This window comes from Thunnus maccoyii, chromosome 6, assembly GCF_910596095.1.
Source record: "Thunnus maccoyii chromosome 6, fThuMac1.1, whole genome shotgun sequence".
NCBI lineage: Eukaryota > Metazoa > Chordata > Actinopteri > Scombriformes > Scombridae > Thunnus > Thunnus maccoyii.
The window spans coordinates 9,175,450-10,279,295 of NC_056538.1; the positions used below are offsets into that span (position 1 = coordinate 9,175,450).

The 1,103,846-nt window shown below is 39.6% G+C and overlaps 44 protein-coding genes and 7 long non-coding RNA genes across 112 annotated transcripts; 23 read left to right on the forward strand and 28 right to left on the reverse strand.

Annotated features, from left to right (window-relative positions):
- Nucleotides 1-56,631: 56,631 nt before the first annotated feature.
- On the reverse strand, nucleotides 56,632-161,483 carry igsf11 (immunoglobulin superfamily member 11). 2 transcript variants are annotated; one of them, XM_042415211.1, is made up of 9 exons: nucleotides 161,314-161,483; nucleotides 159,851-160,440; nucleotides 132,511-132,540; nucleotides 76,570-76,733; nucleotides 67,179-67,386; nucleotides 66,493-66,648; nucleotides 64,490-64,612; nucleotides 63,349-63,496; nucleotides 56,632-60,201 (listed from the first exon to the last, which is right to left on the reverse strand). In XM_042415211.1, the coding sequence occupies exons 2-9, from the start codon at nucleotides 159,909-159,911 to the stop codon at nucleotides 59,643-59,645; spliced, it is 1,449 nt and encodes a 482-aa protein (XP_042271145.1). In that variant the 5' UTR covers nucleotides 159,912-160,440; nucleotides 161,314-161,483; the 3' UTR covers nucleotides 56,632-59,642. The 2 variants fall into 2 exon arrangements, with proteins under 2 accessions (XP_042271145.1, XP_042271143.1); XM_042415209.1 differs by lacking the exon at nucleotides 161,314-161,483 and having other exon boundaries at nucleotides 159,851-160,534.
- Nucleotides 161,484-164,859: 3,376 nt separating this feature from the next.
- On the reverse strand, nucleotides 164,860-166,434 carry LOC121899167. Its single transcript, XR_006096639.1, has 3 exons — nucleotides 166,323-166,434; nucleotides 165,867-166,082; nucleotides 164,860-165,060 (listed from the first exon to the last, which is right to left on the reverse strand). It is a non-coding gene; the product is annotated as an uncharacterized LOC121899167 (long non-coding RNA).
- Nucleotides 166,435-168,101: 1,667 nt separating this feature from the next.
- Nucleotides 168,102-170,140, reverse strand: LOC121899153 (microtubule-associated protein RP/EB family member 1-like). The gene is made up of 6 exons (XM_042414786.1): nucleotides 170,104-170,140; nucleotides 169,628-169,738; nucleotides 169,405-169,494; nucleotides 169,223-169,321; nucleotides 169,085-169,135; nucleotides 168,102-168,970 (listed from the first exon to the last, which is right to left on the reverse strand). The coding sequence occupies exon 6, from the start codon at nucleotides 168,932-168,934 to the stop codon at nucleotides 168,491-168,493; it is 444 nt and encodes a 147-aa protein (XP_042270720.1). The 5' UTR covers nucleotides 168,935-168,970; nucleotides 169,085-169,135; nucleotides 169,223-169,321; nucleotides 169,405-169,494; nucleotides 169,628-169,738; nucleotides 170,104-170,140; the 3' UTR covers nucleotides 168,102-168,490.
- Nucleotides 170,141-170,541: 401 nt separating this feature from the next.
- Nucleotides 170,542-177,897, reverse strand: LOC121898930 (protein FAM133-like). The gene is made up of 16 exons (XM_042414460.1): nucleotides 177,876-177,897; nucleotides 177,170-177,315; nucleotides 176,883-176,934; nucleotides 176,159-176,189; nucleotides 175,989-176,013; nucleotides 174,556-174,643; nucleotides 173,782-173,834; nucleotides 173,484-173,606; nucleotides 173,250-173,336; nucleotides 173,057-173,105; nucleotides 172,356-172,360; nucleotides 172,168-172,216; nucleotides 171,991-172,052; nucleotides 171,497-171,571; nucleotides 170,762-170,810; nucleotides 170,542-170,585 (listed from the first exon to the last, which is right to left on the reverse strand). Exons 1-16 carry the CDS (start codon nucleotides 177,895-177,897, stop codon nucleotides 170,542-170,544), a joined length of 960 nt encoding a protein of 319 aa, XP_042270394.1.
- Nucleotides 177,898-180,143: 2,246 nt separating this feature from the next.
- tp53i13 (tumor protein p53 inducible protein 13) lies at nucleotides 180,144-186,994 on the forward strand. Its single transcript, XM_042415183.1, has 9 exons — nucleotides 180,144-180,416; nucleotides 180,590-180,670; nucleotides 180,989-181,024; nucleotides 181,418-181,476; nucleotides 181,610-181,688; nucleotides 182,756-182,884; nucleotides 184,196-184,405; nucleotides 184,554-185,688; nucleotides 185,950-186,994. Exons 1-9 carry the CDS (start codon nucleotides 180,297-180,299, stop codon nucleotides 186,054-186,056), a joined length of 1,956 nt encoding a protein of 651 aa, XP_042271117.1. The 5' UTR covers nucleotides 180,144-180,296; the 3' UTR covers nucleotides 186,057-186,994.
- A 912-nt stretch (nucleotides 186,995-187,906) lies between these two features.
- git1 (G protein-coupled receptor kinase interacting ArfGAP 1) lies at nucleotides 187,907-211,043 on the reverse strand. Its single transcript, XM_042413546.1, has 21 exons — nucleotides 210,662-211,043; nucleotides 206,135-206,268; nucleotides 205,490-205,602; nucleotides 204,672-204,777; nucleotides 204,192-204,278; nucleotides 203,921-204,051; nucleotides 203,699-203,793; nucleotides 203,547-203,589; nucleotides 202,787-202,813; nucleotides 201,954-202,002; nucleotides 201,392-201,464; nucleotides 200,588-200,685; nucleotides 199,469-199,580; nucleotides 198,928-199,052; nucleotides 197,617-197,769; nucleotides 195,152-195,478; nucleotides 193,875-193,955; nucleotides 193,350-193,426; nucleotides 192,755-192,931; nucleotides 192,247-192,310; nucleotides 187,907-192,124 (listed from the first exon to the last, which is right to left on the reverse strand). Exons 1-21 carry the CDS (start codon nucleotides 210,711-210,713, stop codon nucleotides 191,909-191,911), a joined length of 2,340 nt encoding a protein of 779 aa, XP_042269480.1. The 5' UTR covers nucleotides 210,714-211,043; the 3' UTR covers nucleotides 187,907-191,908.
- ankrd13b (ankyrin repeat domain 13B) lies at nucleotides 206,904-251,965 on the forward strand. 3 transcript variants are annotated; one of them, XM_042413547.1, is made up of 16 exons: nucleotides 206,904-210,142; nucleotides 212,333-212,475; nucleotides 229,024-229,159; nucleotides 231,354-231,478; nucleotides 232,454-232,499; nucleotides 232,989-233,132; nucleotides 234,222-234,462; nucleotides 239,484-239,550; nucleotides 240,489-240,570; nucleotides 242,398-242,462; nucleotides 243,651-243,787; nucleotides 244,861-245,018; nucleotides 245,252-245,437; nucleotides 246,072-246,235; nucleotides 249,323-249,399; nucleotides 251,166-251,965. In XM_042413547.1, exons 1-16 carry the CDS (start codon nucleotides 210,097-210,099, stop codon nucleotides 251,365-251,367), a joined length of 2,019 nt encoding a protein of 672 aa, XP_042269481.1. In that variant the 5' UTR covers nucleotides 206,904-210,096; the 3' UTR covers nucleotides 251,368-251,965. The 3 variants fall into 3 exon arrangements, with proteins under 3 accessions (XP_042269481.1, XP_042269482.1, XP_042269483.1); XM_042413548.1 differs by lacking the exon at nucleotides 206,904-210,142 and adding an exon at nucleotides 210,856-210,943; XM_042413549.1 differs by lacking the exon at nucleotides 206,904-210,142 and adding an exon at nucleotides 211,065-211,149.
- A 2,799-nt stretch (nucleotides 251,966-254,764) lies between these two features.
- On the reverse strand, nucleotides 254,765-284,808 carry ssh2a (slingshot protein phosphatase 2a). Of its 2 annotated transcripts, XM_042414862.1 has the most exons (15): nucleotides 284,608-284,808; nucleotides 281,090-281,133; nucleotides 265,374-265,486; nucleotides 264,643-264,707; nucleotides 264,295-264,416; nucleotides 263,996-264,061; nucleotides 263,767-263,832; nucleotides 262,943-263,137; nucleotides 260,168-260,261; nucleotides 259,769-259,897; nucleotides 259,491-259,537; nucleotides 258,976-259,122; nucleotides 258,669-258,869; nucleotides 257,640-258,573; nucleotides 254,765-257,080 (listed from the first exon to the last, which is right to left on the reverse strand). In XM_042414862.1, exons 1-15 carry the CDS (start codon nucleotides 284,668-284,670, stop codon nucleotides 255,398-255,400), a joined length of 3,969 nt encoding a protein of 1,322 aa, XP_042270796.1. In that variant the 5' UTR covers nucleotides 284,671-284,808; the 3' UTR covers nucleotides 254,765-255,397. The 2 variants fall into 2 exon arrangements, with proteins under 2 accessions (XP_042270796.1, XP_042270795.1); XM_042414861.1 differs by lacking the exons at nucleotides 281,090-281,133; nucleotides 284,608-284,808 and adding an exon at nucleotides 272,138-272,689.
- Nucleotides 284,809-292,079: 7,271 nt separating this feature from the next.
- On the reverse strand, nucleotides 292,080-317,382 carry slc6a4a (solute carrier family 6 member 4a). 7 transcript variants are annotated; one of them, XM_042415191.1, is made up of 16 exons: nucleotides 316,806-317,382; nucleotides 314,228-314,310; nucleotides 310,073-310,187; nucleotides 303,770-304,683; nucleotides 302,343-302,477; nucleotides 301,589-301,811; nucleotides 299,640-299,778; nucleotides 298,615-298,749; nucleotides 298,324-298,427; nucleotides 298,105-298,232; nucleotides 297,857-297,969; nucleotides 296,918-297,049; nucleotides 296,337-296,436; nucleotides 295,891-295,991; nucleotides 295,225-295,392; nucleotides 292,080-293,898 (listed from the first exon to the last, which is right to left on the reverse strand). In XM_042415191.1, the coding sequence occupies exons 4-16, from the start codon at nucleotides 304,239-304,241 to the stop codon at nucleotides 293,824-293,826; spliced, it is 2,025 nt and encodes a 674-aa protein (XP_042271125.1). In that variant the 5' UTR covers nucleotides 304,242-304,683; nucleotides 310,073-310,187; nucleotides 314,228-314,310; nucleotides 316,806-317,382; the 3' UTR covers nucleotides 292,080-293,823. The 7 variants fall into 7 exon arrangements, with proteins under 7 accessions (XP_042271125.1, XP_042271122.1, XP_042271124.1 ...); XM_042415188.1 differs by having other exon boundaries at nucleotides 314,228-314,981; XM_042415190.1 differs by having other exon boundaries at nucleotides 314,228-314,970; nucleotides 316,806-316,839.
- A 2,216-nt stretch (nucleotides 317,383-319,598) lies between these two features.
- blmh (bleomycin hydrolase) lies at nucleotides 319,599-343,670 on the reverse strand. Its single transcript, XM_042415181.1, has 12 exons — nucleotides 343,544-343,670; nucleotides 341,333-341,530; nucleotides 338,223-338,332; nucleotides 337,183-337,324; nucleotides 336,873-336,961; nucleotides 336,663-336,755; nucleotides 328,425-328,580; nucleotides 328,161-328,319; nucleotides 328,010-328,077; nucleotides 325,694-325,811; nucleotides 325,350-325,416; nucleotides 319,599-319,905 (listed from the first exon to the last, which is right to left on the reverse strand). Exons 1-12 carry the CDS (start codon nucleotides 343,551-343,553, stop codon nucleotides 319,757-319,759), a joined length of 1,359 nt encoding a protein of 452 aa, XP_042271115.1. The 5' UTR covers nucleotides 343,554-343,670; the 3' UTR covers nucleotides 319,599-319,756.
- Nucleotides 343,671-345,108: 1,438 nt separating this feature from the next.
- Nucleotides 345,109-347,542, forward strand: si:dkey-52l18.4 (uncharacterized protein LOC560708 homolog). Its single transcript, XM_042413880.1, has 5 exons — nucleotides 345,109-345,474; nucleotides 346,023-346,364; nucleotides 346,966-347,193; nucleotides 347,273-347,301; nucleotides 347,419-347,542. The coding sequence occupies exons 1-5, from the start codon at nucleotides 345,423-345,425 to the stop codon at nucleotides 347,518-347,520; spliced, it is 753 nt and encodes a 250-aa protein (XP_042269814.1). The 5' UTR covers nucleotides 345,109-345,422; the 3' UTR covers nucleotides 347,521-347,542.
- A 638-nt stretch (nucleotides 347,543-348,180) lies between these two features.
- On the reverse strand, nucleotides 348,181-431,615 carry rap1gap2a (RAP1 GTPase activating protein 2a). Of its 11 annotated transcripts, none has more exons than XM_042413878.1 (23): nucleotides 431,524-431,615; nucleotides 414,199-414,234; nucleotides 370,079-370,163; nucleotides 364,224-364,259; nucleotides 360,484-360,516; nucleotides 360,057-360,278; nucleotides 359,826-359,929; nucleotides 358,993-359,071; nucleotides 358,395-358,448; nucleotides 357,629-357,712; nucleotides 357,395-357,495; nucleotides 356,735-356,864; nucleotides 356,223-356,378; nucleotides 355,708-355,779; nucleotides 354,181-354,267; nucleotides 353,911-354,051; nucleotides 352,538-352,687; nucleotides 352,192-352,301; nucleotides 351,967-352,065; nucleotides 351,654-351,774; nucleotides 350,807-350,909; nucleotides 350,622-350,695; nucleotides 348,181-350,374 (listed from the first exon to the last, which is right to left on the reverse strand). In XM_042413878.1, exons 1-23 carry the CDS (start codon nucleotides 431,562-431,564, stop codon nucleotides 350,366-350,368), a joined length of 2,127 nt encoding a protein of 708 aa, XP_042269812.1. In that variant the 5' UTR covers nucleotides 431,565-431,615; the 3' UTR covers nucleotides 348,181-350,365. The 11 variants fall into 11 exon arrangements, with proteins under 11 accessions (XP_042269812.1, XP_042269810.1, XP_042269805.1 ...); XM_042413876.1 differs by having other exon boundaries at nucleotides 351,967-352,068; XM_042413871.1 differs by lacking the exon at nucleotides 431,524-431,615 and adding an exon at nucleotides 418,247-418,426 and having other exon boundaries at nucleotides 351,967-352,068.
- A 9,632-nt stretch (nucleotides 431,616-441,247) lies between these two features.
- LOC121898501 (von Willebrand factor A domain-containing protein 5A-like) lies at nucleotides 441,248-455,841 on the forward strand. Of its 2 annotated transcripts, none has more exons than XM_042413643.1 (18): nucleotides 441,248-441,887; nucleotides 442,193-442,395; nucleotides 442,489-442,711; nucleotides 444,693-444,859; nucleotides 444,962-445,076; nucleotides 445,218-445,393; nucleotides 445,484-445,572; nucleotides 446,281-446,425; nucleotides 448,572-448,651; nucleotides 448,763-448,877; nucleotides 448,970-449,191; nucleotides 449,336-449,439; nucleotides 449,906-450,123; nucleotides 451,466-451,516; nucleotides 452,684-452,770; nucleotides 453,873-454,057; nucleotides 454,535-454,658; nucleotides 454,769-455,841. In XM_042413643.1, the coding sequence occupies exons 1-18, from the start codon at nucleotides 441,761-441,763 to the stop codon at nucleotides 454,846-454,848; spliced, it is 2,511 nt and encodes an 836-aa protein (XP_042269577.1). In that variant the 5' UTR covers nucleotides 441,248-441,760; the 3' UTR covers nucleotides 454,849-455,841. The 2 variants fall into 2 exon arrangements, with proteins under 2 accessions (XP_042269577.1, XP_042269578.1); XM_042413644.1 differs by having other exon boundaries at nucleotides 441,252-441,887; nucleotides 448,970-449,128; nucleotides 454,769-455,840.
- On the reverse strand, nucleotides 442,721-444,189 carry LOC121898505. 2 transcript variants are annotated; one of them, XR_006096484.1, is made up of 3 exons: nucleotides 443,922-444,189; nucleotides 443,718-443,806; nucleotides 442,721-442,922 (listed from the first exon to the last, which is right to left on the reverse strand). It is a non-coding gene; the product is annotated as an uncharacterized LOC121898505 (long non-coding RNA). The 2 variants fall into 2 exon arrangements; XR_006096483.1 differs by having other exon boundaries at nucleotides 443,910-444,189.
- Nucleotides 455,842-459,776: 3,935 nt separating the features above from the next.
- Nucleotides 459,777-495,979, forward strand: LOC121898500 (von Willebrand factor A domain-containing protein 5A-like). Of its 3 annotated transcripts, none has more exons than XM_042413640.1 (21): nucleotides 459,777-459,975; nucleotides 460,934-460,981; nucleotides 461,287-461,489; nucleotides 461,583-461,805; nucleotides 463,788-463,954; nucleotides 464,057-464,171; nucleotides 464,313-464,488; nucleotides 464,579-464,667; nucleotides 465,400-465,544; nucleotides 466,737-466,816; nucleotides 466,920-467,034; nucleotides 467,127-467,285; nucleotides 467,483-467,586; nucleotides 468,228-468,448; nucleotides 468,864-468,932; nucleotides 469,411-469,455; nucleotides 469,928-470,002; nucleotides 471,404-471,499; nucleotides 494,599-494,783; nucleotides 495,394-495,517; nucleotides 495,627-495,979. In XM_042413640.1, the coding sequence occupies exons 1-21, from the start codon at nucleotides 459,792-459,794 to the stop codon at nucleotides 495,704-495,706; spliced, it is 2,703 nt and encodes a 900-aa protein (XP_042269574.1). In that variant the 5' UTR covers nucleotides 459,777-459,791; the 3' UTR covers nucleotides 495,707-495,979. The 3 variants fall into 3 exon arrangements, with proteins under 3 accessions (XP_042269574.1, XP_042269575.1, XP_042269576.1); XM_042413641.1 differs by lacking the exons at nucleotides 494,599-494,783; nucleotides 495,394-495,517; nucleotides 495,627-495,979 and adding exons at nucleotides 472,660-472,829; nucleotides 473,295-473,418; nucleotides 473,529-473,881; XM_042413642.1 differs by lacking the exons at nucleotides 471,404-471,499; nucleotides 494,599-494,783; nucleotides 495,394-495,517; nucleotides 495,627-495,979 and adding exons at nucleotides 472,660-472,829; nucleotides 473,295-473,418; nucleotides 473,529-473,881.
- LOC121898507 lies at nucleotides 460,447-461,286 on the reverse strand. The gene is made up of 2 exons (XR_006096486.1): nucleotides 461,205-461,286; nucleotides 460,447-460,989 (listed from the first exon to the last, which is right to left on the reverse strand). It is a non-coding gene; the product is annotated as an uncharacterized LOC121898507 (long non-coding RNA).
- Nucleotides 461,814-463,483, reverse strand: LOC121898504. Of its 2 annotated transcripts, none has more exons than XR_006096482.1 (3): nucleotides 463,017-463,483; nucleotides 462,813-462,901; nucleotides 461,814-462,016 (listed from the first exon to the last, which is right to left on the reverse strand). It is a non-coding gene; the product is annotated as an uncharacterized LOC121898504 (long non-coding RNA). The 2 variants fall into 2 exon arrangements; XR_006096481.1 differs by having other exon boundaries at nucleotides 463,005-463,483.
- LOC121898498 (von Willebrand factor A domain-containing protein 5A-like) lies at nucleotides 474,960-510,840 on the reverse strand. 10 transcript variants are annotated; one of them, XM_042413632.1, is made up of 23 exons: nucleotides 509,886-510,440; nucleotides 508,386-508,471; nucleotides 507,437-507,639; nucleotides 507,089-507,311; nucleotides 505,775-505,941; nucleotides 505,558-505,672; nucleotides 505,241-505,416; nucleotides 505,062-505,150; nucleotides 504,240-504,384; nucleotides 503,339-503,418; nucleotides 503,113-503,227; nucleotides 502,842-503,000; nucleotides 502,581-502,684; nucleotides 501,881-502,098; nucleotides 501,668-501,721; nucleotides 501,500-501,553; nucleotides 500,009-500,038; nucleotides 499,225-499,284; nucleotides 498,848-499,017; nucleotides 498,543-498,666; nucleotides 498,364-498,434; nucleotides 475,456-475,507; nucleotides 474,960-475,055 (listed from the first exon to the last, which is right to left on the reverse strand). In XM_042413632.1, the coding sequence occupies exons 1-22, from the start codon at nucleotides 510,140-510,142 to the stop codon at nucleotides 475,502-475,504; spliced, it is 2,706 nt and encodes a 901-aa protein (XP_042269566.1). In that variant the 5' UTR covers nucleotides 510,143-510,440; the 3' UTR covers nucleotides 474,960-475,055; nucleotides 475,456-475,501. The 10 variants fall into 10 exon arrangements, 9 of the variants coding, with proteins under 9 accessions (XP_042269566.1, XP_042269565.1, XP_042269572.1 ...); XM_042413631.1 differs by lacking the exons at nucleotides 474,960-475,055; nucleotides 475,456-475,507 and adding an exon at nucleotides 496,758-497,520 and having other exon boundaries at nucleotides 509,886-510,439; XM_042413638.1 differs by lacking the exons at nucleotides 474,960-475,055; nucleotides 475,456-475,507; nucleotides 509,886-510,440 and adding an exon at nucleotides 510,717-510,840 and having other exon boundaries at nucleotides 496,758-498,434; nucleotides 508,386-508,433.
- Nucleotides 479,369-481,516, forward strand: LOC121898503 (von Willebrand factor A domain-containing protein 5A-like). The gene is made up of 4 exons (XM_042413648.1): nucleotides 479,369-479,648; nucleotides 480,597-480,644; nucleotides 480,948-481,150; nucleotides 481,244-481,516. The coding sequence occupies exons 2-4, from the start codon at nucleotides 480,605-480,607 to the stop codon at nucleotides 481,511-481,513; spliced, it is 513 nt and encodes a 170-aa protein (XP_042269582.1). The 5' UTR covers nucleotides 479,369-479,648; nucleotides 480,597-480,604; the 3' UTR covers nucleotides 481,514-481,516.
- A 957-nt stretch (nucleotides 510,841-511,797) lies between the features above and the next one.
- LOC121898502 (von Willebrand factor A domain-containing protein 5A-like) lies at nucleotides 511,798-525,749 on the reverse strand. 2 transcript variants are annotated; one of them, XM_042413647.1, is made up of 18 exons: nucleotides 525,453-525,749; nucleotides 524,947-525,149; nucleotides 524,636-524,858; nucleotides 522,154-522,320; nucleotides 521,937-522,051; nucleotides 521,620-521,795; nucleotides 521,441-521,529; nucleotides 519,887-520,031; nucleotides 517,669-517,748; nucleotides 517,443-517,557; nucleotides 517,192-517,350; nucleotides 516,881-516,984; nucleotides 516,187-516,404; nucleotides 514,794-514,844; nucleotides 514,270-514,338; nucleotides 512,839-513,008; nucleotides 512,229-512,352; nucleotides 511,798-512,115 (listed from the first exon to the last, which is right to left on the reverse strand). In XM_042413647.1, exons 1-18 carry the CDS (start codon nucleotides 525,577-525,579, stop codon nucleotides 512,036-512,038), a joined length of 2,415 nt encoding a protein of 804 aa, XP_042269581.1. In that variant the 5' UTR covers nucleotides 525,580-525,749; the 3' UTR covers nucleotides 511,798-512,035. The 2 variants fall into 2 exon arrangements, with proteins under 2 accessions (XP_042269581.1, XP_042269580.1); XM_042413646.1 differs by having other exon boundaries at nucleotides 514,252-514,338.
- A 3,347-nt stretch (nucleotides 525,750-529,096) lies between these two features.
- LOC121898497 (von Willebrand factor A domain-containing protein 5A-like) lies at nucleotides 529,097-541,836 on the reverse strand. 5 transcript variants are annotated; one of them, XM_042413626.1, is made up of 25 exons: nucleotides 541,820-541,836; nucleotides 540,482-540,564; nucleotides 539,443-539,645; nucleotides 539,127-539,349; nucleotides 538,156-538,340; nucleotides 537,939-538,053; nucleotides 537,622-537,797; nucleotides 537,443-537,531; nucleotides 537,188-537,332; nucleotides 536,800-536,879; nucleotides 536,588-536,702; nucleotides 536,336-536,494; nucleotides 535,942-536,045; nucleotides 535,594-535,814; nucleotides 535,111-535,179; nucleotides 534,561-534,638; nucleotides 533,966-534,040; nucleotides 533,396-533,440; nucleotides 532,907-532,912; nucleotides 532,660-532,812; nucleotides 531,548-531,577; nucleotides 531,047-531,091; nucleotides 530,779-530,924; nucleotides 529,498-529,621; nucleotides 529,097-529,394 (listed from the first exon to the last, which is right to left on the reverse strand). In XM_042413626.1, exons 2-25 carry the CDS (start codon nucleotides 540,525-540,527, stop codon nucleotides 529,315-529,317), a joined length of 2,712 nt encoding a protein of 903 aa, XP_042269560.1. In that variant the 5' UTR covers nucleotides 540,528-540,564; nucleotides 541,820-541,836; the 3' UTR covers nucleotides 529,097-529,314. The 5 variants fall into 5 exon arrangements, with proteins under 5 accessions (XP_042269560.1, XP_042269559.1, XP_042269562.1 ...); XM_042413625.1 differs by lacking the exon at nucleotides 541,820-541,836 and adding an exon at nucleotides 541,150-541,794; XM_042413628.1 differs by lacking the exon at nucleotides 541,820-541,836 and adding an exon at nucleotides 541,150-541,793 and having other exon boundaries at nucleotides 538,156-538,318; nucleotides 539,123-539,349.
- On the forward strand, nucleotides 530,833-533,389 carry LOC121898506. The gene is made up of 3 exons (XR_006096485.1): nucleotides 530,833-531,002; nucleotides 531,892-532,032; nucleotides 532,749-533,389. It is a non-coding gene; the product is annotated as an uncharacterized LOC121898506 (long non-coding RNA).
- Nucleotides 541,837-546,833: 4,997 nt separating the features above from the next.
- LOC121898625 (sodium- and chloride-dependent GABA transporter 2-like) lies at nucleotides 546,834-563,535 on the forward strand. Its single transcript, XM_042413881.1, has 22 exons — nucleotides 546,834-546,902; nucleotides 547,012-547,108; nucleotides 549,618-549,752; nucleotides 549,890-550,085; nucleotides 550,240-550,409; nucleotides 551,892-552,004; nucleotides 552,125-552,241; nucleotides 552,494-552,685; nucleotides 557,756-557,882; nucleotides 557,963-558,097; nucleotides 558,272-558,412; nucleotides 558,808-558,895; nucleotides 559,049-559,181; nucleotides 559,265-559,399; nucleotides 559,474-559,577; nucleotides 559,714-559,838; nucleotides 560,806-560,918; nucleotides 561,002-561,139; nucleotides 561,424-561,526; nucleotides 562,114-562,214; nucleotides 562,334-562,504; nucleotides 563,425-563,535. The coding sequence occupies exons 2-22, from the start codon at nucleotides 547,042-547,044 to the stop codon at nucleotides 563,533-563,535; spliced, it is 2,715 nt and encodes a 904-aa protein (XP_042269815.1). The 5' UTR covers nucleotides 546,834-546,902; nucleotides 547,012-547,041.
- Nucleotides 563,536-564,302: 767 nt separating this feature from the next.
- LOC121899446 (CLOCK-interacting pacemaker-like) lies at nucleotides 564,303-576,688 on the reverse strand. Of its 4 annotated transcripts, none has more exons than XM_042415287.1 (4): nucleotides 576,319-576,688; nucleotides 571,634-571,816; nucleotides 570,727-570,911; nucleotides 564,303-570,129 (listed from the first exon to the last, which is right to left on the reverse strand). In XM_042415287.1, the coding sequence occupies exons 2-4, from the start codon at nucleotides 571,806-571,808 to the stop codon at nucleotides 569,086-569,088; spliced, it is 1,404 nt and encodes a 467-aa protein (XP_042271221.1). In that variant the 5' UTR covers nucleotides 571,809-571,816; nucleotides 576,319-576,688; the 3' UTR covers nucleotides 564,303-569,085. The 4 variants fall into 4 exon arrangements, with proteins under 4 accessions (XP_042271221.1, XP_042271219.1, XP_042271220.1 ...); XM_042415285.1 differs by having other exon boundaries at nucleotides 570,715-570,911; XM_042415286.1 differs by lacking the exon at nucleotides 576,319-576,688 and adding an exon at nucleotides 575,890-576,300 and having other exon boundaries at nucleotides 570,715-570,911.
- A 531-nt stretch (nucleotides 576,689-577,219) lies between these two features.
- Nucleotides 577,220-581,563, reverse strand: LOC121899449 (cyclin P). 2 transcript variants are annotated; one of them, XM_042415291.1, is made up of 9 exons: nucleotides 581,396-581,563; nucleotides 580,559-580,684; nucleotides 580,259-580,355; nucleotides 579,926-580,095; nucleotides 579,574-579,672; nucleotides 578,736-578,891; nucleotides 578,336-578,494; nucleotides 578,057-578,235; nucleotides 577,220-577,796 (listed from the first exon to the last, which is right to left on the reverse strand). In XM_042415291.1, the coding sequence occupies exons 1-9, from the start codon at nucleotides 581,447-581,449 to the stop codon at nucleotides 577,628-577,630; spliced, it is 1,209 nt and encodes a 402-aa protein (XP_042271225.1). In that variant the 5' UTR covers nucleotides 581,450-581,563; the 3' UTR covers nucleotides 577,220-577,627. The 2 variants fall into 2 exon arrangements, with proteins under 2 accessions (XP_042271225.1, XP_042271224.1); XM_042415290.1 differs by having other exon boundaries at nucleotides 579,926-580,098.
- Nucleotides 581,564-582,485: 922 nt separating this feature from the next.
- On the reverse strand, nucleotides 582,486-596,301 carry akt2 (v-akt murine thymoma viral oncogene homolog 2). Of its 3 annotated transcripts, XM_042415283.1 has the most exons (15): nucleotides 595,801-596,301; nucleotides 593,947-594,117; nucleotides 593,545-593,676; nucleotides 593,339-593,450; nucleotides 591,850-592,003; nucleotides 591,471-591,602; nucleotides 591,279-591,344; nucleotides 591,104-591,172; nucleotides 590,552-590,674; nucleotides 590,191-590,319; nucleotides 589,655-589,869; nucleotides 586,166-586,253; nucleotides 585,970-586,072; nucleotides 585,760-585,863; nucleotides 582,486-583,176 (listed from the first exon to the last, which is right to left on the reverse strand). In XM_042415283.1, the coding sequence occupies exons 2-14, from the start codon at nucleotides 593,990-593,992 to the stop codon at nucleotides 585,784-585,786; spliced, it is 1,449 nt and encodes a 482-aa protein (XP_042271217.1). In that variant the 5' UTR covers nucleotides 593,993-594,117; nucleotides 595,801-596,301; the 3' UTR covers nucleotides 582,486-583,176; nucleotides 585,760-585,783. The 3 variants fall into 3 exon arrangements, with proteins under 3 accessions (XP_042271217.1, XP_042271216.1, XP_042271218.1); XM_042415282.1 differs by lacking the exon at nucleotides 582,486-583,176 and having other exon boundaries at nucleotides 585,692-585,863; XM_042415284.1 differs by lacking the exons at nucleotides 582,486-583,176; nucleotides 595,801-596,301 and adding an exon at nucleotides 595,551-595,781 and having other exon boundaries at nucleotides 585,692-585,863.
- On the forward strand, nucleotides 595,405-596,897 carry LOC121899450. 2 transcript variants are annotated; one of them, XR_006096701.1, is made up of 3 exons: nucleotides 595,405-595,568; nucleotides 596,475-596,605; nucleotides 596,724-596,897. It is a non-coding gene; the product is annotated as an uncharacterized LOC121899450 (long non-coding RNA). The 2 variants fall into 2 exon arrangements; XR_006096703.1 differs by lacking the exon at nucleotides 595,405-595,568 and adding an exon at nucleotides 596,302-596,381.
- On the reverse strand, nucleotides 596,598-602,556 carry dhx40 (DEAH (Asp-Glu-Ala-His) box polypeptide 40). The gene is made up of 17 exons (XM_042415281.1): nucleotides 602,187-602,556; nucleotides 601,793-601,938; nucleotides 600,805-600,924; nucleotides 600,420-600,656; nucleotides 600,273-600,339; nucleotides 600,056-600,187; nucleotides 599,858-599,957; nucleotides 599,679-599,765; nucleotides 599,353-599,535; nucleotides 599,183-599,263; nucleotides 598,903-599,060; nucleotides 598,152-598,266; nucleotides 597,921-598,029; nucleotides 597,565-597,659; nucleotides 597,364-597,433; nucleotides 596,983-597,211; nucleotides 596,598-596,803 (listed from the first exon to the last, which is right to left on the reverse strand). Exons 1-17 carry the CDS (start codon nucleotides 602,356-602,358, stop codon nucleotides 596,682-596,684), a joined length of 2,223 nt encoding a protein of 740 aa, XP_042271215.1. The 5' UTR covers nucleotides 602,359-602,556; the 3' UTR covers nucleotides 596,598-596,681.
- Nucleotides 602,557-604,960: 2,404 nt separating this feature from the next.
- On the reverse strand, nucleotides 604,961-607,722 carry LOC121899448 (zona pellucida sperm-binding protein 4-like). Its single transcript, XM_042415289.1, has 10 exons — nucleotides 607,235-607,722; nucleotides 607,013-607,134; nucleotides 606,809-606,911; nucleotides 606,494-606,711; nucleotides 606,316-606,404; nucleotides 606,103-606,236; nucleotides 605,712-605,901; nucleotides 605,476-605,614; nucleotides 605,304-605,367; nucleotides 604,961-605,172 (listed from the first exon to the last, which is right to left on the reverse strand). The coding sequence occupies exons 1-10, from the start codon at nucleotides 607,443-607,445 to the stop codon at nucleotides 605,081-605,083; spliced, it is 1,362 nt and encodes a 453-aa protein (XP_042271223.1). The 5' UTR covers nucleotides 607,446-607,722; the 3' UTR covers nucleotides 604,961-605,080.
- A 252-nt stretch (nucleotides 607,723-607,974) lies between these two features.
- Nucleotides 607,975-611,602, reverse strand: LOC121899035. 4 transcript variants are annotated; one of them, XM_042414590.1, is made up of 11 exons: nucleotides 611,514-611,602; nucleotides 610,849-611,175; nucleotides 610,573-610,674; nucleotides 610,408-610,458; nucleotides 609,810-609,851; nucleotides 609,620-609,646; nucleotides 609,291-609,473; nucleotides 609,153-609,200; nucleotides 608,985-609,077; nucleotides 608,801-608,827; nucleotides 607,975-608,709 (listed from the first exon to the last, which is right to left on the reverse strand). In XM_042414590.1, the coding sequence occupies exons 1-11, from the start codon at nucleotides 611,572-611,574 to the stop codon at nucleotides 608,651-608,653; spliced, it is 1,020 nt and encodes a 339-aa protein (XP_042270524.1). In that variant the 5' UTR covers nucleotides 611,575-611,602; the 3' UTR covers nucleotides 607,975-608,650. The 4 variants fall into 4 exon arrangements, with proteins under 4 accessions (XP_042270524.1, XP_042270522.1, XP_042270521.1 ...); XM_042414588.1 differs by having other exon boundaries at nucleotides 609,795-609,851; XM_042414587.1 differs by having other exon boundaries at nucleotides 609,795-609,851; nucleotides 610,399-610,458.
- A 2,822-nt stretch (nucleotides 611,603-614,424) lies between these two features.
- Nucleotides 614,425-635,627, forward strand: LOC121899415 (P2X purinoceptor 5-like). Of its 3 annotated transcripts, none has more exons than XM_042415219.1 (13): nucleotides 614,425-614,615; nucleotides 617,107-617,257; nucleotides 625,498-625,569; nucleotides 628,155-628,230; nucleotides 628,618-628,714; nucleotides 630,579-630,659; nucleotides 630,793-630,934; nucleotides 631,365-631,501; nucleotides 631,680-631,773; nucleotides 632,143-632,208; nucleotides 632,302-632,384; nucleotides 633,451-633,570; nucleotides 634,284-635,627. In XM_042415219.1, exons 1-12 carry the CDS (start codon nucleotides 614,476-614,478, stop codon nucleotides 633,527-633,529), a joined length of 1,218 nt encoding a protein of 405 aa, XP_042271153.1. In that variant the 5' UTR covers nucleotides 614,425-614,475; the 3' UTR covers nucleotides 633,530-633,570; nucleotides 634,284-635,627. The 3 variants fall into 3 exon arrangements, with proteins under 3 accessions (XP_042271153.1, XP_042271154.1, XP_042271152.1); XM_042415220.1 differs by having other exon boundaries at nucleotides 633,451-633,566; XM_042415218.1 differs by having other exon boundaries at nucleotides 633,451-633,523.
- Nucleotides 635,628-638,401: 2,774 nt separating this feature from the next.
- Nucleotides 638,402-640,762, forward strand: ly6d (lymphocyte antigen 6 family member D). Its single transcript, XM_042415208.1, has 4 exons — nucleotides 638,402-638,489; nucleotides 639,462-639,629; nucleotides 639,947-640,051; nucleotides 640,200-640,762. Exons 2-4 carry the CDS (start codon nucleotides 639,581-639,583, stop codon nucleotides 640,277-640,279), a joined length of 234 nt encoding a protein of 77 aa, XP_042271142.1. The 5' UTR covers nucleotides 638,402-638,489; nucleotides 639,462-639,580; the 3' UTR covers nucleotides 640,280-640,762.
- A 12,983-nt stretch (nucleotides 640,763-653,745) lies between these two features.
- On the forward strand, nucleotides 653,746-661,420 carry samsn1a (SAM domain, SH3 domain and nuclear localisation signals 1a). Of its 2 annotated transcripts, none has more exons than XM_042415425.1 (8): nucleotides 653,746-653,953; nucleotides 655,659-655,739; nucleotides 656,140-656,268; nucleotides 656,848-656,965; nucleotides 657,129-657,286; nucleotides 657,486-657,698; nucleotides 658,126-658,273; nucleotides 660,595-661,420. In XM_042415425.1, the coding sequence occupies exons 1-8, from the start codon at nucleotides 653,897-653,899 to the stop codon at nucleotides 660,747-660,749; spliced, it is 1,059 nt and encodes a 352-aa protein (XP_042271359.1). In that variant the 5' UTR covers nucleotides 653,746-653,896; the 3' UTR covers nucleotides 660,750-661,420. The 2 variants fall into 2 exon arrangements, with proteins under 2 accessions (XP_042271359.1, XP_042271360.1); XM_042415426.1 differs by having other exon boundaries at nucleotides 653,747-653,953; nucleotides 657,135-657,286; nucleotides 660,595-661,419.
- A 477-nt stretch (nucleotides 661,421-661,897) lies between these two features.
- On the forward strand, nucleotides 661,898-667,729 carry hspa13 (heat shock protein 70 family, member 13). Its single transcript, XM_042415292.1, has 5 exons — nucleotides 661,898-662,092; nucleotides 662,205-662,545; nucleotides 664,627-664,840; nucleotides 664,955-665,122; nucleotides 665,435-667,729. Exons 1-5 carry the CDS (start codon nucleotides 662,068-662,070, stop codon nucleotides 666,013-666,015), a joined length of 1,329 nt encoding a protein of 442 aa, XP_042271226.1. The 5' UTR covers nucleotides 661,898-662,067; the 3' UTR covers nucleotides 666,016-667,729.
- An 812-nt stretch (nucleotides 667,730-668,541) lies between these two features.
- gdpd5b (glycerophosphodiester phosphodiesterase domain containing 5b) lies at nucleotides 668,542-712,152 on the reverse strand. Of its 3 annotated transcripts, none has more exons than XM_042414667.1 (17): nucleotides 711,978-712,152; nucleotides 711,707-711,862; nucleotides 696,853-697,026; nucleotides 685,369-685,472; nucleotides 683,462-683,555; nucleotides 683,202-683,261; nucleotides 682,643-682,741; nucleotides 681,719-681,812; nucleotides 679,902-680,047; nucleotides 677,925-678,007; nucleotides 676,054-676,204; nucleotides 674,683-674,904; nucleotides 674,082-674,239; nucleotides 673,828-673,975; nucleotides 672,769-672,851; nucleotides 670,238-670,350; nucleotides 668,542-669,425 (listed from the first exon to the last, which is right to left on the reverse strand). In XM_042414667.1, the coding sequence occupies exons 3-17, from the start codon at nucleotides 696,967-696,969 to the stop codon at nucleotides 669,340-669,342; spliced, it is 1,758 nt and encodes a 585-aa protein (XP_042270601.1). In that variant the 5' UTR covers nucleotides 696,970-697,026; nucleotides 711,707-711,862; nucleotides 711,978-712,152; the 3' UTR covers nucleotides 668,542-669,339. The 3 variants fall into 3 exon arrangements, 2 of the variants coding, with proteins under 2 accessions (XP_042270601.1, XP_042270602.1); XR_006096621.1 differs by adding an exon at nucleotides 669,614-669,914 and having other exon boundaries at nucleotides 669,334-669,425; nucleotides 711,707-712,152; XM_042414668.1 differs by lacking the exon at nucleotides 683,202-683,261 and having other exon boundaries at nucleotides 711,707-712,152.
- A 6,841-nt stretch (nucleotides 712,153-718,993) lies between these two features.
- serpinh1b (serpin peptidase inhibitor, clade H (heat shock protein 47), member 1b) lies at nucleotides 718,994-722,983 on the forward strand. Of its 4 annotated transcripts, XM_042414058.1 has the most exons (8): nucleotides 718,994-719,093; nucleotides 719,789-719,820; nucleotides 720,524-720,670; nucleotides 720,819-721,011; nucleotides 721,148-721,418; nucleotides 721,511-721,609; nucleotides 721,728-721,960; nucleotides 722,059-722,983. In XM_042414058.1, exons 3-8 carry the CDS (start codon nucleotides 720,552-720,554, stop codon nucleotides 722,359-722,361), a joined length of 1,218 nt encoding a protein of 405 aa, XP_042269992.1. In that variant the 5' UTR covers nucleotides 718,994-719,093; nucleotides 719,789-719,820; nucleotides 720,524-720,551; the 3' UTR covers nucleotides 722,362-722,983. The 4 variants fall into 4 exon arrangements, with proteins under 4 accessions (XP_042269992.1, XP_042269994.1, XP_042269996.1 ...); XM_042414060.1 differs by having other exon boundaries at nucleotides 719,789-720,670; XM_042414062.1 differs by lacking the exon at nucleotides 719,789-719,820 and having other exon boundaries at nucleotides 718,996-719,093.
- A 2,519-nt stretch (nucleotides 722,984-725,502) lies between these two features.
- Nucleotides 725,503-736,003, reverse strand: gucy2f (guanylate cyclase 2F, retinal). Its single transcript, XM_042414285.1, has 19 exons — nucleotides 735,939-736,003; nucleotides 735,046-735,858; nucleotides 733,206-733,507; nucleotides 732,255-732,609; nucleotides 732,044-732,128; nucleotides 731,382-731,478; nucleotides 731,004-731,129; nucleotides 730,519-730,599; nucleotides 730,088-730,264; nucleotides 729,719-729,875; nucleotides 729,403-729,552; nucleotides 729,007-729,155; nucleotides 728,484-728,647; nucleotides 728,170-728,362; nucleotides 727,668-727,842; nucleotides 726,985-727,083; nucleotides 726,699-726,793; nucleotides 726,508-726,593; nucleotides 725,503-725,671 (listed from the first exon to the last, which is right to left on the reverse strand). The coding sequence occupies exons 2-19, from the start codon at nucleotides 735,785-735,787 to the stop codon at nucleotides 725,587-725,589; spliced, it is 3,318 nt and encodes a 1,105-aa protein (XP_042270219.1). The 5' UTR covers nucleotides 735,788-735,858; nucleotides 735,939-736,003; the 3' UTR covers nucleotides 725,503-725,586.
- A 5,811-nt stretch (nucleotides 736,004-741,814) lies between these two features.
- tsku (tsukushi small leucine rich proteoglycan homolog (Xenopus laevis)) lies at nucleotides 741,815-751,610 on the forward strand. The gene is made up of 3 exons (XM_042415223.1): nucleotides 741,815-742,199; nucleotides 747,650-747,961; nucleotides 748,978-751,610. The coding sequence occupies exons 1-3, from the start codon at nucleotides 742,185-742,187 to the stop codon at nucleotides 749,716-749,718; spliced, it is 1,068 nt and encodes a 355-aa protein (XP_042271157.1). The 5' UTR covers nucleotides 741,815-742,184; the 3' UTR covers nucleotides 749,719-751,610.
- An 8,869-nt stretch (nucleotides 751,611-760,479) lies between these two features.
- Nucleotides 760,480-763,553, reverse strand: mmp13b (matrix metallopeptidase 13b). The gene is made up of 11 exons (XM_042414591.1): nucleotides 763,458-763,553; nucleotides 763,154-763,264; nucleotides 762,599-762,726; nucleotides 762,313-762,461; nucleotides 761,972-762,097; nucleotides 761,704-761,859; nucleotides 761,457-761,577; nucleotides 761,153-761,286; nucleotides 760,899-761,058; nucleotides 760,693-760,796; nucleotides 760,480-760,580 (listed from the first exon to the last, which is right to left on the reverse strand). The coding sequence occupies exons 1-11, from the start codon at nucleotides 763,551-763,553 to the stop codon at nucleotides 760,480-760,482; spliced, it is 1,386 nt and encodes a 461-aa protein (XP_042270525.1).
- A 9,770-nt stretch (nucleotides 763,554-773,323) lies between these two features.
- Nucleotides 773,324-790,160, forward strand: LOC121898933. The gene is made up of 19 exons (XM_042414465.1): nucleotides 773,324-773,416; nucleotides 774,087-774,355; nucleotides 775,135-775,283; nucleotides 775,578-775,703; nucleotides 775,819-775,977; nucleotides 776,086-776,257; nucleotides 776,392-776,525; nucleotides 776,774-776,930; nucleotides 777,307-777,410; nucleotides 777,972-778,065; nucleotides 779,948-780,157; nucleotides 786,452-786,600; nucleotides 786,722-786,847; nucleotides 787,154-787,315; nucleotides 787,652-787,841; nucleotides 787,929-788,059; nucleotides 788,602-788,767; nucleotides 788,930-789,033; nucleotides 789,687-790,160. Exons 1-19 carry the CDS (start codon nucleotides 773,324-773,326, stop codon nucleotides 789,788-789,790), a joined length of 2,799 nt encoding a protein of 932 aa, XP_042270399.1. The 3' UTR covers nucleotides 789,791-790,160.
- Nucleotides 790,161-799,804: 9,644 nt separating this feature from the next.
- tbrg1 (transforming growth factor beta regulator 1) lies at nucleotides 799,805-806,985 on the forward strand. 2 transcript variants are annotated; one of them, XM_042414461.1, is made up of 15 exons: nucleotides 799,805-799,913; nucleotides 800,113-800,255; nucleotides 800,807-800,864; nucleotides 800,986-801,068; nucleotides 801,385-801,421; nucleotides 801,783-801,845; nucleotides 802,649-802,885; nucleotides 803,032-803,102; nucleotides 803,242-803,483; nucleotides 803,610-803,746; nucleotides 804,168-804,314; nucleotides 804,832-804,929; nucleotides 805,021-805,131; nucleotides 805,576-805,721; nucleotides 806,227-806,985. In XM_042414461.1, exons 2-15 carry the CDS (start codon nucleotides 800,137-800,139, stop codon nucleotides 806,313-806,315), a joined length of 1,638 nt encoding a protein of 545 aa, XP_042270395.1. In that variant the 5' UTR covers nucleotides 799,805-799,913; nucleotides 800,113-800,136; the 3' UTR covers nucleotides 806,316-806,985. The 2 variants fall into 2 exon arrangements, with proteins under 2 accessions (XP_042270395.1, XP_042270396.1); XM_042414462.1 differs by lacking the exon at nucleotides 799,805-799,913 and adding an exon at nucleotides 799,959-800,027.
- Nucleotides 806,880-812,140, reverse strand: siae (sialic acid acetylesterase). Its single transcript, XM_042414464.1, has 10 exons — nucleotides 811,966-812,140; nucleotides 810,779-810,937; nucleotides 810,179-810,333; nucleotides 809,604-809,742; nucleotides 809,216-809,384; nucleotides 808,888-809,048; nucleotides 808,667-808,800; nucleotides 808,327-808,481; nucleotides 807,526-807,712; nucleotides 806,880-807,374 (listed from the first exon to the last, which is right to left on the reverse strand). Exons 1-10 carry the CDS (start codon nucleotides 812,018-812,020, stop codon nucleotides 807,108-807,110), a joined length of 1,581 nt encoding a protein of 526 aa, XP_042270398.1. The 5' UTR covers nucleotides 812,021-812,140; the 3' UTR covers nucleotides 806,880-807,107.
- A 142,952-nt stretch (nucleotides 812,141-955,092) lies between these two features.
- Nucleotides 955,093-976,889, forward strand: b3gat1a (beta-1,3-glucuronyltransferase 1 (glucuronosyltransferase P) a). 2 transcript variants are annotated; one of them, XM_042413559.1, is made up of 7 exons: nucleotides 955,093-955,177; nucleotides 960,273-960,415; nucleotides 962,533-962,604; nucleotides 962,709-963,220; nucleotides 969,897-970,193; nucleotides 972,248-972,361; nucleotides 972,653-976,889. In XM_042413559.1, exons 2-6 carry the CDS (start codon nucleotides 960,304-960,306, stop codon nucleotides 972,332-972,334), a joined length of 1,080 nt encoding a protein of 359 aa, XP_042269493.1. In that variant the 5' UTR covers nucleotides 955,093-955,177; nucleotides 960,273-960,303; the 3' UTR covers nucleotides 972,335-972,361; nucleotides 972,653-976,889. The 2 variants fall into 2 exon arrangements, with proteins under 2 accessions (XP_042269493.1, XP_042269494.1); XM_042413560.1 differs by lacking the exon at nucleotides 962,533-962,604.
- On the reverse strand, nucleotides 963,985-969,863 carry LOC121898470. The gene is made up of 5 exons (XR_006096468.1): nucleotides 969,333-969,863; nucleotides 969,189-969,231; nucleotides 968,015-968,124; nucleotides 965,201-965,400; nucleotides 963,985-964,711 (listed from the first exon to the last, which is right to left on the reverse strand). It is a non-coding gene; the product is annotated as an uncharacterized LOC121898470 (long non-coding RNA).
- A 103-nt stretch (nucleotides 976,890-976,992) lies between the features above and the next one.
- Nucleotides 976,993-1,001,113, reverse strand: LOC121898468 (beta-galactosidase-1-like protein 2). Its single transcript, XM_042413557.1, has 19 exons — nucleotides 1,000,577-1,001,113; nucleotides 999,559-999,744; nucleotides 999,235-999,303; nucleotides 998,664-998,759; nucleotides 994,917-995,025; nucleotides 994,249-994,341; nucleotides 993,997-994,078; nucleotides 993,027-993,091; nucleotides 992,590-992,674; nucleotides 990,594-990,737; nucleotides 989,683-989,763; nucleotides 987,711-987,817; nucleotides 985,502-985,648; nucleotides 984,929-985,000; nucleotides 984,450-984,528; nucleotides 984,120-984,207; nucleotides 979,692-979,806; nucleotides 978,712-978,828; nucleotides 976,993-977,549 (listed from the first exon to the last, which is right to left on the reverse strand). Exons 1-19 carry the CDS (start codon nucleotides 1,000,678-1,000,680, stop codon nucleotides 977,463-977,465), a joined length of 1,926 nt encoding a protein of 641 aa, XP_042269491.1. The 5' UTR covers nucleotides 1,000,681-1,001,113; the 3' UTR covers nucleotides 976,993-977,462.
- Nucleotides 1,001,114-1,001,500: 387 nt separating this feature from the next.
- LOC121898467 (beta-galactosidase-1-like protein 2) lies at nucleotides 1,001,501-1,009,829 on the forward strand. Its single transcript, XM_042413556.1, has 20 exons — nucleotides 1,001,501-1,002,029; nucleotides 1,002,804-1,002,864; nucleotides 1,003,159-1,003,359; nucleotides 1,003,585-1,003,653; nucleotides 1,003,768-1,003,863; nucleotides 1,003,946-1,004,054; nucleotides 1,004,177-1,004,269; nucleotides 1,004,376-1,004,457; nucleotides 1,004,553-1,004,617; nucleotides 1,004,793-1,004,877; nucleotides 1,005,242-1,005,379; nucleotides 1,005,530-1,005,610; nucleotides 1,005,766-1,005,872; nucleotides 1,006,430-1,006,576; nucleotides 1,006,777-1,006,848; nucleotides 1,007,989-1,008,067; nucleotides 1,008,206-1,008,293; nucleotides 1,008,830-1,008,944; nucleotides 1,009,265-1,009,381; nucleotides 1,009,504-1,009,829. Exons 1-20 carry the CDS (start codon nucleotides 1,001,792-1,001,794, stop codon nucleotides 1,009,612-1,009,614), a joined length of 2,154 nt encoding a protein of 717 aa, XP_042269490.1. The 5' UTR covers nucleotides 1,001,501-1,001,791; the 3' UTR covers nucleotides 1,009,615-1,009,829.
- Nucleotides 1,009,830-1,010,280: 451 nt separating this feature from the next.
- Nucleotides 1,010,281-1,018,122, forward strand: ilvbl (ilvB (bacterial acetolactate synthase)-like). Its single transcript, XM_042414064.1, has 14 exons — nucleotides 1,010,281-1,010,698; nucleotides 1,011,225-1,011,426; nucleotides 1,011,744-1,011,871; nucleotides 1,012,311-1,012,561; nucleotides 1,012,967-1,013,066; nucleotides 1,013,174-1,013,271; nucleotides 1,013,615-1,013,751; nucleotides 1,014,548-1,014,682; nucleotides 1,014,893-1,015,007; nucleotides 1,015,264-1,015,433; nucleotides 1,015,609-1,015,679; nucleotides 1,015,782-1,015,853; nucleotides 1,016,622-1,016,727; nucleotides 1,016,851-1,018,122. The coding sequence occupies exons 1-14, from the start codon at nucleotides 1,010,594-1,010,596 to the stop codon at nucleotides 1,017,027-1,017,029; spliced, it is 1,869 nt and encodes a 622-aa protein (XP_042269998.1). The 5' UTR covers nucleotides 1,010,281-1,010,593; the 3' UTR covers nucleotides 1,017,030-1,018,122.
- Nucleotides 1,018,123-1,020,163: 2,041 nt separating this feature from the next.
- fam118b (family with sequence similarity 118 member B) lies at nucleotides 1,020,164-1,030,233 on the forward strand. The gene is made up of 8 exons (XM_042413676.1): nucleotides 1,020,164-1,020,708; nucleotides 1,021,363-1,021,452; nucleotides 1,021,695-1,021,947; nucleotides 1,026,491-1,026,718; nucleotides 1,027,529-1,027,657; nucleotides 1,027,802-1,028,099; nucleotides 1,029,014-1,029,079; nucleotides 1,029,375-1,030,233. The coding sequence occupies exons 2-8, from the start codon at nucleotides 1,021,370-1,021,372 to the stop codon at nucleotides 1,029,386-1,029,388; spliced, it is 1,071 nt and encodes a 356-aa protein (XP_042269610.1). The 5' UTR covers nucleotides 1,020,164-1,020,708; nucleotides 1,021,363-1,021,369; the 3' UTR covers nucleotides 1,029,389-1,030,233.
- A 113-nt stretch (nucleotides 1,030,234-1,030,346) lies between these two features.
- On the reverse strand, nucleotides 1,030,347-1,037,445 carry srpra (SRP receptor subunit alpha). The gene is made up of 15 exons (XM_042413675.1): nucleotides 1,037,358-1,037,445; nucleotides 1,037,099-1,037,236; nucleotides 1,036,677-1,036,760; nucleotides 1,036,397-1,036,560; nucleotides 1,035,922-1,036,082; nucleotides 1,035,630-1,035,792; nucleotides 1,034,836-1,034,986; nucleotides 1,034,585-1,034,706; nucleotides 1,034,336-1,034,457; nucleotides 1,034,161-1,034,247; nucleotides 1,033,445-1,033,617; nucleotides 1,032,645-1,032,858; nucleotides 1,032,283-1,032,446; nucleotides 1,031,873-1,031,971; nucleotides 1,030,347-1,031,679 (listed from the first exon to the last, which is right to left on the reverse strand). Exons 2-15 carry the CDS (start codon nucleotides 1,037,219-1,037,221, stop codon nucleotides 1,031,551-1,031,553), a joined length of 1,956 nt encoding a protein of 651 aa, XP_042269609.1. The 5' UTR covers nucleotides 1,037,222-1,037,236; nucleotides 1,037,358-1,037,445; the 3' UTR covers nucleotides 1,030,347-1,031,550.
- Nucleotides 1,037,446-1,037,479: 34 nt separating this feature from the next.
- LOC121898521 (toll-interleukin 1 receptor (TIR) domain containing adaptor protein) lies at nucleotides 1,037,480-1,040,832 on the forward strand. 2 transcript variants are annotated; one of them, XM_042413678.1, is made up of 3 exons: nucleotides 1,037,480-1,037,545; nucleotides 1,039,399-1,040,007; nucleotides 1,040,293-1,040,832. In XM_042413678.1, exons 1-3 carry the CDS (start codon nucleotides 1,037,542-1,037,544, stop codon nucleotides 1,040,376-1,040,378), a joined length of 699 nt encoding a protein of 232 aa, XP_042269612.1. In that variant the 5' UTR covers nucleotides 1,037,480-1,037,541; the 3' UTR covers nucleotides 1,040,379-1,040,832. The 2 variants fall into 2 exon arrangements, with proteins under 2 accessions (XP_042269612.1, XP_042269613.1); XM_042413679.1 differs by lacking the exon at nucleotides 1,037,480-1,037,545 and adding an exon at nucleotides 1,038,435-1,039,079.
- An 11,387-nt stretch (nucleotides 1,040,833-1,052,219) lies between these two features.
- On the forward strand, nucleotides 1,052,220-1,076,837 carry st3gal4 (ST3 beta-galactoside alpha-2,3-sialyltransferase 4). Of its 2 annotated transcripts, XM_042413743.1 has the most exons (12): nucleotides 1,052,220-1,052,493; nucleotides 1,058,553-1,058,622; nucleotides 1,061,891-1,061,962; nucleotides 1,064,456-1,064,537; nucleotides 1,064,888-1,064,977; nucleotides 1,066,341-1,066,438; nucleotides 1,066,862-1,066,925; nucleotides 1,067,131-1,067,226; nucleotides 1,068,850-1,069,039; nucleotides 1,069,513-1,069,650; nucleotides 1,075,519-1,075,671; nucleotides 1,075,787-1,076,837. In XM_042413743.1, the coding sequence occupies exons 3-12, from the start codon at nucleotides 1,061,941-1,061,943 to the stop codon at nucleotides 1,075,883-1,075,885; spliced, it is 1,032 nt and encodes a 343-aa protein (XP_042269677.1). In that variant the 5' UTR covers nucleotides 1,052,220-1,052,493; nucleotides 1,058,553-1,058,622; nucleotides 1,061,891-1,061,940; the 3' UTR covers nucleotides 1,075,886-1,076,837. The 2 variants fall into 2 exon arrangements, with proteins under 2 accessions (XP_042269677.1, XP_042269678.1); XM_042413744.1 differs by lacking the exon at nucleotides 1,058,553-1,058,622.
- The last annotated feature ends 27,009 nt before the right edge of the window (nucleotides 1,076,838-1,103,846 follow it).

The window sequence follows — 1,103,846 nt, forward strand, 5'->3', positions numbered from 1 at the left end:
GAGTTGGCAGACCATTAACAGCTTTCAGCTTTTGAAGTGGACACAAGTGCATAAAAGACTGGGTAATTACTGTTTAGTTTTTAAGTGGAATAACCTTGTAGAAGTAAACAATGCAGTGCAGATGCAAAAAAGTAAACAATGCTATGTGATGAGAAGCCGGAGGATCAAATAAAACATGACCTCTTTTCATATATGCCACAGCATGTGGCTGTTGCAAAGAGCTTGATTAGACTGTAGTCGGACAGCATAAAGAGGCTGTAATGATTTATCCAGCTTGTTCTTGACGAGTTGAGAATAAATTGGATGATGGTTCAGATGGTTCTTGATTGTACGTAGACACACTGAAGACAGTGGATATTTTACTGTGTCTTATGAGAAAACAGCCTCAGCCCACATGGACAAACCCTTATTCTTTACGGTGATGTTCTGCCCCCTATTTATAATATAATTATATAATAAGAAGAACATTTGCAGGTTCTCTCTGACACTTGTACTCTGATGCTAATGCCTCTGTCCTGAATAAAGAGCTCCTCTGTCTATTTCTAGTGACTTCACTCTAGTGGTTTCACCCCACCTCCTGCTGGAGCTCTCAGATAAACCTGTGAAAGCTTCTCTAAAGACTTTGATTTGTTTCAGTGTGATTGTCTCCTGCATTGCTACAGAGATCAGATATTTTAATGACCCTCCTCACTGGAAGGCTTCCTGTTAAGATAACGTAGTTGGATAGATGGATGGATGGATGGATGGAGAGAGAGCATCAAAACTATGTTAGAGCCTTTTGACACCTGAAAGTCTAACCAAGGTTCATGATTTTGTTTCATTGCATACATTTGATCTGGTTAGTTTTGGTTTTGCAATTATGTGAGCACACTAAAGATTATGACATACCTACATCCTTTTTCCGGTTCTCATGATAGCCTGCCAGAACTTCCAGGACCGAGACCACCTCTTTTGGTTGGACCAAGAAGGTTCAGCTGTGTGGTCTGGACGATGGTCCTGGGGAGGTTTCACACCTGGAATTTTCGTTTGGATCCAACTGAAAGGTCCAAAGGTCTGTATACTAATAAACTAGATTCAAAGAAATCAGATTCAATGACATGAGAACATGTCTCATACATGTAGTATCAACATTTTTGAGACTTGCCAGATACGTTAATTAACAATATGGTCTTATGATGTAATTTGAGCAGTATTATATTTCTTTAAAATCATATTTGCTCTTTCAATTTAGAGGTATGGAAATGGAATTACTAGGAGATGGGGTTGGAGAGAGTCATGACTCATCACAAATGGAACAAGAAGTTTCAGCTCACTGCTTTTTCATTACAGTAATGCTGTATACCATATAGCCATGATTTGCAGTGTCTACTCATAAATGAGGGAGAGGAGGGGCAGAGAAGAAGATCAATAGGTAGATAGAGCAGAATTGTCAGATTAAGTGGGACTCGGTGTTCTGCCGTCTGGAACAACAACAGATAAAGAAAAGCTGCAGGTTCATCAGTTTAAAGCTTCTGGGTGTTGTTACAGTAAAATAAATAGATACATGAATATCATCTTAAAAATACATTCACATAAGTGCTTTTTCCTGTATTCATAAGAACCCTAAGAACTACAGCAACATATAACAAGAACTTTTTCTGAAGATCAACTTTAACTCTGGGTTAACATACAGTAACTCACAGCTTTTCTTTATGGTACAACAAACAGCTCTGATCTCTACTGAACTTTACGACGTTAAATCTAAAGGAATGTGAGCACCACAGCATGCTGACGAAGATGAAGACATTTTTGCAGCACCTTTAGGTTTAATGAGCATGTAACTGGGGAGTCTGATGCTAACAAGAAATACATCTACCCAAGCAAGAATCTAGACAGAAAGATCTCCAAACAGCAGTGTTATTTAGAGGCCAATTATTTTGTTCTCAATCAGACAGTCGGGCTTCACCTGCTCATATCCTGTCCTGAATACAAAAAAGGAAAGTGCAATGAGAGAGACACACACAATGGAGGGAAGCAGCCAGTCTTACAGCTCAGGAGGTGGCTGCTTTACAAAGACACTCTGAAACTGATGACACATGACCTTTTCATTTGCTTTCAACAGGGGGACCGTGAACATTTTCTCAACTGTTGTATCACAACAAAATGCATGGAGTCAGAAATCTAAATCTTGACATATCTTGACAGAGTTTATACATCAAACCTTTAATTTGGCTGATAAACTCTAGTTGGCTTCTCTGTTTGTGATTACAAATGAAATATAATTTAGTTTTAGTTCACATCAGCTGACACTACCAGAGGCCAGTCAGCACTGTGCTGTTCTATCAAGTTTAATTCTGAATAAAGGTCAACTCTTAACCTTTCACACACATGCACACACTCTCAAAGACAACAACACCAATTCTGAAGTCATACCAACAACACAACTTCACTTTGCTACTTTTCTAATGAACCAGTTTCAGGTTTCAGGATATTAAATCAACATCCACTCTTGCTGAATAATCATAGTTCAATAAAATGATGTGTCTGCCCTGGCATTTGTTTTTTTTTTTTGTTTTTTTTTTTGTTTTTTTAAATGTATCACATGATAAAGCAACAGAAATAAGACAGCAACAGAAATAACACAGAATCAAAGAAAACAGACAGACTTGGTCTTCCACTAAGCTTCCTCTCATTCTCAGACTGCATGTTAAAACCCCGGATGTCTTTGAACTGCATAATACACAGTGACGCCTTGACAGTTTAATAAAGTTAAAAGGTTTCTGCTGTGGAACTTCAGATCTATATAGACTGTCATGGTCGGACATCTATCAGAGCTTCGCAAGACAGAGAGGAGGAGGAAGAGAAACATTTTTCAGAAAGTCACAGAGAGAAAGGAGGGAAAGTGAGTATTGGTCCAACAATAACGCAGTGCAGAATCATTTGTTAGATTTACCAGAAAAGGTCAATAACCCCAATTTCCTACAGAGTATCCACCTCCCCTAAACACTTTCACACAAAATTAAATGACAAAAGACACCGTGTGGAATAATGTTATTAAAAATAAACAATGTATTCACATGAAAGCGATAAAGAGATCAAATGAAAATCCCCAAAACTCTATTAACCGGAATTCTCTGCACCTCTGTCTAGTTCATGAATCAAACCCATCTTCTTTCCAGGAGGAAATAATCCATCAGCAATGATGACATTCCGATTGATTTTGACAAATGTTGTATATAGAAATATTAAAAGAAATCTCATGTTGGTGATAAAGTGGCATAAAGTGAATGACAGTCATGTTGATTAATGTTAATCTCTCTGACTGGTATTTATTGCTGCTGTGGTGTGAATATTCATTGAGATTACACACCGTCCTCATTGACATTCAAACTGCTTTCTTCCATGAATCGGAAGCATAATACATCAACACCATGACTATTTGACACTTTCATTATATTTCATAACCGTCACCCTGACCAGCAATTCAGCATCATGTCATTCAGTTAAAATAATATCATTGTTAATGATTGAAACATCTTCTACTTAATGGAAAAGTCTGTAGCAAGACTTTGATTACACCCAGAATAAAGTACTGCTGAATTAATTTGTATTTTGAACGGTGTCAAGGTGAAAATATTTCAAACTGAGAAATGATTGATATACACACAGCAAACTTCCAAGGACAAACCTTTGAGTATCACCTTGCAATATACAGTTTTGTCACAAACGCTAGGATAAAAAAAAAGTACATATTACAGATACAGAAAATAGGTCTGCAAAATTAATCAGGAAAATAAGGAGTTATTTTCTGATACATAAATTACATTAATTCAAGTCCTCTGCAAACACTGAATCAAAGACAACAGTTTACAGTAAAAGTTTATTTTTTATGAAAATCTCCCCAGTAGAGAATAATGCCTGGTCTACATAAAGAACTAGCAAACAATGTTTCTAACATGGAGTAATGTAAGAGTGATGTTCTGACTGCAACACATCTGTCTTATTGAATCAAGTTTGTGAATCAAGTGTTTATGTGACTAGGCATGGACATGTCAGACAGTCAACAGGACATATCTCCATGACTGTACTGTGTCTGTAAGTAAAAAGAACACTCATCACTAACAGCGAATGACTGAGTACAGTGTGTGTGTGTGTCACATTAATGTGATCCTTTTATGAGGCTGTTTTATTTGCCACAACAGCCCTAGGCTACGCAGCATGAAAGGCTTCTGGTTCTCTGGGGCAGTGAAAACAATGTGTAATGATAAGTAAATAACCCTAAGCCATAAATGCACTGCATTAAATTCAAACTGCCAATATCTTTTGAGAAGATTGTCGTTTGTTAGTTATTAAATGTATCTGTCAGTGAGTTCCACAGAGTCACTGACATGTCCTGTATGTTGTGAATGTGGATTGTTGAAGCCTCAACAGGAAAAGAAATGAGTTGAAAACTCTGACCTATAGATCTGTAACCTTTCTAACCTGCCCTATGTTGTCTTTGTAACATCTTTACAAACACAACACAGTTCAACTTCTTATATCTTTCACTACAGCTACACTGCAGGTCTTTCTTTCCTATTGTGCTGTCTGCTGTATCAAGCCAAAAAAAAATTAGAAAAATCTTAGCTGTCCTCCTGCTGATTCTTGTGTTGAGTCTCTGCAGACTTGTTCATTTCCTGCATCCTGCTAGTCAACCAAATTCCTGAAACAACCCGTATCCTCTACACTCTCTCTGGCCCCGTCGAAAACCTGTCTCGATTCATGCAGGGGCACCACAAGTGGTGTTATAGAGAGGTAGATGTAAATGCAGTTGATGAACTGTAGTAACCAAAACCACCACTTCCTGACAGTGTGTGGTATAGTAATCTTCTTATATCTGCCCTTCTATCTGTTCTTCAGTGTTCGGATAGAAGCAGAGTCACCCTGGCAGTGTATGATGCGTATACTTGTATATAGTGTATATATATGTATAATATCCCAGGGCACAGAGCAATATTACAGAGCACATTACAGTGCCGAAGATAAAATTATACTCCTTATTAAAACATCACAAGAGCAGATGATGAGGTGAGAAATAACAATAAATTGAGCATGAGGCTGAAAATGTGGAGGACAGTAAACACCAGATGAGCCAAACGATTGCAATGTTCCCTCCTAATGTATTGTGGAAAATCAAGCACACTGTGTTCAGCAGCGTCACACAGGCAGACAGTCTTGTTATTTCACAGTTTGTCTGATGCACTGTCTGTTGTCAAGTGGGAATTAGAGTAGAGGAAACCAAATCCATCTAACCAGAGTGTCTGTCTGCAATAAGATGAGTGCAAGTGACAGAATGACAGGTTGTGGGTGTGGTAGAGAGATGATAGAAATCACTTCAGAGTTGGCTTTCTGGTCCATGAGGGAATAAAAAATAAAAATAAAAAAATCACATCATTGTTCTGCTGTAAAACATCTTTTAGAGTATGTGTACAGCAGGTGAAGCATGAAGTGGAAACACCTCCAAAGAGCAAAAGTTAATCCAAAAAGTCAATCAGCACATCTCTCATAGTGTCTGTACATCTAAAACAACTGAACAAAACTGTCTACGGTAGCACTTTATGGTAACAAGACACTGATGGTGTTGTCAGCCATCATTAACTTTGAGTTGACTTTGTCTCCTTGATGCTTGACTGGCAACGCAGTATGATGTCCTTTATGACCCAAACATAATTTCCCATATGGGCACCACAATAAGAGAATAAATCATGATATACATGAGTAGGGTGCCTGAGAGAGCTCACAGCAACTATTCATGGTCTACTTGCATTTCTGCATGTAATGGTTGATGGTAAAGCACAACAGGAGACAAAAATAAAGAAAACATAAAGGGAGACAGTTAAAGAAGCAGTAAGCACTTGGAAACAAAGAATACATCCAGTGTAGAACAAAGGCAGCACAACAGTGGAGTAAAATTCAGCAGTAAAGAGAAGAAAACAAAACTGACTCTTATGGTTCTCATTAAAGAAATCATATTTATATGAGAATGTTCACTGGTTTTCTTCAGACCAGCCACTCTAGCTACTAGCATGAGAGAGACTTGCCTGCTTGAATTGAGGTGAACACTTTATACTTTGCAATAAATATAATGCAGAAATGAAATATGCAAACATAAAGTTGGATGACTGGATTTAAACATAATATAAAATGTCTTCTAGGGCAAATAAAAAAACATCCTTTTGCAAAACATAAAAGAATAGCCAGCCTTTTTTTCTAAATATTTTCTATGTTCTATCCTTGATTTGTTCCAGGAAGAAAGAAATATGACAGCAAAAAAAAAAGAGGGAGAGAGAGGCAAAATCTTTTTAATACCATAACGTGCTACGGACTGAACAATATAGGGGAAAAAAACTCTTAAGGAGGACCGAGAAAAAACCCATAGTGATTCAACATGAAGAGTGATCTTTGAAACATGTCAAGAGCAGATAGAGTAAGAGAAAGAATTCTCTTCTTTCCACTTTTCTTTCACACAATAGCAGATGAGTTTGTCTTTAGTGCAGTTGAGATGCTATTAAGGCTGCAGAGAAGCTTTCTTAAATTGAAAGATATGACTGTCAGTGAAAATGGAAAGTCTAATCTAACGATTACTGGCTGATGGATGAAGAATCAGTTCAGGGCTTGATATGTCGTTGTAGTATCAGATGAGAGAAAGATAGACATTTTAGTGAAAAAGAAATGAGCTTTGCCACAGTGTGTACTGAGGGACACCAGCTGAGTTCAAATGAGCCACAAAAGCTTGTGATCTTCAATCATTGTTCATGACAGTAATGAATAATGATCTTCAGTATTTTTATAGACTAGTATCTGGTTAAATTCATTAAACTCATTTTAAGTTTTTTATTGTATTTAGTAGACACTGCTTAGCAAACATCTGGTGCAAACGACAAAAAAGGTTCATTCTAACTGATCTCAGACCTGCTGTAGGAAAACGTGGTTTGTTCCTTTCTACACTGAAGCAGAATGGAGATAATGTTATCAAGAACATACAGGAGAATAAATATCAGCAAGAATGAATCAAACTCCATACAGTAAAATACATTTGACATATTTTACAATTTGTATGAAGACAAAGCTGTCTTGTTCACTTTCTCTTTGTGAACAATATGTGTCAGATGACGAACCTATCAGAAAGGGCTACAACTTCTTGCCTGCAAAGACTGCAAAGAGTAGTACGGTGGTGGTACAGTACAGTATGGGGATTTAAAATTAATTTAACATTATTTATGTATTTAATTATTTTGGCCTTGTGCCTGGTTTTATTTCCTGTCCTAATCTGAATGGGTCAGGTGATTATCTGGTCATCCGCTTGATAATCTAATTGCTAATCTAACTTTTTGCTGATTATCTGTGCTGGGCCGAGCTATAACCTGCTGCATAATCAGCTCACTACTACATTATTTCATGCAAAAAACAAGTCTTGGCAACTTAACAAGATGCATAGAATCAGTCAAAATGAGGAAAAAGGTTGTTTACATTATGAATGTCCCATCAAGAAAGGCTGAATAAATGTATTAAATCCATGGCACTTCTTAACATTTTCAGTAAAATATCACCAAACAGCTGTATTGGTGTGGAAGTTTTGATTGGACTTTAAATAGCTGTAACCCATGGAAGACAATCCACTAATGTGTGACTTGATCCACGAATAATTTACTATCCACAAACATGTATTTCATATATGTGTTAAGTCATATTCTCAAAAATAAACCCACAGGAAGTGATGCACAAATGTGCAAAACCCGTTTCACATGTACAAATACATATATATCACTTCACATGTATTTATTGTGGTGAAACTATTTACATTTGTAAAACCTATAACATTTTTATGTGAAATTTAAATACATGTCAATGGATAGTGAAATATTTGTGGATCAGGGTACACATTTGTGGATTGTCTTTTGTGGGTTACAACTGCTAAAGTCCAATCAAAACTTCCATATAATGGATTTTTATATTGAATTCCATATATAGATTTTGAAAGCTCTGTTAATCAGTGGAAGCCGACACCTGGGCAGTGACAATGATACGACTGAAGGAGATGAGATGTCTTCTCCTAGTTTGAAGGACAGAAGATGGAGGTTATTCTCTGTGCGTTTGCTCTATCTGTGGAGCCTGGTGGAGAAGAGACAGAGAGAGCTGAGGTCCAACCACCGACAGGACACGAGAGAGCAGCTCCAGCCCTCTGGCTCTGACAGAAGACAGGCTGGGAGGGAGGACAGCTGTCCAGCCTTGGTTTAGTTTTAGCACAACATGAAAGATATGAAAGGACATGACCAAGGACTGGACACTGAGGGGACACACATCATCCCTCTGGCTGACCAAGAGAACAAACACTGACTTCACAGCGTCACAAAGTTCACATCATGTGAAGATGTGGCCTTCATTTAAAGTGAGCACTGCAGGGTACTGGCCTACATAAGAAACATTTGCATAGAACTGCTTTGCTATATAAAATATTCCAAACTTCAAATATAGTACACCAGTGTTACCACAGAGTATCTAGGTCCTTTGATTAGAAAGAGTGTGAGTAAGACAATTAAAGAAAACTATCAATAGTCACGGTGTGGTTGATTTTTCAGATCTCTATAGTCTAAATAAGTGTATGTCCTTCATCATCATCTACATCTATCTGGAGGTTTTAGTGGATTTTAAGACTGAAGTTTATGAAAAGACACTTTTTGCACCATTATGGCTGCCAGCATGAAGGCTTCATCACCTCAGTTGACAGTGAACCATTTCAATCTGAGTTCAAATCCACTGTAAAGGTGAATTTGAATGGATTTATTTGCACAACAAAATAGATTGCAAAGTGCAAACAAAATCACTGTCATGTTTAGAAACATTAAGAGTTCTTATAAAAATGCAGGACCGGTGTGGGACATTTATTAGGATGTTTTGATATATTTTTGTCAGTGCTGTGAAAACCTGTCAGGATCTGAATTGACTAGCCATGAATAGACATTTTTACATTACATTTTGTCATTTGGCAGATGCTTTCATCCAAAACAACAATCAAGCGTTAGAAGACAGTGACTCAGAAAAGAGCCGTGGTACAAACTCTTAAGTAGCTGACCAGGCACAAGAAGTAAAAACAACAGGAAGTAGACAAGTGCATAAGAATAGACCCTTTTCACAGCAGACTTTTAGACTTGTCAAAGCAGGAAAAGCACAGGTGTAATTAATAACACTGACACTAGCTCCATTCAATTAACTGACCCAGTAAGCCATGTTAGTGAGTGAGCATGCACAATACCAAAGCACTGATACTGATCATCTAAATAAAATGCAACCATCATTAATATTGTTAATTCCACCTGTGCTTTTCTTGCTTTGACAAGTCAACATGGCGGCCGTGAAAGAGGTCTACTGAAGTGTAACACTGTTACATGTCAAGTGGGAAGCTACAGACTTTGAACAGCCAGCTTTTAAGCCAAAGGGGAGTGAGTAATAAAACCAAATTTTGGATGGACTATCCTAATTTTCTTCAAAATGTTAATCATGGTAACTACCTACTAAAGTGATGTAAGAAAATACCAAGGAAAAAATGACACTGACCACCATTTATTAAGACATGAGAAAATTAAGTATCAATATCAGATGGTGATAAGCATGCTGTCATGTTTCTGTAATACTGACAGGCCAATATTTTTAATATATTCTCAATATTAATATGCTGGACTGAAGGAATTTCATGAGTGAGTATTGGGAATTTATGTTAACGTTTAAGGATTTTCCTTTTACTGTGGTTTATGTTGCTGCACGTCGAGGTACTACATCTTATCATGCATAATTTATCTGGTTAGACTGTTTACATTATCCTCTTATACGTTCCTGTCAAACAAGTTGATAACATGATACAGTTATTAACTTAGAAAGCGTTGTAAGTAGATAATTAGGTCTCAAATAATATAATTTCTCATTTACACACACACACACACACACACACAGACACACACACACATCTCCTCTGGGCTGTCAGATGGTGGTGGGACTCCTGTGGAGCCAGAGAAGCTCTCAGGGGAGAATACAGACACATTGAAGACTACAACACACACACACACACACACACACACACACACACACACACACACACACACACACACACACACACACACACAGCTTGTATAGAAGAGCCGAGTCTTTATCACAACAGAAACTGAAACTGACTCAGCCGTACTGAAATAATCAGAAACAGCGGGATGCTGCTCTGTGTGTGTGTGTGTGTGTGTGTGTGTGTGTGTGTGTGTGTGTGTGTGTGTGTGTGCGCCTGTGCAGGGATGTGCAAAGGATGTTAGAGGGGCAGGGGTTCAAATTCATAAAAGGCAATTTTTGCAAAGAATTAAATAAATACATGCTTTTTGCGACACAGGATATTAAAATGTACATATTTAAAACAAACCCATGACTGAGGTTGGTTCAAACACTGCTACATGACAGTTAATTAATGATACATGCAAAGAAGGAAATTGGCATTGCGCTGCAGGCATGATTAAAATGAATCCTGTTTACTTTGTAATGTTTCACAACTCAGATAACCTTCAGCTTCTATCCCCATGTATCAGAATGCTGAATTGACTCACTACTATTATTAATTCATTGAATAATTTATTGTTATTATAATTATTATTTATTGTTTTATTACTAAGCCAGCATACACAATGGTAGCATCACTGCTTGGTTACACACACACACACACACACACACACACACAATAACTATAGAAAATGAGCTGATGGTGACAAGGACTTAGCTACACGGTTCATTTTTCATATGCCTTCCTGTCGCAGTAGAGGGAGGGGGGGCCTGTCTGTAGGCTGTCATTGATGAAGATCTATGAGCATACCCTACAACAATCCAGTAGAGTGAATGGTTATTAAGCCTGCAATCAAAATTATGCAGTTACTGTTTAAGTCAGTCAGCCTGTATGCCTACCAGAAGAACCCAGTCAACATGTGTGATCTTATTGTTCAGTTATGGTTTTAGAGAATTTAATTTATTTTCTTTAATAGGACAGAGAGAGAGCGAGAGAGAGAGAGGAAAAGAGAGAGAGAGAGAGAGAGAGAGAGAGAGAGAGAGAGAGAATGTTGGCTAGGTAACATATCACATTATCTAACAAGCTAAGACAATAAGGCAATGAGGCAACATTAAAGCTGCTGTGGTGCAATGGGACTGTTCTTTTAAGTTCAGTGGCTGGGACACAAGAACCATATCCCAGATTTCCACATTACTAGCAAAAGGTATCAACACTACTGATAGCTAGTTGGCACATTTCGAGCTGCTAAATAGTTGAAGCATAGATAGACCCTACTTTCCAAATAGTGTCAAGCATATCAATATCAATATAAAATGAAAATGAATAGTATATGTATACTTTTTTTGGCCACCTAATGTCTGACTCAAACTAACTGCCTATGCATGCGTATGTGTGCAATTTCGTATACATCCTCTTTTTCACCATAGAAATGCTTGTTGCCCATACAGTGCTCACCACTGCGGCAGGAAACCAGGAGGGAGGGAGAGCAGAGGGCATCACCAGGGAGCACCGATCTCCTGACCTGATATATTTTGATTCAATCAATACATCTTTTCAGCAGGGCAGGCTGTGCGCAAACAGGAATTTATATATATATTTATATACATATATATATATTTTTTAACACCCCAGAAAAAGGGCACATTCTCTCCAGCAGGCCAAATGCCAGGTGCTCAAGCTCCCTTTGAGGTCCATCTATGCACGTGCCTGTGCCTGTGTGTGTCTGTGTAAGAACAACCTACTACTCCTTCTGGCAGGTTCATTTCCTTAATCAGATCACTGAACTCACACACAGTTAACTTCTGTCTCATTTGACTGACAGCTGCTGCTGTGAGGAGACAAATCACATCACATCACAGCAAAGCAAACACAGCAACCGTATGCAGAATGTCATGTGGCTACAACATCATTTTAATTTATATCAGGAAACAATAACAGCCTCAAAACATGGTATTATGCCATTATACCACAAAGCATTTCCAGATCTCTTTTCAGATATGAATTAATGTTAATGCTGTTTAAAGGGTGGGAATCCTGCTGATTTTACTTTTAAGGATTATCTGATGAGCATGCAAATTGTTTCACATTTTCTAGAATTTAAAACATTAAAATCCTTAAAGGTTACTGTAGTTGAGTAATCCTCCAAGCCTATTACAGAAAAATGCTTTTGACAGACAAAATAGTGAGGGGGAGGATGTTGTAGGCAGGACAACCCTCTCTCTTTTGAAGAGAAAATGGTGGGTTGAACAGACCTTTTCAGAGACTCCTAGGATCTGCAAAGTTGGCCTTTCATCTGTCAACAGTAATGGTGTCAGAATTAACACTGGCCAGACCAAGCGGTGCGGAGTGGAGATCTAACATCCTGAGATTCTGATGCCTAAAGAGATAACAAAATTAACAACAGGACTGAAGATACTTAAAGAGGACCTATTATACTCATCTGTCATCTCATCAGTCCTAAATTTTTATTTTTGGACTCCACTAGAGTAGCTTTGCATGATTCACAGTTCAAAAACTCCTTATTTATCTTATACTTGCCCTCTATGCAGCCCCTCACAACATGGTTCCTCTTTACAGGTCGTAATAGCTCCTGTCTATGTTTTTCTCCCCTTCTCTTCCTCCCTCTCTGTCTCTCTCTAACACACACACACACAAACAAGGAGGAACGGTAGGTCACTGATGATGTTTTAATGATGTTTGAGACATTGTTGTTTAATCCACATTTTGTTTCCTTTTCGAGTGCTTGGGTAATACGTTGTAAAATGCAATCCATGTTTTAAAATCACTGTTGATGAGTGACCGTAGTGCATTGAAGTATGTGACTTTCTGCAACTAAAACATGAAATAAAATCACCAGAGACAGAGGAGACATGAGACGCCATTTTGGACCACAGAGGAGAAGCTGCCATCTTAGGTAGAAGTTCCAAACAAAGGAATTAATATTCATAAGAGGTTTCGGTGGGAAGTGCCTTATTCATGCCCAAAACACACCCAAAACTTTACAAACTGATAAAAGCGCCTGAAGTTGACTTCCCCTTCGGGCTGGCCCTCAAACCTGAACTCAGGAAACACAGTTTTATTTTATCTTAGTTTTCTAGACGTTTTTCTTTAATTTTCTTTTGTTCCTCGTCTAAAGTACGCACACAATTTAACCTTTTTCTAAACAAGCCTCAGAGTGCCTCAGCATCAACTGAAGACTTATTTCCTTTATTGTTGTTGTTGTTTTTGTTACATTAAGCCTTATAGTTTTTATAGTATTTCCTTTTTGAAGTTTTTGTCATCCAGCCAACTTGACTGCTACTACCCGACATCCGGCCTGGATCTCTGCCCATCGGCCCTGAAGCGAGACCGCCAGACTGACTAAGAGGCTGTGCTGTTGGGCCCGCTGCTTGGCGACCAAACTGCATCCACGGAGACGCCTGGGAGTGTAGTGGCCCCGAAGGCTCCTTCGGTGGTGCAGCCCTGCAGGCAAACGGGCCTGCACCCCACTGGTGACTCAACACTGCAGCAACTCTGGATTCAGCTTAAATGGTCTCATATCTGCCACGAGGCTTCAACAAGTAGGCAAATCCATGGCTTTTCTGTGATAAGAGTTGACGAATCAAAATTATTACACCTCGGAGAAGTTGATTTCCCCCTTGCGTTCCACTGTTCTTTTATAACATTAAAAGTTAAATCACATGCGTCACTGCATCGTCAACTCAGTGACCCATTAATCTCACCTTTTAAAGGTCTGTTATTCATTTGTTTGATTATTTTCTTCATGTATTCCTTGGACATTTAGCTATAAATAAATGTCCTCATTTATCTGCAAGAAGTTGTTTGTGTTCTTTGGAAGCAGAAGACAGAGGTCAATGTATCAAAAAGAACTCCAATTCTTTTTTTTATGAGACTGATTAAATAAACATAGTTTACCTTGAATGGAAGGTTGGTGCCCCCTATCTTAACCAGTGCAAGAATTTAATACAAAAATAGCGAAATACTCCTATTGGTGAAGTGCTCAAAATACATGTGATTCCACATTCCACTTGTAATATTGTGAGTAACAGCTTATCATCATTAATACATACAAATTTTAGTCTATAAACCTAGGAAAATACTTTTATGTAAATACTTGCAATATTGTGCTGTGGCCTCTAACTGACAATGACCTGTAATGATGTTTCCTCTCACCAACTCCTTTCATCTTAATTCTCTGTTGAATTTCTCTCTTCTTGCTTCTATGTGTCTGTCATTTTCTTTGATTTATCCATATGAATTAACGACATGCTATGATGATTTTCAACCGGCAGAACTGAAAAGCTCCTCTTCTACTTCTGCCTGATGTTTACTGTTCAAACTGACATAAGGTCAAATGCAATGAGCATAGAGAATTTAAATTTAAAGCAACATTATGCAACTATTTTACCTTAAAATAACAGCTTCAAAATCATTTTAATGCTACACTGACTTGTAATAGGAGGAAAAGTGCCTCTTTCATTCCCATTCCGCATCCCGAATGCCTGTTATTGCACTATGTACTTGGGTTGTGCGGTTACGATCACCCGTGAGAAATACTAGTTACCTGGATGTAACTCCATTTTCTGCTGCTGCTGCTTCATATTGAAAGCTTTCCACTGCCAAACTAACTGGCTGTTCTTCAAACGCACAAGCACATACATGTCGCTTCAGTTGGTGAAAGCTTGATTCAATGGCAGCAGAGGTTGCTGACCTTCTCCTGGACAGGTAAGCTGCTAACTTCATTTTCCTGTAAATATCTTAATATATTACCTCTAAACTTCCCGAAACTTTTCAGTGGGCTCATGCAGCGGAGGATGCAGTTACACTTGCGATGTGTTTATGGCAGCAGCAGGCTAAGCTTAAGCTACACAGCCGCTACGTCACTTTATTTTTATTTCTAATAATGAGAACCAATCAGTCACATCTATGCCAAGTAAACTCAGTCACAAGACCCCCAGTAGTATTAGAGCAGAATCGATTTGTGACCTGTGGTCGGTTTGTACGGTTTGTGTCGCTCCCTTCAATTTACACAATGATCTAGCCACAGTCAGGGGTAAGTTTTATTCCTTATTGGATGTGTTTTAAAACAAAGAGTGTTGGTTTTACAAAAGAAAACCCCACCTCCGGTAAAGACTGGTGCACAGCAGCAACTTCCTGAGCTTCGACCTGTGCTGCATGGCCACCTGCAGCTAAAAAACCTTTGTAAATATGACACATACAGTTAGGGCTGTGTGATATGATGATATATATCGTTAAATGATAGAGCATAATATGAAACGATAGACATTTTTCTATCGTTTATTTCGCTGTGTCCCAAATCACACTCTTTACAGCAATAATTTATATCATCTGGGCTCCATCTTTTGCATTGAACACATTAATGTATTACTCTTCTTGGCTTTTTATTTGCAAAGCTTTTAAGCTTGTAATGAATTTAGTTGTCATCAACTCTCCATCGCTGTCCATCGGGGATGCTCAGGAGAGTGATGAATCCCTCAGCGCAGGTTTGTTTTGACAGCTCGGGCTCATCTCTGGAGTTCCAGCCCTGACCACAGAGCAGCACCTGGAGCATCAAGTCAGCATGAAACTTGGAACATGTATACTGACCTACTTTACTGGAGCAACAAAACCAACAGGGCACCTAAGCCATACTCTGGAGGAGCTGCACTTTAATAACCAGATTCACTTTTACCAGACAGATCTGAACAGAAGATTACCTTCAAGTAGAGAATGACACATTTAGATGTAATTATCTCTATAATAAGTGTATTAAATATAAGGTTTGTAGCATATTGTCATGCTTTTGGATTTATAGTTACATAGTTACAAGTTTGAAGCAGTACAATTTGATGCAAACCAATTCAGTGCAAAGCAGTTTTTAAAGCTTCAGGACTCCAGCTCTGGCTGACCCTGTCAGAAAGCTCATGATTCAGCTCTGGGTTATTTGATTGCCGTAATGATGTTGTATCATTGATGTTGCACTGCAGTGGTACAATATGTGTTATTTTTAGCCAGAACAAGGACTATAAAACATTAGATAACCATTTTAAACAAATTAGGACATCACAAAGACAGGTGCAATCTTTTATTACAGTGTAGTGCGAGCCAAAGTGACGACAAATGAGTGAAAATTACAAGTTTGGAAGAAGTAAAAATAAATGTTCACAATGCTATTTCCATAATGAAACCGTGTGGTGTCTGTTGGTATGCCCCTATACCTCTGGCAGATACACCACTGGGGTTGTGCTGGGATAGTAATTGGATCAGGTGCTTGTTTGTCTCCATCCCTAATGGCAAGGACATCAGAAATGAGGCTGAGGTCCCGGGTCAGGCAGGTCTGCAGGACTTGGCGACAGCTGTCCAGGTTTTCAATGATGGTCTATTGGCAAAGTATGAAAATACTACTCTATAAAGGTGACTTTCTCCAGAAAAACAAACTAGTCTGCCGGATAGGTTCTTGTAAATGACAGCTGAATTACTTGAATAAACAACACAAATAGTAACTGCTATAAATTAGTTTAGTCGCCAGTGTATCATGTCCACCAGGCTAAAAGTAATGCAGTCTAATACAACAGCCCTGCAGTAAATCCTCACTTCATGAAGGTTATAATCAGTTTTTGGTGAAACTGTTTTCAGAGAGGCATTAAATCAACTGTATGGTAATTTTGGAGGCTGTACATTGTGGAACTACATTTCACTATACAGAGAGGTGTTTTCTGCTATTTCTGCATAACATAAAAAAAATTTACAGGGAGGAAAAAAAACAACTCCACCTTTCTACACTTCTAGTTTCACTCTTTTTTTAATCTTTCTGTCGTCTCTTTCTGTTTTTAAGAAGCTTGTTTAACCCTCTGAGCTTCAGTTTGCCGCAGTAACAAACTGTTATTCAGAGTTCTTAACCATCCAGCGGCTGTTTGTTAGTGCGTGTGACGCTGAAGTTTGAAAGCAGCTAGCTGAGGTTAGCATGCCCGCCAGTGTTTCTGTTTAACCAGTGACCGTGTTAACTGCTGACTTTCAGCTGAATGTGTCACGGTAGTCGTGGTGACAGTAGCTGCTGAAAACACAAACGGATAAGTGTCCACCTGAAAGTCTTGAATTATAATATGTTCAACACTGTATATATTTGGCACTTTTTGTATTATATTATGTAAATCTTAATTACAGTTGATTACAGTGCCATGCTGAATTAAAAATATACTAGCCATTTAGTGACATTACTGAGCAATGAGATGAAATGTAGCAACATATATTAGCTTACCTTACCAGCAATATTGATTGCATTGCCACACTATAACACTAAACCAACTAGTTTCTTTCAAAATGTAGGCTCCACCACAGTCTATCGTTTCATATTGTGGCAGTTGTTTGTAAAACGTATGCAGTTCTTACCTGTGAGGATGAAGTTGAGTATGAACGCTGTAAACAGAAGAGCTCCATTACTTCCAGTCCCTGAAGAGAAATCAATACAGTGTTCCAAGGACGCAGGTGAAGGGTGGGGTGGAGCTACGGAGCAGAAACAGGGAGGGGAGGGAGGAGCAGAGCTGCTTCCATAGGAGTCTCATGCTGTACAGCTACCTTGATCTCCAGATGTTGCCTCCCCAAGCTTTAAATTTGGCTTAACATATTTAAGCACCTGTTGTATGACTGACTGACTCAGTGTACATTATTTGTGTGCATGTTTTATGGAAACAATCTAATTAGAAGCGCAGATGGTAATAATGTCACAGTCTTGAGCAGCTGTCTGCTCAGCTACTGAACACCTTGTTTAACGTGATCACTGCTATCACTGTGCAGTGCAGTAATACTGTCCCATAAACCCTCCTGTACAAAAGCCTTGTAAAGAAAAGATGGATCCTGTGAAATTTACAGATGATGAACAGCACCAGAGAGGTCAATCATGCATGTCACATAGTGCATCACGTTACTATATTGCCTAGACAACACATTAATGGTAGAACACAGGGGGATAGAAATGTAGATAAAGCACTGAAAGCCTTCTTGTAAAAAAGTAATGTCAAATGAATAAATAAATACATTTTAAGTTCAGAATAAAAAAGCTGCATGTCACTGTGATGTAAACTGCATGATGAGCCTGGTAGAGACTACAGTGTAAATGAAAGCCTTTGTGTTGCAAGAAGGAAACCAAAGCCAAGTGTTATCAAGAGATAAATCTGTCTTTGTCTGTTAAGGTGATTACTTGCTATAAGAAATGCTATTTATTTGAGCTAAAGAAGAATTTAAAAAGTTTCTGTTCATCTGTTTGTTTTTTCACTCACCCCTAATTGGATTTCCAAGTCACAAACTCAGAAAGTAATAAGTAGTCTAAACATGGATACGTGCCTTTGTATTTGTAGTTTGCTTCTCATTTATGTATGTGTGCCTACAGCTACCTCTGAAGTAATATGAAAAATGATAAAGAAGTAAGGACTTCATAGCCATAAAACTGTCTAATATCTCATGTAGCACTGTATATTACAGATAGCTTACTCTCTTAACACCATCTTTTAGAAGATATTTGTTTTTTGGACTGCATCCAGTTGTGCCAGGCAAATAGAAGAGAGAGCCATATAACCAACACAACAACAGGATTCATGAGTGACTGGCTGAGCTGTCAATTAAGAGCCCACACAAGGGAGGCTACCTCTGTTTGTACTTCTCATGCTATCAATAATTATAGCTTATCACTGGAGAAGCAGACTTTCAGCCACTCTTTTCCACTCTCAAGGAATAAAGTATTAAATTAGGTGTATCTGTATATCTGTGTTATCAATATGATAATTTAATCTTCCTATTTACTTCTGGCTGTAGTTCTATTTGTCATTTTCCTGGGTCTGATCTCACAAAACACACAAGTTTGGCGTTTTGGTTTTTTTTGTTTTGTTTTGTTTTTTTATTCAACATATCAGTCTTTGGCAAACACACTGTGTGATGTGATCATTTGTGTTCTGCCATGCAGAACAGAAGAGAGGTCCAGCTTTCACAATGATCTCCACTGAAAACAAATGACTTAATTTATTACAGGAGAGCGATTCAGGATCTTTCTATTTCTCTTTTGTCCCTTTCGGGTTTTCTCTGAAGTTTTATGGAAATGAAACTAATTCCTTCACTTGTCACTGCATATTACTATTTTATCTCCATCCTCTTCATGTATCCTGCATGCTGGCAGCACTGTTAATCACCCTTGTAACCTCCCAGATCTCCCAGCAGAAAGCTGTTATGCAGCATACTGGGCCCTGATCACAGTCACCCCAGTAGATCTGCCCTGCTGGCAGCAACCGGAGCTAGAAGTTAGAAAATATTACTGTTTACAGGAGGAAAGATTCAACTGACGGAGAAAGATGGCATTTCTCCACACAGAGTACACTCACATATTCAGCAGCTCAGCATGACCACTGATAAAGGATAAACAGTGCTGCCGGACTTCATGGCACTGATGGGCACAGACAGGAAGAAAGATAGCAGAGTGGATAGTCCTTTCAGAGTCCAAAGGGATTCATTAAAACAACATACTGTAGTTCTATTTAATGACTTGCTTCTGACACATTTTTATAAATCAAATAGGCACACTGAACAGGAAGAGCACTCAGAGTGCTAAAAAACAAAAAAAATAATAATGTGGTTTTCTAGGGTAAAAAGAATGCCAGACACTGATCAGTGTTAGCCAACACATGGTACCACACACTGCTTGCAACATGCTTGTAAAAAAAGTCATTACATACAAAACACAAAGAATTGATCTCTATGTGTTATTGTCACAAATGACCACCCATCCAATACTGCAACCTTAGAACACAATAGGCCTCATGTATGAAGCACAGGTATGATCAGATTCATTTGATTTGAAGAAAACTTTTTCACATTCACCTCTTTTTTCAATACACGGAGTCTATAGAAAGTGAAGTAGACAGAGATGCATCTTCACATCACTTTGTCTGGTCATAATCGATATCGCACTCGGTTGACAAGTCCTTGAGTGCAAATGACAAACAGTCCTTTTAGCAACAGTCTCGAGTTGAAGTTGAAATCACTTGTTGGCATGTAACTTAAAGAATAAGGACAACAACATCCTGTGTTTTTATATGTATAATTGTGTGTACCTACATTTCTTTCCTCTTCTCTCTTTACATTAACTGATTCCTCAAGAGAAAACTTGCCATTAAGGAGAGGAGACTAATCTGTGAGAGATGATTGTGTCCTAAGACTATCATCTGCAGATACTAAGTAGGCTGGATGCAGCTTTCTTCTCTTAACATAGACAAACACTAATATGGTATGAATGATGCTGGTAGAGGATCTTTGTTCTTTCTCTTTTCTTTTTTTCTTTCTCTCTCCTGGAGGTCATTGGCAGAACAGAAAAAAGAGGAAACAAGAAATATTACACCCTTACATACTTTATCATCATTTTTTTCAGCAGTCTGTCTATAGTTCATGTACAAAATTTTTATTAGTTCCCAATTTATCAGTAGTTGTTTTATAGTCATAACAACTAAATTCATTCATAAATATTAAAGAGCAGTGAAATACTTTAAGAAAAGCTAAGAATATCATATAGCTCTATTGATTAGACCATGGGCCTCATGCAATAACATTTCTGTGAGGTTTGTTTGTACTAGCGTTCCAAGTCAAATTCAACAAACTCTCGTAACTGCCCAAACTTGTCGTAAATCACTTGCTTGCTAAGTGGAAAAACTGGTGATTCTGGTTCATCAGTATTGTATATAGTCATTTTAGATGCTTAGATAAGAGCATCTTTCAGTTACAGTAAACAACACAATTTCTAAGATGCCTGATAGTCTCATGATACCTGACAATCGGATATCTCCACCTACCGAAGTCTGGGGATTTCTAAACGCACGGCAGTTGCTTGAATTGTAGCGAGAATGGCCAGTAACAAACCTAAGCCCCTCATATTTTGTCAAGGACACACCTTGTTGGAAACAATGCTCTTGCCCCCTTCTCCTCTGTAGTGCACTGCATGTCACTGACCCAATATGAAGGGCCAGAACCCAATATGAAAGACTTTGGATTAGTTCTGCAATGCAGGTTTTTTTGTTGTTGTTTTTTTTACGCTCTTATTATATCCACCCAGTTTTAACGACAAAACCTGGGAGATTTTCCTCAGTCTCTATGAGCGTGTAGAGATTGACTTGCAAGTCTAATGCCTGAGGGCAGTTACACTGGTAGATTTACTTTATACTGGTCAGAATATATTTAAAATGTTTTTGTTTGTTTTTTTTTTTCCAACTGAGATTATTATATCCAGAAATTAAAAATATGAGTATAGGAAGGATTAACTTCAGTTTACAAGAACACATATAATCACTAAATCTCTAAAGTCTTGTTTGTGATGAATTAACTTGAACTTATCCTAGTTAGCACATTAAAGGTTACATGGTGGATGATATAGGTAGGTCATGCCATGTAGAGAGGTTAATGTACTGTAATTATTTAAGAATAATTTATACTAATAACTGGGAGTCCATAAAAGAAGTCTAGAGCAAAAATTACACCAATGTCTCATTAAACCATGAAAATAATTTGTACCGTTGTTCATTATGAACATAATGCACACTCACATAATAACAGCCCTCTTTGTCCTCCACTCTCTCTCTCTCTCTCTCCTTTAGTGGTTATCATCATGTGGCTCACAGCCCAGCTCATATCTGAGGGAGCTGCTGATTATGAAGCACCATCAAACCTGAAGAGATGGAGCCAAGCGCAGCAGAATTTCACACTGCAGCGGCTACGCGAGAGTGGCCGGGCCTGTTTGTTTGCTGTGTCATCTCCTGCAGAGCAACAAGCATAATGTGGCTGCCTTGACTGACAATTTTAAATGGAAATGTTACATCTGAAATGATTCCTGTAAATCAGGTTTTCAACTTAATAGTCCTCTTATTTCGTTGGCTGGTTAAACTTAACAGCTTTCCTCCTACAAGCAGTTTCATTCTGTCTATTGGTCAAACCATATTTTGTCTCTGAGGGAATTTCATTGAGTGGATGTAACGGTTGACTGCGTCTTAGTATTATCCAGTCACATTACTAATTCAAATTATTCAGTATCTGTGCTTCCCCCATGATAACATTATCTGCCAAAATGCTCTCTTTATTACAGAAATTATGCATACTGTATTTGTCTGCAAAATGTGCACAGCTTGCAGAACAGTAACAACTGGCAGCCGGAGACCTTCAAGGAATCTGCATGAGCATAAAACTAAAGTAATTCACAATGTCCAATAAACTGAAACCCTGAGCAAACACTTTCTCCAAACCTTTCCTCCTCAGCAATTTTTATTGGTTTCTGTCACTGCAAATTAATTAACCACAGGTGACAAGTTAAAGGCATCGGATATAATATTCTAATGAGTATAAATATGCCAGTTTCACAGTCAGTGTGTCTAAATATTGGATATGTGATTAAGTCCAGAGTCCTCGTCCTCCCTGGTGGGACTGAAGTGTAAGTGCTCATTGAGCAGCTCTAAACACATGTAATCCAGCAGAGCCCTGGGGTAGCAGCATTAGAGAGAGAGATGAAACAGACTCTGAATGGAGAGTATGTAGAGACAATGGCATATCCAGTGAAAAGCTATCAAAATTTATTCCATAACAATAAAGATCCAACATGGTGGTAAAAGCCTCCAAATGTTTCCCAGTGTGTGCTAGAAATATCTGACAGTCTGCAGAAGCTGCTTTAGTATTTGTTTAGAATCTCTTACATAATGAAAGCGAGTGGAGAAGAACACACTGGGCTGTTTTGTGTTGAGCTATTTTCCTTTAGAAAACATAAACTTGCAATTAATTAAAGGTTAAAGCTCACATTTCTATACAGTCGTAACCCACGCACACTACGTTTCATGCCGTTAAAATCTTCCTCTAAAAAAGATTTTTCACTGATGTTTTAACTCTGCTCACAGCCCGGTTAATATCAATAAAAAGACAGTTTGGAAAGCAAATACTGAACAAGAAATAAAAAAAAAGGCTAATTAGCCCTATGGTTCTGCTATTTGAAGTGATAAATAAATTGTTCTGAATAATTAAAACATTAAACTTTCTTCCTTCAAGTGCTGCTCTGTCTGTTTCCTCCTCATTGTTTGTCGCCTTCCTCCCACCCACTCTCTCCCTCGCTTTGTGTCTCTCATCATCTATTCAAAAGCCTTCTCCAGTTTATTTTTGTTGGCTTTTTTGTTTTGTTTTCCTTCCCCTGACTTGTTGTTTTCTGCTTTGGGCAATGTAGAAAGCAGATCAGCTCATTTCAGAAGTCGGTAAAGAGATAACTTGCCGAGCTGCTGCTCTAAACAGTTTACATTGTTTAGATCTTACTATAAGTATACAGTTGAACTGTTATATGTGCAAATGAAAAGACTTTAGAAAGCATCTCGAGCTCTAACTGATCAATCATGAACAAAATGGCAGCAAACATTTTACAAACAAAATGAAACACATGAAACAAGCAAAGCAGATGGCATAGCATTGCTTTACTAAAACACATAACAGGCATACCTAACCTGTTTTCTGTTTTCCTCCAACTATAGGCTGATGACAAGGAAAAACCTCCAAGACAAAGCCCAGACTGTATCTAACTCTCCACTATTCTGTTCTCCAAATGATATTTTGTCATAACAAAATCACATTATTTAAATGTCTTCATAAATATTTATCTATGATGTGTGAGTGAGGCCAGTGCAGTTCTACTCCTACGTTCCTGCTTGTGTAAATGATACCAAACAAAATTTGAATAACAATGCTTTGCTGAAAATAAAGGTGACAGTGAAACCTCCTGAGAAATTCAAATCCAAACCATCCTATCAATGCAGAGTTTGGGAAATGCATGACAGGAAGTGCAGTACGGGGCACACCTGTAGCTAGGAGACAGGACTCTCGCAGTGTTATTTATGACTTTACCCACTGAGCATGTGGCTGCTCGCGTCCTCACTACTGCCGGAGGCTGCACTTGGTTTTCCTTCACTTCACTACACCAGCATGGGGTTGGCAGCCCTGCTTGTCTTGCTTTCCAGCTGGACTGGGAGAACGAAATAGTGTCCTTGTGTTGTGGGTTTTTAACGCAATTTTTAAAACATCTCCCTTCAGTGAGATTCACACACATTAGCAACAAACTGTTCAATCTTTCAAAACCTCCCAGGACTAACTGGCTCTTAGAGACCAGGAGAAAAATAATGCCCAGATTTCATGCTAGAGGGTCCTACTGACTTGCCTCTGTGTCAAGTCCCATAAGATCTTTTAAGCATAGGAAAAAAAAAATGATAGTGGAAACACATTTCGGTCCTCAGAATGTGATCTTAGTTAAAATTTTTTCTTTTGCTTTGCATGCCTTTTAGTTTTAACAGATGATATAGCACGTCACACATCTACTTACATTATGATATCTGACATCTGGACATCCCAGACAATTAAGGGGATGCAAACAAGCACAAGGATAACAGAAAACACATCACTGCCGGCAATTATTTCACTATACCACTGACTGACGGTTGCTGTCAGTGCCAGCAAAAGGCAACACCTGGGTAACAAGAATGTCAAAAATGCAGGTTTCAAAAAATTCAAAATATAAAGAAGGTCACCTGTTCGGTTTCAAGGATACACATAATGCATGTTGGTGAGAAACAAGGGGTGTAAACATAACTCCACTGGATACATGTAAGTAACTTCAACTATGCTGCCATTTAAAACATTTCTCATGCTTGTAATCATGAAAGAATGAAATTTTGTTTCCTATCACAAGAGAACTTTCCATACATTGTTTAACCCTGTGGTAATGCTTTGCTTATTTGTTTCAAGAATAAAAAACATTCCATGTTCCTCAAAAAAAAAAAAAAAAAAAAACAGTCAGGTAACGAAAGTTGGAGTCTTAGCCAGAGATTAGAGATTTTGAAACATCAAATTAAAGACTTGAATCACAGGTGATGCCACTGAGAGGATCAGTATTTTTCTAAAAGCTGTCTGGTCTGTATCTGAGTATCTAAGCGGGATGTATATCAGAGAAATATAGACCAATACATGACAATGATCACAGCACAACAAAGGGTTGCCTGTGAGACCACTACAAAATGCTGAATACAACATACTGTGACACCTGTACATCTGCCCCCGTCCCCCTCTCTGTCTTGTCCAGCCAGTAGAGTCAGATCCACAGTGCCAGGTTGTCTTTTTAAATCCACATCACTACCTGTGCCAGTCTTGCATTTTACCTTTGGGACAGATTATGGCTCTTTGCTCTCCCACTGTTCCCATCATGCCCTCTCCTGCTGTGACTGGCTGCTCCTTGTCCTTGGCTATGGCTAGAGGCTGTTAATGCCAGTTGGATGCTTCAGTGGTAGGAATCTTTATGCCAGCCAGCTGAGTAACCTCTGGCAATGTGGCAGTGTGTGTATAGCTGTGTAGGTGTGTTACATTGGCAGCAGATTGCGTTGTGTTGCTCTCTCCTGGCCTCCTGCCGGCTGTGTGTCTCTTAACATCTCTGTGGGTCATATCCACTGCTGGAGCCTCTCCTGATACTGCAAGCATGACACATGACAGACCCTGAAGCCATACAACCTGTGGAGAGTGAACTTCGAGTCAGTGTGACTACAGACCTGTGACTGTGTCTAATGTTTGCCCTCAAATCACTGCAGTGATGCAGCTGCCAACAGACTCAGATGATACCATAGAGTCCCACTGCACTAAAACACAGCCAATTAAAAGAAACAGCCTTGATTTGTCCTCTTTTTTTTTTCTTTTTTTTTTTTTTTTTTTTTTTTTACACCAGGGCATATCATGATGTAGAGGAAATGTTGCAGAAAAGTTTCTTATAAAGAAGTTGTGAATGCAAAGTTAAAAAGAACATGAAAAGGAGTGATAATATCTGGGGTTCATGAATATTCAGCTGCCTGTGTAGTGACAGATATAAATATAAAGTCGTCTAAATATTTTATTGTAAAACATTTTAGTGTTTGTTGCTAGGACAACATATAGACTACTGAAGCCTGCAGGCTACAGGGAACTGTAACTGTACCAGGAGCAGCACAGTGCTTGGTGTTTACATTTCATATTTAGATGCTTAATCTCCTCCCACCTTCCATTCCTCTTTTGTAAATGTATATGTCTTCCACCCAGAAACCATCTCTCCACCTATTATAAAGCCAGCAGCTCTTATCAGATGATGGCACTCATTTCCACTGAGAATTGATGGCTACAGTTAATCAAATAGCTGGAACTGACTTTATGACTTTAGTGAGGGATAATGGGCGGGCAACAGTACACTGCTTTAAATCAGTATCAGACAGCCCAGATAAGTAAGCGTAGCCGCCCCTCAGAAATTATCTGCACTAGGATTCTCCAGTTGATGGGCATCCTAACAGAAATACTGTTCAATGTTCCAAGACTAGTGAAAAAAATATGTCATTGGTCCATGCCCTCCAGAATGACACATATTTTCTGATCTGACACCAAGATGACATCACAGTTTCAATATCTGGTGCATCTAGTGACTCTGCTACATACTCAATTGAAATAAAATACTTAAAAAGAGAGAAAATAATGAAAATGAAAAAAAGGGATGTTCAGCACCATGGACAGCACCCATTTCAACACAAAAGATAGAGAACTAAAAGCAACACATTCTAATACTGAAACTACAGAAAAGGTCTATTTCCAATTATTCAAAAAACCACATATGACTGTTGTGAGCACCCTCCATAGAATGGATGGGGACCAGATCACATACAGAACGACCCATAGGACCATAATATGCCATTTTCAAAAACTGTTACATTAAAAACACAAAAAATAATTATGTTTTATGGTGTGACAACACTGTGGTTAAGGTCTGGTTAGGTTTAGGCACAAAAACCACTTAGTTATGGTTAGGGAAAGATCATGGTTTGGGTTAAAATGATAACTTGAATCATGATTTCTACTTCCTCAAAGTTATGCAACCTTTGTCATCATGGCAACAGTAAACACCACATTTTGGTTTAAAGAAAAAGAAGTTCTGATTTGCGGTTGGAAAGCGGAAACTGTCAAGCGGTCTCCTGCAACAAGTCCACTGTTTGCCATTAATCTAGCCATCCACCCGCCTCCTCCTAATAAGACAAATAATCAATATAAAGTCACCTTTTATTGACATCACTTCCTCGGGTCATAATTACTACGGCTGCTAGATGGTGTAAACGTAACTATAGGTTATTTTTGCTGGCTGACGAGGAGAACAGACGAGGGCTCACAGCTGAAGCTACTGAAGATTTGACCAGCTTTCTCAGTGCTTAACTCATACAAGGCCATATACTTTATGTTGTACTGTGTATATACATGTTCACCTATTATTTAACCAGGAAGTCTGTTGAGATACAATATACTGGTATCTCTTTTACCTTCAACAGAATCAACACAGAAACTTAGTTGCATTTAGTGATATTGTAAAAGTGTATCTTCTGGCAACACTTGAAAAGGACAAATGTACAGAGATACTGATGGTCTCAGCTGTGCGTATGCACATAGAGTATCACCATTTTTGCAAGCTGAAGGACAGGGGATAGGATACATTTTGGCCAAACTACATACACCTAGCAAGAATACACACAAAGACATTACTAAGTTTATTGAAGGTTATATATATGTTCATCTCAGACATATGAATAGATTGACAGAAGGGAGAGAGCACAAAAGGTAACATCTGTCTCTCTGTCTTCTATAGATCCCAAAAGGACCTTGGAGCATCTGCCGTGCTCAACATTAGTAAAAGAACTATTGCTGAATGTATTACTAGCAAAAATGAGGAATATGGCTGCTTACAAAACTGAAAGCTGAAAGCCGGCACACAGGGAGTCAGCTTGGAAAAGCTTCTCAGTGAATGTTCCAATATCGTGACTGCTGAGGGCCTGGTACAAAGAGTTTGGACAAGATATCAGACTACTGTAATGCGAGCTGTGCCACAGTTAGCACGTCTGACACCAAGCCACCTGAAAGTTAGGTGTGAACTTTTCTTAAACATCATCGGCTGGTGACATTCTACCTGTCATGTAGTTTGGAGGGTGGCAATAAAATCTATCTCCATCTTCTCTCCATCTCATTAAACAGTCTCTCTTTCTTTATCTGTCTTCGAGATTGTTCTCTTCTCTCTCACATGTCCCTCTGCACTCTAAAGGCGACCAAACGGTCCATGAGGTACATTCAAGTGTGTCACCTCAGTAAATCATCAGCTGGATACAAAGAGAAGGGACAACCTTGATGAACCCAGGAGAGAGAGAGAAAGAGGACAAATAAAAGAAGGGTGGGACAGAGCAGGATGAGAAACAGCAATATCAGATGACAAAGAGGCCTTGCTGTCTCTAATAAACATTAATTTTCTCATCCAGTCAAGTCATAAATCCTTTCCTTTGACCTTCAAATCTGCACTTTCACAGCATTACTTTACTATACACCCTTCTTCATCTTTATTTTTAACAAACTACCAAAATCCCACCCTATTTCCATTTCTGATGTCTGTTGATGTTGTTCAGTCTTTTTCTAAACAGCAAATGATAGTGTATTGCCCTTAATTTTCCTTTCCGACTCATATTATCCAATATAACAAGGTTAATGACTAAAGCTGCTGCACTGATTAACAAATTGAGTGATGGTGGCAGGAAAATAATTCCCTTCAATAATTCACCATAAGAAATCCTAATTTCATTGTATTAACATTTTAAGGGGCTCTGGGGTTCAAATCCATGAGGTGTGTCCATCTGGTGAAGTTTGGTTTTAAGAATGTCAGTGCATCATCCCACATGAACCCACCACATTATTCCGATCTTTCTCCAAAGGAAATGTTACCCTTCAGTGTTGGCCCTGCTGCTGTCTCTCTCCCCTGCTCTGTGAGATATGACTAGACTCTCCAATCAGACTCATTCTTCTTTTGTTACAGGTTTACAGCTACGCAGCTGCTGCCAGAGTGTTTTATTGGTTCTTATCAGCCTAACCCCGCTTCAGCAGGAGTCACAGCACATCTCTCAGATCTGATGCCACTTGTCCACAGAGAGTCATGACATTTATATCATGTGCAGAAATTGACCTTCTTTGTGGGTGGATTGGTTGAGATTTACCAGGAATGTCAACTGTTTTTAATAAGAATATGAGCATGCTGTAATGTTTCAAACACTGACAGAATGACATACAGTATATTTTACAAATGGTGACATGTTGATTGCAGAGTTGTTAAATACAGTGAGTTGTGGTGTGTAAGTCATCTGAAATCGGGTAAATGTCAGAGAGTGAAAGATGCTTAACACAGATACACATCTTAATCACACATACTGATGAGAATTACGTGCTATTTATGTATATAATAGTGTTTTATAAGCATGAGGTACATATAAGTGACAAGGGAATCAAACTGAATATATTATGAGGACACTTCCCTCTTGAGATACAGCTGTTTTTAACAGGGACGATATACAGTAATGATCTGAGGGTGATGTGATGAGTTGGAGATGAAATATAAGTTGAGAGATGGAAGCTTTTAGTAAAATATTGTTTGTTTAGGTTGATAACGAACTGCATTGATTGTGTGCTTTTTTTGTGTGTGTTTACACAGACGTTGGTAAAATTCCAATCAAAGGTACATTTATAAACATAACACTGATGAATTACTCTGATTAATTTATCATTCTTTTAATTTACATAGGAGTCCACATTGTATTTTGCTGTAAATATTCTTATTATTTCATCCTTAGTTGGGACACACCTTGTAAAGTCAGTTTAGATATGAAAGCTACACACTAATCATTGATTACATATCTGAGATCTCAATGCTGATGATGGTTTACAGTCCATGTGATGAATTAATGATATGGACACTTTAAGAGCCATTAGCTCTGGTTGTACGTAATGACAGCTGTTCTGCTGTTGGAGAACCTCGCTGGTGCAACACAATCTGTGAAACTGCACTTCTTTCCTGTTTGTTTCATTGACAGGTGTACAGACTGGTGGAGCAGGCAGCTAACTGGTATGAAAACAGCTGGTTCAGGGCATCTTCATCCATTTATGGCTAATCGTGGGAGTGGAAATGAGGCTTGTGCATGTGCACCCAGTTCCTCAGTGACTGAGATTTATAAAACAGAACCATGCATTTGCACAGCTTTATAAATCTGACGAAAACAATGCGTATGCATGTATCTGGCTTTTTTTTTTTGTCAGGAATCTACACAGAGTTTTAGGCATCAGGCCCCAGGTGAGATCAGAGGAAGGTAAGAGGACATGTTGGTGTCACTGCCTATAATCTGGAGTTCAGTGCAGCTTTCTACAACCCAGTGGAGTGGATCATTGTGACAAGCAGCTTGGATCTCCCATCCAGCTCTGACACATCTTCCTCCAGCACTGACTCAAGATGATTTATAGGAAAACAGATTTCATATTCCTCTTAATCTTCTTTGCTCTGTGAACATTTTTGAAGCGTCTTGTATAGCATTTTGATCTATGAATTATGCTTCATAAATGGTGTCTGATTTGGTTGGCTTACATTTCAAAACAATGTGGATAAAATGGGATGAGAGAGAACAGAGGGGATAAAGAAGAAGAAGGATTCTCCATCATTCTGTAGACCACCTGAAACACATCAAGCCTCATCTCTACTACATAATGACTTAGGGGGTTTTTTGGTGGCCATTTGTTGTTTTTTTATCAGTAGTAATAATGTTTTAATTGTCTTTAGGTCATACTGTATCGTATGTTTGGCATTACAACAGAATTCACAAATATACTGAGGCAATCAATTTTGTTTTTTGTCAAAGCAGTGTTGCAGCAGTGTTGCAAGTGGAAGCAAGTCTCTTATAAGACTTCAAAATGGTGTACTGTCATTCAGCAGATATCACCTGAACGCAATAGGTGAAGAGAGGAATCACAAGGGGGAGGGACAGACAGTGAGGAGGAATCTGACTGCCATTTAAAGAAACTTGTTCATGTCATTTTCTTCTGTTGATCACTACAGGTTCATGGTTGTAGTACATGCAATACTTGCTAATAGACTCACTATAGCCTTCAGTAAAAACCTAGTTAATTTCCGCCATCCACTGACTGGACAGGCTATCAGTTAAACTGACAATAATACTCCAGCACAGCAGAACATCCAGTTTGAAGGTTACTGTCAGACACAAATACACTGAACAGCAGTTTATACTTCTTTGATGCAGCAGAAGACACAGCACAGATGATCTGTCAAACCGCAACAGGATACCAGTGAGCTACAAGGGAAAACCAATCTGTATTTTGGCCTACTTTTTTTATTGTGGTTACTCATGCCTCACATCTAACACCCACAAGCACAAAGAAATCTCAAGCTGATCTGGTGTAAGAGAATCTTATGGGCATTGCATACTGGTACTTCAAGTTGCCGTGGCTCTCTGAGCAGAAAAATGCTGATTTTGCTGTCAATATGAATTTCACTGAAGTGGTTTACCCATGTAGGTTTTCAAGACTGTCCTCCCAAGAAAAACAACACAAAATTTGAGTGACAGATGCCATCAAGCAGCCATAGTAATTATGACCCAGAGCAGTGGTGCAGTTCAGATAATGTCTATATAAGGTGACAGATTTCCTCATTAGGAGGTGGTGGGTTGGGTGGATGGCTTAACCCACCCTTGCAAACAGTGGAATTTGAAACAGGAGGCCACAGTTCATTTTCACATTTCTAACCATGAGTCAGGACAGTCCCAAAAACCCTAACCATGATCGTACCCTAACCTTAACCCTGTGGTAATTATTGGTGCCATGACGACAAAGGTCATTTTAACCCAAACCATGATCTTTTCCTAAACCTAACCAAGTAGTTTTTGTGCCTAAACCTAAGCAGACCTTAACTACAGTGTTGTCACATCATAAAACATCACATTGTAACAGTTTTGGAAAGCACAGACAAATGATGTTGTCCTGCCGATTACTGCCCTGCCAAGTGCATGGGTTATTGCCTATTGAATGACCAAATAGGTTGTTTAATTTGGAGGACTTGTTGCGGCTTTCTGTTCTGTTGCTATAGAAACATCTTTGATACAGAACTGCATGATATTAATTTAGCATTTAAAGGGAAACTAAGACAACAAGTGGCAAGATTACTGAGAACAATGGTATGCACTTAGGGATCACAAATTTAAAAAAAAAAAAAAAAGGATACATTTTCTTTGATGGATGGATATGTTTATATATCTCATCTCAAAATAGCTGATATTTTTCCATCATGACAATTTCCAGCAGTATAATTTTGAATATTTATGTTATGTTATATTTAGGTCTGGATTACTGGCCAAGTGTGTGCTCTCTATTAAGTCTGTCTGTAATCACATTAGTTCTCCGTCCACAAGACAGGTCTCATGTGGAAATCACTGCACAGTGGTCTTTAATTGATACACACACACACACACACACACACATCAGAACACAAGAAAACCTCATGTCCTGTGTCCTGAAATCATTGCCCATACCCACCCACATTAACACCAAGAGAGAATTAAAAAAAAAAAAAGAATTAAGCCTACTTTTTTTCTTTGAAAGGTCTCAGATCTCCATTAGTGACATCTTACTCCCTCTGGCAGCCACTGAGTTAGTAATTAAGCTGCAAGCTTTATTAGTCATTGGAATAAGAATGAGGTGATGAAAATGAATCATCTCCTCATTTCTTGTCTTTCTTTTGACAAACCTCAAAAGACACAAACTTTCATCCCCACCTACTGTCTGTCCCCACTGCCTCCACCCGTTCACAAGTGCCCTCTGTGTGTCCTCCTTAAAGATCTACCCACAAACCCATCAGGACAGTTCAAGTAATACTGTAGACATTTGGAAATAACTTATACACTACAAACACTAACACTTGAGTTTTAAAACACAACAAAACTTGTGCTTTACCAAGAATGATCAAAAGATATTTCACAGTAAAGTCATTGCAGTGTTCTGTTAGTATTTAAATACTGAACCCATTACTCTTTAAATTTCAGCACATTGGTCTATTAATCAACTTTTCTATTCCCATCAGATTAGTCCAAAAATAGTCTGAGTGGAATGGAAGCATGCAAGTTTCTTTTTTAATTCAAATTAAATGGTGCCAAATTTAGAACTTTTGGCACCATCATGAAAGAAAAAAATCACATATTGTTTCAAAGAAAGAACAAGATGGCATTCCAAGAAATACCACAGTAATACTGCTTCTGCATAATAACTAAACCATTAATTAAGAGAATGTTGAAATTTGATGAAAAATCAAATAAAATAAATGCATTTTGTCAGAAGAATGCTGCATGACGATGCTGCAGCAAACTCACAGGCAGCTTGAAGACATTTGAGTTAAATGATACAGTTCAAGTTCCGACGCACTCAAGTGAATACATCTCTCAATATGCAGAATAAATGTGTAAAATCTTGAGTCTGACAAATGTAAATGAGCTGAAGATGTAGAGATATTTGCTATATTCTCTCTGCACTCTCCTCACAAAGTGATGATAGACCTTACAAACAGGCTCTCGCTCTGATATGGATGTGGAACCAAAAACCTGTAAAATATATGCAAATTGAAAGGCAGAGCAAAACCTATGTGAGATTTTCACTTTATCACTGTATTATGATTTACTATGACAGCCATGATGTAAAGAAACTGGCGGATTATCTATCTGGAACCTGCCTCATCTAAAACGTGATGAAAAAAACAAACACAACCGCATAAAGCCACAGAGCTGGCTGAAGTGAATTTAAAAGGTTTGAAGCATGTGAACAAGATTAACCCCCAAGGTTTACTGCTGAAAAAAAGTAAAATTGTGTTAAAATATTTAAATGGGGCACTGACCACTTGCAGTCAGCAGACTGTACAGAGAGACTTCAGACGTGAGAGTATTAATAATTTAATAACTGTAGGTTGTAATGTATATACTGAACTTTTTGGACAAGCAGACTACTTCATTAATTCCAAAGGGAAATTGTGAAAAAAAATCATGCAATGTTTGCCATTGAGGCCTTGTGAGGATAAAACTACAAACTGTCGTACCTGACACTTATTTTTGCTCTTGAGGTCATGCACCTCTGTCAGATCAGACCATTATTGAGCCAAAATTGTGTAATACAACCCCCCTCTTGTTATCTTATCATCATATTAATTTACCTGAGGTGTCTCCAGTAAAAGGTCCATATGTACTATCAAAGCTAAGACAATTATAAAACAGCACCTTTATATTTAGCCATATACAGCACATCCATGTGGGATCATTCTACCAGGATTATTTTCAGCTCCTGGTCATGTTTTTCCGGGGGCTTGTTCTCTGCTTGCTTCTTCTCCCGGAAGGCCAGGAGGATGTGGATGGTACAACACTGCTCCTTAATTACAGAGCTTGGGGACTATTCATTAGCATTTGCTGTAGGTCATCTTTCAGAATCCTCCCAACCAAAGTGCTTGCTACAGATGTTTGTCACTGCAGTGCTGGTTAGAAAATATCCACTTTTTTGCCAAATATGTAACAACCTGACACACAACTATGATGTAGAGTTTGATTCCCCTCCTCTCTCTCGCTCTCTTTGCCACACATGGCAGGGACCCCGGTGCTTAAACACCTGCCGGCTTTCTCAAAAATTGTATCCAAGCCCTAAACATGAAGCAGCTGCATGCATAATGGTTTAGAGGAAGTTCTCCAGCTGTACAGCATTTAGAAGGCTTGTTCTCAGCTTGCTTTACTCTATGGGTCAAATGGCATTTGTGTCAACTGGGAGATTTGTTAATGGTGCAAAGCTCTTTCAAAATATGTAAAGTTCTTCCAATTTCAAATCTCTGTGAATCTCTCTGAAAAATGTTTCCTGTGTCAAATAACATGCAGTCACATTCACCAAGTGACACTAAATAGAAGCCAAATTCTCCAGTCAGTGAGTATCTTCAGACAAAAATCAGTTTCTTTGCAATGTTGCTTTGATCCCAGAGGAATCAAGCTAATTCTTCTTTCTGTTTCCCTATCCTCTCCTCTCCCTTACTTCCCATCCTTATTCCTGTGTTCCCCATAGTGACCATATTCTTCTCTCTCTTCACACTTTTTAATGAATTGAGGAACTGTGATTTACGCTTTAGATTAACTCGAACATAGACAAAAAATATATATATCCTTGCTGAAAATTGTGCTTTAAACCAAGTCATGTGTGGGTGTGTGCGTGGGTTAAGTCTGACATCCTTGACGCTGCTTGAGTCCCAACAGCCAGGAAGTCTTTTCCAGGATGATTTGACAAAGCCAATCTAAGTAATGTGAGATCAAAGTGTGGATATTCGGAGATCTTAATAAAAGTGTTGAATAGTGAATACATTCAAAGCACGTCCCCGATGTCATTATACAACCGATCTCTACTTGTGGGCTGCCGTCTTCCTACACAATAAATCCCTGTGTGATCAAATCAAAGCCAAGTACTAGTGCTGGATGAAGGTTTTACACCACAAGGGAAACCAGATATTTTTTTTACGCAGATACAGAAACAAACTCAGAATATACTGTGACAAACCCCATTCAGTTCTATTGCTAAAGTTGACCATGTACCTGTTTCCTTTTGTTCTCAGATTTACTGCTTTCCTCCTACTTTGGAGGAACCTGGGAGTAGCACTGGGCTTTGTGTGTATGTATGTATGTGTGTGTGTGTGTGTGTGCAGTAAGGATGTCATGAGACAGAAATTTAGTAGTCAATACCAATACCAGTGAAATGACACGATTCTCGATACCCATTTCGATACCACTGTAAAAAGCAAAACAATAAATCCCATGTACTTCAACATACACTCCTTTTATTAAAAACATTTGAACATTACAAAAAACAACAGTGGCAATGTAGCTCTCAAGTAATAAATAAAAAGAATAAATAAATAAATAAATAAACAGCAGAGGCTGCATACACAAATGTACTAACACACACAAACACACACACACACACACACACACCTCTATATACCCAGAGTGCAAGCAGTAGTTTAAATTTACTGACATGGTGACACATCATTAGTCCAGAAATATTTACTTAAAACACTAATATAATATATTTTGATGACAGATGACAGACTGAAAGGTAAGGACTACTACTACTACTACTACAAGCTACGGTTATGTTAACTTAAACATGGGAGCCTTTAGCGTTTAGGCATTGCAAACGTTGCATGTAAACATAGTTGGCTACACAGCAGTGCAGCTGTCTCAAACAAAAATAACGTTAACCTGCATTTCAGGACAAGGATAACAAGAATAACACTTTGAATACTCTGTTAATGTAACGTTGTCTTTTTTTGAGGTGCTTCACTAAGTTGGAAGTGTTTCCACCTTTCGTCTGAAACGTTTGATTTGCATACTGTTTTTTGAAAATTCATTACTGATCCCTGATGATCTGCCTCAAGCGCAAAGTACTTCCATATACAATTCTTACTGTTTTTTCTTTTCAGCGAGTCAAGAAGCTGCACTTGTTGCCATCTTCCACCTGTTGTTGTTCTTACATGCAGGTAGACCTTCTTCTTCTTCTTCTTACCGCACGTTTTCAGAATTTTGCCATCGACTTGGTACCGAGGTATCAGTTCTCGAGATATCCCTAGTGTGAACATGTGGGTGTTGACTCTGTGCTCCTAAGCCACTGTAATCCATGCTGCATGGAGGGAAAACTAATGAGGAGAAACAGATTCCCTCAGATGATTACACACCAATCATACATACAACACCAAACACGTACAGTATATAGAAAGACAAGCAGCTAATTTGAGGCAGGATTGGACTTTAATATTCACCAACATGGTTACGATTACAAAGTTAGGAGAACCAAAGCAGCAATTTAAGTCAATGACAGAAGACGCCATCAGCCTTCCATCAGTTTCTACAGCGAGAAGAAAATCAGTGAAATCAGTGGAGCCCTAATCAATTTTCAACAGGCTCTTTCTCACTGGACTGCATGTGAGGAATCCATGATTGTGGCTGGTGGAAAACCACATTCAGAGAGAAGAGAGCAACTAGACCAGAAGGGACATTTTCTGTAGTGTAGGGAAGAAGAAGAGAGTGTGACAGTGATGGAGAGATTCTCTAAACCTCAGAGCTCAATCTTTGTGTCTCCATGGTGTGTGATTGCTTCAGGAAAGGCAGCCAGTCTGTCAGTAATAGAAATGTGAAGCGTTTGGCTGAAGAGTTGAACTTGGAATGAGGCCGATCCTATCCCACTGGGATAATGGTTTGTGTATAACTACGAGGAAAAACTACGGCAAAAAGCTGTTTGTTTTTTTTACTTGCTGGCTTGCAGTGTGAAGATTTTCCCTGTTCGAAATGACCTGACACCAAAAACAAAAAAAGTTTACATCAGTGTAAGATCAACGATGGGATCAGTGTGATTCATCAACATTGTTTTGCCTTTGGTCCTACTCTGTTCTTTTTCTTCTTCCACATTGATCCTCTCGTGGTTGTTTGCTGTGTGGGGATGTAAATGCAAAGATACTTTATTTGTTTCTGTAACTGTCAATTTTCAATCCCTCCCTGTGGCTGCCACACATGAGGTTAACGTATAAGTGATGATACTTTCCGATGGTCTCATACAGCAGCTTAAATATCTCTAGAACAGATCATTTATCCTATTGTCTTTATCCCTCTCTGTTCATATATCTTTCTCACACACTGTGAATGTAATGTGCAAAGCACCTACTAATGGAAATTACATAGTGCAATTTGTCCTAATTAATTAAATGTAACCGGCAGGAGAGGGAGTCTCTGGTACCCTGATGAACAGGCACATATGAAGATCAAAGCTTTAAGGCAGCTCTTTGAAGAGCTAAAGTTAAGTAACATAAAAAGAGTTTAATCTTGGTTTCAGTTGCTGTGCAGATGCGTATTTTATGGAGAAAAGGAAAGTTACTGTCCTTTGTAAAGCTGAAAATGTGGGAAGATAGCTGAAAACGCTTGATGAGTAAGACATGGTGTGCAATATGTTTTAAGTGTGATGGACTGTGTGCTGTGTGGGCGTTCTAAAAGTTGGAAATAGTGGAATTCCTAAAACAAAAAGTGACATCACATGCTTCATCGTCTTTGCTGTATTCAATTTGACTTAGAAATTACACCTTTAATACAATATGTAGCAATTTAAAAATTGTAAAAAATTATACTCTGTACTTAATTGACTTAATTGGCTCAAACAAACCACAGTTTTATATACCTCTCTCTTATAAAAACAGACTGGAATTCGCAGACAATCCGGTTTCATAAAACTCAAACACCTCTTAGGATCTTGGGAAAATGTTAACAAAAAACGAAGAAAGAAAGAAGATGCGAGTGCCAGCCCAGATGATTCTGAGGAACAGAGGGCTGATGTTTACTGAACAAACAATAATTGGACATAAACCAGACTCTTTGTTTCTTTATTGGAGGTGGTTATGGATGAAAAATGACAGGTGTGATGTTGTATTTCTGAATCAATCTTTGAGTCTTAAACCCAACAAAAGAAAATTGGCCTGCCTTACTGACATCGTTCTCTAGCTCTCTGAGGCTGAATCCCTGACAGCTCAAAGATGTCAGACTCACTGAAGCACAACCTCCTACAGCACACCACCTGTTTAAAGCTGCAGCCGGAGAAAGGAAGACGAGGATACTTTTATCCTCCGCCTTGGGATGTAAAAACTAAAACCTGCCATTAGATATCACTTAGGTACACGCCTCAGAGGACCTCAGCGGAGAAAATCAAGCTGAATCGTTTCTCTAAAAAACACCGATACTGTTTTACTTTCGCTGTATGGAACCATTTCTGTGTGTGTGCAAACAGGGTCTAGCCTATGAAATATGCAACACACAGAAAAGAAAAGTCAAAGGTCTCCATCCAATTGGGTTATTCCTAGAAAACTGAACAGAATGGCTGTGCAGCTGCACTACAGAATGATTTTGACATCACTTGAGTGTATTATAAAAAAAAAATATAGGAGCTAAAAATGATAAAAGGATGCAACACGTAGCTCTAAAACAGAAGATACAGCACTCTCTCCATCAATAAACCCTTGAATCCTACATTCATTAAAAATAAAGAAACTGTGACCTTCATCATACTGTCAAATGTGCCCTGTAAGCTTATACTTCATATGAACTGTATATGAATATACATTTTTTAAGAACCATTTGAATGTTTGTAATGCTCAAAACCTTTTCCTCATCCTGTTACATGTCTGTAATGAATGAGTGAGGCACAACCTGCAGTTTAGCCACTAAGCTGGGGATCTGCACAGCTGTTTTGTTCCAGAGAGCTTGGCATGAAACCTGCAGGACTGAGAGCATGTTGGATATGCTGTGGATTTTCATTTCTCCACCTCAAAATATAAAACAAGTAAAAGGATATTAAAGCTGATATACATAAGCTGCTGCCTTGTTTAGCCTTGGTGGTATAAAGCAGGTAAGGGTATCTGTAACACTAAAGGGTACATCTGTTTTAGGGATTTGCCGAGATCAGGATGGTAGAGAGCTCTTTCTTAGTTTGCAGACCGTGGGCATGAATTTCCACTGTATTATGAAATTTAAGAACTTCCCATAAGTCTCTGCTCTGAGAAGAAAAATTTCAGCATCATCTTAAAATTCAAGACAGTCAACAAGCTCTATACAAGCTGGATAAAAAGAAGACGCCAGGGTGTGGAAAGAGGAGAGAATGGAATAAGGACGGTTACTAAATAGCAAGGGGGAGACAGACAATCTTTCATCATCTGCTCTGAGAAAACACATGTTCTCACAATTCATTTCACACAACTCCACTTTACTCCTGAGACAAATCCGGGATGATCTTGCTGTGAGATAATAGAGGTAGCCACCGAGCCACTATTCCATTAACAATGATACTGATAATTAAAACCTATACAAAACAACACCTTTGAGTAAATCTTATAATCCATTTTATCACCCATCTGCTGTTCAGGGGACTCGCTTTCTCCACTCTGATTTCTCCCTGCACTCTGCCTCCCCTTCTCCATCTTTCCATTATTTCCCCTTCATACACCCACACAGTCTCCTTCCCTCTCTCCTCCTCCCTCTCTGGCCCTTCACACCATCTAGGCTGCTTGCCAGCATCAGAACCGTGTTAAAGTGAAGCCAATATGCTTGGTCAGAGTGCAGGTAGTGTGTTCCTGTGGGAGACAAAGGAAGCTAATTGATTCAACTTTCAGCTCCCTGAGACGAGCCAAATCAGTTCTATTAGTACAGTCATGGCTGGAGTGAGAAGAGATCTGTGAGGTAAGACGATGTAAATGGATGGAGAAGAGATTGAACAATGACTTCAATCTCTAGTTTTCCAAAGATAAGTGGAATTGGATTTATTTATTTATTTTTAAATTCAAGCGAAGCTAGTATTGCAGGGTCCCTCTGGAGCATTTTAAACAGTAGACCCTACTGGGAGTTCCCTACAGAATGTGAAAGCCACTCTAGATGAGCAAAAGCTGGTTGCTGGTTGCTTTTGATGGTCTCATTAACATTCGGTGGTCTTTTGCTTCACTGGACATATATGGTATGATGCAAATACACTAGACAAGATGGGATGATGCATCTGGTCAACCAGCTTAACCAGAATTACAAGCGCAAAGTACCATTAACATAAAACATCAGCAGCAGTTGAAGCTGACAGAGACTGCATGACCTGGTGATGATTAACACAAATCAGCATCTTAAGTTTTTTTTTTTGTTTGTTTGTTTGTTTTTTCCAGGTATAAACTAGAGTTGACCAGCAGCTTTTCAACCAGCATGACCCACATGATGTCATCACAGGACCATCAAAGAGCAGCCTGGACTATTAAATGACAAGCAGCCTGTTGTCAGAAGAGCCATCAGCCTTCAGTGCTGCTCTCTGCTCTTCACAAGGACTACTGCTGACACAAAAATGCAACAGATTGTTGTCTATGTCACAGTTATGTCCTAAACTCCGAATCTCAGTACAAAACAAATCTGTTGCATGTGACACTCCTGCAGCCTTCACATATATTAAGTTCTATCTCCAGCTCTCTGAGCACTGCCACTTTGTTTCACGCAGGACATTTTGACATTTCAAGCACGCATGAAACGCAGATACAATTTCCGAGATGAGCAACAGTCAGATCTCAAAGACCCGGACATTAACATGAGCCTGGTGAACCCCCACAGATACTCACAGGCAATCAGCACTGCCCCAAACAATCCCAAAAGATTCTAAACTGCGCCACGCCACATTACTATACATCAATTGTAACCCTGCTGCTAATATATACAATGAAAGGAATAAAAGGGTCCTTGCCTTGAAATCCGAAGAGGAAAGCGACGCCGGGGATCCAAACGCTGTAAACCCAGAAGTAATGCATGACGTCCTTTAGTCAGGTCCAACAGCTCCAGACGAAACTTGGTATCCTGGCGAGGGTCGGTGTCCAACAGGTTATTTCTTGACCTCGAAGATAAAGAGCTATCCTCAGGAAATGATGTGTGTCAAAGTGAAGCAGCTCAGCAGCAGCAGCAGCAGCAGCAGACGATGCGAACCGCACAAGTGCTGGAGAACCAAAGAACTGGACTCTTATCTGCCTCTGACAAGCTGCGGGTTGGTGCGGCTGTATATCCTGTCCTGCTCTGCCATCTAGTGATTATTAGACGCAAAAGGAGAAATTTGCACAAAGAGAGAACTCACGCTGCCTTGCATTATTAGCTCAGCCCAATGAGCCACTGTTCACATTATAACAGTCTGTTGTCTCAGTAGGGTTTTGAAGAGCGTGTCTTAAATAAATCAAAGTTAATTGGCGTTGTCATGGAGATATCTTTCGAGGCACATACTCTTACTAATACTATTGTTGCATGAATGTGATAACAACACTTTCCTTGTCTCCTTATGAGTTCAAGCAGTTAAAAAAAAACTGATGTCAGTATGATTTTTATCATATTATTTAATTTGATCCGCAATAACCAGACCATATGATTAGTTAATTTGTTTAGAATTAGGTTAATAATATGCTGACCATTATTATATCATGATGACATAACACAACATATTGATGGCATAATACACACCATGAATTATTTATATTGTTATTTATTATTTATACTTGTTTCTAAACTGTTAGAAAATCAAAGCATTCGCCGTGGTTCATGTTTATCATCTTGGTAATATTTTGCATATCCCAGTCAAACATTTTGAAATAGCCTACATAATCAAATATTCATTCATGACTACAAAATGATTTGTAACCCATAAATAATGAAAGCAGGGTTGTGTTAAGCACTGTTTAGCATTATGTGAGAGAGCTCAGCGGTTTGTCAGCCACCAAAACAGCTTTCTCTGCTGCTTTTTGATGATCTCTTGGGCTCCACTGCAGCACAGAATGATGGCATCATGGTTACAGTCAGCAGCAACCTGGATATTGCCAATAGCAGCTTTGCAATTGTCAGCAGCATCCATGCAGGAAATGTTTCATCACCCCCAGGCTGACAGGTATAATTTGGTTCATATGATATGCTGCATCCAGGACAATGATTCTGGCACACACTTGACCTGGATCAAAAGGATTCCTGTCATGTCGGTAGGTGCTCATTAACCGAAAGCTTTGCAACCACATTGTCATATTGTATGCTATCAAACACTCACACTATCTATCTATGCAGTATCTATCAATTGATGGTGAGGTACCAGCTGCAGAAGTCTGTACACTGTGTATGCTTGTGCATGAAAAATTCCAATTAATGTTTGCCATCAGCAGGCAGGAAGTGTCCTTGCTTTTACCAAGTAGGAAGTTTTTAGAGTAATTAAAAGAATTTAACATTTAACACTTTAAACACTGTTGATATAGTTTGCACTTTATTATTTACTAGCTAAACCCAGTGAAGACCACCACTTTAACCATGTCATCTGTCACAAAGTGACATAAACTGGTGGTAGTATTGGGGTTATATGTCATATGTCAATGCTTGTGTATAACTTTATGTTTCTGTCTTTGTTTAAATGTGTGTGCATAGTTCAAAGTGACGAAGCAGTATAGCAGGAATGTTAATGAATCTCATCTTCTATCTTATGAGAACATGCTGTCTCTAGGCTCACCTTTGGAAAATCAGCCTGTATAATAATCTTCTGATATAAACCTCCTCTAATAACTTCACTGTTAGGGACAGTTTGTACTTGAATCAGTGACAGAAGCAGCATAAAAAAATAAATAAATAAAGCAAAGAAAACATCATCCGTATATCTCCAGATCTTTAGGCTTTGATCTGAAATTTTCTAAGGGCATCTGGATCAGCGTCTTCCTTCTGGGCAGAGTGATGAACACTTATCCTGTAGATGGATCATAGTGATAGACTCTGTGGAGGAGAATGACAGTGCACATTCATACAATCATACCAAGAAGTAAATGCCGCTGTCTCTATAGAGTCTATAATGCTTTGGACAGCTGCAAATATATCTTGGTTTGGTCCACTGTTGCAGTATGCAGGCAATATCAGGGTTAGGTTTAAAAAAACTGCAAAGCATTGTTTATTTTCAGGTTTTGGAGGCAGGACAAACAAGCAGTCCCATTCACAGAAGCACTTAAATATTGTATGACTTCCAGCTTCTGAGTTCTTCTGACCTCTGCCACTGTTGAGAGACTATGCCGGCCTCAAGGACCCACTTTGGCTGTATTTTCACTCTGTTTGAATGTGATGCAAGATTTTCTTGCAGGATAGCTGTTCTCACTTCTGATGATAGAATTAGAACCTGAGGATGGATTTGGTGCTTCACATACATCACAATTTGTTGGCACAAGCCATTTACATTTGAGCTCAAGTCTCCACAATATGTTAGAGAAGTACACAACATTTGCATAAAACAACCATTTTCATTTTGTCTAAGTCCTCCTCTATATAGTACATATAGTATGCATACTAGTACGTATATTGAGCTTTTTTTGAGGGGGTGTTTTTGCCTTAGGCTTGCCTGGGCCCTAAGGAGAGCACGTTGTTGTTTAGAACTGTCAGAGCACATGGGTGAAATATTGCATTTTCCAAGTGACAAACACTTAATAATTCAGGTAGTATGAGAGAATGGCACAACACTTCTCCAAGAACACAGTGTACAGTAGCGGTGAACATTATCCATCAGTCAGTTTGTAAATGTTGGAAAACTGCAGGGCCAGTCATGAATTATTCAGACAAATGAAGGTTGTGTCACTCTGCTGAGGGAAAGCACATGTAACCAACAGCACAGCAAGTCACACAGGGAGAGTCCAAGCAGTTGTTCTACTGTACAAATGATGCCTCGCTATAGCCAGTCTCAGTATTGTAACTGTGCTAAAGAGGCCATTTAGGATAGAGGCATTGCATCAAAATACTGCTTTACTCTCTCTGTACTTCAGGGTGGTCCAGTCCAGAAAGAACAGAGCAAATATGTTCAGAACAAAGAGTCCAAAACAGAGAAATTAAAGCAAGTAAAAACCAAGGAAAAAGGAAACAAAGCAAAGTCCAGATGGAATTAATTCAATAAATATTTAAAAATCCCAGAAGCCTGTCATGTTGGATTATTAATTCCCAGAAGTGCAGTCAAAACTGCAACACTCACAGATCTGTTTTAACTGTTTCAATACACAAACTGCATGTTTTCATACATTATTCATTATCCTGTGTGTGCATGTTATCTTTACAAATGTGCTTAAAAGCACAGTCATAAAGCAATAGGGTCAGTCTTGTCCCTGAGCTGATGTTGTGTAACAGTGTTACAGCCAGACTGGATCCTAACTTCCCCTTTTCACATTCCTCCTTTTTCCTACTGTTGACAATGAATATAAATGTGCTCTGCTCTGACTGCGTGGTAACCTCAACAAATTGTAGAATAGAATACAATCATTTTCAGGGTGGGAAATTGTTTTTACAATTAAGGAATGTGGTTATCATGCAATTTTACATGGTGAATTTACCGGTCCATTTAATTTCACACTCGCATACAAATCAAAGCATTCTGAGACATTCAGTTGGTGTAGGTGAAATTATCTCATTTCGTTCTGTCAACAGGGTAAAAAGTCTGATGTTTTGTGTCAGCCTAAATAAAGGAAGTCATCTTTTTTAGTATGTTCCACTGAGGTGAACTCCACTGAGATGGGTTTGTGCTGTTCATTCAGGGCAATGAGGCAAGTGTGTTAAGCCAATGCCAAGGAAAGCATTAAAATCTAGAGATGCTGAAGTGAAATGAGCTGTAATGGATTAATGTAGCTACTCATTCAACACCACAGTCCTTGGATAGTGACTAGAGACCAGCTACTATGTCTACTGTTGTTTGTACTTCATGCCTGTTACTGTGATATGTGTGTTGAAACACCACAGGGAGCGAATTGATCCAGCCTCTGGTTCAGCACCACGGACAGAGATAGTGCAGCAGCACACCACAGAGCCTGGCTCACAGCTGTGACGACATGACTTCTGCACTCACTGCTGTTGTATGCTGGAAATCAGTATTAGCTATTGGTCTATATACAGATTTGTTCACTCATGCTGATATACAATATGTTACTCCAGAATATAGCTTCTTATTTAAATGGAAATGTAATCTACAAGAGCAACAGTATCTCAGAAGACATACATTACAGCCCTTTGGTTATTCTCTCCTCATCTTCTTTTCTCCTTACACCACACTTGCTCATATTCTTCAAACAGTCCCCCTGATTTCCTTGTGGAATTAGATCACCTTACATGAGTAGTGTGACAAAAAAAGAAAAAAGGGGATCTAAGCTTCCAAGTTAAACCAAGCACACCATAGACAGACCTCTTCAACCCTGCAGAACTCTTCAGTGGGTCCACATTGCAAACTCATGATGCATGGCCAAGCATTTCTCACACCCACAGAGCTTTAAGTTAAGGTCTAGTCAAGATCCCGTGGTTGACAAAGGACAAAGTAAAATAGTGGACAAAGTAATGGACAAAGTATCACAGAATAAAGTTTTTTTAATGTAAAGGTACAGCCCTAAAATACATTGCATTGGTTTGACCAAGAAGATAGACATATTGTGTGTTGTAAAACCTGCTTAAGGGATAACGGCAAGGAAAATTTAAGTTCAGAATGTAAAGTCTGTAGTTAAAGAAGTTCTAGAAAATCCTAAAAGTCCTGGTAATTGTAAAAGTTGGTCTCTATTCCTTGCTTTTTCATTATGAACAATGAGATGGCAGGATCTTTTGGTTGCACTCCAGCAATATACAGGTGGAGCAAATGACCTGCATCATATCAAATTCTATCCCAATTCTGCTGGTTAATAACCGAAACCATTCTTGCCTGTTTATCGCCGACAGTCTTCCTACCACTTCCTAGGTTTTCCAAGGACAACAGCCAGTGTATTGTCCAGTCTGCTGAGCAGGTGATTGGCTGTCAACTCCCTTTCAAGCAACACCTCCAGTGTAAGAAAGAAGGACAGCCAAGGCAGAACTGCTACCGACCATGCTCACTTAGGAAACCGCTTCATGCACAAACCTCCCTCCTGGATATGAAACTACTGCATTAATGTCATGGTGATGCCTCCACCGTCTGCTTTCTCCCTTCTGCCTCTGGCTCTCTATTTTCCTTCCTCTCTGTGTTCAGGGTTTATTCACCAGGCTCACTGGTTCCAGAGAGTTTCTCGCCCCTGTTCATTACCTGATTGACTGTGTCACCTGCCACCTGCCAGCACAGCTGTTCTGCATTTGTTCATTAATGCTCTTAGTGCATGTAGAAGTGTTTGTGACACTGTGATTGTCTGAGATTCCTGAGTTGGCCATGTTGTCTGGCCTGCTGTTGCCTGTCCACTGTTTTTTGAGTGTGTGTGTGTATTGTTTTGCTTGTGCATATTTCTTAGCTACCTAGCACCATATTTATAAAGTATCTCATATTCACAACTAGTAATCATGCAGCACGTTTGAGTGGACTGACATTGACAATTATTATTCAACATCCAACATACACTAAAGGGTACAACTTCCGAAGGACAGTGTATGTCTGATTAATAAAAAATAATTTTTAGATTTTCCGACACCACTGAATGTTCTGAAAAAAAAGTAAAATGATTGTATATTGACAAATTTAACATGAAATGAATTAGGAATTGTAAAATTGGTGTTGTTTATTGCAGTTGTAAGTTCAGTTTTGGGAAATCATGTCCATGGACAAAAGCGAGGACATGATTCCATGGTTTGGAAGTGGATATTGAATCCAAACACGAACAGTCATAATAAGTGCAAGAAAAACAAAGAGAAGATTAAAGAGAGAAAGGAAAAAGAAGCAAACTCCCTTTTGGAAAGTCTCTGTATTCAGATGGAGAAGACAAAGCAGGTTTGAGCTTTCTGGGACAAGCAAAAGGACATGATTGGAGCCGCCTAGATGGAGGTGCATGAAAGAATAAAATCTGCCTCTCAGAACAGCTGGAAGGAAATCAAGGCAAATAGCCTGTGGAGCTTTAGAGTAGACAGAATAGCTACTGAGTGAAAAGAAATGCAAGAAAAGTGTCAGGAGCAGGTGAGGCAGCTGAACTGATCAGGAAAAAAACAAGGAAACGCCGATTTTTAACTTCAAATATAAACTGATCCCAAAGCTTTCACAGACTTTTTTTTTTCCAAGACAGTGGAAGACAATCGCAATGAATGAAACCAGGGCAAGAGAGAGAGAGAGAGTGGAACATGTGAAGAATGCAAAACAGCACAAATCTGAAAGAATTTTGCCTCAAGAAGGAGCTGCATACTGAGAAGGAGGAGAAAGAAGGCGGCAACATGATCCTCTTGATGATTCAAAATAGGCAGCTGCCTCTGCTGATCATTTTACTTTGGAATAAATGCTTATTGGATGCAACATCTTCATGTCACTCTCTTGTCAACAATCAAGTAAAGGCAAATTGCATGACAAATCTAAAATGGAAATATAAATCATGAATATGAATGTTGCTACAGATTTTCTCAAAACCTCTATAGCCTGTCACTCAGTCTGATATTTCTCATTCACTTCACCCATTATCCTCTGTACCAGACTGACAAAAAGTATATCCAACAGTGAGCAGCTGTCTCGCACATCCACTGACACTTGTGCAAACTGACATATTGTGTGATATCCACCACATCTCTTTCTTTGCCTATTCCTCTGGACAAATAAAATACGGCTGCCAGTAAATTGATAAGGTGACAAAGGGACAAACTCAGATAGAAAAAGATAGAAATAGCCAGAAAAAACATTGAGAGTGGGCACAGAGGAGGAACCATCCTTGCCAGCAGCTAGGAAACTGATTATGTGACAGGTGGCAAGGCCTTGATACTGGACCAAATTTGATTCCATCATGCCATTGCAATATCCTCTCCTCACTGCAATGCAATCATACTTTTCTCTTTCTTCTAACTGGAGGCTTTTCAACTGAGGTAACATGCATTGAGAGAGAAGATTGTGGCTCCACTACTTCAAGACGTAGAGATAAAGGGGACAAGATGGAGCCGGTAATGATCCAGCATTTCACTTAAATTGTCTCCAGAAAGGTATTTCATTAAGAGGGTGTTACTGTCCTGTGAGGGGATTTGCTTTGACTCACTTCACAGACATGGAAAAGGTGTCTAGTATTTTTCTTGGCTTCCCAAACACTGATGGCAGGTGGTCATAGAGATATTCTCTGTTACTAATTCATTTTAATGCTGAGATCTGAACTATAAAGAGCTAGATATTTTCCTCAGACTAAAAAGACTAAAAACCAAAGACTAAAAACCAAAGCCTCCATTGCAAATGGCCAAGAATATCACTTAATGCATGTTTAACATTTCTCTTTCTTCTTGCTTTTATGGATATTCCTTTAAGAAATTCTGAGATGTAGAGTACATGTTCAATTAAAAGCTTTATTAATTGGAAATGTGAAAATCTACCTTATTTCACTGTATGTAATCTTGGAGCATTTTATAAAAGAAACTCATATCTGATTTTGGCTGCTTTTCCACTGACTACAAAACAGAAAAGTTATATCAAGGCTTTGAGGAATCAGCCCCTTGGCACAGTATAAGGCAATCATTCCTTAGTGTTTGACTCTATACATATCATTTCATAGCTTTCATGTCACACTGCCTGACTATGGTGAAAGCTCTGCAGTTTTACTCAGTCCCACAAACCTGCATCTTACATCTCATCAGTGAGATCTGATCCCACATTTCTTTTCTTCCGAAAGAACAATCTGCTGATATACCATTTCTTGTCAGTCTCAGTCCATCTAATCCCTCTGCTCCAGAAATTCATGAACAGTTTGTTTCCTAAACTGGAAGTTATATACTGTATATTCTCCATCTCCACATTCGTGAACTTATAGACACAAAACTCAATAAATATAAGCTCCTCTCTCTACCAGAGTGGAGCTGGGATTTTGTTTCCAATGAGACTTAAGCTTTCACTTTCCTCCACACCTGGCAATGTTGTATGACGATCACACACACACACACACACACACACAGATGCCTTCCTGCTTACCTGCTGTGAATCTTTCATAAGTTGCCCGAAGCTAAATGAGGTAGAAGCAAAGCACAGCACATCCTGAGAATTAGTGTGTTTAAATTTGTGTGTGTGTGTGTGCGCCTACAGAGCTGCGTGTGTTTTTTTGTGTCTGTCACATCCCACTCAAAGCACGCACACTTGCCTCTTTTTTCCCACATACAGTATATTCTCCTGTTTCAGAGTGATGGCAGGTGAATTGTCTTCTCTGTGCTATTCGACCATACAGGCTGTTTTCCACCGTTGGTCTCCAGACAAACATGAGAGACTCTGCAGATCAGTTTGAGGAAAGTTTCTCTGCTCATCCCCTTATTTTCTTCTCTACTTCCAAAGCAAGACAAGGCAACATACTCCATTGCACACTTTCACAGAAAACAAGTAGCAAAGCAGAGCAATACTACAGCAAAATAACCATTCTGGAATACAGAGGGTTAAGTGTTATATGCAAGTGTAGTCACTTCACACACAACTGAGCAGTATTCAGTGGATGCGAGAGAGAATAAATTCTAACACCCACATACTGAGTTACAATAATAAACACATGGAACCAGCTGAAGAATAAAGGACATACAAATTAATTTTACAATTATTATCTACGGTGGTTAAAATGTGTTAACAGCATCTACATAAATGTAATGAGATGCACTTTTTCTATGTCAATATCATACCACACGGGCCTCAAAGTTTAAGATGAGCACCTTGGTAAGTGTCATCATCAAAAATGAGGATTTCAAGTAAAGAAAAGTAGTGGACGAGCTCACATGATGAACCTGGAGATGAACAAATTATAATAATGAAATAGACTAGCTTTAGATGAAATTCATCCATTCATCGTTCACTGAGGACAGTTTCAGAGTTGAGTTGCGTAGAGGGTTGGTTCGACTTCAGCCCCCTTACTTACACACTTAACACCTTAAGAGTGAGTGAGTGAGTGAGTGAGATCAATTTTTAAATAACATTAAATCATGGAAATGTTTGTGTTTTCCTGCATTCATCAGCAACTGCAACTTTGAAAAAATCTTCAGATCAAAGGTGAAAAGTAGAACTAGTAACTAATGATACTCCTGCTCTTAACATGTTAACCTTGCTTTGCAGTGAATGTGCAGTACATTTTAATGTAATTTACTATTTAGGAAATCCAATCAAGTGATTTTTACTTGCAAAGTAACACGGCAGTTGGGTATTCGACTGTACAGTTATTTTTTTTTATCCAGCCTCATTAAACCAACCACTAACTTCATCTTAACTCTTGCTCAAAGTTTAAATTGTTTTTCTGAGCCATCCTCCTCCTTTAAACTCTGAACCTGTCCATCGCAGTGCTGAATCTGTTTTTATCTCCTCATTTTCTCTCTTCTTTCTCTTTCTTATTCTTCATGGATTCTCTGCCAGATGGACTGCTTTGACCTCTGACTCACCGGGTTAACAACATCTATAGAACTTCTGCAACTCTATCAGACCAGAGAAAAACACTGCCATCAAAAAAAAACCTGCTATTTTTTCTATCCTCCTTTGTTCCTTTCAGTCATCATCTGCTTTAGTGTTTTATTGAGTGCTTTTGTAGTCAGAATGGAAAACTAAATTTGCTTTGATGGATTGTATTAAATTAAATTTTAAAAGAAAATCAAATAATAGCATGGCTTTTATGCTGTTGTGCAGTTCTTCAGAACTTGTTAACACTCTTCAGAGAATCACGCAAAGCATAAGTAGCCTATCTTTGACCAAAAGAAAATAAATATAATGTTTACCATGTTGGATTTATTCCAAGCATTTTTCCCAAATGTATGCAAGCTCAGCGGCTGTGTGGAAAACAGGAAATGCATTCAAACATCTGAAAACTATGGATAATATTGGAAAAGTAATGGCCTAAAATGCTAAGATGGCAGGATGGTTCTATAACCATATATTAACACACACAGAGTTATGATTAGAATCTGACTGACTGATATGTTGGCCAGTTTGGGCCTGTTGTAGATATACTGTATGGAATTTAAATGACAAGAAATATCAGTGCAGAAATGCCGAAGATTTTTGCGGTGTTGCCATTGCATAGTTTATCCAACTGTTTTATTAATTATTTATTTTAATTTGTAGTTTTGATCCAGAGCTCTTTGGAAAATGAGTTTGAGTAAACCTTATTAACAATGTTTGAATATGTTACGTCTACCTCCAGTATCGGTCAGGCTCTAGTTGTGATAATTAGATGTTGTTGGCAGTAAGCCCTGGCTGCTCAGCATTCCGCTAATCCTTGGCCAACTGGTCATCACAGTATAAATCCAGACTTAGTATGTATGTGAACACATGTTTTCTGAATTTAAACACATGTTGGTTGGTTGATTATCATTAATGTGGTATGTGTGCAATAGTAAGTAAATCTTGGTAAACACAGACAGTTTTCAAAAAGTGTACCTCTCATTTAATTACTGAGAATCTACCCTTTCTTTTTATTATTATTATTTGTTTATTTGTTTCAACTTTATTTTTTATGTGTATGTATTTATTTGTATACTTACTGTTGCTTGTTACTGTTGCTGTTGTTGTCATTACTTAGGAAAACTAGATGAAATATTTTTCAAAAAAAGATAAAAATTTCACTGGTATTAACCGTCTCACTGGTGTAGACATGTATTCTGACCATTACTTTTACCCACACTGTACAACAACAAGACTCATAGAGTGTGGTGGTAGCTGGCAGGACTTCCTGTAGCAATCCTTGAATAAGTTGAATAAGTGTCTTGCTGAAGGTGCTGCACTGTTTGACCAGTGGGTCATTGAGGGGATGTGAGACATTAAATAGATAGATAGACAGGCACATAGATAGATAAATTCACATTTCACATCTCGCAGACATGAATATAAAGAGAAAGACAGAGGCAGTCAGCCAGTTCCACAGTTCAGAGCTATTATGGGATGGCGGCTCTATAGACGACACTGGAGAGCAGAGAACATTTTGGATAGGGCCGTGTAATGGATGTCCAAAGCGATTTCTCAGAAACAGCATTGCGCATTCAGCCTGGAAACCACAGAGGCTTGATTGGCCGTATTCAGCTCCATAGTTGGCCACATGTCTGCCCTGCTGGGAAATGGGTTTCTGTCTTTTATCCCCTTTTTTCACTGTCTTCTTTCATTTGTTCTCTGTTTCATTGTACAGTGTGTTCACTTTAGCTGCAGTTAGTGAATCACAGATTAATGAACAAGTGGACACTCACATAGATAGACACAGAATCCATAAGTTGTTGCACTAATTCTGAAAGCCATAAACCTTTATTTTATATGAACCAGTTGTTTCCATTTCAGAGCATCCAATATGGGTAGTGGTTTCCACTGGTGGAGTGTTTCTTAGTGATTAATGAAGATTGTTGTAATTGTATCCAGTTTATTGGGGATTGTGATTCAGTATCATAGTTAGCTTCCTGTATTAAACATAAAGATGTTCATATTTGGGCAAAATCTGGACCTTCCTTATTATATATACCCCTTTGTCTGTGTGCTCAATGTTTTTGTAATATTTGCCATTGCATTCTACACATGTGTGTGCAGCTTGATGTATGATGGGTGCAATTTATGTGTTAATGTATCTAAATTAATGAGCAAGAGACAGAGAGAAAGAGAGAGAGTTGAACTCGGAAAAGAGTTTAGTCTCACACGGTCTCAAGCTTTTATATTGTAAAAGATATTAGCTCCTGGTTCACAGAAGTTCTGTGGCCACAATTAAGTATGGTAGCATTTTTGACAGTTTAATAAAGTTAAAAGCTTTCTACTGCGGCTCACCAGGGCAGGAGGTTAAAATACATTGTCTAGACTACAATGGTCATCATGGTCAACATCTATCAGAGCAATAGAAGGCCAAATGATAGTAGTAATAAAAAAAAAAATATGTTGCACCTTTCAAAACTAACATGGCCTTTGCATAGATTGTAAGAAAAACAAGAAAAGAAAAACTTTAGAGAAAACTGGAGTAATAAGTAATTTGCAAGGTTATAAAAATGTGTTGTACAGTACTTCTATAAAGCAGGAGACAATCATTTTGTGTTGGGGCTCTCATTGCAAACACTGAACTGTTTACTTCAGCTTTAATATGCAATAAAGCCAGTGCCTTCAGTTAGGGGGAGGACATTGGAGCAATGTTAACAGGACTTTTCAGTGTCCACTGGACACACATTCATCATTTCTTGTGCCCAACCCACCATGTCATCATATGTAAATTAAAGAGATTTTTTTTTTAATGACATTAGCTTATCTTATAGTTTTGTTGCCATATTGTGCCATATTATTATTAGTATTTCCAACAAGGCTTTGTGATTATCTTGTGAATGTTTTATTATCTTATTATCTTTTATTATTCATTATTAATCAATAGGTCTCCTGTGCACCAAGTGTATCTCAAACAATGTGTTTCATTTTGGACAGCAACCATGTAGCCACATACATGTGATGAGTGCTCAGGAGTGAGGTTGTGATAATGTTAAATAATGAATAAAACAGAGCTGTGATGTTAGTAAGAAGAAGAAGAAACTGAATATTGGAAGGAAGAGTGAGAATATTCTTTAGATTCATGATCATTCGAATCTCAGAAAGCAGATAATTAACCACAATGTTCTGCCTAGGAGTGTGAACACATACACACATAGCACACTGGATTCAACACAGACACTCTCTCTCTCTCTCACACACACACACACACACACACACACACACACACACACACACACACACACACACACACACACACACACACCAAGGAGGTGGTCTCCTGTGCAAATAATGAGCACAATCCTCTGGAGCAGTGCTCCATTGCTCTTTCTGTCTCTGCCTTTTCAAAGGTCACTCCTGTTGATCCTTAAAGCTGAAGAGGAAGAATAAAGAATTCAGATTAGAACTGAGGTCACAGAGATTAATGTAATTAAAATTCCCCGATTAAGACTAAATTAAGACAAGTGTTCTGTCAGCTGCAAGTTATTTCCCCTCTATTCAACTGAATTTAAATAAGTCCATTAACACTCAATCCATCACCAATGGATACTTTGCCATGTTATAATGAATGCCTCAGAATCTACTGTTCTCAACTCTTACGACAGGATGTGAGGATGAAATTTCTACCAGTGTGGTAGGGAACATCCTTCTGCAACTCTGAGGTGCATGAGTGTATAAACACTGCCCCCTAGTGGTTCATTTCTTATTTCTACACATTACAAGACGTGCTGAACTTGTTGAAATAAGCATGGCCTTGTATAAATCAGCTAAATATACCATGGACCCACCCACAGAGCAATATCATACATACACACACAGACACACAACACACACACACACACACACACACACACACACACACACACACACACACACACACACACACACACACACACACATACACACACACACACATCATTTGTTCTGAACTTGCAGTTTTGCTCAGTTACTTTGGCTCAATTCTCAAATGAAGTCATCAAAACAATATATCAAATTCACAACATTTTTGTTAATTGTGCACTACAGAAAGAGCAATTCTCAGTCTTTGTTAGCATTTGCAAATGTTTTTGCACATTTAGGCAAATGACTAGGTGCAGTTGTCTACAATTTGAACAATTATTGATTGTATATGTCTTTGTGATCAAAATAAATTATGTTTCTTCTCAGTTGAATGGTTTTATTCTCAAAAATATGTATTGATTCTTACATTGTGCACGTCATCACACGCAGAATAATCTAATTGTCAAAATCTGTCAAGCCCATGTTTCATGGAGGAGCCTGCTGAGGTTAACATTGGATGGGGGAAACGGATGTGAAAAGTGGAGGAGTAAAGTATACAGTCATCGACCACAAAATCAAATATATTTTTTTGCTGCAATAGATGCATCTTGTGATGACATAGCAGCAGAAGTGTGCAGAGGATGGTTGCGGTATACAATATGATTCGTCCCCCATTGCATTGCAAGAGAGAGCATTAGGTATGAGGTCGATGAGAATCTGTGGCCATGTTTTGTTTCAATATGCATTTTTTTCTGCTTACTATATTGTACTTTGTTGTGTGACAATTGCAGGAGAATAAAATGTTTTTTCCTCTCATTACATGCAAATCTAAATGCCCTTTTGCTTTACAAAGTGGAATGTGAAAATTTCAACTGTTGAATTCAGCATCTGAAGAGATCTTCATCTTCAGAAAGATAACAGTCTGGTAAGCAGGCAGTGTTAGTAAAAATGTAACAAAACTTCTTAACATTTCGACCAACTTGGCTTTCCACAATGTCAAGGGAACGTGTCATTTTGGTGGCAATGACTTATTCATTGACACAATTACTTAATTTTGAAACATCAATTAAAGGTTTTGAGTGAGTTACAGCCTTTTGCAGGTTAACTAGTGTTTTGCTGCATGTATGAGCTGTTTGAGAAATGTATCTTCAGTGCTGAGAACTTCAAATACCTTCGGGAAAGGTGCCAAAGCAATTGAGAAAAACTGTAATCAGCTGCACTGTGAGGGTCAGCAGCACCACACAGAGGAGGTATGTACAGAAAATAATCGCATATTTTAATGTGGATGTGTTCATGTATCTGGTATGGTCTGGAATCTGCAGCTTTACTTGGACAACATTTCATTTTTTTTGCAGCATTACACAATTTGTCTTGGGAATAGAAACCACAAGTGCACAAGGAAACTAGCACACACATTTTTTTTCATATTGTTATTCTGTACAGATCCCTTTTCTTTATGGTTGTCTTAACAGCCTGCAGCAACACCAAAGGCTCGATAAATGAGTTTCATAGAAAGCTTGCTGAGCAAAGCCTAAAATGTGGTATTCATATTACACATTATTCTGCCACAGTGAGACCCAGCAGCTCTTCCTCAACACAACATCTACATCGAGATATTTTATGCAGAATCGGAATATATTAAACATATTTAAAATGCAGTAATGTCTTAATTTCTTCATGATGATTTTCCACTTGAGGGTGTATTTTTCTATCTTTTATATTTATTTCTTCTTTAAAAGTGATGTTCATATTCACCTTAAATACATGAAGCAGTTAGTTATAAACACTGCACGCGCACACACACACACACACACACACACACACACACACACACACACACACACACACACACACACACACACACACACACACAAATGAGCAGGATGCTGACTAGAATGTATTAACAATATTTATTCACTACATGTTCCAGTGTTATTTTTCCTATTTCATCTCAACCCAACAGTAAGAACAATATGTATTTCTTTACATATTTACAGATTGTTTTTTACTATTGGCAATATATCACATGTCATTATTTATCTATATACACAACCCATGTACCACCTTGTGTACCATACGCCAACCTAATGGCCAGGATAGAAGATGAAATCTTTTTTTTTAATATGGGTTAAAACCTCAGTAGTTTTCTACTGATTGTGCTCACTTTCCCCTATTGCTCCTGCAAATGGAGGGCAGAGTTAAGAGTAAAATAATCTCAGTTTAGCTTTTTCCAGCTTGTCATTCTCTCTGGGATGTTGAATCTCACCAGAGATCTTAGAGGAGAAGTTCTTCTCTAACGTTGTCAGCCAGTGTTCAGGGCAGGGATGCTGGGAGAGATGGTGATCGGAATCTACATAGAAGACTTCATGTTGAAAACACTGACAAACGAATAAGGAGGGGAGGTGATCGGAAGCTTTGACATTTATGATGAACTGATCATTTGACCTCAGTGTTTGTGTATGTGTTGTAGGCAAGAGAGCAGCCTTGAGATTAAAATAAAAAGATAAACTGTTCTGCAACAACACAGCTACACAGTGGATGTGTAGCTGTGGTCAGACCTGGACCTGGGTCAGTGTAGATGGACATGATGTTTGTGATTGATCTGAACCAGTACATGCTGTAGTGACTGATAGAGTAGAGAATAAATTAACACATAAAGAATTGAAAATACAAGTCATCTCCATCATGACTTGTAGGCAAAATCAAAAGAAACAGGTTTGTGTGTATCATAGGCGTACATTATTTATATATCTAAATGACCAGCACTCATCAAGTCTTATTTTTGAGACTCCATCCATAAATGTTTGAATTAAGGGATAACATCAATAATACAAAAGTACATCACCATGGCTAGTATTTATTGCTTATATGCTTAATACTGTAAGTTAATACCACTCTAAATTCATTGTCTAACCTTCCATCTTTTTTGTTTTTAATTTTCTAACCCAATTAACTTTATTAACACTCTTTATTGAATGCATCTAACACTTACTTGGACATGGCATGAGAGACATAAATGTAATAACCTTCACATAAAGAAGTGCTGCTAAAGTCAGTGAAGTGGTGAGATAATAATAATTATGATGCAAAAATGTTTTTACCATAAGTCATGATATTGTATTTGTTATATTTTTGTATTGTTAGCACACAAATATGTCTCTGTAAGACTTTAAATGCCAAAACAGCACATTTAATTAAAACCCAAGTTAGATGTATAGAAAAATTGCTTTAAAGAAAGAAAAAAATAACACACATTCCAATACTGCATGTAACACACAAATAATTGTTGTATCAAATATTGTATCATAGCTACAGGAAATTATTAGTTTTGTGCATTCAGTTCATGCACAGAAAGAAACGAGGATTGCTAAATTTGGGAACACTGTAATACGTGTTTCTCCACTGGTGAAATTTGGTTAAAATATAGATACAGTAGGTCAGAAACACAGTGATACTTTGCACCATATACAGCATAAGTGTGTACTATTTATAGTAAAATATATGGCCATTAGTGTTAAACCATACTGTATTTACCTCAGAGCTTTTAATGAAATGGCAATACTCATTAGAAAAAGAAAATATAAAAAGAACATCCCTTCATTGAAACCAATCACACTGTCTATCAAACCGAGCTTGTTGTCTAACGTAAGAAAAAATTAAGACACATGAGTTGTAAAATATGTATCGGTCAGACACGTAATGTATTTTCTTTGATCCACAATCTAGCCTACTGTTGTAGCCACAATATGTACAGTAGAAAACAGTAGGTGTTTGCCTTTTTCAAGGGGAAAAAAAATCACCTTTAAATATATATTTGTCTCTTTATAAAGCATTTATGAAATAAGACATCATCTTATTCACATCTTCTTAAAGCAGCACTGATGTGACATGAACCAGATTAGGACAACAGCAAGGATGAACACAGCAAAGACTACAACGAGATCCATCTGCAGTTTAAAGTTTAAATGAGAATCCAGCACTTGTATTATTTTATAAACTGTCTTCAAATACAGTATCACCAGTATTGTGTCATATTCCCCTACTGTATGTGCAGAAATATTATGATTTATGTTGTACGGGTAAAGCATTTCATTAGTAAGACTGAGTTATTCTTTATAAGACAGCAGTTTTGATATAATTGCTCAGAAAAGTGCAAAAACGTAATTAAAATGTTTGCATTCAGTGAAGATTATTATGTGATGTATTGCACCCAGCAAAGCCCCTCGCTCTCTACCCTTCTAAGGCAATTTCAACCAACATCATTTTATTCTTATACTTTCATCCTTTAGGTCACCCCTAACAGACATTGAACATTCACTTCTTCAGTGCATAATAATCCTCATCATCACTATCATTACTGTCAATCAAAATAACAACTGTGAGAGAAGAAATTATTACAAAGAATATGGACTTAATTTGTTATCCTAAAACAAGGGACACATGCATTTATGTGGGAATCCGAGCTCACTTTTCTCTGACCATGCAGTATGGACACACTGAGATGAAAATGCCTTACGTTGCTTTCAGTTCAAAAAAACACAATCATCACAATGATCCAGCCCTGAAAAAGATCTGGGAATTGAGATTCTGCGGGAAATTTCACTCCAGCTTTGTGAAATCGTCTAAAAGTGGTTGAGAAATAGATCTCGCCACAGCCACCAGGAAAGTCCATCCAATAAGGGGATGACCTGATTCCATGTAGTACTCGTCTCCAAAATGGAGGGTCCTTTCCATCAAGGAATTGGCATCAAATGAACTCTGCACTGTAAAATCAGTTTGTTTTGAGATAAAAAGGTTGAGACATACAGAAAGACACAGTTGTAAAGGGCAGCGGGCTGCTTCAGCCCATATTCGGTCTGTTTTTCATCAGTAGATTTCAAACATCACAACCAAAAACTAATATAGTCTTGTTTTCAAAGCTAACAGTTTACCAAATCAGATTTCAGACCAGCGAGCCTGCTCTGCTCTGGGCGGGCACCATGACAGGCACCGCCCCCATCCGCTCCAGCGTGGCCTGGCTCACTGCGTAGGAGTGCGTGTGCTGCCCATGTGTGGATGTCACCACCGGTTTTAGGCTCACAGAGCCGTTGCTGCGCACCATGGTGGGGGGAGACGGAGCAGAGTTTGTGGTGACCACCAGAGTCTTGGGTGGCGGGAGCGTGTGACTGCCATTGGCAAACGATGCTGTTGTTGTTGCCGTTGTGGGCTGTGCATGGCGGGACAGTGGGGCTGAGCCTGGTGCTGTGACCACAGGACTGTGGCCGTGTCCTGCGTTCTGGGCCTGTCCGTGTCCATGTGCGCCATGGGCAGCAGCAGAGAAGGTCTGGCGTGTGTCTCCGTTGTAGCGTGTGTAGGAGTTGGTGTCATAGTTGGGTTTTGGGTTGTGCCAGTAGCGACTGTTGTAGGTGTTGGTAGACGTCAGCGTGTCGTTCTCTGAGGATGAGGCGTCTGCGTGGAAAGCCTTCACTGATGATGACCTTTTAGGAGGAAGGTCATCTTCTCTGTTGAGGAGATATTTTAAAAAGAGTCAGTTTGGTTAGATAAACATGTAACATCAAAATACATAGTTATTGGCTTGCTTAAAATGAATCTTATAACTGCACATAAATTTAACGATTAATGATTAATTAATGACTAATGTGAAAGGAGACGCTATTAGTGACAAACCCACAGAGAGTCAACCTACTCCACAATTCCCCAGTGTTTTAGTGACTTTGTACTCAGTGTTTTGGTATTATGGCTTCCAATTGTACTGAAACAAGTTTAAACTTTAAATTTAAAACCCAAGAAATTAGATAGACATAAAAACAGATAAAACACAATTAAAAGCCAGAGAATAAAAGTGGGTCTTAAGGTGCATCAACAGACTCAGCCTGTCTAATGGCCTCTGGCAGGCTATTCCAGAGATGAGGAGCTGCTACAGAAAAAGCCCTGTCCCCAGCCTTTTTTTTACATGAACGAAGCACAGCTAACATGCCATGGTAGGAGGATCTGAGGGGTCTGGTGGTGCTGTAAGGGGTGAGAAGTTCTGAGATATATGTAGGGGCGAGACCATGGAGAAATTTATAAAAAATTAGAAGAATTTTGAAGTTTATCCTGAAATGAACAGGGAACCAGTGTACAGATCTGAGGATAGGGGTGATATGGTCTCATTTCTTGGAACTTGTCAATAACCAGGCAGCAGGGTTCTGGATTAGTTGTAAACAGGAAATGGTAGCCTGAGACATGCCTAGGTACATGGAGTTACAGTAGTCCAGCCTGGATGATATTAGTGCATGCATGACTCTTTCTAGGTCAGAGGGTGAGAGGAAAATATTTTTGAGATGGAGGGCCTAATTTTGGTGATGGTTCTGAGTTGGAAAAGCTGGACCTGACAATGGAATTTACCCGCCTGTTGAAATTTAAATTGCTATCAAATATAACACCCATGCTCTTAGCATGTGGATTGATATAGGCAGAAAGATGATTGAGGTTCTGGGCAGTAGCAGCAGTATGATGTTGGGGCTCAAGTATGATCTCTGTCTTGTCCTCATTTAACTGAAGGAAGTTATGAGCTAACCAGTCTTTGATGTCTAGGAGACTGTTTTGTAATTTTGTTACATTGGCCTGATTTTGAGAACTGAGGCAGAGGTAGATCTGTGCATCATCTGCATAGCAGTGAAAAGAGATGCTATGAGTTTGGGTGATTCTTCCCTATGGGAGCATGTAAAGTCAGAAAAGAAATGGACCTAAAACTGAACCCTGCGGAACCCCACATGAAATATTTACAGGTGTGGAGGATGAGCTGCCAATGGAAAAAGTGACCTGTCTGTTTGAAATGTAATGTCTGACAGAGTATAAACACAAAAGATATTTAAAAATGCATTGTAAACAATGACCTTTAAGTCAATTGCCAATAAATAAAGGCATCTGTATATATTTACAAGTGAATTTCATGCTTCAGAGACGTGAGCAGCCCCCACAAACATAAACCCAGTGTGTAAGGAGCTGTGAGAGAGACCCTTTGGTTACAGAGCCAGTGGACAGACGCCAGAATGGCTGTGGATCATTTCCAGTAGCCATGATGGAGCCAGAATGCAACCTTAATGTTGGTCTGTGTCTGCTGTACGTGTGAAAGAGGCAACTATTTGCTAACAGTTTTGTCATATCAGTGTTATAAGGTGATAATATGTCATTGTTGTGTTTGTTTTTGACTAAAAAACTCAACTTTTGCTGCTTTTAAAATCACTGATAGGTGCTCAAAGAGAGCAGTTTAATATCACCACTACCCTGATATAGTAAAGTTTAATCTCAGAGTTTATTAGATTGGCGTATGCTATTTTGGTTTAAGGTATAGGCATCAAAGGTCTCTATACTTACACTAATGGTTATAAACATTAGTGTAAATTGTAGCGCAAAGTTCGAACAAAGGAAATAGACCTTTTTCATAAAATACATTTTGACATGTCACAGTAGGGAAAGCACAGTAACAGTGTAAAGTGTAAATGAAATTAATGATGAAGGTTATTGATGGCTGAATTCCATTGGTCACACTGTCATGGCTGAGTGAGACATTGTTAGTGTTATTAGTAACACCTGTGCTTTTCCTACTCTGTCAAGTCAAACTGTCTGCTGTGAAAAAAGCTTGTCCTCGTGAATCCTTGATGAATCCATTCACTGACTGGAATTAATGTTGTGAACATGTCACTAATATGAAAAATTATATCAGTTAGGTAGCCAGTTAGTTCATCTTCAAATATTTAGCACAAATCCTCAATGACACATTAAAAATTAAAAGAGCTTTACTATGCAGTCAAGTTGCAGCACACACTGAGAATCTAAATAGTTCTTTGTTCATTTCTGCTGTCAGATCATCCAGGACCCTGTTAGATAAACAGTGGGAGGTCATAATATCTGGACATAAAACTTGAACCTCAGATGGGATTTGTTACACGGCTTTTATATTGGATTACATTATGAGAAGTGTTTAGAATGTGTCCACCACCTGTAGTCAACAACCACTACAATTAGACAACATGTCATTAAAAAATGATAACACACTTTTGATTTGTAGTTTATTCAAATATCACTCATATAAATTATGTTTTATGAGTGATTTTAGGTAAACAAGCTGGCTCCTAATACATTTGTCTCTCTTGTAATTTGCAGGAAAAGCAGAGCTGTAGGGGTGGAAATTGTAAATGCGGAATTTCAGCCCAAAATGAGGCAGATGTTATCCCAATCAGCCAAAGCCTCAGATATCTGAACAATGATTTATCTTCTAAATGATTCATGGAGTGATTGAGAGCTGAAATTGCAGCCCATTTAAAAAACTGACAGAGCTTCACAGACTGTTTGAAAAGACAAATTAGGCTGTGATGATAGGAAAAAAATGCTTCCACGAGATAAGATTTAAGCTGAATATTCTAAGCTTTCACTGGCCTGAGTTTTCTGAGCTGAATCTTTGTTAGTATTCTACAATGAGAAACACAATGTTGCTGCTGCATTTTATAGCCATTTAAAATACAGTAGATTAGGTCACAAATGTAGTCTCCTCTTTGCCAGTATTGTGTTATCTGCTCTTTATGCACTAGAGACTACAGGAGCTTTTGATTGCACCCAACCAAAGCACCATTCTGCAAAGAGAAAATCAGCAATCAGTGGCCAACCTGATCTCATTTGGGATCTCCTCCTCATCATATTTGTTCTTATTCTTCCAGTAGAAGAGTGTGACCACCACTAACAGGGAGCAGATGATGAGAGCCAGGACTCCAGTAGCGATGGTCCCTGCTATCAGACCCACACTCTGAGGCTGGGCTGCAGGACAGAGAAAGGAGAGGATGGTTTCACAAATGTTTGACAAATAATTTACATGGAGTTCAGTCTAAGTCATCCAGAATAGCTGTCAGCTGAAGAGAGAGCTGGGTGGGTTGCACAAAACTAAATAATGTGAAAAAGTAAAATAATATGTTGATTAGCTTGTGCTCAACATTATTTCTTTTAAGCAATTTTGATTTTGACATAAAGCAGCAAGTTCAGGTGAAAGGTTTCAGGTAATATGACTCAAGTGTGTCCTGAAGAACAGCTGCTATCTAAAAATCACAATTGTGTACATTATAATGTAATGTTTTGTTTCTAAACCAAGATTGTGACATGGCTATGAAACATGTATTTCTAACACACAGAGTTTAGTGGACTATATAAACACTGGATATTTAATCAGATTTTTTTTCAATAATACTGAAAGAAAATAGAAACTGGGATGGAAAAGAATCATTTATTGTAAAACTTCACCTCTATAAGTATTTACATCTGCACCATGTTGGCATTGTCTGTAGTTAAATAATTGAGAGCCACTGCTGTCGCTGACACACAGACTCAGCACTCAGCTGTCCGTTTGCCTGCATTTCTGACACACACTGGGTGTCGACCTGTCATACATTGTCAGATTGTTTTTTAAAACTGTCTGACCCTGCATGACCCAAACCGACTGTCTTTCAACTTGTCTTTTTGTGTCATTGGTGTCAGATGTTCTGCTGTCTATAGTCCTGGTGTTGTCCTGTGTTTAGTTATATTGTTTTATTTCCTTGTTTCGTCTGTTTATCTGTCTGTTTGACAGTCACTGTCAAACAGACAAACTGAAGTGTCACTCAAGAAGAAGGCTTCTAACTTTATCCCCATCTGTCAGTCCATGAGTGAAATGAGGAGGTGGCTTTTCCATCTGTAAATGTACACACATCTGTACCATATGACAATAACAGTGCCACATTCATCCAGCAGAAAAATAGCAGTGTGTCTTTGTGTACTTACGTGCTACAACCTGAAGGTTGAGTAGGCAGGTGCTCTTGCCAATAGCATTGCTGGAGGTACACTGGTAGAGTCCTGAGGTGCTGGTGCTGATGTTTCTCAGTGTTACAGTGCCCTGCATCTGGTCTGGAAGACACACACACAGCCACATAGTAACTAAAGGTTATTAAAAAACACAAATACATGGACACACATGGCACATTTTCCAAGCACACAAACATGAAGCAAAGAAAGAAACATTTACATGAAGAGTGTCTATATGTCACATCTGAATTACTTTAAATTCAGTTAAAGCAAATAAGTCATTTAACATTTAAAATTGTTGACAATATATGGCAATATATTCAACTGAACTACTTCTAACATCTACCAATAGGGGGTACTGTATACCTTTAATACAGGGTGTGCAAGTGAAGTATGCTATTCAGTAAAATAGGAAAGGTGCAGATTCCTTTCTTCCACAAATGATGAATGAGTTGATTTGTGAGCTTAATTTAACAGGATTAATACACTACTGGCTTCATTAAAAAGGCTTCACCATGAGTTACAGGAAGTGAGACAGCTTTTCGCCTGCTCTCTTCACAGTGACATGACATATCACAGCTGTCTGTATCAAACTGAACACAACGCACTGAGAGATTAGAGTGACAGTGACAAATCCAGGATCCCATTTCAATTTGAATCAAATGCAAACAGCAGAAGACAAGCTCAAATTTTACAAAACATATACAGCATACAAAAGAACGAGGCCTTGTTTTTTCAGTGTATGAGATCAAATATCAAACCAGGTGAGACAGGCTCAAATACAGTAGTCATGAAGAACTGAGACGCATATATTTATTTAGTGAGTTGGTGTTTCTATTTCGTAAACACAGGGTGTGATCCCCTCTAATAGCTTCAATTGAAATGTCTCACAAGACAATTGAATTTACATATTTCAACTGTAGGATCTACAGGTGTAAGACAAAATAATTGAAATCAACGTAGTTACTAACATTAACTTTAATGTTAGTAACTATAAAGCTGGTTCATGCTATGTTACATTGCTTACATGGAATTACCAGTATCTATTAACCGTCTATATTAGTTAGTTTCAATTTGTGACAATTTTTGACCAATGCAATTGCAATTTAGATGAGACACGATTGACCTTCTTTGAAGCTTTAAGAGGTTATCATATCAAAGTGCTGACATGTCTGATGTGCCAATTAGCAGCTCACAAATGCAGATAACTGACATGTATTCAACATAATATGAACTACTTGTGTAGCTGAATTTGCGATTATGATTCGGTTTCTTCAGATTTCTTCAGTCCTCTCTCAGCAAGTAACTACATTATTTGTCTGTATTGCTGTCTATAGAAAAAAGAAAACATGTGTGGGAATCTGCTGTCTGCAATTGATTTTACCTCTTTGTATAGTAGCCTTTTATTGACCAGTAGTGTACACACAACACAAGTAATCAGCGATTAAGGTTATTTGACTCTGCAATGGGCAAAGCTGGAAAAGAAAGGAGAGTCCACTACACCAGTGCTCTCTAATGCTGAAAACCAACTGCAACTCCAACACACATGCTCCTGTGATCCTGACGGATCTGAGAGTAGCTGGACGGGTTTTAAGTCAATTATTGCATCAGCCCAGTTTAAACAAATGTTTGTTGATTAAATACAGTGGGAAAACTGTTGCAGAGTTGGTATTCAGCATGAGAGTAGGAGGAAGAACATAATCACACCACAAAAGCACAATCACTTTATTTGCTTTCACAAGGACATTGCTGACACGACACACACACTCATTCACAGATTCACATTTCAATCACTTCATCCATCCTTCCATCAATCATCACCCCTCAGCAGGAACAGAGGGCGGGCAGTAGTTCAGGCCTGGCACACGACGGGTGGCGATGATGGTGGGGTTGTTGCTGAGTCTGAGCTGCGCTATGCGTGTGAGATTTACCAGCAAAGGTGGGGCAAAAGGGAACTCCGACGGCCAGCTTGTTTCTAATACCTTGCATGGCGTTGTTCGGCAGCTTGGGCAGCGCGTCCAGCTTCTCCCAGGAATAGGACGGTGTGGGAATACCTTCCTCCGAGCTGCAAATCAGCATGATGTCGCTGCCTACATCCAGCGTGCCCTGGATTCGACATGCCGGCACCGAGGGGGGCACTGGCAGATGGAGAGAGTGGGCGGTGTCATGTTAACCTCTTTACAAAGCAAATCTAATGTTTTCCTAATTGCAGGAGAAACTGCATATTCAAAAACGCTGAAGAATCTCGTTTTGTCCAACTGTGCTTGCATGCTGCTTAAAAGGATTCCTCTTGTTACTTAAAAAGCTGAAAATGAAAGCTTCAATCTCCTGTATTTTTGTCATAATGATGAAGATTTAGTTTGTATCTTTACTTTAGGGCTCTACAGTCTCGGATGTAAGCAGGTACGAAGGCAACTATTCTTGCAATCTGGACATTAAATAGGATATATTATTCTCTTCCATTGACCTCAACTGACATCTAAGATTTATTTTGGGCAAACAGAGTAAATCTACATGGTCTAAGTTAATGGAGATGTGACAAAAGTGCATAAAAATCTTGTAGGGTGCAGCTTTTACCCTGCCTTATTCTTTGACTGCTCTTGTTTATCTTTTTTAACATTTAAACAATAATAAATAATAAATCTGTAGCACTGCTGCATTTAGTTACCCAACACGGTGAGCCCAATGACGCCGATGTTGCGCCCCCCTCTGTCTGGGAGGTTGTTGACCAGGCACTGGTAGGTCCCAGTGTCTGACAGCTGGGTGTTGTTGATGAAGATGGAGGCACTTGTACTTGGCATAGTGGCCACGAAGCCCACACGACCATTGAGGTGGTTGGCGAGGCTGAACACCTGGCCGCCCTGGTAAATTATCACCTGGATTGGGGCGTCACAGGGAGGGGGAGGGAAGGAAGAGAGACAGACAAGGTAGGGGATGTAAAGAAAGACGGTTAGTTTAAGAAAAAGTTTGGAAAAATAGGGAAGTGCATGGGAAAGGATGAGAGGTAGAGATAGACGTCGGTGACAGATAAAGTGTGGGGAGAAAGACAGGTGAAATAGAAAATTGAGAATCAGGAACTTATAGATTTTTGATCCCATCACAAAAAATGTAAACAAGTGTCATTCACGGACATTTTTCTTTAGTGGACTATTACAAACATCCCTCACTAGAGGGAGACCTAGTTCTATTAAGATGCTGAAAAAGAGCTTTTGTGGTCAGAGTAAGTCAAAGAGTAAACAGAACTTTTATTTCTTAAGACACATCAAACAAACAGACAGAGAAACCAAAAAACCTTTTATTTGTAAGTGGTTCTTTCTAGTTCAGTGAGTAAGGGACAATTTCAGGGTAAGGAGTACATACTAAAAGTATTCTTTAATGGCACTATAAGGCTCTTCAGATAAAAGCATCCACTAAATGGTATGCATAATTGAAAACATTTTGACTCAGAGACATATAAACAGCAATCTGATGAATTTGAGTGTAGCAATGCAGACAGTCCTCTGCACAAGGAACCAAATCCAGGGAGAAATTAAACCAAAACCTTGCCTTTTATCATTACATCTGTGACCTTTGAATATATTCGAAGCGAGAACACTCTTGTACAAATGAATTTACGCCTTCGGGTTGAGGTGAGGTTGCCTCGGGTCCAAATTTAAGAGCAATGAAAGATCAATTTGTTCAAAAGCTTCCCTCGGGCTTCAAACTTGGGCTGAACAGCTCATTTGTGAGACCGAGCCACATGCAAAACAGCTCTCACCCCTCAGCTGGGCCCACACAAAAGATGAAGAGGACACACACAAACGCATGGTATGTGCACACAAGTGTGACACTCACTCACACACACGCGCAACGACTCACACACGGGCACGCACACACACATGCACACAAAGCACAGAGGGGAATCAGAGGGGCTATTCACTTTGGTGAAAAGAGCCCTCATTGAACTGTTCAAAGACCCAGGCAGGGAAACAACCAGCTTCAGTGTGTGTGTGCGCATGTGTCTGTGTGTGTGTGTGCGTGAGAGTGATAGTTCTGATGAAAGTGCAGGAGTGTGTATGTGACTGTGTCCTCCACCGCTGCTTAACGGTTGTAAATTGCGCGGCTGCAATTTCCTGAGTGCAGTACGCTCGCTTTGTCCTCTTATGTGCAGATGAATAGGCAGCTCCTCAGCTGTGATGAGAGCCTGCAACTGCATCTCCTGTGTGTGTGTGCGTGTGCGTGTGTGTGTATGTCTGTGTGTTGCAGTGTGTCAGTGTGGATTCATTTACTCACAGAGAGTGTATCAGTTTTGACTTGTGAGTGCGAGTGTGTGTGATTGTTCGGTCACAGTAACTGTCTCAGTCTCTACAGGGCGCTAATAACTGTGTGGTCTCACTTAGATTTTGTCAGTCCCTTCTTTTTCAGTAATGTCTTTTTCTCATCGTCTGTCTGTCTCAGCTTACCTCCCTGTTTCTCTCTCTAGCAGGCGGCATCGGTATGACCTGGCTCTACACTCCTGATGACCTAACAAAATAATCTGCATGCTCGGTGAAAGTGATCCAATCAATCGGCCTCACCCGCAACACTGTCTGTGTGTGTGTGCATGAATGAGCAGAGGATTAACGCAGGCCCTAACCTGAGCTGCATCTTTCACCTGCCCCGTGCTTTTGCTTTTTTCTGCACTCCTGTTGGTTTTTTATCTATTTGACAATTTAAAAAAAAGAAGATAAATCAAGGCTAATAATCAAATAACAATTTAATGGTCAGATTTTCTAGCTGTGGCTCTAATGTGCCACAGTCCAACTATTGTCCACACGTGTCTATGTGATCTAAATTTATGCGCGTGTGTGTAAGTGTGCGTATACCACCTCATCCTCTCGCGTGACCTGGTTGGCTTTGTCACTGTGCGCAGGGAAAAAAGAGGTCATGGCTGGCACTCAGATGGCGGACGGCCCTAAGAACTCTGCTGGCCCAAGTGACTAGCAGGACGTTCCGCCGCTGGCCCAGCGGTAAACCTCTGCTACATCCTCTCCCTTCTAAAATCCTCTGCACTCCTACATGCACATACAGTACAAGCATCCACTTACACTATATCCTGCATACAGAAAGCCTCTGGATATTCCCTGTCACCGCACCAGTCTCATGACCATATAGCCTACTTCTGATTGACCCTAAGGACCTGTTGGCCCTGCACATGAGGGATACTGCCACCGCCTCAATAAAGCCTGAATAAACCTCTAAACCTCTACAGCCTCCCTTCAATTTACTGACTGTAAGCCGCCACTGTTATCTCTTTCTATCCTCTGAGACATGCTCTGAACAATATGTGCTCAGATCCATTTTACTCACTTTATGCTGGTTTTGCATGATTTAGCCCCTGAACTACATAATGCGTGTATACTTTACGGTATTGCCAACCATCAGCATATAGAGAGTTTTCAGGATAATTTCATACCAGCCAGTTTCTGCAAAATCTTTCTCTTTTCTTATTATTGCATGAGAATGGTGATAGTAAAAGCTGTCACAGATGGTCAGTACAAGTCAAGTTTATTTGTGTAGTCCAGTATTATGTCTCACTTTACATCGTAGGCCTACATCAGCAACAATTTGAATAAAAGTTTGTAGAAATGTGACTTTAATCCAACAATAGGGTTAAATAGATCTTATGATATTGTAGTTAATTATTACCAATTAGTAATGTACATGAATAAGTACAATTTCAGCTTTCCATGTTGTGTCTAATCCAAGAAAAACAATGAACAGATGTGGAAAGGATGTCTGATATGGTAAAAATCATGTGACCAACATGAACCAACAATTATTTTTTACATTGACATTATCATTCAGTGATACTGTTAATAAAAAATAAAGATGACAAATTGATCACTTTGAAATGGATAAACTTTCTCAAAGGCTGTGAAAGTTCATTTTCAGAGCATAGCTGCCTTCATACACTCTCTGATCAACTCACTCACTGTTTGCTTACAGTACATACATTTGGTCCAAATTGGATCTTGCATTTGTGTGCAATGTTACCAAGAGCTGATGTCCCATGGGTGATGGCAAGTAAATAAAAAAAAATTCCTTTGTACTGATCAATAAAACATATCACATTACTGTATATGAGATACTGTGAAGCTGAGCGTGTGAATTGGAGTGTAACCTCTTCTCAGCTTCTCCACAGGGAGGGGTTACAGCCTTGGACAAACAACATGCCATTTTCGAGTTTGTCTGAAACAGGTCTTTGTTCATTTTCTTTGATGTGTCGGCCAAAAAATCGATCAGTCGAGGTTGAAAGGGGGTTGCAAGACAAGAAAAGGGCTACATTTTGAGAGAATGTGAATGCAGCATCTATCTGATCCATCCTCTGGCAGATTGTTAGGTTCAGATAAGGATCAGAATCTGATCATCTAAAATACTATGACAGATGTTCTCAATTACAGATTAACATCATTTCTGCACCACATATTCTCTATGACCTCAATTTCACCAGAGCCTCATTTCACTGAACTGCACAATTTTACTATTTCGCTTAAAAAAAGCTCCCTATCTAGGAACTGATGAAAACATATCTAACTTATTTTCCAGACAGAAAATCATTTAGAAAAGATACAATTAAATTGCAAAGAGTTTTCATCAGACCTGGAGTGATGAAACTTTCTCAGCAACTTTCTTTCTATGACTAGAGCAATTGGATTTGAAAGGATTTCAGAAAACACTGACAATATTAAACTGCCAGGCTCACCACAGTGAAGGAATGTCTCCAACGTGTTACACATAAACTTTTGATATATCAACTCTTTTAATGATTGCAGCTATGAAATCAGTTTCAGAAATTAGTTTCACAGATGTTTCCTGAGAGAAGAGTGAAACTGGAGCCTTTATTAGAGCATAAATAGCACTGATATCCAGCAAACAGTTTAGAGAGGATAAACAACAGCTCAGAAACATAAAACCATTGTCTAGTTTTGTGTGTATATGTGTGTGTGTGTGTGTGTGTTGTTGGCGTGTGTTTATCTGGATTATCTCACACCTAGCGGCCCACAGGAAAGAGGTCAGGACGTTTGATCACAGCAACAGCATGATGGACAGATTATATACACAGGAAACAACACATGAACATACACACACACCAAAAAAACACATATTACACCTCTCTAAGCTACATGCCTACACGTTATAATCTTGAGCTCAGCATGTCAGGTAATCAGAGTAAACAAACAGGACTATGACCACTGAAGTTTAAACTGTGAGGTTGAGTGTTATTTATACAGTACAAAGTCAATGAATACATACATTTTTACATTAATCTCATTCATTGCAACTGCAAAGGCAGCAGCTTTATTCAAAAGTGAATGTAATTTATTATTTACACACAGCTGTTATATAAAATCTGTCCCTTCATTGCTGCATATTTTTTTTCCAATTGGTTTACTACAGTACAAGGAGCTGTAACATTGATTAATTACCAGTTTCCAACTTGTAAATACCATTCACATCAACATCCATCTTGTAATTACGACTGGGAAAGCTCCGATATATCCAACCCCCAAGAAAAAACAAACAAACATGGATGCTTCATGTCAGCCAAAGTGCCTCTCTCAAGGCAATAAATCCAAAATTCATGGATATAGTGTTTTATTGCTATTGCACAGTATGTTTAATCCTCACATGACAAATTCTGTTATCATACACCCCTCTCGAGTTGTCCAGTATATCAAACTATACACTATAATCTTCATTAAACCTGCTGTGGAAACAAGGTTTAAAAACAACATTGCTATATTATCACCTTTTAAGTTAACATGTCAAATTATTTACTCATCAAGCACATACGGAGCAACATTAGCATTCATTTTGAGTCCAATATTCACTCTCCTTTCAGTTCTATTATGCTTCCCGATGGAAATATCTGGCTCTCAAGCTGCAAAATGCTCCACTATATTCCCCAGCTAGTTACTGCTGTGTCTGTCTGCTGTTTGGTGCTGGGCAGGGTGGGTTTTTAGAACTTTTTTTTTTGGTGAAAAAAAGTTCCTGCTGCAGACAAAAACAATGCTATGAGATCATTCAGACTGAACCAAAAAAGTTAGTTGCAGCCGGAAAACCAAAACAAAGACGCTATCAAAGTTCGTAGAGCTGATGGGTTCTTCACTAAAGACATCTCCATCCACATTACACATAGTCATTTGATCCATTGTTATTATGAAAATTTTGATTAGAGCCACATTAAAAAGAGATCAATTTAATGGAATATTTTTTTTTTTTTCAGTTTGTGCTATGGTCCCTCCTTTGTATTAATTACTTCAGAGATCTAAACAGACTCCAGATGTACCAGGCTGGCACACTTCCTCGCCTCATAAACAAAATATATGAAGCTTATACTTGACTCATTAAGTTCTATAGCCTTAAATGTGGAGTCAACCGTGTAGGCTTAAGGCTGTAAAACACAAGGTTACGTCTTGGACAGCAAGTCAAAGCATGAAACAAAATACCCAACAGAATTAATCTGGGCAACAACAATCAGCCAAGTTTGCAACTTCAGAGAAGCTGATGTGTGTCGGGTACCCTCTCTGAATAAATTGCATTGTCTCTTTATATCGGAACATGGTATTCAAATTTGAGAAGAGAGAGATCTGAGTGTGCTCGGCAAAGTGCTAACGCAGGATGTGAGGGTGTGTGAGTGGGTGAGTTCTGTTCAGTAATTCTTAATGGCTTTTAGGATCAACTGTAATGATTTATGACATTCTCTTCCTCTAAAATGACCTTGTACTTGTACTGTCGCCCCACGCAGCACTTTATTTCATCGCTCACTTTTTAGACAGCTCACCAAATTCATGCACAGAGTAGAACTCCAGCTCACTGTTTCTTCTTGTGGGTCATTGCATGTGTGTGTGTGTGTGTAAATTCCCATGTGCTGTTTGTGATCATGAACACTTAAAACCTTATGTGTGCAGTATGCTTGAGCAGGTACACATGGACTTAACTATGTATGTGTCATATACTGTATGATGATGATGACCCATGATGATGACCCAAAATTAAAGGCTCATGGGTTGAACACACCAGCACTGATATGGCTGAGGTCTTGTTTCACAGGGACTAGATATTGGTAAATGGCCATCAGTCAGAAGTGTGTGCATGAAGAAGAGTGTGCTAGGCCCATTGTTGTTCCTAGTATATATAAATGACATCAAAGAAGCATGTAAATGTAACTTGTTCCTATACGCAGATGACTCAGCTCTGGCGGTTGCTGATAAAAACTTGGCTCAGCTCCAGGAAAGGCTTAGTGAACAGCTGACTAACATCGGTGTATGGTTCTCTGACAATAAACTCTCTTAACACCTTTGGAAAAGAATCAATTCTGCTTGGCTCCAAACTCAGATTAAACAAAGCTAAGAATTTTAAAATAATTTTAAGGGGAATGTCCCTTAAAGTCTCCCTTAAAACATCTGTCAATTACTTGGGCTGTACACATGACAGCAATGCAGGGGGTGCAGGTATGTCCCTGAAAGTGGTAGGAAACGTGAACGCCAGAACTAAGTTTTTGGCCATAAAGTCAGTGTTCCTTAGACAGGAAAGTCAGAAATATGTGGCATCCAGCTTAATCCAATGCCACTTTGATTATGCTAGCACATCCTGGTACTGTAGTCTTCTCAAGTTGTGGAAGACAAAACTTCAGGTCTCCCAAAATAAACTGATCAGAGTGGTCTTAGGTCTCAGTCCATTAGAGCACATAGGGAGGAATCAGTTTATGCAGCTAAACTGGCTCCTCGTTGAGTCCAGACTGATAGTTAAAACTCTGTCAGATTCAAAAAATTGTAAATGGTATAGCCTCAAATTACTTATTAAACTTCTTTCTGCAGGTCAGAGAGGCTCACATGAACAACACCAGGTACAGTGTAGCGAATCTGACTCTGGTAAGGATCAGTAGCCAGATGGGTAAAGGTTCTGTTAGATACTCGGGTGCCCAGGATTGGAATAAGGTTCCTAAAAGCATTAGAATAGCAACAGACAGTTTAAGGCAAAACTGAAACACTGGCTATTAGATAACATACCTCTGTAAAGACAGTTGTAGCTTGTTGTCAAAATAATGCCTGTTAATGCCCAGTGTGAATATTTTCTGTATAATGATGTTTTTTGTGTTTTTATATGCTGCTAATGTCATACTTCACTATCTCCACGGGCACATACATGCACACACCTCCATCTAACTACAACAAGGACCACAATGGAAATAAATCTTCTGGCTTTTTTTGTGTTATCTTTATTAAATTGTGCATGCACATGATGTTGAAACCATGAAATCTGTCCTTTTTAAAGTGAACTTTCATGCAATACAGTGTGAAGGTATAGCATGAGAAGATTAATGTTATGCACCCTTCCACATGTATCAGCACCCATCATCACTCGGCTGGCATCTAAAAGTCACATGCATTCATCCATGAGAGAGTGCCTATACGTGTTAGTGTATTTGCTCTTGTTTTTAGTTTCTTTGTGTATATGCGTGTGTGAAGACAAGAGTATAAGCCTTTATCCACAGGTGTGCACATGACAGCATCACTGTGTGATTTGCATTTGTGGTTGTGTGGATATATGCATGTCAGTTTTCACACTTTTATGGTGCACTCTGCATGCATGTATGTGTGAATCCAGTAAATATATACAAGCCTTGCATGTATGCATGCAGATCTGTACTGCATTTAGACCAGCAGTCTGTCTAATGCCAGTTTGTGTGTGTGTATTTGTGTGCGTGCCAGTGTGTGTGTGTGTGTGTGTGGTGAGAACAGCTGCGATATAGAGCCTGTCATGGGCGTGAGGTAATTAGTGCAGAAGATGATTGTATTATTTGGACGGCCGACCAGCGCCGGGGTTCAAAGTGAAGGGAGGCAGGTGAGCTTGTACGGCCTGCAGCTGCATGTTAAACAACTCAAATGGAATCACAGAAGTCCCACAAGGGGGGAGGAAGAGTTTGAGAGAGAGTGAGGGAGGAAAGGTGAGAAAAAACACAAAGAAAATAACAGTAGAGAAGAGAAGATGGTGAGAAGCTACTTTAGGGAGACTAAACTAACACCAATAAGACACAACTTAAGTCTAAATCATGCAGCATCTTTGTGTGAAAATACAACTGCTCAACAGTAAATGAGCTTCAGGATGTGTTGCCATACAGTTAATGCATTATTTTAAAGGTAGAACAGTACAACCTGACATTGCAGGTTACAGAAGAAGGTAGAAAGTGATAGTTATCTAGACTATGGACACACCCTCTACATCTATACAACTCTATGTAAATCTAATAAATCTTTAAGTTACATAACTAATATCCTAATGGTGCGTTCAGATGCACCGAAAAGAGAAAATTAGAGTTTCTGTGTCTGCTCAAGTTTGACTGTAGTACTATTGCAGTCTGTGTTTAGTTTTGCACAAAAGGCTAATGCATATTTGGCATAAAACACACAAATATAGCATGTTAGCATTGGGATGGATCATCATCATTACTATTTTCATGAGCAAATGTTGCACTTAAGATTCTTGTCACGCTCCGTGGATATAATTTTTCAATTCTCAAGTTAAAACATTTTCTTGAGCAACTATTTCGTCATCTCAATTTGGGACACTTAGCGGAATCTGTGTCTATCCGCCTCTATACATTTCTGCAACTTCTGAAATTCTCTTTACGCTGTATCTGAGCACACTTTACTACGGATCAAGATTGAAGTCTTATAGTACCTGTTTTGACTGTAAGGTTGGCGTTGGGAAGCAGTGGAGCCATCCGCATGATGCATATACAGTGATGTTGCATTAGAAAATAAATTAGATGAATCTCAGTATGTCTTTAAACACTGTACAGCAGCTCTGGCTGTTTACCTACTCCATCCAAACATCTGCATAATCACAACTGTCACAGCAATACTCTCTTTACAGTGAAGGGTATGAGAACCAAAGTGGTTTACAGGATTCTGTCTGATACATCCAAATAACAAGAATACTCCTTTAATTCAGCACTTATTCTCACTGCTTCTTCACTGTAAAAGTCACTCTGTCACTGTGACTGAGTAGGTGTAAGTTATTTGTATCTCTACCTGTTCTGGCTGGTTGGCATTGGACAGCGGTATCACCATCCAGATGATGTTGAGGTTGTTGAGTGCAGCGCTGGTGGTGAAGGAGCAAGGCAGGACGGCTGCTTGGCCGCGGGCCACCTGGATACTGCTCTGGGACACCGTCACATCCAGCGCCCGCACACTCACTGCAAGAGGAAGGAGACAGCGATCAGTGTATTTATAGACACAAGGAACAAGGTGTATACTGTGAATTACATATATAACGGAGGAAAATAAAATGAGAGAACAGACAGAGCAGAGTAGATGTCTAACTGTAGCAAACAGATGCATCTTATATGATCCCTCTCATATTGTAGGAGAAGCAAGATCTTTAATTTCAAAGTCTTTCTGCAGGCTATTTGACTTAAAGATCACCGATTTCAGCGAAATTGGAAAATTTGTCTTTGGAGAGTCAGAGATAGAGACAGACACCGAGGCAGACAGGGGCAGATACGAGTAATAATAAGCAAAACATCTGCCATGTGCTCGTAAATGTACAATATTTTAAGAAGCAAAAACTCATGTTTAATCTCTCAGTTCTTCATCTTCTGCTGTCCTTTTATCTTTACAGCAAAACAAACATGATTTCTGAACCAAGCTTCTCTTTTGAAATGTTCTCTGCAGCTAAACAAACATCTAGACCACACTGCGAAAGATGACATGAAATATGTAGCAGTTAAATGGGGAAACACGATAGGCTGTCTCTTGAGTTATTCATTTCCTAAAACAACTTGCTTCTTTCATGGGAACACAGTCTGTATCAATACATACTAAATGAACATGACAAGTGGGGTTAGTAATGGTTATTTCAGATACTATTTGCTGGTTGCTGTGCGCATGCAGCATATTAAACAACCAAGATAGCTTGTTGTCTTGTGCAACAAAGGTTTATCTTCTCAAAATAAAGAACTAAGGAGCTGCTTTCCTCATCAGCCGTCAGCCATAACAGACCCAGAGAGACAGATATGTACATGCAGCATCCTATTTCTAGACCAGCTAAATACATTACTGCCAAAATTAAGTTATATCTCCCCCGCAAGCATGAATCCATGTCCAAAAACCCCAATGGGAAGTAATTGTATCTAAACATGGTGAGGAGGATGATGGCAGTGATATGATAACAGATAATTGATCATGTCCTGTGAATCACCCTTGTTAGTGATAATGTAAGATGATGATCTTGCCAGAGGAAACCACCAGCATGTCTTTTTTACAGTATGTAGGAGTCAAGCCAGATGTCAAATGCAAGCAATGACCACATCGCACAATAAAATATATATCTTACCAAGTTATTTGTATCACTTCTAGGTCACAAAATATAAGGCAGTTGGTAACACTTTATTATACAGGTCCCTTAATGTCATACTAATTTTTCAGAACGATTAATTTGCAGTTATTTAACATTAATTTTTGAACATTTTACAGAAAGCGTGCAATTTGGTACAAAATATAAGAAAAACAGAAAAAAGTGATATGTTGGTTTAGTTGGTAAGTGCCCATTCATTATATGTGGGTTCATATGAAGTCGTCAATTTGCAATAATTCTTAATAAATTAATTTTTTTTTTAACTGACAGGAAAAAACATACACACAACGAGCACTTTTTAGTGTGTAGTTTTATGTGTCAAATGATATATTATCATATGAGGTTGTTTCTTAAAAAACACCATCATGAATGAGCATCAACAATGTCAGTAACACTTTATTTTACGGATCATACATTTTTTTTTCAGTAATTTTCTTAAAGTAGCAGCTGTGGAAAATGTAGTCATTGTAGAGTTTTTAAATACATAATCTAGTACGTTAATATGTAGTTTGACACACAAAACTACACACTGAAAACTAAGCATTTTCTGTCAGTTAAAGAATTGTTAAGAATCTAATTTGTTAAAATCTTTGCAAATGAACAATAATGAACCCAAATATAATAGATGGGTACTTCAAACTAAACACTTTTTTTCTGTTTTTATAATATAATATAATTTGTACCAAATCGCACCACCTTTTCTGTAAAATGTCCTAAAAATGAACCATTAAATACCTACTATTTACTCAGGAAATTAGTATGAAATCAAAGGACCTGTAAAATAAAGCGTACTGGCATCCGCTAAAAATTTCAGGCTTCATGTGTCATTTCTGCCAAATTTGCGTTTTGAATATCACTGTCATATTGTAGCTGACAGGCTGCCTGTTGCTCCCTCTCTGTCTGTCCGAAACCTGCTGGACTTCCTACGCTTTCCCTCTGCTGGCAGACACCACCTACACCCTGCAGGCTCACTGTTGGCACAGGGGAGATAGGCAGTGCTCAAATTACTCCACTCCATTATGGTTTATAAAAGACATATTCATGAAAAGACTTCTCATAAATTATGCAAGCAATTTCACTTAAAGGAATTATATTCCACAGGAATGTCAGTTTTGTTTGATTCCTCACTGTAACTGCATTGCTTACATAATGAGACAACACAACAATCTCCTCAGTGTGTACGTCACTATGCTGCTAATGAGCTTCCATTACTCCTTATGACATCTGCAATCTCAGGCGATCATTGTAAATAAAATAAATAACAAACTCTTAGGTCAACTCTCTAATCTGATCTTCTTCTATCCTCTGTGTACACAATGTTCACTTCCTGCAAAGAATCAATCTGTGTTCTCATTGGACAGTTCACGGCGAAAGGAGGGAGGAAGTTCATACAAAAGGTTGCGACCTTAACAGAATGTGTGATCATATTGGCAGCATGAGATTAGTGCAAGTGTTTATTCTCATGTCCACATAGATATTAAATGTGTTAGATTTAAAGAGGAGGAAAGACGCGAGAAGATTGAAAGAAAGAAAGAGAAAGAAAGAAAGAAAGAAAGAAAGAAAGAAAGAAAGAAAGAAAGAGGGAAAGAAAGAAAGAAAAAGAAAGAAAGAAAAGAAGAGGTCCTAAAGGAATGAAGATAGAAGGAGTATCTTATCGTTTCTAAGCCTCCTCCAAGGCAGTCTCTCAAGCCCACAACAGCTGGAGGGCTCATTTCAAAACACTGGATTAGGGAACCTCTGCGCACAGAGCCTGTAAGCTCCCACGACCAAAGAAGAGCACACACACACACACACGCACACGCACACACACACACACAAAATCACAAACAAGCACACATGCTAGCAAACATATGCGCATGTACAGTACATACGTGCACCCACATGCCCTTCCGACACACACACACGACATGCCACCCACTATCATAAACACAACCCACCACACACATGCCCGGTTATTCTAACTCATCAGCGTATGTCATCTGTGACATGTATGGTAGCCCTTTAGGGACATATCTAAGAGAGAGAGTCAGAAAGGCTTGACAGCTCACCAACTACACTACTGCGTTGCTTGGCATTGCCTCATTATTGCACACACTTCTTCTAAAGCTTTATGCCAACACTTTAGCTCTTCTGTTGGAGCATGTCCAGTCGACAACCACTCTTCCAGAATGCATACTGTAAAAGGTTTGATATGTGAGGGCTGAAGGGTGAGCGACTCATTGTCATATAAGGCCAACCCGCACAAAAAATTTATACAGAACAGCATGATATGTATCCTGTAACTGTGTGTATGACAGTGCTGTGTACATTTTCATAATCCCCAGCAGACTACAATCAAATGACACACAGTTTGTCAGAAGACAGGGAAGGTTTTGATATACTATTACACTTCTCCCTGTTTTGTTCTTTTCAAGCACATATCTTTACTATTCTTGCCCAAGGCTAAATGCAGCACGGAGGTCTTCAGCCTACTTAATGCAGTCTTCGTCATGTCTCCGGGCTGATGTGCATGGGTGTGATGAATGGTACCAGTCAAAAGTCTGGACACACCTTCCCATTCACTTGAATAAGAAAATGTCTCAAAATTTTTGAGTGGTACTGTAAATGAGCTGTCCATCTCACTGGGTTTACCATCCAAGTCTTTCCATTTTTCTTGTTTTTAAAAAACTTGTTCTTTCCTGCTCTCCTTTCCAGCCCTGAGCTGCCCTGAGGCACAGCTCAACAGGGCCCAGATCTGCCTGACTGACAGGAAATAGCAAAAATGAACCAAGCTAGTGATCCCTGATGCTGACCCTCCACTGCCCACAGTGATGTGTACCTGTAATAGACGAGTGCCACAAATATTCTCACCTTTGTAAGACCTCAATAAAACACTGAAACATTAATGTTACCTTCCGATCCAATCTCACAGATTCATGTACATTTTTATTCATGACACTCAGCACAACTTTCAAACTAATGTATTTCAATTGGAATATCTTCCGTGCCTGCAACATGTTCTTTTTTCTGTCAGTCAGGACTTGGGAGCACAGAGTTGTACCTTCAAATTTGTTACATTCTCTTTAGACAAAAAATGTTAGTGTACGCAGGATGACTGATTCGGTTTAGTCAACTGCCCTCTCACTAGATATATGGTTTCAGTCGACAAAAGTATTTAAGCAGCTCTTTATATATAGATTAGCGAAATTAACACTTCACTGTTGACTCAGCTTGCAAAATGTAGACATTTGGCAAGTTAGTTTTTCTGTGAGCTGCACACATTTACATACAGGAGCTTTCTAGTGTTTTGGGGAACACTTTCAAGATTAAATTGGCATTCCCTGTCTCTGATTGGATAATAAACAGTATAGAAAGCAAAAAAAAAAGCATGTCTTTGCTCATCTACACAGGTATATAGAGAATAATATAGAGACTTTGTGCTTAAAATAAGCGTACATATTTGTCACCACCTGAAACCTAGTAAAGTCACTGACTTTACACAGAGCATAACATAAAAAATCATCATAGTTTTTACTGTGATTCTGTTAGCTTATGATGCCATTTTCCTTAAAAGGACTTTGAACTGATGACAATCACAGACTATAGACAGGTGATGTGCTACTCAGCGTTTGGACGGTGATCCTAATGTTTTGTATGGAGTACAAGGGACAAACTAATGGAGAAAGAATGAGGCAAGAAGTAAGAAAGGGCAAAGAAGTGTGACAGGTGGGCAGAAAGTTTGAGCAGTAATAGAAAGAGGGGAGGAAGAGAAAAGCACAAGAGAAGGAAAGGGAGGACAGAAGTCACATAGGGAGGTACAGAAAGGAAGAATAAATCCAAAGAGAGTAAAGGGGAGGAGTAAAAAAGGGAGGATAGAGGGACGGAGGGAGGATGATGCTGTTTCCAGAGAGGCCTAATTGATAAAGTCACCCCAGGCAGCGCTAGCAGTGCTTGTGGAGTGAAGGAGAGAACCAACAGCAATGCTCCGTTAAAACAGCTCTCTCTCCTCATTCAGGAGCCAAGTGTCAAAACTGCTGTTGATTAATGCATGAGAAAACCATACACCTTAGAGAGAATGGGATGTGTGTGTGTGTGGTGCCTGTGTGTATGTGCTTACTAACTCAGTCAAGCTAAGGTGCAGCCATGATGGGATGGAGAACAAATGCAGGGTGAATACAACACTTCCACTTTCTCACTCACTCACTCGCTCACACACACACACACACACACCCTGCTTGGCAAGTCATTTGCATCCTGTGTTTTTATTCATGTGGTTCTTTTATTCATAGGCTTTACTTTTATTTCAGTTTCAAACAGATGCCCCTGATGCTGTGATGTGACGAGCCTCTGGCACAGCTTCACTGGGTGGGCTAACACACACACACACACATACCCACATACATACACCTGTTTAAATGAGATGATTGATGATGGTGCAAAGTCCTGACTAAAGAGAGGCAACAATTCACACATCTATGTGAAAGTGAAATGTCTTCTTTTTCTACCTCTTTGCAGGCAACAGTGAATGTCTGATTTCCTCTAGTTTGACCTCACATTTACACCCAATTACCACATCTCTGTTTTTAGGTTTAAACCTCGTCATTTATCTTTTGCAGCATACCAACAGTATTCACATTCCTAAGCCAAAAAGCAACATTCAAAACTCTGCAGTTGGCCAGCCTTATGCGTGATAGCCACCTTTTATCAGCTGCATTTTCTCCAAGCGTGAGACCTCTTAAGAAGTGAGAGGAGAAGAGTTGGAGGGAGTGATGAGAGATCGAGCATAAAATCATGTATCTTCTGCTCCAGGCGTGACAGTTGGCAGCTCTGATCACATTTCATATTTAATCTGCATCCTTTCAGAATTTCTACTCGGACTCAAACGCCAATCGGGATTGCTTTAGCGTCTTAACCTCTGCACTAGCAGTGAATCTACTGCGGGGACAAAAACAACAGCGAAACCATGAAATTAAACAGATGCACAAACACATCTACAAATGGATTCATGTGCATCGACACCTGTGCCCACACACACAAATGGAGCTCTGTGTCCCATTCTCTTACAGAAGACCCAGGGGCTTCATGGTGAGCTGTGTTCGTGTATGTAGCGGACCCTGTGATGTTGCCACTGCCCGTGAGGCACCAGGGTGAACCAACAGGCGAGCAAAGACATCCATACGAAACTCAGGTGGTACAGTTGAGTACCCAGCTGCTTGATGGCAACTCATCAAGCACCATGCTCAAAGCGCTGCTGAGGTAAAAATAAAGTCACAAATCAACTCTGTTTCCTTCCTGCAATGGTCTCTAATTACTGTATGCTGCTTTGATAACACTTTATTAGCTTTGATGCAATTCTATAAGGAATTCTTTATATTGTTCTAATGGGTCTTTACTTTCTTGGCAAGCTTATTTGAAAAAAGTTGAGGCAAGCTACCTGCAAAGTCACACGTATAGTCTCATATATAATCTTTTGAATATCCAGTCTCAAGCTACAGCTGATTGTAATCAAGCTAGTACTGACTCTCTCTAGATAAGGCTGCAAGAAGATGTTTCATATCGGGATAAACAAACTGAACCTTTAGGGCAGGCCTAGTTTCTAATCATAGTCCATAGGGGCCACATTATAAAAGGTCCTCATTCATATTTCACAAAGAAGCAAATGTTGGTCCCGTTTACTGTGTACACAAATCTCCACTTACAACAGAACTGCACGAAAAAAACTCTTCAGCTTCTGCCTGTCCTAAATGAAAGGTTTTGTATTATAACTAGAGGCCACAATAAATGCAAAACTACTGTGTGCATGCAGATAATTGATACATAAATCAATATACACAATATCTCCATTTGATAAAACTAAAGTGTTTGGGGGTTTTTTTGTATTTGTAAAAAAAATCATTCTCACTGGGTGAGGGATTTTGGTGAGTCAAAGGGAACTCAGGTGATGATGTCAGCTCAACGTCTGCCAGAGGTTTTGCTCACATGACTTTGCCCATTTAATCCCTCCTTTCCTTTCCTCCATTCTTCCCTCCTCAGCCTGTCCTGCACACAGTCACCCAATGAAAGAGCCTTAAAAATCTCTTGCTCATCCTCCCTCTCATCCCCTGCCCTGCCCATCCTAGTTGACCCATTAGCCACTACAGCCAACTCCCTAACAGGGCCCACTGACTAGCCTACATAGCCTAATACTCTCTTCTAAACTGTACTGAGTCTCAATAGCTCGGCTTACTGCGCTGATAATGCATTACTACTATAAACCCAAGACCTCATAGCCCACATATACAAGCTATAACATATACAGTTGCTTAAAGCCTTGCTTATACAGTCTCCCAATCAGGATGTTGACGATAAAAACAGTCACCACATTTGCATTTTAACAGAAAGACAGAAGATAATTATTACTGATAACCTGTTATGATGGCTCATCAGAGTTTTTCCACTCTATATTTACATTACATAAATACACAATTCTAAGACGTGTCTTATGTTGTACACAAACAGGCATGCATCACATGAGCAGCAGCACGTCCCCACTTGCTCCTCATGAGACTGAGACACCGCCTGTTTGAGATGCTGCATCTGACCACTTAAGCTTTATGTTTGTCTGTTTGGAATGATGATCAAGCCTGCAAGCCAATACTTGCAGAATTTACCGGAAACAATTACACAACAATTTTATGGGGTTTAGTGTACTAATATAATGCAATAACATACTTGGAAGTGGAAAAAAATGAATATGATTTTGAAATGAGTTGAAACAGTTGATAAGAAATATGTTCTTTTATGATAAGACTGATGCAAATTAACTGGGGAAAGTTATTGTGACCAAGCTAACGGGTGATCAGCTAAACTAATGTGCTCGGCTGTGTAAAGTGAGTGAGCAGAAGGTTAAAGTAGGCCACTGCCCTCGTGCACAGATAAGCCTGGGCACTGGAAGACTACTGCTAAAGCAGCAAACAGATGGCTCTGCACATGCAGCCCTGGACACAGCTACACACACACACACACACACACACATACACACACACAACCAATGTCCAAAAAACATCAAATACCAAGTTCAGTGGAGTACACTAATCACAAATACAAAGCCCTGTTCTAAAATATAATTCCTGTGCTTGGTCATACCGCAGACGGAAAAAAAATAAAAATAAATCAATAAATAAATAAAAATAAAATCCACACTGTTTTGAAAATTTCCAGCACATGTTACTCTGTATGTTGCTTCAAATGACAGCTGATGAACCAGACCTGGATTTCCCTAAAGAAACAGACTCTGTTCCTGTCAGCCACCAGCCACCTTGCAGCCTTCATATCGTGTCTGTGTGTAGTAACTCCATTCCCTGGCAGACTTGCATGTTTGGCAAACCTGTCACAGTGTCTGCACGTAAATCTAACATTCTGGCAAGCATACTGATCTGCCAGTAAGATGACATGATTGGCAAGGGGCTCTGTTTTGCTATTTGGCAGCTGCCATCCTGAGGTCCCTTTTAACTGGGTGACAATGTCTTGGTTCTGCCAGAGACATCCGAATGACTGTCTGCCTAGTTTACAGGTATAGAGCAAGTGTCTTACTGTGCTGTAAGTTGACACAGATGATGTCAATCATTTTACCAGTGCATAAATTGCATTATATCTTTTACCCTTAAATAGAAGAAACCACCATGTAGACTGGGTTGGATGGGTAAATTCCCACATGAAACTGTTTTGTGCAGGTGTTCGAAACATCCTCAGTGACACTGCTGGGCCCTGAAACTGTAGTGTTGTAGAAAACTAGCACTGTTTCTCTCTCTGTACTACGTGTCTGCAGGTAAGGCCAAACTTCTGGCACTCTCTCCACTGTCTGCACGGCACAGGTTAATGTAAATGCAGTCTAAGCTTCTCAGTCAGCCAGCCAGAGCCCCAGAGCGCCAGCCAGCAGATAATACTAGAAGACTATTCCTGGAACCAGCATTTAGCCTAAGGTAACCTTGTCTGATGCCCGTTAGTTCGTAATTGGCTTGTAGGCAGAGATGCTCTTACTCTGAATTGTTTTACTCTTCTTTGTTCTTTTCTTTGTGTCTTTTTCCCACTCATTCTCCCTGGTTTGATCTCTTTCTCTCTGTGTCATTTGCTCTTTCTTCATCTCCTCTAGCTCTCCAAATGAAGACAGTGATTTTAAGCCCACTAACACTGTCTGGGCCACCTGGGAGAGCAGCGCTTCTGCAGGTGATTTGGTCAGTACAGCGCTCCAGCAATAAGGCCCTGTAATGATTTATCATCTGTCTGAGTCCCTGAGTGGCTCACCTTCAGAATGAACCTTCGCTCAACTCAGTGCCGCTGAAGTGTATTATCAGAGGAAAGCAGAGAACAAGGCTTAGGCTGTGGTGTACCACATTTGATTTCACATAATTTAAAGTGGTTTAATTTACGAATGATTTGGGTGAGTGCTTCAAATACATGCAGGATAAGTCATATCTTAATTAATAACAAATTATTCAAGTATTAAAGATAAATATTGAGTATTGAAGCTATAACTTTATTGTTGTCTCTGTTTTTTTTATAACTTTGGTGGCTTTGCTGAGAGTGATGCTTACAGGAACTCCCTGTAGAGTTTCAATCCAGTCTCACGGCAGTTCGTGAAATAGTCGCGTGATTTAATCTTTAGATTCATGTACACTCAGCATGACTTTCAAACTAATGTATTTCAATTGGAAGTAAGTTTCATGCCTGTACCACGTTTTTTTTTTTTTTTTTCTGTCAGCGGGGACTTGGGAGCACAGAAGCTGTATTGTTTCATTTTTTTTAACTATGATGGCTACATTATTCAGCATTTAATCACAAGATTTTATCCTTGTTTTTATATCTTTATTTTAACTTTATCAGTACAGTCAATGGTCCGCGTCAGTCCAGTGGGCATACCGGAGGACCCTCTGACTTGTTGTGTGCAGAACTCCATTCAAAAATGTTGAGATTCAATATCGCTGTCCTTTTCTGAAAGCGGGCTGCTCACATAAAACAGACAGACTGACTGAATGTGACAGTTTAACAACCAAAGTCAGAGTTTTTATGAAGTTTTTATGTTGAGTGAATCATGCTAGCTCACATTAGCAGCTCTATTTCTAGCCTGTCCGCCATGATGCATCAGCTGTTTTTTTTCCATTTCTTAGAAAGAAATGGGCTTTCACACAGCTCTGTAGATACAGATTTTCAAACTGTTTTGGGTATTTTTCTCAGTAACATTGGCGGTAGCAGGTGCTAACAGGCTAAGCTAACAGTGTGTTAGTGGCATTGCATTAGCAGCAGTCTGGATGGTCCGGCGGAGCGGAGGAGCTGTATGGTTCCCATCCTGAACGTGATGTCAGAGGAAAATGGTCACTGTGTGGGTCTGTTGTATTGTGGTTGGCATGTTTGACTGCTGTTTTGGCTAAAATATCTGAAATAAACCAACATCTTTACTATTTCTTAACACTTATCATCTAGATGCAGTGTAAATACTAGTTCAGCTGCACGAGACATTTGATATATTCAGTAGATACATTTTTTTTTTACAACCCTATTTACAACCCTAACCAGAAGAACTACAGCTGTGTTGTAGATTTCTATCAAGCTGCATGGTGTGGCTCTAGGGAATTGTAGTTATGAAAAATGATCAGTGTTTTTCTTAGAATTTTAAGTTGTAAATACTGAATTGAGGAGTTTAAGGGGATGGTAAACACATCTGTGTAATCAAATTTTAAATATTTAATTGTTAAATGGGAGAAAATTAATTTTAACCATCTTATACCATATTTGACAGCGCCCCCAGTTGTTGACTATACTCACATGATAACTAAGGTCAAGAGATATCTATAACAGTTGGTCCCATGTCTGCAGCCCCTTTTGTTGCTGAATTATAAGCCTTCAAGCATGCACCAAGGTCAAGGTTCAAAGATCAGTATTTGAAAGCAGGAGCCATGTTGAGTCTTCATACTGACATATGTTACTCTCCAAGTTGGCTACTTGCCAATGATGTATTTGGTCTAGCTCTACAACAAAGTTTTCATTTTCTCATTTCACAGACACAAGCCATCCCAGGCCAAGTTTCAGAGAGCACTTTGAAGACCCAATGTATGAAATGAAGCTTTTTGTTTGTTTGTATGTTTTCTTTTTTGGTGGAAATAGTTACGAAAATGAGTCACCTTCAGAGATTACAGTACTGCTGACAATATAGGGCATTACTACAGGCTTGGAGGAAGGCCTGAAGTACTTGAGTTAGGGTTAGGGTTAGAGCTGAAAAGACAGAGAGATAGTGGTATTTGGATTTGGTTTGTGGAAAACATCCAGCAATTTGAAATGGAATGAAGCTCACCAAAGGCTGACAACCTGAACCCTATAACAAACCCAAATCCTAATTTGATCTATAAATTAAATTTCATGGCTATTTCATGAACTGCTGTGAGACTGGGTTGGGAGTTTTCTTGTGAACGAAGTTATGTTTACATGGAAGTTACTCACCAAAACACATTGTGTGTATCCTTGAGGTCTAACAAAAGTCCTGAAGGCATTTCCTTCCTCATAAAAAAATTGCAAAGATGAAATTCTAAGTATTTTAAATCCTGCACTGTTTACATCCATGTTTACTAACTTGAAGTCTTCTTCTCGTTGCCTTTGTTGGTGTATTGCTATGTTTCTTGTCACATTACTGCTACCTGTAGATCAGTGAAATAGTGTGACAGCTATAGGACTATGTATTGCATCATACACGTGTGTCCTCGTGTGCCACGCACAAGACAAACAAAACTAGCACTCACTCATCTAGAGTAACATGCACAACTAGAGGTCAGAAACTCCACAGAGTATCTTTAACTGCCTGTGCCAAATGTCAACACTATTACAGAGTAGTCATATAGATCAGGCCATTAGTGTAGTAGTTTAATAAATCTTATTTCTCTCATGAACATAACCAGGGGCTCCCTATGAAAAAGGCTCCATTTTGAATTTTTTTGTATTTTTTTTGTATTTCAGTCTGTTAGCATGTCATCTGTTAGCAGAAACAAGAAGATAATGTATCTAATGCTAGTGGAGGCATGATTCCTGACCAGTTCTGTTTTCTGAGGACAGCAAGATGTCAGTCAGACAGACAGGAATGGAGACAGTCAGTGGACTGTAGGGAACAGGGGAACCAGACCAAGTCCATTTCCCCACAGGAGCTGCCGCTACTTCTTACTTCAACATCTCTCATAGAGATACGCATAAACCTTTTTTTAACATTGTCAAAATGGTGTCTTTCTTGACCTGTCTCTTTCTGTCTTTCTTTCCATCTGTTTTTCTTCTTTCTTCCTGTTTCCTGTATGTCATCTGACTTCCCTTCACGACTAGTAAAAACAACAAACCTTAGACATTAAATATATTTTCACGCATATATACACACTGTATGTAACCTCAGTCTTGTCAAACTCTATTTGAATGGATTGAGAAGCAATTTACTGCACTTTACCAGCTGTCACACATGCTCTCTCTCTCACATACACTTGCCCTGAACTTTTTTGCCCCCAGTGTCACGAAACTTTGTGATCTCCCTGTGGACAGCTGCTCTGAGCTGACTCCACCATGACAAACAAGCAACCAAGTGATATATGTTGGTATTTAGAGAGGAAATAACAAACAATATTGATTCCCTGCAAAAGCCATCTTAACCTAATTTAAAAATCTTTTTTAGTTGTTGTTGCTTTCTCCTGTATCCAATTTAGTGACGCCATTTATAGACCATCTTTTAATTACAGTCATCTTTTGACAAATTTTTTTGTTGATCCAGGAACAGGGGAGGGGGTGGTCTGGCATGAATTCTTTGGAAATAGTTTTTTGTAAACAAGAGCTTATGATGAATAGTGCACTGAGAAATGATCAGCATTTTGCAGAGGCAAATACACACATAAGGATATCCTCATGAGAACTCACATCATATTATACAATTTCATTACATGGCTGGCAGTACATAAGCATCTCCAATACTATCAAAGATTATCCTCCTCCTGCTCAATCTATTGCATCACCAAGATGAGTTTACATGTGACTCTCATGTTACAGGATAAAAAAAAATATATTTAGGTATATTTCATATCAGAGCTGATATATCCAAATGGAAATACATCAAACAACCGTCAATGACAGTCAAGAAAAGACCACACATCATCAAAATTCTAATATAATTGTGCTGGTACAATCACTGCTTGATTCTTATTTGATTTCTGTCTCAGACCAGCTCTGATCTACTTCTACTAATCAGATGTAAATAATAAACTGAAGTACATTTGAAATGGTAATTTGGGAATAAATCAGAAAAGTGCTTCTGTGTGAGGAGTTTTGGTCTTTCTGCCTGATCTCTTTGATGTGCGGTGTTTGAGGTGTTGACCAGCATGGTGATGCTTTCTAACTTATTCTGCTTTTGGATGTTTGATGTAGGTCAAACGCTGGCTCAGCAAGCACTGGGAACCAGCTTATGTTCTCATTCTACATGCTGGTCAAATTTACATCCCATTTCATTCAGGGGAAACTTTACTGTACTGTAACACACACACACACACACACACTGCCGTCGTTATACTATTCAGCAAAAAAACTGCTCTAAAAAAATCAACACAAACACGCTGAGTCAGCACTCTTCGGGCAACGAGGGCTCTTTCCCAGACAGCAAAGAAACCAGGAAGTCAAAGCACCAAACTCTGATCACTAAAGAGAAGTTGGTTTTTCTTTTCAGTACACTCATATGTACAAAGTCTGAACAGAAAAGGACATGTATGACATTTAGTAATCATGCTACTTAATTTTTCTGACAAACTGCGATACTCTGTTGGCCTATAAGCATCGTAAAGGACTGTGTTTTTAATTACATCACATTGTGTGTGGGTTTCTGTTTGACTGGTCACACAGTGTTTGCATGTACAGTTTATACATCTCTAAGGTCCCCCGCTGTAGGTTTTGTCGCAGTGTGGCCGCACTTAGGGAGTTAAATAATACTGTTGTCAGTTAGTGACCTCTTCCTCGGTAACAGGCGCCGTGTAAGCCTCTGTGTGTGTTTTTGTGCATGTGTGTGTGTATGCATGTGCTTGATGGAGCAGAGCCCCAATGCCGAGCACATCTGCTCCGGACGCCTCTGGCACTGCCATATGGCTGGCAAACACGCCTCCTACTTCTCCTCCACAAAGAGAGAGTTTGCAATGAAAAGAGAAAATGAGTGAAAATGTGAGTGTGCGTGCATGAAGGAGGAAAAAGCGTGTGAGAGACAGCACAAGGGAAGGAAGGCAGAGGAGAGTAACAGCTGATGAGTGAGGAGCACGTGCTGCGCATTAGGCTCAGCGGACAGATCCACTCCACCTCCAAACACACTAATGTTTTAAACGCCCCAACACGACTACATTCTTCTATCCACGCCAGACCGAGGTCAGATACTAATTACACAACGGCTTACTTCTTAACTAGAGTAGTAAATGAGAGGGTGGCACATTAGGACAGGTAAAATGGGGTTACAGCTTTATTTTGAGGTGATGAGAGAGGTGAGTTTCGGGTTATAATCTGGTTAAGGATGCATGTAACAGGAGTGAAAAGAGTCAAAACATTTTTTGAAAAGGATTTCTTTTTTTTTCATTTTATGGGGACAGTCACCCAAAATATCATTTAATCTCATGAGTTACGACACTAAAACACCGGTAGACTTGAAAGGCTGACTGTAGAGGTTGTGGTTGGCTTTTTTGGTTGTGTTAGTATAATGGATTCCAATGGTTACAAGTTTTTATGGAGAAAAAGTATCTAAACATCCATCGAAACTTCTCAAATTGCTCCAAACATCTAAATATATTAATTCTATCCCAATACTCAAGCCTCGTATTGAGCTCATGAAGAGACGTTTGCATTGGTTTGTACACATTAGTGATAGGGAAAAAATGTAGGTACATTTTAGAAAAAAAAAAAAAAAAGTCTAATCCTGCCCAGTTCATATTCTGTGCTAAAGACGGTATTAATCATTTAGGCAGTGTCCATACTGTAAGCTTCATATTCCCCATCTTCTCATGAGACCATTTCACTCATGCATATCAGCATATCACATACAACTTCAACAAGCACAGTTCAAACTACTCGTTTTTGCTTTTTAACATTTCAAATGCCAGAGCGTGTACTGAAGTTTAGGCCTCTTTTATATCTGACATGTGAATCTTTTTAAGCATGATGTAAAGTATCAGAGGCACCAGGCACCGCTTTGCGCTCCTCTCTCCTGCCTTCCTCCTCCTCCTCCTTATCTCCTCTTATCTCCTCTATAGCTCCCTCCTTTTTGTATTTTTCTTCCCATCCTCCTCTTCTTCATTCCCTCTACCCCTCTCGCTTCTCCTCTGCTGCCTAGGGCTTTTCATGGAGGCTGCGTTAATATGAGGAAATCAATACCTTCACTACATCGGCTGTCGAGGGGCAGGTCAGAGACTTGGTGGTACGGATGGGGGGATGATGATGTGGTGGAGGTGCGTGCTTGTGTGTGGGAGGCGGGAATATGTTGCTCAATAAACGCAAGCCCATTGATCTTTCCTGCACGTCTTTGTCTTGTGTGTGAGGGTCCGCCGAGACTCCTCAGGGCCTGACTGACAGGCAGCGAGCTGGTTCTGGGCCTCAGAGGCGGACTGAGTGTGTGTGTGTGTTCATGTTTGTGTGTAAGTGGAGGTTTGTGATCCTTGTGTGGAAATTGTATATGGTTATCCTGATCCTTTACTTATGTAAAAATACAAATACCACAAAATAAGATACCCATTATAAATAAAAGTTCTTCCTTCAAAATGTTACTTAAGTAAAAGTACAGAGGTATTATGTAAAGCATCAAAAGTAAAAGTACTTATTATGCAGCAGATTGGCTCCTGTCTGTGTTATATTCTCATATTATTATATTTTAATCATCATTATTTGTGCATTCATGAGTAAGCAGCATTTTCAGGTTGTGGCTCGACCAAAGGCAAACTGATTTTAACTGTTCAACCAGGCAAATTGTGCAACCGCCCCAGACCCCACATGGGCTCCAAAGGTCCCAGGTTAGCTGTGTGTGAACTGCAATTTGTAATTTGATAAATTGCATATTTGTTTGGTAATATGCAACACAAAAGCACAATCTGACTAATCTTGACTAAAATAACAATAACCTTATAGGAGCTCCTGCAATATTGCTGTAACTGGTCCTGAGACCCTGTTATTGGGAAGCCCAGGGGAAAATGGGATGGGGGGGTCTTATTAGAGGCCTCCAAACATAGACTGTATGTAAAGATGGATGTAGCGAGGTGTGACGCAATCCATCGGTTTATATTAGAACCAGTTTGAAGCCCAGAGTTGCATTTTACACTTGGCGCCATCTTTGAGACCATAATGATATGGTCTCATATCATTGTATGTATTTCTAAAGAGAGGCTGGTGCTTTTTGAACAAGAGTCAGTTGGAGCCAGCATCTAGTGGCCATCTGTGGCATTGCACTTCCAGCACTTCCACACTGGCTTCAGCCTCAAGCTGTAGTAGTTGCTGCTTGCCTCCAACACATTAATTCGTCCCTCTCTGTTTGATGGTTTGATCTGTTGCAATGCATCATATTTTATAAGGTCATCATGTTTCTTGTATGTAAAATTTTAATCTGTAAAGTAATTGGTTACTACAGCTGTGAGATGAATGTAGTAGAGTAAAAGTACAACATTTACCTCTGTAATGTTGTGGAATAGAAGTGTAAAGTAGCATGAAATGGAATTACTCTACCTACTGTAAGTCTTGTACCTGAGTAAATGTACTGCACCACTATATATTACTTATGCAAAGTTACAAGAAATAAGAATCTTCCAGTTCCAATTGAAACACAACTACCCAGCATTCATTGTACATTCCCTCCTGGTAGACCTTCCAATTACAACACAGCCATGTTTGCCAAAGTCAAGCCCTTGGAGGCATGGCCTAATGTAGATCTATTCAACATATAGATATGGGAGCTATTGTACATTATCCTTATATGATCCATCTCACGCTCTCTCTGCAGCTCTGTCACTCTCACTATATCCCGTCCGTGAAGGAAAATCCATATGAGCTGGACAGCAAGACCACGGTATTATTAATGGAGCTTAACATCCATCTGAGGGGGTTTAAAATGTTGAAGGCTTGATGGGTTAGCCTTAACATTTCACTCAAAGCAGAGAGAAATGGTGTTGTCACAGAAATAGCAAACTAGCAGCTGGCTCAATATTTCTGAATGTGTGATTGAAAATGACACAGTGGGTGGGGTTTGACACTGAATGGCCCACCTTTTTAGCTAACAAGACTTGAGAGCACTGCCATACAGTTGTCATTTATATATATATAATATATATATATATATATATATATATTTGTAAGTGGGGAGCCATTATTATATGTTCATTGAGATATTTTCAGTTTTGGGTGCAAGTTCAGCAGAGTCAGGGTGAGTTAATAACACATATGCTGCCCTCTTTCTTTGAGATTCCTTGTTTCACTCTATGTATTCTCACGCCTTCCTCCAAAGTACACACACACATACACACACAAAGAACACACCCCTCAATAATCAGTTGAGCTATTCACTGCTCGGGGCTACGCACAGAATGAACACATTCATCACATAATTACTGTGGAGGCAGTCACACACTTCATCAGTCTATTCCTGTCTCAAAGAGCCCCGGAGAGAACAGTGAACGCATAAGATTTCCAAAAGATATTATGAGATTCTTATACCTCCATCTAAGGAAAGTCGAAAGAGAGGAGCAGGATTTACAAAGCATCAAAGTGACATTTTGACTGATTCTCACTTCTACGCCCAGGCCGGGTAGTTGAAAGAGAAAGGTTTGAGAAAGGCGGATGCTGGAACGATAGAAAAGGCTGATAAATCTTTAAAAACCTCTCCCATACTAAGAAATATCTTCAAAAATATAACTGTCTTTCTCACAGGGGAAGATAAGTGGCAATTCAGAGAGGCATCAGTTTGAAATCAGAGGGGCTGAGAGAGCCGTAAAAGCGGAGGTGTCTGTAAGGGATATGATGATATAAGGGGAGTGATATAAAAGGTGAAGCCTTAATGTCAGGTGATGTATGATGCTTGGGTCGAGCGGGCCAAAGGCTCACATCGGGCGGATACTGGAAATCAATGGTGGTGTAAAAGACGCGGAATAGTGAACGTCATGTTAGACCTCTGAACGTGAAGGAAGCTGGAGCTGCCTCATAAAACACAGTGATTAGTGGTAGAGGGGTCGAGTGCAGGTGTTGGCAAATATAAATTGTGGATCTATACGATCCTAAATGGGTCTAACATAGACTCAGAAGAGTATAAATGCATGGATCTATTTACTGTGACCTCTGTTTTCTCCTAAACTCTGACCATTGGAGCACCATTCATATTCTGTCCACATTGCATATTTGATTAACTTGTACTTTAACTGACATACTTTCAAATCATTTTTGTATTTTTCATTGTCATTTGGTTAATTGATGCCTTATGTTTTATAGACGTTGCCATCCTGTGAAAACTAGGTATCTCCTAAAATGTCATTTTTTTCATAGTGACAATGCATTTTTCTGATAACTCAATATGTTTTCAAATGCTTTATTTACCTTAAGAAGTGGGAGACTTTTTTCATCCCATAAATTTGTAGATAAACGCTTTTCAGTGGACTACTTGTTTTATTAGTAGTTATAACAAATATCATTAGGGTAGCAGAGCAGGATAGGAAGAGGTTGTTTGTGAAAAAGGGTTCTCAAGACGGGGAAAGAAAGAGTAAGAACAAAAAGGAAAACAGATGACACATGTACAGAGAGAGGATGTGTGGAAGAATCGAGATGGCACAAAGACATATTTGGAGAGGAGATATTTTGTCACAATGTGTCTTTTTTTTTCCAAAAAATGAGCCCTACATGGTTCTCCACTTATTGTACATTAACAAAAGCAGAGGAACTCCATAATGCAGGTCTAAAATCAAAATTAAAGGAGGGGCCATCCTTGAGGTACAGTTTGCTGAGTTGCACGCGATGTAACATAAACCTGTTTCAAATGCTTCCGCTGTCATTCTTGATTTTGAACGTATTTTGTTCTAATCATAACTTTTCTGATTCTAGCCAACTTTCTTTTTTTGTACATGCAGACACATGCAGATGATTTACTTTTGCATTTTTGAATGGAGGTCATACTTCGACATTGTAGGCAAGTCTACCTTTGACATCTTTTATTCCAAGACCTCTTCTGGACTGAGCACTTGTTTGCCTACATTTTGAGCAGATCCTCATTGTGTTTCTTTCTCTTGTGTTGTTTGCATACAGACCACGTGAGGATTTCTCTAGCAATTATGATTCCGATTTTCACTTTTCTTTTTCTTTTTTTTGGTCTCATTTTTAGTCTTTTTGCCTTCTCATCTCATTTGAATTTAATTGTTCCCTTTAGATCAACATTTTATGGTGTAAATTTCTACTTCAGTGGTACAACATGTGTTCTGGTGTTTGATCTTGTCCCCTCCCTTTAGAGCCATAAGTCATGACACAAATGGCCCCGTTGGCGTAAGTTTACAAATCAAGAATTAAGTTATTTATTGATTAAATCATTGACTAAATCCACTGGGTGAAAATGTAATTTCATTATGTGCCACGGCTGTTATGGCTTCAGAGAAAGTAATAGCTCCATATTGTTGCAGTGTTATGTTGTTTTTCTCTGCCTCTCTCTGTGGACCAGTTCAGACATCAGACAGGTAGCGCGGGCGCTATCGCTGTGTGAAATTTTGCACTGGAGCCAATGAAAGCTTTTCCATCACAGCATCATTTACATTCAAATTAATTCCATCAAAAGCAAAGCTGAATGTTCAATGAGCGGAGAGTTGGGCTAGCTGTCATCACCCTCTCTTCTCTGGAGGGAGGAGAGAGAGGAAGAAAGGGAACGAGAGAAGTGGGGGATACGATGAGAAAAAAAGTAAGGTAGTGTGAGAGTTACAGAGCGAGAGCAGCATTTGATTTTCAGCATTCAAACAAAATATTTGAAACAAAGAAGCACAACAACTGATGACGATTAATGCCTTTGGACAGACTTGGTGATAAAAAAAGGAACATTGTGAGTCATTTGCACACAGTTGAAAACAGCATATCATTTATCCATCACTCATTGATCACTGTTATTATGCTTCCACCAGAACAATCATCACTATTGATCCATTTAAATCAATATCAGAGCTTTAAACCCAACCAATGCCATCTCTCTCACAGCTACACACACACACACACACACACAGCTTTAGGGCAGGGCAAGAGAGCAGCCCAACAGCTTGCCGGTGGTGGCATAATTGCATAGCATGTCAAAAACACTAATAAATAAATCAGTGATTACTTTCCTTTTGTGAAGTGCTGCAGCCCAATTATTGAATATTCATGTAGGTAAATACATTCATGCAAGCTTCTCTCCTGGGTTTCACAGTTTGCTTGTCTTTCGTTTTTTTCTTTTTTTTTTTTTGTAGTTTTAAAGCGCTCTCACTGTGCGGGGAGGAACACAACAGAAACGCTTTGAAAAAAAGTGCTCTTTATGTGTTCGTGCATACATGCATATTTTAAAGGCTCTTACTGTATTATCATAGCTGTAATATGCTTTACTGTACATCCTCGGAACACACGAGAATCAGTTTTTTTGTTTGTTTTTTTTACCCTGTGTGATCAATTGTATAAAGAAATTCAAAACTGATTGCTATTGACAGAGTTCTATTGATCCTTGATCCCCTGAGGCCGATATCCATGTAGCGTGACATACACGGTGTCATTTCCCACTCCATTGTTTCTGTAATATCTCAGTGGCACGTTGATGAAATAAAACCACCTTTTTGACCTGCTCGTCTCCATTATCTCTTCCTACACCACTCTCTCCTCTTGCCGCTTCTCTCCCACTCTCTCCCTGTCTCCTCTAATATCTCCCTTGCATGAGAATGTTTGCTCCATCTCTTATTCACTCTCTTTCTCTTTCCTACATTTTCTGATGTCAGCGTTGAGGCACGAGCGCGCGCCGGTTTAATGTATGAGGTACTATGTACATGCACGGACACGCATCTTCATGCATGCAACACACACACACGCACGCGCACACACAAACACGCACATACACCATTGATGGCAACTTAGCCTGCGTGATTACTGTGGCTCTAAGCTGCTTAGGGGTTCTGTCCCATCTGGCTCTGGTGTTTGCGGCATCATTCAACTCCCCTCCCCTCCTTCCCCTACCCCACCCCACACACATCACCCCTTTCCCCCATCCTCCTCCTGTTTCATCCCCCGTCATCCACTCTCCCCGATGCACACACACATACCCACACACACATACACACATACACACACACACAGAACAGAGGCGGAGCAAAAGGGATGATAATCCTGCGTAATCTGGGTTTACCAACTATTAGGGCTCTGCAGTGTTTTCTTACGTAATCTAATCATCCGTAAAAACGTGCAGTCATCCACCGGAGTGTGCTTGTGTGTGTACGTGTGTGTTCAAAGTGGAAGCCGGAAGGGATGCCTCCTCGTGCCACCTGGACCATGTGGGAGGAAACACACACTCAAACACACATGCACAGGCCAAAGTTTCACACACTGATATAGATTATAGCGCAGGGTGACCAGACGTCCCGGTTCCAAGCTGGGTGTCCCGAGTCATGACAAAAAGCACCCAAAAATATCCCAAATTTTTACCAAAATTAAAATAATAATTATAACATTATACTTGTTTTCAGTGCTTACATAGATTTATCATGTTCTGTCCTACTCTTTATTACCTAACCCAATATAAAAACATAGACAATGCACCACGCGTCTGAATTCAACACTGATTTGCCTGTATGTGTGTCAATTAATCAATTTGTCATCGTTGAGGCTGTTGCTAGCCTATGACGCTTATGGCTCTTTCTGACAGAACCTGTCAGTATGCTAATACTTAACTATCATGCCGAAGAGAGAGTCAGCCTTTTCTGAAGAGCTCCAGGAGGCTTACTCCTTCCCTCATAAAGCACCCAGCGATGGAAATGCTGCATTCTGAACACAGTGCAAGAGTACACTTTCAGTCACGCATGGTGGAAATACAGATAAAAAAGATCATATTAAGATGGCCAAACATAAGCAATGGTTTCCCTGAGAGCTGAGAGCTCCATAAAAGAAACTCTAACCAAGAAGAAAGACTGCAAAGAGTATAGTACCCGGCGATCTCGCAATCAGCTCTTAGTATAGCGTTGTGAGGATGTAAGTTGAAGTTATTTTTATGTTATAACCTATAAAGTTATTTATGGGCCACAAAGAGATTTGTGCCTTGTTTTGTTTTGCAGAGAATGTGTCACAGACGGCTGTTTAGCCAGCAGCCTGCGCTTGTGCACACTGACAAATACCTTGGTGGATTCTGGGTGACAAAACATAATTTTTGGTCTGCTGAGGCGCTGTCCATGGTGTTGAAAGGTGCATATAGGTAGGTAGGTATAGGTATGCTAAGCACTGAGATGATTGACCCCCATCCTGATGAAAACACCTATGGTGCGCACATAAGCATATACATGTGCACGTCCATGAACCTGAGGTACTCTCAAGGGTCCCGGTTTGGGTGTTTGAAAATATGGTCACCCTATTATAGTGTTATAGCACACATATGCAGGTTAGTGCTCACATGTGCTTAATCCAAATGCATATTGTATAGACCCCCACCAAAACACACACACATGCACACGCAAACACATTACATGTGGCCAGGAAAGTTTAGTGCCACATCAGGCATTCAGCTGCTCTGATAAACCTCCTGCCTTTTGGTGATGGAGGAAGCATACACAAATAAACCCGACACACACAACTAACAAACAAATGTTTCACCCCTGAAAATAACAATATCTGCTTACTTTGTCACGTCAAAGTACACACACACACGCACACACACACACACACATACAAGTGCATGGATGTGAAAAAAGTTTCCTCTGCAGTGTAAGGTGTGTTTTTTTTTGGATCCCATTAATACCAATATATTTTCACAACCTGCTCTCTGTGAGCACTGAACTTTTTCTGACCTTTTTACCATCATACATCATACACATTAATAGATTTAAAGAGATGGTGAGAGATGCAAGGCAGAGTCTGATTTAACTTGGCGTGAGAAAGCTGGTTAATGTTTTTGTGTTTGATTATTAATGAGACATAAAATGATATGTTAAAGTTAACTCCACTAAAGTACTAAAGAGTGGAATGGCTTTAAATATCACGCAACTCTTGTATCCTTAAGTTAAATACCTGCGGAGAAAATGAGTTGTGCTATATGCTGTTATGCGAAGATAAGCTTTGAGACATACCGTAAATATTGCATGTGTAATCCCATTTATATCAGCATAAGTCAGTGTTATTTTGCACCGTGCTCTGCATTTGACACCCGAAGATATGAGGTAAAACAGATTGTGAGGACAATATATAGTTTCATGCCATAACCTTATAACATATGGATAAAGGGGATTAAGTCTATCCATATACTGAATCATGTAACACCGATCTGGCACAGCGCACATGGCCTCCCAGAAGATCTAGGAATGATACAGCAAGCAAGGAACAAATCCTCAGAATATTTTTGTCTGTTGAAAGCGCACTATCTCGTTGCATTTCACACAGATGATCCCGAGAGGATTTTTTTTCTACATCATGTCTTCTTAAGGGAATAAAAAGATATAAGGATCACCATTAGTTCCTCTCACTCACGAATGGAAAGTAAGAGTGACTTTGGCAGATATGGATGCAAGTAAAACTTTACGTGCATTTGCAGCAATATTTCTGTTCAGTCAGTGCTGCCCATGAAACTAGAACATAACAGTCCATCTTGAGTTAGAGCTTTCTGTGCTTTTACTCCAAAAACCTCCTGAGGATTTTTCCAACATGAATATTACAGATTCCATTTCAGTCAGAGATGTCATTGGGATTTCTTGTGTTTGCCGCTTTCTGCCTGCCTCACTGGCTATGCTGACTTCTATGAATCTCTCCTCACCACTCTCTGTCTGTCTCTCTCACACGCTGTACAGAAGACTCCCAGAGATAAATAAGAATCTACTTACATGAATCTTCATACATGATTAACTGGCACAACTTCTACTCTCCTTCTATTCTAATGACTGAAAGATGTGTTAGTGACACTACCGCAGGAGGTTTTGAGTTATTATTATTATTATTATTATTGTTATTATTATTTGAGAACATTTTTTAATGTTCTTTGTTGGCAGATGAATTGATTACATATGGTGAATAATTTGATTTGCCTATTTTCAAGTTCATAACATTCTTATTTCAGTTTTGTTGCAAATCAGATTTAGATGTTGACAATGCTATAGCTTCAGTACTGGCTATAATGGCATCACAACACAGTGTTGAAAATAGCATAGAATATAAGTGAGTAAGTGGGTTTCCTTAACAGGACACATAAATAATTTAAATATGACTTCTGTGCTTTACAGTTTATTCTTGACCTGTGGAAACATTATATGTAACAAAATAAGATTTCCACATGTCCTCATGTGAGCTCCATTCATCTCACTGCATCTCACAATGAAAATTGTGAGATGCAGTTGAAAGCTCCAAAAACTAGTAAGTGTACCTTTAAGATTTGATTATTATGTTACATAATAATTGTTATTTTTAATTGTATGTCTTTAACATATATTTATTTAGTTTCTAGTTTAACAGAGAATTCTGAATACACTTACTAAACATACATATATATATATATATATATATATATATATATATATAGCAGCCATCTTTTTATGAATGTTGAGAGAGACAAGGAGGAAGACATCATGCTGCTGTCATTTCATTGTTTGAATGTCCCTTAGTTTAGTAACATCATTTAATCAGGTAGTCTCAGTGAGATCAAGCTCTCATGTCTTGAGAACCATAAGCAATTACAGTCAGACAACCTGCACACAAGAAACAATACGCATGACAACCAACAATAAAGTGTCAAATTGAATAAAAAATATATATATAACTAGAACAAAAGTCATGATAACAAAACTTTATAGATTCCACAAGAAATGGCAAACTCCAGCTTGAGAGCTGTTTGCACTTCTTGTCCAGTTTTAATGAAAAGGCATCTACAAGTCACGTATGAATATTGTGAAAACTAAGCATATCTGCATCCATCATTTGCAAGAGGCAACTCCCTCCAAGGCTCGCACACAGGGATGTCCTATAAGGTATCACCTTAAAGCTATTAGGTTTTGTGATCTGACACTCCAGAAATAGAACAATGTGGGTTAAACAGTGAACTTAAAAGAGCAAGCAGAACTTTGACGAGGTCAGAACCCTGATCTAAATCAAGGTTTATCTTACCTGGTTTGACCCTCTTTCATACATTCAGCAGTGTAAAAAATGGTAAGAGCAGAGCTGTCTGACGGGGGGGAAGTGTAGTATGTCTGACTGTTGCAGAGGAACCATTTATTCAGCATTCACTTGCACCCATCCATCTGTGGTCCCTGCATAGATAATAGTCACTCTAGCTGCTGAATAGCTGATTGATTTCCGGTATTTTTTTTAGCAATGACTACATAGAGAGAGAGAAGAAAAGATGAAAATAAAACAAAAAAGAGGAAAAAAAATGAGACGGACTTCCACTAATGTGTGTGTGCATGCAGACTTGAGAAAAAAATTAGTGACAGAGAGAGAAAGAGAGATAGTGGGCGAGATGAGCACCCATCACGTTCAGAGAGGCTCACATTATGAATGATTAATGCATTCATCTTTAACGATATTTGAAGAACTTTCGATTTCTCAGATGGATCATTCTACTTCCCCAGAAGCGAGAATTTTTCGGGTTTATATTTCTTATGAGGGCAGGCAGCAATGTATATCCATCTTGGCACATCCATATTTTGATGTATGTTTAATCTAAATTCTTTTTTTTCTCCCTGGCACATATTGCACAGAGCCTGGGCAGCCCTGTAAGCTAATTTGATAGCCAACCTGGGAATGAATACAATGAAGAAAATATCATATGGGGCCCTTGAAGGAAATATTTGCATAGGCTCATCTGAATACGATCACATGGGATTATTAGGGACTGAAGAAGAATGATTGTGGGGGGTTTCTGTATGAGTTTTAATAGCAGTGATAATGTACGTCATTAAACAAAGAATGGGATTCATTGTTGGAGAAGACACAGGCTGGCAAAGGCGCAGTCTCTGCTGGCTATTGTACTGTATATTCACTAAAAGAGGGAACTGAGACAATGGGAATAAAATCAGGACAGAATGTGCTTTGAGGACCAACATTATCACCATTCACAATTCTCAACAGAGGAAGAATAAAGAAATCTTGGCTTAGATGCTCCACTCTGCAAGAGACTGTCCAATGGGAACCATCAGTACAATATGAGATCATGAAGATAGCTTGAATGCACTGTGCTATAGCAAGAGTTTTAAATGGTACCAAAGTGCAGCACCTGCCTCACTGTTCTCTCATTTCTATTCACATTAGTCCCATGTGGGGACTTTGCCTAATGAAGTCTTGATTACTTAGCTGTCTACATGCCAAACGATTAACAAATAATGAGAAAACCAATCAGTCTAGGTGCGTGGTATCCTTCACCTGTAAAATATAGACTTGTGAGAGGTGACAGTGACGCAGAGGAAATCTACTAGCAGGAGAGCGTGCTGTTGCTCCTGTTGCTGCCACCACGATCAATTTAATGGGCCTCCATATGGCGCTGCAGAATCAATGAAAGATCATTGCAGATTCCTCTCAGCACTTAGTGTTGGTGGGGAGCATGAGGTTCTAAATTTATACTGAAATTCCACTGAGATGTCTCAGGAGAAATGGTGACTATACGTACAATAACTTCACCCCCCTCCTCCTCCTCCTCCTAAAGCCCTTTAGCGGAGGGTCAGGGAGAAAAAAAGGGGGGAGTATGGCTACACTCTGAGCGCTTTGGCCCATATCTGTACCACAGAACTGTCACAGCCTGGAAAATGAATGGGTGACCTTGGTTGAAACTCGTACCCACATCTTGTCTTGGGGATAGTCCTAGAAAGACGGTGTAAGCTTTGAGCCCAGCCAAGGAGATGAAGGGAGGGATGGAGGTATTAAAGAAGAGGAAGGGAGGGAGGTAGAGAGCACAACGCCAGGAGACAGAGCAATTTCCTTCCTCCTCACAGCAGGTAATATGTTTATCCAGTGGCAATTTGAGGTTCTATGGCTGGCATTTTCTGGCAACAGGCAAAGCTAGCTCACACATTCAGGTAATCTGCATGCCTATTTAAAGCACATAAAGCCATTTTTACTGCAAGTGTCGAGTGAGAGAATTGGCTCAGGGAGCAGTCCACACTATGTGACAGATGTGTCTCTGTGTTGTTACACCACTCTGTCAGCAGTTATCACTTTATCTGTAATGTATTCCAGAAGACAAGGATCATGGGAAATTATGTTGGCATAATGAGAAGGAAAAGTCACTACAGACACTGCCCTTTTTACATAATGCTATCGTATATGGACCACAGTATAACACAGATACAGTATTCCAACAGCAGGGAGACATCATCAATGCCAAACGCATGACCTGTGAATATCGTCCTCTAGTATCTTGCCCCTGATAGAAAATTTAATAAAAGAGGGGGGAAAAAAGCAAAATGTTCTCTCCTCTGGAGCTTGTGCTCTAGGAACTCCTCACTCTTCATGGTGGTGGGCTTAAAAATTTGCTTAGATCGACAAGAAAGCGAGTTTTGTTGGTTATCCTGTATCGTTTAATAGAGACGGGGTTGCCTCAGGGGTGGACAGGCAAGTTTAGAATATCAATTAGTATCAACCAATTCTCTGAAATTCTGCTTGGGGTGATGCAGATTTTTTTTTCTTTGTACAAAGAACAAGCTGCACTGAAGATAAAAGGCAGCAATGGGGGCTGAGAAGCACGAGGAGATACAGTAACTCTGTGCTGCTTAACTTAGGATAATGTCTAAAGGCTGTCTGAGAACCATGAGGTCTTCATTTTTACAGAAAGATAATTGGCTAGATTGGCACATTTATTGGTTGCATTAAAGCCACTGTGTGTTGTTATTGTAAGAAAATGCCAAAAGTTGCAAACCTTTGAAATTATAAAGTGATCAGTACTTTTGTCAGTATCAGTACCAATGTTTTACTTGTACTCAGTACAAGTTAAATGTAAAGGGATACCTTGAAATATTGAATACGCATTTAACATATTTTGCTATGCATGAATTTAAATTGGTTACTTTTAAAATAAATACACAATAATCTTGTCCTATTGCTAACCCATATGTCTGGGGAAGCAGTTGGCTGTTGTGTAACAAAACAGAAATGTGCAAGAAGAGTAGTGAATTCTAAAGCCAACAATAAAACTCCTAATATGTGAGAGTGTTCTCATGAAACAATGTTACCCAGTGTGATTGATGTCTCCCTTGTAACCTGATAGTTACTGAAATGTTACTTTGTTACTTTAATCACCTGTGTGATGCTTTGCATTACAGCATCTATAGCCTCAGTGGGAACTAAACCGACCTGCTGAACTCTTACAAAGTTAGAGAGATCCAAAAACAGAACCCTTAACCCAATTAATAGCGAAGACAGATAGGCCTCACAAAGTGCTGGAGAGAGAGAGACATTTGTCCTGGGGACAGACGGGGGGATGATCAGCACATGATGCAGCCCTATTTGACAAGGTTACGCCTTGTAAACTCAGAGATACACACACACACACACACATACTCACAAGCACTGTGACACACAGATGGAGAAACGGCACACAAACATATAAAGACACACACATTTCTGGGTCGGCAGACCCAGCTGGGTGATATTTCATGTCTAGACAACAATTCTACAGCAAAGGAAAAATGTACAGCTTCCAGACGACTGGATTATTTAACACTCAGAGTTATAACAACACTGTTTTCTTCCACATATGCCACAATTAAATAGCAGAAAGAATATGACGAGTACATTTTCAATAAAAAGAAAAAGCACATTCTAATTCACACTACTTATTGTGACAATAAATGTTCTAGTATAAAAGAGCAAAACATGTCGTCTGGGACCATTCTACTTGCCATTTAGTGTATCTGGTGGGTGGGACATTATAACTGCAAAACAGAGTAACTAGACAGGGGAGAGTGTGAGACATGGACGGAAGATTGTTCACAAACTTGCCATCTAAAAATACAAACTGACAGTCAGTCCCACTTTACGGTTATCTCTCCATCACACACTCAGTGTCACACATGAATCCCAGAGAGGCTGCGATTCAACCATAAGCCTATATCATTTTCAACCCAGTGGAGGTTTAAATCATACACAGCTTCAAACACATCACACGATAGCTCCCAGGAAGAATCATAAACACCTAGCTACGGTAACACAGGGTCAGATTTGAGGCCAAGTATGTGAGGTCTGCCCAGAGACAAGCACTTAGACATTATATACTGTAAGGATGTACAGGCTGAGAGGGCTGTAGTCTCCAAGCTATTAATATGTATCGACGATAGGAACAGGAAGGAAAAAACAGACTGATGTCATTAATTGACAAATGACATAAACCAGGCTGACGTTTTCATTTTTCTTTCACCTGGATGTAAGTGTTCAAACACAGATTGCAGGTCTGGCTGTAAAATTACCAGAATGCAAGCACATTCATTAGGCGGGTAACCGAGGGAAGCTAGTTCAGATGAGAGGAGTTAGGAGCCTGGTTCAGCCTCTGAATATAGAGTTGGTGTAATTTCCATCCAATCCTTGAGATTTCACACTCGCTCCTGTGAAAAATCACACTTAAAGGGGCTCCAGTAAGCAGGGGCTTAATTGGCTGTGACGTGACATGCATAATATCAGCTAGCTCTCTATTTAAAACACACAATGCTAGAGCACACAAACACACACAATATATATATATGTATACTCACAAGCACACACACAGGCAACCATATAGTAATTAGACAAAATTACTGTATACAGACACACACACACACACATAGCAAAACCACATCTGAACTACACATCTATATGCAGTACGAAAAGCAACGGCAAATCATGCAAATAAGTTAACTCACACCTATCACAGAGAAAGAGAGAGAGAGAGAAAGAGAGCTTGCATTGCGTGTTTGTGTGAACTCAGATGGAACAGAGCAGTAATGAGCAGGTCAACTTCTGTCATAAATCACATTGAAGATGTAGCACAAGGAAAACATGTTTGGCCCACAATAAGAATAAATTATCAAGGCTATTATCCTCTTGCCATTTTCAGCGGCACTGAATCTTTATGTGGATAAATGCACAGACATTTAACCTGTGAGACATTCTCACAATGTACAGTGAAGCCCTCATCGCTTGTCAGGAATCCTGACTGCTCGCTAAACTGTCTGATGCTTGATTACCGCCGATTTATTGCTTTCCCCTTTGATTGATTGTATTCAAGTGTGCTCATGCTTTGGCATGGGCTCGACATGATTGCAATGGAAATAGATTCTGAATTACAGCGCGGTTAGTAATGACTAAAGACTCATATATTCCGTGTAATCCGGCTGGTAATTACATACTTGTAATGTTCTGTGGATTTAGGACTAGTATGAAAACTGTTTATGCATTCATGGTTAAGTCTAAGGTGATTAACGAGCGTGGTGATCGCTGGCGAAGACTAATTATTTTGGCTCGTTAGTTCCCTCAGCTCGTTAGGCATGCTCACGAGGAATGTGTCCTCTGGTATTGGTGTTTTGCATATTAAAGGACATTATTTAGCACGTTTAGTTTATTACTGGGAAAAAACAGGAGGGTCCTTAAATTGTATTTGATTTTATTTGATTATCTACAGTATGTCTTATGAAGACTGTTTTCACAGAAAATACGGCTTCTGAAACAAGCCTTAAGGATGCAATTACTAAATCATTTAGGGTGTCTCAAAGCAGTGGTGTGCCATTGCAAATATTGTTCAAGGGAGAGATAAGCTGAGAATGATAAGAGGCGCTTTCTTTGGCCCTGTGATGCAGTAAATCTTTAGAGATATCAGGTAATGGACATGGCCTATGCTATTAGAAGCTAATTACAGCTGGACCACCAGAGATGCTAGGTATAACATATAGCTCCAATGATCATAATACACACCAAAATTAGGAGCAGAGATCACTTTGACACATTATGGCTGACACAAGTGCAATTTCTTGGTAGGGGATATCTGTGTATCACTCAATCTCACAACACACACACACACACAAACTGTCCCTCCACACCTCTGTTGAGACTGAGTCCCAGAGTGAGACCGAGACGTCTCAACACATGAATCCAGCGGTATGTAGACGCGTCTGGAAGGCGCTTCTGAATTAGAACCGAGTCTTTGAAAGACAGACAGACAGACCAGGCCTGAGCTTGGTATTTCAACATGACAAAGATGAAACCGTACACCAATTCTTGGAATAGCCACCTCACTTAGCGGCACCGGCAACTTGATCTCCTCCTCACTTTCACTGGGGTCAAAGAAGCCTCTCACACCTTCTCTTTTTCTTTCTCACAAATCTCTCTCTCTCTCTCTCTCTCTTACACACACACACACACACACACACACACATACCTACAGATAAGTTGGTTTATATGGCCTGGCCTGGTGCGTAAAACTCTCAAAATAACCTCCTTCCTCCGCCATTCAAATGCCACAGCTGCTGTCGTGTTAAAAATAGTACCATCATCTTGAGGTGTCTCTCAAGAAATCATTAAGTCAGATGCGAGGTGCTGATAGGTGATAAGACACAGTGCTATTGGAAAATATATGGAGGATTACACACCGCTGAGTAGCAAAGACATGCAAAGTAAGGATAAAATCCTGATAAAGCTGGTGCGATGTGAAACCTTTTAGTTAAATGTGAAGTAGATCTTATTTATGACCTGTGTCCATTTTTCATATTCTTCAGCATGTGTGGTTACACATAGCAACACTTTTTTTTTTTTTGTCACATGCTTTCCTAGACCAGTCAAACTTTCAATATTCATGCCATGCAAGTGTTAGTGTGGCCATAAAGAGCTCCTCTCAGTGGCAAAGATACAACTAAACTAAACAAAGAAGCTACTGTTAAGGTCCCAGACATTGTCTGAATGACGACCCCTCGGTATTTACATGTGACTATGACTTTGTGTGTGTGAAAGTGCTGTTAAATCAGTTTTTTGTACTGTACTGTATCTGTACAACTGCACAACACATTGCTTAGAAAAGGAAAGTCACTTAATCCATAAGGAGTTTTAAACACTCGTAAATTGTACAATAGCAATGTAAGTAGTGTAAGTGCATAGTGAAAATCTCAAATCCAGCTGCAACACTAGATTAAATAGATGGAATAAACACTATTGTATTGAATTGCAATACTTTTTCGGTACTGACTGAAATGTTTCCAAAAACATTGAGTATTGAAAGTACTGTTATTGAATGTCTGTTGAAATTTGATATCTTGTTTACTTATTCTTTGATCAGATAATTAGAGATTTAAATCAAAATTAATTTTGATTTAGAACTCTGGCTCCTGTTTGTAAGTGATAAAAAATATAGAAAAACACGCTTAGTCAGATATCAGAGAAGAAAAACATGGTATAGTACCCAATATCAAGTATCAAGAATTCCAAGGTCCTACTGTTGATCAAATGGACAAGTATGCAGCAAAATGTACACAATACAGTAACATTTATAGAGCTCAATGTAATCACACCAAGTCCTGGTTTTATTTTACACACTCTACAGATAGCCAAGCCACTAATGGATACAGAAGGGAAATAGGAAGGGAGGGAGAATGAAGAGAGAGGTTATGTGCTCCACCATGTTGATATAGACTCTGGTATAGTGAGACAGGAGGTGGCTGCATAGAGGTGGTCAGGTGTGATGTGCAGATCGATGGGCCCAACGACCCACCGCAGGCTCGACATCACACTGTGCACGGCAGAAGGCAGAGCAAGAGGCTGCTCAGCCAGGTCTACACACACACACACACACACAGCATGCCAGAGCCAGGGAACAGCTGGGTTAGGTCACAACCTGTAAAGCCACACTGCCCGTAGAACATCCAATAGGACAGAATAAAATGCTGCGAAGCTGAGTACCACAGTACTACACTACAGGACAGCCTGACCGCAGGGTGGCCTAACCCTAACCAGGCCTCTGTCAGCTCCGCAGACATGGGATTGATTTGTTCTTCACATTATTATGAGAAATATTATTATATAATCTCTTGTCAGGTAGGGGCCCATCAAAAGGCAGGTAAACCCTGACCTCTAGTTGTTTCATCATGAGGAAAACAACCACTATGATTTGGAAAAAAAATCAGTCATATTTTCGGGAAAGCATCCTTTTATGGGCTCTGATCCTTAAAATATCATAATAATTGTGTGTCATTGAGTGTAAATTATAATCATTACTCAGCTTAAAATATGAGGTAAAATATTCCACATGAAACAGGTGCATTAACTGAGTTTAGTTAGGTGAAACCTTCCTGTTTAAAGTGTGTCTCTACAACACATAAACTGCACTAACAAATGTTTCTTTTTGTTTGTTTCTGACATACTATGTATTGATTATAGCTCAAAATTTAAATACACGATTGACAAAAAAATGATCAAATCCACCACTGCACAGCATTCAGTCCAACCTCTACATTCAACAGACAGATGTCAATATGCAGCAACAAACTCCCCCTTTTGCTCCCAATTTTATTGTCAGAGTATAATTATGCAAAACAGATCCAAAATATTCTGAAAACGACCTCTTTCACATTAAAAATTCTATTACGGACATGCCTGATTAGATAACCAATTACTCGAGACAAGCAGCTCAGAGTCGCCTCTGCGACCACCAACATATGAAATATATTGCCTGCTTCTTCCTCCAGGCTTCAGTCAAAAAAAAACCCAAATAACAACAGCAACATCCATGAAATAGATCCATGAGCACAAATAATTCAACCTATTTCACTTCATTGTTTATGTAACACATGAGGTTTACCCTTTGAAGTCTGTGCTTTATAATAATTTGCACTACACAGCTTTCTGTTAGTCTAATGCATGGTGTTACACCCCGCAAATACACTTTACACTGAAGACTAGTTGAAAGCAAAAGTCACACATCATCTCTGTTGTGTTGGGAGACCAGCGAGCGACTGGCTACAAATAGACTCCAACATCTGCCAGCTATGGGACTAAAACTAAGTACATACAAAGTGATGACAACTAGCAGCTTAAAGATCAAACTTGTAATTCTACCACCGGGTATTACACAGCATGCAAGACTATACTCAGGATATATGGATTCAATAAAAAACCCAAGAATATTCAGTATAACCTCAAGATGCAGACTGCTGCTGAGGAAATTATAAAGCTTTATCATCAGGCTCCTTTTAAATATTGTAAGAAGAATCATGATTATTAGTTTAGACTGGAATACACTCAAACCGTTGTGCAGTAGGTGTGATCAAGGGGAGGGATGGGTGTGACAGAAAAACAATGAATTCCCTTGGTGTGAGGCAGTTGTGAAATTTGACAAAAAGATACAGTAGACGTGTGAATAATCAGTCAGTGTGTGTGTATACCATACAGTACGTCTGCACGCTGTGTGTGTGTAAAAATCTTTAATCTTTTGTCTGTGGATGAATCAAAATCAAAAGGAAGCTCAGCCAAATTTAAGTGGTCTCACAGCTGAACAATAGATGATGACAGTCTTTGGAGGGACAGTTAAGTGTTGCGATCATAGTGTGAACTGGAGAGGCTACCCACAGCCATTTAGCCAACAAGAGGACAAGCACTGCAAGCCAAGCAGAAGAACTGCCTGGAGCAAGGGAGACGACTGTGTGTTTGTATGTCTGTGTGTATTTCGGTGCGCATGTAGGTGATGTGTGTGCCGGGTAGCCCACCGACACCGCAGCACAACACTCTTTCTTCAACAGCTCTGGCGAGTGAGCGGCAATGAAAAGGCCGCGATGTGACAGACATTACCCTCAGACAGCACAGTACCAGTATTGTATATTATTAACACAAGCGATTCAGTTACAGTCAGGGGCAGATGAGGACTTGGTTTTAATTTCTCTACCATCGTGAAGTGATGTGTGAGGGGAAACTGGTGCATGAGCTGATGCTGAGCCGGCACTAACAAAAACAAAAGGTTTGTAGCCTCCCTTTCCTCTCCAAATGCATCCATCTATCCATTTATCTTTTCCGTCCTCTGCTGTTGCCCTCTTGTTATCTTCAGATCCTTTCATCACAACACAGAGAGTCAACTGGAAAACCAGAACACATAATGACACACACACACACACACACACACACAGTTCTGCACACATGCGCAGTAATAACTAAACCTGAAAACACTTCAGTAGTAAGAACAAACACTCCAGTGGGGAAAGTTTCAAACCTGCACAACAGAGTTTAGTTTCATGGTAAACTTTAACAATCTGTGTCAGACTTTTCTTTTTTTTTTTTTTCCCAATAATGCCATTAATCTGGCATGGCACCGACCATCTGTAGCTGACATCAGGAAATCACTGCTCACATGCTGTCTGTGTGTCTGCATCGGTCTGTGTCACAGAAAGGCTGCGGGGTGGAAGGCAAGAGCAGCGGCTCTCCTTGTGCCTCCCTTGATAAAGAAATAAAAAAATACCAATCAGCACGGAGCCATTTGCATTTGAACCAGAAAAGCGTTATGGTCCAACTCTCTCAGAGGAGGTAGATTAATTCCCTCCTCAGGGAGCCAATCGTCACACAGGCTTCAGCCATGAATATGTTCAAATTCATAAACTGGCTGGCTTACGCTAAAGGAGGTACTGCGTAGTTAAATTTTAAAAAATGAATACTCTTTGATTGAGTTTTGTACTCACCAGAAGAAGGCCACATATCTGTTTGATATGTACTTAATGAAAAAATTAACAACATGTAATGTAATACATGGCGTTATATGGTTTATATTGGATTATTTTATGAAATAGGAATATTCCTGTTGCTAATATGAATCTTGTGGCTTTATTATTTCTATACCGCACAGTACATGAAACGTGTAACCGCATGTGACACCACAAATCCACATGCCATTACCTCTGTACATGAAGGAAGTGATGGCAGTGTAGGAATAGCTTGTATTGCCTGTCTTTTCTCCCTCCTGCTGCGCCTCCCTCATAACACTGCACAAGGGCAGCCTCGTTACCATTGAGGGCTGATAAATGGCTGGCTTCACCCTCTTCGGCTTCTCTTTCATAAACTAGGAAATAAAAACCATGGTGGTATTGAACCCTCCCCACTGAGCCCGCTGGATCAATCTCATACCATTACATCCAGCCTTCCCGCTTCATTTCAGTTGAGATGTGATAAATATGAGATTGCAAATGGCTTCATCTGTATTTGAATGAGACAATGTGACGCAAGCAATAATGTGCTGTTTTGAGTGTGCCGGTGATGGCGGTAACACTGGTTTCTCTATACTCCAATACACAAGGGTCATTAAACTTGGGCTGGTGATTAATTAAATGAAATTTGATTTTCTGTCTATACCATCTTGCATGAAATAAGACCCAATGCAGCCCAGGTTAAGTGAGCCAACTCCCTGTTAAGCTGCTATTATAACCTTCTGCTCCCACTTGGATGAGCTCATTACATTTGAGAGCTGATTAATGAAGGCAGTATAAATCATTGGTATTGTTACAGGCGAATTAAAAGCTGTGCCTCACAAGTGAACGTCTCGCAGATCGAGACGAGATGTTCCCCGGTGAAAGTCTAGATTCTAAACCAAACAGAGGTTTTATTTTTCTAATAGAAGACACTCTACATTCTAAAAGGACAGACCTGCTTTATAGCGCTGCACAGACACGAATACACACAAAGACACTTTTCACACTCTGGCTCACTATTAAACCCATAGGCCTCCTGTGTAACTAATGTGCTCTTCACACTGGACAAGCACAGATACAGTTGCTTTTTTCACACAGATACACCACCTACGCTTGTCCTTTTTTCTCCTTGTTCTCTCTACACTATGTTTAGAGGATTAAACAGTGGAGTTCCTGAGCCTTTTCAGTTGGTGACACAATCTCAGTTCCTGAGCTCGCATCATAGCAAACAGACAAAAGAGTGTGCTTTCTCAAGCTAGATAAATGAAGCTGCTTTGGTGTATTTGGAAAAGGAGATGTGACAGGCTTCTTAGCAAAAAGGAATGGTTTGATATTTTAGGAAATTTAGATGAGAGTAGAGAGTAGAGAAGATTGAGACCACTCTCATGTCTGTGTGGTAAATATAAAGCTATAGCCAGCAGCCAATTATCTTAGCTTAGCATAAAGTATGGAGGCAGGGGGAAACAGCTACCCCGGCTCTGTCCAAAGGTAACAGAAATTTGCATACCAGCACCTCCAGCACATAAAACTGCAACTTGTTGTTTTTACATTTCAGTTTTTGTATGGATTAAATTTTTTTTAAAAATGTGTAAATTAGTGAGTTTTAGAGGTGCCTTCAGGTGGGTAGCTGAACTACTGCTAAACAACTACAGATGTGAGGTTGGTATCAATCTTCTCATCTAAAGGCCTTTACACACCAAGGATGTGACGAATAAACGACACAAAAATGTGAAATACTCGCCTGTGAATATTTCACATGAAAACTATTCATACTGGCAATGATACAAATCTGCAACAGAAACACCAATTTGTGAAAGAATTTGCGACAGCTCATTCATCAGAAAAATTGATGGATTCAACGTCATCCAGTGATGATGATCTCAAACCTGCGCTCAGCGTCCCTGTCCACAGAAGCAGCAGCTCCTGGGGAGCTGAGAGGGCAGCGGCCGGTCAAACTGCCTTCACCAGGCTGACTGACAGCAGAACCAAAATAGTTTTCATGTCAGCTCCACGGGAAGAAATCGACAGTGTTTACTTTGTATTTATTGATTCATTCATTTTATTTCTCCGCCCACCCTAGCAAGTGAATCTGCCTGTACTGAAACAGGCAGACTGGGAGCCTTGATCAATCAATGTAGATACTGTGAATAAGTTCAAAACACATATAGAGCAGGATATTTGTGTGATTTAAACAGCTGTCTGTGCAAATAACACTTCACTAAACGCAACTGCTCGGAGCATAAAAAAAAACACAGTGGGTCTCCATGTCCTTTGTCATACAATACAGGGTGATGAGAAACACCAACAATGAACAGGACATCCGTTCCGCACAACGTGATTGGTTGATGCCTTTATTTGAGGTGCGAGAGCTGAGAAAAATCATTCTGTAAAAACGTACATTGCTTTTTGTCACATAATATTCACATTCTGTCTTCAAGTACTTCTGACAAAAACAACAGTTTGGAAAAAAATATTGACATGCGATTTAATCACAGGTGTGCAAAGGCCTTTCCTCTCAGCAAGGGAATTACTGTATTTCACCAAAAACTATTAAATTTAAAACGTCCATTTCAGTTTTAACTCACAGGAAGTATTTTACATAAACTACCTATCACAATCTAGTTTCTTTTTTAATTGCTACTTTATCAATTAGGCTACTCTATGAAAATCTACATAAAATTTGCAGTTATTTAAACTATTCATCATTCTCTGTTTCACAGTCTACATTAAGATGAGCTGCTAGTTAATGAGCTGAGCTAAAACGGGCTATTTTCTATTTAACATAAGGTCAAACTCTGCACACAGCCATGTAAAAAAGGAATTGCCTTTTTCTGACCTTGTGTAGGTAGGAAAAAAATTCCCACAAACCAAACTATTCCTTCAAGAACCAGACAGACCATATCATATCCCCTGCGGCTCATACCTCCATACGCAGCCTAGCAACTGCACATTTCTGAGATGTATGGTCTCTATGTGTCTGAATTTCTAGCCAGGATCACCTCTTTCTGAGGTGCTGTGAACCACCCTTTCACTCAAGTCTGAGCTGTGTCTCTACAAGCCAGATACTAATAGAGTTTACATCAAAGATTTCCCTCCCACTGTGACAGCCTGGTAGATAGATGTGCTCATGTCTCTCTCTCTCTCTCTCTCCCTTTTTCCCCCCATGTTCTCAACCTATTGCCCTTTCTTCCCTGTTTTGCTGCTTCCCTCCTTTCTCTCTCTGTCTCTCTCTCCACTTCCCACCTCCAGTGGTGTTGGTAGCAGGGTGGAGTGTCACCTTGCTCTGCGCCCAGTGGCCTGTGGCTAGATGATGATTTATAGCTGAGGAAAGCGGGCGTTTGGGAGATGAAGTTGGTGGATGGCTAGGTTTAAAATCACTTGTGGCGGTGTATGAAAGCGTAGCATGATGAATGAATGTAGTCTCTGCATGCCAATCAAAATGATCTTCCTCCAGTGTGTAGCAGGTTTTAGATACATCCAGAGGCTCTGTGCAGCTTTGTCTTCTTCTAATGACCCCAAACACACACACACACATTTGTTTTCTTACACTCTTGTGTATTAGAATGAAGATGCATGGAGGAAGGTAGGCAGCAAAAACTCCTCAAGACAGAGAAACGGAGGTGTTGATTTTAGTAAAGCTTCTCTGCAAAGCCTGTAGATGCCCTCAAGATGTATCGCTGATACAACTAAACAAATACGCAGGTAGTGTTTGTTTCTGTATGGTCTAAAAATGTGAAGTACATTCAAATACAAGTCAAATTCAAACTTTGGACAGAGCAGTCTACAGGCAAACTCAAAAGCATCTTTGTTTTAATGCGTTCCACTGCAGCCCAGTGTGTCAACAACTGCAGCCCAGTGTGTCAATATCATTACGGAAGAAAGCATCAGTGACAAAGAAGAAGTGAGGCATGTCGGATGTTGATGGTGAGAAATGGGTTGGTCTGAACAAAAAAAGCCCCATTCTTTATTGTTCTCCTTCAGACATTTGTCAGTTAACATCAGTGAACAAAGAGACAAGTGTATGTGTGTGTGTGAAATCTTGATTACTGATGGTACATCAGGGAATCAGAGCAATAATGACACAAGGTAGGTGGAAGGGCCCAGATGCAGACTCAGAGACACAGGAGAAGGTAAGTGGAAATTCTTTACTGAAGAATCCACAAACTAAGGACAAAATAAACTGATCACTCTCAATGCAAAACAAGTTGCAGAAGAATAAAACAACTGAGAAGCTGAAAATACTCAAACTAGGAACTGTTGGCCCTGTTTACACCTGGCATTAACATGCATTTCCACATGGGTCTTGAGTGACCACTTGTGATCTCACTTCCCTGCACTATATGCAAATAAACACGTACATCATTTCCGTTTGCAAAGACCGAATTCGTTGTTGTTTTTAAGTGGTGGGAGGACCGGGGGTCCATGTACCCTCTATCAAAAGCTGTGTTCAACTTGTCTGATACAGGATAAACAAATATACAATGCATTGTTTGACCCCTCACAAAAATCAAATGCCCGTCCTATTGATTTGCTCTAGCGCCATGTCGGAACATATATATATATAACAAATATAGAGTTATATGCAGCGATCTCCCTGTAGCTGCGTCTCCCCACTGAGATTTATGCATGAGGCACAGCAGCATAACTTCATTGATTATTTAAATCTCCAACACGCTGACAGGATGGGTCAGGATCTAATGTTAATTAATGTTCTGTGTTCTTCAACACATCCTAAAGGTCAGCTGTTATATACACACAGTCCAGGTTCATACAGTGAAACTGTTTGGAGTAAAGCAGCCATCCTCCTGATAAATACTGAGTTCCATTATGTCGAGCAGCGCAGCAAAACTAAAAACTGTAGTTATCAACTTGACAGGACAGAAGAAACTATCCAGCAACGTTTAGCGTCTGAAATATTTTTTTAGACAAGCAAAAGGCAAGTTATTTTCTGGTTTTGGTTTAATTTCTATTCTAATTGTTGATTTGATGAGGAAAACAGGTTAGGGGAACGGGAAAAACAGGAAAAAACAGGAGGTGGATTATGTTTTTTTTACTTCACATGAAAAATGTAAAAACAAAATAATGCATTTCTTTATCCTGTTATCAAACAAGTTGAACACATCTTTGGACCAGGAGGCAGTGATGCAATTCCTGTGCCTAGTCTGTGGAAAAATAGAGGATGTCAGTTGAGTAGGCGGTCCTTCAATGTGGTCCAGGACACATTCTGTTTACACTGCTAAATGAATGCGGCCACATGCGGCTCAGACCACCTCCAAACATGGTCTGAGTGATCGCATCTCAGTGCGTCCTCAGTGCATCTCGGGTGCGTTCACACCTGTACTTAGAGCTGACCTCTTGTGATCAGATCACCCAAGGTGCATGTTAATGCCAGGTGTAAATAAGGCCAAAGAATTGCACATGGCCTTGATGACATTGCACACAGGTGTGCTACTCCTCCCATGGAAAGCAGTCAACTAGAGAGAGAGAGAACTAAAACACACCAGGCACACAGCATTCATACTAAAAGGAGACTTGAAAAATAAATAGAACACACACTCACAGGGGCTCACAGGGGTGGGATCGTGACAAGTAATAACTTGCCTTTTACCTGCTCTGTATTACAAATTATAATATAATTACTCATTTAAATGCATGTTTTTGCTGATATCATAAGGAGAGCCAGGAGCAGATTCTTGTTTAGTATGCTAATATAATTCTATTCTATTCACTGTGTTTATATTATATGAATAAAATCATACATATCAGCGATAGGAACCCCTGTGATGTGTGGTTCTCTGTAAGGAGCCGCTCCCTACAGCTCAATGAATAACACACAGTATACAAAACAGCATGTGTCTCCTGGACATTTACAGTGGCGGTGGGAAGATCGTAAAATCTTTCCATTACACTGAACACAACATATAGTCTAACATTCATTCTGTGAGGTGAGATGATATATTTGTAGTTGTCTTTTTTCTAACCAAAACATTAATACTGGATGAGTTTAAATGATTCCAGATTATTTTTAGAGTGGACAAATAAATGCAGTTAAACTGTTTAAGACAACAAAGCCAGATGTAACATGAATCGTCCATCACTCCTCATGTGTTTGAACCACAACAGTATGAGTGAGCAACTTGCAGTGGCCAAAACCGTCCATCAGACCAGTAGTCTGTACTGTATGCATTCTCTATGAGTCATAAAACAGTGAGTCCCACAGACAGCTTGTGCTTTGCTTTCCATCTGAGTCCATTCATATGTCAGTGATATCACAGCCACATATTGTTGTTCTGCTCTGTCATCTCCCAGTGAACATATTGTCTGTGGTGGAAAACTGGAAATCTGCTGATTGAGGTTCCCAAAAGGATTTATTTATTGTTCTTCAGTCTGTGCAGAACTGATCCATGCAAAATATGTGACTCCTGAAATATTGAACCAGGATGAAGGATAAGTCTGGTGATATTCTATATTATTGTCAACAAATCACATGAAAAGACCAAAACCAACAATGAATTGATCCTACAACGTATTGTCTATGTCTTATTCCTCTGTGCCATAGAGCTCCATTGTTGTTTAAAAACTATTAAAAACACATTAATGAGCCACACTGTTGCACTGGGTGACATCTTCCTTCATTACCATGAATATAGCCACTGTAGTTCATTTTGACTCAAATCCACATACTGTAAATACTCACTAGACCACCAAATGTGTAGTAATGGACAGCTGAAAACAGTCCCCAGCTAATGCATGGTTTACTCCTGTTTGAGTAAAGTTTACTGAAAACCACAGCGCCCAGTTCTTTTTAGGGAAATACTAAATCATTTTTAATAGTGGAACCATATATTTTTGGGCTGTTTTTAAAGATTCACGTTTTTAGAGGAAACCAATGGGCTTGGGGCTGAGTGAAACAGACAGGGCAGACTCAAAAAGTATTGAGAGACAGGCTAATGTAATGTCGGTTTTGGTCTTTTCACAGGATTTGGGGAAAATACAGAAAAAACATCCTTATCTTTAAAGGTAAGATATATATCATACTGATCCGGTAAAGAACCCATGCAGACATCTTATGAAGTTTAACTTCAGAAATCACATTTGTTTCTCTATATTCAACTCAACTAACCCATAATTTACTTTACAGCATCGGTCCATACTTGTGGTACTTGAGTTCAACTTTTATTAACCCCACTGGGGTTGGTTCTGGTTGGACTCAATCTCTGCTAACAATTTGCTTTCACAATTTCCTCTCACAATTGGTTCACAAATACGGAGAGAAATTGTGGTGAAGGCAAGTTGCAGTTCAGGCTATAGCTAAGGAAAAAGCTAAACCAGTTGGGTTTGATTCATATTTTATCATACTCTGTTGACTGTACTGTCCTCCATCAGGGTATTTCAAAGCTGTACAACTGGCCCAGTTCCCTGCATGTGGCGACAATAGCGTCACCACGCAGTAATGAATCAAATTAAGTGGAATGTCAGCTAGGCTAACAGAGCTCTCCTTCTCCTCTCAGCATGAAAAGGAATAGTTTCATGGCTCCAATTTGTCTCTCCCTGCCCTCACTGGCACATATTTTTGCGTTTCATCTAAAAAATTATGCTACTGGCAAAGACATGAGGAGTAGAAGGGGAGAAAATCCAATTGAAATATAGAATCTTTATTCATGTCTAGAGTCAGAAGTAGAGTAGTTGACTGGTGTAGAGCAGGGCCTTACCATTGGGTTTGATGTAAATAAATGCGATAACATAAATAATATTCAAAGGGGGGGCCTGCACCTTTACTTCTCTCTTTCTACCCCTCTCGCATTCTTCTTCCCTCCCTCTCTCCTGTGAAGATTAAAGTACGTAAAGCTAATGTGAAGGAAGAGTGATACTTTACAGCGACAGAAGAAAGAGATCGACGCAGCAATATGCTGATGATATGGTGATGAGCAAGATGGAAGATGAAAGTGTAAGAGAAGAAGACGGAGAGCGAGAACGAGAGAGCAACATTTTGAATGAATAAATATGCACTGAGGCTTGTGTACAACTGCGTATGTTTTACAGCTAAAGTGACAGCTCCTATATGCCTTTGGCATTCAGAAACAAAACAATGGTTCCACATTTAAAGCAGTCTATTGAGGCCTCTGGATACAGGAAGTAAACAAACCCATTTATTTGTTTGTCTGTGTTTAACCTCTAGCCAACTTCTTTTTTTAAATCGAGTGTACCAAATAGTACTTAATGCTATTATACCGTCAGGTTGTAATGAATTAGGAGAATGACTACAGATTAAAAAGCTTAGCAGTTCCTCACACTGTTGTGATGATTGACAGAAAGTAAACCAAACAACAGAAAATAAATAAAATGCTTTTTCATATGTAAGCTAATCCTCGTCCTTGTGAGTGTGGGCAGTTGTGCCACACAGTGTGAGTCGCTTTAGAGCTCTTATGAGGCATAACAACCTATATTTACAGTGCATTTTGCATGTATACATATTCAGTAGGAAATTATGTTTTCTTTTGAGAGGGTTTGTGACATTGCAAGATTTAACTGAGAAGTTTATGTTATGAAATCACACGTGCTGCATTCAGTACACTTGGATATTAATGACACTGACACAAATGATGAAAACGCCATACAGTTCAATACCATGACATTGTTTGCCAAAGGTGATTATTTACTTTTTTCTTAATGTCTGTCAGACTGTGTTGATGAGGATTTACTTACTTACTGTTTCTCTTTTCCAACATATACAGCCTCAAAACTGTCAGTATCATGAGGTGTGTCTAGCTAACTTGCGACAATCTGTCTTGCTTCTTGTCTCTGCATTTTTGGAGCAAGAAATTCACAAAACAAAAAAAACTGTAAACACAATTAGGACCATCAAACAGTTTTTAGAAATGTTGGAATAGTCTGTGTTGAGCTTCACTATGAAGCACACTTCAGAATATGTGAGTATATTAGTGCAATGGCAGCAAAAGAATGAAGAGGCCGACTGTATTGGTTTTATAATACAAATGATCGATCTTCTCAGTAGGGGCTAAATCCTGGATAGAAAAATCTTATGATTTACAGCAAAAAAGGGAAGCAGGGTGAGGTGGCAGAGGCAGAGCACAAAAGAGTGTGAATGACAGAGGAAAGCAAGAGAGTGAGATTATCTGTGGCCTTTCAATGTAGTTCTAATCCATACTTTACAATATTGTCGCCCGGAGCCAGGAGAGCATAAATCTGCTGCATGACACAGTCTATAGGAACACTTAGCAGACAAATGGACAGGAGGGAACACAGGATATTACACTGTGGACCATGGTAATCTGTCTCTCTCTAGACAGATAAGTATGTTACTATAAGTCCATAGGGGCTAAGTGTACACAGCATGCATGTGGACATTTTTCACTATTATATTATACAGTAGGTGAAATGTGATTCTCCCTCAGGTTTGTGTCAAACTGTGACACTCTACACTCTTCTCAGCACAAGTCCCGCTACCATTTACAAAAACATGCGGCTCGAGCCACTGAATTTTTAGAGCGCTGTGATGAGGGAGATGGTCTATTTGCATCGCCTGTCGCAAACCAAAAGGTGTATCCAATGTCTTGGGGGCGCGGGGAGAAGATGAATAAGGGAAGCGGCGTAAGACTGGCTCTATATATAGCAGGTAATCTATCATCTCATTTTTGTCATCTCCCTTCCCCTCGTTTTTGCTTTGAGGAATGAGGGATTGATGTTCAGAAGATCAGAGGAAGTAAGGAGGGATTCTTGGAGGCTTGGAGAGAGGAGAATAAAGGGAGTGTGTGTATGTGTGTTGGGAGGAGGAAGGAGGGTGCCTGCGTGGAGCGACTGACGACTGCTGTTTTCTGGAGACCCAGTTGCAGCTGGCCGAAGTCCAAGTTGAATAGTTTTGGCTCACACATCTCCAAGAAAAAAGTAAGTGTCAAAAAAGGGGGAAACTATATATCTAACACTTTAGTTTCAAAAGATTTCCGCTGAATCCCATCCTACACTGCAAAAATTGCATTTCCTCTCAACCTGCAACACCATTGCTGCCTGGAGTCAGATATTTCTAAAGTGGATATTGTTTGAACGTCCTGTCAGCTCTGACAGGTTGGATTCCCTGGCACAGAGATCAGTTAGAGATAAATATGCCTTGTTCGCAGGCGCACACATACACAAGAAAACACTCCTGGTAAAAAGCTGAGGGGCCTTGTGAAGCTCCTTTTTGATAAGGTTCACCCTGTGGTCACTTCAAAGCAAGCAGAGATGAAGGAGTGGGTAAGGAAAAGGAAAGAGTGAGGAGGAGTGAGGAGTGAGACATGAGGCGGGATAAAAAAGATGGGAGCAAATGGCAGTTGAATGTGGGCGAAGCGTGGGTAAGGTGAAAGAAATGCAGGGAAGGATTACTGTGCAAAAACAAAACACAGAAAGAAGGAGACAGATTTGCATGGGAAAGACAGCAGGACACACAGGCACACAGGCAAGAATACAACTTGTACACACACTAGAACATGCCGCTGCACATGCTCACACACACATCACACCCCCGAACCTGGGGAGTTGAATCTGGAGTGTTATCAAGAGATTTTGGAGGCTGCATCTCGCCCCTCTGTGCAGGTCCCAGCAAAAGCAGCAATTTATTGCTGAGAGAGAATCCTCACAATCTCAATCTAGAAACTCTCTGATGAGTAGCTATGGTAAGGCCTGCAGGCATGCACTAATACATACGGGAGAGAGGGAGATCATTAGAATAACTCAACCATTCATAGACGGTAGACAGTTTGCTAGCTAGCTCCATCTAGAAACCCTTCCCCTGAATAATTCACAGAGGTGTAAATAAAATATATCCAATGGCCTTCACCTAAAAAAAAAAAAAAATTAGAAACAGGATAGCTACCATGCTGAGTAATGAGTTCTTCTCTTGCAGATGAGTTGATATGACATGCATGCGGATGCGTGACATAAAAAAGACCTTACCTCAAAATTCAGTTATTCACATTGATATTCAAGGACGGGGTTGTGTTGCTTGATTTAAAACAGAATATTTCATCTATATATCTGCCTTTGATAATGACACTAAAGCACTGCCATTTCTCCAAAACTGCAAGAAAATCATAACAGGCAGTGATTGCAATGATGTCCAGAAGTGCTATTATCAAAAAGCATTAACTGGGAAACATTGTTATCCAATCGGTTGGCGCTCGGCAGGCGCATTACCATCCTTTAATTTTCCCAGAATAACAGATGATAGCAGAGCGTTTAGTGCCTTTCTCCTGCAGCGAAGAGTGCAATATTGTCTGAATAATGTATGAGCACAACGATGTGGCCCAAATCATCCCCAAAACAAATAGCACCATAATCAATGGGGCGGCGAGCTGTGTATGTGTGTGTGTGTGTGTGTGTGTGTGTATGCATGTGACATATCAGTCCTCCTCAGATATATGACAGAGCATTAGGAGACAGACTGCCACTAAGGGAGATGAAAGGTGGCAAGGACAAGAAATCAAAGCAGTTCCCAGTCAGGAGAAGATGAATAGGCCACAGGTCTTTCCACACGTCCCACTGGTGCTACAGTGTTAACACGCTGCGGTGATGTGGTCGTCAAACTGTGTGCCAAAGCTACAAGAGAGACTGAGCAGAAATCAATACGCGCTCCAGCCGATTCCTCATCGTGGTTCCTTTGATTATGACAATCACTCCATGTGGTCGGGGTATGGATCATTTGTTGCTCTGCTGGCTCAAGGGCACAGCTTCTGGCACACAAAAACCGTTTTATTTCCTAAAGGTCAATCAATAAGAACACTAGCTCATTTCCCCCTGGTCACTCTTGTATTGCTGAAATTATGCAATAATTAGTTTTAAATAGGCCTCACGGGATTGTGAAACTCCCTTAGCACACAGCAGACTGTGTAATTTTGCAAGTTAAATGAAAAAAAAAAAAACCAAGGAAGAGAAGGTTACAGCTCTTTCAGAACATTAGATTAACATCTTATATCTTATATTTGGAAACCCTAATCCAGAAACAAGTCTTCAGCCCTTTCATGGAACTTAAATCTGCTATTCCAAGATACTTAGAGTATTTTTTGCCAGAATAAGACAGATACACTCCTTCTCTTTGTCCATACAATTTTCTTTCAGTTTCTGTTTTCATTTCTTTGCTCTCTTCTTGGTGTCCAAATGCCAAGGTTGAGACACTTAAAAGATGTCTCCTGGTTGAGCTCTCAGAGACAGACATCTAAAGACAGCTGCTCCTCCTCTTCCCTCCCTCCCCCCTCTCCTTCACTCCTTGCCTTCCTCTCTCTGTCAATCTCAGAAAAACTTTTAACTCCCCTCTTCCAGCCCCACCTCTCCCAGCTCACCACATTTCCCCCCATCTGTTCTCTCTCCTTTTAAACTATTCTTACTCATTTTGCCTTCCAAGAACATCTTTTCTTGCATTTGCTTACAATGAATAGTTATTCCACTGAGGGAAATGGGTCAAGTGTGTCATATCAGTAGTTAGTCAGTCAGATAGGCAGGCAGTCTGTGTGTGTTTTTGTGTGATGTCTCAGGAGTTTCTTCTCAGCTCCTATTACTCTGACACAACACTTTCTAAATTAGCCGCCTGACACAAACCACTGCCTCTGAGTCTCAGGGCTCGACCCTCAACCTTACCCACAATGTCTCCCTCGCTGTACACACACCTCAGGTTGGGACTCAAAAGATATCTCAGCGTGAAAATGGAACACCTTAAAAACATTCTCACACCAAAGTTATCTAAATCTCATTATATTGCTCTTTTGTGATGAAAATCTACTGCTGATAGTCTCTGTACTCTGAAAAGAAGAACTGTGAAAAGGTGACTGTAGCTTATATAGAAATGTGCAATTGGAACAATGTTGGCTAGCAGATGTAGTGTCTTTAACAGACAATATGATCATGAACTGCTCTATACATAATTAAACCGTGATAGCACCACAGTCACTGACCTTGTTAAAAGCAAACTCATGGCTGTCACTTTGTTGTGGCCTATATTATGGTTAGTCTATACCAAGTTGCTTCTACCCTTTAAACCCAACTCACAGTTTTGAGCCTGTTGGTCTCAGACACTTGAAGGTGTGATGATTAATGATATTGCTGGTGATGGGATTGAGCAGCGGGACTTAAGCTGTGCCCTTTTTCTTCCGTTCCTGTGGCTGGCATCTGCCCAACTCACACATGTAGAGAGAAAGTAGTCCTATCCCTGGCTAGAGGGCAGAGTGAGGGAGAGCCAACATATTATATTCCTGGCACATCACAAGAGAATAATATAGAATAGAATGGAATAGAATGGAATGGAATAGAATGGAATGGAATAGAATAGAATATTTTTTCAAACCCAAATGACAAATTTGAGATAACTATTTATACACTGATGCTGATCCAAATGTTTCATTAGCAGAAAGACTGGAAACAGGGGAAACAGCTAACCTGTCCAAAGGTAAAAAAATCTGCCTACCAGCACCTTTAAAGCTCACTAATTAACATATTATATATTTCTTGATTAATCTGTACAAAAAATAAATTGTAAAAAAAGACAAGTTGTGCTTTTACAGAGGGTTATGTGCCAAACTATTCCTTGATCAGTCACTTCTTGATCAGTCTTGAACAGTGACTTCTGTTAGCAGATTTTGCTACCTTTGGACAAAACCAGACTAGCTGTTTCCCCCTCTTTCCAGTCCTTGTGTTAAAGCTACTAGCTGTAGTCTTGTGTTGAACTGACACACATGGAGAGTGGAATTGATCCTCTCATGTAACTCTTGACAAGAAAGCAAATAAGTGTATTTTACAAAATGTCAAACATTTCCTTTAAGCACACTAGTTGTGGTTATATGTCGATTCATGCATAGATTTTAATTTCTCCTGTATGTAGAAAAATGTATCACATTTAAGAATACAAAAGAGATATAATATATCTATGAAGTGTGCAGAAAAAAACAGTTGTAGCAAGTTTAGTAATATAAAAGGGTTATAAGATATCTAGTATATTTTTAACGTGTGTAAACAGTGTTATTAGGAGCTCCTGTGTGGTGCTGAAACTATGAGGACAGTTGGCTAGGTAGGTTTATTTGAATTGGACATCTGATCGCACCGCGGCCATTCAATAACTAAGTGGCACGCACTGTTAATTCCAAGCGGTGTTTGTTTCAACTTTCAACTTTAATAGGATTATAATATACATTCTACAGAACTGCAGAACGAATGAGATACAAGCAGTGAGGGTTACTTATATACACTAAGGTAAGATTTCATGTCACATGTGGTAGCCTTCTTTTAGTACCGTAGGGAGCTGCTTGGAAAGGTGCTAGTGTGTTCTGTGTCATTCACCTCATACTGCACAGCCCTGACCTCTGTCTGTCTCATAAACAGAGGCTTAGAACTTTGCGTGTGTGTGTGTGTGTGTGTGGAAGGTGGAGGTTGTAGGGTCAGAAAGAGTATGAGTGAAAGTGAAAGTGAGAGAGAGATGAGTGACAGTCCGGAACGAGATGTCCTGTGGCATTTTATCCCTCCAGTGGAGCCATCCGTGCACCTTGATGCACTATGATGTTAACTCTACTCACTGTTGCACCAAAATCCCAGAACACATCATGTCAGATATAAGATGTATTATTCTACTCCACAGAGCAGCCTTTCTTTGGTACCTACTGCTGGAAACAACAGAGTCAACAATCAGAAACTTTTCTTTTACTGGAGCCTGCACTTGTAAGATTCTTTTGTCCTATTAGGCAGGGCAATATGAAAAGATGTCTCATGATAACAGTATACAGTACATATGGTGGAATCTTCTGCTGCATTTTCAAGCCTTTCAAAAATCATTCTAAGACAGCTCATAGTGTTACGTCAGGTAGAAAAATTGTGTAAAATCAGACACTATATTAAACACAATCACAGAATATAGCCGCAAGCGGCAGTTCGTGGGTTCAAATCTTTTTGCACTCAACGGAAGGAAGCAACTCAATCGCCAAAATGAAAGCCACAAGCAGCAACGAGCAGGTTTCAGGCTTCACAAAGGTGAGCAAAGTCACTTCAGCTGGTTTATTTCTGTTTAATTAAGTAGTGAGACCAATCACACACTTGTTTCATCTTCTCAAAGCCTGCAGCATTTCAATAATTGCACACTCAAAGTTCCGCCATTCGTCTCCCCTTCATCAGATGTGAACGAAACTTGGTGTGTATGTTCAGGAGACAGTGCAGGATGTCTCTAGTGAGTTTAATTGGGATTGCTCAAAGGCATCTTGAGTTATGAGCAAATATGTGATAGGCCACACCCACTCGCACCAATCAATATGGCACCTCAGATTTTGGTTAATACTTGCCCTCAGAGCGTGCACACCAATTTTGATGAAATTCTATCACTGAGTCCTGTTTTTGTCAACTGATTGTTATTTAAAACCAGATGAGTTTCACCCTTCTATGAATTGGACAAAGTAATTCATACTTTTATCTTTTCTAGGATCGATTATTGGTAGGTAATGCTGGTTCCAATGCTGTAAAAGTACCAAAAGCAGAAGGTATGTTATCCCAACAAAAACCTTTTAGGGAGGACATGAGACCATTGTTTTGTCTCCAGCATAATCTACATTTGTGATCATTTATGTTCTCACTTACTCTCTTACATCTCCCTCCTCACTTTTGTCATTAGGTATAAATGATGTAAGCTCAGTCATGTCATACATTTCCACTTACAAATCATTTTTACAAACTTGCATTTTTGCACAAGGTGTTTCTTTTTAAACATTCCTTTTGAACAATGGGAGCCATCTCTTCCTCCTCCAAGCCTGCCGCTCTCTCTCCCCTAACTTCCCCATCCCTCCATTGTCGTCAGATCATATTATGTGAACTCTCATTACAGGGGTGGTAATAGACTCTTCAGCACTAAGATCCTCTTTATTATCCGTCAACTGTGAACTACATCTCTAAGCTGATTAGCCAGAGCTGTCTTTTCAGCATTTCAATTAGGAGCATTTTGAAAAGTCAAGCAGATTGCATGCCTTATATTCATTACTGACATTCTTAGAGCGCTACACGATGTTCAAATACAGTAATCCAAGAAACACATTACGACAGCGAGGATGAAAGAGCTACAGAAGAATGACATCATAGCAGATTTTAAATATTGGACTCACAGGGAAATGGCAAAAGTAGCTATTAACAGCAATCCAATACAACAGAAAGACATACAGTTTTAGCATTAATAGCCCAAGTGGTAATCCAATGCCTGTCACACAAACACACAAAGACACACACAGTTAATGGTGTGCTGTAAAGAACTACACAAGACAAATAAAAATATTTCAAGAAGCATCTTCATTGCCATTAAGTACTGTTCCTTTTTACGTTAAAGGACGACTGTGGTCTAAAGCCTAAAGATGCAGACAATTTAATACAAGATTATGTCTGTGTTAGCTTTAGCTGTGGTTGAATTTATCTTTATCTGTTTTTATGCCACTGTCTGCTCTCAGAGGACTGTGAAATAGCAAGAACTGATAAATTTGTCATTCTGAGTAGTGTGAAGAGAGGCTCTCTCGTCGCTGTACCCCCATAAGCGCCCACAGGGCAGGCAGCACCTATGCTTAATCTCGCTGTTCGTCTGTCTCCGTTCGTGTCATTTCAGACAAGCTTGTAGAGTAAATGTCCCACATAGGGGACCTGATGTCTGGGAAAGAATGAGAGAAGGTGAGAAGGGGAAGCGGAAGAGGAGGAAATTGAGGGAGAGGAAAGGGAGGATGAGGTTGTGACTCCTAGTGCTAATGGATTTGGGTCAGATGACGAGGATATGATCTGCTCAGTACCGTGTGTGTATGTGTGTGTGTGTGTGTGCTCACATGCACATGTGGAGTGCACGGTTTTGTGATGTCATTAGCAGTCGAGCCAAAATATGATGATCTCGGGGTATTATCGGTATCTGTTTAAGGTATCCGGCTTTATCAAATACCCACTTGACACAGGAGTCACCATCGTGTTTTATTCATTCTGTCTCTGTCTGACTCTCTCTCATTCACACACACACACGCTCACACTCTCACTAATTCATGCAGTCATTGTTAATCCAGCTGTGTGCTGGTACAGGGATGTGCTGTACATGGCTGACGACCATGTCGCTGAGGTGGTGATGTCATACCTGTCTTTATTTTAGTTTTACTGCTGTTATTGCTGTTGTTGCAAACCACTCAGGAACACAGGCTGTACATCTGAATCTATCAAGGAGAATAAACTTTACACTCTGCCCTTCACATTATAGTGCAGTGAGTTTCTCTCCATGGAGATCATCAATGCTGTAAATGCATGTGTCTCTGCACTAAGTGAAGTGTTGTTGTCATGTTCTCAGTCGTATTAATTTGACAAAGAGCTCAGCCTCACTTAGAGCATCAGTCTGAGAGAGCAGAAGAGGGGAAAGAAGGGAAACAGTCGTACACACTGCAGAAATCATGTACCATTTGCCACAGAACAACTGCAGCAGAGCAGCTGAGAGTCAAGTGCCATTTCCCTGGGCACCTTAGTGGTACTTGTAGAGGAAGATGAGAGCCTGCCACATTTTAAATGAGATTTTCCTACCAAACAGATACTTTTTTTACAGCTGTGTTTTCAGCCACAAGCATCTTTCGCTAACTCTATCTAAAGCTGTTCTAGCAATTTGGTATGTTTTCCATTTTTTTTATCCATTCAGATTCAGATCTCAAAATACTCGCACAATGTTTGCATCACAGGATAAAATAATGCAATGTGCTTTTTTAATCCTTGTGAAAATCTTCTCTGCAAGTAGGTCAGAGCACGTGGTCAATAACTGAACAGTACGTCCAGTGCAGGTATGTAATTTTGCTCAAAGACACTTCAGCGAAGCAAATCTGGCTGAGGAACAGTGTCACTGACTACTAAATCCCCCCTGCCAACAGTTTAATTGTTCTTAAGTATTTACTAAGTGGAGATTTATGAATCACTAAATAACAGATTGCACCACACAAATGAGTTCTTACATACAGATTAGTTGTTACAGATCTGAATATTTACACCTACACCACCTAGCTAGCTAGTATGTGACAATATTGTGTGTGACCCTTTTGAGAGAGGTTGTTAGATGTAAAATGAAACATGGCCACTATATCTGATGTAACAAAGATTTTAAATTACATTTCACAAAAATAACACAATATATCTCACATTATGAAGTATATTGAAAATGTTATGCTGATAACATCAGGCTAAATGACCAAATGAGGTCACTTAGGTGGTGTGAAGTATTTCCAGGTCAGTTTAATATGCCTTTTGGCCTCCTGAAACTATTATTTTAGGAAGTTATGTTACAGCTCAGGATGCTACACTGACTTCCTGTTTACATAGTTGACTGCTTTTTATTGGACAGCGCTACAGGTGTTTCCTGCAACAGATTTATACATTACTAGCTACAGTAAGACATTCCTTAGCTTTGAATGTTGCAATCCAACTAGTTTGAAACTAACTGGTAGATCCTAGGACATTAGGAAGGACTTTACACACAAATTTAGTGATGGATTTATGAATAGCTGATGCGACACAATCCCGAGGAGTAGTTTTGCTGGCATAACGCACATCCTAAATACTATATACATTCCTAATAGAATGGATTTTTAGGACTTTCACATTGGAAAGCAGAGGGTATGGTCTGTGATCACGGAAACCCAGATTAGGATTTGACAGGCTATGAAGAATGTTTGGTGTGGTCGTGTATATGGGTGGGACAGAGAGGGAGATAAAGTGGTGTTTGGAGACATCCCGAGATTTAAGACAAGACAGAAGAAAAGCAAACATTTCAATGAAGCATGAAGTAGTCATGAAGAATGAGGACGCAAAGAGAGAGGAAGAAAATTAAGGCCAGGAGGATGAGGGAGCAGTCAGATTGGGATTGAGAAGTGTCAAACGGAGGAACATGGTGGAGATCGGAGTCTGAATGGGAGAGGAGGAGAGGGAACAAGACCGGAAACGCAGTAGGAAGGGAGCACAGAAAAATACAGAGAGAAACACAATGAGGAAATGCAATAGGAAATAAACTAGAGTGACAGATAGAGGGAGCGATACTGAGCGCTCAAACGTAGTAGAGGAGACAGCAGATGGTGGGGATTATTCTGGACTAAAATACTCTGGGATCTACAGAGGGAAGGCCGCAGACATAAACCGTTACAGACTCCATCTGCCAGAAATAGACCAAAAAGAGCTGTATGTCCACCATCGCCATAACGATAAAACGCTGCCTAGATGAACTCCAAATGGCTCCATTTTTTTTATGATGATTGTGTTTTTTATTAAAATTAGTTGGGAGAGTCATCCTGTCGAGTCATTAGATTGACATACTGTACATACATAGCTACATAAACAACATGGGACCTTTTCAAATAATCATATCAACTAAAAATGTAGGTAAGCAAACATTAATTTCTTATAGATGGTATTCGACATAATATGGGGCATGAACACATACTAGTTTTTTTGCAGTAGGTGCATGTGTGCTATGAGTATTTCAGTATGTGTTTGTGTGTGATTATGACTGATACCATAAGACACCCCTAATCCACATTTTATGTTCACTGTGATTAGGATAACAGGCTGCTGCACTAAATGTGTGTGTGTGTGAGTGAGTGTTCAGGGAAATCAACAACAAACCCGGTCTACAAATCTCCCCAATAAAGCCTCAATATCCATCCACACACACAAACCTGAGCACACACAACTGCAGATACAGTCTAATGCCAGCTAATCATCCTGTCTCCCCCTGCATGCAGAGAAAAAGAGAGTAGAGAAAGAAGTGATCTTGAGGTTTGTTTTTTTTTTTACCTTTCCCTGTGTGTAGATCAAACCTTGAACCTGCAAAAAGAGGAGAAAAAACATAATTACTGTTGTGTTCTTACTGAGCACAAGCAAAGCTGAACAGATCATACAGTGAGCTACCACACTGATGAAGCAATTTAAACAAGAACCAACAGCATTAGCTCCTCTCTGTAGGCAGACAGAACCCACACCATGCTCCGTTCCTGTCAGCAGCCTTTCTCAATACTCCTCTGTAATTGCCTATTGAGCCGTGTCACTCAAGCCTTGTACTTTATGTTCCTGCAACAGCAAGTAATTGTTAGTACGTTCTAGTCTCAGCGTTAGTGTTAGAATGCCAAATTTATTGACTTTTTCTGTGTGTTTAAAGAGAAAGAGAGTGTGTGTTTGTGTGTGCATGTGTGTTATTGACTAATTATGTGCCCTGTCAGGGGACAGTTAATTAAATCCTTCCCTGGCACTGAGCATAAAGTAATTATTGTGCATGGATGCATATCCACCGAAAAAAGTCAACATCCACGTGTGCTTAATACATATCACGTGTACATGCACATCTTTAATACACACACAAAACCCATTTTTCTTCACATGCCTGCACCCATTCTTACACCCACCAGTACTCAGATTGCAAACCAGTGCCAAACTTTTGCATCATCACCTTGTATTGTGAGTGTTTACGATTAAAATGATGGGACATATTTCTGTCATCATCAGCTGATTCACAGTAACATGTGCACCCAAACAAACTTTTTATTCTCTCTCTCTCTCTGCCAGGCAAATTAAAATCAGATGGCAGCTGGGTGTACCACCATTGACTTGCATCTGACAAGCCGCCAATATCATCTTTACTGCTGTCATCATTACAATTGGCAGCAATCAAGCTATTTGACTTCTCACAGTTGAATGCACCAGTATGGCAGCACAATGCCTCTTACATTTGACTGATACAGTATTAAAGAATACAGTGTGTTAGAGAGGTTACTGAAAGGGCAAATTAGATACATTGTTAGAGTGCAATGTATGATTCATTGTTTCAGCTCTGCACTAAGAGGTTTGCTAATGCTCACTAGCCACAGAGGACATAACAGAGAATACTTTGAAGATACGTTTGCATCTTCATTTTGATACGTAATAAATAATGGATTAACTGGGAATTTGAATGAATGTTTTATACGCCTCCCAGTGCCAAACTGTGCCCACCAACACTGCCAGGAGTAATTTCCCAAAACAACATTTTCTCCCTAATTCCCTGAACCACTCTGCCCTCAATTACTGGTCTCCAGTCTGAAGCCGGTGAACAAACCAGCTCATATCTGCTGGATGAAAGACTTGTCGTCTAGTTGGTTTGTACATCTGCTAACAGATGTCCGCTACATCTGCTGTCTGATAACAGGATCTGCTCAGTGGGATGGTCCAGCACTGGCTGCAGATTGATCAGTGACATTTTGCTGAGCTACAGTGTGTGTTTGAGAATTGTTGCCTTCACTGAAGACGCTTTGAATGTTATCATCAATGACAAAAGGCTTTTTTGCCTGCATGGAACCACATAACATGACTTTTGGCGGGAAAAAGACTTGTAAATGTGTATTTCTGTCTCTTATTTCCTTAAATTACAAACCTTTCTCACAACTCTGGACTTGAAATAGCTGATAGCTGAGAAGAGCTGTTAGAGAAAGACTAGTTTTTATTTTTTATTCTTATTCTTTTTTTTTAATTTTAAAGAATTAGTCACCTTTCTTTCTATGTAAAACACTACTTTATTGTCTGGCAAGTGGTAGTTCCATTCACAGTTCTGTGAAAAGAGGAGACACTGGCAGATAAGATGTGTGTCCTCAGCTGACAACCTTTGATTCTCTCAGGCTGAACAGAGACTGACCACCCAGGCTACAGGAGCCCTAGAAACAACAGGAGCTGCTGTGGCATACAAATAAGCTTCACAATCTGCTATTGACACACATGCACACACATTACAGTAACACACTTGCATATCTATGCTATTCATAGGCAAGTTCATGTCTGGGTTTATGCATCCACAAAAATGGGTACAAAGTACATTCATATCACCAAATCTCATTTAAGCACCCCTGTGTATTTGCTTTTATGGTACCTATTTGGCACGAGTAATCCCTCAGTGGTACCAATGCAAATAACATTTAGCTGCACTTGCTCAATTGAAAATCCTATTACACCCCCTTCATGTGTGACAAGATCAAATTCAACAGCGGCAGGCCAAACTCACAACAAAAATGCCTTCTGCTTGTAAACGCACATTTACAAATTCGATTCCACGTCAACTAAAGGGTCTCTTCGATGCACTCGGTGGTAAAACCAAGCACACAGTAATAATCTTCCATATTTTCTGCATGAGCTGGCGATGCGGGCAGAGGTGTGAGGCTGATGCTTCGCCTGGCTGATCCTTTTCAGCTGCTGACGTTCACAGGCCCATCAGCAGCAGGCCTTCACACTACCTGCCACATACGGCTAAAGTGTTCTGCACTTGGAGACGGAGAGGAGCAATCATTTCTTCAGTTGTTAAGCAGCAGTGCCTGACCGCTCTCATTCAGATGGGTCTGCCAGCTGGAGCAAAGGCTCCTGGGTAAGAAGGAGGGGGTGCCGAAATATGGCAGAGAAGAACAAGCGTTGCACATGCTGCTTTTTTTTAACAGTTAATATTTCTGACACAAAGAAAATGTCCCTGCCTCTGAAAAGAAATGATGCAGAGGAAAATGTACAACAGCCTAGATGGATCTGAATCAAAGTGAATACTGTAATGAAATCAAAGTGAATACTGTAATGATGGTTCAATAGGCCTCTCCTACTAGAAATATAAAATGTGATCAGTGAATATCGATGCAAGAATATCCAAGTTCCTTTTTAATGAATGAAAAGTGATATTTTATAGATTGACTGGCAGCCAGGAACAAAGGAGCTACTAAACATTTGATATGTGAGCAACAGGCTATGTACAGTATTTCTCTCACTGAATGCCATTAAGCACTTTCTTTCTGTCTCTCTAAAACGGTGTGATTAGACACTGCATGAGTCTACCCCAAGCAGGTTGAATTTAATCTCAACCTCTGAGGCACTTTACAAAGAATTTCGAACCATTACCCAAGCTCAACAATTGGCAGTGGCTGCCAAGCACCTTCGAGGGAATGTCAGTTTCCATGGAGACCAAGCCACCCCAGCTGTAGCTCCCCACTCTCACTGCAAGTAAAAAATGGTAAAAACCCATTGACAGGCACATATCACATACCTCTCTGTAATTCTCTCAAGCACTGTCTCTGCCTATCTCGCACTGTCTGACATCACTGTTGGTGTTAATCTATGCGTCTTTGTTCTCGGTTCAAACATCTGCCTCTGTGTTTACCAATGTTAGTAATTGCTCATTTGCAGTAGCTTGGCAGTTTCCCTTGGACTCTGAGAGGCATTTGTGGGAATAAAAGGAAAGACGTACAAATTTTAAAGGAAGCTGGAAAGTAAAAAAACTAAGTTAGGTGGGTAAAAGCTGAAAGCAGGTGGAACCTAATTCAAGTATTAACAAAAAGGCAGCTTTGGCAGACTGTTTAAAGCTACAGTCTAAACTACAGTCAATATTAATCTTAACTCACTTAATTAATCTTAACAATGGATCTAGTGTTTACATGTATCTGCAAGAGGTCACCTATAGTGACAAACCCAGTCCACCTACACCCAGTCCACCAATTACCGCCAATGGGGCTGATAGCTCGGAAAACACTCCTATGTGTCATGCTGGAGTGCGTGATCAAACAATGTATTTGGTTTAATTTGGAGGACTTGTTGGGACAAAAAAGAGACTAATAATGCTAATTTTGCTCTGTATATTCTGTGTAAGTAAGCAACTGTTTGCTAACAAGTTTGCCACATCAGCTTAAAAGGTGATAATATGCCAATGTTGTATTTGCATCGTGTTTCTGCTCCCCCCAAGTGGCCAGAAAATCAGTTAATGCAGGTTACCTTAGAATGAGCCCTTTATATCTACATAGGGAAGGGGTCCGCTTCCACTAAGCCTGCAATGTTTCTTCTGTAGCCCAGAACAAACAAACCAAACACTGGCTCTAGAGAGGGATTTTCGTGTTTTTCACGATTTTTGTGGCCATCGTAGGTTCTCCTACACGCTTGGAAGGGGAGGGTGAGGGGAGGTGTATTCAGTTTGTTGACATCTGCAACCTCGCTAAATCCTCCACACTGCACCTTTAAGTGTGGCTGACACTGTAACAAATGGATGCACCCATTTAAACAAATCACTCTAGGAATCCAGGAACCTATCTGCTGCCTTAAATGTTCCTGTTCAATAAACAATAGAAAATGCATAAATAACCACATATAGGAATGTCTTCTCATACGCTTTATATGTGACCAAGGTTGAGAAACTCCAGCTTAGCAAATAAGAGGGATGACATATGGGTTTGTTGGAGGTTGAGAACATATTTGACATTAATGTATGTATACACTATGTTGTGCCTGATCTTACCATTGTCCTTAAAACATATCATTCTGTTGATAATTTTTCCTCTTTATATTAATGATTCCTTGCAGCTCAACTGTTACTCTCCCTCTGTAGCGTAATGATGTGGATTCACCCAGCTCTTTATTCTTCTTCTAAGAGCACACTGACGCCAATAAAACAAATCACTCTGGGGCACCTTTAGTTTTGCCTGCATTCCTAAGAACACTATTTGAGCAGTGAAAACAAGAGTTTGAAGATGGTATTCCCAAACATATAAGTGCTGTTAAGGGTGAAATATCTGTAAAGGTACAGTAGATATAATCTCCTGGTAACCTAAAGCATATCCGATTATCATTGAAATTACTTTACACTCTTTTTACTTTTTTGCCTCACAGCTTTTCTCTTTCTATCTAGCGAAGAGAACAACTAAATAGGGAAACTCAATGGACACAGAAGAAAATGCAGCTTCAAGGAAAACAGTAATGTGCCTCCCAGAGGCAAAACCACACTCAGTGTGTTAAGCCAAAAGACGATCAGCAGGTAGAGTAGCTATGTTGGAGATAACATGCCCAAAGAAAGTCCCACAGGAGGTAGAGCATTTCTTAAAACCATACAAACAGCTTTAAAAACACATCCTTGGCATATGTTCACACATGATTTCATGACCCACAGTGTTCACACCTGATTCTCTCCCCCTCCTGAGTCTTAATCAAGTTGTTTGTTTCAGAAAGGCTTCATTAGTTTAGTTTCTTTGATTGTGTAGGTGTGAATGCCTCTGAGTGAGTGTGTGTACCCACTCATGTGTATGTGCGTTTAGCATGAAAAAACACACACACTGTCCTTGAGAATATGGAAAACAAATTTAAACACAGGTAACAAAAACCCCTCATGATTTCATCACATTGATAATTTTTCATCGTCTGCTCTCTGTTGTTGGGAATACAGGTCATTACAATGCAGGCTACAGAGGAGAGGGTGTTAAAAGATGTTTCCCTTTATGGAGAATGATTTGTTTGTTTTACGTTACAGCTCACTAGCCTCCTGGGCCCTAACCTACATTACAGCACAAAGACTATTAATCATTGATGATCAGACCTTTTAATATTGCTCATATAAAATTTATTTGCACGTGAACAAAACAAATGAAGAGTTCTGTTCCAAAACACTGAATATCCATTTCAGGGGGGGATATTATTACCTGGAGATTATTGAAAATGTGGTCTGTCCAAGTCCATTTTTGTCAATTAGATATACTCACTGCACTGTAATATGTTTAAATGCGGTGTGATTTGCTCATTTTAAATGTGGTGGGAAAAGAATTCTGGAAATATTCTTTGTAGCAATACCAACATTAAATTCAGAAAATAAATAATCACGTTTTAATCTCCACACTGCAAGAGCGAGTTAATCTAAATGTTATCAAATGTTTTACATTGGCAATATTTCTGAAGCAGCCATCAAAGAAACATTTAAGATATGAGAGATGGTGTGTTCAAATGTCTCATTTAAAAAAATAATGAGCCACCTCAGAACTCAAAGCCCTAACAAATCTCACATCTGAGGCAAACGCAGAATAATCATATAATCCAGACATTCATTATCACAGAAGAGAAAAATGTCCCTAGAGGTCAATTAACCCAGTGTGTGAACTGAGAACTCTTGGCACAGACGTCCAATAAGCCAGGATAATAAAGACACATGCACACACTCACACACACATGCACATACGATCGCACTGTTAAGCAAAGATAATGCACACATGCACACCAACAGGCCAAGATAATAAAGACATGATACAGAAACATTTGCCAACATTGCTCAACTCACACTCATAAACACACATACATTGTCTGTTTCTCTTTTTTTTCTGATAAACACGCATGCACTCGCACATACATATTACCAAGCAGACTGCTGGCCTTTAATCATGTCATGTTTTAATTGGAATAAGTGTGAAGGAAATAAGAGCCGTTAGAGTGGCTCAGTCTGGCACAGATACGTTCAAGCATGAGACTGCTGGAGCCAACTTAGTGGATTCACATATGCTTTTATCATAAGGTCATTTTACAGTCAATATGGAAGTGGAGGAAGCCAGATTATTTGTATGCTCTCCCTCAATCAGATCCAACACCTTATTTTGTTTTCTGACATGTGATGGAAGCCTCGTTCTACAAATTGTACAAACTGTAATCAAGCAAAATCTGTGCTGGATTAGTGCTCACTCTGAAATGTATTTTTCTATTTCTGTGTCTTTTGCATGTTGTGCTACATCATGTAAGGTATGAAATAAGCAGACCCAAACAAACAAAAAATATTTATAATTTATATAAGTTATAATTCACCTCCACCTGAGTTGAAACCGCAGACAGTAACTGGTGATATAACTTCATAATACATGAGGCTTTACCCCCCAGCGCAGCCATTTTCTGGGTAACTACGTCTGCCTACAATACACTTATTCACTCAGGCTTCATAGGTGTTATTCAACCACACATTTATACATAATAAGTGTGTGAGCTGCGTGCAATCGCTCACAGATGCAAGTCAAAGCACCTCAATATTGCTTACGCAAGTACTTTAGAGCCCGATTCACACTTACACATATAAACCACCCCTCCATCACACTCACACACGCACACGTACAGCACCTGCCCTGACACACAAACCAAAACCCAGCACATACAGCATTACAACACCTCAGGTTTGCACGAGCACAGGGGGTCATGCTGTTTGGACCCTTGGCTATTCAGGTCTTTAAATTGGTCCCAGTGAGATGTGAAAGCTCAGACCACAGGGCTAACATATAACTCCACGCCTGTGTATCAAAGAATTAGTCTCTGTCAGTCTGATCAATACCCCCAACAGCAACAAGAGAACTAGCTCCAATGTAGGGAGTCTGTTGTAGAGTATTAGAGGGCCGGTGATGGTAACAGCAAAAGCCATCTGCTAGGTGGTTCTACAGAGAGTACAGGTTTGATTGTAAGGAAAGTCCTCCTCCAATTGGCTATTTAATCATCTTGGGATTGGAGAACAAAAATCAACTGAAGTGGTTTATTAATCAGTGGCATGGTCAGCACTTGATAGGATGGACACATGCCCTTCTACAGACTCCTCATAATATGATTACAAATGATTGGCAGCAACCATTAAGCCTCTCTGTACCTTTGTAGGTTTCGCCAAAAACAGGAAAACTGTACTGGCAAAGTGGAGGAGTGGTCACAAGAAAACACACTTACAAGGTATTTAGCAATACTCATGCATTTACATTTATCGAGCACTTTATTAGGAACACCTGTGCAATCTAATGCAATCCAGTAAACAAAATAGTAGTAGTGGAATCCTTTCTAACAATGTCGACAAAGACTGAAAATGTATAAGCTTTGTAAAAGTATAATTTATGGCAGAGCTGTTGTATTGGATTGCACTAGATTACACAGGTGTTCATAATAAAGTGCTCAGTGAGTGTATATGCTATTAAATGCAGAGCTACTGTATTTATTACATTTGTAGGGTGTTTCTGTAATTTTTTTCCATCCTCTATGAAAGTTTGTCATTACAATATTGATGTATTTTGCACATCATAACATAATCTTTTTGTACATATAAGTCAGGACTATATCATCTGAAGTATTTAAATCTCACGTGTAACAAACCCTCCATCAGTCATTTAAATTAAAGTTTCTGAATAGAGTCTTCCCTGTTTCATTCCTTTCCCGGCTGTTGAGATGCCAGTACAGATGGACTGAATCACGATGAGGCCAACAGCAGTGTCTGTAGAGCTAAACTCCTGGTGAATTGTGCCAGCGCAGAACCGCACCACGTTGGGGCCTGGCCGCTGTGGTGCTCGAGCCCTGGCAGAGAGAACAGGGGCCCCCTTGTTTGGCAGAGGCATGTCGACAGGAAACATAATGCATTCACATGATAATGAGCCAGTGAATCCATGTCCCTTGCACCACCCTGCTTTCTCTCCCTTACATACAGGACACGTCTATACACAGATAGGGGGCAGAGACACACACAAATCTACTGTACGCTGACACAAACATACGCAGTCACGCAAACATGCATGCACAATCACAAATCCCTTAGTGTCTAGTGCAGAACGGCCTGATTGCCAGTCTCATCACCAAGGAGACCAGCACTAAGCGGGCGCCTGGCAGAGACAGACTGGCATTTAGCATTTAGGACCCCACAAAGCTTTCAGGCAGACTATGCAGGCCTTTTTCAATGAAGAGAGAGGGAGTGAGAGAGATTAGTCGTATGCAGAGAAATAGAGGGAAGAGAGGGAATGAAATACTGCTTGACAATTACATTAAAGAGCAGAATGATTTGGAGAGGAAGAGTGGTAGAGGGAGCAGAGAGCAGGTTAGCAATAGATAGGCGAGGTACAAACACAACCAGATAAAGAAAGACAGAAAAGGCATGAAAATAAATGCATCATTGTGGTTAAGAGGCAAAAAGGCAGGCAGGAGGAGAGAAAAATTAGATTTTTTTATCCTGTTTTATACTGACAAGTGCTTTACAGCACTGACTAAATAACCGCTGAGGGTGATGTGTCTAACATAAAACACCATCTGAGCGTTAAGAGGCACATGTGTGATTTCAGCTGACGTCACAAATGAGGGAAGCTATTAATACTCATGCCCACCTGAGTCTCCACCAGGCTATGGGAGAAAAAATGTAGTGCAAATGAACTGTAAAAATAAAGTTGTTGTTTTTTTTTTTTCTGTTTTTCATTTTCATTCACATCTCCCTGGGTCAGGAAAAGAAGGGAAGAGAGAGAAATTAAATGAAAATAGGGTAAATCAAGCATTGGGGCTGTCGAGAGTCCTCTGCCTTCTAAACAGAAAGCGGAGGAAGATCGAGGGATGGCACGGAGCAAACAAGTGTTAAATGGTTTAAGAGAGGGGAATTTAGGCTGCAAGCTCCAGATGTTTTTTTTGAGTTGAAAGGAGGAGGAGTGGAAGGATAATAAAAAAAAAGCGGCAGGAGGCAATTAATTAAACAGATAACTGAAGGTGTATGAGGTTGTCATATCAGCATCCTTTTAAGCTTCCTTAGACCTGTGGTTGCTCTTTTTTTCTTCCTCTCTGCAACCCCCCTTTTAGGTTTGTCACTTCTCTTTTGTACCGCATCCAGTTCGGTCCCAGCACTTTCTCTCTGGTCTCCGCCCACACACATTGCATCTTTCCCACTGTTCTCAGGCACAGCTTCAGCCTCTGACCGACTGCTCAACCAGGTGAGAAATGTGCTTCATTTGCTTTTCAATTTCACCTCTCCATCTACAGTCAACTGGTCTCCAGTTATTCTCCCACTCATGTCCTTTAAAAGTTAAGCTCTCAACCCACTACCCCCCCACCCCAATCCTCTCAGTGTCTATGATGCTTTGAAAATTCACTGTGAAACACTGTATCAAACACACCTCATCTCATCTGTGCAGCCAATTCTCTCTATTAATCTTTCATCCTAATTTAAACAAAGATTAATTGAAATTGGAGTCATTTTTTCTCTCCCCACTGTGCATGGTGGCGGTGTAATTCGTTACAGAGTAGCTGTCTCAGCTCTGCAACCTGTATTCATGAGTTTTTATCTAAGCAGTGTTTTATTATAACAATGGTGAGTAGCATCTCATGTGGCTGCACAGGCTGATGGCAGTCTCTATAGGCCTGATTCTAGCCTATCTTCATTTTAACAAAGGGCAATTTTTTTTCCCATTGTGCTCTAATACACAACACACATCTCCACATCTCTCATCATCCAGTGGTACAGTAATAAAGACAAGCTACATCTCTCTCTAGTTCTCTCTCCATCTCTCCAAGCATTACACAGCTCTATTCTGCTTGATTACAATGCACAAAAGAGGAAGAGCCACACATTCAGCTCTGGCCATCGAAGACCCAAATTCCAATGGGGAAATCATCCTCTAAATGCGGAGAAATCGTTTTGGAACAGGACAATGCCCCATGTTAATAAAGCACCCTCCTGCTGAGTACAATGGAGTCATTGATCATCTCGTGTCATCATTAAAACCCTGCGTTTCATCTCACAGCTTTAATAAAGGAAAAATGTCAACCGTTTACAGGCTGGAGAAGATGGATCACTTGATATTCTGCCATTGATTATGAGATATGTTTATGAAGAGTGGGACCGCGACTCACAGGTCCTTGCGAGGATACTCTCTGTCCCTCTCTCTCTCCCCTTTTCTCCACCCTGCGGCTTCTATGTATATCAATATTACATAGTGCAATTCCCAATCATCTCTACACCCCGTCTGCTGACACCACATCACAATGGAGCAATGACAGTGAATTGTAATTGCACATCATTGTTGCTTTGCCATAATTACAGTTGTGATAGTGCACAGGGAGAAAACGACTTAATAGTCTCTGGGTAATTACCCCAATTGACTAGATGGTAGCTAATTGGATTGTTTGACATTGTGTGGATGTGCACATTTTTGCATGTCTTTACTATGTCAATGTGTGTACACATGTGTGTATGTATATAGGAGCAATTGATAACAAAAAACAACAAGAGACTCTATTTGTAGGAACAGCAGGCCAAAAGCATCAACCTTTCCAACCTTTATCTGCAAATATCCACTGACATAGCACATACACTTAATTTTACTTTAGGAATCTATTTAAAATCCTACTTACTGATGTTCATTTTGTCCTTCATGTCTTAATGTCGTCAAACAACTGAAAATTGTCTCTTTTATTCTGAATTCCTTGACAGAAATGTAGCTGGTCGATTACTATTCTTTCAAGAGTTGACAATTCTAATCATTTTAACTAAGCCTCGAAATATTTCATCTCAATAGACTACACTCTCAAGGAAGAGTTCTTCTGACAAGTAAACTTGAGCGTGCTGCAAGGTTCATTACTAGGCCCACTGCTATTTATGACTTACATGTGCTGAAATGCTTTCCTGGACACCAAGAAGAAAAGCCCAGGGCCTCCTGCTAAATAAATATTAAATTACTAAATTTAGCTAATGTTGTTTCATCAACAGGCATGTACTTCCATGTCATGATATCCAGGCTACCAATTACCAGTATTAAAAATTCAAAAATGCTGCAAAATGCTGCTTGAAGAATATTACAGCAAATCAGAAGATTTGATCACACTGCATACTTTCTAGCACACAGTTTGAGCCAGATCTGATTTCAAATAGCTTCTACTAGCATATCAATAGTAAACAAGCTCACACAATCATATTTATCTGATCTCAGCATCCTGTATGTACCCTGTCACGCCTTCCGATCACAGGGTGCTGGTTGGCAGACTGTCACCAACAATCAAGAGGAAATTAGCGAGCAACAGAGCATTTCCTACCAAGCTACATATCTTTAGAACCACTATCCCCTCAGGAAGATAAACCTGAAGGAATCTTCAAATGCTATCCACTGTTTATCTTGGGGAATACACAGATTTAAAGAGCATTACAGCTCCCCACTACTCAGTCCAGAGCTGCCTTTTTTGTTCCTGTATCATCACACTCACTTCCTGTCTAGTAGGAGTTGTCTGCTTAAGGTGTGTGTTGTCTTGTCCAGACACTATTATATACCATGGTTTTACCAAGCAGGAAAGCAAAGTCCTTTGTGGTGATATATGTGAAGGGCTGTGTAAACAAACTTGACCTTCACCCAACTATCACTCACCACAGCTGGACCTTTCTCTGCTCTGAAGTGAACCTGTTATGGGCAACACTGCAAAAGACCTGTAGCGAAACATTGCATCATCTCCTCTTTGATACCCATTTCCAGTTGGGTTTTGATTTTGGAAATTTCTGGACAAAGTTTTGGTAAGCACTTACAACATGTAAAAAATAGAAAAGCAAAGAGAAATGTAAAATAAACTGATATGAAGGGTAGTTTCACATTTTGTGAATTACAATAAAACAATGCTTGCCTTTGTAATTCTACAATAGTCTCTAGACCTTAGTGTGTTCGCATGCATGGCCTTGCTTGTGTGTCACTGAACTGATCAAATAAAGCCAAAGCTATCTATAATCTATAAACCAGGGTCACAGACCAAATGACAGACATAATCTGTAGCAAAGCCTGTCTTAGCAGATGATTTGGGCCTTGGCTCAATAGTTTACACATTGTTCCATATTCACAAATCACCTCTTAGCAGGCAAGCTGGGTACAGATCAGCAGCCACGGCTCATCCGAGGAGGCAAGTAAGCATGTTACAGCCTCTTCGGTCATAAAAAAGCAACAAGGAAGGTTTTTATATTGTTGATAATCAAATTACAAAGGTGTGGAAAAAAGCCAAAAGTACCGAGTAACCTAGAGTCTGTTCTGCAGAAATAACCCAACAACACCGATCAGCTCACTTGACTGTCGCTTATACAGTATGTGAGGTCAGAAGGTTACCCATGTTGTCTATTCGCCTCCTGAGAGATGTTCCATCATGCTATGCTAAGTTGAATCATTCAAATATCTGTTTTATAACACAATAATATACTGTATTTTAATTTTATCTCATCTGAAAAGGTAAAACTGTATGTGATCTATACACTCTTTTTACACTATACAATAGAATATCACAATATCACACCACATCATGTGCGTAATTGCCACAGGGGACCAGGGGACACGTCCCCCCCCCCACAATGTACGAAAGAGGGAAATTGGTTGAAGCTCATGAAACTGCATTGTCAGTTACTTTTCTGTGTTAAATTACACTCAGTCGGGTGGAGGCAGCATTGATTGCACTAGTACCTAATGACATCCCACAAAAGAAACAAAAGACAGAGACAGAGGAAAAGAGGCAGACAGAAAGCAGACTGATGAGATGCTGGTTCCAGGTTGGCACCAAGACACTGTATTACTCAAACAACACTCGCACACCAAATATTGTTGGCAGCATGTCGCGGGTTGTGTTGAAGTTCATTATTTCAGAGTTTGTCAGGGGCGAGACAAAAAAGTTTGTAGAACTTGACTAGCAGCCAACCTCCATATCACTAGCTGTTGTCCTGAGGTCTCTGTCTCTTAACCCACTAATATTGTTTCTCCTGTCAGTGTTGCAGTGTTTACATGTATGTATGTATGTGTGTAGGTAAGTTTGTAAGTTAAAGAGCCAAACTGTTTATATCCCTAACAGGCAGGCATGATAATGTTTTATGTGTATAATTCTTGTTTGTCAGTACATAAATGATTTGATCCTCTATCACTGCTCGCCTTGCAGTCAGAACAACTCAGCAACTATGAGTGAGTCGCTAGGGAAAAAGACTGGGCCAGATATAAGGCATTTCTTTACGAAACAGCCTAAAAGACAAGTGAGTTCCACAGACTGTCAGCATTGTTTAGGATGATTTTATTATCACATAGCACTGGCAAAGAGGGAAAGAATGTCTTTGCAGTTAAAGGCAATTCTGCACTTAATATTAACTACATGCTAGTGATTACACTGATTCTTTTCATTCTCTGTTTGTCTTACTCATCCTAATCACAAAACTGAAACAGATGATGAATAAGTGTCGAATATAACATGTGCATATCTGTGATTTATTGAGCAATCATTAGAAGCACAAGTGAGGGAAAACAGATGTTAAATCTCATAAATCTTTCATTTAGTGTGCCTGTGCCTATGTGTGCATCTTAAGTTACACATTGCCTGTGGTAAAGATAATTGTGTTCATTTTAATCATGTGAGTCACATATCCATATCCAATGTGCACACATGTCTCTGTCTTAGGATGAACAGAATTGTACGGGAAAGTCTGCTTTCTTTATCTCGCCACTATGCATCTGTTGCTGTAATTCATTTAGGAGAACCAGCATGTAGTCAGCATGGAGGAAAGGGATGGCAGGGACAGTGTAGCAGAGACAGAGGTGAGTTACCAAGTTATTTTTCTTGACCCCACCTGTTTTTTACGTCTGTGTTTTATAAGTGTGTATCCCCCGTATTGCACATCAATAAAGGTGGTGGTAAAGGTAATGGTGAGGTTAAAGATTGTGAAAAAAAGGTTGTTTAGTGAACATATGTGTTCAGAGTCAGAGTCAACAACTGTGAGAGAAATCTGAGCCTCAAATTTCCTACATTATCTGTGACACTTAAATTATACATGCGCATATATTAAAGTTAGAAGCATGATTTTGGGCTTGCTTTAACAACTAAAAGTCTGTAACTTCACTGTCACACAGAGTGTGGGAACTTTGAGAGCTTCACAGTCTTCTGCTTTGAATCTCTACTCAGATGAACAAAAGCTGATATACCAGCCATAGATATCACCACAGGCTGTTAAATTATTCCCGAACATCATTTCACAGGATCTGTCAGGACAATTTTTGAAGTGCTGCTAAAACACAACTATGAAAGCAAATAAGTGCAATAATAATTTGAATTATATCAGCAATTATTATATCACCACATTTTGAAATTTTATCACTACTGAATACTTTAATGTTGTTAAATACCACTGAATTTATTGCACTGAAATGTTTGACTTTGAAAACCACCTTTCCGAAATTACGTGGTCTGAATTTCAATAGTCACTTTCAAGTTGCTCAACTTCAAAAGCTTAATTTCCAGTATATATCTTGGATTTCTCAAATTCAGATAGAAAATTCACCTCCCTAATATTCAAAAGCTATATTGAAGTTGTTGAATTAGCTCAAATCAGATCGGAAAGTTCTAATCAAGTCAAAAACTCTGAAACTGGTTGCTAAAATCCACTTGGTGAAATTCAGATGCTTAATATTCAGATCTGAACATAAAGGATAGATGGCACATGAATTCTCTCTCTGAGTTTGAGAACCCTAAAATAAATATATACTGGAAATGAAGTTTTTGGAATTGCAAAACTTGAAAGTGAGTATTCAGGATTTCACAAAGTGAAAATTCAGAAAGATGGTTTTGAAAGTCAGTGAAATAAATTCTGTGGTATTTAAATTTCAACATCAAGTATAGTAGTTATTAAATGTAAAAATTTGGTATTCAGTTGCTGATATGTTTCCAGTTATCATGGCACAACCAGATACATTATCCTCACTCACACACACTGTTATTCTCTAACTCACTCCCCACTCGGTCCCCCCCCCCAAAGTCTGAGTGAGGATTTCGCCCTTGCACCACATCATTCTTTGAAATAGTCAATTCATGTTGACATTGTTATTACTAATGTCCCATTACTCTCCCTTAACCCGTCCTAGAGCCGCCATCAGTTTAAACAACCATCTTCTTTTTTTGTCTTATATTTAACAGGAGGATTGTATCCAATTTAGCTTTCGCCCATTGTTGTTCATCTTTTTTTCTTAAGCTATTTGTAAAATGTCTGCCAGGGAGGCTGCAGTGGCGAGTGCAGTCATTTCTGCATACAGGGGAATGCAAAAGGCTACAACTCTCAGAGCGAGTTTGATTGGGGACACAACATTTCATGCATGCGTGCAAACAGAAGAGGGGTTAGAGTGAAGGAAGGACAACCCAGTATTGGAGAGTGATCCAAACTGATTGTTCAACAGCTATATTCAATACATTTCAACACAACTTTATTAATAGACAGAAAAACACTGTTAATCACAAAACTAAGAATGTGGTTATAAGCTTTAAAAAAAACTTGAAGTGGAACTTGTTATATTAAGAAGTAACTATAAAAATCTCAAAAATACACCAGAGAATGGGGCTGTACTAAAGCATAAAAGCATAAAGAAAAAGTATTAGGACTTGAAAAGGTGGACAGCAGAGGGCATAAAGTGCATGTGCTCAGGTAGGTTCAACACGCTCATTCATTTCTTTGTGATTTGTTGATCACAAAGAGAACTCAGATCACTCTGTTTCACTGCAACAGTCTTTAAACAGATCTTAACAACACTGCTCAGGCCGTTTCTGTCTTTCACTGTTAGACTGTGAAACCAGCAAATAAAATAAAAAGGTTAAAAGTCTCTCAATAAAAGGTTGATAAAAACAACAAAGAATAACTGAACTGACTGGAAAAAGAGTTGCATGTTTAGAGATGGTGCGCTCATCAACATCAATAGTCATTGTTGCTTGATATGTTTGCTCATTAGCTCTCTGAAAGGGTTTTAGAGGTGGTAAGTTCACACAAAACCGCTTCTTTATCTAGATGTCATAACAGACTCATCATGAGTGTTCTCCTCCAAGGCTGTCGGGTTTCCTGAATAGAGTGTTTCTGTGTTTCTACCCTCCACCCTCCCTTGCAGCCGGTGTCATGTGGAACAAAAGTGTATGGACAAACATTCCATTATTGTGTTACGCTTGTTAAAGCTCCTCCAATAGCTGGGATCTACTTTAAAGGCTTTTTTTGTAGGATAGTGGACAAATAGGACACACACGCACACACATATGCACAGTGTGTCAGTGGGGTTTGTACTATCTGGCATTATCAGTTAAGTCTGTTCAATATCCTCGTATATTAATGCGTGTTGGAGAGTGAGGAGATGGATCTTCATGTTTGTGTGTGGGTGGGTAGGTATGCCCGTGTGTGTTTGTGTGAGTGACGGTGAATCTGGCCTCTCATATTCTGGCAAAACTATCTGGGGCTGGAGTGGATTTGCATATTGAGCACAAATACAAAGCAGTGTGCAGCGCAGTGGACAGTGTTTCCCTGCCCCCCCCCATCACCAGGCTCCAGGCTGTCAGAGAGGGCAACCAGATAAGACAGTGGAGACATGGATTAAAGGTTGAAGGGGCACAGCAGCATATGGTGCCCCCTGATATCCATGCCCCTTATATTGTTGTTGGACTAACACCGCCTACGTAATCACCACAAGAAGAATGTCTCACAGGATGTAAGAAAACAGTGCTCGTCTTCTTTTCCTTTCGGTTTAGAATATGTTTAGAATATGCTCGCAACAGGTTTCAGCGGTCAAAGGGTCATCAAACTAAACCGATAAAAAATGAAAATGACAAGTCAAGCAGAGACGATCAGTTTGAGCCACAAAAAAACACTGTTTACAGGAAATGTGGTCCTCTTGTTATTTTAACATCTCAGAAAATGCTAGAATGTGAATAGAAAGTCAAGAGAAAAATGGGAAAAAAGTCAAAGCTGCTGTTCAGGCTTATGTCCCTCAATGAAAAAACAATGAACTGCAACACTACATAGTGTTCATACTGCTATTTTTGCATTATTAATTTTGTTCTTTAATTTAATGTTCAATCTTTTTTAATAATCAAAAAGATACACAGATATTTTTTTTTCCTTTTTGTTAAAAATGAAAGTAATGAGTCCTAAAACCAAAAGGTCAAAGGTTCAATGCACTTAACATCCACATAACATGTGAGTCCTTGCCAACAGACCTAGTTGCTCACTGTAGGTCTCTGTATACCAGCACTAGCTAAAATGCCTCGACTATAATGTGAAATTACAGTAGTGGTACGCATAGTTACCATTAATAACCCATCAAATAGCTCTTTGACACCAAACTCCCCTCACCAACAAACCACAAAACACTCCAAAAGAGGATGCAATACAAAGGTCGACCCAAGCAACCCAAATACAAATAATCAAATACATACACTCTTGAATATGCAAACTGTAGTAATGCTATGAAGTGTTACTATGAAGGTTTTTGTAGTCCTCATGTGTCTGCTGTGGCCTGTGTGTTTTTGTATATGTTTATGTAGGTGTGTGCACATATTGTAAATGTACAGTAAGTCTGTGAAACGTGTTTTCAAATGTATCTGTATGCGTGTGCTCCCCAGTTTGTCCCACCTGTGCCCCCTCCTGTTCTACTGGACACAACGGTGACAACGTTGAGGTGAAGTCTGCTGTAACAATGCACAGATGGGATCTCTCGCTCTTGCCTCTCTCTCTCTGTCTGTCTCTCTCTCTCTCTCTCTGCCTCACTTTCTCTCACTGTGTGCCTTAACGCACCATTCATCCTAGCTGTTCATATGCATCAGATTTGACATGCTCATTCGCTGTCTGCAAGGACAGAACAACCAGGGACCACTTTTCAGCCTCATCCCTGGAAAGTCATTTGTGTGTCGGCTGAGTGTGTGGGAGGGTAGAGTAAAAGAGACAGAAATTTGGAGTGCGTGATAGAGAGACACGGAGAGAAACAGCGAGTGAAAAAGAACGACAGTGAAAGTGAGTGCAATTGGAAAAAGAATGATGTAAAGGGAGGCAAACACAGGGGTGCGAGGAGGATGAAGAGAAAAGTAGAGGGATGTAGACATTATAGAGAGAGGAAAAAGGAAATTGTAGGAGTATTTTGAAAGAATGACAAGTGAGAGACAGAGAACGCAAGAACAACACTAGCGAGAGAGCAGGGCTCCGGGGCGCTGTACAAAAGAGGGACTAATAATGAAACTAAGGAGAGCTGCTGCGCAACCTTTCCAACGGGGAGAGATTCAGGCAGTAAACACACATTTACAGAGAAGCCAAAGTGTGTACACTGAAGAGCTCGTCTCCCACTCCTGCAGGGACATCTCATTTCAGTGTCCGCACTTTGTGGTTTCTTGGATTAGCTTCACACATACACCACTAACTACAGCTGGCCTTATTGCAGCAATGTTTTTGTTGAAGGACAATTTCAGTTTATTGCAACTTATATTAACTTAATTAAGTAATTTGATCTGTTCTCTTGGCTACAGTAACATTGCACTCACCAAAGAGTTTGATGAGATCTGTAAAGGCGAAGACATCATGTCAACAAAGACCAATAGGGTAAGAAACCTGGGCTTTCTCTGCAGTCTAGTGGTCTAAGACACATAATATATAATTGCAACATTCCTGGTTCGATTCTGGATGGGGATCTTTGTTGCATGTCATCCCCCTTACTGTTTCCCTATATATATATAGATATATCTAATGTCAACTGTCAAATAAAGGCAAAATGCCCTAAAAATGTTTTAAATGGACAGGGTTTGGTTATATTTTTACTGTTTGCATTCAATTTCTCTTCAAAATACCTGGGGGTTTATATGTACAGTAAGATGGTCTGACTGTGTCAGCGTTTTGTCTCTCATCTTACTTTTTTTTTTGCAATGTCCCCATGTTCCCACATCTCAGCAATTAACTTATGATGAAATGTTATTACCAGAAGTTCCCTTTAACTCTTCTCTGCCACCTTGCTGCCTTCAGCATTGTATTTCTTTATGATGTTGATCACAAAGTTAATAGATTCTGAGAGCACTCACACTGAATGAGAAAGAACGAGCACAAATAAAACAGCAGAGTTTTACCCCAGCAGTCAGTTTATGAATTACCTATGGCAGTGAAAAGCCCTGGGCATATTTAATGCAGGAGAATCTGTCCCCTTTTTCACTTTGTTCCCCTCTATTCTCTCTCCTCTTTGCAGTATTCTGCATTTTTCTCCACTAGCAGCATGACATTAGTTGGTGTCGAGACAGGCGGAGGGATTTCGAGTTAAGTTCCTCCGCTCACCCTGACCACACTTTTTCTGAAGAAGCAGGATTATTCAATCTTGAAAGGTAAAGGATCTGACTAAACTAGCTGCTGTCAGAGGGATAAAAACATGATTTTCACAAGACATTTTCACAAACACAGAGTAGGACAGTAGCAGCAAAAAGCTTGCAATGCTGTCTCCATTCGGTCTAAAACCACATCATGTTTTAGACCTCTGACCGTCAGAAGCTTTTAAAAACTCAAAGGAGAGAAGTAATTTCTATAGGTGCTCTCAGCGAAGCACCTAACAGTGTAGGTAGCCATTACAGAAGAGCACAGACAACCCATCGTGCGCAACGATGAGCAATTTACAAAATTACATTCCTCTGGAATATGAAATTATCTACAGTGTATTTTTAGAGCATGCGCAATTATCTGGTCAAGGCAACTCAATGGACCACCATGCACTCAAAGCAGGTCACAGGATCTGCATTATCTCGCAATGTGACACCAGCGAGTTCAGCCGCTGGGTTCATCAAGAGCTGTAGGGTCATTTAGTTGTTGTGTGGATCGATTAACAATCAATTTCAAATTAGTGATGCAAGGCCACAGTACCCCCGGGAGTACAGTTTAAAAGACCTGCATGCACAGTAGTCCTTGCTTCAGGACTCATGTCAGGAAAGTCTGACCTAAAACTACCCACAGCTGAGTCTGCATCATTCCTCCAGGGCTCCTGTAAATGCAGCGCCCACAACAACATTTTATGTAGCTGTCAGTCATAAAGTTATTAGTGGGAATGGACTGCTTGTTTTCCAGGAGGGAGATTTTTTTTTTATTGTGCTACACACTTCAGTGCTGTGAAATCTGTGCAATTTAGAAATGTTGAAGATGACTGATCACATCATCATCATCATAATATGTCCTCATCTCCCTTCTCCCCCAGTTTAGCTGAGTCTGGATTGTGTCAAGGGCTAAAATGTATGATTAATCATTCCCTCAAATTAGTAATTTGTGCTCTCAAATTTCAAGTCATTCCCTTCAAATTACACCAGTAATTTGTGCATGCAATGTGCAGTACTTATCACATTCCTTCAATTTAGCAATTTGTACCCTGGAATTACTTAATTTGCTCCATGGAACTATTTAATTTTCTCCCTAAAATTGCTGATTTGGGATCTTAAATTACTTAATCCATTTCTGTCTAATTAAATTAGTTTACTGCTGCTTCTGACACGAATATGTGTATTTACATATATACACACACACATATATATATATATATATATATATATATATATATATATATATATATTGACATCTTTGGTGTACTTCAGTTTCGGTTGTAACACAATGGGTTACTGCTGGCATCATTGCATGTTTTTAAGGACACTGTTGAGATTGTATCACTGTATTTACTATCACTTTCTGGAAATGTATTATAAATTCTATGAATTAAGGGCATAAATGACTGATTAAGGGTAATGCTTTATCAGAAACAACCATCAAATGAACTTTTTAAGCTGCGTATCATGTAGTTGCAGGCAGTAAGGGTGAGCTTGTTCTTGAAATGTGCCCATTCTTCAGTTTATTTCCAAAAACTGTGACCGACCAAGTCACAAGAGCTATTTACGAATTCACCCCCTGCAGAAAAATGAACAGCTGAACAGACTGAGTTTCCTTTCATCTTAGCATTAAGCTCACTGGAGAGCATGAATCTGCCTAATGAACCCAAAAGACAATCTGACTGTCTGGAACCTGGAGAACTGTGATTGGTGGATCAAACTGATGAGGTCATTACAATCCAGGGAAACCTTGATCCTTTGGGATCCAACGTAATTTATTTGCCAGGGGAATAAGAGGCACACACCCTGCCTGTTAGCACACACTTGTGGGAATAATGTGTGTGTGGGAGCATTTCCTTCGCCATTGATCTGAGCTCATAAAGGCTTACAATGATAAACACGGTAACTATTCTTGGTAATACCAGAGATCAACTTAATGACTCTCTGGCAGATACTGATTGAGAGCTGCAATATATCACAAACACACACACAGAGACATGAATGGTGTAGGAGGGCTTTTGTAAAATGTAAGTCAATTCACATTGATTATTACAAACCTGAAAGTTTCAGTAGGAGTCGTAAAGATACAGAGAACAGGAATATTTCTGTGAGGTTTGTGAGGATAAATAAAGTAAAGAAAGTCTTTTAATTCAAGCATAATGTGTAGCCTGTGATGCTGCAACATACATCTTGGTGGTTAAATGAAAACTGGGCAATTTTTTAACAATAATGTGATATTGAGAAGCATCCTGTACAAGAATTGGAATCAACTATTTATGTGCAAAGAAACAATAATTATTCTTGTTAGAGCAGAGTCAGTGTGTGACTAGTTTAGAGCGCTGACTCACACTCATGACTTTGCTCAGATTTTATCACTCCTTTTGGTCATGCTGAGCTCTTGTAATAATCACTGATAAGAAATGACTAAACTCATGAACATGACTATGACATTTCATGAATTTGAAAAGCTTGCTTACATGTTTTGTGTGAGAAAACAACAAACTATAACCGATCCATAGTTGGAAAGAGTTGAACATTTTTAAAAGCTTTTTTTTTTTTTTCTAATTTTTTTAACCACACTTTTCAAGACTCTTAACTTAGCCACCCATATTTCTATGCCTGTATCTGTATGTACCCAATATGTCCTGAGTTACTGCTGTGATGTGGGAGTCCTGTCAGCAAACGTCCTGTCAAACCTCAAGTGCCAGCAAAGCAAAGCTGCTCATTTCAAGGAGAGGATCTTCAAGGTGCCATGACATGAAGAAGACATCCGCTTTAAATATGTATAAGCCCAGAACTCTTCTCACACACACACGCACGCACGCACACACTCTAAATGAGAACCTAAAAGATAGCCTTTACCAAATGCCACATGTACTGCATGTTACGGATCAAAGATTCTTTTATATACACTTAAAGGTGCAGTGTGTTGAATGTAGTGACATCTAGCGGAACAGACTTTGCAGAAATGGAATATAATATTCATAAGTATGTTTTAATTAGTGTTTAATCCCATGAAAATAATAATCATGTTTTCATTAGCTTAGAATGAGCCCTTTATATCTACATAGGGAGCTGGTCCTCTTCCACGGAGGCCACCATGTTGCACTAACATGTTTCTACAATAGTAATTTCAGTGACTTTGATTCACTGATGAAATGTCTTCATCACTCAATTAAATTAAAATGCTTTAAAACAACAGCACAATACCTCTGCACAGAATGAAGAAGTGTTGACAGAGTTGCTTAACTGACTGCAATGAACTTCCACTGTAAAGTGTTTGGTACTTGAAATGTTAGAGAGGTACAAACCTGGATCTGAAACAAGTTTGACAAGTGTATTGAGTGCCTCCAGATGAGCTTCTGCTTTAATAAGTGACACCCCACCTCCCCAACGCCCTTTTTCATCATCTAACTCAATGCAGTTAAAAACACAATTTATCACATTTCAGCATGATCACCATCACCCTGCTCCCTACACGCGTATGATTCACTCATGATCCTCTCATTTGCCACTCTGATTAAAGGTACAACCAACCCGAAAAACCTCAAAGCCACAAACCTCTAAACCCCAAAACCTCTGTGAACTGACCACATCAGATGTTTGCCCCAGATGCTTGGCCAACTGCCGCGCAGCGAGAACAGCCTGTGGACTCTTTGGGGCCTAGTTTAATGTGTGCTTAAGAGACCGTGGGACTGGGCAAACGCTGTGCTCTCTCTCCTCCAAATATCTGCCCATCATTTATTCATTCACACTCCCAGGATGGCCGCTGCCGCCATCATCTGAGGACCCCGTCGTCTGAAGTCCTCTGCGCCTCTGTCGCTCACACATACACACGCGGACGCACACACGCACATGCACTTTGCAAGCGGTCCCAGGGGTCTTTTAATTTTTTGAGAGGTTATTTTTAGTGAGAAAAATAATCGAGGTGGAAAGTTCCATCTGTCCAACACTCTTGTTCCAGCTGCTCCTTTTTAGCAGCAGGCGGAAAGAGGAAGAAAAAAAAAACGCTACTTATCTGATAAATCTGACACAGACAGGATTTTTCATCATACGCACTCTCCATGAGCAGGATTTTTTAATTGAGAGGCTTCTTTTAAGTAAGATGCTAGGTGTGTGACATTTAAAAGAAAAAAAAACACTGCAAGATCGCCTAGGGTTACAAAAGTGGGAGTATGTTTAAATGGCTTACTGTGCTGTTCAAAGCTCTTGTTACTGTGTTACCTCTCATTTTTTATTATCTGTAACTACCTGCAAAAAAAATCTAAGAGAGTAAAACAAAGCAGCTCTGAAGAGGCAATAGAAGCATTGCAGCAGCAAGCATGATTCTGTTGATTTTCAGACCTGCCACACATTATTATATACAGTATAGTTCTTGAGATAGTATTGAAACAATGGTTTTATGAACCTAGACATAAAAAAATCACTTTTCAAACTAGTCTGTCTTTATGGCCAGCTAAGTGTCTTTTCTGTAGCTCACCAAAACCACTGCTACTGTGAACCCAGTGCAACTGAGTGGCATAAATCACATTTGAGTGATGGATTTATTGAGAAATGAAATCGGAAAACTGAGCAAAGGAGACGATGTAAACAACAAACAGACCAGACTCTCTATGTAATTTCATACCAGAACTTTCAGCAGAGCCTCAAAGGTTAACAAGCTCACAGAAGAAAGTGAAGAAGGGTAACTGGTCTCAGTTCAGCTTTGATGCCAACATGAATGCCCTGAATGTCAATGAGCAAGAGAAAGATTCCATGTTGTCTTTCTTTTTATGCTCCAGCACTCCTCCGTCCTCACTGGACTCTTTATTTCAAACATATGGACAGCAGGATGGAAGCCCGGAGCCTAATGTGAACATTTCAGTGTATGCAAATTTGAAATGTTCTATAAGATCTATTATGCAGACAACCAAAACAAACAGCAGCAGTAGTTGAAAAGTTCAGAGCCACCACCTCCTCTTGAATTTAATTTGCTGAATTGATTGGACCTCCGCATCGGTCCCTGCCACACCCTTGAGGGTTGATTTGGATGAATCGTTAAATCGGGGCATGGACAGAGCAGCTCTGTGTTGATATCGCCTGGAGGGTACATTGTGACAACAGCTGAACCGATCAGTTTATTAGCATAAAGCCTCTACTGTTTATTATTCTAACTTTTAGAAACTTTCTTCAAACACTTCAAGCAGTGCAGATCTAACTAACTTTTCTTCGGTGTATCGCTGCGAGATTCCCATTGCTAATTGAGAAGAGGGGATGCAATATTTATGTGTAACTCGGGAGCGTTGATGGTTGAAGACGGACATGACATATCCCCTAACTAATGCTGAAAGTACGAAGGGGGCCCTGCCATAAACTTGGCCGTGACTAACGCCTGTCAAAATCACTTATAAATTTTCCCTTCCTCCTGTCATAGTTGCTCACAGTTTCCTGGTCTTCCAAAACTTTCCTCTTTAGCTCTCTTAAATGTTTACTGTACGTCCACAGCCATAAAAACATACCGGGTGGCACGTCCATTAAGATCAAGACAAAAAAAAAACCCAAAACGATAAATATATGCGAGGTAAATGTGAAGTGACTCAGGCTTCATTGTGTAATAACCCAAAACGATCCAGTATCGGCTAATGTAATGAGCTAATCCAATCAATTCAGTGACAATGTATGACATGCAAAAAGTGGAGGTCAGTACACAAAGCCAAAACAAGCAAACCACAATCAATACTGAGTTTGCTGCATCAGAATTTATTTATAGAAACACTGGCAGCTCCCCACCAAGACGCAAGAGGAGAGAGGAAAAACTGTTAATAGAGCTGCTGAGAGTCATTTGTAGACTTGACCCTTCAGTTATTGCAGTGGCTGAGGTTCCTGTGGAATGGCCACAATGCACTGTTTTCATTTTGAACCATTTTGTCAGACAATGGACCAGACTGATCAAATCAAATAAACTTGTGTATATATGTGTGTGTGAGTGTGTATATATGTGTGTGTGTGTGTGTGTGAGTGTGTACGTGTAACCCTGAGTAAAGCTGACAAGACACCATATATCCACTCACTGCAGAGGTATACAGCTAAATAAGTGAGCAGTGGAGTGAAACACCTGGGCAATCAGGGCTAAATTCAATCTCTGTCCAAGTTCTGTCCAAATTGACATGTCAGGCCAGTGTGTGTGTGTGTGTGTGTGTGTGTGTGTGTGTGTGCGCGGTTCAGTGGAAATGCTATTGCTTCTCGACATGAGGCTCTGAGGGGACTTAGTCTGTATTCTAGCATTTTTCTGCCCTGTTCTGCTTTATTTTCTGAAAAAGAGAAAGACTTGTACACTATATGAAAAGAAAGATGAAGATTATTTCAAGGAATTTATTTCAGTGCCAGTTATTTAACAATCTTATAATGCATATTAACCATGTTCATCTGTTAACTTCCATCATGTTTGTGTGGATACAAAAGATATCAGTTTATTAAATGGTGCTATTAATCATTTCTTAAATGCTACTTCTATTTTTGGTTGTTTTCAATTTTATTCCTTCGAAGCTTTCTCTCAACTACAGGAAACATTCTAGCAGGCTTACTGAACAAATATCAACCTGGGTTACAATATTTAAGGGAAATTATATAACACATCATAATAAAGGCAACCTAAAGTATGACAAACTCGCTAAATTTACATGCTCTCTCTATAGGAATACTGATGAATTCAAGAAAACCACCGCACTAAGAAGTAAGATGAGATCGATAAACTTGTAGTTTAGAGTAACACATACACAGTAGAAGTCCCACAGGAGAATCATGGGAAATATAGTGATTTTCCTGTGGGGTTGCCTGCTCTCCTGTGCTGCCTGGTCACCATGCTTCTCGTTAATCGGGCGGATTAGCAGCGCAACCCTTCACCGTCTGCTCCGTTTCTATTTCAAAACACAGACTCTCCCACCACTGTGTCACGTTTTAAATGTGTATCCGTGGCGGTTGCGTGGTTTAACGGGGGAGAGAAAAAAAAGCAGTAATTTCAGTCCTTGTGTAAGACGCGCATATCAGGCAGTGCAGAGCGCATTATGGATAAGACGCGCACAATCAAAAGTGCTTTTGGGGGAGAGATGACATGGCGACTAGTGCTGGGGAAAAGTCATCCTAAATCAGCGCTTTGTTTTTTTGTGGAAATGCCGGGGATTTGTCAGCCTGATCCAAACATACAGTATTAAGGAGGGAGGGCGGATCAAATGGCTGTGGCACGCGCTCTTGGAGTGGAGAGGTTGAGCCCGTGGCACAATTTAATTCCAGATACATCTGTTTTTGCAATACTGATGCAGATGTATTGTAATAATGATTTGTCCACGTGATTCGAAATCTGTAAGCCTTTTGAAATAATTCTCTAACCTACTACTACTGTTACTACTATTATTAATATTATGATTACGCCTATTATTACTATTATTTTAAGTGTGTAAGGTGCATTGTAGTTGAGAATAGACAGCCTACACAAGTTTTCAAGTGTCAGACAACTTACCCTCCATGCAGAAAATGACCATCCAGGCTATCCATAGGTCCGAGTTATGAAACTTCACCATGGTTCGTAACTGTTCAGTGTGTCGTTTTCAGTTTTAGCCCAACGCCTCCTTCTTCAGACTGTATCTGCTCCGCTCACAGTTTCCTTGAAGAAAAGTAACTGTTCCTTGTAATGGCATGAGACATGCAAGCAGTCCGGGATTTTACGCAGCGCACACCAGCGACATTTTCCCCAAACAACGTGAAATGTTCAAATTCGTAGACAAAAATAACCTTGCGAGCATTTCTATCCAGCACCAGGCACTCGTCTCTCCTTCGGGCGCTCTTTACTCCGATCCTCTCCTCCCGTTCTTTGGTAGCTGCTAGTCACTCCAAGACTATTTTCTTCCCTAGTCCTCTATCCAGTCAATTTACGCACGCTTGGAAAAACTCAGTGTGCACCTGCTGGTGAACGGAAAACTGTTCACTGTCGCTGAAAGTGACTTACAAACAGATCAGAAACTGGCACTTTTCCTGACCGCTCGGTGAGTCTCTCCAACGCGTCTTGTTGCGCTCCATGGTTTCTGTCTGCTCTGCTGAAGCTGAGCGGACCTGGGAGCAAATCACACAGACTTGGAGACAACACCACTTCCGATCAATATTTTTCAAAATAAAAAATCCAGGGAGCAGCACGGAGTTATTCAAGTTATTCTATTTATTAATTTATCAGTTTTATCAATTATCAGAGCGTCACTGATTCGCTCCTCACTCGTTCTTTAGTAGCTACTCACAGTTTTGTGTACCTTTTGTTAAAGTGTTACCACAGCTTATAAAGAGCATTTAGGGAGGAAAAGGTTGCCAAAGGTCAGAAGGTCAATCTGTCAGTCAGGGTTGAACCACTTTACTCCTTTACATATGTGCTCCACATATTTTATTTTACTTAAGAAGTTAGTTAAGCTACAAGAGAATGTTTCTCGTTTTTGTTTTTTAAATTAAGAAGCCTTTCAAATTAAGAAAAGTCAATGTTGAACCTCTATAGCTACAGAAGAGGATTAGGGCCACGTGAAAAAATTATTTGAGTTCTGAGTTTAAAGTCAGATTTCTAAACTTAAAATTGAAATTTTCAACTGACTTTAAACTCAGTACTGAAATGATTTTTTCTCATGTGGCCCTATCTTCTTCTGTAACTAACAAGCAATAGCCTGCAACTTAAAACGTCTCCTCCATTCCAGGATGCCTACGCTGCACTTTGTGTATTGAAAGCAGCATTAATTCAATGGAATGAATTCATTTATTCATCCATGTATTTGTTGCACAAAATGCTCAAGTACAAAACGTGGATTAATCAACCAATCGGGGGTCTGCTACCTTGAAAAAGTCTTACTCGTTGCTTTGGCAGTTTGTCTAAATGCAGCAGAGTTAGAGACAGTCTTCAATAGTCAGACAGACTAACAGCTCCACTGTGAGCTAAGCTGAGAAACTCACCTGGACTCAAAATACATTTATTCTGTAGTTAAAATCCACCCGACTTCCTGTTTGGTCTGAGTGTGTCTGTGCGGCTTGACGGCGCTCAGCAGCGGGTGACCGGAGCCCGGCTGTTGCTGGGAGACCGCTGACGCCAGAGAGAGAGAGAGAGAAAGAGACGTTCGTGCCCTCCTGCGGTGCGTCCAGAGAATACCGACAGAACACAACAGAGTAGAATAGAACAGATCAGAATACCGAGAGAACACAACAGAATAGAATAGAATAGAATAGAATAAAATAGAACAGAATAGATGTTGTACTCTTTATAGTCACCATGTGCATACTTAGGCTAAGTATGGCACTTTTAAAGTATACATAATTATAATAAATATGATCAATAATATTCAAGATTCAAGATTTCTTTATTGTCATTTCTCAATACTCGCATACATTGAAATGAAATTACGTTTCACCCAGAACAAAAAGTACACAAAAGTATAAAAACCTAAAAAAAAAATAGCAGCAATATAATATAACAGAAATATATAATAATAACATAGCTAATGTAGGCCTAATTCTTCATATTCTGGCAAAACTATAGAATTCATCAGTCTCATTGTTGCTACATTAGACTCAACATTCTGATTCATTTTCATAATTTATAATGTAAATATCAATGCGGTGTCACTGTAACACAGAGATAGTCTACAATGGGAGCTTCACTCTAGATGAGTTCTTCATTCAGTCCAAGTCTGTTACATGTCAGAGGCACTAAGAGAAACACACACACAAAACAAACAGACTACAGATTGTGTTGTGCATGCACACAGAGCCTACAAGCAAACACACATCTGTCACTGTCTTTTCTTACACACACACACTCACACACACACACTCCATTTCCAAATCATGTGAAAGATAATAAAATGCTCAATTACATACAATTTCATTTGAGAGTTTTTAATCTCAGTGAGTCAAAGTTTGTGTGTGTAAGTTGTAATAAAACGGTAATGTGTGGTGCAGCGTGGCAGTGTAACAGACAAATCATTCATTTCGAAGATTTCCTCAGTGAAGAGCAGCATTAAGGGAAGAAAAACTTACTCAAGAGTGACTGCAGGCTAAGAGGACTACTCAGTGATTAAAATAAGCAGGCTGCATCAAACAACCTGTGTTCAGGCCTCTAATCACTCTAATCCACTGATCAAACCTCGCCCACCTCAGCACTAAATGACTGCTTACATCTTTCCTACTTCACAAGACTTCTGGTGTCGGCACCATGTCTTCACCAAAAAAAGCTTCCAAACATCAAAAGAGAAACGGTGTCGACTGATTTTTTTTTTTTTCCTTTAAATTTTCTCCCCTAATTAGATTTTTAGACTTTAAAAAAGGGAAAAATCAAACGGGAGGACATCTATCTTATCATCCTGTCTTCTGCACAAAGCTGTTGGCAGGATTTCACAGACGTTTAGCTGTCACTGCAGACATATAAGGTACAAGTTAGAGAATCTTAGGGATGCCCCGAAGCCTTCACATCTCCCTCTTTGTTCCTCTCTTTCTCTTCCTGCCTGAACTTTAAACTTGTCTCACATGCGTGCTCAGCTCCTTTTCTAAAAAAAGTTCATGTAAATTTTGTGATATTGCATTCATGCAAGTTGCATCAGAGGGAAAACAACATCCAGCACATCGGCTTGTATCTTAAAAGTTTGATGCTGTAAACAAGGTTTGGTGTCACACCTGGAGGAATCCCTTCTGAATCAAAGCCATTATGACAAACACAGTCTGTATTGTCACACACAGGAAATACTGAACCTGTGAGATGAGACAAACCATGATTTACAGCATGATTACTGGGATGCTACGTGTATGTATGACATTCTGTTTGTCAAAAATGCACTGATGCATACTTTTCTTAAAGTGATTTTGTAGCATATGATGCTATTTTTTAAAAATCTTTGTCATTATCTTGTCTTTGCATATACAGTAGCTATGTTTGATTCATCTTTTATGTATGAGGTTCAGTTAGGGCGGCAATTTTTATTATCAATTAATCTGCTGATTAGTGTCTCGATTAACTGGTTAATTGATGGGTTTGTAAAATGTCAGAAAATAATAAGCTCATCACAGTTTCCTAAAGCCAAAAGTGACATTGAATTGATCTTGAAATTGCATGTTTTATTTTGAGCGAACTGTCCAAATCCTTAAAAATAAGTTTACTATCACATAAAGCAAAAAGAAAAAGTTGTATATCCTCATATTTGAGAGGCTGGAACCGGAGAATCTTTGTCATTTTTGCTTTAAAAATGATTTAATGACTTTGCTTTTATGTTTTCACGTAAAGCACTTGGTGCATGTACTTTCTCTTGTTGTAAAGCACTTTGAGCTGCATTTCTTGTATGAAAGGTGCTATATAAATAAAGTTATTATAGCTGTATTAAACATTGAATCAGTGATCAAAATAGTTGCTGATTCATTTCCTGTGCAAATATTTTCTCCAAAATAGTGTTGCTGACTGTTGTATTCATTTCCCAGTAGCTACAGACAAATGCAAATGACACGTGTGATGTGCCAAGTCAAGTGACTGCTGCTGCACTAAATCAAACAGAAGCAATGTACAAAGTCAAAATGATGTCCAACAGTGAGAAAATATTTTAAAAAGGAATAACATCAATAATATATGCTGTTCTGAAAAAAAGATTACTTTTTTTTTGCACAAATTAAACCTCGTGCATGTACCTCGACCAGATCAATGCATCAAGAAAATGTTCTTTTACACCATCCACTCATGTTCCCCTTCAATACTCCCTTAGGTTAAATAAAACACAGGTTTGACCATGATGGATGGGTTACACTGGGTCTCTTCAGCAGCCCCCAGAAAGATGCATGCTTGATTTATTATTGATTCTTCTCTGAAACTGCTCCATTTTTCTTTTTCTGCACCCCCTATAAAAGATTCAAAAGACCTGAAGGAGATCCTCAATGTTAAATGTTGTAATTCTCTTCTCCTGACAGTCCTGGCTGGAGTTCACGATAACTTGAATATTGATGTCAGGTAAACGGATGATCCTTTTTTCTCTTTTTAGTGCTGCATCATGTGTTCTTTGAGTTGTTGGATCATTTTTAAGCGGCTTAATTTTTTCCCTAAGGATATTTTGTTGATTTTGAATAAGTCAAACTCAGATCCACTGATGTCTGCTGAGAAGAGTAATTTAAAGTGAAATCAAGCAGCCATTACACTCACTGAGGGTCAGTGCTCTGAGTTTTGAACAGTATCCATGCAATGAGGTCCTTTCATATATTCATCTTTCTCGACAGAAAATCCATTTTTATTTTGCAACAAAACTTATACTTGTGTCCAAAATACTTGCAAATGTCTCATTTACAATAAATTATTGTGTATATTTTTTGTATTCTTACCTATAAATCTTGAAAATAAAACTTTCATTGTCTACTTGAACTTCAAACTTTGATTGTCCTTAAAAACAGAAAACACTGCCATCTTGTGGTGAAGGAAACACTTTACTTGACAGAAGAACTTCATAGAAGAAGAAATAAGAAATCCGTCAGGCATTTTGCTTGTTTTCAGTAACATTTACTTCTAGGAAGTAGCAGATTTATTTAAACAAGACCAACATGTTACAGTGACGTAAGTGCAAGGACGAGAAAGAAGATTGGTACTACTGCACACTCAACAACACACACTCAATATGTCAATACACAAGATCATAAGAGACTAACAGAGCAGGCTGGTCCCCCAAGGAAGCATCAGTTCTGAAATGACAAAAAGGACAATGCTGTTACTGCAGAAAGAAAACATGATTTATTAAAGAACTTCTTGAGGGCCACAGCTCCTGTCATGAATGTATGAATCTTTCTGGCAGCAACATAAACACCAAGATGACATTCATTTTTGGAGCAGGAATATTACGGAGGCGAGTCAGGCTATGACAGGTCTGTGTTCACTTCTGGGGAGGCAATTAGACAGAACAGCTCTTATATGACTCTTATCTGACCTGTTTCTCTCCTCTCCCACCCTGGGCTGGGTTCTTTCCTCTTTTGCTTCAGTCATTTGCATGGAAAACCTATTATTCATACCAATGTGACTAACAAAACTGCACCAAAATGAAAGCAATGTAGCCTAAAAGTGATAAGAGCAAAAGTTGCTCAAGATAAAAATAAATCTGCAGATAAGGAAGATGGTCACCTGACAACAAAAGAGGAGTAGTGAACGTATGAATGAAGACAGCTTGTACACAGGTGGGTGTGTCGCAGCTGATTACAACTGGCACTGCTGGTAAGACCTGTTTTGGATCTTTCACACGCACCGGGTGACGAGCAACGAGCCCGTGATAAGTAACCTTTGAAACGGGGTGTGACTGGGGTGTTACCTGTTGAGCTGCATTTTATTGCATTTTGCTGTTAAATGTATTGTGAACTACAAACGGAGGAATGTTGGAACATTTTTACACACTGAGCAGTGAGCAGTGATAGAGGTCAGTCCTTGGGTGTACTTGTTCACTAGAGTAAAACTGTTTTATATCAAATAAAATATCTCTAATAGTGCAATAGTACAATACCTCATCACTGCTGGAGGATGAAGATGAGGATGAGCTGCTTGATTTATGTCCATCCTTCTTTTCCTTATTCTTCTTGTCCTTCTTCTTCTTATGCTCTTTGTGCTCATCTGACTTGTTCTTACTGCCAGACTTATGCTTACTGTCAGACTTGTCCTTCTTGTCAGACTTCTCGTGACTGTGAGACTTGTCCTTACTGCCGGACTTGTCCTTACCGTCCTAAAAAAAAAAAAAGGCAAAAAAGTTCAGATGCAGTAAATTTACCAGAGAAGCAACTTTTCAATATCCCCTTCCAGTAATGTGCCCTGGCGAGACCCACTAGTGTCACTGCCAAAAAGCAGCTAAAAGCATAGATTTATATATAAAAAAACACACTTTTCTAAATTCTATTTCTCAGTAGCTGGAAAAGCTCTTAGCATATTTGTTACAACGCACACAAACAGTGCAAAGCCTCCCTACCTTATCCTTGTCCTTGCTCCATGGCCAATTAAACTCATCCTTATGAGCTTCCTCCTTCTTCACTGCACCTTCATCTTTACCCAAAGCTGCAAGCAAGCAAAAGAGACAGATGGTGAGCAGGCTTAGAAGAAAAGTGATATAAAAATCTGAATTACTTTCACCAAGAAAAGAAACGTCTAAACACTGCAATATATCAAGTAAATACACCTTGCTGGGTCTGTTTACACTGATGCAATTTGTCACTGTTTTTCTTGTGTATATATTTGAATAATTAAGCTGTCAGGTGTAAAACTTCCCTCTAAAAAGCCTGTTGCTCGCTACTTGGAAACATGTTTACTACATAAATCAGCCGACCCACGTCGACTCACACTTACGGGATTAATGTTTAATACTCACTAATGAAACCAAAGCTTGTCTGTGCGCCTGTCCAAACAAGTGACCGCAGAGATTGACAGGCTGCTTTTTTCACAAACAGGAAGAAACATGAGATGGCAACACCTAAACCACGTGATCTAACCTGACCACACCTCCAACCACGGCTCCAGTTTATTAATACATTTATTATTCACGTTTATGTTCAGTATCAGAGTTAAGAATTGTATGAACGTTACAGACCAACACAAATAAGAAATTCAAATACTATTATTGATACTGCGTCAATAATTATTTGTGTAAAACGTGTGTAAGGGGCTGTAGCAAAGTGACAGGTGAGGGTTCATATTTTACTTTATAATAAAGCAGAACCGCCTCCACTTTTCTCAAAATAATATGTGTGGCAAACATGATAAAATGTAGTTGATTCTTCATTCAGATGCTTCAGCACAACACATAAACAACATAAACCCACTAAGCAGTTGTTTTTGACAGTGGATGATATGTTACAGCTTCCACACAGGAGTAGCTATATGAAGAGTTAGAAAAGTTATTGGCTTTAGGAACTTTAGGAGTTTTTAAAGGCAGTTGACACATTATTGACTTCTGAGTTATAAGCTTTTGTCAGTTATTGTTTGCTAAATGTTCTTATACTATTTTTTCAAGATTTTATATTCAGTGGTGGAAGTACACAGTTGAGATACTTGCACTTTACTTGAGTGTTTCCTTTATACTTTTTAACTTTTACAGATGAAGATTTTACACACAAAACATGAGTTTATTTTATAGAACATTTCCCACTGCTCAAAACTACCCAACAGTATATAAAATAGGCTAGTTAAAATTAGCTCCATTTACTTACAGCATCAGCAATAATAATCCAGTAATATATGATAGTGTAACAATCACAGGGTCCATTGTTCTGAATTATGAGTAGCTACTTCTACTTTAGATAGTTTAAGTACAGGACAGAGTATTTTTATATTTCAGTATTTCTACTTTCACTCACGAAAAGGATACGGATACTTCCTTCACCACCATATATACACCATATATATTATATATATATATATATTACATATATTATATTTAACTCAATAATGACATCAGGATTGTGACTTCTCATTCGTCTTTGCTGGTTCAGGGAGACCTTGTTCCATATTTTGTTTTGAGTACACACAAGCATTAATCCTCTGCCTTTCTAGGTGTGAAAAGATGTGTTGGACCTTTTCAGTAAAGCCCCAACTGTATTATGAAAGTAATAATAAACCTGCTGCCATCAATGTAAATTTACACAAAATTATAAAAAAGACTACTTCATACTACAACTAATACTACCTCTAATAATAATAATAATAATAATAATAATAATAATAATAATGATAATAACAGACACAGCAAACGAAATAAAATCGTATTGTTTTATTCTGTCAAGCAAGTATTGAATTATTTCATGTGAATTGACATTTCCTCCACAGATGTGCTTTTTCTTTCTTACCATTTAAAAAATTATAATATTATAATTTTTCAGGATACGATTATCCCTCTCAGTGTGCACATGTTCATCATGTCACAATGCATCTTTACCCAGTAACCTCTGTATTCCACAAGAAAACACAACAAAAACATCTCATTTTATTTTATATGAGTGGTCATATTTTCCTCATCAGAGCTCTAAGATTCATCATTAGAGCACATCTTTAGATTGCATGCATTTCAACTTCCTCCAATGTCATGTAAGCTATGTTTTTTTTTTTTTTTAATCAGTAACATCTATTTAGATCTATGACATCTCATCATTGATAAGGCTTGGGGCCTCTTAGTAGATCACTAGAGGTGAGGTTGGAAGTGGAACGGGTGCTTCCGTCTCCGTATCTCCTTGGGTTCCCAATCAAGGACTCCATGGGGCTGGGAGGTCTGCGAATCCTGTCTACCATACTCAGTGAGGAGCCAGAATAAGAGTGCCTGGAGACAGCCGAAGAACTCAGAGGATCCGGCTTCAGGACAGGCTTAGAGACAGCCGAAGAACTTAGAGGATCCGGCTTCAGGACAGGCTTAGAGACAGCTGAAGGACTCAGAGGATCCGGCTTCGTGACAGGCTTAGAGACAGCTGAAGAACTCTGAGAATCCAGGTTCAGGAGGGGCTTAGAGGGAAGTGGTGCAAAGGGAGCGCCACCAGGCTTGGAGCTGCTGCCACCGGATGCTGAAAGTTCGCTACCACCTGAGCCTGAAACCTGCATTTTTGGCTCACCGCTTTCCTCACCATCAGGGCTTCCCTGGAATGAAATCAACACCACCACCCCACATGAAGGATACAGCAAATATAGCCTGAGCCAAGAACGAATAACAGCTTATATGTCGTATATAATTTATATTTAAAGCAAACTCACAGTCTGCTTCTTCTTCTTCTTGTCAGTTTCACTTCCAGATGAGCCCGAACCCTGAGGAGCAGGGAACCAGTAAGATTCAGTCACTTACAGTATATGAAACATAATCTGATGATATTTCCATTTTTTTAAATTTACCTTCTTCTTCTTCTTCTTCTTCTTGTCTTTCTTATCCTTTTTGTTTTCCTTGTCGCTGTCACTGGAGCTATCAGATGAACTTGATGAACTGGAGCTTGAGTCCTGATCAAATACAAAGCATACAACAGTTGATCATCTCTCTTTTTGTAAAACAAAAGATGAGCATTATACACCCACTGAATTACCTTCTTTTTGTCCTTCTTCTTTTTCTTCTTCTTGTCTTTCTTCTTCTTTTTCTTCTTCTTGTCATCATCACTGCTAGAAGAATCTGAATCCTTAGATGTAAATAAATACATTTTGTTAGTGTATTGCTGTTTTTTTTCATGAAGAGACATCCCATCTGAATATACATAGGAAATGGCACTAACAAATATTAAGAAGCAGGAGGCTGCTTTACAATTGCTTTACCTTCTTCTTGTCTTTCTTTTTCTTCTTCTTCTTGTCCTTTTTCTTCTTCTTTTTCTTCTTCTTATCATCATCACAAGAAGAATCACTGGAGGAGTCAGAAGAAGAAGAATCCTGGACAGAAAAAAGATAACATGTCATATTTAACTTATACAGTAGTAATTACACCATAGTAACGTTAATGTTATAGATACTGTTGTGCTTGTTTGCTCATCACACCACCTCGTGCATGCTGACATTGTGATTCAGTTGTTTCGCTCTACATATTCAGACATTTACTGAAGATCAACAACAGTAAGTTTTTCCAAGAAATTTCACATAGAAAGAGTTGTCAGGCTGCTTTATTCTCATGTTCCACATGTTTCAGCATTTTGGAGTTTGTGTTTTGAAACCTTTCTGGAACATATTTGTTGATTTTCAGGAGGTAAAATCCTGACATGTAAAACATGAAGGGACCTCATATTTAAGCTTTGTCTCACCTTCTTTTTCTTCTTCTTCTTATCCTTCTTCTTCTTCTTTTTCTTATCTTTCTTTTTCTTCTTTTTCTAAATAAAAAAACACACAGACTCATGATAAAATTGTGCATTCACTGTATTTGTTGATTTTGTAAACATCTGAAGTAGTGAACATTATATTCATGTGTGTGTCATCTCACCTTGTCATCATCACTAGAAGAGGAGCTATCATCAGAGGAGCAGGGCTTCTAGAAAAGACATCAGTCAGTCAGTCACAGAAACCAACAGGAATCTTTATGACTTTCAGGGGCATTAATCCTCTAAAACAATACCATCATAGAACAGTGGAAAGTGAACCATGTTTACTCAACAGCATGTTAAAACAATGTTTTATTTTTCACCTTCTTCTTCTTCTTCTTCTGCTTCTTCTTCTTCTTCTTTTTCTTCTTGTCATCTTCACTATCAGATGAGGAGGAGGAGGAGGAAGAGGAGGAAGAGCTGGAATCCTGTAAAGAGATGAGAACAGTGTAATATTAACACAAAACACAAATGAACCAACCAAAAAAAGGACACATACAAAAATTAGGATTATATAGAGGAAGACAAACCTTATCCTTCTTCTTCGTCTTCTTCTTCTTCTTCTTCTTTTTCTTCTTCTTTTTCTTCTTCTTGTCATCTTCACTATCAGATGAGGAAGAGGAGGAGGAGGATGAGGAGGAAGAGCTGGAATCCTGTAAAGAGATGAGAACAGTGTAATATTAACACAAAACACAAATGAACCAACCAAAAAAAGGACACATACAAAAATTAGGATTATATAGAGGAAGACAAACCTTATCCTTCTTCTTCGTCTTCTTCTTCTTCTTCTTTTTCTTCTTCTTTTTCTTCTTCTTGTCATCTTCACTATCAGATGAGGAAGAGGAGGAGGAGGATGAGGAGGAGGAGGAGGAAGAGCTGGAATCCTGTAAAGACAGAAAGACGAGAACAACGTATTAACACAATACACAACCAAACATACAAAAAAGGAACATACAGAAGAAGACAAACCTTATCCTTCTTCTTCATCTTCTTCTTCTTCTTTTTCTTCTTCTTCTTTTTCTTCTTCTCATCTTCACTGTCTGAGGAGGAGCTATCAGAGGATGATGAAGAGGAGGAGCTGGAGGAGTCCTATAGATCAAATCAAACACAAATATCCACATTGATATCTACAAACATCCCACTTCAGTTAGAGATATTTACACCTATGAGTAATTCAGTTTTCAAATCACCCAAAACTGCACACAGAAGCACATTTTTTGTATCTGTTTTATACTAATATACTAAATTTAATGTGCAATATAAAAATGTCAACATACATATTGTATGTACAGCACTCTTTTCACTATCATCATGATGTACACATAGTCTGTCTGTATACCTTTTCCTTCTTCTTCTTTTTCTTCTTCTTGTCTTTTTTGTCATCATCACTATCTGAACATGAGCAAGAATCCTGCTGAGAAAAAAAAGGGAGTAAAAAAAAGTCACGGTGAATTTGGACTATTCTGTAACACAGACATTACCAACCACTATGCAGCAAATGTTGCATCAGTACACTGTGGTAATAATGAACTATAACAAAAGTGATGGTCATTAAAAAAAGCTACATTCTTCAACAACATTTTGTTTAGAGACATTCTCTTTTTATCACTGCGTACACATGGTGATCACCTTTTTCTTCTTCTTCAACTTCTTCTTCTTGTCCTTCTCCTCCCCTCCTTCTCCCTCATCATCACTTAAGTGGCCTTCCTCCAGACCGTCATGGAACGCCTCTGCTTTGCTCTGTTGTTACGACAAAAGAAAGCAATGATTCATCTGTGCATTTGTTGCATATATTTGTGCGATATGCAAAAAGTGTGTGTCTGAGTATTTCACCTTGTCGGCATCTTTAGCTTTCTTTTTATCTCCATCAGCACTTGATCCTGCAATCTCACCATCTGCAGAAAAGGAGAAATCCAAGAGATACTACATCAACCTCGTGAACAGGTTTGGTTTTGACGATGTCATTTGTAATTCAGTCTCTTTCAATCACCAAAAAGTGGAAACACTCACCAGCTGCTGAAAGAGCAGCACCACTGCTGATCTCCTCCTGCTCCTCATCCTGTGAAAAAGCACAAACACAATCAATCGTCTTTTATTTCCCCTACAAATCTCCATACAAACCTTTATACAATAAATGCACACACACACACACACACACACACATACAGGCATGTGGAAAGATCTTTCCATCCTCTTACAGGTCCTGACAGGCACAAGAGCTACACATTTTCTCAGGAGGTATGCACTATTCACAAATCTGGTTTGTTCTTTATTAAAAGCACAACAAAAACAAGCTTCTCCACAGTTGTGAATTAAGAAATGGAGAGTTTCTGCCTTATATTGTTCATATTTTTTGCATCATATTTTTTGCATAACATAGTACAAACTAAGCCACCTGCAGGCAGAGAACAAAGAAACTTGACTCAGCATTCCTACAATAAGTGGAATACCTTGAGAGGGTCACATGATGAAGAGCCTCGCCCCTGACCTGAAAACCTACTACATAATTTAGAGGCCGTAGGCTTTTTAAAAAAAACAAGGAGGGGAATTTTTTTACCTTTTTCTCATCCTTCTTCTTCTTCTTCTTCTTTTTCTTATCCTTCTTCTTCTTCTTTTTCTTTTTATCTTCGTCACTGTCAGAAGATGATGATGATGATGATGATGAAGATGAAGAGCTGGAATCCTGTGTCAATAAAAAATGTTTTTATCTTTAGTGAAAATGTACAAATTACATATTAGTGATCTGCTGAACCCTCCCAGTCTTAATGTACATAGTAAATAACAGGCTGCTTTGGACAAATGACAAAACATCTTCATTGTTTTACCTTTTTCTTGTTTTTCTTTTTCTTCTTCTTCTTGTCCTTCTTCTTCTTTTTCTTTTTCTTCTTGTCATCATCGCTGTCAGAAGAAGATGAAGAAGAGCTATCTGAGGAAGAGGAGCTGGAGTCCTGTGAAAGAAAAAGAAACAATACAATCAACACTTTTGGCCATTTACATTTAAACAGGGAACAGTCAAACCAAACAGATGACACCCAAGATATCCACAATATTGTAACTACATAGTATTAAATAAACTGATTTTTTAATCATACCTTCTTCTTTTTCTTCTTCTTCTTCTTCTTCTTTTCATCTTCACTGTCAGAGGATGAACTATCAGATGAGGAAGAACAGGAATCCTGGGAAGTAGAGGTAGATGTTCAGTAACAGATGAGTGTTTTATGTTTTATTGTTTTCATTACATGTATGGTTTAATGACATGTGCTGGTCCTTTAAGACAGTTAGTTATCGTTGTATAATCTGCTGCATTATAGGCAAATTTGAAATACCTTCTTCTTCTTCTTCTTCGTCTTCTTTTTCTTCTTCTTCTTCTTCTTCTTGTCCTTCTTCTTCTTCTTCTTTTTCTCTTTCTTCTTGTCATCCTCCTCATCTGATGAGTCGAGACCCTGAGGCTGGCAAAATGAAAAATGCAAGAAGAGGAGAGAAATTCTGTAATGTGATATGATATGATTCTTTATGGATTACAGACATTAGCAAATCCAAGGTATAACACATTGAAGTGAAATTTATTTCAAACATGGCCCCAGTTGTAAGTTCAACAGCCACAGCATTCGACTTCTCTCTCACCTGGCTCAAACTCTGTCCCTCTGCAGACGGCTCTTCCATTTGGCCTTCGGTACCTGAAAACATTAAATGCATTCAAATGTAAAACACAAGTATGAATTGCATGTATTGACAACAAATTCTGCAGATTATTGTTCATGGTAATTCTGCTGACTTTACCAATGAATACAGCCAAACACAGGGCTTTATAAATATTGGAAATATGTGCAGATTACAACTGCTGCAATTTGACTGGCAACCCATTTGACTGGCAACCCTTCTCTTCTCTGTGTCACCATATACTTCAATTGTCAGTCCATTATGATGAAGACATGAGTGAATCTGAAAGATCTGGATGAACTGGAGGTTTCAACTCAATTCTGCCAAAGTGCCCTTCAGCAAGATATCGACTTTAAATGTCAAAATTGGCCTCACTCTCAAATACAGACCGCAACTATTCAGACTGTACGTTAACTGGCTATTGAATTATACTTGCAGAGTTCTCTAAGGAGAAGATGGAGAATAATATTCTAAGTGAAACAAAAGCAGACAAGATGAAGTTCTTCAGTTTCTTGCAAACAACCTTAGAAACGCTTTTTCAAGTTTTTGCAATACAAGCATACTTGCAAACAAAGTCACTTTGGGCGGAACTGTGATATGCAACACACGCTTTTGTAAAAGAGAATACACAGAGCTGAGACACACATTCATCTCATGAGACTTGATATAAGCAGTCATCTGAATACATAAAACTATGTTGCAGAACGTTGCAAAGGGGAAATTCTGTATTTCACTTACCAGACTGATATATGATGACATTGTCCCAGACGTACTCCTTCTCCTCTTCCTTTTTCTTCTTCTTCTTCTTCTTCTTCTTCTTGTCATCCTGCAAGGGAATGTTGACTCTGTCATAACTATAGGTTGTGTTTTAGTGTTGTTTTTTTAATTGTTGTACTATAATGTGTGTGTGTGCTTGTTTGTGAAGCTTGTTGATGAATTGATTTATATTTGCTTAATAAAAAATCATGATACAGTCATAGTTGGGTGTCACCCACTAGTTATACATGAAGAATTGTCTATCTTCACCGCGTTTAGATAACAAACATCCACACCCACTGTGACCAAGAAGCCAAAACCAACACACAGCAAATGACATGCACAGACTGTGCATATTACACACCAACTGGCTGCATGGCCATACACTACTACTACTGCTGTGTAACGATGCATGTAAGCACGCACACACCCCCATACCTGCACACACATATTTCTGAGGCGTTCCCATTCTCCCCAAAACAGCTACAAAAATCACATCTGAGTGTAGTGTCATGACTTGCTGTGGTTGACACAACAGGCATGTCAAGCATATGACTGGGTGTGTTCCTCTCCTGTCAGATATCTCCTGCTATCAGATCTACATGTGCCTCCGCCTAGTACTCAGGCTGAATCGCACGGCAGTGTAATGGACTCCTACCTTCAAAGGCTCTGATCTTGTGATTTTTTTCACCTTAATACTTTACAACCAATCACTCCTATCAGAAGAGAACTAGTGGGTAAAAACTCAGCTCTGAGGTTTCTTTGAACTGATTTTTTTCTTTTCTTTTAGTCTTTTGTCTTAAAAGCTTGCAACAGCTGAGCCGCTTGCCTTTCCCGCACCTCCTGATTTTCAGCCCACGCCTTCAGAAAATGAGTAAGACATCAAGTCATCGTGTGATTGCAGCTACTTGAAGCGGAACCTTACTAAGCTAGGCAAAAAGGTGAAAGTAGTGCATGCCCCATTTGGTATTTGAGTGCTCTTGTTGATGTTGCAGACTTGGTGGAGAGTTGACGGGCTTATCCCCGACTTGCCAAAAGACTATAATGAATACTCAGTTTTTAGATTTCACTCAATTTGAAAGAAATCCCACCCTAAATATTCTCTTAACATACTGTATTGTCAGCTCTGACAAACTCTTATATCCTCACTTGAGGCAGCGACATAGTTGGAAAGGACTATCAGTCCCCTATGAGCTGATGTGAAACTGTTTGTGCTTGTGGCCAAGGACTTAATTTAGCACCGCCGCGGGAAAGATTTCTCAAGGATTAACATAAACAAAACTGTAACACCATCAGATTTACACTCTCTTTCACTCCTTTGAGATATTTTGGCTTCAGCTGAAAAAATATGACTTCTGAGCTCTTTGGTGTTGAAAGGTATGTAATTGCGTAACCTATGCCATAACTAGACTTACCTCACTGTCACTGCCTGAAGAGCTACTGGAGGAAGAAGAGGAGGAAGAGGAGGAGGAAGAGGAGGATGAAGAAGAGGATGATGAGGATGATGAGCTGGAATCCTGTTGAGAAAGAGGTTAGGGAAGTTATTGCTCAACATTGTGTACACTTTGGACAGATTTATTTATACCCTCCTTTGTTGGCGAAAGTGATAAATGAGTCTAAATGAATGAGTCACCATTAACACACTGGAATAGGGCTTTGTCACAGACGCTTAGAGAGAGGAGTGTGGCTGGCAGCAGAAGGGAGGGGCGTTCTAAGCCCTCGGCGACACACAAAGGGAATTATATGAGAAACCATTTTACCGAGAAGGCACACGGAGGCACACACACGCCCATCACAGCTATGCCGTGAGCCACTCGAACCTATTGAGAAAGTGATCATTTCATTCCTAGTCCTCTCCTGTTTGACTGGCTGTTGCTTGGTGCAGCACTTCCTTCCTCTGTCTGTGAGGACTGTGCAACTCTCTGAGTGTAGTTTCTAATCAGGGCAACACCCGCTAAAAACCACAGGATTGACTGACCATCTAATAAGGTGTAATATTTTACTAGACATGCTGCGGAGACTGTACTCAATAATGGTACAGTAAAAGCAGAATCAAGTGTCAATCAAGAAATTAGTTTAACTCCATAACAAACTTCAAGCCATTTAAGATTCTCTTGGTACAGCGGAGACATTATTTCCCTTTAAGCTGACAGTAACTGTTTTGTTAATATTTGTATTTAGGCACTTTGCTGTTCAGGTTAGTAGTGATTAGTAGTTGGTTAGTTTTGAAGATAAGATTAAAACACATACCTTCTTCTTCTTCTTCTTCTTCTTCAGCTTCTTCTTCTTCTTCTCTTTCTTGCCGATACCTTCATCCTCACTGTCCGAGGAGGACGGAGAGCTGTCAAGTGAGTACACCACCTTGTGAAAGACAAAAATAAAAAACCGACATTATTTCCGGTGTCCCTCAAAATCTTTAGAACATCTGGTGGGAATGAATACACACAAACAGAGCTGATATGCATTACAGTAACACTTAATGTTCTTTACTTTAATGCAGATGCATGAATATCTGGTTATAAAGTATTATGGGTCGCTGCTCTTCACCTTGTTGCAAAAGATTATTCTGTGTGCTTTAAACGTGTCCCTTACTCACCTGTATATGTCCTGCTCCTGCTGGGTGTCCAGGTTGACTCTTGTCTCCCTCCACCTTTCCCAGGTCGGCAGGCTCTGCCACCTCAGCAAGGGGCTGCAAACCACCCTGAGGGGCTGCTACTGGGTGCACCACACCTGCAGCTCCACCTGGAGCTACACAGTTCAGGTTGACAGGATTAGAGATGTTCTGAAGACAGGCACCAATACCTACCTCTCTTTACATTTAAAATCCTTAGAAAGACCTAGCTAATGAACCATCAGAATATGCAAATTTCACAGAGGGTTAGCAACCTGTTTCTATGATGCTGGTTGTACCATAACAGCAGAGGGAATGATGGCACTTCCTTATTCTTTCACTTCCTTAAATGGAGTGCCAGTTTCAAATAGAGGACTAAATATCAAACATAAGGGCCTAAATCAATAAAATGGTTCCTGCAAATTGAGGACTATCTACTGCCCTTTGCTATAAATCCAATGAATTGCTTAACTATTACAATAATTCAGCAAAGTGCCACACCTCTAACAGCAGAAGGGGTCTGCTTTGTGTAAATAGGCTATCTCAGTATATAAAACAGTAATAAACAGGTAATTTGTTTCCTTCCTGAAACAACTACTGTCTCTCTCTTAAAAGAGAAACAAGCCAAAATTTCATCAAACTATAAACAAAGCAAACTGCTGAATAAATCATAGCCAAAAAGAAAGCAAACCTTTGTGGAGTGTGGACTCCATTTAGGTCCAGACTTCTCCTCTGTCCAGGGACCTAGGTCTCCTCTGACAGACTCACCCGTACAGTTTTATGACAAGGTGTGCGTATGTGGGGAGAGTGATATGGGAGGGGGAAACAGGGATTGTGCCAAATTAAAAGAGACTTCTCCTCAAAAGTTTCAAAATAAAACCCACTATGAAATATTTTATTTAGCATTGCAAAAAAAATCAACCCAATATATATTTTATGTACCAAGTCCGATGATTTCATTCATATGTACCATCTGTGTGCACAACAACTGACAGATTGTAGGCCTGCATTTTTTATTTGGCAGACTATTTTTATAGAGTTTCTTTTATTTTGAAAGCAACACCAGGTGTTATCCTGGCTGTTGTAGACTGGCAGGTTTACCTGTGCTAACAGGTAAGGCCTGTTTCAATGCCTGTGGTGAGAGGATAGTAGCTATTCACACTATCTGCCCCAGGACAAAACCAGGAGGTAAGTTTTACTATAGAAACAGGTCTGTGGTACCCAGTGGTGGAAAGTAACTAAGTGCATCTACTCAAGTACTGTACTTAAGTAGAATTTTGAGGTATTTGTACTTTACTTGAGTATTTCCATTTGATGCTATTTTATACTTCCACTCCACTACATTTCAGAGAGAAGTATTGTACTTTCTACTCCACTACATTTATTTGACAGCTTTGTTTACTTTTCAGATGAAGATTTGACACAATGGATAATACAACAACTTTTTAAAATACAACACATTGTTAAAGATGAAACCAGTGGTTTCCAACCTTTTTGGCTTTTGATGTCTTACAAAAAGCAGTGTGTAGTTGGGTCACATTTCAGATGTCTGTGAGTTGTTAACAGCATCACCAAATAGTGATTTTTCCCTCTAAACTTCTCACATGGTTTCATTTCAATAAATGTTCAAATGATCCAATATTTCACCAAAAATCAAAGATTAGAGAAAAAGTCTAAAAACTGAAAACAGATTTGTGTTTCAAAACTTTGTTTTTTCTTCTCTCCCATTAATCATGTAACGATCCCTCAGATTTATCTGGTGACCCTTTGGAGGGGCCCAACCCCTAGGTTGGGAACCACTGGACTAAACTAGCTAACTGTATATAAAGTAGTTCAAACTAGCTCCACCTCCAGCAGCTACAACAGTAACATGCTGCTCTAACACTGATGCTTCAATATTAATAATCTAATGATGTCATATATAAAAATATATCAGTCAGAGGGACCAAACCACTACTTTTACTGCAATACTTTAACTAGCCTACATCAAGTTGATAATAGTTAAGTTACTTTTACTTAAGTAGGATTTTTCATGCAGGACTTTTACTTGTAATGGAGTATTTTTACACTACTGTATTAGTACTTTTACTTAAGCAAAGGATCTGAATACCTCTTCCACCACAGATGGTACCATTACAATTTTGTACGCACGAATTAATTATTATTAAGAGATTTATCCGTGATACCTACCGCACAAAACTTGTTTGTCCTTAGTTTGGAGCAGCGCATTACTGAGTTTGAACTAAGTCGCAGATAGGAAACTTTTTCCTTTTTCCATTAGTTTGTAGTAATCAAATAAACAAGAACACACGCATCATGAATCATGAACACTGATTTAAATAGACTAATGTTTTGTCGCCTCCCAGAGGATATTCAGGGTTAAAACCATGGACCACATAGGTCAAACGTCTATAGTTTGTTCCCTTCCAGCTTCCGTAGTTCTACAGCTTGTAAAGTTAACTGAGATCACAAGAGAGCCAGCGGAACTCCGGAAAAGCAATTTGCTTTCTAAATAAAAGTATGAACATCACTAGCTTAATTCAAAACAGAAAACAACACCGGAGTACACTGAACTATAGGGTGTAAAATACTTAGCTGACTCATTCTATATAGATACATAGAAGAAGATCTAGTTAGTTTATGAAGTTTCAACTTCATAATCTAGTTAATGAAGTTATGATACAATGGCCTTATTTTGAAGATCCTAGGGGAAACGGTATCTTTCAATAATGTCGGCTGCTTGTCCGCAGTTTATCAAACGTTGCATAGCGAAGTAATGTTGAGAGGACACTTTGTAATATATTTTCTGCGTGATAATTGGAAGATTTTCAATCTTTAGTTTAACGTTATAATGTAGAACAGTTAGCTAACGTTAGCTTAAGTTACCTCAAAGAAGAAACCGGACTGTCTGCGGGGTGTGACGGTTACCTTTTTAACCGACATTTGCATGTCTCGCCACTCCTGCTCTGTTATGGAAAGGAAAATAGTGTTTTGGCTTTGTGAAAGGTCAGTTCTTTGTCAGTGACTCTGTAGCTAGAGCACCCGAGGGAAGTCATGATAACTAGCTAAATGTTGGTCTTTTCACACCTTGAATGACTGACTGGTCGTCACCATGCCGAGCCAAACGACATCCCCCCCGCCGCTGACAGTGACTGTACTGGCCGCGCTGTGGGTCAGTTTGGGTCGGTGCGGTGTCTCAGAGTCTCCGGGGCCAGGCTGTGACAATGGAAAAGTAAGTCAAAATATCATGTCCGCTTGTGTGTGTGTGTGTGTGTGTGTGTGTGTGTGTGTGTGTGTGTGTGTGTGTGTGTGTGTGTGTGTGTGCGCGCGCGTGCGTGAGAGAGAGAGAGGGAGAGAGACTTTGTACTTTATGAATATAAGTTTATACGTGTGTGTGTGTTTCAGCTCTCACTGGACAGGGACCTGCTGCGTGCGGATGCTGTTTATTGGGACTGTCCAGTCTCTATGTGGCCAGAGTCTACTCAGGTAACCATGGATACAGCAGCAGACCTCATCATCATCATCTGTGTTACACATTATCCTCAGTGACTCACTCTCTCATATGGGTGGAGTGTGCTATAATACACTGGGTACCAGGAAGTTTAAACAATCATAGGAAAGTAAATGTTGTGGAAAACCTTGTACATCTGACTCTGCCCAGTAGTGTAACTCAACTTCTACAAACTACTTGGTTCGCTTGTGATCCCCTCACAGACTGACACACATTGGCAATGATCAAGTATTTTTTTTTAGGTTGCTCTCTCAGTTGTTTAACCAGTGTTCACTCTCTGCTTTTATCTACAGAGACTTCCCAGTATTGACACAGTGTATGATCCTGAGGTGAGTAAACACCTAACCATGCACTTTATGAGAGCAACTGCTATCTCTGTCCAATCTTCCCCAACCTTTGACCCTCCAACAGTAACATGACCTGGCTTTTTATTTAAATCAGAACACAGCAGGATTACATTCAGTGACAAATCCTAATTCAAAGTTCACAAATTTTAACCCAATGCAGGAAATAAACTGAACACCTTTATGATGCTGAAATAATGAAATGTATCAGTTGCAGGTTCAGTTTGAGTTAACTAAAATATCTTCCTTGTTATGTAACTGTTGCCAACAACAACTCAGTGAACACTGAACAGCTGCTGACTTGGTATTTGTCTTGGGTTTATAAAACCAATCCAAATATATGGTGATAAACTCTTATCTGAATTCTTGTCCCTGCAGCCAGCCAAGCCAATCTGCATGGATAAACCTATCTCCTACAGCCACACCATTCCCAACAGGTAAGGCTGTGTGGATAGACTTATTAAAAAACCCACAAAAATATCTAATTTTGGTCTCTGTGCTGCAATAAGTCATTGACAGATGTCTTCTTATTATGTTGTGTCTCTGTATTTGTATGTGTGTGTGTTGTAGTGGAGCGTACAGACCAATAAGGGCAGAGAGTGGAGAGTACTTGTACTGTCCTCCTCAACGGTGGCTCAATAACTTGCATGTAAGTCACAACATCAGACATCTCTTGCTGTGCTGCTTCTGCCTCCATCTCCTCACTCATCACAACATAATCACTATATCTGCTTACTACAGTCAACTAAGAGACATTAGTGTTCACAGCATCGGTGAAAAACAACAGGGTCACATTTTCGTGAACCTGTTGTTCCGGCGTTATGCAAGACTTACTGTAGACAGTACTCACATACAGTACCCGCATGTACATTCAGCATTCAGACAGCTTGACACATATAATATGGCTGTTGCTGTAAAAAAGGAACACACTTATACATCTAAGTCCCTCTATCATAATGTACAACAATTTCACCTTAAATGATTTATAGCTGATTGGTTTTAATTTGTGCCACATGAAAAGGCATCCAAGTATCTCCAACCAATTTGTTGGAGATACCAATTTGTCCAACCAACAGTTTTCTTAGAATAACCAATTATTCTGAGTCTGTACTTTCCCCATTTCCCCAATTTTGAACAGTTTGTCCTTCATTATTTCCCATGACAGGGAAATGTTTTACCCAGAAATGCATCAAACTGCAGAATTGAGGCACAACCAAAGTCTTTTCATTTAAATGAACAATACAGGGAATCTTCCAGAACTCACATTCTCCCTGTTTAGACCCTTGGCTTCAGGGCTGCCACTGGATATGGATTTTCAAGGATTTAACAAACAAACAAGGATTATCAAGGATTTAACAAACAGTAATGGCATATCAGGGATTCTTATTAATGGGCCATTGTACACCAGAATATACTGTATATCACAGTACACATTAGTTGGTGTTTCTCAGCTGTTTTTCTCCAGAAGTTTTCCTCTTTGGAATCTTTGTCAGCTGAAAAACATTTTTTAACAACAGCAGGAATATAATAGATATCATATTTACATCATGGAGACACTCAGTTGTAGCTACTGAATGTCATAAAGTTTCACAAAACTGGTGGAAACCCTGTGGCGATGTTTTTGTTTTGTTTAGGGTTTTTCTTTTCTTTTTTTTTTCGCAGAAAATGGGGATAATGACTGTCACATGTGTGCTTGTGTTTTTGTGTATTTTCCAGCATGGAGCTACTGTTTTGCTCTACCATCCCTGTGCTCCTCTCCATGAGCGCCTCCTCCTGTCTGCGCTGGCCCGCTCCTGTCTGCCAGAATACATCATTACCTCACATCCACAGCTCAATAAACACATGGTAGGACAAACACTTCCTCTCTGTTTTGTAACCCATCAATGGCAGTGAGGGACAGTGGAATCTCAGTACTGTCTTACTCTTTTAAAGCTGTGTTTTCAGTTCACTTGTTGAAATATTTTCTTTGCAAACTGTAATTACATGCTCTTTGTTGCTTTAATACTTGAGCAGGGCCAAACAATTCAAGATGTAACATAATCCCGCTGTTGCACAATTGGAGGTTTTTAGGTATTGACTAAGCAAAGCCAGGCCTATCAAGTATCTGCTAATCCACCTTTTAGGCTTTAACAGCCTTGATGAAGGTGTTCTAGATATTTAAATCAGTTATGTTGTCTTACAAGTAGAAAGACTTTGTTACTGCAACCATCAACCTCTCCATTCTTATCAATATTTCTGTTTTATTATATTACAGGTATTGTCAGTAGCGTGCTTTGATGCTACGAAAGCCAGTTCAACTGTTAATGATCATAACAACAGTTTTGTATAACAACACAAATTAGCCATTGGAAATACTCAAGAGTAATGTTAAGAAGAAATAACAGATTCCCAATTTTTGTAGCTTATTTTTTTTGTTTTTGGATCTACTTTTCTCCATTTGTTGCAGTGTTTGGCATCACCAGGCCAAAAAAAACTTTTCTTTAATGCCAAAAATAATGCCAAATATCCATTCATTCGGAAAATCAGTAATCATTTGCATTTGGGAGCCTCTGCGCAGCACTGTTCTGAAACATGAGTCGACCTCTGTGTTGTTGCCCGGGAAACTCTTGACGTGATGTGAGTGCCACTGCTGTCAGAGTGCCTTTAAATTACTGCAGAGTAAGAGCGTATGGGATGCAGGTTAGCTATTGGCACCACCTAAAGAGAAAAAGCTCTAACACAGGGGACAAATATAACCAAATATATTAAAGTTTTTCTCCAAAACTCTGGAGACAAGCAAAAATACATATGGGGAAGAAGGAAGAGTGACAGAAGTGGGAGAAGTGAGAGTGGGCAGATAGGGGGGAGGAAGCTCAAGCTTATTTTTATGCAATAAATGCAGCTTATTAAGTCATCTATTTTTTGGTGCCTACCACCAGGCCTGGAAAAAAATTCTAGGGGAAACACTGTATTGCATAAATGAAGTCAGTAGTTCCAGTATGCTTCCTCTCTATCTTTATGTTTTTGGAGGATCCTGCTCATCTTTGTTATTTTCTTGTTATAGACAGGACCTTTTAGGGCAATTATAGTGTGTTAGCATACTGTGATATTGAAGGTGGATTTCAGCCAGTGGAAGAAAGGGAGTGGCATTATATTCACTGTTTGCTCTGTGTTCAGCCAATAGCCTTGGTGTCTTGGGGTCGCACTTTGGAGCTGTCCACTGTTGCCTCTTCAGACGTCTGTGATTGGCTGGAGACCACAACAACCACAAGAAATCCGTTCAGCGGTGCGAGCCAGAGTAAGAAGTACGACCTGCTGCTGACGTGGTCAGCAGAGCAGCATCGACAGCAACGCGCACATCCAGAAGAGCACTCAACAAAAATTAAGGTTTGAGCTGTTCAATTGTGCTGATTTAGTTCACATGGTGCTGATTTCTCAGAAACGTTACTTGCACTATAATTAAAGCAGCAGAGAAGAGTTATTTCAGTAGTAGTCCTGTAGATGTTTCTAAGTAGCCGTTTCTCCTAATCCCCAGGAGTCTTTGAGGCAGTGCTGTGAGCGTACCGTCTCTTCTCTGCCCAACAGAGCGATGGAGGTAGAACTAGATTCCACCGTGAAGGACGAAAAAATGAATCAACTGAAAAAGCATGTCAAAAGGAGGCAAAGAAGAGCTGTCATCAGACAAAATCAAGTGAACGTTGCAAATGAGAACATGAAAGAAGACACCACAACACAGGTCTCCAGTTTTTTGACCAACCAGACCAACAAAACCATCACCAACGGGACGGGGAACTCCCAGAACTACAACAGCACGCACGCCTCATCAGCAGATTCTCCTCCAGGGAACACCACTCTCTCAGATCCACCAAATCCAAGCGAAGCTCCAGCTCAGTCTAAGATCCAAAATCAAAGTCAGAGCCTTACACCCTGGCCCACAACTCCTTTAGGATCTAATATATCAGAGGCTACACTTAAACCTGATTCTTTAGGAGTCGGGGCCTTTGAGTCTCAGAAACACAGGGTAACACTGCAGACGGCCCTGCAGCCCAGTCCTGCACACACTGACCTCAAATACCAAAACCCCTCAAAAGCTCAGCACAGTGAGCAAAACCATACTGCCAGGCCTGAAGCCCTGACCCTCAGCTCTAAAGACAAAGGTACAGACTCCACCAAACAGAGAGACAAAGATTCTACTAAACGCAGCATGAAAGAGAAAAACTCCGATAAAGACGTCGGAGCAAATAGAAAGATGAAGGATAATGAAGTAGTAGATGTAAAAGAGAGAGAGGTGGAACATAAGCACGCACACAGTGGTACACACTCTCACCATATAAACGACAAGACCGGCCAATCCGAGCCTCTGTCCCAACATCACCAAAACCCACAGCCAGCCAGTTACCTGCCTAACACCCACGACTGTGACAGCTGCAAAGCAGGCGAACACTGCGAATGCGCCAAGGGCTCAGGGGCCGAGGGCCGAGCCGCGGTAATGAGCAAAGGGTTGCCGAGGACACCCAGGACGGACGAGGCGGTGTGGGCGGCGGCGGCACTGGGCTTCCTGCTGGTTCTCCTGACGCTGTCGGTGCTTCACACGCGCCTGTACCGCCACTGGAGGACCACGCCCAGTCTGTACTGGCGTGACCCGCGGCAGGACTACGACAGCGTGGCAGGTAGGTGGAACACGCAGAGATCAATTAGACCAGAGAGCTAAAATACACACATAGGAGCCCACTCTGCTAAAGTTACAGACCCTGACCTCTAACCTTCCTTTACAGGGATCACCCTGACCTTCATCAGTGTTCAGATTCTCATACTGATCCATTTGTTAATTTAAGTTCCTGTTAATCAGTTATTCCTCGGCCTATGCCCGAACTATCCATCTAATTTCAGTAAAGTTTGATTAATGTCTTGTGTGCACACCTGTCGTTCAGATGTTATCCGCAGGAGGCTGCGAATCGCAAACAGGAGGCGGAAAAGGGGCAGAAGACAGGAGTGTGTTCTCCTGCCCAGCTCCTCCAGCTCAGATGAACATCCATAGAAAAATGAAGGAAACATCCCCAACAAGAATGTCGAGAAGGCGCCAGAGTCGTTTGTGTGTAGAGAAGATGAAGAGTGGACCAGAACAGAAGGAGGATGTATTGCATATATTAGACTTGTCTTTTATCTGTACCTGTCAGTATGCTGTTTATCTCACAGGGCAGGACTGGACCATCTTTATCAAAAGCACTGAGGTGTTGCTGGATATCCTAAAAGCTGAAGCTGAAATACCACAAAGCAGCTAAAGGGTCAGTTAGACCCTGTGTCCAAATCGATTGGACATATGACCTCTCTTATTGGTTGCATTTGGATTGACTCTATTAGAACTGAAAACGGTTTTTGGACCATCCAAAAGGAGTGCTGGAGTCTGTTATTACAACACAGGGGCAAATCATTTCTTACCAAATTGCATCGAAGTACAAATAATAGCCATCAAAATAATTAAAGAAGAAGTCAGTGTATATTATAAACAACTTTCATCAGTCTGATGGTCCTTTGATGTCCTCAGGACACTGGATAGAGAAGCCCACAGGTATAATTTAGTGCAGCACATTTTATGTATTTTTACTAAAGCTTATAATTCATTTGTCTTATCATAGTCTCCTACACAGCAGTCAGTGTGTATGGCCCCATATTGAGCACTCCATGTATTAGCATCAGTATCAATAGCCTGCAGTTCTTGCCACTTTTTCTACCAAACAGTTTTTAAAATTGTGTGGAATTCCTTCTGTGTTTTGTTTTTTTATGCGGTTTTATAGTAACATTGTCGTTTTTACCTGTGAAGGTTTAGTATGTGAATATGTCAGTTGCTGTTTTAAGCAACACTGTGTGTGGTACGAACACGAGTTTGTCTTTTTTGTTTGTTTTTTTATTTTGAAGATGACAGATTTAGAGAGAGAGATGGAATACAAAGACATTAAATTACTTGACAAGTGTTAAGTGTGTGGACTGTTGTTTGTTTTATTTGCATGTGTGTGTTTGAAGGGAATTTGATGCTAAAAAGACTAAATGTGGCAGATATCCACTTGATATGACTAACTCAGACTGCTGAAGCCTCATATAAGCTTCAGATAAACCTTTAAATGCATTTCTGCACACTATCACTGTGTGAACACACTGTGGATTTTGGTCTCCATCACTTACACTGAAAGCACATTTGAAGGGGATCTTTTAATAGCCAGTATGAACAGGAGGAATGATTGATAACAGTAAGTAAGACCTCTTTCAGTGGTCATCTGGGCATCCGACTGTTGTTTTAAGACAGGTTGAAAAATTGTGAACCTATCCTTTAACGTCATCGTCTTGGCTCGTATGACATTAAAGGATAGGTTCAAAGATGTTTGGGCTGCTGTTGCAACAGTAGATTTATGAGAAAATCATTATGATTTAATTGTTAATAATTAATATAGTAAAAGACCAAACAAGTTATCAAAGTAGGCTAATGAAAACAATTTAAACCTTTAATTCAGGCATAAAGGGTACATAAAAAAGTTTCCAGTGATTATTAAATCAATAGGGTGAACAACAGAAAATAGATTTTACTTGCTGCTGCTGATTTAATGCCTGGTTGGAGAACTAAAGGGGCAGAAAATAATGCACTTAAAGATGTTTGGCACTCTGTACTAATTTGTATTAAAGATTTAATTAACTTAACATGAGGCTTTTTGCTGAAAGCGTCCAATTGCATCAACCTGTAAAACTTTGGCCCTTAATGCTGAAATGTTTAGACATTCAGTGTTGAAGGAAACTGTCCTTACTCAACACAGAGAAACACATGCATATCCAGTCAGCTGTCCCTATTTGATTGACTATCCACACAGTAAGAAGAAAAGAAAATGCAGACAGACCCAGGACAATTAACTTGTTTTATTATTTTATTACAAATGTACAGCTTATGAGTTTCCATTACGATTGACCTTTTAAGTCATTGTTTTCTCTACTTTATACAGTTTTTAACGTCTTCTGTTAAAAGATAACTCTCCCGTCACCCATCTCCCAAAGTGTAGAGCTGTGAAGAGACACAGGGACAGCAACAGTACAGGCCACAGTGCACTGCCCGTGGCTGAGTATCAGAAGTGTGTTTGTATAATTCACTGGCTGAAAAAAATTTCATGTTTGTACTCGTGGAAGGCTTGGTCCAACTGGTGAGGGGTGTTAGTTTGATTTTTGGAAAGTGTGTGCTAAATTCTGGATATGATGAAGATGTAGAAAGTGTGTCGGGCATGAGACTGACGGAAGCGTTTTTAACATTCACACTAGAGGCACCCTACGTAGTGTCCGCTAAATCGGGGGGAAAGGAGCGGGCCATGTGCGTTTTTAGACCCTCCTCCCGCCGTTCTGAGATGACTGTAGTGCTAAGCTGAAGTGCGCTTCAGACCTTTCCTATTGCACCATCCCACGTAAAAAACCCCTGCGTCCTGCACCTAATGTACTCGAACTAAGACCTTTGGGAGAGTGCGGTACATAATGTAGATCCTACTTCACCCAGCTGGTGTTTGAAAATAGTGCAACTAATACCACGGTGTTTAGTAATCCGCTAGATCAAACTGTTGTTCTCGCTCTTTGCTTCCTGTGGATTCTAGTAGGATCGTTAATATGTACAATATGACATTACAGGAGGGGAAATACCACAGCGTAACCATACTCACAAGACTTAAAATACCTACAAGTACATCAGGTGTCAAGACTTAAGGGCCTCCTGTAGATTTGGTGAACAGATCCCGCAGCCTGAAGCCCACTTTGGCCGACAAATATACATAAATATCTCACAAACATAACCCTAACATATAGCTTAATATAAAATATAGCATGAAAATATATGTTCATATATATGGCTCTAGTCTAAAACTTGGGCGATCATGATTGAAGGGACAAGCTTTACTACTGGCCCCCGTGTGTTTGTGTTTGTGTGTGTGTGTGTTTGTGTGTGTGTGTATGGAAGTATTTGTGTTGTTTCAGCAGTCAGTACAACATCACTGTAACTCAGCCAGTCAAACAGGAGATGATGATGTGCAAAGGCATTCAATATCAAACAACGATACATTTCAAGAGTCTTCTGGACACGACTTGTTTTGACAGGGAACAGAGCGAACAATCCAACCTCCCCTACAGAGACTGAGGAACACTTTGACAGTCACAGACCCCAGGTGATGATCGGGGGAAAGGACACACACACACACAAAAAAAAAAGAAAAAAAAAAGAAAAAAAAACCTAAACATGACTAAAGTGGACAGAGAAGTGCTGTAGGTGGTTTGGCATCAATCTCTCAAAGTGCTTGGGGCTTATTAAGGTCTAATTGCTTCTTGCTAAAAGGCAGCGATACGAGAAAAGACGACTTGAGATGTGACTGCTTTTTAAGAGGATGAGGACCGTGTTTAATGTGCGGAGGTCTTCTGAGCACTGAGCATGATTATAGAACAGACCGATGCAAGAACAAGCAACTATTAAAGCCACAAACACTTTGAGAAAAAACCAGCTGGAGAATCATTAAGAGGTGAATCTAAACTAGAAGAGGACGGTCCTTCAGGAAGCCAGGAAGGACTTGTTAGATCCCATCTGCATCCTTTGTTACAGATATGACCATATTTGTTCGGCACAGTACAACAAGCTTTAACACCTACAGTAGGCTAAGTGCGCTATCTTTTTGAAAAAAAACAAAAAAAACAAAACAAGAAAAACATCTTTGTTCCCAATGCTGTCTCCCATTGGCAGAGTTCAGAGACAGTGAGCTCGAAGTGACAACTTCTGTGGCCCAGATCAGCAGGCCGTGACAGAGAATTAATCGGAAAAAAAAAAAAAAAAAAAACAGAATGTGGGCTTGATTGTGCTTGCCAGACAGTCTGAAAAAAATGGAGAAAAAAAATATATATATACATGGCAAACTAAATCAAGCACATATGAGGTGGCTAAATCCATTTCAAATGAACATATTTCCTCAAATGAAATAACACAATGAGTATCTTCTCACTATATTTATGTTCCAGGTTTGCTAAGATCTGGTGCTTTCCACAGGTCTACTTAAAGCTTAACTGCAACAAACAAGTATTTGTATCAACTGAATGTGACTGAACATGCATGCAAATAACGGCTGCCGTGTAACACAAGCAGCCAGCAGCACACCCGCGGTGTTAATAAGATACTGTTTTAAAGCAAGACTTAGGGGGGGGGGCGGGGGGGGGTGGGGGTGGGGTTTTAATCCTCAAACTGGATCTAATGGTGCGCCTGATTTTGTCATCTAGCGAAAAAGAAGACAGGATTGATTCTGAGATGATTCCACTGGCTCTATTAAATGAGGCAAACCGTGAGATAAATCAAGCGCAAAGACAGCTGAGGATTCGTGAAAGAACATCTTGATCCAGGTCCTGTCATTACGCACCAAGGGGCTTTCGCTCTGACAGAAAAAAAATCTAAAGTAAAAGCGGATCTCTCCCAACACTGTCTCCCCTTTGGCAACTGTTTAACCCCTTGGCCACAGGACATATCACAAAATAAAAGAACAAACAAAAAAAACAACTAAATCAACCTCAACTGTCACCCAGGAAAGGAGTGCTTGAGAAATGTTGAGGACCACTTCACAGGTTATTTTTTTTTTTTAAGTGTATGTGTGCATGTTTTACTTAAATCCCAGTAAGAGGTTGAGCACATACTCCCACCTGTCTCCCTATTCCACTAAATGAGAATCATATTTGAGACAATGAAATAAACATACATAAACAGTTAAATCAAGATGACAGTCAGTAAAAATATCAATACAAAAAAAAAACAATAGGCATGATAAACAATAACAATAAATCACAATTATTCCAGTGTAAGTGTTTTGTTTTTGTAAGTCAGTCATTTTTGTCCTCAGATGTGCAGACCAACCCAATCTGCATATTCAAAAGAACGAGGAAAAAAAAAAAAAAACAGAGAAAAAGAAGAGAGAGGAAAGAAATAAAACATGCCAGATCATGCTGTGTACCACCAACAACAGGGGGGGGAGGGGGTGATGGGTTGGAAAAAAGCTGGAGCCCCCTGCAAAAGATCACCCAGGAAGAAGCATCTGAGAGCCTGGGTGGGGTGTGGAGTAGGGTGGAGCTAGATGGGTCCCAGGGAGGGGTAGGGATGGGGGTGGGGGAGGGGGGGGGTCCCTTCTCTGCACCGCAAGCTCATCCTGTCTGGGACGGGATAGGAGACAGAGGGGCCCTCGTGTCTGGTTGGAGAGGGAGAGAGGGGCAAAAGAGTGGGCCAGAGAGGAAAAGGAGAAGAAGAAGAACGTCCTGACTCCTCACGGGATGGAGGGACGGAGATGGTGTGGAACGTCTTCGGGCCCTCTCACGCGACGTGACGCCTCCGCCCTCCCTGGTTTCCGGTAAACGGGGAGAGGGAGGGACGACGAGTGACGGGGGAGAATAAATAAAGCAGTAACATCTCAGGATTCGGTTCGCTGTACATCACCATCATTGTATTCCAGGTATGCGTGTCACAGTTAAAGCGGTTTATTATACACATCTGATTCCAACAGTTTATTTAGGTTGCTGCAGGCTGTGGTTCCCACTTTGGATCCTTCCGTTTGTCCTTCCCTACTTTCACTTCACACTTCCACGATTGTGGAATTTCTCCTTTTTCTTCTGTAGTGTTTCTACTTCACAATCAATGCTCTTTGCTTTCATCTGATTCCTTTCCATTCGTATTCCAAACTTTCCTCATTGCGCCCATCATTCTCATCACTCCCCCTCCCTCGTCCTTCCGTCTATAGTGTGATCATAATTTCCCTCTATCCTCCTCTTCTAATAGCCCATCCCACCCCTCTTAGCCCACTTTTGATACTTTCTCTCCCTCTTCCTTCGCCATCCATCCATGCATTTGTTGGGTCACTGCTTCTTCTCGCGGGTGGTGATGGTGACCAGTTGCTTGGCAGCCTTGGCAATGTCGTAGGCGCACTGGATGACCTGCTGAGTGAGGAGTTGGTAGTCCACTGCAGGGGCCCCGGGCTCCGTAGGCGCCGCCTTGCGGCACTCCACCTGCAACCGCGAGGCACTGGAAGCCAACAGTCGGAGGGAGCAGTGGACTGCATCCAACGCAGGGCGCTACAGAGAAAAGAAGGGCATCAAAACTCACCTCACATGGTGGAGGATGTAAATATCGAGGTAGATAAAGACAGTGATACAGGTGAAGTAAGAGAAATGAAACATGAGTCCAGTGAACTTACTTTGGGGAAGAGTGAGGCCATCTCAGTGACAGCAGAGTGGATCTTCTCAGAACACGGAACAAAACTAAGGAGAAGGACGTTTGTTATTTTACTTAGAAGCTGGCACAATAATTGAGGCAACATAGTTGTTCTTGAATAAACTGCAATTCACTGATGCTCTGGACTAGTCTAAATGTGTGAATTATTTGACCCTGCCTGTACGACCAAACCATGAGTGCACAATTTTGAAACCCAGTGAGCTAGACCATTCCAAGCAACATTAACAGCTGTATTCAGCTGCTGCAGTTGTTAATGTTGGTGTATAAATGTAACAGAATATCTGTTAAAAAAGATGTTTTTTTTGTCCCAAATGTTCCTGTGACATCTCAGTGTCATCTAATTAAGAAGATTGGGCTGCACTTGTCAGCAAGGATAGAATTAGTAGTGTTTATTTTAAGGCTGACAAAATGTCTTCAGTGTCACTTTTATACAATTTTATACATCACCGATGTGTGTGAGTCTCACCTACCTGTCATGTTTGAACTCCTGAGCCGCCCTGAGCAGCTCCTGGATGTTCTTGGTCACCTGCTCAGTCTTCAGTATGACATCTTCTGTGCAGGGCAAGGTGGGGTCAGGCTCCCCTGCCTCCCCGCCTCCTCCCTCCTCAGATTCCCCACGGCCTTCCTCCTCACTGCTGCGACCCATACTGAAAAGAGAAACATAAATACACTTTAATTAACACCTTGGACCGACGAGGAGAGGTGACAGAGGACATTCTGTCTGCCGCTGCAGCATCTCAACACTTTAGGTGTTCAGCATCTTAAGAGACTGTCTGGCCCTCATTTTCTCACTAACAACTGTTGGTGTGAATCCCTCCCCCCAATCCATGTGTGACCCACATTTTAAGTATTGCATAGTCTCACATTTAATTAAACTCTGATGCGATCAAGAAAACACAAAAAGCAACAGATAGGTTAAGAAATTTCAGACTTAATTTAAAGGAAACATGTATAAAACACAGATAATCCTGTTTTAAATCTGTTAAACTGTGTCCAAAAAGCTGTAGAAAAACACACACACACACACACACGTTTCTGTGTACAGTGACTTGCAATGAGTCTGACCTTAGTGAGAGGTCGTATGTTTGTGTGTTGTCATAGTCACTGTCAGTGCCGCTGCCGTGCTTCTCCGTTTTAGGCACCTGGGGAGGGAAACACAGCGACAACATGCTACATCATTACAATTATCACCCATCTCACCAAACCTACTGGGCCTTTCACTCTCATAGAGCTTAATGATGCCTCCACCACCAAATAGTTCAAGCATTAGTTCCCAGTAGCCCCACCTACCACATAAAGTGTACACTCTCACAATGATGCATGCATGTTTGTGATTATTTCAACAAGAAGTCTGGTAAATGACATAACATTTCATAGATAGTTTCTTTGTGAGATGTGATAGGTTTTCTGTAACAGCAATGCAGGATTAGGGTTGATATTCCAAGTCCTTGTAGTATAATATAGTAACATATAGAAGACTGATTTTCAAAAAAACAATATAATCTTAACTTCCTGACTTGATCCAGCGCAGTATCATGAAGGTTTGGAAAAGCACCCTAGAATCAAAAACTGTAAACTTTAAGAACTCACCATATATCTGCCCATCTCTGTAGATCCAGACAGATGATGGCCTCCATACGGTGCTGGACCTCCTGTACTACCCTTCCTTACCTGTGAAGAGAGAAGGGAAGACAAGGATGGATAGAGGAGGAGAGGTGAGAGGAGAAATAGAGATGCATGGGCAAAGAGATGGAGGAAAGAAAGATTAGCAGAAAGAGATGGATGAAGAAATAGGCAGGTGAGAAAAAAAGAGTGTGGGGACAGAGAGAGGAGATGTTTTTATAAAACAGCAGAAAACCGAGATGAACGAGCCAGTGAGAGCAGCGCCAGATCAACTCGGCAGCTCACCCATTGCCTAATCATGACCATATGCCTCTACAGCTAACACTGAAATCCAACCGACAGTATCAACTAAACTAACATCTAAATGACTACGCACATACTCTACACTACTGTTGATCTCCAATATTAGAAAGCATAAAAAGCAAAAGTGATGCCTAGTGTGAGAGGATCCTATATTTGAAAATGAAATGGCAAACATTGCAATGACAGACAGAATGCTTACATCCGAAGGATGCACGGCTGCACTGCAGTGAACAAGGGACAGACAGGTGAAGAGACAGACAGACAGAAAGAAAACAGACAAAACAGGTAAATCTTTGTGTAAGGAGATGCTGAACTGGAAACCGACTTATGGTCAGATGTTGGTGAATGCTCTATCTACTCCAGGTGAGGACCCACTGTTTGGAGAAACCTTTCCATCCTAGTTAGCTACTAGTTGATCTGGTCTGTCAAACTTTCCCTTTGCGTGTATGTGTGTGTATGTGTGTGTGTGTGTGTGTGTGTGTTTCACGTGCACATGTATGATCACAGCGTCTCCAGACCAATCAGCTGTCCGGCAGCAGGAGAGCTAACTGGGAGGTCAAAAAGGGTTGAAAATGTAAATGTCAAAGGGTGCAGAGCAGGCTAGAGAGAGGAGCGTTAGAGGCATCACCAGGCAACAGAACAGACAAGATGATCCCTATTTTCCATCTTTCTGCTTCAGGTCACACTTGTGCACTTTCCCCCCTTCATGGTGTTAAAAAGCACATAATTATGTCGGATCGTTTTTGACACTGGTGATACAACGCCACATCTAAATGGGGGATCATGCGCAACTGGACCTTTTAAAGAGAAAGATTGGGAACTGAGATGCAGGGGGAGAGGAGTCAAAGGGAAATAGAGAGATAAGGATTGGACGAGCACCCATGAGGGCCACCAAAAGGAAGGTGGGAAGTGGAAAGGGGGCTGGGGGAGTTCTAACTTACGCTGGGTGTGTTGAGGGGCTGCAGGCGGTCCAGGGCTGGGGGACCATGGGCCGTGGGGCCGGGGGCCGCCCCTGGCTCGTACATTGAGATGGCCTGGCGGTCCCTCCGGTTGGGATGGGAGTGGGGGGTGACCGAGGAGGGCACCGAGAGCCCCGGGGGGTCAGCTCCTGGCCCGAATCCACACAGACCCCCTCCACCAATTCCTACTCGCATCCCGCCCCCTGGCCAATGGCCTCCTCCTCCAGGCCCCCCTACCCCATGGCCAGCTGCCCCCCCAGCCTGCTGGCCCCCCCGCAGCGCGCTGTTCTCTGTCTGCATCCGTGTGATCTACAGGAGAGGAGGAAGGGAGCAGGGAGGGATGAGAGGATGGAGGGAGGGACATGGGGAGGTTGAAGGGAGGGGAGGGGGGGGGGGGGGTCAACTGAATGGTCAAAGACAAGCATTCATAATCACAGGTACAGTAGAAGGGTCATACAGGGCTTCACATATTAACTCATATCAGTAATGGGGAGAGGGGGATGTGTGATAAAGACACTTGAACAGGTTACATGATGAGGCAGGGATTAGGTCTTGGGGAAGGAGTGGAGGGCTACATACCTGTGTATACATAATTTGCTCTCAGGGGTCAATGAGGGGAAATGAGAGCTCACCTGCTCTAAGGTGCCTGTTGACTACCATCTAATCCAGGGATGGGCAACTTTGATGGTAGAGAGGGCCACAAATTTATCCTCACTACCAGAGGGCCAGATTATTTCAGTGCAATTTGTAGTGCATTTCTACTCTGCCCTCCCCTTCCATGACATGTCTCAAATAAGCATGCATTTATCCCAAAGGCCCTTGACCCTCACCCACAGGTGGATCAGTATATATTCTGCATTAATGAGATACTTGTGGCCTCTCCTGTTGGTGTACAATAGACTGGATGTCAATGTCAACGTCAGTGCATCCAATCTGCATGAGCTGGGACAGTTTCATCTATCTGTCAGCCTGTTTCTCTCTTTTGACTTGATGTGCTTCATTATTGAGAAGCTGCTCTTGCAGATCTAAGTGCTCCCAAACATGCTGGCCACTGAGAGTGCAAAGTCCCTCAGGAGTGGGAAGTGGGACTCGGGCTAGCAGAGAGGGGGTCAGTGAATAACGCAATTTGTGGCAGCATGGCGTAGAAATCTTGAAAGTGGCCCTTGAAGTGCTGCTGCAGTGTTTCTATGTCGGCTCTGTGCTTGAGAAATGTTTTCTTTCATTCAGGGGCATCATTGCGCATCTCTTCACAGGCAGGAAAGTGTGTCAAATTTTAATGGTTGGATGAAAAGCCTGCTTTGAACAGGATCTGGAAGACATGGTTCTTTTGGTTCTTTTTTTGCCCGCTCATGTCTCTCGTCGTCGTGTGTCACTGCGGAAGAGGCCTGGCAAGAGCAAGACGAGATCGTGTGCAAAGCGGTTGCTTGGCTACGGCGCGTTTTCGAGGGAGCGCCGTCTATCAGTGGACGGTATCATTACAATTGGGATCCTGGTCAAATGTGGTAAAACGGTCCGCTTGCTTCCAACACCTGTGAAACGAGCAATTCATTGATATTTGGAAACTGACTCGTGGGCCGCACTGAGTGAGGACGGGGTCCGCGTGTGGCCTACGGGCCGCCAGTTGCCCATCCCTGATCTAATCTGACATTATTTGTTGTCTGCAGTTTGTGTTCGCCTCTTCACTATATCTTCAGCCAAGTGACAACACGAGCACATGAATGAATCATGGGTCAGATGAGCCGACACCGGCAGCCACTAATGAATACGATGAGCTAATGTTGATGACATGACTCACAAGAAACCAAATGAAGCGACAGTGCACAACAGATGAGTGTTATTAAGTAAAAACTGCCCAAACTAAAAATGACAGCTAAAATTGGAACCAGTATTTGCAACATCGAAACTCCGCATTAGAATGACAGCTGCTTTAGTTTCTAGATAACGCTGAAAAGCTGTCACCGAATACATCTTCCAGTGACAACAATGTAGGAAAATGACACCCTGTCAGAAAAAATACATCAGCTTGTAAAGATATTCAAATATTCACTTGTCTCTCCATCATCTTGCCCTCCTTCTGTCTGAATCGATTGCTCCTTCTCAACCAACCTGTCTCTGTCACTTTGTTTTGATTCTTCATTCACCCCATCATCTAGTCATCCTGCCCTATCTGACTTTTAGATTTTTATGTACAGCTTTCTAAGAAGGAAATCATGCCAGGCTTTCTTGCATCATCTAATCTCTCTTACATGCCCCCTGTGGCTCTCCACTATCATTAAAAAAAACGATAAGAAATAATAAGTCGAATGTCTTAACTTCCACTTTGATTTCTCTCCCACTTTGTGTTCATTATTTTTCTTCTGGTTGAAATTCTGACCTTATTTGCATGATTTGTGGCCCCAACGTAATTTTGCCCCTCCCTCCCTCCCCCCTCTCTCTGTACTCCCTACCTCCTTCTGGAGCCGCCGCAGCTCCTCGCTGAGGTTGTTGTTGACCTTCATCAGCTGCTGCACCTTGGCTTCTGAGGAGGCCAGGGCTTTCTTCACCTCCAGGTACTCCTGCAGGGTGATGGGCCCGTCTGACAAGTCCGACGAGTCCATACTCTGGATTGATTTGAGGACGCACGAACAGGTGGATGGACGAGTAGAAAGACAGACAGAAACACAGACAAAGTGAGGAAACAGATATCATGATCATTGTGAAGCTATTCCAGGGTACAAAACCTACGTGGACCACCTACAGTATAATGTCTTCAATGTTAATCTCACTCATAGAACCTGTTTTGTAAAACCATTTCTTATGTATGATATGGGGATATACAAATCTGTGCCCTTTGAGCTAGATCAAAACAGAGCTTACTACTGTGTGAAAGGAAGAGGCCTGGCCAGCAGCCTTGAGGCCAGCACTACAGCTGATCACACACATATAGACAGTAGAGCCTTAGTTCTTGCTCTCAATGCACCATCCGCCCCAAACGTCCTGTGACCCTGGAGCACGCTCAAACTGTTCTATACCACTCCCTGTTCTACAATACTCTTCCTTTCTCATTCATGCACCCAAATCCACCTACTTACTACAGATAACACCATATACTTTATAAGTGAATACAATAACTTTTGACCTAAGAGCGAAACAAAATAATGAATGCGCATATTTCGAGGGTGGAGATGGGAGTGGAACTTGTGGTTTGTCGGAGTTTTTGCCTGCTGAGCTAAACAAGTCCACAGGAAAACGAGATAGTTACTGGTTGAGCTGTTGTTTACTTGTCTCATTTCTACCACTCCCGCACCATTTTTCCTTTCTTTCTCTCTTGCTCCGTCTCCTCTTCTCTTCCCTCCCACTACACACACTCTCTCTCTCTCCCTCTCTCTCTCTCTCTCCCTCCCTCCCTCTCTGTATGAACAATGCCTCTCTGACAAGGACCCAGAATAGATGGTGATGTCACTCAGGAGCTATGTGGCAGCCCTCATCGTGGCCACTCCCCGCAAAGCATGCTGGGACAAGCAGTCATAAGGAGGAAAAACGTGGAAAAGCTTCGCTATAGCTGATGCAACTACTTTATTATTGGAACACGACTGAATTGTTGAGCACATTTGTAAAAAATTCAAACATTTAAAAACTACAATGTGCAGAGATGTTACCATGGCGATGAGGTTGCATTGTATTGTATTAATTCTAGGTGTTAGCTTTGTGATGTGTGTGCATGTGGCAAGATGTTAATTGTTTTTTCTGAGTATGTCCTACGTGTTCAAGTGCGATACCTTTGCGCGGTTGCTGCGTTGTGTGTTGTTGTTGTTCTGGGTGGTTAACTCGCTGTCTGTGTCTTCATCAGAGGCTACACTGTCATAGTCATGCTGGTCATCGTCAATGCCTAAGTCCAACGGGTCTGAGGGGAAAAAAAAAAGTTCAGTCAATATACAGAATATCAGCACTTCTCTCTCCTGTCATCTCTCTCTCGGCAGCTTTTCTTTCTTGTTTATTTTAGCAGGGTTCTCCAATGCAGTTGTTAGATACAGCAGATGTAAGTCACATTTCAATACAGATATAAATATACTGCCATGTCTCTGAGGAAATCACACCTTCTCTCTTCTTCACTAAATTGCTGGATTGGATCCCATTTGTCGTGTTGCTGCTTGCAGCTATTAATCACATTTGCTTACAAAATGTTTGATCAAATGTTTTAAAGCTATGTAGCCCCACGTTATTGAACAAAAAAAAGGTTTTCTGCTCCTCTTCAAAATGCTCCATATGTCCCTCTAGCCCTTAAATCCATCCATGTTATACCCCCTCCCAGTTTCTCACCAGTAGGGCTGCTGAGACCTTTCCCCTGCTGTCTCCTTTTGGCGTCACTCAGGATGTCGATGATGAGCGTGGCAAACTCCCGGGCGTTGAAACGTGCCAGCTTCTGACGGCCCTGAGAGAGGGAAGAAGAAAGGAGAAGGAGTCAGCAGTTAGAATTTGAATTATTATTTCAACACATGCGCGCGCGCACACACAAACACACACACACAGGCATGCCTGTCTGAAATTTTGTAAAAAAGTTCTATCATGAGTTGTGCAGTATACAAATGCAACCCAGCCCACAGCCAGTGGTTCAGTGCCTGTGTGACGACTGTGGTCAACGGCCATGTGCTGTGGAAAAACACAGTCATACTGAACACTGGCAAGACACACTCTAATACACACAATCACAAGTGTTCTCACACACACATGAGCAAAGAAACTTAAACCGTGTAATTACACTAGCATACTGGCATCCATACAAGAGAGAATCAAAAAAAAAAAAAAGTCCATTTCCACATAAGTGTTAAACTAGAATTATTACACAAAGTGATTTACTGTTCATAACACAACACTTTGGAAGGAAAAACTGTGTAAAAAGTTCAACTGTGTTTTTCTTCTGTTCCCTACCATAAATAGACAGCAGTTACTGACCACAGTGAACTGCCAGATCAGGGCAGAGCAAACATGGCGATGTGTGGGGGTTTTTTTTTTCTGTGTTAAAAGTCAATGTTTACACTAATGAGCCACACAGATGAGGTGAAACTATGTGAGAGGACATATGGGATTTATCTCTCACACACAAAGAGTGTGGAGAGTGAGGGAAAGAGGAGAGAGAGAGAGGGAGGGAGAGAGACAGAGAGAGAGAGAAACACAGATGGATTACATCTTTCCTACTTTCTCACAGCTGAGGAACAGTCAGTCAATTTCACACTCATCTTTGGATTCCCACCAAACACATATACTTTCCAAGCGAGGCTATATTTTGTCTTTTTCGCTTGCGAGTTCTTTGACTTTCGTCTGTAATTTTTCTCACTTTTGTAATTGTCGGGAGTTTAAAAATATCTACAGTTTGAATGGTATGTGTGTGTGCTGTATGCGTGCCACCTGCTCTCTATGTATGAGTGTGAGTAGGTTTACCTGGTTGCGTGTGGCAGAGTACTCAGGGTTGACTGGTAGGAAGGGCACTGCGCTTCGTTCCGTTACCAGAGTGCTGTGGTTCTGGGTGGTAAGCCACACTGGAGACACAAACATAGGGCAAAAAATAAGTCTGTGTGTGTGTGAGTGTGTGTGTGTGTGTGTGTGTGTGTAAGCAACAAACTCATATTGGCTGGAACGTAGGCAGCCAAACACCCGGTTCATCCTCCCACACGTACGTACAGATATAAACAAAGTACAGTAAAAACTGAATTCCTCTAATGCAGCATTGTGTTTTGAGCCCTCCCCCTGTGTGCGTTTGAGTGTGGGTGTGTGTGTGTGTGTGTGTGTGTGGCCTTGCTACTTACCTGCGGTGCTTCTGTCAGAAAGCACAATTTGACTGCTACTGCTACTAAAGGAAAGGGAGTGAAGAAAAGGAAAAAAAAAAAAAAAAAAAAAAAAGAGAAGAAAGAGCCGAGGAGGAGGAGAGAGACTCAAGAATTTCTGAGGCACTTCCTCACTCGAGTCTCTCCTCCTCCCTCACTCACTCCATTTGGCCTTCCTCCTCAAAGCGTCCTTTTCCTTTCCTCCTCATTCTGTCCTTCAGATTCACTCTCTGTCGAAACACATATTTTCTCTCTGTATGTCTTTTTCTCTCCCTGCCTTTCTTCTCAAAGTTTCGTGTCAATGATCTCTCGAGGAGGTGTTTTCTTCGAGCGTCTAGTTTCCATATTGGAAAAAATGTCAGATGTTTCTACCATATATAGGATAAAAGAGAGAGTTGAGTGGGGAAGACGTGAAGCTCACCCGCATCGTTTTCTCTGCGATCCACCTCGTCGTAGACATCCATCGCCAGCTCCTCAAACAGCCGATTGTTCAGCTGTCGCGCACACACACACACACACACACAGACATGAGTATCATTAATGTGAACATCAATGTAAAAAAAAAAAAACGAGAACAAGAGAGAGAGCGGAGAAAACAGTACAGTACAGTCATCTAGGCTGCAATTTGCAAAATTTGGCATTCTCTCTCATCTCCAGTCAGTCATCACATGTTGACCAAAAAAAACTATTGAGTCATCTTCAAATGTTGATAACTGACGTTTGAGGCTCAGTTTTTGAATTACTGCCATTCTATTGGTCTAAACAGAAGGCCTTGGAGGGAACACAGTATTCTGGCGAGGAACAGAAAGAAATTACTATATTATTGTTAATATTATATAATAATTTTAATAATCATCTTCATTCTAAACATCTTTTTTTCTCTTTTTTCATTAGTTACAAGAAAATTAGCTCCATCCAATGTCTGGAAACTAACTTTACCTGGACAACTCTTAACCCTAAACTCACAATTCAACCCCACTCACCGCTTGGAGCTTCTTCTTGGCGGCCTTGGCCAGTTCTGAGAGGTCCAGACTAAAAAAAAAAAAAAAAAAAAAAAACCACAGATGATGACAATCAGACAGGCACCATAGAGATACAATGGAATAAAGAGACAGAGGGGGAGGGAGGGTGGAAAACATGGAGATGGAGAGAGACGACTGACAGATGAGGAGGCGGGTGGAAGGATATTAAGCTAGAGAGAGGGGACACAGGGAGAGGGGGGGCACATTTTGGATTGAGATATGTTGGGTGTTTAGATTTAAAGCGCTTGATGTAATAGTGACAGCCTTTTGGAGTCATGTTAACCTGGAAACAACCTTCTGAACAGTCCCTGACAGGGAGCATCGTGGTTTTGAAAGCTACAGATAGATACTGTTCATACTGTATGTATACAAGTAGACTTCTTAACCTTATGAAGACATGCTTTATGATGAAATGTTATATGCCGCTCCTTATTAAAAGTGTATACTATAACCACGTCTCCAGATCTCATCTTTTAAAGGTCCTTGACTCAACTTCTTTCAGGACAAACACTTGTTTTGATGACTGCAGGAGGCTCTCTAAAGTTTCCTAACAGCCTCTAGTGATGTAGATTTTTTTTTCTCCCTTCACAAGTGACTTCACAGCTCTATTTTCTGGCGGTAACAGATTACAACCTAGCATTGTTCTTCCTACTGTGAAACCTCTGAAGAAGAGCTAGGCTTACTCTAGTGTACAACAGGGAAATATACAAAAGACAGTGTAGCAGAGAGAGAGGGGGGGTTTGGAATGAAGCGAGAAATTCTGGAAAAAAAAGGAACAAGGAAAGTAAAGATACCTCTGTGTCGGGCACTTAGGACGAGCTCTGGCTCCACCAAGCGCAGCGAAATGGAGAGAACAGAAAACGAGTGAGAAAAAGGAAGAAACAGACAGAAAGAGGGGTAGAGAAGCCACATCAGAACAGCTTTAATTGTTATTATCAAGAGGAACCATTCACCAGAACAGAACAGATGCAAAAGGGGTTAGACTGCAGCCCAAAAGTAAGACCCACTTGGGTGACAAATAGATCTTGAGGTGTGCTTGGTTTAAATGTTTATCTGTCTGTATATTTTTTTTTAAACTGCTTCTTCGACTCTGCTCTGACTCAGCTGAGAAAACCCAGCACCCATCAAATATTTGAAAGAAGCTGAGCCAAGTCATACTGAACTTGATTTATCGTGACCTGACTGTGCACTTCTGGACGTCTCAAATCAAACCTTCAGTTGAGGATTAATAAACCAAGCACACCTCAAGTATCTAAATCATTGGGAGGTACCTGTAATAGCTTAGATAGGCATTTACAAGAAACAGCCAGCTTTGTTAGAGATGCCAGAGACCTTTTTTAGCTTCTTTTTTTTTGGGGGTGGGGTAACAAATACTATGGTGCCACCCTCTGGTTATAATACTAAACTGCATCAGTATCAATTAATCCATGCTACGGAGATCCAGCATGTCTGGTAACTGAGAAGTTCAAGTATATTAACAATGATCCCTCGTGCAATCAAACCAAACCACACATGCGTTAAGAATGATAATAATAATAATCTCACGGTTCATACCTGTCTGCCATTTGAGGAATGATATAATGGCCATTCTTGTGATCTGAGGAGAGTAGAGGAGAGGAGCTTTATAACAAGATAACTTCTACTGCAGTATGACAGTGAGGAACCTTGGTCATGTGGACTGCTCATGAACTGGTGCAGTGGGTTACCTGGACGCCGGCCACAAAGGTAGAAGGCTAGCCTGTCTGTCAGCTCGTACTGACACTCAACCAGTCGCTCTGCTAGCTCTATATGGCCCGCCTGCCTGGAACACACAGACACACCCAAATTATTTGATGAAATGCTTTCTTATGTTTTTACCTTTTTTACTGTTTGAGATTCGATTTAAAAGCAAACTGTTACTGATGAAATGTATTTCCACTGTCATGTACCTAGCGTAGTCCATAGGTGTGCGTCCGTTGATGTCAGGTGCTCCGGGGTCTGCACCGTACACCACCAGCAGCTCAGCTTGCAAGATCTGGCCTGCCTTGGCTGCCACATGGAGTGGAGTAGTGCCTTTCTCCTGAAGGTTCAGGTAGACAGACACACACACACACACACATACACACACAGAGTCAGGGCAAGAGTCCCAGCATAAAGAGAGAGCAGCTGAATAACACTAATTGCTAGACGAGGTGAGTCAGCGAGTAGATTTTTCCTCACCGGGTGGAAGAAGTTGGCCTGAGCGCCGAGGGACAGGAGCCGAAGACACGTCTCTAAACTCCCCGTCCGCACACTCGAGTGCAGTTGCTAATAGAGAAACAAAGGGAGGCACAGGGAGGGAGGAAAAGAGGAGAGAGAGAGAAATAGAGTAGGGGATGGAAATTAAACATCACGCAGAGACAGAAACAGGCAGAATCTCCTTATTAGCCCAATGGAGCTCCACCGCATTAGAGATCATTATTACATCCTGCTGTGTCATTCAGATCACTTCCTGCCAGGGGGGGTTTATCAGTCGTGTGCATGTGTATGTGTGTTTGTGTGAGTGTGCGTGTTTATGTGTGATGTCTCACACTGACATCTATAAATAAAACATAATTTGTGCTAACACATGCAGTTCTACAGTATGGCTGCGTCCATATAGGCTAATTAATTTGAACTCATAATTTGTGGCCCATCAGCCGTAAAATAGCGAGCCCTCACCTTACTGAGGTCCTTGGTAGTGACGCCATCATCATCGCGGCAGGGCAGCTTGTGCACAAAGGCTAGCATCTGGTATTTGGCTCTGATGAACTCTGACTTAGTGGGACTGGACAGGGGAAGAAGGTCAGACGATTAGCAAAAAAAACAAAACAAAACAAAAAAAAAAACAGTTTATGCTTTGATTTCACCTTTGTTCTTTTTATTCTATGTCTGAGGTGAAAAGTCACAAAAAAGTCAACCCACTGTCTTATCAAATAAAGTCTTGAGTAAAGAACTACACGTCTGCATTACTGCTGTTTCTCAGCAAAGCCTGAGCGGGGTTTCTATACATTGTACGTTTGATTATCATACAGACACTGCTGATAAATATAGGACCTCTTTCCTGGTAAAGGATATGCAGACACATAAACACAGTATACAATACAATAGGAGGTTATATAAGAGGTTGTGCACAATGTGCTTCAACATTTATGTAACTAATGAGAAATTATTAGAAATTTTTCCAGCAGGTCCAACTCCTGATCTCTCAAAGCCATATTTCATCCCCAAAAAGCACTACAACACTACACTGACAAAACCTATCCTGTATTAAGTTAAACAAAAAGCCCTATTAGAGCAGAACAAGATTCACTGTTCATATTTACAGGGCAATAAGGAACAACTAGGTGCAATTGCTCTTCAGCACTGAAAATACCAATTATCTCCAGAAAGCTTATATAGCATTCCCATGCAGCAGAGATAATCATTTCCTCTAGCAAAGCTGATTAGAGGTGATAGTGTTGTTCTGTGTATTTTGAGCCTGTAGGGAGCATACTTACTGGACTTTGTCCTGGGGGTTGGGTTTCCTACGACCGCTCTGCACCTGAGCAGGGTCCAGGAGACTGTGTTCCCATATGGAGTTGGCCCCATTACTAGCCAAGGTTTGAACCATCTGAAACACACACACACACACACCAGTGACTGAGTGATGGTATACCGCCACATCAGAAAGTTGCCACCATTACAAGAACATTTTGTTAAGTAAAGCCACAGCACATCCCCGATGCAAAACTATATGTCCTGAATGTATTGCTTTTAGAATGATCAATTAGCAAAACATGTTTTCATCAGTGCGCTCTGCACTGGAATCAAAACTGCTTATATTGGTTAAAGAAGTAATTATACAGGTTATAGAACCATTATACTGTCCCTAATCATACATTCTTAATTACAAGGGAAAGTTAAAGCAATATTTAACTACCCAACCTGCATTGTGGACAGATTGGAGACACTGACAACACCAGATATGATCAATAGAGCCAAAGCAAGAGGTAATATATAGATTTTTTTTAAAACACATATGTAAAAACATCAGTGCTGAGTGAGATGTCTGTACTAGTCCTCACCTGAAGTATTCTGAGCCTCAGGTACTGTATCTCCTTTAAATTTTACTTTTCGCCTCACTCTCCTTTTCTCAGCCTTACCTGCAGTAGTGCGGGAGGCCATCCGCTGTGCCTCAGGTGCTTGACTATGGAGATATGACGGCCTAAGCTGCGGTGGACCGAACAGCATTCATCGCATATCAGGACCCCTCGGTTGATACTGGTCCAGCCCGGATCTGACAGACAAACAGAGATGGATGAATGGTATTACGAGCTTTGTAAACATGCTCTGTGTGCTGGTTAGACCTTTCTGCGCTGTACAGAATTCACTACAATGTTCACTTAAGTCGAGGCTGGATGAACACTTCGACTCTGTGTTCTACATACTAAAACCTCTCAATATCCAAGTCATATACTGTGGGGGCTGGGGGGGGTCTGAATATTTTACTACAACAGGACTCCATAGTGTCATTTTTTTCCTCTGGATGATGTGCCCTACCTACGCTGCTACCCTGCCCAGACTTCATTCAAGGTCAAATCAAACATATGCTCCTTTTTAGTCTTTTCTCAGTCGCTCACCTGCAGTAAGAAGAGTTTAATGAAATATGTGGATATGTGTACACACACACAGAGACTAGCACAGGGATGAGTAACAACATAACGCATGAGGTAGTCCTCTGTCAACCAAAACTCAAATTAAATGTACAAGTGTCACACTTCACAAAGCAATGTGCAACTGTATGATGCACATTAACAGCAAAGTGGACTTGCACTTTACAGAGTATGTTTTTTTATAATATAACTGTGTTAACATAATAAATACATGTAATTAAGAGAACTTCTGAGTAAAATATAATCCGAAATTAGGACAAATGTAATTTTGCAATAATAATTACAGTGTTATGATACTGACCCTGGTGAAATTTCACTCACAATCATTATTTAATTTAGACATGAAAGTTGTCAACACTAATATCTCAAAATGGATATTTTTTTACGATACAATTATATGCAGAAAAGATACATGATAACACTGAATTATCAACCATTCGTCTTTGCTACAGTTGGGAGATATTTTGTGGAGGCACTGAATACCGAGATAAAGCCGGATCATGCTTCTACAGTACCAACACACGCTGTCTATTTCATATGCTGGCCTGTATTATAATTCCCCTTAGCACAGCACACTCCTTAAACTGTTACTCACTAATGAACTCATGCATGCACAGAGACCAGCTTTGACAAAAGTGCTTACAAACGGAGGGCTCAATAGAACCTGTGCGAATTATTCAAATACAGTCACCTCAGTAAATGGAGAAAAAAAAAAGTGCAGTTAGAAAGGCTGAAGGTCAGAGTCAAGGCCAGAAGACTTTTTATAAGACCACGTCATATTTCACTGGTTACACTAAATATTACAACTATACAATACTAATAATGCAATGGTAAAGGACACCTTCCTAACATGTGCATGCTACAATAGACATACACACACATGACCTTTCAGTCATAAGCAGCTTGGTATGAGACCAGTCATGTCTCACTGTCTGCGCCAAATGTCAGATTTACTAGTTTTTGACAGTAGTCTAAAGTTTCTGTACCAACATTTGGTATTTGTTTTAGTCTGTTTGGTGTGATATTGCAGTGACATATACAGTATATATATATAACTTGGAGGAATTTCACATTTTTCTAATGAAGAAAAGTACCTGAAACTTCTTCTTTAAATATGGATAAATGAGAGTGAATGAGGTGAGGATGGGAAGGGAGGCAGTTAAGACCAATGCTAGTCTACTGACACTGGCAGGCTAGTCATAGAGTCTGGGTCATGTTTATGCCCTCAAGACCCTGATGTGATGAGCAGCTCACAACTAACATGGTCTGCAATATCAAAACAAATATATGCACACTTACTGGCACACAATCACGCCTGCATTAACATATACACATCTACTATCTGCATTAGTCACTCTCAGGCTGGGATAAAACTGTCTGGACTTAGGGTATTAATGGAGCTGAAATAGTCCATCAGATGAACTGACATGCTGTAAGTCTTTTTGCCTGCAGAAAAAGTAGCAGCACATGCAAAACGGCTTTGATAAGAGCTACAGCCTAGTTTAGAACAGTAGCCCGTAGGCTTTAAAGGCCAGACTGCAGCAATTTAATTCCTTAATCTGTGTAATAAATATAAAAACTCCCACAGGCTATGCTATCTGCTTGGCTCGCTGGATCAATACAATGCTACACCATTAAGCTATTAGTCTATTGGCAATAGCATATTGGCCAAATCTGCAGCATGACATAATTTAGCCTAAATTTTGCATTGTTCATCAATACAGCATTGATATTTGTTTTTATAACTGTCACTTAACCCTGCATGAAAACACTACAATAGGTAAATGAATGGTAACATTTAAAGTTTTTACACAACTGTTGCAGAAATAAACATTTAAAATGCTGCGTACATTTCCATAATTCTACTGGTAGCTGGTTAGTTTCTATTCATTCACACTAAAACGGATTTATTCAAATTTCACAATGGAAGCGATTGCGTTTTTAAGTACCCATTAACAACATGTCACTCCACTCACAGCGCCCCGCCCCCAAGTCACAACTAGGTTAATTTCTATTCATACTGTTTTAATCCTTGAATTTTGTTTTTAAACTGGGCCAAACCCCAGTCACAGCATCATCAACAAGAGAGACATTTGACAATTAAACACTATATACACAATCTAAATGCACTAAATGATTGCACAAGTGTTTCTTGCACTATTGTATCTATGCTCAAAAAGAGAGTTTACCATCATGTCAACATGATTCATTGTTGCTATAAACCATGCAGATTGCCATGGTGTGACATTAAAGTCTCCTCCTGAGGCTTGGCTAGGACTGAGTGTATCAGTCGTTCTTTGTAGCTATGCCATCGAGTCATCCCCTTGTATGTCACAAAGCTGGGTGGTAGGGAGGTGGCCTGTCACCGGTGGCTAGGTCAGCATTTTGCAGTACACACTGCATATGTGTGCATGTCGTCTAAGGAGGGACTGTATGCAGAGCTGACGGTAGGAGAGGAAGTATACAGATAGTAACAGGTATGCCAAGTCAAATAAGCTGAGAGAAAAACCCAAGGAAATGAACTATTGTCTTACAACAAAAACACATATTCCCATTCTCCCTAACAGGATTCATTTGTCAGGGACATCACACATAAATCATACTTTAAGCTGCTATGGCATTCAAGGGAAGGCATTTAACTGAGGCTGGTTAATGTCAGATTTTGAACATGGAGAAGCGGTGAGAAGGGACAGGAGGACAGACATACAGATGCTGAAGCAGGAAGTCTCCTATAGTTGCGGAGAATAGGTTCAGGGCGTAAATCATTAGCAAGGTGTAGCCAGAAAGCACTGAGCAGTAGGGCCCTAAAGCTTGTAGACAGTTTTACACAAACACTCACTGCTGTCAGGGGGAGCAGCTGTTGTAATGCATGTACACATGAATGGATGCAAGCAACACACATACACATACACAGGAGCACCGATAATGAAGAGCTTCAAATTAAACATGAAGGCATGTGAGGCTACATATGCCAGGCAGAGGCAAAGGAGTGGATAACAAGGTTATTTTAGCATCACCTCTGTGTATCTTTCTGACAAACAGAGATGAGGGCAAACGAGGTTAAAATGTGAAAGTTCATACATAGGTCATACATGTGTCACACACACAATAGGAATATAACATATTACTCATATCTGACTGATGACGTGTGTACAAATAAATAGCTACATCTTGCTCCATCAGTTTGTTCTGTTTGAGATGCTTTTCAACTGAATTTGCTCCAGTAAATTTCTTCAGGATTACTGACATTTAAGAAATTAAAAATGCTGTGAAATAACCTTAATATCCTGGAATATTCAGTCTACGAAACTGTTTATGTTATTCTTTTTAATCGTATACATGACAATCACCAAAAACTCATGCCAGGAACCATTAAAATGACTGATAGCTGACGCATTAGCTGAATCAGCTTTGCAATAACTTGCCGTTTAGCAAAGTTAGCTTAGCTAGCTATGTTAGCTAACGTTAGCCAGGTAGACACAACTCAAAACGCTACAGGCAAGTGCTAAAATATCACATAGTATAGTAATATACTTATAATCTGTTAGTACATTAACATTAAGTGTACGCTACATGTTTAATAATAGCCAGCAACACAAAAAAGTGAGTCGAAATCGCCAGCTCGTTAGCCGGGCTAAGCTAATGTGTTAAGAAGTCTGTCCCGGTGACGAAAATCAAAACAAACGTCTCTCTAAGGCGACATAAATCTGACACTCAGGTCTCCCACTGCAGCAAACAAACTGGTCGCATAAGACCTTGGTCAAATTAACATACATATCAAGCTGCTCATTGGGGAGCAGCTATCAGCTAAAGATATCCCCCGTTGTAATAACACGCCTATTTTTCACTGTTTATTTTGGGGCCTAAGCGACGCTCGGAAGCCCGGGCCGTTTTCCTGCTCTGCGGACCCGCTGACAGTGATAGCAACCTCGGCCCTGTTGTCCCACCATGTCGCCCTCCCGACGTATTGTTCCAGTATAGTGAATCTATTTTTGATTTATTTTCTCTCGTCCCTACCTGGCGCACTGCAGTCGGCGCAGACTTCTGTCCTTTGTAGCTTTCTTGACATCTCGGAAGTGGCTGGACACGACAGATGGATGTCGGCGATGATGATGTGGATGTTCGCCCTTTATCCCCCGAGCTACCGACCGACGTCTGCCGTCAACCGATGCGGCCCCTGAATCCCCGGAAGCCGGGTGGTGTGAGCGGTTTTCCCGGCCAGCTGACAGTTGAATTTCCCGTTTGTTCCTGCGGTCGCTTTGCCCACGTTTCACTACTGAACCCCAAGTCTACAGCCAAGTTACGTGAGCATAGTTTATCAGGCTGTTTAGTATGAAGCGCTTACCGCAATATTTACTAAATCTGTCCGCTGCATTGCCAGCAACTCACCGGGAGACGGCAGCTCTCTACCTGTCGGTTTCCGCACACACACATACCCAGCGTCCCTGCAGCCCACCTGGGGGCAGCAGGGAGGGGGCAAAAATAATCCTGTCATTCTTTGAAAGGTGAGATGGATTTCACAGACAGGTTAAAAATCAGACATTACGAAAAGTCAACGCATCAATATGTTTTAATATTCACTGACCAAAATGTAACCTGACATTTATAGACAGGGTTAGTGGACCTATAGTTGGCTAAAGGCCTACTATTACCTGCTTTAAAAAGAGTATTCAATATTAATATTTATTGCAGATATTTAGCATGGTGACAATTTACAGGATACCCTTTAAATTAAATAGGCAAACAAGAAACATATGGGTGTCGTGTTCATTTCTGTTGCCCTGCTGGAAAAAAGTATTTATCTTTAGATTTACTTATTTATCTATATTTATTTATTTGTTTTTTGAAAAAAAAATGCGCGTGGTTTTGGCTATCCTGTCGGTCAATAGGCTATTGATGGCCTATTATTTGTATTAAATTATTATTAGTTAGAACAAATTTGTCTAATGACAAAAAATGAAAGAGGAAAACCAAAAAAAAGGAGAAAAAAAACAAGATTCAATCTATAGTGAAACGACAAAATATAATATTAAATAAACTAGAAAATGAATGTAACACAAAAGGTGTTATACTTAAAATTGATGAGTACTGCATGACACAGGATAAAACACTAAACTGAGATAAAAGTTATGCTTTAATGTAAGCGTTCAATTTTTTAAATGAATTTTATGAATTGCTTTCTGGTCTTTGGTGGTCAGTAAATCAGTTATTTTACTTCTACAGTGCATTGCTTCTATATTATTCGCGTAGCTTCCTTTTCTAACATGTATGTATGATTTCTGCAGTTCTTTTTTTTAAATAAAGAATATATTTTATCACAACATCCCTCACAGCGGATTGGCTGAGTGTGCGCACATTTCATTGCAGCTTGTCAACGCATCTTTCTCAGTCACCACCGGATGGGAGGAGAGGAGGAGGATAGATGTGTTAGAGTAGGCAGAGGAGAAAGAGAGAAGGAGGCAAGAGGTGGAGGGACGGGTGGTAAAGAAATAAAGGTGTAGCCCAATCTACTGAGACAATCAAACGAATCCTTTTCACGGGGCTTTGCCGTTTATTCTAGGCTGAGCGAGTAGGGGAGTCATTCACTGTTTTTGACGCGTATACGCCTTTGGGCATCACCGCCGATAAAGGATGATAGGCTTGATTATATAGCGTAAATTACTGACAAAGTATCCCTACAATCCACAGTGAAGAAAGAGGAGGACGCAAACTATGAACCGAGGATGATTTCTGCAAAGAAAACTCCGGAGAAGAGTCGTTATCCTATCCACTATTTGGTGTGGCACAACAAACACCGACAGCTGGAGAAAGAGCTGGCAACGAACGAGCAGGTGAGACAGACAAGAGCGATCAAACACATCTCCCCTTACAGACACAGGCCTGGTTCTTTATTATTGGCGTGTGGGTCCATGCACCAGCCCCTGATGATGATTTAATAAGGTGGTGGTGTAAGTGCCATCCATGGAACACCTTATTCCAGACCTGCCAATAATTTGGAATAGCGCAGTTAATTGTTGTGTGTAGGGTGGAGGGGGACACTTGTAGACCATATCTTAAGACTTAAATGTGTACTCTAGCATTGTACATCTCTTTATCATTCGATTTCAAATTACATGGCATGACTTTACATGTCAGAGAAATACGTTATTAACTACAATGGGGCTCTAAAATATGCATACCCAGTTATTTTAATGCATGGGAAGTTGTAACAGGAGTTTATTCCTGGGTAAATTACCAATGCAAATGACTGTATTTGCTGAGCCTGATGTTGCAGGATGTGTGTGTGTATTTATGTGTGTGTGTGTTTGTGTGTGTGTGTGTATGTCAGAGTCAGTGGTGCTTGATTCCTGTGTGTAAGCAGCATTATTGCGTGATCTACTCAAAACTAGGCTCTCCACCTTCCCACAAGCACCTTAACCATTTGTGAGTGGGTGAGACAATGCGGATACTGTAGCATGTGGGCGAACAGTTGCCAACCACCTCAGTAAATACAGTAATGGAAATCATTAAGATATTGTATTAGGTTTCTAGAGAAGATTTTTTTTTGTCATATTCAAAAGCTTAGAAAATGATTTTCACCCACTGGTAAAATTGGTGTACTTCACCTAGTAGGATGGGGGACCAGAAAATATAAGAATTACACTATTGTGTGTGTATGTGTAAGAGAGAGAAAGGGACAGAGTGACTATGCAAGAGCATGCATGCATGTGAATTCAGTCATTTTTTTTGCAAATGTGCTGAAGCACTGTGTCATTATATAAGAGATGCTCTGCAGGTTCGCAACTAAACAGATCTGTGAGTGCATGCATCATGCAGCAGCTTCAAGACGCCACACTTCCACACACATGTGCACACACTCGTCTACACACGTTTACACACATTTGCCTACACTTACACACCCTTATCTTCTTGTGGTTATACAAATTATTACCCAGGAAGCCTTGTCTGTCCACTAAAATGGTCAGCTAGTGCCCTAAAGGTAGTCATCAGATGGTCTACCACAATCCCTATAGCAACAGTAAGTGAGTGTGGTAGTGACATTTGTCATTCATTCATAATTATAACTTCTTTGTTGAGAAAAAAGTGATCACATATCTCAGTGAAGAAGCTCTAAAAACAGACTAAGACCTCTGGTATTCAAGTCAATGTCAGAGGTTCAGTATTTCATAGAAAGATCCATGCGTGTTCTTGAGGCAGAAGAGGAGACAGCAAAACCTTTTCAAACGATAACAGCAGTTTTCATACCCTGCTCTTCGTTGGTTCTTTGGTTTTAAAATTCATCACTAAATTTGTAGGCTCGATATAAAATCCTTACTTAAGTCTCACATGGATCCGTCTTTGGCCAGTAGCAGCAGCTCTAACGATGACAGTGTGGTCAGTTGGTCTATCAGTCTAACACTATGGTTCAGATTGAGATGTCTTGGCAACTACTGGATGGATTGCCATGAAATTTGGTACAGAGCAGACATTCATGGTTACCAGAGGATGAATCCTAATGACTTTTCATTTAGTCCCAATTGCTAATCAAAATTTTTACTTGTCAAGTCAAGCCAATTTTATTTGTATAGCCCAATATCACAAATCACAAATCTGCTTCAATGGGTTTTACAATCTGTACAGCAATACAACATCCTCCATCATTAGACCCCCTTAGTTGTCCAACTTTAGTTTGGATTCTTCTGAAACTAGTGACCAAATTCCCAACAGCCTTTGCTGTATCTTGAGATGCCGATGCAGTGCGCACATCCTCAGTGTTTTATTGGACTGTTTTTGTCAATATGTTCTTGCAGCCAGACAAGCATAGTTACTGACAGAGTGTTCTAATTTTTTTGAAGTTCAAACTGAGCTTTGTCCCAGCAAATTTTCCCCTAAATATCTTTCCAAACACCAGCAGGTCTGAGGCAGCAATACCGACTATATCCCTTATAGCCCTCTATATGAATTAAGCAAGATTGCAATTAATGTTGCCATGGATTTATATAATATTTTGTACTAATACTGATACTAAGCTTCTTTTTGTGTGGAAAAAATGCTTATGCTTTCTTAGGTGTTGTTTAAAGTGCTTCTGCCTTCTATGGTAAACCCCACTTCTGGTTATTGGTCCTTTTTTGATGTTTGAGTTTGAGAAAATTCAACATGCATCCGCATTCACATGCTCATTAGTGTCTCCTTCCTCGGCCCCACCCAGTTATCCAAGAACAAGTTTGTGTCTCAGACAGTATAATGTCTGTATATACTTTTGGTATGTATAGCTGTATTGAGTGTTAGGCAACCTTGTATTTGATTAAGTGTTTTTTTCTAATCTTTCTGCCTTAGAATGACATAACTGTATGTATTTTGAGTAAATATATCATCATTTTCAAAAGACACCAAAAGAACTATTCAAGAGAAAACATCCTCAATCCCTCTTTGACCCTTTGCTATGTTCCCCAGTAACAATATTAAAATATGTGATGTAAGTTACCCACATTAAAAAGGTTTTTATAGTTCAATTTTCATAGCGCCTTGTTTTATGTTATCATATTGTACCCCAGCAGGTTTTGTAAGTACATCGTAACTTTAAAACAGACTGCAAGATATTGTACACATTTATACCCAATTACACACCTTCTGTTTGTTACCCAGTGATGATATTACTATATCCTGTGAAATACAAAATTGTTACCTCATTACTGCCTAACTTCTTGACATCTTCTCTTGTACATACGTTTGTGTACCAGTAGATACTGTATTTGCTTGGTTCTTTTTTCTGTATGTAAGCAAAAATTACATTGTAATTAATGAGCTACAATCATTAATTATTGACATGATATCTGTAGAATTTCTCTACACTGAAAAGTTCTTAAAGTGGAAGTTTTGGCTGTGTTTATTTTACACAAATAGGGTCAATAATTACTCCTCACAAACCCACATTCATTCATTTTTCAGGAACCTTTGAATCTATAAATATTTTATGATACAAAGTTCATTACTCTTCTGCTGTTCATTTGAACCAGGAACCTTTATATTGTATCGTTGATCATTTTGAACTAAGTCAAACAGTCTGCCTTGTAGCAGGTCTTTTTCTATACTGCATGAGACAGAAAACTAATCTGTTGAATATCTCAACTACTTGCTGATGAACTTCAGTAGATCAATATGATTAGTCATCCACATTATTTGCTTGTGCTGGATAAAAGCTTTTTTAATGTACTGTACATCTACAGGACATTTTCTACCATCATGGCAAATGTCCCGTCAATGTATTCTGTAATGTTGTTTTTCACAGTAGAAACCTTTTGAAACCTGAACACGGTGTGACCTTAAGTCTATGAAATTTTAATCTATGCTGAGCCATACCATCTATTTCTATGGATCCCCGGGCTTCTTGACTATTTTGGATTTCAACAAAATAGAGAAAGAAAAAGAGGGATGAAGGCAGAGAATAAGAGTTTTCTCCATTTTTCACCACAAACATTATTCCATACTCTTTTCATGCCGGCTCCAGAAGCACTCTCCAAGACCCTAAACCTCGGTAATCAGCTGTCTCTGTTTGATGGCAGATCAGAGCGAGTTGTGAGAAGACAGGTAGTAAACTACAGCAGGAAACAAAAGCTTTACTTCTCTCCACTTTTGTTCCCCTCTTACTGTTGATGAACTTCTGCTCAGGCTCATCTAGAACTGTAAATATTCAAACTAGCTCAGTCCCTCTTGCTCTGCTGCTTGCTGTGTGTGTTTGTTTGTGGGTGTATGCACACACATCGTGGTTTGCATTTTTTTTTTTTTTTTGCATAGTCAAACATTTTACATCCTCTATGAATTTATATCAGCTACTAAACTAATATAATTACCATCACATCAGCATCAGATCCCTGAACTCATTAGACATACAGTTTATAATATGATGTATTAAACTGAGCCCTTAGTTTGTATGTGTGGTGCATCTTACAGCAAACTAGGACAACACACACACACACACACACACACACACACATACCACTCCAACTCAACTGCAGTCAGTCACACACACATGAAGCACACATGCAGCATGTGATACTGATTGCACGACGTCAAGAAGCATTCTGGATGTCTGTGGCACTCCCATGGATTTGGTCGGTCCAACACATTTTGACAGCAGAGGGATTTTTTTTATAGCTGCAGGCAAGTTATGGAAGTTGAATGCTGCAGGAATAATTAACAACATTAACTTGTTAATTTAAATGTAAAATGTTAATCTGGCTACAGCTTCTAAAATGCCCACTCATGCAAAGCAGGGCACTAATATTATCACCCTGTCAAGTATGTCCAGGCCCTACTCCTGCCCGCTGGAATATCACAAGCATGAAAATCAAGGCCACCAGTCTACATTTCTCACCGACCTACTGTGACAATATCCAACTAGATATGGAAATACAGAAGAGCAGGTTAAGCAAGTCGGGGATTGTGATTGTGGTAATATTAATGCTGTTGAAAATAGATAAGATAAACCAGGTTTTGTGGTTTCATCGACCATATTCTTTTTTTTTTCCTTACATGTGTAGATTTTATCAATAGACATAAGCTGCACATGGCCAAACCTGGCATTGAGTCCTGTTTGTTGTCTATATACTGTATAAGGAAAGGTTTGTTGTCACTGTTGAAACATTACTTTGAACACTGAACATTATTCAGTCATTTTTTGATGATTGACATCTTGTATTGGCAGGTCCAAGTTGACTAAATCCAATCCATGCAGACCTTGACTGTCTTGTACTGTTTATTTGAACAATAATAGGTTTTTCTCTGGTTGATGGATGACTGACAGCAAGATCCTACCCTCACTTGCATGTACACATATACACCTTCACTTTTATAGAAACTGAAGACAGAGACAGATTCCTATTATGAGCAAACACCCATGCCAGAAAAGACGAAGGGAGCATAAAAGAGGAAGAAGAGACATGGAGCGACTACACACGATCCCTGTTGCAACAATATATTATTAAAATACAGTGCATTGTGATAGTTCCTATGATATCACATGATGGGCATTAGGATATCACATTATGGCCATGCTGTTGCAGACCAAATAACAAAGGCAGCATTGTGCAGTTATTGCATGGTCTCTGATGAGTTAGGTTCCCACTCAGCTGTGGAGGAACAGTGTATTATCACTGACCTCTGTAAATAAAGGTAATCCACAGCCGTCTCCATATCAGAGCTTTTAAAACCCACCCGGCCTTTGGTGAAATGATGAGACTCATTTAATTTCACTGTGTGCATGCATCAAATATCCGGCACTGCTCCTGATCACATTCTTATTTCCTTGCAGCACAACAATGCAATGAATGGCAGGTTGATGTGTGGCTACATTGAAAGTTTGCTATCCAACACGTATGGTATGGGAATGTTAAACTATATGTATGTGTGAGTGAGTGAGTGAGTGAGTGAGAGGAGCAGAAATGCTGCCACCGCAAGCTACAGTGGAATAATTGGTACATCGGATATCATTGTTGCGATGCAAAGCCACAGAGAGGAAAGTGAACATAGTAACAGGAGGAGTGGTTGAGTAAATGCCAGAGACACACAGCTGACCACAGAGAGAAAGGGAAAGAAAGAGATGGACCAGTAAAATAGGAAGAATAACGAGCAGAGGGGGATAAAAGAAGGGATGATAGGTTTTTGGGGTTTTTTTTTTGCTGTGCTCACCAGTCATGAAATAAGGTGGATGCTAAGGAGGAGGCTGACAAAGAGGTAGGAGGTGGTGAAACAGCATAAGGAAGAGGACAATATTGACGGACTGAGTCAGGGAGTGGAGGCAGGTGATGAAGAGAGTGAAAACAAAGAGGAGAAGAGAGTAGAGGAGAGGAGGAAAATAATGACAGTCTTTGACCATGAACAGAGTCTGTCTGGGTTGCACGCAGACATAAAAGCGCAGCGTGATTGAAAAAGAACAGGGCCGTGTAAAGAGTGATGGTCTATCTCAAGACAAAGGCAGGAAATGACATCGAGATCTCTGTTCTCTTCCTCCGTTGCTGTTTCTCGTCTGTGTCTCTCTGACCCTGGCTCTCTCTTTCTCTCGGCGCATGGTTTCATTATGACGCCCGCGGTAAGGTGCTAATGGTAAATCAGCATTGTAAAATCTTATTCTGGGTTGCTTGGTTGCTGGCTTTAGGGAACAGAGCCATAAATAAGGGTTCGCAAGTTCATTTCCTTCACTCTAGGCCTGCATCTTTACGCCAGCCATCTGCTATCTGCTTACTCAGACTAAGCACCTGTCTACTTCAAGCCTCTTCTCTTCTCTTAGCCTTGTTCCTTGTTCTCCTTGTCTCCACTAATCACATCCATCCACTGTAACATTTTCCTTATCCTCTCCCCCTGGTGCCATCCATCCATCCAACCCCGCCCTCACCCCTCTTACTTGTAATGAAACCCAAGTCCTAATTTGAGCATATAGCAAAGCCACAAAGAGATGCCATGAAGGCTTGGTTGGGATCTAGTTAAGTTGCTGAAAGCTTTTAACACAGGGAGATAATGAGACTTGTGTAGATTGACGGTAAATGGTAGAGGAAAGGGGGAATTGGTAATGAAATAAAGGAGAAAGGAATTTGTTTGCAAGATAAAGAAAAATGCAAGTAAAGATCCATTGAACAGACATCCAGTAGGGATAACATGTCTGTGGCACTTCTCTTCAATTCCCGCATCACTGATCCAGTACAAATCACTTGTAGAATTGGCATCCTCCCATCTGAATGTTTCAGCCACCATGTTTGGTGGTTTTATGCACTGTTTTATTAATCTTTCATGTGGTTTTGTGGGCCAGCCAGTTTCTCACAAGAGGCCATCATCGCCCAGGCTGTGCTCAGCACAGGTGCAGGTGTCCTGACCTCATCTGGGAACATTGTCAAAACTTGGAGCAGCTCCTGAACCCTGTGATTATTCCTCTCATGCAAGAGTCTGGCGAGGCATATATCATTACTCGGATAGAGGTTAATGTGTTAGTAAAGTTCCAGTGAAGTTCAACAGTTGATTATGGCGCAGCACCAAGGATGAACTATTGTGTTGTTGTGGTTAATGACCCGTTTAAATGTTGTGGGAAGAGTTTCTAATGGGTTCAGAGTTTCAAAAAGGTTGCCCATCAGTTTTAACTATCAGGAAATCATACTGCTAAGCCACCCTGGAAAAAGTCTATGCAGTTTACGGAAAATAAAACTGTCTCGAAGGAACAATGCAGCTTTCCAGCTTTGGAGCAGTGGATCAATTTTTTATCTTCATACAGATTATCAAAAAGATCTTGAGCTTGTCAATTTAATTTACATGTGTTATATATAGCTTGGTAACAGCTGGTCTTAAAGGATAAGGCTGGTGATTTTCTATATTTTTCTTATTGTCAACAAATCTCATGTGCAGAGCCAAACCAACAATGGACTCATCCTACTTGCAAGTATTGTGCGTGTATCCAAAGCCTGATATATCGTATTCCTCTGTGCAATAAACCTTTATTATTGTCCAAAAGCTATTAAAAACTTGTCAATGAGCGACACCGCTACACTGGGTGACATGTTCCTTCACCACAAAGAGTTTTGGGCACATTAGTTAGTTTAGAAATGGCTCCAAAGACTAATAACAGCAGTAGTAATGTGTAAGGCAGACACCACTGCACATGCACGGGAACGTGGTTCTGCTTAGAGATTCACTAGCTTGTCGTGCTACATATCAAAGCCTCTTGACTTTGTACCAAAGTTCTTTGAGAAATTTACAATGTAGTACAAAGTCAAGAGGTTGTCATATTTAGCACCCAGTGCAGCAGTGAAGCTCATTGAAATGTTTTTAATAGTTTTTGAACAACAATGGAAGTCTATGGCACAGACGAATATGAAGTATAAGACTTTGGATACACACACAATACTTGTAACTTAATCAGTTCACTGTTGGTTTTGGTTGACCAGTTGACAAGAAGGAAAACATAGAAAATCAACAGCCTTATCCTTTAATCCTGTTTTGTAGTATTTGTAATAGTCTTTTCTTGTGTTTTGAATAATAATTTGAGAAAAACCTTGGGGGCAAACAAGATTTTCAGATTTCAATTCCATACAACCGTGTTAAAAAATATAGTTTTTATGGATTATAGCAGCCTGTGGTGGTGGATTCAGATCTTTGTACTATAGTGTACACTGTTTTAACTAGTCTATGTGTTTAATACTTCAATATGCTGACATTTCTAAATGAATTTCAAGGTGAAATGTTCACTATGCTGCCACCACCAATTTCAGCATTAAAAAGGGACTTCTCCAGTACAAGTCCAATTACACATAAATAAAGACACACAGATAAACCATTTAAAATATGATATTCCTTTAATTTGACCTGCCCATTGTGGGGCAGTGAAATACTAAATGGCTCTGAGAAAATGACCCTCTGGTTTCATTATCAGCTCCAGCTAAGCACTACCATCTCTTGCCAGATCACTGGGTTCACCTGAAATTGCTACATAATTCACATCCTCTCTCTCTCACACACACACGCGCGCACACACACACAACTCACAAGAAAGAAAGTGACAGCTGTGTTGTTTCAGTCCAATAGGCTGCATTATGTGATTATGCTCTTTTATAGCGTATGCACTGTCTGTCTCATTCAAACAAAAGATTTGCTCTCTCCATCTGTGAGTGTGCCTGCATCTTTGTGAGTGTGAGGAGTAAAGAGGAAGTGCTGGCTCTCTGCTCTATGCATCGCTCTCGGCCTGCATGCATGTCTTCCCTGGTGTTATGGTGAGGTCTGTCAGCTCACTGCAACAAACAGGTGTCAGCACCTTCAGATAAACATCAGAGAAACTCTCTCTTTGCTTCTGTTGCTTCTGACAGGTCCATCAGCATCCCACCCTTTTGCGCTTTTCTCTATCTCTGTCTCTGTGTCCGCCTGCCTATCTCGGGGATGACAGCAAACAGACGAAGTGCACTGAAACAGAGAAAAAATTAAATATTCTGCAATGTAGGTCAGCGTACATTTGGTCTTATTTCCACTGCTCAAATTCATTCACAGCCTTTTTAATGCACCTGCAAGTAAATCTTGGCTGCATGAAGACGAGTGTGAGACACTGTGAGAGGTTTTGTTATTCTTCGGTGAGGTTATCGTCACCGCTCACTCCGCTCACTCTATCATCTGTGACGCAGGTTTTGTGCTGTCCTTTTATTTCTGAAGCGGTGTCACACTGAAAATGGATCAGGGTTTCATGGCAGTCTAGCGTTTGTCAAAGTCTCCTCTGGATGGAGAGTCACAGAGGCGAGAAGGGAGGCAGGGGGGAGGAAAAGTTATTTTTATTCTCCTCCCTCCCATCGCTACCCTCTGCTCCTGTGCGCCCTGTGCACAAACATTTTGGGAAAGCTGCTGTATGTGTATATGCGCAATTTTGTGCGTGTGCGTGTGCGTGCGCGGTGTTTGCATGAAAGATTGATGTTGGCCTAAGTACCTGCCAAGCTGCATCAGGCCAGGCACACACTGAGCAAGGGAGAGAGAGAGAGGGGGGGGGGGAGAGAGACGAGGGAGAGAGAAAGAGCAGATGCCACAGATAGAGATGCCTATCAATAATGCAACCTCCACTGAGCTCACTATTGAGGGAGGGCGAGATGAGAAAGAACGAATGAAAACAGAGGAAGGGAAGGAGGGAGGAGAGGATCACTAGGAAAGAGTGTGATTATAAGGCATAGATATGGGTTAAGGAGAGACAGAATGGAGACAGAGGAAGAGAGTGAATGCGGCAAAGGAATAAATTGTTCGGGTGACGAAGAAAAGCAAAGTAGAGCAAGGACAGAGATACAGATCTGTAAGAAAAAGTTTCTACAAAACAGCAGCGGAGGCGTTAAATAGGTTTTACAGCAGAAATAGAGGTAGAAGGCATTTAAGGATGAAAAGAGGACAAATTGAAGGGAAATGTGAACACTGTGCTTCTATTAAGTTAAAATTGTATGCAAACACATGCAGAGCTGCCAGCGAGCGAAAAAGAAAAGAATTCTCGCATCTCATTATAAATGCAAAGTTTCCTTCTTATAACTATTTATATGTCATCACCATAATGAGAACATTTCTTCTTGTAATGGAACAGTTTGACATGACGCTGTTATTGTGATCCATTTTTATAAGGAGAACAAGATCTCGGCAACTACAGTGAAGGAAGAATGCAACATTATAACATTATTTTCTGTCTCTGGTTGAAAAAGCGAGTAGACAAAATGCTTTGTAGTGTCTGCATACTAATGACGATCTCATCTGTATTCCTTAGCACAAGCTAAAGGTTAGAAGCTCGCTCTAAAAGGAAGTAAGACTTGATTAGTTCATTCAAATGGCCACACATCGCCTTTTCTGCAGTAGCAGCAACACCACTTTTCTCTTTTCAATTCCTTGTCTGATTATGTTTTATATTTGAATTATATATTGCATTATGACTGGTCAACAAAGCATCAGTATCATTAACCATTTATAAAACGTAGAAAGTAGAAAGTAGTACCAAAACATACAAATGCATGATTATTAAAATGTGATATATGTCTTGTTTTAGCAACAAAAATGTAAAATAAATACATACATAAATCTTATAGCAGTGGATAGACACCTGCAGAAATCTTTCATGACATGCTCAATGGTGTTTTTTATCAGCATGGACCTGATTTGTGTTTAATTTACTTGCTGTGTAGTAAATATTAGAAACACTCTCCGGCTATCTATATGTTATCCATCTTTCTGTCTTTTTTAATGCCTTAAATGATTTCTCAGCCAGTGTGAGATGTAACAGAAAACACACTTCATCTAGCCATGTGCCACACCCTTCATTACGGGCTAGATGTGACCAGAATATGCCCTCCGTGGTGATATCATTGTTGAGTGAAGAGAGAGCCAAGAGACGAGCGGGGATGACATAATGTCCCTACTGTAACTACCGAACCACACAAACGACCAAACGAGAATGGCCTCTATGTGTGTGTGTGTGTGTGTGTGTGTGTGTGTGTGTGGGTGAGAGAGAGAGAAAGAGAGAGAGTACATGACCCATTAGTTGCAAACAACTCCTTTCTCCAGAGAGTTCCTGTTTTGTTAACGGGGGAGGGGAATCTTCTTCATCATCATTTAGTTCCCAGTTTATGTGTGTGTGTGTGTGTGAGAGTATGTGTGTGCAAAAAAAAAAAAAAAAAAAAAAAAAGTTGTGTTGTGAAAGTGTTTTTCAACTGAACATTGTTCACGTGTGAATGAGTAAGTATGTCAGTATGTCTGCAGGTCAGTGTGTGTAGTGGTGGGAGGACATTAGCCCTAAAGTGGCCTTAAGTGGTGCTCTTGTGTTTATGTGAGTGTGTGTGAAAAAGGTGTCTGCCACTGATGGTAGTGTGTTTCTGTTAACTGCACTGCAATGCAAACTGAATCGCTTAGCATGTTGCTTTGTGTCGCCACCGCTTTCTCACTCCTCTTTAAGCCTCCTCTTGAATTCTGTCTTGTAAATACTCTTTTTGAAATTAAACTGTAGCTGCTCGCTATGCGCTCTACTAACTCTGACTGCTGTCTGTCACCACATTCAATTTCTCCCTGTCCCGGCTACTTTTGATGCAAATTGGACCAAACGAACCACATCGAATCATTAAGGCTACTGTTTGAGAACGTTGCTGTTTTCTGACAGCGCTCAAAGGTGTTATCACAATAAATTTCTCACATACTTGTGTTGATATGAAAATTCGACAAGGGGTAGGTGCTGGTTACTAATGATGAAGGAGAGCTGATGGTGGAGAGGTTGCTCGATGAAGATATCAAGCCATGCCTGTTTTGCCTTTGAGCAAGGCGCTAAAGCCCCTGAACTGACAGTGAAGGTGCTACTTGAGAGAAGAATATCTGTGTGGCAGCAGGTTCTGAGTTTGAATGAGGTCAAAAATAGCACTCAATAACATTTCAGGCTTTAATCTGGCATCCTTGCTTAATGGATGTCGTAAATAATACTGCATGCCTGGAAGTATAATGCATCACAGAGAAGTGCAAGGTAAGGAGGAAAAAAAAAGTAAGGAGGAAAAAATATAAACCAAGAAGACAGGTGAAATATATTCTCCCATTCTTTCTTTTTTAATTATGACTTTTAGCCAGACAGCAGCTACATCAGGTGTAGCTGGGAAGAGGGAAGCAGCTACAGAAGCTAACAGCTCAGTGGATTGGTCGATAGTCTCCCTGTCATCCTGTGTTATATATTGTACACACTGTTTTCTGGCAGCATCCTGTACTCTCACCGACCTGTCTTCTCCTACATCCTCCCTCTCCTCTGTGATCACCCCCGCTGCCATCCTTTCTTGACTTTCCCTCCCTATCTTTCTGTTTCCTACCACCTTACCACATGTTTCTGTTCATCCCTCTTTCACCCGTCCCTTCCCTTGTGTCTTTAAGCTGCATTTCCACCCTCAGCTCTTGTATATAGAGTAATTTAAATCGAGTACAGCTGGAAAAATAAGCCTAAACTGAAAATCACCAACATTGCATGCAGCCACTTGAAGGGGGGAGCGATGGATGAAAGGACAGCTGTGAGACAGTACAACTGCTGTAAACAGAAAAGAAATTAAAGAAAAGTCAAGTAGCTCTTTTTCCTTTAGCCCTGTTGCAGTCTCTCTCTTTCTTTCCCTTAAATGTCCTAACAACAATATGTGGGGCGTTTCTCTCCAAAATACCATTTAAATTATGGGTGGAAATGTTTTCCAAGACTTGCTATTGATACTATTGAGTGGTGAGTTACACTTGCTCACATGTCTCTTTCTCTTCCGCATGTTGTTTAAATGATGTAAGCCTTAGTTTGGACTTTGAAATCCTTCCTGTGACTTTAGCTCTCCACATTTATGCTGCCTAAGCACATGTTGTCAGCAGTGTCACTGTGGTGCACACACACAAACACAAACACACAGAGCACTGAAAGCGGCTGTATTTGCATGTTATACCTGGACTCCTTTCGTTGTCCGGCTCACTCAAACAAAGCTGACTGCTCTTTTGCTTCCCCCGCGTTGCTATGACACCCCCTCCCTCTATTCCCCAGTCTCCACAGCTCCAGAGGGACTCCCTCCTGTTGTTGTCTCCTTCAGTTCCCTTCTCTGCCTCCCTCTCTCTTCGCTCTCTTTTGCCTTCTGTTCGCCTTCCTCACCCCTCCCCATATCTATGTTTGCCATAGCCATCGCTTGCAACAGCAATCCATCGCTCTTTTCTGTTTCTTCCCCCCCCGTCTTTGCCTGTCTCACATGTTGCTGACAGGCAGTTCCATACAATTGATATGCACATTTTTCATGTCTGTTTACAGTTTGTGTCTCTTACTCTGTCCCAGGGTTACTTTAGAAGGAGCTGAGGAGAAGAGAAAGCTGCTGAGTGGATAGTTAGAGATCATACACAGATAATACACCCATTAACACACTGAAACCATGCTATCATGCTCTTCTATTGAATTAGGCTTTACTAGAAGTCAATCCAGTACATATTTAAATATTTTAATGTGTTATTTTCATTGCGTATGTGAGCATTTGTGTGTGTATCTTAGTGTCTGTGTTTGCATCCATACCCTTGTCCATGTTTGTCTTTATCCCATGCAGTTTTCCTCATTTCCCTTGCAAATAATTGAAACAGAAGGCTGCAGTAACTGATTGATAGTGTAACTGCTGGGTCTGTCTCTGTCTCTGCTCACAATGTGTGTTTCCTGGAGTGTAACAGTTAACCTGTGTTGGACACTGGCTGCCAGTTATTTTTATTATCATATTCCTAGCCCAATAAACATTTACGACACCTTCCTCATATCAAGTTTTTTGTTTGGTCTATTCTCAGTTGCGTAAAATCTATAAAACATTCCTCTCCCCATAAACTGCTTTGATTTAAAGATGTATGTGGACCAATAAGGACTCATACTTGCTCAGCTATATTTCTGATACATTGTACATAGTAATATTATAAACACACTATAAAGAACAACTGAGGCACTGACAATATTCTCCACATTTATATTCCTCGAAAGAATTTTCCACAGCTTCCCCAAAGTCTTAAAGTGCTGATTCTGAGTCACGCTACACTCATCTCTGAGAGTAATCCTTAATTAGAATTCAAGCCTGCAACGGATTGACAGAACTGACCTTGGATCAGCCCAGGCCCGGGATAATGGTTGCCGTCAGCAGCACTGTTTAATTGTATGGCAGAACTGAGATCAGTGTAGAATAAGTTGCTGATTTTTGGAGCGCACTGCAGACAGAAGCAACATCAAAACAGTGGTGCATAGGACGGCCTGGGCCCTGAGGAATGGACAGAGAGAGGGATGGGCCGTTTCGCACACAGCAATACAGCTAGTGGTTGATTAAATTAAATGAATTGCGTGGAGACTTGACATCTCATCAAGTGTACAAGCACCAGCTCGTGTTGTAATAAACAAATTGTTGCTACTGTAACAGACGAGTCTTGCTGATCAGTAATGACGTCACCCTGTCTATGCTGTAGAAACTGCGACAATACTTTCCAACATTGGCTCACTACTTATTCCCATGACTAAACATATCAAAATCAGATGATATGTGAGATGATATATGTTATGATATATGAGATGTTTTTTTTTCCTTTCACCTATCCATGACGTATACCTACAGGCGTTCTGATTCATTATGACAAAGGCAAAATCCTTGTGCCCTGGAAAATTGTGCATCCTTTAAAGATTAGTTTTGGTAAGTGCACTTATTTGACTTCTTGTCGAGAGTCTGTCTATTAAAGTCCAGATGACAGTCGGGACATAACGTTGTGAGGAATTTGATTTGAATGTTGAAAAGTGGGCGTGTCATAACAAATAAACAAACAAACAAACAAGGAGAATTACAGTGATTCAGAGTTGGATGCTAGCCTCCATTCAATCGTAGAGGACTACTCACCTCCTTCAACACATTCATCCTCCTGGTTACCGTAGCAGGCAGACGTACCCCTCGATCTGTGCCACTAAAAGTTGAAGATTGATTGATGAGTGGATGTCACCAATATTATTGGTTGAAATTGGTCGGTTCAAGCCTACATAAGCATATGTCATATTTTGTTTTACAGGAAGAAAACATGATTGGATTTTGATATAAAAATACAAAGAAATTGATTTTTTTTTCTATATATTGTTAAGTAGGTGCACAATATGACCGAGGATGTGATCTAAAAGGGTTAAAAAGGCATTTTTCATTTCATCACTTTAAATATGAAACTATAGCCAGGAAACAGTTAGCTTAGCTTAGCATAAAGACTGGAAGCAGGGGGAAATCAAGCCTGGCTCTGTCTGAAGATAAAAAAACCCAAAAACCTATCAGCACCTATAAAGCACAGATTAACTATGCAACTATATAACTATGCAAAGCATAAAAATAACATCATTTTATGGGATGTTATAGATGGAAGTCACTGTGTGTGGCCAACAATTAACACCTGCTAATCAACATATTTTAGAGGTGCTGGTAATAGACTTTTTAAACTTTGGACAGAGCTAGGCTAGCTATTTCCTCCTGCTTTCAGTCTTTATGCTAAGCTAAGCTAATAGCCTACTGGCTCTAGCTACATATTAAGCATACAGCCATCTACTCATCTAACACTGGGCAGGAAAGCAAATATGGGTTTCCACAACATGTCAAACTATTTCTTTGCAGACTTGAAAAAGCATGAAGCAGGCCACAAAATTAGATATACACAATTTTTCATGGCCTGGCATTGAACAATAACCCCTTTTGTTCTTTTATTTGTTTGGCTTAAGTATGCACCCAATGTTCTGTAGAAAAAAACAAATACTATTGGTCTGAAAGAGGCTCCATAATAAACTGTATGTAATAAGTATTTTGCTCAGTGTCATGACAAACTGAGATGAGTGCTGCTTATTTACTTTACCTGTTCACATTCTCGGCCAAGATTCAAACTGGCAAACCTTTAAGCTGAAAGTTGCATCTTTTGAAGAATAGCGGACAGAAGGCTGCTTAAAAAGCTTTAGGTGGGTGTGGAGGCAAGGTTAAAAGAGTAGCTAATCCCAGTCCATCCAGCCCAGAAAATAAGTGGGATGCTGCAGGAGTGTAGCACCCAGTCACGTTGGAGTGCTGACAGATCAATTAGCACCTGTCACTGTCTCTCTTTCCATCTCTCTGGCGTCATCGTCACGCTTGTGTCTCTATTATATTTGTCTGTTTCTTCTTACCACTCTGTCTGAGCTAGAAGAGCCCAATGATATGAAATTAACCCCAATTTCCTCTCCTCCTACTTTATCTCTCTGTGTCTGCTTTCCTCTTTTCCTCTACTCCACCCCTCTCTTATTTTCTTTCCCTCCATTTCCTTAATCTCTGCTTCTCTCTCTTTCTGTCCATTTACTTCCCTCTCTTTTCTATTCTTTCTCTCCTCCCTCTTGTCGTCCTCTCCCCCCTTCTTGCATCCAGACTGATTTAGAGTCTCTGGACCCTCGTGGCCGGACTCCTCTCCACCTGGCTGTCACGCTGGGCCACCTGGACTGTGCCAGGGTCCTGCTGCAGCACGGAGCTGACGTTAGCAAGGAGAACCGCAATGGATGGACCGGTGAGTGTGTATGTGTGTGTTGGGGGGCAGGGCACTGAGCTTATTTGTGTGTTAGTAAAACACAGTGTGCAGTGTACACGATGTATTATTGGGTGCTGTGTAGGGGTTGTAGTTTGTTTCAAGATAAAGGTGCTATGAGCAACATTTTATACAATAATATATAGTTGTTATATTAATTATGACACTCTGGTATAATTATAGTAAACAATGAGACCACGGTGGAGATGATTGGTAGTTTCTATCTCACACCAGTGGTTAATGTGGGTACTCAAAATTATGACCACACTTCCCAGGAACCCTTCTGCTTTCTTTGGAAGAATATGTTATGGATTTTTACTCCTCATAGTATTTATCATTGCTAGAAACTGGCAAAGCTTTTGTTCTAATTGCACTAGTAGAACAGTGCCATCCTCCCTTTATATGTGCTGTACAGAAATGCACACAATCTCAATAACTCTCGCAGTCCTGATGGTCTTTTTTTATTTATGGTAATTAACATTGTATAAGTGTGAAAATGATTTATGGGTAACACAAATCATAAGTTATGACATCATAAAACATAAATCAAAAAATCAGGAACTAACTGATAACTGATGAACAAATAAGTAACAAGTAGTTCCTGAAAAACTAGTTCATGATTTGTTCTTTACTCATTCCTTAGTAACTAAAGGCATTTTTGTACCTTTACTGTACAGTGTTACCATTTATTGATGTTAAAATGCTACTTGCAGCACCTTTAATGTCAATAAATAAGTTTTTCAAAGGGAGATAGTCTGATCATAAAGACACACTGGATATGTAAAAAAACAATTGTCTGACACTGCCTCCCCCATTTCTTGCTTGCTGTTGTAGGCATGTCAATCAGGGAGCTGTATATTTAATCAATAAGCAATCATTAGGAAGCATTGTATAAATGAGGAACATCTCCTTGTGATGCACTGTGCCCTGTTGGTCTTAACACTGACTTAATGGATGTGGACCATGTGAATAATAAACATGTGTTGATGACTGATTTTTTGTCACCCACAGCAGTGACAAGCATTCAGACTAACAACCTACATGTGAATGAGAGAAACCTTTGACAAGGTTTTTAATTACTGTATGTACAAAGGAGGCAGTTTCTGCCATTCTTGCATGTTTGCACATCAAAAGAGCTTAATGCCACATATAGCCGTAGTCATCTGCCGTAAACCAGTGAAAAAACAAATCACAAATGGCCTGAAAATGCAGTGATTTTGGAGGTGGCCTCCTTGGTTACAATAACAAAACTCCAGTAATTTATAATATATGATATGTTATACACTGTATTTGCAAAATGGCCTTCAATAAAATTTTCACATTTCCAACTGGCACTATTTTACAATGGCAGTGGACAGTTTTGGCCTCTTGATGAATAATTCTGATTGGTTTAGAAAATACAAACCAATCACAACACTCGAACACTCTCCGTTACCACGTCTTTCACAGAGCGACAGGCGGCTACTGCCAGACATCTCTACTCTGCTGACACTGTGCAAATGTAGTGTGGAGATATGTCTTGCAATGGGAGAGTAATGGAGTGTGAAATCAATTATTTTTTTAACCTTGAAATTACATTGGCTGATGTAACACCCTTTACTCCAGTGAGTATTGTCCATATCCCACCTTCATCGTTAGATTTTTGGGTTTTTTGCGGTTGTTCCCTTTTTGATTGTGTAACGCTGCGCGTAAATGGATTCTTGATGGTGATGGATTAATTGCTATAAAAGTGAAACCTTTTGTTCTTCTTTCTGTGTAGAGTATCATAAAGTAATCTTTTGTGTATCTTAATCTGATTACTGTGTCTGTAAATGCACTCACTGGTTTTGTTATCACATTATAAGAATCCAACTACATGTTGATTGTTTCAACTGCGTGTGTATATGTGTGTGTGTGTGTTAGCCTTTATTCAGATGTCTGCTTATAAAGAGAGAGAAAGGAAATTGTTCTATAATTGTTCCAAGTGTAGAACAGCCTGTAAGATTAACAGCAAAGTGGCGGTCTGATGAATGATGGGCGAGCTGCAGTAATTGGTCCTACCAGCTTTTCCTTCGGCCTACTTCAGTTTCGGCAATTCTCACTGACCCCTGAAATTGTTCATGTACATAAATTTTAGATGAGGCCTGAGTGATTGGCTCTGTTTTACTCTCTCTGTCTCTCTCTCTCTCTCACTCAGTTCTTCAGGAGGCGGTGAGTACCAGAGATCCAGAATTGGTGCGTCTAGTGCTTCGTTACCGTGACTACCAGAGGACTGCCAAGAGACTGGCGGGCATCCCCATCCTTCTGGAGCGACTGCGCCAAGTGGGATTTCACACAAACACTTTCATGCACACATGGAAAAAGAAACACTCTCATGACCGCACACACACACACACACACACACACACACACATCCATGAACACAAACAAAATTACATACATGAAACAAAACTACAAAGGCAGAGTTGCATTCATTTGAAATGTAGATTCATCTTTGCAATATTTACATTTTTGTTTTCTAAGGGAAAATATTCTTGGATTTGTTTGAAGGTATTAATAACTTTGTTTACTATTTGACAAGGGAGATACACTCGCAGGGATGGGTCTCTGTGTAGCAAAACCCTCTGCCTCTAGGTAATTTGAGTCATTGCTATTCCCTTGAGCACCGTAGCAGTGATGGAAAAGCAGCCTGTAGAGAAAGTTGACTCTTATAATCCTGACAGGAAAGTGTGGAGGTGCAGCAGATCGTTTTGAAGATGCTGCAGCGGTAGAGCTGCAGAGAACAGTAGCAGAGGTGCAGAAAACTGCCTTCACACAGTCTGTCTTCCTGTGTATCTCCTCCAGCTGGCTCCCTGATACAAATACACACTAACACACATTCACACACACACACACACACACACACTAACACATTCATACGGTAGACACAACACCCTCACACTTTGAAAATGACAATGAGTACTCGTACATCTCACCCACATCATTCTCCATCTATCCCTCCATCCATCAGTTCTATAATTAACTTACACACACATACACACACACACACACAAACACACAACCACTTCTCCATGCCAGTCCCACCATCTTTGGCACAGACAGTGAAGCAGCATCACTGCATTCTCCCCATTTTTCTTTCCCTCCACTTTGCTATTCTCCTCTCTGTTTCTATCCATCTTTAAATTCATCACTCTCTCTCTCTCTCTATCTTCCTCCCTCTCTCTCTTCATCCCACTCTCTCTCTTTCTTTATGTACATCACTCTCTCATTTGTCCTCGCTCTCTTCTCTCTGTCCAGGCCCAGGATTTCTATGTGGAGATGAAATGGGAGTTTACCAGCTGGGGTGAGTCCAGTTCTCTGTGTGTCACTCCAGTCAGTAAAGCAGTCCAGTAGCAACCAGTCAGAATTAATCATGTTCATCATGTTAACATCTCCCTCTGGGGATGAAGAGGCCTGTTTCTTCCTGTTGTACTGGACACTGATTCTCATGCACTTCCTGGCCTTGGTTTTGGAATTAAATAGCATGTGCTATTTATATCAAGTGATTTACAAAACCACAAGTGGATGTACTTCCACTGTGTATGATTTATAAAAGTTGAGACTATTGTATGTTTATTTTTATACAGAATATTGTTGTTGTTACATGTCTGTTCTGAAAGCTATTGTTGGACTTATCAGGGAACAGAGCCAAAGTACTTCTAGCATGAACCAAATAAAAACACCAGAAGGATGATTGACGTTTGCTGCATTAGAAATTACAGGAAATTGGGGAAATTACAGTGTTTCTGTCTAACTTATTATGATTTAAAAGTACATCTATGTTTGTCCTCAGTGCCCCTGGTGTCTCGTATCTGCCCAAGTGACACCTACAGAGTCTGGAAGAGTGGTCAGTGTCTCCGCGTTGACACCACCCTGATGGGTTTTGAACAGATGACCTGGCAGAGAGGAAACCGAAGCTTCATTTTCAGGGGACAAGGTCAGAAGTCCAGCTCCAACTCCAACAAACTCCATTTCCAGTCTTAATGCCAAGTTAAGCTAACCATTTTCTGGCTGTAGCTTCATTTATAGCGCACAGCGAACATGAAAGTTGTATCAATTAACTTCTCTAACTCAGCGAAAAAGAAAATAAGTATTTTCCCAAAATGTTGAACCATTCCTTTAAGATATGTGATCAGATTGCGCAATGGCTTGTGAATGTACAGTGAGCATGTGTTTGTCACACTGTCTCCTTTCCCTTTTGCTTCCTCCGACTGTCCTTCCTCTATTCCTTCATCTTCCTCTGTGTCTCCTGGTTTTCCATTCACATTTGCATTCAGTCCAATAAAACAGCGGTGAAATATTGAGCAGAAAGATCACAGGCTATAAACAGTGCCTGCATGTGATGCTGCCGTTATTATTTTGGTAGTGTAATGTTTTACAAAATGAGGTGATGGAGCACCATCTGGAAGACATCACTGTTTCCCCTGGCTGATTGTGTAAATTCACAGGTCCAAGATGAATTTCTAGAAACACATTCTTGTATTTATCAGTCGCACTTGCTTCAAGTAAATGTTGAGAGGAAGAAAATTCACAGAGACAGGTGCAGGTGTGACCACGCTTTACTTTCGAGGATGATCCTTTCTCTTTCCACCTACCTCTTTCTAGCCTCACTGCACAGCGCTTTCCACTGGCTCCTCTCTGTGTTATTTCATCCAGTTCTTTTATTTTTATCTTTCTTGCTCTCACCACCTTGAATTATTCCCCTTCTTCTGACCTTTTCCTGGACTCTTTTTGAGTCTCTGCATAATGTCCTCCTTCTCTGTGTTTCTTTCTTCTGGGCATGCCTGCCTGGATCTTTAATTTGCTATTTCCTTTTCTCTGTCTATCCTCAGCAGTCTCTTGACATCAATCGTGATCTCTCTTGACTTTCCTTTACATATACTTTTTGTATGTTTGTGCCTTCCAGCCTCATGGACATGTGTGCTCTAGTTCATTCCCACTTTCAGTTTGTTAACTGCCTCTCTCTTGCTCACTAACGTTGCCCTCATTTTTCCCTTCACTCGTCTGTCACCACGTTGCCTCCCAGACTCCAACGCCGAGGTGATGGAGGTCGACCATGACAGACAGCTGGTGTTCTGTGAGACCTTGTGCGTCTCGTCTCTCACGGCGCTCTCACCGGGCCGGGGAAATGGCGGCGCCTGCAGCAGCAACGCCGCCAGTTTGGGCCTACTGGGGGTGACGCAGCCCAGTGATGAGCAGGTAGCAGGCAGGCTGTCTGCTCCCGTGGTGACCACTCAGCTGGACACTCGCAACATCGCCTTTGAGAGGTCAGACGCAATTAATATACATAGAATACAGGATGTTAGATTGTAGTTACAAGAGAGACATCAGTATTCTACTCTTCAAAATACCCAGAGTTTGGTGTAAATCAAGCAAGGCGTGCACCTAAAACACATGAAATATTCAAGGATTATAGAAAAATCCCACATTTAAAAACCAATGTACAGCAGTTCTTGATGTACCCTGCATCCCTGGTCCCATTTTTGTAATTTAGTGGTGTATTTTTCAAAATTAAAGAGCAAAGGCTACTTTTTAGTCTCACCATTTTGCAAAAACCTTCAACAGTCATAAAGGGAGAAATCTTCCATAGAACAAGCACAGATACAATTTTGTTTACCTCAGAATCCTCAATACAACAAGATGCAATTCAGCCACAGGACATGTTCTGCTCCGAGTGCTGATTTTTTTTTTTTTTTTCTAAGTGGAGGAGAATCTCTCCTGTGTTGTTGAATTTTGTGTTACTCTGTCTCTGTAGCTGTTTCCCACATTGTCACAATGCATTTCACAAAATATAGGAAAACCCCTAGCAGCCGTAGTGGTGGAAGTGGAGACAACAAAAGTCATGTGGAACTAATTCAGTTCATTGACCACAACATATTACTGATATATCTACAGTATAGCAAGTGAAAGGGCAAACTACTGAGTTCATTCTAAAATTCTGGTCAAGTTTAAAGTGAGAGTAAGAAGGAATAACCCTATCTTCCCATTGCAAAATAAAAACATTCAGGGGTTTTTACTTCAACCACAGACTGTAAAAAATAACAGTCACCTTGACGTCAACCATTGGTTTGTAGACTCCCGTTTTAAAGCCTTGAGTTTGCATTTTGACCATCGCCATGTTCGATTTTTGGAGCCAAAAGTGACCATATTTGGGTGGAGGTGACCCTATCGCTAGCTGCTAACTTGATTAGTATGGTGCATTTACAGTCTATGGTTAACTGTGATAATCCTAATGTTAATACTAATTTTCGCTAGCGAAAAATAGGTTTAAACCATTAAAACAAAATGTACTTAAAAACTGATTCTCTAAAGGTCTTTTAGTACAACCAAACGCTGAAACACTGAAGACATTTTTAGATGACCAAAATGTTACAATTAACTTTCATGAACTGAAAAAACACTAAAATAGCGACGGCTATGGCTACACCTACTACGCAAATCTGGGGTTACGTCATCGTTATGTTACCTAACCAACATTGTTGCCATGGTAACAACTTGTCAATCACAATGTAGCCATGCCCTAAAGAACACCCTGGTTTATTGTCTATTAAATGGGACCATAATTCACAAAATGCAATTACTTTAATCTAAACAAATACTCCATTCTTGATCTTTTGTGTTCTATGTGGACTCAATGCCTAAAATGTCAAAAAATAAAAAAATGAATATGTTACAATACATGAGCAAGGAACAAATTAGCTCCTGGCTGTGTGAATCAGGCTCAGACCACTTCACTAAAGCTCAACACTCCAGTGCAAGTGAAATGCACCGGTGAACATGGAAATGGGGAGCAGATAGCAGATCAAAAAGACATGGGAGAGACAGACAAGACATAAGCTCACTAGAAAAAGATCAAGAAGGATGGGAAGAAGGTGCGGGAAAAAAAATAAGATGAGCAGGTGGCTCTTGTACAGTCAATTTGGAGCTTTTTATTATGATGACAGTATAGTTTTATGGCTTCGTTTTACATAAAGTGACATAGATAGGCCCATAGAGATGAAAAGAAGTGGAAAGGAGGATAGAAGGGAGGGGTGGTTAGAGCAAGCAGGGGCATAGAGGACAAAACTCATCTTATTCAGGTGGTATGATAAGACTGATTTGACAGACAGAAAGAGAGACGGATGACGGGACAGGTAAAGTTTTAGACAGAGAGAGATGAAGGGGAGAAAAGTAGGGATAAAAGAAGGGGGATGGAGAAAGTGACTGAAAGGAAGAGAAAAGAGGATGAGACAGAGAGATGAGAGGAAATATAAGACATGCAGTGAGAATACAGGGAGAGAAAGATGAATGGGACACATATGGGGAAAAAAACTCACAATACATAAAACGGGGGAGTCGATGGTTTAGGAGGTAGGTGAAGAAAGGGGAGAAAAATAGACTACAGAGAGACACAGAGATAAATCGGTGAATCGTGGAAAGAGACATGGAGACAGGAAGTGAATTTTAACAGATAAAAGTGAGTAAGAAGCAAGGGAGTAAGTTTGGTTTTAACTTTGGTAGACATTTTTTGTCAAACTTCACATGAAATTCTGTACCTGTGTTTCTTTCAGTTTGTTGATTTGGGCAACGCAAATGAAGAGTTAATGACAGACCACAGCAATCCTCAAACCTACCTTTAGATTATCCCAAAAACTTCTGTTCTTATCATTTTTCATTCAGCTCCTGAATTTATGGCTAGATCTTTCACTATGACATCAGAGCTCACCTGAGAGGCTGCAGTCACCTGTCTGTGTGTCTCTGTGCTGCTCAGGCTGCGGCTGACAGGATTTTCATAATGAAATGATGCCTGACAGTCACAAACAGATCAGTTGGACAAGCTGTGGCTAATTTAGCTCATAAATAATGTTCATGTTAATGACACTTGTGCAATAATAACTCTGCTCTTGATCCACTAATAGTAAAGGGGAGAGATGGCATCAAATAGTAACCTGGCACACCAGATGGTTTGTTATACAGAACCATCTGGGAAGTCGTCCTTAGAAATTGTTTGGAAAAGGGCAGGCGCTTTCAAAAAATACTTGGCAGGTGATTGGATGAACCATCTGTCTATCACCGTCTATCACAGGCTATCGCCTCTTTCTGTCATCACACCTAAACCATGCCCATAGCCGCTAGTAGTTCTAGGATGCTGATTGGTTGAACCACTGTTGGTTTGGCCACAAGGGTATAACTTGAAGCCAGACATGAGGGATTCTCTCATGATCTCGCAAATCCAGTTGCCTTGCAAGGTAAATTAAATTGCAAATATTTCTCCGATTAATTTCAAAGATTAATGTTTGGATTGAATACAGAACATTTTTATAACCAAGCTCAGCTGTTAATGACACTTTGGTTCTTCTTTTAAAAGTACCTGATGTCTTAATTGGCTTTTGGGAGGACTTTCCACCAACAGTAATAAAGTTGTTTAATTAAACAGCATGTCTGATCAACAATCACAAATATAGCTAACACCTCACGCCTGAAATTTAAATATAATCTCAACCAACTAATCTTAGTTTTGTCCAGTGAGGATGTTTTCAGTTCTGTGATGTTTGAAACATTTAACCTATAAATACTAAATGCTTCAGATTTTCCACCTCACCAACTCCACTACTGCTGCTGCTGTCGGGCTGTTGCTAGTCGTCAATGAGCACAGCTCGATGTTGAGGGTTGCCAGATCATCAGGTTGGCTGTCCCTCATACCCTGTTCTCATTCACTCCTTATCATAATACCCCACGTTTTGCAGAAAATACACAAGTTAAAATGGAGAGATCGTTTGAGATCGGTAAAAATATTGGTAGGGACAAGTCAGCAACTTCTTAACATCATACCTAAATCTGAGCCCATGGCATGACAGAGAGGTGAACAACAGAGACAAGTGAGCTGGGAGAGAGAGGTGGCTGGAGGAGGGGGCTGGAGAGTAATCATCTCCCTGTCAGACTTGTACCTCAGTGTCACCTCTGTGCATTTTCCTTGGTCAGCACTCCTGTCTACATGCCAATAATCTATTTATGATGCTTTAGAGCAAACCACTTTGTCAAGCACCGCAGGCAGGACATCGACCTCCGGAATTAATACATCTTTGGGCAGCCATGCACAAAAACTACAGCTCTTCAGTTTTGCTGTTTCATGGTTCTGTTAACGAGTACAAAGTTTACTGAGCCCTCAGTTATTGAGCTATGATATAACTTCAAAGAATCAGACAGAAGACATAACTTTGTCTGACGTTGGATTCAAGAGAACAAGGCTACTCACAGCCATGCTAGCAGCTCTGTGAGGCTGCGGAATGCTGATGTCAGCATGCTAACATGCTCATAATTATAATGCTAACATGCTTTTATGTAGCAGGTAATGTCAATAATGATTACTGTTTTAATTGAGCATATTAGCATGCTGACATTTTCTAATTAGCACTAAAAATATAGTAGCTGATGGGAATGTCTGTAGTTTATAGGTGGTCATAAACCAAATGGAACAAATTAATTATTTGATTTGATGGTGCTAAATGAAAAGTCGAGGATTACCAAAGTTATAACCCTTCTGTACCAAAGTTCATGGTAATCCAACAGCTGTTGAGATATTTCAGTCTGGATGAAAATGGTGAACCAAATGACAGACATTGCCACCCTTATAGAGCCATGCTGCTAGTGTACTTAAAATCCCCCAAAACCTGTCACAAAATTGTTACATATTTGAAATGTATCCCAAATACCTGATATTAATACAAAATGTGTCCCTGTCACCTGTCCTTTTTATTGTCCTGTATTACCCTGTCAATGATCCTGTATTGTATTGTTTTTAATGTTATATGTGTTGAAACCAAAGATAATTTTCCACAATGTGGACAGTGAAGTTCTTAACTAACTAACAAAAAAACACTACTACATCAAATATATAAGCACTAATGTGAAAAGAAAAGTCACTTTCAGTGGTTTTGTCCAGAAGGAGCTCAATAGCGTGAACAGATCATGACGATGGGACATGCCTCACTAACTTCTGGGCAGGTTTCCTAATTGCACACTGAAATGTTGATCCCCACTGATGACACACAAGGACAATGGGTGCAATGTTTTCAGGCGGTATATTATAAGCAAAACCAGGGCTTGTGACTTGCAGTCTGAGGAGATGGTTGAATTTTCTCTCATATGTACTATATTTGTGATCTCTCTCAGGTACATATGTGCAGATTTCTTGTGATGGGCAAATAATTTACACCAACTGTCACTGCAATTGTACAGTATGTTCACTGGAGCTGATTTATTGAAACCACAGGGAACTGATCTGGGGTGTGTTGAACCTCCATTGCAGGAATAAGACGGGTATACTGGGATGGAGGAGCGAGAAGACTGAGACGGTGAATGGATATGAAGCCAAGGTAGAGCACAGGCTGCACAGACAGCTCACTGATCTTTCACACTGCCCAGAGAAACCACCGCTGTCAGAGCTCTATTTAATATTTCCGGAAAGTCCACTCCACACCCGAAGAGTTTCATTTCCAGAATCAATCATTCCCAAAGTTATTTTAAAACCTTTGCTTTAGACTTTTGAGGACATAACCTTCTGCATTTTTAAAATTATGACAAATGAATCCCCGGAACATTTTAAGATGAATTTTCCAACAACAATTAAATATGAGCATCAGCATGTAAAACACCACATTGGCCTGTCAGATAAAGTTAAAAAAAAAGAAGTCCATCCATTGCGTAGACACATGCATTACCTTGACCCCATTTGTTTTCTTGACCCCCTGGAGGGATGGATGGGAGACAAGTGTCAGACATCCAGCACCATCTGTCACTAGTGGTTTAAAAGCACTTCAGACAGGCTCTACAGTAAAAAACTGCTGCTTGAAAAGCATCTATTTTCTGCATCATTGATTTAGAGTTACAGACATAAACAGACAACTCCTGTTGAGATTCTGCCTTCCTGGCTGCTTTTTAGCTCTTCCTTACTTTGTCCGGTGTCCAGCGTAAACTCAGAATCAGCAGCCTTTTTTAAAGTATTTTCCTTTTGTGGTCACTAGTGAAGAATTCCAGTAATCTGCTATGGACTGTAGCTTGAAGTTGTTGGCTTGTATGCAGCAGACAAGGAATGAGGGGTGTAATGGTACACAAAAATCATGTTTTAATACACAGTTTTAAGATCACGGTTTTGTACATTTTTGGAGATAGTGATGAAAATAAAAGATAAAATGTATTTTCCTTTATGCTGAGAAATGTAAATAGTGGCTCACTTGCCATTTATGCTGTAAAAATGAAAAAATCATTTTCTTGATCACTTTCTCATCACTATCATTCTCTTATTCTTTTTTAGGTGTATGCGGCATCCAATGTGGAGCTGATCACCAGGACCAGAACTGACCATCTGTCAGACCAGAACAAGAACAAGACAAAAGGTACATCGCTGTAGTTTGACAACTATACTTCAGAGTTAAATGACTATTTGTCACCTTTAAAGACCATCAAGGTGTTCTTTATATATAGTTGCGTCATAGCTGCCGCAGCTGACTTTCTCCATTATCACCTCTGTGCCATTGCAAACCCCAGCTTAAGTGCTACGACATGTCTGATAAAAGAGTCACTGATGAGTAATCCCTCACACCTGAGCTCGATGAGATCACCCTGAGGCTCCGGCTAACAGCCCGAAACGTTCACTCGGTGGCTCTGTCTCGTTTTCTGGTTCAGATAATAAATCAAACAGGATTAGCAGGCTTCCCTCCCCGGACTGTTGCTGTCAGCCAGGATCAACCATCACACGCTCCGCTGTGAGCTTATAGGTCACAATCCCCATCTGCACTCTGCTAATATGCATGAGGGAAGTGTTGTTGGAAGCGCTACGCCGATTCCTGAATGAGTGACTCACTCCATTTTCCCTTCCCTTGTGCTACTTTTCATCATTTTGTTAATACTGTAAAAAAAAAAAAGTGCAATATGTATCCAAGCTAAGCAGCAGCTGTAAACACATCAGTTGGCCAAAGGTCAAAATGTGGATACTTGTCTCATAAAGCACATCATGACACCTTTGACATTAACACTAATTGTTGGACCTTTGCATTGCTTTTGGCACTCATTCAGTTTCTGGTCAGCGAGGATAACCGCAGCACCAGAAAATCCAAACCACATGCTAACAAGCTGGTCATATCTCTCATATCTAAATGGGCAGCAGCTGGTGGTGTTCACATGCACTCTAAAAACAAAGGGTTCCCTCATTGTGGGTTCATCTGAGATCCAAATTAGGCAATTTGACTTGACTGAGTTCCTCCAGGAAGTTATAGGTTTACTAACTGTTGCAGAACTCCTAAAGGTTCCTCGAAGCACGTGTCATTTTCATATTGTGGGTTGTCATCACACAATTATTTGCTTGTATAACAAACTCTTAACTCTGTATGTTTGCTAACACTTAAATTTTATACAAATTTCCTGGAAATTTTCTGAGTAATTTGCAGGTATTTAATTAATTTTTAGGACAATTTTATAGGAAGGGCGGTGCAATTTGGTATAAATTATAAGAGGAAATATAATTTATATATATATATATATATATATATATATATTTTTTTTTAGAAACAACAGAAAACTACACACTGAAAAGTATGTTTTTTTTCTGTCTGTTAAATAATCGTTGTGTCGTGAGTGGAAACTTACCAAATAAAGCAACTTAACACTTTTTTTCCATTTTTAAAAATAATTTGTATCAAATTGCACCACCCTATCTTTAAAATGTCTTAAAAATTGAAATTAGTATAAAATGAGATCTGTAAAATCAAGCATTACCTGCAGACTGTAATATGAGAGTTGTTTTAGGTCTAGAGGTACATTGAGGATTTATTCTATGATTTATTCTATATCAATATTTTTAAAATTACAACTTTCAGATGTTGCAGTTTTTGATTATTCATTGTTTCTTACTGCTAAAAGCATAATTCACTTTAAATCAATTCATTTCACTTCTGCTCATTTCAGCTCAGCTCTTAGCAGATGAAGCCCACAATACAAAACACCTTATATATTGCACTAAGTTCTCTTGTGCAAATCATTGTAGAGGGAGATCACACTGCAGACAATTGCAGTGAAGATAAATGAGCTTGTGTCTCATCATCTCTTGATGAATGAACATCAACGTTGGCCTGCTTTGGGGGACTCTGTGGTACATAAACTCAATAGAGATTTTACATTGTGATTGTGTTACTGCATTCTCACTGCTGCTCTGTGTCTTTGAGCAGGCGGAAAGACTCCACTGCAGAACTTCCTGGGCATTGCTGAGCAACACATGGGCCCTAACAACGGGGTGAGCAGACAGTTTATTTACATGACATCACTTGAAAAGACTACAGTTCCAATTTTGGTGATTTTCACATGTTGTCCTTAAATAAGATATTGCATTTTGTTTTCTATGAGTTGAGAAAGTTTCATAAATCCTGAAATAAAAACAGATTTGCTAAATAACATAATAAGTTTTGGAGGTTTTGCAGATGTAATGTTTGATTGGACATGATCGGACTCTGCAATGAATCGTGGACAGCCACCATAAGGATAATAGTAATCATATTCAATATCATAATCATCACTGTCATCATGAATGAATGATCAACTTCAACACTAACATTGCCCCCATCATCTCCCCTGATCCGAGGGACGGTGAGTGTATGAATCCTGGCTGCTGAGTCCACTGTGTCAACAGGAGAGCATGCCTGCAGAGTAAAACAATCACTCAGAGGCTCCAACCTGCTCTCAAATATTGATTATGTTTTTTTAATTTGTTTCTGCTGGAGAGCTTCTATGACTCATACCTCCCTGCTTCTCCTCCTTCTCCTCTCTCTTTTCACTCGTTCCCCCTCACCGTCGCCTCTGCTCTTCTCAACTCTATGCCTCTCTGTCCTCTCGGCACAACACGGAGACACACGCTCTGGGTGTTTGCTCGGCAAAAGCTTTCCTCTGCAGATATTTTGTGCAACTGTAAAGCTGTGGGTTTGTTTCAGTTTTGCTAGATCTCAAGATTTTTTTAAAGGGGCGTTGAATCTGGAAGGAAATGCAACAACATGGATTGAATTTTCTCTCCTTTCATAAGTCTTTAGCATCCTGTTCCTCCTCCAGTAATGGCAGCCTAGCTTTGACAGGTTTATTAACATCCCGCCACACAGTTGACAAGTGAGCTACAGTAGCTTATTAATTAGCGCAGCGGACCAACAGATGGATCTATTGTAATGATGTAAAAAGCTGAAATAAGAAAACTGCTTTGTCATTTGCTTTCAAGTTTTGGCTTGAGAGCAAAGTTTTCTTTTTCATTCAGCTGTTGAAGATGTCAGTAGGTAAAAGGAAAGCCTCGAAATCCCAGTAGGTGGTGAGTTTTTATTCCGCAGCAGAGATGGGCAATTTTAAAAACCAGAAATTTTAACACTTGGTAAATCTTTGAGTCACTGTTACTGGTCAACAAACCTGTTTATCCATTATTTACATTTCCTCCATCTCTCTGCAGGCCCTGGTGACCCAGATGTCGTGTCCTGCGGTGACCAATCCTTCAGCGCTGACGGCTGAGGAATACTTCAACCCAGGCTCGTCACCGACTCAGAGGGACATCGGCCACCCGTGCCAGCTCACCACCAAGACCCAGAGGTGAGCGGCGTGGCAGCGTACAGACTGACACTGACAGACAGGAAAACAGACAGGCAGCCATGCATACAGTCAAGTCGCCCTCTAAGCCCGCCGCCAAGTGCCAGAGCTGACAAATTGATGGGCATGGAATAGACAGGCAAACACACACACACACACACACACACACAGTAAAAACAGCCATCCGTGACAGCTGACCACCAAGATCTAGAGGTGAAAGACGGACAAATAACAGCTGGAGATAAACACACACACACACACATTTTCACACACTCGAGGAGTAGATTTCTACAAAGATGGTGGAGAGTCAAAACAATTACGCAGACCGTCTCTGCAGTCTATCACACAGCTCTGTCTAGATGACTCATGACATCATCCTTACTTCACTATTTTACCAAACAAAACAAAATAAAAAATGGAGGAACCCTGCAGTGTTTTTTAGAGGAAAAAAGAAAATATGAGATTAAAGAGAGACTTAAAAACTGCCTGTGGTCTTAAAATCAAGCAAGAAGATAAACTGAAGCATTTGTTTTTTATATTTTTTTGTATTTGTAAGGATAATGTAGCTAATGTTTGTGGTTTTCTATATCCTGCCATCTGACCACATCGTCAGATTGAGTTTCCTGTATCATGCCAGTAACTTCTCTAACGCCGTCCAATCATCCGGCTTCTGTTCTTCTAACTGATTATTGGCCTGTCTGTCATTTTCATCAGTCAGTCTCATTGTTCTTCACTAAATAAAAAGTGGCAGGGCTTCATGAGGATGAAATCTTTCAGGTTGCAGAGCTGCCTCTCAATCCCGTGTTCATTATCGGACAAGTTAAAATATAAGCATTGATTGGCCTCAATTTGAACACGACTCAGCAGCTTGTGGACAGTCGTTGTTCGCTGATGTAATCGATGCCTTTGTATACCTCTGGCCAAGGAATTAATCGCCTGAATGAGGACATAAATTGCTACAATAATGCTTGTCAGAATTGTATTTTGTAATATTCATCAGCAAACTCTTCCCCTGTTAATTCTCAGCGTCTTCACAGAATGTGTTTGTGTTTTTTGTTTTTTTTTTCTTTTTCAAGGTTTAAAGCCAAGTTGTGGTTGTGTGAGTCCCATCCTCTGTCCCTGGCAGAACAAGTGGTGCCTATCATCGATCTCATGGCGATCTCGAACGCCCTGTTCGCTAAGCTGCGTGACTTCATCACTCTGCGCTTGCCGCCTGGCTTCCCTGTTAAGATCGGTGAGGGCCGGGAGAGTGAGATGGATGGATGGGAGGGAGGTTAAAATGATGGTTGTTTAAATGAATGGGATGATGGGAGAATGAAAAGTTAATAAACAGAAACAAGGATGGATGGAAAGAAATGAAGACAGAGGGAGAGAAGGAGCAAAAAAGACAGAGGAAGCAGGAAAAACGATTTTTAAAAATGTCAGAATCATTTTAAAGATAATGCGTGGTTACTTCACTTCCTGCAGAGATCCCTCTCTACCACATCCTGAACGCCAGGATCACCTTCAGCAACCTGAACGGCTGCGAGGAAGGGACGGGTGGCCGTGCCGACAACGAAGGGGTAGAGGGGGACGGACAGAGGGACCCCCCGAGGACAGACACCCCGTCTCCGGGCAGTGACTCCTCCAGCGTCTCCAGCTCCAGCTCCACCAGTGAGAACACACACGCTACACTTTTCAGTTGTGACATGCATCATAGTGTCATCTCTCCTTAATGACGCGTCACAGCTGTAGATTTACACTGTGTTGATTTTTTCAAACAAGCTGTTTAATAAATCTCCGACATTTACTGCAGTACTTGGGTCGTACTTCAGTTTACAGTTGCACGATAGAGTTATGAGCCGCATTTATCGCTGACGTTGGATGCAAGGTTATGTTCTTTGTGTTGTGTGCAAGATTATGACTCATTTTCATCATCCTATCTTATAATCGGAAGCCTGACAGCCACATTTAAATCTGCAGCCATGCAGCAAACAGATATAAATCATTGTGTGACCGCTCAGAAGAAACCTCTCTGGAAATGCTCAATGTTATCTAGCAGAATTGCTCCACCCTGAGTGATAGTCCCATAAAAATACACACTGTTGAGTAGTGGAAATATTTTGGCAAGAGAGATAATGACCTGCTATAAGTTCTTTTGCTCTGGGGTTCTTCTTCCTTTCACTCAGAAATGACTCCTCTTCTTCTCCGTTCCTGCTCCTCACCTTTACCTGGGACTAATCTCCTTTTCTGTTAGATAACACACCTTCCCATCTCTTACCCTTTACCTTCCCTGTGTGTGCTGCAGTGTCGTGTCGAGCCGGAGAGATTCCCCCGTGTGTGTTTGAGCCCCCGCCTGGATACACCATGCTAGGAGGCAAACAGAGAGACAGCATGAGGGAGGAGGAGGAGGATCTTCTGCAGTTCGCCATACAGCAGAGTCTGCTGGAGGCCGGCTCCGAATACGATCAGGTGGAGTGACTGTGACTTATTTTTTCCACACCAATCAGACATCTCAACACAACACCTTGTTTAACTGGCTGTTCGCTAAACCACGGCCCCCTTAATTACTATTGCTAGTGTATAGTGATAACAGTGGGTCCTTGATTGTCCTTGATTTCAGACAGACACATATTGAAACAGTCTTCTCATTTCTAGCCAGTGACCATCGATTTTGCTCCTTGGAATGACAGCTGTTGCTGTTGCTTAATAAGCCAACGCTGTCTCTGGCTGACTTTCAAGTGTTTAAAGCTGACTTGTTTTAAAACAAGAATCTTGTGAAAAGGTTTAAGACATGCATTTCATGGCAGCTGGCTACATACATGATGCTAAAAGACTGAGGCTAAAGCCCCATGCCCCATGTCCCAGTCAAAAAGACAGCATTCTCACCAGTATAAGGACATGGGAATCATTGTTCTTGTATTGCAGTGTAGAGCTAGTTAGGCTATTGTTAAGTATGACAAGGAAAAATGTAAGATCAGACTCTTATTTCATTCTGCATTCAACATAAACCTGTTCGGCTGCTTATCTTGCATACTAAGACGGCGGTCAGATTTATGCTTTATTGTTCGGTTTCTCAAACGGTACTTTTCACTTGTGACACTATAAAAATAAGGGCTCTTAGGATGAGGATGTGTTTGGCAAACGTTAAGCTATCCCTCAGGATAATAAGTCTGGCTGGGGTTGCTGGGGATGAAAAACAGATGAAGAGCACAACTGAGCCGCTAACGTAACCCTGAACTCTGATAACACCCAGACCGATGTCCACACAGCAAGCAAATACTACACACCACATTCAAGTGCAGAATATCTTACTCTTACCCTGCACACCGCTTTTGCTATGTGGAGAAATCCCAAGCTTGACAGGCTGTGTTTGCTAAGCTATGAGTGTCTAGTATCTCTTTGTAAAGTACTAAATAAGCACATATTGCAAATGTTCTACATGAAGTTTTCAAGGTTCAAAGTCATGTTGCCATATCAACTGAGGTGCACATTATTCCCCTGTGAAACACCCGGTACAAATTACAGCAATAAATTCACCAATAAGTCAAGCAAGACCAGGCAAATAGACACACTGATGTAGGAAAAAAGTGACCAGTTTCAAAATAAAAACAAGCAATAGTGAAGTAAAATCAATAAGTGGAATAAATTGCCTGTGATGTGTGGAGCCCAGACCCATTATATTCAACACTGCCTGCGGATAGGTGCTGTTTTGAAGTCCCAGAGATCCTGGTCCTGATTGTTCTTGGCCTTCTTCCAGAGGTACAGAGGGAGAGGTATAAATAGGCTGGATGAGACAGGTCCGAGAACATCCTCCGAGGTTTCTCAGCTTGGATACAGGAGGAGAATGTAGAGGAGACAGAGTCAAGGTTGCAGCTGATGATTTGTGCTGTAGTTTGTGTAGTCATCTCCATCGGTCTCCTGTCCTGAACTGTTGTCCTGCTACTTCAAACAGTGATCAAAAAGGTGATGACACTTTTAATTACAGCTTTAATTCCGAAGTAGGACAGGTTTTAAAGGACCATACTGCTGACGGTGCACGTTTTACCCCATTAACTACAAATCGTGCTTACGTTACAACCTGCCACCTTCTGATATATAGCACAGGGTTGTAATTTTCTGCCTTCCATTCACAGTTTCCTTTCATTTCACTACAGTATGAAACTTAACTTAGAAGTGTTGTGGAAGTTTATTTAAAGTTGAAGCATAAGAGCTTAATTTTGTCAAAGTTCTGTTATTGTTGTGTGGTAATGCAAGCATAAACATACGGAATATCAAATCATTCAAAAAGGTGTGCTTGAAAACAGCGTTTTGCTCAGCCTGCAAGTATGTATATGCAAGCGTGCAGCATAAAATTTACAGTTAACAAAAATATACAATCTTGCAAAGCTAAGATTACAAGTACAGACATACTTTCAGGTAGAAGTTTACAAAACAGATACAAAACCCTGTTTTCAAGCACACCTTTTTCAATAATTAATTATTCCATCTAAACACGCAATCTTCTATTGAAGAATATGCGTGCGAGCAAGCAATACATAATGTTTGATACTCGATCGTCACACAGAATTGCATTCACACCAACAAGGCTGTCAAGAAATAAACCCAATGACAAACGGGGAAGGCCGGATGTTGTAGGAAGGATTTTGTAAATGAATTTCTCGCGTCATGGTTGCCATTTGAAAGTGAGACTCACTTAGATGTTAGAGTTCCTTCAAACACTTTTTGTTGTCACGTTGCCACATTACAACACATTATAATAACTTTGACAAAGAAATCAAGAAGTGGTGGAAGAAGTAATGAGACATCTTACTTAAGTAAAAGTATCAATATCCTAAAAATACTGCATTTCATGTCCTCCATTCAAGTTTTACCTAAGTAGAAATATAAAAGTATGATCAGCAAAATGTAAATAAAATTGTTGCTATGCAGACAGAATGGTGCCTTTCAGAGTGTTATGTTATATATTACGTTATTGTCACTGATGCATTAACAGTAGCATTTTAATAGCTAAATTTTAATATTTAATCATTTAATCTACTTATTGGCAGTTTTATTTATAACAATCTATCATATATTTATTAGATGATCATATGTTTTGTGTGGAAAATCCTAATCAGTATAGTAACCAGCAATTCAGGCTGTGAAATATATGTAGTGGAGTAAAAAGTACAGTGTTTCCCTCTGAAATGAAGGAAATACTCGGGTACAGTGTAAGACCTCAAAATGTTACTTATGACCCCTTAACAGAATGAATAGCAGTAGTATTAATATTGGATGTGTGCACTAGAGAACCAGGGTCAGGATCAATCCAGTTCACATTCAGTCAGTTCATAACTCATAATCAACCCAGCTGGCTGTCTCTGTGCTGTGTGTGTGTGTGTGTGTGTGTGTGTGTGTGTGTGTGTGGTGTGTGTGTGTGTGTGTGTGTGTGTGTGTGTGTGTGAGGTATTTTAGCATACATTAACAAGAGAAAGCCTTCAGGGATGGAGGATGCTGTCTGTCCACTTCCTGTGCTCGCTCTCTGACTTCCTGTGCTGCCTCCTCTTTTCTGTCTAGGTGACCATCTGGGAGGCACTGACCAATAGCAAGCCAGGAACACACCCCCTATCCTGTGACCCGAGTCGTGTGGAGAGGTCAGACATAAAATCTCCTCTTCTTTTATGACATGTCTTCTCCTTCTGTTGTGTTTTTTTTTTTTTACTTTTTCTCTCCGCTTGGCTCAGTCCTGCTCTTGCCTTCCTTTCTTTCTCTGTAAATCTTACACTCATTCACATTTCCCTGTCCTTCGTCCAAAGTGCAGACCTCTATTATCTCAGAAACAAACAGGAACTTCAGATAAAGTGGGACTTTTATCTTCTAAAGAACTGAAATACTCAAAAAAACATAAATCTCCATGACTGTCAGGGTGACAGTGATATATCCTGCTGTTCCTTCACCCGCATTGTCTCTGACTTCCTCTCAGCTCTGTAACGTATTGTTATTCTTCACTGTCTTGCACTCTTTCCATCTTGCGGTTCTTTCCTTCCATTCCTGACTCACATCCTGTATCCCTGTCCTGTGCTCTTCTACTCTATTCTTTTATCCATCCTGCTGTTCTCCCCTCATGTCCTATCCACTGTGTATGTATGTGTGTGTGTGTGTGTGTTGAGAGAGAGAGGGGGGACTGGAGGATGAGAGAGTTTCCTGCTTTCACAGTCGGCAGTGCTGCTGTTGACTTTAGCCTGTTATCTTCAGACAGTGTTTTTTCTCTCTGTCCTTTCTCCCTATTTGTAGATGAGTGAGTGGATACACAGACACACCTGTTCCCTCTTTACCCCTTTTGACACAATCTTGCTACTGCAGTGTTTACTTACACCAGTGGTGTAATGTTAGAGGAAAGTGGGTGTTGAGGACTTTGTCATACACCATGAAAAAACTAAACCAAGCATGTCTTCTGAAGTAAAATATGATAAGTAAATCTTTACATTTTTAATAGTGTATTTTGTGGTTATGTGTGTGGTAAAAATGCAAATGTCATATGGAAAGAAAGCCCTTGGCCACTTTAACTACAAGTGTTAAGTCAAACATCTCATCTACTAACACATCAAATTATTGTTCATGTGTTGTAAGGATTTTGATGTGTTATATTCTGAAAAACAATTATATCACTGAGACAAAAGTTTTAAGATTTTAAAGTTGCATCAGCTGATATTTTTGGCCACTTGGGGGCAGTGGAACAAGCTGTAAACACAACATTGACGTATTAGCATTCATTTAGACATGTGTTTCAGGTGAACTTCATCTTCTTTTAGCTCCGTTTTGGTTTCCACCAACTCCTGACAGAAATATCTGGCTCCTTAGCTGCTAAATGGGCCACTGTGTTCAGCAGCTAGTTGCTGTCTGTCTGTTGTTTAGTGCTGGGTAGGTGGCATATAGTACTTTGTCACTGAAAATAGCTGCCTCCTGCTGCTGCTGGAAACACAATCGATGCAATCAGTGACAGTGAACCTCAACGGTAAAGTTGTGTGCAGTAAAAACCAAAACAAACTGAGAGACACTATAAAGCTCTGTAAAGCTGCTTAGCTGGGTGATAATTCTCTGTGGGTTCATCACTGTGCGTGAGCCTTTTCAAAGTACACATAGTTATTTGACTCAAAGTTAATGTAAAAATATTGATCAGTGCAGCTTTAACGTACCTAATTTCAGAAGAAATAAACTGAACATGGCTCAGCAGCTTGTGGACTGTAAGAGAACAAGAATTAAACTAAAATCAAACCAATATGGAAAAACTATAACTTTATATGTTCCATTGACTCAGGAATCTGTCTAGAAAGTGATGTAGTTTCAGTCCTGGAGCAGGTATTTCAACCTGTGTTCTTCCTTCTCCTACCTCCCCCTCCCCGACTATTCCTTTGCCCAGGACCCCGCAGCACAAGCCCCGCCCCCCCTCCAGCCTCTGCTCCACGCCCTCCAAGAAGCAGCCGACCCCCTGCAGCTACGACGAGCAGCTGCGCATCGCCATGGAGATCTCAGCTCGAGAGCAGGAAGAGGCGGAGTTTCGGCGGCGTCAGGAGGAGGAGGAGCTACAGCGCATCATCCAGCTGTCACTCATGGAGAAATGAGAGCTGAGTGGCCCAGCAGGGGTCTGAGGGGAGGGGTCTGGACCAAGGATGTATGGTAGAAAAGGGTAGTGCGACCTACTTTAAAACTTAAAGCACACTATGTAAGAGGCTGGAAATAAAATTCCAAAATCACCGTAGTGGTTTCATACAATCAGATCGCCTTGTCCTTTCTCTCCCATTCGCCCTTAGACAGACCTTTCCCATGAAGCCATAAGGTGGTGATGCGGCTGTCCGGCCTCAGACAGCCAGAGAGGGATGTCAGATTCCTCTTTCTGGTGCCACACAGTAATTCTTGACCAGTGCCAGTTTACAACCAACAAAAATCCAATACAACAAGTTTAGTGGGATGCCTCCTCGACTGAATGTTGTGCTAGGATGAGTGATTTCTGTCTGTTTGCAGGTGTGTGTCTGTGTGTGTGTGTGTGTGTGTGTTTCAAAACCAGCTCTCCGCACAGGGGTCAACAGATCACCCTCTGTCCTGAAAATGTAATGTGTGTGTGTCTGTTTCAGCACTAACACACGCGCACTGAGTCCTTCTTGCCACTGAGTTGTGGTTTTCAGTCTTTACTGTGATTAAAAAAAAAAAAAAAAAAAAAAACAGCTTACGTGAAAGGAGCAGTGAGAAGCCGGGACCAGTGCTGGAGAAAATACTGTAACCCTCTTCATTAAACGTCGGTCAAGTTGAGTTGAATGTCGACAAACCATCTGACTTCCTCAATTTTTAATGAAAAGTTTAAAAAATATATTTAAAAAAAACAACAAAACAAAACAGACTGGTACGTTTCTTTTTTGATTTGCACAAAATCCAGATGTACTGTACTTAGCTTGTGGGTGGATCACATATATGACTGTTAATGGATGTAGATGATGATGACATGTAGTGACGAGTTTGAGCACAAGTTAAAACTCAGGCCACTTCTAGTTTTAGCCTGACGATAGACTGCAGGAGCACAGATATGATGAGACTGCCAGATGAACACTTGGTGTACTAACTATACTGTATGTGACTGTGAATGAGTTTGTCGCAGGCGTGTGTGTTATACAAACAAATAAAGGGACAATGCTAGTGGTCTGTAAGTGGATTGTGGAGTAGAAATGTTACTGAAAGAGATTTTTTTCTGTATATTTGCATCTTCTCAACTGACATGAGCGGATGATTTCTGTGTTTCTGTGTAGTCACGGTATGTGTACAATATTTCAGCATGGTCCGCACCTGTGTGAGGTTTCATTTTGTCCGGCCTGAGGCTATATAGCCTGGTGACCTGCAATATCAGAGCACGCTCTCTGAGGGAAAACTACACCCCGGGAAGAATCACTGTAGAGGCGATCGACAGCAATTTTAGGTTTTATTGCACCCCTACAGCAAGTTTTCTCTATGACACAACATGCTGAAAACAAAAGCGCCCCCCAAAAAACAAGAAATGTGGCACATTCGGGTCTTCAAAATTGAAAAGATTGCTCAGATCCTAGCTCTCATAATTGCAAGTAACTTAATATTTGCAGGGCTCAAGGCTAGACAAACACTGAGAAACATGTTTTTGTTGCGAGGGATGAGGAAGGACAGGGACAGTGTGTTTAATAAAGCTTGTTTTATTTTTTTTCTTTTCATTTTGTATTATTCCTTTGAAAGAAATGGAAAACTTTCACACTCCAATATCAGCACAAAGTGAGGAGAAGCACCTCTCTCTCCTCTGCAGTTCATAGTTAAAGCTTGCCTGGTTGATAAGAGAAATATTCATTTTTTTACTTTTTAAAAAATGTCGCTGATTTTCTGCAGAAAAGAGATGCGGTGAGATGTTTTCATGGTGTACGCTGGGAAGTGAATTCAGATGATGATTCAAATAAAGAAACATCTTTTGGAGCAGCAATGTATGAGTGTTTTTTTTTTTTCTTTTTTCTTTTAATTACAGACAGCTTTCACATGCTTTAAATCCCTTGACCCCACGCTGCGTTTCATCTGCAGCTCTACACGGTAACTTCTGGTCCTCTCCAGTGAAGGACAGTGACAAAAGCAATTAATTTCTCACGAGATAGGAAAGCTGCAGTGTCAGACAGCACCAGCGAGAGCTGATCTGTTTTTAGCAGCTTCCACCTCCATCATCTTCCCTCTGACATGGATTCCCAGCGCCTCAGCCAGATCCAAGGGGGCTTTTGCCTGTAGTTATTTTAGGCTTGACAGGGAGGAAAAGGACAGCTTAGAGACTCTAAACCCTCTAAGAAATACCACCCAGGGCACCCAGGCTGCTCTCTGTGCTGGTGGTGGGTGAGAGAGAATGGAAAAATGAAACAATTCTCCGTGAATCAGCAACCGCAACTTCCCTCTGCCCTGACTCAGCCCGACATGAATAACATGAGGACTGTGGAAGCACTGGACTGCAGGCGTATGTGAAGTGAATTTGTAAAGAGCCACAGACATAAAACAAGGTGTGTATGTGTGTGTGTGTGTGTCGGAGACGGAGAGAAGCTGGGAGCATCAGTATGCAAAGAGAAAGGATGCCAATCTCAGGCGTCGTACCCAGGCAGAGAAATACTGACTCTGAACCCTCTTTTTCTTCTGCTCCACTGATTTTATTCCTCTGTATTTCAGCTATTTCCCCTGTTCTACTGCTGTTCACGACACTTCAATTTGGGAGAAGCAGTGTATAAAAAAAGCTCTTTCTTTTAACCTGTCTGCTCTGTCTACAGAAGCAGATTTAATTGGTGAAATCATCAAAGGATCTTAGACCTGCAAAGACACACAAACACAGAAAATTACTAAAAATTACCATATGAGTCTTGTGTGTTTGATGTTTTTTTTTTTTAATCTCCTGCAAGTATTTTTAAAAGTCTGGTCCAAGTCCTTTAATGTCATTCTTTCCAGGTCAGTGTTATCTGATTTATGTGTGTGTGTGTGTGTGTTTGTGAGCAGACACCCGGTGTCCCGGTGGCCTACATCTCGGTGTTTAATTACCCACATGAAACAGTAGGTAAAATGTCAGCCTGAAATAAGCTGCACTGAGCACTGATGGAGATTGCTCCCCAAGGAGACGGGGCTTGATTAATTTAAAGGAAACATGTTACTTGTAGTTTAAAAAGACAAGTAGAGCAGATTTATATTGACTGTGAGGTTATGGGCTCGATTTTCACCTGTTTTTTCCACCCTATCTGAGCTTTCAGTTCTTACTTTCAATAATATAACTCCTGTTTCTCACCCTCTCCAGTGCTTCCAAGACAGGTTTAAAACTGTACTTCTCTGCCTGGCCAGTAGGTGACAGTAATTATACATTTGGCAAAAATTTCAGCAACTGTAGTTCATAGTCATCATTTCTTCTCTTCAAGCAGTTGTGTGCGTGTGTTTGTGTGAGAAGAGGCAGACAGACTAAACACACAAAGAAGAAAAACAAAACTACAGTCAAAACAAACTCACCATATTTATTTACTGCTAACGCACAGAATAAAAAAGATCATATCAGCTTTGTCCTGGTTCAATTAAAAATCTGTAATGACATGTCTGTCCACTTAGAAAAAAAGAAAAGAAAAAAAAAACAAAAAAAACAAAACACGCACACAGAGACCGTCCAGCCCCCACTGAGATCAGTGCAAACGAATCCTCCTTTGGGGTAAGAAACAGATTTCAAATTAAACAAAGTCATCTAAACAGTAAAGTGCATGTTTTGAGAAAAAGCCCCTCTTATTTCAACAGGCAGCGAGGGTCACACACTGAAAAACAAACGCTCCTAAAAAGAAAAAAAAAAAAAGAAGGGAAACAGACATAATGGAGTGCATAGGCTACAGTATGCACGGGTTCAGTCTTAATTTGGACATTCATATTTCATTACTGTACATACAAACCTGAAGTCCAGTTTAAACAACACATCCAGTGGTTTACATGCAAACATGTTCATCATTCGTGACTTCCTTACACTCTACGTACATCTGAGGTTACACAGTGTCTACAGTTTACCTGCTACACATTCATACACATCATGCGGCCTCTTTCACACATCTGCGCAGCCTCCAGTCATGCCCGTTCCAGTCCGTTGCAGTGAGGTTACATGGTGTTGTATAGCACAGTGACGGCTCGCTGCTTTTTCTCAGCTTTACGGGAACGTCTCGACGAGTGACCTCTCCCCTGCTGACGTGATGACGTCGTAGTGAGCGTGCTGCTCCTGCTGCCGTCCGGCTCCTCCCTCTCACCCGTCTCCTCTTTCGGTGAAAGGTGAGGGGCGGAGGAGAAGCTGAGGGACGGCGGCGAGGATGAGTGTTTATGGAGCGAACCGGTCTTTTCAGTGTTTTGAGCCAACACTTTCTGCTTCTTCCAGGTGTCGTCTGGGTGGGTTGGTGACACGGTGAAAGAGTCACGGGAGTGTGATGATGTTGTCTTGGTGTGTGACCTCAGGTCCAGGTCACTGAGGTCGTTGGCTGACAGCTCCAGACAGTCCAGTTTAGCCAGGGAGGCAGACCTCTTCATGAGAGAAGGGGGGGTGAGGCCCGCCTGGCGGATACGAGCCTCGAGCTCTATGGCTCTGTGCCATCCTGCTGGCTCCAGGAAATTCTTCCCGTCTTGTCTTTCTCTGAGCTGCTGCACCGCTTCCAGGCCTGGAGGGGTCTGTTCGGAACTCGCCCCTTTACAAGGTCCTGGCTCTGTGTCCATAGCGTCTCTCAGCCCCTGAGGCTGCCCCAGTTCCAGGTCTCGGCTGGCCGTCGTCTCCAGGCCGATGCCCTCATGGAGGAAAGCCTGCAGCTCTCTCAGTGTCTGCTGAATCCTCTCGATCTCCTGGCTGCCGTGAGCCAGCCTGCTCTTGGCGTCACAGCCGGGGCCACAGCCCCCTCGCCCGCCCTGGGAACTGGATTCCAGTCTCTCATCTGTGTCTGACTCCTGGACTGTCGCCCCATCCAGAGTGATTTGGTTTGAAGAGGCCTGGGGCTGTGTCTGACACTGCTGGTTTTGGCTGTGGAGCTGGCTCTGTCTTTGAGAGGTGGCTGAGGTATCTAGAGATGATTCTACTATCTGACTAGTAGAGGCCGGTAATGACGTCTGAGCTTGTGTCAGCATATGGCTATCTATGGATGTGTGCGCGCTGATAGGTATAGCACCAGAGTCTTGGCTGATAATGGAATTAGGGGAGCATGAAGGGTCTGGGAGGTTGTCTGTGCCTGAGGAGTTGAGTCTTTGTGACCCTGTATGCTTCTCTCTGTCTTTGGACTTAGCAGATACAGCTGTGTTCTCTCCCTGAGTGATCCTTTGTTCTGCGGAGTGCTGAGGGGAGCGGAGGGGAGGATGTTCAGTGCTCAGGGAGCACAGGGACATTCGGGCAGGAGGGTGCTCAGCGCTGGGGGAATGCAGTGGGGATCGCTGTGACGCCGCCATCTCCATCTCCTGCTTCAGCTTCTGCTCCAGCTGCTCGGTGGCCCGCCGCACCGAGCCCGCCGGCCAGTCGCACGGCAGCATGGAGGGAGACTGCGGGTGTGAAGGCGGAGTCAAAGAGCCGTGCGTGACTTCGGTCTCTGCCTCTCCCTGATGTTCCGGTCGAACGAGCTGAGGGCTGTGAGAGGATGGAGGGAGGGAAGATGAAGAGGGAGAGGTGGAGGAGGAGGGAGTAGCGAGGCAAGAAGTTGGGTGGCATATGGCTTCAATCTCAGTGACAATATGGCGGACTGATACTCCGTTGTCATGGTGAGGGGTTCGGTCAGGGCTGGCTTTGTCAACGCTGTCCTCAGACTGTGGAGACGCCTGAGAGACAAAAAGAGAAGAAGAGACATGTAGAGATAATATTAGTTATAGTCATTGACTGTGCATTACTGACTTGCTACTAATTACTTGGAAATTTTATTACAAATCTTTAATAACTTTTTAAACTATACAGAAATGTATTATCTTGACTATTCTCTCATCTTCCAGCAGGTGTCACTATGATTAATGCAGATTATGTGACAGAGTGTGAGGTCTGTGTTGTTGGTTCAGTCCATTTGCGACCTTACAGTCCTTTTAGACAAATTCTGGTCCAGTATGTTTCTAGTTTCACTTCCAGTCATAGTAGTAGCAGTGTGTTGTTGGTGTGTTGTGCTCTACAGTACAAATGCACCTGAACTTGGTAGACAAAACACAAATTGACTGACAACACTTGGAACAATTTGTTCAAATGAGTAGCTTGGGGCGACTTCTGTACTGAAAACTGTAATATGCAAACAGATGCTGTTTAGCATGTCCACTGTTAACATACAGGTGCAAGCAGCTCACAGCAAAGAACCACACACGCTATCATGAAGTTATGTGGTAAATGATCCTGTACCTGACTCGTCCCATTCCCCCGCTCTTCTTCTTCCTTCACCTCTGTTTCTCTGTTTTCCTCAAGGTCAAGAGACACAGTCCTCTGTTGTGCCTGCTCAGAAAGAGTCCGTGTTCTGCCATCTTGGGCCAAGCCCAGAAACTTTTCCCTGGCGCTGAAGAAGTCGATGCTGTCAGCGCTGTGGTTGGACGACCCGTCGGCTTCGCCACGGCTGTCAAAGGCACTGCCTATGGGTAACTCGCTGGGGTTGTTGTTGTCGTCGCTGGGACCCGAGGAGAGGACCAGGGGGAGAGGGGGGAGGGTGACAGGGCTGAGGGGGCTGTGTTTGTCACTGGGTAAATCTGACAGAGATTGTCCTATTGTGTCTGAATCAGTGGATCCTAGAGTGAGGGGAGAAATCTCTCCTGAGCTGCTTCGCTCAGGCAAATCAAGGGACAGTTCCACTGGTTTGTGTTTGTGCACTGGACTGGACAGCTGTGTGGGAGGACCCCTGTGAGCACGCTGGAGTTCGGGGGTCGGGGGCAGGATGTGGAGCGATGGTGGGGGGTGGGGTACAGCAACAGGCACGGTGACCGCCACACTCGCTGAATTGTCCACTCTTTCCTCTGGGACTACAGTGGCTGCTCTGGGTCTTGGCAGGGGGGGCAGGAGGAGGTCTTCACAGTCTGATTTGACCACCTCCTGTACTGGTGAGTCACACACACCATTGGAGTGTGTGTGGGAGTCAGAGGTGGATTTGGCAGAGTCTTCAGGTTCAGCACCTAGAGCTTGCAGCACAGCCACGCCCAGGAAGTGATGTAAGGAGGGAGAGGATATGTTGTTGTTGTGCGAGTCGGAGCGGCCCAGGGAGTGGGATGAAGGTTTACACAATGGGTCTGGGCGATCTGATAGGTCGCTATCAGAGTGGGAGCGCCATAGCTTATTATGCCTTTGTTTGCTGCGGAAGCAAACAAAAATAAAATGATTTATGAACACTGGAAGTCATCTTAAACAATGAGCATAGTGAACAGATGTTTCTATATGAAAGCACACCTGGCCAGCAGAATTCCCTGATACTCCTCCAGCTGTTTCATGAAGGAAGGGTTTGGTTTGGTGACGGCTCGTCTTTCTTTCACATAGTCAAAAGCGGTGTCCAGGTCCCAGCCGTACTCCTTCATAGCGTAGGCAATCACTGTGGAGGCCGAGCGGCTCACACCCATCTTGCAGTGAACCAGACACTTAGCACCGGCTTTCCTAAGAAAAAGAGGGACAGAAGAAAGAGAGAATATGTTTCAGTCCAAGATCTGGATTGAGAAAGAAGGACCACTTAAGATGTGTGTGTGTATGTGTACAAGCCTACTTGGCTTTGGTGATGAACTTGTAGGTCTCATTCCAGTACTCCAACAGGTTGGTGGCCTCCTCGTCGTACACTCTGATGTTGTGATACTCGAACATCCCTGGGAAGAAGTTGTCGATCTCCCTGGTCACATTGAGGATGTAGCGCACTCTACATAACAGACAGGAAGGGGCAAGTTGACTCCCTGACCTTTTAATGTCCATCAAACTGTCATCGATTCATTTTTCAATGCAAGTTATTCAGACGGTGAAAGCTTAGCTAATGCCATAAAGGTGACACATTGCTTCAAGCTATTTTAGACTTCAACACAAGTAACAGGTGGCTCAAGAGAACTGAAAAGACAATCACTGGTTACCGATGGTGCTATTAAAAGAGGAGCTTGTGATAAGCTGTGTTTAGTTTATGCACGCATATATAAATGTCAGTCTACAGGTTGTGATGTAAGTGTGCCTTTGAGTAACTGTGGTTCGTAGGGCAAGTTAAGTAACTTAAGAGTACTGGAGTGTCTGATCTCTTACCCGCTGTTCTGCAGCTCCTCCAGGTTAGAGGCGTTCCACTCAGAGCCCTGAAGACAACACAGGTCCAGTCAATATCAAGATGTACACAAATACGCTCAACACATAGGAGAACATAGTGCCAGTTAAATCCTATACTGTGATCCAATCTCAACTTTAACAAAGACAATTCTATGTTACTCAACTGACATGAACGTGAGATTTTCTGGTCACTGTGGTTGAGCAGAAGGATTTGATAGAAGTTTCATGGTTGACAGACCACAGGGCTTCTGGGTTCTTACCAGGTAGACGTGTTCGAAGATTTCAGTGGGGCTATCCATTTGTCCCAAGATGACAATCATCTCGTTGTCTATGAACTCCTTAAACTCCCTCAGGTTACACACCATCTGCATCTCCAGCTCTGTCCGGATCTGGGAAAGGATGACAACAATTCAGGGAAGCACCATGACTGTTGATGCTTCTGACTCCTGATTCAATGCTAAATCGACGGCAAAAAAACGTCTGAGCTTTTTCCAATTTTTTTCTGAGCTGAGATTTCAATTTCAAAACAGTGGCAGTCCAATGCACACGTCAGACAAAGTAAAAAAATTATAAAAATGGCACAATGGTGAGAATTTGAGTATCTAAACAAGGTAAGCTAGAACCTGTGTTTGCAAAACCAAAATATAAAAGCCTCTCACCTCTTTGCAGGTAACGTTCTCCAGGTCTTTCTGCATCATGATCTCTCTGAGGCGCATCTTGATCAGCCTTTCAGTGCGCTCCCTCTCTGTAGGCCTGGACAGAAAGACATAAAAACCTTCATTAAAAACACCTTCAGCACATTTTCTATTAGCCTAAAAAAACTGTTTTGGACACAAAGAACCACCTTCACATTCACAGTAACGACACTTTCCTTCTGTTCATTGATTCATTTGACTTGAGTCTCAATGAGATTACTTGTTCCACAAGAGAATTGCCACTTTGTCTGATTCTCAGAAACTGGAGAGGGAACAGAAAATCTGAGAGCGTTGGCCACCGGCGAACCACAACAAAGTCCCCTTGTAGAATATGCCTGTTGTTGTGCCTGACTCTGTTTCTAACCCTCTGCTGGGGGACGCATTTAGCCTTTGGACGTCACACTGATGATACCAACAAGTGGCCTAATTACCTCTCTGGAGAAAAGAGCTCAGTTTGTCTGTGAACTTGTCGTTCTTGTGTTGTCTAATTTTCTCTTTGCTTCTTAACTGATCCCAAACTGTAATAACACACAGCAGTGTTGGTCAGCAGTCACAAAGAGGGGCAGTGTGATACACACAGGTGTGTGTAACTGCAGGCCTGAAGCATTAATCTGTATTGGAAAATTGGAAACAGTCAGCTTGTTTATCGGAATACTGGATGTCTGACTGACCCCGAGAGAATGAGTCCACAGGGTTGAGAGAAAGAGAAGCTGTTCACCCTTGCCAACAAAGACGGGTTAGCTACCGGCATCCAGTAACACTTTAACCTTACAACAAGCCTTGGCACGCCCGCAGACAGCTGGAGGGAGGTTGGCGGGTCAAGGAAACGGATAGAAAAATAAAGCAAAACATAGAGGTGCGTGACGAATGTATGACGACACGAGGAATGGTACTAATGAGTAACTAAAGAATGGAAATTCTATGTCACTTCCTTGACTGCACACAGAGCGGCAGCCCGCTGAAATTCACAGTAATCCCCATAAATCAAACCCACATGAAAACATGCCGACATCAAACTACTTCCTGCTATGTCAAACTTTCATTCAACGGTGATACAGGGAAATAAGCTGCCATGTCAACAAACACTGGCTGGTCACGTAGCCTTGGCAGCTACCCCCCGTGCAGGAAGATAAACAATATGTGTTTGTATGCGTGTGTTGTTAAAGCGTGGGCGGCAATCTTAATGATAAGTGCGTTTGAGTGCAAACACACCTCCTGCGGGGAAAGAGTGTGAAGTAGTTTTCCGAGCAGATTGTAAATATGGGTGTTTCTTGATTCTTGATCTTGATTGTCAAGTGGAACGGATTTTTTCTTTCTATTCCCAGCTCCTCTATTCTATCAGTTCAGGGGGGGGGGCATCAGGTGCACGCGGCAGAATAGCTCTCTTTAATCCTCCATCCTCTACCTACTTCTCTTTGCCTGCCACCTGCTTCTGTCCATCCCAGACTTGGTCTACCTATGCGTCTGTCTGGATTCCTTTTTTTTTTTTTCCAAACGTAAATCAAGCCAGTTAAAGCCTCAGCTATTTTGGACGGTCAAGGGTCTCTGAAGTGTGTGTGTGCAGGAGAGAGAGAGAGAGAGAGAGAGAGAGAGAGAGAGACGCTCCAAATAGGTAGCGAGACACGTGACTAAGCAACAGGGAGGGGAATTTCCCTGGTATTAGTAAAGACATAAATCCAGCCGACTGTATCCCTCCCTCCAATTTCTCTACTTCCTTATGGATTTGTTGACAATTCTGCGTTCAACTCTGTGTCATAAAGATTAAGAAGTCATATATATGTTTATGAGCATGTATATTTATTTGCACGTGGTTTAATATTTGTTCCCGTTTTGTTTTTGTTTGTGTCTGTCAGTGTTGCTGCTTGTCACACTGAGAGGTTAAAGAGAGCACGTGACCTCACTTCCTGAGTCCAAGGCTGTGGAGATCAATGACCTGCGATACTCTGCTGTAACAGTAAAGCAACGCTGTCGGCACGTGAGAGAGTTTGGGCAACAATGTTGTGAAGATGTTACCGACGTTGACTTTCTCGGAATCTGTGATGCAAGTGTGTACATTTGCGAGAGAGAGAGAGAGACAGATATGCAAGTCTGGGTATACTTTTACATGTTGCTGAAATGCAACATTCCATTAATAATAACCAAAGCTCCTCTAAATGTAGCAAATTCCTTCGTGGTTTGTCATTTCAGAACAGTTGTTAACTCAGAACACTTCTCTTCATTTTTCATGCACATGTGTGTGCAAAGTATTTCCAACTTTTTGTTTAATTATGGGGATGTACAAGAAATGCAAAGATTGCCTTTGCCTTTCTGGAATTATCACAATTATTGCATTTCTGTTCCATCAAAAACAGAAAAACATCTTCTAAAATCAATATATTTTTTGTCTTACTAAAATTTATGTCAGTCTTTGTTTGCAAAATGTAAATAATTTGAGATAGGGAGCTGTAACAGTTCTTGGCGTATAACAACTACCAGAATTTCAACAATGTTGGGAATTTCTTAGTTAAACTTCCTCTTCTATAATATTTCTTATGGATCCCATCATTTGACAAATTTCACAATTCAAACCACAGGAATTTTGCACCACATGCCAATGAGGGATGTGCATACAAAACGAAAACTGACTCCCTGTCTGGAATGCACCACAAACCGCACAGATATTCCATCATCGGTGCGAGCTACGGACGTGTGTGTGTGTGTGTGTTTTTCAGGTGGCCTTCGCTCTCCGCCTCTACTCACAGGTCTGTGAAGAGAACGGGTGAATTGGCACGGTGCGACTCGACGTCCTGCATGGCGTTCCACTCGTTGATGCAGAACTGGTTGGATGAGATCCTGCTCTGGTAGTAGCTGACCCAGGTCAGGAAAAGGCTGCCTGGGTAGTGGTTATGGCAGCGAGCCACATCACACGCTTTGTGGAGTGACTGGAGGGCCGACCTGAGCAGACAGCGAGAAAAAAAAAAAGAGGATTTGTATTTGAGAGGTTGTCTTGAGGAGCAAAAAAAAAAAGGTAACATTTGTAGTGAATATGACAGTGTTTATTAAAAGCCTGACTGAGAGAGATGCTGTGACAATAGACAAAGAAAGAAAAACTGATGGCAAGATATATGAGGAATATAACGAGGTAGATGAGTTGAATAATTAGTGAGAGAGACAAGGGAGGTGAGGAGAGGAGAGGGGAAGGATTATAAAGGGGATAAAGAGACATAATACTGAGATATAACTATAGATTAATGAAGGTATCAGAGGATGTTGAAGGCAGAGGGAGATCAAAGGAAGAGCAAAGTAGCAAAGGGACAAGAAAATGAGGAAATTAAGGCAACAAGTACGGAAATGAAGACGCAGGACTGGCATGTGAAACTGGGAGAGACAAAAAAAGAAACTGGTAAGCTGAGAGATGATGAGGGGAAAAAAAAGAAGAAGAAGACAGAAGAGGCTAGGAGGTCGAAGTCGAAGGAGGAGTGCAAATCAATACAGTCTTTCGAAGCCTGCAACCTTAACGCAACTTTGTGTAGCTGCAAATTAGTATTCTGACATTTGCTGTGTAGAATGAAAAGGCTGCTCACCACATGGCCTGGACTGAAACCGGCTTGAAAACGTGAACCCTGTTCACCGTCGACACGCTGAAACCGCTGCGGGAGAGAGGAAGAGAGAGAGAGGGTTTATAGCTGTCTCACAACGCCGACTGAACTACTTACACCTAAATAAGAACACCAAATGTAAACAAAACAAGTCAGCGGAGCAGTCGCCCCGGGGAACAGTAAGAGGAAGCACGACGTAGGTGTGGTGTCTTACCCGTCTCCATCCAAGTGGATCAGAGTGTCACTCCACAGAGGTAGAACCAGACCCACTGTGCAGCAGCTGGGAGGAAAATTAACATATTAAACAACAGCACAAAAAAACAAGAAACACTGATTTGACTGTGTGTTTTTTTCTGATTATGATTACGTAAGTATAGTGCACTACTTTAACAATTGGAAACAATACAAATGGGCCTGACAAGCCGTCTCTCCTTAGCTAAAAGTGTTTAATATAATGAGAGTTTAAAAATAACACTAAAAGACCGAGTGTTGTGCTGTTGCCGTGGCACTGACCTATCAGAGGAAACGAAGTCCATGCCGAGCACGATGCTCTCCTCCGTGTCCTGTCTACCATTGGTGGAGACGACCACCATGTAGCGGGTTACCTGAGGGTAGGAGCTCTCCAGACGAACAGCCTGCCAGAAAACACAGGAAGGGGAGAAAGACGAAGGGGAGGGGGAGAAATTAACAAAGAGGAAATATATTTCCAAATTCATTCATTCACTTACAGTTATTACAGTAATTTCTCCTTATAGCACATATAAAGAGACAGTTTTACACTATTCTTATATTGCAGGCACCCCAGAGACACGGCGAGAGTGCTTATTACTAGTACTCGAAGCGTGTTTGTGTGTTACTCACCAGTCGGATGGTGTCCTCCGGCCGCAGCACAGTGAACATAGTCTGAAGATGTTTCTGGAGGTCACCTAGACAGAAATCATTTTAACATTTAACATCATTTTCCTCCTTTAGTCTCCTGACAACAATCAGATTCTGCGCATTAAAAAGACTGACATAAGACCCGTGATACAGTATCATTTCCCTTGTGGTAAGTTTCCAGTGCATTGTCTCCCTTCCTTAGGCCTACCTCATTGGTGAATACATACAAAAGCCTGCCCTCTTTCTGTTTTTAAAACACAGTATCTGATGCTATTTATAGTTAGTAATCAGCCCGTTTTATATCGCAAAGGCTGAACGACTCCTTCATCTACATCTGTCTTTCTCCGCGAGCGGTGGCGTATTTGTGATTTTCAAACTTCATTTTCATCATCCAAATCAGTCAACATATTTTAAGCACATGTTCTTTGAAAGTTTTTTTCAAATATCCTAGCAGGCCAACACATTGCATGCAGCAACGGACTGACTGAGCTTATCTGCCTTGTTGTGAAATAGCCTCTGTTAAGTTAACACCAGCTGTTACCCATGATGCTGCACAGGAATGTCCATTTGAAAACATTCTGCTATTTAATCTCAAGTTCTTCATTGGGTTCATTTCTGGGGCTGAAAGTCAAACGAGGTGGAAGGACGCTGGTGGGAGATGCTGCAGCTGTCATTTTGTGTGTGTGTGTGTGTTTGTGTGTACAAGTCTTTACCTGTGTGCTTGTTCCTGCGCTGGCTGATGCGAGGTGCAGAGTTAGGCGTGGGGCTATTTCCCCTGGGAAGAAAAAGGGCCGCACCTTTCACCGTGAGAAAACTCTCACTGATACTAGAAGAGAAAAGAAAAGAAAAAGACATGAATAGAAGCTTCAAACGCAAGCAGTTTAGCCAAATGATTTAATCACATCTTCTCTCTTTCGTCATTCGTCTGAGTTATGTCATAAAAATATACTTCATTTGCAATCGCTTCCTTGCACATGCTGACCTCAACCTCTCATAATAAACAGAAGATGAGGACAGGGAACAGATAAGTGTTGTCATGGGCTTATGTCAGTGTCACAATGCTCCATTCAGCCAGCCTCCGGTCTGCAGGCTCCCCAAATCAGAACTGACAGACCGATGCATGCAAAACAAGATCCAAGCCCCAATGTGAACTCAGAACACAATGTTCTCTGCTCCTCCACACAGCTGGATTACACACACAGACTTACTCACTCTAACAGCTGCCAGTAGGGAGGGATGGGGGGGGATTGGGAGGAGACCGGGGGTCCGAGAAGGAAGACAGAGCGAGTCCCCTCCTCCGCAATGTTTGCAGCGGAGATAAGAGCTGGCCAGCGTACACAGCTACAGCACCAAAGCAGGTCGTATTAAACGGGGTTCTGTTCCTCTCTCTGGAACACTTAATCTTATTAACGGTGACTGAAGTCACTGCGCTGAGGAGGACGAGTTATAAACTGAGGTCAGTGTTTCAGCTGGATACCGAACACTGAGGTGTGTGTGTGTGTGCATGTGAGCATCTCCAGTGTGCTTCCATGTGTGTCAGTGACTGGGTTTTTGTTGTGTGGCATACTAACCCAAGTCGCACAAGGCACTGAATAAAACAGGTTGAAAGACCTACTTCTGCAGCCGCTTATGACCGTGTCAAATGGCAGCCGAAAGCAAAGCATAACCTTGATGATGTTGACAAAGAGGTCCGCCCCTTACACAACACGCACATGAGTGACAATCAATGAATATAGCACACGCAGGGAGTACTACTGCTAGAGAAAATAATGCATTTAGAAAAACGGTCATCTGGATTTGTAGAAGCACTTGCAGAGCGACGAGGGATCCATCCTCTGCAGGTTGTGCCAAACTTGGGAGTCGCAGCTCGAGCTGGCAGGAACTCAGCCCGTCTAGGAACAGGAACGTGTGCAGCCACAGTCACTACAGCCAGCCTAACTTAACGGGTCTTAATGTTAAACAGATTTCTAGAGAAATCCCTTTTTGTTACTTTTATAGCATTTCTATTATAGTTATAATAATCTGATGTCTGGTCTTTTTTCCTTTTTTCGCATCCAATATCTTACATGGAACATTAGCCTAAATTAATCTGATTTTAAAGAGGTCAAATGTACTGAATATCAGTGAAAGTAAAGGCTCCAAGCAGTTACATTCTGAATAAAATGGAACTAATATTGCAGTTATAAAATCTTAGTAGAGGAGTAACCTGATCTGCTGAACTTGAATAAGGGCAGTTTCATAGCCTCGGGCCAGACACTGAGACGAGAAGGAACTGACAACTGCACAACTCTGCAGATCTCTGCAATCATTAAAGGCAGGTGATGACATCGAGGCCATGTGTATTTTTTGAAATTGTGCAAACACTTAGCTAATGTGCTTATTCTGAGGGTTAATGGATAATAATAGGACGTTTATGCAAGTCTACACTCCGTGAACCCAACTTCTACAGTTCATCAGGTTCTACCGTTCTTCAGTTTCACACTCGAGGTAAAAAAAAAAAAAAGTCCAGCGCTGCCTCTGCCATTTAGGCTTCCTGTCATCCCATTTTTCCCTGTAACTTCATCTCTTCATCCTTCTAGCCGTCCAACTGCCCTTCCTGAGTTTTGCTGAGACGGTGGATATACAGTACACAATCAGGACAGACAGACGACAGGGACGAGAGAGAAAAAACAAAACCGTAGCCGGCTTGTGCTGAACTTATTTCCCACAACCCACCCACCCTTGACCCAGCTGTTTCCTCTCACTAACCCCCCCCCCCTTCTCTCCCGTCGCTTCCTCTTTTCAGCATTTCTCATAACTTTAGCTCTTGTCCTACTTTTCTCTTCCATCACTCTCCTCAATTCCTGCTGTATCACGTCCCACTGTGCTTACACACACACACACTAATGTACTTGGCAATGACCATGTATAGCAATGCTACTGTACAATGTCATCTGTAATATAACACTCACACTCTCTGAGAATCACGCATGGAAGGCCGTGCACGTGCACGTGCGTGCGCGCAAACACACACGTTTACACCTGCACAAAGACATATTGAGAAAGTGGAATCTAAGCCTGAGGATTGGAGAGGTGGGGGGGGGGGGGGGGGGGGGTGAACGACTCAACTCCAATTGCTAAAAATACAGTAGTCCTTTAAAGTCTCAGCTATTGATAGACTGCATTCAGAAGAGCTCGGCCGACTTACTGTACATAGAAACTTCTTTTTGACATAGAGACAGCGACGGCCCACTGCACAAGTTTAACTCTGAAGCCTGTATGTGCTCAGATTATTGCAAATGAGTCTCTACTGCACTAATAGCACTACTACTAATAATAATAATGCATTAAGTGTAAGTAAGTGCAGTAAGTCTCAAAGTGCTACAGCATTAAAAACATACAACACACAACAAAAAGAAAAAGATACGATGAAAAAGACAAAGCATACTCTCACACACACATATCACCATCCACTGACTCCACACACAAAAAACATATTTTCAGACTGACAGTGAACGCAATCTACAAATCTCAGCATCTATGAGACTCTTTCCTGATGTTTAAGTTGCCAGTTTACATAAAACAGCTGCCTGTAGACTGGACTGATAAATATGTTGTAACGCACCGAGACAGACTGACAACGACACCACCCCGTCTGTCGTACGCACCCAGATGAACTACCTACATCACATCTCTGTTGAGCACGATGTTATAATGAACAACCACACAGGGTATTAATCAGAATCGCTGATTCAAGGGCAAAAATATTAATGGAGATGGATAGAGCAGGTTGGGAAATGGAAAACACAACAAGTTCAATTAAAATTGACTTCATTAAGTGTGAATGAAGGATTGGCTGTGTAGGATTGGACAATGAGAAAGAGGAGCCAGTCAGAGTGTGCAGGACAGAGTGGGGTGGGTCATCTTTTTGGCATGTAGCCATCTCAGGCCATTGGCAGAATTGAAGCGGTAGGTACTTGTTAGGGCAACAGTCACGGACACAATCATCACTATGTAAGGACCACTCCACATAGTGGGCAGATAAGTGGGTGACCCCCCCCCCCCCCCCCTCTGTACGTGCCCATATTAGTCACTCTCAGGAGGAGAGTGGGATAAATATAGGGCCTGGCTGTATGCAGGGCAGGCCCTGCTAAGGCCTTATGAGTTCGCACCCGAGACAAATACAGCCCATGAGAAAGACAGGGAGTTAGCTGTTGTGTGTGTGTGTGTATGTGTGTCCACAGGTGCACGTTAGGCCCTGCTGCTTGCAGGGAAGGTCATGGAAAATGTGTCACAAGCAGAAGACGGTGACAGACGGATGAGGGGAGAGAAAAGTCAAGTTCACGGGGCGGCTCAGCGGAGGCATTCGAAATGCAACATCCTGCAGTCGAGTCTGTCCGGGAACCTCTATTGCATGTCATCTTCCTCTGCAAATCCCCCTCATAAAAAAGATTCACTGCGATTCCACTGCAGAGTGTTTGCAGCAGATGAGGGTAGTCAGAGCAGAACAGGGTCATGACTGATAAAGAGAAAGGAAGATACCAGGTCATACTAAAGATAGACTTTCATCGACTGGCACAGACGCCAGTCAACACGACCTGCCCAGACCCACTGTCATCTGTTTGTGTGTGTGACTGATGACCACTAGCTTTGTGCCATATTCTTTGGCAACACAGAGCGCAGACCTCAGTGAACTCCACATGCCTGACCAGGCAGGCATGCAGCGCTATTTTGATTTTAACTCACAGTTTTGACAAAATACAGACAAAAAAAAAGGAAGCTCAGTAAAATATAATTTCATGTTGGTCAAATGAGGCCAAACGGAGCTCAGCTGGTATAAAAAAAAATGGGGCAAAAGCACAAACAGTGGCAGGATAAGTAGTCTAGTTCACAGTTTGATAGCCTGTGGTGAAAAAAATAAAAAAAACCCATAACTTTTGCATACTTCATAACACGTGGAACCTCGAGGACACACATCCATTTACAAAAACAACCTGATGCGTGGCAACAACTTGGAGCTACACTGAGTCACGTCATTTATTGGAGCTAATTATGAAAACTTCAACCTCGTTAGGCAGGTTATTTGATTTTAGACGCATCACACGTACACAGACGTAAACACGAAGCATAAGCGTTGACCTACATCCGCTTGCAGATATCTCTCTTCAGCTGCCGAGGTCTCTCGCACTCAATCAAACACACACCTCAGTCGGTCACGTTTCACCCGTCTCTGTTTCCTTTGGAAAACAGATACACGACACATACACATAAAAAAAAAAAAAAAAAAAAAGTGCGGCGGAAGAGATGGGTTTACCGGCATCTTCTTAAATTGGAGGGATAACAGTGGTGTTTTAGATGCCGTTTAACCACAGGTAACACTTAACTCTGTCGACAGTCTCCAGGCTTGTAATTACTCATTCAAACCCTGGTTAAACATTAAGAGTCCCGCTGACATTCTGGCTCACACACTACAAACAAACAGACACATGTACACAAATATTAAAACACACTACTGTACTGTAGGTGCTATAAATCAAAAGGACACTAAATATCCCGTGTGTTATTGTGAGGACTCTCTTCTGAGCGATTCAAACGGAGCGGTGATAAAAAAAACAATCGCCATCACTCAATATGGCCAGCAAATACCAGGAAGTCAGAAAATTCCCACATCTGCTGTTATTTACTGGACACACGTGCCTGCCAGTATGCACTCTCTCTCTCTCTCTCTTGCTGTAACTTCTTCTCATAAACCTTCCTTGTGCAAACTTGCATTAAGAAAAAGAAAAAAAAGTTCCCTTAAAGAGGGGGTGCAGCCCTAATAAAGTCTTAATGTTTACTCAGTTTACTCAGCAATCTCACCGCACAATCACGTGTGACAGCTGAGAAACAACACGACCAAGATGCAGGCTGACCTTGACTTCCTGGACGGAAGGCCAGTCCTCACACAGGGCACGACCAATCGCGGGCCACGCGAAAATGTTACAAAACACAACAGAAAAACATGGACACTGGAGCTGAATGCATTGATTGTTTGGGGGAAAAAAATTGCGTAATTTTCATTTCATCATCTTTTAATCCAGTTGCAGTTGATTTTTTTTCCAAATTTGCTGAGCTTATCTGAGCCAGTTTGGAAATACTGGAACAGACCGGCCTTTGATCTGTGGTGAAGGGCAGACTTGTCTTCTTGACTGCATGTACAAGTCAACTAAATCCTTTTACATCTCACAAGCAACAAAAGAAGCCTTTACCTCACTTTGCCTTTGATGTGTGCAGAAAGTGTAGATCACAGATAATATCAGTGAAAGAAATCCCTCACATTGCAAACAGGACATTTCAATACATTAGTATTAATAAAACCAGAGCACATCTAATATTCAGTTCAGTCTACTGACCTGTGGGGGCGCGGGGGCTAAAATTAATCGCTGAGGTTTAGTGTTTTTAGTTCAGAAGTTGCTATCTGATCAGTAGCCGATCATGTAAGCAGGACAGTGAAATACAAACTTTTCTAGTGCGGCCTGATACTGACTTACAAGGAGATCTAATCTCAACGTCATTCAGGAAAATATTAAAAGTGACGTTGTGTTGTGATGTTTTCCTGTTTCTTTTTAAAAACGTTTTTGTGTATCAGAAGCCAAGTGGATGCAGGCCAATGTTTGTGGTCTGTCTCCAAGAAATATCATCCTGTGTTCAGTCCTCAGACATCAGCTTGAGTTGTTGGTACATTTTACACAAAAATACAGAAGATCTTTAAAAAAAACAAAACATTTCTGCTTTTTTCTTCCTCTTCAAGCTTATTTAGGTTATTTTCCTGAAAGCTTACTCAGGATTTCATTCACAAAAAAAAAAAAAAAAAGGCTTTGAATGTCAATCTACCACCAATCACACCCAACACATGTTTAAACAAATACCATCACTAATATCAATACCACCATCCTTGGACAAACAAACAGGGAGGGACAATTAAAAAAAGTGGCCCACACAATCTCTGACGTTGTTTGAATGTCTGTCTGGACATGTGAGACAGGTAGGATGATTCACACTAAATATGGAGCAATCATGTCTTAGTACGGTCAAAACCAGTACCGAGATGAGTAAGATCCTGCTACGTCACCAGGAAATACATTCTACACTGATGTTGCAAAACTGTTTCACATGTAACAGCTTACTCACAGTTAGTGAGTTAAGATTTGTCACATTTTTACTACCAAATATGTAGGCCATTAACATTTAGTCCATACATAAATGCAGGGTTATCAGTCTGAATACAATCAACAATACTATTTAATTTCAGTCATTTCAGTTGAATATCTCCTCCTGACAGTGAAGTTGTGTAGTAGTATTTAGTTTAAATGGTGCTTCATGACACCTTGATGTCTGTTCCTATGGTATTAATTTACTAAGATGTGTTTTAATAGCCTATATAAAACATTCCCAAACTTCACTCTATTTCAAACTCTATCCAACCGCCATAATTTTCCATTTTTTTCTAATAACTTACAGTTGGTTGATCTGATTCTTTGACACCACCGCGTCTTCGCTGAAGTAAGGCACGATCTTGGCCCCGCAGCAGGAGCAGAAGCTGACCGCCGACGAGCTGTCGGAGCCGGACACCGCGTCCAGGGTCATGCCGGCGAGGGGAGCGTAGATGGTGGAGGGTGTCAGGTGTTAATGGTCCGAGGGGAAAACTTTTACTCCTCTCCCAAAGTCATGTGCTCCGGCATTGCAAAGAGGTAAACACCTACTTCCCCTAGGTGTGAACGGTGGCGATACAGTAGAAAATGACGAAATATTCCGCGAAAGAGGCTACGCAAGAAAACAGATGTTTCCCCCAAGTGTGATTCTGTTGTAATAAAACGAGCAGTGTTACTAAGTATAGCACATTGTGTCCCTGCTCCCGACAGAAAACACTGGATGTCCAAGATTTCTCAAGAAAGAGTAAGACAGTCCCATATTGAATAAGTTTCCGTCCTGGTTTTAAAGAGTCTTTTTTCCTCGTTTCGAGAGACTTTACAACCTCAACCACGTACAGTACTGAGACATATGACTTCGGTCAAACTCTCACCGGAGAAGTCATAGGAGGGAGGAGTTGGAGACACGTGTTTTTGGGAAAAGTAGGGAGCCAATGAGAGCAAGAGGGAAGTACGACCGCCTACAGTACAAGCCCTTCTGCAGCGACACAGTTTGTATACAAGATGCTGGCAACCGTGCAGCACACAGGTATTTACTCCAGCTGGTGATCACACTGTTTAGTTCCTCCTCTCTGCCTGAAGGTGTGCTTATCAGTGTACTGACTGGTTGTAATGTTTGGTTAAAAGCTGAATAGTCCCGGCACCACTTGGTTGCATTATAGATAATACTGTAAATCAGACTATACAGTAAATACATTTTAATAATCCTAACAACACGTTCATATTGTTAGAATCAACTGCTGTGCAGCAACTGACTGAATGTCCTGATACAACGGGGTCAACAGGGGATGTGCCCGTTAAGGTAATGTAATAAAGAGTCAATTAAACCTACATGGGCTTGTGGTTTGGCAGTCAGCTCACTGAGGTGACTTCACTTGTCTCCTGTCCACTATTTTCTCTCAACACAAAAGCCTTGTGGTTGTGTTACATAAGGAGCGAGAACAAATGAGAACCAGGCTGAGGTTGTCCAGATGGAGCTGCTGTAGCAGCAGCAGCAGGCCTGTGGTATCTAGGATAAGTGGAGATATACTGGAGCCTGTCCTGTCAAGAAAGTATGAGGGAGAAACAACCCTTCACATGAAGCTAAACCAAAGATATAAAGCATAAACTGACATATTTCATGCTGTGAGATGGGCAACATGTTTTGGTTCATTTTATAGCCTATTAAAGATTTTATATTCAACTGGCAGGTATGTCTAGACTAGAGCCCTATGTAAGCTGACAATTATTTGAAAAACACTGTAAAACTAGAGCACCTCGTCCTTTCTCACACCAGCTTGTGCCAAGTGGCCTAAAAAAAGATAAACTAAAACATCTGCAGCGAATGACATGTCTGCTGTAGAGCTAAAATTTATACCAATATTTATGGGAGCCCTGTTTTATGTTTTGGCTGTTATCAATAAGGAGTTTAACTGAGAAATAGGGCACTATAAAGAGTGCTGTTATACAACACGACTTTGGCTCAGTGTTCCCAAACTTTCCAGCTCATTGTTGTAATCCGCAAAGTACGATTGTGTTCTAGGTCTGTGAACACTCCTGAGCTGGGAGCTTGTGGGGCAACTGTAAGCTGAATGTGCTACAGATCCTACATGTGCTGAAATGTTAGACTGAGTATTGCACATGTAAGTCTGGATAGGAATAAGAGTTTGTAAATTCATGTAGTTCATACGCACCATGTCAAACGTGGCGTTGCATTGAACAAGCATCGTGTTTCCTCTACTCAGCATTCTATGCATTACTCATGTCTACATATGTTATAAAACATCTCGAAAATCAATTAACACCGCGACATATGGAAGCAGTGCATTTGCTCACATTATGAAATAAATACTCCTGTTATATCAACATACAGAGATCAGCCTTAGTCCAGTCTGTTAAATAACAGCCGGGTGAAGTTTCCTGTGATATCTCTAATGTAATATTTTTTAAGTCAGACAAAAGGGCTCAAGGTTTTAGACAGATAATAACAGTGACAACACAGGAATGTCTATTGTGAGCTGCTGAGAGCTTTGAAGGTTTAAAAGTAAAAGTGTAGTGTAAGGAGAATCTTATAAACACTGTGACGCCAAAGTGAAATGAATTGTGAGACAAATGTTTCCTCATTGCCACATTTTGAGACAGGAACTAAACCACTTTATTGCTTATTGACTCTATGATTACTTTCCTCTGTTTACATGCTCTAAGTCAATGAAAACAGTCTTTACATGGCTCATTTCAGCTGAGTCAACTGAGTCATTTACGCAGTTCATTTACAAATGCTTCAGTACATTAAATGTTTTAAATAGACTTTTGGAGGATGTATGCTAAATATTTCACACAATAATTAATAAGAAATTTGACATTAGTTGTTTTGAGACTAGACTGGTTACATCACAGATGAAACAAACACACCAGCACCTGCGTTCCTGTCGTCACACTGCTCTTTACTGCGTCTCACCTTTCTATATACTACTCTTGCATCACAAGGCAGGTTGTCCAATGAGCTCTGCTAGCAACTGTAACCACAACATCAACAAGCGCACACACATACACACACACACACAGATGTTCTGTTGCTCTAGTCATGTGGTTCTGTTTAGAGTCGTAAAAATTTTCTGGCACTCAGCAAGAACTTAGTTGTCTGTGGGCTGGTAACACGAGAGGCTGTTGTGATGTTTAGCCGTGCCCGGGACAAGTTGCGCAATCGTCTTCCTCTCTGCATCTTCCTGTCACTAGACGGGAGTGGACAGAAACAGGCAGGTCAAAGATACCGTGTCCATGTGTGTTTGTAGAAGTGTTTGTGCGAGTGAATGGGAGTCCCCCTAGAGAGCCCTACCATTGTCTTAGTTTAGTGCATGAAACCAGCTGTTTACCATCAACTGAGCTAGAGATGGGCTGCTGTTAGCTCGCTGTACTACAATAAAAGGACTTTCCATAGCCGTACAATCCGCAGCATGATTTACTGTACCTTGACAAAAATGATTCATCCTCTATTGTAAAATGTCCATCATTTCTAAAGGTTAAGAAGTGTGGATGAGTTGCAGTGGGCTTTAACACCTTCAGACAAGCAAAATAAAAAAAACAAAAACCTTTCAAGACAAAAAGCTTTAAAGCAAAGAACAGCCTGGGCTACAACGCCTTATGTTCAAATGTTTGCCGACTACTCAGCCCACTCGGTTGCGATAGGAGGACTTAACCTTGGAGCAACAGGGAGCCCTCTTAACAGCCAGATAAGACAGACAAAGGCGGATCTGTTACCAGAAGCAGCCCGTGTACAGTAACAACACAGCTGCAAGAAGCACCAGCTGATAATCTGTTCTTGGATTTGAGAACCTATAGAAGTAATATTCCTGCTGCGGGTTAAAACATTTTTTTTGTAAAGATACATTTGTGTTGGATGATTTTTTGTTAGTATAATCCTATTTTCACACTGCGGTATATAATAAATGCTGTATTTTGCCTTTTCGCCACGTAACATACATATATTAGACATACTGCATGTATAACTTCACGCCTCATATACAATCGCTCTCATTTTACTGGGACACTTACACGTCCATGTACTCAGTAATCTAGGACAGGGAATACTCCATGTTTAAACAGCAGGTGTGGGAAGACAAGGAGGCAGGTATGGTAACTGGTGTCAAGTGGAAATGACAGAGGAACAGCCCATAAACTTAAAAAGAAAAGGCATGTCTCCACACGAGGAGATGAGACGGCTTACCCTCCGCTTGGTGTTCGTTACCGCACCACCTCGCCCTTCTTGTTCTAATAGCAGACTCATTAGATTCTTGGCCTGATGAACCTGCTCTGCCTGTGTGCATCTGGGTCGGAGCTGATGCATAAATCCATAACATGGATGCTAAAGCGGTGCAGGAGGAGACTTGTAGGGCACGTTATTTCAACGGATCGACTGCCAAAATGTATTAGGGTTAGTCTGCTGTTGTGAAGTCATGCCAAGTTCCTCTTGCCTCCAAATTACTGGAGATAGTATAGGCTATTAAAATAAGATCAAGAAAATCTAATTACTTTTTATTATTATCTTTCCAAAACAAACAAAGAGTAGCATGACCTGTATTATATTCTGTAAAAAAGGAACGCTGTACAGCAGGGAGACAATGGACAGACAGGTCAGGTCAGAAACACCAGCTCTCTTTCTTCTCACAGGCGTTTCTCATCCACAGCCTCTTCTGACTACAGTAGATACAATAGACCAACACAGCCCCAGCTGAGCAGTCATTTGTCCTTTATAGAGGCACTCTGAACTGCAAACAGAGGCCAACAAAAGCAACAACTTTTACTAAAAGTCTAAATGGGTCATGAATAGTCTGCTGTAGCAATACTGAACTGAACCATTTCTCTTTTTAAAAACAGCGGATGTATTTCAAACCTGTGTACTTTGGGTGACAAGTGTAAGATTAACAGCCTGGGAAACATGCGAGCTGAACAACACTGCAAAAAGAGGATCCAGTGGGAGAATCCATAAACTCATGGCCTACATTTAAGCCTTGCTCCTCTTTATGGGAACTTGTCATTTATTTTTAATCTTTAACTTCTTCTCTTTATCCATTAATATGATTTCTTTTGTATGTTTTGTCATGTTATCCACCCTACTATACACTAGAAGGCAATACCTTATATGACATTCTTGTGCACAAGGCTTAGTGTGAATAAATATTCACAGATCAGGTGTGTGAGAGTTGTAAAAAAAAAAAAACTAATTCGACCAAACAAACAGTATGTTTCAATCTTGTGATCCTGTGACCTTTGCCAGCCAGTGTCACGTCACATGATATCCCTGCAGACGGTCACAAGAAGGGTAGTGGGAGCGACTCCTTTCATCTTTTCATCAGTCGCTTGTCCAATCGTTTAAAAGTTCAGAACACAACAAAACCTTCAAATGTTGGTTTCGTAACCGAATAGAGAAAAAAAAAAAAAAAAAAAGTCTCATCAGCACCGTCCTTGACAGTCGGTGTCAGTCCTGAGGCAGCAGAGTGTGGAGGCAGAGATTCATTATTGCACTGCAGTGACGCTATACTTCATTGCTGTGGTGCGGGGGGGGGGGGGGGGGGTATAGACAGCTGTTTGTGTGTGTGTCAGTGTGAAAGAAACTTTGACACAGAAAGAGAAATAGAGAGAGAGAATAAAGTGAGTCGACTGAATAAATGATAGAGAAAAGAAACTAAAGATTCTGGAGAAGTGAGAACAAAAAACGAGACGGAGTCAAAATATTATTGAGCTGCAAAAGTTCCTCTCGGTTTCGGCGGGCCCCCTGCACAATATATTGGCTCGTACTGCTACTTGGATACATATGTAGGGTGGGGAGCGCACAGTTAATTGGACCTCAGCTCTTATGTAATACGCATTAAGGGTCACTCAACAAGGCCTTTGGCTGCACCCTGCATGTCTGTCTGTGTGTGTGTGTGTGCATGTGTGTGTACAAACGCTGAGCAAATGGCGGGCTAGATGAGCTGAGCCAAATGGTAAAAGAGGACTACAATGATGTATGCCGTGTTGGGAATAAGCTATGCGTGTGTGTGCATGTGTGTGTGTGTGTGTGTGCACACGCATCAGTGGGTATGACTTCACCAGCTGCTGCTTCTGCTCCTTTGTTGTATTACCTAACAGATAATTGGGACCACATGTTATTTTAGGCACTAACGGGATGTGTTAAAAGCTTGCAGGGGTCATGTCACCATGTTTCAATTTTCAAATATGTGTGACATAACCCAAAATATTTGCTCTGGTGTCCCGCGTCGGGGTTAAACTCCGCTCTGTTTCCAAGTTTCGCTTACGGTGCATCAGGCCAGCTGCTCGTGCGATCATAACATGAGAAACTGAAGTCACGTAGATCGCGGGGTGTTCGATATTATTTCTGCTGCTAACGACGTTATGTTTTCAGACCAGCTGTGTGTTTTCAGTGAGCGGGATGGCTAAAGAATTTGGAAATAAACTTAAATGAAAGTTTGGGATGAGGATGAAGTGATACGTTTTCAGTGCAAAGCAGTACTGGGTTGTGAAGTAGTACGTTTTTTGAACATTTTTTTTGAAACGCACATGACAGAGAAGGTAATAAATCAGTACTATTGCCTCTTTTCCTTCTTGTTTAATATCCAGCAGTATAAATTCAGCACATCGCTAGCACCGATATAGTCCTCCGCTCAGCCAAAAGATACAACAATGGAGACAAATGAAAAGCATACTGTACAGCATGCTCCTGAGAACATAATACTGAGAGGAAATGATTTGTATTTGTGAGCTTATTGAAGGGTGTTTCACCTTTGCTAGACAGTTCAAGGTAGAGAGAAAGTAAGAGGACTCAATCGGATTCATTACCTCGCATGGTATGTGCTCAGCTAACATCACCACAGAAAGACACCCACGATGATGTTCTTTACTGTAACTATGAGTCATTTGTAGATGAAATAGGTTCAAGATGCTGTTGAGAATAACCTCACTAATGTTATGGCTTTATTTGCCAATGCATGTGTGCAGATTGAAGATGACTGTGGCCTGACAGTAATAGTGCTTTATCCTGCTGTGTGAATGAGCTCAGGACTGGAGACTCTGGCCCTCCTAACGACTCTAGACCAGTGGGAGCCTGACCAGCTTTTTTTCAGATGCGTTTGATTTGGCCAGTCTCAGTGGGCTCATGTAGTGTGAAAGGGTCCAAGACATGCATGAATGAAATCTGAGAGTGATCCTGGGCAACAGCCAAAGCCCAAGGGTGAAGAAAAAGAAAATGACGCAGAGGCACTGCTTCACAGCACTGATGTTCAAAGAGGAGACAACACTGGTACAGACAGGCTGATATCTGTTTGAGAGTCTTGCAGAAATCTGGTTTTATCCGCTGTTCTGTGTGCAGTTTCTGACGAACTTTTGTACCAATCATTCAGTGCTACACTGTATCTGATGTCTACAGCCTCCTGACAGGATGATAACCTTTCACTCAGACCGGTCCCTCAGTCTGCGCTGGCCTCAAAGGGAAAGCTACAAACTGTCGGACTTGTCAGTCTGGCTAAGCTGAGCACAGCGGGAGCATATCTGTCTACCTGCTGTATTATACAGTACTAACAGTAATACCTTCAATAACTACTAATGACTGTCATTAGGCTGCTGGACAGTTGGTTACCGGCTATGTGAGCCTTACACACAATATGTATTTGTTCATATATCTATCTCCAATTTGCATGTTATATTATTAACAGTAATTACTATTCTTGCACTTTTAATCACCTCGCATTTGCACATACTCTATCATAGTGACAGCTCTCTGTAGTAGCTCTGGTGGCTAAACTATCACTTCACTGATGTGTTTTTATTCTTTTATTCTTGTGTGTATTGCTGTTATGTGCATGTCGTACTGGATGCCTTAATTTCCCTCAGGATCAATAGTTTCAATAGTGTCTATCTAACATATATTAAAAGCTTGACACAGAAAATCAAATGATAAAGCTAGACTAGTTAGACTGCACTTCAAAGCTTAGATTAGTCTACAAAAGCCCTTTACAAAGTCCATTATAGATGGACTGGCTGTATGGGCTTTGATGTTCCACTCCCTGTTTAATCATTGTGTGCTTGCGTCTCCACGGACAGACTGTTAGAGTAACACAGGGATAACGTTTAAAGTGATATCTATGTGAGGTAGTAGTCTGTACGGTGAAGACAAAGTTTCCATGATCAACAGCAGTTCATTATAGGCCAAACATTAGTAAACACATATGGCCTTTGTGTTCAGCGCGTCCTCTGTGAAGTATGTAAATTTCAGTCAGATTCAGTACAGGGTCTTGGCTCAGGATACAGCATAATGACAAAGCCAAATAAAGTCAAATAAACAAAGAGACAAACACAGTGGTGACGTCCTCGTCTGTTGTGAAGATTCAGATACACGCGTCGAAAGCAAATCATCTACTCCACCGCAACCATCGGGGTAGATTTGTGCAAATCAAACCCAGACTATGACATCAAAAGCCAGACCAAATATTGACAGAAGTACTCACAAAGACACCATTTGTTTGCTGCATGAGGACGACACTATTAAAGAAAATGATTGCTGCCAAGCGCCTGTGGCACAATCTTCAAAAGACACAACAACTGTGTGAAATTTACTGTGTATTTCTGTGTATTTTAGTGGTGAAAAAAAATGTATAAATGAGTTCCTAATTTATATCACTTGTTTTATTGAGACATTTCTTTAATGTACAAAGCTATAACAGCTTTCACATCTTGCATTTCTCTTTCACATCACTGTTCTAATAAGGTGCATATTGAACAGAGGGATGTAGGGTAGTAGAAAAATAACAGAATCTGCTGAATACAGACTTCTTGTGTATGACATGAGCTTTGATGGATACTATTTAATTAGTTGTAGAGGAAATTTAACTTTACTTATGGGAAACACCATTTAATTGGACCCATACTGACACAATTCCTTCTACTTGTTACAGTGTTGGTTTAAGCAATAATTAAGGGAATTTTAATTTTGGTGGCACTGACACACTGGTTATTCTTTGACAAATATGTTAAATGTTTTCAGTGAGCAGATTAAATGAAGTGCTGTACTGCAAAGTATAAAACTGATATGACAATTGCATTCATGTATTAAAAACTGACAGAAAATGTGCTTAAGCAATTGAGGGAAAACTGTAATACTGAGGTGATGTACAGCCTCCACCTAGTGGCCGGAGTCTCAATCTACAGCTTCCAGAGTTGCTGGTGAATTGAGTGTTTGAAAGAACAGAGAAACTGGAGACACAGTGTGACAAAACAGGAAGGGGTCTCACCTTCTGGGCTGTGAGCGACACTCATCTTCAGCACTGCCCGACTCCTAGAAAAACAGACAGGAAGACACCTGCATTACTTTACATCAGTCTGTTATCAGCAGCTAGCGTTTCAGAAAGAATGTACTGAATCACATTGACCAAAGAGACTTGAGATTTGTACCACACGCTGCATCAGACTCAATTAACCTCCCATTAAAGCTGTATGATATGTAACTATTTTGCATTTAAATGTCAAAACAACTAGACTTAGGTTATGTTATATATTTTGTTGAGTTGTGTACTTACATTATCCCAAATGCTTCCAACAATGTTCAAACAGAGAAATCCATAAATTTAATAAAGGTAACGGTCCTTTTCATTTGGTCACCTGTCAATGGCGTCATACCCTCTCTACCAAAGAGTATACGTGCACAAGATGCATGCGTTGGCGTTGTGGCTGTTTGCCACAATGGCGTCTACCAAAGAGTATACGCATATAAGATAAAACGTTGGCGTTGTGGTTGTCTGCCAGAAACTGTCAGATTTAACCCACATTATTACAATAAACTTTCTAGATCTTGGTCGTTTTTAATCTTTTAACCAGATGAAGGATTTAAGTCATCAGACGTCTGGATCTTAAGTTATCAGAGAAACAAGCTGAGTAAATGTTAGCAGCAGCTCGGCTAGCAGCCCCTCCCAGATGTCCTGTGTCCGCCGTACAGAGTTGGAGAAAAACTGATTTTTAACATGAAACTGCTTTATTCATTTTTTAAATTTTTTTTTTACCAGTTTTAATCACCATGTATGTGTGTTTTGGAGAGGAGGAGAACTCTGTGGATAATAATAAAGCTCCCGGTAAAAACATCCTGAATGATGAACACTGGAGTAAGCTGGTTGTTTTACAATGAACACAACAACTCCCATGATCCCACGCTACTTCACAGCATCATCTAACTCTGTCTTTTGTTATTGTTTTGATTGAGAGACCCCTAGCGGCAGAAATTACATACTGCGTGTTTAAACGAGTGCTAAATTGGCTGGTGGCAACATCAAGTCTTTCATCTGTGATTTCAGTCACAAGGCAGGGCCAGGCGTGGTATTCTAGCTGAGACTCTGAACAGGGACTAAGAATAAGGCTTAAACAGACTGACTGTCCGTGCCCTCCACTCGCTGCTACTCTTTTTTCCCCCAAAAAATTCAATCATCCCTCCCCCACCAATGCCACCAGAACAGTCCGCCACACACACACACGCAAACACAGTCAGTTTTAATCCCAGCCTTTTGCCATAATCCCTCACAAAACTCAGGGAACTTTCTCTTTGGCATCAATCTGTCGATCCCAGCTACTACACAGGCCAAAATATACACACAGGGAACCAAAGACACACATACAGCATGGACGAGCAGGAATATGCACAGACACAAAACTACAATTAAGATGCTAATGCTGGTGCTGATAAATAATGATGATGGAGGAGGAAAGGTAAGGGTAGGAGCTAGAGGAGGTTGGAGGGATGGCATTCATACATTCCCCTGTACGCTGCCATAGATCTGATCCATCCTGGAGAGGCAGATGGCTGACTGGCTGAGTAATGTTCTCTGCATCAGCAGCGTTAACAGCCTGCCTTCAAGTCAAAATATGGTGACACAGGAGAAATAGGAGTCCATGCATAGACTCAAACCCTCCCTGCTCACACTCACACACACTGGACAAAATGCTTAGCTTAGCAGATTTCAAAGGCAAATGTGATACCAGTATAGCATTACACTTCTGCAGAGCACTCACACAGACATTACTGATGTGAAGTGGCCATACACTTCCAATATGTGAAAAAACATACCATAAAAAGCCTGGCCATGGCTGGGATATAACGTACAGGCTGATCTCTGTGGTTACCATGGAGCTGCATGGATGTGTAGGGAGTGGTCGTATAGCCAATGAGAAGAGGGGATTTGGTGTGCTGCTAGGCAGACTACTGTACACTACTTCCACTGTAGGATAGCTGCTCCCCGCTGTGCTGAAGGCAAATAATGCAAGCTGTAATAATCAATGGATCAGTCATTTGAAACCTGTGTTTAATGAGCCAAAAGCACTGACTGAAGGTTAGGAGGAAGCACACTGGAAAAACGCCCATCATAGATATGCTGAGGTGGCAACGGCAGTCCAGCTGTGCTTCTCATGACTGTTCATCTCTCTTTCTCGAGCTCATTCCTAGCCCCCCCCCTCCCCAATCCCCCTTTTTTTCCCTCCACACCCCTCTCTGTTTTGTCATGCTTTTCCCAGATTTCTGCCCTCTGTCCCCCTCGCAGCACCAGACATCTCACAAGAGCGCTCACATGGCTGCTTCTCATCAGAACGAGTCTCATGACAAGCAGCTGGTAACCTCGGTCTGGGATCTTTTTCACCGCCTTAAGAGCTATAAAACCTGCACTACTGAGTCTCAGAATTATTAATTCATCTTAAATTCATGTGTGCTGTTTCTTTTGCTCTGGCAGACTGGTCTTTTTTTTTAAGAAGGTCATGTGGCCACGTCTCCCAAAGCTATAATCAAATGAAAGCTCTGAATTGAGACATGATGGCTCTGTAATGATGTTTTTATGTGATATATAAATGACGTCAAAATGTTGTTTTTCATGGGATTTTTTTCTCAAATTTGACCCAACGCCAGCATAGTTCTCACACATGATGTTGATGTTTGTTGACCATCTCTCTGCTAGTGATTTTCCTAATCCATTCATCATAATTTGCATGGCTGTTCCAATGTGATTCTCCATCAGACTGAGGATATGTTGAGCTGCATTGGGTTGTGTTAACCAGAGGTCTGGATCTTCTGCCACAAGATGTGACTTTAAACATCCAGTGTCTTCTGTATCTGACAGACATCCTCCCCCACAAAAATCGTAGACTTGGGTCAAGACATATTAACAGTGTAGGTCTTATCTATTGCAGCCTTGCCACCACCCATGCCTCTGTCTGTGTCAGGAAGCCTGCGGCCAGACGCGGGAAGCCCCAAAGTGTCAGAGGGGATCAGAGGACTGTCCCACTGTGTGCAACAGGGTCTGACAGGCCTGTCACACTAACCTGCTTTCCAGGAAGCTCCTCTCCCTTCACTGTCACTCTCACTAACCAGTAGTAATGTGAGTCAATGCAGAAGATATGATACTGACATGACTGGGAATTTGGGCAAAGAAGGCAGCGTATTACGTGTTTATAATCTTTTCATAATTAATAACTCTGGATTGATTTCGGGCTCCGGGTTGAAGTGAGGTAACTTAGCAAACACGAGCTCTGATTGTTAACCTTAGCAAGCTAAATTAATGGGAGTTTGCAAAAACTTGCCACTTTTTTAACATGAAGCTGAGCCAGTTAACTTAAATAACTTGGAAGACAAGCCCAGTATCTCTCAGCAGGACTGTGAGATTAAGTTACAGGATGATGCTAGCCGCTGAGTTAGCCACCCATGCACACACACACATACGGAGCAGTGAAAGCTGTGGCAAAACTGAGACAAATGTCACACCAGTTCACGGATACTCACCGACACAGAGGGGCTGGAGGTGGTGCTCGGTGTCGGCGACCGCTGGACTGTGACCAGCGCCATCCCGGCTGCTGCTGCTCAGACCTCGGTCACCTCGGACAGTGAGGAGCCGGGATACCAGGCATTGTTTTTGGGCACAAACTACGCCGAGCTCCCGGGGTTATTCCTCTGGTCGTTGCTTAGTTTCCCCCGTGACGTCAAGTTTAGCAGAATCACTACACACATCCGGTATGTCCATTTCAAAACAAAAGGTCTCATTCAGAAAAAGCACAATCTATCTGAGTTTGTTATTATTATTGTTTGTAGTTTGTTGTATTGTTTACAATGTTCCTGCTGAAATATCCAGATTCCAGATTTACTGCGTTGATTAAACACAAACTGGTTAATAAATGTGCAAGATGTAGGCTTAAGTACAGTATCAGGTGCAAAAAAAAAAAAAAATCTTCAAACCACATCTTGACCCAGGCAAACTTTTCAAGACAGGACTTCAAGATCATATAAAGCAGTGGTTCTCAAAGTGGGGTCTGTGGACCCCCAAAGGTCTTTGAGGGTGTGCCAGAGAGTCCCCAGCGAAAAGAGGAATAATTTATTTTTACCATAATTCCATCCATACGCAACACAATGACAGAATGTGTGAATATTTTGGTCATGGGTTTCATCTATTGTTTGGGGTCCCTGGGTGTCTTAGCCCCTGGGCAGTTGTCTGCTATGGCCAGTTGGTACCCCAGCCATGAGCACAATACAATACAATCTTAGACATCACCATGAATTAATTAAAATTATTTATCTGCTATTTTTTTTCCTTTAAAATAACAGTAAAAGAATCCATGTCTCCTTTTAAAGAGAGCCGGCAATCATGCGCTTTTATTTTGACAGGTAAATCTCATAACTTCCTATAATTCTTTTCCTGTCTCTGGTTCACTTAACATTACTCTGCTCGCTCGCCGGTGTCGGACGCATGCGCCATAGAGACCAGCTGTCAAACGGGTGCTGGCTGCTTGATGAATACTTACACGCCCATTCATCCAAAGGCCAATTCCAATCGATCAATTAAGCTGCGAGTAATAAGGATCAGTAGGTGGAGCTACTAGACTGCTACCCCTCTGTAGCTACAGTGTGTGTGTGTGTGTGTGTGTGTGTGTGTGTGTGTGTGTGTGTGTGTGTGTGTGTGTGTGCGTGCGTGCGTAGGTGCGTGCGTGCGTGTGTAAGGTATTAGGTAGGTGACATATAGCATCATGAATAATGCATCCTTGTGTTTGTGTCTGTTCTTATAGGATCTGCTGCAGGAGAAGATCTGACCTTACATCTCAGTGCTTCCATGTTTTTCAGTTACCCACTTCTCCTGGGAGATGAGATATGGGGGTGGGGGTGTGAAAGCAGGGGGAGGTGTGTGTGTGTGTGTGTGTGAAGGAGGAGGAGGACGGTGAAAGGGGAAGTCAGAGGAGGGTCATGAAGAGGAAAGGAGGTGAAAGATGAGAGGAGATATATACCACTTTAACAGAACCTATATCTCAAAGAGCCTTGACGGTTTTGACGTCAAGTGTCACACAGCATATATCTTCCTCCTGACTTCTCACGGTCACTGCGTTTTATTGAAAGAGCAAGTATTCACACAGTCGGAGTGGATGTTCAGAGATGGAGCGAGTGTTGGGGACAGAGAAGAAGGTGTGGATGGGTGTGAAGCTGAGGCCTATGCGAGGATAGGAAGCTCATTTTGATTCACTTCATTTCATTATCTGGGTTATTGCCTCCTCCTCCTTCTCTTCCACCACCCCCTGTCCCCCTCAGTGTTCCTTACCCCTCTCCTGCTTTTTCTCCTCCCTCCCTTTTTATCGATCATCCAATAAGCCTAAGTGTTAAAAACATCAGAGAAGATGAAGAGAAAGAAAATGTGATACAAAAATAAAACAGAAACAAACAGGGATGGGAGTAATAGGAGCTATTAAGATAACATAGAAAGAAAATGTAAAGATTGCATTGAACTTGAAGATCATGAAAGGGATGAGGGTGGAAGATGGAGAGATGGTGGACTGTGAGAATAGAAAGTCAAGATAAAAATAGAAAAGCCAAATGATAGAAATCATTGCAAATCGAGGAGTGACAGAATGATTGATGACTCCTTCCCACATCCTCCCTCCTCCATATCTCTCCCCGCAGTTTGGCTGCAGCTCATTGGACCTTACAGACCGTGTGTGTGTGAGCCAGCAGCTGTGCATTTGCATGGATATATTTATATTCATTAATCTACCTGTGTTTGTTTTAAATAGAGGTTGAAGTCCATGGCTCTGCTGAAAATGGAGACAAACTGTGCATACCATTTCAGCCATAAGTAGAGCTCATCCGTCTGCCTTTTTTTTTTTTGGCAATATCCAAACCACAGTGCCTCTGCAATGGTTAGAATGACAACATGGGTGACAGAGGAGCAGCTGAATGGAGGGTCATATATAGAGGTTAGAAGTGGCTACCTCTGCAGAGAGGCAGAGAGCGAGAAACTGAGAGTGTGCGGAGGAAAACAAGATTAGGATTAAAGCAGAGGATGATTCTACTTCAGGGACTTTAGTGTTAAGACAAACAATGGGACTAAAGACAATCCTGTTTGTAATTAAAGCTCTGCTCTCGACAAGAGATTGGATCACATACTAGTGTATGTGTGTGGGTGTGTGTGTGACTAAGAGAGAGAGAGAGGGGTTGGTTGATATGTGTGGAATCAGTAGTCAAATAATAAGCAAAAGTCACATTTTAGGCCCACTGATGGTTACAAAGAACACTAATTTGCAGCTTTCTCACTACAGTTTAATATAGGCTGGCATGCTCCACTGTTGAGTTATGCATCCACTGAGTGATTTATTCACTTATCCTAGCAAACCAAATGAAAGTGCATGATGTTGTCATTGTCTATTACTGAAATTACTTTTTTTTTTCCTCCATCCAGTCCACACCCTGATCCCTTCACTTGTCTCCATGGAGCTTTAGGCCCCCCAGTGGTAAACTCTCCTAAAACAAGCTATTGTGATTATAACGTGATACTCCCTCAAACCAACAGGGGGGGATATGACCCCGTTTAAAAGTAAAACTGGAAAGTCGATTGAGAATGTGCTCATGTCAGATGGAAGAATTATTGTCCAATGCATGAGATGTCAAATATGTTTAGTTTTACTTGTTTGGGTTTTTTCTTAATTTTGCAATTCATCTGGATTTTCCTGTTTGTATGGACCCCAAAGATCCTTATATTTTAGTATTTTAGTTTTCCCTTGTAAAGATTTAGGTTGTATTCTTGCAAAATAAGAGGAAAAAATTTAATATGGCAAGTAAGCAGCTGTGTTTCCTTAATCAACATACTTTACTTCTCATTACAAAAGTATTTTCTAAAGCATACATGCATTTATCATTGACTATTTCCTAGACACACTCTGATCTTTTATTTCACTAGAAATCAACTTGAACAGACTTGTAAGCTGCTTGAAATAGGTAAATGCAGTGAATATTAGACACCTTTATTTATTTTATTTGATCTTATTTCATTTCACTTATTGACGCTACAGAATATTATCACTTTGTGGCAATGTAGTTGCTTTAGCAGAGACTGTTAAATTGGACTAGTAAATAATTACAGTACATCAAATGATCATGTAATGGTGTGTAATGGTTGAGGGGTCTCTCAGTTCCTTTCAGCTCTACAGAACTTTTTAATGTTTTTCAGCTCATCGTTTTCATTTTTATGACTTTACTGTTTGGCTCACGCTCATTGCTCTCCAAACTCAGATAAACTCACTGAACACTACCTGCCCAGCACCAAAACAGCAGACAGACGCCTAATAAATGCTAATGATGCTCCAGGAACCCTGGATGTGTATTTAAGCTGCTAAACTGTTACATGTGCACCATAACAATTTTAAACAGGGATATTATATCAAAGTTCTGTTTAAAGGTTGATCTACTGCCTCCTAGTTGTAATAAACAAATACTCAGTCTCCCTGGAGTTAGCTAATTAGCTGCAGTGAAACAGGTCTATAGAGTAAAATGGTTTACTGTGATGTATTATCAATCTAAATAATGTTTCAGGTCACTTTAGCATGATTGTAATTTGTAGTTAATGTAACTTAAAGTAAAACAAGAATGATCAATGTTACGCCATTTTGTCATTTTATTGACAAAAATGATGAACAGATTTGTGTCACAGATCTTCACAGTTTCTGAGTTTTTTTCAGATGAGCCTTCATCTGATCTGTACTCCTCTGTGTCTGACTGACTCACATGTGTCTTATCCTGCTGCAGCTTCCGTCCATCCTTCATTGCAGATCTGTTACTCTATAAATGTGGATATCGTACATCAGTCATTTTGAGCCACAGTAGCTGAAAGGTATCTGCTGGAACCAACTAGAGGCTGATAGACAACTCTGTCAACTCTACAGCGTAAAAAGCAGATACCTAAATCCATCACCTCAGCATCGTCCTCATCGTTAGTGTCATTATTTTTCGCAGTGCTCACACTTCATCCGTGCATTATGAGCACGGTCATGCTCAGCTGTCTCTTAGGGCTTAGGCCTGTTTCACCTCATCGTCTTCAAAAGAAAAACTTAAACATAACAAATGCGGATGCTTCTGCACAAGGCATAAGGGATCACTGAATAGGTTGAAAGATACCTTCACAGTCAACATATCTCAGCACAAGTGAATCTGACTTAGAATCAGTTACCTAAAGACTTCACCTCCATCATACTTGTAAAGATCTTGTTATATGACTGAATTCTCACTTGAGTGACTGACATTGACTTAAACATAAAGCTAGTGTCGTTCTATATGGTTCTGTGGTCATACACACTTCAAATTGTACACACACACAAGGAGCCAATGAGTTTCAGAGTTACTATTAAGGGCCTGTTCACTCTCTCTGTTTCTCATCTCCTCACCTGTAATGAGAAGACAACAGATCAAGGACCTCTCAGTGTATCTTGGCAACAATTATATGAGCTGAGAAGGCAGGAGAAGCGAGCAATGGAGAAAAGACAGAGAGTGTGTGTGTGTGTCAGAGAAAAGGGCCTACTCTGCAGAGATAAGATGGTATTCTCCCTTCGTGCAAAATGAGTTCATTAGGGGAGTGAGAGACAGCCATAGCTGGGAATCAAGGTTTCTGTGCGATAAAGGGCGGGAGCGACAGATTGGAGGGAAAAAAGAGTTTCATTTCCTGTTCTTCAGAGGCAGTGGCAGTATCAGGGGATCAGCAGAGAGGCTGGGTAGAGGGGAAAAAAATGGAGAGACGGGGAGAGGACGGACAGAGCAAGTTAGAGAGGTAAATGCCAGGATTTTTTCTGTCAAATAAAACAGAGTGACCCTCTGGATCACTGTCAGAAAATATTTTTATCGAGAACTGAGGGGAGACAGAAAAGGAGTTGAAAGATATGTCAAACTCAGCTGCTCTCGGGAAAGTGGGACGTCAAAATTGAACTCCCGCGATGAAGTATTTATGGTTATCACAGTGCAAAAGGCTAATCAGAACCCATGAAGGATTTCTGAAAAATGACAGCAGCCACATGTTTGAGAAAGAGAGCAGGCATACACATGCACACACAAACGCAGAGCCCAGGTTGGCTTGCCTAAATTAATATAAGAAATGTTACGGGGAAAAAAAAGAAAAAGAAAAAAGTATGATATGAGACCTGGAAACAGAGATGAAATGAGCTGGAGGTCTTGATAGACACCTGATAGTGAGAGAGGCGGGCAAGGCAGGCAGCTAGGCAGATGCTGAGATGACAGGTACAGCAGAGGTGGAGTGATACGCTGGCTGTGCTGCGCTGTTTAATATAGATCTGCAGCGATAAAACAAGACAGAGAACACAGGATGCGTCTGTCAGTCAGGAGTAGGGAGCCTAGAGGAAATTGCCACAATAAAGCACACATACACACACACACACACACATATAGGAGAAGCTCCTGGCACATAAATCAGTGTGTGGATGGATCCAGGGAGATTCAATTAAACCAAAAACTCATCTTTTTTAAGTTTAATTTCAAACTCTCACAAACCAGGAGGAAAGAGGTGCTGATGTGTGTACAGGCAGAACAACTTCATGCAGAAATAATGACACTTTTCTAAAAATTTCTTTTCATTTACTCAGAGACTACGTAGTGTATAACTGCACATCTGTTGTAGATTGGCCCACTGCTCAGATGAGGGTGAGCTTAAGATGCACTCAGCTCCCCCCCCCCCCCCCCCCCCCCCTTTTTTTTTTTCTTGAGTATGTGTGTGTGTGTGTGTCTGCATGTGAACACAAGAATGTTTGCTGATTGCAGATTTCAATTGTAGGATTAAGCAGTGATGACAAGGAACCATCGTGTTGTGCTCATACAGTATGTACACACAGATTGACAGAGAAACAATGATTGTCCTGACAGGTTGGGACAGCCAGCGTTTAAAGAGGCTCAGAGCAAACAGATGACGAAGCCTTTGATCACGATGGGACTCATTGCACGTTGTTGTGCCAGTGTACTTTTTTTTAAATCAGTCATAATACAGACCGAACATGCTTTTTCCATAAATGTAGTGTAATAGTTTTCACATGTTTATCACAGATAAAAAACATGGCGTGCCAGATGTTGTCCTGTTTCATATGAGTTGTATGCCAAATTTGAACTGGCAGCTTATTATACGGTCACTGAGGATGCTAATAGAGTTGTTACTCTCTATAAACACAGTAACAGTAAACAGTGACACACCTCACAAGCAGCCCTGATGGACTACACAGTGCCAACGTGCCACAGCGTCGCTACATGGATGAGAAGCTCATCCGCTGCTGTCTAGCTTGGTAGTTTCTTGATAGATGCGTTTATTTCTACACATCGGAGTAGATTCAGATCACCCAGATGCAAAACTGTTTTGCTTGGGTCTGTCTGAGCAGAGAGTGACATAAAAGGCCAGAGATTTTAAGGGTTAGTTAGCCCAAAATCACAAAAAGGCACAGTATTTTCACTCAGAAGTCGTGCCATCTACTATTTTGATAGTTTCAATTTATTTTCTGCCTTTCAAATATAAAAAAAAGCAATAACGTATGATTGTTTGCATGGGCAGATACCACTGGAGGTAAGGATGAAATCAGATGAGCTGACCCTTTAAAGGGCTGCCACTGGATACACAACACATCAGACTTTTCTGTTTTACGTTTTCCCAGTAATAAGTGACATGTGTGAAGTGTTTACACTTGATTTAATTTTATATTAAACATTTTTCCGTCTTCACAATATCCCATGTCTGTTTTTGGATGTGTTACATGGCCTACAAGTGTATTTTCAAAATTCATTATGTGCGTGAGTTCATGTTCCTGACTGGATAAGTGTGTTGACTGTTTTCATAAATATAACAGACTTTATTTGTCCGAGGGTTTTCAAACAAGTATCAAATACTGTACAACACGAGACCAACACATGAATAAAAGAATCACCCAACAGATGCTAGAGGTTATTATTTATTTCCATATATCTTTATTATCTGTTATTTCCCATATATTTATATATCTTTAATCTATACAGGTGTATTTCTCAATACAGTCTTTTATTGACATACATAGATTTTACATAAGCTTGAGAGGTACGAGAGAGAGAGAGAGAGAGGCAAGAGGGAGTTTACTTCCTTCATAGGATATTTTGGCAGTTAACAAGACAACAGGAGATCACATCACAGACACACACACACACACACACACACGCACACACACGCATTTGAAGTACAGTATACACACACATCACGGCATGCACACATAAAGGGGCTGAATACCTCTAAACCTTTTTGATCAACTACCCATACTGACACTCGTACTGTGCGTGCACCAACATACTAACCGAGGTGCGCACACACACTGACACACAAGTACTAAACACACACACATTCACACACCCATGAGAGGAGGAGACAGGTATTCACAGGATAGATTACACCAATACCAGACTGACTAGTAAATACACATGTACTCGCCATATTTTAACTCCTGCTCCTACATACACACAGATACATACACTCTCTCCCTCACATACACACACACACACAGGCACATGTGCATACACACACACAAACACACTAATTTTTGGTAGAAAGTAAAGAGCAGTAACGTTGACTTTCAGACTATGACATTGGAAATGTTATTAGCTCTGATCCATATTTGGTTTCTATTACTGATAGTTATGCAACATGACCGCAGAGGACAGAATGTCATTGTGATTAAACAAAGACCATCAACACTATGCAACATAATAATACGTCATATCGTAGTGTGGAAAATGACAGCAATGATACATTATGAAATAAATACACATCTTATATTGCAGTTATAGAATGAACAAACATGGTTGGTTCTGTCAGTGATCCATTTTTTTTTTACTGGACATTATAACAGTCTTTGTTTTACACACACGCACACACACACACACACACACACATACATACATGCATACATACATGTCACTACCAGACAATGCTTCACAGTGTAAGGGAACTCATTGCAAATCCGTCCTCCATCCAAGATGCCAACAAATAAACACAGGCTGTCAGTCAACACCTAGCATAACACAACTACGATATTGAAACATCTTTAGAAATATAAACAGAACAGATATCATATATTTGGCTTCAGTAACAGATGTAAAAAGATACCTGAATTTTGCTACATATCAAGAATGCATAACTTAACAGCATAATATGAAAATACAACCATAACAATTATGTGTGGATTGAAAGGTAACTATCTGGGCTTTCCCCAACTGAAATCATTACAATGTGCAGTATATCCAGTTTGAAAGCATATTATATTGTCTACATGAACACTGATTGTATCATACTTTATATAATTGTATAAAATATTTGTACGACTGTATAACCTGAAGAAAGGGGTGGTCACTAAATAACTTAGGTGCCACTTTTTAGTGGAAAAAAAAGAAAGAAGATGTGGATACTGAAACTACATTCTGGGTTTTGCAGCAGAAAACTGCTGCAAAACTGAAGCAACATCTGGAACTAAAACCAAGCTAAACTAAACTACTGCGGCCTGGCTCCACCTAACTCCACCTCTATTTCTAGATTTTGGTGAGAGAAAGATGAACAAGTGTAGGAGATGTATGAAAAGAGGCAAAGACGGTGAAAGGTAGCCCCCTTGTCCTGTAGTTTTGCAGTGTGACCAGAAGAGGGCGCTCTAGGTAGCTAGAGTGGCACCTTCGTTGGTCAGGATTTGGTCAAACTGCGTTGGTGACAATGAAGTCTCTGTGTTGGTTACTGCTGGGCTCTGGAGTGATGCTCTTTAGCAGACGCTGTGAATACAAAGAGAGAGACACACAGAGGGGAAGATAAGAGACATAAGATACACAAACATACCACTTTCAGTGGAAACTGGAACAAATTACAACACAGGTTCAAATATGCTTGTGCTGTTAAAATGATTACAGTAAAATTCAAGTATATTAATCCCTCTGAAGATTGTTATAAAACTAAATCAAACATTTAAAGACAGTATGAGGGCAACATGTGATGTCCAGTCATGCTATTCAAACTGATTATGAGCACCATCTCCAACACAACCTGACTTGATCAAAAGATTGTATGCTGCAGAATGAGGTGAAGAAAACAAACACATGCCCCGGTTCTGTTACAAAGAGACTCTCATCTGTCCCCTGGCGTTACATGACCACCGCCTCTTTTCACACGTACAGTATGTGCACACAAAAACACAAAGTCTGCATGTTGACAATGTGTGTCAGTGACATTGCATGCCCTGGAAGCATTGTCAATATTGGTCAAACGCCAAAGAAGACCTGTCTACCAGCCTCTTTGATGTCCCCCTCCCTTCTGACAGCTCTAACACAGGGCTTAACAAGAAAATAATGATGAGAAGAAGATGTTTTGTATTTGTATTTATTATGCAAAACAGCATACTATACGACAAAGAGCAAATACACCCTTAAAAGATGCTCAGAAAGCAACAAAGGTAAGATACAGACAACTAAAATCTGTCTCTTGAATAAGGAGGAGTAGTTTTACCAATGATGCTGATATGATGAGTTTTAGTTTGTCAGACGTTGTGTTGTGATGCTAAAACGCTGCTGATGGCATGCTCTCCTTTAGTTCTTAGCTTTTATCCTCTGATAGGGCAGCTCACATATATATTACATTTGAGCGGCCTGTGTGGATTTGGGTGCACGTGTTAGTACGTGTGTATGCATCATCAGGTGATGCCCTACATGTATACGTGAGTGTGTGTATATGTAAGAACTGTGGGGCATGGTAGTTGTCATGGCTTTTTTTCCCTCACTAATCTCTGGCCTGTGCTTCCTCCTTGTTCCTTTGATCCTGATGATCTCCAGTCATGTGTTCACAGGAGGGGGGGAAGACCCTGACAGTGCATGTGAGACGGTGGGAGGACAAAAGAAACAGAGGCAATCCCTGTCATGAGAGAAGTGTCAGTGAGAGAATTACAAAAGGTCAGGAGAGGATATGGGTGAGAAGGACAAGGACGGGACAAGAGAAGATGTGGGGAAAATGAGCAGTACCATATAGAAAATAGATGTAGCTATTCTCTAATGTGAAGTAAAGAAAGGGAGAGAAACTGAAAGTGGGGGAAAATAAAGGAAACACTGTACCTGTTTGAATGTGCCTTTGGCATTAAGCAAGTGGTAGACCATATAAGCAGGCACGCAGATGAATGAAGACACCCCGATGCAGTAGCCCAGGACGGTGGTCCATGGCGGGTATTGGTAGTGGAACAATTTGACCTCTGGAGGGAAGGCCAGGAAACTGATGATGATGAACTGGAGAATGGGAACAAAGACATAGATCAGATAAAACAAGAATCAAACATCAGGATAAATACGCAACAACTCTCCTGAAAGTTAAGAAAGTTCAGTCAGCCAACTCACAAGGAGTAGATCATTATTTAAATGTAGAATATGGAGAGCATCAGTGTTTGGCGTCTAGGCTCTGACCACATCGCTCTCCGCAAGGAAACATTAATCTCACACAGCAGGGACAATACTAACTTCCCCTGTAAGGGGAGATAGACTCAGAGCCTACAGGTGGATGCAGGGGTGGAGGCACAGAGAGTATGGTGTGTGTGGAGCTCCAGTTGGGCTGCCTGAACTGGCTTACAGGCGCTGCTACATTTAAGTAAATGACAGCTGCTCCAAGTTCTGTATCTTCAACTGTATCAGCTGTAATTTCAGGTGCTTCTACCAGCTTTTGACACAAAGTAGAACTCTTTTAAGTGTGTTTACATGACTTGTGTGTATGTGTATATACATGAGCCTCACCAGCAGAAAGCAGGGGCAGATGGCCACCCAGCAGACCCTCCAGAAACCACCCGGGTAGAAACCAAGCATGAGCTGGACGTCATTACAGAAACGGTTGGTACCTGGAACACACACACAATCACTACAAGGTCCACAATATCATGATTATTCTAAAAACAATACCATATAAACTAATCAGAGATATTATGCAGCGCCAACGAGGAGGAGGGCATCTTTATCTCCCGACTAAAACTACACAGACACAAAGAGCTGAGGAGGTTAATAAGTTAGTACCATAATTCACAAAATTTGTCAGTGTGGGATCAAATTCAGCTAAAGGGTTTTCTTCACTTCAGGAGTTCATTTTTTGTCACACTTTCCCATCTTTAGCACCACCACCATTGCTGTCAATAAGGTCACAAATGATCACCATCATCATTACAATTACCATCACGCCTCAAACTTACCGTAAAACCAGGAAACGGCGATGACTTCGAGCAGGACCACAGTGATGACTGCAGGGCCTGTGGCGTACTCTTCAAACAGCTTCACCACAAATGATCCTCCCTGAGAGAGGAGAGAGAGAGGAGGAATTTCTGAAAAGCTATTCACTAATTGCTCTCATGCAAGAGGGTTTCCTCTACAAAGTCTAAGACAATGATTAGGCTAATATGTTGTTTTATGACGCAGTGACGCATTAGTCACTACCTTACTTAGTGAAGGTTGGAGATAAACGGATTACTGAGGATGCTCTAATCTGATTTCAGCTAATTATTAGCTGCAGTTCATTACATTACCTGAAATAAAACAGTTAAATCTAGAATACTTTTAACAATATGAGTTTTTTCATTGGTTTATAATATATTTGAATGGAAATTGAGGATGTGAGACATTGGTACAGTAGATTGGAGGTAGTTTTGAATCTAAAAAAATAAATAAATCAACAAATAATAGTCCATAGACTTTACTGATAGGCGTGAGGATTGAGAATGATGTTGACATTTTGATAATAACCTCATATAATAATGATTTTTTTTTTTTTACTTACATATGTGAGTGTGGAGAGAGCGCCGAGGTAGCAGACACACACAAGGCCGAAGACAAACCATTCTCGTCTCTTAGCCAGGATATGAGGGAACTCATCTAGCATAGCTGTGATCACCCCCTCCAACCCTGCAAACTGCAGAGACGAATACACAAAGATATAAGCAGAGAACTTATCAGAAGACAAAGAAAACTCAAAAGGGCAGCATTAAGGCTGTGGAGAAACTTGCCATTTATCTTGGCGACATATACTGCTACTGTATGTATGATTTCTTAGATACAAATGTTATCAAGATGTTGCTAATCAGCTGTTGTATCTGATCAATCTAGTAGTAGGATGACTACAACCCTGAAGCAATTCCTAAAACCCTGAAGAAAAACATACTTGTGTATCACAGCCTTCAGAGAATCACAAAAAAAAGAGAAAAAAAGAAAGTTTAGCCGGTACAACATGAATCCATGTACACTGTTTTTCAGTAATATCCTCAGTCATAAAAACGAAGGAGCATATAGCAACCCGGATGCAGATTCTACGCTGATTATCAGCACCTGATAAAAGCCTTACAGGTCTCTCCAGCTGGCTGCCGCAGAACAGATAAACACAGGCTTATGGAGACGAGATCGCCACACAACAGTGATATGAAAGTCCTATCACATTGTTTTTTCGTTGACTGTTATCCAAAACGAAACAGCAAGGACAAATAACACCTGACACGGCGAGTAAAACAGGCAAACACGAGTCAAACGGAAAAAGGCTTTTGAAAGGCAAATATGAATCCTGTTTCTAGGTGTGAGAGTACACACAAGAGCTGGGCACTGGGCAACAACAGTATCAGGTAGATTACAACAAGGAGAATGGGGCATGTGAGGATACATAAAACAGTCATCAAACAGAACATTGAGTGGGATGTTGTAATTTTTGTACCACAATGAATAAACTCACCGTGCTATCCAGACCCAACATGATGATCATGAGGAAGAAGATGATGGCAAAGAAGGTGGCAGCAGGCATGTTTGCTATGGCTTCTGCATAAATGATGAACAACAGACTGGGACCTGCAGAGAAAGAGTGAGAGGCGGGTTGAAAGAGGTTTCACACCTGTTTTTTTGTAGATCACTCTGTCAGTTCAATCTAGTATTTTTTTCCAACAATGTGAGACTGAGTAAAGAATTGTTGGTGTGGTGTCCTACCAGCATCCTTTGCCACAGCATCCACATCCTGCTGCCTCATCTCAGCCATGTAACCCAGCACGGTAAAGATGACAAAGCCAGACAGAAAGCTAGTCAGGCAGTTCACAGAGCTGGTGACCAAAGCGTCTCTGAAAAGGAGCGAAGGGAGTGACGTTTTAGACTTGCTTGCCGGGACTACTGGAATGTTTGTGGGATCATAAGTATGTTAAAATATCTCACTTGTAGCAGTTGTTGTGAAACGGGTTGTAGCTGGCAAAGGCAAGGAGCACGCCAAACCCGGGACCAAGAGAGAAGAAGATCTGAGCTGCTGCATCAATCCACACCTTGGAAAGTGTGGAAGGAAGGAAGGTTGGTGATGATGGCGAATGACAGGGGAAAGAGAAACAGAGCAGGATTGGAGAAAATGATGTGTGGTAAGACAATAGGTTTGTATAAAAATAAGATCAATATGAATATTTCAAACAAAGAGGAATCAAAGAATGCTTCGCTAGATTTTACCAACTGACTTACTGTAGTGCTGAGAAGTTTCTCCCAATCAGGTTTGAGATAGAAGACCACGCCCCTCCAGGCCCCTGGCAGAGTGGCCCCACGAATGAGCAACACCAGGAGGACCAGATAGGGAAAGGTAGCAGTCACCCAAACTACCTAATGCAGAAAAATAAATGATTTAGTTTTCTGTTGATGAAGTGTAGCTCAGTCATAGTGCTCATGCTCAATAATCACTTTCTGTAACAGGAACACTTGCTACTGCTGAAAACATAAAAAACAACTTATGCACAGGGAGATTTTTCTGGTTCTGCATATTTTTGAATTGTGTATAAATATAATGACAATGTTAAATTAATTTATCTTCGAGAATACCACAGTGGAAATGTACATTGACATTACATTTATATTATAGATATTATGTCATTATTATATATACTAACTGCTGTAGATTATTATTATTATTTTAGGTTATTTTGCTGATATTTTGCCTTTATTGCATAGAAACAGTAGAGATACAGACAGGAAACACAGGACATAAAACAAAAGCCTTAGCCACCAGGATGCCTCTGTAGATATATATTTTTTTAATTACAGCCATGTGCTAATTGTGCAAACTGTTTTGAATAAAAGAGCTACATTTGGGTTTGTAAAAACCACCACAGATGGAAGAGGACAAAATTAGGATGATGTGTGACCAACACCAGCTAGCGTATTGTACTATAAAGTATCTGACAGTTTTCAACATTAAACAGAATGTATAGACTAGAAGTGTGGGGGGAAAAAAGACGATAAAAAAAGCTAATTTCCAATATTGGTCCTTAAGGACTGCCTGGTCTTTTAGGGTTTGCCTTTTCAAACCACAAACCTTTTAACTTTGAGACTTCCTCTCTAACCAACTTTTCTGTCCATGATGATGAATGATAATGAGGGTGACGGATGAAAGCAGAACAACTGTTCTTCTCTCTGCCTCTCTGCCTCCATCAATCCATCCATCCATCCACTCTAACTGACACCCCCATCAGCCATGCAGGCGCCCCTTCAGTTACCTTTCCAGACGTCTTGACTCCCTTCCAGATGCTGAAGTAGACGATGGTGAAGATGAAGAGCAGGCAGAGGGCTAACTGCCAGCTGACAGAGCCCAGCTGATGCAGACCCGGGGAGAGGTGGACCTGCAACACCTGCCGACTGCAGAGAGGAGACAAGGCAGGAGGGATGTTTGGGTTGAGAGGTGAGGTTGAGGAAGGATGCAAAAAGGAAAGACAAGGAACAGACAATGATGACAGGGTGAAATTGCATGAAAGCAAAGAAAAGTAGAGGAGGGGAGATTGGGAGAGTTGTGGGAATCAAGGAAATGTGTAAGACATATCACAAAGTAAAGGAAGAGGAAAGGAAAGGGAAGGAAAAAAGGAAGGAGAAGAATGCAGAGAATAATAAGTGACAGAGGAGATAAGAGAACGTAAGGATACAGAAGACAGAGTGGAGAGAAGGGATGTTGGAAAATTGGGAAGTAGAGGAAATAACATACAAAGAAGGAGGTGTGTCATAGAAAGGAACAGCATTAAATGGAGTAACACACAGTACAAAGAAGAGGAGGAACATAAAAAGTATGCAGGGAGTGAAGGACTACTGTATACAATTATGGTCCAATATGATAGTGATAGAGCCTAATCTCCTGACACATGACGCTGATAAACATTGTTAAATCAGCTGTAAGGGAGGTTCACCTAAGGAAAAAAGATGAAGAGACCAGACAAAACGATGCCTTGACTGACTTTAGGCCTATAGTGATAACTGTATATGTATATAAACAATGTTTACATAAGCTAAAGTAATAAAAAAAAGCAATTCAAGGCAAAAAAGAGGGAGGCTGAAATGACAGTGAGGTTAACATCTGGTCACAGGTTAAGCACACAGAACTTGGGACGATAAAACACAGGCATGATTTATGTTGAAAACAGGAAATTCTGGCGCCAGACTGACTTGTGGAATTTGTTACTTTTAAACTTGTATTAGGAAAAGTCAACTATGGATAAACCCCAAATCTTTCTCAGTGGGAAGACACAGACACGGTCTATTGAGCAGATGATAAGACTGAGCCTTTAGAGTTGACTTTAGAGTCCCAGAACAGTCAAGAATAAAGAAGACATTGTTATGACATAGCTATGGTTTTAAGTTACAGTAATAATAATAATAAAAAAAAAAAATCCTACTTGACTGTATTGACTACCCCCATTTACATCCTGGCTGTCTCAGTTAGTCACTGTGTTAGCTGCACGCTAAATATTTCTTAATACTTCGAAGAACATGCTGTAATGAGTTGTAGTTTTTCTCCGTTTTTTTTCACACTGTTGCAACTGCAGCTATTTCTCTCTCCCTCCTTATCTCTTGCCTCTCTCACCCTCCACCTGCTCCTTTAACTTAAAGAAGTAATTCATATTCTGGCAAGTTCATTTAGAGTCACATGATCATTTTCTAGTTTGTTCTAATATCTATTTAAACACAAATTGTTATAGTCAACAGAGAAGTGAAAGAATCAAAGCTGGCAGTAAAGCTTTATTACTTTTCATCATTTCATTTAATAATAATTCTACACGCTTTTGGCTGACTGACTTAACTGACCCTTGATTTTCTGCACATTAACACGGATATACAGTAGACTGTTCAGGTTATTTTTATAATATATCAGCTAAATATTGCATCTATCTGTGAGTTGTACTTCTACTAGTATGTCACACCTACATCACTCCTGTCCTTTCAACCATCTCAGATCAGATCATCAGCTCATAACATTGGCAAAATATAGTGATTCTTACGCTAAAATGCTGTCATGCCTTCACAATCAGTGCGAGGGATGGTGGTAAATCTGTCAGGGCTCTTAAACACCAGAAGCAACCCTGTAATCGCTCCCTGGAAGCCATCCTCCCTCCTTCGCTCGATATCTCCCTCCTGTGTAACTCTCCCCCTACGCCTCTACATCTGACTTACATGCACTTACGTATAGAACTCCTCGGCGGGGGAGGTAGAGGAGTTGGTCCATGACACATTGTGGTCGGTGGACATGTAGCGGTTGCAGTTGGCTGTGTTCCAGTAGTTGTTGCAGGTAGTCCAGGGCAGGGTGGACTGGAACGACGATAATAGGTAGTACAAGGCCCAGGCCATGATGGTGTTGTAGTAGAAGGCGACGTAGAGGGCTATGATGCAGATGGCAAAGCCTATGCCTACATGAGTGGAAAAAAGTAACACAAAAGTACAAGAGTTAAGAAAATGTATGTAGTATGTATATTTTATTCAAGTTTTTTGTGTGTAGTATGTGACACCAGTCACTCACTCCACCAGACATCAGTGGTGTTTTTAAGCTAATTCAAGTTCCTATTGGGTAATTGGGTGACATTTCCAAAGAACAATAATTTACATACTATCAAATTTCTGAGCATCTGGCATTTGGTGTAGAAATGTGACAATTTCCATAACAGAGAGTTAGTGCATCTCACTAGATGTACAAGAAGCTAGGAAAGCTCTTCAAGGCAACTGTACTGAGGGGGGTGAGGAGGTTAAATGAGCTGTCTCTCAGACTGTTGTCCCGTGAGCTAGCTGATGGCTTGACACTGTCCTTCTTCGTCTTCTCTGTTTTTCTCTTACTGCCAATTTTCTCTCATGTTCTCTTCTTTCCCCCCCTTTTTTTTTATCCAAGCTATTGCTATTAACTGATTCCTCCCTCTGTTCTGTTCTCTTTCCACTCCCTCAGTTACCTTTGAAGATGGGACAGATGTGTTTCCAGATGGAGATGCAGCCGCTGCGGTGGAACTGGCCGAGAGCCAGCTCCATGTAGAAGAGAGGCACACCTCCAAACACCGCCATCAACAGGTAGGGCAGCAAAAAGGCACCTGGACAGAGACATTGGGGGACATGGGGACAGAGGTAATTTGGTGGTAAGAAATGAGTAAGGGGGAAAGGAGAACAAATGCAGGGTTGGATGTGGGGAGGAAGAAAGAGTGGGAGAAGTGATTGGAAGAAAGAAAGAGTTATGTAAGAGCGGTAAAATGTCAATTACACTCATGAGAAATGCTATGCTTTCACGCTCCATCTGTAATCTCAGTAGTCTTCTCTATAACTCACAGCCAACAGAAGAACATTAAAGAGCACTCTGTAAAAATCATTAAATATTGTGAGCACCTCATAATTTAAATAACCCTGCTCCATTCAAAATCAACAGTGCATGTGTTCCCAGTTTCATATCACTGCATTTAGAGTGTTTATCTCTACAATGACATATTAGGACTACTGCAATGTTGGCTTTACTTTTGCGAAGGGAGGACGGAGCTCCTATTTATACTCTGTGACATGTAAATGTACAAAAATGATGAAAGGAGAATTAAAGGCCAAACACTGAGAAACAGAAGAGCAGCAGGACGGCAACCAGGTCCTTGGACTCTAATGTGCAGAGTTCAATAACACATCTCTCTTTCTTTCTTTCTATCTGATTATCAACTTATTTTATGTGCATGCGGGTGGGTCGGTGTGTACACGCGTGCGTGTGTCTCTTTGTGACATGAAAGCAAAGATAAGGGTTGATTGAGCAGCTGCCTGGGAGACAGGTTATTAAGCAAGGAGAAAGAGACTGAAGGCGTTCTCATAAAAACTACAATTAATACTGTTGCCTCTATCAAGTGTCTTCCAGTCCCCATCTCTACCTCGCTCCGTGAGACACACACAGAACACAGGAAATTGCAAAGATTTTATTATTGCAAATTCAATAAAAGTGGAAAGGGAGGCCCTGTTTGCTGCTAGGTGAAAATCGTGTAGTAACAGAGCACAGGCAGACCACACAGACTCTGAGAAAACATACAGTAGGCTTAGCTGTTTGTAACTTAGACTGTGCAAGAAATGAGCAAAATCACAGGCCATTTATAGACAACTTTAACTCTTGCATTCCTTATAGGTCTGTGCATCTTATTTTAGGCACCCATGATGCAGAAATGATCAGAGATGCTCTCCATCAAACTCCATCTTTAATGATGGAAATTGCTGCAATTCAAACCATAAAAAGACCCTTTTATTCTTTCTAATCCCTGAAATCCTGTTTACTCTAGCATGGGATCTCATGTACCCTCATCTCCCACCCATCCCACTCCTTATCTCCCTCTTGAGAGGGAGATAACATCTTTTGCCTTCTCACCTCCTCCGTTTTGGTAGCAGATGTAGGGGAAACGCCAGACATTTCCCAGGTCCACGGCATAGCCGATCACAGAGAGCAAGAAGTCCATCTTCTTGCTCCAGGTTTCTCTGGGCCTCTCCAAGCTGGTTTGTTGGACCACCAGAGTCCTGAGGCCTCCCAGTGGCACAGAGGACCCAGTGCCACCTCCTTGTCCAGAGGCTGTACCCCCAGAGCTAGCTGCAGTCCCTGGTCCCTCCCTGGGGCTCTGAGGGGTGGATGTAGTGAAGCCATTGGACACCTGCTGTCCAGAGCTGGAGGTCAGACTCTTGGGTCCTCTCTCTGCCAGACCGTCAGACAGCATCAGTCTACCATTTTCTTGCTGTGTCTCCTCCTCATCTCCCCCCACCTCCTCTCTCGCTTTGTCCCTCTCTCCCTCGTTCTCCCCTTTGTCCATTGTCAACATGGTCGTCATCATCATATCTTTTGTCTCCATTGGGTCGTGTGGATGTTGGTGTTGGCGAGGTGGTTAGGGGTGGAGAGAGGTTCTCAGTGATGTTGAAGGGAATGTGGCACTATTGCTGTCTGATATGGTGCCCATGAGGGGAACAGAAGAGTTAGGAGAGCGAGGGAATAGTGCAGTGACGGTGTCGGGACAAATCTGGCAAAAAAAAAACAAAAAACTGTCCTTCTTGGACAGGTAAGGAGATGGGGAACAGGAGGCCAGAGCTAAAAAATGAGAATGGGGCCAGAATGAGGGGAGGTGTGTGTATGTGGAAGAGGACTGAAATGAGTCTGTTCAGCAAGAAGGAATAAGAGCAGACTGCTAGGACACACAGAGGAGGGTATATGGGGAAGACAGATATGTTGGAACAGGATGTGGCCACCAGAAGAGTTACATGAATTTTGGATCTTCTCCACAAACTGTTTGAGACGCTCTGCAACACAGACGACAGACAGACAAAGTGTTAGTCAGCTTTAAATTACTTTTCAGTGACCTTATAAAATTTATAAAATTAGTTTTTCTGTGTTTCTGTATGCTGTAAGTGTTCAGATTATGACAATGAAATATGTCTGAGCTCAAATGTCAGGTCTTGTCTCTTATGTTTTACCGACAGTTTACAATAAATTGGGTGACAAAAACAGACATTAAGGAAGATATAAAGTATTCTTGAATGTCCAAAAAAGAAGTGTACAAATTGGGGGGGGATTGTGCTGGGACATGTCGATTTACTATCTTATTTCACGCTACGTCTCAGTTGCATAACCTGCTTCAGTGCTTATCTGATCAAAGCCATATAATGGGGAGAAATTAGAGACTATACACAAGCACCGGCTGCATTTTTGAAGGCAAGAAACACAAGAGAGAAAACCTCAAAAGATAGAAGACAAAAGTGGAAATTTTGACATGTGATGATAATGAAGTTCGCTCATTTTGATTGTTACCACAAGCAACATGTGTCAAATAAGTTATTTGCTCAACAGGTTTGTCTTCGGTTATTGTGTTGTGAAAAGCACTTAACGGACCACAGATTAGTAGTAGTGAAAAATATAGATTATTTTTATGTTTTATTCAGCGCTTGAAAAGCAGATTTTTACTTTTTCACTTTCTCTTTAACTAGGACAAAATTAGACGTAATTGTTATTTCAAATACTATTAATAATATTATTTCAGTCAATTTAAATGATATGGACAGGAATAAAAAAATTCTGAATTAAATGCCCATATTTAATTATTACATACTGTACAGTTAATAAAATTTAGACAAAGAACCTCCTGTATATAAGTGTACATGAAATAAATCTTTTACACTGACAACAAATTACACTTTAGAGTATAGTCATTACATTTTCAAGAGATAATTCACAAATACCCAATATACAGCCTAAAATGCTATCACATGAGTAACCGGTCAAATTGAGAGGGCCGTTTAAAAGCAGATTCGATTGTTTATAGTGTTAGCTCAATTAGTAATGAATGCCAGAATGTAGGAAGACTCAATTTACATGGAATGCCATTATCTTAATTAAGAACGACTGTCGGGCAGTTTTACACGGCACGACATTCACTCCACACTAACATCTGACTACCACACAACCAAGATCCTGTCATGTACCTGAACTCTGAGGAAGAAGACAAACACTGGCTCACCTTCCGCTCAACACAAACACTTTTTTTTTTTTTCCCCACACAAACCACACTTTTAATTCCTGTTGAAAGCAATCATAAGCTTTTAATCACAACAATGACTTCATTTCCTTCTGAATCCTCATGATTAAAGTCTGAGAGAAGTACACTGCAGTCCTTCTGGTCTGACAAGTACAGTTTAAGATGCTTTAGAAGCTTAAACATGTGGGAAAGCTGACAATTGCTACTTGACCAGCGATGACTAAAAAGAAACGTGAGGATAAAGTGAAATGTGCATTCACTTCAATCTATAAAAAAAATGACATAACTGAAAAATATCTTCTCAACAACAGTTTCAACGGTTATCCATCCAAACTCTTAATGTATTCACTGTCACACTGTCTTGCAATAGAAGGTCAAGAAAAAAACAAATACTGATGAATGATTTGGTGAAATATTAAATCTGACCTGCATGTGCAGACACACTTAATCACAGCTGGTTACATAGGCAGTTCATAAAGTTAATTAAGCTATTATTAAAAGACCAACACAACAGAATAATACTGTGATACATACTTTAAAGCCAATAGTCTTTACTGGAAATAAATAATGATATTTTTCTCTTTTACTGTTCCACTAAGTAGACTTTAATAAAAGGGAGAGTATGAGGATAACATTTGAAAAGCGATAGGCTCAAAAAGGAAATGTGAGAAAAATACCAATGTGCCTTTATAAACCAACCCAAATTAAAAATAAAGACACTCTTTTGAGCCATTTGTTACCTTACTAAACTCCACTTAAAGTTCAGAAAAAGCTAAAGCCACTTTTAATAAAAATAAACTAAAATGAACAACAAATGTAAAGGTACAGACACCAGTAGTATTTTTTGCCTGTTCACATGCATCCATACGTTACCTTCTGAGATGGTAAAGGATGACAAGTATAACCTGTGGCAGCTGAAACATGCACAAACAGCAGCAGCAGCAACTTCTACCCCAAACTTCGAGAATCCTGTGGTATTACAAAAACTTGCCAGAGAAACAGCGTGCACTAGCACATCAGGACACCGTGTTTGCCCATTGAGCTCTCAAACCTCTCTCATTTCTCTCTCTCTCTCTCTCTCTCTCTCTCTCTCTCTCTCCCTCCCTTGTTGTCCCTCTCTCACCACACACACACTTACACACATGCCACGCTCGGAGACGCACAGCCGCGCAGACCTATGCAGAGATGCATGCGTTCTGACAGAAGATACTGGATAAACACAATGCGAGCTCAGACATGCACACTTTGAAGTTTGATTAGATGTGTATAGTGACAATACAGCAATAATTGACTACGGTTCAGGTTTTTTGACACACTATGGTCATGGCTGAGCTCTCACACACACCAAGACACACACACACACACACACACTTTGCAGCCAGGGGAAGTCCTACCCTTGAGTTGTTCTGTGGCATTGTGGGGCTCTGTGTCAGGGTGCTACTTGATATTGCCTGTCTTGTGCATGCACACACACACACACATGCCCTGTTTCCCCTTAACTAGTTACGCTTTCGCATTGCTCTCATCCTTCAATCTTGAGTCAATCCTGATTTTTTTTTTTATCCACTACTTTTCAAGTTCTTTCCTGGTGTCATCATTGTGCACACCTGCCATGGAAAGATTAGACTTCTGCTGCTTTGACCCCTGTTTCCCATCATTTTTGAGTCCTGTTCTGTTTTCTTCAGACCGGCAGTTTATTTGGATATATTCCTATGTCTGCATTTCATTTAGATGTCCAAGGATAAGGCATTTTCCTCGAATAATGCTTTGAAGGAAAACAACAAAGACATTCTGTTATTTTTTCATGCATTTACTACTGTAGCTGTGTTCACAGTCAAATTGGCTACAGAGCTTCGGTGATAAAAGACAGCTACTTTCTGTGCTCTTAACATGCTGCACGCGCTACATTAGAAAAGTGAGCTTGCTGCCTGTGTTACTACAAGGCAGACAAGTGCCTGAATCATCTTTCTGTACTCAGTGCAAGGCTGCGGTAGTGCTGGGCAGCTCCCCAACTCCATGTAGCCAAATTTGCCTCTGTACCTAAACTCCCACAGGTTACTGCTGCAATTTTTCCTGCTTAAGTAACAGTTAAAAATATAGGTATTTTATATATAGAGAAAAAATAAGATAAAACTGCTACAAGAGACTCTTTTTTTTCAACAGTCAATATTCAGCTTTAAAGAAAGTCAAGAAATGCAAAAAAAAAGAACAGAAAAAAACTTTGCAAAAGCAGTCCACAACTCTCTTATATGTCCGTGTTGTACTTTAACTTCAGTTCATGTGTGTGTCAGGTAGACACATGCATGCAAAAAAACTTTCTCACACATACTAATGTTGCATAAGCTATATTTGCAATCACATGCTTGAATAATCCTTATTGTAAAATGCTGCATGAGTAATTAAACCATATTTCATGAAGGAATCTAAAAGACCCCTGTGATGAACAGTCTATCAGCTCACGAGCTTTCGCCTCTGAAATCCCCATGAGATCCCATAGGGTGCCTGCTCAGTGTATCTTTCACCCTAAAACAACTCATAAAGCTTCGGGCTGTGTGCCAGCTTTTGTATCCTAGCTGTTTTTAAACACGGACCAACACCCCATAGTCTGGGGTATAGACGTCAGGAATGGTTGAGTAAAAATAATGTGCTTATCAGACTCTGCTCTGGCAACTCTCAGGGGGTTTCCTGAATAGTTTTGGACTGTGGACAGATGTAGACTTCCATTTCTATTAGCCAACTTTCCTTCTTTGTTAGATTTAATCTCCATCTATCTAACTGTCGCTAATCATTGCCAAAGATTCATAGAGTCATTGCCAAAGATTTGAGAGTTTTAAATAGTCAGATAATGACATATAGATTGATATTGATGTTGACAACATTCCTGATAAGGATCCCACATTTACACACTAAATCATCTAAAACATGTCTGTTACTATCAGAAGCATAAGAAATCATTAAATGTATAAAAACAATGAATTTGATAAGAAGACAATAAAGGAGAGAAGGAACATTTCTCCTTTGGCCAGCTCTTGAGGCATGCCTGATCCAAAAATGGTTACTTTACTTTTTATTAAATTTACCAGTTTAATTGAGCTGCTTTAAGAAAAAAAAACAGGCAAAAAAGACCAGGGGTCCATTTCACCAAAGAGATTTGTGAGCACTGCTTGTACGCAGGTCGCATATGGTGGCTGTGCCCTGTTTCAATGATTGTTACTCGCAAATTGCAGATGAACTTGTGAGTCCTATAGTCCTCTCACATGCCCATGCATGGGTCACAAGTATGATGTTTCTTTTGATTCGTCAAACATGTCAACATTAACACAAGAAGAAATTATCTCATGTTGCAGGTCGCAGCTTGCATGTTGCAAATTTGGTGAAATGGGCCTCAAGCTTGAAGTGGGGATTAAAAGTTTTCTATCCTTTTTCGGAATCAGCTTTTGAGGGCAGATGGCGGTTTGATGGTAATAAAGACCATCTTTCAACTGGAGAACTTAGGTTCAAGCCCCTCTGTCAAGAAACATCTGCCCTGCTGAAGTGTCCTTGAGCAAGATGCTAGATTCCTAACAGATTGCGACAGACAGTGATGCACTGTAGCTGACCCTGCCCTCTGATTATGCTGGAACAGCTTAAGGAAAGTTTTACAGTATTTATTACCAGCTGCCTGATATCATTTCAAATATTAAATCTTCAAATGACAAAACCATATGACTGATGCTTCAGTTTATTTTATCACACTAAATTTGGTCTTTATCTATGAGAGATTACTGTTTTTAGATAAACTGTAGAACGTAGCTAATTGTTTAAATGAAGTATTTTGTAATAGTGTATAGTTTTTTGTACAAAAATATTTACAATATATTAAACATCCTCTCCTAATATTATGCAGATAGATAACTGAGGGAAATTTACTTTATTGATTGTTTCACTTGATTCAGTAGTAATGTGCTTTCACTCAGAACACCCATGCAGGTGCCATGACAAACACACAATCTTACTCACACTGTCTCACTAACTCATACACACACAAACACAAACTCACTAAAATATTTGCTCACACACAAAAAGCAAAGTAGCACTCTCTATCATGGACACAAACATGCATGCACACATACAGAAGCAGCAGAGAGAGAGAGAGAGAGAGAGAGAGAGAGACCAACCTGAGAAAATAATTTATGAAATCCTTGTTTTGTTCCATATGTCTTCTCCTGTGCTCCACAAGTGTGGCCTATAGTTTCCCGTGCTCACTCGACATCATGCCAACTTGGACCCCGGCTAATTGAAAAATAAACAGTGCAGATAGACATAGGAGGAGAAAACCAGTAAGTGCATTGGGTTGCTAGCGTGAGCACCACAGTGCTGCCACATCTGCACAAACAACACTTAACTAGTCTTATAGTACTTAAAGGAAACTACTCCCAGGAGAAAAGGAAAAGACTTTTGATAAGTAGAAATGCAAACACAGTTTGTGGCAAATTGTCAAGACATGCACAGTAACCTGTCCTGAAGTCAGGATTTACTTCCATTTCCTGTCTTGTGGTTGCATAAGAACTTGGAAAATGTGGGAAATGTTAATGTGGGCATTATTGAATTATGCCCCTTTGGCTGTTATGTGACTGTGTAATACTGTTGGCCAAGTCAGGCACCCAAGACAGCTCTGAAATACACAAACAATGGCTTATCTCAGCAACCCTGCCTTCTAGAAATCACCTTTATGTAAAGCTAATTTTAAAGCAATGCTGCCCAGATTATGTATCATTAAAGTAATGAGAAAATGTTAATTAACATATGTGCCAAGTTGCAAAATGTAGCATTTAATCACTTGAAAAAACATAATCCAGGTATCAATTATTTGTGTCATCACAAGGTTACTGGGAAAACAAATTAATACTATTTAAACGTAATTTCTAGTATGAGGGTTGAACTCAGACAGTAGTCACCATCAACACAGCCATGTCACTGTCACAACCAACAGATTAACTCAAACATGTGTTCATGCAAGTACCAGGAAGAGAGAAAGTACAGTACAGGACATTCTGCAACCCATTCAACTCTCCCTTGTTGTAAAGCTGCTGTGTACTGTAGTAGTTGCTGTGGTTTACCATCATTACTTTAGTTTTTGTTGTACTCACCCCCCGCCATGTTATTATTATTATTATTATTCCCAGTCCAATCACCATCTGGCCTATTGTCTTGCTTTCCAAAGTCAGAGTTCAACATCGATTCTTCTGCATGTAGATCTCTGAGGAACATTATTATAACATATCCCTTCATCCTAGTCTGTACCTCTAATCTCCTCAGTGTTTGAGCTCAAACATGAAATTACAATCCAAATAATCCTATAGTGACAAGCAGTAATCTGGGAGGCACGTAAAGATGCATCAAGCAGAATACATTACCCACAAGCACAATGAGGACTTCTCTACCCACCGAGCAATTCTGATTATGATTAATGACAGCTTTCTGGAAATATTGTCACATTCTCGTTTGTGTCTTCAGTGTTGAGACCAAATGGTCCGAAATAAATGATGTGAGTGTTACTGACAGAAGACGCACGGATGTTTAAACTGTTCACACTTTTCTATAAGAAACTGATTAATTAATTAAACTCTACTGTAAACTCTCTTTTAATGACTCAAGTAAATGAAGGACTCTCTAAATCCATCCTCTTCATCAAATGTTTTCTGATCACTATTGGTTTTGAGCAAAAGACCCTTTTCACAGCAGAAAATTTGACTTTTCAAAGCAGAAGAAGCAGAGGTGATGTTAATGATGGCTGCATTCCATTTAGTGCACGCTCACTCACTGACACCGTTTACTCAGACAAGTAATGCAATGAAGCTGTTGTTAATGTGTTATTATTTACAACTGTTCTTTTCTTGCTTTGACAAGTCAAAATGTCTGCCATGAAAAGGGTCAATATCAGGAGTCAAATATGAATCCATAAATTCTTTGCAGGTGCTTCTTCTTCTTTTATTCTACATGGACATGACAACATTTCAACTTCAAATGTGGAGCATTTGAGGAAGTCCTGTCCTATGGTGTGGGTTTTTAACTGTAATTTTGACTTTATTATCATTGTCATTAAACCTCATAATTTGAAAACAAATGTTTTATCATCTTCAAATCAAGTGGCCAAAGTTTGACTGAAGCAATATCACCTACCTGAAGTCAACTTCATCAACTCACAGCTGAATGGTTTGGAGTATTCAGAAACAGAATTTCTGAATCTTGACCCCCAATACTCAGGCAGTTGTGTTTATTGGTGTAGTGATACTCAAGAGATTGTTGAAATTGAGGACTTGTGTATACTGAGCAGTGCTGATCATGATCAGGCATAAGATATGAAGATACAGCTGATTTACTGTCTTTCCATCTCACCTAATTCATTTGCATGTCTTGATCAGATGGACAATATTCTGTTAATAGACCAAGACAAAGGCATCAAAAACAGACTTCTTTTACATAACATGGAGATTAGATCAGCTTTGTAGACGATGAAATAGAAAATGTTTTGTATAAAACTTGGTCGCCAAATGATTTGACCAAAAACAACTAAACTATGTGCTTTGAAATCATCTGGATGCAAAAAAAGATGTTTGTTGATGCATATAAGGTGGTGTTGAAAGTGCAAATTTCAACTTGCCTTTCCTTTGATGGCAGTATATGGCTTTCTGTATGTGCCAGTTTTCATTAAAAAGTAGTTTTCATGGGGTGTCTGGTTAAGATGCTTACAATAATATGGTCACAACATCCCCGGTTTGATAGCAGGGGACTTTTGTTTCATGTCGTCCACCTCTTCTCTTCATCACCATCCATCAAAATTAGTTGTCATAGAGAAGAAAAGGGTTTTTTGGGCTGCCACAGACACACAACTTCAGGCTACCGCAGACTGCTAGACTGCACTACAACTACCCGCCAAAACAAGGTCACCAGCACACCATGGGGGCTTGACCTCTTATCCGTTAATTTCTGATTTAAAACCCTCCCTGGGTCAAGCTTGGGATGGACCAGCACCCTCCAGCTTCACTACACTGACGTGTAGCCACTAAAAATAAAGACAACCCATAGGGTGTCCAAGCACAGATTACAGGCTCTCGCTGTTCACCATGACGACAAGGGCTCAAATACTACAGGTTCAGCAGGAGACTCATGGGCAGCACATACAGAAAACATTACATAATTATATTGTATTGGTCAGCAGCAATAACTTTTAAGCTAGAAAAAGTAGTCTGAAGTTCAGAAGTCACTGACACAAATCTCAGTTTCTTGATTGGACCTTTAATACGCATTTTCCAAAATGTCTTCCTTGACACAAACTCTAAAAACATCACAATTCTTAATAAGCAAACCAGGCAATGAGACCTAAAATGGACAGAGACAGAAAAACTATCAATATTCATAGAAATAGTTCATCTGAAGGCAAGACGGAAATATGTAACTGTTTCTGGTGTCAGGTGATGTTGAAATGCATTTGGCATTATGGTGCAAACGGCCTTACACTCGGGATGTGATGCTTAGATGTGAGAGTGAGATTGTACGCAGCATCGGAGATGTTGTAATGGACAGATATTTTCGAGGCAAATATATGTTGATGACAAAACCTCACAGTCTGCAAGTCCAGGTTCCATTTAAAAAATGTCTGAGAAATGACCTGTTGGTGATTGAGAGTTATGGCTTGTGTTGTGTTAATTATTTGTGGATTTCATGAAAACAGAATGGCTTCATGCCCACATTTTGTGTGCTCAAGTGAACAGTGGGAACTGACCAGTGAAGCAGTGCCAAATAATACAAACACAGCATTTGAGAAGTTATAGCTGCACACAATCCTTCATTCAGTCTAACTAGACAGATATAAAACCAAACAACAGTTGGCATTGTGTGTATAATACCATAAATTTGGATTTGGTCTTATATTTGTGCATATCACACATTTCAAGTTATACTTTAAATCATGAAATATCCCTAATTAAATAACTAATCCCAAAATCTGGAAGTTAATTTGTTTCCCAGATCTGACAGATTATAGCAAGTCCAATTCAAAATCCCTGGATGTTATGGAAATAATACAGATGAGGCCTTGAAAAAAATTAAACAACACTCACACTGAAACCCCCCCCCTCCCGCCAACCACCACCACCTCTCACCTAGTAAGGAGTGTATTAGTGGCTTGCACACACATCCTCCACAGATGGCTATCGCTATACTTTTAGAGCTGAAAATTGATTGGAGTAAACAGTAATTGTATATCTGTGTAGATGAACCTGCTGGTAATAAAATTATGTGCTGTAAAAAGACCGGCAGTGTGGTCTTACCTTGATATTTTTAGCAAGACAGCCTGCATTGTCCATGGAGCGTCTGGTCGTCCAGTGTCCAAGACATCGCCTATCAGTGTAGTCTAAACCCAATCACACAAATCACACATGCCTGGGTTTACAGAGGGCCGTATTCTGCTCTGCCTGGCTTAAGACACAAACACTCATACTCGAGCATGCATGCACACACTCACACACATGCTGTCACCCAAACACACACACACACACTCTGAGCTTTAGCAAAGGATCCTTGCCTCTAATCCAAGACTCCTTGATGCATATTTATAAGAGGGCCAAACAGGAATAAGAGCAGAACACGGAAACAAGTCACATAATGTGGAAGATCAACAAGGTGAAACATTAACAAGTGTGTGTAAGAGAGATTATTTAAGTCTCAGCCTGTCTGTGTCCTGGTGTAACTAACCCATTTACAGCCACCTGCAACTTACTGGGCCACAAGGCACCCTGCCAGGTGCAGTAATACAGTCGGTCTACTTAGCCTTTATTGTGTGTTTGTGTTTGAGAGAGAAGAGACGGAGAGAACTGAAAGAGATATAAAAGAGGGTGGCCCAGGTTCAGACACACATTTTCCGTCATGTTGTCATTAAATAAATAGTAATCACTGTGCCCTCTTTCCTTCTGTCTCATCTGCTCACACACACCCAGCGTCCAGTCTCTCCTTCTTGTTAAAAGCCAGCCTGTGCGAGTGTTGAACGTCATTCCAATCAGCATCAGCTGAAGTACTAGGTTAATCCTCATTGCAACACACACAAATCCACACAGAGGCGCGCGCGCACACACACACACACACACACACACACACACACACACACACACACACACACACACACACACACACACACACACACACACACACACACACGCGCACGCGCGCACACACACACACGCACACACACACGCACACACAAACACAACTGAAAAGGGGAAGAAGAGAGAGAAAAAAAATGGAAGGGGATAATGAGACCAGGTGTGTGATGAACAGTCCTGCATGGTTCAACAGTGGGCTAATTCCTCCTGTCAACTACTAACAGCTGGACATGGAAACTATCATGAGACTCATTTTTTTTGACGTCAGGACTTGTACGTAAGTCGAGGCGGACAGGTTCAGAAGTTCACAATCCTGCTTTGTTCTGCATAACATACCTTAAAACATATCCACAATAAGCAGTTTGCCTTCACAAGGAGCAACACGTGGGGATATAAGCCTTTAAAACTGTCAGCCTATACTGGTTAAAAATACAAATACCAGTTATTATTATTATTTGAACACCTCTATGGACCAGCCTATAAGACTTTAAATAATCTTCAAATGTGAAATACTGACTGAAGTGGGTCTCAGGCAACAGGTCAGTGATAGGTTTGGGACACTGCCATGAGCAACAGCCATCAGATTTTGTGATGCTTATATTATAAATTGTTTTACATCCAACAGGATGGCATGGTATGAGGAGGTGTGCTGGCATTGGTGAAGGAAGTATTAAGATATTTTTTTATTTTTAGTAAAAGTACCAATACAGCAATGTAAAAATACTCCAGGACTTGCAGGACTTTTACAGTCAGTCTACTTAGCCTTCATTGTGTGTGTGTGTTTCAGAGAGAAGAGATGTAAGAGATATAAAAGAGGGCAGCCTAAGTTCAGTAAAAGTCCTGCATGAAAAATCCTACTTAAGTACATAAATATTATCAACTTGATGTAGTTAAAGTATTGCAGTAAAAGTAGTGGTTTGGTCCCTCTGACTGATATATTTTTATATATGACATCATTAGATTATTAATACTGAAGCATCAGTGTGTAGGCAGCATGTTACTGTTGTAGCTGCTGGAGGTGGAGCTAGTTTGAACTACTTTATATACAGTTAGCTAGTTTAGTCCAGTGGTTCCCAACCTAGGGGCCTGGCCTCTCCAAAGGGTCACCAGAGAAATGTGAGGGGTCATCAGATGATTAATGGCAGAGTAAAGAAGAAAAAACAAAGTTGTGATACACTAATCTTTTCAGTTCTTGGACTTTTTCTCTAATCTTTGATTTTTGGTGAAATGTTTAGAGGGAAAAATCACTATTTGGTGGAGCTGTTAACAACTCATAGACATCTGAAAAGTAACTAAAACTGTCAAATAAATGTAGTAGATAAGAAAGTACAATATGCAGCCTGCAGCTCTTTCAATCAATGCACTATGGCTGTTTCTGCTTCTACTTTTCATGTTTTAATAGTAGGGCCAACAAGTAGAAATTTAAGATACTGCACAAGCACTATACTTGAAATATTGTATTTATATGTTATTGTTTTTTGTTTTTTTAAAAATGGTCTTCCTGTGATTTTATGCAAAATTTTTCATGTAAAGTAAAGCTGGTTATGGCCTGACCACTGGAGAGCAATCTGCTTTTAACAAATGAACTTCCAACTGAAGTGCTAACCGCTAATTCAGACACTGTTGAGGAATTCAGTAACTTTTTATAATACAAAACAAACTGTTTTTGTGCATTAACATCTTGTAGCTTGCCATTGACATGACAACAAACATTATAATGTTAAATATAATGTGCTGGGGACATACTAACCTTGATTTATCATCAGGAAATCATTGGAGTTGAGTGTTTCATCTGCTGTGTCTTGTATAAGTGTGTAACTGATTTTCAGGAGATATAACATAAGCTGTTTAATTGTACTGAAGCTTCCTCTGTCCTGATTGGCTGACTGATGTCCACAGCTAATTAGGTTAAATGCGCACACCTGTTACAGTTGCTGAAAGTGACTGCTCAGTGTTGCGTTACACTTAAAAAACCATTAGCTTTTATTGTTACTGAGCAAAAAGATTTATTGACCGATTGCAATCATTTCATGGGTGAATTACACTGTAAATTACTGTATGTTAGTCTTTCCTGAACAAGAAAAAACAAACTTTCATTTGAAAGTTAGCTGCAATTTATGAGCTGTGGTGGAGTATTTAAGTATTATCAGCAAAATCAATCAATCACAGGTGAAAGTACTCACTTAGAGAAAAATGCTTGTTACTTTTTTTATTACAGGCTAGTAGATTAGTAATAGGCTGCTTGACTTTTATTGTATAGTTGGTGTAATTTTAACGATTCATTAATTACATCTGTTCTACCTATGTCAAATCTATCGCTGCAAAGTAGCTGTCAAATAAGTGTGGTGGAGTGAAAAGTACATCTCCCTCTGACATGTGGTGGAGTAGATAAAAGCCCAAGTGAAGCATCCCAAATTACTTAAGTACTTGATTAAATATACTTAGATGCATTCCAGTACCGGCTGCCAACCACAGATGGGAAAGAATTGCTGTTCCAAATGAAAACAAAAAATAGATGTTATTTGTAACCTTCATGTTGAATTCAATTAATGCAGCTCTTCACCATGTGTGGACCAAGTCAAACAGAATAGTAGTCTGTGCAAGACTGAGAAAACATAACATAGGACAGAGTCTAGAAATACCCTAAAAATTATATGTAAATAAGAAAAGGATGCTTAAAATGGGAAAGCACAGTCTTATCCTAAGTTTCACCTCGAGGCCCAACACATGTTCATAGATTCTTTTCATTCGGAGGTGACTAACTGCTTGGAGGTCATGCTGTGCACTGGCTACTCACACTGCCTGCCAATCATCTGAGTTTAGGGTAAATAAGCTCCAGGTCTTTTATTTCACACCTAATATAATTTTTATCCAATTAGGATCACCTTTTTGTAATGTTTTACCTGCTCTGTTTATTCAGCACATCTGGTTTACATTTAAATTTCTTTCTCTGAAACCAGTAGTAGTAACAGTGAGCATTTAACTGTTTGTGCAGCCTTTTCATGTCAATTGTAATTGTGGTTTGTGTAATAACTTTTATAGAAACCTGTAAATTAATCAATCTACACTTTTACACCACAAATTTAGAAAGATAAAGGTGAAATACTACAATAAGAAATCATCTCCCATTTCTTCTTGAGCATATTGTGAAATCAGGGATTTGCCAGCTAAAATTTACAACGTGCACTCTCCCCTTAATCAAACCCAGATAAGAAAATGCCCTTCCTCTGATGGAAAATTTCTAGGGAAGAAACTTGTAGGCGTGTTATCGATCAACTTACTAACAGTCAGCAGTTAAATCTAACAACACTATCCATCTGTCTTCTGTAGCAAGTACATTTTTTCCAAAACTACGTTACTGTCAGTGTAACATATATGTCAAAATCTCTGGATTAAGTTTGTATCTACTGAGAAGAGTAGCACAAATCCATCTACACGGATTTTGTAGGTATGTGGATAGAGGAAAAATGGAGGAAATCTGGGAGAACATAGAAGATAAATATATATATATAAATAAGAGAAGGTAAGCTGCAGATAAAGGCAAAAAACCGAGTGCCAGGCACAGAACAGGACAGAGGAGGTAATAAGTTGAGGAAAAGTTGAGAAAAGAAGTTGAAAAAATGAAGGTTGATGGGTAGGAGGATGTACAATTTAATACAGTAGGCTTAACCTCAGTGTTTCCATATTTTTTAGGATTATTCTAATGCTAATTCATCTCTAGCACATAGTTCAGCTCGACAGGACAAGAAAGATTGAGATACCACAAAGATTGCATGGCCTCCCATCCCATCCACCTTCAGCTATCATGTCCACACTGCAGAGGATGAGCCGCAATAATTCAGCTGACAGACCAACTGCTGTGAGGTCAGAGGTCAAACCTTACCTTGACAGGAGTGTTTTAAAACAGGAAGAGTTGGAACGTCACCGAGGAATAATTGCAGAGTCTGTGCAGGAAGTTCTAAGATTTTCACCTGGCACCACAATGTAGCTGTTCTGTGTAGAAATGAGCGAGTATTGTTGAAGTATGACCCTTTCCTGCTTTTAGCATTCCTAGATAGCCAATCAGGGGGATACAGACAGAAGATATGAAAACAAATACGTGTATGCATGCACACCTACTGTGCTAGTCTGGTTGACTTTGTGCTGTTTGCAAAGAAAGGAAGTGATGGAGAGATTGTGTGTTATTGGAAATTCTTTAAGTGTTATTCTTAGATGTCTGAATTGTACATACTGCTGTTCTGCTCCTGCCTGAGAGGTTAGCTTGGTGAAAGAGCAAAAAAGAATACAGAAATATAGTGGATCACACAGGTGTGTAAGTGGCTTTAAACAGCAGTGTTGACTGCCTCTCATAGTATTTGTCAACCCATGTCCACAGCTCAGATTGTAGCTACACTCTTAAATCTTTGCCGCCTTGTGTCAAAATGAAAAGGGTGTTTATGATGCAATAAACAATCCAAGACAAAAAACAGACATACAAAAAGCTGTGGTGGTGTAATCCTTCGCTCTTTGGAAGAAATAAAAGATAGACGAAACACACACGCAGTCCAGTAAAAAAGAAAACAAAATCTTTATTATTTTGTCTAGAAGAACAGGCTGTTTTGGAAGGAGGTGTGAGGAAGATATTGGAGAGGTAAAAGCAGCCGAGGAATAGGGCGGAGTCAAATAGACCAGAGGTTGGGGCTAAAACCTGGATTTCCATAGTTACGCCAGGGCTCCCATCGGGTCCCAGGCTGGAAGAACGACGGGCTCCTGTTGCATCACCGCCAGGACATCAGAGGAGAGGAACTTCTTGTCTACCACCACCTCATACACATACTCGGAGAACCAGTCGTCCGTCATGATCAGGTAACCTACAGAGACAGACACAGACAACCAATCAGCTGTGTAAATCTGTATATACACTCCACTGCTATCAATCAAATTCAGGGCAAGTATAACCTTGCACTACATTGGTAAACGCCAGATCACAATCTGGTGGTTTTAGCATTTTGTCACCTAAATAAGCTTCTTGTAGGATGACGGGAAGCTTATTCTGATGATAAGTGACACGTCTGTACATCAGACATGAACAAGGCATAAATTAAAACAACAAACAGAAAAAGGAATCAACCCTATGAGAGTCTATATATTAAAGGAATAGTGTGACACTCTGGGAATTATGGTTATTTGCTGAGACTTAGATGAGAATATCAACATCATTTTCCAGTTTTTATGCTAAGCTAAGCTAAGCTAACTGGCTCCAGCTTCATATTTACCATACAGGCATGAGTGGTGTTGATCTTCTCATCTAACTCTCTGCAAGAAAGCGAATAAGCATATTTCCCAAAATGTCAAACTATTCCTTTAACCATAAATAACAGGTGAGTGGGACTCCGGATGAGTTCATGGTGAATTTAGGAAATGCGTGTAATCAGTTCCCTCAGAAAGTGTTCCTCTCTTTAGCCCCAACAGACTTTACATTGGAATGACATCACGTACAACAACAAAAAATAACTTGAACAAATATAAAACCTTCATGCTATAAAAATTCACAATACAAAGAGTAACAATTGGCCTTATTTGCAGTTGGTGGTGTTCTGTCAACAGTTTTACAGACGTTTTTTTAATACTGGGAAAGTGCTTTTTCAGCCACGGGGGATTTCTTAGTTGCGTACCACAGCTGGCTACTGGGAGGTGTCACGTCCACCATCACATCCATGCTCATGATTCTACTGTGGTGACACCCTTCAGGCCTCTTCCAGGCTTAAATAAGCTGGGCCCGCTCCAGGCGTCTACCTCTCTCTTCTGGCCTTCAAAATGTTCGCGATCTTGTTTCACAGTAATATTCACACATATTTCACTCTTCCACACACTTCTTACACTGTTGGTGCAGCTTTGATTCACATCCTATGCTTTTTCTTTTGTAAAACAATTATTTTTTGGATGTTATTAATAAAACATTCATTGGCACTTAAACGTGATTGTCTCCCCTAATTCATACATACTTTGAGTACTTTTATAATAGTATTGAAATGGAATTTAATAAAGAAAAAACACCCAACTAAACAGTTTTGGACCTGTGAGTAGAATATTATCAATATGTTAAATAAACAGGAACAGGAATGTCTCTTTGTTACACAGTATTACACTCTCAAAAAATGAGTCATTGGCCAAAGTCAACCTGTCAGCAGAATCACAACACATTCTCATGGAAAAAAAATACTTGATTTAAGAAAACATGTCACTAATGAAACCGATTATTGTTACTCCTCTTTCACTGAAGGGGAGGCGTAGGGAATGCTGCTAACAATTATTTGACAAAGTAGTCATAATTTGACCGTGCACATGTTTTAATTCCTTTTTAGTGCCCTTTATCACTAAACTATTCAACAGGCAGAAGGGTGGAGGAGAAGACGGACCCCCACCCCTCATGGTTCACACTCCCCACCCTACAGTGCAGTATACATTCAACACTTCTGCTATCACTTCTGCACGCCCACCCTGATAAAATGAAACAATGTCTGCCTCTCTCTCTCTGTGTGTGTGTGTAGCAATACAAGGTCAATGTGGCCAAATGTGGGCCGGTTATGAAAGCGTACCTTGAACTTACACTGACAGGAGACATGTTGGGATAACCTAATGTCTTTTTGGATGACGATGCAGCCCCATGCTGAAATGATTAATTAAAATTAAAGATGTCTGTGCGTGTTTCTTTTGCGTAAATAACAAGTCTGAAAGCTATGCGAAACCAAAGCAGCTCAAATCCACGACTGAACTGACACATATGGGAAGCTGGATGAGAGCTGGAGGAGATTGTTATGCCTCGGTTTAGCAGCCGGATCTTAGAGCGAATTCGATTTATTTTACTCTTCTGTTCCCCTGATGCCACCTCTCATTCCGTCTCTTCTTTTCCTTCCCCACGTGTTCGGAGTTGAGCAAATGAGAGCATCCCTCCCACTGTCAAGTTGACTTATCGAAGACGTCAGGGTAACCGCAAAAATGTGACACAGTTCAAAACAATATATCGGTGATGGTGATGGTGTGTATGTGTGTTCTTCCAAGTACGCAAATCTTAGATGGCACGCTGCCTGGTTCTCACTGCGGTATCCGTGTGTGTGTTGATGTGAGTTTCCTGGAACCTGCGTGTTGGGTGGCATGGTGGTGTGTGCGTGTGTGAGAGAGAATGCTGGGTGTCATTATTTGTTTTTAGGGATAGGCTGACTGTCCTCTCTCAGAGATGATGGATGAACTGTAGGCTACACGGCTGTGGAGCAGCCATCTTGTTTTCCGACTTCAGCAGAAATCCGCAACACAGGACCATGACCGAGTCACGGACCACGAAGATCTGAAATCTCTCTCTAAAATACCAGAAGTGACTACATTAAGAGGCGCTTGATTTGAGCTATATGATTTAGATTAAGAAGATGTTGACTGGATCTATGATTAGAGGACAAGATACATTTGTGAAATAGTTTTGACATTTTACAGAAAAGACAACATTTTTAATTTGGTATTTAAGAATAGATGGGGAACAGTACACCCGCAGAGTTGTGGTAAGACCTCAGAAAAAGCATTTTTCATTTCATAACAGGACTCTCATATGAGGTGAAGGGACAGATAATTGTGGTTTGGGTGCAAAATAGTGGCAGCGGATTAGAAGCATACTTTAAAACTAATGAAGCTTCTCTTCCCAAGACTCTGTTGTGTCCACTACCAAGGAAATCCTTCCATCCACACTGACTTCATTTCCTTGTATTTACTTAAAAACAAATCATATCGGTAGGAAATAATAGTTTCTCCCTCCACATTGTCAAACTCAGTCAGGGCTCAAACAGAACTCGTGACGGAGTCCACCTCAGGCTAACATCCTGTCTAATTGAGAATAAAAACCTGTGTGTATTGCCAAACATTTGCCCAAAACGGTGTACAAGTATGAGCTGTGGAGTGAGCGGAGTCATAACAGCGGCTTAAAGATGGAGGAAACAGAAAGTTAAACCTTTCACAAGAGACTTCTTCAGGGTTAGGGAGAATATTAAAAGGCCTAAAGGGAGACGTTAAGCTTTTGCAAACCTTATAAACACAATCCACTTGCTCCCTCCGCTCCTTGGCTATAACCACTCTTGTTCCAGTTTCTCCTTTATCATCTTTCCAAAATCATCTCTACATCTACTTGCATTTGTTTTTCCTTTTTTTCTAACTGATTCTACCTGTAGTGTGTCTCCAACTCTATTTCAGCTCTCCCCTGACTCCTGCATGCTCTGTCTTCTCTTTTTACCCTCAGCCTTTGTCAACAAACAAAGCCCCCGGATTCCCAAGTGAACTTCACTTCTCTCAAACTTTTGTTCTCAAAAACTTTATTAATTTGGCTGCGGACAGGCTGGAGGCCCTGGCCTTCCCCATCTGCTGGTGTTTATGGAATAAGATATGCGTGAAATACATTTGATTTGACTGAGGGGTTTTCACATGTTTTCCCAACAGTCACTACGGTTTGTGGGTTCAAGAAAATATTGTGAGTATGTGTGTGTGTGTATCTCTCTGTGTGTGTATATACTGTACTGTATGTGTGTGTTGCCAGACGATGCATGACTGACCTGAAATACTCTCCTATAATTTGCAGTGGAATGTCGAAGCCCAGAGATGGAGAGGAGAGAGGAGAAGGGGTCAGAGATAGATGAGAAACAGAGATGAAAAGATAGAGGGAATAACAGCAGCAGACTGTAATGTCTGGGGCAGGGCTGTGACATACCTGCTGTGATGTAGGGGCTTGTTGGATAAAGACAGACTGACCTTACTTAGTGACAAACATCTACATTTTCCCACATGAGGTAAAACAATGAGGTAAATGTATGTAGAAGTTATCTCTGTGAGCAAAAAGCAACGGCTTCAGATTGCTCTGAACGCTCACTTTTTTTCCAACTTTCAGCCCGAGCTGACGTCGGCTCATGATGGATTTCTTTATATTGTCATCTGCTGCACGCACATTGTGTGAGTTCACTGCTCTGCTCCACAAACATTATGGCATTTTTTGGGGGGTAGTCACGTCGAGCCATGACTCAAGTCGAGCTGGCTCGCTGTGAGTGTTTACCTGTTGGAGTTGTGCTGGTCATCTGCAGCTCTTTATCAAGCATCATCATCACTGTGGCCATTTCTGCTTGTACTATTCCTCCCTGCATTACTTATAACTGATCCGCTGAACAAAGAGCTCCAAATATCTCCATGTCTTGTTGTGTCAACCGGTTTTTAGCGCCACTAATGAAGCTCTGCTAATTCCGTGAGGAACATGTTTCCTTTCCAGTATATTCTTCATAATAAAAGTCTCCTGTTATTTAATCATTTAAAAGCTTTTAATATGAAGCAGTAAAGCGGGCAAAGTTGGGTTTTCATCAACAGTAACTTAACACAACTCTGATATGGCTGCTCCTTGGCAGGCTTCCAGAAAGCTGGCCAATCAGAACAGAGTGGAAGCAGGAGCTAAGACTGCATGTTAGAGACAGAGGCTGAAATAAGGGGCCAGTATAAGATAAATAAGGAGTTTTTTTGAACTGTGAATTATGCAAAGCTACTCTAGTGGAGTCCTGGAATAAAAATATAAAGCTGGAAATGAGCATAATAGGTCCCCTTTAAATTCATTTTGAATTTGTGGTTGAACAAAGCAAAAAAAAACAACTCAGTAAGCTGAACACTAAAACTAAACTGTCAGGTTCAAAAGTTCCCAGTCAGCATAAACTATTGTGCACGTGTTTTATCTATGGAGTTATACACCAGTCTAAGATTTAGCTCATTCTATAACCATGTTTATACAACTAGACCCAGAGGCACTGAGCTCAAAAAAACACAACAGGGGCGCTGCGCCTGTGTGTGTGTGTCTTCATGAAACAGGACATGGCCAATTATGAGTTCATAAAGCAGCAATGCGGGGGTCTCAGTTTAATCCTGTTAATTCAATAGACACAAACAGGAAGATGACGATTTATAAGGGGACACTGTGGTGTGAGAAAGATGTGAAAGAAAGATGGGGACACAGGAAGACTCCGGTGCGAAAGAATACATATGTTGTTGGGACTAGATCCAGGTGAAAGAAACTATTTAAGATGTTTACAGCCAACTTAAGTGACAGGTGGAAGCTGCATCATACAATACAATTCAGCCGTGACTTGACATTTAACTGACTAACATATCCACGTTGTCCTGATGTAGAAATATCCCTTAAATCTGAACTAAAATCATTTTTTTCCCCTGGTAATTCATCACAGATTAAATCCAAGGGCAAAAAATAGGAATAGCGTAATTATGTGTGAAGTGTCTCTTAGGTTACCTTTGTTCCCACGGTCATCGCCCCAGGAGTTTTCCACCCGCCACTTCTCATAGCCTTCTTTCCCATCCTGACAGAGAGAGAGAGAGAGAGAGAGTAGATGATGGAGAGATAAAAGTGAGAAGCAGAGACCAGAGGAAAGAAAAGTGTCCTGACAGCTGGGGTTACTTACAAGGGGGGAAACTGACAGCACTGTGAAGAACTGCAGCCGATTAAAGCAGCGTAAACAAGCAGTAAGACTTTGATGCAATAAACCCTGGGAAACTCTGCATGTGTGTATTCTTGTTGGTCTGTGTGTGTATATGCTGTATATTTTGCATGAGTTTACACCTGTTGTGTATGCGTACCTTGTCTGTGACGGCAGTGAGGATCATAGCGTGGGTCATGAGAGAGTCTCCGTATATCAGTCTCTCTGCCTTAGAAAGATTCTTCACTGAAACTCCGAACACGAGCTCATGGTTGAACCTGCACGCGCACACATGTAGACACACACACACACACAAAAAAAAAAAAAAAATCACATTACACGACCTCCTCTGATAGCAAACTCTGCCTCTGATTTCACCTACATAATTTCAAGAGAAAAGGCAAATACAATATTGTTTTGATGACTTGATGGGTAATTGTCCATATTATATCCCAACAATCACAGGATAAGGTTCAAATATCTTTTTGGTAGAAGCAAGGGAAGACATGCGATGACCATAAAAAGCCAAAAGCAAAATCTTTCTAAGCCTTGTATTCTGCATGAGCCAAAAACAGCTTTCGATTCATTTCTTGAGCCTGACTGTAGAAATTAGGCTCCATTCAGCCTCAGCCTCATTCCAATTATAATCTACTAGCACACGAAGAGATCTGTCTGGAAGATGAGCTTCAACAGTTCTGGTACCAGACATTTGGCACCATGCTGGTTTGGTTCAGTGGGCAAATTTAAGCCTGGCGCCAGCGACTCAGACACAGATGCTGCTGCACCTGAAGGGCAAAGATGAGCAACTTTTCCCCTGTGGAGAGACTGACACCTCATGGAGGCAGACGAGGTCTGGGCTTTGTTATGTGAACCCTGCTATAAGACGCAGCATAAACAAGCCTGGGGTACAACATTCACATTCACAAATATTGATTTTTAGATAGTTATTATATATTTAGATGGATTTTGGGTTTGATGGTGTTCAGCGTGATCAAACATTTCAGCTTTGTGAGGTTGAGTATCTGATCTGTTTGGAGAATCTAGCCAATAATAGTGTCGTGCTGCAGATCACATTCATCTGATAAAACACTTAGAAAAGGTACCATGTGGAGTTTTTGATCACTAGTAGCTCTTTGGAGCTATGGTCCACGTCTTCTAATGTTTCGTGGTATAATGCACCAAGAAACATGGATGTAAACATTAAAGGTTTCAAAATATTAAAAATATGCTTTGCAAATATTTTATGAGGAAGAAAACTCACTCATCATGTTTGTTATGCCAAGCACACACTTTAAAGTCATCAGACAGCTATATTGTGCACACTACACAACTTTCTGTCTTTTAATTGTGAATCTTGAAGTCGTCGTGGTTTGCACACTATACGACTGATTGGTGACAGGGGGTCACACATTACAAGATCTTTCACCGAGAGGAATCCATGATAGTCTGTCTGGTCTCCAAACCATGTTTTGTCATGAAAAAACCCACGAGAAGTGACACGGGAAATGACCCATGCTCGAGACAGGATTTTTTCTTCCAAAAATGGATGTCCACAAGAAACGAGTTGTTTAAATTTCTTTCTTTTTCTAAATTTTCCTCCATTTCTTGGGGCAAATCAGACTGCAGAACTTTTCTTGTAGCCATGCTTGTAGATGTTGTCATGTTACAGGTCTTACAGGTCCCTTCACCCCGTGTCATGCACTCTCATTGGCTGTAGTTCCTCGCCGCCCTCATTACCAGTCACAACACTTTGTACACTACAGGATTTGGACTCCCTGACAGGTCCAGATATTCAGCCTGATTGATATCTTTCGGGTGTCTGTGATGCATTGGTGAGTCTCTCGGATTGTGCCATTGAACAGTTCTCTAAAAACTGTCAGTGAGTGCAAAATCAGGGCTACAAACGTGTTATGTGAACTCGGCATTAAGCATCAAAGATATACAGTACATCATGCGTTTTGGTGAGAAACAGAAATTTTTGCTTGTTAACAAGAAAACTCTACAGGATACCTTTAATATTCAGTGTGCAGAATGTTGTTGCATTCATGGTTGCTTTCTCCTCATAGTAGAAATTAAATAATTTATTTAAAACAAACCAACCACTACTTCCACAGAAATCACACCTCTCCTGAAGTTTATTGACGCATTAAAATCATTATAGAAACCTGATCATTTACTGCATCTATGACCCTGCTAAACTAAAGCAATACTAGTAATGCTACATATATTGGTTCTAATATCTGGGCCAAGAGAGTCACAGACTAGATTCATTGACTATGTTTTGTTATTTTAAACCTTTTGGGAAATCAGGAAGACACATTTTTTGGCATCTGCATGATGCCAAAACGATCAATCACTGAGAAATATATATAAAATCCGACAAACCATGTAGAACTACCTCAACACTTCAATTATTTTCAGGATTTTCACACCCAGCACTAACTGCACACACTAGGCGCCTCTGAGTAATACTCACACATTCATGTCATTAATGCCCAGCTTGCCATGGAAATGTTTGCCGACATCACAACCAAACCACACCGCCTAGAAGAAAAACAGTAGCCATGTTCAGATTTGAAGGTCACACACACTTGTGTCTACAGTTACTCCTGTTCATCCCGACTTACTTCTCCATCCTTGATGGACTCAGCCGCAGCCTTTTTAAGCAGTTGGATGGGCTGATTGTTGTACAGAGTGTTACGGCCCGCAACCATGTTACCCAGGAACTCAACACTGTACAGCTTCCCGTAAGGGTTCTGGGGTCGAGGGTCGTTCACAAGGCAGATCTGAGGATAAAGAGAGTTACAGTACAAGTTCAGACACTGTGCATCTTCCCACAGGGAGTCGAAAACAGAGGTAGCAAAATGGCAACTCTGTAAGGGCCCACATACTTTGTCCTGAATGTTGTATAGGGGTTTGACGTGCTCCCTGTAGAACTCCTGGGGGGTGATAGGTCCCATGCGATGGAACGTCTTGTCCTTGTCCCTGTACTCCCAGGAGATGGTCTCCGGAGGGCTGCCTAGACAAACGCTGGCCACCCGGAACACCTGCACAGAACACACACAGTTTGAATATCAACTTCCTTACAAAACTGTACTCTGATTTAAAATGCAAATATTACAAATCTGCCTTTCACGCCAAACAAATCTGCATTCAAATCATATTTCATGTTCACAGGGCATGACAACCCCAGGTCTGTCCCTGCATACTCGTCGATAACTGCCTGGGCCTCTCTCATTCCTTCCAACTTTCCCTACATTTTCCCTCTTTCCTCTCTATACAGTGCTTTCCCTCCCCTCCATTTCCCCATTTGCACCCCCCCCCCCTTCCGTCCCCCTCCATGTGTGTCTTCCTGTGGTGCTGAAGTTCAGACCGAGTTCCTGTGGGCTAAATCGGGTTGTTTGGACTGGGCTGTCTGTCAATCTGTCCCTTCTAACCTCTGATATAGCTATCTCAGGAATTTCCCCCCTGATGCTTTTCACCTCTCCCATCCTCTGCTCTCCTCTCCCAGATGCTTTTCCTATCAATTAATTAGATTAAGGAGGGCCTGAGAAATTAAGATGCAGCTCAGTCCATTGTTGGTGGTAGATAAAAGAAGTGATACATTGGTTTGAAAAACCCACGTATACAGAGGCTCTACAGCGTTGAGTGTTGTTCTGAGTCTGTGGATGAATGGTGATACATCACACTCTCGCTGTTTCAACTACGGATGTCAGGAAGGATAAATTTACAATAGACTTATTTTTTTTACTGACTTTCTATTGATATCCAGACAAATTCAACTCTAGCTGATTATAGAAGTAACAGAGGGATTATTTTTGGCCTGGCCTGCATCAGCAAAGGGCTTCTAGAGAAAAATAGCAGCAGTTTCCAATGCTTAGTCAACGCATATTAAATGCACATAAATAAAGATGACATTCTTGCTTTCAGGATAGTAGACACAGAGCCCTCTGAGCCCACTATTCCCACACAGAGACAAACACACAAAATTCAGTATGCATACAGTAACTTCAGGCTTGGTTTACACAAACAAACAATCCCCTTCGTCATCACAGAGATGGGTAAGAGTCACAAAAGTACAGACGCACACAAAAATACACAAATGCGGCGAATCAACAAAAGGAATCTGTTCCACCCCTTATCCCCCCCCCCCCCGCCAAACCACCTTCCTCCTGATTCAACTGCTTTGTTTAGACTGCTTTGTGGGCAAGACTGCATGCCAAGGTGTCCATCTCCTTGTCTGGTCCGTGTTTGCCCAGATGCCCTCGGCACCTTGACAAGACATCTCTGTCACCCCTTGACCCCCCGCCCTCTCTCTTCATCCCTCTTTTTTTGTCTCCTCCTTCCAAGAATAACTCTAAAAACCTTTTCACTAACTTTACAGTTCTCCTTTCAGATGCCACTGAGACATACTGTAAGCATTCTCTCTTTCTGCCAGTTCAGCCCTGCGCCCACTCATCTTCGCCTGGTAAGGCAAATAAAGTAGGTGCGAAGGAAAAGGTTGGGCGGACAGAGAGACCTCAGTCAGAGGATAAACAGCCGCGGTGACATCAAGGCAGGATCAATATTGAAACACCTGCCGCCTTGATGACCGATATACATGAGTGACAGAGAGGAAAAGGTGAGAGTAATAGTAAAATAATAAAAATAACCACAGCGCACTTGACAGATTTAAATGGTCTGTTTGCTGGTTTTATTTGGTAAACGTATCTGAATGTAATACTCCTTAGATAGATTCATTTCATGATCTTCCCAGTTTGCATTAAATTTGCTCGACAAAATACATTTTTTAAGTTCAACACTCAAAAAACTCCTCCAGTGTCAATAAAATTATTTTCGATGGATACTGATCATACATTCAGGAAATTACAAATGATTTGGACCTATGTCCTCACGGCAGACTTCACTTCCTTCCTCACAACCACAGGCGTTATTCATAAAATCTGCAGAATTGAATTCATGTTTGGATTATAACTTCAAAGGCCATCACATTCACATCCTAATATTCTAAACATTCGAACTCCCACTGGGTTTCAGGATCCAGCTGTTACAGTGGAAGTGATTCTGATGGGTCTTGTTAACAGGCAGCTTTTTCTACAGCTCATCAGTCTCTAGCAGAAGGTCCACCTCAGGTCTGTCTCAATTCTGTGACACAGCAAGTTTGCGTGTCTTGCTATAAACAATAAGCTGACTGACTGCACGCTATTGAGGCTAACTGCGGCTAATGTTTGATAGCATCTGTGTTCCAGTGTTGACCGGCTGGCATCCCTCTGCAGGTTTATTTGTTTTACGCAACCCAAACAAACAAATCACCTGGAGTTAGGAGTGAGACTAACACATACAGTAAGAAGGCCAAGCCAATGTCAACGCAACACAGTATACAGTACCTGGACAAGGGAAGGTAAACAAAAAACATTTGTTCTTTCCTAAAGAAAGTTCACTGGTGTAAAAATATGTCTGAATTTAAATTTATACCCACTTTTAAATTTTGGATTAAATTGACATGAATTCATGAAGCTGCTGCACAGAAAGAAAAGAAAGTGAATGTACGCGTTTGCTCATGCGTGTTGCATTAACAGCATTGTTAAATCTTATCTCTCAACTCAAATTTGAGGGAAATGTCTAGCTTCTGTAAGCTCTCCTTTTATTTTGCCTGACAGAAGAAAATTAAAACAACAACTTGCTCTTTGTTGTCTTGTGTTGCAGTGGAAAGTGTTCATCCTTAGTCCAGTGCAGCGATTTGTGCACCTGTCACTGACTGACTATCTTGTTTCACAGATTTAATAAATAAATAATTACCAAATAATGGCTTTTACTTAATCTTCTTGTGAAGTAAACATCCCTTATATTTTGTACATTTATTGTATGAATATTTGATGATTAAATTAGAGCATTAGATGTATAAAAATATTTTTTGCTGTAAAAAATATATAAAAAAGCATGTATTTTTAATCTAAATTATTTGAACCTGTGAATAATGTGAGTGAGGCACTTGAGACTTGATTAGAGTTTGAAGCTGGCTCTCACCCATTTTGATGCCAAACTGAGATAAAACATGCGCCTCATTGCTACTCTGAAGTGAATTTATAACTATTGTCTAGAAGCTGGACTTGTGAGTGTAAGCAAATGACACCATGCAAACAGTTTGGATAAAAATGAGCTAGGTTTTGATTAAACTTCCATGTCTTGTAAACATGCAACACATGTGGTCATTGTTAAAATTTCTAACAATGGTGCGAAGCAATTCAAGAAAATCTGAGTGGACGACTCACAACTGGCAGGGCTATCGTTACGGCCCCTGACAGCGACACATATACAGGAAGTCACACACACACACCGAACAACACGTCGGCTGAGCTAATAGCCGACAGCGCCGAGCCAATACGCTGCAGCAACAAAGACTCTCTGCGAGTTGATGGCTGTCTCATAAATTAGACTTGTCTTAAGGATCACTCTATGTGCTCAGAGCCAAGAGCCGCACATGGTGTTTCCTGATTCCATGACGCAATGGAGCATGGCGGGGGTACAGTTGTGGCGTGAGGGATACCATCTGTGTACGTGTGCATGTGTGTAAAGTACTGTATGTGCATGTACAGTTAGCAGGGAACGTCCCTGTTTTTTTTGTGTGTGCATGTGTTGCCTACTTGTCTATGTAAGTGAGAGTGGAGGAGCAGGGAAACACACCAGATACATCATGAAAGAGAGAGACTGGCTTTGAAACTTAAACTAATCCTCTCTGCCTCAATAATGCAGCGTATGGATACTGTCATCCTAACAGCCTCTATAAAAGACCAACTGTCCTCGTGCACTGGACTAGTGCGTCCGTTGTTACTGCAGGTGCAAGCTGCTGTTGCGCAAGTTTTCAGATAAATGAGATGTGCTTGGTTTTAACTAATGTGCCTGACCGGTGTTAACAAAAAGAATAGATTCTTGACACGCAAAGGGATCCGTTTAAATCAAGCGCACCCCACGTCGTACAGTAAGTGGAAGCAGAGACGCTAACCCCGGTTGCTTGTCATGGGTGTGTGTGTAGGGCCGGTGTGATGAAGACCAGGGCACGATCACAGCCGCCACGTAGGGAGGGTGGACAGCATCACCTCAACACACACCAAAGTAGGACTGACACAGCACTTTGATCCTGAGAAACACATGTGCTCGCATAGATGCAAACCCACGTGAACATTAGGGGGAAACACTACTATACCCATATGTAAGAGTCCAAGAACTACGTAAGTCTATGTACACACACACACACAAGTCATGTCCACAAACACAGTTTTTGCACATGTGAGCATGCACACATGGACAGCAATGAAGCAGTTGTGTACACAGTTTGTAAACTACATAAATAATTCCTAAATGTGCTCTGCTTAAAAAAAAAAGAAGAAAAGTCATAATACTGCAATGTCATAACAAATGCAACACCTGGCGGACAATCTTTTAGCCTGTCCTGTGTGAGTTCATGATGGATGCTGTCGTCATTGATTGGCTGGCAAGCCTGATAAGATATCAGTCATCTGGATTAGCCAAGTTTCTAACATCAATCCTAATTTGCAGAGCTAATAATCCCTTGACTGTCCACCAACAGTGCTGTTGAAGCTGGAGGCGAATCAAACTCTAGACCACAACAACTTGTCATGTCGATGGTTTGGGACCACACAGCTTTGTCAGTGTAATAGTTTAAATAAATACTTCTGGCAGTTCCTAGTTTTCACTTACACATGTGTTTTTAGACAGTAAATTTGATGAATTTAATGATGTGCTTTTAAAATTGATGTGGTGGAGAGAAGCTCCAAAATGTAAAAGTTAAGATGCTAACAAATGAAATCCATATCATAATATCCTTTTCACCTGTCAAGTGTGCATCACAGTAGAATAGAGTAGAGTAGATGAGGCTTTGGTGATACTGTGTACAGGAAGGGAATATTTTCATTGTCAACTATTTTATTGGGTATTTGTTCAATTGAGACGAATGTTCAAATTACTTATTTTAACTGTGAAAATGTCAAAAGATATTCAGTTTACAATGAAAAGCATACAGATCCTTTTGCTTTTAGGACACTGTGACCAAAATATGTTTTACTTAACAGACGACCATAGATCAATTATCAAAATTATAAAAAAATATTATAAAACTATTTTCAAAAAACAATAATTATTGTGGTAATTTCAGACAATACAAATACCATTATTTTACAATTCATCGCAATATTACATCATGTCTAGTTGTCATCAGTTCAGTCTCATTAGAGATATTTAATGCAATTGTGATGCTTAGTGCATGAGAAAATTCACACCTGTGTGCTTCTAATGTCAAATCAATCGCAATATGTACCTGATACATCTGTAATAATTTATTTATATCAGATATATTATTACTGTAATAATTCATTGATTATTTATAACATCATTTAGCTCATTTTAAAATACAAAGTCCAGACAGAGTCCACAAACATGTTGTGCATTTTGAACCATGAATAGCTTTGACATATGTATCTTTTGTATAATATTCAACTAGATCTTACTTTTGAAAACAGAATACAAATTATACTCTATTTACATGCATGTGAAAACCTGACAATTCTTTCACTGCTGGGGTCATAAAAGGGTCAAAAGCATGAAAAGGTTAAACTAAAACCTTAATTTGATGTGCAGTTTTCCATAACTGGGATTCAATAATCAGGTAAAATATCTCACTTTTTGTATTGAGACTTTTAGAACTACGTTTGTCAAATGCACTTGTGATAATATCCTTGAACTATTTGTCTCTCTTCACTCTGGTTGTTCTTTTGACATGACCGCATCCTCCATCATCACTGGCCGTGACAGAGTGGTGTTTCACAAAACAAACCACTTCCAGGTGGACAAACAAACACACCGACAACCCTCAGCCACCCGCCCTGACGTGTAGTGCAGTGGGAGCAGTCTTTGCTGTTGCACAACATATTTGTGTGTGTGTGTGTGTGTGTGTGTGTGTGTGTGTGTGTGTGTGTGTGTGTGGTGATGGCTGGGCGTCCATGGGGGTGCTCTGAGATACAGACCACTGTTTAAACAAGCAACCAGCCAGCAGCACAATACATCCAAACAGCTGACAACAAAGGCTGCTTAACCAGTCCCCTGTACTGTGTGCTATTATCTCAATGGGGGACTGATTGACTGACTGGCCCCACATACTGTACATTCACGCTCACATACACACACACGCACACAGGAAGCGGGAATAAGCCTCGTATGAGCGCTGCACACATAATAACACGTGTTACGTTACGCAAGTGTTTGTTGTTCACCTTTTATTTGTGTTTTGGTGGTGAATTTATCGTCACTATCCAGTGTCAGATGCTTTGTAATAGACTTTTCCATAAACAAGATTACTATCTTGTGACATCTGGTGCAGTGTGCATGTGACTTTTTTTAAATATGTTGCTTTTACACACACACACACACACACACACACACACACTGTAGTCTAGAAATGACGTGGCACACGTGAGACACACGAATCTACATGCACACATATAAATAGGTGGATTAAAGCATCTCACACTGTTACCAACATATTGTCAAGAGTGTGTACCGGACAATGTATCATTAAAAGAAATACATGTAAAAACATTCATTGACATGTAACATTAGCCCATAAGATATGTTTGTTGCTGTGTAATGTTTTAGCTGTTTAATGGACGTATCACGAACATGAACAAGTGTTTGGTTCTATGAACAAGATTTTTATCTCCCTGTACCACATGTGCCAGTACTGAATGGGTTAAAACACACATTGTTGGCATGTCTCTGTACTAGTGCCACTTGTGCCTTTAATGTACCTGTTTAATGACATCATTCTTACATGAAATCCTAATGGTGTATGTATAAAACCTTAAGTGACACTATTTGAATTAGAAATTTCTACAGATTTTTAATGATCAAGAAAACTTACAACGTATCCCTCCTATATGAATTGTATAATGTTGACACTTACCTATCAGGTGTCATTAAAAAAATAAAATCAATAAAGCATCACTACAGTACAGTACAGTATTAACCTGAACCTCCAGTCCATCACCCTCATCTTATCCCAAGCTCAACTCTAAAAACTGATGACATGCTTTTACTGTTTTGAGCTATCCCTTCATACAGACTATGTTTCTACTGTCAGTTAAGTATTATTTGACAGCACCATCTTCTGGTCACAATGGAACAATGTCACAAAGTTAAGCAATGTGTACGCTATAAAAGATTTTACTGTCATTTATTCAATATGTATGCACACACACACACAAGTCTGCATGTACCAGTGTGTCTGTAAAATGAATGCTCTATCATCATATTATATAATTATCTAAACAGACCATGCTTTACGGCAGCACATGCTGTAGGTGATGAAACAGGGAGGACTGAGTCTCTATTATCCACATATTAGATAATATATTCCACTTTTTGGACCAAAAAGTTCCAGAAACTATAGAATCAGAAGACTCAGGAACTAAACTAGCAACTAAAAGTCTCTTTGCATATTCCTGTTATTGTTTCCACTACATTTGAAGAACAGTTAAGATTAGACGATTTAGATTCATGAAGGATTAAAGAAAATGATGATAGTATTTGAAATGGAGTTTACACACATGTTGTTTGGATTTACAGGAGAGCGACTGATGACTGGATGTGATGAACAGATGAAAAAGACATACAGAGTTGGAAAAAGACTGAAAACTTCAGAATGCCAGTTTCGAAAGTAGCAATGATCTGCTGAGTGTTTTATGGGTATTTATTTCTGCTTTAGTAGATAATCATCATGAAACTGCAGAATCAGCAAAGGTTTATTTCTCTCATCGATGCCAAAAAACAAACAAGAAATGTCGCTAATATTGATACTAGTGCCCCCAGTGCTTCCTAGTTTTGCAAAATTATAGTTGCCACAGCGTTTGTGTCTGACCAATCTGCAATGGTCAGCTCTGCTGGGGGATTTTTTTTTTTTTTTTTAGGGAACGTGGAACTATCCTTCAGGAACTAACTTTAGTCCCTCTTTCCTCCAGTCAAAATGCGAGTAAAGCTCCCAAGTTCCTCAAAAGTTTCTCGGTTCCCTGGTTCCTGCAGTGGAAATATTTTACAGGAAAGGGTGTATGTGCTCTCACCTCCTCTATCATGGCGTCCATAGCATCAGAGAGTTCAGCCTGAGTAGCGTCGCTGGCCACCATGTTCCTCAGTCTTAGGCAGTATTCTCTCAGCTGTAACACACAGTGAGACAGAAACACCGGTCAGCGCTTCCTCATCGATTACACGACTTACTGATGGGTACTGATGTGAGCCTTACGTGAGCTTGACTGCATTAGTTGTGAACGCACCTTATGATTGAGGATGTCATTCATTCTGCGTGAGGCCTCTGAGCTGTGTGACTCTGGAAAGCATTTCTTTGGAATGACGCCATACTTTTCTGAAGAGAGGACAGTATAAAACCAGTCAAATCCAGTCAGATAACATTTTTGTTCCATGGAACCAAAGTTTTTATGTTTGAAGATTAACGTATTTATAGTACAGTACAGTTCCCTTTTCTAAACTTGAAACATTACCCATAAATGATGGGTGATAAGTGTTGGTCAATTATTCTCCATGAACTTCTTGTTACTGTGACTATGTGTCATGATCAGAACTGACCGATAAGGTTGACCAGCATGTCCCACTGTCCTCCGTCATTGGTCGGATTGGAGAGCAGGAACTGGACCAGGCGTCCGTCCACTGGCTCCTTCCTCTGCGCCGTCTCCACACAGGCCTGAAGGAAGTAGTAGCAACGCTCAACCTGCAGAAAAAGAGAACGAACAGGACAGAGACATGATGAGTAAATAAAGAGAGAGATGGACTGAGAGGTGCTGCACCATCTAATAATGTCACATAACTGTATATAATGAAGACATGTATGCTCAAGACTTAAGTCATAAAAATAATGACTTGAGACTTGACTGAGACATGAGACCAAAAACATCCAAGAGTCACTGTTTTACCTTTTAAAATCTTAGAGCAATCAAAAATAAATGAGACCAGGTCAGGCAGGCCTTGTAAAGCCTTTAATTATTTGGCCTATGCAGTAGAAGTGAAAGCAAATGCAATCTGCAGCTATCTTAATGGACACTATTAACACAGCTTTGAAAGCAAAATCTTCAGCCTCTGATGTAATGTAATAACACACTGGTTCAGAGGAGGACGGGGATATTCTTAGAGCTCGACATTTACTGCTTCCTTACTTAGAACCAACATTACAATCAATTTTAGTCCCTGGCTGGCACTTGTCACAAACACAGGCCTATTCAGTGGAACCGCAACCACGCGTTTAAACATGTGGGAGAGAGAGGCCAGAGAGAGACATTTAGAGCGGTGTCACTGTGACATCAACGTGGGAAAAAAAAACAAAAAAACATGAGGCTAGAGAGAGAGAGAGAGAGAGAGAGAGAGATATTTAGAGCGGTGTCACTGTGACGTCGACCCTGGAAGAGCATTGACCACAACACACAAAAGAGGGTTTTAGTTGTACAATGACTGTATAGTAGTAGCAAAGCACATGTGTACACACACCCACACACGCGGTGTCCTGACTGCAAAACAACAAAAACAATCATCTACCAAAATACTACAGCACTAATAACTAATAAAGTCATATATATAGTAGTCTGAGCCTCTGAGCAGTGAAACACATGTCTTACCTTGTCCCAGAAAAAGAGATAGGACTGACTGAACTCAAACTCCTCTATGTTAAACTTCTTCATGAAGGGAAGTCGCATGACGTTGAGGCACGAGAAGATCCAACATCTCCCTGGTAGTAAAAAGAAGAAATATGCAGGTTAGAGAGGAATCACAGTTAAGGTGTTTTTGTACGTGCATCAGTAGTGCTTCTAGTGCTCCAAGTTTAGTTGTTCTGATAGGCAGCAAGTCACAAGCTCACAGGAATCATTACATATTTAATTCTAACTCCTAAACCTCAAAAGCGGAAACCAATGGTGGTCTGGAAGGGAGGATAAGTGCATTTATCAGTTACAAACTTATGGTCTACTTTAAACATGGTCAGCATGGGTTGTGTTCAAGATTCTTCCATCTTTAGATTTTTTAAAAAAAATTTTTTTTTTTTTTTAGATTCTTTAAATCTATTTTAGAGACTTAAGACTAAACTTAGTAACCAACAATATATCTACCAACACATGATGAGTGATCCACCAGTCATCGTAGATGTGAGGCACTGGGTTCCGCAAAGCAAAACAACGTCTCAGCCAGAAAACAGCAACCATAGATCATATAATGTGTTGTCAATGACAGACTTTATTGCAACGCAGAGGGATTTCTTTATTAAATTAAAGCTGCAAGCAGCGTTGAATGGGCCCTTGCGTCTCCGCACACGTCAGGCCGTGACGCAATCAAAGGGCTTCTGTCACGGGCATGTAGATGTCTTCAGACTCGGGCTGTTTTCAGACAATGCAAGAAGGAGATAAACATCACTTCCTTTGTCCACTGTTTTGCCTGCTGCTGTTGCTGCTCACTGAAATTTTGTAGGGGGCGCTATTCAACCAGTCTGCATCACTGATGGAATATTGTCATGTAGACGTGTTCAGGCCAGGACTCTTATCAAACATGTAAAGTTTGGTGCAGACTGGAGCATTTACAATAAAGTTAAAGCAACTTCCTCTGTCATGGCGAAGCATCAAATCTCAACGGTGTGAGGATGAGAATTTTCTGCAGGCTGAGACATGTCTGTCTTGCTCACACCTGTGGCATCAAAATTATGCAAGTTTTGGGCCCATTCACTTGAATTTCAATTAGTAAACTGAAAACTCTTGATGAGTTTGTGTGTAAAACAAATTAATTTCCTAATTTTCACCAAGTCTATTTTAACCCACATGACCTGGTCAAAGTTTGATTGACATGTGTACTGTCAGGTGTGTAGAGACAATAAGTAACTGCAGCTGGACACAGAAAAATAGTCATATATTTGAATGGAGAGTGTGAGCAAACCCACACTTTTTTGATCATTTACTGCTTCCACATAGTTTTGGATACAAACTTCATTTGAACTTTAAATGAGTCACGAGACGCTGACCTACAAATCTTGAATTTACATGTGTTTTCTATCTTTTACTGTTTTGGAGATATCAGAGTGTGAGTTTTAAAGTCTTTTCTTGCTCCTCCTGTGATTTGATAATGAGTGTGTATTACGTCATGTGTCACAGCACTGAGGGAGTGACATCACCCGGAGCAGTTGGAGAACAGGATTTCAGAGTACTCTCCTTGTGAAATATCCTCATAAATCCCATGACTTTGGCCAAATCTTACATTAAACATCACATTTTTTTGTAGGAAATTTCATCACGAATCCATTGATACAGGTTTGAAAGTGGTCGGACTTATAGTTTAGACATCAGAAGCATCAGTTTGACACAAAGGCCATGCCCAGAGATTGCCTCCCCATTGGTTTACATTATAAGGTGTGATGTGGCACTGCAACTTTCAGGGCTTATAAAATCTAAACCGTTCCCAGTTATTACAAAGTTTTTGTTCAGCACAGTGTCATAAGTCACCTATTAAAATTTGAAGCCGATACCATTAACGCCCTCAGAGGAGAAAGCATTTGTTCGAGGTCCAAAATTGGGGAAAAGTCGTACTTTCATGTGTGTATTGCGGACTTCCTGTTGGAATTCGGTCAGGGGTGTCAGCATATGATTTGTAGGTCTTGATGAGACAAATGATTGAGTTTTGGTTCGGATCTCTTTACAACATTCCTACAGTCCGTGGCGGCCATATTTGTTACATAAGTGGCGCTCTCAAGCACATTTTGGCACTCTGGGGGTTAATTTTTACATTTTATCAAATTTTTCACCAGACCTGATATGCGTGCCATATTTGGTGAGTTTTTGAGCATGTTTAGAGGGTCAAATTTAGGGTTTAAGTGGCGTAATAATAAAGAAAGAAACAAACAGAACAAATACAAGAGGGTCTTCGCCCCTTTGGGGCTCAGGCCCTAAAAATAGCCATTTGGTGATTTCAGTGAGAAATTTACAATCCACCAGGTATCTGATTTAGTTGATCCAAGTTAAAAGAGACCTCCCAACTTCATGCAATCCAAACTTTGACTGTGATAAAAAAAATGAAGCTGACAAAGATGTGCAAACAGGGAGTGAGGTGTAGTTGCTACATGCTTAAGGCAGCTGCAGCACCACATCTCACCAGAAGTGTTTTTTTTTTTTTTTTTTGTTTGTTTTTTTTTTTTAAAAAAAACACACAGTATGCATTACATTCTTTTCAACACAAAAATAAAAGCTGCAAACTTATGTGATAGTTGCTCAAATCTGTCCAGGACAGTCACGACCACAAATCACTTTTGCATCACTTCGCCACACAAATGCCTACAACAAATGTAACAGCATACATATCCACCATTTGTGATGCACACTTGAGGTCTAGAAAGGTTAAAGAAAAAATAGTATTCATGAAAAAAAACAAAACATTCAACAAAACTTTGCAACTTGTGTTTTATTTTATAAAAAGGTAGACTAACTACAGCACAAGTGTATGAAAATGTGTAAATGTCAGTTCTAAGCCATTTACTTCAGAAATGCATTAACTTTCTAATGTGTGCTAGATATCAATTGTTTGTGCTCTGCAAATGTTGCTGCAAGCACAAATATACACATTCACTAACTGCATTATCTCAGTCATTGGTGTGTGTTGATCCAAAAGATTGGACATTGCTAATAGGATGCATTTCCTTTTCCCATTGAAGGTATGCTTGTAATTATCAATATTACTTTACTATGTTATGTCCTACCTGAGTTTTTCTGGTTGGTGACGGGCTTGCCCTCTGTGGGGATAGAGTGCTGGAAGATGTGCACAGTATCCTGGACAGTCTGCCGGTGCAGACAAACCTCCAGCGGGTCGATGCACGTTGACACATTCTGGGCCAGCAGGTAGCGTGGCTCGGCCCGCAGCCGCTTCATAAAGGTGGCTACCTTCTCCTGACTCAGACCTGGAGGAGCAGGAAGAGAGAGGTAAAGAGTGAATGGTGAGAGAATGGAGGGAAGAGAAGTGCAAATAAAGTTACCTTGTAATGAGGAGACTTTCACAGCTAGACAGAGCCTGACTGCTGACTATAACTAAGAGGAATTTCCTACTGTCCCAATACCCATGACCCATCTGTGCACTTTAGGTATATACACTTCCCACTTAGGATCTGATTTATGAGCACTCACGCACTCAGATGTCATAGTAATGCCTGGAAAATGCCCAATCAATAGTCATAAACCAACAGCACATCCTTTATTGAATACAACAACTGTCTGGTGCTTTGTTTTTCCACCATCCATGCAGAGACTATAGTGGATAATAGACTGTTAAGGATATTGAACACAATTAAGATTAGAGCTCTGATAAATAATATAAGGACAGACTTGGAAAGGAGAGAAACAAGTCATAGCAAACAAGGAGGAAAACAAGGATTCTCAGTTTCTAGTAGTACTATAAGTGGCCCTAGGGAGCCGAGGGCTGATCGCAGTATGGCTCATCTGGCTCCATCTGGGAGAGGGAACACACTGGAAGGCTTGTCTGGTCCCACTGGACAGGGGAAGGAGGGGTACACACACACAAACACACACACTTTGACAGAATCAAACTGGCACTAGCGTGTAGTTTGTAATTCCGTCAAATAATAGTGCAGAGCAATTAAACATTGAGAGGGACATTGCCTAGTCATGCATGCTGCCTAGAGTTCGACCCCTCTCTCTCAGCTCCATGCTGTTATTTTCCATTGACACAAGACTGAAATGCACTGACGGCCTTTGATTACGACAGCGTCAAACTTCATTAACGGTCATGTCTTCCTGAGAGGACAAAAAGCAGAAGCAGGCCTGCACAGTGTTGTGTTGACATGATGAGTATGGATAGACAATGAAGGGAAAATAGTAAGAGGTGAACCTTCAATCTGAAACAGAGCGATAGCCGACAGCTTCAAACTCTATACAAACATAAGAAGAGCATATGTCAAATTAAATATGTTGGAAACGCTGAGCTTAAATGAAGGGTGAGTTAGTTGATCAGGCTGTTATTCAACAAGTGAGGGCATGAATGGGGAGGACAGACACCACAGTGGTTTTTTTATGGAAAGGGGTCAAGCACAGGTACTCAGGGTGACTTGCAAATTTACACACCACTGGTTACACAACTGGCTTTATATTAGATAACACTCTAAAGTGTCTATCACTGTGCAAGGGGCTGAAAAACAGCTGGCATGAAACCTAACTTTGGAGGCTGAGTAGACACTGGCTGACACAGTCCAAAGATCAAAATACCATGGCACTAGCTAACACGGTCCCTTTTTAAATGTGTACATTAGAAATAAAATAGAAGTATTTCCTCTATGTAAGAGAAGCATTCGTTAACATGAGTCTTACGCATAGCCATCTGACCGAAGCCAAAACTTATTCAAAAGAAAACCAAAAAAAAGTGTTGTGAAATATTAAGTTAATTAGTTGAAATTGAAATTGAAACAATCTCAGGTGGCTACAGTTTAACTTCGACAGCATTAATCACTGCTACAGTCTACTAAAAACGTGTTGAAACCCGACTACAAGTGTTAACATTTCACTTCAAAAGGAAACCCCCTCTTAAATGAATCACTTGAAATAGTTTTGACAGTTTCTCGCAATTCCAGTTCCCTTCTCGATGAGCTTAGCTACCCAGGCTAACATTTCCAGTTCCTGTAGCTGACAGCAGCTTTTAGCCGCCGAGTAAAAAGGTGTGTTAGCTGCCTGCTCTTCAAAAAAGTCCGGATATCGATACCACGCTGACGAAGTGTCAGCCCTGCAGAGAGAAAACGACGGCAAAGTCATGCTAGCAGGCAGGCAATGCTAACGCAATGAATGCTAACTTTAGCCTGTTAGCTCCGTCAGCTGTCATCCTCCAGCCGTCAGATACAGAGCGCACTCAGCCGGCCGGAGACCCCAAACACCGGGACTGAAGCAGCACAAAGTGCCACTCAACTTACCACTGTCCATGTTTCCGAGGAGCTTGACGAGCGTTGTCTGTTTTCTTGAAAAGTCACCGGCTCTTTGTTTATCTCATTCGCCGACAATCAGTCAGTGTGATAACAGGGTGCGCTCGTTTGTTTGACTCCGGGGCGGTCTTTGACGTGGTGCCTGGGCGGAGTTTGTGATAATGACTGCTAATATGATTACACTGAGGTCTTCCATCAGTGCAAATATGATTGTTTTTTACAGATTGTACTAATGAGCACACAGGTTATTTTAGTTTACTGACCCTATGATTTGCTTAGAGCAAAATCCATGAATTGAAGTTAAATACGAATAAACCTTTTATTTTCTATTTTTGTTAATGATGTCAACAATATACAGATTTTCACTTTGAACAAAAAAGTTGCTAAAGACTTTGCAACAAATATTTATTTGTTGATGTATAAAATTACTTTGCTTTTTTTAAATTTGTGTTTGTGTGTTTTCTAACACCTTCTGGCATATGTTTTACATCTTATAAACATTATTGAGATAAAATTCACTGAGAGAAAATAAATATTGGGGGCTCCTATCCTTGGAAAGCAATCATGCCATCATGTTCCGCTCTTTTAGGGATAAGATTAACTCAGTCAACACCTTCTTTTGTTGAAGAGCTTTTCCTTTAGAGTGTATAGCCAACATTGATTCCCATTAAAGAAAAACACCTGAATAACATGGTGATCCATGTTCAAATAGTTGAGAAACAATTATCCTAAAGGTATCCATTTTCAGACTTATGACACATTATGAATGATGACCTACTACCATGATATCATGATTAATACTGTCTAATATGAACAAAGAGCTAAATCTATTAAAGACTCTCCAGCAGTTTTATATTATATAATTTTCCGGAGCCCGCCTCTGTTATTCCCACCCACCATGTGAGTGAGAAGGGACGGAGCGATAATAAACGAGCGCGCCTAAAGTCAATTATCACAGAGTAATCGCGTATACAGCGTCCGGTTGTCGTTTACAAAATAAAATATTGCTCGTAGCCTAATTCAAAGGTCCAGTGTGGCACCGTCAAAAATGTAGAAAAGACACACCTCTGCTAATTATCAATAAACTGAAATGTTTCACTGAAACATAACTGCTCATCACCTAATATGTTTTTTTCTCTTCAAAGTGACAAGCAGCTTTTATTATGAAGGTGAACTTCCTCAAGAAAAGCAGCTTGCTTGTCTGTGGCTGGGAAAGTACTGAGTGTGGAAAGTCGGGAAAACATCTGCCAGTGTTGCTACAGCAATATGTTTAATCCTTAATGCAAAGGCTCATACAAGAGGAGATGTGGTAGAAACATCAATACATTACAAACTGTATGTACAAAACAGGGGAATCACGCAAGTAACTGAACACTCCTATCACTCAGTCTGACTCTGTATTGCTTTTCCTTGAAATTGGCCCCTTTCCTGTAAGAAATATTCCCATTTATGAAGTCATTGCTTTCCTGTAATTTGCTACATGAGCCCTGTGTGTCTGTGTGTGTATGTGTGTGTGTGTGTGTGTGTGTGTGTGTGTGTGTGTGTGTGTGTGTGTGTGTGTGTGTGTGTGTGTGTGAAGGGGGGAGGGATGAATGGCTCACTTCCTTCCTTACCTCCATCTGGATACAAGCAACAGCAGGATAAAGGAAAGCATGTTAATTTAATAGAAAAAGGAAAAGAAAGTGAGAGAAAGTCGAGTGCTGCTGGACTCTCAACGACTGACAGCAATTCTTCTAAGGAGCCGAGTTTTTTTTTTACGGGAAATCATGCATGTCTTAGAACTTTCCAGACAAGTCATGACTTGTAGACTGAATCTGTACAAATAAAGTGAACCTGTCATGAAACTCAGCCACAACTGTCACAGTCAGACATGTACGACTATCTCCTGGTTGCCATCAGCTGTCTCTGCTTTCTTCCTTCTGGTAAGTAATCTCACGCATAAAATACAGTTTATGTTGCCTCCAACTAAATTAAGATTGTACTGTTGTTGTTTATGCTTTTGAATCCACCTTTGTTGACGTACAGCAGCTGTAGTGAAGGTGTTGTCTTCAAGATCTTCAAAAAATGTAATTTCTTGATGATATTTGATTGCAGTCATGTTTGTGTGTTGTACTTATTTTGTATTTTTTTGTATTTTTTGTATTTTTGTATTTTTGCACTTGTCTATTGTGTTTTACTTCAACATGAAAATCTATTTATGTCAATCAGTTTGTTCAATGCATGTGGATTAAACAAGAGTCTGATTCTGAAGTCAGAAAACAACCCAAAATAATGAGGAGCATTCGTATTAAGAAAAACTGTCAGATGTTTCAAATGATCCAATCTGGTAATTTGAAGAGGAAATGAAATGGTATCATCAAAACACTTTACATTAAAAGAAAAATACCATTGTACAAAATGACAACATACAGTGTTTCTACCCGTGCAGTTTCGTTGCACTATATGGAGCTAAATGAAACTTGTTTTTTAGGTTTCCATGCTGAAAACTGCAGTGAGACTGTTCTGGCAAGACGTGAGACATTTCATGCACCAGTAGGGGACAGTCTGTCCCTGTCCTGTGTGGTCCAGCACTGTGGAGACGCCTGGACAGGGGAGTGGATGTGGAGAAATTCAACAGATAATGAGTTAAGAGCCATCATGGAGGATGCCAGGCACCAGATTACCAATGTGACTCTCTCAGGCAATCAGACCCAAATGCGTCTGAAGTTTCTGAGCGTCAATGAGTTAGATGAAGGTTCCTATGCGTGCAAGGTTACATGGGATCGAGGGGGAAGTGCTCAGGGGCATTGGACGTACCTGAACATCACTGCAGGTATGTGGAAGCATTTACACAAGTGTGTCAGTGTGAGTTGCGAGCATGTAGAGCTGCAAGTTGATTAATCGATTAGTCCAAACTTAATCGGCAACTATTTTGATAAACGAATAATCATTTTAGTAAGTTTTTAAGCAAAAATGCCAAAAATTAGCTGTTTTCAACTTCTCAAATGTGATGATTTCATCCTTTTACTTTGTCATATGTGGGAGTAAACTGAATATTTTTAGGTTTTGGATTGTTGATCGGGACAAAACGAGACATCTGAAAATGTCATCTTTGACTCTGGGAAATTGTACTGTAATTTTCCACTATTTTCTGACATTTTATAGACCAAGCGATTAACCAATTAATCGAGAAAATAATCAGCAGATTAATAGATAAAGAAAATAATTGTTTATTTGCAGCCCCACAAGAATGTATGTGTTTATATTTGTGATGCAAAGGCAACAGTTCTGGAAAATTTTGTTGAAAAATAATAAAAAAAGAATAAATCAAAATTCTGAACAATAAAGAACACAAGCATACGCTGATTTTCAAATGAAAGTCTCTAATTGTACTGTATTTGTGCACATCACTCTACTTCTGTGTCCCCCACCAGCTGACCCGTTTCAAAGGACTGTGTATCACAGGATTTTTATCTGTGCCGGAGCTTTTATCTGTCTTCCCATCATTCTGGTATTGGCTCGTTGTCTGAGTCCAGAGCATAAGCCTCAGCCACTTCCCAGGACGCGTTTCACAGCTACATACAGAGCACAATCACACCTTGCTCCGCAGCCCCCACCTCGATGCCCGGTACCACAGAAACGTAGCACTTCCTCCCACAAAGGTAGTGTCACTCTCTAGCAACACTGTTGAATAACGGCATTGTCAGAACTTTTTTTATTCACTGTATGTCTATTTCACAGCTCCTCCCAAGTCCCAGCAGAAGACTGAGGTGGGTGGATGTCCAGTTTCTACACAGGATGCCCTGAACATTATGCATTTGCCCTGGTTAGCCTTACATGTCTTTCACTTGGTGCATATGACTCTCTTATTTTCATTCATGGTACAGGTGGTGTATGCAGACATTTCCAAGGCTGCACTGGACCAACAGCAAGCCATCAGAGAGCCTGCCCAGTCCACTGTCTACTCATCGCTCAGGTTTTCTCAATAAAGCAAAGTGGAGGAGAAAAGAAGTCTGTTGAGGATCGTGTGATGGTTATTTAAGTAGTCTTTACTTTTTAGGGATACTGTTTGATCTTTGAGACATATGGCGTGGACTTGTGGAGCCTGGGGACTTCTCTTTTGTTCAGGGTTGCATCTTTAACTATAATTTCATTTACCAGTGAATTCTGAAAGTGACCAATATGTCACTTTCATATCCTTTTTGAGCCAAACGCAAGGCTTCCCCTGCGTATTGTGAAAAGTCATTGACACCAAGTTCTGCATCATAGAAATGTTTGTCTTTGAACTCTCTTGACACTATGACATGGTAACAGTGAGTGTAACTATAAAGAGGGAACAAGTATGTATATAGCAGAACAGACCCCAAGTAGAGCAGATAATGAGGAAATGTTGCAGCACTAGTCTACCGGCTGAATCATCCTGAGGTGGCGTAGAGAAAAAACAGACTTTATTTTGAGCTATGACTTCACTGATGTTCAGTTTTATTGTTTGTACATTGACAGGAAATGTACTGCACTTGAAACAAACTATCTATAATGTTTTAAAAAAATCTTCCAATGTGATGTGTTCATATACAAAAAATATTAAAATACCCCTGTGCTGAGCTGTAAGTGTTGTATGAAATTGCAAAAATGAGAAAACACATAAATGACACAAAATACAACATTTTATTTTAGAATAAATTCTCAATGGCACATGACATAACGAAATATACATATACATATTTAGACATCTTTTAAATTAATATATTTCCTTTAATCATGTTACCTTATTAATTAGCGTACTCTGCAGTTACATTTTTACATGACATCAATGCAAAAGAAGTTATCATTTAATAAATTAAGCATATTAACAGAAAGAAGGCTGCAGGGTGTTTAGGCCATACCTGCTACAAACTAAATGACATCTGAACTTCCTGTTTCTGTCCGGATGATTTCTGTCCCTGCTTCCCTCGCTCGAGGTAATCACTGGTCTGCGTGTGTTACTCAACACATCTGCTTCTATCAGAAAGTCGTGGAGAGAAACTTAACAGCTTTCTGGAGACTTAAAAGGTCACCTAAATTACAAAGTGGGTTTTTGTAATTTGGGTGAACTAAGCCTTTAAACCCTCTGGGTTTCGAACTTCATGTGTTTGAGTTTCACACACTGTTAAGCCATCCTCTCAGTAACAGTTAAGAGTAGATAGACTTTCTTCCAAAGACTAGTTTGGTTGTTTGGTCACATAGGAAACACATCTGTGTGTCTTTAAGCTATTTAGATTTGCTCCCTCACACTTTGCCCTACCACCTCTAGTTTGTGCAGCTCGAGGCTAATGTTATAGTACAGTTGATGACTAGAGTAGGCCTATTGTCCTGTTGTGCTTGTAAGCGACTGGCTTTGCAACTTACTTCTAAGAGACTGTGTAATAACAACCAACAAAGCATACAATTTAAATTACAAAAAGGAAAGCTCCAAGTTCACATTCAAAGTGTTTTTTTTGCCAAAGTTGGTTTCGTAGGTTTGTTTAAACCTGAAGCGTCTTTTTCAAGTCATCGTCATCAGCTCCGATGCTGGGAAACTTTAAACCCCGAAGACTTCCCGTTCAAAAGTTCCACCCAACATAAACGCAGGTACACCGAGCTAGCAAGCTTCAATGGGAGGTATCAGAGGGTGAAATGTTGTCAGTAAGTGCAACGTCTATTTTCAGCAAATGTGGGTGTTGATCGGCTACCCACAACTGTGCTGTAACCAGATCCAGAAGAGTCTCGTCCTCTCACATAGTGAGAGAGAGAGAGAGAGAGAGAGAGAGAGGGGGAGAGAAAGGGGCTTTTGATAGATTGTAAGGCGCAGCTTTGGCTAAAATAAGCTTATGGCAAAATGTGTCGGCAGTGTCTCCTACTCTGCCCCATGTGCGCTATTTTCCATTAACCAAGCACTTGAGTTCAGGGATTTGAAGTTACCCTTAAAGATAGAGAAATGCTATCATATATATCGACTGATCCTCAACAATGTTGTGTTTATAGTGCAGCGGACACAATGCAGCAGCCAGCAAGGTTACAAAAAACAGTCCGAAAATCAAAGATGTTCCCTAAAAAAAACAAATTTATATGCAAAAGACAAGTTCAGATCCTACAGTGGAGAGTTGAAACTCCCACTGTTCGTCACCTCTGAGGCTTTGCTACTACATTATGTTTCTGTGCGTGGGTGTGTGTGTGTGTGTGTGTCTGCGTACTGTTTTAGGCAAAAGAGGAACTGTTGCCAGACGTACCATTCGAGGGCAAAGGCAAAGGAGAACATCCAGCTGTCTGACAATTGATTTTCCTCTCTGCTGAGCGCTCAACAGTCGACTAGATAAAGAGTAACAGTTCGGCCATATGGTCTCATGTTACCATTCTTCTAGGTTACCATATCTCTCTATTAAACAAGATGCTTGAGAAAAAGCTTAGGCAGAGTAGAGCTCGGCCTAACACTCACAGTACTACAGCCATGCCAGGACTTTTCATGTGATGTGAACGATTAACAACTGATATGCAGCAACTTGTAATATCGGCAAAGTATTGACTAATTTCTGTAGCTAAAGGCTGGTTAAAAAGAAGCTCAAGCCAACATCTCAGCTGCTTCTCCTCACTATACGCTCACAGTATTGTCAGTTAGTTTATAGTGTGTGGTGACTCAGGTGCAGTTGGGAATCTTGTCAGATTATCCTTGGCTTTAGGAAAGTGGTTCTACAGTGATTTTGTCTTGATGTTGTGGCTGTTTTTTGTGGGTTGTTGTTGTTGTTGTTGTTTTCAGGTCCATCAGCCTGTGCAGTCCCTTTGTTGTGCAAGTCTGTTTTTTTTTTCCATTCCACAAAGCTACTCGGACTGAAAAAGAGAAGAACGAAAAGGGAGGCCAGTTAGAGGAAAGTGTTTACCCAACACCGGCTTAACTGTTACAATAACATTACAGTGATCACGAGATGATGAGCAATAAAATGAACAGTGTATCAGACAGCTGTAACAAACTTTTTCTTATTGCTCCCAGCATGCTGATTTAATTCTGTTGATTCAAGTGGTTTCTATTTTAAAAAGTAGTAAAATAGGCTGACTGGTTAGGCCTTACAAGACTTACAGCTGTGGATGAGTGGCTCATTTTATCAAATCGGAACTTCAAGTTTGACCTCGGTGACGTCTTATTTTTACCGTCTGCAGAATATAGAAGAAGAAATAGAAAGGAAGGTAATGCTCATTAGAGGACAAAAACCCTAAAATCATCTCTGGCAGCTGTGAGATTCTGTGTAATTCTGCGTGGTTTACCTGTGGGACTGCGGCACATGATGACGGGCGTACCTGATCCCTGGGTGTCGACGCTGAGGGAAGGACTAAAGGCAGAGGAGGACGCTATGGAGGGGTGGCTGGCCTGGGGTAAGGAGAGAGATACAGAAAGTTAATACAGAGGAAGAGGTGGAGGAGGAAGAGAACTGAAAAAGGTCAGTGGAGGAAATCGTATTCTGCTGAAGTTGACTTCCTGTTAGAGGCACTCACTATCCAGCAGGAAGTTGAGTAGAAAGATAGGGTTAAGACATCATAACTCTGTTTACTCTTCTTTAATTATTTGTATAACAGATTTTTAGGCTTGCATACATCTTCATGGTGTAAATTCACTGTAAATACTAAAAAAAAAATCCCAAATTGAATGAGGCTTTAAAGGAGAAAAGCATAAACTGAGGCTTTTCCTAGAATATCAAAGATTTTATTTTTTATCTATGTTTTATCTATTTATCTATTTTTTCCATGCAGTGATCACTGACCTTTCATCTTTGCAGTCCAATCCAAAGTAAAATGCTGATTGTAGGAACAATTCGACACATTTCCATTTAATTTCCATTAGATAAAACAAGACTGACAAGCAGTGTCATCTGATACACATCGAGATGAGATGAGCTGTAATCATTATAATCATTCTGCTGACATTCAGCACTCTCTATTAGACAGCTCTTGGTAATTACACACTATTCCCACCGTGATAGCTTTGACACTCTGGTCTAACAACTTCCTCACAGTCCTTGAAGAATGTTTCTCCAACTCAGTAAATGGGACACATTGCTGTTTTATGACACAATTTCATTGAGAGTGTTTGAGGCACAGTGTGTGTTGTACTCACTGTCTCTAGTTCTTCCAGCGCTTCTGTTTCTCCCGTGGTGCTGCTGAAGCTGCTGGTGCTGGATGAAGAACGTGAGATGTTCGGTCTGCCGCTGCTGCACTCCTTCAGCTTGATAAACGGCCTGAGGAGGAGAACAGAAGCGAACAGAGATGAAGAGAAGCTGGAAATAAGATTTTATGTAGAAGAATGGGGGAGAAATATTCACTTCCAATGACAATTGAATCTAAAATGACCTTTTGATCACACATCTGATCAAAGACCAACTTTCCTCAATTGGCCTCTAGAGAGTTTAGAAGAGAAATTTATGTCTCACCTCTCTTTGTTGGGGCAGATCTCAGGTGAGCTGGGATTGGATGATGTCTCTGACCTCACTTCCTGGGAAAGTGGGCAGATCTCGGCAAGCTTTTGGTCACTGCTGACAGAAGAAAAACACATTAGTGGTAGCAACACTGTAAAGACTTCCTGGTCTCCTTTTACCTGCATGAAAACACAGACAATGTTGGTGTTTGAAGTGTAAGAGTAAGGCCTAATAACCAACCTGCGTGTGTGTTTGTCTGGGGTTTCTGTGCTGGAGTGGAGACGAGGGAAGAGTCCTGAACGCCGTTTCACTGGACTCTTCAAGGGAGACTTGGCTGACAATGCTGGGGGCTGGAGAAGATGAAGAAGAAGAAAGGATGAAATTTAAACTCTTAATAATTAATTCAGATGAAATTACTGTTCATATCTGATGGCATGATGCACTGGTTGACAAAAAAAGCTCTATCTGCAGGTGTAATTTTACTTTTTTTAACATTTAAAACCATTTTCTAACGATGTTACACGATGTAGTGACCATCATGACTGATGATGCCCTAAATATCCATCTTTCCCGGCCCTCTACTCACAGTGAAAGTGCTCTTTGTGCACTCGCTGGTGCTCTGCGGCAGTCCTCCTCCGCTCAGGCTGGCTGGGACCCCACCTCCTACGCCGGGGCTCCTGTGGCGGTGAGACCCCACCATGGTCTCCATGGAGTGACTCCTGACACGCATGGCTCTCTGGAGGAGAAAGAGGAAACAGGAAATGAGTGGACAAGTGGGAGGAGGAGAGGACAAATGCAGAAGGAAGGAAACATTGGTGGCAGGGATACATAGAAGGACAGAAAGGGGATGGATGTTGAAAGAGCAATATGGAAGCGAGCGGAAAAAGCTCAAATGGGGGATTAATGTTCTTCTTATAGATTATAAATAGGATTATAGATGCTATTGCACAATACAGCCACCAGAGAGCGTCATTCTCCAAGAAAGTACTGAATGAGGTGGAGCTGATGAATGAATGTGTGTCGTACTAAGCTGCATGATTTTAATGACTTCTATAGTTTGGTTCATTGATAACAAGAATCAGAAAAGCTTATTTAAAAAAAAATTAAAAAATCAAATAAATAAAACACAGTAGCTATAACATCTTGGTCTGTTTTGCTATATGCTGCAGATATGATGTTCTAATTTTTTGAAAGCATAAACACAAAACAACATCATAAAAAATAATGTTTATTATCAAGTGGTAATCCTCAGCTGTATTTACAGTGATGCAGACAGGTAATACACAGCAACTGCCAGGGCAGCAATGAGAACGGCGCCCCCTGGGACTGACTGCAGAAAGTGCAAAATAGCTGTCCATAATGCCTGCGAAAAGTGAGAGCCAAATTGTCATATTAGTCACAGATTCATCTCACTCACTCACTCTCACACATACACATACACACACACACACACACACACACACACACACACACACACACACAGATGGAAATACATATTCTAACGGTCCAATTAACATCAATGAGCCTTTAGTTGTGGACAAAAGAGTGTGTATAGACAGTGAGTGATGAGAAGGAAAGAGTGAGGCAAATGGGAGTGAACAGAAGAAAAGGATAAAGAATGAAAAGAAGGGGCATTTAAAGGCAAAAGTGTCACATAAATACATGAGTACAGAACATTTGTATCCATTTTTACACACATATACAGTCAATGCATATGCCTACACACACGTACACACACTTGGAGTATAAGGTCAAAGTATTTAAGCTCAGAGAAAAGCAGCAGCTACAGCGCTACTCATGGTTTAGCACCTGAAGTCATCTTGCAAACCTGTGACATTTAGTTGACCTACAGCAGGCAAACCTCACACTCTGTGCTGTAATAGCGCTCATTAATAATACTGAATAAATGTCACACAGGTGAGAGAAGATGATGCTACTTTTGTCCGAGGTCATGTTCACCTTGAAGGTTTCCAGCAGACCCCCGTGCCCCCCATTCTCCAGCTTGTCCTCCTCTCCCGCCTGGCCCAGACCCAGCGTAGCCTGACTCTGTCTGTGCAGCTCATCGTGGAGGTTGTCCAGCAGTGCAGCTCGCGTTCGCCCCTGGAATGAGTTCACACGCACAAAAGTCACACATGAAAGCATTTGGATAGGGATGATTGTGGAAAAAAGCTGAACAGTGATTGAAGGCACGCTGTGGCGTTTGAGGGCAAGTGTGCATGCGTGCGTCACCTCTAGTTTGGCGAATTTGTCAGATTTGTAGCAGGCGTTTTCGGCATTGATCAGCTTTGTCAGCAAGAAGTCTCGGAACTCAGGACCCTAGAGAGAAGGAGAGAGAGAGAGAGAGAGAGAGTTAAATGATGAACAAAAGGGGTGAGGGGCAGGGAAAGGAAAAGGTGACCTTCATCAGCACAGTGCAGATTACAGTATTGAAGCACACTAAAACAAAACAAAAAAAGTGTGATCACAAGTATCAACCTCACTGGTTTAAATTCTCATCTGCCTCAAATCTTCTTTATTTGTGCTTATAAGCTGAAAATCATGTTTCAATAAGTACCTGAATGTTGTACTAAGTCTGGAAGTCAGGTTTTGTTTCTAATGCAGTTTTATGGGATCAATACAGGATCGATTTCCCCTTTGTGACACTATCTGAAATAAGCCAACTCGTTTTAGCTAATGTCACACTGAAGGAGGAGAGTTTTTTGGATGTGCAATCAAATGGTAAACTGTGACTTTAAAAGAGCATGTTTTAATACTTGCAACTATAAATACTGTATTGCCAGAGGTGGGACAAAGTCATTGTTTTCAAGTCTTGGCTATGAAGTCTGGAGTCAAGTCCCAAGACAAGACCAACAAGTATCAAGTCAAGTCTAAGTCCTAAACTTTTTGTTTTGAGTCCTAAACAAGTCATTATATGCCCTTCACCAAATTTAATGCGTAACACTAAGTTAACAGTATCTAAAATTTGCTAAACTAGACTAAAAGTGTAATTTTCTTCAAATAAACTTTATAATATTTAAAGGAATAGTTCAATAATTTGGGGAATATATTTATTTGCTTTCTGACAGAGAGCTAGATGAGAACCACTCTCATATCTGTCTGTTTCAGCAGACGGTTAGCTTAGCTTTGCAATAAGACAAGAAACAGGGAAACAGCTAACCTGCCTTTGTCCAAAGGTAACAAAAAAGAGTAAAATGATAAAAACTAAATTTGCCATTTTAAAGGGATTATGTGCCAAATGATCAATAAACAAGTGGTATCAATCTACTCATCTGCTGTAACTCTGCTAGAAAGTGAATGAGCAAATTTCCCAGGATGTTGAACTATTCCTTCAAAAGCAAATGATCAGGTGTGTCTTGGTATGTTATCCCTGTAACACAATTGCAATCATTTGTCATGTCTGGGCCAAGTGCATAGTCCAAGTGGTAAGTTATCATCTTCAGTCTCTGTCTGCTGGTCAGCTATCCCTCCTTCCCTCCTGATTGGTTGCCCTTGGATTGAGACAAAGTATATCCACCCAGCACATCATTCATAACATAATTCTTAATCTTGGGGCTTGGGGAGCATATCAAGCCCAAGTGAAGTCATGAGTCATTGATGTTAAAGTCAAAAAGCAGAGTTATGTAAGATTCGCGTCATGAATCTGAAATAATTCAGATTCATGACTTGAATCTTACACAACTCCAGTTTGACTTGAGTTACTGCTAAAACTCAAAGATGAATTTTTCCCTGTCTTCTTCCCTCAGCTCTTTATCTCACCTTCTTAAAGACAGCTGGGTTTGGAAGAGGGGGTCCAAAAGGAGGCACATCCTCCCTCGCTGTAACAGACACCTGTGCACATAAAAAACAAACAATAGTCACACGTTATTAACATTTATTATCCAGAGGGTTTCAAGAGGAGATTTCAAGCTGAGAGCATGGGGCGAAATCGGAAGGAAACTTGGGAACACTTTGTCATTGCGAGTGATTCATCATGTACTTTGGTGTGTCTCTGCTTTTCCAGTTATTTATAATTTGTTTCCTGAACCAGTATCCAGCTAACAGGGACAAATATCAGTTTCAAAAACTATTTACAGCTTGTTTGAGCTCAATTATATACCAGATATACAGAAATATACACACAAGACAAAAAATCTTATAAATATGTAAAATACAATACAAAAAGCTGCAAGGTTATGAAAACTAACAAGCTATTATGCAATATCTGCAGATTTACTCATTTACTGTTATTACAGAGGAGCAGTGTCATTTCCACACACTGGTCTGGTTTGTACCTTGTATGTTGTGTTCTCTGTACATGGGTTCTCAACCTGCACCAGCACATACGCATGCAGAAAGTTGGAGGCGATCATGTCTGGGACAAATGGTGTGGACTCTTCCTGGAAGACTGCTGCCACGATGTCATTTCCTATGTGCCTTTTCCTCTGGAGCTGAAGAAGCAAACACATTCTTTTTTTTTGTTTCTGTAGCAGAGGAAACTTTTAAAAGAAAAGCACGATGTATAAGTCTTCTATCACACATAAACCATAAAATGCAAAAGGGATTTATTTGTTTCTAAGGAGGATTTTAGCAGCTTCACATCAAATAACTTTCCAGCTTTTGATTGAAGCAGTTTTAGCAACAGTTTATGAAAAAGCTATTTCACAACGAGAACAGCAAGAGACAACATCAGCTACACCTGAGCAGTTCGATATTGGCATTTTTGAGCCAAAGCATCCTCCTTCAGCAGCTAAATCCACCGCGCCTTCAGTGTAATAATAATAAAGCCAAGATTAAAGCCTCATACCTGCTGAACGTCTCCCTCGGTGAAGGGAAGCTTGGTTGACACGTGGAACATAATCTCTCTCTGTCTGAAGACAGTGTAGACAGATTCAGAGCCTGTCTGTCCATGGGACACATCCAGCCCACCGCGGAACCTGTCACAATATCAAAGCACGCTGGTCATGTTCACTGTTTGGCCTTCTCCCTTCAGTAACAAGATAAGGTTTTAATTCATGTAATTTAAATGCATATGTCAGTTTTTATCATCCTTCAAATGCCACTCAAAATATTTTGCAGTTCGCCATAATCTATCAGCTACAATTAAAAGACTCAGGTAAGGAAACAGTAACAGTCATGAGTGTAATGCAATAGAAAAAGCCTGCAAGACCACACAATACACATGGCTCTGATTATCTGTCTATGTGGCACTTTCTTTTCTAGGATATGATTCACTAAGCAGTTTATCCCGATTGCACGCTGAAGCCAAAACAGCAGGACAAGTTGCTTGAAGGTTACAGTAATTAAATTGATTGCAATGCACTCCGATGGCATCTTTCTTTTGATCCTTGTGCAGCCTTATTTTAATGGTTATTTTGCTATGAATTCTGCCTTCTTTCCTTATGTTTATCCAACTTTACTCTGCTTCTTTTCCCTTATTCATTTGCATTCTATTCCGGTCTCTCACCCTTTAAAATCCTGAAGTTCAATATTGCCACCCAGGATACTGAGAAACTCCTTGAACGCCGGGGTCTCTTCATTGTTCCCAAACAACTCTTCCTCTGACGTCTGAGAGGAAGAGGAGCGGAAAAAAATACAGAACAGGAGAATACAAGGAGCAGAACGGTGTGAAAGATCAGAAGCTGTATTTAAAGGCAGGCTCAATTTTAGATCAATACAGAAGATCAATATAATCACTCACCTGTCCAAACTTCTGGTAGACGACTCCAAATTTAAAGGTGTTGTTCACCTCATGCTCGTCATAAGCCACTATCAACTGAGATCCCTGTGCACGAACAAAAACAATTAGTTCTTACTTACTCCCTAACTACTTGCTGTAGTAGTTTGGAAAACATGTTTTTTTCCTAGCCAACATGTCTCCAGGGCAGATTTACTGGGCCTGTGTTACGCAAGGATGACATGCGGGAAACTGTCACAGCCCCCAGCGAGGGCAGTGATCTTGTCGCAGCCTCTTGCAGACTGAGACACAGATGGTTTGTTTCCTTCCCTGAGGCAAGGACTGAAAGCATGCTCCATCACACCCCTCCAGTGGGCTCACAGGAGGAGAAACAGATCCATCGTTTCCATTTCAGAGACTTGTTGTATCATCAATTGTTTTTGAATAATGTACTCGCTGAACAGGGTGGATTTTAGAGAGGTAGGAGGGCTTTATGAGGGGTAAAATGTGAACAGTTATGCACTTTGTTGGTTGGGTTGGTATAAGGACAGGTGGGTGATGCTGGCAGATGTAATGCCCCGTACATGAAGTAAATGGCATTGAACATTTATGGATTTGAAGTTATTATTAAATGTAGCATTAGTGCTTCATCCGGTGTCCCTTTGTGTCTTAACAGAAGGAGATGTAGGTAGGAAAAGGTAACTCAGGTCAGCTTGAATGACTAAATGTATATCTGGCTACATGAGCCGGGGACAGACTGGTGATGATGAGGTCATGATGTCAGACTCACCCGAGGGTACAGGACCGGGTTGAACTTCAGTCCTGTGGCGTCGTCACACAGCAGCTGCGAGAAAAAGAGACTCACTGAATTTGACAGATACCATAAGAGAGCGATCTCATCATCCATACTGGAAATACAGTATATCCACAGTAAGACTCAAAAGGGAAAAGCTTTTTCATACCACTGAGTTTAAGTAAAAAATATACATTTACAAAGATAACAGAGTTTACTGTTCACATTTTTATTTGCAAGTTAAAAATATATTTCTAGCTACAGATGAGGGAATCTTTGTGCACCTAAATATCTAAAAGTCATTATAATACTTGGTTTGTAATCAGTAAATATCTCCTCACTGGATCAGTGAATCACACGTCAGGGTAAAAATCATCAAGTGCTGTTTTTTTAATGAGCTGATAAAAGTGTCGGATCAGTCAGCTGCTGAAACGATATCATCCTCCTTCCGTCTTTCTTTCATTAAAGAGTGAGCCAGTGTGCATGTGACAACCTGGCCTTGCAGCTACTATACACCACATGTTTTCATTATGCTGTGTGTTTTTAGAGTGTAGAAAAATGCATGTGGCAAGTCTATTTTTGAGCTGTATCTTACCTTTGCAATCTGAGGTACACTGGGCAGCTGGTTGATGCCTGATAAAGAGATCCTATCATGGACTGTTTTGGTCCTCGACCTGCAAGGAGATATAAAGAGAAGCTGTGCTTGAGGGGTTGTTGGGAGATTTGTTCCATCAAATAGATTTCTCAACATTAATGGTTTAGGTAACAGCATTTCTCACCGAGTTAAAAAGAGAAAAAAGACAGCGACTATCGATGGGCACTTTGATACCAATTGATGTGATACTGTGTTAGTGGCAATTTTCAGAGGAGCAGAATCTGTATTACTAGCATTATAAATGTCAAAGAAGAGATTATCCATCACCTGGCCACAATCTTCTCTGCAGCCTCCACAATAACAAAGTGCAAACATAGCATTACTTGATTGTTTTTCTCGCTTGTTAATGAAAATGTCACCAACTGTGATAATGACAGGGAAGCTGTCCACGACAGCACTGCAAATCTGTTCAAACATATCAGAGTCAAACATGACAAAGAGCACACAGAGCTGCAACGATAGAGGAGGGAGGAGGGAGGAATAAGACCCAAACAAAGGCAGCATTCAGGTAGATTGCAAAGCTGCTTTATTATTGTTTATATGAGACTAGTAATGGATCGAAATCCAAAATTTGCAGCCCATCACTAATAGGTAGACAAGACAAGAAGAGGGAAAGCAAATGAAGATACCAGGAGAGGAGACAAGCTATAGAAGGAGTTAAACCTTGACTCAGTGAAATACGGTGTTGATATTTTGTTTCTCACGTTATACCTAAATGCATGAAATTAAAATACTAAGACCATTAGTCTCAGTATGCTGCATGTTCACAATACCTGAGCATGATGCGTAGGAATTCCTGTCCCTCACCCTCCTCGTGTTTCAGAGACATGATGAGGTTGCCTATGCTGCTGCCAGTACAGTAGTAGTTCATGTGTTCCTGGATGAAGGGGAGAGATAGAGAGAGAGAGATTTTTGGTCAAACACAATAACAGACTCTCCCTGCTACAGACACAGTGAAACTGACCTTAATACATACACACACACACACACACACACGCACTCACCTTCCCTAGGAAGTGTTTGCGGTATGCGCGGGCTGTGCTGTTACACTCCAGGCGGTAGCTGTGCCCCCCACCGGGACTCATGCCCTCTCCTCCATCTTCCTCCTCACAGAAACTGGACTCTGAGGAGGACGGGGTCCCAGCTGGAGCCTCCACATCCTCAATCCAGTAGCCCCCAAACTGTGGCAGGATTACCTGGGGGTATGGACCACCTTTCTCCAGGACCTTAGATAGGAGGGCAGGAGAGAGGCAAAAATGTGAAAAAAAAAGTATTGTAGCTCTGGGGCACGCACAGTTCTAATGATAAAAGAGCAATGTGCTTCACCTTTAAATGTATTTTCTATTGTTGGAAACACTCCTAGCTAGTGGTTACACATGAGACAGGTGTAAATGTGTGATTTGAGTGTATTATGTGAGGGAGATGACTCACATCTTCTATTCGTGGGTAGGGTATATAGTCATCCTGTAAAAAAAGGGAACACACAACATTAAAAATACACATTTTAACATACAGTGGCTGAAGTTCACTGACTTTCACCACAACGATACAGCTGCAAGCAAAGCCACAAGCACAGGCACACAGGGTGACACAACGTGTTATGCCAAATGAACTCTCAGGTGATGATGCAACAACCTGAAATGCACAGTCATCAGCAAACATCAATGAGGGCATGTCACCCCTTGATGATGTCAGAGCCTTGAGACAATTCTGTTTTGATTCAGTAGCCCCCGGGGTTAAGAGCTGTTACAAGCCTCTAGTTGCTCTGGCATAGCACGGTTCCAGTGTATGACCTCTAAATACTGCTGAGGCCCGTCTGCAGCGCTGAGAGAACAGTGCTATGAACAGCCAGTCATTTATATTCTGCAGCAGCGGGGAGTCAGGATACTGACAGGCAAGAGAGGATCAATTGACAGTTGGAGTTCATTCAACTTATAATCAATCAGATCAGGAGGCTATTGATTTTGTTCTTTAAAAAGCCATGAGAAAATTTTGAAAAGTGCTCACAAGGGTGTTAAGAATCTCTGAAAGGCTGACAGATGAGACAAGAGCAACCACAGAGGAAACTGGGAGGCATGATGAAGAAGTGATGGAGGAAAACATGCAGAGAAACGACGGACATCATGACACAAACTGATGACATGTGTGTGTGTCTGGTGTCTGGCCACACCTTCCATTTTTTGGTCTCTTCAGCTTTGGGGACCTAATTAGTGTCCGTATGCAGCATGAGGACGGAAAAGCACAAGGGTCAAAAAGCAAGATCTGTTCATTTTTGCGCATCACACACTGTCCTGCCACACAGCACTCGTGTTTTCAGACCTCATCGTCTCTGTTGCCAGATGACAACTGGGTGAGTCATACATGCTAATTCACTTTTCCTACACACACATATACACACACACACATACAGGTAATACAGACACTTAGTCATCCTCCCTTTCTCCAGCTTCCAGACATGATAAGTCTTCCTTTTCTCATTTGTTACAGTATTTGGCAGCAGCACTGAGGCTTTTCAGTCTGCAGTGTTTTGTATATACAGTGTATGCAGATATGAAAAAACCAATCTGGTAGACACATAGAAAATTGGCCAATTACAGTACAGGCCCAGTGGAACAGCTTGCGTACATGAACGAGAACAGATGTAAGGAAATAAGCACATGTATGTGGACTTCTAAATAAACACGCACACACACACACACCATCTGATGCCACCAATCATACCAAAAATCAGGCAACACACACACACACAGGCACATTTCTAGTCTGTAATGGTCTGAGCGCATATTGATGCAGCAGCTGTTACAGTCACAGGGGAGTCATTGTCAACAATACGAGACTGATCACAAAGGCGCCCTTAAGAGGCTTCAATTTTCAGTCATAGAGAGAGAGATGGAGACAAGACAAAGGAAGAGGAAGGGGTGGGTGAAGTTAGGAGAGGAGGGAAAAGAAGAGATGGGGATCAAATAGGTGACCTTCATCAGCACCATCCCGATTACAGTATGGCAGCACCCTTTGAACACGGAGGGATCCAAATGTTATAGGTGGCAGAGCTCAAGAAAGCAGGTCGATGCCAGCTGAGGTGCAGAAAAGACGGATGAGGGGCACAGTTGTGTGTACATGAGACTCTTTGATCATCAGGCTGCATTGACTGACTTGTCATCTACCTGCTGCCTACACTTTTCAAATAACTATGCTGATGTCTTCAGTCAGCGTGTCCTGCTGCATGTCCCAGCCCCTGTCCCCATAACTTCTGTGTCATTATAGGGAAAATTATTATTCAAAATTAAAGGATGAGGCTGGTGCTTTCTATGTTTTCCTTATTGTCAACTAATCAGATGAAAAGAACAAACCCAACAATGCGTTAGTCCACATCTAGATACTATCTACTAGTGTTTACATTCTTGAACGACACGTGACTACTCCAGTGTTTACTTTAGCCCTGTTTCACACTGGCACCTTTTAGCCCCGTGTTTAGGCGATTTTCAGGGGATAACCACGTAAACTCTAGGCTAAACCTGGCCAGCAAGCACTAGGCTAAAGTCGGAGTTAGCCCACTTTGAAATGTGCCAGGATTGTGCCAGTGTGAAAGCTTTCTCAGCCCGCAGCTAAGGAGGTTATAAGAATACTTTTTAGCCCTGGGCTAATGCAGTGTGAAAAACCCTAAAATAAACTACAGTGCCCACATTCCAACTCTGTGTCCTAGAAATTGTGTTTATATACTACCAATTTGCAACAGTAAATACATTTTGCAAAAAACGTAATGCTGCATATTTATGTTTTTTAACAAGGTAATGAGGACATGTTGCTGATGAACATATTGGCCAAGTTGCAAAATGTTTGCTGACAACATGTCAACCACAGCATTGTTTTTCACGGTCATATTAAGGCACCCACAGCACTTGGTTAAGGTTATGGATTGATTGTGATCTTGGTTAAATACTGTAAAAGTCAACAGTGGCTCAAAGCACAAGACATCATGTTTTTACTTAGTTAATGTTTAAACAAAACCACAGTCTACAGACTTTTCTTAACTTTACCAAAGTGGTTTTGTTTTCTAAACCTAAGCAGAGGGGGCACAGGATACAAACCTGGTCTACAGTGTCAAAGTCCTGCAATCTGTACACCTGCCGTTCAAACCAACATCCTCCCTATGACTTGCATAACTTTGGCTACACAGGCAATTCTTGGTAGGAAAAATTTAATGTTGAATTTTGAATTTCCATGGCATTAATTTGTTGGTAATAAGAAATATATAACTACCCTTTAAGGGTTTGGTTTAGAGAGGTGGTGAGAGGTTTTTTAGGTAGACTAATGAGCTGTTTTTGTGGGTTGCTACATTAAAACTACTTTCTTTGCTCTTTCCTTTCAGTGCCTGGTGACTTCACACCTACTTGACTGTAAGTCTGCTCAGCTGTGTATAAGAAGGGTCACTCTGTTCTTAAATTATGAATATTTCCAGTGACTAGACCAGCTCACGCATCTTGGAGATCGTGATCGAGATCATCGTGAACCATGAATCCTTTTTCCCCACAAAAAGAAGCTCCAAAAAGCCCTTTTCTCTCTCTTTGGATCTTCCTTTGACTGCTTGTTCCCTCGTCGCCTTTTTTTGAATGTGTCTTTCATTTCTAACCCCCCAACCTCCTTTCTCCTCCTCTTCTCCCTTTTTACATCACTATCTGTCCTTAGACTACCCAAAGCTGTGTCCTTGGGGACTTGTGGAGGGCACAAAGTGGCCACATACAGAGAGAGACAGACTTTGTTCAGAAGAAAGAAAAAAAATCAATGAATTCCATACAGAGGATGAGAAAATAGTTGTACGCCAGTTCAGTTAATTCCAGTACTACTCTTCTCTGCCCCCAGCATGCCTATTATCCAATCTGAGCAACAGACTGAACCCAGCAGGCTGACCTACTGTACACTGATTAAATCATCAACGTCTGTCTCATCCATGTATATATTAATCCTGGTGGTGGTCAGAGAAAAAGAGAGAGGATAGACACTATCTCATGAAGTTAATTCATGTTCTATATGGACATGCAGCTATTGCACATTGGCAACTATTGCTCAGACATTAAGTCAGAAAGGTGAGGAGAAACAGAAAGGAGAGAATAGACATGGTGGAATTAGGGAGAGGAATATGTCAGAGGAAAGAAGAAAGAATTGTTTCATACCTGCATTCTCTCCAGCATATCGAAGAACTCTGCAGACTGAAACAGAGACCAAGGAAGAATACAAAATATGTCAAACAGGGTGTAACAATGCTAAACTTTGACTTCCAGAGCCTTCAAATCTACTGACAGCAAATACCATTCAGTCCGTGCAACAGCTCAGTCGTCACCCTGAAAGTTGGCTCTAATTTGCAACTCATACAAGTGTTTTGACAACACAAAACCCAGATGTCTGAATTTAAATTTCTTACTTTCTTACATTGGTAACATTAGTGTTGACAGCAGCAGATCTCGCTGACCAGCTTCACTGTGTCTGACACTCTTGCACTGCATAAACATAGCTGTGTCAAGAGGGCAGGGCAGTTGAGATACTTTCCCAACAGCCTCTCACACCCACATGCACACACGCTGATAAGCAACCACTTCCTCAGATAGTAACACACACACACACATAAACACACGCTCACCCGAACACATGCATCCTTAAGTGTGTTCACACATCCTCGTCCCCGAGGTCTCCACCTTGTCACATAAACAAGCTGTGAGGGTGATAATGGTCTGCATGCTTTGTGTCTTGTGCTCAGATTTTGGCGCACGTATGTGATGTGTAATCGCAATCATGTGTGCAGGGTGGGTTTAGGCTATACACACTCACTTAAAAGTCATGTCAATTCAGGCACTAAAATTTAACTTCCTGTTCTAAAAAAAAAAGTCTGGTTTAGAGGAAGAAATTAAGAAAAGCATTCTACAACAGCAGCCCCATGCTTCCTCTTTAGATGGCTTCTACACAGTACACTGCTGTTGAATTACAAAGTCACTAAATTGAAATAAAAACTTAAAAAACATCAACTACTGTATGACCTTCTTTAAAGGACTTTGACAGCTAGTGCCACTCACACACAATTACAGCAGCGTAGGATGCTGCCCATTCAATACCACCATAAAATACAAAGCAGGAGGAAACCAGGAACTGAATTCCCTACCAATGAACTGTAGCTCTTTAGCTAGGAAGGTCTGCCGCTGGGGGAGTGTTTAACTGGTGTTTTACAGCCGTTTGAATGACTGTATTCCAGTAACAACCTGTACATTACTACATTCTAACAGCACTAATAAAATTAATGTTATTCTCTACGCTAGCTGCAGTACTCACAGGTAGTTGAAAATCTATAAATCTATCACTCCCTTTGCCTTGCCGACAGAACCACATACACATACAGAACTTATCAAGGAGTTAATATTAACTAGTTAAAGGTGTTGTAAGCTGATACAGCGCTGTGGCTGGACCTGTGGAGTCAACACCAGAAAGCACAGCTGTCTATATCTGTTAGGTAGCAGCTTTTGCAGTCAACACATGCTCTCTGCCAACTGCACGTTACCATGATGTGTGTGTGTGTGTAAAAGTAACTGTGAGGGCAACAGGAGAAAGAGAGGAGAGGGGTTAATAGATGTTTTTTTTCTCAAAAATAGCTTCAGATCATTCGTTTTTGGGTTTTTTTCCCTAATCCTCACAAACTTGTTGACCGTGACAGTTTAGACTGTTTCTCTAACCCAGCAACAACATCTGCATCTCTCATCACCCATGGCAACCCGCTGGGGCTACCACAGACTGCAGGCAGATTAGACCAGCTGCCTGCATGACTGACAGACTCACTGGCTGCTAAAATTCACACATATTCATGTAAAGTCATGAACATATTATATATACACATTGACAGCAATGATGCCATGTCACACACAGGGACAGCAGCCTCCATGTCCCATCATGTTAGCTTCAGGATTAAAGGAATATTTCAGAATGTAACATGAAAAACAGTAATTGAACTGAATTAAGCTACTCCAATTGTTCTGTTGCTTTCTTTTTTAATTTAATTTTTAATCTTTGCCCTTCTGTTTACAGTCAAACTATGACAAACAGACAAGAAATGAGCGCCATCAGCATCATGCTCTTCCTATTATATCCACAAAGTCACTTGCTGTTTCCAGTTCAGTTCTGTTTGCGATATGTTAGAGGCTTGTTCAAAAACAACTGTACCTCAGCCAAAGTTAGCACTGCATCCTATCCTATATCCACAGACTCTTCTCTGCTGCTCACAACACAACTCTTCCTCTGGGTCTAAAAGGCGAAGGGTGGATGAACAGATGGATCTGAGAAAGACAGCCCCACCCTCTCAGCTATCAGATGCAACACCCTTATAGCACTGTTACAGCAGAGCTCTGTCAGATCCATTACAGGTACTAGAACATGGCACACTGGTTGATATTTACGCTGACACACATCGGTATTTGATACTTCAGTCAATACTGTTTTGGCTTTGTCTCTGGGTTATGAAAGATTGTGGTGAAATATGGTACATGTGGGAGTAAATCTGCTATAAATAAGACATGAAAATGTAGACGTTTCAGAGATGCAGAGTCTACAAAAGTGTTTCTACTGTTATGTGAAGTTGTAAAATCTTCCTAAACTAGATGTAACATGTATTGAAATAAAATTCTAGAGTAGTTGTGTCTGACTACTGAAACTGCCAAATGCTTTTATCTGATCTTGAACCCCTCTAAGTTTAAAATGTTTAATGAATTCTTGATTATATTTTTGATAGCAGGATAGGATGATATCACCTGTAAAACAGGACAATCAATAAATTGAACATCACTGACTTCTAAATGTGTTTGTTCACCTTCAAGCTTTTTCAAACTCAGCATTATGAAAGTTCACCAGACAGCTAGCCCTGATACATCTGTTCATTTCTAAATCTTGTGAAACTTCATTATAAAAAGGGAAATGGCATGTAAGTCAGTTAACACACTAATCCAACCCAAACAAGCCCAAACTAATCTGAACACAACATTATACCGTATATCAAATTACTCCCAGTATCAGACTACCTGGTTAAATCAAAATGCAGACTTACCTTAACAACAGCAGCTAAAACATGTGAGCCCTCTCTGTCTCTGTCTTCCTCTTATTCTTACCTCCCTTCTCTATTTAGAAAAGGACTTCCCTCTCTTGTGCTTATAATCTCCTTTTTGCCATTTAACGCCTAAAGCTTAAACAGGAAAGTCAAGTCAGGCAGCAAACTAAATCGTTTGTCAGAACAGAACAGGTCATTCCAGTGTGCATGTGTCTCCACAAAACACACACAGATTCTCTAACACTGTCTAAGTTTTGTTTTCTGTCTCAGCTTGACAGTTGACTGTTAACATTACACATAAACACTAAAGTCTAAAACAGAAAGAAATGTGTGACTGAATGTGGCTTTGACAAACACATACACCAGTGACAACTGTGAGAACTGACATCAAGAACTTTTATTTCCTACCCTTGAAATAACTGTATATGTTTAACCACCACCACCTGATCTCTGACCCTAAACACATGTGCTAACCATTTAAAATGGTTCTTTATGTGCTTCACCTTTCTATTCATGAAAGGATGTTCTGTCTGCATATATAAATTCAAGAACATATGCTAAACAGCTGCAGAGCACAATAGCTCCTAATGTGCCAGGATGTATGTGTGCCAGGTGCACAAATTCCCTATTTCCATACCAGTGTGTCCACCCAGCAGACTCCTGTTTATAACCACTGTACAGGAGGGGCAAGGCCAATAACTACGTTGTGTAGCAACAACATGTAGTCTGTGCAATCAAATGCGATTTTTTTTTTTTTTTGTATTAATGAGTAATGCATTATCCAGCACAGCTGAGGATGAGATAGCCTGGCATTAGAGCTGTGACTAAATTATGAAATATCATTTTCATTGCATGGATTTTCCCATGGTTCAGCTCTGAGGTTTGAGTTATGTGATTGACACCATGATTACACCAAAACATATTATATTTTTGCTTACGAATCTGCAGGATTTGCAGTTAAGTCAGTGTAGTGTATTACTTAAATATTTAATTTTTTAGGCTTCAGAATAATCTGTGGTTTGTTCACACATTTTTACAACCTTGTGGATGGATTTGATGTCGACTGTGATTGTAGGAAATTATAAGGTTCATAACTTCTTTACCAGTGTGACACTGATGATGAATATCTGACCATTAGACCACTCTGGCTTACAGCGAAATTGTGGGTTGCCGATTAATAATTACCAGAAATCAACCACACATCAAGAGGAAAATGAATGTTTTCTACTTGAGTTACATTTCTGTCATGTATCGTGGTCTTTTATTTTTCCTGCCACGGCCTGACTATATTTCAATCAATCAGCTCTTTCTGTCGTTCTCACCGTGAGCAAACTTTATCCTTCCCATTCCTGTCCTCCTCTCAGCGCTATCTCCCTCTGTGTTGTCTTCAGCAGATTCAATAATGATGGCTTAGTTCAAGGTGACATACTGCAGAGCGTGGCTCCCTCTCGCAGGAGCCATCATCTGTTTCTTGTATATCACTCTGGTAATCTGCCTCGTTGCAATACATACCTCTCTTTTATCATGCTCGAGGAAAAATGGAAAATATCTTCAGAGATGCCGTGTGAGTAATGAATGTCTGAAAACATCACAACTTACAATCTCGTATAAATGTTTTCTCCATATGTGCAGTGCAATGATATGTCACCATATCAATCAGTGTGAAAAACACCTGAGAAATTTGATCTTCTATAGTCTGACGGATTTAATTGGGACTCATTATTCAGCTTGCTTTTTTTTTTCAATTTGCAGAGTCACAGCTTTGGCTAAACTTTCCTTTGACGACAGTTTGATTGAACTTGGCAATTTCTGGTCAGGATTCCATTAGCTGAAGAATAAAGCATTAAAGTAACCTTTTCCTTCTGTAGTTGGTCATGAATCAGTCTTCACCACACGATAATTCAATTGCATTTCCTTTTTATAACACAACCTTATTTGGCATCAGAGACCAAGCCCGAAGACTCCAAGTCGCAGCAGAGCTACAAGTAAAAGCAGCATAATGAGAGAATATGACACCTAGTAAGATAAAGACCTTGAGAAATAACTTAGGGGCCTGGGCGGACAATCCCTCCCGCCACACAGAGCAGGAACAATGTCCAAGTTAGTTCTCTAGACTCAGCTAATGTTCATAAAGAATAAAAAGCAGAGTAATGAGTTCAGCAGTCTTGAGAAGAAATTTAAAGTCAAAATTTGAAGTATATTTAGAGCACAGTTCAGTTCCTGCATGAGCTTTGGGCTCTTATTCTCTCTGCTTTCAGCTGCAACCCAACAAACATCAAGCAGATGAAAAAAAAGTATTACATCACCCAAATCTGAAGTCAGCACAACTGGGAAGAGTGGGGTTCAATTTATACAATGACATCACCATGTTTACTCTCTCTGAGTGCAATATTGGAAATAAATTATGGAGAGTCTTACTTAAATAGAGGTTGCACTAAATTGAATTTGGATAGCCTTGATGACCCTGAGTTTACACGCTTTACAAAATGACACAAAACATAAGTGCCCAACCTGTGGAGCATGTATTTCATTATTCAAATATAGTGTATCTACATAGATATTTAGATGGATATAAATTGAATCTTTCAAATTGTCATTTTATTTAAAAAAAAAGGCTGTCAGAGTATAATTTAAGTGTAGAGTGGACGAGAAAATAGTACCATGGATGTTGTGACATTAAACCATACATCAGACATAAAGACCTGGCTTTGCTTTCAGTGTAGTTATGTAATATGTCATGTTGTGAACTTTTAGTTCTTGTGACATTTTGTCACTGAACTGCTTTGCTTGCTGAAGCGATTTCTTAATGAGGGTAATCAGAATCAATAGATTTTCTTGTAGGCCTGAAGGTCTAAAGGGCAAAATGAAATGAAAAAGTCAGTAAATCAATGTCTATTTAAAAATATGTGTGTGTACAGATGAACAGCCAACCATATGTGTGTCTCCTACCTTCATGCTGGGCGGTGCAGTGCGGGGTGGTGAGGGGGGACATTCTCCCAAAGGGACATTGGAGATGTTCAACAGCTCCTGTTTCCTGGAGAGAAAAAGGACAAAACAAAGAAGAAACAAAGTTGATTTACTGATGGTTATGACCACAAAAGTGTTCCACATTTGATCAAAGGTCACGCATCCTCATTTGTTAATGTAGGACATTTTGGCTGTAATTTGTTTAGGCTGATACACGTCCTGTCCTTTTAGTATAGATAAAGGACATGGTTTAACCACTATTTCCCCCCTAAAACAGTCATTATTTTTGCCCAAATTCGCAAAAATTCCCTTGAGTTATACAAGTGCGTGTGTGTTGCTTTGCATATGATATAGTGACCACTTCCTGCTTTTGCATTGGTTTGAACCCTTCAGTCTCATCCCTCGTTGACTGTGTGTAACTGCTGTGGATGTCTCGTTTTTGCAAAATGTGTGTTTCCTCAATTCCTCTTTCAGGAACTAGACCTGAGCAAAAGAGGCAATGAGGGAAATAATGAGAATGATGCAATAATTTTATTTTTATCAACAGTTCCCCTCAAGAAACTAAAATCAACGGTTAACAAGTATTGTCCGTGTAGCCATGGCCTAGTAAGCTCTCAAACACCACTGTTATATATTAAAGACCAACAAAGAAAACCCAAACTATTAAAAACACATAAAAGATATACATTTACAGTATTGCATTCATAGATGTAATTTCAAAGGTACTAATTATCAGCCCTAATTTGGTCAGCTATATGTAAAGCTAACTCAACAGCTAAATAACCAGCTAACTGTACAGCTATCAAACTGCTACATGAAAACAGGGCTGGAATTGAACAACTGAACTGCTAAATAAAAAGCTGAAATTAACTGCAAAAACATAACATTAAATAGCAGACAGATCACATCTGGTACTATTCTGGATTTCACTCAAAATATCACCAGTATTATGGCAACAGGTTTGGATCCTATTTTATAATTAGACAGTTCTCAGCAGCAGGTGAGTAGTGAGAATTTATTCACTGTAAGTTTTTTCACTGCTGTTAGTCTGGTAGTTCATATATGTGGTTGGGCTATAACATACTTTAAACAAGGAGTCATACAATTACAATGCAGTCTGTTTCTTTAACTTTTTAATTTTCTACAATCCAGGGTTTCAAACTGAACCACAGAGCCTGTTAAAAAACATGCAGTGAAGTATTAGGTAGGTCTCCGCTGTTTTAATATGCTCTCTGGAGTCCCAGGGGGGGGGGCTGTCAAGCAGACTTGAAAAGTCATTTGGGGTTAGAATCCTCTTCCCCCTTTTTTTTTTTACACTTTTTACTTAGAGGCATGAGTGCACACTAATGATGCCAGATGTTAAACGTTTAGCTGTCAGGGTGAGACAGCAGGAGGGTTATTTTGACCCCAGAAATCTATTCTGATCAAATTCAATAGTTTTCTGAAGTAGCAACTTCAGATATGATGATTGGTGATGGACATCTCTCATCCTGAATATATGATCAAAAAATCTAAAAAGTTTATGAGCACATAAAAGATAAAAAAGGGAGCTCAGGTGCAGTAATCTGTCTCCAGCCCTGCTATGGAGCTGCAGAGAGCACTTCAAACCACAGACACCAGTATCCATTTATCATTGCCTCTACTCCAGTAGGGCTTGTTGGTTATAAATTGGCAGTCATTTATAACCTATAGCTTGTTGCTTTACAATATCATGTGAGACCCTTTTGTCCTTGTCCTGCATATAAATGTTGCGTGAAATGTTTAAATTGCAAAAATGAATGTGGTACCGTGTGTGGATTCATTTTGCTATCTGGGTTTCTACCGGAGTGTTAAGCTGTAATTGATCACTTCAGATTTAGTAGATGGAAGAGCAAGCCGAGAGATTTAATTGAGTGTTTATGTGAAATGAATATGCCACTTCTTTCCTTTCATTAGCTGAAACCATAATAGCTTGATCTCTATTCTCTGATGTAGCTATGTCAAGTGGTTGTGAGCAGAAAAGCTTTCAATCAGACACTGTAAAAATGTGAAATATGAGCTTGAGGTAGCGATAGCTTGCTGATGTGGAGCTCTGAATGGTAACAAAAAAAGCTCTGGTATGGCATACATGATGCACCAAATGATGGCTTCATTCTCACTAACAGTTCCTCCCCTCTCTGGTGAATTCAATAAGTAACTATTTTAATCCTTGACTGTTCAAGTCTTAAAATGTCTACTGAGGATCAAAGACTCCCAAACAAAGGTGAAAAATCACAGCCAAAGCACACTGGAGTCTTCATTAACCACTTCAGACCGAACCTAAACCCTGATTCATTTTTTGGCAAGTTCTTCCCACAGGCTCAGCATTCACACAATGTACCACTGTGTCCCCTTGTCTATGTAATACTGCAGCATGTTAGCTCACAGTGGTCAAGGGTGGACAATGTTGGAATGAGCGTCACACACCAAAACAGACTGAGAGAGTTTACAGTGCTGGATGTTGTTCATTGTTCTTTCTCTTTGTTCTCATCAGCCTGACGTAAAGAGGACAGCGTGTGTTTTCGACCACTGACCTGTGAAAAGCAAAAGCTTGTTCAGACCACTGTCCCTGGGGCGGATCCCCGCTGTGTGTCTCTACATGACGACACCTTTCTTGCTGACTTACACGCTTACTCACACCTGCACACAGAGATGCTTTTTGCAGAGGAAAATTGTGTGTGTGTCCGTGAGAAAGGGAGGGAAAGACGAGGAGCTGCCGTCCTTGCCATCTGGGCTGTCTCTGCGGTGATGAAACAACAGCTACGTCACAGCTACTGACTCCCACCCAGGAAGGGAGGGAGGGAGCAAAGAAACAATTTGGGAAGAATAGGTCATGGAGAAAGTGAGTCGGGGAGGGGAAGTATGGAAAGAGGGCTAAATGAGAATGTGCAGTCTCTACAGGACAATTCACACAAGCCCTTCTGAGTTTGTCCGTCATTCGACCCTCTCATGAAAATGCACTTCTATGTTTATACATATATCAATCCACACTGACGCAGAGACTTGCAAATGTGACGTAATCATCATAGGCAGTCAGTTTAATAGCACAAATCTCCTGTTGTTTCTATGCTGTGAACTTATTAACTGTAATGAGTAATCATGTTCCCATGTTTTACCATAGTGGGCGGCAGAATTACACCGTTAGTGCCAATAGTGAATAAAATCAATGAATCATTAAATTAAATAACCCTGTTTTCTGCCTGTAGCTATACTCCTCATGGGGCCTATTTGAAAACTATTTTTGGTCAAAGTCAGTGTGGATTGATTGGACTGCTTCATTTGAATGCTTCATTAGTGCTTACATGCCTCTCACATCTAAATTTTGAGGGTGGATATCTGGTAAGGAAAGTGGTTTGCTTAAGAACATCATCAAATGGCATAATATGTAACATTGAGGCAAAGACAAAAAGGTAGAGTGAGGCAGGAGAAGTGGATTCTGGTGAAGGAGAGTGAGGTAAAGGAAAGAATATGGGAAAACAAGAAAAAAGACAAAGAATGCTGAAAGGGGAACCAATGGGAGACAAAGATACAAAGTGGAGTAACACTAGTAGGGTATCGTGTTGTTAGTGTTAAAAACAGTCTTTTTAGCCATGCTGCTAACATCTAGGGATGGCAATGACAGTCGCCAGTCCTGCACTGCGGTCCAGACTATTTATCTCAACATTTTTTGGATGGGTTACAAAACAACATTCGTGTTCCCCAATCTTAATGATGTGTCCTCTAGCACCACCATAAGGTTCACATCTCTGCTTTTTAGTCAAATGTCTTGACAACTGTGAGATGAATAACCATGAAATTTGGTACAGAAATGCATGTCCCCCTCAGAATTAATTGTAATCACCCTTAACCTTTTATCTAGTGCTATCGTCAGGCCTTTTTTTACATGTCCAATACTGCACTTTTTGTGTAGCGCTAATTAGCTAATGTTAGCTTGCTAACTCGCTAAATTAAGATGGTGTACATGGTATTCATTAGCATGTTAACATAGTCACTTTGAGCATGTTAGCATGCTGATGTTAGCACTTAGCTCAAAGCACCACTGTGCCTACGTAGAGAAAAAGTGGGCTGTAAACACCACTTCATAAGATGGGCTTTGAGCAATCAATCTGGGCTCTCCTTGATCAGGGGTGACTTTTCTTTGTTTTGTTGATGCCTTCATTGTTGGCTTTGAGGAAGTAAGCAAGCCAGACCGTTAAATGAAATTATAAGGTCAAAGTACATTCAAACCTCTGGCTCCCAGCCGCCACAAACAACGCATGGCAGTAATATCCCGGTGAGCCAAAGTGCAGCGGCTGCCACACAATTATATTATTTCAGTGCACAGTAAAAAGTGACTGTGTGGAACATGCGGCAGCTGTGCGGGTTTGTCCGACTCTCTGGCTGGGTGCTCTGCCAAGAACAGTGAAGTCACCTCTGAAAAATTCATTCATCCACAACAATAAACATGCTCTTTAAAGGATTTTAGGAAATTGCTGTTGTTGGGTGAATTTCCTCAAATGAATGAACAAAGTGTAACTCTATCACCTGGAGCTAAGATTAAGTGGTTGTAAAGCTGCTGGGCAAAAAATAGGGCAGATCTTGCTCCACATTTACATCCAAACTAGCACAAGATGTACCTTTCTTGTACAGCAGCATGTCTATAATCCTGCTGGCATTTGGCTGGCACTAATTATGGTTGATTCAACAGTAATTACATCTACACAGTCATCATGTTTATCTAATGATGCCGGTAATGTGCGTGTTTGTGTGTGTGAGAGAGAGCGAGCGGGAGAGATTGTAATACATCTCAGTTATTTCATGTATTGATTACACCCCTGAGATAAGGTTAGCGGACACAGAGATAGACAGGAAAAGAGTGATAGAAAGTGTGTGTGTGATGGACAGCGCACATCCCTACATGATGGATGGATCACAGGAAAAGGAGACAGGAAGATGAAAACATGAAATTAGGGGATGGACGGTGCAGAGAGGATAAAAATAAAAAAACGGATGACAGAGACAAAGAGTGAGGAGAGGGTGAACTGAGGGTCGCGGGTATGAAGCCTATATCCCTGGGGCTTACTGCGCACTCCTGTTTCCAGTTGGGCTTCATATTTGTTATGAAACTTGATAAGGAGCCTGATCCTCATGCCGATTGGCCAATTACACAACTGATGGCTTCCCTAATGGAGTTAATAAAACAGTAATTGGAGACAGAGAAAAGGAGAAAGACAACAGCTGAAAAAGATAGAGAGCGTAGAGGGCCGGGAACATAAAAAGACAGCCTGCTGTGGGTAGAAACCATCAGCCCTGACATATATTAAAGTAGACTGAGAATAAAAAATGACATCCCACAGCAGAATCCTGTGCAATATTACATAATGGACATGGCAGTTGCAGCTCTGATAAGCACTTTGAGGGGGTATAAATAGAAGGTATGATGAGTATTGAATGTATTTAATCAATGGTGCTAAAGATTGACTCTTCCAGTTTTTTTTTTCCAAACTTTTAGCTATGCTAGTTCCATGGTTAAGGTCAGTCCAACCTAAAATATCTAAACAGCTATTAAATGGATTGGTATTAAATTAAAATAAGACATTTCTGGTCTCCAAAGGATGAAACCTACTGACTTTGGTGATCACTGTTTCTCTGGCGCCACAATGAGGTTGACATTTATTGTTTTGCGTGAAATATCTCCACAACAATTTGAAGGATCGCAATGAAATTTAGTACAGACATTCATGTTCCTCTCAGGATTAATTGCAATAAAACTATACATGAGTGCTACATTTGATTTCAATATTCTCTAATTTACTTTCACTGACCGGGATGCTCTTTTGCTGTCACTTTTTTCAGTTTCGCTACTGAATTTGTCATTTTTGTACCACTTGTTTTACTTCTAGACCATTGAGCTGTCCCTCCAAATGTAACTGGCCAATGGGGACACAGCCCTGTAAGACCTGCCTACACAAAAGCTTTATGTCAGAACTGAAAAATTCAGAAGTGAAACTGAAAAGTTCAGCAGTGAAACTGAAAAAAGTGACAGAGAAAGAATATTGTAATCAAGTGTAGCACTCTTGTACAGTTCTATTGTAAGTTTTATACTAAGGTCATTTTTTGGTTTCAATGTTTTTTTATTCACATACAATTTTATTTTTTGTTTGATTTTGGGAGATTTTGTTCAATTATTCAATTGTCATGAAACAAATCTAATCCCATCGATTGTGGAAAACTATAACTAAAGTTCATCTGTTATAATGTAGGATCAATTGAAGGGCTGTTTTCATGTCTTCCAACGCCCTTTAAACAGCAGTTTACATAGTGCTATATATCAGTTGTCAGTGCAAAGTCCACTCCACATGGAAGTAAGAAACCGATGTACTGTATGAGTCAGTCAGCTGTTGAACAGGAGAGCTCAGGCATCCAGGACATGTGCAGATATGTGGAGAGGTCAGAAGAGCAATAATTAGAAGGCAACTGCACTCTAAGTCACAAGCTGTTTCCTGTGGGAACGTCAAGCCTGGCCCTTTCTCTCTTACTGTGATATGAATAGATACGAAGATGACAGCGGACAGGAGATAAGACTGTCCAGCCAGACAACCTGAAACGCTCTCATTATCAATAAGAGGAAGAGATGTAGACAGACAGATAGTGAGGGGGTGAGGAGGAGCAGGAGAGCAACAGGTCTCTGCTGAGAAGAGCCATCACTGCTTTTATAAATTAATATATGCATTTGTACAAAAAAAATACTGGTCCTTTAACTACAGAGCTGGCATGTAGAAGTAAATAACCTTTTCATTTAGCAGTTCTGACTAAAGATAGACTGGAGCACTGAAAATGGATTTTGTGCATGTGTGAGTTTTGTTGCAGGTGTAAACACATTTCATTTAATTTCTATTTGAACACATTATACAAAGAAAAAACAACTAAACACACACTTCATTATTCACTTCCTTTCATTATCACTTCTTAATGTGACAGCCTGAAAACTATGTACGTGCACATACTGTGTGTGCAAACACACAAAACCTTGAAGTTGCTTGTGTTTTCTCTACCATGTTCATATTATTTTCTTGCCTTTTTAAGTAAAGAAAATGTACCTTATATCTTGCAATCAGTTAAATAATTAATTATTAACTCACATACAATACATTTTCCATAGTTTGCACACATGAGGGCAAACAAAAGGCAAATCTTTTAAATGTAAGTAATTTCTGATGTGATGTGATGTGATGTGCTGTTGCCTTTTGATCTCAAAAAGACTGCCTGTGTTGAATCTTAAACTCAAATAAACCTACAGAATTTCTGACGAAAGTTTCATCACTTAATCTTCCTAGCCTGCAGGCCCTCTAACATTTATGTCACCCACACAGCTCGAAAGACTCAATCTGTGCCTCTGTCAAACTGAGTACGTAGGGAATAAAAGTATGAATCAGCTTGCAGGATTGTCTGGGCTACAGCCATCCTCCTCTCTCTGTAATCCTTCATCTTTTCCAATTCTTCTCAATTTCTTCCTATTTGTCTCTTTCAACCTGTCATCTTGGTTCACTTTATCGCCTTCCTTCTCTGCCAACGTCCTCCCCCGTCCTCTCCTCTCCTCGCTCAATTATTTCTGTAATTAATCCAAGTGTTAGACTGCACCGACACCAGTGAAAGGCCTCGCCCTCTCCAGGCACACATCTGACACACACAGTCCCGCCCAAGGAAACTATGAGTATGTGTGTCATTCAGTTCCTCCCAAAGAAACCAGGTTAATTATACTCTAAAAAGTTTGTTACCCCAGATGATACTCCAATAGCTCACTGTAACATTTAACTGTGCTCTGTGAAACACTCACCAAGAACTGCAGCCAAATTATTGACTTAAACACTGACTTGAAAGATCACAAACGGGCTTCTCTGACACTCACACGCACAGGACATCTGTGACACTGAATTTACATCCAAACACCAAAGGGAAATACAACAAGCTGGTAAAAGGTTATGAACTGCAGCTTTTGTCTTAGCTTTGAAATGTCAGTGTTGTTTTCTGTCTGGCTGCCAGGAGACCTCTGATAGACATTTACGTGTACTTACTTCTCAGCAGCAGGGAGACACTGATAAAGGCCAAGGGCTGAATCATGTTTGTTTCTTTGTCTACGGTTGTGCATTATGCAGTTAATCACACTTTATTTGGATGGTAATTTGAATATTAGGTGACTATATCTGGCGCATTCACGTGGAGCCCTTTTATCTAGTAAACACCTGAATAATAGCTCATTCTGAATTTTAAAAAGTAGTGTGAACACCTGAAGAGATCAAGAGATGTAAGTGTTTCACACGTGTTTAAAATGATGAAAAGGTGTTATCTAAATGCTCTTTTCAATTACTTCCTGTTTTCAGAATATCTAGTCTAGGCATACACACGCTGATGTCATTCAAATTTGCTCTCCGGTAAAACGCTTCAGTCTCTCTTTCATATTTTGTCATTTGCAAACTCAAACAGCCACTCCTAATGTGTCAAGAGCTTTGGCAAATGACAAAAAATGAGCGTCTTTATTCGATGCGCTAATAAAGTGTGAACATGCATTTTAACATATTTTGTAAAAATGACCATTACTCTCTTTTGGTTCACTAGATCTAAGGGTCTGCATCAGGTTTGGATTAAACACATTTGATCTGAGTGAGCAGAGGTTTTTTCGTCCTTTGGCAAAGTACTGCATTGCAGTGGAAAACATAGTTGCCTGGCATCACCACTCTTGCTGTCATTTCACTGGAAATGCCATAAATCCTATCTAATCCTATTCATTTTCAGAGAGCCACTTCCTCTTTATCATTGCCCAATCTCACCCAGTCTCACTGACTTGAGTCGAAGGAAAAATAGAATTAAGCATCTGTCGGATGACATTAAATACTTCAGACTAGCTGATAGCCACACCAGAGCAGAAAGGAGAAAAGGAGAGCGATATGTAGACAGAAAGGGAAAGGCACAGAGTGAATGGATGTCAGACAGATCGCTGAAAGAGAGAAGGCCGCAGAGCGAGGTATGGGGAGAGAGAGAGAGAAAGAGAGAGAGAGAGAGAGAGAGAGAGAGAGAGAGAGAGAGAGAGAGAGAGAGAGAGAAAAAATAAATTAATCTCTGCAGACTAAAAATAGCGCTCTAAATCCCCAGTGCAAAGCTGGGTAAATAGGGCTGTCTTGGGTGGGTCTCTGGACACTTGTTAGAGACAATACTATCTCATCCGTTACACCCCGAGACGAGGCTGACTGTCATTAGCTCACACACACACACAGACAAACACACACATGTTTGTACAAACAGACAGCAAAGAGACATGTGAGTTCAAGTGCAATCAAATATGTGCATGTTGTGTGTGTGTGTGTGTGAGCCCGCTCATGGTCCCCTGCAGCTGCTAATCACAAAAGGAGTGACACGCACAAGTGGAACAAGGGAGAGTTTAAAAGAGGGAGTAAATGAGGGTAGAGAGGAAAAACAGGGAGAGACGGTGGAATGGAAATACAAGTGAGTCAGTGAATAAAAAGTGGTTGTGTTGAACAGCAGGAGAAGGAGGAGGAGGGTCTGACAGTTAGAGGAGGGAAGGCACTACACAACAAGGAAAAAGTGTGTAAGGTGGTCAAGAAAACACAGACAGCACTTAAAACATCAGCTGTAGTTCATCTGTCCAGCCATGTTCTCACTCTGTACAAGAGCAAATGTTCAGAATCTTCCACCAGCTGCAGTAATGTTTTTTAAAGATTACTTACAGGCAGGCACCATTTTTTAAATTTCTGCAGAGTAACGACAAAGAGTTCAAATGAAAAGAATAAATAGCCTTGCCACTATACAAATGCAAATGCAGAGGAAAATATGTATCTTATCTTACAAAGTTTCACAAAGGAACCCTTCATGAAACCCTTCCCCTGCTCATCCAATCATAGCTTGGCAACTGTAACTAGGCACAACAGACCTGTCTAGCATTGGATTTGTCTTCATAACAAAACAGGATGCGTGGGGAGGGTCTTGTCTTTTTACTTAGCCTTTCCAAAACCTTTTATTAAAAAGGTAAAAAGTTAGAGACAGCAACCAACTCATGGAGTTAGCTTGATTAGCTGGCCAGCTATGGCTGATATAAATCTGCCAGTGACAGTTGTTTTATATTAGTCAAGAATTAGATCTTGCTTGTGCACTTCTGTCTGAAATCGAGGACCAACTGTTTCAAAAATTTCTATTATAAGAAATGGAGCAGTAAATCTGTCACTGTTATCATTGTAAACTGCCTGTGTGCCGCATGAGAGCAGAAACCTTGACAAGCGGTCAGATAAACACAAAATATCAATTATGCATCTTTTTTTTGTGTGTGTGTCAATTTTAGCAATTTTAGCTTGCTTATTTGTTTTATTGAATCGGTAAAAACTGAAAATAAAAAGTAGAGATGCTGTGTTGTGTGACTGGGTGTCTGTGTCATTTCTTCTGGACCGCTGCCTGGCTGACTGCAGTTTCACTGGCGGGTTACTCCTGATGGTTTTTAGCTATGACCAGCTGCTAGTGTAATTTTATTCTGTCAGATGTTCAGTCCCAAACATTGCAACAACCACATGGCAAGTGCTGAGCTGGTCAATTTAGAAAAGAGATGCAGCTTCACAATTACTATGCAAACTTGATTAAAAAGTAATGTTGTGTTGTAAGTGTGCTCCCCAAGGAGGAACAACATTCAATTTGTGTCTAACCATTTACATTTCTGCTGCTATGCTCTGCGGCAGGCGCTCCTGAACATCTCCATATCAAGGACCCTCAAACTGATATGTAACCACTAAGTAGTGTTCGATGAGTTTTTCTCTTAAGGGACCACAACTGTTGAGATACTTGCAAAACTGTCAAATCAAATCAATCTTTCTAGTCCAAAGGGAAATGTGATGTGCAGACAGAGTTTAAAACATCAGAGAAAACAAATCAGACAACCACACAAAACTGTAGGAGCATGAAGTGCAAAATGCATATGTGGAAAATGCTGTATCACAGCACAAAAAGAGGCAAGGAGAGGTTATCTATAATGTTTTCCAAATTCATGGCCACTGATACCAAGACAACCTTTGGGCTGTTTGTCCTCTGTAGAGTTGACCTGAAGACAAGAGCTCAAACTCTTGTGCTGGATGGTCGGGACAGTCAGGATAGATCTGCTATAAATGTCCCTGAGCAAGGTCTGACTCATTCCAACAATGTCTTACCACATTAACAAGCCTTTTCTTTGTGACTGTGTAAAGATGCCAGACAACGATAAATAAAGATGAGACTGTTTCTACTATAGACCGTCTATAAAAGTCATTGTAATGTAGCTGGAAAAACATTTAGAGTTCATTTTTCTTGAAGATATTGCTTCACTTTTGGAGAATCTTCATTGATCTTAAAGCACAGTTTCTTTTTTCATTGCAGCAATAGAGGACAACTTTTTAAATTAAGTACTCGCGTCCTTAGTTATATGATTATTCGCTTTTTTTGCAGAGAGTTAGATGAGAAGATCAACACCACTATTCAATATGAAGCTAGAGTCAGCAGCCTGTTAGCTTAGCTTAGCATAAAAACTGGAAACAGGGGGAAACAGCTAGCCTGGCTCTGTCCAAAGGAAAGAAAATTCATCTATCAGTACCCCTAAAGTTCACAAATTAAAACGTTATAGAGCCATACTTGCCATTTCCCACTGTTCAGAGTCTTTATCCTAAACTAAGCTAAGCTGCTGCTGTCTGTAACCTTATATTTATCAAACCTGTCTTCAAATAAACATATTTAAGATTCTGTTTATCATGTTAAAATCAAGGTTGTCTTCAAACAAATGCTTTGCTGGTGGAAGTCTATTTCATAGAGTATTTTTAAGAAACAAGTGGCTGTATTGGAGATTTGGAGGTCCTTTAAGTCCTTGCTTTTGATACTGAAGTGAACTGTCCATGAAACTTGGTATCAGACAGGCTTTCAACGGTATTCCCCTTAAAAAAATTTGCCTTGAACCTCTCACTGCTGGAAAAAAACAAACGACCCTGACAACTAGATGACATGCTAATAAACGAGCACAAAAGGAGGTTTGCTTTGTTTACAGCAATGAGTCAGGCTAACTCCTAATTAAAATACACTAAGTGGATTTTTTTTGGATCATTTTAAAATGGGTATCCACAAACGTCCCTGAAACATTTGAATTGTAGATGAAAAAGCCTTCAATAAGACATGAAGGCAAAACTGCACAAAGAACAATATGTATCCTCATAAATGTATTTAAAGCTATAATATGTAACTATTCTGCATTAAAATGTCTATAAACAATTAGACCTATGTTTAATATTTTGTTAAGTTATGTACTTACATTATCCCAAATGTTTCCGACAATTTTCAGACCCAGGAAAATCCTGGCAACAATCATTTCCTGTAAAGCCTCGCAGCAAAGAGAATTAACTGAAGCTTTTATTGGAAGCTATTGAATGGATGTCTCTCATTATAGTCACTGGTACAATAGCTTACAGTGTCTTGGTTTAGTTTACAGTTAAGGTTGGCAGTTCTTCTCTACAGCACATTTGGACATTTTTCTCCACTCCACACATATCATGCTTTTTCTGGTTTTCTGTTATTTACATACTGTAATAATATCGGATATCTATGCTGAACATGGTCAAAGTTCCAAAACTTGAGGTTAACGTATGCTCAAACATGTACGGATGTATTTGAGAAGTTGACATTTTGTGTAAAGAACAAGAAAAAGTAGTGAAATCCTACTGCTACTGTTTGTTTCATGGTTTTTTGATATAACCTCTTGAGCTGACAAAAGCTAACGGATCAGAACAGAGTGAGCTCATCGGGAAGGGGGCCTTAAAGAGACAGTAGCTAAAACAGCCTGTTTCAGAGGCTGAACTGAGGGGTTGTGTAAAGGGCCAGTATAGGATAAATAATTTTTTTTTAAACTATAAATCATGCAAAGATATTCCAATTGAGCCGCAGGATAAAAAATATAGACCTGAAAATGTGCATAATATATCCCCTTTAAGCCAGTCTTCATAAGCCTCAAACCTCCTAGATAAAGTGAAGGTCATCAAGCCTTTTTCCTGTAACACCCCATAATGAACAGGAGGTACCGCTGGGCCAGTGTGGTCATAAAAATGTTAATTAAATATTGCAATATGCAAAACAGATGCACGTTTTGTCTCAAAATTACTTTGACATTGCAGTGAACTTCTATTGTGTGTCATGGCTACTCAAAATACAATGTAACAGCATGTTATACATGATTTCAATTGTGGTATCAAAAGCCTTAAATCTTTGTACTACACAGCATGTGAACAGGAAGCTCCATGCTGTGATTATGGATTGAGTCTAAAAACCACACTGGAATCATAAACGAGTTTGTCTCTCTCTTTTCTTCCCTTAAGCACACACACACACACACACACTCTCTCTCTCTCTCTCTCTCTCTCTCATAACCACCGATTGCACCACAGACCAACAGGGAAATGTGGCCATAACCACAAGAACATTTCTGCTTCTTGTCTTTAACACAATCAAAACTCATACACACTTGGTTATACAGACATATGATGGTACAAACAACTTATACACCAACTCACACACACAGACAAAACATGTCTACAGCTGGAAATAAATGAGCTGTGGAGGAGATTAATGCACGGAGGGTAATGTAAACATTCAGACACAAGCAGCAGACCTCATGCTGTTCCACTTAATGGAGGGCAAATATACATTATGGCTCTATCAGCACAGAGATAAGCAGAGTGAGAGGAATACACAGAGAAGATACAGGCAAGGAGCGAGATTGCATGCTTATATATTTGCATGTGAGCGTGTGTGTGTTGCCTGTATTTGTGTGAAGGCAAAAAACTGGACAAATAGTGAAAATCACAATTGTAATTCTCTGCTGCAAAGTGATGTTTTGTGAAAACATAATAAAGCGAGCAGCATATGCCAAACCTTCCCTTTTATTATTTAGTTCTAAATGTTTGGCTCTAATGGTTACAATCAGTCTGTAATTCACTCTTTCTTGTATTCATTGTCTGAACGAGCCCGCTTTAAGAACATCCTGCCACAATGGACGGCCTATAACTGAGAGAAATAGTAGCAGTAAAGATCTGAAAGGAGAGCACATAACAACATCACCTTAAAATGGTCAGAAATTGTGCCAGGGTCATCATGTGACACAGTCGCAGCAATAGAAAGGACAGCAGTGCAACAGTTGTTGTAGCAGTGCCTCAGGCTATTTCTGCTGTCCAGACATGATTGTACTGTTGTCATCTGACATGAGGTAATAACACTCAGAGTCAAAATCATAAAACCATGTAAGGAAAAGTAGTTCCTCTCAAAAATCTTTGAGTCTTTGTATGTATCTGTGTGACAATGCAGTATTCATAGGTTCTAGCCTCTAGGCATGGGCAGATAAATCCACTAGAGGGTCCTGGGGCAAAAATGAGCTGTTTGGGCCCCATTGAAACACCCTTCTTCACATTCATTGTTTATGTATCCTGCTGCTGTCAAGTACATATTTTGCCCAGAGCCGCAGAAACTAACCAGTTACTGTACACTGTAATACTACATGGCCCCGGATTTGATGTGTCTCAATCAATTTAATGAAATTTGATTAATTAAAGACACGTTTATTTGGGATTATACACAATGTAAGCATATTATCAACTTAAAATAATAAAAGTGTGGTTCCTTATAGAAATCAAGTCTTCAATATTAGGTAATATTACAGATGTTAACTTAGGTCTTTATTATTTCAGTTGATATTTTGTTTATGTGGTGTGTATTCACAAACAAAATGATAATTGAAATTAAATCACCACAAACCAGTTGCCACACAATGAATCTGCTGCTTTCAGGGGCCCCAGGAGGTCTGGGGCAGTCACTCTATTTGCGCGGTTGCTAATCCAGCCTTGCCTCCAGGGGTTAATTTTACACTATATGAAACTAAATTATACACACACACATACACACACACACACAAAAACCCAGGGGTCAGATAAACTTATCAGCATTTGTAAAGTGAGTTACAGTCTATTTTAAATCAGCCTATTTTGGTTCAGGCTATTAGGACAGAGTAGCAAAGTGCATTCAGTGCTACACATGAGATGTTCACTCGCATACATACAAATGAAAACCCCAACCCAGACCTCACCGTATATTCTTCCTAACAATAACACTCAGTGGGCAAACTCAGTCCGTGACCTCAGATTCCAGTTTAACTGTACGTGCGTGGCTGCTAATGTTAGCTCGGCCAAAACGGTGTCAAGGGGAGGAGAGGGGTTAGTGGGGGCAACTGTTGGCAGTCTCGACCCGGCCATTCTCATACACTGTTTGTCACCAGGTGGGATATTCCCAGGAGTCTTATTGACAGCACTCATCTAAGGTAGTATTAGCAGTAAGATGATCTGGACACAACACAGCGTGTAGGGAAAATCCCCTTACAGGTGCAACCTTCTGTGTTGGTGTGAAAATGTTTGAAGGTGTCAACACTCTTTCGAGGCACACAGTCCTGTATTTCTTTTGTTAAACAAATCTGACAGGCTCATTCACAAATATAGTCCACACCAGTTTGTAAAAAGAAATACTGGTTTTACTGCATCATTCGCAGCTTTAATATTCCATCGTAAATTAATTTAAGACCTGCTATAATATACAGCTGCTGTCAACAGCGGATTAGTGGGCAGCAACGCATGGTATTCTTTACTGTAGTATCCTTTGCAGCTCACCTACTGAACTCTCAGCCAGTTCACCCAACCTTCGAGTGTGTTCCCACTACTCTCGTACTAAAGGAATGAACCAGTTATATCAGCATCAAAGGCATCAACAAGTGCCTATAGATGCTTGTGTGTAAAGCAAAAACTGTACATAGAAGGACATGAATAGAAGCATGGACAACCTTTGCTCTGCTCCTTTTCCTTTCTATTACCGACAGCTCTCTCCTACAGCACTTTACATTCTCTCTTTCTTTTTCCATGTTCCTCTCTCTCTACCCCACAACTCTGCTTCTTTCATTCTCTCAATCCCTCTCATTTGCTCTTCAAAAGCACTCAGTACACACCTCTGTTCACCTTAAGTCCTTAATACCTTTCCCTCTCTTTCCCGTCTGTCATTTTCACTGACCCAGATACACATAAGTGTGGTCAACAAAACACACACACACACACACGCACACACACAACTAAGCACACTCTAATAAAAGGACCTAATAAAACTGCAGATGCAAACTCATTGAACCGTAAAGAGCACAAAGCGCCCCACACCTCTGGAATAACAAAGACATTACAAACCAATAAAGTTTTCCCCGGCTCAACGCCGCACTGCAGACTGTCTGCTTGTCCCCGTGGCAGCAGGCTGCCAGCCGAGCCATACATTATCTACACAGCATGCCTGTCTCATCAAGACAACAAAACGGTATGAACTTCACCCACCCTTCACTCTCCTCTCTCTCCCTCTCCCTCTCCTTCTCCTTGGCTTTGCGAGACTTGTGCAGGAGTCCGATCAGGATCACTGCGGCCCGAATGCCGGCCTTTTTGTTGTGGAACCGTCCTCCCGTCTGAGACATGCTGGGCGTTTCTGCCGGTGCCAGGAGCGGTTCAGGTGACAACTGGCCCAAGGTCAGGTTGGGTCCAGGGTCCCTGGGTTGCAGGACCTGCTTGGTCGTGGCCTTGCGGGGTTCCAGCGTGAGCTGTGAGTTGTGGATGTCACAGTTTTAATCTAAATATCTGTACTGACAGCTGGCAAGTTTGTGCCAGACCAGTTTTCAGCCTCTCCAGTCAGACCCTCTGGTATAAGTCTAGACCAGAAATCCAAAAGTTAATGACTTAGGGGCCACCTTTGGTTTGGAAGCTTGTCAGATCCGATTCAATCTTTGATGCTCTTGGTCGATAGATCAATACGCATTTGTTGTAATCCCAAAGGTCCAAAGTGGCACTGTTGGCACTTGAGTCCGGCTCAAGGTGAACTTCTATCTGCATCCCCTGCTCCTGCAATGAATCTGTGCACCGTTGCTCCGTAACACATCATGATCAGTGACGAGAGGATGAAGAGACAGCCTCGTAGACACACATACACTGTGACACTGCATCTCTTCTACCTACCTAACTCTACCTTCCCACATCTCCTTCCCTCTCTAACATGCTATGTCTCTTCTCCCTCTGTGTCTGCTGCTGCTCTGCTCCCTCCTTCCTGTCCTCTGAGCCCCGCCCTCCTCCACCTGATAGGCTGGAGTTTGTGCAAAGACCGCCTCCTCCTCCTCCTCCTCGTCCTCCTCCATGCACTACTGTATGACTCCCTCTATCTCTCCCTGCCCCTGTTTCTACCTTGTTAATAATTTTATATTAATCTCACTCGTTCCATCTATGCTTGATTTTATGATTTCATTTCTAGGCACATGCACATACACCCACCCCTCCTCACACACACACACACACCCACACACACTCTCTCTCTCACACACACACACACACACATACACACTTACAGACACAAACACACTGTCCCTCCGTGTGAAATCTCAATTTGAACAGGCTTATCAGCCTATTGCCTGCTGTGCTGTTGCCAAGGACATCGGAATTGAAATGTAACCTCACAAAATGAAAGGAGATTAAATGTAACCGCTTAAAGAAATGAGAATTTTGACAAATTTTACATGCTCTCTTTTGTGCACAGACACACACGTAAGTACATAACATATTTTTTTCACACTGAATTTCTTGTTCTTAGCCTCCTATTATCCTGTTTTCCCACATCTTTTCTTTAATTTACTTCTATTTTTATTCCTGCCGCTAATATCGTCTGCATGTGTCTTGTTCTTCACACAAATATACAGTCTTCTATGCTTGTTTTCCTCTCCAGCTTCAGCCAGAGCCAAATTCTTTTTCAATTGTCTCACAGTTCAGTAAACAGAGCAAAAGCAGTCATCTTCCCTGAATATATTGATCTAACATGTTCTGTTTCCATCTCGAGCCACCTGTTCTTCTTCCTGTCATGTTTGCTAGTGAGCGAAATGACTGACTGACTAAGTGAATGCATGACTGGCTAGTTGCATTAAACTTCTTTTTCAACATAGTATTGTCGTCCTTTTTCTTTCAGTTTTTTAGTCCTTTAGTTGATTAATCTGTTCATTATGTTACTGATATGCTTGCTTTTTTATTCAGCAATGTATTAGAGACATTTTAATAAGAAATTAAAGTTTTAAAACAATGCATTGTGTAGCACATGAATTGTATTTTGACCAGTAACTGTACCACCTTTGTGCACCACTGGAAGTGTAATGATGCTCTGATTTGTTACCTTTCATCCGTCTCATTAAACAGCTTTACAGTCAGGCTTTTCTGCATTGATTTCCTCATTTCTCAAATGAGTTCATGTTTGAATAGGATTTATTTATTCCCTGGACCATGAAACAGGCCCAACATAAAACATAAACTTCCTATTCAAGGTAAAAATAGCCATGGGAATTATGAGAGCAAAGATAAAACTGTCTAGACAGACAAGGACACAGACATAAAGCTAATATAAAAGCCTGACACAGCAGAAAAAGACACAGTGAATCATGTTGAACACATCTGGTGCAGATTGTCCGGGTGAGAATGGTGACAATAATAAAGGGGCAAATGTTGTTCGATGGCTGGAATGGAGAGTCTCTGACTCCTTCTACAGAGGATAATTAGAGAAATATTTCATTCAAGACAAGAGACAAAGACATCTGAGTAGATGAGATGTTTCAGTAATTGTCCAACAGCAGCCAGGGAATAGATTAAGCCCAGCAAACAGCAGCAACAAACACAACAATTAACCACCTCATGCATTGCTCTTCCTGTGTGTCGTCAGTGCCATAGCAACGGGACAGTTGCCAGAGGATGTGCCTGAAGGACCCCCAAGGTTGTATCCACTTGACAGCCCATAAAAAAGGTTTTGGGTTACTGCCCCCCTCTTGAGTTTGCTTCCTAAAGACTGCAGTTTGTTATTTTTGATTGACACAATCTACTATCATGCCCCCCCCACCCCCCACCCCCTCGCTCAAAACCACCTGAGGATTCTCCCAAGTCCTGTGTGGAGGCAAACAAACAAGCTCACAACTCAACTGGACGATCAAATGTACCCTCGAGATCAACTATAAAAAAAAAAACACATACCGTACATTTACAAACACACACACACACACCTCTTCAGACTCTGCCATTTCACTAGGGTTCTGTTGTGCGTCATCAAGGGGGGGAATGAGACACCTGTATCTATTCACTCTCTGACACACACAACACTTTGCTCACTCTCTTTCAACCCTCCCTCCCCTCTTTCTCTCACTCACTCACTCACACACATACACACACACACACACACACAGGTGTGACATTGGTCCTGTATGATACACTGAGGTGTACCAGTACGCCCCTGAGCTTGAATAAACATACAGTACTGAGGCTACACAAACATTTGGGAAGATATGGTGTAATTTAACAAAGTGTACCAAAGGGCGGAGGTACATAAAACAAGACGTACTGCAGACATTTACAGCTGAAACACAATGATGTAAGTTATTTGTGCAAAGCAGCTTCCTGCTTTCTTCTGCAGTTTTGTACAGTATATTACTTGTTTCTTCCCACCATCACCATATCATTTTGAAAAGAAGCCAAAAAGATAGCCTCCGTTTTTCTTTATTATTATTATTATTTGGGTTTTTCATATTCATATATTATTTATTCAGTTACTGTTCATTTATATTTTCTATAAATTTTATCGACCAACATGAAGGTCATGGATGCTGTTTCAAAGCCCTCTGGGGGAGAGTCCTAAAAGTAGTCTAATTCAAACATATGGAGTCTAGAAAGCACTGCAATTATCTTATAAAATACCCACCAATCACCACCTTTTTCCCTCTCTTTTGCAGTGCATTGCAGCAGCGCAATTAATAAATCACAGCCCACCCTGAAAAATAACACTGTGTTGGTTTTAAGTTTTCAAATGAGTCACTGGTGGTTGTGTTTTAGTTGTAAATCTCTACATGTACCGTTACAAACTCTCTCTCTCTGTTTGTCTTTCCTGCACACACACACACACACACACACACACACACTTGTGTCTGCCTTGATGGTGCCAAGCAGCCTCTCCTGTCACTTCGCAGCTTCTCAAGTGTCTCCCAAACAAACAGATGCCACTCTACCAACGTCACCTCTCTTTGCAGCTCATTCTATTACAGGATACATACATACATACACACACAAATTACATGCTGAACTCTAAAATGGCCTTATATTAAACAGGATGTGTCAGTCCTTATTGTACTGTACATGTAGCCATTATACACTAAACCATGTATTTGTGCACGACTGCACACAAAATGCTTGACCCAACTGCAAGCCTGCTGAAGAAAATGACCTTCACAACTGCTGCTGAGTAACTACTCCACCCCCAACATACACACATACTCTCTCTCTCTCTCTCCTCTCCCATTCAACCACTTTTTCAATCCACTGTGTTCTATGTTGGCATAGAAATAGGCAGACAACTCACCAGGACATTTGTTTTTACAGTGTTGGCCTTTTCACTTGTCCATGTCATGTGGGTCTGAATGTGAATGTATGTGTGTGTGTGTGTGTGTGTGCGTGGTTACATTAACAATAGCTACCAGTGGTCCAGGCATGAACAAGTGTCCAATGTTTATGAAAAAGCAACACAGTTCGACTGGAAATGGCAAACGTGCCATAAGAGATTAACTCTGAAATGTCATGTTATCATATAAATCAAACGATGAGCACTGAAAGCAAATAAAGGGAAAGGTGATCTATTCCTATCTTTCATCAAGTCAACATGCAGCAGATGTACACAGTCTGTGCTTTGGGAAGGACAATTTCACATGTCGCATTTGCGCTTGTTTGATGTGGTCACTTTCAAGTGTTTTTTTCAGACATAATGTGGTTTGATGGAGCTGTGTATCTATGTGACTGTGAGTCTCTTTTATAAAGCAAAGCTGTGTGCACTGAGTGTGTACACACAATAGTCAAGGCTTTTTTACTTGCTTTCTAATGTGTATTTACAGGACCAGTCCTCAACATTATTTACTTTGTGTTGTTTCTTGGTTTGTTTTAGCTCTTTCATTCTGATATGTGTTAGTGCTCATGTGCTGTGGCTCTGTTTGTCAGCTGGTTAAAAGGATTTGTCTCTTGGTTGGTGCTGGGTAACAGTTTAGTGAGATTTTCATTAACTACTGCTGCTATTCAATCACATTAAGTGCATGTGGAAAGTGGGAAGGTTTTGTTTGGTGTCTTTCATTGAGGATGCTCTTGCTCTATAACTGAAAGGATCCAATTATATTTTTGTACTGACGATCAAATCCTCCTTTTGTATGGCCCCTAACGCTCAATGGGACTTAGGCTAAGTGGAAAGCCATCATTTACATTTTTTCTCTTACAGCATATTAAGCTGTCTTTCACACTTTTCCTGTTACTTCAGAGGCGCTGACCTCTCCTTTATAACAGCACCACTTTCCTTCTTGTAGCTGTCTATCTGTACTATACTATCTGTCACCATACAGCCTCTCGCTCTCTGTCTCTCTCTTGTTGGTGTTCTTTTCCATTCTCTGCTATTTTTTCACCTTTCACAATTCTCTCCCCCCTCCTCATTCACTCTGCCTCTCTCTTATCAACAGGGTTGCGGAGTAAACTATAGGAGATTACAGAAATGCAATTACATATATCAGAAACTGTTTTCTGCAGGGAAAACAGTAACCAGATAAAAGATAACTTCTGCAGAAAAAAAAAAAAAATCTACATTATGAATTTCTAGACACATTTATTTGCAGGAGGCAAGAATTTACAATGTAACACCACGCCAGTATTTCACATTTTTATGATAACGAAATTACTGATAACACTGCTCAAACACAGAACAAAACTAATTCTTCCTCAGTCTGCTCTGTCAGCAGATTTTGGAGGAAAGTAATCTAGATTTAAATATGTTATCATTGATTAACTTCTATTCAGATAATCAGTAATCTGTAACTGATTACTTGAGTTAGTTTAGAGTCAAGTCCTCCCATCTACGCCTATCTCCCATTTAGTCTCACCTCGTATCACACCTCCTTTTTTTAGCTCCCTTCTCTGTATGCTCTCCTCCCATGTACGGAACACACTGACACTGATTTTCCAACATTCAGTATCTGGAATCAGATTCTTATTTTCAAAGAAACACAGTCTATCAACACACATTTATGAATACACATATGCATATGGAAGTATATTACATTATGTCAAGTGATTTATGGAGGGGTTTACCATAAACATAAAACCATAAAACACAGTCATTTAAATACAATATGAACTGTTCCTCTTTCTCTTGTACTCATGTGTAATTACAGTGTAATTTCCAACTCTGTGTGTGCAGTCAGATCAGCAGTGACCTCTTGTAGATCCAGTTAGCTCATTTTGCTAAAATTAGTATTACAGTGCGAGTGTGGTGTACCACCATCTATCACCATATACTACATTTACGAGAACAGGTGGGGTAAACTAAAGAAACGTTAACATAAGTTTCCTTTGTTTTTACTTTAAGACTCTACAGATTCTCAAGCACACTTCTGTCCTTCAAACCAAGTCAGTGTCAGCTTTTTTCTCAATTTTTTAAACATCTGTAGTGACCAGACAACTACAGCCACGCTAGCGTCTACAGTGTGAGGCTGTAACGTGGTGGCATAATGGTGTAATGTTAACTGTGTTCGCCATCTGACTTTTGTGTTAGCATGCTAACATTTGCTATGGCATTAAATACAAAGTATAGCTGAATACATGAACCAAATTTAATGGTAATCCATTCAATAGTTTTTACAGGATATTTCACTCAAAACCACAAATGTTAACCTGCTGTTGAAGAAAGGACAACAGGTCATCAAAGCCATTAGGATTCATAATCTGGGCAACATGGATGTCTGTACAAAGGTTTTCACCAATCCATCCAATAGTTGTTGATATCTTTCAGTCCCAACAAAAGTGGTGGACTGAACCACCGACCAACAGACAGAAAGAGGGCGATTCTGCACTTGGTATACATTACATTCATGTAGGCACTGGTCTAAAATAATAATATATAAACTTTGATAAACACAACAGAAAAAGAGATAGAAACTTTGATGTTTAGTCTCAGACGTGTCATTTTTCTTTTCAGCACACTTTCCTTCCTCTGCTCATTAAGCTGTCAGTTTGTGTCTTGGTTTTTCTGCTAATAAGGTTTGAGTGTCTCTGGGTGGCGCTCTTATTTGTCTGCCCAGCCATGGCAGCTGTAGGCGCTCATGCTAACTACCCATTTCCTCTGCAGGGAACATAAAATGAATCATCAACTTTGTGTGATAGAGGTTTTTACCAGACCTACTTGACAGCTGTTTTTTAAAACAGTGAATGTAAAAAACTTCATGCATCACTCTTGTAACGTATCAGCAACAGAGCGGCAAAACAAGACGGTGGTGGATTATTACTTTAAGATAAGTTTACTGCAGCGTGTTTTCTTTTCCTCTCTGGCAAGGTAACAAAAGTGAGTTATTACTCCAGTACTGTACTGAGCCAGTGAAATTAACGTGGTCACACACACACCCAGACAAACATATGTCCACATACAGGAGTGTATATCATGTTAAGTAGCATGGGAAGCATTGAGCTCAGTTCAGTGTTGGACAGTGTACACAACTAGAATTGGCTGAAATTGATAGTGAAGCTTAAATTAGGGCACGAAAGAGAAATGAGCGAAGTACGCTCCACCCTAATGCTGGTCCCTACTAAACGATAATACAATGAGAAAACATTTAGATTGTCATAGGTACAGTACATAAGTAAATACAAGTCAATGCAGTATACTCAGCTGTGTACCATTTAATTTACATTTACATGAATGGAGGATTTCTAAGAGATCTACATGTAGATGCAGTGAAAGCGGTGGAGTGAGTAACTTATGCTGTATTATAATATGAAATGTTCCATTATGATATTGCAAGTGATATTTAATGCCAGTGGATTTCTGTTCAATTTTCAAAGTTCCTAATGAGAGAAAACATAGTCACTGACAGTTTTGTCTACTGGCCTTTGGAAGAAAGCCTGAGAGCCTGAAAGGTCTTAAATTTCATCAAGGATAATGTTTCGCTTATGGCTGTGTTGTTATTAGGGGCCTGACTTTGCCTTTTTCCAATATTGAGCTCCAATAGCACCCCAGACATCTGAGGAGGGGGATATCTCTTCCGATGTCCTCTCTTGAGGTAGGCTATTGTTGTTAGAGAGCAGCGTTATGGACAGTTAGGAAAAAAAAAAAAAATTTAGATACATGGAATAACATACATGAACGAGAAACACATGATAAAAAAATGAAAAGGGATAACACTGAGTTTAGACTTTTAGAGAAATTAATACAAACGAAATGCAATATGACTAAAAAGGCCATTTGGTCATGCAGTTAGAATGTATATCTTTTGCCATAGCTACGTTTCTCTCTACAGCAATTTCCTCACCACCTAACACAAGCTCTCCTTTGTTTTCTCCTTCCTTGTAGCTCCCTCAAGGCTTTTCTGTGAAGTATTATTTCTCTTAAAACCTTGTCAATGGCAGCCCTTAACCAGACCTGTGGTGTACAAGTGCACACATACACACTGTTGTAGAGGAGGGTTCAAGTGTCAGTCAAGTGTGCATGATACATGCATGATGTTGTTCGGTGGAAAAGATGTCACATAAGCGTTATGACCAACTAACAAGAGCGCATGTGACAGTGTGAAGACTACTACCTGACGAGCACATTGACATGTCACACCATCCCACATTACCATAGTGTTGTAATTACTGTCTGACTGTGGCGTGTGCCTATGGATGTGTGAGCATGTGTTTAAAATGCAACAGATCATGTTATCACTTCTAATGTCTTACAAGGCCGTATCATCTTAGGTCATGTAAGTAAATAAAGCAACATATTCAGATGAACTGAATTTAAATTTATTGTAAGTCAGAGGTAATTCAACAAAATCATTTCAACAAAACCTATGACAAAAAATATATTCCTTCACAACTTTTTTGACAAAAACTAAATAACATGTAACCTTTGAATATGAAAACTATGATGAATTGTATTACATTTTTGTAATCTCACTGCAGAGCAAGGAAACATGTGTGTGAGCCATCACAGTCTAGTATAAACGGAAACACTGCCTTTTCTGCTAACCTTGCAATAGACCAGAATAAAACTTGTAACCACAGTAACCGTGCACACTAAAGATGGTGACAGCTGTCAGAACATCTACATTATATAATAATTGAAACTGCATGAACAAGAATGATGATTGAGGAACTAAACTGGCATGTTTAGTTTTTGTTCACTAAAACTAGATTTAAATTAACAATTACTTAAATGACTAAAATGTGTCTAAAAATAATACATATTTTCATCAAAAAACTAAGACTAAAACACTCAGGAGCCTAAATTACCACAAAGTACTTGTGCTTCAAGATTGTGCTATCACCCTCCCCAAAGTCAGAGTGAAACTAGTTTTTACAACATTCAGATGGAGAGTTGACATTAAGATTATGCTGTAGTTTTTTCCACCATGAAAAACACAGGAACCCACAGCAACCGACTTGAATTCAAGCTAATTAAAGACTCGTTCCTTCTTTGTAAAGGAGAAAATACAAACCATCACCTTTCAAGTCTCCATGGTGAGAGTGTTTAACACTCTAAGTACAGATTTTGGATGCCAATTGAACTTCACATTACACAGATTAAGCACTAAAGCAAGCTTGGTCTTACAAATGTAGCACTAACTGACCAAAAGTAGGCACCATGTTCACATACGACATCAGTAGGCAACACATCCAGATAGCGTTCAGATTTGATTCTAACACAAAACTTTGTCTCCTACAGACATGAAACATTCCCAAAATCTCTCAACCCCTGTGGAGAGAATAACTCCTATTTACCAGGGAATGAAGCAACAGAGAGCACTACTGCATTGCAGCATTTGTTAAGAGCGATCATTTCTACATCACTTTTATCCCTTTAATAAACTGATGGATTTCTAGAGACCTGCGTGTCGCTTGCCTCCCTGTGACAGGCAGCAGACTGGCACTGAAATATGGCATTAATAATGAGCTGGAGCCAAGTCTCACCCTGGATGCATGCTGAACCCAAATAATTAACAGTATTCAGACATCTCACTCATGCGTCTGCTTGTGTCTGTTTCTCATTTCCACTCTGCCCATAATTAACGGCATTTTGCTTGTTTGCTCATCTCATCAGCCTCCTCCTCTGCTCTCTGTGTCTTATCCTCCTCAGTTCTGTTGGCTCTTCTCTCCACGTCTCTCTGGACAATGCTAATACTGTGGCACAATTTCAGGGCACACAGGATAAACCTGCTAACAGCCTCAAGTGCACTGCAGTGCACTCTCTCGTCTAGCGTTACTGAGGGTTGCCGTTTTATATTGTCTTGTGATTCTGTGTCGTCTTCTGCGTCAAATAAGCATTATTGGCATGGATGTTACAGTTATATTATTGCCAAAGCTAAATTACATATTACTGAATAATTATGTTTTACACAACAAGACAAAATAGTTCTGTTCTCTGTCGTATGATGCATCTCACTGTCTCATTCTTTTACCTAATATAAACCCCTCTTTACACTTTCCATCACTGCTATTACCGTTATTCTACACACAACAATGCATGAGAGATGCTGTAGTGTCTGTTTGTTTGTGACTTATACATGTAGCCCACAGAGCTGCTGGGGGCCTTGCTGAGTCGGCCAAACAAGACACCGTGTGTTTGTCAAGAGGCGACAGATGGAGAAGGAGGAGAGGAGAGGGAGAGAATGTGTGACGGTCAACACACATGCACACACACACATAAATGGCCAAACCTTAAATGATGAGATTGGGTGGCAGATAGAATATGAGCTCATTAAAACTCAGCTGTTGTTTCACACTGTACTAAACCTAAAGAGAAATCTGTGCTTCATATGGCCGAGAAGCCTGGAACACACTGGCTCAGTCCTGAATCATCAGGCCGGTCAAAAATTAAGCAAAAACTGAACCGAGCTGCATCAAAGTGGCAGCCCCAGCTGTTTTCATGGTGAGTTTTATGCTGCCAGCATCTTTATTGTGAAGAGGGCATTGAGGTCATCCTTCGACTTTTCTACGGAGTTATTTCATTGCTGGCATTATGACACATTAAAGCAGGGAAAGCACAAGTGTAATCAATGACATTTATAATGACTACTGAGCCGCTTTATTAAACTGAGCCATCTCTACTGACATTTGTCACACCTGCGCTTTTCTGGCTATGTCAAGTTAAAATGTCTGCTGTGGTCTATTAATTAAAAGATAGGTTCACATTTTTTCAAGTCTGTCTTGAAAGAGTAGTCAGCTGCCCATATGAACCTTGAAACAGGTTTTGTTCACTGTAACCATTAATCCTGTTCATACTGACCATTAAAAGATCCCTTCCTAGTGATTTTACAATGTAAGTGATAGTGGACACATCCATCCTATTCTGCAGCTCGACAGGGACACACAAAGATGGAATACTGCACTAAAATACACTTGATTTGACTAATTTGGATGATTGAGGTCTTATTTAAGCTTCAGATAAACATTTGAATACATTTCTGCACAAAAGGAGGACTTTGGATTTTGTCCCCCATCACTTACATTGAAGGAGCTTCATGAAGGGACTCTTTTAATGGTCAGTAGCTTGTGTATAGTACATTGGACACTGCTTCTGCAACTGTCAATGTTCTCTGTACTTGTCCCTTACAAATAAACTAATAAATAATAATAATAACAAGACCAATGATTTACAGCAATAAAATCATTTTTCAATGTTCAGATGTGGACCTGACTACTGTTTTAAGACAGACTTGAAAAATTGTGAACCAACCCATCCTTATGGTTTATATTTCTCTTTTCTTTGTCTCATCTACCCTTTTTGCTGTTGTTGCTTGTCCTGACATGTACCCTGTGTGTTTTTTTGTTTTTTTATCTTACTTGTTTTTTTTAATCACTGCTGCTGCTGAAAAAATAACACACATCAGCCACCTGGTGTTTCAAGCAATAACTCTAAAAGCTTTAATCAACAAAATACATTACGATTGATCCCAGCAGTCATATTTCTATGGGAAACAGAGTGTAGCTAAAGTAATTTATACGAAATGACTGTTATTACTTTAATTTGAGCTTGAATGGCTCAAGTGTTGTGACTCATTAATATTGCAGAACTTGTATTGGATGGGTTGGCTCTTGTTTGTATTAAAGCAGCAACTTGGCTCACTATTTTCCTCTCCAACTGAGCATTTATGAGCACAGGAAATATTTTGACTTGAGTGATATTTAGGGGGCAAATATTCTCAGAGACGAGTGCGGTGGCGTATGAACGGTGTTTGTCACGGTCATCGCAGAGAGGACAGAGACAGATCGTCTGCACGACTGAACTTTCTCAGAGACTGTTTGATGACAGTGAGTTCAAGTGTTCACCTGGAGCACTGATGGCCTTGAGTGATAATGGCAGTAAACACAGAAATATACACACAATGCTGAGCTGCAATAGGGGTAACACACACACACACACACACACACACACACACTCACAGCACGACAGCCCAGATAGCTATTACGAACTGCTCTCTTGCCCCTAGAGCGTCCAAAGTGGTGTCTGATGGATGATCCATCAGCGGGACTATTGGTGTCTGGTCTCCAGACAGGCTGTGACACAGACAACCCAGACAGTCGTGTGCGACACCATGACTGGATACAGTCAGCATCAGGGAGAAAACACAGAAGTCATGCAAATTCCCAATTAATCCCCAAGTGATGACGGTGAGATGAAATGGAACAAAATCAACGTGTGAGCTTTAAATTAAAAATAGGTGAATGATCGTCGTGTTAGAAAACCCCCCATCAAAACTGCCTTATGTTACTTTATTAGTTTACATAAAGGAAATTGTAAAAGTTCTTTTTTTGTCTGAGAAAAACAAAAAGAAAAAAAATCAATGCCCAATTAACCCTGAACCACAAACCTCATCAAGCAGTCACCCATCTCTTCTTGGAAAATCACTGATTTGACATAAGTGAATCAGAAACAGCTGTGTAGTAAAACACTAGCCTGCACCTGTCTAGTCATATAAAAATCTGATACTGAGGAAATGGAGTTAAGTAAGGAAGGAAGGAGAGGATGTGTTCCCATCCATCCTTCTATCCATCTGTTTTCTAGACCACTTATGTTATCCTGTTCAGGGTCTCTTGGAGGCTGGAGCCTATCCCAGCATGCATCTGGGGAGAAGCAGAGTACACCCTTCACAGGATGCCAGTCTGTCACAGGGCTGGAGAGGATGTCTCTTTCAAATTACTAGAAAACTGTCAGCATGAGATGCATGACTGCAGGTCTTTCCAGCTTATTGAGTATATGGCAAAAAAAATGGTTGACTCCTGTATCAGCAGCAGGTAAAAAGCACATAAACATATTGATAAGTCTAAAGAAATCAAAAGAGACTTGGATGTAAACTGAAACAGTTCATTCATAAAGAACAAGAAAATCAAATCTGGACCAAACCTAAAAATAATGTGAGAAAAGAAAGTGCGACTGAGCGAGGAAATGAGAGACACACAGCAAACAGTCGAGGGAATGAGTGGGAGATGGAGAGAAAATGCAAGTGAGAGATCAGAGGCAAGAGTTGGAGGAGAGAAAATGAGACGTGAGTGATGCGGGGCGATGATGAATAGGAGATACAGTATATTTGCTCCTTTTGTGTGCGCTGATTGCAGTGTCAAATCACTGACAGTCCTTTGTTAATCACCAAGCACACTAGCCTTGACTGGCCCTCTGCTCACTGCTGTCATTTCACCACAGAAATGTCATCAGACAATTATTTTCACACACTCCGGGCTATTTGCCGCATTACTGTTTATCTCTGCTTGTCATGCGTCGTCAAAAAGGGTTTTGGGCGATATTTTGTCTCTCTTTCACATACTCACACAGGAATAAATGGTCCTGCAAAAATATGTCTGCCCTGGTTTTGTCATTTTTGTCTGAAATCACTGTAAATGGATTTCTGACAGGTTGAAATATAAAAACATAAGCTCCTAGAAATGTTTTTTTTCTGATGTCACAATAGGAAAAAGTATACTTAATGCGTGCATGTGTGCAGAAACATGCACACAGAAGTCCACCTCTTGCTTTTAATTACTCTCTCCTCATTTCCGTTCAGGTCTTTTGTGCTTTATATGAGTCCATGTTCCTCCCTCTCTCTCATCCCTTTGTTGTCTACCTCCTTCCTGTGGAGCCACGATGTCATGTGTTACATCAGAGAGGTAAATCAATTTCCTGCTTTCTCAGTTTGCTTGGTTGACTAGGGGGTCAACTGACAGCTGGTTGAACCTCAGACATACACGCGCACAGTCACACACACACACACACTCACACACACACACACACACACACACATTTAGAATTTGAGTGGGCTTTAGGAAGAAAAGAAAGAAGTCACCACCAATGCAGATACACATTATAGTAACAGTCTGTATACAGTATAGTATACAGCCTGTAGTGTTGCCCATCACTTATTCTCCACTTAGCTCTATGTTACTATAACACCAAAAGCAATTGTCCAATAATAGCTTAGCAAACCTTATAGGCATGCTTTGGATTTCTGCACATCAAAGCAATGTGCAGGGGACTGTAGTAACATACTCTGCATCTAAAGAGCACAAGAGTAAAAATGTCAGAAATGGATTAGACAGTTTACTATTCTGCTCATGTTTGGCTAACTACAGTAGTAACCCAGCATTACTTCCAAGGTCAAAGAGCATTTCATTCGCTGACTATATTAATTTTTCAGGTCATGTTTATCCACTGTCTGGAAGCTGGCCCTGAATGTGTTCACACTACGAGCGGCAAAGCTACAAAACGGCCAAGCATGGCCAGCTACATTGTTGCCGAGTCGCTGTTGAAGGTTTGCTAAAGCACTCGTTGATGTGGTTATGTCGTCATGGGCTTGTGTACCATATTCATTTATGATTATCTTTAATAGGTAGTAAACATGATTTAGTATTATTAAATAACACACTACCACAGCTAGCCAATGGCAGAACGTAACAGGAATTATGGGGAGATATAAGGAGAGTGTAAATGGTGAAACAAAAACATGTGATTGGTTGATGCTTCACCATGTCATTGGAGCACTATAAAAAGGTGAGACCAGCTCAGCTTTGATTTGTAGCGTGTCACACCTGTCACACAGCAACAAGTGTAGGGCGTCGGTTTGTAGCTTCATGACGCCGCTTCCATGAAAAATGACTTGTAGTTTGTTGCTTTGTCACCAGTAGTCTGAACACACAGTCAGAGTTTAGAGTAACATTAGCAGTTCTGTCCTCTACATCAAATCCAGTCAAATGCGTTACCCAGAATAACGTTACTTTTTCTGAACACATAGTCTTCATCCTAAAAACATTTTCTCTTTTAACATTAAAACTGAAAAGTGCTATATTTTAAACAAATATTTAAGCTACGGTAAGCAGCCAAACAGAGTTATGTTAGAACAAAATAACAGTCTAATCTTCCTTAGGACTAGCTATTACTACACTGCAATACAAAGACAATAATGTTTCTTTAATTCAGTGTCTTCTACGTGGATCATCAACTGGTGAGGATATTGAGTTTTTGCAGGTTAACTTTAGCCTCAGTCTTTTAGCACAACATCATGTATGTAACCATCAAGCACATTTGAGACCCTTTTACAGAGTCATGAAGTTAGCGTTAATTAGCTAGCTAGCTACAGCTTATAAATCTGTTCAACTGCTGATGTTATAGCTGGCATAATTGTCGCATAGAGTTGAGAAGCTGCTCATCTCTACCTCTGTCATGAATAAAGAGTGAATTGTAGTAACTAAGGGGGTAGGGGCTTTGCAAACAGTCAATTACGAACAGTCCTTTTTTTCTATCAATCATTTCACATAAACAGCTGTCACTTTGGCAATATGGCACATATCTCACTTTAGATTTCCATCTTCTGTAGCATATAATTAAATTTTGTAGTGACCAGGGGTAAATTGCCATGATCTATCAACACAAGCCATTACCATTTTAGCTGTTAGCAACAATGTGCAGGCCAAACAGGCATGTACAAGCTGAAGCTGCATCTGCAGGTTGCTCATATGGAGATGAATTATTCCTTTGAAAGAAAATTGGGTTTGAGCTGAGCTCTACTGGAGCGAGACCTCGTTCCCTGCCTCTGATGTATGTACCAAATGGACACACTGAGAGGGAAAGTGCGTGTGTGTTTATGTGTGCATGGATATAAAAAACAGGGCTGAACAGGAGACAAATGTTGCTTTAATATAGATTGTTTTTCCCTTAAGTCCACTTATGACAGTGAATAAGAGCAAGGCATTGCTCCAAGACAGAGGCACAGACTAAAAGACAGATGGAGGGTGAAAGAAAAATAATAGATAGTTTGATAGAAATCTATAAAATGGCTCCTGAATCAAAGGATGGACAAGGACATCAATGACGAAGCGCTCCACCATCTGTCAACAGCTTTTACATGGATGGTTGAGAGTGAACTTACAGGGTCACAGAGAAGGTAATGGCTGTGTGTCTCTCTCTGTCTCACAAACACACTTTTATCCACAGAAGTCAAACTTTACAATAGCAAAAAAAAAGGGGATTTTCTTTTATAACCTCCCGTTCCTCCCTCTTTGTCCTCTTTTCTCTGCCCTCTTTCTTTGCCTCTCGGCTCATTTTTCCCAAGAGAGACACCATCTCCTTTTCTGTTCCTCCGTGCCTTACCCCCCACATCCCCACCCCCTTCCCTTCTTCTTATTTTTCTCTCCTATCTTGACTCTCTCCTCTCTTTTCACATGTTAAGAGCTTCGCTGCTGCGTGGGGTGGACAAGGAGGGTAGCAGCACCAAAGAGGAAGTAAGAAAGGTCTGACTTTCTCCTCTCTGCCCGTCCAATCTAAGCACAGGATCTGTCTCCCCTGGTCTATTATTGTCTCCTTGCTTTCCTCTATCACCCTTGATCCCCCTTTCTCTCCTCTGGACCACACAGAGGCTCTCATCATCCCTTCACTCTTCTCTTTCTCATTTTCTACCCTCTCAACAGCATCATCCTCCGTTCTTTCAGATGCTAAGGCGACAGGCTGTTATTTGCCGCCAGCTTATGTCAAGTGTTTGTGTACAAAACAGTAACAGCAGCAATCGCAGAGAATAACTTACAGCATCCTCTCACTTGGTTTCCAACGGCAACACTGCCAGGCCTAGTTAGTTTTGGCTGAGACTACCAGAGACACAAAACACACCAACAAGCAGTTTTTTTTACTGTATCAAGTAATAGTAATAGTATCAAGAAAGTAATTGATTATTAATATCCTATATTACTAATATCATCACAATCAACTGTGATGATATTACAGCTATTAATAAGAAAAGACATGTAACTTTTGTTACCAACCGCCCTCTAAATGTCAGATATATGTGTATAGATGTATTATTTCCCAATTTGTCATCATCATAAATAGTCATCACCTTCTCAGGTAGTTTGAAAAATAGCAGAAAAGTTCACTTTCTCTTGCTGGAAGGTTTCTCATAACACTGAATACTAAATCTAAATTTTGATTTTATTTGAGTTCCCTGTTTTTATTTATTTTTTAAGGATGGGGGCACTTATCTTTGATGAAATATGCACTCATATTTTTTGAGTAGTTAAATATAACTAATATATTGAGCAGCGTAGACTCTCTGTGAGCAGTGTAACAAACAACCCAGTGATAGGTGAAACAATAACACGACTTTTAACCCCTTTACTGTGATGAATAATGAAGCTTTGAATAAAAAATCCAGCACTGACATGTTGCATGTGGCATTATCAGTTTTGCAGAATCAATCTCTGTATATCTTTATCCTCAGAGAGAGTCAGTGAGGGTGGTAGAGATGAAGAAACCCACAGAACAAGGACAGGTACATCCTCTGATCCTCTCACCTCCTACGTCTCCCGTGGATATGGATGTGCATGTGGGCGGGCGTGCGTGCCACTGTGCATGTGTGTGTGCAGAAGGGAACAAGTGAGTGCTGTTTACATGTTCTCCACACAGCCCGCCGCTCAGGGAGCCCTCTGCCTCTAAATAGGTGAGGGTCTGTTTTATGGGCCCTTAACAGCCGGCACTCAGACCAGATGGTGCGATTATCAGCTACTCTGTGCGTCTGAGTGTGTGAGTGTGTGTGTAGCATCAGGGAGACGGCAAGAAGTAAATATTTGTCAAAAGCAAAGAGGCAGCTGGTTGTCTGGGGGACTTTGGAGTAACAAGACTCTCGCTTAAGAAACAGAGCACACACACACAACGATAATAGCGCCGATACGTATTTTAGAGAGAGAGAGAAAAGAAAGAGAGGAGACATGTTTTCTGTGTGTCAGTAGTTAATAAGGTTATGAGACATCTCCAATGGTCAACAGAGACATTCAGCCCTCAGGCTAATTTTCATCTGTTGACTGCTGAACAGATTTTATGAACCCAGAAAGGAAAATGAAAACTGAAGCTACAAAATTACATAAAAGAACATATGGCAGCAAATAAATGGAAGATTACATACATTTAAGATGCTGAGATCACATTAAAGGAACAGTTACACATTTTGAGAAACGTCCTTGTTTGGTTTCTTACATAGGGTTAGATAAAGTGATAGCATCAGTTTCAGATTTGTGTTTAGCCTCATAGCTGAAAGTCTAGACGCAGGGGGACACCACTAACTGTAACAATGAATCAGTTAGTCGATCAGTCAATCGACAGAAAATGAACTATTTTGATAATCAAATCGTTGTTTTAATAATTGTTCAAGCAAAAAGCCAAACATTGTGTGGTTCCAGCTTAGATGTTCACTGTCATATATGCAATTTTATCATTAGAAATCAAGAAAATAATTAATCAATAATGAAATTAAGCCTTAGTTGTAGCCCTACAGCTAGTCTAGCCACACTAGAGGTAAAACAATACTGCTTCCAATAACCTTAAAATGTGTGTTACATTTAAGGTCAGATATTGCTATAAGCAATATATTTATATTAACTATGGATCAAATAACTGTATGTGTTTCTTAGTTGTAGCTGGTGAACATAGTGGAATATTTAGCTACTAAAAGAGCAGATACTGTATTTTCCTCAGGAGCTGTTGGAGAGCACAACAGAGCTGAGACACTTAAATCTTCAGATGGACAGAAACACGTGCTGATGCTGCTCCGTATCTGCTGGTTCTCTAAACAGGCAACTGCTTGCTAACAAGCTTGCCAGAACTTAAAAGCTGATTTGTCAATGTTGTGTTCCCACCTTGTTTCCGCTGGGCTCAAGTGCCAAAAAGAACAACAACAGCAACAGTAAATGCAGGTTTCATTTGTGTGTGACAGAAAAGGAGGCGGTGTGATTTCAGGGGCAGTTAGCATTGGAGCTATTTATTGACCAACAACAGGTGTCCACAGAGACTGCTCAGAGCATGTCAGAGGAGCTGCCCTCATTGTTGCCAGGTTTGACAATTATTTGGTGGGTCACTAAAAAGACAAACCGGTAGTTTTTCTGTTTTGACGGAGCCTACTGTTTATCCTTGCATCTGTCTAAACACATTGTGCTCCCATTTCTTTACTGAGTACAAAGAGATGAGATTGACACTTTGTCATGTGACTTTGGATAAGACAAAAATGATGGAGTGCTCATTTAAGCAAAGGAAATTGGGACACATTTTCCCACCTCTTTACCATTACTGTATTTTTTCTCATTTGCTTTTGGAGTTATAGTCTCATTTTCCTCAATTTAACAACTAATATATGTAAAATATACTGCTCTGCTCTGATACACCTCAACGATTAAATCAGATTTAACCTTGTCCTGAGTAGAAGCTCCTGTCCCTGCTTGGGCATCAGCCAGCCAGATCATCCTTTAATGAAGCTGTTTCCCCTCTCCATAAACCTCTAGGCATCTTGTTAATTCCTTTTAATAAAAGCATGCAGGGGCATGAATGAAATCTTAAGTCCTCTACAGTCAGTGTAGAATTCTGGTTCATTACACGAGACACAACATACTGTAGCTGTCATGTTACCAGTCATCTTATGCTGTCCCTGATGTAACTCAGCCCCACATGTTCCTGTGGACAGACACACACACACACACACACACACACACACACACACACACACACACACACACACACACACACTATGAAGATCCATGGGGGGAAACGTACTGTGGTCGCTACGGGCAACTACTAGCATTGCGAGTCAGATTATCTTTCCATTGGTCATGTTTTGATGTACTGGCGAGGCAGTCTGGCTGCAAGGCATGACAACTAGGGCCTATCGCCATGGTAATGAACCATACTGGACCATCCCTCAGGTGATCATCAGTTCTTGCTGCCATGGCAACAGCCTTGGCTCCCTATAGGCCGCTACATACAGTGAGGCTGAAACAACACGGTGCACTTGTCTTGCAGTGGTAACCTATAGACATAAGCCCGCTGGGTTTAAGGTGCTGTATGTCAGGTGACAATGAGATAGAGGATGGAGGATTGAAGATGTGTGGTTGTTTTATTACCCCTTTTTATGCATCATAAAATTACTTTTTAGTGATACAGACAGAATTAAAATAAAAACTTCTATTGTCCTTGATGTATCACCTCAAGGGATTAACTTGTATCTCTTTTCTATTGGTTGAATTTTTGACCATTTTAAAACAGGAACATAAACTGGTTTCATGCAGAGCTGTTCCGCATATGAGCTTCAACAGGTAGACATGTTAACAGGTGGGACATAGATTGACACAGATTCAGCAAGCATGAAAATAGAGAAAGAGTTCCCCCTAGTGATCATGTTTCTTTAATTCAGCTGCCATCATTACAGTGGACTGATATTTTTCCCTCAGAGCCGCTGTGACACAAACACATGCAGTCAGCTCCCTCTTGTGGTCACAGCAGAAACAGGTGGAAATGTGTGGACTGCACTATTCCACTCGAAGAATAAACCAGATTATTGTGCAAGAAAACAGAGCAATGAGTAACTCTATGACCAGAATTGAAGATTTTAACCTCAATTAATTCAGGTAAGGCTGATTTAGAGAACCATACATACATATTTACACATAAATACTTACAAAGCTGTAATCAGCTGTAATTTCAAAGATTACCTAAATTTCCATTTAAAAATAGATGCCACCAAAACATTTGTTTAAAGTGTTGTCAAACAATATAATATACTCTGAAGATTAACTTTGTTGGAATCGGACGTGTGAGAGTAGAGGAAGTACAACATCCTCCCCTAAGCCCTTGAGGAAGGGTGGAGTTTTACCACTTCCCACATCATATTGCTACAATTATCTCTGCAACCTCATCACCTCGGTTTCTCTACCTTTTTTCTCACACGCCCATGCACATTTGTCTCTGTCATGAGGACACCGAGGCAAACAAAGTCACACGCAAGACTTAAAGCTGGGTTGTTTTTAAAAAGTGAAGTGAAACTGTGGTGCAAGGAATGACTCAGTGCCACCACATAGTTTTGTTTTGTGTGTTGATGGTCACACTGAAGGCTGGTTTCAAAATTAACCCAAGCCGAGCATCATATTCAACCTGAGCACTTGTCTATTAGATAGAAGCTGACTGAATTTCTGTCCTCCTTTCTCTCTGCTGCTGCCTGCAGGCTTGTATTAGGTTTGGTAACAGGCTGTAACTGTGTACACTACATCAACAATTGCTTCAAATAAGCAAAACACAATAAAGCTGCCAGCTCATTAAGGCTGCATACAGCCTCCCTGTGACTAATCATTGCTCCTTCTCCCCGTACTATAGAGCAAAGCCTTGAGCTTTAATAAGCCATCGCCTAAAGTAAATATGATACCAGCACACATTTAGTCTCATGTTTGTTTGGTGGTCACAACTCACCATCGTTGCCCGCAATATAGAGGGTGCACCAGGAGATAGTGTAAATGCCAGGCTCCAGAAATAGCAGCAGCCCATTTGCTCTTTTCCATGATGCTGGCAGACAGATAACATTTACACCTGGCCCCGAAAACTAGGCTAGACAACGATAAGAGGAGAGGTCGGGGACTTTTTTTTTTTTTTTTAAGAAGGCACCTCCTCTTACCACTCTCCTCTACTCCTTCTAAAAAGACCTCTTTCATCATATTTTTTAAACCCTATTTTCTCTTGAGCCCTTGTTCAATCTCAGCCTCTCTCCTGTCACTCATCCTGCCTGTCAGTCTCCACAACAAGCTATTTCAGGGGGATGATAACATTATTCATCCATTCTCTTAAAAAGGGAATAAATGCAGACAGTGACACAGTCCTAAAAAGCATTTCAAGATTCGATGTATAGCAGTAAAAAGGTACATTAAATGCTATATTACACTTCAAAACAGCACTATCCAGCAACATGTATCACATTATTCTTGAAAAGCAGAGCGGAGAAGGCCACGGGTGATGCTGCGCACAGTGTGTCTGAGCAGACGACGCTCTCAGATGTAAGCAGCTGTTCCGCCGAACCGAGCAGAGAATAGCTTAGTTGAGGAGAAGAGAGGAAGACAACAGAGAAGGGGCTGAGGAGGAGGACGGAAATAATGTATGACATGTATCAACGTCTAATAAGCAGCAGTTGGCTACGGTCTCGCTCGCACGCACAGAGACACACGCATGCATGCAGGGATGAAGAGGCAGGCTGACAGAAGGCTAGATTGAAAATCCAGCAGGTAAAACAATCTGTGGTTGAGTCTGAGAAACACAGTGAGTAATTTGTTGTGGTGCTTACATGACGTGAATCTACCTAAAGCCCTCTTACAAATGACACAAGACATAAAGACATGTGGCATGCTGGAAACCAGCAGCTATTATAAGAAACACAGGGAACTAGATGTTGACAGAGAGGTGTAATAGTTTTCCTTATAGAGACATACTGATCAATCATTCAGAGTGATGTCATTATACTGCTCACACAGAGTCAAGCAGCGATCAGGATCCGACCTGTATCAGAGGCTGTGATGAACGGTGCTGACTGAGAAGGTTTATGACACACTACTAATATTGAGACATCACATTAATGTCACAACACACTTCTCCATTCTATTCAATTTGGCTTTACTGTAGTCCACTTTACTTTGCTGTACTTTCTTACTTCACTGATGCTCTCTCCTCTCTTCTCCTCTCTTCTGTCTGTCATGGCATATCACAATAAATATAACAGTTTAGTTCCAATTCAGTTTATACACTGACCAAAAATTATTAAATCAGCCCCTTTTCATTTTTTTTAGATGTCAAATAGCTACTGTAATATTACTACTACTTACTGGGGTCAACATGAATGTATTCACAATAATTCAAAGGAAATGGCACACAAAATATCTGACATTCATTCTCACAATAAGACTCAACAATACAAACACTGAGACAATAAGTCAAAACCTACCAAGAGCAAAAGACAGCTCTACAAAACATTATCACCTCTTAGAGAAACTAGATAATCAATAAATATAACGACATAATATCAAATAAAACAGGAAGGGTAGGTCTCTCAAGGGCTGCAACTAATGATTGTTTTCATTATCTATTAATCTTGTCGGTCACAGTTTCCCAAAGCCCAAGATGCAATCTAAAATGTCTTGTTTTGTCCCAACCAACAGTCCACAAAGACAAAGACATGTTTTCTTTCATGAAGGAATAAAGAAACCAGAAAATATTCACATTTAAGACGCTGGAAGAGAATTTTAGCATTTCTTTCATCAAAATAGTTGGCCATTAATTTTCTGTTTGATCAACTAATCAATTAATCAACTAATTGTTGCAGCTCTAGATCTCTCCATTAACATCTTAGAGGAGCCAAATTATAGGTATAGTATATGGTTATTAAATGTCAGTTAAGACACAATATGTCTTTAAACATGTTACAAGACTTCTTATAACATGTGTTGCTGTGACATCTTGCACTCCCAAACCTAATCATGTATCAATAACAATCAATTAAATGAGTTTAACTCAGACTAACAGCTTCGTAGTAATTAACTGATACACAGTAAATCCATTTCGGAGGATGCTTAGAGTTGATCAGTAAATATTGTGAAGAAAACATTTTGTCAGCAGATATCTTAAAATGATCCGTAATTTAAGAAGTAACTCATGATGCCAACACGTCCTTACATGATGATCATCTCGGTTTGGAACTGATCTACAAATCAATCACAGGTTTAATGTAACAAAGTAGGAACCGATAAAAGAAAAATAAGATTAAAAAAATGTAGTGATGCACTGGCAAGTATGCAAAAAAATATATAAGTCAGACAGCAGTTACTCACCACAGTTTGCGGGGCATCGTCACACAGTATTAGGAAACTGATCAGGTGCAACCTCTCCCCCGTCTCTGTGTTTCGTCCTCTCTCTCTCCTCTATCCTCCACTCATAATATTCATTCACCCTCACCACTACTTCAAGACAAAACCCACAAACAAATGCATCTGTTTGCTCACACACACACACACACACACACACACAGGTTTGATTATGCAGTTATTAATGAGGTGTTGTGTGTACGGTGAAGGTGGAGAGATCTCTTTGTAGTAACCATGAGCAGAGGCGAGGCAGAGGAACACCGGGGACTAATGACAGAGGCGGGAGAGGGGGGAGAAAGTTGGAGATCAAGTGAGACACAGAGAGAGAGAGAGAGGGAGGGGAATAAAAAAAAAGAACACCCCACTGTGAACTGAGCGCTGGCAGGACAGAAAAGGGAGTAGAGAATAAAATAAAATCCTCCCACCTGCTGCTCAGCAGCTGCAAACCTTGAAGTGAGCCATCTATCTGATGTTTTAGTTCCCTTGGCCTTCCACCTCCCTTTTTCACCTCTCCTCTCTTCCCCCCCCTGTGGCTTTCTTCTTCTCCTGTATATTCTTCCTTGCACATGTTTCATTGCAGGAGTTTAACAGACCAACTTACAACAACTGAGTCAACAGAGTAAATGTAAAGTCATAAATTACAAGCTACCTGTTTATTAGGACTGCATCAGCTATGCAGCAAATAGGAGGTCTGAGTTAAACAAATGAAGTGTAAATGATGAATGGAAAGTGAAGACTGACTTGGAATATTAAAACAGAGTCATTTGTATTCTATTTTCAAGAGCATGAAGAAGCTCTAAATGGATTAATGTATATTAAAATGTTGATTAAAAACCCATTCAATTATGTTTGTATATAAAAACAACAATAAGAAGCCATACCCATCACCTATATAGTAAAAATATATGATCATTATTTTTATATATATATAACTTTCTACCTTGAAGACTACCATCTCAATTATTCTTTCTCTCGACTCAATGAAGCAGGTTTCTGCACTTTTTTCTTACATCTAACACCCGGATCAAAGCACACACGCACACACACGCGCATGTGCACACACAAGTCGCTCCTATTCAGTTTGTGTGTCGAGCAGCAGCTCAAGAGGGAGTCACGACTCACTCATTCATATTCAGAGCCACTCCAGAGCAGACGGTCTAATGACACCTGGCTGAGAAGAGAGAGAGAGAGAGAGAAACATCGGACGTGTGTATGTCTGTTATTGTGTGAGAGAACACAGCAGATAACAGACGAGTGTCGGTATATTTGACATGATTCATGTTAACCTGATTTTTTTTTTTTTTTTTTTTTTTCCAGGCTAATGCTTTATGCCTGAAACATAGCTGACTACAAACCTGCATGTTCAGTGTTTTATCATCGTGACCTTTGGAGCCCCATCCAGCATTTTAATCCAGTGTCTCAATCGCATATTCATGTACAAAATCATAAGAGTTTGACATTGACCAATGACTCAACAACTTCAGCCGCCATGTTTCTCTTTCTCATTAAAGATCCCCTCCAGACATGTTTTAAGACATATAAAAACACAGCAGCTTTGAAGAATAATCAATGTCTAACATGCTTTTCTCACAAAAAAACATGTTAAAATGAGATGAATGTAAACCTTTTACAGACTCATCTGAAACTCTTGCCAAGCTATGTTTAGTCCTCTTATATAAATCCAAGACAATTAGTGCAAGAGTTAAAACAAGCTTGTAAATCACAGTGAGCTGCTACCAGCTCAGTGCTTAATTGATTCACTCAGAACAAAGCCCTGTTACCAATTATGTTTAATTATTCTGTAGCTATTGAAGCATCATTTTAGTTGTTGCGTAGTTTTAAGTCTACAGTCAAATTTGAAACTGAGTAACAAAGAGTGACAGGCGACTGCTTCAAGTCACTGCTAAATGTCTTTAAATGCTGTCAATCCTTGAGGGAGTCCTTTAACAAAGTCAACAGTCCAGTGCAGTGTTTCAACAGGCGGCGCCATAATGGCAATTATGGACTGCCAGATGGATGCCAAAGGTAGCAGGTGTGAGACGTAGATTTAAAAGGTAAACTCAAAACAACAGATAGAGAGTCTTCTGGTGCAGAGTGCATGTGTGTATGTGTTTGGACAGAGTCGGGTTTGGGGTGTAGATACTGATAGAGTTCACATAATAGACACACACAAACACACACACATACACACACACACACACACACACACACACACACTCAGAAACCCTTCACCTCTTATCACTACGGCAACCTCCATTAGCAGGGCTTGCCGTTGGTTTGTTTTAACAAAGAGAAGCTGCTCACACGTAATATATCAAAGAACATTACATGAAGTGAGTAGACAACTGTGCAAATGATATTCACATTTGCTCACCACTCCAATCCAGAATTGATTTGACAAATGTCTGTTATGTATACCTCAAATGATTGTTACTCAATATGATTTGCACATCAAATTTAGCCTTCTCAAATTTCACAAATCGAAATCCAGATCTGTTTCTCCTGCTACAGCTATGAACTGTAAAGGAAACTCATAATTAGCTGTTGAACACTGTCAGTTCTTGTTTCCAAAATACAGACAGCCATGAGGGAGACTGTTCGACGGCATCTGTCTGATGAATCAAACATAGACAAAGCGAGTGGTGGAGTAAGACAAGGCGACATAGAGCAGTGGTACTGCGGTTATGACAGATCATGTGTTGGAAGCAAACACAACCAATCAAATCTGACCTCTGTTAAAAGCAACATATTGTAAACTATCCTGCAGCAATTGTGCATAAAATAATTATATAATCTAGTTCCCTGTGGGAAAATCACACAGTCATCTGCACTCATCCTTACTCATTTGGAGCCATATAGCAATGGCCACAGACCTACTTCTAATGCCTAACATGTATGTCTTTGACTGATAAACCAGAAAAACAGAGGAAGTCCCCTGATGGGGTGTCAACTGATGAGCTTCTTGTTGTGATGGTGCTAACCACTGAGCCACTGTGACACCTTGTAATGGATCTCAATAAGATTCAACCTCATTAAAGATAGTAGATTGTTGTTGGAAATGATAAACCCTTATTTCTGCTGCCTTTAGGCTTGAAAAACAAACAAAGAAACAATCGTTTTGTTAAGAACACAAAACTGCTTTGTATTTATACATCAGCACACTTTCACACAATGCAAACACATTCTTAATTACATCTGACCATCTCCACTGGGGCAGTAAGGACGTGAGTGCCTTGCCCAGGGGCTGGGAACAACGTGATTTTAACTGCATTCCTCACACAGCAGCACATGTTGGCAGGTACAGAGTAACCAAGAAAGAAATCAGTGGCCGAGATAGCATCAAAACTCTAAGATAAAGGTAATTTTCACTTGGACAGTGCGTTTTAAAAGCATGTTTTGGGTGCAATGTAAGCAGGAGTGTGTATTGATTTCTAGATGTCTGTGTTTGTGCACTGCTCAAGTAAAACGCCCGTAGCTCTACAGTGAATTGATTGTTGAGGTTTCAGTCGAGATGAATCAGTATGATGGAAAACGAGTGGAAATAGGGTCCATGTGGAAAACAGCTTTTAGGTTAATGTGGCCAAAGCCACAGTCTCAGACTTCATTTGTGAAATGATACGTTGCAGCGCTTCGAGCACATTTGCACAAATGATTGCCTGGTTTGACTTAACAAAGATTGGAATATTAACTTGATATTGAGATCAATGTGGTAAATTTAGAAACAGGGAGAAGCCCCTAACAAGGATTTGAAGAAGAACTTACCGGGCTCTTAGTACAGCCAAGGTGGACTTGTCAATCCTGGAGGAGGAGGAAGAGGAGGAGGAGGAGGAGGAGGAGGAGAAGGAGGAGGAGAGGAAAAAGAGAGAGACAAAAATACAGAGAGAAATATTATTGATCACATCTCTGATACAAATATCTCAAAAGCAGCAACTAATTTCTTAGCTGTAAGTGTTCTTGGTTGACAGTAACACGGACATGAACACCGGAAGACATGCAGAGGGTGAGGAGCGAGATATATTTATGGCTTCATCTCTGCATGGTATAATGGGTCCCCTGGGTGCTCTGGCATTTAAAAGAAATGTTCATTAAATGTGTGATTGCTTCTTCTCTCACTGGCATTCACTTTAATGTGGAAGGGAAATCTTCATTGATGTGGAGCTTTTACATACTATAGACTGTAACATATGTAATACAGTATGATGACTAACTATGTGCAGAGCATGAATCACACACCTGCATTATTTACAGGGTGTACATATAATGTATTTCTTATGTATTTTTAGCGTGGTGCAACCAAGTTAACCGGGTCATGACGGCCAAAAATAAATGTGCTAATTTTCATACATTATCTTGATTTCATACAAAGTATGACGCTCAGACGGTGCACAGTGCAGATGGGTGTCACTGTAAAGTCACTGGCAGCAAGCAGAGCACACTTCATGACAGATGATTTGATTTAACAAGGTTTCTTTACTACAAACTGCTCAGACCGGTTATGAGAGGCCAGTGTTTATAAGGGCTTTATTCATGCTTCATTACATACTGTTCACACTTAAAACATGGAAAGTCAAAGCATTCAATGCCAACAACCTTTCAGTTCCATTGTTGTTTACTGTTTATGATAGTGGGAGTTCTGTGAGGCATTTGAAGCTTTTGATACACTATAGTACAAATATCTTGAGGGCTGAATTCATGGCTTATTTTTACCTCATTTGCAAGTGTGTGTACATGCATGTGTGTGTGTGTGTGCATGTTCAGTGCTTGTTTTCCAGCTCTCCAGGGGAAATGTTATGACATTAATTCTTTAATCCGATTAATTTGGAGATTGAACCGCGTGGAAGGGAGCCCAATCTATTTCATGCAAAGACACACACTTCAGAAACACATACAAGCACACAGTGCTCACTAGTTTTACGGCGCCAGAGCCCGGCGTCAGAGTTTTGAATATAATTTGAATGTTTTCCAGGGTTTTTGAATGATATCAACAACAATATGCATCACAGCGACGTCAACAGGGGCAAATAGCAAACAGCAGACGCACTGGAGTATCTGTAGGATTATTTAAAATGAATCTAAATAAACAGAACTACAGTTAAATACAACATTAAATTATTCTAAAGTGGCAGTTCCCTGTGGGTACTTCACATTTCATTTGCTGCTCTGCCACAGTGACACCTTTCTGCATCAATGGTATCTCATCTTGCACCACAGTAAATGTTGGCCTCTTTCATTTTGTAATGGAGCTGTAGTGCTCTCACATGATTTATCTCCAGGCAGTTGAGAAGACATGCCACCCACCTAATGGTTGAATCATTCAACAGATCATACTACCATGTCTAAGCTTCATTCATACAAACAAAAATACAAACATGGACAAATATGGGGATGAAATTAGGCTACATTATGGGGACAGAATCATTTCTCCAGATGAGATTTAATAATACATTTTAACACTTTCACTGCGTATGTACTATAGCATTACACGTATGTTCTATAGTTTTTCTTTGTAGTCTTTGTAGTTTGTTTTTTTTAATGCCGTTATCTCGAGATCACGAGTTAATTATTTTGTTATCTTGAGAAAAAGAGCCTTGTTATCTCGAGATGACGAGATAATCAACCCGTAATCACGAGAAAACAAAAGGTTGTTTCCTCTTATTACTTATAATGTTTATCAGAGATCAGGAGTGCCATGCCAGCATGTATAGATGGCATTTTGACAACTGCAGCAACTAATTTAAGCTGAAAATGTCAGATCAATAAGTACCCATTATTATTAACAGCACCTTTATTAATGACATCTGTGTCACGGCCAAATGACAGGTTGATTAACTCTTGGTCATAATATGATGGGATGTTTCATGTAGGAGAAGTACCAAACAATATCTTTCAAGCATTCTCATTTTATTAGACTTAATGAGAGAAAGGCAAGTGGGGTGGAGAGAGGGAATAAGAGCCACCTTTAGGCTTCTTGTGCTTATCTAAATAGTTGAGCTGTCAGACATGGAGACAAGACAGGACTGAACAAATGAGAATGAGCTCCATTCGCCATAAATTTCATGAAAATTTTTCTAGTTATCTCGAGAAACTGGCCTTTTGTTTTCTTGAGATCACAAGATAAATTAACTCATGACCTCGAGGTAATGGCATTAAAAATAATTGTAAGCATGGCCGTTCTCGGCTTCCATACTGGTAGACCATTTTCAACAACATTTTGTCGTGTCAAGCAGGAAAAGCACAGGTGTAGGGATATTAGTTTCTGTTAATTTTGCATTCGACAGACTGACACTCAATAACCGATAACTGACCAGTTAATTTTTAAGAAAAGTTTTGATGTAGCTTTTGTTTGGTTGAGCTGTCCAGCAGTCAGAGCTAGCTTGTCTGCCCTGGTTAATTTAACTCATCCTTCTTCTCCTCAAAGTGTTTTTCAATGTGTTTAGTCACAGTAGCTCTCTCTTGTCTCTTACCGTGAGTTTCAGCTCAATTTAGCTCTCTGTCCTGCTTATGATTATATATCTGGATACCATGAATTAAAAAAAAAGAAAATTCAAAGCTATCTGGCTGGAAGTTGACGGGATGTCTTGCACTGGATCAAGTGTTGGACATAAGGACAAATAGACCAGCCAACATCTCTATCCCCAAACAGCTTGTGTGAAAACAACATGCTATGGTTTAGGGTGTTTTTATTTAAGATTATTGTTAAGAAATGGGATGGAAACTGACCCAGTCCCACTACTGTCTGATCTCTGACACTTAGAAAATCAGTTAAATCCTACCATTTATGATTAAAAGGTAATCCACTAGAGCCATTCATGCCTTTACCCTTGTTGATATCTTGATTAATTTCCCAGCAGAACTGAAATACTGCATATTAAGTATTTTAATCTGCAACTTCACTTGTATCAGGACTTTTATAAAATGACACTATGATTCTTGCTAATTCTTGGAAAGTGTAAAGAATATTTTGTCATAGAATAATAAGCATAATCAGTGATTTTCTGCTGTGAGACAGTTTATCCCATTATCATCATCATGTTGCTGAGCTGAGCTGTTAAGAAGCCGCCTATTTCTCTAAAAAATATCTGATTGTTTTTGTTTTCATCAGTGTAATACCCAATAGTCGCTAATTAACTCTATTACATGTAATGTGCTGCACCTCATCTGTCTGTCTCAGGTTATTTCAGCCTGTCTGGCAGGATGCGTTGCCTCAGCTCAGCTGGGAAGGTTAAGTGCTTCAGTGTCAGAACGACAACCAGCAGGGGAGCCAGCACAAAAACACTCCATCTGAGTGTGTCAGCGCATCCAGTGGTAAATGGGATCCCTGGCCAATAGAGCAGGAGAACATGAGCGGTAAGAGCCGCGTCCACAGTGTGTGTCCCACAACAGAGACAGCAGCAACAACAACAACACACACACACACACACACACACACAGCAGGCAGACACAAAGCTGCCTCTTGATTGCAATCCCCCCCTGAACGGAGACAGCACAGAGTGAAACTGTACGTCCACACACACACACACACACACACACACATAGATAGCAGAATAGCAGAGGCTGACAAACAGTAGGCAAAGTGTTAGAGGTGTGACATAGAGGCGCAGCGTGAGTCCCCCACCCATCCTTCCTTTTCAGAAAAATGTACATCTCTGCACCACACACACATTCCCATCACACCAGCACATACAGTTTTCAGTAATGTGCAAACTCACTATACAAACATTATTATAATGTGCACAATCATGACCATGTGCATCTACATCATGCAGACTGAGACACACACACAGAAGCATCCAATGAAAAGGAAACATACCATCCAAATCCACCAAATGACACGCTTCTCCTCCTCGGCATTTTGTCAGGCTGAACTTCTCAGCAGTCTCTCTCGTTCTCAGGCTCTGTCCTCTGGGAAATGTATGCTCTGCTGTCAGTCTCTCTCTCTACATATACTGTGTATACTTGCACTTTGTCTGTCTCTCTCTGACCCGATCTCACTCCCCCCCACTCTCTCTCTCACTCTCCTCGATCTCGTCTCTATTTGCTCTCTTTTTTTTTCTCTACTCTTTTGTCCCGTTCTCTCCTTCTTCTTTTTCTTCTACACCTGGCTCCCCAGAACTGTCGTCTTCCACTTTGCCACTTGACCAGTCAACTACTGTCCTGAAACACTGCTTGCTCTTTGGCTTTCACAGGCTGTTAAACACAAACTCTCTCTCTCTCTCTCTCTCTCTCTCTCTCTCTCTCTCTCTCTCTCTCTCTCTCTCTCTCTCTCTGTCTCTCTCTCTCTGTCTCTCTCTCTCTCTCTCTTTCTCTGACACACTGACACATACAGGTACACACATTTCACCGGGGGGGGGGGGGGGAGCAAGGTGGGGAGGGGCCATAATCTCCCATCTGACCCTCTGGATTTGTTTCCCACACACTCACACTGGCACACAAAGAGCTGTTGTGCAGGTGCTGTAACATTTGGAATTATTGAATCACCTTTATCATCACACCCTTAACATCTGCCGCTTACCCACCACCATAAAATGTTGTCACTTCCTGTGTTGTGTGCCCCTTGCTGATTTCTACAGGCATCATAAGTGGCAACAATTCACACTCACACAGTAACATGCACAAACAAACCCTGAATGGGCAAAGATAGAGTGTATAACAATACAGTTTAAATAACACTGGGATCATGTTTCAAGAAAATCTTGATGTTAAATTTTGATGTGGATCGTGTATTTCATATGAAATCTATTCATCTTGCAGGAGTCCGGTGTTGCGTGGAAAATATGCCAGATGTTTATTGGCAGAGTCAGACAGGATTCATTTTGTTACACAGTGTTCAGTATTGTGGTCTGTGAAAGCGAAGTGGAACAGCCGGCAGTATATACATAGTAACCTAACATGTTGTGACCAAAGGGAGTGTCCTTCCTGACACCCTTCCTGCTCACTCCAGAGTTGACAGGTCTGACTCTCAGAGTTAACGTTCACACAGCTAATCTACTGTGAGAATGAAAGTAGGTTTTAAAAACAATTTTGTTTCAGGAAACCTCAGGTTGCACTTCAATTTATTAGTTGAAGCAAGAAATGTTTTAGAAAAAGTATTCACATCCTATACTTAAGAATAAGGAGCACAATGCACTCTGTTACGCATAAATGTCCTGCACGTAAAATCCTACTTGAGTAAAGGTGCATACTGTAAGTACAACAAGTATGTTTTTTATGTTTAGTTATGTTTAGTTTCATTGAGACATGTTGCAACTTTATCATTCTTATTAGCACACATACCTCACATTAATCCCAGCATAGGTAGCTTTGCAGAGCTCCAACTTGAAGCAGGTTTAATCAGCCACATAACTCAAAACGCCTGTGTGGTTATGAAGGATCTTTCATCATATTTCATAAGTTGATCATATGTTTTAGAGGTAAAATAACAATATTTCACTCTGACATGTAGTGGGGTAGACGTATAAGGTAGAATAATTCGGAAACATACAAAAGATAAAGAAAATAAATATATAAAGATCTTCAAACTAGATTTTGAAACAAGATCCATGTGTTTTAAATGTTATTAGTGCATTAATTAATCACATTAACAAAAACAACTGATATTCAGTGAACCAGGGGACCCGGGGCAGTTGCCCGCTTTGCATAGCTGGAAATCCAGCCTTGAAACCAATACGACACTGTCACAAACTATAGCCTCAAAGATAACCAAAGACCTCTGACAAATGTAGTATTTACTTACCGCATACTTACTTATTTATTATGGCTTTCACATTGGATTATATTATTCTTGGGTGTTTCAATTGTGTGCAAATTATAGTCCAAAGGCAAACAATAAATGTAATACCACACAATAAAAGAAACTAAAAATAGAATAATTTCCATGTGAAGTTTTCATTTTCATATTAAACCTGAACACTCGTGGTTTTTCCTCTTTGACTTGATTTACATTACAATCACCTCCAAAAGTGCTCACTCTGTCCAAGAAACAAAACGAGCACTTCTGAAGCCTGTTGAGAATGATTATGGTCAAAAGCTTTCACAATGTAATATTATCATGGCGCTCTGACTCTCTCTCCTTTGTTGGCTGACAAGTGGATGACTGGATGTGCTCTCAGTCCGTATCTCTATCATGGTGAGATTGCACTGATTAAAAGCAATAAAACGCTCCGCTGGCACAAAGTGGTGTGCGTGTCTGTGTTTCTGTGTACACACACACCCACCCACACACACACACACACACACACACACAGAAGAATATGTACAATACACAGCACGCAAGAAAGTACACTTCAATAAAGGTTTACAGAATCCCAATCCAACTGACCGTGATAGTGACAACTTTGAGTGCAGACCTTACCCTCCCTCTAGTGGTTTAGAGGGAGCATGTGTGACAAAATCAAAACACAACTCCAACAGCAATTTTCATGAAAAGGAAAGAAATAAAAAAGAAAGACGGATTGAAAGAAAGAGGCATGTTTCAGAATAGCGTTAAACTCCTCGACTATATCTTGTATTTCAAGGTCCTCTTCTGGGTTTTTGTTCAGTTAGCTTACATTCACATGGGAAAACATATATTTTCTTACCCTGTAGCAGACATGAATGAATATTAAGTGTTGTGTTGGGTTAAGTTTGTGCTGCTATATGTCAAATTGTCCTTTTGGGAGAACAATGACATCCAAAATAGAACTAGCTCATGATATTTTACCCTACATAAATGGTTAAACCCACCAAATATAACTAACTGATGGCAAAGTCAATGGATCAAATGTCTGTGTGTAATGTGAATGGTGTCTCTCAGCAACAAATAATTATCACCTTACTCTGCAGTTCCCTTCAGCTATACAGAGCATTTTAGCATCTTTCAGCTTATTGTTTTGGTTTTACATTCCCCTACTTTACTGTTTTGGTTCACTCTCACTGGCATATTGCTTCCAGCTGCAGCAGCCAGCTGTTTCCCCCAGTAAACTGACAGTACACTATTTTGCTAAGTTAGCAAGTAGCTGGTTGAAATAGTGGAGTTAATGGAGACACTAGAGCAAAAAGGAGAGTGAATATTGAACTTTAGGTGGACACAAATATGCCAAATGAATGAATGAATGATAATGTTGATCTGTATCTGCTGGATGTGTAAATAGGCAACTCTTTGCTAACCTGCCATTTTGAACTTTAGAGGGAGATTACAGCTTGTTGCACTGCCCTCATAATGGATGAAAGTTGAAAGGAAGTTTAAAATATATGTATATAAGCCAATTTTCAGATTTTCTTATGTTCCCTTTTCTATTTATCTTATTTGGGGGGGTTTTGTTTGTTTGTTTGTTTGTTTTTTTGCTAAATGGCCATGGTATCGGAAATAAAGCACTCTAGAAAACTGGACAAAGGCATCATTGATTTCATTGACTGTTATTGTTTTTATGTCGAGGCACATTGTTGTTCATTATAGCTCTTACACAGCCTCCATATCAATCCACAGAAAACCCTGGGGCTCTCCAAGATTGGAAAACCATAATCATGATTGCTGTATTGATCAATGACTATAAATGTCTCAACCTTGTTTGTGTGAAATCATTTTTCTCACTAGGTCCAACAATACAGTATCAGCCACAATCATGAAAGGCCACTTGTCACTGTGTTGATAACATGATTTAGTTGGTTAGTCAGGCATGTACACAGAATTACAGACTGTAAGTATATTTCAGGATGAACACGGCTTTAATATAGCATCATGTTGCTGTAGAAGCAACAACTGTGTACTGCACATGCACATATAGCTACTGGTTTTTGGATTCTTGCTCTAATTTGTTGCAATCAGTTTTAAAACAGAGTAGTTGTATGACCTCATGATGCATATACATATTCATTTATTTAACCTGCTAATGCCCGTATACAATATACTGTGAACATATCGCACCATTTCCTTACTGATGCTACTTTTCTTTTGAGCAAAACGAATTACTGGAAATAGCCTCTATGCTCTCGCTGTCAGGCCTCCTCTCTGTTTCAAGTAAAGCACATCAACATTTTTTTTTCTGAAATGTGAAGCTAACTTTTCATTCTCACCGCATTTTCTGTTACCACAGAATTGGTAGTAAGTGGGCTGGGTTACACAGCCCTACAGCAACTTGTTGGGTGATGTCACCAGGTTTCTTGAGTGTCTACAGTATTGTTCTCTCTAAGGAAACAGTACCAACAACATTTTAACTATCTTAACAACATGAATTTGTTTAAGTCCCCCGCCACTCAAAAACACGCTATGCTTGTTGTGTGAGCATCATTGTGCAGAATGATGTGTGTGCAAAGTTTGACACTAGAAGGCTGTTTTCACATTCATCTGCAGAAAGGGGAAACGTTTCTCTGTGCTAACTGAAAATCTCAAAACTTAAAAAATTTTAAGGGGTGTACTGTACCTATGAGCATAATTTGTGACATCCAAACTTGTTTGGAAGCCTTCAGTGCACATACACTGAGAATGGACTTTACAGTGAGGTAGGAGACATCTTGTGTCCAGTAATTCAACCTATGAAATGGAAAATAAGTGCATATTCATAGATTCTGGACTTTTTTTTTAATGAATGAGAATGAGTAGATGTCATTTGAAGGATTTAAACAACATAATTTGAACATTTTTTTTGTTGAAAAAGCATATCAGACACAAATCATTATTCAGTATTCTACACAGTATACATCTTAAAACGTGTCTGGAGGGGATCTTTAACATTCAGCAGCATTGCAGGGAGGTTAGTTAAACTCCAGCATAAAACTTGGTGCCAGCACTACTTGGTAGAAAGAAATGATATAAATATGTCAAGTTCAAGACATTAGCCTGTTTGACATTTGTCTCTCTCTAGAGTGTCACTGTCAAGAGTGAAGTTTTGATTTTCCCTACTCTGATGGGAGCTAATACACACTGAGTCTCAGTTTGTCGTGTCATTCTGCATGATTTTTGCCCAGTTTAATTATGTAATCAAAGCGTGGTTTTTCTATGTAGGTAGAGCGATGTGATGTAAATGATTTCCTCCTAACACTCCTCTCTCTGTGTGTTACTGCTGAAGCAGCTTAGAGCAGTTATGCAGCCTCTGAGGAGGGTGTGAAGCACTGCGTGTGAATACACACCTATGAGAAAGATTCTGTCTCTGCACAGACGCAGATGTGTATGTGTGGGTGTGGGAGGAAGAAAGAAAAGGAAAATTAAACGGTGTTAAACATCAAGTCTAAATATGTAAACTGAAAGGCTGACTGAGTTGCTATTTGTTTTTTCACAGTCATCTAATATCAATTCTTGTTTCGGCATCATGTGCAGCACTAGAAGTATCAGCAAGAAGCAATACAACAAAAATCAAGCATTTTCATTTTCCCAAAGGCAGAATTCATTGCTCTCTTAGATTAAAGGTTCACTTCATTAAAATCATTTTAAACTAGAGATATCAAAAAGCACATTTGGAAAACTCAAGTGCACTGTGTCTTTTCACAATGGCCTCACTGTCAACTGCTGTCACAGGGACTATTTCTTTGGTAGAAAGTAGTTCCAAGGAAAATAATCTGTCTGTACCTGTTAAATGTCATTTTTAAATGTCCAACTTAATGGAGTGGCATGTGTCATCTCTTAAAACCTTGGCACATATAATCATAACTATCTGCATGATCAGATATCACTAAAGGAGAAAATATGGATGAAGGGGGGGGCAGGGGGATATGTGTTTTTTGTGAGTCAACTGGTCCTTTAAAAAATAATCTTCTGCAAAAGGAGATTGCATTTTACTGTTCTGCACTTTATTCATGTTTTATGCAACCAGCACAAAGCAGCAGCACAAAGTGAATTTGCATAATGATGTGTCAAATGAACACGTTGTTGTTGCACTTACAGGATATATGTGGGTCTCAGGGAACATTTTGCAAACTTTTTTCACTCGCTTTTTCTTTCCTTTTCTTCTATCTTAACTTTTTTTCTATTTTATCAATCCAGATTTGTTCATTTAGTTTCAGTCCCTCATCTTATCCTCAATAACTTTCTCCCTGTCATCTAATGGCAGTGAGACTCCATGAGAGACCTGATGTTCTCCATCTTTATTACTTTTGTTCCTTCCTCACTGCCGCTCCTCTCTTCCATCTCTCTCCCCACCATGTAATAAGGTATTTAGTCATTAGATTGATTCCCGGGGGGTGATATACGCCCAGACAGACGTGAGAGACCTTTCTCTTTTCCTTCATCTAACTATCCATCCCTCCCTCCCTCCTGTGTCTCTAATAGGTTACTTAGTCATATGAGGTTTTCCAGGAGGGTTGCTGATTTATAGACAGGGAGACAGAGATGCTCTGCTTTAATGGCTCCTGTCTCAACCACATCCATCCTCATCTATTATAACGCACACACGGGTATTCACATACACACAGCCACATGCACAGATGCACCAAACACTGAACGGAAGCCAAACAATATTCCATATGTCTTCACATCTCTTTTAATCTGCTCACCTGTTTGCTGCATATTGATCAGTAACGCACAGCTGCTCTCGAGATTACCTGTTAATCAGGGGAAATGTTTCAGTTGACCACAGGTCAAGCTCAGCATTTGGAAGATGTTTGCATAAACTTTGATGTCAGCTGGTAAATTATTTTAATATGATCACACATTTTATTCAAATTAAATTACAGTCATGAGCTCATTACATAACCAGTTATTGGCTGGTGTGTGTGTGTGTGTGTGTTTCACCATTTCGTCCAATTGGTGTTACCTGCGTAAGCTCAATCAGAGTCACAGCAGAGTTATTTATCATAAATAATTACACAATTGTAACCACTGTGTGTACTCTAATTAAAAAACGATTTTATGTAAAAAAAAAAAAAAAAACCAAACATGCATTGTTATATGATGATTATGAGACAATTCAATTATTTTTACATGAAAACACATGATATCTTGAGATAATGACATAATTAGGTTGTGATGTTGGGATGATAGGAGTAATTAAACATTTGCGACCAGAGCCACTAGTTTGAAAACACCACTGTCTAGATGGAGAACACATCCTCCATCTGCTGCTCTAAATATGATGCAACAAAATAACACACATACACAAGTTAAAGTGCACACGGGATAATAAAAGCATTTATGCACATAAACACCTTTGATGTGAACTCTGAGAAGCTCTCATGTGTGTGTACAGTGATTTTTATAACATCCATATTTCAGGGTCCTGCATCATTTCACTGTTCATAAAACAATACGACTATATAATACCATAATATGACACTTGTAATAACATTGACATTTTATTCCAAAAATTTGCAGCAGTGGAAGAGGATTTTTTACTTCCGTAACAGTAGCAGTACCATCACTATAGAAATACTACATTACAAGTAAAAGCCCTGAATGAATGCAAGTAAAAGTAGGTATTATTAGAAAAATGTATTATTGGATAATAAATTACTGATGGAAGTGGTGAAATCCACAGCAATGCATCATACATCTTAAAATGATATACAGTATGTTTTTTATGTACAATCTTAATATGTAAAGTAACAAATAATTGTAGGAGTTACATGATTGCAGTGGTGTAAAAAGCATAATATTTGCCCCTGGAATGAAGTGGATTTGAATATTTAGTTAATTAAGTACCTAAAAATTGTACATTACTTAATTTGCACAAAATGTACTTAGTTACATTCCACCACTGTAGAATGGTGAAAAAAACAGACATTACTGTGCTGTTAAAGCAGAGGTTTGCAGTGTAATGTTGTAAATGCTATTTCAACTGAAAAGGACATGAATTGTTTCACTGAACGGATGAAAAACACAATCCTCATCTAATCAATTTATGCTTCAACTGTTTTTAATCTTTCCTCAGCACAAGAAAGTCCACAACAATACAAATACCCAGCCAACACTGAGATATTGAATGACAGTTGTTTGAAAGTCCCTTCAAGACATCCCCAAAAAAAAAAAAAAAAAAAATAGTTCCAAAATGAAAGTTGTTCCTTCAACTGGATGTCCTCCCTGGGCATCCCAGCAACATCACTACCATCATCAACACAGGCCTATTTAGATATTCTGCTAAGGTTTATGTTTACTGTGTGCATTTTGCAGCTTGTACATCCTATACGACTAAATGAACAATTATTTTACTATATATATTTTTTCTATACTATATATTAATTAATTATATTACATTATTTTGCATTCCTTTAGCTTCATTCTATCCTTCTTATATGTTCCCATTTATCGTTTTTCTTCACTAAACGTTCCTCTTGTTTGCATTCTATTTTTATTTTCCTTTATATTTCCCCCTATAGTTTCTCTCTCTGTTGGTGAATGTTACTGCAAGTGACAGCAAGCCCACCCATACACCCACTCTTCCAGATCACATACACACACAGATGTGTGTGCACATATACACACAAACACAATCGCAAACAGCAGATAGATATATCGTAGGCCTACAGAATACTGAATCCACTTGTGCACACAGACATGAACTCACACATGCTGACATGTGTGCACATTCATGCGCATGCACAGAAGCTATGACAGTTGCACACACACACACACACACACACACACACACACACACACACACTCAACCTCCACCCACAGCGCCTTCAATCGTCCTCTCCCCCGCTGTTCACTATTCCAAACGACATTGATCAGAGAAAAACATCCATTTAATACTTCCCCTTCACTGCAGCTCTGGCAGGCTGTAAAGAACAACACACAGGCTCAAGATCCTGCAAACACAGTGAGAAACACCCACGAGGGCAACTGCAAATGCTCAGCCCACACAAAAACAATTTAATCAGGTGCGTTCCAAAAACATGGCATTTTCCTCAAACCGTTTCATTTTCCACTTAATAGGATCACACAAATACAAACACAAGCTGCAGAAGTTTAAAGCAAAAGCCCTCTGAGGCTGTGGTGACTCGTTGTATCAAAGTTTGAATTGATCTCACCACCAAAGTAGGTAAGGGAATAAGGGGAGAGGTGAAAGAAAGAATAAACAGGTTGGGTTTGGAATCAATTAGTGCCAAATAAGGAGGAAAAATTATTGCAGAGGTGAAGAAGGACAAGTTCGGCAAGATTTGTGTAATGATCTGAACTGACCAGGGCTCTCAACCGTTGTGTACGCACAAAACAGGGCTTCCCACACAAAAGTTGTGATCTATAAGAACAAACTTGACCAGAGAATGTGCACACCTGTACATAAACTCTGACCCATGCGTACCAACATTTTGGAGACCATGGGAAATTGGCGACACAGATGGTGAGGTAGTGAAATGAGGCCACATTGTATAATGATTCCTCTCACACATTTCATTTCACTTCATATCATGCATAAATGATAGATCCACTTTATCATAAAAATTCAAGCCAGCAGTGTTATTTGTGCTTGTGCTAGTGAGCCATAACTATTTCATAAGCACTTTTCAATTTTAAGAGATATAAGCCAACTCAAATTTTAAATCAAAGTCCTCAACATTTCATCAGTGCTGTCTCACCTGGAGCATAGAGGAGAGGATCAGTTGAGGAGCAGCACAGCAGCTGCTGCAATGAATGATGTCAGGATGTGGCAGGTGGCAGGATTCAGGAAAGTCTAGCTTGCCTTTCCTTGATATTAAGCGTGAACATACTGATTTCTTTTTCACCTCAACCATGTTAACTGATGAACTTATCATCATCGGTTGTAGAAATCCAAGATAACATCAAATAACTTAAACAAACTTAACGTAAAAATCATTGCAGAACAGAGCTCTAATAGATTTTCAATAATATCTTCTAATACTGTGCATAAATCATTAGGTATGATTTTAGTTTCTATATAGTTTATGTGTGTAAAATCACTGCAGTGAACACACAACTATGCTGTCAGGCACACAGAGCACATTGGAGACACCACGGTGGCTGCTACACACTCTGCCTTCTCCAGTCACCTCACTGCCACATCTTCATCACCTGTACTCATATATGGACTGTGAAAATTAGAGAAACACCTGTAAGCTGGATTTTGGAGTAAATATAAATGAATACAGTGTTTTATTGTATTTTAGATATTGAGTGTGTGGTGTAAAAACTACTTAAAACTGGTTAACTAGGAATTGGCCCGCTGCAGGGTAATAAGTTCTGACTTTACGATCCACAGGAATATTTATTGAAGTTGCATAAGGTTGTTTTGGGTTACACACATAACTTCAAGCAAGTGACGAGCGAGATGGCCTGATGCACTGACTCTTGACACTGATTGATCAGGCGTCTCAAGACAGATTGACTGATTGGTCTGGGGAAAGAAACACATGTACATCAATATTCATGAATGCTTTTGCATTGACCGTTTAGAGGGTGTAGAGGGCAGGATATGAGGCTGATCCATGTGCACACGTTTTCAGGTGGACTGTGATTTATAAAGGGATAAGGGATTTTTCTTTTTTGGCCCACGCCATTTTTGGCTTTTGTGCACACTGCACACGTACACTTTTAGTGTGGATCCTATGCACTGTTTTATAAATGAAACCCCAGAGCAGCATATGTGACAGAGGAAGGTGTAAGAGGACAAGAAGGAGGAGAGGAAGATGGTTGGGAAGTGAGAGGTGTTGACAGATTAATGGTGGATTACTGAAAGGTGGTTAGTGACAGGGAGAGAGGAAAGAAGGAAATCGAGGAGAGGAGAGGAGAGGAGATAGGATGGAGTCGTATTTCACTTTTTTCAGCTCTCAAGTACACTTCTCAAGTCACAAAAGTTACAAAAGCAACAAGAACAAGAGTGTAGGCACAAGTAATGATAACAAAAGAGCAGATCAGATATAAACAATGAATGCACTATCAAAGCTATTACATATTGTATGAAAAAGAAGGTATTCTCGTCTGTGAAGGTCAGATTCCTCTCTCTGCTGTCTTGGAAGCAGCTTTGACACTGGCACCATAAATTACTGCATACCTGATGCATGGACAGTACTGTATGTGCATTTTCATGTCATATTTAAGTAACTAGGACAAATGCTGAATTCTCTCCACCTGAGAGGTACAGATTAGCCACCATCTATTTTCAGCAGCAGACGGAGCTGCCGACAGTGCCAGCCGTCCACTCGACACTGCAGGACTGCGATTTGTCAAGCCTCTCAGTTCGGGAGTGCTGTGTCAAGAATCTCTTTTTGCCTTTCTGGTTAATATGAAAATGATTTATAAGATCCACAGCCTAAATAAATTCTCTGCAGTCAGCAGTTACCAACCATTCATACTTGGTGGGTTCCAGCTGAAGGCATAGCTCCACGAGAAGCACATCTTTCATCTTTCCACAGCTGATCATGACTGAAAAAAAGACTTCTTTCTTCTTGTTTCTTCTTGGTTTGTTAGTTTATGTGCAACCCCTCCCCAAAAAGCTAAATTTTCACAATTTATTGGTTACACAGTTCTAAAAAAGACTACATATGGTGGGATACTAAAGATGGAAGTGTTTCAAGTCATATTTAATAGTGCGTAGGAGTGAGGGAACTTGTTTCAGAGAAGTATTTCTTAAAGTGAGCCTTTATATGTAAATTTTGCCTAACAGCACCCACTATCTTTACAATTACGGAGTAATTGTGGCCATATTGGCAATTACAGGATAATCTCAAATGGTAAGATATAGTGTAAAAGTATCGCAAGTAGAAAAGAGTCATAAAGATGGTGAACTGAGTCAATAATCTCCATCTATAGCTATCTAAACATTGTAAACATTAGCTAACATTAGCCACCATAAGTTAATGGTCATACCAGACCAAACCAAGCTGTAGTGGTAAAACTTCTTAGTGTATTGAAGTGAGCAAAGGTGTGCTTTGTTTTGTTTTTTTTGCTTTTTAGGTGGAAGAAAGTGTTATTTTTTTCTTTCAAAAGTTACATAGTGTCTCTTTAAAATCTGTCCAGAGTAGAACACAATACAATACCTGAACAGAAGACACCTCATTAATACTTTTCTGCAGGAATATTTGTAGCACATCACATTTTGTTGGATGGTGCTAGTAGACTTACTTTCTTGTGTTGACTGTTTATTTAATGAAAACATTCATCTTTTGCTAGATGCCCTGAAAGATATTAATCTGCTATAATCACACTCACAGATCTTCCTCTGGGGAAACAGACTCATGAATCAAATAACATTTCTCTGCCTCCCGCCGCTGCTCTCTCTGTACTGCATATCACATCCCCTCAAGGGGGACTTTTGCTTACACATGTTACACACACACACCATGTACTGTATTTGCACATCAACATGAATGAATGCCCACCAGCACACACACACACACACACACACACACACACACACGCTGGAAAATGTATGCATGCATGATGACATTTACCCGTTGGCTCACACACATTTCAGACCATTCACATCTCACACACACATATGCACATATTCTTAATTTTCATCTTCTTCTTCTCATAATAATGCTACTACTAATAATAATACATATTAAAAATTAATCTAGCTTTATTGTCTATGAATGGTATCATATCTTTCAATTTCCCTCTGTGGCATGAACGCAGTGTTTTCAGTTGAACTGATGAAAATATTAAGACACACTCTTCTTATCCACCCACTCATATGTGTAGAAACCTAACTTCACACACACACGCACACACACACACACATGCATACACGCATATAAACACAACATGGTGTCATAAACCATCAGAGAATATAGCAATAACCAGACATTGCAGCATCGTTGCAGCATTATTCGAAAGACAATTTGCGTGCCACCAGGCTCTCTCACAGCATGCACACACATACGCGCGCACATGACTACACACACCACAAATAAATGCACACACAAAGACAGCAATATTTTTCTCAAGTTTAAGAAAATACTGAGAGGATAAAAAACCCTGGAAATAGATTCCCACTTCACTTGATTGTGTGTATATGCAGATCACAAGTGTCAGACCTAACCTGCAACTCACACAGCCTCTCTACTCCAGCTGGAGAGTTCTCACACAAATCAGCATACACACACTCACACTCTTCCCATCATTCATTTGGCTTCCAGTTAGCTGTTGTCAGTAGTCTACAGCAGCAGTAACATCTCTGCTGTATCTATGCTCCAGAGGAATAACGGGTAGTAAAGCCTTACCTCGGCTCCCCTGCAGATCCTTTACAAGCTGGGGTGAACATCTCGCAGTCAGTGGATGGTGCAGCATTAGCAGTAGACCAGCTGCCAGGAGCAGGAGAGGTTGAGTGAATGTGTGAGAGAGAAAGAGAGAGGGGGTAAAGGGAGAGGGAGTGCATATAGGGGGAGGGTACAGAGATAAAACACAGGGTAGGGCAGAATTATGAGATGAGAGAAAGCGAGAAAACGTGTGTGTGTGTGTGTGTGTGTGTGTGTAAGAATGGGAGATGGTGTTACCATGGAGAGGGCTACGCCTAAACTCCTTTAAAGCCTTTTAAAACCGAGCGAGCAAAAGAGAGTAGAAAGATGAGAGAGAAAGTCAGGCTGAAAAAGGGAGAAAAAGGCAGAAATGTGTTTTTGGCAAAGACAGAAAGGACAGACTAAAGGATCAAAGGAGAGAGTCAGCGGGAAAGGAAATTAATAAGGGAGGAGAGGGAGGGAGGGGTGAGGGCACGGAAAAGTTAAAAGACCGTGACCCAGGGCAAAATGAGCACTGGACTCATCATTATTACTGTCAACAGCATTGACCTTGACACAGATAAGAAACAGATACATAATTCAAATTTATGTGCTGTGAACAAATACAAAAAGAAAATTTGAAAAAAATGATTTCAGGTCTTGACATGAAGCTTAATCTGTTCTACCATAGCAGAGAGCAGCTGAGAGAAAAGGGTTTGAAGTTTTCAGGCTTGGCGGCAAACTGCGTAACGGATATAAAGGTTGTAATGTCATTTATAGCTTTTTGGGCTGATTATCTTACCTTAAGAAATCAATGACATCAATCACAACACCTAAAAAAGCAGATATCACACTCTACTTTTGGATAATCTTCAGCTGTCTTGTCCATTTTAATTCTTTTGTTTAGAAAAATTAACTTTACTTCAATTAGGGACTCTGTCTCTGTCCATGTTTGGCTGGTATCTGTGCATCAATTTGCTATTAATATTCATACTGAAATCAATAAAATAACTACATTCAAAAAAAACATGTAAACCTGTGAATTAAAGGCTGCTTAACCACGCCGCATCACATGAATTCAATTGCATCAAAAACTGAGAAGGAATTAGCGCTAAGCTAGTTACCTTTAAGAGCAGGAGTTTAGCTCCTTTAGTATTTATGATACTATCTTCTTGTTTATTTATATGTAACAACAAACTGAATTGCCAAGATGTCAGTTTATCAAGGCGGTTGTTCTTCAAGCTAAGCTAAATTTGGTTTTAGTTTTGAAACAAACAAAATATAAAAATATAAAAACCAGGCCATATACATACGCACACTTGTCAGCCAATGGGGTATTCACAAATAGATTGGCTGGATATATGATTATATAGTTTGTGGCCAATCACATTTCCAAGCTGGCAAGGAGGCAAAGGACATATATGTGACACCATAAGCAAGAGAACTGCATCTATGGGGGTCTTTACCCAAAACGTGTAAGTGTCTATTCAGTGTAGCATACTTTAAAAACAATTTATAAAATGCTATATATTCACTGCAAGTAATTATAATAATTTTATACATTAAAAGAGACATCAAAAAGTTAGATTGTGGTCTTAACTAAAATATGTAGTTCCTGTGTTTTGGCTTTGTTGGGCAGTGTGACTGTTACCATGAATGAAAGCCTGCTCTCACCTCACACAGGAGTGTGCTAAAAGGGTTTATAGTAAAGGTCAGTGATTTTGATATTTGAGAAACATTTCAACTCATAGAGGAAAAAGAGGCTGACACGGACACACATACACAATAACCAACAAACACCAAGGGATCATAGGTGTCAGTTATTCAATAAAGTAGATCCCCCGTTGAAGTACAAAGGCTATCAGATCAATCACCCACACACACACACACACACACACACACACACACACACACACACACGCACGCACACACACACACACACACACACGGAAAACGTGATTGATGTGCGGCGCAGAGGCCACAGTGTTCCAGTGATGACCTAGACAAAAAAAAGAAACATCAGCCACTCTAAACTATTTCTTATTGATCTGGTTTCATGCCTGTGGCTCTAACAGCACACATGGACACACACAGTCCTACAAAGGGAGAAACAGAGAGAGGGAAGAGGAGACAGCAGGTTTAATTAAATCTATCCTCCCTAATGGATAGACCGATGCAGACACAACTGAACCCACAGGTGCATGCTCATGCAAAGCCACTGTCCCTGTGTCTCATCACACACACACACACACACACACACACACACACACACACACACACACACACACACACACATCCACAGATCGCAACGCCCTCTGTTCATTTGTTGTGTTTGTTTTTAGGATGTGTCTTCTTTTCCTCTAATCTCCAGGCAGCGTAGTCCTCTGGGATCCTTTGTCAGTTCTAATTGGTCCTGCTGGTTGGGGTTGCCTTGGAAACCAGTTTAGAAAGTGTTGGTTGGATTTCTGCCAAAGGTTCAGATAAGATTGGCTGTAATGGGCCATTGTAACTGACACTGTGCGATTGATGCAAATAGAGACGTGCTGACACTAAAAATAGTGAAGCAGTTTGCTGTTTATAGTCATCTGTGTCATTTCAATGTCAGAAACATGCGGTTTTAAGTCAAATTTAAACGCATCTCCAAAGAATTGAACACACAACATGCTGCAAGGGGTTGAATATGGAGTGCAAAACCTCACCTTGAAGATGAACAACTTCCAAATAGTGCATTACTTATATAGTTAAAAGGAGGATTTATATGATCTAATTTGGAGGAGTCTGGGTTGGCAGTGGTTTGTGACACTGTCACATGCTGTCTGCCATAGTAACAAGCCCCCCACAGACCTAAATCTGTCCCTGTTGCTTTATGCTGAATGCAAGCCAGAGGTTACAGATCCTATTATATCTGATGAAATTCAATTCCACCTTCCCTGTGAACAAACCTAACCTGATGCGCCAGATGGTTTGTTACACAGAACCGTCCTTGGAAACTGTTTGGAGAAGGAAAAAGCACTTTCAAAAAAATACTTAGCAGCTGATTGGATGAACCATCTGTCTGTCACTGTCTTACCTTGAGAGGCAGCTGGATTCATGGAGATCATGAGAATCCTCATAGGATGCTGATTGGTCTGAACCACCAGTGGTTCAGACACAAGCACATTATTTGAAGCCTGACAAGATGAATTCTCGCATGATTTCATGATGTTGTGATGTCGTGATGTTGTGATCTCGCGAATCCAGATGCCTCGCAAGGTAAGAACAAATGACCATTGAGCCTTTTTCAATGGGCCACAGTTGCTTGACTTGTGACACACGAAACATTTCCAAAAAATCCCTCCATCGTTTATTATCTTTGAACCGTCAAAGGTTTAACTGAAAACAAATAATATCAATATTCTTATAACATTTATTATTATTATTATTTGGTATTTTCTATATTTTATCCCCATATTTTGTGGGATTTTAATGTGTTGGGGTTTTTTTGTTATTGTACCAGGACCCGAATAATGTGAATTTCATTCCTTTACATGTAAGATGTGTTGGATTGACTATTCAAACTTGAAACCTTTATTTATTCAGGATTTTATTAAAGGGGTACACCAGCGATTCAGTATTGTACATCCATGAAGTTGGGGGGCATGTTGGAGACAGATTCAAAAACGATTAGTCAAATTTGAAGCAGCAGAGGCTGATGTATCCTAACTTTTAGTCTCTATTGTGGGTTAGTTCCAAAAACTCTGCAACTTGAGAGCATCTTTTGTAAAGTCTATGTCAATACCTTGACAACATCACCATGACATCATCAGGGTTATTTTCTCAGATTTGACAAAGCAAAGTACTCCTCATGATGAATAAACCCACTTTGATGTGTCAAATTGATGGAGTAACACTTTAAAATATAAACCCAGATTATTATAATTATAATTATTATTATTATCATTGTTTTACATACACCTTAAATGCACTCTTATGATCTGATCACAAATTTATCTCTCAAAATACACATCATACCACAGACAGACAGCAAATATTCCATCAGCAATCTAGATTATATTGTATGTTTGCACAGTCTTTGCCAAGAGCTGCCCTGACACAAGCCCACCGAAGCAACTGAAGCAGTGCATTATTACTATTTCGTGTGTGTATAAAATATTTATTGCAAGCAGTGCAGTTGTGTGTCTGTTTGGGGGAACATTCGATTTTTTTCTCTGCTCTTCAGCTAAAACATCTGAGTCAAATGCATTTATTTAACACCTGCAGTATGTTTGCACATTCTTTTGAATCAAAAACTGTTTTAAATCCTGGCCTTAAGTAAATAATATAAAATATTGATATTGTGTGTACTCAGATGTTTCAGAGACAATCAACAATGGAGGGACACTGCAGCACTAATACTTCAAGGTAGATAAAGACCATTTCTCTCAGGTTTTCTCAGTTTAAATTATTAATCACAAAGAGACATAATATCATATCTTGTGTCACTGACAGAATGGGTGGGGGTATGACTGAATGTCTCTGCAGGCTCTGAATCTTGAGTCCTCGTCAAGGTCAGTTACAGATATTCCAACTGTAATGACTCATCAGATGAATGCCTGGATCACAGCCACGTAGATGGCAGCAGCATGTGTCATGGCAGCACAGGACGAAGGTCTGCTGTGTAAAAAGGTCATGCTAATGTTAAAGGTTGTGGAGCCACAGAAAAAGCAGTATAAATAGACATGTAGGCCAAATGTATGCACAAAGAGAGAGAGAGAGAGAGAGAGAGAGAGAGAGAGAGAGAGAGAGAGAGAGAGAGAGAGAGAGAGAAAGAGGGTGAAGTGGCACAGAAATAAAATGTCCTTTTGTTAGTAGGAAGATGATGAGCTGCTTGCTTTAAGATGCCACAGTACCTTGCATTTTCCTTCATCTTATTCTAAGATTCTAAGTATTCTGGTATTCACTTTAAGTAGCCTGAGTAGAAAGACAATGTATTTAGAATACAATCATAAAATGGACACTTTGTGTTTGAGAATAGTAAAAACACCCTAAACACCATTCTTTTAGTCTTTAAGACTCTTAAAGTCTCTAGACTTTTTTCTAAAGTGACCCAAAACATACAAGAATGGCAATATTTCAACTTAAAGCTGATACACATTTTTGTACATAGAGGGTTAAATTTGACCCATCTTTATTCAAAAACACTGTTCAAAAATGTTTTTCATTCTTCACATTCAACAACATTCTTTGAAATCATCCACCATGAGATACCAGTTTGAAGAATAATACTGTCAGTTACAACTTTATTTTCTAACAAAAAAGCTGGTCCAGACTCTCCAGTGAGCGAGAGCAGTGACCTTAAACTCTGGAAAAGTGACAGACGGCTGACAGACTGTCCCTTTGGTGCGTCCCACATGATGTATCTGCCACAGCAAGCTGAAGGGGAAAAATAATTGGCATAAAAGAAAAAAAAAAGCCTGAATTTACTGTCTATGAAATTAACAGTTTATAAAAATTACAATTTAAATCATTATACCATGAAAGTTTATCATTAAATGTACTGTTAAGGAACAATATGTTGGTGCGTATTGGTGTAAAACATTAATCAGGCAAACTGTGAACCATTGAATGAATCCATACGCGCCCTCTAGTGGATCACATGCAAGCCACATACAGTATGTACTCAAAGCTCTGCCCATTCAAAAACATGACCAACACTTTAAAGCCTCTCTAATCAATATTTTGTGGATGAAGTGAGGGGTGATGAACCCACAGAGAAGTACAAACTCAAGAGACGTTTTAACATCTGACACAGATGAACTACAGGGAGCAACTGGCCAAAGGTCTTGCTATGGGTCGATATGATATGCAGGAGGCTATACATATAATGACCACTAGGTGGCAGTGAAAGACTAAGTGAAGGTCCTGCTGGTCTTGGTGGCATGAAGTAAGGGAAAAAAGGAGGTGGCATACAGCAATTTAAAAGTTACATACAGTTGACTACTAACACCTGCCTATGAGGTACAGGATGAGGAATAAAACACAAAGTACATCTTATTTTTTATCATATCATACAGTGCATACATAGCAAGATGATATATTTCTCATATGATATCAGTAAAGATATGGACATCAGTTGGTAAACCTCTGTCTCAAAAAAATGGCCAAGATCTGAGCAAAATGTTTAAAACTTTGCTATAATTGATAATAGTTACTGTAGGAATATTATAGTGCAGTGATGTAAGACATGATTTAAAAGAACGTAAAGTATGTTAAAGTCACTATGAACTCATAAACTCTATATTACTTTGTAAATTCTTAAAGGAATATTATATGAATACTATAAACTAGGTGAGGAGAAAAACCTATTTCATGTAGTCTGAATATAACACATCTGTCACTCTTATATCATAGAATAAACAGGCATAATCAATAAAAAACATTCATAAGGTATTATTTTGCATGCTCAAGGGAAAAGAACTGGTTAAACCACTCATTTTATACATATAACGATGACAGCCAACTATCCATCAAAGTACATTTCTGATTCCTACATATGAACCTTAAATTTCCCCCATCACATTTGGCCGTGATAAATGCAGCTGGTTAACCAGCAGCCTGTTTAGTGTTCCTCACAGCCTGAGAGGGAGGGAGGCAGCAGTAGAGAATTTATTTAGATCAATTCAGTAAAAAGCTAAAGAGGGATTAAAAAAGGGCTAAAAATATTTAACTCTGAAAATTTCAACTTGTCTGTTTGAGGTTTTAGCATTTGACTCAAACCATTTACTTCCAAGAAAATCCAGCTCACTGTAAGGCTGTACAGTAGACTTCATTGGCTGCCCATTGTGTTGCTCTGTCACACGTTCACACCCTGACTTTTCTAAATACATCAAAAATTTGCCATCTGCCAGTTTAGAACAAGTCAGGAAAACATCACTAAAGCACAAAACCCTGTATCAGCTTTAAAAATATTCCTGGTTAAAGATCCGTCTTCAACATCCCTGCTGTGATCAGAGTCAACTTCTCCAGGTGCTTTTTCAATACAATCAACTATAATAATCCTGCTCTACATTTCAGAGGAATACTATACAGACATCACAGAAGCCCTGTGTATTATTATGGGACTCACTCTTAGGATTGGAGAACTGACTTTGCATCCATTTGTTGTAAAGTGTGTTTATTTCTCTCCCACTAGATGGTGATGATGTGAATCTTTTGGAGACCTCAACTCAACTGTGTTACTGTTGCCATGATTTCTTTGTATTTGATAAAAATGTTGCCACATTTGGCAGTAATTTATTGATGTCATATAACGATGATGTTACATATAACTAATCTGCACAGACATTGAAGCTGTGCTATGCTCTATATGCTGTATGTTTGTGCCTAAACATACTGTCAATGAAATGACCTGCAGCTGTCAAACCGAGCTTCACTCTGTTAACTAACAAATATGTGTGGCATAATACTAGGTAGTCAGACCTGCTCCTCCACACTCAGAGCACTGCTTTGTTTATTTGATCACCTGAACTGCAAGAAAATATTAAAACACTTTGAAAATGGAAATATTCTTCCACTACCTAAAACTGCAACTAAAGTGAAGCATCAGAACAGAGTTATTCATCCGAGATACAGACATACAGCAACAATCTTGTGTTAATTTCACTGACAGAAGAAGAAAGAAGGGTTTAGGCAACTTAAAGCAAATACAGTAAAGCTGCCAGTACACAGAGGGAGGCTAAATGTACTCTCTGTCTCTAACATTTGATCTTCAGGCGATGCTGAATTTTTGTGGTATGTGAAAGTTGTGGGTAAGCTGCTTGCACTCGTTCAAACTATCAGCTACACCTTGTATATCATGTATTAGGTGTGTGATGTCGGTCTGTGATGGTTTGGACCCTTCAAGATTACACCACAACATAAAAATGTTTTTAAATTACATTTTTGGGTGCCACTTTCTGATAAGTCACCCTTTATAAAGGCTCTATAATCATTAATTAGCATTAATGGCTTTATTAATGATGATGTATCTCCAGTATCAACATTTCTTCTCTTCTTTCGTCTTTTTAGCTCTTCCACAGGAAGACCCCTCCCATTAATTACAGGTCCAAGGTTTCTCACTTTCTAATAAGCCATCAAGTCATTAATAATAATAATTAATAATGGGTCTTTGAGTTTGAGTTTCCCAAATTCTAATAAACCAATAATGAGCTCAACTTTGTCAGTCACCTGCTATTATAAATGTTAATAGAGCATTAATAAAGTGCTCTTGTAGCAAACCATCAAGTCTACAGATGTGAATGTTAATAATCTGTGTTTAAATGGATGTAGGCCCTGATGCCCTGCAGCCTTTTTCCAGAAAGTAAGTCATCCAACAGTCCATCTTCATGATGAACTAAACAGCTAAAAAGATAAAAACAAGTTTGCTGCTGGAGGGGGATTTCCCACAACCTGGAAACCCAAATGTTATTCTTATTAATGCCATATAAATGATCTACAAAGCATTTTTAGATGATTAATTTAATCAATTAATGTTTATAAATATCTTATAAAGAGTGGATAATAAAAAGTGGTACCCATTAATGTATAATAGAGTTTGTGTCTCAGATAGAATAAACTTAAGTGTGACTTAAAATCACCTGCTTTTATGATAAAATATCACGAAAAATAGTGTGTTATGTTGCTGCAGAAAGTATGTAGATAATAATGTATGTATGCAGTCTTTCTGTATTAAAAAGCAGCCAACTTTGTCAAAATTAAATAAAATATGCAATAAATAATAAAACAATATAAATATATTTTTAAAATATAGCCTATTAAAATACACACACACACACACACACACACACACACACACACACACACACACGCCAGCGCACATATATATATATATATATATATGTAACACATCTTCTCAGGGAAATTATACTGTGATTAAAGAGTGCTGGTGTGTCAACGTGTGTGTTTGCGAAGAGGAAGAAAGGAAGAATAGAGACCTGCCAACAACTGTCAGGCATTTTTGTGTGGGCTGTAAAACTTTCTTTGTTCACATTCTTACCAGGTGAAGTGAGTTTTATTTTTGGAGCTATCTATCATTTCCATTGAAGCAGCTGCAACCTAAATACAAAATAACACTTGTCCCCAAAGATCTTTCAGCACTCAGAAGCATTACTGAATAACAACAAGAGTCAGACATTTGTTTTGTTTTCGAGCATAAATCTTTGGGAATTCACATGCCAAGCTCAAGCTCAAGCTCCACCCACCCGGCGCTCTTTTATACGGAAATCGAGCGTACAATCGTATATAAACTTCCTGGTTTGAGCACAGCTTACAAGTGTGACTCCACGTATTTACTGGAAGGAACTCCAGTAAATACGTAGTAAATTCATCAGAAACATTCATCCTCAAAGGTAGGCATTTCCTCTGTGTTTATTTAGCCTACGTAGTTACAGATGACGCACGTTAGCAGATTGAATCATGAGACAGCTGAAAAAACCTTTATACAACTGGTATAATATTTGTGGTACATAGTGGTGTAATTGTCACAAGAATTTTAGTGAAATATTGTATTGAATTAATCATTTATTATTAACCTTCGCGAGTAGAAAGCCAATATGACAAACCAGTACCTCAGTCCTCTCTATACCAGCGCTACCTGCAGGTAGTGAATCACAGGTGATAGTATGAAGGACTAAGTTACCTGCGCAGAGAGCAGCTGCGCGCACACGCTGTAAAGTACCACAAACAGGTTGTGATAAGGAAAAGGAAAAACTATGAAATCGGGAGATTAACGGGAGTAATTAACGATCAGGATCACAGCGAGAGAAAGGGTTCAAAAAAGGGAGACACCCGCAAACATCGGGAGTGTTGGCAGATTTATTTATGTACTGATACAGCATGACTACAGCGTATTAAGGGCATATGGAGACGTCGCAATTATGTCGTAATGTTTTGCTTTTCTCAGAACGAAAAAAAGAAAAAAATAGCATTTAACACATAATAATGCATCATCAATAGTATATTATTGTTAATATTGTCACATTCAGTCAGTGGTCATACTCTCCTCTCCTCTTTTCACCTTTTAACGTTTCCATCAGGCCAAAAGAGTATTTTTTTAATGCCAAAAATAGCGCCAAATACCCATTCATTCGGAAATCAATAGTAATTGGTTGTAATTATAATTAGAAAATGATTTTTGTGACATTCATGTGAATTTTTTTTTTTAAAAAGAAACAGGAAATCCGTCTTTTATTTTAATTGTTGATCAATGTCTATGATGTACAGTATTGTCATTCTTGATCACGGCAGAATTACGTCTTTATATGTCCTTGTTAATTGTTGCACAGGTGCAAAGATGAACCACTGTGGTCTGCTAACTGCCAAGAAGGAACCAGGTACAGAGCTGTTAGAAAACACCAACACAGAAATATATGATTTGCAACAAAACCTTTTTTTGTACTCATGTAAGCTTCAAATGTTGGCTGTAAAGGCTTTCAGATACATAATGGTTTCCTGCACAAACTGAAGCATTTTAACTATCAGCTTGGATAACAAGAAAGTACAACTGTTGTGTAGCTAAAAATGTAACAATTCAGTACAGAAAAAAACCTTAATTACAATCAGAAATCATATCTTCACCCACAGAAAAGACAACAGTTGTCACACAGTGTTTGTGTTGTTTCTCTCTGTTTCTCATCAGTTCCTCTGAAGAGCATTGAAGTGGAGCTGGAGGTGAGGGACCATGTGGCTACAGTGGTCTCCACTCTGCTCTACGAGAACAAGGAGGACAAACCACTGGAGGCTGTTTTTGTCTTCCCTCTGCCTGGAGATGCTGCTGTCTGTCATTTCAGTGCTAAGATTGGACAAACACAGATTGTAGCTGAGGTGAAGGAGAAACAGAAGGTGAGCTGGACAGTAAAGACATACTCACTATAATGAATCTGAAAAGACAGTAAGCACACCAACCATTACTCACATGTGTCATCTGTACTGCAGGCTCATGAGGAGTATGATGATGCATTGAGCTCCGGTCAGCAGGCCTTCCTATTGGAAGAGAGTGATCAGAGCCCGGATATATTCTCTCTGAGTGTGGGCAGTCTGCCTCCAGGAGAGAGCGCCTCCATCAGACTGGAGTACGTCACTGAGCTGGCTGTGCAGGCTGATGACGGGCTGAGGTTTTGTCTGCCTGCTGTGCTCAACCCTCGCTACCAACCTCAGGGTAGGAAAACCAGCCAACACTTTCTGTTTAGTGCACACCACACCTGACAAAAAGAGTCTTACTGCGACAGTGATGCACCTGGTGCCAAGTGCACCCACATACAATGGGGGAAGCCAAAACCTGTTGTGCATCGATAGAGTACATCACCTCAAAACTCCTTTTATGTCTTCCAACCTCTGCCAACTGTGGTGACGAGTAGATCCCAAACAATCTGTGAATTTGAGGCTGAAATCAATATTGACATTTGAGAAACGCTCTTATTCTTTTTTTATACAAACACCTACAGGGGGCTGTGGAGTTGTCTTATAAACAAACAAAAGTTATGTTAATATTCAGTGTGTCTTACTAAAATACACTGTGTGTATCCTTCACAAACGTGTTTGTTAATTTACTTCCTTGTAAAACATTTGTAAAGCCAATATGTTGAATCCTGCATCATAGATCCATGTTTACTGGTGAGCAGTGTTCTTCTTCACTGCCTTTGCAAGCGTATTGAAATACTTATTTGCTGTTAGCACCAACAACAGTTGATCTAAAAAATAGCATGAAACAGTCAACAAGAATATGCATTGTTTTGCTGTGTCCTACCGTGCTTGTTTCCTTATGTGTGTATATGATACAAAAATGGTGACTTAGTTGTAAAAACATTGCTTCATAGCACTACTATTGGTCAAAAACCCCACAGTATACCTTTAACAAACATTTTGTGCAATTATTTTTCAAATTTGAAAGGGTTAGGGTTAAACAAAGCAAGATATTCCTTGATTTTCTTGCCTTTTGACAGAGCCAGTTTAGCTGTTTTCCCCTATTTCCAGTGTTTATGCTAAGCTAAGCTAACAACAAATTTACCGTACAGACAGCGAATAATTTCACAAAATATCAATCTATTCCTTTAAAGTCACCACACAAAACTTTGCATCTCCTGTATTTAAATCCTGTAGAAACAGAAAATGGGATGACATGGTTTAACAAACAGTGAAACTAAGTATTGGAGCCACTCGCTCACCTTCACCAGTTAGCGAACAGTTAGCGCTGCATAATCAGAAGTCCCATTCGAAGCTGGCGCACTGCAAGCATTTTGACCAGTGTTGATATCTATCACAGTGAGGACAACTTTGGAGTTACGGAAAGGTCAAAGGCCAATGTTTCAATAAAGGAAGTTCAAATGAACCTGCAAGGATTAGAAAACTAATCATACTTGACATCTCACTTGTTAAACAGCATTAAACTGTGTTCAGACTGACAGCATGATTGTTCTCCTCACTGGCGGCCAAGTGTGGGAGGTGTTTTGTTTTCTGTCTTACCACCCTAACAAGGTAGTGTTGAGTCAAATTCAGTTTTACAGTCAATTTGTTTTTCATCTTGCCCTTTGTCTTTGGTTTGTCATTCGCCCTTGAGCTGCCCTCCCAGCCCTGGCTCCAGGAGTGGATTCAAGAGACTGAAATGAGCTTTTCCCTTGTTGGGTGGCTAACACTAGTCCCCATAGAGAGGGTGAGGAGCTCAGACATCTGGAAAGACTGCAGTTTGAATTCAGTGTTTGAGTTAGTTCAGGCATGCGATCAGGATACCCCACTTGCGCACTTGCAATTGGGAGGAAACCCATGGTGTAGACACAGAGTATGCTGGACTATGTAACCCATCTAATCTGAGAATGCCTCAGGACCCTTCAAGAGGGAATGATGATCACAGGGTGCTTGGGCTTCTTTGCTTAACTTTCCACCACTGTGTCACTGTGTTTTGAGAACTGTAGGTCACAATGGCTGCTGATAAGCAGCAGAAAAGTGATGAGTATTCCTTCAGAGTATCTAGTAGTTTTTTTAGTAGTATATTTTTACTTAAAGCAGAATATTTAGGTTGAGGATTTGTTTCCCCTATTTTCCTGGTCAGCCAGAACCTCATCTGGACTGAAGGTTTTCAGCTACATAAGTGGTTTTAGTGTCTTTGATCACAACATTTTAAACCTGTTTCATGTTGTTCACAGGTAGTGAAGGTGGCAGCGTCCAGGTGACATCTGTTCCAGCCTCTCTGGTGCCCTACAGTCTGTCTTTCTCTGCCCGGGTGTCTTCTCCTCGTCCAATCTCTAAAGTAGAGTCCAAGTGTTCCCTGGACCCTCTCCAGTACCTCAACACAGAGCAAACTCAGGCCACGGTATGTAGAGTGCTAATGTGTCTGTTGTGTGTGATTGTTCCTCATTACTGAGAACAAGACATCTCTCTATTTATGTTTATGAGTGTGTTTTGTGAACTGCAGGTCAAGTTGGCTGCAGGACACAAGTTTGACAGGGATGTTGAACTGTTGATTTATTACAAAGACGCCCACCAGCCCACTGCTGTGGTGGAGGCAGGACAGGCCTCTGCCAAGCCTGGTGAGTGACAATTAGAGAAGTTGTTACTCTGTAAATAAAAAGTTAATTATCTTCATCCTCAAACTGATGAGTTACATGTGTTTTAATAAATGATAAAAAGCAGATTTCTGGTCATTTTTGTGTCTCTTTCCTGTGTTTCAGGCACTCTGATGGGTGATCCAGTGGTGATGCTGAGCCTGTACCCTGAGTTCCCCCAGGCTGTGATGTCTTCAGTCGCCTCATGTGGAGAGTTTGTGTTCTTGATTGATCGATCTGGAAGTATGGATTGTCCTATGGATAACAGCAACCAGCAAGAGACTCGCATTGGCAGTGCCAGGGTATTCATTATGTGTTAACTCTGTCATAAAATCATTCATAGTGTTCCTCTCACAAAGTGGCCTTCACTATCTTTTCTCTCTTCCTCCAAGGATACTCTACTGCTCCTGCTGAAGAGTTTACCAATGGGCTGCTACTTCAACATCTACAGTTTCGGGTCCAGTTATCAACACATCTTCCTGTAAATCACTTCCTCATTTGACTCAGTCCACAAAAATGTGTTTCAGTCTTTGATATCACTGTTTGCACATGTGTGTCTGTATGTCAGTGCTGTCAGCAGACAGATCTTTGATATTGGGTGATTCTGCAAAACCCCAAATTATGTTTAATCTCAAATTTTTTAACATTCACTCCCAACAGGGTCCAGAGTCGCTAGCCAGATTCTTCTCTTCTGTAGTTCCCCAGTGGTGGAACGAGTTACCAAACTCCATTCAATCCGCAGAGTCCCTCTCGATCTTTAAGAAAAAGCTGAAGAACCAGCTCTTTCACAAACACAAAATGTCATTATCCGCTTCTATGCACTTTATTGCCTCAATGCACTGCTTGTTGGCACCTACATCCTTGGCACCTGAACTTAGCTTCATGACACTTACTCATGTTGTTCTCTCCTGAATAGATCCTCGCTTGTATTGTATTAACTCTCATGTGTACGTTGCTTTGGATAAAATTGTCCTCCAAATGAAATTGTAACATTGTAACATTCCAAAATCAATTGTTCTTACAAAATGTGGTCATGGCAGCAACAATACAGTTAAGACATGAGGAAGTTTAGGGAAAGATTGCAGTTATGCTATAAAAAAGACATGATATGAATTTCAAATTGAATTGTGGAAGTTGGTAGCGCTACACAACTATCTTACCTCCCCCATCTGTGTGTTTCTGATGGCAGTAAGAGTGTGGAGTACAGTGAGAAGACTATGGAAGAAGCTCTGAAGAAAGTTGAGGAGATGGACGCTGATCTGGGAGGAACAGAGATCCTGGAGCCCCTCAAACATATTTACAGCCAGCCCTGCATTCCCAGTCAACCAAGACAAGTAACACACACACACACACACACACACACACACACACACACACACACACACACACATTATGCAAAAACTTAATGGTCATTTTTGTTACACAACTATGACCCTCTGATAGTTTGGTGTTTTTTTTTTCTGATCTTCGTCAGCAATTTGCTTTTCTTGTCTCCTTGGTATTTATGTTTCTAGCCCAGCAACAACGTAATGTATCAATTAAAACAATAAGGATTTAATGAATTAAATGGTCTTAATCCAGGCAGAAACTTCACCAGTGAGACTAAATAGAGGTTGAACCGAAGAAGCATTTTACGGCCTTCCATTGGTTGATTCTGCTGCCAATAAAACGTGCCTGCACTCCTCTTTTTTTTTTCCTGTGTGCCCTCGTTCATCTCTCTTGTTCAGAGCCCTGAAGCCCCACCCCTCTGTGATGTGACAGTGATTATATCAAACAGCCCCTGCTGCACTCAGACACAGAGCAAAGTTTATTAATGTTAAACATGTTACATGTCCAAATTGCACCCAAAGAGCATCTGACTCCACAGTAAATCAACTGTTGAGTGTTTGATGGTTGTTTATTTGTTCTTTAGAACATAACTGCCGTGAAACAATCAGAAAATAATTATATAATGTATTTCTGTCATTCAAAGGATTTCTCTCTCTCAGAGAAAGCTTTCCACCGCTGTCTCTCCAGTCTCGCCGTCTCTCTCTCTTTTTCTCTTTTGTTTTTTAAGTTGAGTTGGGAAACCCATGACAAAGCCTAACATTTAAAGTTATTTAATGAAGAGAGATGTTTTCCTCCCCTCTCTCTCATGGCAGGGTTGCACAGCTCTGCTCATGACATGTAGTAGCAGAGCCCCAAAGCCCTGCCCCACTGCTGCAGAGCAGAGCGACTTGCTGTTTGCTTGTTTATTCCAAGTTTATTAATATTAAACGTGTCACATATCCAATTTGGACCAAATTTCGACAGTGCACTCCCTTGTATCCCCAGCAATACACCTGCCAAGTGTGAAGCAGATTGGATGAACGGTTCTCAAGATATACAAAGGACAAACATACATACAGACAGACAGAGATTCCTTGCTTTATATGGAGAGATAAAGAGATAATGCTAAAAAAATGTAAACAGACAATTAATTTAACATGCTCCTACTAGTACCCATTCATCCATCCATTTTCCATTGCTTCTCTGGGTCTCAGTGGCCTGGATCATGTGCTTGGAAACAAGTCTTGCACTGTAACCCAAATGTTTTCCTGTTCACTGTTCTTTTGCCATCAAAATAAAGCCCTTACAATGTCCCAATCACCTTTTTACCCCGGATCCACAATAAAGTCTTTAATTAGTAATATCTGCCACTCAGTCTGATTCGTGTTTTAAATTTAATTTTTGTTTACTTATTCCCACATAATACAGCATACAGTGCATATTTAACCATCAGTAAGTCTAAATTGTTAAGTCTACATTGAAGTGAGTAAGTTGGGACATGTGACAGCTGAATAGCTCTGCATTAAGAGATTAAACTTACATCACAGCTCTTCCCTGTGTATAGTCTGGTGTAGTTTGTACAGTTTCCTGATGATGTCTGTGGACAGAGAAATGTTAGTGTGGATCTGTTGTGGCAAGAAGGTTTGGACAGGATTTGGAAAGCTACAAATGTGATACATCTGGAAAATGTTGCTGAATCAGATGCGACAGTTTGTTTTCAGCTGTGTTCATTTCACTCACTGACGCTTGCTGACATTTTTTATTAAAACTGCTGCTTGTTTCTGTTGTTTACTCGCTGAAAACTCACTGGTTCCATGAAGTTCCATGAAGTGTTTGACTGCTGGTGTAGCCAGAGCAAACAAGTAAAGAATAGGAAATAAATGAGGGATAACATATCCTATACAATCTATAAACAATTGCTTGATTGATCTACTCAATAGTTCCTAATTTTATGTTCTTTCCAAGTACAATGTTGAACAAACCAGTTTATTAGAGGCTCATACATGACACACCTTATCTGTTCTATATACATCACTGTTATATCTAATTGTGTTACTGAAACAGCAACCTGACACTGCTCTCAATATTTTGTGGATGACTCATAGCACATGTCGCATTTTTCATAGTGTGATGTTATGTAACTAACAGTGATATGTAAACACTCCGTCCCAGCTGTTTGTCTTTACTGACGGCGAGGTGGAGAACACCAAAGAAGTTATAAATCTGGTGAGGGACAACTCAGGCTCCCACAGGTGAAAGCACAATAACACAAAATACAAAAATACAACAATCACCCACACAATTCACAGAATATGACCAATGTCTGAATTCTGTGTGTTAAAAACAAAACTACTTCATTGCAGGTGTTTCTCTTTTGGGATCGGGGAAGGAGCCAGCTCTGCTCTTATCAATGGGTTGGCCAAGGAAGGAGGAGGTCACGCTCAGTTCATCACAGGAACTGACAGGATGCAACCAAAAGTAAGACATGACCATTTATTATTTAAAAAATTGTATCTAGACAAAAGACATAATTAAAAATAAATAATGAATAAACATTTTTTATTCATCAGGTGATGCAGTCGCTGCGATTTGCTCTGCAGCCAGCAGTGGTGGACATCTCAGTCACATGGGATTTACCAAAGGCAGTGTCTGTCACTGTCCTCTCTCCACCCATCACAACAATTTTCCAGGGTCAAAGGTCACTGGTTTATGCTCAGCTCACTGGACAGGTAGGAGCAGCACCATGTCATAGTGAAATACCTCTCTGGTCTGATTTTTCAGCTTTGAAAAATGTAAATAACAGTGTTATAGTGCCAAAAAAGTGTTTGCATGAACTATATAGCATCTTCTGTGTCCACATTTAAGTGATTGAAGTTTTCATCAGGTATGTAATTAAGATAAGAAGATTGGTTTCTATCACTGTAATGCTCTTTCAGAGTCCAGAGGCAGCAGAGGGCTGTGTGACGGTGAAGTACAGCCTGACAGGTCATCCATCCCAGAACCAGCTCCGCTTCAGTCTCAAACCTGCAGAGGACACTGGGTAAAACAGGGTTTGGTCATACAGCATAGGCTTTTATGTGAAATATGGTATTTACTGCAGTACAACGTAACTAAAATAAAGTGACATAGTACAGTAAAATAACATAAATATTTACACTTATAAATACAGTAAGAACTCAAAATACCAATGAAGATTCAGTTGTAGCCTTCTATTGAGATAAATTTATAAGTACATTTACATTTATATTTAACTGTGAGAGACACACACACATACACAGACTCGGTGTGTGTGTGTGTGTGTTACCTCTGCCAACATGTCGTTGGGTATTAAGAAAAAAAAATCTGAGAGGTCACTGAGAAACAGTAGTGGATTTTTGTAGCATTAATGTTTTTTTACTTTGCATCTAATTTCCATTATTGAAAAGTTGTTAAATATCCTGACTGGACATAGATCACTGTTTTGCATTCATACAAATAAAAAGTTAACTCCTCGGTCTTGTCTGCAGACTAACAGTCCACAGGTTGGGTGCTCGGACTCTGATTCGCTCCCTTGAGATGGATATTGGGAATGAAGTAGAGCAAGATGAAGGAGTGAAGCAGAAGGTGGTGGAGCTCAGTGTCCAATCAGGAGTGAGCAGCTCCTTCACCGCCTTCATTGCTGTCAATAAAGATGACAGCGAGGCGATTCAAGGGCCTCTGTTGCGAAGAAATGTTCCAGCACCCAGTGAGTGTTTCCAAGAACATTACTTATTCCCAGCTCAGTATGGCAAACCTTATGTGTGATGCAACTGGATAGTATGGCTAAAAACACACCTTGATATTTTTGAGCACTGGTTTATTTGATCAGATGAAATCTACATTTTCTATGGTAAAACTATGCGTGAAGAATCATAATGTTTTTGTTAAGAATATCAACAAGACTAAGAGTCTACCAGCCATGCAAGCTGAGGCTGATGGATACGATTAGTTTTACAGGTATTTGGTCATAAATAAACATATAATACAAATTGAAAATTAGACCTGATGATAGCACTAGATATTGAATGTCCATGTATTGTGGGAATGAGGGAACAATTCTACAAATATTTGAGAGGAAAACAACAAAAACTTCACAGAGGCACTGCATGGTCTGATCAATGACTTGTGCATTGATTTCAAGTCTTAACCATTTCTAATCCAATGGCATTTATTAAATGCTGCATTGTCTAAATAATTGTTCTGATTAGGAAAATCAATGTGTAAAGATATTCTAGATAAATCATACACACATACAGTATGTCTATGTTTACAGTATAATGTCTATTATTACATATATTGCCACACTGCTGGGATTGAGCCATGGTTTTAAAAATGCATTTGCATGTGTGGCTGGGGACCTTTCTTGCATTTCTCTCTCTCTCATTTCCTGTCTCTACTTGTGCTGTCTAATAAAAGCATAAAATGCTCCAAAAAGAAATTTAAAAAAGCATAAGCATGACATTGGCCTGGTTGGGTCTTGTGCTTATTCAATATGATGTAATACACTTATTTGCATTCTTGCCAAAAGCTCGATTAAAAGATCAATACGACTCTTCATTCAACAGAGTAGCACATAACCCCTGTAAAACCATAATTTGCTGTTTTTACTCTTGAATTTTTGTATAGATGAAAAAAATGAAATATAGTGTGTTAATTAGTGAATTTTTGAAGATCAGTAGGCAAATTTTGTTACTTGCAGACACAGCCAGGCTAGCGGTTTCCAGTCTAAAGCTAAACTAACTGGCTGCTTACTGTAGCATTCTGAAAAAACAGATATAAGAATAAAACTGATCTTCTCATATAACTAGCTTCTAGAAAGCAAATAAGCACATTTCCCAAAATGTCAAATTAATCCTTTGAGTACAAGTACTTCTATGAGACAAGGCAATTAAGTCAAGTCTCAGCAAGCAGTGGTGCTCACAAATGGATCTGCATTGAATTTGTGAAAAACTGTAAGTTTTATATGAAGGAATTTATTGGTTTATTGTTTGATATTTATGCCCTAGCTAATGACCTTCATTTAATATCCTACTCTCTTTTTATCTTAGGGATGATGTTTGCCTCCTACTGTACGATGTCATGTGCTTCTTCAGACATTTGTGAGTAAAAAGTTGAAAGCGCTTTGAACACACACCAGCGTATTTCTACATCCACTGAACACAAAATACAACGAGGGCACTTGTTGCTTTATGTTCGGCCATTCGACTAGTCTGTGCTACTGTAATATCTATGGAAGCCCATTTTTGCCATTTGCAAAAAAGAAACTAAGTTTTGTTTGCATTATTCATTTTTTTTCTCATTATTATGACTCAGTATCTCATAAATGTGAGATAAAAAATCCTAAGTATACAATAGCATCTCATAATTTTGACTTAGCATTTATTGACACTATTGATTTGAAGCCTAATGCTAGTTAGCATTAAGGTCCTGAAGCTTATAGCACTTGAAAACTAATCACAGCTGACAAAAGCTGGGCTGCAGCTTTGAAATCTTTTTCTACTGAAACACAATTCAGAGTTAGCCCTGACAGATGAATTAGCATTTGCAGACAACAGATTTTCCTGAATAGAGATTGTTTTGCAACCATTTCTGTCAGTATTGTATGGATTCCATTTTTACTTATTGTTGACAGCTGTTTGCAAGCCAAATCGCCCCTCGGGGACATTAAAGCTTTCCTCTACGCTACTCTACTCCACTAGTCCTATGCTGTTAAAGAAAACTGCAACACTAGTTCTGTTTGTACGAAAAAGTCTTGAACATTTGTTCCAAGCACTCCACTACAAATAGAAGAAATCTGGATCTTCTCTCACAGTATTTTTGTATGCATTCGGAAGTGCGACTACCCCACACCATTGTGGCAGCAGCATTGACATTCAATACAATGACCAGCAGCGTACAATGTGGTGTCTACATGTATATATCTATGCTAAAAAACTAATGACATTCCCAAGGTGCAGTGCTTTATACATACAATAGTAATAGTTGAGTGGGTTTTGAGGGGGTCTATTCCAGAAATAGTTATTAATTAAGTAACTCATATTTGGGGTGCTGTTGAGTACAATTGTGAGTTGTGTTGCAGGGTGCACAGGTGACACAAACCAGGGTCAGATACAGAACAGCTCAGGGCAACAAAATCCAGCATTAGTTCAGTGCACTGCACCATTTATTGCACAATAACATTAAAGACACTGATCATTTCAATTAGTTTTAAATATTTTTAGTATATTTTTGCTATTGTAACAGTGCATTTCTTTTTGAGAAAACAGGTTATGCTGATGATAGTTGTGAAGCAGAGGCATATTGTCTGGAAGAGTGCTGTGACGAAGGTGACGAAGGTGATGAAAGTGACAAAAGTGAGAAAGGTTTTTTTTTTTTTCAGTGGTGCACAAACTTTATAGACTAGACAAAATGTTCAGATGTTTTAGTGTAAACAGAACCCTCCAGAATTTATCAGCAGGCTCTGTAAAAATAAGCTTCAGTAAAGATTTAAAAACATCCCATTTCGATTAGATTTGACTACTTTCCTGCGGACATTGATCTCTAAAACTGCTTTTGCTCATCATCATCAAGGGTCTATTATCTCTGGAGGGCACAGACATTTATTTTGTCTGTGCTACTGTTTAAATACATGAACAATAATATCTCAAAATCTCTACAAAACTGTCACATATAGCTGTCAGTCCACAGATCTCCTGTGTCAAACAGGATGAATAACTCAACTCCACTTTTCTCAACTTGACAACATGTGAGAAAGACATTATGCTTTTATACACAGTAGTTACTACAACTAAGCTGCATTACTTAAACTTATATTCTACCCAAAATATTTTATCTTGAGAATTATCCTTTGCATAAATGCTTAAATGATGCACATATAAGAGTTAGGCATGTGCTGGTGGTCACACACAAAACTGTTTTCTCCAAAACAAATTGTTGCTAAGTCCACAATGATGCATGTAATCTGGTCCAAGTAATGCATGTAAGAATTGTCTTTTATATCAAAGGCTATATTTGTTACAGCCATCTGAATTAAAAAACTTAAATTAAGAAAAAACCCCTTGATGTGAATATTAAGTGCTTTAAATTTAACCATCTACATTCTGAATCACCTTTTTCACCTTGTGATAAAATCTAGACTGGAGCTGGATCACTGTATTGCTGCTTATAGCGATAATCTTAAGTGTATTTGTACAACTCAGTTATGTATTTTACCAGTCAAGCCAGCATGATATTTTATTCAATGCACAAATTAGAAAAGTAGAAACCAAACACAAATATGTCTTAACTTTGATGACCCTCTACTTTTCCTCTTGTGCCATCAGCAGGTCAAAGTTTGCCAGTTAAACATCTGTTGTTTGTTTTTTATCAAAATAATGCAGCAATCATTGGATTTCCAAGAACAGACGTTCATGGTCCCCAAAGGATGAATTCTAATGACTTTGATTTTGTTTTCAGCTCTGTCGTGCTCAGGCCCCTTTGATAACAGTTTTGAAGCCGCCATGCCCAAGCAGCCTCGCAGAGACCCTTTGCTGCAGTTGGTGTCCCTCCAGAAGGCGTCTGGTTGCTGGTTGCTTGAACCAGCTCTGGCTGCTGCACTGGGAAAGACCAGCGAGGAGGTGGAAAACCCCAAACCGTCAGTGGTGAGTCATTGAAGAAAATAATAAAGGAACTTACTCTAAAACAGATTTAATGAATCACTTTATATAAAAAAAAATGTTAAACACACCATTAAAAAAAACTTAAAAAGAGAGACCAAAACAAAAATCAGGGCTATACAGTATGTATAATAATAAAAAGACATGCTGAGATATATTGTTCCATAAAAACAATCAATAGAAATTAGTCCAGAAGAAATACAACCAGATTGAGAGATTGTGATGGTGCCCTCTTGTGGTGTTTTTAAACCACCTGTTAATGAAAGGTGTTGACCATATCTGAGAGTAAATCACATGTACTGTACATATTTGAGTGTGCTCTTATTTTATTTAATTTATAATATTGTTACCGCTGTTTTAAGAACTGTGCAGTCACATTTTCCTTTGAAATGCTTTGCTGTCTTTGTTTTCCTTGATTTTGTTTCTTTCTGTTGTCTTTTATTCTATCATTTGCTGATAAAGGTGAACAAGGAAGTGTGGGCCACCATTCTGGCTCTGATCTGGCTTCATGGTTTCAAGTCAGATGTTCAGGATGAATGGGAGCTTCTGGCTATGAAGGCTGCATCATGGCTCTGTGCTCAGAAAGGTAATCACCATAATAATAAGTGCTGATCTGATGTTTTTAAATGTGTGTACTGGTTATAATCAGCTGCTACATTCAGTCTAATGATGGCTTCTTCTGTGTTTTTTTCTCAGCACCATGTGTGACAGAGTGTGTGGAAGCTGGAAATGCACTGCTGGGTTGCAAGGTGCAGAAAGATTCACTGGGGATTTGAGGTTTTTGTTAAACTGGCTTTTCCTTCCAGATTGGTACATAGGAGCAGATTTACTCCATCCTGCATTTACTTCATCAACATTGAATGTTACTACTTTGCACTTTCTACTTTTATGATATCTTGTGCCTTAGTATATTTGCACTGTGCTTCATCCATCCAGGATCAGCCATGTAACAAGACATTAGTGTTTTTCTGTGTCAGTGCTTTAATGTTGCTTTGTATCAGAAATGGTTTCTTGTTCCAGAAAATTAAAGTTGAATCTTTGGACCTGAATCTTCTTTGTGCATTTAAGCTCAAAGAAGACAACAACACATTTCTCCATGCAGCGTCCCATAAAACTGTGAGAAATCATTGTTGGCACATACATAAGGGATACATGCACTTTACTGGATACTGAATGTACTGAATGTACTCTACACTAAGTCTCATAGATTTATTACAGTGCATTTCTGTTGAAACCAGACCTCAGCCTTTCAGCATGAAGTTGTTGTATACACCTGATCCTGTTGGTCTAATGAGAAGATCTTTGCATTAGACCGGTAGGATCAGCTGCATACAACAAAGACAGAAAGAAAAGATAAATCAAAACAGAAAAGAGATTGAAATAATATTAAAATATATTTAAAAAATAATGAAAAAGTTCTGTACACACACGCAAAAGGTTTGACTGGTGCTCTTTTAATTATGTGAAAGCTGTGAAGCTGATGCACACTGCAACTGTTTAACATTTCTTACAATTCTACCCACAGGGGGCGCTACTGTAATATTATAACATTATATTTCTACTATTGTTGTCTTTAATAAAATGAAACTTGGTACACAAGTTCTCCATAAGAAAGTGCACGACATATTGAAGCATGGCACCAATAACTCCACCTTGTATCCATTAATGAAACACCACCATACTACTTATTAACTGCCACAGTGGAGGTCAATGGTAGAGAGGAATAAGATATAGCCTATCAGGCCCTGAATACACATATAATAGCTGTTAGTACTGTAGGATGCGTTTATTTTTGTTTTTTGTTGACAATAAGAAAAATAGAAAATAGAGAATATCACCAGACTTATCCTTTAAAAGTGTGATTAGATTATGTCAGATAACTGTATTATTCATCAGAGGGGAAACTAGTTTGGTCACCCATTCACAGTGACAAATAAGAGTCAGGTCAGACAGCAGATGTCATATGAAAAACATACAGTGCAACATACTACCACTATAGTAGTAACGCTAACACACAAACTCAATAATAAATATTAAATCAAGAAAAAACTAAATAAAAACAATGTATTTAATCAAAGGTTGAACATAAGTGACGCACCTGAAAAGTGGACCAAGGAAAAAGGCAATTAGTCATACCCATTTATTTGTTTTGTAATCTTGTTTGTTTGGTAATGATGAACTTTTCTGGACAAACAGTGAGTGTGCTCATCATCTCCACTTCACTGGAAAAAACAAGTTTTAATGACTTATGGAAAGATCAATAATAAATAAATCAATTCTATACAAACTTCTATTATCACAGTTACAGTACATATATGTCATTGAATCTAATATTACACTCAAACGAGCAGTTTGAGTGTAATATTTTGCAGTTTGCAGTTCCTTCTCTTTTTGCAAGAATAGATGTAAGCAATCTATAGTCATTTTGTACAATAGGCCTCCCCCTCTTTACACTTTTTATGTATAACACTTATCAGTTATTCTCACCGGTAGCTCCCCAGATTCAAACACATCAGCAAGTGCTCTTACTAGTAATGAGGTCATTTGATCTGAGAAAGCCTTATAAAATTCATTGATATATCCGTCTGAACCAGGGCTTTTGTCGCTTTTTTGAAAATCTCATTGCAAACTCCATTATTGTCTTGTCTACATTTATTGTATTGTTTATTGTAACGCCTCCTTTGTAGACACACAGAAGGAGCACTTGCTGCTGCTGCTGCTCTGTAGCCGTATTCTGTCGAATGCCAAAAGGGTCACTTTCATCTCCATTTCCACAGCGTTGATAACTGCCACCAGGTGTGTCAACAAGTGTGACACCACCAGGCATTTATAAACGCTGAGGAAATTGAGACAAATTGTGACCCTTTTGGCTTTTGATAGTATTCAGATCAAATCAGGCGTTGTGGTGAAAATGCCAGTGCTCCCATTCATTTGAACAGGCTGCAGGGGTTTTGGCTGCAGTGGTGCCACACTGGCCTACAGAAAGAAAATTGATCCAGAATCAACTTTTGGAGAAACACAACTCGACATCACGCTGTGGTGGCCAATCACAGGTCAGACTGATCAGAGCTGTAAAACCCTGCCATGAGGGAATACAAAGATGTAAATCCTCAGTCACGCCTATGGGGTACACTTGATTCCTGCCAAAGTAATGGGTGGGTGGAGCTAGTGTTGCACAGTTTCTAATTTGCAACTGCACCTGCTAATACAGTAAATAAACTGCTCACAAACTCTTGTGTTTCCTCTAACATGATGAAGTGGACTAACATAATTAAATTGTTTTTTATATGTGTATAATAGTCTGCACATGAGGTATACGGCTGTCAACAGATTTACAATGTTTATATCTTCTCACATGTTCAGCAGAAACTTCTGTCAGTGTCTCTCCCCATGTATCTTGTCTATCTGAACTCCTAATTGGAAATCACTAAAGCACACAATCCTGTATCAGCTTTAAAAATATTCCTGGTTAAAGATCCGTCTTCAACATCTCTGCTGTGATCAGAGTCAACTTCTCCAGGTGCTTTTTCAATACAATCAACTATAATAATCCTGCTCTACATTTCAGAGGAATACTATACAGACACCTCAGAAATCCTGTGTATTATTATGGGACTCACTCTTAGGATTGGAGAACTGACTTTGCATCCATTTGTTGTAAAGTGTGTTTATTTCTCTCCCACTAGATGGTGATGATGTGAATCTTTTGGAGACCTCAACTCAACTGTGTTACTGTTGCCATGATTTCTTTGTATTTGATAAAAATGTTGCCACAATTGGCAGTAATTTATTGATGTCATATAACGATGATGTCACATATAACTAATCCGCACAGACATTGAAGCTGTGCTATGCTCTATATGCTGTATGTTTCTGCCTAAACATACTGTCAATGAAATGACCTGCAGCTGTCAAACCGAGCTGCATTCTGTAAACTAACAAATATGTGTGGCATAATACTAGGTAGTCAGACCTGCTCCTCCACACTCAGAGCACTGCTTTGTTTTTATTTGATCACATGAACTGCAAGAAAATATTAAAACACTTTGAAAATGGAAATATTCTTCCACTACCTAAAACTGCAACTAAAGTGAAGCATCAGAACAGAGTTATTCATCTGAGATACAGACATACAGCAACAATCTTGTGTTGATTTCACTGACAGAAGAAGAAAGAAGGGTTTAGGCAACTTAAAGCAAATACAGTAAAGCTGCCAGTACACAGAGGGAGGCTAAATGTACTCTCTGTCTCTAACATTTGATCTTCAAGCAATGCTGAATTTTTGTGGTATGTGAAAGTTGTGGGTAAGCTGCTTGCACTCGTTCAAACTATCAGCTACACCTTGTATATCATGTATTAGGTGTGTGATGTCGGTCTGTGATGGTTTGGACCCTTCAAGATTACACCACAACATAAAAATGTTTTTAAATTACATTTTTGGGTGCCACTTTCTGATAAGTCACCCTTTATAAAGGCTCTATAATCATTAATTAGCATTGATGGCTTTATTAATGATGATGTATCTGCAGTATCAACATTTCCTCTCTTCTTTCGTCTTTTTAGCTCTTAAGTTCCACAGGAAGACCCCTCCCATTAATTACAGGTCCAATGTTTCTCACTTTCTAATAAGCCGTCAAGTCATTAATAATAATAATTAATAATGGGTCTTTGAGTTTGAGTTTCCCAAATTCTAATAAACCAATAATGAGCTAAACTTTGTCAGTCACCTGCTATTATAAATGTTAATAGAGCATTAATAAAGTGCTCTTGTAGCAAACCATCAAGTCTACAGATGTGAATGTTAATAATCTGTGTTTAAATGGATGTAGGTCCTGATGCCCTGCAGCCTTTTTCCAGAAAGTAAGTCATCCAACAGTCCATCTTCATGATGAACTAAAGACCTAAAAAGATAAAACAAGTTTGCTGCTGGAGGGGGATTTCCCACAACCTGGAAACCCAAATGTTATTCTTATTAATGCCATATAAATGATCTACAAAGCATTTTTAGATGATTAATTTAATCAATTAATGTTTATAAATATCTTATAAAGAGTGGATAATAAAAGGTGGTACCCATTAATGTATAATAGAGTTTGTGTCTCAGATAGAATAAACTTAAGTGCTACTTAAAATCACCTGCTTTTATGATAAAATATCACGAAAAATAGTGTGTTATGTTGCTGCAGAGAGTATGTAGATAATAATGTATGTATGCAGTCTTTCTGTATTAAAAAGCAGCCAACTTTGTCAAAATTAAATAAAATATGCAATAAATAATAAAACAATATAAATATATTTTAAAAATATATTAAAATACACACACACACACACACGCCAGCGCATATATATATATATATATATATATATATATATATATATATATATATGTAACACATCTTCTCAGGGAAATTATACTGTGATTAAAGAGTGCCGGTGTGTCAACGTGTGTGTTTGCGAAGAGGAAGAAAGGAAGAATAGAGAACTGCCAACAACTGTCAGGCATTTTTGTGTGGGCTGTAAAACTTTCTTTGTTCACATTCTTACCAGGTGAAGTGAGTTTTATTTTTGGAGCTATCTATCATTTCCATTGAAGCAGCTGCAACCTAAATACAAAATAACACTTGTCCCCAAAGATCTTTCAGCACTCAGAAGCATTACTGAATAACAACAAGAGTCAGACATTTGTTTTGTTTTCGAGCATAAATCTTTGGGAATTCACATGCCAAGCTCAAGCTCAAGCTCCACCCACCCGGCGCTCTTTTATACGGAAATCGAGCGTACAATCGGAGGCGTGACTGTATCTGTATATAAACTTCCTGGTTTGAGCACAGCTTACAAGTTTGACTCCACATATTTACTGGAAGGAACTCCAATAAATTCATCAGAAACATTCATCCTCAAAGGTAGGCATTTCCTCTGTGTTTATTTACGTAGCTACAGATGACGCACGTTAGCAGACTGAATCATGAGACAGCTGAAAAAACCTTTATACAACTGGTATAATATTTGTGGTATATAGTGGTGTAATTGTCACAAGAATTTTAGTGAAATATTGTATTGAATTAATCATTTATTATTAACCTTCGCGAGTAGAAAGCCAATATATGTACTTTAACTTTAGTTACTGGCTGAGACAAACCAGTACCTCAGTCCTCTCAATACCAGCGCTACCTGCAGGTAGTGAATCACAGGTGATAGTATGAAGGACTAAGTTACCTGCGCAGAGAGCAGCTGCGCGCACACGCTGTAAAGTACCACAAACAGGTTGTGATAAGGAAAAGGAAAAACTATGAAATCGGGAGATTAACGGGAGTAATTAACGATCAGGATCACAGCGAGAGAAAGGGTTCAAAAAAGGGAGACACCCGCAAACATCGGGAGTGTTGGCAGATTTATTTATGTACTGATACAGCATGACTACAGCGTATTAAGGGCATATGGAGACGTCGCAATTATGTCGTAATGTTTTGCTTTTCTCAGAACGAAAAAAAGAAAAAAATAGCATTTAACACATAATAATGCATCATCAATAGTATATTATTGTTAATATTGTCACATTCAGTCAGTGGTCATACGCTCCTCTCCTCTTTTCACCTTTTAACGTTTCCATCAGGCCAAAAGAGTATTTTTTTAATGCCAAAAATAGCGCCAAATACCCATTCATTCGGAAATCAATAGTAATTGGTTATAATTATAATTAGGAAATGATTTTTGTGACATTCATGTGAATTTTTTTTAAAAAAAGAAACAGGAAATCCGTCTTTTATTTTAATTGTTGATCAATGTCTATGATGTACAGTATTGTCATTCTTGATCACGGCAGAATTACGTCTTTGTATGTCCTTGTTAATTGTTGCACAGGTGCAAAGATGAACCACTGTGGTCTGCTAACTGCCAAGAAGGAACCAGGTACAGAGCTGTTAGAAAACACCAACACAGAAATATATGATTTGCAACAAAACCTTTTTTTGTACTCATGTAAGCTTCAAATGTTGGCTGTAAAGGCTTTCAGATACATAATGGTTTCCTGCACAAACTGAAGCATTTTAACTATCAGCTTGGTTAACAAGAAAGTACAACTGTTGTGTAGCTAAAAATGTAACAATTCAGTACAGAAAAAAACCTTAATTACAATCAGAAATCATATCTTCACCCCCAGAGAAGACAACAGTTGTCACACAGTGTTTGTGTTGTTTCTCTCTGTTTCTCATCAGTTCCTCTGAAGAGCATCGAAGTGGAGCTGGAGGTGAGGGACCATGTGGCTACAGTGGTCTCCACTCTGCTCTATGAGAACAAGGAGGACAAACCACTGGAGGCTGTTTTTGTCTTCCCTCTGCCTGGAGATGCTGCTGTCTGTCATTTCAGTGCTAAGATTGGACAAACACAGATTGTAGCTGAGGTGAAGGAGAAACAGAAGGTGAGCTGGACAGTAAAGACATACTCACTATAATGAATCTGAAAAGACAGTAAGCACACCAACCATTACTCACATGTGTCATCTGTGCTGCAGGCTCATGAGGAGTATGATGATGCATTGAGCTCCGGTCAGCAGGCCTTCCTATTGGAGGAGAGTGATCAGAGCCCGGATATATTCTCTCTGAGTGTGGGCAGTCTGCCTCCAGGAGAGAGCGCCTCCATCAGACTGGAGTACGTCACTGAGCTGGCTGTGCAGGCTGATGACGGGCTGAGGTTTTGTCTGCCTGCTGTGCTCAACCCTCGCTACCAACCTCAGGGTAGGAAAACCAGACAACACTTTCTGCTTAGTGCACACCACACCTGACAAAAAGAGTCTTACTGCGACAGTGATGCACCTGGTGCCAAGTGCACCCACATACAATGGGGGAAGCCAAAATCTGTTGTGCATCGATAGAGTACATCACCTCAAAACTCCTTTTATGTCTTCCAACCTCTGCCAACTGTGGTGACGAGTAGATCCCAAACAATCTGTGAATTTGAGGCTGAAATCAATATTGACATTTGAGAAACGCTCTTATTCTTTTTTTATACAAACACCTACAGGGGGCTGTGGAGTTGTCTTATAAACAAACAAAAGTTATGTTAATATTCAGTGTGTCTTACTAAAATACACTGTGTGTATCCTTCACAAACGTGTTTGTTAATTTACTTCCTTGTAAAACATTTGTAAAGCCAATATGTTGAATCCTGCATCATAGATCCATGTTTACTGGTGAGCAGTGTTCTTCTTCACTGCCTTTGCAAGCGTATTGAAATACTTATTTGCTGTTAGCACCAACAACAGTTGATCTAAAAAATAGCATGAAACAGTCAACAAGAATATGCATTGTTTTGCTGTGTCCTACCGTGCTTGTTTCCTTATGTGTGTATATGATACAAAAATGGTGACTTAGTTGTAAAAACATTGCTTCATAGCACTACTAGTGGTCAAAAACCCCACAGTATACCTTTAACAAACATTTTGTGCAATTATTTTTCAAATTTGAAAGGGTTAGGGTTAAACAAAGCAAGATATTCCTTGATTTTCTTGCCTTTTGACAGAGCCAGTTTAGCTGTTTTCCCCTATTTCCAGTGTTTATGCTAAGCTAAGCTAACAACAAATTTACCGTACAGACTGCGAATAATTTCACAAAATATCAAACTATTCTTTTAAAGTCACCACACAAACACTTTGCATCTCCTGTATTTAAATCCTGTAGAAACAGAAAATGGGATGACATGGTTTAACAAACAGTGAAACTAAGTATTGGAGCCACTCGCTCACCTTCACCAGTTAGCGAACAGTTAGCGCTGCATAATCAGAAGTCCCATTCGAAGCTGGCGCACTGCAAGCATTTTGACCAGTGTTGATATCTATCACAGTGAGGACAACTTTGGAGTTACGGAAAGGTCAAAGGCCAATGTTTCAATAAAGGAAGTTCAAATGAACCTGCAAGGATTAGAAAACTAATCATACTTGACATCTCACTTGTTAAACAGCATTAAACTGTGTTCAGACTGACAGCATGATTGTTCTCCTCACTGGCGGCCAAGTGTGGGAGGTGTTTTGTTTTCTGTCTTACTACCCTAACAAGGTAGTGTTGAGTCAAATTCAGTTTTATAGTCAATTTGTTTTTCATCTTGCCCTTTGTCTTTGGTTTGTCATTCGCCCTTGAGCTGCCCTCCCAGCCCTGGCTCCAGGAGTGGATTCAAGAGACTGAAATGAGCTTTTCCCTTGTTGGGTGGCTAACACTAGTCCCCATAGAGAGGGTGAGGAGCTCAGACATCTGGAAAGACTGCAGTTTGAATTCAGTGTTTGAGTTAGTTCAGGCATGCGATTAGGATACCCCACTTGCGCACTTGCAATTGGGAGGAAACCCATGGTGTAGACACAGAGTATGCTGGACTATGTAACCCATCTAATCTGAGAATGCCTCAGAACCCTTCAAGAGGAAATGAAGATCACAGGGTGCTTGGGCTACTTTGCTTAACTTTCCACCACTGTGTCACTGTGTTTTGAGAACAGTAGGTCACAGTGGCTGCTGATAAGCAGCAGAAAAGTGATGAGTATTCCTTCAGAGTACCTAGTAGTTTTTTTAGTAGTATATTTTTACTTAAAGCAGAATATTTAGGTTGAGGATTTGTTTCCCCTATTTTCCTGGTCAGCCAGAACCTCATCTGGACTGAAGGTTTTCAGCTACATAAGTGGTTTTAGTGTCTTTGATCACAACATTTTAAACCTGTTTCATGTTGTTCACAGGTAGTGAAGGTGGCAGCGTCCAGGTGACATCTGTTCCAGCCTCTCTGGTGCCCTACAGTCTGTCTTTCTCTGCCCGGGTGTCTTCTCCTCATCCAATCTCTAAAGTAGAGTCTAAGTGTTCCCTGGACCCTCTCCAGTACCTCAACACAGAGCAAACTCAGGCCACGGTATGTAGAGTGCTAACGTGTCTGTTGTGTGTGATTGCTCCTCATTACTGAGAACAAGACATCTCTCTATTTATGTTTATGAGTGTGTTTTGTGAACTGCAGGTCAAGTTGGCTGCAGGACACAAGTTCGACAGGGATGTTGAACTGTTGATTTATTACAAAGACGCCCACCAGCCCACTGCTGTGGTGGAGGCAGGACAGGCCTCTGCCAAGCCTGGTGAGTGACAATTAGAGAAGTTGTTACTCTGTAAATAAAAAGTTAATTATCCTCATCCTCAAACTGATGAGTTACATGTGTTTTAATAAATGATAAAAAGCAGATTTCTGGTAATTTTTGTGTCTCTTTCCTGTGTTTCAGGCACTCTGATGGGTGATCCAGTGGTGATGCTGAGCCTGTACCCTGAATTCCCCCAGGCTGTGATGTCTTCAGTCGCCTCATGTGGAGAGTTTGTGTTCTTGATTGATCGATCTGGAAGTATGGATTGTCCTATGGATAACCGCAACCAGAAAGAGACTCGCATTGGCAGTGCCAGGGTATTCATTATGTGTTAACTTTGTCATAAAATCATTCATAGTGTTCCTCTCACACAGTGGCCTTCACTCTCTTTTCTCTCTTCCTTCAAGGATACTCTACTGCTCCTGCTGAAAAGTTTACCAATGGGCTGCTACTTCAACATCTACAGTTTCGGGTCCAGTTATCAACACATCTTCCCGTAAATCACTGCCTCATTTGACTCAGTCCACAAAAATGTGTTTCAGTCTTTGATATCACTGTTTGCACATGTGTGTCTGTATGTCAGTGCTGTCAGCAGACAGATCTTTGATATTGGGTGATTCTGCAAAACCCCAAATTATGTTTAATCTCAAAGTTTTTTAACATTCACTCCCAACAGGGTCCAGAGTCGCTAGCCAGATTCTTCTCTTCTGTAGTTCCCCAGTGGTTGAACAAGTTACCAAACTCCATTCAATCCGCAGAGTCCCTTTTGATCTTTAAGAAAAAGTTAAAGAACCAGCTCTTTCGCAAACACCTCCACACCTGAGGGACTGAAAAAAAATGTCATTATCCGCTTCTATGCACTTTATTGCCTCAATGCACTGCTTGTTGGCACCTACATCCTTGGCACCTGAACTTAGCTTCATGGCACTTACTCATGTTGTTCTCTCCTGAATAGATCCTCGCTTGTATTGTATTAACTCTCATGTGTACGTCACTTTATATAAAAGTGTCTGCAAAGTGAAATTTTGACATAGTAACATTCCAAAATCAATTGGTCTTGCAAAATGTGGTCATGGCAGCAACAATACAGTTAAGACATGAGGAAGTTTAGGGAAAGATTGCAGTTATGCTATAAAAAAGACTTGATATGAATTTCAAATTGAATTGTGGAAGTTGGTAGCGCTACACAACCATCCAACCTCCCCCATTTGTGTGTTTCTGATGGCAGTAAGAGTGTGGAGTACAGTGAGAAGACTATGGAAGAGGCTCTGAAGAAAGTTGAGAAGATGGACGCTGATCTGGGAGGAACAGAGATCCTGGAGCCCCTCAAACACATTTACAGCCAGCCCTGCGTTCCCAGTCAACCAAGACAAGTAACACACACACACACATTATGCACAGGGGACAGTAGATGTGTCAGTACCACGTCTGTGCTGTTGTCACCTGGTAATTTAGTATATATAAAAGTAAGTGTCAATAACAGAAAGCTAAATTCTTGATGGAAATACACAACATTTATGGAATAATACTAAAAAATGTAAATAGACAATTAATTTAACACCGACTAACTGGTACCCCTTCATCCACCCATTTTCCGTCACTTTTCTGGTCTCAATGGCCTGGACCACATGGACAAAAATAGCATGTGTGCTTAGAAACAAGTCTTGCACTGTAACCCAAATGTTTTCCTGTTCACTGTGCTTGTTCCATCAAAATAAAGCCCTTACAATGTCCCAATCACCTTTTTACCCCGGATCCACAACAAAGTCTTTAATTAGTAATATCTGCCACTCAGTCTGATCCATTGTTTTAAATTTAATTTTTGTTTACTTATTCCCACATAATACAGCATACAGTGCATATTTAACCATCAGTAAGTCTAAACTGGTAAGTCTACATTGAAGTGAGTAAGTTGGGACATGTGACAGCTGAATAGCTCTGCATTAAGAGATTTAACCTATATCACAGCTCTTCCCTGTGTGTAGTCTGGTGTAGTTTGTACAGTTTCCTGATGATGTCTGTTGACAGAGAGATGTTAGTGTGGATCTGTTGTGGCAGGAAGGTTTGGACAGGATTTGGAAAGCTACAAATGTGATACATCTGGAAAATGTTGCTGAAGCAGATGTGACAGTTCAGCTGTGTTCATTTCACTCACTGATGCTTGCTGACATTTTTTATTAAAACTGCTGCTTGTTTCTGTTATTTACTCACTGAAAACTCACTGGTTCCAGTGTTTTAATGGAGCACATGAAGTGTTTGACTGCTGGTGTAGTCAGAGCAAACAAGTAAAGAATAGGAAATAAATGAGGGATAACATATCCTATACAATCTATAAACAATTGCTTGATTGATCTACTCAGTAGTTCCTACTTTTCTGTCCTTTCCAAGTTCAAACCAGTTTAGTAGAGGCTCATATTTAACACACCTATGTTGTTCTATATACATCACTGTTTTATCTACTTGTGTTAACAGCAACCTGACACTGCTCTCAATATTTTGTGGATGACTCATAGCACATGTATGATGTTATGTAACTAACAGTGATATGTAAACTCTCCGCCCCAGCTGTTTGTCTTTACTGACGGCGAGGTGGGGAACACCAAAGAAGTTATAAATCTGGTGAGGGACAACTCAGGCTCCCACAGGTGAAAGCACAATAACACAAAATACAACAATCACCTACACAATTCCCAGAATATGTTCAATGTCTGAATTCTGTGTGTTAAAAACAAAACTACTTCATTGCAGGTGTTTCTCTTTTGGGATCGGGGAAGGAGCCAGCTCTGCTCTTATCAATGGGTTGGCCAAGGAAGGAGGAGGTCACGCTCAGTTCATCACAGGAACTGACAGGATGCAACCAAAAGTAAGACATGACCATTTATTATTTAAAAAATTGTATCTAGACAAAAGACATAATTAAAAATAAATAATGAATTAACATTCTTTATCCATCAGGTGATGCAGTCGCTGCGATTTGCTCTGCAGCCAGCTGTAGTGGACATCTCAGTCACATGGGATTTACCAAAGGCAGTGTCTGTCACTGTCCTCTCTCCACCCATCACAACAATTTTCCAGGGTCAAAGGTCACTGGTTTATGCTCAGCTCACTGGACAGGTAGGAGCAGCACCATGTCATAGTGAAATACCTCTCTGGTCTGATTTTTTTGCTCTTAAAAACATAAATAAAAGTGTTAAAGTGTAAAGTGTAAACTATGTAGCATCTTCTGTGTCAACATTTAGGAGATTGAATTTTTCATCAGGTATGTAATTAAGATAAGAAGATTGATTTCTATCACTGTAATGCTCTCTTAGAGTCCAGAGGCAGCAGAGGGCTGTGTGACGGTGAAGTACAGCCTGGCAGGTCATCCATCCCAGAACCAGCTTCGCTTCAGTCTCAAACCTGCAGAGGACACTGGGTAAAATAGGGTTTAGTGGTCAGACAGCAAAAGTATCATAAATTAGATACTGACTTTACTACTATAATACTGAGTTTATAATGGTTGTTTGTATAAAGTCAGATGGTTTTGTATAAAAAATAATTTCATAGACTAATGCTGCATCATTAATAGCCTTCTATTGATATAAATTTAAGTAAATTTACATTTATATTTAACTCAGTTTTCTAGTTCAGAAAGAGAAAAAGAGACCAAGTACTTGAAATAGAGAGACAGACAAACTGTGTGTGTGTGTGTGTGTGTGTGTTGGTGTGTACCAGGTATTACACATGTGGTGGGTACGTAAATCTGTTTACACATTCATGCTGTGGGGCCTCACCTCCCCTTAACAAAAATCATTCACTTAAGGGTGAAGACTGGCTTTAAAGTCAAGGTAAGATTAGGGTTCTGGTTTCAGGTCCCCTGAAGTGATGGAAACACGACTGTGTGTGCGTGTGTGTGTTACATCTTCCAACAGTGGGTATTTAGAAAAACAAAATTGTATTAATGATGTTTTGCCTCTAATTTCCATATTTTGAAAAGTTGTTAAATGTCCTGACTGGACATATATCACTATTTTGCATTCATACAAATAAAATTTAACTCCTCTGTCTTGTCTGCAGACTAACAGTCCACAGGTTGGGTGCTCGGACTCTGATTCGCTCCCTTGAGATGGAAGAGAGAGAGCGCAGAGGACAGCAAGATGGACGAGTGAAGCAGAAGGTGGTGGAGCTCAGTGTCCAATCAGGAGTGAGCAGTTCCTTCACCGCCTTCATTGCTGTCAATAAAAGTGATAGCAAGGCGATTCAAGGACCTCTGTTGCGCAGAAATGTTCCAGCACCCAGTGAGTGTTTCCAAGAACTAATAAAAACACTGATGATAGTGTAGAGAAGCACAGTGGTGTAATGCTTTAACAGTATGGAAATCATCATTCTTCATTCACAAATCTGCTAATCACTCTTATTATATTATGAGATAAAAGCATTTCATCTGCGCTTACAGTGAATTTGTGTGTGATCATCTGTTCACATACCTGTGTGTGTTTGTAATAAGTTGCGTGTTTGTAATAAGTTGCACTTTTTCACATTTTGAATATTTGAACATTTTGAATATCTTATGTAATGGTTTTAACTACTTGTTGTGAGTCATTGCAATAAACTCAAAAACCAGTATTTTATTAGCTGATACTTTTTTGTGAAGTAATTCTCATGTAATATTTTCTTGACCTCATATTTTGTATTTTTTTTTTTTATCTTAAGTGATGATGATGATGAGCTGTGGTATGCCGGCAAGACTTCAGAGGTGTGCTGCTCCACCCATGAGAAATTGTAAGTAAAAAGCTGAATTTGTATAAAAAATTTAAAAAAATACATTTTTGTGGCAGAAATGCTCTTTAATTTCTTGCAGCTTTTACTGTGAACTTCTGTATGTAGGAGTTGTATTGCCTCTGGTAGACTTTAGCAGTCCTGGGTGTAGGCAACATATGCAGTTGCCTAGGGCAACGAGATAGTATAGAGAAGCACAATGGTGTAATCACAAATCTATTAATCACTCTTATTATACTATGAGATAAAAGTATTTACTCTGTTATCACAGTGTATTTGTGTGTAATTACCTGTTCACATACCTGTCTGTGTTTGTAATAAGTTGCTCTTTTGACTATTGAACATCTTGCGTAATACTTTTAAGTACTTGTTATCATTGCAATAAACTCAGAAACCAGTATTTTATTAGTTGATATTTTTTGTTTTTCTCATGTAAAATTTTCTTGACCTCATATTCTTTTATATTTTTTTTCATCTTCAGTGTTGACGGGCTGTAGTAAGTCGGCTGCTCCACCCATGAGAAAATGTAAGTAAAAAGCTGAATTCGAATATAAAAAAATATAAAATAATTTTTTGTTGCAGAAATGCTCTTTAAGTTCTTGCAGCTTTTACTGTGAACTACTGTATGTAGGAGTTGCATTGCCTCTGGTAGACTTAAGCAGTCTTGGGTATAGGCAACATATGCAGTTGCCTAGGGCAACGAGATAGTATAGAGAAGCAAAATGGTGTAAGCACATATCTAGTAATCACTCTTATTATACTATGAGATAAAAGTATTTCCTCTGTTATCACAGTGTATTTGTGTGTAATTACCTGTTCACATACCTGTCTGTGTTTGTAATAAGTTGCACTTTTGAATATTTGAACATCTTGAATATCTTGCATAAGACTTTTAACTACTTGTTGTGAATCATTGCAATAAACTCAGAAACCAGTATTTTATTAGTTGATATTTTTTTGTTTTTCTTGACCTCATATCCATTTTTTTCTTCTTAAAGTCATGATGGGGAGGGCCGTGCCACAGAGTTTGTCTACGCAGAGTTGTGATTTTGCTGCTCCAGTCATTAGAAGTGGTAAGTAAAAAGCTGAATGGGATGAACACACATCTGTGTATTTCTACGAAAACAGTATATAGATAGAAACACGGAGTAAATATAAAATAATTTTTTGTTGCAGAAATGCTCTTTAAGTTCTTGCAGCTTTTACTGTGAACTACTGTATGTAGGAGTTGTATTGCCTCTGGTAGGCTTTAGCAGTCCTGGGTATAGGCAGCATATGCAGTTGCATATGCCAAAAAAAAGGTTAAAATTGGGTAAGTATCTGAAACCCTGTTGATCAGGATGTTGGCAAGCAGTTCTGTAAGGTGTGGAGGACCAGAAATTAACACAAAAGTCCAGGAACTTGGTTCAGAGCTCTGCTTTTTACTGTTTCTCAGTTTCAGAATACATAGTGCAAATGCCATGAATACAAAACAAAGGAGACTCACGAACACAGAGGGAGTTCCACAGCACACAGACAAAAGGCCAAATTAACTAAACAGTGGCTTTAAATACTGCCTGGTCAAACCAGTGAGCTAATATCTTGGGTAAAATTAAACAGACAATTAAAGCTATTAAACATAATGGTGACATTAACATTTTCATTAGAGATTCATTCTCTGGGGAACATAATGATAATATTAATAATAATACATTTTATTAATAGAGCTCTTTTCAAGGTACTCAAAGGTACTTTACATAAGTTAAAAGGATCCTAAAAAACAAAATACTATGAGCACAAAGTAGCTCAAAACATTAATCACACATTAAAAGGAGTTACAAAAAAGTGAGTTTTTATTGGTGTTCTGACAATAGACGGTGCAGATCGGTGCAGTTGCCGATGTGTTTGGGGTGCAGTAGAGTAAATCTGTGAGATGTTACTCTGGGTTACCAAATCTATGGGTCTGAAAGTGTTGAACCTTGTCATGATCATAGGAAGTCAGATGAGTACCCGATGCTAAACATGAACAAGTCAGGTCTTGGTTTTCCTGCTGAATGCACAGGTGACACAAACCAGAGTCAGGTACAGATCAGCTCAGGGCAACAAGATCCAGCATCAGTCAGTGCACTGTACCATTTAATGCAGAATAAACACTGATTTAACGATTTTTCTGCACTTGTACTGTAACAGTGCAATTCCTTTGAGAAAGCAGGTTTTGTTTGAGTGATGCACAACATAATAGCATTACTGTGTTTAGATTTGTTTAAATGTTTAGATTTTTTTAAAGAAACTCCTCATGTATTTATTAGTATGCTGTTAGGATAAGGTTCACTAAAAGATTCAAAACCATCCTATGTAGATTTGACTCTACTACTTTTCTCTTTACATTGATTTCTTTTAGTGATACATTAAAGGCACTGATCATTTCAATTAGTTTTAAATATTTTTAGTATACTTTTGCTATTGTAACAGTGCATTTCTTTTTGAGAAAACAGGTTTTGATGATGGTAGTTGGGAAGCAGAGCGATATAGTCTGGGAGAGTGCTGTGACGAAGGTGATGAAAGTGATGAAAGTGACAAAAGTGAGAGAGGTATCTGTTTTTTTTTCGGTGGTGCACAAACTTTATAGACTAGACAAAATGTTCAGATGTTTTAGTGTAAACAGAACCCTCCAGAATTTATCAGCAGGCTCTGTAAAAATAAGCTTCAGTAAAGATTTAAAAACATCCCATTTCGATTAGATTTGACTACTTTCCCGCGGACATTGATCTCTAAAACTGCTTTTGCTCATCATCATCAAGGGTCTATTATCTCTGGAGGGCACAGACATTTATTTTGTCTGTGCTACTGTTTAAATACATGAACAATAATATCTCAAAATCTCTACAAAACTGTCACATATAGCTGTCAGTCCACAGATCTCCTGTGTCAAACAGGATGAATAACTAAACTCCACTTTTCTCAACTTGACAACATGTGAGAAAGACATTATGCTTTTATACACAGTAGTTACTACAACTAAGCTGCATTACTTAAACTTATATTCTACCCAAAATATTTTATCTTGAGAATTATCCTTTGCATAAATGCTTAAATGATTCACTTATAAGAGTTAGGCGTGTGCTGGTGGTCACACACAAAACTGTTTTCTCCAAAACACATTGTTGCTAAGTCCACAATGATGCATGTAATCTGGTCCAAGTAATGCATGTAAGAATTGTCTTTTATATCAAAGGCTATATTTGTTACAGCCATCTGAATTAAAAAACTTAAATTAAGAAAAAACCCCTTGATGTGAATATTAAGTGCTTTAAATTTAACCATCTACATTCTGAATCACCTTTTTCACCTTGTGATAAAATCTAGACTGGAGCTGGATCACTGTATTGCTGCTTATAGCGATAATCTTCAGTGTATTTGTACAACTCAGTTATGTATTTTACCAGTCAAGCCAGCATGATATTTTATTCAATGCACAAATTAGAAAAGTAGAAACCAAACACAAATATGTCTTAACTTTGATGACCCTCTACTTTTCCTCTTGTGCCACCAGCAGGTCAAAGTTTTCCAGTCAAACATCTCAACATCTACTAGATGGATTGTCACAAAATGTATTTATTATTCCCAAAAAATGAATCCTTCTGACTTTGGTGATCCCATAACTCCTCTAGCACTCATGGTCCCCAGAGGTTGAATTGTAATGACTGATTTTGTTTTCAGCTCTGAGTTTTCAGTTTCTTGTTGTCCTCAGACTCCATTGATGATGAGGTTGAAGTCGCCATGCCCAAGCAGCCTCGCAGAGACCCTTTGCTGCAGTTGGTGTCCCTCCAGAAGGCGTCTGGTTGCTGGTTGCTTGAACCAGCTCTGGCTGCTGCACTGGGAAAGACCAGCGAGGAGGTGGAAAACCCCAAACCTTCAGCGGTGAGTCATTGAAGAAAATAATAAAGGAACTTATTCTAAAACAGATTTAATGAATCACTTTATAAAAAAATGTTACATACACCATGAAATAAAACCAAAACAAAAATCAGGGCTATACAGTATGTATATAAATAAAAAGACATGCCGAGATATATTGTTCCATAAAAACAATCAATAGAAATTAGTCCAGAAGAAATACAACCAGATTGAGAGATTGTGTATGGTGCCCTCTTGTGGTGTTTTTAAACCACCTGTTAATGAAAGGTGACAGATGAACCATATCTGAGAGTAAATCACATGTACTGTACATATTTGAGTGTGCTCTTATTTTATTTAGTATATAATATTGTTACTGCTGTTTTAAGAACTGTTCAGTCACATTTTCCTTTGAAATGCTTTGCTGTCTTTGTTTTCCTTGATTTTGTTTCTTTCTGTTGTCTTTTATTCTTTCATTTGCTGATAAAGGTGAACAAGGAAGTGTGGGCCACCATTCTGGCTCTGATCTGGCTTCATGGTTTCAAGTCAGATGTTCAGGATGAATGGGAGCTTCTGGCTATGAAGGCTGCATCATGGCTCTGTGCTCAGAAAGGTAATCACCATAATAATAAGTGCTGATCTGATGTTTTTAAATGTGTGTACTGGTTATAATCAGCTGCTACATTCAGTCTAACGATGGCTTCTTCTGTGTTTTTTTTTTAGCACCATGTGTGACAGAGTGTGTGGAAGCTGGAAATGCACTGCTGGGTTGCAAGGTGCAGAAAGATTCACTGGGGATTTGAGGTTTTTGTTAAACTGGCTTTTCCTTCCAGACTGGTACATAGGAGCAGATTTACTCCATCCTGCATTTACTTCATCAACATTGAATGTTACTACTTTGCACTTTTACTTTTATGATATCTTGTGCCTTAGCATATTTGCACTGTGCTTCATCCATCCAGGATCAGCCATGTAACAAGACAGAATTGTTTTTCTGTGTCAGTGCTTTAATGTTGCTTTGTATCAGAAATGGTTTCTTGTTCCAGAAAATTAAAGTTGAATCTTTGGACCTGAAACTTCTTTGTGCATTTAAGCTCAAACAAGACAACAACACATTTCCCCATGCAGCGTCCCATAAAACTGTGAGAAATCATTGTTGGCACATACATAAGGGATACATGCACTTTACTGGATACTGAATGTACTGAATGTACTCTGCACTAAGTCTCATAGATTTATTACAGTGCATTCTGTTGAAACCAGACCTCAGCCTTTCAGCATGAAGTTGTTGTATACACCTGATCCTGTTGGTCTAATGAGAAGAAGATCTTTGCATAAGACCAGTAGGATCAGCTGCATACAACAAAGACAGAAAGAAAAGATAAATCAAAAGAGAAAAGAGATTGAAATAATATTAAAATATATAAAAACAATAATGAAAAAGTTCTGTACACACACGCAAAAGGTTTGACTGGTGCTCTTTTAATTATGTGAGAGCTGTGAAGCTGATGCACTGCAAGTGTTTAACATTTTTTACAATTCTACCCACAGGGGGCGCTACTGTAATATTATAACATTATATTTCTACTATTCTGTTGTCTTTAATAAAATGAAACTTGGTACGCAAGTTCTCCATAAGAAAGTGCAAGACATATTGAAGCATGGCACCAATAACTCCACCTTGTATCCATTAATGAAACACCACCATACTACTTATTAACTGCCACAGTGGAGGTCAATGGTAGAGAGGAATAAGATATAGCCTATCAGGCCCTGAATACACATATAATAGCTGTTAGTACTGTAGGATGAGTTTATTTTTGTTTTTTGTTGACAATAAGAAAAATAGAAAATAGAGAATATCACCAGACTTATCCTTTAAAAGTGTGATTAGATTATGTCAGATAACTTTATTATTCATCAGAGGGGAAACTAGTTCGGTCACCCATTCACAGTGACAAATAAGAGTCAGGTCAGACAGCAGATGTCATATGAAAAACATACAGTGCAACATACTACCACTATAGTAGTAACGCTAACACACAAACTCAATAATAAATATTAAATCAAGAAAAAACAAAATAAAAACAATGTATTTAATCAAAGGTTGAACATAAGTGACGCACCTGAAAAGTGGACCAAGGAAAAAGGCAATTAGTCATACCCATTTATTTGTTTTGTAATCTTGTTTGTTTGGTAATGATGAACTTTTCTGGACAAACAGTGAGTGTGCTCATCATCTCCACTTCACTGGAAAAAAATAAAACAGTTTTAATGGCTTATGGAAAGATCAATAATAAATAAATCAATTCTATACAAACTTCTATTATCACAGTTACAGTACATATATGTCATTGAATCTAATATTACACTCAAACGACCATTTAGAAGTTGGTATTTAGGTGAAAATACACCTTCTATCAGTCATTAAAAAAAAAAGCTTACAGGATGAAACCCTCTAGTCTTAGCTCTTTTAAGGCACACATTTTTTTTCACGATTGTTTAAAAATCATAAATGAACACTGAGTTATTCATGTTATATGAATATATCATTCATGATTTCAGTAGGCTACAGCTCTGCAGTTTCTAGACAGTGTAGAGATTGTTCATGCAGATGTAAAGCAAGAAAAAATGATGATGGTGGACTAACTTTGTCAGCCATTGAGGATGAAAGTCATCGACTTTGACTTAGCCTTTCAGGTCTATGAAACAGAGGAATATGGTATATCAGGCTTTGGAAACACACACAATAGATTTGTTGACAATAAGAAAATATAGAAAATCGTCAGCCTAATCCATTAACAAAAGTTTTTTTGTTGTTTTTTTTTTTCATTTGCCATCCACTTACAAAATGATTCTGTGCTATTCATCTCTGATTTTTATACCTTTAATATTTGGCTTTAATCTTATCGTGGAAAGGGTTCAATACTGATGGTAAAAAAGAAGCACATTTGACATACTCCTCTCTCAATACTGAAAGGCTGAGATAAATGACCATTTGTTCTTATGGTTAGTTGAATATTTGTTTTGTACCCATTTAATCAAATTCAACAAGCAAGGCCGTGACACCTGATCAAAGGCTTTTTGTGTCTCTAAAGCTAAAGCCATATTCTCTCTACTCTGGAAATGAAGTTATAATATTCAGAATCTTCTCATTAGTAATAAACCCAGTTAGATCAGGATGTATAATGTGTTTTATTGCAGTTCCTTCTCTTTTTGCAAGAATAGATGTAAGCAATCTATAGTCATTTTGTGCAATAGGCCTCCCCCTCTTTACACTTTTTATGTATAACACTTATCAGTTATTCTCACCGGTAGCTCCCCAGATTCAAACACATCAGCAAGTGCTCTTACTAGTAATGAGGTCATTTGATCTGAGAAAGCCTTATAAAATTCATTGATATATCCGTCTGAACCAGGGCTTTTGTCGTTTTTTTGAAAATCTCATTGCAAACTCCATTATTGTCCTGTCTACATTTATTGTATTGTTTATTGTAACGCCTCCTTTGTAGACACACAGAAGGAGCACTTGCTGCTGCTGCTGCTCTGTAGCCGTATTCTGTCGAATGCCAAAAGGGTCACTTTCGTCTCCATTTCCACAGCGTTGATAACTGCCACCAGGTGTGTCAACAAGTGTGACACCACCAGGCATTTATAAACGCTGAGGAAATTGAGACAAATTGTGACCCTTTTGGCTTTTGATAGTATTCAGATCAAATCAGGCGTTGTGGTGAAAATGCCAGTGCTCCCATTCATTTGAACAGGCTGCAGGGGTTTTGGCTGCAGTGGTGCCACACTGGCCTACAGAAAGAAAATTGATCCAGAATCAACTTTTGGAGAAACACAACTCGACATCACGCTGTGGTGGCCAATCACAGGTCAGACTGATCAGAGCTGTAAAACCCTGCCATGAGGGAATACAAAGATGTAAATCCTCAGTCACGCCTATGGGGTACACTTGATTCCTGCCAAAGTAATGGGTGGGTGGAGCTAGTGTTGCACAGTTTCTAATTTGCAACTGCACCTGCTAATACAGTAAATAAACTGCTCACAAACTCTTGTGTTTCCTCTAACATGATGAAGTGGACTAACATAATTAAATTGTTTTTTATATGTGTATAATAGTCTGCACATGAGGTATACGGCTGTCAACAGATTTACAATGTTTATATCTTCTCACATGTTCAGCAGAAACTTCTGTCAGTGTCTCTCCCCATGTATCTTGTCTATCTGAACTCCTAATTGGAAATCACTAAAGCACACAATCCTGTATCAGCTTTAAAAATATTCCTGGTTAAAGATCCGTCTTCAACATCTCTGCTGTGATCAGAGTCAACTTCTCCAGGTGCTTTTTCAATACAATCAACTATAATAATCCTGCTCTACATTTCAGAGGAATACTATACAGACACCTCAGAAATCCTGTGTATTATTATGGGACTCACTCTTAGGATTGGAGAACTGACTTTGCATCCATTTGTTGTAAAGTGTGTTTATTTCTCTCCCACTAGATGGTGATGATGTGAATCTTTTGGAGACCTCAACTCAACTGTGTTACTGTTGCCATGATTTCTTTGTATTTGATAAAAATGTTGCCACAATTGGCAGTAATTTATTGATGTCATATAACGATGATGTCACATATAACTAATCCGCACAGACATTGAAGCTGTGCTATGCTCTATATGCTGTATGTTTCTGCCTAAACATACTGTCAATGAAATGACCTGCAGCTGTCAAACCGAGCTGCATTCTGTAAACTAACAAATATGTGTGGCATAATACTAGGTAGTCAGACCTGCTCCTCCACACTCAGAGCACTGCTTTGTTTATTTGATCACATGAACTGCAAGAAAATATTAAAACACTTTGAAAATGGAAATATTCTTCCACTCCCTAAAACTGCAACTAAAGTGAAGCATCAGAACAGAGTTATTCATCTGAGATACAGACGTACAGCAACAATCTTGTGTTGATTTCACTGACAGAAGAAGAAAGAAGGGTTTAGGCAACTTAAAGCAAATACAGTAAAGCTGCCAGTACACAGAGGGAGGCTAAATGTACTCTCTGTCTCTAACATTTGATCTTCAAGCAATGCTGAATTTTTGTGGTATGTGAAAGTTGTGGGTAAGCTGCTTGCACTCGTTCAAACTATCAGCTACACCTTGTTTATCATGTATTAGGTGTGTGATGTCGGTCTGTGATGGTTTGGACCCTTCAAGATTACACCACAACATAAAAATGTTTTTAAATTACATTTTTGGGTGCCACTTTCTGATAAGTCACCCTTTATAAAGGGTCTATAAGCATTAATTAGCATTAATGGCTTTATTCATGGTTAAATAATAAACTTATTAGTTGATTTATCTCCAGTATCAACATTTCTTTGTCTTTTTAGCTCTCAAGTTCCGCAGGAAGACCCCTCCCATTAATTAAAAGTCCAATGTTTCTCACTTTCTAATAAGCCATCAAGTCATTAATATTGATAATTAATAATGGGTCTTGAGTTTCCCAAATTCTAATAAACCAATAATGAGCTAAACTTTGTCAGTCACCTGCTATTATAAATGTTAATAGAGCATTAATAAAGTGCTCTTGTAGCAAACCATCAAGTCTACAGATGTGAATGTTAATAATCTGTGTTTAAATGGATGTAGGTCCTGATGCCCTGCAGCCTTTTTCCAGAAAGTAAGTCATCCAACAGTCCATCTTCATGAGACTGAAATGCATGTCTCTCCTTCCCTCGATGAGGTTAAAGAAAGCACACACATGAACACATTATGTACAAAGATAAAGCTAATGAACACAGCAAAATAAATGCAATGTGCCTGTAAAAACACACACAAGCACACAAATATTCGCAGAGCTGTAAACCGTCTGAGCTCTGTATGAAGTAAGATTAATTAAAGAGCTAAAAAGACAAAACAAGTTTGCTGCTGGAGGGTGATTTTCCACAACCTGGCAACCCAAATGTTATTCTTATTAATGTCATATAAATGATCTACAAAGCATTTTTAGATTATTCATCTGATCAATTAATGTTTATAAATCCCGTATAAAGAGTGGATAATAAAAAGTGGTACCCATTCATGTATAATAGAGTTTGTGTCTCAGATATAATAAACTTAAGTGCTACTTAAAATCGCCTGCTTTTATGATAAAATATCACGTAAAATAGTGTGTTATGTTGCCGCAGAAAGGCACGAAATGTATACTCAAGTATGTAGATAATAATGTATGTATGCAGTCTTTCTATATTAAAAAAGCAGCCACCTTTGTCAAAATAAACTAAAATATGCAGTAAGTAAGAAAATAATATAAATATAATTAAAACATGTATATCAAAACACACACACACACACACACACACACACACACACACACACACACACACACACACACACACACACACACAAATAGAGAACTGCCAACAACTGTCAGGCATTTTTGTGTGGGCTGTAAAACTTTCTTTGTTCACCTTTTTACCGGATGAAGTGAATTTTATTTTGAAGTTATTTATCATTTCCATTGAAGCAGCTGCAACCTAAAAACATAAAAAAAAAACACTTGTCCCCAAAGATCTTTCAGCACTCAGAGGCATTTCTGAATAACAGCAAGAGTCAGACATTTGTTTTGTTGTCGAGCATAAAGCTTTGGGAATTCACATGCCAAGCTCAAGCTCCACCCACCCGGTGCTCTTTTACAAGGAAATCGAGCGTACGTGACTTTATCTGTATATAAACTCTTTCTAGTTTGCACACAGCCCACAAGTTTGACTGCACATATTTACTGGAAGGACCTCCAGTAAATTGTCTCAGACATCATAAACATTCATCCTCAAAGGTAGGCATTTCCTCTGTGTTTATTTACGGAGACTGAACCATGAGACAGCTGAAAAACCTAATAGTCATACTGATAGAATATTTGTGTTGTGGTGTAATTGTCATTGATTTTAGTGAAATATTGTAATAGCATAAAAACACGGCGAAGAAGGTCAGTTGCTTTCCACAGATACTGACATTTAGCTTCTGTTTTGGTTTGTTAAATCGGAGTGAGATATGAACGACGTTGGTGGTGAATTAATCATTTCTTATTAACCTTCGCGAGTATAAAGCCAATATGACAAACCAGTACCTCAGTCCTCTCTATACCAGCGCTACCTGCAGGCAGTGAATCACAGGTGACAGGATGAAAGACTAAGTTACCTGCGCAGAGAGCAGCTGCGCACACACGCTGTATAGTACCACAAACAGGTTGTGATAAGGAAAAAAGAAAAACTATGAAATCGGGAGATAAACAAGTGCTGGCGGATATGTTATTTATGTACTGATACAGCATGACTACAGGGAATAAAGGACATATGGAGACGTCGCAACGTTTTGTTTTTCTCTGAACGGATCAGCAAAATCACCCGATCAAAAAAAGAAAAAAATAGCATTTAACACATAATAATGCATCATCAATAGTATATTATTGTTAATATTGTCACATTCAGTCAGTGGTCATACTCTCCTCTCCTCTTTTCACCTTTTAACGTTTCCATCAGGCCAAAAGAGTATTTTTTAATGCCAAAAATAGCGCCAAATACCCATTCATTCGGAAATCAATAGTAATTGGTTGTAATTACAATCAGAAAATTGTTTTTGTGACATTAATGTGAAATTTTCTTGAGTGTGAGTGTGAAATCCGTCTTTTATTTTAATTGTTGATCAATGTCTATGATGTACAGTACTGACATTCTTGATCACTGCAGCATTAAGTCTTCATATGTCTTTGTTAATTGTTGCACAGGTGCAAAGATGAACCACTGTGGTCTGCTAACTGCCAAGAAGGAACCAGGTACAGAGCTGTTAGAAAACACCAACACAGAAATATATGATTTCCAACAAAACCTTTTTTTGTACTCATGTAAGCTTCAAATGTTGGCTGTAAAGGCTTTCAGATACATAATGGTTTCCTGCACAAACTGAAGCATTTTAACTATCAGCTTGGATAACAAGAAAGTACAACTGTTGTGTAGCTAAAAATGTAACAATTCAGTACAGAAAATGACATTAATTACAATCAGAAATCATATCTTCACCCACAGAAAAGACAACAGTTGTCACACAGTGTTTGTGTTGTTTCTCTCTGTCTCATCAGTTCCTCTGAAGAGCATTGAAGTGGAGCTGGAGGTGAGGGACCATGTGGCTACACTGGTCTCCACTCTGCTCTACGAGAACAAGGAGGACAAACCACTGGAGGCTGTTTTTGTCTTCCCTCTGCCTGGAGATGCTGCTGTCTGTCATTTCAGTGCTAAGATTGGACAAACACAGATTGTAGCTGAGGTGAAGGAGAAACAGAAGGTGAGCTGGACAGTAAAGACGTACTCACTATAATGAATCTGAAAAGACAGTAAACACACCAACCATTACTCACATGTGTCATCTGTGCTGCAGGCTCATGAGGAGTATGATGATGCACTGAGCTCTGGTCAGCAGGCCTTCCTATTGGAGGAGAGTGATCAGAGCCCGGATATATTCTCTCTGAGTGTGGGCAGTCTGCCTCCAGGAGAGAGCGCCTCCATCAGGCTGGAGTACGTCACTGAGCTGGCTGTGCAGGCTGATGACGGGCTGAGGTTTTGTCTGCCTGCTGTGCTCAACCCTCGCTACGAACCTCAGGGTAGGAAAACCAGACAACACTTTCTGCTTAGTGCACACCACACCTGACCACAAATGTGTTTGTAAGTTTACTTCCTGGTAAAGCCCATATGTTGAATATTTTAAATCCTGCATCAGGGGGTGCATCCCAAGTCTCTTAAATTGCATCCAAGTTTCCCTCACTTGCGTCTTAGTCCCTCCCACTGTGGATGCATGGAGAGATGCAAGGAAACCAAGCAAGGAGAGAGGAAACAAGGACATTTGTTTTTAGAGACATGAGACGTGCTTTCCTCTGAAGTGCCATGTGAAGTGATGTTTCTGAATGGATGGATCAGCTGGATCAGCTGTCAGTAGACTTTAACAGCTGTAGAAACTTCTGATGGAGTTTGTGTCTACACACATGTGCACTTTGCTGACACTAATAAAGGTGCACAGTTATTACTGCCAGAGCAGCTGTTTCCTCTCTGCAGCCTGTTACATGTTTAACAAACACCTAAATAAAAACCTGCATTCTGCATTTATACCGTGTCCTTCTCAGACGGATAGGAACCATTGATAATCCTGATAGTGAATTCATTATTCAATTACCCAGAATATGATCAGGGTGTCCTTTGAACACTGGAAAATATGTATTTGGCCAAATGTTTCAGGGACAATGGAAATTATGTAACTCATATCAAACCCGACGCTCAGGAATTTTCAGCCTCACATGTGACTGAATGGAAATGACGATAAATGATGTAAAATATAAATGTGTTTAACTGTTATTATGGATAAAATTAAAGTCAGGAAGAGTCTGTCTGTCAACAAGAAACAGTTTACTGGAGGAAACAGCTCATGAAAAGAAAAATCTTTCTAATAAATGAAGAAAGTTGTTTATGGTTCTTTTGTTGATCAGGCTGATGATTAACAGATTTTTAACTATATGATGAATCAGAAAACAAATAGAATATAAAACTTTGGAGTGATACACTCAAATTTAATCTGTAATCTGTCTCCAATTCAATATGAAACTGCAGTGATGTATCAGATCAGTCAGATCAGCTGCAGCGTCCAATCAATAACTGATATCCAATAAGGGGGCGTGTCGGCAGGTAAAAGACTTCTGTGAAGGCTGCTCTCGTGTTTCCTTGCTCCTCGCTCCTCAGAGATCCCTCCTCACTCCTCGATCCTCGCTCCTTTGCAGAAGAAAAGAAATAAGAGACTTGGGACACTTGTCAAAATGGCGCAACAGGAACAACTTCCGGTTCAGGCGAGGAGCGAGGAAAGATCAAATAAGAGACTTGAGATGTACCCATAGATCCATGGTTTACTGGTGAGCAGTGTTCTTCTTCTTATTTACTGTTAGCACCACCAATGGTCGATCTAAAAAATAGTATGAAACAATCAACAAGAATATGTAACGTTTCGTGCGTGTTTCCTCCTATAATATATTTCCTAAAATGGCCACCCAGTTGTAAACATTGCTTCATAGCACAAGTGGCCAAAAACCCCACAGCCTTTGACACAAACATTTTGTGCAATTATTTTTAAAATTTTAAAGGGTTAGCGTTAAACAAAGCAAGATATTCCTTGATTTTCTTGCCTTAGGACAGAGCCAGCTTAGCTCTTTCCCCCTATTTCCAGTCTTTATGCTAAGCTAAGCTAACCAGCTGCATATTTACCATACAGACATGATGTTCTCATCTAATTCTTGGTATAAGACAGCGAATAATTTCACAAAATATCAAACTATTCCTTTAAAGTCACCACACAAACACTTGCATCCCCTGTATTTAAATATTGTAGAAACAGAAAATGAGATGACATGGTTTAACAAACAGCAAGACCAAGTATTGGAGCCACTCGCTCACCTTCACCAGTTAGCAAACAGTTAGCGCTGCATAATCAGAAGTCCCATTTGAAGCTGCCAGTTTCACACACCCTCCCAGGTCAAAAAAAAGACAGCAGGTGGCCCCCAGAGGTACTGGTGGCTAGCAAGCCCTCTAAGAAGTTATGTTTGCTTTAAAAACAGTGTTACCAAAGCTGGTTGCACATGGTTTGGAGTGGTTTACACATTTCTACAGCACACGCTGTGAAAAAATAACATTATCTTGCATATGTGTTCTAGTGTATTGCAAAGGTTCTTTAACCTTTTAAAAGATCTCTTGGCACTCAGAAGTGAAATTTGTGTCCCGTAGGCCCAGCCACCATAATAGCTACATATATTTAAACTATCAATAAAGGCCGAATCATTCATGAAAACTCTATGAATTATAATGCTCCTACACACACGACAAACACAAGTAACTCTTCTTTAGAATAAAAAGAATACAGACACAGATTTCTGGAACAAACACATCTTCTGAATGAGGATATGGTCAGTTAGAAAGAGTACCTGTTATATACAGTATGTGGTTGATGTGACAGACATCCGTCAGTGGGAGAATTGGGTCATTTGGATCTGGAGGCTGCAGCAAACTCAGTTTGAAGAAGAATCAATGCTGAAAGAAACTAGGTTGCCTTACCGCAGGTGAACAGGAAACACACACTAACCGCATCTACAGGCTTATAACTTTGCATTACAAACTGGAACATGGGCAAATACTTGTCCATAATAACAGTGATCAATAAGGAAGGTAAAGATGTTACAGAATGCTCCTAATGCAGACCAATATCATTACTGAACACTGTTCAAAGAATAATAACTTCAATTATAGTTAACAGATTAAAGGACATTGTACCTGATATAATAGATAATGATCAGTTTGGGCTGTTGTCAGATAATATTAGACAGACTTTAAATATAATAGATTATGCACGGAACAATGACACAAATCTCTTATTACTAACATTAGACACATAGAAAGCCTTCGACTGGGTGTTGTGGCCATTTATGTTTGACATTGTAAGTAGTTTTGGTTTCCATGAAAGGTTTAGGATGTGGCTTCAAGGAATGTATAAAAATTCACTGTCTAGAGTAAAGGTTAATGGCACGCTGTCCGGAAGATTTTCAATCCATAAAGGGACAAGACAAGGAGACCCTCTTTCACCAATTAAATTCGTAATTTGCATAGAGGCACTTGCAGAAAGTATAAGGAAAAATAATAACATTAAAGGCGTAAGTATAAAAGAAGAACAACATAAATTGGCATTATATGCAGGTGATGTGATCATTTATTTAACAGACCCAGATGAATCTTTACCAAATTTAATGGAAACAATCTCAGAATGCAGCAGGCACTCTAGATATTAATTGAAATTGTATTTAAAGAAAATTAAATATCTTAGAATCCATCTGACAGGAGACATAAAGACCCTGTATATGTAGATAATTATCAAGTTTTGGAAAATAGCATAAATTGAGACAAGACCTCAACAGATGGAAAACGGTACCAGAGTCAGTACTGAGTAGAGTTGAAATCGTGAAAATGATGATTCTTTCACAGTTCTTGTTTTTATTTCAAACCTTACCAATACCCATTCCACACAGTAGTTTTAATAGATGGAATACAATGCTTTCAAATTATATATGGAATTATAAAAGGAGAAGGAAAAAACTCAGTTTGCTAACCCAAACTAATGAAAAGGGTGGGCTTAGCTTTACAGATTTAAGGATCTATTTTTATGCTACTCAAGTAGCATTAATTTCTTTAAATATTTACAAATAAGGAGATATCTCATGAATCAGCAGAGAGAAGAACAGAGTCAGATAATGCATGGGTTACTGGAATTCATAAACAAAAATAGAAACAGTGAAAAAAGTAAAATCTCAGAATGTACAAAATCCTACAGGAAGCAAAGGTAAATGTGGACAACACCAAAGAAAAATGTGAAGTGGAACTGGTAACAACAATTTCGGAAGAAAATTGGAAAGAAGCATGTAAAAGAATTTTTAAGACAACACAGTCAAAATATTAGAAAGCATGTGCTTGGAAAATTAATATGAGGCTTTTCGTAACACCCAAAATTATATCAAAACGGTATATGGTATATGGCTTGGCTGGACGTTAAACTACCATCTATTAGCACCTGGAAAGTAACAGTCGAAGGGATTAAAGAAATGGAAAGAATCACTTATAAGTTGAAAAACACAGAAGAGGAATTTATAAACTGGGTCATGGAAATAGATGGAGTGGAACAGTAAAAGTAAGAGTACTGCAGAACACTGAATGAGGAGATGGTCAGGTAGAAAGAGTACCTGTTATACACAGTATGTGGTTGATGTGACAGACATCAGTGGGAAAATTGGGTCATTTGGATCTAGAGGCTGCAGCACACTCAGCTTGAAGTAGAATCAGTGCTGAAAGAAACTAGGTTGCCTTACCGCAGGTGAAGAGGAAACACTAACCTCACCTGCAGCTGGCTTCCAGTAAGCACTGTGGTTTACCAGAGTAGTCCTCTGTCAGACTGTTCCTTCTACAACCACACACATAGCTGGTGTTACATGAAGTGGACAATGTCTACGTTTACATTTACATTGTAACATTTAAATGAGACAACTTTGGAGTTACGGAAAGGTCAAAGGCCAAAGTTTCAATTAAGGAAGTTCAACTGAACCTGCAAGGATTAGAAAACTAATCATACTTGACATCTCACTTGTTAAACAGCATTAAACTGTGTTCAGACTGACAGCATGATTGTTCTCCTCACTGGCAGCCAAGTGTGGGAGGTGTTTCGTTTTCTGTCTTACTACCCTAACAAGGTAGTGTTGAGTCAAATTCAGTTTTACCATCAATTTGATTTTTATCTTTTCCTTTGTCATTGGTTTGTCATTCGCCCTTGAGCTGCCCTCCCAGGCCTGGCTCCAGGGGTGGATGCAAGAGACTGAAATGAGACCTTGTTGGGTGGCTAACACTAGTCCCCATAGAGAGGGTGAGGAGCTCAGACATCTGGAAAGACTGCAGTTTGAATTCAGTGTTTGAGTTAGTTCAGGCATGCGATTAGGATACCCCACTTGCGCACTTGCAATTGGGAGGAAACCCATGGTGTAGACAGAGTATGCTGGACTATGTAACCCATCTAATCTGAGAATGCCTCAGAACCCTTGAAGAGGAAATGAAGATCACAGGGTGCTTGGGCTACTTTGCTTAACTTTCCACCACTGTGTCACTGTGTTTTGAGAACAGTAGGTCACAGTGGCTGCTGATAAGCAGCAGAAAAGTGATGAGTATTCCTTCAGAGTATCTAGTAGTTTTTTTAGTAGTATATTTTTCCTTAAAAGGGAATATTTAGGTTGAGGAATTGTTTCCCCTATTTTCCTGATCACCCAGAACCTCATCTGGACTGAAGGTTTTCAGCTACATAATTGGTTTTAGTGTCTTTGATCACAACATTTTAAACCTGTTTCATGTTGTTCACAGGTAGTGAAGGTGGCAGCGTCCAGGTGACATCTGTTCCAGCCTCTCTGGTGCCCTACAGTCTGTCTTTCTCTGCCCGGGTGTCTTCTCCTCGTCCAATCTCTAAAGTGGAGTCCAACTGCTCCCTGGACCCTCTCCAGTACCTCAACACAGAGCAAACTCAGGCCACGGTATGTAGAGTGCTAATGTGTCTGTTGTGTGTGATTGCTCCTCATTACTGAGAACAAGACATCTCTCTATTTATGTTTATGAGTGTGTTTTGTGAACTGCAGGTCAAGTTGGCTGCAGGACACAAGTTTGACAGGGATGTTGAACTGTTGATTTATTACAAAGACGCCCACCAGCCCACTGCTGTGGTGGAGGCAGGACAGTTCTCTGCCAAGCCTGGTGAGTGACAATTAGAGAAGTTGTTACTCTGTAAATAAAAAGTTAATTATCCTCATCCTCAAACTGAGAAGTTACATGTGTTTTAATAAATGATAAAAAGCAGATTTCTGGTAATTTTTGTGTCTCTTTCCTGTGTTTCAGGCACTCTGATGGGTGATCCAGTGGTGATGCTGAGCCTGTACCCTGAGTTCCCCCAGGCTGTGATGTCTTCAGTCGCCTCATGTGGAGAGTTTGTGTTCTTGATTGATCGATCTGGAAGTATGGATTGTCGTATGGGTAACAGCAACAAGCAAGAGACTCGCATTGGCAGTGCCAGGGTATTCATTATGTGTCAACTCTGTCATAAAATCATTCATACTGTTCCTCTCACAAAGTGGCCTTCACTATCTTTTCTCTCTTCCTCCAAGGATACTCTACTGCTCCTGCTGAAGAGTTTACCAATGGGCTGCTACTTCAACATCTACAGTTTTGGGTCCAGTTATCAACACATCTTCCCGTAAATCACTGCCTCATTTCACCCAGTCCACAAAAATGTGTTTCAGTCTTTGATATCACTGTTTGCACATGTGTGTCTGTATTTCAGTGCTGTCAGTAGACAGATCTTTGATATTGGGTGATTCAGCAAAACCCCAAATTATGTTTAATCTCCAATTTTTTAACATTCACTCTCAACAGGGCCCTAAGTTGCTAGCCAGACTCTTCTCTTCTGTATTTCCCCGGTAGTGGAACGAGTTACCAAACTCCATTCGATCCGCAGAGTCCCTCTCGATCTTTAAGAAAAAGCTGAAGAACCAGCTCTTTCACAAACACCTCCACACATGATGGACTGAAAACTATTATTATCCACTTCTATGCACTTTATTGCCTCTATGCACTGCCTGTAGGCACCTACATCCTATCAGACCTGAACTTAGCTTCATGACACTTACTCATGTTGTTCTCCTCCTGAATAGATCCTTGCTTGTATTGTATTAATTCTCACGTGTACGTCGCGTTGGATAAAAAGTGTCTTCCAAATGAAATTGTAACATTGTAACATTTCAAATCAATTATTCCTAAAAGTTTAGGGAAAGATTACAGTTATGCTATAAAAAAGACTGGATATGAATTTCAAATTGAATTTTGGAAGTTGGTAGCACTACACAACCATCCAACCTCCCCCATTTGTGTGTTTCTGATGGCAGTAAGAGTGTGGAGTACAATGAGAAGACCATGGAAGAAGCTCTGAAGAAAGTTGAGGAGATGGACGCTGATCTGGGAGGAACAGAGATCCTGAAGCCCCTCAAACACATTTACAGCCAGCCCTGCATTCTCAGTCAACCAAGACAAGTAACACACACACACACACACACACACACACACACACACACACACACACACACACACACATACACACACACACACACACATGCATTATGCAAAAACTTAAGGGTCAATTTTGTGACACAACTATGATATTATGATTTTCCTGATCTTCAAATTTGCTTTGCTTGTTTGTTTTGTATTTATGTGTCTTGTCCCGCACTAACACTGTAAAGGTGGGAGGAGCAACACAAACAGAATTAACTGTGAGGTTAATTCAAATGAGGTAGTGCAGGGAACTTACTTGGACGTTGTGTGTTGAATAGATATCTCAAAACCACGTCTGTTTAATTCTGTTGTCACCTGTTAATTTAGTACATATAAAAGTAAGTGTCGACAACAGAAAGCCAAATTCTTGATGGAAATACACAACATTTATGGAATAATACTAAAAAAAATGTGAACAGACAATTAATATAACATGCTTGTACTAGTACCTATTCATCCACTCATTTTCCGTCGCTTCTCTGGGTCTCAGTGGCCTAGACCAAATGGACAAAAATAGCATGTGTGCTTAGAAACAAGTCTTGCACTGTAACCCAAATGTTTTCCTGTTCACTGTGCTTGTTCCATCAAAATAAAGCCCTTACAATGTCCCAATCACCTTTTTACCCCGGATCCACAACAAAGTCTTTAATTAGTAGTATCTGCCACTCAGTCTGATCCATTGTTTTAAATTAAATTTTTGTTTACTTATTCCCACATAATACAGCATACAGTGCATATTTAACCATCAGTAAGTCTAAATTGTTAAGTCTACATTGAAGTGAGTAAGTTGGGACATGTGACAGCTGAATAGCTCTGCATTAAGAGATTAAACTTACATCACAGCTCTTCCCTGTGTATAGTCTGGTGCAGTTTGTACAGTTTCCTGATGATGTCTGTGGACAGAGAAATGTTAGTGTGGATCTGTTGTGGCAGGAAGGTTTGGACAGGATTTGGACAGCTACAGGTGTGATACATCTGGAAAATGTCGCTGAAGCAGATGTGACAGTTCAGCTGTTTTCATTTCACTCACTGACGCTTGCTGACATTTTTTATTAAAACTGCTGCTTGTTTCTGTTATTTACTCGCTGAAAATTCACTGGTTCCTGTGTTTTAATGGAGCACATGAAGTGTTTGACTGCTGGTGTAGTCAGAGTAAGCAAGCAAAGAATAGGAAATAAATGAGGGATAACATATCCTGTACAATCTATAAACAATTGCTTGATTGATCTACTCAATGGTTCCTAATTTTCTGTCCTTCCCATGTACAAATCAGTTTATTAGAGGTTCATACATAACACATCTTTGTTGTTCCATATACATCACTGTTATATCTACTTGTGTTAACAGCAACCTGACACTGCTCTCAATATTTTGTGGATGACTCATAGCACATGTTACATGTTTCATAGTGTGATGATATTTAACTAACAGTGATATGTAAACTCTCCGTCCCAGCTGTTTGTCTTTACTGACGGCGAGGTGGGGAACACCAAAGAAGTTATAAATCTGGTGAGGGACAACTCAGGCTCCCACAGGTGAAAGCACAATAACACAAAATACAAAAATACAACAATCACCCACACAATTCCCAGAATATGTTCAATGTCTGAATTCTGTGTGTTAAAAACAAAAGTACTTCATTGCAGGTGTTTCTCTTTTGGGATCGGGGAAGGAGCCAGCTCTGCTCTTATCAATGGGTTGGCCAAGGAAGGAGGAGGTCACGCTCAGTTCATCACAGGAACTGACAGGATGCAACCAAAAGTAAGACATGACCATTTATTATTAAAAATTGTATCTAGACAAAGACATAATTAAAAATAAATAATGAATAAACATTTTTTATTCTTCAGGTGATGCAGTCGCTGCGATTTGCTCTGCAGCCAGCTGTAGTGGACATCTCAGTCACATGGGATTTACCAAAGGCAGTGTCTGTCACTGTCCTCTCTCCACCCATCACAACAATTTTCCAGGGTCAAAGGTCACTGGTTTATGCTCAGCTCACTGGACAGGTAGGAGCAGCACCATGTCATAGAGAAACACCTCTCTGGTCTGATTTTTTTGCTCTTAAAAACATAAATAAAAGTGTTAAAGTGTAAAGTGTAAACTATGTAGCATCTTCTGTGAGATAAGAAGATTGGTTTCTATCACTGTAATGCTCTCTCAGAGTCCAGAGGTAGCAGAGGGCTGTGTGACGGTGAAGTACAGCCTGGCAGGTCATCCATCCCAGAACCAGCTTCGCTTCAGTCTCAAACCTGCAGAGGACACTGGGTAAAATAGAGTTTAGTGGTCAGACAGCAAAAGTATCATAAATTAGATACTGACTTTACAATACTGAGTTTATAATGGTTATTTGTATAAAGTCAGATGGTTTTGTATAAAAATAATTTCATAGACTAATGCTGCATCATTAATAGCCTTCTATTGATATAAATTTAAGTAAATTTACATTTATATTTAACTCAGTTTTCTAGTTCAGAAAGAGAAAAAGAGATCAAGTACTTGAAATAGAGAGACAGACAAATTGTGTGTGTGTGTGTTGGTATTACACATGTGGTGGGGACATAAATCTATTTACACATTCATGCTGTGGGGCCTCACCTCCCCTTAACAAAAGTTATTTACTTAAAGGTGAAGACTGGCTTTAAAGTCAAGGTAAGATTAGGGTTCTGGTTTCAGGTCCCCTGAAGTGATGGAAACACAACTGTGTGTGTGTGTATATGTGTATTTGTGTGTGTGTGCGTGTGTGTGTTACATCTTCCAACATGTTAGTGGGTATTTAGAAAGAAAAATTGTATTAATGATGTTTATTATTTTGCCTCTAATTTCCATATTTTGAAAAGTTGTTAAATGTCCTGACTGGACATATATCACTATTTTGCATTCATACAAATAAAATTTAACTCCTCTGACTCCTCAGACTAACAGTCCACAGGTTGGGTGCTCGGACTCTGATTCGCTCCCTTGAGATGGAAGAGAGAGAGCGCAGAGGACAGCAAGATGGACGAGTGAAGCAGAAGGTGGTGGAGCTCAGTGTCCAATCAGGAGTGAGCAGTTCCTTCACCGCCTTCATTGCTGTCAATAAAAGTGACAGCAAGGCGATTCAAGGACCTCTGTTGCGCAGAAATGTTCCAGCACCCAGTGAGTGTTTCTAAGAACTAATAAAAACACTGATGATAGTGTAGAGAAGCACAGTGGTGTAATGCTTTAACAGTATGGAAATCATCATTCTTCATTCACAAATCTATTAATCACTCTTATTATATTATGAGATAAAAGCATTTCATCTGCGCTCACAGTGAATTTGTGTGTGATCATCTGTTCACATACCTGTGTGTGTTTGTAATAAGTTGCACTTTTTCTCATTTTCAATATTTGAACATTTTGAATATTTTATGTAATACTTTTAACTACTTCAGTCATTGCAATAAACTCAAAAACCAGTATTTTATTAGCTGATACTTTTTTGTGAAGTAATTGTCATGTAATATTTTCTTGACCTCATATTTTGTATATTTTTTTTCATCTTAAGTGATGATGACGGGTTGTTGTGTGCCGGGATATCCTAGGCTTTATGGTGCTCTACCCATGGCAGATTGTAAGTAAAATGCTGAATTTGAACACACATTTGTGTATTTCTATGAATACAGTATGTAAATAGAAAAACGGAGTAAAATATAAAATCATTTTTTGCGGTAGAAATGCTCTTTAATTTCTTGCAGCTTTTACTGTGAACTACTGTATGTAGGAGTTGTATTGCCTCTGGTAGACTTTAGCAGTCCTGGGTATAGGCAACATATGCAGTTGTTTAGGACAACAAGATAGTATAGAGAAACACAATGATGTAATCACTAATCTACTAATCACTCTCATTATATTATGAGATAAAAGTATTTCCTCTGTTATCACAGTGTTTTTGTGTGTAATTACCTGTTCACATACCTGTCTGTGTTTGTAATAAGTTGCACTTTTGAATATTTGAACATCTTGCGTAATACTACTACTTGTTGTGAGTCATTGCAATAAACTCAGAAACCAGTATTTTATTAGTTGATTTTTTTCATATAAAATTTTCTTGACCTCATATTCTTTTCTTTTCCTTCTTAAAGCCATGTTGATGGGGAACAGGCCACCGAGTTTGGCTAATGCTTTAGCCATGACAAGTGGTAAGTAAAATGCTGAATGGGATGAACACACATCTGTGTATTTCTAAGAAAACAATATATAGATAGAAACACGAAGTAAATATAAAATAATTTTTTGTTGCAGAAATGCTCTTAAAGTTCTTGCAGCTTTTACTGTGAACTACTGTATGTAGGAGTTGTATTGCCTCTGGTAGACTTTAGCAGTTCTGAGTATAGGCAACATATGCAGTTGCCAAGGGCAACAAGATAGTATAGAGAAGCAAAATGGTGTAATCACAAATCTATTAATCACTCTCATTATATTATGAGATAAAAGTATTTCCTCTGTTATCACAGTGTATTTGTGTGTAATTACCTGTTCACATACCTGTCTGTGTTTGTAATAAGTTGCACTTTTGAATATTTGAACATCTTGAATATCTTGCATAAGACTTTTAACTACTTGTTGTGAATCATTGCAATAAACTCAGAAACCAGTATTTTATTAGTTGATATTTTTTTGTTTTTCTTGACCTCATATCCATTTTTTTCTTCTTAAAGTCATGATGGGGAGGGCCGTGCCACAGAGTTTGTCTACGCAGAGTTATGATTTTGCTGCTCCAGTCATGGGAAGTCGTAAGTAAAATGCTGAATGGGATAAACACACATATGTGTATTTCTACAAAAACAGTATATAGATAGAAACACGGAGTAAATATAAAATAATTTTTTGTTGCAGAAATGCTCTTTAATTTCTTGCAGCTTTTACTGTGAACTACTGTATGTAGGAGTTGTATTGCCTCTGGTAGACTTTAGCAGTCCTGGGTATAGGCAACATATGCAGTTGCCAAGGGCAACAAGACAGTATAGAGAAGCAAAATGGTGTAATCACAAATCTATTAATCACTCTTATTATAGTATGAGATAAAAGTATTTCCTCTGTTATCACAGTGTCTGTGTTTGTAATAAGTTGCACTTTTGACTATTGAACATCTTGAATATCTTGCATAAGACTTTTAACTACTTGTTGTGAATCATTGCAATAAACTCAGAAACCAGTATTTTATTAGTTGATATTTTTTTGTTTTTCTTGACCTCATATCCATTTTTTTCTTCTTAAAGGCATGAGGGGGAGGGCTGTGTCACAGAGTTTGTCTACGCAGAGTTATGATTTTGCTGCTCCAGTCATGGGAAGTCGTAAGTAAAAAGCTGAATGGGATAAACACACATCTGTGTATTTCTATGAGTACAGTATATAATAGAAACACAGAGTATAATACAAAATACATTTTTGTGGTAGAAATGCTCTTTAATTTTTTGCAGCTTTTACTGTGAACTACTGTATGTAGGAGTTGTATTGCCTCTGGTAGACTTTAGCAGTCCTGGGTATAGGCAACATATGCAGTTGCTTAGGGCAACAAGACAGTATAGAGAAGCACAATGGTGTAAAAAAAAAAATATGGGGGGGAAATGATAGCCTGTTGTATGTTGCAGAGTCCAGTACAGTTCCTATATTCATTTATATCAAAGGCTATATTACAGCCATCTGAATTAAAAACTTAAATTAAGAAAAACCCCTTGATGTGAATATTAAGTGCTTTAAATTTAACCATCTACATTCTGAATCACCTTTTTCACCTTGTGATAAAATCTAGACTGGAGCTGGATCACTGTATTGCTGCTTATAGCGATAATCTTAAGTGTATTTGTACAACTCAGTTATGTATTTTACCAGTCAAGCCAGCATGATATTTTATTCAATGAACAAATTGGAAAAGTAGAAACCAAACACAAATATGTCTTAACTTTGATGACCCTCTACTTTTCCTCTTAGTTTGCCAGTTAAACATCTGTTGTTTGTTTTTTATCAAAATAATGCAGCAATCATTGGATTTCCAAGAACAGACATTCATGGTCCCCAAAGGATGAATTCTAATGACTTTGATTTTGTTTTCAGCTCTGTCGTGCTCAGGCTCCTTTGATAACAGTTTTGAAGCCACCATGCCCAAGCAGCCTCGCAGAGACCCTTTGCTGCAGTTGGTGTCCCTCCAGAAGGCGTCTGGTTGCTGGTTGCTTGAACCAGCTCTGGCTGCTGCACTGGGAAAGACCAGCGAGGAGGTGGAAAACCCCAAACCTTCAGCGGTGAGTCGTTGAAGAAAACAATAAAGGAACTTATTCTAAAACAGATTTAATGAATCACTTTATATAAAAAAAAATGTTAAACACACCATTAAAAAAAACTTAAAAAGAGAGACCAAAACAAAAATCAGGGCTATACAGTATGTATAATAATAAAAAGACATGCTGAGAAATTAGTCTGCAGCAGAATTCGAGACCATAATTTAGAGTCATTCCTAGGTGTGATAAACAGTGTGATCGTGGTCAAACTGCAATAACACCAGAACAAATCTTAGAAGCTGTGTTCTGTATGAAGATAAGTGAGACACAATGATGTTGTGGCTGCTCAGTAATAATCAAAGAAATGCAACCAGATTGAGAGATTGTGTATGGTGCCCTCTTGTGGTGTTTTTAAACCACCTGTTAATGAAAGGTGACAGATGAACCATATCTGAGAGTAAATCACATGTACTGTACATATTTGAGTGTGCTCTTATTTTATTTAGTATATAATATTGTTACCACTGTTTTAAGAACTGTTCAGTCACATTTTCCTTTGAAATGCTTTGCTGTCTTTGTTTTCCTTGATTTTGTTTCTTTCTGTTGTCTTTTATTCTTTCATTTGCTGATAAAGGTGAACAAGGAAGTGTGGGCCACCATTCTGGCTCTGATCTGGCTTCATGGTTTCAAGTCAGATGTTCAGGATGAATGGGAGCTTCTGGCTATGAAGGCTGCATCATGGCTCTGTGCTCAGAAGGGTAATCATCATAATAATAAGTGCTGATCTGATGTTTTTAACTGTGTGTACTGGTTATAATCAGCTGCTACATTCAGTCTAATGATGGCTTCTTCTGTGTTTTTTTTCAGCACCATGTGTGACAGAGTGTGTGGAAGCTGGAAATGCACTGCTGGGTTGCAAGGTGCAGAAAGATTCACTGGGGATTTGAGGTTTTTGTTAAACTGGCTTTTCCTTCCAGATTGGTACATAGGAGCAGATTTACTCCATCCTGCATTTACTTCATCAACATTGAATGTTACTACTTTGCACTTTCTACTTTTATGATATCTTGTGCCTTAGTATATTTGCCCTGTGCTTCATCCATCCAGGATCAGCCATGTAACAAGACAGAATTGTTTTCTGTGTCAGTGCTTTAATGTTGCTTTGTATCAGAAATGGTTTCTTGTTCCAGAAAATTAAAGTTGAATCTTTGGACCTGAAACTTCTTTGTGCATTTAAGCTCAAACAAGACAACAACACATTTCCCCATGCAGCGTCCCATAAAACTGTGAGAAATCATTGTTGGCACATACATAAGGGATACATGCACTACACTAAGTCTCATAGATTTATTACAGTGCATTTCTGTTGAAACCAGACCTCAGCCTTTCAGCATGAAGTTGTTGTATACACCTGATCCTGTTGGTCTAATGAGAAGATCTTTGCATTAGACCGGTAGGATCAGCTGCATACAACAAAGACAGAAAGAAAAGATAAATCAAAACAGAAAAGAGATTGAAATAATATTAAAATATATTTAAAAAATAATGAAAAAGTTCTGTACACACACACGCAAAAGGTTTGACTGGTGCTCTTTTAATTGTGAGAGAGCTGTGAAGCTGATGCACACTGCAACTGTTTAACATTTCTTACAATTCTACCCACAGGGGGCGCTACTGTAATATTATAACATTATATTTCTACTATTGTTGTCTTTAATAAAAATGAAACTCGGTACACAAGTTGTCCATAAGAAAGTGCACGACATATTGAAGCATGGCACCAATAACTCCACCTTGTATCCATTAATGAAACACCACCATACTACTTATTAACTGCCACAGTGGAGGTCAATGGTAGAGAGGAATAAGATATAGCCTATCAGGCCCTGAATACACATATAATAGCTGTTAGTACTGTAGGATGAGTTTATTTTTGTTTTTTGTTGACAATAAGAAAAGTAGAAAATAGAGAATATCACCAGACTTATCCTTTAAAAGTGTGATTAGATTATGTCAGATAACTTTATTATTCATCAGAGGGGAAACTAGTTTGGTCACCCATTCACAGTGACAAATAAGAGTCAGGTCAGACAGCAGATGTCATATGAAAAACATACAGTGCAACATACTACCACTATAGTAGTAACGCTAACACACAAACTCAATAATAAATATTAAATCAAGAAAAAACTAAATAAAAACAATGTATTTAATCAAAGGTTGAACATATGTGACACACCTGAAAAGTGGACCAAGGAAAAAGGCAATTAGTCATACCCATTTATTTGTTTTGTAATCTTGTTACACTTCACTGGAAAAAAGTAAAACAGTTTTAATGGCTTATGGAAAGATCAATAATAAATAAATCAATTCTATACAAACTTCTATTATCACAGTTACAGTACATATATGTCATTGAATCTAATATTACACTCAAACGACCATTTAAAAGTTGGTATTTAGGTGAAAATACACCTTCTATCAGTCATAAAAAAAAAGCTTACAGGATGAAACCCTCTAGTCTTAGCTCTTTTAAGGCACACATTTTTTTTCACGATTGTTTAAAAATCATAAATGAACACTGAGTTATTCATGTTATATGAATATATCATTCATGATTTCAGTAGGCTACAGCTCTGCAGTTTCTAGACAGTGTAGAGATTGTTCATGCAGATGTAAAGCAAGAAAAAATGATGATGGTGGACTAACTTTGTCAGCCATTGAGGATGAAAGTCATCGACTTTGACGTAGCCTTTCAGGTCTATGAAACAGAGGAATATGGTATATCAGGCTTTGGAAACACACACAATAGATTTGTTGACAATAAGAAAATATAGAAAATAGTCAGCCTAATCCATTAACAAAAGTTTTTTTGTTGTTTTTTTTTTCATTTGCCATCCACTTACAAAATGATTCTGTGCTATTCATCTCTGATTTTTATACCTTTAATATTTGGCTTTAATCTTATCATGGAAAGGGTTCAATACTGATGGTAAAAAGAAGAACATTTGACATACTCCTCTCTCAATACTGAAAGGCTGAGATAAATGACCATTTGTTCTTATGGTTAGTTGAATATTTGTTTTGTACCCATTTAATCAAATTCAAGGCCGTGATACCTGATCAAAGGCTTTTTGTGTCTCTAAAGCTAAAGCCATATTCTCTCTACTCTGGAAATGAAGTTATAATATTCAGAATCTTCTCATTAGTAATAAACCCAGTTAGATCAGGATGTATAATGTGTTTTATTGCAGTTCCTTCTCTTTTTGCAAAAATAGATGTAAGCAATCTATAGTCATTTTGTGCAATAGGCCTCCCCCTCTTTACACTTTTTATGTGTAACATTGATCAGTGATTGTCATCAGTAGCTAGTAATGAAGTCATTTGATCTGAGAAAGCCTTATAAAATGCACTGATATATCCGTCTGAACCAGGGCTTTTGTCGTTTTTGGCAAATCTCATTTCAAACTCCATTATTGTCTTGTCTGCGTTAATTGTATCATCTTGGCAACTTAAAGTTTAATGTTCTGAAAGAAGGAGTGAAGTTGCAATGAGGGTTTGTTTCTGACTCAGTAGAGGCCAGTGGAATGAAATCTCAAATCACCAGAGCATCTTTCTGCACCTCACATCCCAGCAGTGCATTTCCAGCCTCTATACACTCTGTCACACATGGTGCTGAAAAAAACATAGAACAAACCATCATTAAACTGAATGTAGCAGCTGATTATAACCAGTACACACATTTAAAAACATCAGATCAGCACTTATTATTATGGTGATTACCTTTCTGAGCACGGAGCCATGACACAGCCTTCATAGCCAGAAGCTCCCATTCATCCTGAACATCTGACTTGAAACCATGAAGCCAGATCAGAGCCAGAATGGTGGCCCACACTTCCTTGTTCACCTAATTCACCAAATCAAAGAAAAACAGATGGAAAGACCAACAGTATGAGTGAAGATTCAAGACCAAAGCTCACTGGACATTGTCCCTACACTGAGGAGTGATCAGCTGCTCACAATATTTACTACAATTTAAAAATAACCGATCAAGTTGCATTCTTACTGTATATCTAACAATAACCCACCAATGCAGGTTTTGGCTTATCCAGCTCCTCGCTGGTCTTTCCCAGTGCAGCAGCCAGAGCTGGATCTAGCACCCAGCAGCCAGACGCCTCCTGCAGAGACACCAACTGCAGCAAAGGGTCTCTGGGTGGCTGCTTGGGCTTAAAGGCTGCATCCTCGCTTAAATCTGTCTCTGAGGAGAAAATCATAGAAAGTGTAATCAGTATAATCTGTGTGTAGCTGCATAGATGTGGGAAAGGGATTGTAGAGATTGTTGGGACTGCTGTCTGTTTACATACATACATGTCCCTCTGAATGTGCAGCTTCTTTAAAAGACATATAGTTTAATAATGTCAATGACATTCAGAAAAAATCATTAACACACTATGTGTTTGCTTACCATTGCTCTGACATGATGCTTTCTGACCACCCTTAAAGAAGCCTCCAACTCTGCTGAAAACTGTTGAGACAAAGGAGATTTCAAGCAAATCATCAGGATCTGTTTTTTACGTAATTTTATTTCACATTTAGCTATTGCCTTACTGGCACACGTCACATCCAGAATAACTTTCAAGATTTGTATTGTAGCCATCTATGTTATGTTTGTTGTAATAAGCAATAAAACCTAAATATATAACCTAAACAAAAACCTAACGAAATAAATAGGTTTGCGTAATTAATAAGAGAAATATATTACAACATTTCTATGCAATTTGAATACATGCAGCACTAAACACAAAGTACATGGAATCAGTTTTCAGTATTTGGTCATAAACCAAAGTATTACAAAGAAATGTTGACCTGATGATGTTTCCCCTTCTCAGCACAGACACAGGGACGTAGTGTTAGTTCAGGCACAGCACTGAAGTCACGCTAGCATTGCTTCACAATCACTGGCTTTCTTCATTAAGGGAAAATTTTGTTCTCTAGCAAAGTCTTCTTTTCTGCTCTTATTCTTTGAGAGCTCCCTCAAAGAACCATTGTTTCTAGAGAGAGATATTGCTGTTTTTTACATTTAATTTTTCAGTGCTTAATACAACCTAAAGAAAATTCTGTTCACCCCAATTTATTAAAGGAACCTCCTTTAATAAATTTTGATCTGTTTAAGAAATTAGATTGACCTGTTGAAATACGTTCAAGTACCACTACAAGTAATCTAAAAAAAACACAGGAGGAAGATTTACCTGATTTCAGTTTCTTCTTTACAGACTTTCCTGAAAAATGTAAGAGATACATTAAGAAAGTTACAACATTAAAGCGGCTATAATCAATATCGTTCATAAGGACAATGTATCAAATGCAATGTGTGATGTCAAAGGTGTCCCCTGTTGTGATGAGAGAATTCAGGTGTTTATTCCTATAGAGAATTAACACACAACTCTGGAGCTCCCCCTGGCTTTTTTGAGCTTTATAGCAAGTTTCGACTCATTCTGTAGCTGTCTGGCCCCGAACTTTACTGTTTTGATTCTCTCTCACCGCTTTTATAGTGTCATTTTTGGTAAAAACAGCTGGCTGTTAAAAGTGCTAAAAACACACTGTACACTACCTGCTTGGCACCAAACGGCACAGACAGTTGACAACTGGCTGGTGAACGCAGTGGAGCATTAAGCAGCTTAAGAGTCAGATATTTCCCTCAGTGTGTAGCCCCCAGCCAATAACAGCGGCCAGGGTGTGAGGCTTCTCCATCTCTCTCCTCTGCTGCTGTACAGAGTGCTGCTGTGTGCTGCTCCTCTGCTGTCTGTTTGACCGTGCAGAGAGACCACAGTGGACCGGACAAGGGTGTATTTTGGCTGCATTCACATGAAATTTGGCATTGTGGCACCTTACCGCGGGGTTATGTGGAGGTGCGGGTGTGTTTATTTGTGCTTTAGACTGTAACTGTTGTGAAACAATCAGAAATAATATTTTATTTATCTGATTCACAGCTTTGTTCTCGCTCTTTCTCTCTCTGGTGTCGTTGAGCCAGGGAGGAGGGGCCAACTTTGAATGCTGTGTTTACAAACGCCAATTGACAAATCCTGTATAGTATGCCTTTAAACATACAACTAAAACAAACTTGATGCAAAATTAATATTCTGTTCTGTTATCATCAACATAGCTTCCAATTTACTGAAAGGTTTTTTTTAGATTCTATGATTTTTATTGGCATATTTTGGAGCAGCAACTTCTACATTTCAGCAGTTGCTAGGAAACTTCTCTCACTGCAAAAGCTGCCTCTGTGTTTCTCTGCAGGACTCGTATCATCTTTTGTTGCAGCTGACAGTGTAACATCACCTGTAGACTATAATATTCTCCTCTAATATCTCTGTGACTGGCACATGACCGCCTCTCATCATGGACTGCGTTGCTTTAGAAAAACATTTTTTAGCATCTAACTTTGTGTCAAAGCACAAATCAAAGCATGAAGCATACTCACAAATGCACACCTCCTCATGAACAGGTGACATTCATCAGGCTGAAACGAGCAATTTATGACAAGTTCATACCACAGCTAGCCTTGATACAGGGAATAATATTCATCACAGTCCTGAGAAGCCCATCAAGACCTTTATCATACAATGATGTCAGGGTCACTTAATAGCACCATGTAGAGGCAAATCTGATCCTCCAAAAAAATTATTTTAAAAAAAAAGAAATTTCCCTTTTTGGGATTACACGTATGTGTGTTTGCTTACCATGGCTCTGAAATGAGGCACCAAACTTGCGGGACCAGCCAAAGCCGCCAAAACCTGTTTATGGGGAGATTTCAAGTAACTGATCTGTGTTGTATTCAGAAATAAAACTAGAAATAAAAACCCACATCTGCACAAGCGACAAAAAACAATTCAGCTTTTACAACATACCTGAATCACATGAATCCTCATCGAACCCCAGAGAAAAATCACGCAAACTGCATCCTTTTAAATTTAAAAAACAAAGAGTAGAATATTAAATCTAGTGTTGTCTTGCACAAGAGTTAGTAGACAAAAACTATAAATAAAAATGAAATTTAAAAAAAAATCAAAGCTGTTGGTGACAAATAAGAATTTTTCATTCGCTCTTAGAGTAACACTGACCTAACATTAGATCATTTCTAAACAACAGAGGCCCTTGAATTGCCTGGCCGTCGCCTTTATTGATGGCAATGAAGGCAGTGAAGGAGCTGCTCACTCCTGATTGGACACTGAGCTCCACCACCTTCTGCTTCACTCCATCTTGCTCTTCTCCATCCTCTCTCTCCTCTATCTCCAGGGAGCGAATCAGAGTCCGAGCACCCAACCTGTGGACTGTTAGTCTGCAGACAAGAGAGAGGAGTTAGGACAGGTGGAGCTTACCTTATATTTCTATCAATGCACAATGGAGATCCATGTCGAGTCAATTAGGTCTCTATAGATCAAATTTACTGACCAACTCAGATTTCAACATGCAAGTGCATCAATATCACAGCAACATCAGCAATCTTTCCACCCTGCTACATTGTAAACACAGTACAAACCCTACACTTAGAATTCTAATCTAGCTTTCTGTCAAGAGCTCCCTCAGCTTTAATCAACAAAGTCATGATATGGGGACTCCACACTGTTCTCCAAGAGTGTGAAGAGTTCACCAAATTCCACATGCTGGTGCAATATCCTTTCAGTTATTAGGATCATGTTTATCATTAATTTCACCCATTTAATTTTATTATATTTTTTTTCCAAAGCTTCATTTTTTTTCTATTGGAAACTCACTACCCAGTTCATGGCCCTTCTATTGTCTGACCAAACCCTGTTTTACCCAGTGTCCTCTGCAGGTTTGAGACTGAAGCGGAGCTGGTTCTGAGATGCATGACCTGCCAGGCTGTACTTCACTGTCACACAGCCTTCTGCTGCCTCTGGACTCTGAGAGAGCATTACAGGGATAGAAAACATGTTTAATAATGTGATGACAAACCTGATGAAAAAAAAAAGCATAATGCCAATCTCTCAGTTTACCGATGGGCAAATTCATCCTCAGATATAAAATAGGTATTTCACTATGACATGGTGCTGCTCCTACCTGTCCAGTGAGCTGGGCATAAATCAGTGACCTTTGACCCTGGAAAATTGTTGTGATGGGTGGAGAGAGGACAGTGACAGACACTGCCTTTGGTAAATCCCATGTGACTGAGATGTCCACTACAGCTGGCTGCAGAGCAAATCGCAGCGACTGCATCACCTGATGAATAAAGAATGTTAATTCATTATTTACTTTTAATTATGTCTTTTGTCTAGACACAAATTTGATGTTTTTTATGTTTTTTTAATAATAATAAATGGTCATGTCTTACTTTTGGTTGCATCCTGTCAGTTCCTGTGATGAACTGAGCGTGACCTCCTCCTTCCTTGGCCAACCCATTGATAAGAGCAGAGCTGGCTCCTTCCCCGATCCCAAAAGAGAAACACCTGCAATGAAGTACTTTTGTTTTTAACACACAGAATTCAGACATTGGACATATTCTGGGAATTGTGTGGGTGATTGTTGTATTTTTGTATTTTGTGTTATTGTGCTTTCACCTGTGGGAGCCTGAGTTGTCCCTCACCAGATTTATAACTTCTTTGGTGTTCTCCACCTCGCCGTCAGTAAAGACAAACAGCTGGGACAGAGAGTTTACATATCACTGTTAGTTAAATATCAGCACACTATGAAAAATGTAACATGTGCTATGAGTCATCCACAAAATATTGAGAGCAGTGTCAGGTTGCTGTTTCAGTAACACAATTAGATATAACAGTGATGTATATAGAACAGATAAGGTGTGTCATGTATGAGCCTCTAATAAACTGGTTTGTTCAACATTGTACTTGGAAAGGACAGAAAATTAGGAACTATTGAGTAGATCAATCAAGCAATTGTTTATAGATTGTATAGGATATGTTATCCCTCATTTATTTCCTATTCTTTACTTGTTTGCTCTGGCTACACCAGCAGTCAAACACTTCATGTGCTCCATTAAAACACTGGAACCAGTGAGTTTTCAGTGAGTAAACAACAGAAACAAGCAGCAGTTTTAATAAAAAATGTCAGCAAGCGTCAGTGAGTGAAATGAACACAGCTGAACTGTCACATCTGCTTCAGCAACATTTTCCAGATGTATCACATTTGTAGCTTTCCAAATCCTGTCCAAACCTTCTTGCCACAACAGATCCACACTAACATTTCTCTGTCCACAGACATCATCAGGAAACTGTACAAACTACACCAGACTACACACAGGGAAGAGCTGTGATGTAAGTTTAATCTCTTAATGCAGAGCTATTCAGCTGTCACATGTCCCAACTTACTCACTTCAATGTAGCAGCAAATTGCTGATGAAGATCAGGAAAACACCAAACTATGAGAGGGTCATAGTTGTGTAACAAAAATGACCCTTAAGTTTTTGCATAATGTGTGTGTGTGTGTGTGTGTGTGTGTTACTTGTCTTGGTTGACTGGGAACGCAGGGCTGGCTGTAAATGTGTTTGAGGGGCTCCAGGATCTCTGTTCCTCCCAGATCAGCGTCCATCTCCTCAACTTTCTTCAGAGCCTCTTCCATAGTCTTCTCATTGTACTCCACACTCTTACTGCCATCAGAAACACACAGATGGGGTCAGATGGTTGTGTAGCGCTACCAACTTCCACAATTCAATTTGAAATTCATATCCAGTCTTTTTTATAGCATAACTGCAGTCTTTCCCTAAACTTCCTCATGTCTTAACTGTACTGTTAATACCATGACCATATTTGTAGGAATAATTGATTTTGAAATGTTACAATGTTACAATTTTATTTGGCAGACTCTTTTTATCCAACGCAACGTACACACGAGAGTTAAAACAACACAAGCAAGGATCTATCCACGAGAAGACAACACAAGTAAGTGCCATGAAGCTAAGTTCAGGTCCGATAGGATGTAGGTGTCAACAGGCAGTGCATAGAGGCAATAAAGTGCATTGAAGCCGATAATAACTTTTTTTTTTTGCAGTCCCTCAGGTGAGGAAGTGTATGAGAAAGAGCTGGCTCTTTAGCTTTTTCTTACAGATCAAGAGGGACTCTGCAGATTGAGTGAAGTTTGGTAACTCACTCCATCACTGGGGAACTACAGAAGAGTCTGGCTAGCAACTTTTGAGTTTTTCAGAATCACCCAATATCAAAGACCTGTCTGCTGACAGCACTGACATACAGACGCACATGTGCAAACAGTGATATCAAAGACAGAAACACATTTTTGTGGACTGGGTGAAATGGGGCAGTGATTTACAGGAAGATGTGTTGATAGCTAGACCCGAAACCGTAGATGTTGAAGTAGCAGCCCATTGGTAAACTCTTCAGCAGGAGCAGTAGAGTATCCTTGGAGGAAGAGAGAAAAGAGAGTGAAGGCCACTGTGTGAGAGGAACACTATGAATGATTTTATGACAGAGTTGACACATAATGAATACCCTGGCACTGCCAATGCGAGTCTCTTGCTGGTTGCTGTTGCCCATACAACAATCCATACTTCCAGATCGATCAATCAAGAACACAAACTCTCCACATGAGGCGACTGAAGACATCACAGCCTGGGGGAACTCAGGGTACAGGCTCAGCATCACCACTGGATCACCCATCAGAGTGCCTGAAACACAGGAAAGAGACACAAAAATGACCAGAAAACGGCTTTTTATCATTTATTAAAACACATGTAACTCATCAGTTTGAGAATGAGGATAATTAACTTTTTATTTACAGAGTAACAACTTCTCTAATTGTCACTCACCAGGCTTGGCAGAGGCCTGTCCTGCCTCCACCACAGCAGTGGGCTGGTGGGCGTCTTTGTAATAAATCAACAGTTCAACATCCCTGTCGAACTTGTGTCCTGCAGCCAACTTGACCTGCAGTTCACAAAACACACTCATAAACATAAATAGAGAGATGTCTTGTTCTCAGTAATGAGGAACAATCACACACAGCAGACACGTTAGCACTCTACATACCGTGGCCTGAGTTTGCTCTGTGTTGAGGTACTGGAGAGGGTCCAGGGAGCAGTTGGACTCCACTTTAGAGATTGGACGAGGAGAAGACACCCGGGCAGAGAAAGACAGACTGTAGGGCACCAGAGAGGCTGGAACAGATGTCACCTGGACGCTGCCACCTTCACTACCTGTGAGGAACATAAAATGTTGTAATCAAAGAGACATTACAAAATGACATTACTTGAGCAACTGTGAGGCATTGTTTGAAGCAATGGATGACACAGGGCTATTGCATACAAAACCTTTTCAAAGGAAAGAACATGTATATCCCCAAAACATTTTACAGCTGCTGAAAGATCAGCAATGAATAGGAACACATCTGAGTTATGAATGGACAAAGGGCAACTGTGTATTCATTAAAAGACAACTGTCAGAGTGAGAAATATGGGATAATTGTGACGCATGTGGCTGTATGTACAAATGCTGAACTTCATAGTGTATCTCTTCAGCCTAGAAAACTGGGAGCTCTGCATCTGCAAATGTGAATTGGTTATTGCAGTAAAAGTGTGAAAGACAACTTGCTCTCTGTGAATCCATCTTAAAATTTCCACAACAACTACCGTGTCCTTGTGTGTTTTGAAAATCCTCCACACACTTTCACCATCATATTAGGCACTTAGCCAACTGACTTGTCTACATTGAATTTTTTAAAATTTTGCAATGTTGGAAATGTGGAAGTGTAGAAGTGTGGCTATTGGGGAATACTCAACCTTTTTCTGAAACAAATGAAATTTTTTTAGTAATTAGTAAATTAGTAAAAAAACTAAGTAAAAAAAAAATCTGCATTTCGTTACTTCTCATTTTAGTCACATTAGTTAAGTTAAACAGAGAGTCAGCATTAACACACTGCATCCATCTCAGCTTTTTTTACAAACATTTTACAAAGCTCAGAACAAACAACAATCTGAAAACATTTTGTCAGTCACAATGCAATGGCCATGTTTCTACGGATTCAGAAAAGCACAAAATGTGCATCATTTTTTTAGGCAACTTTTGCAAGTTGAACATGATTGTTATGGAAAGTCAAGGTGAAATCTCACTTTCTCCCATATTTTCCTGCCATCTGTAACCTGCTTGGTTCTATGTTCACTCCTCAGTCCAACTAGAGGTTGGAAGACTTTTTACAGCCTGTAGCATATGTTTTCAGAATGTTTACTGTCAGTGTAGTGGACAAAAGTTCTTTTCATTGGTGTACTTTCAGGCATGTTACTGTTGGAATGAAATTCCTTGCAGTTATGGTGTGTATAAGCAGAATGTGTTGTCTGGTTTTCCTACCCTGAGGTTGGTAGCGAGGGTTGAGCACAGCAGGCAGACAAAACCTCAGCCCGTCATCAGCCTGCACAGCCAGCTCAGTGACGTACTCCAGCCTGATGGAGGCACTCTCTCCTGGAGGCAGACTGCCCACACTCAGAGAGAATATATCCGGGCTCTGATCACTCTCCTCCAATAGGAAGGCCTGCTGACCAGAGCTCAGTGCATCATCATACTCCTCATGAGCCTGCAGCACAGATGACACATGTGAGTAATGGTTTGTGTGTTTACTGTTTTACTGTCAGTAAAGTGTTTGCTGTTTACTGTCTGTCAGATTCATCACTGTGAGTACGTCTTTACTGTCCAGCTCACCTCCTGTTTCTCCTTCACCTCAGCTACAATCTGTGTTTGTCCAATCTTAGCACTGAAATGACAGACAGCAGCATCTCCAGGCAGAGGGAAGACAAAAACAGCCTCCAGTGGTTTGTCCTCCTTGTTCTCGTAGAGCAGAGTGGAGACCAGTGTAGCCACATGGTCCCTCACCTCCAGCTCCACTTCAATGCTCTTCAGAGGAACTGATGAGAAACAATTGATGACTGATTGACTGATATTTGACTTTGATAAGAAAAGCTTTTTGTCTTCCATTTGTACACAATCTGCCTGATAGTCGACTGGTGGAGTCCAAACTCTTTAGAAATGGTTTTGTAACCCTTTCTAGCCTGGTGAGCATCAACAACTCTTCCTCTAAGGTCCTCAAGAAATATCCTTTGTTTGAGACATGACATACGTCCACAAAGCTGTGTTGTGAAGCTCAGACTTTGATAGTGAAAACCCAGATTTCTCTTCTTTAAATGAGGCAGGGCCTCCCAGACTCACACTTGATTGTTATCCAAATGATTGAAACACCTGACTCTAATTTCCCCTTCAGATGCATTGATGATCCTAGAGGTTCACATACTTTTGCCATGCACAAATATGTAACATTGGATCATTTTCCTCAATAAATAAACAAACCAGTGTAATGTTTTGGACTCATTTGTTTAATTGATGTCTCTTTATCTAGTTTTAGGACTTGCATGGAAATCTGATCACGTTATAGGTCATATTTATGCAGAAATAGAGCAAATGCTAAAGGGTTCACAAACTTTAAAGCAGCACTGTATATCCAAACACAGACACACACCAGACCGTTTGAAACCACCCTCATTCTTGCACAAGATAATACAAGAATACAAACTGAAATAGTAGTCATAGCATGATTAACATTTGGAATTTATTGAGACAAAAATAAAAAATAAAAAAAATGTTTTCAGTTCTGTACCTGGTTCCCTCTCAGTGGTAAGTAGACCGCTGGAGTCTTCCATCCTACCTGTGCAACAGGTAACAAGGAGATTTGAGGACTTTCTGCTGTAGTGACAAATAAAAGTGTAATGCAAGTTACTTTAACATTATACTCTGTATATTGTTCAGTAGTTCGGACATTAGTTTGATAGTTTTTTCATTTTCATATGAGTGATGTCATCCAAATAATTTTTCTGATTCTCAACTTTTATCTTAGAGCTTTTCCAGATATTTTTAAGTTTTTTAGTTTAGTTTTCAGATACAGTGGTGGAATGTAACTAAGTACATTTGCTTAAGTACTGTACTGAAGTGCAGTTCTGAGGTACTTGTGCTTTACTTGAGTATTTTCATTTTTTTGCTATTTTGTACTTCTTCTCCACCACAATTCAGAGGAAAATATTGTACTTTCTACTCAACTACATTTATTTGACAGCTGTATTTACTTTTTACATTCAAAGTTTACATTAAATAATATATAAGCTTATAAAATACAAGACATTGTGAAAGATTAAAATTCCCAAACCTTTTGCCTGGTAACCCCTGTGTCTATAGTTCCTTGTCATGTTGCAGATGTTTGACTTGTTAACAGTTCCACCAAATAAATCATTGTTTGAGGCTCAATGAGGTAAGGCTTTCCAATATTTCACAAAAAAGAAAAGTTTAGAGATAAGTCTGAAAAATGCATCAAACTTTGGCAGAACTTTGTTGTTTTTTTTTGTTGTCCTCTACCTGGCTGATTTAATATATCTGTCACAGTCAGGGACATGTAGAGGATGTTAGAGGGCAGGGGGCCACATTCATAAAAGGCAATTTTTGCAGATAATTAAATAAATATATGCCTGTAATGACTAATTTTGCAACACTGTTAAATGGATATGTATATGTATAATGTATGTATTTAAAACAAACCCATGACTGAGGTTGGTTCAAACACAGCTACATGACATTTAATTAATGATACATACAAAGAAATGAAGTGTATTCCTGTAAATTCTCCTCACAATATTGCTGACAAAGATGTACTTCCTCTGGCTGCATGGCTGCCTCTCTCACTTCCATATTCATCTATTACCACTTCTACATAGAAGGCATAACTGCTTCAGTAATAATGGACAATAGGAGGATGCTGATATTGTATGGCTAAGATACTATTACTATGTGCCAACAAATCAGTTTCATATAGTTCACATATCATATCATAATACTGAGGCTTGGAAGACACCATGCATGTAAGCCACAATTCTTTAGATAAGGTATATTAGACACTGGTTTATAAAAGATTTTAACAGTTAATATTCCTTCATCCCTTCCCTCCCTCCAAAAATGTATGCTTACTGTACACATAATCGTGCATTAGGTGTTACTTTCATGCCTGACATTAATAACACAAACACAATGACAACATCACTGCTGACTATAGTTAATGCAGACACAATTTGACACTAGAAACTCTGATTAACTTAGCTAACACTGAACGCACCTCATTGGCTGTTTATGGAGGAAAACGTCGTTGTACTTGTTGAGTGTATCATTATCTTGTAGTTTATGGAGGATAAGGATGCTAATCTTTTTTACAACTTTATAACTAACGTAAAAAACTTGGTGAGACGTGTTACGTGACAGTATCCACACCAGCTTTGCATGAGATGTGCGATGACAATAATCACCTCGTGAAGTCCCCGTGAGTTCCGTCAGCAACAGCCACTTTACCTCGAGGTAAACTTTTAACCCTAACATATACTGATATAAATCCTCTGTCAGCTACACTCAGAAACAAGATGAGATTCTGAGTATATTATGTCACTCTGGATGTAGCAGGAATATATATATATTTTTTAAAAACACCCCAGAAAAGAGGAACTTTCTCTCTCGGGAAGCCAAACGGGCAGGTATTCAAGCCCCCTTTAAGATATATGTGCACGTGACTGGTCAGAGGGGGCGACGAGTACTTTCACTTTTGATACTGGAATAATTTTACATTGTAGTATTATTGCTACTTTTAGGCTCTCTTCCACCACTCTTCAAATACTGACAGCTGACTGATAAGTAACACAATAACACAACTGATTTAGCTGCATATACTGTAGATAGATAGATAGATAGATAGATAGATAGATAGATAGATATAACATTACTGCTCCCCTTAAATATGATAGAACTGAACCTTCCTGGAGGTCGAACTCCACTGTAAATGGTTTTAGCAAACGTTTACTCTAAATAATAAATACCCGTCTTGCTCACATAAAGTCAACGTCACAGTGTGTTCTGCGTCATCTTGGACAACTTAACAGATAAACAAAAACATGCGTACCTCTGAAGAGAAATGATTATCAGCCCGGGATAGTTTTAACCTAGTTTCCTCCTGTAACGCTGGATGTTATGTGAGAGAAGAGTTTGCAGGATGATAAAACAGGAACAGTTTAATACTCAGCTGTTCATAGACCCTCACTGCCAAATCTGTCACGCCTATGGGGGTACTCTCGATTTAACTACAGCGGCATCAGATGGGTGGGGTTTGTACTCGCTACTCATATTCCAAATCATTTTTGTCTTAGGTTTTTCCACAAAATAGCACACCTTATAAATTCTGAAATTACACATAGCCTACTTCTTCGTCCTCATTGAAACATCCAGAATCTATGAATAAACAAATATTTATATTATTTCAGAAGTTAAACTGCTGCACACAAGACGACTCCTACCTCACTGAATGGTTCATTCTAAGTATTTGTGTGCTGGGGGGTTTCACAGTTTGCATACTGGACCACGATTAGTTTACAAACCAGCTGTAATGTCACAAAATCATGTTGTTAGGCACAGAGAAACCTTCCTCTACAGTGAAAACAGCCTTCAGGTGTCAAAATCTGCACATCATTCTGCACAGTGAAGTTCAAACACCCCAATGAAGTAATGAAGAAATAAGTGAGACACATTTTTGAGTGTTGGGGATTTAGGTGCTCCCCCATGCCTCACAGCTGCTTTTTCTTCATATGTTCAGCAGTCACCTTTGTCTTTTCACATTCACCCTTTAAGACCACAGTGTTTGGTGTGAGTGTCACTCACAATAACTTCAAGTTGCATTAAGTGATTTTTCAACACTGGGTGGCAGTAAGACTCCAAAACAAGCTCACTGAATTGAGTGTGAATTGATAATTCATGACCTTGTAAGTAATAAAAAAATAACAGCTTTACGAAACATTAGTGACCCTAAAGGCTAAAGATAACAAATCACTACTACTTGTTCTTGTTGGCACTGTGGATCAAACATATGTATAAATGCAAAAAGAAAGCACAAAGTGGTATCTTTGGATGATTTGTATGTAATAAAAATAACTTGAACTTTTTAACTTCTTAGGCAACAGTGAGGCCACAACTTTATGCTGAAAGGTCTGGTTTGTTTTAGTAATAATACAAAGCAACATTAAAGCACTGAGACAGAAAAACACTAATGTCTTGTTACATGGCTGATCCTGGATGGATGAAGCACAGTGCAAATATACTAAGGCACAAGATATCATACAGGTAGAAAGTGCAAAGTAGTAACATTCAATGTTGATGAAGTAAATGCAGGATGGAGTAAATCTGCTCCTATGTACCAGTCTGGAAGGAAAAGCCAGTTTAACAAAAACCTCAAATCCCCAGTGAATCTTTCTGCACCTTGCAACCCAGCAGTGCATTTCCAGCTTCCACACACTCTGTCACACATGGTGCTGAAAAAAAACAAACACAGAACAAGCCATAATTAAACTGAATGTAGCAGCTGATTATAACCAGTACACACAGTTAAAAACATCAGATCAGCACTTATTATTATGATGATTACCTTTCTGAGCACAGAGCCATGACGCAGCCTTCATAGCCAGAAGCTCCCATTCATCCTGAACATCTGACTTGAAACCATGAAGCCAGATCAGAGCCAGAATGGTGGCCCACACTTCCTTGTTCACCTTTATCAGCAAATGAAAGAATAAAAGACAACAGAAAGAAACAAAATCAAGGAAAACAAAGACAGCAAAGCATTTCAAAGGAAAATGTGACTGCACAGTTCTTAAAACAGCAGTAACAATATTATATACTAAATAAAATAAGAGCACACTCAAATATGTACAGTACATGTGATTTACTCTCAGATATGGTCAACACCTTTCATTAACAGGTGGTTTAAAAACACCACAAGAGGGCACCATACACAATCTCTCAATCTGGTTGTATTTCTTCTGGACTAATTTCTATTGATTGTTTTTATGGAACAATATATCTCAGCATGTCTTTTTATTATTATACATACTGTATAGCCCTGATTTTTGTTTTGGTCTGTCTTTTTAAGTTTTATTTCATGGTGTATGTAACATTTTTTATAAAGTGATTCATTAAATCTGTTTTAGAATAAGTTCCCTCATTATTTTCTTCTCTTATTTTTGACAATGACCCACCGCTGAAGGTTTGGGGTTTTCCACCTCCTCGCTGGTCTTTCCCAGTGCAGCAGCCAGAGCTGGTTCAAGCAACCAGCAACCAGACGCCTTCTGGAGGGACACCAACTGCAGCAAAGGGTCTCTGCGAGGCTGCTTGGGCATGGCGACTTCAACCTCATCATCAATGTAGTCTGAGGACAACAAGAAACTGAAAACTCAGAGCTGAAAACAAAATCAGTCATTACAATTCATCCTCTGGGGACCATGAACGTCTGTTCTTGGGAATCCATCCAATAATTGCTACAATATTTTGATAAAAAATAAAAATGTCAACCTTATAGTAGTGCTAGAGGAGTTATGGGATCACCAAAGTTAGAAGGATTCATTTTTTGGGAATAATGAATACATTTTGTGACAATCCATCTAGTAGATGTTGAGATGTTTAACTGGCAAACTTTGACCTGCTGATGGCACAAGAGGAAAAGTAGAGGGTCATCAAAGTTAAGACATATTTGTGTTTGGTTTCTACTTTTCTAATTTGTGCATTGAATAAAATATCATGCTGGCTTGACTGGTAAAATACATAACTGAGTTGTACAAATACACTTAAGATTATCGCTATAAGCAGCAACACAGGGATCCAGCTCCAGTCTAGATTTTATCACAAGGTGAAAAAGGTGATTCAGAATGTAGATGGTTAAATTTAAAGCACTTAATATTCACATCAAGGGGTTTTTTCTTAATTTAAGTTTTTTAATTCAGATGGCTGTAACAAATATAGCCTTTGATATAAAAGACAATTCTTACATGCATTACTTGGACCAGATTACATGCATCATTGTGGACTTAGCAACAATGTGTTTTGGAGAAAACAGTTTTGTGTGTGACCACCAGCACACGCCTAACTCTTATATGTGAATCATTTAAGCATTTATGCAAAGGATAATTCTCAAGATAAAATATTTTGGGTAGAATATAAGTTTAAGTAATGCAGCTTAGTTGCAGTAACTACTGTGTATAAAAGCATAATGTCTTTCTCACATGTTGTCAAGTTGAGAAAAGTGGAGTTGAGTTATTCATCCTGTTTGACACAGATCTGTGGACTGACAGCTATATGTGACAGTTTTGTAGAGATTTTGAGATATTATTGTTCATGTATTTAAACAGTAGCACAGACAAAATAAATGTCTGTGCCCTCCAGAGATAATAGACCCTTGATGATGATGAGCAAAAGCAGTTTTAGAGATCAATGTCCGCAGGAAAGTAGTCAAATCTAATCGAAATGGGATGTTTTTAAATCTTTACTGAAGCTTATTTTTACAGAGCCTGCTGATAAATTCTGGAGGGTTCTGTTTACACTAAAACATCTGAACATTTTGTCTAGTCTATAAAGTTTGTGCACCACTGAAAAAAAAAACCAGAAACCTTTCTCACTTTTGTCACTTTCATCACCTTCGTCACCTTCGTCACAGCACTCATCCAGACAATATCCCTCTGCTTCACAACCACCATCATCAAAATCTGTTTTCTCAAAAAGAAATGCACTGTTACAATAGCAAAAATATTTAAAAAAATATTTAAAACTAATTGAAATGATCAGTGTCTTTAATGTTATTGTGCAATAAATGGTGCAGTGCACTGAACTAATGCTGGATTTTGTTGCCCTGAGCTGTTCTGTATCTGACCCTGGTTTGTGTCACCTGTGCACCCTGCAACACAACTCACAATTGTACTCAACAGCACCCCAAATATGAGTTACTTAATTAATAACTATTTCTGGAATAGACCTCAACTATTACTATTGTATGTATAAAGCACTGCACCTTGGGAATGTCATTAGTTTTTTAGCATAGATATATGCACAGACTAGTCGAATGGTCGAACATAAAGCAACAAGTGCCCTCGTTGTATTTTGTGTTCAGTGGATGTAGAAATACGCTGGTGTGTGTTCAAAGCGCTTTCAACTTTTTACTCACAAATGTCTGAAGAAGTACATGACATCATACAGTAGGAGGCAAACATCATCCCTAAGATAAAAAGAGAGTAGGATATTAAATGAAGGTCATTAGCTAGGGCATAAATATCAAACAATAAACCAATAAATTCCTTCATATAAAACTTACAGTTTTTCACAAATTCAATGCAGATCCATTTGTGAGCACCACTGCTTGCTGAGACTTGACTTAATTGCCTTGTCTCATAGAAGTACTTGTACTCAAAGGAATAATTTGACATTTTGGGAAATGTGCTTATTTGCTTTCTAGAAGCTAGTTATATGAGAAGATCAGTTTTATTCTTATATCTGTTTTTTCAGAATGCTACAGTAAGCAGCCAGTTAGTTTAGCTTTAGACCGGAAACCGCTAGCCTGGCTGTGTCTGCAAGTAACAAAATTTGCCTACTGATCTTCAAAAATTCACTAATTAACACACTGTATTTCATTTTTTTCATCTATACAAAAATTCAAGAGTAAAAACAGCAAATTATGGTTTTACAGGGGTTATGTGCTACTCTGTTGAATGAAGAGTCGTATTGATCTTTTAATCGAGCTTTTGGCAAGAATGCAAATAAGTGTATTACATCATATTGAATGAGCACAAGACCCAACCAGGCCAATGTCATGCTTATGCTTTTTTAAATTTCTTTTTGGAGCATTTTATGCTTTTATTAGACAGCACAAGTAGAGACAGGAAATGAGAGAGAGAGAAATGCAAGAAAGGTCCCCAGCCACACATGCAAATGCATTTTTAAAACCATGGCTCAATCCCAGCAGTGTGGCAATATATGTAATAATAGACATTATACTGTAAACATAGACATACTGTATGTGTGTGTGATTTATCTAGAATATCTTTACACATTGATTTTCCTAATCAGAACAATTATTTAGACAATGCAGCATTTAATAAATGCCATTGGATTAGAAATGGTTAAGACTTGAAATCAATGCACAAGTCATTGATCAGACCATGCAGTGCCTCTGTGAAGTTTTTGTTGTTTTCCTCTCAAATATTTGTAGAATTGTTCCCTCATTCCCACAATACATGGACATTAAATATCTAGTGCTATCATCAGGTCTAATTTTCAATTTGTATTATATGTTTATTTATGACCAAATACCTGTAAAACTAATCGTATCCATCAGCCTCAGCTTGCATGGCTGGTAGACTCTTAGTCTTGTTGATATTCTTAACAAAAACATTATGATTCTTCACGCATAGTTTTACCATAGAAAATGTAGATTTCATCTGATCAAATAAACCAGTGCTCAAAAATATCAAGGTGTGTTTTTAGCCATACTATCCAGGTGCATCACACATAAGGTTTGCCATACTGAGCTGGGAATAAGTAATGTTCTTGCAAACACTCACTGGGTGCTGGAACATTTCTTCGCAACAGAGGCCCTTGAATCGCCTCACTGTCGTCTTTATTGACAGCAATGAAGGCGGTGAAGGAGCTGCTCACTCCTGATTGGACACTGAGCTCCACCACCTTCTGCTTCACTCCTTCATCTTGCTCTACTTCATTCTCAATATCCATCTCAAGGGAGCGAATCAGAGTCCGAGCACCCAACCTGTGGACTGTTAGTCTGCAGACAAGACAGAGGAGTTAACTTTTTATTTGTATGAATGCAAAACAGTGATCTATGTCCAGTCAGGATATTTAACAACTTTTCAATAATAGAAATTAGATGCAAAGTAAAAAAAACATCATTAATGCTACAAAAATCCACAACTGTTTCCCAGTGACCTCTCAGATTTTTTTTTCTTAATACCCAACGACATGTTGGCAGAGGTAACACACACACACACACACACACACCGAGTCTGTGTATGTGTGTGTGTCTCTCACAGTTAAATATAAATGTAAATGTACTTATAAATTTATCTCAATAGAAGGCTACAACTGAATCTTCATTGGTATTTTGAGTTCTTACTGTATTTATAAGTGTAAATATTTATGTTATTTTACTGTACTATGTCACTTTATTTTAGTTACGTTGTACTGCAGTAAATACCATATTTCACATAAAAGCCTATGCTGTATGACCAAACCCTGTTTTACCCAGTGTCCTTTGCAGGTTTGAGACTGAAGCGGAGCTGGTTCTGGGATGGATGACCTGTCAGGCTGTACTTCACCGTCACACAGCCCTCTGCTGTCTCTGGACTCTGAAAGAGCATTACAGTGATAGAAACCAATCTTCTTATCTTAATTACATACCTGATGAAAACTTCAATCACTTAAATGTGGACACAGAAGATGCTATATAGTTCATGCAAACACTTTTTTGGCACTATAACACTGTTATTTACATTTTTCAAAGCTGAAAAATCAGACCAGAGAGGTATTTCACTATGACATGGTGCTGCTCCTACCTGTCCAGTGAGCTGGACATAAATCAGCGACCTTTGACCCTGGAAAATTGTTGTGATGGGTGGAGAGAGGATAGTGACAGACACTGCCTTTGGTAAATCCCATGTGACTGAGATGTCCACCACTGCTGGCTGCAGAGCAAATCGCAGCGACTGCATCACCTGATGAATAAAAAATGTTTATTCATTATTTATTTTTAATTATGTCTTTTGTCTAGATACAATTTTTTAAATAATAAATGGTCATGTCTTACTTTTGGTTGCATCCTGTCAGTTCCTGTGATGAACTGAGCGTGACCTCCTCCTTCCTTGGCCAACCCATTGATAAGAGCAGAGCTGGCTCCTTCCCCGATCCCAAAAGAGAAACACCTGCAATGAAGTAGTTTTGTTTTTAACACACAGAATTCAGACATTGGACATATTCTGGGAATTGTGTGGGTGATTGTTGTATTTTTGTATTTTGTGTTATTGTGCTTTCACCTGTGGGAGCCTGAGTTGTCCCTCACCAGATTTATAACTTCTTTGGTGTTCTCCACCTCGCCGTCAGTAAAGACAAACAGCTGGGACGGAGAGTTTACATATCACTGTTAGTTAAATATCATCGCACTATGAAACATGTAACATGTGCTATGAGTCATCCACAAAATATTGAGAGCAGTGTCAGGTTGCTGTTTCAGTAACACAATTAGATATAACAGTGATGTATATAGAACAGATAAGGTGTGTCATGTATGAGCCTCTAATAAACTGGTTTGTTCAACATTGTACTTGGAAAGGACAGAAAATTAGGAACTATTGAGTAGATCAATCAAGCAATTGTTTATAGATTGTATAGGATATGTTATCCCTCATTTATTTCCTATTCTTTGCTTGCTTGCTCTGGCTACACCAGCAGTCAAACACTTCATGTGCTCCATTAAAACACTGGAACCAGTGAATTTTCAGTGAGTAAATAACAGAAACAAGCAGCAGTTTTAATAAAAAATGTCAGCAAGCGTCAGTGAGTGAAATGAACACAGCTGAAAACAAACTGTCGCATCTGATTCAGCAACATTTTCCAGATGTATCACATTTGTAGCTTTCCAAATCCTGTCCAAACCTTCCTGCCACAACAGATCCACACTAACATTTCTCTGTCCACAGACATCATCAGGAAACTGTACAAACTACACCAGACTACACACAGGGAAGAGCTGTGATGTAAGTTTAATCTCTTAATGCAGAGCTATTCAGCTGTCACATGTCCCAACTTACTCACTTCAATGTAGACTTACCAGTTTAGACTTACTGATGGTTAAATATGCACTGTATGCTGTATTATGTGGGAATAAGTAAACAAAAATTAAATTTAAAACACGAATCAGACTGAGTGGCAGATATTACTAATTAAAGACTTGATTGATGAAAGAGGTGATTGGGACATTGTAAGGGCTTTATTTTGATGGCACAAGCACAGTAAACAGGAAAACATTTGGGTTACAGTGCAAGACTTGTTTCCAAGCACATGATCCAGGCCACTGAGACCCAGAGAAGCAATGGAAAATGGATGGATGAATGGGTACTAGTAGGAGCATGTTAAATTAATTGTCTGTTTACATTTTTTTTAGCATTATCTCTTTATCTCTCTATATAAAGCAAGGAATCTCTGTCTGTCTGTATGTATGTTTGTCCTTTGTATATCTTGAGAACCGTTCATCCAATCTGCTTCACACTTGGCAGGTGTATTGCTGGGGATACAAGGGAGTGCACTGTCGAAATTTGGTCCAAATTGGATATGTGACACGTTTAATATTAATAAACTTGGAATAAACAAGCAAACAGCAAGTCGCTCTGCTCTGCAGCAGTGGGGCAGGGCTTTGGGGCTCTGCTACTACATGTCATGAGCAGAGCTGTGCAACCCTGCCATGAGAGAGAGGGGAGGAAAACATCTCTCTTCATTAAATAACTTTAAATGTTAGGCTTTGTCATGGGTTTCCCAACTCAACTTAAAAAACAAAAGAGAAAAAGAGAGAGAGACGGCGAGATAGGAGAGACAGCGGTGGAAAGCTTTCTCTGAGAGAGAGAAATCCTTTGAATGACAGAAATACATTATATAATTATTTTCTGATTGTTTCACAGCAGTTATGTTCTAAAGAACAAATAAACAACCATCAAACATTCAACAGTTGATTTACTGTGGAGACAGATGCTCTTTGGGTGCAATTTGGACATGTAACATGTTTAACATTAATAAACTTTGCTCTGTGTCTGAGTGCAGCGGGGGCTGTTTGATATAATCACTGTCACATCACAGAGGGGTGGGGCTTCAGGGCTCTGAACAAGAGAGATGAACGAGGGCACACAGGAAAAAAAAAGAGGAGTGCAGGCACGTTTGATTGGCAGCAGAATCAACCAATGGAAGGCTGTAAAATGCTTCTTCAGTTCAACCTCTATTTAGTCTCACTGGTGAAGTTTCTGCCTGGATTAAGACCATTTAATTCATTAAATCCTTATTGTTTTAATTGATACATTACGTTGTTGCTGGGCTAGAAACATAAATACCAAGGAGACAAGAAAAGCAAATTGCTGATGAAGATCAGAAAAAAAACCACCAAACTATCAGAGGGTCATAGTTGTGTAACAAAAATGACCATTAAGTTTTTGCATAATGTATGTGTGTGTGTGTGTGTGTGTGTGTGTGTGTGTGTGTGTGTGTTACTTGTCTTGGTTGACTGGGAATGCAGGGCTGGCTGTAAATATGTTTGAGGGGCTCCAGGATCTCTGTTCCTCCCAGATCAGCGTCCATCTCCTCAACTTTCTTCAGAGCCTCTTCTATAGTCTTCTCACTGTACTCCACACTCTTACTGCCATCAGAAACACACAAATGGGGGAGGTAAGATGGTTGTGTAGCGCTACCAACTTCGACGACTCAATTTGAAAATCATATCACGTCTTTTTTATAGCATAACTGCAATCTTTCCCTAAACTTCCTCATGTATTAACTGTAATGTTAATGCCATGACCATATTTGTAGGAATAATTGATTTTGAAACGTTACAATGTTACAATTTCATTTGGAGGACACTTTTATCCAAAGCGACGTACACATAAGAGTTAATACAACACAAGCAAGGATCTATTCAGGAGAGAACAAGGTGAGAAGGACCATGAAGCTAAGTTCAGGTCCGATAGGATGTAGGTGCCAATAGGCAGTGCATAGAGGAATAAAGTGCACAGAAGTGGATAATAAGTGGAAATAATTTTTTTTTCAGTCCATCAAGTGTGGAGGTATTTGTGAAAGAGCTGGGTCTTTGGCTTTTTCTTAAAGATTAGAGAGGGAATCTGTAGATCAAATGGAGTTTGGTAACTCGTTCCACCACTGGGGAACTACAGAAGAGAAGAGTCTGGCTAGCGACTTAGGGCTCTGTTGGGAAAAAAAATTGAAATTAAACATAATTTGGGTTTTGCTGAATCACCCAAAATCAAAGACAGCTGACAGCACTGACTGACTTTCACACATGCAGTCTATCCCTGAAATGTTCAGGAACTTTTCTTGCATGGGGTCATGTGTGAATGGGAGCAGGGATTGACATTCTGGAAAATCTGTACTACCAATTTCCCACCTCAAGACCTAGTAACATTTCAGGGAAAATGCTGGTATGGCTGTGTTGTGAATAAAAGCAGTAACATTGCAGGTACAAGGACTTAAAGGGTTACGTCTGTCTAACGAAAGATGCTTTCACGTGGAACAAACAAACCAATCACAAGACTCTGCCAATGACGTATTTGAATCCACGACTTATTTACAGTTGCTTTGCCAATGCCTTCGCAGGTAATTTGTCACACAAACTTGTTGAATATTAAATACATTACAAGAACATTGTCACCAGAAAAAAACAGCTCCTCACCCGCCATGTTCCTGAAAATAATGGGAGACATCTTTTGCTGCATACACGTATGTCTGGCCTTGCCCCATGTTGGGTATTATGGTGGTTGGCATCCATAAGCATTACTACCATCTGCTGGACTGTCCCTTGCCCCATCTATTCCAGCATTGCCTGGCATGTGTGAAAAGGTGAAAGACGGAAATGTTCCTGAATGTAGCTGCATGTCGTAATAGTGTGTGAAAATCACTAGCGGTGCCTAAAAGGTTATCCAAGTAATTACCAGGACCTACATGATAAAGAGGCTATACAAACGCACATGTGCAAACAGTGATATCTAAGGCAGAAACACATTTTTGTGGACTGAGTCAAATGAGGCAGTGATTTACGGGAAGATGTGTTGATAACTGGACCCGAAACTGTAGATGTTGAAGTAGCAGCCCATTGGTAAACTTTTCAGCAGGAGCAGTAGAGTATCCTTGGAGAAAGAGAGAAAAGAGAGTGAAGGCCACTGTGTGAGAGGAACACTATGAATGATTTTATGACAGAGTTGACACATAATGAATACCCTGGCACTGCCAATGCGAGTCTCTTGCTGGTTGCTGTTATCCATACAACAATCCATACTTCCAGATCGATCGATCAAGAACACAAACTCTCCACATGACACGACTGAAGACATCACAGCCTGGGGGAACTCAGGGTACAGGCTCAGCATCACCACTGGATCACCCATCAGAGTGCCTGAAACACAGGAAAGAGACACAAAAATGACCAGAAATCTGCTTTTTATCATTTATTACAACACATGTAACTCATCAGTTTGAGGATGAGGATAATTAACTTTTTATTTACAGAGTAACAACTTCTCTAATTGTCACTCACCAGGCTTGGCAGAGGCCTGTCCTGCCTCCACCACAGCAGTGGGCTGGTGGGCGTCTTTGTAATAAATCAACAGTTCAACATCCCTGTCGAACTTGTGTCCTGCAGCCAACTTGACCTGCAGTTCACAAAACACACTCATAAACATAAATAGAGAGATGTCTTGTTCTCAGTAATGAGGAGCAATCACACACAGCAGACACGTTAGCACTCTACATACCGTGGCCTGAGTTTGCTCTGTGTTGAGGTACTGGAGAGGGTCCAGGGAGCAGTTGGACTCCACTTTAGAGATTGGACGAGGAGAAAACACCCGGGCAGAGAAAGACAGACTGTAGGGCACCAGAGAGGCTGGAACAGATGTCACCTGGACGCTGCCACCTTCACTACCTGTGAACAACATGAAACAGGTTTAAAATGTTGTGATCAAAGACACTAAAACCACTTATTTAGCTGAAAACCTTCAGTCCAGATGAGGTTCTGGATGATCAGGAAAATAGGGGAAACAAATCCTCAACCTAAATATTCTGCTTTAAGTAAAAATATACTACTAAAAAAACTACTAGATACTCTGAAGGAATGCTCATCAATTTTCTGCTGCTTATCAGCAGCCATTGTGACCTACAGTTCTCAAAACACAGTGACATGGTGGAAAGTTAAGCAAAGAAGCCGAAGCACCATGTGATCTTCAGTTCCTCTTGAAGGGTCCTGAGGCGTTTCTAGATGGGTTATATGGTCCAGCATACTCTGTCTACACAAGGGTTTCCTCCCAATTGCAAGTGCGCAAGTGAGGTATCCTAATCGCATGCCTGAACTAACTCAAACAGTGAATTCAAACTGAGGTCTTTCCAGATGTCTGAGCTCCTTACTCTCTCTATAGGGAATAGTGTTAGCCACCTAGCAAGGGAAAAGCTCATTTCAGTCTCTTGCATCCACTCCAATGACACAACACTACCTTGTCATGGTAGTAACACAGAAAAACGAAACACCTCCCACACTTGGCCGCCAGTGAGAACAATCATGCTGTCAGTCTGAACACAGTTTAATGCTGTTTAACAAGTGTGATGTCACATATGATTAGTTATTTTTTCTAAATCTGCCAGGTTAATTTGAACTTCCTTTATTGAAACTTTGGCCTTTGACCTTCACGTAACTCATCTCATTCACTTGTCTCATTTAAATGTTTCAATGTAAATGTAAACATAGACATTGTCCAATGCATGTAACACCACCTATGTGTTTGGTTGGAAAAGTAAAACTGATTGAAAACCACTCTGGTAAACCGCTGTGCTTACTGGAAGCCAGCTGCAGGTGAGGTTAGTATGTTTTTAACCTGCGGTAAGGTGACCCAGTTTCTTTCAGCGTCGATACTTCTTCAAACTGAGTTTGCTGCTGCCTCTAGGTCCAAATAACTCAATTTTCCCACTGACAGATATCTGTCACATCAACCACATATATCACAGGTACTCTTTCTTCCTCACTATATACTCATTCAGAAGAGGTGTTTGTGCCAGAAATCTGTGTCTTTATTCTTTTTATTCTAAAGAAAAGTTACTTGTCTTTGTCGTGTGCTTAGAAGCATTATAATTCATTTTGCTGTCCTCACTCTGTGATAGATATCAACACAGGTCAGAATGCTTGTGGTGGTGTTCTTGAAATTTCAGCTTCAAATGGGACTTCTGATTATGCAGCGCTAACTGTTTCCTAACTGGTGAAGGTGAGTGAGTGGCTCCAATACTTAGTCTTGCTGTTTATTAAACCATGTTGTCACATTTTCTGTTTCCACAGGATGTAAATACAGGAGATGCAAGTGTTTGTGTGGTGACTTTAAAGGAATAGTTTGATATTTTTTGAAATTATTCACTGTCTTATACCGAGAGTTAGATGAGAACATCATGTCTGTACGGTAAATATGCAGCTGGTTAGGTTATCTTAGCATAAACACTTGAAATAGAGGGAAACAGCTAAGCTGGCTCAGTCTAAAGGAAACATCAAGGAATATCTTTCTTTGTTTAACTCTAACCCTTTAAAATTTGAAAAATAATTGCAAAAAATGTTTGTGTCAAAGGCTGTGGGGTTTTTGACCACTTGTGGTGCTATGAAGCAATGTTTTTACAACATTTTATTTGTATCATGCACACATAGAAGGAAACATGTGGGAGGTCGCAGCGAAACAATACATATTCTTGTTGATTGTTTCATGCTATTTTCTAGATTGACTGTGGGTGGCGCTAACAGCAAATAAGCATTTCAATGCACTTGCAAAGGCAGTGAAGAACACAGTAAACGATTATGCAGAATATTTTAAATCATGGATCTGTGATTTAAAATATTCAACATATTGCCTTTGCAAATGTTTAATGACGAAGTAAATTAACAAACATATTTGTTAAGGATACACACAGTGCGTTTTAGTAAGAAACACTGGATGTTAACATTTATTTGTTTACAAGAAAACTCTACAGTCTCCTGTAGGTGTTATGAGTTTTGAGGCTGAAATCAGCACAATTGGTAGAGGTTATAAGACGTAGTTTTAAGCCGCTTTTTGCCGAGTTTTGAGATGATGTGTTCCATCGGTGTATTGCACAGTGGGTTTGTGGCTTCCCCTATTGTATGTGGGTGCACTTGGCACCAAGTGCATCACTGTCGAAGTAAGACTCTTTGTGTCAGGTGTGGTGTGCACTAAGCAGAAAGTGTTTTCCTACCCTTAGGTTGGTAGCGAGGGTTGAGCACAGCAGGCAGACAAAACCTCAGCCCGTCATCAGCCTGCACAGCCAGCTCAGTGACGTACTCCAGCCTGATGGAGGCGCTCTCTCCTGGAGGCAGACTGCCCACACTCAGAGAGAATATATCTGGGCTCTGATCACTCTCTTCCAATAGGAAGGCCTGCTGACCGGAGCTCAATGCATCATCATACTCCTCATGAGCCTGCAGATGACACATGTGAGTAATGGTTGGTGTGTTTACTGTCTTTTCAGATTCATTATAGTGAGTACGTCTTTACTGTCCAGCTCACCTCCTGTTTCTCCTTCACCTCAGCTACAATCTGTGTTTGTCCAATCTTAGCACTGAAATGACAGACAGCAGCATCTCCAGGCAGAGGGAAGACAAAAACAGCCTCCAGTGGTTTGTCCTCCTTGTTCTCGTAGAGCAGAGTGGAGACCACTGTAGCCACATGGTCCCTCACCTCCAGCTCCACTTCAATGCTCTTCAGAGGAACTGATGAGACAGAGAGAAACAACACAAACACTGTGTGACCACTGTTGTCTTTTCTGTGGGTGAAGATATGATTTCTGATTGTAATTAAGGTCGTTTTCTGTACTGAATTGTTACATTTTTAGCCACACTACAGTTGTACTTTCTTGTTAACCAAGCTGATAGTTAAAATGCTTCAGTTTGTGCAGGAAACCATTATGTATCTGAAAGCCTTTACAGCCAACATTTGAAGCTTACATGAGTACAAAAAAAGGTTTTCTTGGAAATCATATATTTCTGTGTTGGTGTTTTCTAACAGCTCTGTACCTGGTTCCTTCTTGGCAGTTAGCAGACCACAGTGGTTCATCTTTGCACCTGTGCAACAATTAACAAGGACATATAAAGACTTAATGCTGCTGTGATCAATAATGACATTACTATACTTCATAGACATTGACCAACAATTAAAATAACAACAAATATGGATTTCCTCTTTCTTATTATAAATATTTTCACAATATGCTATTGATGATATATTATTATATGTTAAATTATTTTGCTAATCCATTCAGATAAAAACATAAAGCCATGACGTAACTGCGACGTCATCTATTTACTGTAATCACATACTGTATGAATAAATAAATAAAAAATAATAATTTCACCACTTTTCAATCTGTGGCTTCATTTTTTTCCAACTTTATTCGTTTTTAAGGTGCGTATGTAGAAATGTATCTCACTATGACGTAACAGACCGAAACGGAAACAGAAACCAGCTGAATTTATCTGCGCATCACTAACCTTCTTCTTAGCCGTGTTTTTTATGCTATTACAATATTTCACTAAAATTTGAGACAAATGTGACGCAGCACTACTGTAGCAGTTGTATTATTGAGGTTTTCCGGTGTATAAAATATCGCTGCTTCTGCCAATAGAGCGTCATATTGAATAAAAACACAGAAGAAATGCCTACCTTTGAGGATAAACGTGTCCGAGACTATTTCACTGTATTTTCCTCTTTTAAGTACGTAAACACAGCTTATGTTTACAAGGCAGGAAGTGTAAATGTACACAGTGCAGTGAGTCACGCCTGCGAGGTGCGCTCGATTTATAGCACCGGCTGAGTGGAGGCTCAGGCTGCTTATGCCAAGACTTTCTGCAGCAATATCATTTTACATATTACTATTTGACATATATTGTGCACGTTTTATAAATGCAAGTGTTTTTAAGGCACCCTTAAGTTTGTTCTATCTAAGACACAACTTCTAATACACAAAAAAATGTAGAAACAAAATACTGAAGGGACCCCTGGTCCATCAAGTTCTGATAGATGTGATACACCACACACAAGGTGTAGCTGACAGGAGGCAATATTTTAAGTCTGTCTTGAAACACTAGTCAGGTCCCCAAATTAATAGTGACACATTTTTTTCTTGTCATAATCATTCCTCCTGTTCATACTGACCATTAAAAGATCCCTTCCTAATGCATTTAGAATATACAGAACCAGTCAAAAGTTTGGACACAATTTCCCATTCTCATGAATGAAAATGTGTGGCCAAACTTTTGACTGGTACTATGGGGGCCAAAAAGATCCATAAGCCTCCTTATGTGCAAAAACGTATTTAAAAGTTTATCTGAAGCTAATGTGAAGTTTCAGCTGTCCAAATGAGTCAAATCAAGCAGATATTGTTCAACATTAAAGTCTTTTCAGTGTCAAAGTCCCTCTTTTTGTACATCCAGCTCAACAGGGAAAGACCATCTGAGGAAACATGAAGAAGCTTCATATAAACTTCAGATAAACTTTAAAATACATTTTTGAAAAAACATGGTTTTTTGCCCCCATCACTTACACTGAAAGTGCATTTGAAAGGGATCTTTTAATAGCCAGTATGAACAGGAGGAATGATTACAGTGAGGGAAACCCTTTTTACTGTTCATATGGACTGTTGTTTTAAGACAGACTTGAAAAATTGTGAACCTGTCCTTTAATGAAACCTATAAACAACTTTCAAATACAACAAAAAAAATCAGAATCGCCTGATGATCAAATGTTAGAGACAGAAAGTACATCTGGCCTCCCTCTGTGTACTGGAAGCTTTACTGTATTTGCCTTAAGTTGCCTAAACCCTTCTTTCACTTCAGTTGCAGTTTTAGGAAAGTGAAAGAATATTTCCAGTTGAAGTGTTTTACAATTGCAGTGCAGGTGATCAAAACAAAGCAGTGCTCTGAGTGTGGAGGAGCAGGTCTGACTACCTAGTATTATGCCACACATAGTTGGTAGTTTACAGAGTGCAGCTCGGTTTAACAGCTGCAGGTCATTTCATTGACAGTATGTTTAGGCACAAACATACAGCATGGAGCATAGCACAGCTTCAATGTCTGTGCGGATTAGTTATATGTAACATCATCGTTATATGACATCAATAAATTACTGCCAAATTTGGCAACATTTTTATTAAATACAAAGAAATCATGGCAACAGTAACACAGTTGAGTTGAGGTCTCCAAAAGATTCACATCATCACCATCTAGTGGGTGAGAAATAAACACACTTTACAACAAATGGATGCAAAGTTAAAGTGAGTCCCATAATAATACACAGGGTTTCTGTGGTGTTTGTATAGTATTCCTCTGAAATATAAAACAGGATTATTATAGTTGATTGTATTGAAAAAGCACCTGGAGAAGTTGACTCTGATCACAGCAGAGATGTTGAAGACAGATCTTTCACAAGGAAACTTTTTTAAAGCTGATACAGGGTTTTGTGCTTTAATTATGTTTTCCTGACTTGTTCTAAACTTTGGATACCAAATTTTCTGTGTATTTATTTACAATGGGCAACCGTTGAAGTCTACTGTACAGCCTTACAGTGGACTGGATTTTCTTGGAATTAAAAAGGTTTTAATTGTAAGAGCAACTTTAATGCTGAAACCTCAAACAGACAAGCTGAGATTTTCAGAGTTAAAGTCCACTTCGACTTAAAAACATGTTTTTCTTTTTGTTCCCATAGTTGGATGTTCGAGCTTCAATGTGCAGAATGATGTATGTGCAGCAATCAACATTGGAGGGTTGTTTTCACATTCATCTGCTCTGAGTGGAAGGTTTCTCTGTGCTCATTGAAAATCTGATTTTAAGATGTGTACCTACAAGCATGATTTGTGACATCACAACTTTTAAGAATCCAATCCTGGTCCAGTATGCAACTTTCACAAATGTGATGTGGAACCTTGAAGCCTCCAGTGCACAAATACTGAGAATAGACTTTACAGTGAAGTAGGAAACATCTTATGTTCAGCAGTTAAACTTCTGAAATGAAGAATATTTGCATTTTCATGTGTTCTGGATTTTTTAAGCGTGGGAGAAGGAATAGATTGCATTTTAAGGATTTTAACATGGTAATTATACTTTTTTGTGGAAAAAAACATATCAGACATACATCATTGTTCCAAGAAGAGTATTTTTATGTCTTAATACATGTCTAGAGGGGATCTTTAAACATTTAATTGACGTTATTCCTGGTGACAGTCTCCTCACAGAGATACAACTTGTCTATTCTTCAATAAGATTAGCCTTTTTTTTTTTTTTACCCCTCTTTAGCTTTTTAGTAAAAGTATTTTTTCCCAAGTGTTAGGACTGTTTGGTTTTGATGGTCTCCTAGAACGAGCATTTTTACACAATTATGTGCAGCCTGAGAGCAAGCTCTTAACTCTGAATGCCATCTTCAGGATTAAAATACCATAAAGATTATGAAAAAAGCAGCAATCTCTGGTTGGTTAGTTAAAAAAACATTACAGTTTGGTCCGCAAGATGTGTTTTGCAATTCAGTATATATCTGGTGTCCCATTGTTTTTAATGCAAAATGAACAGAGCAGGTGTGAAGTCTACAATTGAGCCAGTCATGTTCATTTTTATTCAATTTTAATTTTCAGTTGTATTAGACACAAACAGACATAAAAGGCATTAATACTTCATGTATGTATGTATGTTCAAATAAATATGGAGCACTTTTTTTGAAAAGTTACATTTTTTACAGGAAAACACCACACTGAAATAAAAAAAAAAGAATAGGATTTAATAACTACCAATGAAGATAGTATTGTGCAATGTTAATGAAGTAAATGCTGTAGAATGGAGTAAATCTGTGATCTGTATGGATCCTGAAGGAGAAGTAGCTTTAATGGAAACCTCAGAGCCCCAGCGCATCTTTCTGCACGCTGCAGTCCAAAAGTGCATTTCCAGCTTCCACACACTCTGTCACACATGGTGCTTAAAAAAAACACAATAAACAAGCCATTAACAGATTGAATGTAGACAAACGAGAACACACTGTTAAAAACATTAGATCAGCACTTATTATTATGGTTATTACCGTTCTTAGCACGGAGCCATGACACAGCCTTCATAGCCAGAAGCTCCCACTCATCCCGAACATCTGACTTAAAACCATGAAGCCAGATCAGAGCCAGAATGGTGGCCCACACTTCCTTGCTCACCTAATTCACCAAATCAGAGAAAAAAAACAGATGACATGGAACAGCCACGAGAGGAAGAAAAACATCAAATAGCATAAAGAAGACAACATATCTCAAGAGAAAATGTTGCTGTATGGCTTTGAACAATCTTCCTGACAACATTAAAGGTATAATATGTAATTATTCCACATTAAAATGTCTAAAAACAACTAGACCTATGTTATATATTTTGTTGAGTTGTGTACTTACATTATCCCAAACGTTTCCAACAATTTTCAAACCTAGAGAAATCTGTAATTTAATCAAAGTAATGGACTGTTTCATTTGGTCGCATGTCAATGGCGTCATACCTCCTCTACCAAAGATTAAACACGCACAAGATGCATACAGCGGCGCTGTTTGTCCGCTACAATGGCGTCTACCAAAGAGTAACTTACACACATACAAGATAGTACATCGGCGTTGTGGTTGTTCCACAGAAACTGTTATGAATTGACTTTTATTCAGTTTTAAGCCACATTTTCATGATAAATTTAGGTCGCTTTTGACTATATATTTTAGCCGGAAGAAGCATTTTAGTCATTGAACGTCTGGATCCTAAGTTATCAGAGAAATAAACTGGGCAAACGTTAGCAGCAGCTCGGCTAACAGCCCATACCGGACGTCCGGTCGTCGCCGTATATCGTCGGAGAAACACTGATTTTTTTTAGATGAAACAGCTTTATTCAGTGTTTTGTGTGTAATCCCCGGGTCCGTTTGTTCTGGAGAGGAGGAGACCTCTGTGGGCAATTCGGCTACCGGTAAAAAAAAACCATCCTGAATGATTAACACCAGAGTAATCCTATCCCGGTGAAGCTGGTTATTTAACAATGAAGAAAACAACTCCCATGATCCCTTGCTACTTCACACCGTCATCACACTCCGTCTTTTGTTATTGTTTTAATTGAGCGACCCCTAGCGGCTGAAATTACATATTGCGCGTTCAATTTGATGTACTAAAATAATGAATTTTTGTATACTGTATAATACCATCTTATTTATAATTTATGTTGTGGTGATTTAGTTCCATGCGTTTTACTCTTTCCTCTGTTGGTATATAAACAATGTCATGAAATCAGTTTTTAAATAAGTTCCATCATTCATTTGTGTTTTTTTTTTTTTTTTTTACAATGACCCACCAATGTAGGCTTTGGGTTTTCCACCTCCTTGCTGGTCTTTCCCAGCGAAGCAGCCAAAGCTGGCTCAAGCTCCCAACAGCCACATGCCTTCTGGAGAGACACCAACTTCAGCAAAGTGTCTCTGCTAGGCTGCTTGGTCCAAGAGTCTGTGCGTCGTCGCACATTGAAGGAAAAAGACAAAGCAAGTGTAAAATAATAGAATCCTTTTGGATTATTACCGAATGGTATGTATTTGGTTTCTACCCGTTAAAGGGGAGTTTTTCCTTACCGCGGCTGTCGTCAAGTGGTTGCTCAAGGGGGAATTGTTGGGTCTCTGTAAATTAAAGAGTATGGTCTTGACCTGCTCTACGTGAAAAGTGCCTTGAGATGACTTTTGTTGTGATATGGCGCTATATAAATAAAAATTGATTGATTGATTGATTGATTTGGAGCGTGATTTCTTTTTCCATTTTTGTTTAAATATGTTGTGGCTAAGCGTATTTGAGTAAATTACTGAACTTAAAAATGTAAGTCACAGTGTTTTATAGGAATATGTCACTTTATTTCTTCAAATCATGCCACTGCTTCCAATTAGAAATAGCTGTCTTCACCTTTTTTCATAATTATTGAAAATTAAACATGAAGCATTCCAGTTTGTTCCAATCAGCAAGATAATTCTGTCTTAACTTTGATAATTGTGCAGACAGTTGACATGAATGATTGTACTAAATTTCACGCCAATCTACCCAATAGTTGTGTCTTCAATAGCCTCTTAAAAGTTGTTACTTACCATAATAGATTTCTCCAGCAGCCTCGTTATCTAGACAATTAAGATTCATCATGTCCATCGATTTAAAAGAAAATGTGAAGTAGGACATTACTTGTTATACACATAATTAATTGTAATACACAAACCACTATACAAGAAACAAGGGCACAGTTTGGTATAAATACAACTCTACTTAATAACAAAAAGAAACACAAGGCAATTCATTTAAATAGGGTGACACCTGCACTGCTACATACACACATGACATGTCTCACTCTCCATTTAGTCTACCAAACGCAATTTGGCGATCTATCTAAGCTGTAAAATTTCCCATTTCTCCCTCTGCTATGCCAATGCTGCTGCAGCTCTGCACCACAGTATTGCTGCCTGCTGATTCAGCCCAACCACTACCCCAGCATCCACCTGCAGGCACCGGCTAGAGGGACAATACTTACTCATCACTCCCCAGTATCTCATGTGCATACATATCAGCGGAAAGTGATGAGGTTGGAGCCAAACTCTATGTTCTACTTGCTCTAAATTAAAATTTCAAATGTGAGTTGTCTGACCGAAATATCTTTAAAGATACAATAATTACATAATAAATCCGAACAGAAAATATAGCGTTTGCAATACTCTCAACACATTCCCAAAAAATGGAAATTTCTATACTGTTTAACACCTCAACCTACAGCCTGAGAATTTATCATCAAGCTGAGTGTGCACCTGTCTTAACCAGGTTGAGGTGACTTGAGCCTTTATTATAACTTCTGAAAGTAATCAATATGAATAATTTTATTCACAAAATTAGTCTGAATAATTTTTCACAAAATTATTCAGATGAGTGCTAAATAAAATTATGATTTATTGGTTTATAGGCTTTACAGTGAGAACAAAAAGTTCTGAAGTTACTGAAGAGAAGTGAACTGAATATTATTAACTCTGTTCCTGATCTATTGTACAGGCCTTTTTATTTATTTATTTTTTGTAATAAATAAAGTCTGTTGTACCAGTATAATGTGGCAGCTTTCAGGGCACAGAACAAACAGTTAAATAGGGTAACTATGTACAATGTAATATCTGCCTTGACATAAATAATGCAACGTGGCAGCTATGTAGATGTTTCTACTTACACCCAGTATCATAAGTGTGTGGAGGCCGGTGGGAGAGAGAACTCTCAAACTGGTACTTCTTCTCAGACATTTTTTTTTTCTTCCTCCAGCCACCTAGCTTCTGCTTCATTCTGGAGAATAATGCTGTGCTGCGGGGAGACTGAGGTGCAGCAACTGTTGAGAGAGCACAGTAAAACACAGCCTGATGCAACTTACGACTTGGACATCTTGGACAACAAATTACATGACATAGCAGAGGTCCTCATACCCGACGCTATAAAATGAAAAACAAAAGAGAGAAGACTATGAGGTCAAGTAAATATTAGATGAGAAAAACAAAAAAATATCAGCTAATAAAATACTGGTTTCTCAGTTTATTGCAATGACTCACAACAACTAGTAGTATTACGCAAGATGTTCAAATATTCAAAAGTGCAACTTATTACAAACACAGACAGGTATGTGAACAGGTAATTACACACAAATACACTGTGATAACAGAGGAAATACTTTTATCTCATAATATAATAAGAGTGATTAATAGATTTGTGATTACACCATTTTGCTTCTCTGTACTATTTCGTTGCCCTAGGCAACTGCATATGTTGCCTACACCCAGGACTGCTAAAGTCTACCAGAGGCAATACAACTCCTACATACAGTAGTTCACAGTAAAAGCTGCAAGAAATTAAAGAGCATTTCTGACACAAAAATGTATTTTGTATTTCTTTATATTCGAATTCAGCTTTTTACTTACATTTTCTCATCGGTGGAGCAGCTGACCTACTACAGCCCGTCAATGCTTAAGATGAAAAAAAATATAAAAGAATATGAGGTCAAGAAAATTTTACATGAGAAAAACAAAAAATATCAGCTAATAAAATACTGGTTTTTGAGTTTATTGCAATGATAACAAGTACTTAAAAGTATTATGCAAGATGTTCAATAGTCAAAAGAGCAACTTATTACAAACACAAACAGGTATGTGAACAGGTAATTACACACAAAAACACTGTGATAACAGAGGAAATACTTTTATCTCATACTATAATAAGAGTGATTAGTAGATTAGTGATTACACCATTGTGCTTCTCTATACTGTCTTGTTGCCCTAAGCAACTGCATATGTTGCCTATACCCAGGACTGCTAAAGCCTACCAGAGGCAATACAACTCCTACATACAGTAGTTCACAGTAAAAACTGCAAGAACTTAAAGAGCATTTCTGCAACAAAAAATTATTTTATATTTACTCCGTGTTTCTATCTATATACTGTTTTCGTAGAAATACTCAGATGTGTGTTTATCCCATTCAGCATTTTACTTACGACTTCCCATGACTGGGGCAGCAAAATCATAACTCTGCGTAGACAAACTCTGTGACACGGCCCTCCCCATCATGCCTTTAAGAAGAAAAAAAAACGGATATGAGGTCAAGAAAAACAAAAAAATATCAACTAATAAAATACTGGTTTCTGAGTTTATTGCAATGATTCACAACAAGTAGTTAAAAGTCTTATGCAAGATATTCAAGATGTTCAATAGTCAAAAGTGCAACTTATTACAAACACAGACAGGTATGTGAACAGGTAATTACACACAAATACACTGTGATAACAGAGGAAATACTTTTATCTCATAGTATAATAAGAGTGATTAATAGATTTGTGATTACACCATTTTGCTTCTCTATACTATCTCGTTGCCCTTGGCAACTGCATATGTTGCCTACACCCAGGACTGCTAAAGTCTACCAGAGGCAATACAACTCCTACATACAGTAGTTCACAGTAAAAGCTGCAAGAACTTAAAGAGCATTTCTGCAACAAAAAATTATTTTATATTTACTCCGTGTTTCTATCTATATACTGTTTTTGTAGAAATACACATATGTGTGTTTATCCCATTCAGCATTTTACTTACGACTTCGCATGACTGGAGCAGCATAATCATCACAACTCTGCGTAGACAAACTCTGTGGCATGGCCCTCCACATCATGCCTTTAAGAAGAAAAAAATGGATATGAGGTCAAGAAAAACAAAAAAATATCAACTAATAAAATACTGGTTTCTGAGTTTATTGCAATGATTCACAACAAGTAGTTAAAAGTCTTATGCAAGATATTCAAGATGTTCAAATATTCAAAAGTACAACTTATTACAAACACAGACAGGTATGTGAACAGGTAATTACACACAAATACACTGTGATAACAGAGGAAATACTTTTATCTCATAATATAATGAGAGTGATTAGTATATTAGTGATTACATCATTGTGCTTCTCTATACTATCTTGTTGCCCTAAGCAACTGCATATGTTGCCTATACCCAGGACTGCTAAAGCCTACCAGAGGCAATACAACTCCTACATACAGTAGTTCACAGTAAAAGCTGCAAGAACTTAAAGAGCATTTCTGCAACAAAAAATTATTTTATATTTTTTTATATTCGAATTCAGCTTTTTACTTACAATTTTTCATGGTTGGAGCAGCACACCTCTGAAGTCTTGCTGGCATACCACAGCTCATCATCATCATCACTTAAGAAGAAAAAAAATATACAAAATATGAGGTCAAGAAAATATTACATGAGAATTACTTCACAAAAAAGTATCAGCTAATAAAATACTGGTTTTTGAGTTTATTGCAATGACTCGCAACAAGTAGTTAAAAGTATTACATAAAATATTCAAAATGTTCAAATATTCAAAATGTGAAAAAGTGCAACTTATTACAAACACGCAACTTATTACAAACACACACAGGTATGTGAACAGATGATCACACACAAATTCACTGTGAGCGCAGATGAAATGCTTTTATCTCATAATATAATAAGAGTGATTAGCAGATTTGTGAATGAAGAATGATGATTTCCATACTGTTAAAGCATTACACCACTGTGCTTCTCTACACTATCATCAGTGTTTTTATTAGTTCTTAGAAACACTCACTGGGTGCTGGAACATTTCTGCGCAACAGAGGTCCTTGAATCGCCTTGCTGTCACTTTTATTGACAGCAATGAAGGCGGTGAAGGAACTGCTCACTCCTGATTGGACACTGAGCTCCACCACCTTCTGCTTCACTCGTCCATCTTGCTGTCCTCTGCGCTCTCTCTCTTCCATCTCAAGGGAGCGAATCAGAGTCTGAGCACCCAACCTGTGGACTGTTAGTCTGCAGACAAGAGACAGGAGTTAGGTGATGCTTCATGTGTATGAGTAAAATAAAGAGATATACAATCTAGCTACAGTAATCATATATTAGGTTGAAAACATCAAGCAATATCTCAGTATATAATTACCCAGTGTCCTTTGCAGGTTTGAGACTGAAGCGGAGCTGGTTCTGGGATGGATGACCTGCCAGGCTGTACTTCACCGTCACACAGCCCTCTGCTGCCTCTGGACTCTGAGAGAGCATTACAGTGTTTGAAATGATATCTATTATTGTAATCACATACCTAATGAAAAAAATATGTATACAGTAGTCTGCTGAGTATCAAAGTACATCAAAATACAAAACAAAGCTCAGCACACTGGGATTATATTACAAGAAATATTCATTTGTCAAGGACCGAAGTGTGCTGCTCATGGTTATACAGAGGAGTTTAATGGCTTCAAATCACTATGTTCGTATAGCTGAATGCTAAAAAAATCAGACCAGAGAGGTATTTCTCTATGACATGGTGCTGCTCCTACCTGTCCAGTGAGCTGAGCATAAACCAGTGACCTTTGACCCTGGAAAATTGTTGTGATGGGTGGAGAGAGGACAGTGACAGACACTGCCTTTGGTAAATCCCATGTGACTGAGATGTCCACTACAGCTGGCTGCAGAGCAAATCGTAGCGACTGCATCACCTGATGGATAAAGAATGTTTATTCATTATTTATTTTTAATTATGTCTTTTGTCTAGATACAATTTTTTAAAATAATAAATGGTCATGTCTAACTTTTGGTTGCATCCTGTCAGTTCCTGTGATGAACTGAGCGTGACCTCCTCCTTCCTTGGCCAACCCATTGATAAGAGCAGAGCTGGCTCCTTCCCCGATCCCAAAAGAGAAACACCTGCAATGAAGTAGTTTTGTTTTTAACACACAGAATTCAGACATTGGACATATTCTGGGAATTGTGTGGGTGATTGTTGTGTTTTATGTAGTTTCACCTGTGGGAGCCTGAGTTGTCCCTCACCAGATTTATAACTTCTTTGGTGTTCCCCACCTCACCATCAGTAAAGACAAACACCTGGAGCAGAGAGGTTACATATCATGGTAGGTTAAATAATATCACACCCCAACACACACAACATCTAGTGAAAGTCATCCACATAACTATCTGAGAGCAGTGCCAGGTTGCTGTTTCAGTGAAGTGGTTTTAATGGTAACGAGATGTGGTGAGTATGAACTTAGAACAAAGCTGTTAGTTCAGGATTGTACTTGTAAAGTCACAAAATAGAACAGTTTAAGAAGTACTGAGTTATGACTTAATGGTATGGTATTGTTACTGACAAGAGATACTGTGTGTGTGTGTGTGTGTGTGTGTGTCTGTGTTACTTGTCTTGGTTGACTGGGAATGCAGGACTGGCTGTAAATATGTTTAAGGGGCTCCAGGATCTCTGTTCCTCCCAGATCAGCGTCCATCTTCTCAACTTCCTTCAGAGCCTCTTTCATGGTCTTCTCACTGTACTCCACACTCTTACTGCCATCACACAAATATATGAACACTAATGCACACATATATATACAAACACTGATACCAAAGACTGAAACACATTTTTGTGGACTGAGTCAAATGAGGCAGTGATTTACGGGAAGGTATGTTGATAACTGGACCCAAAACTGTAGATATTGAAGTAGCAGCCCATTGGTAAACTCTTCAGCAGGAGCAGTAGAGTATCCTTGGAGGAAGAGAGAAAAGATAGTGAAGGCCACTTTGTGAGAGGAACACTATGAATGATTTTATGACAGAGTTAACACATAATGAATACCCTGGCACTGCCAATGCGAGTCTCTTGCCGGTTGCTGTTATCCACACAACAACCCATACTTCCAGATCGATCAATCAAGAACACAAACTCTCCATGTGATGCGACTGAAGACATCACAGCCTGGGGGAACTCAGGGTACAGGCTCAGCATCACCACTGGATCACCCATCAGAGTGCCTGAAACACAAGAAAGTGACACAAAAATGACCAGAAATCTGCTTTTTATCATTTATTACAATACGTGTAATTTATCAGTTTGAGGATGAGGATAATTAACTTTTTATTTGCAGAGTAACAACTTCTCTAATTGTCACTCACCAGGCTTGGCAGAGGCCTGTCCTGCCTCCACCACAGCAGTGGGCTGGTGGGCGTCTTTGTAATAAATCAACAGTTCAACATCCCTGTCAAACTTGTGTCCTGCAGCCAACTTGATCTGCAGTTCACAAAACACACTCATAAATATAAATAGACTGATGTCTTGTTCTCAGTAATGAGGAGCAATCACACACAACAGACACATTAGCACTCTACATACTGTGGCCTGAGTTTGCTCTGTGTTGAGGTACTGGAGAGGGTCCAGGGAACACTTAGACTCTACTTTAGAGATTGGACGAGGAGAAAACACCCGGGCAGAGAAAGACAGACTGTAGGGCACCAGAGAGGCTGGAACAGACGTCACCTGGACGCTGCCACCTTCACTACTTCCACTATTTTCACTTCCTGTGAACAGTTTAGAAATGCTTTAATCAAATGGGCATTACATTTCATGTAAGCAGCAGTGAGACAGTAGTGGGAAGAAAATATATAATCTAAATAATAGCTTCTAGTAAAACTAACTAACACTAAGACTAAGAGTCTAGAGCCATGCTAACAATTCTGTAGGTGGTTCTAAGGCACAACAATGCAACTGTAGTGTATCGTCATGATAATAATGGCAATGCTTATTATACCTGTTAACATGCTGATGAACATGTGCAATGTTTGCCATATTGACCATCTTAGTATAGTGTGTTTTTGTTAGCATGCTAACATTTGTTAACAAACCCGAAGTAAAGCTGAGCCTAATTGGAATGTCATTAGTTTTGCAAGTATTTGGTCCTAAACCAAAGTATTGGACATATTTTGACCTGCTGGCGAGATTCAAGGAAGTGTCAGAGGATCACCAAAGACAACAGGACTCATCTTCTGGACACCACTTATATCTATATATAATCCATGGATGGAAATCCATCCAATAGTAAAACAATGTTGCTGTTGTTTTTGGCAGTTTTAGCATGGCAAAAAATATGAATATTTCCTTTAAAATGTCCTTAACCTCCATTTCAGACAAAGCCTAACTGATTTTTGGATGGAAACACTGAAAGTTAGTGTGAATACATTACTACCGTATTTCAAACTAAAGCAGCTTTTGCAGTGCAAGTGTTTTTTCTAGTCATGAGGTATATGACTGTCTGTATGGACATGTGTGGTGTGCACTAAGCAGAAAGTGTTGTCTGGTTTTCCTACCCTGAGGTTGGTAGCGAGGGTTGAGCACAGCAGGCAGACAAAACCTCAGCCCGTCATCAGCCTGCACAGCCAGCTCAGTGACGTACTCCAGTCTGATGGAGGCGCTCTCTCCTGGAGGCAGACTGCCCACACTCAGAGAGAATATATCTGGGCTCTGATCACTCTCCTCCAATAGGAAGGCCTGCTGACCGGAGCTCAATGCATCATCATATTCCTCATGAGCCTGCAGTACAGATGACACATGTGAGTAATGGTTGGTGTGTTTACTGTCTTTTCAGATTCATTATAGTGAGTACGTCTTTACTGTCCAGCTCACCTCCTGTTTCTCCTTCACCTCAGCTACAATCTGTGTTTGTCCAATCTTAGCACTGAAATGACAGACAGCAGCATCTCCAGGCAGAGGGAAGACAAAAACAGCCTCCAGTGGTTTGTCCTCCTTGTTCTCGTAGAGCAGAGTGGAGACCAGTGTAGCCACATGGTCCCTCACCTCCAGCTCCACTTCAATGCTCTTCAGAGGAACTGATGAGAAACAGAGAGAAACAACACAAACACTGTGTGACAACTGTTGTCTTTTCTGTGGGTGACGATATGATTGCTGAAAGTAATTAAGGTTCCTGAATTGTTGGATTTTAACTTTTCCCTCAAGTATGAATGTGTATATTTTATCTTACATTTTAAAAAGCTCATTTCCTGTCCCCAACCTGAGGCCCAAATACACACACTTGTATGGGCAAATATCAGCACACACAAGCCAATATAATCTCCCACAGTAATTATTGCATGTGTACAGAAATGAATAGTAAGGGCATAAATAAGGATTATTTAAATGACAAATTTATTATTTTCACTGTTAATCAATGAATTGCTTAGTCTAGATCATAGTTATCACAAGTTATAGAAGCCAAATTTGAGGTCTTTAAATTGACCATTTAGTTTAATCAGAATCCAAACACCCAAAGATGTTTACTTCGGTGGTGTAAAACAGAGAAAGTAGGAAATCACATTTTAGACGCTGTGATCAGCAACTCTTTGATATTTTTTTTACCAGACATATTATTTACTATATGGTTACACAATTATTAAACTTGTCGTTATTTAGTTATTGACTAATCATTTCAGTACTAACTAATTGGATACAAAAGAAAACAAAAACATACAAAAGAATGCAAACACAATCACAGGTTAACTTAGAAAATAAAGCTAATGTCCTTCTTATGTTATTCAAAGCTGTTTGTAATTACTGCAAGATAATGTGGTTGAACAACCAATTAGTATCATGAAAAGTGTACTGGAAGGTAAAGGTGGAAATCCACTTTTTGAATGAGTAAAACATATGTTTTGTATCAGCTCTGTACCTGGTTCCTTATTAGCAGTAAGCAGACCACAGCAGTTCACCATCATGCCTGTTCAACAAGTAATAATATTGGAGTCGTTCTGGCTGTAAAAACAAAGGTAAAGGGAAGTAAACTCTGTATGACATGACACTTCACAGATGTCCTTCTTATGAAACTGTACGTATGTTTCCATTTCCATTTCCTCCATTATCATTCTTTCATATAAATTTAATTAGCTGCATACAAATACAATATGATAATTCATTTGATGGGTTATGTGTTTTAAATAAGCCAACAGGTGAAACGAATCACAATATGGCATGTTTGAGCTTAGCTGGAATTGGGGGGGATCACATAAATAGAAATTATAACTAATAAGACAGTAACCTACATAATACCTAACAATCTGTAGCCTCTATATTATGTAATTTACAAACCGGTGGGTATGTTTGTCCAATCTATAGCCAGAAATAATCGAATATTAAAATAAAAAGATAGCATTTGTAAATGTTGGAGGGCAAAAGGACTGAAAAAAACTCTATAAAAGCAGAATAGTTGACCTGGTACACTAGGTACAGTAGGTTTAACATACACACCAGCAGACATCAACCTTTTCACTATGCTATACAGTCAATAAACATTATTGACAAATTTACTCCAATCATGAAAACAATGCACCAAATGCCTACCTCTGTGCAGTGAGTGTCCAGAGAGAGATACAGAAGGTTTCTGGTTGGGTTTGTATTTAGTCAAACCCAGACCACACCTACTGCGTAATGTTTACAGGCAGTTTGAGTGTCAGGCTTTCTGCCACTGAGCCTTTCCGAAATCTGCGCCCTTCCTCCAGCTGGCTGCTGCTGGGTGTCCACTCCTCACTAGCTATAGCCTGACAATAAATAATGCGAACACAAACCTGCTACTTTGTTTATTTTGTAAAGTTTAAATAAAGGGAGCCATCTCTAATCCCTTCCTTTGATTTCTAAATTTAAAAGTGACGTAGTTTTGCAGAATAAAATCCGTCTAATTTCAGTTTTATGTCATCAGCTTTGCCCTTAGAAAATGAAACTGCTCGGCTTTCATTCCTTTCCGAGTGCTTCTACAGGAAGTAGCACAGTAATCCACTTTATTAAATCAGTCCTGGCTCTTAAGCATCGATTAAAATATAACATAAACATCCGGAGCTGACGTCTTGCTTCTCAATCTTAATTTCTGGCGCTGCTTGAATCTCATCGGCTTCTTTCGTCATGGAAAAGTCAGCTCTGATGATGTTATCCAGCTGTTTTGATCTTTATAGGGCCATTCCGTAGAATAAAATAGACTTAAACGACCACTTGAGCGTGTCCATCGGTGACGCCTTACCCTGCTGTCATGGCAACTTCATTCTGATTGGGTCCCTCTTGCATTTTATCAGTCGATGGGTAAAAATGCAAAACATTTAAAATCCAAACATACACGAAGCTAATGATGTGATAAAAAAAAAAAATCAGTCTGTCCAACAAAGAGGGTGGTTACAATGTTTAATAATGATGAGCTGTTCATTGCCATTTGCTCACTGCCAGCACCATTGCTTTATTAGTATAATTATATTAAATACACTGCTCCCAAAGCAGGTTGCGCATGGTTTACTGTACTCTACACAGCACATGCTGTAAAAAACTAACATTATCATACTTGTGTGTTCTAGTGCATTGCAAAGGTTCTTTAACTTTTTTTGTAAATCTCTTGGCACTCAGTAGTGAAATTTGTGTCCCATGGACCCAGCCACCATAATAGCTACATGTATACTATCCATAAAGGCCTAGTTACTCATGAAAACTATCGAAAAAAGGTGGTTAGTGTGCACATCTGACCCAAGCTAGGTGTAGGACAAAAACAGCATCCAAAGATAAAGAAGAGGTTGTCTGCACAATCTGAAAATTGAAAGTGTGTCAGATTCCTGACATTTGAGTTTTATTTAAGCTTTTCTGTCTATCTGTACCTCAAATTTCAAATGTCATGTATATTTCTGAGGTTTGAGTTTCACAGAGTGAGGACAACAACATTGTTACAACTAACTCTAACTGTTCTTATAAGACTAAAAAGAATACAGAGACAGATTTATGGCACAAACACATCTTCTGCAAGAGGATATGGTCAGGTGGAAAGAGTACTTGTTATATATGTGGTTGATGTGACAGACACATGTTTGTGAGAAGAAACTAGGTTATCTTTCCCTATAACTAGGTTAGATATATATATATATATATATATATATATATATATATATATATATATATATATATATATATGTGTGTGTGTGTGTGTGTGTGTGTGTGTGTGTGTGTGTGTGTGTGTGTGTGTCTGTGTGTGTGTATATATATATATATATATATATATATATATATATATATATACATACAGACGGGTGACATGTTAAAGGAAAAGCTGGTACAAGTCTGAATGCTTGACCCCTACATTGAAGGGATCTGGTGGCTCTGCTATGCTGTGCTGTGGGGGGCATTTTGCTGACATGGTTTGGGTCCATTTGTCCCTTTAGAGGGAATAGTCACTGCAAATCATTACAAAGTTGTTGTGAGTGATCACCTTTATCCTATGATGAAACATTTCTATCCTGATGGGAGTGGTCTCTTCCAGGATGACAATGCCCCGATTCACAGGGCTCGTGGGGTCACTGAATGGTTTGATGAGCATGAAAATGATTTGAATCGTATGCTAATTATTGTATATATACACACAGTATATTTAATTATTAAAGTACTAAACAGCCTATTAAAGTAAGAAACAACTGGAAGTAGACAAGGGCATAAGAAATACCATAAACAACAAGAAAGAAGTGCTAAAAGGTTAAGTGGCTTAAATGTTGAGGTGTTAATGGAAAAAAACGGTTTTCAAGTGTTTTTTGAATGCCTGAAAACTCATGATTTTACACATTCTTCCCTGACTCTGTAGCTGTGCAGTCAAGCTTCTCACTGATTTACTTCCACTTTCGGTATTGCTCATCAGATTAATACAAAAAACAGACAGACTGTTGGGTTTCTTTGTGGTTTGCAAGGGGATTACAATAATACATGCAATATTGTAGACACAAATGTACAGCAAAATATATTATTTACTTTCACTCCTTAACTTAAAAAGTATTAAATGTTTTGGTCTGGACAGCTACACTTTATCTCTTATAAGGTAGTTGAGAAACATGTCAGAGCCAAACCACTGACACAACAAGAACAAAGCTGAAAAATACCCCAATCATTTACTTCATCTCCTTTTACACCGTTCAGTTCAACAAACTGAAGTTCAACACTGTCCCTATTGCGTTGGCTAGCAACTGATGCCCTTCTTTACATTGCTATTAGAAATGGGGGTAACTAGGGAGAGAGGAAGGTGTTGTTAGTGTTTGCATTTGTGAAAAGCAGTGATTTTTTTGGTTTTGTGAGGAAAAGAGAGAGTGATGGATGCAGGGCAGGGGGGTTGGGAAGGCCTAAGTTGAACACCCTGGCTGGTAATATATGCGGCTCTATTGTGGTGAATCAATGCACCGTGCAATAATGGGGGGTAAGGAGGGGTGCAAGACTGTAGGGGAGCTGAAATGAGATGTCTTCTGCCTCATGGTGTGACCACTCAGCGTCAACCAGACTCTCATCCGAGCTCAACAAAGTCCTTCTTCCACTTATATCTTGGTTGTTGCTTTTCTCACTGGAGGTGGTCAGAGATCAGAGCCCAAGGAGAGAGAAACATGAAGACTCAATAATTTTGACACAGACAAGAATGCCGCGATATCAGCTGACAAGTTGTGGTGAATCCGTCTACGTTGTTATATGACTGTACATGTGTGGTGTTCTTCTGCACTTTGGTGGTGTTGCTCTCTTCTAAATGCTGTGACAGAGCAAAGTCTAAAGGGGAAGAGTCTAAGAGGATGAACTGAGGTGAGTGTGTAGAAATTCTTAAATTATAAGTGCAGCTTTAATGAAATGTTTGTAGTTTCCTGGTAATATACAAACCATAATTTAAAAATATAATATAGTATGCACTCATTTGTGCAATAAAGCTTTGGGGATAAAAAATATTTGCACACTCCTAGCTGACATCATTGCATGGTAACAATGAAGAAAGTTTGGTGTGAAGCTAAGCTCACTCAATATTAATATACTGTACTGAGATTCATTAGTTTGTGGATGTGCAAACTATGCAAAAGATGAAGATTAGCAGTTGCTTTAGGTGAACCACAGTACACATGTGTATTAAAATGTTAAGAAAATGCTAATCAGTGCACTTGTATCAGATATTGCTTCACTCCTCCAGAATAAATGAAAGAGGGAGTCTCTGTGTTCTCAAATCAATTAGAACAGATTTGCTGAATGGAGGCAGAGGGGACAGTTGTTTATAGGCTTCAAGCTTTGTTTCAGTTTCTCCCTTGTGAAAGCACTATGAGAACAAAACTGAAGTATTGTATCTGAATGAAGATGACTAAGAACAATGGGACCCTCTGTACAGACGAAGCTGAGAAAAATGCGAGAGGAGGTTTGGGGAGGGGGGAGTGGGGGGTGTTAAGGAGTGGGTGATGACAGAAAAGGACACATGGATGACTGGTGCAAACTGATCAAATTAGCAAGAAACATCACCGGACCATAGGGGTTGAGTCAACTTATATCCATCCATTTAGCAAGCAGGAAACATGCTAGTGGGTGTGTGGTCTAAAACAGGAGAGTAATCATTACTAATGTGGTTAAAGAAGAAATACATAATAAATACAAATAAAAATAAGCTATTGAAAAAAAAATACTTGACTTGACAAACTTAAAAGAAAAAAGCAACTAACTCTCAATGGTTAGCAGTGAGTGAAATTTCACACAAACGAAATAAATCTCTCTTCAAATACTGGAGGTGCAACATCAAGGCTAGCAACTTCATCATAGCTTAATTATTAAACTTAACAAGGCTGTCTTGCCATAACTGATGACAAATGCATACAATGAGGAAATAACTTAACACAACTTACTCGTTAACCTCAACATAACAACCACAATCAGTTTCCATGGCGACTATTAACTGAACAGTCTACTTAAAGTCCTGTCACAGTGACTGAGACTGTGGAGACTGTTTGCTATGTGGTAATGGGAATTTCTGGCGCCTTCCTGGGCTGGGTTGCTATGGTGACTAATTGGCTCGTTACCGGTGTGCAATACTTTGGTTCACTCTCAGCTCTCTCATGAGTGTTGTCGCCAGCAGCAGCAGCAGCAGCAGCAGGCAGCTCAGGAAAAAAAGATGTGTGTGCTGGATGTGTAAATAAGCAACAGTTTCCAATAGTCTCATTTGCTAACAAGTTTGTCACATCAACTTTACAAGGTGATGATGTGTCAGTGGTGTGTTGTGTTTACAGTTTGTTACTCTGCCCCCAAGTGGCCAAAAAATCAGCTAATGCAGGTTTAAGTGAGAATCCACCATATACATATTTCAGGTAAATTTCCAATAACCATTTGGAAGTGTAGATTTTAAAAGATTTGATTTGTCACAATTAAAAAACATGTTATGGCATGATACATTTTCAAATATTCCTGCTAAAGGTAAATCTGAACTGTTACCTTCAAATAGGACCATCATTAAATGCCATCAAATTGCAAAAATGTGTTTTATTCTATATAGGTAGGATGTGAAACGCCAACCCTATCTCCAAAACATGATGTCAGAGTTGGGCAGAGGAAGAATTTGGGAAAGGACTGGGAGGCAGATGCACTGGTTTATTCTCGCTTACCTTCTCCTCCTGGCTTTACCATGCATGGGCTTCCTCCCAGGCTTTTGGTCACAAGTGTTAACACTGTCCTGGAACTCGCACACACACCAGTACATCACAGAGCAGGCCATCCTCAATGTCACCCTGGAGACTCTGAGGGGCACTAAAGACCAGGGAAGCCATACAGATGAACAGGTAGGCTGATACAGTCCCCAGGATATTTACTCTTCAGAATAACAAAAAAATAATGTTGAAGACCTACTTTTTGTTTACAAAATTGATTGAAGGTGAATACTGAAGAATTGAAGAAAGCTGATATATTTTACACAAAGGGTTCAATGGGAGCTTTGTTACAAGCTGAACAGTTTCAATGAATCCTTGTTGTTAAATATAAAGTAATTATTCTTCTTGTTTGTTCATATTTCATGTAATATTTAAGTACAGAACATCTCATTCCAATTATGACCATTTTCCTCCCAGACTAGACTGGGCCGTGGCTTCTGGAGAGCTGTGGGAGAAGTGGTGAAGTCTAACACAGACATGGACTTCCTGAGCTCCACCAGGTCCAACCCAGTGTATCACTTTGATTCAGAGCGTGTGAACAGTGCTATGTTGATGCTGCGGCAGTTCTGGGTTCAGACTCTGCTCTCAGTGTGGGCCAATGAATACCAAAGTGCCCGTCACAGCTTGGGCCAGCTATTTCACTCCCTGCAGGTACACAGCAGCATTTGAAATGTTGAAATGACATGTTGAAATGACTGCTGTGCACAAGACTGAAGTTTGTTAAGGCAATAATGTAAGTTAATGCTTTGTCTTATGCCAGGACTTCTACAGCCACAGTAACTGGGTGGAGATGGGCCAGCGCTCCATATACCTGCACCTGCTGCAGCCAGACGAGCCTCCCATCCCTGTAGCTCAAGGTAATACATACTGTATATTCACATCTGTGAGTATACTACTGCCCACTTTACCACATCAAAAGGTGATCCTAAGGCTGGGAGATAATTCAGTGCTATTGATTATCGGCTTTCAACAGAATCATAGTGTGATGATATGGTCTTGAATGATTTTTAAAGAAATTTAGCTATTAAAGTTTCAGTTTTACACATATTCACAGTTTGATCTCATGTAATGCTTAACAATGGTAGCAGGTTAGTGCTTTGAAGAGCAGTGTGATTATTGTATATTTTATGTGATTTTGTATGCATTTGACCTGTCTTATAGTGATATTGGAAAATATACCAAGGCAAAAGAATCAAGATCAAGAATTTGATATTGTAGCAAGAACTTGGGGCATTTTTCAACAGTTGCTTTACATAAGTTCATGATATGCCAATTAGTATTGCTGTATACTACCACATTTAGAGTCAAATGCACTTATATATTCTTTTTGTAGTATGTACACTCCCTGCTTCTCAATAGGTTGTCTTTATTGTGGTGTATTTCAGTCATTTCTATCTATTGCAGTATATCATGATGATGAAAGTCAACACACATGATGGCCTTGACAACTGTAATGTTTTTTTTCCCCTATATTCTTGTTATAGTAATACATTTCAATTAGGAGAGACAAGAGAATGAAGCAAAAATAATTGTTTATTATACAGATGATATTGATGATTAAGTGTTGTCTTTGGTCTTTGGTGCTTAGACTCTACAAGGAGATTTTGAATCAAGGGACATCAGTCCTGAGCAGCAGCAAGATAAATCCCCCCACAGAGTCCAGACACTGGAGGTGGTGGTGGTGGCTAACGACTTCTGAGAATGATAAGGCTGATGAGGTTGATGAAGTGATGCACTGATGAATCTGCGAAGACTGGGCGTTGATGGGGAGGTGGTGGGGCGCACACGACGGCAACATGAAAGCACTAAGACAGAGAAGGAGAAAACATATTTAAAAAGACAGCTGCAATATGATAGGCTGACGATGAAGGTGTGTCACTGTGCTATTGGTTAGATGTGAACAGCTGATGTCTTAATTGAAGCCCAGGGGAATGACAGCAAGGAAATTATGAATGAGCATGTGTGAGGGATGGGAATGACAGATGGTTTGAGAAATCATACTACAGACCTGAGCATGCAAAAGATGACTGAACTTTCGCTAAACTTCATTTGTCACCATTCAGTATAGCAGCAGGAATGTGGACCCAAATGCAGACAAACAGACAAGACACTGACTTAAAGGCTTAACTAACTAGTTGAGGGGTCAGTGGTTTGTCAATGGAAAGGCAGTTAAAGCAGTTAAACAAAGGTAAAAACACACAGGGTCAGACAGAGAACAGGCAACAATTTGACTGCTTGTACAACCACACTTAGCAACATAAACAATCTGGACTGTATACAGTGAGGATAATGGAAAACAGACGTGCAGGCAGGTCACTGATCAGGTGATGGGTGGAAGCAGGACAACATACTGTGGATAACTTGAGGTGAGGCGTGACAGGTCTGAAAAGTTTCATTATAAATACAGGAGGAGAAAGAAAGAGTCACTGTAACACTTGGTGGTCTAGCTTGGTGATGGAACCAGTAGTTACTGTTGAGCTTCACTGTTAGATTTTATTTGCACTATACAATATCCTAAATCAAATCTAATTGAATTTTTTATATTCGTTCATTTTTAGTTTGCAATCATAACTATGACTTCAAAAACTCATTAAAGCATGATGCTTCAAAATTTGCACAGAATAAGGGCCAAGAAAGTAAATATGTATCCAAGATTTAAAAATGAGGCACTTTAGTGACACTTTTCCTAGTTTCCCAATGTACAACCACTTTTTGGCTGATTGCTAAGATCCCACATTGTCAGACTGTCTTAATGGCTGTATACAGGTACATCTAACATGTCTTATCTTAACCATGTTTTATTTTCAGTGTTTTCAAAATACAAAGCCACCATGACCAACAGCACAGAAATCCCATAGTAAATACAGATGCATAGTGCTTCATTATGCTGCTCTGCCATGGTACGTTTTTGCACCATGGCATAGTGTTTGTGTCCAGTCAATTGACATGTTGCACGGCCCCTACAACTGATTGAAATTGTTATTTCCACAGATGAATCTCAATGAGAACAAATCTTCTTTTCATACAATGTGACCAGTACAAGGTGTATTTGTACAATGATTAGTGCCATGGTGTTTACTTATCTACTATGGTGAATCTGAAAATACTATCCATTACCTCACAGTGCCATTGTGCGTGACCTTGAACATGATGAGTGATTTGAAACCGATCCAGTCATTAGATCACATTTGATCTCAAACAGCAACATGTACCAAGACTTGAGGGAAAAAAGACCTTCAATCCCAAAACCCAAACAAAGATAATAGCAAGTATCAGTGTTTTGAAAAGGGACTGAAATGGCTACTGTAGACATTTGGAGCTTTAATGGGCCTCACCGAACTAAACCATTATCCTTTCTGTCCACAGAAGACACTCCTACCTGTATGGAGTGCTTCAGCTTCACCTGCCGAGACAACCTCCTGCCAAGTCTGACAAACACAGAGAGAAACTCCCAGCTGCTCACCACTGGCTACTTCAGCAATTCTCCTCCAAAACCTCAGGGTATGTCAGTGCAACTTATAGCAGCAGTCTTGCCAAAAAAACCAAAGGAGCAACTAAATGCATTAGGATTGGGCTTCTTACTTTTCAAACTCAAATTTGGGCTCTATTGCACTTTGAGGATGCTATTTCTTTTTCAGGCAAATGTAGTCATGGAGGTATTCTGGACAGAAGCCGCTATATGGGGGCCAAAGGGGGCATCAACAAGGACAGCAACTCACCTGTCTTCTCCCCTCACCATTACCTCCATGTGGAAGCTGCCACTCTGGCTAATGAGGCCACCCTGACTGTACTGAGAGACCTCAGAGACACAGTGGGCAACAAAACCTTCCTCAAGTAGGTTTCACCACTGTTACACTGGTTGCATTTTGCCTAAATAGAAAATACTGAATAATATTTGTGGACCCACAACTTTCCAAATATATCATGTTGCAAGTTTCAGCTGTTAAGTGCATTTAGTATGTCCTAATTTCCTCAAACATTTCAACAGACTTTTCAGTGTGAAGCAGGTCCCTGCATTGGTATTTGTCATTGACACCACGGGCAGCATGTTTGAGGAGATCACCGCGGCTCGCCTTCGGGCCTACTCCATCATCCAGAGGCGAGCCAACAGCCCTGGTCAACCTGGCACCTTTCTGCTTGTGCCCTTCCATGACCCAGGTGAGGGTGAGGATATTGGTCTGTCACAGACTTGAATGAAAACAGGAGCCCTTCGAGGTCTTTTCAGTCAGATATAGAGCTGGAGGGATCTGCCTGAAGAGCTTGACAAATTTATTGATGAATATATTGATTGATTGATTGATGAGTGGCATAAGATCAAAAAGCCCAGGTAATATGGTCTGACTTCTCTTTATGATGACTTTTGTGTACAGTTTTGGCCCTTTGTTTCAAAATGTCAATGCTCTCATGCACAAATTGGGGTCCATTACAAAAATCTTAAAGTAACAGTTTGATATTTTGGGTTATACACTTTATTTTCTTTATTGTGGAGAGTAAGATAAGAAGATTGATACTCTCATGTCTTTACAGTAAATGCACCTGGAGCCAATACCTGGTTAGCTTAGTTTAGCACAAAGAGTGGAAACAGAAGGACATTATCTCCCTCTGCCAAGAAATAATCCGGCACATAATCTGTAAAACCACAATGTGTCATTTTTACATTTTTACACTCGTGGGTTGTTTTTTTCTACAGATTAAACAAGCAAGATATAACCTCTTAACTAGTGAGCTTTAGAGGTGCTAGTAGATAGTTTGTTCTTTTTGCACAGAGCCAGCCAGGCTTTTTCCCTGTTTCCTCTCAGGTTTTTGTGCTAAATTAAGCAAACTGGCTCCAGCTGTAGCTTCATATTTACATCACAGACATAATCATGGTATCAGTCCTCTCATCTAGTCATATAAACTTTCTGCAGCTGAATAGAGACACAAGACAGAAATCATAGTGTTCGGTACAAGGGAACAGTGGCAACAGGTCTGCACCTACTTGGAATCCTTTGCCATCCCTGACCAGTACAAAAACCTGGGAGTCACTGTGATGTTGATTTAAATTTTAATTCATACATTAGCAAAAATTCCAAAACATCCTTCCATCATCTCAGAAATATCTTCATAGCTTTCATAGCTTTATCTTTCAGGCAGATTCAGAAACTCTATCCATGCCTCTGTCACCAGCAGACTAGATTACTGTAAATCCTCCCTACTAAATCCAATCAGCGGCTCCGAACTGAAGACATTTTTGTTTCGTCTAGCTTATAATTTATACTGTGTGCATGCATGCATGCGTGTGTGTGTGTGTGTGTGTGTGTGTGTGTGTGTGTATAATGTCTGCCTGTATCCACTGTTTCTCTGTTTTATCATGCTGTCAAGCACTTTGAGTGGCTCCTATATTACACTGTGTGCTCTACAAATAAACTTGACTTGGCTTGACTTGCTGCTCAGCAAGAATGTGAATAAGAGTATTTCCCACAATGCTGAAGTGTTCGTTCAAATATGATGTAAGGCCCTCTGAATTTTGTCTTAGCAATTAAATTAAGCTCCAAAGCTGTCAAAAAGTAAATTTAATGGTTAACATTCTAATTTTTATTGTTATTGTTATTGTTATTGCTTGCTCACCATCTAACATCTCTAGTCCCCTGTTCTATGCAGAGGTGGGACCAGTGTTTGAGACCGAAGACCCAAACCAGTTCATGCAGCACCTGCAGAACCTGATGGCGCTGGGAGGAGGAGATGAACCAGAGATGTGCCTCTCTGCCATTCAGGTAAATTTAGATGCTATTTCTTTTGTAACATTCAAAGTAATCAGGTGTGTGTACAGTATGAGAATGTACACATGCAAGCACACACGGCAGGTAATTTCCCATCTTGCTGTGTATTTTCAGCTGGCACTCATTCACAGTCCACCACTGTCAGAGATCTTTGTATTCACTGATGCTTCCCCTAAAGATGCCCACTTGTTTGATGCGGTGAAGGCCCTCGTACTTGAGAAACAGAGCAAGGTAGGTTTAAGACAATTCCACCTTAAATAAAATCCACATTATCTTAAGTAATGTACACATGCAGTTGTCATTTATGAATTTGAGTCTCTTTGTAAGATGAACAGCAGACACCCCTCTTTGTGTGTCCTTTATTATTACTTTATATTTTTATGTAACTGTGACAGCAAGAGGACTGCAATCAAACACATTGTATTTTAACATGTTTCATGTTAGCTCTACAATCGCTCACATTCTGGGCTGATTTTCCCACAGGTGACATTTCTCCTAACTGATGACGCCACCTACATGGCAGAGAGGAGAAGGAGGGGGAGGAAGAGGAGAAAGAGGAGGAGGAGGGAAGCTTTGTCTCCTGATCGTTTCTCTCTCTACTCTTCCCTGTCTTCCCTATCAGGAGGACTGACGGTATTCACCACCAACTCTGACATCCAAGATGTCTCTACCATAGTGGAGGATAACATAGCTGTTGACAAGGTACGGCAGCAAGATCCTTTGATGGTTATCAACATTATACATACTCACTTGACCCAAATCAAACAAGTTCTTAATGCAAATAATTGAAAATTAAATTGATGTTGCTTCCAACTCCTTGTCCTTGGTTGCATACTTCTGTCTACTGGTTGTGACTAGTTCAACCAAAGAGCATTTTCTGCTGTAGCCAAAAATGACACTATGTGAGCGGTGAGAGTGAATCAAAACAGTAAAGTTGAGGAATTGAAAACCAGAACAATGAAAGACTTAAAAGCTCTGTAGAGCCGAGGGGAACTGCAGAGTTGGGCGATAATTCTGTTTGTTCATTCATCACTGCTAATGACCCATTTCACATACAAATAGTCATGTGATCCATTGTTAATGTATACATTTTGGTTATCGCTGCTTTAATTTTCTTAGAGGTGCGAATATGTGCATTTATTGTTCGGATATGCTGAGCACAACAACTTTTTCTCCTTCCTCCCCAGGTGACCCTCCTCCACGTGGAGAGTGACCAAGAGCTGATGTCCTCTCATTCTTTCAGAGTTGACAGCTCCATAAAAAACGTCACCCTACATGTCACTGGCATCCTGAGAGAGTGTATCCTTACAGGTCCTTCAGGTAACTATAGAGTACAATCTATGTAGACTAGTGATGGAGGCTATCCAAGCAGTATGTTTTTTGCATCTTGCAATTACTGTATGTCTACTTTTTAGTTGCATACAGCATATCTGAACAATCCCACCATTCTTCCATTACCACAACTCTCCTTTGCACTCAATAATAAAATAAGCCCATCTTATGCTACTTTTCAGGCCAAAACCAGTCTCTCCTGAACGAGCAAGGCCCTCTGGCAGAGTTGAAGCACTTTGAGGGTCTGTACCGCATCCGCCTGCTTGCTCCTATTCAGCCAGGCCAGTGGAAACTGTTAACCAAGTGTGATGGACACATCACATTCAATGTAATAGGTAAAAGAAAAAACATGTTAGACATCAAGCAGATCCACTGACAGAAAATTACAGGTACATTGGTTATAATGTTCTGTAACTGCACTTGCACTTTTGAACTGCACCCCCAGGTGACAGCAGCGTAGATTTCCTGTATTACTTTGCCACTGTAACCAATGAGACACACCCAGGTCTGGCCAGAGTGGAGGGCAGTCCTGTTGCAGGTGAGGAGGGATTTAGCTTCTTTAGATAGTAGTTTTAAAAAAATATAATTAGTTATGTATCAGTGCCACCATGGAATAGTGAGTCCCTGACATTTAACATGCTGCTTATTTAATTTCCCAGGTGGCTCTGCCTTTCTGGTGCTGACTGTGACAGGCCTGGCTCTTGACGAGAAGGCCTCTTTCAGTCACGTGACACTGCTGGGAGCTGAAGGGGAGAGCCTCAAACAGGTGTGGCTGAACTCCTCTTCCTCCTCCTCTTCTTCACCATCCTATTCTGTGGAGGAGCTGGTTGGCTGGGTGGACTCTGTTCCCAGAGTTCCCTTCTGTGTTCAACTCACAGGCCGAGACAGCAGAGCAAACAAGCTGGAGAGGGTTTCCACAGAGATAATACAGCCCACTCACGTTCAGATACAGGTAACCTAGCGGTGAGGGAAAAAACAGTGATGATGCTAAACAACACCTGGGCTGCCCTCCAATATAATGTTGGACAAAATGTTAAAGAAAATATTCTTCACTGATCAATGTAGAATTATACTGTATAAGTGTTCCTAAATGATGTAGCATAAACTAAAAGCTGCACCAGTAAATATTGACTGTATATAATGTGAAAGGAGTCACTCATAGTGACAAAACCACAGATTTGCAACTGTACTGTTTTGCTTCTGTCGTTTCCAAATGCAGCATGTAGCTGTTTTCAGCAGTAAAGCTGTGGTAAACCCACTGTACCCTTCCTGCCCAGCACCAAACAGCAGACAAAGTTAACGACTAACTGCTTTAACAGCTAGAGTTCATATTGTCAAATTACGGCTGCTTGACCAATTTGTAATACAACTGCATTGGTGGATTTTCTAGAATGATGGACTCATACAATTTCACACTGATGTACCTTAAATACACAAGATAATCTTACATCTTTATATCTTCAGGTGTTATCCGCCCCCCGCCTGGTACCTGGTCATAGCACAATGGTGGACTTTGACATCCTGAACCACGGCCCGGCCCGGCTCTTCAATTTGACCACAGATGATGACTGTAGATATCTTCATACAAGAGGACCTCACAGGTACAGCTAAAAACATCTATCCTCAGCCATGGAGTGAAGAGAAGGTCACCTTTCTTTAGGACTGCATCTAACGATTATTTTCATTATCAATTGATCTACACTGATTATTTTCTCAATTTATCATTTTGTCCGAAAATAAAATACCCCAAAATAGTGAAAAATGCCTGTTCTAATTTCTTAAGAGCCCAACGTGGTGTCTTCAAATGTCTTGTTTTGTCTGATCAATAGTCCAAAACCCAAAGATATTAAGTTTTACTGTCATGTATGACACATGAAATTTAAAACCCTCACATTTGAAAAGCTGAAATCAGATATTTTTTGTCATTTTCCCTTAAAAACATGACTAAAACGACTATTTGATTATAAGAATAGTTGCTGATTATTTTCAATCGATTAATCGACTAATCATTGCAGCTCTACGTGTCTTACCATCCATTTTCTTACATGTCCATCATGTACTGCAATATGAAGGCTATTTTAGAAAAGAAAAAAAGTCTCAATTAGGTAATGCTTGGCAGTAAAATTATATTGAGGAAATGTAATATAGTCAGCTTCTGTTTTATGACATTTACCAACCAAAAAATTTCAAAGTGATGACAGAACATAATTAAAGTTATTGTGGAAATACGGGCAATTTTGAGTTTCTGTCCCTCAGGTTCCACGTTGCTGAACAAGGGTCTTTCCGGGGTCAGGTGCACCTCCACACTCCTGCCACAGCTCAGGCAGGAGCGACCGTCACCCTGACACTCACTGTGCGTGCTCTCAACTCTGCTGACTCAAATTACGCAGTGACCTACTTGACTGTGGTTCCCCCGGTGAGTATTTACTGAAAACAAATGGACCATTTTATTTATACATAAATCTCTCTTGCAGATTATTGATTAATCTCACACTCTGATCAAAGATTTTCTTCCGTGTATGGCAATGACATCACTTCCTCTGTCTCCTGCAGGATACTGACACATCCCCTCCATCCTGTTCTGCTGCACGAGTGCAGTCCTCCTGCCCTACCACCTGCAGTGAGTCTAACTGGAGTATATCTCTGGCCGTGTCAGATAGGGGGCGCTCTGGCCTCGCTGCCCTCCAGCTACAGAAGGGTGAAGGCACTCTGACCTTATTCCTCAACCCCCCAACCACAGGGGACAGCCTGGAAGAGGCCCAGCCTGGCCCCAACCAGCACCAGGCACACAGGGACGAGACAACCAGTGGTGGCCACCACCATCACCACCACAAGGCCATATTAGAGAAAGGAGACCCCCCTTTGAATGTATCTGAATGGGTACTGGACTCATCTCAGCCATTGTGGGTGAGGTACACGTCAAGCTGCTGCTTTGCTCAGGCTGAGCTGCTGGTGTGGGACACAGCTGGAAACATGAAACGCTGCCATCTAACATCTGGTGAGCAGAGGCAGCAAAGAGATGGGAGTACAGAAACCAGCGGAGCTGGACAGATTACACTCACAGGCTTCTTTTTCATAATGCTGGGCCTGCTGTGGTCTCCTCTAATTTAGGTCGAACTGATTACAAATTGTTTTGCAGGTCAAACTCATCTATGTGTTGATCACTGGGTTCCTGCAGCCAGGACAAAATACTATGCAACGAAGATACATAAATGTGTATCTGTCAGAAAAGTTTTTGAAAAACAGATGTACAATTTAAAATAAGTACGCTTAATGCAAACAAATATGTCTTTAATTGCTCATTATGTGTTTGCTACTGTAATTCTTAAAGGAAGTTCACTGAATAAAGCCATTAATCATTTTAATATTCATGTAAGTCACTTAATTTTTTTGCTTTTGCAACTGCCAGTGCTCTGAACATCTGATATGCTACAGAATACACACACCAGAGAGAACATGTTGGAAATCACTGTAAATAAAGAAAGATTGTGCACAATCTGGCTGGTATGGCTTGATTACCCAGAAAAAACCACACAACTATATCACCCACAGTGTAATTTACTCACAAGGAGGTGAAAACCAAATATTTAATAAAAAAGAGTAAAATGATTTTACTAAAACAGTTTACAGAACATAGAGGATATGTAGAGGCCTAACAATCTGTAACCAGTGTTGCTGTTGAACAGTAGCCCATAATTAAAACTTACTTCATTTCTGAAGACAATTATTGCCAGAGTAAGTCAAAGTAATAAGAGATATTCTGTCTGATCATTCAACCACCTCAGTTAATGGTACATTCATCAATTCAAAAACCCATAGTTCAAAAGTCATGCACACCACCAGAATGAGCAAGAGAATATAGAAAAACCAACCAGCTGCACTTCACTGCAGCAGCTTGACTGTCTTGTCATTAATTTACATTTCTTTCAACCAGTCTATATACAGACTGACATAGTTCAGGCCTGTTGTGAACTATGTTGACAGTTCAGATAGTTCAGGCCTGTTGTGTCATACCATAGTACTCCAGCATACATAAATGACTTACTGATGAGGAGTATCGTTACTAAACCACAAGACTGCTGAATCTCTTACTAAATGTGTTACTGAATGTTTTGGAGTATTTTATAAATGGCATTTGATGGCATTTATCTAATTTATAAATATAAGTTTTGGAAACAAGAAATTTGGACTTTTCTAATCAGTTGTTCATGTAGAAATTGCAGTTCATCCTCAGACTGTTTCCACTAACAACTGATTAACTGTGCAGGTGGTTACACATTACATGACATAGAAATAACAGTAAATATAAACACAGGAACATCCCTGGACACAATGTGTAGAGGTTTAGAGGAGGACTGGGTTCAGACTGAGCTGTTGGGTATGTTGAATCAAAAATGTGCAACAAATGACAAGCAAGCCAAGGTGGAGGAGAGAGGACACTGGGACAGTAAGGTGGAGTTCCTCCTGGCTGTAGCGGGAAATGTTGTCGGCCTGGGCAATGTGTGGAGGTTTCCATACCTGTGCTACAAAAACGGAGGGGGTAAGCAAATATGTCCATCACTGTTTGTGCCTCAAAAACTGTAATACAGATATGCATTGTTATGTAATTTGTACATTCAGGTGCATTCCTGGTGCCATATCTGGTATTTGTGGTGACCTGTGGTGTACCCCTATTCCTGCTGGAGACCACCATGGGCCAGTACACCCAGGAGGGGGGCATCACCTGCTGGAGGAAGTTATGCCCACTGGCAGAAGGTATACTGTTCAGGACTTGAGTATTGCAGAGTCTTGGCGTTACTTTTAGTTTCATTATGGAGCTGTTTCCCACAATCTGGGGGGAAAAAGCAATTTGGGCACAGGATAAATGGAGGAAGTCAGCTTTGTTGTAACGTTTCTGTATAACTAAAAGTACTAAATCTGGCTCTGCAGGTATCGGCTATGGCGGGCAGCTGATCCTCCTCTACAGCTGCATGACCTACATCATTATTCTGTCCTGGGCTTTGCTCTACCTGGTGTTCTCCTTCAGCTCACAGCTCCCCTGGTCCAGTTGCAACAACTACTGGAACACAGGTAAAAGTGCACACAGTCTATTGATGAATTATACATCAGCAGCTCTGTGAATTTTAACAAGGTCGAAAAGGGGTTAATGATTTTATATCAAGCAAATGAATAACATTTTCATTTAAACACACGTTATGATAAAAATTAAAGAAAATGCCTTCTTCTTTACAAGTAACATTAAAATCTTTTTTCTAAAGAATTATCTGTGTGTTTTTTAACCTTACAGGCGCATTGAGAAACATTTTCTATTCATGAGACGATGGAACAAAACCACAGAATAAAGCACATTATGCCTTTATGCCAACAACTGTGACATGCATAAAAGTTTTGCCCGATGCATTTCACTGTCACAAACAAGGCAAAACACCCAATGAAAACATTTCTCTTTTTTTCTCACCTATCAGAACACTGTGTAGACTTTTCAACAAGAAATAACACCTTTGAATGGACCAACCACACAGACACAACCTCTGCTGCCACAGAGTTCTGGGAGTATGTCTATGTACATTATAATAAATTATTCCTCTAAATTCAATTTAAAACTTGGTCTAATTAAAAATAAATACATTTCACTTGACATTTCATCTAAGAAAAAAACAAGTCTCATAAAATATTTTGTTCTTTTTTATCTTTTTTTCCATGTAGACATCGGGTGCTAGGTATCTCAGGGGGGATTGAGGAGATAGGCAACATCAGGTGGGAGATGCTGTTGTGCCTTATCACTATGTGGGTCACCTGCTACTTTTGTGTCTGGAAAGGGGTCAAGTCTACAGGAAAGGTATAGCCTATAAGCCCTAAATCTGCAGTAGATGTGTATACAGTACACATTACAAATACCTGAACAGTCACCTTTCCCCCCAGGTGGTGTATTTCACTGCTACCTTTCCCTATGTGATGTTATTAATTCTTTTGATTCGTGGACTCTCTCTTCCTGGGGCTCTACAAGGAGTGGTGTTTTATCTTCTGCCCGAACCCTCACGACTCACAGACCCTCAGGTAGTAGACCGATGATATGCTGTTTATATACTGTAGATGCACAAAATGTACTCACTGTTTCTTTATTGGAGCAGGTGTGGATGGAGGCTGGGGCTCAGATCTTCTTCTCCTACAGCGTGGGTGTGGGCTCCTTAACTGTACTCGGCAGCTACAACACTTACAACAACAACTGCTATAAGTAAGTATTTGTCAGTGTGTGACTGGGCTTGATGCTTGAGGCTTTTCTGACAGATGCACCTAAAGACAACAGCTATTAACATTAAAATAACATATTAAAAAATGAATCATACATGCTGTATTTCTGTGTTTTGCAGAGACTGTCTGTGGCTGTGTTTATTGAACAGTGGCACCAGTGTTGTAGCTGGCTTTGCTGTCTTCTCTGTGCTGGGATTCATGGCTCATGAGCAGGGCGTTCCCATTGCAGAAGTGGCCGAGTCAGGTAACCAGAAATATTCAGAGAGATTCAACTGATGACAAAACATTGCATCACTTCTGGCAGATTCTTACAGTATGGTAACATGTTTTGGCCTGGCAGATGAGGCCTGTGGTGTGAGGTTAAGAAGAGTAACATTTGGTTTAAGATAAAAGCAGGTTCAGGAAAGAAAAAAAAGTGGTTTAACAAAAGTTAGGGAGAAATTAGAAAGTGATGAAAAAATGTTGACTAACCTTGTGCTAAGAATTCAAACTACAATTTCCAAGGTCTCAAGCTCCTATTTTGCTTTTTTTCGACATTTTGTCACCACATGACCTTCATTATACAGTGGTGTTTCACTAGGATCCTACACTCCCAAGTATCATGCGAGTAGGCTGGCTAATTCATGATGGGTAAAATCTTTGCTGCCATCTTGAGGACGACCACAGACAGAACAAGCACAGTAACAGTTCCTCTGCCTCAAATCAGTGTGAGCAGGCACACAGTTGGTTGACACAGCAGTTACATTGCATGCATTCCTGCTCTGGTATGCAGTGGGACACCCTTGTATCGCTGCTGAGTCTAGCTGGCAAGTTTTGGGTGTGATCATGGGACTATGCTTGGCGTTCAGGGACTTTGGGTGGGTCTGTGCCGGGGTTTTCCAGCTCATTAGCATTAGTACAGTTCTCTGGTTGATTGCCAGGTGGTCTTGAGATATATTAATTGTATTCTGTAAGCTTATTCGTTTTTTAAAAAAAATTCACTTATTCCCCTATTTTTGTCCCACACTTCATTTTAATCTTGATCCAACCAAAAAGTGTGAATAAAATCTATAAATGATCATTGAAATGATCATTGAAGGTTTTTCCTTAGAGTTTGGGCTGTGTTGTACTTCTGTGTTTCTCTTCTTCCACACTCGCTCCTTCGTTGTGTAAATTAAAAGCATATAGAGGGTGACCAGTCTCGCATCCCTTCTCACTCTCTTGTTCTCCAGGTCCAGGCCTGGCGTTCATTGCATACCCTCAGGCTGTAGCCATGATGCCCCTGCCTCAACTGTGGTCCATCTGTTTCTTTGTCATGCTCATTCTCTTGGGCCTGGACACACAAGTAAGATATGCATAAACTCCATTTGGAAACATACATTTATATTTGGAAATGTACTTATTCTGTCTCGTCTTCTCACTGTGCAGTTTGTCGCAATGGAAGTGGTGATGACATCCATCATAGATATGTTTCCCACAGTGATGCGCAGGGCAGGCAGACGAGAATACTCTCTCCTCCTTTTCTGCCTCACATGCTTCTTCTCTCAGCTTGTCATGATCACTGAGGTCAGTATGGAGGGTTATATTTACATTTATTATTTATTACGCCAGTATGGCTATGTATTGCTGCCAAAGAAAATTATATGACCTTTTTTAATTCAAAGATTTCTCAATGTAAGAAGATACTTTCAGGTTATAATGACATTTTTCTTATTAAAACATAATAGTTGATATACTGAAATAATGTTAAATAAAATAGGCAGGAATATGCTTCCATATGTCTAAGATTGACATCTACAGTAAAATAAAGTAAACCCATGTCACATGAATGTCTCGGCTGTTGTCCCCAGGGAGGGATGTATGTGTTCCAGTTGTTTGACTACTACGCTTGTAATGGCGCCTGCATCCTCTTTCTCTGTGTGTTTGAAACCCTGGCGCTGGGATGGATATTTGGTGGGTATGCTGTTTTAAAGATACTCCAGTGATTTAGTGTTAGACTGCCGTAAAGTTTGCAGAGACAGAGAGAGATTTTAAAAAGAATTATAAAAAGCAGCAGAAGCTGCGTTATCCTGACTTTTACTCCCTAAAATGGGTCAACTTAAAAAAAAAATGCTTGATCCTTAAAGCTATAATATGAAATTGACTTTTATCCAGTTTTAAGCCACATTTTAAGACAAACTTTTTTTAAACTATATCTTTTAACTGGATGAAAGATTTTAGTCATCGATGGATCTAAATTTATCAGAGAAACAAGCTGTCTTTAATTTCCCTTAATGCAACCAATTTCATTTTTTGTCCTTGTCTGGTAACACACATCATTCAAAATTCTCACCTACAGATTGTAATACAGGCTTTCTGTTATTTGTAGAAAAGTCTTTGTGTCCAAGCTGAAATAAACCTGATGACATCACCCTAATGACATCATCAGGGTTATTTTCTCAGACTTGACAAAGCCACCCCAAGGCTACACAAGACTTCGAATTACACCAAGTTTTTCACAAACATTATATAGTATTTATCCAACCTCATTTCCTATCCAGGGGCAGAGCGGATATATGGCATCATAGAGGACATGACAGGTGTGCACGCCAATTTGTTCTTTAAAATCTGCTGGCTCTACCTCACTCCACTGGTCTCACTGGTGAGTTGGGCTTTCACTGTTTGAGCCTCTGGATCACAATACAAACAACACCTGGAGACAGTAACACATGCGTGCAAAATCCAAGATCATCTACAAGAAATATCCTTTTGTTTTCTCAGGGCTCATTTATATGTTCTCTTGTGGAGTACCAGCCTTTGACATTTAATCGCTGGTATGTGTACCCGGCCTGGGCATACGTGTTGGGTTGGGTGCTGGCCCTCTCCTCCATCCTGCTGGTGCCAGGATGGGCGCTTTATAAGCTGAGCACTGGAACCGGCACCCTCAGTCAGGTGGGACAACTGTGTAACTGATTGTGCAAATGAACTCAAGAAATGGCATGGTATATCTGTCATAAAATAAAGGAATTATATATTTTCTTATTCTAATCATTTTTTTGCGTGCTCCTAAGTAATGACAAGGTTTCATAATATAATAATCCAGCTTCAGTGGACAGAATCCTTCCATCAGCTGCAGGTTAAGACCTCACAAAATGATTCATTCATGAGTCACTTTCCCTTGAAATCAACCGTTTGCAAAATATTAACTAATACATGGAATTTGAGTATGTGCCAATACAAAGCAAAACAGCAATAACGATGTGTGGTCAAACAGATTTTTATCATCATACTTGTATACTCCCATATACACTTCAAGAAGCCCAGCACGATGACTCAGGCTTATTACGAAATGTCAAAAAAGATTTCAGATAAGTCACGATTCACTACCCATCAACAAGAGGGGTATAAATTGTTAGGAATATTTTAGTTCGTATTGTTTTCATGGAAATATGATGTAGGATGGAGGGCCTTTAAAAGATTAAACCTGAGAAATAGACAACATCACACTACTACTACTACTACTATTAAAGGGGAACTATTATGCTTTTACTCATTTTCAGTTATATTTATAATGTTACAATGTTGACTGTTCAGACAGCATCCTTCCATCAGGTGCAAGTTAAGACCTCACAAAATGATTCATTCATGAGTCACTTCCCCTTGAAATCAATCATTTGCAAAGCATTAATACATGGAATTTGAGTATGTGCCAATACAAAGCAAAACAGCAATGAAGGTCTGTGGTCAAACAGATTTTTATCACCATACTTGTATACTCCCATATATGCTTCAGATACAATGACTCAGGCTTATTACGAAATGTCAGAAAAGATATTCAGTGTCATTGGTGAATATTTCTCTCTATTTGTTAGCGTTTCCATCACCTGTGCCAGCCCAACATGGACTTCTCATTGACCCGAAAGAGGGAGGCTGAACTGCAGCACATCAGAGAGGAAGACCTGGAACGCTTTGCCACTAGTTGATACTGTATGAAAGCTTTCCTAATCCTGTATTCTGCAACAACTGCAATTTGTTTTCAAGATTTGGCACTAAGTGTGCTGGTTTCATTGAATGTGATATGCTGCTCTGCTTTCCTCATGCAAATCTAAAATCCGGTGGTCAAAGAAAAACTGGACTTGTATTATTTTAACTATATCATATACTGATCATGGATGCTGCATTTGTAAAGAAAAAATGTGATATCATTGCCAGTGTTGTGGAAAAGTTTATCAAAAGTTTTAGTCACATCATAATCACCTTCCTATTCCTATTTTTATCTACAATTTAGAGTGAAAAACAACTGAAAATTGTATATTGAAAAACATGTAAAATTCAACAAATCTGTGCAAAAATACAGTTGAAATTCCAATTATAGACATAAACTGGAAATATATTAATAGAAAAAAATAAAAAACTCCTTTTTACTACAGTCTTCCTGACAACAGTGTACTTATTATAATTTTCTATTCATAACAAAATGACTCATTTCTTTCAAAGGCAACACAAAGTGCAGAGAGTTTTCTCTGTTACCATGGAGCCCACTGGAAACTGAAACTATTGCATGGCGCCCAGGTGCAGAAGACAGTTGAGCACATACATGTACTTCTCACATGTGCATCACAACCTTGGTGTCTTTTTTCAGTTTCCATGGTAGCAGCTGGACTAATGCAAGGTTATGTAAACTCACTGCTCACTGTAGAGACTACCATCATATGAGACTCAATTTGAAAAAAAAACACATGATACATGATAAGTCATACATGGCTTTATTTAAAAACCTTAAAATTGTGGAAAAATACACAGTATAAACAAACCACTTTGAATTTCAGAAATGTGTGTATTCTTGGCACTGCCATCTGTCATGAGCACAAGCACAAATAAATGCAAACCATACACATATCACATGCATAAAACCACTGAATCAACATACGTTTATACTGTCAACAGCAGAACAGATGACCACATAACACCACCAAATAGAGATGTAAAACAAGAAATAAAGAACTGAAAATGGACAACAGAACTGTTGCATGAGAGTAAATGGTAACTGATTGATTACCTGTGTTGAATTGATACAGTATGTTGGATTTGCTTTCATTATAATGACACGTGTACTGATTTTGTGAACTGAGTAAAAAGATTAGGACAGCATGATAACCTGCGTGGTGATGTGCCCTGGCTAGGGAAAAAATCAAGTGAAAAAGGAGTTTTTAAGGCTTTGTTGAAGAGTATTTGGATGAAAGGCTTGACAGCGCTCCAGTGTAGCGCAGTCTGTGATGTTACAGAAACATCCTCTCTGAGACGTTAAGTTCCCACTTGTGCTACCAGCTTCCTTAAGGTGCCATTTTTCCACAAGCTTTTCTATTAAGTGGTGTCTTGAAGGCAGTGGTCTTCCATGTTGGACTGCTGGCTCTCTCTCAGGTGAAGTAGGTTATTAGAAACCATTTCTCAGCATTTATCTACCAGGAGATTTATATATCTTTTCCCTGAATGAAGTTGGTCTAAGGTGACAGAAAAAAGACTGACTGAACTGATAAAATATACTGTAGCTGTAGTTCATCACTGTATTATAATAATTATAATAATAATGATAATAAACTTTATTTATATAGCACCTTTCTTAACAATGTCATGAAGTGCTTCACAAATGGATAAATACAGTGAGACAAAAATATGAATAAAAACAATGAAATAAAATAAAATTCACGCATAGATAAAAAGAATGTCTTAAGAAAAGATTTGAAAGCAAGATTTAGCAAACCTAATCTCAGCAGGTGAATTGTTCCAGAGTTTGGGGGCCTGGACTGCAAAAGCCTGATAGCCCTTAATCACCAGTCGGACTCTGGGAATGACCAGAGAGACACTATCAGCTGGTCTAAGAGTGTGCCCAGGCTCATAAGGGGTTAATAGATCTTTAATATGATTGTAAAGGCTTGAAGGTCAACAATAAAGTTTTAAAATCAATGCAAAGATGAGCGGGAAGCCAGTGCAGGAAGGCCAGAATTGGAATTATATGATCTTGTTTTCTTGAACTTGAGCATTTTGAACCAATTGAAGGCAATAGAGGGAAGCCAGAGTAATACTTGTGTAAAGTGCATTACAGAAATCTAGACTAGAAAAAAATAAAGACATGGACAACCCTGTGTAAATCCTCAAATGATAAGAGTGATCCAATTTTTGAAACTGACTTTAGTTGAAAGACACATGACTGAACAACCTCCTTTACTTGGTTATCAAAACAAAGGCCAAAATCAAATAGAACACCCAAATTTCTTGTGGTTGGCTTATTGTTATGTGATACTACTTCAACATTGCAGACTATCTGACTGAAAGAACTGGGTGTGGCAAACAAGATGATTTCCGTTTTGTCATCAATAAGTTTGAGGAAGTTTTGAGAAGTCCAGCAATTGATATCAGAAAGGCAGGCAGTAAGTTGGGTTAGGCTGCTGTGATTAGTGGATTGTAATAGGACATATGACCAGGTGTTGTCAGCATAACAATGGTACTCTACATTATGTTTATTGATGACCTGGCCCAAGGGCAGCATATAAACGGAGAACAGTAACGGACCCAAGATTGACCCTTGAGGAACGCCATGAGTGAATTGGGAAACAGAAGATGGGAAATTTCCAACAACAACAGAAAAGGTTCTATTAGACAGATAGGAGTGTAAGAAGTTGGGAGCAGACCTTTTTAAACTTTTGAAACTAAGTTTCAAGATGCTGTAGAAGGATGGAGTGGTCTACTGTATCAAAGGCCACACTCAAGTCTAGCAAGACCAGAATGGAGCTTTCACCTTTATCTGCAGCATGGGGTAAGTCATTTGTCACCTTAACTAAGGCAATCTCAGTACTGTGTAGAGCTCTAAAACCAGACTAATTATCAAAAATGCTGTTAACTCTTATATAAGCAATCAGTTGAGAGGCAATAACTTTCTCCAACCCCTTAAATAAGAAAGATATTTTATTAATAGGTCAGTAATTTCTGAGGTTGAGCAGGTCAAGATTAGGTTTCTTTAACATGGGTTGCACAATTAATAATTGATAAGATGCAGGCTAAGTTCAGTGCTGAAGGAGAAGGAACTGCTCAGAACAGAATCAATAATTTTAAATAAGACTTTGGAGTTATGGGAATTTCTGGAAATCAAACTGGAGAAATAGGCTGATCTTGTCTCTTTCATAGCAGTCTGATAGTTGACCATGTGACTTCTTAGGATGTCAAAGCAGACTTTTAACCTACTAGCCTTCCATATATATGTTAAGCTTTTCTGTATTTTCTCTTGAGGGCCCGAGTGTGTTCACTGAGCCATGCAGAAGGATTATGCTTTTTCTTTTAATTTTGAGAGGAGCAATATGGTCAAGGATGAGGTAGATATTGTTGAGAGAATTAGCCAGAGCATTGGGGTATGGTTGCAACATAAAATAAAATATTTCAAGGTTAAGGTATTGGAGAAAGCTTCACAGAATTTACTGGCAGAATCAGCACTAAGAAAACATGAGAGGACAATGGCAAAAGACTTACCAGTGGGAGGAGATAAAGGTACATTAAAAACAATAGCTTTATGATCTGAGACATAAAAGTCAACAAGGTTCACATTTATGGGGAGAAAAACACTAGTGAGGACCAGATCTAAGGTATGGCCTTTACAATGTCTGGCACGTCGAACAATTTGGTTTAAACTAAAAGACTCAATAAGATCCAGGAAATCACAGGACAGAGGGACAACATACATGGATACTGAAGTCACCAAGAATGAGTACTTTATCATATTTCGGTATAACAAAAGAGAGGAGCTTGGAAAATTCATGAATAAAACCATTTAGCTTAGGAGGTCTGTATAAAAGTATACAAAGCAGAGGAACTGGACCAGAAATTTAAAAAAAACTTAAAACTTCAAAGGAGTTAAAAGAGCCAAAAGACAGAAAAGAGCACTTAAAACTATTTCTGTGGATGACAGCAGTGCCACCACCCTGACCCGAATGCCAGGAAAGATGAAAATGAGAAAACTTAAAAGGCATAGCCTCAATTAAGTGTACAGTATCATTAGGAGTGAGCAATATCCCAGTAGCCGTAAAAAGTCCAGGCAATTAGCAGTTATAAAATCATTGCAGATAAAGGACTTATTGGAAAAGGAATGGACATTTAAGAGGCCACGTTTTAGAGGGGCAGGTGACAGAACAGGGAGTTGGGGAGTTGGAGGAAAAAGTTAATATAGGCAGTGATCTCTTATTATGACCACCCCTAGACTGATGAGTTGAAGCAGAAAAACTGGATCTCGAGTTCCAGATAAGAGGGATATGAGAAACTGGAGGCCAACAGGGGGAGCTACCATACTGGACGGTAGGTGGAACAACCTGGTTTGTAGCCTGAGTATGATTCTTATTTACTATGATAGCGGACCAGTAGGGGGAGCTGGAGTAAGGAACACTGTCTGTGCTGGTTGCAGAGTCATGTACTGTAAGGGAAGAAGAGTTTGTGGCAAGTGTAGTGGAGTATGATGACAGTCACACAGCTGGGTTAATTAGAGTGTTGTGAAGAATATTGGCAGACACCATGCAAGAACCCAGTCAGTTTGGATGTAAACTGCCTCTTTTAAAAAATGTAGCTTTCTCCCAGAGCAGATTAAAATTGTTAGTAAGACCAATCTTGCACCCTGCAGTGAAGCTGAAGCCAGGAATGGAGCTGAAGGAGTCTGGTGAAACGCCCTAGCACAGAGTGGGAATGGGGCTGGAGATGAAAATGTATTTCCCATTGAGTTCAGGGAGCTTAGAAAGTCTCATGAAACTTTGTTTGAACATTTCAGATTGCTGCTGGGGAGTATGATTAGTGCCAATGTGTATGAAAATCTTTTTAATAAAAATAAGTATTGTGAGAGCAGGTGGGGGGTTTTGACCATTAAAGTTGCAATAAATGACATTCAGCTCCACTAGATGTCAGCAAACAACCATTTGCTATGTAAAGATATAGTGAAGTAATGGCGACCTGGGCAGAGAATTAAGTCACACTCCCTCTGTGCGTGTTGTCGTACGCGCCTTTCTGTCCTTTATTTTGGTAGCCACTCTGGACATGCGTGCATGTTAGTGCATGTAAGTCCCTTCATGTCCTCTGCATCCATTTCCAACATGGCAGCTGCCTCACAAACTTTCTCAAATTACAGCTAAACAGTACAAGAAAATTTGTTTCTGAAAACATACAGAAGACAGAAGTGGTGTTGTACCAGCTTGCAGCTCAAGGTGGCGAAGAACAGGCGGTGGAGCTGTACCCCGCCCTTGGTGGATGGCCTGAGAGCAATGCGGTGTCAGGTGTAAAGGTGACGGAGAGAAGTCTGTCATTGGCATTAAGTGGTACCTGTGTGTAAGCCTCCTGAGGAAACATGTACTGAACTCTAGTCCATGTTAGATTTTCATTGACCAGGGATAAACCATTAAAACCACAGATAATATTCAAAAATAACAATTAAACTCACAGTTTTCTGGTTCTCAGCTGGCTAGCCCTGAGTACTCGCTCTCTCTCTGAAGGCACTACAGATTAAACTAACCGGTAGAACTGTCAGGAGGCATAAAGGTCACTTTCTCTAAGGATTCTTTTCTGGCTTCAAGTTCCCTGCATTGCTCTGTGTGAGACTGCTGTGCAACAAGACAGTTCTGGCTTGGGTCTGATATGGTAGTGAGAAGGGGAGACTGCAGCGTGCCTGAATCCTCCGCAGCTAGTGGCCCATTGTCGTCTCCTGTTGTAATACTCTCTGGTATGCTGGCAGAATCTGGACAAGATGGGATTTGTAAATTCTGCAGGATTTTTAGGTTGGGGTAGCTGCCTGACACTGCCATGGCTCTGTGTAGATTTTCGCAAACCGTGATACCATTCAGGCTGCAGCTGGGGTTGCAGGCGGCCTGGCATAGTAGCTCTGTGTGCTGGCGCAGCTGGGCAATGTCCTGATCTATGACACTGCTCTGGCGCAGCAGCTCCTTAGTGCGCAGTGTAATGTCCAACAAACCTGATTGTTTGAGGATTTCTACCGTGTTGAGGAAACGGTGGTAGCGAGTACTGGTGTTGCCGTTTCTGTCAAGTCCTCTGGTTATGAGGAAGGAGGAGGCAGTGCACATATTGGACACTGATGTGGAGATCTGTCTCGAGGAGGCAGCCGTGGGACTGGAGAAGGATAGACTATCTTTGGTTGAAGAGGAAAATGTCTGCCCAGAGGTCTGGAAAGCTAATTTGGGTTGCTTATAAAGATGCTGATCAAGTAGACTCCCAGCCACAGGTGTGTGATCGCTCTCGTGTTTTGTGCATACCCTCTTGCTCAGATTCTGGGAGTCATTCTTCGATGAAGACTTATCAGGTGGCATCTTACCAGGGTGTGGTGCAATGCGGGGGTAGGAGCTGAGAATGGGTAAGTAAGTGCCACTTATTTTCTTCCCTTTGATGTTTGTCTTCCGGGACAAAGACTTGTGGGGCTGGAGGGTGGCTGGCATCAAGGTGGGCTGCTGGAACAGGATCATATGGGTCCCACCAGACCCAGCAGTCTCTCTGCTTCTATTTCTCCCAAGCAGCTGTCCTCTTTTCTGGATCATGGCTGGCTGGTGGGACAGGGAGGAGAAAGATAACAATCACAAGATGAAGAGAAAACAATTACACAAAGGGCAGTATTGGAAGGAGGGATATGAGTAAATGTTGAATACAAAACAAATCCATGTTCCTCCCTGTGTCTGGCAGATTTAACATGAAAACTGTTCCTTTTAAGTATTGAAATACATTTCTGCAAATGTTTTGTCTGAACAAACCACTCTGCCACATGGACGCAAAAATCAACACTCCAACCAAAATAACTGAGGGGCTTCAAAGAAGCCAAAGGTCAGGTCAGAGTATTCAAATATGTGCCATTCTCACTGAACAAGTCAGTCACCCTGACCTTTGCCTGACATTTCTCTCTCTGGCATTTTGTGGCTCAACAGCTTCACTTTGCAACTCTGCTTGATTTAAAACATTGTCTGTTCAGTTATTTTATCCCTTATTTTCAGTCCCTCATTCCTGTCTTGCAGGGGTTCCAATGCATTACTGACTCAGGAACATCTAATTTCTACATTAACTACATACTACATTTTGAGAGAATCATAATAAGCAGAGGAATAATGTGCATCCCTAACCTAACTGTCTGTGTCTACCTGTTTAAGTACCATGTCCGTGATGATGTAGATAGGTGGGAGCTCACGGCCTGCTGGCATCAGGGTAGGATTCCCAGGGTTCCCTTGCCCATGTTCTTGGTTTTGGCCAGACTGTGAAGTTTCTGCATGCTCTCTGGACTGGCTTCTGTTGCTCCGCTGGTCCTCCACATCTGTTTGCTGCCAGTCTGAGCCATTGTCTGCAAAAACATGGGAAGGAAGAGAACAGTGATATTTTTGCATGAAGGCCACCAGTCCTGCACATCAAGAGATCTTACTGGAGAAAAATGAACATCATGTGGTTGCTAAAAATGTCACTGCTGCTTCTTCTTTTACATTTCCTCCCACTGATTTGGGAGTTCACCTGCAAAAACAAGTATTCTGCACACACGCCTTTGTAGCAAAGTATTATCCAACACTAAGGCTTGTATTAGATTGAGTAATATAAAGGTCTTATTGTACAGTGTAGTCCGTAAGTATTGGGACAGTGACACAATTATCATCTTTTGGCACTGGATGAAAAAGTTACTTATGGGGTTAAAGTGCTGACTCTCAGCTTTAAGGCTTTTGAGGGTGTTCACATCCATACTGGTTAGACATTATAGACCTTTTTAACCCAGTTGTAGGACAAGCAGGATACTGATCCTTAACATACAGCCAGAGCAACCACTTCCTACACTCTACATCTGATGTAGATGTAAAGCTCAACCAATTAAAACTGAGAGTCAGCACCATTACCTCCTTCCCATTGTGGGAGTCCAGACACAACACAACATAAGAAGAACTACCTATATTATGTGATTTTCATAAAACAATTCAGATTTTATAATTATCATTGCCTGCACTAACTTGCGCAGATACATGGGAGTGTATACGAAATAAATTCTCTGGTTATACAGTGTTTTCAGCGACATTTACTCACCAGAGTAGCCAGAGTCTTTTTCTGAACTGCAGCGAGAGCCCCTTCCACTGGAGTTGTCTGTGTCTTTAGTATCACGTACTGCCAGCAGAGTTGAACTGTTGCTCTTATCTTTAGCATCCTTGCTGGATGTAGCACAAGGACTGCGCTCGCTCAAGCAAGGCTCTTCCTTCGGCATAGTGGACCCTAATGGGAAAATACATTTAGACTGCCTATGAGTGCCAAAAAATGCCTGCACAGAAACATACAATTTATTACACTACTGAGACAGAACTCTGCCCAAGTTGTACCCTGCCTACCTCCCACTACATGCTGGAATAGAAACCATGATGATTTTCTTTTATTATTCTTTCAAATGCAAAACAGTAAAAATATACAAATTAATATAGTCAACGGCTTATAACTATTTAAAAAGTGACAGCTTGTTAGCTACTGGTGTCATTTGAAGCAATTAATGCACATTTTGAGTGCATCACAATTGAAATGCCATAGATGACAATAATAACCACAGAGTTGAATAGATAGCACTGCTATCCTTTTTTCCAGCCACACAGTTTCATTCAGAAAAGTAAGAAAAGAGTGCTGTTAGTGTTACATAGCCCCTTAAAAACTATCAAGTAATATTTAATATTGGGTAAAAACATTTTTGTGAAATCTTTCTTAATATTTTGGGCAGCTGATTGCTCAGTCAGCAACTTTTTACTGTTTTTTTCCCCATATAAATGCACAATGGCATATGCTGACTGCTGTGTGTTTGCCTTTGGGGGTGTAACCGTGGCAACTTACGCATATGGTGACATCTTGTGCATACCCTCTATTAACATTAACCTGTGAATCTCAACAAAAATGTTCAATTTCACATTTTCAAGTCATAATGTGAGGTGCATGTAGTTTGCCAGGCTGTCCTTAAAGCCCCTTCAGATAAGTATGTATGAATTGTATCTATTTGAAAAGTGACAAATAACTGGAGACAGAGCTAAAACTCTACAATTACATATATATTTTGTGTAAGATTTGTGAGAAACCTAGAGAAAAAAATACAAATAAGCCCATGTGTACAAGTTTTTGCGCATGTGTACATGTGCATGCCAACTGTGTATTTACATGGAAGCCAATGAAATGCAAGAATCATGTTGTTTTTGGTCCAAAGATACATATTACTCTGTTTACCTAATTGAAATGCTGTACTGCACACTGACAGGCACAGACATGGAGCAGAGAGAAAATTCATGTATTCTCAGGATAGTTAAGGCTGTAGTTAAACATTAATTTATTCTATTCTGTTTTACACACATGTGCCTGCATGACAACTGTCAATGTTGCCTGAGAATTGAAAGGAAGGCCTTATTAAATGTGAAAATTCCATTCAATGACACTTTGTTGCATCTAGCTCGTACTTCCAGTTACAGAAATTGTAAATGTATTTTGTTGTGCAATCAGTGGCTTTGGGGAGTTTTTAACAAATTAGCCTACTTTCTTGTGTGATGATGACAATTACTGGAGAAAAACAGATAAAAGAAACCCTGATATTCAAATTTGTCACCACTGTGTTTTAGTAAGTGAAGCTGAGAAAATAGCATTTATTTTTAATGATTACTTTATTTCTTCAGTTAAAGATTTGGCCAATACTTTTAATACTCGTCCTATTTTTCTTGTTCCCATATCCCACTTCATTTGTTCTCTTTCACTGAGCTAATGCAAAATGAGGTAATAGCCTAACTATTTTGAATTCACTTAGTAATTCCCATTCCACAGATATTTATGGACTTAATATGCAGTTTATCAAGACAATGCACATGGTTTTATTCCTCTTTTTCTTATCTTATCAATCTCTGTATTCGACTGTCACTTTTTCCATCTTATTGGATATTTTCTCTAATAGTTCCAGTTTTCAAATCTGATGACCCAACCATAGTTTCAAATTACAGACCAATCTCCATTTACCAGTTACGTGAAAGATACTTGAAAAAACCCTCCCTAATCAAATAACAGAATATCTTGAGATAAACGATTTTCTTAGTGAGTCTCAGTATGGTTTCCACTCTAACCAATCAACTACATCAGCTTTATTATTTTTTACTGAACAGATCTGCGTTTCCCTTAACCAAGGTGAGGTCACTAAAGCAATATTTATTGACCTACATAAGCCATTCGACACAGTAAACCATCAAATATTACTCAGTAAATTAAACTCTTTTCAATTTTCTCCCTCTGTTTTGAAATTGTTCTCTTCCCATTTATCAAACCTCAGGTAGACCTCAGGTAGTTAAAATTGGTAAAGTAACTTCTTCCCCCTCTGTCTGTGTTATTGGGGTACCTCAGGGTAGTATTCTTGGTCCATTACTCTTTCTCCTGTACATTAATGACGTATTGTCTGTGAACATTCTACATACCTTTTATATGCAGATGATACTGTAATTTTCTTTTCCTCCAAAATACTGATTTGATACACACTAAACTTTCTTCTGATTTTAATTCCTTATATAACTGGTTCCAGGATCATCACTTGACTATAAAAAACCCAACAAAAAAACAAACAAGCAACTGAATGTATGTATTTCCACTCCCCTAGAAAACCTTTGTCTTTGTTCTCATCTCATAGTTCTGGCCAACCACCTTGGTGTTTATCTCAACACCCACCTCACATTTGAAGGAGCATATCAAGAGACTAATAAGAGTTGAAAAAGAAAATACAGTCAGATCAGGCCATATGTTACACTTTCTGTTTCTTGTACATATCTTAATGCTGTCATACTTTCAAAAATGTCTTACTGTCTCTCAATTTGGTAATTTGGATTAATTTGTATTTGGAAATAGCTAGACTCGACAATAGAGCTTATTGAATTCATCTTAAACGTTCTCCTTGGGCGCATCATTGTGTAGTACTTTCACAATCTAAATCATTAAATTTTCATAAGTACTTAGTGGTATTAATTTGTACTATCAACTATATTATCACCTTCTCCCTTCTTAATGTAATTTCACCAAAACATAACTCCATATAAGAGGATTAACCAGAGCTGTTACAAATGAACTGAACCCCACACCTGCTTTTAATAACAACTACGGTTTAAGATATATTTTCTGAACATACACTAAAAATTGGAACAAAATTCCACATTACATCAGAAATCCTCCCTCCTTTTTTACAATTTAAACATTAACACAAATATTTCCTTCTTCTGAATCCAAATTGTAACCACTAATGTCTCAATTATCAACCTCATTGTTCCCTCTAAATTCTGTGTGTATATATGAAGAATACTGTTTGTCTAACCTGTTAACTTTTATTATCTACCTGTATTGGTTTATATTTTTATTGCTTTTTGTCCTGGCTGTGGGGCACCAGGAAACCTGCTGGACAACAGTTTCTAAAGTGAGCCGGGCCCACAGCTGGTAATGCTCTGCTGGTTTTTTCCTGCTAAGAGTACAATAAAAATGAAAATTACTCTCTGTGTGAACCACAAGGAGCTGAATGTCATGACTCCATGATGGTCAAAGTACAAATCCAAAAGCGGAAGATCATGTAGTACAGAGGTGACTGAATCAGCTGGGGAAATAATCAGCTAGATCACCTCTTATATTTGATCCTAAACGACATTAGATACTCTGTGCTCTCTCTGTATCCAAGGGGAGATGGGAAGATAAGTATCTCCAAGCACACAAAAATCAACAATGCAGCTGCAGCCTTGCACTTAGGTGTACTGCAAGAAAACCGTCTCTGCAGCAAATGTACTGTGCATGTAAACATCTGCAGTGAGGAAATGGGCACTGAGCTTGCTATTAATAAAGTGATTATGATAATTAATGCTGTCCACCTTTAATAAACACCATGTCTCTCGTTTAAAATTCTATGCGACATATATTTAACACTTTTATGGTATTTCTTAAGCCGTGCTTCCGATATTTTCGAGAGGGAGTAAGTAGGTGGAGACAGCACAAGTCGCTTTGAGCTCAAAAGCCACAAACCCCTGTCCTCCTCACCCCTCCTCCCTCCCTCCCCCTATTATGTAACACTCAACTTTGAGTCCGGCCCTCTGTGAACTTCCTCTGACAATGATCGTTAACACACGCAAAAACCACATAAATAATAATACGGTCGAAATTTGAGCGACACTTTGCGTGGTTATCAGACGGACAGCTATTTCAAAGATGAAAAAGTTGAGAATAAATGAGTTTGGACAGGAAGGAGAGGTTTGGCAATACTATCATCCAACATCAGATAAGTATAGCTCCACTATCTAGAGTAGAAAACTTACCTCTGAATATAAAACAGACAATTTTTTTCAATTAACGGTCGTTTTCCCGTTTATGCTGTTTTATGGCGCCGGGTGACGCTTAGGTTAATCTGCAGTGTCATACATTATCTGTCGAAATTACAGAAAAAAAAAAAAATATATACTATATAATAAAACATTGATTTTTCTTTTTGTCAAATATGCTGTCTGATAGGAGTGCAGTGAAAACGGGTAGTTGCCCATAGATAATCTAGATCTGTCAAACTCGTCTGTATACGGTCAAGCATATCCGACTGATTTCAAAACAAAGCTCACAACTATAGAGATAAACATATATACACATAGAAATACAATAATAAAAAAGGTTTTTATGAATAATACCAAATACTCCATAAGTATTCAGTACATTTCAGAGTAGTGGCCTTGATATACTTCTCAGTCAATACTTACCGAACGTTTTATCCACCACTAGCAACCTTCACGCTTTTGTTTTGAAAAAAGAAAAAAATCAGGTGGCTTATTCCAGTTACCTTGATGCCGCCACTTGACGTCAAGACGAAATGTTTTTAAAAGATAAAGTGAAAAAGCATATTTAATATCGACACATGTCATTCGATCCTGTATGTAGGAAAAACGAAAAAGGCAAAGCAGCTCGCGATGGCGCAAATTAACATGTTGATAAACGTCTTCGTCACCTTAACTGAACCCACGGCCGGCCGTTGAACCGCCTACCAGACAGAGTACCACGAGCTCCATCTGCTAGCTGCACGCCCATTGGTCCATCAAACAACTACGACAGCCAATCTGAGAGTAGCGCACATGCAGCAGCGATACAGCTGAAGTGTGCAGAAAGAAAAAGATTCTCCTCACTACAAGACCAGAGTGATGGTTGCAGCTGACTGAGTAATATGCTAAGAACTAACTAGACGTGTTAAGTGTCTAATAACGTTATTGGCTCTTACTCCAAACAGCTGCTGACCAGTGACCACAGATTTGCACACAGGTAACCTGAAACCTCATGAAGCAGTCAAGCTGTTGCTGTGTGTCAAATGGATATCTCTATTAGAAAACTGCAGTTTTACAACATGCAGTGTGTGAAATTGTGCATTTGCTTTTACATTTTAATAAAAGGGAATATTCCTCAGCTGTCCCACATTCTCTACAGTGACTCCTTTGGCTTTTCAGCTGTGTTGGCATTCAGCATGTGAGCAGGAGTTGCCAATGATGCAGCCATGCAGTCGTTTTGCTGTCATGTAGGAACTGTCGTCACAGCCTGCTGAACATGGGTTGTCCGAGCACAGTTATTCCTGTCCAAATGCATACGTTTGTGCAAAATAAACATAGCTGTATCTCAGTACTTTGCAGCAGACACTTTATTTTACATTAAAACTTCCTTAAACAACTTGATAGACAGCCCACATCCTCTCCACAAATGACAAGACAAGGACACATCGATACAATTCAAAATATTTTCTAAACTGGCTGCAAGATAAGATCATAAAACAGGTGTGCCACTCAGCTGGCTAAACCACATACATGTAAGTGCGTGCAATTCTTTGTCGAGCAATGTTTGGCATCAAATCTCTCACTCTTCTTCCTAACCCATTGCCATGGAAACTCTTCAGGATCCGTAGCCGAATATATATCGCCTTGGCTAGAGGTTTGCGCCACACAGGAGTGAAGTCCTCAAGTGATACAAGCCTAGTATCACCACCTTGAAGCTTTGGGATATAATTTCTGCCTGTGTTTGTCAGCTATGTCAAGTGCATACGCCGAGCAGACCAGAGGGGTTCTGTAGACCAGGATGTCTGCTGACATGCATGGTTTCTGGGGAGGAGAATTTAATAAAAGTAGCGCTGGTCTCTCGGGTGTGGGCCTTGGTTGCAGCGTTTGCCAAAATGTGCATGATCCTCAGCAGGGCAGTCTCGCTAAAAACAAAGCATACAAAAGATCAAACTGACAGTGAGGATGGATGCTGACAGAACACTTGTACAGTAAAGCTTTGCAGATGAGAAGTAAGGATCACCAAGACGACAGAGCTCAGTGACTACAGTGCTGGTGATGTCAAGGGCTTCAAAAAAAAAAAAAGAAAAGAAAAGGGCACTATGGATAAGAAGCGGTCACTAAACTGTGTGTGATACAAGATGGTTGAATAAAGGGAGTGCATTTTATCAGTCAGGTTACACACCTGCCAACATGGATGCTGGAGGCCAGACACCAGGCAGCCTCCCCCTCTGGTGTCGGAGGCTCCTGCAGGACTTGGCGGGCCAAGCAGAGGGCCGCTCCTGCCAGCTGCACAGGCAGGAACACCACACACTGGCCCTCCAGGAGAGATAGCTCCAGGAGATAACGAGCCATCCACACCACCTGGTGGCACAGATGACATTTCAGACCTCTACATAATGAAAGATAACCTCACTGACACTTCTGCTGAGGACGTGTCTAGCAGTACACATTGTCAACCCACCTTAGCACTGCAGCGGGCAATGGAGGCGAGGAGGAGGAGGAAGTGCAGAGGGGGACAGTAGGACAAATCAAACTTGAGCCCGCAGAGGACTTTTCGCTCCATTCGCAGCAGCTGATGCTTAGTGTAGGTGTGGTCCATCAAGTAGCAGAGTCCAGACACCTGGAAGCACAAAAAGGAAACATCTCTTTGATAAATATGTCCCTAGTTTATTACATAATGACAGATTTGGATATTACCTGTTACATATTTAAAAAAGGTAAAATACATAAATAAAATCTCCTTGCTCTACTCAATGAGCAGCAACAAACCAATCATGGTTTATAGAGATATAAGACACCATGCGCAGTCAGCCAAGTTTAACAGGCTGTAGCTTTGGTGTTGGAGGATTGAGCCAGCATACCTCAGGAAGGAGACACTCTTCCTTCTTTGCAGCAAGGAAGAGGCAAACCATGCCAAGGAGCTGCAGGTTGACTGTGGTCACCTTGATCTTACGCAGGGAGCGGTTGAGGAGGTGTATGGCCAGATAGAGAGTTTCCTCCTGGAAATGCATCATCTCCTGGCAGGAAATAAACAGGGCACACAACATTTAAAACCACTGAAAAGAATATGGTCCTTATCTCAAAGTATAATGGAATAGTTCAACATTTTGGGAAACAGTTATTTGCTTTCTGCAATTTTACGAGTGTGGTATCAATCTTCTCATCTAACTAGGGCTGCCACAACAATTTTCATAATCCATTAATCTGTCAATTCATTTCTCAATTAACTGATTAGTTGTTTGGTCCAAAAAAAGAATAGTGAAAAATGTCAGTCGCCATTTCCAAAAGCCCAAGATACAACCTAAAATCTCTAGTATTGTCCTGACCAACAGGCCACAACCCAAAAACACTCAGTTTACTGTCATAGAAGACTAAAGAAACCAAAATATATTCACATTTGAGAGGCCTGAACCAGAGAATCAACTTATCTATTCATTGACTAATCATTGCAGCTCTACATCTAACTCAGTAAGAATGCGAAAAAATAATATTTCCTAAAATGTTTATTCCTTTAATTATTCTCAAGTTAACAGATGTTTTTAAATTTTCCTGACAGGTCATCTATCTCAAGACAAATAGTAAGAGCCATCCGTTTGCTATGGTGTTGCCAGCTTTTGACAGGTTCTGGTTTAACAATTATATGATCTTACAAATATAAATATTTAGACAAGCTTTGTTTTGAGGAAGGAAAAAACTCACATGAACTTGAATGAGCCAGTCTACCAGGATAGCCCTGGTGGCATCAGTGAAATGCCAGGGCAGGTCAGCGTTGGGAAAAGAGTTTTGGGTTTGAGTTCTCTGCAGGGTGAAAACACAGAACAGGAGGCACACATACACACTACATAACTCAAGAGATCCAGAGCGATAGCAAGTGCTAATCCTTTAGGTTGCCCCTCATATACTACCACTACTATTTATAATAATAACAACAACAACAACAACATTTGTACAAAGCACATTTCAGGTACAATGTTCCTCAAAGAGAAAATAAGAAAACCATACCCCAATACAAATTAAACCATTTAGAGACCCCTGATTCCTGATGTCTCACCATCATGTCCAAGAACATGTCCCAGGCGTACGTCCGGTCCCATATGAGGTCCAGTTTCTCCAGTGCTGTCTCCACCTCATGACGCAGAAAGCTGGGCACCAGTGCCTGTAGGCTGTGAAGACCCTGCAGCCCATGAGGGTAGAGAAGCACAGGCTCCTCCAGACACCCATCTGCTACACAGGAGGGAAAGGAGGACACGAAGAAATAATATAAAGTAATAACCTCCTACCATCTGACTTTGCTTATATTTCACCACAATCTTCATTTATTGTTATTCTAACATCTTTATTTTGAACTGTGGACTTTCTGGTATGGGAAGAAGTTTATATAAACCTTTGTTATTGATCACACTGCCAGCTGAGCATGTCCGACTGTCCTCATGGAAGCCCATGATGATGCTCTCACTTGTTTGTGCTGATAACCTTCTTTCCTGCAGACAGACAACACCTTACACATCTATGCAATGGGCACGTCTCATCTGCATGCAAATACTCTCAGCTCAGGGCCTTCACATCTTGACAGTATTCATCCAACCACTCATTTATCATGTAAGATTATTAATATGCAAGAAAATGAAGTTAAGAGTTAAGTGTACGTGTTGGGAGAAGGTGAGAAGCAGGACAGTATGCGTACCCATCTGCGCTCTGGCTCCATTTTGACAGGGGCCATCCTGGACTCATCTACTTCTACAGGCTGCCAGCGATCTTTAGGCCCGCAGGCATTAGCCCAAGTTCTTAAGGGGGCTCGCTTCTCATCCGCCTGGAATGACAACAAAAAGTTTTCCCCCCACAGAAACTGATTCTATCAGGGGCACTTTAAAATGCCTGCCTACCCATTTTCATTACAGCCACTGGGACAAAACAATCTGCTTTCTTTGATCCCACTGCCTGTGTGGCTGCTGTTCATTCTCTGCAGGATTCTAATTTTATTGACAATACAATTCACTCCTAAGTGAACTTGCTCAAATAGTGGTTCATCAAGGCCTAATCAGGGCCTCCCATCACACCTGAGGCAGCAGGTGAACTCGATTACTTTTCTGGCAGTACAAGTAGAAATTAGGCAGTTTAAGAAACAATACTGAAAACAAAGCATAGCACTTAAAAATAATAGTTTAACAAGCCTTGAGCTGAAGTGGAAAAGCTATTAACTGGAGAATTATGTCATTATGAAATCAAGGTTCAATTAATTACTTCATTTGTAAATTTCCCCACCATGTTGCTCAATGAATATTCTCTGCCATCAATTTATTTGGGAAATAAATGAACAGCGACGTCATCAAGGGAAAATACACATTTTGTTTTTTAATAAAGAGATGTTTTTTTTTTCTTTTTACCAATAACCTAGCTTTAATTGCACATCTGCAGTTCACGCATATATGAAGACTGAAACTTGGTGTTCAGATGGAGATGTTAACAGCAAATAATTGGTAAAGTTTCAGTGGTCTATTGAGCCCACTGAACAGACGCTCACTTTCTTGTGTAAGTCCAGCAGAGGCTTGGAGTCGCAGAAACCGGTCCTGGCCATGATCACAGCCGAAGACAGAGTTCCCGTGCAGGGCCGCTGCAGCTACTTATCCACGGGTGTCGGCGGAGGCCTGGAGCAGAGAGAGCCGTCATGCCGCCCGCATAGCCGCTAATAAAGACAGGTGGGCCGCACTAATTGGGGTGGGGTCATCAACGTCAAGGTAGACAGAAGAACTTCCGGTCGATGCTTAAAAAATGAGCCACGTTTAAAATGTTTCAGAGTAGGCTATTAAGTTAAGTTTTAGGCTTAAATTCTGTGAAATAGCTTGCCATCCTTCTGTATAGCAAAATTTAATTGGCTCTTGTAAGTTACACTCATCTGTACAGTCTAACCCAATATTTTATCCCTGCAATTACTCATAAACAAAAATGTTGCTTTTGGTTTGGTGGATGGTTTTCCTCCCTCATTTACATATTTGAGGGAGACAGAATAATGCAAATACTTTTCAATATTATGCAATAAATAAATCACTAATTACAACACCCTCAAAAACTACCCTCTAGTTAAATCAACAGCTCTGACATTGTGTCATAATCAGGACCGTAGCCAGAGTTTTAGAAATACTGAGTCCCCCAAGTGCAACCCCAGCCACCCTATGGCATTTTGACTATACGACACAAGACATGTATTCCCACCACATTTCTGTATGAATTTAACTGTTTTTGGGAAGTTCTATCTCCCTACATAATGGCCTAAATGTTTCAAAGCCTTTCCCTGCAGTGCTGGAATTTACCAAATCCTATTTTTTGTGTTTCTGGCCTACAACAGTCCAATTTAAGGATATTGGGCTAGATATCAGAACCAGGCCTACTCACCATGTAAATGTGTTAAATTATGGTTAAAATTCTAACAGCATCGATAACATGACCTCCTAAATGATAGCTACGGCCCTGGTCACTATACACTGAACAATACTACATTGTAAGCTTGACAAAAACTGCAGAGCTGGTGCAGTGGTTTGCATAAGACTGTACAGGTGAACAAGGTACGCTGTAAAATTTAATAAAAAACACACACACAGCTTTTTTCAGTAAAAATGTTTACTGGCACATTATAGTTGCAAATGTTATAAGCTACCATATTGTAGCAGGTATCACCCGTTACATTGTAAAGTCTTGCAAAGGGGGGCTGAAACTGTCTACCAGGACATCGCCCTCCCCTTTAAGATTGCTTTTTTCATTGCCCTCTGAGCCTCAACTAACAGCAACAAGCAAAAAAAGAAAAAAAATCTTGTTACACCAACATCAGGTGTGACATTCGTGACTGTTGATCACATTCAAATATACAGAGAAGCAAGGTAACCATAGTAAAGCTGCAAATCAAATACTACAAAGCTGCAGGCCTCCCCTTCTACGAATGCTGCATTCTCCATCAAGCTTTTTTTTTTTTTTTTTTTTTTTTTTGGTATTTACACAATAGTGAAGAGGCACTTCTTGTGCCCGTGTATGCCTACAGGAGAGGTCAGAGCTACTAACTTGCATGTTTAGCTGTGAAGCATTGCTTAAAGCGTGGCCAGCAGCGAGGTTCAGTGTATGGCTTCACAACCAATATTAAAAAAGTTCAGCAGCACCCCCTTATGGCCATGATAGCAATGAAGGCAAATCCACAGTGGAGTCCATCAGTGCAGTGGTTCTGATATCCGGCCCTGCTGTTTCCAAAGCAGGACGCTAGGCTAGAAGTATGATGGCTGTGCCTGAGCCAGTGAGAAGAGGTGCTGGAGTTGTGAACTGTAAATCAAAGCCATTTGATCACATTATCATCCGCAGGAACTGGAGCCGCCTGCTGCCCAACGATGAGAATCAAAACCTGCTGCTTTTCTGTGTCTTTATCACTACTTTCACTCACAAATATCTCACAGTCAGCCTCTGGCGCTCTTCCACTCACACAAACTTAAATATAAGCAAATTAATATGTGACATGAGGGGTATCTCCAGAGAATGCTAACTGATGATTTTTGCTGAACCTTTTAAACCATTACTGTGTTTAGTTATTGTCTGAAAAGTAGCATCAATTTTTGAAAGAACAGTGTAAAAATGTAGACAACTTTGTTGATGTAATTGCTTAGGTTTAGGGACCATTTTTTTCTCGTTTTAAAAAGAATCAAACTGTATGTATGTATGCTTAAATTATGCTAATTATAAACAGTGAATCAGTTGCCTTCAGAAAGTAAGAGATCCAACCAGAAATTAACTGCCTATTCAAACCAAATTACTGATAAATACAATCTAAGCTAAATAAGCAATCCTCTATTGGAAACCCCCTTAGAAGAAGAACTTAATCAAAAAGAAAGCAGTTTAAAAACTTTTAATATATATATTTTATATAATGTATAGTTAACAAGACAATGTGTCTTCCAAATTTTGAGAAATAGATGGACAAAGAGAGGAAAAAAAAAAAAAAAATCAAACAAAAACAAAACAATGACAAACAAAAAAGGTCTTGATGTTCCTTTAGTGAAGCTCAAAGAGCAACCAACATCTCTTCCAGCAAATGTGGAATATAATATGCCTGCGTCAATAGGAGCACTTCTAAATATGCTGTCTTGAGCGTCGGACTCAAAGTATGCAGGTTTTTATTTCAACTAAACAATACATCAGCTGGTATTGATTAGTTCCCCCTTTCTGCAGGTTGAAGGTTGGTCAACCAGCTCATGTGGCGTTCAGTTGGATTGTAAACCTGCAGACATACAACTAACGTAGATTTAAGTGCTTAGAAACAGCATCAAAGAAAGCACAAACCAACAACTCTAAACATCAAACGTGGAATCATTTGAAGTGTTAAACGTCCACCAAGTCAGTCAGTATTTGGCCTCATTATAACAATGATTGAACTCTCTCTCTTTTTTTTTTTCTTAAAATACGGGAACATTCAAAAGCTTATTTTAAAAATATTTTAAAAACTTACAATGATATTACAAATAGAAAAATGAACAAAAGATTGGTGCCTAACTCTTCAGCTAGGGAGTGACAATTACTGGACCGAGGACAGCGAATGGCTGTGTTCGTCTACATTGGTCTCTGTAGATGGGCTGGAGAAAAGGCTGTGGTCAAGTGTCTAGTCTCTATTCTCCTCCTTCCTTCCATTCTTACTGTCTTTTAAACACGCTGAGCAACTGGCCTTAATGAAAAAAACTCTGTTGGTCGGTCAGTCAGAAATATTTTACTGTGTATGTGTTGATGCAGGACACAGCGACATGGACTGCTGCATCATTTTGAGTTAAATTAATGCAGCTTTTAAAGCAAAAGGTAAGCCATGCAAGACATCCCAGTTTCTAATCCTGACTGAGTCAATTTAGCGCCAAGCTGGTCACAGCTCACCATAAATTACATGCTTGTTCCCTTTAAAGAAGGCCATTGAGTGTGCCGTGTAGTGTCCTCTCTTGTCGATATTCCAGCAATAGTTCAGAGTTCTTAAAAACATGCATAAAAACAGACACAAATGGATGGTTGAGAATCAAAAACAGTTGTTCATACATTCTCTTGCGCTCATATGCACACTCGCATACATTCAAACATCCACTCGTCCATTCGCATACACACACGTGCAGTGCAAACACAGAAATGGCAACCCTCCTCCCCTTCCCCCTCTTTCCCATTTCCCCCCTACTGTAGGAACGGTCCCACACTTGATTTGTAACAGCAAGTTCCAGAAAGAGCACTTGTTAAAAAAATGAAAATGAAAAAAAAAAAAAAAAAAAAAAAAAAAATCACAAAAAAAAATGCAGAAATATGGCTTTACATTTAAAACCGTAACAATCGATGAAATAAAATTTTGTCCCCCCCCCCCCACCCAGATCTTTTCCATTTTCCTAATTTTGATTATACTTCTTAAAATTCTATCAAGTACGTTTGTATATATATGCAGTCTATGCATGGGTGGGTTTTGTATGCAAGTGTGTGTGTAGCATGGGTACAGCTGGTAAAGAGGTGGTACTTGCTGGCATAACCTGGTTTCAAAGTGTCAAGGCTTTGATGTGGTGCCCAGTGTAGTGCAGCAGAGGTCCTGCAGGGAAGCCTGAAGCGAACCCTGAGAGGACGTTCAGAGACAAAGCTGCCAGTCTGTCCACACAAACCTGCTGAGGTCAGTCATTCGTGGCCTGTGTGTTCGTTTCATACTCTATGATCCATGGCTTATCCGATTTGCCAGTATGTGTGTGCGTGTCTGTGTGTGTGTGAGAGTGAGTTAAAGACCAAATGAAAATGTGTCTTGTGCCAGTTTTTGTTTGTGTCATTCGAAATTCCCCCTCCCCCCCCACCCCCCCCCCAGCAGTGCAAGTGTGTATGTGGGATTGGGATTGTGTATTAGCCTGCCTGCTTGTTCAAAAGTCTGAGCGATCATTCCCGTACGCTGGCAGAGTATGAGAACTGAGGGAAGTGCGTACGCTGATCTGAATCCTCTGCATCTAAACTGTCATCTGTAATATCCAAAAAGAGAGAGAGAGAGAGAGAGAAAATGCTTATTACCACATAAATCTAGTTGTTAAACACAAATGAAAGATGCACAGAAGCAGATCTACTTACACTTGTCTGGAGGAGTTATTGTAATGGTTTGTGCTGTGAACTCATCATCGAAGTAACGCGTGTCCGTCTCTGATGTTACCTGGGGCTTGAAGGGTGGAACGAGCTGAGGAGGAGATGAAGGAAACCAGTCATTTTAATATTCAGAACATCTTGTTTGAAATGTCAAATCATTATTTTTCTCCTCCCGGTACCTCACCTTCTTTTCAATGACATCCTGCCAGTTGATGGAGGTGAAGAACTTGTGGCTCATTACGTCTTTGGCATCGTCTGGTCCTCCTCCGAGCCTGTGGAAAAAACAACAACACTGTCACCACCCACTCAGCCACCTTTTTTTTTTTTATACAGATAATAGTGTAAACACTATCATTAGAAATGTGCAAGCACTTATGCTGTGTTGTTCTCTTATGTCTTGTTTTGACCAATTTCTGGACAAATTTATTCTTCATTTCCTTACTACTTATAGGTGCATGTGTTGGTAAGCCTGCAGGCAGTGCTCAATGTGCTAATATTAGCACTTCTTCGACTGTTACCTGAAACACTGGGGATCGACCAAAACAACAATCAATTATGTCCTTGTCTACGGCCATTACCCTATACCAAAACTAATCAAAAAAGGAGCTAGGGCTTAAATAACGTGGTTTGCTGAAGACATGGTGCCCCCGAGCGCTGTGGAAGATGAGAAGGAAGGTTTCAGAAAACTAATCAAGCACTACAGACGAGGTGCAAAATCCCAGGAAGACGATGTTTTTCTCAAGCTGTGCTGCTGCATCTAACGGAGCCACACATTGAGTTGAATGGATATGTTTGCACAGTGAAACAGAACATAAACGGGAATCATTTCTTTTATCTTTAATGAATAGTGTGTTGTTTACCTTGATATTAATAGATTTTAACAAACAAACAGCTTGAGATGTTTTTCTAGATTAGTTCGGTTTTTGGTTGTTGCTGTGCGTGCCATAAAAACATCTTTCAGTGCAAAGCTTCTTAATTTAAAAATATCAGTTGGAGATTATTTAATACGACAAGTGAAGCCTGACTGATAAATTGGCATGGCTGATATTATCAGAAGATTTTAGCTCATGACAGATACAGTAGAAGTGTGTATGTCCGTCTATATCTAACAAGAAGTAGCAGGGCAGAAATGCCAAAAATGTACTTCAGAAAGTGCTTCCATTACATAGTTTCATTTTCAACTGTATCTCAGTCACAACTGTTATTTGTGACCAAATGTGACCATTTTATTTTTACTAAATTTAAGGGATCCCTATCAAAAGCAATTATGCTATGTGTTAAAAAAATGAATATTGGCTGATATTATGAAAATATTTTCAAAAATCTCAAATAAAGATATCAGTCTCAAATATATAGGCTGGGTTCTAATAAGAATATCACAAACAGTACCACTGCAATTAATTCTTATTTTGAAAGGCTACATGATACAGTAATTAATGTTATGTATTGCTGCAGTAATTTGGTGCCTACTGAGTGTTTAAAGAAACAAACTTGAGCAATATGTCAGTTAATACTAATAAAAAAACATATGCTTTCATTTTAAAGATATATTTGTGACAAATATCTTTACTCTAACTTATTTACAGTCTTGCAAAACAATGATACAATACTATAATGGAAACTACTGTTAGATTATCGTGTGCTCATTTTTACCCCAATTATTCTGCTATCTCAATTTTTTATAAGCCATGCTAGTGGCATGGCTCTGGGGATGGCAATGTCGGTCGGCCTGTCTGTTGTTCAGACGGTCCACCAGTCTGGAGCAGGCTATAGGATGGATGATTGTCATGAAATTATTATTATTATTATTATTATTATTATTATTATTATTATTATTATTATTATTATTATTATTATTATTATTATTATTATTAACAGTTCCCAGAGGACAAGGCCTGCTGTCTTTGGTGATCTTAGGACTTCTCCTCTAGCACCATGAGGTCAAAACGTTATGACCAAATAGAGATGCACTGATCGATCATCATTATCTGACAAACTGATATGAATCCTGCTGTGTGTTTCAATCTGCATGGAAATAAGACTTTTATGTACCCACCAGGGTTTATCTGCACCACTGACAAATATTTTATCAGTATTTTACTTTGAGTTGACTTCAATGAACTTGAAAGTTCATCATGTAAAACCAAATACTGTGTTCATGTTTTATAAGAACAATGTTTTATGAACATACAATTGAATTTTCTATTAAAGAAAAGTTATAAAAATGTTTGTATATATAGTTCTTAAAAAGGAAGAAAATTGAATTCTGGCAAAATCGGAATCAGCAGGTCAAACTTTTAACAAGACTACATCAAAACCTAGTGTATGGCTGGACCATGTATGGTATATATTAAATGTTCATCTGCAATTTTCTGTAGTGGTCTCAGTAATATTTGCAGGTAAAGTGTACTGAAGTAACATATCACATGACATGGCTAAGCTACGTTTGAGTAAAAACAAAAAAGGGTATAAATGCAGTTGCAAGAACGATACTTTCAACTCATATCTTGGGATGTCTGATTTGAAAGAGAACTTATTTTAATCTTTAATTCTAATTATAACTTTTCTAATTATCTGTTAACTCCCGCTGCTCTTTCATCTGTTTCACTCTGAGGATTTCTCTTGTTTTTCACTTTGCATTGAGTGTTTTGTCAGAGTGATCGTTACTTGGGGTGCTTAAACTATGTGCTCTCCTTTATGCCTCCATGCATCTTTTTTCTGCCTCTTTCCCGGTTGATGATAATGGAGGCTGCGGTGGAAATTGTAAATGAAAGTTTTGTCAGCACTTTGGGTGCAAGTTCAGGAGGCTTATCTCCACCCAGTTACTTCAGTTACAGTCAAATCAAGTGCACCACAGCAGAGGCCCCACACTAACCTGATATAACAGCTACATGAGTCACATGTTTTACCTGCAAGATTTGTGTTTTAATGCTGTTGTTCAATGTTTGTGATGTGAAAGCTTGGTATTAGTTCAGTTATAAAATCCAAACGCACTGCGGAGCGTCTCTCCTGCCAGCTGCTGACAGCGCTGCCAGCCGAAGAGTCAATCATACTGGTCGGTAGAGTAGGAGACGGTAGAAGACACCGGTACGCGTCTGTTTAAACAGGAGTTTAGCCAACTTTACTGCATTTAACACTGCAGCTGAGAGCGTCGGAGCGCAGAGCAGGAAACACAGTTACTGCATCGCACTGCTGCTCTTCTTGCGCTGATTCATTTTTAAAGAGCAATAGCCAATGTGGAAACTCCCAACAAAGCCGACCGACCAATGGTGTAACTCCATCACTCACTCAGTCAGTCAGTCAGTCAGTCAGTCACGGACAACCGCAGTTATGGGGCTGGTCTGTGGCCGCTTCAGCCAAAAAAAACGGAAATCGGAATTGGCCAAGAAAATTGCAATCTGTGCATTGCTACTAACATCATCTCTCAGCTGTACTTAGTGTTTCAAACTAGCAGATGTTGTCATGATAAGATGTTAAACTAAGATGGTGAAAATGGTAAACCTTATACATGCTAAACATCAGCATGTTAGCACTGTCACTGTGAGCATGTAAGTATTAAGCTCATAGAACCGCTGTGTTTGGAGCCTCAAAGAGCCGCTAGCATGGCTGTAAACTCTTAGTCTTGTTACTTATTCACTAGTTAGCTCTAAATTATTCCTTAACACAGACATACCTTTGTTTGGGATCCTTTTTGAGCAGGCCAGCCAGCAGGGCCTTGGCCTCAGGAGCCAGGTTCTTAGGGAAGCGGATCTCCTCCATGAGGATGAGCTCAAAGAGACGCTCGTGGTCCTGGTTGTAGAAGGGCAACCGTCCACACATCATCTCGTACATGACCACGCCCAGGCCCCACCAGTCAACCGCTCTTCCGTAGTCATTGTCTTCTAGCACCTGGCAGGGTAGAGATGGGAAGAGTTGTGTGAGAAATAAAACAACTGACGTGTCCATCCTGTGACTGGTCCATCCTGTGACCAGTCACAAATTTCACAGTGAAATTTACAGATAAAAATCAACATCAATATGGCAATCAGCTCTACTGGTTTTCACCAACACTGTCCAACAACAGTGTTGACAATTGTTCCAAAGCTTTCCTACCAGACATCCCACACAAGTTAACATTAAAGTAGTTAGTATCTAGCCCTGTAGCAATCAATGATCATAATTCTGGTCACAAAACATTGATGTCAGAGTCCACAGCCATTGTGGAGTTACCTCAGGTGCCAGGTACTCTGGAGTCCCACAGAAGGTTTTCATGGTGGCACCGTCTGTGATCCCCTCTTTACACAGCCCAAAGTCTGTTATCTTTATGTGACCGTCTTTGTCTAACATGAGGTTCTCCAGCTGGACAGAGAAAGAGAATCACTTGATGAGCAACCATGACTACATGACCCTAAGAGAGTAGTCAAAGTGTTGAGTAAGAAATGTTCTTTATCAAGAAGCAGCTCTCCAAGAACTGACATAAGAGGGATCTTTTTTTTATTATTTGTAACATTTTTATAATGCAATCATCAGCAATGTCATTGCACAAAATTATCTCTTAAATTAATACTGACAGAGTAAGAGGACACCTTACCTTTAAATCCCTGTAAACTACATTGCGTGAGTGTAGGTACTCCAGTGCCGACACTATTTCTGCACCATAGAACCGCGCCCTATCTTCTGTGAACACTCGGTCCCGGGATAAATGAAAGAAGAGCTGCAAAAGAATAAAAAAGTAGACACAGGAATGAAAGAGTAATTCCTCTGTGTGATATTTTATCTCATAAAAATCTGTCATCTCATCTTTGATGGTAATTTTTCAATGTGTGCATTTAAACATTTCTGGGTGCACCTCTACAAGCATTTAGAAAATAGCTTTTTAATCTGAATATTGGATTAACTACCTGCACGGTACATGTAGTAACCAAACCCAATTTCTACAATGTATGAGTGTAACAATTAAGTCCAAGAATGATTTGATTTTCATTCAGCCACCACTCAATCTGATCAGGTTGGATTTCAAACCTTAAATCTATACAAAGTGCTGCAGCATTTTACTACAATGAGCCATCTTTCAGAATGTCATCGACACAACAGACATGAATGTAGGTCAGATGAAAAAAAAAGAGAAAAAAAAACAACTTACTTCTCCTCCATTTGCATACTCCATCACAAAGCATAGCCGGTCGTGTGTTTGAAATGCATATTTTAGTGTCTGTGTAGGAAGAGAAAAAAAACGCGTCACTGCATGTACTGATTAAATGACACCTTAATATTGGTAAGCTCCAAATGAGGCAATGGTGCGGGCACTGGTGACTGACCGTTAGAAAGGGATGCCGCGTATTTTGGAGAACTCTGCTCTCTGTAACTGTGTGCGCCACCTCATCCTAAAAGGAACACACACATGAACACACACGTTCAATACATGCAGTGAGAGTAATATCACATAGTGAATAGATAGTAATGCTGCGCCAAAACAATTTCAAATATATTTGAATGTGATTAGCACTAACTTTAGCAATGATGACTTCTTTGCGGAGGATTTTCATGGCGTAGTACATCCCTGTGGCCTTCTCCTTCACTAGGATCACTTTACCAAATGTCCCTTTGCCCAGCAGCTTCAGGTAGTCAAAATCACTCATGGTCTGTAGGGATAATAGCCAAAGATACACCATGACAGAAAAGCTCTATGTTAGGCATAATCACCACAAGACAAAATAGAAAATAAACGGTTAAATAATATGTTGTCCTCTGTTCACTTTAAGGTTGTTTCACCGAAAAAGCTTTGAGAAAGAGGCTTAAAGTTTGAACAACTTGCTCAATAAAGATGAGCTTAGCTTGACAAACACAGCAAACACTCAGCTGCCAGACACTGCTTGTGCAAATACTGACCACTTTTGTGCGGGATTTGGACACAGCAATCTCCATCTCCTCTGTGCCGCTGCTGTCACTTGGTGAGCCAAATTTGATCTCCATGGGCTCCTCATCCTGCTGCTGACTCTTCAGGCTATTCGCCACAGCCTGGATCGATCGCATCCATTCCTCCCTGACCCAGTAGAAAGCACACATTAACCTTATCAAATCTAGCCACTGTCATGTCTAAATTACTCTTAATAGATTCTCTAAGAATATGAAATGGCACGAGTTTTGCCTTAAAATATAAATCGTTGTTAGCAATAACATATTTTAATGAATTTCTTATATTCAGACAGATGGCAAAAAAGTTGTGCCATCTTAAAGGAAAAAAAGGAGTCGAGTAAGCTAAGTTTAGAAGGTAGAGGATAATCTGTGTACTATTTATCTTGGGGCTGCTGGGATTTGGTACTTGGCAGAGCCGATGTAAACAAACCCCAATGACGATTGCTTGGGTTAGGGGTGAATAATCAGGTCTAATCTGGCACTGAATTCTATTTTGAACATGATGGTCTTTCCTTCTCTTACAAAGTAAAATGGATTTCACTGCCTGTAATGAAAAATGGCCCATTTAGACTCTCTGTGATTCATTTGTGAGCATGTTTTTCCTTGTGTTTTACTTCCCTTACTTAAAAAAAACAAAAACTCTAGACACAGTAAGACGTACTTCTTTCAAAATATAATTTTCGTTGGCATTATTTCGATATCATTAACGGTTGAACAAAATTGCAAGCACATTTCCGCCGTCGACATTATAAACACTGTCAAATCCATTTTAATCTACAGTGGCGACTCAAGGCTAAGGGTCTAGGACTATGTCCATACTAAGCTCGCTAAATCTGAAAACCCATTTTGTCTTTTTCATTTTGGCCTTCTGTTAAGCCAGTGTTTTTAATGTCCAAAAATGCTTTCCACAGTGGATACATTTGAAAACAGTCTAACTGTGTGTTCCTTTTTTTTACAAAAGAAACAGCTAGACATGGTCAGTACTGTGTGGCAGTAACGTTAAGAGAACAACTTTTAGTTTTTTTCCCACTTACTTTAAATGCCAAATAACTGATCATGATAAAAGATATTCGCTCTTTAACCTGCATTTATGTTTAAGGTTCCTTAAACTGTGGATCACGTGATACCTGATTTTGATTGACATCAATTCCCCATTTTAAACTTGTTCAGTTGTCTGACAAAACAAAAAGAAAAGTATGTAAACGAGAACAACTAAATGTTATGTTTTGCTATACTGAAACTCTGAGCAGGAAGAAGACGTTTAGCGGTTTTCTTATTGTTTTAGTGTTTCAGTGTCAATAAACAACTTTTCAGAAATATCCTGAAAGCAATGATGTGGACAGAAGAAGTACTGGCCTAGGTAATTTAAAAGCCCGCTACAGGCTGTGCTCTCACATTTTCACAAAAAGCTGCTTCAACCTCATAGAGAGAAAATGAAACCCTAAGAATAAACGTCTTTTACCTCTCCTCATTGCTGTCCACGTGGAAGGTGCGCTCGATAACCGAGGTCCACTGCAGGCAACGGATGACGAATGTGTTGGGCCTGGGGCGTTCTGTCTTCATCAGCTGGCATTCTACAAAGCAGAGGCACATCAGCTAAGACTGAGGAGCTGAAAGCATGAACACCAAAACCATCTCTGCGTTTGTCGGCTGAAATGGAGAACTAACCTGCGACAGAGAAGTTGTTGAGTGGTGGGAGGCTGTGATCACTGGACACCTCGGGTTTCTCTTTGTAGCCGATAAAGGAGCCATCGCTCTTTAAGATGAAGTAACGAGGCCTCCATGTTTTAATGTATTCACCTGGAAAAACAGAAGATTCATGAGCAAGCTGAGGGTGAATGTTTGAGTAAACATCGATGCGTTTTGGCTTTAATATTACTAAATACACTACTATGCATCACAGTATTGTTACCACCGTAAATGACTAAACTAGAGTAAACTACTAATTTTATCAGCCACCTTACAAGCCTACATGGGTGCGTATTAAATAATTTAAAAAGAGATTTTGAGATGGACTATTACTTTAATGTAGACTCAGATGATGGACTGTGAACACAAGGGGCCCCTTACCTCTCTTGTGGAGCCATCCTTCTCTCACAACACTGACTTCATTCATGCTGGGGCAGAAGACTGTCTGGGTTGGGAGGGGGCTGCAGACAAGCTGGTGGAAATCGTGCAAACCGCTTCTACTGGTCAAGTGCCTGACAGTGGCTCAGATAAAATACATGTATCATGTAATGCCTAGAGGAAGAGAACAGAGAAAAATACTGTTGATGCAGGATACACAATGACTCTCATGTTGTCAATAAAATGTGAGAACAACGCTCATGGCAGGCTGGTGTAGCTTCACCAAGTGATCATGAGAACATCAACATTCATTCAGACAAACATCACAAAAAAATACAGAATGTCAAGTGAATACATGAGGAAATAAAAACTTCCACTGACTGACATGTAGGGCTGTGAGCAAAACTGCTGCATGACTTCACTCGCTTAAAACAAAAACATAGCCTAAGGTAATACTGTTTTATTGCACAGACACTTGCCTTTTTGCCTTTAGAAAAGTCAATGTGAAAGGGCATGGGCTCTAAAGGAAGTTAAACTACAGCCAGGGAGGTGGAGGTGAAGACACAAAGTGAAACTGATTTCTCATAACAAAGGAAACTTTCTGTGAAATGCTACTGAAGCCTATCGAGTTGTCACCACCGCAGTGCGCTGGAATACATTCCTCATCTTCACTGTGTTGCCTTGAAACACAACTCCACAACAAAGAAAACTGCTGAAATCTGCACATCTGCTCACCACCTCATATCTGACCATCTGACTCTTACTACAGTGACAGCCAGAATGGGAAACAGATATTAAAACTCCAGACAACACTCCCTGACATCTGCCGGTGTTTCAGTGTCATGATATAAATATGGTAGATCTTGTAACTCTGGTGATGCCATATAGAAATCAAATATGAAACATGTTACTGGTCTAACAATTAGCAAAATGGCTGCAATGCTCTGTATAGTCAAATGTAATAGCCTACTGTACCACAGCTCATGCTGAATGTTTGTGGAGAGGCCTTGGTGATCAGGGTCAGCCCTGAATCAGCAGCTTATGTTAGATAATAGGTTTACCAGAATTTCACAGTATTTCAGTGAAAGTGATGGGGTTGAATATTACAGTGCATACAGTCACCAGGCCACAAAAAACTGTTTGAACTACTTTGTTTACAAAGATAAAAAAGATAAGGCTTCCCTCGACTTCAGACTTTTTTATGGCCATGAGAGGTGCATCTACGGCTGCACAACAACTACTAACTTCTGTGGCTGCTTTAAGAGACAATACAGACCAAGCACTACAACTTTTCACCGCACCTACGTTACAACTTCAATGGACAAAACAGGACATCAACAGCAGCTAACATCTAACTAATGAAGCGTTAAGACAGCTCGGTTTACATGCAGCACACTTGAGGAAACAACAAAGAGACAATAAATAGCAATTTTTTTTACAAGTATAGCTACCCAGGTAAATTGTGCCGTTTTTAATTCATGTCTCAAAAATTACAAACGGCACACAACGCGGCAACAAACGTAAACATGAACATTACGTTAACACATCCTCATCCTTCCAGTGTGGAAGCTAGGCTAGCTAACAGAAGCAAAGTCAACAAACGATACCTTCCAAGTCCAAGACAGGTAGTTAGCTTTTCTATCTCAGTTTGACTGTGAACAACTTGCTACGACACTTCAACCATAGCTGATGAGCAGTTTTGGCCAATTGGCGCGTCAGACAGCACTGAGGACACTGACCATGACCGCATTACGATCAAACAAGGCAGATAGCCAAACTAGCTTTCGAGCTAACAGCTAGTTAGCACGTCAGTTAGCGACTTGCGCTACTTCTCCTCATTGCCCCGGCTTTTCTTACCTCGGGCTTCAGCGACAAAAAAAATATCCCCCAGCTATCGGTCCTTGAAGAGGCTCAGAGGTACGCCGCACAAAGCTCCCACCAGTTATCACTTGAAGCTTGTGTGTATTGAACTCTGTCAATGATCACACAGCTTTAGCGGACTCCTCGCCGAGCTTGTTTTCTCCTCTCACAACAACAGCGGCGGCAGCAGCGGCAGCGGCAAAGGCGGCGACGGCGGCGGCAGCAGCGGCGTGCTCGGTTTGTTGCTACTGCAGTGGTTCACTGAAGCGTGTGTGAACCAGCGAGAGAATAAAGTCAACTGAGCTCCAACTTGATTGATAAATATGCTGAATACGACAACAAATAACTGTCAAATCCTAGACATATAAAAGCGCTTCTTTATGGTTATGGTTAGTCGCCAGCTGCTTCGCGTGGAAGCCCTCCGTCCCAGCCAGACAGTACAGCAGCCCCTCAGACGCACACAAAAAGGAAATGACGTACGAGGCCATAGAGGGTCCACTGCACCTGAACAGTCGGTGTGAAAGTACATCAAGTACTATACTATAACCTTAACCTCACCCCGACTGCACAGAGCTGGAGTACGGATTAATTTAGAGTTAGGCAGTGCAAAAATAGCTAAAAATGCATCTTCCTTCTTAACCAGTGTTCCCTCCTCCTCTATAAACCAACAGTTTCTTTCAAACCTGTTCCTGTTAAGGAATAAAGCACCAAGGATTTCTTTAGATGACCCATGCAACCAACTATTACATACCGTAATTGTGTCTACAGTGGAGTGAATGAAGAGAGAAGCAATGTTATGAAAGTAAGAAAATGTTTATTATTCACAAGTCATTTTCAAAAATGTCCATTTGTGGTATGTACTCAAAGGTGTGGTTCTGTCAGACAGCTTTACTCTGTTGTCTTTGTTGCTTTCGTTGCAGATAGCGAGCGCGAGCATCACTGACTGTGGCTTCATTGTTTCGCTTCTCCAGCTTCTTCAAGACGTCCTCTGTAGAAACCTCTGAAAAAAAGAGCAAAGTTATCTATCAGTTTGTTATTAAGCATGACAGAGCCTAAGCATGTTTTAACTTCTTTCAGTAAAACACTTTATCTAAGGCCTGCTATTTTATTCTTTAAGACTTAAGAAGGTTACAGTTTCCAAATGAATACTTGAGTATGAGTATGAGTAATTCTGAGAACCTGGTTGTCTTTTGGCCGCCTCCCTTGTCTCCCATTTTATCATCTCCTCATCTGTCACTTCTTCTCTTGCAACACTGCTCAGTTCATAAACGTCCACCTCATGGAGTTTTGGTAATAGGTCCTTCACCCACTCATATCGAATAGGACACGCTGTCCGGACATACATCCGTGAGGTCACCAGCACATCATGAAAGATGATCCAGTTCAGCTCTGCCTCCTGGTCAAACAGCTGGGAGCAACAAGGAATACAGATCAAAGGAGAAACCAGGGAGGAAGCATGGAAACTCCAGTTTGGATGCACAGTATCCAAAGGTGATGTGTTTTCTATGAAAACTGACTTTTATTAGAGATCTTTTTAAATTAATTGAAAAATACATTTACCGCTGATGATGGATGAATGTGAACCATGGATCCATGGCCATCCATTGTGCAAAATACCTTTCCAACAGACCTGCATAGCATATAAAAAAATTAACTAAAAAATATTCAAAACAAGCATAAATCTCACATTACTAAAGAGATATTAAAGGAATTCCAAATGAGACTTAAATATGGGTAATTTCAAATCAATCTTGATGATACCTTCTTGCGACGTTGGTGAAGTATCCTGTGCACAGGCATCGTCTGAAGAGTTCACTCTTATTGCCATCAAATGTTTCTACAGGGAAATCTCTCTTCTGGAAGGAGCGAGGATGCATGAATGAACAAAAATTAATAATCGCACTCAATTAGCACAGCAGTATGTTGACGAACTGAGTGCTACATTTACATAAATTACAGAATGGAGATCTAATCTACAAGGTTCATTATAATTATTAAAGTTATTGTATCATTAACGTGAGGAGCAAGATTATAGTTGCTATGTTTACAGTAATATGGTGTATTGGACACACAACGTGCTGCAGTGATAGGAAAATTAATCGGGTAAACTCCTGTACCTGCTGGAGGCGGATGAGGATCTCTCGCAGCTGAGTCTCCACACTGAAGGCAGACTTCAGCGCCCTCCAGTGGACCCAGTTATCTTTACACCACGCTGAGGGTCTATCACTGCAGAGTGCAAGAGCAAAACATTGATAATATCATCACATGACATCGCTGATATTTCTTTGTACAAACAAAAAGAAATAATGTAGATTCATCTTGCAGAAGTACTCAGTTAAATACAGTACCTGGATTTACACAACTGGAACACGCTCAGAAGTGTGGCGAAGTCGTTCATGCCGCCGCTCTTGGCAGCCAGCGCTCTGTGCTTCTTATCTGCCTCTTTCTGCTTCTCAGGGTGGCCTGTGGGGAAGTGAGAGGTCAGTCAAAGCTGTGTGAACTCCAAGATCATGTCTTCATTCTACACACATACATACTCTATTCACACATGAAATAAGTACATCAATAAATCAAACAGAACTTCGTTCGTTTTTTTCCTCCCTCATAGCACATACTTTTTGTTCTGCTTTAAAGTCCAGTGTGTAGAATTTAGTAGCATCTAGCTGAACAGACTTGGCAGGAATGGAATATAATATTGATAAGTATGTTTTAATTACTGTATAATCCCATGAAAACAAGAATCATTGTGTTTTTGTTACCTTAGAATGAGCCCATTATATCCACATAAAGAGCAGGTCTTCCATGGAGCCCACCATGTTGCGCCACCATGTTTCTACAGTAGCCCGAAACAGACAAACCAAACACTGGCTCTACAGAGGGCCTTTCGCATTTTTCGCGAGTTTTGTGGCCACCTTAGGTTGTCCTGGAAGGGGAGGGTGAGATGAGCAGTATTCAGTTGGTTGCAACTGAATACCCTCTAAATTTCAGGGACTCTAAATTTCAGGGACACATTTAGCTTCTCTCTTACTGTAAATATTAACCTCACCACTAGATTCCACTAAATCCTACACATTGCACCTTTAAAGCTAAATTGCTGACCTGGCCGGATGAAGATGTTCTCTACAGACAGCATGGCGGCCACAGGGAGCAGCAGGTCCTGGCAGCTGAGTGAGGCGGCTTTGAGCAGGGCCCTGGTGAGGCCTGGGTGCAGAGGGAACTCCACCATCAGCTCCCCCAGCTGGGTCACTCGACCTCTCCTACAACCCAAATACCAGACAGATGAAGCTCATGAAATTTCAGCAAGAACTACATAAACCCACTTCTTTTGTGCTCGGAAAAACCAAAAACTTGATTCAAGTTCACAGGTACAACCGCTCACCTGTCGATGGCGTCGAACTGATAAAGCTGTTTTAGTGCTTCTAGGATAAATCTCTCCTCTGGACAGTCCAGATAAGGGAACCTTAAAAGAAATGAACTCTTCATAATAAATGAATTATGAACTATAAGAAAGCACAGAATTACAAACAGACAGGATGGGTAACAGTGTACCTGATGACATCATGAACGCCCAGACACTTGAGTGTGAGTACCACTGCGGTCAGACTCGTCCTCTGGATCTCTGGAACTGTATATTCAGGCATGCACTTTTCCCAGAATTCCTTATTGTAGATCCGAAAACATTTCCCGGCTGAGGTTCTTCCAGCTCGGCCTGCTCTCTGCTGAGCCTCGCTCCTAATCACGGAAAATCCCCCCAAAAATCCAATCCAAATCTCAGTTGGCAAGCTTTTCTCATAGCGTGGTTGTTAGCACGGAAGTGACTTAAACAAAGCTATTTTCAGATTTTAAAATGACATGTTACTTTTCTCAAGACTCACTTTGAAATAGGCACCACCTCCAAAATATCCATGCCCACCCGTGAGTTGTGGTTGAGTTGTTTCACAAACCCGCTGTCTATGATATACCTGGAAAAGAAAGTGTAAGATTTTAATAACATTTACTTCACATCAACCATTTTTTTTGATGGCTGCATATCTGATAAAAGCAGCACACTCACTTTATTCCATTGATGGTGAGAGATGTTGCTGCAATGTTAGTGGCCACCACACACTTCCTTATTCCTGGAGGCGGAGGCTGAAAGATTTGCCTCTGCTGGTCTATGACGAGACCAAAAAAGATGACATCACACTGACTTTATTTAAATTTTTGATGTACTTTGCACTAAGAGAGGTGAACAGCTGCTGTATGTGTTTACCAGTGGGCATGGATCCATAAAGAGGTAAAATAAGAAGGCCCTCCACCGTCTGGTCCTGCACATCATAGCGGTAGTCTATAGATTCTGCTTTTTCATACAGCAAGTCGCAGGCTCGCTCAATCTCTGACTGACCTGTCAAACATGGTGGAATTAATGTGGCAGAATTCATCAGATTTAACATATACTCTCATCTCAGAGCTCCATAATTGTGTCTTACCTGTTAAAAACACAAGAATATCCCCAGCCATTTCACCGGTGTGAACATCAAAGGCTATTTTCACAACCTATGGAGCAAAAAAATGAAGCATTATAAGCTTTATAACCATAAAGAACAAAAAACTTTCTCCAGACTTAAACTCAGTACCTCTTTCACATAACCAGTGCTCTCTGTGTCTTTAGGTCCTACAGCTGAGCCAAACGTGCAGGTGACAGGAAATGTCCTCCCAGGAATAGCGAAGACGGGACAGTCGCCAAGAAAGGCTGAAAGTTTGTCGGTTTCCAAGGTGGCGGACATCACCACCACCTTCAGCGGGAAAGATCGGCCCTTGGTGGCTTTAGCAGGGTTGGAAAAGACTTTCTTCAGTAAACCCAGGAGAATATCCTGCAACAAATACAAACGGTTGCTCAATGTGTGTGTTGACGGATGAATAGAAAGCACTTATTGTTGATTTTGTAACATGACAAACTGTGCATACAACAGTATAGTGCGGAACTTATCAAATTGAGCCAAATAAAATATATTGACTTACTGTGTTGAGGCTTCGTTCGTGGACTTCATCCAAGATTACGACACTGTACTGAGAAAGTCCAGGGTCTGCCAGGATCTCTCTGAGCAAACAGCCGTCTGTCATGTACTTCACCACTGTGTCCTGGCTCAAACACAATCACAACTTCATATTATCAAATATTTACATGAAAGATATTGTATTCTCTGCATTTATATTTAGAGCTGCATTGTTTAGTCAATTAATTGATTAGTCAATCGCCAGTAAATTAATTGCCGACTATTTTGATGGTCGATTCATTGTTGTTGTTGTTTTTTTTTTTAGGGAAAATGTCAAAATTCTCTGGTTCCTGTGTCTTAAATAAGAATATTAACTGGTTTCTTCTTCCAAGAAAGTAAATGGAATATATTTGGGTTTTGGACTGTTGGTCAAGGCAAAACAAGACGTTATAGGTTGTATCTTGGGCTTTGGGAAACAGTGATTGACACTTTTTCTCCATATTCAGACATTTTGTAGACCAAATGACTAATGATTAATTAAGAAAAAACTAACAGATTAAAGGACAGGTTCACAATTATTCAGGTTTGTTTGATACTTTCAACATTACAGTCTTTTTAGTGCCAAAGTCCCTCTTTTTGTTACTATACTTCCACCACAGCTCAACAGGGAAACACTGTCTGAGGAAACACAAAGAGGGAATTTGATGCTAAAAAGACTGTGTGGCAGATATCCACTTGATATGACTAACTCAGACAGCTGAAGCCTCATATAAGCTTCAAATAAACTTTTAAATGCATCTTTGAACAAAATAACTGTGGACCTCCCCCCAGTGAAAGCACATTTAAAGGGGATCTTTTAATAGCCAGTATGAACAGGAGGAATGATCACAGCAAGCAAATCCTCTTTAAGTGTTTATATGGACTGTTGTTTTGAGACAGAATTGAAAAATTGTGACCCTACCCTTTAATCAATTACGAGAATAATCATTAGCTGAGCTGTCTTTGTCTCTCACCTGTGTTGTGCAGTCATCAAAGCGTACTTGGTAGCCAACCTCTCTGCCCAGAGTGCACTGCATCTCCTGAGCCACCCTCTGGGCCACTGTGATAGCAGCCACCCGGCGGGGCTGGGTGATGCCAATTTTGCCATCTTTACATAAACCTGCCCACAAAAGGTAAACAGTCACCACTCCAAAATGATTCACATTTTCATCCCACAGTTTACATCTCATAAATTCACGTCAGGGCTGCTGTATTAGTTTAACCAACACAAAAATAGTCCAGTCATCTCTTTAGTTGCAGAATTTAGCTTACCAGACAGTTAATTAGTTGGTGTACTTCATTGTAATAAGCAGTAATGTTACTTTCACAGTATATTATCATGCGTAAGACATCATAATGACAGCCTACCTGCTTGATACAGATACTGTGGAAGTTGTGTGGTTTTCCCGCTGCCAGTCTCACCGGTGATAACCAGGAAAGTGCTGTCTTTGACAGCCTGGATCAGTTTGGCTTTGTGCTGATAGATCGGCAGATGTTTCGACTCGTTTTCTTTTGAGTCCCATCTCGTTGATTTGGACATAACTGACCCAGCAGATATCAGAATAAGGAGCGGAGCAGACGGAAGAAATACTAACGTTAATCGGGCAGAACACGGCGTAGTTAGTGTCTGTGACCACAGACTGTTTTATGCTTCACAGAATAGATGTTTCTTTTTATTTTACTCCTCTCGTTTGGAAGACGACACGCTCACTCGATAACTTCCGCAAACTAACCCATTCTGCGTTTCTATTGGTCGAGTTGTGGCACGTGACCTAAGCTCCGCCACCACAGTAGAAGGTTTGCTGCCCTTTTTTAAGAAATCAAACTTTATGTAGAGAAAAATGTTGCAATATTAAATAATCGAATAAATTGAAGACAAAAAGTCAATTTTATTACATAGAAAGCCATAAGTCGATTTGTTGAATTTAACTACATTAAATCTGAATATTGACAGTTTTCAGAGTTTAGTCCCTAAATATTGATGCATGTGAAATTTATCCATTGATCAGCTAAGTCAAAATACATCCATGAATGTTTTACTTATCCATATATGTATTATTATATATTATTGTATTTTTATTTTATGTATTATTATCTATTATTATATTATACATTTTGCACAACTATCTAAAATAAACAATAGCCAGTTAAATTTTCCCTTTCTAAAGCACAACATATTTAGACACTTGGGTATATGCTATGCAAAATTTTGAAGGATACTTCTCTGACTCTGTTCACTAGTATTTATGTTGAATACAGCAAGCCTTTCCCCTATGTAATCATGAAATATTGAAGACCAAAAAGATATTGCTGCAGAAAATGTGAGACCTTTTTTGGAGGGTGGTTTGTTTTCTACTGCAAATGTTCATTATATTAGCTTGTAGAGCTACTAACATCTCACTAATTTGACAGTTCCTTAAAAATATAAGATGCACATCTTAAAGTGACCTCTACAATATATCCTATAATCGTTGTTTTAAAAATCCACAGGAAATGATAGTTTAAAGGAGGACTTTATGAATCCCTCTGTTAAAACATGCAGCTTTTCTACTAGTCATGTTTATGTATTCACTTGTTCAAAAACTTGAAGTGAGAAGTTCATTGTTTATCCATTAAAATGAGGCCCAGTAGCAGATTTAAACAATGGTTAAAGGTTCTGTATGTAGGAATCAGAAATTCCTTCTCATTAGTGACACCTGTGGCCATTCAATAAGCTGTAGTCAGCATCCTGGTACTCATGGCATGAGACTATTGCAGGTGATGTCTTTTTCCTTGCTTACACTTCTCCTAATTACATAAAAGATCTCTAACGTTGTGTTTTGCACTGTGTTTCAGCAAAGCATCTCTCACTCCCAGGCAGTCAGCTCCCCTGCTGTTTGTATGCGTGCTTGCTTGCTCACACACAAACACGCACACAGAGGCTCCTGCTGCGCTGTGGCTGCTGGCCAGTGAGAGCCAATCTGCACCACCCAACTCACACAATATGCATTAATCAACCACCTGAACCTGACCGACCCACAAACCACCAACTTTTTTTTTACCAACCGTGTTCACTAAACACCAGTGGGCTCAGTGAGCTGTGGCCCGGCAGCAATGCGCTGTGGCCGCAGAGCAACACACTGCGGTCAGGCAGCAACAAGCTGTGGCTGGAGAGCAACGGGCTGTGGCTGGAGAGCAACACGCTGCAGTTTTGTTGTGAAATGTTTGTTTATTATCACCTTGGACTACCAATAGGAAAAACAAAAGGGGGAAGCTATGTTCTGCTATCGCTCTGGAGCTTGTTTTCTGCTCCTTTGTTGAGGAAATATTGTTTTAGCCGTGTGTGCTCAGGAGTGGGTGACTTGTCATTGCAGCTGTGTTTTGTTGTGAAATGTGTAGTGGTTGATGGAAGCAGCTGGCAGTTTCATTAGCTGGAGAGATAATATCTGCAGGGTGTTTCTAGTCGGATGGCGTAGTTTTTGTTGTGTTGTTATGCCGGTGGTTTGTTGACATTAGTATTTGTACCCGTTCACTAATTGGCAATAAAAAACGATTAATACATGTAAATTGCTTCACAATTCTACATATAGAACCTTTAATCAAATAATATCTTCACCATGGGCAATTGTCAAAAATCAGTTGTAATTGTACATTTTACACACAAAAACAATATTTTAGTATATAGTGAAACCCCAAGACAGGTTTTTTGCAGGAAATTGCCTTTGCCCTGACCTGTGACTGCTGGGACCTAAACAGAACCAAGTGAACAAGTTATCTGGATAACTTTGCTGAGTAAAACCCAAACCCCACTGACATCTCGAACATGAACATGGACTGTTAAAAGACCTTGACTTCATTTCCCAAAAACATTTTAAGGTTACAGTGATCTTGGGAAATCTTGCTTTTGGGAAACAGGACACAGTTCTGGTAAAGATAAATCAGAAAACCTATTCTTAGAATAGGACTCTTGTTGGAACAGGGCTAAAGGCGCACAACTCTTTTTGATATCAAGTTGTACTGCCGCTCACCCAGGAAGGTTTTGTCTCAGGCACATTGGAATCAAAAGTGGACCCTCTGACAAACTGCAATACTCAAGGTTAATAAAATGAGCAAAGGAGTTGAGTTGATAAAATGAAAATGATATAAAGGGTGCCTAATTTGGCTATTAGAGGGAACAGATTTATTTTAATTACAAATCATGGACAGTTCTTGGCTCCGCTGTTTCCAATCCTGGCGCCTCCAAACATTACAGAAATGAAATAGCTGCAATTTTATCTGATTCATTAAAGAAGATAAAGAAGAGGTCCGCCAGAGACCACACTGTAATAGAGCCTCTGTCCTGGCCTTGAGGTGATTCTTCTTGATTTACGCCTTCCTGAAAGACATGGAAAAAGCAGTTAATATCCTTTACAGTGTCATTAGCAAGCAAATGGGTAAATCAATACCCCAAGATAGAATCATTAGACAAGAGCAACATAAAAAAGGATCAATAGGCTGCAGGCTTACCATTGCTGCAGGACTGTGAGCAAGCTTCTCCTTTACAGATCTCTATATCGCAGTGGAAATATACCTGTTGGATGACATAATAGTCACAGGTGTCTGCACTTGGATTTGAAGGAAATCAATACCAAATCAAATACCAATGATACTATTTTCTATTTCCGTCTATTTCTCTTACCAGGGTTTCAGCTGTTGGGGGCTTCACAAATGAAAACAGCTTGACCACAAACCATTTGTGGAGAGAGGGATACTTGAGCCCCTTATTGGAGAGAACTGGCAACACAACAGTCCCGTGACTATCACCAGTGAAAGGACACCTGAATTGGGATTCAAGCATGAGCTTCAGTTAACATTTTTTTTCTCTCAGGTGAAGAATATCGGCAGAAATCTACACATTATTTCTAGTGTATTCACCCTTTAACAAGCAGGTTCCATCTTTGTGGATCATGTGGGTTTTTAGTCGGTGTGGCCCAGCAGTCCTGCAGCAGCAGCACCAAATCCTTGTCCCGATGTTTGAGGACAAACACCTCCACATACACGGACTGGCCAAGCTCAGTTACTGTTGGAGGGTCACGAGAGGAATGAAAAGACCTGTAAGTGGAATCTGCAGATGAAAGATTGAAAAAAATAAATATCATACGTAGTTGGCAACAAGAGGGTTTCAGGGTTTTTCCAAGTTTGACTCTGGGACTTCAAGTTGTTGAATTAAAAAAATATATGAAGAAATACATGAATTGAAAAAAATAAATCTATGTACTTACTGTACATATGGGAATGATGGAAAGTAAAAAAATATAAACTTGACCTTTAGCAAACCTCATTTCAGCCCTCAGAACTCCCTCGCTCTTCAGTGTTGATGGTTGCTCTGATTTTTCTCCCTGAATCTCGATGCCTAGTTGAGTCATTTGTGCCAGTGAGAAGCTGCAGCGCACAGTGAGGCTGAAAAGAAAGAAAGAAAATTGAAATTGGTGTCCATTACTTTCAAAAAGCAAAACAAGTGGAACACTCTTTTTCTTACTGGAAAGGAGTGTCACGAAATATAGAGCCTTTCTGCAGATGATGTTTCACCTCAATGTTGACCCAGTAGGTTATAATCCCATCTACTACCTGCAAGACACAACAAAAACTTATTCTACTTAGTCATAAAAATACCACATGGCCTATCTAAAGACTGGTAGGTGATTTATCACAGTTACCGTGGACTGAGTGCCACAATCAGTGAATGGAAAGCTGAAAGTGACAGCATCAGTGGATCTTTTTTGTGGTTTACAATTGTGTTGTTCGCCAGAAGGGATCCAGACTGTGTCCAGGTTCAGAGGTGGGACTGTCTCATTCTGGGGAATGGTGATGTTGAACCCATCTTTGTTGCAGAAAAATTTCCTTGATACTGGTGGATAATCATGTTTGCTTTCCTCTGTAGAAAACACACTGAGAATTAATAATACACATAATTCTGATGACTATATCAAGCATAAAGTCATGATATTTATATGTACACTCAAAATTAATACCTTTAATTTTCCTGTCACAGATGAGGGGTATTGACTTGACAATTTCAACTTTTCCTCTGTCTGCAAGTGCCATGATGACAACAAACAAACTTGTGATATATTTCTAATGAACAGAAATGGAATGGAAAGATTAGAATATGAAAAGTGTATACATCTGCATTAAACAGGAACAGACAGACAAATTGAAGAGGCTGTTTAGCTTACTTGTCTTCTCACAAAACAGCCATGGGAGGCAACTGTTAAAATAAAAAAGGTGTCAGTTTCTCCAAGGAAGTACTGGCACTGTTTTGCTATAGCAATGGCTTGGTAAAATCCACCATGCTCATCTGTAAATTTGGACAAAAAGAGCATGACAAAAATATCAAAGCCTTGTGCCATCAGTGGTCTAGGTACGACATATGCAGATAAATATAGTTTGTGACCTACCTTGAACATAAATGGTTAGAGGAAGATCGGCAAACTGTTCCTTTGGTATGTAAACGGACATGAACCCATCATGGCAGATCAATGTATTATCATTCATAATTTTATAAACTGTTGCTTGAAATTGATTTAAAAGGGTATGGGCTTCACATTTCAAAAGGAGCAGTGATAAAGAAATAAATGTCACCAAAAAGATTAATTGGTAGGTGTTCATCTTTGGTTGTTGAGACTCTGTGAGCGTCACAGGTGGACCAGCTGGTTCTTGTTTGGCTTAATTGGCCAGACAGAGTTAAAGCAACCTAACAACTCAAAGCAATCGCTGAGCCAGCGGTGTCTTTTCAGCTTTTCAGCAGATGTATATCTATGTAGAGTTTGCAGGTTAATCTATATCTGTGTGGGTTTCCTTTACAGTGCAAAAACATGCAGGTCAGATGAACCAGAAGATTTTAACTGACTGTATGTGTGAGTGTGGATGTGTTAGAGGAGCTAAACTGCTTTGGGTCAGAACAGTTTCATAACACACTTCACATCTGTACTATAAATATGTAGCTGGAGCCAGTGGCTGGTTTCTACAAAGACTAGAAAAGGGAGAAACAGCTAGCCTGGCTCTGTCCAAAGGTAACATAATCCACATACCAGCACCTCTAAAGCTCACTAGTCATACAGCGGGTTATGTGCTGGACTATTTCTTGGCTGGGAGCTGTTGCCACCAGTGGAGACTCCAGGAAGTTACTGCTCAAAGCCAAGAGATAGTCAGTGGCTGTAAAACTGTCTTTTTTCACACTTTTTTTGTTGCACAGATGAAACAACAAATGGAACACTAGGCTAGCTTTAGAATTAGAATTAAAAAATACTTTATTGTCTAATTTTGCATGCAAAAGGCATAAAATCTGCATGTGCAGAAATCTGCTATTAAAAAGAGTACATTAAAACACATCATATCACAGAGAGTGGTATCAATCTTCTCATGTAACTCTTGAAAGGAAGCAAATAAGTGAAAAAAAAAAATCCTACAAAAATAAGGCCAAATATTGTACTATGACTTTAATATGTGAGACAAACTGAGAAGCAATTTATATGGTCTTTAGCTGTGCTGCTTTTCACGTGCATAAAACATCTCTAACATTCAACACACTGAGCTGTCACATAAGCATAATTTTCTACCACAACTTTGAATTTCATGATTGAACTTTTGGACAGATGCCACTTTGATTTGTCAGACACAGCTGTAAGAATGATACTGGCTGGTTTGATAAGAACATGTACAGACTGTGAAAAGCATTAAAATGCCAGTACATCAGACAAATAGAACAAAACATGAGTTTAGTTTGAACTAATGAATGTAAACATGCATAATGAGTAACTAAAGTTGTGAAAGGATGTTGATACTGAAAATGTTTAAACCCTGTTCTTCATTCTCTACATTTGGTTGAGGTGGTCTGTGCTGCTGTTGTAAATTGGGTTTTGGTATTCATGATCTAAGAAGGAGAGAAGGGAGAAGTGTGAACGCAGTTTAGTACACAAGTACAAGTACACCAGTACATGCCCACAGATGATGTCAGCACTCACTGTCTTTATTTTTTTTCTTCCTAACACCTGCAACGAAACAAAACACAGAATGCTTCCGTGAGTAATGAAAAAGGATTTTTTGCAGGAGGCAGATCAATTCGTACAATTCAGAGATATTATTCTGATACATATCACTAAGGATATAGCATGAAAGCTGAGGACAATCAAATCAAAATAAACCTACCTCTGTGCTGCCTCTCTGCCTGAGACGACGCGGCTTGCTGCTGCTGCTGCTGCTGCCGCTGCTGCTGCTGCCGGTTGAGTTCAACCCGGTTTACTGTGTTGTAAAATGAATAAGTAAATCTCTGACAGCATTGAAATGATGTAATAGAATAAGAGATGGTTATATTACCATAATAATGTCGACTGAGACTTGCTTGCCGTAATCTGCTGATGAGTTCTGGAGAGGTGAGAAAAGATTGAGTTACTCCAGGTCGTCCTTAGAGTCCAAATGATACTAACTGCAGTGATTATACTGATTATGAAGCACCTCTATGAAAACCCTGTTTTGTTCTCTTGCTTTCTGTCCTTTCAAAGTTGCACTCGTTTGGATAAATCCCACTGGTGCTTTGTGTAGGTTGAACCCCTTCCAGATAATGCACAAATCCTGGTAGGACACAGTTATTCCTGGTGGGGTCTGCCTGTACGTAGGCTGGGTCATGGGCATCATTTTCTAATATATAAAAAAAGATAAACTTGAAAATATTGACACAGCCATTTGTTATGTGTCAGGCGGGATATAATGACTTTAGCTTTTTAACGAGATGACTTGAAAGATGACATGGGAAGAAGGGAAGAAGGGAAGCTGTGTGAACGCACCATAAACAGGATTGTTATCATCCGCTCCTGTAGGAAAAGGACACACACTGTGACAGTGACACAGGCTGTTTGTCAAAAAAACAAAATACTTTTTTTTTTTTTTTTTAAATTATTTATATATCACGTATGTACTGTATACAGTTGAGAGGGTGGTGTGTGTTTGTGTTTTAACGACCTCGCTGCTGCTCACCTACTGGTCCTCTGCCTGATGTCTCAGCTGGAGCACTGACACCTGTAGTGGGACATTACAGAAAGCAACTTAAAAGAATATTTTGACACTTAATAGCAATAGTATTAGCTTTCTTGACAAGAGTTAAATGAGAAGATCGATACCATGGTAAAGCATGAAAAAAAACCCTTTAATGGGGAAAAAAATGGAAGAAACCTTAGGAAGAGCACCAGAGAAGGGAACCCTCTTCCAGGATGGACAGACATGCAATAGATGTTGTGTGTACAGAATAGAACAAGAAAGCAAACTCACAGAAATACAGCATGGACAAACAGGATGACAAAATCACAGATGGGTTTACATCACACCAGAGGCAACAGATGAAACTACTCTGCTAACTCTGGCTCTGGGCAAATGAATATTAAATGAAAAATAAGTGTTTATCATAGTCCCTCAAAAGATCACACACATGAAAATGTAAAACATACATCCAGACATGTGTGCTATAACTAGACAGGAAGGGTTAGAGTCAAAGAGTAAAGAGTAAAAACAACAGTGCTTTGAGTAACAGTCTACAGTAGATGGATGCAATGGTGAAATTATTTCTAACCCTCAGTACCTGCACCAACAGGATTGTTCACATAGTCTGGATTTTTGTCATCACAGGGCACTGAAATAGGGCAAACAGAGATTTTATAAAACTGATCATTCATTCATCCATCCAATGACTCAACCAACAGTGTGGACTAAGAGTGTCGGACTGAGAGCAAGTGCAGATACTCACAGATGTATGTAATGCAGCAGTAGCTGCAAGCACTCAGCAGGATCAAAGCAGCCACGCCAACACAGATGTAAATAAGTAGTTTCATGTCTTCGCTCAGCTCATCTGCGTGATAAGTTGTGGTTTCACAGGAAAGATATATTTCACAGGAAACTCTAGCTCATTCAATTGTCCTCTCTCATGGGTTTGCCAACAAGGCTTGTGACCATGGAAGGAAATAGACATATCTGTGCAGCTCAGTGTTGAGAAAACATCACCTAAAAAGGGAAATCCTCTTACCTTCTGTATTAACAACCAATTTCACTACAAGACAGTCTTGTCCCTGCGTACAGCAGTAAAACCCCAGGTCAGAGCTTTGAAACTCATCAATGTAGATGGAGTAGTTCCCCTCAGAGCCCTGATTGGGGAAAGCTTTCACCCGGCCATTCCTGGGGTCCAGAAACTTAATACGCCCTTTAGAAGAGAGGTTGACCAGGTGCGCCTCAGGAGTTTGGACCCATGACACCCAGTTGAGGTTACTTTTACTTAAGTTGCATGGGAGGAGCACTGAGGAGCCAGGTGAAGCGCTGAGTGTCTGTATCTTACAATGCTCAGAGAAGTCCCCCTCTGAACAGGATGAGTCAAATACAAGCAATACAAGTTTCAAGTTTAGGTCACTTGTCTCATGCTCAAATAACCAAATGAATACATTTGTCTGGACATCTTAAGATTAACCGTCATGGTTAATCAGATAATAAATATTGATAAATATATTAAATGAAAGTGGATAACAGAAAAGGCTATGAATTGAAAGAAAGGATAACCATGAATTATTGTATTACAGACGATAGAGATGATAGAGAAATGATTAAATTTACAAATATGTTTGTATGAATTAATTAACGGTTTAAATGTAAAATATAAATCAAAATATATTCACTGTCTAAATTTAAAAAAGAACTTACCATATGAGGACACACACATGAAGCACAGGGCTAGAGAGTAAAACCACCTTTCAGCAGTCATTGTCACTATCTTGTACAGTGTGAACAGAAAGGTGGTTGTGCTGCATGTCAACCCCCCTAAGCATTATGGGACAAAACCACAAGACCATCACAGTTCATGTAGTTGTTTACGGAAATGTCTTTTGGTTTCATATGAACAGCAGCCAAATGTTTCAGATAAGTGTGTTAAACTGTGTGATGATCATGCCAAACATCAATTTCAAATGTTCCGCGATAAATAATTATCTTTTACACAATGAGCATGTGGATGAAAGATATAAAAGACTGTATGACTGTCGCCCAGACCACTTCCTGTTAAAATGTCTTGATGCATCCGGAGAAAGGCAACTGGAAATGTTGATCATCAACTAGGCTATATGTGAAGCAAAACAAGCACATTTTAAATCTAGATTTTATGTTAGGTAAATATAAAGTATGGGCTTTATTAGATAAAGTGGACAACTACCCAGATTCACCATGTTTGCCTGTTTATTCACAGTAAATACTGATATTTCCACCCAAATAAATTAAGTTTAATTGGTGAGTTTCGAAGGGACTCCTGCTCGCACCTCCTCTTCATTGACCACTGCCACCAGAGCCACTGCTCCCTCCTAGGTTGCCTCCAACTCATCCTGAAAAGGGAAGTGTATGAGTGTTATTGTACAAATCATCAAGTTTATAAAAAGGCTAATGATGAAAAAGAAAACATCATAATGCCATTGCCTCCAGATTTTTACATGCAAGTCAAAGCAATGTGTAAGCTTAAACAAAGAAATGCTGGGCCATAATTCTATTATTATTCCATTAGTATTAGTTCAGCAATGTGGTGTTTGTCATTGTGTATTTTGTTTGTGCTCTTCTAAACTAAGAAAGCTTCTACAATAAGTCCAGGTCCTCACAAATATCACCTCTGATGAATCTGCCTTTAAGTACAGAGGTAGGCCGGCCAGGGCTGCTGTTCTAGCTTCACTGATCTCATCCTGTTTCACAAACAAAGACAAGTTATCCATACAGGGATGTTAGGGTCCGCTGTTCACATTCAACATCAATGTAATGCATTAAAAATATTTTTACCTTTTCCTCATATGCCATCAAAACTTCCTCCATCTTCTTACCAAAACTTCCAGTCTTCCTCTTTTTATAGAGCAGCTGAGGTGTATATTTGTGAAGTTCAGCAAAGAAGGAGAATGGTAGATTTTGATTAGTGATCCTGTGAAAAACAAAAGCAATATGAGACTGTAAAACTGGATTTTTCAAACATTTTCAGACAAATAGACATACCATATTAAACTACTCAATTCAAAGCTCTTTATCCAGATCAAGCATTCCTACAATGATGAATTTGAAAAAAGTACACTAGCTGAGTGGCCCTTGAAAGGCATGGGTACATTAGCTAGCAAGCTAACAGTTACACTTTTAACATAAAAACTAATGTTACTCAGTAGATGTGACCGCGACTATCAAGTAACTTAATGTTATGAAACTTTTATTTCTGAACCACTAAAGAATGAATTGGCCTTCTTGCAAGCTAACTTATGGCTAATGTTTGCACAACTCAGTTTTCACAACAACTGAAACAGCAAGACAAACAATAACTTATGCAAACAGTAATAAAATAATGTAACAACCGCTGCAGTGCAGCAGCTGCAGCTTGTCCATTATGTCAGTGCTGAGTGCAAACATGATATATACTCAACATTATAGCAGCCCATCAGCAGGGCTTACATTTTGGTAATGATGTAAAATCAACTTCAAGAAAATTAGTCAGTGAAACAAACTGGAATTATATCAGCAATACTTAAAATGCTCCAAAAATTTAAGTGCACTCAAAACAAATGAGTTATTACTTCAACAATTGATTTTTGAGTTAGGTTAAATTCTGGAGAATGAGTGACTCCAACTTTTCTCCAGGATTAAGTTATGTTAACTTACTTCTTTCATTAAGATGTACTGTTAGGTTTTGCAGTGTACCATTCAGGACCAAGCACCAGACCTGGGGCAACAGAGCCTTCTCCATAGCTGCCCCCTCCCTCTGGAACGCTCTCCCCAAACACATCCTAGTCTGCACTGATCTGTATGTTCAAAACACTAATCAAAACTCACCTTTTCAGAACTGCTTTTAATGTGTGAATAATGTCGTGAGCTACCTTGTACTTTTAGTGTGTTGTTTTGATTTTTATGATCCTTTTAACTTATGTAAAGCATCTTTGAGTATCTTTAGAAGTGCTCAATAAATAAAAATGTATTATTATTATTATTATCTTTAAACGTATGAACAGGAAGGAGTGGTTACAGCAAGGATCATGGGCACCTGACTATAAGTTGAAACATTGTGAACCTTATCTTTAAGGAGTTACATTAACTGAGAGATTAATTCAGTACCTTGGAAAGTGAAAGGTCCAAACTAATTAATTTTCCTTCTTGGCATGATCGTAGTTAAATACAGTATTTTATTTTATTTTTTACAAGGTTTACAATGTAATTAAAGGGCCACTCCAGTGATTCAGTATTACACTTCCTTGCTTTACTTGGATGTTTGAGCTTCACTGTGCAGATTGATGTGTGTGCAGAGTTTGAGTTTTCATTTGTTGAAGGAGAAAAGTTTCTCTGTGCACACCTTAAATCTGAGTTTAAGGTGTTTACCTATAGGTACATGACATCCCAAATAAAACACTAACAAACACTAAATGTCGTCAATCCTCCCAGATCTACAAAGACAATACCGGATGTCCCTCTGATTTTATTTTTAAGTAGGCCGAGCATTGTATTATTTTGAAAGGTATTTCCGGATCTTGCGCTTGTTACTGATGCTGACTTGATGCTGGTGGTGGGGTGAAAAAGAGGGCGATGTTGGAATCCATTCGGCGTTTACCCTGAGCTGCTGCACTGAAGCTCTCCGCTGTGTGGACCTGTCTGTAGATGCATGATGGCCGGGAACGTCATGAAAGGACTTTTCTGCTCTTTATTCGACTACAAAACGGAAAAATACATTGTCGCCAAAAATAAGAGAGTTGGAGTTTTGTACAGACTTATTCAGTTATCTATCATCGGTTACTTAATTGGGTAAGCGAATTACTGAGTATTATAACCTCATTCCATATGTTGATCTAAATGACTTAACCATTTGCAAATGATCATAAAAGTCTATTAGTATAGCCTAGAGTTTGTTTGTTTGGAGTGTATGTTGATCATCATACTGTAGGCTATTTTTGTTAAAAACATGAACAAAAAAGCAAATAAACTTAAATTCAGCAACTCACATAAACAAATTGGTAGCTGATACATTACTGTAGTAATATACTACACCTTAAGTGAATATAAAGGGACAGGACCAGGCAGTAGCCTACTAACTGCTATGAACTTATAATTTACATTCAAAATAGCTTAATTCAGCACGTTTGATGCTATAATCTTTTTCTTTTTTTTACACTAACAACTGTCACAGGACTTTTTTCTCTAATCTTCAGTGTACACCTGTGGCCTGCAGCAGAGCCCAGATAAAAAGGCTATGTTGGCCTAATCTAGTAAGTGAGAAAGTATGTGTTATTTATACAGCACATTTCTAGAGCAGAAGTCACACAGAGCTTAGTAATAAAAGGCAAAAAGAAACAGGCTTATATACAGGACATATAAGTGTGAAAAATAAAATGAAAGATAACACTCAAGAAATCAAGTTTTATAGTGTAGCGTTTTTATAATAGGGGAGAACAGGGTAATATGAGCCACTTTTTACATTTAATGATTTTACTGCAAAATAAAAGTGTATTTGTTTTAAATAATAGTTACTATATATACTTCAGGTTGTTGTGTACCCATGGAAATTAAAACAAGTTATCTAATTATTATGGTTTTCGAACAATGACCCATCAAAAAAAGTTAGTGCTATGGCACAACTTACACCAAGGTAGGGGTAAAATGAGCATGGGAATGGGGTCAATAGTGCTACCATTAAATACTGATATAAAAATGACACAAAATCCTACAATTTTGAGATAATTTTGAACTTTATTAATGCCATCAATTTAACAAAGGCAAAAACTCATACTTTCAATTAAAATTATATTTTTGTGTCCTGTTGTTCAACATGTTACCTCAACATTTTCAGTAAAGATTAAATTGTGATCTTTTTGTGTCCACTACAGAAAGAGTGTGTGTGTAAATGTGCTTTTGTGTATACAGACAGGTGACAAATTAAAGGAAAAACTGGTACAGGTCTGAATGTTTCACCCCTACAGTGAGGGGATCTGGTGACTCTGTTATGCTTTGGGGGGCATTTTGCTTGTATGATTAGGGTCCACTTGTTCCCTTAGAGGGAAGGATCACTGCAAATCAATACAAACTTGTTGTGAGTGATCACCTTTATCCTATGATGAAACATTTCTATTCTGATGGGAGTGGTCTCTTCCAGGATGACAGTGCCACAGTTCACAGGACATGAGGGGTCACAGTTTGATGGGTATGAAAATGATATGAATCATATGTTATGGCCTTCGCAGTCACCAGATCTCAACCCAATTTTACACTTATGGGAGATTTTGGACCGACCCGTTAGACAGCGCTCTCCACCACCATCATCAAAACACCAGATGAAGGAATATCTTTTTTAAGAATGGTGTTCATCCCTCCAGAAGAGTTCAGAGACTGCAGAATCAATGCCAAGGTGAAGTGAACTGAAGCTGTTCTGGTGGCCCAACACCTTACTAAGACATTTTATGTCGGCTTTTCCTTTCATTTGTCACCTGTCTGTATGTACAGCATGTTTGCGTGTGGCTTAAACTTAACAGTAGACAACACTTAGGTATTTATTCATCAACATTGTAACACTTGTAACAGGAATCAAACATGAACAGTGTCTCTAGTCACTAGAATATCAGAAAATAATTTTCGGGGGTAAATTGAGCCATTGACTCAACTTGCCCCAATATCACTGGCATGATTTACCCCACAGCCTCCATTTTGACAAAACTGTTTCACACAGTGGCTCAGATCCACATTTATGCTGAGTTTATGACCTTGTTTTGTAGCTTACACTGACCTAAATTAACATGTAATAATGTCCAAAACTTATCTTTTTTAATTAAGATACAAGACTGATAACTTTAGTAACATGATGAATTCACTTGGCATGACAAAAATCTTTTTTTTTGCTCTGTTTTGCTGACCACTCTCTCCATGTGCTTGAGTCCAAGATGGACTGAGTAATGTGAACTATACTTTCTTAATTTGTGGTCACATGATTATTTTTGTTTTTGGTTACCTAGATAAAGGGAGTGGCTCATTTTACCCACTGGCTCAGTTTAGTTACATTTTAGTAGCACACCAAACAGTACCATAATACTTTAAGAAAAATAAAAAAAAGTGTTTTACGAAACATTTCAGCTGTCTTTGGTAATTCATGTCTTTTCCTAAACCCCCCAAAAAGAGAGGATTTATTAAAAATGGCACACTACAGTAGATGCTTTGAACACATCTTTAAGCTGTTTCTTTTTTTAACATGCTGGTTGGTGTTGTTAAGGTTCACGCTGATTATTTTGAGAGCTGCTTTCACCCACAGGTGGGTTTTTGTAAGCAAGAAAGGCTACCAGGAGACAGATGAGGCCATCCAGAGTTCTGTCATTACTAAACTGAAGGGAACCTCAATGACAAACACCACTGAGTCTGGTCTGCTGGTGTGGGGGCCGGAGGATTATGTCATCCCACCGCAGGTAAAAACATCCTCATTGCAGCACCTACTGGTACATACTCATGTCAAATGTTTTCTCATATAGCCTAGTGGAATAAGTGGTTTGATTTAGACTAACAGTCATTTCATTTCAGTCATTTCATTTTTAGCAAGTAATGTTATTTTAAGTAATTAAGACTGAGTCAAAGACATGCACATAAGAATGGGTACATGAGGACATTAAAAAAAAACTTATTTTCTTTGTTTTGTTAACCAAATACAGACACTCAGACATGAGTAGATGCGTTAAAGGAATAGTTCAACATTTTGGGAATTGTGTTTTTTTGCTTTCTTGCCAAGAGTTAGATGAGAAGATCAATAACGCTCTCTAACCACCCATAAAACCTTAAAGGACAGGTTCACAATTTTCAAGTCTGCCTTTTCTTGCCATAATCATTCCTCCTGTTCATACTGGCCATCAGAAGATCCTTTGTCATTGCAGCTGAAATATCTGAAATATTGTCTAGTCAGATGAGATCGGCAACTAAATACCAGACACACAGTAGTGTTTTCCAACTGCCTTTAATAACTCTATAAAGCATATCCATACAGGCTCCTTGACCTCTGCAGGAAGAGTGGAGCACCTTGAACATTTCACACAAACATTTTATACTTGCAGCTTCCACCCAACACAACCGTTAACACAAGCACCTTGTCTGCAGTCATACGTCTCTGTCAAGCACCTATTTCCTGTAAGGTAATCAATAACAATTCCATATATGGTGTAATGCCCATCCTGTACAACTTTCAGTTCTTGCATTTACAACCCCAAATCAGAAAAAGTAGAGATGGTATGTTAAATTAAAATTAAGACTGAAAACAATGATTTGTACATTTTTTTGACCTATATAACATTGAACACAATACAACAGCACGTTATTTGATGTTTTATCTCACACTTCTTGCAAAATATTTCAAAAGAAGTTGCGACAGTGAAGCATTTACCACATTTTTATGTTGCCATTCCTTTTCACAACACATAAAAGATGTTGAGACTGCAGGCAGGCCAGTCCAGCACCCATAACCATCTTCTTCCGCAGCCATGCCTTTGTAATGTGTGTAGAATGTGGTTTTGCATTGTTTTGTTGAAATATGCATGGGCGTCCCTGGAAAAGATGTTGTCTTGAAGGCAGCATATGTTGCTCCAAAATCTCTATGTACTTTTTGGCATTAATAGTGCCATTACAGAAGTGTAAGTTACCTTTGCCAAGGGCACTGACACAACCCCATACCATGACAGACCCTGGCTTTTGGACTTGTTGCTGGTAACAGTTTAGATGACAGTTCTTTGGTCCGGAGCACACAGCGTCCATTTCCTCCAAAAAAGACCTGAAATATTGATTTGTTTGACCACAATACATGTTTCCGCTGTGTAATAGTCCATCCCAGATGCCTCCAAGCCCCGAGAAATCGATGGTGCTTCTGGACACAGTTAATATATGGCTTCCTTTTGGCACAGTAAAGTTTTAATTGGCATTTGTGCATGTAACTACATATTGTAGTGCTTGACAAAGTAATCCTGATCCCATGAGGTTATATTGCTTATAGATGAATGATGGTTCTTGATCCAGTGCTGTCTGAGGGTTCGGAGATCATGGTTATTCAACTTAGGCTTGCACCCTTGCCCTTTATGCACTGAAATTCCCCCAGATTCCTTGAATCTTTTAATTATGTTATGCTCTGTAGAGGCTGAAATATCCAAATCCCTTCCTATCTTTGTTTGACGATCATTGTTTTTAAACATATCAATAGTTTTCTCACACATTTGTTGGAAAACTGGCAAACTGGTGCATCTTTGCTCCTAAAGGACTAGGCCTTTCCTGAATGCTGCTTTTGTACCAAATCACGATTACAATCACCTGTTGACATCACCTGTTTCAAATCACATCATTATTTAATTATTTTACCTCATTACTAGCCCTAAATTGCCCCCGTCCCAACTTTTTTTTTTAAATGTGTTGCAGGCCTGAATGTATATTTACAAATGAAATGAAGTTGACCAGACAAAACATGAAATATCTTGTGTTCATACTGTCTGCAATGAAATACAAGTCAAAGTTAATTTAGAAATCACTGCTGTCTTTTTTTACTTACATTTTCCATACCGTCCCAACTTTTTCCGAGTTGGGTTTGTAGTTAGTAGTGTGTAATTTGTCCAATAGTACACTTCATCTTTTTTTTCCTCCACAGTCCCCCTTTTGATTCAATTTGAAATCACACAATTCAATCACAAGTAATGCAAGTGTGTGGTGAGATGTGAGAAATAAAGAGCGAGAAAGCCGCAGCCTATACGCTGCTATACAGGAGATGTGTGTGTGTGTGTGTGTGTGTGTGTGTGTGCGTGGGGTGTAAGTGAAAGAGAGGGGGTGGTGGGGGTTGCGTGGGATAATATTTGCTGCATGCTTCTCTACAGTTGAATTCAAGACAATACACTTTCTTGGCATGAAAGAAAGTGTATTGTTAATATATGGCTTCCTTTTGGCACAGTAAAGTTTTAATTGGCATTTGTGCATGTAACTACGTATTGTAGTGCTTGACAAAGGTTTGCCAAAGTAATCCTGATCCCATGAGGTTATATTGCTTATAGATGAATGATGGTTCTTGATCCAGTGCTGTCTGAGGGTTCGGAGATCATGGTTATTCAACTTAGGCTTGCACCCTTGCCCTTTATGCACTGAAATTCCCCCAGATTCCTTGAATCTTTTAATTATGTTGTGCTCTGTAGAGGCTGAAATATCCAAATCCCTTCCTATCTTTGTTTGACGATCATTGTTTTTAAACATTTCAATAATTTTCTCACACATTTGTTGGAAAACTGGAAAACTGGTGCATCTTTGCTCCTAAAGGACTAGGCCTTTCCTGGATGCTGCTTTTGTACCAAATCACGATTACAATCAGTAAGTGAAAGAGAGGGGGTGGTGGGGGTTGCGTGGGATAATATTTGCTGCGTGCTTCTCTACAGTTGAATTCAAGACAATACACTTTCTTGGCATGAAACATAATTTTGATGTTATTATACAATATTAGTTTATTATTTTTGTTTTGTTGTAATTGTTGTTATTCATGATGGTTTGGCAACATTTACTATTAATTTCTCTGCATAAACACTCCATAATTACTGAGTCAAATTTGACCCATAACGCATCAGAAGTAATTTTTAAAAAAATGTTTCTTCATTGGCATTAAAAAAAGATAATGATCAAAATGTGTTTTATTGTATTCAATAGACCATTGTAGAGGATGTATTGAAGCCTTGTTTTGATCAGAAAAAAATTAAAAGCATGTTTCACACATCTAAACTTGAAAATGGGTCAAATTTGACCCTCACACAATAGGAGGGTTACGTTCAGTTATGTGGATGGTTCTGTCTACCCAACCTGAGAGTTTTTTATATGGGTTTTGTGGGTTGTCAGATGATGAGTTCACATGTGTTTCCATGTATCCTTGTCCGCTGTAGATAAATCTGTGTTTCAAAAGAACAAGTCCAGTATTTAGCTCATACTGATGTTCTTGGTGGAAAGTTCGGCGTGTTGCAAAGAGAAAACTCCTCTGTAATTTATAGTGATCAGTTCTTGAGCAAGCTGTGATCTTTCTTGCTGAGCAAGTCCATGGTCAATGCACTCAGTTTCTATTTCTAGCCACCTAGGAAGTGATACCTTATCCATAAATCTTTATCAGTTGGGTTTGAGTGTGACAGTGCAAATCACATTCTCAGCTTAGCAGGATGAGTTGAGGTGCCACTGCATCGATGAAATCAGGATAGACTAGTCTGAGCCTTTACTGCCCTGCTCATCCATAGGGGGTTGAGGTTGCTGTCCCGCCCACTTGCTGGGGTCATCTGCGGCCTTTCTGCAATGGCTGGCATGGATCCAGGTGGCTCTTTCTGCAATCTTTACAGCAGAGTTGGTTACCAGTAGAACCTGGAATGGGCCTGTCCCATGTTGTTTTCGCCAGTTCCACCGTTTGCAGTCCTTAACAACCACCTAGTCTCAGACTGAGAAGGAGACCTTGTAGAGGAGTTGGCAGTGCTGCTTTCACCTGAGTATGGATAGACTTTAGAGAGTTGGAGAGGTTAATGCAGTAATGCAATAGAATCATCAAACCCCTCTCTCCTTGGGGCGTGTAATTGCCCAGGAGAAGACATCCCTGTGTTCATGGGTCTCCCATAATTATATCAAATGAGAACAAACCTGTTTTAGGTTTGCCTTGTCACCTCATGCTCATTAGCATTCAGGGGACGGCTTTTACCCAATTGAGCCCTATTTCATCACACACTTCAGCCAGTTTGTTTTTGATAAGATAAGAAAACAAACATTTTGGCACAGTTTTCACTCTTGTGTAATAGCTTTCTGCTGGGCTTCAACCAGTTCAGCTAAGGAGACAGAAAGGATTATAGGAAAAGAAATGTTAGACGTTTGCATTGCAGTTTGGATTGGAGCTTGTGCAGCTGCTTTTACTGCTGCATCTGCACTTACATTTCCTCTTGACACTGAATCTTATACTTAGGTGTATGCCTCACCCTTGCACACAGTCACTTCCTGTAGGAATAAAGTCATATTCAGACAAAAATAAAACGTTGCGGTGCACCGCCGCAGGGTTGAGCGGAGGTGTGTGAGGGTATGGGCATGTTTGTGCTCTAGAGTGTAACTGGTGTGAAATAATAAGAAAATAATCTTTCATTGATCTGATTCACTGGCTTTCTGGCTAACTCTGCTCCCTTTCTTCATTCACTCTCTATCTTACTTGACCACAGCTGCTCTCTCTCTCTCTCTATCTCTCTCTCTTGCTCACTGGTGCTCTCAGCTCACTCTCTCTCTTTCTCTCATCTTTTTTAAAAGGAGTTGGAAAGCCGACAGCAAAGCCTAACTTTACTTTTATTTACTGTTATCAAATGAAAGGAAATGTCCTCCCCACTTCTTAGTAACGTCTTTGTATTCCCTCATGGAAGGTTTTAGCTCTGATCAGTCTGATCACGACTGTCATTAGCTACTGCAGCATGACACTGTGGTGCCGCAGCCTGAATACACTAACCCCATTGAAATGAATGGGAGGACTGGTGTTTTTGCTGCACCGCCTAATTTGGTCTGAATACAGCCTAAAATAGATTCTAGCAGGTTAGAAACTAGTGATGCATGCACTATTTGTTTGCCAGTTGATGTTCTGCACTCATCAACTCTGTACAATGTCCCAAAATCATGTGAAACCCTGAAAGTATACTTGCTGTCTGTATAAATGGTGACCTTTTAGCCTATATGATTCACCATCTCCCTCTGTTGGGAGAAGTGTAGCAGGGTTAAGAATAGTGCAACGAGTTATTGTAACATTTGGAAGGTTCAACACATTATTGTGATCCATCATTCTGGCAGGGGTCAAATGGTTAGTTTTCTGCTTGAGGCTAATAGGGCTAGTGATGCAGCTGCATCCAATCTGGAGGAGAAGTAAGCAACAGGTCTGAGTTTATGCCCATGCTTTTGCAGCAACACAGAAGACATAAAAACTTTTTTTTTTTTTTTACATACAATCTTTGATGAGGGTCAGGGAGGTCCAGTGTAGGGGCTACAGTCAATGCTTGTTTGAGTTTCATAAAACTGTCCTGTCCTTCCTCAGTCCAGGTCAGTGTGTTTGTAGGTCTCAGTCCATGGTCATGTGCCATGCTCTGCAGAGGCTATGCAATATGGGTGGAGTCAGGGAACCACTGCCTACAGTAGCCCATCATGCCCAAAAATTCCATCATTTGCTTTTTGGTAATTGGTTTTGGAATTTTCAAGATGACTTGGACTCTGTCATCTGACAATTTCTAACCGTCATGGGAAATGATGCGACCTGGCAAGGTTACTTCCTCTTTTACCCACTGCAGTTTAGAGAGGCTGGCTTTGTGGCTTTGTGCATCTAGATATTGTAGCGGTGCCACTGTGTCAGCCTGACAGGTCTGTTTGGTCTTGGAACACAAAAGCAGATCATCTACATACTGGACCAGTTTGCTACCACACAGAGGATAAAATCCTTTCAGATTTTCATGTAATGCTGCTGAATAGACAGCAGGTGATTCAACATGTTCCTGACACATACTGTACGTGTGAAAGGGTATGTCTTGTCTTTGAATGTGAATGCAAACCAAAACTGTGAATCAGGGTGAATTGCAATGCTGAAAAATGCATTTGCTAGGCTCATCTACCACTTTTAATCTTGGACAAACCTCCAAGCCTTACGTTGGCCTTCCTGTTGCGCCTTTTTGACAGGAAAGATAGATGTGCACACAGGTGAATCAGGACATGGCACAATTACTCCCTTTTCTAGTAATGCATTAAAATTGGTGTTATTCCTTCTATAGCCTCTGGTTTAAGTGGATACTGGGTTTTGCATGGTCTGTAATCAGATTTTAGGTGTGACAATTAAAGGTGCTGCATTCTTCATCAAACCCACATCATATTTGTGTTGGGTCCATAGTTCAGTTGAAACATCTGCCAGCCTTAGATAAGAGATAGCCAATTATGTTATTGGTGTGCTGGCATAATTTTGGCCTCTTTGTGAGGGTAGATGCACTGCATGTAATCCCACAAATGTACAACCAAATGATTTATTGTGTATGTTTGTCACGGGTGAGTAAAATACTCCTCCCTTATTCATCCAATCATAAATGTCATTGCAGCGTGTCACCTATGGTGCAACATCCTTACACTTTTTGTTTGTGGTTTTGTTAGAGACACATGTGGATCAACAGAGGATTTCAGACACCTTTTGACCTCATCAGTTCTCTGCACAGACAATGCACAAAATCCATTTCCCCAAAACAGATGGGCACCAGTTAGCAAACCTGACTCTTTTCCTTCTCGAAACCACTATTTCTCAAATCTTTCATCTGGTCCTGGTGTGTGTTTGACATAAGCAGTGCAGTGTAAATCTTGAATTTGCATGTGGTTTATCCCACTGGTTACATGTTTAGCAAAATATCTCTTCCTGCCACTAACAATTTGGTTACTGCTAATTCTGCTGGTGGAATAATTTTTGAAACCATTAGCATTTCTGTATCGTGGAGTGTATGTGTGTGTGTGTTTTCTAATCGTCTGCCAGGCTCCTTCCTGCCCCCCCCCCACCTGTCGATAGCCAGTCCCTCCTCCTCGGTCTCCTCTCCACGCTCTGTCCCTTGAATTGTTCACTTTCACTTGCATGGAATATCCTGGTCTTGTGGCCAGGCTGCATCACCAGTTCCTTCCACATGACCCCAGCCAATGCCCAGTTTATATTTCAGCAGTTTCTGAATTTCTCCTGAAGTCAGGCGATGTTGGCATATTAGTTCCTGGAGTTTTCCTCAACAGGTGCCCAAATGAACATTGAAACAGGTTTTCCCTTCATAATGCACTTACAATGTAAGTGATGATCGTCACCGTTGTCCAAATTAGTCAAGTAGATATCTTTCAGTGTTCTTTTTAGTGCCAAAGTCTCTCTTTTTGATATTATACTTCCACCGCAGCTCAACAGGGAAACACTGTGCAAGAAAACACAAAGAGGGAATTTGATGCTAAAAAGACTGTTAATGTGGCAGATATCCATTTGATATGACTAATTCAGACTGCTGAAGCCTCATATAAGCTTCAGATCAACTTTTAAATGCATTTTTGTACAAAATGACTGTGTTGACACACAGCGGATTTTGTGCCCCATCACTTACAGTGAAAACACATTTGAAGGGGATGTTTTAACAGCCAGTATGAACAGGAGGAATGATTACAGCAAAGAATACTATGGACATCTGACTGTTGTCTTAAGAAAGGCTTGAAAAATTGTGAACCTATCCTTTAACTTGTTTTTACATTTCAGTTTTTGTATGGATGAAACAACCGAGATATAATGTGTTAATTAGTGAGCTTTAAAGGTGCTGGTAGGATTATTTCCCAAAATGTCAAACTAAAAGATCAATCTATAGGCTTACTTACTGGCAGTTAGGACAGGCAAAGATCTTGAACAAGGAAGCAAGTCAAGCAGTTCAAACATAGTTAGTTTTAAATCAGCATAAAACTGGTTACAGGATACAGGCAGGCAACCAAGCAACATATATGATCTAGTAAATGGGGGTGCTGGTAGTATAACCAAGGGCATGGGTCTGCAGGCAGCAGCAGGGTCAGATGATGTCCGATGGATAGGAGTGAGAGAGGGAGGCAGTTCAGGTGTCAAAATGACATGGTTGTGAATATAAAGACCAATTTACAATGTTTTCTGTTTTAGGGTGAAGCTGTCTTCTTTATTGTAACCAATTTCTTAGAGACGCCAAACCAGAAGCTTGGATACTGTGCTGAGGTGAGACTTGATTGAAGTGTAAACTATTGACTGTATGTTTGACTACTGTGCCAGTATTTCCATGAGAAAACTGAACGCCCAGAAAACTGCAGAAAACTCACACACACTTTCAGTGACAGCTGAGAGAGAACTTAATGTTTTTGTAGTGAGCATGTATTGTAGTGTTGGTCATATTTCAGTGAATCCTCATATTTTTGTTCTGGCTGATGAATAATATTTTACGTCCAATTTGCTAGTCATTATTTTGATATTTGAAAAAGAGTAGTAGTGAGTGTGTTAGTGTGCATATCATTTTCTATTCATTTCAAAAACATCTAAATCCATTTTAACAATCTAAGAAAGGTTCTACAGATGAACCTCTGATAGATAAACATCAGACAATATTAGTGTTAAATCCCCTGTTCATTTTATCTTTAGGCTGTATTTTTGGCCAACATATATTTTGAGGGGACAATCTAAGTGAATGATATATATATATATATATATATATATATATATATATAATTTTAATAGTCAGGACAGACTTAGCTCTGGCCATCAGATCCATTTTTGGAGAATTTGTTTAGGGGATGTACTTTGTTTGCTCCTCAGGGTAAATATGAGGTTGTGTTTTCAACTTTCAGTATGCCTAACAACATCAACGTTTCCTCTCATGCTGCTGTTTTCAGTCATTCTTCACGTTAAAGCGCCACCATTGCCTCTGTCTACCAAAACAAAGTTGTTATGATCATTATCAGGATGCATATTTTGTTTTGTTGGACACAAGGAAACCTGTGAGTTTTCAGCTATAGCTGGAGGACATGATGTACTGTTTAGTCACTGTGTACTTTCTACAAAACCCCCCTCAGCTCGCAGTTTCAAGCTGTCCGAGACTAACTGTTTATTTTAAAGTTGCTTTATTTACTCTCCACTGTCTGACATCTGATCATCTGGAAACTATTCCAGCCAGCCATGTTTCAGAGATACAGTAGGCCATGTATGACTGAGGTTAGGGAAGAACTGGTAATGACCTGTGTTGTACTTAAGTGTAAAGTAAACTGAAAACATCTATACTGAAATAACCTCATATGATTATGTCTCTGTTATCTGTCTCCACAAATGGTTGCTTGAGCCAATATTAAAATGCCATATTGGAGAAGACTCATATTTTATGTAAATTTAACAAAAATCAATCAATGACATCTATCAGTGGGATGGTTGTGTCCCACTTCCATACCAAACACTAACTCTTAGCAGAGTTTGAGTATTCAGTGTGTCTACACTGGAAAAGTGAAAAACTAAGTACACCTAAAACAGTCAGTATGCAAACTAAACAACACTTGATTCTTGAATGTGTTGTTGATGTACAAAAGAAATGAAAGTGGTACAATACTCACAGCTGCTTATAGCAAAAAATGAAGAAAAAGTACATTAATTATTACTTTATTAATAGATTATTATTTTTCATAATAAATTACAAATGGTGGTTACAGTTTCAGAAAGATTTCAGACAACAAAAAATTAACATGTTGAATATCTGTAAAGAAAACAACAACAACATCATAAACACTTTTATCTAATTAAAGTTTAAATTAAAGTTGAATTGGCAGTGACATTCTAAAGTTGCAGTTTTATTGCCGTGAGATGGTGCACATATAATTTAGCTGTATACTATAAAAATTAGTATACTGTATACAGTTAGTATGTATCATGTTATTGGGATGCAGCATTTGTTTTGAGTAAAGGAAGCCTACAGACATTTACACATTGCAGCAACCCCATAAAGTCACTATAATTTAGAAATCCATGATGAGTAGAGAAACAGAGTAAGATTGACTGTGGCTGATCAGTAGTCCCTCCTGACTTTTCCAGTTAAACAACAAATGGCTCCCATGGTGGTACAGCCATTACAGTCAGAGGACCAGCGATCTGCATTATCTTCCTAGCACTTCGTCATAACAGAAGACTTTTAACTTTTAACAAACGCTGATACCCCCTTCTTCTTTCTGTGAGTGTGTTGCTTCTATTCATCACTTCCCTCGGCTGCAAAAGTACAGAGGGTTCCTGGTATGTAAACTTAACCACTCTCGGTTCTTGCCTTCCTGCCTGCAGCCAAGAAGAATAGCAAAGCTGTACTGCACAAGTACTACAAAGGCATAAAACACTGTTCTTGTAAACATTTTGGATCTCATCAGTGGCAGTGCCCCTGCTTCTAACAGCTTGCACAGTTCAGTGGGAGCCTTAACTGTCATGTTCCAGCCAGCTGCTGTCAAGCGTCGCTAAAACAGTTTTCAAGTTTCTCATGTGTTATGAAAAGGGCACAGACATATTGGAGCTCTGAAGTATCTCATAATGTTTACTTACTAAGTAGAAACTATGAGAAACTAAGTTGAAAATTATATTAAGTTAAATTGAATTTCATGATGTCATCCACAGCAAATGAGGTTTTTGCATCTCACAGTGTGACTCCTGTAACAGGGGGTCTTGAGATCACAATGCATTTAATTCCTGAATCAAGTTCTATGCTAAAAAAAATGAGAAAAATGGTTAGTTATGGTTAAAGTGCTTCTTGAACATTTGTCTTTTTATATGGTGTTTGCTCCCAGAGCCCCAAAGTGCTGGATGGACACTGTCAAAATGACAATGACTGTGAAGATGGAAAGATGGTGGTGGCTGGTCATGGTAGGAAATCACAGATTTCAAATTGCCCATAAGTTGATTGACTTAGTGCCATTCAAAAAATGATTTGCATCTAAATTCAGGAAGGTTAAATTATGTCTTGGTGTCACAGTCTTATCCAAATAAATTAAAATGAGTGCAACATGTATGATACAAAATAGAGTAACACACATGGTAATAAGAAAGACAAGGAATATTGTCAGAAATACTTTCCTTGAGTTACCTTAGGTTTTGTCTGTTCAAGGCTATGGGCCAAATGTCACTGAAATGAAATTTGAAAATAATTGGAGAATTTTTTCAGAATTTATTCAAATTCACATGTAATGCCACTTCACGTGTGATGAGCTGCATGACTCATAAGGCAGGTTTTCTTCCACTGTTTTTCTTAAGGAGTCGAGAGTGGCCGATGCTTAAGAGAGGATGAAAACTCAAATGGTACCTGTGAAATCTTCGGCTGGTGTCCCATTGAAAGACGCTTCAAACCACAGTAAGCAATGCAGCTGCATGAAAACCCTTGCAGGCATGAAAAAAATTAAGCTATTAATTACTCTTTCTCTATAATAATCATGGATGTATTATAAGAGCTGGATACCGGACGGAAATGGTGCCCATTCAGTCCAATAACAATTGCTTGGCTGGCGCATACGCCAAAAAAGGTTTCTAGCCTCTGGGTTTGCTTCTGCGTTCTGCAGCCCACTGAATATGTGTAGTGGTGTTTCTCTCGCTCAGCCAACAGACTTTACATTGTGATGATTGAGATTTTTAAATTGCTTTTCTCGGTTCAAGGAAAGTTTTACAAATATAAAACCTCCATAGATCAAAAATTCATAATAGAAAGAGTCATAATTGACCTTGTTTGTATTTCAAGGTGTCCTGTCAGCAGTTTTACAGACATCTCTTTTACAATGGTGGTCTATGGGGAAAATGCTTTGTAATCTGCAAGGGGATTTTTCACTGCAATACTGCGAGTGACCACTGGGAAAAATTGGCTGCAAGACTGAGTGGCAGTGCCCCATCCAGCTCTTATTATACATCCATGATTCTAATGGATTTGATTACCTGCAAGCATGCACACACATCCAGGTGAGGTCATGAGACAACTTTGCATTTCCAGTTTTGTTGATTTACTACATATTTTAATTTCAGTTGAAGGATAACATACTCTTTTATTGGTTGAGAATAGTTTTTATGAGTTGAGAATATTCAAGATTTCTTGATTTTAAAAGGCAGAACTCTGTTGGAAATGTGTTAAAATTGCATAGTGGCAGAAAACAGTTTTTAGTTAGGTGTCGTTTTTTTCTTTCTTTTTTTTTTAACATGAATTAGTAAATATCATCAGGTCACCATTTTAATTCGTCTCAGCTCAGTTGTAGGCTATGCTGTATTTAATGCAAGCAAATGTTAGCATGCATGTGATAGATAAATTATCAATAGACTGAGGTTGGTTGAAGTTAAGTGTCTCTTTAATTCAAACAACACACATGTTACAGACACGGAGAGTCTGCAGAGTCTCTGGAGAATTCTGAAGAGGAAAGGAAATTCACTGGTATATATATTGATAGCCTTGGGAGGCACCTTTAGCTGTTTACAGATTCCTACCAGACCTAGACAAAGCTTTACAGAGCTCTCCCTTCCACATGATATCTATATGACTTTGTCCTGCTGTTACCCTCGGGCCCTGCAGTCCAATATATATATATATCCTTGCATGGTACACAATGTAGGCTACAGATTTTTCTATCACATGTTAATGTTGTCATTGTTCTATGAGTATGTTAGCATGTTTAAATAAGCAGTTAGCACAAAGCACTAGCAGTTAGCTAGCATGACTAGACTTGTTAACCTCACACAAGAAGTCAAACACCAAGACAAACATAAAACATGTCAATAATATACAAGAATAACTATATTTACGTGAACAAAATATTGCGTTTTTTGCCCTTATTCCAAAAAGGACAATATTCATACTAAGCTGTTTACGTGGCTAATGAAAATGAAAATTCCACTAATATTCCCATTTACATGCAGCCATGCATACTCCAATGAAAATAGGATCATCGATCATCATTTTTCATTTCATTCAACCACCCTTGTGAAAAGGCTGGTGTTTGGATATTTGCACATATCCAAAAACAGAAACAGAAAAAAACAGAAACCACCTCTTTAAACTTGAAGTCATTCTGCATTGAGTTCCTTAAGAAGTGTACCAGAAGGTCTTTTGGTTTATTCATTTCTGGCTATAAGGTTAGATAACAAGAACAAAATGGTGTAAATGTAGTGGTGACACTACATTTACACCATTTTTTTTCAAGGTACATAATGTGTGTCAAATCCTCATGTTTTTTTTACAGAGGGCCTCTGCTGACGAGCGCTGAAAACTTCACCATCTACATCAAGAATTTCATACAATTTCCTAAATTCAAATTTGTAAAGTAAGTCTTCTTTTAATGTGCTCATAAAACTGTGTTCATTTTTTAATGTGTTAATAAAACTGATCAGGAAACAGTGATGAAAACAGGAAACAGTGTGCACACTCTGTACTGCTGTGCTTTTCTTAACTCTGAGGTCCAACGTTCTGGAAACATCTAATGAATCCTATTTGAAGAAATGCCGATACGATGAAAAGCTCCACCCTTACTGCCCCATCTTTCGCCTGGGAGACATCACCAGACGAGCAGGACACAACTTCCAGGACATGGCCACGTTTGTTAGTGCTCTTTTCAACGACTAGATATAGTCAAGAGTTACTTTATATGCTGTGTAACTTTAAACCTTTAACTATGACAGTATGTCAAGAGCTGAACTCTACACAGAAATCAGTCCTGGTAGATTTTACCAGAGTACACAGAAAAGACAGTTTGTTAATTTGACCTTTTTTGTAACTTGCTCACAGTTACCCCAGAATGAATGATGAAGCATACAGCAAAATACATTTTGCAATATATAGATAATTTCTCAGGTTTATGGATTTTATTTTTCTATAATTTAGGTTATCCTTTATGTTCAGAATCATGATGAGGGAGTATTGAGACAAAACTGTAGAAAATCCTGAGAAAGCACCACAAGAATCCTGTTTTGAACGATTATTTACATACTATAGATGCCACAGATGATCACATTCGTTTTATGTTTTCCAGGGTGGCTCCATTGGCATAATGATACAGTGGGATTGTGACCTTGATAAAGGCTACTCCAGCTGCCATCCACAGTACCACTTTACTCGCCTGGACGTCAATGTCTCCAACAAGAGCATCGCAATGGGATTCAACTTCAGGTGCACCTCAGTTACATACTGCCTATGTTGTACAGACATTTACTTTCTCTTCAACAATGTAGTTATCTTTATTAACATTTGATTTGACGGAAGAGAAAATAAATCTGTATTGTCATATAATACTTTTACAATTAGTTGTACTCTCACGGCTTCATATCGTCCCTTTATTTTTCAACAGACACACTCGGTATTTTAAAAATGCTGCTGGTGTGAGCTATCGATCTCTATTCAAAGTCTATGGTATCCGATTTAACATCATGGTGCATGGGAAGGTATGGAAAATCTGTTTTTCAGGGTGTTGGATGAAAGAGATGAAATTTTCTGTCAAAACAATATGATGTTTTAGGATTTTAGTGAAAACAAACTGACAAAGGTTTGTTGGATCCTGGTTTATATGCAACGTTGAGATAAAAAGATGCCTTGTTCTCTTCTTGTCTTGTTATCTTTTATTTCGTCATACAGTACCATGTTGCAAGACTGTTATATACAAGTCTAGGTTCTGTCACAAACAATCAACATGACATCACATTCAGAGACATGTTTAATGAATAAAAGACAGACATAACCTTATAATTCAATATGTATGTGATGATTTTTGTGTTTTAAAAGAAATTATCTTGCATTTCTGCTGTTGTTTGTAGGCCGGGAAGTTCAGCATCATCCCAACAGCCATCAATGTAGGTTCAGGACTGGCTTTGATGGGTGCTGTAAGTACCATTCATAATTTAGTTTTAGAGAGCTGCACAGGATGTTTTGTACGTTGTCACAGTTACATCACTGGATCAAACTTGATTTAACAGGGAGCTTTCGTCTGTGACATGGTCCTTCTCTACATAATGAAGAAGGGCACCGCGTATCGAGAGAGGAAGTTTGAAGGATGCAGGTATGAAACACACAAGTACAGCTACGGATTTTCCTATTTTCCTGTATTTATATAAACACACATCACAGCACTTAAATTAGATTGCATGAGGGAAAGTGATAAAGATATTAGTGAGAGGAATCAGCATGGGTCACAATGGAGTGAGAGGTTCTTTAACCAAAAGAAGAATGCTATTTCCTGCATTTATACACATTTCTATCAATCTACCAATTAACATATTGTGATGGAATGTGTTATCCTTCCTTTCATTCAAATGCTATGTATATAGCTGCATTATTAATGCAATATCCCTACCCTATTTTCAACTTCCTCAATAGAAACAAGATTCAAGACAAGATACTTGATATTTTATGATTAATGAAATTACCTCCTTTTCAAGTGTGTTTTAGAATCATATTAACTTAAAGGAAAAGCATACATTTTTTTACTCATGCACAGGTGGTCATAATTTTCTTGTGGATAATAAAGACCTAAAAGACCACAAAGACCCAGTTTGAACCATGTAATACCACTGTGATGACAAATTGACACCAAAGATTTGAATGATGTGTCACACGATGCATATTATAGCCAATATTAAATGCTGTAATGAGCTGATTAATATTTGTTGTGATCTTGAAAGAAACACTGTAAAAAAAGGGAGCACATACACACACACATACTCACCTAATATAATTGCTCTGATATAGGAAAGTGATGGACAACAGTTTTCTAAGTCTGGAAAGTGCAGAACAAAGATATTGGACCTTTGGTGTTGCAGTGGTGAAGCACAGAAGATTAATTTGTATTTCTATATTTTATACATTTAGACAATATTATTCCTCTGAAAAAGCTCAAGTTGTAGCAAGGAGACTGAAACATTATGTGGGTCCATTTCCATTCATTGTCAATGGGACAACTATAGTTACACTATAGCTCATTTAATTTCTGCTGTTATAAACTGGATATGTTTAACATGTTTAACACATGTAGAATTTTAGCACATCTTTAGCTGTTCTTGGCTACGGTTATTCTGTTTTGACATATGGCTTATCTGCAAAAGGCACAATTTGTCTCTGTTCCACAGAAATTCGAAGCCAGCATCCAAAGACAACGGTGTGGAAGACAGAAAGGGCGCCATGGATCAGGAGACTATGACAGTTTAGTCTTTTACTCCAAGAGACGAGTTTGTAACACGCCCCTGTTGGTAATAGTATAATAATATAAATATACAGACGGGTGACAAATTAAAGAAAAAACTGGTACAGGTCTGAGTGCTTGACCCCTACAATGAGGGAATCTGGTGGCTCTGTTATGCTGCGGGGGGCACTTTGCTTGCATGGTTTGGGTCCACTTGTCCCCTTAGAGGGAAAGGTCACTACAAATCAGTACAAAGTTGTTCTGAGTGATCACCTTTATCCTATGATGAAACATTTCTATTCTGATGGGAGTTGTCTCTTCCAGGATGACAACACCCCCATTCATAGGGCACGAGGGGTCACTGAATGCTTTGATGGGTATGAAAATGATGTGAATCATATGCTATGACCTTCACAGTCACCAGATCTCAACCCAATTGAACAATTGAGGGAATATCTTTTTGAAGAATGGTGTTCCCTCCCTCTAGTAGAGTTCAGAGACTGTAGAATCAATACCAGTGCACATTGAAGCTGTTATGTGGCACATGGAGGCCCAACACCTTATTAAGACACTTTATATTGGTTTTTCCTTTCATTTGTCACCCATCTGTATAACAATATTATATGAAAACAACAAATACCAGTACAGTTAAAGGTTCTATATGTAGAATTGTGAAGCAATTTACATGCATTGATTGTTTTTTATTGCCAATGAGTAAACAGGTAGTAATGTAATGTAAAAAATGAGACCTTCCCTGACTTTCTCGGTTGTCTGTTACAGCCTGTGGACTGATTTCTATGTGAAGGACCCGGGCTGTGAAAATCCACCTGAAGTGACGTTTCTGCATGCTCCCTAGTGCCTTGCCTCTCTTCCGCTAATGTCAACAAAAGGCCAGCATGATGACACAACAACACAACAAAGATGGTGCTATCCGACTAGAAATACCCTGCACATATTAAAACAATATTATTGCCTCAACAAAGAAGCAGAAAACAAGCTCCAGAGCGATAGTAGAACATAGCTTACCCCTTTTGTTTTTCTTATTGGTAGTCCAAAGTTCGTAATAAGCACATGTTTCACAACAAAACTGCAGCATGTTGCTTCCCAGCCACAGCTCACTGAGCCCACCAGTGTTTAATGAACACGGCTGGTAAAAACAGTTGGTGGTTTGCAGCTCGGGTCAGGTTCGGTTGGTTGATAAACACATGTTTGTGTGAGTCGGGCAGTGTGGATTGGCTCTCACCGGCCAGCAGCCACAGCGCAACAGAAGCCTCTGTGTGTATGTTTGTGTGTGAGCGAGTGAGTGTACGTACATACAGCGAGGGGATTGACTGATTGGGAGTAAGAGATGCTTTGCTGAAACACGGTGCATAAACACAACGTTAGAGATCTTTTATGTAATTATGAGAAGTGTAAGCAAGGAAAAATACGTAAAATAAGTAAGCTTTTTAGAATAGAAAAATGTGAAAATATTGTATCTGGAAGACATTGTTAAAAATTTGCAAGATATGAAGGATCAAGATAAGGCAAGCGTTTTTTTAGTTAATCGTTAGAAAATGAATTTGACCATTACAAATGCTTCGTTACTTGATGTGCCAAAAATGTTTTGACAAAACTGTTTTAACTAAAAATCAGATTTGCAGATTTCTGAGGAAATATAGACTTTCCATATGATTATCATGATATACGTGTGTTGTGATCTCACATTGCTATGAATGTCCTTTGTGTTTATTGATCTGTCCTCTATCAATATTTATGGATAGATTGAAGGGAAATCTGTAGGTGGACAGAAGATAGATGTTCTGTGAATATATAACATGCTAAAATGATTCGACAGTGTCGGTCTGTCCGATATTTATTGTTGTTGAAGGTCTGGGGTGCTGGTGTGATGTATTGAAGATTACATTGTTTAATGCTTGTTTTTGCAATGACTAAAAATTCCAATAAAGGGAAAATACCTCATACACGAATCAAGCTTTAAGTGCCAGGTTTCAGAGTGGTTCACCATTTCTGTGTTTTTTGTTTACCTACTTAACTTTTTATATATTTATTAATTATCAAAGAAAAAAGCTTCACATGTCATCTGAGTAAATGTGCAAATTAAAGTTTTAATAAGAAACATGACGTGTTGTGTGGTATGAATGACTTTATCGTTTATTATAATACTACTAACACACAAGAAGAGTTACTGTGCCGCAGTAGAAAACATTGGTCCACAGTTTCCGTGTGTGTTTCACGGCTGGCTGGTTGAAGTAGGTGTAAACACTCAAAGCTGATAACAAACCTACACAAACAGTACATATTCAAACACAACGAAGCCTTAGGCTGTCTACACATGGTCTGTGGCAGAATTGCAGTGAAGAAATATCTTTTGTTTACGTGCTGTAACTAATCACACACAATATTTTTTCCTTGAAATGAACTGTGACAACGAGTAAATCCTGTTCTTTGGTAAACATTTCGGGGGAAGTGTGACTAATGACACATTCATCTGTTATCTACTTACCTTCCTTCATTTATTTTTAAACCTATATTCAGCTTTAATATGACTCAGACCAGTAAGATTGAAATGATAGTAAAGAAACAATATCTCCTGCTGTACTGTGACAGAACCTGACAGTATCACTCAGCATTGCCTTCTAGCTTCACATGGTTTATCGTCATTGCTCGATAGGGCTCATTCAGGTGGTCACCCACAGAACAGAATATGTTTGTGGTGTTGTCAGCATTTAAAAATTACATTTAAAAAAATGCAAAAGCAGTTCACTGGAAAATCCACAGACCTTGAAATTGCACCTGCTCGGTGAGTTTTAATTTGAATACCCTCACAACAAACTTGACAACAATAAAAGCTCAGATAGAACCAAAGGCAGCTTGGAAGGCGTTAAAAACACAACACCTAAAATCTAAAACTTGAAAATATGTAAGGAAGAATTTGTGTTTTGGGTAAAACATGTGAACATTTGGTTCCGACCTACCAAATGAAAATACTCAATTTATGATTCACAAACTAAATCTCACAGTCTCTATATTGGTGCTCCTATGTTTTCATTTCTCCATAATTAAACAGAATATTTGTTTTTTGTTGTGTTACTTTAGATACTAAATCCTCATGCGTGCACTGTCTTGCACTTCCACATCAATGCCTATAGATGTCACTAAAGGGCAACTGAGCTTTCATGCCGTTGTCACCTTCAGCAGCAACTCACAGCTGGAAAGTTTGTAGAACTGTAGAGGAGGTTTTACAGTTTATCTGATGTATTATTAAAGCTACTTATTATTACCAAAGTGACTCTTATATTGTAGAATTTCAAAGTAGCAATGTACAGTGTAATATGATCCTTACCTACTGCATAAAGTATGATATATACTTAGGAATATTTATGAAACAGCTATTTTCTGCTTTCAGATGTGTGCCAAGCGGTTTTCTTGACTGGTTAAGTGAATAAAGCATCTTAACATTTCCTGTATTGTGCTGTATGACATATGAGGGAGTTACTGAATTGTACTGTTTGCAAACTGAATTTCTGCTGCAAAAATTGGGCTAAAGTGACTGCAAACATACTGTAAGACACTTAGACATAATGTTAGTTCAATGCTTTCACACAGAGCCACCACATCAAACTCAGGGAAACATACAGCAAAATAGAGTGTTAAAGGAGATACAAACGGGTGACACATTTAAGGAAAAGCCAGTACAGATCTGAATGCTTGACCCCACATTGAGGGGGTCTAGTGGCTCTGTTATGCTGTGGGGGGCATTTTGCTGGCATGGTTTGGGTTCACTTGTACCTTTAGAGGGAAGGGTCACTGCAAATCAATGCAAAGTTGTTGTGAGTGATCACCTTTATCCTATGATGAAACCTTTCTATTCTGATGGGAGTGGTCTCCTCCAGGATGATGACAATGCCTCCACCCACAGGGCACGAGGGGTCAATGAATGGTTTGATGAGTATTTAATGATGTGAATCATATGCTATGGCCTTCGCAGTCACCAGATCTCAACCCAATTGAACACCTATGGGATTTTGGACTGATGTGTTAGACAGTGCCCATCACCTCTCTAAGACACTTTATGTTGGTTTTTCCTTTAATTTGTCACCTGTCTATACATGTAGCCTATAACACATTTTAGTGAGTTATGTCATTGTTTTCTTTTTTTAGAGGGATGAATGCAGTAATTAAAACACATTTCAGTGAGTAGTGTATGTTATAATTTTTCATACTTGATATGTAAACTTTGACACTAAATCTGACTGGATATTATTAGATTTTGAGTGACATGTTTTGTAAATAAATATAGTAAGTACAGTATTTAAATGATGTCATGATATATAGATAAAAAAAAACTACATTTCTATAGTTGTGACACTATCCGGTGTACCTTATGATGTATTTTTATCAAACCTATAAATGTTATTTATTTGCATTGTTGATGATAATTTTAACAGCCATGTTTTGAAACTACATTTTCACTTTCTCACTATATATATATATATATATATATATATGTATGTATGTATATATGTATATGTATATATATATATATATATATTTTACTTTTACAACAACTCTATTAGATTTTTTTCACTGGTAAACAAGTTATAATAATAATGCTGGTAAAAGGCTGATAAGTTTTATATTTAATATACAAAATAAAAAGTATAAAAAAATAAGATAAAATAAACATCTGTTTAAAGTCTTTCCCCAACTTCACATTTAGTTATAAGACAGAACAGAACTGAATTTAAACTAATAGAGTTCGGTACAGTTCCCCTCCTGTCTTATTGTTGTGTAGTTTGTTACTTAACAAAAATACCAACAAATTTGTACACTCACTGTGCTTTATATATATAATCTTTATATACAGTCTATGGTTGGACCACTATGGCCCAGACTGAAATATCTCAACAACCATTGGATGGATTGCCATGAAATTTCATACACACATCAATGGACCCTGGAGGAAGAATCCTACAGATTTTGGTAATCCCCTGACCTTTTCTCTAGCACTACAAGCAGATCAAAGTTTTCACTTATGCAGTGAAATATCTATATCTATTCGATAGTTTAGGACAACATTTTGTAAAGAAATTCATTGTTCCCAGAGGATGAATCCTACTGATTTTGGTGATCTCATGATTTGTCTTCAAGTGCCACCATGTGGTTGACATTTGTGGCTTGGAGTGAGTGTTTAAACAACTATTGGATGGATTTCCATGTAATTTGGTTCGGACAGATTATGTTACTCTCAGGATTAATTGTAGATCCAGATGTTTAAGTGTAATCATCAGGTCAAAATTTTAATGTGTCCAATACCTCGTTTTATTTGCAAAGCTAATGACTTTCCCATCAGCCTCAGCTGTACTTTGTGTTTGGTGCTCACACTAACTATAAGATGGTGAAAATAGTAAACATTACCTGCAAAACATGTGATCATTGTCATTGTGAGCATGGTAGCATGCTGATGTTAGCATTAAGCTCAAAACAACACTGTGCAAAAGTAAGCCACAACCTCACAGAGCTGCTAACTTGGCCATGGACTCTTATTCTTGTTTGTTTTTGATGTTTTTCACCACAATTAGGCAAGTTTTGATAAGTTGCAATCAATCTGTACCAGAAGGGCAATGTTTCTACTACTTCTTTTTAAATTGAACAAGATGGAAAAAGCACAGCTTCTCTTAAATTACACTAAAATAGGCCACTGCCATAATACAATATACTGCAGTGGCTAACAAAATGAAGTACTGTTGTCCTGTTATGGGAAGGATGTTGCCTCACTGGCCTTGATCACTTCAGCTGAACCAAAGTATGGAGAAATCCAGATTAACCTGCTGAAATCTATGAAGTGGTCTGACGTGAAACTGCAACACAAGACCTTGCTCATTGACAAAAGAATGAAGCAGATGAAATCACTCTTTGTTTCCTTAAGTTTCTTCTTTTCTTTTGAGACAATAGAATTGAAAGTACTGGAATATCTTACACAAGGAAGTGCGTGATTCAGTTCTAGTTTGGTATGTGCTGTGCCAGTATAAAAGTGCCGGAGCAGGAGGTTTGTCCACATACCATCCAACAACATGAAGGTCCTGTTTCTCGCACTGCTGCTGCTGCTGTGTAGCACTCAAGGTGAGTAATCCTTGGTTTATATTGAGATTTTGCATTATTTTTTACTAAAGCAAATGTCAAAATGAGATGAAATATACTTTCATAAGTCTCTTTAACTATAATGAAACTATTTAATTTGATCATTGACACATTACACCTGTGGACGGACATTGTTTGTTTAACAAGAGGAGGGAAAACCTGTCATTGATAATTCCCACAGTACTACTGACCAAATTTAAAACGAAATGATGATGTTATGACTTCATAATATTTCTAAGTAATAAGTTCAACAAATGATAGACAAAAACTCAATTTTGATGGATTTGTTTTCTCGTCAGTGTTCACACTCAGATGCTACACCTGTGAAGGTGAGAACGACGACATCTGCAAGAATGTGTCAGAATGTCCGTCATCAGCCCAGTACTGCAAGACCACTGACATCGGTATGTAGGACTTCATGCTTTCACTTTGTTTTGTTTCATGTCTGTGTTTAAATATGTGTGTTTATCTCTATGTCCCTCTTTTATTACATATTGCAGTGACACTGGAATGGTTTAGTCATTGCATATTGTTGTATTCGTGTTTTAACAGATAACAAACTTTCTCGAACTTGTGAGGATTTTTGTGCTGAAGACCTTTTCACAACCTGCTGCCAAGGAGACCTGTGCTAGACCTGAGGCATCACTCAGCGATTGCTTTCACTTTCTGATGGATCAAAGTTAATTACATAATTACATAAATCTGAATGTGATGGAAGATGATTTGCTAGTTTAAAATGCTTTAATGTGACAGTTCTGTCCTTGATTCCTTTTGCTTTTATTTAAAGACTTTCAATGAAAACTGCAAATTCTGCCTCATTCATTATCTCACAGCCTTCTCAAACTGCACAACACACTGGTAGTCACAGCTATGTTTTTTTTTTTTTTTATGAAACAGCACTAGAAGCAGTGCAACCACATATACACGCTAGCACACATGCACACAAACGCACACTTAATCCCTTCCTGATGTCACTTAGTGGGTCACTGCAACAGCCTACTGCTATGTGGGTCGCTGTCTGTCACTGCTGCAATGTAAAGTTAGACTGCCTTTAGGGATGCATCTGTTTCAAACTCATCAAGCAAAAAAGAATAAATCTTTTAATTGATATCATTCATTTGTTTCAGTTGTTTTTTGTTACAGGTGAGGTGGGAAAAAAGATTTAAAAAGTTCTCAAATTTTAGAGCATATCCATATTGTTTTACACAATCGATGTGCCATCCCAATGACTAACCCAACTGTGGTAACTGTGCTCGAATTGAGGTCTATTCTGATAACCAGAGACTTTAAAGGTACCCCACCACTAGTGCTGCTACACTTTTGATCGGCGGATCCTTGTTTTGTTTTGATCAATACATGTTCCTGCTGATAGTTTCACTGATCAACAGTTGTTGTCAGTAATGCAACAAGAAACAAAGAAGACTGCTGGCCAAGGTAAACACTGATACAATCAATGCAGGATTCAAAATATTCAAAAAATCTGATTGGCAAATGTTTTATGCAGAAGAAAATGCATTCAGTGTGGTTGTAAGGCCTAAAGGATGAACACAATACATTTTTAGGGAGAAACACTCTACAGGGTAACTTTAAACTGGACCAGCAACCATCAAGAGCTAAATTAAACCAGTTAATAAATGACTATAGGCCAGTTATCTTAGCCATCATGCCCATGTGGGCCCTATTGTACATTGGTTATGGATTATGGAGTGGTTAATTAGTGATGGACTAGCATTTAAACCTTAAGTGGGGTAAGAATTTGTGCATCAGCCCTAGTGTGTCAACCCATGTGGGTCTAAGGGGTCAGGATGGATTATAAGTGAGAACTAGGTGACCGGTCATCCTCAGACCTGTTAATAATTGGGAGAAATAAAGTGTAAATGCAAGATCAACCCACATCTTAAAAGGTCTTCCACTTTGGCCCATAAAGGGCCCAGTTGACTTGATGATGAAGGGATGTTTGATCCTGTTTCACCACACAGCCGCACCAATGGTTTCTCTTCAGTAGAGACAATAAAACACCTTGTTGACGTGAGTACCTGGCGTGACAGCATTCTCTCACTCTACCATGTTTTCAGAGGAAGACTGGCCATGTCACACCCTGTTACTGTCAGGACCTGGATGTCTGCCCAGAAACAAAACACCAACAACAAACAACAAAGCACATCTTATTCAGAGGCTGACTGCTCAACTTAGAGCTAAGAATAGTATGCAATTAAATATCAACTTCAATCTACTGCATGAATATGCTGAGTAATTTGGCCATTTTAAAGAGACTCTTAAACTAAGCCAAGTGGTCTGAAGTCAGTGGAAAAGTGATTATTTGGTTAATTCATTTATTTGTAGAACTCATGTTCCATTTAAAACCGTTGACATGTTTCCTGTTGCTCGGATGACACAAAGGCATTCACACCAGGTCACTGACATAAACATAAGAATATATCAAGAATGACCTGAGTTGAATGAAAAGGATGGATTCAAAATACTTTTCAACGCCACACATCATTCCACTTATTATATGCATATCATATTGTCTGTCATGTCAGCAGGAAAATATAGGTCATAAGTGTTAATCTCTCCAGCTGTTTCATTTCTACATTAGAGCAGATCAGACACCAGAGGCAGATGATTGGTGGATTAATAACTAGCTGGAGCGCAACCTTTACACCTCATGTGTGATGTGGTTAATACTGTATGCGAAACAGGTAAGAAACAGATAAGATAAATGGAAAAACGTTCCATCGTTTAGAAATGTAATTTTAATCTCTGAAGAGGCTGTAGTTGCACGTAACGACATTTAGAGCAAGAGAGAAAAAAAAGTATTTACACATCTATGCTGCCCACACAGGAAAGAGCTGTGGCTGAGAATGTGAGAATAGCCTGCCCCACGCTCAGGGCTTATTTGTTTAACGTCTAAATGACAATTGCATGCCTGAGGGCATTGTTGTTGTACTGTAAATGAAGCCTCAAACATATTTTTGGAAGTGCATTTTTCACATATTATAAAAGCTCTTGCTGTGTTTGTTGTCACTCCTCGGACAACAGAACCATGTTGGAAGTTTTTTTTGAGTTTTAAAATGACTTGTCCTGGTAATAAGGGGATGTACAGTATAAAATGGATATATGTTAATGTTAAGTTGCATGATGTTATTATTTTGAATAGTGAATCTGACAGAATGACCATTAAAATGTACGTATCAAAGCAAAAATAATAAATCCATAAATGTTTATGGAATGGAAATACTCAAGTACCTCAAGATCATACTTAAAGGACAGGTTCATAGTCTTTCAACTCTGGCCGAAAACGAAAGTCAGGTATCCAAATGAACACTGAGACATGTTTTTCTTGCTGTAATCATTCCTCATGTTCATACTGGACATTAAGAGTTCCCTTCACGATACACTTTCAATGCAAATGAAAATCCAAGGGTCTCCTTCATGAAAAAATGTATTTAAAAGTTTATTTTAAGATAATATGAAGCTCCAGCTGTCCAAATTAGTCCAATCAAGTCAATATCTTTCAAAGTTACTGTCTTTTTAGTGCCAAATTCCCTCTTTTTGTTACAATCCTTCCACTACAGCTCAACAGGAAGACGCTTTCCATCGAGATACGAAGAGGGAATTTTTTACTAAAAAGAGTGTAAATGTGGAACATTTCCTCTTTATTTGACTCAGACAGCTGAAACTTCACATTATCTTTAGATAAAATTTTAAATACTTTTTTTCTCAAAACAAACACAGTGGATTTTGGCCCCCATCACTTACAATGTAAGTACATTTGGAGGGGATTTTATAATGATCAATATGAACTGGAGGAATGATTACAGTAAGTAAAACCTTTTTCAATGTTCATTTGGGCACCTGACTGTTGTTTTAAGACAGACTTGAAAAATTGTGAACCCTTCCTTTATGTATGATTTTGAGGAACTTGAGTATTTCCATTTTATGCAATTTTCTTCTTCCACATGTCAAGAAAATCCACTACAGTTATTTTCCAGATATAGACACTGGTTACTTTTTGGTTTAACCCTCCTATTGTGTTTTCAAGTTCAGATGTGTGAAACATACTTTTAATTTTTGTCTGATCAAAACAAGGCTTCAGTACATCCTGTACAATGGCCTACTGAATACAATAAAACACACACACACATATATATATATATATATATATATAAATGCCTATTAAAAAAAGTTACATCTGTTTTGCTATGGATTGTTTATGCAGACAAATGCATAGTAAATGTTGCCAAACCATCATGAATAACAAAAATTACAACAAAACAAAAATGATAGTAATAAAATCCTATAAAATAGTATACTATAAAATTATGTTTCATGCCAAGAAAGCGTATTGACTTGAATTCAATTGTAGAGAAGCATGCAGCAAATACGATACCACGCACACACCCCCACTCTCTCTTTCACTCCCCCCCCCCGCCCCCCCTCCCACACACACACTCACATACACACAGACACACAGACACACAGGTACAGACACACATACACATCTCCTGTTCCCCAGCTGTATAGCAGTATATAGACTGGGGATTTCTCGTGCTTTATTTCTCAAATCTCACTGCACACCTGGCACAGCGTGCACGTGCACACATGCACACACACACACACACACACACACACACACATCATGACGACACTTGTGTGTTTGACCAAGATAAAATGTTGTTTTTGGAAATTGACTTTTCTCCTTTAACACAACATTACACAACAGATGTAACAGTAATTGCTCATTTTAATGTATAAGAAAATATAAACAAGTTATTTTGGGAATTATTTTGTTCATCAGGTCATCTCATGGACTTATTTGCCTGTTCTGTTCATCATAAGCAATAAAATAGACATTGTTTGTTAAATGTGGTCCAAGGTACATAAAATATCAAAGTAACTATATACATGTAGATATATTATGGTTATGGATCACTCAGTCACTCAGCAGATAAAACTTTTCACTGGATGATAATTAGTGTTTTTTTCAGTGCTTGTTGATGAATTCAAACACGGGTCAAATTTGACTCATTTCAGTTTTGAACACTGAAGGTGTAAACCATTTTCACAACACAATAGGAGAGTTAAGATGCATTCTCAGTGATTAAATTAATTGTTCACAACCTTTTTGGCATGTGACTTCTGAAAAAAGTGTTGGGGCCTCTTCAGATGGTTTCATTTAAATAAATGGCTGATGACTGAGGAGGTAAAATTATCCAATATTTCACAAAAAGATTGTCCAAAAGTCCAAAAAATTAGTTTTTGTGGCAGAACCTAGTTCTTTTTTTCTGCCATCCTACCCCATTAATCATCTCACAACCACCCACATATGCTGCGATCCCTTGGAGGGAACAAATAGATTAAACTACTAGTTGGTAAAGTAGTTAAAACGATATAGTGAATAATATATCAAATATTTCAAACTAGTTTCACCAGCCACAGCAGTAAAACCCTGCTTCTGCATTAATGCAATAGTATTAACAATTTAATGATGTCATATATAATAATATATCACTCACAGGGGACAGTTTTTGATCATTTTTACTTTTGATATATTTTTAAAAAATATTTGTGCCAATAATATTTCTGTACTGTACTGAACATGTATTTGTCGCAGTGTATGACATTATACATACATATATATATTTTAATATGTCAAATAAATACTTTTACTTCACAGGATTTCCAATGCAGGACAATTTATTTTTACTTAAGTAAAGTACAGTATCGTAATACTTCTTTCACCTCTGAGTGAAGGTGAAAAGGAGCATGGCTGCTGGTCAAAGCTTCCCTGCAGAAAAAAAAAAAGGTTCAAAACAAACACTCAGTCTGTTGCTCCACCAATGGTGGGCTTGTTGTCAAGAGTGAGCTCTTCTTTGGCTGGTAGAGTAATGGTGGTCCATCTATTGGATTAGTGGAGGGATTTCACTGTGGTATTAATCTGAGAAGACAGCAGGCAACCCGGGCTGGGCTCACACTGAGCTGTTGTTTCTCTGTCGCTGGCTGTCACTCAGCTTGCTGTTCTCACTTCCATCAGACGCGCCGGTGTGAACTGGATACCTCTCGTCCAACATGAACCTTTTCTGCTTTTCACTGGTAAGAGACACACTTTGCTTCCTGCATTTATACCTTTAAGTTGTGTGTGAGTAGCTGAAGGAGAAACTAAGGAAAACTTGTGATGCAAATGTGAGCTTGGCTCCGTGGAAGACTGTATTGAATAAATGTAAAACATAACAAGCTGTATTAACCATGAAGTGTTGTTATCAAAGTGTGTTAGCCTCTAAATAGGCTACACATGATGCTAAAGAGACGACTGTAACTCTAGTGTGACAACTGTCTGACAACAGATCAATAACTGTTTGAACAACAGAGATATTCTTCTGATATGAAGCTGCACCTTTTGCACAATCTATTTCAAAATTGTGTCAAAACTTTAAATACTTCCCTAACTCATCTGATTTATGGGGCTTTACCTACAGTACATGAGAAATGTATGAAACAGTAGAATATGTGTACTATTAATTCTGTAAACTATATATTTACTTGATTTGTTGATGGAAGCGATGCTACAGGAGAAAGCAGAGAGATAGTATTGATCAGCAAGGTGACATGTGCAATGACAAGCACACGCAAACACACACACACACACACACACATATGGCCTCTCAGATGCTACTGCAGCTGTCGTGCTACACGTGGGGCTCAAAGGCGTGTATACAGAAACTTGCCTTTGGACAGATGTTGACCAATGATCAGGATTATTAACTTTAAAACATCTTCCTGCAGTAAACAGAGGCTTGAGAAGCGATTGCACTGATTGTCTCCTCTGCTGCTGTTATTCCACATCACGTGTGTGATGATTTCAAACATAACTCATTTTAAATACATGTAATTCGGTACGGGATATTAACTGGCACGATGGATAAAACACACAAGAGCAAACAAGTGAGATAAACATAAACTCACTCAAAAAATACAATACATACACTGCATATTTTAATCATTTGGACACATTATGAGAGTTCAAACCAGAAAAAGCCTGATCTTATAGAATTAAAATCATTCTTATCGACATTAAAGATAGGCCTCATCCTGTCCAGCACACAGATAAGACGTCATCATGAGAGAAATTGGTTATATGTTCCTAGAAGGAATCCAAGCAAGCCAAACAAATATTAATCCACACTGAAATCTGTTCTGAGGAAATTCAGTCCTTCCCTATATCCGTGGTTGACAAGCAAATTTAAAAGAGCTTTGCAGCAGCATCAGCAGCACATCCCTACTGTCATATCAAATTCTCATAACTCTAATTTTGATGCTTTGTGTCTGTTTACTGTGAAATGAAGAATTATGTGCACTGTTATGTGTTTGTGCCCCTGAAAACTGTATTTTTACTTAATTCTGTAAATGCAGGAGCGTGAGGTTTCATCGTGCAGCATGTGAAACCTTTAAAACCTGCTTGATTTCTGCACACTATGCTCTTCATCTTAATCTTAATCACGCAGAATAGATTAAATCCATTCATAAATCATGCCTGCTGCCAAATGTCAACTGTCTGACAGCTGTGTGTCTGTCCACATGGTATCAGGAGGGGTCTATGGACAGCCTGTATGAAGCGGTGCAGAACTCCAGTGACGGCCCGCCACAGCCCGTTCCCAGCCGCTCCTCCAGCCGCTCATGCAGCCGTTCCTGCAGCCGCTCCTGCAGCCCGGCCGTCCTGCTGGATGACAATACAAAGTGGCGAGGCTCTGGAAGATCCATTTCTATGGTGAGAAGAACAACTGATACTCTCAAGCATGTCCACAAACATTCATGTAGTACAGACTGTGAGTGGTGGAGCCCTGTGAACAAACACGACCAGATTGAGTGGGGTCACTTCTCGTAGGAATTGGGACCAGATTGTACCTTTAAGATAAAGCTGATTATGAAATCATAATGATGAGCAGAGCCAGTTGACAGCTGCTATTCTGATTATTTTTTAGACAAGCTTGTCATGAAAATTAAATGTTACATGTCATGACACTGAATCTCTACATGAGTCTGCTAAAGAACACAACAATGTATAAAATCAGTTCAGATATGACAGAAAATCAGAAATTCAGTACAGATACACACTAACATCTGGCTGAAAATGCTTTCTTTTCCTTCAGGAAATGGCTCCGATGCCGGGGACCAACTCTAACAAAAAGAAAAGAAGGTGAGCTCATCAGAGATAGACACAAACATGCACACATGGTGTTAGCTGCACCAAATGACAATGGGTTTATCTCTCAGGTATTTTTGTTTCTTGTTCCCATATTAATCATGTTCATCAGACAGTGAAATAGTATTAAAAACATCGTAATCCTGACAGGCAGTCAAGCTTGTGTCGACTGTATTTAGCCCTCTTTCTATTTCTTTAGTTGCATGCGCATGTGAACCGCAGCATAAACAGTGAAAGGGCTTTCCCCATAGTGTAATAATATGGCTTGAAAGGCTCCCTGTTTATTTTCACTGGGGGTTAATGCTGTAAATCCTTCCTGTAGCAGAGCAGACCGGCTCAGCAGTACTGCCCTCCTCATCCTTACCTCAGCTCATCTATCTGCTTAATACAATGCTTTTTAAGAAGAGGGATTGGCATCCCATTAGAAACAATTGCAAAAAAAGCTATATATATATATATATATGTTACTCAGTGTGAGTGGTAGTGAATGTTTTTGTGTTTTTTTTAGAAGAAGAAAGGCCCTGCAGACTGTTGGGCCAGCAGAAGGCAGATTATAGCTTTGGGCTAGTTGGACTAAGAGGATTCAAGGCCCCCCTACTTAGAGTCCCCAGCCTCCTCAACACCTTTTCTCCCCTGGCTTTACTTTAAAAGAAACATGACTCTGCGGTCACATTGTGGTGTTTGAGTCCACAGAAAGACTAGATTGTGCTTAAACAGAGTACACAACTGATGTAATATGTAGTATAAATCTACTTTCCTACGATTTGATTTTAGTTTTTACCTTCATGATCTGTGATTTATGTGCTTTATGGTCGTCTATTTATGTCTTAATCATGTTTTGTTGTTATGTTGTGTGTTCAGTGACTAAAAATCAACCATATCAGTGTGGTTGTTGTAGTGTGTGTTGTACTTATTAATGGCAAATTCATAATATTTCTGTCTCTCTGTTCATTTGACTTTCAGAACACATGTATCTAAATCTGCGTCAGAAAATGAAGCGTTGGGTGAGTACTAACATATTTTCTTGTGTTAAGTTTTTTATTGTATATCTTTTTAATTCAAAGAGATTTGATTGAAGTGATAAAGTCATTATGTCCATTATTGTCTGAGTGTATTTGCTGTATCTCATGCATTATCATGAACCCTCAGGAAGACTGCAGCGAAATAATTGACCTTTTGAAAGCTGCTAAGAATATATCATTGTCTATTAGATTAAAAGCTACAATTACTTACTCGGCTTCCTGTCCGTGACGCAGATAACACTTTCATTCAGTGTGATGTGCAGCCGTGGCCTCCGTTCACCCCGACTTTTCAGATAAAATCCTCAACATTTCTGATTTGTCTCCCTCCACGGCAGATAACCCTGGCTGTAATACTGCAGTCTGGCAGCCTGCCAAGAGCCGAGAAGATTTAGTCCACATCACCAACAATCACAATGAAGGTAAATAGGAAATAAATAGGCTAAGCTCATCTATATGCCAACGTTCATTTGGACTCTCAGCATGACGTCTGAAGACTTTACTCACCACCAATTCACCACCAAAACTGCACCCCAAACTATTTAGTATTTAGTAATGTTACACAGGCCTGCAATAACAACACCAAGCAGTGACAGACCTTTAAGTTGGAGAAAAAAAATGCATTAATTAGATTTTTAAGGCAGTGACACAGAGCAGTCACACAACTCAACTGATAGCTAACATGATGAGACATATAATTATACTTTGCGCCCTTTTAGAGCTAAAAAGGACTAAACACAGAACAGAAACCAAAGGAGGAAAAGGAGCTCATCATTCTGGCACTAAGAAAAAGGAGAAACTGCCTCCAAACCAGGTGAGGATGCTCTTATAAATCCTGCTGTCTTCTCAGCTTCTTCCACTTATTACAAATCTCCTTCAATAGATATTTTCATATATGTGAACCAAGTGGCACAGCTTGTTATGTTTGGTTTACAGGCTGGTAATTATGAGGGATGGAAGCCAAACCCGGATTGGTCAAACAGCAACCACAAAGACCAGGTGAGTGGCAGAGCATGAACCTGTATTTCTATGATGTGAGTCAGAACACCTTCCTTTAAATTCTGCTCCGCTAAATTACATTTTTGTCCTAAAAACTCACAGATCGATGCATCTGTGTCGATCTGACGTTTAAGCAGCATTAAAATGAAACTGTTGCTGTCAGTTTAGGAGTTTCAAGCCGCCACCTGCTTGTGACAACCAGAGAGCCTCTGGTGGCCTAAATGGCACAATCATTTAACGCAAATGCTGATTGAGTTTTAATACAGTGCAGATGGTCCAAAGAGTGGTACTGCTCTCTCTGTAATCTCTGGGCCACATGGCAGAGAGACATGTGAAAACAAGAGGAGGACTGAGTGTGTGTGTGTGTGTGTGTGTGTGTGTGTGTGTGTGTGTGTGTGTGTGTGTGTGTGTGTGTGTGTGTGTGTGTGTGTGTGTGTGTGTGTTTGAAGTAGGGAGGGTTTACAGGCCTTGTGCCAGGTCACCCAGTGCCCATGCTGACTAATGCCCATCATAGTGAGAAGCAAACAAAGCAGAGCCTGCCAGTAGTGGATCAGCAGCAGTCACAATGTGTCTGTGCTGCTAAATCGTCCAGAGTAACTGTCTGACCCAAATGGGATTTGGACAATGTTACCGGACCTTTTTACTAATAACCACCAAAAAATCGTGCTGAGTCATGTGAGTGCGTCATAATGGGTCAATGACTGTTATTTTTTCTTGTGAGTACCAGAGGAGTTGTCATATTTAGGACTTAAAGTACATACATATAGATTGTCTCTCTGTGCATCATTTCAGAGCGTCCATTGCAACGGAGTGGCGACAGAGTCTAAACCTGCCGTCAAAAGAAATCAAAAGACTGGAAAGAAACTGGGCACAAAGAGCAGGAAGGAGGGGTCAAAGAAAACTCACAACTCAACAGGTGAAACAACTTTAAACAACAAGAAGACAAGTTTACTGCCTCCTATTCCTTCCCCATAAACTGTCCTTTTTGACCTTTTTCGTGACTCTAAAACCAAGCTATGACCAAGTTTTCATAGAAATGTAGCAACTCCATTTCATGAATTACACTTCTGCTTTTAAGTAGGTGTTGTGACATCCTGACTGTAGATGTCTACAATGTCTCCATAAGAGCCAAACAAAACAAATAAACAAGCGCCTACTCAAACATTTAACTACACATAGGGGTTACAAAGGCAAAGAAGCCACCACAAGAACTGATTGGTCTGTTTCGCTACTTCACTACACTCTTTTTCCGGTGCTGCTTTGAGGTTTGAAATAGTCTCCATCATCTAGTAGAGCCTATTCCAGTGAAAAACGTGTCTTCACTGTCTTTGTTACTACTCTGTCGTAAGAGAAATGTGTAAAGAGACTAAACAGGATTACTTTGCGTGCATGCAAGCAGTTTTGCGGTGGTGTTACAACAGTTAGCGTGGACAGCATATGCAGAACTATGAATCACTCTCCACTGCAGTGATGAACCGCTTTGAAGCACCTCAACACAGTGCAAAAGTCTATTTCCGGTTCAAAAGAGGAGACCATCAACACCACCAGTCCCTTTCAAATGTCACTTTTCATTTACTTTCTTCCATTCTGTCTTCTGTCTCAGTGCACTCCCCACCAGGAGCTATGAGCCCACCCGTGGGACCTCACTACCTGGATTTACCATACAGGTCAGACAGGAGGCCCTATCTGGGCAAGTCCTCCACCCTCCCCGCTCAGGAGAACACCACCCCAGGCCGCTGCACTGACATGGTCAGCCTCCCTGGTGGAGCGACACCCATGCACACGCACCACCAGCGCTGGAGCAACCCAGGTGAGAGCAGTCCCGCCTGGGGGACCATCCAGCACACCTGCCGCAGGCCACTCACAGAGTACCGTGTGTACTCCCACGACTTCGCCACGCCCCATGGGAAGGAGTGGGAGGGAAGACAGCAGGAGGCAACAGCCCAGGATGACAGCTTGAAACAGGACTGTAAACCCCAGATTCCCCCAAAGGTGCCACGGTCTGTCACTGATGTGGATCTGTCAGAACCAAATGTGAGTTTCTGCTGATGGCTATATGTTTTTGAAACCATTAGCCCAGGAAGGAGATCTGGGCATGTTCTGAGACATAGTTTTAGCTATTCTGATGCATAGGTCTTAATGAATTATGCACATTTCAGTGCAACTGCAGTATTGGCTTCTATGCAGCTCTAATGAAGTGCTCTGCTTAAGGCCTTTTTTATTTCTTTGTTTGTGTGGGGCTCTTAGGGTTACAATATCAAACAGCTGTGATATTATATGAACCTCTTCAATGCCACGGATATTTTGGCAGGTCCATCACACACATGATGTGCAGCCAAGCGTTCTGCAGACTCTCCTACATCAGTTGCTGTTTGATACAATGAGGTGGTCCCTCAGTGCTAATACCACACAATAGTGCAGATTAACCTTAAAGGTCAATGCTTTCGCGTGCACTTGACATCTCTCAAAGCATATAAGACCCTTGCTGATACCCAGTGAGCACGTGCAGCATGCACCCTGTGTGACACAAAGCAGTTGTCGTAGCTTAACATGACTTTGGAGGAAATTGTCCACGATGAGACGGATGATCCGGAATAAAGATTACAAGATCCCTATGGATCTAAAGTGTCGCTGGTTCTTAGAGATAAAAAGTAATTTCATCGGACATGACGCCTCGTCCTGCATCTTTAATGGTCTGAAACTTTAAACTGAAAACTGAAAACTGTTAGCTGTTAGCTGTTAGCTAAATAATACAAGCAGCAAATTCAGAACACAATGCCAAACAATTAGTTATAAAAGGTATTACAATCGAGCAGGTGTCTTTTTTCAAATGTTAAATATCTCATTTTGGAATAAAACTCTTCAGATGAACAACGGCCTCTCCAAGTGAGTCAGGAGCCTCAGAAGTAATAATCTGGATTGACAGGAGTTTACGGCTGATTGCAAGCAGTGGGATTAGGCAATGGTTTTGTCTGTAGAATTCCCTTTTCTACTGACCGATTGAAACCCCCTTGCAATGTAAACACTGGGGCAAATCCCCATATGGCAACATCAGAGCGATGTTAGGATCCTATCATGTGAGGATCCTGTGTGAGTTACTTCCTCACACTCCCAGATTAACTGTCTGGTTTTTGTGAGAAGGTGACCAGTGGTTATTTTCTGATTCTCTAGAGCAGACACAATCATGTCTTTTATGGTTAAGTGTCTCTCGTACAGACCTTAAAGTACAGACATAGAGTGAAATGTATGAACTTACATACTGAGAACAGAGTTTAACCGGAAAGCATTTCAACACAACAAAGTTACCACTTCTCCGCTATTCCTGTCATACGTCAGTACTTCCTTAAAAGCTTCACCCTGCATTAAGAAAGAAAGGCATAAGATAAAATACTCCAGCATCATTTACCAAAACCAAGTTCCTCATTGCTATTTAAAGGAAATTTTGAGGAATATTGAATTTAGGATTGTCTAACACTTACACTTTTACATTATTTCTCTCTATTTTCACCATTAAATAAAAGCTTATAAGTTTATGGACAAATACAATAATTATATTGTCAGTTTGTTCATGTGGATGCAAGTCTACTGACAAAATATGACACAGGCTACTAGTGGTTACTTGATTGACTAATACTCCTGTTCGTGTCATTACAGCCCAACTTTAAGCAGATCAACCAAAGCAATACAACTCAATAGCCACTATGACATAAGTTCATCATAAATATCACATATCTTATAAATAACAAACACCACAATGTAAAACTGAATTGTTGCTCTTCCAGGAAGTGATGTTGTTGATGAGCGGGCCACAAAGTGCACACTTAAGCACTTGTGTTTTTCCCTTTCTGAAGCGATTCTGCAACGAGAGATACTGTCAATTGCCTCACATCCTGTGCGTTGTAAGGAAGTGGGCTAGCGCATCAGACAGGCAGCCTCACTGTTAGTTAACACTTGACTGTCAGCAGAGTGGACAGTGGAAATAGAGAAGAGCAAAGACTGAGACTTGACAAAAACACAAAAAGCTGAAAATGTTACATAGGACAGCTTCCAGCGTGTCAGACAGAGGAAAGATCAGCAAACCCAAGGTAGGTGAAAATCAAAACAACAATCTGAATATAGGGACATGACCTTTTGAAGGAAGCGATTTGTTCAAATGTCAGCTTTGACACAGTCACCTCAAAAGTGTGAAAAGAAACAAGAGCGAAGTGGAGAGAGAGACGGTTTATTTATCCGACTGAAGAGTGTCTGTGAAAATTTGCATTGGTTGTACCTGAAGTTACTGCATAACAATATTTAACAAACATTTAAAAATGTGTTATAATCTAATTTTGTGAAATAATGATTGAACACTCCCAGGCTGCTTGACAGTATGTAAGGTCATTTTTTTGCCGAGGCATATACAGAACAATGTATTTTCCACATTAATTTCCGCAATGTAGAACAGTCAAACAGCAATGACAGTAAAACACAAACAGCACAGTAAAACAAAAACGAAAATCAAGTCGAAGAATGCAGCTTTAAATGTTAAACCCTTCAACTGTCCTGCCATATTTGTGGACAGTGGAGTAAAATGTGTCTGTCAAAGTAGTCGACGCCGCATTAAATCAATCCACAGAGGGCTGTCTAGGACCATGGAGCTCATATTTAACCAGGATTTCCAGGGATTATTCATTTATATAATTATTTTAGTGCTCTGCTGTGGAGATGATGGGGGTTTGGGAGAGATTATAATGACTTTTAGTTTTATGAAAAATTAGGGGCAGGCAAGCGAGAGGAGAGCTAGTACGAGTGCATTACAGCGCTGCAGGTCGCTGGAGGACACAACTGCCTTATTTATGTAATTTCATTCATTTCGAATACTGATAAGTTAGCAAACTGTGCAACTGTGTGGAGTCACATTTTGACACACATTTACCACATATTTTACAAGCTCTCATTTCGATGTAAGTGATGGGGGCCAAAAGCCGCAGTATGTCCACACAATCATTTTGTGCATTTAAAAGTTTATTTGACACTTATATAATATTCAGCAGTGTGAGTTAGTCATATCAAGTGGATATCTGCCACATTTGCAGTCTTTTTAGCATAAAATCCCCTCTCTGTGTTTCCTCAGACAGTGTTTCTTTGTTGAGCTGCGGTGGAAGTAGAGTAACAAAAATCTGGCACTAAAAAGACTGTAAACGTTGAAAGATGTCTATTTGATTTGACTTATTTGGACAAAAGCTTCATATTAACTTCAAATAAACTTTTAAATACATTTTTGCACAGAGGGAGGCTTGTGGATTTTGGCCCCTGTCACTTCCATTATGAAGGGATCTTCTAATGGCCAGTATGAGCAGAAGGAATGATTATGGCATGAAAAACCCGTTTCAGTGTTCATTTGGGGACCTGACTATAGTTTAAAAAAATTGTGAACACGCCATTTAACTGTCACAACTATTTCAGCACCAAGCATTAACTGTATACCTACATTTACATACTATTTATGTCTGTGGTTTGCTTTTGACTGAAGTTCCCTTTATCTGCGAGCAGAAGAATCAGGAACTCTTTGACTTCCCTTAATAGACAAATATATAGAGTAGATATAGACCGTTGAATTCATTGGAAAACTTGATCTGTAGAGTGAAGATGCTGCAGGTTTTGAGGAATTTTTGAGCCTCGCGACAATTGAGACAAGAACTCACCAGTACGATGACTTAATGTTACGTAATACTGTTAAATCTTGCTTCACAAACTGTGCCAGTTTTCTCAATGACATCCTTTGTCTCTGTCTTTGAATCTTCCTCACAGCGCTCCACAAGCTTTGGCAAGTTTGAGGGTCTCAGACATCACTCATCACAAGCCAAGCCAGAGGAAAATGGGACAAATATGGTTTGTAGATTTGTTTGTGTTTATTTTTAGAGAAATGGTGAAAACTCCTATTATTTAAAAGTGGCAAGATAGTAAAACATTTGTAAAGTAATCGGATAGAGATGCTACAGTTTGCCTCTCATTAAAGGACTGAAAATAGATATTTTCAACCAGTGTAGTTGTATATATTGTGTTCTAAAGTATGACACTGGAAAACAAGTTCATCTTGGGAAAATCCCTTAGCTGTAGAGAAAGTGATGCATTTTGTGTTTATGGAGCAAATTAAATCTAAATGTACTGTCTTTAGTACAATTCTGTATGTTTGGAGTGCAAAACATTAATGAAGTGATGTATTTCAGGCAAAGGTGTAACAAAAATGATGAAAAACTAACAAAACAAACTAAACTTTTGTTGTTCACAGCTCACAGAGGAGTGTGAGAGTGTGGACCAAAACAAATCAGCTGGACTTGGGAAGAAGATGAAGGCAATTTCACTGACTATGCGCAGAAAAATGGGCAAAAAACATGCCAAGTCCTTCTGTGAGGAGACAGTGAGTCACTAGAAAATAGACACACACAAACACACACAATTCCTATGCAAAATGTAATGATTTGTAGGCACAGATTTCTATCTCATCTATCAATAATGTGTATACACAAATGATCAAAAACCCCCTAACAGCTGCCAAGCGTCATCAAACTCCAGACTCACCGACAGTCAGCCGCAGTTACTGCAAACCACTGCCGTTTTTTCTAAAGAATCTTATCGCTTTCATCTCTTATGAACCCACATCCTCAAATGTGACGCTGTTTCTTACAACACTGACATGAAGCGCTTCACCTTAAGCTTCATCAAAAAGTGTCTTGATGCAGTTTTACTGTAATACCGATGAAGAGATACGACAAAACCTTTAGGGGCTTTGACATTTTCACAACCTACATGTCTCCCTGAAGCTGTTTGTTTCTTCGTCGCCTTTCACTTTCATATGGACTTACAGTTGTCGCAACTAATGTACATTTTGTCCGAGCTATCACTGACACCATTATGATCATGAAACTAATTTTTTTCTGTACTCTATGACATGCCTCTCAATTAAAATAGCATGTCTTTTTGTTTTTTTTCTTCCCAGGGTGATGAGACAGACAAAGACCCAGAGGCAGAGACAGAGAGTGCCCCTCCAGCTGAGCAAAACTCTGCACAGACCAGCAACTCCTTAGAGAGTCTCTACAGCGGCCAGAGCTCGTCTAGTAAGGACTCTGCTGATGCTATTTTTATACACACATATATATTTACAGCTTGTTTAATTTTGAGGATTCTCCGTGTGATATAGCTCCAGAAACTTTAAGAGTAGTAAATCACCAGATCCATGCATACATGGTGTAATCATACTGTGTTGTGTTGCGTTTGTGGGTGCAGGTGGTGTGACCAGTGAGTCCAATGGTTCTGGTCAGAGGGACAGTCTGAGGCTGGAGGAGGACGGCTCCTACCAGGGACAGTTCTGTGGCAGAGCTCGCGTCCACACGGATTTCGTCCCCAGCCCGTACGACACCGATTCCCTCAAACTGAAGGTAAGATACAACACTGTATGCAGAGTTTTACTGTGAAATAACAACAAGGCCATCACAACTAAGGCCCTGATGTAACGATAAACTGCAATACTGATTAAGACAAAAGTGAAGCGTTCCAGCTGAACTTGAAACGATAAGCAAACACATAAATCAACATCCTGTTCATGATTCTATATATTTTCTATAATTTGCATACTAGGTCGGGGACATCATCAACATCATCAGTAAGCCTCCCATGGGCATCTGGACAGGCATGCTAAACAACAAAGTGGGCAACTTCAAGTTCATCTATGTAGATGTGTTGGTGGAGAAGGAGGAAGAAGAAGAAGTTCCCAAAATCAGACAACAGAAACTGTCCAAAAGACCTCGACCTAAAACACTGCTGGAGTTGCTGGAGCGTCTGAATCTGGAGGTGAGAACAAGATTTGCTCGCCTGAGATTGCCTTGTTGTTTCAGACTGGTGACAAATCAGCAGGTGTTCAAGAACATAACAGGAAAACATTTCAAAGTGTTTTCTGCCTACTCGTCTGTTTGACATCTTGAGGTTAAAAGAAATATGATGTGCAAGATTGTTGTTTTCAGTTTCAGCCAGAAAATACCACAAATTTAAAAAAAAGGGAAATTGCACTGAAAACGTGACCACTGAAACATTACCATGCTTCAACAACACAATCTTAAAAATGTACTGTAAGATATCCAGCCATCAATTCTCTGTGGTCTGTTTGAAACCTAAATATTTGTAACATACATCATCTGAAACTCAACGTGTAGCCACCTAAGAGCTGAAATGTGAATGCGTATGTATGTTGATTGTGATGAAGGAACTGTTGTTGTTGCAGGAGTACGCCTCTGCTTTGCTGCTTAATGGCTACCAGACAGTGGAAGACCTGTTGCACCTCCAGGAGAAACACCTGATAGAGCTGAACGTCAAAGACCCCGAGCACAGACGCAAGCTTCTCACCGCTGCTGATTACCGCTACACAGAAGGTCAGGAACATAGAGAGTAGAGATGTGCAGAGAGCCCAGTATTTGTATTTGTATCTATAATTGTTGAGACAGCAAAATTATTTATATTTGTATTTGTATTCAAATAAAAGTGGAAATAGGTATAAAAATCTAGTATTTGTTTTTATTATACTTTTCATTTTAGGATATTAAAATGTTAAAGTGTTTATGAGGTCCCCACACTGGGTCTGAGCTAAAACCAAGCACATCACAAATATGCAGACAGACCTCCACTTATTTATACACCCATAACACAGAGACAACACAGCATGTAATATTTAGGGAAGAACTTCAAAGGCGATTATTGCTTTGCACTCTTCATTTATTGCCTATTTTTTATAACCTGACTTTGTGGAAAGGAGAAGGGGAACAACAGGTTGTGGAGAGTCCCTTGAGAGCACTTTGTGTGTGTCAGTAGTTTAGCTTTATCTCTGGGAAACACCCCTCCACTCCAGGAGTAATGTCCAAATCAGGAAATGTGTGTCATGTAGCAGGTGGATGTGACTCCCCTAGTTCAGACCTGCTGATAGATGTAAGACTGAGATAGTGATGTAACTGGCCTGCGCGCTGGTTATTTGATATGGTTTTCTTTTTCTTCCTGAAAACAAATCATTTTTAAAATATTTGTATGAAACAAATATTCATTAAAATAAAACAAAATAGCCCAAAACACTATTTGTGCTTTGCCAAATAATGTATTTGTATTCAGCCACACGCCTGATAGAGAGTATCTATTATTCTCTCTCACAGCACACTCTCTGTCTTGTCTGACTTGTCATAGATGGAAAAGCACAGATGTTACTAATAACATTACTGATGGTGCTGTTCTGTTCAAGTGTCCCAGTAAGTCATGACAGCATGACAATGAGCCAGTATACACAAAACCAGGACTCTGAAGTTGTAGCAGCATTTTATTACTTACATGTGCTTTTCCTACTGTGACGTGTCAAAATGTCTTCTGTGAAAAAGACTTATTTTATTACTAATGGTATTTTTTTACAAAGACTATCACTTACAAATGATGATGTATCACTAGTTTCCAGTAACGTACTGCAACATCAATGCATATTGTAAGAATGTAGCATTGTATTTATTAAGTGTTTTTACTGCTGTAATCAAGCATAACAACTTTCTGGCACCATGTGGGACTAATTAGTTTGATTGTGATTAAATGTGATGCACCTGTGTGATCAACAGCCAGTCAAAAATGAGTACTTATCACTTTCAGGTAGCTTTAATGACTTTAGTGACACACAAACAGAAAATAGATAAGCCAAGATTAAATTCTCAGAAATAAACTTTCCTCAAAGACATTTTTTTTTTCAATGACAGATATGCTTGGAAATGTTTCATTACTGATGGAAAACAAGAATTGAAATGGGTTCACTGCTCAAAATGTAAAATAGCGGATGAAAGCTGAGACAATTGTGGCACACAGAATAGAAATACATCCTGCACGCTCTGAGAGGCTTATCAGTGATTTCCTGTTACTCAGATAGAAAGTGCTTAAGAGGGCAGAAGGTGTTCCAGTAATCTGATGTCTTGAACCAGTAGGCTGATTATCACAGAGGCTCACATGAATGAAAATAAAACTACTCCCTGGTGTGAAGAAGGAACAAAACACACTTGCTAGTTTTCTTCAGCCAGTGCCTGCTTTAGTGCATTTTACTTAAGCAGATGTGTACAAGTCACATTAAAGGTCATTGTAATTTCTCTGTTTGGGTGACAGTGTGAATAAACAGATGGTGGCTGCAGTGTGACCCTGCCAAGCCTGTTGACTCACATGACAAGCCAGTAATTTAATCAAGCTGAACTCCATTAGGTTAGTGGTTTGACAACCCGGACATGAAGATTAATAGCTTCTATCAGCGAGGTAGAAAAGTGAAAGAATGGTGGAATATTTTTATTTTGTGAGAGTGGAAAGTGGAAGTCACAGATGATGATCGAGGCATTTTTTTTTTAAAAAGAAGAAGAGATGTTATGTGCGTGCTGTTTGCTGGGTCACAGCTGCAGAACTTATTTTAGTATTTGGGTCATTCAGCCAACAACACACCTGTTATCACTTTAATTTAGGCTATTACAACCTTTAATGTTGAAAATAATGTGCAACGCTTTTGCTGCCACAAACATAAATTAAAATTTACGTGTCAAAGAGCATCCAAAGCATCTAAATATGGATTATTTTCCACTGACTGAATCATGTGGCACAGATTTGACTTGACACAGCTTCTTTTATGTGGTTGGAAACAGGAACTTGTAATATTATGACATTTGCCTTAATTCCATTTGCTTTGTGGCCACAGGTGATGATGTCAGGGATGCGGAGGAGCACAAAACCTCCCACAGTGTACAGGAGGAGGACAGTGATTGTCCCAGAGACTCGGGCTGCTTCATACCATCCGAATGCTCAGACAGCAAAGAGGACGCAGAGCAGCTCACAGACGCTGTGGATTCTTAATGTGCTCATTTGTCAGACAGATACTTTGACATTTGGAATAACCTCATGGAAATGGTTTTAACATTTTTCTTTCAATTTTCGCAAAATGTTATGTGAACATTCCTTATTTTAACAGGCTAGCCACACACTTTCCTAATGTAGAAACTCTGTAGAAGCCAGTGCAATGCATGTAGGAAGAACATATACCAATATTCTGAATGTCAACTTATCCATTTGTCACATTACCAAGATAATAATCAACTTGTAAGTTTTGATTACTGAAGGTTTTTTTTTATGTTGTTGAAAAAAAATTTCATTGATAAGAATATCACTTGTATTTATTGCATTCTCAATCATCATTCAGTGTTTTTGCATATAATGCCTTTATTTATCTCAGCTCATTATGACTGTTCTCATCACATCCAATGTCAATTCAACATCTTGTGTCATCATTTTTCTTTTCCGTGAACGCAGTGATGTTGGTAAAGTGTGATGTTTATGAAATATAATGTCTGGGTTTGAACATGCAAACTCAAATCTTGCTTAAAATGTATACTGTACAGGAAAATGTGTATTTTCTGAATGTGTGTGTGTTTGTGTGTGTGAGAGAGAGAGAAAGAGAGAGACCCTGTTTGTGTGCTTATGTGAGAGTCAGCATTCATCTGTTCTCACAACTTTTTGTAAATAAAATTAAAGAAATACAAATATGATTTTTTGATTGTCAGTCAGATTTATTTATTTCACCTCTTTCTTTCTTTCTTTCTTTCTTTCTTTCTTTCTTTTTACCAGTACAGTGCCTGATATATAAGTGACTGATTTCTAAAACTATCAATGTTATATAACGAAACACACATTTGAAAATTGTGATTTATTATTGAATTTAATTTGAATTTATAAAAACATAATCTACATGAATTTTAATTTAATAATTCATCATTGCATTTATTTTTTCCTTACACTATTCAATTTTTTATTTTAATATAATTTAATGTAATTTTCTTTTTCTTTTCTTTTTTTTAACCTCGACTGCTCTGGCTCTGTCTGGTTGGCTGAGAACACAGTTACGTCACAAAACCTAGCATGTCGCTAGCGTTCATGGGAACTGAAGTACAAAGCTAACATCTGCTATACGACCCTTTTCGTTGACGGTATCTTCCATTAACTACATTACCCAGCATCCACCACAAGCAGTCAAGCAATGTTGACGTGTAGTTTATTGGTGGTCTATTTCGCATCACCAGCTGGCGAAGCCGGGCATCATTTAACCGAAACTTAAGCATTTTTACCGACATTTTGTGATTTTTTTGAGTGTTGGGTGATTCCACGACAGTGTGTGGGGATGGCTGGAGAAATGTCTATGATTGGTAAGTTGAATTACATGTATTTTTAACAGTTATTAGCCAGTAAAGGGATGCTAACCTCAGCTAACACCAAGCGGCTCGGACTTGTCCACCTGTCATACTCGTGTTGTCACAGGTTCAGTGATCCTGGCCTTATTCCTGGCTGGTTATCTGGGCCAGCAGTACTTACCACCCCCCAAACCGAAAGTGATTGGCATGGACCTGGGCACCACTTTCTGCTCGGTGGGCGTCTTCCACCCGGGCAGTGGAGATGTGGAGGTTATGGCAGATGAAGAGGGGAGGAAGAGCATCCCCAGCACCGTCTCCTTCACCACCACTGCGGTCCTGGCCGGACATGAAGCCGTGGACCTGGCCGACACCAACCCCCAAAACACCATCTACGATGCCAAGAGGTTCATCGGGAAGATATTTGAGCCGGAAGTCCTAGAGCAGGAGAGTGCCCGTTACCCGTTCAAGGTGGGTCATACTGGGGGAGAGGGAGACGCTGGAGTCAGCCTACGATTCAGGGTTAAGGGGAACATGTCATGAATAATGATATTTAGCGGCTGATTCTCTGTTTTTCACCGCTTGTGAAAGAGTATTAGACATGGTAACAAAAGCTTTTACGCTGTTTAACCTCTTCCACTTCCGTAGACCCATTTTTGGAGGGACGGGATGTTTGGGGGGAGATAGCAGGTCAACGATACATGACACATAGAGATGGTATAACATCACCTGAAAGCTGGGAGCCTGAAGATTAATTTGAGATGCAGTTCAGCACTGTGTCAAGTTTTTCTAGCAATAAATCTATAATGAACTTTGTGTTTTGGTCAGGTCCCTATTCAAATTTTGAAAGTTTAGAGTGTGTAAGGGCTTAGAACAATATAATGGACGTAGGCTATATGATGGTTATTCACATGCTCAGTTATGTCTCATAAGTTGTTTCAACAACTTTTGGGTTGATACCATTTTTTACACAGGTTTGGTGAAAATTTAACCATTTTTGTCCACTCATGGTGGTCATGACATGGTTGGTACCAGTGGATTCGTTACATCACCTAGTTTCATATGAAACCAGTATCAGTATCACTGTAGCTTTAAAACTGAACCCACTACAGCCTCTGAAAGACAGTAATGTCACCCGTGGACGCTGGCGTCCTCGGGGAGTGGAAGATGTTAAACCCACTTTCAGATTTGTGAAACCTTTATTTTGCTTATGAAAAATGAAAAACAAGGGCAATTTCACTGATATTTCTCCATTCAGACCACATTAGACCAGATCCAGATCAAAAACCACTATATTTACAGTTGTCAAATCTTAATAGTAATAATCTAGTCCAGATTTGACAAGTGTAAGTATGGTGGTTTTTGATCTGGAGCTGGTCTAATGTGCTCTAAATTGGGTAGAAAGCAGTGAAATTGCCTTTTTTTCAGTTTTTTCAGTTTTCACATAGAATGAAGGTTTCACAAATCTGAAATTGTGTTTGAATGAGTCACTGTAGGATCCTGGTTTAACGTGGTCTGGATGGAGAAATATCAGTGAAATCACTCTTTTTCTTTTCTATTTTCATAAGCAAAATAAAGGTTTCACAAATCTGAAAGTGGCTTTTAACAGCATTAAGACTTTTGTTGCAATGTCTAACATGCTTTCACAAGTGTAAGTAATGAAAAAACAGAGAATCAGTCGTTAAATATCATTATTTATGTTTCCCTTAACTTTCCCCTTAACCTCGATACGGAATCTGAGTTCATCGTCATGGTAGAGGGTGAGTAGTGGGTGCTGTGGTGGGTGACTTTGTCTCCAGAGGTGTTTTCCTCTCATTAAAGTCATTTCTAAGAGTAATGAGGATACTTTGGAGTTGGTCAACCCTGTATTTGTAGTTTTTTTATTACCTTAGTTTTATTACTTCTACAAAGATGTTTTTATAGTTTTGCATCTCATAATCCAAATAATTATGAGTAATAATTGTGATTCATTGTCTAACTGTCATCAGACAGTTGTATGTAGGACTGAGTCTACACAGAACTACATGTCTAATAAAATCAACTATAAATAAACCTTTTGGAAATATAAATAATCTTAATAGTTGTGCATCCCATGTCAAATATGTTTAAACCAGAACCATCATGTACACATAACAGCCTTTAATAAACAGACTGGGCTGCAGCAAAAGAATATTTTCATCATTTCATAAAACTATTGTTTGTTTTCTCTATTAATTGCTTAGTTTATAAAATGTCAAAAAAATGATAGAAATAAAGCTGCCATGGTGATATTGTAAAATTGCTTGTTTTGTTCAATTAAGTGTCCAATATCCAAAGACATTTAATTTATAGTCATTTAAAAGAGACAAGAGCAGAAAATTCTCACATTTGAAGAGCATGAACAAGCAAATAATTAGATATTTTTCTTGATAAATGACATAAACAACTTCTGGATTATCAATATTGTTGATTATTAAATTTAAACAACGTAAGTTCGATGTATCGCTCGTTATTTGCTCTCACTTTTGTAATCTCTCCATCCTGACTCACACTCTCCTCTGTCGCTCTTTCAGGTGATTAACAACAATGGGAGTGCAGAGTTTGTAATCTCCACCAACCACACCTTCACGGTGAGCCCAGAGTTCATCGGCTCCAGGCTGCTGCTGAAGATGAAGAAGATGGCTGAGAAACAACTGGGCGTGCCCATCCAGAAAGCTGTCATCTCAGTGCCCGCAGAGTTTGACGAGAGACAGAGGAACTACACAGTCAGAGCCGCCAACCTCGCCGGTCAGTTGGTTAATTATTTTAAGATGATGTTGGATGTCTCAGCACCAGTTGCTGGGTTTAAAAACTCCCTCTCCCTTTACCGTGAACACTAACTCCCTGGTTACCGTCTTGCAGGCTTGGAGATCCTGCGTGTGATCAACGAGCCCACGGCTGCAGCCATGGCGTACGGCCTTCACAAGGTGGACGTGTTCAACGTGCTGGTGGTCGATCTTGGCGGAGGAACGCTGGACGTGTCTCTGCTCAACAAACAGGGCGGCATGTTCCTCACCAGAGCCATGGCAGGTAACGTGTTTCACAACTTTAGTAATAAAAGAAGGGACGTGATATGAGCCCATTGTTGTCTGAAAACGAAGCTTCACATTTTGTTGCTGAGTTCATGTCCCGGTTAAAGGCTTCTAAATATCATTCTGTTGATTCTGTGCTTTCTTCTTCTTGATTGAAATTGATAGTAGTCTACGTCACAGAAAGAGCAGGTGTGTAACATCTGGATCAGATAATAATCTGGTTCATATATAATGTCTGTTACCTGCAGTTTTTTTCTAAAGTTTTCTTGCTTAAGGGAACAGTAGACCCATCTTAAGTATTTTTCTGCAGGAAACAACAAGCTAGGAGGTCAAGACTTCAGCCAGAGGTTGCTCCAGTACGCCACAGAGCGAGTCCAACAGGAGTTTGGCGTCCCGCTCACTCTCAAAGAGGACATCCACCGCCTCCGCCAGGTCGTGGAGGCCGCCAAGCTCAACCTCACCCTCCAGCCCAGCGCCTCCATCAGAGTGCCCCTGCACCTCCACACCCAAGACAGCTCAGAGTCACCCGAGGGCTCCACTCCAGCACCGGTCCTCTTCCAGACTGTGATCACTCGCGAGCTGTTCGAGGAGCTCAATGAGGACCTCTTCCAGAAGATCCTAGCTCCCGTCAAGACCGTGTTAACCGAAGGCCACCTGGAGAAAGAGGACGTGGATGAGATCGTCCTGGTCGGAGGTTCCACAAGGATACCGCGCATCAGGAGGCTGATCAGCGAGTACTTTGGGAAGGAGCCCAACACTTCAGTGGACCCTGACCTGGCGGTGGTTACAGGTGTGGCCATTCAGGCTGGCATCATGGGCGGCTCCTGGCCATTACAAGTCAGCGCTATAGAAATCCCCAACAGACACTTGCGCAAGACAAACTTCAGCTAATCTTGATTGAGTTTATTTATTGAGAACAACAGGAAGCCAGAGACTTGCCACTGATTTCTAACTGTTTCATGCTTCTCTAATGTGCATCATTTATTATCTGCTGAGTTGAGAAAAATGCACGACAAGACTTTAAAGTCTTATCTTATGCTTCCTTGTTTGTGAAAGACAGCGTTAACAACAACAAAAAAAATCAGATATTAACATTCCTTTTCAACGTAGAGATAAAATCTGAAGCGGTGAACAGTCCTGTTCTGGTTTTTAAAGTAACAGCTGCTTTTGTTGTGCTCGAAACCTTCAGCAGAAATAACAGAGTGAAATAATGATGAAATGTGAATGAGACTCCTCATAGAATATGAAATCCTCTCTTTCATGTATCGATATTTCAATGATGTTCAATTCAGGGAACAACCACTCTTTATGAGGACTTAAAGACTAGCCAGTACATCTTCAGCTATTTATTTATTTATTCCCGTCAACTGTACGACTGTGTGTGTATGAGAGCGTGTATGAGTGCAGGTGTTTTGCAGGCCTTTAATGTATTGTACATCTTTATATCAAAGGTTGACACATAGTGTGCTTGTGCCTTTTCAGAAAGCTGCTATATTGTTGAAAATTAAGTGTAGAAGTAAACCGCTGCGAGATGGCGTTTCAGGCAGAGACCTTAGTCCAGGTCCATGTGACTGAGGTGATTTTATGTCCACTGGAGGTCACTGAGACAGAGACCTCAGTGTAAAGATATGCACAGTTAATTGAAAACAAAATGTATTGCAATATAGACTCTGCACCTCATTAATAAGGTATTCTGGTGAGGTGTAGAACAGATGAAGGTGCATGTTGGTGAAAAGCCTTAATGTTCACACAGTACTGTAACTCTTTAATCATTCGCATCATCCCTCCATTACACAGAATACAGATTATTCGTCTCAGACAGAGGAGGAGCTCAGTGTTGCACTTTGAGGACTTCCACTTGTTGGCCAACATCACATTTTTGTGTTATAGTGCATGCTTTATTTAAATGGCAATGACTCACATGCTTCACATATTTGAGCAGCATATCAAAGGTTAAAAGCAGCCTGTTTCTGCTGCTGTAGGTTGAGTGGGTCAACTCTGGAAGTCTTACAGAAGGACCAAAGCATTTACGTCCAGGTGCCTTGTGTACTTGTAATTGAAAAATGTGTTGCTGTTACATCTGGGATGTTTTGCGGATGTAAGCTTTGTGGTTGACAGACTTGTTCACCTTTTCCTATTTTGGTGGACAAATGCTCGTCATAGTACATCCAGTATGGAAGTTGATTTCCATTTGTATTCCAAAAATCTCTACCTTCTTTAGAAAACATAAAACCCAGAACTCTGTATGTCTGATAGAAAGTTTCATTTGCCAAATGTCATTTATGAGTAGATGTACTTTTGTCTTGTTTTTTTTTTAAATGATGTATTTCTCATGTTGGAACTGAGATCTTGATGTAATAGAGCCTTCAGTAAAGCTGAAGGAAATGTGGTTACACTGTTTGCCTTTCATGCTGTACAAATCACTTATCAGTCCCTGTGGAAACAGGGAGGAAAAACCCCATGAGACTAGGATCTATTTTTGTATCGCAAGTTTTCCTCATTGTCAGAGTCTAGCCACCTAGAAAAAAAAAAAAAAAAAAAACACAAGGAAGTTAAACTGTTCTGACCTGCTTTTCAGCTTATTAAAATTCTGTTTCTCAACTTCTCCGTTGTCTGTTTATTTCAAGAAAAAAATCAAACAAGGTCCATTTTGCGGTTCATAACCCTGACTCCTCCTGTTCACACGTTGATGCGTCCTTGAGCAGACAACAATGAACCCTAAAATTCATACTGTAGTCTCCTTGTAAGCCTGGAAGCCTCTTCTTAACCCTTTCAAACACCTGATGCAGGCAAAATGTCAGTTCACCTGAAAACCTTTTGAATGTCATAAGAATGGTGTCCTCTAATCTGATGCCTTTACACTAAAATAATAATAAATAACCAGAACAAAACACTAGTAGAAAAACTCTTGTATTAGAAGATTTTTTTAATGTTTACTTCTGAGGCACAGTAATACCCAAAGAAAGAAAAACACAAAAGGCAATCCGTTTCTTGACCCTGTTGTGATACCTGTAGCGTCCCTTCAATTAGCTTAGAGCTTTAGTTTCACATTTAGCACCCACTTCATTGACCTTATAGCGCTCCGTTATACACCAGCAACCAACATGGTGCATTTTGTTTGTTAACACTAAAATAGCACAGACCCGACTACCACTACTGTTAATTAACTCTCACGTTGTTCAAATGTCATTCTTTAGTTGGCTGGAGCGTCTCACACATTATATCAACTTTTATGTACAATAACACACTCGACATACTGTAGCACTGCACACAGGGTAGAAAATATACACCCAGCCAGGATACACGCAATACACTGTACACATCTTTAAAAAAAAAAAAAAAAAAAAAAGAGAGAGAAAAAAGTCCAAACGCATTCACATGAAACATAAAAAGACAACACAAATTATCACCCCCCCCACCCCCACCCCCAAAAAAAAAAAAAAAAACATTTTCACAAGTTCTTCTGGTTGCACTGGGAGCACAGCTCACACAAGTCAGTTGATATGATCATACCTGTCACATGCACCGGTCAGAAGTAGGGCGGGGGGAGGGGGGTTGGGGGCGTTCAGCCTCTATCAAAATAATTATCTTACATACACCATGTGAATATTTCACTTGGAGGAGAAGGCAGGACTTCTGTAAACAGCTTGTATACATTTTTTGTTTTTGTTTTTAAATATAAATATTCATGTTAGTACTATTATGAACAACAGCACAGTGGAGTGCTGACAGAAGGCAGGAGCATATAAGCGTTTTATCTCATGCTGGAATAAAGCCTAGTTTAAAAAAAAAAAAAAGGCATTCATCTGCTAAGAGAAGAATTTCATTTACAGTGCTTAAAAAGAAGTAACTGCTTTGGAAAATTAGCTTAAAATAAAGAATCTGGAATCTTGTGTTTAAAAAGAAGCAGGGAGGGGCGGTGGTGGTGGTGGTGGTGGGGAGGGGGGGCACTCTGGGACATTTAGATGTGTGAGAGGAGGCTGCAGCTTTGGCGAATGATTTCCATCAATAAAAAGTGCTTGTAGTCCCATGTGATATACAGTATGTCTACCAAGCAAAACACAAACACTATTTACAGAATGTACACAAAGCAACTGGGTGGTTGTTCTCTCCATTAGAGAAGAGCGGTCTGTCAGTTCATCCGCTGGACAGACTTTCACGATATCTGGATGCTTGTCGTCTCCGTCTCGCTACCGCGGATTCTCACGGGCTCAATCACTGGCTGATGCCCTGATTGGTGTAGTAGTTGTAGCCAGTGTCCCCATACAGCTCATCAGCACCGCCAACTCCATTCCCCACCTCTGGAGGGCGCCAGAAGACAACAAAAAAAAAAAAGTCAGTATTTTGCGATGGTATTGCACCTTTTTCAGTCAGATAACAAAATAAAATGATTAAAGAATAATTGAGTGGAAAAATGAATGAGAAAATGATTGATTATTAATTGATAAAAGCTGCTGACGCTCTGCTTTGTCATAGCTATCAGACTCACCTTTGACCACCAGCACTAGAGGCTGCCTAGACAGACTGGGGCGTCTATAAGCTCCCCCCTACACATGACGTTGTGTTCCAGTGGGAGGATTGTGGGGGAGGTGAGGTGCGTGAAGCGATGCATGGATGGATGGATGGATGAAGGGGAGAGGGGCAAAGTGGGCAGAGAGGCGGCAAGTAACGAGGGATGCAATGGATGCATGGAATTAAAAAAAGGAAGAAGTCACTGATGGCGGAGAAGATGGCAGGATGGACACATCACACACGAAGGATGGAGGAGGCAGGCCGCTACTGGGGTTGACCTTCAACATGGAGGAGAGGAAGAGGAGGAGGAGGAGGAGGAGGAAGAGGAGGAGGAGGAGGAACGAGAACATTCACAGACACTCAGAGAGATGCATGCTGGGATACATGCTAGTCAGGCGTCTGAAACTCAAAATGGCTCGTTCTTTAGTAAAATAAAGTTACAATAAAAAGTAAAATAAAAGGTAAAGTACAGAGAGAGGAATCTGTTTATGAGTTCAGGAGCTCAAACGTCCGACAACAAGAAAAAAAACAAAACAACAACAAACATCCGAGAGTGGCAAACATGTACAAGTCCCCTCTGGTGTCAGTGTGAGGTCCTTACCAGAGAAGATAAGTTTCTCCTTCATGACGTTGATGTCTCTGCTCGACCTCCTGACTGCAGCGCTCAGCATGATCTGTTCAGGGTTGTAGCTGCGCATGCCGCTCATCCGATACCTGCGAGGGTCACACGTTAGGTCAGAAACCACCACGAGACGGGGAGAGGATATACAGAAATACTGCTGCCTCTACTCTCACTGGGGTGGATGATATTTGAATTGTTATAAGAAACGATGGGACTGTGTGTGTGTTGAGACATTTCATTGTGTTGTGCTGTGTTAATGAGAGCAGTTAGTTTAATCAGATGCTTCTTGGAGCAAAATGATTCCTCATTTAGCAGTTTTGGGTTGTTTGATTTGATGATTTGGTTTTAAGGCGACATGTTGGAACATATTTATTCAGTATATTAAGCTCAGTTCACGCTGGCGCAAAACAGCACATCTGCTTCTTATCATATGAACATGTGCACTGTACAGAGGTTTGAGATCAGCGATAAAATATGACACCCTTTATAAAAGCTTTATAAGTTGGAACTAATGGCTTAATGGTTAATAAACCATTTACTAATACTTTACAAATCAGTTAGAAGCCATTATTAGTGAGCAAATTTTGTGTTGCCAGGTTTTGAAAAAGCCTGTTGGCAAGTGTTTACCCTTTCTATATGGTAAAATTATAAATGCTTAATAAGTTAATAATAGTAACAAAAAAAAAAAAGATAAATAGTTAAGGTCATATGGTCTAGATTTTGTAGAGATTTTTTACAACTTGGTGACCCAAAAGTAAAGAATATTACTTGCTTCCTCAGCGTTAGATGATGTAAATGATGTATTAACCATAGAAAGCGGTGCCAAAATATGTGAGATTATGATTACAGTGTTTGCTGCAAATAAGTAATTTACATTTCAATAGAACTAACAGAATAGAGCTAATTTTACAATTAAATTTTCAGTATTTTCCCTTTACTTATTTTATAACTATTGAAAATACCCTCTGAATGAATTATTAGGAAAATAAAATTACATACAGAACATTTTGCTCTGTTCTTTGAAACATTTGAAGAGGAAGGTAAGGACAATGTTTACTTTAAATACACAGATTAGCCTTTAGAATTTTATATCAGTCAGAGCAATTCATTTCCTTTCTGTGGAAACGACATCCTCGCTTTAATGAAAACAGCCTTGATTTCAATTGAATAAACTGAAGAACATTAGTCACAATGGACCTCGACTAATGCACAGCAGCAATAGACACAGAAATGCAAACCAGGGAGACTTGAGTTCATCAGCATCAAAAAAAAAAGCCAATCCTGAGGTACTTCCCTTAATGAATGCATATCCGTAGTTCACTTTAGACGTTTAGTTGTTTTGCTTAATAAGATGGATAATAAATTTGAAATCTCATTGGTGATTTAATGCTGTTGTGCTGTGTGGGTAGAAAGCAGTCATTTAGGCCCACAGGGATAAAGATGTGAGCTCCTACCTCTAGAGGAGAGAGGGAGACGTGGCAGCAGTGCAGTACAACGATTCAGGTGAGATAGAGAGAGAAATGAGACTGACAAAGTTTAGATGGAGAGAGGAGAAAAAAAAAACTGATGGAGATCGATGTTGTAATAGAAAGAGGCAGACAAAGAAAAATAGAGAAAGAATGGAAAAAAAGAGATCGAGATCAGAAAGGACGATGGATACAGACAGTGAAAGACAGAGAGAGAGGGTGAAAGGAGAGGAGACTGCGGGTCAGAAGAGGTGACCCAGTTACCTGATCATGTGATAGCTGAGAGAAGATGCCAGAATGCAGCAGAGGAGAAGAGCATGCACATCAGGCAGAGGAAGAAGAGGACGAGGAAGAGGGCGGAAGGACAAAAAAAGGACAAAAGAAGGCGGGAGACAAGAGAGGTCAGTTTAGAAGCCGGCAGAAGCTACTGAAGAGCTCGGCTAAGCAGAGCAAAGCCGCACTGGACCGTGTAAAGAAAGAAAGAAGAAAAATAAAAAAATCATTGCCCTCCATACCGGAGATGGCAGGAAGACAGGCCATCTGTCTCTGGAGTCATCACAAAAACAAACAAAACCACACTTTCCTACAGAGGAACAGAAATACTGCAGGAGTGTGAGGGGCTTTACAGACTTAAGCTAAGAGAAGACATGCTCATATAAAATACATCTTCTCTGTCACCACCGGTTGTGGAGGTGCGAGGGGAGAGAGGACAGCAAATCTACATCATAACAGCTTTTAAAACCACATGAGAAAAATACTCTTCAAGTCAATAACGACAGAATCATTAAATCATTACAACACACAGAAGCACGATTATGTATGAGCTGTCACTGACACGATACTGAGAACAAGAGTGTGACACATTAAATGAGAAATGTACCGTTAATTAGCGATATGCACTGGTGTGTGTTGGAGTGTTAAAGAGCACAACAAGAGAGAAACTAACAAACTAACAGCAGTGTTTACTTTCCTGACATTAACTCTTGCGTAAGCACTCGCTGTAATGATTCGACCGCTGTTACATCACTGACTGACTGTACTTACTTCTGGAAAATGAATATTCCTATTACTACAGCAAAGGAGATGAGGTCTGCAGACACCCACATCAGGCGGTATTCATCTGGGCTCTGGAAACACACACACACACACACACACACACACACACACACACACACACACACACACACAGTCATGGTATGTCTGAGTTTTGTCTTAAACTTGTTTATGACAGGATCCACCACTGGGTGGCGCTACATGTCAACAATACAATCTTTTATGTGCGCAGCAACACTCAAACTGTCTTCAAATGATATGTAGCATATTACTCTTGTGAATGAACTCATAATTGAATTTATTATTAATAAATAACAGTTAATTAATATAATAACACAACTCTACACGACAGTAAAAACTGGGATATAGCAGACAGGACTGCAGATGCCACGGCAGCCTGAACTCTCCGCGAACCACCGCAGGGGGCCGCGGTCACGTCCACATGTTGTCATGCGGCGTTCCCATATGGCGGCAGACAGGGAGACCAGGCGAGTGAAACGACACCACGGAGGCCCAGTGTGGGTGCTGCCCACTGTTGAGAGGTTTCAGGAGACGACTGCACTAGAAAACTATGAGTCATACACTACAGGTTACACTACAGCGATGATGCTTGTCTGTCTTGTTATTGTGCTGGGACTTCAGATGAATGCTGGAAAAATAATAGGATACCAAGCTCAGCGCAGGAAATAAACAGACTAGATGAGCTCAGTTGAAAGCTGGGATCCCTTGTTGATATCACCTATTAAAATGCAGTTCAGTCAAGCAGAGGAGACACAGCTGAAGGGAAGGAGACACGTGAAAGTGGGACTTTATCGCTTTGAAAATGAGCACATAGTATGAAATATACCTTTCACAGGTGTAGCATATAAAACAATACAGAATTAGGCACTTTAATGTAAAACATGATCTATTTAAAGTAGTGAATACAGTCACTATGGCTGATCAGAAAAGGTAAAAAGAGAAGCCACCAAGAGAAATTTAACTTTATCTACAAAGAAATCCAAAAAAACAAAACAAAAAGAAAACATTGCTCGTGCAGCGGGTCCTTACCATGAGCCAGATGGGGTAAGGCACCTTTTTGAGGATTTGCGGGGCCTCAGAGGAGACAGACGACACCTCGCTGCACCAGAGCACCGAGTACAGCCAGGGCTCGTTGACAGTGTAGAGTGTGAGGTTGATGTCGCTATGGGTGAAGTTTCTGAAAGCAATCGCGCACGTTCAGACACATCTTAAAATATAAATCCATGTGTTAAGGGTAACAACCTGATATGTGTATGTTTTCTTTGTCAGGTCTGTGTTCCTACCTGATTTCCTGTGGGCTGGCCTGGTTGTATCTGAGCAGCAGCCTGCTGATGCCGTACTCTTCGAGGCTTTGAGGACTCAGTTTCTCCACTGAGGTCTGGATCAGACCAGGTGCCAGCTGTCTCACCTGAGCTCTGTGCTCATCTGGAGTCCACATCACCTGCACACAGCAAGTTATGGAGTTATGAATAGCATCGAGTGTAACTGTAAGATGAATTTATAGAGTCATTTTTATATTTAGGGCTACAACTAAATCGACAAACTAATCCTTTTCATTCCTGATTAATCTGCCGATAAGTAATTGATTAATCATTAGACTATGAAATGTTCAAAACAAGTGAAAAAATGTTGAGATATTCAATTTACTGTCATATATGACAGCAGAAAGTCACATTTGAGAAGCTGAAACCTTATAATATTTATCAAAATAGCTGCAGATTAATTTTCTGTCGACCGACTAATCAATAAATTGACTAATCCTTGCAACTCTATTTCCATTATTCACATTTTAACCCATGCTGTTTAAGAAAACACACAGCCAGCCTTCACGCTGCACTGAGGACCATATATGATGCTGATTGGGCCGATCTTAACAACCCTTACCAGGCTCTGAGGAACCCCCGACTGCTGCACAGCCTGCAGCGTATCATTGATCCAGCTGTGGTAACAGGGGTGCTCCAGAGGAGGTCTCCTCAGCCTGAAGACCACTGTGCTATTGTGATAGGAGGCCAGCTTTAGGAGCTGCTCCAGACTGCACACACTCTGGTTGGCGATCAGATCCTTCTCTCGCCGGGACAGGCTGTGCAACGTCCAGAAGGGGTCATCCTGAAGCAAAGGGACAGAACCAGTATGAGGATGAAGATGCATTTAACATGGTGAAGCAGTAACACACACCAACTGCTAGAAACGCAATTCTGTTTTTGGAAACATGTAGAAAAACCTGTATTTATTCATAATCCTAATAGGTACTTTGAATAAAAGCATCCATCTAAGTGTTGTGTAGAGCATTTGGACAACGCCTACAGGAAATAGAAATTGTGGCCTGTCTTTACTCCATATCTTTTCTTATTTTACTGCTCCCTCCCCACACTGGAGAAGATGATCAGATGCTCCTTATTTAGGGCTGATGTGCTTCACTTCATTTTACTGAACTCATCATTTGAAATGAGTGGGCATGTAGGAATCTGACTGACGGTGAATTGTTATAACTACTTACAGAAGTAGTTAAAACTTTCCTTGGAATGCAATCTAGCCCACAAAGTGCAAACACGCAATGTAAATAGACTGAGGGGGGAAAGTGGCGGAAATAATGCAGAGTCAAACAAATACTGACACAGCTAAGGCTCAACAGCCAAGGCAAAACAAGATTAACACATTTCTTTAGAAACAAAACTACTCTGTTAGAGAATACATTTAGACAATTACATGTAGAAATACTTCCCACAGTAGGAATTATGATGAGTAGTAGGAATTATATAGACTGAAACTATTTGGCTGTGGAAGGATTAAGTAGTACACAGCAAAGTAGCACAGTGCGCCAAAAGCAATGAATGTATATATTCTCCTAGTTACAGAATATGAAGATTAATTCTGTTTCTGCAGGTAATAGCAAAATGTTACAGTTACATAAGAATACAAAAATGGAGAGGGTTGTTTCTCTATTCTGCAGTATCATCTGCATCCAGGCAGGTGTTTTGACAGTGTGGCCCACTAGTCTAGCGCTTCAGGCAGGTTGAAACAAACTCAATTATCTTAAAGCACTAGTTGACCCTGATCCGCCTGCATACAGGAGAGGATCTCTAAAGCATCCGTGCTGATGAACCCAGAGGACGTCATGAAGGATCGATGAGCGAGGACAAATACAGTAGTGTACGATGACTCGTGACTCGGTGTGACCTTTATCACGCATCACTGCAGCACGACGCACTGTCCGTTAAAGCTGCGACGGCTTCAGAATCGTCTCTGTAGTTCTACCTTGAGGAACCACTGTCCTGCGTTGAGCTGCTGCAGATCTGTCCAGTTGAAGAATGAAGCGTCGTCCGTCTGTCTGTCTGGGAAAATTTTCACTATGTCAGTGGTCCTCCGGAGGGTGCGGTCGTGCATCAGGAAAGGCACTCCGTCTACACTAATGATCAGACAGTGCAAGTCCAGTAGGGAAGGTAGAAAGAGGAGAGATGATACAGAAAGACATGTTAATAATAGATAAACAGAATCAACTGAAGACTGAGAATTAATTGATTAAAATTAGAATAATGTTCCAATTTTTTGCATTATACAATGAGCTACAAAGAATCCTTGATTCTGATTGGCCAGATGTTTTTTACTGTCTTTGGTACAACAGCTTCATCACCATTTACCCCGTCATGGATTATCCCTTTACTGACATTAATGCTTTAATTACAAGTGCATTGATCATTTTTATTAGACGTTAATGAGGAGTGATGCATGTGTTTGTTGGCCAGTGGTGTTCATCTGTACAAACCATATTAACTTCACATACAGAAGAGGGATTTTCCTCTAATCACACAAATTGTTGCTCAGATTTTTATAATAATTCAAACTGAGCTGCCGTTTATACTCAAAAAAAGAAAAGAAAAAAAAGGATCACCAACTATCTTGTTTCTCACATGTTAAAGCCGTCAGGGGTAAATGCTTTTAAAATGACATCAGATAAGAGCAGAAGAGACAGCAGTTGGTTCGAGGCTAAACTCTTGAAATCACATCAAACGGCATAAAAGAAGGGGAGAGCAGAGGAGACAAGACAAGAGTTTGGCCCACATGCGAGGCTTTGTAAAATACTGCTGCTCAACATTTGACTACCAAATGACTTCCTTTGATTTTCCTGTGTGGACATGAATGTCTTTGTGTGTGTGTGTGTGTGTGTGTGTGTGTGTGTGTGTTTGTGTGTCTGGTCTGCAGCAGGAGTGGAGTCTCACTGTCGCTCTGGCTGTCATCAAGTCTAATTACTCGGCACAGTCAGGAGCTCACCTGTCAGCGGCGTGCACCAATCGCACACCCATTCACCTCTATTAGGACTGTACAGGCAAAACAAAACACACACACACACACACAGTGCCAAGGTGGTTGCTAATACATAAAAAAAAGAGTCTGCAACTATTTAAGATGCAAGAGTGTATTTACAATAACTTGAACAAACACTTATACATGTACACGCCATCAAACAGCCCCAACATACACACTCACACACACACACACACACACACACACACACACACTGTACAGTGCAAAGAAACTCCCTTCCATCACCGCACGTGCATGAGCAGACACACCCTCTATCCATCGTTCATGACGTCCACTACAGTATCCACCCTTCCCACTTCCTCCCTCTTCCTGCAAGTGTCTCTGAGCTCAGCCTGTCACCTCCCATTACGTTGATGATGTCATGGCTCCATCTACTGCCGGCTGATCTAGTGATCTGCTGTTGCATCACTTTAGCCTGTTCAATGCTACGGTCATGTTACTGATGTAGTTAAGTGCTCTGAGTATGTGTTGACATTGTTACTTACTGATTTTGAAATAATATTGTTGCTTTGCCTTGTTCTCTCACAACAATTTGTTAAGACTATAGTGTCACATTTTTTTAACATAAATGACGATGATGATAATGATACATTTACATTTTCATGCTTGATATTTATATTAAATTTAAATTGGTAACTTTAACATGTGGCCCAGTTCTGCTATTAATATATTTTGGAAAAAAACTGTTTTCTTTACTAATGAAAGAAAACTAGAAAGAGAGAAAAAATCTAGGGAATATATAACCCCTGTTTTGTTTGGCTTCATCAGTCTGCTGTATAGATGGTGTGTGCACATCTATGTACCTGATAGCTACGTCAGCCTCCAACCCAGTGACGTTCATCTGCAGAGCTCGCTGGAAGGACCATAGTGTGTTCTCTGGAGCAAGCTGAGAACACACAGATACAGTATAAAAGACACATAAGGGATCATTACTTGAATGTATTCTACCTCATAGGTGACTTTCTTCCAAATATACTGATATTTTTAAGTATTTAGCAGTATGATATTTTAGCGTCTGCTTTTCCCTACCGCTAGCCTAACACAGACAGGGGTGTTTTGGGAGACCCACATTCTACCGTCCTTGAAGGCACTTCCTTGACACCAACTACGTCACTGTACGTGTCACATGACGGCACTGATGCCGGAAGAACAGCAGATTTTGCAGCTGCGTCTCAGAGACACAGAACAGTGAAAACAACTGTTGTTGTTTTTCACACTATATCGCTAATTCGGATAGGTAGAGATAAGGTCAGCAAAGTGGAACTTTAAGGTGAAATAATAATGAAAATGCTGAACACAAATCAAAATTGTTTTATTAATTATCAGGAAGGTTGTTTACCTTGCGAGGCGGCTGGATTCACAAGATCATGACATCACAAGATCACATGAGAATCCATCTTGTCAGGCTTCAAGTTATGCGCTGGCATCATATGAGGACTCTCTAGTAATCTCGCAAATCTAGCTGTCACGCAATGTAAGATGCTGATAGACCCTGATAGACCGATGGTTCATCCAATCACCTGCCAAGTATTTTTTGAAAGTGCCTGCCCTTTTCCAAACAGTGTCCAAGGACAACTTCTCAGATTCTGTGTAACAAACCATCTGGTGCATCAGGTTAGTAGGTTGCATTACTAAGTCAAAAATAAATATAAATATAAAATTTGTGGTGCATCACAGACATGTATGTGATGTGGAAATAGACTCCTTGCTCTGAGCACAAAGGGATGCAGTGAAATGAAAAAGGGCAGGGCTCTGCATTGCTCTCTTACTCATCAAGTCAAGGTTATGATCAATACTGAGTCAATAGGTTAAACCTCACATACTAGAAAACTATCTTCCTATGTAACCCTGTGTGTAACACCAATGACTGGGAACCAAAGCATAGGAATTATGTTGTAATCAATACAGAGTCCTTCTGGGAAACTGAGTCAAGTCATGTGATTTTTTTCCCCCCTTGTGAGAGTTTCTCACAGTCTCACAGAGCCACTCCTAATTTTAGATTCCACTGTAAGGATCGATCACTTAACATAAATACCACAGAAAGCAGGGTGTGTGTTTGAGCATGTTATGAATAACCTTCCTTTTCCTTCCAAGTCTTGCATAATGCAAAGCAGGATATTGTGCCAAGTACATAAATCCCTCTTCAGGTGACATTTAGAGGCAATACAATTAATCCAAGCACATGAATCAAATATAAAAAAAAGGTACAATGTGTTTAGGCATGCATGAATCATATTTTAATGTGGCCTTTCACTGCATACTTGAGATAATCTTTTAAACACTGAGAGAACTGAAAACAGCTGACGAGAAAGCAGTGAATCTGATCATAAGAGGTCTAAAATCGAGCTGCCAAGTCTTTATTTTCACCAGGCTGAACTAAACAGAATCCAGCAGAAAATGTATCCCTGCAATGCATCAGGCAGTGAGCGCTCCAGGCTCTCACTGGGTTATGTATGTGGAATAGACTAGAATAGCCCTGAGAGGTGCAGGACAAGAAAAATGAATGATAAACAAGGGCAACAAATACCTATAAAAAGGCACCACACTTTTTACTTTGCCTTTTCCAAATCAAGGTCAAGTGCATCCTGAACGCTCGGGGTTCATTTTCTGCGTGGTTCAGTGTCATCAACAGTGTTGAGGTTACAGGTTTGATCCCCTGTGCAGCCAATTATCAGGCAGCTACAAGTGTATGAGGATGTAAAAGCATATATAATTTGTTGGAGGAGAGCAGTCACTTATTCCCACATTCTGATTTGGATGATGGATGTCAGCTGACTCACCATGGGGGCTCCCTGGTGACCAATAACAGTGGGGCGTGGTTTGAGGGTGCTAGGGTCCATGATGCATGGGGAACTGATGTACAAGGGCACCAGGTAAAGGCCCAGTAACACACTGAGATACAGCAGCATGACCACCACCTGGAACTCTGTGGAAAGACACAATAACATAGTTATGGTTCATATCCATGATATAACTATAGAGGTTGAAGGAGTAGATCGACATTTTGGAAAAGCAGCTGGTTAGCTTAGCTTAGCGCAGAGACTGCAAACAGGGAGAAACAACTAGACAGGTTCTGTCCAAAGTCAGCCTAGCAGCACCTCAAAAGCTCACTAATTAACGTACTATACCTCGTTTGTTTAATCCTGCAAAAACAGACATGTAAAAATGAAAATTCTGTGTATAGGGAGTTTGGTTACCATTAGACAGAGCCAGGCTAGCGGTTTCCCCCTGTTTCCAGTCTTTATGCTAAACTAAGCTAAAAGGCTGCTGGCTGTAGTTCAATACAGTCATGAGGTTGGTATCAACCTTCTCATCCAACTCTTGGTGTATTTCCCAAAATGGCAAACTATTATTTTAAGCATAAAAAATGTGTATACAGGTTTGTACTGCTTACAAACTTTCCATCTGATTTTCACACACAACATGTTTTTTTGGCAAATACTTGCCGTTAGATTTATATTTGCTTTACTAACGATGTGGCTGACGTAGTTAAAACGCTAAACTAATTTGTCTCTTTTAAGCAAACATCATCAGCATGGTCACGTTGAATATTTTATCTTTTGTACCAGAGGGAACAATTTTGTGCGATCTAGGACCCTCGTTTGGAAAGAGATGTGTGATGCAAGTAGTCGCTGTGAATGTGGGTGATGCTCAGTACCATTTATAGCTATGCACGGTGGCCGACAGCTCTGACCTCAGGGGCCAAGGAGATACACTTTCCCATGCAACCACCTCAGTGTAAGCGAGGGATGAAGGCTGCGAGTGCAGGCACACACAAACACAAACACACACACACACAAACACACACACACACACACACACACACACACACACACACACACAAACACACAGGGGAATGTATTTATTTCAAGGTCAGCTCTGGGGCGGGGTTGAGTAGACAACTCTTGTTACACACAGGAGACTCACAGCCTTCATCCACACACACACACACACACACACACGCACACACACACACACATCCTCTTTCCACCCTAGCACAGATGCTGGAGTGGGAGTAATCTAGACCTTTGCACCTCATCAAGTCTCTCCAAAAGCAGAACCTAAAATGTAGCTAACAACTAAGCATCCCTATTATGAGTTTTAAATATTCCACACAGTGCAAACTTGTCTGCCTTGTCTGATATGGTGGAAATTATGTAACTTTTTTAGCTAAATGTATCTTCAGATTAATTAAGGGTAAAAATGTCATGATTTACTTGACAGACTGATTGCATCTACAACAATTACAATTACTATTTCGCAATAATTTCTTCCATAAAACCATAAAACTAGATTCAACTGCAACACGCTGACTTTCACTTCTATTCATCAGACATCAATGGCAGTGAATACACACAAAGAGCCGCTAATCCTCAGATAGAGTCTCGAGGAGAAAACAAATCCAAGCTGTCCTGGCTGGAAAACATCACATGAGCCTGTAGGAATGTTCGTTATCTCCGACACCCTGGGTGGAGGTCTTGGCCTCTGTCTACATAGTGTTAATCATTCACCACTCTTCCTGTGCATGCCCGCGTGTGTGTGTGTGTGGCAGACAGTTATATCAGGTAAGATTCTGTGTTTGCAGAAGTAAACTTACTAGTTTTTTCTGCACGGGCAACCTGTCCAGCCACAATCCAAGACAGCGCCGTGACCGCAGCGAGAGCCCCGATGTGCAGGAACGGACCTGTGGCCTGGACATGATGTGAGACACGGTAGAGAAGATGAAGGCAGGACACAAAGAAAGAGAAATGGAGACATCGATAAGGATTAAAGAGAGATAACAGTGAGCAAAAGAGAGAAGAAACAAAGACAGAGATGGCAGAGGTGTGGAATTACAGACATTTTCTAGGGTTAAAAGATTGGCAACACTATCCAGAGATAATATTTATAATTTGTGGAGGCGTTTCATTTTAATGACATCAGTTTCAGTCTAATTGCACGTCCATTTCTATCACACATCCCTGATGGTGCAATAATCTCAAAGGGGCACACTAATAAGAATAAGATTGTCAGAACTCCTTAGATATTGTTTAGCTGTTATATCACAGGCACTAGTTTCAATACAGATTCAGTGCAGTGTCACATCTTTATATGCAGTTTACTTTATTGCACTTTATAGCATATATAAAGCAACATAGATTATGTATATTTAACACAGTTACAAGTGCTTGCATTTGGAAGTATTGAAATTGCTTCTGGCATATGAATATCAGTGTGATGCCAGGTTAAAAATAGACATGAGAACCTTTCCAGATTTGAACGGAAATACTTCACTGAAAGTTACCGGTCATGTCAGAAATAAATGCAACCTGATTTGACTTTCTGCCATTTTCAAACATTGTTGATTGATGTTGGTTCTTCCTCATGGAGGAAAACTGATTACAGCTCTATTTTATACAGTGGTAAAAGCCTGAGGTGTTATGAGGAAATAAGCTGCCTCCAAACTTTGCACTTGGCAACAGCAACGATATCAAGCCATTGAACGTGGCTTTAGGGCTTTCCTGTGTCTCAGTCAGCTGACCTGCAAGGAGATGGGGACGACATCCCATTCTTGTCCCCATGTTTGATTGATAGATATCACCCCAACAATGGTGGTGAGCAGAGCAGCAGTCACCCCTATCTGTGTAGACAGAGAGGGACATAGACACAGAAAATAAAACAGACTGTTACTTTAAACACACACACACACACACACACCACAGAATAGCCCTGCATGGCTCCTGGCCCTTTCACACGCCAAACGGTGTTTGGTCCCTGTATTTGGGTTGCTGATAACATTCTAGACCAGGTCATTAACTGAGCTTTCACAACTCTCCTGGGACATCACGATCCAAACTGGAAGTTCAGGGGAAGTTCAACTGATCAGCCATAAACGAGCACACACACAGGCACCAAGCGTTTAGTGTAAAACACCACCAGCAACACACACACACACACACACACACACACACACACACACACACACACTGTGACACAGAGGGTAGAGTACATATGTAAAACTCTCCCACTGACTTCTACCTCCCAATTTAAACCTCACACACAAACAACACAGTTACTCAGTCTCACATTTGGCACGTTACCTTATGAAGCCAGTGCAAATTCAACTGTTGGCCAAGTGCAATGTGACAAAGTGCTAAAACCTGAAAAGAGTGCAAAACACAAACATAAGAGTACAACTTACAAAAACAAGTGCGCTGCCTCACAGTTCTCAACTTGCTCAACATCAACATGAAAACAGTTCTGTTTGGCGACACATACAGACGATTCAAAATCTGTTTCAACACAATCGAGGCACAAGATGTTTAACACCTCCTCAGTGAATATTTGATGTAGGACTGACCATTAAAAATGCAATGTAGGTGAAGCCAGCAGCGGTGGTGGCCAGGATGGGAACAGTGCCATCACTCCACTCCCCAGAGCGGTTGTAGAGGAACCTGTGGGAACAAGAGGAATAATAACATTTCTCATATTGAGTGCTCGCCAGCTTTTTGTTATTATATTGACTTACAGGCAGACACCTATCACGTACCCTTGATCTTAATGCTTTATTGTTGCAATAAACAGGCCACAGACACAACAAAGACAGCAGCCTCAGTGACCAGAGACACTACTGTTGGGCCACAGGGAGGATTCAAACAAAAGAGATTAAAGTATGTTATTGTTATATTAATGGAGGAGTGGTAAATTATTGATGGCTGGTTTCTGTCTCATGGGGGTGTCTCAGTATGAGGAGCAGGAAGGACTGTAAAGGTGGCAACACAAATATAAATCTACAATATGTCAGTCTAAGCTTTAAAGCTCAATAAGTTCACCGCTGCAAGACAAAGGCAAGTGTGTGAGTGTACACATGTGCATTGGGCCTATAGCACTAATTACACCCAAAGCCTTATCAGTCATTCAAGGGGCACAGAGCCACAGCAGAGTCACTTAATGCTGATGCTCGAAGCCCTTTGTGAATACATTTATACTGCAGATGGACTGGGACCTTCCCTGCTGCTTAAATCACTAGAACACACAATGGCAGGGATGTCATCTCTGTCATTATCTATGAAACCAGAAAAGCAGGAAGAAAAGAAGGAAATTTATACACTTCCTATTAAAAAGGAACAGCACATGTCTGTTCACCAAAACTGGCATCTTAAGATAAAAAAAAAAAACAAAAAACAAAAAACAAAAACAAAACACTAGTTTGATCTGCTGATAAAACTGGACTGGGCGGTTCTTTGCAGAGAAAAACGAGGGTGAGGACTATACACACAGAAAATGATGCTGGGAGAGCGAGAGGGAGAGAGAAACCAGAGAAAAAAATACAGTGGGAAAGGAATGTGAGAGGAGTTAATGGAAGGCAACAGACGATAAGAGGGAAAGGTGACATTGTGGAGGTGGAGGAGAGCCGGAGGAGAGGGAGAGGGGGAGGGGAGAGGTAGTTGGGAAGAAAGACCAGGGTATGTGATATATGGGACAAAGCAGTGAGCATGTTGTAACATATATTATGTATAATTTACAACACATAATATCAAATTTTACCATTATATTACAGAAGAAGTTTGGGAAAAGATCTGACTGGATGCTTTGTGCCTGTAGTGGGTAGTTCCTCTCAGGGAGTCCCTAAAACTATTTGGTCCGAAAGCGCCTATAGTCTTCTGAAAGGTGACTATATATTGAAAACTGTGAGTCTGTTGTATTCATTTCAGATTGATGGAATATCTATATTGAATTTGGCAGCGCTTTTTCTATGAAATCATGTGGTCACTTGTGCTTTATGAATCTTGTGTGTAGGGTGTGTGAAAACAGCTGATTACAGGTTTTATTAAAAAACTTTATTTTTGCTAGCTGTTTGTGATGTTTTATGATGTGGATGATGTTAGTTGTCATTGGGCAGCAAAAAGATGCAAACTCGCATGAATACAATACCTCAAAAATCAGGGTTTTGGCATCCATTTTTTCCCTTATTCAGTCACATAAACTCGTCCTCACGTAAACTAGTGGTCAAGTAAACACGGCACAGGGCTGAGTGATATATATAGTATAGGAAATGTTGGGCGAGGCATCGCACTTATGTAATAGTGTAATCTGTGGAGGGATGGGTGGTCCCTGCTCAGATTAAGGCAGATTAAACTGATGATTTAGGAAATCAACAAGCATGGATAGCATTTATTTACAGCCTAAACAATATGGTGACAGACGTCTGGCGCTTGGTTTGACCGGACAAACCCACAAGAACGCTACGTTTGGTTGAGTACTCACCAGTTGAACTCGTTGTAGTCGTTATGAGCCTCCCACCAGAAGTAGAACCAGACCAGCAGCAGACAGAAGGTAAAGAGGAGGATGAGGGACCACAGTAGCTCCCACTGCACAAACACATACAAGTAAACATCATTAGTTCTGCGAATCAAAGATATTTGTTCAAATAAACAACAAAGATTACACAGATTACACAGTCTCTGTTCCATGTTGTGACAAGAAATGTAGAACCTGAGTGAAATTTGGAGGTTTCTGAATGCTGAAACTGAAATTGTATCTACTGAATATTACTGGGACAAAGCAATTATGCTTAAAAAGGCTTCACAAGCACAACTTCAACTTTACTAAAAATATCTTCAGAGACTATCTATTCATTAGAAGTAAACTTTCTACAAACTTATCCTATGTTGAGCACACAGAGTCAACGTGGCTGCTGACCTTTGCAGAGAGTAAATCCCTTATACACTTTGCTCATTATCAAAGAATGACTTTTAATAACTTCTCATGCAAGCTGACTAATTACTGTCCTCCTCTGTCATGCACTTTTGCACCATGGCAAATATTAAATGGGAACATCTTAAGATAAAGACAGACACAAAAACATCCCTGGGCCATACTCAGGAGGATACATGCACACAGTAAAGCACACCGTCTGTCTTTGTCCGCGTACTTTAAATACATCTACACTTTTGCTGTGACTCGGACACGAACCTTTTCACCTTTTCTTAAAAGCACAGAAAATTGCTCATCGTTTAAAGAATACTCGGTGCACCTAAGAGACCCGAGAAGCAGACGTGTTGGCCCACTTTAACTGTGCTGATAACCCACACAAACACAGTGCTGATAGAATAATGAACGTTTCTAGGTTAACGTGAGATAGGACTTTAATCAGCTGACGGGACTGGGTGTAGGAAAACCATACACATACACACACACACACACACATATATATATTTCAATCACATTGTTAAATAAAAGCAGTAGTCAGACTTGCTTAATGACTTTAATTCTATGTAATCTGGACAAATCACACAATACGTGTTTTCTAAGAAAATCTCATCTTTAGACCTCCTGGGGAAAGAAAATCACATCACATCAAAATGCCAACTGTAATTACAGTCATTATAGATGTCAAGTGTCTACAATGTCCTCTTGAAGGTCAGGACTACAAATTCTGGTCAAACATATAGGCTACACGTTTACATAAAATAAGTAAGTGCAGTTATCAGTATGTTGTTTAATGCCAACATTTTGATTTGATTGACTAGCCAAAGCAAAAATGTCAAACATTCAGTGTGAAGATTTGCTACTTTTCCTTTTTTTTTTTTTTTTAATCATTGTAAATTGAGTATCTTTAGGTTGTGCTGGGCAGACAAAGAAATCAATTTGAAGATGTCACCTTAGGCTGCCAGAACTGTAATTTCTCACATTTTATAGACTAAAGGATTAATCATAAACCGGCAGATCAATCCATGATGAAAATAAGTGTTGGTTGCTACCAAATGTCCTCATGTATACAGTATGTGTGCACAGATGTGTCAAGATAAAAACACTCAGTTAAGCAACCCAAGCAAAGCAGCTTGACTGCACCATTGTTGACTGTGCACAGGATCAGATTATTATCGCCTCGACCAGCTGATGACACACAGGTAAGACAGTCTGTTTGACCTGCTTATGTCCGTTCACAACCTCACAGTTTTGTTGAATAAATCTAAAAGCTTTTAAATGTATTTAACATTTAAAAGCTTTTTAAAAGAAGTTTGAATCCTAAAAAAAAAATAAAAAAAAAAATCCTGAATTGATTCCAAACTAAAACCTAGTTGAAGGTCATATTTGAACAGCCTTGTTTTAAGAGCTTTCCCACATTTCACCATTCTGACCTGGGTCAGACTTAATGTGGAAATCATGATGGTACACTGGTATTATTTTATTTCTGGGCATGGTTATGTCATGACAGTCATCAATTGTACAAAAAAAAGGGAAACAAGCCTGGTGGCATGTTGATTCAATCACATCTCATGTTTAAGCATAGCCTCTAAAGTGTAATAAAAGCATTATTTAAGAGGGTCATCTTACATCAGACAATATGGGAACAATCCAAATCATTTTGGCTGCACCTCCAACATTTTGGATATGTCTTGTGACAAAAGAGCACAGCGAATCAACCCTAGTACAACAGGGTCTCTGTGGGAGGCATGTGTTAGTGTATGTGTGCGTACATGTCAGGCGTGTTCGATGATGAGAAAACACAGACCCTGGTTCCCATGGTCCTTAATGACTACCTGAAAACACCTGGGAAATCCGACCTTGCTCCTGAGAGGGTACATTGTTCATCTCCCCCGCTCTCTCAACCCTTCTCCCTCACATCCTCTCTGGATTCTGATGGATGCGACCTGAGACGCCCCTGGGAGAGCGGTGACGGTGAGGTCAAAAAGTTACCACTGAAGTCCCTTTAATTAATCAGATTACCTAGTCAGCTATCTCCCAATGTCATCTCTGAGATCTGATGCTAAATCTTGTATTTTATTAGTCATAATTAACTCACGCTGCTATATTAGCTTGAATATAGCAATCACATACTGTACATATCTCTTGAGGCAGTATGATTTCTTATGACTAGTTTTATGCACATGATAAAAACTGCATCTAAATGACAAGTGCAACCATCACCTTTGTCCTTGCTCTGAACAAATCAAAAGAACAAAGACAACATGTTGTGTGCCTCCCAGCGTACAGCACAGTGTAAGCTGTAACAGTCTTCTAAGACATAACACACACACACACAAAAAAAGGTTTTGAAGAATAACTTGATTTTAGCACCATGTTCAGTCTGATGTTGCCTCTTCTCAGCTCGCTCAGCAGCAGAGCTTTTCCAGTCTGACATGACTTGGCGTGCCCTCGTGACATCACATTACCATTCTGCACGGCAGGCATTTTATTTGAACACAGCACCGCATGGCATGGATCGAAAGTGCGGCAATAGAAATCTATCAGAACACCACAAACTCCGGAGAATCAAGACTGTTGAAGAGCAGTGCGTCCTAACAATCACTTGTGCGTTGTTCTGATAATTAATCTGAACAGTCTTATGCCGTTCGCCCCGCGGAGAAATCACAGAAGACAAAGAGGACAAGTTCACCTTGGCAAGATTCAGAGCTGTTGAATTAGATTTAATTTGAATCAAATTATGCGGTGAGGCGTAATTAAAAAAGGTAAAAACCGGAATGACTTTTCAAAACCATCAAGGGCCCTTTCTGTGGGTGCTGTAGAGTAATGTAGTCCAGACAGCCGTGATCGTAAATATATATTTTAAAAACAGTAAACAAATTTGCTCCCTGAACCAGAAACACTGGAAAGGAGGAAAGTCATATACAGAGATACATGTCATAGTCGAAGCCTCGTAAAACAAATTCCACTGCTAAAAATAGAAGAATCAAACAAATCAAGGCAAAATTCATTGCAGTATGTAAACACTCATTTTAAAACTTAAAAAGGACACATTCCCGAAAATCCTCCATTTGCATTTTTCTCTAAACTCTGAGCTATAAATGCTATGAACAAACATGTCTAAAGGATTTAGCAGGTCTTTGTAGAGACTAAAGAGTCAAACAGTGTTTAATTTACTATGAGGCTGCACCGAGGGTTCGCTCGCACTACTAAAAACAGTGAAAATGGTGTGAAACTGATTTAATGTTGCTGACTCACCACTGCATCAGAGAAAACTGCGTCAGTGATTTAACATCTGGGAAAAGCAGGCGTAGAGAGAGATACAACAGACAACTTTTTTCTCTAATAGTTAAAGACAATTTAATCAGTTACAGTGATGTAATACTGCAGTCGTTAGCAGCTCTCGTCAGTGGTTTTCTGCTCGAATTTGTATTTTCCTGACTTTTATTGGCTCACAGCAGGTCCAGTCCAGTACAGTATGACTGAGGAAGCCAATTATATATTTATTATATAGGCTTATTGATTAAAAACATACAGTTTACAGTGTTTCTCACAGAATTAGATTCTATCTGTGGCGGTAGCTGACTGGGTGGGGGGGGGGGGGGGGGGGGGGGGGCGTTGGTAAATTAATTATTAAATAACACCTTATATAAGGTGCTCCACTGCAAATACACATGCAGCTATATACAGCGTGCTAACCTCGACAACCCAGCTGTATTTTGACAGTGTTGTGTTAAGAACATAGACCAACTTATCAGAGTTAACTTGTATGCATCGGGTTTGGACAGATTTTTGCAGGTGTTCATGATACTAACCATTCGTGAACTCCGGTTTGATTCTACTCAGGAATTCAGCCAGCCGTCTTCTCCGCGGGGAAAAGCCAACAACAATCCTTCCTCCCGCACATGATCATGTTTTGATTCAGAGTGCGTACGGAGAGGAGGGGCTGTTCACAGACGGGTCCGTTTTCAACGTGTTTGTGTGTGAGAGAGGTAAAGAGAGAGAGAGTGGGGCGAGGGGGTGAGTGAATCAATGCGCTGTGTGTAGCTCTACTATGAAATAAAATTTTATCCCTTTTTAATAGAAAAAAAAATAGAAAATCAATATGTGGTGGTCAGTGTTGATACTGTGGCAGGCTACCACAAATAAATGATGGGAAAGCCTGCAGCGAATGTACAGAACATGGTAAAAATAAAGGAGACTGTAGCATTAAGTCGTCACTCTGTAATAGTGATTCTATAACGGTTACAGAGCTTTTCTGATATTCAGTTGCTCCACTTTTCCCTGTGAGGGCAACTGCTAATGACTGAACAATATATGCATGCTCACTCTTTTCCCTCCAAGCATGCTTCAATATGTCAAACAGAATCTAGGCTACTCTATAGTGTCATAACCACTGGATGGTTATTATTCATGCTCAGCAGCTTCTCTTAATACATATATATACACGCATGGACAAACACATGCTTGCTATCTGACTCATATACTGTAAACATATGATAAAACATTCATACATACTGTTAAATTATTTAAAAGAAAGCAAACGGCAATGATATGTATTTTGATTTACATCTGGTTTGCAAGTCAACCGGGGACTGAGTATGTTCTGGAGAAGTGATAAAAAATACACATAAAATACTTTCACACGAGTCATTCTGGTGCCTGCAGATTCACAAGACGAGTTGTGTATTGCTGTGTAGCTGCATAAATCTATTTTATTCAAAATTTCAAACCTACAAACACATCCGCAGTACACGAGCCATGTGTACTTTACTCTGACCCCCTTAACAGCAGTACGATCACGGAGGGCAAGCATGTGCATTTCAAGTATAATAACAACACCTGCACACATTTCTATCAGAGCATTGTTTTGTAAGAGCACGGTATGAACTGAGATGACAAACTGATGAAAGGCTAATTAAGCATGTTTGTGTATGAGCTGGCGGATGCAAGGACTACATGAAGAACTTGTCCTTGTACCATGTATAGCACGTCACCATGTACTGCGACACGCTAAAAGCTTCTCTACACCAATGTCACAACATTTTGTACTTGTCAGACTGTGTGTTTCTGATTATGAATTCATGTGTGTTACGGTACATGTTGAAATACGCAGACATTAGTCATCAGAGAGGAGACAAATAGCAACTCCCGTATTGGCGAACTACTGAGAGATGCTCGAAATGTCAGCAGCGGCACAACACCTGAACTTGGAACACTTGTAAATAAGACTGAATTATTATTATGTACTAATTTAGCATTTATTCAGGTTTTTTAGCTTTGCACCTCATATAAAACAATACAGAGATTTTCTGTCCCTAAATAGACAGAAAATAAGCAAACTATTCATATACACATGGTAAATCATTCATGGTAGAGATTTACAGGAGTAGGCAGGGTACGGCTTTATTTCTGGTGCAGCGCACATCTCTGCTATATAGACATCACACAATTAAACAACGCAATCAACTGGGTAAGCCAGCCAGACTCAGTGTGCTGCCATCTAACATGCCAACATTGTGGGGAGAGAAAAGCGTGGGATGGTCCCGAATCAAATTGCTGTCAAATATTAATCCAGACAGAAACAAACAAAAAAAAAAAACCACAAGCATGTCCGAGCTTGTGAAAAAGCTTTTAAACTCATGTAAACAAAAGGAATTCATTTTTTCAGCTCCATTTAGTGGAAAAAAGACAGAGCTACTTTAGCTGTTATTCTTTTGCTGACAGTGCTGCTTCTGCTGAGGCACAGCCTCACATGCCTCTCTCTTTGCTTCTATCTTCACTGGACTTGACACCTCAGTCCCTTGTCACATTCCTGAGCATATCCAGATAAGTCCCTGGCATTTCACACACGGTGTGCTGCACTGCTTTGTAATGCAGCTATACCACCAATTCACACAGTGTAAAAATGTGTGCAAATGCGAGGAAGATGCTCACTAGAGTAGAAAAATATGACAAACGCCGTCCAAATACTGAGCTGAACCTCCATTTTCTCAAAGATTTTAAACATATTCCCCACTTCACTAAAAAAAACAAAACAAAACAAAACAAAAAAAATACAGAAATAACAGTCCATCTGTTTCATGGATAAATAATTCATTCTAATATTTAATGTGTAGCTCTTAGACATTTCAACAGATGATGTTACCATTCCAGCAAACAAGTGTTTTAGGTCAGCAGCCACAGGCTGGCTGACCCTGCATCGCTTGTCCCTTTTAAACCTCTCTAAATCTGATCACTGCTCTGCTCAGAGGGGATCACACTTTTGTTCCAGTATTTGTGTTTTTATTTACCCCTCTTGCAAGGTCAACATGGTCTCTAAAACTGGACTAAGGATTAGAGTTATGTGATTACAGGCAGTGCCAGCCAGCCAGTTAGTCCAGAAACTGTAGAGATGTTGTTGGAATATCATTCTACACACTTAATTTGTGTATGTTTTGCATTTACTGGTTGCCTGGGGTTACCCATTTAACGTACACCACACACTAACAATTATGTATATGTGGCACAATTCACGTAAATTCACAATTCACCTTCATCACCTGCCTATGTCCATGAGGGCCACGCTGACCGTATGCACCGGCTGCACAGGTGTGAGCACGTCTCCACGTGACATCCAGTGTAGTATAAACACACAACCTTCAGCACAACAAGCCTGAACAGCCACACACCAGGAAGTGGTTTATATTTATAATTATAGCAGACAGAGTAAAAACTCTGTTCAGATACTATCTTATTTACCAGAGCACTCTGGTGTAACAGGTGGAAGAGTGAGGAGAGGGGAGGCTCTTGCAGGAGCTTAGAGGAAGGAACCACAGGTGAATTTTGTGTGAACCAGTTTAGTGATTGATTTGATCTGATGGGACAGTAAACAGAGTGTTTGGCTGCTGGAAATTGTAATATTAATATTATTGCATAATTACAATATGGTAGATTTAACAAACTCAGGGAAACAGCTTCAAGGGAGGTTCATTCATAATCAACATCAAACCTACATTAAGTGGACAAGGCTTTGTCCATGTATTTCAAGACATAACCTATTGCAGATTTATTGTGGATGTATGATTTGGTTTATGCAGCCTATAGCTTCAGTCCGATGAGTGAATATGATCCAGAACTACACTCGTTGCTTTTTTAACACAATCTCTAGACAGGATGTGTAGAGAAAGCAGCATGATAGCAGAGCAGCAAGCCGTACAAACTGATGCTGCAGATCTCACCCTGTGAGCAAAAGCAAGAAGCGTTCAGAGGAAACCAAAACCTGATCATTTGTTAAAACAATGTAGTTTTATCTCAAGGGTTTGAAATACTACTCCTAGTGTAATATTAAGAAAAAGGTAATGTAATACCCTTCAAGACATGATTAGCCATCACACCCTCAGCCTCATCTTCTTGTAAGTCATCTCACATCTGATATATTGAAGTTTATGACCTTTCAGTCTGACAGCCGGAGGGAAAAAGAACGGACAAAGATGTGATCAGGCACACAAATGCAGGAAAAATGTGGAAAAGTTACATATTGGGCCTTTAAGTCCAACCAAGGAAAAAAGGGAAAACAAAGTGATGATCAACATCTCTACAAGAATTATTTGATTTGTATTCGGCTTATTAATCTCCTCTTCTCTTAACTATTTAAAGTTTGGTACATGAGGCAAATGGAATAACTTGTGGAGTTGCCATAATTTCTACAAACAACTAACTGCTAGTGCTAGCCAACTGTGTTGTCCTACAAAGACAAATGAAGGCAGAGCAGCTTTGCTTCTATTTTTGAAGCCTTTGTGTGACTGAATGGTAAAGACTGGCTAAATGGAAATACTTTCAATTATTACTGAGAGGCCAGATCAGCTTGCACAGTGTGACGTGCGCCGTCTTCCTTGAACACAGACAGAAGCAGTTTCAGTAAGACTCTCAGTCAACCTGAACAGCTCATTACAGTGAACAAAGATGAAAAAAAAGGGGAGAAATATCATGACCCACATGTGAATGAGTCTACAATTGTTTCAAGATGAGATTCTCAGTTCTCACACTTCTGTGATTCACTCAAGTTACGTGTAGCTGATACCTGCTCTTGATTAGTCACAGTTTGTTTACTGGAACTTAAAGATGCAGTCTTATATGACATCATTATACTAGGAGGCATTTCTCAATGCAAAGGGCTGCTCTTTGGGTTAAAGGCACTCAAAGCTAAGAAAAGAAACATTAAAAGCCGTCTCACATGAGTTAAAATCTACAGTGACAGTCAAAAGTCTGGGAACACCATCCCATTCACTTGTATGAGAAAGTGTGTCCAAACTTTTGACTGGTACTATATGTTTGGCCAAAATAAGAGTCTGAATAGAAAATAATTATCCATAAGAGTCCAAACTTTTTATTTCCATTTGTTGTTGCGCTGAACTGGTCAAATATGTACCAAACATCAAAAAATAGGACTTCAGACCACAGATGTTCAAACTACAAAAACATGCTCAAAATTAAAATTTACTTAAGTTATATTTAAACCAAATAAAGTATCAACTAACACAAAAATAAATAGTTAACACAGCTTTCCTCTCTCTCTCTCTCTCTATTCTCTACAATTTGACAGCACCCAAACAAGGTGGCACTCTTAGCAGTGGTCTATATTTACAATTATTGTAGACAGCATAATTTTGGCTCGTTCTGTTTTCGGTTCTCTCCACTCATAATGGAAACATACAAGAATGTTGAGGGGAAAAATATCCTCTTCCTGAATCAACTGAAATGGAAATGGACTGCAGCCTGCGGAGAGCATGCAACTGAATGTTTGCTTCTTACACTGGGGTCAAGACAAGTGCTGCTCAACACCATGGTCAAAACAAAGGATAAGCACTGTGAACAAAGTATGCTGACTTGGCACTATCCTATCAGTTGGCCTGAAAGACAACTACTTGCAACAGGAAACAGAGCTACACGGTGTCCACTTTCCTGCATACAGGACGGGGAAAAAAAAAAAATCAATACCTCATTATTTTGTTCTGCAATGCTTTTTATATCGTCCAAGAACTATCAGGAATAACCACCCTTCCATCTCCGTGTTCCTTGTGTCTGTTTGTTTACACCTCTAATGTAGATTTAATGCAGGCCATATGTTGTCTTTGATGGATCTGTGTGTGTATGTGTGTGTGTGTGCTGAGTGACATGAATCTGTTGTCTGTGTCCTGGGTTTCTGCTTGTCTACAGTATGGTATGTGGGCATAAATAAATTATCCAACCTAGCATCTGAGTGCAAACACGCACATAGGTATGTACTGTGTGTTTGAGTTTTGTTGCAGCAACATAACCTGTGTGTCCTTGCTAAATACAAAGGTCGGGACAAATGACTCATCTTGTGTAGGCCGTGATATTTACTCTAGCGTGTGCCTCATAGTAAAAAAAAGCATTATTATTCTTTTGTTGGGAGTTACATGTAACTGTTCTGGTAGTACATCTTGGTTTTAAATTCTATAAAAAGGGGCGTTTAGCTACAAATGTGTTAAAAATGGTAAATCTATCATTAAAATGGTTTGTCATAGTATGTAACCATCTATATGTATACATTTAAATGCCCAAAAATCATGTGAATGCCAAGTTTGTCTTTCCAGACTATGATAAATGCATCCCTTATACAGCATACAGAATACTCTGTTTAGTGTTAACAACTGCCCAGCTTGTGGCTCTATACTACACCCACTCACAAAAAAAACATTTGATAGTTACCATTTATTAGAAAATCTGATTTAACTAATTAAAAATGGATGTTGGAGCTGACAGACAACTGGAAACAGAGGAGTATTGTAATGCCATATGAAGCTCTATGTGGAAAGCTGAAGGTTATCGAATAGAGGACAAGCCAGCAAGGACATTTTTCACCAAAGATAATTGTTCTTTGTAAATCAATGTCAAGAGACAAACATGATCAGTATGTAGGGTATCTAGAGACCATGAAGTGTGAGTGCACACTGGTATGGATGCCAACCACAGACTGTAAGATGCTACAGCCTTCTATGTTTCTTTTTTCTCACTGGTATATTCAGTAACAACATATCTTTGAACTTTTTCCACCTCCTACACAGCCACCTTGTTATTCTGAGCTGTGAGAAGACTTGTAACAGCTACATACTTAATTGAATGCCTTAATTTTTATCTACACGTTTTTGTCAAAAATGTAGTTGGCAGCTCATTGGAAGATGTTCATGAAAAAATAAGCAGGGACAGCTGTCACCTCTCGATAAAATTCATGTACAAAGGAAAGCTATCAAAAAGCTGAAAATGAATATCATTCTGCATCGATCTCTCACAGGAAAGCTGTGTCGTTATCATGGAAGATGACCTTGAGAAGATGAATCACACAGAGAATGGGACGATCAGGTCTCATTCTCTACCAAACCTGATGGGAGCACATGCACACGATTGTGAGTGTGCACGTGCTCACAAACCGGCTGTAAATAGCTTCCGCTTATGAGATGTCAGAGTGTGACACAATCAATGGCAACAAGGGCAGTATATTATATTTCCTTCTGCTTTGCTAAACCAGTGTTGTTTGAGCGTACAATTACAAACAATTAAAAGGGGTTTTCGTCTCAGTCAAAATGTTTTCTATAGATTACTGAATGTAAAAATTTTTTAAAAAGATATTTTTTATTGATATTATGCGGCAGAATCAGTTAAATGTCATTCTGTGCCACATTAACAGGCTGCTGAACACGTATATTATACACCAACCATCATACACATGTATCTTGCACTGCCTTAATTTCAGCCAAGAAGTGTTTTTCAATAGCCGTTTCAGCTGCTGTATTCACACATAGGCTAAATCGGACATTACACAGACTTTGTACTAGGGAGCTGGCAGGGTAAAGTCTGTCAAGTTCGACTGATTCGGACATTTGTGTTTTCACACACAGCTCCTCTGGGTAATGTCCGGATAACTTCAGGGTTGCAGTGCATGTGTGAAAGGGGCTAATGACTGACAGCCAGATGTACAGCATTTCTGATTGGTTGAATACATCCACAAAAGGGGTTTCCACCCCCCCCCCCTCTCACCTTGGTGGTGTCATCATGGGAACGTTGATAGCGTTTCCAGCGGCAACCGTAGATCCCAGTGATACATGACAAACACAGCTGGCGCTCATAGACTTGGAGGGGTTGGTGTTTCACCATGCTCCTTCAGTCAGTCCTGCTTCCAGAGCTCTAACATCCCACTGACTACGAAGGATACTGTAAGACAATAAAAAAACAACAACATATGAACTGTTAGTATGCATGTTGATACAAGTTACTGGTTGTTGAGAACAAAAAAATTAATGTACCAAAGTTGACAATCGATATTACCAAAAGCCAAAAGTCACTGGAGTAAGATGTCTTGCACTTTGACAGAAAACACATGCTGGCTTGAAAACCACCACACTTTTGAAACAAAGCTCAGCCTCAAATTAAGACCTTGTTTCTCACCTCCTGTTTCCAATGACAACTGAGACTGCTAGGAGCTCTCATCAATATGAACAAGGAAAAAAAAAAAAAGGAAAAATTAAATTGAAAAGGCCTTGGTGAACCAGCGATCTATTGAACATCGCATTAAATTACAGTGACCGTGAATACATCACAGTGTCACTAAATATCTGGGCCAAAAGGCAGCGTGTAGGCAAAGAAAGGGCCGGGCAAAGAAAAGGCCAACAGGCATAACAGGGATGTAATGTAACAGTCACATTTTAGCAAAACCCTTCAATTTACAGTATAAAAAAGAGATTCATGCTGCTTTGTACGGCTGTGATGGTTAACGCTGCAACAGAATCAGCGAGCAGCACACTCTTAATGCTGTGGTGCAGAGTCTCTAAAAACCAGACTGTTTTTGCATCATTCAGTGCTTTATTTGAAAATTTTAGGCTGGCAAAAAAAATCAGTTTACCCATACATTTTCATCAAAAATTTGACTTGAAACATTTATCTAGACTTCATTTCACACATGTAAACAGGGAGGCACCAGGGTGGCACCCAACCCTGCTCCCAGCCCTTCTTAATGCGGGGGAGCAGCCGAACAGCATAATACTTTTGAAAAACCCAGCATGCCTCCTATGCCTGTCGAACGCCATGGTTGTGAGGCATGGGAAGAAGTACCATGCTGTACGGGGTGTGAATAATCAGTTATAAGTCAGTCCCTCCTCTGAGCTACTACTGATTCAGCACTGAGACTCTGCAATCAGCTATAATAACAATAATGATATTACAGCAGTGCTGACTGTTATCACAAGTTTACCCCTCTCTCCAGGGACATGACAGAGCCTGTTGTGCTGCCGCTGCAGCTGCAAGGCTCTCATCTCGGTTCAATCTGGGGCTGAAAGTTAATGTCGTATCAAAGCATACACTCTGCATAATTAATGTCAGGGTTAACAATCTCTGCTGACAAACAAACATGATTAAAAGTGTATAAAACACAAATCTATGTTTTAACTGGTGATATTCATCTTTCCTTACAGATTGTGAAGCACAGCTAGCATATGGCTAAGTCACATCTGATGTTTCAAAGCAATCCTGCATGTTAACTACACTCTTCCTGCTGTAATCAGGCTGTCTCAGGCTCTGGGCAACTGCTCATTAGCATCTGCTGCAGTGGCCATGTTTCCTGTTATTAGTAAAACTGCTCTGTGGAGGGCGGGCCTGACCCAGGGGTATAATGAACCTGGCCCACCCCAGCAGGACCACAAGGGTCTTTGAAAGGCAGTGTGCAATGCTACTGTGTGGCTTAAAATGAAAAGTGTTCAGTGTCATACACTATACCCTGACCCTAGCTAAATACCTCCAACAACAAATAGTTTGTAATTTACGACAGAGATGTACTGTATCCAAAGAAACAGTATTTGTACCAAGTATAGGAATTGCAGAACAACACTAAAAGGAGAACATCATTTAAGGTTAGAAAATAAACCATTGGGAAGGCCGTTTTTGCAAAAACATTTTAAGCACAGTGACTGAATATAACCCCTGCCACTGGCACGGTTAATGCTGTCTCTGATACGACTCTGTCAAATAAAACCAGGCACAAACTGGATAAATGCAAAGACTTTAATGTCCTTCCACTGGTCAAACATACTACGCGCCAGTGTGTTATCAATAACCACCTTATCTTATTTGGAGTCTGTACTACTGTATTGCCCAATCTGACCGAGTAGCAACATAGCAGTCTGAGGGATTTGCACACATATCAGATCAGGCACTGCTTGAGTACCGGCATAGCTATTATGCTTGTCTGCTTATTCTTCTAAATAAATCATGACTGTCAGGCGAATGGTGGTCACAACTTTGTAAGCACAGGATTTTGAGTGTATTTTCTTCCAAAATTAGAAATGTGCAAAAATAAAAAATAAAAAAAAAGACTGCTCTCTGGGGCTCTAGGGAGGATCTTAGTCTTTCAGTTTGTTGGTCCAACAATCCTGTCTAAAAAAACAAAACAAAACAAAAAAAAACTTTCCATCTACAAGTCAAAATTTCCACTTGTAGTTTCATGAAACAGAAATGATGGAGGAATTCCCATGAAATCCACAATGGATAGACCCACAGATGAATCATCATACAAGAACTTTATCAGGTAATCATTTGCATGTGTACACAAGATTCACCACAACAAATGGTTTCTCTGGTGATTTTCCTTCACCTGTTACACCTGTTCTCCTGCATACAAACATGACAAATAATATTATAAATCAAGTCATCATTGTTACTGGGAGCCCCAAACTTTAATCGTGGTTGAAAATAGGTCAGGTAACAATGAACGTGATAAACAACTTCTGACTCGAGGGGCACTGTCATGTTGTCACTTGTTGACAAATTATAATGTTCAAACCTGTATTCACAGCAGTGCCTCCATGTTGTTAGCAAAGTGGTTTTTGTGGTCTATGTTGCAACACGTTTAGCTCCAAAAGCTTCTATTGCTGCCGGGGTTGCAGCCACTTGTATCCTCAAAGTCAAACATAACACACGTCACTACTACGTCAATTGAGTTAAACATCAAACGGCCCTTTAATTAAAGCTATTTGATGTGGGATATTATCATAATTAGGCAGAGCGGCACTGTGGCTACAGATTTGTCACCTTGAAATGGGAGTCTCATCCATTTTTTACTTCATAATGTAGCTAATATCCCCCCAACCCTCTCCAGGCTGTATAAATACCGAATGAAAAGCCCTGCAATTAATCTGTTTTATCAGCATGATGTCTTACCAGAAAGTCATCAGCTAAGTACGACCCTAATGGAAACAATTAAATCTTGAACGAATGAATTCACAAAGCTAAATTAAACACAGCATCGGTAATGTTCTGCACTTGATTCTTATCTAGGCAACAAACAGTGAAAAATGAGTTGGAAACTGACGACAAAAAACATGTTTTCCGTCTCTAATACAACTTTAAATAACAAATGTACGACAAATGTGCCAGATTTTTTTCTAAATAGCATTGTAGAATTATTATCAACCATCTACAGATGGAGAGTTACTGTACGCAACACTGACAAGTAAACAAAATAAATTATATCCAAAAGTCTGCAGTTGCACGGTCATATTTTGCCAACAAGGATCTGACACCTCTGACCACAGTGCAGTGCAGAAATGTGACCACCATACGGAGCGTGGGCTGCACTGTTACACTGACTGTCTATGTTACAGACACAACAACCAAGGAACAAAAGCTGAAACTTGAAATAGAAAAACACTGAGCACGCACAAACAAACAAGAAACAACCACCTCCCTTGTGTTTTGTTGCACATGAGATTTGAACAAATACATCTACTTTGTTAAGCCTTTAAACATCATATCAGTTACTGTTGTCTACATGGCCCCCTTTGTGACTGAAACAAGTGAAATGAAGAAGTGATCAAAGGAGAAGCACACTTTCCAATCATTTGCATGTCTGTCACAAGGTATCTGAACTAAGGTGAAAGAGGAGATATGAGTGATATGTGAGTGCATATGGAAAACCCTTAAACAGCTGTTGTCATCTCCTTTTCTGCTGCTTCATTTCCTCCAATCAAAAGGCACAGAGAGGAAAAACAGTCTGCAGGGGAGGAAATACTTCAGCAGTTTCCCAGCAGAAAACACTGTCTCCTTCTGACCAGGGAACTGAGGGAGAGGCCAAGCAGCAGTGAAGTATGGGACCGAAGGCCAACCCACTACTGAGGAAGAAAGCTTCCTTAAAGGAATAGTTCACAATGAAAGACCAATGTTCCTTACTTAACCACCACAATGCCATTCAAAATGCCATTGTAATATACCATGTGGACAAAACGACATTAATATCTGTTCAGTGTAATGTAATGTAATCCTAGACAACAGGCTTGCAATTATTACCAACGGTCTGAAGCTAATAATGTTCAGTTACTGACTTTCTCAGAGAGGTATCAACTTAACGTTTACCTCAACTTTATTCAACTGGTGACTTTTTAAGCCGTAGCGTATGTTGTATTGTTGGACTGTGTTATGGTGCAAGAGTTGAACCAACAACTCAACAGAACTCAACAAGAGGTGTTGTTCTAAGCTATAGAAGGTAATGTTTATTGCAGGGCCACTGTCAGGTGTTCCTGATAGTTCACTGATCTCTGTATATTATAACAGCATGGGCAACATACATAATCATAAGTGTTCTGGAGCCAAATGATCGCAATGTTGGTCCAGAACTCCCACAGTCCCAACAAAGACTTTTAGGCTACTTGGCACAGTGACGGTAGGTTCATCTGAGGTGTCAAAGCTATAAATTGGGGTGAATCAGAAGAATTTGGTCTACAAAAGCCTAAAAAGTTTGCATTTTAAAACTTTGCAGGCACAAACATAAAATTAGATGTGAACACCTTGGTCACACTCACAGTCATAATAGACTTAATATCATTAAGAATCTATTTAGCTTTCTGCAAATGGGTCTCCATTTAATCTTTTCCTGATCCCAATGTCATGTTTGAATGATCTGAATTGCTTATTGAGATGTGCAATGGATACTGAGTAATAAAGCACTGAAGACTTGGCTGAACCATGTTGCATCAGAAGATGCTTGTGAGGGAGTTGATTAGTGACACATGGGTGATAAAACCCATTATAACAAGCAATGAGAGTCATTATATCAGAGCTGTTAAAGCTGGCTCAGCACTGAAAGCTCAGTTGAATGCTATCACTACAGAGAGAACAGAGAGTCTTGGCAAGATTTAAAAGTGAGTCAGGAAAGACCCATCATACAGTAGCTCATGCTACCCACCTCCTTTTCTGTTTAATCTAAACAAACCACTGTTGCTGCTTACTGTAAAGTAAACCCCATCACTTCCTGTGCACTGTAGGACAGACTCAGACACTGCTTTGAACAGTAAATGAACATGGTTTTATAAATTCGTCATTGGTTCAGTCATTATTTTGTTATATCAGTTGGCAGCAGTGTAGATTGTGTATCCATGTAAAGAAAATATAAGATTCTTATTTTAAAAAATGATTTTAAAGTATAAATTATGTGACTCGGCCAACTTGTGCCCTGTGTTACACCTGTTTTGTTACCACCTCCGATCAAATCATCTCAAAATGCTAAAAAAGGCAGAATTCCAATTGATCCATTCTGAACAACTGCAGATACATAAGAGCAGATTATTAACTGTGTAAAAGAGGTATGCACAGGTAATAAAACACACACACACACACAAAACACACACTAATGCAGGCTAAGCTTCAGACTGCTTTCTTTAATTCCTCGGAGGCCAAGTGAGGTTAACTGGAGAACCAAAAATCTGGGAGCATGTTCTAACTGGCCAGGCGTAGACTACATAATGTGTACAAAATATAACTCCTTCAACTGTTCAGGTGAAGCGAGAGGAAAACTACTGTCACTAGCTGCTTCTGTTAGATTAAATTTGTTCTATAAAAGGAGAGCAGTGAATCGAGGAAAACAGGCGACCTAAAACTCTAAAAAAAACTGTGACTACAGGGCAAACATTATATCCCAGCAGGGAAGTCACAGCACTTGGCTATGCCTGCTTAATTTAATATTGATTAATATTACTTTTGGATATTACTTATGGAGGAGCACTTACTCCTCCATAATGCAGCCTACTTACAATATACAGCATTCAATATTAATATATTTGAGAGTGCCAGCTCAACACATTAATGGTAAATTGTAAAGGCTGCACGTACAGTCAATGCTATCATAAAGAGCAGACTGGGAAATCACAACTAAGTTAAAATACATTTCAAAGGCAATCATGGAGTGAGCACTGTAAAAACTGAGGCAATGAGTTTATTCACACTAAATGAGACCTGAGAGCAACCGCTTCATTTGCTTTATTTTACCTGTGTGATGAAAATAATCATGCTATGTTATTTGTAGTCTACCATGTGCCGACAGTTCATTATCTGTCCATGAGCTTCTCTAAGTCAGAAGACATCTAACACTTCCTGATAACAACAACAACAACATAGGGTAGCACATGACCTCTCACTGACCAGCACCAGACGCACAGAACAGCATTTGTTAAACAAAAGTAAGCACTTTGCTCACCGAGTTGTTTCCACCTTCACCTCTTCTCTTTTATAGTGAACAAGCTTTCACAAGTACGACAAGCTGTTGCTCCAAATCTGCAGTCAATGCAGTGACCTTCTATGCTGATATATTTCCAAATATGTGCTCACTTCTCAACATTTTTGTGTCGCAATTCCCATCACTGGTCAGATTAAAGACTAAGAACATACTTTTTGTGGTCTTAAAGTATTGCATGTTATAACAATGCACAATTATACACACAAAGCCTATGTGTTACCTAACAAAAAATATGTTTGGCATGTTTCCACATAATCTCAAACGCAACCATTAACATTATCAGTTCAATCAGTTATCAACATACTCTCTGACCAACCCCTAATGTAAATCACTCCCAATGAGCCAGTGTGGTGGGAAGCAAAGAGTTATTGGCCACAGCCTATAGCCCGCAGCTCCTTTTCATCCCGAGTCTGACATCAAGTCCCACCGCAAACCACTCTCATATTGCCCAGTCAGCTGTACCAGTCAGTCAGTGACAGCCATCACACTTGTAGAAGGAAGGTGATTTGTGATCCTGATGAAACACCGGCCTTTCAGACATCAATCAACAGGGTGAGAGGAGGACTGAGAAGGAAAATAAAACTAACTCACCCCCTGCTTTAAAGTTTTCCAGCTGAGCGAAGTATTTTTTGATTTATGTATCCAGGCATATGGTATTAACTGAGCATTTCTTAGCTTTGGGAGACAAATGACTGATCAGTGAGAGAATCAATCACAGCCACTCGTTCCACTTTGTTAGGGTCCCCATGGGTGATAACATGCCTACAAATAGAAAGGGGTTACAATCAAGGGCCTCCACAGAATATTGAAAGATGAAGGGAGAAATGCTGATGAGTTGACTGTATGTAAGCAAAAAAGCAAGTTAATAAAGACTGACGATGCAGAATGAAGTGCATTCTGGCTAACAAGCAGTTTGCGCTGATGTTAGCGAAGGTTGATGTGAAGGAAATCATTCTCAAGGTCTTTACTCTTCGTTTTCAACACTGACAGTAAAGAGAAAAAAAAGAGAAAGATTTCTATACATTTTGGAAGAAAAGTGATGCAGTTTTCACTTGAAATGTACACAGACATCTTTTGTTATCTAGTCTAAGCTGAGAATGAAGTCGCATTATCCTATGGAAATGTCTCCGATGTTTGCTTCTGTGTATTTCATGTCAGACTTTTGTGCACAAAAATATAATAAACAGAAATTTGAGTCAGCATGGGATCTTACCGTCTTTTGAAATCGGCTTGGTGTGTCAGGGCCATGAAAATATTCCTTCACATATTCATCAGAATGAACAGAGTTTCATCTCTAAGCATGGATGACCTGAGACGCGATGAATGTTCAAGTAACATGAATCGATGTTCAAGTTTCTCCAGCTCTGGCTAGCTTATGACATTGAGATGAAAAAAAAGAATTCAGTATTCAACACATACTTGTTGAAAGGCGCTGGTGCCAGAACATCCTGGCCTGACAAATGAGGATAGAGGGGTATTGCAAAACGCTTACATAAGGGTTCTTGGTTGTTAGTGTCCTCCGTGGACATGTAATGATTTTATATTTACCATTATTACTGTGTCTGAACCTTCAATAACCCATTATACCAATCATCTTGAGTAATTATTTATCCTATGAAATTAAGATGGCGTGAGAAAAGGAGCAGCTCACAATATCAAAGTCATAATAAACCTGAGATTTAAGAGGCATGCTCCAGCACCGTGCCACGTCAGGTAGTATAAGCAGTGCTACTAGAAGAATTATTGAGGGCAGATACTTTCAAACTGGCCAGCATCATGACAGAAGTGGTGGAGTTAGGAAGACGGGGGGGGGGGGGGGGGGGGGGGGGGGTGGTACAAGAACATCTTGACAATCTGACAGCTCATCAGTCTGAAAAAAAATTATGGGTCAGAGATAATCCAAGAAAAAAAATAATAATTTAATCACAGTCCACCAGCATCCACAAATTAGAACACTGACAATAGGGAGAGGAAGTGTCATTACTGTCATGCTTTTCCATTATTACAGCTAAACGAAATGAAATAAATGACTGGGAGAAGAGAAGGAAATCCACCCACTCAATTCAGTGTGGACAGACCAACAGGGTGTAAGTGGGTCAAGTGATATGTGGAGATATTGTCGTCATTTTTCATCTGGAGATGAAAAAATTCTCTGTAAGAGTGGGCTTCAACTTACCGTTCGAAGCCTCCTTCCTGGGTGGGAGAAAGTTCTGGTTTCCGAGCAGCAGGGTTTTTATATAATAGGGTGTTGGTCTGATACAGTAGTGTAAGCTGGTTTGATGCTGCAGGGACAGTGCTTGTCAAAGCAATGTGGACACACTCAACAGTGAAAGCCTTATTGTCAGCCTTAGGGGGCTTTGTGGTTGGAGGGGTTGGTTTATTAACAGTACCTGCAAATGCAGTGCTTCTTCCCTGAGGCATCAAATGTTGTATATTAAAAACAGGGATCTGTTTTGAAGAGCAACATCCACAGAGTTCATACTAGTCATCAAGGGCAGAGGCAGGAGTATTCACAAAGCCTAACATGCGTGTGTTTTGGAGAATGAGGAAAGCGGACCACCCAGACACATGTTTTGGTGAAAAGGCGGAAAAGAAGACGTGCAAACATCACAAAGAAACTCCACAGTCACCCGCGCTGGCTTTGAACCCGGCACCTTCCTGCTGTGACGTGACAGTGCTAAATACTAAGCCACGATGCCAAGGTTACAGTAGTGATGGTGTGTGGGTTTGAATAATTATTACCTTACAGACTGGATGACACTGAAGCTTGTCTACTTAATATATATTTGCACCGCGCTTTCTTCTTTCAACTTTAGTACAGCCTGTGATTTTGGATGTCTGGAGGGAAAGTGAAGGGAAGCACTTTAGACCTGGGGCCTGGCACCGTCAGAGAAGAGTGCCAGGCTATGAGGAAGAAAGTGTAGGCTATTTGATGGTAATATTTAGTAAATGCTTTAAAATCAACAATTAACTAATAAAATGCTTAGCAGAGGAACTATACCTGGTTCCACTTGAACCACCAAGTAGTAAATGTATTCAATATTTTTGCCTGAGCTTTAAAGTATATTATTATAGTTATGGATATAATAAAAAGCTTATCATGTCCTTGAATATCTCTTAACAACTGGATGTCCTTTTCAATCATGTAAAATTACCTGCACATTTATGGCAATAAAGTGCATGTCTTAAAGAGTCATTAAATAGTACAGGTAAGTAAACTATGATTAGCTTATCTGTATTAAGCAAACAAAACAAAAAGTGAAGGGTGCAAAGGTGAAAACCAGAGAAGGGAAAAATATTTTTGTTTCTACAGAGACAGCGCAGGAATGCTAAAGAGACAAAAAAGGGCATAAGGGTTAGAGGGATAAAGGCTGTTTTGGGAGAGCGAGAGATGAGAAGATGGTCAATTTGCCTTCTTAGCGTGTCAGTGTTAAGACCAGCAGCAGGTGTATAACATCTGGATTCTATATTCAAGCCTTATATGAAGAGATTTTCATTCAGACAGCTTTACAGTCTCACTGTCCTCTGGATTTGATGTACCTTCCTGCTGATTATTAAAGCCTCGATAATGAAAAAGACCTAAGCTTTAAGCTTCTGTGTGCAGCACACCTGGTATATCAGCAGCTTCCATTAAACAGCCTGTTCTAGCTATTCAAGCATATGATTGTTAAATCACCAAACTGTTCATAAAATGGTCCATAAATCTGGTCATGAAAGAGAAAAATGTGGGCAGATATTTTTGGATACTTGTCTGCTGATGACTCTTGATAAAGTCAGTGGTCCATTTTATATGTCTACAAAATGAATGTGTCTAAAAGGGGGTAAAGGTAACAGATATATACAGTCTATTACAACCACTTGTCGCAGCTCTCTAGTCTGCTTTTAACACTTTTCAACAAAAAAGGCAGAAATTAATTTGAGGCATCGAGAAATCTAAAGCGATGTCAGAAAGAGATATGTGTGGACCTCCTCTGGCCTGGCTGCCTGTTGCAGTTGAGAGAAAGTAACTCTGGGGTCGGTTGTGGTGTACTGTAGTGCTGATACTGAGGCCTGGAAAGCAAACAGCTGACAAAGACATCCGTGGCATGCAGAGACACGGTGGGAACTATTGTTGCACTATAACGGCAAACGGACCACTCCGTTGCCTTCGTTCGCTCCGGCCTCCTCGGGTCTGACTGTTTTTTCATGGCCAAGAGGAAGAAGAAAAAAGCGGGTGGATTTGTATGTTTTATCAAGGTGCCATCTGTACGTCTGCATGAGGGCTCTTCACCGCCATCTGTGTGTTGACATCACACCGAGTTCTGTCCTCTACTGCTGTCTGAGCCCGGGAGGCAGGGACAGACGAGCAGGTGCAACCATGGTGAACTTGGCTTTGTGGGAGAGAAACCCAGCTTCCTGCTTCTATGAACATTTGGTTTCTTTAATTCTATTACAGAGCTGATTACACAAAAAAATAAACAAGAGAACACAAAAGTGACAAAATTATTATCCCAGAAGCAATGAACGGGAAATAGGGGCCAATACCTGACAACTCAGATTATGAGATAACCAGAATAATTACCCTTTTTTCTCCAGCAGAGAGGGTTAGACAATAAATATTTCTCACCTAAATTCAGAAACACCTGGATGGATATGAAAACCCATGGAAAAGATCATTCTCATTTCACAGAATTTACATTTTTTCAGGTGCAGAAGACAATCTGTGGTGGCCAGTCTCAAATGGTGGGAATGTTACCAGGAATGAAAGAAAAACATGCGGACCTGTTATCCAGTCAAGGAGGTATTGTTACTATTTTCAAAGGGGGAACCTCAGCTTTGACAAAATAACCGTGCACCTCCCAGTTTGTATGAGTGTAGGGCTTTGAAGAGAGCTCAAGTTGCAAACTAGCAAAGCACCAAACTAAAAACCAAAGCCTGTAATGTTCCTCTGACAGTTAAATTAATAGCAATTACCTTTAGAAAGTTTACCTGCTCAAATAAGGTGAAGCAGAGAAGCTTTCTACCTTTCTACAATATGTCAGTAACTAACGTCCGTCACACAGTGGCCTCGCACAGATTTCATGTACCGCTCAACGCACAATTGTCCAAAGTGACAGGATGCGTTGCAAATATCTGGCCTGTGTGACACAGAGGGGACTCTCGCTTAAAACAGCAGTCGCATTGCTCAGAAACAGCAGGGCTTCGACATTCTCACAGCGGGGTATAGCCTAAATGACACAATGCCAAATGAATATTCTGACTATACGCACTTTTCACAATTTATTGCTTGTAAAACTGTTTTCGTTACACACCCAAAATGAGTAGAAAATACAAATATGACATATGATGTAACCTCTGAACCCATCAGCACAGTATGTTCTTTGATAGATTGAAAGCTGCAGACAGAGAGACACTGACTGAGTGTGTGTTATCATGTGTGGATAAAGAGCTGTCTTGTCACTTGGTCTGGTGGAAGAATGAGTGATTTTCACCATGCTGGCAACTTAAATTGTTGATTGCATTTGATGTGTGTCAAGTAGGCTTTTTTTCTTAGGCGTGCTGAAGCACAGCTCCATTATGTGACAGATGTCAAAGTCGATCACTGTGTGTTTAAACTTCTGTTTTTCACCTTTCCATGACACCTATGAAAGCCATACACCTAACTGACTCTGAAGCAATCACAAAATCAGACCAGCTCACACTGTACTGTGTCTCTTTCTCCTCTGTACCGATTTGACTGTAACTGCTGCGTATATGCACCATTACAGCTCTATTAACCCTGGTGAAAAATGTTGAGAAATGTATTACACAATTGGCTGCAGTACAGTAGCAGTGTGACGTAAAGTACTGTTGAAATTACAGTCATCTACTGAGTCCGGGCTGTTATGTACACAGCTTTGTACCCGTGATTTTCTTTCTCATTTTCTCAAGTCTTTAAATCCAATTTAGTCGGCCATTGCTTTTGGATTTGATGTTTGTTATTGCTTCAGTGAGTGGAACCACATGAATTTGTTCTATGTGGGTGCTGCACATTAATAGCAAACACATGCCAGATCTTCGTGGCAGTTCATTATCTTTACAGAGGGGAGGCATCAAATCGATCGAAATTTTATCGAAATCACAATGCAATTTTCAAATGAAGTATTGTTGTGCTGCGGACTGATGTCCTGGTACAGATCCCCGCTAAAATCACACCATAATCATTTTAATGTTTTTCAAAGACAATGAGAATAATGATGTAAAAACGATCATTCCCTCTAATATCACAAAACATATCGCAATTGCAATCTCAGTCAAAATAATCGCAATTAGATTTTTTTTTTTTTTCAAAAACATTCAGCCCTTGCATAGAAGATATATGCATGTTTTAACCTCATTGTTTCAGGGCAGCCAATAACAATAATGGGCCATTTTTTTTTTTTGTCAGACTCGCACTCCCTCTGCACGGCTTCAACAAATCTTACAGATTAGTTTTTTTTCCCGGTATATCAAGCTGGCAAATATCCTGCTCGATATTGCATTGAGTGTATTATTATAAGTGTTCATCTGCTGGTCTCTTCTCTTAGCAGCAGCCTTTTAAGGACACAGCACATAATCATAAGTACATAGAGGCAATTATATAAGCAGGGTGCAGCGGAGAGCCTGGGACACAGGATCAATACTGGTCTCAAATGGACAACAGGGTCAGCTACTATCCACATTTTTAAACAGCAGCACAACTACATACCGATAAGCATTAAGATGGTCAACTGCAGCCAAATAGATAAAGAGGAAAGGGTTTGAAAGCTCTAAAATAGAACAAACATTCAGGAGAGAAATATACAACAGTGAGTGCAAACAAGTAGGTATCTGCTGTGCACGCTGCTTCCCTCCCTGTTCTGATCTATTATATCTCACTCTATTCTACATCTGTGCTTCTAAAATAACATTTCTGAATTACAGGTGATCTTTAAAGTGCTTTTCAAACAAACCCAAGCCTTTTCAGCACAGCTGTACAGTTTTTGAATGCAACACCTTATCCATTTCCCACTTTAATCCAAGCAAATTTGAAGAATTGTTCATGTTATGTGATTATTTATCCAGCTAACCTCAAAATGTAAACCGTTGTATCAATTTCTCAAAGTTCCTCAGCTGAAACTGGAGCGTTCTGAATGTCCAGAGTAATATTTATTTCCTCACGTGCCACACAATATGACTTTCAGTGCCGTGACCTGAAAATATTTTCATAGTGCTGGTTGCCCTCGGGACAGGAGCCCCACTTAATCATATACTCTACTGTACAAGCCAAAAAGATGTTCAGGAAGACAGTGTTCAGCACACTTTGCTTCAAAGCCCTTCAATCCATTAATAGACGTAGTAAAAGAGCAATAAAAAAGAAAGAGCCTTGCGTAGTCACTTTTACTGTCTTGTGTCATCCTGAGTCATCCATCTACTGAAACCGTGACTAAACAGGTTCTAGAAATCTATTTACATTCTTCGGGGATGTAAACAAACGTCCTCTGTCAACTTAAACTGATCAAACACAAGTGTTACCTGTTTTCACTGGAGGTGTAGTAGTGACAGATGGGGAAGTGTTAAAACAGACAAGAAGGAGGCGATGTACCAAATGGTTCCTCTCCAATGATCAAAGTTTTACGATGATACAGTGCTACATAAGAGTACATGTAATAAGTAATAATAATCCTTTGATCTTTCTTGGAATGCTAACATACCAGGATCCGGATAAACAATTCCCACCCTCAAGTGAGTAGCAAGAGTGCTACACATGAGCAAGCACAGAATGCATACAATATATACATATATATACATACAAGCTCAGCCTCAGTAGCTTCACATGCATTCATTATTTTGTGATAGACATAAACTGGAGATGGGCAGGTGTTTCAATCAATCCACTTTCTCTCCAAAAGGGGGAAAACCCTTGCTGCCATGGGATACATCATGGGCGTGTCCCATGTTTTAGGGTGCACACTAGGGCGAGAACTGAGCTTATGAGTCATGTGATGGACAAAATTACAAATGAGCTGAATCCTCCCACAGCTGATGACAAATAAGGGTGATGAAAAATGCTCCAACTTATGTAAATGAAACATGTAAACGCCCGTTTGAGGAAACTAACACCCTTATAGCACGTGTGAGGGATGCTAGTATTTTGCAGGAATGTTAGCTCGGTGTTACCATGGATATTAAAACTCCAAATAGCATGAACCACAAACACTTTTCACACATTGTAACTTTAGTATGTAATTGTAAAAAGGGTCTGAAATTTTGAAAAAAAAAAGGTCCACACATGCTATTGAACTCAGGTACAGGTAAATGTGATATATATAACAGTTCAAACAAACCAGAAACACTCACCTGTCTGAGGGCTGCTACCACTTTTCTTTGATTTCAGAGTTAGCTTTCCGACGTCAAGTTGAGGCTTTTCTTTCTTTTTCTCACCCCCGACCCTCCCCACTCCCGGGGACAGCCCGTGTCAAAGGTAACGTACGAGAGGTGGGTGGCCGGTAAATGCTGACAGAGCCGAAGTTTTACACCGAAAACAAAAGAGAAACGAGCCGGGTGAGTGCGGACGGTGTCAGTGGTGTCGGTGTAGCGAAAAGAAGAACCGTATCATATTTTCACTCACTTCGTCCTCTAGGTTGTTGTTGTTTTTTGTTTTTTTTCCTCCGCTCTATAGGTAAAGCGTGTCTCCTTGTTACACCGGCAAAATAATTCAATGGACTGGATAGTGGGAGGAGTGTGGGTCTTTTTTATCTCCAGCCCTCCTGTACAGTGAGAGAGCGTCACCAAGCTGACTTTACTCCTGGTCTGCGCGTTTAAGTCACCTCGAAAATGCCGCTGTTGCGCGTTGAAACGTCGTTTTCATCTACTTTAATGACCACGTCTAAAAAGAAATACATCGGAAGATATTTATGAGGTTTGGGAAACTCCTTGTCAGGATACCTTGCCACTACTCGCATGAGAGTAGTGGCATGAGATCAAGTGAGAGGTAAAGAAGTCAAATGATATGCTATCCTTTGAGGGTTCATTCCACGCGACAGCACGTTCGTAAGCAGAAAATCCGATGTAACCTGAACGCAACAACGTGCAAATAGCATACTGTTTAGATCCAGGAGGCATTGCATCAATCTGTTTATTTAGAAAATACAACTAATACACTTTCTTGATATTGAGAGATGATGAACAAGGACTAGTTTTGTTTTTTAACACGTAGCAGAGATTAAAGGTCATGAACAGCCATGTCTAACATACTTGGATGGTGTGTGTGGGTATTTCATAAACACCATCAGATCAACATTATTTCAATAAAGCCAATCTTGGGGGTTTTTTTGCCCCTTCTTTTTTAAGCGTTTCATTCTTCTGAAATGAAAATTCTCTTTCATCAGATTTCTCACTTAGACTGCAAATTACTGGATATGTTTTAATACTTTTATTGGGTGTTTTATTGGGTCCATTTAAACAAGAGACGAGGTCCTGTTTCCAGCATTAATAGAGATCATTGCATCTGATTAAATGAATCACTCTTCAGATAAGTCTCAATGATCCTCAAACCACCAAATTTGTTACTGGCCGTCCACACCCAGTGTACTAAAGGTTTAGACATTGTCATCATTTATCATATCCACAGATACGAGATGACTCATGAAACAAAGCTTATTTATTGATTTTTGTCACAAGAACACCATCTGTAGTCATTATCAGAGACAGTGTGCCATGTCAGCAGGGCCTGGTGATAAGCCAATTGACACACATTGTGACACATTTAGTAGGCACCCCTATTTGGCCTCTAAGTTGGTTGCATTGAGTGCAAGTGGATTGTTGACATTGTACTGACTGCACAGATCAAATTGAATCCCTCATTGAGTGCTGACTGTTAGTCACAACAGTGCTGTGCTGTCCAAAAGTGGCTGCTGGCAACATTTCTTTAAATTCATGTTTAATTACAATGATGCTAGCTTGATTAGATGGACTAATTTTTCTGGGCACTATGACATTAGAACTCATTATTCAAAAGGTCGAAAACCCATAAATGAATGTTTTTTTCACTGAACTGCACACATGAAATGTATTTCATACATACAGCTTAGAGTGATATGTTTAGTGTTCTGTTTATTTCATTCTTGTTATCCTCATGTTATCATGTTAGTAGGGATCATGAAGGATTTCCTGTCATGTTTTTTATGCACCAACACAGACAAATTACACAGTTAAACTTATTCAGACTCAGATGATCATCCTAGACAATGACAGGTGGGCAGCAGAGCAGGTCTCTGGTGTGTGAAATGACTCACCAGCAAATATAGATACGGTGTTTGAAGCTCTCAACCATTTCAGATCAGTTGCATTTAAGTGGTTAACCTGAACTATGAACATTCCTATGTCAAGTGGAGGAGGAGTTGTGGTTAAACGGTTCAGATTCATCACCAAGGAAACAGTCAGTACAGTGATGTTGCCAATACATTTGAATCATTCTGATGGAAATGAAGAGAGTGTCTGTTTGTATGTGTATGTGTGTCTCAAGATGCCTTCCATCAGATCAGACAGCATTTTAATTATTTGACATTGCTATTATTCAATAATTCTTGCCATTTACCATTTCTTGAGATTATATCACCACCCTTACATGCACTCATACACAGACACACACACTGTGTCATTGTCTCTCCATGTGCATCTTCAGGTGGGGAAGCAAGGGAAATGTTACTCTCAGGATGATTTCCTGTGGCATATCCCTGTTTGATGTGGCTGACCTGGGCTTCCCTGCTCTTCTCTCCACAGGTTGGCATTAGTCAGCAGCTCCAGCTGCTGAGCTTTGTTTTGAACTCCACCCATTTTAAAATGCCAACCAGCATCCACAGGCAGGAAGGGTAGGACGGCTGGTAGGGGTCTCCTCTGCAGGTGGTGTTATGTAATACAGCAGGGTCGGGCAAAGAGTTTGTGACTGATACCATCTGAAAGGGTATAGAACATGACTGAAGCAGGATGAAGGGGAACAAAGCAGAAATATTGAGAAAACCAATGCAGACAGACAGACAGACTGTATTGTTTAAATGCCAATACAATGGCTTGTTCTGTATTTGAAGGTCTGCTGGAATTTCACAGCAGGGTTTGATCTGGACAAAGTCTTCACATCAACTCTGGAGAGGAACTGAAATAGCATTACTGTAATATTATACTTTATAGATCCGTGGGTATGAAAATTCTTACTTTGATCTGAAACATTATATCCAATATATGAGACAGCTATTCCACAGCTAGTATCCAAAGAGAAATGCTGCACAATGCTGATGTCAGGAGCCAGCATTGAGCTCATAATTGTTTCTTTGAGTTTTTCGATTTTTACTTTAATTTTGTCACATTAAAAAAAATGAAACAAAAAAAAGAGTCTTAACTGATGGGAAGCCACTGTGACAAGAGACACTCTTATTGACAATCAACAGAGCAGCCCAGCTTGTTTGTTTGAAAGTCCTGAGGCTTGTGCATAGCTTTTTGATTGTTTGCATACTATTAGTCACAAACGGTCTGTTGTGAGTTCAACTTTGAGAATGCAATGAAAAAAACTCTGGCATAAGGTATGTCGTTTATTTGGTTGCTTTGCACTCCATCTAGTGGTAGATAGTCCACAATACAATGCAACAGCAGGTAGAATACAGTACATTCTGTAGGTAGAATATACATTATAATGGGTTTGTATTGCAATGGCCATCAGAAACTGATGTCGCTTCACATGATGGTTCAGAGGAAAGGATATTTTGCCGCTGCGTCTTCATATATTGTAGACTATCAGAGTTTGTATCCAAGATCATAGGCTTCCCCCAAAAAATGCATTCGTTGGTTGATGTCTTTGGTTTACATGCAAAATTTGTCTTATTGCATTTTTTCCCCTATGTTTGATGTGAAAAATGAAAACTTGCAAATAGCCTGTCTGCATTTTAAGAGTGCCTGATAAAGAAGTTAAATTGAACACCATCCATGGAGTAAAAGAAAGAATGCAAACTTGAATGCGATCTTAATTAATATGTTAATTACTATGAAGAAAACTTTGGTTCCCTTGGAGGAAGCTCTCAAACCTTCCCCACCAAGGGGCATGTTCAGTCAGTATTATGTAAAACAATTAAAAAGATTCACTGGACTGGCGCTGCTCTGTCCTCACACTGTAACAACTTTTCACAAGCTGGAACCAAAATACATTTTTTTTATTCTGCAAAAGTGATAAAAAGACAAAGTGTCTTTAATATCATACATCTACAATTTATTGGCCAGTATGGACTACCTTATGTGATGGAATTTCATTCAGTTGCCCATAACATTAATTTATTACATATTTCATTCAATTAAATCAGACAACTGGGTTCCAAATGTTGTATAATCTGTTGTTTATTAGTAGATATGTGACAGGATACAGACGATGAACTCTTTTCTCTTAAAATTGCTAAAAATGGAGTGAGCAAAACTTTCTTTCAGGGGAAAGTAAATTAATGTTTCAAGGCTAGTATTGTTGCATAAAACTAATGGATCAGGACTATTCTAAAGATAACATCAATAACTTAATAATTTCCCCTTGATAACACTTTAGTCAGTATATTTCATGAAAAAAGCATATGTTCTTACCTCTCCAGTGGATATAAAATTCATTAAAGATATATAACTGTAAAATATTGCATCATAATAGGTGTCAGATCTATTTGCACCTCATTATAGCCAATGTAAGTCCAGTTTAGATGAACATACAAAGATTACAAACAATAGGTGATCAAGTTGTTCTCTGCACATAGACACAAAACTTCAGAAAGTTACATCATATAGCAGAGTTGAAACATTTCTCAGGTCTTGCGTCATGGACTTGTTGGCAGCTGTGCAGCTGTGCTCTACTTCTTGCAGTGGAGTCTTTGAGGCCAACGTTTTCTCACAGTGTGGAGTCGTGGCTGCAGAAGTTTGTTTAATGCAGATAAATACTGTATATATCACTGACCTCAAAACAACAGTAAACAGCAATTCAGCCCATCTGGACAGTATATTGGAGAGGAAAACTCATCAGCAAGAGTTAAACAGGAAAAGAGGTGTTTGTAACCCCCCTCCCCCTCTGATGGTGCTCTCATCTGAAGCACTAACACAGATGGTAAGAAAGGAGAGTGCCCTAGCTCCTCTGTTTGTTCAGCCCCCATAGGTTCTGTCTTCTTCTTCAGTAGAAACTTTCACTTCCAAACAACTGCATATGTAACTGTTGGAAATGTATTTGGATGCTTACCATAGTCCCTTGTGACACAATACTTGTGAAGTCAATACTTCAAAAACACTGATGATCCTGTAAAATTGTTGGTTGTCTGTGACACACATGATTTATAATTTAAATCCAAGTGTATGAACTGGAAAAGAACAAAATTTTACTGAAGGAAACCATATTGATAGATCCTGATTTAGAAACTCCAAGAGAGATGGTAAAAATAACCAAGACTGGTGCTGAGGTTAGTGCAATGACGTCCAGATGTTAAATGGGCTCCTGTCCTCAAATAGAACGCCATTACTGCACCCTCTGAGGTTTGTTATTCCTGCACTTATATCAGATCAAAAAATGTGACGGACTCGTGCTTGATTCATGACTTTACTCACTGTCTTACTTTGAAGTAATCTTTTGACAAACTTTTCATTCTCAGTTATTGAAATATTTCAGATTTTTACTTATATAATTTGGTGTTGTGGCTAAAGCTCTCACATCTGTCCCTATCATATCTACAGTATTTAAGCTGTTTGCGTGTGATGGTGGCTCAGGAAAGTGCTGGAAACTTCTTTATGCTCACACAGACACGTCTACACACGATATATATTTGACAGCAACATAAAGGAGGTACTGTGATAGGAACACCAGAGACGTAGCACAGAGGGTGTGTCCTGTTTGACCCCAATACTTCCTTAAAGAAACAAAGAAAAATATGTGCTTCTGTTTTTAGCAAAAACAGCATTGTGCACTATTCTTGCATGCAATTGATTCATTTTCTGTAAAGCACACATGATAATGCAGTATCACAATTATAAATTTGCCTTGAGATGATGTATTGTAACAAAAATGAATGTCCCCTTTATCACCAATTAACTGTAAGCTCCATTTTCTTCCCCCTTGAGCCTCCTTTTCTTCCCACTTTCACGTCTGTAGAAAATGAAAGGATTGCTATTTCAATGGAGATTATGTGTATTAGGAGATTTGACCCAGAGTTTGCCCTCACTCTGCATATGCTGAGGAATTTCAGGGTAAACTGAAGCTCCTGGGCCTATTTCACACAAACAAAAACCCCTGAAGGGAGGGAAGGGGTTGCAAGCCTGCATCTGTTGGAATTTCAACATTGCAAGGTGGGGTCACTGTCCCCAAAAATCAGTCATATGATATCTGAACTGAGATCAGCATCCTATTCTTCTGGTTTAATGTAAACTTAACAAAATGTACATCATAGTGATCATAACATAGCTATATGGAGTTTGGATTTGGGGATTTTTCCCCTCAAACCTTTGTAGAATCTTCTAGATGCCTCCCCCGATAAATCTCTGAAGGGAAGTCACTCATCAGTTGGCATGTCAGGACAATGTGCAAAGGGCTGCAAACAAGGAGGAGTTGTGGGATTGTTGTTGTGGATTGATGGAATTCCTTTGCTAATAAAAATCATTTGGAATACTCAGACACAATGATCCATAATTTTAATTCTGCTCAAACACAAAAGATAAACTGTACGACTTAAGCCAAAGATTTATAGCAATGATGATATCAAGTTTTGTACATCCTGCAGGATCATTATGACTAACTGTTCATTATGCAATCATTGACATCAATCAGATTCATTAACGAAACAAGTCAGGTAACAAGTCAACAAAAACTTAATTTGTTTTAAATGTTCTTGTGAAAAATAGGAAATGAGGTCCTGGTCAGAACAAAGCTTGAATCACATTAGTTTTTACGACACTTGTCCCCCATCACCCCCATCCTTCAGCCATCCTGTAATCTGCAGCTGAGTTGGACAGACGTGGCACTGTGGGGGTGGGGGTGGGGGAAGGGCTGGAGACTTCTAAACTTCTGTGAAGCATTGTGAAGCACAGCTACTAATGTATGGAGTTTTTACAGTTTTGGCAGTTCCATATAAAATGAGACATCAGTGAAATAAAGGTTAATGAGTGAATACAATTATTGCTTTTCTTGTTTCTATTCCAAACAATGTACCTATTCTCTAGTGTGTTGGCTGCTGAGATTGCAGGATGGTGACCCAGAAAGGTTCAGATTTAACAACTGCAAAAACAGATTAGTTATGCCAGATATTTTCATGCACGAGAATCATTTAATTCTTAGTAAAACACAATCCAATTTTCATCTTTTACATGATGAAACCAGTGTTAAAGATTAAGTCAGCAAGTAGCATTAGGACCTGGGAAGTATCCCCGCTCATCAGCAGCCACAGCTGATCCAGAATCAGATTTTTCACTGAGTTTCTGTCTGGATCAGCTGGTTGGAAAGTTTCAAAGCTGAGTGCAGACCAGCGCTGAGGAGTTAACTTGATCCGACCCCTTTCATTCCAGCCTTTGTCGTTCAAGGGGGATGTCCCAGCTTCCAGCTTCCTGAGGAAACACAGACACCCTCATTTGAATATAACCATTCCCACTTCTAGAAAATTCTCTCCCAGCATATATAGAGCAGGAGAGGGTTTTGCAGTTACACTTTCCACAGGACACAACTCAGAAGAACTCTACGAATCTGTGCCAGGTAAGGATTAAACTATAACTGTCTTTGTTTTCAGGAAGGAATGCAGAGAGAGGGTGCATGGGCTTCTTTGTGTTGTGGTTTAAAGTTACAGCACAGCTTTTTTTCCCCATTTTAACAAGTTTGAAATCTCTGCTATCTCTCTGACTGAGAATATTTTAGTTTGTCTGGTAGGTAGGAAAATGAACTTAAATTTGTTGGCAGGGCTTTTTTCATGCAACTTATCCAAGCGTGATGATAATAAAGCTTTTTGGCTTTTGCATGCTACTCTTTTGCCATCTATTTAAATGCATTCACTGTAAACAGTTTCATTGAAGGAAACTACTGCTTTGTGCACCCAATCTGCCTTTTTTAAAGTGAACTTTAACCTATTACTTCTGAAGTGCTGAGAGGTTCAAATCTGTCTTCTGGAAATGAATACCGCTCAACCGTGGCACATCTGATTGGATGAAAGTTTTTTTCTGGGTCACACACAGCCAATGAAAAACGTTTACGTGTCTGACTGTAGATGAGTGATGAGTAAAGAGTATAGAAACGTAATATGAAATGTTTGAAGGTTGAAAAGTGGGAAGTAAAGATAGGATAGAGAATTTAGAAATCAGACTTTGTAGAAAGAATTTGTCTCCGTCAGAGCCTGAATAATGTTGTGCTGTCTGCTCTGTGTAGTTTATTACATAGCTACACCTCTTGTCTTTCAGAATGAAAATCGCAGACATGAAAACATCTCAAGGTATCCGAGTATGATGCAAAGTGATTTCTGCATTGTCACAAATATATGAATACAAAGATGCAGACATCATATCCTGAATCACATTCAGAAAGGAGAAAAGACACCAGAGACGTGTTAAGAGATGGAGCTGGTTAGTTACAGCCTTAGGCTAACATTACAGTAGGCCCTCGTTTGAACAAGTGATGGTATGAATTAGATATAGCCTGCAGGCACACACATGTCTTGAAAAGCATCAAAGACCTCATGTCTACGCAGTCAAACTGTGATAACTTGATTTCTCATCCTTATTGCTGAGTTCAGTTTGCATAAATTACAAGAGAGAATAGGGAGGCATCATATTTCAGCTACGTGTCAGCACAGAGCTTCACTCTGAGTGGATAGCAGCTGAGCCTCAGTAGCTGCTGATGTGGCAAGGAAACATGTCTGCCTATAACTGGAGACGTTCTGTGTGGGCTGAGCCAACTCCCTACTACACTTAAAACCTCACATCCCAATCACAGTCCGTGTCCTGGCATTTTCACATTTTCCCTCTGGAAAACATCAATTGATAGTTTTGATGATCTATTTATTCCCCAAACTCACTCTGATGAGATACCACACTCAATACATACAATACACACATGTTTTTAAAAGTGTACTAAGCCAAATAATATTAAGGATGAGTATGTAAACTCTATCTGTTACTTTTGTTTCTTTTTTACAGGCTGTAACTGCTTTTGGAGACAGACAGGATGTGGGTGACTAAAGTTGCAGCTCTTTGTCTGCTGGCCCTCGTGGCCTCTGCGGAGGACAAGAAGCTGAGTAGCCATGCCACCACGCTGGCTGACAACAGCGCCAACCTGGCTTTCAGGTCTGTTCATCTGATAATAATTGTGTATATTATGACACTTGTAACATAAAGCTGCTTGATTATAGTCTCAATGATTCCTATGGATGTGCTTAAGCACTTTTCTAGTGACATGAAAACACATGTAAATAATCATTCTTTGGATTTTCAGCCTCTACCACAACATGGCAAAGGAGAAAGACACAGAGAACATCCTCATCTCTCCTGTGGTGGTGGCCTCCTCCCTGGGAATGGTGGCTCTTGGTGGCAAGGCATCCACTGCCTCCCAGGTCAAAACCGTCCTGAGTGCTGACAAACTAAAGGATGAGCATCTGCATGCAGGCCTCTCTGAGCTTCTCTCTGAGGTAAGTACAATAATATTAAATATGTGAGACTAGATAAGACTGATCTAATCTGTCATCTTAAACAAAACCAGTTTGGCATCAGTCTGGTCCTTCTGTACCTCTCTTGTCACACAGTTTATATGCTGCTCATTCACAGGTGAGCGATGCCAAAAAACGCAACACTACCTGGATGATCAACAACCGCCTCTATGGCCCCAGCTCCGTCTCCTTCGCTGATGACTTTGTGAAGACCAGCAAGAAGCACTACAACTATGACCACTCCAAAATAAACTTCAGGGACAAGAGGAGTGCGGTAAACTCCATCAACGAGTGGGCAGCCAAGTCAACAGGTGGAAAGCTGCCTGAGATCACCAAGGATGTGCAGAACGCAGATGGAGCCATGATTGTCAACGCCATGTTCTTCAAGCGTAAGAATGAATAGTATCTTTTATTCAAAGGCTGATTGGAGATGTCGGTGGAGTGTGCAAATGTGTAACTGAGTTTGTGTTTTGTCCTACAGCTCACTGGGATGAGAAGTTCCATGAAAAAATGGTGGACAACCGTGGTTTCCTTGTTAGTCGCTCATTCACTGTTGGAGTTCCCATGATGCATCGCACAGGTGTGTTTCGCCAAGGACTTTAATGTTTTTTTTGTTTTTTTTTTCTTATTTTCTTCTTGGAAACTGATTAGAATTTAAACAAGGTAAGATATCTGATTGGTCTGACTGCTCTTCACAGGTCTGTATGACTTCTATGAGGACACAGAGAACCGTATCTTTGTGCTGAATATGCCCCTGGGCCAGAAACAGGCCTCCATGATACTCATCATGCCCTACCACCTGGAGCCCCTGGAACGCCTGGAGAAACTCCTGACCAGGAAGCAGGTGGACACTTGGCTCAGCAAGATGGAGAACAAGGCCGTGGCCATCTCCCTCCCCAAAATCTCTGTGGAAGTCAGCCACAACCTGCAGGTAAATGATCACAATTTGATCTACAGAGGAAGGAAGTGACAATATGAAGCTCAAATCATGCAGTGTTGAACACACTCTGTGTTTTTCTATCTCTTCAGAAACACCTGGCTGAGCTGGGCCTGACTGAAGCTGTGGACAAAGCCAAGGCTGACCTGTCCAACATCTCCGGAAAGAAGGACCTCTACCTGTCTAACGTCTTCCATGCGTCAGCCCTGGAACTGAACATTGAAGGAAACCCATATGACACCAGCATCTTCGGCTCTGAGAAATTGAGGAACCCCAAACTCTTCTATGTAGATCACCCCTTCATCTTCCTGGTGAAGGACAATAAGACCAACTCTATCATGTACATTGGCAGAGTCGTTAGACCCAAAGGAGATAAGATGCGTGATGAGCTATAATTTTAATGTTATGAGCTCTGGTGGTTAGCTTTGTTATTTGTGAAATTATGGCAGGAAACTGTGTGTGTGAGTTCCTTTTTTTTTTTTTTTAGGTAAGATTGTTACCTCAAGAGCACATTCCAATAGACAACCTGTGTACTGAATATCTGAGCTAACTGTTTTTAGACACACTAAATCTTAGATTGAATAACCCCCTTGGATTTAATAACACGAACATGCGGCTCACTTGAGATTTCCATAAACAAAACATGCTTATATTAAGTATGATCTCATTTTCTTACATCCTGTTTTTGCCTGTATCGGTCAGCCTTTGGTCCATGTGTGCTTTTTTGCAATATCTTTAATGTTTAAAGAAAAAAAAAAGATCCTTGCACAAGCTTGTTTGACAGTTCTGTCTCATTCCTTCCCTCCATGTGCTCAGTTTTTTTATACCTTGCCCGTCTGCACTGAATTGTTCCTCTGCAGTGAGCTGAGCTTGCAGTGGAAAGGGGGGCAAACATCTGGTATCATACTGTGTCATTTTGTTGCTCTAGGTATTTTCCACAAAGAGGCTGTTGGAATTGTGTGATTATGAAATAAGGTGTTCATTTTTCCAATAAAAATAAAGAAAAAGATCATTGTGTGACTGTGCTATTCCTGCAAAGTGTGTTTGAATACCATCCAAACGCAGTTGATACAGTCCTCTGGAGCAATGAGCAGAGGAATGTGAGACTGCAGGAGTTAACATCTAAAAAGAAAAGGATAACAATCTTTCCAGCCGGCTGGAGGTCAAACAGTCCTCCCAGGTCTGGAATGTATGTAGGGATTTGACAATGACGGCTCTATCCTTATCTCACTGATCTGCCATAGACAAAAGACTAAATAATGCCATAGACTAAATAATAGTCAGTGGGATCTTTGTTGGGATGTCCCGAGCAGAGATAAGGCAGACTTTGTGCCAGTGCAGAAAGTGGAGTGCAGGGTCCTCATGGTGAGTGGGTAACTCACCATTAAAAGCTACTATTGCAACTCATAGCAGGTTGGCAAAATAATAAAAAAAAACATATTTTAAAGGTCCCTTTCATGCAGCTTTTTTAGAATGATCAAAATTACATCAAACAAAAATGTCAAAGAATGCAACAGCAATGAAAATCTTATCTAATACTCCCCCTACAAAATGATGTAACCCCTCTGTAATGTGTGATGAGAGCCACAGCGCCGCCCTCTGGTGGCAAAAAGTTAAATGACTGACTCCATTGTAAGAAAAGACAAACTATAGGGATGTTACAAATGAATGGTTTAATTATTATTATTAATATTATATTTGTAATGTCATATTTATATACATGTGGTACTTTGCATTGAAGTCATAACATACAGGACAAATAACAACATATAAATTACACAATGTACATATTTCTGACTGATTTTGCTGTTGTTTTGCACACCAAGCACTGAATTAAGCTGCTCCTATAGTTAACATGAATATGATGGGATATATTATTATATAGATTATTTCCAAAAATACTGTAGGAAAATAAAAACTATTGAACAAGTTCATGAAATGTTCTTAAATATCAATAAGTGACTTTATAAGTGGTGTTAAATCAAAAACAGAAATGAACTTCTATCAGATATCATTTTTCAATTTTTTCAATTTGTTTTCATATTATGTTTGGTTTGTGCTCCCATGTATTCCCCTGTTTATGCATTGTTAATGGACTGCTGTGGACTTTCAATCTTTGTTTCAACACTAGATGGTGCTTTACGGTGGGTGCACAGCTTTCAGACACCATGTTTTTGTGAGGGAAAATGCACCCGAACATCTGGGGAAAGAAAACTGTCTTTAAATATTTGTAACAGACCTTTTATGTAGTTTTATGTTAAGCATAAAGTTTGGTGGGAATCAGCTGTAACACTGCCAGATGTGATTAACATTGTACACACAGTTTGCTCTCCCATGCTTAGAAATAAACTGTAATGCTGTGTGCAAAAGCTAATTTGCAATTTCTCATCAAGACATTTTGGCTGGTTGTTATAAATGAAATTACTGTGTGAGCAGGCACGCGCAGATTGTGTTCTTTTGTGATTATATTAAACAAAGGCTGACAGCTTAAGATGACACAAAAAACAAGATTTTAAGTTTTTATATTGCTGAAATGTTGAAAGAAATTGCCATTTCAAATAATTTTCCCAATGAGCTGTACTTCACATAATTTAAGGTTTTGTATTACAGGTCTATTACTGATAGTAAACAAATACAGCAGGAGTATCATATCATTCACAGATGTAGCACAACCAACCAATTGCATTCAGTTTAACGAGAGTTATAGGTGTGTTACAATAGCATCAGTGGAATAAATCACTGACCACTTTAACATTTGTGATTTTTAGGGAATTTTAAGGTCCTTTGTCTCACTAAAGAACCTTAAAATTCAATTGACTATAAAAGAAAAGAAAAAGAGACACACTTTTCATTACTTTAGTTGCATTGCCATTACTTTCCTGACAGCTTAAATTAAACATTAATATTAAAATGATTTGTAGGACTCGACTGACTTTTCCTTGTCATTCTGCTCTAATCTTCAGCTCTCCTTTCCACATACAGTAGAAATAAAAGTGGCAAATTTATCTTTTTCTCTTCTGATAATTATATACAAATAGCAGCTTTTGCCTCCAACTTTGGGTGGCTAATATACAATATTCAGCCATAGCTAAGTAACAGCCTCGGCCCCACAACTCTATTATGAGCTTTCATGACAAACTAAAAAAAAAAAAAAAAAATACAGACAACACGTTAGTACCAGAAAAAAAATAACATTTCATTTTGAAATAGGCGTTTGGGGCATATAATCTTCCGATGGGTGAACCTCTTGTTGCCCTGGAATAGGTGACCACTCAGTGGCCAGTGAGTGCAGAGAGGAGTGGATGGGTGCATCCTTCATTAAGGAGTGGTGCACCTTTCCTGTGCAACTGGCAGTAGGTACATAGGCAGGTAATGCGACAACTCTCATTACATTAGCACCGTCATGTTCTGCTGCGTCGGCTGCAGGCAGATTAGCCAGTCGATGGATAATCCTCTTAAAGAAGTCTGCATTAAGCCACAGTGAGAGGCTGGGTGGTGCTCTCTGTCCTCTGCCTGCCCCCTCCCAGCTCTATGTCTCTTTCTCTCTCTGGATCCTCCCCGATGCTCCTTCCTCTCCTCTGGTTTTGTTTCTTTCACATCTTTCCTCATTTTGCTCTCATTCAGATCTTTTGTTTGTCCACCTGCCTGTTGGCCTTGCGAAAAAGTGTCTTGATTTCCTCTGTCACCATTTCCTGCCAGTTGTCCCTGATAAAGACAGAAGTTGCAGTTAAGACCATTATTATACTTTAGAGAGAATTTATACGCAGAGCTCTGGGATTAAAACACATGAAACAAGCGTACCACAAGCATACCACAAAGCATACAAAAAAAAACCCCAAAAACAAATGTTGCCACAAATACAGTAAAACAAATAAGTGTTAATTATGAAAGAGTGCTAACACTGTACAATAAAAGTGAATTAACAAAACAAAGAGGGCTTTCCCCAATCTGCTTAAGAAGATGTAGAAGTTGATAAGATCAAGAGATTAATGAGACTAGTAGATCACAAAGCAATCAATAAGATTTAGAAATCAATGAGAGGAAACTGTGTGTGTGTGTATGTGCAGGCTCAGATGTTGCATTTGAACTGAAAGCCATAAAAACCACTGCTCACATCAAACTGACAAGCCAGAGTAATATTTCCACAACACAACACCAGCTGACATGCAGGTCTCTACCTCCTTCACTTTGGACTAAGAGGGCCTTTTTCTCAGCTTTCTTTCTCTTGTATGCAGCTATATCCTCAGGGTTCAGCCCATGATTGTCTTCCCTGAAGTAATATGTGGATAGTGGCAGTTTGCATGTCAAATATTGATGCAGCTATAAAAAATCTCTCAATACATAGCTGTGAACTCAAGTATAAAAACAAGCAAGATTTTCCAACCAAAGAAAGATTTCTGGGAAACAAGGTATAGCAATGTCCTTTATGCTTTTAGTTTTACATCAGATGGGAGGTGTCCCTCATACATCATCATTTTTGTTCATCAATACTACATGTCAAAGAGCTAGTAAAAGGGATGATGGTAGAGTCTGAATCTTACCCTGGTTTGATCTCTGGTGGTTTTGGCAAAGGCTTTGTAAAGTTAGTTTTCCCCACAAGCCAGTATGTCTCTTCAATACCTTTACCCTGTAAAAAAAAAAAAAGGTGCATTTTTATGTGTATAAGTAGAATCTGGAAATGTCCCATTTACAAGTCGCACTGAAGTTAAATGATCATAGGCTGAAATATTACCTTCAGCTCTGTCTTGCCCCTGACATCTATTTTATAACCTTCATTGAGAGAATGGAGGATCTTCACAGTGCTCATATTCACATGGATTCTATAAGCTGAGGGGAGAAGAGAAGAGAAGAGAAGAGAAGAGAAGAGAAGAGAAGAGAAGAGAAGAGAAGAGAAGAGAAGAGAAGAGAAGAGAAGAGAAGAGAAGAGAAGAGAAGATGGAATTGAACAACATTAGACCAAAGCAAAATATGAAACAATGCAACAAAACATAGTAGGAGATGTGTACAGGATTACTCACGCAGCCCAGTGGATTCCATACGAGAGGCAGTGTTGACGGTGTCTCCAAAAAGGCAGTACCGAGGCATAGTCAGACCTACCACCCCAGCAACACAGGGCCCTGCAAATACACATTGACAAAAGATGAAGAATTCTGTAAGAAAAGATGTTTTATAAACTCCATCAATCAACATATATACTGAGAAATGCTCATTTTTCTTTTTCTGTTTTGATCTGACGTCTATGGGGACTGGATCTGACACAGACTGTTACTGTGTTGACAGCCATCAATGTAAAGCCTATGTTGATTCCTGTTGCACCAGGGAATATTTAAGGAATACTAATGTACACTCTGCTTATTAATGTCAGTATTTTTTTCAGACACATTCTTTCCCACCATGCCTCAGCACACTAAAAGGTAGGAGTGACCACCTGCTGCAGACAGCTAGTGCAGCCTAACAACACTGTCTTACTACTCAACACTCGAGCCTTATTTTGACTGCAAAAGTGACAGATGAGATGAAATGTTACCTATGAGGTGGACTGAAGACAACATAAGCAGTTTATATCTCAAAATGAGTCACCAGCCACTATGAGTAAGGACAATAATTTCTTCATAATCTGCAAAGGATCACCTGCTCAAATGGAGCAGAGGGTAGTAATGTAAAACAGGGTGATGAGGACTCTGGCTTTGTTCAGGCTTACCTGAGTGGATTCCTATGCGTATCCTAACAGGTACGTCTGGCATGTGCCGCATATGGAAGGTCCCCACTGAGCTGAGGATGTTCAGGGACATGTTGGCGATCTCAGCAGCGTGCTTGTTGCCGTTTCTCTTCGGCAGACCTGATGCTACCATGTAAGCATCACCAATGGTCTCCACCTGGATAACGTCAACATATGTATTTTACTGGGGGCACACAGTCTGTCTGTGTGCACAGTATGTGCAGACACATGCTGCTCAGTCAAGTTCTTATTGTGATTTACCAGTTTACTAAGAAAACTTGCTATCATCTCAGAGTGGCAGTTCCCAATGAAACAATATTCTTGCAAATAAACCCTACGATCTTAAATTCCTAAAATTCCTAAAATATACATATCTGTGAATATCGCTAAGTTGCAGGAGAAATGCTTTCATAGGTCATAAACTCATTTTTGACCACAGAAGCAGAAAAAGCATGTACTGTATGTATTGATCGCGCTCTCTGACCTTGTAGACGTCATGGTTACTGAGCACGGCGTCAAACAGAGTGTAGAGGTCATTGAGAAGATCGACCACCTCGATGGGATCACTGAGGGAGGAGATGGTGGTGAAACCCACGATGTCACTGAAGTAGATGGTCACCTGGTCAAAGTACTCTGGCTCCACTGTGGCACCGGTCTTCAGAGCCTCAGCCACAGAGCTGATGGGCAGAAGTAAAAAGTTTATAAAGGTTACATTAAGATTTGTGAATTCAAGCTTTAAATTATTGTTAAAATGTTTGGATTTTGCTCGTTTTGGGGGTTGTGTGCGTGCTAACTCACGGTGGGAGCATCTCTGACAGCAGTTTCTCTGTTCTCTGTTTTTCCACCTCCAGCTCCTCTGTTCTCTCTCTGATGAGGTCCTCCAGGTTGGAGCTGTACTGCTCCAGCATCCTCAACATGGAGTCGATGATGTTGGTCTTCTTACCCTTGTTGATTATCTTGAACTAATTGTAAAAATATATAGAATCATGTTAAACATCATTTTTTAAAATTTCTTTAGGGAAAAGCTCTAATTTTGCAGAACAAATGGTGCTGGCATCGGTTTGTTTTTGGTATTTAGTGAAGTGCAGCACTTATAAAACTCCCTGAGGCTACAACCTAACATGCACTCAATATACAGTACATTTTAACAAGACTTTGGTGCACTACATAAATATCGAGTGAAAAAAGGTAACAGAAGTTGACAAAAAAATGTTTTCTTATTTTTTAATTTATGCTTCAAATGTGTTTATATGAGTACTGTAATGATAGCTGCTGTTAGGTTCAAATCAATTAGGCCACAATGGTGTCTCCAAAAATGTACCCTGTCAAAGATCTCATCGAAGTCTGGTCTTCGGTCAGGCTGTTCGCTCCAGCATTGCTTCATCAGCTGGATACATTCCAGAGGAGCCTGGTCCGGGGCCACATTGGGGCGGCACATTGGAGGAGGCTTCTTCACCTTCCGGATGATCTCTGGTGAGGAGATGGAGGAGATGGGACAAGTAAATCCAACGAGGATGTGTATCAGCATTCTAGTTTTGACACTAGTCAAACTGCTGCACTAGTATGAACTCTGCTGCATTGCAGAAAAGGAAAAACACAATAGCCAAACATAAACAGAACACAAATGTTATAAATATTGGTAATATGTTCCTCGAATCTACATGTCTGTCGTCTCAAACTAAAAAAAAACTTTGATATGTCTGTGACGGATGCACACCCTCAGGTGGTAGACCCAGCATGCAGTACGGTGGCCCTCTGACCACCACCTCCTGGAGGATGATAGAAAAGCTGTACACATCTCCCTTGTAGGTCCCTTTACGAGAGTTTGCAAGGTCCCTCAGGAACTCTGGAGCTGTCCAAAATAGATCTGAGAAGAGCAAAGGAAAGATTTTGAACTAGGGTGGGATATGATATCAGTCATTACCAACTATAATATGGCTTTGTGTAGCTTCTTTCTACAAAAATGTACTGTACATACAGTATAGTATATAATGAATAGCATTGAAAGCCCTTTTTTCCAGAGTGGACGTTACCTTCAGGTGGAGGTTCCTCTATAGGAGCTTTCTGAGACTCCAGCAGCTCATTAAAGCCATAGTCTGTAATCTTGAGGACAAAACGCCCGTCTACCACACAGTTACAAGATTTTAGTCGGCCGTGGGGGAAATCCCTGTGGTGAAGGTATTTCATACCCTGAAAGCACATTATATCATTAGTTTTATTTTGTGTAAAGGAAATATTATACCACAGACACTAGTGTGTGAGCCTACAAGAATAGTGGTTAGCGCCAGTGTAATATTCACCTGTGTAGAACCAGCAGAGTCATTAAAAAACTGCCATGACGACATGCAGAACAAGCAGCAAAAGATTCAGGATTTCATCACCTACAGTGCATTGGTGTTTACCTTGATGAGGTCAAGCACAAGTGAGGACTTGAACATCCAGTCTAGTTTAACATCCTCGTTCCTCAGCAGGTCCTGCAGACTGCCCCGCGAGCAGTGCTCTGTCACCACTGCATACATGTAGCAGTCCGAAAAGAAGCCCAGGAATGGATTCACGTTCTCGTTTCTCAGGTCCTTCATCTGAGAAAGCCGATAAACAAGTTAATGTTTATGGATGGAGGATAATATTACAATAATACCTTGTTAATGAACAGTTTTCCTTATGACTAGAATTACACAGAACCATGTTTGGCTTATTGTCCACACAGGAGAACATACTGTATGCATTTTATGTATGACATTTGCAGAGCTTTTACAAACCATCTAATTAGAGTGCAAATACAGTTGTTGTGTGCCAGTGTATTTTTTTCACAGGTCAAGACATGTTGCTCTACCTTGGTGAAAATCTTCGTGGTGCTCTGCTTCACCTCCTTGAAATGCCCCTCCTCAAATTTCTTCAGCCACACCCAGTCGCCCTGGAAAAGTGTTGGGGTTCATTATTTCACCATTTCCGGGCAAATAACATATGGGAATAAAAACATTTTAAAATACCTAATTTTACTATTTCCCGTTCATCTTCCTTCCCCAAAATGATATGTGAGTATCTGTTTGTAGATACTGTTGTGATCCTTGATTACAAATCTAGATCTAACAGAAAATATGTGCTTATTTGTAGTTTGTAAAAATAATTTTATTAAAAAAAATACTGTATGTAAAACACACACACACACACACACACACACACACACAAACCTGAACCAAGAAGCAGGCAATCTTGCTTGATTGTTATGATGAATTTTACAATCAGAAACCTTAATAACCTCACACAGACACTCTGACCTAATGAAATAAGTGCAGTGACTCTTTCAGCTTGACCCACCTCGTACACAGCAACATTGGTGGTCTCATGAGTTGCTGTCTGCATGCTGTTCACAGATTGAGAGCGTTCTGCAGACTTCTCTTCCACAAAGCTTTTAGACTCGCTCAGATCCTCTAAAGTGATTTTCTGTGTGAAATCAGACACCAGAAGAAGTCTTAAAATCTATATTTATACCTGCAGACTAAAAGTGTTGAATATGTGAGTCCAAAACAATTTAAGCTTTCATTTCCATCAAATAAATATACATTTACACCCATGAACCCATATATGTATAACATTGGAGTAAGGTAGATATGATTGCATACTTTATGCTCTGAAATGAATGGATAAAAAATGGACAGTGTAGGTCATGTGCAAAGGTTTGATATTGTTCTTTACCTTCTTGCTAAGCTGAGGGTTGATGAAAGTGAGATCCTCTAAGGTAAGCAGGATCCGATTTGGACCCCTGACAAGCTGGATTTGTTGGAGTCTCCTCCTGCCAGTGAGATTCAGAAAGGATAAGGAACTCTATTCATCCAATGGCAGTGGGTTTCCTAAAATTATCTCAGAGATTATCTTTGGAGCAAAGAAAGATTACAAACACAGAAAAGCTTATCCCTGTATGAGAAACTAATTTCAACTTATTTAAATCCTCTTTTGCCTCCACAAACCATTTACTGTTATTAACCAGTGGCAAAAACTCAAACACCTACATGAGTTTTTATCATTTTACTTTATTATTTATTTGCTTTATTACTTATATAACTGAAAACTTAAGTTGTTGATCAGTGGAACGAGGCTGTTTATAACCATTGTCCAGCATCTCTTCCCTGTTTACTTTAGAGATTATCTCTATTCTGCCTCATGCTTTTGAGGCTTATTCTCTCAAATTTTCTCTCCCTTCCTCTCAAGCAAATCTATTATACAACAAAGTGATGAATGAATGCATTGTACCTTGCACAAAATGCTTTAACTCAACATTGTTGAGAAAGATGGAGAATGAATGTAAGCAACACAAGCACAGAGCTGCTTGAATCTATTTGTATTTACAGGCTGTGTACCTGATGTAAAGACTTATGCCAAGCCCTCCTACAGCCAGAGTGAAGATGACAGCAAACACCACTATGATGTAGGTGACCTCCACACCTGGGGATGACAACAGGTAACTTGATGGTGTTGGAAATGAGGGTGAAGACACATCCAAACAAACCTATGAGCATCCATACTCACACTCAAATGAATGTATACACATGCCTGATCAAAGTCTCTTACCCCCTGTGCAGACATTAGTCGTATCGAACCAGCAGCTGGAATCGGACGGCGGAGGGGATCCTCCTGGGAAACTGATGGACCTCCCAGCAAAGCGAAGCACTCCGGACGTAAGATCCACTAGATAGGTCTGGTACAGTTGGCTGCCCCTGTTGTCAGTGTCCAGGATGACGTAATTGGTTTTGACGTCACCACCAGTATCCACCATGATCTTCTGGTTGAAGCCATTGAAGGTTGTGTTCTTTGTGAAGTAGGCCAAGTTTGAGCCTGACAGCCTCATGCCTGCTCTCCTGGCATTGTTGATGGACTTGGCCAGCAGGTAGATGCTGTTATAGATGGTCCCAAATAGTGGGTTAACCTGCAAGTAACCAGCAGGGGTGGTTAGCAGGGACACAGGATAAGGCATGATATATTAACATATTATTTCAACCATTTTAAATCGCCCTTTCTAGAAATGTAGAGCAACAAATGAACTGTTTCAGAGTCATACTGATGTAAAAAGTTCACTGATAATGCAGTCAAAAATACTGAGTATATCATGTTTCCAGTATGATAAGCATGAGTTAAAATAAGATATATCTGTGATAATAATAATTCTGTGTAAGCCATGATGAAAGGCAACAGGAAACCCCATCACCTTGTGCCAATTCCTGGGCATCTGTACTGATATTCATTACAAAATCCACAAAATAATGACCACATTTTGAACAATCAAAATTAGAATATCCTCTTTCTGTTTTCCAAGACTGTGTTTCCTCGATGATCTGAGGTGGAAAATATGCACTTGCTTTGTCAAACTCAGATTGATTTATATTAGTTTAGTTTAGACTACATTATTTATGCATCCAGGACTGTGGATTTTGTCCCTCCTCTCTTACACTGTAGTTGGGCTTGACTTGAAAAAACCTGAACCTATCCTTTAATCCCCTGGTGTGACATCCAGACAGTTCCTACCTGCTCTGGCTGCACAGCTAACGTCAGTTCCTCAGTCCTCTTTGCTGCAGTGTATGCCTCATTGAAGGACAGAGGCTCAGAGGCGACAGTGATAGTGAGCACAGCATCATAGGCCTCCCTCAGCCTGCTGTTGTTTTGCAGGGGGAAGTAGGAGACGTTGGTGTAGGGCATGCTGAAGTGTAGAGTGTCGTAGGGCACAAAAACATACTTCCCTGATGTCAGACCCATTTCTTGTGCCTTGAGAAGAAAAGTAGCCTGCTGCTCCCCTCCAACCAGGACAGAGTGCATGCACATGATGATAACTGAAACACACAAATAGAGATCACTTACTGAAATACTGGTAAGTAAGAGTTGCACGCGGAGTGATAACTTAAATTCACTCAGTATTAATGATCGGACAAGCATAAAACGCCATTAGGGGGACTGGAAAAAGTAATCTACACCTCCAGTGGAGTAAATGTAATGTACTTTATAATGCATTCAAACTTAAACTACTCAGAAAAGTCACTGAATTACTTTTGATAAAAGGGAACATGGTTAATCATGCTGCAAAAAGAACACAACAAAACAGTTTGATTAGCTCAAGGAATACAAGGAATTACTTCCCATCAGCTGTGGAAGAAATATTCAGATTCAGTGAAAAGTAACAGTACAACAATTTAAAAATACTCTGTTACAAGAAATTGTCCCACACTCAAAATCCATAGTTAAGTAAAAGTATGTAAGTATTATCAGCAAATTGTACTTATCAAGTATCAAAACTACGTTGCTGGTCAATGTGGAGATAGTTTCAACAACATTATATACATTTAGGTAGATTAGTCTGGTGTTTCCCAGCCTGGGGGTTGTGCCCCCTCCAAAGGGTCACAAGATAAATCTGAGGGCTCATGAGATGAATAATGAGATGGGAAAGAATAAAAAATGTACTCAATAATTTGTATTCATAATGATTTGGATTTCTCTCAATGATTTTATCTTTATAACTATAAATATTGGATAATTGTACCTCTCTCGGCCTTGAACTTTTATCTATACAGGCACAAGAGGCCCAAACTAAAGCAACACTGCTTTTTTCAAGGAGTCAAAAGTGTTGGGAACCTTTGGTTTAATCTTTATCATCGTGTTTTATTTTATAAGCATGTCTTATGTTTTTTTTTTGTTGTAAAATCATAATGTGAAAAGTAACAGTAACTATAGCTGTCAGATGGAAAATACAGTAGAGTAAAAAGTACAAAATTTTCATATGAAATGTAGTGGAGCAGAATGTAGTGTAACATGGAAATACTCGAGTGAAGTATACTTCAAAATTGTACTTATGTACAGTTACTTTCCATCATGTGAGTAGACTTAATCTACTTTCTTAAAACTTCACTTTATAATGGTTGAAGCTACTTTTATTAATGAGTAATTATCATTGATCAAACATATAAACCAAATTGCTGTCCCTCCCTGTTCACCTTAACCACAAGGTGAAATCTGCAGTGTCAAAATGGCTTCCTGGTCAGATGGTTCGAGTATTAAGCCTTCTGTACTGTTGGCCTAGAGGATGTGTGCAGCTGCTGGGATGAGAAAATATTCTGTCGGAGCAAATCAGGACAGCTGATGGCTTCTTTTTTTTTGCAAGCCTGCAAGTTCTTCACCAGTGATGTCAGATCTGCTCATTGATTCAACCATATTTCATATCACAGAAGTCATATGTCATTTACTTCTTAATATCCATTGTGTCTATCTTGCTCAAATGTGACGCTACGGTGATCTCCTCTAGTATCACAGTAACATATAATAATAATAATAATTATTATTATTATTATAATCTTATAGGACGTTTTACCAGACTCACCCCTGATCTGTCCTGCAGCCTGGATCCTCCTCAGCGTGCTCTCCACCTCTGTCTCATTCATACCCATATTTGTAACCAGGCCAACGGGAAGACCCTTATTCCTCAGAGCAGCAGCCACTCTCCCCGCGGTATCTATCCAGATATCCTCATTGGATGAAACCACTACAATGTTGGCCCACCTGAAGTGTTTCAACACGGTGAACAAAACCTCGGTGGGAAACGGTACTGTCCTGGCAAACGTCGGATATCCCATGATGCGGTCCAGCTCAAAGTTAACACAGCCGTAAGAGAAGACTGCCTTATCCCAGTTTTTAGCCAGGAGTGAAGCTGCAGTACAGTATCCGGGGTTGGTGGGGCCCACGAACGCATCTGCCATCTTCTCGTAGTAAATAAACGCAGTGAGAGCTTTGGAGGTTTCGCAAGGCTCCTGCAGGATGATGAAGTCCATTTTCAGGCCCAGATCCAGATTGAGGTCTCCGTTTATCCTGTTTACAGCGAGCCTGGCGGCCGCAGCGGGCAGGGCCCTGTAATAAACAGGGTCGCAGTTCCAAGGCCCCAGGACCCCCACTTTGAATATCAAACAGCGGACACAACAGGGGAACGTCAACACTCCGAGGAGCACCCATAACAGAAAGTTATAAAAGGGCAGTGTCGTCAAAGTTGGTCTGCTCTTAATGATGGGCATACATGGATGGTTGGACTCCCATAGCGCCCCTCTGAAATTTGGAGGAATATTTTGCATTGTCCTTCCAGTGTATCCAAGGTAGTGAATCTTTATGTTCACTATTGAATTATCAATTAGACCAGTGACACCTGTAAAACATAAAAAAGTTTTGGAATATATACTTTTGAAAGAGCAAAAAATGGCTGAATGAATAAATGAAACCATTTACCGTTTTTTCAATGCCATCAGGACAGCTTCAAGGTCCGATGAGACAGTCTTACAGGTGTCCTCTCGGTTCTGCCTTTCTGTCTCCACATACACACCTCACCTCACCATCCCCCAATTTTTAAATTTTTTTTTTTTTACCTATTCAACCCCGAGGATGCACGGAGTCGCAGCGGTGAAGACACTGCCAAGTCATTGTGTTTGGATTATGGGCTGAAAGTGACAGGTAGAGCTCGGGCGCTGCGTCTGTCGCGTTTGGAGACAACTTCAGCACCCTGGAGAGCTACTTACGTCCCGCAGCCAGCGCCTCTAAAGGCTCCCGTGCGTTTCCACAAACACTTCTGTACACAGGCAGCATATCTGGGTGAAAAAACACCTCTGGCCCCCGGGTTGCTTACACTCATGTGTATCTTTGATTTAAAAAAAGAAACAAAAAAGTCACATATTCCAAAGGGAGTAAGAATGAAAATCCTGTCCAATGATGAGAAGTCTCCACCAAAAAAGAGACTTAATTCAATGAATGAAAATGGAAAAGTCTCTGATGTATTATCAATATGGGAGGCCAGTGTCAGCTACAGGCCCATTCAATCAAATCCCTCCAAAGTGACCTGGAGCCAAAACGTAGGTGTTACTCACTAATCCATTTTCAGTGAGGCACAATATAAGAGGATTGACAACAGGCCTTAGTGCACTCTAAAAGCTTTGTTATCATGTAAGATGCAGAGGCAACAAGGCCTTTTCCCACCATTCAACACAAATCATTTTTTTCTTTTTTGAGTTTTAGACATGTTGATATGGTAGATGGTTAATTCAATTTAATATCATAAAATATGTTAAATATATATATGTATATATATATGACATGATATATGACATATGACACACACACACACACACACACACACACATATATATATATGGAACTGGTCTCACAGACTATAGACCACCACATGTGCACAGATGTTAAGGATACAAACATTTTCTGATCATCTTTCTCACCTCAGCTGTACTGCATGAAGACACTTGAACCATGCTTTAATTGGGCTAATATGCCAGCAGTACAACAGGTCCCACAGATTAAATGAATTTGAACCCTGGTGGAGAGGGAGTAATTAAAGATAACGAAGGGCTCTCCCTGTGGGTCCCCTGAGTTTGACTTCATTTTGCTTGCGTCAGTCTTTTCAGCTCTTTTTTGAAAAGGCTCCAACAGTGAGCAGCCTGGCAAATGAATCCAGGAACAGCTGGTTGCCACAACACCAACCATGGAAGGCAGTTTTAAAGGCAATACACTGGCTGGATGTAAAACTGAAAAGAAACTGTTAGATTATGCAGTGGTTGCTTGGTGATTAAACCGTACCTCAAATCATTATAAAGCAAACTGCCAGAAAAAAAGAAATGAAAATGTGTCATTTATTATAGGGAAACACTGATTTAGGCTATGAAGCTTTTCATGTAATTTAAAAGATCATCCACATATAGTATCATCTTTATGCTGCCTCAGATTAATTCTGATCATCCCATACAGAATATCAGTGAGTTTATGTGCCTCCACTACATTCCCAATGTCATGGTTTGATGCCTTTATATCCTGCAAAAAGCTATAAATTTAAACTTGTACCAGTTAGGCAACATGCTAAAGCTAGTAAAATGTGTGTGTGTAAATTGTGTGTGTGTATGTGTGTGAGACAGAGAGAGAGAAAGAGCAAGAGAGTAAGAGCCCCATCCACTCCTTCTTCTGTTTGTCTGTCTGTCTCTTTTTTTAAGTGTGTGTCCCGTGTGTGTGTGTGTGTGTGTGTGTGTGTGTGTGTGTGTGTGTGTGTGTGTCTGTGTGCATGCGCGTATGTGCGTTCGGATGACAAACAGTCCCTTTAAACTCAAATCTGACAAAAACTTTGCAAAACACTATGAAACATTTAAAGAAACAGTATATAATCTGTACAGTTCATAGTTACATATCACTATGCATACATGCACATGGAACTGCAGTGATTACACCTTTGTTGACCCATATCCCACATAAGCTGATGAGCCTCTTAAATGTAACACCTTGACACCGCTGTCCTGCAATCCAGGAATAGAGGACAGAAATGACGACTCAGCGTAATGTCCGCCCAATGAGTGAACACAATGAATCGGATGCTGCTCCTGAGACAAGCTCTGTGTAGTGTTTTTCACACATTAGTTTCTACGAGCAACATGAAATGATAATTCATGAAAAAATATTTCAAAAAGTAGATGAAAAAGCTAGATAAATAAAACCAATCAACCAATGATGTATCCAACTAGTAAAGACACATCTCTCTCATTATACAGTGTGCTGCAATGAGGAAAATGCTGTGTGGATAAAACAAAAAAAAAGGAAATCAATGATTAAACATGTCATTGGACTGATGAAATAGGATAAATGAGGAGATGGAAAAATACACCAGTTAAAGGTGAATGGAGACACAAGGGAATAAAATCACTTAACGGTAATATTTTAAAGTCCCCTATATTTTACATATAAATATTAAGGTGAAGCGTGCATGCAAGTCAATTTCATAGGCCAATGGAAATGCCCGAAATAATTGTTATTTATGCTATAATAATAACTGAGAAGGTTTAACCAGTTATCATGAAGTGGGCAATATGGGATCCTTTAAATTCACAATGTAAGATAAAATAGATTTTATTCAACAAGTTAAAGGACCATTGAATTTTAATTAGGGAGAGTATGCTTACTGGTATATCAAAGCAATATTTGAGGAAGTCTGTGAGTCAAAATTCAGTTGAGTCAGCCACTTAATGACATTAGTCACTACATAATAGTCTTACAGAAACACATTTATTGTTCTTGCACAATTATGGCATAGGTCATGAATGAATGCATGAATTAATGTTACCAGCATCTTTAATTTTCTTTTTTATCTCAATTAGAGGTTATTAAGGTTAAGATGATATGGTTGAGCCTCAACAGTGAATTTATTAGAGGATGTCTTCAGCTCTGGCGCCATCTTGTGGAAAAGCCCTGCAGTGGCGCATTGTCTATTATGCTTGCAACTGGATTAAAGTCAAAGTATTAAAACTACACCCAGTATGAATATTTAATGACAGGAAATTTCTTTGGAAATACTGAAAAACTGTATTCTTACAATGAAAACTTTGTTGGCTACTACTACTTACCCTTCTCAAACACACACACACACACACAGACACACACACACACACACACACACACACACACACACACACACACACACACACACACACACACACACACGGATACCCTTTATAGGCCCTTTTGTCCATGATTATCTATAATTTTAATAGAGCTTTTTTCAACACATGATGAGTTTGACTGTGAAAATAATTTTAAAAAAAAGAATGAAGTTATGCAAAAGTCTGAATGAAGGTTGTATTTAATAGGCTAATGTGAATAATACCTGACTACTTTAGTCATATTTGAGCTATAAGATATACATCATCATGCACCATGTTTGTCTTTCGCAGGTTCAGATGTTTTTTGTTCCTTTTACAGACTGATAGTGTACTCTGCATTCTGTCTGCCGGAGCTCCTATCTTATCTTAACAGCCTTGAAGAATCCCAGACATTACAAGAACAACAAGGACTGTGTGTGTGTGTGTGTGTGTATGCGTGAGACAGAGAGAGAGAGAAAGAGAGTGTACCAGGTCTTCCTCATATTTACACAGTCACATGTGGGGACTTTCCTCCCTTTTTGGGGACAAAAAGCAAGTCCCATTAACTTAAATCTGATTTTAGGGTGAAGTTAGGTTAAGGTTAGGTTAAGGTTAGTGTTTGGATAAGTCTCCAGGAAATGAATGTAATGTCCTCTGAAGTGATGGAAACATGAGTTTGTGTGTATGTGTGTATGTGTGTGTGTGTGTGTGTGTGTGTGTGTGTGTGTTTGACCACAAGTAGCCACATGTAGCAACCACGCATGTATGACATTTCTAAATAAGTTCCCCTCTCCATCACAACCTACTGTATGATGTATTTCTTTCTGTCTTATTTTTTTGAGATAACACAATATTATTCAACATCGTGCATGTACCCCTGAGAGTGCAATTGTGTGCATTATGTAGTACTGTATGGGCGTGTGCTGTGATGCTGTCATGTTCTCTTGAGGAAAACAATAGTTGAGGGTGCAGCTGAAGTGTGGAGGCCCCTCAGTATTGTGTGAGCAGCAACAGATGTTCGCCATCAGTTTTCACACTCGACCTCTCTGTTTCTGACCCGCCTTTCAGGGAACTTGTTGCAATATTTCATTTAACAGACACAGATTTGATATAGTCAGTGATATCATGTGCAGCAGTTATTTAAATTGTTACACTGCAAGATCTGTCTCTGCAAAAGTTGAAGCTGCATGGGGTGCTTTTGTAATTTTGACACACAGGAAAAGTCTGGGTTTCCGTTCACATTAGTTTTAATCAGCTTCATCAAAATGTGAACTACAGGCCAAGTGAAACAAACCGCCGCCTTGTTGCGCAACACCGTCTTTCAGGTTTGCTTCTCATGTGGGTCTGTTAGCGGCGACACCACTAGAGTGCGCAATGACAAGTAGTATCAATTCTGCCAGACAGCGTACCGAGCCCGGAAGTTACACATGTGACTCCTCCAAAATAACAGCGTAACATTTGTGATCGGAGCAAGTCGAGATTCAGAGGTCTCTTATTTATTACAGTTTTCTCGATCTCTTACACAATACAACTGGGCCTTTTAACTAAACACCCCAAACCATGACGCCATCTACCAAAAGACAGACCCATTTCCCAAAACTATAAACACTATTCCCCTGTTTACACTCATGTGCTCGTTTAGAAAGCACTGTCATTTAATATCATTAACTCAAGTCATCACAGCTGGAACCCAATTAACACACAATTCCCCCGGTGGAAACACTAAGAGTCAAAATTGTTCACACACCAATCAGAACCTCAGGATAGATAGATAACAGGGTCATAGGTCAGTTCACTTGTTTTGGAACAATGGATCCACAAAGACCTGAGGCAGAAAACATGTGATTTCTTTCTTCATGTACAAACTTACACAAACTTTTTTTTTCATTGGTTTATATTGATAAATATGTGGAAATTAATTTACTGTTTTCTACGTTCTTTATCAGTTGCATATTTTTACAGCACATTTATTTTTTCACCCAGTTTCAGTTTATTTTACTATAGTACATTAAGGAATTAAATATTTTGAAAATGTATACATGTGTTGTGTCTTTATATTGTGTTCATCATGTAAAGAGGTTGTTCTGGGGGAAAACCGTAAGTGCGATTATTCACTGCATCAGGTTTTTATGGTAGAGCTTTGAAGGCATCTCACTAGTGTGTAATGGCTGTTTTGTAGTCATTTTATGGCTTTTCTGTGATGTCTGAAGGCAATGGTTTTGATGTGGAAGGTGGAAGTTTGTGAAGATGAGTGTAGGCCTACAGTTGTGTTTAGAGCAGTGGTTCTCAAAATTGTTCACATCAAGGACCCCTAAACTGACAAATTTGACCACAAACCCCCATTTGATAAGATTTTGTCCCATGGTCCCCCATTTGATTTTTGCTTTTAGATATTATATTACAGAATGTGTATGAAACCCATGACCAAAATAGTAATTCATTCTGTCATTGTGTTATTTATTGATGGAATTATAGTGAAAATAAATTATTCCCCTTTTTGCTGGGGACCCCTGAAACCTCCTCAAGGACCCCTGGGGGTCCCCAGACCCCACTTTGAGAACCATTGCTTTAAAGTTTTGGGAAATTGAGCAAAATTTCCAGAAATGTATCTTAGCAACCGAAAAAAAACATTATTATTCACTCAGTTATTTCCACACTCTGACATGACACTATCACCATGGCAACAGTTGCCAACGTAATTAACACAGTAAACAGCTGAGCTAACTGACATGGACAAATCAACAACACTTAAAACATAAAAACAAGGAGTAAAACCATCTTGAAGTTGCATTTAAAGCATTTTTTATTTTGTAAAGGGCTGAAAAGGAAGTGCTGTCATATTGAACCCTGGCGGACTTGATGGTAGTAAAACGAGCCAAAGCAGGCAGGACTTTTATGGGATGGGAACAGACGAGTGTGTCCCAGTGTTTGCAGCTCCTGACAGACTCACGGAGGGATCCGCAGAGCTCATGCAGGGCAACGGGCAGACAAACCGCCTGGACCGAGGAGCGCTGCGGGGGTCTGGAAAATGGGAGCGGTGAAGTGAAACACGGCTGAAAAGCGGACTGTCTGGATGAAAGGCACCAAGGTAAGTTATAACGAACACAAGGAATTCAAGTAGGGCTTCTTATTTGACTCCTCACTGTGTATCAGATCAGTTGTGGCGTTTCGGACACCGAAACGCAGCAGAGCAGCGGACCTCTGTGGTCAGATCAGATTTCACATTGTGGCCTCTGTGTTTAAGAAACCGCCCCTGGACTGTCCCGGCTGAACTGACCAGGCTGTGGCGCGTCGTTACCGCAAATTATTCAGAGACGGGATAAACTTTATCAAGTGTGAAAACTCCCGAGAATGATGCGAGCTGAGGTGACATGCGGATCTGTGATTGACAGCTGGAAGGGGCGGGAGGGTGACACTGAAGGGATCGTTAACGGGATCATAATGCGATAACTGTGTTGGATAATTTATCTGAAAAGGCTGCAGTAGAAGTCTCTGCCACGTACGGCTGCAAGAAATTTGATCTGCGGAGGTGCCCATGCTCTGAGTGTGTACCCGCCTCTTAGTTTAACTCCCCAGCATGGCAGCAAGAGACCCTGTCTGCTTTAATACTGAGAGAGCAGCAGTGACACGTTTGTCACAGTTGTTCAGACTTTTATGATTAAGGAGTGAAAAATAAAAACAGCTGGAAACAGATTGTAAAAGTGACATAATAAGCCATAAAGAAGAGCTCAATAAGGATTCTCTGGTTAGGAGAGCTGCTGGTGTTAAAATAGAAACAGTGGTGGAGGAAGTTATTGTAAAATGCTTTTATTTGTTATATAGCCTAAGTCCTGCATTATAACAACCCTGTCTGTATTATATTATTATAGTCTATTTTATATTTTTGGATCGTTACTACTGATGGAAGCTAATGTTAGTACTTTATATACTGTTGGGTAGTCTGATTTATAACATTACATCATGTTTTATAAACTGATCACATTTTCTATGTAAAACTTGAATCTAGAGCGATTGATCTAGAGATTGATTGGCAACTATTTTCATAATCGAAAAAACTGGTTTCTGCCTCTTAAATGTGATTATTTAATGCTTTTCTTTGTCAAATAATGATGGTAACCTCAGTATGTTTGGGTTTTGGGTTGTTGGTCAGACAAAACAAGACATTTGAAGATGTCACCTTGGGCTGTGGGGAACTATAATGGATATTTGTCACTGTTTTCGGACATTTCGTTGGCGAAATGATTAAATGAGAAAATAATTGGTAGATTAATTGATAATGAGAATAATCGTTAGTTGCAGCCTTACTTGAATGTGCAAAGTAACTCAAGTAAGTAATTCAAGCTGTCAAATAAATATAGTAGAGTAAAAAAAAAGTTGTAAAGTAGAAACATAAAATAGCATGAAATTGAAAGACTCAAGGAAAGTGCAAAAACCTTCAATTTGTTCTTAAGTACAGTACTTGACTAAATGTACAAAGTCACATTACACCACTGAATAGAAACACAACGACGATGTTTTGGCTTCATTATAAAATTGTGAGCATTTTTCTGTTCCGAAGAATAAATAAATATACAATGATATATCATCTTTATAAGAAGCAGTATCAGTCCACTGTTGTTTATATTGGCTATTTGTCAGTATTTTAATTTTCAGAAGTCTGTTTATCCCAAAGGCAACAATCAACAAACTTAATGGAAAGGTCATGCAAGTTTTTGCCAAAGATCCGCCATCACTGTGTCTCATTTCAAAGTTAGTATTTGGCAGCCTCAACGACAGAATTAGTAATTATATCAGGCCATGCTGTCGACCACATCTCCAGTGAATCCTTCATCACTCTTTCTTCTCTTCTTCTGAAATGTGCTTTGATGTATTTGATCAGTCTCCTTGCTTGTAAATGTATTTATTTGCCATAAGTGTGGGTGTCCCATTGCTGCCTAATTGTTTTAAAACACTTAAGTGCCATCAATTTAATTTAAACTCCTGGCCTTCTCCTCAGTGTCATGCATTCATTTGGCTTAAAAGGATTAGTGTGGCATCCATCTTCTAATTACACAGTTTTCAGCCCTCAACTTGAAGATTAAATTGGGACAGAGTGGTCTCAATGACTCGACGAATACATCAGAGCATCGGAGGATACTGAACAAATTGAGGGCTAAATGAGGTCAGTCACAGATGCAAATGAATGTGTTCACTAAATAGATATTATGTCAGGTATGCTCACTCTGTCCTCTGCTTTAAAAGCGCATCAAGTTTCTCACCTTCATTGTCTGCACATGTTCATGCATCTGGTTAAAGAAAAGCCAGCTGGAAAAAAAATCTTATCTGATTTCATATAAGTTAATTGACTGTGGGCAATGAAATATCTGTGGTTCTTTTATATTGACTTTTGACACGTTAAGTGTTTACACTGACAACAACTGCATGGATTGGATTATCACAGTAATAGAGTTTGGATAAGTTTGCATGTAGTTGTAAGGTGATGAGTTATAATTTAGTAAAAGTCCTGCAATAAAAAGTAATTTCAGCTGTTTACATGAGCTGCAGGTGGGTAAATAAATAAATAAACAGCTAATAGCTGATGATCCCCAGAGGACAGCAGAGGTTGTTGTGCAGCTTTCCCAGAACAAAAAGGTGCGAAAAGACCTCTGAAAGTGAGAAGGTGTCGGGGCGTGATTTCACAGGCCTTTGCCAATTGTCCACTCAGGGGGTTCGCAGCTCTAACTGCCATTGCCATCGAGTAATTGCGGTAGTTAGAATGTTCCTGATTTGAAGGCAGCGTCGGCAGCAGTTTGCTGTTAGCTGAGATTTACTGGCAGGAGGTCGAGACGAACACCTGGAGCATAGAGTTCACGATCCTCGCTGAGGCAACAGATGGAGCGAAGGATGCAGGAAGGGAAGGTGAGACGGCTGAATGTGGCCGCAAAACCACACAGAGGCGATGAGCAGCTGAAGACCAGTGTGGTGGACGTAAAAAACATATGAGCACTTGGTTTTACTGGCAGTTTCCTATGTTTAGTCTGCATGTGGTGTCTTTGTGGCTCTGTAACAAGGCTGATCTCTCTGAGGCCTTTAGTTTGCTTGAGGTAAAACAAAACTAGAAATTGCAGAGAAGGCGGAGAGGGACATTATCATCATTTTTATGACAGTTAATGAGATAATACACCACAAAAAGCGAATTTAGCAGTTGCTATAGAAACTGAAATTGTAAAGCTAATTTCCAAAACACTATGAATGTAATTTGGTCATATCAGGCTGCCATAGAGGATTTCTTTTTTGTCAATGTTTGCCTGTGATGTTCGTTGTATTCCATGGCTGGACTTTTTAGCTTCTGAAGAGCTCAACCAGAAAAAAGTTAAATAGTTAAATTTTGTTCAGTGAGAGAAAGATTTGTGTGCTCCGGTAGTTTGATTTGACAGTCATAGAGCTCGCCCGTTCCTGTTTGGTCAAAACCTGCAGCTGCAGGGATTATCGCCTTCACGCACAGAAACATGCGATCATGCACACACACTCCATTAGTGTATGATGAAACCATCAGATACTATTTTTTATTTGTACATTATACAAATAAACAACAAATATATCCTCTGTATGTAGCAGCAGAACATAACCTTGTCCAATATAATTATGCATGAAGCTAATACAACAATGTATCCATAAAGTTTACTTTCATTATTACAGTTGTGTGTAGTGTGTTGAACACGCCACAAAATAATTCAGCCCATTAAACGAAATAAACTCTTGCACAAGCAGCCAGCAGTAGTTTGGAGTTCAGGGATCACAATAAAAGAAACACTGCACAGAGGTGATCGACTCTGTCCGAGTAGACTTTGAGCCATAGTAATCAGCCTGCATATATTGACCCACAAGTACTTCAACTATGTAACTTCATCCTGTTACATAAGCCAGGATAAAAAACGTTAACCCCTTTTAGATACACCTGAAAACAGCCATAACCAGAGTCAGTTTGACTTGACTGCATACTCTAAAGAGACTGTCAGAACATGAAATAAACCTCAGTCTGAAGAACAGAGTGCATTTTTATTTTACTCCTTTTTGCAATGACAAACCAATATGCGTTTCTTTGAAAGGCAGGACTTGCTCATTAAACAGACTTTCTTAGAAACATTTACTCTGTCGCCTCCCACCTCATTCCTTTATGCCTTTTGAGCATTTTCTGTAAATTTTGAATCCAGCTCCACACAGAAGTGCTCTGTTTGTTGTGCTGTCATTTAGGAGGAATGGCCTTTCACAATATTAGAAAAAAGACCACTTTGATCCTTTGCACCAAGTGACAGCCCAATTAATAATTGTAGTTTGGTGCCTCCTGCTAAAACCCTGTCACTTAGTTTGACAGATTAGAGATTGATTTAGCTTTAAATCCACATTTGAGGCTGTAATTTTAATTTCTCATGCGAGGGTAATGCTTGACAACTCTGGGTTTTATCTTTGACACATCCTGCTGTGTCATGGCTGGGCAACTTAATCATGACTGCTCATGTCCACCTGTTACACAACTCTTAACCTCTGTCCAATTTTCATAGTTACTTGAGTGTTTGTGTGTGCGTGTGTGTGCGTGTGAAGTTGCTTAAATTGAACTGGGAAAGTCCACTCAGCTCTCATTTACGCATGACGATGCACAGAGAGGCACTTAGCAACTACTGAAAATAAGGTATAATGGGTTTTCTATGTTTATTCTTGGACTTTGAAAAAAATATTTGAGATGTGGATCTAAGGTATTTCTATTTTGTCTTCGTTAATTCTCAGAGAACATTGTATTTTTTGAAATTATTGATGTGGTACATAATTTTATTTCTACATTGTACATCATAGTGTAATTATCCAGATGTGTTTTTAATGTGTAGCTTGTTTTTCTTTCACACTTAATTTCTAAGTTTCTCCTTCTGCTGTTATTTTAGTTGAAGTGCTGTTATAGTACTTGACCATAAGGTATTGTAATTTTCAAAATGAGAAGTTGTTTCTGTGGTTTTCTTTTTCTGAATATACTCGTGCTCAAGAAGTGGGCATGTCTCATTGTAACTGATGGAAATGCAAGATATTTCAAGGGCCTTGATTCACGAAACACTCAAATTTTCATTTTTACAACCATGCATACTCATTGTAGTGTGTAAACTAAGAAAGTGCAAATGAATTCTTTGATCAAAGAAATTAGGTCACACCCGTTGGGAAGCCAAGGAGGAAGGAAACTGGGGCTACTCAAGTTGCATGATTAAAAGCTGAAAGTCTTTTCACAAAGCTTAACTAAAACCTTGAAGAGGACATTTGAACAGGAACTGCTCCATTAATTTCTAAAATTACATACAAGGTGTGCTGGGAAGTGGTTTGGACAGTGTGTGTACTGATCTGATCTGTTGATTGAGGTTGTGCAGTTTACTCAGACGGTGATTGTATGTAGCTTGAAAGAAGATCTGAACATGATAAAGGATAGTTTCCGTTAGGATTAACTTTCCTAACCTCAGTGAGAGAGTGGCATGGTTAAAAAGTTTTCAAATGGAAATAATGAATGTGTTCTTTCTCCAGAACATAATGGCACTCCTCCTGTGGCTTGGCCTGTCGCTGCTGGCATGCGTCCACTCCACCGCCGTCAAGAACTGCCACCCTGGTTGCCTCTGTGAGGTGGAAAGCTTCGGCCTGTTTGACAGCTTCAGTCTGACCAGGGTGGAATGCCGAGGGTTGGGACCCAGCTCCACCATGCCAATCCCCATCCCGCTGGACACTACCCACCTAGGCCTGTCCTCCAACATCATGGGCCCACTCAGTGACACCATGTTAGCTGGTCCAGGCTACACCACCCTGGTTAGCTTGGACCTCAGCAGCAATCATATTACAAGGGTCAGTGTTCAGAGGAACTCACATATAGATCTAAAACTTTTAAATGAAAAAATAGCACATCTATTGTTATACAAATGAGAAGTTCAATTTGCTGCTACGGTGTCACATGGACACAGATTGTGGCTAGTGTCAGCCAGTGTTAGCTAACTTTGTTTGTTTTGTTTTTTTTCTTTTATTATACCAGTTATATAGTTATATATATTATACCATGGTAACAGCAAGTGCTACAGCAAACACTGCTTGAGCACCTTATTTTTCTGAAAGAGAAACCGGTGAATCTGTTTATAGTACAGCCAAACAAACACACATTGTTTAAATAAGTTAGTAAATGATTGGCCTTATTCCATCATGCCATGAGCAACCGCAGTTAGCGCTAACCTCTGTGAAAAATACATTGTGTGTCCTGTGGCTGCTGCACAATAAAAGTCACCTTGTGTTTTTATTAACGTAAAGCATCAGCAGGAGTGAAGCAGGATTTTCCGTTTGCTTCAGCAGAAACTTAATACCACTCTCATATAACGTTAGGTGAGTGAAAAGTGAGCAATGAGGCTGTTATCAATGAGATAAAATTACATTCTATTATATGCATGCCTTTCTGTGACTCCCTTTCTGTTTGAAGGCAATTTGGATCTAGCAAGGGAATGGCAGATCCTGCCACCTACAATCAAAAACAACCATATTTAGTATCAGAAATGAATGTAACCAACGAACATTACTGAGTATCCACTGGCATAACGAGTCTTCTCCACTGCTAAGTTTTAGCATATCACAGATATGTTAATTCTTACATTTTAATGGTTTTATTGTGAGTAGTTAATAAATTAGACAGTAAGCGTAAGCATGTGCTTTTGGTTAATTTAGACAAAGCTTTTCTTAACTAATATCCAAACACACACCTAGTGGCCCAGTGTTTATACATCTCAGAGTGCAGTATAAGTCATCACCTATACCAAGAGATAATAGTCAATTTTTCTTCTCTTACTCTGTCTGTCTGTTCCTTGTCTCCTCATTTTTAGGTTAGCCCCAATGCTTTCTCCAAGCTACGTTACTTGGAGACTCTCGATCTGAGCCACAACAATCTGGAGAGCCTCCCCCCGAGCTGCTTCACTGGCCTCCCTCTGGCTGAAGTTGACCTCAGCCACAACAACTTCCAGGAGTTTGACATGGATGTGTTTGCTGCTAAAGTTAATGGTGAACCTGTTAGTGTGGATCTGTCTCATAACAAGCTTGCGTCAGTCTACATGACTTTGCATGGGAAAGTATTACACATTCAAAGCCTAAATCTGACAGCAAACCGGATGGTGAGCATACCAAAGCTGGCAGGACTTCCACTGAGGTACCTCAATCTGGATGGTAACCCCATCACATGCATCCAGGAGGGAGCCTTTGCTCAGCTGAAAGATCTGGTTTACTTATCCATCAGTGGCCTCCATGAGCTCCAGGAAATCGAGGCACACAGCTTCAGGGGCCTTCAGAGCCTCCAAGTCCTGGATCTCTCCAACAACCCCAAGCTCAATACGCTAAACCCTGCGGTTTTCAGCGGACTTGACTCCCTGCAAGAGCTAAATTTGTCCGGCTCTGGGGTAGCATCCTTACCAAGTAACATGCTGACACACCTGCCCAGTATTAAGAGTATCACACTGGGACGGAGCATCCACTGCTGGAGGACCCAGAAACAGGGACAGTTTCACCGGCAGCTGGGGCAGGTCCAACACAACGAGGTACTGAACTGTAATGTGGAGGGCATTGTGTTGTGAACCTGTGCTGGAAGAAATGGACCACTCCTTAGTCTTGATGCCAGAGCTGTGCCTTCTCTGCTTTGATATGCAAAACACTTTTTTTGTGATAACATGAATCAATTACCTCTGTTCCAAGGTGAAACTTAGGAATATGTCTTAATGGTTTAATGTAGCCTTCATGAACTCTGATACAAGTATGATAAATGGTGTACCTTTTGAAAACATGATGGAAAATGTACAGTATCCTACAGTAAATAGCACAGAATAGTTCCTTTCACATATTAACATTTAGTCTAAACCGGTAAAGTATCTTTCATGAATCCATTAAGTTATGTTTGTTTGTTAAAGTGGGACCATATTAAGAATTATTTGCACTTATTCCAGTCGCAAAGATATTTTTAAAAAATGCACTTACACATGGCCAAAATGTCATCCAGTGTAATACAAAATCTTCTATGCATTGCTTAAAATATCCACACTGAATAATATTTTACGACTGTTGACCACTAAGATTTTTCATTTGACTTTGAATGTGATGCTTTATTTAAATGATTAAATTAATCGTTCGATGTTTTGGGAAATATCCATGTTTGCTGTCTAGCTGAGAGGGAGATGAGAAGATTGATAATGCGCTCATATTAGTCTGTTCAATATGAAGCTGGAGCCAGGAGACAGTTAGGTAAGCTTAGCTTAGCTTAGCTTAGTGTAAAACCAGCTAGCCTGGCTCTATCACAACTAACAAAATCAGTCTGCCACTACCTCACCTCTGAAGCTTATGAATTAACTAATGAACTAATTAACTGTTAATTTAGTCATATTTGTTTCATTCGAACAAAAACCAAAGAGTTGTGGTTGTACGGGAGGTTTCCTCCAGTTTCTGCCGATTAACATAGCATTGTACAACCACAACCTGTCTTTAAACTTTTGTTTTTGTAGGAATAAAAACAAATGAGTTAAAAAGTTATTATTAGTGAGCTTTAGCGGTGCTCATAGGTGGATTTTTTCATTGTCGGACACAGGCAGGCTAGTTTTGTCCCCCTGCTTACTGTTATTATGCTAAGCTAAGCTAACTGGCTGCTGGCTGTAGCTTCATATTTAGCCTACTGTATAGATGTGAGTGTGTCGATCTCATCTAACTCTAGTGCAGGAAAATGTATAATGGTATTTCCCAAAATAGTGATTTATTCCTTTAACATGAAGCATAAGCTGGAAACTTACAGTAAAGACTTGTTACACAGTGTAACTAAACCTTGTTGAGTGTAAAGATCTTTTCTTGTTACACTCACAAAATGACCATTTTATTACTTGAATTTGCCTCAACAAATGCCAGCTCAAATCTGAGAACATGTTTATTGTGTTCTTTTCATAATGACACTAAGTTTGGTGCACAGCCTACGCAAATTGGGTGCATGCAGCCCTTGACACGGCACTCTCTGACCTGTGTCAGCGAGCAGGCACATTACACAACAGGAGTCAACAAGCCGTGACCATGTTGACCAAGAGTTCTTTTTGACTTGCGGTTAAATTAGTCTCCAGTTGCATAAGACAGTCATTTCAAAACGCATTTGACCAATAAAGTAGGACCACACTTCTCATATTTTAGTCATATGAAGTCATATTTGCCAGTATCTGTTGATGTTTAAACACCCAGGCTGCACTGTGCGGTCTTGTTTAACCTTATCTTGGCATTCCTGTGGTATTTCTGTGGAACGAAGAAGACGATCACCCTCAAGACTGCATGTTAGGGTTTTTGAATGTCAACAATTTGGTGTTTCGGTTTTGAGATTTTAAAGGAAATCCACCTTATCAGTTGGCTAAGTGAAAGTCAGATGAGTCTTGGTGTAGAGGTTTATATTTGTATGTATGTAACTATACTGTATGTAACTTTATATAATTATATATATGTGTGTGTGTGTATATATATATATATATATATATATATATATATATATATGAATCCTATGTGTAATAAATTGACTTTTCTCACACTTGTAGTTGTAATGACTGCAATTACTCATGTTCTATAATAATAGCAACAATTTGTTGGGTGTGTCAATGAAGGGAGACTAAACAGTGAAAACAAAACCACATCCAAGGAAGGACTGTGTCAGTGCAGACACTGTATTTAACATTTTGATAGAAATCCTGTTTCTCAGAGCACTCTGTCATTTATTCCTATGCACAGGACTGACTCATAGCAGGGTGTGTCTCTGCAGGACAAGAGTGAAGCGTAGATCTTAGTGGTTTACCCTCACAGCAGTGTCTTCACTTTTACCACTCAGTAAAATGTTTCACATAAAGCTCTTTTGCTTTATTTACTTGAAAGTGCCTGCATACACAGACACATACACACACTTGTGGTCTTGAATGGCCCTTAAAAATGCACTGAAGTGGGCAGACACGCCAGGGTTTGGCAGGTTACCACGCTACACTGGCCTGGTAACCTGCCAATGAGGTGACTGCGAAAGGAGACAAGTAGAGAAAGGAGAAAGAGGGATTGAGTAAGAGAAAGAGAGCTGGGTTTCAGTCACGGCAGCTTACAGATCTCTTGTGTGTGTCTGGGAATGAGTGTTTGTCCTGTGAGACAGAGAAAGACCTCCTTTCTATGACACATCTTCTTTTAACCTCAAAGACACCCAATGCCAAAAAAGGCTGGTATTTTCACAGATTGCATCAGAGTTTTACATGTTAAATCCTGAAAACTGAGAATATAGAGGACTAGTCATAATTGAGATTTCATTGGAACTTAATTCAGCTAAATGCTTTGGAAGGTCTTGAAACAAGCTAAAATTCCTTCAGTTTCCTCGCGTTTGAGTCTATGCTTGGGTATTTGTGAATGTGACTATTCTCTTCAAGTGGGTGGGAGGCTGCCTGAGAGCCCTCAGTGGATGACCCCATTGCAGAAAACACTTCCAGATGTTTGTACTTTGCTTTTTTTTTGTCCATCTCCTGAAGCGCTGGCATGTTGAGACCTAAGGAACCAACCATCCATCAGTAACTGTCCCGGCTGCTTCCAGTAGCACGGGGATAAACGCTCACTGTGAAATCGCAAAGTCATTTGTGGAATGCAACAGCACAACAAATCAGGTTTCAAACCAAAAGTGAGAGTTTTTTTTTTCACTTTGGTCCACCTTTTTTGGCTCTTTATATATGAACATAAAATCCCCATTGATCCTGTCGTGTCCTTTACTCCTCTAAACAATATGTGAAAAGCTGAAAATCAGAACTTAATCAGAAAGCTACACTAAATTAAGATCAGGTCACATGTCTATTTACGTATCAGTTTCTCCTCACAATGTGCCTCTGTGTAGCCTGGGACATGCACAGATGTGCCGAAAAGCATCACAAATATGTTGACGTGCAACATGTATGATAAATCATAGACCAGCCGGCTGACGAAAATGATGTCCCACACATGTGTACACTGCTCTGTCCAGAGAAAGCACACGATGAAATACAATTTGCATGGTCACGTTCTTTGATCTTTTACAGCAAGTGAAAATGACAAGGTTTCTCACAGAGCTGGAACAGGTATGCTGACATTTCTGTTTGACACAGACAAAACTAAAACCTAGATTAAGTGACAAAGGAATGAAATAACATTTAATTGGAACAGGCTTGTGCAACTGTTCAACCTACCATGATGGTAACTTTCCCATGAAAGTAAAGCAACAGATACACAAATACTTCCACACACCACTGCCGATGAATACACTTCATATTTTATCTTATCATAACATCTTGATTTTGTGGACTGAAGTAATGTCATCACAAAAATAGAGTGCCTTCTCTAAATAACCATTGGTCAAAGGAGGAGGGACGGTAATCAGGAGAACAGAGGACCTTTTTTCAGGTTGCTCCCTGTAGACAAAGTTGAAACTGGGTCAACAGAGACTTTGGGTGAGTGAGTTTTGTTTTCAGTCAGATAGCTGATGTCTGATAAAACAGAGTTTGCAGGTATATCTTGTGTGCAAATGTTTGTTGTGACCACCTCCAAACACCAACCAAACAGACAGCAGGTCACATTCATACAAGTTTGAAGAAGATTTGACAAGATTTATTTCTTGCTGCATAATTAATGCTTATTTTTGAAAACAACTTAATTCAGGCATGCTGTTTACATCATGGTGGCGTGGGACAGGAGTGAAAAAAATCAAAAGGTAATCATTTGGTTCTCTGCAGTGGTCCGGCTCTGAGATGTAATTACTTCAAAGCAGAGCGAAGCTTTGAACTGTGTGTAATTAATTCAGGCAAGCAGAGCCAGGGTGTCTTTATTAAGTGCTCCATTCTTGCTTGAACAAACTATCAAACAAATGTAATTTGACCTACCCGGATAGATCCTCTGGAGGATCAAGCTATCCAAGCAGCTAATTCACTTTGCTTCAACAATGAGCCCATACTGCTCTGAACACTGCAAGGTTTTACTTTTCAGTCCCACAGGAGGCCTTCAAATCCAAGAATGTTTTTTTTGGAAGAAATTTTATTAAGTTTTTGTTTAGATTGCAAAAGTTAATATCTGTTTATTAACCAGAGTTTTCAGAAAAGTTAAAGCAGATTTGAAACTTTTATTTGACAACAGTGATATTGACATATTGATGCTCTGAATGCCCTCTGGCTTGATCGTGCTGCTGTGACAATAGATGCCAAGGCACTGTGTCAGCGTACTGCAGCTCAGCACAGAGGTTTTGTTTTTCAGACAAACAAAAGATCAGCTCAACTTGTCACAGGACACAAAGATTTGCTTGTTTTTTCTAGGAGCCAGTAAAGCTGTTGAAGTTTGTATGACATTATTGTTCCATCTGTAAATGTCTGCTGAAGATTGGACATTTATATTTGACTTGTAAATGTAATATATCAGTTGAGGTGTTTCTTGAGTATGATCCTCAACATCTGCAGGGGTTCAAGCACATGATTGAATTTAACATCCATATTTAAAACATGATGAGGTCACAAGATGATTGAAAAGACCAAGAGAGATGGAAAAAAATAATTTCTGCAAAACATAATTGTATTTATTTTTTCAGAACATACCCATTACCTTTTCCTAATTAATTAGAGAATGATAAAAGAAAGAATAAACATATCTTTAGATGAACCCATACATTCTAAAAACTGTAGCATTACTCAGCATGTGAAGGAGCAGACAGTGGTCAGTAGTGCTGCACTCTGGCAGTATGGTTGAGCTGATTCTTGCGTTTTGCTAAAAGAGGTCCTAACACTTGAGTAAGGACAGTCTCTGTCAGCTGTTCACAAGTCTGCGTTCGACATCTGTTCCCTCGCTGGAAATGGAGCTCTTGTTTTGTAAAGTAGAGCAAGAACAATTGTCTGTGGGCGTGTTAATGTAACAAAACTACCCCATCTTGTTAAAATGACACCTCCACCTAAATCCCAAATCAAACTGATGATTTGCCCACATTTCTTATTTATCTTTTGCTCTTATGGCACCATATAAAATTCTAACTACACCTTGTTCCTTATAGGGGGGTCTGGAAACAGTTTAAGGTTATCTATTACTGTATCTACAACGTGTCATATCAAGTACGTGAGTAAAACAAGCATGACTTCGCTTGTCAAGAAACAAATGCTGGATTGTATTACCATCACAGACATCTGGCTTATTTCCATTTTGGCTTACACAGTGTTTTCTTACACAGAGAATAACCATGAAAAAGAAGAATAATAGTCATATAAAATACTTGTAGAAAATGAAAACAAACAATGGGATATTTAAATTATTGCTGGTTGGTATGTATTTTATCATCTTCATTGATAGAATAGAAATCTTTTTAAACTGATGTACTCTTCAGTGATTTGGAATTGGCCAGTAGGTTACTGTTGTTTTTACACCAGAAGGCTGCTTGATCTTTTTGGATGTGTGACTTGATAAATATGGAAATATTCACTGATCATTGGAATGGACTGTTTATTAGCCCATTGTTTTTCCAAACTGTTGTATATTCATTTCAGGGAAAATGTTAAAATCACTTAAAATCAATTATTCATACCTAAAAAATATAAAGAATCCAGTATTCTCAATGGAGCCCATGTCTGCACAAAGCACCAATATTTGCTTTAAAGGGGAACTCCATTGATTTTACACATCAAAGTGTGTTTACAGGTGTTGGAGAGCACACCTGTTCATACAACTAAAGTATGTATGAAGCCTTTTTGTGGCTCCAGAGTGAGCTGATGAAATCTGATAAAGTGCCTCAAGTGATGTGAGTTGAGTCAGTGTCAGCTGGGGCTAAACACTACAAGTCTGAAAAAGAAACAAGTCTTGGTGGATGGATTTAAAGGTACCAGACCTCTGTATCATCTCTGCTTGAGGCTAGCAGCTCCAGGCTACTTTAGCCGCTACAAGCATATCACACCCAAATCTGTACAGTCAAGTGAATCAAGTCGAGTTGCATTGTGGGTAATGTAGGCATCTGGTTTTGACCGTGTGAAAGAATGTGTGGAATTCTGTCTTCCTTTTTTAAAACCGTCCATTGTGAGTCTAACAATGCTATAGGAGTGCAATGCTAAATCGCTGGAGTGCTCTTTTAATCTTGTGCAATTAATAATTTTATTTGTTCAATTTGCTAATGGTAATTGGTAATGGAAATGGTAATATTGGGATCAAACACCAGAAGTTTGAGTTGACCTGTTCTTTTAGTTAACATTATCAAATCCAAAAGATCAGCTGTCGCACCGAAGAGATAAAGTCTTTTACTGAATTTATGTCCCTTTTACGACACTGCATCTGCCCCTGGGTGGTATCTGGTTCAATTTATCTAGGCTACTTAAGGCAAAGCCCAGCCTCCTCCACAGAGTTCTTCCACATTCCAGTATCTGAGAAGACGAAGCACAGAGACTGCACCTTTTTAGTGAAGCACTGTTTTATAACCTCTATGACCTCTGACTTTTTTTCAATTATATTCAAGGAAAGGGAAGAATAACAACAGCAAAGGGTATGAGCTGAAGAGAATTTAGAAACACTTTTAACTGTGAACAACACACAAACATCATCAGTACTATAAAAATTAAATTGAACAGGAGTTCTGCCGGCCCTGGGGACTACCCGGCACTCTGAAAGTGAGCTAATAATAAAACATTCATGAGTTTTTCAAAATGTAGATAAAAGTTGACTTCCGTAAAAGAGGAAAAATCAAGATCCTGACATTTCATAAGTCCCCAAACCATGTTGCCTGTTCACACTCACAAGAAGCAGCTCAGTGAAGGAGCAGCAGTCTTGCATCATCCTTCTCATATTGGTGGTCTGAGGAGGGAGTTTCCCAGAGGAAAAGGGATATATCCTGATTCTGCTGCCCTCTCTGTCATTCTCCTCCACCTGGTTTCCATCAAGAGTCGCCGGGTTAGACTGTGTAAAGATTTCCTCAAGGGACGCCACTTTGTTTTTTTTTCTTTCATTGCCATTTTTCCTGGACCTCCTTAAACTGTCTCTATCCTTGCTCCACATTTTTACCAACCCCAATGCCTGCAGTTGCTACCTGAAAGCAGTGTGCAAAGTGCTCGAAACAAAAGTACATAAATAAGTCATGTAGACTGTAGCTTTATAAAATTGTTGTTAAAATCAATCTTAAATAAATGCCAAAGGGAAAATAATGCACAGGAAGGATTATAGTGAATTATCTAGCCTCCGGGAGCTCTTTCCAGTCTTGGAGCACTGGTGGTTGAAGCACACTCTCACCTTTGGTCTTGTGTCTTCTTGACTGTTGGACAATAAGAAGAAATTCTTGATTGCTAAACATTGACCTAGCTAAACATAATCAGTAAACCCAGCATCACTTCACATAGAGATGCATTAAAATTCAGGGTTTATGATCTTTTCATCTGGCACCAGTTCAAATCCTCAGTGCTGCATTCTGAATGAGCTGAAAGAGTTGGTTATGGTAATGACTTTTGACTGGGGCAGGAATAAGGAGAGGTGCACAGCTGTAACTGGAATGAGATGAAAAAAGACACTCACATGACCTCTAAAATCCACAAGGGCCAAAAATGACTTAATTTTTTATGTTTCTCAGTTGCACAACTCTACAAAACTTAAAAGTCAACGTCAGCAAGATGATCCCAAGAGTTGCTCAGGTCCTGTGCAAGCTGCCGTGGAGCAAGAGCATGGCAGTGGTAAATATTTAGAACAAGAGACTGTCTTGTTCACTTTTCCCCCCCAAGAAGTGCAAACACATCCAAGTATAGAGGACAAAAAACTCCATACAATGAAATAAACATTTATTTGAGAAAGCTTGAAATGTTACACCCGCTGTGTTTCACTGTGTGAGTTTCTTTGCAAGACTGGATTTGATCCACTCTCCCAAGCCACAAACATCTGTATCTCTGAACATTATCCTCAACATCAAGGTTAAGTTACTCAAATAGCAAGGATTTTAGACACTTTTCAGCACAGACGTGGAGTCAGCTGTAACAGCACCAGTGGTTGCTGAGCCTCTCTCAGGCTGTGATGTTTGCCTAATGCAATGAGCTCTCCTGCCTTAATGTTTTCTCTGTCACGTCTCACTCCTCCTTTTGAATAGCCCACTGCAAAATTACAATTTCTATTTAAATCACATGAAGCGTTAAGTGCCAAGATAAAAGTGTTATATCATTCCTGACACAAATGATACAATAATCTCAATTTAATGGATAAGAACTATATTATTTTCAGATAAAGTATTTGTGTTTCTGTAAACTAGAGCTTAGACTCACAACGCAAACATCAGTGATGAACACACAGGATTTGTGAACCGGTGACGCAGCCCGCACCACGCATTACCTCGGAAATGAACAAATGAGGTGACTGCTTCACTGCACTGTAATTACATCCACATGATTGGGCCTGTGGATTATGCTGCTTGGCTCAAGCTGTTTCCTAAACTCAAACTAGAGATACTTTACTGACCTTTCAAAACTGGACTGCTCACATGACACAAAATCAAAACTTTCATAAAACATCTCACAAATTCTTACATTTTCCCCTCAAGATTGGCTTCAAGTTATTATAGCAGGCTGCAGGATGAAGATACTGTGTGTAATGGCCCTTTATTAATAAGATTAGTGCTTAGTCTGTTTGATGCATGGTATGTTCAGATCTAATATGGCCCGGGCCAAAGATTTTCCCCAACATTTGTTGTGCTAATGAAGCATACACTCCCCCCACCCCCACCCCTCAAACCTGAGAATGAAGCGACACACTTCATGGTGCAGAGTCTGAGAGCAGCAGGATATTGAAATATGGTGTTGCATAATTACCATGTGTGCTAAATATAACTTCCCCAACTTGTCACAGAGTGACAATTTGGATGCACGTAGTCAAATCAGAAATATTTTCCACTGAACATAAATATACTCAAACTGTTGATAGGAGCGCTCTCTAGTGGAAAAGATTGAGAACTGCATGGCAGAGTTTCCTGTGTAGTAGTTTGAAAATGGAAAAAAACTTTCTGAGAAATTTGTCATTTTTTTCTAATATATATAATTATAATAATTACAGATAATTACAATAATATATAATTATCCATTTTGTGTCCTATACATTCAGTTTCTTGCTAAGGTCAGGTATGTGGAACATTTATTGAATTATTTTTGCAAAACTATAAACAAAACTCTTGCAAGATGCATGTAGTAAAGGAGTTTGTTGAACATTGATGCAATAAATAAATAATCATACGTCCAATTCTCAACACTGCTCAATGCTATATGCTGCTATATAATATCATGTATTTTTCATACCATTCTGAGCCAATAGCCCTCTGCACAGTTACATCATCTGATAGTTTGCACAAGAGCTTCAGGAAAAATTGCTTGGAAGAGGATTATGAATCAAACTATTGTCAAAATCACTCCAGTTCATTACACAACATGCAGTTAACATTTCATCAGTGGCTCTCAGGTTTTGGGCTTATCTGACGTCCCACACAAATGAGAAATCAAATACACAAAAGATTTTATAATGAAGACAGACATCTTTATTGTCCTGCTCACAAACCACAGCGAAAACCTTAATTTCTCTGAATATTATTTAATAAATCATCGACCAAATGTTTTCATTTAAATACTGACAAGAAACATGTATCAGTGCTAAAATGACATCAGCAGAATGAAAAGCAGTATGTTAAAATAATCTTGTGGACTTCTAAGACACTGTCCATCCTGTTCTTTAAATATAGATGTCATGTTAACTGTTAAACCTCATATTTTGCTAATCAATAAACTAAACTAAAATATACTAAAAATAAAATACTAAAATATCACTAAATTGGTGACATCACTTTACATTTGGTCAATTAAAACTGATCATTATCCCATCTCTCACTCTCTCTCTCTCTCTCTCTCTGCTCTTATTGTAATTCACAAAACTTGTCTCTGTTGAAATAAGTAATATTAAGTATAAATACTGAGCTCAAAGACCAGCCAAGCCAACTGTTACTGACAAGAAACTTTAATGATAAGGATTCTGCTGTGCGCAGTGTCAAATAAATAGCAACGATCTAAACACACACATTAACGAGGAATTTTCCAGCATTCTGTGTCTGACAAATTATATGACCTACATGTGTCCAGCACAGGTAAAAATAAACATTTTTCTTGATCTGCCAACAACCTGATTAACTGTAACAGATCATCTTTGATTGGCTGCATCTTCCTGAGTTTCAAGTTTCTAACATGTCTGTATGTTTGTGTATAATCTGTGTGTTATGAAGATGTGTTGTGTGCTATGCAGCCAGCTACATTTACATATGTGTATATATTTTAAGCCATGGCTGACAGTTGCAGACCGCCTCATCAGCAGTTGAGAAGGGAGTTCGTTCTCAGGATGCGCATGACCTTCCTTGAGGTGTAACTGTACTCGTACTGCAGGTGTTCATGGAAGAAATACAAGTATCCTGAAAGAGAACAGAGAGGATGACTGTTAGAAAATGTGGTATATCTGGAACAAATTGTCATTCTGTACACTTGAGCTGCACTGAGAATGTGATATTTGATGCTTCACAATACCGTAGTGATAAGCAGCAGCGTCGACTTCGTCATCCATTCCAGGAAAATCGTCTTCAATGGATCTTGGGTAGTCCTTATCCATGGTGCCTGTCGCTTCATCATAGCTGTGGGTGACAAATGACTCAGGTGCTCGCCAAGGATACTGTACTGTGCAGATTCAAAGATTTTTAAAATAACTGAGACATATCACATGTATCATCACATACCTCCAGTATTCCTCATCGGTGAAGAGTAGAGTTTTCCCTGTGTCTCTGATGTAGACAGCTGCATCGATTTTCCTTATGCTCTTGGGAAGTCCAAGCTTATGAATGTACTTCGGGTAACCATCAACAAGGTTATATCCATTCAAAGCCCACATTCGGATCCCTGTAAAAACCCAGGGCAGAATTTTGATTCATGTATACCGTATCAAGTATCTAAGAAATGATAAAATAATATTGTAATAACAATAATAACTCACCGCTAAATATGATGACCACATCCTTCTCTGGGTTCTCGTACGCAGCGTCCACCTTTTTGGGGAGGGATGGCCATGTGGTCTGGATCAGTGTCTCCTCTGGCTCTGGCATCTGAGGATGCAGACGCCAGTAGAATCTGCAGCAATGGCATGATTAATAAGTATGCAAATCTGAAAACTCTTAGAATAATCAACTCTTGCTCACTTTATATGTTATGATGAACAAGATCTAGAGTTTATGTGTTTACTGTACTGTCTTTGTATGTACCACCGCATCACTGTTGTATCATACTGACTCTTACTGCACCTGTCTTTGAAGACAATGGTTTCCCCTCTGAGCTCTGTGACAGCGTCGAAACTTAACATGGGGTCACATTTGTTCGGTGCGTCAGGCTTTGGCTTCACCTTCTTTGGATTCGGGTTTGGGCCTGTGATTGGACATCTGGCATTAGTGCACAGTTTACAATAATATTTCCATGAAAAAAAAACAAGACAAAGCTAATGTTTTAAAAAGCATAATTGTGATATGACTTGCAAATCATGCTTTTTCCCACCGTAGAGAGCTTGAATGCCTTCAATGTCGTCCTCAGACAGTGGGTAGCCTGTATCGTATGAGTAGATGGGGTACATCAGGGCGCCCACGTCTGAAGAATGAGACATTCCGAGGGCGTGGCCCAACTCATGGGCTGCCACTATGAACAGGTTGTAAGCTGCAGAGAAGAGATCAATCAAATCATTGTTCAGATAGGCCTCACTGATTCAGTGGTAGTCATTAGACTACAATATAGTGACTTATGTTGAACATTTGTGCATAACTCTTACCTGATGAATCTTTGGTCCAGTGTTCGTCCTCATCAAAGTGAGTGTCTCCTCCGAGTCCTTGGCCAGGTGGGTAAGCATGAGCCAACAGTCCATCTGGCCCATCAAAGGGATTGTAGTCTCCATGTTCTAGAGTGAAGGACAGACAAAATTAAAATATGTTAAACAAAACGTGCACTATTATAAGTCTATTCTTCAGACCATGTGATTACACTTTCAGCAAAAAAAACAACCCAAAAAACAAACAAAAAAAACCTACAAAAACCAACATCATGTATTTTTTTCTGTATCTATTCAGAGCATATAAACAGTATATCAGAATTAACATTATAGGTCAACTGTACCTTTTGTTCCAAAGCTGATCATAATGTCAGCGGTGCCCTCATGCAGCTTCTTAAAGATCAGAGGGGTGACATCAGCCCAAACGTTCAGCGCATTGCGGATGGCTCTGTCTACATCAGCCTTCTTCAGATCTGGTGTATAATTCAATATCCTGAAATATCAGGGGATAGAGGACAAGGAGTGTGAGTGAATAAATTATATAAATAGATGTTCATCTCCTTGCAGGAACATTATGGCCACCCCTGATTGCCTTTAACATTATAGTGATAATATATTTTCAAAGAGCACCTGAATGTGACGTTGTTATTTTGCCATTTAAGGTGTTGAGGGAAGTGGTTGTATTCGCCAATATCTGGGACACCACATCTGGCCTGCTTCATCAGGTCCAAAGTATTGTCATCCAGATTCCCCGTCACCTACAGAAGAGGAAACAATAAATAAATACATGACTTAAATAGATGTGTTGATAAAGTACTGTATAGTTTATCAAAAAGACTACTTTTTGAAGAGTTAGTCTTATAGTTAAGCCCTCTTACTCTGAGGTAGCAGTGCAGTTTTAACATAAAGTGTAATCTTATCTGTGATCTCTTATCTGTATCTGTAATCTTATAGACTCCCCCTACAGTCACAGATTTACACAATAGGAGGACCATCAAAACCAACAAAACCATCATTATTGATCACTGGGGAAGGATCAACCATCAAACTTTTATAAAATAAAATATCTTAAACACATATCATGAGCTTTTTGAAGTTCTTCATGAGATAAAAAGGCTGTCTTATTATTCACTTTTCTCTCAAGTGAATAAAACCAACAGTATTATATTTTCCGCATCTGGTCACCTTTAGTTTGAAGAATTTCTGCATTTCCTTGATCTTGGTCTGAAAGCTACTTGTTGAGCCCTGTCTACCTTGGAGACCAGCTGGAAGGCCATAGAACCGACGAAGGTATTTCTGTATCAAAAGAGAGATGAAAAGAAAGATGTACTGAATCACATAGTGGCATGAAAAATCATGAATGGATTGCTCCTTTCTTACACTGAGGGCAGTGTGAAGATATGTTTTTCTTTTAAATTGATAATTACAGTAGTAAAGCCACACAAAACCATTTGAATAAAAGATCTGAAATAAAGACCGCAGATCTTACCTCTGCTAAAAGCACGTTGTCTGTGTCCTCAGAGGGCAGAGGCAGAGCAAAGGAGTGAGCGACCAGCGCCAGCAGCAGCAAAGCTATCATTGTCATTGTCTCTGTGTTCTCCAAACCACTCATTGGGGTCAAGAAGCTGTGAAGGGTATTTATAGTGGTTTGAGTCCACTTTTTTTTCAAAGGGTCCCAGTGATTCATGTAAAAGCACCCAGCCACTTCCTCCTCCTCTGACTGGTGAGAATGTGCTTGTATCTGTAAAACAACAGTGATTGTGGTTTGGGAATACTTTGAACCTGGCTAACATGTTATGGTAAAACAAAATTGCCATGACTCAAGGAGTTTAGCAATAGATTCATTGAAAATGTCTATGAGGCAAAATGACGCTCTTTTTTTAAGCAAAAAGAGCAATCTTGTGTTTATCTCACTGGCAGATCCAGAAGGGATGAACATTCTTTCCAATTAATGAGGATGTCACAAAATGAGTTATTATCTATTCCCTTGAATATAACTATAATAATAATAAATACTCTGTACAAAATGGACTTATGGGAAAGATTTCAGGGTGGTGTTTGTTCCATGATAGTCATTCTGAGTCTATTCCAAGACATTATAAGACAAGTGACTAATACACACAAGTCTCAAATAAAAAAAGAGATGACAAAAACAAGAAATCTGAATGAAACATGTGATTTATATGACATTTTATACAACTGTACTTGACATTATGTGAGTACTCTCATGTTGACAAGCTGGCTCCATGCAAACAAATGTTCCCCAAGGGTTTGGTGTGGCAATTATCTGTTGTGCTGATTTAAGTGTTTCCCCAGTATTGTGTGTGATTCAGTCACCAGGATTACGCAGAGTAAAAGTAACAAATACGTAAATTATCTTTAATTATGAGAAACTGTAGACTGCAAGATGTCACTTACCAGCATAGTAACCCTGCTTACTTCAACAAAAACAATGAATAACTTCTGATTATGAGGTTACATGGAAAAATGTGATGCAAAATATGAGATAAGAGAGCTTTTTGATCATGAATATGATACAGATATTGTTAATATTTATAAAGCCAGTATCATTGCAGACAATAGGAAACATACACTGAAAGAATGTAACTGTATTTACCTGTACATCCCTGTTGTCAGGGCAGGTAAAGACATGCTTCCTTTCTACTATGTCCATGTCTGTGCAACAACTAAGGTATATAATTATTAGCTCTTGCCACAACAATGGCATTCCTTAACTTGTACGTAGTAAAAAAAGGTGGATAAATGACCATTAGAAATATAGTTCAGAATAACTTTCCTATATCAGATAATCAACAAGTGGCTTTGTTTGTATTTTAATCAGTTATATCTGAGTACATGAGGCACATCTGAGGAGTTGTTGAGCATTTGACAGAATGATTTGACAGGGTCACTCTAAATTCCGGTCATTATCAACATACTTTTGGAAAAGGTCTTATAATGACATCTTTTGCCGAGGGATGAGACTGTATTTTAAAGGATAGGTTCACAGTTTTTCAAGTCTGTCCTGAAACAATTGTCAGGTTGTCCATATGAACACCGAGACACGTTTTTCATACTATAATCATTCCCCCTGTTCATACTTGCAAAAATGTATAAAAAGTTTATCTGAAGCTAATATGAAGCTTCAGCCATCCAAATTAGTCAAATCAATTCAGTATATTTCAAAGTTACTGTCTTTTTAGTGCCAAATTCCCTCTTTTTGTTATGATCCTTCCACCACAGCTGAACAGGAAAAGACTCTCCGTCGAGACACAAAGTGGGAATTTTTTTTACTAAAAAGACTGCAAATGTGGAAGATATCCACATGATTTGACTAACTCAGATGTCTGAAGCCTCATATTATCTCAAGATAAACTTTTCAGTATATTTTTGCACAGAACGAGGACCGTGGATTTTGTTCCCTATCACTTACATTGTTAGCACATTGAAGGCTATCTTCTAATAACAGCAGGAGGAAGAACGATTACAGCAAACATATTGTTTCAGTGTTCATTTGGGCAACTGACTGTTGTTTTAAGACAGACTTGAAAAACCGTGAACCTTTTAAGTGTGGAAAATCCCACACTCTGCGTAAAGATGCTGCAGTTAGCAATTTTCATTAAAAAGGATTGGTAGTTATGGTGACAGTGATTTGTGGAGCATTAATTACCCTCTGATAACATTATGAATGCATGATTCATGCATGATTGATTATGATTCATCCCCATGCTCTTCTTATAAGGAATGAAAACATCCCAATTACTGCATTATGATGCATTACAATTGCCGTCAGAAGAATAATAGAAACACAGCAGAAAAATAAATATTCATCTGCATTCTATTAGTGATATCATGTGTAATTTGCAACAAACACTGAGTCCAAACACGTGAGCATCCTGTGGAGACAAATATTTTTGGAGTAACATCATTGTTTAGATGGTGGTAAACTGACTGCTTCTGACTCATGGCAGGGGGAAGTTGGCAGTAAGGGGGATTTTTGCTGGTATCTTAAAATGGTCACCGACAAGCACACACAAACAAAATGTGGAAACATGGACACTTTTGATGTGTGTTGTGACCCACTTGTTGTATTTAAAGATTGTGCATGCAGTACTGAGTTCTGAAAGATACAGTTTTATGAACTATGTTTTTGGGTGCTTAATAACATCATTAATGCGGCTTTGAGGACTCAAAACTATGGTGATGGTCCAAAGAGTGATAAAGGAAAATTATTTCATGGTTGCTAAGTTAACAAGTATTATCCTGCCTGTCTCTACTAGAAACTCATATTTCTGAAACTGCTTTTATCCTCCCACTGCGAAAAATTCTTCTTATGCAAATGTCTAATGAGATTATGCTTGTATGTGTTTTGCTACCTAAAACCCTTCCTCTTTTTTAGGGAGTACGCTCCTTCCTCTGCCTCAATTACTGCTTCCACCCTCACCACGGCTTCATAAAACTCACCTCCTCTGTCTCCTTCAGTTAATCCCTCATTGTCCTGCACTGACCGTCCTGTGACACTACAGAGATCTCACTCAAAGACTGTGGGGCGTTTAGTTGCATGATAACGGAGAGTACCTACTAGTTTGCATTTATTGCCTTTTGAGACTTCTCCTCTTTTCTCCTTTTCAGGATAGATCAGCACTTTTGTTACATCCAATCCAAAGCCTTCTAGGGTGAGGTGGCCGGTTCTGCATTAGCCTTTAATTGTATTTTACAAGCTGGGAATGATCGAATGTTAGACATTGTAAATTGAAATTATAATCATGTCTTGTGAGGGATAAATAGGTCAAGGACGATGACAAAAAGAGGAAGAAAAAAACACAGTAAATAAAATAATACATAAAAGCATTTTTATGTATATACTCTTTGTTTTGAGGAATCTTTAGCATTTTGTAAAATCATGAAGGAAAAATGGCATGTGTCGATACAAAAATGTTCCCATTATAACATTATATTAACAGTAAAATCAATCTCAGGGTCTTTGCATTTAAAGTATGTAAAGTACCATTTTAACATAAAGTCTGTTGGAAATGACGACTAAAATTTGGATGTAAGGTTATAGTTGAAAAAGTGTTGATATTAACATCAGCAAAATGGGAAACAAAAACATTTTTGTATATGTTATGTAGGATTGTTGTATTTCTCAAGCCGTATTGGGTTGACAGAATGTATATAGTTATGACCAAGTTTTATTCCAGTCACTATTCTCAGTTATTCAGTTCAATTATTGTTCTGTCTTTCTCTCTTTACTGCCATGTTGCATTTGTTGTAGTTGAGCTGTGATGACACATAGCCTACTTGAATGACAATCACAGGCAATGATCCTCTCCATTCAGGCAGAGGACAGTGGAGACAAAATCAGAACCCAGGACAATGGGTACAAGTTCAGGTACCGGTAGGTTAGTCCCTGTAGTGGAAAAGGCCTATTATCGTTAAATCCAGTCACTGGTGTTATGGCCCAGCTCTTTGCAGGAATGGCACTAATCATGCCAACAAAATCTAATTCATCCATGTTACTACTGTACTACTCTGTTATAGTCTTTTGGCTGGGAACATGCAACAAGGTTGTAGAGGGAGGACATGAGGTATGATGAAACCAACCACTTTCCTGCTGTGTCAGAGCAAAGCTGATGTAGGTCAGATTTTCAGGGATAAACAGTAAGGACTCTCATCTGTTCTTGTTCCTTACTGTACCTCACTGCCTATAAGATGCTGATTCTGTTTCATTGTTTGTGTTTTTCCACTGTTTTACCATGTTAACTCAATTATTAATAGTTATTATTATTATTATTTGAAAATTTTGAAAGTTGAGACCAGGTATTTCATTTTAGCTTTTAGGATAACTGGCCCATGTGCCCTCAGATATATTGTATTTCTAAAAAGTCTTGATTTGTTAGAAAATAGAGAGAAAATAATAAAATAATATTCATAGCAGTTTTTATGTCCATGTCCATGTAAGGATTAATGAATATGTTGGCTCCACTTTATTCAGGAAGTGAGTCAGAAAATGGTTCATGAACTGGAATCTTCATTCAGTGAGTTCACTGAGTGTGTGATTGGCCATCATTTGAGAGTCATTCAGCTGCACCTACGTTTTGCTGATGAAAGAAAAAAACACCTTAATTTGCAGAGCTGTAATGAAGCCCATTCTTCCTGTACATTTCCAAATGATCAACCTACAATATCACCATAAATGTGCAAATCTGCACTCACCACTTTTCATCTTGCACAAAACTAGCCTCAAAAATGTTTGTGTGTGGATGTTTTTTTCCCCCCAGTTTGCTGCTGTATGAACAGTCAGAATTATGTATGAACAGTCAGTCTGTTCATTCATAATTCAATGTTCAATGTTCAAACCATGACCATGTCTTTTGGCTTTTTGTCCATTCTAGAGTGACTCTAGGGATGACAATGACAGTCTGTTGGTCTGTTGAGCCACTACTTTGATCCAAACTGAAATATCTCAACAACTACTGAATGGACAAACAATGAACCCTATAATGACTTTGGTGATCCTCTCACTTTTTATGTAGCACCATCATCAGGTCAGTTCTGGTTTATGATCAAAAACCAGTGATATTCCCATCATCATGGTTGTAATCCTCTGAAGATTAATACCACAGAGTGCTGCAGTTCTATGCAGCTTTCAGCCTTTTTCTTATGAGGACCAAACACCTTGGCCAGCCAATCCCAGACTGTGGCCTAACACATGTCAATGTTATGCCCACCTACCTGCCCTGCACAAACTAGTAGAGACAATCTAACAAGCCAAAGAGACTAAGATACAATTAAAAAATTAAAAACAAAGTAATAATGAGTTCAACAAGTTGCAAAAAAGAGGGGTGATAGGATGTCCATGTTGCTGTGTTACTCCTTCACATATAAGTAATGTTATGGCAATTGTCTGTGAACATGTTAGCCATTAATTTCGAACTTGAAGATACAAGAAACCCCGGCTTTCCCTGAAAATGTTATTTGCTTTTATAAACTGGTTGCATATGAACAAAATTTGTGAAATGGACAACAGTTGACTGAAAGCCATAGCTTTCTCTATTTTCATTGTTGTTGTTGTCACATAGCTGAAAGATAAAGGTCTGCATTGAGCCACAAATCATACAAAGGCTTTTTAAACTATGAAACATTGCCACCTCATTGACCTCTATCAAACAATAGACTCACATATTTTACAGTGCAGATTGGAACTCAAAATAATGTAAATGTAACTGTATAAAACCATGGTGGAATTATACTTTCAGGCACATATGGACCTGGAAATCTGACACGGTCAGTGAGCCACAATATTACTCAGCCACAACCTACCGTAACAGAGGGCAGCAAAACCAGGAATGATACAGCACAAAATTACATGAAAATATGTGTGCACAGCTAATGAATAAAACAACATCAAGGACTCAAAATACACAAAAGATGAGCAACTGCTCCAAATCAAACCACAGTGACTGCTGTAGTGCAAGGTCAGGCCCATTCAGCAGAATACAGAAACTGCATGTACTGTATTCTGTTTATAGATAGCCACAGGAGGGCAGCAGAGACTCTAAGCAGGAGACTCATTGTTCCCCAGTATTATGTACAGCCTCCTGTTACAATGTTGAAAATCATAGGTTAAATTGAAAGAAGGTAAACTCAGCACTATAATCTTTTTAATGTCACATTTACTCCATTACAAAAAAGAGTATAAAAAGTGTCTCTGTGCAAAATTTGGAAAAAAAATATTTTAGAACCACATAAATCAACATTTCTTGCTTATGGGCAATTTTGTATTAAACTGATTCAAGCTCATTTTGTTGGATTTTGCTTGAACAGAATGTGAGTTGGTTTTGTCATAGATTGTGCAATGAGGTGCATACATATTAACACGTTTTACACTCCCTTTCTGTCTACAGATTGTGAAAGCTCTTACAGGAACAAAACATGTTCCTGCTATAAAAATGTAATTTTACGTACATCCAAACTATAATCTGTAGAACATGTAGTCATTTATGATACTAACACCCAAATTGGATATTTTCAAATTTCACATACAGTGCTGCTTTAAAGTTTGTGAACCCTTTAGAATTTGCTCTATTTCTGCATAGATATGACCTAAAATATGATCAGATTTCCGTGCAAGTCCTAAAACTAGATAAAGAGACATCAATTAAACAAATGAGACAAAAACCACTTGTTCATTTATTTATTGAGGAAAATGATCCAATGTTACATTTGTGTGTGGCAAAAGTATGTGAACCTCTAGAATTATCAATTCATTTGAAGGGGAAATTAGAGTCAGGTGTTTCAATCAATTGGATAACAATCAAGTGTGAGTCTGGGATGCCTTACCTTATTTAAAGAAGAGAAATCTGAGTCTTCACTATCAAAGTCTAAACTTCACAACACAGGTTTGTTGATGTGTGTCATGTCTCAAACAAAGGAGATTTCTGAGGACCTTAGAAGAAGAGTTGTTGATGCTCACCAAGCTAGAAAGGGTTACAAAACCATTTCTAAAGAGTTTGGACTCCACCAGTTGACTGTCAGGCAGATTGTGTACAAATGGAAGACATCCATCACTATTGTTGCCCTCCCCAGGAGTGGTCGAACAATGAGGCTCACATCAAGAGCAAGGCGTGTAATAGTCCGAGAGGACAGAAGGGACCCCAGGGTAACGTCTAGGAAACTAAAGGCCTCTCTTGCAGTGACTACAGTCAATGTTCATGAGTTCACCATCAGGAGAACATTGAACATCAATGGTGTTCATGGCAGAGTTGCAAGGAGAAAGCCACTTCTTTCCAAAAAGAACATTGCTGCTGTCTGTGGTTTGCTCAAGACCATGTGGATAAGCCAGAATATGATTGGAAAAATATTCTGTGGATGGATAAGACCAAAATCGAACTTTTTGGCTTGAATGAGAAGCATTATGTTTGGCGATGAGCAAACACTGCATTCCAGCATAAGAACCTTAACCCATCTGTGAAACACGGTGGTGGTAATATCATGGTTTGGGCTGCTTTGCTGCCTCTGGACCAGAACGGCTTGTAATCATTGAAGGAGCTATGAGTTCTGAGTTGTACCAGCAAATTCTACAGAAAAATGTCAAGGTATCTGTCTGTGAGCTGAAGCTCAACAGAAAGTGGATCATGCAGTAAGACAAAGACCCTAAACACACAAGTCATTCTACCAAAGAATGAGCACAAGAAAGATAATGTTTTGGAATTTAATCCTATAGAAATGCTGTGGAAGGACCTGAAGCAGACAGTTCATGCAAAGAAGCCCACCAACATACCTAAGTTGAGACTGTTCTGTAAGGAGGAACGGGCTAAAATTCCTCCAAGTTGATGTGCAGGGCTGATAAACGTTAACGGATATGTTTTGTTGAAGTTATTGCTGAAAAAGGGGGTCACATCAGTTACTGAAAGCAAGGGTTCACATATTTTTCCCTCCCACAAATATGTAAGATTTGATTATTTTACTCACATTTTGTTTTTTTATCTTGTTTGTTTAATTTGGTTCCCTTTATCTAGTTTTTTTAGGACTTGTGTAAATATCTGATCACGTTTTAGGTCATATTTATGCAGAAATAAGGAAAATTCTGAAGGGTTCACAAACTTTCAAGCAGCACTGTATAGTGGCTTTAAGAGTACCATAATTTGTCTTAGTTCTGTTTCACATGGTGGATATGGCATTTTGCAACAAAACTGAATAAAACTGCATTTTTAGGTGTGCACCATAGATACTATGTTGTGGTAACCTACAGGTTTTACAAAAGACCAAGATATAAATCAGAGGCAGGGAAGAATAGTTGGATCATTTTCAGAGCACGCTGTGATTCTGTGCAGGAGGTGAAAATGACACATGAACATGAAAGGATGAATTTTCAAGTTTGATCGGGATTGACTTTTCCTGAGTGAAGGAAAGTGAAACATTAAATAAAATGAAGTGGATACATTATTAATGTTGACCGGTTTGACCATATCTTTCTTTGGTCTTTCCATTATTAATAAGCTTTAATTATTAATAAACCCATCTGTCAGGCATTGAAAGCTTTGTCTTGTAATTTTGACTTTCACTTCTCCACTTTACTCCTTTTTGTATTTTGATGATGTGCATCATTATAGACAAAAAAAGATGCTGTCAGAGATAGATATTGCTCATCTCAGCGTCACACTGTGAGTGTGAAAGTGTATGTTTGGGACAAAACAGTGATGTTGCCACTGGTTTAATTACCACAGCGGTCAGAATGGTCTCCCCCAGCTTGTAACCTTGCAACTCCAAACTACACTTTCAGTCATCACCCCAGCTTAAAATGACTTCATTACTTCGTCTGTCCCCAGACCATAAAACCAGAGCGACAGAAATTCTGCAGGTCTTTCTGCGAAACAGCATGGCGTACTCTGAAAAAAGACGGCTCATGTTGCCCCGCAGAGGAATGCTGTTGGTCCCATAAAGCTCCACAATGACCAATCAACTGTAATTGTAGCTTGAATTCACTGCGGCACCACCCTTGCCAGTCTAGGCGTCCTGGCTGGCAGCCATTTTCTTTTTCGAAGGCCTTAAATCCACCCCTGCAATTTCAGCCCTTCCAGCGAACTCTCTCATTGAAAGGTCTTACATGCATTTGCTAAAACGGGACAAGAATGGGCTTTGATGGTGTTATTTTGGGAGACCTTGCAGAATGCGTGGGACTGAGCAGTGCCACCCAGCTTATTGTGTTGCATCAGTCAGGAGGGAGTTTAGTTGAGGTTCCTCCACAGAAGCTGTGCTGAGGAAATCATTTACTCAATATCAGATCTGCTTGGTTTCTGATGGTAGAAATATCAACATGTTTGTGCCGACCGCACTCATAGTGACAGTAATGAACACATTGTGCAGAGTGAATCTTCTTCTCTGCTGTGTATTGCCTCATGCTGTAGTTTCACCACTTCTTCAGGATTATCTGTGAGTCAGCACACTGCACTCTAAAATCTCCCAGCCAAAACTCAAGGTTCTTATTCATATCACATTATAATTATCGAAAGTCTCAAATTTGCACAATTTCAATAAAGTGCTAAAACTGTAACCACACACTAAATATTTCATCCATTTTCTGGAGCAGACATGTCACGTGACAAAAATGGTCAAATGTCATGTCTTTCTTTTCTTTTTTCGCTGTCCTTGGCTCCCTGCAAACCCCTCCCTAATTCCATAGTACTGTCTGAGGCTTCTTTTGGATTTGCAAGTGGTATGAGTCACAATAACCATTTAAAAGGCTTTCTCATTAACCAGAACTTCCATCTCCATGTGTTTAAACGAGGCGAATAGTGTTAAGTCTGTGAAATGCATGTCATGCTGCTGTGCTGCTGTGTCTTGGTCTTGCTTATGCCCGGTCCATGTTTTACGGCGCCCACACTTATTCCGGAGGTAGAGAGCTCTCCTTCCACAGAACCACAGGTTGACTTGAAGCTGGCCACAGTAAGTGCATAATTGCATGAGCTGCATTACAACTGTTTAAGACTGGACTGCATGTGACTTAATCTTAAACTTAATCTCTTGTACAATGCCAGAAACATGCCAATTTGAAGGTGTTTCCATTGAGGTTGAGCTAATTTGCAAGGATCCACGCTTGACTGCATGTGGGACCTCGAGATAATGTTTTTATTTCTTTTGTTTTTGCGTGGGTGGGGGGCGGAGGTAAGTAAATGCACTGCCCTCTGAGTCCTTGAAGCTGTTATATTGCATGCTTTAGCAGATTCTCTCAGCAACCTCAATTTTCTCTCTCCCCATGCCAGTTTTATTTCACAAATGTATTCTTGTGCTTTTGGAGGGAAAAAACATATGCATGTGAATTGATTACCAACTTTGCTTGCTAAGTCTTTATTCAGTTTATTGTTTTGAACAGTATTTTTTGTGGTAATTAGAGAAAGTGACAGCTGATGCTGTTAATCTGATCTCCCAAAGGCTGTAGATGAGCACATTTATCTAGAAGTTAAATTACTATGACACATTATATTTACTGGATCCTGTGCAAAATCTTGCTATAATGCATGTTGTAATAGAGAAACCCATTCGCAAGGGGAATAAAAACATCTAACTTTGCGTTAATTGAGTTGTATAAGATCAGTTAATTTATCTGGCTCCTCAGTGCAACGTGACATCTCACATCTACACGCAGGAATACCTTGAGCAGTTCTACCACCTGGAAAAAGAACCTTTGGGGCGCATGAAGCGGAGCGGGCCTTCCTTCATCTCCAAGGTGAAAGATATGCAGATATTCTTTGGGATCAATGCAACAGGTGTGCTGGACTCAGAGACCCTGGAGGTGATGAGGAACCCTCGTTGTGGCGTTCCAGATGTGGAGGAATACAGCCACATGCAAGGGACACGATGGAACAAGAACGTCATCACCTACAGGTATCAACTGTTTCCTCTGTTGAGAGTCCCAACACAAAGGGCAAGATGCTTTGGATTTTTACATTTGTGAATAAAAGGTGACCTGTAATGATGAAGTGTTTCATGATCAAGTTGCTATTTTTACTTTTTTTATATAGTGGAATAGAATTACTACCTGACAGATATATTGTATGCTCTTGTCTGTCCTAGACTGAACTTGCAAAAAATAAAAGTCTGTCCCTAAAATGAAAAAAATGCCGCCAATTTGTGGGGAACATTTTGAGGCAGCCGGCAATAAAATCTTTGGCAGAAATAGGGAATAGCAACTGTCAAAAATCATCATGGTTGACAAATTTTGGGGTTTGGGACTCCTAGCCTCTCCTCCTATGAGTTATTATGGGCTTGTTAAAGTGCCAAGTTCACCATACATGCTGAGACTTATGTAACAATGTCTGAAACGTTCCCATCCATTTCTTTGAAAGTTCTGTTAGAGCCATGTTGGCTGGATTACATACTGAAAAAATATAATTAGAGAGAAACTAAGGAAGTTGGTCATTTCCATTGTTAAGAAATATAAGAGTTGACTTCCATAAGGCTGTGTGACCAAACAATTGAGATGTCCATAAATGTTTTGTAAACCAACAACTTGGGGCAGGTATTGTTCTTCAAATAACTATCACAAGTTGGTGTAACTTTGTAGCATCAATGTTTTTGATTTATCAGATTTATCAGATTCATATTTGCATTTAGGGGATTGTGTGTCTTGATCTTGCTATGACATGTACTCTTTGCTGCTGCAGCATTGGCAGGTACACCAGAGATTTGCCTCGCAGCACCGTCGACTCTCTAATTGAGTCAGCTTTCAGCGTTTGGGCCAGAGCCAGCGGTCTGACATTTGTCAGGATGAACACCCGCAACGCTGACATCATGGTGGAGTTTGTGACCAATGGTGTGTTTGCCTTTTTGTTTCACACATAACAGTGACAGAAGTGCATTATACAGTTTGAGTCATGCTCACAGAAAGATGTCTTACAGTGAATTCTCATCAGTGTGATATGTAAATATAACATGGATATACACATGGGGAGCTTCAGTTGTAATTTAACTGCTAACCGTCATCGTGTACTGGCTGCTGCACCCGACAGACTCATTTAGATGAAGTGGACAGAGGCCAGTAATTTTCTTTTGGCATGGTTTTCTCTGTGGTTTCTGTTTCATGTTTGGCCTGGATTATATCATGAAGTACATGGTGACTTGTATCCATTCGACGGACCCAGAGGCACATTGGCTCATGCTTTCGGTCCAGGAGTGGGTGTTGGAGGGGACACGCACTTTGATGATGATGAGCACTGGACAGCAGGAGAAACAGGTGCTAAACTGAAACCACAGTGGAGCTCCAAATATATCTTTGTAGAAAAGGCAATATCTACTTTACTTTTGAAATCTTTCACTTATTTCTATGCATTTTCTTTGTGCTATTGCAGGTTTTAATCTGTTTGTCGTAGCTGCACATGAATTCGGACATGCTTTGGGCCTGAAACACTCCAGAAACCCAGAGTCACTAATGTATCCGAACTACAAATCTTCCCGTCCAGCCAACTTATTATCCAGAGAAGATATAGCAAATATCAACGCACTTTACAGTAAACAGTCTATCTATCTATCTATCTAAAATTATAGTTTTATTACATTTCTCCTGCTTATATATATGTAAGTAGAACTTGATTCTAAGGTGTGCTGATGTGTGTTAGGTCCAGTCAGAGGTCGTCAAAATTACTTGTCAAGGTTCGGCTGGAGCTCTCAGTATAACCCCTGGCTGTCAGGATCGCTGCGCCCTCGACTCATGCAGGACAAATGTGCTCCAGATGTGACCTTTGATGCAGTGTCCACTCTTGGAGATGCCACCTTCTTTTTCAGAGAAAGGTACATTGATGACTTTTATAGCTTTGATCCTCAAGATGATATATTTTCTCTTTGGGAAATGAAATTCATTTGCAATAGTCATTTTTAAAAATGTGTTTTTTTCCGAGGTAACTAACAATATTTTCCCCCACAAGATATCTCTGGATTAAACATAATAAGCAGTATGACATCAAAGAAGGTCCCATCACCAACTTCATGCCCAAGATTGAAACCAGCATCGATGCAGCCTTCTGGGTACCTCGCAGATCCACTGCTTACCTTATTCATGGTAACTGTCCTTTATCATTCAGTGCTGCAATAGCTTCCAATATGTAGTCTGCATCATAAGTTTTAATTGATGTCATTGCATTGCATTGGACCTCTAAACCCGCAAACATTAAATATATCTAGAAGATTCAAAGATATAGTAACTTTGACAATCACCAAACTTGTGACTGCTCTGCAAAAATTAAAAGATTTCACCTTCCACTTCACAAATAACCCATTAATCCGCAAATTACCCCTATGTTTTGGCAGAATCCATGTTCTGGACAGTGAAAGGCTCTCTTGTGAAAGGAAAGCCCAGAGCACTCAGCCACTTTGGATTTCCAGCTTGGGTGCAGGACGTTGATGCAGCAGTGCACATAGTGAAAACAGGACGCACCCTATTCTTTATGCATGACATTTACTGGAGGTAAGACAATAAACTAACAACTACAGTACATAAACTGTGGCAATCTTGTAGTTTTTTATAGGCTTGTGGCTCAAATTGGCATGATAGCAATTACTCTCACTCAAAGGTTCTATTTTCCTTTACATGCACTCACACACAAAATGAAATGAAAGTATAATGGCATAAGGTAGAGTTGACTCAGATCTTACTGAAAAATTTCCTCTGTCATTTGGATCTCACACAGAGAGCAAAGGGCTCAATTTGGACTAAGAGGTTTGGTGACATGATCACATAGTAGCAACCATAAACAAACTTTTTGTCTGAGCTTTGAAAGGCGAAATAGATGGTGATGAGTCACAACTTATGACAATTTCTGTTTACACCCTGTCTTTTCCAGTTACAATGAAAACAGAAGGGTTATGGATTTTGGTTACCCGAAGTACATCAGCGAGGACTTTCCTGGACTCAATACAACAATAAATGCAGCTGTTCATAAAGAGGGTCAGTAATAATTATTACCCACTGTACAGTATGTTTGCTGTGTGAGTTATTCACTGTGAATGATGCACATTCATTTAAAAGCATAGCTTGCAGAAAGCCTAGAAGAAAATGCAAAAAGCGCATAAAAATGTTCCACAACAAACCAGTTAATTTACATATGCATGGTGTTCAGGTTACTATGTGTGATAAACTTAGCGGGAAGTATACTTCTTACTTTAGCTTGAGGGGCTTTTGTAAGTTGCATTGTTATTAGTGGCACAGGAATGCTAATTTGCATGCAACATCAGCTGAGCGTAGTGAACTTTTTACAGAACATGTGGTTCCCCTCTGTGATTTAAAATCTATAATTTACCCACTTTACCACTTATAGTCCTTCATATGATATGCTGTAATTTCAGCTGCAAGCAAAAGTGGATTTTTCAGTTCAGATAGAAGCTCATCATCATCATTATCATCATCACCATTATCATTATGATCATCAGCAATGAACAGTAAAAACATGTTGAAGGTGAAATATGTGAATCTATTTACATCTTAAAGATCTGATTTTTCTCGTCTTAGGTTTCATCTACTTCTTTGTCGGACCACAAGTCTACAAATATGACTACACCCAGAAACAAGTTGTCGGAGTTGACAAAGCGAATACTTGGCTTGGGTGTTGAAATACTGTAATTTCAACAATATGCAAAAGAAAAAAAAAAGCCTGACGATCTTGATTAAATTAAAGAATAACATGAAAAACACACTGTCCTTCTTCACCTCTGAGTGGAGTTTTATTTATCAGTAGTCATATTTTGTCAAAATAAAGAATTACAATTTAAACCTGATAATGTGTGTGCATGTGTGTAGAAGGCTCCCAGTATTTGAAGATCAGCTCTTGTGGTTTGTTTGGTTGAAATATTTTTATGAAATATGCACATCACTGTGGTGGAGGCTTATATAAAAACATGCAGCCCAGTGACATGGTGGACCAGCGGGTGTATTACATGCTTTTGCGTGATACCGGGTTGAAACATGATGATGGCTTCTGGTTTATATACTCCAAAACACACTGTACACACACTTCCACCATTACCGACAGAAAGCCCAGACATAGTATGTAGACTTTTCATTGGGAGGTTTCAACCACAAAACCTCCAGAAAATTGGAGCAGATAGAACCAGCTGTAACTACCAGGATTGAGCACTTTTGGGCTGTGTGATTGCCCAACAACCCCAGAGAATACTCCCATATAAAAAATCTGAAGCATGAAGGAAATGTGCATTTAAAACATGGAGTTGTTATGGCCTTGGATACCTGTGCTGGGCCTTCTGATGTTTGTAGAAACCTTGTGGAGTCTGCCCATCGATCAGGATCGGCAGCTGAGGCCTGAGGATGTGGAGCTGGCTGAAATTTGTGGATGGAGAGAAATATTCCATCCCCATTTCAAATACAGCAGTTCATACTTATTATAATACATCATTATGAATATGACTTTTGTTTTTGAGGAAACTTTAATTAAAAACTGTGTTGTGTTGCTACAGTGTAATACAGACATGTTTCTTATATATTTCAAAAAAATAATTGTCCTTGTATTAAAACCATATTACAAGTTTCAATCTACAAATGCTACTTTCCAGTGTAAGATTATCAGCCTACCACCTCGAGTAGGTCACATAAATATTAAATATTGATATATTCTGCAGCACATTTTGGTTTTGAGCACATCCTCACAGCAAATGAAAACATGCATACTGTACAACCTGATGCCTGCTTCCTGTGTTTGTAATGTATAACCTATGTAATGTATAATGTATAATGTTATGTAATAACCCCATAAGTTATTGAAATTACAATAAAAGAGTGAAAGTTATCCATCCTGACTTCCTGTGATTTGATTGACACTCCTGGGCGAGGGCAATCCTCTATGTCCAGCCCTATCCTTATCTGATTTTACACTCAGAATTTAATAAACTTTACTCTCTCACTCACTGAAAAGGTGCCAGGACACATGCTAACTTAATGTCTTGTCTGCTCTTTATATACACTTCCTTTTTTTTACAATAAGCATTTAAGTAAGTCAAAATAAATTGGTGATAATACTGGCTTTTACCAAGATTCACCTCCTACTTCACAAAATGAAATAAAAAATGTAAAACATTGCTGAGAAATCCCCTCTGGAGGAAGACAATTTAGTAATTTTCATTTTGCTGGGAAGGATTGGCATGAAGTCTGTTTGTCTTTGTATCAGAAAATGCATCTATTTTAACCTCACATCAAACAAATACAGCTTCATACACTGTAACCTGAATCACTGATTGTTATCCTCCTTAACAAGAAGCTACTCCAACCCTGTTAAAGCTATATGATCTCTGTTTTAAAATCAAATACCTAAACCTTGTGTTGTAATATTAACATTACTACCAGTATATGTGTATGTGTGTGTACTCTTACATGTATTATCGTTTGCCTCTTTTTTCTGTTGTCGTTTTTATTGACTTGTAAAGTGTACAGAGACTCTCTGGATGATGTGCACTTTAAATAAACTGAAGTTGAAGCAGAGTGCTGAGGAGAATAGTCAGATCCACGTCAGCTGTGGAGGAGAAGATCAGAGAAATGCAAAATGTCTTTGGTCTGACAGAGACAGGCTGCCTGGACTCTCACACCCTGGATGTGACAAAGGAGCCGAGGTGTGGCGTTCCAGATGTGGGAAACTTCAGCTTTTACCCCCAGAAGCCTAAATGGAAGAACCACACCATCACATACATGTGAGATGTTTTGTGTCACCTCCCAAACTTTACATGTTTTGTTAAATTTATATCTTCAACAACCTATTTTTTACTAATTACTGTAACACTGTAAGATTATCATTTTGTTGCAGGTTATGTGGATATTTTGCAGAATTCATTTTTCGGTGCATCTCTGCATGCAGGATTGCCAAATACACTCCAGACATGAGGAGAGAGGATGTGAAAAAGTCTTTTCGTTCAGCCCTGAAGATGTGGAGTGATGCAACCCCACTGAGGTTCATCAAAGTCAACCATGGCAGGACTGATATAGTCTTCACCCGCAGAAGTTATTATCTTATTTCTATCTTCAAGCTACACTCAAAACAGAGTTTCTAATAATGGGCAATAATAACCCCTCCAAAAAAGATGTTGATCTTTTATAAAACACATCAGTGTGTCTATATGCACAGTATGAAGCAGTATCTGTTTTTGCATCAGCAATTGGAGATTTCTTTCCCTTTGATGGACCCTGGGGTGTATGCTTGCTCATGCCTTTCAGTTAGGAGAGGGAACTGGAGGAGATGTGCACTTTGATGAGGATGAAACATGGACAGCAGGAAAGCAAGGTTTATCAATCAAAATATGCTTGTAATTCTGTGAGAAGCAACATTATTTAGACGGGGAATTAAATACAAAAGATGATCCTGTAAGTCAAGAATCAGGAACTTATTTCAGATCGTCAAAACAGTATAATATTTGCCGCGGATGCTTCTTGTTTATTGTTTTTCTCCCAGAATACCTATAAGAACATAAATGAACCGCAGTTGCACTTCTGGCCATAGTCCAATGTGATGTCACTACAGATGTTGCAGGTACCCTTGACAGCTGATGGAAAGTACCTGTATGACATCACTGATCAGGGTGTGGCTGGATGTACACATGAAGGTTTCAACCTGCAGACAGCAGTGTGGCAGCAGTTTTCATTGAGACTAATATGAAATTTCTGTATTTCAGGTTACAGCCTATTCATTATTGCAGCTCATGAGCTTGGCCACTCACTGAGTTTGACTCACTCAAAAGACCACTCTTTCCACCCTGTACTCCAATTACCAGTATCACAGCAGTACACAGTACCCTCTATCCAAAGATGATCTTCTTGGGATCCAAACACCATACAGTGAAGAACAAATTTAAGACAATTATGCACACAAAATGGAAATAAAGTAATCAGAACGTAGTACAAAATAATATATAATGACATATTTGACTGTTTCTCAGGCAAGCCCAACAGAAAAGTGGAAACACAACTGGTTCCCAAAAAGTGTGACCCCAAATTTTCTTTTGAAGCAGCAGTTATGATTGGAAATTATATAGTTTTCTTTAAAACAGGTACAGTATGTTTTAAATTATGAAACTGCAAAACTTGCTTAAATATGTTTGAACAGCAATCAAGTCTACTTGCTCTTTCCCTCCAGGTATATATGGATGACCTTTTGGAATCGCCTGACAGCGGGCCACAGCAGCACATATTTACCGAGCGTCAGTTCTCACGTCGATGCCGCTTATGACATCCCTGCCAAAGGCGTGGTATACATATTCACTGGTAGGGTAATGGGCAGTCTGCAAAGCATCACTTAGGCCTTGTCAGCATGACAAGGCTGGATTTCCAGTAGGAGAACACAGTGCTGCGCCTAAATTACAGCCTTGTGCAACCTTAAGTGTTACAGTTCATGCAAAAGGCTCATTGAGTTTGGCAGCCCTTGTGGTGTGTTGCTGTTTTTCATAGTGTCCCAAAATGCAGTGACACGGCTGTGTTTTTCCAGGTCATAAGTACTGGGTGGTTCAACAGCTTAAGATGAAAAGTCATGCAGACTCCATCTGTGAGTACAGCTTCTCCTCCAGAGTCAAGCAGGTCGACCTTGTCGTGCATGTCAGTGAATGTGGGAAAAGTCTTCTTCACAGGAGTTTTATTACAGGCAACTCTTCCAATGCCAGCATGCTTCATATTTAAAACATGCTGTATTTTGATCATATATTTTTACAAGAGGACATAAACATTATCAATAGAAAACCTTGCTTTTACCAATCAAGTAAATGAAAAATATTCCAGTATTAAATTGTTAAAGTCTGCCATGAAGTGAGTTCTACCACACAAGCTTATTCAGTTTCAATGTATATGAGATATGTTGCCACTTTAAAGGGGACATATTATGCACATTTCCAGGTCTATATTTATATTCTGGGGCTCTACTAGAATATCTTTGCAGGATTCACAGTTCAAAAAACTGTTATTTATTTTATATTGGCCCTTTATGCAGCCCCTCAGTTTAGCCTCTGACACAGGCCGTTTTGGCTCCTGTCTCTTTAAGGCTCCCCTGCCAATGAGCCCACTATGTTCTGATTGGTTAACTTCTCCCATCCCTGGAGGCTCCGTAAACAAACAGTAGTAGAAGGATTTCAACGATCCATAGAAAAACCTTCTAGACTATGTAACGGATGTTTGTGGTCATGCGCGAACAATCTGACGTCAGTTCGATGGGTAACTTTGTAAATAAGGCATTCAGAGCAGGCTGAAGCCTGAGTTTTTGACTTTCAGGGAGCATTTCTACATACATTCATCTCAGGTTTTGGAACTTTGAATATGTTTAATATAGATATTCAACATCATAACAGTATAAAATAATAGAAAATCACAAAAAGCATGATATGTCCCCTTTAACATATGATGAATACATTATCAATATCTACACTGCACAGAGTATTACAAGCAAAAAGCACTGACACTATAACTATCAAACATTTTAATCACCAAACACTTTCTGCACCTAAAGTGAAATTAAAATAGCAATTGAAAGGTAGTGTTGGAAAAGAAAAAATAAAATATGAACTGTAGTAACCCTGGATGACCATCATTATATGTGCTCTGTGCACTCCACAAAACATACTTACAGTATGCCTATGTGCATGTGTCTGAATGATCCAACGTCATGTACAATGAACGCAGGAGAAAGATGGACCCCGACTTCCCCAGACTCATCCAGAGGGACTGGCCTGGAATCCCCAGAAGGGTCAACGCTGCATTTAAGTTACATGGTAAAAAAAGAAGAAAACAGAAACAGTTTATGGTCATGAACTCTGTATAACGTGGACCTGAGAAGCAGGATACACATAGAATTTAACTGAAATAGAACTTGTAATTTCTTTTTCTTACCGTGTTTAGGTGGTAGACGGGTGGGGTTTACCGCACTGGACACACTTTTATAGTGAAAACACCATTTGCCCCAGTTTTGGAACAATGTGTAACTCAAGTAGAAATCCTCTATTTACAGCAGAGCACTGTTGTTTTGCGAGGATATAACACATTTCAGATATGAACACACACTCCATGTATGACATTAAATACAGATCAAGTATCTTTTTGCTCTTGTGAGTTAAAGAGCAGTTTTTGTATTATTTTCTGTTGACAGGTAGCATCTTCCTCATCAGTGGGACAAAATCCTACCAGTAAGGCTTCAGACAAAACGGAGTGGGGAATATAATTTCAGTGAATGCTTGGCTGGGATGTTGACAGAGTTGATACAGTGTTGAATGAGTTATTGAGAATATATATCAGTGAAGAGGAACTCTGTTGAAATTTCAAGAAAAGAAATATTATAATTGTAAGGCCAAAATAATAGTTGTGTTATGATGTTATACCTATATGATATGATTTTACAAATACATCTCTGACGTCACTTTGAGATACAGTGGTGCTTCTTCATGTCAAGTGCAAGCATGTAGAGTACTGAGAACTTATAATGTGAATATCAAGTTGTGCAAGAGTATCAATGTTTGTTTTTTTTATATTACATATTGTTTTAAACAGTTCTACTCAGAAGTGCTTGATTAAAATTTTACATTTAATTCAGCTCACTAAATGGTGTATGAAAATTTACCTTAATGTATTTTAAGAAATCTCATGACTATGTGACACATTAGTGTACACATATCTATGTATAAATAAGATGTGCCTTTTCAAAATCAATAAAATTATGTTTTCTTTTTGGATTTCAGATGCTTTTGTACAAAATGGTTATTTTTGCTCTCCAGGGTCATAGCATCACCTGTGCAATCTAATGCAATCAAATACAACAGCTCTGCCATAAATTTTTACATCTATAAGGCTTATACATTTTTCAGGTTTTGTTGACATTATCGGAAAGGTGATAATTCTATCTTATGTTTATTATTGAGGTCGTAGTGGGTGGTGGTGTACTGGGGTGCATTATATTGAAAAATGTTCCTAATATTTTGCCACCCTCATGTATGTTGATGGAGTGGACAAAATATTAGGAACACCATTCAATATATAATATATATATATAATTTAACATGTTCCTGTATTGTTGAATTCTGTGCAAATCATTTCGGTAGCATTGGCACCCCCCAATGGCAGCAAGAGCTAGTTCTAGCTTCTACCTATGGACTTCAGTGCCCACAAGTAACGTGTCATGTTTACCCGCCAAACTGGACTTTGGTCTCTGTACTTTAAAGGTACACAAAAACAACAAGAGATCAATAAGAACAAAAGAACAATTGCAAATTCATCTTTTTGTTGACTGAGTGGCAAACTGAGGTTGACGTGAAAGTTTTTTTGTTGTGCACGTTTTAATTGGTAACTAGTGAAAGTGTGGTGGTGGTGGTGGTGGAGAAGGTTGAGCATGCTTCATGTCATCATTTATATCCAACATGAGAATCTAAAATTGACAAATGGAACAAATCAGTCTCATAGAGGGAGGATGCTTTTGGCTGATAAAACACATACATTTATGTTTATTCAAACCTCTTGCCTATACTGCAGCTTTACTGGTTACACATTACACTGCATTTGTAACAATTAGACACAAAAATATAAGATAGTAAAGAAAAAGGAAGATCAAACAGGGGGATGAAATGGTTAAAAAGGTGCATGAAAGAATCTCACAACAAAACACCAAAGTGACAACAGAACAAAACACAATTTAACTGCTTCACAAACGTTTCATCAGTGAAGTTAAACTGATCATATCAGCTCCTCTCACTCACTGTGTTATCAGAGGGGTCACTCTTTACTCCCCCTCCCCCTCTCAAACAGGGGTTTGTCTTAACATTTATTGGACTGCCCCACAGGACACTGCATACTTTTGGATTTCTAGTCAGCTTTTATGAGGACAATACACACATCACACTGTCAAAGCCGCCTTTATACACAGGAGAGTGCATCTTGAGAAGAAAACATTTCAATAAGATGTCTCTCACTGTTTTTTGGATGGTGCTGCTGGGTTGTTTAGACTGGTGTCATGCGGCTCCTACCATCGCCCCAACGGTTTCACCCGAGGACGAAGACTTTGCTCAGGTAATGCAGTGTACTCTGCATAAATATTAGAATCTAGGAACTATCAGAAATAACCTGGTGCATTCAAAGCCACCTATATTTAATATGGGTGGCTTTGATTTTCTATCTCGTCTTTAAGATGACATTCCAATCCTCTTAAATTTTGGGAAGATGGTTGTGAAATGAGTGAAATCTTTAAATTCAGGCTGTGTAGAAAGATAATGAGCACTGCCATGGTTAGATGAAATGAAATACTACTTGCAATACAACCATCTTCCCTCTCTCTGTATCAGGATTATATTTCTCAGTTCTACGCTGATGTCGGGATGAGGAATTCCTCAATGCGAACCCTCATCAAGAGCTCCTTCAGTGAGGATCTAAAGTCCATGCAGGCTTTCTTTGGCCTGGAGGTAAATACAGTGAATTAAATAGTTTGCTTTTACCTGTATTCATCTTACCAGAGTAAACTGGGATGAAATTCAGTCAGAAAAACAGATCTCTCTGGAAACTGTAGTATGAGCAATTGCATGTCATTTCATACTTCTATGGATAAAATGTTGTATAATGTTGCCTTCTTGTAATCAATGATCATTGCTAATAACTTCAACACTGACAAAGATTTCATTGTAGGAAGTTTAAGATTACGTGTCAATAATTTTCAAATGTCACTTCAAAAATCTCTGTGTGGTTGTTACCTCATCCACTGCCCACAAGGTGACTGGCATCTTGAATAACGAGACTATGGAGGTGATGAAGGCTCCTAGGTGCGGTGTGTCAGACATCAGCCGATATGGACACTTCTATGGAAAACCCAAATGGGAGAAAAGACTCATTACATACAGGTAACTGGACCTTAGGAGGGTATGACATTGTCACTGCTTCAGTCGCATAATTGTATTTTATGTGGTTGAACATACAAACATCACTCTGGCATGATAATAATGACAAATATGAAAATAGTTCCAACATGATTTGAACAGGATCACTCGGTACACTCCAGATCTGAGCCAGAGTCAGGTGGACTCAACCATTGCCAAAGCCTTCCAGCTCTACAGTGACGTCATCCCGCTGGACTTCAAGCAGATCTACAGTGGCACAGCGGACATCATGATCCTGTTCAAGGGTGGATGTGAGTCCGAATGGAACAACTAAACTTTTACTCGGAAATAAATTAAAAATAAAACAATGAGAAAAAAAAACAGGAAAGTACATAAACAACAGATTGTATTATCTTCTTTGTCCTGTTGCAGATCACGGGGACTTTTACCCTTTTGATGGGGCAGGTGGAGTCTTGGCTCATGCTAACTCTCCTGGACGGGCGCAGGGAGGGGACACACACTTTGATGATGATGAAACCTGGACTCTAACCCGAAGAGGTAAAGTTATTCTGCAGTGTTATTTTAGTGAAGCTGGAGTTGTGGGGAAGGAGTACATCATCTGTGGAGTGCCACTGTAAAGCAGTTTGGTTATGAATAAGAGCTGTGGGGCATGCATAGAAAAATAAAACCTATATATTTAGCAGAATTTTCCTAAGAATTGCATATTTACATCCTTACAGAACAGAAATCTGCAAATAAGTATTTTCTCAAATGTTGTAAATCACTTGAATTGGCCATTGTACCTTATGCGTATCACTTTTTGAGGCCTGACTTGCTTTATACTCTTGTAATTGCTGTGTTCAGGTGTGAATCTGCTGCTGGTGGCGGCTCATGAGTTTGGCCACGCTCTGGGTCTAGATCACTCCAGGGACAGACGTGCACTGATGTACCCCACATATCAGTATGTCAACACAAATGGATACAGGCTGCCAGATGATGACAGGCGTGGGGTTCAAGCCCTTTATGGTAAGCAAAAAATTAGATTCAGTTAAATGATTCATGTTTACAAAATGTGTCTGATTAATGAAAGGTGACAATGATCTTACATCCATCCACCTTTGTATCAGTCCAGATATTGCAAGCTAAAGACCAAGCAAAAGTCAAGCCAAATTCTTCCTCAACCCTGGCTTTATGTGTACTATATGACAGAAACTTCTATTCAACTAGTAAATAAGGCATCTATGTGTGAATCCATACATTGAATTACATGGAAATTGAATTAGACTGATATTAAAATCTATGAATAAATGTAATTTTTTTTTCGTGCTGTTAGACATTTTCTTTGCTTTTTCCATCTCCCAGGCAGCCGTACACCTCAGCCAACTACAGCACCAAAACCCAAACCACCTCCTGGTCCACCAGAGCCAGAGGACCCAGAAGAAGATCCAAATCCAGACCCTCTGCCCAACCCCCGAGATGAGCAGTGTAGCAGGGAGCTGGTGTTTGATGCTGCCACATCCGTCAGAGGAGACCTGTACTTCTTCAAAAACGGGTACGCTTTGGTTGTGTGATGTTGATCTTGCTTATGTGGAACATAAATCCTATATCTTTTTACATTTCAATTTCAATTCCTTACTAGATACTACTGGAGGAAGAGTACAAGCTTCCGCGGAATCCGTTTAATTAAAGTGAGCACAAAATGGTCAGGGATCAACCATGTCGATGCTGCCTTTGAAGTCCCATACAAGGACGTGGTGTATCTTTTTGAAGGTAACGTTCATAAGGTTTTTGATAGTTTAGGAGCCATGAATGGATTTATTGTGAATTTATAATTAATTGTAAATGGGTAATTTTGTGATGTGGTTTATATTTTGGTTATGTATTTGTTATTGCACAGTCTCGGTGATTGATATAATCAGGTCACATGGATATGGGTGGTGATATTCGTATAGTTAATATAAGCACCTGTTCACGTGCATGGCAGCTGGTAATAAAGAGAGAGAGGGTGAATCGGTTGCTGTATTTTTTGTTGAACCCTGTTTTTGTCTTTGATTTTGAGTACATTTTCTGCATGTTATACTAAGTTGATTCTTCATATTTTGATCTCAGAGAATGCTTTTGGTAGCTTGTCAGACAATCAGCAAACAAGGCCCGACCTCAGCCTCTCAGCTGCTTTTTACTTTGTTTCCAGTAGTTGCTACAGTTAGGGTTAAATATGTTCAATATGCTAACTTGGATGAGTACTGTCAAGTACTGTGAAGTTGCACAGGTACAGTAACTCCATATAATAACCAGCAACTGTCTTTCTACAGGTCGTCAATACTGGGGCATAAGGGCTAATGCAAAGACAAAAATATCTGGATATCCAAAGTCTATCACCACCCTCGGCCTGCCCTCCTCAGTCAGTAAGGTGGATGCAGCCGTCTACGTGCCAACGACTAGGAAAACACTCATTTTTGTGAATAACCAGTATTGGAGGTGAGTGATGGTCTTGATTGTCTTGACTTTTATCAATATTGCATGTATCCAGATAAAGATAGCAGACAAAAATGTAGATAAATGTGGAATGTTTAGATATTTTTCAGGTATGGGTACATATCTACAAAGCATTTCTAATAGTCTCTCTGTTCTCTTTTACAGTTATGATGAGGCCAGAAACCAAATGGACTATGGATACCCACGATACATCACCCAGGATTTCCCTGGCATTGGCTCCAAAGTAGATGCAGCATTTGAAAATTTTGGTGAGAAATATTCGTTTACTTTTATCCCATTTCATGCAAGTCACCCATTTCACACAAGTCAAGAGCCAACATTGGTTAGAATGACGGAAAATGATGCGTTATATTTAAAGCTACTCTGTAGTTCCCCTCAGCACTAAGGAGCTTTTGCGCATATATCAGGTCATTGTTTTGTTTTTACGGCAGGCAACTTCTGCAGCTACTGTTTTGGTTCACTCTCACCACCCTAACCAACCTCATTTCCAGTTTTTCCAACTCTGTCTGCACCAAACCGCAGACAGAGAAAGTTAGTGACTAGCTGGTGAATGTGCAGATGCATCTGGCAGTTAAATGGGGAGATATTTTCCCAGGAGTTGGTGAAGACCAAGAACAGATCTAAAAAGGACTGAAGTGATTGATTATTGGACTTATATTCATCAGGAAGCATGACTCCAAATGAATATTAATATTGCTCCGTATCTGCTGGATGTGTAAATAGGCAACTGTTTGCCTATGTGCACATTGTTCACCGTAACAACTTTATAAGGTGTTTGTAATAAAGTTGTTTTGTGTAGTGTGTACAGCTTGTTCTGCTGCCCCCTAGTGGCCAAAAAAAGTTAATACTTCTTTAAATCCAACTGCATATTTGAATATAAACTGAACCTTGTCTCCCACAGGATATCTATATTTCTCTAATGGCCCCCGACAGAGTGAGTACTACCTGCCATACAAGAGAGTGATGCGTGTCCTGCTCAACTACGGCTGGCTCAACTGTTACTGAAAGCTCACAGACATGACACCACTACCTATGTCCAAAATGTAACTTCAGATAGCATGCATGTTATTAATGAGTTGAGTGAATAACAGTATTCAATGCTTTTTGATGTGGAGAACAGTTCTCAGAGACAGATATTGTTTTCAGACTGACCACTGGTTGCTTGTTGATGTATAGCAAACACCAGGGTCAAACAGAGGCAAAAGGACAGTGAGTGATTGTCATTCGATCAATTCTGTAAATAATCTTTGACCTGTTTAAAGTTGTTTCCGTCTCTTTTTTATTTCTCTGTGTGGAGTTTGCAAAGGAATGTTCTGATAGTAAATGTATTTGCTAAGTGATGTTTACTCATTTCAGAAATGCTAAATTGCTCAAAGTTGGGTGTAAAATACAGCAAGGGGTTAAAAGTTGTCATCTGAACACACCCCAGGGTTACAAATAAATATCAAAAGTTGGAGTTATGAAAGATCTCCTACAATTTCACTGTCCCCTCTGGCCATAACAGGATCCAACTTGAAGCATATTCTTATTTGCATATACTAACTTGGGTTATACAGTGAAAAAATTAGGAAATAATTTAAGCCATTAGTTGTTCTTAGTCATGTCTGGACTGTTCTTGTGAAATAGTCCTGTCTTGCCTGAACTCCATCTTTTGCCTGCAATTTTAGAATTAGGACCACAGGGCTTGTTTAGCTTAATCTTAGCCACATACGAGGAGATCCAGTATATGAGAGCTGAGTCACTACTGTTTTCATGAACACGTACAAAGTAAGGATTTTATAGTTTAGTATTGCTTGTGTGCACACTCTAGAGTCCTGTTTGAGGCACCTGACAAACACAGGCCAACAAGGTGAACATGTGCAGAAGATAACAAGAACAGGGGAGCTTGAAAGGGTGGTTCACTCAAATTACAACAAAAGATATTTTCTCCTGACTGGACCTTATCTATGATTGCTTTGGTTTTGGCTTTGACCAAGTTTTGAAATATCTATCTCTAAAATTTAGTTGTGGTCTTCACAGCATTGATGCCTCATTAACATCTCTTTCCAGAAACAATGTGTCTCTTGCTCTGGATAATCCATAAAACATGCTGTCAACAGTTTCCATGAAGACTATAACCTCAGTATAATTTTACATTTCTGTGAACACCACTAATGAAATTCAATTCATTGGTGTGGAGGCAGAAATCTCAAAACTTCATCAAACCCAAACTATCCAAATAGATAGCTAGATACCACTTGAGAAAATACTCACTGTACTGTATTTGAGTGAGTAAACCTTTTAATTATGAGATTGATAAGAAATAACTAAATCAATCAGATTTAAGGGAAAGTTAACCCTTTTATTGCCCACAACCATCTCAGAATGACAGAAAACAATAATTCTAATGTAATATGAAGTTTGCAGGTGTTTATTTCTAAATACACCACAAATGAGATCAGTTTGTCTTAATTTCTGACAGTCACCCATGCGTTTAAAGGACTTTTTGTTCTATGGAGGGATAGTCTTTCTTGGTTCTAGGTGTGGCATATTTTTTCTCCACAATATGTCCCTATAATCTGTGTTGTTCACAGCACACAAAAACAACCACACAAACATTTATGTCTGTACCACATAAGTCATTTTGTAACAATGAAGAGAGAGAGAGAGAGAGAGAGAGAGAGAGAGAGAGAGAAACAAAATAGAAAATCAAAGTACAGAGAAACATGTTTTTGGGAATTATCTTGACCTTGAGGAAAGATTTTCAGATCACAATGTTGTGAGTTAATAACTGCAAAAGGAGAAGCACTGTGTCCGTCAGGTACTTTTTTGCAAGAGTGCATGTCAGCTATGCCAGGATTTTCAAAATACTGTAGTTATGAAATTCCACAGTTACCTCAACACCTTGACGGATAAATCCTCCTTTAGTACTTCTAGATACCCTTAGAAATGGATGACTGAGAATCTTCAGAGAAACATTTATGAATGAAATGCTCAGAAGCCGACTGTTGGAAAAGATGGAAGGGTCACTGCAACAATAACTGGTTGTTGTTACATTTTATTTAAAGAACAATACTTAAAGAGTATAATTTAGATCTTTTTTCACTGTAAATGGCAGCAACACAGACAACCTCTCTAAGATTGTATAAAGTACAGTTTGAATAAAGTACTGGTAAAAGAAATAAGGCACAAACTTGAAGGGTTGATTGTTTCTTTTATTGAAATGTTGCAAATGTTGTGTAAAAATTATGTGTGTCTTGTAAATACTGATTGCAACGTGTGTAGTGATTGAAGACCGGGCCTGTAAAGACGTACTCAGTTTGGCTAGTTTGGTTACCTCAACATAATGTGCTCACTGTGGTGTAACCTTGGCCAAAATGATGATGGAATGTAGTGTTAAAGGTGCAGTTTGTAGGATTTAGTAGGATCTAGCTGTGAGGTTGCAGATCGTGACAAACTGATTACCCCACCCCCACCCCTTCTCCCCTTCCAAGTGTGTAGGAGAACCTGTGGTGGTTGAAAAAAATGTGAAAGGCCCTCTCTAGAGCCAGTGTTTGGTTTGTCTGTTCTGGGCTACTGTAGAAACATGGCGGTGCAACATAGGGGCCACCGTGGAAGAGGTCCCGCTCCCTATGTAGATATAAAGGGCTCATTCTAAGGTAACAAAAACACAATGATTCTTATCTTCAGGTGATTAAACACTAATTAAATATGGTTATATTCCATTTCTGCCTCTAAATTCTACACACTGCACCTTTAACTGTTGCTTATGCAATAATATAATGTATAATGTTTGTGTTCAGGTCAGTCACCTCTGTTGTGCCTTCTATCCAGGGTGTTTGGACTAAAAGAGTCCCCAGTTAGTTAGTTAGAACGTTCATGAACCTGATAGATAGTTCAGGGCTTGTGTCCTTTTATATCCCTAAACAAATGAATTCAGTTTGGAGCCATAAGAGAAGAAGATGGTGGGGAGTAGCCAGGTGGGTGCCGGGAGTCAAAGTAAAGCTGATAGAAATGTAAAGGGGAAGAGAACAGTAAATAGTAAAGATAATGCAGTAGATATATGAGGTGTGTGGAATGAAATAAAATAGGTTAAAATGAAATGAAATCATGGGGTACTGTCAGTGCCAGAATTTAGAAAATTATGGTGGTTTGTTTTGCAGGATTGTAGAGAGGGGTGTTCTGGTGGCCTATAGTGCTTCTTGGATTAACTGCGTCAGTGCCGGGTTGTGGATTGCTCTATGTATGTTTTTCTGTGTGAGGATGATGTTACTTCGTTGGATGGTTTGGAGTCTGGACATGCCGTGGATGTAGTGGGCGCAGATGTACAGCCTTGTTTTGGATGGTTTGTAGTTTGTTGAACTGGTGTTGTGAGGCTGTGGTCCAGGCTGGTGCTGCATATTCAAAGATTGATCTGGTATATGTCTGATAAACCTTGAGGATGATTTCCGGTGCTTTAAGGTGGTTGAGTCTTTGATTGCCTTCTTTTTCCAGGTTATTGATGTGGGTGATCCATGGCATGTTTCTTTGGGATGTGATTCCTTGAAACTTTGCCTCTTTGGCCATGGTGATGGGGGTTTGTGGAGGGTGAGGTGGACAGCTGGTTTGACTTGGGGCTTTCTGGTGAATAGGATGAGCTGAGCTTTGGTGGGGTTGAGTTTAATTCTCCACATATTGGATCAGGTTTCTGTTTTAACAATACATGTGAGTGAAATTGATTTGGAGTGAGTCCAGTAACAGAGGTCATCAGCAAATTGTGAAACATGTCCTATGGTGGGTGGGGGGTAGTACACATCATAATGTAGAGAAGAAAAAGGAGTGGACCGAGGACTGCACCTTTTGGAACACCAGCTTTGGGAGTGAAAAAGGTGGAGAGGAAACTGGAAACCTTGACCTTTATTTGTCAACTATGAAATGATATTGTAGACGGGAAGTGGTATTCTGAGTTTTTTGTCCTGTAACTTGAAGAGTAATCCGTCGTGCCACATTTTGTCAAAAGACTTTTCAATGTCGAAAAATACTGCCATGTTGAATTCTTTTTTGGTGAAACTGCAGGTGATTTCTTCTGATAGTTTGAGGATGATAATGGTGGTGAATTTGTTTTTATGGAAGAATAGAGGATTCCCATGTTCTCTATGTGCTGTGCTAGGTGTGCAGTGATGGTGGAATCAAACAGTTTACTGTAGGTGTTGGGGTGACAACTATGGCTGTTTTTCAGTTGAAGTGACGGATGGTGAGGCAGGTGGTGAAGAGGAGGGAGAGCAGGTTGAAGTAAGTTTCTGGTGCTTGCTTGATCACGATGGTGTTGATGTTGTCTTCTCCAGGTGCGTTATTTGTCATTTTTTTCAGGTGAGCTTTGATTTCTTGGCAGGTGATCAGTTATGTCAGTGGGTGGTCATCTGCTGAGGTGAGAGATGGAGAGGAATATGTTGTGGCCTTGTCGACAGTTTCCTTCCATTCATGGTCAAAGTGTGGATCTGAGGGACAGGAGTGAATGTTTTGGAGTTGATTTCTGAATAGAGTTGCTTTTTCTTGGTTGTTTTCAACAGTTTGATCTTGATGTGTTAGAGTTGGTATGTTGTTTTTGTTTTGTGCACCGTTCATGTTTTTTTAATTTTCTGCCAGAAACTGCGTGGGTTGGTTCTGTAGTCACTGCCCAGTTTACTGTAGAATGATGTCCATTTTTCTTGTGAGCGCACAGTGAGCTGTTGTCTGATATGGTTCTGGCGCTGGTTTATTTCTGCTTATGTGTCCGGTGATCTGTATTTGAAGTAGTGTCTGTGTAGTTTTCTTTTCCTTTGGATCAGGTGTAGGATGTGGGGTGGGAGCTGTTGCTGTGGTTTGGAGGTGATGTGTAGCATGATGCATGTGTCACATGCCTGGGTGAGTATTGATCCAATGTGTGTGGCTAGATGGTCTAGTGAATGGTGGTGGTGTGGGATCTGAGTAATGTCCGTGGTTTGTTTGATAATGTGCTTCCTGTAGGTTTCCCAGTTGGCTTTTTTGTAGTTGTGCCATGGTTGTTGTGGCATGTGCTAGAATGTGAGGGAGAAAGTGGAAAGGTGGTGAGAGGTCTGGTGACGAGAGTGCCAGGTCCAGTATTTCCATGGTGGAGCTGGCAGAGTGGATGTATGTGGGTTTGTCATCATTTAGGATGGTGAGGTTGGTGGTGTCCAATATTTCTTTAAGTGCTATTCCGGAGTTGTTTGTAGTGTTGCAGTTAAAATCTTGTCTTGGCATTAAAATCTCCCAGTATGAGCACATTTCTGTTGTTGTTAGTGATGGTCTTGATGAGTTTTCCAGAGCATTGTATTTCAGACTATATATGGATGTAATGAGAAGAGTAGTGGATAGATTTAAAAACAGTGTGGTGGCCATGTACTTATTGTTTGCAAGTTCTTCTTGAGTGAGGTTAAAATGAGTTTCATATGCCCTGTTTGATTAAAAAAACCAAGATTAAAGAGAATAAGATTAAATAATTTGGTTTAATGAGCGGGTTAAAAGATGGGACTGTTTAAAAAGTTTGTGCTCTTTATGACTCTTCCCAGCATTTTCTGTATTGTTTTCTCATCTTTGCATAACAATTTGAGGTCTTCATGTATCTTGTTGAGGCTTGTGCTGGGGTTCTGGGGGGTCAGTGGCATATCTTAGGGGGGTGTGGAAGGTGGGGGGGCACCTGGAACCTTGAGCAATTTTGTGGCCTGGAGCTTCTTGGTGCTGTGGTGGTGAGGGCTAGGCAGGTGGGGAAGTTCTTGGAGATGGACGGGTGCTTGCCACCACAGTCGGCACATTAAGAGTCTGTTCTGTCCTTGTTGCATTGTTTGTGGTGGTGAGTTCCTCAACATCTGAGACATGTGACTGGGATCCTTATGAAGGTGGTGGGTTGTTGAGTAGTTCTGCTGGTGATGCGGTGTGCTTCGGTGATGGAGATGCCTTGTTTTTCCAGTTCTTCTGTTATTTCTTTGGTGTCTGTGTCAGGGTGGATCCCCTTTATTATCAGCTCTTTGGTTTGTTGGTGGCTGGTGTGGCTTTTCTTGCTGGGCCGTATGTAATTTTATGGAATTTATGGAGTCTATGTTGTGTGTAAATATGAGAATGCCTCCTCTTCTTATACAGACTTACTTTCTAATTTTTCTGTTGGTTTGCATTGGATCAATCTTTGTGATCTGGTTCCTTTCGTGCTCTCTTTTTGGGGTTGGAGCTGAAAAGTTCACTGTATTTGCACAACCCTGATGGATGGCAAACCATTTGCCCTGCAAACCTATTTTGTGGTGCAGTGGTTCCTCCTAGTGGTGTGATGGCCTGTGGTGAGTACAGTTCTTTGAGTTTCTGTAATAAAGCTGTCCAATGAGGACAACTGGTTTTTGATGATTTTGTATTTGGTGGCTATCTGCTTGCAGCGGTACAGGTGTGGGTCTTTGGAGGCTTGGGTAGGTGGTGGTTTGGATTAATTGGTTTTCTGCTGGTTCCCATGTAGTTGTTTCTCTGGTGGTTGTGTCCTGTTGTGGTCTTTGTGTTGGTGTTTTTCAGGTTTTGAGGGATGAAGCATTATAAGATAAAAAACTGAAGGACTGCAGTAGTGTTTGAGATTATGGACCTATCAGGTGTAAAATACAGCATAGGGAGCGAATGCTGTGGAGTGGGACAGAGAAGATAGGGGTTTTAAAAGCAGTGCTTGTGGCTGAATTTCAAGGTGGTCTGTGCTTTAAAACACTTGTAGACTGAAAAGTAGGCAGATGGCAGGAAAAAGTAAAAAATAAGCCAAAATAGATTCATATAAAACAAGTGATTGTAGGTGATTGTTGGGGGTGAGTTTGCTTGATGGCTGGGTGATGGTGTCAAGTGGAAGTTAATGCGGAAGTAGAAAGATAGACAGACAGAGAGAAAGAAAGAAAGGAAAGTCACTTATCTGTTCCTTGATGGTGGCGGCGTTGGTCTCCTGTTTGGATCTGCTCACTCTTTCGGCTCTGTCAGTCTCTCCCTCTGATTGCCGATCACTGAACCTTATATCACAGCTGTGCTATCTCTGCTGTGCACATCTCTGTTGTTGCTCTCTCACAATGACTGACAGAGTCTCCACCATATCAGAGCACCAATCCAAAGGTTCGATGAGATACCTTGTGGTAATTAGTGTAGGGGTCTAGTGTACTTTAATCTGCTGTTTTCTATGATTCTATTGTAATGTGTAATATGAATTAAGATCATACATAGTATTTGACTTTACTGCAGTATAAATGTATTTCAATGTATTTGTTATGTTTTGTTGTGTTTTGATGTCAGGTGAGGGGCAGATTCCCCTATACTGTGGTAGGGGCTGAGTTCATTGCCAGTGGCAGGCTATATAATACTACCTGTTTTCATCAGGAACTGTTGCTGTCAGGACGACATGCTGCCTGTGGTCCATAGTATTTTATGTGGAGAATTATGACTGTTATTGTTAGTCTTCATTGTGGGTGAAATAAACACCAGGGGTCCGTTTCACAAAACAGGTTTAGTGAAAACTCAGAGTCTGTTAACCCTGAAATGAGGGAAACTCTGAGTTTTCCGTTTCAAAAGAAAGAGGGGTAACTCTAGCCTGTTTCAGAGAGAGAGATAACTTAAGCTCTCGGTCAGTTACCGTAGTAACAGACTCTATGAACCTAACCTGGTCGGGGCCAGGTTTTTCCTCAATGAACCTCGAGTTTCTCTCTGTCTCCGCCCTCTTTCAGAGCCACACACTCCATTTGGTTTCTTCATGCATTCAGTCAGCAGGCGAGTTTTGGCGTAGCCTGGCTCTGCCATCTGTCATTTTAAAAAAAAATCATTAAAAAAAATCAGAGTCAGTATATTTGAAGTCCATTGGGCACAGTAGGTGGCGACTTTTTTCACTAACATGGCATGTCCTTTTGAGAACGATCCCGTGGATGAAGGTGCAGCATTACTGCACAGAGAATTAAATATTCGTCGGGAGATGGTTATCAGACCGCGCATAGATGTTCTAGAATTTCCAGACAATTATCTTTTTGAGCTTAGGGCCAGCTTCTCTGCCTCCGTTAGAGGTGGTGGTGCTGGACCACCACCCGTTTTATGGGCATCTGCCTTCTTTCTGTTGGCTGAGTAGAAGTCTGTGTTAGTTTAAATAGGCTTAATTATTTAACAGAACATGATGTAGATGAGAAGACATTTATGTGTGTGAAACCAGCATTACGTTGGGGATAAAACAACTGCACAGTCAAACAGCCACTTAATATTTACTTTACAATGTAAAACATGATCAAAATGAGGTACCCCCATGAGATTATGCCGAGGTCTCACCTGTTTGAACAATGTTTTTATATTTCATCCTAAACTGCTGCCAAGTGCGCTTCTCCCCCGCGGGATTGCACCTAAATGAAATAAATTAATAGGCGAACATTCAAGCAGTTTTCCCCTGTAATATTATTGTGATTGCAAAGGACTATATTTAAACTTACGCATTGACCGGAGGAGCAATGTTCTCCCACGCCGTCTCTCTCTCTTGCAGCTGCAGCGGTGTTGCACTTTTCTCTGAAAACGTGTTCAAACTCGCCGTATGAGTGCATTAAGATTTCTAGAGCTAGTGGGGTGAAAAATGCAGCCATCCTCTTCCCCATTGCCATGGTGACTCGTTGAATCGGGGCTCCATTGAAGCTGGCTCTTCATTGTTGTGGTGCACGCGCTTAACTCCAACTACTCTGAGTTGATTAAGCTGACTCAAATCAGCTGTTCTGGAACCGGAAACTCAGAGTTTCCTATCTCAGAGTAGATCAACTCAGAGTTCAGGATTAGACTCAGAGTTTGTTGAGCCTACTTTGTGAAACGGACCCCTGGTTGGTCTGCACCTCTCTGCCTCCTGTTTTTAAGTTCCAGCTGCTACACGGCCATCCTAACAGACTCACATAGCCTAATTTTTATTTGACCATTACATGTAAATTAAGGCAACCAGCTGTTAATCAGAAAATGTCACAAAGTAGTGCTTTCACTGTCTGCATTATATTGTAACTAAGAGAAAAACAAAACAAAACAAAACTTGAGCATCTGAGTAGGCCATCTACAGATTTAGCAGAAAACTGTGTGTCACTTGAAGTTTCCACTCTGTGTGTGACACTGAAGTTGCATGTTGGCCCATGTACGTGTGTCTTACAGAGAGAGAAGTTCCACATAGTTTTCTGCTTGTAATCTGTAGGTGGCTCAATATTAACAAAACAGCTTTTTCCTCACCAGGTTTGTGAAACTTCACTGTTGATATCATTTGTGCGCTCATTTTGTCTTACTATTACAAATCTTATCTATACATTCACAAACTTGAATTTCTCTTTCAGAGGCTTTCGGCTTTCAGAAATGATGACATACAGTACAACCGCTTTGGGATTATTTTACAAGCCCTTTTTTTTTATTCTCAGCTCTCACTCATAATCATTTCAAGACAATTTTCATCTAAAACATCCTATTCTGCTTGCAATTGTGATCATAAACTTTGTATTTTATTACTTTTCTTTTCTAATAGAAGGCTGATTCAACACTTCAAAACATGGATGTATTAAGAGAACTTTCCTAGTTCTCTTTATGCATCCATGCTTCAAAACCATTGATTTTAAGTCAATGTTCAAAACAAACTATTCCGGATATCCGGTCGGAGTGCTCTCAGTAAAAATGTCCGGTAAAACAACTGAGCCACTAACTATAATTCCTCTATCAATCTTCTTTATCGACAAACATTTTATTTTATTTATTTTTTTTTACCGTCGATACTTGCTGTTTGCACCATCTCACAAAAATATTTGTGCTGTACACGCTCCATAGTGCAGCTGTATTCACGACGTTTAGCTTCTCTGCATGTAAACAACGCGATGAGGACGACTGATGGTTCCGTTTGTCAAACTTTTTTTTCAAGGATGGCGACGGAATGACCCGCCCTACTCTGCCTCTGATTGGCTAGTACTTAATGCCTTCGTTGATTAGGTTTAGAAATGAGAAATAGGACTGGTTAAGGTTAGGGTACGGATATCAGGATTTAGCCAATCAGAGAATAGACTTGACTTCGCCATCCTAGAAAAAAAATATTGCTTCCGGTTGATACACGACGGAAACAAACAACCCGGAGCACGCACTGATAGAGTGGGTTCAGCTCGTTTGCTGCACTTTAATCGAGGTGTGTGTATGCGTGTGTTTTTTATAGCTAACCGCTACTCTTGTCCGTTATGTTATAAGCATTTGTTAGCAATTAGCAGGTGCTACTGTTTGCTACAACATGACAGAATAACAGGTTTCTGTGTGTCAGTGTTGCTACTGTGTGTTGTTCAGGCACCTGCAGACTGAGGACTATCTATTGAATGTTCATGTCTCTACAGGGCAGAGGCTCGTCCCTGTCTCCTATGGAGTCACTCAACACTTTTGAATCTGAGATGGAGGCTGATGGACAGGGAAGCTACTCTCTGTTTCCTGCTCTGGATAGCATTGCAAGTCTGTCTGGGACTGCTGAAACTCTGGAGAGGTTGTTGAACATAATGTGATTTTATAGCATGTATGTTATACTTTTACATCCAGCCTGGGCTCACTGCTTATAGATATAGAAGATACACTGTGCAAGATTTAACTTATGTGTACATTTCAGCAGCCTGGAGCACAGAGTGTGACTGCAGCATTATTATTGAGATAGTGTAGATTTGCCCAAAGTGGCCAAATGAAAATAGTTTCAGGCTTGCACTCCTCTCTACTGGCAAATAAATCAGAATATATATCAAGCTTATTACAAACAACAACTGAACAACAGTAAGCAAGTGTTTTACCTGGAAAATCCTGAACTTTGGTTTTGGTATCAAGGGATCACGGATGCATTGTGTTGATAAAAGCTGTGTTTTACTGTTAAGTTTACTGTGTAGAATTTATAAATGTGACAATATATGATTTCTTTGTAGTCTGGATTAGCTTCACTATTTACTTAAATTTGTAATCATACATGCTCGATTTTCATATAGTGTAAGAGTTGCCAAAAATTATATAATACTATTACACTAGATGATGCTTAACTGTTTTTATTTGCAGCGAACCACCCAGTGAAATTGCAGAGAAGCCAAACCTCACATGGCTCGATGCTGCCCAGGTATCTGACATTCATTCATCATATTTCAGTGTGATTTCTAGTAATAGTACTGATAGTAATCGACTGCTGTGAGATTTGTTTGTTTGGTAAGTGTTTTCTGTTTCTACCCTTCCTCGTGTAGATTGTGCTGGAGGAAGCAGGACGTCCCATGCACATAAAGGAGATTAAACAGAGAATCATCGACAGGGGACTCGTTCAGTCTAAGTAGGCTACAGAGATTTCTTACAATTTGCTACATTTCTTCTTGCCCTTGTGCTCATTTATGAAAGTTAAACTGTTGAATAGTGGGGAATTTTTTTTAAATGTTAATTGTCAAGTTTCTTAAGTATTTTGGAGATAATCAGAATTGCAAGTAATTTACAATCTTATTGCTCCTCGTTAACGTTGGACAGTTTTAAAACAAATTCATGAAAACCAAGTTTGTGCAAAGAGGCTAAGTGTTTGTGTGTTGTTTCAGGATTGTCCTTTTAAAACTCAAAACTTTATAAAATTACTTCTTATCCTGTTCTCTCATTGGCAGCGCAAAATCAAGTCTGGAGGCCGTCATGTACCGTGAGGTAAGGAGGATTTTTGAGACTCAGTGTGACAGCAGCCCCTGCTGTTGAGTATAATAACTTGCGCTCCCACTCATCATTTGTGTTAGTTCAGTTGATACAAATGCTTCATCTTTATTTCCATTATTATCTTTTCTTTCTCCATTATTTTCCATTCTGCTTCTTTTACATCACCTCACCATATTAAAGAGGGGAAGATTTAATGTGCTGTAATCAGAAAAAGGATGCTTTGTGCTTAGATGCACCACACTTGAGCTTAATGTATCTTATAATGAACTGATCTAAATTGACCTCCAGCTTTTTGGGAATCAAATTTGGCTTTTCCAGCCCCGTGCATTGGCCTCAGTCTCACATTATGTTTCAGACACAAAAAGGCAGCAGGAGATTCAAGAGGATTGAGAACAGAAACGGAGTCTTTGCACTGCTGGTGAGTTTTATGGGACACTAATGCCAATTTCACACTAAACCTCAAATATGTTCTGGGATAATGAAAATGCATTTGACCTTTCATGCCTGACTATTTGTCATGGATAAATTCTGGGATGCTGTTATTCACACAAGACTTGGGTACAGAGCTGTAGTTCGATGCACGTCACTGCCTAGTGTAATTCTGTCATATAGATGAAACTTATTGATGCTGAAAGTCCCATCTCAACATAATTATGTGATGGGTGCAGCGTCGCTTTTGCAGTGGCGATTGAAAGCTATCTGGTGTAATGTCTCAGGATATGTGCTATTTATTAAATTACTGTCTTTTTAAAGCAGATGCAAGGACATGGGGGTAATGCTAATGCAGCTGTGTGGCCCAGAAGAGCAGAATTTTATAGCAGAGACGACTAGAAGGCACTCTAACGCAGTTATAGTGGCAGTACTCCAAAGCACTAATAACTCCTTATTTATACTATAACTACTGTAGTACCTATGTTTACACTTTCAAAGCTGAGTAGTGTGAGAGCCTGGCAAAGACAGATGTTTTCCTGCATCTGTATGGATCTGAGATAAATTCAGAGTATAAATAATTTCAGCTTGTGCACTTTTTTGTTTTCAGTGACTTTCATTGTTTGTCATATAGCAGTTTTAAATATAAGCTACATCTGTTATTATTTTATCATCTGCATTTAAGTGTGTTTTCATCCAGTATCCTGGAGGCAACACCAGCACAAGCCTCAGGTTCTCCCGGTGCACAGCGACAGATCTCTTGTCTTTCTCTCCTCCTCTGTCCTCTCACAGACTGATGAGGAGCGTCAACAGGCCCTGCAGGCCTTCACTGCCCAGTCTTTCCTCGGCTCCCCGCAGCAGAATACCATCTCCAGTTCTGGCTCAGGTACCTCGGGACCCGCCTTCCCATCCCCCACCAGTTCCTTTGAGCATAAGGGAAAGATGAAGAGAGGTCCGCGAAAAAACCAGAATGAAAAGTACAGGCTCAAGTACCTGAGACTGCGCAAAGCAGCTCGGGCCATGATATTTGTGAGTGAACTGTGTATTTATGAAAATTTCTTTTTCTGCATTATGGTTGTTACTGAATAGAACTACCAAGTTGGAAGTATGTGTCAAATATTTGTATGTTTTCAGATACACAGCTCTAATACTTTGTGTTATAATGATAATAACAGGAGAATGCAGCTCTTTGTGATGAAGTTGCCCACTTAGAGGAGAAGTTTCTGAGAGCAAAGGAGGAGCGCAGGTGAGTCTAAAAATGTGTTTAGCAAGGACCCACCACCGGCTTTGTGATGGTCAAGTCATATTTTGCACATTTTTCACTTCATGTGACATTAAAAAAAAAGCAGGAGTCTAATTTTATTAATATTTATTTTCATTTCCAGGTTCTTACTGAAGTCGTTGTTGCAGTACCAGTCTTTGTCAGAGGGAGAGATACTGCCAACACCTGCATCAAGCTCTCATCCAGCTGTGCCGCCTGTTGCATTAACCTCAGGTTCAGCTGGGGCTTCAGGCCTGTCCGGGGGGCATAACCTTACATCAGTGGTGTCAACAGGGGACGAGGGACCTCTTAAAAAACCCAAGAAGGAAAGGAAAGAGCGAGGACGAGAGAACGGAAAGGAGGAACGTAAGTACTACGATGAAGTATTAATGTAGATGCATATTAAAAATAGATGGGACTTAAAGGGAGAGCAACAGGATTAATGTGACTCATGTGTGTGTTCATCAGTATTTTATTGTCATGTTTCTTCAGTTCCAAAGAAAATGTCTAAGAAGAGAAAACTAGCAGACGGCTCTCGGAAGCTGGTGCAACCCATCCCTCTGGACTCATCTGGTCGTCCCGTCTTTCCCATCGTACTGGGAGGATTAACAGTCTACAGTCTGGGAGAGGTCAGTGTCTGACATGACTCACATGTAGCAAACGTCCCATTTATAGTTTAGTGGAAGAAAAAAATTGAGTTTTTCCAAAACTGTGAAAGGCAGCTTCACCACAGGTCTTAGTTTTTGGGAACATTGAGAAGCAGAGACTGTTTGCCAGTTTTGACAAGTTTAAATGTTTGCTGTGAGAAAGGTCTGTTGTACCTGCCAACTCACTAGCACATCTTACTGAGACACTTACGTTATTAGTGTTCGAGTCTTCTTGCTGAGACAACTACAACAAACGGCCTATTATGAGTGTAAACTAATGATTAAATAAATCAATATTAACTATATAATACCAAAAAATGTGGGTAAAATGAAGCCTCTCTTAAAGCTGACCACTAACCATGACATGCATTTTACTAAATGCAAACTTTTGACTGCTCTTCAGATCATCACAGACAGAATGTTGTTCCATGACGAGTGTGCCATCTACCCAGTGGGCTTCTGCAGCACTCGAATCTTTGCTAGCATGAAAAACCCTGACCAGCAGTGCCTCTACACCTGCCAAATCAAGGATGGTGGAACAGGTCCACAGGTACACACACACAGCTAGATTTACTGAGAAAAGAGGGGGGTCAGAGCTGCATGCCCAGGAGCTCTGGAGTGGAGCAGGTGGAGTTGGAGATGGTGTTGATGTGGGTGTTAATACTGAGGTAAATGCAGCCAAACAATGTGCTTCGTTACACCTGGTCTTCAGAGGCTGAGAGTTTTGCCGGCATGACTGACCATCGCAAATTGTGCAACCTTAGTTAATCCAGTAGAATGTGTTACATCCACACCCTGAAAAACTGGCACAAAAGCTGCAGTAAATCTGTTTCAAAGTTGTTAGAAAAATCTGTTTTAAGTACAGAAAATTAAACGTAAAGAGGACATTTGGTCTTCTCCAGTCCAATTGAGCAAAACTGCAGTGTACACTGGTGATAAAGTTTCAGACAAAATCTCTTTGTTTGTTCAGTTTGAAATGGTATGAATGACTAAGTTGCAATGGGGTGTTTGTTTGTAGGATATGTTAGGATGTAGGAGCTTTAAAATTTCCAACATTGTTCCCCCAGTTTGAGATTGTGCCTGAAGAAGATCCTCAGAATGCAATTGTGGCCTCCTCTGCCCTGACGTGCCACTCCAATCTACTAATGACCATTGCATCTGTCAGGTAACCATCTTCATCACAGAGGCTTGTGGTTACATAGCATAATATCGTTTTCAATATAATTATGTACTTATTCAACATGTCCTTCTCCTAGCTCCAAGTCTGTTGAGCCCATTGTGCCATCAGGAGCAGACTTCTTTGGTTTCTCTCACCCCACCATCCAGAATCTGATCCAGAGTTGTCCTGGAGCACGCAAGTGTAGCAAGTAAATTCACCCTGCTCACTGAATGTGGATCAGTAGATTATCATATAAAAATAGAATTGAGATTTGTTTTTAAATTGGAGAGAATAGATGACTTGCCCAGTGCTTAGTAGTGGCTGGTTGTCTAGTGTGCAGCCTTCCTGTCAACTACCTACTGGGAATATTTGAGGTCTAGTCATCTGAAACATGCTGATCCAACTTTTCATAAACAAGTAATTAGCAGACATTTATTATTTATTTCTAATTGCTTCTACATTTTTCGCTCATTGTGTTTCCCAGACAGGGACTAAAAAGGAATTTTACAAATTGATCATTGAATTACATGATTACACACCGAAACATATTTTCCAACCTGTTTGCATCTTGCATGCAACTAGCGTTTAGATTTCTTAATGCATATGAATTTTGGCTGATTTTAAGTACTCATTGGTTATCATGTTCATACAGCTACCGATGGATACGTTTTGAGGTGTGTCGCCCTGGTGATGGCCAAGTTCCTCACAGCCTGTCAGAGGACGACGCCTCTGTCAACTTTGATGCCTACCAGAGACACCAGGGCTTTGACGAGAACATAAAGACGGAGCACATCACAGGTTGTTAAAAGCTGGTTTCCCATATCTTTGTTGTTACATCTGGTGGACCTTGATTTTTCATGTACAAGAAAAACATTTCACAGCTGTAGAGAGAACGTGTCTGATGATTGAATGTGAAAGGCAGAAGGACACAGTAGCCTTTAGGTTTAACAGCTTGGCTTGTAGTGAGGAGGTCACAGGGTAGAATCCCTCGGTGAGGAGACAAATGAAAAACTGAGTTTTCTTCCTCAACTGCTGTCAAAATATCAGTGGAGCTGCTCAGTGATACTTTGCTCTGTTGGAGAGTGTGAGAATAGCCCTCCTCACCCCATCAAATGCTCCTTTAGGCCTCTGGTGTAAATAATATATCATAAATGTAAGTGGTTACTGTAGGTTAGCTGAAAAAACAAGTATTATAATGCAATAATAATAAGAATATTTTGTTATCTCTTGTATTTATGCTAACATGATTACTCGGCATGACACTGATAGCGAAGCTGCCACTAATTATCCATCTTTCCCTCAGGACAGACACCACAGTCTCCTAGTTCCTCTCATCAGCACCACCTGACCTCCCCCACCATGAAGCCCTCTACCTCCTATTACAGCTCCTGAGATTCTGCTCCAAAGCACCTCTGAAATAACGGATTGTATTCATCAAGAACTCTTTATTTACCAGATTTACATTTTTTAAAATTCCAAACAATATACATTCAGTGTTTGTCAAACAGAGGTAGATAATAATTCAAACCTATGATATTTATTCTGCCATCTTCTAGCAAGCCCCAGACAAAGCATTACTGGGGATGTGTGCTAGCATGGATGATGCCAACATACTGGATGTGGCTAGCAAGTTAGCTTCTTGCTCTGTATTTAAAATTGTATTTGTTACTCGATGACTCAAGCTGACATTATGTTGCAAATATAATTAGTATTGGCCTTTTCATTATTTTGGGATGACACTGGGAAAAAAAAAAACTGTATTATGCCAAAAGTTTTGGTTCATGGGCAACTATTTGTGATCAACTGTTGGTACCCTACTTAATGTTGCAGTTGTAACATTTTTCCAATTGAAACAACTATTGATCATGTTTGATTAATCAATAATTTGACTGCATTTCCATCTGTTTTTCTTTGAAGTAAAAGCATTGGTTTTGAATGCAACACACCCACACAAACTTAATTGTTGATTTGTCATTTATTTGTGCAAATGATACAAGTCGAAAGGACTCATTTGTGCTATAAACATTTGTTCAAATAAAACATTCTGTCATGATCTACTATATTCATACAGTCCAGCAATTATTGACATTGGTTTTAACAGTGTAGAGTGTTTTATAGGCATTTTTTAATGGCAAATTTCCAAAAGTGGTTTGTTTCTTGCCAGAGTGACAATTAGTTTCTGGTTCAGTGCTTTTTCCAAATGGTTCCTTTGGCTGTTTTGCGGTTAATAACAAATGGAGGTGCAGGTAAATTACTAGTGGCACTATAGATTGGACAGGCTTTAAAGTCACAGGGCCAGTCTCTCCATGCATATCGAAGAGCAACTACTTTATCAGTATGTGGACAATAAATGGCAGCTAACTCAACGGTAGTATGATCCCACAGGATGATGGGAGCTGGAACCCAGTTGGACTTAGGCCCACATGGAGCTAAACTCTCCGAGCAACAGATCTAGATAAAAAACACAGGATAAGGCAGAGGCAATGATTTGAGCTCAATGATTTATTTAGCAAGACATTTGTCTTGAAAGAAATGATCATATCAAAACAGAATATGGGACAGAAATCTTGACTCACACCAAGTACTCCACTGCCAGCCTTACCTCAAAGATGTCTTTAGATGGTTTGACAAAGACTGTCTGGTTGTAGGTAATGCTGACAAACATTTTAGAGGACATGATTTGGCTGGGAAATGGTCCGAGGAAGGACACGTCCTTGTCATTATAAGCCACTGCCTTTGCTCCCAATGTCAGTCTGTTAGCTACATCGTGCTTGTCACGGGGATGGATCCTGAACAGAAGGTCAAATATTATTTAAACTAACGTAACGTAACGTTTCAGTTTTTGGTACATTTATGAAGTCTGTCGATGTGAAATTTCTACCAGCGACTTATATGAGGAGCAGGTTTTATAGATGTTTATAAGTATCTTAAAATCTATCTGTGGACTAACAGGAAGCTGGATCTGGAGCGTCTGAACATATGTGATGAGAGAGTTCTTTGCTCCAGATGAAACTTTGCATGCAGCATTTTGTACAAAGATAAAGATTTGAATCAGGTCGAGCATGTGATGGGAGCAGAAATTGTCTCTCAAATGAGTTTTACGTGGAATTCTGACAAGTTTAAGAATTGTTGTTCAAATCTATGAGAAGGAGTTGGGACATAAGTGATTAAAAAGTCTTATTTACTTAGAACAGGCATGCACAGGTGCCTGATTGACAGAGTCACCGCAAACAGGGTGCTGACCGGTCAAGTGATGCAGATATTCTCTACAGCTCAAGACAGACGCTAATGATCCCTGCAGGATCTGAAGCGCTCCTAAGTGTAACTCACACATAGGTACGAGCAGGAGTTGAATGCTTTTCAGTGTTGTTAAGATTTCAGGTGCTATAAACAAGATCCTTACGTGCCGTAGGGTGATTTTTCATCCGGCAAATCCATAGCCACAGCCATGAATGTCCTCTTCATCCGAAAGTTTGGGGCAAAGCCTGTGTCGGCTGTCTGGTGCCAACGGATGTCTGGAAAGCCATCATATATGGCGCTTTTTTGGTTAGTGGACAGCTGCATTAAAGAGAAATGATGGATCAGATTTCTCTCTCTCTATATAGTGACTATATAAGTGACTATATAAAGAAAGCACTATAAGACAAGACCTGCACTATATTGAATATTTCATTTTTGATGTTTTTATCTTTCCATTAGTACTTGTTTCTCTTCTGGAAATTAAAACACAAATACTAACATACTTGGACAAATCCGAAGGGGAAGTCGATAGCGGTCTGCCCTCCTGAGCCCTTGTGAAACGCCATCCTCCAATCATCAATCATAGCAGGGAAAGAACAGTTGTACTGGTCTTCATGATATACTGTATTTGCCTCTCCTGAAAGTGCGGACAAGTCTCATAAATGCATGTAGTGTGTTTGGCTACAGTGAACATCTGATAACTGTGAAGGAAGACTTACTGTACCTTGGTACCAGATTGCTCCTTTGATGGTCATGTTGAGTAACGGGTGGATCATCGAATTCCACATGACAGAATTGTTCTCAAAGTGGGTGAGCGGTGGAAACATGCTCGTCGAATTCCACATGACAGAATTGTCCTCCAAGTGGGTGAGCGGTGGAAACATGCTGAAAGTAGAAACAGTGCAGTTAGTGCAAACTAAAAGTTTGTTAGTACACCAAACTATTGAGAGCATAAGAAGAGTTACTACACTTGCTCGAGTGCAGTAAAATTAGAAAAGCTTTTTAAATCTATCACCATGCATATCACTGCTCTGTTTTCTCTACACCCTTACTTGGTTTCTGTCGGCATTAGTCCACAGTACTGCAGTGCTCTCGAAGATGACCACGCTTCGATTGGCGTGCCTCCCCAACACGACTCCACCAATCCTATTGGGTACTTCAGGTAATCATACAAGTAACGGCCAAAGAGCCAGCACACTGCAGAGAACCCAGGAAGATTATCTGGAAACACACAAACCTGTTAACCAATCAGCAGAATGCAAGCAGGTGGTACAACACATGATTAGATAGAGCACTATGCTTGATATTTAAAAATAATTAGAAAGTATGAATTACCAAATGTGATTCCACGATACTTGTTATACTATACCATAAGAAAATGACGTAGGAACAAATATAATATATGCATGAAACAATTCTATGAATGAATCCTTCTCGTACTTGCTGTGGGCACAGACCAGGGAAACTTCACCTCAATCAGGTCATTCAGCTCAGTGTCACTCCGGTTCAAGGCCACCATGAAAGTCCTCACATGAGGATACTTATCTGCGATGGCCAGCTCCTCTGATTTATTCAAAAGCTATTGGAGATTAACAAATACATGAAAGTTCACAAAACAATCAAATAATACAGTTCCCCCCTAAGAATACTTCCTGTCACTGATGTATTTGTGCAAACTTTCAAACTATTACAGCCACATCACAGCTTTCTGCTTTTTTAGCACCAGATGAAAGTTGTTCGAGTGCATGTTACAGATGTTGTCATCTTTCTGGCACTGATACACACAATTATGTTACACCAAACTAGTTTTTAATCAAAAGCTAAAATGTATTTGAACATACATACTGTTGCTTTGTGCTGCACTCACAATTTCAGATAAATATCACACAATCACTTTTCCAACTTTCTATGCTTTTTGTGTGTTTGTTATTCGCTGCAGTAAGACTTATACTGCACATGTATGTTACCATGGTCAAGTATATTAAACAGATAGGTGTACACCTAGCTCAGTCTACCTGAGATACTTCAAAGAGCATGTTGCTTTGTCCTCCGCACAGCCAAACGTCTCCAAACAGCACATCTGTCAGAGAGGCTATGCTGTTGCCAATAAATGCCGACACATTGTAGGGACCACCGGCCTCAACGGGGTCAAGGGTGACTCGCCAGATGCCTGTGTGTGTTATGGACATTACTCATGACAACAGCAGTAATCGATGCATGGACTGTCAACAATATTAAGTGACCAAATTAATATACTGTAGGTGGAAGACACGCTCTGCCAGGGAAAAAGTGGATGCAAGTCAGTAAGACAGCGATCCTGATGTTTTAAACTCAGTAGTGGGATTAAGAACTGCAGATGAGTTGCCATAATGAAAAGCAAAATCAGGAAACATGAAACATGCAAAACAGTTGAAAAACAATATTCTGATAATCATTTCCAAACCATGATTTTCAGGCCACTTCCTCTATGTCACCAGTCATTGTACAACAGAGGCTCTGGTACAAAATGGTGTCTCTGCCACCGTCAGGATCACTAAGTTTGTTCTCTTTTTCAATCCAGTATCCTGCAGATGTCTGCATAAACTTCCCACCTGACAACAACTGGGTGTATTTACCTTTTGTCACAGTGGATGAGGTTTTCTGGTTTACCGGTCCTAACAAGAAGAGGATGACCTCTTCACCCTCGGGGCCGTAGCCCCACAGCACAGCTTTCTCTGGAGACTTCTTCAGCACCATGTGGTCTCCGTAGTAGGAGGCAAAGGAAAGTTGTCCATCTATACACACAGACAAGTCTGTTTATGTCCTCTACTGCTGGACAACAGCTCTCAGCCTTCAAAGATGTATTATTGGGTTATCACAACTTTCAAAATGAGTGTAGTGGATTTTTTTTAAAAAAAAAAAATCTAGTTTTTATTCTTACAAAGTATCAGTTTATTGTATTTAAATATGAATTGAGGCACTACATCAATTGCATTAGGATCTCTTCCAATTCAAATACAACTAAAACTGTATGTTGATTTTCCTCTTTGAATATTACTTGACTTTTTTTTTTTTTAATTCAGATTTATTTATGTAGTTTTTCCTCTTTGATGCATGTTTGTGATGTGTATACCTGTTTTGTCCTTTTGCCCTATATGTTATCTGTATGTAATAAAGTTTTAATGGCTGCAACTAAGGATTAACGATTAATCTGACAATTTTTTCCTTGAATACTCGTTTTGTCTATAAAACGTCAGAAAATAGTGAAAAATTAGAGCCCAAGATGATGTCTTCAAATGTTGTGTTTTGTCTGGTCAGCAGTCCAAAATCCAGATACTAAGTTTTACTGCCAAGTATGACATATAAAAGTTTCAATTAACTCATAAAAGTTTCATACTCACATTTGAAAAGTTGAACCCAGCACTTTGTCATTTTTTTCCTTACTGAGGACTTAGCGATTACTCGACTAACCATTATTTGACTAATCATTGCAGCCAGGGCACAAAATTAGCACCAGCCAAATTCTGGTAACACATTTGAATATTCGTACTCTGACTGCAGCTCTACATTATGATCAGTCATTTATCCTACCACTTAAATTACTTAAGCAAAGTCTTAGAGAATGCCATGAGAGATTATTATGAAAAAAAAAAGTGTAAAGGTATCAAAATCCTGATGTAAAACAGCATCAGAAATGTTATTGATAAATCAGGAGGTGCTGTGTAGATGCATGGGACAAAACAGAGGAGGCTGCTGCAGAGTTTACACAGCACAATGCACTTTAAACCGGACACACATCTTAACAGACTGTACCATTACTCACCACAGGCGTGAATAGAAGCAATAAGTAGAAAAACAGCACACAGTGTTATCGCCATGTCAGTGAACGACCTGCGTCAATAGAGCACCGGGCACTTGTGCCTGAGGAAGTCATATGATTTCTGAGCCAGTTCAGCTTGTTCAGTCAGCTGGGGGGAAGAGTCAGGAAGCTCATCGTTGTCCAACCGCACCTGTGACGTCACCCAGACGCGCAGGCGCAGTACAGTTCCTCTCGACCGCCAAAACATATTTCTTGAAATTATTAGGCTCCATTTCCCCAAAACTCTAAACACAAATTACATAAATGCACACTCATCTTAACAAGCTTCCGCATCAAAACAAAACTCTCCACTCATAACTGTGTAATCTTACAGAACATAGAATAAAAATACATATCAAATACACATAAACTACAAAACAGCCATTACACATTGCTGAGATCAATTCAAAACACTACCGTGAAAACCTGATACTGCAGTTAATAATGGTGCTTATGGTTTTTCCCCAGAACCTCGATGATGAACACAATAAGACATATGTATACATTTGTATACAAAATGTTTAATTTCTCAATGTGCTATAGTAGAAATCACATGTTTTCTGCCTCAGGTCTTTGTGGATCCATTGTTCCAAAACAAGTAAAATGACCCATGGCCCTGTTATCTATCCATCCTGCGGCTCTGATTGATGTGCGAACCATTTCAGCTTTTAGTGTTTCCACCTGGGGAATTGTGTGTTAATTGGGTTCCAGCTGTGATGACTTGGGTTAATTAAAATGAGCACATGAGTGAAAACAGGGGAATAGTAGTTTTGGGAAATGGGTCTGTCTTTTGGTAGATGGCGTCATGGTTTGAGATGTTTAGTTAATAGGCCCAGTTATATTATGTAAGCGATCAAGAAAAAACCATAAAGAATCTCACCGACTATTTGAAATGTCTTAATTATTTATGCCATAATAATTTTTAAAAAATGAATCACCACCACATGAAATCTTGTATGTAGGAAAAACATTACTGCACAGATCTCTTTGGTTTCTACACCAGCTGTGGTTTCCTGTGGTACAATGTGTTGCACTCGTGACTAGACTCAACAGTAACTGCTGGCTGCTGCACATTCACACTTGTTGGCAGTGCAATCAAGATTATTTTGCCTGTGTTCAGTTACTCTGTAGTCTTGCACTTGTGTCTTGTTGAACACATTTGGGGATAAAACAAATCTCAAATTGGTCACTGATCTTTAAAGATTAATTGTATACTTTTTTTTTACCACTTGGGGGCAGCAAAATTCTACAACAAGCTGACAGACACATAAAGTAATTGTGTGCAAAACATTTCTTATAGTAGCAGTGAGAGAGCATGTAACTTTCAGAACTCTTTATCCGATAGTCATTGAGAAATTTCACCCAAAACCACAAATGTCAGCAGAAAAAATGATGTGACAAGATGGCTTATGTAACTGAATTACCCTCAGGCCAAAATTGCAACGAACAATGTTTGTAATAGTATGTGATATTTCAGGTCTGTCCTGTACCAGATTGGTTGTTGTGGCAATGTCTATTCAAGAGTTAAAAAACATGGTGTTTTTTATGTGTTTTTTTCCTTTACTTTATCTTTTCTTTCTTTTTTGAGTGATTCATCTTCTCAAACATAGACAAATGTTGGTGTTTACACACTTTCCCAAATGTTTTGAATGAATAAAATGCTTATATTGGATGGTCTAAATATAGGAACCAGATCACTTTTCAGCCAGCATTATGGTAACAGTTGTTTAATGAGTCTTGGAATTACCAACAATAAAATAAAACATAATAGTCACGTCAAGTCAATGTTATTTATATAGCCCAAAATCAAAAATCTTAAATTTACTCTATAAGTCTTTACAGTCTGCACAGCATATGAACCATCTATCCTAATAAACAACTACAGCAAGTGCTTATGATACATTAAAACTACATAACAGTTTTTTTCAAATCTGCCCCTCAGAAACCTAAAGTCGGATACTACTGTGAGTTGAATCCTCATGAAGGCCAAAGTAATTAACATCTATGGACTGTAACAACAGAATGAAAAATGAAAGCAGCTGTAACATTAATTATCCAATGGTTTACTAGCCAGGTGTTTATTTACCCAAGCATTTTATGTGTTTGCCTGTAGTAAAGACAAATGAACCACCATGTTCTGTTGGCATGCTATTCAATACAAAACTTCAACACTTATTCAGAGATAAGTGATGGATACAGACAGGAAAATGGGAAAGCTGTTGTTTGGAGCACAACGTAATGAGAAATCTGTATAGAAATGCACAGTAAGGTGACTACAAGTACATTCGGAGGGCTACATGAAATTATTTCCCTTTGCATGAATGCTAAAAGTGATCATTTGACCCTGCAGCCTTCAATGTGCGCCGACCGTGTCATTACACACCTCTTCAAAGGGGGGCAATTTTTAAAATTTCAAATTGCACATTTATCTTAATGTGGTCCCGAGGCTCACACTATGCATGTTCAATATACAGTCAGCAACAGACATACATGAAACTTGTATCATCAATGCTTTCTCAGCTTTCCATGTATATCCCTTGTAATTTTAGCTTTATGCCTACCCCCCATCAGCCTGACTGCTAATTGACACAGCCGTCAAATCCTACCACAGCCTTGTTATAGCATCTGTGAGACAACTTCTAACATAGTGAACATATGCCACTTTGGACATGATGAAAAAGGAAACAGAATGGGAACTATCTTTCTGAACTGAGTGTTTAGGAGAAATATGCCTCAAAGACACACGCTTGGCTCTATGATGTAAGCACAACATAGTCACCAGAACACATTCGTCAGTTGTAATACATGTTTTTTGGGCCAGCTTGATTGTAATCCTTTTATTCCATTAGCTTTTACATTTTAGTACCCACACACATCCTGTCTACTATGACGCTGATGGGACAATAGGCTTGTAATCATGTTCATCAAAGGTAAGGCTCCTTTGGTTCAATTAGTTTCAGTCTCCGAACTTGAAAATACTGAAGTAAAATGTTTTTTTTTCAAGTAAAAGGATTTCTTTTCAACTGTCGTTGTGGATTTTGTGCAAAGTATTGAATAGTTTTTGAACAGTTTATAATGTTATGTTTACACAAATTTTATAGTTCGCCAATGTGAGGGCTTAAATTTCCAAAACCACATTCTTTTGACCCTTCAGCTTCAGAAATGATGTATTATAATATATCTGTTCTTTAGATTGTTCAGAAAAAAATCCAGTTTGGATCTTAAGGTGTGATGCAAGAGGACAAACTTTGTTGTCGAAGTTGTGCTCTGTTGACCCTGGAACTCTGATTTCCCAGTAGATCCACAGAAGCAGCTGCTCTGTGACCTTCCTGTGAAGGAAGGGTAATATAAGCAAATGAAGAGAAAATAACCGCATCTTCTGGGTAATCAAAAAATAACTACAGAAGTTGGGTTTGTAAATAATATACTGTAGTTGGTTTCCAGTTATGCTCTCAATAGAATTTCAAATAAGCTATAAAAGAAAATAAGTGTTTATGAAAGTGCACATATTAGAAAAGTACAACTAAATTTGGAGGATTGTTTTGATCTCAGAAGAACAGATTGCCTCCACAAATTAGTTTTCCCCTTTTTCTTATTTGTTTTTATTTGATTTCTTCCTAGATATATTTGCTATAACATGTCACCCTTAGAAAACAAAGCAAATAGGGAATTGTAAGAAAAACGACTACTTTAAAATTCCCCCTCAACATGTATCCTTTACATATTTTCAACCCCACCAGGCGTTTTATGAGCATGAAATTAGTTTTTGACTGACAGTCGAGAAAAGGCCTTTGTATTGTGTAGAGTGTCACATCACCATTCTGCTAATCAAGAAAAAGGCAGGTCTTGCATTGCATTTTTCTTTCTCTTTATTTTTTTTTAACAAACATGTAACAATAATTAATAAATAGAATATAATATATAAATAATAACAACAATAATACTATATAAATAATATTAAAAAAATAAAACTGAGTATATAACCTTTCTGGGTAAAACAAAGCAATTGGCGAAACACTGTATTTGTGCCACATATGCTCCTTATGTGCACTGTACCTGCTAACAAATACAAAAAAAATAGTTTTACAGGAATTATCAAAGGTTTAATGACAAGGAAAATATAAGGACTGCAGACATTTAGAGCTTTGTGGCCTGTTACACAGAAATACAAAACAAAAAAAGAATCCAATAATACATTTAAAATACAGTAATAACTTGCCATTGATGTATTAACATAGACATGGAGCTCAGTACAGTTGCTAAGTAATATCATACATCAGGAAGACAAATGGCATTAGAGACACTCTCTGTATGGCAATTACCTGTATGTACTGACAGAGAGAACAATATCTTGCCATGTGCTTTGCCAATTACAGCAGCCTGCACATTTTTCCCATGCTATAAATGAACTAATTGCACACACAAACACACACAAACACACACACACACACACACACACACACACACACAGAACAGAGAACAGAACAGAGATCAATAGTAATACACACATGTCTGAGTTTCTCTCTAAAAAAAAAAAAAAATTAAAAAAAGAATTGCATTATTGGCACCTCCCAATCTATAATTTATTTATCATTTTTCTGTACATGTAGACCAAGACAGCATCAAACTGACACTGCATTTCCATGTGAGTAATGCTCCAATATTATCACTCCACTTCAGAGTCCCAGCCTGTGCTCAAATTAGATTGCAGAAATTGGGTTGAAAATGGCTATCCCTTCTCTAGTGATCCGTGGAATGGGCTCTGGTCTGTTCCATCACATTTTACAGCTAATTTCATGTGGCGAAATGAGAGATGCAAATATGTTTGTGGTATCATGCATGAACCAAGATTTACGACTGCTGTCTAGGGCTCTCATAGGTCTCTTAACACATCAATTCCCATCCATCATGTGATAAATCCCTCGAATTAGCGCCTCCCTTTAAGTCACTCAGCAGCTATTAGGTGCATGAGAGGAGCCTGAGCATCATCTCCATAACCTACAATTGCACTGCGCTTTTAACACTTTCACACTCACTGCCACCTAAATCAGTTTACACATGAGACTTGCCTTGCCCCATTTGTGCCAAAACTACCTGCTGAAAAATAGATGTTTGGGCTACTGTAAATTCACTTTCAATAAAGTCTATTGAAAAAATATGCAACATTTTTCTTTAAAATATGAATGAAACTATTTACCACAAAAAGTGTCCTCATGTCCAATATGTAAACATATTATTTTAAATTGAGGCTGGGAGATTGGGAAGTGTGAGTCTGTGTATTATAATTAAGCTCTTTTGTCATTTTGTTGTTAAAAACATTACTGTACTGTATTACTGTGTGTATATGTTGAATTATCGATCAACAATTAAAGTTAAAAGAAACCTTTAATATGATTTATAGTCTCAGATGTTCCAGCCCTGCACTACACTGTATCTAGAGAACCAAATGACAAGTGCAAATGTCCTGGAAGTTATTTATTGCCTCATGAGCTGCACTCTTATAACACAGAAAAGTAACAAAACAAAATTGCTAGTCACATCCAGCCCCACATAGCGCTCCAGCTCTCAGCCTCCTACACAGATCTAAATTGGTTCCTGGCTTGATGAAAGGCTAAAATGTTGTAGCATTACTTAATAATGCTGCTTTTGCTGGAGGAAATATAGCTGATCAGGGTGTAAGTGCTCACGTATGTTTCACAGTATTTCTGGCATCAGGTATTCAACACACAGTTTCAAATAAGTGTCAATTACTGAAGCCACTGCTGACCTGCGTTCAATACATGTCGGTCAGAAACAGCTGGAGGTAGACGGTGGAGAAAATTGATATTGGTGAGCTATACTGTAATGGCATATACTGTATACAAACACGGCAGCAGTGGCAGGAGGGCTCTTCACCCTCTGGTTATGATTTCTAATAATATTGCAAACAGATATACAAATACAAAGAAGTGCACTCCTTGTTGGATCATAAACAGGGTGAATAACCAGAGGAACAATATGAAAATGACAGCAAAGCAAAATGCAAATGCTATAACATTATTAATGACTTTCTCTATTTCAGTGGCAAGCCATTAGATCATAAACCAAAGCCCACACTGATACAAGCCTCGGAGGAACAATCCTGGCAGATTGTCAATTTAATAAATGGAAGTATGTGGCTCATCAGATATTGTGATTTTTGCTTTGAAGCAAATAGCATAAATTGCAGCTGTGGTTCAAGAGGTGGAGCGATTCATCCACTAATCAGAGGGTCAGTGGTTTGATCCCCGGTTCCTCCAGTCCGCATGTCAAAGTGTCTTTGGGCAAGATATTGAACCCCAAATTGCTGTGTGAGTGTGTGTGTGGATGAGCGAGCATAGAAACATTGTGGGGTGCTTTGGATAGGAAGCGCTGTATCACTCCTGAAGAGCAGGTTGGCACCTCACATGGCAGCCTCTGCCATCAGCGTATGAATGTGTGTGTGAGTGGGTGAATGTTGGCATGTAGTGTAAAGTGCTTTGAGTGGTTGATAAGACTAGAAAGGTGTGATATAAATGCAGTCCATTTATCATTTAGCATAAGTCAATATATCATACTCATTTTTCAAGCTGTAACTCTCATACACAGCGGTGAGAGTGGTACTGTTTATCACTGCCATACATTTAAATGCTGATATCAAATAAGCTGCGTTACTTTTTTTAAATATAGATTTAGTAAATGAAGATAATTTAAATGATATATAATGAGACTCTTTGTTGATTACTCTATTCCTTGTCAAAACCACAGATGAGAGAAGTGAAAATTTGTATTAGCAGAGAAGCTCATATAATCCTTGCACTCATATTTCAAAAATTACATATTAACCCCACCATATGTTTCTAAATACTGTATTATATGCAAATGACAAAGTCAGAACATCAGGGCAAAGTCAAATAAAAGATCAATAAAACAGGCTGATTATAACCAGCATATATGGATAAAACAATAAAAGGTAATTAAAAACAGAGGCTGGGTTACAGTGAGGAAGGGAGCTGATAAAGTGGCAGGTTGTACAGATATGTTTTAAGCAATTGTTTTTAAACTAAAATTCCATAATTTTGTGGCATAGTTAAAAAAAGCAGCATCCCCAATTATTAGTACCATTATTATTAGTAATATTATTGGTTAGTTTTGTTTGTTAACTTTCTAGGCATGGTGTGTTGCCAGGCAACCAGCCCTCCTCTCCCTAGGAAAACAAAAGACTAGCGCTTTTATATTAGCAGCAGGATTAGACAATAGCAAGCACAGGGACAGACGGTACACACAACTACAATTATTCAATCATACCGGTGAACAATTAGCTGCACATTGACATTTAAATCATTATTTTATCTTAAATGCTTGCTGTTATAAGCTCTACTGTCTGCATTGAGTGATAATGTCATTAAAATGCACATAAAAGTGTGTATGTCTACATGTGTTTGTTGTGGAGGATTTAGACATTAACAATGTTTTGGTTTTTTGTCATGATAATCAAAGCACCCTGGGATTTTTTTTCTCCTTTTGCCTTCCTGTTGTGTGAAGCACAGTATATTCTGTATCTGTAATCTGAAAAAAGAGACAAAAAAGAAACAACTCTGTTTCTAGTACTAAGAGTAAAATGCACTGTCTCTCCTTGAAAAGCAGCATTTAAAGTGTATATGTGTGCTCCCAGTGTGTTTCTCTTGCAGGTATGCTCTCCTGAGTTTAATCATGGCTGCTGCTAGCCCTACATCCATGTCTCCTATATCTCTTCCCTGTTTAAAATAGGAACGGCTCCTCCATCATTAACAGGCTGCATCAAAGACACAGGCAATTATACACTTGGTGCATTCACTGTCTTTCGCTGCTCACATTACACACTTCACCTCGATGATTAAGGAGGTTTAAAATAAACAGTGAGCAGACCCACAGCATTAGCATAATAAATTGCTGTAAAACCAGCTGAAGCTGCTGTTTACCTATGAAAGGTTGGCTGTTTCATTTTGAAACATAAGGGTGATTACAGCAGAGATGCCAAACGGATGCTGGACATGCTTCAGATCAGCAGGTGGCACTCTCATGACAGTGAAATAGGCACGGCCCTTTACATTTTGACAGGATGTGATGGTGACTTTAGGAGGAGGAAGTGCGCTACACTGAGGGAGCTGATGTGTTTGCCTTTTAGTTTATCTTAAGCCTTTCAGAAAGGACAACTTCAGTCATCTGGATTATAACAACCGGGTTTCAAAGATAAGCCACATCAGACCAATGCAGATGGATTTTTTTCTTCTTCTCATTTTATTGACAAAACACGTGAATATTGTTTGATGCGCAAGGACTTTATTTAAGAGTTGGTGCATGTAAATTCTATATCCTACTTATAATGGCTTGGATAAACTCCCAGGCCTAACAGTGTGAAATCACTTTAATGTGATTGTTGGATATAGCAGCAGGAGCTGAGATATTGACACACTATACAATAAACACATTACCTTTTTTCCCTTTATTTTCCCTCTGCCAGTTCTCTCTTATGAATAGATTTAAAAAAAAACAAAAGATTAAAGTGAGGCAACCTAATGAATGCCACAGGGATCAAAATATTAGTTTTTCATGGTATACTGTCATCTACTGTAAGTGGAGGAGCTCTATTAGACGTCCATTCTCCTCCTACTACTCATAACACAGACACGTCTGTGCATGGCGTCTTTGATAATAGTATATATTTTCTGTTTATGCATGTATAGCATTGTTTATGGAACTAAACAGCTTGCACCAAATACAACCATTACCAGGATTAAAACCTGTATCAAATCGGCAAAGCACATAACCACACTCACCGTTCATTAATGACAATATGACACACTATCAAATGGAGTTGTTACATATCCTAATTTATGAGATTGCCTTGCAATTAACAAAATTATAGTGTTTGTCTTGACAGATATTTTTCTCTGTTTCCATGAATATTAAGGATGACAGAATCAGTTTCAGCACACCTGCATGCATCATAAATTCACATCTGCCTTATAGCAGAATGACAATTACAACACTTATTTCTCTAATTTTCATTCCTCAGTGTAGAACAGGTGAAGTGGGGAAGCTGGTCCAGTTTATCAGCAGTAAGCATGTATCTGTACAGGCTTATTGATCTGTCAGGTGAGCAGTTTGCAGTTTACTGTGAAAATAAAATTACACCACAATTCCCAACACGCTGTTGTTCTCCAGTAAGAACTGAGATCAGCAGGAATAATTGCCTCCAACTCAAACCATTGATAAATTAAAGGCAATAAAGTCCCAGAATGGCAAAGGTCACGCACTGGATGAAATTAGTTGAGTATTTCCAATTTTACCTTGGACCTAAACTCCTGCTGTTAAGAGTCAAGGTCATATATATACTCTTGCCCCCTGTGCAGTTTTCCCTCGGTTGAAAGCACAAGGGGTTTATTGAGCAATTTCCTTCATATACAATCAAACTTGAGTGAGGTGTTAACATTGTAGCAGTAAGAGAAAACATACTCTGACTGTCTTGCTCAGATAACTCTCAACATCAATGAAGTCTGTGAACATGTAGTTAATTTATGAACAAATTGCACTCCTTTAGATCTGGTCAAACCATGCTATCAGTATGACAAAGTGCAAAAAACATCTAAAAATGCTTTCTAAAGTGGTTCAAATTTAATACTATGCAGCATGGAGAGATGCACTTTTTTAAGGCAGCATAGTGAAAGCCTGTCTCCTTTAATTTACAAAGTGAAAGATTCACTCCCTGCACGCACAATTTTTTCTTAGTGCATGCCCAGTCCTTGTGAGATGAAATGGGAGTACGATGCAGAGCAAGAGAGGAAGCAGGGATGCTAAAAGCTTTATCTAAGAAACTGACTTTGAACTGCATCTCCAGTGAAACTGTCAGCATGGACCCTCCCATTTATAAATGAAACTTTAGATTTATGGATGAATGGCCACCATGGCTGTTTACATGTGGGCTAATTATCTATTCCGGCTGATGGAATGTGCAGCTTGTGGTAATTAGTTGATTAGTGTGTATTTAGACCTATAGAGCAGCTTAAATAGCACATCTCGAAAAGACACAGTAAAACACTGTGAGTGGAACCTCTGTCTTAATGTATGTATGTAGTGAATATTGAAAAGAAATGACAGAGACATGATATTTCAATTAAATTCAGATTCCTATAGGTCCACGCAGCATGATCGCTCATTTCAATTTAGAAATGGCAGCTAAAGGCAGAGTGATGCACCACTCATTTTGTGTTAACCACAGATGACATTTGCTTTTTCAACACTGTCTCCTCTATCTACCCTCAGCACAATATTTTAATTTGACAATAAAAACAGGCAGGGTGACAGAGACATGATCACTGATTCTGCTTTAATTGTGTTTGGTATTTTGAAATCCCATTGTGAACCTACCACCTAGAGATCTGGATTACTGGTGTTTTGCATTTAAATGCCTTGTTTGAATTTAGATAGCAAATTGAACATATTAAAACTGTATTTTACTGAATAGTTCAACATTCTCATATTTTGGCATGCATGGTGCACCTGTCTTCCTTTTTTCTGTTATACCCGTCTACAAGGGACCTTCAATCAGGAGATTTTAGATTCTTAAGACTGCTGACTACACCAAACTCCACAGAAACAAAGAGCAGCTAATGACGATCTGAGCGGTACCATATTCTACTGCACCCACCTGCACTTTGAAAAGGATGCAGTTTGAAAATGAACTGAAAGAACTTTTGAGTGTAATGGATGAATCAAAGGGACGGTGTTACCTTTATACTCCAAAGCTCAGAAGAAAGTTTACTGCTAACACACTTATCTTCCTCTCTTCTATTTGAGTGGCATTGAGAAAAGCACTACCCAACTAACTGCCTTAAAAAAAGATCAACACCAGAGAGCAAGCATTGTATAAGTTCAGGTGGGGTTTTGACTAAAAAAGGGTTCATTCACTAACAGAAGTATGTTTTTTTCTGCCCTATAGCACAAAGCATCCATAACAAGGGGTTGATCCAAACCAATGATTCAACAGCTACTACACCAGCTTGAACATTTTTTCTATACATTCTATACCCAATTGTGAAAGTTGAGTTAGAAGAATAAGTCCTTTCCATTCCTGATACACACAAAGCACAATCTAAAACACTGATCTGATTACAACAACCTCCTGTTACACTAATGAAAGTGTCACTCTTACTGTTAATACAGCTTGGTGTCAGTAAACACACAGCTTCCATCACTCCTGTCAGTGCTTCAGTTTTATTTTGGATGGGGCAATTCAGCTGAATCTGGATTACAGACATTGTGCAGAATAAAAACAATAAAAAAAAATATAGTTGCCTGTTCTGCAATACACTTTTTACATGTAGTGTCAGTGTGCAGTGAAAACACAGAAAGTATTGTGACATTATACTGTAGCAAAATGTTAAACCTTTACTGTATTTGCAGTGGTGCAGATTGGTTACTCTTTAACACAGTGCTGTGTATTAAAAATACACACAATTTAGCCTCAAAGCACTTACAGATGTACAAGAAGGTACAGTATGTGCACATCACAACACATCCAATTACAGTTGGGATGAAAAAAAATTCTTTATCTAATTTGCATGTATTAAATCTTTCTTTATTTTTCTTTTTACTTTACATTTCAAGCAGCACTCAGACTACACTGCTGTCCTCCTGTCTCAGTAAATTAAAAAGCACAGTCAATTAAGAATGCCCTTGAGCTTCATTAGCGCAATGATTTCAGTTACCGGAGTTGAGTTTACACTAGTAATCTTATTCTGGTTACTTCATGATATCATTTTCTTAACTAAAGTCAATCACAATGCATGGGATATGTAGAGATTATATCATATTTGTAGATGCCTTCACAATTGCAAACAATAAAAAAAATATAGCAAGCACAGGGGAATTCAAGACTTGAATAAATGTGTTTTAGCTTTTCTCATACCTCTCATTAGTTTCTCACCCAATCCAAATGTTATTACATACCAAGAGAGAAGAAATATATGGGGATAAAACCAGAAATTGCGTACTTAAGGAAACAAGATGTAGTCATAATCACACTGAGAATCCCTGTATGCTCAACAAAGCACCAACACTTTATCTTGGTTATATCTGACAGCACTATCATGTAGGGAAATTCCACAAACAGAGATAGGCCATCGTAAATCAAATGAAGGGGAAATAAGATGGTTGATTCCCATCTAATGAGTCCTCAGCAGCCAGACAGTGATACCTGAAGAATTCAGAGGTACACTGTCGATACCCAGAAAAACAAAAACTTACTCTGTATTTGTTATAGCTTTCCGTGCAAACTATTCATCACACATTTAGAAATTATCTACATTTTTAACAGTGTGTATATATTAAATAGCACATTGTACAAATGTGCCTGTGCTTTTCAACAGCCTTTTTTTTTCTGTAGCTTGCATCCCCATTTCTCTGCACTCACACACTGTTATGGATAACAGTCGATAAAGCCCCCTGTAGAAACAAGTGAACAGCTGCGAACAGCTTAGTGCTAGTCATGCTTGTCAACTGTCCAAAAGTCCAAAATTATTCATTTTGATTAACTGCATGACTAGTAATGTCATTGTCAGTTACAACTTTTGTGTGTTACAACAATAACACAAATCTGCTGCACTACACAATCTTACATAACACATGAACCTTTGTTTTAGGAGCCTCTTAGCAGAATAGTTTGATTTTGGGAAATATGCTAATTTGCTCTTGCCCAGAGGTAAATCAAACGATTGAGACCACTGTCATGTTTGCCCATTAAATATAAGGAAAGCCAGGGGGTGGCTAAAGCTTAGCATAAAGACTGGAAACACACAGAAAGAGCTAGCCTGGCTCTGTGCAAATGTAAAAATACACCTCTAAAGCTAATTAATTGTTTAATTGTTCATTTGTTTAATCCACACATAAACCAATGTGTAGCTAAAGTGCAGGATAGCTGTTTCCAGTCTTTAAGCTAAGTTAAGCTAACTGCCCCCTAGCTTCATATTTAACAGGCAACCAGAAGACTAGTATCATTCTTCTCATAACAATCAGCAAGAAAGACGGTATGAGTATTTATGAAAATGTTACATTAAGCCTTTAATACTGTTTTTTCTTTATAGGAAAACATTCAGAACAATGACATTCACTGACTTTTACTCATTTTGGAGGCTGGTACACCTTCAATTAAAGGATAAGGCTGGAGATTTTCTATATTTTTCTCACTGTCAACAAATGTGCAGAGCGAAACCAACAATGAATATGTACTGAAGTTCTTTGAGAAATTTACAACAGAATCAAGAGATTGTGATATGTGGCACAACAAGCTAGCGATACTCTGTAAGTGGATCTGTGCGTTGCAAGGAACTACTCTCTGGAAAAACATGATTGCTGTTATTAGTCTTTGGAGTCGTTTCTAAACAAAATAATACTGTAATGAACTGTAATTTTCGCAGCGAAGGAACATGACATCACTGACATTTTTTTAATAGTTTTTTGACAACAACAGAGGTCTACAGCACATATGAATATGATATTACAGGCTTTGGATACACACACAATACTTGTAAGTGTGATCAATTCATTGTTGGTTTGGCTCTGCACATGAGATTCGTTGGCGATAAGAAAAATATAGAAAATTGGCAGACATCCTTTAATGCAGATCTGTGGCAAGTACTGTGTCTCCACTAATTAATAGATGAAATGTCTGTAACGCTGATATTTTGAGCCATTTTACAAATCTTCAAGAAAGACAAGAAGTCTGTGTGTGTCGTTAGAACTTGAGACTTGCCGACTGCTGGCTTGTTCTCAGCTGCTTGACTGTTATGCTTGCCATATGGTAGACTGTGATTAGATGGAAGCAGAGACACTTTACAAAGAAAGACATGACCAGTGTCTAATTAATAGCAGAAATTTATAGCTACCAAGAAAGATCTGTGGCTTTTCTGCAAAAAGCATTTTCTTAAGATCATCACACTGTCACAGAACAATGTTGTTGTACCACAGTGTGTGTCATTTGATTATTAACCAGCATGGCGTGGAGGTCTATTTTGGGGTGTGATGTTCTGGTAATATTCCTGGATGCTGGTTCAGGAGCACGCTAACACAAGGAAGAGTGACAACCCACATATTGATATTTACCATTCTGTGCTTTCGCCTCCCACTGATCAAATAAAATTCACTGTGTATAAAAGGGCAAGGTTTATTACACTCGCCCAACACTGACAACACTTAATATGTATTTCTACTGCATATTAAAATTCAAGGCCTGACATAAAAAGTTGCAAATGACATGATGAATTCTTCATCTGTAAGAGTTATTTTTATCTGAATAGTTAAGGCAGATGCATATACAGTATATGCTCCATTTAGTGCAACACATTGCAGAGTGTTACTGTTCAGAAAAGACCATTATTTGAGTAGCTGCCATCAGCGGAGCCCATTCAAGCTCATGCTATCAGTGGCTGATAACCAGATTAGCGGAGGGGTGGGGGAGACGTTGAGAGTGGGTGCTTGCTTAGATAATTTGCCAGTGTCTCTTAGCTGTGTGATAATGAAAAGCAGCTCTAACCAAAAGGTTCCAAATCAATTTACGGATTTAGGCACATTTAGGAGAGGGCAGTGAAAAGGCAAATTGGATGATTACTGTCTGAGCAGATCATAATGGAAGGTGAGTAAGCTCTACTCGACAGTTTTCTAACTTTTAGGAAAAATAAATCTCTTCACTTAGCCGGCCTATCACACAGCAGCATTTTCTTATCAACATACTCTAAAGCTGGTAGTGTGCTATGTGATAGATTTGACGTTTTTGTACGGGAAACAATGCACGTTTTCAAATAAAAAAGAGCAGAGCATTTTGCTTTGATCGTTGTAGTCTGCATAAGCAGGCAAGCAGAACATTTTTGCCCTTCAGTCAGTCCCTGATTGCCTGCAGTTCGTCAGCAATGTCACCTGACTAGGATCAAGCTATATATGTGTAACTCCTGAGTAACAGTGAGTAGTTTGTTTGCCTGAAACCACTATAATCAACAATTTGTTCTGATTTGGTACAGAATGGGTTTTGTTATTTTTTGTTCCTCTAATGGTTATGAAAGTATTTTACTTACTTATTACTCACTTATCTTAATTGCTGAGATCTGGAGAACATATTTGCGTGACAAGCTACACAGGTAATGAGATGATCAGACTGGTTGTAAAACAAATATCCACATATTGATATGTACCATTTGAAATTCCAGTTTTGACATGTTATCTAAAATAATTACCTTAGAATGACATTGAAAGTGAGTGCGGCCAAGATGCCAAAACACAGATTAGCAAGTACAGTACGTCGAAGTTGAACCAGGACATGTCTTTACAAATTCAATGGTCATTTACAATGTACAGTTTAGGTAAAAACTTTAATGTTTGTTTTCTATATTGTTAATATCCATGTGTGAATGCTACTGTATATTTGGTGGAGCACAGAAGGATGCAAAATAGCTTCCCACCATCAGCAGCAACACTGAGCACAAGGCAGTGGAGCAACACTGATGGTGAGTGAAAGAGACATTATGCACGATTCTGTATTTTACATGGGTTGCATGGAGTTTAATGGAATTCACCAGCACTTCAAAATCCCCCTTTTTTTTGTTACCGCACACACGCTTGACATTTATGATAAATCTTCTGGAATGAGTGCTTTGCTTGAATGGTCACCCAGGACCACGGTTTTTCTTGACATGTTTACCTGCTTAATATTTGCTGATCACGCACACTGAACTGTCAAACAGACAGTAAGTTGAAAAGAGCGGTCAGTAAAACAACACATATGCCCTTCAGTTCAGTTTGCATTCACTCTGACTCGATTGATATGCAGGGTTACTGTAGTTCTGTCATTTTTAGAATATATGTGTATATTTCTGCGCATAGTGTCTGTTATTTGATACATACACAATAGTCCCAACAACAACAATGCTGACACAATATTACACAATACACTGTGACAGTATAGTTGTTAATGGCTATTGTAATCTGTAGATATTTTAATTGAGAGACCTGTCAGACTGCTAAATCTCTCTAATGACCAAGTGGAGACGTAACAGACATGCTGATTGGATATCACAGCAGAACACAAGGAAAGCAAGAACGCCAGCCATCTGGACTCACGTTGATAGATAGAGATGAAAACGAGACACACACTCACACTCATATATAAACACACAAAGAGAGTCCTCTAAAATGCTCTCACAATTATGTAGGTGTATCTATTAACATCAGGTAATGATGTGATGGTAACATATAAACAATATGTGTGCTTATGAATCAGATTTGCAATTGAATGATATACTATTCAATTAAAAATATTTAATTATACTTACACTCATTATGGAATACATGGAAACACAATAAATGTAAGATTAGCTATCCTCTGACATCATGTGCAACAGAATATCTGCAGAATAATTTTGATAATTTCCTTCACAGATCTTTGGCTTAACTGCACAGAACCAAAAGGAAATGAAGCTATAATTTCTCCCTCTCCAGCTTCATTTTGTGTTTCTCAAATACTGCCCTGACACTGAAATGTATTATTGCTTTAACCAATGAGGTTGAAATTATCACATAGTAACCTCAGCCACAGTGCTGTTCACAAAATTTACAAAGTCAGACATTTATATGTTATGACATGTGAATAAGAAGTACGATAAATAAAATTAACTCCAGTTTTTTCATAAATCTGACAGGGAGAAAAATCTTCTGGGTGAATTTGCATTTCCAGCTGTGCCATTTAAATCGCTAAGAAAAGCCTTTTTCACTGAGAGCTTAAAACAACATCACAGGCATGGAGTGTCGTGCAGGACTATTTTGTGAGCTGCAGTTTGTCTTTAGCTTTGCCAACACCCAGATTTAAGAAAAGATGAAGGACAAATATTATTGCACTCCAAGGTGGAGGACACTGCCATCTCTAAGACCCTGTCCGTCATGGGCAGAGGTTGGGGATATTAGTACCACATGAAAGAAACCTAAAATCTAGCAGCTAGAGGGCCAGTCTTTCGCTTTAGTTTGGCCAAATGACCAAGTGTCATTATAGCTCTGCACAATACTGCCACTTATTTGGATTCATTTCCAATTTGAAGCAGAACCTACTGCAACAAAACACAAATGAATGCTTTGTGTGCCTATGTAAACAAAAGAAAGGGTTTATTTTATCAGTATTTGTGCAGATCTCTGTGTTGTATTGTCCATGTCAATAGGCTCCTGCATGTGGAGCACAACTAGCTAAAGGGTTATCTAGAGCACTTTGTTTAGCATCTTATCTGCTTGGCTTGTGTTGTTTAGCAGCAATTATGAGCTTTGACAGTGACCTTTTTAAAGTTCACCAACTTATGTGTGTTTTTTCTCATGCAGCCTGTGGTGGAAACATCAATTTGTCTCACAATAATCCTCCCCATTGTTTACCAGCTGATGTTTTTCTGTGACAAAATTAAGCCCATCAAACAGTTAAGTGTTAAAGGACCGGCATGTAAGATTTAGGAGGATCAATTGGCAGAAAAAGAATGATATATTCATAAGTATGTTTTAATTAGTGTATAATCACCTGAAAATAAGAGTTGTTGTGTTTTTCATTACATTGGAATGAGCCCTTTAAATCTACATAGGGAGTGGGTCCACTTCCACAGAGGTCACCATGTTGCACCACCATGTTTCTACAGTAGCCCAGAACAGACAAACCAAACACTGGCTCTAGAGAGGGACTTTGGCATTTTTCGCAAGTTTCATGGCCACCGTAGGTTCTCCTACATGCTTGGAAGGAGAGGGGGAGGGGAGGGGTAGTCAGTTGGTTGCAATCTGCAACCTCACCGCTAGATGCCACTAAATCTTACACACTGCACCTTTAAACTAACAGACAATGATGACACACTTCTGTAATCTCTTGTATTCTGTAATCTCTCCTAGCCAGTCTAATTTTGTATATTTCCTCAGAGGGTTATATTTGACATTTTGACATTTTGACAGTTTGACGTATGTAGCTGTCTACCATGTTGAAAATTTTGAAAATTACAGCATGCAGAGGGAAACGTGCTTGGCTCATTTAATTACTCTGAGAATAAAAGTCTGAGAAATTATTTGCATGTCAATCGGGTAGAATGTGGCAAATTGCATTTCCTGCCCTAAACATGTTTGTATGGAAATGGCTCACTGTAGATTTCAGAAAATCAGGCCTGCAGCAAAAATCTGCTGTTGTTAATACAAGATGATAAATGATTGTGGAGGTAAATTCTCATAATGACAAATTTGTGGACGCTGGCGAGCCTTATTGAGAGACCTGTTTTGTTGATGGGTGGAACCTCTTTTATGGTCATTAATGCATCAAAGCAGCGCTTATTGTTGTGCTGTTAAACTTTGGAGATGCAGGACAATTCAAGTGCAAAGGGATAGGGAGTCTCTTTCAGAACATAACAACATAATGAAAATAGTAGTTGTTTTAAAATAATTGCAGTGCCCCATGAGTGTGTGTGCTTTTCTGTTAAGGAACAAAATGTTAAAATATAGAAAAGGTTGAAAATCAGACATGAGAATATAAAAAAATGAAACACCTGTCTGTGGTTTATAATTGATCACACATTTTCCTGGTGCTGTAAACATAACACTGAGATTTATTTGACTCATATCTTCAGAATATCACACTCTCTCTGAGATAAATGAAGAATGTCAATTGTTCAAATGAGCCAAAGTTTTATTCTGAGTCTTAAATGGAAAGAAGAATAGAAATACACTATTTTGCACTGAAGACACTGGGATCAGACTGCTGGGGCTAGCTGGAGCCTGTTGAAGCCCAGAGAGGAGAGCTAGCACTCCTCCTTATGCTGTAATAACCAGCTGTTGTTGATTGAACCACAGTGCCTGGAGAAGTGCGCAGGCAGATGCTCTGGTGACACAGCGAATGATGAACACCGTCTCCCAGCATCTGTATCACCGTGAATGTATGCACTGACACACAGCTTCTCACACACACACACACACACAGATCTCTCAGCTGAGACAGTAATTGTCCACCATGTTGTCCTAGGTCACTTTTGGGGACATTATATAGATTTACATTCATTTCCTGGAGACTTACCATAACTCTAACCTTAACCACTGACCCGAAAATCAGTATTTTACCAATTGGGGATGCAGCTTTTGTCCCCAATTGGACAAGCAGTTCCCGATCAACTGGTCTTTGGTCTGAAATTTGTCCCTGAAAGTAGCCTATGATAGACCCACACACACACACACACAGCTCTCAGCTGGGACAGTAATTGTCCACCAGATCAAATGAATGTGGACAATTACTACAGAGGCTCATCAAGAGCACCTCCAGTCTTCCACAGTGGAGTACAAGGACCAGGCTGTTGAGCATCACTGAGCGACACAGTAATGAGGGAGTGATCTGGAGAGGTTTGTTTGATTTTGATTGTAAGCTGCTTGATGTGACTGAGTGGAACATCTGTATTTATTTATTCTTATTTTGGTAAATATTTTGAAACCTGGCTGCAAAAACCAAACTTGGAATTAGCTGAATAACAATGTTATATAATAATGTAACAATAACATCATTTAATCACAAATTTGGTTTTAGCAGTCACAAAGCTATGATACTGCATTGTCTCCACATGGAAGATATATACATGTTAATCTGTTCTTATAATAACTAAAGGCAAATAAAACTGGAGACAAATGTAAATTTGAACACTGTGACCCTCTCCTCTCACACATACATATACAGTATAAACAGTGGTGTCTTGGATTACCCTCCCTGGTTAGGATGGTGCCCCAACGAAGGTTAACACTCACCAAGCTTTGATCATAAGTGAATGACACAGGTCAGACCATGATCACATGAGCCTCACAGTGGGGGATTATGAGCTGTGGCAAATATCAAGTGTATTTTCTTTTGAACAAGACCACCAGCTGTTAGGTGGTTAGTTGATAGATGTTGACAGAGTTTGGGATTGCTTGCTGAGGACTCTGACAAATGACTCTTGTAAAAATTCTGTTTGATATTGTGGTAATCCTTTTGGATGATGAGATCAAAGATCGGTATACCAAGACAGCATTGTAATTGCTGCCACACATCTTAAATTAAACCAGTGGGTTAGTTCAGTGTTGGAAAAATTAGACTGCCATGCAACAATGATGTAATAGTGTTACTTTGTGAGGCATTTATTCCCCACAGTGCTGCAGTTAATCACCGCTGGTTTGTGCAGTCAGAGCTGCATTAAGTGATTTTTGACCACTTGGAGGAGAAAGAATCATAACAAAAGCACAGCAATGAGCCTTAAAAATCATACCCGCTTATCGAGTTCTCAAAGAACTGCCGACATGCACATCCAGAACACACTGAAGTCCTGCTTCAAGGGCTCATTCAACTCCAACAGAAATTATATGGGTCTCTTCAGCTTGCTGGATGCTCAACTCTATTTACTAACCACTAATTTACTTCAATTTTCTGTGGTCTTGGCAGGTAGGGTCCATCATAGGACCAAGCATTGGTTTGCTGGAGTGGATAATCACAAACAATAAGGTTAAAGCTTCACAGAGCTTCAATTTTTCATGTTTTTTATGTATTTAAAGGACCAGTGTGTAAAATTTAGTAGCATCTAACAGAAATGGAATATAATATTCACGTTTTAATTGGTGTATAATCGCATGAAAATAAAAACCGTTGTGTTTTCAATAGTTTAGAATGAGCCCCTTATATCTACACAGGGACGGGTCATCTTCCATTCAGTTGGTTGCAATCTGCAACCTCACCACTGGATACCACTAAATCTTATACACTGGTCTTTTAACGCATTTGCACTAAACTGTCTCCCAGCCTCTTCTTTCAGCAGCTGAAGGATGTACAGGACTGAAGCCTGGTCTACAAACACAAATATCTGAGTCACAGTTTGTTTCTGTTGTTTATTTATTTATTTATGTCTGTTTTACATCAGACTGCCACCTGAACATGGTAGGCATTGTTTGTATGAAAAGCATTAAGGAGATGATAGAGTTGATGATTGAACATTGAATTTCAACCATGAATTTGGTCCCATCTATTCAAATGAATCTACTGCTCACAAAAAACAACTATCAAACCCTCAGTCAGATAACTTTAAAAAAAGTTCTAATGTCTTGTGTACACAATCTGAAAATTTCTGTCTCTCTTCTTAAAGAGTGATTTTACATATTCAAATTAACTGCCCTGAATCTATCTACTGTAATATTTTTATGATGCACTGGCTGAAGACAGCAATAATATCAGACTACATATGATAACTCTAATAGAAAAGGGGGCATAAATTAAACTGTGAGTCGATACAACTTCTAACTCTTACACGCCAGAGATCCATGTGCTGTAGTAGATGTAAAAACACAATGATGCAGATTTTAATCAGTACATCAGTAAGTTAAATCCTATACAGTTTAACAGAGGTTTCAAGTAATTAGATATCAATCCACTGAGTCTGGAGAATAAAATGAACTCAATCTGTACAAGACTGAAAATATAATAATTTCTGAAACATAACTGCCAGTGTTAGTTTAAAAATACATGTCATCTAACACAAAAGTTATTGTTGTTATTACCAAGAATTCACAAGTTCTGACTTAATCATTACTAAATATTTGTAACTGAATTATTTATGAATGTTAAACTGTTGCACTGCACTACACACTTGTTTTACTAATGTGTGATAAATTATTTGTTACTATGTTTGCTAAACATATGCTCAACAGTTGTAAAGGCTTGTGCAGCCTTTAATCAAATACTAAAACTCCTCCTTGTGTATGAAACGTGCATTTTGCAGCTCATTAACCAAAGTTGCAACAATAATCAACAAACACACGAATATGAGTAGCTTATTTATGTATCAATGTATTCATTCTTTACTATTAACTCATAGATTGTCAAGGCTTCAAAATTATTGGTTTTCCATTGAAAAATAAAGGTTTCTTTAATATACTAGGATGCCAATCTGATTCATTGTCGTGTGCTTTATAAGTAACACATACTGCATGGCCTAAGTGATGTGATCTACAGTTCATGGTGGAGGTTGACACTGCCATTATGTCTTTGGTTTAATCTTTCATTCTGGCAGGTCCAGACTATCAGATGCTGCCATCCAACAGTTTTAATCCCTGCCAGGGCGCATCCCAAAATCAAATTCCCTTTTAGATTTCTTTAATCGCTCTCACTAACCATTTTGGCAGTGTTTTTGTCATTAAATGGGTGAGTTGTTTTTTTAAAGAGAGCTTGAGTGCAGTCATTACCTCTTTCTCTTTTTTTATTTTGTCATATTAAAATAATGTGTATTTAAGTTTGTCTGTGAAGATTCTCAGTCATCCAGGTAATCCAAAGAGGGTTGAATCAAGGGCAGTTGGATTTAGTTGTAGATACAAGAAGACGTTTTACCTCTCATCCAAGGGGCTTCTTCTGGTGAGGAGTCTCAGGTATTTAACATCTGTGAAGTTGTTATCAAAGTTATTAATACCACTTGGTTCGTTAGTGCTCCTGGCTGTTGTAACGAGAGTCGTTGCAGTGACCTGAGGCCAGGTGTAAAAGACTGTCGGAGTTGTCACATGAGGCCAAATGTGGATGGTTGTTAAATCTCCTGGGAAGAGATGGAAGGACAGCATTGCAGGTGGGGGATAAGTGGTGTTGTAGACCTCCTTCTCTGTTGAGGGGGGGTTTCTCTTCTTTGATGTAGATCGCCTCCTTCACTCCTCTTTCAAACCATCTGTCCTCCCTATCCAAAATAGATCCATTGTTGTCCTCGGTAAACTGCTGAGTTTTGACCTACGCAGTTGGCCCTCTTGTGTTTAGCCATGCATTTGCTTAATGGTAGTTTAGTTTCCCTGATATACAAGTCTGTGCATTCCTCATTGCATTGGACTGCATACACTAGATTGATTTTCTTGTGTTTGGGTGTGCCGTCTTTCAGGAGGCCTAGTTTCTGTTTCAGTGTGTTGCTGGGTTTAAAAAACACAGGGATGCAGTGTTTGTTGAAAATCCTCCCGAGTTCCTCAGATACTCCAGACACGTATGGAATGACAATGTTGTTGTGTTTATTCTTCTTTTCTCCACCACCTGCAGTGTTGGTGTTCTTCTTGGATCTTGTGGCTGTTTTCACATAGGCTGAGTTAGGGTATCCACAAGCTTTAAGTGCATCCTTCAGGTATTTGTGCTCCTTCTCTTGGGCCTGGGCACTTGTTGGTACATTATCAGCTTGGTGGTGCAGGGTTCTGATAACATCTGGCTTATGCTCCAGTGGGTGGTGAGAGTCAAAGAGTAAAAGTATTGGTCCACATATGTGTGGGAGTTTCCTGTATACTCCAATGTGGAGACTCCTGTCCTCTTCAATGTGGACGCCACAGTCAAAAAAGGCCAAGCTGTTGTTCCTGACATCCTCTTATATGAACTTGATGTTACTGTCCAATGAGTTAATGTGCTCTGTGAAGGCTTGCACTTCCTGGGTCTTAATTTTGACCCATGTGTCGTCCAAACATCTAAATCAGTGGCTTAGTACTGTTCTTCTGCAGGAGTTCAGGGCTCTGTTTTCTACTTCTTCCGTGTAGAGGTTGGCCATAATAGGAGATACTGGTGAGCCCATGGCACAAACATGCTTTTGTCTTTAAAAACCCCCATTATACTGGAAATAGGTGATGTTCAGACAGAGGTCCAGTAGTTTGCAAATCTCTATTTAAGTTGTGTATATTATCAAAAACTGTGAGTTAAGGTAAAATGTATAGGCTATCTCTCAAGAACTTTTGCCATTTATGCAATATGTTACTGCTATTATTTGGATTTATGTGACCCTACATCACATCACATTTCTTGGAATGTGTTTGAAAGTTTGTATCATATCTTATAAGGCTGTGATGATGAAGGCAGAGGATATTAAGACCATTATCAGATCCGATATCAGAGAGAAAGTGCACAATGGCACGTTAACACTATCTGTTTCAGTCAGAGCAGACAGTAATTGCTTTTACCATGAGCATGCCTCTGGGTTTCCAGATGTAAATTTTTCTATCTATCTATCTATCTATCTATCTATCTATCTATCTATCTATCTATCTATCTATCGACCTATCGATCTATCTATCGATCTATCTATCTATCTATCAAGTTCAGTTGTTCTGAAAAAAAAAAAAAAAAAACACAAACTTGTAGGACAGTCTCACCTCGACCAGCAGTCACAGCAGTATGTTAAGCCATAGGTACTTTACCAGAAGTACTGGGAATATGATGCAGCAGATTCTATTTTCAGCCTCAGCACATGAGCTCCAATAGCTGGGAGGGGTGAGGAAACACAGAGGTGGCTGAAGGTAGAACAGCTTGGTTACACACTTGGCTAGCATACTCAGTTTGAGTAATCAGTGTGCCGGTTAATGAGGACAGATGATACTGTGGTCCCTTAACACAACATCGGGATTCAAATCTTTTTAGCTGTATAACACATAGCTACAGGAGGTTGTGTCAGCAAACTGAGAAAGTGAGTAACTGCAGGAACAGTGGTAATGTGGGAAGAGGAGAGGAGTGGTCAAGGGATGACAGAGCAATCTAAGAATAGGAGACGACAGGACAAGGTGATAAAGGACAGGACGGTGGAAGGAGAGGCAGGAGAGGAGAGGGCATTAGAGAGGAGGACTGAGACAGGATTGGACAGGACGGGGTGGGAGAGAACAGGACTGAGTCATCATTATGGTAATAGAAAGCGGTAGTGAGCGCCAAGCAACAGAACGGCACTGACTCACTCATATGCACTTTCGCTGAAACATGGAATGTCATAGCACCCTCCAGGGAGAGGATTATCAGTCCAAGGTTAGAAAATACATACAGCGCTTCATTTTGTCTGTGGTTCAGCTTCAGGCCGACCCTCTCATTAGACTCCAGAAAGAGATCTGGTCCACTGTCATGTGATGAAACTCTAGTCAGAGTTTTTTTGTGATTACTGCAGCCAAGAATGCTTGATTTTGCCGCGGCTTTTCTCAAAAAATTATGATACAATTTGTGATTTTTTATGTGCTCTTATTGTGTAAAAATTGCAGGAATTGGGAAAAATTGCCAGCAAAGGAAAATAATGATTATTTTAAAACTACAACCAATAAAGAGTCAAATGTAATCACTTCCCTCAATAAAAAGCATACTGCAGAACAACTATATTTCAGTGCTAATTCTTAAATTTGTTTTCTGAACATGAGAGCCATGGGCTCAAAGGGAGAGAGAGAGCAGAAGTGGTCGAGCGAGCTAGTGATTGAATGAAGAGAGGGAGCGATGGTAACAAGAACAAAGCAGTGAATCAGAGAAATAAACCTGTTGTTTTTTGTTTTGGTGGTTAAGTTGTAAAGCACACCCCCACACAACCCTACGAGAAAGGTGCTGCATTGCTGGATTTGGTAGTGAATGCAGCCTTAACATTACATGTAACCTAGGTGTATGAATGGTACTAAAACAAAATTTGTTTTGTTTCATTATTGTCATATTACAGTTATTAATCTTACAAAGCCACAAATACATACATTACTGCATCACTATGCATCCTACGAACAGCTGTGTTAAAAAAAATTAACACCAAAAATAAGTTGCATCTTTCTTTCACTCGCTCCTAAAACAAAAGCCTGTGCTAACCAGATCAAGATCTTTATAACATGATATAACACGGCGATGGTGCTCATGGGAAATGCAGTCTTCATTCTGGGAAACACTACTGCTTTTGTCCACAGGGGCCACCAAAATCAACACAAAATGAAATTTCCTTGTGGTAACTTCAACATAAAAATATAGTTTCATTTCCAAAGTACCCATTTTTATGTTTGAGGTGGGAGGTTAAGTCCATCTTTGCTGTCTGAACAATGCATCAGCTTGTATTCTTCTGACTAACTGAATGTAACCTCATTTGGGAACATTTGGTAATTGTTTTGTATGGTTCTATGGCAGTAATTTTTGTTGGCAGGTGAGATTTGTCCATCTTCCATCTGAATGTTTGCCTGAATCCTTGCTGAAGGTGCATGTATGTTACCATGACACAAAATGCAACAATTGGTCCAAATCACAAGCAGTCTGTTGATTTGGCCATCTCATGTGGAAAAGTTGCAAAATTGCAAGCTCTCGCAAATATTGGGGAGATTTCTTGAATTTGTGTTAATTATTGTGATCTCAAAATTGCAATTTCCTGGAGGGACTGACCAGTGTTGACTTTCTATGGCATACAACTTTCAGTCGCAAAGCTCCCACCCCTTACTTACTGTTGCTATGTTCTCACATGGCACATGCAGTTTACAATGATAACGTGGCAGATTTACCAATCAAAATTCATAGTAATTCTTGAAAAAATTGGTCCTTGACTTCAGACAGAGGTAGACAGATACAAGCTCTAATTTCTAGGAGCCAACTTATTCATTTTTCTGGCTGCAATAACTGTGCAGATTCTGTAAGCTGTAGCTAGCTGGTTACTCAAGCTAATGTTAGCTCTGTGAGTTAGTTGAGAACATTGTCTTCCACTGAATTTTTAATGTTTCTGACTGAATACACATTTTACTTTAAAATGATAACCCTGTAAAAGTCTTAAAAATGTACTCGATGACTACATATTGCGCTAACAGACTGTCCCAGGCAAAAACTCACTCACCACTCGATGGTTTATGTAGAGGGCGTGGAAATAAAGACATACAGCATAGTATTGTAGTGTAGAGCTAGCTTATTTCATTTCAACATGCTGCTGCTTGTAACTTTAAAAGTGGAACACAGTCTACTGTTTGAAAATATGATCAAAGCATCTGGTATCCATCTTGCTTGTCAATTGTATTTTCTATGTTTCAGGCTTTCAGGATGAGCATGTGTTTTGCAAATGTTGTACAACATAGTGCTGGCATAAAATATACATAGTGCTGGCATAAAATGAACTAATGAATTCAAAGTGCCGATTCATTTGTGGGTTTGATGCGCATCAACTCTGTACCAAGCGGCAACCTCTGGCGCTGAAAAATGAAGCCAATGCGGAATGCCAAAAACTGCAGTTCCTTAAATGGCCACTTGAGGCTGGCTCCAAAAGTGAGTCAAACCCCATAGACTCCCATGTTAAAATGCCCAACTTTACAGCAGAAATAAACATATTTACAGCCTCGTACAAAAAACGTTTTTGGTCTCTATAGCTAATTTCCCCTTTCATGACAACTGTACGGGGGTGAATTTTTTTATAACTCACCCGTTAAAATTTAATTAGCTGTAAAGTTTTGCATAATGAAGGACATGGCTGCTTTGAGTGACATGTCTGCCAGCCGCTAGGTGGCTTGTTTCAGCCATTCAGCCCGCCTCTTTGCCCATTTTGATTGGCTCGGAGTTAGGTAGAGTCACGCACTGCCAAGATGGTGATGGCCAGAGCGGCTCACTTTGAGCCTCAAAACTGCTCTTTAGAAACCAACGGGTGACATCATGGTAACTACGTCCATATTTTTATACAGCCTATGCTCTGTACTGATACTTTCTGCTTCCTGGAAATAGCTGTATACTGCCACTCTAAAGTACGACACTTACAAAAGCCCTCTCTTTCACCAGTCACTACTGCCAGCAATAAAAATAGAAACATTACAACCTTAAAGTGTATTAAAATCTTGAGTGCTCTGTGTCAATGTTTAACTGCTTCAAGCAGTGCCGGTGGTGACTGACTAACACATTTGTCCCTTGAACATTACCATAGTTGTATGTTCTCACCTCGCTGCTGTGCTTAGACCATTAAGTACTAAAAACGCGTATACTAGACTTGACTCAACTGCTGCTGATACTGATAGCAGCACTCATACCGACTCGCTGCCCTCAACACATTCCATACATGCTGATCTGAAATTCAAAAATTGAAGTGATAAAATATCAGCTGTATTTAGCATACAAGGCTAATATTGTGGGAGGATAATGAAGAATAAATGTAGTTACCACTTGATACACACACATCTGGTTAGCGTAAACTGCATTATAGTAGCCTGAGAGGTGCGCAGCACCCAGTACTGGAAAACTAAAACTACTTGATACATTTAGAAGTCCAGCCTGGAGTATAATAAGACAACTCAAACACTTGAACTTCCCAGCACTTGGATATCTTGGGGTTTGAATAGAGTTGCTGGAGTGGAGACTTCCCTGAATTCAATAAAGAGCAGGACAAAGCCACTTACATTATCCTAAACTCTAATATAGTAACATCCAGGACTGACTCCCACATAGTGATGAAATGCTTCACCGAGAACATGTTTGTGAATGGGGCTGATTTTCTAACATAATCTGTAGCCTCACAAAAAGTAACTAGCTAGCAAAATGTTGTCCTTGGAAGTAATGCAGGGTTACTACTGTAGGTAGTAAACCCAAATAAAAAGACACAACCCTCCAAACTCTTTACATAACATGTCTCACTCTTACTGCACACGGCTGCAGAATGTGTAGAAATCCAAAGCCTGACAGGCCCGCAGTGCTTAGTTGCCTAGCTGTTATTGGACAGTTGGGTTTAGCGAACAGTCAATCAGCTGCTATTTACTCAAGACACAAAAACAACTGAGCATTAATTGATGTCAGGTTGTTATTTGAGACATGCTTTTATCTTTACATTAAAACGTATCTCTTACCTCAGTAACTTTTGATGCTTCTGAGAACATTTACGGCCATTTTTGAAAATAGATTTTCATTGACATCCAAACAAATCAGCTATAATATGCTGGATATTGTTTGACAAAAAGGCAGTAATTTGATTTTTGAGGTTTCATCAGTCAGATCACAAAAGAATAGAATGGGAGGGATCTGGTAAATAGTTTTTTCTTTCAGCAATGTATTACAAGATAAAAAGCAGTCAAATTGGAGAGTGAATTTAAAGTCTTGATTTACATGCATCATCTGTATGCAGTAGTTACAAGGATATTTTCATAATTTTGCAAGCTCAGTTGAACCATTACCACTCTCCTAATGAGCTGCTAATGAGTGTGAAACAGAGTGTGGAGTGCCAGATGCAGTGCCCCTAATAACTCATAATTGTGGTTCATACTGTAAATTACTGCATCACGTAAACTGATAAGTATCAATAAGATGTCTTAAGGACTTTTCTACCCCACTTTTTCAATTAGCATACCTGATTTCACAAATGGATTATCTTTGATACAATCAATTTGGCATAAGTTTGCTGTTTTTACAAGAATAATGTCATATGAAAGACCCCAGACACCACATTTATGACATTTATTAGGCTGAGTTGAAACCCAGGGTGTCCCTGCTGTTTCCACAATAAAGCCAATCACAATGTTAATTTGCTATCTTGGGACATATGGCCCATGTCACTATTTTTTAATTGTTGTATAATAACTATTAGATCGCGTTCAGACTGGCAGTAATTGCCTCAAAAAACACACAATGGGCTGTGCTGGTGAGGGTGCACTGCTACATGCACCAACACAGTCGTCTCATTGAAGTAAATGAGGTTTGCTGCATTTTCTGATTCAATACTGTCGCTCTGAATGTGACCTTACCATCACTTCCATCACATCACATTACAACACTCCATTTCTTTTACAGGTAATTTAATTCTTGTGTGGTTTGCATTAATCAAATGGTTAATTCTAACTTGTTTGAAGTAAAAAATGAGCAATATTGTACTAGCAGCATGGCTCAAGGGATATGTTCCACCACTTTAGTCCAGACTGAAATATCACACTATCAGCAACCACTGAACGGACTGCCATGAAATTTTGTATGTTCATGGATGAAACCTAATCACTTTGGTGATTTCTTGACTTTGTCTCTAGCACCACCAAGTTGACATTTGTTGTTTTGAGTAAAAAGTCTCAACAAATCGTAGATGGATTGCCATGACATTTAGAACAGACATCGGTGTTCTGCTGGCTTTTCATCTAACATCATCATCAACAGGTCAAAATTTTAATTTGTTCAATACGTTGGTGTGACGTCTCACCCTGTTGCAGTGTATTCCAAGCTATGACATCACTGTTGGGTGTGGTTGAAGGCACAACTCAGCACACTTCTGACCACACCCTTCCACACCCATCAGTGATACTGGCTGTTGTTAGAGGTGCAACAGACTTGAACCTTTCAACCAGAGAGGGCAGTAAAACATTACTGATGGTGTTCACTTACCATGTACGCGGATTATTCCTGATGTTTGAATGCCACCCATTTGATCTTTCAAGTACAGCTGGATAAAACCAATACAAGGGATTACTTGCAAGTCCAATGTGACCTAGGGCTTGTTGACGGTCATTACAGCTGTCGGGACTGGTGGCTGTCGACCTTTTCTGATATAACTTCTATTAAACTCTTCTGTGTGAGTCATTTCAGGACATTTAGAGGGATTTAACTCTGCTGGTACTGTCATTTGCAAACTGAGCCTTCTTCAGCGAGAGTGTAAAACTGTGGCGATGGGAGCATCTGCACCAACACTGGCGCATGGGAATGGGGGCTGCATACATGTATGTGTTGCATTTAATGGGGGTCATGTCCTCACCTTATTGTTTCGGACCTGGGGGCTTATCTAGAATCTGTAGTGACGCAGAGTCACCATGGCAATGTCATCTTGATGCTAACACCAGTGGGAAGGCTGCCTCTTTAGGTTTCATTCTGCTGTTTTTCTTCTTAACAGCAGCAAAGAGCACTTTGTCTTTAAACTTGCCTCCCTTCATCCTGGGAGAGAAGCGGGTGCCTGGTTAGCCATTTAAGCAGATGCTGTTAATGCCATAAGAAAACATATTCATCTGTTTGTTGGTGGCTCTGGCCAAGCAACTGCAAACCTCTGATAAAACTTTAATGGCCTTTGTATTGGTTTGTCTGCAATCGCTGGGGAGCACCTATCACACATGGAGCACCCGCATTATGGAGCATTTTATGAGTGTTTACTTGGGCTGATAACCCCCATCCTGTCTGGATAGTTGATGCCTTTCAGCCATTCTCAAAGACTCTTCCTTTCTGCTGTTCTTTCCTACTGTCATCCTATCACTCCTTTCTTTATTTTGTCTCCGATTACAATTAACCAGTCAAGTCTAGACAGATAAGGATCTTAACAAGTACCAACAGGCAGAACAGAAAACATTTGACATTGCCCTACCTGGGCTCTTATTTGTCTATTATTTGTTGCATAATACTCAATATAAATTATTCCATATATTACACATTAAATAAAAAGAGTAGATTGTACAGTAATGACAATATTTGTGCTGCATAATGCCATATACTTTTGTTACTTTATGAAAGTCACACCAATGCTTACCTGTCATTGTTATCTTGTTCAGAATTTGTCTGACAGATGGTTATTTTATCGCTGACATGAGCAGCATTTCCTCCATGTCTCAGCCTGACACATTTTTCATTTCTCTCTGTGCTGCTGCTGCTGCACAGCTAGTCAAAAATTGAACTGAGGCCATTTTTATTTTAACTGTAACAGGATGAGGTCACAAGTTCGAGGGGGGCATTGTTTTCTGCTTACTTGTTTTGTCGAGTTGCAACTGTGGACATGTGATTCTGACCTGGACACAACTTATATTTTATAGCACTGTTATCTTTACATGGCATACATTCAAAATAATCTCCACTTATCAAAGCACTCAGGCTACTATATCAGTTTGTACTTTATTCACACTTTTTCCCTTTTGTATGCATGCACGTTAATTCACTCATTACATCTACACCATCACAAACATCAGCTGAGCAACTCTACTATGAAAGATTCATAATGAAGAGAACGATTTTTAGTGAGCCTTACTTTTTTGTAGCAATTATTGGATCATGATCGTAATTTGAACTCACACTCACATCAAACTGCAACTGGTAAACTTAGGTAAACATCTCCAAACATAAGAACACAACTGTATCAACTCTTAAAATCAAACCTATTAAGAATGAAAGAAAGAAGAGAAAGTGCCCATCACCCTCAAGAAAGGCAGGCGTGACAAGAGGCAATCAATACAAGACAAATGGCGTTGGGGCAGGACCTTCAGATCACGCTCTTTTTGACAAATGAGCCCAGCTTTGTGAAACAGACAGTGAAAACAAATACTCTACCTTCTGCCTCAGGCATCGCAATTTTTGTAGGTAAGTGACATTCTTTGGAATGATTGGAGACAAAACAAAAGAACAAAAGATAAATGTGTTATTACTGTGGAAGAGAGAGCATGCTTGCAGCTAAATGTAACTCCAGACAAGAAGTGGTGTCATAAGAGTGAAGTGGTATTTTTAGAGGTAAGATATACAGTGTATAATTATGGATTATGCCCACAGTGGGAAGGGAAAAAAAACCCAATCCTTTCCTGGGTCATCTGTGTTTGTTTTCAGTTATGCCAGTTTTTCACCACTGAAAGATTCAAAACCAAAGCAAAACCACTACATTATAGACCGTTTCCATTTGAATATCTTTTCTATGGAAAAAGTACGGACTAACAAGCATATTCACATAGAATTTCTGCTCCAGCTGAAAAGATCCTTGAGGGATCCTACAGCATGTTGGGCACTGTCCTTGCCCCCTCATTTTCTAAAAGCCAAATTAAAAATAAACCAAAACAGCTTGTAAGTTGAATGACATTACAATTAGCTGCCTAATTTCTTACCTCCAATCCAATCTCTTTGGGTATTTTGCGGCAATTGCTCAGCAGTCCTTCACATGGAGAGCGATATAATCTATGCTGTCAGTCAGGCAATGTGACACTCAAGGGAGAACCACAGCTAGTTGATTGACTCAGAACAAACTGCATTACTTGGGGACTAAACAGTGCATTGACAAACAGCACATGCTTCCAGGTGGTGGAGACACGGACATAAACCTAATCTCATCATCTACCAGTCCCTTGGCTTGTGCATGATAAAATTTGTACAGGGACATTGAGTGTAATGTGTTGATAGGCTTATTTGTCACTTTAATGAGGTTGGACGCAGGAAATTTGTGAACAGCTTTTGTTGTCCGTGAGCTCTCTTGTTGACATTTGTGTCCTCTTTCCTTCTCTCTTGTGTCTCTTTGCAGATTTCAAAGTTGTATGCGACTGACAGATGTTGTTTAAATCCATATCTATTTTTAAAGAAGTTAAGGTCAGAGATCCACTCATACTATTGGTCAACATATTATCCTCACTCTGAAAAAAACTAAAAAAGAGACAGATTGGCCATCTTAAGCAATTAATGAATAAATCACTAATTTATTTTATACCAGATAAAAGCTATTTAATGTGTTAAAATCCTGTAATTGTCTGCCTCTTAAGCATCTGTGACTGATACCCAGAGGGCCAGCAAACACTTCCTATCTTCCAACAACTCCATCTCATAATGGACTTTTAATGGGAGTATAATAGGTTTTATGGAGTAATGAATTTACTGTAATTGTTGCCTTGGGTGGCAAGAAAACAGCAGCACAGTACAGGAAACAATTTCAACTGGTCCCTGATCGCAGTCACATTCATATTCTGACTTATGCAAAATACATGCAGACATCACATGGAGTGTTCTGCCTGAATATTGCATTGTACATATGGCGTGGATACAGTTTGGATACACCTTCCTATCTAATATAGAAATAAATCCACAGTATACTCAGATAGCAAAATTGCTGTGGCCCAGATCCGGCCCACACCCGACACTTTCGGCACTTTCATCCGGCCCACACACCACATGGAATGATGACACTTAGGTGGTACGCTCCTGTTTCCCAGATCTGGACCACAAGCAAGCTGTATGTCAACCAAGAACAAACCACATAAAACAGAACTGGCCCACATCCAGAATACACATACCTGAGAGCAGGTATGTGTATTACCAAAAAAGGCCCACATTTGATTTGGGATATCTGGGCCATATTTGCTATTTTACATGTAGGCCATTTCAGGCTCACATCCATTTTGTCCAGGCCAGAAGAAGGCCAGCAGTTCCGCATCATTGCCTGGAGTGGCCCACTTCCGTATGCTATCTGGGTAGAAAACATTAACTTTACATTGCTTTTTAGTCCAGGTTGTCATAAAAAAGCTCCTATAATCAATATCAAACAATAAAAATGCTGCGGGATGTATTCAGAAGAGAAACCTAGAAATAGAATTAAGATAATTTTCTCTGCATATGCCACAGTAATGGTCCCACTGAGTTACATTAGTGGCGGCAAATGATTTGTTGATCTTTTTCATTTTTGGTGAATTATAAATGAGTTCATAATTTTGCCCACACATTCAAGTTGCACTTATGAAGCTGCATTTTAATTTGTTTTCACATTCAATATGTACTGTAATGTGAATAGTATCCAGAACACATGCATGAAGATATATACATGTGTGGAGCACCGAAACTGCCAAAATCAAAATAAATAAATGACTCAAATAAATACATATTCCATTAAATACACCAAAAATAATATAAAAAATAAATGTAGGCATTAATTAATTGATAACATGTGACATAAATTGATATTTCTGTTTTAATATGCTTCTGTATTTATTTATCTTTGTATAAATTCTATTTATTTACTTTCCCATTTAATTTTGAATAAAAGTTCAAAATTAAAGCACCTCTGCCAAATGTTATGGTATAACACCTCTAGTGTATTAGCTGCCTCTCTTAAAAGCTCTGACACCGAGTGTCTAGTTGACTTACAGCCCTCCACCTGCTCCTTTTAAAATCAAACACTTCTCCTTCTTAGCCTGACCAGCAATGTGGGAGCAAGGCATGTATAGTTAATCTATGCACTCTAATGTCGATCAACCAATAGGCAAAAAGTTCACCCCACGACACACTTTGAATGACAGCCCCCTCATTTGCATAATGAAGCAGAAATGCATAAAGAAATGTAAAAAGAAAATACAGAAATAAGTAAGTTTAGGGAAATAAATAGGGGGGGAAATGCAAAGGGAAAACAATACAGATAAACATATAACTAAATAAATTAATACATTTTAAAATAAATTAAATAATTAATAAAATGGGAAATTAAATGGGAAAGTAAATAAAGAGGGGAACTGATAAAAATAAAGAAAGAAATTGCTCAATAAATAAATTAATATGCTATTAAATGCACCAAAAATATTAAAAATAAAGGTAGGCAGTCATTAATTTATAAAATGTGACATAAATGTATATTTCTGTTATTTTCTGCTTTAATTTGCCTCTGTCTTTATTTACCTTTGTGATTTTGGCAGTTTCAGTCCTCCATATACACCCACACAAACACACACTTGCCAAGCAATAAGCAGCAGATCAAGCTGTGATCATTTTTCAAACTATGTCCTGGATCCAAGAACTACAGTGGTTGACAATTCAAATTTAATTAAACTAATTGTAGCTTGTCACCCTTTGTTAGTACTTATATGTTATATATAATACAACTTTTGTAAGTGTTACTATCAGCCAAATTGGAGAATTGTACTCATGCAGAATTATCAGATTCATTGCAGAAGTTGCAGAGCACCATGGTGCCTCGTACAGTATTAGTGTCTCCTACCAGGTTGGCTGGTCCTGATTAGAGTACTGCTGGTTTCCACTGACTCTGTTAATCCATGTGGTGAGACAGATGCTGTGAGAGCTGATTATGTATCCCCAGTGGCAAAATAATACAGTCTGTTGAGCCTAAAGAGGTTGAAGTGGTCACCTGCTTTGGCTTCAGTAGCAGTATATGGCCACGGATAATTTCAACAGAGATTAAACCCATTTCTGGATTATCTCTTCATAATACACAAATGGTGATAATTTCATGAGGTACTATTGTGTGTTGCATCATTTGAGATGTGAAAGTAACACTAGAGGGACTGATGTGAGACTGGATTGTATGGTACTAGATGACTCGAGATGTAGGTAAAGTGATATTTTTTAGGATTTGGGCAAGTAAACCAGGGATTGTAAAAAAGGAAATGTTTAAAAATGTTCTGATATTTCATGGTGCATGTATGTGACCACTCAAAACTCATTGTTACAGTACTAATTGTTTCCTTCACTGAGAACATATTGCCGTGATCAGAACATAATGCAGCATATCTACTCCACTGGGAAAATTACACTGCATGACGGTGCTAGGCTGCTGTTTTATAAAATTAGAAAAATAAATAGACTTCCAGTGTAGGTAAGGAGACTGGAGTGGGTGTGATTTGAAAACACAATTGAAAATTTAGTGTTTAATTCAGAGCTCTCACGACCGGCTGTGCACCCATCTGGTTAATAGGGAAAAGGATTTTATTTTCAAGCTGGCTGTTTCGTTTTCAGAAAACACATAAATGGAAGCAGGGAGCCTTATCGGAGTGAAGTATTCTGTTGCATGGGGAGGATATGCTACTCTAGTGCACAATGCATGTATACATACAGTGGATACATGGACACAATAAATTAAGGTTAACAGCAACACCAGTATCCACCAGTCAGTGAAATGGCTACATATGCATACATTGCTCTTTAATGCATAATCAATAAATGTTAATAAAGGTATCGTTAAATTATAAAGTTTCTATTTATCGTCTATTTTACTCTAAATGGGACCATAATTTACAAAATGAACATCATGCTATATTGAAGAAGACTTGAAACTAGCAATTGAGACCATAAACTCATTAGGAAATTGTTTACTGAGGTAGCAAATGAAGTGAGAAGTAGGGTTATTTTCTCATAAACATACAGTCGAACTTCTTTTTGCAACCAGTGGGGTCACCCCCTGCTGGCCATTAGAGAAAATGCAGGTTTAAGTCACTTCCACATTGGCCTCATTTTTTAGACCTGGAGCTTCCTGCTCAGATTTTTGTAATATCTGAGTAACATGGCACTTTGGGAAACACTGAAGTGAATGAATGACTGAAAGAACTACTTTGACAGCCTTTGAGAATCCCAAACTCTCAGGATGAGTAAAAGACGTAGTGAGATCACAATTATCATGTCACAAAGATCCTAGACTTAGGGCCAAATCATTTGTATGTTTAATGTCTCATTTGTAACATAACATCTGTACAGAACCGTCTCTGACAAACTAACTGAGAAAACATTCATAAAATCCCAGTACCCCCAAACTAATTAAAATATCTTTTGTGCTACCTCCAATGACTCCAATGACAGCATCTACTAATCAACCTTTGATAAGTAATTATGAACAAAGTCAGAAGGAAAATGTGATTATACATGCTCCACTTTGCAGGCTTCTGATGTCAGGACAACAGACTTTCAGTGACATGCTGAATGTATTTTTACATGCCTTGGTGTGACTTTTTCAGAATATTAACTCTCTGGAAGATGTTAGATGTCTGTTGTTAATGTTACCATTAATATTAATACACAGAAACAAGAAAGTGTAGTGACTAAGTGACAAGAGGTCCTTCAATGTCAAGAGGTGTGCGTGCCTTCAGTGTGTGTATGGGTGGATATGTGTACATGTGCATAATGTAGAACATAGATTCCCACGGCACCATGTGTTCTCCCAAAGGAAAACATTAGAGGCTCAAGTAGGTGGAACATCTGCCTTTTGTTACTCAGTTATACCCTATGGCATTCATGCAATTTAATGCTGCATGCAGGTTTCATACCCTTACCTTAGCTGGTTTCTCCAAATGTTGATCCACCTGAGCATCATCTGGTCTTTTTTATATAAACTACGAGAGGGGTTTTGTTTGTAATCTCTGTTTCGCCATTAAAAATATTTATGTGTCTCACAGATGTTTTAATTACTTTACATCTGATATGCTGAATTTGCTATTTTTTTTCCAATAGTAGCAGGGGAGTTCTGGCCTTGCAATGGACCTTCGCTTCACCGCATTGCTATTGCTGCTGCTGTGCCTATTACACTTTTCAATGTGGCACTGCATGTATACAGTTTACAAAGATGGCAATTTTCCATTGAAAATTCATAGTAATTTTTGAAACAATAAATCCTTGATTTACAGCAGGCTTCCCATTTTTAATCAGCAACTGTCATTTTTGCTGGCTGACATGCTTGCAGATTTTATTTGCTGTAACTATTGAGTTTATTGACCTTGTTGGTTGGAAACTCTAATAGAACAGAGTGTAACGTTATCCTACACTCTGATATAGTGGAAGCATACCTGACTGGTGTTACGCAGGCATGAATGGGTTAGTCCTGAATGTAATGTAATCCATAATGTAGCTGATGATATGCTAAAAATGGTTTGGCTTTGGAAGTAACAGCAACACAGGTCACTACTGTAGGATCTAGTTAGCTGGACATGCTAACGTCAGAAGTTTACGTTAGAGCACAAAAACACACACTTACAGTTTTGCTTTTGTGCCTTTGATTTTGCAAAGATAATCAAAGAAACAAAACCATACCAAAGTATACCAAGCATTGCTTATACTAGAACCCCATGCTTAACACTCGGCATGAGAGAAATCCAAAGCTTGATAGGCTTGCTCTGCAATGGTTGCTAAGCTATGATTGGCCTATGACTGTTTGGAGGAGGACTTAAGTAAAAAAATAAGACAATGAAATAAGGAAAGTCACAATAAAATCTAGCATTAATCAAATCACTAATAATAGGTCTGCATTTGTCATTTAACATCACAGTGCAGGCAATACATCTTGGCTTATCAGTTGTATTGGGTTTATATTTGGTGCTGATGCTGATGCTGTGTATTCATAGAAAAGAAACAGCTAAATCTTGAATGGAGTTTTGTGTATGAGTGCATGTTCAGCTACTGCTTCAATGTCATCTTAAAACCTCAGACATTTACCAACCGCACTTGTGCAGAGAACGCTGTACCAACATTGGCATAAACAATTACTTAAATTAATGTTTTTATGTAATCACTTAATTAGGGGAACTGTGTTTTCTATCCAAACCAATTCTAATCTAGATAAATCCATTTGTTTCACTTGCACAACTGCAGAGAGAGAGAGAGCTGCAAGCCATACGTTCATACAACAAACTCACAGCGTGACGACAGTCTCTAATTTAAAACTCATTTCACCGACTGCACTGAAGCATTGTTGCGTCTGTCAACAAAAGGTAAGCTGTGCATATTTTAAGGACTTTTTGAACCAACATCTTTAGTGCATCTATTACCCCCTGAAGAAAAGGGGGGGGGGTAATTATGAGACTGATAAGGCGATGTTTCCTCAGTGAGAGTGTTTAATCAAATTAATTAAAAAACATATACACAATTTCCAAACAAACATACCTAGAGGAACAGATTGGTAGAATACATACCCTGTACAAGTTACAACAATATACAGTATTTCTCTGACACATAATTCTCATTTTCTCTACTGTTACTGGTAAATAATATGTAGCTATAGATAGATCAGTAAACTCTCACAAAACTTACTAAAGTTGCTAAATAAACAATATATAAAATACCTTTATATAAAGTATGTGTACATGATCATTCACAAAATGGCAGAAGCACTGGGCAGTTACAGGTTGAACTCTGCTAACAAGCAGGGGCTTCGCTCACACACACATTTTACTATACTATACACCAAAAGTCTAACTTACTCAGTATGTTACAAAAACATTCTTTGACACTGGAAACATATTAAAAAATTATTACAACTACTTTAACACTGTGAAATACTGACCTGAAAAAATGGGGACAACTAATCACGAGAGTGATAGAATGATGTTTCCTCAGTAGGGGTGTTTACTTGAATGAGGAAAATACACAATTTTCCCTGGGTATTGATGATAGCAGCACATCCAGGTACTTTGCACTTGCTGATGTATGTGATGTATGCTTGCTCTCGTGTGTGGGTGGAGACAAAAGCAATCCATCTCAGGCTAGCAGATTAAGACTACTTTGCAGATCGTTGATAATACTAATATGCCAGGATCAGACTACACATATTCAGCCTAATTTTAACACAATTTTGTCGTCGCTGACAAACTTCCAGCGTCAGGAATTTCCAGGCAGGAAAAACCTGTTGTCAGTCATCAGTCACCATTTTCTTGATTTCAGTTAATGGTCACTGATGAGTTATGGCAGGTTTCCTGCCTGAATCAGCCTGTGGAGGAGGTGGAGATGAGGCATTGCTCTCCCTGCAGTCTGACACACTAAATGCAGCTCAACTCGGCCAAACAGCCGTTGGACAGCTTTGACTTTCTGTGTCGGTGTATGCATATCAGCACCAGAGAGCTCTTCAGTTATTGTGATAGTGAAACCGCCTGATATTAAAACACGTATCTTCATTTACCAGAGTATACAATTCCCAAAACTCAATCATTTTTCCCTCAATGAGACCTTCTGCTTACATACAGTGAACCTGGTGGCTTTATGTGATGTTCTTGACATGTTAACACATTCGTTATCTCAAGTTCTCTTTGAAGGATAGACAGCCCACACTGTCCTCTTCTTCACACAAGAACGGGTCCACAGTCGTTTTTTCTTTCTTTTCTTTTGTCTCCTTTCGGAACACAAGACTGCCAGCATCACACATAATGCTTCTGTAGCCATGATTGACAATTTCTTGACCCTCCTCCCCAACGAACTATGAACTCACGCAAGGTTGTGAATGATGACTGGTCTGGGTCATACTTGTAGTGTTGCCAGTCTCCTGACTAAGACACAGCAAGAATTTATGGCACTATGATTGCCTAATCTGTCATGGTGACCATCAAGAAAGAAAAAATATTGTGTCGTCTGATCCCAGCCTTTGCCTATAGCTTAACTTTTAACATGAATGAAATAAACAATGAAATGAATTTTTTTTACACACATTATGAGTTTTTACTATTTTTAAACAATTTTTAAACACATCTCTTAAATTGTGTCTCATGACCATATGATCTTTTTAACCTTAACACAGAATTCTAATCTTATTACAGACCATGAATGTACTCTTTTAAACTTATAGCAGACCTGTAGTGTAGTATCTTCTAATTTGTCACACATCCGTCCTCTAATATTATTGATAATGATTGGCAAGACCAGCCTGCAGCTTTTTAAAGAATTGCTGCTTTGGATTAGCGCTTGTTGATATTGATTAGATTGAATATTGACTGGCTCACCAATTTCCTCTCATCCTTCATATAAAAACTTGATTACTACACAGGCAATCATCATCTGGTCTGATTGGATCAGCTCCCGCCACCCACCCATTTGCTCTCTGCCCCTCCTCTCTGTTCTCTACCAGGCCAATTGATTTCTTTGTCTCGTCAAATCCTCTGGACCCCTCCATGTGCCTCAGACCAGAAAGCAATGTATTAAGTGCTTGTTTGGATCAATCTAATGTGCAGTGATAGCACATTCACAAACTGCTGACTGGCCAGCAAAACTCATTAATTTACCATACACTGTTTTCCAAAGATCCCAGGGCTTCATTATGTACATGAAACAACCATAAACTGGACACCTGCAAAGCCTACAGGCGCAGTTTTTCATTTCTGGGAGAAAAACCTACATTAAGATAGAGAGGGTAAGTGATTAGAATAAAACTTCAATTTTCCAACTGGGCAGGAAAATATTCTTGAAATTACTTCAGACACAGCAAGTGAACATTGAAGTACATGCATAAAAATATAGAACAAAACAGTGCACCCATAAACAAAGAAATTCCCATTGCCTAAAGAGCTAACAAGATATACATCCTCTTCAAGTCATTCATCAGGAAAATGCCTTAAAAGGAAGATGACAGTTCTCCAAAATGACATTGGTGTAGGGATTATGGATCAATACCCATCAATCAAGCACAATAAATTGGATACCACTGATCAGAGTGTTATCAAACTTTGGGGAGTGATTCAGGTCATTGCTTCGCTGATGCATTTAAGGAATTACACTGACTGGCCTGAAAGGGTCTCTACAAAATTGGTTTAATCGCCTTTACATCACAGATGATATCCCAGACTCTGCTGATTGGCTATTCACAAAACCTAATGGAACGATGCATCTTCACTGACTCCTAAGGGATGACGTGTTTACTGCTGATATATTCTTTAGTGTACTATAGGATTACATGGTCTGTATAAATTAGGTGCTTTTCATCACTTCGTACAGTATATTTCCAAAATAAGGTGTAAGCATAAATGAGAAACTAGGAATTTGTTCCTCATTCCCTGAAAAATACTGCGTTTTTTGTCCAGTAATACAAAAACTTTTGTTAGCCAACAGACATTTTACGGATGGTTTCAGGGCAGCTACAACATAATTCCTTTCAGATTATTCTATGAGTTCCAGCCAGTTGTGCAAACATCTGCCATAATTTGACATCATATAAAAATATCAGTGTTATCAGGAAAACCTCTTACAATGACTTTGATCTTTTAACCTGAACTGAGACATACATGTTTCTTTGAAGGTTAAGAAGGTTTCCTGATCTTGTGTCCTAGGCATATGCAAAATAACACAATTTAAAAAGCTGAATCTATTAAATGGATTCCACAATTTTGTTTTGTGTTTTGTGAATACTTACAGAGCATAGTGAATAGAATGTGTTTTATTTATTAATTTGAGCTTTTTTATAAGTTTATAAAGGTACTCAAACCCAGACAGTGCACTTGCAGATGCAAACATTTTATGTGCTGCAGCAACACTGACAGCAGTGACCTCTGTACTCGTCTATCAGCTGAAAGCATGCTGTTTTATTATACTGTATATACAAGCTAACACAGTGTCCTTTGAGGCTATGCCGGGTGCTTAATAAAAGGTTTTCTGTGACCCACTGCTGTTTTTAAATGCTCAATTAAATACTTTGGTGAGACATACAAGGAAATGATTCAAAGCAGAACATACAGTATTTCCCAAGAGACATACTGAGAAATACTGTATGTACTGCTTTGGTTACCATGGTAAAGAAAATGAATCATTTTCCTTACCATTGTATATCTCACCAAAGTATTAAACTGAGCATTTAAAAGCAATAGTGGGTCACAAGTGAACCTAATAAAGTGAGTGTATATGTTGAAGGTGAAATAGCTTGTTTGCTCGCTAGTTTTACTATTGAAGATGTTTCTTCACCTATCAAAGATATGTCAATTTTACTGCCATTTCTCGAGTTTAAAATTAAGTTGTGTGCACCGCTAAAGGTTTAATATTACAGTGTTGAGAAAACTGATTTTACAGTCTGCAGTATGAATCAATTCAGTTTTAATTTCTGGGTCACTTTTGAGTGAATTCAGCAAGTATGGTGCCGTGTTTTCAACAACGAAGCGTTTTGAATTCATTACCGCTCTAATTTGCTCATCTAACTGGCTTCTTCTTCATAGCAAGCCTCAGCCACCATTGCTATGGAGAAGAAGCCAGTTGAGCCAGAAAATCAGAGCATTGATATTGTAGTGTTCTTAGCCATCCACCATGCCAAAATCACAGCCAAAACAAGGTTTCTCTGAAACTAAGTTGAAATAATTGAAACTGGTGGTCATAATATAAACATGTAGGATTGTTACTTTATCTGGGAGAGTCCTGTGCTTCTATGCTAAGTAATCTTAAGGATATTGTTTAGAGAAAATGTGTGAGAAAATGAGTGAGCTGCCCTAAGCGCAGCATGCCTGGGCCACGCAGCCAACCGCTATTTGAGCAGCATGTGTGCAACACTGATCTGCTGCGATTCGTACACGTGCAGTGTCCACACAAACAGCGTTGCTGCTGTGGCGCTGCTACTTCTAGCCTTATCTTTCTATGTAGAGTTTGACTTTGATAATGGCCATCAATAATAGAATGTTTCACATCATTTCATTGTAAATTTACTTTATATTTAGTTAAGACAGAAAAAGGTTAAGAAGCATGTGCTCAATTGTGAAAAATAAATAATATGTGAGGTGAAAGCAGTTTTCTTTCTTGAGGCTCTGGTTGGGGCTACTTCTGTGTCAGCCACATACACTCCTCACACAGGACAGATTTTTTTAATTGACTATATTGATTATTCCACCGGTTAAACCCCCACTTTCACTGCCCCAAGTGAAGAAAATCCCTCCAGATGACACCAGGTTCCCCAAACAAGCCAAACAAACCCCAACAAACAAACCTCCAAACTAACTGTCACGAGTGAAACTGACAACAAGTAAGGAAAATAACAACACAAAATCTCTGCCTAGAGGCAGGTAAAACAACAGGCAGGAGCCCCAGTTTGAACTAATATCACAGAAAACAAGCAGGAGTCAAGAAAAGAAGCTCCGTGTGTCACCAACTCTACGTGCTGGAGTTTCCCGCCAGAGAGGCTCCAAGCCCCGGCGTGCACTGGGAAGGCCGACCTGCAGTGGTGACACTTCATATTTTTTTCATGTTTGTGCACGCGCCACCCATAAAAAATAGGCAAGACGCTGAATTTCCAGATGATGCGCCACTGCAGCCGCGTGTGAGATGTGTGTGATGCGGGCTGTGTGGCCGCTCTAACCTGTTAACATGGATGCCTGAAATGAAAAGCAAGAGGTTCTATGACACACATGCACTGCTCACGCAGGCAGTGTGTCCCAGGCCTGAGCGCAGCCCCAAAATAAGTTTTAAAAACACACATTTACTGGCCCAAGCGTCTCACACTGAGGCTCCAACACTGACCAGAGCACCAACCCACAGATACAAAGAGAAGTAAACTAGGCAGCTAGCAGCTAGTTAGCATGACTAGCATCTTTAGCATAGCTGTGCCAGGTTATGTGGAGCCCACAGACTGTATAAGAATGAGGTGTAGTCGGTCTCCGGTTTAACAGCACTGGTGCTGGGCAGTAGGGGTGGGCGATAGTGCAAATTTTGGTTTCAATCCAATACCAAGTGATACAGGGTCAGAATCATCAATATTGATACCGATACTGATACTTTTGATTTTTAAAAGCAGCTTATGTACTTTCATGTAAGGGAGAGCAGTGTGTCATGATTTATGAGATGACTGCACCATCAATAGGTTAGATCTGAATACATTTTCATGACCACTAAATGATTTGCCAAAGGTTAGCAATCATTGCTACCTGTGAGACCAGGGTTTGACTCCCAACTGAAGCATGTGTTAGAGTTCTTTCAATCCCATTAAAATAATTAATTTAGTTATCAAGTTTCAATAGGCTATTATTTGAATGTCTAAATATAGTCTATATTTCACCAGTCTGAAAATGTAACATTAACCAATGCTTAAGATCTGATTCGACTAAAATATAAATTTCAATACAATGTACTTTATACCTGGATAGTCCTTGCTCTTTGAAAAGACTCTCTGTCTCTGTTTTGGGGGTCTGTCTGAGGCATTTCCCTCCTCCTCCCTTCTTCTCTGTCGCAGCTCACGAGTTCTCTCTCTCTTGGTTTTTCATGTGTTTAATGTGTTCATTGACAGCTGTAAAATAGCTCCACACGATGCTCCTCTTTCATTTAGCCATCACTGCATTCATGTGTCAGATTGGTGCCGGTAGTCAGGGTGCACGCTGCGCGCCGCATATGTTCATTGTTTGAGTGCACACACGACATGACAACAGCAGTAGAGAAGCAAAGAGTGCATGCATGAAGATGTGTTCACTGCTCACAGCAATGGAACGTTGCACAGACAGTTCAACTCTTTGATGAGATACAACGTAGAACTTACGTGGAAGAGAGAAAGTCGATCTTATTGACGCTACAATCGATCTTCAAAAATGAAACATAGTTTCTGCAGTATCAGTATCTTGGGATCAATCTGCCCACCCCTACTGGGTAGGTGACAGGTGTGTTTACGGTGTTTGTGAGCTCCGAAAGATGTCATGGTGCGGATAGTAAGTCAGACAGCTGATGCACTGTTAGCCTAGCATGCTAATCCTCGGTAAACATATGGATGAAACCATATGTTTGGTCTCTCAGTAATAAGTACGTGTTACTTTACTTTTTCCTTGTGCAGCTGGGTTTCTGTTTTTAGTACAGTAGGTGGTGTTCAAGCAGGACAGTTACCTCATCTGAGCTGAGGTTTGTTCTGCTACCCAAGGTGTTATCCTGATGAGGATGTATTAACTGTCTCAGCAGATGGTGTGTTTGTAAAATGTCTGGCATATAGGCAAACATTAAGCAGTAGAAATTACAATGTAATGTAAATCCTGTGTTAAGCTGCCTCTCTGTGTGCACCTTAGCCATACAACACATCAACATTAATAGAAATGTTAATCATTCCACATGGAGATTGAAATCAATAAGAGAAAAAATACTGAAAGGGTTTTTTTCATGACTTTCAGGCTGCAGTATCTTCCAGTATTCAGCTTGTTGTATTTTCTGCCATCTTTATCACCACACCAGGAGAGATATCTTTCCCTTTACAGTCTGCTGTGATATTTTTCTGATAACTTCACGGATCAGCTTACTTTGAATATGATACCGGTTCTGCAGTGAGGCTTTTCAAGTTGGATGAAAGTGTACTGTATGCCATTATCTAGTGGTGGAAATTAGTTTCTATATAAAATGTTTGTTTGTTTTTTTTTCCATCTACAGCAGATGGACACGACAGTATCACTGTGCAATCAAATACAACAGCTGTGTACTTTTTCTTGAGACTGTTTCAGAGAGGAGTTAACCGTAGTACCAATTGAGGTTGTAGTTTCTGGTGATTTCATTATATTATAAGCTATTTCTGATGTTTTGTTCACAGGATATTTATTGTTTGGCTATATCACTGTTTTTGTGTGTCCACCCTCTGAAACAGCCACACTATGTCATTACCTTTCAATACCCTTTGAAGACCCAAAAATTGATGCATTGCAACCCTCAATCTTTCCCTTGGCCACTGCCCTGTATTGCAGCCATAACAGCAGCACTCTGTATGAAAAAAAGTTTTTAGTTCAATGAAGTATAAGTGCATGATTTCATTTGTAGACATGGCCTTTATCTCCTTTAGATATTTTTAATGTTGGCCATCAGTAACGATTGTATGAAAGGTAAATGCAGTGAGTAACTGTCTAGACAGAAAGCAACAAAAATAATTGTTCTAAGTATTCCATAAAAATATCCTTTAACAGGTGCAATTTACAGAGAGCAAGAGTCAAACTGTAATTATAAATCACATCTATGGTTTATTTTTGCTTTCTTGTAGTGGGTGGAAACAGCTGCTTCTGTGCAGTCTAATGGATTGCAATACAATAGCCCTGCAACCTTTATAATGTTCAGTTGATACTTTTTCAAAATGATAAGGTTTTTGTCATATTTGTTTGGAGCCTTTGTTGAATTACCTTGTAAGGATTATTTTGTCCACACCCCATAAACAGAGGGACTATATTATGCAGTATCACAACACACACTTTTTTTTTAAAATTACTATTTCAGCTTGGTCCAACTGAAACTGTGGCTTTTAGCAGCTATAAAAGATGAAAAATGGTTCACTGAGGAGATATAATAACATCATGCTGTGTGGAGGAACACATACCCATCAATATAACAGCACTTTTGAGCCAATCACATCTTGTCCAAACATGAAATGACTTTCAGAGGTCACTGAAGTGATCTGGCTAATCATATTCACGCTGATACTGACTGACCATCACTCTCTGATGAGGAGAAAATAATCTGCCCCTGCCGCCTTTACCGACCAGTGCCAATCAAAAGAAATTATGTTAAGGCTGCAAGAGTGGAAATTGAATAGAAGTGTGTTTTGATTGAATATGCCCATCCCAATTATGTTGTACCTCTCAGGCATCGAGTTCTCATTATTTCACCTTCCCATCAGAGTGTGTTTCTTCATCAAGGGAAGCAAGTCAAGTGTTGCAGTGAACCCTTGAATTTCATTAGGAGGCTTTATTTTTTGCTCATCCAATTTTCAAGCCCGTTGTATAGTTTCCGAAATGGAAATGTAGTAGAGAGAGGTTTAGTTTACCAGGCTCATTGATCCTTTTCAATGTCTTCTCAGCTGTGAATCCAGTCATACAAAATCTACTTGGTGCTAGTGTTTCTGTATAATATGGAAGGGAAGTACTGAACAATTTTGCAGGAACATATCATTTTACAGTGTATGTCCTGTTTTCTTTGAATCATGTATTAGCTCACACCCACAGTTTTTTAAGTCTTAATTTGTGTCACTACAGTCACTACTTCTATTATTGCACACTGCCTGACGTTGCAATAGTTGGATCACAGTTGTGTAATATATTATGCATATTACAAGACAGGGCAATTCAGATTTACATTCCGACTTTAAAGTTTTCCATAGGAATTAGCTGAAAAACAAAATGTTCTATATTCGAAACCAGTTGTCACCAATGGTAAACATTTAAGTAACATTATTCTCAAAACTCTTTGAGGTCATTCAGACCTGTCTGCCATCCATTCAGGACATTTTTCACAAATGGTGCATGAGTGAAGCTTCCTCCATTAAAAAGGACCTCTCTTACCCTTCCCACTGCCTCTTTGTTTCTGTGTCATGTGGTTGAAAGACTCAGGGCCAGCATGAGCAACAGTTTCTTTTGACTATCTGTTATTTTGTTTTTAATTTCTGTTTTTACCATTGTGCTCTTGGTGTTGTTTGCGTCCTGTCTCTTTATAATTGCCTGCTGGTGCACCATGACCTCGATGGAATACTGTTTTGTTTATGAGTTTATCTGTGATATAGATTAAATGACAATAAACCTGAATTTTTTTTCAACTTTACTTGTATTTTAGAGCCAAACCAAAAGCAAATGTTCAAAGTTGTCATCAAAAAATAAATGAATCCGTAAGACATCGTACAGAGCATCTTGCAACACTATTATGTTTACTTATGACCTATACTTAATATACATGCGATGCTGAAGAGGAAATCAGCCTGTGTGACACCGAATGGCACACAGCCCAGCCAGCACAATGGAGAAGTCATAAAGTATGGAAAGTCATGTACAAAGACTAACCAAGACACTAGGAGATGTTTTGATGATTTGTTGTTTAGATGACAGTGTCAAAGCTAATTTTGTGTGCCCTAATAAAGCAGTGTCTGTGTTCTTTCACACGTTTTGGAATGCACGTATGTGTTGTGTGTCTGGTCTGTCAACATCGGCCATCCTTTCCCCGGTCACCCAGCCAGTGTTAATCAGGCCCCAGTTTGTTTTTGATGGCTCTCATCCTGTGCAGTCCTGTGATGCCAAGGAGCTTGAAAGCCATGACTGGCCAGTGAAGTCTTTGCAACCAACCATCACACAATCACCTACGAGGACTGTGTGTTCTCTTTCCCTCCCTCCGGTCTTCCCAGTCATGAAAAACATGATCATAATGTTTTGGGGTTTTTTGTATCATTTAATGTTAATTATAAAACAAATAAAATTACAAACTCAGATGCTGTTGTTTTTCTCCACTTTCGCCAATGGAAAAGGTCGTTGAATAGCCAGCTGTTGAGTGCATCGGCTTCACGTGCAAAGCTGATAACAATGATCCTCTAATTGTATTTCGCATTAAAGTACACAAATGCATGAAATGACAACAACAGCGATTCAATTATACATAGCGGGTTGATGCGAGAGAGTGTTTTCCAGTATGGATGATAGAACTAATGGAATGGAACCAGCAAATGGAGTACAGCTTCCACTTACTGGCAAAATTGGTCCTGTAGCGTTTCACATTTGTACATGTTGTGCGATTACAGCTGACATGCTGCATGGGGAGTGTATGAATAAAACACAAGCACACACACACACACATTCACACGTACAACTTTCAGAGTGTGAAGGGCATGGTATCAGTCAGTGGAAATAAGCTGCCTTGTCCTTTCTGTTTTCAATGACACATCCTAAAAAGCTTGTTCTTTAAGTACATTTAACCTTGAAGTTTTAGCTGTAGTTTGTCACATCTCAGCCATTCTTAATGTTTTGTATCTGAAACACACTTTAAATGGTTTCAAGGTGGAAATAAAAAAGAAGCTTTAAGTAAATAAACACCTTTTATCACTGTCGCAGGTTATCATTTGTGTTATGGATTAGTTACCAACCTTTAAGAGGATGGGTCTTATCAAATATAAGCCTGTCAGAGGGAAAGAGTGGAGTGGAGAGTGACATGCTGCATAACTTTTTGTTGGGACTGTGATGGACAATGAATGACAACCTTCATCCCAGAAGTATTTTGGTTTAGTTTCTTTCTGCATGTGTTTGTTAAGGTACATGAACTGAAACCAGTGCTGGAGGATCGGCTTGTCCCAAGCATGCTAGTTGACCTCACCGAGGTTCAAGTAAGGCCTGTGCATTCTTTTCTCGTTGTTGGCAACCAAAGGCATTCAGTGTATGCTGTGGCCTGTTAGCTGGCATCGCCTGAAAGTTTAGTGGTAATTAAATCCCCTAGCAACCCCCTAACAACAGAACATTTCACTATTTTTAAGACCTGAAGAGAATGTCACCTAACAAACAAATTAAGATATATTAATGTTGTTTCACAAGATGGAAAACATTTTAATTTTTAGTTTTATTCCTGTGTTTATTGGAACTTCCAGGGGCAACCAACCAAATCAACATCCTTGGCCAAAACACCCCACTGATTTTGATTGCGGTTCCATATGTGCTCAAATTAGTATTCATCTAAATTTAGACTGCTCACAAAAGAAGACGAAATGCTATATTACTTGGATTTCTCCTATAATCAGTGCCTCTAGCATGCTTCATACAGGAGCAGAATATCCATCACTTTTGCAATAGTAAATCACTGTAAGTTTGTTAATAGAATGACGATGGCCAAAAGGGTAGACAGGCAGATGGATGACCCTGATTCTCGAGATGAGAATTATTGATGCCTCGTAGAGAGACAAATAGTAAACACCATTGTGTTTACTTTAAAGCTATATTTCACTTTTGTCACACTTGTCCCCATGTGACTTCATGGGCAGCTGGCGGTCATTTTTTGTTTGTCCTTAATTTTTTGTTTAGCCTCTGTTAATATAGCCATAGTTCTGTATGCATTTTGAAAAAGGATAACCTTTAAAAATGTTCAATATAGAACACATAATAAAAATTCTAATTACATTCTTTTCATTTTTGTTTGACAAGGGAATGAATGCTTCTGTTACATGTACAGGTGTACTTCAACTTCAAACAACATTCATAATAATGTGGTTCATTACATTCTGGCAAAAGACATTCTTTTATATAATCTGCTAAAACACCTTGATGAAGTAAAGTGATTATTGTGCAGATTAGGATGGCTCATTACTGATGCTGGGACGATGCTTCACCGTCATCAGACCAGATTGCTCTGATTGTGAGAAATGTTTGTCAACCAGCTGCTACTTTGCAGCAGTCAAGTATGTCATTCAGAAATGTTGAATAGGACAACATTTTGCTCACAACATATTTAGATTTATGTATATGTAAAATAAATATTGTGGTCAAATGAGTCACTGTCTTCACTATTTTGTAGATGTCAGTGTGGGAATTGATTTCCAGCAACGATCAAAAACAAAACCTGTAGTGCAGTCAAGGTGCTTTTTTAAAAAAGCATTTTATTCGTAACAAACTGAAACACAAGTGAACTTACAGTGCTTGCGGTCTGTCTATTGCATCTTTTACCCAGTGAGGACATCAATGGACCCTAATCTCAAATTGCTTATTGACTTATGTACCGTGAATTTAAAGCATGATGCATTTCAGGCCACTGTGCTGGTTTTCCTTTGTGTGTAGGGGGTGAGGCTTATTGATTTGCAAGGTTGAAGTCTCATTTAAATCAGGAAAACCATACTGTACCTTCCTCTCACCAAAGGTTGGTACATTAGTATGGATGTTAGTCTCCCATGGCTAAAGCCAAACAAGTGTGGGGTTGTCTGGTATATATTACTTTAGGGTTTGCACAAAGTGACAGTTTCATGATACCAAATTAATGGAGTGAGTGAACCACCTTGGTCTCCCATTGATTCCAATAAGACAAAGCAGTCAAGTGAGAAAAGTAACACAGCTGGCTTCATAAACACGCTGATGAAGGAGTTTCAGCCTCCTGACCTGAAGGATGTTCAGTGTTTACTAGAAGCAGAAATGGATTACATGTCCAGCGATGGATTTACAATGAATAAATTACAAAAAAAGGTGAATGTAATCTGTAAATTACTCTAAAACCAAACGAGATTAAACATACTTATTATTAAAAATACATCAACAATACACAAATTACTACATTATATTGGGATAAATGGTAAATATTCTTTGCATTGTTCTTAATTATGTGAGCAAAGTCAGTTTACACCAGATGTAAATCCATAAACTACTGCAACTTGTAGTATCACTACATTTTACTTGAATGTAGGTAACACTCGAGTTCATTGGCTCTGACAATCCAATTTAAAAATAACCACCAAAATATATAGTAATGTGGATGAAATTGCCCACCAGACTGTATATGTTATTCCTTAAAATCGAGAGGGAAATAACAATCTGTTCACTACATCTGCCATTAAGTTTGGATAGAAATAAAAGGCAGTTTTTCTTATTGATAGGTTTAGTCTATGTAAAGCCTATTACTGAGATAACTGCCAACTGGCATGGGGTGTGTACACACTTTTGGAGATATAATTGTGCGATGTACTGCCAGACTCATCTTCCTGTAGCTATGATGAACAGGAAGGCAAAACCTCTGTGTGCTCTGTGCTGGCAGCTAGTGGTGCTTTGGGAACACAAAGCCTGACAGCTAATGCTTCATGTAGTCATTCTTAATGAGGAAAATGTTTTGTCCAGTAGGAGTTGTCGTCAGAAGTCGAATAGAGTTTCAATGAACAGTGCTGTAAAGACGATGACCTGAACTACATTTGTGAAGCTTTTTTAAATACATTGATCACCACAGACTGAGAGGAGCAGGGGCAAATTTCTGTCAAAAGGAAGTTTCTCAGATGCCCTGCTGACTCAGCGGCGTTTCAAGACAGGATTGTAAACCTTTGTTTCTGTCACTGTGAGCTTGTTTTTCACTATTAACTGTTAAATAAAAAACAAATATTTTTAAAAGGGCACTTCCCTGGAAATGCCAAGGGTTTCTGGGCACACACACTGCTTCCTGGGGAGAAATCTTTAAAAATTGACTTTCTCTAACTCATTTCCATGAGTTAAGTGAGAAAATACAGTATAACTGCATTCCAAATGTGCCTTGTGTAAGATGTAGTCTAAAAGATTCACTAGAGATGCACTAAACTGCTGAAAGAGGTAATCTGTTTATTGATAATTTAGTTTAATTTAAATTTGATCCATATGAAGATCAAATCCAGAATACAAATGGTGTGATAACATGACTTCTAAATGAAGTTTGTCACAATTGTTTCAGTGGTTCTTCTGTCAGAAGAAGCTGCAGACATCTGCTCACACTGGATAAGGAAAGAACACAACATAGTATCCTGTGGCCTTAAATGTGCACTTTTGACTGATGTAATCTGAAAAAAAGATGTAGTCAAGGCTTGAATAGTCTGCAGAAAATTTGCCCTTCAGCCCCACAGATTATAAACCATTTTTAGCTGATTGCTTGACAGTCACAAAGCCATTTTATAAACTTAGTTTATGTCTTGCAGTGAGGCAGAAAGGACAAAATAAATGCAAACGATAACAAATTTGTACTTTGTGATGCATCTGATTCAGATTATAACCTTCATTCAGAAGCTTTGTTGAGGCTACAGTAAATAACATTGGTTAGTTTATTAAATGATAATGCCAATAGATCATGAAGCATAGTATATAATTTTCTTCGGGACACAAATGTGACTCTCCATTCTGCGCTTCACATAACACAATAATTGATACACGACAGCTACAGTATCCACCTACACAGCTAAAAGCAGCTTCACATTTAGAGTTATGGGAGGTAAAATCAGAATGGTTCAATGGCTCAGGATATAGAGGGGCTAAAAGAAATGCACTTTTCTCTTGCAATTAAGTTTTTTATATATATACTTTATGCTCTTATCATTGCACATCACCCTTTCAGCTATAGCCACTCAATCACAGCCTCAAGGCTTGACTGAGCGGCTCAAGTCCTTGGGTAAGGCAGAATTATTTTTTCACTTTCAAAATGAGCACTAGCTTTCCCTGGTTTTACATCCATATACATAAGCTCTTCAGTACTTGGGGTCTGTACTTTAGTCCTCATAAGTCTGCTGCTGCAGTAATTATCATCATTCAGTGCTGCAGATCTGTATCTGCTTTCATTATGAGACCTCATAAGAACATTATGTTGTGTACTAAAGCACCATGGCTCTCATTGCAGAGTGGGCCACACTGGAACATGCAGTCCCAGAACGTATGCATCGAATAACTCTCGGCTAATGTAATATGATTCATTTCCACCCAGTCAGGAATGCAAGACGCTATAGCACGAGGATAATATCAGCAATGTGCCTGCATTCACATAATTCACATGATCATCAAAAACACATTCGGTGGCTCTTCCAGGACAATTGTTTGTTCTCTATTGCATCTTTCTGATATTAAGGATGGGGGTAGTATATTGAATGTGTGTGTTATATTAGCACTGGCATTCATTATTTACACTCTGCTTGCCAACATAACAAAGATGTTTCTCACAAAGATAATATGTTTCTAGAAACAGAGCGAGAAGAATTCAAGCACATGATCCTCTTGTATCATGAATGGCTCTTTAAACATGAGCACATTGATTGTGTTATTAGCGGTTTGAAAAGCAATGAAGTGTATATTGATTGTCTGCCAATGCAGAATTGAGGTCAACAGACATGAACTATGCCATCGCTACATGACAAAATGCTCAATCAACAACCAATCTAGCCACTTGGGTGTGCAAATTATTCTTGATTTCTTTGGATGTGAGGACCATCAAATGACAAAACCTAGCAATACTGAATGAATTGTTAAGAAATGCAGAAGTCATTCGATCATGAAAGAAACCACATCTGCTCTAGGGAAATTCAACATACCCTGGCGTTTCTATCCTGTTCCAAATGAACTGAAAACTTTCCTTTTAGTGATGTTCATCGGAGCATAATGAAAACCATCTTCACCACATGGAACAAGAAGTTCAGTGGACTGAACATACAGCTTGTAAAGCCAGCGCACAAGTGCAGCATATGAAATATGAATCAAGAAAGGACACATCTACATATGTTTTGTCTACAGAAAAATGTCTACTTTGATAGATTTGAGTCCTCATAAATACCTAGGGAGCTTGTACAGGCTTTTACTTCCTCAGCCTCGCCCATTGTTATGTCTTAATAAATGAAAGTAATCTTGTTGAACCAGGAGAAAGCTTCAGACACTCTAGCACAGCGCTGAATATTTCATTATGGTTTCTACAGTGTTAGCATGCAGTAGCTAATGATGAGGCAAGCCTCCTCTAAGCTGCTTCCATCCCCCAAAAATACTCCCACTTCAGTTTGTCTGGGTGTCCAGGGAATAATAAGGGAACGTTACAAACTGCAGAGCCAGAGATGATAGTGGTACAAACCAAACATCTGTTGTGGCTTGCATTTGAATTCATGTGAAGAAGATATTTGGATGTTGGTACATCATTAGAGATGTGGCTGTGTGTTTTAAACGTGAAAAAACAATTTTTAGGATTTTAGAGACATTAGAATGATTACATAAACTCACAAAACTATCACCAGAAAGATCTCCGCCAGCTACATGTTTTACCCTGTAAATATATATCTAGAGATATACAAAGGTAAAGACAGTAAAGTGCATACCAGCACTGTGCAAATGTCAGTTTGTGAATAGCCGAAGTTCAAATACTGAATACTGTTCAGGAATATCAGCCTTTAAATTCTTTCATTTTGGGTAAATAAAAGCTTTGAGTTTCATATTCCACATGTTTTCTCTGTACCAGGACAAGGTTGAATATACAGACACAAGAAAGTAAGGGGGGCAATCTACAAATAACAGCCACCATCTGTCAAGTTTCCCAGCCTTGGGCCTTTTTTGTTCAAGTGATGGGACCATAGTTTATCCTCAGACACTTGGTCTTGTCTTGTCTGACTGTTTTGTCCCGAGGCTCTTGAGCATTCACATCCTCTTGGTGGTGAGTTTCCTCATTCTCATTTGTCCTTCTGTTCTTTGTCTTTCTGCCACCCTCAGGACTGTAATAATATTCAGGCCCTAGTGGCCCTTGTCTGTAACAATCCTATTTCAAACTCCACTCCGGAGCACTGCCGTTGAGTTTCTACACTTTCTCCAGCAGTCACATGGGAAGCAGCCACGGTGCCACAGTTACAGGTCTTGACCCCTCGCCTACTTGCTGTGACTGGGATCTGAGCAGTGCAGGCAGTGCAGGCAGTGCAGGGCCATGCGCGCTGCATTTCCATTTTGTGTCAGAAAGATTAAGATCATTGAAGATGAGGTTGGCACAAAACCGTTTTGTGGCAGACTTAGCATATAAATGGAAAGGAGATTAAATCACCAACAACTAAAGAGTTCATTGTAACTGCCTGATAGGCTATACTGCACAGCATGCACAAGAGGGAAAATGGCTTTTGTTAGTAACTCAAGAAATTATGCTGTTAGGCAATTAAAGCAGAATCCCTCTGAAGTTAATGGTGAATTTTTCACTTTCCTGCAGAAGACATGTGAGACATGTGAGTTGTTGCTGTTCCCTCTGCCAACCTCTCTATTTGTTGCAGGTTGTCAATTTGCTGTCTTCAGAAGCAAAGTTACTCTAGAAGGCAGAGTGCCTTACAGTCAAGTGTGAAATTCGGAAAGATTAAGAAACTAGAAAGCACTCAGGGACCACATACAGTACCTGTACCTGCTGGTGCAAAATCCTCTGAATTTATTCTAGTAATAGAAAATGTTTGGAAGTTTGCATCTGAATCATGTAGTGATAGGTAATCACGCTAATTTCTGAACTCCTGGAAATAATTACTGCTTTGTATGAGGAGGAACTGTGGGAAATTTGGTGGTCACTGAGTTATGTGTTACCATAAATGTATGGATCAGTTTGTCATAGGAAGAAAATGTGTGCATCTGTCATCTAAATGTGTCTGCACAGCGCATTGAATAATATGTCATTTTATGTACAGTCCAACTTTGGAAATGTTTTTCAAGCAAATTCAAATATGTATCAAATGTCCCTGAAACCTTTGTGTCATGGTTTAAGGGGCTGGCTATAAACCATAACACCTCTAGCTGAGTTATGTTCACTGACATAAGTGTGACATCCTTGTACTGGTGTTCATGTCCTGCCTCCTATGCGTTGTTAGGTTTAAGCTACTAAAACATTTTGTTTAGGTTTGGGAAAGCAAAACATGGGATGTGAAACACATCTAGCTTCTAGCTAGTCTTAACTTTTTCAGTATTTAAACAGTACCATGACCTTGCCTAAAAGCAAAAACATTAATATTCTTTAGTTGCCAGGAGCACATACTGTAGGGAAAACAAATGAAATGAATTCTGTAGACATGTTGTATTGGAAGTGAAATCTAAATGTTTCCTTGTTATCTTTAAAAAAAAAAAAAAAAAAGCCTTTAAATTTCTTAATTCTGACACAGTTGTATACAGTAAGAGAATGATTTTATGGAGACACGGATGACTTTGGTAAAAAAATGATAACAGAAGAAGGATCCTGTTACTATAAGAGGCTGGGTTCAGATAACTGGAAATGTGCAGTGTCAATTTGGACCTTTTACTGTAATGTAAAGCAAAACAATGTGGCTTAAATGCCAAGTGAGTCATCGTTGGAAGCCTTAGGAAGATTGCATATGATGGTACCTTTCAGGAATGCCATTATAATCATTCATTGTGTGTTGCTGTTGCTGGAAAATGGCAATATTGTAGGCCTCAGGTGTTTTCACCTTTTGTTGCTCTGAGAAGGCATTTGAAGTCGTTCTGTTCTCCCCCACCTGTAGACAGAGATCAGTGGGAAATTTATTGGTGCTTTAAAACAGCAGTATGCAGCAGTGTGGCTCTCTTTGATGTGCAGATATTTCACCTGCTCGTGCTCCAGCTTGATCTCTCTGTGTGTGTATCTGTGTGTATGTGTGCAAGGACTGGCTAGAGGCTGTCACCAGAGGCCGTGCCTGAGACACCGTTGCCATGGTAACACATTCTCCAATTTGATGACAGGCATGAAAGGCATGTTAAGAGATTGAATGTTTCTGTAAGGGCAGACACACACGTCACTTTCACCCCAGAGAGAGAGAGAGAGAGAGAGAGATGTGTGTGTGTGCATATTTCCAAATGCAGCGTATAGTGGCCTTTTCTGTTATTTCATATTTGCACTATGCAGGATTTTCTAAAGCTGTGATGGCATTTTGGAGACATTCATTTAAATCCCCATTGAGATTTCAAGTTAAATGATGCTCATCAGTAGGCTATATAATATATAATATAAAATATAATACAACATCCGACTACATTGTGCAGTGTAATGAGTCTCTTTAATGAGCAACTGTATGTCCAATGTGCATCACTTCCCAGCCAAAAATGTGGGCATATCCACCCTGAAATCAGATCAATGAATCTTGACAGGCCATGAATAATTATTCACTTTGATTAAGGCTGAGTCAGTATGCATTTGCATTTCAGAGTGCCGTTGTGTGGCTCACCAAACTGAACCAATTACATTTTTATAACAATGCAGGAATAAAAACTGAAAAAAAGATGATGATAACTCTTGCAAACTTGCAGCTTGTAGCATTTCTTACTTCCTCGAAGGAAAAATACTGACTAAAGTTTAAAAAAGTCTTGCCTATACAGTACCTTCCCCTCTGTATCTCTCAAACTATGTGTACTTCGAGGGTCTAAGGACAGAGGATGTTGTATATAAGGTTGGCTTGGCTTGACTTGACCTGTTTTCTTTCCTGCTGCATATTTAGCTCATGTCTACTCTTAGACTATTATATTGCTTTCCAGCCTAAGAATCTGAACACATTTGAAACATTTGACACAGGATTAATAAAAACTCTGCATGGTTTCCTGTTTGGTTTGAGAAGCATACTTTTAGTGAGGGAAAAAAGACTTTTTTAGCTCCCTTAATTCACATTCAAGGAGCCAGAGAAGTTGCTTTGAAAAAAACAAATGAAATACAAAGTCAGCACCTACAGGAAACTATTTGAAATTGGCAATAGCCTGGAAAGAAGGAGCCAGGAAGCAGGAGCTTATTGTCCTCTCAGGTGAGCTGCATGACTGGCATGGGAATTTAAATCGCTCCGGATATGAGTATGAATATGCAAGTGGATATGTAAATTTTGGATGCTAATTTGAGATCTATGAAGCCGCTGTCTGTTCTTTGGAGAAAGCAAAAGTTCAACTGGGTTTTGAAACCTCAGCTTAGGCCACAGCCAGTTTATTTCCCAATTATTCATGTCAGCTCATAAAGCTGCATCGCACATCACTGCGTTTCACAGGGAGCAGCAAATTCACAAGCCATGACACAAACACATTGTGCGTGCACATGTCCATATGCAGACACACACACTCAAACACACAAAGTGCACATATGCAGGCAGGCTGAGCTGTGGAAGACTGAGGCAGCCTTCTTTCAGTAGCAGGGTTAATTCAAGACATTAGAAGCGCAGCGTTGAATAAAGTTGCGCGCAAATCAAACCCACTGTGTTGAAATAAGTGTTCTTTAGAGACACACATCTACGCCCCATGTCAAACATAACTAAAAAGAGGTCATTCTCAAGCTATAATTACTTCACTCTGCTCAGAGACCTCTGGAGCGGATGAGTGAGGACCTTCAGTCCTCCAGCTTTTGTGAAAATGTACGTTTTTTATGAAATGGTACCCTTGAAAGTCATTATGTTGTATTTCCCTCATTATTTGGAATTGTACTGGACATGGACACGGACTCATGGGCAAATCTCTCCTTATATTGTATATGAGAGGAAAAAGATCTGATGTAAAAAATATGCAGGGCATTAAAGGATAACACAATGCTGATTTCAGTTTTATGTAAGGAAGAAATGCAATAAATGTGGTGCTCAGTGAGAGACATCTGGGAGGAAAAACAAAGCTTTTGGATTTTAGACTTTTCAAGGGCATTAATGGAGATAGAGATTATGATCACTGTACATCCTATAAGGAATGTGCTTATAATTAGGCTTTTGTTGAGCTTCCTTATTGATCTGTTCTATGCCTCAGTAGCAAACAGTTGAAGGCTGCGTTTGTACCCGATAGCTCTGCATATATGTCATGGACAAATGAAAATGCCTGGAGACTGTAAGAAAGGTGAGTGAGAACATCTGTCAATAAAGTTTCGGGAGAAAGGCAAATAAACCAGCTCCACAAAAGCAATTAATTAATTAGCAGACTTTATTATTCACCAGCAATTTTGATAATTGATTCCAGCTTTTGAAAAGTGAGGATTCACTTTTCTTTTGGCTTTTGGTTTTCTGATGGCCGGACAAAACAGGCAATTTCAAGATATCAACTCACGCTCTGGGAAATAGTGAAAGAACCTCTTCCTAACTTTGATACTGCACATCACTGCATAATCCTGCTCTATGTGGGCTACTATTTATACTTTTATGGGAAGATCTGCCATCAATCATGTTCTCAGGGGGGCATCGCTGCTGGGAAGTGCTTTTATGCTTACCTCTGTAAGTAGCAGCCAAGAAAAATGACTGTTTGGTATCTTATGGTAACACATTTACATTACCAAACAGTAGTACTACTGGCTGTATACCTTTATATTATCATATCAAAGTAGGATGTTAAAAGTAGAATGGATCAGCGATTGATGACACATTCAGCTCTCCATCTATCACACATGAGAAGCAAGTTTCCTCTAGGGCTTCGTTACCCAAAGAGACATCATGGACTGCACATATGTCTGCTGTGCATGGCGGGCTATTTACCACTTCATAGAGCTGTATTAAACAATACAGACCAAGCAGCATTATCATTTAAACCTTCATATATTCCTATTTTTATGTTTGGCATTTAGTTTGGGTGAATAGTCTTAGCACTACACAATTAAAGTAATCAGCAGGTGTCAATTGAAATACATTAGTTTGAAAGTGTCTGAGTATCACAAAAAATGGAAAATTCATTTCCATGTACACAAATCTACAGATTTAATTTCGTGATTTCACGAACTGCTGTGAGACTGGGTTGGTAGTGTAGTATCATTGTGCACGATGCAGTGTTGTTCATGCACTAATATACAGAACTAAAGCTGTGGGTTTTGAAACAGTGAATCATTCATCAGTGTCTGACCTCAGGAAGTCTGGACACAGTCAGACACAGTGATGTATGGATCCCATCTGATGTTCCTCTCCTTTTAGATTTAAGGGTTTAAAACATTTAGCTGTGTTGTTTCTTACTTCCTCTTTTTATATGTGTCCAGTTTTTTTGCATCCATACAGAAGGTTGTGACTGCTGGTTAAGGTTTTCCTTAGCATTTAATGCCTGATATAGTTCTAGCAAATGTGGCATCTAATTAACTGTCAGGACTTTGCCAGAGAGAAATGATGGATAATGTGGAAGGGTTGCATTAATAAAACCCAGCCAAGCAGAGTAAAGTGTAGACTTGGGAATAGGGATGCCTGGGCTCTGGGGTACTATTGCATGCAGTTGGGCTTTGCAGATGGAGGCATGTGCGCTTCAAGTTTAAATTGAGCCGGTTGTTGTGTGAAAGGATATTCGCTCACTCCTAGGGTGCAGTGATCGGGGAAGAGTTTAACAGCGGTGTGCAGTCACTGTCATGCTGCAGAGTCATCTGTGATTTACAGTGTAATTAGTGCATAATTTGCCAGCTGGTACATGTTTAATTTGATAAATTGTGTTTCCAACACAAGAAATGAGAGTTGAATCAAATTTTCCTTTGTCATTAATATATTTACTTCTCGCTGTCATCTTGTATTTTGTGTGAAATATGTTTTGAACAGACGTCACAGCAGCCACATCTGTGGGTAACTCTAATAACAATATGCGCTTTCGACACGCACCTTTGAGTTTAATATTGCACCGTTTCCAGGAACATTGCACCTTGTGTTTGAACAGGAACTCTGTGCTTGTAAGGAGTCTACACAGGCCACTGATAACAGCTTAGTAATAAATCAGTTTTAAACGCAGTGGTTCATCTGTATAAGGCACTAAAAAATGCCAAAACAACTGTATGAAAGTGCTATGGCACTGTAAGGTTACCTGCAGAGCTCTTTGTATGCATGGAAACCAGCTGTAAACCCTGAAGTACAAATTCAAATCAAAATACTCAGCTACTACTCTCAGCTGGAGACAAAGTTTACGGCCACAAACAGGAAAAAAAGCTCTTTGTCAACAAGCTGACAACTTTTGAAAAGAGCAGAGAGAGCGGATGTACTGTTGGCTCATACACGGATGTGTATGTATTGCCTTTGAGCAGAGATGGGTACAGCTGGGTTTGATAAGAGTGCAATCCATACCCCTGGAGCTGTCATAGACCCGGCTTTCATTTAACATGCCCTTTCCCGCCTGAATCAGTCTGTCTCATGTCACTGAGCTTGACGCCTACATATCTCTTTCTCACCCTTTCTCACTCTCACCCCTCCCATCCTTTTCTCGTGTCTCCCTTTTCTTCTCCTTCGTGTCCTCTCTGTGTCCCTCTGTGTGATGTTGCACCAGCCGCCACTCCCTCTCCTCCACAACCATCAGTACCGCCACCAAGTCTGATTCACTGTCAGGTCCATCTGCCGCTTTCTCCATTGCTGGTATTTGAGCTCACAGCAGCACACAGAGATACCATGACTACTTCCCACTCAGCATCCTTTAACTTACCGACACATTTAGGGTTAGAAATGGCAGAAACTGCGGTGGAGGTGAAAGAGAGTGGGGATTGACTGCAGGAATGATCAGCTTGAAGACAAACAGCTGACAAATATAAGAGAAAGGAGATCATAGTGTTGATAATTTACAAAAGCTGATTTTTGTGCATTCCTTTGCTGTGTAAAGTTGAGCTGTCAAATAATAGCTAACACAAATAAGTTATCATGCTGTTAATGTATACACAAAGTATGACAAAGATGCTGTAATGCAAAATTACCATACAGTATTGAGAGGCAAGATGGATAGGACAAGTCATGGTACAATGATTCAGCATTAAAAGTCATGTCATCAGTCCTCGGGGTAATGAATAGTGAAATCCATTTCCATGATAGAGCTATAAATGTCTTCTCCTTTCCAGCTTTGGAGCCTCCTTCCTATAATTCATCTCTCATCTGGGGATGTTTTCTGGTAGGAAACATACTTTTATATGAACGTCACCTCTGACATGTACATGCATGGACCATGTCGTGGTCAGTTTGGATGAATATCATGAACTCCACTGTCTTTTATGGCTCTGTGTGACGCTTACTTCCCTCAGTTTATGCTATCTTCACAGGAAATATTCACATGCTTTTCCACCACAGAGCATGAGCCAAGAAAAAGACTGTATACATATGCACACAGAAATGGAGCCAATGGAAAAATATACAGATTGTAGGGTAATAAATGTCTTTCTTTATGCTTTGATGAAGAAGTATTCACAATGATGATGCACAGTGACATTTTTACAAAAAACGGAGCCAAAGTGAAATTAAAAAATTGGAAAAAGAGTTCTGCAAATACTCAAGTAAAGGCCAGTATTGAAATAATGGCATGCACAAATTAAAGGCCAGCTGCTAATAATGTCCAGGTGAAAAGCACTGAGAGTGGAATTACCTGTAGAATAATGGATTTCAGCACGTCTACACCTTTAATTCCAGAGTAACGTCATACTCATCACACCACTGTTTGCTCCATTTGTTCTTCTTTTCCATTTTTTTTTACGAGCGCTTTTAAGCAACCATACAATAAAAGTTCACTTTTCCCTCACATGTTTCAAATTAAAAACAGGAGTGTTTTGAGTGGGACCTGCCTGCAGACAAGATGGCGGATCTCAACCATGGAGGACACATGTCTTCCAAGACGGATGTGGTTCTTTTTCGTGGTTTTCATGAGAAATTAGTGACTCCAGCAGGTGGCAGTAATACACCTTCTAAAGAAATGAATGTGGAAAACTATTAAAGAACTGGCAAAATACCATATTCGCAATTGTAAATGTATAAATTCAAAATTGATTATTTTCATTACTCAATAAAGAAACAAAACTGTAGATCAAAATTGATACAAACTCGTTAAAATGGATGAAATGTTTTCAATGTGTAAAAAACAAAACATTTCTTGGCTTCAATTATTAATGACTATTTAAATAAAGGTAATAAATAAAGGTTAAGGATAAAACTATTGGTTGTCAAAAAGGCTATGGAATGAACTTTTGACAATCTTTTTCTTCATCTCATTATTACTACAGTAGGCAAGTCACAGCATGTCAAGTTTATTTACATACATGAGCATGTTGCATGTTTAAAACACTAAGGGAAATCAAAGTCCTTCATATAATGCAAAAACAAATACATCAAAACAACATTATTACACTCTGATTACAATATAATAATATTATGTATGAGATAATGTGTCTTTATACTAATTACAATTACTGTGAAGATACTATTTATTTGAGTAGCAACAGGTCCATTCAATCATTTGATGAGTTCCAGCAATCATATCACAGTTACCAATTAAAACATGAGCAGTTTTCTTCTTTATCACCCAATTTAAAAGCTCTGACTGAATTTGAATAATTCACAGACTGTATTCAGTCCACATTCCTGCCCATTATTCCAATTAGAAAAAGGTAAGTGAATTATCCCTCCAGTGAAAATGTTTAGCACTGAGTAAGTGCAGTCTAGTATCATTAAACCATTAATACCAATATACCATTTGTGGCCCTTTGAGTTACACTGTGATTGTGTCAAACATTATTGAGCCATTTTGCATCCCTTATAGCAAGTGACTGAATCTGTTTTAGTAGCGCAACAGGTCAGAAATGGAAACAATTTGTAACACTTTTTTTTAGTAAATACAGACTCTGACTTTGATTAAATGTGAAGTCATATTGAAAATGTATCAATCAGCACCCCTTTGTTTCCTCAGTATCTAATGGAATGTAGTTGCTGTTATTATTGCCATTTTACAGTATTGATTTTTGTAGGACTTAATTCAACTTTCTGCTGTTTTCATTGTTTCATCTTGTTAATAGAGTTGGATGTGTGTTATAGAGTTGGTGAAGTGTGAGCATAATAAACTGTAACCGTTGGCAGATATGCCAGGCAGTGGAATAATAAAGTCTGCTAATGTCTGTTTCTAAAAATGAAGCTGATGGTTTATATTCTTGTTAATGAAATTAAAGTATTATTATTATTATTATCATCTTTAACTGTTGTGGAAGTATTATTGAAGTTACCTAAATTGTCACATGATGTCTGGCCAGCTGCTGTTCACCCCCTCCCCCCAGATGTTGAGCCATATGTGTGGTATCACCAGAGAAGGGATAAAACCTCAGGATTTTACAGTATTAAACTTGTTTTATCTCAGCTTTGCTGGGAGATTATGTTTCACAAAAGAAACCCACCATCTGTCTGCTGGGCCAGAAAATAGAGGACATTTCCCTGCCCCTTTATGGGCAAAGGGGATCTATGTTGCAGAACAACTGCAGAACAAACACTAGCGACGCTTCATGGGTCAGAAGGTGCAGCTACTTTGGGCCTTTATGAGCTGGAGCATTTCAGACATATTGATGCTATGTAATGCACAATCTGCTTGTATGACTCATAATCGGTTTAAAGTACAACACATGTAAGTCTCTTTTGTAAACTTCGGTAATCAAACAGACAGATTAATCATAAATATGGACAAAGCAATGTGTTGCAATGTTGTCTTTCTCTTCTCTCTACATTTCTTACATTTCTTTTGCTGTTGTTTTCTGTTTTTTTTGTTGTTTTTTGTTATTTTGTCGCTTCAGTCAGAGATTACAGATGCCCTGGCACAGACAGGTGTAAAAAAGCATGTCATTTCAACCTTTACAGTCAGTTTGTCTCCTAAATTTAGCACCCTGCCTCACACTGTTTTTGGATGGTGATATTTGTTCTGCACAACACCCTGAAATGACAAGTGATGTTCAATAAAGTCCACACAAAATGCTCAACTTTCATTCTGCTGTGCTTGTAGAAATAAAATCCCAACTTGCAACTATGCAAAAAGACGGCATACCGGATGCCAACGAGGTAGCGCCGATTAAATATTCATCCTGTTCCCTCAGATCCCTTGTCCTCTGTTCCAACAGAAATAATACTTGTGCACCCAAAAACGTCCTTGATATGTCCTTCACAGCACTGAATAGACGGTTGTGACATTTTGTTACTCCATTGAAAATGTATTTTTATACAGTGCTAAAATGAAAAACAACATTTTTTTAAGGTTGTCAGATGTCATGTACTGTTGTTTATTTTCATATATATTATGGTCTTGTGGGTGTAAAGCACGTGTCATGATCCTGGTGCTCATGAAGCTGTTAAAAAACTGTCAATGAAGTGTGGCTGCCAGAAAGGTTACTTACATTCATTGAAGGTTTTAAGATAAGACTTGAGTTGTTGAATGATGAGTAGCTTGTCTCTTTTCTATCTGGTGAACCTTTGATGGAAGAGTTCAGCTCCTCCAGCATTCAGTCCTTCCAGAGTGTATTAGCTTGGAAAAAAAAGTCATTCTTCATGGATGCATGGTGAAGAGGAGAGTGAGCAGAAAATTAGATTTTTTTTTTCTTCCCGTCAGTATATAAATGAATCTCAGTTATCACTGGTCATTACCCGGTGAGTGGAAGGAGAACTGGGACATCAGGACAGGACAGAGAGAAGGACCAGAAATATTTGTGGAATCACATACAGCAGACAGTCAGTAAATACTGTTTACAAGTGATGAGCTGCAAAAGCCAACATTCTTAGATATGCAGACAGGTCATATGAAGAATTTCATCCCAAACAAGAGATAATTTAAACTTTGAAAACAGCAACAGCATTAAGATATGTCTTAAATGTTAACTCTGCTGGTCAGTTTCACTTTTCAGTATAGGTCAGCTGGCTTATCACTTTGGTTGACACTGAATTATCTATTAACATGCATTAACATGCAACAGCTTGGTAATTCTCTTTTTTTTTCATTAAGCACTATCATCATCAATTGTCATGATCCTCAGGGGATGAATCCTGCGGACTTTGGTGATCCTCTGACTTTTCCTTTAGCCTCACCATGAGGTTGATATTTGTGGTTTTGAGGGTAATATCCCATGTGTCCCACAAAATTAATTCTAATAACTTTCATAAAACCCTTATTTTTTATGTAGTGCCATCATCTGGTCAAGATGTCACTTTGTTTAATACTTTGGTTTATGACCAAACACTGAAAATATAATGACATTACTATCAGCCTCAGTTGCACTTTGTGTTCAGAGATGATTAGCAAATGCTAACATGCTTAACTGAGATGGTGAACATGGCAAACATTATACCTAGTAACTATCATAACATAATAAACATGCTAGCATACTGATGTTAGAATTTAGCTCCAAGCACTGCTGTGTACAGTCTGACAGAGCCAGCAGGGCTGTAGACTTTTATTCTTGTTGACATAAAATATGTCAGCAGTGTTATTTTTGCACCTATCCTGTCATCATGATTGTCTTCCTCATCTGTCTAATCAGTCAGGAGCGATGTGTTATAACTGAAGGTGTCCAGTCTGTAACGGCAGCCATCTGGGATCCTCAGGGTGCTCAGACAGAAGTGATTCACTCCATCTTCAGGAGCAGACAGCAGCACTGGAAGAAAATCTCACCTAAAATCAAATCGCTTGGATAGTTTTATAGTTTGTATCAAATTAGTCGACCATTAGTTGGTGCACCTCAGGGAAATAAGAAAACCAAAAAAAACAAGATGAAAAAGAAAGGTTCAACATGACACCAGAGCACTGAAGTACTGCTTTCTATTGATTATTCCTCTGTTAGTGGGAAGTGGTGATTGGGGATATGTATAATAGCCCATAATAATAACAATGAGATGGTAAAGAGAGGAGCTTGATCCCCGTTCAGTCCCACTCACCCCAGATTGATGGTGGCACGGGTGGCTTTCCACTTTTTTCCTCTGCAAAATCATTAAGTTCCTGCGTTATGGACTTGTTTTTTATAGAAATCATTGTTCAAGTTTAATGTTTTAGAACATGGTCACTTGCTGTATGTTTATGTTTTACATAATTAGAGTGACAAAATATGTTTTTTTACAATCATATGTTTTTTTATATTATATTATTATAATATCTGCTGCAGATTGCCCTGAAGCTTGTTTCTATTGTTTTCCTTCACAGAATACAAATGAGCTGTTGGGGAAAGAGGAGGGAGCAGTGCCGAGCTCCATTAGCGCTATCTTGATGTCTTTTTGCGCGATGTGTGTAAATCTCATTTGCACTGGGGCCATATCTGGTGGGATGCAGAAAATTAAACATCTTGAACTTGTGCTTTTTTGAATGGGATGCTCCGAGAGCTCAAAGACAAAATCAAATCTGCGTCTGCTCCTTCCTCCTTTTTTCAATGGGAGCTCTGAAGTCATGATGCCAGCCCATCAGAAACATGCAAATTAGACTGCACAGACTCATATAATCTGATAAACACATCCTCTATTGAATACCGAGTGCCTAAACGCAATTTCTGCAGGAAATTATACTGCTGATGAGCAGAAGATACGTCGTTATAAATGGAGGTATAAAAGGCCATCATGAATCTGCAGTCACAGTCTTATTGTCTTTGAAAAACATGCTCATTGTGGCACATCCCCCCCGTTGTGGAATTGCAAAAAACTATTTTACCCTCTAATTAGCTAAAAATTCTGACCCAGATATGATCAACTGGATTTGGAAATAGAAGACGATACGCGTGCAGGCAGCATGTCTCCAAGGGCTATCTTATCTGTGAGAGCAGATTCCCTACAGAGGCAACCCACAATCGGCTCTCCCTCCTCCCCTGACGGATCATAACCAAACTGTGCTGTCTGCTGAAATCCAACCACCAAAGTCCTTGAAAGCACAGCAAGAACCCGGAAAAAGAATTAAAGCCTAAAATTAGCTTTAGCTAATCGCGTCACTTGATATTGTGGTAAACTGAAGATGGAGAAAGGCTGTTTATATCAGCTATAGAAATGTGTCATCTCTATTGTTTAAAACAAGGCAGTGAGTGCATTATTTCAGTTCCACTGCATCTTTAAATTCAAGCATCAGAAGTATCAAGCTACTTTGTATCTCTGGTTTTCTCCTTCAAAGTGGTGATAAGGATTTGTTCTTGCGCTATATAGTAGATTCGGTCAGAGATGCGGATCACATCCTGAAGGAGTGGCTGTTTGGATAAGGGGCCGCCGGGCTGATAAGTGTGACTGTCGGCTGACATTGGCTGAGCGGACGATAGCTGAACTCATTAGGCTAATGAATGTGGGGGGGCGGGGGGGCGGGAGTGAGCGATGCTTTGGGAGGAGAATCAGGGGCAGGACAGACTGACCCCTTTGAAGATTGAGGGAAGTGAGATATGAGAGACTCAGGTTTGCTGTGTCAGCGTTTCTGCAGCACTATCTGGAAAGTGTCGGGCCTGAAGGCAGATGTGTATGAAATTATCAAGCTGTAAAAACACTTAAAAATGCTTTTTAGGATGGAGTTGCAGGAGGAGGATTAATAATGAGCAAGTCTCCACATTTACTTAAAACTTTAGAATGCAACTTTTTTTATAGAGACTTTGTACATACATGATTAAATCCCTTTTTTGTATAAAACTGTCTTTTCAGTAGCATTTGAGATATTTCAAGACTTTCTGCTTTGGTTGAGGGCAGGAGTTTGTTTTTAATTATGAAACCGAGGAAAGTTACAGCAACAGCAGCCATGTGGAGAGGAAAGAAAAGATCTTGTCCGCATGTTTACTGCAGCAGACAGAACCCATTAAAAAAGCGCAAATAAACATCTGCATCTCTTTTTGTAATGAACAATTCTGTTATCCAGTCTGCTCCTTCTATTCTTGGAGAGGACTTAACAGATGCTGCTTGCTTGTGTCACACACTGAAACGTCTTTTATGTAGACAGTTTATAAAGATAAGTAGGTTAAAGGGTTGGGACGAGAGCTTTCATTAAATACCCAAAAGGAGAAGCTAAGGTTTCAACTGTGGTTGATTTGGTGACAGCCATGGTAACAATAATTGTGCTTTAATACTACAGGTTCCAGAATTCTGGGAGCAGCAGCTGGTTAATCTGTTTGGAATGTTTACAAGTTGTTTTTAATAAAGAGGTAAATCAATGATCCTTTTTCAATCATGCCATTAGCAACCAAGATTGGTTTTCATGCTGCACACACCAGCAAGACACAGTAAAGTTGATTGCCTTTCTGAGGAGCTGGAGGTGTGCAGCTCTTCCTCTTTGTTCCAGTATTCATTTGTAAAACTAAAAACTAATATGCTGTCAAAAAATGCAGAAAATTACCATGTCTTGTTTTGTACTGTAGATGCATTTTTGATGAATTAAGGTTGTCAGCGCTAACCTCTGTGACAAATATATTGTGTTTCCTGTGACTGTTGACAGTCAGAAACTCAAGACAATTAAATCAAAAGGAATTTTTTAAAGCAACATGTATATTAAGATGATAAAAATAAGAAAAAATAAAAGAAAAAGATGAAAGAAATACACTTAAAGTAACGACAGAAAATTTAAATTTGCCAGTCAGTTAAGGGAAGGTTATTATGAGACAGACGGTTAAACAAACAGCAGGAATTCAATTAATACAATGCTTGACTAACATATCAGCATGCATTCGCTGCATTATAATAAACTCACAAACAAGCTCATAAATGAATAAACACACAGGTAATGTATATACTCAAATACTGTGTAAAGGCACTTTGAGGCTTTGAACAAAGGTGAGGTAAAAGGGTCCTGTGAGGTTTAACCGTCTGTTCTATAAAGGCCTGCATGGGAAATTGCTTCCACAGGGGGAAAATGACTGAGTTTCCTACTGAAAAGACACACACACTGCTGGGCAGAGATGCAGCAGAAACCGAAGGAGAAATGAGGGTCAATGAAAACATCCCATGGGCTGATATTTTCTGGTTCAGCAGCAAAACTGAGCCTCACCAGTAATTTCTCTAAAAGAGCTGATAGTGAAAATAGCCCTCATCTTTATTATAGTTTTGTTCATCACTTTTAAAGTCAGGAAGATTTCACCTTCTAGCTACACTGAATAGCCACACAGCTTCCATGAGTGTGCATTACAGCAGTCACTCAGATCAACACAGATCTCTACTTCCATAAAATATCTCAACCCGTTTTCATTCCCTGGGCATCAGATAGCGCCGCTTTCTCACGTCTGATACTTATGCACAAGGCATCCTTTAGCGTCTGTATGAGACGCACCAGGCTTTCAACTTACTCCAATGTAAAAGCTGATGGGTCTACGTTGGAGTTTAAAATAATGATGTTTTATGGTGTGACAATGCTGTGGTTAAGGTCTGCTTAGGTTTAGGCACAAAAATCACTTGATTAGGTTTAGGGAAAGATCATGGTTTGGGCTAAAATGACCACTTGAAACATGTTTGGAAGCGGGAAGCGAACAGTGGTCTCCTGCAGCAATCCACCCAACCCACCATCTCTGTATAAGGACAATTGTCACCTTTTATATACATCATCAGCCTCATGGCATCTATTTTAGATGTTGTGGGAGTTTAGAAGTGTATTAGACTACCCTGAAAAATGAAAAATGACACTTAGCATTAAAAAGTTACGCTCAGGGGCGTGACAAAGCCTGAATATCTTTGTTTTTCTCTTTGCATGCAAACCCCCCTTCTCCTGTGTACAAAAGACAATCATTTGATAATAGCTGCAGGGGAAAATATGTCCATAAACAATTCATAGAGTGGGACTTAAAGGTAAAAGGTAACGTAAACAAAACTGAAGTGCGTAAACAGCAGTGGCAGTCTCTGTTTAAAAATACATTGGATAAGAGAGGAGAGTCATAGAGAGCAAAATAAAATTCCCTCTACGAGCAAAACCTATGCCTCCGCCACCGAGATACGACACATATGACTGTACATCAAATGCTGCAAGTAAAGAAATCACTTGATCATCAAATCTCACATTCTCCGTGTCTCTTCTATGCCAATCCAGCAATATCCCTCGAGCCCTGCAAAGAGAGCTATCCTGCAATATTTTCACTGTTTTCTATACAACATGTATTTATTCAGTAAAAGCTTCACCCAGCAGCATCTCTTGAGTGCATCTGTACAGTCAGTGATCTTTATTACAGAACATGTATGGTACATTTGACTTTATTGCACTTTTTCCCTGAGAACAGTGGAATGTTTTACATAGTAGTTTAGTGGATTATAGAGTGTATAGGCTGGACTTAGAGGAGCGTAAAAAACAGAAAAGAATGGATATGGCACAGTAACACCATGTGGGCAAACAGTGCTTTCTTTTACAGTCCAATTTTATTTTAATTACAGAATACTTTGATCCCCAATCACCACATCCAGCGGATAGAGATGTAAACAATAGTATGTAATCAATAGTGTCCCTTGAGTGCTTTGGTGTCATGTTTAAGCCCTCTCTTTCATTGAGTTTTTTTGTTGTTGCAGAACAAATGTGGCGTGATTTATAAAGGATATGATACAATCCCCATATAATTCCATGGAAACAACACTCTCTCTGCCATACACATACCGTACAAAGTGACGTCAAAATATTTTATTTGCTTGCCGCAGCTGGTCTTTCCTAGAAAATCTACCACTGCTCAACAATGTGTTTCATGTTTACAGCAACAACAGTGTAGCAACAGACAGACAAAAAAGCAGCACAATCAGAAAGTGTTTTTCACTTTAATTTTCTTTAACTTTACTAAGAGATTCAAAAGAAAATCTAACACTGATTAATTACTCAGAGGAGGATGAACATGCTAAAAACAGGAGCAGTCATCTTTTGGGTTGGGAACCAGAAACTAGAACCGAATCCAAAATGCCAAGAACCGGGTATCCATTAAAACATTTAAATTTTGGTTCTGCTCATCGCTTCCTAAATGCGATAACCCTTTATTAATGCAAACATAGGTTACATAACTGCAAGGACGTGGCTACACTGCAAATGTCACATAATCACAATGTCCCTAGTTCGATCTAATCGAATGAAACTCGCTTCCCATATTTAACTGTAGCTCTTTCATATTACTGGCAAACCTGTTTGTGTAGTCAATTTCTACACATGGTGAAGCATGCATCGGCTGTACAGATTTATCAGCATCCCACAGGTGGAAATGTCCCCGCATATGTCACTGGTCACTGGAGAAATAAAGCTGCCAAAATGGTCTTAAAGGATCCTAAATCTAGAAATAAATTAGTCAGTAAATTAGTCAGGCAAACAGTGCTGTTGCTATATCATTGCAGAGAAAGAAATGCAGCAACACTCAAAGCCACTACTTCGTATTTCACAACATGCTGCCAAATCAAAAAAAAAAAAAAATCTATATCTAAGTTGCTGGTGCTCATGACTGCAACCAACTGTAGTATTCTGTCCTGACAGAGCTTTAGTCCCTAGAATAATACCATTTAAGTCAAACTATCCAAAAACTGTGAAAACTACAACTTCCAACAGGGAGGAGACTCAGGGACAGACCCAGAACACACTGGAGGGATTATACATCTCATCTGGTCTTGGCATGCTTCCAGATCCCCCCCAGGAGGAGGTGGAGGAAGTGGCTATAGAGAAGGATGCCCAGGTTACTTGCTTTGCCTGCTGCCACCACGGCCTGGACACAGATAAGGGTTGGAAGATTTGAGGATGGATACTTATAGTACCTGTCCCTGATAACAGGCACTTCAGGTGACTGTAAAAGCTTTGCCACTTTGCCACTGATCAAGACCTAAGCATCGGCCTTCCTTAAAGGTGCAAATAGCGCAGAGAAATCAATGCAACAATAACACCCGCTTCACTCTTTGAACAAATCAATGTTAGTCTGAGATGGTTTTTCTTTCCATGAGTTATTGAAGCCCCCTTGCGAGTGAGAAAATGTGGTTTATCTTTGAGCTCCATTCATCACATGGGGTGCACTGGCAGGGCCTCTTCATCGCTCCACACCTCTCCACTTGCTTGTCAATTCCACAAAATCCCCACTGCACTCACGGTGGTATTTATGTGTGGATTTTTCTAGCAAGCAATATTACCTTCACTGTATTCTTAAGGCATAGGAGAGCAATACTCTACAATCCTCTGGCTAGTTTGACAGTTTCAACTGGTCAATGATCAGATTTTCTAATCTCTAGAATAAAGTCTCTACAGTAGCACATAATGGGAGCATTGTTGAGTTGCTGTTTGTTGTATCCTTATTTCTCCGGCCTCTCTGTCACTGAACTCTGCTGTATAATTTTGTAGACACAAAAAATACTGCAAACATCTGTGTAATATGAATAAATAAAACGTTGGGCACAGCTGCATGTTGATTTGTTTTCCTGGACAGCACAGCATTGCTGACTTGGCACCGCTGAGGTTTTGGATACAAGCTCTCTCTCTCTTTCTCTCTCACACACACTAACACACACACACACACACACACACACACACACACACACACACACACACACACACACACCTACACATCAATTTTGCTTCAGTGACAGAATCACATTGATCACAATCAAAACATTTTCAGGACACATTTATTCAATAAATACAAAGTCAAAGTGTATGAGAGCAACAATATTTGGATCTTGGATTCAAATCAGCAGAACTTGTCTTGTTTTCAGCTTGAAATAACTACTGTACCTGTAACTGGGTACATCATAGACAAAGCAGAGACTGTCCACTATACTGTCCTCAGTTTATTTCTAAATGCATTAAGATAGAATGTTAAATAAATAAACAGTAAACTGGAGACTCTCTCCACACACATCCTCAACATTTGATTAGCAAGACAGACACTTAATCATTTTATAACCTCCAATCCAAAAAAGCAATCATAGTCATCACAATACAGCAAGCAATGTGGGCGTGAAAGTTAAATGATGAAGATAATTGTATTCTAGCATGTTTCCAAAACATAAGACATTGTGTGAACTGTTTGTTTACACAATGTCATTGCTTGTTCATCCATCATATACCACCTGCATGAGATGTTCTGGCAGCACAACTACTTTTATTTTTATCGACTCTTTGTTCCATTATTTATATTAAAACTTTATTCACCAGAGTAAGTGCTGAGATCTCAGAATACGACGACATAACTAAAAATAGATCCAACTGGGATCAAATGATCAGACCCGTATAAACAAGCCGACAGTTCTGCTGTATCAGCTACCACTTTATTTGGAAGTCTAACCAAAATGAGCGCTCCCTAAATGTTGCTAATAATCCCTCATTGCAGGAAAACTGTGATCATGCACTTTTCTACTTCTGCCTTTGTTTTCTTCACCAGATAAGTCTGACAAACTGTTTTTTTGTTGTTCTTGTTTTTTTCAACCTGGATGTTCATCTGCCTGCTTCCCCCATTGGACCTTTTAGCCATGTTGCTGGATTTGGACATCTCAGTAATCATTTTGGTGAGTACAGTGTTATCATAACCGGTAAAACCAATGGCCAGAGCTGAAAATATAAAACTCAAGTTGTACTATACTGTAGTTTTCCTTTAATCACTGAGCATCTTTTATTTCTGCACTGTATTAATGAAAGAAAACTGAAGACTCTTTGTTTACATGTTGGCCTCTTAAAGGACGCTGCAGCTTAATACAGTGTTAATGCCCCGCTGTCATCAAACTGTCATCTCTTTGACAGAGTAAATGTACAAATGATTGAGTGGGTAAAACCTTAAATAAAATATGAGGTAGAATGAGTTTTTGGCATTGCATTGCATCATACAGCTGGGCTTGTTATCAGAGAGTAACATATTTGAGTTTCTGGACCGCCTGGGAAAAGAAGGGTTTGACAAAAAGAAAAAAAATACAGCCTCTCGTCCCTCATGTTCTGCTGAGGTGCCCTTGATCAACACTCACAAAACAGCCCTTCGCTCCAGTGGAGCAGCTGAGTGGCTAACAGTGGAGGACCGTGGTTGCACCGGGCAACCCCCAGACATGCTGTTGCCTTGAATACACGCAACACTGTGAATATGGAGCAGGGCGTTGCAGGAAAAGAGCATGCATGATCACATGACGTGGATAAAGGTCAAAAAGAAGGTGAAAAAAGAATTTATTTATTCATGATATTCATATGAAAATTATGTCACAAGCCTTTTTCAAAGGCTCCTTGAAGTGGAATTTCTTTTAACATATATTACATATTATGTTATAAACATAAACTGGCTCTTGTATAGAAACATTTAAAGGACTACTTTATGTGGAACTTGTCTTGATGTCAGTAATGTATCATATTTAATGTACCGTCAGATGCATAATTTATTTAACTGCTGAAACACGAATAACACGGAACAATTGATCCTCACATCAATGGTGTGGATTGAATTACCTATTTAACCTTGCCATCCTTGCCGCCAGTAAACGTACAAAAAAAAAAAAAAAGCTCAGCTACACCCTGATTCACATTCACAGTTAAAGCACATTGACGTCTTCACATCTGGAAGCTGCAGCGCTGCGACTCAGCAGAGGTTGGGGGATAAATGCTTTGCTCTTATGCTCAACAGTCATTTGCGAGGGAGCTTTTCTTATATTAATACAGCCAGTTAGTCATGGGATTCAGTATGGCAACCTTAAGGTAATACAGTTAGGCCGAAGCTGGCTTCTGTGCATGTTGAAAAACATATTTCGGCTATTTTGAAAATAGGACTGACTTCCGAGGTCATTTTGCAATATTACTGCACAAATCCCAAACTATTTGGGGGCAGTGGGGGATTAGCAGTGAGATTTTGGATTGGAATATACAACATATGTCGGATAGAGTCCTCTAATCAGATGCACATAATTCCTCATCTATCCGCAGTGCATTTCCGTCAACTGCATTCATTAAGGATCTGAAGTGAGTGGAGCTTTGATCTCTTGTTGAAACAAAAATGCTGGCCAAATTCCATATATCAGATTTTGTTTGTGCATCTGTTTGTGTGCGTATGTGTGTGCTAGAGGCAGAGGGCAAGAAAGAAGGCAAAAAAAAAAAAAGAGCATTGTGCCTTTGTTTGTTTGAAGCCAGTATTTCATTGATTACCTCAACGGTTTTAAAGGTAGCTGAGGATTTTCCTTTTCCTGCACTGCTTTCTCCGGGGTCTCTGAGTGCACTCCAGTAACCTCATCCATAAATTTGAAGCAAACCTGCCTTACAAGCAAATCACAAGCTCGCGAGGCAAAATGGCAAACTCCATTCGAATGCAGAGGATGAATGTTGTTTTTATGCTGCTGTTGCTCTTGGCAGTAATGGAAATAATAAACATTCATATAGTAATACATGGTGTTAGCACTGCACACTGGATGTACTTGTCTTGTCGGAGAAACATTTAATGAAAATCAATCTTTTTAATACACAAAGCAACTCGATCATGTAACGAAACCTAAATATCTTCAGATAAACATTTTGTTTCTCATCGTATCTTTACTGTATTGTCATTTCTCAACAATAATCTATAAGTCTGCATGTTCATGTCATTAATACTACATAGTACTGGCACAAAAAAACTGCATTTAACTATTTTATAGGACAGTGACAATCAAATTAATTATAGAAATACTGAATGTGGTCAAAATCAGTCTAAAATTATTTTCCTCATACCATCATAAGCTGTCAGAAGAGCAAACATAAGGACACAACTATTTACATGCTGTAGCTTCATCATTTGTTTGGGTGGATAGAGAGAATTAATTCTACCCCATCTGTTTTCTACACACCTACAGCATAAAACCCTAAAGCTCTCAAACGGGAGACGGGTATATCACACTTATGTACGGGGGACAAATCAAAGCGTGGCTTTGCTGACAAACTCAGATGGAAAAGTGCTGCCTTTGAATTTCTCCTATTAGAGAGGGAGGCTGTTATGCAGTGAAAAATCGACACTAAAGAGATATTGCTTTCTCAAAACAGAGTGATCTGCATTGGATTTTTTCAGATATGGAAAGCAGGCTCGGGGTCACTGAATAGATCATCTAATATATACAGCAAATGTGTTGTCGAGTTCGGTTTTGAGTCATTTTGCCTGTTTGCAGCTTCCACTTCTAAACTGCCAGCCACAGATGATGATATGTTTTCTTGGACCCTAACCATTTGCCAATGCATAATGATGAAACCACATCTAATATTCAGCGAGTAGAAACAACATGATCATGTCTTATATCACTTCCTGAAATCACACCTTTCACCACTGCAGCATAAAAACTCATTGCTGCGTGAGCACAGTCACCAGCAAACACCTATTTGTGTAGCGATGCATAATTCCAGCAAGTGTGGTGTGTGGATCTGAAATGTTCCTGTTTCTGAACACTCAAACTACTGGAAATCTGTAACGACTAGAATGGTCATAGCGGTCATTCTGACCGTTCATACATTATTTGCATATAATTTCAATAATCAATATAACATCTAAGAATAAATGGATCTGTAATATTAGGATAGGTAATAATAAACATCACAAACATGAAATTTAAATTCTTGCAAATGTGAAAATGTTTTAGTTAATCGACAACCACAGACCCTGCTATTGTAATTACAGATACAAATTTGAATTAGATCAATAATCTATAATCTTTCTTTGTAAAATAAAAACAAATTCATTCTTCCTTGGATCTTAGGATACAATAACTTCACTAAAATATCACCAATATGCATTTCACGTATGTAATGCATATACCCCAAAATGGCCAAAACAGTCATTTTGACCATCACAGGTAAAGAATGCTAAACTGTGGGAAAACAAACTGATTTAAAAAGCAATATTTGTTTTTTAGTGAACAAAAATATCACAATGAAAAGTCATAATGAAAGTATTCTCCTCTAAATGGGCTCACTTGAACAAGGCATTGGGTTGTTTTGGGGACAAACACCACACATCAATTTCACTGACACTTGTGGATCAATAACTCACAGTCAACACAGGTAATCTCTACCTTCCATGCTCAGCTCCCACACACAACCTTGTGACATTTGTCACAAGTGTCCCTTGTTTTCTATTTCTTTTTTTTTTCACAGTTTCTCCACACTTGGCACTGCCTTCTCCTCTCCACCCGCTGCTGCTCCTGCCTGAGTCCTGGCTCTCGCACAATCAGTTGTGTGGCTTTTGCCCTCACGTAGTCGGAGCGAAGTTCATTTGCGGTTTGCATTATGAAGTTCCTCTGTGACGTACTCTCACTGGTGCATTTCTTGAATAGGATGGAAGCATTTATCACAGCCAGGTCAAGGATATTATAGAACACAACCACTGGCCATCTACGTGTGTGTGCTTTGTGGTGCCATTTAATTTAACACATCTACTCCAACCTTGACTCTGTTGTAATATGTGATTGTCTCTGGTTCAGCCTTTTGGCCACTTGTGATGGTAACAGCTGTGTGGACAGTGCTGAGAATGCACATATTTTTCCTTGCTTTGCATTGATAGACTGTTAGTGTTGCGTTGTCACTTTTCAGCACCTCTGCGGTGAACAGTGCCCTTTGCTCCCTTATGCATGGGGGGAGCTCTCGTCTGCTCTTATTTACTGTGCTACCCAGGCTGGTTTTCTTGGCCTGTAGTGCCTTGGCCAGTTTGAGGGAAGTAAAAAAGTTGTCAGTGGTGATGTTCCTCCCCGTCCCCAGGTAAGGCTCAACCATTTTCAACACCACACTGTCTCCTAGTCGCTGACCTGACTATCTTGTCTTTGCCCAGATATGGCACACTGCTCACCATATATTTGGTATCGACATCAGCAGCGAGTCAGAACTTTATACCGAATTTATAGGGTTTGCTTGCTATATATCGGATGAAGCTGCACCTTGCTTTTGTCGGAAAGAGCTACTCATCAACAGCAAGCAATGCTGTTCTGGATGAAACTCTCCCAAACCTCGGTCACCAGGGCAAACTTGCTCTCTTGCAGGCATGTGGGTCTGGTCTCCTTGTTGTCGAAATGCAGGAATCGCATGATTTCCTGGAATCTGTTTCGGAACATGGTCTTAAAAATTGCATAGCCCCAGTCGGCCAACCAAAAGATCACCGAGTCCATGCTTTTTCCACCTTTCGCACCATGAAATTAGACTAGAGCAATGAAGGCCTTTAACTCGACTGTCATATCCCATGAGCCGTCCTCCCATGACTGTGTGTGCCTCAGCTATGATCAGTCCCTGATGTGCTTCAACATGCCATCATCAGCCAAACACAGAAAAGCGGTGACGGCATTTTCAGTGTTGCGCTTGGCGTGTGCTGTGAAGTCTGCAGCTTCTGTCATGACATTCTGACTTTGTCATATTCCTCTTTTTTCACCCGACTGTATAACAGTCCACACCGTTTCATGCCTCTCTGCTAAAGGTGTATTTAGTGGGACAGCCTCTTCATCCAGTGGCGGCCTGAGTGCTCTTGTGGCTGATATATGTATGTATATATATATATATATATATATATATATATATATAAAACAATAGCCTTATAATAATAATAATAATAAGAAGAAGAAGAAGAAGAAGAAGAAGAATCAGCATAATGTACCTGGAACATCTTTAGCTGATGGAATGACAGCAGATGCAGAATTGGAAATGTCCAGCCAGCTTTTTTTGGAAGGGGAATTACCTCTGAATCACTCTCTGAGCCAGTGTCAGATGAACTTTCAAGAGACCAGGAGACGTCACTATCCGAACCTGCTCCTCCATCAGACTCAGCCTCATCAAGGCTCTGAAGCATGGCTTAAGCCTCTGTGGCAGTCATTCTCCTTCTTGCTGACATTTCATTCTGATATTCTATTTCTGTTCAATTTCATCATAATTTACTCTGTTCTGCCCTTTTCAGAGCTATTGTTTATTTGATTCATAAGCATTGTCTTCAATTATTTCAATTTGATTTTGGCTATAAAGCTTTCTTTCCTCCTTGGTTTTAGCTCTAAGCAAAAGCTAAGTTTTAGCTTTGCAATAGCGTAAAAAAAAACAACTAGAAAAAATAGTTGCTAGGCAACGGTGACGTGCATCTTCAAGAGCAGGAGAAAGGAGCAAACACTGAAATGATACACCGTCTGTATGACGTTATGGTCTCCAAGGTAGAAATACTCAGAACTCTTTTGTGTAATTTTAATAAAATATCAATGTTAGAATAAAATATACACATATTTAGGAAAAGTCAGGGTCCTAAAGTTACACAGGTTTTATTTCAACAAGTTATTACATTGCAAAATTTAAAAAAGTTCTAGAGTTAATGATGCAGTGAAAGTGAAAAACTTTCTTGATTCTGTTTTAATCACATTCATACACAAAAATGTATAAAGATGTGTAAAATCAATGGTACTGTTTATGAAAAACACTCCCACAGAAGATATTAGATCAGTCTGTGCTGAAGCAGTATTGACTCACTATTGCACACACATAAGTAGCTTTTCAATCTCTTACGTAGGGTTGTAGCGAGGAAGGCCTGGTTGATCATTTTGCTAAGTCAAATTCCACCTAAAGTTTGACTTCTGTGACTAATGGGTAAGTAAATATTTTGATCAAACAGTGAAACTTCACTGCATGCTTCACCATGAGAAGTGTTTGTTTGCCATTCCACACAAAAAGAGCCTTCTTGTTACTGAGTTTGAGTTGTCTGATATGTCAAAATAAAATCTTTAGGAAGGGTATCAGGTTACAGACAGTCAGTGAATGATTCATAGAGTCCGATTTATCAAAGGTAATATAAAACCAGTGTGAGCACCTGCACAGAAACCTGTCAGATAGAGGGGAAGGGTTAAGTAAGACATCAATGGAAGATGTCAGTGGGGTTAGAAATGTGGAACTTCCCATCACTGTGTCCAATGGCTTGTTGAGGATTTGAACATCCAGTCACTGGAAAAACCTACAAATTGTCTCTGCTTTAGTGTCTGTGATTGTTTCTGATGCTTTTGTTAGTCTGGTTGTGTGTGTTTTATGTCTTTGTCCATTTTAGGGCTGCAACTAACAAATATTTCGATTATTGATTAATCTGCTGTTAATTGTCCAGTCTATAAAATGTCAAAAAATAGTGAAAAATGACTGTTATAATTCTCCACAGTCAAAGGTGATGTTTTCATATGTCTTGGTTTGTCTGACCAAAAGTCCCAAACCCAAAGCTATTCAGTCATGTATGACAAAGAAAAGTGTGAAATCATCACATTTGAGAGTCTGAAACCAGCAGTTTTTTGGCAATTTTGCTTAAAAATAAAATTTGCTTATAATTAAAAAATGCTAAACTAAAACAATTAATCAATTATCTAAATATTTGCCAGTTCATTTTCTGTTAATCAACTATTCATTACAGTTCTAGTCCTTTGGTTATGCCCGGTTATGCTTGTTTTCTTTATCTCTGCTTTACTAGGGTCTCGCTCACAAAAGGGATCTTGATCTCATCGAGATTACCTGATTGAAGACTATTGTGTTTGTACTTCAATATCTCAAAACCCACGGAGCAATTATTGTAGTTAAATACCAAAGTTTAACCTTGAAATGCCATTATTATGGTAATATAACAGAATCCGCTTTTCAGCTGCAGTGGTTTCTTACAATTACTTTTCATGCTAAAATGAAAGCTCATAGTTCAGCTGTGAAGCCAAATATTTTTTCAGAATTACTGTGAACAAAGAGTGCAAAACCTCTTCTGTAGTAATAACCTCAGATCATCACTAGCCAAGCTGTCTCTTAAGAATTATGTTCATATACTAGTGATTTGGAAATGCATTTGAAGGAAACACAATATCATCCAGAATTTTTTTTTCCTCAATGTAGAACTATTTTTTAATGATGTATCTGCAAAGTCACTGAATAAAACATGCACAAAGGTTTTTCTTTTGGCCATAACTGAACCTGTCTTCAGCCATTACTCCATCGCTGGGCTCCATGGTAACCCATGAAGTATGGTTTGTTTATTATAATTTTGATATTGACAGTCTCATTACATCAGCCAGAATGATGTGACTCAAGTTGTTTGCAGTGTGAATGCAGCTGCAATATCACAACCAAGAAAGGCTCAAAATAGCCTTTTGCTGGGGAGTAAAGGCGAAGCTGGTCTACTGTAGGAAAGAATAACAGACACATACAGTATTTTCATCTGGTGACAGGAGCTCAGCCCTCTTACAGATGCAGGAGTGTCAATCTGTGATTTGTAGCTGTCTAAGGATTTGCCCTTGAATCACAGGCATCAGACGACTGTTTGTTGATCTGTCTGAGTCACTTGTATGCCGAGGACCCTGTCCAACTGATGGCCTAATTCAATGTAAATACAGTCCCTCCTCAGCCTCCCAGCTGTTGCCAAAGACAGCTGTTCATCAGGCAGACTTGGCCTCTCGCCACTCTCCTCTGAGCTTTTGAAAACACCGTTAACAACATTTCTCACATGAATGAAACCATGAAAGGATGATTTGGGTTATTTTCAACGTCAGTCTTATTTTTTATTTTTTCATTTTGAAGACTGCTTCAGTTCAGTTTGCTTTGTTGGAGACTTTTATGTACTTCCAGTTTGGCACACCAGATTTCCACTTATTCCCTCCCTGAACTGATTAGCATGTACACTCCTCACGTAACTGCTGTCATGTCATATCACACAGTATGTAGTGTAAACATGAACTGCTGGGTGTGAAAACTGATTCACAAATAATTTTACAGTAAGGATGTGGTGCAAGAAAGAAACACTCCCATTAGCAATGTAAAGCTTTGTGTTGAAGTGAAGAAATTAAGAAACAAGAAGTTATAGCCATGCTAGCAGGTGGTTCTGTGAGGCGGTTTAGGCACAGTGGTGTTTTGAGCTAAATGCTAATACAATGACAATGCATGCTGATATTTAGCATGTTTACTGTATTCACAATCTTAGTTTAGCGTGTTAGCATGCTAATATTTACTAATTAGCAATAAGTACAAAGTACAGCTAAGGCTGATAGTAATGCCATCAGTTTTGCAGGTATACAATCATTAACCAAAGTACTGGACAGAGTGATATTTTGCCCAGATGATGGTACTAGACACAAAATTTAAGGAAATGTGCAGGCTAGAGGAAACATCAGGGGATCACCAAAGTCAGTAAGAACCATCCTCTGGGAATTATCTGGTCAAACAATTTGGTGCCAATCCATAAACTAGATGTTATATTTCATGTGGTATTTTAGCTGATGAGTGAAAACTTTGACCTGCTGGTGGCAATAGAGGAAAATTCAGGGAGGTATTTAAATAACCAGGATTCATCTCCTGGGCACCATGAATGTTTGCACCAAATTTCATGGCAATCCATCAAACAGTTGTTGAGATATTTCTGTTTGGACCAATGCAGTGATCATTGCCATCTTAAGTGCCAAGCCAACAGCATGGCTAGAAGGAGACAGTTAATTGTCATGATAGAAAAACTAGTAAAAAAAAATGCCCGAGTTGATAATAATTAGATTTATACTTCAACAAAAGCACTGATGTTTTTCCCTGAAAGAAAGCAGGACTAATTGGCCTATGGGATTGCAGCATTCATTTCCATTTTAAAAAGGATAATATAATTGATATGAATGCTGCTTAGCTTTTATATCTATTATTTCTGTGCCCTGCAGGCTGAACCTTCAACTATTACTACTCACGCTGTATTTCTTGTTTTCTTGTCAGAGATGACGGTAATTATTAAAGGTCAAGTAAGGTAAGGTCTTCAACTTATTATAAGCTATTCACATTGACAGCAGTATGTAGCAACAGCCTGAAATGTCACTGTTTGCCTGTGAAGTGTTTAATGTATTACATAGGTTAAAACACATACAAATAGACCACATCAGTGATTAACTTGATTTCTATGTGAATCAGATATAATTGCTTAAATCTTGGCAAAAACTTGTTGTTTCAATGTTGCAGTAACACACTGTGTTTGGGAAATTTGTGTCATCACATAAAATATCATGTGTGCTCCCTGAGCTGTTCCTGCCAAGGGACAATGTCATAGCCACACACCCATTTGACATCATTTCCTTCATAACAGTGAAGTAAATATGACGACACCCATCCAACTGCCCACAAAAGCACTACACCCGTCTGGAAGATGTAACAATTCTCCTCCCAGGACAGAAGTAGAACGACAGACATTTAACTTTGAACACTCTGGTTTCATTTGCTGCAACTAATGAGCGTTTTTACAACATAGAGGTCAGACTAACAGCTATTTCTTCTATAGATGACCAAAATATTTTAGTGCAGTGATAAGGTTTAATCTCATTTCCACAGCTACTCTCTGATTTTAGCTCCAGGAAGGCCACTCGTTTGTTATCAGGAAACAGGGCCAGTGCACCATCACTATCTATCAGTCTCGGGGACTACCTGTGGGGGTCACCTGGCAACACACTCACCTCCAAGTAATGATACAGCCCAAGGCCGTAGACGCAGGGAAGCTATAACGCAGGCTGTTACTGGGCCGGCCACCTGCCCATGTATCAGTTTAATGTTCTTTATAACCATCACATACAAGCTAGTGTCATCCATCCACATCAGGCAGAGTTTATAGTAGAGGTGTCTGCATCAAAGACACGTATGAGTCAGACATTTTAGAGATAAAGTGACAAGCTGAAGAATGACTCAAAACTGCTCCAGTCTGCATATACACACTGTTTTATTGGTCACAAACATACATATTTACACTCTCTTGTATGCAGCTCGGAGAATTAGCATAATTGTGTCTGACATAGCCCTGACACTACCCTTTTCCATTCTCACTCTGTCGTTCCTCTTCCCTGGTAAGTGCGTGCCTCGAGGCCATCCTGCAAGACATGAAAAACACAATTGCGTGAAAGTGTTGGCACCGTTGACTGAATATAGGAAGCTTTTGACAACTAAATTTGATGAAAAAAGGGACCCTGGGAAAGATAATCACTGTAATTGTTTCGACACGGCAGAGAACAGTTTTTCTCACACAGGGACACAGGAAATTTAAAAGATGTTTCCTCTTCTATTGACATGTATGTTGCTGGTTTTTATTAAATGTAGTTTGTTTTGCGCCCATATATCTGTAGCGGAAGAGAAAAGGCAGGACAAGTGTGTATATAAGAGCATGTTTTTGTCATGTCGCTATGTCATGATCATGTGTTGGAATACAATTTTTTTGCATAGTATGACATACAATGTAGGATATATGGAGAAGAAAACAAATCTTTGCTGTTTGTGGATAGTCTCTTCTTAATGCAGAAAAAAGGCATCTGATTTTAAATAAATCATTCTTAGCACATTCTTCAAATAAATTGTTGTATATCTCAAATAGTAGGTAACAAGGCACACTGATAACACTTTTAAATGCAGCGTACTCTGTTTCACTGATACTGACTGATGAATGCTTTTATTTCAAAATTGATTTTTAGTGGTTTGGAATAGATGATAACTCCACTTATCATCCACCAAAGAAATGCATTTGTGTAACAATTCCCAGAGTGTGTCTAGTTTGCCAGGCAAAGTAGAATTACATTGTCTGGATGCAGCTCACTTCTTCAAAGTCTGTCAGAACATTAGATATCAATGGACCCCCAATGAGGCCAGTGGGGCCTGCCCACCGGGCCTGGCTCCAGCACCAGCAGCAAATAAGGGCCCCTTCCATCTGTTGCCCTTGTTCTGCGTATGTGTGTATGTGTGTGTGGGTGTGTGTGTGTGCGTGCGTGCATGCGTGCGCTGGCCTACTCAACTCCCATCTCTATCATCTGTTGAACTCCAATGCCTCTCTGTTTTCCTCTTATTAGGCCTGAAAAGACGCACCAGATGGCTTGTGGGAAAAAATCATCCTCCTCCAAAAGGGGAAGAGGCACCACCCACAGCGCATGGTACGGCTCTGAAAGATTTAAGACATATATGGCATACTTTAAACACACACACACACACACACACATACAAAGCACCTCATTGCTTCATGCTCAAGTTGTACAAACAGCATATGTCCCCAGAAAGGATTGACAGCGGCTAATAAATCAGACGATCAAGTCTTAAGGTGGATTCTTGATATATTGACCAGACACACATGACCTTCACTCTGCGGCTATGCAGTGTGTCAGCAAAGGCACTGTGTGTGCCATCATGTTCTGTTCGTAAGCTGAATAGTCAAATCAAGTTTATTTATAGCTCTTTACATGTTTCAAAGGATTCACATATCAAACACACTCAAGCTCACATTCACACTGATGGGTCATTTAGAGTCTTCAGGACACCTGACCTGCACATGAGACTAACACCACTTCACGCAGAAAGAAACAAGGCTGTGATTGAATTCCAGCAAGCAACAATGTGAAGTCAACATGTTGCCCTAACAGGAAATTAATACTGTTGATCTACTGTATGGATGGTTGCTCTTTGTTGTTGAGGCATTTTTCATGTTCATGTTGTTGTCCAGAAAATCAGGTTTCCTGAAGGAAGAAGAATGTGCTGCTATAAGAGTGTTTTTGCATCCAGCCAAATATAAAGAGTGAAAGGCAGTCAATCCTTTGCCACATAAACTAAAACTGAATCCTTTCTATTTTACGATGTGCTTTACTGCAGTTTCACAATAACAGTAATACCAACACAGCTTGAAAATATACTGTATGACTGTCTATTTCTCAAATACACCCTGATCAGATCTGATGCTGAATCATCCTTGTACCATCCAACAGCCAAATTTTCCATGTTTCTACCTATGATAAAGCTGCCGTGGAACACTCATCGTTTCCAGTAAATTAATCTGTCAAACCCTTGTGTCACACGCTTGTGTTTTTCTTTTTTTTTTGATTCAGTAGCTCAAGTCATGAGAGTCCAGGCCGACTGACAGACTGAAGCTCAAAATACCACATGACACTTTGCAGCGAAATGTCGCACGCAGCCGTTAGATCATCTGAGGGATTTTCTTCAGGTTATTCTCCAGGCTTACAGACTCGTGCACAACATCATATTAGTGGCCATACTCTAAACAGCAATTTAGTGATTTCAAATCCCTCTTGGCTACTGCCTGTTTTTTTTTTTCATCGTAATGTAAGGGCAAAAGAGTCTGAGGGGTTTAATATATCACACATAATTAAAAACACAAATGTGTAGAGATGTCTGTGTATTAGTTGGTTCATTTTCATGCATGTGATACACTCCTTGCCTCTCCCTGTGGTCTTATTTTTCCTGGTGTAATGTCTAGGACCGTAGTTCCCTCCAGCAGATGAGGCCACCTCCATGTTCCAGTCCTCCTGGCAGAGCCCCTCAGAGAGCCAGGTCTGGTCTCCAGGCTCAGAGGAGGTGAGCTGGCCAAGGTGATGTTTTTGATCCTCACACCAGACGCTGTCTCACCTCCACAGCAGACAGGCTCTTTATTCAGTGACGCCTGAAATTAGATGTTGCACTTTTCAGGGGATGGAAATGTTGCAGTGGAACTGGCATTAGGGTAGTCTCTGCCAATCACTGAAGCCACGGTAGCATCTGGAGATTCTGGATGTTCTATTATCCCGAACAACAATATGACCTTTGTCTGCGCATGCAGAATTTTGTTCATTCCACCCACTTTCCACAATATGTCTCTGCATGTGTGCTATTGTGCATTCAGTCATGCACACGGTAATGCTTTATCTGTGACACAGTTGCAGCTCTTCCAGAATTAATTCACCGCTGCCAAAACCAACATATGCTCTTGTCTTATACAGTGATTCTGCATATGTCCAAGCTGTTCTCTTCAAACGTCTTTATCAGGGATGAAGGATCTGTGCAGTGTGGTCATGTATGCATCAAACTGCAAAGGAAACTGACATGTAACAGAGAAGCTCATACAGTTTGTTCAGCGCAGTACTGTATGTTGCTTACTAAACTGACTGTACAGACACATTAACAAGGAGAAAACAGGAATCTCAAAAAACAAACAGGGTGAGGTGACTAATAATCTTTTCCTGGACTTTTTCTTTCATTCTGCCTTGGACCACTTCTTCTTCTTCAACACCTCTCTCCCCATCATCTCCCTCCTCTCTCTACATTCCCATCTCCCTCTCTCTGAGCAACTCCTCCTTTCCTTTTCTCTCCATCCCCCTCTCTCTTTTCAGTGCTGCAGCCCACCCTGCTCCGAGCTTTAATGGTACATGCCATTAGAAAGCCCATCTCTGGAAGGGAAGAGGAGGAGGGGTGGTCTCAATCTCAGCTAAGAGGCTACTTTAGTCCCCCAGCATAAGCACATTCACAGATGTCTCTGCGCGCGTAGAGCCGTCTCACCCGTCACGACAGAGCATGCAGCCTGCTTCTGTGTGATCCAACGAGCCGCGGATAGAGAGACAGAGTGACACAGAGAGAGATACATACAAAGAGAGGAAGCGAGGAGAAGGGAAGGAGGGAGAACAAGAGAAAGAAGAGGTGAAGAGCCACAGAGCAAAACACATACATCGCTGCCACTCTGACGCTCACCCCCCCCCCCCCCCCCCTCATGCGCCTGTTTCAGCGTGTGTGAGCGCAAGAAGAGGAGAGAGAGAAGGGAGGAAAATAAATCCTGGGAGCTTGAGTCCTCTCCTGGCTTTATATCCCTTTCTTTTTTTATCTCCATCATCCAAGGCATGAAGGCGGGTGTCAGCTGGCATGGCAGAATAAAAGAAAGGGATGCTTTGAATGCTGCCTCTCTTTCGACAAGGGACAAGGAAGAGGAAGGGGGGGACAACACACAGCAGGGACAAAAACAGGATTTCTAGAATGAATGGGAGTCCTTCTGCCGCATGCGCTGGGAATAGCAGTCACACACTGAAGTCTCTGAATGAGGTAAAAAAATAATAATAATAATACCACTTTATCTTCCTTTTTTTTTCTCTGCCTGATTGGCCGGCAGGGTTAGATATACATCCGAGAGGCACTTGAAAGCATGCACATGAGCTTGTGACAGAGATGAACCAATTTCCATGCTGATCAGGCTTGGAACAGCAGTGGGGAGATTGCCATCTTTGTCCCTGGGTCGCTGTGTACAGCAGCTCGGTGGAAGTGAGAGGGAAAATCTATGCATGTTGCATGCTGCAGAGAGGCAGTGTGAGCTGGGGGTAGAAGAGGAGTCAGTGTCGGACTGATGAAAAGAATTGCTGATAATCCTCATGATGAGCATTTGGGTGCTGAGATAGCGGAAGGGCACAGAGAGATTTTCTCTAGACTGACCAGCAGAGCTGAAGAGAGGCTCCAATTAGAATTTAGATTCAGCAGGGTTTAGCTGATAAATGCAAATTCAATTCGCTTTTTCATAAAATATGAGTTTGATCTCCTATATAGAACATTAAAAAAATCCTGTGAAAGAAATAAAATATATGAAGACTCAAAAAAAAAAAAAGAAGTGAAATTGAGGGATAGAACAAAATGCAGTGCGTGTTTTCTCAAGCAAAGTCTGACAGAGCACTTTCACTGGTGACCCTGGGGAGCCGCACTCTACCTTCCAGATAAAAAATAACAACTTGTCCACAGAAGCGAACAAAAAAGGGTCATTGGGTTGAGAAAAGGAAAGCTTGAGTTGAAGTTAAGTGGGCTGTACTTTCTCATTTCTGACACCTACCTACTGTTGGAAACCACGGCTCTTTGCGGTGTTAGTGGTTGTTCTCTTGACCAGTACAGGTGCACAAGCAACTCTCCTCCCTAATCATGGAGAGAAGAGAGAATAGTGCATTGTCTCTACTTTCGTGATGGCATGTTTTGGCTTTTATGATAATTTGGGTGTGCATGTCAACGGTAGGAAACACAACAGTAATATTACTGTTATGTCAAACAGAAGCAGCAGTCTTTGTGTGCATGTTAAACGTGCGTTGGCAATATTGATATTGCAGGGTTCAGTGCTTAATTATATGTACTGTATTTGTGTAGTGAGCTGGGTCGCTCAGTAGTCCCAGTGGAAAATCTTGCACAGTGTGGTTACAGTGCCAAAGGTCTGGGCTCCAATCCTAAATCCTTACTCATGTGTCAAGGCACATCAGACTAACTCTGCCTGGAAGTTCTGACTGGTCCAGTCACAGCACGCTGACACCCATCATGACATCAGACATATTGCGTAAATATGGTTTCTCTCTGGCTCATATTTTCACAAACAAGCCTCTATGTCAGAGAAAAGCAGTATCCAAAATGTTATTTTGTTACTCAAATGATCCTAAACCTGTGGACACTGCAGGGCTGTGATTAATCGGCACTGGGAAATATATAAGACACTGAGTGACATGAATTCCTCCACAGACAACTGAATCGACTGTTTGTCCCCCCCCCCCCCCCCCCCCCCCCCCTGTTTTTTAAACTTCTCCTCATCTGTTCCGCGGTGTTCCTACAATACATGATGGCAGCAACACCTGGTGCCTGTTTCTCAGCCCACAGTAAGCTATACTCACATGCAATGAAGCCGTGTGTGTCCCCAGCTGTTTCTCACATGGGTGTTAGCATGCTTCTGTAGCACTGCGCTCTTTGACCATGTATATATTTAGTTTCTGCTCAGTCTGGCAATGTCAGCAAATAGCATACAGATCTCATTTATGGAAGCGGACGGCTTGTCATTTCGTTCTGTGTTCATGGATACCCCCTCGCCTCGGCCATACAATACACAATGTGCTGAGGGGCCAGAAATACACACATGATGTGGCTGTATTTATGTCACTGTAACTCATGAGTTACAGTATGGAATAGAATAAAATAGAATAGATCTAAGGCATACTTGTAACATGTTTATGAATTGGCACAAATTCTTTAAAAAATGCATGGTATCTAGGGCTGCAACTAACTATTTTCATTAAATAATCTGTCCATTGCTTTCTTTATTCATCATTTGGTCCATAAAATGTCAGAAAATGGTAAAAAAAAAAAAATTTGATCACTGTTTTGCAAAGCCCAAAGTGATATCCTCAAATGTCTTGTTTCATTCTGACCAACAGTCCACAACCCAAAGATATTCAATTTACTATCATTGAAGACTAAAGAAACCAGAAAATATTCACATTTGAGAAGCTTGAATCAGATAATTTGAAAGTTTTCTTCTTAAAAATGAGTCAAAACTATGAATCAATTATTAAAATTGTTACCGATTAATTTAATAGTTGGCAACTAATTGATTTATGGACTAATCATCGCAGCTCTAATTATAACAGCATATTATTATCTTTAATGCATTAATAAAGAAACACCATTCAAGCCTATAGTGAACACCATAAACATTATAATAAACATACATTATAAAACGGGGATACATCTTCTGGATGCAGGTGTTGCATGTTCATACATGTGGAGTACACATGTACTGTTCATCACTGATAGTTGAACAGCATTTCACACATCATTGCACAGTGTAATAATGTGTATGAAGCCTGACAAGACGGAGGAATTAGGCTGTGCACAAATGTTTTGAAAGCTATTGACAAGGCTGCGGAGGTTTGGAAACAGAGGGCAGCGTGTGGGTGCGTATAAAGCACATCTACCTACACTGAGAGTTCGCAGATACAGTTTTTTGAACCTCACTCAACTGGGCAAAATTCACTTATGTTTGATGTCGTTACAGTGTTTGAAGGTAACTGGGCTGCTCTGCAGATTCACTCACGGAGCTGTCCAGCCTTAGGCAACAGAGGTGCGAAGAAGTAGAAAATAAAGCATCGCCTTTATCACGCACAATAGATAGTCTATATGGCTGAACAACCCACAGAATGAAGTGTATACAGTATGTGCTTAGTGTAGGATAGTACAATACAGTAGGTGCAAATAACTGGAATAGCTGACACACACAGCCTCTCACATCTTGTAAATGTAGGCATTGGAAAAGCACACTCCACCTCAGGAACCACTCTCTGCTGTCATGTGCAGCATGTGTAAGGAAAACAGGTGCAGTGATTACTGGAGGAACATTTTCCCCGGTAAATCTTCATGATCATGAATATTTACCACTGACTGCTTCCTAGAGTGATGCCACAGCAGCCTGATCTTTTTGAGGTTATATTACTAAGTCTTCTACAGTCTTAACCTGAATCATAAGGGTTGCATGTTGTCAGCAGACAAGTGCTATATAATATAGTTTCATGTATTACATGCTGTCTGCTGCAAACACATGCAAAATACTTACATGGAAGTATTTTTGTACTACAGCATTTTAAACTCTTATATTAGGAAGCAATGATTATTATGTATTCACAGTGAAGCGTAGATTGGCTGACTCATACCAAAAGGATCAAGATATTGCATTCAAAGTGCTTAATAAATGAACGTTGAAACTTTCAGTTTGATCAATTTTTATTAAAAAATATGAGGACTAGAAGACCAGATTGATTAAAATGATTTTATACCCCCATGCATCCAAAAGTTGTTGCTTTTCCTGCAGCATCAATATGCATATCATGCAGTTTATAGTAAGAGGTCCACTTGCAACAAGAACTCATAAAATGCTTTCGGTAATAGAAAGTAAAGAGATTTTTTTGTTTGTATGTTTTGAAAAGTAAAAACCAAAAATAATTGGCTCTTTAACTTTTATAAATTTCTCAAATGAGTTCCCCACCTCTGCTTGCGAATTCCCTTAGAAGTCCTGGATGTTAATGATAAACTATTATCCTCTTTCACGTGTTATTTGATTTCGTTCAAGACGGTATGAATCAAAATTAGAGGGAAGCAAGATCATTAATAAGGAATGGTTGCTTGTAACAAACACAGTAAATATAAGCCATTCTGTCAAAAGCCGGAGTCTAAATTATATGAAAGTATGTGATGGTATGGCTTGACTGCAGCCTGCAGCGGTCCTAAAGACAGGGGCTTAAACCGTACTGGGTACATGCCCTCTCTAATGGACAGCTAAGAAGCAAAGTTAAAGTACAATGAAGACTAAGAACAATCTGTTGGGCCTTGCAGCAGTGTTGTTGTACCTCTGTGGATTACACTCCATGGGGCGCATAAAATCTGTCTGGCTGCCCATTAAGACTGCCACTATCCTGGCTCATTACTGTCCTGCTGAGGAATTAGAATAAACTGCGCTCCACAGACTCATGCTGGCAGAGGCTCCCTGCCTTCTCTCCGGCAGCTTCTTCCCCTCCAGGGACAGCAGTTGTTTGCCCGAGGTACGTCAGAGCAGCTTGGAGTGACCGGCAACACAGGATAATTAGATGTTCAATTCCGTCAAACTGCTGTGGCTGTTGAATTCATTCTGACTTGTTTCAGCAATTTCAGCAAGGTTGCCATGTATAATCACTGTGCAGGACATCACCACTCACTTAAATGGCAAATTAGGTTTGAAAACCGTGGATTATAAGAAGGGGATGGGATGCTATTATGAAAGTCGTGAGGCAGTATAGGAGTCGCGATCAACCACATTGAAATCAGAGGCATGGTGTGATTATAGTCAAATTCAAGCTGGATTTGAACAAATGTTTAGTTTTTCATTGTTTCTAGACTCATAAGTGAGCGTCTGTTATTCTGTTTTGGTCAATCTTCTATTTTTCTGCAAGATTTGTTTGAATTTGAGAATTACGCGGCCGTTTATTGCTGTGTCTGTCTCTTTGTGCATGCTGTTTGTGATTGCTTGTGTTATGACTCTGAACAATCCACCTCGTATAATTCAAGTCAAACTCTCTTATGAAAATTAATTCAATGGAAACACCATGTTAAAAGAGCCAGAAAGTCTTCTCAAATGTTATTGTTCATTTAAAACTGTGAGCAATGTGTGAGTGAAGACTGTTGGGTTTTATTGCTCTTTTTTGTTAATGCTATTATGTTTTCCTCATGGCCATAAATAAATTCAGCCAGCAGACCCCTTCCTCAAATGAAAGCTGAAATGTCCTTAGTTTTCTGTAATTTGGTTTTTAATTATTTAAGATTTTATTGCAAACATGTAACATTTCAGCAAATGACTACATTTGCTAACAATTTCTGTTTTGAATCTGCTGAACACGTTGGTCTGAACCTCAATCGAATTAATATATATTAATAAAATATATAAATAAAATGAACAGCATCGTTTTTGTTTCACAGGGATTTGTTGCTAAGGCTTGTAATGCTGTTTACTGGTTCAATCAGTAATGCTGAACGACTGAAATAAGTTTCCCCTTTTTCTTGATGAATTTTTTTTTTGTATAATCTCATTATGTGTATTTGTGGTTACCCATGGTCCCAGGGGGCAGCCTGCTATGTTAGAAAAAGGAGGTATTTGGGACAGCTGGCAGTGTGGTATCAGTTGTGCTCAAATTCATCAGGCCTGCTGGAGAATAGGAGACGGAGCAAAAACGTTACTGGAGGCATATATTATGTGCACTGCATATACACAGGCACAGACACACACACACACACACACAAAGACGCAGTCTACAATATCTACAGGCATAAAAAATAAGCCAAGCTGCCTGAGCTTTACGTCCCCCATTGTCAAATTACTGTACATTCTGCCACACACAGTGACCAAGAGCAGAGTGGAGACTTATTTCCTCTCTCCACTCTCACCTACCTTCAGACATTTTCTTTGAGTGTTACAATTACATAGCATAACAGAGCAGACAGGAAGAGCTCTACTCTGTCCTTCATGGCAAAATGAGCTTAACCTATAATCAGCGTGGTGGTGATGTCGCAGCTTGTGTCTACGGTGAAGTAGGAGCTGCACGGAGCTCACTGTGAGGCTATAGCGTACTGTGTTCTGCCTAATATGAGGTGGGTGAGGTCAGGAGGCTGACACGATCATTTCATGTAATGATAGAGGTCTTCCCTTATCATCGCTGTCCTCACAATGCTGATGTGACTTGACAGAACACTGCTGTGAACACTGTGGTTGACGTCTGTTTTAGATTAAACAGGGAAACGCAGTACGCTGGATGTGTATGATGTCAAAAATCTCTGCTGACATCCAAAATAAAGTAATACAAGATGTGTGACTCAGATGAAAAATGTGCACAAAAGTTACCAAACTTGCTCTGCAGTGATTTCTGTGTCAGCCAACCTGAAGACCATTGATGATTATAGGATTTTTCTCGACAAAGTCAGCTCTATCCACCGCTGAGTCTACCGAATATGTAGAGTTTTGGCAGTAAATCTTTCTATGAGCTATGTTTTGTGATAAACATCCAGACATTCTAAGGATCGCTAACATAATTACTCACAGATTAGGCAACAGCGATGGCAAACACGCTGCACAACAAAGAAATAAATCCTGGTTTTGAGGCACAAACAAGCTCTCTCAATTACCCTCTTGAGAAAATCCTTTAGGCTTTGTCGTAAATCCCTCAGCTTTAACGAGAACTAAGTGTCCGTCCACCCCTATGACGATCACCTTATGGACATGCTGGGATATTATTCCAGTAACTTCTCAAACACAACACTGGCCAATGAAAGAAATCACCATTACCCACACAGTGTCGTTCAGCGCGTGCACCCACCCAATTGCACCAGCAGTCCAGGTCAATGTATCTGACATGAAATTTGCTCAATGAATCAACGACTGGACAAAAGTTTACATCTCAACACCTAGATATCCAACCCCTGAATAAAGAAAACATAGCATAAAGACTATTTCTCTCAATCAGAAACACAGAAAAAGATGATAATTCCACCTTTTATAATGTAAATTTACTTGACTCAAGAATTTTCTGCAATCACATCTTGATTAATTATTTCACTAGCATCAATGAGATGAACAGTGCTGCCCTGCTTTCACTCTGTTATGAAAAATGAGTGAATCTTCTCTACTTGATAGGTTGATACTGTGGTGATGCTCCTTGTGTTGTACAGACATCGGTTATGGAAGTATCGACTTTAGACATGTCATCATTGTTCACCCTCAGGTTTCAGACACATAATGTATCACGGCACAGACTTTACTTTTTTTTGTAGGAAGTTACATCTTTGTTTTCATGATGTATTGTGTAAATGTCGAGCAGGGCGTTGATGCCCTTTGGATGTTTTAATTGTCAGTGATAATGATGCTGCCAAGGTATAGGAATTCATCAACAGACTCAATCTCAGATTCTAATCTTGACAAGAGGAACTGTTCTGGTGTTATTACTGTAACATACAGGATCTCTGTTTGTAAGACATAAATTATGTCTGTAGGCTCTCTGGTTTGGATGGATGAATGTTTAGATAACTACTTGTTATTTGATAGTCGAGTTCATTGAGATGTTGAAATGGGATGTACTTCTTTAAAGGTTTGATGTTAATTGTCAAAAACACAGAAATTTTTAAGAGGAACAAGAGAGGTAATTACATCCCATTTCACAGTGGTAGACAGTTGGAGAGAGTGTTTTTGTTTTTGCATTACATGCAAATGCCTCTAATTTCATTAAAATGGTTGTAAGCATCATGTCTAACTAGAGGCGTAAGCACACATAAGGTCAATTTACTAAAGAAATAAAGTTATCATAGGATTTATTTCCCACTTTCTCTCATGATTTTGAAATCTAATAAAAGTGATTGAGGGACTTGTCAAGGATGGAGGGAGTTGAAAGTAGTTTATAGTAGAGCGATGCATCCAAATCCGACTGCACACCTTCCACTCCTGCATCTCAGTCCGCCAGTGTTGCGTAAGCTGTACCTCTAGACCTCTGCAAAGAGCTGATGACTGCAAAATAAGAAGAAATGCCAGGGTTAGTGCATTACAGCATCCATTTTCTAAATGATTTTCTAGATCTGAGACCAATCTGATTTACTAATCTACCCCATGAAAACACTATTAAAACCATGACAGTTTTTTTTTTTATCCATCGATGCTGAATGTGCTGAACTCATTTTCTGCCATGGTGCAATCATCCTTGTTACACACTATGAAATAGGATTGGCACAGAGAGGGCTGTCTGGTTTTCCTATTTGGAGTTACTAGGTAATGTAGGCAGCAGTTGTGACTGTTTTGACTGAGTGAGATGGATAAACACTCATTTGCGGCAGGGAATTACTCTAGATTAAATATTAATAAATGTTTTTTTCTCCTTCTGTGTTATATTTACATTTCCAGACCAACAATACCAACACAGCAAAGGCGAAGCTCAAATCAGAGCAAATAAAGACAGAAATGTGTCAATGCAGGCAGAGGAATTTATTTATATTCCACTTCAATGCTGCGGGTCTTGTTTAGTATTTCCAAACATCCAACTCCTGTCAAGGCCATAAATTACCTAAATTAATTGCGTGGAAGTTTAAAGGTGTGTGACTGACAGGTGGAAGCGGTAGGAGAATTGAATGTGCAAAAGAAGCCTCAGCATTTCTGCACTTCAGAGCTGCCAAACAGTGTCAAGAGTTGTGTTGAGGCGTGAGAGATGACAGGCCCTAGCTAGCCGGTTGTTATTGTTCTTGTCATTGTTTGCATGACATTTCATGTGCACCAGGCGCCAATTACCTCACACTCTCTGTGTTGCATCTCTGAATCATACAGGCACACTGGCAATGAAGGCACAGTGTCCCTGTTTTCCACATGAATGCCAAGAAGTTGTGGTAATATACCACTAAAAAGTGTGTTTAAACCAGTGCAGTCTGTTCTTATTTTCCTGGACTCCCAGTGACATGAATTATTTTCCCTGACAAACCCTCTCAATCCCTCCTGCTCATGAGGAAAAGGAAACCTCTTCGATGTGCCTTGTTGTGTGTTTGGATGTCAAAAATCCAACAAATTTTCAAAGTTGATTTAATGTCAAAAGTTTATAAAGAACAAGGTGACCCTATTGGAGCAGTACACGTGCGCGTTTATCTTCTTTTGCTTTAGGCTTTAATTAATAGTTTTATAAGAGTGAGCAGCAAGACTGACCTGCCCTGCACCATCATTAATTTGCTAAGCCATAAGAATTAATTACTGTGAACGAACTGTAAAATACAGATTCATAAAATAGAGCTTAAACAGTCCATGCTCGTAATCGTTTTCATAATAATTTCATAAATAATGTCTGTGTACCAAAGAAATTGTGAATAAGATGGACTTTACTGAGTGGTTTCCTAAGTTCTACTGATAGAGTGCACACACAAGACAATTTATACATTTAAATAGAAATACATTTTGATTTTACAACATTGCCAACTGACAGATGCCCATCCTCAGCCCTCTGTATTTAATGCTAGCCATCAGTTTTGATATGCAGTTTACATATCCAGTCCTAAGGGCTGCATCACGATGCCCCTTAGGCTACAGCTACTGAGCCTGTCTGTATCATCTGACTATATGATGGCTGTGAACATTATCATAAGATAGTATGTGGGAATTAGTAGAGCAGAAGTGAAGCAATAACTTATGCATTCATTGTACAAAATCTGTAGCTTGTATCAACTGGGCATTAATGCTTCCTCTAACATGCCCTTCATGTTCATATTACTGTAAGGCAAACATTTGAATGCACGATATGTAATTGGAATATGGATTCACTGCTTGAATCATTGTCATCCTGCTTTTGGATGACCTTTAAAATTGGCTGCAGAAAGATTTTGATGCTGTGATTGATAAAAAATAAAATATAGAGACCTTTAGGATAGGGCAGTGGTGAAATGGTTACCATTTGCAATCAAAGGGCTTCAGATAACAAATAAGTTAAATATCATTAACTGCTGTAAAACCAGCTATAAGTTTTGCCATCAAAATGGATTGAACTTCTTCCATTTATTTGGTTTTCCTGATTCATCCATTTGATTAGCGCTACACAGTATCTCAGACACTGTTTATCAGGTTGAAGAAACTCTGTGATGATTATCCTGCGGTGTTTTCAGACTAAAAGTGCACTGATCTGACCCAACATCAGCACATTACAGGCCAAAACTCAATGATATAACTATAAGCTATCAACACCAAGTATTTCAAGTATATTCATTTCTCTTTCTGACAATTGTTTTTTGAATGACTATCTAGTTTTGTTTTTAACAGAATGACACAGCAGTGCACCAAGGGACCCATTACACTGTCTCCCTTCAAAACTCTAGTACAGTTTGAGAGGATTTCAGTGAAAATGAATCAGTATTGTAATCATTTTGCTCCCATAAGAGACTGAAGTGAATGTCTTGTTTATGTCTACCTCATCTTCATGTAGTGCGGAGGGAACAGAGCAAAAGTATGTTGCCAGAGACACTTGTTGCAAATTGCTACTGTGAACCACTGCTGAGTAGATGAAGTGGTAGTTCCATTAAATGCCATTTAGGTATCTCCGACAGCGTAATAACTGTTTGTCCTGCCTGGTGATGCATCTGTGTGATGGGTTGGTTCGTGTAAAGTACTGTATGGTGATCAAAGTGGCTCAGTGAAATTGGCAAAGGCAGCATTAGCTCCTTGGCCTGAGGCGGAGTCCCTGCTGTAGCCACGCTGAGTTTGATGGTATCCAGTGCTCGTACATCTGTGGACCTGATAGGACTCACAAACACAACTTTTGTCAACTAGCAAAAACACTTTAACTGAAACTGGAGTGATTAATCCTCTCAATTCTACCACACTGATACCTAATTTTGCCATTTGCCAACTTCAGTGATCAAATTTGTTATGATATTACCTCATGAAATAATGGGAAATGGATGTTAGCTCAAGCTTTTTGGGATTTAATGAACAGAATAAAAGAGGAAGTTGTTTTTTGGGGTAGTGCAGACACAATGCAGACACAATGAGCACCTAGTTAATTACTCCTCTGAGAGCTGATTTCAGATTTTTTAAATTTATTTATTCATTTTTTAATAATGAGTGCAGGTGTGTGTCTGGTGTTTTCCAAATATGTTTTGTCTTTTGTACTTTGCCTGCACTGACATCAGAAAACTCAATATCATTGAATCACTAGATCATTTGAATGAATGCAAGTAGGCTCTGCTCAGTTACATGCAGCTCAGTGTAGCGTCATTGCTAAAGATAACTGTAGACAGAACAATGTTCACACTGAAAGAAGGGAGTTGAGTTATAATACGCAGTGGGTTGGAGGCCCGAAACAAATGCCCTTGTGTGATTGATTACACGCTACAAGCTAATGAGATAAACAGAGCCTGAATCGATTCAGTCGGGGAGGAATCATGCCAGAGGGGCATATGCAGCCGTGTGCAATGGCTGTATTGACACGCTCATATTCAAAGACCCAGAGAAAGAGACCAAGCTGCGCTTTTGGCTGAGAACAGAGCTGTGTCCTCTTCTGATGCACGGAGCTGCTTCGCCCACCACTGCAATCAGGGTCAGTGCTTCTCAAATCAAATGTTGGTTATGGGATCTGACAAATTGGGTACTTACCACTTAACAATCACTGCTAAGAAAACCTTTTTCCAGTCAAAGACAAACAAGACAAGGACTGTGTAGCAGGCAGTCATGCATTAACTGATGGGTAATGGAAGGCACCTTTAACTGTAGTTGGTGACAAAGAAAATTACAGTACGAGCATGGATGACCATCAGCCCAATTTAGGGACTATCTGCTGTAGCTGCCGCGGTCTTTGGCTCATTGGCTAATGACGGATCCGCTGATATTCCAAGTGCTGTGGTTAACCAATTAAAACCTTCATGCTTCACCAAGATGACTGTAAGAGGATAAGCAGGGCTGGACGCCATGTGTGATGTTGAGCATGTCTGAGCTGCGTGCAGTGACTCAGAATGAATGGAGGGCAGAGAGAGCGCGGGGCTTTGAGAGGAGGTGACAGTCTGGCCTTCTTCTCATCACATAATCATTAAGATTGCTGTTTTACTCATTCATGGCAATATAACATGCAATTTTGTTCTTCTGTTGAAGTTCAACAAAGATTTTGCTCATAGGCCCATAGTTTCCTGATGGATTAGTTTAAAGTAAAATACTTGTTTCAGGCACTTGGTTACACTTTGACAAAAGACTGCCATCCAACCAAAAGAGTTACATTTTGATCACGTATCTTCATTTTTACCATGGATTCCAGCGCTGACATTTTTTTTAAACCTGGATTTACCACAGTCAAAGCTAAGCCCTTTGGTGCTCTCTGCTAAGCACAACAGCAGGAAAATACAAGTGGGATCATTGGGGACATTCAGAGGAGGTGTGTTTAATTGATTGCTCTATGATTGTGTCACTCAAGTCTTGTCTGCACACCAAAGGGCAGGAGGGGGTGAGTCATGGAATGGGGAAAGGGGGAAGTAGAAGAGAATCTGGCAGCATTTTTTTACACAGAGGACAAAGGGACGGCAGTGCCTGTGTTGCTTATGTGCTACTAAATACTTAGAGGCAAAATACCACATTCTATCAGTGTCCAGTTGCATAAAATTTCATTTGTTGTAGTGTTTGATCATAAGCCCTTGGGCAGGAAGGCAACAGGGGAACGGCAAGGTCGTCTTAATTCCTCCACAGACGAGCGTTTCACAGAAAAAGACTGGCTTCTGTTTTCATGTGCTTCCAGATTTGCCCTGTGAGGGTGACATTTCCTTTTGCTGCAAAGGATTTAGTGTGTGTGTGCGTGTGTCAACATTAGTCATAATATTTTTATATGCTTTTTTACCATTGGTAAAATAAACTTGAGAGGCACTTATTTAAAGGACTAGTATATGATTTAGTGGGATCTATTGACAGGAATGGAATATAATACTCATAAACATGTTTGCATTATTGTATAATCACCTTAAAATAAGAATCATTGTATTTTCATTACCTTAGAATGAGCCCTTTATATCTACTTACAGAGCTTGCTATGTTGCACCGCCACGTTTCTACAGTGGCCCAGAATGGACAAACCAAACACTGACTCTAGAGAGGGTCTTTCACGTTTTTCACCAGTTTGGCAGCCACCATAGGTTCTCTTGCACACTTGGAAGGGGAGGGGATGCCACTAAATCCTATACACTGGTCCTTTAATAGACAAGAACAAAAAATGCTTGGTCAATGACTGTAAATAATCAGTTAAGTTGAATTTAAGTTGTTAAGTTAAATATGTAAAATAGTTAAATACAAGATTTTGCTACTGCTGCCTTACATTTTTCAGCCCAATATTTTAAACAGTGCTCACAGGAAGTCAGGCTGAGTGCTGTATAATTGGGCTAATAGCCTCCGCAATGAAATCTCTGGTCTTTGATAATGTTTGATAAGTGATTTGCTAATGCAAATAGTTAAATGATGAGTTCATAATTCAGTGAAAAGCACTTTGTATAATTGTTTAAATAATATCCTCTTTGCTCATGCTTTTTTCAGTCATGTTCCAGGTGGTTAGTTTAAAAAAAACCCTCATAACAAGACAATGATCAACAGCTTGTGGTGAAAATCACTCTCAAATAAAACAAGAAGTTGTCGACTCCATGGCTCTTTGGCTGTTCACTATAATAGTGACATTGGTGATAATCATTTGATAGGTAGGGTCCAAATGTGGTTTCTAACATACTGAATTCAACTACAGAGAGAGAAAACAAGCTCTTACACTATGTACAAAGCAGGAGAGAGGGATGAAAATCAATATGACTTCAGCCACGCCGTACTGCAAATGAAAAGCATGCATGCCACGATAATGGATATAGATTTCTGGGTGTGTGACTCATGTTTTATTCCCATGCAGGCAGTGCTGAAAAGATGATTGATAAGTGCTCGGACAGTGAGTGAATTTCTACATATTGTGACTTCCATTACAAGATGTTCAATCATTGTGGTAAGGCTAGAGAGATAACCACTTGGAGCTAATTTTTTTGAGTGGACCATCCCTTTAATCTAGCACAGCTACACATGCACAGTACTGAAATCGTGGTTTTCTTGAGTTTCAAATACCACTGCCAGAGCTGCCTGCTGCTATTCTTGTATAATTAGTTGCTGTCAAAGGGCAGGTAAAGACAGAATATAGATGAACTTTAGACTTCTGTTTAAACGGTGGGTGAGAAATAGCGAGAAAGGCAAACACTGTGTGGAAAAGGCAACAAGGAGTAAAGAGAGAAAGAGCAATATTACAATATTTACCATGCTGAGAGGAGCAGGATTGCAGCCTTGAGATGTCTCACATTGTTTGTAATCAGTAAGACACCCGTTCTGTATCAGGTGCGCTTTTATGTGTGTCAGCTTTTCACAGTGGTGTGTTTGTGTGAGGGTCACAATAATGTACAGCTGATACATTTGCAAGTTATGTAAAATTGGAGGCTGTCTTGGATGCTGTTACCAGGATGATACCTGTGGTTGTCATAGAAGCTGTCTTACAATAATCTGGTCAGATGATGAAACATGGAAAATTAGCAATATGATGAGTTTTAATTTTCCTTATATTTCACAGGAATTCTTTTGACCACCTCAGTAAATTGTGTCATTGTTTGCAGCACAGTGGCTTTTTTTCCCTTTTTTTTAAGTCAGCCATACATAAAGCAGCAACAACACTGTAGGTGTCCCAGCCCTTGGCCTTTATCATCATTATTACCTCATCAGTTTCAGTGTGGAAGCTAGTTAGCCTAGCTAGTTAGCCTTGACTTAGAGCGGAGTGGAACACAAACTTAATGCCACGATGGATCCTCCCAAACATTGAAGGTTGTTAAGGGGCAGATGTTTGAAATAATAATCATATATAACCCATGCCATCTTGTTGACAAAGGGGAACAAAATTTCTTGTATCAGCATTTGCAGACTATTCAGGGCTATGATGCGCTCCACTGTGACACGTTTCCATAGCAGCTTTCCATAGAAGCTTGGACAGCATTTCCAGTAATATGTCAAAAAAGTTTTATTCTCTTTTGAAAAAGGGAAAAATGTGCCCAACAGCTGCAGTATCATTATAGTTTATATTTCCATACACAAAAGAGTGAGAAGAAATTTCAATTCAACTTTAAGTTTTTGATTTGAGAAAATATATTCCGCTGCTTCTCAACTTTGTTTGGGATGAAATTATGCTCTTTTGTGGCCACTGCACCATGGATGAATAAATTCTGCTCTATCATCTGCACTCTGAATCCTCACCTCTGTAGTCAGAGATAAAAATGTGGCATCAGCTTTGTTGCATCAAATCAAATAGATTGAAACGCCATCTCACAGCTGATCCAAAAGTCAAGTTCCCTTCTCTCTGCTTTCTGGAAAGAAATGTAAAACCCTAATTCAGAGGAGAATGGCATCAAAAAGAAGAAGTGTGACTACTTTCTTCACACAACATTTCTAAATCCCAAGTCAGAGGCTATATTTTCAAAATTCCATCAATTTTCAGTGCATTTCTCTTCCCTTGGATCTCTGAAAATATGAACTAAATAGAAGAATTTGCTATTGTACTTGCATTGGCTGGACTGACCATCAGGAGCTGAGCCCAGATTCCTCTCCATCAAAATAGCTTTAAAAACATGCTCCTAAATAGACTGTTTTCATGCATTTTTTCTTGCATGTGAGGGCTACACATTGCTTAAAAATGTGAAAATTGGAGAAAGAGGGTTTGGATTTGATTTACCATATAATCTGCACATGAATACTCCAGCCACTAGAATGTCTAAAACCAAAGTGAGCATAATATCAGATACCTACTACCATTATTACTAGGCCTACATGATGGAAAATCCTCAAAACCCTTCATACAATGGCAATTTCACAAATGAGATTTTAAAACGGCTAAATACTAAAATTGACTGAGTAAACTGTCATAATTTGGTTGCAAAATCATTGCTGATGGACTTACTTGATATCAACCACATGACCACTATCATTGACACCTGACACTGAACTACAGTGATGTGTGTGTAACATATCTAAATCATTTAGATTCAGTGTTTATTTCCTGGTTTAATCTGAGCCGACTTTTTAAACCGACTAACATTATCAGCTCAGCTAGTAGCCTAAAGTTTTGTTTTATGGAAGCTGTGGTAACTTAGATGTCAATGTATCACATGATCAGAAAAAAAGTTGGATTGGTCATAAAACTTGCCTTTGGTGTTATCACTGTTTGTAGGACTACCAGACTGATAAAAAATAAAACTTTATAGCTATCTAACACAAGACTAGCCTAGTTTGGTGTCGCTAGCCAAGAGGAGGCACAACTAAGCTATCATGATTAACGGTTTAGCTGGCTACAGTGCAATGCAAACTACGTTAGCTGTATATCACTTATGCTCTGCTCATATCATGTTCACATAACTTGGAACTCATACAGACATTTATACACCTTGTTTTCCTGGCTCAGCATGAGAGGATGTTTGTGCCATATATTAATTTCAGCGCTCAGGCCAGGCGACATCCATGTTTGTTTGTTTGTTGTTTACAGTGAAAAGACTCACAGGATGGCTTGTACCTTCTCTCTGTCAGTGTGCTCTCACAACGCATCGCTTTATCACTTCAGCCATCTTCATACATTTCCATTTTGACTTTGTTCAAACTAATACGTGTTTTACATTTTGTACTGCTTGTTAGAAAATGTGCAGTATTTGCAGATTTTCAGTAATTACAGTATCTTTGCAATATTTTATTTTATGTATTAGTCATTCAGTGCAGTCAATGAGCACAACAGCAGAATAATAACAATACAAGAGCAATGAAATCAAATTCTGAATCTGCAGGCATAACATCAAAAACAACAAACATTCAAACAGCTGCTGAGCATATTAAAAGTTCATGATACACGATGTAATGCCATGATGTCATAAAATATCCTGCAAATAAAAGAATATAAAGGGGAATCGAGGAAACATTTTCAAACATTGTACCTCATCTTACAAATAACTATTTTATCAATGAGGTCAGTCTTCTGTTGCATCCCTATATTTGTTCCAATCTAGACTGATAAATATGTTTCCTTCAGTTCAAAATTTTACCATCAAAACTGCTATCCCAAGCAAAGGAAAGACCTTTGGTCGTTTAATTTGGAGGACTTGTTGGAGAAACTGCATGACCTAATACTGTGTACCTCGTGTTGCCATACAGCTGCTTAAATGAATCTTAAAATTTCTGTTGAGTCTTGGTGCTTTGGTTTGTCCTCAAAGCTGTGTAATGAGAGGTTAGTGAGGCTGCACCCAGCGATAGCGACAGGCTACGTCAGCCAGGGGGGCTAAATCTAAGAAGGTTTAAGCCATTTAAATAAAGAGGAAAGGGTATCCTTTAAAGTGTGGCTGGCGTTAAGCTTCACACAAATCTGATAAGTGCGCTGTGCCCAAAGTAGCTTCGCATAAACCGATCTTATGGCAGCAGGCGGGCATAATGTGAAATGCTCCAATGTGTTATGATTTTCTCAAGCAAGAACACAAGAAAGAAGTGCCAGGCACTCAAATACAAATACAGTATTGATCATTAAGTCAGTGCAACATTATAGAACCAGTTTTAGAGACACCCTGTCATCTCTGGAGACATGCAACAGCATTCTGCTTTGTTAACCGCCCAATCGATAAAATCCTATTCACACTTTTTCTTATTGGTGACAGGCAGAGGTAATTAGTGTTGTTGAGAGCTCACTGGGATCTAACCAGAATATAACAGAATATTTTTCAGCCAAATTGTAGCATAGGTATGAAATGAATGGTTAAGAGTGTCTCTACAATAAAATTAAATGTGATGCATCCAGTGATTTAAGTTTGTTCATGTATATATTGAGCTAAATGAGCCTTATGCTAATGAAAGCTGTTAAAAATCACATGGAAAAAAAAACTGTTCAAGCTTTATGGTTTTTTGACTGATTTAAAACACTGATGACTCATTGTTTTAATGTGTCTCATCCTGAACCTGACTATTTCTATTTAGTGTGGTGCCCTGTCACATTTGTGTAACCTCTCTCTTTCATAATTGTGCAGTCATGAGTCACTAACACCTACACAAGAGTGATCAAAGGTAAGATTGATAATAAATTTGAGGCAGGCTGTGAAATGTGCACCTATATCCCAATCAAGACAATAAAAAACAAATAAGCCTTCAAAACAGTGTTTATTCTGCAAGCAGTGACTGTATGGTATTGTGAGAGCATGGCATGAGAGGATATCCCTTTATCAAAAATCCCTGATGGTACAAAGGAAGAAAAAAGACAAAGGATGAACATTTTCCTCCGGCTCAGATTAGCAAACACAGCACGTAGCCTACAGAGATACAAACACAGAGTTTTCTCACCATCAAATTATGACAGGAAATGTTAACTCAAATCTATTTGCCCAAGGTAACATCTCAAGGTTAAGAGATGCCACACACAATGTCTTTATTCTGTAAAAGAATGCCTGCTTCTAAAGACCACCTGAGCCATTTCTTTTCTCCAGGGCATCAACCTACATCCATCCAGCCTTTCAATAAGACCAGCAGTGTGTATGGGCCTCCGTTCTGCCTGAAAGCGCTGAGGTTGATTCAAGACACAGTGTCAGCTGCCGAGCCTCCTGTGCACTGCTGTTGGAGGTCATTGTGAACATGCAGGTGTTTTCTCACATGGTATCACCTTGACACAGGCATCCCTGATTTCACTGGGACATAATGTAATTGCAACATAGTCTGGCGTTAGGAAGACATAGCTGAAGCAGGGGATGAACAGACAAGAGGCAATACGCCCAGACCCTATTACTCGGGCATAGGGAGGAGTAGAGAGTAACCTTATCTGCAGATGAACCTTTGCTAGTATGTGAGAGGTTAATTCAATGTCATGCCAGGGAGATAGACAGGGTCCATTCCATTGCCTCATTTGGGAGATAAAGGAGAGATGGTATCGCTTCTCATCGAGGGAGAAGAAAGGCAATTTGTCTATGGATTTATAGCTAATTGTAGATGCATGAAATCCAAAAGAAAGCTTACGCATTTCAAGTTGAAAATGAAGTGCCATCCACAAGTAATCCTCTGTTTCAGAAGTTTCAGAATAACAAGCTCAGAGAAATTTATATTATTTTTTTTCACAGCTTTTTTATTATTAAGGGATTGCCATGTTGTCTATAGATTATGATGCATTAATCTAAATTACATTTACAGTACTGCATTCATTTCCCAAAGGTGTGAGAAACACGTAACATAAGCCGGGATGCTCAGCAGCTCCAGCGCTGAAAGAGGGAGAAGAGATGAGAGCCTCATTTGTGCTCTTCTGTTCCCTATGAGAATAGACTTCTGATGCGTTAGGATTTCTTCAACCGCTGCAGCTGCAAAACACATCTGGGCTCCATTTTTTATTGAAACTGCTGTCAAAGCTGTGCAGCTAGTATGTAATCTTGACTTATATTTGACACTTGAAGAGAGGTTGAGTGTGCAGGGCCAGTGTGTCCAAAGACCAAGAGACTTAAAGTCTGCACAGACCTGAAATATCCAAGTCTGAGCTGTCACAAACTTTCCATCACAGGACCCCAATCTGACAGATTCTGTGAAATTTTTATCTGAAAGCTTGTATAGTTATTTTGAGTAACATTTCCCTGAGAAAATCTTTGCCACTCAACTCTTGACATATGTTTAGAGCAGTTTTGGAAGAAGTATTCAGATCCTTTACTTAAGTAAAAGTACCATTACAGCAATGTGAAAATACTCCATTACAAGTGAAAGTCCTGCATGAAAAATCCTAGTTAAGTAAAAGTACATAAGTATTAGCAGCTTGATGTAGTCAAAGTATTGCAGTAAAAGTAGTGGTTTCATCTCTCTGACAGATATATTATTATATATGACATCATTAGATTATTAATACTGAACCATCAGTTTTAGAGCAGAATGTTACTGTTGTAGCTGCTGGAGGTGGAGCTAGCTTGAACTACTTTATGTACAGTTAGCTAGTTTAGTCCAGTAGTTCCCAACCTAGGGGCCTGGCCCCTCCAAAGGGTCACCAGATAAATCTGAGAGGTCATCAGATGATTAATGGGAGGAGAGAAGAAAAAAACAAAGTTCCGATACACAAATCTGTTTTTGGTTTTTTGACTTTTTCCCTAATCTTTGATTGTAGTTGAAATATTGGATCATTTGAACTTTTATTGAAATGAAACCATGTGAGAAGTTTAGAGGGAAAAATCACTATTTGGTGGAGCTGTTAACCACTCATAAACATCTGAAATGTGACCTCGACTACACACTGCTTTTTGTAAGATGTCAAAAGCCAAAAACATTGGAAACCACTGGTTTAATCTTCATTAATGTGTTGTGTTTTAAAAGCTTGTTATATTATCCATTGTGTCAAATTTTCATCTGAATAGTAACTAAAGCTGTCAAATAAATGTAGTGGAGTAGAAAGTACAATATTTCTGTCTGAAATGTAGTGTTGTGGAAGTATAAAGTAGCATCAAATGGAAATACTCAAGTAAAGTACATGTACCTCAAAACTATACTTAAGTACAGTACTTGAGTAAATGTACCTTGTTACTTTCCACCACTGGCTTAGAGCCGCTGCAGGCTAAACAAAGATATGAAAAACTAACTTATATAAAATGACATGTTCTCAAAACCTTCCTGCAAAAAGGAAGTATCTGACAGAATATAAAAACTGGCCAGCATGATTGTTGTCTTTTGTAGATTTCATCCTTTTCAGTGCAGGGCCAGTACTTTTTTAAAAAGTACTGGCCCTGCACTTTTTTAAAGAGCGGAGCCTGTTCCACAAATTACCAGAAGATGAGTCATCAGTGACATAGGGTAGTACAGCTTGTATTTAACTTTTTCCTCGACAAACATGGAAATTTATACAAGTGAGCATTGATAAATGCATCACTTGGGCTAACATGATCTCCTGGAATATCCTGTCTCTTTAAGGCCCCCCTCCTGATGAGCCCACTCTGTTTTGATTTGTTAGCTTCTGGAGGATACTTAAACAAACAGTTATAGTAGGATTTTGCTTCTTTTTCTTGTTCTCTAATTGAAATAGAAACGTCTCAAATACATTTACTATAATACTCGAATAAACTAATACTGTTCGAGCAGAGATCTGATGAAATATGTGAGTGGACAACCCATGGAGCAACCTTAGCATCAAAGGCTACAGAACAAAGAGCCATTTCTGGTCATGCACAAACGATATAATGTCAGTTCAATGGGGAAGTGTGGTAACTTTTGACTTGCAGAGCATTTTTACATGTTCACCTCATGTTTTGGGACTTTGACCATGTTTAACCCCTGGGACACACTGGATGCGTGACCAGCGCGTGTGCTTTTCATGCTTTTCATTTCGGCGCCCATGTTAACAGGTTAGAGCAGCTGCTGCGTTGCTTCATCTAGAGATTCGAGGTCTCGCCTATTTTCTCCGTGTGACACGCGCGGTTCTCAGCAGAAAAAGACAGGGACCACGATAGAAAGATCGGGCTGCCAGTGGCAGAAGCACCGCAGCAGACACGCTTCTAGTGTGGACGCTACAAGCGTGAGAGACGCAGCAGTTCAGCGACGCACACGCACTGCTGAGGTTCACGCATCCAGTGTGTCCCAGGCGTAATATAGACATCCGACATTAAAACAGTATATAAATGACAGAAAATCACAAAAAGCATGTTACATCCCCTTTAAAACTCTAAGAATCTGGTCCTGTCCATATTGGACATGGTGCCAGAGCTCTACCAGAGCTGCAGCCTGTCCAGCAAGACTTGTCTGTATTTGTGCTGTACATCCACAGAAGCTGATGGATGGCGGACTAAGGACAGAGGCCCTCACTCCATTCATCAAAACCAGACAACCTCTTCGGGTCTGGTGGCCTCAGTGACAAATGAGCACCTCCTGGGGGGGTGAGAAGAGTAGGAGCTCTGGAAGAAGTCCCAGCTTGGTCAAACAGGAGAGACCGCTTATATTTGATCCATATGTTCTCCCCTGGACACTTATTATGCTTACAGTTCATAAAACGCCTCTGAACTTTTTTGTCTTCAGCAGTGAATTGCATGACAAATTGCTCTTTGCACTTTAAGCTCGGTTCAATAACGCTTCAAATTGGTACTTAAAAGTGTGCAGTGAGAATGAGACAGATGTGGCTGAAGGAGGCTGTGGAGACTTGTGTCCATGGAGACTTGTGTCTATGTAAATCACATTTTGTATTTAGAACCGTAAGGAAGCAGGCAGTAGGGAGAAATGATTCTATTTGAAGCCCTGTATCAACTGGAGGCTCCGATTCATGTTGTTAGAAGTCTGTTGAAATGGGAGGAGAGTGCGCTGGTCAGAGGGGAAGAAAAGACCCATTAAGTTACACGTCTAGCCAGGAAACAGGAATAATGCACTTTCCTTTCAGAACGCTGTAAAGTCCTCTGAAAAATGATTGCTTTTTTAAATATCCTAATTCACCTATTATGTGCGCTACACTGAGCAGTAACAGATTTGAAATGTAGCGGAGCCACTTTTAAACCTTTGCTCAAAAATAATAATTTGCTCTCTATATATTTGTATACCCTCAGAAGACAGATTACTGTATTGAATTAACTGCTAAACCTTATAAAACTGTCCATTCTACACATTTATGTAACAGTTTCATATAGCTCATAAATACATTTTGGAAAAAAAGTGATCATTCAAGGGGCTTTATGGCTTTCTTTACCACCAGACAAATGTGGCTCTGCCTGGAAATTAGATTGTACATTGTGAAACAGCAGCATAGAAGCTGTCGAAGTGTTACATACTGTAAAACTACAACATTTCCTTAGTGCTCCAAGAGCTCCATCCAAAACATTGCAGGTCCACACACAGAGATTGAGGCCACGAAGATTGAAATGTATGATGTTCAATTCAGTTGCTGTATGCATAGACAAGCAATAGAGAGTATCTCATGTTCACTAAAAGCTACATAGTTTAAATCTTGTTGGTCTGTCAATATTTGTATCATGCACCAAGAAATAGCACAGAACAGCAAAAGGGAAACACTCCATTATCACTTACATATCTTATCCAAGGGCACCTTGTTTGTGATTGATGAGGGAGCAGTCCGTTTATTTGTCTTGCTCACCATTGTTATTACAGCTACTGTGTGGATTCTCATCAGTCATGTGTTAGTCACATTTTCAATTCTTCATGCCTCTTAAATTTACAAATATTTACCGTAAAATGAAGATTTCCATCGCTATGGCATTTTATAGTGTATTTAATGTGCTGTTTATCAGTCTTGGTTGGCAGTCTTTCTTATAGCTTTACCTTGTGAGAGTATCTCCATCATGCTCCGTGACAGCTCAACACTCAAACTCGATTCTATTATACTTTTATCTGTATAATTGTCTGCATATTTCATATTTTTATTTACAGGGTGGCTGCTGTTGACCTAGTCAAACAATTGCCCACTTTCACATTCAGCAGGCAGATAATTGGGAGTCGTTTTTCTGGTCCACTGAGGAATGTCAGTCCAATACTCAGTTTATTTGTAGCTGTGCTATAGTCTACACCAACTACTGGATGCTAACTTGTGATGCAAGTAGTCAGACAAACAAAATTAGTACCTTGTCAAAAGCAGACCGTCTGGGCAAATAGCGTACAGTAGGTTTTTCAGAGCTGCTTTGCTGAAAATGTCTCCCAACAGGGGTTAGGGTCATTTAGAATAAAACCTTAATAATGAAGTAGAGGAGAGAAGTGAACTACTGGCTGATAATTCTTATTTTTGGCATTATGAGCAACCTTTTCACATTAGTAATTTCAGTAATTTTACCCAGCGTTCAAAATATTGATTAATAAAGGTTTAAATTTATATTTGAGGGATAAAACTTGTCAGTGTCTCTGGCTTCACAAAGGCTGAGCTGATCCGCCTCCATTTACATGTCAAGAGAGGAGCTGTGTGTGCACATGCACATACTCACACACTCAAGGACATACATCATGCACGCACACACACACATACACACACACACACATACACACACTGGCTTAATTATGAACTGACTTTGACTCTGACTTTCATTTTGCAGCTTAAGCCATCCGTGCCCCAAATGCAAAGGAATCCATAAAAACTCTTAAACTTCCCAAGATAATTTTATAATTCTTATCACCAGTGGCTGTGATGTGTCTCTGTGTAGTTATAAGATTTTTTTTTTTCCCTCTGCATTTGTTTTATGAAGACTGATTTGCAAATCTTGTTTGGTCTGATGTTTGCACATGTTATTGATTTTTGCTGAGTGCTCAGGGTTGTAAATAATCACAGTGGATATATTGCCTTTGATGCAAATTTAGCTTTGTTTACTGAGACAGAGCTGTTTAATTGCACTTTGTGCTTAGTGCTCACAGCTGTGTAGCTTCATATGGAAATTTATTGGATTTGAGAAATTTGTTTAGTTTAATTGAATTTTGTGCTTGGCTCTGTTTTGTTTGATAAAGATTATTAAGAAACTGCATTATCATTAACAATGTATGACACAGCATTTACATCATACAGTACTTTCTGACCATAATGTTGCACTTTAGTGTTAAGATTCTGTTTTTGGAAGCATTACATTTTTTTCTCTTTTTTTGTTGATGACTGCACAGTTTTATAATGTGCATAAAAACAACTGCAGTGTAGTGCAATCTAGTATTGGGAAGAGGAAACCAGCTGAGAGGAGCCAATCTTTCTTCATAAGATGAAATGTATCTCAGAGTGATTTGAAACTGATCGAAAACTCCAGTTGTTTGTTAGTTGCCTGCAGACCCTCTCATTTTCACTCCTGTTGTGCATCTTAACAATAACTTTGTATGCTTTTCAGGTTGCCTCTCATTTTCACTTTCACAGAGAAAAGTTTGAAATCAAAACTGATAACTAGACTCCCTTGCAACTGCAGCCTGTCAGTTGTTTTCAAAATGTTCAAGGTAAAATTTTCAAAGTAAGTTTCCCAAACCCTCGGAAATGACAGTAAAATGCTTCTGTTGCAAGAAATTTAAAGTTTATGTGTTTGCCAAGCTTAAGTATGTGTGAGCAGACTGTATTATATTGGAAGGAGTACACTCCTTACCTGCTGATAAATGTTTCCACTATGTGCTGCAGGCACAAAAAATTCGGAAATGGAGGCCGAACACCACAGTTACCCCTTTGAGATCAGATAAAAGAGTAAGCTTTAGACCTCCATGCCCTCCAATTCAATGTCAGTCGTTCACACTGAGGCCAGTTTTTCTGCAGTAACACTGTGGAGAATTCTAGGTCTCATAGCCACCGCCACAGTACATCCTATCAGTCACTTCATAAAGCCTTTTTTTTATTTTTTTTATTTCTTCTTCTTTTTTTGCCTTAAGCGAGTGTTGCGCATGGTTGAGTGTCCACAGGGAGCTTCACTGAACATGAAGTCTCGGTGTGACAGGTCATTTCCTAAATAGAGGTTACTCTCCTACAACACTTAACCACTGAAGACATACCTGGACACGCTAGACTTATAAATACATACTGCATGTCCATATATATGCATGCTGTATATTCTCATGCATTCATACTGTACAATTATTCAAATGTATTTGGATGAAAGTAAAGGGTGGAAAATGCATGTGAGGTGCACAGTGGATAGGTAATTAGATTCAGTAAGATAATCAAAATTGAAATCTCTCTTGCTATTAATCTGTTCAGTAAAATATGCTGATCATATGATTTATCTTTTCTAACATCGACACTTTGCAGATAGACTCTTTACCTCTGAAATACATCCAACAAGCTCCCTTTTTTTTATCCCAGGCAGTAATTACACCACATTTCTACCTCCAATGTTTGTAATGTGATCTGCTATGTCGGCATATCCCTCCCTTCATTAGAGCTGCTGTCTCACGAAATACTTGCAATTACTGTAGAATGAGGATCTTCGTAATGGCAGGAAAACCTCATCCTGCAAGTGAGACAGAAGCAGTTTCTTCCTAAAGACCAAGCTGACGTATTGCAGCTCTGCAGCAATTAAATGAAAGGAACAAAGAAACCAATACAGTCATTTTCTGAGGCAGGCTCTCCAGGAAAGCAGGCAAAGGAAAGGTGGCTTTGAGCACAAATGATGATCTGTCTTCTGGGTTTGATCACTTTGAGCATGGCTTTAATGGCTTGCAGTCCAGAGATCACCCATCTGACAAAAACCTATACGTTGATGCCAAGAACAAAGGTCTCGACCGGCAGTCCCCGCAGTGTATCAAATCAATTAACAGATCTCTCAACAATCCCCACAGGGTGCATTTTTATGATTTTTTTTCAAGATTATATAGAGTAGAAGCCTTGTTATGAAATGGTAAAATCCATTTGACAGGTTTGCAAAAGGCCTTTTAAAAGACTTTCAGCAAATAGATCCTGGGGGGAGCATAAAATGTGCTGGGCTACACATTTTGAAAAGTTTTAGACACCGTAGTCTCTCCCTATGCTGCCGAATCAGCTATCAGATAAATGAACTCTACTGTACCATCAAATCTCTCAGACGTAAAGATTCAACCACAACCTTTCTGCAAAGTATGATATTTTGCCCGCTCCTCAGTCAGTGGACAGAAAATGTGTCCTTCGCCAAGCGACCGTATGCTGCATCAAATCGAGATGAGATGCCCCCGTAACTCTCAGCAACCTCGACTCGTAACACCCGCTGCCGTCACCAACGATGACCTGTGTTGTTGTGACTACGGAGGAAGCATCATGTAATAAGAATACAGAGGTCAAAATCCACTGATCGGATGTGAAGTAGTGCCTGGGAGAGCACTGAGTGAAGCAGACAGTGCTCTGTCAGGCCTGCTGACGGCAGATGAGGAAGGATGCCTCGTCATTTGTCTCGGTTCTGATCGGACCTGTCAGTAGAGATTCATCTAGTGAGAAATCCGCTGTCTGCTCATGCAGCTTCTATCACAGGTCTCCAAACTTGACTTGAGTAAAAACTTGTCTTGAGTAAATAATAGATCGATAGACAGATAGATAGATAGATAGATAGATAGGTAGAAGTCTTTTGTCTTGTCTAGAAATTAGTGTTTACATCTCTAACTTGCACATGTACGTTATTGTAGCCAAGCATTACATAAAGTCCATTGTTATATATAAACTTGGTGTAGGAGTCATCATTCTGCTCACACTTCTGCTTGTCAGACGATGCCGTGAGGGAACTGTTAACCATGTATTTATCCACACGTGGCAAGTTGTCCAAGCTATGCAGCAGCACTGATCCAACAAGGACATCCATGTTCTTCTTAATGCCTCCCCTCTCACTAAGATTACTTAAGCCCCCAGTTTTATGGGTAGTGGAGCCCTTCAATTTCCCCAAGCTCCTGTAATTATGCAGACTAGGAGTGTGAACCATGTGATTGTGTTCTACAGCAGAAGGTATATTACCTTTTTAGGGTGTCAAGGAGTACCCCGGGGAGTAGCACATAATTGCAGCTCACACAGGATTCAATTGTTAGAGCATGTTAGAGGGATTTTCTTATTGTTTGCTTGACTGCACCGGCGGCTACAGGCGTGCTCAGACTGTCAGGTACAGCTGTGGAATGAAACACGTGGGTAATATGATACATGATTAGTGGTCAGCTCTAATGTGACATTCACTGCAGTGCAATAGCACACTTAGACATATTTAGGTACTTGAAAAGTTCACCAAAGTAACAGGCATTCATGCACCTCATTACATTTCTGTAAACTGAAAATAGGCTGCAATTTACTGTAAAAGATAACAAAAAAATATGGAAACAAGATGAAGAGTCTACCATCATGCGAGTGGCTCTGTGAGACTATGTGACCTGATGATTGAGCTTTGTTGAAAAGTTAAGGGCTCACCAAGGTTATTGCATATCATCCTGGGGGGGAAATGAATGTGTGTAACAAATTTCATGACAATTCATCCAAGAGATGTTGAGACTTTCCATTCCAATGTAATGGAAACCTCATGGTGGTGCTAGATGAAAAGTCAGGGGATAACCACAGTCATTACTTTACATTACTATTATACATTGTCTGGGAAGCACAACCATCTGTCCCAACTTTTGTGCCAATCCATCCATTAGATATGAAGTCATTTCACAGGATATGTAAAAACATTAACCTGCTGATGGCAGGAAAAGTCAGGAGAAGATCACCAAAGTCATTGAAATGTATCCTCTTGGCACCATGGATATCTGTACAAAATGTCATGGCAATCTGTCCAATTGTTGTCAACGCATTTCACTAAAAGCCCAAAATGTCTAGATGATAAATCATATCACCAACATCCATAGACTTCATCCTCTGGGCACCATGAATATCTGTACAAAATTTCATGGTAATTCATCCAATTGTTGATTCAAAATGGACCAAAATGGTGGATTGACTACTCGACCAACAGCCTGACATCACCATCCCTTGAGCCTTGCTGCTAGCATGGCTAAAACCAAAAGTGAAACATTATCAAAGCCTTGCAGTTATTACATTGGAATTTCCCAATAAAGTTCTTTCAGCTTCAAGGCAAGTTATTTGAAAATGAAATCTGAAATATAATGCAGCCTAGCCACGACTTCTTACTGTGAGGCATGAGCTCAAGTGTTACAGTCAAGAGTGTGGATAACAAGTGATGAATTTCAATGCATCATTAGGAGCAAAGATCTTTCATGCCAGTAACTGACCTACATAATTCTTGTGATGCACACTAAAGCACTGAGGTCAGCATAGGTGTTGTGAACAATAATCACATACAGTATGATACTGTGAAAGGACAGCAAGGGTTGTTGTCTCTCTACAGTGACTCCCACAATTGTGATAATAGCAGCTCATAAACATTCAGTGCAGAGAGGCAACTAAACTCCAAGGCCAGGGCATGTCGTCACCTCCAATGTTGCCCAAAGTGTCTGGTGACGCTCACTGCTGCTCTTACCATTCTGCCAGTGTAATGATGAGACATGAGGCGAAGCTGCCAAGTGCAAACAGCAGCAGTTACCTACCTGCTAGCTGAGAGTAAAAATGACTCCCCCTTGACCATCTCTCTGGGATCAATTGAACCCTTGCAGAAGCTGCAAATGACCTGGGAGGCTGAGCGACAGCTGTGAAGATGAAAGGCATCTTGTGAGAGGTTGCAGTTGCTTCACTTTGGAAGTGAGTGCGCTATTAGTGTAATGGTACTCAAAATATCAACACCGGCCAGTCATATCAGCCTCTCCAAGGGTAAAGGACTATAGAGATGTACTGAGCCAAGAGTTTCTATTCACACAAGTTCTGTGAGACTGAGCTGGTCATTGAAAGCAAAAAATACATCTCTAAAAATGTTAATAAATACGTAAATAAACAGGAGTAGCTCTTGTCATTATTTGAAATAGAGTGGTGCTATGTTCCAGTAGGACAAGACCAGAAGCTCTTATCTATTTATACTCCAGAGACCAACAGAGATTCACCCAGCAGCACCTTCAGGCTGCTGATGTTATTCCTGTACAGCTCCGCAGCTCTGGCTCAAGCTAGAAATTCTCCACAGGGATCAGTGAATTCCAGAAATGGTGTGGGTGCTGGTGATGGTGGTGGTGTGTGTGGCAAGAGGAAGATGGGTAATATTATAGGGGGATTGCCTGTAAAGCCCCAACCTTCTGCTAGCTGTCCTCTGTCTCTGTCAGAAGTTCTCCCTGAGGGGGATCAGCCGGTAGCGTCAAGGGAAGGCTGTTCAAAAGTATTTTCCTAACTCCTGGAGGATGAATGTTGCTCTGAACCCCTGCTGCAATACAAAAAAGTCCATCAGTCCATGTAATTTTAATGTTTATCTCAGTAGTAAAAAAAAAATGTAATCTGCCAGTGGTGTGAGGAAATGCTATACATATTTTAGACATATTTCACTGCATTTACAGCTAAAATATGCTTGGATCATAGCTGACACTTGAAACAAGTTAAAATTATCTCACTCCATGTTTCATTTATTGAAAGAAAAAATATTTGTAGAGTTCATTTTAAAGTCTAGGAAGAAGCTTCCATTCTGTATTTTCTCTGTGGGTGTAATTTGGGGGAGATAACCAAAGGGAATATCATGCACAGTCTTTTTAAACAAATACATGGTGAGTGTCTCAAAATGTAAAATTTTCAATACTTTAAGGTCAACCAAAAATACATAAAGAAAGGATTCAGTATTTCCCCACCAGTTTTGAGCCAGCATTAGACCAAGTTAGGTCTGAATATAAAACAAATACAAAAAATGTAATAAAACATCCAAACAGATATCCTAAATCCAGGCTATGACCCTGCCAAAATTGCCTGCTATCTCTGTGGCCATAGTCTGACTGGTTTTATAGCTATGGCTTTAAACCAGGGTGTGGAGGGGTGTTGTCATGGTCAGAGCCACATGAATTGATGCAGCTACAATATTACTGGTCACAGGGCTGAAACCCTACAACAAGGCCTGATTTTGGTAAAGAACTTGAGCAATTCATTGATATTTGGTGCATTTTTGTGTATTATCAGTTGAACTATCGCTGCATAGACTGTTATGTTGTTGTAATGTGAAGTCTGTTGGAATTTGAGGTAGTCTGTGTTGAAGTATCAGTTTATTTTCATCCTTTTTTAAAAACATATTATGTGGAACTCCTTAATAAGTAGAAAAGGATAATTGAGAAAGGCAAAAAAAAAAAAAGAAATATGGGATGGAGGGAAAGCGTAAAAAAACAATAAATATATATATATGATTTTCTATAGGTCTTCTCTTTCTTTCAGTCTGTCTAAATTCCCTCAGAGTCAATGAAATGCAAATGGACAACAAGATCTTTTAAAGTCACAGTGACTGTCCTTTTCATGTTTTGCTGTTGTTGTCGTAGCTGCCAGCAGGTTCTAAACAGAGTCAACACACCTCTCTTACTGTAATACATTAGGTCTGACAGTAATAAGGATAAAGATATCAGTGCGAGTGAAATAAGTAGTTCTTTAGATTTAACCTCTGCCAAGCTTTTGTTACACGCCATCAGTCCCAGCTGCCGCTCGTTGCCATGACAACCAATGGTCAGGCTGAGCTCAGCACAGTATAGTTTTGGTCTTGAGAAAACCATGTACACAGGGACAAACAAAGACTGCTCTCCAATAGCTGTGATCGCGATATTGACACCAGCCTACGTATTGTCACAAGCATAACAATGATCTTGCTGGTGAGAAGTCTCTGCTGCATCCATCATCCACATCTCATGCTATTTCATTGTGTCAGTGCACAAAGTGCGCAGTTATATTGTATACTTCACAGAATGCATTAGGGTGTTGAGAGATTATTTCTGAAATATCTTTTAAATAAATCACCTTGGAGATAATTACATCACATCATCGCTATTAAGCCTCTGACATTTCCTTTATTCTTTAATGTGAGTATAATGAAAGGCTAACATTAAATTCAACGTGCTTCTATCAAGCTGATAATCGACTAAATGGGTAATTATGATTTAACTGGAGGGCTGAGAGTTCTGGGGGCTCGATGGTGACCTGTACGCCTGATGATTGTTCTTGTAAAAGGACATCCTGTGCTCTGCGGCTTGGCCTTCATTGAGCTGTCAGGAGCTGTGGGGGGTGCAGCGCTGTCAGCCTGCCTGCCCACCTCCACCATCCATGGGATCGATCATGCCGCCGCCTCCTAGAGAAACCCAACCACCACAGCTCCTCCAATTACTGCTGATGGGCCACATCTTTCTCTCAGAATAGGCGTCAGAGCCATACTGCGCCTTTCAGGGCCAGGAACAGAAAGAGAGAGGAAGGATGGAGAGGCGAGCTTGCTGTGGAAAAGAAAGAGTAAGAAGGGATGTGGTGACAAGCGCGCGCAGCTGGTGAAACCTTCCATGTTGAACTTTGCCAAGACGGATGCTGAACTTAGACCCGCGTGTGCATTATTAATATTGACCACTTATGCGAGAATAAAGAAGCATTTACTCACCAACTGACATGCCTGAATTAATCATAGAGCCATACTCAAAGGCACGATGTCTTTTCTTTCATAGCAAACCTGGCAATTTTCATGTAAATGACAGATGTCCTCAGAATAAAAAAGGCCATCAGCCCTGTCATTATCTCTGGCATTATCTGATGCACCATCAAAGATTCAGCAGAGGACAGGCTTTGTGTTTTTTCTCAGCGGGGTATTTCCACTCAATGAAATGATTCCTCAGTGGTCATCATACATACATTAAAAGAGGAATATCGCTATCACACACATAAAAAGAGTAAAAGTGATGTAGGGATGGGGTTATAGTATGCCTGGTGAATTCATGGAGTGTAGTCCAGCTTAGGTCTAACCCTCCAAGGATGCAAAGATACATATAAAACATTATTATGATAGTGACTTCTGCAGAAAATTAGTATGTGCTTCTCCCTGCCCATAGTGCAGTGGATGTCTTTCTTGCCGTGGGCAACTGAGCCAGTATGTGTACTGTATAGTGGTGTGGGTCCATATACTTTAACAGTGTCTGTGTGTGTGTGTGTGTGTGTGTGTTTTATACTGCTGCCCTGCACATGGCTCCCGATGGGTCCATCTGGTGGGAGCAGATTTAGGAAGGATTGTTCCTTCAGGGCTTCTCACAGCTTCTCCTTCAGACTCTGTGTTAGATTATAAAGTATATCAAAACCCATGCAACATGTCGGTACGTATCGAGACATACATCACAATCAAAAGTGCATCAAGGAAGGAAGTCACATTTTTTTATGTTTATTTTATTCAACATCTGCATGAGGCACCGTCTATTCCTGATGATGGATGTATGCATATGTGCAGAATATACAGCATGTGTGAAAGTAAGTGCAGGCCCATCTCTGTTGTGATGGGTTACATTAGCACGTTTGAAGTCAGTCAATATCGACACCACCCTCTCCAGTCTTTTTCTCAGCTCCCTCCCCATCCAATCCTCTGTCTTCCTGTTTTGTCCTCCATCCGTCACTGTCAGATGCACGGACTGACATGGTCGCAGTGGTCAGCCCACATTACAGAGCCACCACAGCCCGCCATGCAGTATGAGCTCATCTGAAAATTGTGTGAATGTGTGCACACACCCACGCACATATATTAGCCTGTGTTAGCGTTTAAGTGTTCAGTATCTGGTCATAGAGCAGAACATGACAGAACGGTGGATAAACAGCGTTATCCGCCTGCTGCAGTCCACACACTCTGAAAGTCGGGGGGTTTGCGCCGACACAATCCTGAAGGAGTTCTTGAGTGCATTGCAGATGTTAATGACTCATGAAATGCATTACACTGCTGCCGGGTACAAACCTGATGTCGCCAAAATGTGAACTTTCTAGAAGCTGGGAAAAATGCGGAACTAAATTTTTAAGCTTCATCACAGATCAACGTCACATCTGAAGTGAGGAGGAAAAGTGAAACACAGGAACTGTCTGTATCAGAAAATATTTTATCCGAATATGGAAACAAAATAAATTGCAAGTGTCTTAAGTTTCATGCGTCTTTTGTGTTTACATAAGCATTGCAATTGCCAAATCACCATTACAAACTGCATTTACTGCTGTAACTTTAAGGGGTATTAAAGAAAACAAGATTTTCCTAGTCTTAGGTTGGATTTTGCTCTCCGAGGTGTTTTTGAGTACGGTTAAACAATTAATCTAGTCCTTGTTATTGTTTTACAGTTTTTTATAATGTGATGAAATAGTGCTGTTTGAAAAAGCCATTCAGAGCTGCACCTCAATGTGGTGCCCCTCTGTGAGAAAATAAGGACATTAAATTATAGAATTATTAAAAAAAAAAAAAATTCCTCCTTCTCAGTGTCTGAATTTGTAGATATGGATATACAGTATATATGGATATATAGCAATCACTCAGCCAGCCAATCACAGTTGTAGCTCATGGGTAATGATCTTGATTTTATAAAGTTTTTTTTAAGTTCTTGTAAACTTAACATTCTGTATAACATAAAGATTAAATAGTATGGTAATAGTATGTCTGCATAAAATGTTTAAAAGACTTTTAATACACATCCTCATTTAAAATCTATCTTGAAAACCATCTTGTGTCCTTTGCGCACACCTCAGTCAATTTGAATTCGGTGTAGTAACCATAGTTACGCATAGCACAAAAGACACATTTTGGGTAAGTGCCTGGTTTTATCTCTGAGCTTTTAACCCCTGATGAGCACAGGCACAGCTTGAGATCCTCAGCCTCCTTTGGTCGCTCCACAGTCTAAGCCTGACAATTATTGCTGTTTGAGCTTTTACCATCATGGTCCCTCAGCGCTGCAAAGACCTGCTGGGCAACTTGGTGTCCTTTAAAATATTTTTAGAAACTTCTCTTTGTTTGTGGGGTTTTTTTTTTGACTTGAACTCTGATCTGTTTACATCCTAGTCTGTACTGTTTTTATGTTATTTGAATTATTTCATGCATTTCCTTTGTGCAGTTTACTATATATTTTTTTGATTTTCATTAATTGCCCACATTTTTGTTCATGTCCTAAGTGATAAATCATTTGTTTATACATTGTTTATTTGGTGAGTTATTGATAATATACTTAGAACAATTTCTCAAATTGCTATGATTCAGGGGTATACTGCACTGGCAAGGTTTGAACAGCAACCTCAACTGAACCTCAACATGCAATAGCATTGGTGATACAGTACAGTGATATATTGTAGCCTGCCATGTAGGAGGTGGATGCAGGTCTTTCAATCTTAATCAAAGCACAATATCTTGTGATGGAGGTGGAGAAGGTGTTTCTGCATGTGATGGTGTGGGTGCTGAAGAAAAAACTTGCATCATGACTGCAGTATAGATGTCATGCGGCTGCTCTGTTTTATACGCAGTATATTTGAAGTCTACTTGAAGCCTTAGATCTTCAGTGATAACTAAAGGTGCTCCAGTTTAGTGCTCTGAGGCTCTATATTTATATAACTGTACACATAAAGCTAAATATGGAGACAATGCTGTAAGAATTTTATTCCTGTCTTTTTAGTTTATTTAATGTATTTATATCAAGGGTACTTCATATGCCAGCCTATGTTTTCATTCAGTCTCTTTTTGTCTCAGTGAAAAGAAAGACAACAGCACTTTTCTTTATTCTGACAACAGGCTTTTAGTCTTTCAACAGCAATTGCAGTGAAATGCATGATACACATCATAATGACATAGCAACAAGCATATGAGGACCGTTCTTGCGTGGGAATCTAAAGCTGTAGCTTGTTTTTTTTTCCTCACTTAGCTCTGCTTCCATGTTTCTGCCGTAGTCCTTTTGTTGTTGTCATTTCACACCAGCGCTGACGGCATATAAATAAGGATGACCATCTCAACTTCCTGCCACTATGCAAAAGTGAAGCCAAAATATCTCCTTGTCATCTTGCTTGTGTGATATCATTTGGAGCCAGAGTCTGCGCACTAGAGCCAGGCTGACGGCGGGATGACGGCCAGCGGGACACGCCCCCTCAGCTGCCACTGCCTGACAGAAGTTTGAGAGCAGCTGTCACAGCTGTCAATTATGACGTCACACCCCCTTTTTCTATTGTCAAATAACTAATTAAAAACAAACTAATCAGAAAAATGAGCACTCGGACAAACATCAGCGTGATAAGTGCTACCTAAAATGACAGAAACAATCTTTGGGAAAAATGTATTTGACGTGTACTTTGATATTTTAATTTGGCTCATGTCCCATCCACTAACATGTAAGGGGCGGGATTTATGACCTGTACTGCAGCCAGCCACTAGGGGGTGATTTAGATGTTTTGGCTTCACTTTTGGGGAGCTGTAATGATGTCCATACAGTCAATGGACACCACAGAGCATGTTTTAAAACCTTGGGCTCAGGTCTAATATCTGTGAGTCAGCTGGACCTCCAGAAGGAGGCATTCCCTGTGGTTTTGAGATAATTACTTTCTTCCCTTATGACAACCCTATTGAATTTAGATTAGGCCAATAACAAACCTGCGACAGTGCGTGCCCTCTGCATTGCATCCTGTCAATAGGCTGTTAATGTGCCTGACCCTTGTCTCATTTTTCTCGCCTGGCATCAGCTGGTCCCTCTCCACAACCACAGCGGCTGCCCACAGGCGAGTACAACCGACACTGTGGCAGATGAGGCCGACATAGGAAGTCTCATCAATAATGGAGAGTGGTAGCTGGGGGGAGCCATGCAGAGGAATTGTGGTGGAGTGAGTGAAAAGTGCAGCTGGTGTGTTTGTCCCATTTCTTCTAAATGGACATTTTGAAATGACGCTCCCCAGAGGCCATGCATAAGAGGAAGGCATCTATTAATAGCTGATAGGCTGAATAAATTGTCAAATTGTAGTGTAGATGTGCACCTGGTCATATTTGATCATTTATGGACATTTTCCTTAGGTGTTCTATCATCTTTCCCCCCAGAGGGCTGGACAAATGACATGGAAAAAAAGATGTATATATTTTTTTTTTCCAAAGGCAGTGCAGGTGGTTACCATACTGTTTAACAAAAATATGATACATCCAAATGATTATTCAGCTGAAGTCAGCTACATGGGTGTAGTCCTGAAAGACACACTCCATGAAGGCAAAAACAAAAATCTCATCCATTTCCTGTCTGTCAAGCTGTGTGTAACTTAACCTCATCACAGTCCTCAGAGGAATAGATACACACAATGATTATCTCTCCTGACAGCTGTCCAGATGCAGACAGAAATTCCGTCACCGAAGCACCGAGGATGACCCGGTGGCTGTTATAGTATGGCAGCGTCTCCTCCCAGCTGCCATCCTGCTCATTCCCTTTCCTTCAATGCCCCTCATTGTATTTAGGAAGAGGAGGCCCATTCTTACTCACGTCTCTCGTGCTCTTGTTTCTCCAGGGGACTGCCCTGAGGACGTGAAAACTGTTGGGAGCTTGAATGTCACCGGTGACACAGCTTCCACCCCGTTTGACCACCTTCAGCTGCGCACATCTCTGCTCTCCAGACGGCACCAATTAAGGCAGGCTTGAGACCAGGAGTTGTGACAGTATCGGACGATACCGGCACGAGGAGGACAGGAATACGCTGGAGGTGGGGCCTGAGTTTGCAGCAGACGGGCAGAGGACTGCTTGTAAGTGAGTATCCTATTGTTCTCACTGTTGTGGGGAAACACATTTCCATACAACTGACCAGGGCGATGCAATACCCATTCCCACACATTTGATGTTTTTCCAGTGAAATGGAGTTCATACCCAGGAAGTATTTCATCAAAGAATGAATGCAAGATATTAATTTCTTTGTTAGGAGTACAGTATTTCTATCCAGAAATGTTTTTCAAATATATGAGGATATTTCTTTTCCATCTTCATGTCTTTGTCTGATGAACTGACAGCCGGACTGACCTTGACAATCTTGCTTTGTTGGGGGGTTTTTTTCACTGTCACTTACATCCCACATGAACAAACACACAGCTGCCTTATTTATTTCTTTTTTTTTCCTACAAGGCAGCTAAATTTAAAACTCTGTGAGCATCAAAGGACACACTAAAAGGTAAAAGGAGGATGCCAGTGATAGCACCTCCACCCACTATTTTCCCTCCTTCTCTGTCTCACTCTATCATGGCATGACCCTGCTTTCTGTCTCGCCTCCCGCCCAATAGACGTTCCATTTTCACCACGAAATCCAGCAGAGGAATTAGACGGAGGACAGGGGCAAAATGATCTGACAGATCCACTTACCTCTACTGTCTACAATCCCCTTGGCCTCTGATATTATTAGAAGTTGATATATATGTAGGTGTAGCGCACAGGAGCATGTTGGGAGAGGGTTAGGAGGGGAGAAAGATGGGTTGGGTGAGGTGTGAGAGCTCAAGAGCCGATGCTGCTGATGACAAAGCTGAGGAAATAATCTCAAGGTGTGGAGGCAGTATATGATGAGATAGTGAGGTGGGGGAGGGAAAGAGAGAGAGAGAAAGAGGGGTTTGGCTGTTAAATCACTTGTAGGTTCTGTTGTCTCCTCGCTACCCCAGAAAATATCACTATTTCTTACTGGCAAGTGTAGGGTAAGATGAATCCAAACCTTATATTCTCATATTGCCTTTTGCCCGCGGTGCAAACAAACATAGCTGAAATAAGACAGGTTAGCCCACAGATCTATAGGACTTACATTAACCACAGCGCCCTGGGAGCTCACCACCGGTCAATAGCAGAGCTCAACACTGCTCCAAATATTAAACTTCTATGACTGCTATGCCAATAAAGAATTTAACTCTTTAAAAAAGAGAGATACACACGAGTTCACTGCTCTCAGAAAATGATTAACAGCAGATCAGTGAAATAGAAAAGATATTTTTCTTAAAAGTCTGAACATTTTCTTTTTTTCCCAAAAGTGCACTCATGTCATCTAAAATAGGCAGTGGACACAATAACAGCAACACCTTATAGCCTTGACACAAGTTTTCATGAAGCTCTGACAGAGAAGAGTTCAGCTATGTGTTCAGGTTTGAGGACATAGTCTGGGATTTTATTGGGCAGCTTTACTGGATATTATTGCATTATATTTATCGTTCTTCCATGCAATATTCCCACATAGTTTTATGCACAGCCTCTCCACCAAGTTTAGAGCAAATAGCATATGTTATGTAATAATTTAGATAGCACTTTCAACCCCTTTAATTGGTGTGAGCTGAATTAGCACTGACAAATCAGCATAGCAGCCTCTCATCATAGATTTATTGATGGCCATGATTGCTGCCAGAGTGAAATCAACTCTTTCTGTCTGCAGGGAAATGTTGGCTGAAATACACACTCCTCCTCTCATACACCGCACACACACACACACACACATATCCGTATATGCAGATGAGACTTGTCTGTTCCTTCTGGCTGTCTCTGTAGAGCTGTCACACATGCTGCGTCTCGGAGCACCAGGAGACCGGGGTTGACTTGAATTAAACTGAGAGGATGTCCTTTCCAGATCTGCAGAGGGCCACAGAGACACATCCGCCCCCAGAGAGCGCCAGTCAAAAAGAGAGAGAGAGAGATAGTGAGAGAAGAGAATGGAGAAAGGGAGGAGAAAGAAGGGAGGCTGGAGATTGGGTTAAGAGGAGGAGGGAGTTAATAAAAAAAAGAGACAGGGAGAAATTGTCTGTGAGAGAGAGGGATGGAAGATGAGGTGAAGGAGGAGGGTACCAGAATAAGAAAGAGGGAGAAGGGAAGGTAAAATTGTGTGTGTGTGTGTGTGTGTGTGTGTGTGTGTGTGTGTGTGTGTGTGTGTGTGTGTGTGTGTGTGTGTGTGTGCAGGCACGCATGTGAGTGTTTGAAAGAGAAAAAAGAGAGAGGATGAGAGAGAAAGCTCAGAGAATCTAAAGCCTTCAGACGCACCTACAGTAGAATGAAATTCCTACTTTCTATGTGAGGCTATCTTGGGCCAAAGCTGACTAAAAAATCAGGCAAATACACACAATTAAAAATGATAACTGCATGATTATGCATGCAACTTTAGAAAATAAAAAATCTCCATTATGTTATCAGATGAATGAGGTGTTCAAATTTTGCAGTTTAAAATGTTATGCCAGTGTTGCATAGGGATCCAAAGTGTTAAAAATTAAATAAATAAATAACACATTACGAAATCAATTATCATGTGAATTAATACTGACCTAAATAAATCCAGTAATGTGATAATGTGATAACAGCCAGTCACATAAGTGGATCTACCCTTGTTTGTCCTTATAAAAAGTGGCAATGTGAAATAAAACATTGGGAAAAATGTCATTGTGAAATTGAAGCAGGCTTTTGAAATATAAACTGCTAGAAATAAATAAATAAAAATGACCTGAAAATAGACAGCAATAAACTTAAAAATGTATCAGATTATTTCACAATTTGATGGTTATATATTTATTTTATTTACAGTATATTTATTCATGTGTTTTTTGGGGGGGGGGGTTGTTCTTCTTGTAATTTTTTTATCATATGACACAATTTCAGTGATGTATTATAAGCTTTGTCTACAGTAGCAGTTCTAAAGACGAAAGTATCAGGATTCTGCTAATAAACACTGTAGTCAGCAATTACAGCATAGACCACCATCTGCATGTTGATGACAAAAATATTCAGATGCCCTACTCTACATTAGATACATAAAAAAAAAGAAAGAAACAACACTGGATGTACTGTATGTGTTAATCTGCCTCAGTCTTTATCACAGCTGCAGCATTCAGACTAATCTCCTAAACAGAGGTACATTAAAGCAGTGTCTAAACGGCTACACAGAACAGTGCAGTGTACGTTTAGAATAGATTACAGTAATGTATATCCTGACCTAAGGCTGCAGAACAGATTTAGAATAGGCCATTATTTTCTATATTCCACCTCCAGGCATTATTATTAACAGTAAGTACATTCCCCATTCTGTTCTAGCATCCTGTGTCTCTCCCTTGTCCTGGATGATAAACACGCTAGAGACCAAGGTTTTTGTAGAACAAGATATTGGAACATAAATTATTAAGTGAGAATGCGCCTTCCCCAAAAAAGAAAAGCATTCATTGTATTTCCTCCTTGTGCCTGCACACCAGGCAATCCTTGAACTGCCTGTCTAGATTTCAGATTTCAGCTCGATGATGCAGGGTGAGCTTGTTACCTTTAATGCAGGGGAGACATTGCTCATCATTGTCGCTCCACCAAATCTACAGTAAGCTCTTTGCAGCATTTCTTCTGCCCTTTTGTCGCACAAGCTCTTTGTTCAGCAACGACACAAACCTGCTACGCAGAAATCCTACAGGCGGCATTTTCTCATTTCAATTTCAGGGCATTAGCTGCTGAATCATTTTCAGATTAATGATGAAATTCCATGCGTGAAGCACAATCATTGTATATGATTACTTACACAGAGGGGAAATGAGCAGTTCAAAGATAATAACACACATTTGGTGGTTTTAGGAAACGCTTAAATGCATCTATATTTACTTGGTTTTTCCACTTCCACTACAATTACATTTGTGCCCTTGGCAGTTTTCTGTAGTGTTAATTCTTACAAGCATACAAATGGCTGACCTGAAGATTTGTGGTGAACAAGCAGCTGCCATGAAAATGCTTTACAAAAGTGTTTTTATGCTTTATCTTATATTCCTCCACTCGTTTCTAAATGTTTGTTTAGACCATGGCAGAGCTTTGAGCTTGTAAAAAAGAACCTCTCACTAATAAAAAAAAGATAGTAATACAAATATGCAATCATAACTATCTTGTGTGAACTGTTTAAAATACTGAGTGCAGCAGCAGCAGCTTGCAACACCTCTGAACGGGAATTCAATTTAGAGCACGTGTGCAAGGATAGAGATTTGTCAGACATGGATGTATTGTAAGGTTAGAAGGAGTAAAGTGTTGTGCCGTGATGCAACTGTTTGCAATTTCATTGTTATCATGAGAAATGTCTCTTAACGTTTCCCTCTTGAACACTGAATTATTCAGTGCACCGCAGCCTGGTTTTGGAGTGTAAACCATCCACAGAGGAATTGTATGGCACAGTTACTGTAATACACTAGCTCCATATGCATTTCTCTTTTATTTAGATGATGTTTCAGCCCTCAGGCCTTTTTCAAGATCAACATATTGATCTTGAAGAAGGCCTGAGGGCTGAAACATCATCTAAATAAAAGAAATACATATGGAGCCAGAGTGTGCAAGACTTTTTTCCTAATCTGAAGTCTACTTCCCGGAATCAGCACCTCACTACAACCTTTAGTGTGCCTTACTTTTTCATTTTATAGTTACTGTAATAAACACACCACATACAAGATGCATGTAGACAGAATGGCAAATCACGGTGAGAAACAAGTGTTTTATTTTAGCACATAAAAGGCCAAAATGAGCACAGTAGATCACTAAAAGTTCAGTATATGAACAACTCCATTCCACCTAAACCAACATGACCCACATAACTGGTTGAGTCTCCCAGACATTTTGGGATTTATCCACGAGCCAGCTGGCTGCAGCGCTGTATGGTACCTGCACACAGTGAGCTCCTGCAAGATTAGATAACTAGCACCGCTCTAAGAGTCAGCAAGGTCCTGGGGAATTGAGAAAGTTGGTGTTGAGTTGTCTGATGAAACCGACATGCAGGCATATGTGTGCACAAAAAAACCCACAAGCCAATATAAACACATTGCACTTGCACACAAATACACAACTGGGGAGATCCTGAAGGCATTTAAAGGACTTAAATCGCCCTGAAGCCCAACAGGCCACATCAGTGTGTGTGTGTGTATGTGTGTCATTAGACAGCCTTAGGCCAGCTCAACTAACACCAGTTAACAGGACAACAGCCTTAACCAAAGCACAAACAACCCCCCGGACTGGCACCATCTCTGTTGGGAGGCAAAGAGGGATACGCCAACATTGTTTCGCCCTACAGCTATACAGCCTCAACAATCCCCTCTGAGGCAATCTCAGTGCTCTGTTTTCTAGCCCAGCATATGGTCACCATGTAAGATGTTTAGGGCTTGGGAGAAGTATTTTTAGTTCATATGACAAAGTAGGTGAGCCCACACCATTTGTCCCCATTACGGTTTGTGTTTTACTCCATACTTATCATTCGTTTATTTAGCCAGTATATGTAGCATTGCGTTCACATATTATCTCGGGTTTTGTTTGTGTTTAGCATTGTGTCACATTTACACCTGCATTTATGGTTTAATCAGAGAAGTATTTAAGTTCACTTATTGTTTAAGTCCTGAGTTTCTTGAGTTATATATTAGTTTGTGTTACCATACCCACCGTGCTTTCCAGGAGACAAAGGGGGAGTGACCATGGATGTATAAAGAGAACCCAGTGACTTCCTGCTTTCAAACTCTCACTGACATCACCAGTGATGTCATGGGTTAGACCAAGTATTGGAGGGGGTTATTTTACTTGGTTAAATGTTTGGTTTAGTATCTATATGATTTGTACTTATTTTGGCTGCTGATGAGGATTATGCTGTGGACGATATGTTTTGTGTAAATAGTGTTGACTAATACAAGTAGCACTGTTAAATGCTAGTTGGTAAAATGGGAAAAGACACCCCTGCAAGAAGTGTTGCTCTGGGAGAGAGATGCCTGATCATGATCATGCCTTAGTTTGAGTTATCTGGAGTTAAGCCAGTTATATTTGATTTGCTTGTATTCATTTCCTTTTTTTAAAAAAAACAAAAACAAAACATTGGACAGAATAAATCTCTCACAAATTTGAATCTGCCTCCTACCACCTTCTTAGCCACTCTGGTCAGGTTTCCTCACACTGAAACATAGTTATTCTCATAAACCATGTTTAAATTTTACAAGGTCAGTTTTTAGTTGCAAAACATTGAACCTGGTAGTTGAAAGTCTGCCCAATCGGTAAGCTATGGGGAGTAGATAATTATTACACAACTCACTGTGACTTGAAACACCTCATCTAAATAAATGAGGTGTTGTACGTTATGTGAGGCACAATTCCAAAAAAGCACGGACTACTAGTTTCAGCTGGTACTAAATGGCCTGCCAATTTTATTTAGAAACGGATTTTGGTGGATAAAAGGTACGCCAGTGATGCCAGAAAAGCTGCATAATGGAAAATCAGACACAAAACCAAGGTCAAGGGATCAGCCAGTGCTGCATTTACCAGGGGAGCAACAAATCCTGATACCTGTAGCAAAATAGGTTGTATGTCAGTCCAAAATGACTTCAACAGAATGAGCATTTGTTAGTATGAATCTAAAACTACTTGGTTAGGGGAGGGCTGCTGTCATACATACACAGAGAACTGAAGGAAGGTGTTTGAAGCTGCATCCTCAATGTGCTGTACGTTTGAGCGTGTGTGCTTGAGTTCTGTGTACTGACTCAGTTCAGAACTGTAATAAAACTCTGTTGTCACTCTGAATTGAACAAAGGAGCTAATCAATAGTGAGCCAGTGAAAATCCTCTCCGATGCTCCACCAAAGGTTATTCCCTAATGCAAAGAGAAAGGGTCATTTCTCTCCACACTGGCTCTCAGGATCTCTAAATCTTCAAGACAAAATGAGCAAGAAAAAGGCAAGAAAAGCCATCCTAACCAAAATCTTATTAAAGATGATGATGATATTTTTTTGCTGAAGCAGTCTCCAAAATGTTGGCTTTGTTCCTAGGATGACTGATGACATTTAAGTTTTGTTTTTTTTTTCTTCTCTGAAAACAAAATTGCTTAAAGAAATTGTTTTACAAAGACTGACAGCACTTGAAAATAGACATGAAAAATTGCCAGAATGATTGTCACCAACGTATACTGTAAATCAAACTATGAAGACACCTAGTGAGAATAAAACCAGTAGCTCTCAAATATACCCTGGATAGTACACTGACGTGGAAAATCTCTCTGCCAGCACTATGATAAAGCACATAATTCAAGTAAACATTTGACATTATTACATGATTACAGAAAGATGAATGGTTGTGCTGAGCCAATGACCTTTCCTCATGCTTAGTACTTCATCCATCCAACTAGAAATCATTGTGTTGCATTAAAGGTCAAAGGGCCAGAGGGGTCAGTCAAACTTCAGGGATACATTCATCAAAGTGATAATGTGTCACCTCCAAGGGGTCGTGAATACATGCCAGTGTTTTTTAGTTATAAACCAAGAATCTGGATTTCAGTACAGTGGAAGTGATAAATGCTTTGTACACAAAGGGGTTCACCTAAAGCTAAAAATATGATAATTATTATAATCTGCAGGCAGATTGAGATGTTATTCAGATTTAATATGCATGCATTGGCATCTGATGTCAAGTGATGAAAGCCAGTGACTGTAAAAACAGAATTAGTATCATTCTGCATTCTTAATAACGTGTGTGAAGGAGGATTCACTGTGCATTAATATGAGTCTTTAAAGTGGGATGACTGTGTGAGGAAAAACGCCTTTGATTTGTGCAATCAGCAGACTTTGAACTGTGCAAGAAGGCACAGGCTAAGAACAGTGTGATTGAATGCAGCTCTGAGCACACCTGATTGTAGCCCAGTCCCATCCATCACCTCCCCTCTAACTTTGTTATTGTTCAGCCCTCCCTTCCTGTGCACTTTACAGCTGGATGGCCTAATTGGAACCATTTCCACACATAATGTGGCAGCCCCAAGGGGGCTCATTATAGATACTAGGCCGACCCATGTGAGCCATTCTTAAGCCAAAACCTGGGTCCAATGGTTCAGTCCAGTGACAGATACAGTAGGGTTTCCATCAGCCTATAGGCTATTGATCACCATTAGGAGGGAGGAACGTCATGCAGGCTTTGGTGTGTGTGTATGTGTTTGTGTGTTTGTGTGTGTGTCACTACGGGCACAGGACTGGGCACTGCAGAAATGACTCACCTTTCATGCGTCAAAACTAAATATAAGATAAGAGAACATCTAATAGTAGTGTCAGTAGTTGAAATATAATATGGAATATAACATGTGAGCCGGTTATGGTGCAGAGCTTCAACATGTACAAATTGGCAATTGTACTGTGAAAAGCTGAGAAGTTTATACATTTTTAAGAACCATAGGGTCATTTTATTTTTAGCCAGACTCATTTGGAGTCTCTGCTGGTTGCCTGGCAACCTAACAGTGACGACAACCGACTGCGTCTGGCCAAGAAATAGTCGGGCACATAACCCCCAACAAAACTACAAAGTGTTGTTTTTACTGTTCAGTTTTGTATGGATCAAACAAATGTGATATGTGTTAATTAGTGAGCTTTACATGGGCTGATTGGCATGTCTAAAGCTAACAGGACCCTGCTGGCTGTAGTATCACATTCATATACAGAGGGCCTCACAGAGCAGCTAGCATGCCTGAAGACTCTCAGTACTCTCTTGGTAGACTCACGTAATGAAAGTGTTATACGTTAAATTTGAGGTTTGGTTTTAGTACATGTCTGTCCCAGTTATTATCATTATGACATAGCACAGTGTGTCCTCACAGATGCTTACACAGCATTCATGAAGCTGTGTATCACCAATGGATTTGGTTGCCTGCCGCCAGTCACTGCTTTGCTCTTTATCTTGGCAAAGTCATTGCTCCGTTGAGTCAGTGACACCTCTGTAATGTAGCATCAGCAGACACACAGTCGCTGTGTCAACACTGTTCTGTGGGTGTCATCTTTCTGTGCCCCCGGGTGCTCTTTGAATGTGACAGTGCATAGCTGCATACAAGCAAAGCAGAAGGACAAATAATAATAGTACGTGATAAGCAATGATTTGAGAGGCGACCAAAGAGAAGATTATGAAGGCTCGGGTTGAAATGTCAAAGGTGCCTTGTTTTTACATTGAGCTGGAAACTATGCTGACGTGCTACTTCATTAGGCTTGCGTTCAACATCATCTCTTATTTGACATTTTACCAGACATCTCTAAATGTCAGTGCTTTTATGGCGGTATTCAAGAAATAGCATTTGTAGTTGGATATGATAGTGTTTGTAATGTATTTTTCTTGTTGTGCTTTTTGTGATAGATACTGGCATGTAAGCAAAACTAATTATCAGAAAACACTTTTAATTTTTAGTTCCTGTAACATGTCTTGCCCTATAACCCTGAATGTCTGTCACTGACTGACTGATTGACTCACTGAGTGATGAAGATACACCATTGGTCAGCCAAGTGTTGGAGTTTCCCCACTGACCGTTGCTCTTTCAAAACAAATCGGTGCAAACAGTTCCTATTACGTCCTAAGGGAGCGTTTACAGTGGGATGGACTGAGAGTGAGCACAGTCCTGAAATAAGTTTTAACATAGTTTAACCACTACTTCAGTACACTTTAACAACAAATATTACTGGAACCACTACAGAAAATTGCAGATGAATATTTAATATCCAGGAATTCTAGACACTTCTGACTATCCCTGTAACAAATTGGCCACAATTTTGCATATTGACCATACACAGTCCAGCCATATACTAGGTTTTGACCTAGTCTTGTCATTCACAGTGTGTGGACTACAACTTGTAATGTGTCAACACATCAATGCAAATACATCATCTATGACACTTACAGCCTTATGCACACGTAAGGCTTTCACAAAAGGAATGACTCACATGTGCAGTAAGCATGGAAATAATAATAATGATGTACTTGCTAATTACCAAAGCTATTAAATAACTCTCCCCCACAAAGTAGCTGTCTCCTGAGGACTGTGTTTTACTGGCAGGTTCAAAGCTAATGACAGCATGTCATTAGAAGGAAATCATATATATCGACACTAATTATGTAATTAAGAAAACACCAGAGATGGACATGAACAAAGTGGCAGCTGTGTTGAGTCCATAATTGTTATGTACCCGGTTCATCTGCCTGTACATCAGACATATCTTTAAAACTTCTACTTATCCAGGGGGAGGTTTTGCTGAGCACGCACGCTTGTCCTGCAGCACTTCTCTGCCTCACATTTGCACATGCGACTAAACACACTTGACACCTTATAGAGCCACCCAGTTTTCTCATGCTGGTCACAGAGCCCCACTCCACTTCCCCCGCTGGCCTGTCTGTCAAACCTGAGGCTACTGGTGTCCCCATATGTCATTTTTCATATCATCATTCTTGACTCTCATATCTCACTTTCCCTTTTTACATTGCTCAGGCAGATCAGGGAAAGTATAAAATATCTCTCACTGACAGAATTCAATTCATTTGATTTCTGAGTTTCTTCAGTTGCCCAATGTTTCTGATCCTTTGTCAAACTAGCACTTAGTTTTCTTTGAAAAAAAAATCTACTTAGGAAAGCCCATGCACGTGTCTTTTCATTTTTCTCTTCTATTTACAGCAGTAAATAGCAGCCCAAACAAAACTCTCAGCTGCATTGTCACTCTATTGGATCAAATCCCCCAGGTTTAATTAGCGGTGATCAGATTCATAATTATATATATTTTCCCTCCACAAGGGCATATAATTGGGGGACTTTGACGCTAGGGAATCTTTCATCGGAGAAATCCATGGACTAACCCTCATTACAGAACTCAGAACTCAGCAGAGTTAGCATGTTGAAGTCTGAGAGCGAGATGGTGCAGTAGAGAGTTGAACACCTACACTCCCACTCAGGAAGCAGGCTTTAATTAGCTAATGAATCTGGGAGCTCCCTCTGCCAACCTTTGACCTTATGCTGAGGCATAATAAGCCTGTTCAAAGTGCGAGACATGTCACATGTGGTTGAAATCAATGCCCTGTACAACAAAACCAATTTTAATGAGATAAACACTGTGCTGTCCCTTTATTGTAAGTAACTGTTAAAGTCCACATACATGAATCATTCCTGCAGACTCTCCAAAGGTTGTGACATATTGATTTTGTGTCATTTTCAACAAAAGCCTCTGCTTCATGATGGATATTATTGTTGATGGCACACAAAGGACATTTTCTAATTTAAAGTATAACCAAACCTCTAATAGCAGCGGTGAAGAAAAAATCCTAAACCATAATGTTATTAATTTTCTTGGTGCTACAGGGCAAACTATTCATTAAAAAAGTGGCTTGAAGAAAAAGTCATTATTGGCCTAAAAGTTCACACAGAAAATTTAATTTTGTTCAATGTTGTTTTGGGGCGACATTAATTCCCAACTATTAATTACAAGTACAGAGAGTTTAAAGAAAACTGTGAGTAAAACAAGCCAAAGTGTCAGTCCAAAAGTCCTTTTATTTGGTTGAATTAAGATGTTCAATCTGTCGCAGTAGTTAAAACCCACTCTAAAGATATCTTTGACTCATTAATAATCAGGTACATTTTCTAGTAGCCATAATGAGGAGAGACTTTGAGACAGTGCTGTTAATATTCCCATCTCTCCCTGTGGTCTCCCAAAGATGACATTTCCCCTAACTCTGTTCTGATCAGAGCTGATCTGCGCTGACCCAACATGGCAGGCCCAGGTCTCAGCGGCAGCCTCTGCAATCCTGACGGAGCCCCTTCAGTCTGCTCAGCCAGCTGTGAGAGGCTGCATCGTGCTCTCAGCTCCAGCATTTGAAATGTGCCCTGGGTGAGCCGGACTATAAATTAGTCAGGATAAGTTAAGGGCAGACTGCGCTAGGCTATCCCCCGCGGTTATTGGCAGAGGAGAACCTGCCTGAAGGTTGGTGCTCTTAAATCTTTTATCATTGCTGAGGCAGCCTGATCCAGGCATGGACTGGGGCCATCGATCAGGGCGAATGCTCACAGCTAATGGGTTATTCAAGATTTCTTGAAAATAAAACAGCCATCCTCATCTAAATCAAGCATGAGAAATAGCACTTGCTGCCACACTTCCTGGCTAATTTTTGTATCAGACAGCATTTACAGTGATTGGGCTCTGATTTCAGGTTGTCATGTTTTTGACTGCTTGCACCTGCTAATCATATTTTATACATCTCTGATTTTTGTATAACTGCATTAATTATAACTGTTGCAGTCAATTGAGCTGGTGAGTTAGAATTCCAGTTAGTATGATTTAAGATAAACTTAAGAATATGACACGATCATAAACAACATAGCTGACTTTCCTCTCACAGTCAAGCAACCACACTATTCATACGGTAGCTGCCTTCCCTGCATTGCTATTATTAGCTCGACTCATTGCAGGCCTCCGTTTCATGAGGAGAGGATCAAATTTTGAAGACACTTACTCCATGGCAGGTGTGAATTGGATTGATGGGACAAGTAACACAAAACTAGTGTGAGGGCGACCTTTCATTGAACCCAAAGCTAGAATATGAATGCTAGCATAGCCAGCACATGCGAGCCAGACTTCGAAGATCATAGGAAAGAATTGGAAAAAACGTTTTGAAGAGCGAAATAATTGCCTACACTGCTCAAGATTTCAAATGAACATTGTACAGTATGTCATCAGTTCCCCCATCTGCCCACAAATGACTTTAATTAGACTGAGAGGAAAAGAGGGTGAAATAACATCCAAACTGATGCAAGTCTCAGTCCATCATGGTCTTTAAATCACAAGATTTTTCTGGAATGCATTCATGAGGCAGCCTCCAATTCCTTTTTATATCTCACTACACATATACAAAGGCATGAATAGTCTGCAACTTGTGAGTTCCTGCTTTTCATGATGGATTAAACTGTGTAACAGTGAAAGTTGTCAGTTTATATCAAAATGTACCAGTGTCAAAAGAAATAAAAGAGAGGAAAGAGAAGAAAAAAGGGGAAAAAAGTACCAGTGTCCTCAAGCCAAACCACTGTACATTTATGATACTTGGTGATGATGTGATTCTCTTCCAGGACTATGTGAGAGGCAGTACTTCAAAAGCAATTAAGCCTATTTGGATCAATGCCCACAAATTCAAAATTCACATTAAATGACACCCCTAGGCTAAGCTTTTTGGGGGGAGCTGTGACAGTAAGATCAATAATGATCTATTGCACCGACTTGTCATCTAAGGTTCTCCGGATATCCCTGAAAACTGTTCCGAGCTTCACCAACTTGGTCAGAGACCAATGAATTCATAAAAGAAAGTGAACGATCGGACATACCAGGACACAGTATCTCCAGAGAGCTTCTCTTCCCTGCCAACTGGAGAGTACATCAAAATGATGCCACAGCAAAGCAAGCAAGGAAAAGATGTTGTTATTATTGGTCCTCGGGAAATAGGAGATGGTAAAGGCCATGGGAGCTCAGAAGTCAGAGGCAGACTTGATTACAAACTTGCAAACTTGCCCCTGCTTCGTCTTTGAAGACTCAGCTTAACAAATCAGAGGGAGAGAGGGAAGAGGGAAAGAAAGAAGGAGAATGTGTGTGCCTGCCAGCGCTGACCTGATGGCTGTGATATACTTCTGTGTTTTTTCATAGCCCAAACAACTGTAATGCATTTCAACATATTTTGACATACATATTTTATATAAAAATGATACAAATATAAAATAAAGAGAAGAGAATACATGATTTTTTAGGCACAGATATTACACTAAACATTGCCTAGGAGTAAAATTGTTTCAGTTTCATTTTTTCCAATGAGAAGAACTTCCTTAGTTTTTTGGAACAATTTGACAAAGCTGAGGATGAAAGTTCATTCCTTAACTTGCTATCTAACTAGGGTTTTTTTTTTCCAGAGCTTTCAACCACATCTTGTGGTCTCCTTTAGCAGATTGAGTTTGCTCAGTTGTCATCATGTGACATAAGTCACTTTGATCATAACGAGTGATAACAGCAAAGTCCAGTGTCACTGTATAGCCCCATAAGCTATTCTATAACTGAGCAAACTCCAACTATGAGGGAGACTGTATGATATGGTTGAAAGCCTCAGAAAAAAACTAGTAAGTGGACCTTGAGTTAAGATTCGTTTGTGTTTGTTGTTTGTAGTTTTACAACTAAAGATGTTTAATTATCATTTAGTGCCATCTAGTACGGTAACAATTCAAAAGAAAGCATGAAAGTCAAATGAGTTAAATGAAGATTTTCATAATTAGCTTAACAAGAATGTAAAAAAGCCAAACGTGGCAAACACTACAAGAACTCAACTTTATATGATATGGAATAAGTTTGTCTCACTGTCTCACAAAAAAGTTCCCAGTGCTTGGAGCCATTTTTGTTCCTATTTCTGATGCAGGTTTATTGTTAAAGAATAAAAAAAAAATACTTTCCAAAACAAATAAAAGTAGATTCAAAGGAAAGTTTAATGAGGCACTCTGTGTTCTCATGTAATGGCTTGGAGGTTTGATATATACACAGTACAATGTGTTTTTATTATTTTAAAGTGGATGCTGCTGTGCTTCCTGGTTTTGTAGTTAGGGGGCTTTAAAATTACAATTTAATTTATCAGAAAGAGGGAAGATTTTAGATGCTCAAGCCCCTGAAAGGGCTGTTTTTGTTTTGTTATGCATGCAGAAAGCTCTTATTTAGACAGAAATGAAGCAACACAGTGATAATATAGAAACTGCTTCTGGAGCTGAGTAAAAGCATCCATGATTGAACTGCTATAATCGTAATCATAAAGTTAATGATCATAAAAAGAGACGGTCTGCTGTGTTTTGTACAACATGAGGTCCTAAAACATGTGAGAGCATCAGAGACATAATACTGTCAATATCTCCCATTATTTTTACCTCAGACACTATCATTTTCTCTGACACTCTCAAACCTGCTGCAGAAATGCTCTGCTTCACCCCCGTGCCTCATCTTTTGGGTGTAATGATGTTAGTTCAACAATCAGTACAACAATTTTCACACGTGGCATTGTTGCTGCGATTCTTTATTAATCAGTGGCAGGTGTTCCCTTCACAGCTGGTTAACTCGTGCTGATGTGAAAGTCTGTCAGGCTTCATTGTCTGCCATTGGCTGTTGCAGTCTGCGGCGCGGGATTGACTGTGTGTGCAGTGTATTCTTGCCATATCACACAGTTCAGGTGCCACAAATACAAACAGGACACCTGGATGCTTGTGGGGCACACAGGCGTCGCAACCAGTCCCTCTTTGCATTGCTCCTGTTGATGTAACAATAAGCAATGTAAGCTGAAGGCGTGTTTTATGTATTTGCACATTTATCATCCGCATTCATAGCTCTGTATATTCTGCACACAACAGCACTATGAGTTCCAGCTCCCTTCTGCTGGCAGCGCTTGCCATGTTGTTTTCTTTTTCCAAACATTTTCTTTCAAAAATGTTTAGCACTGAGACACTGCATTGGCCTGTTGGAGGGTCTGAAATGTTGTTGGCAGGTTGTTGTGCTATGCTGTGTTTCCTTCTGTTTAACTCACATCACAATGCATGGAAGAGGGGAGTGTGTTGTACAGAAATCAGCGCGACAACACTGTCATCGTGAGCTTGCATGCATGACAGTACCTGGCAGGGATTGTAAAGTGTTTCTATCACTGCTGTTTAGTTGTTTTTTGTCACTACAGTACTTGTCGCTGTCATAAAAAGCAAATACTGCAGAAGGCTGCACTAACCCATGAAGACAATTTCTAGTGTTTATCTTTTATTCCTTTTTGCACACAGCTGATGTCAACCCTCAGATGTGTGATCCCTCAGTTAAAGAAATTGGACAAGTCAGGCAAACCTAAAAATATATTGTTTTGAAATTTTGTGCACATCAAACACAAACACCTCCTACTGCACCGCTAGGTCACAGGTAATTTGCTTTTTATAGAACAGTATGCTTCAGTAAATGGATTCTGGGACTCCTGCTGTTCATTCCCCAAAAAATCTACATAGTTGCAGCTTATATGATTTTTTAGCACAAAGCCACTAAAAATATAGTCTTCAGCCACCCGGTTTTGGAGCTGATGCAGCATGCAGACATCACTGGCTGAGTGAAGCATAAGCCCCCATAGAAGCAGCGTTCCCTCAGATGTATTTGAATAAGACATGATGCCAGTTTATTTTTGTAACATCCCCCACCCCAGACTGTTGGCAAGCAATGGAGTTGTGACTAAACCTCTTCCAGTTTCCACATTAGATGTAAAAAAAAAAAATAAAGGAAAAATACAGAATGTGTCTCTGCAGTTTCGATTGGAGTCAATGAGCTACAAGCACATATCAATAAATGCAGAATTTTACACATGAGCAGAAACACAGCATTGTAAAGCACAGCAGCGGTACACCACGAGGGAGGGATTCCTCCGGTGAACCTGAGTGATGTGCATCCAAATTAGAGATCATTACATTACACTGGCATGCTTTTCCTCAGCAGCATTTTCAGCCCCGGCTCTTTGATGTTAAATGATGAATAGACGTCACACAGCCACACTGCACATGAAGGTGTACATAGCCAAGAATCTCCGTAAGGCATTTGACTCTGAGAACCAGTCCAAACTGCTATGTTTAAACCTGGCTGACTGTCCTTGAATGTCCCATGCTGGTGTGAGTGAGAGAAGCAGGGTAAGGGGGGGGGGAGGTGGCACATGAAGGTACACGCTGTGAAAACACAAAGAAAGAAGCACTCACAATCTGTCATCACCGAATCGTATTCACAGAAATATCTTTATCTTCCAGGTCTGGACTAGGAGTTGCATGTCTGTGTGAGTAAACACGGCAGAGGAAGTGGGAAAGGAGATGGTCGGCTGACGTGTCATGAAGGATGTCACCGCTACGTAGCTCGTCCAGAATGCAGTGTGGCCTTCCCAGCTGCGCATCATCAGTGGTGCCATGATCCAGTTATAACTGTGGGTGAGCATCCAGAGTCTTTTTTCATTCTCATGACTGTATCAACCATAACTAAATCACCTTACTGTATTCTTGTAGTTACTTAAGAGGCAGAGTAATTTAACACATCAAAGTCAGTTTACTGGTCATAACGGATACTACTCAGCCTGTGAGAACAGTAAAACTCCGTGGCTCTGGTGGAGCCCCCTGATGACATCATAGTAATGTCATCCGGGTTATGTCATCACTATTGAAAGAAGAAAACGCCTGTGTTATAAACTGGAGGTGTGGAGTGAAAATCATAGGCGTTTACCCAGCAGGGAGGGTCAAAAAGAGGCTGCAATAAGGTTGAATTATGATCTTGACTCATATTAGGGATTAAAAGTCCATTCTTTTTAGCCATGCTAGCAGTATTTCTGTAGGGATGGTAATGTTGGTCTGTCGGTCAGTGTGGTTTTGAGTGAACACGTCCTCATTCACGTCCTCTTCAAGATGAATTGTAATCACTTTGGTGATTACTACTTTTCTCTCTTAACTTTTCTTCTAACGCTGTCAGATAAAAAATGTCTGTGTCCAATACTTGGTTTATGATCAAATACTTGTAAAACGAATGACATTTCCATCCACCTCAACTGTACTTTGTGTTTAGTGCCAATTAGCAAATGTTAACATGCTAACATGCTAAACTAAGATGGAGAACAGGGTAAATATTATAGGCTACAGTACTTACTTGTCATCAGCATGTTAACATCGTCACTGAGAGCATGTGAGCATACTTACGTTCCCATTTAACTCAAAGCACCACTATGCCTGAGTATATTCGTGCCACTGGCATTTCTGTAGACTGCCATCTTCAACCAAAATCTATGAAAGGCAGTCTGTATTTGCAGCATGTATGCCCCCTCTTGAAAGTGTTTTTTTGGGTAACTAGATAATTTGTCAGGTGATTTACGCAGTGAGTTTAGTAGACAAGTAGGGCCCAAGAGTCCAAATATTAGATCTTTTAACATGATATAATGATATAACTCTGGGCATTTCTTCATTAAAAGTTATCATTTTACAGCTATCATGCTAACAGAGATACATAACTGATTTACAGTACTACAGGCATATTTGCAAGGTTGAGAAATCAGTTTCACTTAAAATTTAAGTTAATGATGGGTAGATGTTTAGCATTGGTGGGGGGTTGTGCTGCCTGAATGCCTACCAGATTATATGGTGATCTACTGAAAAGAGGCAGTTTTCCCCTCCGATATGATTAGAGCTTTAAATAGAGTAGACATGGATTTTTTCATATTGTATACTGTAAAAATTATTTGCATTTCCAGTGTCTGTAAGCATGTATAAATGTTTACATGGTCAAACCTTCATCTTTAATAAAGTACTGTACACTGAATAATGAATATTCATGTGGTGGAAGATGTGAGGATGTGTATACTATTGTTCCATCCACTCAAAAACATGCATCCACTGGGCTTGCCAGTGAAATTCCCATGCCATTCATTCAAGAACTGGGGATGTGGGTAACGTCACTTTCAGTACAATATATCAAGCTTCTATATAAGCATGGAGAGCCCTGCACAACAATGTTTTCCACAGAGGACTTTACTGTAAATCACCTCTCCACTGAGGTAGAAAAAAACACAGCTTTAAAACTGCAGGGCCAATTTCTTTATCTGCAGAAAGCACTTATATGGTGTGGGGTTTGTGTCAGAACTCACTGAGGACTTTCTCACCTGATGGCTTGAGCATTAATGGTATCTTTAATGGTGCATTTACAGAGCTCAATAAACATAATTGGCATGTACAATTATGTTAAGCCTCAATATGCTGCCACCTTCCTCAGCAAGTCGAGCAGGATCACTGTGAGAAATGCGACGACTTGTTCCCTCATGTGTAGAGCTGAAATGAATACACCAAACACCTGTGCTCACATTATGTCTGTTTTTCTCCTTTGTTTAATTGAGCAGATCAGCTAATAATGACATTTTACCAGTTAGGGCACGGCATGATGCCAGAAGCCTATTAAGGAGGAGGGGAGACAAACCCTGGAAGAGCCAGGGAGGTCTGTCATCCTTGAATTCAATGTAAATGAGCTATGTGGCGATTAAATACACAGAGCGGACTTGATAATAATAAGGTCTGAAATGCACAGACAAATGCAATTTAGTACAAAGCAACTACATCAAATTCTACATTTGTGATCCATGTATAATATTCAGTTTTTGTTGAGACTTTGTTAAAAAGGTGCTAATTAAACTCAATAGTCATTTTTGACCCACCTGTATTTCAGTACTATAATCATACACACAGAAGTGATGGCTACTATAGGCTGCATAATGTTTTTTGGAGATTATTCACTGAGCACGCACCTGTGCACTCTAATGCAATCAAACAACAGCTCTGCCATGAATTCTACTTTTATGAAGCTTATTCTACTTTATGTTTATTATTTAGATCACAAATGTCCTTTTTACCGCAAGTCCTCAAAGGTCCAATCTTCAAATTTTTATTTGACCACATGAATTTGATCATAATATAATATACTTGAAATAATAGACTTGTCTGGTTCCAATCCTCTGCTTTTGATTTTGTGGGGCAATCCTTTTGATTACATTTGAATCATGGATTGTACCTTTAAAGGAGGAGGTGGTAACGGTTGCTAGTAAGTTGATAATAACAGTGCAGAAAAGGGGCACTGCAAATGTTTTATTAAGTAGGAGATGCATTTAGTGTATTCATTATGTTTGTTTGTCCTAAAAAACAGAATGCATTAAAACTTTGGCCATTTGCAAAGATTTTCTGTTTTTAAATTAAATTGTTACATAGCATGATGAAATGAACTAACATTTGTTTGTAGATGCTACTTCAAGTAATGCCTTTCATGCTGATTAGATTTTTTAAAAGGATACAAAGTTGAACCAAATGATCTGGACTCAGAGGGAAGGGCATATTTGCCAAACTCAGCTCAGCCCGCAGTCTGGTGACATTGCTTCCTGCCATTTGGCCAGAGAATAGTTTCAGCACTGGGCATGAAGTCATCGGCCTGGCAGAGAGCACAAGCTCCTGCTCCATGGCCTCCTCCAGTGGCTTTGACCCTCCTTTAGTTGGCTGTATGCGGTGCACAGACTAGATGCAATGACATATGTCAAGTCGATGGACTCTATTCATTTTCTATGGAGAGCAGCAGGTTTTCATTCCCTAGGATGGTGATGGAATGTTCTGTGGCAACCCTCCCCTACTCTGCCAATGTGGAAGTGCCTTAAATCTGCATTCTTTCTAATGGCCAGTGGTTGCAAAAAGAAGTCCGATTGTATGGTCTATGAGAAAATGACCCTACTTCTCACTTAATATATTACCCTAGTAAACACTTTCCTAATGAGTTTCTGGTCTCAATCGCTAGTTTCAAGTCTACTTCGATACAGCATGATGTTCATTTTGTAAATTATGGTCCCATTTAAAGTAAAATAGACGTTAAAGCAGCATATGCTTTAGGGCGTGGCTAACTTGTGATTGACAAGTCACTACCATGGCAACAACGTTGATTACGTGACGTAACCATGGTGTAACCCCTGATTCACAGAGTAAAGGTGGAGCTGCCGCTATTTCACAGTGTGTTTTCAGTACATGAAAGTTAATTGTAACATTTTGGTCACTTAAAAAAGTCTTATTCAGTGTTTGGTTGTACTGTAAGACCCTCAAAGGAGTCAGCTGGTCAGTTTTTCTGTAGGTTTTAGGCCTGTTTTTCGCTAGCGAAAATTAGCATTAGCATTAGAATTATCGTAGTTAACCATAGACTGTAAATGCACCATGCTAACCAAACTAGCAGCTAGTGCTAGAGTCACTTCTGGCCCCAAAAATCAAAGAAGGCAACGGTCAAATCCAAGATGGCGACGGTCAAATCGCTAAACTCAAGACTTCAAAACGGCAGTCCACAAACCAGTGGGTGACATCACGGTGACTACGTCCATATTTCTTTACAGTCTATGCTCATGTCTAAACGTAACCAACAAAAGCAATGAGTACTAGCCAATCAGAGGCAGAGTAGGGCAGGTCTTCGCAGAAAACATTCCATCACCATCATAGGAAATGAAAATCTGCAAGGAAGAGATGCAGCCGCGCAGTGCATGATGGATATGGTGCGGCGAGTTGACGGACAATTAGTCATATCTGTATTTGCATAAACACGACTTGACCTCAACTTTATGAAAATGAGTCCATCCAGTGCAATGCACCCAGCCCACAAAACTGTCAAATTAGGCAGTGCTGATAAAATATGAATCAAGATTCTGTTACTGTATTGCCTATTACTCATATTTATTTTACATATTTTAGTGTGCTGTTTATCTGCAATATAAGAAAGTTTTTGACCAGGCCGCCCTTTTTTCCTGCTTGAAAATGGACAAGCCAAAACCAAGCACCGCCCACCTCGCAGTACATCTATCCAATCAACTGCAGTGTTTCCGTGGTAAGCTACGTCATTTCTTTGGAGAGAAAAAAGCAGTCCATCATGATCATGGAGGAAACAGTACCGCCCACCAGCCGGAGCGTTTAGTAGTCCGGTGCGTCCAGATGTATCCTCACCAGAGGCAGTCTGCACACCGCATTAGTCTCAGTCTGTTTACAATCTATTTTTCTTTTAACTTCTTTCACAGTTTTCTGCAAGGGTGGAACAGCATTCACTTGCTCCATAAACTAATTTTTATGGCTGTGGCACCGCTGCCTCTGCTGCAGAATATTTTATTTTGTTTTAACTAACAGCACTGAGTAAGCCATTATTCAACTTCTGTGTCACCATAGTTCTTTTTTCTTTCTTCCCTCAATAACATTTTGGTCTTAATGAATATGGGTGTCCTCCAGTGTCTAATATGGCGTTTCTGAGGGAGTTAATAATAATTAAGGTCCTGTAAATGTGCTTCCCATTTCCAAGTAATTGAGATTCAGCAACATATGTGTGCGCCTCTGAATGTTTAATGCATCTGGTGCCAAATTAATTTTCTCAATGTTTCTACAAACACAGATGTTACAGGGATGTCACCAAAACTCTTTCAAGCTCCTCAAACTGATTCGGCCTGAAATCCTGTCCTGCAATCCTAAGCTTTTTGATTTTTTTCTTCAGGTAATGCCGAGCCAAATAACCAATCCTGGAGATGCCGAAGAGAAGGGATATTCTTGCCATCGTGTTGATCGTGTTACCCTGGACTCTGCTCATCACTGTTTGGCACCAAAGCGCTATAGCTCCACTCCTCGCCATTCGCAAGGGTACGCATTGCACTGCACTGCACTTCACAGGCAATATCAAAGCTGAAGTAGGTCCTCGAACCTAACACTACACTTCAGGTTTAGACAACAAGTTGTTCATTTAGAGGTACTCACTGTCCATGACCACTAGCTTCATCAGAGCTCTATAACACTTGTCCAGTCATTGTAAACCTCATCAGTGTGGACTGTTTGTGTGCATGATGAAGACTTAGAAGTTACTGTAGCTCATTCAGATATATTCCACTGCATATACACTCTCATACATTTAGGAGATACTTTTATTATTCTGTCATATAGAATTGATTGTTTAGCTGTGTCTAATATGCATTCTTTTGTCTTATGTTAATAGCTTCCCCAGTACTGAATTTCACAGCATTCACGGCTTATCCATTCACATGCTTTGGCCCATCAATTCAATTTTCTTCTTGGTGTGACGCTCAACCACACACAGCATGCAGTATACAGCAGCATGTTTATCAGCTGTTTTATCCATTTAGGTTTAAACTATTCCCCAATTTCATTTTGCTGCAAATCAATTTCAGAGTTTGTTTGATCAGCAATTTAATATAATCAATGTGTCTGCCCAATTAGCTTCATGGAGCATCTTCTGTCTATGTGTTACATCACTTTTGCGCACCAGTCTAAGTCATTAATACACACTCATGAACCTCCCAATCAACCCCCCCGAGACCTCAAACCAACAATGTAAAATGTCAAGTATGTTGTGGAGTAAACAAACTCAAATTAGAGTGACAGCAAATCAATAATACTTGTTGTCCTCTGCTTATGATGTCACAAATTTACATACAGGTGTTAATGAACAAAACAGGTTTACACATGACCCAAAACAGTCTGGAGTCAAAAAAATGAACAAATAGTTATACACAATTTGCAGTTGATCTTAACACTTAAGATAGTGTCTGATTAATTGGCAATCAGTGAAAAGTACTTTTCTCACCAAATTACATTTTATATTAAAGGTGTCTACCATTAGATGCAAAGTAATTTTCTAATTTCTTATGTGAAAAAGTGAAGACACAACGAAGTATTAAAAAAATCAAAAATATTTTCCCCCTGTGCTATCTGACCCAGCTCTACCCACAGGCTTCCTTTTGTATGCTCTTAAAAGAGGAGCTAGAGGATTTTGGCAGGGTGCTCGCTGGCAGCCTCTGTTGAACATCTGGCCATCAGCAGATTGTGTTAATCTATGTGCTGCAGAAAAATCCTCTTTATGCTTGAGAGGCGAATGGCACCCGAGCTGAACAGTGACAAAGATTGCCTTTAGCTGTGGCACAATGAAAAGAAATTAACAACCTTAATGATTCTATAATCATATTCTATCCATCATGGCCAAACTGTTGGGGCCACAGTACACCGCTGGAGTCAACTCAATATGTGTCAGCTGACTGATTCACCACTGTTTTACATGCAAGTCTTGAGTACAGTAAGTGGTCACAATTTTTCATTCAGATTCATTCAAAAGGAGCCTTAGCTTCTTACACAGGGAAATAAACAAAACAGAAGGAATGTGTTGTGCAGGATAACATTTACTACAGGGCCACAGGTGCTGGGATCTTGTGCAGTGAATGTCAAATGGCCAACATGACTGCAAAGGTTGACTAACAAAAGAAACTCACTTGACCTGATAACTGAAAGTAAGGTCCAACCATACCTCTTTGCTATTTGATTACTACAGCTATCAAACTGCAAGACGCAGCTCACAGTAATCACAGTAATTCTATGTTTAGGCATGTCTGGGGCAAAATACCTTTAAACATGGCTGCTATTTCTTTGAACACAAGGAGTTACTCATGTCAGCAAAATACATGACTATGTTTACTGTAATTTGAAAGTGACACACCAAGCCTGAGATATTGAGGGGGGCGGGCAGAAGATGAGGGCGCCGTACCGTATGTGTTGGAGATTGAGCATGAAAAATGGCATGTGAACTGAATCCACATACCCACATTTTTCTTTCTTTATAAAAAGAACCCCAATGGCAATGCTCGGGGAATAGCCTAGAAATAAGCCTCATCTCTCCCTTTCCTCCTCTTGCGCTGTCTCTCTGTCCATCAGCTGTGTTATCCTCTCACGGTGCCTGCTTTCACTTTTTGCAGCCTGTCACCACCTAGTAAAAGAGATCTTTATCATTCCAGAGAGGCTTGCAGTCCGCCACCACCGGCTCTCAGGTACACTTTACCCCATTGGGTTTAAGTCACCTGAGGCAAACATACAGAGGGCAGCCCAAGGTTGCACTAATGCCTTACATGTCTTCTTAACCCCAAATCTGCAGATGATGGTGTCGAGGGCAAGAGGGAGGCAGGTGGCCAGGCGCAGGACTCCAAGGAATACTGTGCCTCAGATAAGGACATTGTGGAGGTGGTGAGGACTGAGTATGTGTATACGCGGCCTCCACCCTGGTCCGATGTGCTGCCTACCATCCACATCATCACCCCCACATACAGCCGTCCGGTACAGAAGGCGGAGCTCACACGGCTGGCTAATACCTTCCTCCATGTTCCCAACCTGCACTGGATCCTGGTGGAGGACTCTCAAAGGAGAACGCCTCTTGTAACGCGGCTCCTCCGAGAAACAGGGCTCAACTACACCCACCTCAATGTCGAGACGCCCAGGAACTATAAGCTGCGGGGTGATACCCGGGATCCCAGAATTCCCAGGGGGACCATGCAGAGGAATCTGGCCCTGCGGTGGCTGAGGGAGACCTTCAACGCTAACAGCAGCCAAGCTGGAATTGTCTACTTTGCTGATGACGACAACACATACAGCCTGGAGCTGTTTGAGGAGGTTAGTTAACAACATGACTCCTGCTTTCCTCATCAACATCACTTAAGTGCATTAAACAAACACACACAGTGCACACATATGTGGTTCAGTTCATCACATGTAAATATGTCACTGTTGCTCTGATTTACAAACAACTGCATAAGGGCTCCTAACTGAAAATGTTCATCGCCCTGAATGACATTGTATGATAGAAAGTGCTTATTTATTTATTCAACTTTGACAATCAAAGGCACTATCATTAAAATATGGCTATTTAATAACATCTGGTTGCAGATGTATTTAAATAAAACATTGGCACAATGTGCTTTTCTCTTTTTAAGGAAAATGTATGTTGAGATTTCACTTGATTGAGCAAAGGGTGACTCTGGTGAGGTGGTGCCACACCACTCCAGCTAGGAGAACATGCTAAAAATACACATCTTTCATCTATATAAGGTATTTTAGTTGTGTGTAAACTGACAGATAGCATGACAAGATACAATTAGAGTGATGTTTTATCTCAAGAATGTGTTCTGTATCTCAAGACAGCATTCTGGTGTGTGCATGTTTTGCTATGTTACATAAAAAGAAAGTACTAGCTTGCATGTACATGTAGCTGATTGGCTAATTTGTAGTTTTCTTTAAGGATATGTTCACTATTTTTCAAATCTGTCTTAAAACAATAGCGAGGTATCCATATGAACATTGAAGGAGGAGGTTCATTCCTAATCATTCCTCCTGTTCATAATCAATATGTTTAAATTAACTGTGGATCAAATGACTATTATTATGTAGAACGGGTCGTTTTGTGACAAACCCATAGAGAATTATCATTCACCCAGCCAAGCACCAAACAGCAGACAGACAAAGTTGGCAACTAGCTGGTGAACATCATGGATCATTTAGCAGCTTATTTTCCCCCTGAAGTTGGTAAAGAACAAAAGCAGAGCTACAGAAGAAGGAGAGTGAATATTGGACATTCGCCCGATGGGCAGAGACACGACTCTAAATAAATGATAACGTTGCTCTTGTTGGATGTGTATATGGCAAATGTTTGCTAAGAAGTTCGCTATGCCAACTTTTTAAGGTAAAAGACGTTAGTGTTGTTCTCACAACTTGTTTCTGCTGCCCCAAGGTGGCCAAAAAACTCTGTATCTTACATTAAAACATTCTTGTGAATTCCACTGTAACTACAGATTCTTACCATCTCTAACCTTAATATAACTAATTTCAAGTTTAGACATAAACCTAACTATCTAAAGGCTTATACTTAAATGTAACTTAATTTAATTGTCTTCCTAAACCATACCTTCCTGTTTGGTGAGCTATCACACCACTACTGCCCATATTCAACAAATAGCCTATGGTGTCAACTGCGCATTTTTCAGACTCAGAACCACTTTCCACCTTCCAAATGCTGCATCACCGATGTCCACTTCAGTTTTAGAAAAGCAAACCACGTGCGCAGTGGATGGTGAGTGATTCAGGGGGCCTGGGAGAGTGAACCATTCCCTGCAAAAAACACAGAGGCGGATGGTTCTGCCTGCTTAGAAAGCTTAAAAGCTCGGCTAACAGAGGAGTGATTGTCATCGATCAGGAAAGCCACAAATCAGCAAACCCACAGTGATATATTAGCATCAATTTGTGAAAATATGTCTGACTGCACTTTTAAATAGGCTGTAGGAAAAGGTAAGGTGGACAAAATAATATATTGTGTCTCTGAATTTTTATTGTAAGATATTAACAAGCAAATGCAACCTGAATTCAATATTAAGTGTGTATTAGAAACATATTACAACAGCAGTATATTATACCACTCTGCCCAGCCATGTACTGTATTGTAAGCATCTGTGTTGTGTTACTGAACAATAAATTCTCAGTTACTTGAAGCATTTTTTTAGCTCTTAACAAGCATAGTCAGGGATCCGGAGCTAGTGGAGAGAAGTTTGGGCATGTAATCAGTACATCTCAGGCCATCCATCTTGACATCAGTTGAATTACCTGAGCGGACACGGTCTAGGTCCTCTGAGTATTAGCCTCAAATCTTGTTAGTAGTGCAGACGGGGTCCGTAGTAAATGGAGCGCTGGGTATTGACGGGGCCTGTCATTACCTTTCTCTGGGAATCAGGCGAAGTGCTCCGTCTCCCTCAGAGGCCCTCCATCACCTCCAACAGGCCTATTTATGGGCCAGAGTAACGGCCCTGAGGGGGAGAGAGAGAGCGAGGCAAGAGACAGACAGAAAAAGAGTGAGAGAAAAAGACAACGCGACAGCCAGATAGACAGAAAGCTGAGAGTTGACTGCAACTACTACCTATATAGTTTGCTGACACCATTATAAAAACTCAATAGTTTGCTGACACCACAGCAAATATTCAGTTTCTCCACAGCTTGAAAACAAATAGGCGCAGAAGTAACTCCTCCAGTGTGGAGACGAGGTTGAAAGAGTGATGTGTGCTGCTCCATGCACTTAAAATAGGTCAATTGTTTTCTCCTGGTTAATCCAAAATGAAGTATTCTTAGACTTTAAGCTATATAATTAATTTCTTCCAGTCTCGCAATAAATGAAAATCTAACTAAGAAAATATCAGTCAATATAAATAGTGCTAATTATGTGCAAACAAACTGTGGACATCAAAGCAAATATAATAGTAATAAAGGAAAATAGTCAAAACCACCAATAAACGCTCACTATTGTTAAATAACTAAAATCAGGTAAGATGTTTTTTGTAGGTCATTACCTACAAAAAAAATCATTAACAGTCAATTTGTTATGCTACAAAATTACAAAAATAAAAGTATTCTACTGTAGTTTTCATACAAGATGAACAGAAAGTAGCTTAAAAATAACTTTAAATACTGTACATGCATAGATGGTTGTACGGTAACATGTTTAAGCTGAACCTAATTAATTTAGCAGGAAGTCTAAAGTGATCCTTCCATATAATAATGATAATTAATAGGTTTTAGGTTAACAGCTTTTGACACTGCATACAGGTTGTGAAAGCTCTTGACTAAGAACATCACCAATTTGCGCTGCCACTAGCATGTAGAATCAGGAGCAGCTTCACAGACAGGAAACACTGCGATGATTCAGTGTATCTATAAAACAATCTGTTCCAGTTGAGTTGTGACCTTTTACCATTATTAGCATGTAAACCTATATCTAAAAAGATATAAATGCACATTATTCATGTTTCAGCTTTTCAAGTCATATTTCAACCAATTAATGTTTCGCCTAAAAGACGATGAAGAAAAAGGTCAAAGTTAAACACTCAAATCTGCAATATTCAGAAATGAATGTAACAAGCCTAAAATTAGGTGCCATTCAAGAGACTACATTATTAACTGCGAAACGCACTTCTTCCACTTCTGCGACAGCGGCAGTGATGCACAGAGCAGCAGCAGTTCACCTGACAGTATACTTCAGATCATGTAACACAAGTCTGCAGAGGGGAAAATAACATACTGACTTGAATCATCAATCTTGTAATTGCACTTATATCCCATCTGCTGCCGGAGATGCTGAAGTAACACTGCTATTGTATTCATACCCACAATATGAACACAGTCTCAGCCTCTTTCCAGCAGTTACCATCACTGACTTATATATGTTGTCTTTTATTAAATGCACACTTTTTTTAGGTCATGTCTTAATGAAAATCAAAAAAGGTTATGAAAAATTCATTTTCCTCAGTTAAAGTACATCCCTGGAAAGAACTGCATGAATTATTGAGGCTTGATAAAAATGTTTGTTTGCTTCCCGAACCAAAGTTATTTACTGTTTGGTGCTATTTTTTAACCAACCCTACATTAACTTAGTGTACTAATTGATATTAAAACTATATATATATATATATATATATATATATATAGTGTAAAAGAAAACTGAATCACATGTTATCATTTGATGTATTTCTTCAATATATCATACGTGTTTCAGACAGTGTTTAAGTTCAGTTTAGTGTTAGTTAGTGTTTCACACATGTTCTAAATTCCTCTGTGCTGTATCTATTCTAAACTTAGTTCTTTGCTGTGTAAGATGAGGCAGTTGTGTGTTTAACAGTTAAGTCTATTCTGTTATACCCTTACCTGAGCCAGTGATAAGATAAACTGTAGTTATGTAGATGTTTATGTGTAAAACTGATAAGCTTTAGAGGATAGTGTGGTTTGTCCTTAATTTAATATAGTAGTGATGTTATGATGTCATAGATGTCATATATGGTCGTGAAGAAAGACTGTTCCTAGGTTATCTGAACTTTTGACTTGTGTTTCTATCTGATGGTTGGTTGCTGACCTGTAAGGTTAGTAAACAGATGTCATAAATTCTGTACAAGTAGTATTTAAGGGACTGGTTAAGTGCCAACCTTTCAGACAAAGAAAAGATAGCTAGGTGGTATGTATCTTTGTCTCCAGAACTATGATGCATTATACTTCTGATTGTATTATTTGATTACATTATTTCATAACCTGACAATGCTCTCTTGTGTGTTTATTGAGTGATCAGCAATTTCCCATTACAATAGCTTATATAATACCCTGCCATTCTTTATGTTCAAAAGACACTTAATTTGTAATTTAGATCAACAACTGGCTGTTTGCAATGTAAACTGTGATATCCATCAGCTTTATTTAGCTTATTATGAGCTGTATAAATACATTTTAATTGAGACAATTTAAATAATTAATTGGAAGTTAAGTCAGGATCCTAAAACCTAAACAACTGCAGCACTTTTCTGATTGGACAGAATCTTCTGATGGTTGTAGTGGGTGACAATTCAATTTTGTTTCATCTTCTCTGCATCCTGATTAATGTACCTGGTTGCTTGTCTTCTTTCCGCTTTCACAATTTGGGGATTTCTTTTCTTTCTATTTTTACTCTGACTTTTCTGAGACACAGCCACTTCGTCTCTGTAGGTTTCTCACTACTGTAAATGAAGCAAGAAACAGCTTAAATGCACACATACTGTAGTCATGCAAACATATTACAGTAAAAGGGAACAAGAAAAACACATAATATTTGCCAGAGTGGGGCAAGAAAATCTTGGTTGCGTTTTCATTTGCTTGGCTGCCAGCAGAAGAGAGATTTGTGCTGTTTTACTCTGGCTGATATCCCCACCAGAGGCAGCAGGCGGAACACTCATTTTCACATTTTCAGTATAGATGGGAAAGTGACAAGCTTCTCTTGACATTGCCTGCAGAAAGCCTGATTTGTGCTTTCTTTTGATTTAAGGCGTACATACAGTATATCTATGAGGAAAGCTGGCAGGATGGGTTAGTAGCTGGATTCAGATGTGACCTGGCAACAGCTGAGACAACCTTGGGCAATGTACTTAGTGGCGCTCCTCAGCATCCAACAGCAGTTTAGTGAAGTATAGCCAGATATAAATATGGGAAACAGTATGAGAGTAAAGCAGGACATTGACAAAATGACATGTAGTTAGAAAAAGAATGCGATGAGAGATGGTTTTGGCCATAAAATATACATGTGACCCTGTGTTTAAAATTATAGTAGCACAATCACAAGGATGCATGCATGAAAGCACACATTCTCTCTTCCACCATTAACACCCAGAGCTCATTAAGACAGAACATCCTGTCAAATCTTATCTGGGTGCTTGGCACTGTCGTTTTCCCTAAAGCTCAAATCCATGGATTCCCATAAGCCTCCAGCACGCTTCATGCTGTTCAAACTCTGCTGCTCTCTGATCCCCCGAACTGACCACAGAGCAGCCTGTGAGATCACACGCCGATCCAACGCAGCAGCTCATATGCAAAGGGCATGTGATTTTCAGAAATATTTGAAAATGAAAAAATATACACATGCAAACACACTTGCATATAGAAATTTTCTGTGTATATGCAAGCATTCTTCTAGATACCGTACATGCAGATTCATTTTAAATAGAGCTTCCATAAGATAGTACCAGCATCATTATTTCTGCTGCATTGAGTTTCTAAACCTTCCTCTTCCCTCATTATAAAAACTTACCTTTTATGACTGCAGCAGCTCTTGCTAGAATGGAAAAGACTCACTGAGAGGCAGACAAAGAAAAGGGCGGCGAGATCGTTTGATGCTGGAAGATTAAAGGACAAAATAAATAAAAAAATTTTTTTAAAAAGGATAGTGCTCTACCTTAAAGAATCTCCTCAGCCAACCGGTGACTAACACCACTTGTTCTAATGGGCAGGCTCCTTCAAACTCTCACGGCACTGTCTGTATTAACTCCCATTAAAGATGGTTGTGGCACCCCATTAGCCAAATGGTTAATGCACCACATGACTGCAACGTCCCTGGTTCGATTCCAGCCAGGGACCTTTGTTGCATGTCATACTCATCTCTCTCTCCCCTTGTTTCCTGTCAGCCTCTTCACTGCTATATATATAAAGGCAAACATGCCAAAAAAAAGAAGATGGTTGTGGCTAATTATCTCATTGTAAGGCAGCTGTTGAACAATGTGTGTGTGATCTGCCTTCATCTAACAATGTGTCAGTGGCACATGGCACAATGGCTCGGTCAATATTCACCATCTTTCAAAATGAATAATAGCAGCAGCTTTAAAAGCCTCCGTCCGTGCGCCGCTGTAGCGCTGGCAGCCGATGCTCTAATACTGTGTCTCACTGTCATGTACGCTTTTCTCAGATGACTAATTCTCTGTCTTCCCTCTTCCATTTCTCTTCTCGACTGTCCTCTCGCTAGATGAGATCGACTCGGAAAGTTTCGGTATGGCCTGTGGCCTTTGTGGGTGGCTTGCGGTACGAGTCCCCCAAGGTCAATGCGGCTGGGAAGGTTTATGGCTGGAAGACGGTGTTCGACCCCCATCGGCCCTTTGCCATCGACATGGCCGGCTTTGCCATCAACCTGAGGCTCATCCTCTTCAAGCCACAGGCATATTTTAAGCTTCGCGGGGTGAAGGGAGGGTACCAGGAGAGTAGTTTGCTCCGGGAACTTGTCACACTCAACGACCTGGAGCCTAAAGCAGCCAATTGCACTAAGGTAATTCCCCCCTTTTTTAACTTTTACTTCTCATAAGCTGCTTAACTTGAGCTTTTAGTAGTTAAGGGATTTGCTAAACTGTTTATGATAGTAAAAACTGCAGATGAGGGAATTTAAGCTGCTGCAACACACCAATACTATGACCTGCAGTGAAAGAAACTTAAAAAGGTGGTTGGTTTGGTATTTTGTTAAATGTAACTTCAACAGATATTCAGCTTCAGAGTTGAAATCAGGCCCCTTAACTGAATGTCACCTTAGCAACAGAGAGAATTATCTTTTCATGTTATATAATAGAAAGTTGTATAACTTTATGCTACCAACACCATAATAAGCACATTGTCTTGATGATGTAAGGTGCTATTCATTCACAAAAACACAAATGAAGATGTGAGAAACTGTATCTCTGCATATAACAAATAAATTAATAAAGTGGGAGAAAGTACTTCCAATGGAATGAGGCCATGAATCTTTCTGAGGATCCAATGGCATCGACACCACAAAACTTTCATTATGATAAGAGTTTGTTGTTTGGTAGCAGCAAACTTTCTTTGATCAATAATCAGGAACAGGGAGTGTCAGTTTTTGATGCCTCAAACTTACTCTGAGCTGACAAAAATAAAAATAATAATCGACACATCCATGAGGCAACCAGTTTGCACTTCTTCATCCTCCTTCGCCTTCCAAGTCCAGTGTTCCTGTTCAACACGTACTACGAGAAAGTGCTTGTTTCTTGGCAGAAATCCCATGAAAACATGAGCATTTTCTAATGATCAGAATGTAAATGAGTGTAAATTTATTGCTGAAAAGTTGGATATCATTGATTATATTTCTTTCTCTGTCCACGTGCACTTCTGCCCACACACACACACACACACACATGTGGTTGAATGAGAGGCTTGAGGGTTAAGCAGCAGCAACACTCTTGTCCGTGCCCACTTCACCATTCCTGCTTACGGCCCTTGGTCTGGGTCACTTCACTAAGCCTCTCTCTGGTCAAAGAGGAGTCAGCCAGAGGGCTTTAGCTTGCCATTATCTACACCGCAATCACCCCTAGACACACACGCACAGAAACACACACACACACAAAAAGTGAGACACAGAGAGGGTAAAGGATGGGAGGAGAGAGAGAGATACTTTTAGCCAGCTTTTTCTCCTGCTCTCCCCCAGCCATTCAGAGGGGTAAATGAAAAGAGGGGATTCAGGGAACGGCTGAGAGAGCGGAATTGGAGTTGGGGGAATGGGGAGGTAGGGACGTCACACTGATTACAGATGAGCGCAGGGACAGACAGAAGGGGTGGGAGAGAAACAGGAAGAAAAAATGGAAAGTCGTGCATGGGCATCTCTCTTCCTCATAATCTACCACTTCAGATGCGAGCGTGACTATTAACCTCCCCCTACACCTGAGCAAAGAGGGAGTGGGCTCCTGGCACATCTCAAACACGCCCTATGCATAATTCATGGCCAGCGCCGTGGTGAGATGAAAGGAAGGAGGGTTCCAACACAGAGACGACCAGGGAAAATGAGCTTCACACTTTTTTTTTTTCTCCCCTTTTCCCCTTGCCATCCTTTTCCTGGATGTTTGTCCGGTCTCTGGGGCCAAATCAACCCAGTCTGAAGGCTTGATAGCACAATAGCATACCCGGGAAAAACGTGCTGTTTTATGTGCAAAGAACTATGGTGCTACCGCCAAGACAAAAGCTCATACATACCATGTCTAAACATTTTTAGTTGAAGGTAGCCATTATCCTATGGTCAGAAGAGGGCTTTACACAGGCAAAACTGCGAGAGCTGTATCATATTTGTAAGATAACACATTCCTGTGATCCCACTTCAGTCCCATCTAATGTAGGGTTCATGCTCAAGTAGCTCTTTACACATAGACAGGCCCTGTGGTGGTCTCTGTACTGTTTGAGCTATAACTGGAATTGAATGTTTTGAAGAACATGAAGCAGAGTGGGGGCTGAAAGGGAGAGCAGACTCTGAATGAGTGCATTAAGAGAACAGCATGTTACTAATGTTGCTGTTGTTTGTTCCTGTGCATTTTTTCTCACCAGATCCTTGTTTGGCACACAAGAACGGAGAAACCTGTCCTTGTAAACGAGGGGAAAAAGGGATTCACAGACCCCAACGTGGAAATTTGACCATTGCCTCCTCACCCCCAGACCACAGTAAGTAACAATGTTAAAGAAACATCAGAAATACCCTCCATTACTGAGCCGAACTCTCTTTTCACCCTCAACAAATTTCCTTCCTGAATGAAAAGGATTTAGTAGAGGAACTGAAAATGTGATGATCATTTTCGCCTAGTCTCAGCTAGTTAGACCAGGTGTTGTACATTTCTTTTTTAATATGCTTTCTGTTAAGGTGCAATTACGGCAGCTGTGAAATAAACAGGTTCAATTAGCTTAAATGAAGCATTAGCGCTCCTTCTCAGCATATCTTAATCCTTTCTATTGCAGGTGGTTGGCCTTGGACCTGCAGAGGGAAAAACGGCGGAGTCTCTTGATAAGTGCAACCAGCGCTCATGTCTTAATCATCAGAAAAAAAGAAGGGGGGCCTTTGAAGGGGGATTTAATCCTCTTGACTGAATCTGATATTTTTAAAATATGGACTGAAACAGTACAAATGTATCATATTAAAGCACAGATTAGTAAGACGTGGCGGTTATTCGTCACATCGGCAATTTGAGTGCAGAGGAGACGACATGAAGGATGCCTCACAGGGTCGGTTTGTGTGGACATGACCTGTACCTTCATGGTACAGTGGCCCGCTGGGGACAACCTATCAAAAGAGACAGCACAATATGAAAAGCAAACAGCCAGCGGACTCAACCAAACAAGTTTGAGCAGGTTAAAGAATATCCTTCACCTCAGAAACGGTACACGGTACAAGAGAGAAATTCCTCTAGGATTTAAGGACACGAACTTCATCATCAGCCTGGAGGAAAACATGATTACAAGGACAAATATGTCTCATGTATTTTACCTTGAACAAACAAACATGGCAAGGGAAGGAATGTTCTTTTGATAACTATGAAATGTTTGCTTTAATTTAATTTAATTGGTTTGGGTGTTTTACAAGCACTTGACTTGCTAGTTCAATACTACTGACTCTTACCCACATTTACTCTTGGGTTATCATTGTTCATTTTATAGTGTCATTATAACTCATGCATTTAAGCCAGCCCGTACACTTGAAGAGACTGCTGTTCCGAGACGTATCACTTGTTGCGCTAGGGAGCTGAAACGTACAGTACATGTAAACATAAAAATCCTAACACTACTTCTTCTTAGCACTTAAAAATACACAAATCATGTTCCTTTATGGCAACATGTGTAAATAGTAATTCAACATGAGAACAATCAGAAGGATTAATGACAAATTTTTGACAAAAAGCATTGTAATTACTGTATTTATATGTTAAAAAAAAGTCTCTTCTCTCTCCTCCCTGGTTAATTCATCACAATGACACACAACGAGGCACAGATTCACTCTAGGTTCAACACATGGAAAGAATAATAGCACATCACCAGTTTAATTTGGTAATAGAAGTTCCAGTTTGTGACACATTCATAACACCTGGACAAGAAAGTCAAATTAGCTATATGGCACATTCACAGTTGCTGACCCCCCCACCCCCCAATCCCACTGTGAGTGTCACTTTTGAAGTCATTTTAGTAAGTTGATATTTCCCCTTGTCTATGCACGTTCATATATGTACACAAGCCAACGGTTAACAAGGGTCAGCTGTGTGCAAGTATATAAAAGAGTAGGATGAAATGGTATCAAGAGTATCATGTCAGATGCAATAGATAAATCCCAAGAATTTGGTTTTACGAGGCTTGTCGATCCCTCTCCTCTTACTATGATGTGAAGGAGACAGAAATTCCCCAACACATCTGTTGACTTTCAACACAACTCTCCATCGAACAGCTGGTGTAAGTTTGGATTAATATATTAAAATAATTTATGCATGGCCCCAAATATTTGGTTTTTTATAAAAACTATAGCTGCCACTTACGAAATGGGATAATACTGTACATGCTACTCTGAAGTGACAGCAGGCTAAAGAAAAGCACAACAAAAATAAAAAGTCAATCTTATTTTTGCTAATAATTTGGTAGTTTATATCAACACATCTTCAGGATTGTGGACTGTTGGTATCTCGTGTTTTCTTTTTGTGTTAGTATCCATCCACTGTACATTAACTGGATCATAGAAGGGAGTAACTACACCTCCGACGATAGACATCAGTAGCTACGACGCTGTACGGCTGAACACTGTAACAAAGTTATTCTACACCTCTTATAATAGATTCTCTCCCCCTACTTGATTACTTGATAAATCATCCATCTAGTGCAATACACAGTGGTGGTTCTTATCTAACATTGCCCAGCAGAAGTAGCCCCCCTCCCGTCAACACACACACACATACACACACACACACACACACACACCTGCAGCACGAAAACTTACAAAGATGTTACAGCCTATCTGGCTCATCACCTGGAGAAACCGTGTTATTACATATTTCGCTTGGAATATGATAAGATACAGGTCTTTCAATTTGTTCTATTCTTCAACTTGTCTCCCATTATTTATTAAAAATCAAATTTAATATATTTATTTATGTATTTATTTCAACTGTGGATGTGCAATTGAATTATAGCACTGTTTGCCCTTAAATATGTACTTTACAGCTGCTCTCTACAACAGCATGCCCACATACAGTACATTATACATGGATTATCATAAAATCAAAAATAGGTTATCAATACCAACAGGCAGACATATATCTTCTTCTTTATGGCACTGCTGTTGATCTAAGTTCTGCTTGAGTGGTCGTTATCAGCTTTTCATATGAATTAATGATTAAATCCACCTGAAATTAATTTAGCGCTATAATAAATTAATACTTGTAATCCAAAACAGGAAAAATGCCAGTGTAAGAATTAAATTGAACACTATCCTTTAAAAATGGCATAAATGGATTTCATTTTATGCTAATAGGATTTCCTGAAATTGATTATGTGAGTACATTATTTGCTTTTCAAATGAAACTCAATTCCTGCTCTCATCTGCTAAATGTTGCTCTTGTCAAGATGCAGGCAAACTAAAAAAAAACAGACCGAAACAGATCCGCATGTGGTTGGATTGGTTAAATAAGATTCTGTGATGTGACTCTCTGGTGTGTCCTGACGCAGCATCACACAAAAGTTCAAAGGGCCTCACCTTGAAAGTGATGTTTGTCTGACATGAGATTTGATTTTTTTCTGACTCCAACAAAGTGACGTATCAAGCAATATCTAATGCTCATAAAGAATTAGTCTTATAGAACCTACCTACCTATACATCAACTATAGCAGTACAGGTTATTCAGTATTTAAAGTCAGTTAATGAGCATTACCCTCTGAGGGCTTCTGTAAGGCACAATACACTTGACACACAAGTCCTCCCTTTTCCTCATCTTCACCATCATCTTCCAGCCTCATGTGAATCACATTTTATGCATGTGACTCTTAAGGTTGTTTATTTGCCACAGCAATTCTGTCTCAGAGAAAGATGTTAGTTTAATCAAGAGAAATAAACAACTGAGAAGAACCTCACCTGCTCCTGAGTTTTGTGTTCAATGGACGTATCTACACAGTGTTTCTGACACATTTGACCTGCAGGATACATAAGCAGCAGCAGAGTGCCTTGCTAAATGGCACATTGATGAAAGCTTCATTATATAAAAGGTAAGGGATATTTCACAGTGAGTTCTGCAAAATGCATTTAATAAGATGACACTCAGTGAGTAAGAATATGAGTAAGAATGTTTCGTCTTAAGTCATATATAAATTGGTTGCTAGCTGTGACATAACTTTCAAAAATAACAGTTTGGGGAGCCAAACGATATCTTAAACCCACGTGCCAATCCTTGGTTAATGTAGATATGACTTTATTTTATTCAAATATGCACACACGGAGGAATAAGTGTGTTTAAAATGAGTGATATATTCAAATATGCTAACGTAACCAAAACCTGAACTGTCATTTAAATCTTCACAATTTACATAATTATAACAGCATTTCATCAAGTTTCAGGTCAGTTGCGTCAGTATTCCACTATGTTTTTTTACTCTTTAATCTAAATAGGTCATATGTTAAAGAGCTAACATTACTTTTCTCCAGTTGTTCAGTTAGCTAAACAGCAGTTACACCAGGTCAGACTTGTCAACCATATTCCACAAATTGTTTTACTCTTTAATCTTAACAGGTCATATATTAGCAAAACTAACGTTACTTTTGGTCAGGTTGTTTAATTAGCTATGTAGCAGTTACACCAGGCAATTAGCCATTGTAGTTCAATATTTAGTAGCAACTGATCTCTATGTAAGAGCAATTTGTTTGGTTATAACTAGGATAAGTTTGAACTTCTGAACAGTTGGTGCAACTGGCTCCAGGATTTCAACACCACGGGAAACCTGATTACCCAACATTTTTAGGTTGCCTATCTATTATCTATTAGCTTGTACAATGTAATTTACCTAAATGAAGCCACTGCTTCACTGTGGCATTCAACTTTAAAGACAATAATTGTGATGATATTCAGGCTGGTTAGCACCAGGCGGAACAGATGAGTTTTCAGAAGGAGTTTTCAAAAAAAAAAAAAAAAAAAGATCTTCAAACACAGCTTGTGATCTTGACTTCTCTGCAGGAGCTCACAGCATATCATAAGAAGGTAAATTTGAAAAAACGAACAGTGTTGTATCAAACAGGCTCTCACTGTGCAGAATAAAAAAAGCAGTTCACAAGCTTCATGGGCCTTGGCTACTGACACAGAGGTCAAACCAGTCTTTATTCACAGTTCTTTTTATGCAGCCTGGATGTAATTTATAAATACAGTCTGTGAGAGGAAGACATTTTATAGCACTTATTATAATCAAGAGCCTTCTCTGTCACAATCCTTCGGTCTCCAGTTTTGCAGTGTATAAGCGCAGGTTAATCATACTGTTACTAAATTGAATAAAAAAAGGATACAACAGAATGTCATACAGTCACCATGTGAAAAATTGCTTGATAAGTCTGGATCACTGCCGCATCGGTGTTTTCTGATAGAGCACAAAATATCATGCTCACTGATGTGTGTGACTTTTGAGTGCTGCTGGTTGTGGTAGGCTGTGGATGCCTGAGCAGATAAAGGTCTCAGTCCTCCCGAGCTCTGCCATCATCCTCTTCCTCCTCCTCCTCCTCCCCTCTTCCACCCTTCCCTCTCACCTCCTGTTCTCACTGGACATCAACAGTCATGCCATAGTCGGGGCTGCTGGCGAACTGGATCTTACCATCTGTTTCCTGCTCTTCAAACACTATGACCTGTGATGAAGCGAAAAATGCCAGCTTAGCCGAGGTCATGAAAAGACAGTTGGAGTGTGTGTCACAGAAAAGAAAAGTTTAAAAAGGCAGGAAGGAGAAACAGAGATACAGTGAATGTAGCTTACTGCCTTTTCCAGAAAGTGCTGCTGAGTTCAACGACATCAAAGCTATGGAGTGATGAATATCAGTAGCTGTTCACCTGTAATATGCTTTTACTTCACCATTTTAGTGGAGGTGAGCATCATACAGATATGACCAAAGGAAATTGATAGCACTCAGAGAGCATATACATCCACCATCTTTGTTATTTCAGTAATACAAAGCCTTAGTTTTTAATTCAGCATCTGGATTCAGACCTGCATTAAACTACACAGTGACAGACAAACTGTATTTTTTGAGAATACTTAAAACCTGTGAATGTTAGGGCCATCCAACTCTGGACATCTAGAACTAAAACGATCAGTCAATTAATCTATTAATTAATCAGCATGTATTCATCTGCAACTATTTTGATTTCAAACAAAAATGCCAAACATTTGCTTGTTCCAGCTTCTCCATTATGCATAATTTACTGCTTTTCTCTGTTTAATGTAATTATAAATTGAATATTTTGGACTGTTGGGTAAAAAAAAAAAAGACATCTGAAGATGACACCATGGGTTCTGGGAGACAGTGATGGGCTGAAGAAAATAATCGTCAAGATTAATCTATAATAATAATAATGGTTAGTTGCAGCCCAAGCACATGTATGTCTAAATTTGCTTTCTATTTCAGGTATCTTGAGATATTTGGAAACCATTTCTCATATTTTTTTCATATGTACCAACTTTGGAAATTGTCTAAGTGTTTTAAAAAAGTGTTTTGCAAAACGGTTTTAAATATACATGTGCATGTGGCAATGGGAGTGGCCTGTATGGATAGATACTACAAATTTTGTTTTTATAACAAACAGTTCCTGAGAGTTCTTCTTTGGCCCATGGCATGACTTTCCTTATGGTTGTTATTGATAACAAAAATAAGGGACTGGAGATACCCTCAGTACATAGCATTTCATCGCTTACAATGTTGTTGAGGTCATCCATGCTAAAATGTACTGAGGTGACTTTGATAAAAGTGTCTCCAGAATGTTAAGCAGGTGAAAGTAGAGATAAGACAGAAGTACCTGGTTGTCCCCTCTGTGGAGCCATGGGCCAGGGAGATAGAGAGTTTGCTGAGGACCAATAGACCAGTAGCGTCCCAGATTCCTGCCGTTGATGAACACAACACCTTTGCTCCAGCCCTGTGGACACAACCAGCACCGTGACAACAGATAAATTCAGCCAATCAGATGCTAATGGGTGATAAAGAAACATACTGATGACTACTGATAACACATCGCAAGCCTTTCTATCTAATATAATTTGCATCTCTTGCTTAATATGTCCTGAGTTGTTAATTACAGCTTTTAGCTTCTCTGTATCCAGTCACTTTGATTCTCAGTACTTGATCTGTAGGAAAGTTACCAGGTGAACAAAAATACCATGAGAGATATACAGTACAGTACAACAGGAGGGAAATGATTAGTCAAGAGGCACTTGACTTGTTCAATCAATAACTGCATTATGTAGGAGTGCATACAAACTGGATCATCAGCAGAACCTTTTTCTGTAAAGAGCCATTCAAGACATATCTGACTGGCTGACTGGGCTGGCGGGGTGTAATAATAATAATATGGGCGATCACATTACATAACATACCATAATCCAGAATATGAATGTCTGATTTTGAGATGAAACCAATCATATAGTCATGTAAATAACACAAATGACAAAGAAATACAAAACTTTCAAATCATCATTCAACCATTGCTTACAAATACCATGCTTTATGTAATATGTTCATTAATATAACCATCAATAGGTATAATTTGGGTGATCGCCACAACACTTCCAGACTAAATGAAATAATAACGTTATCATGTAAATATATCCAATGAATAACAGTACAAGTGGGCCAGTGCTCAAAAAAAGCTTTTCAAAGATATATTTATCTGGTGACTAACAGGAGCACAATAACAGGAAGACCAGTCAATAAAATGAAATACAATAACACTGCCCTGTATTTAACAAGAGTGGAATCAACTCCACTGGCTTTCCTACTCACAGGGAGTTTGATGAAGATGTCTTTAGGAAATCTGCTCACATACAGCGTGGCCTGGAAAAACCCTGGGAAGGACGGCCGCTGACGCATAGGAATCCAGTGGCCTGAACTCTCAAGTCTGTAAAGAGAGAATACATTGCACATTTCAGTTTGCTCAAATCAGTACAGATAATGCTTTCAGAATACGTTTTATGGCATAAAAACACAAATCTAAGTCGTCATGTACTGTTTAGGTACTTCTGCTGCATGTTTGTTCTAAAAATCTATCAGTCTTGACTTTTAGGAGGCTTGTTTGTTGGCTATCAGTATATCATGTCTGAGTTTATAAGCCTGCAGTAAATGTCAAATGAATGTTTGGACATGGATGGCGGGGGAAATATTCAGATTCACTATCTTTGCTTTGGCTATAGATTATATTTTGCCTCCTAGTAAATTCAAAGGTTGCCAGAATATACTATAACACCAAAACGCTTCTCTTGATTATGCATTTTTAGGGTTCATTTATACAAGGCTTCAGGCTTTGACATTTTCAGGATGGTGCCAGGGTAACACAATTTTGCACTAGATGGGAAGAAACCCTAAAATGGCTTGAAAATATATCTATTTAATTTACTAGGTACAAATATAAACCTCTAAACAAACCACAAGGTCAATTAATCCTAGTGATCCTGAGACCATGATGATCTGTGCAACAAAATGTTGCATACAAAAGGATACACAAAATAATAAAAATCTAGACATTACAAATACAAACAAAGATGTGGTGATTGGGACAGGCTGTGGGAGGTGTTTTACTTCAGCCTGGTGTTAATGACCCCAATCTTGCATTTGATCAGCAATGAACAATTAAAGAAGACATTATAATTTTTTGTGATATGGGAAAATTATGAGAGACATGCATTTGCACCTTAGGGTGCTCCTGGTCCTGCAAAATGACCTTATGATGTTGTTCTTCTATGTATAGAAATGACCAGACCTAATGACTGTTATCGGATACAGAAGGTGCCACATTATAGATCCCCCTCCATGTTTAACAGTTTGCAATAGATATATTGCATCTAAGACACAAGTCTAATACTGTCTGAATATAAGAAAGGGCAAATCACTAAGCACTTTACTTTTAATCATGTTGGTGTGTTTCAACAATCACCATCATCATCATATAGTTCCTTTTCGTTGAGGAATGCTGTAAGGATTTTCATGATTGTCACATTGAAGATAGTTTCAGTATGTCTGTCACATCTGGAATTCATGGACTGTTTGGGACCATGGAAATGTCATATTAATTGACTCATATTGTTTTAAAATCAGACATTAAATGTATTGAAATTTACTGAAAATTTTCTGGTACAGGATGCAAAATCCTCCACACCAGACTCTACAACTCAAAACAAACAAACCATACAACAAAACAATAACAGAATATACTTATTTAAAATGACAATAGTTTCACAAATAATCACAAATAAACTTCATGATTATATAAAATATCCTTTGTTGACCAGAATTTATCCAGTCTATTTTTTAGAGTTCACTGAAGGAGCCTGCACTACATCCTCTGGAAGCTTGTTCCATGCATTTAAAGCACCAAGTGTGTCTTTTCAGAGAAACACTTTAGTGGGTATAATTTTAGTCCCTCTTATATCATACGTATTACTCCACAAGTGGATTACAGGCTTGGCTGTGACATTATATATTCCATGAACACTCTATGTTTCCTGTATGCTAGAGTTGGTAACTGTAATTCTCTTAATCTCTCCTCATATGACATGTCTTTCAGACCTGTGTAGCTCTTCTCTGAACCTTCTCAATATCTTCTATTTGTTGTAATTTATGAGGACAACAGACCGAACTTGCAAAATCAAGATGGGATCTCACCAAAGAGTTATATAATGGTAAAAATATTCCCTTGCTTAAATTTTGAAAAGTTCTTCTGATTATCACCAACATAGTTTGCCTTTTTAATTTTTTGTGGAATTCAAGTGAACTATCAACCACTACATTTATATCCTTTTCCTCTTCCATTTGCTGAACCACCAGTTCTCCAGTTGTATAGTTAACTATGCTGTTATTTGATTTCCCAATGTGTAAATGTTCACATTTTTCTGGATTTAATTTCCGCAACCACCCCCCAAACCCCAATTACTCATGCTATGGAGATCTTCTTGCAGATGACCTGTCAGTGTCCTTTGTGATTATTCTAAATATTTTTGTGTTGTCCGCAAAAAGATATGTATCAGATTGTATTACACTTGGTTAATCATTTATATAGACAACAAAGAGTACAGGGCCCAGTACAGATCCCTGTTGAACTCCAGAGGTCCCCAGTTTCCAGCTTGGAGAGGCACCATTTACCACCACCTGCTGTTTCTTATTACATAAAAAGTCCTGTATCCAGTCTGTAACTCTGTTGTTTATGCAATATGATTTTAATTTTGACAGTAGTCTTTTATGAGGAACTGTATCAAAAGCTTTTTGGAAGTCCATATATATGCAATCGACTGACTGTCCTCTATCCGAAGCTGCTGACCACTAATCAACAACCGTGAGAAGCTGAAGTGTAGTCGATCTTCCAGATATGAATCCATACTGCTTATTGCTAAAAAGTCTGTTTGACTTCAGATGGTCAACAATCCTAATAAGATTTTCCATTGTCTTACATACTGCAGATGTCAGTCTAACTGGTCTGTAGTTTTCTGCTATTGATTTGTTTCTTTTTTTGAAAATTGCACTGATTTGTGCCTCTTTCCATTCACAGGGAAAATTGATTCTTCTAACAATTGATTATATAACACCGTAAGGGGTTCAGCAATCACACAAACCAATTCCTTTAAAATCCTAGGATGTATCGCATCTGGCCTTGGTGATTTATAGATGTTAATATTCTGTAGAAGCAGTTTTGTACCTCTGTAGTTATAAAATGTTCTATTTGCTGAATTTTCTTGGCAGTTCAGGTATGTGCCCTTTAGGTTCATTCAAAAACACACTGCTAAAGTATTCTGACAACATTTCTGCTTTTTCAATATCTTGAAATGGGGAGTTAGTATCATTCTGACTGGCATATAAGTCTCCTACTGTTGTTTTAATTTTTTCCTCTTATTTGTATAATTCCAGCTAATCTTTGGTTTCTGTTTAGATTGTCTTGCTCCTCTTTATATATATTTTTTAAATATTGTGTTCTCATTCTCACAAAGTTTCTAACCAATACCCCTGTGTGCCTCTGGGTTTTTACTTCTTATTGCCTTTGTCGCAAGATTATTCTTTTCTTTAATTTTCCTTCTTGTAATTCTGTCCAAGGGGAAATTATGTTTTTTATTCAGCGGCCTAATTTTACTGATTGGTACAAACTTGTCCCATACTTCGTTCAACTTAGTCTTAATTAGTCTCCATTTGTTGCCAACATCATTATTAGATAGGTATTGTACCCAATCAAAGTTTTCCAATTCCCTACGTGCTTCCTCAAAATTCGACTTGTAATTTTTTCTTATAACTTAATTTCTTACCGTTTTTGTATAACAAATGACCTTAAACAACAAGACACAATGATCACTTTTACCTAAAGGGCTTAAATATTGAATGTCATCTATCATATTTTTCTCATTTGCAACTATAAGATCCAACACAAGTGGAGTGTCACCACCTTGTTGATTCTTGTACATATTGAAACAACAATGCATTCTGAATACAGTCCAGAAACCTATTATCTAATGATGTAAGATTATTCCCCTTTGCATTGGTTAAACTCCAGTGTATATTTGGCAAATTGCAATCACCCATAATTAATTTATGTGAGTACTTTTCTGTTGACACTTCCTCTATTAGAACCAAAAGATTATCGTTGTTAGTCTCTGTACCAAAGTGTTAGTCTCTGTACCAATAAATTATTAGTCTCTGTACCAATAAAACTGTCAGACACATGCTGCTAACTGAAATTCAACTTGCAATGAATTGTGTTTTTATGTAGTGTTTTCATTATTGTATTGACAGAGCTTAAAATGCCGCTCTACGCTTTACAGAAGTTTGAATTCCGCTAGCGCTTTATTTTATGAACACATGCTGTCATCCTTTATAGGCATTAAAACTAAAAAAAGAACTAAAGAAAGTAAACACCAGATTGATCTGTCCACAATAGTTATGATGCCAAAAAGGTGAAAGATTCTCTTTCATGTTGGGCATCTTAAATAAACAGCACACTGGTGATGTAATCTTCTACCTATTGTACTATACTGCTTGTTATTTAGATGCTTTAGATGCTTGACATGAGTCACTGAGTTGGAAGGCTGTGTTTTGACTGCATTTCGCCATCCTGCTCCCATTGTAATTGTGTTAAGCAGGGAGATAATCAGCTGAATTGAATCAGAGGTGAGCACGTGTAATGACAGAGAAACACAAACATGGAGGGAAACTGGATAATAATTGAGAGACACAAACCTGTTTACAAAGCCTGGCTTCATATCCAGACTATGAATAATGAAGTCTCGGAGGAGCTGCTTGTTTAACTCAATATCTCCAACAAGACCTGAAAGAGGAGTCAGAGCTTTCAATTTTCATATGGATCTTAAGATATTTTACATTAACATTTTGTCATTTCGCAGACGCTTTTATCCAAAGCGACTTACAAGTGAGGCAAGACAATCAAGAGTTAGAGGACAGTGACTCTGAAAGACACTGTTAATTAGTGTCTTTCAGGGTCTCTCACTCAGTAAGACTTGTGCTGACTGGAACATCTACAAAGCCATCAATTTATGGAACAATTTGTACCTTTACGCTGCTCATCCAGGGTTTTCCCATAATTCACTCTTCCACTGTTCTCCACCAGTAAACTTAGAGTTCTTTTTCCCTACAGCGGAAAAATACATACAACATGAGAGGCGTAACTGAAATACAGCAGTATTCCTCAATAGAAAGAATTTACAACAAAACAGAGGCAACAATTCCATTCAGCTGGTCTGGTTTGAGTAACTGATCAAAGCTAATTACAGTGAGCATTTTTCTGTCAGGTTGAAGTTGACTATTCAAATTTGTTAAGATAAACATTAATTTGAGGATTTGCTGTTGGCTTAATACTGGGACCTCGCCGCCAAAAACATCTATCAGCATCCCCTAAAGCTTTCACATGTTGCGTATGGTTAAATATTAACAACTTTATCCTTTTCAAAAAAGCTAACAGAAAACTGGGTCTAAACTACACACACAAGTACACACACACACACACACACACACACACACACACCATTTACCTTCCCATCAGGGAGTGCAAGTTCTTGTATCTTATAATCCAGAACACCAACAAAATGTTTGTCCACAAAAACCTACGGAGAAAAAGAAAATGAAATGGAAAAACAATATATTTTGAAAAATTAAAATAGCCACATGAGAAACCAATGTAACCATTTTTGTTGCTAACATGAACATACAACAAAGGTACAAGCACAGAGGAAAGGCTCAGCGGGAGCTCGGCAGACTACATGTGAACGAAATGTACAGATGGATGTCTACACTATAAAATAATCTGAACCCCTACCCGAGGTGGAGCATAGATGGATTTGTCTTCACATTATCTTCAGTCTTTTGCTGAAATGTTTAGACATCAATTTTGGAGAACTGCAGGCTTTCATAACAGTGTGACACTAATACCAGAGCAACTAGTCTTAGCCTGAGCTTGTTAATTGTATTCAACAAGTACACTGATGACGGGAGTGATTTACAACTAACAGTTTTCTCACAAAGACAAGTGCAAAAGTTCTCACAAAGACAAGTGTGAATGTGTGATTTTGGAGGCATTACGGTGTTGTTTTTCCTCCTGTCCTTACCAATGCTCTATCTCTGATGTTGTTCCTGGAGTTGAGGGTACCTCCCCTTGTGATGGTGGTTTCATACAGTGTGTAGCCATATGACTGACCATTGTTATTGTTGACAGGGAGATTCTCCATATTCACTGGCCTTTCTGACTTGAAAGGCTACCAAATATGCAACAAAAGGAGAGTTATGTGAGACACTTGAAAGTTTCATATATTGTACAAGTATTCAAATGTGCTGCTAAAATTCATATTGTTTTAGATTTTTTTTTAAATGGTTATATAAGATTTCCTGTATTTAATGTGAAAACAGTCCCAATCTCAAAACCATTCTCAAGGCAGATGGGATCTTATGATTCCTGCCACACAATCTCCCACTTGCAAGATGGCTTCATCCAAAGTGACGATTTATCAAACCTAATGAAGCTTTCCTGTCTGGCGTTCACAGCAATTCTTTTATTCAGCAACCTTCTTTTGCATACCCTTGGGAGGTGCATTATGCACTCTTCACAAGTCAATAAACACTCCCTGCTTTGACACGATTAACCACCTACCTCCAAACACACAGATACAATATCAAACTCAGACATCCCACTCACTCACTCTGAGGCCACTGAAGAGAAAATGCTCATTTTAAACAAGGCTGTGTGGCTGGTCAGAAGCAAAGTAATTGTCGTCTCAGAGGGAAGCAAATTATTGCGACGGGGAGTGAATAATTAATGTTGTAAGCAACTGCCAGACGTGCTACATCTGTTTTGAATATAAATGGCCCTGAAGAGCATGGTGTAAATGGCTGAAGCAAACTGGTGGACATGAAAGTGAGCATACATGATGACACACTCCAAACAGATTGTTTAATAATGAGGCTTTTTTCCTAGCTTTATTCAAGAGCGTAGTCTTTCAATTTGAGAGCATGATTTATTGATTTCATGTTCAGATTTTGTAATTCCTTCCCTCAAACTCTGCCCTCGCACTCAAATAGATCCTGCTTGCACTTAGCTTTGCTATGCTCCTGCTCAAACTGTATGTTTGCACTCAGATATATTGTTGCTTGCATACATTTCCTGCTTCAGCCCTCGCACTCAGGCTGCTTCTGTGCGCTTGTGCAACATCTGCTCTAAGATTTCTACTCTGCTCTCGGATTGTTTGTGCAACAACCTTGTCAAAATTCCCCTAACCGACAGAAAGCCAGGTGTAGTGTTGACCAATGAAATGATCCCCGCCTCCTTGAGGGTGCGTTCACTTTACTTGTTAGAGTGTCCTATACGGGCGGTTAATCTTTAACCGGGTTCATCCAATCCAGTCGTCCGGGGTGTTATCTGATGTACTTCCCTTGCTTTCTTGTACAACTTTTGGTATATAAAGACATTTAATATACATACCAGCACCCATAATTTTTTACTATTATAGCTACATATAATAGTAGCCATATAGCATACCTTTCAATTTGAAGTATTTTTACTAACACAACCTTGTAAAAATACCTTTATGCTGATATGATCACTCGCATTGGCCCTATTTGTAACAGAAAGCTTTGCATTTTTTTTCTTGATTTGAATGTAAAATTAATTTCTTGGTGTGCTTTTACTAACAAAACATTGTAAAAAAAATACAGTCATGCTGCAGAATAACAAGTGTTGACCTTATCTAAAGAAAGATTGACTGTTTTGGGGAATTATAGAATTTAATTGTAAATTGATGGCAGAGAATCTAAAAGCAGCCATTAACTGTAAATTTATTGACAAACAATAATATTCTTCAAAAATAAGAAATGCATGTAAAATTATGTGGAATTTTACTGCACGTTGTATGTAAATTTCAATTTTTTTTACAGTGTAGTGAGCAAATCTAAATGTGTTAATAATGGAAAACAGGGGGCAAGCAGAAATGCTATGCAGAGTAGGCAGATGTGATAAAGAGCTTGTGCTAGCTGTAAGATAAATGCACACTCCTCAGGCTGAGACAGTCAGAATATAGATTTTCTTCCAGTATTTATTGTAAAGTACTACACTACACAGACCACAACAGGCTGGACACCCACATAATTAACAGCGCATTTCCTTTGAGTTAAATGTGACTGGCTTGTGTATATTACTTGAGTATTTTAATGTATTACTGTTGTCTGTATACAAGCTTGTAACTCTGTTCTGAGCAATGCTACATGGATGATGTTTATTATTTTTGTGCTACAAATGTTGGCACTCTTTGTGTGTCTGTAGCTTACCTTGTCAGTGAAATGCAGAATGTCCCACAGAGACAGGTGCTGCCGGATGACAAGAGGCTGGTGTGCTTTCCTCTCCTGATGAGAGGGCAGTTCAGGGAGAGGCTGGGCTGAAAAGCAAACAGGAAAAATAAGAGGTTGCAGTTGCAGTTTCGCTGTATCTCAATTTATTTTAATTTTCTTTATCCTTTAAGTACCCAGGGCCCCCGAACTAATCTTGCAAAGCAAAGTATACATGCACACTGAAAATCCCCCAAAATGTACATGAATCTATATATTTTTAAGCATAGCAAGTCAAATATACTAGCTAATGGATGCAGAGTATCTACATAATCACATCTGAGAGAGAGAAATATAGAAAAAGTTGCTTTCAAGTCTAAAAGCTAACTATAACATCTGAGTACAGCTGGTACTAAAGATATAAGAATGTTTTCTTTAACTTTTTGACACACATAGCTATTAGACCCTCTTCTCCAGACCCAGGGCTGTCACAGGACTGCAGCCTGACTGTGCCACTGAAAACATTTTACATTTACTTGAAGAAGTCTTCATAGTTTGCAGCCTGTGAATCACTCAGTACTTATCATAATATACTCCTGTTCCTTGGAAACTGCTTTCAGGGCTCCATGGGTGAGCCATTTGCCCTCCATAGCAGCATCCAGTTTGTGCTCTATGTTACAAAACAGGCTCTTACAACCATTAACAGAGGTTGCCCATGCCCTCTAACTGCTTTTAAAGGTGCTAAACCATGCAGAGACACCAACAGTCCCTCTGGAAAAGGCTTGACAGCATTTCTTTATCACCAAGTGGTAACAGCTGGATCACTTAGGGAGAGCTTCAAGGATAATGGCCAACACCTTTCTCCTAAATGGGTCTCTGCAACACTTTAGAGCTAGCGCCTTTAGTAGTGTATATACTGTATAAAATCTAAGAAAGGAGGAGGATGTATTAGAAAGACATTTCTATGAAACTATGTCTTTGCTGTCACAAATTTGGATTTTTTTCACACAACAGGATCATATTATACTAAAATATACATAGTATCTTTACATTATCGTCTACAGAATATGGAAGATGAACTAGTGACATCAGTGGTGTGTTGGCTGCATACCATAAGTGCACAGACAGCTTGTGTATAGTCCAAATGCATGTGTAGCAGTGCTCAATATATGCTGTATTTTTTGCAATTTCTGACAGCTTTGAAATAATAAGAAAACCCCAAAGCATAAATGTAACAGGTCTATTTTAAGAGGCATGTTATTGTCAAAGATCAGTGTTAGGCCTTTGACAGATCATCCTCAACCCATGCCAAGTAAGTTATGCAAAAACAATGCCACGGGGCACAGAGTAACTGACACAATGTACATGATTTGACAACCCAACAAAAACAAAATATCAAACTGATCTAATTAAAGAATTAGGCCATGTGTTTGTGGTTGCTGGGTAGAACACAAAGCATCCTCAGACTCACTCTGATATCCAGGCCACTGCTCATTGTTCAGCAGACTACAAAACATACGGATGAATCACGCACAGGCAGCCTTTCAAACCATCTTCAATCACCACAACGCTGGGCAAATTATTACTTTTGTTGTGCTGGATTCAATCCCAGATTGCCAAGAGCTACATTTCTACTCCTGGCCACAAAACACTTGAGACTTCTGCCCCCGACCACAAAACCCATGTTTTACAAATAGAGAGAACTGCATAGGCAATAAACATGATACAAGGCGTAGTATGTAATTTTCACAATGGGCGGTAATTGAGGGTCTCTGACTTGGGCAGAAATCTCACACACATGCACAAACCCATATCTAATCCACGCTTGTAATCATATGCAAAGTTATCCTGCTTTAGCCAACAGAGAACAGGTTCTACAAGGAGAATTAACTTAAGTGGGGGAGATGAAAGGAAAGGGAGAGAAAGAGAGACAGAAGATGTGGGGCGCGACTCAGCAACAACACACAACACTCACTGTGGTAGTGGCTGAATAAATTCCTCAGAAGATGGTACTTGGTGGTGTAATCCCCAGCCTCGGATAATGGAGCATCGTAATCTGAAAGATAATGCGCTATCAGAACAGCAGGCTCGGGAGCCAGAGAGAGGTAGGGATGCCTCTTACCGTGGCAGATGCTTTCACTGTACTCCCCTATCAAACATCTTGAGACAGCAGCGGGCCGAGGCACATTTTGGGTTATCTTGACAGAAAATGGAGCCTTTTTGAGGCAATAAGGTAAATGGCATTCAGAGGGGTAAACACAGGTATGAAGATTACTGAAGGTCAGAGGTGGCCTTCCCTACTGCACAGCAGTTTTTCAGAATTCTCCCCTTTTCTGAAGAACGAGGTCATTACAATGTTAAGTACCCTAGAGAAGGATATAAAACCCATTGTACCATCTTTAATTTACATTTCCCACGCATTTTATTAGGTATGAATTCATTAGTGTGCTCTGCATATTCAAATTTCAAAGCAGTCGAAGGTCAGAGGCTCCTGAGTAGGGATAGCGCCATCTATAGACAAAATATCCTAATCATATTTTAATCTACCTGTCCCACCCACATTTGTTTCAATCTAGCAAGCAGAGACTGAAGGCTCAGACTGAATTTACTGACAGTAATTTAATGGTTATTTTTTCATATCCCTTATAAATTGTTGCAGACTACTTTGATGCAGGATCTGTGGACTTTGACGAGTAGGATAAAACCAGTAGAGTCAGAAATTGTCAGAATCCTTGTGGCATGTCTCTAGTTCAGCTTTGACAAATCAACGCTGTATAAGAAAATATGTCCCCTAACTCTTACAGGGAGTCCTTTTATTCAAATGTTATAAAATGCATACAAACTTGACTCTTGTCCATGAAAGAAAAACAGATTTATTACACATACCATAGCTTGTTACCATAGGTTTAGGTGATGGCATTCCAACAGCAAACGCCCCACTCATGAAGCCGAAATTTGTCCCTCCATGGAACATGTAGAGATTGATGGACATGTCAAGTTTAAGGATTTCAGTGACCACAGCTACCATATCTGTCAAAAAAGCAAAACAAACACCACTGAATGCAGAAAGTGTATAATTGATAAATGATTTGTTATGACAACTGAGTCAGTCAGAGAGTCACAAATGCAAAGCTAAACATTAGGACACATGAGTAACAAAAAATGTTTTTTTTTATTATAGCTTTAACAAGCCAGAGCCACAGTTTCAATAATCCTATTGCCCTCAATTCCACTTCAATTGCAACACGGGTGGACCCCAGCCACATATCCTATTACAGGTCACTATAACTCATTACAGGGCAATGCTCACATCCATAAAGAATTGCCTACCATCCTACATAAATTACCTACAGTATATTCTGCAGTGAACATACCAGGGCAAGTAATTAAGAATTCACATTAGACTTTAGTGGTCAAATTGCACTGATTTTAATGATTTGAACCAAGGGCATGAGCCTCAGTGAATAACAATTGAGCAGCGTGAGTGACAGAGCTGGACTCGGGTTGGTTTCATGGTGGTGGCACAAGCTGTAACTGACTGCTGGGTGTGTTTCAGCCCGCAGAGAACTGAACTGTTAAGGACATGAATATTCTAGCATTTATTTCATAGCTGTGACATTTCATACATGGTGAGGGTCTTTCTACTTTTCCTTTTCTCATTGTGATGAAAATACATAAGGAAGCATAACTGCTGTCCCTTTCCTGTTCAGATCATGTTTTGATAAGATGTGGATGACTGCTGGGAATGACAAGAGTAAAAAGGAAGCTTGAGGCTCTGAGCTGTGTATATGCGGGATATAATGTAGTGTACATATGAGTTAGCCAGCTTTTTCATACTAATACAGTATTATGACTTTTGATACCTTTATGGCCAATACCAACATCCAGGACAATGTGATCCATCTTAAATAGCTTACGATATATGTGTTTGTGAAATGTAGTTGACAATTTTGAAAATCTATTAATTGTTAGCAAGCAAAAAATATGAAACATTTGCTTGCTGAAGCTTCTCAAATGAAGAGATATGCTGCTTTTCTCTGTTTTATATCATTCCAGATATCAAACGTGGGACAGCCGGGTTCGAAGCCAGGACCTTCTTGCTGTGAGGCAACGGTGCTAACCACTGAGCCACTGTGCCATCTTATAAGAGCAGGGTTATGAGGAGCACTGCCCTGAGTGGGTATCGAACTCAGAACCTTGCAGTTTATCAGGGAAAGCTGACATTAACAGAGCTTAACCACAGTCGACAGAGGATCCCGAGAACATCAAAAATGTGGAACGGAAACAAAGAAGATGGAGCCCAGACTCTGGTTTGTGATACTTGGCTCACAACCTACCATGCATGAAAGTATATAAATCTCTGACAAAGCCGCAAAACAAGGAGAAAATGACCATATGCTAAGCTGTACATCCCAGCTGCCCTGAGTGGGCTCTGTGCCTTAAGTGAGCCATAACGTGAGAGAGACTGTCTTACACTTTATCTTACACAACCCACATAGCCCTGCGTTTGTCCTTACCCTGTCTTTCCCCCCGAGCACAGAGACTTTTTTATTCTCAGCTAAAAAGGTTTGTCTTAAGCCTTTCTTACCCTAAGGCACTAAGACTCTGTCTTGCCCTCAAGACAGTCTGTTTTACCTTTGCTGCACAACACCTGTCTTACCCCAGTCCCAAATTAGCCAGTATTATCGACCATCGGTACAGAGAAAGCGGTTTCACCCTCAAAAAAGAATCCATCAGCAGAAATCCAGCCTTACCCTCATCTGGATACCTGTCTTACTGTTATCATGGATCCTGTATCCCCCTTTAAAGAAGTTCTGTCTACCCATCCTACAGTAAGTGTTTGGTACCTTTGCAGCAACTGCAAAAACAAAGTCTGTCTCACCCTCAGCAGTGAAAACATGATGAAGGTTCCCCCAAAGATCGAACCAGCCAGACCAGTACTCCATCACCATCTTCGGCTTTTGAGGCTGGGGGAAAAAAACATGTTTTGGTGTTCCATCAATTTTGGAAAGCAGCATACACTAGCTAAACAAAATGTCTGAATGACCTTTCAGTTTCTTTTGGCTACTACATTGTCTTAAAGATTAAAAATAATTTTGCCAATCATGCGTTTCTATCTCCCATCATACAGGTATATAGCCTTCAATTGTCACTTGGATTTGTCTGAACGGTCTATTTACTGGAAAGTGCAAGAATCACAAATGACAAAAAACTGGTAATGACTCAGTCCAAAAGCTACTGTACAAACATGGATTTAACAATAATGAAAAAGAAAACAAGTCCTAGCCATTGAGGCAGTGGTACACAAATACAACTCACTTGTACTCCATCCAGATACTTGATGTCATTTGGGTTCAGTTTCTGAAAATTGATGGTTTCCAGTGCTTCAGGCAAAAAAAGGTAAAACAATATCATGTGTTAATAAATTAATAAACAAACTAGCAAAGATGCAGTTCAAACTAATACCAAACATGTTTTATTTCAGAGGCTCTTTGTTGGCTAGATAGTTTTATGAAACAATTATTGTTTAGAGAAACAACTGAGTCCCACACATGCTCGTCTTTAAAGAACTACTACTAGTTCCACAAAGCACCTGAAAACTCCATAGAAAGCTAAATTATTATTATTTCATTAATAATTTATTAATATTATTAGTTACTCTTAAATTCACGAAGTTTATAGGCATTAAAATGGTCTAATGTACACTTCAGTGTATGGAATCAGCCAATGAGGCATTAAACTTAAACTGTTTACTTTTCTGTGTATATAACATGCAAATTAGGGTTAAGAAACTTGTACAACTTAAATATGATCATAATTATGCTTTAAAACATGTTATGAATTCCAGGGTGAAGGTTTATTCTAACAATACCCCAGAGGATCCTGTCTTGTAATTATGAGGATGGTGACAGTGCATTGTGTGCATTGATAGTAAAGATTCATAATCACAATAACCACTTTATTATGACTTAAAACAATGTTTATTGATGCATGTGCAGTAAAACAGGCAGAAAAATAGAAAAAAACTAAGGATGTTTTATTTTTTCATTGCACTACAATGCTTCTGCCAGTGATACATGCAAAAAGAACAACTTTCTAATACAACACAGAATCCATTGTGTGTTGAATCTGGTTCTGAACTGCAGCTGCCTGTCACTGGGCCACCCACGGCTCAGACCTCTTGTCACTTTGTGAAAACACTATGCACAAACCATCGTACTGTATGTGTGTGTGTGTGTGTGTGTGTGTATGTATGCACAGACTTGTTTGTCTGTCAGCCAGACAATACCTCCTTTCACCCCTCCAAGCTTTAGTCCTTCCTTGTTGTCCGAGGTCAGCAGCAGCTCTGTGATGCCCCTTGATGTTAAAGCCTGGAGAGAAGGGAGGTTATAGAAGCACCTTAAAAAACATTTGAAATTCTTTCTGAAAATGAATTGTTTGAAAGAGATTGGAGAGAGGAGAGTGAGTGAAGGACAGAAGGGAGGTAAATAAGCATTTCATGCACTACCAATTATTGTTGAAATAATTTACAGTTTCTTACCTCCTTGATGAAGGGCATGTATTCTTTATCTTTAGAATAGGAGCCATATTCATTCTCCACTTGAACTGCGATAATCGGGCCACCCTTGGAGTACTGTGCATTAATTAGCCAATGAATAGAGGACACATATTAGGGCTTGGCACGAGTTCTTGACCATTCCCACCATCAATACAGCTGAATTTTAAAAACACTGTGAAATGGAAATCAGAGCCTGTTCAATGATGCATGGCACTGACAGAAGGAAAATATGGTGGAGAGGACGCAAATTGAACAATTCAAGTGTCTACAGTGCATTGTATTGCTAACAATTGCTAGAATATGGACAACAGCAGCTAGTTAAAGCCCAGTTTTTGAGAAGGAGGTAATAAAACAGATAAAAATTGACTAAATGCATGATAAAATTAAATAAATAAATATGATAAAACACTATAAAACTGTAGAAGATTCTATAATGAAAAAGATGAATTAACAGAAATGTGTATGCATATAACGAACATGACAACTCAAAAGATTACAATGAAAAGGCTTGTCTATTTTGAGTATGTATGTATTTTTGTCATATTCTATTAATTATTCAGCCCCATGTTATTTCTCAAGAATATCTTACAGTGTGTACATCAATCATAAAGGTACTTTTGAAATTTGTATTGTGCTAAGATGGAAACTACCTGATGTGGAACAACTTTCTTGATGAGTTGATCGAAGAAGGAGTTGACTGCATCGGTGAATCCTGGGTAAGTTGTTCTCAGCTTCATGTTTTTATCTCGTAGTAGCCAACTGAAAATAAATCACAGCAAGACTTTTAAATGTCCGAAAAAGCAACATATTGCACAATATGTGCTGTGCTGTTAACTCTCTTTAGGTTTTTAGCAATCATGGATAACCGCACCAATCTAAGCATGACTATCATAAAATACGGTGGCAGAGGAAGTAATGCTTCTCTGTATGCCCTTAGAAACACTCTGTTTTGATGATTATCAAATAAATATTACCTCACCCTCACATTTCCTGAAGGCAAAACTACTCCAAAAATACCTACTTCCAGTCTCTCTCCCTCCAACATTTACTCCATTATCTGTCCGAATCTATTTTGATTACAGAATTAAATGAATTCATCCTTTCAGGGAGATACGCCTGTCAGATTGAATTATCGTACTCTGTAATACCTTACACGAAAAGTCTGATAAATCATCAGTAACTTTCATCTGAATCTCAGCAGTGGTTCACTTATATGATGTGTAATGCCCTCCATCTATAATATGTCTCGTGCCGTATGTGAGGCCCTGTTGTCTTCGTATCTTCCAGTATGTAAAACTCTGGATCAGTCTCACCAACACAAATTCCTTTACATTTGCTGTTCAGTACTACCTGGCAACACATTTCGTGAATCTGGCCAAATAGAAGAGACAGCACACTTGAAATAATTCACCTAAATATATATGTATATCAGTGGTGGCTGGTGACTCAAAAAATTGGGGAGGACAGGAGGAAAACCAACATGGAATCTTACAACAAACCGCATCAAACTATATCATTGTCCCACCTGATGAAATCGGAGGGGTGGGGGGCAATTTTATATGCCAATAAAACAATTTGCTTGAGTGAGGAAAAGGCTGCTTCTTGAAAGACATTTAGCAGATACATAATGTCTCTAAACAAAGAATTGCTCATTTTAGTCATGGAGTGGTTCAAATGTGTCATTTTACCAACAAAGTGAAATTCAAATTTATATAATTTATAATATGATACAGGTTCAGGTCAGTGCTGAATACAAGAAAGATTGAACACTAAATGTCCACAGATCTATATGTGTAGGTTCACATCAGAAAGTATTAATGCATGTATCAAATACATGACTTACACACCCTATATGTACGATATACAAAATATAGTCTACAAAGCTGACATGTTAACACTAGGGGTGTTAACATGAACACAAAACTCACGATTCGGATCGTATCACGGATTTGAGTCACGGATCAGATCATTATTAGGATCAGCTGAAAAAACGGGAGGAGACAAATAAAACTTTGTTTTCCATTTATTCTGTAACACACTTACAGCAAGAAACAGCAAGGAACTTTTGCCCATGGTCTTCAATGAAAACAACATTTAAGATGTCCAATGTTTAAATAAAATAAAATAAAATAAAATATATAAAATATTCGATGTTCAGTTATTGCAATGTGAGGCATGAAACCTTCCTCTTTTAAACAGTGAATGAAACAGCCTCTGTCCACATCATCAAAACTTGATGATAACAAACATTTACCGCTAACGTCAGTTAGCAGCTAAATGCTAATTAGCTGCTCAGCTGCAGTGCATTAAACAGCAGGTAAACACAACTCAACTGTCACATCGGACCCGTTAGATGCTGGTTTGATCGTTGCTCTTCAAAATCCCTGTTAGCGACATGCTGTCTGCCCATGACTTGTACTTACAGCTTTTTGTTTACTTTGTCTTAACTGAGACATTAAATTTTGCAATTAATCTGCAGTTCATATGCCTGCCAAACCGTGGGGGGCGATCCGTACGGATCACGGATCAACTACAATCCGTTACACCACTAGTTAACACTTGTTATTCTAGTTACTTTAAGCTTATTACTCAATATACAACTCAGCTTAAAAATGAACTAAAGAAACTGTCAGAAGCAAGCAGCCAGACATCCTGCACTCATTCACTAATCACACATCAACAGGTGACTGAACAACCACTCAATTAAAAAGACAGCTCACTATAACTTCAACAAGCAAACTACCCACAACACATTATATGATCTCTGCTGCATTCTTGTTAAGGAGATAAAAAACACAAAAGCCAGACATTTAACCATCAGAGATGAAATTAGCGACCAAAGAGACAGAGAGAGAGAAGCTGTATCTGACTCATGTTATCTGACGTCTTCTTCTTTCTATCATGGAGATAAAGTATTGATGTCATAACGTCCATTTGTAGCTGTTGGTCATCTTGTATGTTAGTTAACAGAACTTTATGGCTGCTGCTTAACCAGTCTGATATCATTAGCAACAATGACAAACAAGCTAACTTGCTTAACTAGTCTGATATCATTAGCAACAATGACAAACAAGCTGTCTCTCATGGTTGTTTCTCCGGTTGCTTCTCTCTCCCCGGCAGTGTCCTGCTGCTGCTGCGCTGCCCAGTCCAGATCATTTCTCCCGTTAGCTTAACAACAGTCCTTAATAGTCCTTCCATGGATGTATAAAGAGTCCTTCAGGCTGCTACAACAAGCCAGCTGTTGCATTGGCTAACGCAAGGAGGTATCTACTGCTGCTACTCTGCCTTACAGTGGAGAGAATTGAAGATGAAATGGAAACTATCATTGGACCAACTTGATGTCAATATTGCATTCTGGTTGTTGATTGGTTAGGGAGGACAGCCTCCCTTGGAGCGTCATTTTACGTGTCATGGCCAATCACAGATTAGCATGAAAAAAAATGAGATACATTAAGTTCAATGTTAGAGATCCCGCCCTGCAGAGGACAGCAGGCACCCGTCCTCCTCTGTCCCCCACTCCACCTCCACCAATTGCGAAAAAAAAATAAAGTTCTCACCTGACCCCTTACCAGTTTCTCTAACACTTTAGCTAGACGCAATAATTTAGAGTTTGGACGATAATTATAATAATAAATATAAGCTCACTGGACTGACCCCCTTTATGTAAAGGTGAGAGTAGGCAGTCTTCCAAAGGTCAGGGATGCTTTCTGTTACCACAGTCAGATTAAAATAAAAGTCAAGCATTCAACTAGTAATGGAGCGGCTAATAATAAAAGCCTTGGCTCAAACTGATCAGCAGCAGTGGACTTTTTTGGGTCAATAGAACAAAGAGTATTAAACACCTTATGATTCGTAAAAGACTTCAATGAAAAGGTCTGAATGCCTTATTTGTTTGCCCAGAAACGCGCACTATGATCAGAGACAAGTGGGAGGCAATCCAGCATTTTCAAATAAATAAAATTATAAGATAAAATGTTCATTGAATGCATCACATATTTTCTTTCAAACTGTGGAAGTGGTGGAACCTTGAACAATGTCATTGGGTAAGGATGAAGTAGGTCTATGTAGTAATGATTTAACCGTTTTCCAAAAAATTGCTGGGTTTCCTTTGCTTTCAGATAGTGCAGAGACATAAAATGATGATTTGGCATTTCGAATAACAGTGAATAATTAAACTATGAATTATTTCCAGGAGTTATTTGGATTTAGCCTGCAGCAAAGACACCACTCAATAACATATAACGTGACTGAACATTTCCAAGCCAATTTAAGGAATTAATTTAGCACCCCACTTGCTATGTTATAACATTTTAGAATGGTGCATTAAAATGTAACCACAACTGTAAAGCAGATTTCAACTACATGATAAACTTTAATTGTGGCTCTGTGATTTTTACCTGGGTAGTCCCCCTAAATCCCACTCAGCACAGATGTAGGGCCCTGGACGCAGAATCACCCAAAGGCCCAGGTTGGCTGCAAGGCGGACGTAGGCTCTGAGAGAAGGATACAGGATGTGTAAAAGATGGGGTTAATTTATTCACAATACAGTACATTAACAATGTAGATAGAAAGTGGGAACAGATAATCATTCTCAATTCAAAATGTTGATGTGTGCAGATGGAAAATTCACTTATCCAAAAATATTTCACTCAATTTATTTATTGTTTTCATTTTCAGAGCATATTTTTGCCGTTTTGAGAGAACATCCGTTTCTTGCATTAGACTTGATAGTAGTCATACAATGTAATTAAATGGGTTGACACATCTAAATCAATAAATCAAGAATCAATCATACTGATAGTGCACAACTAATTAGTCAAAAAGGAAAACGTACACCTCCTCAGCAGTATCGAATTATTCAACATCCAGTATCTGAGCCCTTTTGCAATGCAACACTGCCATCTGTAGGAATTCATCTGCTCTGCAACAGAGAATTCCCCCACAGGTCTTCCCTCCACTGTTCCTTACTCTAAATCCAGCTGATCTTTAAAGTTAAACACCCCTCGCTCAGGTTCATGCAGGTTCCATGGCACATACCTAGAAAAAGAAATAGAACGTATTTTGTGTGTGCGGCAAGGATTTTAATAGTGATGCATTTGAGTAATTTAGGGAAATTAAAGTTAACTAGTATTTCCAACTCATACATTTTGTCTGCTGTATTTTGTTTTACTCAGATTGTATTTGATATGTGAATTTCTTCTCCAGTAAAAAAACAAATATGTGACACTTTTCATTCTAGTGCTTTAAGGTATCAGTATATTTAACCAGCCATGAGTTTCAGTGGGAGCTTACGTTGTTAGAGTATTTAGACCACAGGCCTTCATCTTCAACAGCCGGTCCTCCCAGTAGGCTCTGGGGACACGGAAGTAATGGATGGAGCCTCCCAGGATGCGAAAGGGCTTTCTCTCCAGAGTGAATTGAGACGAGTTGGCCTTCAGACCTTCCACACGGTTCATTCTTCTTACCTCAGGACGATTCCTGGGGGACCAAAATATAGTTCACAACTGAAAAAGAACTGGTTGAACAAATGCAACTGGATCAAAACGCTTTGAAGACATCTGAGACACATTTCACTGATGGGAGGAAAGCTTGTGAATAAATATTCCTTAGAGCAAAAAAAAAAAAAAACCCTTGAGCCCTGTTGCACCTGTTCAGAAATCTCCTTCACAAAGTCATGGTGGAAAAGGTCGCTCTTACAGGTGCACCTCTCATGTGTTGCTGGATGTAATTTTAACACATAAGACTTCCCAGGTTCACCTAAGGCTGAGTATTTTGACAGCATATAATTTTGACAGTCCATCATGTTGCAGCACTAACCTGAGAGCCTTGTGTATACCAGGGTAGCAAAATGACACAACACTAATAGGATATTGCTTTCTGATCAGTAGAAAAGGTTTGAATTGAGAATTAGGCCTATATGGTTAGTTGAAAAACTTTTCCTGCACTCTTTGCAACAGGAAAAACTGAGGTTTAATGCAATGAAAGTTCACCTAACACAACTTGTTGCGTCTCAAGTGTTCAATGTCCACTGACAAGCAGGTGTGTCAGGTGAAAGTTCACAGGTAACTTGTTTGGTTTCTTTATCGTATGAATTTACAATGCAATGCAACCAAGAAACTACGCCCAAGCACAGGATATCAGAGAGAGACTAGACCACAAGAAATGGCTGTTTCTTAGACTAAACACTGCAAAGTTTCAATGGGCGTGGATTTCACCCAGAAATTCATCTTTCATGCATGACTCCGGTTAGATAAGGCTGATTAGACGTTGGCTCAGTTCAGTCTTCAGTTAGCTGTTTTTCTTAACTTACCTTGTGAACCGATAAACAATTATGGCACCGACGGCAAAGCACAGCAGCAGAAAATATCGTTGCTTGAGGGACAGACGAACACCAAACATTGATAAGCTATCCATTGGCAAATAACACGAGTTGGGTGACAGATGCACCCAGTGCGTATCCAGCGTTTATAAGGCAAATTAAAGCACATATCAATAGTCCTCTTTTCAAAAGCTCCCTTTTCTTTCCAGTTTTCTCGACCGACTGAAGTCCTGATATAATGTCACGACTCTGTCACATAAATTCGCGATAATCCAGTTTCGCAAAACCTGTCAAAAGTGACGAGGGGAACTAGCTTGAAGTTATAAGCTATCCCATATTCACATAACGCTAAGATATTCGTACTTCCGGGATAAATAAGTCAAAAAACGAAACATAGTCTGTAAAAAAATTAAATACAGCTTCCCATTGTGGTTGCTAGTGGATACGTTAACGTGACGGGAAAGCGACCGCAAAAGTTACGATAAGCAAGAAACCGACGACAGTTGGTCGTTAGGGATCATCACAAAACTATACTATTGAAGAAAAAACGCAGAACATTCAAATTCGAAAACTTCCCTTACTTCTTTTTGGGTTTTTTGCTTTAATTATTATTTTAAAAAAAAGATTGAACATTATCACAATCAAAAATGTTCTCCTCAGATTTCCTTTTTATTATTATTATTATAAAGCAGATAAATGCATATTGTATAGTGCTTTTCTACCAACCATTCAAAGCACTTAACACTAAATACCAACGTTCACCCATTCACACACACATTCATACACTTGATGGCAGAGGCTGGCATGCAAGGTGCCAACCTGCTCATCAGGAGCAATATAGTGCTTTTTATCCAAACACTATGTAATTATTTATTTTTATTTACAAATGTCTCTAATACTTACTCACCCATTCACACACATACTCACACACCGATGGCGCAGGGGGCAATTTGGGGTTCAGGATCTTGCCCAAGCACACTTCAACATGCAGCCTGAGCCACAGCTGCCCCAAAAATACTGTGTATCACTGTACAAATATTGTGAAAGTATCAAAGCGCTCAGTCCATGGAGAAATGCACACAGCCTATATTCAGAAACTGTGCCTTTAAATTAGCCGTTTTGACTTCCACAAGGTTGTGATGTGACAACTATATGCTCAGTGTTTCCCCTCCCATTGCGGCTTACTCCTCCTGAAAAAAACAAAATATGTTTATCTATATTATTTACCTAAATTATGTGCACTCATTCATTTCAGCTCAGTGTGAGAGTCTCTACTGTGTTTTGTTGTCATTTATAGTTGCGCTAATTTCTCTCCTCTCCTGCTTGCTACAATCCGTTACCTTTGGTTGGCCAGGGCGTGTGTCACTTAGAAAACAGTCGGCCAATCAGAAGAGAGGGGCTCTGATCAGACACAAAACAGCCTGCATCCATGTCTTGTACAGCTGTAAGTAGGTGCTTTTTGTCTATAAAAACATGCAAATGTTTGTAAATAGACCACAAAAATAAGAATATTAAACTGGGAAAGGGGCACAATATGATCTATTTAAATGTTGTAAATGTAGGAATACGAAAGTTTCTTATTGCATTTCTCAAGTTGAGACAAGATAGTATTGTTTTTACATCACAGTCTACATTAATCTAATTGTTCTACAGCGCCTTTTTAGTGACTGTCTTTTTACATATTTTGGCAAATAGAATTTCCAGGATGCTTTCTAAGGAGGTGCAAAATTAAATGTAATTAGAAATACAATATGCAATTGTTCTGCCTTACCTACCTTATCTACAATACCTAACTGAGTTAAATCTATATAAATTGACAACAAAATTCATCAGCTCCTAGCCTGACTATATACAATGTCAAGTGACATTTTGCAAAATATTCTGTCAACCCTGTGTCAAAGGTAAAAGTAACTAATTGACCATTTCCTCTCAGTCCATTTTCTTTCATGTCCACACACACGTATACTATTGCACACCATGACCACATTTGCACACAGTCCCTTATCTGTAGGCTGTGATTATATTTTGAACCACTAGGGGGCATCAGCACATTCTAGTCTGTATAGCTAAACTTTATCATGAGATCAACATTACTATATACACAATGCTGCCTCCCCTCTCTGACTGAGGGCTAAAGAGCTAGAGGGAGTGAGAGAGAGACAGACAGAGCACTATTATATGTTTGTTCTGAAACAACAATAGTTTCCCTTATCCACAGTGTTTGAGGCCTCCCAGCACTGTCATCCCTTCAAATGCTCAGTGACGAGGCCAGCTTCAAGGTACAGCATTGATAATATTTTTTCAATGTGAATAGGATTTTCTGTATTCTTGAATTTGGAACTTTCCTGTTCAGTCTTGGTAAGGTTTGACCTTTGTTATGCTTTTATAGAAGTTTGTTAATTTTGTGTACAATATATCAGAGATACATCATTCGAAGTGGCTTGCTGTTTGTAAAATTGTATTACTGAAACACATGTTAAAATGTCACTTTTGTATACCTTTGAATGTTATCATCCAACACACAGAACGCAGCAGAACCATTCTTTTTTTTTCTATTCTATTTTATCGAACAGTGTTTTCCTGGCCAGACATCGTCCTGAAGTAAGAAGAATGAGCCGTGTGGAGGGTCTGAGGGCCGACTCCTCTCAGTTCACTCTGGAGGGAGAGCCTTTCCGCATCCTGGGGGGCTCCATCCATTACTTCCGTGTCCCCAGAGCCTACTGGGAGGACCGGCTGTTGAAGATGAAGGCCTGTGGCCTCAATACTCTCACGACGTAAGCTATCACTGAAACTTGACTATACTTCAATTCACAATAATCTCATTGGACTTTTACTGCAGAAGATCAATCATGGATCAGATTGAATCAAATATGTACAAAATGCTTTATGAAACTTTTTACCTTCAAATAAAATAGAAACAAACAAAATGCCAGGATCTCATGAGCCATTAGACTGTATTATTTCTTAAGGAGGAATTATTTTCTTGCTTGCTTTTATAGATATATACCATGGAACCTGCATGAGCCTGAAAGAGGAACATTCAACTTTCAGGATCAGTTGGACCTCAGGCAAGGCCTCCTTCATCATTTTTGTATTAAATATTTTAAAAAGGCATGCAAAGCAGCTGTTTTGATGTTATTTTTAATGCAAATTAGACACAAAATGTTTCTGCCTTTTCTCAGGGCTTATGTCAGTTTAGCAGCAGAGATGGGTCTCTGGGTGATCCTGCGTCCTGGACCATATATCTGTGCTGAATGGGACTTGGGCGGGTTGCCTAGGTAACACCATCTGCCCATTAGTTTAAAATACCACCATACATTAGCAGCATGCCACCAAATATAGTTGTCATGTTTTTTTCAGCTGGTTGTTACAAGATAAAAACATGCAGCTGAGGACAATGTATCCTGGATTTGTAGATGCTGTCAACCTCTACTTTGACAAGCTTGTATCGGTGATCAAACCTATGATGGTAAGTGCAACTCACTGTTTTGTCAGAATATTTTATGTCATAAATTTCGTGAAAGAATGATGAAGGGATATTTCATCAATGGTGAAGCAAACATTTATTTTTCCTTGTGTGTTTTTTTTAAGTTTGAAGAAGGAGGCCCAGTCATTGCAGTTCAACTTGAGAACGAGTATGGATCATATGCCAAAGATGAAAGATACATGCCATTTATAAAAGACGTGAGTTTAGTAATGTCTTGCAGTGTTTCCTTTTCACTGAAATGTTTATATGACATCTGTGATTCATCCACCATGTATGGAACACTTAATTTTCCTCCTCCTGCAGTGTCTCCAGTCCAGAGGCATCAATGAGCTCCTGCTGACTTCAGACAACTGGGAAGGCTTGAGATATGGAGGGATGGAGGGAGGTAATGAAGATATCAAAAGTAACTTTGGAACTGTGTGTAACTTTTTCACTGAATACTGTATTACATTTGAAGATATGATATTTTGCTCATTTCAGTTCTAAAAACCATAAACCTTCAGAGACTGTCATTTGGAGCGATCCAGTGCTTAGCTGACATGCAGGTAGGCGATGGATGATCTTTGATAGTCATGACATTCTGGCAATTGCATTCATTGTTGGTTTCCTGTAAAATATGCATTTATTTCTATTTTTGTACATAGTGTTATATAAGATATTATATAAGTAAAATGTGTTATTAAATTGTTTTTAAATAGGAATGTGGTCTGCTTTGTGTAGCCCCAGAAACCTCTGATGGTTATGGAGTATTGGTGTGGGTGGTTTGATGTCTGGGGAGAGCATCACCATGTGTTCCATGCTGAAGGTATGGCAACACTTTTCAAAAATAATTTTTCCAGGCAACATTTTTGCTGTGCACAATGTCATTTACAAAACACTTATAAGCTCCACAGTGGCCAGTGTCTATTTTTGTCTGATTTTGGATACTCTATTATAATTTAAATCAGAATGTCACACTTCAGCTGCTAGGTTTAGGTATAGTACATTGTTTAAGGACACCTCAACAGACAGAAAGGAGCATTACTGCCTTACTTTACAACTATTTCACTTCTGCATATTGCTCTTTGACTCATTTTGTCTACTATGTAATAATTTATTAGTATATGCTTTCCTTTTTAAATACTACAAACTGCTAGTTTCTTAGTGATGTGTGTGTTGTCCCCTGACAGACATGCTAGCTGTGGTGTCAGAAATCCTGGAGAGAGGTGTTTCCATTAACCTGTACATGTTCCATGGTGGAACCAGCTTCGGCTTCATGAATGGAGCAATGGACTTTGGCAACTACAAACCTCAGGTCACCAGTTATGGTTGGTAGGAATCACCTTCTGTCACCAAAGCTCAAAGACCAAATAACAAAATATGTTTCAGATGTCTGATTGATATGTTTCAGTAGATTTCTGTTAAAGTAAAATGCATTTTTATTGTATCTCTTTTTTTTGTCAATGTTTTCATTGCAGATTATGATGCTCCCCAAACAGAGGCTGGAGACTGCACCACAAAATATCAACTCTTGAGGAATTTATTCAGCCAGTACCACTGTAAGGTCTTTTTAAGCATGCACTTGCACTGATTGCAATACAGATTTTATGAGAAACCATGTACACCTAGCTATTTATTTGATGACTTGACAACCCAGAGCAATTAAGGCTGTCATAATTAGCATTAACTCTGTGTTTTTGCCAACTCATTTAAGCTGAGCCTCTACCTGAAGTGCCCTCTCCTCAGGAGAGGAGAGCATATGACGCTGTTGTCATCCAGCAGTACCTGTCACTGTGGGACAGCCTGCACTTCACCGACAAGGTAAGCTACTGTACAGATGGCAAGCACCTGCCAGATGTATTGATTATAATTCATTATATAATCTGTCAATCAGAAAATGCAAATCCAAATTCCAACTAGACCAGACTGTCAGATAAAACTGAGTGCCATGCTGGGCAGAGAGCAAAATGTAAAATGTGGTGAGTTTCAGACAAACAGAACATCTCTGTTATCAGTCAAGATGAAATCTAGCAACATGCTGCTTTATGCTCAAGACAGATGATTCACACCTGGCAGCTCGGTTTTGGTCTTACATCAAGGTGTCAAAACACCTGCTCCTTTTTTAAAGAAGAAGAAGAATCTGTCCTATACTGTTTGGCAGTCTCATTTATTCCAAGTGTGTTACACAGTGTCATGCACATGCACATGCATGCATGTGTTGTAGGTTGGATGGAACTTCATCAACAGTGCTTGTATGTTGTCCTGCCTGTAGAGCCACACAGCTTCAGATTTCTTCTAATTCTAATGTCTTCAGAGGTCTGATGTTTACTGTGCTTGGCCAGATTCTTGTATCTAATGCCATGAGACTATTCATGCAGCCGTACAGGTCAGAAAGGCCGGTGAACATGGAGAATCTCCATGTCAACAATAACAATGGTCAGTCATACGGTTACACGCTGTATGAAACCACCATCACAAGTGGAGGAACCCTCAACTCCAGGAACAACATCAGAGATAGAGCACTGGTGAGGACATACAGATGCACCCAAAACTCAGACACACATTCATGTAGAATATAAATTCTAAATATTTATTCAGAGGTTCAGCACAAGACTTAAAAAAAGCCACATACTGTATTACGGGAAAAAGGCTGAACCCTTGCTTTGGTTGCTTTGGTTGGTAACACATACATAATCCTGTTATTGTGACTTTTAATGCACTCTAGGTTTTTGTGGACAGACAATGTGTTGGTAGTTTGGACTACAAGATTCAGGAACTGGCTGTCCCTGAGGGAAAGGTACTGACTGTCTTTTATATCTGTATTTTATATCCTCCCCACATTATAGTCCTTGTCCTCAGCCCATGGAACACATACATTTTTAAATAATACTTATGTTAGTTATTTTCTTATGTTAGCCACCAGGGCATGTACGTGTGAAACCTCACAGAAATACCTCACTAAATAGCCTCAAATTCATACCTGTTACACCTGTTGTACCTGTTAGTCAAAGCTACCCAAATGCTCCTAAGAAGATACTATGCCTTTTTATAAGATGATGTCGAGGTACAATCAGGTAATTAAAGGTAAGCTTAGTCAAGCATTAACTCGCAAATCAAAAATTAAAAAAAATCCCAGTGCATGTTTCTTCCCATTAAGCACTGAGAGAAAGAGATGGTGCAATATCCACCTCATGCATGAATATTACAGGATTTCTTATTCATTATTGAAAAACAATACCTCTTAAATATTTTATCTGCAGTAATAATTCAGCTAAATATTTGCAAACAGTTGTTGGTTATTGTCAGGTATTAACCCAATATGTTGTAAAAGATGGCGAAAGCCAGTGTACCTACACTGTTTTAAATGTATGTAAAGCTGTCATAGACCATCATTTTCTCCTTGTCTAGTGGTGGCGAGTGTGAGTCCGAGGGCATTTAATTGTACAGAATTTCTCAAAGTGACACCTCAGATTTATTCAGGTCATTTAGACAGAGCTCGCAGTGTTCTGTACTTGTCACCGGATACCTCTTGGGTATTGATGCACTGAAATCTTCTCCTGTGCACAGAAGTATCTTTGCTGTCATTTAGTCCCCCCCCCCCACAATCATCAGTAGAGCAGCTTCATTCTTGCAGATGGTGATATTGTTGGTCAGCCTTGGTGAAATTAAATGAGCTACCTGTGTTTTGTTTTGGCCTTGATTGTAACATTGTGTCATATCTTTCATAAGATTTAATTTGACTCATTGAGGATTTTGGTACATTTGAAACAGAATGTGATTCTGAGCAGCTTATATATACAGTATGCACATGATCTGTTCCACTACTTTATCTTGGCATATTATAACAAGCAGAAAAATGCTGAAATGTCTTGCAGTGATAACTTTTTATTGCCCTACTCATTTCCTTCCACATGTTTTTTGCATTTGATCACCAAAGGGAGACAGGACATTGAGTTTACTTGTGGAGAACTGTGGAAGAGTGAATTATGGAAAAGCTCTGGATGAACAGCGCAAAGGTATTCTACCTACAAACATTAGTGCCATACGTCGGTTTATTGCTTTTACACCAGTTCAGTCATCTGAATCTACAACTACCAATTGTGCATTGCTTATATAGATTTCAGAGCATATTTTTGGCTCATATTGTACTACAGGTATTGTGGGAGACATTGAGTTGAATCACACGCCTCTGAGAGGATTCACCATCTTCTGTTTAGATATGAAGCCAGGCTTTATGAAAAGGTTGGTTAATAAAATTAAATTTTTCATCTTGTGAAAATGTCTGGACTAGTAGATTGTTGACCATTGTAAATTAAAGGACAAATTCACCTTAAAATGCTTTATACCTGTCATAATCTGCTTAATAACAAATATTTGCTAATGCAACTTGAATATCTGGGTCCACTTTGGTGTTACGCTTGATGTGGGAGCAGCTGCTTTTATTTACCCATTGTTGTAGTATTGGTTGCAGTCAAATAGATCATGTTCTGACACTGGATGTTGGTGAAAAGCACCAAGGAAATTGTAAGAAACCACAAACTCAAGGAGACAAGACAGAGAAAGTAAAGCCCAACATTTCATTAAAACTCCTGTCAGAAATAAGTGCACTGCAGTAATTACTGCACAATAAAAAGAATCCGCTGAATGTCACAAATGAATAATAACTGCATAAGAGCATCCCTCACCTTAACATTATTTATCATGATTTGCCGAATCCCTCTCACTGTAGTTTCACATGATTACTATATGTGTTTGAAATTAATTCACCCTTGTTTCAGATTAACAAATTCGGGTCAGTGGAAGTGTGATTTCAAGCCACCCTCACTCCCAGGGTTCTTCCAGGCCAGACTGCATGTGGATGGCTCTCCCAGAGACACCTTCATCAGACTCCCTGTGAGTAGAATGACCCGTCAGCTTTTATGGTGAACAGCATCTATTAGAAAACATTCTAAAACTAATCTATAATTTCTAATATTTTATATCAATTTATTTTCAGTACAGTGCTTCCTATGCATGTTTAATAAAATTATTATGTGGCTTACATCTTTATTTTTCTGTTTTGTTTCTGTATGTAGATACATGCAGAAAGACACAGCTGTGTGTCATTTGTCACTTTGGTTTTCTAAACAGGATGAGACCAGTGTTATCAAGTTAGTTAATTCATAATACAGTTTCCACAGTCAGGCTATTGATCATAGTGCATCCATCCATAGGGTTGGGGTAAAGGAGCTGTGTTTGTCAATGGGCAGAACCTTGGACGCCATTGGTTCATCGGCCCCCAGCATTTCCTTTACCTCCCAGGACCGTGGCTCAGAAGCGGAGAGAATCAGGTAGCCTATATACCCATGGTGGAACATTGTTGTTGTTTTTTTGCATAAGTTTGTGAGAAATTTTGCATGTGTAGTATGTTACATTAGATTACAAATCATATTGTTTTTATGCTTTCTTTCAGATCATTGTTTTTGAGGAACAAAAAGCCGATGACAAAATACAGTTTGCGGAAAATCCTGATCATGGAAAGACAATTGATGTTTACAAGCTTCCCTTTTGCACACTGCTGTGATAATAATTACTAAAACACACACTTTCACACCACACACACACACACACACACACACACACACAAGGGCATATTTTATTGATCAGAGTTATTGCCACTTATTCAAATCAATTAATTTACTAACCATGCTTTCAAATGCAATTGTGCAGCAGTATGCAGTTTTTTTTCAAAGCTTTGATGAAATGTTAAAATATGCCATTGATTATGTTGCCTTCTGCCATCATACCATAAAAATACTGCAACGTCGTCTCATTTGTCTTGCTTCCTCATTTCAGTGGTGAACTTTGCGCTGATTAGAAATAGCTGTTTGAACCTTTGACAGCGGGACACACCTCACAAGCTCTCATTGGACCAAAGGCTTGTCTGTCATCACCTACACGCAGCCATATCGATTACACCGACGCTTAGTAACCGGAAAATAAGTCATCTGTTTCTTCACAATAAAGGCACAACATTGTTAGGGTGATAAACATTGAAAAAAAATATAGACTAAATTTGTGGCAAATAATATAGTCACGTTAAAGAACTTTAACTGACTATATGAATGTATGAAATTGCGTGTGCATATACCATCGATTTATGCTGTAATGTGTGTGCACTATATCAGCATAGATTTATTTCGAAAGCATCCGGAAGTCTTATATGTACTTTTAGCTAGCTTGACCTGTAAATATATGCGTTGATGTTTCTGTGTTGGCTGAGCGATTGCGGAAAGAGCGCTCGGCCAATTCAAGCCTTCTTAATGCTCTTCACAGCCTTTATTCAGTAACTTTATTTAAGATAAGTTCACAGTGAATGTATGAGTACATTAATGACTTTTGAAATGGGCGTATAGCAGTTGTTGGAGCAGCTCCACAGTTAGTTATCTTAGCCTAGCCTAAACTGGTGAGCTGCTGAACTTGACGAGTTACGAGTAGGTTTTGGATATTAAGTTGAGCTAAGTTGACTTTTTACAAATAAAGGTTTGCTCCCACATCCTAACATGGAGTCATTTGGAGCCATTCTTGGATGCTGTGCGGGCTTTGCGGTGGGTGGGCTTGTGTTTGCAGCCTACAAACTTGGCTTACTCTACCAGTTGTTTCACAAGGTAAGTTAGGTTTTCTTAATTCTATAAGGTAATCATAACCTCCATGCTTTTCTATTTCTTTGTCTACATGCGTTGTCTTTTAAAGCAGCATTGCACAGATCAGTCATCGCAAATACACATGCATTCTGTTTCCACCTTAACACAATCACTCGCACCGCTGTAGGCTGTCATAGGTGAAAGGTGAGCTGGGCTCTATTCACGTAAACTTTGACCCGCCTTGTGGTTTTCTAGCACAAAGGGTATCACAACACCTTGGCTGTTAGTGGGATTGCACAAAGCCCAGAGGCACATCACCACTGCAAGCCTGCACAATATGTGGTTATTGTGAAATATGAAAGGCCAGTGCAGTGACTAGATAGTGTGACAGTTGACCTTGTGAAGGGTCATCAACCCACACTGAGCTGATTGTTTATCTGATAGAGCTTTCTTCTAGGTTACAAATGTGTTCATTCTATTAAATTAATCAAGAAACAGTCCAAATACTCTTTTGACTCCTTTGACTTAACTTTTATTCTGCTCACTGCAGACTGAGACAAAGAGCCCACGGCATGGTGGTGAAAGTGTGGCAGAGGTCCTCCGCGCCCACGGGGTCAAGTATGTTTTCACCCTTGTCGGTGGACACATCTCACCCATCCTGGTGGCTTGTGAGAAGATGGGCATCCGCATTGTGGACACCAGACACGAGGCCACCGCTGTCTTCGCTGCTGATGCTGTGGCAAGGCTCTCAGGTGCAAATTTATCTCACATGGATGAAAAAAATGATATGTCTTATTTGAGCTCATATGCTGGTGCCAGCAGTTTTGGAGAATTGAGGAATTGGGTGTGTCTCTTGGGACAGGGCTTACCTGTCAAATGGCATCAGTAATGGCTGAGTTTCATTTAGGTGTGCCAGTGTCTTGCCCTTGATATTGCAAACAGCAAGTAGTCATTGGATAACAAATTTAGGATGGACTGTCTCTGTGTCTTATACAGTTGGTCCACTGAATCAGATGTGAGCATGTTTTTTGAGGCTAGCTGATAGCTATCTTGATTGTCTCTCCACCAGGCACTGTTGGTGTAGCAGCAGTGACTGCTGGGCCAGGTCTCACTAACACAGTGACAGCGGTGAAGAATGCTCAGATGGCTGAATCTCCGTTGCTGCTTATAGGAGGAGCTGCTGGTACACTTCTTCAGGTGGAGTGGATTCACATACTGATGCAAATATGATTTGAATATACTAGGGCTGCAACTAACAGTTATTTGTATTATTGATTAATATGCAGATTAGATTTTCGATTAATTGATGAATTATTTGGTCTCACAAAAAAAAAAACAGAGCACAGAGTGACATCATCAAATGTCTTGTTGAGTTGTCTGACTGACTTTCCAAAATCCAAACATATTAAATTTACTAAAATGTAAGACAAGCAAAAGCAGCAAGTTTTCACATTTGAGAAGAAGGAGCCGTCAAATGTTTGGCATTTCTGCTTGAAAAATAACCTGAACGATTAACAGATTATCAAAATTGTTGCTGATTAATTTCCTGTCAAACAACTAATCAATTAATTGTTACAGCGATAACTGTTCTCTGCTTTAACGACTAACCTCACCATATACTGTGCTTGTGGTACAGGGCAGAGGAGCACTGCAAGATATTGACCAGATGTCTCTCTTCAAGCCGCTGTGTAAGTTCTGTGCCTCCATCAGGACTATCAGGGAAATCGTGCCTACGGTAAAGAAGGCCCTGGCTATCGCCCAGTCTGGAACTCCTGGTCCTGTTTTCATAGAATTCCCCATCGACACACTCTACCCCTTCCACCTGGTGTCCAAAGAGTTTGCGGTTAAAAACCCTCCCAAAGGCCTGATGGGAAAAATTGTCTCATGGTATGTTATCAGCATGTGTTGTTACAATGTGTAATAAAATGATAACAGTAAAATAAAGTCATACTTTGAGAGAATAGAAGACCGATTGACTTCAGACAAATATAAAATTACACTTGCCATGTGCATAACTGAAATGATCAATTTTATAGGTCAATTTATATGCTGAGATTTGTTACATTGTTATACATAACGGAATAGCCTGTATGGCATCCTCTAAGCCCACCAGCCAAGGAAACATACCTTGTAACCTTAGCATCTTTGGTTCAACCTGGACCTTCAATACAACCAGAAACCTTTAGTGTTTTTCTTTCTACTCCATTCATGTCACTTTCAACTGTGAAATACAGGCAAAAATGCAATAATACATATAAAATGATTTGATGCGATGGTCTGATTTCTCATTAGGTACCTCCATAACCACCTCATTAACCTTTTTGCCGGAGCCTGGGAGACAAGAGATGTTTCTCCGCTTCCTGTTGACATCCCACAAGCCACAGACGATCAGGTAAGTCTGTTCTTTGCATTAAAGGTTTGCTGTTTGGTTCTGAATGTTGTAACATTTTTAGTCAAATACCTAGTTTAAAGAGTTTTTTTTTTTTCAATACAAATCAGGTTCAAAAAAGCATAGAGCTGGTGAGTCGAGCCAAGAAACCTGTTATTCTGCTGGGTAGCCAAGCGACACTACCCCCAACGCCGGCTGATGACATCAGGTAAAGGACATTGTATTATACCCACCTCTTCTCTACTATTCTGTGTCATACTGTTTTTATTGTTTTGTTGCTTACTCTTGATATTGATGAAGTTTTAGTGCTTAAAATTGTTTTAAAATTCTCTAAATGCTTTAATACAGTCTTTTTACAACTGTTTTGTCTGTTAGTCTTTGGGTGGCATTGAAGTTTTTCTCTGTAATGTTACTGTCTTCATTCAGGGAGTACAAACATTAAAGGGGAGGAGTATCAGCCACAAACTCAAATTCTCTGATGTTTACTCTACATCTAGAGCAATTTGATTTCTTTTCGTGATACTCATCAAAAATGTTTGCCTGCATTACAGGAAGGCATTAGAGGACCTGGGCATCCCTTGCTTCCTTGGGGGCATGTCTCGTGGCATGCTAGGTAAAGCTAGCCCAATCCACATCAGACAGAACAGACGCGATGCTCTGAAGGAGGCCGACTTGGTGCTCTTAGCAGGTCAGACATACAGTCTTATAGTTCAGATTCCATGTGTTAATATTATGGCCTTTATTTTTCAGCCCTGCTAGGGGCATGGCTATAAGGATGGCAATGTCAGTCTGTCCACTACTGAAATATCTCAACAACTATTCATTGATCCATCCCCTGACTTTTCCTCTACCGCCACCATGAAGTTCACATTTTTGGTTTTCAGTGAGATGTTTGAACAACTATTGGATAGATTGCCATGACCATTCATGTCCCCTTCAGGATGAATTGTAATAACGCTGACCCCCTGACTTTTTATCTAGCAACATCATCAGGTCAAGATTTCACTTTCACAATTTGTTGTTTTGGTTTGTGCCTAAATGTCTGCAGAACTACTCACATTCCCATCAGCCTCAGTAGCACTTAATGTTGAGCACCAATTAGCAACTTATAGCATGCTAACACTAACTAAGCTGGTGAACATACATATTGTACAGCCGCTAGCATGGCTGTAGACCCTTTTTCTTGTTTAATAATCAAACCTAAGAAAATGACATGCGGTAATTAATAAACACAAGATGACAGGTGATAACAATTGAACACAGTTATGCAGTGGATAAGTGCTACTGATTTAATATTGAATTTATTTTGTGCTTGATAGAATGACAGCTGCTTCCTTCCTTGCTAAAAGTAACTTGAACCAATACTGGAAATTGTTTGTTGACATACAGTTAGAGGTTGAACTGTGCTTTCGAAGTAGCCTGTGTAGCCACAGGCCATCCATAAATCCTAAAGAAATGTTAACATTATGTTGCTCTGTTTGCAGGCACTGTGTGTGACTTCCGTCTGAGTTATGGCAGAGTTCTGAGCAGACGTAGCAAGATCATCGCTGTCAACAGAGATAAGACGCAGCTGCTGAAAAACTCAGATATGTTCTGGAAACCAACTATAGCAATTCAGGGTATGTTCACAACATGTCATTATTATCCAGGTTTACAATTAAAGTAGCAATGTTTCATTTTATATTAGTAGTTTCTTCACTGATCACCCTATAACATTTGTGATCACAGAGTTTTTACAGCTGACTTGCACTCTTCCAGGGTTTGGCGATAGGACAAAAACATCTGTCTAACAGTTAAAGTCTGAAAATGTAATTATTTGCCTATTTTAGGTGATGCTGGTTCATTCTTAGTGCGACTTTCCAAAGGCCTGAAGGGCCATCGCTGTCCAGAAGAATGGCCTCAAAGCCTCAAAGCAGGAGATATAACCAAAGAAAACACTAACAGGTAAGCAGAGCTGATGAGTTCCAGTTGGTCCCTGTTCTGTGTGTGTCAGTACTGTACAGTCTATGGTCAGAGGTACTGTAAAACTCTTCTTCTCAGTTATGTAATTACACTCCAATCTTTGTGATTAAAAACATCTTGATCAGTGAAATCGTTAATGATGAGACAGCAATCATAAGTTCATCAACTAAATTAAAGCAAAGGCATCCATGGATTTCTTTTCTCACAGAAATAAGAGTATTTTTTTTTTTCATTTCAGGGCCAAAGCTGATGAAAAGACAGACCACCACTTAAATCCTTTGAAAGTCCTCCACCTTGTGGATGAGCTGATGGCTGAGGACAGCATCATTGTTGCTGATGGTGGTGATTTTGTGGGAAGTGCTGCTTACATAATGAGACCAAGAGGACCTTTGCGCTGGCTAGATCCAGGTGAGATCCTGTAGTTCAGACATCAAGTTGTTTTTGAAGAACAGTTGTGAGTAAAACAACAGATGTTTGGTCCCTAAGATGTGATCATTTCAGAGATATGAATGTGAAATGATTAATCATTGAAAAAAGTCTGTTTATTTGTTGACTTAACAAATACTGTTCTTTGTCCCTACAGGAGCCTTTGGGACCCTGGGAGTGGGAGGAGGATTTGCACTAGGGGCAAAACTGTGTCGGCCTGAATCTGAGGTACAGTACTGACAACAGTCTTTTTTGAAAGTGCTTTGTCTGATCATCTGTCAGTTAATTTGAACCTTTTGTGAATGAAATGCTACTTTGTGTACTTTCCAGGTGTGGATAGTCTACGGTGACGGCTCCTTAGGATACAGTGTTGCAGAGTTTGACACATTCACTAGACACAAGGTAAAATCACTCTTACGATATTGTCATTATGTGTATGTAAGCAACTCAAGTATCTATAGCACATGTGCAAGACTAGAATAAATATTGCATATAAGAACAACATGGCAGTATCAGTTTATCAGTATCAACAACATACCAATAAGAACTAGAAATTTTCAGAAGAACTGTGAGTCCATCGCTGCTTTTTGCGTATCTCAGTAAGATTGGATGTGTTCCTCACAAAGACACCCTCACACACACAAACAAACACAGATCTAAAACTCAAATTGTTAATCACAAAGATATAGACCCTCACACACACACACACACACACCAAGTGGTCTATAATCAGGCACAATTGGTAAAAACACCTGTGTGGATTTGAAGAGTCTTTAAAAATCATCAAGGTCATTGATGGACAGGAAGCGTTACTCTATATTGAGTTTTGCATTAATTGTGTCATTGATCAGTAGTACAGTGGTTGTCTGTAGGGAAAATCTCTTCCATAAATTGATTGTAATGCAACACTTTTCTAGATTTTTAGATGTCACAGAAGTATGCATATAATCGTTTTATAAAATGCTGTTCCTCAGAGGCCTTTGAATAGAATTATACACACATTTTGCTATGAGGTTTTGGCCCCTGGGAGCTGTAATGCCTAATTGTTGTACCCTATTAAAGGCCTCAGCCAGTGAATGATCCTTATTCTCTCTCGATCAATAACATGCATGATATTTTTCTTTCTTTTCGTCCGATATTCCACATTTCACTTTTTTTTTTGTCTTCCAGACACCAGTTATAGCCGTGGTGGGAAACGATGCATGTTGGAGTCAGATTTCCAGAGAGCAGGTTCCCATTCTTGGCAGCAATGTGGCATGTGGCCTCGCATTTACAGGTACATTTTCTGCATACGAGTACAGGTTATATCACATTCTCTGAACAGAATTAATGTATATTAATGTATAACATTGACATCAGTTGCTAATTGACAGATTGTATTCTCTGCTCCTTTTTGCAGATTATCACACAGTGGCTGATGGTTACGGTGGGAAGGGCTACCTTGTAGGGCGTGAGGACGAGGACCGGCTGAGCGACATCATCAGACAGGCTCAGAAGGAGAGCCAGGAGGGCAAGGCTACACTTCTCAACGTTCTGATAGGGAAGACCAACTTTAGAGAGGGCTCCATCTCTGTATAGAGCAGCTGTGACTTTCTAAGAGTGTATTCTTCCTCTACCCTCGGCTTCCTTCATAGATTTTTACTACCAAGGTCTATGAAGGATTTCAAAGAATAGGTGGATACTGTTGGATACTGTGTGGAGCCCAGCCCCGACCAGACCTCTGTTAATCCTTTGTGCCCTTAAAGCCATATTTCACTTTGGTAAGAGAAATGACTTTACAGTATACTGATCTCCCATAAGAGTTCATGAACTGTCAGTTGTGTAGTCAAAAATCATACTAGTACTGCATTATTATGAATAAGTTATATTATTATTATTATTACCAGTTAATATACTCTATTACACTAAGTTATTTACTATTATGCAGTAAAATATAGCTCAAGATCTGCCAGCCTTGAAACTAAAGCTTTTATTGTGCTTCATGTGACTTTCAGGTTCATGTTGTGCTAACTCAAAGCATAATTGCTGCATTTCAAGAAGGGAAAGAATGCAAATTTCAAAAATGTTTGCTTTGTTTAGGGATTTTACCTCTTCAGGAGCTCGGGTTTGATTTTTGACCTTTAAACAGCCTATTATAACTAGACATTTCTTACAAATAAATCAGTGATTGAGTCGGAGTGCATTGGTTTAAATATGCTAGTATGCCTTTTCTCCTGTTATAAAATGAACATGGAGCCTTTTTTTTGAGGATATGTGGAATCTTACAGCTGTAATATTCTTTATCGGTTGATAATTTGGAATAAATTTGCTAAATGGAAAATAATTTTGAATGTTAAAGACAGACAAATGGTATGCCTTTTAATGTTTGATTGTATCTTCAAATACATTGATATGTATAGATTGAAAATGTGTCTGCTGATTTAGTTATGTAGTCAAATGATATTTAATACTAACATGTATGCAGTGATGTAGGTTATCAGTTAAAAAATGCCTATACACAATATGTATTGCACTATAATCGTAACTTATTTGCTCACAAGGTGAACACATATGGATCATCTCACTCCAATATATATGCTGTTTTATTTGGTATCTCGAGGGACGTATGTCAGACTTTTGATCATTAAATGTTAATTTGGATTTATTCTCAAATAAATTGAATAAAAGTAGTAATGAGTTTGCTTTTGAATCTAAGTGTAGACTGTTTTGCAGGCACATGTTTTCTTGCAGATTTACATCCAGTTATTTTTACACATCTTTTTTTTTTTTTTTAACAACTCAATGACTACATCCATACAAAGTTCTAACCATAACTTCATGGTTATACAGTTCCAGTATTTATAGATCAGTGTTAACCAGCTTGTGCTAACAATGCTACGCAAACATTCAGTTTTGGTTTTAAAAATGCCAGGACTGGATTGTCAGCTTGCCACAGCTGGTCTGCAGAAGAGAGGAAATTACAATAATAATAGCTGCTTTTTTAAAACTTGGTCATTTAGCTTTAAATGCTTTTGTAAATGAACTGTGTCATCTATGTTTGGATTTAAGGAACCTTCACTACACCAAATTCTGTGCAAAATAAGCAACTTTGTTGTTTAATATTACTCATACTCTCCCTAATATTGCTTAACACTCCCTGCAACTTACACAGCCAATCTGGCAAGAACTGCAATATCAAGTTCTGTAAATATTTTATAAGGTCTGAACCTTCTATTTATGTCAGTGTGGCATAACTTATACTTAGTAAGTAGTATTAATAAATAGTAGGTAGGACATCTACTTTATGTCATCTCTGAGGTGCAGTGCGCTGTGTGTTTTGGAAAAAACTACTAAGAATAGAGAACGCACTTAGCACAGCTGCACCTGCACCCATGGTGCAAGGGGGCCCACAGTCTCAGGGTAAATACACACACACAAATCAACACTCACTTAGTCTCAGTTGTAGAGTCCATACAACTTCCTCACCCAGATTTGTTATGATCTAACTCTGCTAATGGTACAGATGGACTGAGAGACACCAGCTGTGTGCTCATCACTATGAATGAACACTTAAAGCATTAACATATTTGCATGTAATTATTTTCTTATTTTACTTACTGCATCACTCCAAACATTAAAAGACTTATAACACAAAACCTTTTTGGAACTAGGTTCATGACTTTTGCCCTGAATACTTCAAAGTGTGGTTTTAATTTTAAACAGGAGATGGCAGTCTAGTAGAGGCTTTACTGAAGTAGTCTATGCTGACGTGTTCCTGTTTAGCATAAGTTATGAAGGAAATCAATGGATGTGTTAGACGAAAACAAAACAGGCCACTAGGAAAAATGTATGCTATGTTGTATTGACAAATGTTTACCTACAACAGCAGCCTATTTGTGATTCAAATATATATATGTTGAAATATATGAATCAAATATTGTACAGTTTTATTGTTAACGATGAAAGCTCTGCCTTTTAAGGTGTAAATGTGCATATAGGCTTTGCTGACGGTTGTGATACTAATCATTTTTATTGCATGTTAATTATATTGTCTAATCATGCCTTCTCCAAGACAAAAAGATTTACAGACTTCTGAATCTTGCTATGTTTGTTTTTTTTTTTTTTTTTAATTCCACAGATTTCGGAATGATGCTACATTAGTAAGTGAAACGTGCCATTGTCTCTAAAAGGCTGCTATTAATTATAATAATTTAGTTAATGCAAGCATCCCATATGCAGTAAACAACAGTTTATGGTGCAAGTAACAGTTTATATATACTGTACTGTCTTTTTTCTCTTTACTGACAACAGTCAAACTCAAGCAAGAGTAACATAAACAAGTTTAAAGATCAAACAGAGGAAACAAAGTGCCACTTATACTGTACTGTCTGCTGTCTAGCCTCATGCCCGTCTTTGACGTCACAAACTCAGAAAGATGCTGCTTTCAAGTGCTCATTGTAAATCCCTAATTCCTAACTTTGAGAGTGTGAATACGACAGTTATTTTTGTTTTGTCAAAACAATAAAGGGCTATTGAGCTATATTATTAAGCTTGGTGTAGTGGCTGAATGAGGCTGATAAAATGTGCGTGTAATACCTAACATATCAGAATACTACCTATACAGAATAGTACATTCATTATAAAAACAGAAATGTGTTTGTTAATGCTATACTGCAAGCCAGATTTCCTATGCAAGACAATAAAGCCTGAACTGTTTACTCGTACAGCACATGAAGGCATCATGAGACCGGGCATACATCACCACAGGCGGTGACTTCAACAGCTCCGCAAAAACTTAAACATCTTCAGGCAATGTGTAGGACCGTAGCCGGGAGAGTCCAGAGCATTCGCTGTGTATACAGCTACGCGAAGGAAGGCAACTGGTAGCGTTTTTAGATAAACAGACTTGTTTTCAGCGGATTTATGCCGCATTCGTGACTCTACGCTCAGCATGACAAGTAAAACAGAGGCAGTTTGGGGCTTTTAACAACCTTAGAGATAGCTGAGTTAACATAAACAGCTAAGTTAGCTTATAGCAAAAACAAAGTAACGCTAGCTGAATGCTAGTTAGTTGTAAGTTGGGGTTTTGGTTGTCCATTATTCACTGGTGCTACAGTAACAGTGTGGTAATCATTGGGTTTGAATTAACACCATCGAAAAGCTGAAAGCTCCGAACTCCAGTTGATTTCCAGTTGGTTAACGTGATTTAACTGTTACGTTGATACACAATCGACGTTCGCTGACTTCAAATCAGAGGGATTTCTACTTGAATATCAAGGTAAGTAATGATGACATTAATTAAACGTTTGTTAGCTTATGAAATAACGTTTTGTTTACTGTGTACACTAACGCCGCTGGCAATTGTTTCCTCTGAAACTAATGTGTTAGTATTAAAACGTGGCGTTGGTTAAATACTAACGTTAACTTGGCGTTGGAGCTGTGGGGCATTGACTTAACCTAACGTTAACACACTGTTAAAGGTAAACAAACAAAAACATTGTGAAAGTGTCACGCTATTTAGGAAATAAAAATATACATTTGAAAAACAAAGAACATTTTAATGTTACTTGGTCTGACACTGTTCCTTTGAACAATTGTCAACCTCTGGTCGTTTGTTGAAACAGCATTTCATCAAAAAAGGTGTGCTGCCAGGAGGAAATTTATAAATGATTTCCTGTTTGCAAAATGACATAGCAGAGATGACGTCAGCTAAGTGGATGCGCCATTTCATTTGCTATGATTTATATATAAAAACAACTTCATATATGACGTGATTACAATAGGACCAGGTCGGTAAGAAGCTTCATAAATAACAGTCAACAACAATGCAAGTGTCAGTGTATAAAATCCAGAACTGCTACACTTGTGTTGCCCATTGTTTACTTAAGTAGTCATCAGACTTAGCATGTGGTTGATCATGTTTCTGTTACAGGTGCTGAATGGCCTCCGTTGTAGGAGTGAAAACTGAGAAGCGACCTGCAGCTGATTCTCAGGATGCAGACTCAAATGCAAAAAAGCCCAGGTAAGCTTAGGTGCTTCTCTGGAACCAACTGCACACTTTGCCCATGACTCATTCATCAGTTTTGTCAACAAGGCTGGATTTGTTTTTTTTTGCATTCCAAGTTTTTGCTGGTCCTAAATGCAGGTAGGTTTTAGTTTCACAATGCATGCTTGAAAATGATTGTTTAACCCTCATGCTGTCAGAAGGATTTGGAAAGCACCGTCTTTGGAACATGCATCACTCAATCTCTGCTTGCCCCAAAGGAAACTGCTGCCCAGCCTGAAGACTAAGCGAGCCCCTGAGCTAGTCCTGGTGATCGGCACGGGGGTAAGCTCCGCAGTGGCCCCTCAGGTCCCTGCTCTCCGCTCCTGGAAAGGTCTCATCCAGGCCTTACTTGATGCAGCCAATGACTTTGACCTACTAGAGGAGGAGGAGAGTCGACGTTTCCAGAAGCACATGCAGGAAGATAAGAATTTGGTGCATGTGGCCCATGACCTCATTCAAAAACTTTCCCCGGTAAGACTACTTGGTCCTTTTTTTTCTCTTTCCTTTCTACACCACCCTGTCATACATGTACTGACACATGGCAGACAGACTGCCAACTCATTGTCCTTTTCTCAGCTTGTGACGTGTTGCTTCAACTTCCATGAATTGAGATAAGACATCTCAGCAGCCTTATCTCATTAAAAGACCTATAGCAAACGACACAAGTCTTGTTTGTGTGGCTTGTCTCAGAAATTATTTTTTCATCAGTTTATTTGAAATCATTCACATATGCAGTGAGCTGGCTGTTTTTTTCTGTTTCTCTGTTTCTTTTCTGTCTCTCATTTTTTTTAAAAAACACCAGTGTTTTCTTCAGGGCTCCCTGAAAAGACACCCTGATGAAGGCATGCAAGCTGAACCACATATGTGGTGTGTTTTCTTTTATAACCTGCCCTTACCCTCCTTATTTAAAGTTTACAACATATTTACAGCATACACTGTATATACGGTACAGCATACAAACCTTCATTGAACTGGTTTTTCTATACACCACAAACATATAAACTTAAAATACAACAAGCTGCACATCATATATGAGACATCTGGTTTAATACAAGAGACAAGAGAGAGGCTGCAAGATTGATCTTATTACTCTGTGCAATCTCATTCTTAGATTTAATACATATTTATATTGAAAAAGATGTCCAGTTTATCACAACAAGCATTCTTGATTTCTACCTTAAGTTGCATCAGTGATAAACAAGACTGGGTTACACTGTGTGATAGCACAAAGGACAGGAACAAAAATAAATCTAACTTGTGTGATTAACAGAAAGCTTTTGGGGAACAATATGTGTCAGCTCATGCGTGATGACAAGGAAGAGAAAATAGATTTAAACAAACACCAGTTCTGATAAAATCGTGGTGCTTGTACTCTAAAAATGGGTCACATTCTGTGATATGGCACATTTTGGGAATTAAAGACAATGATGACAGTCAAAAGCACAATGTTTTGTCATAATTGCAGCAGCAAAGGGTAACACCACAGGGTAATGCCACCTTAAAATATGATCAAGTAATCAAGGCCACTAAAAGTACAAGGAAATCCCCATAGCCCGCCCACATAACCATCTATAACAGGATCCTTACACAAAGCAACACTATCTGTGACAAGCTCTCACAGGCTCAAAAACATTACAGAGGCAACATTTAAAAAAAATAGTCCCTACTGATCATGAAAGAAAATTGTCAGTGTGAGTGAGAGAATCATGATTCTCCTTTTTTTTCCAAAACCATGCAGCTCTAAACCAGTTGGACTGTCAGACATTAATTGAAAAATAAAATGGATAAAACCACACTTGGATCCATATAACTCATTTCTCTTCCTGTCGGACCAGTCTGGTCTGGAGTAGGGCTGGCAGATGGGAGCCTTAATACCGTTTGCCTCCTGTGTTAGTCATGTCTCATCGCACCTTTGACATTGATAAAACACGCTTTGTTTCAGCCCTCAGCCTGTTGTCACAAAGGGAACAAACAGCGCTTTTATGGCTTTATCCATCGTGTTTATTTCAATCCACAGTCGTGCAGCCCACTGCCGTTGGCTACAGACACAGCAGGCTCTAGCATACTGAGGAAAAACAAGCATAGAATAATGTGAACCAGCAGCCCACCAGCCCAGATTTTCCTTTCAGACAGAATTAAAGCACCACCCAGACACTGAGCATACAGTAAGTTACACTAGAAGACAGTAGCGTGTAGAGACTTCCCATTCACAAAAACACATCTGCAGATATTTTCCCCTCTTGCTGATAAGCACACATGTTTGCACTTGACCTGAAGTGATGTACTTAGCTGATTCACTGTCCTGTGATCCCTCAAGGCAAAGAGCTAAATGCAACAGGCTTCTTAAACATAGGGACTCACTTATGTACAGACGTCCTTAATCATGGTTGAATCATATGTTGAGAAACTCATCAAAACCTTGTACTGAGTCTTCCTCTCTCCACTAAATTTCACCAGAATTTCATTAGGATGTTTATTATTGTGAGGATTTAGCAAGAACTGTGTTAATGATGCTAATATCCAGTTAAATCCAGTAACAGTGGGCTGTGAGAGTTTAACCCACTTTTCATGGAATTGTGTATCAGCTGGATTATGGTGGTCTACTCCGCAGGCACACAGTATCAGGTAATGAGGATAATCTGAAGTTAAAACTCAAAGAGAATGTTTTTGTCATAAATCCTCTCACACCTGTGACCTTGGAGAAAATGAGGCTAATTACAACTTTGCGGACTAGTTTATTAGCTCGATTCAGGCAAGAAATACTTTTTTTTTTTTCCTTCCCTCCCACACAGACCTGGGAGGAAAGCCTTGATCATCTGCTGATAATCAGTGAGCCATATATCATCCAAAGGCTTTTCAGGTAGCTTGCAAAATTAAAAAAAACAGTTCTTTTTTTTCCCCCCAAAGTCAACTGTCAATGTGAAATGAACCAGAACTCCTTGTGGATAAAGATCAAGGTGTGTCATAGGGATTTTCCAGTAGCAACAGATCTGTGAAAAATCAACATTATATCTATTGAGAACTAACTGTAGGCATGTGCACAGTAGGGCAGTCCAGAGATATCATAGAACTTTTTAGCGAAACAGATTTATGAAAGTTTAGGATGAATATTTTAAAAGCAGAGTTGTTTACTTGCACTTCATTTGGTTATTACATAAGTCCTTAGGCAGTCCAAGGACACAGTGATCAGGATGGGTGCTGTAGACACTAGATGTGGATAATGAGCTTCTTCCTGTGGAAAGGACTCCCGCTGTTTAGCCCATTAGAGCTGTAATCTCTGGAAGTCAGCGGAGCATTTCCCTATGCTAGGATCACCTTGGTCACTACAGCTCTGCTCTACCCTTTGCTATTCTAAGCTGCCCAACTCGTCCTGCCTCTTTTTTTTTTTTTCCTCTTTTTACAACAGGCTGTGTCAGGTAAGGGTGAGATTTAGATGGTGTAGACACAGCCAATAATCTCATGGTGGAATCAGGTGGTATGTGAGTTGCTACTTGAAGAGCTCTGGACAGGATCAGAGAGGGAAATGGAGTGTTGGATACAGAAGAATGTTGCCATTGAGCAAATGTTTTTGAAAAATGTCAGTTTTCATTGCTTTACACACAATTTACATTCCTAAAGTTTGTAGTTTCAAAGTTGCTCACAGAAACTTCACTTTAGCAATAAATTCAGACGCATTGGATGCCAGTTGGGATTCCTGGGAAGGGAAGAGCCATGGGGAAGGCTTGTTGAAACAAATATTGAGAAACAATAATAAATACACATATATAAGGCCTGGAGTACAGTTAGTAAAAAAATCTTGAGTATAAAAATTGTGCATACTTTCTGTCTGTTTCTAAGAGTAAATTAGGTCACACTGTTGCTTTAATTTGTTATTTTCTCCAGTGTTGGTGGAAGTGTTTGTGCTGTGGTTTTACTGGGCTTCTAAGTTCAGAGAAAAAAAATATCAACATTCACTGTTTTCTCAGACTGGGCTCAAATGCACATTTATTTTAAGACACTTGATGTAACATGATAAGGTCACATGGTAAGATAAGTAAAACAGTGTACTGAGGAGTTCAATCCCATTAAAGAGCTGCTTGTTGCAGGTTTGTGAAAGTGTATTTGGCATCACAGTTGGGGTAGTTTGACAATGGCCGATTGGTATTTTAAACTTAAAGTTTATCATGAAATACTTCCCGTAAATCTGTGCAAAACACATTCAAATAAGTTAAACAAGCTTTTTCCAGTGAATGTGCAAATTTTAAGCGCTGACAGAGTCAGGGGTTAAATTCCCAGCAGGGCCACTCGCACTAAAAATGAACTCACAGTAAAGTACAGTTTTGATAAAATGAGGAACATTCAGTATCGTTTTCTCTCTGAGACTGTATTCTATTTCAATTATTTCCCTCACACATCATTTCAGTCAGTCTTCAGTCAGTGAACACAGTATTTTTAGGTTGGAAACACTGTAAATTCTTATCTATATTTAAAACTTTGGAGAGTGCAGATCTTTGTTTTTACTAAAATTTGGCCAGTCAAGGTTTTGGCACAGTCAGCACATTTTGTCTATTGAGAGAAGGCAGGGTTTGAGGCTGGAAAGCTGTCTTACATTGCTACAATAGTGAAAATCATCACAACCCTGTTAACTGAAAAACTTAGAGACTTTTTAGCCTAAGATCAGTGATCCAATCCTCATTTTTTATGTTATTACTAGATCACAGTTCCACTTCTCTTCCCAGCTGTTGTCATATTGCATTCAGTGTTGTTTAAAGGTGCTTCACTGAAGTTTCAGTAGGTACTGTAGGCACAATGGTATGGCCTTCTGTCTGCAGTGCAATGTGCACTGTATGAAGTCTCATTGTCATTGTACTACAATGGTCACAGTGTTCTGTAAAACTCAATTGTTTTTCAAGGTCTTTGTAAATAGTTCCAAAGTATTTATGATGGACTTGGACGTTTCAGTCAGCAGATTAATGTTGTGTTAAAATGTTGCCACCTAGAGAATTGCTTATATCTACACTCGTTTGTCTTACAGAGAACAGGCAATGTGCGGTCCACATTCTTCAAGGACTGTCTATACGAGGTGTTTGACGATTTGGAGTGCAAGATGGAGCATGCAGGGAAACATCTACTGCGCTCGGTGCTGCAGTTAATGGAGAGTGGCGCACTGGTCCTCACTACTAACTTTGACAACTTATTGGAGATCTATGCAGCTCATCAGGGCACCAAGCTGGAGTCTTTGGATCTGACAGATGAGAAGAAGGTAAACAGTGCTCAGATTATGGTATGACAGTGATCGATCTTTCCTGCCACCATAGATCCAGTCAGCTTTTTGAAAAGAGTGTAAAGGTCACTAAAACACACTCTTAAGCAAGCACTCTATGTTAGGCCAGGCTCAGATGGATTCAAAACCCTGACAAATAATGAATTCAAGTGTCATTTCACAAATGATCTCATCTCACATCGCAAACACACTTACAACATGTCTGTCAATTTCAAAAGGCAGAGGTGAATTGGCTTCAAGTCCTCACTCTGTCTGATTTACATCTGTGACATTGCCTTTCAGTGAAGTTCCTCATTGACTAGATCTGGAGAAAAATAGATAATACTTTGACCTGAAAGAGCCTTTTGTCTCTGACAGGTGGAGGGAGGTTAAAGTTCTAGTCATTACTCCACTGCTGTCAAATTTTATGGATTGAACAATATTTGCTTTTGGTTTAAGACTGGACTGAGGAGGAAGCCTGTGTTTTCCCAGTAAACATAGGTTTGTTTCATTTCTGACCAGTTTCTCCATGAAATCTCAGAGCTCCAACCATGACGTTTATGTCCCCGTTAATATAAAGTTAGTTTTATTATTTGTTACATACAACACAAATTTGCTAAATATGGTCAGAGTTTTCTGAGAGACTCGTGGCTTTGCCTCTCAGTCCTGGTATTTATGCCTTGTCTCCATCAGGGCTAATATCCTCTCACTGCTGTTCAGTGATTTTACTCCCTGCCCAGTCAGAACAGGATTGAGTGCAATGGACTGTTAAGTGGGTGTGCTTGTGTGTTTGTGTGTGTGTGTGTCTAGGTATTGGAGTGGGCTCAGGAGAAACGGAGGTTAAGTGTTTTACATATCCACGGTGTTTACACCAACCCCAGTGGTATCGTACTGCACCCTGCTGGCTACCAGAATGTACTGAGGAACACTGAGGTTATGGTGAGCACTGAAATTGTTCACTGCTATCTTTCTGTTCTAGAAAGTTCATGTCTGCTAAATGTATAAATTTGTGGATTACGTCATGTTAAGGTACTTGTTTCATTTGAAATGGTAGCAATAACGTATTACCGCCGGTTTCAACAGCGTGAGATCCAGAAGCTGTATGAGACCAAATCATTCGTGTTCCTTGGCTGCGGGCGCACAGTAGACGACACAACCTTCCAGGCTCTGTTCTTGGAGGCGGTCAAGCACAAGTCAGACCTGGAACACTTCATGCTTGTGCGGCGCGAGGACGTGGGTGAGTTCAAGAAGCTGCGTGACAACATGCTGGACAAAGGCATCAAGGTCATCTCCTATGGAGACGAGTATGGCGACCTGCCCGAGTACTTCGAGAGGCTGGCCAATGAGATCTGCAATCGTGATGTATCAACCAACGGCTGGGGTAAGGAGGATAAAAGCCAATCACAGTTCATTTGTGTACCTATTTGTAGTCAGTGAGTTCATTCTGTGTTAAAGGGGCACGCCGCTGATTTTACAGATGAAATTCAGATCACTCGTCACAAGGAGAGTGAAAGAAGAAATGGCAGGAGATATTTTGATGCGCCTGGGTCCGGAAGTAAAAGTCTCATTTATTTGTCCCGTAAACAATCTGAGGTGACTCACAGTCGAAGCACTTCTGCAGCTTGGATAAGGTCATGAAACTCTCCCAGTTCTTGGACAAAAAGTTTGAGTTTAAAGTTTAGTTTTAAAGTTAAATATGATCAGCTTAAAATTCTGTTACTGACGGCAGAGCAACTTGCTCACTTTTTGCACTTTAGCAACTCACTTTTTGTTCACAAATTCTCTGACCTGCATCTTCTTCTCCACAGCAACGGCAGCTGAGGAAATTGTAGTATTTTGAGCCGTCTGCCATGCTAAAATGACAAAGATTTTTGAGAAACAAAGTTGAAATGATTAAAATTGGTGGTCATAATATAAACCTATATGATCGTTCCAATGTTCAGCGAGTCCTCTGTTTCTACCGTAAGTATTGAGGATATCGTTTAAAGAAAAAATTGAAATCAAGATACGGAAAACACTTTTAGAAAAAGTGGCACCTAGCACTTCACAACTCAGCTGCATTCTCCAGTCATGAGATACTATGATGTAACAATACTTTGATATTTTTTAACCTGTTGAGGGCACCAGGGCAATTAAAGTGCAGTGCATTTGAACTTTTGTGTCTAACAGCTTAAGACAAAACCTGAAAACGTGAGCTTTTCTTACATCAACAGATCTGGTTAACTCTCCTTTCTGAGTGGAGTTCAATGTGTTGCCTGCATTCAATAATTGTCTTTTTTTTATCTTTATTTACAGGGCCTCCCTCAGAAAATGGGGAGGAAGTGCAGAATGGCTTTAACACACAGAAAAGCCTCCTTCAAGGTTAGGACTGAATGCTTCTCTTTGACATCAGGCAGTGGCCACTTGGCAAGAGACATTTCCAGAATAACACAATAAAGCCCTGTCTTAGACTGTTTTCTTACTGCATGCTGGTAGAGATAGAAAATCAAAGTCTGTTCTTGATTTTCAGTTTCAAAAGACCTGCTGATATTCCTTTACACAAAGACACAACTGACTTTGTGCTATTGCATGCATGGAAATCAGTGGCAGCGTTTCAGTTGATACGCTTTGTTTTTCAACTGTTCACTCAAGTTCCTTCCTTCTCTTTTTGCCCCAGACTATCATTCTTGACAGGCACACAGTCGGGATCAGTATCAGACATTTTCCTCCACAGCTCCAACAAGAGATCAGTCTACTTCGAGTAGTACTCGAGTCTGATTTCATTCTATGGATTTAGGTATCCAGGAACATTATGGGCCATGGGAGACCTAAATGCTGTTGTCAGTATTTTCCAGATGTTTATTTTTCCTTTAATAGTTCTTGTTTAAAAGGGAAAGGAAAAATCTAACATAACCGTTATAACCAATACCCAACCTCACAGCCCCCACTGTACTGTATTTAAATGTTGCCTAAACCTAGACTTTTGGGGATCTACAGTAGAAAATAAGTATGCGGATTGTGGAGCAGTGACACTATGGTATGTTCTCACTTCAACTTGACAAAAATGATAGATCTGAATCCACTGACAGAAGTTGGCTGCGCTGCAACGAGTCATTGGATTTGGACATACACCTTGACCTACCCGCCCTGTAGGAGAAGCTCTATAGGTGCAAGCTATAACACACATCCTGTGTAGAGTATGTAAGGTTTGTATCTGTCATGCTTAACCCTGAAACCAGGGAAACTTGATTTGCACACTACTGGGTAGGGGATGGGTGGAAATAATTATCTCAGTCATGGATGGTTTACTTGGTTTGCAAACACATTAATGTTATGACGTTGTCCTCAAATGAAGTTCAGAAGTGTATGTTTCCATAGCAGAGAGGCTCCCTGCCAGTAGCAATCACTTTGCCACTCCTGTGCTGAAAATTAAAGAATGTTCTTTGTAAGCCTTTTTGTATTTTTAATACTTGCATGTGTTTTCTGACATAGTATTTATAAGTACTATTTTCAAAATAAAGCTTTTTGGTATCCCATTTGTCCTGTCATGTTTGCATTCCTTCTAATAAAAATCAGACTCTGCTGGAGCAGTCTGTCACGGGGCACAACATGTGCCTCTGAAACATAACAAAACAAAAGTTACAAGCTGTTATAGCATACAGCAGTTTTATTTAGAAATGTTTACATTCTCATAAATTAGCTCAAATCTTCTGTATAACTCTTGATTCTCTCGTATTGCACTACCACAAATTAAAGGGGGCTAGAGATACTCATATATTTCCTCTTGTAAATGAAGAGTAAATCAGAGGGGAACATAAATATAAAAGGCCCACCGGACTTCAACTGATCACTCAAAAAGTGTAGTCTGAAAATCTATGGACAACCTGTAAGAACAAAAAAAATCAATTTACAAAATATCTTACCACTTTAAATCAACTAAAAAACTGAGGGATCAAAGTTTCCTTTCTGTATTTAAAATTAGTTATTTGTGTGTTAGGCAGGTGAGGAGCTCTGGGAGATGAATTTTATAGAACAATAAATCAAGAACCAATGTTCCACAGTAGTTAGTGTGTTCAATTGATGTACTGTCAAATGTTACAGCCTTGATTAAAGTGAGCGTACAGTATATTCTTTACTCTTCCATGACTTAGATTTTTAACAGGAGGAATTTTACATATACTAATTTGAGTGCTGATACTCACACCCACCCCAACTGCAGACTGTAAACTGAGTCAGTGGTTTCTGACCTGCATTGTTATGGTACTGTTGATGGACAACCACCCATTTAGTGAAAGTGTTAACTAAGATGACAGGAGACAGATAGGCACTATGGTCACTAAGCTTTCCTCAGGCACATGCAGCTGCTGAAAAGTCATGTCCAGCAAGCCTTGACGACCTGACCTCATTTACATGAAGAGGGGAAAACTAACTGACAAAACGCCAGGTAAGGAAGTTCTACTGTGTAACCCAGTAAACGGATGACATTTACAGCCTATTTCCATTTAGTCAGCAAAATGTCCATTGGATGTGACTTTGTTGTTGAAAACTCAGGCTGATCTGAGGTACTTTATTTGGCCCAAAAGTTTAGAAATGATGCAAAAGGGAGGTTTCCTCTAGCTTTGTTGCAAGATGTTCTGTCTTTTGAAGTGCACAACTTGTCCTTTACTCTGGCCTGGAGCTGGGAGAATAAAGTTCAGTGCGTGACATGAGTTCTTCATTTGATGCAAAGTAGAGAGGGCAGGGCAGGAGGATGAGAAACGCAGGCTAGCAGGGCTGGAACATCTCACGGCAGCGTGGCAAAGGTATTGTTGGCTTTGTTGCGACGATGAATAAACAGCAGAACATGCAGCCACTTAAGCCTTCATCAGGGCACTGACCACGGCGCGGGCGTTGAGGCTGCGCAGGTCGTTGTAGGTCTGCCCTGTGCCCACAAACACAATGGGCTGGCCTGTGATGTAGGTCATGGAGATGGCAGCACCAACCTGTGAAGGAGGGAGGGGTGACGCATTAGTGCTATCAGCTTTCCTACCGCAATCATTCGTAAGTCATTTAAAAAAAAACAAAAAAAAACAAAACAGCTACAGACAAGTCATTAACTGCATCAAAAAGATCCTTTTGAGGCCACATTGCAGGATTAAATCCAGACAGTGCGTGTGCAGAAAAATGTTTAAATACCTTGTCATCAATGGTGTCAAACTTAGTGAGAACAATTCCATCGATGAGGCGAGGCTTGTCAGACATGGAGTGGTCTGCCAGAGCCTGATTGAACTTTACCTGAGGACACGAGGGAGAAAGAGAGAGAGAGAGATGAGTCATTCAACGAAAAAACCGGGGATGATGACAGAGGTTAATATGTATAGCACCATCTTTCCATCTCACTATTTACAAAATGTAGAGGAGGCGCAGACAGACATCTGTACCAGCATGATGACAGTTTTAGAGAGCGATACTGACACCTGCTGGAGAGTGTATTACAGTATATTCATGTTAACTGACTTTCTCTTCAGCGTCAGTCCATCAGTAACATTTCCTGTCAGCGCATGATGTGTCTGAACAAAAAGTCGGAATTTGTCATAGTGCCTTACCAGCTGATCGACTGCCTCGTTGCCCACCAGAGCTTCCCCAACAAACAGCACAAGGTCAGGCATGTTGACTGCGATAAGTTTGGCCAGGGCTGTCATTAAGGGGGCGTTGTCCTGCATACGCCCAGCAGTGTCCACCAGCACCACGTCAAAAGCCTGGTTGCGGGCTGGAGGGAAAAGACACAGAAGGTGTACGTGTGACTTTACCATATGGGTGACATTAATCATTAATGGAACACCTCATCACCACTGCAGCTTCATAGGTTAAATTTCCACCTCTACGTCTCTTTTCATAACAGATCTGCAGAATCAACAAGCTTTTCGATCTCGTGGTATAATAGTCAACAAGAAAGAAACTATTTTACCATATGCAATGGCCTCCATCGCAATTCCAGCGGCATCCTTCCCGTAGCCCTTCTCATAGAGCTGGACGACGAGCCGTCCTCCGTGCTTCTCTGGAGGATGCAGAGAGTTCAGGCGGCGCTGATGAGTGCGGAGCTGCTCCACCGCCCCGGCACGAAACGTGTCACAGGCTGCGATCAGCACTGTGAAACCGTTCTCTATCAGCCAGTAGGAGATCTGGACCGAGACAAGGACAAGTTTGGCTCATGTGAACATGTGTGGGACACAATCTGGACATGCTGAGAGGTAAAATGTATCAAATGAACTGATAATTAAAAAGTGACACTGAAGCAAATATCTACCAACTATACCAAAATACTTGATATTGTTTATTGTTTTTACATATTTAAGAACAGGCCTTTTTTCACAGAAGACATTTTGACATGTCACAGTGGTGAAGGCACAGGTGTTGAATTTTTGAAGAACCCACAAACCCTTTGCAAATGCACACAGTGGTCAGGGGTTGAACATTGCCACAGGCTGTGGATGAGCTGGGTCAGCGGAAACTCTTTTCACCAAAATGTAGGTTAAGTGTTGAACTGAAGGTTCAATGTAAAGATTGCGACTTGTATACTGTGCTCTACTAATGGGGCTTTACATGACCAAACACTTTCACAAAACAAGGAACAACCCACACAGGAAATTCCCCTGGAAGTGGATGCTTGTGTGGGTTAAAGATCAGCAAACCACAGACAAATTAACATAGAAGCACTTACTGGATTTGGGGGGATATGTGATTATGCTTGTAACAATGACAACTGACCTTGGCTAGGTTGGTGGACTTTCCAACCCCATTTACACCACAAAATGTAATGACAAAAGGCCTTCGCTGGCTCTGTGCCTCCATGACATCTCGCAGAATGTCCACTCTCCGCTTGGGCTGCAGGATCTGCACCAGTGAGTCTTGCAGGGCCTGCTTTACCGTTGAGGCAACAGCTACAAAACACGGAAGAAGAAAAGGGCTTTGTTGAGCATTGTGTATTCATCAAGCACTATTCTGCATGCTATACGTTTACTGACACACATAATCTGATATCATTTAATCACTGTAGTTCTTCTATATGTTATTGATATAGATAACAAACGGTACACAGATAGGCTGACGACAAGTTACACCGAGTGTCTAATTCAATAAAACACATCTATGATGCAACATATGCACTTAACCCCTCTAGCTTGAGGATCTGTGAGATGTTTCTAATTGCTGAGCATCATTTTAAAATCACAATTCTGTGTATATGAAATGGAGAGAAAGGATCTATTTTAATCCGTTTATTGTGGTAATGATACCAAGTGTTTGGGAAAACAAATTACTGTAATCACATTATTTTCCCAGCATGTAGACCAGTGCTCATAGGAGACGAATCAATTTAAGAGAATACCTCATGCTCATCTGTTCCCTTCTGGGCTTAACCAAATGAGGATTGTGATGTATGGTTTATTGTGGGTAAGTTGTATACATGCTTAAAGTTTACTTACTGGTGAATGTGCCCATGACTTTGCCCTCCAGTTTCTTGGCTACAGAGTCACAGAGTTGGGAGGCAATGTCGGCTGCTACATTCTTTGCTACAGGATGATAAAGGAGAAGAGTAAATAGCAGACAAGCCAGTTTCTAATCCTGCAGAATGAGGACGATGAGTGAGAGATATCATACCGATGAGGTGGTCCCTCATCTTCTCCAGAACTGACTCCATGTCCTCCCGGGTCAGGCTCTTGGAGCCTACCAGACCCTTCAGCATCCCAAACATGCCCCCAAAACCGCCACCTTTTTTGGAGCTGAGAAGATTTCAAATGATCTCAAACAGATGAAGCTAAACACATGTTTACAGTGCATCTTACATTTGAGACATGAAGCAAAACATGCAACACATTTGAAATCCAAAAATAAAATAAGCTTTCTTACCTTGCCTTGCTTGTCTCAGGGACAACCACTCTCTCCTCTTCCTCCTCCATCTCTTCTTCTTCCTCCTCGGACTCGTAGTCCACAGACAGCAGGTCTCCCTTCATGGAGCTTAGCTGCATCCCCTGAAAAGCATCCATGACATCAAGAACTTGGCATCAGAACCTTTACTTTAACAGCATTAATGTGACTAAAACAGATGTCTCTTTAACTACAAAACCTCTTAGTGATGGATGGAGGGGAAGGGTACATACTGGGTCAATTTGTGCTTCCTGGTTCTGGTCACCACCATTGGGGGAACCGTCTCCATTCCTTTCACTGTAGTCCAGGTTCTTGGTGCTGCTACCACCCATGTCCCAAACACGCATTTGTTTCTCACGAGGTTTCTGAGGCTTTGGAGACTTACTATGAGTAAGATGACAGAACATCAGAATTAAGCGATGCAAAACAAGCAGTTAAACATGCTTTACACTAGGAGACAGAGCAAAACCTGATTAGTATAGAAACACACGTATGCCCAATTGATTACTATGGTTCTGAGGTAACATTGTACGCAACACATTTATTAAAAACAAATCAAATTTTAATGCTCTTTAATTTTAAGCAATACCTTACAAGGATTCACTGGGGATCGATATTATGCACATCACTGAAGTGTATCAAATTTGAAGGATTTAAAAACACTGCACATTATTTGTCTATAAAGCTCTAATGGGAAAACTGCCAAACTATCTCTGTTCTCTGATCACATCTAAATCCAGCAATTACAATGTCAGGTCACAGGACATTTTAAGTTTAGCTGCACCGCATTATCAAGCAGAACTTGGACTGTTTGAATAAAAGGATTAAACAAAATAAATAAAAATGAAAGGGATTCAGGGTCCTGTGAGCTATTAGTTTTCACAGATTTGTGCATTTCTCTTGACAACATCGTTTTGTGCCTGCTGCTGGTGGTGAGGTACAGTGAGTGAAACGTAATGTACCTTTATCAACAACATTTACTTGAACTATATCTTGTTAGATATTTCATAAACATGTTTTCTCTTACCTGGATTTTTCAACAGGTCCCGCTGTGCGCTTACGAAAGAATTCCTCTCTCTTTTTCTGCATGATCTCTTCAGGGGTCAAGCCCTGGTTACCATTCTCAACCATCTTCTGGCCAGCAGATGAGGCCTTGCCTTGATCCACTTTGACAGGCTCAGCTGCAGGAGCTGGAAAAGATTGGAAATTAAATCAAGTAAGGACTGAAATTGATGATGATGGTGATGATGATTATGATGATGCTACATTAGCTATTTAGAACAAGCTTATTTAGAACAACCACGTCTAGCAGCACTTACCCTCCTTTTTGGTATTTTTATTCTTCTTGCCACCCTGTTCCTTGCCTTTGTCCCCACCCTTCGTCTCAATCATTGACTTCACAGTTTTTTGGGATTTCTCGGACTCCTTGAAGGTCCGCATGGGGGCAGGGCCTCGAGCTTTGCCGCTCTCCTCTGCCTCTCTTGTGGTTAAACATTTGTTATGTGTCAGCAAGAGCAGAACGAGAAAGGTTATGGTTAGTGATTCTTTTGATTCTCACAGCTTCATTGGTCATTTTTTTATGATATGGGGTAAACTTTATGATACCACTTGCACTTGAGAATTTCCTGGCAATAACCATGACACACTTGACTTAAAGCTACTGAAGTTTGCCATGTACTGGTATAATAAATCAAAGATACATTTATATAACTCACCACAGACACAAAACAATATTATGCCTGCAGTTCTCCAAGACAAGAAATTCCCTCCATGAGTGAAACTGTTTGTCTTTACCTAAGAAGCATCTTGAAGTCATCTTCGAATTCAAAGTTATTGCTGAGAAGCTTCAACGCTCCCTTTTGCTCCAGCTCATTCTTATAACGATCCCTAAAATGAAGCTGAACGTCATCTATGAACTTGTCCACATAGGTCAGCGTCAGGATCTTTTGAAAACCCACCTGGGTTACAAAAAAAGGGGTAAAGATCGTTAACGTGTAAAGATAAAGACAACATGCAGCCCACAACCTGGTAGTATTTGGTTTTCATTCATTCAGTGTGTGAGTAAGAAACTTACCACAAAAATCAACTCAAACTCATTATCCAGCTTGTATTTAAGACTCAGGGCCTCATGAGTAAATGAATTGTTCCCACTTCGCTCCTGAAACATCACAAACATCGTTGACATGTCAACGGGAGATAAACACACATGTCGTTGTTACAGCTGCTACATCTTTAGCCTTCTGTGCCTTCTAAACAATGTGTAAGAAGTCACTGTAGCACAAACTATAAACAAAAAACAGCTTACAATTCGTAATAAGGAGAATTTAGGCTATTTACACCTCAGAAGGTCCCTTGTTTAGTACACTAACGTTACGCAATAAGCTAGCGTTTGCTGCTACCTATTAGCGTTAGCATTAGCTGTCAAAGCCATACCGAGAATTAGAAAAACGCAGATAAGTTAACTGTCACAGGTTTCCACCTGTCATTGAGGCTCACCTGTAGGATCACGGAGCGGATCAAGGCGTTGACAGGCCCGGTGAAGGATTCAGTGACTCCAGCTCCCTGAAAACACCACAACACTATCCCCCCTTTGCTGAAGATGGTGAAGAAATCGAGCATCTTGCCACCACGTATCTAGATTTAAAAAGCAAACACGGAGGGAAAAAAAGGTGAAACTAAAGCCCTGCGTCAAATTGAAAGTTTCGTAACGCATTTTAAAGCGCTAGTGCCTGCTCTTACAAGAATTAAATCTTACCAGATAATACTTGAATAGATAGTAAATCCCCCACCAGTGAGAAACTGTTTTAGACACGTCAGATGCAGAACCAGGAAGTGACGTTTTCTTCCGGCGTTTTTTTTTTTTTTAAATGAATTTTGCGCATGCGTTGTCTGATGACACAGCCTGCCAACTTGACGTCAGCACAACTCCCCCAGCCAACATGGGTACTTAACATAATAGATGTATTTTTAAAGTGTATTTTATTGTAGTTAAGTACACATTTGTGATACTTTATCTGACATCATGCGTTAGTGTTTTTTTTTTACCAGTCTCTTCTGAAAACCTTAAAAACCTTTCTATTCAGGAAGGCTTTTTCATCTTAACGATTATCATTATTATTTTCTTTATGTTGTTTGTCCTATGTTATTAATGCTATAGCACTTTGAGTTTCACAATGAATGCAAAGTGTGGAACAAATTAAACCTTTCATTATTTTATATTAATATTATTACATGCAAAAAAGTGAGACGTTCATAAAATGTGATGGCATTGTTATGGATTAAACTACCCTGGGTCAGTTTAACCTGCTGTAGGGCACAGGTGCAGAAATGAACTGTGGGTCTTTACCTTCATTAAAGGCCTTCATCATTTCAGTTCATAGTTTGCTGTAGATGTGCATGAATTATTTTCAAACAAATGTTTCCAGGGAGATTGGAGCCTTTGCTCCCATGTGGCAGTTGCCCAGTTGGTAATATTTCTTATAATATGGTACTACTTTCATTTTTACATAGCCAACGGAAAAATGAAGTGAGTTACTTCTTGTGTAAACAGGACCATATTGTGGTCAGTTTTAAGCACGTGCTTCACCAACTTTTTAATGACCCAACAAGAAAGACAGTCCATAAAATCCCACATGACTTCCTCTAATGTGAAAATGCTTTAGCTACAGTGGTTATATCATTTATCATTAGTTGGTCACTCTACCCCAACATTAGCCTATATTGCATATACATTTTGCCAATATTACTTATTTTTACTTACTTACTTAATTTTACTTGTATGAATATTTTTTTATAATCTGGTATTACTTTTACTTAGCCTAAGTAAAGGAAGTGAGTTACTTCTTCTTGGGTAGACATGACCATACTGTTTGTGGTTTTAAGAATGTGCTTCCGACTTTTTAAATAGCTCAACGAGAAAGCCACTCCATAAAATCCAACATATGCTAATGATTTCCCGTAATGTGAAAATTTAGTTACAGTGGTTTTATCATTTATCATTAGTTGGTCACTTTACTCTGGGCAAGGACTGCAGACAGGGGATCAGAAAGTAGTATAACCGTAACCTATGAAATGTTGTTTTTGTTGAAAATAATTATATTGAACTTGTCCATATACCTACTTCTGACAAAGGGTTAACTGCCCGCTCAGTGAAGTATGAAATTTGAGACATTTTGCATCAGAAATTTGGTTGCACATGTTGTGGCTCCACTTTCAGCAGCCAGCAACTTCCTTCTATTTATAGCAATATCACAGAGACAAAGTTTTCACTTCGTCTTTGTTACATTCGTTCGCTGTCGTTGGACTATGTCACATTGTTGCAACAATGATTTGTTCAGCTACCATCTGTGATTCCTGGACCATGTGCGCAATGAGTCAGACAAATCATTTAAAAAATATGAGACCATCAAAATTTTATTGACTGGAATGATCTTGGAGAGGCGTGACAAACATGACAATGCCGTTAACAACATGCTTGGTGAGTTAAAGTTTCAGCCATTCAATTTGTAATGTGAAACTTATCTTTGATTCCTTTTTTTTTTTGGGTCAGGGCAGGGTTGTTGATCTGTAGCTATGCTTTATTTCCTCCCTCTGTTCGTCTTGAATTGTGAGGAGATTACACTTTTGTGGAATAGATGAAAATTGTTCCGAATACACATTGTTAATGGCGCTATACAGTACATATTAATGTTAATGCTTTCACAGCCTTTATGGCTCATTGCTTGAAGAATTCACAAGTATTTTAAAAGTCAGTATTAAGTCAGAAATATATACAGATTGTCTTCTTTCTGTTTCAGGCTGGTTCCAAAAACTCTTGAAATCAAGAGAATCATCATCAACATGTGAACAAGAAACCAAAGTGACAAAAAATTCATTGACTTCTGTTAGCAGTTTATCATCTTCATTTACATCATCATCCTGTTCTTCATCATCATCACCAGGGACAACCCCCTCTAAACCACCACAGCTACAGTCTGCTCTGAGCTCATCGCTGCGATGGAGTCTAAAATATGATGTGTTAGTGTGCCACAGCTTAGAGCCCAGTGACACTGAACAGGCTGTACGCCTGGTCTCTTTCCTGGAGGCCTCGCCCCGCAGCCTTCGGTGCTTTCTTTTGCACAGGGACATCTGTCCAGGAGGTGCATTTTCCACAGAATTATGTGAGGCTGTACAGAACAGCCACTTGAGGGCTCTGCTTATCACTCCTAACTTCCTGCAGGATGATTGGTGCATGTATGTGATGAACCAGGCTCTGGCAGAAGGGCAAATGTTCAATCGCATACTTCCGCTGGTTCACAACTTGCCACACTCTCTGTACCCTCAGGAACTGAAGTTTTATTTCTACATCGACCTGAGCAAGAATCCTGACCGATGTTATACTCTTGTCAACAAAACTGTGCTCAAGTGTGAGTAATGGAAAAAAAAGTTCTTTTGGCTCAAATTAAACATAATTTGAGCCTGGTCTTAGGCCCAAATTTGAAATGAAATCTGTTGAGATCTTTTTTCAGTCGTGGTCTTAAGTTAACCCATGACAATATCAGTGGCCAACTGTTTTTTTTCCTCTCCTGACAAATGTCGAATTAGCATTTTGGTTACTTTGGCTCAGCAAAAAAGGAGGCAATCTGCAAATGATTTAAACATTTTTGGAGGAGAATCGATCTTTAATAATATCCACTTGTTTTCTTCTCCAGACCTGCAAGACATGGTTAAAAATGAGAAGACACTTGATTGCAACATGGACAGCTCTAGCAGTGGATTAAGTGGGGAGACCAGCTAAAATCAAAGTATGATCTTGCTGAGACAATTCCGCTGGACGTGAAAGAAGACAGATGAAAGCTTCAAGGACGTTTGCTGTCATCAAGGCAACAGTAATTAAAGAATGAGATGAAGGGCATGAGGCTCCAAATGGAAAAACAATGCTGCTATTGACTGACTTCAACTTTAACCAACCTTTCATCACATTGTGTCAGTAAAATGAAGCTACGGTTTTACTACTTAGACTTTTCTTCACTCTTTATTTGTGCTTGATCAATATTGGGTGTGGATGTTCATACAGTGAGCAGGAAACTACTCACTCCACTTATTTTCTGTAACATATCCAGAGAAGTGCAATGTACTTCTTTAGATACATATTGTGATCATTTGTCTTGATAGTCTCATCTTGCAACCCACTCAGTTGAATTGCACCCCATCATTTAAGTGTACAATAAAGGGGACTATAGCACCATAAATGCATGTGATCCTCCTTTTAACAGAGTAAAAAACAGCAGTACTGTGTTAGGATGAAAATATTGTGATACAGATCATTTTACCACTAGGTGGAGTACTTTTCTATAGTATCCAGTAGAGAATGGTAGTGAGGGAATGTCAGAGTTGATCTAGCTGGTACTGTATCTCTATGTCCATCATGTGCGTGTCTGCCTGTCATAGGCTACTTTCAGGGACAAATTTAAGACTTAAGACCAATTGATTGGGGACGACTTGTCCAATCAGGCACAAAAGCTGTGTCCTCAATGGGGAAAAGGCTGATTTTTGGGTCAGTGATTAAGGTTAGGTTAAGGGTAGGGGTAAGGGTTAGGTTTAGTCGAGCAGTGGTTATGGTTAGGGCTAGGATAAGTCTGACATTAATGTAAGTCTATGTAATGTCCCCAAAAGTTACCTAGGACAGCGTGTGTGTGGTTTTGTGTGAGTGTGTGTGAGAGTGAGATAAAAGGGAGAAGACGCACCCACAATAACAGTTGACTATGATATAGCCTCTCTGCTGAACAGAACTTTAAGGAATAGAGAAGCAGTGTAATTCCTGTTGAGAAAACACCTTTATACTTCCCGCTACTTTCTATGAACAATCTCTTAAACACAGCAGGAGGTCAGACTTACAGCTCTGATCCGCTGGCATATTCTAAGGCAGAATATTTCTGACTGAGTGGTTTTAGCTCAGCTATTCGGAAGAGTCTGAACATGTCGAAAATTTGGAAGGAACACCCTTTCTCCTTCATCCAAAGAAAAACTTTCAACTCCCTGTTATGTATGATCAAGTTACTTTTGAACCGTAATAGGTTACATATTACTAGTTGCCCTATTAAAATTGTAATAAGTTATATTATTATATAAGTTATTATAATTTTAATTACTTCAGCATAGTAATATAACTTATTTCATTACTTTTCTAAGAAATGTTTTAATCTGGGAAATAAAGCTGATTTGAGCACATACTGCCAAATGAATAGAGCCTGTGTAAAAGCAGAGACAGCTGCTTGTAAGCCAGTAGCATAGGCAGAAACCACAGACCAATCATACTTTATAGGTTCTGAAATATGTTAACCAAAATAGGCCGTTAAAACAATACTTGCCTGAATGCACCACAGTTTAATCATACAAGCCTTATACATCATCAGAGGTAAAGTTGCAGGCACCAAGATCAACATTAATAGCATTGTGTAGCCTGGCATGGCAGCCACATATTCACACACACTGACAGATGCAGCATCATTAATCAAGCATATGGACAGAGGTACACCAGCACCAACATGCTCAGTAACGTTAAAAATGACACCTGAACATAGCCGGGCACGGCAGCTACATAAACCACACACACACACACACACACATACACACACACACAGATGGCAGACACAGCAACATCAACATAAAATCCAATTGTGCACCCAACAAAACTATACCCAATAAACCATAATATTAAAACAGGCAATAGGCTACTACAGTTGGAAATGGTGAATTAGCTTAACTTTGATGATTACAGCAGGAGACGATGGGCCTTGGTGTTGCACACTGAAATTATTTCATTGCAGTCCAATGATTCAGTCACATACTGCTGCTGACAGGGAAAGGGCCGAATTAGCAGCCACATACGTGTCATTGCTACTTGGCACTTGTTGAGGAGAAACTTGTGCAGGAATAGGTGTCTGGGTTGAGAGTGATGTCTAAACCTGAGCTGAATTCTCTTCCTCCTGCTCCTCACGTCTTTTTGTGACAAACTTGGGCAAACTGCTTTGTTTCGCCATACTTTTCATCTTAACCTACTTTAAAAGCAGCTAGTTAGCAGACAGCAGGCTTCTACTCTTCTGTGCAATGTGCGGGATGTACACTGAGCGAAAGGAGAGGGGCTGTTTGCAACCTGGCATTTGCAAAATGCACTGCCACAAAATTCTGATGTATCAACATCATGTGGTGCACTCAAATTTGTCCCAAACATGGATGTATCCGTGGTCCCAAAGGCTTTCCTGAGTGCTGACCCGCGTTGTCCGGAGATATGCCAAAGGAAAGCATTCCTGCATGGTGAAAAAAGCAAAAGAATGAATATAAGCTTTTTACCAAAAAGAATATTTTCGGATGTAACCCCTTTGTAATAACCAACATTTTCATTAGTAATAGTGATTTAATTACATATTTTTTCTCAGTAACTGTAATGGATTACAATTTTATTCATTTTGTAATTGTATAGTGTAACACTGTTACATGTAACTGGTTACTCCCCAACAGTGTGTATGATTACTGGCAGTGCTTCTTTTCAGATAGTTGGCAATCAACTGGATCATAACCTTTGTGTTCCTATAGTATTATCTTTTGACGCGTGCACCCCCCCCCTTGCATAAGGCACCATCTGTTTCCACGAAGTGCTTTATGCTTTCTTTTTATGAGTTTTATTAATGCTGTATCACCATCCCCCAAACAACAGACATTTAGTGCCACAATAAAAGACCCATGATAATCGCCTCTTTTGTGGCAAGCCAACATTGTAACATATAAATTGAGACTAATCTCTGAAAGGCACAGATGTTCTATGAGGCTTTTGTTGTTACCATAACAAGTCATCCTTCCGATGACACACACACGCACACAGTGTGAGATGTGAGATCTGAATGCTTACTGAAAGGCAATTTCACATTTAACATAATATAAACTGTTATATGAAAAGTAACTGTGATATCATTAGCCAAGACACATCATACACATATAAAGCTATCTTTCATTTTTATTTGAGAAGGTTACAATCTGCACTGGAAAATATCATACAGATGCAAAATATCATACATAACTTAAATATAGAAGTTTTATTATTTCAAGTTATTTCAACCTAAAATTTCTAAAAAAAAAAAAAAAAATTCATTTCAATACCATTTCAGAACTCATATTTATGAGTTGAAGTCTTTTGACTTGAAATAATGAGTTGAATGAATGAATGAACTGTTTCTACAGAAGTTTTTGTGAAGTTTGAAGAAAACAAACATAATAGAAACTGACTGTGTGTCTTTAATACATGTTAAAATAAGTAATGGTAGTTATTTTCATCATCAACAATAAAAACAATGCAAACCATGATGAGGGATAATACTGAATTCAGTCCCTACCCCGTACACTACAATGACAATGTCACTGAGTGCAGCGTTGCATGTATACTTTGCACTCTATGACTCTCTGACTCTACAGAGCCACAACAGCAGACGAAGCTACAAGTTGGTAGTTCCAAATACCTGTTTAATGAATGAGCATTTCTAAATCCACTGAACAAAGACAGGATGTTGACACAATGTGTAATATTTAGTCAAGGTAACTTTTGGTGGTGTTACAAGAACCATTTGTTGATTTAACCAAAAATTTTAAAGCGGCCATTTCACTCATAATTAAAGTTGTTGTTGAAACAACAAGTTACATTTTACAATGTGTGATTTATTAAAATGTTTAGAAAAATTTTGATTCGGATGAAATAGGACACGATTCAGTGTACAGTAGAGTTCATTTTGAAATTGTGACAAAATATATTCATCATCAAAATATATGCTGCTGGAACTGAAGTGCATGTGAACAGAGATGCAATTGCTTAGCTTAGAGAAAAAGTGTAACTACAAACAACATAGTGACTACAAATGGAGAAGATAAACCCCATGGCTACAAAACAGCTTTGAATAATGCTACAAAGCTGATGGGAAATTAAGGGAATGATTAGATGTTTAATAACTTTTTAAGTCATATTAAGCTAACACCAAAAGGCAGCAGTGTAACATTATGTACTAGCATCTAACAGGATATTGCTTGCATATGGAAGTTTAGCCAGGTAACCCAGCTAGCTAAATTGGCTAACCTCATGCTTTTGACATGTTTGTCTTATTTGGAGTATTAAAATTACTATCCATCCAAGGACACACAATATAACAACAGAACACTTTTGATAGTCACGTCCTGTCAATTTTGAATGGCTTTAGGCCAGCTAAATGCGGTGCATTTGCAATTTCTTCTGGTTAATTTTAAGTTAAAGATGAAAAAAACAAAAGGTTCTGGCTTCAGTAAATTCTGGACAGTGGTCTGTCAGTTTGGATACATTTCAACCTGGAGGCAGTTTGTTGATGTTTTAAACTAATTAAAACTAGACTAAAATGTTCACAAAGTTTTTGTTAACTAATCTATGGATGATTGACTAAAACAAGTTTAAAACGGGGAGTGTTTTTGTCGACAAAGACTGAAAATTGACTAAAATGAAGTTGACTAAATACGACTAAAACTCACATGTACTTTTGATCTCAGGACTAAGACTAAGACTAAATCTAAAAATGACTCACATGAACTGTTGGAAAGCCCCTGAATGGGTGTGCTAGCTATGTGTCAGTATCCTTAACCTTTCAGCATGAAGCAAGAAGAGAAAGAGAGGAGAAAGTGCAGGCTGTATGATGGCAAGCTGGTGTAAATTGGACCACCAACAGTATGGAAAAGCACTCAGCTGTAAGTCAGCATGGTGGTCTCTACTGGGTGTGGCAGTACTGACCTGGACGTTTCTATCTGTGGTGAGTAAATTCAGCTTGCAGTGAAGCACCAGCTGGGTTAATTAAAGGAAAGCAGGAGATCCAAACATTTTATTGGGTTTCTAGTGAAATTTAGCCATACAGTGAAATGAGACGTGAGAGGGCTGTTAGTAAAACTGAGCACAAAAATGTAAACCCACATGCCTACAGCATGAACATGTACAGCAACACTACTTGTTAGATGCAGTCAGATACATTTTTCACCATCTACTTTTCCTGCAAACAAATATGCTTTACAAATTAAATGTTAAATTTCTTTGATTGTAATTTTGCTTTGTGTTTATATTTTACGTTTCTATATTTATATGCTTTTTTTATGCTGCCTTTCTATGAAACCACCGTATTTTTGTGGGACAATAAAGATTTGATCTTCTTTTGACCACAACTATGATCACACACTGAGTTACAAAATGCTCAAAATAGGATTACATTATGTCAATTTTATGGAAAGACACATTGTTCTCTACTATTTTCTGCATTTGGTGCAGAGAGAATGTATAGTACCCATTGTATGCTGAGTCACACATGAATTATGGACACCACAACTTGATAATGAAACGCTGCAGTGGAATTAGAAGGCCTGTAAAGGAGTGATGCACTCTTAGATTATTTACAGAACCCTGACATTGGCTTTGGTCCTGAGCCAGCAAACATTTATCCAACATATAATCTTTGGTTCGCCCAAAACAATCCTGTTGCCAGCAGATACATTAGAGGAGATCTTTATACGCCGGTTATTCACAATCTAATAGAAGACTTAGGTTCAAAAATAAAGCATTATCAGTTCTTCTCATTATATCCAACTTTTTTCTTACAAAAATCTAAAAAGAAATCTACACAGATTTATTCAACTTTTTTTCCAAACAAAATTATACATAGACAATGTTGCCATGGTGGTGGTTATTATATTGTATTTCTTCTGTAAATCTAGCCTCTAACTATGCAGCATAAGCTTGATAGAAGCTGAAGTTGATCTTGTCCCTGACTTTCACTCTGTTATCTGCTTTAAAAAGATTTACAAAATCACAGCCAACAGCAGCAGGACTTCCCAGATGTTTTTCCCTGTGGGAGAAAAAAAGGCAGTCATATTAAGAAAGGACAGGAGAAATGATTAGAATTAGCTGAAGATCACTGACATGGAAAAGTTCATTAACGTGTGTGCTTCAACACCAGCACCAGTTACAGCAGGCTTCATATTTGCAGCCATGGTATTTGAATGTGTCTGGATCTACCATTCATGACTTTGATGCTCACATTGCTTCTCTGTGGGTGCCTAGGGAAAGTCAATCCTCAAAAAGTTACAACTGAAATGCTTTCATTAAGATAAAGCCACAACTGAACCAGCTCTGGATACAGGCTACCATAGGTGCCTGGTTATGTATTAGAATGGGGGAGCAAACTTGGAGAGATACTTAATTGGTGGGATTAAGTCAAGAAACAACCACCTACACTAGTCCAGATTAGTTAGATTGAGGGCGCTATGAAAACCAGGAATACATCAAGAACAGTATATAATTGGGTGAATCAGGACAGGAAATGATTATTAGAAAAATGGCTATTTCATATTTGAAATTACATTTATAAAATCATTATGTAGCCTGAAATGTTAGTAGGTTACAGGTAACTAGGCCATCTTCAAGGTTAAACAAGGAGAAACAATTTATATAAATGAAATATTGCTATTCTCAATACTCACAAGGCCATCTTCAAAGTCTAACAATTGCAGCAAAGTAAAAACAAATTAGATGAATGAAATGGCCTCACAACAACTATCTAATTCCAATCCCACATACGGGTTCTAGTGGAAGCTGTTAGCACCACCAGCTGATGTAGTTGTGATGTTATACAGGAATAAATAATCATAACTTCAAAAGCAGATTATTTTAAATGACATTATCTCAAATCAAGGACTATTTTAATGCACAACTCAGAGGGTGACTTTTACTCCTCAAGACTTAAAAGGGCCATGTTAGTTAAGGACTAGACCTTACTTCCTCTTAGAGTAAACTTGCAGCTCTCATTTACCCTGTATGAGAAAATGAGAGAATAATCATATTAATTAAAGCACAGCGCAGAGCATGGTAATTCCAGGTAATTCCATCCAAAGTCTGACTAAAACTGAAAATAAAGCAAAGTATTCTGCAGAAGTCTAATCAGGTTACTTTCCACCGCTGAACATTTGACTGTTTGTTAATTCAGACACTTTGGTGCTATGAGGAAAAGCTCTGCTCTGTCTGTCTCTCTCTCACGACAAGTTGGACTAAACCAACTCGAATGGTGGTCCGAAAATGTCAGATTGCTGAAAATAGAAAAATTATCATTGATATGGGCTGCTTAAATTTAATCACCTGATTGCAGGGACTGTATGATGATAAGTTTATTTTTAAAAAGACAAATAGTAGGGTAGAAAAACCATAACTTTGCAACCCCTAATTGAATAATAGGGATGCATTTACTCGACTTGCTCCATTGCTCAGGCACCTATGTAGGCTACTGTAGGTTTTTTGGTATGATAAAGGGCCTGAGTTTTTCTTTTTTACCTTCCTAACAATCATATCACTGAGACAAAATGGAACTGCAGGAGATAATGTAACATCAATGCATGTTATTAACTTGGCTTCTTCCCCGGAGTTTTTTGTGCTTTCTCATCTCGCAGGAAACCCTGGGTTGCAGGCCAAGCCTTCGTGGTCCTTCGCAGTCCTGTTTGTGTCCTTCCCTGGCTATTGCTGCTGTTATTGTTATTGTTATGATTGTTCTTCTGTCCCCCCTGCACCTCGATCCAGGGTCTCTTAATAACTATTGACCAGTCTCTAGTCTTCCATTCTTTTCTAAAGTACTGGAGAGAGTTGTGTCTCAACAACTTTCGACTCATATAAAAGAAAATGATCTATATGAACTGATCTTCTACTTGCTATGGATTCAGATTTTACCTCTGTGCTTCTATTACTGGATCTCAGTGCAGCCTTTGACACCATTGATCACTGTATACTATCAGACAGTCTAAATTGTAATTTTGGTGTCTCTGGCCTAGCTCTCTCTTGGCTTAAGTCCTAATTATCTGAAAGAATGCAGTGTGTCTGCTATAATAATACTACATCTAAATTCTCTGATTTTAAACATGGAGCGCCACAGTGTTTAGTTCTCGGCCCTCTGCTTTTCTCTCCTTATATTTTGCCTCTTGGCCAAATTATGCCTAGTCATGGAATAAATTTCCATTGCTACGCAGATGATACTCAGCTTTATGTGCCCATAAGGGCTGATGATGATACTCAAATTACTAAATTAGAGACCTGTTTGGCTGTTGTGAAAAACTGGATGTCACTAAATTTACTGCTTCTAAATTCAGATAAAACTGAAATGCTGGTCATTGGCCCTGTTAGACAGACACCAGTTAGACCAAGTGACAGTAACACTTGACAAATGTGTGATTTCAGTGTGTGACAGCCAATAATCTCGGTGTTACATTCGATCCCAGCCTCTCCTTTCATAAGCACATTAAAGAGATCACCAAGAGTGCCTTTTTCCACTTGTGTAACATAGCTAAAATTCAGTCTTCCCTGTCCATGGCTGATGCAGAGACTCTAATACACACATTTGTTTCATCCAGACTTGATTACTGCAATGTTCTGTTTTCAGGTCTGCCATGTGCTAGTACTAAACGTCTTCAGATGGTTCAAAATGCTGCCGCTAGAATCTTAACTAAAACAAGAAAATTTGACTGTATTATACCAATTCTAGCCTCCTTTTATTGGCTTCCTATCCATGTTAGATCAGACCTTAAGGTGCTTCTGCTGACTTATGAAATACTTAATGGGCATGCTCCATCATACCTGCCTGATCTCCTAAACCTTACATTCCATCTCAAGCTCTCCACTCTCAAAATGCAGGGCTCCTGTGTGTACCCAAAGTTAAAAAGAAGTCAGCAGTTGGCAGGGCCTTTTCCTTTCGAGCTCTGTTCTTATGGAATCACCTCCCTGCTAACATCAGACAATCCAAGTTAAGTCCTTTAAATCTAAACTTAAAACTCATCTCTTTGCCTTAACCTACAATTAGTTGCCTCTAATTGAGTACTTCATGACCTTGTACTGCACAGTTTGTTTCTGTCTCAATGAATTTACTAAGTGCTGTCCTGCCAACAAGATTATTTATTATTGCAACTGTTCTGATAACCATTGCATCTCTCCAACCTTTTGTTTGTTTGTTCCACAAGCCCATGAGTGTCTGAGCTGGATGCCACTCTCTCTTCTCTCCCTCTCTCTCCCTATTTTCCCCTCCTGTCCTCTCTTGCCTCTCAGGCATCTCTTGCTGGACCAGCACCCATCCTGGAACCGCTCTGCTTCCCTGGTTGTCAGTGCCATTTCCTGAGGTTTTGGATCTGGTTCCCCATCCTGCAGGAGTTCAGCCTCATCTCATGTCTCTCTCTCTGAATGATGTCTTTATCCCTCTCTCCTCTGTGAATACTATATTTTCTCGTCTCTTCTCTCATGTATGTGAATGATGTGATGTGAGTCTCCCCTGTGTGCATGTGTAGTCTGTCCTCCTGCCAGGTGTCCATGTTGATGGAGGTCACGTGGATCAGGTACTGTTCTGCTTTGGTGGCACCTGGAAGCTGCTTGGCATCCTCTTCATCACATTCTTCATATATATTATAAATTCATTATAATTTTGTTATCCTGTTCAATACTGTATTCTGTAGTGCTCTATTCTGTACACACAACATCTATTGCATGTCTGTCCATCCTGGGAGAGGGATCCCTCTTCTGTTGCTCTTCCTGAGGTTTCTTTCATTTTTTTCCCCTTAAAGAGGTTTTTTAGGAAGTTTTTCACTTATTTGAATTGAGGGTCTAAAGACAGAGGATGTTGTATTGCCAGTTAGGGCCAGCCCAAGTTTGCCTTGGACCAGCCCCTACTTATGCTGCTATAGGCCTAGACTGCCAGGGGACTTCCCATGATGCACTGAGCTCCTCTTTCCTCCTCTCCCTCTCCATCTGTACGCATTCATGCCCCATTAATGCATGTTACTAACTTGGCATCTTCCCCAGAGTTTTGTGTTTTCTCATCTCACAGGTGACCTTCAGTTGGGACTGCTGCCTGTGGCTGCAGACTGCCTGCTGTCTCCTTGGTCCAGCTTGACGCCCACTGCTACTACTATTATTATTAGTCATATTTGCCCACTGCTATCACTATTGCTATTAGTCATATTTCTATTATTATTGTTGTTGCTGTGCTTCTCTGTGTCTCTCCCTCCCTTCTCCCTCTCCCTCTCCCTCTTTCTCTCTCAACCCAACTGGTAAAGGCAGATGGCTGCCCACCTATAAAGCATGGTTCTGCTCAAGGTTTCTTCCGGTTAAAGGGGAGTTTTTCCTTGCCGCTGTCACCAAGCGCTCGCTCATGGGGGAATGTTGGGTCTCTCTAAATTAAAGACTATGGCCTAGACCTGCTCAGGGGTGAAAAGTAACTAAGTGCATTCACTGAAGTACTGTAATTAAGTGCAATTTTGAGGTACATGTACTTTCCTTGAGTATTTCCATTTGATGCTACTTTATACTTCCACTCCACTACATTTCAGAGGGAAATATTCTTTCTACTCCACTACATTTATTTGACAGCTTTAGTTACTTATTAGTTGAAGATTTGACACAATGGATAATATAACAAGATTTTAAAATACAACACATTGTTAAAGATGAAAACAGTGGTTTCCAATCTTTTTGGCTTTTCACATCTTACAAAAAGCAGTGTGTAGTTGGGGTCACATTTCAGATGTCTATGAGTTGTTAACAGCTCCACCAAATAGTGATTTTTCCCTCTAAACTTCTCACATGGTTTAATTTCAGTAAGTGTGCAAATAATCCAATATTTCTCCAAAAATCAAAAGTTAGAGAAAAGCCCCACAACTGAAAACAAATCTGAGTATCAGACCTTTGTTTTTTCTTCTTTCCTCTGCCATTAATGATCTGACGACCCTCAGATTTATCTGGTGACCCTTTGGAGGGGCCAGGCCCCTAGGTTGGGAACCGCTGGATTAAACTAGCTAACTGTATATAAAGTAGTTCAAACTAGCTCCACCTCCAGCAGCTACAACAGTAACATGCTGCCTACACACTGATGCTTCAGTATTAGTAATCTAATGATGTCATGTATAATAATATATCTGGCAGAGAAATGAAACCACAACTTTTACTTAAAGACTTTAAGCGCATTTCGCTGCTAATACTTGTGTACTTTTACTTAGGTTGGATTTTTTGCGACTTTTACTTGTAATGACGTATTTTTACATTGCTGTATTGTTGTTGCTGTACCATACTTTTACTTGAGTAAAGGATCTGAGTACTTCTTCCATCACTGGACCTGCTCTGTGTGAAAAGTGCCCTGAGATAACTTTTGTTGTGATTTAGCGCTATATAAATAAAATTGACTGAAAAATTGTCTTGATATCGGGCTATACAAATAAAATTGACTTGACTTGACCTCAGATGTCTAAAAATTATTTTAAAAACCCTTACAAATTCACAGCCAACAGTCTCCAGATGTTGTTCCCTCTGGGAGTAAAGTCCAGATTGAAGCGGATTGAGGAGGCATTGGGGGAATGCTCATACCTTGATCATACTGTAAACGTCGATAACCTGTGAACCACAGCAACGCCAGCACCATCAAGTTACGGCTTGTACAGTTTTTGCAGCCATTGTATTTAGATCTGTCCTCCAGCAGCCAGCCAGTGCGCTTACCGACGTGCGCATGCGTTCCTGCATGGAGTGAAAAGGGAACGCGCTGTAACAGAGAGAAAGAGATCCGCTATATCAGCCCTGCAGACTTCGTGCCAGTCAGACCAACAGTAAACTACCGTGTGTATGGTTCTTGTTTCCGCTGAGTTGCTCATAGACATGAACTTTGAGACTCCAGTATCATCACTGCTTCTACCCGGGTGTGTGCGCTGCTGGCAGATGCATATTTCTCTTTTTCCCATGGAGTGAGTGTCACCAAAAGCAACGTGAACTTGGTATCAACATCATTGTACGTACAGCACAACAGGCTCGCTGCGAGGATTAAACCTCATCTGTCGGGGCAGCACTGCTGGTAAGTAGGTATGACTGTTACAATCATTTGCGGGCTAACAGTGCAGCCTGTATGTGTGTTACTGTAGGAGTTCTGTACATGCTTGTGGGGAGGGATAAAGCTGCCCTCCTCTGTTGTAACTGGCCTCATTGGATCACAAGATGTCAAATTTAATTTAGCTGGTGCGACTCTTGTTTTCTAAATACGTGTCAGTGTGATCACTTTTAATTTTTCTTTTGGTCGGATGGTTAATGTAGATTAGGACGGAGACTGTATAATGTCATATGTTCCTAAATGTATTTAACCACAGACAGTGCTCTGTTCCCTGTGATCAGTGGCATTTAATCTGACTTTAAGTGCAGCTTCAGTTGCAGTCTGCCAGTAAACTTTGGTTAAAATGTAATTTCTCAGCAAGTCCAACAATCAGGCAGTGATACTGTAGGGAATGATAATTGCCAGTGCTGATAGTTTAGAGCTTAAGGAGCTGCCTTTGTACTGTTTTATATTGTTTATATGTAACATAGAAAGAGGGCTGCAACAATCATCTGCAGATTGTTTTCTTGATTAATTGTTTGGTCTGTGAAATATCAGAAAACAGTGAAAAATGACCATTATAATTTTTTAGAGTCAAATGTGACTCCTTCACGTCTTGTTTTGTCCAACCAACAGTCCGAAACCCAAAGATATTTAGTTTACTATCATGTAGAACATAGAAAAGCATGAAATCATCACATTTAAGAAGCTGAAACCAGCAATTTTGCTTAAAAAATGATGAGTGACTAATGAATAGTTGCAGATCAATTTTCTGTCAATTGACAATACGGTTAATCCTTGCAGCTCTACATAGTAACATCATGTCATCAAGAAATTCAAAAATGGTTTTTGATGCATCAGTCCTCTGTGTTGCTTACTGCTGAAAACTCACCAGCTTTTTGCTTCACACTCATGTTTGGTTTGTTTCAAATCTGTTACCTTGTACGCAGTTCTTTTTAACTTCAGATGTGGCATGTAATGGGGCTATGTAATATTAAGGATCTGGATCTTGGAGCAAACTGGCTGAAAGACTATGTTTTGCTCTCTGCAGTAGTAACTCTGCTTGTCCTTGAATCAGTTAGCTGCAGTCTGGTTGAAAATGTGAAAGCTGTGTTGAACACACATCTGCCCTCAAAACATAGCTAAATTTTAGGCCAACTCTTGTATACAAAGAACCACATGTTCTTTAGTTTACCATAGTGTAAAATAATAGCCTATATGAGAACAACTAATAGTGGGTATTGTGAAAAAGGTGTTTCGTCCTCTGTTTTATTTCTCAACTTTATGTAAGTTATGTAACAATCTCGTCCTGCGGGAGACAAAAAACAACAGTGTTCCCTAACAAGTTCTTAACCTGAAGAAGAGCGCAAACTGGATAAATTGGAAAAGTCAAATTACAGTTGTAATTCAACCTGATGCCGTCATTCTTCATACTGTCATCGACGTCGTCTATAGATCCTTTTTCCTGTTTGGCCCTGAGCCACTGACGTTCACAGTTGGATCAAGATACTGTATGTCACAATCCTCCAAATTTGCGTAATGGAAAGCAAATATTGGCTAGCTTCGTCTTGGGAGTTGTTTCTATATGCACAGCAGTGTTTCCAGTTAATTATATAAATAATTTCTGGGAAAATTTGGGAAATTGGCCACGTGTGTCTGGCCAAGTGTGTCAATGTAGAAACACTTTTTGGACTGGCCATAAAGAGGGCCTGGCTCTTGAATGCAGTGCATTTGTTTGGAAAAGTGGGTTTATTATACAGTCATACATTGGGATCAGTGAGTATTATATGGATATTATATATCATTTCTTGTTAGTGTGGGTATGATCACATTGTAGTTTGTTTGGCACCACTCTTGATTGCTAATGTCTTTCATGATGATGTCACCTTTGATGTCATCTATCTGGTTTTTATTTATTTATTTTCTTCTGAATTGAATTTGTTCCTTCTAGATCTGCTTCTGTATTTTCGGCTGTGGATTTCAGGCACTGTAGCAGCGGCTACATAAGAGAGATTTTTTCTCCATGGATGTTGCATTTAATGGAGCTTAGAGATATTTAGCACATGGCAACTTGTAGCAAACCAGCTGAAAGACCACAGTATGACCTCTGCAGTAATGACTCACTCCTCTTTTGAATCAATACGTTAGTAGGAATCTGGTTTGAAAATATGATAGATGTGTTGAGCACTCCTCTGCCCTCAAAACATAAGTTTCAGGGGAATTTAACCATACTCTAATGTACTTCACTCTGCAGTGAAGGCCCACAGGCTTCCATGGGTCCTTGAGGGGGTTTTCATCGATTTATCAAATCAAAAACATCTTATTGTTATTGAAAGAATATATGCAAAGCTGGATTACCGGCCTCTGAAGTTCTTGGACCCCAGGCCTTAGTGTGATTTGGGTAATTTGATTAATTGCAAATTTGTGTGTGAATATAAACACTTAATTATAATCTTGTGTCAATCCTGCATTATTCTTGTAGAAGAGCCATGTATCAGTAAGTTTTTCTCTATTTCAATTTACAGATTCATTTTCTCACGTGGCGTTTACTTGAAGTGCCACAGGATATGTGCACGACACAGAAATGTGCTGGTTATGTGGGATGTCAATAGGGACCTGCAGGTTTTTTTTGTTTTTTTTAGCCCTGGAGCCTCCTAGTTTGGTTAGTCCACACATTAATATGACAAAGAATGACCAGTCAAACCAAAGTTTCTTTCTCTCCACTTATATTTTCTGTCTCAGGGTAAGAAAATTAACCAAACGAGACTCAATAGTGGTTCCTAAAATGAAATGGAAATGGTAATGGGATGAGGGTATTGTCGTAGGTGAGATCCCATTAAATATATTATTGATTTTAATAGTATTTTGTTCATTCTCACTTTTCATATTCTGGATCTTTTACAGCCCTGCACTTAGGTTACACCTCTCTAATTGTCCACCCACACGTTGCATAAAAACTGAAGAACAAATGAAACTTTTGTAGTTCCCACCTTACGAAATAACTGTGCAGAGGAAATTGCAAAAACTCAAATTCATAAAATAGCTTTCTTCGACATTTTAACCTGTGTAATATCTCTGGCGGCATCCCTTTATTCCCCTGACACTGTTAAGCTAAGGAAGTTTTTTCTTCCTCATATAAGTATAGCAGAGTGCAATGTACAATCAACTGAATTTTTTATTGCCCCTTGTTTTTGTCCTGAGACCGCCTCTTCTTCCTTTTTTTTTGCGGTCACATATAGATAATCTTTGCAAATAATTAACAGTTTATGGGTGTAGACAGTGTGCAGTTGTTTGCAGATGGGAATGAAAAAAAAGCCCAAAGAAATGTAACCTTGTTTCAATATGTTAGTGTGGGAACAATCTGTGATGACCAACTGGAAATGGTCAGCTGCTGCCAAAGTACAACTGAGCAAACACTAGAACTAATTAAGAACAGACTAATTTCCAAAGAAGTGAGTTGGACAGATGTACTGAGTCATCAAAGAGGGGTGTGCCTGCAAACTTCCAGGCAGCTTTATATTTACACAACTACGTAGCAAAAATTTCAGATTATACTTTAATAATAATACCAAATTGTTATCATGCTAATTTCCACTTTCGATGTCATTTATTTATTTATTTCTCCATTGTTGTTTCCAGCATAGTTGGGGATGTCCCAAAACATGAAGCATGACTCACACCTCCTTTAATTTGATCAAGTACTGTGGCCTGTTAACATCTTAAAGGAGGCTGGACTAAAAATATGAATCATATGCTAAGAAAGCTTTGAAGATTTAAGTTTACCAGTCTAGTGAGTAAGTAAAATATGTTTTTGTGTGGATTTGGTGGAGTTCCTGTTGTGAAATGTTGACTAAGTGTTTCCCTATGTTCCAAGGCAATGATATTTAGCTACGTTTAGCAATAGGACAAGTAGAGGAGAATCCCAATAGATTAGTCTGTATATAATCCTAAATTGGTTGACTTGCGTATATGGGGCAATACATCATAGTTGCTAGACAAACAAATTACACATTTGCATTAAAACTCTTTTCATGAAAAACATTTCCTATTGAAATGTACAAAAGTGAAAGACAGTTACTGAAATTGCATAATGGAAAGTAGTTGCTAAAAACTACAAGATGGGTAGAGAATGGCAATTGCAAAATTGCAGCGTAAATAATAACACAATTATAGATAAGCAGAACTGATGCAACTCAGACATACCATGGATGAGTGTGGTAATGAGCGTTCACCTGTCTTGGCGTGTTAGTGCATGCATGTACAGTATCAGTCAAAAGTTTGGACACACTTTCTCATTCAAGTGAATGGGAAGGTGTGTCCAAACTTTTGACTGGTGCTGTATGTTTAAAAATGAGAAAGAAGAGAAGGAAAAAAAAAATGCTCGGTCCATTAGCAAATTCTGCATCATATGGAATTGTTGAAAGATTCATGATCTTTAAAAAAAAAAAAAAAATAAGTAGGGGAACCTGGGGGCAGTCGACAAAGAGGATCAAGATATTGAAGGGAAGCCACACCCTGGACTAAAATTTCCTTCAGCATGATTGCCATGAAACCTGTGCAGGGGAATCAGCATGTGTCATCTACTGTACATTCACTGCCTTAAGGTGCCTTTTCACATACAGATGCTTTTAGGAGGCAAAAAAGGTTTGACTAGAGACTGCAATTTCTTTGAAAGCTTTTCTTCATAAAAGGGGTCAAAATGTTACAAATGGGCACCAGATTTAGCTCCTCTGACTGGATTAAATTCTGGGATTATGTGTTTTAGAGGTGATTTTCTATTGTGAGCAGAACACACATATGATTTTCTTTAGCCAGTGTGTCTGTGGTGGAGGGAAATCAGCTGTTAGGTGTATAGGGGTTTAAAGAAGATCATTCCGTGTCATCATTTAACGTCAGTCCTGACTGCATTGTAAGGTCAGCTGTTCAGAATCTCAATAAATCCGTTACGCCCTGTATTGTGACTTATTGTTGTACTGTTAGTTACTTCCACTGTGCTATTCTGTGGTAGTTGCCTGACTCATCTTTAATCACTACAGTGTGTGACTAAGCTCTTTAAGTGGTCTGTCTGCATTTCTTTTCGTGATCCACGGTTAGACTTACAGCAATGCTTTGAGAACATCTGTGGTGAAGTGCAGTTCTGACAGAATCTTACTTTGCTGCTCCTCTGTCGGTCCTTCACATCTTGAGGACTTTTGCCAGTGTCAGTCTGCCTCACGCCATCGCACACAGCCAGCCATTGTGCTGCTCTGTTCTTGTGTTGCCTGTGGTGCCTGTGAGGAGGTCCTGAGCCTTCTGTGTCTCCTGTGATTTATGCTCCTGTGAGCTACAATACATCCAGCTGTTGTTACTTCCTCAATCATGTTCAAAGTTCATGGGAAACATTTGTATATATATATATATATATATATATATATATATATATACACACACACACACACACACACACACACACACACACACACACACACACACATACCTCCTGGTAACTTTCTAGGTAACGTTATTTCTGTGGCACATGCACTCGCTTTTTTCATCCTGCCATGATCTGCTCCTCTCATTACAGTTATGGATTTGGCTTCAGTAATGATTATGAGTACAGTACTATTAGAAGTCACGTTTAACAATCTGTGACACATGGACAGTATAACTTAACGTTACTTCGCCAATTTATATGCCTGGTGAACAAGCAAGCTAGCTTGCAAATTACATAACGTTACACAATGTTGACAGGTTTACTTGAAAAAATGAAATACTTAAATATCAAAATTGTTGTGTGACTTTCTGTCAGGATATGTCAGACTGTAAAACATGTCAACATCCAAGACCTTATCTGATGATAAAATTTCTGTATTATGAACCTAAGACATAATGCATCTGTAGTAATACTGCATCCATCCACTTCAGTTATGAAAGAATCCCTGCAGTGCATGAGTGGAGTTTGCATTTCAGGAGTTACTTACTGCTCAAATCTGTGGATCTATTTTCCTATATTCTGCAGATATCCTCCAGTGACTTGCATGTCTGATTATTTTATGTTTTTACTTCAGGGACAAGCCCAGGTTAATTACATCTGAACCTTGGATATACTGTAGTCACTGGAAATGAAAGAGGGAAAAGGTAAGATCCCCTGTTGTAATATTGTCATTTTTTGTTGACATGAAAGTGTAGCAGTGAAGCTCATTTACAATTTCTTCAATATTTATGTATGTGTTTATTTGAGGTAGGCCCTACGTCAGAAGAATCTGTGATACTTGTTATTATTAATTGTTTTGGCTGGGTACCAACCGAATCACTTCGATACTATCAAGTATCATAAAAATTCTTGTCATTTGGTACCAAAGTTCGACACCTAGCAGGACTGGAGCTGGAACATCTGACTGTAGCTTCTCAACATAAACAGCAATGACGGCGGTGGCAGCAGCGGCGGCAGCCGCAGTATCTACAGGGGTTTCATTAGGAGGTTGGATCAAAACATGTTACCTGACAATAGTGTCTTGTGAGGCTCTGCTATGTCAGCTGTGGACTCCTGTGTTGTTATGGTCCCACAGAGGCTGCTTCGCTGTGTTAGCGCCCATTCTCCAGCCACCGAACCACCGCTGTATTGATGTCAAATGATTCATAGTATCATTATCTTCGATATTTCAATACAGCTTGATCTTGCCTTACCTACAGGTTACTTACGTGTTTTGATCCAACTTCCTGTTCCTTGAGTTTGCATTTTAGGAGTTATTACTTTCTGCTCAGAGCTGTGGTTCTATTTGCTTTAGGAAATGTTCTGCAGATATCCTCCAATGACTTGCGTGTCTGACTGTTTTATGCTTTTACTACAGGGACAAGTCCAGGTGCAAATTACGTGACATTATTAACATTAAATATTTGCCCAAGGTTGGCAGGTCTGGGTTAACTTAAGTTAACTAAATTCTCAATTTCAACTTTCCACATCTACCCCAATCCGTTTACCTTCGCAAAGGAGTTAAAAGAATTGTCCTCACCTTAGGAACCAGCCAGCCGCAGTGAGGAGGGGGAACAATAGGGATAATATTGATGTATATTGCTGTTGATTTGCAGTCTCTTGAAATGACATTATACACTTGTCAATCAGGATCATCGCAGCTTCATATTTGGGTGAAGGCAGGGGGAATGAATCTGGTGCTATGATTGGTCAAACTCTTCTTCTTCTTTTGCTTTTCGGCAGGCTAGACGCTGCTACCTCTTGCTGTTAGACTTGAGACACTCACAGACCTTCCAACCCTGGACAAATATTTTGAGTACCACTTCGGCGACCCATATGTGTCAGATGCAAATCATTGCTTTTCTTACAGTGAACTATTGTGCACAATTTGCAAACAACCACTTCGGAGACCTATATGTGTCAGATGCAAATCATTGCTTTTCTTACAGTGAACTATTGTGCACAATTTGCAAACATATACATAAAGTCATTTACATACAAAATGATTTACATAGTTCAGTTGTGCATGTGCACAATTGAACTCACAGGCGTCACCAGCTTTTTGCGTAGTTTACAGTTACAAATCATGCCAGCATATTTTGTTATGTTATGTCAAAATCATTAACTGCTACGCAAAATGTGTACAGATTGGTAGGTCTGCACTCAACACACTTTCTCTTTAAAACCAACCAACGTTAAAACTAGTGACTTTTGCTGGTTGGTGAGTTTTAATGTCATTACAGTCACAGCACATGCTGGGTGCCACATCCAGACTTCATTAGCTGACATTATGGGTTGAATTGTTTGTTGTGCTAAGATTAGCTTGATTGCGTCAACAGTATGAAAGTGACTGTAGTAAATAGGTTTATATTTTTTATGTTATGAAACTGCTTTGAGTGTGTAAAAATGCCAAGGAGCTGAAAAATAAAACTAAAGATTTGTACTTTAATGTCATTTTCTTTTTGTTAAAATGAATGTTATAAAATTGGTATTGAAAAAAGTATCGTTCAATTTTTTAACGATACCCAGCCCTATTAATTATATCAACTACATTTAAAGAAGTCATTCAGGGAATTTTGTTTGATCTTTCTATTATTTTTTTGATTAAGTGATGAATAGTTTAGTCTGTAAAAATGCGTGTGAAAAGCTGTGAAACCATTTCCGGTTTAAAACAGAGAGAAACAGCATATCCTTCCTGTATACCTGGTAAACTGAGATAAGGAGAGGTTTTGGCATTTTGCTTGATAAATGACTTAAACAATCGTTCAGTTATCAAAAAGTGGAAGAAACATAACTTTGCTTGTTTTATGAAAAAAAAGATACATCTGAAGTTTGCTACTGTCCACATTCTTTAGTTTTTTTTTTATCATTTCCTAAACAACAACTTTAAATAAACACAGACCAGCCTCATATCCGGCTCAGGATGAAAACAAACCTGCTGCATTACAAGTCAAAGGAACTACACCCAACTTCAAGACACAACAATATCATATCATGTTTTCTGTTATGAAATGACACTGTTTTTGTTTCACTGGGAGGGTCTTGAGTGTCCACATATTGTAGAGTAAAATCCACTGAACGTCCCTGTGGTGGTGTTAATCGATCATGAGGTTTCCGTTCCCTCGCTGTCTCCAAGTTTGTGTGTGTGTGTGTGTGATTTACTAGTAGATTTACAGCAGTATTGCCTTACTTTTGTTGCAATGTAGCATGTTCATGTGCACACACACATGCACACATCGTAAAATATATGTTCAGCTGTGTGCTCCCTCAGTTTGCCATAGATCTTCAGTGATGTGTCTTGGCTCTGAAGCGGTGTCAGGCATGTTCAATACCGTTCGGATTCTGAAGGGCTCTGGCTTATGAGTGAGAAAGATCGTGGATAAGATGTGCATTGTGCATTAAATAGGCAGATGTGCGTTGCGTTAAATGCCTTTTAATCTGATCTAAGCCCTAATCTGACCTCAGCCTCTCCACAGCACAGTTGAAGCAAGCACGCAGTGCTGAAGCTGTGATGGTGCCTTATGGTGTATGTCCTTCAGTTCAGGGACGAAGTGTCAGTCTAGCATGATTCTCTTAAACTGATCTCCCTTCATCTGCTGCCCTTCTCTCACTGTCTTTCTTTCTCTTATTCTTTCTTTTTTACGCCGGTATGTCTCTCTTTATCTTTCCTGTTTTTTTGCTTTTTGTTTTTGCTTCCGTGCATTTGTGTGTTTCTAGGCCACTTAGGTTTCCTCCAACCGCACCTCTAGCACAGTATGTGTGTGCATGTGAGTGATAACTACTATCTCAGTGAACCACTGTGTATTTCATTTGACAGTTAGTTTCCAATCTCCTATGAATCCTCTTCTCAGAAGTGAAGGATGTTATCTACATAAAGCTGTTAAAAAGGAGGTGCTAATATTTGGTGTTTCCTCTTTCTTCAACTGCTACCAGGATGATCTCATGCAGTGTGTAGACATGAGAGGACCAAGGAGCACGTGAAGATGTCCCAGAAGGCAACTAAAAGTAAGCTCTTTTGCTGCGGGTGGCCGAGGACATCTGTGCATAAAAGAATTATAATTTTTTTATCAGATGTAGTTAACGCTTTGCTCTGATTTGTTGTGGGCATACAGCAAATTATTTGCATCAGACTTTTTTCTAAGTTTGATGTTCTGTTTGATATGCTGACTGTGTTATTTCACATGCAATGATTAGATGATCATGGCCCTAAATGCACTTTGTCACAGGTTAATGATCATACCTACATAATACTACTACTACATTATAACCACTGTTGTTTTTCATTGGGTTACCACCAGTAACTTTTTTTTCCTTTCAAATCTGCAGACATATCCATCCATATGCATACAACATACGTGTGCAACAAGAGTCTTATAATGTACTTCTAGTCACTTATCAAACATTGTTGATAACATTGTTAACACAGTGATTTGATTTAAGTTTCCTTTGATGAAAAGCTGGACTCTCTCCCCCATACAGTAGAGCAAGATATAAACAGAGGAAATGCGGTGGCAGCTGTATTGAAGGTTGCTATAGTTGGTTAGTACAGAACTTTGTAGTGCTACAGAGTGTTTGAAATATGGTTTATCACCAAACATCAGTTTTAAACCCCATTCGGATGGGATTAACATTACAGAGGGAGGTGGGGAATAAAATATTTACTGTGCTCCTTGACTCCTTAACTCATCATTCGCTTTAACCTTTGCAAACTAACAGAATGTGGTCTGTAATAGACATGGACATTCAGCAGGACAAGACAAAAGTTCTATTGGTTCCCAAATAGCCCTATATGTTGGTGTTAGTAGCGGTACCTAGTAGTTCCACACTTCACCCCCTGTAAAAATGCAACTTTTTACATTTCTGTTTTTGTACAGATTAAACAAACAAGATATCACGTGTTAATTAATGAGCTTTAGAGGTGCAGGTAGATGGATTTTGTTAGGACAGAGCCAGACCAGCTCTTTGCCCTTTTTCCAGTTGTTTGCCATGCTAAGCTAACCTGCTGCTGGCTTTAACTTCATATTTAAAGGGAAGGTATTATGCTCGTTTCCTGGTCTATATTTTTAACCTGGGGCTCTACTGGAATACCTTTGCAAAATTTACAGTTCAAAAAACCAGCTGCTGTCTCTTTATTGCCCCCCTGCCGAGGAGCCCAGTCTAGTCTGATTGGCCAGCTTCCGGAAGCTTTGTCTCTGCAGACTTCCACTGGCTCCGGAGGCTACATAAACATACAGTACACTGTAGTAGGAGAGTTTTACCTCTTTTTCTTGTTATTTACTTAAAATGTCAACTTCTCAAATACATCCATGCATGTTCAAGCCTGAATCCGATCCAAAATACGAAGAGTAGACAACGTGAACAACCCTAGCATCAACCTTAGCAACAAAGGCTACGGAACAGACGGCCATTTGTGGGCATGTGTGAGAGATCTGATGTCAGTTTGATGGGGGTAACTTTACAAACAAAGTGCTCAGAGCAGGTTGAAGCCCTGGCATTTGAGTTTCAGGGAGCATTTTTGCATATGTTCATCTCAAGTTTTAAAACATTGACCACGTTTAACAGACATCCGACATCATAACAGTATAAATGTAACAGAAAATCATAAAAAGCATATGTCCCCTTTAAGGGACAGATGTGAGAAAATTCTCTCTCAACTCTTGGCAAGAAAGCAAGTAACCATATTTCCAAATTCAAGAACATACCACTGATGTTCAGTTTTATACATGGTTTTCCCTTTTGTCCCAGGACAGAAAATTCATTACCGTGTCCAGTCTACATAAGTGGAAAAAATAGCAGAGATGACTGAAACAGTTCTGAGGATAATTGAATTAAGATATGGGTACATTTCCTGGCTTTGGACAACTTAACAGGGGTTTTCCAAAACCCACTCACAGTAATTTTTGGTTAAATCAAGCACACAGCACTCATGATTACAGTGCATATGAACATTTTAATCCCAATTTTCCAAATTGTAACTTAGTCCTCCCTGTTTTTGCTGCGTGTTTTTGGATATGTAGCATAGTTTGTGGTGTCATATGTAATTGTTAATGACTGGTATTGAAAGAAGTTTTAGATTATATTGAATGGGTAAAATTAAATCTTAAGAATTCATTGTAATTTGTGAGTTTTACTCTACATCATGTTCAGATTATAGTGGGTGGAGCGCTTTTTGTGGTCTTACTGGAAATCCATTATTACTTTCTGTTTCATTTTTCAGTACATATATTGGTACTGATACTATACCTGCTTTAAACTGGATGGCAACTGTAGCTGTATTTTATTCAAAAGCTTTCATTTGTTAGTTTCATTGATTGAAATTACACTCCATTATTTAAAGGATCAGATTTTGTTTTTAAAATAACCATGAAAACTTAAAATTGGATTTTAAAGGGTCAAGACTTTACAGCCAGAACAGTGTTGTATCTGAAATATGATGATCCCATTTTAAAATGTGTGTACTGTATGTTTGCTTTTGTTTTTTATCTTCTCTGACTCCAGCATGGTGCTTTAGGCTTATCCCAGTTCTCGTCTTCCTCATCTCCTTTGTCACATACTACTGTTGCTATGTCATACTTCAGAGGTAAATACACACACTAACACAACCATTTCTTTCTTCCCTCCTTAGTCTCTGTCTTTCTTTCTCCATTGCTTTGGTATTGAGGTCACTCGATTACAAAAATGCCCATTTCTGGTAAAAAGTAAGCTCATGAGGTCTGTGAAGTGCTGAGTCACTAAAAGTTAAGGAGACAACCCACATTCTGATCATCCAGTGGTCTAAGCTGCTGGTCAATTTAGGCCCTCACACATACCCACTTTTGCACTTTTTCTTTTTGAGTGCTCTGGACCCAGTTACTGGCACACTATGTTTTTATGAATTCAGCAGTAGTTTTCATGCCAGTTGTGGTGATTGTCAGTGTGTCTGTCTTTCAGCAACGGAGGCACCAGCAAGTCTCTTAACAGTAGCAAGTCGCTGTGTGGTGGCTGGCTTACTCAGAAGAAGTGGGAGAGCCTTGACTTTAAGTGAGTAATGGCATGTCTATGTTTTTTTTTTTTTTTTTACAAACTGAAGGGAGTGGATGGCCTATTAAGGGAGGATGGCATGCCAAGATTTTTATTTGAACTAAAGGTGCCAGGTTCCAGGAACTGATTCATGAAGGGAAAAACATATTTGACAAAGAACAGGATTTATTATTTAAAAAAAAGATTTTCCATCTAAGTCATGATTACATTAAGTCTTAGTAATTTGTGTGGAATGTCTTGATGAAACGGTTGACAGAGCGAGAGATTAAAACCAGCATTTACTAGAAAGGAGCTCTTGATAAAGTTGCATTTTATGGAGGCAGACAATAGCTTGTTCTGTCCTCCTCAGGTTCTGCCTTGTTAAGTAATCATTGTTCCACAGCCCCGAGCCCCCCTCTCATTTATTTTCTCTTGCACTATTATCAGTTTATTCAGCTGTATATTTACTGTTGGTCTTTTTGTGTGCTCTGTTACAAAACAGTGATATGGCCTCCATCTGTGGTTTGTCCCAAACTCCTCCAAGGTCGCTGTTTATTTCTTCAGCCCAGTAGAACCTTCCACAGCTGCCCTTGACCTTTAAAACAGTCCAGATTCATAATCTCTGTGTTTACCCCTGTAAAAGAAGATGATTTGCAATACAATGTGTTCCTGGTCGGCAGTTCTTGGATTTTCACATCAGTCATTACAGTTGCAGGGAGGCCTTCCAAGCAATCACAGTGACATTTTCTCTGATTAGACCCCTCCCCAGAGATTTATCCCGATCGCCCACGTAGAGCTAGCTGGCACATGAGGGTAATAAACGTCTGAGAGACTCACTGTCAAAGACAGTAGGTCATAAACAGCTGGAGTCTGAAGCCAGCGAACACAGAAATGCAGTTGTTTCATGTATTACAACCTGCCACATTTGTCTCACTCCACAGGCTCTGTGAATGTTGTTGTTTTCTTTTCCTTCCTCTCAGCAGAGATATGCCAACAAAGGAAGATTTTAATGAGGGAAATTGCTATTGAATGACATCATGTAAATGGCTGGTTTGCTTATAATGAGCCTGGTATACCTGCCTAATAGATACCAGAACATTTGGGAAAGTTAAGGCATCAGTGAAGCACATGAAGCAGTTTTCCATGTGCCACTCTGAATGCTGTACTGTTTGGCAGTGAAGTTGGTATTTTCCATTGTGTGGTTTGATGGTGGTGAATAGCCAAAAAATGAAAGTAGTTTTCTTCATCCTCACTGTCTTACGCCTCATTCATACCACTCCGCTCTCTCTCAGCCACAAAACCTCCTGTAACATAATTCATCTATACAGTGGAACCCTGTGCACAGTATTATGTTGTAATTCCTGCTCTGACATTTCTCACGCAGCATTAGCAGACGGACACAGCTCTTTCTGAAACTGGAGGATTTCTTCTGGCAAGAGCATCTGTCAAAGCTGGCATTACCTTATGGCATTAAGGGCAGTGGTATGTTGACTCTACATTATCCGCTGCTCTTTCTGCTCAGCTCATGTGTTGGATTTTTTTTTTGTTTGTTTTTGTTTTTTTAACAGGAGCCATTTATATGTTAATGTACTAACACCAGCTTTAACCTCACTTTAGATGTTCACCTCTGCCAAAGTAAATCACAGATAAACAGAACTCTTTTAATACTCTGTGACTGAATTCATGACCAGACTTGATATTAGTGATGCTTTACTGTCATAAAGTTAGAGTGTTTTGAAAAAAAAGATTACATAGCGTCATTCTGGATACATATTGAAATCAGGACCATAGATCATACTTTTTCATCTGTGATATACAGCTGATGTGATCTGTTGTTCTGCATTCACAGTTGTCAAAGTTGTCAACAGCACCTTTTACACCTCCCTTTCTCACTTCCTCTCTCAGAGCTGCAACTACTGAAAGTTCTCGCTGTAGCTGCAAATTATCAGGTCCCAACCCATATTGAAAAGTAAGTGTGAGCAGCTTAGCACATGGTACTTAGGGTCAGCTTGCTATTACAAAGGTTTTGGTTCTGATTTTGTATAGTATTCATTCTTTCATTCTAGTATTCATTTTCTTTTACTGTATTATAGTCCATAGACCACTACAAAAATAGATGAAAATTTCAACTGTGTGTGTGTATTTGTGTGTGTGTGTGGTCTACTTCTCCGCAGCCTTGAATGCAGAACCTGTGTAGTCATAGGCAATGGCTTTGCCATCAAAAACAGCTCCTTGGGAAGCATTATCAACAAATATGACGTGGTCATTCGGTAAGCAAAAACAATAACAACACATGAAAGTATTGTTAAATAGTATATAGTATAAGTATTACATAGTATAATATAGTGTTACAAGATTAAACCAAATTGCTACCCACACCTATGGAACCTCGGCTTTTTCAAAGCTTGTACGGACTGATTAGGAACAGACAGATGCTTAGGGGAGTGTGGTGATATAAATTCACTTGGCTGCAGACTAATCATGGACAGTATCCGACTGTGTGACCGTCTGACCCTGACATAGAGCCGTCCTCTCTGCAATTAGCAAACTTTTGGTTCAAGTGAAATTTTTTTCAAAGGAAAGCGTTTTGTTTACTCAGGGACAAAGGCACTCTGCAAATCTGACTTTAAAGCCTAGGAATGAACACATGCATTCTGAGTTTTTATAAGCCTCTTTCAAACAGCCAGAATTTGGCCTGGCCACAATGCATTTTTCTCCCCCCATCAACCCCCACCTCCTCCCCTCACATCTCTCTTTTTCTTCTCAGAAGCTAATCGTTCCCTGGCCAAGTAGAGTAAGGTTATTGACACTCAAAATTCAATGCATGCCTGAGAGTTTGATGTCGCTGGACTGGTTCTGTCATAGAAACCCCGCTAGACATTGTTAAAACCTGTCAAGACATGAGTGCAGGCTAATAATTTAACCAAACACAGTCTTAGTCTCTGTTACTGTGTTAATTAATGGGTCAAGCAACGAGTTATGTGGATTTTAGAGGTTGTTTTATTAGGGATTTGTTCGAAGTAATGAAGCAGGGATGTTTTCATAATGAAACACACATCAAAATGTAAGCCCTGGACACTGGAGTGTGTGTCAGTAGTTTCATACTGTCTTTGCAGGCAACTCTTTTTTTCATTTTTTGTCAGACAGTCAGCTGTGGAAAGGTCAGAAATTACTGAATAGAGAGGGACCTGAGTGCAAAAACATCCTGGTCAGGTGATTAAATGGTACACACCCAACATTCTCAGGACACTTGCAAATATTTAAATCTAAACATTAACATATTTCCTTTTATCAAGCAGAAAAAGAACAAATATTAACTGAAGAAACAGTAGCTTGAACAGTTTCCTGAATTGGGGAATCATCAAGTCATACTGAAAGCAAAAGACAGTTGGCGACTTGATACTATTTCCCTTAAAAAGTGGTTGTTAAAAGGACATACTTCATTAGTACGTGACTGCATACGAAACGATTATTAATAGAACTTTGTTATTACTGCAGATGTATAGTTTGCTAGTTGGCTGGCTAAACATCTAGCTTGGTTAGTTAAGCATAGTTAGCTAAAATAACTAATCCTTGGGGCTAATTTCTACGTATACTTTCAACGCAGGGCCAAGTTTTTGAAATGATTCAAGTAAAACTGAATTGGCTTCAGGAGGCTTGCTCTGCTTAACCTGATATACTTTAGCCAGAATTGCATTTCTTGAATGTCTAGGTAGACAGCTAGAGAGTACAAAGGTTGAAAAATACTGGAATTTCCCTTTAATGCTCAGAAATGTTTTAAAAACCATGATGTGATTGTATGATTCAACAAAAAAATGCTATATTTTTGTCATTTTATCAGTTTGAGATGAAACTAGCAGTGAAACAATGCTGTATCCTGTCAACTCCCTAAGGTTGAATGACGCACCAGTGAAGGGCTATGAGGAGGATGTGGGGAACAAGACCACCATGAGGTTCTTCTACCCCGAGTCGGCCTCCTACAACCCCGGCCTGCACAACGAGCCCAGTACACTCATGGTCCTGGTGCCTTTCAAACAGCAAGATCTACGGTGGCTCAAAGAGATCCTCTATGATGAGAAGAGGGTACAGGATATGTGTGAGAATGCACTCTCTCTCGCACAAACACACACACACACACGCACATACACATGCATGCATGTCATGTCATTCTGTCTTACTTCCTTTCCCTCCCTCGCTTCCTCAAAACAGACTCCTTTTAGCTTCTTTCCCAGTCCTTGAAAGGTTCAGTGATGCCAGTGCCCTTCAGAGTTAAATGTAGTTTCCATAGCAGACATCCTTCACTCTGTTGCTCAAGGCATCTCCGGCCTCCCACTGCTAATAGTTGCAGGGTCATTACCCGCTAATTTGCACATTGATTTAGTTGCCTCCAGACATGAGGGAGTCATAGGTTCAATTGCATCTCTGTTTGTGTAAATGAGCTCACTGTGCTGACCAAAAATAGCAGTTTCGTTCTCACTCTTTCTGTGCTTTTGTTCCTTTTACCCCATCTGCCTCTCTGTGACTTATCTTGTTGTCTTTTTATGTGTGCACCCCAGATCAGGAAAGGCTTTTGGAAGCCCCCTCCCCAAATCTGGTTGGGTGATGTCAGTAAAATCAGAGTGCTGGACCCCCACTTTCTGCACCAGACAGCAGAGAGACTCTTACGGATCCCCCTGTACCCCAAAAATAAAGAGGTGAGAGATTGCTTCCACTTAAATGTTTGGAGAATTGTCAAGCTGCAGGCGAGGAGATCAGAGTTTTAGAAACAGATGTTTTGGTCAAAGTCCACACCAAATTGTTGCCTTGATCTGAACCAAACCAATCAAATCTGTAGCTTAATGAGTCTAAAATTGTGGTGGTGATGCTTCTCCTCTGCTGCAGCTCATTAATATTGACCATTTCTGGCATCCTCAACTGCAATTTTCCCACTGGAACCACTTCTCTTGTTTGTTCCCCTTCTCCCATACCTCAGTTTTTTTTTCCCTTTTTGCCCTTCACTGCCTCCCACATGAATGTTAACAAGGCTGGATGGAGCATCCACTGATTAGCCACAGCTCCTCGAGTGATACGTCTTGAACGCTGTGATAAACAGTTTACTGGAAGAAGCACTTCTCATGAAATCTAGCTGGGTCAATAGTGATTTTGTGGATCCAATTACTGCAAGACATGATGAAGATTAGCTTCTGCTTGGAATTCTGTCATCTCATTACAAGATAAGCTCCCCATGTCTTCAAGGCTGCACAGTGAATCCCTGGGAAATAATTGGCTTTTAAAGGCAAGCCAAAATATTGTATAAATTTCAACCAGATGCCTTTTTTTAAGAAAAGGGACAGCTTCCAGTGTTCCTTCTCTGCAAAACTGATTATTGCTGCTTTCATAGGAAAATGTCCAGATTTTGTGACCTTCATTGTTTTTTCCTGATTTCAAGGTTTTGTTGAACCTCAGTGGGATTGTTTACTTTGGGGCCGATGAAATCTTACCTATTACTTATCCATTAAGAAGAATATAAAGTATAGGAAAGAAGAGATAAATTCATCAAGTTAAAACATACATAACATAACCAGAACCGAAACACAACCTAACTTGTGAAACTTTGGCTTAAGAACAGTGATTATGCAATGAGAAAACACGAAGAGGACATTTTTTGCAGTGTGCCATTGATCTGTTTTCGTTTCACAAATTGGACTTTGACTCCATGTTTGGCCCACGCGCTTGGATTTTGAAACGCCCTGGGATTCGACTTGGGCTATTACTCATGTAGAATGAAGTCTTTTATTGGCCCATTGCATCCCATCTGCCAAGCGGGCTTGTTGTGTGTTTGGTGGGGATTGTCCCTGACGTGGGCCGGAGCCAAGTTTTGTTTTGGTTCTGCTTGTTCCCCTCTCCTGAGCCCTTTTTGTCAAAGAGCGAGGGGGGTGCGGGGGGGGTGTTACCGCTTTGGACTGCAGTACAAACACAACTGGCTGGTGCATGAGACGAGTGAGCAGTGGGAAGGCAAGAGATCCTACAGGCGACCAGCGGGCTCGCCCGACAGGAGCTCTGCACCATCTGCACAGACTCTACGGAGAGGGCCAAGGGGAGAGGATGGTGGGCAGGAGGAAGAGAGAGATAGAGGGATGTAGCTGGAGGGAGAACTTGGGTCCATAGGCAGTTAAATTTTACTGTGTTGAACAGTTTTAAACTTCAACAATGGAATTAGCTTTATTTAGTGCTGTAAACATATCTTTTAAACAATAGTGATGTAACTTGCTGCAGAAGTCATGGAATCCTATATTTCTGTCACCATATTCTTCTGTCTCTCTCCCCTTTTCTGTATTCCTCATCTGACAAATATCACCAGGATTCCTGACTGTGCAGACCATCTCTTTGCAGATACCCCCACCCCACCCTCCCATAGCTAATGACCAGGCCAGATAGACAAGCGCTCCCCTCAACACACACACACACACACACACACACACACACACACACACACACACACACACACACACACACACACACAGGCACGAACTCATACTCTCAGACATGCAACCAATTTTTTCTTCCCCCTTTACTTCCTCTCTTTTTCTGTGTGTCTTCAGACACACATGCATACCTACATACTACTCACATGTTCACACCCCTCTCCCCAAACACAGGCCTGTGTTGAGCTCTTTTAGGTCTGGCTTGCAGTGGTGACGGTATGCAGCCCTCCGTTGCCCCCTCTCACCAAGGCTCCACGGGCCCACGTCCAAACTATGCGCCGCGCTGCTGCAGAGCTCTGGTGTTCGCCGGTGTGCTGGTGACCACATGAGGCTAATACACACAGAATGTCAGCTGTGTCCCATTGTGGGGTGCTCAATAGATTCTGAATTAAAGAAAAAAAAAAAAAAAAAAAGACAGTCACGCTCAGTGCAATAGCAAGTTTATCTGCTTGAATGTTGCACTTACATCTGAGCCTTTTAGGCACTGTGCTTTGATAAAGGTATTGTAGGTTAAAAGCTAAAGAAACAGTCTGCACCCACTCCCTTCACCTCACCCTGTCCAGTAAAACTGCAACTTGACATTTTAGAGGTGCTGGTAGGCTAATTTTGTTACCTTTAGACAGAGCCAAGCTTGCTGTTTCCCCCTGTTTTCAGTCTTTATGCTAAGCTAAGCTTATCAGCTGATGAATGTGGCTTCATATTTCACATACATTCACATCTCAGCAAGAAAACATGTTTCACAAAATGTTGAACTATTGGAGAGTTTGCCTTTGTTAGTTGGGGCACAGACATACGTTATTTTATCTGAATCTAGTCAGCTGACAAAGAATTTTTAGTTTTGGTAAAAATCGATGGCATGGGCAATCATAATTCCTGGCTAGAGCAAATGTAGGAAGTAGACCATTGTAAACACTGATTCATGCACTACACTAGTGGGACACTGGACAATAGAAATGTCCTTGCAGATAAGGCTCAAGCAGAGGAAACTTGATGAGAACATGGAACACTACAAAGGAAAGAGATATGAAAAGGCTGTTGGGAAAGCGTGCAACAGTTTGAAAAGGGATAGAAAGACTTCTATCTCCAGATCATGTGGAAGTGATTCTACTTCTTGCCTCTGTGAACGTGGATAATCACTGACAGAGTCATATGGGGAAAAAGCAAACAACACGTGGAAATCTCAGCAGGGACAACACAACAAACATGTCTCACCTCATTAAATCCCACATTAGTTTCATATCTTGTTTTTCGTGCTTTTAGAAAAAAGCAGATCAAGTGACACGCAGAAAACTGTGGCTAAACTGAGTAAAATTTATATTAGCTCTAATCTTAGGACATGAAATTCATTTGTGTGGTGCTGCACAGGACATTGCCATTTTTTTATTTATATATATTTTTTTCAAGAAGTAAATACAGTAACCATTCTGATATAGAGACAGATATGAAACATGCGAAACAGGCAGAGGGGAAGACATGCAGCTAAAGTCAAACTAAGGGAGTCACTTGGTATGTTTCTTAGAACGTGCTCTGTGATCTTCAAACTTAAATCTCTTTTAGACTTTGAGTGAGCCAGAAGGTGAGTTTGCAATGTCCTTTATATCTTGTATTTTTATATTTTATCTTATCCTGACCAATCCCTTTGGAAGATAGTACATATCAGGGTGTGCATCAGTGATACCAGCTAACATTTGCAGTGCCAATAATACATATCCACCCTCTCATCTTGGACTTAGTCGGTTTATTGTTTTAATAACATTGCATTCATCCCTTTATTATGATATGTCCATAGGTCATCGGAGCTGCAGTCAGTGTTTTTTATGTAGCATAAATTGAGCAGAGATCACCTGTGTGTATGAATGAGAAAGATATTTGTTATCGATGCAAAGCTGGGAAAAAAACTATCAACTCAAAGCTGTAGTAGTTTGTGCCCAAAGTACCTGTATTAAATATTGTTTTGAAGGGAGTAAATACATATTTTTGCAGAGATTTATTTTTACTTTGTCATTTAAGAATTTTTCCGTTGATCAATGTCAACAGGGCTTGCCTAATTCACAGTGATATGCAGTAACAGTAGGAATAACCAAGTCAGTAAATCAGAAGAAACTTTTGATAAATAGTTAAATGCAGAATCATTGTGGGCTTTAGTCCCAGAGCGAGCAACAATTCATAGGAGTCAGCTGAATGCATCAATGTGTTCAGGGCATAAACTTTTCAGGAGCAGGGCCATGAAATATTTTGAAAACAGTGACAAGCACCTGAAAGCCAATTAGATAGCTCAAAGGCAGCCAGTAAAGAGATTTAATTGAAGATTTGATTGGAGTGATTTGTTTGGAGTGAACCAAAGAGCGTGAAGTGTGCACACATTTTGGTTTTAGGATCCTGGCAATGCTTTTTGAAACAATTATGTCTGACATATTGTAAGAAGGCTTGTAAAAAGTACATTTAAGTATTCAAGATTATTTTCAGTATTTTGGGGGCATTATATGCTTTAATTAGATTGTTGACAGTAGAAAGATGATTCTTCTTCCTTTAGCAGTAGAAAGCAATTTACCCAAGATTCCTTGTCAAAGATGGAGTGGAAGATGTGAAGTGTTTTGTCTTTTTTCTTCAACTTGTTTTCATAATCTCATCCACTTGCCTGTTACACTTATTTTATGGCATCCAAGATTCTGGTATATTTTTTATCAACTTTGAACAAAGCTGTCTCAGTGAGCACTTTGCTTTTGTGCCAAGTGCCCTCTTAAATATTTGAAAGTAGAATTTGAATACATTTTCTAGCTGAAGGTGAACCAATCTCTCAAGTGTTTTGCTCAAAAAACATCAAGTGGGACATTATCCAGAAGTTGTTACTTGTTACTGGAATCAAGAGTGCTTTTTTCTTCTGAAGAGGCCATACTAGAGAAGTTAGTAAGCTGTTGGAAAACACCCAGACTGCAGGGAGAGACTGTCAATGGGGAGTAAGAGTGCTGTAAAGCAATGCAAAAGACTTTTAGAAAGCTGCTACGTAGGAAGGGGTTCAAGGGCACAGGTACTTTGCATAAGAGGAGGCTGTGATTAAAGCTGTTTTAATGTTTGGACAGTACATCTGATATCCAGTGTTTGTTGTTGTTTGGTGAAAAAGCTGGAAAGCACTTCATCCAGATTATTATGAGTTTCCACAAAGGGTTGAGGATTTAGTAAGTGGTCAGCTGTTGCAAATATGAGGATTATCTTTGTTTGAGATAAAATCTGAACTGTAGGTCTACCTGGAAAGTTAAATCTCTGATTCACAATATTCATTTAAAATATTGTTATTGTAATATAAGTTCTTCTGTTTTGCCAGAAGGTCACATGACAGATGTTTTATTTATATTACATAAAATCTATTTGACAATGCTTTTGTTCAGAGCAACTTACAATAAGTTCATATAACCTTTGTAGGAACAAGAGCTCAATGTCATTACAAATTATAAGTGCGTACATTTTGCTAAAAGTTCACATGAAACAATGCTTAAGTCATTAGAGACAATTTTGCACATGGAAAGGCTTGTGTTGATGAACTGCAAGTCAGAGGCAGGAGGGCCAAGCAGTTTATGTTGCCCTCTACTACCATCTAGTGGCAAAATGAAAGATTGCAATTTACTCATAAGAATCCCGCCTACTTGAGGAGTCATTATACAAGAGATGCACCCTCAGCTTTTAGCTTTTTTACAACGATGCTGCTTTCATAACCCCTTTTATACATCAAGCAAAGGTCATGTTGTGTGAATGTACATTTCAGCACAAAGATTTTAATGTGGGAGTTGCTCAATCAAACATTATTTTCTAATATTGGCTATAGGGCAGCTCAATTAGTTGTGGATTATGCAAATGATTCAACATTTTAAAGCCCCTTTGTGTCAAATTTTCATGTGCTCAAATTATTCTGATGGCATGTTTATTTGTTGTTATGTCATTGTCTGTATTGCTTTCAACCCATACCTCAGGTGCCAGGGTTGATACTACCACTAGGAGGCACCAATGTCGACAATGTTCAGATCCTGACATAGGAGCTTTAAAGGTCTGCCAGGAGGCACAGAATCAATACTGTGCGCTGTCATTAAGTTTTGTTTGTTACAGAATCCGGTACATCCTACCACGGGTATCCTTGCTGTGTTTGTTGCTCTCAACTACTGTGATGTGGTCCACATTGCTGGTTTTGGATATCCAACCTCAAAGACCCAAAGGCAGCCTATCCACTACTATGGATATGAAACCATGAAATCTATGAAGGTGGGTCGCAGTCATCTTCCTCAAATGTAGTCTGTTGCATAGTGAAAAGCATTTTTCTCATTTGCATTCTGCTCAGTTCTATGAATACTGATGTGTCTTTTTCTCCCTGTTGCAGAATTCTTACCATGATGTCAATCATGAAGCTGAAGCCTTAAAAAGACTGGAGGATTTAGGTGCCATCTTGTACCTGCACAGACACACATACAGTACATAACACTGTTCCAGTTTGATTTAATCCAAAAATGATTTAACACCAAATCTCAATTGCATTTGGTTTGGGTCATCAGATGTTAATGTGCCTTCTGCAGTGGGATTCAAGACATTTTGCTGGTACTTTGACTCATCGTTTGGTGACACGACTGGCACCTATCTAGCTGTGAAGAGCGTTTACCTCCCTGGCACCTTATGTTTTGTTGAACTGAGAGGCATAAAAAGTGTTTTTAACTGCTATTTTAACAATGTTCCATTGATTTATGAAGTGGTATGATGTTTTTATAATGTGGCTCTGCATTTTGCGTCACTTTTGGGGGTTTGTATCTTTTGTGTATCACAACTTTCAAAGTCAATTTGCAGTACATCAACAATTCACGTGGTGACTCAGATATCTGTTTGTTGCCGCTCCAACCTAGCTAGTTAAGTCTGATTACGTCAGATCTTTTATAATTGCAATGCTTTGATGTTGTTTTTAGGACCATGTAATGGCACAGGCTTATACATCGTATGAGCATTTCAAATCTACAGCTGAAATGGGAGTTCTTTTGTCCAGAGATTTTATGCTTATCGGTGAGCTGCAAATCTAATCAGTCTGGATTATTTCTTATACACTCATCATGATATGAGTCTCATTTTCAATTTTATTAAGTCAGATATTTTGTTTTCAATGAGAGGGTTGTTAGGATTTATGGGGCATGTTTTAACTACATTTTAAATGTACATTTTAATTCATGTGAAACAAAAATGAACTGATCACAAACCTTCACGCTGTTACTTCTTGGACTGGAAATACTACTTGTATTTTGCTCATTTGTAAGATTTTTAATTACATCTCCCAAACAGTTGTATCTGTTTTTTAATTTATTCTTTTTTTTCACAAACATTGCCATTTAATGGTACCACTGGATATTTTTTATTGCACAGATTAAAATAAATTTTTAATTAAAAAGAAATCAGTATGAATTTCATTCTCATTTAGCATCCATATAACTCATATTTTTTCTCACCTTGTTTATGTTGAGATGAGCAGGCTTATGTGTCTATTGAACGGAAATCACTACACTTGCATTATTTGACCTGAGTAACCCTGCACTGAGCTTTCCTTTGTCTGGAATTCATTCAATATCACTGATCACCACTAGATGGCAGAGAGCCTCCATTGCATGCATACTATACAGGAGATACTCTGCTGCACTGCACATGGTGCAGTCATGCAGCAGCCCATCTTAAAGTGCCTGGGGTAATGGTAACAACAAAAACCAGCACTAGCACATGTGCTATGGAGCACATGTACAGTACAAACATCTGGAAGACCAGAAAATTGCACAAAGCTAATAACTGAGAATGACTAACACACATTTGCCCTTGGCGACAGATGTTAATGATGGCTTCTACTCTCTGTACACACAGCCCTTTATTAGTGTTGACATGAATGGAGTTGTGCCCTTGGCATTTATAAACTAGGCTTACTCATGGCGGTGCAACATCAGCTGTGACAGTGTCCAGCTCATCAACTCAGATCAGAATGATACACTGGACATTTGTTGTGATATCAAATATGTTATAATATTGCTACTACAACAAGTACCACTAATGATAATAATAATAATAGTAACAGCTTACTATTTGTACCATGTTCCTTATATTCTAGTGTGAATGTTTTCATCTAATAAGGTAAAATCTCAGGAGATGTAAACTTGAGTGCAGAGTTGTATCTTTTGAATGGTGATGTAGACCTTTTCTTCAAGGTCAGACTGTAAGAAAGGTTCCTTTGTGCTGTAAGTATGATGTGCTGTGCTACTGTCTGCTATTGTACTAGGTGAACTCACCGCATGACTATGTAGGGATGTTTTTCTACCATAGATTAGTTCTGCTTTTGTACATAGGCTCAGCTGTGTGTTCTGTTTTGCCGAAAATCCACATGTTTAGCCTGCATATTGCTGATACAGTGGGCAATCCTGTTTGCAGCAGGGTAAAGACTACAATCATACGCCTACCCCATATCCAGTTCAGTAGAATTGTAAATTGTTGGTGCTAACTGATTTCCTGGCAACTGAAAACAAATCTGACAACAAACAAAACGTCCTTTTCAGCCCATCTAAAGCTCATCATGTCACTTCTGAGAGCCATCCATTATGTGTGGAGGGGCTATTGTCTCATACTGTTAAACCATCCTTTTTTCACTCCCCTCCTCATGCATTCAAACATGTTCAAAAATACCAACAAGTTTCACCTTACCTCACATCCACATGATTAGACACCTTTACTGTCTGTGCACATGTTTGTACCCAGACAGCCAGACACCCAAAACACCTTACCTGTATTATCTAATCGAGATATCTAGCTGGTCATCATATAAAATTAGATGGACCGTAATCTATTTGTTTTCCCAATAACACAGGGAAATGTTGTAGAAAAGCCCCGTCATGTCACACTTGATGGGCTGCGTTCACTTCCCCTACACAACAGGGAGTTACATAATTGAACAGGATCTGTGTGAATCTGCAGGCTGTTTATATGACAACTGAAAATCAGGTCAGGCTTTTCGGGAGAATCTATTGTATTGTGAGCACACCTTTGAACCCCCAAGTTCAGGGTGTGCTATAGAATTCTACAGAACAAACATGCATGTATGGTGCATTTTACGGTACAATGAACGTATATATTTTTAGCATGATTAGGTCCCGTGCAAATTGCACTCCTAACCCTTGTTCTGATCACACTGTGGTGTACCAACTGAGCCCTACAAGCCCATTTATGCATGTTATGGTGACCAAATGAGCCAATAGCTACACTAAGATTCATTTGAAATGCATAGCTTTGAACTTTCTGGCAGACCTGTACTGCTCTATGACCTCGAATTCATTGGGTGGGATTTTACAATGCAGCAATTTCATAGAAAACTACATGGTCCGTGATGATTGCTGTGCCACTGTAGTGCAGTCTCATGCAAGCAGAAGCTCTGATAGTTTGATTGTTATTACAGTATATCTCATTACACCATCTGCTCTCTGCACACTGCTCTCAGCCTGACAATGAAATGTCTTACTTTAAAGCAGTTATTTCCCACTTAGGAGTCATGATCCTCTGATGAAACAATAGTATATCTATTATACAGTAGGCGTAGGCCTATGTGTTTATTTCATTTGATAGTAGCTTGAAAAATGAAAATATATTAAAGTGAAAAACAGTACATATTGGTATCACACTTATGCATGTGAGTGTTGCAACAAGGGGATCAGGAGCTGGAACACTATTTTAGGTGCCATAAGCCAAAAGCACAGAGAAATAGAGGAGCCCTTGCCGGTGTCGGCTTTCTCCCTTGAGTCACTGACCTGATGAAGTACACAGGTACACAGCGATCTAGTGAAGACACCTGAGGCCTCCTTTTTTTTCTCAGCATTGTTGAAAAAAATAAAGACACACAATGTGGCCCAATGGTGTGACTGTGTGTAAGGAGCCCAGTGGACAGTTTGTGTGGGAAGAGGCAGAAGAGATACAGTATGTAGCCGACTACCAGGAGAGAGGGCATCTGGCTTGGCTCGCTGATAACTCCCCCACAGCCCGGAGAGCTGCCGTGAGTCAGGTGCTCATGCAAACACACTACCATAGGAACCGGGAAAATGAGTAGGAAATAAGAAGAGTGATGGAGGAAAAAAAAAAAGATAAGCAGCTTTTCTCCAGTGTGAGTTTTGCTAGTTCTGCTTTTCCTTTACAAAGCCCCTTTTCCTCACTGCCGCGTGGGCACTGCCTCCATGTGACGTCGGATTTTCAGTATGATTTTCATCCATTCCACCTTACAGAGAGGCTTTGGGCTGAAAAAAAAAGCACATTTAACAGACTGTGTGCAATGCGCAGTTTTCCTCTGTAAAGAAAAGGACAGCTGTCAAAAATAGTAACAGGCTGTTGAAAACAAAAATAGAATTAAAAAAAAAAAAAAGAAACAGCCTAATTCACAACACTTTATGCTAAGTGGTTCCATGTATCTGTTGCACAGCCCAAAAGGTCAGCCAACTCAGCTGATTTAAAGGCTAACACGCCATCATTGTTTCCTTGCAGGCAGCCAAAGGAACATTTTATGTTAGCTCAGTATTTGTTTTTGCTGCAAACTCATTAAAAATAATAAGTTATAATTCCAGAACTAACGGGCAGCTGAGATATAAATTTGGGTTATGATGAAGGTTTTAACATCAGGTTTTATGGAGGTTATGTTCATTTTTTTTTTTCTTTTAATAAATGTTATTACAAAGGCACAAAATCCCTGTGGAAGAAACATGAGCTGTTTAAAGTCTAAATCAAGTCTGTCAGAGAAAAAATTTGAGTCATGTTTCAAGTCTTCCTAAGAAAACTGCAAGTCAAGAGGTTATTAGAAAGACAGAGGATTTCACTATTTTTCCCTCCAAATGCATTGTAATGGAACTTAAAACAAAAAGACATAAAACAAAAGGACAGATTACACTGCAAATTTGTGCCACAAGGAGACAGATTTCATGCATTTGCACATGAGATACTTGTTCTAACTGTTCTTACAGACATGGCAGACTGAAAAAAAAAATTAAAAGGTTGTACCATGTGTGCTGAATTTTCTAAAGCACCCAATAATACCAAAAGGTGTGGCCTGCAGATATTATATACTAGTACACCACTTCAGGGAAGCCAAAGATTCAATCACACATATTCAAAATAACCCGAAAAACACATATTTTCATAGTATACTGTGGTGTGACCAGCATGATAAAACCTGTAAGCAGAGCCAACATTGGTTAAGAATGGCTAGTGTCATAGTGTGGTAAGCCATGTATGCATGGTCTAGTGGGATATACACACACATATACAATATACACACTGTGTGTCCATGATGTGTTCTGTCTTTGATCAATTTCTGCAGCATAACAAGCCATGAAGAGCAAAGTATTTCTTAATAATTTCAATATCATAGAAATGAAAAGGCATCAAGACTTATCTTCAGTGTTTTGGAGAATGTATATGATCATCATCACATAAAATCGTTAAGTAGCCTAACGATTAAATAATTTGAGCTACAAGTTGTTGCTTTACTCTGTTCATTGATTTACTTCATTCAGCCACAGGAAATAGGCCTGATGATTTAATACTTACACTGTAAGGTGTTTTATTAGATCTAAGTAAAGTCTTACTTATGTCTGATGCAGGTCCAAGTATTAAGTCTACAGCTCTTGTAGAAACATGGAGTAAGAAATGATATAAGCAACAAATACCATAAATATGCAGGAATCTGTCTGATGGCATCGACACAGACAGCTGCCATATTCTGAGCCTCAGCTATAGCAGAATTGGGGTTGTAGGTCAGAGAGTAGACTGAGAGCTGTTTTCTTAAACACTGAATCTACCCCTTCTTGAACGACCTCCAGATGCAGCAAGGAATATAAATCATGTTGTATATGTTTTGTGTGTGTTTGGATGTACTAATTTGTTCTGGCTCTGTGTTACAGATCCTGAGGTTGTTTTGTATCGCTAAGCCATAAGACAGTTATCCCACTGTACATGTGGAGTGTGACTTGACAATCCTGTCCTCCTTCTGTTGTGCCAAAGAGGGTGGAGTTTTATCCTGGCACCACTCTGTCTGTCAGTCTGTTGGTACATCTGTCTGCTTGTCCTCGAGGGCTGGATGTCTGGAGGCAGCATTGTGTACTGTTCCTCTGTAACACAGGACCCAGTATTTTATTTTATTTTGTGTCACTGGAGATGGCAAAGGAACTCACATGTGATGCATGACCTGAATGCACAAGGAAATTTCACACAATAGTGGCAAAATGGTGTAGATATACAAGGAGGTGTGTGTGTGTGTGTGTGTGTGTGTGTGTGTGTGTGTGTGTGTGTGTGTGTGTGAATGTGCTTTTTGGGGTGGGGGCATAGGATACATACATGTAATACTAAAAAAACACTGGGTTAAAAATTGACCCATTGTGGGTCAATAGTACAGACAACCTGAGATAAGGGTTGTTTTGACCCAATAACCCAACAGTTATATAGAAAATAATAGTTAAAGGTGCAGTGTGTAGTGTTTAGTGGCATCTAGTAGAACAGACTTGGCAGAAATGAAATACAATATTCATAAGTATGTTTACATTAGTGTATCATCATCTGAAAATAAGAATTGTTGTGTTTTCGTTACGTTAGAATGAGCCCTTTATATCTACATAAGGACTGGGGCCCCTTCCATGGAGCCCACTATGTTGCACTGCCATGTTTCTACAGTAGCCCAGAATGGACAATCCGAACACTGGCTCTAGAGAGGGTCTTTCATGTTTTTCATGAGTTTCGTGTGGGTTCTCCTACACACTTAAAAGGAAGGGATGAGGGGTTGCAATCTGCAACCTCACCGCTAGATTCCACTAAATCCTACACACTGATCCTTTAACACTGGGTCAGAATTATTATTATTATTATTATTATTATTATTATTATTATTATTATTATTATTATTATTATTATTATTAATGTATTAAAGCCCCTGAAAACTTGGTTTCAAATATATTTCTCTATATTATTTACATATTTTATACAATCTATTTCTCTGTAACAGTAAATTTCATGACTAAATAAGCAACAATTAAAGTAAAAAGAAAAGGTATTGATATTTAGGTTTTAGAATTTGATGAAAAAAGCACAGCCAAAAAAACTCTCTTGTGAGAAACAATAAAGCTGTTCTAACTTTGACAGAAAATGTTCTTTCATGTAGACAACCGTCACTAATAGAGAGAGGCTCATTGAGAAAATAGATTTTCAGGAGCTCTAATTCGAACTAGAGCAACCTTACAAAAGATCTTCCTCTATGTGGTAAATGGATAGCCTTTTATCCTCAAAGAAACCAGACATAAGAGTGGAATCCAAGACTTCACCCTGAATAGTCTGAACTCCTGGTCCTGATCCCAGGCATTTGATGTTAACTGTCAGTGATCTCCCACCTTCACAATAGTCAAGAAAATAGTACCACAAGAGCTTCTGCAGTATATTATCAGTCCACTTAATACATGACAGACTCTGCCTCCTCCTCACTCTGAGAAAGGAGAGATGAAGAAAGACAGATGGATATGAAGTTTGATTTGCACTCATTATTGCTCTCTATCATGTTGAGTTTTATATAACACCACCGCCCATTACAGCTCATCAGATTTGACAGCAGAATTGCTATCATAAAACATCTCACAAATAAGCAAGCGCATTTTCAGAGAAAATGTACCACATTCTCCTTATTCCTTAATGTATTCTTTTACTAGTTTTGTATTATAATTTTACACCACATGTACATGTGACTTATGATGATGACACTAGCAGGACACAACAAAGACAGTCCCTTATGTTTCCTGTTCTTATATGGCACACTGAGAGTATTTGTTCTTCAATAAAAAATGTTTGCTGACACACGGGAGCACTTCACTCATTAGGTCATGTTGACTGTAAATCCAGATGGTTGGAGAAGAGTGATGATAGGATCTGTCATGCTGTGTGCAAGCTTACTGTTATTGTTTTATACAGATAAATAAAAGTCTGCATATGTGTAATATTATTGAAGCAAACTTTTTTTTATTTTTTTCACCCTTTTCAGTTTCGGCCTCTATCTTTCTCTCTGAAATAGACTCGGAGCTGCTATGTATAATTGCACGGCATATTTCACTCTTATGGGAAAATGTTTTTTGGCTTGTAATGTGCACTTACATAATGGTGTGTTGTCGTTTTTCAATATCCAATCGACTTTTTTGGAGTAAGCTGAAGCCTTTTGTACCTGTCAACCACCTCTCGATGTGGTAATGCCCACCCACGTTATCAAGAGGTCAACTCTCTCTTTCTCCCTCTCCCTGTCTGCTTGAATAATGACCATACAATACAATGTAAAAATACTGCCAGAAGTGGACGGTTTCATAATGCCTCCGAATTATTATTTTTTTCCTGTCTAAATGATATTCATAAGCGAATACTCTGAGTGGTGCAAAAGAGCTCCTTAGCAAAATCCACTCATCAGCACTGTCACGGTAATGGGAGTGTCTATTTTGTATACAGGTTTTATTCTGTTTTGGTGATTGTCAATGCAAATGTCACAAAACCACTCTTTTATGGAACTTCAGCTTTTCGAGATGACATAAAAAGGTGAATAAGGAGGACATACCATACTTTAGAAAATACTCTTGAGCAACCAAGATTTCTATAGACGGTTTGCTTTTTTATTGCTGTAATAACAGCCACTGTCTCTATTTTCCATATTCACATCTCACTTTTTCCACATATATGAAGAGAAAAAGACTCCCATTGTACTGTAAGCTCATTTTCTGCCATCTGAGAGTGATTCAAGCCTTATTCTCCCTGAGCTCTTAAATGACAGTGATAGATGATGCTGTCATTAGAAGCAGTGGAGCTCATCTACTGGCCCTATTTGCTGATTTCTGTGAACTTAACCCCTTTTTTTAGCCGGCTCCATAAAAGGCACTGGCAAATGGCTGCACCCTCCAAGCTGAGGCAGCTCTGTAGTCTTTTGTTTCATACTAACAGGTTTGAGGATCACAATCTGAGTTAAAGTAAGTCTGTATATATTTCTCCTATATGATGAGGCTGGATTCAGAAGACAGGTATAGTAGGAAACTAGTCTGAGCCAAGCATGATTAAATAAGAGTCGGGGTCCAGGGGGTAACATCAATATGCTCAGCAGAGTGAGGGCCAAACATACTTAGATTGGACAAGTAATCCATTCTCCTCTGAGAGACCATATCTGGCACACCTGAATTTATTTCATCCTGTTCAACAGGGAGAAAAAGCGCTACAGTAAGCAGATGAGGGACAGGACCTTTATTAGCTGGCCCTATGCTAAAGCTGGCTCATGGCAATGAAAAGGACATTGGTGAAAAATTGTTGTTCTTTCTTGGTGTTTTTATGTCTATCTGCCCCTGATAGAGAGAGAGAGAGAGAGAGAGAGAGAGGGAGAGAGAGAGAGAGGGAGAGAGAGAGAGAGAGTAGCAAGATGGGGGAATATATATACCTTCTTATCTCAAGGCACGAAATTGAATAAAACCTTAAGCCAGCATTGCTTTACATCTTGGTGGCTTCAAAAAGAAACCCTGTGGGCCTTACTCAGTTAATAAGATCCACAAGATCTCTAATTTAATGCAGTATGGTGTGCCCTGTATAACCATGACCAGAAGCAAGTCGAGACTAAATCATGTTGTGGGTGTCTACAAAACAGTTTTGCTTGTGGTGTGATTCTGGGTCATGATGCAAGGTTAACTTTCTTATGTCAGGTGCCAGTGACTGGTCTTTGCATCTAAAAAGCTCCTCTGTCATCATAGATAATGATGACAGAGGAGCTACATTCTTTTTCAGTACTGTCAAGGCTGTGAGGAGGATCCCCCCATAATGGGCATCATGGCTTTCTACAGACTCTCCATCAGTGGGAAGTGGAGTCCTCTGGAGGCTCCAGACAGCAGTTCCCAGGTCAAGCCTCAAAAGAAAAGGGAAGTAGGATAATGCTGAAGTTCCACTCACTTCCCTGTATTGATGATTTATGCTTTAGGATTCTTTAGCATTCAAGAGATTCAAACCAATTTTGATCTGCACAGAAACCCAGACATCTCTGTCCCAGAAAGGTAAGAGGAGAAAGATATAAAGTTGGACACAGATAGGCTTACTGATGCTGAAGCAGGTAATTGTGGTATTTCTTTCCTGCCTTCATCAAATATGTTTATGTTTTAAGACAGGAGAGATCCATCAAAACCTGGATATATTGTACATCCCTCCCAAACAAGTAAAAGCGTATTCATTGCTGCAGCAGGAGTTCTTAGAGTTGAATGTGAGCTGCAACAGGGAGACAGTGTGTGAAAGGTGAAGGTGAGGTTGAACACCAGGCAGACCGCAGCCTTCTGGACTAGCTGCAGAGGTCTGTGACATGTGCAGGAGCTTAAGCAAGGGTTGAGAGTTGTAGTTTTTTAGGTGGGAGAAGACAAATGCTTGGATGAGCTCCTGGGCTGCCCCACATCTTCCTGATGTTGTACAGGAGAAATCTACTGAGAACAACAGTTCATTGTCCAGGATCACACCCAGTGGGTGGACGTGTGCATATTTTACCCTGAGGGCACAAATTCATGTCCAGGTCAGCCTTAAGGTGGTGCCTTGACATCCACTCTGAGATATCTGCCAAGCAAGCATTGATGCGTGCCTCAATGTGGGTGGTGACATGATGGTTAGAATAACAAGAATAGCTGAGTGTCATCAGCATAGCAGTGGTAGGAGTAGCCATGTGGGTGTATGATAGCACCAAGAGGGAGAAGAGGATGGGGCCAAGGAATGAGCCTTGTGGAGCCCCTGCTGCCAGGGTTCAGCTATATAAAAAATGCTTGCAACCGCTGCCTTTTGTGAAGATGAACTTCAGAGTATGCGTGCTGTAGACTGTCCGGGTGCTGCAGCTGCTGAGTTTTGCCTTTTCATTCTGTCAACATCATGTTATTAACTAACATTTAAAGAATTGATTTTTGACATTTGTGAATCAATGCAGAATCGTCCACATCCTTAGAATCGATTTTTTTCCCCCACCCCTAGGGTTCAGAAACTGATCCTTTCTAGGTCACCAGGTTGGGTAGACCCAACAGGTAGGATGCAAACAGAAAATGGGTAAAGCCTGAGACACCCAACCCTTTAAGGAAAACACTTTCAAACATTTGATTAAAGCAGAGGTCTCATGACAACACATACATTTTGGATTAAAACATTTCAAATTAATTTTCCAGACAAAACCTGTAGATGATAAGTAGTAAAAATGCCAGTTCGGCCATTATTATGGTAATTACAGTTTAAATTAACATTTTTACTGTAATAAAACTGGGCCACTTCTTTTCAGAGTTACTCCAAAACATCTAAGAAGGCCCTTTGCAGGAAGTGGGCTACTGTGAACTTAAGAGAGGGCCAATATTGGTGTTTTATCACTTTTTTGAAGTACATTTTAATGTTAAAATTCAAGAGTTTCAAACAATGCTTAATCTAGACATTAGGCAGAGTGCACCTTCCCACAGGAGAAGAGGAAAGACAGAGGAGGGAGAAGGAAAAGCCTGGATGTGGTGTGGACAAACACAGGTTGGTTCGTTTACGATACCACACAAGCTTGGAATACATTTTTTAATTACTTTGCTGAAAATCTCTGAAAGTCTGAGAATATAGTATTCAGAATGATGGTTCTGTTATTATTAGGGAATTACAGTTTGAACTTACACTTTATTGTGTAATTGTCACACCCTGCCTGGACTTTGGGTGTTTTTTGGTCTTTTTATGTTCTTGTGTTCTTTAGGGTCTCCTGGTTTGCACTTCTGTTTAGTCCTTCGGTTCATATGGGTTATCTTGTTATATTTGGGTGGTGGGTTTGGACTGCCTTTTGTTGTTTAGCCTGGTGTGTTGTATACTTTAGTTTAGGTTCATGATGGTTCTTGGACAGGTTGGTGTGGGTTGTATTAGAGTATTGTGTTTTCTGGGTTTTAGTTTTGTTACTGTGTTTCCCTTGTGTGTTCATGTACTCCTCCTCACCTGCCCTGCTTCACCCTCGTTAGCCCTGCTTTGCTCTGTGTCTTCCCGACACCTGCCTGTATCAGTCTCGTTAGCCCTGCCCTGCTTCCTGTGTTTCCCTCAGCCAATCACTCCCAGCCTGCGCTTGTGTCTCGTCACCTGTTCCCAATTCCCTGATTAGTTTAGTCTGTATTTAAGGTCTGGTTTTGAGTTGAGTCTTTGTTGGATGGTTTTGTGTTATCTTGTCTGCTAGTTCTGTTCAGCTCTGTTTGCCTGTACTTGACCATCCATTATTAACGGAGATTTTCATCATATCTGAGTTCCGGCCCCTGCATTTGGGTCCACTCCTGCTTCCCCACCTGACAGTAATATATGAAATTAATTGATCCATTTCCACAACACAACAAAATTCTGTATCTAGACCTAGACCCTCAGTGACAGTGAAAACCTCGATGAGTTTTTCTAATCATTCCTTCTGTCAGAATAACTGTTTTGTACACTGTTGTACATAGTCTTAAATGCACAAAATTATACACCAACATTTTGTTGTGACATCTGGACAGAAAATGTGAGAAGATTCTTTGATTTTTGTAGTTCACCCTGGATTTAAATGGTTTTAAATTTCTACTTGGATTAGTAGAAATTTAAAATACCTGGTACACATATGTACCAAGCTCCAACAACTGTCAGTTAGAGCCGGTGTCTATGTGACAGTTGACAGTGTTACAGTTGTCACCAGTCTCTGTCAGATTTAAGGTCCTTGTCATAGGAGTGTCAGAGTTGTCAGTGTAAGAGCCACTGTCAGTTGTTGAGTCATCATCTATGCTGGAGTTGACAGATTTCTGCCCCTTTACACCAAGGACCTGTGTTCAATCCAAATCTTGCATGAAACTATTTACTCAAGAAGGGAGAAAGAAACACTATGGACCAGGCATGTTGCTGCACTACACTTGAGTCAGATGTCCAGTGTCAACCCTTTTTCACCAACACATAGGTCAGTAGGTTTTAGTTTTGGTGCTAAAAGATCATTAAAATAAAATGTGTAGTTTTCCTAAATAACATCAGTTCATACCTTGAAGATAAGCAAAATTGGTTCTATTTCTGCTATCATGTAATTGAACTGAAAGGATCAGTCAATTGACTTAATTGCTATCTTAAAAGGAAACTTTGGTATTTTTCAGCCTGGAACCTATTTTTCTATCTTTTTGTGTCTAAGTGACTAATAGGGACAACTTTTGGAAATTGGTTCAGTATTCAACTAGAGTGCTTCAGCCGACAACCATGAAACAGGCTGCAATGTAATCCGACGGGGCAATAGTGCCCCATGAATGTACTGTACGTCCACTAAAAGTGCTTGTTTTTGCCACTGACAGGCTCAGATTGTTATTATAAGTGTCTGACAACATTACGGAAAGAACCATAAAGATAAATAAAACAATTTTATTTACCTTTTGCCTGATCTGGTCTGTTTATTATTGTGTCTAACCAAGTCTCACTCAAGGAGAAGTATCATTCTGAAATCTTGTGAGAGTTGAGTTGTAGTTGAAATCAGCTAAACAAACACTGTTAGTGGACATACATTAACTGGGCACTATTGCCCCATCAGATTATATTGCAGCTGCTTTCACAGTCCAATGCATCTTTCACAGATGCCAGCTGCAGCGCTCTCGCTCAATACTGGACCAATTTAAAAAATTGTTGTCCACATTTGTCTCTTAGTCACAAAAAGATTGGAAAATAGGGTCCAGGTTCAAAAACACTGAAGTATCCCTTTAAGTTCCTTGAGATTAAAAATAAACATAGTTTCCCAAATGCTGTGCTCAACTCATATCACCATCACCACAAGAAGATCCTATAACAAATCTGGGATACTCCATTGAGCTAAGTTATCTTCAGTTGGTTATCTTGGCCTGCAAAGAGCTACAAAGTCAGTGTCATTGATCACTGTATATCTGAAGTGTGCAGTGACAGTCCAGTGCAGTTTTGTATTCAGTACCAAGCTGCCATAGTAGTAACCCGGGGGCTGTTTTCTTAATAAGATTCTGACAGCAAGTGGAGTGGTCTATGTGGAGCTGCAAATGTCACTTTTGAGTTCTGTTTAGCCTCTTCTAATCTCTATCAGTCTTAACCTCTTGTTCTTCCCTCTGACACTCTGTCTCTCTTTCTTTTTCTCTATTTCTTGGATGTGTGTGTGTGTGTGTGTGTGTGTGTGTGTGTGTGTGTGTGTGTCTTTTTGTGTCTATGTGTGCGTGTGACAGGTATGTGTACGTGTGTGTGTGAGTACATGTGCCCATGTCCATGCTAATTAATTAGGACAGGAATCAAGGGAGAGTGGATCTCCAGCTGCTTCTCCTCGCCTCTGTACCCCTGGGTTAACTCACTCCTCTGAGACCAATACACATGAATGCACTTGCGCACACACACACACACACACATATACACACAGACACAGACACACACACACACACATATACACACACACACACACAAACAAACACACACGTATATATAGACTACACAATATATGGTCTGACTCCTGGGATTGTAAAGTCCTAAACTGTTTTCAGATTCAGGACTGAAAAAAGCTTTACATGCAACTATATAGGTGATTATTTAGACAAGAAACATTTTATTTTGTCCGTCTCTTTGAGACAAGTGTCGGTCAAAAGGTGGAAAGTTTGTATTTCTAGACATATTTGATACAGATCTTTGTTTTGCTGCTCAAATTACAAGGGTTGTACAGTCCTTAATTTAAGAAATATGCCCAAAATAAGTCTTTTTCTATTCTCTGCTGCCCTTAAGAAAATTATAAATGCTTTTATCTCATTTTTCCTGTCTGAGCCGGAATTTGTCTCAACTGGTCCAAAATGCAGCCTGGAGGCTTAACCAATTCAAGGAAACATTATAATTATCACCACTATCTTGGCCTCCTTTCACCGGCTAATGATTAATTTTAGAATCATTTTTAAAAATTGATTACCTTCAAGGCAAAACTAGGCCTGGTCCCAAGCTACATAACCCAGGCATGTTATTCCTGTGGGGGAGGGGGGTACAGATCCCACCCTAAAGCTAAAAGATAGCATACTTATCCCCCACCATATATACTGCATGTTGACCAATACTGGAAAATTGATAAAAGAGATATGGCTATGTCCACACATAGGGCCAGCCATGACCATATTGGTGCACTAGGCGAGGTTTTAGATTGGAGCCCCCAAAAAGTGCGACAATAGTACCTCCACTCCTAGAATTTAAAAAATTGAACTAACACTAAAATTAAGTAGTACCAATCAATGGTACCTCCAGCCCAGACAAAACCCTCCCAGTCCTCCTGACAAAAAGGCAGGTGGGGGTCAAGGTGCCTTTCAGTGAGTGTTTGCTGCCATTGCCTTAGGCAGCACATGAAGTTTGGTGGTTGGTGGTTGTTGAGCAAAAACTAACCAACCGACCAGTAAGGCTTTGAAAATCAAACCAGATAAAAACCATGCAAGTCAGTGGAGAAAAAGAGAGGAATAATGTTAAGAAAGGAGAGCATGTGCATATTTTCAAAAGCTGTGAACAAGCACACCTGTTAGTAAGAAAAAAACAAAAAAACAAACAAACAAAAAAAACATGTCTCATTAATTTGGTGCCCCCTTCCTCATTTGGAGCCTTAGGTGACTGCCTATGTGGCCTATGCCATGGGCTATCCCTGTCGCTACACAACCACTTATAAGACTTATTCTGTGTGAAAAACTTAAAATATCGATATGGATGTCAACTGCCAGCTAACTCTGTCTTTTCCCTCTCAGTGTGTCTAATGTTAGTGTATGCAAATGTGTCTATCAGTGTCTGGACCTACCCCCTATCCTGCTAGCTAGTTATGTTTCTCAGCCACATATTGTACCTACACTGAGCCACCCTTGATGCAATAAATAGTTCAAATACCAACCAAACTGCAAGAGCCTCGTCAAACTCTGCCTTGTGAAAATTGGCTGTGTATAATATGTGATAAAAAGGCTTGAAAAAGGCTAGTGTTGGCAAAGAGCATATTATTGGGGAGTACTGAGGTCCCAGTTTTATCCTTGTTAGGACCAAATGGCCATAAATAGGCTATATATTATACCATGCTGATATTCATATTTTTGTAGCAACATAGTTTAGTCATTTACCAGATAGTTACATTGCAGTTGTCTCTAAGCAACACTGAAGTTTGCAAAAAGAAGTAGAAGATGAAAGCTAAAATAGCTTGCAGACAATTTAATGCAAGCCTTCTTCCAAAATAGCAGTGCAATAGTATGAAATGTAATGTGGATGCACTGCACAGATTCTACTTTAAAAAAATACCCCCTAACCCTCTCTGCACCAGCTCTGCATTTGTCCATGAAAGAGCATTGGTACTGATTAGTAATAGTAACCCAGTACCAGTTCCAGAGCCTGGCTCATTAAGGGAGCATCGCCTGCAGTAATGACCATCCTGGCACATGTTATCTGCATCAAATATGCATTCTTTCCCTTTTCTCTGACATTGATTTCGCACTATATCCCTTTGCTTTTTCACTTGGCAGCTGCCTCAGGTATCTGACAGTCTGTGTTACACCAGTGTCCTTACTTTAGTTTTTCACAGCATTCTGGCAACGTTGCCAGACTCAGTGCTGTAAAAAATAGATATATAGAGCAGGAAGGATCAGTGAGGTATTTTCCTAGACAGTTCCCCCGGCAGTTAGACCTGACCAAGCTTTACTTGGCAGTGGGAAATGATTACTTCAGAAGGCAAAAATGAATTTCAATTTTACACTTGGATTCAACTAAATATTGCAGATGAGGAACCAAACAAGTTCATTTGAAGTTTTTGGAGGGTTTTGAAATCCATTATCTTAAGACAGCCATGTTTGAACGTCTTATGCTTTTGCACTAAGTAGCTGTGAAGGATATTATTAATTTACTCCGGTGCATAATATTAAGACTAAAGTATTGGTATTGAATACATTTGCGGTTATGTTAGATGGTCAAAACGTTTCAAAATGAGGTTTTTTGCTCTTTCTGAAGACTACAACAGTATTTTCCTTTCACTGACTTGTCCGCTCACCTCGACCTGCAGTTACTTTACTCTCAGATTTATATAGGAACAGTGTACATTCAGAGGTAGCCAACTGTAAACGGTGGGAAGGTTTGGCACTGATGCACAATTTCAGACGTTCCATTTTTCTGTTTGGGCTCAGTATAAGCTACCATCTGTCTACATGTGATTGACAACTGTCGAAGAAAGGAAGAACCACAGAGAGAGAGAGAGGCTGATTGTGGACTTAATAACACTAAAACTGGGGGACAAATGAAAATGGAGAAAATATATGATGAGCATCAACAGATGAGGTGTGTGCGATTAGGATGGAGTGGAGGGTGGAATCAGGGTTATTAGACAGGGTCCCTGCAGCGACGCAGGGCCAAAGGAGCCCCTTAACCTCAGCCCAGCTCACTATATCAAAACATTGGCTAATAAAAACTCAGCCACAGGGGCATATTACATTCTGATAGCCCCACATCAAAGGGCTGCTGTCAGCTGTAGCTGGTTTATCCATTAATTAGAGTAGGAATGGGAGGAGTGCTATTAGAAAAATAGAGATATGCTGTCATTTTCTTTGGCCAATTGACTTTGTTAGAGGGATGCTGGTGACAAAAGAATCACTAAGTCTTGAGTTGGAGCTCTCTCAGGCTCCGGTCCAGATAATGATATTGTCATGGAGGGGGGGGGTTGCCTTTTCTATGCCATAGTTCAACTCAGCAAGCACTAACAGTAGCAGGTTGGTTGGATGGGAACCAAACAGTCATTATCTATTTAACAGCGGCCTCATTAGGAGCATATAACAGGACATTATTCATCTGTTTATAACATTGGAAAACAATAATTCTCCATTATTAAAACATTTTTGACACTTTTACCAAACACAGCTGTGATGCAGAGCTGTAGACACAGAGGAAAGAATGAGATAGACAGTTACTCTGAACTAAAGCAAGAGTATAGTGGAGTGTCAGTGTTGTGCTGTGCACAGTGAACTACATAAGACTGACTGTGACTGTCAGTAGACGCTTCATACAGTAGTCCCTTCTGAAATGTCTCTCCATTTCCTTCCCCACCCCCATCATTTTCTGGTATTTCCCAGAGAAGAGAGCAGTACAAAGCATATCTTTTTCTCTGGAAAAATGATGTCTGATGTTTACAGAGAAAGTATATTCAGGTTTCATGTTAAATTTCTGTATATCCATTTCAGAGCAAGAAAAATGTCAACTTATATAAATTCATTTATTGCTAATAGTACACAAGGATTGAACACATCCTTACCCCAAACACAATGGGTTTATTGGAAAACTTTTAACCCTGAGGGAGCATAAAGTAGTGGCTATCCTGCTCTCTTTCTTATCAATTGGTCAAGTTCAGCACTCAGTCACTCATCTTGATGAGCTGTCCTTCTTGAAGAGGAATCCAGATTGAGGCTAAAGCAGCTAACTCTGTGTACTGTGCTACACAATAACAGGCAGCAGAGAAGCAGATGTCAGCTGCAGTCAATCTGCTGTAAAAAGGAACAGGCAACATAAATGTTTTCTGGTGTTTTCATGCCTGACACACATTATGGTTTGCTGCATTGTTGTTCTGCAGCATTTTTGGTTTTGCTTTGAAATCAGGTTTAAGTCTGTACAACCCATGCCATACACCCACTGGAAAGCAATGAAAAGCCAATTTTCAGTCAGAGGCACAGATTTAAGCATACACAGTGCAAGGTTGATTACACATATTTACTGTTTATTTGCTGTTATGTTAATGTGAACATTTACAATTGTACCTTTGATAAAAACGAAACTAAAATTAAGCCCAGATACAACTCATTTTGTCCACGGAGCTGTTACATTTCCAAAAATGGTGCGATTTTTGCATTCAACTCAAGAAGCCTCTGAATAAATTGGTTGAGAAATTATATTTCTTGGGCCATGAAGCCTTTGCAATGCAGATCACACCAGTGCTATAAGTGGGCATGAATTTCAACCATTTAGAGCTGGCACACTGAGCAAAGCAGACTGCACTGATGGAGAGTATTACCTTTTCAACTGGAAGGAGCTGAGACAGTTATGTGATGATTCTGTCTGTGCCAGCAGGAAAGTGTCTGGTCTGGTCTCTGATCATATCAAATCTGGATTTACTGGCTTACGGCATGAAACAGTTGAGAAAAAGAACCAGCTTCATATCGTAATATCATGCACATGTGTAAAAGTCATTTATGAATGGACTTTATATTGGATGCAGGTGAAAGCCTAAATAGTGGATTATACTTAATACGCCACTGTATGTTTGTATTTCTTGTTGTAATGTGGCTTTTTTTTCAATAATCTTTAAAGAAACTGTTCATTTCACAGCATTAAATCTCCCTTTTAAAGTCCAGTCGTACAGTGTCACTCAAAAAAAGTGTCACACACTGTCACCAGGATCTCACATGAGCTCATCAAGTCACATGACATTTTCCTGATGATTCTGTCATGCCGCAGATGGCTGACAGCCCCTTCACCCGTAACATCTACCCAGCGGGGATATGTGCGGATTAAGAATGACATTAACAAGAGCCATCAAGAGACATTTGTCAGATGGAGCATTAGTGTTTTGCAAATTGCAAAATCATGTGATGCCATTGTTGCTTTGTCATCATTCTGAATGCCACCTTGAAGGAGCACCGAGGCTGAGGCAATTAACTGTAAGACATTGTCCCCGATTGGTGATTAATTAAAAAAATTTCTAGTTGAATGGCCACAAGATGGTCCCAGATGCATGACATATGACGACTGGAGGAAATATGAGGCGTTTGTTCTTTGATGAATAAACTAAATGGCTGAATAAATCTTAGTGAAAAGCAGTTCTCCATTTCTAATTTAGGAGAGCTTGTCCCAAAGGAGGTCTGCCTGTGTAATAGCTGAGAATACCAAGAATACAAGGAGCCATCCAATCCTAATTAAAGACCTTTTACAGCTGAGTCCTCACATAAATGCATGCACAGACTCACATACACAGGTGTCCATGCACAGACAGTCACAAACCCGTGCACACACAAACACAGACAAGGCCAGGGCTGGCTGCTTTAGGTGGCACACATCTACAAGGGTTGATTTAGCTTGTTTTAAAGAACTGGCATGAAAGCAGTAAACACTTTCTCAATTGAGTATCAGCTAGGAGACACTAAAAACATTTCTGCCTCATTAAAAACATGGCATGAACACAAATTTGATCACAGCTTTTGTGGTCCTGTATCCCATTTTCTTACCTGTTTTCAATGTGCTGTCCAAACTTGAAGGGATAGTCTCTTGCCGAGAGTTAGATGAGAAGATTGATACTTGTTTTTTTGGCTCTTGCTTCATATTTACAGTACAGATATGAGAGTGGTATCAATCTACTCATCTAACTCTCAGAAAGAAAGCAAATAAAGTCAAACTATTCCTGTAATGTAAGTTATCGCGGGTTTGCAATTCATCAAATTATTTTAGGTCTTTGTAGTTGATTGATTTCAGTGTGTTTTGCTGGATTGTGTGTTCACAGAGATTGGTTAAGACATGTGGGTACACTGGTGAGATGAGGTAAACATCAATTAAAAATGAGCATCCGCCAGCTTTAGCATGACAATAGCTAACAATTGGTATTTCACAGAAAAAAAAATCTTTAATTCAGACTGTGCTTTGCCTCATCAACTGAAAAAAGTATCAATCAAGAGAGCAACATATTGAGGTATCCTAGGAGACAAAAAGCTGATTTTACAGCCCATCACAATCTTAGCAGAATGCTAATAAATAACACATCAGCGGACTGAAGGATTCACTAAACATTATTCATCATCTCCTGATGGCCATCATGAGATCGCTATCATGGGATTTTTGCTTGATTAGGTGGTGTGAAGAGCGGGGATAGGAAATATGAGGGATGAGGTTTCATTATGCAACAAATGTGAAAACTTGGACCTGCATGACTTGATCGGCCCACATATGCCTCAATCTGCTGAGCCACCAGGAAATGACCCTTGAGGGTTTCTAAGGACTTTTTTAGCATACATTTCCGCCACCTCATTTGGCGTTCGGGGTTACAAATTGCACTGCTCCAGTATATGATAATACTAGAGAGCAATCAAATTCTTGCCCTGAGAATCAATTCTAGGGATTTCACTGCCTTAGGCAAAAACCAATCTTTAACAGCAAAGAAATCCCAAACTCTGATCTCTCATTGTGGCACAGCACTCGCTAATAAAAAGTGCATCAATAAAAAGCACAGTTAACCTTTACAACTTAATATCACATAGAATAATGTGTCACTGGGAAACAACATGATGTGCTAAAATTGAGAAACAAAGTTACATGCTCAGTTTTCTGCAACACAACGGCTGTATGCCATGCAGTTAGTTAACAGTCAACTGCACCATGGGGACTTTTTGGGTAAAGCTTTTGGGTAAGTAAGGATTGCTGCATAATACTTGACACCTTCGCGTTCAACTTGAAGGCTATTCCTTTCACTCACACAAGACCACACAGAGGTCTGATGTGGTCACATTTACCAGCTTTTTGAAGAAGTGCTGATGGAAATGCAATTTGTCTCAGAAGATTTACTGAGTTCTCCTTAAAGAAGGAAACAAACTAACACATAAGTAAGCTTTAACCAGCTGGACCATAAATTCACCCACTTAATGGGATTAAAACTGAGATCCACATAATAAACATTTATTTGGATTAACTGAAAAAACTGGATAACTAGAAAGTAATACATACAAAGGGCTGATTATAGTTTAAGATTATGCACATGATGTGCCTCTGATGCCTTTAAAATGTATCTATAGTATATGTCTGTGTCTGATAACCCTGGAAACAGAATATTACATAATACTACATGATATCTCCAAATTACTAACCACTGCTGGAGGGTTATACATTTTCTGATTGATGTCTTTTAGGTTGAATAATTAACTTGATGGGTCCAACGTTATCATTATTACTGAAATAAATGAGTGTTGTCCATTTGTTAAAAAATGCCACCCTTTGTTCATATAATTGAATCTGGATTTTTAACATTTTATTCTTCCCAAGATTCCTTTTTCAGACTAATCCAGATGCTTACAGAGAATCAATATCGGAGGTTTAAAAGCTGAAGCAGCTGAATAACTTCCATTGATTTCAGAAATACTGTGAGCTCCTCTTAATTAGAAACAGTGAACAGCTCTTCCTTTTTTCCTTCAACTAACACTTCATCATTTAAAGTTTTCATGGCCGATACTGGTGGGTTTTTAGGCTTGATGATTGTCCTTGCTTGTTTGCACTTATCTCTTAGCCTAGATAGCAAGTAGCAACTTTCTGACGAAATGAAAAAAAAAAGGTTCATTATTTTTAGATGAAACAAGAAAACCCTTCTGCTGTGATGAAACTTGCTCTGTGCGTGAACAGTGAGACTTCACTTTTTCCTCACCATGAGAGGATTACATGAAAGAGACATGATTTAACAGACCGATCTGGATCATGGAATAAAAAAAAAGGTATGTGAGTGTGAATGTGATTCAGCAGGACAATCAGTGCAGTCCTGATGGAGGACACATTTCTTAACTCCATCTGGGAGAGTACAGTTATGCAAGAGTTTTCATCTCTGGGGGCTTGCTAAGTGTTGAAATAAGATGCACTTCATCAACTAATAAACGTGAGAACCCCTCTCACCCTTCACACCCATATCCATGAGAACTAACATTATGTTATGCAACCCCATAAGCATTTTAACAATGGGATCACAAGAGAGTGAGAAAAAATAGAAGCTGAGAAAAAAAAAAAGGATTTGGGGTAAAGATTATGGACTTGGCAGAGCGTGTGGTGGAGGCTGTCAGATATGCCTTCCAGAAGCTAGGTGCTCATTAGCATACTTCATTCGTCTAAATATAGTCCTAATCCAATGCTGAAGGGCAAACAAACAAATCACTGTGTGTACAGGGGGGCATGTTACTGATTCTTCACCCTTGAAATATTCCATAATGACAACAACATGCGCAATCTGTGTAAAAATCATCAAATGCCTATACCTCTGATGCCTGACATACAGTTTATGACCCTTTTGGAAACGTTTACTATGCTGCTTGTGACAGAGCAAACTGCAAATGACTGCAGGCTGCAGTGATGCCAGGGGAATCTGTTAAAAGGTCACAGGCAAAACAACTAGCTTGGCTGGAGGGAGGACATGCAGTGACAAGGAAGCACGTGTTGAAGATGCATAAAGCTTCTGGGACTTCAAGAGTCTTTGAGACTCATCGGCTTAGTTTGCATAAAGGGAGTAAAATGTAAGGAGCGTTTCCCTTAGTGGTGCGCCCTGAATGGCCTGCTGTGAATGCATGTGAAAAAGCGCAATGTATGTGTAGTGCTGTATATGCTTGATGTGATTATAGTATGAATCATAAAGGACGACTGCCTTACGCATGAAGAGTTATAGTACAAAGCAGTTCACAGATGCATGTAAATGCCAGGACCCAAAGGAGACAATAGCCCTGGATGAAAATGCTTCACTTCAGTACAATTCAGCATAGCATGGTTTAGTCACATCTATAAATATTTGATATTTCTCTCAAAAACCCAAACAGCCCCCTCTTAAGTTGAAGTGAGGCAATGTTCGTACTGTACAGGCGATGTGATACGGAGGTATGAGTAATAACTGAGCATTTCTTTAAAGAGGCAAGGATTTGGCTGGCGGTGCACTCACTCTGTCAGCTGTTAGACTGCTGCATCTTGTAACACAGACTTTAAGCAGAAGCATTAACAGGATGATATTGGACAAAATGAACACTTTTGGGTGTGAGTGTTCCAATCGCGTGTGTGCCTGTGCGTGTGCTGTGGTGTGTTATTTGCCCTGAAACACATTAGTCATCCACAGGTAGGTGAGAACCGGACAGCACTCTTTCCTGTTCTAGTATTGTTTTGGTGCGTAGGAGGGAGAAGAGTCATAAGGGTTACCTACTCAATGAGCAAGAGAGATGGATAGAAAGAGAGAGGGAGAGAGAAATGAAAAGATAAATATAGAGAGTACAAACTTATCTCTGCATGAGGTAATTTGGTTTCCCACAGTTGCTTCGCACAGACATGCTGGTAAACTGCACAGTATGCAGTCTAAAGTGATTTCATTTGATTTATAGTGTTGGTTTACTTTTTACACAAGATTAAGTCATCTCTATTAAATGCACATAAAACCTCTTAAAGTGTAACTCATGTGATTTGACTATTACCTTAAATAAATGCACTGTTTGTTTTTCTGCAACTACAGCATTATACACCAACCTCGCTGCAGGGAGTGATGAAACATGAATAACCCTAACATGACTTAATGTGTATGATTTTCACAGAAAAAGGAGGCTACTCGACTGGCTTGGGTAGAAATGTATTGATACAGACTTTGTTAGTTTCTAGTGCTAGTTAATCAATAAACCCTTTCACAGTGTAAAGGCATTTATCTGTTTATCTGAAAAGGTTGCATCTTTCCTGAATGGCAGACAGTTTAAATATTGCTATAAACTTTACCACAAGCACGCAAATCAGGTCTTGTGGAGGCTTAAAATCCTCCTGGAACAAAGGGCTTCTTGGTAACAGAGCTCCCAGACAAAGCAAACCAATGCCTTCATTTGGAGCCATTGTGTGGAAATATTGATTTATCTCTATCATTGATGTGGGATCTCTCACATCTTACAGACTTCTCTATCTTTCTCCTACACATTCAAAGGTTTCTCAAGTGGGCTTTAAATCCACCATGAGTTCAAAAGCATGCGTCAGTTCCAGTCTATTTTTCCTACTTACCAGCGCAATATTTAGATAAGAGACAGAGAAAAGTGTTTTATGTCATAACTGGCTGTGAAATATTCCAGAAAGTGGAAAGTAGTAAAACAAAGATGAAAAAAAGAACTGTCTGGTAACTAAGAGGTCACTTGTTTGAATCCATACTTTTCTATACCTGTAAGCGAGTATAGAAACAGTAAGAAAGGATGCTCTTAATTCTATTAACTATGTTTTCCATTTATTTATTTATTTGCTTTAAAGATGTTAAAACTATACAGGTGAAAGTCGTCTTACCACTTGGCATCTGGATGTTTTTTTCCTGTACTCCCCCTGTTGTTACTCAAAACCCACAGTTTATCATTGTTTGTCTAAAAATCAGTAAAAAGAGCAAATAAAAAAATGAAAAATTATCAAACCTCCACATAAACTGAATCTCTCAGCTTTTTCCAAATCTCAAATATCACAACATCCAGTGTTTGCTGCATCACACACTGTGCTGTGCCATGATGAGTCAGTAAGCTGCTAAAGTGCTTGTGGATTACAAACTCCTCTCTCCACCTCTAAATTCAGTTCATGTTCACTGCAGTATTAATGTAGGAGTAATGCCTTGCTATGATGCTAAAAGGTCACTGTTAATTAATCCAACCCTCTATGCTCTGTTGACTTGTACAGTTTTAAACAAGACCTGGGGTGACAGAATTGGCTCACATAGTATTAACTAAAAACAAAACAAAAACAAAAAAAAACTAAAGCTCCACAAGTTTCTGACATGAAGTGAAGCAAAGTATTTCATTTCCCTTACAGTTCTTTTTTGGGTTACTTTTTTTCCTTTTTCACCTGTGGGACTATTAAAACAATTATTCGACATTTTGGGAAATATACTTATTCGCTTTCTTGCTGCACGTTAGATTAGAAGATCAATACCACTCTCATATCTGTCTGCAAAATATTAGGCTACAGCCAGCAGCCAGCTAGCTTAGCTTCAGCAAAAACAGCTAGCTTTGCTTCCTGTAAAAGTAAAACTTTCCTTTTTTTACACTTCATTCACTGTATGGATTAAACAATCAAGATATAACCTAATGTGATAATGAGTGAGCTTTAGAGGCACTGGGAGGCAGATATTTTTGCCTCTGGACAGAGCCAGGCTATCTGTTTCCCCCCGTTTTCCAGTCTTTAAACTAAGCTAAGATAGCCGGCTGCTGGGTGCAGCTTTAGTGGACAGATAGTGGCATCGATCTCATCTAACTTTCGGCAAAAGGTGAATATGCATATTTCCCAAAATGCCAAACTACTAAAAATGCGAAACTTGAACTTTCGCACTGATACAGTTTACCTTCTTGAATAGTATTGTGTTCTCAGTATTGCCTGTCTGTGCTTCTCAGCAGGTGAAGCTCAGCCTACTCAATTTGGAGGCACAGCCACTCCATAGAAAAACGCCATAGAAATCGTCATCAAAGGCTGCCTTCACCCAAACACATCAAAGAGGCAGACCTCTGTCTACTGGCTGGGAAAAGGCAAAGGTTTCTCTCTCTGTGTGTCTGTCTGTCTGTTCAAAACTCAGGGAAAATATCCTTTATCAAGCAGCCTTTTAGACAGAACTTGACAGAGTTGTCTGGCAGTGCTAGTGGTTTGCTCTCTTCATCCTAACCACTGTCTGTGAAGTTTCAGTGTAAAATCTGATCATACTTTTCTAAGACAGTCTTAGAAAGGTGTTGCAAGACTGTATGTTGTGTTTAACATATGGCTGTATGCTAGTATGCAAGAGGAGATATAATATGCTCTAAAAAGTGTATAGATGTAGATGAGTAGCTCCTATATAGCCTATAACTTTTCTTCAATTTTCAGTTTTCAAATGTGCTTACTTTAAATGGTTTAACTGACCTGCTCCGAACAAATTTTCACCATGAACAAACAGCAGACTGAAATGCGTCACCTCAGAGCTTCTTGCGATTGGCTCACTTGCTCTGTGTGAAGCTGTATTACATAAGGTTTTGTAACATGTTCACTGCTGGATTCTGGGGGCTTACAGCTTTTGTTCAGTTGCAGAGGAAGATTCCCAGGAAACCCGCAGGTTGTGTGGGTTTTTTTTTTTTACGTAGAGCGGCACATGAAGATGCATGTGCAAAAGGGGGCTTCAGCCTGTATGCATCAGCACCTTACAGGGAAGATAGAAAGTTAAATTACAAGCTTCAAAAAGGGAAAAAGAAACAAATGACATGCATAAAGCTGTCTTTTACCAGTGGGAGCTGTAAGGGATGAAGACAGAGGAGCCATTATAGTATCATGTAAGAGGAGATTTGAATGCTTAATAAGATAATTGCGGCAGGGAGTCACAGTTGCTAAAGAGGGGGAAAATGGGGTTTAGGAGCTTTCTTTTTCAACTTTGGATGTCACTTTTTTCTGGGCAGGAAAACATCACCAGGCAATCCATGAAAAAAATGTGAACAGTACTTGTTCACTGTAAAATAACCCATGCTCTGCTTGATTGTGTCTGTGTGTGTCTACTGTATGTGTGTCTTCCCTCTGTGTGGGAATTGTTTGAAAGGGTCATGTAGTTGGAAAAATAAGGAGTCTGAGAAAAAAAATATGGAGCTCAAACTACAGTGTGCTGCACCAGAGCAAAATTCCCCCCATTTGCTTTTTTCTTTGACTGTAACTCTCTTTCTTATGCAGGATGTTTTATTCTGACTACACAGTTGTTAATGGCCTATGTGCTTCCTTCTTAGTCACAAGCATGCATTATTTAATGGGGAAGGGAAGAGTATTAGCTAGCCATGGAAAGAACAATAGCTAGTTACTCTGTTGGTGCGATGCCATTCATCAGCCTTAGCTATGTTATTTTTCTTTGTTCTTTTCCTTTCATCATTTTTCCTGCTGTAGAAAGGGCAGATCTAACTTGGCAAAAGCTTAAATGGATACATTTGTGTTTTGTTGTGTGTTTGCGGGTGTTATTGTGTGTACATGTGCACTGCTGACTTGAGGGTGTGATGACTGATTATGTCTCTCTTCCTCTCTTTGTCTCTCTCTCACACACATGCTCCCCCACACGCACCTGCCTTGGGTACCTATTTCAATGCACCATTCAATGGATGCATTATATTCATCATCGTACATTATTCAGATTTGAATCAGGGACTGTCATCTTGCTGACGATCTAGCTTCCAAATTTAATAGCTCGGACAAGAATAGCCTTGACAGCACATTGCTGTGATTCAGTGAATTTCTATGACACACTGGCCACCAAATGTAACATCATGTTCCATTTTCTGACTGGTGTACTCTGAAGGCGCTGGATAAATGTGATTACCCCTGTGAGTTCTGCTGTGTTTTCCCTGTCACTAGTTAATAGCTGTGGTGGCCCTCTTAATCAGTCTGCCAGCTGTTTTCTGTGATTGTGTCTTCCCATTTGTGAACATGTGTCTGTGTGGATGTAATTGCTGTCTCATAATACACAAAGCTGACTCAGGGATGCTCTGTAGGTCCTAAGGACTCCAACAGCCACAGTCATGTTAATCCATGAGAAACCATTGGTTATTTGCCTTTATAGGCTTGGACAACTACTGTTAGATTTCAGGATTTAGCACAAGAAGGGTGTGGGTTACTGCTGAGATGTATCCAGAATTTGCTGCTGTACGCTTTTAATTCATTCATTC

Excerpts from the sequence above, each read along its gene's own strand:
- LOC121898501 (XM_042413643.1), top strand. The coding sequence starts at position 441,761 with ATGTCTATGATGTACAGTATTGTCATTCTTGATCACGGCAGAATTACG. Across the intron at positions 445,394-445,483 it reads CTCGCATTGGCAGTGCCAGG|GATACTCTACTGCTCCTGCT; the intron begins GTATTCATTATG and ends TCTTCCTCCAAG. Across the intron at positions 448,652-448,762 it reads GACAACTCAGGCTCCCACAG|GTGTTTCTCTTTTGGGATCG; the intron begins GTGAAAGCACAA and ends ACTTCATTGCAG.
- gucy2f (XM_042414285.1), bottom strand. The coding sequence starts at position 735,787 with ATGCAAAATATTCCTCCAAATTTCAGAGGGGCGCTATGGGAGTCCAAC. Across the intron at positions 733,508-735,045 it reads GGCTGCAGGACAGATCAGGG|TTATCATCATGTGCATGCAC; the intron begins GTGAGTCTGGTA and ends TGTGTGTTTCAG. Across the intron at positions 729,156-729,402 it reads GCTGGGTCTACCACCTGAGG|AGATCATCCGGAAGGTGAAG; the intron begins GTGTGCATCCGT and ends TCTCCTCACCAG.
- LOC121898625 (XM_042413881.1), top strand. The coding sequence starts at position 547,042 with ATGGGCCAGCGCTCCATATACCTGCACCTGCTGCAGCCAGACGAGCCT. Across the intron at positions 558,896-559,048 it reads GCTGCCACAGAGTTCTGGGA|ACATCGGGTGCTAGGTATCT; the intron begins GTATGTCTATGT and ends TTTTCCATGTAG. Across the intron at positions 562,505-563,424 it reads GAACCGGCACCCTCAGTCAG|CGTTTCCATCACCTGTGCCA; the intron begins GTGGGACAACTG and ends TCTATTTGTTAG.
- dhx40 (XM_042415281.1), bottom strand. The coding sequence starts at position 602,358 with ATGTCCAAATCAACGAGATGGGACTCAAAAGAAAACGAGTCGAAACAT. Across the intron at positions 599,264-599,352 it reads GGCGTTCATGATGTCATCAG|GTTCCCTTATCTGGACTGTC; the intron begins GTACACTGTTAC and ends ATTTCTTTTAAG. Across the intron at positions 599,061-599,182 it reads CAGTTCGACGCCATCGACAG|GAGAGGTCGAGTGACCCAGC; the intron begins GTGAGCGGTTGT and ends TTTGGGTTGTAG.
- st3gal4 (XM_042413743.1), top strand. The coding sequence starts at position 1,061,941 with ATGTCCCAGAAGGCAACTAAAA. Across the intron at positions 1,064,538-1,064,887 it reads TGCTATGTCATACTTCAGAG|CAACGGAGGCACCAGCAAGT; the intron begins GTAAATACACAC and ends TCTGTCTTTCAG. Across the intron at positions 1,067,227-1,068,849 it reads AAATATGACGTGGTCATTCG|GTTGAATGACGCACCAGTGA; the intron begins GTAAGCAAAAAC and ends CAACTCCCTAAG.
- LOC121898503 (XM_042413648.1), top strand. The coding sequence starts at position 480,605 with ATGAACCACTGTGGTCTGCTAACTGCCAAGAAGGAACCAG. Across the intron at positions 480,645-480,947 it reads AACTGCCAAGAAGGAACCAG|TTCCTCTGAAGAGCATTGAA; the intron begins GTACAGAGCTGT and ends CTGTCTCATCAG. Across the intron at positions 481,151-481,243 it reads AGGTGAAGGAGAAACAGAAG|GCTCATGAGGAGTATGATGA; the intron begins GTGAGCTGGACA and ends TCTGTGCTGCAG.
- git1 (XM_042413546.1), bottom strand. The coding sequence starts at position 210,713 with ATGTCAAGAAAGCTACAAAGGACAGAAGTCTGCGCCGACTGCAGTGCG. Across the intron at positions 201,465-201,953 it reads CCAAGAAGAAGCTCCAAGCG|CTGAACAATCGGCTGTTTGA; the intron begins GTGAGTGGGGTT and ends TGTGCGCGACAG. Across the intron at positions 197,770-198,927 it reads AACGCAGCAACCGCGCAAAG|AGTATGGACTCGTCGGACTT; the intron begins GTATCGCACTTG and ends AAATCAATCCAG.
- LOC121898521 (XM_042413679.1), top strand. The coding sequence starts at position 1,039,028 with ATGATCTTGGAGAGGCGTGACAAACATGACAATGCCGTTAACAACATG. Across the intron at positions 1,039,080-1,039,398 it reads TGCCGTTAACAACATGCTTG|GCTGGTTCCAAAAACTCTTG; the intron begins GTGAGTTAAAGT and ends TTTCTGTTTCAG. Across the intron at positions 1,040,008-1,040,292 it reads CAACAAAACTGTGCTCAAGT|ACCTGCAAGACATGGTTAAA; the intron begins GTGAGTAATGGA and ends TTTCTTCTCCAG.
- LOC121898498 (XM_042413630.1), bottom strand. The coding sequence starts at position 510,142 with ATGTTAGGGTTAAAAGTTTACCTCGAGGTAAAGTGGCTGTTGCTGACG. Across the intron at positions 502,099-502,580 it reads AAACCTGCAGAGGACACTGG|ACTAACAGTCCACAGGTTGG; the intron begins GTAAAACAGGGT and ends TCTTGTCTGCAG. Across the intron at positions 501,722-501,880 it reads TAGAAATGATCTAATGTTAG|GATGCAGTTTGCGTGATTTT; the intron begins GTCAGTGTTACT and ends TAAATTTAAAAG.
- LOC121898500 (XM_042413640.1), top strand. The coding sequence starts at position 459,792 with ATGCCAAGCTCAAGCTCAAGCTCCACCCACCCGGCGCTCTTTTATACG. Across the intron at positions 459,976-460,933 it reads AGAAACATTCATCCTCAAAG|GTGCAAAGATGAACCACTGT; the intron begins GTAGGCATTTCC and ends ATTGTTGCACAG. Across the intron at positions 464,668-465,399 it reads AGTTATCAACACATCTTCCC|TAAGAGTGTGGAGTACAGTG; the intron begins GTAAATCACTGC and ends TTCTGATGGCAG.
- fam118b (XM_042413676.1), top strand. The coding sequence starts at position 1,021,370 with ATGGCCTCCGTTGTAGGAGTGAAAACTGAGAAGCGACCTGCAGCTGAT. Across the intron at positions 1,026,719-1,027,528 it reads ATCTGACAGATGAGAAGAAG|GTATTGGAGTGGGCTCAGGA; the intron begins GTAAACAGTGCT and ends GTGTGTGTCTAG. Across the intron at positions 1,028,100-1,029,013 it reads TGTATCAACCAACGGCTGGG|GGCCTCCCTCAGAAAATGGG; the intron begins GTAAGGAGGATA and ends CTTTATTTACAG.
- LOC121899446 (XM_042415285.1), bottom strand. The coding sequence starts at position 571,808 with ATGCCGAAGGAAGAGCCTTGCTTGAGCGAGCGCAGTCCTTGTGCTACA. Across the intron at positions 570,912-571,633 it reads AAAAGACTCTGGCTACTCTG|ACAATGGCTCAGACTGGCAG; the intron begins GTGAGTAAATGT and ends ATGTTTTTGCAG. Across the intron at positions 570,130-570,714 it reads CGGACATGGTACTTAAACAG|CCAGCCATGATCCAGAAAAG; the intron begins GTAGACACAGAC and ends CTGTCCCACCAG.
- ly6d (XM_042415208.1), top strand. The coding sequence starts at position 639,581 with ATGAAGGTCCTGTTTCTCGCACTGCTGCTGCTGCTGTGTAGCACTCAA. Across the intron at positions 639,630-639,946 it reads GCTGCTGTGTAGCACTCAAG|TGTTCACACTCAGATGCTAC; the intron begins GTGAGTAATCCT and ends TTTTCTCGTCAG. Across the intron at positions 640,052-640,199 it reads CTGCAAGACCACTGACATCG|ATAACAAACTTTCTCGAACT; the intron begins GTATGTAGGACT and ends GTGTTTTAACAG.
- slc6a4a (XM_042415191.1), bottom strand. The coding sequence starts at position 304,241 with ATGGAGACAAAAGATATGATGATGACGACCATGTTGACAATGGACAAA. Across the intron at positions 298,428-298,614 it reads AGAAACTTCTCAGCACTACA|GTGTGGATTGATGCAGCAGC; the intron begins GTAAGTCAGTTG and ends ACACTTTCCAAG. Across the intron at positions 293,899-295,224 it reads CCAAAGGCACATTCAAACAG|CGTCTGCTAAAGAGCATCAC; the intron begins GTACAGTGTTTC and ends TTGTATTCACAG.
- rap1gap2a (XM_042413868.1), bottom strand. The coding sequence starts at position 386,648 with ATGTCTCAGACGGGAGGACGGTTCCACAACAAAAAGGCCGGCATTCGG. Across the intron at positions 370,164-386,514 it reads GAGAGAGAGGAGAGTGAAGG|GAAACAGGAGCTGTTGAACA; the intron begins GTGGGTGAAGTT and ends TTTTCTCTCCAG. Across the intron at positions 357,713-358,394 it reads ACCCGGTCCTGTACCCTCGG|GGATCTCAGTTGATAGTGGC; the intron begins GTGAGTCTGACA and ends GTTCGTGCACAG.
- gdpd5b (XM_042414667.1), bottom strand. The coding sequence starts at position 696,969 with ATGGTGAAACACCAACCCCTCCAAGTCTATGAGCGCCAGCTGTGTTTG. Across the intron at positions 685,473-696,852 it reads CCCATGATGACACCACCAAG|TGGGAGCTACTGTGGTCCCT; the intron begins GTGAGAGGGGGG and ends GTGTTTGTGCAG. Across the intron at positions 674,905-676,053 it reads CAGGACAGTGGTTCCTCAAG|GATGACCCCTTCTGGACGTT; the intron begins GTAGAACTACAG and ends CCTTTGCTTCAG.
- LOC121898930 (XM_042414460.1), bottom strand. The coding sequence starts at position 177,897 with ATGGAGTCCACACTCCACAAAG. Across the intron at positions 174,644-175,988 it reads CTTCAGGCAGTGACAGTGAG|GATGACAAGAAGAAGAAGAA; the intron begins GTAAGTCTAGTT and ends ATTCCCTTGCAG. Across the intron at positions 173,106-173,249 it reads AGAAGAAGAAAAAGAAGAAG|GACTCCAGCTCCTCTTCCTC; the intron begins GTATGATTAAAA and ends TTTCTTTCACAG.
- tbrg1 (XM_042414461.1), top strand. The coding sequence starts at position 800,137 with ATGGAGTCACTCAACACTTTTGAATCTGAGATGGAGGCTGATGGACAG. Across the intron at positions 801,422-801,782 it reads AGGCCGTCATGTACCGTGAG|ACACAAAAAGGCAGCAGGAG; the intron begins GTAAGGAGGATT and ends ATTATGTTTCAG. Across the intron at positions 803,103-803,241 it reads AGAGCAAAGGAGGAGCGCAG|GTTCTTACTGAAGTCGTTGT; the intron begins GTGAGTCTAAAA and ends TTTCATTTCCAG.
- LOC121898468 (XM_042413557.1), bottom strand. The coding sequence starts at position 1,000,680 with ATGGATAGCTTATCAATGTTTGGTGTTCGTCTGTCCCTCAAGCAACGA. Across the intron at positions 994,342-994,916 it reads AGAAAGTTGTTCCACATCAG|TACTCCAAGGGTGGCCCGAT; the intron begins GTAGTTTCCATC and ends ATTAATGCACAG. Across the intron at positions 994,079-994,248 it reads ACATGCCCTTCATCAAGGAG|GCTTTAACATCAAGGGGCAT; the intron begins GTAAGAAACTGT and ends CCTTCTCTCCAG.
- srpra (XM_042413675.1), bottom strand. The coding sequence starts at position 1,037,221 with ATGCTCGATTTCTTCACCATCTTCAGCAAAGGGGGGATAGTGTTGTGG. Across the intron at positions 1,035,793-1,035,921 it reads TAAAAATACCAAAAAGGAGG|CTCCTGCAGCTGAGCCTGTC; the intron begins GTAAGTGCTGCT and ends AATCTTTTCCAG. Across the intron at positions 1,034,248-1,034,335 it reads GATGAGGGACCACCTCATCG|CAAAGAATGTAGCAGCCGAC; the intron begins GTATGATATCTC and ends ATCATCCTGTAG.
- LOC121898933 (XM_042414465.1), top strand. The coding sequence starts at position 773,324 with ATGCCCGGTCCATGTTTTACGGCGCCCACACTTATTCCGGAGGTAGAG. Across the intron at positions 780,158-786,451 it reads AACCACACCATCACATACAT|GATCACTCGGTACACTCCAG; the intron begins GTGAGATGTTTT and ends TGATTTGAACAG. Across the intron at positions 788,060-788,601 it reads CGTGGTGTATCTTTTTGAAG|GTCGTCAATACTGGGGCATA; the intron begins GTAACGTTCATA and ends GTCTTTCTACAG.
- LOC121899153 (XM_042414786.1), bottom strand. The coding sequence starts at position 168,934 with ATGCAGGTTTCAGGCTCAGGTGGTAGCGAACTTTCAGCATCCGGTGGC.
- ankrd13b (XM_042413547.1), top strand. The coding sequence starts at position 210,097 with ATGTTAGCTAACGTTAGCCAGGTAGACACAACTCAAAACGCTACAG. Across the intron at positions 240,571-242,397 it reads GAACAAGAACAAGACAAAAG|GCGGAAAGACTCCACTGCAG; the intron begins GTACATCGCTGT and ends GTCTTTGAGCAG. Across the intron at positions 243,788-244,860 it reads CTCACCACCAAGACCCAGAG|GTTTAAAGCCAAGTTGTGGT; the intron begins GTGAGCGGCGTG and ends TTCTTTTTCAAG.
- mmp13b (XM_042414591.1), bottom strand. The coding sequence starts at position 763,553 with ATGACAATGATAGCTTTGCTGCTGCTGGCGCTGGTCGCTCACTCCTTT. Across the intron at positions 762,098-762,312 it reads GATCAGCTTTGGAACAAAAG|AACATGGAGACTACAATCCC; the intron begins GTACAGTTGACC and ends CCTTCACTCTAG. Across the intron at positions 761,287-761,456 it reads ACCATTGTCTTCAAAGACAG|ATTCTACTGGCGTCTGCATC; the intron begins GTGCAGTAAGAG and ends CCATTGCTGCAG.
- b3gat1a (XM_042413559.1), top strand. The coding sequence starts at position 960,304 with ATGCCGAAGAGAAGGGATATTCTTGCCATCGTGTTGATCGTGTTACCC. Across the intron at positions 962,605-962,708 it reads CCGCCACCACCGGCTCTCAG|ATGATGGTGTCGAGGGCAAG; the intron begins GTACACTTTACC and ends CCAAATCTGCAG. Across the intron at positions 963,221-969,896 it reads GCCTGGAGCTGTTTGAGGAG|ATGAGATCGACTCGGAAAGT; the intron begins GTTAGTTAACAA and ends TCCTCTCGCTAG.
- LOC121899415 (XM_042415218.1), top strand. The coding sequence starts at position 614,476 with ATGATGGCCGGGAACGTCATGAAAGGACTTTTCTGCTCTTTATTCGAC. Across the intron at positions 614,616-617,106 it reads ATCATCGGTTACTTAATTGG|GTGGGTTTTTGTAAGCAAGA; the intron begins GTAAGCGAATTA and ends TTTCACCCACAG. Across the intron at positions 628,231-628,617 it reads GATGGTGGTGGCTGGTCATG|GAGTCGAGAGTGGCCGATGC; the intron begins GTAGGAAATCAC and ends GTTTTTCTTAAG.
- LOC121898502 (XM_042413646.1), bottom strand. The coding sequence starts at position 525,579 with ATGTCTATGAAGTATAGTAATGTCATTATTGATCACAGCAGCATTAAG. Across the intron at positions 522,052-522,153 it reads CAGAGCAAACTCAGGCCACG|GTCAAGTTGGCTGCAGGACA; the intron begins GTATGTAGAGTG and ends TGTGAACTGCAG. Across the intron at positions 521,530-521,619 it reads CTCGCATTGGCAGTGCCAGG|GATACTCTACTGCTCCTGCT; the intron begins GTATTCATTATG and ends TCTTTCTCCAAG.
- serpinh1b (XM_042414060.1), top strand. The coding sequence starts at position 720,552 with ATGTGGGTGACTAAAGTTGCAGCTCTTTGTCTGCTGGCCCTCGTGGCC. Across the intron at positions 721,012-721,147 it reads TCTCTGAGCTTCTCTCTGAG|GTGAGCGATGCCAAAAAACG; the intron begins GTAAGTACAATA and ends GCTCATTCACAG. Across the intron at positions 721,419-721,510 it reads CAACGCCATGTTCTTCAAGC|CTCACTGGGATGAGAAGTTC; the intron begins GTAAGAATGAAT and ends TTTGTCCTACAG.
- ssh2a (XM_042414861.1), bottom strand. The coding sequence starts at position 272,265 with ATGACCCTGGACGCGGTGTCCGGCTCCGACAGCTCGTCGGCGGTCAGC. Across the intron at positions 264,417-264,642 it reads CGGAGGACACCATCCGACTG|GCTGTTCGTCTGGAGAGCTC; the intron begins GTGAGTAACACA and ends GTTTTCTGGCAG. Across the intron at positions 263,138-263,766 it reads GTTTCAGTCCAGGCCATGTG|GTCGGCCCTCCAGTCACTCC; the intron begins GTGAGCAGCCTT and ends CTGTCTGCTCAG.
- tp53i13 (XM_042415183.1), top strand. The coding sequence starts at position 180,297 with ATGCCGAGCCAAACGACATCCCCCCCGCCGCTGACAGTGACTGTACTG. Across the intron at positions 181,477-181,609 it reads AGCCACACCATTCCCAACAG|TGGAGCGTACAGACCAATAA; the intron begins GTAAGGCTGTGT and ends TGTGTGTTGTAG. Across the intron at positions 185,689-185,949 it reads GGACTACGACAGCGTGGCAG|ATGTTATCCGCAGGAGGCTG; the intron begins GTAGGTGGAACA and ends CCTGTCGTTCAG.
- siae (XM_042414464.1), bottom strand. The coding sequence starts at position 812,020 with ATGGCGATAACACTGTGTGCTGTTTTTCTACTTATTGCTTCTATTCAC. Across the intron at positions 809,743-810,178 it reads TGCTCTTTGAAGTATCTCAG|CTTTTGAATAAATCAGAGGA; the intron begins GTAGACTGAGCT and ends AATCTCCAATAG. Across the intron at positions 808,801-808,887 it reads AGGAGCAATCTGGTACCAAG|GAGAGGCAAATACAGTATAT; the intron begins GTACAGTAAGTC and ends CCGCACTTTCAG.
- hspa13 (XM_042415292.1), top strand. The coding sequence starts at position 662,068 with ATGGCTGGAGAAATGTCTATGATTG. Across the intron at positions 664,841-664,954 it reads CAGAGCCGCCAACCTCGCCG|GCTTGGAGATCCTGCGTGTG; the intron begins GTCAGTTGGTTA and ends ACCGTCTTGCAG. Across the intron at positions 665,123-665,434 it reads CCTCACCAGAGCCATGGCAG|GAAACAACAAGCTAGGAGGT; the intron begins GTAACGTGTTTC and ends ATTTTTCTGCAG.
- LOC121899448 (XM_042415289.1), bottom strand. The coding sequence starts at position 607,445 with ATGAACACCTACCAATTAATCTTTTTGGTGACATTTATTTCTTTATCA. Across the intron at positions 605,368-605,475 it reads CCCCAACAGCTGAAACCCTG|GTATATTTCCACTGCGATAT; the intron begins GTAAGAGAAATA and ends GTCATCCAACAG. Across the intron at positions 605,173-605,303 it reads CTCACAGTCCTGCAGCAATG|GAAGGCGTAAATCAAGAAGA; the intron begins GTAAGCCTGCAG and ends CATGTCTTTCAG.
- akt2 (XM_042415283.1), bottom strand. The coding sequence starts at position 593,992 with ATGAATGAAGTCAGTGTTGTGAGAGAAGGATGGCTCCACAAGAGAG. Across the intron at positions 591,345-591,470 it reads AAGAAGTCATCATTGCTAAA|GATGAGGTGGCGCACACAGT; the intron begins GTTAGTGCTAAT and ends TGTTCCTTTTAG. Across the intron at positions 590,320-590,551 it reads TAGTTTACAGGGATTTAAAG|CTGGAGAACCTCATGTTAGA; the intron begins GTAAGGTGTCCT and ends TTCTCTGTCCAG.
- ilvbl (XM_042414064.1), top strand. The coding sequence starts at position 1,010,594 with ATGGAGTCATTTGGAGCCATTCTTGGATGCTGTGCGGGCTTTGCGGTG. Across the intron at positions 1,013,272-1,013,614 it reads ACGCCGGCTGATGACATCAG|GAAGGCATTAGAGGACCTGG; the intron begins GTAAAGGACATT and ends CCTGCATTACAG. Across the intron at positions 1,013,752-1,014,547 it reads CGACTTGGTGCTCTTAGCAG|GCACTGTGTGTGACTTCCGT; the intron begins GTCAGACATACA and ends CTCTGTTTGCAG.
- si:dkey-52l18.4 (XM_042413880.1), top strand. The coding sequence starts at position 345,423 with ATGTACGACTATCTCCTGGTTGCCATCAGCTGTCTCTGCTTTCTTCCT. Across the intron at positions 346,365-346,965 it reads GTACCTGAACATCACTGCAG|CTGACCCGTTTCAAAGGACT; the intron begins GTATGTGGAAGC and ends GTCCCCCACCAG. Across the intron at positions 347,302-347,418 it reads AGTCCCAGCAGAAGACTGAG|GTGGTGTATGCAGACATTTC; the intron begins GTGGGTGGATGT and ends TTCATGGTACAG.
- LOC121898497 (XM_042413626.1), bottom strand. The coding sequence starts at position 540,527 with ATGATGGTGAACTGCTGTGGTCTGCTTACTGCTAATAAGGAACCAG. Across the intron at positions 536,495-536,587 it reads CTGACAGGATGCAACCAAAA|GTGATGCAGTCGCTACGATT; the intron begins GTTAGACATGAC and ends TTTATCCATCAG. Across the intron at positions 529,622-530,778 it reads AAAACCCAAAGCCTACATTG|GTGAGCAAGGAAGTGTGGGC; the intron begins GTGGGTCATTGT and ends TTGGTGAATTAG.
- igsf11 (XM_042415211.1), bottom strand. The coding sequence starts at position 159,911 with ATGGTGAAGTTTCATAACTCGGACCTATGGATAGCCTGGATGGTCATT. Across the intron at positions 132,541-159,850 it reads GGTCATTTTCTGCATGGAGG|GTTCAAGGTTTGATCTACAC; the intron begins GTAAGTTGTCTG and ends CTCTTTTTGCAG. Across the intron at positions 60,202-63,348 it reads GAGATCCCAAATGAGATCAG|AGAAGATGACCTTCCTCCTA; the intron begins GTTGGCCACTGA and ends TCTCCTCAACAG.
- tsku (XM_042415223.1), top strand. Across the intron at positions 747,962-748,977 it reads GCAGCAATCATATTACAAGG|GTTAGCCCCAATGCTTTCTC; the intron begins GTCAGTGTTCAG and ends CCTCATTTTTAG.
- samsn1a (XM_042415425.1), top strand. The coding sequence starts at position 653,897 with ATGTTACATAGGACAGCTTCCAGCGTGTCAGACAGAGGAAAGATCAGC. Across the intron at positions 655,740-656,139 it reads AGGAAAATGGGACAAATATG|CTCACAGAGGAGTGTGAGAG; the intron begins GTTTGTAGATTT and ends TGTTGTTCACAG. Across the intron at positions 658,274-660,594 it reads TGATTACCGCTACACAGAAG|GTGATGATGTCAGGGATGCG; the intron begins GTCAGGAACATA and ends TTGTGGCCACAG.
- LOC121898467 (XM_042413556.1), top strand. The coding sequence starts at position 1,001,792 with ATGTTTATCTATATTATTTACCTAAATTATGTGCACTCATTCATTTCA. Across the intron at positions 1,006,577-1,006,776 it reads ACATCAGAGATAGAGCACTG|GTTTTTGTGGACAGACAATG; the intron begins GTGAGGACATAC and ends AATGCACTCTAG. Across the intron at positions 1,009,382-1,009,503 it reads TCAGAAGCGGAGAGAATCAG|ATCATTGTTTTTGAGGAACA; the intron begins GTAGCCTATATA and ends GCTTTCTTTCAG.
- LOC121899449 (XM_042415290.1), bottom strand. The coding sequence starts at position 581,449 with ATGGCCAGGACCGGTTTCTGCGACTCCAAGCCTCTGCTGGACTTACAC. Across the intron at positions 580,685-581,395 it reads TGCTGGACTTACACAAGAAA|GCGGATGAGAAGCGAGCCCC; the intron begins GTGAGCGTCTGT and ends TTGTCATTCCAG. Across the intron at positions 579,673-579,925 it reads ACATGTTCTTGGACATGATG|AGAACTCAAACCCAAAACTC; the intron begins GTGAGACATCAG and ends TTCACCCTGCAG.
- blmh (XM_042415181.1), bottom strand. Across the intron at positions 337,325-338,222 it reads ATCTCTTTTTCTGGGACAAG|GTTGAGCGTTGCTACTACTT; the intron begins GTAAGACATGTG and ends CTTTTTCTGCAG. Across the intron at positions 336,756-336,872 it reads ATGACATCCTCAATCATAAG|CTGAGAGAATACTGCCTAAG; the intron begins GTGCGTTCACAA and ends TGTGTGTTACAG.
- LOC121899035 (XM_042414587.1), bottom strand. The coding sequence starts at position 611,574 with ATGACTGCTGAAAGGTGGTTTTACTCTCTAGCCCTGTGCTTCATGTGT. Across the intron at positions 609,078-609,152 it reads TCTCAGTCGACATTATTATG|TAAACCGGGTTGAACTCAAC; the intron begins GTAATATAACCA and ends TTTACAACACAG. Across the intron at positions 608,828-608,984 it reads GGCAGAGAGGCAGCACAGAG|GTGTTAGGAAGAAAAAAAAT; the intron begins GTAGGTTTATTT and ends GTTTCGTTGCAG.